This window comes from Meriones unguiculatus, chromosome 11 (assembly GCF_030254825.1).
Source record: "Meriones unguiculatus strain TT.TT164.6M chromosome 11, Bangor_MerUng_6.1, whole genome shotgun sequence".
Lineage (NCBI taxonomy): Eukaryota > Metazoa > Chordata > Mammalia > Rodentia > Muridae > Meriones > Meriones unguiculatus.
Window position 1 is genome coordinate 22,147,204 of NC_083359.1, and position 1,125,786 is coordinate 23,272,989.

General features: G+C 40.2%; 2 protein-coding genes and 1 long non-coding RNA gene across 7 annotated transcripts; 1 reads left to right on the top strand and 2 right to left on the bottom strand.

Annotated features, from left to right (window-relative positions):
• The first annotated feature begins 24,200 nt into the window (after positions 1–24,200).
• Positions 24,201–959,902, top strand: Sgcd (sarcoglycan delta). 2 transcript variants are annotated; one of them, XM_060363800.1, is made up of 9 exons: positions 24,201–25,234; positions 411,662–411,810; positions 589,567–589,755; positions 737,617–737,718; positions 800,509–800,596; positions 807,087–807,206; positions 846,065–846,137; positions 949,118–949,241; positions 950,763–959,902. In XM_060363800.1, exons 3-9 carry the CDS (start codon positions 589,567–589,569, stop codon positions 950,934–950,936), a joined length of 870 nt encoding a protein of 289 aa, XP_060219783.1. In that variant the 5' UTR covers positions 24,201–25,234; positions 411,662–411,810; the 3' UTR covers positions 950,937–959,902. The 2 variants fall into 2 exon arrangements, with proteins under 2 accessions (XP_060219783.1, XP_060219782.1); XM_060363799.1 differs by lacking the exons at positions 24,201–25,234; positions 411,662–411,810 and adding an exon at positions 566,370–567,019.
• LOC132646316 (uncharacterized) lies at positions 708,631–713,323 on the bottom strand. Its single transcript, XR_009584472.1, has 3 exons — positions 713,186–713,323; positions 712,415–712,574; positions 708,631–709,443 (listed from the first exon to the last, which is right to left on the bottom strand). It is a non-coding gene; the product is annotated as an uncharacterized LOC132646316 (long non-coding RNA).
• A 119,585-nt stretch (positions 959,903–1,079,487) lies between the features above and the next one.
• Positions 1,079,488–1,111,471, bottom strand: LOC110554050 (T-cell immunoglobulin and mucin domain-containing protein 4-like). Of its 4 annotated transcripts, none has more exons than XM_021646408.2 (8): positions 1,111,374–1,111,471; positions 1,106,702–1,107,043; positions 1,105,094–1,105,366; positions 1,103,007–1,103,090; positions 1,087,253–1,087,293; positions 1,084,523–1,084,634; positions 1,081,068–1,081,107; positions 1,079,488–1,079,675 (listed from the first exon to the last, which is right to left on the bottom strand). In XM_021646408.2, the coding sequence occupies exons 1-8, from the start codon at positions 1,111,429–1,111,431 to the stop codon at positions 1,079,591–1,079,593; spliced, it is 1,035 nt and encodes a 344-aa protein (XP_021502083.1). In that variant the 5' UTR covers positions 1,111,432–1,111,471; the 3' UTR covers positions 1,079,488–1,079,590. The 4 variants fall into 4 exon arrangements, with proteins under 4 accessions (XP_021502083.1, XP_060219785.1, XP_021502084.1 ...); XM_060363802.1 differs by lacking the exon at positions 1,087,253–1,087,293 and adding an exon at positions 1,102,598–1,102,689; XM_021646409.2 differs by lacking the exon at positions 1,087,253–1,087,293.
• Between the last annotated feature and the right edge of the window lie 14,315 nt (positions 1,111,472–1,125,786).

A 1,125,786-nucleotide genomic window follows, 5' to 3' on the forward strand; every position in this document is an offset into this window, starting at 1 on the left:
GAGGAAGGCATGATAGTGAGGTCATCTTATTTTTCCAGTCAGGAAATAAAATGAGATGAGTGGTCATTCTCTAATTATTTTCTCCTTTTATTCAGTCTACTTACCTCAGACTGTGGAATGATGCTTCCCACAGTCAGTATTGGGCTTTCTGCTTTATTTAAACCATTCCTGAATGGTTTGTCTCTATAGTGATTCTAAATCTTATCACATTGACAAGACAAACCATCACAGTCTCTTAAGTTGCTTTCAAACATTTCACCTCAGTGATGAGGACAGTAACTGATTGTATCATCTTTTTATTTTGTTGAAGAGCCTCCAAAAGTATTTCCATAATAACTTTGTCTGATTTACATTCCCCCAAACAATAAATTAGTGTTCCTTTTATTTATTTATTACTTTCTTGATGCTAGCCATTTTGATTATTATGAGATGGATTTATGATGTGATTTTGATTTGTATTTCCCCAGTTATTGTAGATGTTGGACATTTTAATGTATTTATTGGCCACTTATATTTCTTCTTTTGAAAAAAAATATCTGTTCATCTCCTTTGCCAACTTTTGCCTAAGTATTTACCTTAGGCAATGTTTTCATTTTTCTGAGTTCTTATTTTAGATATGTAATTGTATGTCCAATAAAGATGTAGGAAAGCTTTTTCTCACATTCTCTAGGCTGGCTCTTCTCTCTGTTAATAGTTTTCCTTGCTGTACAGATCTTATAAATTTCATTTAATCCATTTCTCTCTCTCTCTCTCTCTTTTCCTACTACTTTCTGAGCTGTTGAAGTTTTATTCTGTGGGGACCAATGAAGGTTTGACTGGATGTGTATTATTGACATGAGTGTAGGCATACCAACAGCTCTTCTGCCTCTGACCAATAGGAATGATAAGATCTTCCCCAGCTAAGGCACAGAAGAGGGGCAATGCCTTTCCCTGATCTGAATAGGGATGTTGTCAAACAGTTAACCTTAAGCTAAAACCAGTGTGCGCATGAACTGTCAACCAGAGCTTCCTCCTCCCAGATGACTGCAACCTGAGACAGCTACCCTACAGACACTTCCTACCAAGATTAATCTTCCTCCTCCTCATTCATGCCATATATAACTCATGTGCCAAGTCTCTGGGCTGCTGTTGGTAGATCACTATCACAGCACATGTCCTACCCCATCCCAGTTCTCTGTTTCTTCATTCTCCATCACCCTAATTAGGTCAGTAAATGAAATATGCAAGTTGAGGCATTACTCAAAGCACCTTTGCCTATGAATACATCTTAAAGTGTTTGCTCTACGTTTTCCTTATAATTTCAGAATTTTGTGTCTTTTATCAAGATTTTAAAGATTTTTTAAAACAAATTTTAATTGGTTTTTGTACAGTGAGCCAACAGGCCCTTGTTTCAGTCTTTTTTGTATGGATATGATAAAGAATTATCTTTTCTCCTGCTTCTACCACCTTTCTTGAGAATCATATGGCTGTAGTTATGGGGATTTATTCATCAGGCCAGTTGTGTCATTCTACATATCTGTTTTTGTGCTAGTACCATGCTGGGGCTAAGCTGGACACATTTTCCAGACTGCTATTTCTGTGACATGTACCCAGGGTCTTATCCTGTCCTATTGTGTTACTGCTTTTGACAGAGCACTTGTAGTTGTGGCTGATGATTGTTTATTGACTATTAATTATCTGAGCTTGTGGTCACTGTCATTTTCTAGGATCCATATTATTTCAGTGTATTTGTGTGTTGGTATCAATGTGAGTGTGTGTGGGGGGGACAGTGTACATACGTATGGAAATCAGAGGTTGAATTCAGACATCTCATTCAATCACTTTTCACTTTACTTTATGAAACAGGATTCTCTCAGTGAATCTGGAGCTCACTGATTCATCTAGATTGGCTGACCAACAAGCCCAGGAAATCCTGTTCTTTCTGTATCCTTATCCCTGGGAGTATAAGCTTACACCACCATGCCTTCTCTTTTCAATGAGTTTTGGGAAACTGAACACAGATCTTCACACTTGGGCAGAAAACATCTTATCAGTGTTTATGGAGGCTCAAACTTGAATTTTTTAATCACATGAGAGATATTATTTGTGTAGTATCTTCCAAGTTTTAAATATTAAAGACTGTGTTAATTTAAAGCCAATTCTACCATGGAATGACATACTATTTTTTGATTTACTATCTTTGCCACTTCAGAATCTTTTTGTGGCTTTCCCCCCCCCCCCACTGTGACAGCTTTTTTCTCAAGGAATTATTGTGGGATTTCTTCCAACTACCAAGTGTAACTATTACAAAGCCAGAGGTTAGGAAATTGTCTACTATTTGGGTCCATGAACTAGGCAGATTTCCTGAGAGCAAGATGTGAAGCAACATGCCACTTATCTGGACTGTCCTACATTCCGACCTGTTAGGGGGTCATGTGACAATTCAGGTTCCTTGATAGCAGATTCTGTGGTCAACAGTTCTAACATAGGTGAGTATTCCCATTTTTTTGTGTTTTTCTGTATATTCTGGATTTGTGTCCTTTTAGAGAAGGATGGAATCTACTTGTCATGTTGCCTGGGCCATCCTCCTAAGGATCTGGGTTGTTCAGTGGGGGACACCCTTCTGAAACCTGGCTTGTGTTTTAAAAACAAGCAGGAGATAGTTTAGTTATTATAAAAATAAATCTCTTGAGTCTCTTTGACATTCATTTGATTGTGTAGTGGTAAACTTTCTTGGTAATATGCCAGGAAAAGCCTGGGAGGCTTTATGGGAAATAAAGTCTTTGTTGTAACGACTCAGCTCTTCCACTGTAGCACAGCAACAACCATGAATAATGTGAAAATGAATAAGCATGGCCATGTGCCAATAGAACTTTATTTGTTCACAATTGCCTTTCAAATACAAAAGAAAGTCTTGCTCTATGAACTGTACAAAAACAGGTGGAGAGCTGGATTTGGCTTTGGGGCTACAGCTTTCTTGTTCCCTAGTCTAAGTAATACATTCATTGGTTTCTGTCTATCTTGTTCTTTGGTAATGCTGTATTCTCTGAGGAGCTTCTAGCTGTCTCTCTTGGATACCCACTCCTGTTACTAGGAGTGTAATAGTAGTAATATAATTGTGCTTTAGTGCTGGTAGTTAAGCAGTACCCCTTGAACTTATCACTAGCCATCCCCCTGCTGCTAGGCAGCCCAGTTTGCCCATAATTCCCTCCATTCCCTCCCATTTCTGGTCTACTACTATCACCACTGATCTCTTCTGTGACTGTGGTGCAGTCTTGCTAGTAGATTCATCCATTGGAATACAAAACACATTTCCCACTCTTTCCATAGCCTACCACAAAACCATCAGGTTTGCAGCCTTGTAGAAGCTCCACTCTTGCAAGTGAACGCCTATGGTCCCTTTGAGGTCTCCATTCAGCATCTACCATTACAACTCTGGCATGTCTGCTTCATTTGGTATGAGGCATGGTCTGTGTGACCATCTTCATGTTCTTGGGTCTCTGAGAGCACATTGAATCTTATAAACGGACTATCAACAAACAGCAAAAGTCTGGATCCAAACTTTGTGGTCTACACTGTTCATAGTCAGCCACCTCAGGATCCATCTTTTTGTACATTTCCAACCTCCTATTGGGATGTTTTGGCCAGCATCTTAGTTGTAATCCCTTAATTTATACTTATTTTGATTTGTCTGTGCTTGGAGAGGTGACTCATCAGTTAAGAATGAATGTTACACTTACAGATGAACTGAATTGGTTTCCCAGGACCTGTGTTGGGGACCACACAATTACCTATAATGCCACCTCCAGGGGAGCTGACACATTAGTCTCTGGGTTCACCTAAACCCACCCATTTGTACACATACACATAAACACACACAACTGAAAGCAAATTTTGTCTTGTTATATATTAAATTACAAATTTCTATAAATCAAAATTCTCTTATTGTCTATAAATTTCACCTTCTTTATTTCTAAAATAACTATCCTCTGTTAATATATATTTGTGAAAAATAAAAAATATCTAGTTACCTTTTGACTTTATTTGAAAACTGTCTTCTCTAGTGGAAGAGGCCAAGTTGGAGGTTATACTCCTTAGAAATATATACTCAAGGGACATAGTTTCTCCCAGAAGGTGCTGTTTCGCTGTCACAGTTGCTGGACATGGTCATTACACTCAGTATCACAGAAAATGTGTGTGATGGTACTCATGGGATGCTGTCTCTGTGGTCTCTGGGCCTTAAGTGTCTCTCTCTTATGTTGATCAGAAAGTGGTTTCCATCCTTCGCCTATTCCTTTCTACCTCTCCCTTTGGAATAGAATCCCTAAGTTAGTGAGGCTGATTGACAAAACCTATGTAAATTGCCCAACTTAGTTGCCAGAGACTGGAAAGAATGGTTCTGGCTTCTATCTTGGAGAGGAAAATATCCATAATATAAGAAAGGACTCACAGAGGAAATTCAGGCATCCACCTGTGTCTTTAAGGATGAATACATCAGTATGAATGGGAAAACATGAAAGCATAAGCAACATTGGAAAATATCTTATCTGCAGTGTAATGCTGTTCTACCATCTTTCTGCAGCTTCTTTCTGGGTATTTTTTCCATGAGAACATATTATTATAGTTGTTTGTTTAACCACTGTCTGTATATGATTAGTTGAGTATTTACCTAAAGGAGGAAAAATCAAGCCAGTCTTAATTCAGGCTCTTGTTTTATTGTGAACTTATGAGTTTGTCTTTTCCCTTTCTGAAGTTCAGTGTTGCTGTAAAATGGGGATCCCCATCTCACTGACATCTCTGAGATATTACTGAGATGATATATAGGGATTACACAATGGATTCTTGCAGGAATTGATTCCCAGCATGTGTTAATTCCCTCCTATGTCATCTTTGCAGTCCTTATAGTGTGATCTTATGACACAGGGTGACCTCAAGAGCTTACTGAATCATCAGAGAAGGATTATATTTTCTACTACTAATCCATTTGAGAAGCTCATTTTGTTTTACTTGAATATTTGAAAATTAGTGAACCATACTTTGGATAGTTTAAATTTGCTATTAATTAGAATGATCTTTTTCTAACCAGAATACCCCTTCCAAGCTAAACAACATTGATTTCTCTTTTACTGGACCACAAAGGAAGGCAGCTGTCCAAGGTCCTGATTGTGAATCCCATGGGGTAAATTTCAGACTTAGATCTGACTTCTACCGTAGCAATGCTTCTTAGCCTTTCCAACTTTATGAACTTTCACATTTTCCCTTTGTTTGTCTTCTATTATATTCATCATTCAAGAGGAACTTTTTGACCTTTACTGGCTGTGAACTTTACTGAGTATATTACAAAAGCAATAGGTATACATGCTCCCCGTGTATCTGTTCTTTCTGCTTTCCCTGGTGGAGAATTGTAGGTTTATCCTAAAGACAGATATTCTACAGTGACTAATAGGCCCAGCATAATGTTTAAGTTTCTGGATTTATTATAGATTATTAGAGACACATATTACAAAACATACAGCTAAAGGTCTAATGGTAAAATGGTGGGCATTGTGACAGGTTTGTTGTGGAAGTATTATAAACGAAGAGAACCCTCCATACGTGTGATGGCAATTCTTGGCTGTCAACTTGATTACATCTGGAATCAACTAAAACCCAAATGGCTGGATACACCTGTGAAGGAGTTTTTACATAATTAAATCATTGGAAGTTGAAGGACCCACTTCTAATCCAGATATCTGAGGTGTGAAAATACACCCTTATTCCAGACCTTTAGATGTGGGAAGATCTACTTTTAATCTGGGCCACATCATCTGCTGACAGCCAAGAAAAAGGACATAGAAGAAGGAAGCTTACTCTTTCTGTCTTTGTCTCTCTCACATGACCACACCTTTTCTCTGCTTGCTTGTTCTTGTCAATGAGTCCATTCCTTAATAGCATTGTTGCTCAGTTAGTCAGGATTCTAGCGCATTCTACAAACCAGATGCGACATCTAGCCTCACAGATTGAAGAACTACTGAATTTTTTAACTTCCCACCAGTAGAAAGCCATTGTTGGACTAACTGGACCACAGCCTGCAAGCCATTCTAATATTATATTACAGTATTATATGTGTAAAGATGGTAAACTTTGTTGTGCCCTATTCCTTGATGAAAAACTTCAGGCATCTAATTACTGCCTGGAGAAGGAGGGAGAAAGCAATACAATTATATTTAGGTTTAAAGAAAACATTAAAAAGAAAATTAATATTAAAAAGTATCAAGGAGTTATTGTGTGCCAGACTTAGCAATTTGAAATCTTTTAACTATCCCTTGACTGAGGTATTTTCAGATCAATGTTTTTATTGACATGTGGAAATATTCTACATCTTTTTTTAAAATTGAGGACTAGAATAAACTGAGGTGGTGTGGATTTTCAGATGGTAGACACAGCTGAGTATCTTTAGTTGGCCTAGACGCTATGGCAACACAAAGGCTGTAGGAAGAAAGATAATCTTTTAAAAGTTTGAAGGGACACAGTATCATGACTCATTGGCAGCTGTAGTCTTGTTGTTTGTAAGGATTAGTTATGATCGTAGTCCTGTAAGGTATTCTTGAGAAAAACTAAATATAGTTCTTGAAGATTTGAAATGAAGAGAAACTTTGGGGCAGAATTTAGGGCAAACAAAGTTGACATTTAAATTTTACTCTGGCTTACTGGTCTTAGACCATTTGATTTGGAATCTGATAGAAAATTAAAACCTTAGTTACATAGCCAGCTTTACAATATAAAAGTTACCTTCTCTTCTAGTTACTTTTCTTTTGCTGTAATAACAAATCCTGACCAAAGCAACTTAGAAAGACAAAGTTTATTTGGCTTACAGTTTCAGAGGGTAAGAGTCTGTGACCATCATGGTGAGGATCTTGGCAGAATGCATGCAGAATTGGCTCTCTGAGATCTCACATCTTGAGATAGAACCATGAGTCAGAGAGATAACTGGAAATGGTGTAGACTTTTGAAACCTCAAAGCTCAGCATTTTGACATATTTCCTCCAACAGACAGCACTTCCTATTCCTTCCCAAACAATTTTATCAACTGGGGAACGAGAATTCAAATGAGCTTATGGGGTTTCTTTTTCTTTCTTTGTTTCTTTGTTTCTTTCTTTGGTTCTTTGTTTGTTTGTTTGTTTCTTTCTTTCTTTCTTTCTGTTTTTTGAGGCAGGGTTTCTCTGTGTAATCTTGGGTATCCTGAAACTTGCTGTGTAGACCAGGTTGGCTTCAACCTCACAGAGATCCACCTGCCTCTGCCTCCCAAGTACTGGCTGTCATGCTTTCTAATAGGCATTAAGTGCTATGGTGCATGTCTACAATCCCAGAACTCAGGGAGACAGAGGCAGGCAGTTCTTTGTAAGTTTGAGGCCAGCCTGGTCTACAAAGAGTTCAGGAAAGCCAAGGCTACACAGAAAAATCCTGTATTAAAAAAATTTAAGGCTCTGCTCTGCAGACTATCAATGCAGATGCTGAAACTTATGGGCAACCTTTGGGCAGAGTGCAGGGAATCTTAGGAAAGAAGTGGGAAACAGTAAGATCTGGAGAGGACAGGAACTCCACAAGGAGAGCAACAGAACCAAAAAATCTGAGCACAGGGGTCTTTCCTGAGTCTGATACCCCAACCAAGGACTATGCACAGAGATAACCTAAGACCCCTGCACAGATGTAGCCATGGCAGTTCAGTCTCCAAGTGAGTTCCATTGTAATAGGAACAGGGACTGTCTCTGACATGAACTGATTGGCCTGCTCTTTAATTACTTCCCCCTGAGGGGGAAGCAGCATTACCAGGCCACAGAAGAAGACAATGCAGCCACTCCTGATGAGACCTAATTGACTAGGATCAGAAGGAAGGAAAAGAAGACCTCCCCTATCAGTGGACTTGGGGAGAGGCATGCATGCAGAGGGTGGAGGAAGGGAGAGATTGGGACGGGATGAGGGAGGGAACCACAGAGGGGATACAAAGTGAATAAAGTATAGTTAATAAAGAATAAAAAAATAAAAAAAACAGAAATATCACACTACCAGAAAAATAGAACATTTTAATTTAATAATCATTATTTTTAACAGAGTATTTTTTGGAAGTTTTAAAACTTTGAAGGGTAGCAAGATTATATGGGAATCTATTACAGTGACTGTCGTTTAAGGTCTGGTACAAAACACCAACACGCAAATAAAATATAACATAAGAGCAGATATTTTTCCAGTGTGCTGTAAGTGGACTCTGCAGTGAGCAGAGCCAGGATCAGAGGGAAGCCAGTGAGCCACTTATTTGAAGGAAAAAATTTTAGGAGTGGCAAAAAAGCACACATTTAAGATAATATTTTATGTAGTGTTTTAAAAACTCAAATAATGCAAGCCAATGAAAACTTATCAAAATTTAAATAAAGTCAGGATCAATGTTACTGATTTTGGTCTTTTGCCTCAGGCTCAGTGTGACTGATATGGTAGCTGATATGAACACCAAACACATGTGTTTCTACTATCCAAACCATTTGCTTCCAATTAATTTTCTACGTAGGCAACTAGAAATTTGCAAAGCATTTAAAAACACAGCAATTGAGAGCACAGAATTTAGGTGCAAGGGTCTAAGTTGAAAGCTTATCTCTGTTGCTTGTAGACTATCCACTTGTGTGAACTCCTTCATTGTCATTAGCCTCCATTTTCTTTTTACTAAAATGGGGCTAACAGTATTAAACTCTCATTTCTGTTATTTGAAATAAACCAATGCATGCAAAATGTATAGTCAGTGCATTTGTCAAATGGGTAAGAGCTCTTTTTACAGCATAAAAGATTTTAATCAATAAGCTATTGAGATACAAATATTTTGTAGTGGGACCATAACATAATGATTGATTGATTGATTCCTAAATTTGAAATGACATATTTGAAGTAGTCAAAGCTAGCATTGGACTTGTTAAGGATGACCTTGAACTTCTGATCTTGATGTATAATGTCCTGAGTGTTGGAATTACAAGCATGCATCACCATAGCCAGGTTTATGTGGTACTGAGGATTGAATCCTGAGCTTCGATCACCCCAGAGAAGCCCTCTAAGAACTGAACTATATTCCCAGCCCCACCATGAACCTCGTAGACTGTGGTTCAGGATGATGTCGAACTTGCAACAAAGGTAGTTCTGTTGAGTTTTGAAGAATGAAGAGGAAATTGATATGAGGAAAAGCATGTGAGATGAAATCTATATTATAAGAAACTCCTGAAATCTTGAATGCAAGCTGGCAAAATGTGAGAACATATGGGCTGTAGAGGATAGTAGGAGGCAAGAGTAGGATAGATGGGGATTAGGCCATGAGTTCTGACTTTTCTTTATGTAATGAGAAGGGCTTAGGAAAGGGAGACACCATTCCCAGACTTGACGTTTGAAAAAGATTAACTGGCTCCTGGGTAAAAGGTTCAAGGGAGCGTTGTCGTTTCTAGACACACAAAACGTAATATACACAGAGATGGAGAATACTTCATAGATTATGTAAAAGAAGAAATGTGTCTGATGTTACATTTACAGCAAGCGATAGTTTCAGTGTTCTGGGAGAAGAAGAGCCGTTCATATTTTCAGAATTTTAATTTCATCTGGAGACTCAAGGTTGGTGTATCATAGATCTTTGTCATAATATTAGAAAAATGTTGGTACTGAAGATGTCCTATCATTATGCTGGATTTATAAGTCAGGAATCAAAAGCAATGATTCTGTCAAAGCTCTTGCTTTGTAGGCATAAAATAATTTGATTTATTAGGGATATATTTTGTTCATTTTAATTTAGTCTTTTCATTATAATGAAATTAAACAAAATTGTTAAAAAAAAATAGCCAGTGCAAACCATTATTGGTCAAGTGCTTTCTTTCCTGATCCCTGGTTGTTTCCTTTGTACAGATGTAAAGTTTTACACAAATGGAATCAAAGCCTGTGTGTGAATTTGCATTTTGGCAATTTCGAAACCTAGAATTATAATTTCCCCCTTTTCCTGAAGGTACATAATCACCAACCCCTAAGGGATGAATAATCTACTTTGGGAGATGGAAGAAAGGGGTATGAGCACAGAGGTCAGGAGTCATGTAGCTTAGAATTAGAAATCCAGCACACATTTTACAAAGTGTGTGTGTGTGTGTGTGTGTGTGTGTGCATATTTAAGCTCAGTCTCTTTGTAAATGGAGTTAGCAGAAGTTAACAAGTGTATATACATTTGTATATAAACACAAGTGTCTATACATGGTATATACATTATAAGGAGTTGACTTTCAGGGCTCACTTTGAGGAGTAGGTATCAAAATAACATACAACCCTCACCAGATGCACATTTTGAGGTTCCTCCATACTAGGGCAGAAAACATGATTCTTAGTTGCTGTATCAGACTGAAGCTTTTGTTTATTCATTCATTTGAATTGGGCATAGACACAGCGTCATGAGATGAGCTGAAAGCCCCTCGGGTCCTGCCTTTAGTCTGGACATCTCTTCCTCTTCTCCTCCATACTTACATCCTGGGCCCTGTGGTGGCTTCTCTGGCTGGCTCCTGGATCGTTGAACCTCGGCGATGGCAAGAGCGTGCTTTGTGGTCAGATCCCATTTGCCAACACCCATTCAGCCCCTGGCTACCTGTGAGGCCTTGGGTGATTCCTCTGTCTTCTCCAGGCTTCAGTTCCCTCAAGCTCTCCTCTTGCAGGGATACCACCTGCTTAAAGGGCTAATTCTGAGAGTTTTACGAGATGACTCACGGGATGCTCCTGCCTCCGCCTTCCCCATGGATCAAAGCGAATGGGAATTGCCTTTATAATTACTGTTAACATTGCAACTCTCAGTTGTTGCTGGCTTCATCTCAGCTGGACACTTCTTTATTTTACTATCCCATACATTGACTCTCAAAAGAATGCTAATACTGTGAGAAATAATTAAAGGGGTCTCCCATACCTGATCAGAACATTTGACAATAAACACTGCTTCAACTTGGTTTTCTGTGAGATTTCCCGTTTACACCTTGTATCTGTTCCATTTGCTTCTCTGTTGATCAGCTGTCTGTCCTCAGCATCTCAATCCAGGTTTCCTATTCTGGGTCTGCTAAGCAGCCCTGTTTTTATTCTGGTCACCTTTGCCATTGGTTTTGCGGACTGTCTGGCTCTCTGCACATTATATTCAAATGCCATACATGATACTTTATTAATATATTGCCCGCCTCAACTCATCCCTGGCTTTTAGATCAGTTTTAATCTCTCCCTATAAATCTGCCTTATGGAAAGGTATTTCATTGTTGTTGTTTTTTTAATCTACTTTTGATGTTTTGCATACACTATGTAGAGTATCCATAATGAGTTGGTTTTCAAGGAAAAGGGAAAATCATGCTTTTTATTGGCTAATTTACTTCCCACTTTCCAGACAAACATTGCCAATAATTGGAATCCTACAAAGCCACTGTTCAGTGTAGAGACGATTCCCAATATTTCCTTTCAGTCCACATATGTACATATGCACATATTAAATAAGAGTTACATAATATAAATTCACCATTTCAAAGTTCTGTGTCTTTTATTAAATTTACAATATTTTGTAGTCCTTTGTATTCTACTGTTCAGTTTTAGAACTTTTACATTACCTCAAAGGGCAGCAATCAATTTCCATTTCCCACTTCTCTTAGCCTGTGGTAGTTATGTTTTCTGTCTTTGTGAGTTTGTCATTATAAAAGGAATCATACACTACATGAACTTTTGAATCCAAAAGTTTTGAAATCCAAAACTTTTGAATCTCTTTCATTTAGTCTGTCTTCAAGGTTCATCCATGTTGTATCATAGTTTCTACTTATTTATTGATTCATTCATTCATTTATTTATTTTAATTAATTAATATTTTTTAGTTGTTGCAGAATTTCTCTATATAGCCTTGGCTGTCCTGGAACTCACTCTGTAGACCAGGCTGTCCTCAAACTCAGAGATCCTCCTGCCTTTGTCTTCCAAGTGTTACCACCATCTAGTTCCCTTTTATGATTAGATAACATTTGCATAGCTATGCCAGGTTTTAGCTGTTATTATCAATGATAAATTATTTTTACTTTTTTGATTATTATTGGTATCAGTGTAATAAATTTTAAGACATAACTTTTCACTTAATACTAGTTTTGTGTAGACACCTACGAATGACACTCTCGTTTTTCATGATCTCTTCCATACTTTTGACCTCTAACTACAACATTCAAGGCCCATATATGTAACTTAACTTTATGGGACTCTGGTGTGCTAAAGAATGGTCACACTGCTGTGCTGAATTTCAAGCTTTTATTCTGTAACATTTACAGAGAGAACAAACACCTTACACTGAAGTAATATTTGTGCTGTTTAAAAGTATAACAGCGTCTAAAGGAACTCACAGAAGACGTTCATCCCAAAGAAAACACTACTTCGGAAGTATTGGTGAACAAATTATGCAAGTCTGTGAGCCCAAAAGATTTGGATTCTGCTTGTTTTCCCTTGTTATGGGTGAATAACAGAATGTAGAATACTTTCCCTTAGTAATTCTGAGTTGGCTAGCAATCTTCATTTTGTTGTTCTGGCCTCCACCAAGCCAATGAATAGATTAAGGAAAATGGATGGAAATAGGGATTTGAATCACTTCCTAATTGTTTTTACTCAGTTCAAATGGCTGCAGTTAGCATACACACATTTTTCTCTACTAAGCAATCTCTAGATAAATGAAAACAGTCATCTTTTAAAAACATTCCTTCCATCTTTCCCCTTCCACAAATAAGTAGCCCTGTGGTCCTCTCTATCCATATTAGCATTTTGCTATTGCTTTCTGAACTTGAAATCAAGCTGTTCATGAAGTTTGATGTTATCTGCTTTGTTGAGATTGTGTCTGATAGCCACAGAATCCAAGCTGTTGACAAAATAAGCTTCCTGTGTGTGAAGCAAGTGCCTATGCAGTAAGGGACATTTTAATAGCAGCATGCCGAATAATCGATTCCACTCTAAGGCTCAGATCAATGTTATCTCTGAGATGTCTAAGTAGCCATTAAATATGAACAGAACAGGTCCAACAAGTAGAAAAATGAGAATGAGGATTGTCTCCACCACAGCATTACACTTCCATTGCTTAAGAATGGAGACCTTGACCTATCTGGAAAATTAACTTACTATTTATTTACTTACTCTCATTACTGGGTCTCAGCTAGCTAAGGTCATTATGCTTTCTATTTCTCATTTTAAATATATATTTTTTTTATTCAAGGGAAAAGTACTATGTATTTCCTGTGCCAAATCTCCAGGGCTTAGAATTTTTTTTCTGTTTACTTTACACATTAATTAAATAAATTTTATGGGGCTGGAGAAATGGCTTAGTGAAGAAGAATCCTTGAGAAAACTTGAGTTCAAATCTCCAGTACCTACATTAAAAGAACATTCCCAGGCCTGGCTGTGGTTTCCTGTAATCTGTGGGGAGGGAAGGGGATTAGTACAGACAGAATCTCTGGTAGGGCCTACTGGTTCTCTGGTGCAATGAGAGACCTTGTCTCAAGGGAAGGAGGCTACCGGGGGATGGGAAGCTATTCAGTGATGTCCACACACACCACACTCATGTAACACACAGAGTAAAGAGCTTTACTTTAGAATGGTTTTAGGCTTATAGAAAAATACCTCATAAGCTTTTTATTTACTGCTCATATTTCATATTGTACACCACGTTTGACAAATTAATGAACTGATCTTGGCTCATTAATTTTAAAGTCCATTTTAATTCATTTATTTTCACTTTTTATCTACTGTCCATTTTTACTTCCATGACCTCATTAGAGACTACACTATACTTCTTTGAGTGTCTCTTGGATAGGACTGTTTCACAAACTCTGCTTACTTTCTGTAATCTTGATGGTTTTGAGGATTCTAGCACAGGTATTTTGTAGGGCATTTGTTATGTGACAGTATTCTGGAAAGATCTGAACAAACATCTACTCATCGTAGACAGGAGCTAATGACAAACCAAACTTTTCATACTATCAAAGCCCAACTTGAGAAATGAATGTGTTTTATTGGAATTACTTAGAGTAGAATGGATTAGGGGTTAGTTACAGGAACAGATATGGCTTAAAAAAAGAAAACCTATTACCAACCCATTAAAAGCCAGAAACCTGGAACACAATGCCCAGCCTGCAAGTAATTCAATAGGTTGGAGAGTCTTTTTTAGGCAGCGTAGTTGGTCTGATCCTTTTTCAGGTAACTAGGCTGGTCTATACTTCATCCAAGCATTTCAACTTCTCTGGAATCTTCTTGTCTTTGTCTCAGATATTGATGATATATGCTTGGGGAAGTAGCAACCAGGTAAATCTGGTCCATTTCAGGACTTTCTAAAGCTATTGAGTTTTCCTTTAGGATGGAATGTTTTCTTCCCTGCAAACATACAGTGCCTTGACGAGTTTCCTTCCAAGATAGAATGCTTTATCTGAGAGAGTTTCTATGCAGCGGCATTCCTAGCTGAGACTTTCCTGATCTCTTCATAATTCTACTGAAGTTTTGGAACCCTGGGACAAAGACAACAGAGACCAGATGGCACTCCTGTCACATCATACCAAAAGTTCAAGCTCGTGGCTTACTATGCATGATGATAACCTTGATCACTTATCACAGGTAGGGTTTTTCATATTTTCCAGCTATGAAGTTTGTGGTTATTTTCTCACCCTCTTCCATACTGTACTCTTTGGAAGAAATAATGATGCAGTGTTCATCATAGGGTATGAACAATTCCTTGTTAAGGGACAACTATCTCTATAAATTGTTTGAATCTTTTCTATAAGACAGACCTGTGTCTTCTCTCCCATTTATTTATTCATTCAGTCATTTGTTCAGCTGTTTACTTATAACATATTTTATATGTATTTTATGATTTGGATTATAATATAGTTACCACATCCTTTGCTCACTTCCTCTTGTGCTTCTAGTTTGAGCTCTTCCAGCCGACTCCTTTGTTCATTTGCTAGATCTTCTTAAGAGTGTGTGTTTACATGTGTGTGAGTGTGAGTGTGTGTGTGTGTGTGTGTGTAGGGGAGTGGTATGTGTGTCTGTATTTTGATTATTCCCTTGCTGTCTATTATAATTAAAATGCCCTAGACTTAACTTTAACACTTTAGGACAGTGGTTGTAGAATCAACCGATCTGAGGTGCTCTGGTTTCTTTACTGGAGAAAGGCATGAGAAACTTCAGTGCTAGGCATGCCCAAATTCTGAGGTTTGTTCTCAGGCCTTATAATATGAATTGAATGCATACTAACCTACATGTATAATAACATAACTATAATAATATTATATGTACATATTATATGTAGTATGTGTCGCTGCATATGTATACATATATATGCTAAATAAGAGTCGACAGTCATATCTCCAATCTCAGCCCACTGCCGTGTGGATTAGCCACTTCCAAGGGTTTATTCCATTGACTTCCACTCAGGGTAAAAACCCCGGCTCCCACCACCTATTCATCTAGATGCCTTTCCAGTCCTAGTTCATGTTCAGAGTGAACTTGTTACCTCTCCTTCTTGGGAAACAGCTTTGCCACATGTCCTATAGTGCTTATATACCCTTCCTTTTGTGCTTAATCTTACATGCTTTATCATTTTCAGAGACTTAGGTGAGCCTCCATATTTTCATTTCTATTACTTAGGTGTTTCTTATATTTGTGATAAGTCAGATTCTCTTCCCAAAATATACCTCCCTTTAAGGAGTCCCTGGTCTCCTCCTAGATATTTTTTCTTTATGTATTTTATGTATGTATGTATATATGTATGTATTTATTTATTATTTATTGCACTTCGTGTTTTGAGACTTCCTCTTGTGCTTCGAGGCTCTCTGGATTTTGACGCCAAATCTGTATTGGCAGTTATAAATTATTACAACACCATACTGAATAGTCTCATCACCTCAGATCTCCTGTCTGCTTCACTATTCAGTTCACCTTCTTGCATAAGCTCCTGGTAATTACCAGCTTTATTTTTCCTCTGAATGTGGCATAATTGGAGTCATATAGTTTGTAGTGCTTTCTAATTTTCCTCCTTTGTTTATCAACATGTAGTTAAGATTCGTGCGTGCTTTTGTGTTGTCTAATAGCTCATTGCTTTTCATCACTGGATATTATTGTGTATGTTCGGATGTATTGTTGTTTGTTTATTCTTCTGATTGTTGAAGAACATGTTAGTTTTTAGTTTGGGACACTTGCGAATAAAAGCAGACCTACACATTTGACTGCAGGTTTCTGTGTGCAGATAACTCAAACAAACTCTGTATGCCTGAGAATTCAATTTATTTCGTCAACCACATAAGACTGTGCTTAGTTTTCTAAGACAATGGCAAGCTGTCTCCCCAAAACTACCAATTTTGTAGTTCCATGTGCAGCAGCACCTTTGCTTAACCAACGCATTGACATAATTGATGCCATTGTTATTTTAGTAATTTTAAAAGGCGTATAACAATTAAGTTAATTTTTTTTAAGTAAACTCTTATAGCTACTGTAAAAATGTCAAGTATCAAAAATACATGGATTCATGACTGGATCATTTTGATTGTTACAGCTCTCCTGTCTACAACAGATTTCCACCATAGAACATTGGCATTTATCATGTGATTCTTCTAAACATATAAGATACAAAAGATTATATCTGTTAATTACTTTTTGGTTGAAGCAAACAGGTTCTAATGACAAAAATAAAGCTCTACCATTGAATACTTTTCAGCTTGTTATTATCTCAAGTTGCTTCATTTTCCTCATTTCTTAGAACAGAGACAATAACGGGACACAGTAGATACGGTTATATGAATTTAATGAGTTTCTGTATGGAGAGCAGTGAACATGGCACCTGGAACAGAATGTTCACATGTTATTATTATTGCTTTTGCTATATTGATACCTCCAACATTAAGTCTTTGGAGGCTCTCATTACTTCTTGAAAACTATAGTTTCCAATGCCTCACTTTGGAGCTACGCTGGTCTTTTTCATAGAACCATGCCTTATAAAAATAGAATAAACATATTTCACATCTATTGCACTTCTCCCAGTGTGAATTCTTTCTACTCTGAAGAGCACAGTTGAAATAGATATCTGCAAAGGCATAACCTAAATGCTACAACTCATTGCCTGTCTGTTACTTCTTGTACAACTAACAATCCTTTACATTTGCTTAGTGCTTTGGATTTGGCTTAAGGCAAGATGTTTCACAGATAGTATCTCATTTGCTTCTGAGAATAGTTTTTTGAACAAGGCAGGACATTCTTAATAGCCCCATGATGCTGATGAACTGAGGTACCGCGTGCCAAATTGTGCAACATATAAGGGGCAGAACATATAAGGTTTGATGCAGGTTTTCCAGATTCCCATTCAATATTCTTTCTCAGAAACCAGACATGGAGTGACTCTTCAGATAGAAGACAGAAGCCTCCTGGGATATTCAGAAGTTCTCACGAATTCTGGTCCACATACTCAGGTCTTGGGGGACAGGGATCTTAAAGGGACTATGTATTATATTCCTCAGATTTCAACCAATGAATGCACTGTCAACCCTCATGTCTCCTTGGCTGCCTCTTACACATAGTCTAAACCATGTGTAAACCCCTGCCACTGCTCCTAGTACATTAGATAATGGGACCTATTCCACTTTCCTTATTTTATGACTAATTCAGAGGGCTCAGCCTCTAGCAGACTTGTTGATACTGTGACTACTACTCTTGAGTTGTTCAGAGTTGATATTCATTTAAGGTAAAGAAGATTCTTCTTCTGGGAAAGACTTGAGACTCTGAAAGAGCCAGTTTAAGAGGTATGAAATTGATGGTCTGACATCTTCTACCACTGGAGCAAAAGGGCAGAGTTATTATTTCAGCAAGGAAGGAAATAAGTGTAAGCATGGGAAGAGAAAAATTGAAATGGACACATATATTATATATATCACACATATTTATCTTTATCTCTATCTATCTATCTATCTATCTATCTAGAAGATGATTTTACTACCAAGTTCTAGTTCCTTTCAGAGGTATTGATTTACTCTTTCTGTGTGTTTCCCAAAGTGTCTTTGAAATTACTCTCTCCTTACTGCAACTTACTTCAGTTATGCCTCTTTTTAAAAAATTATTTATTTATTCACTTTACATGCTGATTGTACCCCTTCCCTCCTCTCCTTCTGGTCCTACATTCCCTCCCTCTTTACCCCCTCCCCTATTCCTGAGAAAAAGGGAGCCTCTCCCCAACCCTCCCACCCCAGCTCATCAAGCCACATCAGGACCAAGCATGTCTTCTTCCTCTGTGGCTTGGTGAGGCAGCCCTGCCAGGGAGAAGTAATAAAGTGCAGGGGATAAAGATAGAACACAGATTGAGCATATGTCCAACCAATGCCTGGTCCAACCAGAGACCCACCCCGTGGGAGAGAGCCAACCCCTGACACTATTAACAATATTCTGCTATGCTCACAGACAGGAGCCTAGTATAGCTGTCCTCTGAGAGACTCCACGCAGCAGCTGATTGAAACAGCTTCTAGGATTCACACTGGGCACAGCCAGCATAGGGAGTCTTGTGGAAGAGTGGAGAGACCTGGAGGTGACAGGAGCTCCACAAGAAAACCAACAGAGCTAACTAACCTGGACCCAGAGAGGCTTTTGCAGAGACTGAAGTACAAACCAAGGACCATGCATATCTTGGGACCTAGGAACCGTACACACAGACGTAGCAGATGGGCAGCTGAGGATTCATGTGGACCACCTAGTAAGGGGAGCGTGGGCTGACTCTGACACAGATGCTGTTGCCTGTTTTTGATCACTTACTCCTCTCAACTTTCATGAATACTAATTATGCAAAACTTACCATTAAGCTGCATCAATGCCACTCTGAGCAAGAGTGTTAGCTCCCAACTGGCTATCACTTAGCCACTTTCTGGATTCCTTACAGCAAAGTGCACCCAGAGTACTTAAGAGCATTTCTGCCCTGATACAAAACAAATGATCTTCTCAAGCCCTACTACCTCAGCAGGAAGGGAACTCCTCAGATCTACTATCTCAGTCTTCTTCCTCAGCCAGGATTCTGCCCTTCCATCTTCTAGATAGTTTGTTGCTTGAAATCTACTGTGACAAATAACGAAAATATGACAGGAAGGGAGGGATGAAGGAGGAAAAGAAAGTGGTGGGGAGAAAGTGATGTATTTAGGATTAATGTCTGGAACATTCTGCTCTAAAGTTGAAATTATTTAACACCTATGAGGCTTCTTTTTTTATATGTAAAAGATGGAGATAAAAATCTGACTACAATCTTGCATATATACCACAGGCAAACCAAGGAGACCAACACCAGAAGGCCTGCTCTGCCTGTGGTATATATGCAAGATTAGAGTCTCACAACAGTGTGATGCAGCCATGATCATTCGGGCCTTTACAGCCATTGAAGCAGGACATTCTCCCCAAGCATGGTTGGATACCATAAAAAGCTAAAATGATACGCTCAGGATGCAAGGCTAAGCACTGCACTCAGGGTCAGCCGCTTTGGACCCAGAGAAGAGCATGTCTGATTGCATGCGGGTTGATGCCCCAGGTCCCGCCTCTGAGAAAAAGGTATCGGACGGGTCTGATGCTCTTTGGGTGGATGACACCTAAATGAACATCTGTACAAAGTCCCAATTTATTTCTAATATCAGAGATCAGACCTCTACTCTTGCCTGATGCGTCTAAAACAAAAAGGGGGAACTGTAGAGAGCTGTGTAATGCCGCGCCTTAAAGATGGAGCTGGTTTCCGCCTTCCACCTTCCTGATGGTGAGTGCTCTCTGTCACGAACAACTCCATATTTGGCTAAGGCCGAGGATCTGGCTTGCTTCCATGTATGTGGACCTATCTGCATTGCCCCCGTGGCACGCCTGGGTTAGCTACCCAGAGGCTATTTAAGCTGTGGGCTGGCTTTCCCCGGGGTCCGAGGATTGTTCAATGTTCCTGAATAAACTGCATTGAAAAAAAAATAAAATAAAATAAAATAAAACTCCAAAAAAAAAAAAAAAATCCGACTACAAGGACTTAAGATTCTTAAGAGATTTGTATAAAATGAAGTACACAATTATATGAAATGACATATGGACCTGCTACAGAACATAGTCCATTGTAGATACTAAGTAAACATTATTTACTCTAAGCCTTTTAAAGCATTCCACTCCCATCCTTCATGCTTTCTTTCATGTTCTATATAAGGGGTCCTCAAGACACTAGGCCTGAAAGCCAGGGCACAAAGCCTAGGACAATAGTTTTCTTTCTTTCTTTCTTTCTTTCTTTCTTTCTTTCTTTCTTTCTTTCTTTCTTTCTTTCTTCCTTTCTTCCACCTCTGATAAAAGATTTCAAAACTGCCACGAATTCTTCTTAAAAAAAAAAAAGGCCTGTGATTTGGGGATGTATCTAAATTGGCATGCTTGCCTAGCCTAGCATGCATGAATCCTTGAATCCTTGGATCCAATCACTAGCACTACAGAAGCACAGTGTGGCACTATATACCTACAGTGGCAGAACCCAGAAGGTATGCACAGGAGGATCAGGAGTTCAAGGTTAGCCTAGGTTATATGAAACCTAAAAATGTGTAAAATATAACCTGTAAAATTTGAAGGGCCTGGGTTACTGACTACTTCCAATCTCTTACTTTGTGAAACACCATGATTCTGCCACTTTTAAGTCATACTTTTATGGATATTCAATAAATCATAATATTCTTCACTATAAAAGTTCTATGGGCTGGTGAATGATAAGAAATCTCCTGTGGTATATTTCCCACAGCAGGGGAAATACGGCTTTCAGAAAGAATCGATTTTGATTTCAGGAGAGATAACTTGCCAGGTATTATTGTACAATCAGGGAGAATTTGAGTCACTCCCTGTAATTAGACATTATTCTTTTCTTCCTTGATCAGCAGCCTTGTCCCAGGATGATACAGAATTCAGGACAGTGTACTTTGAAAATGTCATCCATGAACTTGTTTGCTTCTGCAGTCCTTTTGCTTCTTTTCTTCCTCCAATAATCCTCATCAGCCATTCACCTGCTTTCCTTCCTTCTCAAATCCCCAAACTCAGGAATCTTGTGAGGCAACAAGAGAGAACTCTTATTGGAAAAGTAGTTTCCAGTGGACACTATAGTGAACATTCAGAAATCACGATGGTTTAACAGATTATTATTTTTTCCTTCTGCTCACACTCCATTGATGATGGTCCTGTGAACAAGAGCTCTGGTTAACTCTTGCCTTCCTTATTTCTCCTCTCCATTCCAAGCTTCATCCCCCTGCTTCCCTCAGCCTGGATCCTCTCTGAATTTTAATCTTTTCCTTACTCCATGGATTACTTTTCTCCTTTACAATTTACTTAGTCACCACCTCATACAAAAACCCCCAGTTAATTTATAAGTAGCATTTCAAAGATTAAAATGTATCTGAATTTTATCCTCAAAGAACTCATATTTCAGTCACTTTAATTCTCACATTCACTAGTGTAAGAGATGAAGCCAAAACCCAAAGCAACAGGAATAAAAGATCACCCTGAGTGAGGTATCCCAGGAGCAGAAAGACACACATGCTATATACTAACTTACAAGGAGATATTGGACATATAATATAGGAAAAACATACTAAAACCTGTATACCTAAAGAAGCTAAGCAAGAAGGAGGACCCTGGGTAAGATGCTCAATTCTCACTCAGAAAGGCAAATGGTACAGAATTCAGAAGAGGGAGAAGACAGGAAACAGGACAGGAGCCTACCACAGAGGGCCTCTGAAAGACTCTACCCATCAGAGTATCAAAGCAAATGCTGAGGCTCATAACCAAACTTTGGGCAGAGTGCAGGGAATTTTATGAAAGAAGGGGGAGCTAGAAAGACCCGAGGGGACTGGAGCTCCACAAGGAGAGCAAGAGAACCAAAATATGTGGGCCCAGGGGTCTTTTCTGAGACTGATACTCCAACCAAGGACCATCCATGGAGATACCCTAGAACCCCTGCACAGATGTAGCCCATGGCAGCTCAGTATTAAGTGTGTTCCCCAGTAATGGGAACTTGGACTGTCCCTGACATGAACTCAGTGGCTGGCTCTTTGATCACCTGCTCCCAAGGTGGGGAGCAGCTTTACCAGGCTACAGAGGAAGACAATGAAGCCAGTCCTTCAATGAGACCTGATAGGCTAGGGTCAGAAAGGGAGGGGGCCTACCCTTATCAGTTGGAGAGGGGCATGGGAGGAGATGAGGGAGGGGGTGAGATTGGGAGGGAATGAGGGTAGGGGATACAGCTGGGATACAAAGTGAATAAACAGTAATTAATATAAAAATTAAAATTATAAAAAAAAACTTTTTTGAAAAAGACAAGAAATCACAGCCCAATATATCACAGGACCAATTAGGCCATGACCAACATCAAACAAACAAACAAAGCCCCGTAATATAAATAGAAAATATTGGAGTGAATCATATGTAAGGATACATTGCTTGTTTCTTTAATTTCAATTTAAATTATGTCTATGCTGTGTTTGTGTGTATATGAGAAAATGAGAAAGACACAGAGTGAATTTACATAACAGGAAGTGTTTTGTAGTGCATACTTCACTCAAGACTTTGAAACGCTAGAATAGAAGAACCACATGATGACATCCTAGGTATATCCTTTTCAGATATACCTAGTTCAGGTGTCAGTGAAGATCTAGATTCAACTCATGTGTGATGGGGCTGGAGAGTCCCTGTTTGAAAGGTTGTGGGTTCCTTTTTTTCTGCTGGTGGTCCAGGCAGGGGACAGACTGCCAAGTGGAGAGACTATCTCCACGGGAAGGCCCCAGGTAAACTACTCTAGCCACTCCTCTGTGAGTTCATCACTGACAAAGATTAACAAGAGGTAACAAGTTTTCCCCCCTGTCCTAGCTGTTGCTTTCAGATGACAGCCTGGATACTTTTACAAGTGCTGTTGCTGTCCGGCTCCCTGGTGGTACTGTGCACGGAATTCGAGAGACTGCGAAGATGTCAGAGCAGCTGTGCAAAGTTGTTTCTGAGGGCTAGACCTGTCTCTCTAATTATATCCTGCCACAGGTGCTTCCCGCAGAGGACTTTCCTAACAGGGGCCAGACACTTGTTGTTCGTTTTAGCTTTAGCCTTTCTCACCGCAGTAGGCTTCCTTCACCTGCCCTTAGTTCCCTCTTCCTGCATCCCCTCTTCTTTGCTCTTCAGATTCACCCTGTATGATACCTATTGACCATCCCAGAATGAAGCATCATGACTTTTTCTGATCACAATCCCTCAGTGGTTCCCATTGCCAGGAAAAGCGCTCAAGGCTGCTTGGCTGTGCCCTGGGGGATCTTCATGTCACTTCCTGCCCCTGATTTCACTTCTTCATAGAATTTTGCATGAATCCCACTTTTTTTCCAGGAAGCTTTTCTTTAATCCAGGGAGGCATCCTTTCCTTCCCCACCCCCACCTATCTCCTTCTCACTCCCTTTTGCTTATGTCTCCTCACAACATTGCTGAGCATAAATTGTGCTGTGGCATGTGACAGTTAAGCAGATGGTTGGCAGGAGGAAACCAAACTTGGGTCTGACCAAACTGCACGCACAGGGCAGGGTCAGGCCGTTTGTCTTCCCCTGAGCCTGAATTTGCTCATCAAGGTGATGAAGTCTGGAGGAGGTGGTCTCTAAGAAATTCACCTTGTGCCCAGGAAATGCTCCTTCTACTAATTTTGATTCTTTATAGATCTCATTTTCCATTCCTTCTTTTGTTTCCTTAATTTAATCATGTTTCTTGTTAGCGCTAAACTATTACCCATCTTTTGAATTGCCTTCTAATTTTTAAATTCTCCCACAGATGGTTAGTTTTGTTTTGTGTTTTTACTGTGCTCCGATCAGGGAAGAACCTGATTTTGTGGCTGAGGGGAAGGAGGCCCACGAGGGCCTGGCTGAAGGCTGACTCGAGATGTGTGGGCTCCTCTGGGTGTCCCACTCTCCGCTCAGAGTTGGGGCTCTCTAAATGTGTGCCAGTTGATTGGAGGGTATCAGGCCCATCTTCCAAGCCAACTCCCGTCTGTTTGGAAGGAGGAGCCCCTTGGAGTCCGTTGGTTAACGGGAAAAGTGCTTACTCTGGGAGGAAGGCGGGGCAAGCCGGAACAAGCTGTCCCTGGGAACCCGCAGACTCACTCACTCCTTTTCGGAACCCCATTCTCCTCCAGGGAGACAGGAGGGGGTTCCAAGGGACTTAGACACAGTCCCTTCCGCGGAAGACGTGGAGACGAGTAGCTGCTTTGGGGCTGATCCTGCGGAGCGGGGTGCCCCTCCCCGCCCCCATCTCCCTGGGTTTCACTCGGGCTTTCTGCAAAGGGAGGGGACAACCAGGGAGCCCTGTGCATCACGCTTCCCTGAGCTGCAGGCGAGGAGCCCCGCGCCCTCGGGAACCTCAGCGGCGTGCCCTCGGTCTCGCGGGGGGTGCGGGCTATCCCCGCCACCCCCACCCGAGGCTCGCCCTCGCTCGGTCTCTCCAGCCCCGCCAGCCGGAGCGCGCACACCGGGGCTCCCGCACGTGGGCGCGCGGGAGGCGGCGGCCGCTGCTGCCCGAGCCCGCGCCGGGCAGATCGCCCTCCATGCTGCGGGAGCCGCGGCCGCCTTGCGCTTAGCCTCTCGCCCCAGCCGAGCACCGTGAGCGGGTGGAGCAGCCGAGGGGACCCGGACCGTGACGCTAGCGAGCGGCGCAGCAGGCTGGAGCAAGCCAGGCTCTGAGTGAAGGGCGCCTGCCTGCTGGGAGCAAGGCACCCCGGCTGGGTCGCTAGCCCGGGGTTCCTGACAGCGCTGAGGGCTTCGGGCAGTGCGATGTCGTTGTGCTGCTTCTAGGCGGTGGCCAGGGACACCTCCAGCAGCCACTCGGCCCGCACCCGCGGCCCCCAATTCCCTTCCATCCGCAAGTCCTCAGATCGCTCCTGGAGGACGAGCCGGGCCATCCTAGGCGAAGCGGGCGCCAAGTCTGAAGTCTGTTCCCGGCATCACCAACTTCCCCGGGAGCCCCTCGGCCCGCTGCAGCCTGTGCCAGCCCCGGGAGCGATGCGCCCCCAGCCGGGCGGCGCGCCCTCTGCCAACTCGCCACCCATGGGATCCACTGCCCTCGGCTGCCCCGCTTGGAGCGCTTAGCTCTCACCGCGCGGCCCAGGAGAGGAGTGAGACACTCAGGGGTTTCGTAGACCCTACGTGCACCAAGCTGCTGAGAACCCCTACAGGGCAAGCATCGAAATTTGAGGGTGAGTAGCTCGCTGTTCCTAGTGTCCTTTTCCCCCAGCTGGCAGTTTGCAGGGATGCCGGGCAGAAGCCAGAAAGTTGGGTCTTCTGTACCCATCCTGGGATTGGCGGCAGAACAGAACATTGGTCCCTTAACCTGATTGCCTTCTTTACTCAAACCAAGGGGGAGCATCCTTGCCAAGGAGAAACAGGGCTTTGGAGAACCGGTCACCAACTGTTCCCCCATCAAATGGCCATTGGGGCTTTTCAGCCTGCCCGCGCGTTCAGTAAGCACCCTGCGTAAGCGCTTGGAGATCAGCTGCTGCTTAGGCGCGCTGGGAGCTGATGGGCAACCCCGGTCCCTAGGAAGATGCCAAGCGCACTTAGTTAAAGAGAGAGGACTGCTGGGATATTAAAGGAGAGTGTGGGAAAAGGAGACTGGGGGTGCAAAGGGTGGGGAGCTGGGGAGGGAAGAGGAAGGGGTGTTCAGGAGGGAAGAAGAGGTGCCTGGAGGGAGAGACAAGAGTGAAATTTATCTCTTGCTACTGGCTCCAGCAACTGGGGTACTTAAACCGTGATATAGGTTTGCAGCAGGCTGATTCAGGGCGGGTCAGCCTAGACCAACAGGTGGCTTAAGCATGCTTCCTGTCGTGGGGCTCCTGGAGGGGGACCACTTGCTCTCCCACGGGGCTCTGGCTGGCTCTACCACTTGCATGATAGCATCTGAACGTGGGCAAGGAAATGGGCTTTCTGAGTTCCAGCCCAATTTGGGCTGTGGGAGGCATCCAAATGCCTCCTGTAGGAAAACAGCGGCTCCTTTGTGGATCTGGCTGAGGTTTTAACATACAAGCAACTGAGGGGCCTTTCAGCTGGGCGACTTGGACTTGCCTGGTTCTTGGACTTGAGCCCTGGTTTTCTCCCTTGGTCCCTGGTGGCGGGTATTCTCCTTTCCCTAGGCTGGGCTGCAGCCAAATCTCAGTCTTGCTGCTCTGTACTCCAGTGGTAGGAGGGGGTCACTTCAAGAATACCAGGAGCCTGGCTGGAGTTCATTCTTTACCCGTCTCACTTATACTTTCATTCTGAACATTAGACACGGGCAGGTGTGAGTGTATGTGCTGTATTTGGTCGAGCCTGGGAGGAAGAAACTGGAGAGAAAGGAAGCGCTTTGGTGCTGCCTAGATGCGGGAAGAGGGTGTGTTTGTGCGGTCACGTTTTTCCTGAAACCCACCATCCTTCCGGTTTCCCCAATGCATAGCGCTCTTAGCACTCCACAGTAGCATCCACTGAAGGTATTCAATGCCTCCATCTCAGTTTGCCAACATCTAGCATATGGTCAACCACCCCTGATCGCCGGAAAGATCAACTTTTAAAAAGCAACAGTTAGAGCGAAAGGTGAGGCTGCAAGTCAGAACCTAAGATGACAGGGTGCAGTTTCCTTGTATGTGGCTGGAGGGGGCATCATTCTGAGCCCTCATCCATAGCAGGCTCTCTGGTTCTTCTTGATTTGTGTTCTGAGGATGTTAGCTGGCTGGCTTTGAGACTGATGGCGATTTGAGAAGGAAAACCGTCCTAACTATGAATTTAGTGGACTTGGCCACCAGGCTTTAATGAGATGTTTGAACCCTAGAATAAAGTGGCAGGCCTTCCAAAGTGCAAAAGAGACCTCAAACATTAGTACGGGAGCCCATATTTTCCCTCCAGAAGAGGATCTTGATAGTAGAGCTCTTTGGCCATGCTGCCTCTGTAACTGCATCTGAATTTCAGTAGGTAGTCCAAGTTTAGTTTTCCACTGGGTGAAAACCCTCCTCACTCCATCTCCTGCAGGGGATTGGTACTAGTTATTAAATTATGAGGGTCAGGCTTGTCTTTTAGCATATACTTGCTGATTAGCCAGCGACCCATGTCTTGTCAGTGACACGGAGGCTTCCATGTTGGAAGGAGAGCCTTGCACTGAGGTGTCAAAAGGGTGAAAGGGCAGCAAAGTATTATGTATGACAAGGAGAAACAGAGATATCTAAGGACAAGGCCAGGAATAAAAGAAAGAAAACCAGAGAGAGCTAGATAGAAAGATAATTACAATTAGAAAGCTAGGAGAGCAAGAGGGAGGTGGGGGCAGGGCAGAGACAGAGAGAACACAGACAAAGTCATAGGTGCCAGGACAAATTATTAGAGAGAAATGGAAAAAAAAAAAGAAAGGGAGAGAGAAATTTAAAGAAGAATGGAAGAAGAGTGCAGAGGAAAAAAAATAGAATAGGATCATGGAGGATGGAAAATACAGGTAGGAGAACAGAAGAGACATCGGGTGTGCACATGTTTTGTCTTGTTTGTATCAATTAATAGTGACATTATTATTAAAGGGAAGTTGGCATCACCTGGATCCTTTAGTCACCAGGCTTTGCTTAGTGAGTTTTCCCTGCAGAGGTAATGGATACTTCAGAAATCATACACTGTCTAGGAACACCATGGCCAGAGCATGAGGAAACCGGACTCTTGGTAAACGCACAGATGTGCACATGTGTTTGTCTTCACTGACCCCTCCTCCCCGAAGACGTAAAACTCACAGGACATGGGAGTCGGAACACAGGAAGCTCCGACTGACCATCTCCAGTACCCACTGAGGTTCTGTCCTTTATTGAGAGAGAGTAGAACCTCTACAAGTGATGGCACCCACTCCCCTGGGAGTATGATACAGTGGAGACAGGGATGCTCAAATATAATGAGTATTCCAGCTGGTTCTTAAGAAAGTCATCCCTGGGCTTTCCTTTAAAAAATACAACGGAGACCTCCAACATCCTTTTGTAATTTGTTCTTGTGTTTTCTCCTGGGAGGTCCGATTAACGATTAACACATCCTTCTTATATCGCATCCTCCCCAGAAAAGCTCATTTCTTGTGAATACCTCTTGATAAAAGGACAAGCCCATGGAAGCACTCAGCCAGGGTTACCTTTCCACGAACTCCATTAATCACAGGAACTCCAGGGGACAGCAGAATGGCTCCTCTAGTTGACCTTGCCAGGGTTGTTTGCAACTAAGGGATACTGGATAGTCAGCAGTGTCTCATTCTGGGCATTCTTTATATACAATTAGCCCACTTGGTGGGAAAAAAAAAAACAGCATGGGCACTGTTATCCTTTGTATTTCATAGTGGAAAAGTCGGACACCTAATGTCATCATCTAACTTTTTCTAGAGAATCACACATTTATCTGTGGTTTATCTAGAAGACTGGTAAGAAAAGCCGAAGAAATTGAAATGATGTGCCAGGAAGCTCATAGTCATCAAATGCCAAACTGAGACTTGTACCCAAGTTTCTAGAGTTTCCAGTCTCTCTAGCTTAACAGTAATCACTATGTGTTATAACAGTGAGCACCAAGGTCATAAAAGCCTTAGTCAAAATATAAGTTTGTGGACCCTCTTAGAGGCTTGCTGAATCAAAGCTTTAGGGCAGAGAGCCCAGAAATCTGTATTTTTAGTCCATGCCCCAAGCCTACATCTGCACAGTACCATTTGCCCCAGTTATTCCAAGCTCTTGGATTCTCACATTGTGGAGTCCTTCCAGACAGTGTCGGGAGAACTTTGAGCCCCTCCTGCTTCCAGAAAATTGAAATACATAAAACAGTGGACTCTACATAGCTAGTGCACCAATCAGTCCCAAAAGGAAACAGGACAGCTCACAGGACAGCTATCTTGCCAATGATAGCTCTTTGAAAAGAGCCACAAACACATGGACCTTTTTTTCCACGTTTGCATATATTTTATTGTACTTGCTTGGAAAGCTTGTATCCGTGTTGGTACTTTTATTAATACTTGACCCAAAATGGTATCAAGAGTGAGGCCAGGGTAGCACTGTGTTAGAAGTATAAGCAGGTATGTACCTAGTTATGCTCTGAGTGACATACCTCCATCAACAGGCTTCCCGTTCCCTCTGAGCACATCACTGCCTCGTTCTGAAGGTAAAAAGGAGCCATTGCCCACACTCTGTCTCTTTCTGGCCCAGTTAAATTGTTTTCTCAGTGACCTTAACATCTTTTCTCTTCTGTTTCATTGAAATATGGCCAAAGGTGCCAGACATCTTGTCCGACAAACTATTTTGTCATCTCTCCCTTTTCAGGTCCAAATTTATCTTTTGAATCTGTTGCTTTTAACCCTGACCTCTTATTCAAGGGTGGTAATTGAGCCTTGGGTAGCTATGATAAGCAGCTGTGTGGTACCTGCATTTTGGATAACTGTAGTCATTTGTGAATAGAATGCAAAACAGAAAATCATTTATATTTACAGTGTCTGCATCCTTAATATGCTGGCATTCACTGTTCTATTTCAATGCTGAAAATGATGGGAGGCTGGCATAGCTGTGGAGAAATAGAAGGTGGCTAATACGCCTTGGGATGAAGCCCACCTCAGTTTGCCTGCTAGTACTGTGTTGGCTTGTTTATTTAGCTTTGCCAAAAAAATTTTCTTGTCTGGAGGTTGAGACAATTGCAGGCTGCTGAGATTTACTCTCCTATGTGGCTAAGGTATTCTTGCAAAGGTCTGCTCTTCCGCTAGCTAGTGCTGTCAGGCTCCAGGTGAACATCAGCTACATGCCAGGCTCTGTTAAACCCAGGATAAAAGTACTATCAAGGAGCTTAAGCAATTTGTGTGCTATGTGAAGTCTAAAACTCTGAACTTACACCTTTTCATCTAAATTCACTAACCCCTCTGTTGCGCTGATACAAACGATTACTCTGTTATTGACTTTTAAAGGCTGAGTGTTGATTTGCATTTTCATAAAACCTGTAGTGGAGACTGTCCAGTAGAACAGTGGAGATGTTTTGAGATGTCTGGATTAAGTGGTTAAATTGTCCCCAAATAGTTGCTTTCAGTTCCCAAGAGCTGTCACTGATTAGTCCCCTACTGTTATTCCTTGGCTGAATTATTAAAGCATGGATACTGCTTCTTTGGGTAACTCCCCTGGGATTCCTCCCAGTATTGGATTAAATGTCTATGAAATGGTACCCATTGAAATGGTAGGATACTTTACTTTTTTGTACCTGACACCGAGTCTATATATAAAATCCACGTACCTATACTTATTGGAAGTTTTTCTGGCAGCTACAGAGCAATGCCTGGCATGCAGAAGGTGTTTTTTTTTTAAAAACATACTTGAATAGCTAATGAATCTGAGCTAATTCTGTGTAGCCTAGAAAAAGTGTCTGTTGTCCTTTACCACTAAAAGAAGAACCATCCAAACAAGTGGAATCTATACACAGTGTGTCCCAGGAGACATTCTTTTTATACTGAAAGAATCAGGGGTAGGTAGGGTTGGGGGTGGGAGTAATGCCGTCAGTAGCTGGTGATTAACTACAGTGCTAGCCTTGGGCAAGTTCCATTTTGATGTTGCTTAAGATGTAATTAGAAGGGACATTCTGATTTATAAGTTAATGTGATTTTATCTGTACTTTTAATTAGTTTCTCGGAAAGAGACTTTCGTTTCTGAGCTCAAAAGTTTTAGAAATTAATAGACTTCCAGAGCGATATCGAAGTTTAGAGATGATCTGGTCTTCGCAGCTTGAAGGATAAAAGAAAAAAAGAAAGAAAAAAAAACAACAACTGAGGCTCAGGGAAGGGAAGGAGCTTGCCTGAGGCTGCCCAGCAAGGTAGCCTCAGACTCAGTGTGAGAGGCAGTGCTTCCTGGCTGCTATCCCAGGACTCTTAATGGACAGCCGAGAATGATTAACGCATCTATGGCCAGCTGCTGCCTTGCACTGACTGTAAGCATGTGAAAGCTGCAATCCATCCAGCCTGTTCCCTGAAAAATTCCAAGATGAAACTCTGTGGACAAGAAATGAGCAAAACAGCTCTAAAAGGCTTTACCAGTGTAGACTCTAAAAGCTGAAAAGGCTTGTGGGAGACCTTTTGGCAGGTGCTATGTTAGTGAGGTCTTCTGGGCTTGTTGGTCTCCTAATGTACAAGAAGGGGACATAGGGGCAGGGGCCTTCCCGTGGTGCTCCTCTTGTGTGTGATTCTGGAACAGTTGGAGACTTGTGGGCATTTGTTGTCAAGCCCCTGGTACCTACTCTTAGATGGGAAGCAGGTACTTAGAACCGTTCTCTTTACCTGTAGGATGCTGTGGAGTATGACTAAGTGAATCTGCTTAAATGCATCCTCAGACACAGAAGTGTGTTCAGTGTACTGGGACATTTGTTAACACACAGACCTCTATCACATGGTGTCAATATTATGGAGACAGTAAGATGCAGATCATTGATGCGATATATTGTGGATGATCCTCTGAAAACATTACAATCAACGCTGACAAGGTAGAGAAAATATCTCCACCCAGCACCTTCTCTGCATCCCACAAGGCTCGCCATACTTATTCCAAGTAACTGATGGGCACTGCAGCTATTCAAGGGGTGGAGGCACACATAGGAATTATCCTTGCCTCTCCACCTAAATCAGTCTGGAGCTTTAGTGCTATTTTTGATGCGATACCTAAGAGTTAGATGTAAGGCATTATCACCTTTCTGCACCTCCACCACCAGGAAAAAAAAAATTAAAAAAAAATCTTTTTACTACCTTGCATAGTTAGTTCCCTAACATCCTTCCATTCATTAAAGGCTAATTGTTTTGGATTTAATTCAGCATTCTCTCTGGTCTTGTGTGGAAATGTAAAGTTTCCTAAGTGGAACATTATAACCATCTGGATAAAGCATCTCTCCCCCACTTCTGCACAGAGCCCTTTTGCAGGCACTGAAGATAAATTCTACCTGCACCATCAGCACCAGCTGCCACAGCTTTCACATCTCATACTTTCGTCACGTATTGGGTACTTTGTCCACCACGTTTCTAAGCCGTGTGTATGTGTGCCTGTGTTTTCATTTCACATACCAAGCAACACGATTTTGTTTGTATGTGTATGAGGATTAAGCAACTACCATGTAGGGGTTTAGGAGATGGCTCGCTTGTTAAAGTCCCTGGACCCAAGCACAAGGACCCAAGTTCAGATCCCTAACACCCGCATAAAAGCCAGATGTGCTGAAGTTTATCTGAAACCCTAACATTCTGAGAGTCAATAGACAGAGTGGTTATGCTGGCTAACCTCTCTGGCCTGTTGATGAGCTCAAGATTCAGTGAGAGAGATTCAGAGAGAAAGAGACACGTAGAGAAACACACTCAGAGAGAGAGAGACAGAGGCATAGACACCATATAAATTATTATTTAGATATCAAAATACCATCATTAACCAGAAAAAGATTGGCTGAGTAGGATCCATCATACAATGACAGTGTAGAGAAATGGTGGCATCTCTCTCCTTTACCTCTGTCCCAGATAATAAACTCTGAGTCGGAGTAGGGAACACTCCAGATAGGGATTTTCCTCCAAGCTGAGGAAAGTTGCTTCATGCTTAATCCTCACTGCTGCAATCAGAGGAGGAGGTATTTATTTATTTTTATTTTTTATATTAATTATAGTTTATTCTTTTTGTTTCCCAGCTATAGCCCCCTCCTTCATTCTCTCCCAAACCCACCCTCCCTCCCTCATCTCCTCCCATGCCCCTCTTCAAGTCCACTAATAGGGGAAGTCCTCCTCCCCTTCCATCTGACCCTATCCTATCCGGTCTCATCAGGACTGGCTGCATTGTCTTCCTCTGTGGCCTGGTAAGGCTGCTCCCACCTCAGAGGAAGGTGATTAAAGAGCCAGGTACTGAGTTCATGTCAGAGAGAGAGAGAGAGAGAGAGAGAGAGAGAGAGAGAGAGTCCCTGTTTCCCTTACTAGGAAACCCACTTGGAAACTGAGCTGCCATGGGCTACATCTGTGCAGGGGTTCTAGGTTACCTCCATGAATGGTCCCCAGTTGGAGTATCAGTCTGAGAAAAGACCCCTGAGCCCAGATTTCTTGGTTCTGTTGCTCTCCTTGTGGAGCTCCTGTCCCCTCCAGGTCTTTCTAGCTCCCCCGTTCTTTCATAAAATTCCCTGCACTCTGCCCAAAGTCTGGTTATGAGCCTCAGCATCTACTTTGATACCCTGCTGGGTAGAGTCTTTCAGAGGCCCTCTGTGGTATTTAAAATCCAAACTTTTAAGTTTGCCAGCATCAGTAGCTAGTGCTATTTCAGCTACCCAGATATAAACCATCTTTAAAGGAGCCAGTGACTGCCTTCTCCCATGGCTTTTAGAGATCTGTGACATATATTGTGAAGCATATTTTATAGCATTATTTAATACACACCCACCCACTCCCAGAAAAGTTTAAAAGTGCCATTAGGGTGGACTATGTGTTATGTGAACTTTTCTTCTGTGTTCTCTCATCAATGGCACAAATAGGCGTATAAGATATCCACAGATAAAATGAAATATATGGTTTCTTTTATGAAGTTGCACTGAAAGAGTTATTGTTTGCTGTACAATAACTTGGGTGTTATATGTTTGTTTGGGCTTGGGTGTATATGCTTGTTTGTTTTCTGATGTTGTAACTGAATGTCACACCCTGGATAATTTGTAGAGAAGTTTATGTAAGTTGTAGCTCTCAGCCCATCAGTCCAAGAGCATAGCCCTCAGAGCACTTGGTCTGTGTTCTTTTTGAGTTTTATTATGGTTGTGGGCATCACATGGCAAGATAGAGTGAGCAAGGCCGTGAAGTGTCCCTTGGCAAAACATAGAATGGATTTGTTCTATAGGTAGTTAGTGTCCTGTGACCCAGTCACCTTCCAAAGATCTTACCTTTCAACACTACTGCACAGGGGAATATGTTTCAAAAGAGAAAACTGGGATGCATGCAAAGATTATATGTATATTTGTACTTTTTATTTTATTTTTTCCTTTTATTGTTGAAAATAGATTCTTTTCCCTCATACCATATATCCTGAATATGGTTTCCCCTCTACTCCTCCTAGCTTCTCTCTATTTCCCTTCCCATCTGGATCCATACCCTTTCTGTCTCATTAGAAAACAAACAGGCTACTAAGGGATAATAAATAAAATAAAATAAAATTAAATTAAATTAAAAATAAAGATTAATACATTAGAATAGGACAAAACAAAGTAATAGAAGGAAAAAAAAGCCCAAGGGATGGCATGATAGAGACCCCCTTGTTTCCATATTTAGGAATCCCATAAAAAAACACGAAACTGGAAGCTATAAAATACACACAAAGGACCTGTAGAGTAAAAAGAAGGAAGAAAAAAATAAGCTAAAATAATATGATAAAAATTTTGAAAAACGCCCTGATAGGACATGGTGAGATAAGGATCTTCCTAATGTGCCATGGATTTAATTTTCTGTTGGCCATCAGGTGCTGGGCATTCAGCCTACCCTTAAGAGTAGTTTTCTTCTCCAGCGAAACTTCCTTGGAGGAAGCTAAAATTTCATTTACAAGTGGTTATAAATTGCAGATTGCTTCTGAGTTAGGGATGGCGCCATTGGCCTGTCTTCAGTTTTCATTTCTAGGGTGCTGTCTGATAGAGACCCATGCAGGCACTGTGCATGCTGCTTCAGTCTCTGTGAGCTTTGATCCTGTTGATTTAGAGGGTCTTGTTTTCTTGGTTTCCTGTATACCCCCCCATCTCTTCTGCAGAGTCCCCTGAGTCTTGAGGGGAGGGGTTTGATAGAGGCATCCCATTTAGGGTGAGTGTTCCAAGGAGTGTGTTCTCATTCTCTTCATTAATGCCAGGCTGTGAGTCTCTTTATTTGTTCCCATCTGTTGTTGGAGGAAGCTTCTCTGGTGATGCCGCAGCGAGGCGCTGATTATATTTATTTTTTTTTGGTGTGTGGGGGGTCAGGGTTTCCTCACTCAGGATGAGGTTTTTCTGGTGACATCCATTTACTTGTGATATGGTACATTTACACAGTGGAATATTAATCAGCCATATAAAAATAAAATCTGTGCAGCCTTCTTAAGAAATTATGTTGTCCAGATTATCAACTCTGAGACTCCTGTGCCACACCACATATCTATGTGAAAATAACTAGAATGACTTCTTTAATATAGTGGTTACAACTGACACTGCCCCATTTGGTCCCGTGGTGCTGTGTTGACAGTACAGGTTGTAATGAGATATCCTGTGTTTTGCCTTTATGCTGTATTGATTTGATGTGGTAGGTTGTTAGTATCTTCTTTTTTTTTTTTTTTTAGTAATTTTTATTGTATAAAAATTTAAAGCACGTGTACAATGCATATCAATGTATCTTAATGCCACGTCTCACCTACATCTACCCTTGGGACTCTCCCCTAACACATCTCCTTCCGAGCTTCTTCATGTTCTCTCTTGAAATTATAACTCACCAATGAGAATTAGTGTTGCTTCTCTGCAAAGGGCGTGAGTGTGTGTGTGCGTGTGTGTGTGTGTGTGCGTGCGTGTGTGTGTGTGTGTGTGTGAGTGATTGGGACAGTCACTGGGACATAGAAAACCCACTGGTGGCCTTTGTTCCAAACTAAAGTAGCCCCCTTTCCCAGGAGCCTGCAACTCCTCAGCGAGAGATGGAGCCTGACAGCCCCTCCCCCAGTCATATTGGGATTTTTCAACTTGCTTCTTCTGAGCAGGGCTTCTGCAGGTAACTCTAGCTACTGTGAGTTTGTAAGTGCAACAGCCATGTCCAGTGGACAGCATTTCAGAGCAGACTTTCCCAAACTCCTCCTCTTACATTCCTTTCATCCAGTCCTTTACTCTGGTGTTCCCCGAGTCCTACTTAGAGAGGGGCGTGGATTGATACAAATGTCCTGTGCATGTTGCCTCTATCCCTGTGTGTTCATACGTACTTTGATCCTGATGATACAGAGAGTCTTGTTTCCCTGGGGTCCTCCATCCCCTCTGGCTCTTATCTGCTTTCTACTATATCTTCCTTTTTCCACAGGGCTCACTGATCCCTTAGGGAAGGGATTTGGTGGAGACATTCTGTTTAGGGCTGAGGCTTCCATGATCTCTCACTCTCTGCTTAATGTCTGGCAGTGGCTTTTCACTCCCTTCCACTCCGGCAGAAGCTTCTCCGCTGATGGCTCTTACCTGCGTCTGTGTGTTTGTGTGCTGTGGATCGCAGGCACCTGTGGAGGTCAGCATTGGTTTAACTCAGAGCAAAGTGAGGATGGTAAAACAGTTGTGAGTAACTGGGTCTTAAGCTGGATGTTGCCCAGCAGCTGACTGCTGAAAGGGCTTCCCATGTGGAAGGAAGAATGAGCCAAGAGATGGGTGTTATGCTCTCTGCTTCACAGTTAGAACCAACAGGGAATACAGTGGTGATGAGCTTGGAGGAGCACTGAAGAGCATGCAGAGCCTCAGGAGGGGGCTGCATTGGGCCAGAGGAGAGCTGTGGGATAAACACTAAACCTTCCATCATCTGAACTGCCCAGGCCCCATGCTGAAGCTTAAAATGGCTATATAGTTTTTAAAAAAATGCTTTTCAGTTACAGAATTTGGTATTTTTCAGTGAAAATCTTTTGCCTATTAATCCTGCTGATATTACAAGAATCACTGACATGTATCCAGAGATCAAGCATTTTTCATGAAGAAACACAGGTGACTAGAGGAACGTATGAGAACCTGACCTCACTAGCCTATGTGTGCAAGATAATAGCAGAGAGTGAGGCTGCTGCGTGGAGGCTACTGGGCAGAGCTCTTAGTGGAAGCAAGTTTTCAATCAGTTGACAATTTCTATACCAACCAAAGTAGGAGGAAATTATACTTTATATTGAAAGTTGTAAGTTGTTACCATTTTAAAATCAGTTTGTTTGATCAAAGCAGGAGGCCTAGATTACACAGCATGGAGAATTAACAGGCTCTTCCCCCTCCCACTTGTAGAACCTTCTCCCATGGTTTTTCCAGCATTCCCTCTATCCTTACAAATAGAGAACTAAAGGGAGATTGAACACACATGTTGGAAGCGTATTAACCTATTTTTGTTGTATAAAATATACACCCTTAATAGCAAAAATGAATCAAATCCCACCAAGACTTACACTTTCAGACATGATGGAGGCTGTTTGCGGATAGAGATATGTATCCATTGCCACATAGTTTTGAGAAAATATGTTGGTTGGTTTTTATGTATGCATTCATTTCTGTTAAAGAAATCGATGACAATGGAGAATACTGTCTGAGCAGTTCTCTTTCGGCTGCAAGCCTGACTCAGAGTGCAATCCTTTTTGCACTCAAATTGGGCCTGCCAGCTCTAAAGAGGGCAGTTGAGATAATATGATAAACTGGCCCATGCGTCCAATCTGAGCTCATCAAGGCTGTGTCAGAGCTGACATTTCCGTACAGTGGGACTTGATGCTCTGATTACAAATTGGTCTTGAGCAGCCAGAGGCTTTGTAATTGCATTCTCTGAGGGATTTCTCTTGTATCATTAGGTCTGTTTTGGTTTTGAAACCCAGAGGAAGAAATATGTTCCTGATTCCATCCTCTTGTTTCAGAATGTAACAGAGACTGAACATTCATCCAGAAGAGGATGTAACTTATTATATGCAAATTTGAGGCTTTTTATCTTTCTTCGAGGCAATGTTGATGACATTTTCCGTTCTTCTTGGTCTTGGAGGATTTAAAGAATTTAAATTATTAATTTTAAGAGGAGTGCAGTTTCGGGTGTAGCTCAGTTGGTAGGGTGCTTGTTTAACATGCAGGAAAGCCCTGGGTTCCATCCCCACCTAAATGTTGGCCTGGTACAGTACAACAAGCTTACAATCTCAGTGATGGCAAGGGAGTCAGTAGCTCAATGCTATCTTCAGCACCATAGTGAGTCCCAGGCCAGCCTAGGATACCCAAGGCCCTATCTCAATATATTAAAAGATATTAAGAAAGGATAGGAGCTCCACAAGGACCAAATATATCTGGGCACAGGGTCTTTTCTGAGACTGACATTCAACCAAGGACCATGTATGGATACAACCTAGAACCTCCACTCAGATGTAGCCTTTTGTAGCTCAGTAACCAATTGGTTTCCCAAGGTGAGGGGAACAAGGACTACTTCTAACAGGAACTCAATGACTGGCTCTTTGGTCTCCCCACCCCCGAAGGGAGGAGCAGTCCTGTTAGGCCACAGAGGAGGGCTTTGCAGCCAGTCCTGAAGATACCTGATAAAACAGGATCAGATGAATGGGGAGGAGGTCCCCCCTTTTAGTAGACTTGGAAAGGGGCATGGTGGAGATGAGGGAGGGAGGGAGGGGCTGGGAGGGAATGAGGGATCGGGACACGGCTGGGATACAGAGTTAATAAAATGTAACTGATAAAAAAATAATAATAATAAAATCAAAAAAAGAAAAGATATTAAGATAAAAGGTCATTGTGTGTTACTATTTCTTAACATTTATTTCCTCATAATAAGTAGATGAGTCCATTTTAAAGAAGTGAAAATGGACAATTATGTAACTTTTGTACTTTCATTAAACAATTCCTTTAAAAGGTATTTATTATTTTGTGTGTGCACGTGTTTTCTGTGTGGGTGATGTATACGTGTATGTGGCCACGTGCACCATGTGTGCTGACATGCGTGTTCTGTGGTAGTATATGTGTAGGGATCAGAGGGCACCTCTTATGGCTTGGTTCTCTCCCACCTTTACCTGGGTTCTGGGGGTTGAGCTCAGGTTGCTAGGCTTGGGTGGCAAATACTTCTCATTGAGTCATCCCACCTGTCATTATTCAATAATTCTATGTTTAATTTAGTTTGTAAACATTATACACTCTGAGGTTGATAATAACCACTTTTTAAATCAATGACCTTTTATGCTTAGGGTCCTGGGGAATACTTCTGGAGAGCCTAGATAGAGTACATACTGCTCAGAGTATATTGAGACCAATAAACATTGTATGTAATTAAGACTTAAAGTTTGAAACTAAATTTATTGTGCTTTAGTGACTGAAGTTATAAGCCCCATTTGAAGAAGAACAAAATGGTTTTACTTTCAAACACCACCACAGTCAATGCAGAACACTTTGCCTTTGATCATCTGCATACCAAGTGAGGAGTTCTCTAGCACACACTGGAGGGGTGTCCTATAATCCAGTCCTTGCATGGTCTACTTAGAGATAGTATCAGATACTACAGATTCTGCCCCACAAAGACCTCATCCCCAACATCCTCCATATCTGCAAGTCTACAGCATCAGGTTATGACCCATATTCTAGACCGTTCTTTAAGTTCAAATAATTTGCTACAGTAATTTGTCACTTGTACACACACACACACACACACACACACACACACACACTCACTCACACACACTCATACTTGAAACCCATTCACTGATAATTTTAGAAATATCCCAGATTCCAGAGGATGTAAGTGAGTCAATGAACAGACAGATGAAAGAGCTGTGCTGGGTTAGGTTTGAAATGCACCTGGAGTTTCCATACTCTCTCCCTGGGTGCTACCCTCCAGGTACCTTCTTTTGTTCAGGAATTTAGAACCTTTCTAAAACTAGATGCTTTGGGGCATCTTTATTTCATAAGACTGGACAATAAAGTCGCTAATCTTTGGGAATCAATTTGAATTTTAGCCTCGTTCCCTTTAGAGATGAGAGGTGTGGGATTAAATATTCAACCTCTAGTAACTGGTCTGGCCTGCTGGCCACTAGTCCCTAGCTCAACTTATCAGGAGCCAAATAAGTATTGCCACCCCAGAAACTTGATTCTGGAGCAATGACTGATGTTTCTGTCTTTTAGAGAATCATGAAGGTCTTAAGAGCCCTGTGTATGCAAAACATACTCTGCTAGCATATCTGTTGAGGGGGTGTCAATAAGCTTTGTCTCAAACCGTGATGCAAAGAACACATATTGAGTAGAGTAGTATATTTGGGTGATATTTTCAATATGCCATTGAAGAGCCACCCTGGAGTGAGATGGGCAAGAGCTTTATATGTCCCTGAATGCAGCAACTGAACTCATGCCACCGAAAATTTAATGAGATTATCTGTACATTCAATGTCAGAATATTGAAATTACCTGAACCACAGGTAATTCTGTTTTGTTTCATTGCTAGATTTGGAGGAATGGGGGGAAATTTTCACCCACGGTACATTAACACTTTAAAAAATTGCAAAACTTTGAATTTAAACCCAAATGGAGTGATACTGAGCCAGTAGCAACTGGGAAAGGTAGCAACTGGGAAAGGTAGCAACTGTTCAGACTACAAAGAACCATGTAGAAATTCTACTATCCATTAATGTTAAACCTTGAGCAAGCAGTTGTGATCAGGAAGCAAGGCAGTGAAGCATGTGAGCCATGAGCCCAATCCTGAAACACAGCAAAAACCTAGCTTAGTGACTTCTGTCTTCTAGCAAAGGCAGTCACAAGTATCTTTCTCTGAAGAACACGTCCTGTATAGGCTGATAGCAATCCCATGGGTGAATATGTAAAAGGAAATTCCAAAATCAAAACTGGCAAAGGTATGCAAGAAAGGCACCTATTATCAGTTTGAAATACCAGAAAGAAAACCAAGTGGAAAGCAGAGATGAGCCTCTGGGAATTTCCAGTATCATACTTAGCAGATACAGAACAGAAAGTAACTCTATATGAATGTGTAAGGAAGGTAAAAAAAAAGATAATTCTTTAAAATGTAGGCCTTGCAAAAGACCATATGAAATGCTTATGAATATTTTACAAAGAGCTACATCCTGTAACTTTTCAAAAGGAAATGTTAGTAGAATAAAATACTTAATGGGTAGATGAACAGAGTCATAGAACTGAGGGTATAGGAAGACAGAATCATTCCAGAATTGTGCACACAGACAGAAAGTTAGGCTATGGGGGATGCTGAGAGATAGGATAAAGACCCGTGAGCTGTCTTAGCTGGTAAACCACTAGCCTGGGAGCCTGATTACCTGAGTTCAATCTTTTTAACCCATTTGGTGGAAGGAAAGAACCAACGCTTACCGCTTACCAGTTGGCTGCTGACCTTCACAAGCCAGGCATGGAAATGATTCCTGCACCCCACACAGACGATAAATAAATAGAAGTAAATTTCACTTTTTAAGGTGAGAGAGAGGCTGAATTGAAAAGTTTGTTCTATAAGTAGTCAGAGTCACAGCTATGAAGCTGTGATGTGGGAGGAGACATAATGTTTAAAAATGGCTAAGGAAGTTTCTGGATTTAATGAGGTTTATCAACAGGTACATGGAATACAATGAGTATAAATAAAATGCAAAGTTCATTCATGGACACACTGTGGACCATAAAGAAGGTCTTAAGAGCATGCAGAGAGAAGAAGAGCACTCATCAACAAGCCCAAAATACAGTATCATCTTCAATGACCTGAGTAACATCCTCAAAGTTGTAAGAGAAAGTAACCAGTGCACTGTAATTATTTCTCCGTCAAAATAAATAAGGCAGAACACACCCATAGACAGACAGGACTTCACCTATGAAATATCTAGAGCGGATACTTGCAAAAATAGGTATCCCTAGAGAAAGGGGTGAAGAGAAGAAGGTAATACGGATGGATAAAATAAACAATGTAAATGAGCCTAAGCCTTGTGTAAAACCTGAGAAAATGGTAAGGTGTAGTTTTCTATGGAGGAAAGTAACAGAGCACCAAAGAGTAAAATCATGTACCTAAGCAGCCAGACAATGCTAAACCCTACTACTGAATAGTCAGCATGGTGTTAGAGATAATTAGCTTTCAGAAAGAGTGACTGCTGCTGGTGAGCTGGCATTTGGAAGTGTGTGCATTCATTTAAAAAATAACTTAGCTGGACTTCTATGAATTCAAAAGCAATTTCTGGGGCTGCAGACATGACTCAGCGATTAAAAGCATATACCCCTCTTTGAGAGGACCCAGGTTTGGTTCCCAGCACCCACATCAGGTGTCTTACAATTTTCTGTAAGCTTCACGGGAATTCAAGGCTTCTGTGTTCCTGGGACACTGTAACCATGCAAGCATACCAGACCCCTATGGACATATACATAATTAAGAATGTTAAATCCAGGTATTTGTGATGCTGGTGACAGAAGAGAATAAGATTTTATTAAAATTTGAGTAAATCGCTTATTTCATCTAAGAAACCAAATGGCTCACTTACTTGCCCAAGAACTCCTCATATGTGAAATAAGCTAGACCCAGGACTCAGACAAAAATTTCATTGTCTTTCCTCATAAAATCTAGAGTCAAAAGTAAAAAGACAAGAAAGCATAAAGGGGCGACTATTTGAGAAAAGGACAGCCAGGTGTGAGAGGGCACATCAGAGTTAACTGAGATTAAAGCTACATGAAGATTAAAATTACAGTGCAGGAAAATCAGAATGATTTTCATTATCAATACATTCTTATCCTAAATACACACACACACACACACACACACACACACACACACTTTGATACTGATATTTGTCTTACCAGAAAAAAATTTCCAGCTATGATGTGGTAGATGAAGGATCTGAACATCACTTCTGCTATCAACATATAGTATTTAACCAATTCTATGGAAAGAAGAGACAGGCAGAGCTTTGAGGTCGAGGCCAGCCTGGTCTACAGAGTGAGTTCCAGGACAGCCAAGGCTACACAAAGAAACAGTCTTGAAAAAAAAAAAGATGTCTAAAAGGTGTAAGAAGTCAGATTCCCCCCTCCTTCACATAGTTTACTGACTTCTTTCTATTTCTCTATTTCAGAAAATGGCAGCAGTTGGCAAAACAGACACCTGGCAGTATGTTTGACTTGCCTTATTATTTCTCTAGTACCTTGGACAGTTCCTTGAGTCCTCTTCTGCAATGGTGTTTTTCTTTTCCTTACCTAATCTGACCACCTGGACAGATTCACCTGGATCTCACAGTTCCTAAACTTAGTGTTGCCTGGGAGGCTTTTTAAAACATAAGATGCTGAAGGCTGACCCCTAGATGTCTGATTTGGTGCATCTGGAGCTGATCAGAGGATTTGCATCCTGTCCCAATTCACAGTAAGCTCAGAACTATTCATATTAGGACCACAGTTTGCTGGCCCTGTGATAGTTTTTCCTAAGACTCTTTGTTGACCTGGGCAACAGCTGCACCACCACCATATTTCCTCAGTACCCCTACTTTGTAGCTCCCTCCTGCACATATTCCTAGGACTTTCATGCCATTGACATTCTTTATCTCTAATCAAATGTAAGAAATAGAAAGTTTTGTAGTCTAGTGTCTGATGTATACAGCAATTAAAATGAGCAATTTAGGAGTTGTAGCTGATGTTTGGTACTTTGTGGGTTCCTTTCTCTCTTCTATCCTTCTCCATCTTTTTACTTCTTCCCTTTCAGTCCCCTAACAGTAGATAGGAAAGAAAAAAGGATAGAGAGAAAAGGGGGCATCTTTATCATTACACTACTTCCTGCTGATTAGGGGTATCAAGTTCATAGGGGCAACTTTGATCTTTGCCATTAGGATATCTAATTTCTTCTTCTTATTTCTTTGCACTCAACTACTTACAAACCACACCCCATTTCATCCAATCACCAATGAGCCACCAACAGCCACCTATTTATTGGGTGTCTAGCATTTATATACCTTCAGGAAAGTCCCCAGAATTACAAATGCTACATACTTGCAGAAACTATCTGTAGCTGGCAAAAACCACACCCTTGCCAGAGCACTAGGAAAATCATAGTCGTCTGTTGCAAAGCAGCCCTATATCCCCACAGCTGGGATTAAAACAAAAATATATTCCTATAACATATCTGTGGTTTTTAAGGAAATCAAAATTACATAATTCTCACTACAAGGAGTCTTGCTGCATTTTCTGTGTCAAGTTTGTTATTTGAAATTCTACAAATTTTCAGTGTCCTACATTTTTTTTCTCTCTTATGCACCAGCCCAACAATAAATAAGCAAGAAATACATAAATAAAATGGGAAGGAGAACTTGTTGAGCTCTTTAGGTAAAGTATTACAAATAATATAAAATATAACAAATTATAAAGTTGGTTGATCTCAGGAATAAAGATGTTAACACATTATACAGCTCATTGCTATTTTATTCTTCTCATTAGGCCATATATGACTTTTATCTATTTGTTTTCAAAATATAATCATTTGAAATATGTATCAAATCTGTTTTAATTTCAAAGGCTGTTTGAATCCATTTGTCCTTGAAGCTAAAAAATTACCAGTATTTCCAAATTATTAAACTATAACCCTGTGAGATCATTAGAAACATATAAACAAATAAACATACACAGAGTTCTACTAGAACAGAAAACAGAAGCAGAAAATGTGGGTACCCTTTCAAGGTCATGAGCTAAGTCACTTTGGATTCCATAGCGATCTTTCAGATCAAAAGCCATAGTTCACCCAGGCCTGATGATACAAGCCTGTATCCTGACTCTTCTGTGGGCCAAGTCAAGAAGATGGTGATTTCATGGCCTATTTTGGACTATAGAGTCTGAGCAGTTTATTAAGACTCTGACTCAATATATAAAGTAGAAGCAAAGGCAGGGTAGGTAATTTGCTGGTTGAACACTTGCCTGGCATGTGTGAGGACCTTATCCCAATCCCCAGTACTAAAACAATCCACAAACATCAGAGCTGTTTATATTTGGGTTAGAGACTCTTAGTGGCTGAAGAAACTTCAGAGAACATTTAATCCAAGAGTCAGATTCAGGCAGCTGTTACTTCACTGAATCATTCGTGTGGGATCTCTATCTCAGGATCTGGCACACTGTAGGTTTCTAATAAACTGTGACTTCCCTTCAGTTTGTTTGCTTTCTCAGCATTGTCTGGGAGAATCCTCACCAACACTTAGTGTAACATATCTCACTGTCTCCTAACTCTGGGCTCCAGATTCCATTGTCCATTACACAAAGCACTGCATCATAGACTTCTGTCTTTGCCAGTGATGGATTGATCACACACATGCCTTGAATGCTCAGATCTTTCAAAACAAGGCTTTTCTTGAGAACTACCTTGGGTTTTCTGCACTTTGGTGCAGAACTACATGGTTATTTTTATGCTCTTATTATTGGCCCCATATTTTACCTTGGCCGGCAAAACACTTCCATCTAGGTTAGTAAACATGCTTGACAGACATGATGGACATTTTTCTGGTTGTTGATTAAAAAAAAAAAAAAAAACATTAAAAGTAGACACCAAAAGAAGGGAGGAAGCAACATAGAAAGAATTTATGTTACCACCCACGAGAAGCCTCTGTCCCATTCATTTCTCTGATTTGGTATCATCAGTTGAAGTTCTTTGTATCTTGTATGTCAAATTGGGTTATTTGCCATTCTATTCTCCTTTGTTCATTAATTTATCAACAGATGTTCTAGTAGGGTCCTCAAACCCACATATTTCACAAGTATGGGATTTTACCAGTCGTGGAGACTCAGAAGCCTGTGCTCCATTAATATGATTGGGGCCAAGAGTTAGTCTTGTTGAATCTATGATGATATTAGACACTCATTTTTCTGTTTTTCTCATCCGATAAAACTGCATGTTTTTACATTCAAAAGCTCTAAAACATGGATTAAAACAAATGAAAGGTGGTGTGCTGTTGAGATTGCTCAGTGGATAGACTACTGAGTGAATGAGCCTGGTGACTTCAGTTTGATACCAGGAATCCACATAAAAATTGGAAGAGAGACCTAAGTGCACAAAATTGTCCTGTGACCTCTCCATGCATGCATCCCTACCCAAATAACAATTTTAAAATTTTAAGTATAAAGGTCTATAATGGTTTGAACTTTTAAGGTAAATTCTGGGAGAAGAATCGTAAAAAGGAGGTTTTGAAGCAATATTCCATTGCTGCAATTAGAATTTGGATACGAGTGACACTTAGGTTTAATCAAATGCCTTCAAAATGATTGTGCTGAAAGTAGAAGATATAGATTACACAATTTTGATAAATAATTGGCTCAGTTGTAAAGAGCATCCTGAGAATATCCATAAAGTTAGTGTAAACTCAAAAAGCTCATTTCTTGGTATCTTGTCCCAGTATGAATTGAATGGAGTTTAATTAATCAAAAAGCAGAGCACACATACTTTTATACAATCTTCCTACATCTGATGGCAAGTCAAAGGAAACGACCCCAGAGAGGGGCATTAAAGGATGTTTTCAGTTGTGACAAATATTTGTGTTTGTCCCTTTTAAATCCAGAAGTGGCTCTTGAAGATAGATTCAGGGGTAGGGCATTACCTTCAGTTGTATTCCCGTTAATAACTTCACCAGGCTGCAATGGCTGGTTCTAATCCAATGCGCACATTTGTGGCCCTGGTTATGCATCACAAAACCCAATCAAAAATCATAAGCCTGAGAATGTGAGGGGTAGGAAAAGGACAGGGGATTGTGGGAGGGGGGAGGAGATAAGAGAAGGAGTAGAGGAGAACAATTAGAATTCATAATATGAATTTATGTGCTCATGCTGCCTTTCTACCTGGCCATAGCCACTTTTCCATGTGTCGGAGCTGTCAAGCTTCCCTGTTTCCATTGATGCCCTTCTGAGCTCAAGCTTTCCTCATAGAGACTCCTCTGAGACCCACTGGCTAACACGTTCTTACCTCAGATTGCTATTCTTCAACCACTTCTCCAGTTACTCCCTTTTCTCCTGACTACTCTCTCCCTAAGCACATGTTTTCCCGCCTCCTCCCACTATAGCATGTATGCTCCCTTAAAAACACAAATTTTAATTTTAAATTTTTGTGATTGTTTAATCAATGCTTACCTACTAATGTATATATAAAAGCCCCCATAAAGTCCAGGGCCTGATCTGCATCCTTAGCACCAAGTGTAAATGGATACCTATTCTGTTCACTGTGACTCACACCAAGCCCTTGAGCCATATGTATTGTGATCCTTCACTTTATTTATTTATTTATTTATTTTTCAATGCAGTTTATTCAGGAACATTGAACAATCCTCGGACCCCGGGGAAAGCCAGCCCACAGCTTAAATAGCCTCTGGGTAGCCAACCCAGGCGTGCCACGGGGGCAATGCAGATAGGTCCACATACATGGAAGCAAGCCAGATCCTCGGCCTTAGCCAAATGTGGAGTTGTTCGTGACAGAGAGCACTCACCATCGGGAAGGTGGAAGGCGGAAACCAGCTCCATCTTTAAGGCATAGCATTCCGCAGCTCTCTACAGTTCCCCCTTTTTGTTTTAGGCGCATCAGGCAAGAGTAGAGGTCTGATCTCTGATATTAGAAATAAATTGGGACTTTGTACAGATGTTCATTTAGGTGTCATCCACCCAAAGAGCATCAGACCCGTCCGATACCTTTTTCTCAGAGGCGGGACCTGGGGCATCAACCTGCATGCAATCAGACATGCTCTTCTCTGGGTCCAAAGCGGCTGACCCTGAGTGCAGTGCTTAACCTCGCATCCTGAGCATATCATTTTAGCTTTTTATGGTATCCAACCATGCTTGGGGAGAATGTCCTGCTTCAATGGCTGTAAAGGCCTGAATGATCATGGCTGCATCACACTGTTGTGAGACTCTAATCTTGCATATATACCACAGGCAAACCAAGGAGACCAACACCAGAAGGCCTGCTAACACTCCCATGCCCGCCCATTCCTTCAGATGATTCATGGCTGCAGCAATCCATGTTGATAATCCTGTGGCTAGTCCTGCGTCCACTCCGGTAGAATTTACTGTGACAATGGCCACTCTCAGCTGCTCCATCATAGTATCGAATTCTCCAGTCCAATTACCTAAAATATAGCTCGACAATTGTTTAGACAGATTTGCAGCACAGGAAAAATTCTCATGTTGTATGCTAGTGACACAAAGTCCAGCATACTTTCATTGACAACCAGGTTGAGCGATTTGCCATAGGGTATCAATTTGCTCCTGCAAGAGGTCAATCCTCTGATTGAACACCATCAAGCTTCCTTTTAGTTGAGCATTAATTCCTTTATGTACAACTAAGGCATGGGCTACATTGGCTAAATGATTATTCAGGGTCTGAGCAGTCTGCCCAGTATGACTCATGGCTAATGCCCTGGTGGTAGCTCCAACAGCCGTCAATGAGATGGTAGTAACAATGGTGGCTGTAGTTCCAAGATCCCTTTTCTGTCTGAAGAGAGTCATAGCGTGAGGGGCATCAATGGGCACAGGCACCCAGTGAGGCATGCGAGTAACCAGGGCATACCTAAATTTACTAGCATTCCAGCATTGGGCAAAAAAGCACAAGGAAAATAAAGCTTGGAATATTTGAAAAAAAAAATTGCTTAAAATCATCCAATTGTACGTGGTGGAACTGCATTCTTTGTGTGTCCCTTTGCATCTAAGTCCAATACCTATAACCAGTCATCTGGTCTACCACGAGGAAAAGCAAGTGACCATGCCATAATATGATTGATTCTGTTTTAATTAGGCACTATCTTGTCTCAACCAGTTTTCTTGGCTTTATTTGTTTCTCCTCAAAATACATGAGATTTATGGATATGTATAGCTTTTTTTTTTCAAATAGCTAAGAAGGGTCTGAAACTACGCTATTTTTTTAAGTCAGTTTAGGAGAGTGTTAGTATGAGCAGTGCACCGCTGTTGCACTACACACGAGGCAATTCTAGGTGTTGTTGTAACACACTGTGTAGCCTGTAACAAGTCTGCCTAACTCTGGTGAGCACCGAGGAGTAGAGACAAAGCTCTCTAGAACAAGCGATTCTCCAAAGCAATGGCTACCAGTCCCCAGCCATTGTGGGGTTCTTGAGACCAACGACCAAGTTTCCTTTTGTGATGTAAACCTTCATCCGTGGGGACAGTTTTCCATGGTGTGTCTTTATGCTCTTCCTAACTACATGTTGAGAAGTATGTATGATACTCACATCATCACATTTAGCCCAAGGCCAGGTTCATAGCTGCCTCTTTTATGCTGAGTGTATATGTGTGTTTGGGCCAATGTCAAATTTTAAATGGTTTTTTGAATTGACACATTTTCAGTCAGGATTCTCTAAAGCACTAAAGCGCATGCTACATGGCCATCTGTATTTTGTATTATCTTCTAATGACATCATTGTATCCTTCTGTTTGAGCACTGTATATGGAGAGGACTGGGATTTTTGTTTGTTTGTTTGTTTGAATTGGAAAACCAAAAACAACTATGGAAAGAGAACAAAGCCACTGTAAGAATGCTAACTTTTGCTCCAGGTCTGACAGACACCTGTGACCTCCAGTGCACCTTGGTCTGTTTCCTCATCTGCTCACTGAAAACAGTAATCCCTTCCTTGTCTCCCTTACAGATTTACTGTGCAAATCAAAGGCAATAATGGCCATGAGAACATTATGTAAACAGAGCAATGCTGTTCAGATGTAAGATACTTTAATTAAGAATGAACTTGGCTTCAGAGAGTGAGTCAACTACCATAGACAGCCATAGTCTGTGATTCTGACACTCCACAGGCAGCAAGGACTAATTAAAAGAGTAAGAGTTACAGAGTCATGACACAGAGGCTCAGAGGGAGAATATCCCTTGCTTCTAATCAGTGTGGAGGAGTAGAAGGCATGAAGCAACATTAGTTTACAGGGAACAACAGAACTATACCACGGATAATTGCATTACATTGCTCTGCACTGGTCTACAGCAGTATGCTTGGCATTAATTATAAAGTAGAGCATTAAAGGTTATTTGTAAACTCCTCCAAGGTGTTAAAGAACTTCATTCAGGAGCGGTCTCTATTTCTTTCAGTAGACAGGAACAAGGATATGTCTTTTTCTCTCTACCTTTGTAACAGTGTTTATCAACAGGGCATTTCATTTCTGAGGGCCCAATTCCATACTTAGTAGTTACAGGAATGTCTGGTAAAGATATAAGAATTTGTAATTATTTCTGTATTCCGCTTGTATTCTCTCTGCTTTTTAGATTGGATACCTTTCCTGGGCAGTTTAAGGTAACCCTGATTTTGCAGCCTTTGTGAATTTGGAGAGAATTTGGATAGGGGGGTGGCATGGCATGAACATGAGCCCCATGCCCTCCTATGCCAGCCAAGGTCTGCATTTGCTAGACGTGTTCTTCAACCTTCCTGAAATCCAGGGACTTGCAGGGTGCACAGACTCCCTTGCAACCACTTTGCAGAGTTGCTGTGTTTTCCTTGTGATTCACAGTGCAGTGTTATTGTAGCTCATGGAGAAATGTTATTAACTTTAATTTACCAAAATTGAGTGCTCTATGAGACATTGAATCAAGCTGCTTTCTCTGAGCTCGTAAACACATTTATTAAAACAAAGAGATTAGTAACTCACTGTGCCCTACCTGGGCTGATTCACATAAACCATGAAAATAACATTCTCAAAATCTAGGACTTGGTGTTTTATTTTATTTTGGTTTGTTTGTACTGTTCTGAGACCTATGCTATGAGACTAATAGAACGTATCAGACCTTTCAAATGTAACATTAGAAAACAATTTTTCTTAGAGTCATTTGCTTAATGGGAGAAAACATGCACTTCATCCTTTCCTGTAAATCAGGATATTTTCTGAAACATTTCTATAGCTGAATGTTTTCTATCTAGGACATAGTGATGGGCCAATTAGAAAGGACTTACAAATTTTTCTTTAAAAGCATTATAGTAATGGGTGCCCAAATAGGCTGGTCTATATGTACTTCTAAGCCTGATAAGTCTGAGCACACTTCCCCCCCCCCCCAACATAACTGTTCATTTATAGTGATTTTCCTTCCAGATTGAGTTGCTTGGGAACTGATTCTCAATTTATTAAGGTTTATGCTCCTATTCATGTGTGGAGTACTGGCTATGCTCAGCATAGTAGTGAAGCTGATAGTTTAAAAAAAATAGATGAATAATATTTGCCTTTTGTCATTTTTCCTTCTTACAGCCACGAAAAAAAATAAATAGAGTAACAATTCAATGATTTAAAGTTGGGAATAACTTTCATCACCTTTTCTGAGATAGTTACCTTGTCATTTGTTAAATTGCATGCTATGTCCACAGTGGTTTGACCTTGGGCTTTGGAGTAAACCAGACTTGGGGTTAGATGCCCTTTGTAGTACCACTGGCTGTATAAACTACAGGTTTCATGTTTTTCTCAGCTCTTAAATGCTGCTGTCAACAATGGAATACTGAGATAACCTATGTACAGTGTCTTTGGTCAATCTCAGATGAGCATGAATGATTATGATAGAACTGGATGCATCTCTGAGAAATGCAAGGTCTTACTCATGGAATGCTGTTTTAAACCTGTATGAAGGTTGCTTGAGAGTATAGATGGTGAGAAATCTAAGATTTATCTTTTATGGGACATATTTTCATTATTAAAAATTATCTCTTGTTTCTGGGTGGCAGATGTTATTTAATTATAGAAATCAATCTTTTTTTTTCCCATCTCCATCCCAAATTGTTCACATATTGGCAAAGACATGTGTCTTCTAAGTTTCACATGAGGTCTCTTTATTTCAATAGCGAACCCTAGAGTTCCAGGGTAATTTACAAGCTGGTTAGTGCGGGTCTTGAGTCATAGTCAACCATCCAGTAAGCACTAGTTGACACTATCATTTTTATCATTGTTCCTCAGTCATATTTGCAGTTTCTTGTGAGTAGGTAGAAATGATGCAAAGCCATTACTCATCTATAAGAAATACAAGCACTTCATGGGTTTGGCTCATCAATATATTAGCTACTTTGCTGACAAGCTGTCCAAGGAATGGCATTCACTTTCACATCAAATACCAGGCCTGAAACCTTAGATGGTGTTTGGCACGGGTCGTGTTGGTGTTTGGGATGGAGAAACCACAGCAAAGAGCAGGTTTGACATCCAGCTGACTGTTCTTCAAGGCATTTGCCATCTTGGTTATGTCTCCTATTTCTAGCATAAGTCCTGTAAGTTGATAGCAGTACTGTAGCAGTTTGGACTGTGTCAGGCAGTTACAGTCTGTAGAATGTGATAGTTAATACCGCGTTTGTCCCTCAGGCTTGGCTCACAGGTTGGGAAAACAGAGCAGAAAAGCCAACATGTAGCATTCTGCTGAGGCGTCTTATATATTCAGACTCCACTGTAGAGTACAGTGGTAGTGAGGGTGCTAGGCTGGGAGACTGTAAACCTGCACTTCAGTTACAAGAGAAGAGCCATAACTGAATCAAAGAAGGGTAAGAGCCTAGAACTCGGAGTGTATCTATAACTGCAAGCTAGTGTTTATTGAATAGGTGTTGCAGCAAACAGTATACTAAGCTTATGTTAGAACTCATTTAGTCCTAGGAATAACCATGCAAGTTAGTCAATATTTTGTCCTTCTTTATATGAGGTGAGTGTATGCTAAATGTTTTGCATATATCATATAATCTTTATTATTTTCAGTGAGAACAGTGATATCTTTAGACATTGAATAGCTGAAACCTGGAGAACTCAGGCTTATGAAATAGTTACTAAATGGTAGAGCACAGTGGCATCCAAGGGAGAACATGAGCACCCCAAACACTACCCTCTTCCATTTCATAGGCTGCCTCTTGTGATTAATGCTTGGAATATACATCATGTTAGGTGACCAATTTGTTGATGCTGTGTGTGTGTCTATTTCCTATGTGGTCTTGTACATAGTCTCCTAGGTCTACCCAGATGTCGTCTGGCATGTAGGATCTGTGAACACCTTGAGTGCATATTCCCTATAAGCTGGAGGGTTTTTTTTTTTCTGATCTATGAACAGAGCCAGGGCATGGCAACTTTGACAAAATAACTTCCCTGATTGCCAATAAGCTCTCCAGATATGTGCCTACTGCAGCCTTTGCTACTTCGTGAAGCTGTGTGGAGGCAAAGGGGAGTCTCTGTGTCTACATTGTTGGTGAAAGACATGGTCAGGAATCTCATGATGTGACATGAGTGAAATAGCCAGAAAAGAACTTTGGAAGTACTGTTTCCTGTGGCCTAGACTGATTGCCCATGACTGTCTCCTATATTTTGGATGCATTGATTCTACAAAACTACCAGAAGTTTGCAGTCAGTTTGCTATGTTATTTGGCCATAGGGTTGAAGTATTAGCATGAGATTGAACAAAGTTTATAAGATTATATGAGCCTTCTAGTTTGTCCAAAATTCTATTACAGTAAATTCACATGGAAATATTTAGACATTTTGAATCTTGGCTAGGCAAATACTTTCAGTAGTGTAGACAAACGGCTGAAATTGATATTTTAATTATATGCAATAAAGGACATGACTACAATGTAAATCTCATTAATGTCCTGCCTGTTTACCTCTTCTATTATTTAGTCATGGGATTCTTTTTATTTTTCTCATCCTGCTTACAAAATGTAACACATCCTTCATTGGTTGTATGGATACAGAATAACTATATATCAGCTGTCTAAGATGTTTTGAAATCTAACATAACTAATTTACTTACACTGTTTTTGAAACCCTGATAACAGAAACACCTTTAATGCCTCATTTTCTAGGGCTCCTGGCTCATCAACATGAGGGTAGAGAGAGAAACAGGGATGTTCTGTGTTCTTTGATTTCACATGAGGGCAATTTGCATTGTTCACTGACAAAGCAAATTCTCTCAAGATGCTCCACATTTATTATTTATTAGTGAATTGATGTGTTTTCTCACATATCTTTATTTTCTCCTTGTCTTCTGCACTAAGTGGACCAATCAATTGGTTTCAACTTTCGTTCTCTGTCAACCTCCAAATGTTGGTTATCTCTACCCATTCCTGAGTTTATTTATTTGAATAACTCCTAAGCCATTGGCTCTGCTGATAAGAAAACTTTCCCTTGAGCTAATTCTACTGTATCTTTGCTCATAAGATTCACCAAACTGGTTTAGGTCAAAGCAGCTTACTGAAAGGGAGCCACACAATGGTCCTCACCATCCTCATCTTCATCTCTCTATGATTATCACCATCTTTAACATCATTTCCACTATAAATTTTCCATCCCTTAGCATCATTCTCTCTAGCATATTCTTCATTATTCTACTTATTATTCCCACCAGTCTCCACTTCTGTTGTCATTGTCCATCACCTACACCATCATCCTCTCCATCTGTGTCTCCATCATTCCAAACAGTTTTCACCATTATTAATTACCATGATCCTGTCCACCCTCACCATCATTGTCATCACATTTCTATTGCCTGCCATGTCTGTGGCACACTCATTATATGACAGAAATTATGGTAAATGCTGTTTCCAACTAATTTATGCTACACTGTGAGGCAAATATTCTTTTCCTTCCTTACAGATAGAAACCTGAATTTAAGGAGAGTGAATTTACCGCCCCCCTCCAAATTCCTGTGCCTTTATGTAGGCATACTAAAATGAGACCCCTCTAGTGTTTGATGTTCAAGCCGAGACCACATGGTCATGTACGTACATAACTGCACTATTTGTTTTCTTCCTGATTCTTTCCATCTTTGCTAGACACTCTTAGGACTGTTGATAGCAGTATGTCCTGACCATTGTAAACAGGTGCTAGCCAGGTGTAATGCTAACTACTTGGTCATGTTGCCTAGTCATATCTGTATTTCAAGTTAGTTTTTAGAAGCCCAAAGCAAAGACATCTTAAGGGAATGATGCTTACTCTATCTTCCAGTGAAGAATTCAGCAGTTCAGACTATTCTAGCCATTATCTAAATCAATAACAACAAGAGGAGAAACAAAAACAAGAAGAACTTTAACTTTTTTCTAAAATTGATCACTGAAAATAATAACAACATCTGCATTGATTCGTAGTGTGTAAGGGATTGCATATTTTAAATAATCACTTATTTTCATACTGGGTCTCCTGTAGCTCCAGCTGGCCTCAAACTGGCTGTTTTGCTGAGTGTGACCCTGTTTAACCTTTCTCCCTGCACTTCCTAATAATGCTGGGGGTATCGGCAATCACATTCACTTCCACTTCATGTGGTTCTGGGAATTGAATCCAGAGCTTTTGCATGTTAGGCAAGTACAGTACCGATTAAACTGCATATTTTAATAATAGTATGATATTGATAATGATATGATAACTATTATCTACTTAGTGCTTCATATACTCAGGCTTCATGGAGGTTTGAATGATTTGTTCTCCTAGAGTCACGAGAAATCTATCATGTTGGCATAAATAATGCAATAATGTTAATAGAGATTAACCCAAAAATTTCCTGCAGTTGGCAGAGTTACCCCCATCTAGAGCCTCATAATTTCTATTATATAGGCTGCCTCTTCAGTAGTGTCCTAAATAACTCCATTGGTAAAACATCTGTGTAATATAGTGAATTTTCATCTGATAATCAGCTCTTTATTTCTTTTACTTTTTATCTTAAAACAGCAGCATATATTACCAAGAATATAGAAATCATATAATCACAAACACACCAAAGATGAAAGGAGGTTATTGATACTCGGTACTTCATTTCACCATCCCCAAGCTGGTACCCTGATCCTAGATTACTGCCACTCCTTGCCCAGAGCAAAGCTGTGTATAACCGAATGATGCTCCACATTGTTTCAAATCACAAAGATGGTTTCTTTAGTTTTGTTTTTACTATTTTTAATACTTCAGTTAAGCTCTGCTTGGGAGATACAAACATTTATACTTTTCTCAAGGTTTTGATCATCTTGCTCTCAAGGCATGCTCGTAATAATGAGTTGTCTAATCTCAAACTGGAAGAAGTATAATGAAACCTCTGGTTGCAAAACTCTTATTCTCATCTGGGAAGCCAACTGCTTTAGATGCCATGTTAGAAGAGCCCAGATGGTGAAAGGGAGAGGGTAGAAGGTCTAACACTCAAAAGTAAAAACAGAAAAGAAAGTTAAGTGTTCTAAAGTAATGTTATAACAGACATGAAGAAACAATGGACATTCGCATAAAAAGTTGAGCCTTATAAAGTCTCCTTGACTAGAGGAGTATAAAACTGTTTATTTCCAGACAGTGAGTATTCTCTTACAAGATCAGAGTTTCAGAACACCTATGTTGCAACCATCTATATTCAAGGAATGTGTTGTTCTGGCTGGTGTTTGTTTTGTCAACCTGACATAAAATAGTTACCTGAGGAGAAGGAACCACAACTGACGGTGTCCTCAGTAAGACTGGCAAATGGTGGGATCTAGAAATGAGCATCCTGAGTGAGGCATCCCAGAAGCAGAAATACACACATGGTATATACTGACTTATAAGTGGATACTAGATGTATAATGTAGGATAATTATACTAAAATCTGTACCCAGGGAAGCTAATCAAGAAAGAGGACCCTGGTAAGATTCTCAATTTTCATTCAGAAAGGCAAACGAGATGGACATCAGAAGAGGGAGAAAATGAGGAAAAGGACAGGAGCTTACCACAGAAGGCCTCTGAAAGGCTCTATCCAGCAGGGTACCAAGATATGCTGAGATTCATAGCCACACTTTTTTGCAGAGTGCAGGAAATCTTATGAAAGAAGGGGGAGATAGAAAGACCTGGAAGGGACAGGAGCTCCACAAGGAGAGCAACAGAACCAAGAAATCTGGGTACGGGGGTCTTTTGTGAGACTGATACTCCAACCGAAGACCATGCATAGAGATAACTTAGAACCCTTACACAGATGTAGCCCATGGCAGGTCAGTGTCCAAGAGGGTTCCCAATAATAGGAACAGGGACTGTCTCTGACAGGAACTCATGGGCTGGCTCTTTGATCATCTCCACCTGAGCCTTACCAGTCCACAGAGGAAGACAAAGAAGCCAGTCCTGATGAGACCTGATAGACTAAGGTCAGATGGAAGGGGACGAGGACCTATCCTATCATTGGACTGGGAGAGGGGCATAGGAGAAGAAGAAGGAGGGAGGATGGAATTGGGAGAGATGGAGAGGGAACTACAGCAGAAATGCAAAGTAAATAAACTGTAATTAATAAAAATTAAAAATTTAAAAAGTAAAAAAAGAACATCTAATTCAAATACAGCTATATGTTTGCCTGTGCATTTTTATATACTCAGTTTGCTGAATTATTAAAATAAATCCAGTTCTATATATAAATAGCTAAGTAGGGGAGGGGTTGGCATGAGCTTCTTCTTTTTTTTTTTTTTTTTTTTTTAATCTCAAGACAGGGTTTCCCTGTGTAGCCTTGGCTGTCCTGGACTCATTTTGTAGACCAGGACTCACTGAGTTCCACCTGCCTCTGCCTCCCAGAGTGCTGGGATTAGAGGTGTATGCTATCGTGCTGGCTATGAGCTTCTATGTTACATTTGCTAGACATACTGACCTTGGTAATAGGTCAGAAAGTCAGGGAGAGAAGTATCTTGTTTCCCATTCCCCTTTCTTTTCATTCTCCTTTTTATGGTATTTCATTTTCTATAATATCTGATGAATAAAACATGTTCTGCAAACAGAAATTAAAAAGGACTGGCCTTGGACAAGCTTGTGGGGGCATTTTCTCGATGAGTTATTGATGTGGTCAGATCCAGCTCATTGTGAGTACTGCCATTCCAGGGAAGGTGTGATTATTTTATATAAGAAAACATGATGAACAAGGCATGAGGAACAATCCAGTAGAGTTTTCCATGGCTTCTGCTTAAGATCCTGCCTCTAAGTCCCTGCCTTGGGTTCCTGCCCTGACTTCCCTCAGTGATTAACTGTGATCAGGACATGTAAGCCAAACACACCCTTTCCTCCCTAAGTTATGTTTTATCACAACAATAGGAACCCTAACTAAGAAGCAAGGATTTTTTTTAACTTTTATTAATTACACTTTATTCATTTTGTATCCCCCATAAGCCCCTTCCTCCTCCCCTCCCGGTCCCACCCTCCCCCCCTTTCTGCATGCATGCCCCTCCCCAAGTCCACTGATAGGGGAGGTCCTCCTCTCCTTCTTTCTGATCTTAGTCTATCAGTTCTCATCAGAAGTGGCTGCATTGTCAGGGTTCTGGGTTATCTCTATGAATAGTCCTTGGTTGGAGTGTGAGTCTCTGGGAAGTTCCCTGTGTTCAAATTTTCTTGTTCTGTTGCTCTCCTTGTGGAGTTCCTGTCCTCTCCAGCTCTTACTATTTCCCACTTCTTACATAAAATTCCATTCACTCTGCCTGACAGTTGGCCATCAGGCTCAGCATCTGCTTTCACAGTCTGCATGGCAGAGGCTTTCAGAGGCCCTCTGTGGCAGGTTCCTAGGTTGTTTCCTGTTTTCTTCTTCTGGCTTTCAGAGGCCCTCTGTGGCAGGTTCCTAGGTTGTTTCCTGTTTTCTTCTTCTTTGGATGTCCATCCTCTTTGCCTTTCAGGGTGGGTATTGAACATTTTAGTTAGGGTCCTCTCTTTTGCTTAGTGAAGGTTCATCAGGTTTAATGGCAAAATCCGAAGAACCCCATGCAAATATCAAAAGATTGTGGCTATAAAACAACAGAGATCACAGAGTAGGACACTGTAGTAACTGATGTGAGTGAACATGTGCCAAGGTAGGAATTTCTCTAGCAAAATATTCAAGTTGAAATACTAAGGTGAAAAGCAGACAATCTAGAATGATGCTTAGGTTATGAGATAATCCCCAAACACCTGTAAATCAATCAATCAATCAGTCAAGCAATCAATCTCTTGCTATATGTGTTTGTGTATACAAACTCATACAGACTTTTTTAATTTTTATTTTTTTCTTCACAATTTATTCATTATATATCCCAATCAAAGCCCCCTTCCTCACCTCCCCCCAGTCCCACCCTCCTCCTTCTTTTCTCTTATCCCCTTCTCCTAGTCCACTGAAAATCATTTGCTTAGTCAATAAGTATTTATTTACTGGCTGTTGTTGTATCCTGAAATGACAGAGCCTTGTAACACTGGTAAGACTTGACTTTCAGAAATTCAAAACTAGTAAGACTAATTAGGTAGTATGGAAAATATAGAAAACACAATTCCAAGAAAGTTCCAAGAGCCTGAAAGAATGCAAAAGGTCATTAATTGAAAATTAGCCTGGATCATCTTAACTTTATATAATAAAGCAACTGCTCTACAGATATCCATACCATAGCCATCTCCAATGTGGTTCCTCCTGATAAGCATTTATCCTCATGGTCAACCAGGAGGGGCTCAGGTAGTTGAGTGACAGGTCACCAGAGTGCTGTAGAGTCAAGCCAAATTCCTCAAGCTTAACAAAGGCCCTAATTTAAGTCAAGATTGCTAATATCTCATTGACTAAATTAAATCAGTTTACACACATCAGATGCCTGAAGGCCAGAGATAAGCCAAGACTTAAAAACCAAAGTTCCCTGATAACTAGTTGAAACATTTGGTTGTGTATGGGAATGTGTCTGCCTTTGCAAGAAAGGGCTCTGTGTTTGCTTGATAGGTGAGATGGGTTGTTCTTTCAGTCAAAACTGATATTGAAGCCTGACACATTGGCACATGCCTGTAATCTCAGCACTCACAGAGGTGGAGGAAGGCAGATATCTGTGAGTTTGAGGCCAACCTGGTCTACAAAGTGAATCCAGGACAGCCAAGGCTATACAGAGAATCCCTGTGTTGAAAAAAAAAGAGCACCCCCAAAAGAAAACCCCAAACAAACCAAAATCCTGATAGTAAGGGTTATGTTAAGCTTTGTAAGAGTGATTGGATTAGGCCAGCAACATAACACAGGGAAAGCAGGTGCCTGTTACCCATTCTGATGACTGGAGTTTGATCCCCAGAACTCATAAAGCTAGCTGCAAATTGTCCTCTGACTTTCACATGTGCCCTCTGACTAATATGCATGTGCACCTCACTGTGTGAATTCACAACTGCATGAGAGAGAGAGGGGGGGGGAGAGAATGAGGGAGAGAGAGAGAGAGAGAGAGAGAGAAGACTGGTTGGGGTGTAAGTAGTTTGACATGAAGCATGACTTCTCCTAGCATAAAGCAGATTTTAGAGACAGAAGTAATAAAAAACAAACAAACAAACAACTTGCTTTTTTATGTACTCTTGAGTACTGCCCAAACTACTCATGACATTAATGCTTACTTGGTGATTGTAACATCGTGCAGAGGTTATAGGCCTCATCTGTAAGAGCTCTTTAAGCTAATTACTGTCATTTCCCTTTTACAGATGAACAAATTGTAAGCAAAGGAATTGCTCACATGGCCACAGATAGAGCAGATTGGGACTGAGGTCTAAACAGTTCCATTTTCTGTGAGTCTGGAGTCTATTTTTTCAGTGGACCTGACCAAGTAGACTGTTGCCCCTTCTCCCATACCGGCCAGGCATGACTCAATCCACCATCTTCCTAAGGCACAATAGTTTCAGTTTGTCTCTGGCAGGGCCCCTGCCATATATGCTTTTGTTATGGTCACGTGCAGTCCTCTACAGCCCTGAATGCTAAGAATTATGTCTGGACACATATGTCTGCGGCTTGACTGGTAGATGTGTCTGTATGCAGGTCAGCGCCTGCTGGATGTACTTTCTTTGGGATTCAACCCCCTCCTGTGACTTTTTCCAGGGTGTCTGTGAAGACCCTCTGAGAGGCAGGCTGAGGACAGCATGTCAATTGCCTCCACTCCCTCCAAAGCTCCATCCTGCTCCTGTAAATAGAGAAACGGTTACATCTGCTTCTCACCCAGCAGGGCCTAGATTGCCAGTGGCATCTTGTCAAAATGAAGGCCTGTCTCTCATATTACAGATAATGCAAGACAAACTACATTTTCTACTTCCTGACAATACGATTTGCTGAAGATAAGGTCCAGGGAGAGTTCTTGAAGATTTAGCCTGACTTGAATCCTGTTATCAGGAAGATAGATTTTAGAGATCGTTTCTATTAAGGTAAAGGACAAGAGGAGTGGCATCTTTTATTCAGCTGGAAGTATGATAGTGTGTGTGTGATGTGCACACGAACTGGTAAACACAAAGGAAGCACGCAGGTATGAAGGCTGTCCACAGAACATGAGGCTAATCTTGGAAGATACATTCTGTCTGCATTGGTTGTAATTAATTTTGATAGATTACTTCTTACTTCACTGCAGGCCAACTTGTGTGCAAGCCATGGTCTCTCAGCTACCAGAATTTAGAGTCTGTCTTTCCTGTTAGCACTGTATTTTTTTGCTCTATTGTCTAGTATTTTTTCTTTAATTGACTTTCATTTATTCTGAGAACCAGTGTCTGAAATCATGAGTATGATGCTTCTATCATATATATGATATAACAGAATTCAGTCCATGTCAACTGAATGTATATTTCAGAGCATGATCCCACTTAGAATTTAATCTGTCATGGATAATAAAGGGCAATATTCACCCACTCCCCATTTTAAGTGATAAAAATTGGAGAGAAGATGGGTGGATATTAACCTTCCATTAGGAATACTCCTTGCATACACAATAAGCATGCGTATACACATAAGTATGTATAGTTCTACATCATGTTCCTCCCAGAATTTTAGTGGGAAAATGCTAAGAACTCTTCCCTTCACACCTTTTGCCTATTTCAGGAATAGATTATTATAGATTCATTCACTTACCCATCCATCCATCCATCCATCCATTCATCCATCCATCCATCCAACCAACAAATGGATATTAAATTCTGTTTTCCTAGAGACAAATAACACTGACTATTAGGAGGTCCCTGACTTTATGGAGCTCAGAATCTACACTCAGAAAGTTGTAAATAAAGCACCACTTCCTAGTGGGAAAATACTGGAAGGGTTGAGGTACCCAGGAGTTGGTGACTAACCATTGTTAAGGGCATCAGGTTTTGCTAGTCATGGTGTCTGGCTTAAATCAGAAAGCAGACAAGCAAATGAAAAACTCTCCTTTTAAGTTCTGTCTTTACATCACACAATTATTTTTTCAAGGAGTCGAGGACATTAAATGCCCTCTTTTACCTGTTAAGCCTCAGTACATATCTTCTTAGTAACTTCTCACGACTCACATTTTGTTACTGCTATGAAGAAAAGTTTGAATTGTTCAACCAGATGATATTTCCCTGTTGCTCCTTCCCAATCTTGTTCATCCTGCTATATTGCTCTTGGGAAAAGTTTATCTATTTATTGAGTTTGTCGCATACTTTAGGAAGTACCCATGTAGATAGCTACACAAAGATGTACATTCAAGAATATTCATTGTAATATTGTGATCAACAGTTGGCTTTATAAATCATACTGGAATTACTACAATATCAAATCTTCTATAGCAATGTGAATAGTGTCAAGCATTGTGGTGTGTGCTTATGAATCCAGTACTCGGGAGACTGGACAATCATTAGTTTGAGGCTAGCTTTGTCTATCAGGAATACCCTATCTCAAAATGCATGTATCTGTGTATGTGTGTATGTGTGTGTATTAACTGGCAAGGATCTTCCCAACACATGAACTGAAAATCAAAAGCAGGTTCTAGATCCACATGTGTAATATAGTATTATACTTGCACAAGAATGTGAGTTAACATATAAATGCAAAGCTTTCCAGGAAGTGGTTCAAGCCCTGAAGAAAAGCTGTTGTGGAGAATGTGTGGTATAAGGTACCCCCAAAGTGACTGTATATTATCTTCCAAGGACATCTGTGTTTTGTACATTTTCCATAATTTTTTATGAGTAGCAAAACACCCAACAACTCTAAAAACATTCATGAGTGGAGCAAAGAGGAGAATGTGAAAGGTTTCATACAGAGGAAGGATGATCCGATGAGGGTACACACCATGGTTGTACAATCCCACAGGATTGATTCCTGTGTCTTACTACTTAGTGGCTGGGTGACAGACAAAACTAGACTTGTCCCGTTCTGCTCATTCTCAAACTCTTTCAGCATGCCCCAGTTTCCAGCCTTGGTCTTGCTCTGCAAGAACTGTTTCCCTCATCTCACATCCACATCCAAGAACCAAGTTCCTCCCATATACTCTTATTCCTTTCTTCCTACTCTTTGCTGTTTGGCAAGACATTAGGCTGGCCCATGCCATGGCCTTCTTCCCATCCATTACAGATCTGTACTGGCAGCAGACCCAGCCTTCTAAAGCATAAAAGTAATATTTTTTTCCATCTTGATTAGAAACCTTAAGTGAATCTCTTAGTCAGGGAATAAATACTAAGCGTGTTGCTAATTTGAGTTCTCATGACCCAGCACAATGAGGCTCATCGATTGTGTCTTTAAGGAGGATCTATGTAGATTTCTTTCCCTCCTTGAGTCATGATTTATGCTTTTTCAGTTTTTCCCTCCCAAACTAGTTTCTTAATTTTTTTTCTATAGCATAAGGTTTCAAGATCCAATGTCCAATGTTGCAGCTATTACAGTTGAATTAATCTTTATTCATTCAGTGCACCAGAGCATGGCTTCTGCAAGAATGGTATTGTAACATGTGTGAGAACAGGACCCTGTGTAGCACAGACCATTGTTCCATCCCTTCCAAAGCTCAGGCAAATCCCAAGGAGACAAGAAAATAATATTAAAGAATTTGAGAGGAAGCCTGGGGTGAGAGAAAACTTGGGAGTGATAGACTTGATGGTGAGCCAAGGACAGGGAAGACAGTAGGCTTAGAATTTCATTAAGCTGAGGAGGTGGTGTTTAAGTTGGACCCACAGAGCTTAAAGGAGCCAGCCATGGGGTATGTTTCAAGGTAGAAGAACATGACAAGCAGAAACTGTCATAATATAAAATAAGAATATATTCAGGGGCCTCAAAGGCAAAAGAACAGCAAACCCAAAGAGATAAAATTAAACAGGGTAGGGGTCTGAAAGAGGAAATTGATTAGAGAAAGTCAGTGGGTGCAGTGGCAGTAGATGATGTTGGAGAAACCAGGGCTTCCATAGTTAAAATTAGAATTTCAAAGCCACATAAAGGATTTGGGTTTTATTTCAGTACAACCCCGTGTGTGTGTGTGTATGTGTGTGTGTGTGTGTGTTTGTTTGTGTGTGTATGTGTGTGTGTTAAACAGAAAGGTGAGACTGTTAATCCAACATTACAGTTCTCCTTAATATTCCACTTAGCACCTGGCAGAATATTCCACTCATGACTGTTTCTGTGTCACTGTGTGCTGTATTATTGCCTCCTATGACTGTGATGAAGACTTAACCACATTTTAATAGGGCTTGAGTCTAGTCCTCTTTATCCACATTTTACATACATAGCAAGCTAACTAAGTATATTAAAAAAGGTAAGTTTTTTTGCAATCTATTTTCAGTTCATTAGTCAAATACTCAATGATGGCTCTTTCAGTACTTTAAACTTTCATTGAAAAGATTTTTAGGCTTTTTTTCCCACCAAAGTTATCTTTTTTCCACATACATATTTAAGTGGTCTTGTTGTCTCCCAAATAACCCAAGTTTTAGTACTTTAGGATATATAGTAGACATTTGCAATTTGTAGATTTGGGAAACAAGACTTTGGAAGTTACACTGTTTGTTCAAGGTCAGATGATATTCACTTTCTGGGTCTCTCCCTTGTTTGGACACATTGCTGCTCTTAATTTACCAGGGAATACCTTCTATTTAGGTTTTTATCCTATACACTATCATTGCTAAAGAGGTAGATTATAGTAATTTGCTTTCCTTTCTTTTGGTGAAAACTACTATTTGATTTTTTAATTTTTAAAAATTCTTTAATAATTTTATGAATACATATAATAAATTTCAGTCATGTTTATATCTATGTTAACCTCTTTCCTCCCAGTTACTTCTTCCACTGAAATGTTTCTTCCTCCCAGTAACACTTTCATATTTTCATTTCTTTCTGTGTATATGTTACCCAATGGGTTTAATTAGAGTTGATCGAACTGAATGAGAAATTTACTCCTGTTTATTTCTTGGCTTAAAAGCACATACCACTCAGAAATCATTACTACCTGATAAAATCCAAATTCAACTTTAGGAATGTTTGGTTTCCCTGGTTGAATCTTGGGAAGGGGGGATGGCATAAGGGACTGCAGGCTTTCCAGAACTAATGCAGGGCTTGGCCTTCTAGAAAAGGAAGTGATCATTGTTTTGCAGATAGCCAAAGAGATGGTGGTTTGTAGCATATGTGCTGGGGGAGGAATACAACCTGTGGATGTGCAAGTTGTTTCCAGGGTAAGGGAGAGAGAAAGACGGGGAAGCATTATGTGGTGAGCACACTTAAGAAGCTGAGCTTTTGAGGACAGTGATCCTTACAGAAATGTGCATGTAACACTTTTGCTGTCTTCGATGTTCTATAATTTTAACTTCACCAAAAACCTACCAGGTTTCCAGGAGGGACGTCTTGGCTGAAGACAAGTGAGCAAAGCTGAAAAAAAATGAAGATGCATCATCAGATTAGTCTAGAGAGAGCCAGACTGTGCAGTCAGTGTTAGAAGTCCAGAAGCCATGATTTTAATCCCATTGTGTTTCTAGGGCCTCTCCTCCAGCCACTCTTTCCTTCTGTTGTGTGTTGGTGTTTTTAGAAACAACCCAGCAGCTCAGAAAATCAAACTTTCTGTGTACAGTAGACAAAACAAACAATAAGTTGTAGAGACTGGTATTCCATCTCTTGAGCAAACTGTAAAAGTCTCTGTAGGGCCAGTGAGACCACACAACAGGTAAAGGCATTTGCCATACAAGCCTGGCGGTTTGAATTCAAGTTCCTGAATCCACATAAACGTGGAAGGAGAGAAGTGATTCCACAGAGGTGACCTCTGACCTCTACATGCGCATCTACATTGTGGCACACACGTGCCTCCTCCCATTTTATACATATAATAATGAAGCTTTGGAGTTCTTAGGAGGTTTCTGGCATAGCACTTAGCGTGTAGGGTCAAAGGTGAATAGGGTCTGGTAATTGCAAAGGAGATACCTCCAGTAGTGAGGATGCTATATTTTCAGAGGGGCGATTATACTAATTCCCAAGGAAACTGTTATAAGATGGTCTAGGGAATCAAAAAGCAGGGAGCTTGTCTCTGAAGGTACCTCAAAGATGGCATACTAAAGGAAACTTTTGTGTGAAGTCTTAAAGAACACTTATGGTTTAGTGCCTTGTTCTAGGTTTTGGATTGATTGAAGTAAACAAAGAATGGAAGAAAGATTCAGCCTTCAGGGAACAGCTTGTGCAGAGGCAGGCAGAAGGCACAGCGATCACATGACCAGCACATAAGATGAATCTAGAGAGGTGATGGTTGTCAGCTAACTAAAATTGCTGGGGTTGGGGGAGTGTGTTACTTGTCTCTTTACCCCAGTCTCAACTGAAGCCTGTAGCATGTCTATGGACATTTGCATCCTAAATGCTAGAGGAAGTTTGGGTAGAGATGGTTATGGCTATGCCTTACATACTGTCTTCTGATTTTCAGTTTAGTATTCATCTTTCTTTAGGCAGCTAACAACATTTCTTCATGTTTTAGGATCTTAGGTTTTAACCTGTCTTCCATCACGGTTTAGTTTTCACTACCTCATGCTTGCAGAAATGGGCAGTTCTCTTTTAGGGCTGCCATAGGGGAGATCTTTCTCGAATTTTTGCTGCCGTTCCTGCCCATCTGTGTGCTAGTTCTGAGCTAGAGGTCAGCAACGTGTGCTCTAAAAGCATGCTTTCCTGTCTGGGCTAAGAACAGAAACAGAACACAACTGGGAGGCCATTTTCCCTTGGTCTTTGCTCTAGGCAAATCCTCACAAACATAGCTGCATTCAACTGTGCATATTTATTTTCTTACTGAGTCTAAAGTCTCATTTTATCAGCCTGATCTTAAAGTCTTCAAGACTGTTTATTTTGTTTTATTTATTTATTTATTCATTTTATACCCTGATAGCAGCCCCTTCTTCTAGTCTCTCACACACATACCCCTTTCCCCACTCTCCCCTCTCCTCAGAGAATGAGGAGGTCCTCCATGGCTACCAACCCACCCTGGCATATTATGTCTCTGCAGGACTAGGAGTATCCTCTCCCAGTAAGGCCAGACAATACACCACAGTTAAGGGAACTAGAGCCAAGGGCAGGCCTCATTTTCTGGGGAATCCACATGAAGACCAACCTATACATCTCTTACATATGTGCACAGAGACTAGGACCACTCCATTTATGCTCTGTGATAGTTCAGTCAATATGAGCCCCCATGAGCTCAGTCCCCTCAATCATTCCCCCAACTCTTCCACATGACTCCCTGAACTTTGTCTAGCTGAGTCTGTGCATGTTTCTGTCAGCTTCTGGGTGAAGCCTCTCAGGGGAGTTATGCTAGGCTCCTATCTACAAGAAAAGCAGAGTAACATTAATAGTGTCATGGATTGATTTTTACCTATGGACTAGGTCTCAAGTAGGGCCATTCTTTGGCTGATCATTCCCTCAATCGTTGCTCCATCTTTGTCTCTGCACATCCTGTATGCAGGGGAAATTTTGGGTTGAAGGTTATTTTGGTGGGTTGGTATCAAGATTGGTTCTTTATGGACCCTTGAGTGATGAAATTATTTTTTCTTTGCCCCTTACAGCATCTAGTGATTGCTTCTATTTTGTGAGTCACAGGCTTTTCCTCACCTTAAAGGCTACGTTCATCCTTCCTGCTATTGCCATGTGCCTCTGCTTCTAGCTTGTAATGGAGGAATAATCAGGGTCATTAGACAATCTGGGACCATCTATCCCATACCCCATCTCTTAGATCTCATGTCATAAAATATCGCCTTTGCTGTACGAGGTAATAGTTACAAGTTCTAGGGCTGAGATTAGAAGAGCTTGTGGAGGTTGTTCTCCAGCAGTGTCCCTTTAAGTCTTCTCCCAGCTGTTCTCTCAGTGCCTCCTTGAGCACATTGATGCCACACCTATCTCTGGGGTTGACAGTTTGTTTACAGCTTTTCCAGTGTGCACCGAGATAGTTCTGAATTTGCCATAGAGAGACATGTCATTAAGACATCCCATGATTTAAGTTTGATAATATTTGCAAGAATTGTTTAGGAAATACTAAGTAGTGAAATTAATATTTAGTGTGAACATACCTTAAATAACATCAGAGAAAGTAAAGAGCCAGAGGGGTTTATTTCTAATGATACTCATGTGCTTTATTGCTCTCTTACGATATGCTGTCTGTTTAGATGATTTGTATACCTGATATATCTTCTTGCTAGACTATAAGCTTCTGGGGGACGGAACACTTTCCAATTGTTAGTCTATCTGGTAGAGTAAAAAAAAAAATCTTATGTGTATGCATTGCATGCATTAACTTTTAAGATTGCATTTACAATCCTAAGAGTGAGTTACAGGGCAGAAACAAATCTTGGCCAAAATTAGGCAACTAATAAGACACAGTACTGATGTCCAAACACTCTGACTTCTGTGCCCATGCTTTTATCAATCCCATTATGATCATTTTCACTACTACAGTATGTGCAGAACGAATCATAATTATTGCTTTATAGCTAGTGCAGCACTTTTACATACATTATCTCGTTAGATCTCCATTTAAGAAAAGGCAGGAAACCATCACCTGCTTCTCGATTTTAGCAGTGAGCAAACAGGCTCAGAATGGCCAAGTGTATCCATTAATTTACCCATTCAGGCTTCATTATGCAGACATTTGCTGAGACTCCATGAGGTGCCAAGCTTGGTTATGCCCTAGGAAACAGTGGTAAGCCAAAACAAAGAGCTGCTCCTCTGTAATTCCTATGGCACTGGATTATACATGCTGTGTCTACTCCAAACAAATTGAGTGTTTTATAGAAGCAGATTATGGAAAACTGTCGGTAAAACTAGACAAAAAAATGGATCAATATACAATATCAATGTGCTTTTGATTCCTAGTAAGAAAATATCTCTTCAAATAGTGAAAAGCATTTATTATTTATTGGCTCACATTGCTAAGACAAACAAGCAAAAATCAGTCGTGGTAAACATATGATTCTAGGTGAACCCAGAGGTATATATGATATTCTTAGAACTTGTTTAGATATATTTTTTATCAGTTGGGCCCCTTGGGTTATAAAGCTGTGTATTAGACAGAGATTTGCTTTTATTGCTGGACCAAGGAAAATAGAAGACTACTTGATCCTGATGGCTCCAAGAATTATGGATCCTTAGGAGCTCTTGGTTTGGCTCTGTTTAAATAAGCATGAAAATATCACTGCCCTGGGCCTCGGGATGCTCTGATTGGTGAGACTGTACACTGTGCTTCTTCCAAACCTCTTCCTATGGAGGAGCAAGGTGGAGGTAGCAAGGTGGTGCATTTGACACTGGAAGAATAGATTTCTGAAAAGCAAAATTTTAAGCAGTCAAAATGATTAGATATTCCCCACAGAATCAACAAGTTAATGCAGTCAATAATTTGGGTGTTTTTAAAAGTCACCACACTATGCAAAGTGATACAATAAAAACCACAGGGCTTATGGAGAAAAATGAGACTCTAGATACCACAATCAAAATTTATCAAGTAGCATATGAAATAAATATGTACAATAGGAACAATATTAAACACTACCATAACTTTATCCATTGGTTATTTCAGTAAATATCACAATTCACCCTGAAAAAGAGCTGCAGAATGTTTTGGGGGATGGGCAAGGAGAGAGGTCCTGCTTGTGAGTCTTGGTGAAGGTGGTGCCAAAGGGTTACCCCAACTTTGCTCTCCTGTGCAGCCTTTGGGTCTAGGGTGTGCTTTCCTGCCTTCTAGCAAAGGTCTTTGCAGCCATTTGTAGTTGATATTTAGTTCATCAGAGTTGAAAATTTGCTCCATGGAAAGAATGTCTTCTTCAGTTAATTTCCATTGTTGTTGCCAGAAGTCATTTCTATGGTTCTCTCATCTGTTCCTATGGTTTCACCCAGTTGAAGGTTTTAGAAATTTGTGAAGATATTTGAAATCTACAAGATTACCAGCACTGGGTCTGAAAAGAACTCCAGTCTGGGATTTGGGATTTTTTGCCTAAGACCTGCTTATATGTGGTACTTGCTTTTTCATCGTGAGGAGTGCTGTTTCTGACTTTTCTTTCTATTTGATATTCATTCCATATGCTCAGCAGTCTTTCTAACTCTTCTATTTCCATAGGCCTTGGTTCTTATTGAATTCATAACACTTGACATTGTTCCAGGAATAGAGATTTATTTTCTCTCATTCTCTCTTGTGGTCTGTGGTGTGGATCTCATTTTGCCTGTTGCTCAGGAGGGTCACATGGTCTCTCATTTCTTTAAAAATGGTTCAGATTTTCCCTCAAGACTTAAAACTTTTCTTATTTTGCACTGCTTGGCATTTTTGAATCCCTATTGTTAGGTGTGAGTGAGATATTGAAAGAATTTTTTTCAATAGGTAAGTTCACGGTGTCAAAGAATAACAAGACATCACATTGTAGGATAAAACACGAGGTGAACCAGTTGGTTGCTGCCAGGTGCCTAGCATGTTTCTGTGTTGAATCTCCCTACACTTGTGGTTCTGGCACAGTTTTCTATGTTTCTCTGTGTTTTTGATGTATAACACTGTTCATATGGAAATGCAGAATTAAGCTTGTGCTCATATTGTTTCTTTTTATCCAGTCTGTCTGTTACCATGTTCCCTGAGCTTTGATGGGGGTCAGATTATATAAATGTCTACAGCTGAGTACTCCCAGATGCTCATTCTCAGCACTTTGGACATTTGGACAGGCATAGTCCCTGCTTCAACTAGCAGCCTACTGATATAAGATGCATCTGACCAATCTATGGGTATAAGCACAGATATTTAGAAGGTAGTTTTAGAGTAACAATATGGACATTTAGCAAAGTGAGAACAGAAGGGTTTCCTCCCATAGCCACTGATCTCATAGCTACAAGTTTTGACCATATTTACAGTTCCAGGTATGTAGTCCCTTCTGCGGAGCCTTGACTAGAAGTTAGGATTCTCCCTCTGTCTCTGTCTCTCTCTCCTGTCTTTCTGTCTCTGTCTCTCTCATATGTGTGTCTCATCATTATTTTAATTTGTAGTCACATAGATTAAGTCTGACTCTTTTCTCACATCTGCTGAACACGCATATCTTCTTTTGTATTTGACTGTTAATATACTTTGGAGCAGTTTTAATCCATTATTTTTTTTAAAAAAGTTTATTTTATGTTTAAGTGTGTGTGTGTGTGTGTGTGTGTGTGACTGTATGATGCCTGTATTTGGATGGGCATGTATGACACAGTACACACATGTGGATGTCAGGGGACAGATTTAAAGAGTTGGTTCTCTCCTTCCACCTTTACGTGTGTTGTGGGGGCTGAGCCCAGGCTACAGGGCTCGTGTAGAAAACGGTTTTACCCACTGATTCATTTCACCAGCCTCTGCCCCAGTTTTGTAACTGAGCTTTTGTTTTGTTGTTTTGTTTTTTTTTTTTCCTATTTTAGGGTTCCCTGTTCCTCTACCTGATAACAGAATAGAGATCAATGCTTCATTCCTGTATCTTTCTCCTAAACGACGTGACACTATCAAAAGACACTAGGGGATCTTTGTGGTCTTCAGAGCTGCACTACGCTGCCTTAGATAGCGAAGCAAATTTTATGCATTCTGGCAGGAGGTGATTTAAAATGCTTAGAAAACACTCCCTGTGTGAAGCCAATTAAAATAGTGACACAGACGATGTGTTCTTATTCTTACTCCGTGTTGGAAGTCCTGTCAGAGTTTCCGCATCTTAATTGGGCTCTATTTGAAAGGGAATTTTGAACTCCCCAGCTGTAGTATAAATGTACTTATTTATCCCTTGAGTTTTCATCTGGTACCTCTGCCATGGCTGCTGAGAATTGACTGTCTTGCCGATCTTGGGAAGTGAGTGCCCTGACATTTGAGTTGATGAGAATGGTAGCACCTTCCCTCGATGAAGCAGGATTCCATAATGGTGGGAGGTCAAATGTACTTCCATTCGGTCCAGAGGTGAAAACACGATTTCTAGAAATATTCGTTTCAGTATGAAATGAACGACTCCTAAATGAGCATTGACTTCTAGCAACAATTTTCAAACTTCCCGTGTGCACAACACATTCTCAGAGCCTCTTCCTTGGAGGGAAATAAAGATCATCTGATCCAGGTGATAATGAGCTTGACATTATCAGAACGTGTCTCCGACGTGGCGAAGGGCCCCTGCAGTTATCACAGTGGTCTCTTGCCCTGCTCAGTTTGGAGCTGCTGTCTCAGCATACTCTCCATACTCTCCATTCGGTTGTCTTCCTGTTCAAGTAGTAATCTCTTCTTGTCTACCAGTTTGGTTCTGTTATCCTTAAGGATGCCAAAGGCCCAGAGGTAGATGGTAAGTGGTGTTCTCTTACGTTAAGTTTTCCTCTAGTGTGTGTTTAATTATCTGTATCTTACTAATATTTAATATGGATTAAACCTACCTAAATAGTATAGTGTATTGTTTAGGGAAATAGAAAATTTTGAACATGCAAAGCACAAACAGTATCTTCTTTTAAAAATATGCTCTATGTACATGGTTGGTTGAAAAAATAAAATGGAATTTTGGATATGTAACACCAGCTGTATAATTTAAAATAAAATCATTGCAAGATTTTTCCTTCAATTGTGTATTACATTACCCTGAAAGGTAAAATAAAACTTATAATGCCACCAAAGAGATTGAATGTTATCTTTAAAATAATGCCTGATGCGTCTAAAACAAAAAGGGGGAACTATAGAGAGCTGCGGAATGCTATGCCTTAAAGATGGAGCTGGTTTCTGCCTTCCACCTTCCCGATGATGAGTGCTCTCTGTCATGAACAATTCCACATTTGGCTAAGGCTGAGGATCTGGCTTGCTTCCATGTATGTGGACCTATCTGCATTGCCCCCGTGGCACGCCGGGGTTGGCTACCCAGAGGCTATTTAAGCTGTGGGCTGGCTTTCCCCGGGGTCCGAGGATTGTTCAATGTTCCTGAATAAACTGCATTGAAAAAAAAATAAATTCAGACATCATGCAATCTAATTTTTTTAATGTTGGGGAAATTGAGGTCCAGAGAAACAAATCTACCAAGAAGAAATCCATTTTAATATATCTCTTAAGTGTTATAAAAAAACTTTGGAAAAATGGGAATTCTTTTTTTAACTTTTATTATTACACTTTATTTACTTTGTATCCCCCCAGAAACCCCTCCCACCTCCCCTCCCAATCTCACCCTCCTCCCCCCTTCTTCACGCATGCCCCTCCCAGAGTCCACTGATAGGGAGGTCCTCCTCTCCTTCCTTCTAATCCTAGTCTATCAGGTCTCATCAGGAGTGGCTGCATTGTCATCTTCTGTGGCCTGGTAAGGCTGCTCCCCCCTCAGGGGGAGGTGATCGAAGAGCAGACCAATCAGATTACGTCAGAGGCTGTCCCTGTTCCCATTACTATGGAACCAACTTGGACACTGAACTTTACTCTAATTTGCTTGAAGGACTTTATGACAAATGAGTAACGGAGTCTTGTACATCAGTGATAATTACCATCCTCCAATAAGCTTCCTTTGAAAGGATATGGAAAGATATTAGTTCTTAGTGTGATTTATATTCTGCCATGTTTTTATAAACATATCATAATCCAATACATTTCATAAAGTATTTTGAAATAATTTTTTAAACCTTTGTGCTTCTCAAACTATTTGATCTTAAGGCCAGCTCTGCCAGACAGCCTAGGAAAACTAAGAGAGGAGGCAGTTGGAATCTTACACTTGCATACTGTAAAGCTCAGGATTCCTTATGGAGCTCCTAAATCAAGGTTTCCATGGAAGAAAAGAGCAGGACACATGGAGATGTGGATGGCTACTTGAGGGGCTCTAGATTTTCCAAATTCATATTAGTCACTTTTGTTTTTTTACTTTTCTTTTCAAATATTATTTATTTAGATTTATTTATTTTACACATATGACTGTTTTTCCCTTCTGTTTGTATGCGCACCACATGCATGTTTGGTGCCTACAGATGTCAGAAGAGTGCAGCAGATTTCCTGAAACTAGAGTACGAAAGGTTACAAACCACCATATCGGTGCTAGGAACTGAACTGGGTCCCCTGAAAGAGCAACAAGTGCTCTTAACTGCTGAGCCATCTCTCCAGCCCCCAAATATGTATAGATTTTGGACAAGATTTCCTGCATGAAAAATCTAGTGACTACAAAAAAAGTTTAATAAAGGACTCTTTATATCCGTCCTTCTAGAGAGTTTAAAAAGGACTACTGAGTTCATTTTAGCAGTGATTTTAGTCACTATTTCAGAGGTGAGTGTTGAACTCTTGTAGGATTGAAATTCTTATACTGATGAGAGGTTTGCCCTAGTGTCCTTAAGGACAGAAACTAAGGCTATCAACCGATTTTTAAAACATACATATGGAAAAATCAATTTTAGCTCTATTCAAATAAGAGTTACCTTAAAGAAGGGGATTCATCCAGAAGCTAAAGTCACATGAGAGAGAGGAAAGGGGAATGAATGCTTGCCTGCATGCATACTTTTTAAAGCCTTGGCATTATAATTTGAAATAAAAAATATGTAATCTTATGAATCAGTTTGAAAATTTGAAGATAAAATATATGAATATTTTATATGTATTTGTTATGTGTAAGTGCATACAGTTGTTATGTAAGTGCATGTATTTGTTATAGAGGACAATTCCACAATTTTAAGGTAATCTGGTGAGAATTTGATAGTGTTGTACAATGCTATCACTTTGTATGCTATTAAAGTTTGGAAGGAGCAAAGAAGGACAACCAAAAAAATTTTAACAGTGTTTAAAGGAATTAAAAATTAATTTAGTAAAGAAACTGTGGTTCATTTTCACAACGGAATATTTCTAAGCTACTAAAAACAAGGAAATCATTAAATTTTCAGGCAAATGTATGAGACTAGAAAGATCATCTTTTTTTAATTTTATTATTTTTTTTTATCAGTTACATTTTATTAACTCTGTATCCCAGCCGTGTCCCGATCCCTCATTCCCTCCCAGTCCCTCCCTCCCTCCCTCATCTCCACCGTGCCCCTTTCCAAGTCCACTGATAGGGGGGACCTCCTCCCCATTCATCTGATCCTGTTTTATCAGGTATCTTCAGGTCTGGCTGCAAAGCCCTCCTCTGTGGCCTAACAGGACTGCTCCTCCCTTCGGGGGTGGGGAGACCAAAGAGCCAGTCATTGAGTTCCTGTTAGAAATAGTCCTTGTTCCCCTCACTTTGGGAAACCAATTGGTTACTGAGCTACCACAGGCTACATCTGAGTGGAGGTTCTAGGTTATATCCATACATGGTCCTTGGTTGAATGTCAGTCTCAGAAAAGACCCTGTGCCCAGACATATTTGGTCCTTGTGGAGCTCCTATCCTTTCCCCATCAGACTAACTCCCCTTCTTTCTTATGATTCCCTGTACTCTGCCAAAGGTTTGGTCATGAGTCTTTGCTTTGAAAACACTGCTAGTTAGAGTCTTTCAGGTGCGCTCAGCAGACTCCTGTCATATGTTCAATGCACATCCCATCTGTCTTTCTAAATGAGGATTGATCATCTTATCCCATGTCCGCTCAATTGATTATCTTTTTTAGGTGTATAGATTTCATTATGTTTATCATATCTTATAGGTCTATATAAGTGAGTATATCCCGTGTTTGTCTTTCTCCTTCTGGGATATTTCACTCAGAATGATCTTTTCTAGATCCCACCATTTGCCTGCAAATTTCATGATTTCCTCCTTTTTGATTGCTGAGTAGTATTCCATTGTGTAAAAATACGACAATTTCTGTACCCATTCCTCCATTGGTGGACATCTGGGTTGTTTCCAGGTTCTGGCTATTACAAATAAAGCTGCTATAAACATGGTTGAGCAAGTATCCCTTTTGTGTACTTGAACGAACTTTGGGTATATACCTAGCAGTGGTATAGCTGGGTCTTGAGGGAGCACTATTCCTAATTGTCTTAGAAAGCATCAGATAGCTTAGAAAGATCATCTTGAGTGAGGTAACCCAGACCCAGAAAGACACACATGATATGTACTCACTTATAAGTGGATATTAGCTATATAGTACAGGATAGACATACTACAATTCACAGACCCAAAAAAGCTAAATAACAAGGAAGGCCCAAGGGAGGATGCTTGAATCTCACTCAGAAGGGAAAATGTAATAGTTAGTGGAAGTGGTTGGAAGAGAGGGAACAGGATTGGGAAGGGAACACTGAAGGAAATGAGGATGGGGATCAGATCCTCATTTGGGAAAATGGGAAGAACAGGGTCTGAAGGACAGAGGGCTTGCAGAGAGAGGAAAAACCATGGTCTAAGGCATCTCTTACATAAGCTGGAGACCCACAACAAGGTGGGCCTCTGGGAGAATATGGGGGTGACTGTAGGTAAGACCCAGGGTGACAGGGGTCATGGAGACTGCACATGCCAATCTCTAAGCAGGCAGGTGTCCTGGTGGAGGAAGGGAAACACAACCTACCCACAAAAACTTTCACCAAGAATTTACCTTGCTTACAGGATGTAAAGAGATAAACATAGAGCAGAGATTGAGGGAATGTGCAACCAATGCCTAGACCAACCCAAGACCCACTCCATGGGAGAGAGCTAACCCTTGACACTATTGATGACTCTCTACTGTGTTTACAGAAGGGAACCTAGCATGACTGTCCTCTGAGAGGCTCTGCCTAGCAATGGATCAAAACAGAAACTGAGACTCTCAGCCAAACAGTAGGCAGAGCATAGGGAGCCTTATAGAAGTGGGGGGAGAGGGGAGGATAGAAAGACCATAGGGTACAGGCGCTCCACAAGAAGACCAACAGTCCCAACTAACCTGGGTCCAGAAGGGCCCGCAGAGATTGACGCACCAACCAAGGGCCATGCATGTACTAGACCTAAGCCCTTTACACATGTAAACTCAATGGGCAGCTTAGTTGCCATGTAGATTCCCTAGAAAGGGGATCAGTGTCTGACTCTGACATGGTCTCAGTTGCATGCTTGTCAATCACTTCCCCCTGGTGGGCTGCCTTGCCAGGACACTGTGAAAGAGGAAGTACAGTCCTGATGTGACTGGATGCACTGAGGTGGGTTTGGGGGGGCTCCCCTTTTCTGAGGGATAGGGGAGGGGGAATAGGAGAGGAGGCAGGAATGGAGGGGAGGAGCCACCAGGAGAGGAGGAAGGAGGGGCTATGATTGAGATGTAGAGTGAACAACTAACTAGATAAAAAAATAGTGTAGAATTTTGTGGATTTTGAATAAATTGAGAGGTAGTGTGATATGCTGTGAGAAAGTATTTATAAAAGGCAACTTAAGGAAGAAAGGTTTTACTTTGGCTCATAGTTTGGAGGTACATCATGGCAGGGAAAATGCAGCTGCAAGAGCTTGGTGTGGATGGATTCATCGTGTCTCTGCTTATATTTATCTCTCTCTATCTCTGTTTCTCCACCTCCACCTTCATATCCATCTCTATCTCTAAACCATATCTATCTGTATAGATGTGTGTGTTAATTTTTAGAAGTAAAAATATAATTATATAATTTTCTCCTTCTTTTTCCTTTCTCCCACTCCCATTTCTTGATGTTTTCAAATTCAAGGCCTCTACAATTGATACATATTACATGTTCAGTTTGTATAATGTTACTTGAATACTTATGAGCTCATGATTATTTGGTATTGAATAACCAGTTAGGGGGCATTTTCCTAAAAAGACTATTTCTTTTTTTCATGCACAGAATGCCTTAGTTACCTGTATTTTTTTTTTCTAGACGTTGGAGACCCTCCTGACCTTTTGAGAATGTCTGAGCCTTGGGGTTGTTTTGTTTTTAATGCCCATTTTATTTTTAATTGTAAAGGCATGCACACACAGAAACACACACAAAGAAACATACACACAGTGTGTGTGCGTGTATGCGCACAATTTCTTTTTTTTCATTTTTTTATTTATTCTTTATTCACTTTGTATCCCTTCTGTGGTTCCCTCCCATCCCAATTTCTCCTTTCCTCCACCCTCTGCATGCATGCCCCTCCCCAAGGCCACTGATAGGGGAGGTCTTCTTTTCCTTCCTTCTGATCCTAGTGAATTAGGTTTCATCAGGAGTGGCTGCATTGTCTTCTTTTGTGGCCTGGTAATGCTGCTTCCCCCTCAGGGGGAGGTAATTAAAGAGCAGGCCAATCAGTTCATGTCAGAGGCAGTCCCTGTTCCTATTACAATGGAACCCACTTGGATACTGAACTGCCATGGGCTACCTCTGTGCAGGGGTCTTAGGTTATCTCCATGCAGGTTATCTCCATGCATAATCCTTGGTTGGAATATGGAGGCCAGAAGAACATCAGATCCTTTAGAGCTGGAATCATAGGCAGTTGTGTGCCTTCTTCTGGGTGCTAAGAGACAAAAGTGGGTCCTCTGTGAGGACAATAAATACTCTGAACCAGTGAACTGTCGTTTTTTTCCCCATTTGGCTACTTTTGATGATAGAAATTTAGGTGGTAGTGAAAGTAGTCATTAAAAATATTCTGTATTTATCATACTAGTAATTATTGAAAGATGATAAAACTAAGTTGATCAGAAAAAATTACAGTATCAAATAAATAATAATAACATTTGTTCACCCTGGCTTGATTCATTACAAAGAGAACTTTATAACAATAATCATGCATGTCCCTCTCCTGACCTCAGATTCCAAGTGAGTAGAAGCTTAACTCCTACATTAGCCTATCCCTGTGTGGAAATGAAGCGAATTTGAATAGAATGTGTTGCAGGCAGTAAAGAATTTAAAAAGAGAGAGAACACAGTTGGGAGTAGATAATAGCTCTGTAAGGAGTGAGGGGTGAATATAATGAAAACACACTGTAGGCACGTATTAAATTTTTAAAGAATTAATGAAAACATTGTATTGAAAAATTAATGAATAGCGAGAAGCATGATAAGGGAAACTGAAAGAGGAAAATGCAAAAGAGAAAGAATAGACATGAGCGTGATCTTTTGGTATTCCTTCCTTGTTGTGTATGTCCCTCAGTCTCCCAATTACATAGTTCAAATCATTGGGATATTTAGTAATTGTGAAAGTGGGATCAGATTCTTGTTGATGGCATCAGTCTCTGTACGGCCAGGAGATCACAGTGCAGTACTGATGAGGCAGTGAGTAACATGGGTCTCTGGGAACCTTTGACTCTTCCCTATGCCTTGGAGTTATGGTGCCATTTTCCTCGAAGAAGTTCTGTGGAGCATTTGGATAGAGCTACCTGAGCAAGTGAGGTATGGGCATTGGACAGGGAGAGAATTTTCTGGGCACGTCTGAAGACCTGGAGTTAATAAATGAAAAAATAAATTAAAACAAAAACAGAGCAAAAGTAAAGTGCGTTGAATAAAGCTGGAGCATAGAAGAACATTGAGAATTTCAGAGAAAATAGTAAGAGGTGACTCTAGATACATAAGTGTATTTATTACTTTTCAGTTGCTGTGACAAAACCATGAACAAGGCAACATATATGTACATGTATATATACATATATGCATTTAATTGGGCTTATGGTTTAAGAGGGTTAGAATCCAGGATTGTTGAATGAAGGCATGGTTGCAGGAACAGCAGAGAGCTTGCATCTTGAACTGCAAGCAGGCGGCAGAGAGCACACTGAGAATGGCCAGAGTCTTTTGAAACTTCAAAGCCTGACCCCAGTGTCACATATCCTTCAACATAGCCACACCCCTAATCCTTCCCACACAGTTCCATGAACTGGGAACCAAGTATTCAAACATATGAGCCAAAGAGGCTATTCTCATTCAAACCACAATAATAAGTAAGCATGATAGATTAAAAACGCCCATAATGATAAAAACAGAGAGCTTCTGAGATAAGGCAGTATATCATAAGCAGTCTGTATATTCAGAATCACTTGGGCTATAGCAGGGAGAGACTGAGATGGTCACAGCCTCACGTAGGAACTTTAACTCCTCTCCAGTCTCTGGAGAGGTGACGACACCCCCATAGTGTGGTTGGTTTGTTTTTGTTTTGTGGTAGGGTGGGTTGCGATGGTTTGAGCTATATTATTAGTACTCTTTCTTTCCCTCCTTCATGTTTTTTTTTTTTTTTTTTTTTTTTTTTTTTGCACAATTTTTCCTGAATCCTTGTCTCTGGTACGTGCAGAAACAATGTGTGTTGAAAATGTTTCATAAATTGTGAAGATAGCAGAGCTGGTAGAAAATCAGGGTGAAATTTTGAGATTGCATGTAATATTTTAAGTTTTAGATATCCCTAGTCTTTTCCTATTGTAAAATTCATAATGTGATTATAACACGATTCGATTCTATTGTTTCTCAAAAATAGTAAAGGTTGAAATATTGAATGAAATGGAAATTGGTTAATTTACTTGGTAAGCCCACTTTCTATGACATAGAACATTTGAAACTATGCATGTGTCATGGACTCCTCTAGCAAAATATACTTGGAAATTTTTATTGTGAACCTTAGACACCCAGGTTGAGATAATCTCAATTGGGGAATTGCCTCTATAATATTAATCTGTGGGCATATCTGTGAGGGCATTTTATTGACTGTTGATTGGTGTCAGACGGCCCAGTCCACTCTGAGCAGTACCATCACTATGGAAGTGGATCTAGCCTGCATAAGAAAGGGAACGAGATAGTGAACAGCAGTCCTTTATGGTCACTACTTCTAGTTTGTACTTTGAGTTCCTGTCATGGATTCCCTGGAAGATGGACAGTAACCTGTAAGCCAAACGAACCTTTTCCTCCCCAGGTTGCTTTTGGTCAGTGTGTTATCACAGCAATATAGACGCAAACTAACTAGAATTGTTGCCTAGAACTAACTCCTAGACTGTACTTCTGAGAAACACATAGCTGAGTAAGAGATGTTTGCAATACTAGGGAGTTTGTGGTGATGCTATTTGTCATAATATGGATAGAAACAGCCCAAGCTGTAATAGGGAAATTGATGAATAAATTATGATTTATTCACACAATAAAATACTATGGAAGCCTTGAAGTGCACGAGATCTTTCTCCTCCTCACTCCTTCTTCTTCCTCTTTTGCTTTCTCTCTTCCTGTATCTCTTTCCCTGAAAAAAAAAATGTTTTAGAAGCATAACTTCAAGCAAGAAAGAAAAATCCCAAGAGAATATACTAAGATATTATGAATATAAATTTCAAAACATGCAAAAAGTATATTTCACAATGAATGGATGCTTATGTAATTGACAAACTTGCAAATGCTTATATGAGAATTACTGGAGCAATTTTTAGCACAGATAACATTAAAATATTCTGATGTCACTTTATTGTATGTAAATGACAAGACCATTTTAACTGGATTTCTGGAGCTATAAATGAGGTATCATGCAGGTAGGAATAACGTTTATGGCCTGGGTTGTTTCTGTGATTGCTGCTGCTCTCTGCTTATTTAGTACTGACTGAATAGCCCCCAGTTTATTTGCTGGATTCCCCATGAGGGATTTGGCCAAGAATACTCTGGAGTATATGAAAGCCTTATTTGTCATCGATGACAGTATCTGTTTGGAATATATGAGAATATTTTCTCACTTTCTAGAGTTGTGCTGCTTAAGAAATGTTCAATAGACGCAATGAAGGTGAATAGAGTATTGCGTTTTAGAACAAAATGAATTGTTCAATGTGCAGTAATGTTTCTTTTTAGTTGGGTCTAATTTTGTTGCAGGTGGCAAAGTGAAGTCCTATGAGCATAATACAACATGAGGATTTATTGGTTCCTGTAACTTGGGTGATGTCTTTGTCATGGCTAGACCGGATGCTAGGATGCTACTATTCTGTTAATGCCTGTCCTCTGAGCATCAACTCCCAGGCTTTAGTAGTCCTGCAGTCAGGCTTCTGAATCAGCCACTCAAGCACTCAGTGGCCTTCTTCCCTCAATAAAGGAGCGCTGGGGAAGGCTGGGTTGGACTGACATGTCTGGGTTGATAAGCCATTATTGAAATAATCACGGTGATTTAGAGATTAGTTAGAGTACTTACAATTGTGCAGGCAAACAATATTTGGATTACCAATCAAAATATTTCATTAAAAAGAAAACAGAATAATAGAATCAGGATCTAAGCTAAGGGAAGATGTGACAAGAACACAGAATCCTACAACATTCATGGGCCACATTGCTTTTCTTCCTGCCATCCCCCTTCTCTACATACCTAACGAGACAGTATACTGGACAAACAGTGTACATTTTAAATACCCCTGAATTTTATTAAAGCATGAATGAATGAGCTTTTTTTCAGGTCAATGTGTCTAGTATTCATCACTGCCAATATTTGGCAGAAGTGGAATTAGGGGAGTTCCTATAAGAAAAGATTGCCTCTCCAAGTGTCTTGTTCCTTGATGGGTTTAACAGATAAAAACCTATGTTTTCTTTATTTGTGAACAGTAGGTACTGGGGGAGATCATTAGCCCGTGAGATGCTGGTGGAGGACCAGAAGACCCACCTGTATGGGAAAGAGAGTTAGCTTTGCTGCCGTCGGCCCGGTGGTGACTTGGGTTGACTTGTGTGGGTATAACTGTCGTGTTACACTGTCCCTCACTTCGAGATGCCCACATCACTTCTAAATCAGACACTAAGTGTAATTAAGTACTACCCTCAGCACATCTCTCCTTTAAGGACATTTTTATTCACCATGATTTAGAACATGACAATTGGGTGAGATTAAAGCAGCAAATTGTGCCTATAAAATAAACCCCTGAAATAGCAAGGGACTATAAAATTTTATAAAGGGAATACTGCACATGCTTTCAATCCGATAAAACTTTTGTGAGCTGGGAGATTAACTGTGAAATAAAAATAAGCCAATACAGTATGTGCCACATCCAGACTATAAACTGCATAATATTGTTTAGTGTAACTTTTTTATTCCCTCCCCAAATGACTCCTCAGTATCTTGAGAATACCCATGCAGCACTGAATTAATTAGCCTTCAAGGAAATTGGCTCAGGAGACAGTGGGCTACTCTGTCATGCGGAGGAACTTGGGTGACAATACTGGAATGTGATGGAATTGGGCTTTGAGGGAGGTTCTTGCTTTTGCTAAACTGGCTTCTTTATTGGCTTGTGTTGTGTTTATGCCCTGTCTGTGGTAAAGGATGCAACAGCTTTCCCAGGCTTTTGAAAGCTATCTGCTTCTCACTTAGAGTCGCAGGGTTTTATGGCTACATGGCATTTTAACTCTCATCAACTTTGGCACCTCCTTTAAAAAAAAAGAAAACAATAAAAGGAAAGAAATGGAAGTTAAAAGCATTAAGTGGCTTGCTTGCATTCACATGGGATATTAAGGGCACCACTCTGCTCTCCTTCAGAGATAATCACATCTGATTGTCTATTTGCGTTCTTCTTATCACAACTAGAATATTGTAAAGGAATAAATCCCCCTTCTGAACAAATGAGATTACAAAAAGATAAGTTGAGGTAAATCATCTTTAACTTCTTTCCACAGTGGGTAGTCACTTGAAACATGATACCATGTTTCTTTCCTACCTTTATATATATGAAGAAAATATAGATCTAACCACTTGTCCTAAAAAAAATAGAGTATTTAGTTTTTACTAAATTACTGCATTTAATGGGAAGTTTTTCTCAAGTGATGAAACACATTTAAAACATGATCTTAATTAGTTAAAGTATTAACATTCTTTAAAAACACATTTCTTTATTCTACAATTGTTTTTTCCTGATCCAGAAACTTAGGTTATTTAAAGGTGAAAAAATATGACTTGGAGAGAAATGAAAAATGGCATTAAATTGATGGAATGTAAATCTTTTTAATGCTTTCTGTCCATGGGTGGTTTTATGTGTGCAGCTGAATCAAATTATATGTGATTATATGCAGTTTATACCAGATAAAAGTTGACGATATTGTTTCGCTATTAAGATAAATCTGTTAGGTCTCTTATACCTTGAGTTTGCTGACCACAGACAGGCATCCTAGCTTAGATCAATCTGTATTTTTAGGAGATTGTGAGCCTCTATGTTGCCTAAAGCATCCATTTATCTATTCTTTTTTCACATGTGTAATTGAGTCCTTTCCATCCAATCATACAACAACTCCTAGGTTATGCCAATAGCAGAATGATGAATATGGTCTTACAATTGCCTCCAAGGGGCTTATTATTTTCTTCAAGGGAAAAAAAATAAGTGAACAACTTCATCCTTAACGGAAGAGAATCACAGGAAAGCCTAGCTATCTAGCCTCAAGGTCAAAGAGAAGGGCCATTGGTGCAAAGCAACTATAGAGTCACAAAACAGTTTAAATATCTGCCATGCTCAGAAAGCCCTAGTATGGTTGGAATGGGGAATGTGGAATGAGAAAAAAAAAATAAGATGTGAGAGTACAAAGAAGGGAGTTGTTATCAACCTTATCTAAATACAAGGAGGTGAATGTCTTTACAACTTCCAGCTCGCTCGTTGCCTGCGCCACACTGGGATTAACAAGGCTGTAGAGTGAGCAGAGAAGAGGGATGAGCTCTGGTCTCTGTGGGTTACCTACTGCTGTGTACTCATGCTGCTGTGTATCGGTTTTCATTGGACATAGGCTCTGTTTCTCTATTGTTCAATGACAATAACAAAAAATGTCAAGTATATCCACAACAGGCAGATCTTATCATTGAAGAGCATCCGTGTTTATTAGAGTTTGTTTGAACTCATTTTACAGTATCAGACTTTATTTTCTCACAGTCACACAGCAGGATAAAAATTTAGAGAAACACTTGGATGAATAGAGATACTTTAAAATTATTATTGAAAAAGAAATGCAGCTTTATTACTTTCATATACATAATTTGAATTATGCTAATAAAGCATTGTCTAATAGACACCGTGATGAACCTACTTTAATGAATACATGAAAAGAATTCTGTAGTTAGTATAATAATTTTGTGCAAATAAAAGCTGATGAAGTTTGTAAGTATCTGAGTATAGTTTATCTTCTACAATGGGACAAAAGCACTTCTTATAAATAAAAAAAATGCCAATTTTGAATTTGCATTGTGACATTTGTAATTTTAAAGTTAATGCTTTATGTTTTAAGATTTCAATAATTTATTTATTTTAATGTGTGTACATATACTTACGTGTGTGCAGGTAGAAAGGAGGCCAGAGAGAAGCATCAGATCCCCTTGACCTGGAGTTACAGGTGGTTGTGAGTCACCCAACGTGAGTGCTGAGAACTGAACTCAGTTGTTCTGGAAGAGCAGTAAGTGCTGTTAACCACGCAGTCGGATCTCCAGCCCTTCAAAGTCCATATTTTAAAAGGCCACATTATTTGGACCTCACAATGAATCCACCAAGTCTGTTAAGAGTTTTTTGTTTTGTTTTGTTTTGTTTTTACCTCCACTGTATAAATAAGAAGTCAAAGGTATTGTAGAAGTTAAATAAGTGGCCACACTTTCTATAATTAGTAATTAATAAAAGCACACCCAACACCTACATTCTTTGACTATTGACTTCATTGTTCCATACTTTTAATTTTTATTATTAGTTACATTTTATTAACTCTGTATCCCAGCTGTATCCTGCTCCCTCATTCCCTCCCAATCCCACCCTCCCTCCCTCATCTCCTCTCTGCCCCTTTCTGAGTATATGATGTCTTTAATCAGTATTTTATGTTTGTCTATTAGTGAGAGTGTAGAAACTCTTTGTGAAGCCATACCTTTTGTGCTCTCAATAAGTTCAAGGAAAAATATGATCATAGGATCTTGATTATATTCTCTGAAATGTTCATATTATTATACCTATTTTTTCACTACATCAGAAAAATTAAAGAAAGCCAACCAAAGCTAAATCTTGTAAATGAAGTTTTGCTTTTATGTCCTTAGTGTTAAATTGGAAATTTCCACCTTTCAAAGATACTACTATAGATCTTCAGTTATTAATAAGCTGGGAATACTTAATTACATAAAGAGGACCATATGTTTGGAGAAATTGGAACATCACCCAAGATAGCATATGTTTCTAAGGAATATACCTTAGAAAAATGATAACTTTATATTATTATCCTTCCCTGTCTTCTTTTCTGGATGATTGTAGAAAAGTTAGTATTCCAGAAGGTTGCAGCAATTTAGGAATCTTCATTTAGCTGTGAACATGGACAATGACCAGATATTTTGGAAATCACAATCATAAAAGCACTGGAATACATGCTAAGAATTTGTAAAAATGACAAATTTGAATTGAAGTAATGCGATAGGTTTTTGTAGAAAAACAAAAAGTCATGACTGTTTCTCTTAGAAATGTATAGGTTAAATAAGGCAATTCTCCAAATGAGCAGCCTAGGACCTCATTCCATCAACCTCTTACTGTATTATAGAGTTTCTGCGAAGGGAAGATTTCCCCCTTTGTTTCTAGGCACAAGATATAGAACAGAAAATAACAGGTACATGTCCTGTTCCTCTGCATCTGTTACTGAAAACGGTGACATGTCTACTGACTACAGCCTTATACTCAGGCTCCCATGCTGTGATATTACCCATATCCCTGAAAGCATTGTAAATTTCTTCACGCAGAGCAAACCTTTTCTCAGGTACTTACTATGAGACTTTCTCATCTGCCTTACATGTCAAATTTAGAAGAGCTGATAGGGTTTATTACTTTTATGTTACCCTGAACAAAAATATAAGGAGGGTCTGAATAGGAGAGAGTGGTTTGTGATGGTGTAATGCCCTTGTTGAAAGCAACTGGAAATTTTTGGTGATTACTTTAAAAGTCTGCTTGAATATGTCACGGTATTTTTTAAGTCTTGACGACAGGAATAGCTGAAATTTCAGAATCAGAAGAACTAAGAAAAGTTGAGTTAATGAGTTCTTCCTCACTATACCTGAGGGCTTCTCCTACTTTTGAGTAGGGAGAGGCTGAGAATGGGGCTCTGGTGAGTCAGACAGCAGCTGTAGAGGAAAGAGAAATGGAGACACCTTTTTTGCCTCAAGAAGTAGAGTAAATAAATAAGCAAGTAAATGGCAATTGAGACCCTGCTTCTTCACAGTTTATTTGCCGACATATGAAACTGAATAAAAGATGTGGGGACGCAAACAGTACAACAACAGATAAACTAAAATCTTCTGGCATGAGAAGTTGAGAAAACAAAGATTAGTACTCAAGAATGGCAAGGAAAATGAACACACGAGGGGTTCATTTGGAAGCCAGGTAGAACTATGCTGTAGAAAGGGCCTTCTAGACATGGGCTTAAGAGATCAACACTGAAAAACAGAGACTCTCAGCAAGAATAAAATAACCGGGAGTTTGGTGATTTTTAACAGTATCTGACATTCAAAGAGATACTGACAAGTATCAAGAGGAGAAACTTGTTATGGTATACAATGAGAGCTAATCTAGATATATGTACTATTGGTCATATAGCATGATTGTAAAAAGGCTGTGATTGATGTATTCAAGAAAATAGGGAGAAGATTGGTATGGAAGTACACATCGGTAACAGAGGATCTGAGAAAGATGCATCATTGTAATTTTGAGGCTAGTCTGGGTTACATTGTGAGTTACAGTCCAGCCTGGACTACTGAGTAAATGAGACTTTGTCTCAGATATGAAAAGAAAGTAGAAACCAATTAATACGTAATCTTAAATGTATCAGCAAGTATATTTAACAGCGGATTTGACACCTTCAAAACAGAAGCAATCAAAAACCGGGACTAGCTGAAGAGAATCTAAGCAACAGAGCATAGAGAATGAACAGAAATGCAAAAGTGAAAAGGAGAATAAACACAAGGAATGCAGTGTAAATGTCTCGCACTGAAGTTTTCTGAGCACCAGAGAAAAGGAGGAGATACTGTGACAGATTCAATAGTCAAAGACAAATAGCCCTGGGCGCCTTGCACAAATTCTAGGTGCTCAACGTGTTGCATGAAGAATAAATACAAAGCTACATCATGGTAAAACTAAAAACACTAACAACAGCCAACGGGAATAACATATAAAAGTAGTGGGATGGGTACACTGCAAGATATAAAGACGATTTATCATTTTCCATCTAGCAACAGGAGAAGCAATACCTGACATCCTAATAGGAATTATGGAAACCCAAAGATGATGGAATTATGCCTTAAAGTAATTCTTCCACAAGCAAAAGCAAAGACAGCGTGAACTCAGTTCAGACAGAAACTGAAGAAGCGTATCCCTGGCACATGTGCCAAAATACATAGTGAATTAAGAATGCCTCTGGGAGATGCAGAAGAAATATAAAAAAAGTGGAATGAGAAATCTGTAGCCAAGTATAAAATGTTGACTTATAAAGCAATGAGAGTTGAGTTTTTAGGATTAAAATGTGTATAGATTTAATGTAAAAAATGCAGTAGCAGCAGTAACACGTGCATCCTTCATTGAGTATTACTTAAATTAAATGTCAGATGCTACGCTATTACCAGAAAGTAGTAGAAGAGATGGTATGGAGAATATTCACCCTTTTGGGTATCCAATAAAACACTGGTAAATAATTTACTACTAGGAACTTAATGAAAGAAGGAATAATAAATGATACCCCATTAATCTAAAGGAAAGAGGAAATATGTACAACTAAGCCCAACAGGGCATAAACGATAATATTTTAAGTACAAGTAAGTCATTGATCATAGACTGGAAAGTATAATTTTATCAAATGAAAGAGTAATTAAATGGCTGAAATTGTCAAAGTGTATTAAAGATAATTCCAAACGCACTTGGTTCAGACTCACTTCAAATATACAGGCATGAAAATATTAAGGCAGTGAAAAAGGTGCTATCGAGGTAGTCAGCAATAGATAATTTGGGACTTTATTAGTATCAGAATAATAGATCCTAAACTAAGAAAATCATTGAAAAAAAAAGAGTGTTTAAGTTTTCTATCCATTTGTTTCAGAAAAAGACACAATCCCACCAAGTCTATCTTACGGAGCATGCAAATTTATTAGAATTAGGTGCCGAAGTATAGGGAGATATACTTACTGGACCATGGGTGAGTCAAGAGCAGCTGCATGTGGATAAGCCCTCCCCAGTATAGGCGGCATCCACGAAAACTCCTTCCCTAGTCCCCAGACTCCTTCCAGTCCCTCATGTGACTTCTGGGAGTCTCTCCTGTCCCCAGTAATTATTAGTGCCTATGTAAACCTGGGGAGGGAATCCATGAATGTTACAAGTTTCAAGAACTCCCTGAGTCTGGTGACTTTCGTTTCCTCGTTAAGTCTTTGTGGCCTCACATAGTTCCTGATTCTGAAGGAGCTGCTCTTCTCCTTCCAGGGGGCACTGTTTCTTTTGGAAGAGTTCTCTATACAACAGAAATGGTACACAAAGAAGATAGAATCCTATGCTGGATTGTGCCAGTACTGTTGTTTTAAAACATTTAAGGTGTCAAATGGAAACATAGAGAGAAACACATGATTATGACTTAACCATACCTTCTCTGAACATGCTCTGTAAGTCAGGAGATATGTTAAAGATTTGAAAAACATACTTAACAAGCTTCTTGTAAACATTTCCCAGGGTGCTATACCCAACCATGAGAGAAATGTCACAATCAGATCTTTAACAAAAATTACCATATTAGTTTATAAAGCAAACTTCATTAAATATAAAAACTTATTCACATTATAAAACTTGATTACAGAGATGTAGAAACATAACCCAAATGTTAACTATTAAAAAGTCAAAAATTGCTTAGAAATTGAACATAATATACACACTTTCTATAATGTGTCTCAAAATGGTATCACAATGCTAATTAAAATTCTTTGACCTAGATTTTAATGAAGTTATGACATTGGAACTTGAAGAATGTAGCTACGGCATCGAATAAGGTAAATCTAGAGATTAAAATTAATATCCAGAGGAATAACAACCAAGTGGCATATCTCTAAGCTTCCATTTAAATTAAATGGAAAAACATAAAATATAGACATTGGAAAAGAAAGATGATAGAATTAGGAATTATTTAAAAGGAAAATTGATTTTTTTGATAGAAAAACTAATAAACACTGAAGTTGGTTCTTTATTCATAAGCTTAATAGCAATACTAGTTAAGGAAAAATAATAATAATATCGAAAGTTAAAAAAATAGGATAGGATGGCATTATATATCTTAAAGTCGTAAAAAGATAAAACATACATGAATGAGAAAACCAAGATGAGTATATTAATGTCTGGAGGAACAATATTTACCAAAAGAAACAGGTGAAAGGAAATCATGAGTTGTTGTTTAAAATCTTTTCACAAAGGCAGTTACAAATCTAAGTGAGTCTTCACAATCTTTTCTGTAGAAGAAATAGGCATTATTCTCTGCTTAAAATATGATTGATGAAAAAGAAAGAACATCAGAATGTTAACTAAATTAGTAACCTAAGCATTATTATGTGTTATAAAATAAAAATTTAAGCAATTCTTATTAGGGTAAAGATATAATTAAATCCATTTTAACTATATAGCAGGCTATTCACGGATAATTTGTAGGGGAAAATTCTTTATAATTGTTATTAAATATCAGTAAATTTTTACACTAGTGGGTAAAGGTACAAAGAGCACAAAGGTACAAAATTTCAATTTTATTTTATTAGTAAAAGGCCTTTTTTTAATAAATGTGTGGCAATGGATTGCACAATATTTTTTAATTCAGAAAACTCAGATTCTAATTTGGGCTTCAATTTCCTATGACTTTAAACGAGTAGTCAAATATCTCTATGCCTTTATTTTATCATTTAAGCAAGGAGCAGTTTGAGCCAATAATAATAATAATAAGATCCAAGTCTGGTGATTAATGTGACTTCTATTTTGTCTCTGAGATACAATAAGCCACGTCTGATATTAGAAAGATGTGGAAGTTATAACGACTGATGAGGGCTCATAACCATCATCAAGCCAAGGGAAGTCATCACTGGAGTGAGATAACTGACCATTTCACTTGTGTGGTGATGTTGTTCTTGGCCCGCAGCAGCAGGAGTTCACGCTCAGCAGGTGTGGAAGCCAACAGACACCAGAAACAATGGTAGGTCTCTGAATTCAGGATGCTTCCTACATCCAAACCCTTCTCCATATGTTTTTACTGATATCTCCAGGATGCATGCTTCCCATATTCCACATGATGCTTTCCTTTCTCTTAAGAACTGTATTATGGGGCTGTAGAGATGGCTCAGTGGTTGAGAGCACGGAATGTTCTTGCAGAGGTCTAGGGTTTAGTTACCAGCATTTATGCCAGGCAGCTCACATGTGCCTGTGGCTCTCCCTCCAGTGGGTTCAGAATCAAGTTGGCACACACAGGCCCTTGCACTAATGTGCACATACCCCGTCCCCACCACTACCAGTGATACATAACTAAACATGTAAAAATTTAAATGTACCAAATATTAAATATCATTTTTTTTTGCTTTGAGTGTGTCAGAAATAGCAAGTCTCCTCCATTTTAGTGTACACAGTATCTCCCACTCCTAGTCAGCAGACACATGTTCTAACCTAGATGAGTCTACTCAGGAATTTTGTTTTGAATATGGTACCGGGTAGTTACTTCTGCACAATTTTTAAATCTGTGTCTATCCATTTCTCTTTTTGCAACTTCTACCTAAAAAGATTTGATACGGCCTTTAATTTGATGTTTTGTGGTTTTTTTTTTTTTCAACTTCAGAAAAATAGATTAACCTTCTAGTCAATGCTACCTCTACTATATGGTCTCTGGATAGAACTTCCATTCGTTCTATTCACAGTCTTCTGAGACTTCTGTGATGAAATAACGTATATTGTAGCTATTTTTTTAAAAACCAGGTTATACCGGAGTTTATCTATACTCAATACACATTACAAAGTTGTCCTTTTTAGATGCGTTTCCGTTCCTAGTGTCAGGATTAGTTATGTTCCTTTGATCAGTGATTTCTATCTCTGTCTGTGGGAAGTGACAGACTTGGGAATGCCAGGAAACAGCTGTCTTGGAATGGGTGAAGGAAATGGTGAGATTTTGATAAAATGGTCTGAGTGTGTCCCTGGTTTGCCCCCAGCAACTCTTGCCTGATGGTTCCAAGAGAAAACAAACTTTTACCCCAGGCTTCATGAAACTATTTTGCTCGGATCCATGAAGGGAATCCATGGGCAGACTTAGGCATTAGTTTGTTTTTCTTTCATTTTTTTTTTTTTAGGTTACCTCTTGAGTGATATTTATTTTCTTGTTTATTTGCTGGAATTAAGGTAGTTAATATTGATTAGAAGACAATTCAACAGTGCAATTTATACAATGTAGTTGTTCCTGGATCTGAGCCATCTATCACTGTCTGCACATTTGCTGATATGCCTATGTACCTTTTTTTTTTTTCTTAAACATTGAATAGAGCAACTGAACCAAGAAATCTGGGCCCAGGGGTCTTTTCTTAGACTAATATTCCAACCAAGGACCATGCATGGAGATAACCTAGAACCCCTGCACATATGTAGCCCTTGGCAGCTCAGTATCCAAGTGGGTGCCCTAGTTAGGGGAACAAGGACTATCTGTGACATGAACTGATTGGCCTGCTCTTTGATCACCTTCCCCTGATCGGAGAGCAGCCTTACCAGGCCACAGAGGAGGACAAACTCAGCCAGTCCTGATGAGACCTTATAGGCTAGGATCAGATGGAAGGAAAGAAGGACCTCCGCTATTAGTGGACTTGAAGAGGGGTATGGGAGGATATGAGAGAGGTAAAATGGGATTAGGAGGGAATGAGGGAGGGGGCTTCAGCTGGGATACAAAGTGAATAATCTGTAATTAATATTAAAAAATAAAAACAAAATTAAAAAAAGCATTGAATAAACAAGAATTCAAGTGTTTTGGGTATATATCTTTATACTAAAATGATTGAAACATGTACAGTTGTCTTCTAAATATAATGATTCTATTGATTTGGTTCATACCAATAGTAATTATTACCAGAGTTTGGAAGCAGACACCATGTCTATGAGGTTCGCCACAGATTAAGTGCGACCATTGGTTTCAAATTAAGAAGATGAATGGTGAAAGTTAGAAAAAGGAAACTTAGTTAGTGTGGTCTTAGAAAGAACAAATGAAGGGATTCATTGACCGTAAATTCATGCTTAAGGGGCTAATAAGACCTTTGACATTTTATTGAAAGGGGAAGGAAAGGTGAAGTTGGGATGTGGGTGATATCGTCACATCTTGGTAAGGCCAGGAGTCTGACTGATCATTCCGTTTTTGTCTTGCAAATGGTTCTGAAGACCACTTAACAAGAGCACCCTGGTCTGTTCCACAGGCTCACTTCTGCTTTAGGAGGCAGCCTCTGCATCCCCGTGACTGAATTCACTGGGGGCGGCAACAAGCTCTGCGACATTCTTTTAGCATGTGGGTAGTTACCATCTGTGTTTGTAAAGATGTTTATTGATCATTCTCCATATCCTTAGAACCCTAGGTACCTCAGAAGAGAATGGCTCAGTGTTGTGGGTGGACAAAACTTTAAGGAGATGAAGTAGCCAGAGAGGAGAAAGTGAATTGAGTTAGGCCAGCGATGGGTACCTTCCTCATATTCCCCATTTTTTCACCTCCTATTTTAACACAATTTGAAGACTACTATACTACATTAAAAGTGTTGCTACAAACAAAAATCTTATTTTTCCTTATTCCTTTCTACAAGGAACAATGGCCCAAGACTACTTTTATTTTCCCGTTTCTTTCTGTCCTCTATGTTACTCCAAATAATTCTTTCCAAATGTTACTTTTTTTTCAATGCAGTTTATTCAGGAACCTTGAACAATCCTCGGACCCCGGGGAAAGCCAGCCCACAGCTTAAATAGCCTCTGGGTAGCCAACCCAGGCGTGCCACGGGGGCAATGCAGATAGGTCCACATACATGGAAGCAAGCCAGATCCTCGGCCTTAGCCAAATGTGGAGTTGTTCGTGACAGAGAGCACTCACCATCGGGAAGGTGGAAGGCGGAAACCAGCTCCATCTTTAAGGCATAGCATTCCGCAGCTCTCTACAGTTCCCCCTTTTTGTTTTAGACGCATCAGGCAAGAGTAGAGGTCTGATCTCTGATATTAGAAATAAATTGGGACTTTGTACAGATGTTCATTTAGGTGTCATCCACCCAAAGAGCATCAGACCCGTCCGATACCTTTTTCTCAGAGGCGGGACCTGGGGCATCAACCCGCATGCAATCAGACATGCTCTTCTCTGGGTCCAAAGCGGCTGACCCTGAGTGCAGTGCTTAGCCTCACATCCTGAGCGTATCATTTTAGCTTTTTATGGTAGCCAACCATGCTTGGGGAGAATGTCCTGCTTCAATGGCTGTAAAGGCCTGAATGATCATGGCTGCATCTTTTTAACCATTTTCCTGTTTCTACTTTTTATTAGTACATTTTCTGTGATAGTTCAATAAAATTAATCTTCTTTACAGGTGTCTGCTGTACTTCCCGAATCCTTTCTTAGCTTAGAGATGACCAGCTTCCTGAGAGTCTGAACTAAGATACCTGTTCAGTGCTGTATCTTTTAACCATCTTTTATTTTACCATCTTTCTCTTTAAAACATTAGTATGGGCCTGCTTGTTGTTGGTTCACAACACTTAAAAAAATATAAACATTTTGTCACTTCAGCGAGCAGAGGGTACTTCCTTCTGTTCACTACCAGTCTGAGTCTGTGTCTGCTCACATCCTCATCGCCTAACTCTACCTTGGGAGGTCTTTCCATTACAGCCCCTCTGTATGTTTCCTGGAGGTCCTTTGACCTCAGTGTTGGGACCGAATATCTGATCCTCATTTTCTACAAGGTAAACTTTTTCTGAAGATGCATAAAATGTATGTATTTTTTCCTGTATAGGGCTTCAGAGATTTTACTAGAACATATCCAGAACTGTGTCTGCCTCCATCCATCCTTCTGGAACTCACTACCCTGCCCAGTTCTCGGGTTCAGACAAATATTTTCATTTCACTGCTATGGCATATTGTGCCTAGTATTGTCCTCCTCATCTTTTTTTTTTTTTTTTTCTCCTTTATAGTTTTGAGTCTGCCTCCTCATCCCTTAGTGTTTTCCTTGGTGACATCCACTATGTTTTTGTGTTTTTCAATATTACTGGAAGTGAGTGTATCATATAGGCCACTTTTTTATTTTTAATTTTTTGTAGTTTCAATAGTTAATAGTTTCCTGAATTTCAATTGCTTCATTAAGTTTTCAGCTCTAAGAAAGAAGTCTTTAATTTCCAGGGTCTCCCCCCTTGAGTCTCCAAAGCCCCGTCATTCTTTTCCTTCATCCTGATCGTCTTTGTTCTTCCAGGACTTTGAAGGCACCACACCTACCTGTTGATACTTGGCTTTTAAGGAAGGCTTTTTGTTTTTTTTCTACTGACTCACCAGGATTCAAGTTTGGTTGAACTACTCTTAAGAGTAGACATCTTGTATTTGTATTTTGAAATAAGAGATTTCTTATATTGTGGGTAGCAGGCCTAGGGCCAATGGCTAAACTGCTCCTCCTCCAACAGTAGGAAGCCACTTCATAATCTTTTCTTCATTCTTTTCACAGCTGTGAGAGATAAGGGACAGATCTTTGATTAGTTCCTTCCTGGCTCTATAGCTCTCATGGTGATTCAAAAGTCAAGTTTCTTTGCTGGGCTTTATAATATTAAATTAGTATGTTTTACAGAAGGCTCTGAAGCTCTCTAGCTCTTGAACAAATTGATTTCATGGTCTGTTCTTAGGTACTTCAGTAGATGCCAAGTCTTACTGGATTCATAATGGGAGCTTTAGTCTTTAGAGAGACAGATTTTTGAGCTGGAGGAAGAGGACAAATAGTATAGGTGGCCATGTTTTTATGTTTGCTCAGTTTCTTAGTAAAAATGAATAAAAGCTTATAATTTAATATATCAGCTTTTTAAAAAGATTCGCTCATTTTGATGTGTATTGGTATTTTGCCTACCCATATGTCTGTGTGAAGGCGCCAGATTCTCCTGGAACTGGAGTTATAGACAGTTGCAAGCTGCCATATAGGTGCTGAGAATTGACCCTGGGTCTTCTGGAAGAGCAACCAATGCTCTTAACTGCTGAGCCATCTCTTCAGCCCAACATATCAAGTTTTTACAGACTCTATTACATAGTGTGTGTGTGTGTGTGTGTGTAAATATGTGAACATTTTTGTGTTTGGAGGAGCACACTCACCACTGTGTATGAATGTCGAGGTTGAAGATTGATGTCAGGTGTCTTTCCTAATGGGTATCCAGCTTAGGTTTTAAGGCGGGCTCTCGTAGAATCAGCACAGCACATCAATGGCTAGACTATCTCACCAACTCACTCTGAGGACCATCTGTCTCTCCCCTACTCCCCATGTTAGGGTTAGAGATTCATGCCTCTGTGCCCAGCTTTTATGTGGTAGCAGAGAATCTGAATTCAGGTCAGCCTGCTTCTGCAGTAGCCACTTTACTGAGAGAGATACATCAGAGGTGTTGTCCCCACTACTGAAACCATCTGGTCTTTTATGATTATTTTGCAGATAGGAGCAATCAGTGTAATACTGCTTGTAATATGATCTCCCTCCCTTGCCTACATAAAACCCAAATGACTGGAAGTAGGTACCTGACTCATGTTGGGTCAGATAGAGTTGCTATACTTAAAAGTGAGAATTTGAACATCATTGGCAGCCCCCAGGCTAGCAGGCACTAGGTGCTGGCTAAGTTAAGATGTCAAGGATATGAGACAAGCATCTCTATTTTCCTCAAGGAGAAACCAGGGCCCATTTACACAAAGGTGAGAGCGGATAAACCCAAATAGAGAGTGACATAGGCAGAAAGTTTCTCTGCTGCCTGATGGTATCTTGTGCTTCGTTCTGTTCTTTCCTCTGAGACTGGACTGCATTTTCTCTTTCCTGGGTTTCATGGGCTGGTTTCTACAAGGTTACACATTCTGCCTATATTCTGTATATTTGCAATAGGTGAGCTTCTGTGAACTGAATTTGGAGGACACTTGTTTGCCTAATTAGCAATGTGAAAATATATAGAAAATGAAAATTAAAAAAGTGTCCTGGAAAGAAAAACAGAACCAAACACGGATCCCGGCTCTTTCATGTATGTCTTATCTTGATGTATTCTTTTTATATGCTTTGACAGCTTTCTATATTAAGCCAGGACTATTAGTCTTTTGTATAATTCATTTTATTCAGAAATTGAAGCATTTACTTTGGCAATGTTTTGAAGGAGATACTGGTTACATTTGGGGATCAAAGTATTTTTTATTCCTCCCCTACATTCAGAGTCTGATAGAAGATGAGAAAAAAGATACCACCTCCTGTGCTGGTCACTTGATGATTAGCCTCCATCTTCTCCTCTTCATTGACATCCTCTTATCTGATGATCAGTCTCTTTTATGGCAACTATACTCCATTTTTTTCCATAAAGAATTATGTCTGTGTATAGAAACATGGTTGATGCTTGAACAGTTTCTTTCAAACTTATATCCTAGCAGAATGGAGACATCACAAAATCATGTTTCCTTCAAAGCCACTACTTTAGGGCCCCCAAACAATGGAAAAAGGCAGATGTTCCTCCTTCAAATTACTCTTGCAGTCATTTGTTGGTGATAAAGTTAGGGAAAACCAAATTAAACCATTCCTTTTGTGTCTAAATTCTCAGTCAGTGAAATGAATGTTGCCCTATATGTTTCAACAGAAGAAATAATATAGTATGAAAGTAATTGGAAAAGCTACCAGAGTAGCCATGAGCATGACATGTGAAGGGATGCCTAGAGAGCTTGGAGAGGCCACAGGAGGAGAGGGGGTAGTTATCAAATAAACATGCCAGTCACCAAAAGAGGATGAAAATGTGGGCAGGGCTGCTTTACCCAGAAAGGGACTTTGGAATGAAGCATGTTTGAGATGCTCCTTCTACCAAAAGAAACACTACACAGACAGTGAGAGGGCAAAACAATTGGATTTCTTCTTTTATTCCATCTCTGGGATCTTCTGTAAGGCGAGTGTACCCAGAATCAGTGAGCAGTGGTCCCAGTTTCCTAATATACAGAGCAGAGTAGCGGGGCATGATAAGCTCCAGGAACAAGCAAAGTAACTCTACTTGTAACAATTATCAAAACCTTGGTCCACTTGGACTTCAGTTTTGTGCAGGGTGATAAGTATGGATCTATTTTTCTTTTTCTTTTTTTTTTTTTCAATGCAGTTTATTCAGGAACCTTGAACAATCATCTGACCCTGGGGAAAGCCAGCCCACAGCTTAAATAGCCTCTGGGTAGCCAACCCCAGCATGCCACGTGAGCAATGCAGATAGGTCCACATACATGGAAGCAAGCCAGATCCTCAGCCTTAGCCAAATGTGGAATTGTTCGTGACAGAGAGCACTCACCATCGGGAAGGTGGAAGGCAGGAACCAGCTCCATCTTTAAGGCACAGCATTCCGCAGCTCTCTACAGTTCCCCCTTTTTGTTTTAGATGCATCAGGCAAGAGTAGAGGTCTGATCTCTGATATTAGAAATAAATTGGGACTTTGTACTGATGTTCATTTAGGTGTCATCCACCCAAAGAGCATCAGACCCGACCAATACCTTTTTCTCAGAGGCGGGACCTGGGGCATCAACCCGCATGCAATCAGACATGCTCTTCTCTGGGTCCAAAGCGGCTGACCCTGAGTGCAGTGCTTAGCCTCGCATCCTGAGCATAACATTTTAGCTTTTTATGGTAGCCATCCATGCTTGGGGAGACTGTCCTGCTTCAATGGCTGTAAAGGCCTGAATGGTCATGGCTGCATTACACTGTTGTGAGACTCTAATCTTGCATATATACCACAGGCAAACCAAGGAGACCAACACCAGAAGGCCTGCTAACGCTCCCATGCCCGCCCATTCCTTCAGATGATTCATGGCTGCAGCAATCCATGATGATAATCCTGTGGCTAGTCCTGCGTCCTCTGGTAGAATTTACTGTGACGATGGCCACTCTCAGCTGCTCCATCGTAGTATCGAATTCTCCAGTCCAATTACCTAAAATATAGCTCGACAATTGTTTAGACAGATTTGCAGCACAGGAAAAATTCTCATGTTATATGCTAGTGACTCAAAGTCCAGCATATTTTCATTGACAGCCAAGTTGAGCGATTTGCCATAGGGTATCAATTTGCTCCTGCACGAGGTCAATCCTCTGATTGAACACCATCAAGCTTCCTTTTAGTTGAGCATTAATTCCTTTTTTTACAACTAAGGCATGAGCTACATTGGCTAAATGATTATTCAGGGTCTGAGCAGTCTGGCCAGTATGACTCATGGCTAATGCCACAGTGGTAGCTCCAACAGCCGCAATGAGATGGCAGTAACAATGGTGGCTGTAGTTCCAAGATCCCTTTTCTGTCTGAAGAGAGTCATAGCATGAGGGGCATCAACAGGCACAGGCACCCAGCGAGACATGAGAGTAACCAGCTAGTAAATTTACTAGCATTCCAGCATTGGGCAAAAAAGCAAGTATCATTACAATTACTTGGCTCTATCTGGCTAATAATGAATAAAAATGGGGGATATAAACAAACAGGTGTGGGCTTATAGGAAATATTATGAGAAGCCTTAACCCCCTCGTTGGAACATCCTGCATCAGTTCTAGAACTAGCAGTGCTGGTGTCCGAGGTCTGAGTAGGTTCAGGAGACCATTGTCCCCAGGGGCGAGACGTGCTCCATGCCAATTAACTAACTCCATGTTTTCCTCCACTTTTGAAAGTCATTTAAGGTTCTTAAATTATTTTTTCCCTTTTTTTAATTTTTCATCAATTACACTTTATTCATTCTGCATCCCCCCATAAGCCCCTCCCACTCCCTCCCAATCCCACCCTCCTTCCTCCCTCTGCATGCATGCCACTCCCCAAGTCCACTGATAGTGGAGATTCTCCTCTCCTTTCTGATCTTAGTCTATCAGTTCACATCAAAAGTGGCTGCATTGTCCTCTACTATGGCCTGGTAAGGCTGCTCCCCCCCCAGGGGGAGGTGATCACAGAGCAGGCCAATCAGATTATGTCAGAGGCAGTCCCTCTTCCCATTACTATGTAACCCAATTGAACTCTGAACTGTCCTGGGCTACATCTGTGCAGGGGTTCTGGGTTATCTCCATGAATAGTCCTTGGTTGGAGTATGAGTCTCTGGGAAGTTCCCTGTGTTCAAATTTTCTTGTTCTGTTGCTCTCCTTGTGGAGACCCTGTCCTCTCCAGCTCTTACTATTTCCCAGTTCTTACCTAAAATTCCATTCACTCTGCCCAACAGTTGACCATCAGGCTCAGCATCTGCTTTGATAGTCTGAAGGGCAGAGGCTTTCAAAAGCCCTCTGTGGTAGGTTCCTAGGTTGTTTCTGTTTTTTTCTTCTTCTGATGTCCATCCTCTTTGCCTTTCCAGATGGGGATTGGACATTTTTGTTAGGGTCCTCTCTCTTGCTTAGTTTCTTTAGATGCACAGGTTTTAGTGGGTTTGTCCTATGTTGTATGTCTATATGAGTGAGTATATACCATGTGTGTCTTTTTGCTTCTGGGACAACTCACTCAGGATGATCCTTTCCAGATCCCACCATTTACCTGCAAATTTCATGATTTCCTTATTTTTCATTGCTGAGTAATATTCCACAATTTCTGCATCCATTCTTCGGTTGAGGGGCATCTGGGTTGTTTCCAGCTTCTGGCTATTACAAATAAAGCTGCTACAAACATGGTTGAGCAAATGTCCTTTTTGTGTACTTGAGCCTCTTTTGGATATATGCCCAGGAGTGGTATGGCTGGATCTTGAGGAAGCGCTATTCCTAGTTGTCTGAGAAAGCGCCAGATTGAGTTCCAGAGTGGTTGTACAAGTTTACATTCCCACCAGCAGTGCAGAAGGGTTCCCCTTTCTCTACAACCTCTCCAGCATGTGTTGTCACTTGAGTTTTTGATCTTGGCCATTCTCATGGGTGTAAGGTGAAATCTCAGGGTTGTTTTGATTTGCATTTCCCTGATGGCTAATGAGGTTGAGCATTTCTTTAAGTGTTTCTCTGCCATTCGGTATTCCTCTATAGAGAATTCTCTGTTTAGCTCTGTTCCCCATTTTTTAAGTGGATTACTTGGTTTGCTGCTTTTCAGCTTTTTTAGTTCTTTATATATACTGGATATGAGTCCTCTGCCAGATAAAGGGTTGGTGAAGATTCTTTCCCAATCTGTAGGCGGTTACTTTGTTTTGATGACGGTGTCCTTTGCTTTACAGAAGCTTTTCAGTTTCATGAGGTCCCATTTATTGATTGTTGCTCTTAGAGCCTGTGTTGTTGGTGTTCTGTTCAGGAAGTTTTCCCCTGTACCAATGAGTTCTAGGGTATTTCCCACTTTTTTTTCAAGCCGATTTGTGTCTGGTTTTATGTTGAGGTCTTTGATCCACTTGGACTTCAGTTTTGTGCAGGGTGATAAGTATGGATCTATTTTCATTTTTCTACATGTAGACATCCAGTTAGACCAGCACCATTTGTTGAAGATGCTATCTTTTTTCCATTGTATGTTTTTGGCGTCTTTGTCAAAGATCAGGTGTCCATAAGTGTGTGGGTTTATTTCTGGGTCCTCTGTTCGGTTCCATTGGTCCACCATTCTGTTTCTATGCCACTACCATGCAGTTTTTAAAACTGTTGCTCTATAGTACAACTTAAGATCAGGGATGGAGATACCTCCAGAAGATCTTTTATTGTAGAGGATTGTTTTAGCAATTCTGGGTTTCTTGTTATTCCAGATAAAGTTGAGAATTTTTCTTTCCAGGTGTGTAAAGAATTGTGTTGGTAATTTGATGGACATTGCATTGAATCTGTAGATTGCTTTTGGTAAGATGGCCATTTTTACTATGTTAATCTTGCCAAGCCATGAGCATGGGAGATCTTTCCAAAGACCTCAACATAAAACCAGACACAAATCGGCTTGAAAAAAAAGTGGGAAATATCCTAGAACTCATTGGTACAGGGGAAAACTTCCTGAACAGAACACCAACAGCACAGGCTCTAAGAGCAACAATCAATAAATGGGACCTCATGAAACTGAAAAGCTTCTGTAAAGCAAAGGACACCGTCATCAAAACAAAGCAACCGCCTACAGATTGGGAAAGAATCTTCACCAACCCTTTATCTGACAGAGGACTCATATCCAGTATATATAAAGAACTAAAGAAGCTGAAAAGCAGCAAACCAAGTAATCCACTTAAAAAATGGGGAACAGAGCTAAACAGAGAACTCTCTATAGAGGAATACCGAATGGCAGATAAGCACTTAAAGAAATGCTCAACCTCACTAGCCATTAGGGAAATGCAAATCAAAACAACCCTGAGATTTCACCTTACACCCATGAGAATGGCCAAGATCAAAAACTCAAGTGACAACACATGCTGGAGAGGTTGTAGAGAAAGGGGAACCCTTCTGCACTGCTGGTGGGAATGTAAACTTGTACAACCACTCTGGAACTCAATCTGGCGCTTTCTCAGACAACTAGGAATAGCGCTTCCTCAAGATCCAGCCATACCACTCCTGGGCATATATCCAAAAGAGGCTCAAGTACACAAAAAGGACATTTGCTCAACCATGTTTGTAGCAGCTTTATTTGTAATAGCCAGAAGCTGGAAACAACCCAGATGCCCCTCAACCGAAGAATGGATGCAGAAATTGTGGAATATTACTCAGCAATGAAAAATAAGGAAATCATGAAATTTGCAGGTAAATGGTGGGATCTGGAAAGGATCATCCTGAGTGAGTTGTCCCAGAAGCAAAAAGACACACATGGTATATACTCACTCATATAGACATACAACATAGGACAAACCCACTAAAACCTGTGCATCTAAAGAAACTAAGCAAGAGAGAGGACCCTAACAAAAATGTCCAATCCCCATCTGGAAAGGCAAAGAGGATGGACATCAGAAGAAGAAAAAAACAGAAACAACCTAGGAACCTACCACAGAGGGCTTTTGAAAGCCTCTGCCCTTCAGACTATCAAAGCAGATGCTGAGCCTGATGGTCAACTGTTGGGCAGAGTGAATGGAATTTTAGGTAAGAACTGGGAAATAGTAAGAGCTGGAGAGGACAGGAACTCCACAAGGAGAGCAACAGAACAAGAAAATTTGAACACAGGGAACTTCCCAGAGACTCATACTCCAACCAAGGACTATTCATGGAGATAACCCAGAACTCCTGCACAGATGTAGCCCAGGGCAGTTCAGAGTCCAATTGGGTTACATAGTAATGGGAAGAGGGACATAATCTGATTGGCCTGCTCTGTGATCACCTCCCCCTGGGGGGGGGGGGAGCAGCCTTACCAGGCCATAGTAGAGGACAATGCAGCCACTTTTGATGTGAACTGATAGATTAAGATCAGAAAGGAGAGGAGAACCTCCCCTATCAGTGGACTTGGGGAGTGGCATGCATGCAGAGGGAGGAGGGAGGGTGGGATTGGGAGGGGAGGAGGGGGGGCTTATGGGGGGATGCAGAATGAGTAAAGTGTAATTGATGAAAAATTAAAAAAAAAACTTTGGTAGTTTCTTAGTGTTCTCCTTATACTTTTCCAAGGAAAGGAGGGACCTTAGCTTATCTAGTGACTTAGCACAGTTAATACTACATTTCTTAAGGACCTGGCAAAACAAATATGTAAGAGCGTATTTACTTATCCATCATCTATGTATCTGTCTATGTATTTATGAACAGAAGTATCTATCTATCTATCTATCTATCATCTATCTATCATCCATCTATCTAACATAATTATCTATTTTTTTGGGCACTTGGTGATAATAAGAATGTGCTGTTGGGACCTAGAATGTAGAACACAGATGAATGTTTAATATCTATAGTCATTAGGCCCAGCAAATAAAGAGTCATTATTATCCAAATTCTTCTTTATGTGTCATGGCAACTTAACGTTACAGTTAAGTTAAGGAAGGATGAGGATGCCTCACAGTGTGGAAAGATTCCAGTCATTAAAGGATTTCTGGCAGAGGGTTGGACAATTCTTGGAGGGTTATAGAAAGGATTTGTGACAAAAATTTCTGTTTAGTGCTGACAAATACTTCATCATTATCCCTCACAGTAGAGTGGAGCAGTGGGGAAGATAATAGCTTTTATCAGCAGTCTAGAGCTCAAGGGCACATGTCAATCTGCTCATATTTTACTTGACTTGCAAGTGATGGGAGAGGAACCTGAACTTACTCTTCTCAATTCTTAAGCTGTGTCATTACCTAATATGCTTTGAGTCCTCTCTGTTGCACTTTCACTATCCCTGCTTTACCTAGGTTTTGCATCTTTCCACTAGGGGCCACATTATACATTGTACCTGCAGAATCTGGGAACCTTTCTCACTGATTACTAGTGCTCAGAATGTAAGGACATCACATCGAGATGTACTCAGGCAGTGGAAGTACGATCTGAACTCTGGGAAGTTAATTTCCTGATAAACAACCATGTTATTTCTTTCAGATACTAGAGTTTTGTTTTTTGTTTTTTCACTGATCACTATGAACATGACTTGTAGTACATGATGAAGAACCTTTTGTACTGGACAATAGCAACAACAACAACAACAAAAAAGACTTTTCAGGATGGATTTGTTTTAATATTCTTTTAGCACATACACAGTGGGAGTCTCGTTATTTCATTCATTCATGAAGATGTTTATGAAATGTTAATGATGCAATAGCTGTATCTATACAAATGTGTGTATCTATGCAAATGTGCTCTCCAGCTGTGTTGGAGAGTACTGTCTAGAGATGCACAAGGTAGTAGAACTGTGGGCATTAACCAGGACTCCAACCACTAGACAACATATACCTCTTGAACTCTTGAATTGTAACTGGTACAACTAGGAACTTAATTTTAAGTATTATTTAATTTCAATCAAGTTGAATATAATTAAAATGAAATATACAATCAACAGTAATATTTGGACAGTGTGAGTATAAAGTAAAAATGGAAAACTGATAAGGGATACACAGTCACTTAACATGTACAGTGTCTGTGGAGACCTGATAAAGTCTGGATACCATTTTGCACTAGATAAGATTTGAATTTTAGATGGCTATTTGGAGCTTTATGCCTTTGGCTGTAGACATATGTCTTATGGATTTTCAAGGTTGCGCTCATATTTGGCATCTACCTTCAAGCTACGAGCACTTGTCCATATGTGGCAAATACAGTGTCTCCATTCATTGCAAAACAGTCTGTGGAGATTACAGTAGCCTCTGGGTGAGAACCTACACTGTGAAGGCAATGGTATATGAAGGAGTTGCTGGCACCTATGATGCAGAGAGGATCCCATAGCAAGATAGAACTGGTAGAAACCTTTTCAGTAGGATTCGAGAAGATGTTTCGTTGATTTCAAAGACAAGCTTGAAGTGGGATGTCTCCAACAGGGTTCCCATGGTGAAAAACAAACCAGGCAGGGTTATGTATTACCATCATTGAGAAGCAAACTTACCTAGTCAGTGGAGACATACCAGGAACATGAAGCTGCTTTCCCCAAAGCTAAGTTATACACTGTACTCCAGATGTGCTGACTCCTATGATCCCCTCAAGTATGGGAAACCCCACTGCATAATTCGTGAAAGTGAGGGAAATGCATTTGCTTTCTCCCATACTGAAAATAATAAAACTTTATTGAGATGCAAGTGAGATGCTTAGCAACTCAAATCTGCTTGCTATTTGAAAGTGAAAAATTGACTTTGATCCCTGAAACCCATATGAAGGTAGAGGGAGAAAACCAACTCCAGAACTTGTCCTCTGACCTCCATACACATTCTATGGCACATATATCTCTGCACATATGAAGAAGAAATGCCTTTGCATTGTATGGATGTATCACTTGTCAATAAAAAGTTAATGGCCTATAGCTGAGGCAAGAAACAGGAGGTGGGACATCCAGTGGACAGAAAAGGATTCTGGGATTGAACCTAGGGCAGGAGATTTAGCCAGTGAAGACATAAAGAGGATGGACACATGCATAGTACCTAAGTACAGGTAGCCAGCCACGTGGCAGAATATAGATTAGTATAAATACATTGTTTTAAATCATGAGCTAGGCGGAGAAGAGCCTAGCTATATGGCCTTAGTGTTTATAAATTTATATTTTGAGTCTCATGGGAGCTTGGGGCCAGGAGGGGAAAAAAGAAACCTGCTACACTCACATCTTACATACACACAAAATAATGATGATAATAGTAATTTTTTAAAAATCTAGATACTCCAAGAGGATGGCAAGCTAGAATATTGAATTCATGTGGAGACTAGCCTGCTGGGAGATGCTTCTCACTAAAGTATCAGATTAAAGTTATACCCATCACCATTTTGTTACCTTTCTCCTCTTCCTGATGGCTAAATGTATGGTCATTTAACATTGACAAATAAGAAGAAAAAATTTTTTAAATGAATGAATGGTAACAGGGAAGTATAAAAAGGGTGAGGACAAAACAAAATCTAGTAAAATGTTATTAAGGTATACAAAGAATTCTATAATTTCAAGCTGTATCACAGTTTTGAGTTGTATAGCAGCAAACAAATAAAATATCCAAAATGCCAAAAAAAAAAAAGGTGAGGAAAAAGAAGACAGGAGAAAAGAGGGAGCAGAAAGTAACTCATCTCTAGGACTCTTTCTTATGGCAGAAAACAAAAACAAACAAAAAACCACACTCCAGGTGTTGAAAAAGTGAATGGAAAGCTTGAGCTTTGAATGAAGATTAGAATGAGTAAATGTGGTGAAGGTTGCCAGGAATGGCAGGAAGCCCTGTAGTCATAAAAGCTTGGGGGATCAAGGCAGAACTCAGCCACAGACACTTTTAGTACTTTAAAACTACACTACCCTATAGCAAGACCCCACCTCAAAGCCAAAAAAAAAATAAGAAAAACCAAAAATGAGTATATACCTGAGTAGATATTTATAGTCATTTCATAAGCCAAATTCATTTATACTTAATAAGTAAAGGATAACACTGCCGAAGTTCACTCATCTTCAACTTTCTGGAATGGGTGGTTCTGGATGGTCAATGTCATTTTTGGCCTCTGTCTTCTGCATAAAATAAAAGCTTGGTTAAAAAAAAAAAAGTAGAGCCAGGTTGCCATGTTAAACCTTCTGCTCATCTCCTGCCTTTTGACTTAAATGTTGGTCATTTATTGCTTCTCTAGTAATTAATCCAGGGTTATTACTTTAATTATATGTAAGTAACAAGGAGTACATATGCTTTGATATTTTAATTTTCACTGAAGAGAATGAAGATGGTAATTTAATGTTGTTAAATAGCCAATAAAATTAGCCATCATAAAGTTTAATATTGTTGCCTTAAACTAATTAAGCCATGTGTTTCTGAACTTTATTCATTTTTCCCTCCTAACAGATGGTCTTTCCTCCTGTCTATTTCAAGGCAGCAGCCAAAACACCTTTTAATAATGTTTGTTGCTTATTTGAAACAAAGTAGAATTTTAACAAGACACTATGTATGGTAGCTTTAATGAAAATAGGTCCCGGTGTCTCCTCACAGCCATAGAAGACTCAGACACTTTGCTTCTGCAACATCATACATGTTGCATTTTATTATTTATTTTATTTGTTTTTATTATATTTATTTTCTTTTCTTTTTTTTTTACATTTTCCCAAATGTCAAAGCCATTTTAATTAGCTTCTTAAGATGACATAGTCTCTTCATTCCCTGTGCCCTTCCCTTCCCTATTCTCCTCCACCCCATCTTTTTCTTTCTTCTATTCATATTACAATATCTATTCTCCCTGGCTTCATTGGCGATTCTTGCCTTCCAGGTGTTTGCAATTAAGTAACCTTCCTCAGCCAAGACAAGACAGAATGAGGAACTAAATGTTGATTGAACACATCAAACATTTTTTTTTCTTTGAAAAATCTTGAAACATGTGAAAAGTAGAAATCTGAAAAATTTTGCAGGAACAAGTAGATAAAAAGATATGGTCTCCAAAATGTAAGTGCTGTAATTTTTATAGGGCAGAGAGGTTTCTTCTTAGTGATTCTCCCTCAGTGTGCGCTCTAACCGACAAATCCGTTCTGATTGATAGAAGAGGTCTGTTCCTCAGAACTAAAAATGAAATGCTGGGGTTTTAAAACATGGGTGGAAATGTTCACTTGTAAAGTATTTTTGAAAGAACCCTGGATTGTTCTGAAGAAAAATGCTTCACAGAGAATAAATCTGGCCCCCCAGAAAGGTACTAACCCATGCTGGGTTGTTCAGAATAGTGCTATAGGGCCATGTCACTCTGACTTCACCAAAACTTGATACTGAAAGCTTAGACTCCGAACGTTCCCAGACTGCGCTGAAAACACACTGCCACACATTTCTAATGCATACTTATTTCCAGTGCTTACTTTTTTTTTTCAGAAAAATTTAGCCAACAAGAATTATATATAGGCCAATTCTGTCTTCGGCATACAAATGAATAAATGTGACTAATGAGAATGAGGAGCTTAAAACATTGGAAGTTCACCCCAACACTGAAGACCATCTAAGTTTCAGCTCCACACCACTTTGAGTATAACATGTGTACGTTCAAATGCTTGTTTCCAGGCCACCAAAGCTTGCATAACACAGTGTTTTAGAGACACACACATAAAGCTACATTTGTCACTTGTTTTCTCTGAATGTCTTCAGCCACCTGAAGTTGCTTCCACAGAGAACAGGGTTGAGATTTTTAACTAAGAATCTGTCAAGTAGACATCCCTGAATCTGCATTTTGGTTCTTTTTTTTTTTTTTTTTTTTTTTTTTTTTTTTTTTTACAAGAAAGCAATGAGACCCTGGAATGTTTGGTTAGATTTTTAGTTTGTGGGAGGGCCTTTCGACATCTTATTTTCTGTTACCAACATAGTTGTTTGAGGAAAGAATCAAGAAGACGATGAAAAGGAAGGGAAAAAAATGAATACAGGGAACCGGCTGTGTTCAGCATTGCGGCTAATAAGCTAAATAATGGCTTCATTACAGTGAACAGCTGGAGAAGAAATGAGAAGAGGTTAGACAAGCATGTTGGGAAGGTAGGAAGTGTAGTGAGCTGAGAGCTGTTTTATTTTATTCTGTGGGCAAGAGTGAGCCACTGAGGGTGGAGCAGGGCAGTCTGATGATCAGAGTTTATCTTCAGAGACTCAAAGAAGAAAGTCAAACTATCAAATGGACTGCAGTGGACAGGGCAAACTATTTGAAACTGCAAGAGATTTTTGTTTGCATGCCTGAAAAAAATTCTATGCACACCTGGATTCTGCTGAGAGCAAAGGGCCAGTTGCTAGTTATAGAATCAAAACAAAATAACCGCAGGTAGGAAAAAAACATCCTGAGAGCAGGTTCTTATGAAAGCCCCAAATGTCATCATTTCTCATTATGCTTACAGATCAGTGTTGGCCCATGCCTTGCTTTTTTCTTCTTCTTCCGGATGTTTTCCGTGCTGCTGAGCTGGTACACTTCTGAAGCTAATGGTGCTTGGTTCTATCACCTCAGAATGTTTGTTTAAGATTTGAGTGTATTCTAGGGAAACTCTGCTAGGATCCCTGCCTTGGCCAAATTTAAGCTTTAATTAGAAGGAGTCCACCTGTCTGTCTCTCAGAGCATTCCTTCTGACTCTGACTGTCAGTGTACCTGGTGGGCAGTGTAATTGCTTGTTAGTGCACAGGCCACCACCAAAGGAGACCCAGAGCAACAATCACAAGAAAAATCTTCCTTCTTCTGTCTCCAGTAAACCAGAGTCCCTCGTAACTCACAGTCTTGTTACTGCTTTACAGAGAGATCAAGACCAAATCAGCCTTTCTCTTTATGTTCTCACAAGCAACAAATGCCACTGCGTGACAAGTACCATCCAAGATGTCGGAACTGTGGAACTGTGACAGAAATTTTCACAGGGAATGTGCAGGGATAGGTATTTCTAGGGATAAGAATTATTTCTACCTTTTCTTTCAGAATAATTAAGTCCATCCAATCTTAGGATCCATGTCTTGATAAGTTCCAATTATACTTCATTCTACTCTTTTATTGGACATGCCAGTCACACTCTCTCACTTATGACAGCATCATGCATGTAAGAGGTTCTCTGCATCTCAGAGATTTTCTGCTTTCATTTCTAATAGCATCTTTAACATACCCAGGTCCCCATAACCCAGGGTTCTGTTTTCCCCTACTGCAGGAATAAATCATTTCTTTATTTGTTCTGGCTTTCCTCCATTACTTCCTTGGAATTTCTCTCAAAATGTTACTGCTGAGGAGAAGTCTATTTCATCCTCTAAAAGGCAGTTTTCGCCCCTTCTTCATCTCATTGCTCCCCAACTTTTCTTTGTCAATCTTAAAACTGAATATCTTTATAATTTTGTTTGTTTCTCTTTTCCATTCTAGACTCTAAGCTTCATTGGAATAAGGAGCAGGGCTAAATCATTCAACTGTGGTAACTCTGACACCAGCATAACACATAAAGGACAGCTAGTACATAGTTTTATTTGATAATTGAATAAATAAGTATGAGGTGTTAGGTACAATAATTGAAATGCATTGACAGGAATAAATAAAGTCCAGCACCGTGAGCTAAATATCATTGATCATGATGGTAAAAATGCTGATGATTAAGAGAAAGTTTCAATGACTTTTATTCAGAAGAAGTGGCTTTGAATGCAAATCTAATTGTGAGAAAACAAAACAGGAAAATTTCAGTTAAAGAATGTTTACCTAAAGAATAAACAAGACAACCCATGGTTATTTCTTGTGTTTAATCAATGTATATATGATTCTCTCCGATGTGCATTAACATTCTACTGCCTTATTTAATAATTTCAACAGTTTTCATGGCGATAAGAATTATTTACTCAGTTAGTCTTAATTTTTATCAGTGCTCCTGTTAGAGGCTGTTTAGCTCACTTATTTTAACTTATTTTAAAGTCACCAGCATTATATGCCAGTCAAATTATATGTTCACCACACTGTCTATTTTAGGCTTTAATAATCTCTAACCTTTAAATGGATAAAGGTTGTTCATCAGTTTTACATGTTTTTTGTTCATCAGTTTACATGTTTACAAGTTTGTCACACTTCCTTAAGGCAGCTGTATTGGTTCGTTCTATGTCAACCTGATACAAGCTAGAATAATTTGAGAAAAGAGACTCTCAGTTGTAAAAATACCTTCATAAAATTTATCTACAGAGAAGTCTGTCTGCATCTTATTGATTAATGATTGGTGTGGGAGTATATGGGGGGCCTGTAACATTCTGGGTGGTAGCAGCTCTGGGTTGATGTTCCTGAGTTTCAAAAGAAAGGGCGCTGAGAAAGCCTTGAAGAAGGAGCCAGTATATACCATGAGTGAGTATGTCTATATTGCACATGGTATATACTCACTCATATAGACATACAACATAGGACAAACCCACTAAAACCTGTGCATCTAAAGAAACTAAGCAAGAGAGAGGACCCTAACTAAAATGTCCAATCCCCATCCAGAAAGGCAAAGAGGATGGACATCAGAAAAAGAAGAAAACAGGAAACAACCTAGGAACCTACCACAGAGGGCCTCTGAAAGCCTCTGCCCTTCAGACTATCAAAGCAGAAGCTGAGCCTGATGGGCAACTGTTGAGCAGAGTGAATGGAATTTTAGGTAAGAACTGGGAAATAGTAAGAGCTGGAGAGGACAGGGTCTCCACAAGGAGAGCAACAGAACAAGAAAATTTGAACACAGGGAACTTCCCAGAGACTCATACTCCAACCAAGGACTATTCATGGAGATAACCCAGAACCCCTGCACAGATGTAGCCCAGGGCAGTTCAGAGTCCAATTGGGTTACATAGTAATGTGAAGAGGGACTGCCTCTGACATAATCTGATTGGCCTGCTCTTTGATCACCTCCCTCTGTGGGGGAGCAGCCTTACCAGGCCATAGTAGAGGACAATGCAGCCACTTTTGATGTGAACTGATAGACTAAGATCAGAAAGGAGAGGAGAACCTCCCCTATTAGTGGACTTGGGGAGTGGCATGCAAGCAGAGGGAGGAGGGAGGGTGGGATTAGGAGTGGAGGAGGGAGGGGCTTATGGGGGGATGCAGAATGAATAAAGTGTAATTGATGAAAAAAAATTAAGGGCTAAAATCCAAGTCATAGAATAACATGCTACAATAAAATAATGACAAATTGAGAAAATTATTAAAAAAAAAAAAAGAAGGAGCCAGTGAGAAGCAACTCCTTTGTGGTCTCAGCTTCAGTTCCTGCCTTGACTTTTTGCCCTCACTTCATTCCTGATGGACTGTGATAGGAATATGTAAGCTAAAATGAACCCTTTCCTCCCCAAGTTGCTTTTGCTCATGGTGTTTCATCACAACCACAGAAACCCTAACTAGGACAGTAGCTTCCTAGGAAGGTTATAATCTAAATCTCTGAAACTGAACAAATTAGCAACCCTCAACATAAAGCAGAGCCACACATTGTTTTCTTGTTTTGTTTTGTTTGAGATTGATGCTTGAACAGTGGATCCAACCAAAGCATATACATGGTACAATGAAATCACATTCACCAGTATTGTTAGCCTTGAGTATCAGAGACACGTAGGTCATTAACAGAAATTGAGAATCAGGCATAAAAAGCAAACAAATGCCCTCTTTCCAAAGGAAAACAACACATCCAACAAAACCCAATCAACCAAGTAAACACATGTACCCAGGTTGAGAATGTGGGGAAACATTTATTGTTGGATGCATTTACATATCACGTAAGTATAGTAAACTTAGAATTCAGTACATTGATCAAATTGCCCTCATATTTCTTGTATGAAAGTCTATGTACTTGACTCAGCTGCATATGGAGAGGGTGGTACATTGGATAGTTGTGGAAAAGTGAGCTTGGTTTTATTCTTTTTTAAATTTTTTTATTAATTACACTTTATTCACTTTGTATCCTCCCTTTAGCACCCTCCCCCTCCACTCCCAATCCCTGCCTTACTCCTCCTTCTCCACACATGCCCCTCCCTAAGTCTACCAATAGGGGAGGTCTTCTCTTCCTTCCTTCTGATCTAGTCCATTAGATCTCATCAGGAGTGGCTGCATTGTCTTCCTCTGTGGCCTGGTAAGACTGCTCCCCCCTCAGGGGGAGGAGATCAAAGAGCAGGCCAATCAGTTTATGTCAGAGGCAGTCCCTGTTCCCATTACAATGGAACCCACTTGGACACTGAACTGCCATGGGCTACATCTGTGCATACTATCTCCATGCATCCTACTTGGTTAGAGTATCAGTCTCTGGGAAGACCCTGTGCTTATATTTTTTGGTTCTGTTGCTCTCCTTGTGGGGCTTCTGTCCTCTCCAGATCTTATTATTTCCCACTTCTTTCATAAGATTCCCTGCACTCTGCCGAAAGGTTGGCCATAAGTCTCAGCTTCTGCTTTGATAGTCTGCAGGGCAGAGCCTTTCAGAAGCCCTCTGTGGCAGGCCTCTAACTTGTTCCCTGTTTTAAGATTTTGTTATTTATTCTGAAAGATGACAGCACATGTAACCTGTTCTCATTTTATTTCTGTTACTGTAATAAAATACTCTGGATCAAATGCAATTTGGGGGACGAAGTTTATTTTATCTTACAATTCCAGGTTAGTGTACAACACTGAAAGGAAGTCAAAGCCGGAACTTCACAGCTACTCACATCACATCCATAGTCAAGAGCAGAGAGAGATAAGTGTGTATATGCTTGCAAGCTTGCTTGGGCTCAGCTCCGTTTCCCTACTCTTCTAGAGTTCATGAACCTGCCTAGTGAATTGTGGCACCCACAGTGGGTTAGATGTTCCCATATCACTTAAGTAAGACAGTGCCCTACAGAAATGTCTATAGGCCAATCCAGTGTAAATAATCCATCGTGGAGACTCTTTTCCCAGGTGATTCTTGATTGTTTCAAGTTGACAGTTTTAACTAATCAACATATAATCTAACCACTAAAATATAGTTAACCCTCAAAATACAGATAAAACAGATATTAGACAATCCAAATAAATCTGTTACTATGGAGCCCACGAGTCTGTAAGAGTCACTGGAAGAGGGAAGAAGCAAACTTTGACCAGGTGTCGAAAATGTGACAGCCTGTGGATTTGCAGTGACAATACAGATCTCTGACCTGAACTTAGGTTTAGCAGATTGAGTTATTAATAAACATATGCTGGTAACCTCATTTGTTTCAATAAGTGACCACTTGAAAAATAATGAAGAGGTAGTCAGCAAATGACTGGTGCAAAAGCGGCTTGAATAATAATAATAATAATAAAGACTAATTTCTAGTGTGCTTTAGTTTTAAAATAAGGCGTTTTTAGACTGATTTCTCAAGTTTCACTGCTACACAATACTCCCTGTGTTATGTGAAGTTCTGTGTGTGTATTTTTTTACATCCTTGTAGTTGTGTTGTATACATCACTTTATATTTTTGCATTTCTTACTTATCTTACTTAATTCTCTGTCATTAACATTTTCTGTGTTTCTGTATGCTTACAGTAATTTTAGCAGTATAAAAGTCCATTATGTTGATCTAGTGCCATTCACTGAACCACTGTGTTACCGTTTGTATTTAGAGTATTTCCTTTATTTCATTCTTAGTGGGCTCCAATAAATACTGCCACACATATTCCATTAATTCTTACATCCAATTATTTTTAGAGCATGCAGCTACAAAAATACATTTGTTTCAGTTAAGGGTAGGCATGGTTCTTGCCATTTTCGTATTCCAATGTTGAGATTCTGTTAACATTACTCTCCTACCAACAAAGCTAGTAGACATTATTTTTGCCAAGAATAGATTTATAGCCACTAGAAATGCTTACATGAAGTTTTAAGGTTTAAACATCACCTTAATAGTCATTCGTGTAGGGTTTTACTCTTATTTAGAAACACTCATTTTCTTACTTTAAACTCAGGTGAATTATAAGTTATTCTCATGTGGTAGTTATTTTCATTTCTTTTCTTTTCTTTCTTTTTTTTGAGACAGAGTTTCTCTTAGTAGCCTGGATGCTCTGGAACTCACTCTCTAGACAAATATGGTTTACAGATTCACAGAGACGTAACTACCTTTTCTTCCCAAGTGCTGATTTTAAGAACATGTGCCACAGCTCAGTCTCCAAGTGGGTTCCCTAGTAATGGGAACAGGGACTGCCTCTGACCTGAATGAACTCAGTGGCTGGCTCTTTGATCACCATCCCCTAACTGGGGCAGCAGCCTTACCAGGACACAGAGGAAACCGATGCAGCAAGTTGTGATGAGACCTGATAGGCTAGGATCAGATGGAAGGGAAGGATGACCTCTCCTGTCAGAGGACTTGGGGAGGGGCGTGGTAGGATATGAGGGAAAGAGGGTGGGGATCAGGAGGGAATGAGGGAGGGGGCTACAGCTGAGATACAGAGTGAATAAACTGTAATTTATAAAAAAAAATAAATAAAATCTAAAAAAGAACACATGACACCATGCCCAGCTATGTGGTATTTTAGCAAAAATAAAACAAAAATCCACTTTTTCTTCCGAAGTAACCAAACTTATTAAAGAGATGTGAGATTTTATGTAAGTACCAAGAAAAATAGTAGCACAAGAGCAAATCAAGAGAATGTTGCTGTTCTCTTCATAGAAAACCTGAACATTTCTAAATCAGTTAATTTATCAACCATTTCTATGTCTGTTTGTCTACCTACCTATGTACCTGTCTCTATTCGTCTCTCGTCTATGAATCCTACATCTGATATCAATCCTATATATTAATATTTATGTATCTATGAATCATCTATCTCTACATATTTACTATCTATCTATCTATCAATAATCTATCATTGGTGTATATATTTTCCTATCCTCCTGTCTATCAGTTACTATTACTATATATGTATCTATTTTTTATCTTCTATTATCTATCTTTATCTAGCTAGCTATCATCTATCTGTCTATCTATCTATCTCTATCTATCAATTGTGCTACTTACTGCTGTGTAATGTTCTGATAGTAAGAAGTAGGTCTGCTTATTTGGACTCTTCACTATTCTGGCTGCTGAAGCAAAATAAATTCAATATTCTTTTATACAAAAATATATGTATACTTGAAAACATTATCCATGACTGATGCTTGGCTCATAAGTTGAAATAAAACCTGCTTGAGAATAGATGCACTATCAGAGAAGATTTGCTGTAGATTTCTTTTTAAAGAATCAGGCATGCAGAATGTATTTTTTTCTTTTTAGTTCAATAAACACTTTATAAAGGCAACATATTGATTGCTGGAAGGATACTAAAATGCACTGAGTTGTGATTCAGCCTTGAACAAACTTTCCATATAGCAGGGGAGGTAAACTATATAGACAAATAGCAACAAGATATTGAGCTATGAGAGAATTCTTTGACTTGGGAATAAATACAATTTGCATATAGAAGAGAAGAGACTTGCTTTACTGGGGTGGGGAGCAAGCAAGGGTTGTTTATAGGAATGACAGCATTCTGGTAGGCAGGACTGAAGTTGGGAGGAAGGTATTTCCAGAAGAAAGGACAAGAGACAAATCACAACCTGTATGAGAAGGGGAGATTGAGTAAAAGGGCTCAGATTTGCATGCATATCTCTCCAGCAGGAGGGTCAGACCCATAGTGGCCACACGAATGTTAAGACAGAGACCAGTGAAATGTGGCATATGAGTCTTAGTCTTCTTGCTTTAAGAATAAACCTGTTTCAGATGTAGAACACTGCCCTTACACAGTCTTCTCAGATATGTTCAGTAAATTGTAGATAGGAGAAAGATCAATGTGTTGTGCTGGAGGCATAAGAAGACTAAGCAGCATGATTTTGGATTATAGCCATGGCACTCGGGGTTCCTGGTGTGAGCAAATGTACCTTTCGAGGGCTCAGCTTCCCCACATGTAAATTGGAAAGTATGGACTCTGTGTATCAAAGGTTCTTTCAGTTTGAACATCTGAAATCTCCATGTCCTTCTAGACATGTTAAGGAATTGTTTTCCTTGTGTGTGTGTCTCTCTCCCACCCACATGTCCGAAATTTTAGTTTTAGAATCTCATTTCTTTGCATTGCAGCTTCAAAGCCTCCGGCTCTTCCCTCCGCAGTTGAAAATAACCCCAGACTAGTGTAACAAATCAGGTGGCTGTTATGAGTCCTATAGTATCTAATCATATTAACTGCTACCTCCTCAGCGAATGGCTTTAGGAGTAGGAAAGTATCATGTAAAGGGTGACAATTGACAGGAAGCGTTCATAATAATACAGCAGAACACAAGTAGAGCTGTTACCCCAAGCTGGTAGAGCCAGCACTGCTGTAATCCCCACTTCGCAGATAGGGAGCCTGAGCCACAGAGATCGTGTATCAGCTTCAAGCACACAGAACAAATTGGTGGCAAAACCAGTGTTAACACTGGAAATGACTGATGGTTCACATGACAATGCTACTGCATGGTATTTTTTTCCTTCAGGATCCAGGTGAGGAAACATCTGCAGAACCCTATTCTGTCCCTAGGAACACAAAGATCTCTCTCCATACAAAGGAACTGATGGGTGTGGAGAGATCAGCTGTGTCAGTGCTGTTCTTCTAACCTCAACATCTTGCTGTGGAATTCTGTGATTCTAAGGTCGGCTATGGCTGGTCAAACAATGTCAGGCTTTCCCTTTTACCTTAACTGTGTTTGGGAGTGTAGAATAGTAGCTATTGTGCTCTGGTGGTGTTGAGCTAAAGAGCTCTGCAAGCCAATAGATTAAGTTGTTATTTTGAGCATTGTGGCCATGTGATTCAAACATGCCACATGTTTAAATTCTTTATATACTTTTATTTTTTGTAGTTACTGAGTCATTTTTGGAGCCAGTGCTTTGGTACATTAATTTAACTTTGAGAAATAAATTTCCACACACACACACACACAAATCCGCATCTCTCTCGTACACAGGGAACATACTACAGTGTTTGAGAAAAGGAAGAAAGAAAGAAAGAAAGAAAGAAAGAAAGAAAGAAAGAAAGAAAGAAAGAAAGACCAATGCTAATTTGATAATAAATTAAAAGATATTTAGCTATGCTTTGTGATCCTTAAACTGCCACACACAAATAAAAAGGTGTTAGCTGTATGACTTTAACATTTATACTCTAAGTGACCACTACCTGAGTCTTCTGTTGAAAGGAAACTGAAAGATGGTCAAGATCACAGATTTGAAAATGGCCAGATCAGGGCTTCAATCAATAGCGCTATTTCTAAAGCTCTGTATGTCATAAACAACCTGGAATTAGCATGCACACTGATCTCTTAAGCTAGTCGTAAATCTTAAATGGCTTGATGCATGGAAATGGCTGAGCCCAGATGCACAGTGAATGCCTGGTAGTTCTTATCTTTCGCTATGAGTGACTGTGATAGTAATAGCAAACAAAACAAAAGAACAACAACAAAAACTTTTCAAAACAAAAAGTCAGAGAAGCAATAAAACAACTCTAAACAAACTACCCAGAATGTATCCCAAGTCTGCATTCATTATTATTACAAGCACACAGAACACACAAGATTTGCAAAAAAATGTCTACCTCATATTTAGAAGCTATGCTTTTGGATCCATTTCCTTCACATCTTGGATTTTATTCTAAGTTAATTATCTTAGATTAAGGGAAGGCTTATCTATAGGAATAGTCACTGAAGTTATGATTACAAAGAGTCTGAATATCTAGACTGTTTCTAACAGTTTTAACACATAGGAATATCACTTTGATTATGATAGAATATTGTTAGATAGGATATCAAAGAAGTTGCCGCAAAAGAATATGTAATGGTGGGCATATTTGGCATTTAGTATTGCAGCAAAATGCAAAATCAAATTATGATTGTAATACCATTAAAACATAATAAAAATATAAATTACACACAGTGGATTTTCTCAGCTAAAGATGAGAATAAAACATTAATGACAACATCAATCTTAGAATGATTTTGTGAATATGATAGAATGGAGTGCCATATGATATATATATATATATATATATATATATATATATATGAGATTGAATTATGTTCCAGGACCTGAGAAAGAAGCTGAAGATTGAGAAATGATTAAACAGGTCCTCTGAGTGAGAGGAAGGTATATAAGTAAACAAAACGAGACCCTACTGTGTAAATTCCAAAGTTAGCTCCTATGCCATGGAATACAAACAGTCAAAATAATAAGGGCCATAGCTTGTCAGATGTATTGTCAGAATTTCAGAAAGGTGAGGCTTCCTTAGGAAAATGACTTACTGTAAGTTCCCTCTCTCTTCCAAGGGAGTTGGCTGAAGGTGGGAACCGGGCTGGTGTGAAGGTCCCATTGCTCCCCAAACAGGGCATGTTTCACGGTCACGGTCAGGGTGCAGTTTACTTTCTTGTACCCAGAGGCTCTGGAAATACCCTTGAAATGTCCTGAAATTGACCGTGAAGCACAGTAAATGACAGTTGATGTCTATAAGCCCAGACAATAATTATTTCACAGACTGAAGTTTGAGAAATACTGAACTAGATTAAAGACAGAACAAAAGAAAATCCTGTGGGCAGTTGTCTGGATAATCTCTCTTGTGGAGTGTGAGATGGATGAGGAATGTTAACCTGCTTCTGGACAGCTGCAGTTTTCCATATTACATTTAGAATCATGTTTATAACTGCTCAGGCATTCATAGCTCTCTTATTAAGACAATCACATTAGAAGCTATGTGGGAAAGCATCTTTCCTGAGGCCCGTGCATGGTAAATGTTTCTAAATACTGGTTTAAATCATTACCTTTCTTGCTCATACTCATATACTCACTGCACTTTGTTCATATTTTTAAATTTTATTACATTTATTTACTCTATATGTTGTGCTGAGTGGGTTTTATTTACTCTATATTTTTATTTATTCTATATGTACGCGGGGGTATGTTTTGTCTCTGTGTGCATGTGTGTGTGTATGTGTGTGTGTTCTTTTGGCATGTGCATACATTGGAGTGCATGTGGTCAGAGAAGCACCTGCTGCTGGTGGTTCTCTGCTGGGTGTGTTATGTCTACTGGGGTTATCTCAGGTTGCAAGGGTTTGTTAACAAGCACCTTTACTAACTGAGCCATCTTGCGGGCCCTATACACTGCACTTTAAAGAACTGGAGCTGAAGAGATGACTCAGTGGGTAAGAGTGCCTGCTGCCCTTACAGAGGACCCAGCTTTGGCTCCTAACACCCACATGGCAGCTTGCAGCCAGTTCTAGGGGACCTGGTGCCTTCTTTGGCTTCTATAGGTACTATACACACATAATTCATATGGGCACATGCAGGAAAACATTCACACACATGTAATAAAAATAGATAAATCCTGAGAAAATATTATAGGCAGGTGCTTACATCTGTTACATGTTTACCTTAGGGAACTCTTGCCATGCCAAATCATTCTTAGTATCGCCTCCTGCTCTCATGACCATTGTATTAATCCAGGTTCTTCAGATACACAGGAATACTGGCCTATAAATCAGTATGCATATATGCCTGTACATTTTTGTGACTATATAGATATATTATATATTTTATTTGTATTATATAATATACACACATATGTCACTAGAAGCATCACATAGGAAATTATGAGGGGAAGCATCTTTCTTGAGACTTTTGCATGATGAATGTTTTCTAAATGTTTCAAATTGTAACTTTCTTATTTATACTAATATACTCATCGCACTTTGTTCATATTTTAAATTGTATTACATTTATATACTCTATGTGTTGCTGTATGGTATGTGCATGTGTGTGTGTGCATGTGTGTTTGTGTACCCTGGAGGCATGTGCATACCACAGAGTGCATGTGGTCAAAGGAGTTCTGCAGAAGTTGGTTCTCTGCTGTGTGTGTGTTTCCCTGAAATAGATAGAAATGTGTGTGTGTGTGTCAATATGTTCTCTCTTTTAACATTTAAAGGAGTTGAATCATAGTTACAGAGGCTGAGGTTCCCATCTTTTTCCTTGTGGAAGATGGAAAAGCAGGGTTGTGTGTGATGTACTTCTGTCCTAGGGTGGGAGATGAAAGGTATCTCAAATGAAACAGCAAAGCAGAAAGAAAAGGGGCAGAATGTCTTTTTTTCCTGTTTTTTTTTTTTTGGTTTTTTTTTTTTTTTTTTTTTTTTTTTTTTTGTCTTAGGCTCTTAATGGTTTGATAATGTTTACTCACATAGGAAACCTACTTCAACTAGTCCTCTGGTTCGAATTCGAGTTTCATATGGGAACACCATCACAAGCAAACTTAGATTCACACAGAGCACTTAAATAGTGAACAAGAACCATGAACTTTAACAGTCATCTGTCTTGTCAGAGGAGAGAGTCTTCTCTCTAGCTAAATTGTGACTGAAGTGGCTCCATGGGCACATGGTATGTTAGCATAGGGATCCAGGAAAAACCATAAGATGCTCCAAAGAAAAGCAGAATACTTTTCTATGAGCAGCTGATTGTTCATTTTTTTCGGCTGTGAACTTAAAAGGTAAGCAGTGGTTCTAAGCATTGGTGTTTCTGTTTCTCAAAACATCAATTGACTCTCTGTTCCTCACAATGATTGCCTGTTTCTCACCCTCTCGTTTGTCTCAATTTGCCTGTTCTTCATTCTCTCCTTCAGGGACATCAGAACAGCTCTGCTGCAAACTTATTTGTAATGTTCCTGTTCTAATCCCAGATTACTACACATGGGCAGAGGGAGCAGAGCAAGAGAGAGAAGCTCTTATGGGGAAGGAATCATTAGCCTGTCAAGAGTCTGCGGGATCTGATTCAAAGGCTGATTAGGAAGGGTTTAAGCTGCTGGGGAAAGCCAACAAAGGCCCCTCAAGCATTCTTCTTGAATAATTCCACTTTTAGCACTCAAAAACAAATCTTAATATTCGACAGAGACAGGAATCCCATCATCAAGAAAGCATATTTTCTAGAAGAGGAATGAAATTACAACAGGGATGCATTAACTATAGGAATTTGGTAGGAAGTGGGAAACAGGGATACTTACCCTGGCATTTCTGCTTCTACTCTGCTCTTCTGCTTCCTTATTTGTAAAATGGGGACTATGATAAGTGTCTGTTGTCTAGGTTTGTTTGTTTGTTTGTTGGTTTGTTTGAGAATGAATGAATTAATACTTAGGCACGCCCTAGTAAAGGCTATCTATTCATTGTAAAATGCTTTTGTCCTTGTTATCATTGTGTTGATTAATAAAAGTTGGCAAATATTGTGGGCTATATTCATTATCAAATTTCCCATGATTAACATCTATATTATAAAATATTCAGGGAAGTAGTTGTTCATAAGGGTCAGGAAAATACATTCAAATATTGTGATATGGACCATAATATGCTTGTTCAGTCTTTCTTTCTTTCTTTCTTTCTTTCTTTCTTTCTTTCTTTCTTTCTTTCTTTTCTTTTTTTACAAATTTGGATTGATCTATGATCTATGATGAAATTTAGAGTATCTAGTATCCTCACATTTATTATTATTCTTTAAAACACATGAGGGTACAACTCTTGTAATTTGGTTTATTTATGAAGGTCTCTAAGTTGGCAAGTGATTAAGTTTTTAGTCCCCAGTGATGGATCACTGTAATGGAGAAGCAGCGCCTGATATAAGAAAACTGTAGGCTTTGGAGTGGCTAGAATCTCAATTTGAGTCATGAACTCTACTGACTGCAGGCTACTGTGGGAAAACTGATTCCAGAATCTCAGTTTTCCTACCTGTAAATATTAGAGAGACTCACGGGGAAGACGAAAAGGCAAACAGAATACATGCAAGGCAGGGTTATTCCTACATGCACATCTATGGCAGCGACTCAAAAAAGTTTCGACATTTCTTCATGATCTCTTCTTGATAATGTTCAGATTAGCCGTTTTCATAGGGAAATCCAATCGACATTTCATTCCAGGGCTTCCCAGACGTCTGAGTCCACAGGACTCTATTTCCAGTTGGTTGCTGTTGAGGAAGTGGAGAGGAAACTAGGAGAGGAATGTGGGTGATGAGGAACAAAGAGAAAAAGCATTTTTCTGTAGACTCGAACAAGTTTCAGACTTACATTAGCAGCTGAGCATCAAGTGACAGGCTCTAAACAATGAGGTCATTTCTCTGCTCTCACAAAATAGGTGTTTAAGACATAAAAATAGAAGAAAGGCGAGAACATGTGTTTAGAGGTAAATTGGCACTCTGCATTATCCCATCCTGGTGAGGTTTTCTAATTTATTCAGAATTAACATTTTGATTGTGTAACAAAGGCTTTGTCTAGGAGATCCTCAGATTAGACTGTGTGCTCCAGGTACTACACTTCCATATGGTGCCTGGGTTTTTAAGGTGAAAAACTAGAAAAAGTTAAAAGTATGAAAACCATGTGATAGGTACAAAAACTTTGCCTCTTTATACAGCGATGGTTCTTCTATGCACTGATTATTTTTTGGCCAATCCAGGATCAGGGATGTATGGGATAGAGAATTTTTAGACTTGTGAGCTTTTTAAGCAATGAAGTAAATTTAAAGGGAAGCTCCTGTACAAAACACAATTCTTTTGTCTTGCGTAAAAGCACCTCATTAGTGAGTCCCATGGCTCTAGTTCTATCTATGCTGCCAATATCACTTTTGCTCTCCAAATCCAATGCCTGACACTATGCCTCCATCTTTTTTTTTTCCTATGATTTACGGCATTGGGCTCTATATCGCTTTCTTTACAACAAAATTTTTAGTCCCAGCAGTCAGAGTCACCCTTTGAAAACACAGATCGGATCCTTCTTATGTCTGCTTTACAATCTTGCAGTGGCTTCCTGTTTCAACTGCACTTAAGATAAAAATCTGAATTTACTGCTCTGGTCTGACGGATCTGACCTTTCTCCCTATGACTTTGCTTCTTTCTAGTCCCAGCCTTGCACCGTATAAGACTGGACGCTAGAAGCAGCCTGAGTTCCTTCTGCCTAACATTTGATTGGGTTCTTCCTGCCACAGAGACTTCAGTTCAAATATAACCTTTTCAGACAAAACACTCTGCCTACTTTAAAGAGATTTCTCTGTAGAACCCGAAATGCAATTATGTATCTCCTTTGTGCACTTCTATGGTGCTTGTACCTCTCTCAACTACAATGCAAGCTCAGTGAGAGCAAGCGTCAAGTCTCTGCTTCACTGCTGACATTTCAGATGTTTAGAAGATACACACACACACACACACACACACACATACACAAATCTTTGTTCATTGAATCAGTGAGTATGCTTCAGTCTCAGGCGTTGACTGCAACCAGCCTGCAGGATCTTCAGCTGAGAATCTAGATTCTGTCCTTAATTCTCCTCTGCTACTTTCCATACAGGTGTTCAGGAACCTCCTGCCAAGTTAGAGTCAGCCAGAGCATTCACTTTCTGACTCAGTTCAGCAAGGTGCTCTTATGTCAGATGAACTTTCAAAATAAGAGTTGAAAATATTCTCCCCAGAAGGATGTATTCTGAAAGATTACTCATTAGAATTTTCTAGAGATAATGGATTTCTGGAGACACAGAATGTCAATTTAAAGGATTAGCCCCATATAGCATCAAAAAACAATCACTATATCATTGGGGATAGTATTTAGCTGATATTGATAGAAGCCATGAATGGCAGTATCTTAATGCTTTTTCTTATGCATAAGGCAAATTCAGAAATATGTGTATATGGATATGTAGCATCTCAAAATTCATTAAGAACCCTTTATGCAAAATTCATTAAGGACCCTCGCATGTAAATATTTATTCTGGAGCTCCCTCAGCCATCATGTGTTTATTTAGGCAAATAAGTAAACATGAGTCAAATGGCACATGCCAGATGTGCATTGTTCTTACAAGGAGACTTTCTGTGTATTCTGTCTAAGTTTTCTTTTTGTATTTCGTTGGCTTTTTATAGCAAAAAGGGGAGGCTGGCTAATGTGGAATGATCTTTTTCCTGAGCAGGCTGACTGATTCATTATAACACGTTCAGTCACTGTGAAAAAGCCCGGGTAATGAGTAGTACTTAGCAGTTCCTACCACATCTGGATTTACCCCATATTAGCTGAGAGGCCTTGTGAGGGCTGTGTAATTTCCCCATGTCTGTTTTAAAATCTGAACTGTGGTTATGACACCAACAATAGCAAGAGTCATTAATGCCTGCTATTGCGTCTCATGGTTTGCCATGGGTTTATATACACGGTGGTGAATCCCACAATAATTCATTTAGTAATATATTATTATCCTAAAGTGTATGAGAAGAGTGAGGTTTATAAAGTAATAGTGTGGCAGCCAAGGCAATCATTTCTGTTCATAGACCAGGACATAGAGGCTCAAATACTTTGCTACATTGGCCTAAGTCTGTCTACTCACAAGTGGCTGAGATGGGATTTAGAATTTTATTTGTTGGAAAACTGTATGTATTCGTCTGGTAACACTTCCATCACAAAATACTACAGGCTTTGCGATATGGATTACATCTTAAATATTCTACCAATGTAATGTGCTGAAGGCCTGGTCTCCAGTCTGGCAACGATGGGATCATGAGCTACCAGACATCCTCAACTGATTATTCAAAGTGTGGATTCCTAGCTTCATAGCCTTGCAGGGGCGGGGGAAGCTTTGCTGTAGATGTGAACTGTCTCTCTTTGCTTCTACCTACCTGGAAGTGAGGTTGACTGTCCTGCCACGTGTGCCCCATCGTGACGTTCCATCTCATCTCAGACCCAACACGGTAGTGTTGAGAAACCATGACCTGGAGCCTCCAAAACTAGAGTAAAACCCTTTTGTATTCATAGGCTGATGATATTGACTATTTTATCATGGCACCAGAAGGTTAATTAACACCATGAATGACTCAAGGCAAAGAATTTTATTTCCTTCACCTCTCTGGGGGCTGTGAATCTAAGACCAATGTTTCTAGGTTTCTTCTGAGACCTCCCTCTTGTCTTGCATGCTGCTCCCTTTACGCTGTGTCTTTACATGGTCTTTCTCTGTGTGTCTACACTCCTGCTGGCTCTTCTCCTTATAAGAACAATAAATCAAGTTTATCAAACCCCTACCATTATGCCCTCCTGAAGTCCCTATCTCCAAATGCAGTATCTTTGCAAGTTAGTCCTCCTGTATATAAACTTTGAAAAGTTGCAAACTTTGGTTTGTAAGTAGAACCCATGAACTTACCCAGTGTACTCATCCCTGTATTTCACAGTAAGACTTTAAATAAAATTATCATGACTTCTCTAGTCCCATGCTCCTCCTTTATAAAATATTAAATTTGTTAACTTTTATAGACTTTTTCCAAACTAATATATATATATAATGAAATAAATATGCTCTAATTCATTTACAAGTCAAACCAGTAGTTATTGACAGAAGATATAAATTGGTAATGTTTCTTACACTTGCTACGAAGGTAGGCAAATGTAGAGCCAGCATCTAGGGGTCACGTCAGTTTTTCCACTTTTAGTAGTATTATTGCCCTCTCTCCTTTTGTTCAAATACCACAAAGTGCATTTATTTTCCTTTTGGCTTTATCTAAGAAACAATAGTTGCTTGTTTTGATGTGTTTCAGGCTTTCCACATGTAAAGTAGATGAATGTTTGCTGTGGGTCAGATGTCCTTAGATGGCCACGCGTTTGTTGGCATCTGGCTCAGTCTTTCGATGCCTGCAAGGCTGTACACGTGAGGACGTTGAACTCTCCACCGTTAAATAATTTGCCTGAGGTTACCCAGCAAGGGAAGGGATGACGCTGTTCTATTCTGTCCTATTCTAGCCTATTCCCAAGGCAGTTTCTTTGTCCTTACTCCACTGGGTTTGCATTTGTATTCTCGCTAAGACTCTATTATGCCTTCACCTGCCCTTATTGTTTTGGCTTTTGTGCCCCTTGACTGCTTCTCCATGATATCTGCCTCCCACTTTCCGCACTCCCTTCTCCTGTTTCATATTGCCTTACACAATGCATGCAGTACAAATGGAAGAGATGTGCCCATGTTTCGCTCCCAAGTTTAATTGCACTGCTTTTTATTAAATTGTGGGAAATATAGAAATAATTGTCAGATTCGTATGAGAAAACAGGTTGAGAAGAGCACTTGGGTACTGAGGGATGCTTTTATTTTTCATTGAGGTTACCTGGACTTTGTATGCAGTTGCTTTGTGCCTGCCTTCCATTATTTTTCATTTCAGCTTACAATTAGGGCTTGCAAATTGAACTGCTTTCTCTAAGGAGTTGTAATTTCTTTATTTGGCAAGCCCCACCTCCTTCCTCCACTTGCTCAGCTACAATTAACATGGCTGATTTTGTTCTTCTCTATTGCAAAGGAGTCTGATCAGTAGAATTGTGATCACACTTTGCAATTTGCTTCCAGGATCTGTAGGGAGAGCTGGCATGGATGGTCCCCTGACTCAGGAGGAGCAGCATGTAGGTTCTCAGGGAAGCCACATGGAACCTGAGGCAAGGACCTCAGGATTAGAGAGCAGTGGCCCTCTTCACTATTACATAGAAGTCGCGGGCAGTTTATACAAACCATAGGAGCCTAATGAAGTGTCCTCTTCGGAGTCAAAAGCATGGGTATTTGTTATAATGCATAGATGCTGGAAAAGGGAAGCATGCTAACCCTTGAGATGCTAGCTCAATTCCAGACCTGTCCTCTGTTCTGATTATCTTTAGTTGAGACAGTTTATTTTAATGAGTTTATTTTAGTTTTGACTCTCTCTCTCCCCCACCCCCGTGTGTGTGTGTGTGTGTGTGTGTGTGTGTGTGTGTGTGTGTGCGTGCGCACATGTGAGTACAGGTAGCTGTGGAGGTATGAAGAGGAAGACAGATTCCCTTTAGCTGGAATTACAGATGGTTGTGAACTACCCCACAGGGGTGCTAGCAACCAAACTCAAGCCCCCTGCAAGAGTATTTGTGTTCTTAACTTGTGAACCGTTTCTTTACTCCTCCAAACTCTTAATAGCTAATCAGTTTCAATTTCCATGTCTGCTAGGAACAGAGGAGATTTTAGTTACATAAGTGAAAGAGGGATTTGTCTTTATCAAGAGACCTAGTGTATAGGTGACCTTAGACTGGTGTGCTAAGTGTCCTTTAGGAACTTAGTCCTATGTGGCCTCTGTTGGTTGAGAATTAGCAATCCATGCTGACCTCCGGCCTGTCATTATCTTCTTCATATAATTCCTTGGATTCTGCCGTGTGTGTGACTTGGTGGTCGGTCGTAAGGCATCTCTTTATCTTTACTTTGCCTTTGCCTCCCTCTTCCTTATTTCTGGAAAACTGTTTTCTAAATGGTAGACTCTTATCTTTCCCTTAGGATACAGGGCAAGCGTTTCCACCTTTATCTGCCTCTTAACCCCACTTTAATTAGGAGTGCCTACCTTTTGTATGTCCCCACTCTATCATAAAGGTTGTCTGCCTCACCCTTGACCCTCCTGTGAGCTTTGTTTGCAGGACACAGCAGGCATGCAAAGAAATGCTGAGCAAGTGAGTGAAATGAATGAACATTAGACATGTTTTATCAAATATCATTTTACATAGTATTTTTTATTCCGAAGACTATTTTGTAATTTAGAGTACTTAACTTTTCCTTTCCATCATCCTTGCAGTCATGTCCTTCCTAGCAGCCTTTCCCACGTTCCATGGACTCTTGTCAGTGAACAGGTATGTTGGTTTTTAAGAAAGCCGTAACATGCTAATGTCTAAAATAGAGAAAACCATTGTGCAAAGGCAGATGCCTTAGGAAGGTTTTCCTGACAGAAAAGGTAAGTCAGGAGGCCTCCTCTCCAACAGAGGGCGCTCCTTTTCCACAGGCTCTAATAAGCCCCACCAGGTAAAGCCCTCAGAAGCCTAGTTCCGAATCCACTGTGGCCGGAGACTCCGGATTTTGATTTATATTCAGCGGGAGCCCAATTTGAAGAATTTTAAACCAAGAAGGAAATTGTCTGTCACATTTCTAAGAGCTTCTCTGGTGGAAACAAAGGTCTGTGTCACAAACCTTCCTCTTCAGAGCCTTCTCTGCCGAGGTTGAGTGATAGGTGATCACAAGGAGCCTTTTCAAGAAACCACATGCATGTCTCATTTACTTCCCATTTCTAACCATTTAGAAAGAGACCTGCTATTTGTCTTCTGGCTACTTGCTATCAGTGAATATGGAACGTAAACTCAGCAGTTCAGCCCTGGGTCCGAACATCTCATTTCGCTGGAAATCTGGCCCAATCGTAGCAGGATTTTCATCTTCCTTTCACACACACCTTTGTGTCTTCTTAGGACATTGTTCCACTGCCTGTGACAATACAGCCCTGGCTGTTTCCCTTACTAGTCAGTCCTTGAAAGCCTGTACAAACACCCACATAGAATTAACTGTGCCTTTCTTTTATATTCCGCTCAGCCGTCTTCCAATGATTACTAATGGTACTTGTTTTCTTTTGCCTAACACAATTATCACTTGTTTTCTTATCTGTCCTTCCTCTAGGACTGTAAATTCTTCACACCAAGAATCATTTCATTCATCTTTATATCCTCCCTGCTCAGTCCTAATATACTATACATAAAAGATGCCTAGCGATACCATTACAAGAGATCACATTTATGAAACCAATCACTATGAACAAACGATGTGCACCAACAATATTTTAATAGAAACAACATATAACATACATTACTTATTTGAAATGAGGGCTTCTGAAAACGTTGCTATGTGTAAGTAACGAATTTTGGATAAACAGGATGGCAGCTCTGTAGCATCCTAGAAATATAGTTGTCAATGTGTGTAGATAGCGTTGACAGAGATGGGCTGTGTGTGAAGGATGAAATACAGCTACCCGTATGGGAGAAGCATCAGTTGCTCTCCAGTTCAGGAAATGCTGCCTTCCAGGGTTTGCCATAGGATTGAACCCAAGGACTTCAATGTATTTCCATCTACAGGAAAATAATAATAATAATAATAATAATAATTAGTAGGTGGTGTGGAAGAGGCACCATTAGAATCTGCTTTATGTACTATGTACTTCATGTGACCTACAGGGCTACTTTTCAATGTCTTCCATAGTTATCTTTTCTTTGAAAACATCAAATATGTATGTGTTTATTCTTTTATTTGTTTTCCTCATAGGTATGTTTGGCCTTGTATTTGAAGTGGTCAGAAGTCGGCTTTTGGGACTCATTTCTCTCTTTAGCTTTGTGGGTTTCAGAATTCGTCTCCAGTCCTCAGGCTTGGCAGCAGTCAGCTTCACCTGCCGCGCCGTCTCACCGTCCCCTTTTCTTTATGAAAAGAACAGTCCCTCAACTCCTTAGTATCTTCCTACCCACCCAATTTTATGTTCTTTATCCCTCTCTCAAAAAAAAACACATAAATGAAAAAAACAACAAAATCCTCTAAACCAAAACACAAATGTCAAAATAAACAGCAACAACAAACAATGAAGCAAAAAAAAAAAAAAAAAAAAAAAAAAAACAGTTCTCAAAAAAAAACCTAAACTAAAACAAAACAAGGAAATGTGGCATCTGTTTTTGTTGGCCAACTACTTTTGGGTATGAGTATGGTTGTATGAGGATGGACTATGGTTGGTATACCAATGACAGTCCATTTGAGAAAGCTCATTTGCCTTTCCCTGTGGGTATCCGTTCCAAATAGCTTCCTAGACAGAAATGCTTCCATCTCCTTCTCAGTGCTCACATCTTGTCCAGTTTGAACCTGTGCAGGTCTTGTGTGTGCTGTCAGTCTCTGTGAATACAGGTGTGCATCAGTCCTGTTGTGTCTGGAAGACACTATTTCCTTGGACTCCATAAACTCTGGCTCCTATGAGCCTCTTGTCTCTTCTTCTGCAGAGATCACTGAGCCTTGAGGGGAGGAGTTTGATGCAAACAGCCCATGTAGGACTGGTTCTCCAGAGTGTCTCTCTCTCTCTCTCTCTCTCTCTCTCTCTCTCTCTCTCTCTGCTCATCATCCATTTGGGGTCTCTGTGCTAATTCCTGTCTGAAGCGATACGCAACTTCTCTCACAATGGTTGAATGATCTTCTAAGGATACAAAAACATGCCATCAGGAGTTATTTTATTACTTTGTTCCTTTACAGAATACTGGTAGTAGTTTCCCCTATAAGGTCCAAGACCTATCTACTCTTAGATTCCTCCTAGCCTCCCGGCCCACACTTATTTGTTAAGGTCTTTTTCTAGGCTAGAAAGGCCTCAAAATCACTTTCTCAAGCTGGCCTTGCACTCACAATGATCCTCCTGCCACAGCCTCTCAAATGTTGGGTTGACTGGACATGCAAGTCTGAATCACATTATGATTTTTGAAGTAGAGAGTGAGTAATCTTGTTTTATCCACAGTATTGCTTTATCTGGCTTTAGCTAATGAGTGTTGACCTCTCAATGAAAATATTGAGTGGATATTTCTAATAACAAGCAATTCACAAATTTTGAATAACTATCACAGTACATTGACATTATTGTTCCATTTATGATTGTTGATGTGAATCTCTCAGTCTGACTAATTTATAGATTAAACTATGCCACTCATATAAATGCATATGGACTCTCATAGTGCATTGAAAGTCCATGCTGTTTGTGGGTTTAGCATCACTGAGAATGTGTTATCCACAGACAAGGGGCAGGGAAACCATAGTACAGGTAATAGAATGATTGTTGCAGTGGAGACAATTATATTCAAGAGTTCAAAAAAAAGTATGCTTTTTAGTGTCAAGAACACCTAAAATTAATACTTGAACTGAAATAGTATGTTCAAGGTCTGTATGTTTTCTCCATAATCTCTGCCTCACTAAACAGCAACAACAACAAAAGCATGAGAAATATCCTAGTGAATTATTACAAATTTAACTCCTGAGCTCCCCCTTCCCTTATCCCTGGCTTCGTCTAAATACTGGAGATTTAAGAATGCTGTGGCTCCCAAGGGTGAGGAGACAGCTGGGCCTTCCTGGGCTCTGTCAGGTTAGAATTAGCTAAGAGGTACGTCATCCATTCATTCCTCAGACACCCAGCGAGGCATTGGCAACTCAGTTTGGCCCTTGGCCATATTGTTTATTCCACCATCTGCTGGCCTATCCAGGAGTATTGCATCTGTGCAGATTTCTTGTCTTCCTGCTTCATAATAAAGAACAATTCTTTAAGGATATGAAGGACCACCATTAGGGTGCCTTGGAGCACCCTAATTCACAGCACATGAATCCCCATCCAGCCATGCCTGGTCAAGTTCCTCCTGCCCTGATGGCAAGAACAGCTCCTTTGGTAATGCACACCACTAGTTTGGAGGTGGGGAGAGAAAGCAGGCAACAGTCAGCTCACTTGCTCACCATGTGCTGATGTGTGTGTGCCTTCTTTCTTTCCCATTCCCTCACGATCAACTTCAGGGAAAGGGCAGAGGGCACACCTCTTGTCAAAGATTATGACTAAGTTGTAACACTCAAGTCTCTCTTTTTCCTTGTTCTCATCTCCAGAGAATGTGCAACCACCCTTTCTAGGAAAGAGTACAATCAAAAGGCTATTTTGAACATTTCCCATGTGTATTTCAGCTTTTAAACATTCATATTTCCAGAATTGGAGGTATTTTCTCTCTAGTACTTATGGGGTCTTGCCCTAAAGGACAGTGAAGTACCAGATTACACTTAGAGGGAACAAGGACCTTAAGGGAAAATATCATCACTGAATACTTTAGTGCTAAGTACTTTCATATATACAAGTGTACTTATGAACAGATATATAGCACTTTTTGTATTTTACGTATGTTTTCATGACTAAGATAGTGTAACATATTGTTTGTGGAGCATTATTTTTATGTAGTGATATGTAGTATATATATTCTAATTGGTTCATGATATTGTAAGTATGAAATCTAATTGTTATGTGGTTAATATTCATTCTTTATTCTAGATTATAAAGGCCATGTCCCAATTTGTCACTTGATTAAAAAATTGTTTAAGGTATGCTGTTTCATGATAGGTTCCTCTAGGTCCTAGCTCCTGAATTGGACTTAAAATGATGCAGAAATTCATAGAAGATCTATTGTCATACAAACAGATTAAAAGCCCAATCTGCAAAATACAGGCTGCTTTTCTCCTGAAGAAATCAGCATCCCCCTTTTGATGTCTCTAGTAGTTAATTCTGCCCTGGGAAGCAGAGGCTTTTCTGAAGGGCGCTGTAACTGCCTTTTCTCAGCCCTCCTTCAGAATGCCGCAGGAACCTATACTCCTCCCTGGGTGCCACATTCCAACGGACACCAAGACATGTATAGAATTAGAAAAAAAATGCAAAGAACTACGTGAGCTCATTGCCCAGCCTCATCTCCTGCTGCTGTTCTTTCTTCCTCTCCAGTGGATCACTTCAAAGCACTCCTGTTTCTAAAACGTAAGCACTATTTCATAGCACACGGCCCGAAAGCTATTACCTTATGAAAATGGCTTCTAATAATTCTCTAATATTATCAAGGATCCAATCATTGTTTGTATATTACCAGTTTTTTAAAAAGTGTGTCTACAAATGACTTGCTTTGTTCGAATCGTGACTCAACAAGAGCTTCCCCTGGCATTTGGTGAATAAACCTATGTAGTCTCCTTTCACTTCCATTTTCTCCTTTTTCTGTTTGCTCATACCTTGCTTTTTAGAAAAAACTAGACCATTATTGTGTAGATGGTCATGTTCCATATTTTTCTGCTTGTTCGTTTTGAATGGATAGTATGCTCATCTGCAGATGTTGTAAGTCACAAGGTGAGCCTCGTGTAGTAGCTCTCTACAGTGTCTGTTCTTAGGTACACTAGTGTCTCTGAAAAATCTTCAACGAATTCTTTGGATCAAGACAGTAATTCTGACACATAATTGGACACTCTATTCTACTGTCTGTCATTCACTAGTCCCTCCTCATCTTAGTCACAGTAGCTTCATATCTACATTGCCAAGCCTTTAGATCATGATATTCCAGTTCCCTTGGGTTTCTCTCACTAATGACTTGTCCATTTTTGGTATTTTGACTTTTCCTATAATCCTTTGAGTCAACATCCATGAAATAGTATTCTATTTTGTGGACTGTAGTTTTATATCTAAAAAAATAATTAAGGCAGTAACATGATTAAAAGTCAATATACAGTGTATAATATCCATTTTTGTACTTTTTAAACTTTGAAGCTCATTGATAGGAGATAAGCATAGAGGGACCAAGTATGAAACATGAAAGACTGCCAGAAAACAATGTTAGGTCCTCTCAATCTAGCTGTGCATCTCTTCTGGACAATATTTTTATAAGAGCCAGAAATTTTCTTGTTTTCATTTTATTTAGTTTTTAAGAATTAAGTACATAAGTACTACTATATCATGCTCACCCCTACTTTCTTACCTGAACCTCTCCCATATCCCCCATCTTCCACTCCCCAAATCTCCTTCATTATTATTGTGATATAATTATGCACACAGGAATAATTCCTTCTTATTTTTGAAACTTTGTTTGAGTTAACATTTTAATAAATAGCCAAAAGATGCTTGATTGAAACAAAGGAATTCTAATTTGAAGGATGCCTTACAGTGTCTACTGATGCTGAGTGTCATCAACTCAGATGGCAGCCATGTCCTCACAGAAATACTGTCAATGGAGAACTTTGAAAATCAGAAGAACACAAAGGATCTCCAGTTAATGAATGAGTTAAAGGTGTTTGTAAGTAATTTCCCTTTCAGTAACTATGAAAAGAGGATCAGCATAGAAATCTCAAAAATATTTGCCTCTTCTTTAAAAATAATTTTAATTATCAGAGTATCATCTGTTCCTAGTGTCTCTTCCTGTGCTTGTGGCAATGATATCTGGTTAGTGGTCATATGGCTTTTTCTTCTAAACTTGTAAATTCCAAGTAAGAGGTTTCAGTTTGCCCAATACTGTCATCTGAGGCTAAGCACTCTGTTTCACACATGGTTTTTCTAATATGTCAATTTGCATCCTCAGGTATGGTTACTAGTCCAAGACATATTTGTACAAAGCAATAGAATCTTAACATTTGTTTTCTGCTAAAACTTTTAGGCACACATTAATAATACAATTATTAAAGATTGATCTTGAAAACCTTTTAGAAAGGTTCCATTGTAAAAGTAAAATAACTAATGGTCCCTCAGCAAGTTGAATGTAGTTTTCTAGTCAATTATGAGTTAGCTGGGTATTTCTTAGACCAATGAGTAAAATACATGGCTTTCTTCTAGTTGACAAGTTATAGGGAAACTACATTATTAAATCCAGGATGAAGCCCACACAGCATGATACACACACTAAAGGGGCCAACGGTAGGAGGTTTGTGGTTTCAAAGTCATGTATGTTTAGGGGTGCCCCCACAGAGTGGGCCCAAAGGCTGAGTTCTCTCTTTAAAGTGTATTCCTCTCTTGCTGGCACATGTGAACAGTTGAGATCAGCTTTGCATTCATAAGCGATATCAGTTCCTTGAACTCTGTGAGCTCTGCTTATGTTGATTCTATGAGAAATTACGCAAAACCATTGAAAGAAGCATCAGTTGTGTTTTTTAATAGTGTTATAGGGTGAGACCAGAAGAAATCAGGAGACATGGCTTTTGCTTCAAGGAAGATGGCCTCTCATGTGGCCTATCTTCATGGGAGAAGGGATAAGTATCTGGATGTTACTACAGATGGTCCGGTCACAATGCCGTTGTGATGCTGAGTCTGTGTAGCTAACCTCCAATTTTCAGTTCCAGCCTTTCACTCGGCTACCCATGAACCTGGTTCTGCTGGACTCCTGTATGCCCATCTCATAATCACCTTGCCTTCCCTCTCCCTTCCACCAGTACTATAGCTGAATCTAATTGGAAGTATGTTTCTTCTACATCCAAGTGCCTGGACGAATACAGTGCTGGACTTTAAACAAACACAGCCAGCTTTTTGTTTTTTGTTTATTTGTTTGTTTTGGGTATTTTTAGCCATAATATGTTTTGTAATATTGATACTTTGATTTTTTTAAATATTTTTTTTTCCAAAATTTAGAATAGATATAAGGGAAAAAAGGAGAAATCTACACACTGTTCCTAAAGTCCTTGTGTTGATCAGAGTTTGTGACATTTCTTTCTTCATGCCTTATACACATAGGCCCATGTCTTTCATGTATTGTAACTACTTACTGCATTCTTGGTTGTCCTGGTTCCAACATTTTAGAATCTTGGTTTTTGTTGCCTGATATTGATCTTTTGTTTTCATAAAACTTCTGTTGTACTATATATCCTTTCATTGCAGAATTTCTGTTTTCATTAACTAACTTTATACTTGATAAAACTAATCTAAATGGGGTTTGCTAATTGATACAGAGTATTGCTAAGGCTTAGTATGTATTTTTTTATTATAAACAGAGCTGTTAATATGTAACACACGTAAGAAGAACTACTGGAAAGAATGCAGACGAGATAGTAGAGGGAAGAGAGATAAAGAACTTATATTTATACCAATTGTCTTCTGAATTGCTTTCCATTGAAAGCCTACTTCAAGCTTGGCACTGACCTCTTTAGAACAGAAATGCCTTTAGAAGAGAAGTGCACAGAGTACAGTGGGTTGAAGACAATAACATGGTAGGGGTGTCAGCATCAACATGAAAAGCTAGAACAAGGCAGTTAATTCTGAGTCATCAAGCCAAGCTACTTAACGGATGGGTGACATTAGCTAGTCTACCTCTTTCTGCTTCTTATATCAAAGAGATAACAGCTCAATGCACATCTTCAGTGCTAACATCCTCAAGATTTATTTTGTGTTACATAATTTCAATGAACAAAATCCAGATACCTATTGTCTTTCAACAGTATCATTCTGGTATGGTCAGTTTCTGGTGGTTGTGAGAAGGAAAGGGGGTAGATGCTTGTTTCACAGTGTGTTTTCCAGGATTATCCAGGATCACAATATAAGGCTCATGACTGCTGTTCACCTTCCTTTAATTCTCAGTTCTCTCCAAAAGTGTGTAACCATTCCACTCCATTTAGGCAGCAGCTAGAAAGAAGACCTACAGATGTTTCATAGTTATAATTCAAAGGGGTGGAAAGGTAGAAAACTCCTAGAAAACCATCAACTCTCTTTTTCCATCATATGACCTGTAGGAAGATAGAGACTCAGAGTTCCTAACAACCGAATTTATTAGATGCAAGCCCATTTTCTCATGCCAAGCTGGTGACCTTGAAGGATCAGAACAGACAGCTGTTTGAATTATGAACTATCTTCAGAGTACTACTATATCTCTTTTATCCCTTTTCTTAGTTTCCTGGCCACTTGCCTATGTGTTTCAGTTAGGATTACCTTGCTGTTTAAAAACAAATTTCAAACACACTTGAGAAAAAAAAACAACAGAATTTGAGGGTTTACTTGGTTGGCAATAATTATCTCTGAGGGTTCCCATGTATGATAATACTTGGTGAAACTGGCATTCTGGTGTCATTGTCTTCATCAAATAGTAGCTGAAAATTTTCAATACTGATGGTAAATTTCAATAAGTTAAGATAGTTACCTGTTCTGTAAAATCTTTACAAATATAATGATTTGAAATTGTTGAAGATGTTACTTTTAACTTATGTGTATGAATGTGTATCTATGTGTCTATATATGCATGTTCAGGCAGGTGACCACAGAGACCAGAATAATATATCAGATCCCCTCTATCTGGACTTAGAGACAGGTTTGGGCTGCCTGACATGAGTTCTGGAAACACAACTCAGGCCCACTTGAAGACTAGCAAGTGTTCTTAACCACTGAGTCCTAATACAAAGGAATTTGATGATGCTAATTTTAGTATGATTTTTAAATTAATGTTTGGTCACTTACTTACTTGTCCATATACCCAGAGTAAATATAACACCCATAAACCAGACACTTTATAGTAGTAGCATCTTTTAAATCTTCAATCATAAAGATTTTGAACACAGAAAAAAAATCAAGTTATTTTTTTGAACCATATTGAACCATATGCACTCTTTAATGCTAAGATGACTCTTATCCTTGTTGGTTGAGTGGGTAGTTTCCTAGTTCTACCTTTTCTTTATTTAACCAATAATCATCACCTGAGATTAAAGGAGATTGTCTAAGCACATGTTAGATTCTGATTCCCTATATAACTTGAAGATGACATTCAAAAACCACTTGCCCAGATCACATAATTTCTTTTTTGGTCCCATGATTGCCTTCATTTCAGCCACAAACCCACCACTGCTATCTTTTGTACATCTTGTTTTCATTTCTCGATAAATTAACTGAGAGCTTTCAGAATAACCCAGAATAAAGAGATATGGAAAATAATACTTTGCTTTTAATGCTGCTTTCTGCTTAGGGCTTCTTTATTTCTTTTAGTACCTCACCATGTAGGCTAGTAATTATCTTACCTCCCATTTTCCCCTTTCCTTCTATTGAACATCTTGGCTTCTAGTGCTTGAGTGGCTAATAACCAAAAATATGGGGAACTGTAGAAGTAATCTCTTGTGTATTGTATGGATGTAATACCTATCAGTTAAAAAAAAAATCCCAAAGCCTGTGATTGATGCAGAAAATAGGTGGGACATCCAGCAGGCACAAGATATTCTGGGATAGACACAGGCATGCAAGATTCAGACAGAGAGGTGTTTAGAGGATGGATGCATGGTACCTGAGTTCAGGTAACCAGTCACATGACAGAAAATAGATTAGTACAATGGGTTATTGTAAGTTATGTGCTAGTCAGAGAAGAGCCTAACTATATGGCCTTGGTATTTGTATATAAAAAAATATAAAGTCCAAAATTATTGTGACAAACGCCAAATTTACTTTCTTTGTGCCATTCTTAATCAGAAGAGCTCACATGCACTAAATGTTTACTATGCCCCAGTGTTTGGTCTAAGTGTAGGTACTCTATATGCTGGCACATGTATGAATGTGTGCATGTATATTCCCATTACATCTGTGAGTATTGCAGAAGTAAACTTTCATTTAATTTTTTAAAGTGGATATAATGGTTATCTGCCTTTTGAAAATGAGGAACCACAATTCAAAGTGGTTAAGTAATTTTCCCAGTGTCACATGTCTGATAGGCAGATAAACCAGGACTCAGAATCATGTGAGTTTCACTGGTTCTTAACCTATGGGTTACAATTCCTGTGTTATGGGTTGCATATCAGATATCCTGTATATCAGGTATTTACATTATGATTAATAACAGAAGCAAGTTTATAGTAATGAAGTAGACACAAAATTATTTTGTGGTTGGGGGTCACAACAACATAGGAACCGTAATAAAGGGTTACAGCATTAGGAAAGTTGAGAGCCACTGCCTTCCATAGTTAAGTTTTGCTTTTGATGCCTCCATTGTTTGCTTGCCTGGTACCTTTAAAATTTTGTCTTGTGATATAATTATCTGGGACAGACTTAGATGACTGTAGCGAATAAAGATACTGCCTTTCTCTATGGCTTGGCTTCCCCTTTTCCCTACTTGCCTGTGACTTTGACAAATAGAGTGCAGCTTAAGGGATGTCAGGGCACTTCTGGACCTTGCCTCTAAAAAGACCAGCAGCTTCCACTTTGATGTTAGGGAGCTCTGAGGCAGTGTGTAAGAAGTCCAAGTACAGGCCGACTTGCTGTGAGGAAGCTCAGAGGAGCCACATGCAAAGCCTTCTGTTTAAAGTGCAAGCTGCTCACTAGTCCCCTGCTGTTCCAGTCCTTAGTTGTACAGGCCCATGCTGCTCAAGCCATTGTAGCTCAGGCTCCAGATTCCACACAGTAGCTGGTTGCTCTTCACCATAGTCTGGCCTTGACTAACAGAATCATGCAATAGACCATGGAAATTTTTCTCGACAAGAGAAAGACGAGAAGGCTTTCAGTAGCAAATATTGTTCTATAGTTAGGGTCCTATACTTGCAAGGCCTCCAAAGAGATGGCCATGAAAATAACCAGATCACCCACATTTGTGACAACAGACTCTTCAAAAACAAAGATGGTGGCTCATTTTCAGATTCCCAGTACTTCTGGCATTAAGTGATTAATCACAATTAATTTTGCTTGGATGGATGAATGAGTGGAAGCTGCTAAAAAGCCAAATATATTGATCTCCCAGGACTTCTGATCTAGAGGAAATGGTGCTAAAGGATTTCATATTTGCCTTGCTAGTTTTCTGTCTTGTTTTCATCCAGTCCTTACTTTCTATGTCACCATACTTCCCTTTTGAAAGGGTAACGCTTATTCTGTGCTATTAAAGATAATGGGAACTTTTGAAATTAAACTAAATACATTTTTCCATTAGGAGATGGCCATAAGCTTATGGGAACATGGGGTAGTGGTTGTACACGTAAAAGTGTGTTTAGTTATCAAGTTAATAATGAGTTGACTTATGATCATGTGTATTGGTTACCAAAAGACCTACAATCACTGTGAAGATAAAGATGTGTTTCTGCTAGAAAGTCTTTGGATTAGGTAAATTCAAGTTGGTAGACCCATCGTGACCCCCTTCCATGTGTTAGGTATTCTACTCTGTTAAAATGAGAGTGCTACTTGAGCATACACATTCATTGGTCTTTCTCTGCCTCATGGCTGCTCATGTGACTGTGAGCATGTGACTGCTCATGTGAAGCTGTGACTGGCAGCTTCATCTTTCTGCTGCCATGTCTTCCTCACATGTTGAGGTGCTCCCTCACACGGTGAGCCTGTACAAACCCTTCCTTCCTTAAGTTGTGCTGGTTAGCAATAGTGTTGCAGCAACACAGAACATCATCAACACAATCGTTAAATTCCCAAAAGAACATATCTTACTTCATGTAGTGAATAGTTGCCATTAGAAATAGGTGAACTATATTTTTCGTAATATGAAAAGGGCTAGATTCACCAGAAATTGTCTTCAAGTTCTATATACATGTAATGAAAAATGTTATAACAGAAGCCAGACTCTCCCAGTGTGAATACTGCTCCTAGGAAGAAACAAGGATTTGAAGAAGCTTTTTCTTCTTTAGTTCTTGTATTCATTCATTCATTCATTCATTCATCCTCTTTCCCTCTCCCTTTTACTCTCCCTCTCTATTCTCTCCTCCCTCTTCCTCCATACCTTTCACCTTTTTCTGCCTCTCTCTCTACAATAACTATTAAGTTCATAAACCAAAATATTACTGAGCTAAAAATGCCTGGTTTTCATTCTAGGAAAATTACCCATTCTCGGAAAAAACTGTGATAAACTGTCATAATGTGATCACACCACACACACACACACACACACAAACACACACACAGTTTAACTAGACACAAATATAAACCAAATAAAGAATTTTCAAAAATAGCTTCTTAAAGTCTTGTCTCCTGAATCATTACTGGTAACAACTGTGCTTAAGACTTTGCTTTTCTCATGAATGTTTCTGGAAAGATATCGATTCATTAGGAGGATGTAATGGCAGTAACCATGCCATTCTTGTTTGAACAGCAATTTGGATTGCATAGTGAGAGATGGGGAACATTAAAAATAAAGACATCAGATATGTTGTCTTTGCATTAAAATGGAAATGGATTCTGTTTATATCATTCCATTATGCCTGACAGTGCTGAATAGTTTATATATATTAATAGACACCCAGAATGCTACCTCCCTTTAAAATATTGCAACTGGCAGGGGTACAAGATGTTAGTGGGGGTACTAAGCTACTACATTCGAATTCAGTGGCAGAACATGACCTTGATGGGTTGACACAGTTAAGAAAATTAATGATTCTAATTCAACACATTTGAGGAATTAAGTCAGAGACATTAAACAGGGATGTTAGAATGAATGACCATATCATTTGCTATAAAAATACAAGGGATTGAATGTCTGTGTGTTGTCTGCTGTTTGTTTAATTGGCTGGTTTCTGGCTGTAAAGAGAACACTGGGCTCATCCTAATTGATTAAGTACCCTGTTTCCCCATATTCCTTAATTTTGAATTCAAGACTTGTGTGTAATCCATTTGATGGTTGTATTTGCTTTTTTTCTGCAGTGCAACATTGCTGACTAGGAATCGGTTTACTCTTTCATGTCTGAAAGCTCTGATAAATTGAGGAGCTTAGGCAGACAGCTCTTTTATCCAAGGGCCCTTACTGGCCTGGTGATAGTGCTGAAACCTGCCTAGACTTAAAAAAGACCCTGAGGAGACTAAGAATCCTGCTTGGAGGAAGAAACACGGGGATTCTTTTTTTTTTTTTTTTTTTTTTTTTTTTTGCAGTGAGCTCAAGAAAATACACATGCACGCTTGCGAGTACACACACACACACACACACACACTCAGACAGAACTTGGTGCCAAAATAAGAGAATCAGAGTAAGCTGGCTTTGCTTTGGCTGATGAAAGGGTGGTGAATTGAAAAAATGATCAAAAGTGACATTGTGGGCCAACTAAAAAGTATCAAAGGAGGCTCACTGTGATCTGTCATGGACTCCAGCATTCCTTGAGGTTGTGGCTCTACAAACGTTTGCTGAGTGACTATGTAGACACTGTAGGGGGGTGTATGGCAGATGCAGGAATTGCCCTGCCTGGTTCTTAACTTTCTCTTGCTGTTCTCTTTGTGTCTGCACTTGATATCCTCTTACCCAGTTACTTCCTCTTCCTTTATATTCACATAGACGGGATATTATTAGGGACATCTTGGGGTGGGCAGGCTGAAAGACGCCTGAGATACAAATTCCTGCCTTCAAATATTCTCCATCTGAAGGAAGACATGAGTAAAACTTCGGAAGTTTATCCGTACTTTTTGTTTTGTTTGAAAGAGAGTCTGATAAAATCTCAGGAAAGCAATGAGGTGGCAACGGCCTTGTTACATTAATTAATGAGCTGTGGTATTTTTATTATTGTCAAAGGATATCTATTACATCTGATTTATCCTATTTTTGGAGGACTAGCTCATTAGAAGGCTTACTAATTTACAGCTACAAAGGCAGATAAGCCTTCTCTTTCTGGGGAGTACCTTGTGTGTCCTGTCTCTACCAGCATTAGTTACACATCACACCATTGACTTTGTCTTTCCAGTGTGGTGTGAGTTTGACACAAATACAGTGTGGTCGTTAAAATTAGTTGTAATGCTCTCAAGATCCACATCAGTGGAAATATCAGACTTTGTGTAAGAGTTGTGCATTTCAGGGCTCTAGAGAGAAAAAAAATGCCTGAGGAGCTCCTTGTGGTTTTGGATGAAAGAGTAAACAGTATTTGTGTGTGTGTGTGTGTGTGTGTGTGACCAAAAAGCAAGGGCAGTTCTAATTCAAGCAGTCATATGAACGGGTTTGTTTTGCTTTTCCTTTCTAGATGCCCTGAGTAATTAATCATCAGAGGATCCAACAGTACCTTTTGTCTACCTTGTATCAGGACACATCAATCTATGAAAGAATACGTTAGTTACAGGTGCTTATGGACAGTGGTCACTTTTTGATGACCCTGGGTTAGAGAGGTATTCAAGTCCTGTTAGAAAGGGGACCCAATGCTGCTGTCAGCACAAATGCTCGTTGCACTGATGGCTCTTTATCACACAAATGAATCATTTTTACTGCATGGACAGAGGCTGACAGGTTTAATCCCATTGTTGTTTTTTGTTGTTGTTGTTTGTAGCAGCATCTTGATCATTTCTGGTGTCCATGGTGATACTGTTAACATAGTGTTAACTGGTGTGGTACCACAACCCGTGTATCCTGGTTGGAATCTTAGTTCCACCAATGCTATTCTAGTTGTATCCTATGGACACATATTTGCCATCAGCATCCACCACACTTTGCCCTTGCTCATCTTTTTGCGGTTGTCTTCAGTTGCTTGAGTTCCTTGGGAGGTCCTCTTTATTTGAATATCAATTAATAGAGCAGATCTGGAACATGATGGGAAATCAGAGGGCTAAATGGAAGGTCCCTCATCCTGGACAGTGATCCTGGACACTGTCCTGGATATAAAATGTCCTGTCACTTCTCAAGCTGCTCTTTCCTTGAAGTTTTCCTTTCTTTTCTTTTTTTTATGCTGTACAGTGATACCCACATCATTGAGCGAGCATTAAATGTTTAAAGCGGTCTAATAATTTTGAAGTTAACAGAATTGAAATTATAGTGGCACTTTAATATTCTTACTACCTTGCTTTTGTTGTATGAACACTGGGCGCTTTTGGAAAATCAAAAAGTTGAGAGCTCATCTGCTACTCAGATTTTGTTGACTTATTTATTTAAATTCCTGACGGTGTCAGTGTAACTGTATCATTAATTCTTACTGTACATAAGATTATCTTTTAAAAGAATTTTCCTCAGTTAAGTGCTGCATGTCCAAAATAATGAAAAATGAAACGAATTTGAACATCATTTTCCTTGCAGTAGGAAGTGAAAGCAGAGCCTATTCATTACCATCTGGGTCAAAAGAGTATCTGATGACTTTGGGGAGTAAAAAGACAATTCAAAGAATGGGGGAATATTTACAATACACCTGACAGTTAATATCAAGAAGATAGAAACACATGAACTCAATAGGGAAAAGAATGCAATGTACAAGGACCTAAACACGCGTGTCCTACAAGAAGACAAATATAGTAGAACAGGGGTACTTCACAGGCTGTCCATCATCACAAGGAATTAGGGGGGAAAGGAGAGCTGCAAAGAGAAACCTCCCCACATAGTTACTAAGGTGAATTTTACAAGGATTTAAGGCAACACGTGTTGGGAAGGGTTCAGATAATGGGGAACTTTTGCACATTTTTGCTGGGCATGTACATTATTGCAGCCATTCGGGAAAATTGTATGAAGGCCCCATGGAAAAAGAGAAGTTCTATCCAGTGATCTCATTTCTAGATATGTATCCAAAGGAACAGTATCAAATGGTTTTCTGTTTTCATTATTGTTACAGTTATACTTAATGCACTGAAACAGCCAGGTGTCCCAAAGCAGATGAATTTATGGAGACAATGTGACATGCATACACAGAAGGTACTGTCCAGCCTTGAGAAAGGCTGTCATTTGTGACAATGTGGATAGATCTGGAACACTGAATGAAATTAGCCAAGTAGAAAACAACTCCTGCATGATTTTATTTGTATGCACAATTTAATAAAAGTGGGGAGTATAAAGGTCATTTTCAAATGCTGGGGCATGATGGGGTTTCTGATAGCAGGGATGTATTTTGAGGCTTATTGTACAACAAATTGATCATAGTGAAAAATACTGGATTTTATTATTCAAAAATAATTGAAAGAGAATTTCAAGGGTGTCTTCTTAAGAAATGACGAATCTGTTAACTAGAAAAATGAATTATAGTTTATCATTAACATATATTAAAAAGATCACATTTTATTCAAACATGCATATGATTATTATTTGCCTATAAAATAACATTCATTAAAAGTCTTAAAACACACACACACACACACACATCAGCAGCTGTGGTTCCATGCACAGGGCCTACAGAAGAGCTGGACTCTCAACAGTCAACCACAGATGAGAAAGGGACTCATGGAGACCTATGTCTCCCTACTGAGAAATTGAAATTCTGCTAGAGGGGGAGCCATTATATTCAGCATGCACTGTAGGGCATGATGTACCCCACTCCCGTCGTCAAGTGCCAGAGTCTCGGGGTAGTGAATGTAGGGCTGTCTAGCTTATGGTCTTGCAAAGTTGGACACTAGCCCAGGATATAGAGGCAGCCATCCCACAGGGATGCAGAGAAGCTTTGGTAACTCTGCATGTATGCCTCTCCCCTCTTTTCCTGATTGGCTGAGTAGCTGTGGTTAGGTGCGATATTTTTGGCATCTACCACTTGTATTTGTCTATTTCTCAACCAAGATCATACGTAGGTACATCTTCATGTTTTATGTTTCTTTTCTTTTTTTTTTTTTTTTTTTGACAGCTTGTGAGGTGCCTGACCTTGCCACACTTACGAGTCCTTGGGCATTTTGGCTCTTAATAATTTTCCACTCTAACGTTTTTGTTTGGATAAAGGTAGCTAGGCTGGCAGGTGTTAGGAGAGGCCCAGCATTTCTTATTCACCTGGAGCTGGACATACGGAGCCTCAAGGAACCCTTGAAACTCTGCCCTGATTTTCTATTTCTCATAATAGCCACTGGTGAGCCTACCAGAATCTGGTGGGTAAATTCAAGCTCGTGGTTGCCAGAGAGCCCTGGTCAAACTCAGTGCATTGCAGAACCAAATGACAGCAATGTTGGAAAGGAAGGAAGGAGCATTGACCAACGTGGCAAGGAGATAAGAGGAAGTGACGGTGATTGCACTGCATTATACACATAGGCATGAAATTGTCAAGGAACAAACTTAATAGCAAAAATATGAACTATGGAGGAGAAAGACATTCAGGAAGCATGTAATTCATCCCAGTAGTGAGGTATCTTAGTGCTCTTTAAAGACTTTCTTCAGTGTTGTTTTTAAGCCCCAGTGTGCTGTGTGCTATAGAGACAGTTAGGCAAATCTCAGTGCAGTTTTCAATGTATGAGGCAGAGTTGTCCAGGTGACAGGAAAATGTGCAGGCTCACACAGTCTGAATTCTGATTCCTCTAGCACAGTTTTCTAATCTATTCTCCCCCCACCCCGCCACCGCCTACTTCTAATGTATGAATTGGAGGTGTTTCCAACTCTTTTCTGGATATGCAAAAATGTCCACGGTTTCAGGTGAGAAGGATACCAGCTTAATGTGAAAGGTAGAAACATCACAGAGATGAAAACTATACCGGTTCTGTTATTTATGAATGGATTATTAACAATGGTAAAGAGACATTTAATGAATTGGAATCTCAGAATGCCGAGACCCTTGGGCCTTATTTCATGTCTCTTGTTTAAAGGGAGAAACTGTTTTGAGCGCTTTCGTCTTGCTACAGCTGTGCTGCAACAAAGCAATTTTTGTGGGGAAAAAAAATGGATTTGAAGCACAGTTTCATTTTGAGTTTTGTAGAACTTGTCAGTCAGGGGGAAAGAATTGCCTCCAAGAAAATGTGTTAGCTTCTCTGTTTACAGACTGTAATCTCAGGGCTGATGTCACGGGAACAATTGCCAGCAGGCCTCTTTACCTTCTGATAGGAGTAAAAACACTCATTCTCAATTTTTGTTTTACTCTCGTGCCTTTAAAACTTGATTAAAAGCCAGCAGGTTGCTGGGGGTTCTCAGTGAATATACGTTGTTGTTGAGTCTTTTGATAATGTTCCCTGTGCTCTATAAGCCAAGTAATCAGGTTTAGTGTGTAACTTGCTGTGTCAAAGTTCCAGAGGGCTTACTAATTAAAGCAGAGAGAGGAGTGGGAGGGAAGGAAGGAGACACTCAGAGCCACAGAGAGACACAAAGAGAGGCAGAGAAAAACAGAGAGACAGACACAGAGAACAACAGAGAGATCAGTAACAACTGTCATTACAATATTCTGTTTAATATAATTTGAAAACTGATAGTTCATCCCTTTGTGCTATACTCCTGACCTGCATTTTCCTGAATTTCTGACTGTCATTGTTTCAGAGATTATAAATCAGAGTATATTAACTAAGGTTGTGTCTACAGCATTGTTTTAATTACCTGGCTTTGTTGAGGGCTTGTTGAAATTGCGTTCACCTGGTAGTTTAAAACACAATTTATTGTAAAGGAAACTTCCTCCCAACCATAGGTTCATTGATGGGCACATCTCATAGGAAGACTTATTTTTTTAACATTTTATTTTTTAAATGAAATAATTTATTTTATTGTTTCATGTGTATGGGTGCTGTGCCTGCATGTATTTAAGTGTACTGTATGTATGCCATGCCCATGGAGGCCAAAGAAGACAATGGATCCTCTGAAACTGGAGTTATAGGTAATTGATTGTAAGCCACTATGTACACTCTAGGAATCAAACCCAGGTCCTCTGGAAGATCAGCCAGTGCTCTTAACTGATGAGCCATCTCTCCAACCCTTTAAAACATTTTCAGCATGCAATATATTTTAGTTTATTGAAAACAAATTATTGTGTAAAAGAGGCATTTTACTGTTCAGAGATTGGTAGTTTATGATATTGTGGGACGGACAAAAATCATTTTTTTTTTCAGGCATAGCTTTGCTTCTGCTCTAAGAGGGTTATTCTGCACAATATAGGATGTGTGTACATCTTAGATCTTTAGTCCTCAGTTACCAGGAGCCCCTTTCCCACCACCCTCACTGTAATAATGGGAATTATCTGTTAAGATTGCCACATATCCCATGAGATGGAGCAAGAACAGCTGAGAAACACAGTTCTGGATTGTACTTTTATAGACATTCTGTTCTTTTTTATTGTTTGCCACACTTATTTGTGTGTGTTTCATGATATAAACAGTTAAAATCTGCTCAGTTTTTAGAAGGAAAACATTTTTTTTTCCTTGAGTAAAAATGAGTCTAATAAAAAGTGGAGAAAATGTGTCAATGAGTACTCACCAGAGATGGAACACCTGTATCACTCTCTCTCCTCACAAAGATCAGGGAACATCATGGAAAAAAAATTGGGGTGGGGGAAGTCAAGAACAAGAGATTAGGGAACTCATAGGCAACGTACAGTTTTTTCTGGTTGTAGCAAGACACAGCAGCAGCTTCTGTTGCCTGCACAAGACCTGCGCACGATGAAGCTAGTCAATAACTCGGCATATTTGTTGTGTATGTGTGGATAGGAGGGCCGTGATCTCCCATTTGTAGCCGGAAAGCTGCGGACAGTTGATGACTGGTAGGGGAGGGAGAACCAGCTTCCTTCAAGAGTGTAGCCTCTGCTAGGTCTAATATGCTTCGGCGAGGGACTACACCCCACGCATACAGAGGTGGTGCACAGTGCGCTCAGTAGGTTGTTAAAAGAATAGAGGGCATGAAGTTGAGGCAGTGTGAATCTGCAAGGAGTGGAGGAGGTGGGCATTAAAATACATTGTACACATGCATGAAATTCTCAAGCAATCAATACAAATATTACATTAAAATATATTCTGTATAGATTTTATTCCTAGTTAGATGGGTTTCTAGTTCCTGCCTTCCATCAATTCATGGGCATGGTTTTATGAGCTCACCATTACTGAGTCTTGCACAAAATATTCATGTTAGTTTTTAGCAAGTCAACTCTTTCTCGTAGTCCAAATACATATGCAGTATATTTAATAGTTATCCTGTCAAAACATCACATAAAGCTGACATAAAGTATATTTAGAGCTAATCTAGCCAGTGTGAGATGCAGAGTCATAGTGAGGCTGGGGTGTGGCTCAGTGGTAGAGTACCAGCCTAGCATGCCCCAAACTCTAGGTTTGAGGTTCAGTCCATAAATCAAAGCAAAAGCCACATAGCTTCTGATGGGAGGAGAAGTTTTGGGTCTGTTAGATGACAATCAACATCTGCATCCCTGAGGACCATTTGAGAGCTGCAGCATCTTTGTTATGTCCTAATTGCATCAGGTTTCCCAGGTGATTGCCATGCTCATGAGCATTTGGTGATGCTGAAAGTGTGAATAGCTTACTAGCTTTGAGAATCCAACAAATTATAGCCATGAGAGCATACATTTTTTTCCTTATGGAAATAATTGCTAACATCAAATACTCAGGGAACCATTTATGTACTTTCTACCATTTTAATTTTATGGATTTTTTAAATCAGGCGGTACTGAGGTATAATTTACATTCATTTGAAATCACTGATTTTCTGGCTGTAATTCAATGGTTTTTGATGAATGTACAGATTCATCTAACAACCATTTTCATAGCAGGCAGCTCCCATTTCTAACACGTTCCCCTTTGCCCTTTGGTGTCATTTTAGAACTTTTTTTTTAAAAAAATCTTGGTCATTTTTAGAGCTTCACCAAATTGGAATCAATTAGTATTTAATCATTTGTGCCTCCATGTGTGTGCACGTGTGTTTTCAATTGCAGCCTGGTTCTGATGTTCATTTATGCTGCTGTCTAGTGGCCCATACCTCATATTTCTGAACAGTCCACTGTGTGGATGTTCTGAACTGTGATAGAAGGCTGACTCAAGGTGAAATTTCCAGAAATTCAGAAACCATTAGGTAATGGACTATTACCATGATTGTGACATTAAAACAGATTCTAGTAGTTAGCATTTAACCCACCTTTAAAATCCAGATGACAATACTACCCCAAACATGAAGCTTCTAGCTCATTTGTTTGGATCATGGTGTACAGAACAAGCTGGAGGTCCTTTGAAAATGAAATGTGTTTTGCCCCATATATGCCATGACCTTTGGAGAGAAAGAACACTTCCATAAACCCTGTGTATTTACTTAAAGAGCTTTGATATTATTACTGGTGGAAAAAAAAACAATCTTTTTCTTTCTCTTGTGAACCATGTATAGAGATTCTTGAAAATCAAGTGAACCATTTGGGCCTGCCACAGTGTCAACTTTGGAGCTATTTATTTTAGAAGGTTACCCTCAAACACTAGACAGTTATTTTCTGCATTTAGCTAACAGTCATGGCATTTTAACTTTTTTAAAACCTGTTTGCATGCTTCATCCATCTAGAAAAGTTGTCTCATTGTCTTCATGAGTTTTCATTGGGAAGATTGAATCTTTATCACCTCAGGTTTAACTGAAGCTGTGTTTATCATTCATTTTCTTCAATACCTTTCTGAGGCTATTCTAACTGGTTTTTGGACAGTAACATCCCACCTAGGAGCTCAGTGTGAATACAAAAGTTGAAAATATTCAAGGGGATGCAGAAATGATCGATATATCAAATTAAAGAAGTGTCTTGGATTCTTTTCATTTTTTTCTGCTGAATCTTATTTCAGCATTCATTTGCTCCTCTGTCTCTGTCTCTGTCTCTGTCTCTGTCTCTGTCTCTGTCTCTCTCTGTCATGGGTGCTGATCCATGTGAGGGTGGGTGTACATTTGGGTATATGTGAACATGGAAGCCAGAGATCAAGATCCAGTGCATCCCTCAGTATTTTTCTCCTCCTCCTCTACCTCCTTCCCCTTCTCTTCCTCCTCATTGGCCCCTCCTCAGTCTCATATTATTTTCTATTATGAGACAGTTTCTCAGTTGGGCCTGGCTTGCTGATTCGGCTAAGCCAGTGAGTCACAGGGATCCCCCTGATTCTGCCTTCCTGGTATTAGGCTTACAAGAGGGTGTGACTAAGCCTGGCTTTTTACATAAGTTCTAACCTCAAGTGTCCACACTTTCATGACAATCACTTTGCCCATTCAGTCATCTCTTCTTTGTCTAGATATAACATTCTCAGTTAAATATTAGTGTCATGGAAATCGCATTTCTACTGTGTTGGGTTGACTTAGTGGGAGGCTTAGTGGGAGGACTCTCCTAAGATTTTCACAATTGCTACATTAGCTACTCTTAGAGATTAGAGTAAGATCCAGGGAGTAAATCTTTAGAAGGGGAAAGTCTGAAGCAACAATTTGATGGGTGTTGCAGACAAAGCTGCCAGTGTCCTGTAATGAAATTCAAGGTTCTTAGAGACTCAAAAGTTGACAAACAGAAAGTAACCTCGGAGCCCAGTGGTTATTCAGTTTGAAAATGTGAGCTCAGGGAATCTGAAGGAGCACAGAATCAAACACACACACACACACACACACACACACACACACACACACCACAAGTGGACATTTTTATACACCTAAACACGTGCATTTACAGATAATTTTTCACTTTAGCAAATAAGTGCTGAAGTACTGACTGTATGCCAAATCAGGTCTCTGCATTTATTGTCCTTGCAATGTACTAAAGTTAGCCATAACTGAGTTGGGATGAGAAGCTTTAGGACTAGGTGGTTCCTGCAAGATGGGAACGTTTATCAGGAGGAAAGAGTTTTGTTTGACAGTCCGAGGCCTCACTTAGGGCACGAAATTCAAACATGTTATCCCTCCATGTTGCCCCTACCCCATTTGGCTTCCAGCCATCTATGAAAGGTGCAGAGTGGTTCGGAGATATTTTACTGTCCTCTGAAGATCTAGAAGCCACTGGAATCGTCCCTCTCCATATCTGTGTCTGGCCCTTCCTTTCTCAAATTTCCTATGAAGATCTGAGAGCCAGGCTGTTTCACCTAGCTGCGAGGTGCTCACGGTCCTTGATTGAAGGCACTGTTTTTCTCCTACCCTAAAAAGCTCTTATTCATTTTTCCCACTAGAAAAAGAATCTCTCTGGACTTTCACAGATCTTGTACGCCTTCAATGTACAACCCATTCTGCCTTAAGTTTACTAGCTCAATAGCCAGAAATGATAAGTCATCATAATGGGTAACATATATGGAATTCTCACTGCGTAGTCACTGTATACAAGCTGTACTGTATGCATTACAGGGAATCCCACTACTTACTCTTCCCCCTTGAGTCCTACCCACGTTGAGAGAGAGAGAAGGGAAGAGGGAGAGACGTATGAGAACAAAACAGCAAATGTCCATATGTTTACTAAAGTAAACAGCTTTTGGCCCAAAGAGGCACGTCTTAAGAAACTTGACACAATCTCCATGGTGCTCATACTTTAAACATCTTACTGAATAGAACTCCATGGGCAATGGCGCTCTGCCCCTAGGGCAGCTTTCAGTTTTACTAACGTTTCATCATAGCTATAGGGTGTCACAGTACTTATGTTCACCTTCTTCTTTGGTGGTTCTCTAAGAAAGAGACATGCATGGCTAGGAAAAAGCAGAAGAAACAGAGCAGCGGTTATACAACTTGTCCACATACCTGGTAAGTGACACTAAGGATAATGTCCATAAGCCCTTGGGGTGAACTACATGTTATACTTCCTTGTTATTAGTAATTATTAAGGAGTTCTGAGATTTAGAGTTTGAACCGTGACTGCCCCTGTGCTAACCACTGTTGGTTAGAGACATTCTGGATAGATGCATTCCATAAAGGAGCCCTGTGACATATTTTGGGTCATGCCAGAGAGTCAATGGGCTCCAGTTTTGGTTGAGAGAAGCTTTGGCGAGTGCATTGGCAAGATCTGAATCTATCTTGAAATGAATTTTTAGGACACACGGGTTTAGTTAAAGTGAAGGGAATGCCAGCCTAAGCTAGAAGCTAGATACACTTTAACACTGAGGCTGGGTCGTTCTCCCGGGACACAGGACTCCATCCACAGAGCTATTGTGGCATGGTGAACCCCTGTGTCCTGGTTCTTCACCTGGCTGAAGTTTGAGCCCAATTCCTATTATTATTCCTGTCCCCCTAACTGTGTTCTTGCAACTGATTTAAATTTTTGTTCTTCGTAGTGTTTACTGACATTTAAATGATTTCCTAGAGGGTTTTCTGCAACATAATCAGCCCAGATACCATGTTTCTCGTGGCGAAACAAAGGGTTTACCCTGATGAGAAAATGCCGTATTATTTCCTTATCTTCAAGTCTAACTAGAAGATGCTGGATTGTGTCCAGTTATGGTCTTTATGTCCTCAATGACTTTGTTTCTCCTGCTGAGCTGACACATGTCAGTAATTCTACTCTCCTTCACATGTTCTTAGTCTTCATTCACAGATCAAATGAATTCATGCTTTCTTCCAGGAAGATTGCCAGTCTTGGCAAAACGATTACACTTTCCATGGATACCGAGATACAAGCTCCATGGGAGATTTGAAGAAAAGGGTCAAGAGCTCCTGAAAATACATCTTAGGGGTATGTGCTTGGAAAACACTCCTACTCTTGAATAAAGATCCAAATTGATCATGGTGGTTATTGTTCATTTGTTTATTCATTAACTTTTCTATTCAGCAAATACGTTTAAGCATTTCTCTGGCATATAGTAGAATAAATCAACAAAATTTCTCCTTGTGGAAACCACATTTCAGCTGGGAAGACAGACAATCAACACATAAGTACATATATGTTCTATAAAGAAAGGTACTTGCTTGAGAGGAAAAAGGGAATGAATAGGACACAAGTAGCAATGCTGTGTGTGGGAGAGTAGGCTACCCAAGAAATGATGGGCACTCATATATGCCTCTATGGAAGACTCTTAATTTCAGAAAGAAACAAGGGTTCATTGGAGGGAACATTTCCAGCCATGGGAGGAGAGACTGTCAAAAGATGGGATGTTTTCAGGAACTATAGATACAGGATAGAGGGAGTAGGTAGGAAGAAGAGGCATGGCAGGTGACATGAGAGTAAGCTGTGTGAGAGAACGTTTGCTCTGCTGTGAGCTGAAAGCAGAACCATGGAAGAGTCTTGAGGGGCGGGGACCATGCAGTGTTATCACAATGATGGGTCATGATGTTGAAGTCAGGCCAAAGGATGTGAGGATGGATGCAGTGAGGCTCTTTGTTAGTGGTTGAAATAATCTGGTTAGGTCATGCTGATGGCTTTGTCTAGCAAAATGAAAACGTGGTTTCTAGAGCTGGGTAATTGGAGGTGACTTCAAGAATCATCTTTAATGATAAATGATAAATGATTCAGCTCCTATATAGTTGCTTAATTCTTAAAAATTCTTAAATTCTCCTGCAAGAGGTCAATCCTCTGATTGAACACCATCAAGCTTCCTTTTAGTTGAGCATTAATTTCTTTATGTACAACTAAGGCATGAGCTACATTGGCTAAATGATTATTCAGGGTTTGAGCAGTCTGCCCAGTATGACTCATGGCTAATGCCCTGGTGGTAGCTCCAACAGCCGTCATTGAGATGGTAGTAACAATGGTGGCTGTAGTTCCAAGATCCCTTTTCTGTCTGAAGAGAGTCATAGCGTGAGGGGCATCAATGGGCATAGGTACCCAGTGAGGCATGCGAGTAACCAGGGCCCAGAGAAGAGCATGTCTGATTGCATGCGGGTTGATGCCCCAGGTCCCGCCTCTGAGAAAAAGGTATCAGATGGTCTGATGCTCTTTGGGTGGATGACACCTAAATGAACATCTGTACAAAGTCCCAATTTATTTCTAATATCAGAGATCAGACCTCTACTCTTGCCTGATGCGTCTAAAACAAAAAGGGGGAACTGTAGAGAGCTGCGGAATGCTATGCCTTAAAGATGGAGCTGGTTTCCGCCTTCCACCTTCCCGATGGTGAGTGCTCTCTGTCACGAACAACTCCACATTTGGCTAAGGCCGAGGATCTGGCTTGCTTCCATGTATGTGGACCTATCTGCATTGCCCCCGTGGCACGCCTGGGTTGGCTACCCAGAGGCTATTTAAGCTGTTGGCTGGCTTTCCCCGGGGTCCGAGGATTGTTCAATGTTCCTGAATAAACTGCATTGAAAAAAAAAAAAAAAGAAAAAAAGAAAATCTCAAAAAAAAAAAAAAATTCTTAAATTCTTAAGAATATTCTTAAAAATATTTGTTAACTGCTGGAGGATGTAGCTTAGTGGTAGAGAACATGACCAGCATTCCTGAAGTCCTAGGTAAAATCCCAGGAAGCGGCAAAATTAAAAAAAAAAATCCTGTAGCCATTGAGTTGAGAGTATATTGGCAATACTTTAAAGCCTGTTGTGCTAGAAGGATGTGCTGAAGAGGGCAGAGGCAAGACAATTACAAGTCCAAGGCCAGCCGGAACTAAACCAGCACTGTGGGTGCAGCGAAGAAGAGTGATGGCTTATTATGCACTAGGCCCCGGGTCCAAGCTCCAGAACTGAAAATGACTGAAGGAATTATCAGGCATGATATATATTTCTCCTCTACCTCCTTTTCCTTCGCCTCCTCGTTCTCCTTTTCCTTCTCTTTCTCCTTCTCCTTCTTCTTCCTTCTTCTTTCTCCTCCTATGTAAAAATAAGATTATAATAACATTTATTAATACTTAAATATTATTAATATTATAAGTAACATCAAATATAGTAACATTATAATACCACTAATTAATTAATAATATCAATCAATAGTGTGATAATTAACAATAAAATATTGTTGCTATTATAATTAATATTAACTAAAAATAATATTAAATATTATTATTAATTGAATAATTAGTAGCAATTTGTCGTTATTATTATTATAATCTATTTATGTAGAGCATTACAATTTACAACAAAGGCTTTCTCTTTAATTCACCGGTGACACACGGAGCCAGGGACACCGTCATCATATGTATGGTGTGGCTGTGTGCACTACCTTGCTCACCAGGATTATAGCCACGGAGTTGCTAAACGGTTGGATGCTACAGTCAGGAATTCTCACCCAGAACAGGAGCTGTCATTGCCAAACTGTCTTTCTCTAGCCAGTCTTTGTATATTGCCTTGCTGTTGTTTTTATCTGCGAGAAAGAGACTTGAAAGTAACTTAAAGTAATTAAAAGGATTAAATGATAGAATAGCTATCAGCTCTGTAACACAAACCAGGGCATAAGCTACACACTCAAGGAACGTTATGTATAATAATTGGAGCAGGACTGTAGAGATTAATAGCATGGATTTATGCCCCAACCTTTACTGGCTTTGTTTGTAACAATGGACCAGTCACCTAATCTTTTTGAGCCCTAATTGTTTCATGTGTAAACTGTGGGTAAGAACAACACTTAGTAAGTTTATGTAACTTGTTTGAATTCACGGATCATGTAACTGATACTTTGATATTAAGCACATGGGATCAATGTTGATGCTTCAGTACCATTCACACAATGGCAGGGACTGCTTCTTTAGGGAATTAGCCTCACCTTCAGTTCTAGAAAGACTACCACAAGAAGGCTAATGGTACAGTGGAAAATTGAAAATATTACTGAATACTAATACAAAATGTTCTCTTGTGCATGATTTCTAAGCACATTTTACCGTTTTACTTATTTAAGTTCATGTCTGATATAAATTCAGCTACTTCAAGTTGTAGACTTTAGTCATTTTTCAGCAATTCTTGTTGACTAAATTTCGAATTATTCTATTAAACATTGTTTTTCTAGATTGATGTTTGTTTTGTAGAACAGAGAACCTCATAATTCATTCTCTCTTCTTTTTTAAATTACCTTCTTTATTTTCAGAAAACATTACTGTTCATTTGTCTTTTACAACATCTCTATTTTTTGAAATAAAATATTTAATTAAAACAAAACCAACAAAATGACACTTAGCTCCCAGAGATATTTGAAGATGAAATGAGTTAATACCTGTAAAAGTACTTCAGACCAGCCAGGGCCTCATGCATAGTAAGCACATGTATGCTTGTTGATAGATGATATCCGCTGTGGTCACCAGTGATATCTCTGTGGATGAATATCCTTAATGTCTTCTTGTCAGTGGTAAATCACCACCTAACTCCCCACATATGACTTGCTTTTTTATTTTTTTTTTCTCATTCTACATCATATTTTAAGTGATCTGCTAGTTTAAACCATGGCTTCTGTGAACTTCTGTTTCTCGTTACTTATTTCTCAAAAGGAATCCCAAAATGTCAGACAGACTCAAGATTTAAATATTCTGATCATTCTGTCTGCTTCCCTCCTGCTAAAATGACCATTCCTTTTAAATCTCCTTTCTCTAGATGACTCCCGAGTTATTACTAAGAAAGCTCTTTCCATTTTTAAAGAATTTTTATGGTTGACTTGCGGAATCTCCTACCACAGTGCTACCGTGTGGAGCTTTTGTGGGTTACCCTTGTTCCCTCTCTGCTGGTTTTACTCACAGGTCATGGCCCCTGATTATTCTTTTAGCGTATCACTATCAACATGGTGAATAGAGTCCATTTTCACAATTGCTGCTCTCAAAGAGAATTACCCGGGATGGAAATAAATATGCTCAGCAGGGAATGACTGGGGAGTGATGAGGAGAACAGTCGATTCTGCCACCGTGGCAGCTTATCTGGCTGCCGGCTGTTTGGGTTGGAAAAGGGAGGTCTGGAATCAGGGAGGGACCCCAAAGAAGTATGTACTTGCTCTATAGAATAAAGTCTTGCTCTGTTAGCATACACAAAGGGCCATTCAGGATAATAGGATGTTCATTTCCCTGGTGATATCTATGACCCTGATACTCCAAATGGTAACATTTTGGAGTAATATCATATAGTTGCTTTCCCTGTGTTGAAGAAAAAAGGTTCAATTTAAAGACCACTGTGGGAATTACAGGTTTCCACAAGCCTCTCTGGAAGGTGACCCTCACAATCCACCCTGCTTTGATGTATTTGAGTCCTACTAACTGGCTGCCAGAACTTTATTCATTCAGAAAGCCTTTCTTAGGGATTATTGATATGTCAGAAGCTGTGCCAGGCAATGGGGAGAATGGAAGAATGACAAGATGTGTCCTAATGGAGATTCCTCTATCTTTGTCGATCCAAATGGTCGTACTCTTGTGATTGCAAGAACAAAATGCTGAAGGACCACAATAGAGTCCCTATATTCTGCCTTTGGGAGGGAACCATTCAAGGCTTAAGCAGAGAACTCTGTCAGGTTGCTGATATAGTGTAGAAGTGTAGCTTAAAGGAGGAACAACATGGGGAAGCAAAGACCTAAAGTCCAGTGGTAAGAAACCAGCAGGGACCAGCAGTGGCCACTGACTATAACAATGGATTTGACTATAGATTCATCAGGCAGACAGCAAACAGAACACAATGTACTCTCAAATGTGTTGTCATCTTTTCAAATTGTCACACACACACACACACACACACACACACCACACAAAACTCAATGATTATCAGGGTCTTTCAAATGCTAACCTAATGTTAAATTATGTTATTAATGTGTAGAACATCAGTTTGTGAAGTCCAGTAACACTGGTGTTATAGAATGGTGGCCGGCAGATGTGGGAACGTGGACTAGTATCTTTCCAGAATTGTGCATACAAGTCAAAAGGTGCTCTGACTCTGTGAGGAAGCAGTGGTTTAATGTACACTGTGTAGATTTCTTTTGCCAACTATTGAGTCGCTTGGCCTCCTGCTATTCCTCCTGCTTGGCCCAAGTTTTTTATTAAGAGCTTCTCTAAGTCCTGTACAAATGCCAGATGGTTCTCCAGTGGAACTCACAGACATAGCTGTGAAATGCTATTCCTGGCCTTTTAGTGGACCGCCCTTAGTTTGGAAACATGGCTGGCCTGGTTAACAAAATATTTAGAAATATTTATAAAGTAGTCTCCAAGAAGATGTTAGGATACGTAATTAGTTGTTATTTAAAAATAATGAATCTACCTGTAATCCCAGCACTCAGGGAGGCAGAGGTAGGCAGACCTCTGTGAGTTCGAGGTCAGCCTGGTCTACAAAGTGAGTCCAGGGTATCCAAGACTACACAGAGAAACCCTGTCTCAAAAAAAAAACATATATATATATATATATGTATATATGTATGTATTCACATTGAACCTTTATGTAGAGAAAAATGGGATGAGATGTCTGGGGAGAGACTGGAGAAATGACTGGATTAAAAATGCATACTAGGGAGGCAGAAGCAGGAGAATCTGAGTTTAAGGGCAGCCTGGCCTACAGAGTGACCTTTGTGACTACTGGGACTATACAAAGAAACACTGTCTTTAAAAACAAAGCAACAAGAATACATACTGCTCTTGCTAGGAGTGAGTTCAGTTCCCAGCAGCTTCCAATTACCTATAACTGCAGAACCAGGGGATTTAACACCCTTTCCTGTACTCAGTGGGTACCTGAGCGCATGTATGCACACCCTTACACACACACACCCTCATACACATCCCTCACGATTGTAAAGTGATAAAAAGGAACTATTTTAAAACTTTGGTGTGAAAATGCCTCGGATCCCATTTACAAAATAAACTGGATTCCACTGCACAGAAGCCTACCTCTGGGCTGATTTCCAAAAGCTTGCACTTTTGTCAGAGCCTGCCGTTACCATAGGCAGGAGTACATTGAAGCCAGTAAGTACCCGTGCAAGCTCGCAAGTGAGCCTGCAGTACCCAAAGGTAACTTATATGGTCCCAGCTCTGCTTTACTGATCCTGTCTTCTCAGCCTCTCTTGATAGAGGTCCAAGCCAGTTCACACAACCATTCTAGCTCTTCTTAGTTAACCAAAATTTTTATTAGTAACTTTGCTTCTCTCAGGAATACTAATGCCTGTACTTGCTTCTCCTGGGGTTTCTCTCTTAGCAACCCAAATTGCCAGAGTGGACAGCATTGCATGGGAAGGAGAACTGGAATCGTGTAATGGTAAGGAATTCTTCCACAGTCATAACACCTCACTTTTGATGAGTCTCGGGAGCTGTGTAACCCCAGACAAGGCAAGCCTCTGTGTTTCAGCTTCATTACCTCTGCAACATGAATAATGGTACCTAGGGCTCAAGGCTGTTGGGAAAACCAAATGAGATCACATAGAAATCTCCTATGTTATGTACAAAGCTCTTGGAAAAATGCCTAGCACATAATAGTTGCTCAACTACACATAAAATGTTTTAAATCCATACAAGGGTATGGGTATGTATCTCAGTCAAGTTCTTAGCAAAAATGCACAAAGACCTGGGTTCCATCCCCAGCACCACATCAAACCAGATGTTGATGATATGTTTTCATAATCCCAGGACTTGGGAGGAAGGAAAGGAGGACCAGAAGTTCAAGTCTAGCTCTCAGCATGAGATCCTATCTCAGGTGAAAAATCCTTTTCCGTTTTTTTATGTGTAGAGAACCAAGGTAAAAAGTCGTCGTAAGTTGTTTATATTATAAATGTCAGAAACAGATGAGTCAAGTTGGAGACCTCTCAGCAGCTCGTGTTGAAATCTGCATATCCAGCTTCTCATACACCACTCCTTACAGCACTGAGATGCCTGCTTTTCCTCTGGGTTTTCCAGATAAGTAATGTGAGGTCAAGGATGCTGAGTAAACTGTTCAGGTTCACAATGACAGCAGAGGTGGAAGCTGAATGGATGGGTGTTTGATATCAGCATGCATTCCTTTTCGCAAGCGACTGCTTGCATTTTTCGAGGCGTGACTGATTTAGGCTCTGGCAGGGGAGCATTGCTGTTCGCTTGTTAGATAAAGCTGTGCCCAGTGATTGCATAGGCAGAGAGGTAGATGATGGAGTTAGGCTGCAGATACTTCCCTAGGTCACAGTAGCTTAGCTAGATGGAGCCAGATGGAAGAGAGGGTTGGAAGTGATCCACCCTTGGTTTGTAAGGTCCTGAATATGCTTTGACCAGGTACCTGGCAGAGGGCTGGAGAGTGTGGAGCAGCCCACTAGCCTGGACACCTGTGGTCTACCGCTGCTATGGGGAAGGTTATCTTCTCATTTTTGTAAATAGCGCTAAGTGTCCAGAGCTGGCATCAGTGTGGGACTAGTTCATTTTCCCAACTACAAGAAAGCACTCTGTTGGCACAACTCTGAAGTCACCAGGATGACCTAGAAAACAGTGTTCTGGGAACAAAGACATGCTCCTTTGCAAGTAGAGTTCATAGGATGTTTCACTAAAACGTAATATTGAGCTGAGAAGAATCCAAGGCAGTTAAATCGCTTCAAGAACCCAAAACTGAGTAATTGAAAGGTATAGTTATAAGGCTGGGGAAATTTTCTCCTTCCGATGGAAGCATGTGTAGATATCTGAGAAGTCACCAGCAGCGCAAGAGGAACTGTAAATATTAACGAAGCGAGTGGGCAGGCATTTTAAAAGGAGCTTTTTGCTCTGAGTATCTTTTGTAGAGGGGAAAGATCGTTAAACTTTAAAGGGATGTATTTCTTTCTACTCTATACTGGAGTTCTATAAAGCCTCGCCTCCTGCCAGATACTTGGAAATGCCTTTCTGTTTTTCAGGAGAGAGGCATTTGACAATCTATAAAGTGGATCATACCTAAGGTGGTTTGAATTTATGATAACAGAGATAAGAAAGAAACATATGGAAGCGATAGAAGAAGATGAGCTAAGACTACCTTACTTGGTGACATGAGAGAATTATGAAGAACAAGAAGTTGTTGAGCTGTGAGCCAGCTGAGCTGTGATTTAAGGAATCTCCGTGAATGTGAAGCTTGGACCTGGAAAGGAGATATTCTGTGAGAATTGAGTTCATATCTTCCTCCTAATGCCAGCTAAAAATAACTAGCATGTGAGTCATTCTCTGTTCTTTGAAATCAGTTTATGTAAAAACCATTCCTGATAATTAGCTCAGCAAATCTTGATTTCTATCCATAATATATATTCACAAACAATTCCTGGCTTATTACCGCATTATACCCTGATAACCCCATTGGAAGTTAAAAATAATGTGAGTCGAGGCAGCTTGAGCACACCTGAGTGCCACAGCCTAGAGATGCAGCAAACTGCAGTGTTGACACCCCTGTAACCATGAGACTGGCTGGGAGCTGCCATGCCATGCTATGAGCAGCAGAGAGAAAGAGAATATCACAACCTAGAATATGAATTCTGCATTCACTACACTTTCAGTCGATCCCAGTTAAGCAAGCTGAATTCCAGAACCTTTTGTATATACACACACAGGTATGTAAATGCACATGTGATCTATATATAAAATACCTGTAAAGAAATATATTCTACACACATGTACACATGTGAGTATATATTTGTATATCTTGATGTTTGACCCTTAAGTACTTTACACATCCCATTGTGTAAAGTACTTTACACATTTCCATTGTCTGGAAATCAATTTTCATTTTAAACACAGAAGTTTCCTTACAATCTTTGATTATATATAATTTTCAAATATGTGTGCTGATTCATCAGTGGTTGAATGGCAGGAACTATGTAATGATAAAAGCTGTTTGAAATAACTGGCATCATAACACTCTCAAGATTTTAGGTCAGAAAAAAAAGATGTCTTGGACTGTCAGGTCCAAATCCCACATAATTAACTTGACAGAAAGAGGGCCTTCCTCATTATCTTTATTCCTTTGACATGACCATAATTTCCATGTCTGCACACCTCATTACTGAGTGGGAAGTGGCTTTCTGCTAGGTGGAAGTTCAGAATGTTATACAGCAGTTGGCACTTGGTTCTGAACTGAGTTGTGCATTTTTTTTTCATCATCATCACCATTGTTATCATCATCACCATTACCATCATCATCATTATTATTGACACTTCCTCATTGTGGTTCTTTTGCAAGCCTTCAGTATAAAGTAGACAAACTACCTAATAACAAAGGTCTCCATAGAGGCATATAAGCAAACACTTCCTGTTAAGTATGTGGGTTTACTTTAAAATAGTAACAGTTAGTGCCTGTATCTGGACAGTGGCTGAGTGGGTAAAGTACTTGCCTTGTAAGCATACCGACCTGAGTTTGGATCCCCAACCTTATGTTCCAGGCCATAATCATATTCTGCTCGTCTAGCTTGTCTACTTCTCTTTGTCACAAAGGCTCTGTCCATCCCCTGACTCGGGCAGAAATAATTTCCTTGACAAACATTTATTGCCTTGACAAACTTTGCAAAAGGTTAAATCAAAGAACACCTGTTAGCAGTTAACATTCACAGACAGTTCATCTGTTACTTATGTTTTATTCTCCCTGTGGACACCGTTGGTGCTTTGTACATCATTTGAATTTAGATGTAATAATAATTTAAAAAAACAAAACAAAACAGGAGACATGTTTTTTGAGTATTATTGAAATACTATTACCACTAATTTTCAAATCATCTGCTGATTTTATCTTTGAAAAGTCATTGCCCAAAAATGCCTATTACTTACATTTCAGCAAGAGTAAACCTCTTAAAAAGATATGAAATCATAGCACTTTGCAGTTAAAATTTTATGACTCACCAGGAGGAAAAAGTACTCCAGGAAGGAAGGCAGGAAACAACAAACACATCTATAGTTTTAAATGATTTAGTCTTTCAGTTTTAAATATCATCTTAGATTTAATGCGACATCACTTTCAATATTCAAAACCTTCCTTATTTTCAGCCAGGATTATTTTTTATACATTTGCAACATACTACAAGTCAACAGTTGGAATTCAACCTCAATTTTTATGACCATCAGTATTTTAGCCTGTCTTGCACATGTTTTTTCCTTTTTATCCTGAGATACATGTATCAAAAGAAAGGCACGCGGGCATACCTCACCTTACAAAATGTCAACTTCCCTCTCTGCATAGTTGTATTGCAGAGAATAGCCTTTCAGCAGTGATTGAAAGATAGGGGAAAAGGCATGTTTTACAGTTTAACATGGTGTGAGGGTAAAAGCCTGCATGTTCAATAAAATGTTATGGATCCAGAAAAAAAAAAAGTTATAAATCACAACAGTGAAGTGAAAAGTTGTTGAAGAAAAAAAAGGGGGGGGGGGATTTTGACTTTGGGTTTATTGAAGATTCCTAAGATGGCACAAAGAATCAAAGCATAAAAAGGAAAGAAACGCCTTTCAAACACAATTAAACAACACAGCATCAACTGGAGAAAAAGACATGCAAAGAAAATATAAACAGAAGACGTGTGTTTAGGCTGTAAGGGCATTTGTAATTCAATAGCAAAGATGTGGACACACATCTCACCGGAAAGAATACACAAATGGAAAAGAGTGTATAAAAAGATGTTCCCTATCACTACTCATGGAGGATAAAGATGGAAATACCTGGGATGGCTGCACACATTCCTACAAAATAAAGTAGAACAAAGAACGTTGGGATTTCACATTCCTCAGTCAGTGAGGTCATTAGAAAACCCATGCCCTGAGGGTAGGAATGCAAAGTTGCACCAAGGTTTGGAGAACAAAATGAACTATGAAGAGTTTATGAAGATTTAAACTTAAAATCACTCTGACCTGCCTACTAGGTATTTATGCAAGCACCTGGGGAGGCAGAGGCAAGCAGATGGATCTCTGTGAGTTCAAGGCCAGCCTGGTCTACAAAATGAGTCCAGGACAGCCAAGGCTACACAGAGAAATGCTGTCTCAAAAACCGAAAGCAAACAAACAGAAAAGTGTATCATATAGAAAAGAATGCTATCTATGATTATCTGCTTTAATTTTGTTTATAATTCCCTAAAATAGAGAATGAAAAAAATGAATAGCAATAAATGAGTGAATAAGCTAATTATGATATATCCATCCAATGCTAAATTGCTTGGCAATAAACTATCAATAAAGGCAAGAACATGGATAAACTGCAAGATGCTTATGCAAAAAATAAGTGAATATAGAGGCTGGGGCTCTAGCTCAGCTACTAGAATGTTTTTTTTTTTAGCATACACAGGGCCCTATGTTTGAGCTCTAACACTTAGTAAACCAGGTGTGGTGGAGACCCCTATAATCCCAACACTCAGAAGGTGGAGGCAAGGGAAATCATCTTTAGCTATGTGTCAAGTTCAAGGCCAGCTAGGTTTATATGTGGCTGTGTCTCAAAAACAGAAATTATGACTGCATTTATATAAAATTCAAACTGTCCTGTAGTCATGTACCATTTGTCTCTGGTTTGCTGGCTTAGACATGGTTGATTTGAAGAGAGCTAGAAAGAGATTAAAGAGGACCACAAAGAAACAAATGGGTATGATGGTATGTTCATTGTCTTCATCAGACAGAGTTTTGCAGACATGGAAAAAATAGGAAAAAAATATCAGACTGTAATGTACAATTTATTTATGAAATTTAGAACTCAACTTTTTAATGTTTATTTTTATTAATTTAAATTGTGTATATGTTTGTCCATGTGTGGGTTCATGCACCTGAGCACAGGTCCTTGTGATATTCACAAGATGGTGTCATATCTTCTGGAGCTGTAGTTACAGGTAGTTGCAAGTTACCAAATGTGGGTGCTGCAGACTGAACTTAGGGCCTCTAAAAGAACAGTCTGAATTTTTAACTGCTGAGCCATCACTCTAACCACTACTGTAACCCAACAACTTTTCAGAATAAACTGTGAACAAGGATGATGAGCAGAAAGGAGTTTGTTCTTATAGAGTATTTTTCTACAAGAGACTTACATCAAACTTCAGCAACCTCATGCATTGGCAATGTTTTTCAAGGTCTCAGCTTACCTGCCTCTGGCCTGTGACAATTTCAAGGCATTCATATATCCTTAGAAAGGAAGATATTATTTTAGGAGAGAACTCAGGTTTTCAAGACAATTAAACTCTTCAAAAGTTCAATGACTACTTTTCTTCTCTTTTCCTACTCATGTCAGCAACTGCCCAGGCTAGAGGCAAGAACATGACACCATCTTATGAAATCTCTTTTATATGTTGATGACTCTTCGGGAAGCCGATAGAGTTTTTATACATGTGGTTATGAAGGATTGTATAAAATTGTGCCATGGTGAGGACCAATGAGCAAACAATTTGACATTGAATCAAACACCATCTACACACTGGGTCTGATCACCTTAATTCTACTGCAGCATTCAACTTCGCTCCGAAAGTTCTGCAGCTAATATGGCTGACGGGACCCTGCGTCTCCATCTGTAGTTGGTGTGACATCAGTATACAAACATCTGGATACCGTTCCATTTCAGGAACACTCTCCCACATTCTGAAAATAACAAGTAGATGCAAAGCACACTGGAACGCACCACAGCAATGCAAACAGTTGTGTTATGCTTATTTATACCTTCCCTCCTCTTTCACATGTCTCCACACGGCATAACTCTGTGTGAAAGAGAAGGTTTGATTGCAATTTGAAAAGCCATATGCTTCGTTTTAAATCTTTAATTTTTTAAATTAAAATGTCATTACATGATGTCCCTCTTCCAACCTTTATCATACTCCGCTTGCTCCCTCTCAAATCTATTGCCTCTTTTTATTTAATTGTAAAATTGTTATTGTTACATATACACATATGCATAAACATATAAATATGACCTGCTGAGTCCATTTAGTGTTAGGCATGTATGTAAAAATATGAGCTATACATATTTGACATTGAATCAAGAACTATCTAAATGTTGGATCTGATCACCTTCCTTTCACTGAAGCATTCAACTTCATTGCCAAAGTCCCTCTGCAGCTAATGTGGATGAGAGAAAACTGCACATCTCCATCTGTAGTTAACATCATATATATATATATATATATATATGTATATATCTGTATATGCATGTGTGTAGGTATGTATGAATGTATGATTTCATGGCTTACCATTTGGCACTGGATAACCAATCAGGGCCTACTCACTCCTGAACACTAATTTTCAGCTCTCGACATTCCTTAGTTGCCATAATTCTTTTTCTAGGGTGAGGCCTTGTGGGATTTCTCCTGTCCATTTGAACATATCTGTTGTTATCCTTGTTTTGGTCTTCTTTAGGTAGCCATATGTTGAGGCATTATGGGTGAAGCTTCCGTGACATTTCTAAGGGCCACAATCTCACGGAGGATTTCTTTGTTCCCTGGCTTATCCATTTTTTCGCTCCCTCTTCTGCAATGTTCTATGAGGTTTAGGGTCAGGACTGATGTTATAGATATATCAATTGGAACTGGGTATCCTATGATCAGTTATTCTCTGCATTTTGGCCACTTGTGGTTTTTTGTGATGGTATCCATTTACCACAAACAGGCACTTCTTTAATGAGGAATGAGAACTATTCTTTTTGTTTACTCTTTTTTAAAATTTTTATTAATTATACTTTATTCACTTTGTATCCCCCTTTAGCTCCCTTCCTCCTCCCCTCCCAACCTCCCTCCCTCTTCCTTCTCCATGCCTGCTCCTCCTCCCTCCTCCCTTTCAGAGACCCTCTCTGGCAGGCTCCTGACTTATTCCCAAATCTTGAAATTTGCAGGTAAATTGTGAGAACTGGAAAAGATAATCCTGAGTGAGGTGTCCCAGAAGCAGAAAGACACACGGGGTATATACTCACTCATAAGTGATATAGGGTAAACATACTAAAATCTGTACACCTAAAGAAACTGATCAAGAAGGAGGACTCTGGCTAAAATGGTCAATCCCCACTCAGAAAGGCAAAGAGGATGGACAGCAGAAGATGGAGAACTATCCTTATCTGTGGACATAAGAATACGTATTTAGAATACTGTTAGGAATTAGGTTGGTTTAGTAGAGTGGTGTGTTGGTAGTAGATTCTCTTCTAGGATCCATGACCTAACCTACACTATGTAGTTGGCTAGGTTATAAATGGTACCGGGCATGATTTACCTCTTGTTGAGCAGGCCTTAAGTCTAATCAGAGAGCTGTTGGTTACCACCAATATATGAAAGCCACTATTGTACCCTTATGAAATATCTTGCCATACTTGTTGCAGTTCATAGGCATCACAGGTGGATAGGACTATTGGTTGATTCTTTCCCTTAGCAGCTTCTGGTACTATGAAAGTTAGTCCTTAGAGAGGAAGCTTTCAGGTCCTGTGACCAAAGTTCATGGTATCTTACTTACCTTCAACCTCTGGAAAGCAACCAAGGACAACTGCAATAGACCGATTGTTTCGGAAGATTCTTGAACTCCCCTGACCAACAACTCAAAAGAGGCTTTATCCTGATTGGTGCTGAGGCTTTTGTTACAAATCATATTACAAATCATCTGAAGAGCATCGCTGAAGAGCATTCAAGTGGCTTTAAATCACTTAAACTATAAATGATTACATATACACTTACATGCTGTATCATATGTAATTTTAGGTGAATAAAAATATTACTTCTTTATCTTCCTCTGTGGCCTAGTAAGGCTGCTCCCACCTTACGGGGAGGTGATCAAAGAGCAGGCCAATCAGTTCATGTCAGAAACAGTCCCTATTCCCTTTATTATGGAACCCACTTGGACACTGAACTGCCATGGGCTACATCTGTGCAGGGGTTCTAGGTTATCTCCACGCATGGTACTTGGTTGGAGTATGAGTCTCAGGAAACACCCCGTGCTGTGCTCAAATTTTTTGGTTCTGTTGCTCTTCTTATGGAGTTCCTGTCCTCTCCAGCTCTTACTATTATTTCCCACTTCTTTCATAAGATTCCCTGCACTCTGCCCTAAGTTTAGCCATAAGTCTCAACATCTGCTTTGATAGTCTGCAGAGCAGAGCCTTTCAGAGGCCCTCTGTGGGAGGCCCCTAACTTGTTTCCTGCTTTCTTCTTCTTCTGGTGTCCATCCTCTTTGCCTTTCTGAGTGGGGATTGAGCATTTTAGCCAGAGTCCTCTCTCTTGATTAGTTTCTTTAGGTGTACAGATTTTAGTAGGTTTATCCTATATGAGTGAGTATATACCCCGTGTGTCTTTCTGCTTCTGGGATGAGACCTAACAGACTAGGATCAGAAGGAAAAAAAGAAACCCTCCCCTACCAGTGGACTTGGGGAGGGGAGTGTGTGGAGAAGGGAGAGAAAGGGAGGGTTTGGGAGGGGAGGAAGGAGGGAACTAGAGGGGGGATACAAAGTAAATAAAGTATAATAAAAAATAAAAAAATAATAATGGAAAAAAGTGAACAAATTGTAATAAATAAAAAATAAGTAAAATTTAAAAAAAATTTATCTTCTAACTTTTTAAAACATCTTTAGTGTTATTTTACCCCCAACCTTCTGTAAGAAGGTCCCTCTCCCTCCCTAATTATCTCCCTTTTCCAGTTATTTCAATTTTTCCTTCATATCATTTGTATTTTGTTGTTTTTCTCTGGAATGCCTCCCTTCTGACCTTCTGACCAGAATACATGAAAATATTTCCATGGGCATATGATATTTGCCTATGGTGGCTTCTTTTGGCTAAATGCTACTTCATCCTTTTATTGTAAGCCAAATGACAAATGAGATATTACCAAAAACAGTTTAAACCATTGTGCACATGGATATTCTACCTTAATTTGATGATGTTTAGTTACTTCAATGAGGATAATATTACTGCATGCTAATAGGGTAGAAATATTACACAAAGGGTGTACTAGTTAGAAAAAAACAATACTATAAAGCACAACACACTGATAGAAATATATTTGTTTATGTTCATGATGTAATTATAATTTGAGAATATATCTTTTTAAGAAATACATGTCTTTAAGGTACTTATTGGTGGTGCTGAACTGCTAAGAAACCTCTTAAGCTTTGGTTATTTTTTTGTTTGTAAAATCTTTGTCATGGTCTTAGGAGCTTTAAAATATTAAAACTCAGACAATTCCAAAGGATTTATATAAATACAAATGCTATTACGAAGAAGGCTGTAGAAATTTATGCCAAGATTAAAATAAACTTCACTGTGCCTTTAATGAGAAGTATTCTCATTTCATAGCCCTAGTGCCATGCCCAATGCTGCCAGCCTGGGTTTAAGGAAAGGGTTGATGCTGAACTTCTTTTCATCACATGCTATTAGAGTTGGCCAAGTTTCTTACGGCTGGTCTAGATCACTGAGAAGAACCAGATATAGCCATAGCATTGGACTCTTAGTTTGAGGTACCAGATAATATTCTTCTATTCACAAACAAACAAAAAGGTGTAAGTGATCCTGGTTAGGGCAAGAAGGATTTTACTTTCTAAGTTGACAAATTCTAGCAATTCAATGAGGTCAGCCCTCACCTGCATCTCCTCAGCTTCTTGACTCATCTCTGTTGTGGGCTTTCAAGTTCAAAGACTGAAGATTTTAGTGACCACTTAGAAAGCTGAAACATCCAATAATAATAGTTATTATAAATAATGTATTATTACAATTATAATACTAGATGTGTCCCTCCCTCCTTTTTTTAAGAATGAGAAGACAGTTGAAGAAGACCTCAATCAGAGTGATATATATATATATATACATATATACATATACATATATAAGTATATACATACATATATATGTACATATACATACATATATACATACATATATGTATATATGCCTTACTAAGGTTGGGTGACAAGCCTGCCTAGAATAGCCCTAATAATCTTAGGTCAGTCTAGACCCTCTGGAGTATCTGAGTCTTTTTGAAGAATGTGGCCATTCAGAGGTGAGGCAGCTGAACAAACTATTGTGTCCCTAGAAATTGACAAAGGAGAGCATGATTTTTAGTTTAAAGACACCAGTACTATTTATTGAGATTCAGAGCTCCTTTACCCTGATCAGGTGTGGCTGCTGCTCTTTCTTTCTCCAGCAGAATTAAAATGATCACACTAGTTTACATTAAACTAGACTTTGTCACACGTGGGGAGGCAGGAAGTAAATTCAATACTGAACCTCACTGTGACTTTTAAGCTAATCAAATTGTTTTAACCTTCCCTACTTTTATTTAGATTGAGTTGGGGGCCCTATGAAAAAATACGTTTTATTAAACTTAAGATTTTTAAGATTTACATATTTCACCAGAAAGCCAAATCTAGTCAGAACTGGAAAGACAACAGCTATCACCAGACATCACGTTTGCACATATTGGAAAATATGTTTATGACCAGTGATTGGACAGATTATGTTGAGTAGAGTTTCTTTATCCCCAGCTATTAAAATTACCCACTTCTAGTGCCAAGTCTAAATACTTTACTCTCGAAGCATCGATTGTTCTAACGTAGGTTAACTTCAAAACTAAAACCCATGCATGTGGCACATAGTTACGTAAATAAATAAAACAACAAAAGATATGGCCAAGTCTCCAAAGCACACCCCTCATTTCACAGCCTATTTCTTCATGCTTTATACTTTCAAAGTGTAGGCTGTATATGCTCTGTGAGCCTGGCAGTGCTGGGTGAATATTTTGAAAGTAAGGCTGACCCAACTGAAAATGTCAATCACAATTTGTCTTCATGGTGCTGAGCTCTCCTTGTTCACTTTCAAAGACTGTGGACTAAAACCTGATTTCCACAGGGTCCCCTCTGGTGGAAAGTTCATCCTTGCAGAACATCACCTTGCAAGCTTTCTGTGTCCCTTACTGTGAGTGGTTCAGTTGGAAGAAGATATTTTAAATTTTAAATTATTTATTTTTAATTTATGTGCATATGTCTGTGGCTATGCACATGCTATGTGGCTATGGCATGTGCATAGGTGCTTGTGGATGCCACAGGATCTTTTGGAACAGGATCTTCTGGGATAGGAGCTGAAAGCAGTTGTGAGTTTCATGATGCAGGTGGTAATAATTGAACCCAGGTTCTCCGGAATGGAAGTATGTGATCTTAACTGCTGAATCTTCTCTCCAGCTCCTGGAAGAAGACATTTTTTTTAAAGTAATATATGAGAAGGAATACATTGCTGTTTAGACTTTTGACTATTACACCACACATATGTTGTTATTTTTCAAACAGCGATGAAGATAATGACTAGAAATGTGCAGGTATTTAAAAATGTTCTTTGCAGCACAACTTTCTAAATTAGATCTTTGTTTTCAGGAAGTGGGAAATTAGAAATCCCAGGCACAAAAGCAGAGGCTGGGTGATACGTGCTAGTAACTTTAGAACTTGGGAGGTTGAGGCAGTGTTTGTGAGTGTGCACGTGTTTGTTTGTATGTGTGTTCAGGGTTGGGGTGTCTGGAACAGAAAGCTCTTGGCCAGCATGAGTTACAGTGTTGAGATATTATTCCAAAACAAAGCAAATGTTGGAGAAGAGCTATTTTAATTGGCTTACATCCATTCTTTTAGAATTGCATAGATTTATTTAGCATAAATGTTTATGTTTTATTGTGTCCTTTACGGTAAGACAGACTTTATTGCTGTTCAGTTTAGGTAAAAAGGATTGACTGGGGCGTCTTTCAGGAGCCCTTCCCTGTCTATATCATGATGAACAAGCAGAACTATGGTTGTTTAGGAGCAAAGAGCCCCAAGTTTGGAGCAATGTCAGCCATACTGATGTTGTGTATGTGTGTATGCATTCCTTCCTCTAGGTCCTTTCTTATCTTTATAATGGCAGTAAGTCTCTATATGCCCTTAAAAGAAACACATGATTTTAATATGAGCATGCCCAGAACATGCTTAGTGTACTGCATAGCTCATGGAAACTATTCATAAACACTAGGGAGACCTGAACCATTTCTGATACCATTGGCTAAACGGATATTGGAAAAGAAAAATGTTGAAATTTAGAATTGCTGTTGTGGTACCTGATATTCTGACTTAACTGTTAAGGGGATGATGTTTTCATCCATGTGGAGATGGTAGACTGTGGGTAAATTTTGAATTTTAATACTAAAACTCACGTGACCCTCGGTGTCTGTCACAGAGTACTGCTCAAACTTGTTAGTCGTAAACACCTAGGACTGCTTTGAACAAAGGCATGTTCATAGTTTTGAGGCACAGCCTTGCAGAAAGAGAGTGAATTAAAGAGTTTCTCATTTACTATGTCATCACACCTGAGATTTCGACCCAGTAGTTTAACCAGCTGCTCTGGCCTTGGTGATTCTTCTGAGCTGAACTCCAGTAAGGCGGTGTTTGCATTTGTATTCTCACCAGCAAAGTTTTGGAAGTGTTATTTCTGTTGCTGCCTGTAAAACTCCAGGCTGGACATTTCCCTTGTGGATAAGGACATGAAGTTGTTAGTATTGTCAGAGCCACACTGATCCTTCTGTCTTTATTTCAAAATTTTACCTGTGTGACTGCTGGGTGATCAGAAAACATCCTTCTTAAAGGAAAATCATCACCCATGCCATTTCCTACAGATGAATTTTGTGAGATGTGAAAAATGTGGATTCAAAGACTTCTGTGTCTATAAGAGGCCTTTGAAGCTGTCTGATCAAACATTTTTATTTAAAAAATGGGGAAAGTGAGGCTCAGAGAGAGAGAAGAGACCATTAAAGTGATAAACTATCCATAGGTGCCATCGAAAGACATAGGTGTTGACTTTTAATCCATCTTAGATTCTACATGAAACATGCTTCCGCCATAATTGATTTTGATATAATTTTTCCTTTGGTTTTCTTTCTTTTTGTTAAGAATAGATTTTTTTCTCTCACTTAATATATTATGATTACATTTCCCCTCCCCCAGCTTCTTCCTACCCACTCAAATCCATACAATTGCTTTCTCTCATTAGAATACAAGGAGGCATTAAAAATAATAATAAAATAAAATCAGATGAAATAAAAATGAACATAGGAAACAAACAGAAAAACAGGACAAAGAAAAGCACAAGAAACAGATACAAATGCTGAGCCACACACATTCGGCACACACAGAAATCCCATAAGAGTGATGTTGGAAACTGTAAATATGTAAGCAAAAGATCTGTAAAGTAAAAGAGTAAATGTCCAGACAAAGCTTTGTCAGACAAAAACCAGCCGACCAACCAACCCATCAACCAACAACTACAAAACACCTTCCAAAAACACTAGTGAGTTTGTTTTCTGTTGGCCATCGACTGCTGGGCCAGGTGCGTAGTTTACATACCCAGTGAAACTCCACTGGAGAAAACTAATTTTATTGGTAAATTGTTATCAGTGAGAGATGTCTTCTTGGTTAGGGGTGGGAGCATGTGACTACTTCCCGTATCAGCCCTGGAAATCCATCTGGCTTAGACCTATGTGGACCCTGTGCCGGCTGCCATGGTCTCTGTGAGTGTGTATGTGTTATCTTCTATCTAGTCCTCTTCTATCTAGAAGGCCTTGTTTTCCTGCTGTCTTCAATCTCCACTGGTTCTTACAATCTTTCTTCCTCCTTTTCTCTCAGAGCTCCCTGATCCCTGAGGGGAGAAATTTAATGAAAACATCTCATTTAGAACTAAATTTTCCACTCTCCCGCTGTGCACACTGGTCTTCACTGCTGGAGGAAGCGTCTCTGATGGTGGCTGAGCACGGTGCTCATCTATGCATATAGTAGAATGGCATTAGGGCTCATTTCATTGCTGTATCCCTTTACAGAATAGTAGTATTTGGTTGTCCCCTAGTCCTTGGCCAGTGAAGTCTCAGGAATTTGGCTACCAGGGGAAGTGTCAGCATGGGTTCCATTTCAAGGAGTGGACCTCAAATCAAATCAGATAGTGGTTGGTCATTCCCACAACTGTTTTGTCACTATTGCACAGGCATATCATTCAGGTAGATCACCTTTATAGATAAAAAATACTTGGGAACTTGTTTTGGGTTGGTCTTCTACTTTTGGGTAGGGGCCCTGACCTTTAGAGTGGTTTGCATACTCAGTGAGATTCCATTGGGGAAAAATCTTTTTTCCTCTGCAAGTGGTTATCAATTGGAGGTAAAGTCTGGGTTAGGGATGAAGGCTTGTGTCAACCTCTACTCTTACCTCTAGGACTCCACAGACCTGTGGAGACCCTGGGCATGTTGCCACAGTCTCTGTGGATGACTTGAATTTGATCCCTGCATTCCATAATGAAAGGAGAGAACTGGCCTCAAAGTTAAACTTTGACCCAATCATATGTGCTGGCGCATGCCTGTGTGCGCGCATGCGTGCACACACACACACACACACACACACACACACACACACAGAGAGAGAGAGAGTGAAAGAGAAAGAGAGAGATACTAAGAAGGAAAAAAATAAAAGTTAAGGTGAAAAGGACTCATCAGCAAACAATTTATTTGACAAAGAGGGAAACAGAGGCTCAAGGCATTTCTGCAGTATTTACCTACCAAGTAGATGGCAGACCTGGACCTGTAACTCATATTTCTTGACTCCAACCTCAGAGCTCTCTCTAATCCACATTGCTGTCCAAATGTGCCCATAAAGGGAATTCATTCTCAGCGATGGCTTTTGGATAGTGTTATTGCCCCTATTCTTCCTTGTCTATCTGTGAAATAAGCTAGCATGTGCACTAAACACCTGGCCTCAGCCCAGGTGACATCCAAGGATGATGACTCCTTTGCCAAGGTGATTCATAGCTCTGGCTTGTGAGAAGAGGGGGCTTCTAAGGCCTCTTTCCGTTTACTTCCCAGCCACTTGTTAGTCTTTGTATGTGTGAAAGAGCCAACAGTCACCACTCTGCTGATAGATGGTCTGATTAGTCAAGATGGAGTCCCTGCTCTCCTTAGGAACAATAAATCCCAGCAAGGCCTGCCCTATTCTCTGCTCTGAAGCCTGGGAGCCTTCCAATTCGCCCTTCAGCAGTAAATTTGACTCATCGGCAAGTTTCAGGCTAGTACTGGAATGGGGTTATAGTATTGCTAAAGGGCTTTCCTTATGAAAAGTACCTTATCACTGCTGTGATTTCACCCCATGCAGCTCACTCAAGCTGCGTGAAGATGTTCAGGTGCAAACACTGGAGAACCTGCAGTTTTCTTCATACTTTCCTTTCTCTGAGCCCACAGTGTCCTTAGAGTTAGCATAGCACTTCATGACATCTGAGTAGGTGTGAACACTCAGCATGGGCTGACCTGAGTTGTTAACTATGATCTATGGTTTAACTTTGAACACACTGTGCACCTTGGTCCTTCATTTGTGAAGTTGGGCCAACAGTATCCTCTAAGCTTAGGGTGACTAAATGACATGATATTTGTGAAGGGATGAGTCACTAATGTGTAGCACATGGACAGTGGAGAGGCCCCTTAGAACCTGATGGTAATGATGATGATAGCCTTTGCACATTTTATGTAATTATATCTTCTCTAGCTCACATGAAAGTCACAACAGTGTCTGATGCTTTCTTTCCTTTGCCACACCATAGCTTTCTAACACATTTAATTAATGAAAGAAGTGTATTTACTCAGTAGATATAAATTTATGCCCACAGACTCAAAAGATACTTGGTTAATCCCTTAGGTCATCATGGAGTCTTAGGACACATGAATTATAATCACATTTTTTTTTTAACCATCCAGGAATCAATACTTACTTACATTCTCAACATTGTACTAAGTGTTGAGAGTGAAGACTCAAAAGATGAGTCAAAAGTCAAGTTCAGAGATTTGTATGGTCATGGGTGTCCCACCAGTATAGAGGTCAGGGAGGATGAGGGTGAAACTGTCTTTTGGACATGACAAGACCTCTACAGTCATGAACTTCCTGCAGCTATGGTTCGACTGTGCAATTTCAAGACAGCCAACCAACACTTAGCTTGGATGGGGAAAGGGGTTGTGAGTCTCTACTCCAAGATGATTTGTTCCTGAGGGACTCTGGCTGTTAGGGGAGGGAAAGTCAGTTTTCTGTAGACATATGGCCCCTGGAAGAATGTCCATGTTCTTGAGGCTATCCCAATGCCCAGGCGTATATGGGCATCACTAATTAGATTCAGTGAGTTATACATTTATAAATAAGTGGGACATAAAATTGAGAGGGAGATGTGAGTGAAAACAGGAGGAAGCGAGAGAGAGAACGTGGGGTGTGTATGCTTGAAGTACATTGCATATGTGCTCCAAATCATACATTAAAATGTTACATTAAAATATCTGGGAATATAGCCCAGCGGCAGTGCTTGCCTAGCACATGTAAGGATATAAGGCCCTAAGTTCAATTCCCAGCACCAACCAACAAACAAAAAACTCTGATTTGATGTTGTCAGGACCCCGAGAAGATGGGAGGGGTAGACATGTAGAGATACTACTTGCAAACAGAACAGATTCTTGGTTTCAGGGGTACAGTCTTATGTCTGATAGCAACCAAGGTGGAAAGTAAATGTGATACTAGGATGCAGACAACCATAAGGGCTTGAAACAATGAATTCATTTTGAATGTGTGTTTGTGTAAGTATATTTATAGGTACGTGTGTATGTGTGGGTATGCCATCTTCAGGAACACCATCCACTTCCTTTAAGCGTGTCTTTCATTGGTCAGAAACCCCAAAATTAGGATAGAACGGCTTGCCAACAAGCCCCAGGGGTCCACCTGTCTCTCTGTCTCCAGCTTTTGGATAAAAAGATGGGCCACTGTGACAAGCATTTTCACATGGGTTCTAGAGAGCAAACTCAAGTTTTCTTACTTACAAGACAGTCACTATTGGTTGATCTCTAGAACAACCTCATACTTTGAAATCTTTATGGTCAGTAATCTTCCATATTAAAGCCCAGTCTGATCTTTGACTTTGACAACCTTAAGAAAACTTAAATATATATTGATTTTTTGTTTGTTTTTTTGTTTTTGTTTTTTGTTTTTTTGGTAAGCTGGTTCAGACAAGCTGAGATTTCTACCTTTCAGAAGTTAAAAGATCAAATGATGATTAGTCTTTCAAAATCAATAACAATCCCATCAAAACATCTATTAAACCGTTTCCAGAATTCATTGAAACACCTATTTCAAATATTGCTCGATAGAGGTTTCAGGGTGCAAGCAAGAGAAGGTTCTTCTACTGTGTCAGCTTCACTGTTGACACACAGGGTCCCTAATGCCAAATCACTTCCCTGACTAAACACTATAAACCAGAAGACACATTTGGGAAGTAAAAAGTATGAATGCTCTGTTTATCGCCATTGTTATTAGTTTTGCCTGAATATTTATTACAGTCAGAAGTGCATACCTCTGCCTTATCATAGCTTTCTGGAGGGCAAAGTTTTCAGCAATATTTGCATTTTTATAAATTCCTTTCCTGCATAGTGCAGGCTATTTAGATTATAAGTAACAGGTGCAAATACTAACCAATTTCATCCAAACTGAAGTCATTTATTTGAAAATTACAGAGGCATTTTTTTCACAGAATTTAAAAGTAGGAAGTACAAGTAGTTTTTGGAAGAGACTGAGATGAGGATCTTTCTTTCTGTTCCAAAAAAAAAGACTCTCCGGAATGGTTTCTCCTAGCTTTGGGGTTACAACAGAAAAACTCTTCAGAGATTTCAAGAACCTGGACGAAGAATGTGGATCTGAAGAACGTGCCCATCCTAGTCCAGGTAGAAAGGAAGAGGTGTACAACATTACCTATAGGAGGTATGAATGGGGGTGCGGAACAGATGTGGGTACCACGCAGATAATGCAGATGTCTTCCGTGTAAGTAGATGGTCCATGTACAGGAGGTAGTTTCAAAATAGTTTCCTATTGATTGATGGAGATGTCCCGACATTAAAGGACTAGACATCCAAGTTTAGGGTGGAAGGAAAATTTTAAAGTCAACTTCGTTGACCAGTATTTGGGACTCCAGCATCTACAAGGTCTGAGCGAGCGCTGTCAGGTAGGAGCCAGGGGGGTTGAGTTCCTCCAGGAGCAGAGGTTCTTGATATCAGGTGTTTCCTCAGATGTGGCTGCTGAGTGAACTTGTTCAGAAGCAGACTGGCAATGGCAGATGCAGCCTTTCCAGAAGGCTCCAGCGAAGCCCTTAGCCAGGGAGACTCTTTCTCCCCACCTCTGTCAACTACAATACTGCCAGTGACACCTCCAACAGGAGGAGTCCTTTTATTTCGGGGAGACAGCGCGACACAAAGAAGTTACAGCAAAGCTTCAACCATGCATGCCGCAGCTGACAGGAAGGATGTAAATGTCGGGAGAAGGGAATAATAACGCGCCCACCTCTTCCCTTCCTACAGGGGTTGTCTCCCGAGAAGAAGCAGGGAAGTCAAGCTAATCTCATTCCGGTCATTGTCTTCTTCTCCCGACGCCTCTGCATTTCCGATTAATCTTTTTTTGCAGAAGCTCTCCATGCTTTGCTGTCTTCGATTCTGTTCCTCGGTCTGTCCTTTGAGGAGGAAGATTATTTATAAGCAAACCCATGCTTCCGCCTTTACTGCGACAGTACTTCACCTGAGTGTTTCCCTCATGTTAGACTCAAACCATACAGTGGCTACTCTCTCCCCTCATGTCACACCCCACAACTTCTCTCCTTACCTGACCTCACGATACAGGCTCCTGGATAAAATCACCCTTAAGACTGTACTTCTCAGCTGTGTAACATGAACTATGTGACTGGGCATAGCATCTGCTTTACCTGATGTAAACTGATATTAATGTCTGACATTCTTGTAAGGAGGAAGTGTGTGAACCCTGCAAAATAATTCTTGGCATATGGGATGCTCTCAGTAAGGGCTTGCCATTACGGTTATTGCCTGCCTTTGTGAATGGCAGCATCAATTACCGGACTTTCAAGCTACATACATATTTCTTATTCCTCTCTCTCTAGCCATTCTCCATTATAACACCACTAAGGAGGACGATGATAATAATACCAGCTGACACTGATCACTGACTCTGTGGTAAGCTTTAATTTACACTAAACACTTTACACGTTTTTGATTCTCTTAATTTGCATCTCCATTTTCAAGATGAGAAATGTGAAGTTCATAGAGATAGTCATTCTGGTATGTGATAGGGAGAGGCAGAGTCACAGTTTCTTTCTTTTTTTTTAATATTAGTTACAGTTTATTTACTTTGTATCCCAGCTGTAACCTACCTCCCTCATTCCCTCCCCATCCTACCCTCCCTTCCTCATCTCCTCCCTGACCCTCTCTAAGTCCATTGATAGGAAATAGGGGAGGTCTCCTCCCCTTCCATCTGACCCTAGTTTATCAGGTTCTTCAGTACTGGCTGCAATGTCCACCTCTGTGGCCTAGCAAGGCTGCTCCTCCCTCGGGAGGTGGGGGGAGATCAAAGAGCCAGCCATTGAGTTCATGTCAGAGACAGTCCCTGTTCCCCTTACTAGGGAATCCACTTGGATACTGAGCTGCCATGGGCTACATCTGGGCAGGGGTTCTAGATTATATCCATGCATGGTCCTTGGTTGGAGAAACAGTCTCAGAAAAGCCCCCTGTGCCCAGATGTATTTGGTCCTGTGGAGCTCTTGTCCTCTCCAGGTCATATTGACTCCCCCTTCTTTCATATGATTCCCTGCACTTTGCCCAAGGTTTCCTTATGAGTCTCAGCATCTGCTTTGATACACTACTAGGTAGAGTCTTTAGGAGAAAACAAGTAACAGGAGTTACAGTTTCAATTGAAGGTTGTCTGAGGCTGAAACTCACCAAACTGCAGTGAGATTCTGAATCCCAAATCAGTCCATTTGCCTCTGAAGAATCTTTTTACTCTCTCTTCCCACTCTGTCCCCTCATCTAAAATCATTCCCTATAAGTGTTCCCTGCCCTTGGCTTTCCCTTCCAGCAATTCATTCTCCAAAATTCTCTGGAAGTTATTTCTGTAAAGCAGTCAGCAGGCCAAAACCTTAGGATTTTTGCCCTTTTTGAAAGACGGTGGCTTTTCACAAGCAATATTCCCATCTTTGACTCCAGTACCATTACGATGCTGTTAATTCTTACATTTCTGTTCACACCTGTTACTTTGCCAAGTGCTGAGCTTATTTAAGTAGCTGGTCCTCTCAGACCTGATGAAATATCTTTTATAGTTCCTAACTTCATAATCACAGTGACTTCCTCTCTATTTTCACAGCACTATATTCATTGACATGAATCATTTTTAAATGCTGCATTGTTAGTGAATCGCTCCTATATTTATCTACCATAGAATATGAATTACTAGAGGGCAAATAGCATTTCCTAATTATTTTATTATCCTAGATGTGGTTTGCATATTCAGCCTCTGTGGTGGCTTGAAAGACCCTTCTCCCTTAGTCTCTTGGATTTGAATACTTCAGCCATGGAGGGTGCTGTTGTTTGGGAAGATTATGGGACTTTTAGAACATGGAACCTTATTAATGGACATATGAAGGTGGACTTTGAGATTTCCAGTCTTGCCCCATTTCTGCCTCTCTCTCTCTCTCTCTCTCATTTCTTGGTGTGCCAAAGAGGTGTGATCATCCATCTTTCAGCTCTAACTGCGGGCTGCTGTAGCACCCCCACCATAACCAGCTCTTAAGCCTCTAGGAGCCTATGCCAGAACAGTCTTTCTTCTTGCTTTTGCTCATGATATCTCATCAGAGCAGCAAAACATAACTAATACAGTCAATGCAAACTTTAAATTTCTTAAGAAAGAAATTAACACACGCGCGTATGTAACCTCCTATCGTAGTCTCTAAAATGAAAACATTTTCTTCCTCAGTTAGGTTCTTTGTAGATTTAGGTACTTTTGGTTATATGGATTTCTTGAGGGCCTGCGATCCTGCCCCAAGAGCCAATGATTCTGTAAAGAAGTTTGTAGCTGCATCTGAAAGCTTTGTTGCTCTCCAGAGAGGTGAAAGTTCTTTTAAGTTTTTGCTGCACGGAAGATTCGGGAGGTGGTAATTAAAGTGATTAACAAGAGAATACGGATGTTTAAGTAATCTGCCTACCAGTTATTCATTAGCGGTCTGTACCTCCTAGATAGCAGACTCATTAATTTAAACACATTTCATTATATCTTGGATCTTATTTTCAAAGACTGCAGCAAGGCAGAGAGGCTTTCTGAATTGAGAATGGGCGGGGGAAGGATTACTGGGAGGTAATCAGGAGCTTGCTCTCCTCTAGATCTTATAGCCTCAAGTGTGCCACATCCCATTTGGTCTGCTGAAGGAAGTTGTACCACAGACACTTTCCAGGGGTAGCTGGATGTGAACTGTATCCCTGATAGGTTCCTGAACCAATTGGAACTCATCATTTTACCTCACAATAAAAGGGCCGGGCTGGACCTGTATAGAAAGCTGGAACCAGGTGAGCTGAGGTCAGAGCCACTGTTCCCCTCACCCTAGGGTCTCCTCTCAGCTGAAAGACCCAGACGCTGGTGTTTTGGGGCCCACAGTCTGGTGTGGCATGGTGAGAGCAGTGCACAGGCATGTGGCTAGACTACTGGACACCATAAGCCAGTTTCCAGGGATTAGCTGGATGACCTGAGGTCAGTCCCATTTGTTTCCCTCACCTTTTGCTCTCCTCTCCACGGAGAGACCCAGATGCTGATGTTTTGGGGGCCCCACAGTTCGGTGTGGGCCAGTGAGGCCATCAGGCAGGCATGGAGGCCTGTGGCTAAACACTGGAGACTGAGAGCCGGCTGGAACCCGGGAACTTTCCGGGATTAGCCGTGTAACCGAGGGCAAGTAGAATAGAACACATACGGGATATGGTTGAAGAGAGGGAAGAGGATAGAAGTCTTTCCTAGATACCCTCCAAAAACTCCACCCAGCAGAGGATAGAAGCAGATGCTAAGACTTGAAGCCAAACTTTGGGCAGAGTGCAGGGAGTCTTATGGAAGAATTGGGGGATAGAAAGATCCGGAAAAGACAGGAGATCCAAAAGGAAATCAACAAAGCCAAAAAATAGGAGCCCAGGGGGGGGCCTGTAGAAACTGATGCACCAATCAAGGACCTAGACCCCCTGCTCAGATATTGCTGATGGGCCGCTCAGTATCCATGTGGGTCACCTAGTAAGGGGACCAAGGGCTGTCTCTGACATGAACTCTATTACCTGCTTTTCAACCACTACTCCTGGGCAAGGCAGCCTTGCCAGGGCCTAGGGGAGGAGGATAAAGGCAGTCCTAAAGAGACTTGATAGTCTAAGGTCAGTTGGTAAGGGAGGAGGGCACCGCTTCTTGAGGACTAAGGAACAGGGATGGTAGAAAGAGGAAGAAAAAGGAGGGAGAGGGATATGATTGGGGTATAAAATTAATAAATTAATAATAATAATAAGACTCAAAAAAAGAAGAAAGATGAAGATACCTGGAACCAAATTGAGTTTGTCTCTTAGAAACATAAACTAAAAAGGACTGAGACAAGGGCTAGCAAGGTGACCCAGTGGGTTAAGGAATTTGCCATCACAGCTGATGACCCGAGTTCAATTCTTTGGACCCACACAGAGGAAGGACAGAACTGAGTTTATATGTACCATGCCATACCAACCCCATTCATATAATAAATAAATGAATGAATAGCTAAATACATTTTTAAATGAAAGAAATAGTGAGATAAGAAGTAAATTCTGAGTGCAGTGCTTAGCCTCGCATCCTGAGCATAACATTTTAGCTTTTTATGGTAGCCAACCATGCTTGGGGAGACTGTCCTGCTTCAGTGGCTGTAAAGTCCTGAATGGTCATGGCTGCATTAGAGTTGTGAGACTCTAATCTTGCATATATACCACAGACAAACCAAGGAGACCAACACCAGAAGGCCTGCTAACGCTCCCATGCCCGCCCATTCCTTCAGATGATTCATGGCTGCAGCAATCCATGATGATAATCCTGTGGCTAGTCCTGCATCCACTCTGGTAGAATTTACCGTGACAATGGCCCCTCTCAGCTGCTCCATCGTAGTATCGAATTCTCCAGTCCAATTACCTAAAATATAGCTAGACAATTGTTTAGACAGATTTGCAGCACAGGGAGAATTCTCATGTTGTATGCTAGTGACTCAAAGTCCAGCATACTTTCACTGACAGCCAAGTTGAGCAATTTGCCATAGGGTATCAATTTGCTCCTGCATGGGGTCAATCCTTAGGACCCAGAGAAGAGCATGTCTGATTTCATGCAGGTTGATGCCGCTGGTCCCGCCTCTGAGAAAAAGGTATCGGACGGGTCTGATGCTCTTTGGGTGGATGACACCTAAATGAACATCAGTACAAAGTTCCAATTTATTTCTAATATCAGAGATCAGACCTCTACTCTTGCCTGATGCGTCTAAAACAAAAAGGGGGAACTGTAGAGAGCTTCGTAATGCGGCGCCTTAAAGATGGAGCTGGTTTCCGCCTTCCACCTTCCCGATGGTGAGTGCTCTCTGTCACAAACAACTCCACATTTGGCTAAGGCTGAGGATCTGGCTTGCTTCCATGTATGTGGACCTATCTGCATTGCCCACATGGCATGCTGGTGGGCTACCCAGAGGCTATTTAAGCTGTGGGCTGGCTTTCCCCAGGGTCAGATGATTGTTCAAGGTTCCTGAATAAACTGCATTGAAAAAAAAAAGTAAATTCTGGGGATTAATTGGCTGTAGGTTTATATTTTAGGGACCATCTGTGTCATAATTAAACTAAACTCCTGTTAAAATGCGGATTCTATAGCTACATCATTTCTGACAATCGGGCAATGAAGACCCATGTTTATTACATTAAGTGGTCAAGATTTTACATCAAGTAGTCAAGACTATTATGACTTGCAAAACCGTGATGAAGCATGTGCAAACTGAGGTTCCCAGGGAACAGGCATCATGTACAGAGCAGGATCCTCATGAAGACAGACACTCATAACATAAAATTTATTGGTATATGTTTCTTGGATAGAGTAAACACATTATAACAAAAATAAAGTAGCAAGAATATTCTCATGAAGATGTGAAGCAGCCTACCAAATATCAAAGAAGGGTAGAAAACCAGAGTTGAGCAATAGGAAAGCCATAGGGTGCTATAAAGTGGCAGAAGATTGGCAGGACCTGAGGTGGGTTTTTTTTTTTTTTATGCTATTGTATTGTATATTTGTTGAGGCTGCTTCATACTCATAAATGGGATCTATTGAAAAGTCCCATGGGCTGGTAAGAAGAATGTGTATTGTGCAATAGTTTGGTGGTATATACTCTAATGTCAAACAGTCTTTTTCATATATGGAGAAGTTCAGCTCTGAACTATGTTGATTATTCTCTGTCTGGATGATCTGTCTACTGATGGCAGTGGGGTGCTGAAGTTGTCCATAATTATAATTTTGTTGACCTTAAAGATTTGGCTCTTTATGTTTATAGGCGTTTAAGGAGCTTTCACCTTCTAAAATATTTTTTGAAATTACAATATAATTACCGTCTTTCTATTTTCTTTTTCAAAATCTTCCCATACACCATTCTTCTCTGTCTTCCAAATTCATGGCCTTTATTTCTTTGCTGGTGTGTGTGTGTGCGTGTGTGTATTCAGTCCATAGAAAGTTACGTCTATGTATACGATTTTCGAGTGGACAGTCAGCTTTAGACAGCCAATTTTGGAGGCTCTTTCCTGGTGAAGACTCTTTCTAGTACTCTTGGCATTCTTTGGTTGCCCATGGTTCCTTGTCTTGGGATGAGGCTCCATGAGCTTGCTCCCTTCCACATTAGCATGTCTATTGATTTCCACATCAGCCCCATGCTGGTAAGACTTCAAAGGGGCAGCTTCTTTGACGATTTTTTAGGGGATGAAATTTCATAGAAAATCTTCTGCTCCTCTGGCTCTTACAATCTTTCTTCCCTCTTTTCTCCGATGGTTCCCTTAGTGTTGAGTAGGTGAGTTATGTTGTAGATGTATCAGTTTGTGCTGCTTTTAATTGTAGAGTGATGATTGTTTGCATTTAGATGAACTACTTTGAGGAGGTTTTACTAGAACTAACAATTGATGGCTGTGAGCCTTGATCTGAACACTGTTCAGTCCAAGAGTATTCAGCTGAGCGTTGGGATAGAAGAATAAAAGCCAGTTGTCTGGCTTGCAGCATATGCTGCCACTGGAACGTGGCAGAGCAACCTCATTGTATCTGCTGCCATTCCAGGAAGGAGTTCCCTGAAGATGGTTGAGTGCCGCAAAAGCATGGAAAAGGTTCCTAAATATCCTCAGAACCGAAGTATCCTATAGCGAAGGTAAGAGAGATGGCTTAGTTGTTGAGAACACTCACTGATCTTCCAAAGGATCGACGTTTGGTTCCCAGTACACATATGGCAGCTTGAACTATCTATAACTCTAGTTCCAAGGCATCTGGTACCCTCTTCTGGATTTTAAGGTCACTAGGCACATGCACAGTGCACAAATTATAGACAAAAACATTTATCCACATTAAAAAGTTGACCTAGAATTTGACATCTTTATATGAATTCTTATGAATTCTAAATGCCGGCAATAAACATAGTTAAAATGAGACAGTGCTGGTCAAATAATACACATCTACAGTCTGGACATGACCTGTCATAAACCTGGTTTAAAAGAAGCCCTAAGATACTAGATAGAGGAATAGCAAAATCCCAGCCTTCCACATGTTGAGATATATTGTGGTAATGTCATATTCCAGTCTAGGTTTACTAAAGCTGGCAGGACAGATAGGAGAAACTGATCTTGTGTAAGTCCATAGACAACCCTGATTGCTATCCCTGGAAGGCCAGGTGTAAGATGGAACAATCACCGCTCAGACATGTCCACTTGAGTGTTCTTGCAGTTAAGATGGATGCTTCATAAGCTTTCCAGAAAGCACTCTGGTGGAAGCTTCAAAGTTGGATTAGGTGCACTGGACTGACTAGTGCACTTCTCAACTGGCTTATAGCAAAGGTTTCCCTTTTATTCTTAAATGTGACTGCTTAGTGAATCAAGCACAGTTCTTTGAATAATTGGAAGGAGAGGTCATAGCTTAAAGTTCTCTTTAGTGGGTTTATTGTTTGAAATTGAAATATTTGAATATGAGATTCCACGGTTACAAATTTCGTGGAATAACAATAGAGCAGTCCTGGCAACCATCCATTGTCCTTTCTCTGTCTTCACCAATGCCCTGGTTAGTAAATGAAACCTTGCATTTCAATAAATATATCTGTGCCTAACTTGTGCCTTTTCATGCTGTGAGAGAGCTGTCAAATTTGAAGTGTAATGACTGTATGATTTCTCATAATGGCACTCAAAATACCCGAGGAACAGATTTGATTGTCATCTAAGTAAGTTCTCAATGGGGTGCAGAACCATTTAGAGTATCCTTTAGGCCTTTATACAACAGTGCAAGAACACAAAGGAAGTGGGTGTGAAGTGGTATCACAGGGCAAAGTGGAACCTCTAGGAGACCCCCAAAAAAGAAGAAGAAGAAGAAAAAAAAAACAAACCAAATACACTGACATTATTTTAGTCAGAGTTCTCTGTTGCTGTGAGAGAACTGATTGGCTAGGTTCCTGGGTTGCATAGCCAGTAACCTAAATGCCCCTTCTGTCTCACAGGTTGATGGACTTGTCTGAAAGGATGACCACATATCCTAAACATTTCCAAGTGAATTAATTTTTCAGCCTTCTACTCTTTACTATATATATTTAAATAAAAATATATATGGGATATGTGTGTGTGTGTGTGTGTGTGTGTGTGTGTGTGTGTGTGAATGAGTCTGTGTGTGTGTTTAGGCAAGGGCATGTGACTGCAATTGCCCATAAAAGCCAGAAAAAAGCCCTAGAGTCAGAGTTCCAGAAGAAACTCGTTGTGAGTCACCCAACATAGTTTCTAAGAACCAAACTGTATGCATCAAAAAGAGAAGCAGGCCATCTTAAAGATGGAAAGATCTTTCTAGCTCCAGACTCTTATGCTTTCACAACAATAGTAGATTCTCAGTCTGCTTCACAACTGAGTGCCTGCTTTAAGGCCATCTGATTCCTGAACAGAGAAGGCTCAGGGATAGATAAAGAATCTTAGTTTTATTTCCAGCTTTGTAAACCAGAGAGGAGTATTAAATTCATCTTCTTGGAGTTCTGGACATCACAAAGCAGTCCCTCTTTGGAAGGACACAGAATAAGTTATTCCTATTGTCCTGTGCTCCCTTGCATCTCCGGACTCTGCACAGATACCTTAAGGATCCCTGACAGGTGTGGTAGGCCATGTGGCAACATCTCCCCATATATTTACCACTCAGATTTGTGTTTGCAAAAGGACAGCAACACTAAAAGTTGAAGGTCAATGGCTTTGACTAAATGTAAGGCTTTCCTCTGGGTTAGCATATTGTCATATGTGTGTGTTTTTGTTTCATCATTAAGAAATTAGCAAAACTACATAATGGTATTAAGGTATGGATTACAGCAAGCATAGCACATGATGTTTGGTGGGTTTTCCAGGCAAAGACTAGAAATGTGTGATGGCTTGTTTTTAGGTTGTAAATTTTATGGGAATGATTATCACATCTGTCCAAATCATGTGGAATTGCTGGCATCTAGTACATAATATAAGACACATCAGAAGCTCGTCAAATTCTAAATGAGTGAATGAAGTAGCAAATGAATGAATGTGTGATCTTTATCGCAGCAGATTTAGTTTGAACTCTGAAATTTAACTCTGAAAACTTTCTCAGCAATTTTTTTTTTTGGCCTTTGCTTCTTTCCTAGTTGGTAACTTCTAAGAAATTTGTTCTAGGGATAATTTAGAGTAATTGCCTTGTGATTAAATTGTACCACTGTCCCAATTTAATATGAGAATACTTTAGAACAAGGCAAAGTATAGCTTGGACGTGCTTTTCTTTAATGGGGAATATGAAAACATCAAGTGTTTTGGCCTGGTTTCTTATATAGTCCTTCATTTGTTTATTTGAATGTGCCTGTTCATCCAACAGATTTGTGTTCTACACTGTGTCCCATGCTAGGAGGCAGGAAGCATATCTTCATTTAGATGAAGTCTACACACAGAAAGATAGTTACGCCAATACAGAACGAGTAAGTCCCCCAAGAGATAAAGAATATACTGAGAGTCACAGTAGCAGATTGCTTCCATTTACTAGTTCTGGGGGCAGCTAGTTAGTGGTGATTAAACAATCAAGGCCTCTCTGATTGGCAGGTTAAGGTTGGTGTGGTCTCGTACAATATAAACATGATTTTTCTTTAATTTTGTTTGGACATTTTGCCTGTGTCAGTGTAGCCACTAGAATTCAGCCATGATAATTGTGAAGTTGCATCAGAGGAAGAGAGATGGCCAGGGTGGTGAGAGAAGAAAGAGTTCCTTTTCCTTCTCTGGGAAGGAAGGACCATCACTCCTGCGCTCCTCTCATCCCTCAGTGAGTGTCTCATGAGGCTACCCCAAATATGGGAGAAAATTGGAAGCTGAGTGCCTGCTTTTATAGCCTCTTAAAGGAGAGCCAAACCAGGAAGGAAGAGAAAGGATAGAAATGGTGACTAAGTGGAGAACTACTTGATTCATTCAAGGTGATCTAGGAAGAACTTGCTAGTGATTAACTGGAGGAGCTTGGGAGAACATTCGAGAGGTGCTTGACAGTGAAGAACCAAAGAAAACGCTGAGTTGGGCCCTGGGGTGTAGAACATTACACGGTTCCTGCTATGCTGGTGACTTTTGAGGACTTTCTGATCATGAAGACAGCAGACGAAAATGTGCTTCTGCAGGTGACTCCAGAAAGAATACACAGGAAATGGTGTAAAAGACAAAACTCACCTCAGTCCCTGCCTCCCCACTCCCCTCCAACTGAGAAGTTAATTTTGATGAGGTATGAATGATAGAATTCATTAAATAATGAATCGGTGCCACTATGAGGGATCTGTAAATAATCTCTCTGCCACAGGTGATTCTATTTTAACTAGTCAGTGTTATCTTAGCACTAATCCTGGGGCTTTGAGGAACGTTAACTAACATGAAAAAGCATTGTTTCAGAAAGCCTCTATTTTTAGAAATGCTATTAGCAGAAGCATCGCTCTAACCTTTTCCTTGTTCTCTCTGTGGCATGCACATTAATTAACACTTCCACCCTACAAGAATGTGTTTCTTCCCATGTGCTGGCGGTGGTATTTCAGAAGCTCGCTATAGATTAGAAACCACCAAAAAAAATAAATCTTAGTGATTTAAAAATGTTCTTTGCTGCATGTAATTTCCTGTTTAGGCATGCTCCCTCAGATTACAATTAGTTAGAACTCATGACATACTTTAAAAAGAAGGGAAATGATGTGGAAACTTAACTTTGATAACTGATTGTCAACATTTAAAACTCTTGTTTTCAGTTTATGTGGGATATAGAAAGAACAATTACCTGATAAATTATAATTAATTTTCTAAAGGGCCTATGGTTATTTGAATGTTCAGTGACCAGGGAGTGGAACTGTTTAAAAGGATTAGGAGGGGTGGCCTTGTTGGAGAAAATTTGTTACTGGGGGTAGGCCGTGAGGTTTCAAAAACCCATAGCATGTCCCTAGTCTCTCTTACTCATTCTCTCTCTTTCTCTCTGCCTACAAATCAGAATGTAGCTCTCAGTTACTGTCCCAGCACTTCCCTGCATGTCTCTATACTCCTTGCCGTGATGATAGCAGACTAAACCTCTTCTGAAACTGTAAGCACACTACAAATTAAATGCTTCCTCTTATGAGAGTTGCCTTGGTCATGGCATCTCTTCACAGCAATAGATACTGACTAACACAGTTCCTAAAAAGAAAAACAAAACATAGTTAACATTCTTAATTTATAAAATGTATGATTAACTTTTTTACTATTTTAAAATGACTTTACCTTTCTCCTTAAAAACTAATACTTACAAAGATAAAAGGGGGGGCTCAGAGGGCCCATTTTCCTCACTGCTGACCTATTACTGATGAGATTCAGGAAAATGCATTTGGGAAGGGATGTAGCTCCATCGTTTCTTTTTATTGTAAACCCCTGGTGACTATGTCAGACTCCTGTGAATAGTACTAATCTATGGGCCACACAGATGGTCCTGGTTAAACCAAATGAGTCACAACAAAACCAAAAGTCATGCGAGCTGGCATTCGTCAAGGAACTGGACAAAGGGGTATTGATAGAGAGAGAAAGAAAGTAAGAGAGGGTGGTGGGAGAATAACCAGAATGTGTCCTGCACATATATCCTGCATGTGTATAAAATTGTCAAAGAAGTAACTTAACTTAAAAAAAAATCATTACTTTCTTTGATAAGTATGAATTTATTTTTTCCAAGTATTTACTACACACTACACAAAGGAACAAAAGAAAACCCTAATGGAATAATTTAATTAACAATTTGATTTTAGCTACATTTTCGATTTACATAGAAATTCTAATAAAAAATCACAAAAGACATAAATGAAAATGGTTCTTTTTATCAATTTGGACACTAATTGACATCTTACTTTTAAATGCTGATTAAATAAGAGCACCTTAAAACAGAAGGCTCTATCACCAACTGAATTTCAAATATCTCACCCCTAAAACCACATAGGTGGAAGGTTTTGTCCTCAAATGATGGCAATATTGTGAGTGGTCTTCGGGAGGTGGAGCTTATTTGCAGGAGTAGATCATTGGAGACATGCTCTTCACTAGAGCCTTGGTCTCCCCCTTCCTCTCTCTCCTCCTGGCTTCCATTATTTGAGCAGCTTTGTTATACCATATGTTCCCTTGTGATAGTCTTGCTACAGGTTCTAGGCAATAGAGCCATGGCAATGACTGTAGATGGAAAACTCTCAAACAGCAAGCTGAAACAAACCTTTCCTCTTTGCAGTTGTTTAACTCAGGTGTTTTGTCATAGTGGTGGAAAGGTGGTGGATACATGTTCAAAACAATAAGGAAACAAAATTATCATGGTTCCTCACATCTTCACATACAATTTTTAGCTTTTGGCAGGCATTGCCTTTTAATAAATGCCAGATACAATCCTCATAAGAATTTTTAGCATAGGAATAAGATTCAATGAAGTATGATGGACACTAAAGAAACTGATTATAACAAGTTTAAAAATTAAGTGAGTTTGAAACATACACATATTTATATAATGGATCATGCAGAGACCACACCTTCAACATTCCCTCTGACTTCCTCAGTCCCTAGTATGTGACCCTGTGAGGAAGTCTGAAAATGTGGGTCTTTATGAATAGAATAGCTTTTTTTTTTTTTTTTAATGATTTGACTTAAATCTCAAGGAGATAGAGTTTTCAGAAACATGAATGACATGTACCTGCAGCTACTGGTTTTCCCAGGAAGTACAGGTTTCCTTGGTAACCTCATTGTAAGTCACTATCTCTTGGCTCTCAGAGCTTTTGATCAACTAGAACTCGCCACACCAATGTGCTGTAGCCTCCTTTGCAAAAATTTTATTACATTGAGTCCTGTACTAGGGAAGCTGAAGCAAGAGCATGCCAGGAGTTCAAGGCTAACATAGTTTGCATAGTAAACTCTAAAAAAGGAGTGTGAGACCTTATCTTTCAAAAAAAATCATTTACAAGTGCAAAATTAAGTGAAATTGATGCAATTCCATGGTTTTATACTCCACCTAAACTTCTGTACTTATAAGTGTTATTATACAGTATTACTTTAATTTGTCCATATGATCCTTCTAAGATAGAAAATGAAATTTTTCAAAGGGAATAGCTGTTTCCTAAATGATTATATAAATGATGTGGATGAGTGGATATTTATAAACAACTCGTTTTGGTTTTGTCTGCTTGCTTGCTTGATTGCTTTGGATCCTGTGGTGTTTGGATTTGTTGTTGTTGTTGTTTGTTTGTTTTGTTTTTGTTTTTGAGAAAGCATCTCTCTATGTAGCTTTGGTTTCAGCTTCTCCAGTGCTAGGATTGTGGACAGGATCTGCTCATCTAACTAGACCATCGATGTTATGTTAAATACTATGTTCATGATCTACTGAGAAAGAATGATGGAGAAAGCAAGTCCATTCTTAGAAGTCCATTCTTCCTCTTAATGATCTACCATGCTAGGTTTAATGTGGTATTACAAGCATCCATTCACAAGTTAGGAAACTCTTTTGTTTAGTTGATGAACAAACCTTAACATGGAAATTTGTTCCTCTGAGTAAATGACATCAGCTAGAGACCATGGAGATATAAGGTGTCTTCCTGTTGAAAAGGAGGCTATGCTATCACAGAAGAATTTCTTCATTACAAGAGGTAATACAATGACTGCTATTTTAATTTTCCCTGTAATTTTTAAAGTGGGAAAAGAAAAGACAGATAAGGGAAATATTGCCTCTAACACAGATTTCCATTCTTACATTGTGACAAGGCACTGTTTATTATCATACTGGCTGCATTCAGGAGAATCCTGGAATGCATATAGTTAGCCGGTGACAGGCCTGTGTCTAGATGGTAGAGAGAAAACTCTTTCCTATATCCACCTGAAATCTTACAGGGAGATAAGCAATCAGAAGTCTTCACATTTCACACACCCTAAAACTGGCTATAATAGAATGATGCAGAGAGAGAGGGTATAAGAATAAAGAAGATGTAGACACTCACAGGACACTGTCAATAGAACAAACCAACAGCCAGCAGACTGGGCAAAAATATTCACCAACCCTACATCCAACAGAAGGCTAAGAAATATCAAATGGCCAAGAAGAACTTAAAGAAATATTAAATATCCTTAGTCATCAGGGAAATGCAAATCAAAATTACTCTGAGATTCCATCTTATACCTATAAGAATGGCTAAGATCAAAAACTCAGGTGACATACTGGCAAGGCTGGGGAGAAAGCGGAACACTCCTCCATTGTGGTGGAAGTGCAAACTTGTACAACCGTTTTGGAACTCAATTTGGCACTTTCTTAGAAATCGAGAACAGCTTTACCTCAAGACCCAGCTATTCCACTCATGGGCATATATCCAAAAGATGCCCCACTTTACCACAAGGACATTTGCTCAACTATGTTCATAGCAGCTTTATTTGTAATAGCCAGAAACTGGAAACAACCCAGATGCCCCTTAACCGAAGAATGGATAAAGAAACTGTTGAACAGTTGTATAAAGAAATAGTGGTACATTTACACGATGAACTACAACTCAGCTATTAAAAACAAGGACATCATGAAATTTGCAGGCAAATGGATAGATCTGGGGAAAAAAATCATCCTGAATGAGGTAACCCAGACCCAGAAAGACATGCATGGATATATACTAACTTATAAGCAGATATTAGCCACATGATGCAGGATAACCATACTACAATCCACAGACCTAAAGACCGTAAGTAACAAGGAGGACCATATGGAGGAAGCCTAGTTCTCATTCAGAAGGGCAAATAAAATATATATTGGAAGTGGTTGAAGAGGGGGAAGAGGAAAAGAGCTCTTCATAGATGTCCTCTGTAAGACTCCACCCAGCAGATGATCAAAGCAGCTGCTGAGACTCACACCCAAACTTTGTTCAGATCCCAGGGAGTCTTATGGAAGAGTAGGGGGATAGAAGGACCTGGAGGGTATAGGAGCTCCACAAGAAGACCAACAGAGCCAGCAAATCTGGGCCTAGGGTGACCTGCAAAGACTGATGCATCAACCAAAAACCATGCATGGAGAGGAGAGGACCTAGGCCCTTGCTCAGGTGTAGCCGACAGGCCGCTCAGTCTCCATGTGGGTCACCTAGTAAGGGGACCAGGGGCTCTGTCAGACATGAACTCTGTTGCCTATCCTTTAGTCACTTCACCCTAGTGAGGTGGCCTTGCTAGGCCGCAGAGGAAGAGGATTCAGGCAGTCTTGAAGAGACTTGATAGTTTCCGTTCAGTTGGTAAGGAAGGAGGGCTCCCCTTTTCTGAGGACTAGGAGAAAGGGAGATGAGAAAAGAGGGAGGAGAGAGTGGGACCTGCAGGAGATAAGGGAGATAGCTACAATGTAAAGTGAATAAATTAATTAAAAATAAAATAGAAAAGAAAGAAAATGTAATATGAGACAAACACTCTAGAGAAGAGTTAGGCAGTTGCTTAGTATGTTAAACATAGAATAAACCTAAGACTCAGGAATTTCATCATTTGGAGTAAATTCAAGATGGTTGAAGATATCATTAAACAAATCATCATATGTGAGTGTTCATAGAAATATGGTCCAATGTCTTCCTTAATCAGAAGCAGTCTCAGTGTATGCTGATGGAAAGATAAAAATAAATATCATATGTCCAGGTGGTGTCATTTATCCAGTTAGAAAGAGACATGAAATATTGAAACATTCTGCAACATGGATGGACTTTGAAAGCATAATGTTAAATTTTTAAAACATGGGGAAACAAGAAGACATTCATTCGCATTTTATTTATATGAAATATCCAGAGTAGACAAACTGATTGAGACAGAAAGCAGATGGGTAATAACCAGCATCTAAGAAGGGAGGCAAATGGAGAGTGTTGCTAATGTGAGCAGGAGTTTGGATGAAAGATAAGAATTTCCAAGCAGGACTGCTCCTCCCTTGGAGATCAAAGAGGCTGCCTTTGAGTTCCTGTCAGAAATAGTCCTTGTTCCCCTTACTATGGGAAACCAATTGGTTACTGAGCTACCACGGGCTTCATCTGAGCAAAGGTTCTAGGTTAGATCCATACATGGTCCTTGGTGGAGTGTCAGTCTCAGAAAAGACCCCTGTGCCCAGATATATTTGGTCCTTGTGGGGCTCCTATCCTTTCCATGTCATACTAACTCCCCTTCTGCCAAAGGTTTGGTTATGAGTCTTAATATCTGTTTTGCAGCCAGTCCTGAAGATACCTGATAAAACAGGGTCAGATGAAAGGGGAGGAGGTCCTCCCCAATCGGTAGACTTGGAAAGGGGCAGGGAGGGGATGAGGGAGGGAGGGTGGGTTTGGGAGAGAATAAGGGAGCGGGATATAGCTGGGATACAGAGTTAATAAAATGTAATAATAAAAAAATAAAATTTAATTAAAAAAAGAATTTCCTACCAGTGGAAAAAAATGCTTCATGCAACATATTCTGATCATTTTCCCCTCTCCCAATTCTTTGCAGATCCTCCCTACATCTCTACCCAATCATCCCTATGTTCTTTCTCTCTTTCTGTTGAAATAACAGACCAAAACAAATCAAAATAATTTGGAGATAATAATCATGAGGCGTATAGCAGGTGAGATAGCAGATAGCTGAGAGAATGGAAGAGTGTGTTTGATCAAAGCATACTACAGGCATATATGAAACTCTTAAACAATAAAAACAATTTTAAATACCAACAGTAATACAATGGATTGGTGATGAATATGTTAATCAGCTTATTAACCTATTTCATTTGCACCACAAATGCATGCAAATTTTTTTCTATAATTTGATTGAGGTTATGGTTGTACTATTTGGTGAGTAAACTGAAAACCCCTGGAATATGTACTTAAAAGTTTTATGTTCTGTGAATTATAGATCTGTGTATATGTATAAAAAGAATAAGAAAGAAAAGAAAACTTACACTTCATTCTGTTGGATTCTTCCTATACAGTCTTTGAATGAAGACGGCTCCCCTTAGAGAAACAAGTTTTGGAATGAAAACTGGGTCCATTAGAACTCAGTAGTGAATGTGGAACCCAAAGAACTATACAAGGCTTATGTAGACACATATGGTAACTAGATCTTAGCACTTGGGAGGCTGCAGCTTTGGAGTGAGCATCTGGAGTGTGACGTCAGCTGAGTAGGTATCAGGAAATGAGTAAATGTGAAGTAGCAGAAGCAGGGCTAATTGGAACTGTGAGGGATCGTGGGAGATAGAGGGGTCCACATGGCTCTCACCTGCCAACTATGGCATTAGGAATTATCACCTTGGGAAGCTGGTTCAACCTCTAAACACTTGTGAGCTTCCATGATGTCTTCTGTCTTGTACCTGCTATCTAAGCATACAAAAAATTACAAACTGAAAAAAAAGTCTTTGATAATTTTATGCATGTATATAATGTAATTTGATCATATTCTTTTCTAGTTCTTTCTTAACCCTTCTTCATGCTAAACCTCTTCTGCCCCGCAAGCTCTATTCTCTCTCTCTTTTTCTTTCTCTCTCCATATGTGTGTGTGTATGCGTACGTATATGCACATGTGTTTGTGCTCCACTAAGATTAATTAGGATTGCTTTAATGAACACTTATTTACTGGAGCATAGGCAATTAATCAGTGACCATACCACTGAAGAAAATGACCTGCTATGCTGGCCAGGTTTTATCTGCTTGAAACAAACCTAGATGTATCTGAGAAGAGGGAAGACATATCTTAATCAATAACATGTCTCCACAGGATTGGCATGTAGGAGGGCCCAACCCATTGTGGTTAGTACCACACCTGGCCAGGTAGTCCTGAGTTGTATAAGAAAGCAAGATGAGTGAGCCATGTGGAACAAGCTAGGACACTGCAGTACTCCTCTGTGACCTCTGCATCAGTTCCTGCCTCCAGGTTTCTCCCTTGAGGAACTTCCCTGGATGATGGACAACAAAGCTGTAAGATGGAATAAACCTTTTCCACCACAAGTGGCTTTTGGTGATGGTGTTTTATCACCACAAGAGAAACGCTAACTCACCTCTTCCACCAGTAACCATTAGCTGCCACTCTTCTGGATCTCATGCGAGGGGCTTCATGCAGCTGATGATGCAGGATGATGACATCCCAAGAGGCATCATTGTAATATGGTTAACATGGCACAATCCGAGTAAGACACAGACACTAAACGTTCTAGAGAATACAGGCGTTACAACCACGGCAGAGGCAAGGCCAGACTCCAAGCTGCAATGGTAAGCTCATGCCTAAAATATGGGGTGATATTAGTAAGTATTAGCTACTGTTAGCTTTCGGGAAATCTACGTTGGGTAGCTATCAATTATAAGTGGCACTGGACGACTAAGCTTGCTTAGGAAGAGGCTGCTTAGAGCCTTATTAGGCTCCAGGCTGCTCACCTCACAGGTAGTGACCACTCTAAAGCCTGTCACTGTGAACCCTGTAGCTGACTCCTCACATACCAATGAGCTACCGTGTAACTGATTATTCTTATTTCATTCTGGTTGTGTCTCAAGGGCCATGCAGATTTGTACTCATTCTCAGTCCCCAGTGCTGAGTACATCTGCTACTCAGAGTAATCATGAAAACATACTGACTTAGCAACCTTTTAACACCTTATAAGTGTTATTTCAGTTTGTAGCAACAATTCTCTGAGGAGTAATTTCTGATCTTGAGATGTTGACATGGAGGGTCTAAGAATTTGCTTGAGAAAGAACAATGAGGTCATAGGTTCTTTCTATAGTGTCCTGCATAACCTAGTGGTTGGGAGACACTTTACAAATCCTGGGTCCATATTACAGTTCTTTTCCTCACTGGGTTTCATGTCAGTTTCTTGTAACCTTTGCTTCTGCAACTGATGATTGATATGTGCCGAAAACCTAGGCACCGAGAAGTGTCATCTCTGAACTCACTTTGCTAAGCATCAGGCCCTGCGGTGTAACATCCATTAGGTTGACTACTTTGACAGTATCTGTCTGTTTTATTAAGTGGCAACTCTCTGTCTGCAATTTTGAAAAGTACAATATACACTGTATCATAGTAAATGCTGGATGAACATGTGTGAAATGACAGGAGCGGACTAATGTCTTACTTTATGCATGCATTCTCCTTATTTCATTCTTTTTGTGATCTAGATTTTTATTATGTAACCTTTTCTAGCTTCAAATTAGCAATCTTCCCTGTCTATCCCCCAAGTTCTAGAATTATAGAAAGAGAACATTACCCCTAGTTTCTTGTTTTGTTTTGGAGACAGGATTTCTTTGTGTAGACTTGGCTATCCTGGACTCACTTTGTAGACCATGCTAACCTCGAACTCACAGTGATCCGCCTTCCTCAGGATCCTGAGTGCTGGGAATACAGGCGTGTGCCACCACACCCTTCTATCACCCCTAGTTTTTAAAAGTATCATAATCTTACTGTTAAAGTACTAGTGGCCTCCTGATTTATAAAGGACACAGGTAGATGAGTTTTATGGTTTATAATGTTGATCAGCCTAAGGATAATCGTGTGATGCTATTAGGTGTTAGGAGAGTCAGGGTTATGGGCAAGTGTTCTCCTACAAGGGATCCCAACATGTCCCTTGCTGGTCCTCAAAAAAGAAACAAAGTACATCTTTCTTGTCTCTTAGCTAGAAGAATATCTAGCTTTGGTCCCCGAATCATCAAGCCTCAGTAATGCTCATAACCATTTTATTCCAATACCCTTTTCTAAAAAGCTGGCTAGCTTGGTAAACATCGAGTAGCTAGTATGCATTTCCAAGGGAATCTACTTTAATGCTTTGAGATAAGCGAGTTGCCAATGGAACATACTGCAACCATTGCTATAAATAATCCTCACTTCCTCCTTTATTCAGTTCTAACTCCACAACACCTTTCTACAGAGAGCATTCTCATGGTGTTGAGGGAGACTTTTATCCAGTGGCTGTCTGTGCAGCACCAGAATGCCATTTCTAGGATATTATCATTTAAAAATATGATTATGAGAACTAAAGTAGAGATTATAAGATATTTAAACCAGGATGAATAAACAATGAGATTTTTTCACAAGGATGTCTCATCTTACAGAGTGCATAAAACTTTGGCTTCTGAAATTCACTGTCCAACACTTCTGTGTTCTCTAGACTCTTAAGGTGAGAGATACTAAAATTTGTACCTTATTTTTCATAGGAGACCTTAAACAGAAATGACAGAATTTTTACTTTGATCTGATGGATACCTGGGATTATCAAAACAGTATGAAAAAATGAAAGCAGACCTTTTACAAATTTGAGCCATTCTAGAAAATTTTTTAAATGAAATCAAGATAAAGCGTTGTAAGGTCACACATTATTCTTGAAGAATATGTATTGTTGAGATTAAAGTATGACAAAGGGGAACAGATAAAAGGTGATAGGTAGCTTTATTTTAGTGGGGCAATGATATGATCCATGGTTTTCTTTCTTTCTTTCTTTCTCTTTTTTTCTTTCTCTCTTTTCAACTGGGAAATATTCAGCTGTTCTTGAAAATAGGCAGGGGTTATTACATTACAGATCAATATTTGAAAAATTTGTTCTCCAGAAGATGCAAATGTGTGATTGCAGGGTAACCAGCCTAGCAGAAATGAATGTATTCTGAGGCAACTCTTGTGTTTCTCAGTCTGACTGTCAGGCTCTGGGAATGGGCCCAAAGAAATGGGGATTTCTCCAGAAAACTCCTGCTGGGAGAAAGGAAGGGCACCAGCTGTGAGTGGGGCTGAAGGGACAGGGTCTTGTCTCCTGGAAAAGAGATTTCACACAATGGTTGTCAGACCACTTTACAGGATGCGACAATGCTAGGTCAATTGTGGGTAAGACCACACCTTGACCAGAACAACTTAGATGTGTATATATATATATATATTTTAAATTTAAGTTTATTCACTTTACATCCCAAGGGTGGCCCTTCCCTCCTCTACTTGCAGTCACTCCCTTCCCCTCTTAACCCTTCCTCTCTCCCTTTCCTACCAGAAAAGGGGAGGCCCCTCTACCCTGAATCAACCCTCCCCAGCACATCAAGACACATCAGGACTGAGAGTATCTATTGATGCCAGACAAGGCAGTGCTGCCAGGGGGAAGTGATCCAAAAGTAAACAACAGAGTCCATGTTGGAAACAGCTCCACCACCCCTGCCCTTCCACTTGCCAGGTGCCCTACATGAAGACCAAACTGCTCATTGGCCACATATGTGCAGGGCAACTAGGTCCAGACCATGCATGATCCTTAGTTGATGTCTCAGTCTCTGTAAGCCCCTATGGGACTGGGTTAGCTCTCTCTGTTGGTCTTCTTGTGGGGTTCCTGTCCCCTCCAGGTCCTTCCATCTTTCCTCCAACATTTCCATAGGACCCCAGAAGCTCTCATTTCAGCCAGTAGCAATGTGGTTACCCGGGGGGGGGGGGGAGGAGGAATGGCAATGCATTACATGCAATTACCTGTAAACTCACAAACACGATGTTTTCATTTTCAGAAAAACATAGGCCCAGATTACTCTAAAAAAATCAGCACACAGGACGTCAGCATGTCCAGATTTTTGAATTTTGATCATATCTCCAAATATTCTTTATCATAATGAGCTACAGATTGTCTACTATAGCTTCATTTTTCCATTTTCTTTTTCACATTTATAGAAGGGGGAAGGTGGCAGGTATGATGTAAATATATTATATACGTTTATAAAATTACAAAAGGATACATAAAAAAGATAATTAAAGAAGTGATGAAAGAAAAGACAGGAACTGATAAGATATTTTTTATATTTTCTATCTAAATCATATAGATTTTATCTTTTGTTTTTAATTTTATAATCCTGTATTCAATTAACCTTTTATTTCTGTTTTTTAATTTTTATTTTGTTTTTTTCTACATTTCATCTGTTTTATATTTAATTTTGTAAGGTGAACTTTCTATAATTTTGTATAGTCCCCTAGAGCTTTCATTTGAAAGAATCTGTAAGATTCTCAGTGGGCCTGAATGTTGTCATGACTCTTACTATGTCATTAAAAGTAGACTAGGTATCCAAGAGATACTTGTATTAGGTATTTGAAATTGACAAAAATGAGATCATCCTCTCCTTTAAGAGCATATTAAATATATGCTTTCTGGGGGATTTTTAAAAATCAGGACCTGCATTAATAGTTTCAGGATAATAGCAGAGATTTTTTTTAGCAGAAGTCAATGGAATGAATTCAAGTGTCCTCTCTGTAATTTCAAAAGAAGCCTCTGGGTTTGGTCAATTCACGATTAGTCATGCATTCCCCTGCGACATCTTTTCCAGAACGGCTTAGAAGTACCTGAGTGGCCTCTCCATCAGCTAGCTCCAGCCACCATGCAATACCCACTGTATTCTACTATTGCATTTCTTGCCCCAGTTTTAACACCCTCTGTCTTGGAATACACCCCTGCCTCTCCTCTGCTGATGCTCAAGGGGACAGCTACCAAAGTGAGGCCTCTTAGAAGTCTGAAAGCTTCTTGTTACTTGTCAAGTAGGGGTTAGATTAGAGCTGTTTGGCTGGGGAAAAATGTCCCTTTGCGCTTCACTCAGTGTCAATTTTTGTCACCTGAGCTACACCCATTCCTGTGTGTTCCTCATTTCACAGAGTAGTTTGTGATAATAGCACTTTTTACTTCCTTCTATAGCCCTCTCTCCTGGGACAGAACAGTTTGGAGAGCTTGAAATCCATTAGCATTGTCTTTCTCTCTGGTGTACAGTTTGCATGCATAACCTTCATCTTTTTCACTCCATGAGTTAGACCAGGGTGGCAAGTCTGACCAAACCACCACTCAGTTTCAGCTTTGAAGGAACCACTGCAACCCTAGTTTCCTGGGCTTCTGTATTATGTCAGTTGAAGATTCTGGAATTTAGCATATCAGACAGATGACAAAATGCCATAGCTGGGTGAAGCCCCAGGCATGTTCAAGACTGTAGTCTTTACTGAGTGAGTTGTAGGGCCAAAAAAGTGAGATTCTAGGAACATTAGCAAGGACCATACAGGAGCAGGTACTGGTACTGTATACTGCAGTCCCACTGGATCTGATTCATCTAGAGAACCTTTCCTGTGCTAGCAGGAGAGATTATACATACCGACATGAAAACTGATCTTTCCGTTTCTCTTTGAGCAGTTTGTGCTTTCTATCAGGGCATGCAAACCTTGGGCTCGCTCCAGATCTCAGGCAGGACTCTCTTCTGAGTGCTGCTCGGGGCATAGTAACCTCACAGTGAGTCAGTTTCTTCCAAATCACATGTTTTATGTGGCTGTATTTTAAGCACAACTTGGAAGCCAAATTGTTGTGTTGAATGTATTTTCCTCTCATTACATGGCCTTCACTTTGTTCCCAATCATTTTATTTGGAAGCCACTGTGATGGCCAATCCATCTAATCTTGGCTGGCTCTGCCTTTCTTCCTCCCTTGTTCCTTCCATCTCCTCCATGCATCTCTTTCCTAAACAGTATTCTTTTTCTTTTCTTTTCTTTTCTTTTCTTTTCTTTTCTTTTCTTTTCTTTTCTTTTCTTTTCTTTTCTTTTCTTTTCTTTAACTCCAGATCCTTTCCTGTCAGTTTTGTTTCTATTAGTCTTGCTTCCTTGATTGTGTTCCTACTACATCCGTCCCATTCTTCTTTCATTTTTTCTTGCTCTTTGCTAACCCTTGCCATCTGGGTATTTAAAAGGATGTTATTACCAACAGCCTTCATTAAAAGCACCCTTCCCTACCCAGATCTGTAATATTAATCTTGCTGTTTTTCCCAACTAGTCCAGGGTGATACTTTCTACTGCAGTGACACAGGGTGTGTGTGTTTCAGATTTTCTCTCTTTTTAACATAATTCCCCAAAGCCTTTCCTATAGTTCACCCAACATTGAGTTATTCAAATCAGGGAAGCTTAAGAAAGAGAGCTGGGTTTTGAGCAGAGACTAGGATGGTTAGGGGGATAAAACGGTATAGCTAGCCAGACTCTTGAGAAATTAATGATGAGAGGCATTAGGAACATTTATCCAGGTGAAGACCCAACTTGTAGAAAACCTTGTCTGTCCTTATTTATTTAATAATTTATTCACTTTACATCCTCCTCCCTCATCTACTCCCAGTCTGGTCCCACCCTCCCTCTTCCTTCCCTCCTAGTCCCCTCCCCTAGTCCTCAGAAAGGGGGATCCCTCTTCCCTTACTATCTGACCCCAGACTATCAAGTCTCATCGGGACTGCCTGCATCCTCTTCCTTTATGCCCTGGCAAGACTGCATTACTAGGAGGAAGAATCCAAGAGCAGGTAACAGAGTCCATGACAGAGATACAGCCTGCTCTTCATATTAGGGGACCGACATGGAGACTGAGCTGCCTATCGGCTACATCTGAGCAGGGGGTCTAGATCCTCTCCATGCATGGTCCTTGGTTGGTGAATCAGTCTCTGCAGCACCCCCCTCCCCGGGCCCATATTTGTTGGCTTTGTTGGTTTCCTTGTGGAGCTCCTGTCCCTAAGTCCTTCTATGCCTTCCTTCTCCATAAGACTCCCTGAACTCTGGCCAAAGCTTGGCTATGAGTCTTAGCATCTGCGTCAATCCCCTGCTGCATGGAGTCTTTCAGAGGACATCCATGGTAGGCTCCATTCCTGTTCCCTCTCTTCAACCACTTCTGGTATCTATTCTATTTGCTTTTCTGAACCTTGTCTGTCTTAACAGAGGTCTTGTGGAACGGGGATCCCACTAGCTGTCTCCAGCTCCAGTAGGTAGACTATGATGCAGAAGATAATGAGAACATGAACAAAGTCAGCATCAGATCAGCCTCTGATAAACATTGAGAACAGAATGGACTATCTCATGATGTGTTGGCTTTTCCATCAGCAGGTGGACAATAGACTAAGGGCTCAGGAGAGTAACCAAAGCACCCCTTCCAGTCCAGAATCCAGTCATTTCAAAGTAATGCTTCCTTTAAACACTTCCTCCTTTTTATTTTTATTTTTTTGAATCTTGTCAGCCATCCATCTCTTCCCATTGTGATCATTGCTATTAAATGTCTTCTCTGTATATTCTTGCATTAAGCATATCCAGTTGAAATGTTCGATGTATATTATCCCTATTTATTGCTTATTTTAGACTTCTACTTTCTGTTTGTTCATTACTAGCACCTTGAGAGTTTAGAAATTATCATTCTCTTCTTCAAGCCATGCCAGGAAAACCTTTTACGCATTGTATTGAATTGTTTTTGAAGTAGAATTCGTTTTTAAAAATAGACCCATGATCATAATATTGTGGAAGTGCAGCTGGTTTTGGCAGGCATGCCCTGCTTTAAGTACAGGATTCCCGTACAAGCTGTGCTCACTGTAAAAACTTCAGAAGCAGAGATATCAAGGCCATGGAAACGGTTTCTCCGGTGCTAAGCTCAGAGATACAAACCCACTGGTAATCACAAGAGAGGGCTGGAAACATTTCCTTGAGCATAAAACCCATTAATGCTTATTGCTTGGAAGTTGGCTTTAGAGGGACACTTGCCCAGTGCCCTTGTTTAACTAACAAAGAGACTGGAGCCTGGAGATGCAAGTCACTTGCTCTAGATCTCATTGTTAGTGAATGGCAGAAACTGAAATTGGGTCTTCCTATGCCTATTGTGGTACTGCACCATGAACTACAACTTTGGCTTCTGTGAGAGTCTTCCCAGGCTCGCCATCAAACATTTGTAACACATAGACTGCCACCACATTAGGTACTTGGTAGCCTCTGAGCATCTAGTGTAACTGTAATGTTCTGGTCAGATGCTTGCACCCATTTAACACCTAATTTATTTTCATATCTACTGTGTGCACGCAGTTATGTGGGGACTGAGAAATTAGTATTTAATTTTAATTTTATTTTGTTTGGCTGAGGATGACGTTGAACTCCTGATCTTCTTGCCTCTACTTCTAGGCAGCTAGGATTGCAGGTGTGCACTAGCACAATGGGTTTATGCAGGTCTGGGAATGAAGCCAGGACTTTGTGTGCGCAAAGCAAACATTCTACTAACTGAGCTACATTCCCAGCCTCCATGATTTTAGGTGACATTAAAGTGTTCTTCTCAGTCCTGACCTCAGCTAATTAAATATTATAAAATCTATTTATATAAACATTGCGTACAATAGAGGATAAATAGTCCACGTAGATTCTCCACAATAATCGATAAAGAAAAATGAATGTTAACTTAATACCAGTATATGTTCTGTGGTATGCCTTTATATGTATTCAATGCTTTTTCAAATATCTCTAAACTTCTTACTTAAAATGTATAGAATATACATATATGTAGTCATATACTAAATTCCCAGAGATGCACTTTCACAAACCCTAGTGTATGATTATTAATATTACTGGAGATGGGCATTCTTAGTGACTCTGTGTAATCTGGTCCACAGAACGGTGGCATGGCAGCAATTTTCATGTCTACATGTTACTACCTGGTAATAAACATGACTAATAGATAAACTGGCTTACCAGTTTCAAACCAGTTTCAAACGTAATTCATGGCAATTTAAACATTTGTCTATCTATCTGTCTATCTATCATCTATCTATCTATCTATCTATCTATCTATCTATCTATTTATCTATCTGTCTAATCTATTTTCATGTACATGTGTGTGGACACACACATACCAGGACACACATGAAGGTCATAGGACATCTTATGAGAAATAAGATATTTTCCTTTTACCATGTGGATATAACTCAGGTCCTCAGGCTTCCTTTACCCTTTGCCCTTGAGATATCGTGACAGGCTGTCTTGGTAAAATTTTAATTTGAAGGTATTAGCATTATTTCATATTATAAAACTTGAGTGTTTATTATTATAAATTAAATTTAATAAATACTCTATTTAGTATTTATTTGCATAATTCAAATTTGCATAATTCAAGGTGTGTAAATGCTATGTCTTCCCAGGAAGGTGCTCTACAAAAATGTTAGGACCTTTGTACAGATGGTGTAAATGTACAGTTCAGCAGAAATAGAAGACAGTCTCTGCTGTTAAACAACCGCAAGTGAGCTTTAAAAAGTCTCCTATGCCAATGAGTTCAAAGCTTTTCTCCACATTTTCTTCTAACATATTTAGTGTGTCTGGTTTTATGTTGAGTTCTTTGATCCACTTGGACTTTTATTTTGTGCAGGGTGATAAATATGGATCTATTTGCATTTTTCTATATGTAGACATCCAGTTAGACCAGCACCATTTGTTGAAGATACTGTCTTTTCCACTGTATGGATATGGCTTCTTTGTCAAAATCAAGTAGCCACAGGTCTGTGGATTTATTTCTGGGTCTTCTAATCGATTCAGTTGATCCACCATTTTGTTTCTATGCCAGTACCATGCAGTTTTTTGTTTGTTTGTTTGTTTGTTTTTTCATATTACTTTGCTCTGTAGTAAAGCTTGAGATCAGGGATGGAGATACCTCCAGATGATCTGTTGTTATACAGAATTGTTTAGCAATTCTGTTTTTTTTTAATTTTTCATATAAAAAATGAGAATTGTTCTTTCAAGGTCTGTCAAGAATTGGGTTGGTATTTTCATGGGAATTGCATTGAATCTGTAGACTGCTTTTGGCAGGGTGGCCATTTCCACTATGTTAATCCTACCGATCCATGAGCATGGGAGATATTTTCATGTTCTGATATCTTCTCCAATTTTTTTCTTCAGAGACTTGAAGTTTTTTGAAAGCAGATCTTTCACTTGGTTGGTTAGAGTGACACCAAGATACTTTATGTTAATAGTGGCTATTGTGAAGGGTGGAGCTCATGAAAATGAAAAGCTTCTGTAAGTAAAGGACATTTTCATGAAAACAAAACAACAGCCTACAGATTGGGAAAGGATCTTCACCAACTCTATATCTGACATAGGGTTAATATATAAAGAACTCAAGAAATTAAAAAGTAATAAATCAAGTAATCCGATTGGAAAATGGGGTACAGAGCTAAACAGAATTCTCAATAGAGGAATATCGAATGGCAGAGAAACACTTAAAGAAATGCTCAAAGTCCTTAGTCATCAGAGAAATTCAAATCAAAACGACCCTGAGATTTCACCTTACACCCATCAGAATGGCTAAAATAAAAAAAATCAAGTGACAATACATGCTGGAGAGGATGTGGAGAAAGGGGAACCCTCCTCCATTGCTGGTGGGAATATAAACTTGTACAACCACTTTGGCAATTAATCTGGTACTTTCTCAGACAATTAGGAATAGTATTACCTCAAGATCCAGCTATAGCACTCCTAGGCATGTATCCAAAATATGCTCAAGTATACAACAAGGACATTTGCTCAAGCATGTTCATAACAGCTTTATTCATTATAGCCAGAATCCGGAAACAGCCCAGATGTCCCTCAGTTGAGGAATGGATACAGAAATTGTGGTACATTTACAGAATGGAATACTACTCAGTATTTAAAAACAAGGAAATTATGAAATTTGCAGGCAAATGTCAGAACTAGGAAAGATCATCCTAAGTGAGGTATCCCAGAAGCAGAAAGATACACATGGTATATATTCACTTATAAGTGTATATTAGACATATAGTATAAGATAAACATATTAAAATCTGTATACCTAAAGAAGCTAAGCAAGAAGAAAGACCCTGGGCAAGAAGATCAATCCTCACTCAGAATGGCAAATGGGACTGACATTGGAAGGGAGCGAAAACAGGGAACAGGAAAAAAGCCTACCACAGAGGGCCTCTGAAAGACTCTACACAGCAGAGTATCAAAGCAGATGCTGAGGCTCATAGCCAAACTTTGAGCAGAGTGCAGGGAATCTCTTGAAAGAAGGGGGAGATAGAAAGACTGGAGGGGATAGGAACTCCATGAGGAGAGCAACAGAACCAATAATTTGGGCCCAGTTGTCTTTTTGGAGACTGATACTCCAACCAAAGACCATGCATGGAGATAACCTAGAACCCTTGAACAGATGTAGCCCATGGCAGCTCAGTCTCCAAGTGAGTTCCCTAGTAATGGGAACAGGGACTGTCTCTGACATGAAATCAGCAGCTGGCTCTTTGATCACCTCCCCTTGAGGACAGAGCAGCCTTACCAGACCACAGAGGAAGACTAACAGTGGACTTGGAGAAGGGCATGGGGAGGAGAAGAGGGAGAGAGGGTAGGATTAGGAGGGTACAAAGGAGGGGTCAATAGCTGGATTACAAAGTGAATAAACTGTAATTAATAAAAAATAAATATATTTTTTAAAATCTCAGACACACGTGAAGTCCACAAAAGCACTGTTGCTCTGCCTTTTACTCAACACACTAAGGAAACATTGCAACATATTTTCCCAATTAACTCACCTACCTCAGAAAATCTTTAGTCCACATTAAAAGGCTTGTGCTGTACCTGTGTATTCTGCTTACACATTCTTCTTAAGCAGTTTGCATGCCCTAGTGTAATGTGTTCTCCACTGCGAACTCATGACATAAAGACAACTGTGAATAAATATATAGCAATAAAACTAAAGAGAGATTAACTATCTAAATGCAAAAAAGACAGGTCATCCATATAAAGTGTCTATATAAAAACACTAAGACAACAGAACAGTAAACCTGGGGCATGTAAGGAAAAAATATATAAAGCCAAGAAGATAAAGATATGCCCTCCCCACAGACAGATTAGTGCATACATGCTTGCACACATACACACACACACACACAAATGCACATATGAGTCAGTGGCTAAACAGTGCAAAGTGTAATTTACAAAATGAAAATGTCCATATTTAATAAATGTCTACAGATCATAATGCTTTATGAGTTTATTGTCCCATTCTATACTGTTAAGAAAAGGACAACGTTTGATAATAATATAGATTAGATTTTTTCTACCTTAACCATTAATCCCACTAAGCATGTTGATTACATGATGAATCCATCACATATTAAATGACTTACTCATTACCGAACCAAGATAGTTTAATTCTTAAATTGTGGAAAATGTTTCAAAAAGTTGAGTGTATTTTTTCTATGTATGGCATTGTGTTGGTAGCACTTCTGAGTGTAGGTGTGGGAACAAGTCTTGAAAGAAGTCAATTCTGAATCATTTCTTGACTTTCCAATTGTTGCAAGATGCTGTAAATGGAATGTGAAAGAGATAGAGAAAAATGAGAAACTGAGAGAGACAGAGAAGAAAGATAAAAAAATAGACAATTCCTTTTGCACCTCATTAATAGGCATAATTATATATTGATGATGAAGAAAACTACTTGACAGACTAAAGCAATTATCTGCAATTATAAACATCTTTAAAAATAAAGCAAACCCCATGAGACATACTGCCCTTTGTTTTTTTGTTTTTGTTTTTTTTTGTTTTGTTTTGTTTTGTTTTATCTTACCTTGTTTCTTTCCACTGGTTTCTAAGAAGAATATAATATGATCACTAAGGCATAAACTATGCCATTAGTTTTGAGTTGCCAGGATCTTTTATCAAAATTTTTACAGGAAAATCTCACAAAATCAATTTGAGCTGGGTTAGAGATTAACAGCTCGTAGTTAGGGGATGCTCCAACTTTCACATTCCTTATAGTGTTGTTACTTCCTGGCTTCTTAGAGATGTCCATTGAAGTGAGAGAAGCAAAGGATAATATGTGTTTTCTAGATTAAGAAAGAGATCAGGTGGAGATGAAGGTGCTAGCCTGAAGCTACACAGATGGCTTGCCTTCTGGCTTCCTCTATTTGACTTGGCCTCAACTGTAACAGTCTTACAACAGCTCCTTATTCTGTAATAAGAAGTGCCATAAGTCTGACATGAACTCAATGGCAGGCTCTTTGACCTCCCTATCCCCCCCCCCCAGGGAGGAGCAGCTCTGCTAGGCCACAGAGGAGGACTTTGCAGCCAGTCCTGAAGACACCTGATAAAACAGGGTCAGATGAAAGGGGAGGAGGTCCTTTCCTATTAGTGGACTTGGAAAGGGGCAGGGAGGAGATGAGGGAGGGAGGAGATTGGGAGGGAATGAAGGAGTGAGATACAGCTGGGATACAGAGTTAATAAACTGTAACTAATAATAAAAATAAAAATAAAAAAGAAGTACCATACAAAGATTATCTTCAAGTCTGATACAATAAGGTGAGGCACACACAAAAGTTTACTTACATTGAAATTTTACTCATTTGCTCTAACCTTCACATCTGGTCTCTGAACATACAATATTTCTTGTTTCCGCTTGGTCTTCGGTTTTCTAACTGAAAATTTTTATTCTCACTCTGTAGCAATCATGTTATCAGTTCCCTACATGCAAATAGTTTGGGGCATGTGAAGGCCTGACAAAGTTGCCTCTGTGTTGAAGGGGCTTGAGGGTCGTATATACCAACCTCAGAAGGTATGGAATTACATGGCATATTGTTGCTAGAACAGTATCTGATGTGGGTGGGACCTGATCTAGGATTATGGAGCACTTCTGAGAAGTGAGGTTTAAAGAATGTGTTTATGAGGAAAAGATCTGTAAGCCAGCCAATTGCAAAGCAGATTCTTCTACACAGTAAACCAAAGAGTCCCAGAAACTCAGTCATACGAATACAAAGAGGCTAAGCAGCATGTCTGTCTACCCTGCCTTTGCCCCAGACCTTGTTCTGTAGGACATAAAACAAAGAAAAACACCTCTCAAATGTACCATGTAAAATCTGAAATCTTCCATTTGCGGAGAAGGAAGACCTTAATAACAAAACCTTCTAGGTAATTCTAATATCACCAAGGGTAAGAATTTTAGCGAGCTCTCTGGCTTCTCTCAGCAGATCTGGAAGGATTAACTTGAAACAAGAGTAACAAGGTTTAGTTTACCTTGTCAGGAACAGCATATGTTGCTGCTATCATTTTTGGCTACAGTTCTCCTGATCTCTAACTCATGTTAGACTTCCTCATCTGTCATGGTTCAGGAAATCTACCTGGTAGCCAAATATGACACTTGGTCTAATCTTTTTGTTTTTAATGCAATTCTCTTTTGTATTGCACTCTCCTCAAAAAAGGGGGGTACATTACCTCATAGGATTAAAGTTATAATTGTTCTCCTTTAAGTAAGAGAGTATGGCAATAGGAATTGTGGTCTCCTGTAAACTAACAGAAAAAACCTTTCTTGCACTATATATATATATATATATATATATATATATATATATATATGTATGTGGGTGTGTATATACATATATATGTAACCTAATCGAAGTCATACACAGATACACATACATATATGTGTGTATAATTAAAGTCACACCAATGGGTTGACAATGCTCCTCACAAAAATACATAGACTATCTAACAAAAAAACCCAGTTCTAGGCATGGGAAACTTCCTTTTGAGTTGTTGCATAGATGATTATAAGAGACCTGCAAATAATATAGGCTGTTGCCATTGCCCTTGATCATTTCCAATAATAATAATTATTATTATTATGATAGTAATACTGTGAGTTCCTATAGGAGTCAATTTGGAAATGACCTGGAAGCCTCTTTTTTTTTTTTTTTTTTTCAATGCAGTTTATTCAGGAACATTGAACAATCCTCGGACCCCAGGGAAAGCCAGCCCACAGCTTAAATAGCCTCTGGGTAGCCAACCCAGGCGTGCCACGGGGGCAATGCAGATAGGTCCACATACATGGAAGCAAGCCAGATCCTCAGCCTTAGCCAAATGTGGAATTGTTCATGACAGAGAGCACTCACCATCGGGAAGGTGGAAGGCGGAAACCAGCTCCATCTTTAAGGCATAGCATTCCGCAGCTCTCTACAGTTCCCCCTTTTTGTTTTAGATGCATCAGGCAAGAGTAGAGGTCTGATCTCTGATATTAGAAATAAATTGGGACTTTGTACAGATGTTCATTTAGGTGTCATCCACCCAAAGAGCATCAGACCCGTCCGATACCTTTTTCTCAGAGGCGGGACCTGGGGCATCAACCCGCATGCAATCAGACCTGGAAGCCTCTTTACTGAGAACTATCTTTATAATTTCAGAAGGAGCCATGAAGGCCCCTGTGGGAGAAAAGCAATCACTCATCTTATCCAGCTGTAACACAAGGGACCACAACAATGACCAGCATGGAAATGCATCCTGATAAGTGTCACAGCAGCACTTTTGTCCCAATGGTAACCAGCAATTACCTTATTAGGCTTTAGATCTGCTCAATATCTATCACTGTAAATTTACCCAAATACCTGTGGCTAGTGAAGCCAGAGAGCCTATATGAGAGCCTACTACTGCCAGTTTCCTAAGCCAGGATAATCTCTTACTACATTCTGAATATTTACTCTTAAGCTCACAGATATGTGTAGCTCTCACTCCTCATAAAAACCTCTTTTCACACTGGGCAAGGAACATTGCAGAAAGCTACAGCTTGTCAAAACTCAGAGATAAACTGACCTTCTGGCTGTTTACCCTGCATTTACAATGCAACTCCCACATTTAAGACTCAGGGAGCATCTCAGAAGGGGGAAAGTGGTGGAGAGGTGGCAAGAGCCAGAAGACCAGGATATCTGCTTGAAGAAAGTCTCTTCTTAAAAATAAAGAAATAAATAAAGGAGAATAGGGATCTGGGAAGAGTTGAGTAGGGGTTGAAAATATTATTTAAAATGTATGTAATTTTAAGGGCAAAAAAATGCCATGTGATAATCAGGGAATAGTGAGAACACATGATCCTGGGACATTTACCCTACAGTCACTTCTTTATCATGCTCTTACAGTTTACCTCCAAGTGAAGCAGAGTTTTAAGACAGTGAGACAGACAGTTTCATTAGTCTAATTAGCGGCTGCTGGTACCTCCTGGAATTCAGTTTCTGATCCAAAATTTCTCAGACTTCCACTGAGCACAATCCCAGGTAGCAAACACTTCCCCCATTGTCTCTTCTTCCTTCTTCTCTGTATGTTGGTGTGGTGAATAAGTATGTGGCTCTCCTTATCTCCCGCCTGTGGGAAGCACTCATTTTCAGAGGTAACAAAGAATAAGGCAGAAAATGGTTCCTGCAAAGCTGCTTCTGGCTCACGGGCACATATTGTTTCCATAGAGAAGCTTGCTAGTCTCGGCTATAAAGTTTATTTTTAGATGACTCTAATAAAACACTAGCCAGTTTGAATTCATTTTCCAGTTTGCAGAAAGCACTGGATTGACAGGCATGGAGAGATCTAAAAATAGCATTGTATAAAATGGAACAGGATTTAAGAGCTAGAAATGGATGTGACTATTACCTTGTCTGGGACAGGTGCTGTTTTCTTATAGACACAGATGTGCAGGTTCTAAGAGGTTCTGCAGTCTGTCGAAGGTCATGCAAATAATATGTAACTGACACAGGACTTGGACATCCATATTTTTTTCATTTATTAGCTATCTTTTTCTAAAAGAAGAAATTATGACACAGTAGGCAGAACCAATGACAGAGAACTTCCATTTCGAAAAGGGACTTATCTCAGCTGCAATCTGCTTAGCTATTCCAATTGTGTCTTCTACCCACTTCTCTCTTCTTAATTATTATCATTAATTAGTATTTATTGATTCTTCTCTGTTGCATAAACTACTTCACTGCACAAACTGGTATTACAGGCCCTCTTGGAAATTCCAGACTAGAAGCGACAAAGTGAGAAAATGAGAAAATGTAGCTATAATTTAAAACCTTGTTTTCCAGAACTTTGCCAGCATCACTCTTATCTCCTAAAATAGATCATTCATCATGGTATCAATTCAAAGCAAGGGACAAGACCCTTGGAAGGACTAGAAGCTGCTTTCCCCTCTCCACTCTATTTTTTTTTAATCAAAACTTCCCTTCCTTTCATTTTTTTTTTACTCATTTTTTTCCTCTGAAAGATTTATTGACTGCCTTATTGATTCATTTAGCAAATATTTGGCTAGTGGCTATGCATTAGAAGGCTTCGGCTGAATGCTAGGAAACAGAGACACAGAAAATGAAGAGTTGCTGTCTCCAAGGATTTCTACCTAGCACAGGGGAGAGAAGACACATGGTAGTGGTAAAAACGGTGTTTTCAGTTTTCCTCCCAGCCTGGCAGTGATAGGAACTGATGATTCTGTTGACACCGGAGACAATTTGGAACCCTGACAGAGGTTATTCTTGAATGACATATTCCATTTACCTCAAAAAACAAAACAAAACAAAACAAAACCTCTCTAAGCCATCAGTGAGGTGATCAACATTTAGCCTTGGCTTGTTAAATTGAACCACAATACACTAATTTTTGGAACAGGAGGCACGTAAGTGAAAAACCAGTAGAGAAAAGAAAATTCATCTGAAGTTACTTAAGAAGAATCCATGAAAGCTGGAAAATAGCACGTGGAGAAGATATGAGGATGACTCTCAGGCCTCACTAGAGTACCTGGAACAATTATGGCAGTATTCACTGAGGTGGTGTTTTTGTTGGGTCATTGCTCCCCAGTCTGATATCCTGACATAGTGAATATTTGTGGAAAAGATAAAATATGAAAGACTATAGAAAGGGGGATGTGTTTCACTGTCATGCTGGCTGTGGGTTCCTATGGTAAAGATTTAAATGAGTAATTTTAATGTGAATTTATGATAGAGTTATCAAGAAAACATCCCTATGGAAAAATGAGGAAAAAAAGGACACACACACACACACTTACATCCATATTAAATTTTAGGGAAGATATTGGCAAGTTCCTACATGGAAATCTAGATGTGCTTCAGAATGCTAAAAATTGAGGGAGGGGTATATGTATGGTATTTACATCTTTTGATCAACCCCTTCCTTCCCTTGGACGTCCTTCGAAGAGCAATATATATCCTTGGATAGTGTAGTTGTCAGTGAAAGTGATTTCCAGAGAAAGGCTCAGCTGTCAGCAGTCCATGTTCTAAGCTCCTGGGGGGGGGCAGGGGGATGGGATGGTCATGCTAGACACCAATATGGGATATTGATGGATATCAGAGGACCTGCAACTGTGTGCTCGTAAGTGAAGATAAATGGAAGGCATTTTGCATTCAGTCTGGGTAGAGAGACACAGTGACCCTCCTTACTGTGTAGAAGATAATTAAAGTCATAGGTAGAAGCACAATGAGAAGAGAATAATAGTTACAGCCTGACTGTGAACAGCAGGGCACTGTGAGCAAAGTAGAGAAGAGGGGGCCAAGACAAAGAAGGTTCTAGAAAGTGGGACACTCAAAGAACATGGTCACAGAAACCCGAAACGAAAAGCTTGTCAACACCTGTCTGTTTTTGCACAAGGGGCCCAAGGATGTCTGCTGCATGAGCTGTCAATCTGACGGAGAGCTCTTGCGCTTTCTGTGGAACTCTGAACGTGTTAGGCAGCAGCTTAAAATTAGAAAGACATTTTCATTTGGGCTGAAAACAGTGCTTTTGCCAGCCACATAATAATCATGGAGTATGTCAGAGATAGAGTTTGCCTCCAGCTTTCCATAAACACAGTCAGTGCTGGGATTGGCCCCCACATGTACAAGACTCTATCTGAAGTCATTAGATGATACCAAAGTGTCGAACTTAAGGTCACTTAAGGTAATGCCATCTTCAGTGACTTGTTAGTTAGCCCATCCCTTGAATAATTCAGTTTATATTAGCCAGCAAGCTTTAAGGATCCACACTATTTCAACAGTAGAGATGTACCCTCTGGAAAGGGCCATGGACTTGCATTTGAGGCACAGGGTTCAGTTCTTGATTCATCACAAACTTTCAAAGGGAAATTAATTTCTCTTTTGAGGCAATTCTTTCTCCTCAAATCAAAGCCACCGTCTCTAGCCTTTGAAAGTTGTAGCTGTAGGAGTTTGACAGAATGTCAACCTTTATGGCCTTGTAGTTCTTTATGTAAAATGTTTGATGATCACTAGACCTCCAAGGGGTCCCAATGTTCCGGCTTTATGAGGTGAACTCAGAAAGGAAGAACGTTGGCATACGGGCACTGTATCTTGGGAGCCTTAGGTGAGATTTAGAGGGCTTACATGGGTCAAAGCTCCACAGGTGGGCAATGATCAATGCCCCACCTCCTGGTTTGGTCTGCATCCTATCTCTTGAGCAGCTGTTATTGGATGAGCAAACTCTGGAATGTGCTGGGGATACTAATGGAAATTGGGATAAGCCTGGAAGCCCCCTTGATTTCAAAACATTACTTTTGTATGAAAGTTAAAAAAAATGGCTTACAAAAAGACAGAACACAAAGTTCAAGTGAAAGCAAAACTTCAAAGGAATTTTGACTGTGCAAAACAAAAAGTCCACTTTGTGGGGATTTCCTAATGGCTTCAGAGATGGCTTTTTGTGTGGCTGTTTTTCAGCATTACCACTCAGGTTATATTCCCAGGCCCTAGGGACATTTATTTCTTCCTTCTTGCTAGGGCAAACATTTTGGTTCAAGTGCTTAGAAATACATTCAACCAAACTGCAGCATCTCTGACCATGAAAGAAAAAAATAAAGGAAGAGGGCATGTGAGGTTGAGTGTTTTATGGCAAAGACCAATAACTCACCAGAAGCTTCAACCAATGGATGTCCACTGAAACGGTGATTGCCAACAATGTATCAGTGCTACAATGGGTAATGAGCAAATGTATGCAGTGGAGGATAGACTGATTTTTTTTTGATATATCTTAGTAGCATAGCCAGATAGCATGAAACAGTTACTATATGATACAGGGTAGGACACAGGTAGAGGATATTATTAGCAGTGTTATTTCTTTGCTAGGGGGAACTGTGGAACTAGGGGGTAGAGGTTGGGAGGGTGGGACTGGGAGGAGAAGAGGGAGGGGAATATAAAGTGAGTAAAAAACATATATATTTATTTTATCTTTATGAAGCCACATGTTGTGAGTGTGTGTGTGTGTGTGTGTGTGTGTGTGTGTGTGTTGGGAGTGTACATGTGGAAGCCATTCCTCTGGCAACATCTACCTGGTATTTTTCAGACAGAATCTCTTACTGGAATCTGGAGCCAATTGGTTTGACTGGGCTGGTTGTACATCAAGCCTTATGAATCTGCCTCTCTCTCCTTCCCAGTGAAGAAATTCATGTCACCATGCTTAGCTTTTTACATGGGCTCTGGTCATTGAACTCAGGTTCTCATGCCATGCTTGCAATAGCGAGCACTTTACTGTCGCAGATGTCCCTCAGACCCTCTAATTGTGTATATTCAAGATGCATAACCTATGAATAAAACATATCCCAAATTACATATACTGGGGATAGATGCCCCTTTGCTTCATTGATAGGGTTATGATATGAAAGCTTTAGAGAAGCAGATCAGCAATATCTTGTCTGTGCATTAACAATAACTCAGCACAATCTCATTCTCATCTTCTGTCTAGTACTAATGATTATGATCAGAACTTGTCAGACTCGACCATTGAGATGGATCTTTTTTTTTTTTTTAGTTCAGCAAATGGAGTAAAAACTGCAAAGCTGCACAGCCGTAATTATTTATTTCATGTCTTTTATGTAATGGGCCTCTTGTAAATGGACATCTCCCACACAAAGCCCTTGCAAAAACCATCACAGGATCGATATGTTAATGTGACAGTGACTTCAAACTGAGCAATGCCAGTACATTTTCAATTAGAGAAACAAGGGAAGGAATCACGGGAATTAGACAAGTAGATCTGGCAAGTGCAAGCAATATTTCTTTAACCAAAACCACTTAGTATTTTTTATTGCCTCTATTTGATCATTTTTGTCTTTTATTCTTCTCTGCTAGGGAATTATTTGCCCGTTTTAAAGAGTGAATTAACAATTACAGATTTTGCTCGTGACCTTAGATTTTATAGAATGATTATGTGACATCTGGTGATCACAAACACAGGTTAAAAGGATCCATCTAGAGTCTGCACAGTGTGTGTATAGAGCCTGAATCTTAGAGAAGAAGGGTTTTTGTTTTTAATTTATCATGGTCTCTAGATCCCCCCAATGGGCTGTTATCTAAGGTTCATCCTACATGGGATAGACAGCGTGCGGTGGGTGAGGCAGGAGCATAAGATTATCAACTCATCCACACCTCACGTGACCTTCCTTCTCACTTACTGCTATTGTGACCCTCTTGATCTAGAAGGAAAATGTTGCAGTTTCAGAGATCTGGAACAACCTTGGAATTTCCTTCTGGGCCATATGTAGTCATAGAAAACCTGGAGGGAAATTTTGTGCAAAAGAGAATAAGAGCAAAAGGATGCTGGTAAAGAAAAGGAGCCCTGGGGGCTTGGAGGGGGGGGGAAGGAAAGGCTAGATTTAATAAAATAAGTTCTTATCAAGACTCTTATCAAGTTGGTATTCTGTTCCTATAAGGAATCTTAGAGGCCATTGTTTTACAAAAAAAGTTTGTTTTATATTTATAATGTCAGAAGTTTACATTTAGGGTCAGTTATCCCTGTTGCTTCAGGCCTGGGGTAAGGGAAAATAATGTGACAAAGAGTGATTGATGGGACAAGCTGCTTCCCAGATGGAAGCTAGTAACTATATACAGAAAGAAAGAGACCCAGGACCAATAATCTTCAAGATTATGCCATAATGACCCAGGACCCTCCAAGCTGCAGACTACGCCTTTCACATATACACAGGTCTCTTAGGGCCACTTTGGATAAAGACTGAAGCGACAAAGGAAAAGACTTAATGTTCATGCCTCATTGCAACTGTTTCCTCTCTTCCATGTTTACTTTATACTCCATACAATGAATGTTCAGCCAGAAAGAAGCTCATAGATGATGGGCAGCCAAGACATGATTGTTCACCTAAAGATCTTAGCAATGGGATGGACAGATGAAAAAAAAAAAGTGAAACAGGCAGAAAGTCTTTGAAGGTGACAAGATTAGAGAAAGTAAGTAAACTGAGGTAAAGGAGGTGATTTCTGAGAGATTTCTAAGAGGGTTCAGTAACATGGTTTTGGTTTTCTGGCCCTGGTTCTGAGCCTCTCTTTGGATAAGAAAGTAGGGATTAAATTTGATTTCATTATAGTTCTCAACTTTCACAATCCTGAAAAAAAAAATCAGTTGTATATGTGGATATATTGAAGGCTGCATTTTACAAGGAAAAGAGGGTCTAGAGCAATGGCTCAGTGATGAACAGCTCTTGCTGATCTTCCAGAATACCTGAAGTCAGTTCCCAGCTCCTATGTCAGGCAGCCAACAACCATATGTAACTCCACTTCTAGGCACCAGCACTCATGTGCACATAGAAACATAAAAATACCCACATACATAAAAATTAAAGTGACAGACCTTGAAAAAGAAAGAAAGAAAGAACACACCTTTAACAACAGTATAGGTGAGTTTTTATGAGGGCGAGCTTAATTTGGAGGAGAAATGTTCTAAAATTCACATTTGTTTCATGAGTCCTTCCCCTGTGCATTCAATTACTCTCTATAATGAGGACTTTGAAGACTGTGAAGCTTACCAGTAGATTAGACTTAGTGCTGATTTAATAAAGCACAGCTATGGTTCTGTTGATTTATAATTGAACTGTAGAAACCCTTAACAAAATAATAAAGTCAAGAAAACTATAAATTATGAAACTTAAACTTAGGTAGTATCCTGAAATTTTCCATTTGCATTGATGCTTGAATATCTTTTCTTAATATATTAGGGATGAGACTAGTAATTGTAACTGCATGTACACATCAATTATTTTTCTGGGAAAATAACAGGAACAACAACAACAACAAACATGCAGGAGAATTAGTTGAACCAGAGTTAATAGTCTGCTCATCTAGCATGCACAAAGCCCTGGGTTCTATCTCTAGCCATTTCAAAAAACAAGCATGATGGTGAATACTTGTGGTAATTTTAGAATTTGGAGGTAGAAGCAGGAAGATCTAATATTTAAGTTCAGAGCCAGAAAGGTGGTTCAGCTTTAAGAATGCATAGTTATTGCAGGGTTCTGTGTACCCAGCTTAGCCTACTCACAAGCTCCGGTGACTCATTTCCAGGGAGCTGATAACCTCATCTCACCTCTGGACATGAACTTATACACACACACACACACACACACACACACACATACACACACTACATATAATTAAAAGTAAAAGACTTTTTTGTTGTAAACCTAACCATTGTTTTGTGTTTATTTATTTATTAAAATTTATTCACTTTCTATCCAGACTATAGCCCCTCTTTTACCTCTTTCCAGTCCCACCCTTCCTCCCTCTTCTCCCCCTTAGTCCACTGATAGGGGAGGTCCTCCTCCCCCATTATCCAACCCTAGCTTATCAGGTCTCATCAAGACTGGCTACATCCTCTTCCTCTGTGGCCTGGCAAGACTGCCCCCACCCACAGAGGGGGAGGTTGCCAAAGAACCAGCCACTGAGTTCATGTCAAAGACATCTCCTGTTCCCCTTACTAGGAAACCCACATGAAGACTGAGCTGCCCATGGGGAACATCTAAGCTGGTGGTCTAGGTCCTCTCCATGCATGGTTCTTAGTTGGTGCATCAGTCTCTGCAGGGCCTCCCTAGAATGTTTGCCTCTGTTGGTTGATCTTCTTGTGGAACTCCTGGCCCCTCCAGGTCTTTCTATTGCTGCCCCCTGCACTCTGCCCAAAAACTGACTATGAGTCTCATCATCAGCTTTGATACTCTGCTGCGTAGATTCTTTTAGACGCCCTCCATGGTAGTCTCCTGTCTTGTTGCTTGTCTTCTCCTGCTTCTGATGTCTATACTGTTTTCCCTTCTGAATGAGGATTAAACATCTTCCCTGGGGTCCTCCTTGTTGTGTAGCTTCTGTAGGACTATAGATTTTGGTATGTTTATCCTATATTATATGTCCAATATCCACTTATAAGTGAGTATATGCCACGTGTGTCTTTCTGCTTCTGGGTTACCTCACTTAGCCCAGTCATTTGCAGAGGCTTCTTCTGGCACCTGATTGGAGCAGTGTGGAGACCCACAGCCAAACATTAGGCAGAGCTGGGGGAACATCTAAGGAGGGGGAGGAAGGATTGTAGGAGCCAGAGGGTTTTAGGACACAAGGAGAACAAGGCCCATAGAATCAACGAAGTAGGGTTCATAGGGGCTTATGGAGACTGAAGCAGTGATCACGGAGCCTGTGTGAGTCTGTGCTAGGTCCTCTGCATTTATGTTGTGGTTGTTTAGCTTGGGGTTTTGTGGGGCTCCCAACAGTGGAAGTGTGGGTGTCTCTGACCCTTCTGCCTGTTCTTAGGATCCTTTTCCTCCTACTGTGCTTCGTTGTCCATCCTTGATATGAGGATTTGAGTCTAGTTTTATTGAAAGTTGTTACACCATGTTCAGTTGATATCACTGAAAAGCCTGCTGTTTTCTGAAGGGAAACAAAGGAACAGTGGATCTGGGGGAGAAGGGAGGTCAGTGGGGACTGAGATGAGTGGAGGGAGGGAGGCTACAGTTGGCATGTATCATATGAGAGAAGAATAAATAAAAAATAAATTATATGTAATCAATGAAAGAAAATCAAGGCCATTGTTAACCTACATACTGAGGTTAGAGCCAAGGAATCGAAAGACAGAAACTTCACCTTCAGATGCTAAAGGACGATTTCTAAGACTGATCCAATTTCTTACTGGATTTTAGTCCGTGACTTTTTGTCCAGATAATAAATGCTGCATCCTTGTCATGAGATGATAATTTCATCCATCTGCCAGAGCACCCCATCCAGATGGCTTCAAACAAAAGAGGTGTGCTTTGTGATGGATCTTGAGTCTGAAACGTGGAAATCTAGATTGAATGTGGAAATCTAGATGGTGCTGGGGTTACACTCTTCCTGAAGGCTGCAGGGAAGAAAGCTTCACATAGCTTCGTCTGTCATTCCCAGATGGTTGTCTTTTGTGGCCACAAAGTTCCAATATTTTTCTCTGTTTTTTTTTTTTTTTTTTTTTTACCTTTCTTCCCCCTCTACCTCCAGAGTTTTGTGGTGTTTTGTCTATATGTACCTGCTCCCCTGTTCTCATAAGGACAATGTTTATTATATCATGGCCACTGTAATCCAGTCTGATGTTTTCTTAACTGCAGGTATCCCTGACTTAAGGTGGTTGGACTTAATGATTTTAACTTTTTTATATTTTTACTTTATGAAGAGCCGAATGCCTTGTGGAGATCTGCACTTACAATTTTCAGTTTGAATCTTGTTCCAGGCCAGTAACGCATAGAGTGACATTCTCTTGAGAAACAGAGCAGCAGCTTTCAATCAGAAGCCAATATCTCTGTCCCTACACCATCACTAGCCAACAGCAACACATTTTAGTTCAGTCTTGCAAACATTCTTCTGCCCAAGATACTGGGCATATTACTGAGCTGTGTATATTAATGACAGCTATCATACAACCACTGGTTATCACTTTTGGAACAGTATTTAGCAAACTACAGAAGATACTCAGCACTTCATTATGAAATGAGCCAGCCTTGTTTCTTCCTAATTATGTGACATGAAAGGCCAGGATAAGGTATGATATTCATAGGTTATAAGAACTGAATGCATTTAACAACATTTTGCTCTTAAGATGAGTGATTCAGGATGTCATTTCAGCCTCAGTTGGGAAGCATCTGTGATAATATCAGCAGAGGCATTTATTTGTTCCCTGAAGTTGGTATTCTGGGCTTCTACAAAGACAGAAAATTGGGGGAATTTTCATCAACTTCCTTCATCCTGTATGACAAATTCTTTATGCTGTGTGTGTGTGTGTGTGTTACACACTCACATGCCACAGATTGATGTGGCTTTTGAGACAGCATATTTCACAGAACATGGAGCTCCCTGATCTGATTAGATTGGCTGGAAAGCTCCAGGCTTTCTTCTTTCTCTTCCTTCTAGTACTGGGACAATGGCATGTGGTGCGAGACTCGAATTTCTGCATGCGTGTTAGGGTTAAGGTTAGGGTTAGGGGCCTTATGTTTGGTCATAAGCACTCACCATTTCCTTTTTCCTTAGCCACATACTCATTTCAGTCCCATAGCCCAGCCTCTTTACCCATCTGCTCTTTATTTTGGTAATCCAAGGTTGTTTAGGCATACATGCGGGAAATTGGTTGCATATGCATAAATATGCAATTCAAATGTAGCAAAGGTTGAGCTAGCATGCACACGTTAGCAGCTGACTAGTAATGAACTTATTTAACTTGTTCAGTGAGTTGAGCCCCATGTGTCCTTAACTGCATTTAGTGGGACAAGTTGACGAATTAAAGTCAAATATATGCACCTTTTTCTAAAACGTAAAGATATCCCATGGCTCAGTGATTTCTTTTTCTAACAATCACATCTAAAGAGCAAAGTCAAATAAACAGAGAGAATAACCTATGTGAAAAAATATTTCTCGTGGAATTTGTTTTCAATAGCAAAAACTTGAAAACTAAGGAAAGCTTTCTGGGTGGGAAAGGCTTAATGAACTGGAGTTTATGCATTTTGTATTTACTAAAATTAATTTATGAAAATGTTTGGTTTTTCCAAGTATACTGTGTTGCTCATACCTCTAATATCAACATTCAAGAGGTGGAGGCCAAGATGTAGGGAGTTCAAGAGCAGTGTGAACTTCGTAATGAATTCTAAGCCAGCCTGGGCTCCATAATGAGGCATTTCAGAAGCTTCTAAAATATGTTAATAATTACATAGACATGTTTCAAATTAAAAAAACAAAAAAGAAATAATACCAATCCTTTGAAGGGGAGGCTTTTAGCAGTTGATAATTTTTCCTAAGATCTGTTTGAAATGTTTGGAGATACCGTCAGGCCTCCTGGCGGAGACAGAGGAGGACGCTCTCTGGAGCACATGTCAAGCGTACCCATTCATCTTCCACAGTGCGTGCATCAGTTTCCTGCCACGATGCAATACTCTCTTCAGCACATTAATGCTGCCATAACTGAGAACCTGGGGTTAAAAACAGGCTTTGTCCTTACAATTCTATCCTTCGTCTTTCTAACTGTGGTGATCAAGATCCATTTCATAGGATCAAGGTAGAGCTGGCATTAATAACTGTAAAGAAGGTATTTGGAATTGTGAATAGAGAATGGTTAATCGTAAAGTAAGAGCTAGTTCTCTCCCTTCTTATCTGCATCACTGTGCAAAGGAAGAAGGCATCCCAGAATACAATGATAATGCTGTCTCCATCATGGCTTCCCCATCCCTGGATGACTGAGAACATGTCTGTAGTTGATCAGTTATATTCTGGACAACCATACTGCTGCAAGAATGGCAAGAAAGGATCTCTTTTTTCTGGGTTGGGGTTAGATCTGGAGGGTTCTGAAGGAAGCAGAGAAGCAGAAATTCTCTCTTGATTCAATGCTAAAGGAAAATGAGAACTGTTCTTTAAATGAGTATCTAAATGGAACTCAAGCTCAATATTGTGAGGGTGGACAAGGATGAGGATAAAGTTGTGAGCGATAAGGAATGGAGTGGATTTTGCCTGAGATGGTTGCTAGTTTGGGGGTGGCACCGGGGCCCTGCCATCACCTGCGCTCAGGCAAACTTCTCTAGTGGAGTCATCTTATTGAATCATGGTCCCCTGTTCTTTCTCGCAGTGGGTGTTTAGCCTAGTTGTTATGTCCTTCAGGAAGTGGACAGGCCAGCTGTGAGCACTGGGCCCACTTTTAGGTACCACGGGCTTCTCATCTTTTTGTGTTGCTACTTTCAACTTTCTTAACATGTTTTATATTTTATAATTTTTCTACTTTGAACTTTTGTTTCTTTAATAAGCATGAAAAATGAATACTAATAAAAAATAATGGATGACCTGTGCATATAAAAAGACTCGGGTCTATACCACAGAGAATGAAATCTTGTCTCCATAAAATAGGAATAATCAGGCAGTTGTGAATAATCCTCTCAAATAATGTTTCGTGACTTTTGCCATGGACAAGCTTAGGGATAGACAGGAACAGCTATTTTTAATGCCATATCCCCTAGGTGGCTCTGTGTATTTGATATACAGGTTGTAAGGAAAGGTCTTTATAGAGCTCGCTTTTAATGAATTGCTAATGCAGAAATTGAGTTGCTTTTTCAAAGTTAGGCTTTGGATGGCATTATGTATTAAGCAATTGAATCTTAATATGTAGGCGAATAAAAGTGGTTTTGCTTTATTCTTTTAAAGGAAAGAACAAACGCAGTACATTTAAAGAAAATGTGAATGTCTTTAAAGTTTCACTCAATAACAAGAAAAGAAAAAAAACTCAAAAATTAAAATTTTTTTCTCTCTCTTTCAAATTTTGAAGTAACATTAAAGAAGAAATAAATTAAATTAGGCATATTTTATGCAATGACCAAAAGCAAGCATCTTCAAGGACATTCTTTTTATATTGTAAATCTTCCTGAGATGGAGTCAGCGGTTCTTTTGAACTGTGAATGTATTTTTAATTACTTTCTAATCTTTCATTTTTTAAGATTAAAAATAATATTGGCTCATTATAATGATTTCAAGTGACACAAAGTGCACAGGGGGAACAGCAAAGGAGTTTTTCCATTTTTTTATTCTGTAAAATAACGACCTCCTAGACTCATTTGTTAGCAGGTCCAGTGCCCCTCCCCACTTTCAATTGGCAGGACAACTTTTACTGCCATGTTTGACATTCTAGCCTTTTGTTTGGGATGACAAGATGCGTCTGTGAAGCTGGTACTGTGGTTTTTCTCTCCCTGGCTTGTCTCCAGCCCCTCCTTGTGTGAGCACAGACACTATTATTTGAATAAAATGACCCCTCCCTAGCAATGATAGAGACTCCATCTTCATCTCAATAAACACCTGTTATGAACTTAGTGATTCTAGAACAAGGAAGTTCCTAATTTTCCTTTTTCTCTCTGCCACCCGCTCTCAGCCCCACTGCTACCTTCCTCACCCCCAAAACATTTAGCAATTAAACCTTACACTCCCTCCTGAATTTCCACTTCCTTTTCTGCCACCATTGCTTCATTTCATTCATAGGGCATGCGATCTGAGCTATTGGAGTAATTTCTCTCACTAATCTTTTCTCTTTGGTCTCCCCCACTCCTGCTTTCTTTCTAAATGCAGATCTGGATCCTTCCTCTCTATTAGACTTGTGACTCCCACCACCTTCAAGCTACAGCTCCTTTTGTTTTCTGCAGAATAGACTTCCAAGGTCTTCCCTGTTCATCCTGAGCTATTCCTACTTGAACTACCCTCCCAACTGCTTTCCATCTTTCCTTCAAAATCATTCATTCAAAAGTAGTTTGTGTATGTCTATTATGCCTGGCTGTGCACCATTTTCCACTGTATCTTCCAAACTCACTGTGTGCTCACGGTTACTTGCTTTCCTCATTTTAATGATGTCGTTTTCTTTCTTGATAATTGTGCTTTGATTAAGTCATGAATATACATTGTCACTTTTGGAGTGAGAGTGTGTAATGGCTACAAACGTCTTCTCTGTGTGCTTTATGGCTCTCTACCACAGCTGATTGCTAGAAAATGTTTTACGTGTGTGTGTGTGTGTGTGTGTGTGTGTGTGTGCGTGTGTGTATGTGTGTGTATGTATGTATGTACACATGTATTATGCATATGGAGGCCAGGGTTTAATGTCAGGTAGCTTTCTAGATAACTCTCCACCTAATATTTGAACACAGGGTCTCTAACTTAAGTCCAGAATTTACCAATTCAGATTGTCTAGGTAACTATCTTGCTTTAAGTATTCCCAGTCTCCTACTTCAGAGTGCTGAGTGTAGAGTCAGTACGGCGTGCTCACCAGGAATTTTGGTTCCTTGCATCTGAACTGCTGTCTTTACACTTGTACCATAAACGCTTTATCCCCTGATCCACATCCATACTTCTTCAGAATAAGAAACTTGTCTTCCTCATGCTTCTCTGCATTTCACATAGCATGTGCTAAGCCAATAAAAGGACTGTTTTGAGTCAGTAGAGTGGTGTTACAGCATATACAAGAGATAGGGAGGATCTGATATGAAGGGTCCTAAGAGTTTCAACAGCCAAAGTAAAAGACGTTTGATCAATCCACTGATAACTCTGTAGAAGCCAAATGCATTTTTCCATGGCCAGCAGACGGCAAGGGAAGAAGAAAATAGAGAGAGAGCACACAATAGATTCTGTGATGGGCAGAATGGTGGGTCATGTGAACGGTCTTCAGAGTCTTTTGAGTTTCATCCTCAAAGAATGGTTAGGTAAGCTTAGTAGTGTTAAGGCCACTTAGCCACCTGAGAATGAGGTCCGAATTTAGCTCATGAACGTTTCATAATGAACACATTTGTATTTGTATTTGCAGTGGTCTGAAATCAATACTCAAATGTCATTATTGGGGAGACTAAAATAGGTGATTCTTTTCCGTTCATATATTTTTGCAGTTGTCAGATTTTCATAGTATCTGAACCTATCAAGAAACACTGAAAAACCCCACATGAACGTATTCTTGCCTTCGTTAATTAGGATGACTTTAATGCAAAAGGTCATTGAGCAGCAATCATCTGAGTCATTATTGTGTCTGATATTTGTATCAGGTCTTATATGGTAAGCCCCACAAAATCTTATTTTAATATTAACAATTGTAAATGCTTTCATTCACATTTCTCTGTTTTTCTCCCTCACTTTCTAGTCTTTCATGATATTTAGTAGAGCTTAACATTCACAAATGTTTACATGTGGATTCTTCCTGGGCTGAGGGACCATGCTCTTACACTTAATAATCCTAAACTACCTGAAAGAAATCACAGGAAAGCTAAAATTACTAAACAGCTAGAAAAGAAAAGCACTCCTTAGTATCCTAAAAATGCTTTTTAAAAGCAGAAGTACCTGTGTTATTTTCAGTGAATAGAACTTTCCATTTTATTCTTCAGTATCTCAAGTTCCATGAGGGCATATAATAAAATAAAAAGAAATAGAAAATAGTTTTGTTTGAAATCATTTCAAAATCTTAATGGGTTATATTTTTCATTTTTATTGTAACAAGATAAACACTTGACTGAGTAAAATTCAACCTTAATAGACCAACTGACTCAGTTACATGTACACCAGAAACATCAGAATCTCTTTATAGTTGCTGTGTTTGTTGTCTCTTACTGCCACCTATTTAGGTGTTTCTATGTTAAAACAGGAGTGTGGATAATTTTCTTGTGTGTGTGTGTGTGTGTGTGTGTGTGCGTGTGTGTGTGAAAGAGAGAGAAGTTGAAAGTTGTTTCTTTTCTTCTTCAAATTATTTAAGAAATAGAAGAAATTAAACAAGTTGATCCAGTTGTGTGGATCATGATTTTCTGGTTTCCTACTAATAATACATTTTCTTAATTAAGAAGAGCAAGTATTGTTAGCATTTTGACACCGAATACATTCCGGGTTAAATAAGCCTGGAAGTCTGTTTGCTATTCTTAGTTTTCATTTTACCAAGAGCATCCAGATTCAAGATCAGAAAGCCTGAGTTCAGATTTGCTTTCAGACACCTCCTGTCTGTTTGTCCTTAGGCTAATTCTTTTTGTGTTATTGAGTTAGTTTATCAATATACTGTAAATAGGTGCATTATCTTAAAAAGTCAGGGTTTTCATGGTTTTTATTCTTCAACAGCATCACAGATGTGTGAATGTGTTACATATTTTAGTCATTTCCACCCTGTTCCTCTCTCTCATTCCCCTCCTACCCCACTGAAGCTCTTCTCTTCCCAACAGGTCTCCTCTCACTTTCTTGTCTTTTCAGTGTGTGTGTGTGTGTGTGTGTGTGTGTGTGTATGTGTTTGTGTGTGTGTGTTTGTGTGTGTATGTATATATGTGGGAGGGTTCTATGACTGGCTGAGTTTAGAGTTACTTGTGTAAGTATAGGTAGGTGGTCATTTACAAGAGCATAAGCAACTTACTAGTGACTCTATCCCCAGAGAAATGACCCACCCTTCCCTAGCCATCACTGTCTACCAATAGCTTCTCAAAGATGTGTGTGGCCTCAGGACCACTCCCTTTACCAATGAAGGAACTGTGATGGACTTTGCTGGACTTGTGCAGGTCACCACAGGTGCAGTGAGCTCAGCCCATGAGCGCAATGGGCATGTCATGTCCAGAAGGCAGCACTGTAGAGCACTCTTTCCCATCCTCTGGTTTGTATATTCTTCCTGCTCCCACTTTTCTGTTGTTCTGCGTTGTTGGAGAGGATGATATAAATTTCCCATTTAATGCTGAGCACACACTGCTAGATGGAAGTAAATTCATGATGACATTAGAAGATTCAGTGTCTTTTGAGGACCTGCTTTCTGATTTGTACATCGCACCTTTTCATTGTGTCCTCATAGGGTGGCAGGTACAAGGGGAGGGGACACCCTCTTGATCCCCTTTCATAAGGACATCAATCCAATTCATGTGAACTCTGCTCCTATGGCATTATGACCCACTGAAGGCATTACGTCCTCGTACTATCACCTTCTGTGTCACGGTTTGAGCATATGCATTTGGGGTTGAGGCATTCACATTCTAGCAGAAACCACTTTCTCTGCAAACTGACCCAACAGCTTGATAAACATTCCATGTTTCCCCATGGCACTGTACTACTGTAGCATAATGCATTTTATTATTTCACTGAGTAATTATTTTCTTATTGTAGGTTTACCCCAAGAGAAGAAATAAATTGGCTTGAGTTGGAAAGACTATATAATAAGGCTTACTCTATGGGTTTTACCTGGTTATCTCTTATCAAATAGTTAACTTCCACAGAGACTGTACTAAGCAAATTTCACATCACTAAGAATAATCTTAAATTGTACATTTAGTTTAGTATAGCTGTACGTTCTACCTGGGACAGAATTCCATGTGCTGGTATGATTTGTTTTAAATGAGAATAGCTGATTCTGGGAGCTATTGTTTTTTTTTTGGGGGGGTCATCAAAGCAGAGCTACCAAATTAATACTGAACATTGGATCTAAATCACCAGTGGGGCAAAATGCTTCACTTACTCTCAACTTTAATTCTATTGCTTAATTTAAATGACAAAGATAGTCTTTTCGTGTAGTCAATAATCAGGAAATAAAAATAGTTATCCAGGTATCTCTGCAGTGTTTGGAAGGGCTGTGTTTATTTGTGAACTCTCACACTGACTTGAACCAAGTGGATCAGGACCTTCCAGGCGACCGTTTAGGCAGCAGGGAGGTAGGTGCTGATGTTTGTGTCGGTTTTATTCTGTCATCCATCAGATCCTTTATATCTCTGCACAGTGTCAGGAATTCAGTTCTTCTCCTGCTTGACCTACATGCTCCCTTGCATGTAGTAACTTTCACAGGAGGAGGGGAGACTACCATAATGACAGGGCCATAAACAGGAGTTCACCTACACCTCAGCATGTTGCTTGGTCTCACTTATCAATATGGCGCAGTTTCTACTCTGTTACTCTCTACTCTGAGCCAAACATGTGTGCTTGCTAATCAAACACATCTAGCTGGCTCCTGCCCTAGCAATGATAACACTTGGCATTATTTTTTTCTGTCTCAAATACTCTGTCTCAGGTGTTTCAGTAGCTTTTCCCTGCATTATCAGATATCAAAGCAATCCACAATCCACTTTATCCCCATTCTTCTTCAGTTTCCGTGCTTTGTATTTATTATCAGAAACTGCAGTGCATATTTATTCTTTCTTGTTCTACCTGAACATGCCAACTGTATACTATAAAAATGATGCAGTGGGAGAACCATGATGGGTCCGTGACAAATTGTACCCCCTTGAGGAATTATGCTGTACAATCTATCTGGCACAAAGGAGGTTTATTGGGTAGGGGGAAGGGAGAGGGCCTGGGGGAGAGTTAGGGACAATGAGTGGGCTGTGAGGGCAGATAGAGAGAGACATAGACAGGGAGAGAGAGAAGAGAGAGAGAGAGAGAGAGAGAGAGAGAGAGAGAGAGAGAGAGAGAACATGAAGGCAGAAGGAAGTTGGAACACACAGTACGGTGGACAATGGAGGAGATGACATAAGCAATTGCTAGGACTCTCAAGGCAGGCCAGCTGAATCACCTGTAGGCTTACAACACTGGGTATTGTTTGAATAGCTGTGCTTTACTGTTTCCTGAAAAACAAAGAAACAAAAATGATAGCTCCCAGTGTCAGCTATTTTGAATAGCTTGCTATATCTTGCTATGTATTTCAAGCTAGTCTTAAAGTGGAGTTCTTCCTGCCTCATCTTTCTAAGTCCTGAGACAAGTAGGTGTGTATGAAATATCACACCCTGTGTGCTTTTCCCCTCCTGTCCCTTTTCTTTTCTACTGGAATTCAACTTCACACACATAGAACATCTTTCACCATCATTCCCCCAGCTTCTAATGTGGAGTATAGCATTGGAGAGCTGTTTCGCGAGTAGTTACTAGATGCCTGGGTGATCACATGGGCAAATCCCACTCTTTCTCTTAGTGCATGGGGGTCAATTGCCTGGGTTTAGCGACAGAGACTATAACTCTTCTTTGAGTGCTTCCTTGCAAGGGCTCTTTAATGATCCTTAGAACATTTCTAAGAATTTGCATATCAAGAGATTACATACCTTGAAGGGTTTTTTTTTGGTTAGGATTAAAATGACAGGACACCCATAAAGCCTTTCTATGGAGTCTGTGGTTTACTTAAGCTTCAGCGATTAAGATTATTTCCTCAGTCATCCTCATAGCAGGAAGATAACGTCAATTAAAGGTCATTGCTCGAAAGCCACAGGAGTTGGCCCCAGCTGTGTACAACATTCACAGAACTGAGGAAGAACTAAGAGCCAAGTTCAACACAAATGAAGAATCAGATAAAAAATGTGATCCAAGAACGAGAAACATTACGAAGCTGTCACTGGGGACTCTACATCCTATGTTCTGCCCTTTTCTGGAACATAACAAGGCTTCAGTTTCAGGGAGAAGGATTCTGACTGTCCAAGCTTCATTAGGAATAGATGGGCATTTTGATTGACAGCCCCATCAATACAGCATAAGAAGAAAATGGTTGGGTCTGCGAAACAAATCTCACATTCATGCTAGATAATGTTGCTGAATGCAGAGCCTTACTAGGTCCACAGCTACATTACTTCAGAGTATTTGACATCTGTAGTTAAAAACAAAACAAAACAAAACAAAACAAAAAAAAAACAGTCCAGGATTCCTTTGTGTTTGCTAGCTGCGAGCATTGAAAGTGGACTGGCTTATTTGACACGAGCTCACATCCCCAGAGCTGGGTCAAAGAGAAGCCTCTTTAACAAGGCCCTTTCTACAGCACTGAACTATACAGCATAAGAGTGCCCTCAAATAACACCGAAGCATGTTTAATATCCAGATAGTGGACAGAGTGAAGAGCTTACAGAAAACTTGTAAAGTTGTGTTTCTAACTTGTTACAATTCTGGGGATAATGTAGCAGCTCCTTTCTGTGTTTTCTGTTCTCAGTTTTGTTTTGTATATTCTTCCATGCGTTTGAAGGAGAAGGTCTCAGTAACTGGGTGCTTAGTAACTGGGTGCAACGTCTTGATGGTTAGGAACATGGACAGCCCAAGTAAGAAGAAAGAAGAGCAATGCATCCGAAAAGCCTGGCCAAGCTTGAGAGCCAGGAAGTGCTGGAGCTATGGATTGAATTTAGGTATACCACCATGGCTGACTTCGTCAAACATGAGCACTTGGAAAATAGAAACTGGAGAGGCCAGAGCACTCAGTTAATTTCTACTAAAGTGGACAAGCACTAGATGCCTGGAGATCTCTAAAAGGATGCATGAGGAGAAGAAGAAGAAGAAGAAGAAGAAGAAGAAGAAGAAGAAGAAGAAGAAGAAGAAGAAGAAGAAGAAGAAAGCAAACAGAAAGGAGGGATAAGCATTTTAGAGACAGATTCACCAAAGAGTCCATAGCTCTGGAGAGGAGCTTTCTGTTTGATGGGAGGATGGATAGGTGGAGTTGAGCATTGACTGAGGAGAAGAACATAGGTTTTGCTCTCATGGAGCTTGCAACTCAATGGGAAAGTAGACATTACATTGACAGTTAATGAGTGCGTGTCTGATAATAGTATAGTATGAAGCCCACATGGGACTAGCTGTTGGTATTGTCTGTTTGGGACTGTGTTCCATGGTTTGAAGCATATATTGGAGGTAGAGTTCTTAGGCCAGGGATTCCCTAAGCAGAGTGAATTTCACTGCTGACGGATATGAAGAGGAGAGTAGAAATAGAAATTGATACATTTTATGAGTTGCCTAGGCCCTGTAGCTTATTAACTATCAGGTCAGGATTTGAACCCCAAACTCCAGGTCAAGTGATTTCAGTGTTTCACACTGATGGAGACTACATTGAGTCTCTCTCTCTTTCTCTCTCCCTCTCTCCCCCCCTCTCTCTCACACACACACACACGCACACACCCCTGCATATGCTAATACTTAAGGGTTATATTCTTCTTGGCCCCTGCAATGTTTCCACCGTGAAAGAAGTGATTGCTAATGACATTCTCAGTGTCTGCGATGCTTAGATCACTTTATCAATCAAATGTGGCATTTATGCCAGCCTTGCCACCTGTCTCTTTCCATCAGTGTCAGCAAGTGTTTCACTGCAGGCAACAGGTGCCAGCTGTCAGCCTGAAATAAACTGGAGTCTGCCCCAGGATAAGTGTGCTTAGAGAATCACTTCGGATTGGATTTCTCATCTGACAGCCCCTTCTGAATTTGAGACTCAAAACTAAAAGATAAACAAATTATAGATAAGTAAACAAACATGTGGCTGCTTAGAAAGCATCAAGCTGGCTGCTGCTCGAGCTACATTAATCACTCTGGCCTTCTTTTCTATTCACCTGGGTACCATTTTGGTCTGTTGAAATACAGATGGATTTACAAGACATTCACTTAATTTAGCCACTTACCAGAGCGCTGATGTGGGAGTGGCTTCTCCCTATAGCAACAGTTTTGTCTTGAGAGTCTGAGAAAGAAAAGAACAAGAAGACTCAACTGACAGTACCTGGCCCCCAACTACCCTATGAGTAGACTATGGTACTTTCAAATTCAGGTGTTGTAGAATTGAATCCAATCATTATACTTATGAAATAGATATAATTGCCCACCCCAAACCCACAGATATGCCAGACGGTATTGTCCTGCCTCTAATTGTAGTATTTCAAAGGCAGAGAGGTCCTGGTACAAGATGGTTAGCTAAACCTATAAAGCCAAGCTATGTGTTCATTTAGGAGACTATGTGACAGTGAGTGATAGGGAGAGCAAATGAGGAAAGGTCCCAATATCCAACGTGGGCCCCCACATGCTCTCACACCCACACACACGTGCACCCTCACAACGTGGGAACATGTAAGCATATGCACTTGCCAGATATACATGAAAGAATAATTCTGTAAGTATGTGTATGTATGTACATATGTATATATGCCAAAGACTGAAAAGTGAAAAAATTTAGAAATTTTAGGAAAATTGATAATTATAGGAGGTAAAGGCATCACTACTTGTTTTATCTATCTATCTATCTATCTATCTATCTATCTATCTATCTATCTATCACAGATATGTGGGCTGAAACCTCAAATCTATTTACCACAAGGAACTGGGAAATAAAATTCATGTTGCTCAGGATGTTGGAAGGTGAAAAGCAAGTTCTAGAAAACTCACCATTAAGAAGAGCCCCCAGTCTTGTTTTTTATACAAATCTTTACAATTCTGACAAATCTCTGAAGTATGCAAGTAGAAGCACAAAAGAGGAATATAGAGGATATTAATGGTTGCCCACTACAATGGAGGTGTAATTTAGAGTTTGAATAAAGGTAATTTAAATGTTTGTTAAAATAAGCCTAAACGTTTGCTTAGAGGAAGTTAATAGGATCCACATATAAATTATCTTTTGCAATGCTCAACATGCATAAGACTGTTAGTAGACAAGGACATATGAACACAGAGGAGCAAAGGAAGACACCCAAGAGAGTTACTAGAGCTGGTCCTGATGTTAGACTTAGCAGACAGGGCTTAAGGCAGACAGACCCCTGTAACACATGACATTGTGGTCAATAGTGGGTTACATATACAGGAATGATTGTGTAGCCTAGGTATGTGCACAGTAGGCTTTTCTATCTAGATCAGAGTAAGTAGGTCCCAGGGAATCTCACCCGGTGAGGACTTTTTCACTGTGTCTCCATTGTTAAGTAATGCTTGCCCGTGTTAGGCTTACATTCACCGGACGATTAAAATGAACACGTCGTGGATAAGCAGGGTACGTTTTTTCCGTGCTCACTCTAGATTACTTCTAGATTGTTCTTAGTACATTTCCCCTCACATGGCAGTGAAATACAGATGATAGAGAAGTACCTTGTTTAAATTCCTCACATAGCTACAGTGGATCTGAGAAGGAAGTGTGCAGGTAATTTTATTCCCTAAGAAGAATTTTCCATAGAAAGTGAATAATTAAGATTGCAGTTGCTCTACTTTGGCTTAGTCATTTCTTAGCCCTCTCACTTTTTGTAGGTTAATTCATGTATGCCTCTTTAAACCATTGCTGTGAGAACCGTGAGAAATATGCGATCAATGCTTGACATGTAGCAAGCGCTCTGCACCATTGTTAGTGCTATTGCTGTCATCATCATCATCATCATCATCATCGTAGTTGTTGTGATCCCACCACCTATTTATACGTAGAATTATTCTTTGCTGACATATTTCTATTATTACATCAAAGTGTAAATGGAGAACTCTACCTGAAAAGTCCATTTTAACATGCATTTATGCAGTAAAATGTTGAATTATGTCACAGACATTTTTCTGCCAAAGTTCCATACCAATGTGGTACTTCCTCGCACTGAAGACTTTATATTATTCCTGAACTCTATCCACAGACATGTATGACTGGGATTTCTCCTAACTATACCTCCAAGCAGCCCATTTTACTACTGAGTTATTATTTGAAAGTGTGAGAGAAAGTTCTTCACTTTTAAAATATTTACGTTATACCCTCTGTCCAGATTTCAGTATGTTTATCCTATCTTATAGGTCTAGTACCCATTTATAAGTGAGTATATACTGTGTGTGTCTTTCTCCTTCTGGGGTACCTCATTCAGAATGATCTTTTCTAGATCCCACCATTTGCCTGCAAATTTCATGATTTCCTTGTTTTTAATTGCTGAGTAGTGTTCCATTGTGTAAAAGTACCCTGGGTAAGATGATCAACTCTCACTTAGAAAGACAAATGGGATAGATATTGGATATAGGAGAAAACAAGTAACAGGACAAGAGCCTACTATAGAGGGCCTCTGAAAGTTTCTACCTAGCAGTGTATCAAAGGAGATACTAAAACTCTTAACCAAACCTTCGGCAGAATGCAGGGAATCATATGAAAGAAGGGGAGTTAGTATGACCTGGAAAGGACAAGAGATCCACAAGGACCAAATATATCTGGGCACAGCGGTCTTTTGTGAGACTGTATCTCCAACCAAGGGCCATGTATGGGTATAACCTAGAACCCCTGCTCGGATATAGCCCATGGTAGCTCAGTATCCAAAAAGGTACACTAGTAAGGGGAACAGGGACTATTTCTGACATGAACTCAATGGCTGGCTCTTTGACACCCCAGCCCTCCCCCCCACCCCCCTGCTGAGGGAGGAGCCAGTCCTAAAGATACCTGATAAGTAAGCTAGGGTCAGATGTAAGGGGAGGAGATCCTCCCCTATCAGTGGACTTGGAAAGGGGTAGGGAGAAGATGAGGGAGGGAGGATGGGAATGGGAGGGAATGAGGGAGCGGGATACAGCTGGGATACAAAGTTAATAAACTGTAACTAATATTAAAAAAAAAAATACCCTCTGTCCAGCCTGTCTCACTATACCCTGCAGAGGGCAGCCTTCTCCATTCTGCTTCTTCACAGTTCTTGCAAGCACATAGATATGTTAGTGCCCTCCATTGGCCTACTGCAGCCAATTTCTCCACTGTTCTCAGTGGCTATTTATGGAATCTATTGGGGAAGCCATGGCTATTTCATTTGTTCATCAGATAAATGTGAAGAACCTTCATGTTTAGTACCAGGATAAAGATACAGACATTTGACCTTCGCTTTCAGTAAACTCATCATCTAGTGCCAGAGACAGATAATATCACAAAATCACAATTGTGAATTTTACTAGATTTGGTCTTGACTTTCATTTAAAGTCACTTCTATTCTCATCTAGGACATGAACCAGGCAGTGTGTGTGCAAATCTCTCCATACTGATAATGATTCAAGTTCATAAACATGCAGTAAATGTTTTTGGTTTTTTTTTTTTTTTAATCTAACAGTAGCTTCAATTTCTCCAACTTTGGGTACCCAAAATAAGTCATATCAACAAACGGGTCCAAATTGCATAGAGATAAATTGTAGTTTGTTTTGAAAAGGAATTAATGTCACTTAGAACTCTATACAAATGAGCCTTTTTCAGAACTAATGAGGTTCTTGTTACTGGCAACATTCAAATGGAATTTGGAAAACAATGTTAACGCCACCAAATGGACTAACTAGCATATGGTAGGTACTTGGTGCCTATTTGTAGGATGGTGGGAGGTAGGGACGAGATGAGAGAGGGAGGGAATGTAAGAGGGAAGGAAGAAGGGAGGAAGAGAGGGAGGGAAGAAGAAAAGGAGGGAGGGAAGGAGGAAGATAAGGAAAGGTAGGAAGAGGACTTTTAGAATTCACTCCAAACTGGTGAACTAGGTACTAGGTATCCAGTACCTAGTTCTCTGTTGATGACACTGAGCCTCTAATCAGTGTGATTTACAACAAGGTGAGAAAGTAGTTAAATAAACATTTAACTACTGCGGTTAAATGGACAAAGCATACAGTCCAAGACTGCCGGTTGGTACCTGAAACTATGAATAGGTTAGTGCCAAACCTGTGTGTGTGATGAATTTTCCTATGTGAAGATCTACATGATAAAGCGTGGCTTATAAATTAGACACATTAAGAGGATAAGTATCGGGCCTGGAGAGATGGTTCAACAGTTAAGAGCACTTACTGCTCTTGCAATAAATAAATAAATAAATAAATAAATAAATAAATAACAAAAACCTTAGGTTTGGTTCCCAGCAACACCACGGTGACTTACAATCACCTATAACTCCAATTCCAGAGGATCCAATACTCTCTTCTCACCTCTGTGGTCTCCTGAACAATATATATATATATATATATATATATACTCAGGCACAAGCACATAAAAAATTTAACAAGATATTTAATAAAATACTAACTCTGAGCTTTATAGTTCATGTCTATGATCTCAGCTATTTGGGAAGCTGAGCAGTACAACATCATAAACTCAAGACCAGACTGGGCAACTTCGAAAAGACTTGTCTCAAAATAAGAAGAAACGGGCTGGGTATGTAGTTCAGTGGTCGAGATGCCTGGCACACACAAAGTCCTGTGCTCAGTCTCCATTACCACTAAAAGCCCAACAAACGAAACCTATTCTTATTGAAATAGAACGATTAGACAGCCACTGCAAAACCATCATCAAAGTTATGAGGATATGATGTCTTTTTCTCTCAAACTGCCTTACTGGATGTTAACCTTTTTACTGAAGAAAGCATTTTATGTTTTGGCTCTGCATATTATATTCTCTGCTATAGCCAAGTTGCTACTTTTGCACTTTGAAGATGTTACTGAGTGAAGTAAAGTTTTCTTGAGCATTGTGGCTGGGGTACAATACCTCCCGGTTTATGGCTACAATGGCTGGTAGAATACACAATATGAATGTTCTAGAACAGACATGACTTGGGTTCCAGGTAGCGCTGAGCTGTGCAATGTGCAGTTTAGCATGCTATTCAATAGGACACACAGTTAAAAATGTCTGAATCATTTGTTTCTTAATAGTTTTGTTGCCCGATTATTCTTAGGTACCCGAGAATGTAGATAGGAAAACTGTGGCCCAAACTGGAATGCGGCAGAGTGTTGCCCACGTAAGTCCTAGAAACAAAAGCCTAAAGCATGCATAGATTTCAGACTGTTCTGCAGTGCCAGGTAACTTCTAATGTGTCAGGATATAAGGCTGCTGGGGGGGGGGGAGAAAAAGGCAATGGTGTGGCTAAACAGCAGTTCTAGGCACCTTCAAAGGGGCAGGAACACATGATATTGAAACCCCAAAAATGTGGATGGCTGAGTGAGCCATAGCTAGTGAATGAGGAGAGCCTGCTCACTCAGCTTGGAAGGCTGCAGTAGTGAGCCTTTGGTGCTCATCCTGAAAATATTTGGGAACTTTGGAGGGCTTAAATTCAGGGCGGAACAGGCTGGGATGTGCTGTATAAAATGCCACTTAGGCTGATTTGTAGGAAGTTACCTGGAGAAAGACTAGGATCAAAGAGAGGGTGGAAGAGGGCAATAGCCAACCGGGCTATAGTGTCATATAGCATAGGGGCAGCAGGAGAGGGAACATTAAGAGAGATATAAGAAGCGAGATGAAGGATGGTGAGTGGATTTGAAAGATTTATGAGATAAAGTAACAAGAGCCTGAGATTATAAACAGCCGTGGGTGAAGAGGGTGGGCTTCATTTTTGGTAGTGTGGATGAGTTTTTCTGGGAAATATAAGTATCTATTCACCTCAGACAGGACACCTCGAGGACAGGCCAAAGAAACAACTCTACCCTAGTCTAGCTTAGTGAAACTATGAATTTATTGGGTGAGCGGTTACTTACAGAAGCATAGGTGAGTCAAAGGCAGCTGTATCATAGAAAAGTCCAGATGGCCCAGGGGTTAAGAGTACTGGCTGTTCTTGCAAAGGTCCTGAGTTCAATTCCCAGCAACCACATGGTGGCTTGCAGCTGTCTAGAATGGGATCTGGTGCCCTCTTCTGGCATACAAGCATACATGCAGGCAGAACACTATTAATAAATAAGTTTTTTTAAAAAGAGAGAAAAAAAAAAAGTCCATTGCAGTAAGAGTGAAAACTCACAAAAGATATATCCCCCCAACTCTATACACAGTTTGTAGGTAACTTCACTAAAGGCAGCCTCTCTTACATCTGGTATTGTTTAGTGCTTTCAGTAGCCCTTGTTGAGGGAGCTAGTAACCCTTACAAGTTTCAGGAGTTTCCTGACCTTGTAAGTTTTGTTTACTGCCTGGGCCTATGAGGCTTCCTCCCCACTTCGATGAACTGCTTCAGTTCTTCAGTTAGAAGAAGTAACTGCACAGCCATGGCTGGCAGTGGCTCCAGGAATAGGAAATGGTGGCAACTGGTTTATAGAGGACTCTACATTCCTACTTGGGGCATGTTAATTTTAAGGTTCTTTGAGTCAAAGATCATACATTGCGTCAGATGCCTTGTATATTTTATTTTATTTTATTCTCATGAATATCTTTCATGTTATAATCTTTTTTTCCAATCTGACAGTAGAGAGAATAGGAATACTAAAATGTGAGAATATAAGGTGACATAGAGCTAAACGCTAGGTCTTTGCTGTTCTGATTGTACATTTCTGACATTCAGAGTATTTAAAGTTGTAAAGTGAATGATAAAAATGACCTTCTGTTAATTGTGGAAAACTTTAGCTTTAATGGAGTTATGCTTTCCTTGATACCTTCTTTCTCAGTCTTTCTAGAGATGCAATGAGGGACTGACACTTGATGCTTTATCAGTATGATTTTTCATGCCAAAACAGGACAGCTCTGGTTGTTTGGTGTTAATGTTTATAGAGCCACAGTAAAAATCATTTTCTGACATTCATCAACTAGTAAACAGACTAGTTATAGCAAAGTTCCTAGATGTGTGGCTGATCAAAGCAATGGGACATCCAGTGAGATCTACTTATCATTGCCTCTCCTGGCTGTTGCTCAGGGAAACTAAATGTTGCTGTAACCCAGGATAGTGGCATCTGTGAACATGAGATTGTGGGGACCCTGAAGATACTGCCTGCTTGAGACCCTAGCCTCCTTTTGAGATGATGACAGAGACCGTGGCAAGAGTGGCAGAATTGAAGACAGAAGAAAGCCAGGAACAACTTTTGCTAGTTTGTGATTCTTCCCATCTGTTATCAGACTGCTGTGGCAGAAATAGGGTGCACTGGCTAGTTTTCTGGAAACTTAGCATGAGCTAAAGCCATCCAGGAAGATGGAACCTCAACTGCGAAAATGCTACCGCTCAGATGGACATATGGGCAAGTCTGTGGGACGTTTTCTAGATTGATATTTGATATGATTGAGGGTGGTACCACCCCTGGGCAGGTGACCTTCAGGTATATAAGAGCAGATAGAGCGAAGTGTGGGAGGAAGCCAGCAAGCAAGCACTCTCCTACGGCCTCTGCTTCAGTTCCTGCCTTAAGACTCTGGCTTTGAGTTAGTGCTCTGACTGTAACCTTTGAAATGGAATAAGTCCTTTCTCCCCAAGCTGCTTTTGGCCAGTGTTTTATCACAGCAGTAAAAATGAAAACTAGTATAGAATGGGGTTAGGGGTGGGAGTATGTGGAAAGAAGATGGTGACAAGTATCTTTACTATCACAGCTACTATAGTGTTAGTGCTTTGATTGCATGTTCTTGCTTAGTTATTAAAATAATTCAGCAGTCTTGGCATCATTACCCCATTTACCAGGTAAAGGACCTAAGGCTCAAGTTCTTAGTTTGGTATAAGCACCAATAGGTAAATTTTATAGAGAGATAGTGTATTAAAAATTTTGAGATATTAGAATTTTTATTAATTTTCCTGACTCGATATGGGATGACTGGCTGTGGAGATGGCCCAGTGGGTAAAAGCACTTGCTGAGCAGGTATGCAGACCTGTGTTCAAGTCTCCAGAAGCCACGTAAAAAGGTAGCCATTCCTGCCACCCAGCAGTTGGTGGGAAGGACAGAGACAAGATGGCCATTGGGAATTTCTGGCCACCAGCAGAGCCCCAGGTTCAGTTAGAAGTGCTGTCTAAATGGATATAGAGTGGCAAAGCAGAGTATCTAGTGTGCTACTGATATATGCGCGCGTGCAGGTGTGTGTGTGTGCACGCACGCACACACACACACACACACACACACACACACATATTAGATTACAAAAGAAACCTTAATGATTTTCCTCAAAGTTTGATGGTTTCAAAAATACTGTGGTCTTTAGACCCAAATTGGGTAGATAATAGGTCTTAGTTCTCTATTCCTTTGGGAGATTAAACAAGGCACACAACATTTTTTTTCAGGTTCAACTTCTTTCCTTTTGTAAAATGTATATTCAAATGCCCACCTTACATAGAGAGGCAAATATCTTGAAGGAGTACTTTGAAAAAGATTAAATTAAAAGAACAAATACATAAAATTGAATCTGGGAAAGAGCACAGAGAACCAGGAACAATATTGGTTTTTTACTTTCCACCCACCTCACAAGCAGGTGCATGTTGATACTGAGCAAAGAGAGCTCTTTAGTCATGTGATTCAAAGACTGGGCAGAAGGGAGACTATAAGAGTGAAGTCTGACGGCTTATGAGATCTATAAACTTGGGTGGGATGTAAGATATCTATTCTCCTCATCTTTGAAGCTTAGAAAATGAGACATTCTTCACAGGACAGTTGCCTAGATTTCAGTGATAGTGTGTTTTAAGTCTTTTGTGGAGTGCACAGTGGGTTTTAAGCACATGTGTTTTGCTTGATGAGTGCTCGACTAAATCAGAAGCAGGACCATATGTTTGTTCCCACTAGTATGGATTCAAACTTCTTATTCAACAAATCGCTGTGCCTTTTATTTGCATAATTCCTAAAACAACAACAACAACAACAACAAAACCAACTAAAAACTAACTGGTTTCTCTGTAGCATAGACCAGAGAAATCCAACTGTCTAGGTGCCCTCTCTGCAGGGAGCTGCCAACCTGCCATAAGTCAGCTCATTAGCATCCTGTGATATTTATGCTGGAATTTGCCAGTGTTCTTAAATGCGGTTAGGAACTTCAGTGTATGCTGGACGCAGGAATGGTCTACAGAATTAGAGGACCTTAAGACAGCTTAAATGCAATTCTTTACTGTGCCCCCTTTTTATGTTGCTGTTGTTATCAGTTACCCCAGTGGTGTGGCCGACAAATACAGTGTGGGGTCTTATTCCCATTGTCTATATGATAGGGTACCATCTGGCTTCATAGAAAAAGACACAGTCTGTAAGATTTAGCTGAACTAATTAGTTAATGAATAAAATATTATAACCAAAAATTGCGATTCAGACCTGAAGTGAAGTGACCATGGCTTTTAAAAGTTTTATCAGCTCATCAAGAATCTGTAAGAAAATTTGTTTCTAAATGAATGCATTATAGACACCTGAAAATAAATATGCCAAGTAAGCCTCCTCCTCTTCTTCCTTCTTCCCGTCCTCTTTTTTCCTCTTCTGCATCTTCTCCTTCCTCTTCTAGCTCTTTCTCATTCTTCTCTGTCCTTTTTCTCATTTTCTAAACACTCATTGATATATCGCAACAAACTGAAAAATACTAATCTACTTCTGCATTTTAAGCTAAATTCGTGGAACTGACCCAAGGTCAGTTTAAATGGGTGCCCTTTTATCATCTGTCCTTTTAACCAATACTTTTTAAAACATCTAAAAACACAACTCTGTAGATTTTCTGCTTGGAAAACATTAATGACCTTCTCTCTTTAAACAACATAGCCTGGAGCTCTAGAGAAGGCTTAGTGGCTGAGACTACTGGCTATTCTTCTGGAGGACTGTGGCTAATTCTTAGTACCTACATGGGGGCCACCTGAAACTCCAATTTCAGGGGATCTGATCGTCTCTTTATGACCTCTGTTAACACTGCATGTATGTGGTACAGTCAAACTTATAGGAAAATCTCCCATACACATAAAATAAATGTAAAATAAACAAACCTAAAACCCATAGCTTGTTGTTCACAGTCAGTTTTCAGAAAGCTAGCTAGTGTTGACTGGGCACTTCATACTTGTTGCTCAATGCTTCTCAATGAATTAAGTGATTTATTTGTTGGAACAAAATAATAAGTGAAGCATTATAATGGTCTTTATGATATACCATCTAAGATTAAGTGGTTTGTTCAGTGTTCTGTGACTCAAATATGGTAGAAGACTGAACCTAGATATTTTTCATTCACTCTGTTTCAGAGTTCAGACAATTAATGGACCATGAACAAAGATTTTTTTTTCAGTTTTGAATGACTAAAATAAAGTTAAAATGAGAACGATACTTTATGGTGTGTGGAAACCATGCAGAATTGCAATCCCTGTGTCCAACAGTGCAGTGATTTTGAAGCACAGTCACGCTCATTTGTTTACATACTGATTGTAGCTGAATCCCTGCTCTGATGGCAGATTTGAGTAGCTGGGACTGAAATTATCAGGGCCACAAAAAGGGAAGAGAGAAAGAAAGAAATAAAGAAAGGAAGGAAGGAAGGAAGGAAGGAAGGAAGGAAGGAAGGAAAAGATATTTGTTATCTGTCTCTATGGAGAAATGTATGATGAATCCTGAATTATCTTAACTCATGTCTTTCATTGTGCTCCAATGTCTTCATAGCCTAGACTCTTAGCCAGAGATCTTCACAATCTTTTGTTTAAACATTCAGGAGCCTGGGACAGCGTTCAATGTATTTCTACTAGTAGATGCCTTGTATCCTTCCAATACCCATGCCTAAGGGGATTTCAGTTTTGAAAGTTTGGCTGTAAGCAACAGGAAACCCAACTCATATTGGAAATTTCAAGTCATGAATCTATGAACTTGGACAAGAAAACCGTAGGAGTTTCTTGAAGGTGAAGATTCATTTAGGACAAAAGGAGATCATCAGAAACTGCTTCTTGGTCTGTCCTTTAACCTTAGCCCATTTCTCCAGATCTACTCCCACTTCTCCTGATACAGTCCTGTTTATCCCACTCTGCCTAAACATAGAAGAGAAAAGAGAAGCTGTGTCTGAGTCTTCACAGGAAAGGCTGTTCTGCACAATGATTACAGTGTCATCTTGCTTATACCTTCAGCCTAACGTTGTGGCCGAGGCAGAATTACACCAATCGGCAGAAACATGAGGCAGACTTATACCTACCTACTTTATCTCTGCAGGTTTCATTTCCATTTAGCCCCAAACCCTGCAAGCAAAGGTTTGGTGAGTACTACTTTAGTTAAGCAAGTCAGAGATTTGGGTTACATTAACAAAGAATAGGGGTTCCTGAGTAGACAGGCCTCAAAAAATGTCCCTGCATCTGCCCTGTGGAAAGAATTCTGAACTTCTATATATTTGAGTCTGCTGCAAGCACAATTTATCTCCTTTTTTTCCCTGCACCTGATGGCTGGATCATAGCAAGCAGTATATATTCGCTCTCAACCACTACTGCTTGACAAGCTTCAGATTGTCACAGTCTGTTAAAAATATTGATTCCTTTGCTGGAGGCAGGAAACCCTCTCACTTAAAAATGCCACTTTAAAAAAATCATTCTGTGGTTTAAACCCATATTTTGTTGACTTTTCAGGAATGCTGTTAATATTGCATGGCTACTTCTGGGGCCCTTTAATATTCTGTTCGTCTCTCTCCAAACACAGTCGGTTACTCAAACTTGGCGAGATGTGGAGGGCTGACAAAGGGTTGAGGATGTGGGAGAGTCAGCTTACAGAGAATAAATAAGGTTATCCCTTTTGCACTTCACTCCAAACAAAACGTGGGGTTCCGCATTTTAGAGTGAGGGATTTTATTCAGGTATGTTCAAGTGCTCTATCATAATTTCTATCTACTTGAAGTAGCAAGATCAAAATATCTGCCACTAAAACACATTTATGAGCTCTTCAAGCTGTCTTTCCTGATCTCTCAATACTCATATACCACAACCAATAGTAGCATAGATGGTGGTATTTTTACAAATTGGAATATCAGTGAAAAGAAACAATGTAGATAGTTAAACTCAATACTGTGGATAAATTTCACCACTAGGGTACTAACCTAAAAATTTCAGGAAAAAAAAAAAGATGTAGTCTATGCTTTCTTTTATATCAAGTACCAATCTACCTTGAGATGCTTCAAGTCAAGTCATTGGTTATCCTTAAAAGGAGCAAGAGCATTTTATGGATATTGGTAGTATTTGGAGACCTTTTTCCTTACTGTTGGCTAAATAGGTTTACATGAGAGTTTCCCAGTGTGTATATTTATGATACATGCCTTTCTTTGTGATATGTATGTTAAAATACACTATTAAAATTGGAGAGAAAAAGACATATGGGAGGTGGGCCATGTTCAGATGCCCCAGTCCACTCTAATACTTTCCCACACCTCTGGCATAGGGCTGTGCTCAGAACTGAACACCACGTCTGGAGCAGGGTCTGACCTGCCTGCTTCTGGCAGAGCTCAGCATCTGTAATGGTTTTGATGTCCACCAACCGCCCTCCACCCTGCCACACAAAGCTCATGTGTTGACTACTTGGTCCCAAGTTCATGGGACACTTTGGGGAGTCTGGGAAGACTTTGGGAGGCAGGATCTAGCTAGAGGAAGTAGAACAGTGGTAGGTGGGGCTTGAGAGTTATTTCTGGATCCTGTTTGTTGTCACTACTTGCTGACGTGCCCAGGTATGAACAAGCAACCTCTTGTTCCTATAGTCATAGTCTTCCCTGAATAGCACAGATTCCTCATCATGAACAACTGTACTTTCAAACCACAAGCTAAAACAAATATTTTCTTTTGTTGTTTCCTGTCGGGTGTTTGTCCATGACACTGAGAATAGGAACTAGCATGCTTGCTGTGGTGGGAGTAGAATAAAGCTTTACCTTAATCCAGAGCAAAGCCTTAACTGAGCTAATCAGCCGTGGCTGAAATATTGGCGAATGTCCCTTGTCAGAAGCTCTTGTGTCTGCTGGCCACAAATCAAAAGAGTTATAGCTAGGAACTGTACCCAAGACTCTTAAACGCACCACCACTGTTACTGCTCTGGATTCTGATGGTTCTTCCATGGGACTAAGGGGCTTATCTGGCTTCCTGACATCAATCCTTTGTTCTTTGAGTGGTAATGAATGGATTGACAGCTGCTCATTTTGTACCTAACTATCCTCTTTGAGGTAAGTGACTTCAACTCTTGGGAGCTTTAAATTTATAAAGCATGTGGTGCAGCTTTATCTTCCAGGGAGAAAGGCACAAGTAATTGGGTGGCAGGGCTTCCACAATTTTCCACCAAAACAAGAATGACAATTTTGTTGTTAGAATGACTTCTGTTTCTCTCTTGTGACTAGTAGTGAGATGTGTTAGTTATACCATTTCAGAGTGGATGTTTTCTTGTTTTTCTTCTTCTATTATTATTATTATTTCCAATTTTTCACTTTGTATCCCAGTTTTACCTGCCTCCTTCATCTCTTCCTGATTCCACCTTCCTTTCCTCTTCCTCCCCTATCCCTCTTCCCTGGTCCACTGATAAGGGAAGACCTCCTCCCCTACTGTCTGACCCTAGTCTATCAGGTCCCTCAGGACTGCCTGGATCCTCTTCCACTGTGGACTGACCCACCAGAAAGAAGTGACCAAAGAGAAGGCAACTTAGCTCATGACAGGCTGGTATATATTTACTAATAAGTGGATATTAGCCATATTATATAGGATAAACAAACTAAAATCTACAGGCCTAAAGAAGCTAAATGACAAAGAGTATCCTGTAAAAGAAACCAATCATCCGCTTTGATAGTCTGCAGCACAGAGCCTTTCAGAGGTCCTCTGTGTCAGGCTCCTCACTTGTGTTTTCTCCTTCTTCTGATGTCCAGCCTCTTTGCCTTTCTGGATGGGGATTGAGCATTTTAGCCAGAGTCCTCCCTCTTGATTAGTTTCTTTAGGTGTACAGATTTTAGTAGGTTTATCCTATATTATATGTCTATATGAGTGAGTATATAATGTACAGATGCTGAGACTTATGGCTAACCTTTAGGCAGAGTGCAGGGAAGCTTATGAAAGAAGTGGGAAATAGTAAGATCTAGAGAGGACAGGAGCTCCACAAGGAGAGCAACAAAACCAAAAATCTGAGCACAGGGGTCTTTCCTGAGACTGATACTCCAACCAAGTACCATGCACAGAAATGACCTAGAACCCCTGCACAGATGTAGCCTACGGCGGCAGTTCAGTGTCCAACTGGGTTCCATTGTAATGGGAACAGGGACTGCCTCTGACATGAACTGATTGGCCTGCTCTTTGATCTCCTCCCCCTGAGGAGGGAGCAGCCTTACCAGGCCACAGAAGAAGACAATGCAGCCACTCCTGATGAGATCTAATAGACTAAGATCAGAAGGAAGGAGAGGAAGACCTCCCCTATTGGTGGACTTTGGGAGGGGAATGCGTGGAAAAGGGGGAGTAAGGGAAGGATTGGGAGTGGAGGGGAGAGGGTGCTAAAGGGAGGATACAAAGTGAATAAAGTGTAATTAATAAAAAATAAAAAAAGAAACCAATCAGCAGGGTATGGAAGCAGATGCAGACTCACAGCCAAACTTCAAATGCAGGGAGTCTTATAGAAGAAGGGGGGTATAAAAGCACCTGGAGGGGAGAGGAGCCACACAAGGAGACCAACAAAGCCAAAATAAGCAAGGCCCACGGGGGGACTTCAGAGACTGATGCATCAGCCAAAGACCATGCATAGAGAGGACAAAGACCCCCTGCTCAGATGTAGCCCATAGACAGCTCAGCCTCCATGTGGGTTCCCTAGTAAGAGGATGTTTCATTACCTTTGATCACGTTTTGGAATGTGTTTGAACTTGCTCATTAACTCTCTGTGTTAATTGGCCTTTGGGTGTGGTATCTCTGTGCCTGTTTCTGCACTAGTCGATTCCTCTCAGCTTTTCATCATTTTCCTGACCACACTTTATAAATGTCTTCATTTATCATTGTCTACCTGGGTCTGGCCCAGCCAAAGTATGTACTCTCTTTCAAAACTGTCATCAAATGATATAGGAAAGGCAGACAGAGAAGGGTATATTCACTTTCTGGTATTTGGTATTTCACTTCTGTTTGCATCCTGATGCTGTAATGAAATATTGGGTTGCATTTCCATGGGGCTGATAAGTCCCCTTCTACCTCTATAGATAGCTTCGCCTGTGTGTTACTACTTTTCAAGAACCCCCGTCATTACACAGAGCTTTATACATTGCCTTTCAAAGCTAGTCATTTGCATTTTTTCGCCTTTGAAAAGGCAAATTTGCTTTGAAAAGTGTAATGAAATGTGCCCAAATGAAAAATGGGCCCTGAGGATGGCTGGTGCCAGCATGGGGCTTTAATTAAATGATTAGATGGCAATTTGATATGGCCAGCTTTTGAACTGAGTGGTGTTATCATTTTGCTTTGGGAGGGGAAACAGCAGCTCGACCTTTACAAATTCTGGAAGATGATATGAACTCTGCTGCCAACTGTCACAGAACTATGTACAGAAAGCATTCCCCCGCAACCTTCTTCCCTGTTTGTTTCTTTCTGGCTCCAGTCTCCCAATTACTGTAGCACCAGTCCCTTCTGCATGGAATTCCCATTTCACTGTGTGCCTAGGAGTTATTGTTTCCCCAGAGCACAGTTCACTGTATGTACCACCTTCCTATTAAAGCCCTTTGGAACTATTCTGCGTACTATGCATGTCTGCCTTGCTCCACAATGCAAAGTTCAACACTTGCCAAAGAAATCATTGTCCATCAAAGCACTGGATATATTCTATCTGGCCCTTACAGAAAGGGTTTGCCTAAAACAGCACTTTGTGCAATCACTTTGCAAAGGCTAGTTAGTGACTGCAGACTCCATCAGGCCAGAGAACCTGATTTTCTTCCCTAGGACGGAGACACAAGAGATTCTTACAAAATATCAGTTATACATTGAAGCCATTAGAATCCAGAGATGTGACTGAAGTGGATGACTGGAAGTTCCTTGTACAAATTAGATAGTAAGTGAAAACTTATTACTTACTCAGACCTGGGCAGCTACATCATCTATTTCCCAAAACAGAATCATCTTTTTTTTTCTCTTATTAGCTGAATTTCTTATTAGCTTTTCATATGTGCATTAAGATATCAAATTGTTCTAAGATTTAACCTAAAGATCTCTACTTGTTATTTTTACCTAATAACTACTGAAAATTAAATATATCCCAGCCATTGTACTCAGACATTAACAGCCACTCTTTCCTTAAAATCCTGGCAGTTCTCCTTCCCCAGCCTCCTGAATACTCACAGCCATGTATCTCCATGCCAAGCCCAGATAATTTTATTATTGCCATTTTACAGATCATAAATAGAGAGGCAATTGAACTAATACATAGGCTACTTTTATAAACCCTGTCAAACAGAGACCAAGCTACTCTCTGACTTCTACTTATTAGTTCTTTTCCATCATGCGGATTTAAGATCCCCTGAGCTATTTTTCCATTTGTAAAAGAAAACAAAGCATTGTTTCATATGCTTTGAAGGTGTCTTTGTTTCATCCATGGTCATAAACAGGCTTTTTTTTTTCTTTTTCGTGCAAGTTTGCATCTTGAAATTTGACGCCCGAAGAAAAAGCAGAAGTTTTTTTTTTTTTTTTTTCTTCTTAAGCCATAAATGCATATCAAACTGGCCTAAGTTCAGGAGGATGCACACAGCCACAAATAGACACACTGGAAATATAATGCACCTCAACTGATGAGCCACGCATTGATAAAAACGAAGATAAAATGCTGCTGCTAAAATGTAGCAGATACATGCAACAGCAATGTGCATTCCCTTGATTTGTGACTTAGGCATAGGGCTCAAGCAATTCTTGGTGCTTCGTGTGTGAAACAAGAATCAGAAATCATTACCATGGGTAAATTGCACATGGTGTTATTTTCCCCGAATAAATGACTGCAATGTAAACCTTCCATAACATAGATGTTTGGTCTGTTCTGTTTACAGGATGACTTTGCCCTCTCTATGAGGCAGTGTCTCACTAGAAGAAGAAAATTACTAGGTTGTAAATATATACAGAAAAATTTATTACAAGGAAATGTTAAAAAGGATCATTTATTTATTATAAACTTGTGAAAATTATAGAAAATTCTCTGGTCTTGCAGTTGGTGAGCCGAAGACCCCTAAGTGCTGATAGAGAGTTGCAGGCCAAGGCTAACCTACCAGGGCCTTCGAGATCCTGTGGGATAAGTTTCTGACTGACACTCAGAAAGCTTGGGAACTCTAGGGGAGCCAGGGTTTCAGTTTGAGTCTTAATGCTGGACAAGACCATACTCCAGCTCAAGCAGAAGATCCCCAGGAAGTGGCTCTCCTACTCAGGTGTGTGCTCTGCTCAGGTCTGCTGATGACTGGGGGGAAGGCAGTCTGCCGCACTGAGCCCACAGAGTCAAGTGATCCTCTGGTGGAGACACTCCCACACAGACACACCCAGAAAAATGTGTGTTAACCATTTTCTGTCCATCCCATTTTAACCCAACACTTCTACATGCCTCCTTCAACGATACCTAATCTTTCTGTGTAGAAATTTAAAAGGCCATAATTCTGCCTAGCACAATAAAACTTCACCTGTACAACCAAAACCATGGCTTGTTGTCTCTTAAATTCCATTATGTAAAGTTAACAATACTTAACACTACAATATAAAATCAATACATTATACTGTGGATGACAAGGTAAGAAAACAATAATTATATATGTATGTATATATATACATTATATATGTATATATACATTATTATACATACATACACACACAAACATATCCATAACAAGTTGGTGAGTCTCTGTGACAATTGCAGTCTGGCGTCTGTTACTGTTTACAATAGCTGATATTTTCAGCTACCACCTTCTACTACCCATTATGGAATCCCTTTGCTTTTAGCGAGTAAATCTGCCAGTTCCGTAGCTTGCAAAGTGACCCAGCCTCTAATTCTGAAGTGCCTGAACTATTAGTAGTCATTCCTCAATTGAGCCACTTCCGTTTTCTGTTGACCATAATCACAGGGCATAGTAAGAGATCTCCTAGGCTCTGAATAGAACTCTTTCTTGTCTGCTTTGTGAGGCTATAGTCCATCTTCTTCTTTGTAGTCTAGACCTGGCACCCAGAGGCAGCACAGTAGCTTCTCTGCTGGCAGGCAATAACTTTATGTTCTAATCAATGAGGTCATGGCAAGTCTTTCGGTGGAAGCATCCCTCTTGGCCTGCAGAACATAATACTGCAACAACAGTGATCGTCATAGCTAGTCAGAATTGTTGGAGAGATGGGTTTGTTGCAAATAGTACTTGCCACACAATCATAAGTTTTTTTTTTTTTAGTTTAGATTCTGGCACCAGGCTCTGTGCACACAGCCATGTGAACTAGCACACACATGTGAACCAGCATGCAAATAAATAAATAGATAATAAATATGTAAAAATAAAATACAAACTTGCTAGTGGATCACCAGTGATGATTCTGAATGATGCTCCTCTCATTTCCACCCTTAATTCCCGAATCTATGATTCTGGCTATGTGAGAATTGGCACTATCAACTGAGTGCTCATGCAAATCATCTTATAGAAAATCTTTCTCTAGTCTTATGAGACACTTCCAGGCAGGTAACACTGTAACTGAGTCCACAATGGAGTAAAGTATCCAAGCCCAGGAAGCCAAATACTATGTGTTTTCTCACAAGCAGATCTTAGTGTCTTGTTTTTTATTTTGGGGTATTTATGAATAAATGAGTATGTATAGATAAGGGGAAGCTCAAAAAGCCATTTCACTCTTACATTAGACCAGATACTTGAATATAGCAAGGGGCATAGTAATAGCAGTAATTCTATGAGCATAGGCCTATTGTCATATTTCTTCTCCCATGACCTGGATTCCTTGCTTAGAAGCAGTGCTGTGTAGAATATTGTGACAATGAGCCCCATTAGTCTATGGATGGAAGATTTGGCAAACAAAATAAAACAAAAACATTATGTGCAGAGAAGGTAAATCTATATTTATCTTGGATGAGAGAAGAGGCCCTGTGTAATCAACCTTCTGACAAGGAAGCTGGTCCATCAGACTGAGGAACAGTGCCATCCTGAGGGTTAATGTTGGTGTCCACTGCCTACCGATTGGACACCCAATGGTGGCCACATTAAGGCCAGCCCCGAAATAAGCGAAGGTCTATGTGGCTCAGCCCTTGCGTGAACTCCATCACTGTCACCATATGAAGAGACAAGGGTAGCTGTGGAAAGAGTCTAATTGTGTCATCTTATCTAGCTGATTATTAAGCCCTCTTGCCAAAACACATGCTTTGGTGAACATTTACAAGAAATATACATATCTCCATTTCTTCCCCACGTTGAGGGGCTTATCCACACACCACTTGTTGAAAAACTTTTGGCACTACTTTATAATCTTGTTTTCTTCAAGTCCCTGATCATGAAGGTAAACTATTGGCCACATCTTATGAATTGATTTATAGTTGCATGCCTGGCCATATATCTTTCAAACAAAATGAACCATTATGGGCATTTTCTAAAATTTTGCTGACTGGGATGATTTCCATTCACCATTATCCCCCAGTGATGGCACAGAAAAAGGGCTGGAGTTTTGCAATTGTCCATATTTTGGTAGCATGTGCACATTGTACAGATGTCGCTATATACAAGGCCTAAGGCGTCTATTTCCCTATGAAATGTCTATGGGAATCTCATTATTTACTATTTATGTAAATCCCCTGTACTTTTAGGGTCTTCTGAGGTCCAACCTCATATACACCACCAAGGTGGTTTGAACAAAAATGTCCGATAGGGAGTGACACTATTAGGAGGTGCGGCCTTGTTGGAATGGGAGAAAATGTGTCATTGGTGGGGTAGGTGTGGGGTGGCTTTAAAGTTTCAGAAGCTCAAGTCAGGTCCAGTGTGTCTCTCTCTTTCTCCTTCCTGCCTGTCTGGATGTTGACCTCTCAGGGACCTCTCTACCACCATGTCTGCCTGCTTGCCACCATGTTTCCTGTTATGATGATAATGGAACAAAACCTCTGAACCATAAGCCAGCCCCAATTAAGTGTCTCCTTATAAGGATTGCCATGACCATGGTATCTCTTCACAACAATAGACACCCTTAGTAAGAAAAGAATTCATGTTAAATAGTAGCATTTGATAACCATTATTTTGAATGTCCCACTTAATGTCTTAGAGAGTAGGTAACAAATACTTGATGACTACTTTAATGTAAAAAACAACTTGATAGGCTATGGTTAAGCATTCAGTTTCTACAAAATCCCCAAATAGTACCTAGTAGTTTTCTCTCAAAATGGAAATAGATATCTGCAAAGGACTCTTCTATCTAATCCTAATGGTTTGCTATAATTCATTGAGAAGACAAGCCAGAAGTTCAAAACAGTATCTGTTTACTCCACTTACCATTCAAGTACCAGTGAATCTGCTGGAGTATGTGGTCCAAGAAGCTACAAGCTTTACATGACAGCTTGGAAATTTTGCATAGCCTTCTCTTATATTTCAAAACTAGCAGCTTTAAGGGTCCTTTGGTAGATTAGTTAGTGGAACATGCTAAAATGAGGGACATTTTCCACCCAATGTCAAAGAAGCTAAATAGGCATTGTCCCACCTTTTTTATTGTACAAGGGCCAGCTGCATTGGTTTATCACCATAGAAGGGGTATCTTGTCATGTTAGCACTGTTGAACACTTAAATGAGATGATGATTTTGTAGAAAGAGGAGTACTGGGATTAAACCCAGGCCTTATACATACTAGGCAAGCATTCTATCACTGAGCTATACACCCCGGCCTGATACTCCTTTGAATTAAATTTTAACATCTGACTGATGAGTTGATATGCCTACGAGATAGGAAAGAACATGTGTATTATAGTCCTAGCCAGCTGAAAACAAGCAGCCAAGTAAATAAACAAAACCTATCCTGATTGTCTTTCTTGACAGTCATGGTGATGGAGACTGTTGCCAGATAAATAGCTATGTACTAGTTACCAGGGGCTATATTAATTTGTTCAAGCAATGAAACATATCTACTGTAACAGTTTTAATTGGAATTACCACCTGGGAAACTTATGATAACCTACTGTCTTTTTCCAAGACCCATCTGTGCTCTCTACACTTAGCTGCACAAGTAGGTGAGTTGAATGGAATGAAATCACCACTCCTGAGCAGTTCTAGTCCCAGTGGTGGCCCTGACCTTTGCAGTCCCTCCAAGAATGAGATTCCATGTTGCTTGTTTTGATTAAACGTTACCTTTTCTTAAACGTTAGAGCCCACACTAGTGGCTCACATTTGGCCTTTCCCACCATCATTCTCAGAGAACAATGTGGGGAGTCTGCCAAGGCCTAAGTGTATCTGTCCAAATTATGCATTTCAGAACTTGGATATGACAAACAGTATTAACTTGGGGATCCCACGTGAGATGACCTCAGCTAAACAATTGTTTACAGCTGTTTCTTTCAACTCTAATCCTAGGCCCTACTCAGACCTGTTGAACCATAGAAACATTTTGGGTCTTCTGAAATTAGTGTTAATTAATATCCACTGTTCTGTGGTTTCTGAAAAGTCTTCCCTTTTCCTCAAACCACAGATTTTTAAGCAACTTTTGAGGATGGGACAATAATTAAGGTTTTAATTTTTATCAGACTACTAATGCCTTTCCTCATGAGGATCCCTCCCTCCTTCACTCTGCAGATTCTAGCTCTATAGATCAGCTCAAGTCTGGCAATGGAGTTTAAAGGACTGCGAATCTGTTTTTGTTATTTAGTTAAAGCAATAGTTCATTTTCCTTCAAGATTTTCTGCTTCTGCAGGTCAAGTAAGGAGGGCTTGTACTAGAAACATCATGGTGAACTAATGTATGCCACAGCTCTGTGACTCTGTTGCCTTTGGTAGTTGTGTGTTGTCAGTTGGCTCCTGCTCCCCCCCAGCATCCAGTCACTGACTTCCCTTCAGGGTTCTTGATTTTAGTGACTGTAGTTTTACCTCTTAAAGTTTGGCTTAAAGAGATGAAAGCTCCTGGCACTCTTCCTAGTGTTCACAGTGTTAATGAAAGCTCCCTTAAGAATCTTCTGAATGAGCTAAAGGCATCTTAAATGACACATTCAACTCCAAGATTCGTATTTTCCTGAACATTTCAATCCTTCCCTAACCTTTAGCCACATCAGATTTGGCCACTCTGCCCTGCTCATTGTGAGACAATTTGAGGCTCAGAGTTCAGGGAGTTACACAAACTTGTAGAGCTTTTTCTAGTCCATGAACCTCAGCATTTAAGACGGAGTTCTATTAATCATTAACATCAATACATTTGGACAGCTGGGCATCCATTTCTGAACTATCGCACACCCTGAGAAACCATTTTCACTTACTTCCCCCATTTACGTTTGTGTTAAGCAAAAAGTTTAAGTCATTGTTTTGGGGTCCACTGTATTTCTACCCAGAGGGTCCTTTGTACCTCACACTTGGGGGCTTCTTATAACTTGAATCTAAAAGCAGAGAAGAATACTGGGGCTGAGTCCTGAGGAAAATTACTTTGATTTGAAAGAAAGTACTATTATTTCCCCCCAGACAGCGTAGGGTTTATTCACTTAGGAGAAAAAGGTTTGTTTCCATCTAGGGCAGTGAGGGCTTCTTCAATGGACAAATGAAGTGCACTGGAATTTCAGGTGTACATATTCTTAGCTTGATGAAGGATTTCCCAAACCTTGTCATCCCAATATTCAGAATCTCCTCACCAGTCAGTGACAACACTTTAACAGTAGACATTCCCTAGGCTGCAAGTTCAATTGGCTCTGAAAGCAGGATGAATCTATAACTTTCAACTTTCTCAGCTTTGGAACTTTCTAAATTTTTTAGGTTATTTATATGTCTGGGGATTTGTATCACTGAGCCTATTTTTCTTTGTCTGGAGAGAAAAAAATCAAACCAGCTACTCTTATTTTATTTATTTGCTTGCTCGGTAAGTGTCACATACAGTCACCTATCCCTTCGCTTCTTCTAAGCAGAAGCCTGTGACTGTGACACATTGGATGTCTCTATCTCTAAGCAAAGCCACAGACTAACAAGGGTGTAAGGAATAGAATCATTAATGTTTTAAAGTCTAATTGCCTTAGGGAATCACTCTGTATTAGGTACTTTTCTATTGCTGTGATAAAATATCATAACTAAGGCAACTGTAGAAGAAAGGGCTTAATTTGAGCATACGGCTTAAGGGGAATAGAGTTGATCACCATCATGGCAGGGAAGCATGGCAGCAAACACTGAGCATAGCAGCAGAAGCAACTGAGAGCTTACACCGCAGGCTGCTAACTGAAAATAGAGAGAACGAATTTGTAAAAGTGGGATTCTCTGAACACTCAAAACCTGCCCCCAGTAACTTACTTCCTCCAGCAAAGCCACACCCCTTAATCCTGCTCACCTGGGACCAAGTAGTCAAATGCCCAAGAATATGGGGACATGTCATCATTCAAACCACCACAAGGTCCTAGAAATCCCCAAATTATTTTCTTCTTAAATATTTCCTCTGTACCTGCCTACACATCAGAATATGTCTTTGTAAGGGTTTTCCACAGAAACAGAATCAGAAAGTCATATTATGATGGATTTGGTTCATATGACTATTAAGCTAAGATGCCCCAAGATCTGCATTCTTTAAGTCCTATGAGAATCAATGTGTAGCAGATGTTTGATTCTAAACACCAGGGGCTAAGAACCCCATGCTATAAAGTCTAGTCTGAAAGCTGTAAATTGTCTGACCCAAGAACCAGAATTTTAGCTCAAATCCAAAGGCCAGAAAAGACTAATGTCTGAGCCCAGGCAATCTGGAAGCGTTCCCCTTTCCTGACAGTATTTTTGCATTTTTCTACAGTTGATTGGCTGAAACCCACTCACATTAGGGAGCACAATTGTCAATATCCCATCTACTGGTTCTTATCAATATCATATAGGTTCACTTCCACAGCATCTCCTCAAACGTGTACTCACTCTATAGTCCAGTCAGTTTGACGTAATTCTCTGCTTTTGAGGACTTAATTAAGAATAGCTTGTTGAATGTAAAATTTACAAGAATGGCTGGACTAAAATAAACGATCAATAAATACTGTGATGATTTTCTAAAGATGTCTGAAGTACTCTTAAACGGGGTTGCCATACAGCTAATCATATTCCCCAAGTTGTGGAATATTTCGGATGTAGGCATTTGACAACTGTACTTGGGCTCTAATAATGACCATCCAACCACTGTATGAGACTCTATACTGAAGACAGTTTTACCTATCTGGTGGGCTCCTTTGAGAAAAAAAAAATCATTGTGTATTATTAGAACCCTCAGGTTTGTTGAAAGTTGTTACCGTTATTAATTTACAGACAAGTGTTTCTGCTGTATGTTAATGGGGGGCGGAGAAGAGGGTCAGCACACACATATGATCATGATGTTATGTGTTTTAAATTTGCCCTTACACTGACCCTCAGGTTCTTTTATATTCATTAACCAAAACAGTTATAATAGTAGAGTGGAGAAATGAATAACATCAAACAAAATCATCTCATAATATTTATGTTTATATTATATTTTAACTCTCTTATTGTTGTTGTTATTTGGTGATGGCAGGGGCCCTGGCGCAGGGACTCATGTTAGGTAAGTGCTCTACCAACTGATCTACAATTTCAGTCTTAATAGATACACACACACACACACACACAAACACACACATATGTATATGTATATATATATATATATATATGTTTTGCTTAAGTGTGTGTGCATGAGCCTGTTTGTTGGTATATGCAACACATTTTTGCAGTGCTCATATAGGTCAGACAAGGCCATCAGATCTGGAACTGGAGTTACAGATAACTGTGAGCCAGCTGATACAGATGCTGGTAATGGAACAAAGATCTTTAGTGAGAGCATCAAGTGCTTTTGACTGCTTAGCTATCTCTCTAGTCCCAATAGGTAATCTTTTTTAATGATCTACCTTTTACTTCTAGCTGATTAAAAAAAAAAAAGTAGCTGAGGCATAATGGAAGGAAATTATGAGGTAGTGCTTGCCCCCATACAGAAGAGTTAGCTGTAATGACAATCATGTAACATCTGACATTTTAAAAAGTATATGGGGTTAAACATATACTGAGTAAAATGGACAGTATGCACAAATGAAAGACAAAGGAGTAGGCATAGTACCATAGGGAAGAGTGAAAAGAAGCAGACAGGGAAACAATATGCTTCTACTCTAAAATCTTTAGTTGCTCTATTCAGTATCCTGCTGAAATGGCCTCCTTGCTCTCCCATTCTCTTCTCACACTTGCCAAGGCCTTCAGGTCCCCCTGGTTCAGTGGAGTAGGCATGCATAAGGAGGACTAAAATATTTGCTTTTAGGATTTATCCCCTTCTTACTGTTCCTTGTAAAACTATATCAGATTTTTCCAGGCTTGCAAGAGGTGATTTCATTGACTTGCCAACTAACTTGCTTAAAACTAGATTGTTTTTGATGTTAAGAACATGTGTGGCCAATGGAACACTGAGTTTTAAAATAAAAGACTCAATTTAATCAACTCTGGAGAGAAGAAATCAAAACTGTGAGTACATAAAGGTATCTTTCTGGAGAAAGGCAACTGCTGGTGTCCTGAGCTTACTCAGACAGTACTGTAGGCATGGGTATTGGTTGCCAGGAGCTTGAGGATGCTCTATTTGTTCCCGAAGGCAAGTATAACATTTTTTTTTTTGTTTCTGTTAAGTAGCAGAAACTTGTTTTCTATAATTCTAGAAGGCAGAAGTTGAAAGTGACAGGACAAGGCTCCCTCCTAAGGCTGTGGACTACAGTCTCTTCATGATTTGTATAGCTTATGATGCCTCTAGTCATCCATCTGTGACATCACAGGACCTGGTGTTATGTTCTTCTTCCCTGGATGTTTCTTCTCGGAAGGATTCGATTGCTGAAATTGGGCATCACCTTATAAATCCAGGAAGCCCCCATCTTGGGATACTTCATTTATATTTATCTGTAAAGACTTTTCATCCAAACAGGGTCAGATTCAGAATAATTGATGTTGAGATTTGGCTTTTTTTTTTTTTTTGAGTTGTAATTTTCTCCACTTTAAATATTCTCTCTCTCTCTCTCTCTCTCTCTCTCTCTCTCTCTCTCTGTGTGTGTGTGTGTGTGTGTGTGTGTGTGTGTGTGTGTGTGCCCATGCTCCCCCCCACACATGCATTCATGTTCAATCACTACAGCATGCATGTGGAAGTCAGGGGACAACCTTGAATGTTGGTCTTCACTTTTTATTTTCTTTGAGATCAATTGTCTTTTGATTCACAGCTCCAATGACTATCTAGCCCTTGAGCTTTTGGGAATCCCTCCTGGCTCTGTCTTTCCCATCTCTCCATAGGGCAGGAAGAACACGCGGACCAAGAAGAATGCTACTATGTCTGTCTTTGTGTGTGTTATGGTATCTAAACTCAGATACCCATGCTAACCCAAAAGTGCTCTACACACTGATCTTTCCCTGTGGCCCTCTGAGCTGCTTTACCCTCCCTCCCTGCTCCTGGATCCATTCAGACAGCAGGAAGCAACTGCTTCGCTGCTAGCTCTGAATAGTCAGGACCCAACAGCCCAGGACATCCTTGTAGTATAATGTGAGTGGCTTGATGGAGGGGTTTTCGGAATGTGTTTAAAAATTTTATATCAGCTTTTGCTCTGTTGCTGAGTGTGCACCATACGGAACAAGGGAAGCACATACATCTCTCTGTCGTCATAATTGAAATGGCTTGTGTTAAATTAGCATTTTATCAAAACACCCAGTGATTTTTCTATTTTGACTGAACTACTATTTCTCCTCACTGGTTTCAGATACTATCTAAAACATGATTTGTGAAGCATGTACTGATGGTTTTTCTCTATCAGATATCAAGCCTACAGCAGAAGTTTGATTTTGGTTGAATAGCATTTTTTTTTCTCTTTCTCAATTCATAGATTTCTTATTGCTTCAATGTGTGCTTTAGGGCAGAATTATCATGAGTCCACAGCATGAAAAGGTGTGGCTTGCTTGTCCCAGCTAAGGCTCCTTATACTATCTGACATGTCCAAGTGACTTTGGTTGACTATCTTTCTTTAATGATGAAAATGCTGTGAACATCTTTAGTTTTAAAGGGCCTATTGAGGGATTGTTTATGTGCACACGTGTGCGCATGTCAGTACATGTGCATGTAGTGGGCAAAGGACAACCTCAGTTTCACTTCTCAAGCACCATATTTACTCTGAGACAAGGTCTCACTGACCTAGACCTCACACAATAGGCGATGTTGACAGGACTGTGAATCTGGGGGGTTCTCCTCTTTCCCACCCCAAATTGAGTTAAAACACACACCATGAGGCCAGCTTGTTTTCTTTTTATGTTTTTGTTTTTTTGTTTTTTGGGTTTTTTTTTTTTTTTTTTCGGTTTTGCTGTTGTTTAGCATGGATATTGTGGTTTGAGCTCTGGTCCTCAATGCTTGCAGGGCAAATGCTTCACCAGCTGTACAATCTCATATCCAGCTCTCAGACAATGTATTTGGAATCAGAATATGTCCACTGTGGTACTTTTTCTTCTCTATCTACTTCTGTCTTCACTTGAGGATTCACAGCATTGCTTTAAAAACAATCAAGCAAAAACCCTTTAGATTTATTTGTTTTATTTTGAAACAGAAAGCAGTAAGCAGTACATGCAGGAGTCCTCATGAAATCACATGATTTTCAGCCTGGTGTGATGAAGAAAGACTGTACATTCACTGTTAATGAAAAACCTCCAGTCTGTCAGATAAGCACTGCATGGAAAAGTAAGCCAAGGGAGCGGGCACAATTGCTGGGAAAGTGATACTGCTCTGAGCGAGATGGTCAGGGAGGATTCACTGGGAAGTGGCATTTGATAAAGTTTGGGAGAGTCCTACATGGTCTGCAGAAGGAACCTTGCAAATGGAAGGCAGAGAAGGTGGGAAAGCCCTGGAGTGGATTCTGTGGCGTGCTGCTCAGATCTCCTTCTGTACCAAACCCCTCATTCTGTCAGCTGTCTGTGGTGTGTGCAGCTGATGGTGCTCCAGTCTGGACATGTCTCTCAAGGAAAAAGAGCCTCCACCTCCACTTCACGGTCTCTCCCCAGTGTCATCAACTAGATCAAGTATAAAACTAGTCCACATGGGAGGCAACCACAGGATTCCCTTGCTTCCAGCCTATATAGTTAGGCAGGACCTATGTCTGATCTGAGTTCTCCAGCCTTATATTCAGGTGTCACCCAAACACTTTCTCTTTCTAGACCACTCAGAGAGAAACCCATTTCCTTTTTTATTCCAGTGGTCAGAAGCCATCCTCATTCACTGGTAATACCCTTCTTTTATCTTCAAAACACAGTAAGTGAGACAAGTGTTCTTTTTACATGGTGTTTCCCAGGCCTGGCTCTTCTGCCTCCATCCTCCATGTGTAAGTACCTCTGTGATTCTACGAGGTCCAGCCATATAATCAGGCCCGCTTTCTTACATTTTAAAGCTAACTGAAAAGCATCCTTAGCCACACCGGGAACCCTGGTTCCTCTTTGCGCTGTGATAGAGCATACTGACGCGTTTAGACTGACACTCTGCTGCAGCATGGATGGAATGTGAATGTCCCACTTATATTAATGTGAATGTCAGAGTGGGCACACATACAGTGAAGTGGGTAGGCATCTTACTGGGAAGGTGGAGGAGGGTTCTTTCAAAAAAAATAATCGCTTTTCTCCATATAGTGGGAAGTTAATCCAGCAGCTAAGATATGCCAAGGGATGAAAAAGAAGGAACTCCTGTGAAGAGCATGTAGAAGGATGGGAGATGAGTCCACCATGACAAATAATGGTGTCTCTAGATAGCACTCTAGAAACTCATTACTCCTATCTGCCCCAGGGCTGTTTCAATGGATGATAAAAAAGAGGTGTATTTAATTCCAAAGTACTATCAGAACACAGCTTAACCTTCCCATAGTTGCTTAACTGGTGATCATTTTTTCTTCTATGGGATTTATGAACTTGAAATAAATAACCTTCACCACAGATCTAAGGGAAAAGCTTATTCTTGTCATTTCCATTGACAGGTAGATAATTTGATGCCTAAAGAGGTGAAACATCTGAGATTCTCCAAGCAGGAGATCACAAAATTCCTTAAACATGCAGGATGCATGCAGAAGAGCCAGGCCTGGGAAACAACATATAAAGAACACTTGTTTCACACTTGTTGTTTTGGAAGATAAAAACAGGGTATAACCAGTGAATGAGGATGGCTTCTGACAGCTGGGATAGACAAGGAATAGGTTTTCTCTCCGAGTGTCTAGGAAGAGAAAGTGTTTGGGTGACATCTGGATATAAGCCTGGACCGTGGCCGGGCTGGGGTATAAATCCAGGCAGTCTGTGTTTGGCAATTTACATTTCACCACCACAACATTTTACATCATCAGGGTCCCTCAAAGGACCGTGGCATATAGGCTTATCCCCAGGCCAACACGTTTGTGAATGGTGTAGCCTTTAGAAGGCGTCTCTTCCTGTGTGCTCTCCAGGTCATTGGGTCTGTGAGTTTGAAGGTGATAAATGACCCCCAGCTACTTCTTCTTCCTCCCCGTGTTCAGTGAAGTGAAACTGTCTGTTTAGTCATGTGCTCTTGCCCCACGCTGGCCTGAAAACTAAAATGTATCAGTCAGTCACAGAATAAAACCTCTAACCGCGTGAGTCAGAAGAACCTTTTCTCTTTACTGTAGGAACTTGTTATAGTGATAGAGAGCTAAAGGGCACAGCCACCCCCCCATTCTGCCGTCCAATTCACTTAGGAAATTCACAGCCAAATTTTGTGTATTCTGAAAGGCAAGACTATTATCCCTTACCCAGAGGAATAAAACATCACACACTGTATCTAAAATATCCAGCAAATAGATATTATTATGGTAGCAATATAAAAAAGTGGTTGAAAACATAAAGCTTCAAGTCAGGACACTAAGTCCTGGAGCAGCCATTTACAGGACATGCTGGAACATTGGGGAGTCAAACCTCAGTTCCTTTGCCTGTGAGCTGGGAGAACATGCCAGCCGTGAGGGCAACTGAAATAAGAGATGCAGGGATTTCCTGGCTTGTCACTTAGAAGGTGCACATTCAGGTGGCCAGTGCAATGGCGCAGCTGGTAAAGTTCTTTGCTGCCAGAGTTGCCAGTATGAGTTCCATCCCTGGAACACATATGGTGGAAAGAAAGAACCAACTCCTGTGACGTTCACAGTCAGTCTGAGGCACATACAGACACACCTACGTGCACAGGTGCTCACACCTACACATGCACACACATACACACACACACACACACACAGAGAGAGAGAGAGAGAATAAGCAAAGAAACTAATGAATAAGTAAATAAGAGGTGATGTTGTGTGATGCACAAATGGTAAAATAAAAGATTTTCCAACTTAATTCAAAGCAAAATTTTCCAGGTAAACCTATTGCAAGCCTTCTATCTTGTATGTTCTTAAGACTTGGGAGGCTTTTGTTTGCTTGTCTGTCTGTCTGTCTGTTTTTACAAAGGCCCCACCCTTACATTTCCTATATGCCTCCCTTTTCTCACCAGGACCTCTTTTCTTGTAAGTCGAAGTCAGATGTAGTTAAGTTCATTGTAAATTATGAAAACCTTGTGGTGCCACTCAGCCATGGGAAGTTTTTGGTAGACTCCCAGGCTCATCTCTCAGTGTAAGGTGACATCATTTAGAACATTAAGCAGCTTTCCTCAGTCACCTGCAATCTCTATCCCCATTCCTTTCTTCCTTCATTTATTTCATTTGTGTTTACGAAACAAGGCCTGTGCCTGAGATCAAACCAGTATTCTCGCTTTTATCCCATCTTAGACTCCATTTTTTCCATTTCTTCATGCTAAGAGGGACTTCTGATTACATGACAGATTTCATACAGCTTGAATAAGAAGAGTCTGGGACTTCATGCTCTGGGAAAAGTTCTATCACTTTACTTTTCGCCTTTGAGAGAATTTCATTGAATTGGCTTTAAAGTAAGTGTGAGTTCCTAGAATTCTAATAAATGATGAAAAAACCCTTTATATATTCAATTAATGTTTTAGGAGACATTTTTTTTTTAAAAATAACATTGGAAAGTCTTAATGGTGGTCTTATAAATATTTTGAGCATTATGTTCTGTGCTAACTATCCACTGTGGAGCAGGCAGCACAGGGCTCATGCATCTCCACATCACTTTCTTAACTCTCAAAGAAAGGTGGGCTTCTTATCCTCCTGTTCATTTTTCCATCAAAGAAAACTGAATAAAAGGAAAATTAACTGGTGATTTCTTTCCTTTCAGCTTTACATCTATTTTAGAATTGTCTTCAGAACTTTCGGCCTTGGAAGGCAAACCCGTATACTTATCCTAGCATGAGAGAAAGACAGAGACAGACAGAGACAGACTCAGAGACACAGACAGACAGACAGAGATACAGACAGGCAAAGACAGAGAGATAGAGACAGAGAGAAAGAAACACAAAGACACACATGAGAGAAACAGAGACGGGGGGACTTACAAAACCTACTAATTATGGGTTTAAAAACTTATTTTTAAACCCATCATATTACAGAATATTTGGCTTTCCCTACCCTCCTAATCCTTATTCTTCTCAGATTCTTCCATTCCTCCCTTCCTTCTTCACAATATTCTTCTTTCCCTTTCTCTCTCCATCCTCCCCTCACCTTTGCTGCATGTACACACGTGCTCACACACACACGTACCATATCTGTGTAATTCCCTTACATCCTGGGTTAGAAGACATCAGATGTCCTGCACCATCCTAGTTCTGCTCCCAGGCAAGGTGTGCTTCGTGACTTTTATCCAGCATGAGGCAAAAGAGTTCAAGAACCTGCCTTCCACCTGGGGTTCAGAGCTCTGATGTACTCTGAGCAAATCTTTTGACAGAACTCCTGTAAGTCTGTGTGTGTCCTTTACCTCACTTGAAGGAACAGCTTCCAAGATAGTTCAGTTAAAATTCTTACTTAAGAAACAAAACAAAACAAAAACCTACATCCAACAAAAACCGGATACCTGAATTCTGAATGTCCTCTTAAGGATGGACCTATTTTACCTTATCAAGATGAAAATTTTGTATCTTATAAGTTTGTGCATCGCGCTGCTCCACAGATTCATGACTTCTGGAAGAATGGAAATGTGGGCATTTGTCTGACATCTGCGTACCTAAGGGAGCCCACATGAGAGATCTCATAGGAAGAGGAACCAGCATTTAAGGGAAATCTCCAGATTCTCCAGATTCTCCTAGCAGGCAGGTGAATCTAAAGAGCACATAATTCATTAGCAGTATTCTGCATTCAGTTCTATGGCAAAATACTGGACATAACCAACTTAACAGGAGAAAATATCTTGGGAGGGTCATGGTTGCTGAGGCTCAGTCTGTGGCTGCCTAACTTCATTGCTCTTTGTCCCGTGGCAAAGCAGAACACCGTAAAGGTAAGCGCACAGTGGAGCATAGTTGCTCACCTTATACCGTCTAGGAAGCAAAGAGAGAGGCCTGTGTCTCATACCCTTCAAGGGGACGGCCCAATGACTTGACCTCCTCCCATTGGGTATGCTCAGGAAGCTTATATACCCCTTTGTAGCGTCCTAGGCAGTTGAGTCAGTTTTCAACATTAAAAAAAAAAAAAAAACCTTCTCAGGATGTATAAGAAGCTTACCATAGCATATGGTGATTCAATATTCATGAAGTGGATTCTTCATGGCTGGATTCTATTTTATTATTATGTGATAACTTTAAGTGCCGTGTGTGTGTGTGTGTGTGTGTGTGTGTGTTTTACTTGGACAATTTTTTATTGCTTTTTTAAATTCTTTATTAATTATACTTTATTCACTTTTTATCCCCCCTGTGATTCCCTTCCTCCTCCCGGCTCAATCCCTCCCTTCCTCCACCCTCTGCATGCACGCCTCTCCCCAAGTCCACTGATAGGGGAGGTCTTCTTTTCCTTCCTTCTGATCCTAGTCAATTAGGTCTCATCAGAAGTGGCTGCATTGTCTTCTCCTGTTGCCTGGTAATGCTGCTTCCCCCTCAGGGGGAGGTAATTAAAGAGCAGGCCAATCAGTTCATGTCAGAGACAGTTCCTGTTCTTACTACAATGGAAACCACTTGCAAAAGCCACACACGGTATATACTCACTCATATAGACATATAATGTAGGATAAACCTACTAAAATCTGTACACCTAAAGACACTAATCAAGAGGGAGGACTCTTGCTAAAATGCTCAATTCCTATCCAGAAAGGCAAAGAGGATGGACATGAGAAGAAGGAGAAAAGAGGGAACAAGTCAGGAGCCTGACACAGGACCTCTGAAAGGCTCTGCCCTGCAGACTATCAATACTTGGACAATTTTGTACACATATATAATACATTCTTGTCCCACTTTCCACTTTCCTCTCTTTTATTCTCTCGTCCAACCAATGGCTTCTGCCCCTCCCCAGAAGTTTCCATCCCACTTTTGTGTCTATATTAACTTTGTTTTGTTTTGTTTTGAGATCCACTGGCTTTAACCAGGGACGCTTGTGTGGGCAGGGATGTAAAACTATATACTAGAGGGCAAATGACTACACCAGTGACTACGTTACTAAACACAATCACTTCCTCTTCTCCCAGCAACCCTCCATTTCCATTTTGTCTTCTGGGCAGGGTAGGACCTACAAACCGACTCCCAACTGTTTATGAGCTCTCTTGTGCAGGTCTTTTAGAGAAAATAGCAACTGTTGTGATTTTGTGAGTACCCTCATCCCTATTATCAAGATGTGATATTCTTTCCTCCTCATTTTTAACAATGTCCTCTGAGCCCTGAGCATGTGATGGCAACATGTTCTAAGAATAGTTTGGAAAAAAAGATAATTATGATTGACAATAATGAATGCTTGTGGAAACATATTTTCTTTGTGTTTTGTCAGTTTCATTGATGGAAATTTCTCATGACCTATCAAAGCATTAGGAATATCAGACATCACTCGAACCTTCCTTTAGCCTCTACACTCCTCCCTCCTGTGTTTCTGTACTGTTAAACTTAATATCTGAAAAAATTGTAGTGCTTAGGGGAAACTATGAATATGCTTCTCTTTATTCATTTTGTAATTTATTACAGTTTTAAATTTTATTATCACATGTTTTATTTTAATATTTAGGCAATTATAGTTCAATCTGTCTTTTAAAATAATCTTTTTGTTTGATGAGTAGTTGCATTTCTTATTTTAATTCAATGTTAGTTATAATTTGCACATTTTAGGTAAGAAAATATTTAGCACTTTTCCTTACAGATGGAGGTTACATCACTATAAAATATCCAGGTAACCACTTGTGCCACCAGCATTTAATTGACAGGAAATTTTAACAAGGAAGCCAACAAAGGAACATATTGTGTGGATATTACTAAGGCATACTAAAGAAATAAATCCAATAAACCATGCTGTATGTTGAGCGCATGTGTCACTAAGTGTGGTTTATGTGCTTCTGGAAATTGAATCCAAGGCCTTTGTACATGCAAAGAAAGTATTCTAAAAGCTTCACTCCTATCCTTAGTGAGTAACTTTTAAACATGAGATAACAGTATGACATTTTGTATGTTAGAAACTTTATTAATAGGTAAGTAGATAGGAAGGTAGATGGATGGATAGATAGATAGATAGATAGATAGATAGATAGATAGATAGATAGGTGATAGATACTTAGGTAGATTGATAGATAATTGAGTAAGTATACACGAAGAAAAACTTGTGCAAGAGGATATAAAGACCTAAGCAAGCTGGTATTTATGGTATGCAGACTTTCTAATTACAAAAATGATTGGCACAAGTTATTGTGTCAAGTGTATGTGAAGTACTTTATTGCATATTAATCACTTCAACATCAAATGAACTATGAATTGTTATAAGTCTATGTTACAAATGAAGACAGTAAGGTTTGGAAAGGTTATATGATCTATGGATGCTCACACGACAATCATGACAAGGTCGATATTTGAACCTGCTCTTCTTTTATGAGTAACTTATCTCATAAAAGAAGCATTTAATTTCCCATACTATAAATGTGTAATGCTGATGGATCCTAAATAAAGAATTCTCTCAGGGGTCTGGGGGGGTCTTTATAGTGTTTCCTTTTTAAAAATGGTTATAAGCCATTCTCTGGGGCACTTTCATCTTCATTACCAAACCAGAGCTTAGGTGGGATATGGCTTACAAATGGCCCTGCCTGAATTCATGGTACTAACACAGATCCTTCCAAAGTCAGTGTCTCACTTAGGTGCCCTAAGAAGACCCTGAGCAGTGGCTTTTCTGTGCAACTGTGCCTCCCAGGAGCCCCACAATCTTTCGCATCTTCAAAAGCATTCACAAGTGAGCGAGAGAACTGCAGGAAAAAACATTTGAACTGAATTGTGGGCTGTGCTTCTGTCAAGTGTGACAAGCTTAAGCTCTTGGACGTTCCAGAGAAGTGATGAGGGTGTATGTAGCATGGGTCACCACTTGAGGGCATTTTTCTCCTTGGTAGACTAGGTACAGGAAACTCTCCGAAGTGAAGTGAAGAGACAGAGGGAGCAGAAAACGAAGCTTCTATTTTAGAGGAATGTTTCAAAAGACATCTTTCTGATTTTGTCATTATGCATCTGTTCTATAGGATGAACTCAGGTTGTGATACCTCTACTATAATTCTTTCTTCTCTGGGTTTCCTTGGCCAGCTGGAATGATTTGGTCTTCCATATAAGTTTTATGATTGTTCTATGATTGTTCTTTTCTATTTTTGTGAAGAATGACATTGGAATTTTGGTCATGATTGCATTGAATCTGAAGATTGCTTTGGGCAGGATGGCCTACTTTTTCACAATATTAATTCTTTTGATCCACGAGCATAGAATCTTTTCCCATCTTGTCTAACTCAATTTGTTCCTTCAGTGTTTTAAAATTTTCATTGCAGATTTCTTTTACTTTCTTAGGCTTATTACAGTGTGTTTTTTTCCTTGTGATTGGGATTGTTTCTTTGAATTTTTTTCTCAGTATTATTATCATTTGTATGTAGGAAGGCTACTGAATTTTGTATGTTAAGCTTTTATTCTTCTTTTGGATATGGGTGAACAATAGGCAGATGGAATATAAGAGCTTGTGGATGTAGAGGGATGCTGTAATTGGTTGTTTTCTGGGTATTTTATGACCATTGTACTCATAAAGTCACAGCAGCTGTAACTGTCTGAACAAGACCTATACAAGATTGGCCATCATGACTGGGGAGGGATTAGGGAGGTTCAATCTCAGCCTGAGAAACTTTGGTAATTAGGGACTGTCTAGAGTGGCTCTTGATTTCTTTATTTACTGGTATACCCACCAAGAACATTCAATTAGACCAGTAGATCACAAATAATAATAATAATAATAATAATAATAATAATAATAATACTCATACATAAGGGAAAGGGAATTTTGGGGAAGAAACCCAAGTTCATCATGACTGTAAGTGGTATAAAGTGGAATAAGACTAGTGAATATTCCCAAAGGACAGTATACACATGCATGAAATTGTCAAATCATGAAATCAAAATGTGAAAAAATACAGGAAACTATTCCAAATACATTGTGTTAATGTTTAACATATTTTGTTGTTTTTTTTTTAATTCTCAAATTAAATAAAATCACTTTTTATTGATCATGTAGGATGAGCTAAGGGCACTAAGGAAAAACTTGGAATTGCTTTGCCAGTGTGACAGGTACCTATGTCAATAGCCAAGATGACAGAAAATCCATGTCCCTGGGTGTTATCACTGGTTTTCGGAAACAGTTCAAGTTGGTTCTGAGCCAAGTCTCTATGATAAAACTGGGCAATAAAAGTGAGGGGAGAACTGCAATTTCTTGTGGACTTCAGAAGGCTTGTGAAGGAACAGCCTTTATGTGGGCCTTGCGGAGAGCACCAATAACACTTCTGGAATTAGGACTACTTTTCAAGAAGGCGTTTGCTTCCCTTAAGCTGGAGATACAGGAGTCATGTATGCCACCTGATGTGGACGCTCAGAATAACATCTAGTCCTCTTTCAAAAGCAGCAAGCATTCTCTAGCTGCTGAGCCACCTCCCCAACCCCAACCTCAGTGAAATTTAAAGGCTCCTGTAGAGCAAAAGAAGCTGTCACTAGGTGAAGAGGCAGCACAGGGTACAGATAGTCTTTGCCAGCTATGCATCTGGCAGAGGATTAATATCCAGACAACACAGAGAACTGAGAAAGCTAACTATCAAGAAAACAAACTTCCTGTATTTTAGTGGATATTTTTGAAAATTTATAATTGGGATGTTGTTGTTGATTATTGGCCATATCCCAAAAGCAGTTCCCTAGAAGAAATGCAGGCCCGGAATAAATCAGAAAGTCATTAAATTCCCGTCATTAAATCTCTTTGTTAAGTTTGGAAGTTCCCTTGCTGCGCCATGCTTTGATCTAGAACACTGGTAATGCTGAAAACATCCTTAAGCAATCTCAAATAATCTTCTAAGTATACTTTTTTGTGTGTTGGCTTATTCAGTTCTCACAGAAAACACAGAATTCGGTATTCTTATTAACTCTTCAGTGTAAATATTATAAAATGAAGGTCACGGGGGTCATGGTTTTCAGCACAAATAAATATGATCCCTTCCTCAGAAACTGTGCCCTCCCCAGTCTTTCCATTTTCTCTTCTTTTCATCGCAGCAATGTATTCAGTAGGCACTTTATTTGAAAACATAAAAGTTTCTCATTATTGTTGGCCACAAATAATTCTTATATTAAGCAAAAGTGAAAGCACTTCTCAACTCAGGAAATTAAAGAGCACCTGAAGCTGAACCACCTAAGTCAATATTCGTGTGTCATGGCAGATGCTCCATCTGGCCCCTATTTTACACACCTGCAAACTTCATAGTGCCTGCCCTGGTTTCCTTAGAAGCTGTTTGAGAAGATGCTGGAGGATTTGAATGCCACAGTTAGAGAAAACTGCTGATGTGTGTTTAGGTTTTCTGTGAACACACAACCAGAGCAATCCTTCCCCTTTAAGATAGCTGGATATGAAGGTAGGAAAGGAAGGCAGGATGAAAAAAAATCATTTTCTAGAGCATCTATGTTAGGCTGTATTTTATTTTTAGCAATAATGTAGACTTGCTAATGTAGTCTAATATGTAAGTGTGTCATGACAGAAGCTCCATGACAACTATTTTGTCTTAATAGAACAACTATTTTGTTCTAACCTTATTTTAGTTTTGCTGTATCCTAGGATGCTAATTTATTTATATACATTAATACTCTCTTAAGGTTCCTCATTGCAAAGATGAGGATACTGGGTATCCAAGCAGGAGACTGAGGATTCAGCGTGGGTTATGGGTGACAGGATTAAGACTGGGTGCTAGGGCTCTTAGTCTAAATCCTAGGCAAATTCCCAATGTCATGTTTCTAGGATAAGTGCTCCTGAGCTCATAGCCAGCTGCTGAGGTGTTGGTCCTGCTCTTCTGGGAAATGACCATTCAGTCCTGCCTGTGTTCTTGCCACATGCCAGCTACTGCACAAAGGAATGCCAGATTTATCAGAACTCTTGGGATCCAGGTCCTCAACCCTGTGACAAGGTAACAGCAAGTTTCTTGCCAGACCAATAGTTTCTAGAATTGTTTGTGGCTGTCTAACTGTAAGAAGGTGAAAACTATGAAGGTGGTGTTCAAAAAATAGAAAGCCTTGCTTACCTACCTTTCAGCATTGAGAAAGTTTATTTTGCTCAGTTTCTGTCCTGGACAAGAAGAGAAGTTGGGGATAAGTAGTCGTAAACTTTTCTTAACTTCAACACATCTGTACTTCAAACTTGCTTCTGCGTCCTTTACTTTGGCTTAAGGAGACATCAGTGGCACATTGACCATGTATACACAAAGCTCCCTCCTCAGATGCATAGATGTACATCATCAGCTTCAGAGGTGCTTTGTGATTGTATTGGTCTTTTATGCCCATCATAGTTCATATGCTCACTGTGGCTCCGGCCGCTAACGCTGCATATATAATCTCAGTCATTAAAATAGGTATGCTCTTGTTTGTGTCTTACTTTTAGTCTCTTCTAATGCTCAGCTGATTTAGTAAAATCTGCAAAATGGACGGAGGGCGAGAGTACTGCAAGAGACAGCTAGATTCAGGGTAAGGGGGGCATCTCTGGGAAGAACTAGAAGCCTAGGACAATGAAAACTCCCAGGAATCTATGAGGGTGACCTTAGCTAAGACTCCTAGCCATGGGGGATATTGAGCCTGAACCGCCCATCTCCTGTAACCAGGCCAGACTTTCACTAGAGGAATTGGGCTACCAACCCAGCCACAAAATCTTAGACTCGTAATATGCCCTGCCTACATGATGTGCAGGGAACAGACAATCCATGCATGGTCCAGCTTGAGACCCATGCCATGACAGGCATCCCACCCTTGACACTGTTAATGACACCTTATATTTACAGAGAGGAGCCTCACATAACTGTCAGTGGAGAGGCTTCACCCAGCAATTGATGGAAATAGATGCAGAATCCCATAGCCAAACGTTAAGTAGCAGTTGGGGAATCCTACAGAAGATGAGGAGAAAGGACATCACAAGAAAACCTACCTAATCAACTAACAGGGGCCCATAGGAGCTCAAGAGAATGGGACACACTTAGACTGTCTCCACTTATGTAACAGTTGTGCAGCTGGGTCTTCAAGAGGAACTCCTAAAGTGGGAGCAGGGGCTGTCTCTGACTATACTGTCTGCCTTTGGATCCCTTTCCCCTAACTGGGCTTCCTGGTCTGGCCTCAATAGGAGAATTTGTGCCTAGTCTTACTGCAACTTGGTATGCCAAGGCTGGTTGATATTCCCGGGAGGCCTCCCTTTTTCTGAGGAGGAGAAGGCAAGGAGGAGTGGAGGTAAGAGGGAGGGACTGGAAGGAAAGAAGGAAAGGGAAGCTGCAATGAAGATGCAAAGTAAATAAATAACTGAATTAATAAAAAAGAAATGCATCTCCCTGTAAATGCCCTGATGTAAAAGAGAAGGTTCTGGAAGTGTCAAAGCCTACATAGACTTTCTAAACCTAAAAGAACTACCCACTTTTTACAGACACCCAACTGGTCGATGAGAAGCCACAGCTTCACTTCAGTGCCATGAGTGCCAACATCTATCCAGTCCCAGATCATGATGGGAAACATGGCTTAGGCTCTTTCCACAGGTGAAGACTCTCTCTCTTCCTTTAACAGCTGTTAAGAGTGGGTAAATACCTGTTTGCATCACCGTGTCCTCTCTAATGAAGACTGAGTAATCTGTTTCATGCACAAGTTGAGAAAAGAAATCAGTAAGATCACGCGTAGGACAGCATTTTGTTGATGCTAGAAAAATGCCACCATGTTTTCCTGACAGCACTTTGGTAAGATTTCTCCTGAGACTCTTAATTATGTTTTGGGAAAACAATGTATCCTCAAACCTAAGGTCACTCAACCAGTGTTTGAACTCCTTGCTCCAGGCTCTTGTCAGCTGTGTGATACTGGATGTCTGAGGGAAGTGACAATAACGTTCCTTAAATCTGACCCTTGTAAAAAAAAAAATCCACTAAATTTTGTTATTGCTGGGTGCTCACTGATGGTCCTCTATACACTCTTAATATCAACATTAGTTGCTATTCATGCTAGTTTACCTCAGATGAAAGTCATTAGTGTTAACATTGCACAGTTAATAAAAACAAAATAGAGAGGAAAAGAAATTTGCCCTGACATCAACACAGTCCAAATCATTTCCTGTCGATGAGCTGTGGGTACAGTCCACTTCATAGGTCCAATTTTTAGCGGCTGTTGCTACGAAAAACTGTGTTGTACATTTGGTTTGTGCACAAAGGATGATTTAGATGTTAATATACACACATACGTGGTGTGAGTGCGCCCACCTCCCTCAGGGTTTTCTTATATTGTGGACTGTGATAATCTGCAGCCAATGTTGTCCTGAAGCTTTCTTTTTCTCTCACATTCTCATGACTGCACCTTCGGTGTTAGGAGCCTTGACTTTCCTACTCGCCTATGCCTCTTGTGCATGTCAGCACAACGGGGAGCCAGGCTGATTTAATACCAGCCTGTGGTGGGTGCCTCTGTCCATTGGAGTCCACTTATCCTCTGGGTCCCCAGCTTCGGGAGAGGGGTGTCGTCTCACTCCCAGATGTATCCTGTGTTATACGCATGTGTTGTGAAACCAGCTGCCATGAAATTGAATTACAGGTGTCATATTCTTCCAGCCTTAAATTGCTCCATTATCACATGAGCCTTTCTGTTTGTTTGGAACAAATAACCGCAATTTACTAGGATGTTAAGAGATGAGGGTATAAGCAGTCAGGGGTTGTTTAGGGCTTCCATAATGATGGGAAATTACTCCTATCCATTTCAAGTATGGCTTCTCTTTTAAGCCACCGCATTTAAATGCGAAGCGAGGAAATGCCTCACTTTTTAATACCCCTCGCTCAGCACCGTGGTCTTTAAGGCACTCCAGGATTCTGCAATGTTCTTCACCACACACCCAATCAGTTTTATTTATTATACCATGGGATACATTTGGTAATGACTTCTGAGGCAGTCAGGGGTGACGGGACCATTTGCTTTTTGCTACCTTGATCTTCTCAACCCATTTCCTCTTAATTTGGTGGACGTGGTGCAGAGCTTCTAGAAGAGCCTGGAGTCCCTTAGGGGCGATGTTCCCAGACAGCTTTCATCTCTCTCACACCTGAGTGTTGTTGACACTTGATCCCTTTGTCTTGACTTACCCCATGGATGTGTTATAGCTTCCCAGAGAGCACTCTTGTTTTCCTTTCTTGAAGAAATGGCTATGGCTATCAACATCAAGGTTCCTTTTTTCTCCACTGATAGATTGTTCCCATATTGCAGTGTGGGGCTGAGGTGGCAGTCACTCAGCAGGCTTCTAAAAGCTTGCCACTTCTTCAGAGTCAAGTCAAGGCAGTGAAGGAAGTTTATGGGAAATTGTGTGCTCTGTTCTAATCTTGAAAAATTAGTTGCTGAGTTTCCAATGTGTCAACTGCCTGTCAATAGTAATAGAGATATTGTCTCTGGAATTAAGTCACAATTGGGCGGTGACTGGGTGAAGTTATACAAGGCACATGGATACTTTCACATAATGCTCTTGGCATAGTTATGGGTTTTACTATTCAAAGCTTTTCAAAGATATACACATGGTTATAAAAAATAAAGACCACACAGGGTAGGAAAGCCTGTAACACTAGCAAATTGTTTAGAAGAGACTGAGCCAAGAGGATCCCGCATTCAAGGCCTCCCTTTGCTACAAAGGTGAGACCTTGTGTCAGGAAAAATAAAACAAAGAGGAAAAACAATTTGTCCTAACATTACTAGAGTCCAACTTATTTGCTGTCAGTGAACTGTGAGTACTTGTCTTCCAGACTTTTTTTTTTTTTTTTTGAATGGACAAGCACACATTAAGTGGCTCATGGAACAAAATATAGCTCTCATTTACAATTGTTTTAACTGAAATATTTTCTTCATTTTATTGTATATTTGAGTGCGTGTGCAGCATTTGTATGGTTTTAGTAGGTAAGGGGATAGAATCTGCACATACGTTGAGACCAGATGAATATGGTAGGGTTATGGGCGATTTTGATTTATCAGCCTCATTCTTTTGAGACAGGGTCTCCTGGAGCTAGGTGACCAACCAGCAGTCTTTAGTGGTCCTCCTGTCTCTGAGCCCTATGATGCTAGTATTACTGGTACTCACAGCCATGCCTGACTTTTTACATGGGTGCTAGCGATTCAGAGGCAGGTCCTCATGGTTGCACAGCAAGTGCCCTTACCCACTGAGCCATCTTCAAGTCTGGTCTGATTTTCACATATTATGTTCTTCAAATTTATCTAAAGTATGCAGATCTTGGCTCTTCTTTTTAAGGGCTGATAATGCTTCTGTTATAGATGATGGCTACACTCTAATTTTCTTCCCATATTGATTAACATTTAAGTCAGGTTGCCTTGATTTTTATTTAAAAATGGATTTCTGTGCTTTTCATGTTCACATCTCTTCATTCAGGGTTGCCAGGTCTGTAGGGTACAAATCTAATTTTCAGTGTAACAATGCACTGTTTTAACCTGTGGAATTGTCATCCTGTTGATGAACTAGAGGTAAGTCGACAGTGCTAACTAATACAAATTGGCAAGAGCTTGTAAGGTTTGACTCCCATCGAGTTCTGTTAGGCAAAGGTGTTCCATTAAAATATAATTATAATTTTTACAAGTTTTTTCCCCCTGTACTAGCTCCTACAAAGCTGAGCATGAATGCTTCAGGATGTAGGTGAGGGGCTCGTGCGATGGCTGAGCAGGAAAAGGCACTTGCTGCCAACTTGATAACCTCAGATCCATCCTCAGAAGTCACATAGCAGAAGGGTATAACTAGCTCCAACAATTTATCCACTGTCCTACAAACACACAACCCTGTGGCATGTGCCTCCATGTCCATTCCTCCCCACACACTAAAAAAATAAATATTAAATCAACCTGAGCTACATTGAGAACCTGTCTCAAAAAAAAAAATATAATGGGTGTGGGGAATGTTGGTTTTAAGTGTTAAGTGGGTCATGCCATATGGGGACAACCCATAGGGTGTCAGGGAATGGAGACCTGGGCTGGTTCAGAATTTTTAAGCACAACTCTAGGCTGCTGTTTGAGGGTGCCATGGGAACACTGTGATGAGAATGGAATTCTTCCATTGGGTAGATAATGCCATGCACAGCCTCAGTGCCCACTAGATTATCAGTATTACACTCTTGAAAATCCTATCACTGTGAATAACCATCACTGCGAAGAGCCATTCAACATCTTTGGGGCACTGGTCAGGTTCCTTAAGCCTCATAATATCTAGTGGGAGACCTCTAAGATCCTCTATGTATTTCATTCATTTTTGATAAATGAGATTTTGTTGTTTTTTTTTTTTTTTTAATACCCAAGTTTGTTCATTGTTTTGTAATTCTGCTACTAAGCCAGGCATGGTGGCGCATGCATTTAATCCTAGTACTCTGGAGGCAGACACTGATCCTTTGACTTTATGGTCATCCTAGTCTTCATAGTGAATTCCTGGAGAATATACAGAGACTCTGTCCTAAACAAACAGACAGATACCTCCACGCACCTCTCTCTTGGTTAGCTTGATGATGCCCACAGAATATGATCTTTCCAGTCATAGCATATAAACAGCCAGAGGATGATAATTCTCTTTTTTTGTGACTATATATGTACATATTGAATCTTGAGTTTATGTGATATAGATAGATAGATAGAGAGATAGATAGATAGATAGATAGATAGATAGATAGATAGATAGATAGATAGACACACATATATCACAAAAACTCAAAAAATCGGTATCTGCCTCCTGAGTACTAGGATTGAATGCATGTGCCACCATGCCTGGCTTGGTAGCAGAATTACAAAACAATGAACAAACTTAGCTTTTTAAACTCATTTATCAAAATGAATGAAATACACACACACACATGCACGCACACATATATACTTGAATTAAGATATGACCATGTTTCTCCCCTTCCCCTTTCTTATCCTAACCCTTCTGGTGTGCCACCACTCCTGTTCTCTCTCAAATTAATGGCCTCTATTTATTGAATTGTTGTTACACATAGATTTGATATCTAGCTGTCCATTAATACAGAAGTACAATGTGCTCAATTCTGACAATGCATTGTACGCTTTATAAAGGAGTCTTGTATATACCGTGGTGGCTCCAGCTCATTCTACAGCAGTTGAGGGTGGCCATGAAACCTCATATGTTTGCCTCCACCTCCCATATGTTGAGATTGCAGGCCTGGAATTGTAGGCATGCACCACCATGCCAGGCAAGGGGTGACAATTGACATAGATATGGATATGGTAGGACATACCACTGGTTCCAACCAGTTGGGAAGGCGAGGCAGAAGAATCTGTTGAGTCCAGGAGTCTGAGAACAGCTGGAGTAATGCCCAGAGACCATATGTCAAAAATATAGAAATCCTAAACTTAAAAAGCTGGACATGAGAAATCTTCTTTGCATAGGAGCATAGACTGGGCACTTAAAAACTCGCACACCCTTTGTCTGTCTGTCCACCCTCCATCGGGATGATCATGGTGCTCCTCTGCTTTGCATTTCTCTCTGTCTTGTTGATTTTGCTTGTGCTGTAACCATCATCGTCTATGACAACAGATACAACCACTCTCATTTATTAGCATGTTAATATGCTAAACACTTTACATACATTAATTTGTTCATTCATTAACTGTTAAATATTTATCAAATGTGAATTATGTGCTAAGTACGATTTCTAGTACTGAAATTACAGCAATAAACACAATGAAGTTTCTGGCCTCATGAAGAGCCCAGTCAAGAAGTTGATAAATAATTGATGTCATATTTTATTCTTTATACACATCAATGTGGAGAAAAATTAAGTGGCTAGAGTGTAATGAGGCAGTAGTTCTGCATGCTGTCAGGTGGGCCCTCATGAGCACTGTCATTTGAGTAGTGCTTATAGGGATGTCTCATAGGTCTTATCTTGTCTGTGTACCATATGCATACCTGTGCATACCTTGCCACAAGAGAGCCATCACTGTCTTTATTTTACATTTCAGTAAACTGAGACTTGGGGTTATGGTGATGTTTCTACAGTAACAAGCAGCAAGAAATCTGTGGAATACTGACCAATCCAAACAAGTACTGATTATTCTAACCTGAAGAAAGAAGATACCAATGGCTCGAGTTAGTCAATTTGATGATGGATTGGCCAGCGTCTCCCATTTGCTCAGCCTTTTGTTCATGGCTTCCTGGAGGCTCCCACAGATCCAGGAAGTGCCTGTACATTCCTTTCAGGAGCAAGCTAAAAGATTGACTTGCTTTTCTGACTCTTGTATCAAGAAAGAGACTCAGCAGTCTTACTTGGAGACATCAGTGATCCCTGACCCCTCCTTGAGAAATTGATGTTTATTTGTTTATAATTCTCACAGATGAAAGTATGGGGTGGGGAATGTGGAAATAAGTATTGTGCTCATGTTGGCTGGGCAGGGAAGCCATACTGAACATCACATTTCTGACTATCCATATCTCTCTGATAGCAGTGATGTACTTATTTCATCTCTCTTTATCTGATTCATTAAGAATTGTCTTACAACATAGGACAAACCCACTAAAACCTGTACATCTAAAGAAACTAAGCAAGAGAGAGGACCCTAACTAAAATGTCCAATCCCCATCCGGAAAGGCAAAGAGGATGGACATCAGAAGAAGAAGAAAACAGGAAACAACCTAGGAACCTACCACAGAGGGCCTCTGAAAGCCTCTGCCCTTCAGACTATCAAAGCAGATGCTGAGCCTGATGGGCAACTGTTGGGCAGAGTGAATGGAATTTTAGGTAAGAACTGGGAAATAGTAAGAGCTGGAGAGGACAGGGTCTCCACAAGGAGAGCAACAGAACAGGAAAATTTGAACACAGGGAACTTCCCAGAGACTCATACTCCAACCAAGGACTATTCATGGAGATAACCCAGAACCCCTGCACAGATGTAGCCCAGGGCAGTTCAGAGTCCAATTGGGTTACATAGTAATGTGAAGAGGGACTGCCTCTGACATAATCTGATTGGCCTGCTCTTTGATCACCTCCCTCTGGGGGGGGGGAGCAGCCTTACCAGGCCATAGTAGAGGACAATGCAGCCACTTTTGATGTGAACTGACAGACTAAGATCAGAAAGGAGAGGAGAACCTCCCCTATTAGTGGACTTGGGGAGTGGCATGCAAGCAGAGGGAGGAGGGAGGGTGGGATTGGGAGGGGAGGAGAAAGGGGCTTATGGGGGGATGCAGAATGAATAAAGTGTAATTGATGAAAAATTAAAAAAAAAATAGTGCAACATCAAAAAAAAAAAAAAAAAAGAATTGTCTTACATCTTTGACTCTTCCGGTGTATGGAGGACATGATTAGTCTCTTTGACAACTCCTACTAAAATTTTAGCAGAGACCATGCAGAGGAGTCTAGCAAACATTAGATGCTTATATAGCTGATATTGGTCTCTCTGAAGTCTAGTTTTCAGTCCCTAGGGTTTGATCTAACTTCTAATTAAGCTATGATATCATAAGCCCATATGATTATTGATACATTATTTGTAGCAAATGCAGTGATCCTTAATGTGTCTGTAGATACACTTAAGCCATGAGGTTCTGGATGAAGTGCTGGAGTCGATCCCTCATTGGTTGATGTACTGAAACATTGTTTGGAAATCTCCTGAAGTCACAGAAAACTCTGAACCTTCTGAGCATCATTCACAGTGGTTTCCCCCTCACTGACTTATTCACTTTGCACACCTGTCCTGGAAAGTAGGGCAGGAGTCAATGTAGCCATTTACTTTAGGGGCAAATTTTATCTATAAGTAAACCGACGCCCTAGAAAGTCTAAATGACTTAAAATGTGGGGGAAAAAAGCACTTATCCCTAACCATAAACTTCTCAAGCAAATACATATACAAATACATACGTTTGCACACACATATGAAGGCATTGATATATACACATGTCACACACACTAGCACAAACACATTTATGTGTGCACCCATGTGGACATGCCCATGGGCATGCATGTGCACACACACACACACACACACACACACACACACACACAAATATACACAAATACAATAATACTACTCAATTACCCCCCGCTGAAATAGTCTACCCAAATTTCCTCTGTAACAACTGAACCTCCACTTTTCAGACATGAGATGAACCTTCCTAGGACATGGATTCATTCACTTGCTCAGGGACAGGCCACAAACCTCCAAAAGTAAAATGAGAAGAGGATAAATTTCTTTGAAAATAGCTTCAGCCTATCTCTTTTAAAATATTGTGTGTGTGTGTGTGTGTGTGTGTGTGTGTTGTGTGTGTGAGTGTGTTGTGTGTGGGTATGTGCACATGAGTTCAGATGCCCAAGGAGACGAGGAAAAACATTGCAGCCTCCGGAGCTGGAACTATGGCAGGCTGTGAGCCACATGCCATGGCTGCTGGAAACTGAACTGAGGTCCTCCACATGAGCTGTATGTGTTCTTAACTGCTAAGCCATCTGTCCAGCCCCTGGCTTTGTCTAATTGAAGAAAGAATAATGCATGTTCATTATCAAAGACTGAAATGCAGTGTTTACATGACATAGTGACATTTTTTTCTTTAGTCACAATTGCAAGAGATGGCCGTCCTTAGCAGCTTAATTTTTATATTTTCAGACACTTTTCAATACTGAAATTTCAATAATTTTTGTAACGATAGCTATACTTGTCATTACTAACTGACATGAAGACATTTTATAATCATTGCTGCCCAGTATCTTATGAACATTTCCATACTATCATATCCGCGCTGACTCAATTAGGCACATATGAACAAAGGCACAGGGTACAGTATTTTGAGACCAAATAGTATTTTATTTGAGAATTTATTAGGACTTCTAGGCAATCTCTTTATAACGGCCATTTGTTTTCTCTCAAGTGTTTGATGTGGCGAGTGTTCATGACCAAGCTTAAGAATCTCTAAACAGATGTTCAGCCTTTCCACAGGAAAACCAGGCAGTCGTTGTGCTGATTAGTCTGAAGCTAGGCACATTTAAATGCTTGAAAACATTACATCACTGGCGTTTGAGGATGTCTGTGGCCCTGCACTTTCCCAGGCACTCTTTGTTAACTGTTTTTAATGCTTGTAAGCTGAAAGGCAAAACAACCATACACAATTTTAATTTATTTATCTCCAAGTACCAGGGACTGGAATAGTCTTCTCACTTAATAATTGGCCATATCTTTGATCACTTGTACATTTAGGTCCTTTTCTTGAAAATGGCTTTGCTTGGCAGCTGGAGAGATGGCTCAGCAGTTAAGAGCAACTGTTATGATCCCCCAGTACTGGGTTTTAGTGTCCAGCACCCACATGGCAGAGGCCAGAAGAGGGTGCCAGATCTTTTTTTTTTCACCTTTTTAAAATTATTATTATCATTTAATACAATTTATTCAATTTGTATCCCAGCTGTGGCCCCCTCCCAGCTGTGGGTCTCCTCCCAATCCCTCTCTCCCGTCCTTTTCTCCCCCATGCCCCTCCCCCAGTCCACTGATAAGACCTCCTGTTCCATCTGACCCTAGCCTATGGGGGTCTCATCAGGACTGGCTGCATTGTCTTCCTCTGTGGCCTGACAAGGCTGCACTCCACAGGGGGAGGTGATCAAAGAGCCTGCCACTGAGTTCATGCCAGAGACAGCCCCTGCTCACCTTACTAGGGACCCCACTTGCAAACTGCGTCTATGGGCTACTTCTGAGCCGGAGTTTTAGGTACTCTCCATGCATTGTCCTTGGTTGGGGTAGCATCTCTTCAGGGACCCCAGGTCTCAGGGTTTGTTGTTGTTGTTGTTTGGTTTGGTTTGGTTCTGTTGGTCTCTTGAGTGAGGTAATCCAGAAACAGAAAGACACACATGATATATACTCACTCATAAGTGGTTATTAGACATGTAATATAGGATAAACATACTAAATTCTATAGTCCTAAAGAAGCTAAACAACAAGGAAGATTCTAGGGAAGATGCTTAATCCTCATTTAGAAGGACAAATGCAATATATATCAGAAGCAAGAGAAGACAGGGAACATGACAGGAGCCTACCACAGAGGGCCTCTGAAAGACTACTAATTGAGGTATAGAAGCAGAGGCTGAGACTCAGCCAAATTTTGGGCAGAAGGCATAGAATTTTATGAAAGAAAGGGGAGATAGAAAGACCTGGCAGTGTCAGATTTTTTGGATCTGCAGTTATAGGTAGTTGTGAGTTATTGGATTGAACTCATGTGCTCTGCAAGAGTAGCAAATACTCTTAATGACCGAACCGTCTCTCCAGCCCTGCATTTAAGATCTATGCCTAACTTTCAGTTAGGTTGATTGGCACATGATGAGATTTTCTGTATTACACATATCAACTCCATATGTGACACAAATGTTGTGAATCATTTTTGCTCTGACTTTGTCCTTTATCTTAATTGTGCTTATAAAATTCTGTCATATGAATTTTAAAAATTACATAGCAAAATGTGGCAGTCATTTTCCTTCTTTTTATTTTTGTCATTACTGCAATAAATAGCCAACTCCAAAAGAGCCTGGTTTTATGTTATTTCTGAGTGGAGCCTGGGCAATATGGGAGCTGGTTGAATTTGAATAATTATCATCCTGTGATGATATTTACCCACAGCCATCTACGCTGTATTCCAAATCAGGATTTAATAACCGGTGGCATATTTGCACAGACTTTCTCATTTTCTAACCACTTAAAATTAGTTCTCAAAGATGAATGACTCATTTTTAATATAGTCCCTTGAGTTTGTCGTGGGAATATGTGTTTTAGGGATAGACTCAGCTCCTACAGCAGAGGTGTGCATCACCAAGTAAGCTCTGCACTTGTATAATTCGCCCAGATAGTCTCCCTAATGATGATGAGGGTTTTTGCTTTTGTTTTGTTTTGTTTCTTTTGCTTTTACTGGAGGGGATGGTAAAAGAAATGATGAGAGGGCTGTGTAAACCCAACCTTTCTGTTTGGCCCTTCAGATGAATCAGCAAGAGGAACAAGGTGCTTACAAATGAAGCATGCAATGAGTAAAACCTGCAGCTGACCTGCTTCTGTCTTCTCTTACTGTGACTTCCTAATTCTATGAGAATGATTATTTACCCTTTCAAAGTTCCAGACTTTCTTTTTCAACTAGAGTGATGCTTTCCACTTATTTTGCCATTTCTGATAGGCATTACACTGTTGATTGTAAAAAAAAAAAAAGTGGGAGATCTAGTACATCTTCAGTACTGTGTGGCCTCAGGTACAAGCGCTATTTAAAAATCATAGCAGATGAAGGCAAAGGAAATGAATAAAAAAAACCCGGTAAAACTGCCATTAATTTGGCATTTTACAAGAAAGTTCTCTCTGGCAGTCAGTTCACGCTGTCTGATAAAGTAGCCCAACTTTTCATTTTTATTTTACTTTTTACATCTCAATCTTTCGTGACTTAAAACTGATGACATCCGAATATTTTTCAAGCAGTTACTACATATTTATGAAGAACACTTAATCTGTGGGAAATGAGAGAGAGAAGGAACATCATAACATTTAGAGCTGGGTGAATTTCAGGCTCATACACAGTGGAAGAAGCAAGACCTAGTCAGGTTACAATACTTGCTCAGCATCAAATATAAGCCATGATGATAAAAAGTAAGTACTACAAAATAATAACACAGCAAGAGGTCTTGGGAACATTCATCTAAGTAGAAGGAATGGAGCAAGTTATGGTTCCTTCACACAATCTCTTTCTCCAGGATATCATGAATGTTGTTTCCTGTACGTAGTCTCTTTCTCCAGGATATGGTGGTCATGTTAGCGTGCCCCACACTGTGACAAAGAACCTGGGATGACTGTAGGAAGAAAAGGTCATTTGGGCTTTAATACAATGGTCACTTGTTCTATTGTGGCTGGAGAGCAGAGCTGCTCATCACGTGCCAAGTAGGAAGCAATGAGTAAGCCAGGCTGTAGCCAGGGATAAGATGTATGCTCCAAGTAAACACTCTTAAAGGTCATGTTCTTCTAATGAGACTCCATGTCCTACAGGTTCTCCTATTTCCATATGGTCCACTCAGTGGATTAATGCCCCCAATGAAATCAGAGCCTTCATGATCCGGTGGATTTGCCAAAATTCTACCTTCAGACATTGCTTCATTGGGATGGAGTCTTCAATACTTGGTCTTTGGCAGACATTGCCAAGCCACATAATAAAAATGGGCTATCTCGATGGACAGGAAGGGTGCTCCTCTAGGTCACAAGATATCCTGTGATATCCAGGTCACAGGAAGGTACAGCACCCATAGAAAGCCCAGCAGCAGTGAATATATAGGCAACTTGGCAGACCAGAAGTTACCTGCTGCAAACACATGGGACATGATTGGCTATTGTGCTCTAAAGGCACCAGTGCTTAAACAGAGACAGTTACCTGGACATGTTGGCACTTGCCTGGTTCATGCAGGAATAGCAGTTGGTAGTGCAACTGTAATGGAATACCCCTATTGAGGATTGAAGGATCCTGGAAGTTTTATCATTTCTCCTTAGAATGAACCTCCTGCAGTCTAGTTGTTCCATCTTGGACCTGTCTTCTTCCTTTCCATCTTTCTTGTAGCATCCCCATCTCTTCTTATTCTCTCAGTCTTAGACATCTTGAGATTAGAGAGGGGAACTGTTTGCTTAATTCATATTCACAAAAATCTATTTATTCTGCTCATGATACTTTTCCAACTTGCATTCTCTAGAGCAGGACTTTGCCTCTTCCTTAGATCCCTGTCATTTTTTTGTCAAGGCTCATTTCCTGGGAGAAAATAACTACAGAAAACAGAAGGTATCTGTGATGGATGGAAAAGGGCCAAGGGAAATCCTGAGAACACAAACAGTTTTTAATGCATATTGGATCAATATTATGATGCCCTCATCAAAATCAGTGTCAGTATCAAGAGCATCATTACTATCTACAACATCAGCACCACAATCAAGCCAAGGCAGTTATTGAATGTGTGTTGGAAAAGTACCAGGATGTAGCATAGGCTGCTGGTTCCTTGTAAGAGAAATCTCCAATAAGGCAGAGCACAAGCCCCATAGTAAAAAAAAAAAAAATTCTGGCAATAATATCAATAGTACTAGACTGAGAAACCTTGCACTAACATGAGACATTGATAGATTGAAAGAGTTTGTGTGTTGAATGTGTATTGAATATTTCAAATACATTTACAATATCCAAATAATTATCTGATATTTCTTTCATTAATCTTTTTATGAAAAGATACTAACAATAGACTCCCAAATGTTAAAATTATTCTCTCATTTCTAGGATAAATTCTACTTACTCTCAGTATGATACCATTTATATGAAAAATTTAAGCATGCAAACAAATATTGCATATTATTTTGAATATTTAGAAATATAATGAATGTATTAAGAAACAAGCTGTCAGAAAGACATGTACACACTAATTTCAGACGAATGGAAGATATGAAATCAATGGGGAAGCCTCTTTAACAGAGGCTTATCCCATTTAATTTTAAAAAAATAATATACAGGCACAATTGTAAATATTTTTAATCCAGGAGAGTGTAACTATTGTATATACATTATTTATTATAATTTTGAAGAATTGAGATAGCTCATATTCAGAAAAAGAAATGGAAATCACAAATAGGGATTAAATTATATTAATAGTTAAATATTAGATGGAAATTAATTCCCTAGTCTAAGATTAAAAGCTAAGTATGGGATAACTCACTAAGGATGATCTTTTCCAGTTCCCACCATTTGCCTGAAAATTTCATGATTTCTTTGTTTTTAATTGCTGAGTAGTATTCCATTGTGTATATGTATCACAAATTTTGTATCCACTTCTCAGTTGAGGGATATCTGGGTTGTTTCCAGGTTCTGGCTATTATGAATAAAGCTGCTATGAACATGCTTGAGCAAATGTCCTTGTTGTATACTTGAGCATATTTTGGATATATGCCTAGGAGTGGTATAGCTGGATCTTGAGATAACACTATTTCTAATTGTCTGAGAAAGTGCCAGATTGATTTCCAAAGCAGTTGTAAAATTTGACATTCCCACCAGCAATGGAGGAGGGTTCCCCTTTCTCCACATCATCTCCAGCATGTGTTTTCACTTGAGATTTTGATCTTAGCCATTCTGATGGGTGTAAGGTGAAATCTGAGAGTTGTTTTGATTTTCATTTCCCTGATGACTAAGGACATTGAGCATTTCTTTAAGTGTTTCTCTGCCATTCTATATTCCTCTATTGAGAATTCTGTTTAGCTCTGTGCCCCCATTTTTCAATTGGATTATTTGATTTGCTGCTTTTTAACTTCTTCAGTTTTTTATATATTCTGGAAAAGATCATCCTGAGTGAGTTATCCCAGAAGCAGAAAGACACACATAGTACATACTCACTGATGAGTAGATATTAGACATATAATATACGATAAATAAACTAAAATCTGTACCCTATACAAGAAGGAGGTCCCTGGTTAAGATGCTCAATCCTCACTCAGAAAGGCAAATAGGATAGACATCAGAAGAGAGAAAACAGGGAACAGGACAGGAGCCTATCAGAGACTCTACCCAGCAGGGTGTTGAAGCAGATGCTGAGATCCAAACGTTGGGCAGAGTTCAGGGAATCTTATGAAAGAACTAGGAGATAGAAAGACCTAGAGGGGACAGGGGCTCCACAAGGAGAGCAACAGAAACAAAAAATTTTGTCTCAGGGTTCTTTTCTGAGACTGATACTCCAACCAAGGACCATCCATGGAGATAACCTAGAACTCCTGCACAGATGTAGCCCATGGCAGCTCAGTCTCCAAGTGGGTTCCCTAGTAATGGGAACAGGGACTTTCTCTGACATGAACTCAGGGGCTGGCTCTTTGATCACCTCCCCCTGAGGGAGGAGCAGTATTACCAGGCCACAGAGGAAGACAATGCAGCCAGTCCTGATGAGACTTGATAGGCTAAGGTCAGAGGGAAGAGTGGAGGACCTCCCCTATCAATTGACTGGGGGAGGGGCCTGGGAAGAGACAAGAGAGAGGCCTATAGCTGGGATACAAGGTGAATAAATTGTAATAAATAAAAAAATAAGTTTAAAAATATAAAAATGTTAATTATGAATCTCCTTAGAGCCAAGATATCTACTCTCGGATACTATTTTAGAACATCCCAACATTTCTAGAAGCAGGATATATATTCTATTCAGTTTCCAGGGAACTGCCAATGCAGGATACTACAAATGCACCCTCCCCCGAGTGTATCTGAGGTGACATGATGAGGAGATGAAGTGTTTGTGTTGTTATCAGAGCTTGTCTGAGGGATGGAATATTTTTCCACTTTTTCTTCCCTAATTTGGGCAGGACAGACCTGTGATAGCATTGGTAGGATGGATGTTACTAGACTGTATCACAAAATTACCAAGACCATGCTACCTCCACCACAGGAGACCTTGCAGATTGAGCTCAGAGCACCACAAGCTCAGGTGTGGGTTCCGTCTCAGCTACTTTATGGGATGTGTGGCTCCCATCACAGCAGATGGCAGGCATTCACTCATCTTCCGAATAAGCACCCAGCCAGGATGGCTTTGTGTTCTTTGTGCTGTAGATAAAAGGGGAGCACATGTCTTTTGGAACATGTCTGTTTCATGTCACTTTTTCTTCCTCTTCCCCAGATGACTATTCATAAACTGATTGTCATCTTGTCTCTCTTTCCTTTTTATAACCTAATCCTTCTAAACCCTTGGTCTTCCTCCTTTGCCCATTTCTCTTTGACTCTGAGATGGAGATTAGCAGGACTTTGGCTTAAGGGTCATTTTTAAAACCAGTATTTGTCGTCTGTGCAGGAGAGAAGTTTTGAACTTTGGGTTGACCAATAGGAAAGTTTATGGGGCATTTTCTTGATTAATAATTAGTGTAAGGGGACTCAATCCACTGTAGGCAGTGCCTTCTCTGAGTGGGTGGTCCTGAGGAGTAGAAGAAAGCAAATTGAGCAAGGGTGGAGGAACAAGACAATAGATATGTTCCTCTATGGCCTGTGCTTCAGTTCTTGTCTCCAGGGTCCTACCCTGATTTCCCTTCATTGTGGACTGTAAACTGTAACCTGAAACAAACCCTTTCCACCCCAAGTTGCTTGCAATAGAAACCTAACTAGGAAAGAATCCAACACCCTCTTTGGATTCCATGGGCACTGCAAATACATACATACACAATTAAAAATGAGAAAATTCCCTGTTTTCTCTTGCTTCTGATGTCCATCCTCTTTGCCTTTCTGAATGGGAATTGAGCATCTTAACTTGAATCTTACTTCTTGATTAGTTTCTTTAGGTGTACAGATTTTAGTATGTTTATCCTATATTATGTCTAATATCTGCCTATGAGTGAGTATATACCCTGTGTGTCTTTCTGCTTCTGGGATACCTCACTCAGGATGATCTTTTACAGTTCCCACCATTAGTTGAGTGTCCAAGTGGGTTCTGCAGTAGTGGGAACAGGGACTGTCTCTGACATGAACTGATTGGCCTGATATTTGATCACCTCCCCCTGATGGGGGAGAAGCCTTAGGAGGCCACAGAGGAAGAAAATGCAGCCACTCCTGATGATACCTGATAGAGTAGGATCAGAAGCAGAAGCAACGGGAGGAAGACCTTCCCTCTCAGTGGATTTGGGGAGGGGCATGGGTGGAGAAGGGGGAGACAGGGTGGGATTGGGGAGGGGAGGAGGGAGGAAGCTACAGGGGAGATACAAAGTGAATAAACTGTAATTAATAAAAATAAAAAATGAGAAATTCTTTGGTAAAAGATCAGAATATGCTCATTTGCATATAGAGTTTATATTCTGACTGCAATTAAGACTGTTGCTTCCAAAACTTTATTGTAAATGCAAGTCATATTGTGCTTGCTAAAATACAGCATCTCTATGAGTTCTGAGGTCAGTAGATTTGAACCAGGCCCCAAGAGTCATAATACACAGTGGTTGGAACTGGAGGCAGTAAATAAAACAGAGAGACTCAACATTTGCAAATTTCTGGGCTACTATCATTTGTTTGTTTGTTTTGTGTAAGTAAAAGCACAAGTCATGGTGAAAATCTCAGTGACTGTGGTAACTGTGTCAAACTGTGTCCAGTGGGATATCTTTAGACAAGAAAGGCTACACGGTGGGATTATGCAAGACAATGTTTTAACTAATCTGAAGGGCCTGGTGGCTGTGGTTTTTAGCTCATGCCTGACATAGATTAATGTTGATTTAGTTTCTCCATGTTCAGATGAGTCACTGGCAGACATGAACACCAATCCTGGCTTTCTGCGCCAGCTCCTTCTTAATTAAACTCTAAAACAATAGAAAAAAATTAGTCCTCAGTCCTATAAATGTAGGCATTTTATGCTGTTGTTCCAAAATTAATTTTTAGGAACACAACTGTTTCTTCGGGGAGAATGTAGTTAAGATTTTTTTTTTTAATAAAAAGAAGTAAGGAGGAAAATTGCAGGGCTACAAAACTGTCCTTGTATTTACAGCAGAAGTGTCTTTGCTTAAAGAGCTGGTTAAAGCTCTGGCCCCTCTGATGCCCAATTAGATCATAAAGCTGGCCCAGTCCCTATTTCATCAGCATGTAGCAGCGTCTCCTCAGGGACTTGTGTTTTCTTAGTCATGCAGCACTTCACAGCTGGACTGAAAATGCTGCCACATTATTTCTGAATGCTGCAAACTTGTGCTTTCAAGCTCTCTCAGGATTTTAACTCTCCTGCCTGAGCAGATTGACACAACAACAGATGGTCCACGTTGGATCACTGCGACTACCTTGGATATTAAGGATTAAATTCCTTGGAATAGCAGCTAGTACATTAGATTTTGTTGATGAATGTTTGGAAGACTCTGTGGCTCTGGGCTCTACTGTAGATCTCTATGCTTCTTCTTCAGGGAACACGGTACTTGGCACAAACTGGTGCTCAGTTGGAGCCAAGGGATAAGATGAAATCATTGGAAGCCTTTACATGAGTACTTCCCTGGTTCGTGGTTGGGCAGGCATCCATGTCTCTTGGACACAGACTCTGAGATGGAAATTAGCATTCAGGACTTTGAATAAGAGTGGCTGTTGAAATTGGTGCTTGTAAGAAGGACAGAAAAAGTTTTGAAGTGCAGAAGTGGTGTGATTGCGATGTAGTTCTGCAGACCACCAGATACGAATCAATTCCCAGAGTACAAATAGGTTTAACTCCCTCTGAGCACACAGCAGGGGTGTAGTCTTTTGGCTGTAGCTCTGGTGTGATGGTGGGACCATGTGTTGGAAACTTCACTATACCCTGCCAACCCAGTCTGGTTCTATTTGAAGTTAGCAAACTGGGCTCTTCTATGCGCTTGCTTCTATTAATCACTGGATGTAGAAAGGCCCGCATGCCTTCGTGCCTACATGGGCAATTCTAAAGTAGATTCAACAGATGTGGACTTTGCCATTGTACTCTGGAAGGAGGTATGGGTAGTACCCATGTCCTGTTCGGTTGTGGGCAAATACCTGGTTCTGATACAGATGTAATGAGGTGCTTACACACCCCAACATGATTCTGTGGATATGCTGATCCTCACGGCGCTGCTGTTAGGAGGTGGGGTCTTTTGGTCATCATTAGGTGATGTTATTGGCACACTTGAGAATTGACTAGGTGCCTTTTTACTACCATTGTTCTCTCTGCTACAGGAAAACACACAAAACTAGCCAACTGCAAGCCAGTGTCCCTTCATTAGGAGGCATTCATGCTCTGTGCTTTGCCACACCCTTTAGCTTTTATTTAAAAGTCATATAAAGTATTAATATTTGGTGGATGGATGAGAACGTATTTCTTGCTAAGGCAGTTACAACATGAAGACTTTTTTTCAGAAGATATTTATCCCTAGGTGTTCTGGGAAATAGATGGTTTCTAAACTGAAAATGAATTGACAGTTGCATGGCCCAGGAGTAAAGATGTGACCATATGGGAAACGATAATCCAACTCACAAAATTCAGAGGAGCGTGGCAAGCAAACGCCAGCTGTGCCTGCATCTTTGGTTGATTTCCTTAGGATTTTTTGTGCCACACATCAGAGGGGGAAAGCAGCAGGAGGTGATAAACCTGATCCAGGAGATGGAAGGAAGGAGTCTCTTATGGGAAACTCTAGACTGGGAAAGTTCTGGGGAAATGACCAGAAAGAGCAATGGAGGGACCATGAGACCATAGGGACAGAGCTCAGCAAGGGCTCATTGTCATCTGGGGACCTAGAACAAATTCATAGACACAGCATCACACCTAGATAAATCTGCTGGTGCATCTGAGTTCAGACACCCTTTCTCTTGTACATAGTTAGACTGAAAAATGACCTTTTTCCAGAATCCATTGCATGCCATATCTGAGGAAGAAGGTCACTCATGGGCTGGATTTATGTACCATGGCGGTCCCATGGTGGTCCCTGGTTTTTACTTACATAGATGACTTTTGCAATTACTACTAATTACACACTATTTTTTTCTTAATGCTCAAAGAAAATTTTTGGTGACTTCCACATGCATGTGTTTACTCTGTGGTTATTCTGAGCTCACCAACCCTCAACATCCTTTGTGGTCTGTCCCATCTTCTCCCCATTGCTTCTTTCACCGGGATGGTAAAATTTTCCTAGCCCATTCCTTCCCCAGGCTCTTTCCACATATTGGAAATAATCCTGCACTACATTTGACTGTTTTCTGACCATCCAGGTCCCTCCATTTGACTTGTGTTTGTGATATATCATGTAGTGTCTGCAACTATCTGTCATTGCTCTCTCATATACATGTATCATGTATTCTTCAACACTATTTTTTATGTTTTATGTGCTGCTCCACAGATGACAAGGACAAGGCTTCAGTTCATTTGCAACTGCCTTAGTACCTGGAACAAGGCATAGGCTATTCTAAATCAATACTGGCTGACTGGAAGGAAGAAAGGAAGAAGAAACTGTGATAGTTAGTGATGGTTGTTAATTTTAGAAGCTCTGGGATTGCTAGATAAGCCTCCAGGTGACCTGTGAGGGATTGTTTATATTAGCTTCTAGGAATACCTGTGAGGGATTCTCTTTCTTCAAAACTACTTTGAGATTCAATTTTTATTTGTACTGGTGTGTATGTATATGTGGGTATGTGTACTTAAATGTGGGTACCAACAGAGGCCAGAGGAGAGTGGCCGATCCCCTAGATCTGAAGTTATAGGCAGTTGTGAGCCACCCAATCTAGAACTGCGCTCTGGCCCTCTTCTATAGCACCAACTGCTTTTGACCAATGAGCCGTCTCTTCAGGATCTGTTAGGGAATACCTTTCTCAGGATCACTGAAGAGGCAAGACTTACCCAAAAGGAGGAGAGCACCACTCCTTTGGTTTAGGTCCTGGACAGTATACAAAGGAGAAAACTGTCTGAGTAGCGTCAGTTGTTGTCAGCTGTTGTTTTTCTCACTGTGGATGCAATGAGACTAGCTACCTCTGGTTCCCATCACACCCCCTGCATGACAGACTCTACCCTAGTTAGAGCCAGGCTAAATCCTTTCTCCTTGGAGTGGCTTCTGTCCATATTTTGTTAAGGAGCCTTACAAGTAACCAGTACAGACACTAAAGAATGTGGACCTAAGAACATCTCTCCTCTTGGGTTATTTTCCTTTTGGTTTTTATCTCCAAAATATTTATTTGATGTTGAATCCTTTCTCTTCCTTAAACCCTGCCCCCTTTGCTTGTTTCTTTCCATGGCACCTTCTTCAAGGTCCCTATCACAGTATGTGATGTCTTTGGTTTTTTTGGTTTAAATGTTGCATTTCTATGTCCCTACAGCCTAACAGCTCAGTTTTCTCGGGTTACATTTTGTACCTCATAGGTGTTTATTCTTCATTTATATTTGGATGAATGAATGAATGAATACATGCAATTAAAATAGAATGCAAATGGTTTATTGCATTTGTGGTACATCAAAAACTAGAAAGTGAACTGGGAATATGATTAAGTTGGTAAAGTGTTTTATCACGCATATGTTAACACCTGAGTTTGGATCCCTACAACCAAACTAAAATGTGGGCACAGTGGTGGGTATCAGTAACACCAGCACCCCTACAGTGAAACAGGAGGCATTGTGGACAGGAGAGTCTGTGAAAGTTCACAGGCCAGCTGATCTGGTTTATACCGCAGTAGACAGAAGAAGACTTTGTCTTGAACAAAGTGGAATGGTAAGAACTGATGCCTGATGTTGGACTCTGACCTCCTCTACAGGCTCACTGTAGTATATGCAGTCCTACTGATACACACACAGATGCATGTAGACACACGTAGATACACATACTTAAAAATAAAACACATACCCACATACTTAAAAACAACACGTAAGTTCTTATATGCTGGTAGAATAGTGTTACTCTCTCTCACTCTGTGGGGGTGTGTGCACACATGCATGTGTGTAAATTCACTTAAACACTGAAAGCACTCGTCTCCAATCCCAATAGATTTGTTTCTACTGATGGGCCTATTGGGTTTGGCATTCTCAGTGACCACACCTACACAATGGCCCCCACTGCCCTTTTCTGTAGCCATCTCTCTACATCTCTTTCCAGGTTACGGTTTGGTTCTCAGTGTGTCTGCTCTGCCATTTCATGTGCAATTAATGTTGCCCATGATGAGAATTTCTTTAGCAGGTTTTCTAGTCAGTAGAGAGCACTAATTACCACATGCCTGCTCTCTGGGCATCCCTATGAGTCCTCAGCCGTGATACAGTGAAAGAATGGCGAGGCTGGGAGCAGATTTCTAGGGCTGTGGAATTGTTGAAATTATAATAGTTCCTATTGCCAGTGGGTTTCAAATGCAGCAATTGAAGCTGGGCTCTGAAATAGAGGGAATGTGGCTGAGGATTGCCGTTTCATTTCTGCCTTAGTCCAAAAAGCCACAGTGCAGACAAATAGCGCATGTAGGAATCATTCTTACACAGCCTCCAGTCCATTTATTCCCTTCATTTTTATTAGTAAGAGAAAGAAAATTGGCTGATGAACAATTCTGAGATGCTATTACACCTATTTAAACACTTGATTTTTTTATGTTTCAGCAGCTCAAGCTTCTCAGGCACAAATTGGGGATTTACAGTAGCAAGAGCATTGGTGTCATAATGTGCACCAATGCCTACCATTGAAGGCATGGGAAGCCACTCCCCAAGCTATTGTTTGGCTGAGGGTCTCTGCATCTCTTTTCATCAGCTGCTGGATGAGACCTCTCAGAAGACAGTTATAGCAGAGTCTCATTAATAGTGTCAGAGGTTGGCTTTCTCCCATGGGGTAGATATCTAGTTGGACCAGTCATTGATTTGCCAGTCCCTCGATGTCTGCTCCAATCTTTTTTTCTTCATTAATTATTTGTTCATTTTACATCCCACTTCCAACCCCACTTCCTTCTCTCCTCCCAGTTCCACCCTCCCACTCATTTTCCCCATATTCCCCCCTCTCTGTCCCTCAACTCCAGATGCCAACCTACCCTGGCACATCAAGTTTCATCAGGCCTGAGGGCCTCCTCTTTCATGGAGGCAGGGCCAGGCAGCCTGTTCCATCTTAATCCCTACACTTCTTGAAGACAAGACAAATTTGGGGTGGAAGGTTTAATGGGTAGGTTGGTACACCCCTCCCTCCACTGGAAGTCCCACCTATCTACAGGAGGTGGCAGCTGGAGGCTCCTTAACCCTCCCTGCTATGAGTCTCAGCTAGGGTCACCCCCATAGGCTTCTAGGAGCCTCCCCTGTCCCAGGGTTACCACCTACCACCGATTTCCGTTCTCTCTTCCAGTCCTCCCCCTTCCCCATATGTACACGTCTGTGAGACTGCTGACAGAACCTACTGATGTTCCACTCATCGGCACTATATTAAGTTACTTTTCTATTGTTCTGACAAAAAAAAATTGCAGAAGTAACTTACAGAAGGAAGAGGTGTGTTGTTGTTGCTGTTTGTTTTTCTTTGTTTTGTTTAGGTTTATAGCTCTGAAGAGATAAGAGTCCATCTTGGTAGAAGACACGGAAATAAGCAGCAGGCATAGACTTTGAGAAAAAAGCTCAGCACTCACACACTGAAATGCAAGAACAAAGCAGTGTCAATAGGAAGTGGAGCAAGACGGTAAACACCAAAGCCTACCCTCCATGGCATACTTCCTCCATCAAGGCTACACCAGTTAAACTTCCCCAAGTAGTGCTGCTAACTGCAGACCAAATGTTAAAATATCTACACTTACTGGGGGCATTTCACATTCAAGCCACTGTATTATTGAGGGCAAGTGTTTTTTCCAACTGTCTCTGTGTCCTATGAGTTGCAAAGCTGTGTGGTTAGATTATCTTATTTTCCCTTAGTATTCATGGAAAACTGAGCATCATCAAATAATTTAGTTTCCCTTTAGTTGTAAGAGTTGGAGCTAGAAACATAGTCTCTTAGGCTCCAAAGCTTGTACAAGAGCAACTTGGCATCTATTCTATGGTGAGAGCCTCTCTAGTGGGCCTTCTTGGCCTAAATTGAAATATCAAAGAGTCCTCAGCAAAACGGAATTTTCATGGCTTTTCAAGAAATCATACTGGTGAAAGATATGAAACATGTATACTTTCTTTCATATGTTGAATTTGTACTGAATGCAATTTGGGGGAGATTTGAATTCAGCTAGTTTCCCAAGTATTACATTAGGGTCTCCCAGAACCGTGAGTCATGTCTTATTCAGGCTGGGGCAAGTTTGTATGGAAACCGAGGGTTCAGATTGTGTCCTCTAACACAGTTCTTAGCTGTTGTGCTGACATCCCCTTAATCTGTCCATAGCAGGTAGCTGCTATTCTGATTGCAAGTGCACCCATGGATAAAAATGACATGACTTCTATCACTAACCTGTTCCAGCCCATTGCCAGGACCAATTTCTATACTCAGAAAGAACAACAGTCTCATTTCATATGAAGACATCATTGGATTCATCATGGCAGATATTTGCATTTGTGGATTTTTTTCTCTCTTTCCCAATTACATTCATAGATATCATTTGAACTTCCTAGTCAAACAAGGCATGTATTTATTTCCTCGTTTATTTAGCAGATATTTATTGGCTACTCTATTTGCATTAATTTATAGTTTCCATAACTTGGGGTTGTAGCTCAGTTGATAAGAGTATTTGCCTAACATGCATGAAAACCTGGATTTGATCCCCAGTACCTCACAAAGTGGCCGTTGTAATATGTTTCTGTAATTCCAGCATTCCAGAGGTAAAGACAGAAGGATCAAAAGTTTAAAGTTTTCCTCAACTGTATAGTATCTTGGAGGTCAGTCTCAGATACTTAAGACCCTGTCTGAAATATATGCGCGCACATACACACATACCAGCCACAAATACTGCTTTTCTTTTGTTCATGAAGAACTTAAGCACAGAATGCCAAATTTGGGCTATTAAAAAATTGCAGATGATCTGGTATTGAAGGGATAGTAAAATCTCAGTTCCCTTAAGCCATAGATGGGAAAAGAATGGTTCACAGGAACAGCTTGACTATAATTGCATGTCCACGACAGTTTATGTGGTTATTAATCAACAGATAATGCCCTCCTTCTTGGAACATGATGTATTTTTCATTTTCTTTATAGAAACTCATGTCCCTCATGTCCCTCGTACTACAGCTCTCAGCTTCATTGCTGGCAAGTTTTCAACTTCACTGACTACCCCTTCACCTGAACCTCCGCTTAAGGCTCTCTGAGGGCCAAGTGCTTCCTCTCCATTTTAATAATCACAGCTTCCCGCTGCATTTGCCTATATGTGAATGTTTAATATTTACATCACCACCTGGACTGGACACGCAGGAGCAGACGCAGTTTTGCTCTTTAATGTGAGCTTAGCTCTGGTAAATGTTACTACCATATGTCTAACTGAAGTCAGTGAGGTGCCTAAATTATGGATATTAGGTGATGAATTAGAGTAAGACTCACCAGTGTTGGAACTTTGGAATTCCTGAGTGCAAAACAAATCACGCATAAAATTTCTACAGGTCTTCTACAGGTCTAGTCACAAATTGTTATATATTTTATGGATTAAAAATAATCTATTATCTCTTTGTTGTTTGGGTCACTGATAATTTTTTCTTTTAGTTGTTCATTCATCAAATCATTTATTTATGTATTTACTTCTATGGAGCTGGAAATATAACCTAGGGGTAGATGCTTGCTAGTCAAGAGTTCTAACACTGAACTATACCCCAGGCCTGGTAGACTTGGCCAAATCTGCTTTTAGCTTCTTGATTTCAAGTCCTTAGCTCACAGCCTCAGATTCTTCTTATACAAATGCTTTGCGATTGCCTTCTGCCTCAGATTCTTTGCCCTTTTCCCGTCTTTCCTGTCATCACTGGTACATCCTAGGGATTAGGATGTAACCATAGCCTGACTATTTCAAGTCCCAAACACCAATCAGTTTGCACATCCTTACCTTGATGAAGAGGGGAAAATGGCCTCTGTGTGGAGCCCCCCTCCCACTTCTGCAGGTGCCATGGAATTTGGTAGATGGGCTCCTTTGAAAGGAAGCTAATGAAATTGGGGACTGTGTGGCCTCAATCCATTTAAAATAATGGTCCTCTCACTCCATTACTTTGGAGTGGTAGCAGCTTGCATTAGCGTGCCAGTCCCCTGAGGAGCAGGTCTAGTGATTGAATGGGGCCCTCAGAATGGACAGAGGAGGGAAGTGTGTCTCCTAATGTGCAGCTGCCAGCCTCAATGGATTCCTACCGGTGTTTTTGGCTTGCCTCACACCTGCCTGTCAGAGGTTGCATTCTATTGCAAGAACGCCTAATCTTGTGTGTTTGCACAAGACCGTCAGATTTCTCTGGTAGGGAATCTGAACTCTGAACTACAGAGACTCCTGCCACTGTTGGATATTTGATGCTTTTCCCAGTCTCTTAGTGAGAAGACTAAGTATCCGGGTAAATATTTTGGGGGGGAAATATAGAAATGATTTCTTTCATCTGTCCTATTATTTTTTTGTTTATACTACCTAATTAAATCACTTCCTTGGCCAGTGCCTGTATCTTACAAAAAAACAAAACAAAACAAAAAATCAGTGATTATATAGGTCAGATTCCTGCCATGTTGATCTATCATGGAAATTGTATACTCATTTAAATGTATACTTCTGGGCCAATGTGGTAAATATTTTGGAGATTCTTGCCATAAACAATCTCTGTAGGTGTTATATTAAAAGCATCAAATTGTATTTTGTTTGTTGGTTGTTACTGTTTTGAGTAATGTCTACTTTGAAGTGTGGGCAGACTTTGAACCCAGTAGCTTCCTGCCTCATGCTTCTAAGTACTAAAATAGCATGCATGTGCACCAAGCATTTACCAAACTGTTTTTATGAGGATTCCGCTTCTATAGCCTTTGTGATAACAGATCCCCATGCGTGAAACTGAGGCTTTGTGGAACATGGAAGGGGAGGGCATGGGATATAGGAGCTGAAGATTTCAGAAGAAAAAGAAAATCCTAGATGCTTGAGACATACATCATACTAAGCCCTGCAGGACTAAAGCACAGTGAAGAAATACTGAGCAAAAACAGGAGGGCTGCCAGATGTGAAGAACATGGAAAGCTATGGTCAGAGATGGAACACTGCTCATAAGTCTAGAGACTGATGGAGGAAGCAGCTTCAGGCTACCAAGTGTAATATGATATCTCTATAAAATAGAGAAATCACTCAGAGCCTGATTCATGGAAATATCTCCATGCCCTTTCCCTTTGAGACATCATTCCTTTATCATCTCCTCAGAGCTCGGACAATGATCTTTGATAATTTCAAACCTGACCTTTAAGAAGTGCGCTCTGGGACTAGGGGTAGAGGGTTTGTCTACCAAGTACAAGGCCCTGTGTTTTATCCTCAGTATCATGTGTTCATGTAAGCTCACACACACACACACACACACACACACACACACACACACACACAGAGGCAGTCAGGCAGACAGACTTACATGTACATGTACATATACATGCCTACACACACACATATCACATACACATCTTCAATGCACACAAAGCACTTTTGCATTGAATCTGAGTACTAATCTTTTAAGTACTCCTGTGTTTGACACCATGGAGTCGGGTTTGTACGTGTTTCTGTGTCTGTATTGTGCTGCTTAGTTTTTATGTCAACTTAAGAGTCACTTGGGAAAAGGGGACCTCAATTGAGAAAATGCCCCACCAGATTGGCCTGTAGGCAGGCCTGGGGTGGGTGCATTTTCTTAATTAGTGACTGATTTGGGAGAGCCTCTCTCCCTGTGTATGTGCCACCCTGAAATGGTAGTCCCGGATGCTATAAGGAAACAGCTGATCAAGCCATGAGTGCAAACACAGTAAGTCGCACTCCTTCATGGCTTCTGCACCAGCTCCCGTCTCCAGCATTCTGCCATTCTGCCATATTGGAGCTCCTGCCGTCATTTGTCACTTTCTTTGATGGCGGGCTGTGATGTGAAACTTTAAGCAAACTCGTGCACTTTCCTTCATGGTCATGGTGTTTTATACAGCAATAGAAACATTAAGACAGGTGGGTAAATATGAACTATGTTCCTGAGTGAAAAACTCTTAGTTGATGATGGAAGCCTAGAATCCTGTTTCTCACCATGGTGTATAAATAACCATGTTAGTGCATGTGATACTTTAGTAAGAATATCATGCAGCTAATCCCTAATTCCTTCCATTGCTCTAAGAGAAAATCAGCCTACTTGACACTCTGGACAATTAGATGAGTCCTTGAGAGAACCTGACGCAACTAGCTAACCTCAAATAATTTGAACTTTCATTTGTTAATATACTTCCTGACTGTTTCTATCTCAGGTAATGGTATTCAGCAGACCCTTAACCCAGCTGTCAGAATAATTCAGAGTCAATTTGAAATCTTCAGTTTTCTCAACCTTCCAAGTTCCATAAGTAATTCCATTTTGGTTTTCCATCTCCATATACACCCAACATCCACCCTCCTCCATGTGTCCTGATGTTACTCTCCCAGCTGGGGTCCTCATTATCCTTTTCCTGGTTTATAGGAGTGACCTCATAATGGCTCTTATTACAGTTCCTGCCAACCACAGTCCATCTCTCATTTTTCTGCCAATGACCCACTTAAATCAGAGACCGGGTTATGTCACTTCCTGATTTATCATCTTCCAGAAGCTTCTTTCTATTTGTGGGACAAAGCCCCAACTCAGTTAATCACCTGGCTCTGCTAATGTTTGAATTTCATTGTCTTCCCATCCTCACAGCTGGGGATCCTCTGTGCTCCACCTGCTGCCTCTGCCATGTCTCCCTGTCAGCCTCTGCTCCACATGCTCTCTTCTTCCTTTTATTTTTAGCAAACAGACACCCACTCATCCTTCCTGACACCTTTCTCTGGTTCACACCTACCTTCTCCCAACCTGGTGCTCTGCTCTTTCCTCTGCAACATTCAAATGGGATTTTAACTCTTCTTATTCTGCCAAGAACATTGGCGACAACTTCTGTTAACTGTCCAGGTGCCTGGTTCTCTGGGCATAATGATTGCAGTGGTTGTATGTGCTCTTCTACCTGTCCATCTACTTCATCAGATCTATGTAGATCATTACCCTGTTACAAGTCCAGGAGTTAGGTAAGCAACTCCCCATTAAGTTCTGTGGTGATTGAAGAATGTTCTAACTGTGATCTTTTAGACTCAGGAGACTTGATTTATTGTTGCCTTCTGTGGCTTTCCAGTGCTTGAAAATCTGAAAATTTACTGGTGAATGGCAATCTTTTAAAAATACCTCTCCTATTCTTAATGAATTCTAGAATCTTTTTTTTTTCTACCAGCATCTAAGGCCAGTATCTTGTCCATTGATAGAGGCTGTTTCATTTTGTATTTGCTTTGTGATATGATTAATATATACTTATGGCCTACAATGTGGTGTTCTGATTGTATGCATTGTAGAATGGCTAAATTTATCTAATAGACATGTGCATTGCCCCAGTGACTTACAACGCTTGAAAGCATATACAGAAGCAAGGCTATACTAGTCTGTCTTTTAAAAAGAAGGAAATCTTGTCACCCAGAATCACAGCAAAATACTTGTTGACACCACATTAAGTGAAATAAGCCACTCACACAAAGATATATTCCATGTGGTCTTATTTTGATATAGCCCATACAAAGGCAAGTTTATAGATGCAAAGAAGACTACAGCCATCACGTGAACTTTTACAGTGTGAAAGAGAATTTTCCTGTTCAGGAATAGTGCCAACCATTATTTTCCCTACAATGAGGAAAACAAAGAAACAAATAAACAAGTCTTTTTATCCGGATGACTCCAGCGGACCTCTCTCCACTTGCATCTCGTTAAGCAGTACCATGTCCTGGGTTTCTGGTTTGGGAGACATGACAAAAGTCTTCCAGTTGATAGGCTGTGTCAGCAAACATTGGGAGAGGCTAGAAGCAGGTGAACTAAGAGTACCAGTCTCAGCAAATGTACTGCATGTAATAGACTACGCCAGCTAGTTCTAGTCAACTCAAAACAAACCTATGCATTTCGCTAAAGGAACTTTCAGCTAAGGAATTGCTTCTATCAGATTACAGGTATGTATGAGGGACATTTTCTCGATTGATGATGAATGGGTGAGAGCCCAATCTACTGTGGACAGTGCCTCCCATAGCCAGTTGTGCATGAAAGCTAGTCTGTATGTGGAAGCTAGCTAAGCAAGCCATGGGGAGCAAGCCAGTAAGTGGTGTTCCTCCATAGTCTTTCCTTCAGTTCCCGGCATGTACTCCCTCCCTTGCTTCCTCCCATGGACTATTATCAGTAAGTGTAAGGCACATAAACCCTTTCCTAGCCAATCTGCTTTTTGTCATGGTGTCTGTAGCAATCTAGGCAGAAAACTAGAGCACTGGCCAGGATGAATTAGTTGTCATTGTATTTTATTTCCAACTGTTTTTGTCTGACAGTGACAATTGATATTCAGTATTATCAGGAATCGAATGGAATCTGGGAAATCGACGGGTATGGAGGTAGTAATTGATTCCTTACTGTTAAGTTATTTAAACTCTATAGACTTCAGTTTCCTCCTTTCCAAGATGTCAACATTAATAATGATATCCAGATTAATGTAAGAGTGATGTGAAAGAAGACAAGTCTGCCCTGAGCCCTGGAAGGGTCCCTAAGATGTTGCTGCAGCCATGTTGCATTATCTTAAGGCATGTCTGTCTCTTTCCACTTGATAGCTGCGAGCACTGAAAGTAGAGGCAGTAGACTGAACTCCTTTTTCCTGCTGTTGATGATGTCAAAAGATCAAATGTGAACACACAACAATCTTCTGCCAAGATGCCCTTTCCCTTCCTCCTGTGTGACTCGCAACTTTTGTTGATTAATTTACCCTAAATAAGGCTCAATCTATAGCCATGCCAGATGTAAAATAATGCATCTACATTAGTCCTTTAACTCAAGGTTGGCAAAGATTCCTATAATTACATCAAAATGACTAGAGAGAGGGCTCCATCAGTACAGTGTTTGCTCTGTCAGCGTAAGGACTGAATCTAACCCCCCACGTTCCACGTATGTAAAAGCTGTGTTTGACCATGCACACTTGTAACTCCAGTGCCAGGGAGTCAGGAAAACAGATTACAAGGGCTCAGCAGTCAGCTAGCCTACTTGGCAGATTGCAGACCAGTGGAGTGACACGTCTGACTAAATGAGTAGGAAGGAAGGAAGGGTAGATACTTTAAAAATTAAAACTAGGCATAGTGATACATTCCTGAAATTCTGGCTACAGAGAAGGTGGCTTGTTTTAGTCCAAGTGTTCAAGGCCAGCCTGGGCAACATAGCAAGACCATGTTTTGCAATAATATAAATGACAAAAGAAAAAGAAAACGGTCACAAATACTGTATAAAATAGGCAATTAGCGACATGTGTCCTCTGTGCCTTCTTTTGCCCACCTCTTATAATGATACCATGGTCTTTCCCATCATACCTGGTTAAACTTGTCATTTATCCCAGGACTCCTAGAATCTGCCTTCTAATTAAAGACTATGCACTTGAGTGTCTGCGAAGTGTAATTTTAATGTGCAAATTACTAACTCTTATTATGGGAATGATAGCACAGGATTTGGAAGCTGTGGAATATACTTTTCATTTTGAAGTAGATAATGAGGCTCTGAACAAATACACTTTGGTCTAGCTAGAATGTTCTCTGTGAAGAAGCAATCAATAGCAATGCATCTTCAACAGGTTGGGAGCAAGACTTACATGACCAGGCACCTCTGTCCTGATTTTATCCCCATTGCACTGCACGCATAATTCAAGACTAAAATACCCTTTGCATATTTCCGAACATGAAGAACATGATTCGGCTCACAGGAGTGCACACATGCTAAACTGATAGCTTGAGAATTAAACAAACAAAACAAAACAAAACAAAACAAAACAAAACAGGCCACGTTTGTTACTTCTTTTTGTTCAATTTCTCTGTTCTTCCAAACTGATTATTCAGGCCCCTCCACCACTTCTGGGCAGCAGCCTTGCAGCCCTGAAACTCATTATGTCTGGTTGAAAATGGGAGACAACAGCTGTCAGAGGCAGCATTTGATGGCTCTGAGTTGCTTCCACGTAGTGAGAAAGGCACACTCCAAGCTTCACAATTGAGAGAATTTCCTGTCTTTTAAAGTAGAGGTTCTGAGTAGCTCTGAAACCATTTTATTCCCCCCCTAAGCTATTTTATATTAAAAAAAAAAAAACACACCTGATTTTTTTTTGAGGATGTACCAGAGTGTTTAGTGTCAATAATGAACGCTTCTGAAACGAGACAGCTATGGAATTTTCAATGATGGTGCATAAAAGTATAAAAATAGCAAAACAGCTTCTCTACAGGTGAGAAGATATTGGTGTTGGCTCTGTGTCCTTCATTAGTGCTATATAAGAGAAGCACATGTGTGATCTCACGTGATGTTATAAAGGATTGCCTTTTTTAGGACCAGCACGGGAGTCACACCTGGAACAAGGTTAAAGATAAGGCTTAACACTACCCAGCAGTCAGTCAGACAGGGTGATGTTGCAGTAGGATTTCCATGAGTCTCTGGGCTACACAGCAAGTTCCAGGTACTGTGTGAAACTTTTCCTGGGAAGATTTAAAAAACAATCCACTCATGAGCACAGACAGTATACCAATAAAAGACCAAAGTCCAACTAGGTGGATCAATCATTTTCATCTGTTTTTTTTCCCCCCCCAGGGGTTTGAGTGAAGTATTACATACAGAAGCATAGATGACCCAAAGCATCAATACTTCACCAGAAAGTCCACCCTAGCCTGGCTGATGACTAAGAAAAAGCTGTATTCATGTGTGGCTCCAAAGGTTAGAGGTTATCCTCACCTCGAAGTCATCATTGCTTGTAAGACTTTGGGGAAGGAGGACCTTGTGAACTTGACAGTTTCAGGAACTTCCTGAGACTTTTTGGTGAATTGCACAAGGATGTCCTAAATCTTAAGAAGCCTTGATTTAGGATGGAAATATTATAACCCCAGACCAGGCATACCTTCATAAGAAGGCCCTTTTTTAAAACAAAAACAGACAATACAGCAAGAAATATATTCATTATCATTTACTGTACCCATTGCTTCTGTCATTTCATAGTCATACGTGATACCAGAATTTCTTCTTTTTTTAGTTCCAAGGTCACAATATCCACTGTGATGGTTTGAGTGGAATGTCCCCCACAGGTTCAGATATTTGAACACTTGGTTTCCCACTAGGTGGCACTGTTTGGGTAGGCTTGGGAAATGTGTCCTTGCTTGAGGAAGTATGTCAATGGGAGAAGGCTATAAGGCCTCAAAGCTTTATGTCATTCTCAGTGTGCTCTGTTTCCTGCTTATGGTTCAAGATGTGAGCTTTTGGCTTCCTTCTGTCTTGCCTCTACTGCACCAACACAGACTATAAATCGCTGGAACCGTAAACCCAAATAAACTCTTCTTTCTGTAAGTTTCCCTATACTCGGTGTTTTTTCACAGCAACAGAAAAATGATGAATACACAGTCTCTGGATTTAATAGACCTGACTCATTTCTTCCTGGTACTTATTGAAAGCCAACTATGCCCAGCACTACATTCATATATGTACCACATCATTAAACCTTCCAGCAAACTTTTATAATTGTTACTAAATAAATGCTGGTGAATTGTTTGATAAAGTCAACAAAAGAGGCAGGTTTCAACCCTGCCTCTGGTATCCCCTTTTTATTCTCTGGACCACCATCTTATGAAACCTACCTGATTTCTCTTTTTTGAGCCATTAGTTTTTGAACCCAAGTCTGTCAGATTTACCTGGAAGATTATAAAACCCATATTTTGGGCTTATTTTCAGCAGCTCAGGGAAGTGCCCAATGATTTGAATTTCTTACAAGTTCCCAGATAAACGGTGTTGCCAATGGTTCCTGGCCTACATTTTGATAAGTCTTTTATGTAAGTGATATTATTGTGGTACCTATTCATGTGCTTTAAAGATATAAACTACTACCTAGAAATAAATAGTAATATCTGAACTATGGGTATGGTATTTTTGGGGTACAATAAAATAACCCCCCACACACAAATGTCATAACACTTCTGAGTTTCCTTTTAAAGGTTTTACCTGTTTGTACAGTGTGTTTGCTTAAGAGAATATGAATAACTGTTCTGTGATTGGCTAGTTAATATTGGAAGGACTTACTTGTTTTTCTTAAATGGCTTCAGGACACACATGGTCCTGAGTGTGAATTCAGGCCCACAGAGATGACACTGAGTGGTGTCCGTAGCCAGCCAACAGCAGGTACCTGCCAAAGTAAATTACTGTTTCACAAATGTTACCCTAAATTCAGGAGAAAGCAGTAAGCATGATAAAGATATTTGAAAAAGATTACAAGATATGCCAAAAGGAAAAAGCAATAGCTGGGTAGGAATTCTTTTGAATAAAGATTATTTTTCACAGGTAATGTTTGAAGATAAGGTGCCTTTTGAACTCTCTGTTCATTATAACTATCATCTACCTTCCTTCAAAAACTTTCTTTTCGCTTCCAGTTATAAAATGCTGAAAATACCTTAGATGTTTTTTAAAAATGATTATATGCTTCATTGCTGGTCTTTGTCTTTATTCTTGCAGTCTGCATTGAAAGTGTTATCAGCTATGGCAAACAAATAGTTTCATTTTATGTGTTCTCCACTATTATGTCTTTAAAAAACCTAGGAATGTTTCCTTACTGGCTTCGAGCAGGTAATGCTGACAGCTCAGCTCTGATCACTACAAAGGAACAGAGCTGTCAGTCAGGTACCCCAGGCTAGAGGGACTTGGGGCCTCATGCAGAACATTGTTAGGGAAAGCTGGTCTGGGGAGATGGCTCAGTTGGTAAAGAGCTTACTTTGCAGGTATGAGGATCTAAAGTTAATCCTCAGAATCTACTTAAAAATGCTGGCCCTGATGCTATGCACTAGTAATCCCAGGGCAGGGGAAATAGTGATGTGAGACTCTCTGAGGCTTGTGAACCTGGTTACCCTAACTGGTGACCACCAAACTGATGAAAGACTCTTTCACAAATGAGGTACAACCTCCTGGGATGTTTCCTGAGATTGTCCTTCAGTCTCCACACGCATGTTCTGCATGCACACACGTACTTATGTATACACAAACATGTAGACACACATGCACATGCACTTAACAAAAGAGAAGTTTTATTGAGAAAACAGAATTTGAACAGACTTTTACGTAAGTCATGCAGAAGACATTCTATAACAAGAGCAAAGACATCTGTGTTGGTTATGCATCCACTTGGCATGTCTGCTTCAGCCTGTGAGATGCTAGCCATTGTCTCAGGCTCTGGGTAAGTGATGGACACGTTGGTGTCCAGTATTTGAGAGTTTGTTGAGGAAGCCAAGCAACACCCAAATCCCACAATTACTTTATTCCCATCATGACTGGAGGTGTATGAAAAGGAAGTATGGCACCATAGCGCAGGGAAAGAATGACCATGTCTTTGGACCCAAAAAGGGTCAGCTCAAGCTGAGTTTCACAAAAACAAAAAGAAAATAAATAAATAAGACAAGGGGACAATTAGCCCACTAAGAAGGGAAGTGTTTCCAGGATACACAATCATAGGACTTGAAGGAGCTCAGTGAGTCAGGGGAAGTAAGAACAGGCAGTTATTGCCAGGGCTTTTAGTATGTTATCAACTAAGACAAATAAATGTTTTTTTTTCACCATCCATGGTTGTACTAAAATGATTCCTTTATTTTCCAGTAGACTGCACAAACTAAGTAAGTGTCATGCCCTTGAGCTACACCCACCACCACTGCCCCTTACTTTGAAGGTATCTGTATTTTTTGTGTTGTTGTCATTGTTCTACATACTATAAACAAAAATACTCTTCCAAGAGCTAAACACTTGGAAGAGACAAACATGGTGCTCTAATGTACAGCTGCCTCCACTCTCTAACTAAAACATTGGTAACCTGTGGCTTTTATTTAATAAAGTCTACAAGGACTTTTTTTTGGGGGGGGGGCAGGAATGTGAAATTGTTTCCTCAAAAGGGGGAGTGGATTGTATTCAAAATTCTCCAGAGACAGCATTTTTTATAATGTTCAAGAATAAGAATTCTGCTTTCTCTCCAAATTATTTTTTTCTGCCTTTCCTCATTTCCCTCTATATATCAGCCTAGAAATTGGACTGTCACATTTCTACCTCCCTTGTGGCTGAATCTTCAAAGTTCTTAGAGTTTCTCTTTAAACCAGCATATGCCTTTGAATTTTAATGTTTGTCATCTTTCCACAAAATACATAATTTTCTCTGTCTAGTCAGGATGTGACTTTCCAATTAAGACCAGAAATTTCTCATCATGAAAAGAAAACTGAATCAGATAGAAATAGACCCTTAAAACTAGCATGGTTTCTTTCTTGGTCTCTTATGCCCACTCTGGAGAATCCATTTCTCTGGTTTGGTCCGAGTGATAAAAATTATATTTGTGTCACTATTATATTTACTGAGGGAGGCCAAGATACATGTTTTGGACTAGGGCTGCCTTGGGTAGCATAGCGTTAGGAACTGTGGTTAGTACCCTCTCATCTTAATAAGAAGAAACTTTGTGAGAACATCAAAAGATAAACTTCCTGAGAGTGCTTCCTATAGCCTGAGAATGAATAACTTAAGTAAACACACACACACACACACACACACACACACATATATATATATATATATATATATATATATATATATATAACTCATAAGCACTAATTGATACACATGCGATGCCAAAAGAAACATGCATAATCAGAAATGACACATTCTGCAAGGTCACATGAACCAGAGCTGATTGGAATTACCATTGCTCACAAGCCAAAGCTTTACATCAGTTACTTGTTGGTGCAGAATGAACAGCTCCGCAAGTTAGTGTGATTAAGACCTGCTAACCGTGCTCTGGGTCCTGGGATGAGGAAGTGCAGAGCAAGGATGGATTATCTCTGCTCTATCACGTCTGGGGCCTCGGCTGGAAAGACTAGAATCTGGTTGAGGTGGGAATGTGCACTTACTAATCATGTCCTTTGTCTTATGGTTCTGAAAACTGTTCTGTGTCCCTGTTGATGCTCTAGGGACTGTATCTCTCAGGGTTAGCTAAATCTTAGAGTCACCAAACAGCACCATCCTTTCAAATGAAATGGAAATAACCCTTGTACCATACATACCTACTTTTTCCAACTCTTATTTCCTAGGCTACTGGCATCTAGCCCAAATCATTCCAGGGCCAGGTACCAAGCACCTAGATAATAGCCTCTAGGGCCCAGACCACATTGAGCTATTGGAACTGTTCCCTTCTTGCTCCTTCTGGCTCTTGTCCCACCCTGGTGCTTTCCTGTGGTCCCCTATGTATTGTGGTGTATCTCCTGCCTCCAGGAATCTGTGTTTGCAAACTGTTTCTACCAGTTTCGTGCTGGGTCAAAATGAATCCTGGGTATATTTTGAGTGGAAACAGAGCATTGTCTCCATTCAACACATCTACATGTAAGTGTTGCCTATTGGTCTGAATATTTCTTCCATGTATTCTTTATGTGATTCCTAAGTATGAGGAGGTTTGGGCTTCCCTATAACATAGTGATTGAACTTCTCAGACAGAGCCTTCTTGAATAACAGGAGATAGATAAACACACAATTTTAATGATCTGGTTATAGGATAAACAGTGTCATACCCTATTCATGAAAACAAGCACAAAGGCCCACCATGTTCAAAAAGAGAAGGCGATTATACCACCAGATTGGAAAAGTACCATTGTCAAGTTGAAAATATTGTGTAGGAGGACATGTATTATAGACACTGTGTTCAGAAAATGCCATTTGTCTCAAGGTTTCCGTTGTGCATCTCTTGAGAATTATAAAGATCATTCCAGGAGAAGGGAATCTGAAACAGCTACCACATGCTGAAGCACTATCAGAACTAATGCTTCTTTCTGTTAAGAACTGAACTCAGGAAGACATGTGTGTGTGTGTGTGTGTGTGTGTGTATGAGAGAGAGAGAGAGAGACAGAGAGAGACAGAGAGAGACAGAAACAGAGAGAGACAGAGACAGAGAATTCAAATGGAAGCCAGAACTTCAAGTTTGTCAGTTTGGCTAGACTGACCAACAAGCCCCAGGGATCTTCCTGTCTCTGCCTTTCCAGTGTTGATTTTTACAGGTTTGTGCCTAGTGCCTACCTCTTACCTGGGTGCTAGGACTCAAACTCAGGTATGGCAAGGACTTCACTAGCAGAACTACCTCCATAGCCCCTAAACATTTTGAACTGAATTTCTACCCTATCCTACTCCTTCAGTGAACTGTAGCTATAAAAACTATTTGTAAACAGTTCTATTATTGTCTTACAATTAGCCTAACTTTCAAGTGCCAAGAGTATATTGACAAAGCTTAGGCCATACCTGAAGCTTAAGAACTCTATTGACTCCCCCTCAGTTCCAGATGCTAAGCTCAGGTCTACATTCCAATTGAGTCCCATTCTCATCCAGAAAGAGCGAGGCAGAGATAGCAATTGGTTGGGGAAGCCTGGATTTGTACTCAGCTCTCTGAGCCCCAGAGGCCAGCCTTTATCCTTGGCACCACGACATCTGGTCTGCAAAAGCCACACTGGCCCTTGGTCCATGGCAGCACTTATAGATACACACTTGTCCTAAGTTGTACTTGTCATCCCTGTCCATCCCTGTTAAATGAAAGCAAACAGAAGGGAAGGAATATTTTCCCTTAAAGAAAAGACAACAATTCCTCATCTCTGCTGGAGGAAACAAATAGCCCCAGCCTTCCTAGAAGGTCTACAGTGCAATATAGCTGCTGATTTCTTACCTGGCTTTATTTGTTTAATGTTCTGTTTCACTAATTAGTGATCCAGCAGATCAAACAGTCTCAGAGCCCGAAATGTATTCTGTCTCCTGTGTGTTTGTATCCTAGGTTGGTTGGTTTTAATTTCACTTCTTTTCAATTTTAAAATCAATGATCAATGGTAAATTTGATATCTGGTAAACACATACACACATACACACAGACACATACATAGGGTCCATCTTATCTGCAGTGTGTATGTAGCCAAGAATGTTTTAGATTTCATTTTTAAGTTTTTGGACTCAGATGTATTTACATGTATAATGAGATCTCTTAAGAATAGAATCAAAGTCTAAGCATAATATTTATTTATATTTCATGTACAACGCACACACATAGCCTGTTGTTAATTTAATATCATATTCCTAATATGCTTATAGTTTCACTGCAACTTATCACATGAGAAATTTTCTACTTGGGACTTCAAAAAGTTTCTGATATTTTTAGTGTTTTGGCTTTCATCATTTCAGATTTAAAATGTTTTATTGAAATTATGTTCATTTCTTAGTTTTTGTTTTATTAATTAATTTATTTATTTATTCATGTTACATCCCTATCATAGTTCTCTCCTTCCTCTCCCCTCGGTCCCACCCTCCCTCTTTCTTTCCGTCTTTCTCCTCCCCTATTCTGGCTTCCCTTTAGATCTTAGAAATCTTTTACCATTTGCATTCATTTACCATTTGTGTTGGTGTGCCACAGTGTGCCTCTGGAAGTCAGAGGGAAGCTGTGCTAGTTGGTTCTCTACTTCCACCATGCTGGCTCCAGATACTGTTCTCAGGTTATCAGAAGTGGCAGCAACCATGCCAAACACTGGAAAGCAGATAAGTACCTGGTGTCCAAGTTACATGAATGTGAGATGTTGAGTTAAGCCTTTGTGGAATAGCAAGTGAGTTATCTAAACCATGTGTTGATCTATGTATATTTGTAGCTTGCTGCACTTTCTAACTGATGGTGTGAGGTCATTGGGAGAGTGGTCCAATCAAAGATAATAATAGCTAATCATTATTTTGCTTGATAAAATGTTAAGTACATCATGGGCAATGACTGGTAAGCCAAGATGGTAACTAGTAGCTCATGTCACATGTAAGCATGAAACATACCCAGGATCCTTGCTCACTTCAATTATGCTCTTATCAATTTAGTGAAAAGTGCAAGAAACTAATCTCTCAAACTCTTGAGAGTTGAGATTATTCTGCATCTGGGTCTTAAGCTCGGAAGACTTGTATGCATCACTGTGGTACATGAAAGTTTATCTTATAAGGTAATTTGGGGTCAGGGGACTTATAATGATGACCCTGGAAATGCATCTTTCATCATGGAGCACAGCTTTAAGCATGGGGGGCACTTAATCAACAGCCACAATGAGTGGTGGTGTGCAATGATTTTCACTCCTCTTTTCTAAGTGAGCCCCAGGCTCTTGTCTGATCATTTATTCTTCTTCTTGCCTCACATTCAAGTGTCTGCACTTTATAAGACAACTGAATGTAACTCGAGCTTGTCTTCCATCTATAAATACACTGTGTTCAAAAGAAATAAGTCATTTGTTTGTATCTCAGAATACAATTTTTTTTTCCGTGGGAGATATATCTAAAATTAGAGACATCAAGTATGTATCTGTGTCCCAACAGCCTCACGTAGGATCTGGTGACACCACAGAGAAGAGGTTTTAGAGACCATTAGCCTAGCTAGGTGCAATGGCACAAACCTATAATTCTAACACATGAGAGGTTTAATCAGAAGCATGGGTTTTTCAAAGCCAACCTGAGCTACAAATTGAAACCTAATCTCAAAACAAAGAAGGTAAAAACAGAAACCTGTCATATTGTTCTTGATTCTTTAAGGTTCTATGGGGGCTGGCGGGTGGGTGGCTTTTACAGGCCTCAGCATCTTACCTCAGATGTGAATGTCCTCATTGTTCCTTCACAGTGTAGATTATGTAAGACTACAGATATGTAAGATAAGCTATTGGAAATGAATATGTAACTATTTGTGTCAGGGGCTGCCTCTGTGAAGGACACAATCGCTTATGTATTACAATGACAAGTGTTGCCTTGCACATTGGAGATGCTACAAGGTTTTAATAAACGTGAAGATCTGCCTGGCATAGTAAACAATTCTAGTGTTGTGAAGAATTCTAGAAGGTGAAGAAGACTGCAGTTTCACTCAAAAACTGAGGTTCATGGAAAAAAAAATAACAGGAGTTAGCCAAATGCAAAATTCACAAGTTGTCCAATCAGCTTTGTTCTCTGCTGTAACATGCCTGGCAGTATTACCTACAGAGTGTATTTCCAAAAGTGATGCCAAAATTACCCTTTATTTTATGAGGAGAGATAACTTAGGAAAGGGTAATTTTTAGTTCAGATCAAAGCTTATTTAGAGTTGTACATGGGTGTTTCCTGAGAAAACCAGTGACTAGTGTTAATATTACTCTTTTGATGGGTCTTATCATTAGCTTACACTGTATTCAGAAAAGCATCTGAAGTGTCTTTACTGACGGTACTGCCGTTTCATATGGTCCAGTTGTGTGGTTATCCAGGGATGGTACATCTCCCTTTGTCTGTAGGTCTGTCTGGTCAATCTCAAATTGCAACCTTGAATAACTTCAGAGTTAGGTATGGTATAAATCAGGGTATATAACATATCTTTCTGCCCTAGATGGTCTAGCAAGGCCTAAAATCCGATAGGAAGCTATGCTAACATACTGTTCACAGTGTTTGTGACTAGTTAAGGACAGAAAGGACACCTTAAAGACAAGGCCTGCGGAAGATGGTTATGAAATGGGCAAAGTGCTGGAAGTTGTCCTTCGTAAACACATGCTACTGTTATGTGAAGGGTGTGTCCAAGCAGCGATCCTATTTTATTTACAGCTGTGAGACCCCACTTTAAGAAGCACTTAGTAGCCCTGCGGAAGGTGGGATAATTCCTACACACAAATTCCTACATGTTTCACCACTTTTTTTTTTTTTTTTTGATACTTGCGTGTTCAGGTGTCAGAATTCCAGTCAACACTTCCCAGTCCCAGTATCCCTACCACAACTACGTCCCAGTACCACTGACAAGGTTTGGCCCAAGGACTTTGGAGAGGTACCACATGGGGTCCTTGGGAAGGTGACCCTAGGCATAAAGCCTGGGGCCCATGTTGGGATACATGGTTTGAGCTTATGTTACCAAGCTTTTATGTGAATGCACACAGACACAATGTTTTACAAGGGTTCAGTCTTTTGAATGGTTCATTCTCATGGATCAGTAGGAAAGGGTGGAGTCAGATGAAAATGGGGCAGAGGTCTTCTTAAACAAGAAGCCTCCCCTTTTTTCTTCTAAAGAAGGTATTTATTGCCTGGAGCTATTGTTTTCGATAACTTAAAAAAAAGAAAAAAAAAAAACCGTCAGACAGATGACTTTCATAGTATAAAGCTGAGGTAGTCCATGTGAACTGTCAGCTTTGTTGGATTAAGAAACACTTGGTATGTGAACGAGGCACACCATTGGGTTTGTCTGTGATGGCTTTTCCTCAGAGGACTAACCGACAGAAAAAAAGACCTGCAGGCACCGCCATTCTATAAACTGGAGTCCCAGACTTGTAATGGAATAAAGGAGAATACTAACGAGGCATCAGTATTAACCTTTCTCTCACTTCTAATCCACTCAGATGTAAACAAGCAGACTCTAGCTCTTCCGTAGCCACAGTCATGCACCCATTCCCACACCCACACCTTCATTTACCGTGGGGTCTTATCCCTTCAAACAGTGAGCAAAAACAACCCCTCCTGTGCTTGTGTTGCCTCTCATTGTGTTCTTCGTCATAACAACAAGAAAAATTAACCAGTGCGGGAGCCACATTGGAACCCTACAGCATGAAACCAAAACCAACCATGTGCTCCTGTAGATGTGAGCACACACAGAAAGCTACAGTGTGCCCTCTGTGGGTTCTCACCTGGCCCTACCTCTTGCCTGTCACTTTCTCTTTTCTCTTCCCTTTCTTTCTACATCTCACGCCTATCCCTGTCTTTTGAAGGCCAGGTTGTTTCCAGAAGAGCCCTGTGCTTTGGCTCTGATATGGAACTAGGCAAGCCTGTTCTAAAACCTGAAATCAAAATCCTCTTGAGAACTTAATAGAACAGGTTGCTGTCTCTCAGATATTTAGTGCTTCTTTCCAAAAACATCTAGGATAGAGCTGAGATGTTGTCTTTCTGATGGGTTCCAGGCACTTCTTGCTACCTCTGCTTCGGGGAGTTTATTTTGAGGACTACTGGTTGATGCATAAGCATTTTATGACTCAGGATCCCTGGGCAAACTTTTGGTGTTTGATGTTTTAAATAGATCCACAATACCTCATCTTTCAGCTATCATTGAGATGCCACTCATAAGGAGTGAAATCGCCAAGGACTTTTTGTCCAGCAAACTATGCTGCCCCCAAACTAGACTGGGGTTTCATGCATGCCCTCTCACCCTCAAGTGTCTGAACACTTTTTTTATGGCAGTATATTCCCCCAAATTTTGCTTTTAGATCTGAAACAGCTGCTTACACAAATTACTTTAAAGTTAAAACATAACCAGCAAAACAAAATGCAGTTGAGTGGGTGGAAAAGTTTCTGTCACTACATTTTAGCTTAAAAATGGAGACTAATTTGTTTCATGTGGAACTGGCTGAATTTCAAAATTATGTCAGTGCCTCATTAGAGTTTTATTTGTAGTTAGGAAAAAAAAGGTGGTTTATATTTCAATGATCCATTCAACATGACATCATCATGTTTTGTCCTCATGTTTTAGAGAGCAGCTTTGAGACTGAATGAAACATTTCTACTCTATCCTCTCAATTTTGAGCTGTTAGATTTTTTCCATGTAAATAATTTCCTTGTTAATTAGCAATCCAATTTCCAAATACTTATCTTCTGTAAGAGGTATAACTGTGAATCTAATTTGCTTGATTTGAGTCTTATTTTTTTTTTTTACATAAATGGATCATTTTGGCCAGTCATTACATTTTAAAATCAAATATGCTAAGATGAGGAAGAAATCCATGATCAAGACTACAGACACTAGCAGGAGAAGCTCAGTTATCTGAATTAAGTAATAACTAAACCTAGAATGACAGGACACAGGCAAGCCTACAACTTCATGGCTGACCCAGGAAGTTCACTAGGGAATAATATCCTATAAAAGGGCATCCCACACAATCTGCTGGGTCCTCTATGCATTTCTGAGGAGCCTAGAGTCACAAGAAAAGACTGGCTTACCTCGTGTTGAGACTCCAGTCAAGGCAGGTACATCCTACTCTGGGATTCAAACCTCCTCATATGATGTGAAATGTGAAATGAAATGAAACAAGTGTAAAATAGTTGTTGGTTTTCATTTTGCCCCTCCTGAAATCCAGTCTTCATTGGATGGGAACATGGCTCCATTTGATGACAGGAAGTGTTAGTTAAAGTGAGGTGATTAAGGTAAGCCACTGTTACTTGACTAAGCCACTGTGTCTCTGAAAGAAAATATGATTCGGATACAGACAACCAGAGTGAAGAGCAACCAAGAGGTGGCTCCTCAGAAGAAACCATCCTCCTAACATCTTGCTATTGCCCCTAAGGCCCCTGAGTCATAGCATAACTTTTCTTTGTTTGAGACACCCAGCCTCAAGGTACTTTGTTGTGAGAATGCCAGGAAAATAAAGCCCATGAGGTTTTAGAAGGCTGGTCTATGAGGCTAGAAGTTCTTCTGGGCCTACATTCCTTGTTCCCTCTCTTTCATCCCCTGCCTCACCCCCTGGTGTGCTCATGAGTGCCTAATTTCTCTCTGCCTGGGATAAACCTACCCTGAATTTGTCATTTTCCTACGCAGTGAGGAATGGGAATGTGTACATTCTACAGATTTCCCAGTAGGGTGGCGACCAGACACTTTCATAACATTCTGTTCAGTTTCTATTTGCTGCTTATCTGCTCACGTCTCCTCTGCGTTTAAAAATCATTCTTATTATATGTTATTGTTTATTTTAACAGGTATTGATATTGCATGTGTATGCAGGCAACAGTGTAGTTTGGAGTTCAAAAGACACTTGTTGGAGTTGATTCGCTCTTTCTGTCATGTCTCATGTATTAAACTCATGTCTTCAGGTTTAGTGGGAGGTTTCTTTACCCACTAAGTCATCTCACTGGTCTACTTACTGACTAAAACTCCATATTCTCTGTCATGATTGGGAATCCCAGTCAAAGCATGTCTACTAAATATTCTCATCATGGTGGAGACAGTATTCTCCCTGAGAAATTACTTTTCTGACTCCCAAGTTTGTTATTATGCAGGTTTCCTCTACTCCAAATGCCTTTCCACTTGGCCAAATTCTGCTTATCCCCTCATTCAGCTTTAAAATGTCATTTCCTTTGGGAAATTTGTTTCCACCTATCCAGTCTCATTTTTACTCCCTCTCATGGTTCTGTATTATTTCCTTCACAGAGGGTACCATTACTTGTTTGCTGGAACTGTGTTTGTTTTTTGTTTTTTTTTTTGTTTTTTTTTTGTTGTTGTTGTTGTTTTTTCTGAGAAATGCTCTACCTTTGTAGCTCTAGCTGTCCTTGTACTAGAAATCCTCTTGTATCAGTCTCTTAAGTGTTGCTATTCTAATTGTGTGCCACCAGAGCCAGTTAGTGACATGTTGTCATTAATTGTTTGCTCTCTGTCTTCCCTAACATATTCTTTAAGCTACATAAAAGTCTCCTTCAAATTAGTTCCTCATTGTAATCATAGTACCCAAGAGTAGGCTTAGCATGTAAGCTAAGCCAGGAAGGTACTTGTTGAATGAACAAAGAAAGGATTTATGTTCACACAACCTAGTAGTGTGAACAAGGATCCAGCCAGAGCTCATCAGATTACTCAGAGAAAGTATAATTCTTTTTCTTACTCCTGCTCCTCATCCTTCAATATCCTGACTATTAATTCTCATGATATTTATTTTGACTTTTCTCAGGGATGGCTGACTTGGGATAGGGCTGGTCGAAGGCATTATGGGTAGGCCCTTAGCCAATGGAAATGAAAACTAAAAGTTACCTTCTCTGGTGGTTGACCCATCGGGGTACATTGCCATGATGTTTGACAAGGTAAATCACTTCTTTTTTATTTTTATTTTTTTTTACAGTTGTTCACTTTATATCATGATTATAGCCCCCTTCCTCATCTCATCCCAGTCCCATCCTTCTTTCCTCTTTCCCCCTTCATCTACCTCCTCTAATCCACTGAAGGGGGGAGTCCTCCTCTCCTGTTATCTGACCCTAGCCTATTAAGTCTAATCAAATCAAGACTGCCTGGATACTTTTCTTCTATGGGCTGGCAAGGTTGCTCTGCCAGGAGGGAGTGATCAAAGAGCATGCAACAAAGTTCATGTCAGAGACAACCCCTGCTCCCCTTACTAGGGAATCCACATGGAGACTGCACTGCCTATGAGATACATCTGAGCAGGGGTTTGGGGGGAAGGCTAGGTCCTCTCCATGATATTCCTTGGTTGATGCATCAGTCTCTACTGCCCCACCCCACAGCCTAGATTTCTTTGGATTTGTTGGTTCTCGTGGAGCTCCTGTACCATCTGTGTCCTTCTACCCCCGACCTCCTTTTCTACAAGAATCCCTGCACTCTGCGAAAAGTTTGGCTGTGGGTCACTGCATCTGCTTTGATCCCTTCCTGGGTGGAGTCTTTTAGAGGACATCTATGGAAAGCTCCTGTTCTATTTCATCCCATGCTTCTAGTGTCTATTCTGTTCGCTTTTTGAATGAGAATTAAGCATCCTCCCTAGGGTCCTCCTTGTTGTTTAGCTTTTAGGTCTGTAGATTTTAGTATGTTTATCCTCAAGACCCAGCTATAACACTCCTGGGAATATAATCAATAGATATTCTACTGCACAACAAGGACATTTGCTCAGCTATGTTCATAGCAGCTTTATTTGTAATAGCCAAAATCTGGAAACAACCTAGATGTCCATCAACTGAAGAATTGATACAGAAATTATGGTACATTTACATAATACAATTGTGGAATACTACTCAGCTATTAAAAACAAGGAAACCATGAAACTTGCAGGCAAATGGATGGAACTATAAAACAGCATCCTGAGTGAGGTAACTCAGAACCAGAGAGACATTCATGGTACATATTCACTTATAAGAGGATATTAGCCAAATAATATAGGATAAAATCACTTTTTTACTTCAGTCAACTCACATTATAAGCTAGGAGATTGACAGAAATGACATCTAAGTGAGTTTTGAACTGAAATTGATCCTATTTAATATCTAAATTTTAGTTTGATATGTAAGGATAAATTTTTTCATGGGATGTAGGCTTGATTTTTCACCAAACCTACTTGATTTATTGTTCATAAACACTTGTACCTCCCTTCCAACCACCTGACCTTACATAGATTTTTAGGGAAAAAAGGCTGTAGACCTCTTTTATCTACTTCCTGCTGATTAGGGTTGATGGATCTTTAGGGGATTACCAGACTCTGTTGTCAGGATACCAGCAGTCCAGTCCAAAGGCCAACAGCAAGCAGCAACAGGAATTAGCACAGCAAGTCAGAGAAAGCTGCAAGACTCTGTTGGATTGTCCCCAAGGAGTTCTCTGGAATGCTTCTCTCTGTGAAGTTGTGTCAAAGCAGAAATATCAGCACAGTGATGTCGATCCAAAAAGTGAAGCTTCACTGTACGTGGGTCTCTATGTATCTCCTCTCCTCAAAGTCCATTCATGGATGCTCTCAGCTGGCCAAAATCACGCCTCTTGCATGAGAGAGCTCACAGAAAAACACATGCCCTCTCATAAGCCAGCCTCCAGCAAAAGATCATGTGTCCAGCTTGTAGCAAAACATTACATGACAAAAATGAGCCTTCAAAGAAACCAGGAGCTCCACTTCAATGGGGAAATTATTTTTAGAATAGGAATTCTCCAGTACCACAGAGACTTTCTAATAAAGTATTGTTATAAAACAAAGAAGCCGTCTCTAAATGACCTCACATGTTTCTCCCTTGACTTGCGTACTATTGATGTTTTGATATGCTTCAAGAGAGAAATCAGAGCATTTGGGATCCATGAGAAACTGTATTAGGGACAAAGGTAGACACAGATTCAATTTTAACTTGAAAACAAGTTGCTTATCTTATAACTCCTGCTTTAGGATCTCTGGGATGTCCATCCATGCTGTTCATGCTTAAATGGACTAAGTAGGGGGAAAATATAAGCAGATCTCTAGAATTAGTGTCTTCAAGGAATAAATACATGGAAAACATCTTAATTAGTTATGTGAGTCTTTACTTCAGGGTAATACACTATTTGATATTCATAGCTCAAAGCAAAGCCCATTAAAAATATATAAATGTGTGTATTTACTAAACATAATATTTGTACTTGGGGTTTAACTAGTCATTAAAATGTGTCCAACATTTGTCACTTGTTATTTTCTGTAACCAGACCATTGCTGCTGCCACCAGCAGCACCACTACTATTAATTATTCTGTGGCTGTCGCTTGTTGTAATGTTAGTGTTAACCCCTCTACTTGAGAAAACTGCAGTGTTCCTTGTAGCTTCCAAAGCACTTCTCACCTTATGGTCTCGCTGAATACTTGCGACAACCCATGAGCTAAATCCAGTGATTGTCTGTCTCTATCACAGATGAGCAAACCTGTGGGAAGAGGCTAGGAACTCCCTACAGGGCCCCAGGCCTTCTAGAGGCAATCCACAGTCGTGTTGGGTAGCATCACTCTACATCATGTTGGGACCTAAGATAGAGTAATCCCCAGAGTGCAGACTCAACATTGGTGGGGACTGGATCTGAAGGAAAGAGGAAAGAAAGGCTTCCCGGCACAGATTCCTTCAGACACAGGGAAGCCTGGGGAATGTGCAGCCTTAGGGACCTTCACCATTCTTCAGTCCTACAGGGAAGAAAGTGGTAACTCTGAAGTATAAAGAGAAAACTATAAAGTAAAATCAATCAAAAGCCCAGGGAGCTTTTCACACTTCTGCATCTTAAATAGGAAATCAACAACAATATTTTGACATAGAAAACTGGGGACCTTATTTTGTATTGTCCTGTTATGCTGCCTTTTAAAAGAATTTGAACCATATATATAATGAGAATGTTCTCTCTGTGAGGTCAATGTCCGTGATTTCTTGCATATATGTGTGCCTTCACGGTTCTGGTTGGGTTCAAATAGTCTCTGTTCCTGAGATTTTACCTATTCGTATCTGTGGTTCTGGGAGCACATACCTTGAGAGAGTAGATGTGACTCAGACCTGAATGTAGATGAAATAATCAAAAGAATCACCAAGCTACAGAGATGGCTCAGTAGGTTAAGTGCTTGCCTTGCAAGCACGGGGACCTGAGTTTAATCTTTAGACTCAATGCAAAAAGGGATGGACATGGAGTCAAGTGTTTATAAAGCTAGCTCTGGGGAAGTGGAATGGACAGGTGAAGTGCAAGTTTCTGGCTTCTCTGGAAACTCAGTTGTGCCGTGTGAATATTTTTGTTTTGATCCCAAGTGTGGGATGTGGGAATGTTTTTTCCTCCCCTGAGGAAAACAGCCCCCCCACACACACAGAAAACAGCCCCATGTTGGGCACCAAAATGTTATTTTTATAAAACTATGTTTGTTTCTCACTTTTTCTCTTAACTCCTCTATCATACTAATAATTGAGACTCCAGTATGTTATTTTATCAAGATTCACAGCACAATCCTGAGCAGTATTAACGCTATTTTTAACCCTCTAAGCTAATTTGGTTTCCTCCCAGTGTACATCTCAAAGGTACTTGAACTTGGTAGCTTTTTCTGATCCATCCCCTTCTTCTGATCTCTCTTGGACCTCTCCCATGCTTAATTCTCCTACTACTTCCTCTTCTAACTCCGCCTTTCCTGGCTGTCAGGAAGTCCAGCCCTATTCTCTCCCCAGCTCAGTGATTGGCTTAAAGCTGCTTCATTGGTATATTGGGGGACAACTGGGGAGCAGTGTTTACACAACACCAAGACAGGAAATTCTCAGAACAAGAATTGCCACGGATATGGAGGTATAGAAATCAGCTTCTGAATTACACAATAACCTTATGCCTACAGGCATGAAGGCCTTTGTAGCTTGCCGGTCAGCCAGCCTAGACTATCATTCCAAACCAGTGATAAATCCTGTCTCAGGAACAAAGGCTGGTGGATAGTGGTGGGAGTCTCTCTCTAGCCACCACATGCATGCACAGGACCATCTGCGCCTGCTCAAATGTGTGCATATTTCAACAGGCACACACATATAAAATTACCTTTCTTGCATGTTTGAGGAGGAAGCTCAGCACTTAAAGGAACTGCAGCTTGGATACTTTAGTATTTCATTACATGGAAAGCATCAGCCAGCAGGAAAGACGGCCAAGTCCAGCACAGGCAAGAGATACTGGAGCCACTAGGGGATACATCTTTTAAAGAACTTCAAGATGAATTCATAGAGTGAGAGATGCTCAGGCAGATAAGGGGAATGACTGCAGACTGATTTCTCAGGAAGCAACTGGCCTGGAAGACATCTGATGCAGCAAAAAAGGATTCCCTCCTCTCCCTTGAGTAGGGTACTGAGCTCAGCAACCCCCATACTGATCCTAGCGGACTCTAATGGATATGGCTCTCCAGCCTGCAGTGGGACAGCTTTGGCCAAGTCTGTCTCACTGAGAATGTTCTAACATGGTTAAGATCTCAAGGAAGAAAATCAAATTGTACAGAAACAAAAATTAAGGAGTTTTCAAGACTCATGGTAAGTAGACGTTAGTTTTTAAGATTGGAGGGTGTTTTAAACATGGATAGAATCTTTAGTTCACTGATACTTTCCACCTCACAGTTGTATGTTCGTCATTAGGTGATATGGAGGGACAGAATGTCACAATCATTCCTGAAATTCATGGGCTTTGTGGCCAGACAGGTCTCTATGTGAATTCCCATTTCTCCATTTCTTGGGAAATTACAGAGCTGCTATCACAATAATTCATTTACTCATGTTCAACACCCAAATGAGAATAGTCTAAACTTCATTTGACTGTCATGAAGATGAAATTAGAGAATGAGATCTTCCTTAGTAAAGTCTGGTAGGGAGTAAGTCATCAATGTGGGTAACTGTGGTTGTAATATTCATCTGGTAGGGATGATGCTGGGGGGAAAAAGCCCTATTGGTCAGGGAGGAGGAGGAGACTCAAATTATCCAGTGAATAATAACATGTCATCCATCGTATCTAGTAAAGAGGTCATTGACAAAGTTTGTGTGTATTATGATATTTTCCTTCTTGGCACTGATACATTTTAAATTCAGTATCATAATAAAAAAAACATATTCATTCAATTCTTGTGTTTTTTTTTTTTATTAGTGACCAGAAACCTATTTTTTTTCTTTACTTTCTTCTTCAAGCAGGGTGTATAGTTACAGCATTTCCCCAAGCATAAATGCCTTGCCTGGTGGATTTAAAGCTCTCTTCTTCCCAGGAAATGAAAAGTTTGCTTCTTTTCTAAGCTATACCATGCATCTAATCATTTGCCATTTCTGAGAGCCAGGAAAATTTGGTTCTGTTCACTTTACACCAGACAGGAGAAATCCTTCTCTCTGGCAGGCACCAACCATGATATAATATACCGACAGATTCTCAGATGTTTATCCTTCAATTTGTTCTGCATTGCCTGGCTTGGAAGTAGGGGGCTCAGTAAACAGATTCTGTTTTACTCTCAGCTTTAAAATGGAAATCTACTTACTGCCTTGAGGGTTTATTGAGTGTTGCCCCTGCTGCAGGTCCTATAGTTGTTTAGTCCAGTTATCGGAAACTCATGGAGGGAACTTTTACATATCCTCTGCAAAATTTGAGATTTCATACCTTTAAAAAAAACTTTTCATGCCTGGGAGTGAGCCTAGGGCATGGTGCGTGCTGGGTAAATGCTCTACCAGTAAAACTACACTCCACACCTAGCCCTTTGTAGCTCAGTTTCACAAGGCTGACACTTCTCAGGTACCTGGTGGTCCATCAGCACACCTGGACACCTTCTGGAGTAAAGATGTTGTCAGTCAATAGCTTCTGCTCCCAGAATCTTATTTCAAGCACCCCTTGCATTTCTTGCTTTCTTCCCCACTATGCTCTAGCCCCTTCCAGTCCTTCTGCTAAAGGACATATCACAGCAGGCAGGAACCCTACTGACTCCACTACCCACTTTGGGTCTTCACTACCCACTTTCATTTTTGGCATGTGTTCTTGACACATAGAGTGATGCCTATGCTGGTTGTATACCCAAATGTGTTCTCAAATCTGAGTTCAACTTTTCAGCAAGGCATCTGTTTCTTTTGTTGAAAGGCAGGATGAATTTATTCTTTACACCCTCCCGGCAGATGAGGAAACATATTTCACTCCATCTTTCTGGGATTTCCAAGAAAAACAAAGCAGCTAAGTTTTTATATTACAGTCTGCATTTCCTTCCAGATTCTGTCACAGGGTCCTGTTGTTTGTTTGTTTACTGTGAAATGTACTGCATCTTACTAAGCTTCCAGTCTGGCTGAGTTGCAGAACAGAATTGTGAAAGAGATACTCTTACTGAAACGCAGGGAGCTCAGTAATTATTAGGATCAGGAACAGCCATGTTAGTATTGGACCAGCCTACAAGCTTCCTATGTGAATAGTGGGCAGGCTGGCAGGACAGAAGTTAACTTTTAGGATGGGCGGCCAGGTTAGCCATCTAGTAAAGTTTGAATTCAAGAGGGATAGACACATAAGAGAAAATAATTTGAAAGGGAGCTGAGCTGCAAGAGTATTGCTGCACAAGCATGAGAACTTGAATGCGAGTCCCCAGCATCCTGTGCCACCAGGCCTGATACACTCTGTCGTCTTTGAAGGAGGACAGCAATGACATCACTGTTTGCTTCTCAACTTCCCAGTCTCTACAGTTGGAGCTGCTACTCTGGCATGTTACTGGCTTCCTGTGTACTTCTGCCTATTGAAGGAGACCTTGGCCAGGTGGCTCTGGTTATCCTTTTCACAACTGTAATTTTACTCCATGGGCTCCTCCCTTGGGTTTAGTGGCTATTAATAATTGTCGTCTTCGAGTCATGTTCCTGTGGTTAAGGGTACATACTCCATTCTGTGGCACTTCCTGGATATTAATTGCTAATGTAATACTCAGTACATGTTATTAGAACTCAAATAAGTATCTGAGTGAAGCCTCATCAGGACTTCTTGGATATTCTTCCTTCGTGGCCTGGCAAGGCTGCCTACCAGGGGCGAGTGATCAGAGAGCAGTCAACTGAGTTCATGATAGAGGCAGCCCCTGCTCCCTTCACTCAGAGATCTACATGGAGGCTAAGCTGCCAATCAGAGTGGAGAACTCCCTCTTAGGTGGACCAGGGGAAGGGGATGAGGGGAAGAGGGAAGGAGGGTGGGACTGGGGGAGTTAAGTGAGGGGACTTCATTCGGGTTTTATAATGAATAAATTGTGAAAAAATTTTAAAATAATAGAAAATACTGTATTAAAAAATGTCTGAGTGAAAAAGTACACAATTTACAAACTGGCCCAGAAACCATGAGCAATGCCCCTGGTTCTACCTTTTAAACTGACCTTTAAGAATTGCTGGCTTTTGCGTGGAAGGTTTGGATTGCTATCTTTAACTGGTCTAGTCTGCCTGAGTTATTCCTCAATCTGACAGTGATGCACATCTGTATCCTATCCTACCAATAGACCAATACTGTATGTTGCTCACTCCACTTCCTTTGAAATGACAGCATCTTTAAGTAAGATGTTTTGTTTCTAGATAGCAAACAATTAGCATGGACAAAAGAAGCCCTTTTTTTCTACAGTCAGACAAATGTTGGTAAATGTTCTCCTTTAATGATCTTGCTTTGCTTAAATTCAAGTATTTTTCTCAGTGGTCTACTTACAAGCTTGATGAGTCAGTTAATTAGATTCATGTATTAAATTAAAATGTGCTAATGTGTAAAAGAATCACATGTGAGTCATTGTTTTCCTTATTTTCCCCCAAGTTTAAACAGAGTGAGAGGAAAGTACATACCATAACTTTGGAATTGGAAGATTCTATGCAAATCAGTAGTTGAATTCTCTGTTTATGAGACAGTATCATAATCTTCAGGTTAAGGTTTTACACTTGGAAGTTCAATGCAGTAATTATTGTGTGGGTTTTGATAAATTAAATACTGACAAAATTATAATTTAGTGTGAGAATATATCTACTAGCTGTTAAGGTGTCAAAACACATTAGGCAGCACTTACATCCTGTTTGTTAGTATTAAAATCCAACTAATGTATCAGCTAACTCTATAAATATATTGTTACTGAATGCATAGTCAAAAGTGGGATGGAAATAATTTTTCAAACATTTAAGTCAGTGAATTCCAGAACGTGGTGATTACAGAACCTAGGCAACTGTAACCTGAGTGCGTGATAACAGGTTCATTTATTAAATTATTGCTGTTACCACATGCTAATTTGACATGTATTGTGCTAAGTGCTCTGCACACTTCACCTCATTCGCTCTTTGGCACTAACTTAGAATGGAGGTGTATTTTTACTGTCTGCTTTATAGATTAGAAAGCCTGGGCATGAAGAGCTGGCTCAGTGGTGAAGAAAGCTTACTGCTCTTGCTTAGGACTCAGCCATCTCTGACTCCAGTTCCGGAGAATCCAATGCTGTCTTCTGTCCTATGCAGGTCTGTGTGTGCTGCGCACGTACACTTACAACACTCACACACATAAAACAACTCTTTAAAAGGAAGCAAGTTCAAGTTCAGTGAAGCAAGTTTAAGTTCAGTGAAGCTCATGTGCCTGCCTGAGTAATAAATGTGTCGCCACAGGTGATCATAAACATAGACAAGACTTGAATCCTGAGCTTCCTGATGTCAAAGCTCATGTTCTCCCAGTCTTGTCATTACTGCCCTTTTCCAGAAAATGCTGTTGCTAATACACAGTATTCTAACTGGTGACGTGTCTGTAGCTCATGTGCATGACATCATGAGACTCTTTTTCTTCTCTTTTCCAAACATTTATAGTTGCCCTGAATATCTGGGTGAAAGGCATTGAAATGTCAGATAATTAAAACAAGTATACACACTCATGCATCTTTACCATAGCAGCGCTTTAAAATATACAAAGAGCTGGATGTTTTTGAGATGGCTTTGAGATTAGTACGTACTGCCCTTGCAGAGGTCCGGAGTTTAGTTCTTTGTACCCAAATAGAATGACTCACAACTGCCTGTAACTCTAATTTCAGGGAATCCAATGCCCTCTTTTGGCCTTTATAATTAACTCCATCTACATGTACATCTCTCAACACAGGTGCACACACATACACATAATTAAAAATAAATACTTAAAATCATATAAAGATATTTATTGAGAAAAGATGGTAAAGAAAATGTATATACTTGGTCATATATTTTAGACCTTGAACTATATATTTTACATATTAAATCCCTATTAAGTAATATCCCTACAGTATTAACTTTTATCTACAGTTCTTCAATCCAGATATATTTCTGAATGCAGTTATTTTCTTTCTAATTTTTTGTAAGGCAATGCAATATACACTAACTATCAGGGTCGTGGACAGAAAAAGCCCCATGTCATGATGCCAACACAGCATGTGAAACAGATAAGTCATCAAACCAAAACCTCCTCCCAGTGTCAAGCAAGTTCAGCTTACACTGCGCCACCATGTAAGTTTATGTTGGCTTGCTACAAAGGAAGCTCTGAAAAACTTCTTGTTTTGAGAGGTTTCTGTTCCATGGCTGTGGGCTGTGGGTTTGTATAATTCACTCACCAAAGACCAGGATTCCACGAATAGGGCTTTTATGTGACTTATCCTTGGGTTTTATGGCCCATACATAGAGGAATAAGAATCTGACCTTCAGTGCTGTTTGTTGGAAAGACAAAAATGTCAGTTGATTTCTGTTAGTCTCTGTTTGAAAGTGTCCTCCAGGATGCAGAAGATGGAATTATTAATATCTTCCAGTGCCTGCCCTCTTGGCCCTGACATAGCAGGTAGAGCATGACTCCTGCTCTAGAAGGAGCAGTGCATAAACACTGGAGGGGATCTTGCTCTCCTTCTTCCCATCTTGTTCAGAACCTGAACTTCTGGTGATATACCTGCTTGTACTTTGATTGATGATGCTCCAAATCCTGGGGGAGCACACAGAATTGGAGGCATCCAGAGACTTTAAATATGGCTTTGGCTTCACATCGTTGAAAAGAGCTCTTATTTTTCCTGGTTGAAACTCTTACTTATTTCAAGTCCTCTCTTTCCTGGTTCTCTTCCTGAGACGGCATCTTGATGTTTGGGTTTGGGTTCTCCATGGTTATTTCTGAAAATCTAGGAGCCTTCAGTTTTATTAAAATAATGAAATTAGTCAGAAGGTGTGAGTGGGGACTAATAAGCTAACATTTTTTTTACAAGCTTCCGGGTAAGACTGATTTTACCGGTGGATCCACCACTCCAGCCCCACGGATGCCATTTTAAGACCTGGTGACTTATTGGAAGTTAGAACAAGTTTGGGTCTTCTATCGTTTCTGCATCCAGAGAAGAATTATTACCTGTGGATTATAGTAACCTCTCTGGTTTACTGTATCTGAGTTTGTGAGAAGTCCTGATGTCTTTGGTTTCGTAAATCATTGAGTGTTTGTTGTTTCCTAAATTGAGAATTTAAGGGAGAAAGGAGCTATCACTAGCCATTGTGTGTTATACAGTTGTTCAATATTTTAACTTACACACTTGCTTTTGTTACTATTACAATCCATATTTAGACTTAGTAGACAGTCAATTTTTAGTCAGACAAGAAAATAGAAAAATGGGAGAAGGAAAAAAATCTTTCAACCCTACAAAAAATGATACTTTTCCATATTTGTCTTTATAGTCTATCTTGTATGCTATGTCCACTGCAAAGTGGTATCACTATTACACATGGCATTTTATGTGTGCATGTGTGTGTGTGTGTGTGTGTGTGTGTGTGCGCGCGCCTGTATGTCTTTATATGTATCTGATACAGGCAGTGTCCACAGAAGCCAGAAGAGGGCATTAGAAGCTTTGGAACTGGAGTAACAGGCATTTGTAAGCCACCTGATGTGGGTGCTGGTAGCCAAACCACGGTCTTTTGCAAAAGCAGATGCCCTTCACCAGAGACTCATCCCTCCAGCTCCACACATGCCTTTTTAAAAGCCGTACTTGAAAATCAGCTGTAATTTTTCTCTAATGTTTTATTCTAATTGATATTTTAGTATGCCTAATTTGAAAGACCTAGCATTGTACGGAGAAGTAATTGAGTCATAATCCTGCCATCCGTCCAGTGAATTGAAAATGGCATCTCAGTTATTGTTCTAATGTATTCTTCAGGACAAGTGTGTATCTATGTTTATCTGTAGAGCTATAATTCATTAAGGTGTGTGTGTGTGTGTGTGTGTGCGTATGTGTGTGTGAAAGAGAGACAGAGAGAGAGAGAGAATTAGGTATACAGCATAGTTGACAATATATTGTGACCATTTTTTAAATCACTCCATAGACAGTAAAACTTTATTTTAATGGCTTTATAATACCCCTTCTACCTTACCATGTGTTCTCACTACCATTTAGCTGAAGATTTTGGTGGTTTTCAAATCATAAGTTTTGTTTCTTTTTCTGTTCATGTTTGATGAAAAATTAACTAAAAGAATCAAAATAAAAGAAAACTCTCAAGTACCTAATATTATTATTCTTTTGACCTCCACTGTGCACTGTATGCTCATGGTATACAGATGTAAATATGGGCCAATTTAATACACATTAAATAAACAGTAATTTTAAATCAAATTAAAATTGTCACCAGCTGTAAAACAAATTTGAAGACAGTTGGACAGATTATGTAGGAATCTGTCCTTTAAAAAAGTATCAAATTCCCTATAACTTTCGGGAAACATCTACAGTACCTTAATTATATTGTTAATTTTTATTTATGAATTCCACATATTTTTGTGATTTAGTACATTAGCAACTTCACGATGGAATTTGTTACATTGTTGAAGACAGAATAGGATGCTTAACTTTGACATTCACAGCATCATTTAGATTTATTCTAAGATCATAATTCTGATGATAGAAGATTCTGCTGCCATTCATGATGTGGATGGTCCTAAGAATCTGTCATGATTGTCTTCACCAACATCCACAGCCGATATATATATATATATATATATATATATATATATATATATAGTGAAACATAAGAATCATTCCATGATCCCATAGTATGTATGTCTTCCAAATAGCATTTATGTAATCATTATTTAGAGACCTGGCTTTGCTAAATAGCCCTGGCTGTCCTGCAACTCACTCCAGACCAAACTGGCCTTGAACTCACAGAGATCCACCTGCCTCTGACTCCTGAATAATAAGGATAAAGGTGTGTACCTGGCTAAGAAACTTTGTCTTCTACAATTTTATCTAGAGCAGCTGATGTGCATCATTTCTTGTTTATGTTGTTACGTCAGCATTCCAGAAGACAGTTACTTTCTTTCTGTCTTTCATGACAGCACCAGTGGCAGCTTCTCAGGTAGTAACAAATAAATAAGAAACTTAAATCAGCAGAGAGTGCTACAGATGTTTTTCAAGTCAAGTTCCATTGACTTTTAGCCATGTCATTTCATTTACCTGTAATTCAATGCCTTCATTGTAATTTTTTTTTATGAGAAGACAATCTGGCAGACAGGGAAATGCATATTGTCCACAGAGAGACATTAAATTTATCACTATAAAGGAAAATTACGGCATGTTAAATCATCATCTGTTTCCATAGCTCTTTCTCATTTGATACATTTAATGAAAATCACTGCTGGCTTCTAGTGTGATAAACCGATCTTTAAAACAAAACAGCAGCTTCCTAATATATTTGCATTTCACATTGAAAGAGTGGTGGAAAATTAAGTCATTTTTTTCCACCTATGCTTTTGAAAAAAAGTTTATAATATATTCTGATCACTCCTTGCCTTCTCTTAGCTCCTCAGTGATCCTCCCCACCTCCTCACCTGCCTAACTTCACACCCTTTCTATCTTTCTTCAGGAAGCAGGCAAACAAAAACAGACCAAAAGAAAAAAGAAAAACACACACGAAACAAGCAAACAACAGCAGCAAAGCAATAAAAACACAAAACCAGAAACTGCAATACAACACCATTAAGCAAAAACCAGTAAACAAAACGCCAATAAGAAGGGAGCTCAATATGAGCAATATGAGACAGAAGTGATGGAGATCACATATTTATTGGAGCTTTCTCTCTATGTTTTAGTATAAACGTGGGCATTTACCCCCCAGAAGTTGAAGAAAGCCATTCCTTTGGAATGAGTTACTTGGAAACTGTGTTAACTCCTCTTGCTTTCTTCCATTTTATAGGCTAAATAACATTACTTTGAAAAACAGTATCTGGAGTTTGATCATTGAATGAAGATCAGTCATTTGGGAATGGGCGGAGCGTCCTTCCCCCACTCCATTCATAAGACTGAGTTCTTATGAAGCAGGAATGTCCTTCTGTTAGGAAGAACTTAAGGGCTGCGTCAGGTGGTGCAGCTGTCAGACAGAGCTGCTGGGCTTGCTGGAAGCCACATCTGCTGTCTGCTTCCTCCACATCCCTCTATTTGACCACCCCTAGCATGTGCTAGCGATAATTCCATCCTCTCTTCTGGTCTCCTGCAGCTCAGTAGGCCCTCTTTAATGTGAGATTTGGCTTTTAAAGTCTTCTGCATCCTGCCCTCAGCTCCGGTCTCACATTTCTAACCCTGCCACTTCGATGCCTTCTCATAGTGTCTGCTTCTGGCAGCCGCAAACCCTTAGACCTTCTTGACCTACTCACTGGTTCCCTGCTTCCAAGCTTTTGAATCTGCTGCCCAGAATTTCATTCTAAAGTTTTCCACTTTCAGTTGTCCAGATCTACCACGAAGCTCGCCCTGAAATGTGCTTTGTTTTATATATGTTCAAAAATGTAAGAGAAAAACGTATCACACACCACTTTTCCCACCTATTTTTAGTCTTTCCATTCGTAAATTAGATGAAAGATTTAATACAACTGAGAGCATATCCATCTTTTTTTTTTTTTTTTTACTTTTGTGTATAGGTATCTATACTGAGTGGTTGTGAGGAAGATACAAAAGCCATTGTTTTCTTTTCTTTTTCATTCATCAACTAATTTCATCTCTTAACAGCCTGATCCTAGCCCCCATCCTTCTCTCTTCCCAGTCCTACCCTCATGTCCCCATCCCTCATTCACCCCTCTTGTTCTTCCTAGAGAAAGGGAGGCCCCCAAGGGGTACCAGTCCATCCTGCCACCTCAAGTGGCAGCAGAGCTCAGCGTATCTTCTACCACTGGGGCCTGACAAGGCAGCCCAGCTAGGGGAAAGAGACAGACTCAAAGTCAGAGATCTTACCCCCATTGTTAGGGGACCCACATGTTGATCACACTGTGCATTTGCTATGTATGTATACCAGGTCTAGGGCCAGCCCATGCATGCTCTTTGGTTGGTGGTTCAGTCTCTGTGAGCCCCCATTGGCCCTGGCTAGTTTACTCTGTAGGTCTTCTTGTGGTGTCCTTGACCCCTCTGTCTCCCTCTATTCCTCCTTCCGCTCTTCCACAAAACTACCCGAGCTCCGCCTATTGTTTGGCTGTGGTTCTCTGCATTTTTTTTTAAATCAGTTGCTGGATGAAACCTTTCAGAAGACAGTTATGCTGAACTCCTGTCTGCAAGCACAGCAGAGTATCATTAGTAGTGTCAGGGGTTGGCTCTTTCCCATGGGGTGGGTCTCAAGCTGGGCCAGTCATTGGTTTACCATTCCCTCAATTTCCACTCCATCTTTATCCCTACACTTCTTTAGGTCAGAAAAATTTTGAGTCAAAGGTTTATGGATGAGTTGGTATTCCACTCCCTCCCACTGGAAGCCCCTCCTGGCTACAGGAGGTGGCAACTTCAGGCTCCATATCCCCTGCAGCCAGGAGTCAAAGCTAGGGTCATCCCCATAGACTCCTGGGAGCCTCCCCTGTCCCAGAGATGCCACCTACTAATTTGCATTCTCTCCTTTCCCCAAACATGTGATCCCCTACTCTTATTACCCTCCCCACCCCCTCCACCGTCTCCCTTACCCAATTCCCACCCTCCATGTACTACAGATGTTCATTTTATTTCCTCTTCTGAGTGAAATTCAAATATTCTCCCTTGGTCCCTTCCTGACTTCTTTGGGTCTATGGATTGTAGCATGATATTTTATACTTAATGGTTAATACCGACTTCTAAGTGAGTATTTGCCATGGGTGTCTTTCTGGGTTTGTGTTAGTTTACTCAGGATGATCTTTCTCAGTTCCATCCATTTGCCTGCAAATTTCATGATTTCTTTCTTTTTAATAGCTGAGTAGTATTCTATTGTGTAAATGTACAACAATTTTCTTTTATCCATTCTTCAGTTGAGGGACACCTAGGTGGTTTCCAATTTCTGGCTATTACAAATAAAGCTACTGTGAAGATAACTGAGCAAGTGTCCTTGTGGTATGGTTGGAGCATCATTAATTTTTAAACATAAAATTCCAAACACCTTCGAGAAAGTTGAGTGGGAGAATAGGGCCTCTCTGCCCCTGTTCTCAGCCTGTTCTGTGTTTTCAGTAAGACATTCTGTCATCTTCTATAGACACATCCTATCCTCTGATGAATGGAGCTTGTCCTGGTGCATTGTTTGTTTGTTTGTTTTATTGTTTAAAGACAGTGTTTCTCTGTGCAGCCTTGGCTGTCCTGGAACTCATTTTGTAGAACAAGCAGGCCTGGAACTCACAGAGATCCACTTGCCTCTGCCTCCCAGATGCTGGGATTACAGGCATGGACCACTATGCCCCAGCATCCTGGTGCATTTTTAGCTGATGATAATTGTTTGTTTTAAAATATTCTGCAACCAGTGTTGTTTATGATAGCAAACACTCTCAAATGAACATGCTGGAGAATTTTCACAACAGTCATCATCATAGGCCACTTCTTCACAATGAGCTTCTGGTGTTTTGAGTGTGATGGCTGTTTACTATGCCTCCCCTCCATAGTCCACCTCTTCAAGGTAGACTTTTTCATGAGTACCATCACCATCATTCACTTGTATTTATGGGACTTTATGCTAAATGCTTTGCTAGTGTTTTTTCATTTAGACTTCAGTGCCTCTCTACTGGGCACATGTTCTTGATTTTGTTTGTGCAGACAAGGAAGTGGAGGCTTAAAGGAATAGAGTAAGCGCAAAGGAAGGATGCACTGTCTGAACTTAGTTTAATAGATTGCCATTAAATTCTTTCCCAACCACTGATCTTTTCCTTTCCTATCTGCACATAGCTAGCCCACTGGAAATAGTTACTGAACACTTCGGAACAAGATACAGGGGAAACTTGCACAGAAAGCAAAGTGAGCATTGTACATGAAAAGAACAGGTTGTTTGTTTGTTTGTTTGTTTGTTTTTTCTCCTTTGGCCACAAACTCTCTTTGAATTTCTGTTGGTTATTTTCATCGAAGGCATTTGACTTCTGGGAGACACCACCTGGCAGGAAGGGGCTGGTCTGTCTATCACTGATACTCATGCTTATATAAATTACCCTGTGAATAGTGTACGTGCAAGTTTTTTTTAAGAAAAGAAATTCTAATTTAATTTGTTTGATAGAAGCAAAGAGTGGGAAGATATGGACGCTTTCCTTGATTAAAACAAAATGTCCTACTAAACCGTTTTTAGTTTAGTAAAGGTTCTAAGACACTTACTGAGCATAAATTCAACGCTTTGTTCCATGCAAACAGCTTGGGAAACCAATAAGCAAGAGTAGAAGCAAGTTAAAAGGATTAATGGTTAAATAAACTCGTAGATGTCCAAGGTGCATGGGAGGGCTATGCAGATTCTTGAACAGATTGTCGAGGCTGCCTTGGGCATGTGAGAGGTGAAGTGTGATGTGCAGGGACATCACTTAGCCAAGACTGGGCAGTATGTGGTGGCAGAGAGAGTGGCAAAGGCGGGGAAGAGAGGGAGCAAGAAGAATAGTAGGGACCAGGTGCAGGTTCTGGTGTGGGTGAGATCCTTGCTCTTGAGAGCTAGAGGAAGGAGAAGACCAAGAAGAAGAATTTATGCTTGAGGAGAGGCTGCCGTTGCCCTCTATTGGTAATGACTTTTTAATGTAATAGCTTGATTGGGATATCAGTCGCATTCCAAACATGACATTCAAGTATACAATTCATTGCTTTGTGCTCTAACCAGAGTTGTCCAGCCCTCATCTCAGTCACCTGCAGAATATTTTCATCATCCACAAAGCAACTCTAGTGTCCATATCCTGCCAATCACTGTTAATCCCCATTCACTCCAACCAGGCCTTTCATACTATGAATCCTCCTATTTTACAGACCTGTCTTTCGAGGAATGTTAATATGACATATGCTTACGAAAATAAAATCAGAAGGCATGCTACCATTGTTCCTGGCTTCTTTCACTTAGCAAAACGCTGTCCAGGTTTATCCATATAATAGCATGCATCAGTACTATAGTCTATTTTATTGCCAAGTAATTGCTGATTTTTATGACTGAATAATATAGTTGCCATGTTTGCTTGTAGCTTGTATGCTTGTGGTACAGAATTCCAGCACCTTCTAAAAAGTAACTCATGGACTTTTAACACTCTAAAAAAACTCATATTTGCAAAAGCAGAAACAGAAACTTTAAATTTGCTGCTTATTGTTATTCTTTTGACATTATGTAATGTAATAATTCTGAAATAATAGAATTATTTCAAATGTCCAAATCAAACAGCATACACTTTATTCTTAAAAAAACCATTTATTTTAATGTTTAATGTTTGCACATTATCAGAGAATGCAAACAGAACCCATTTTATAATTTTAATTATAAAATAAACAGATTGACAGATTTATTATACTTCCCCAATAATGATAGAAATTCATTTTATTGATGGCATGTAGGGAGAATTCTTCTGGATAGTACTTGTACTTATTTCTATACAGAAGAACATATAAAACCAATTTACCTTCCACTGAATATTTTTAATTGCTTAAGGAATGGTGTTCAGAAGCCAGAGAGATGACTTGGTGGTTAAGAGCACAATGCTGCTCTAACGGAGGCCTGAAGTTCAGTTCCCAGCATCCTTGTCAGACAGTTCACTCTAGCATCTGAAAAATATGATGCCCTCTTCTGGATACCTTGGGCACCTACACTTTCATGCACCTATCCACACTAAGAAACAAACATATACATATAATCAATAATAGAATAAATCTTAAAAATATACTAGTAATCTTTAATGAATCTTGCCTTGTCTTTTGTATTTCTTTTTGCTTTCTTTTCCAGTTTTTGGTGAGAGAGGGCAACATGGAGGATGCTGCAATAGGAGTGGATTCTGAGCATAACTAGTTTTCTTTCCTCGCTCTATGAAAACCTCACTCTGGAAAATAATCTCTGGCTGTCAGATAGATGACTATTATTTTCACAGACCGAAGCTGTACAACAACAGTACTTTTCCACCCTGATTGTCATTTCTTCATTCCATTGCTAAACAGCTCATCTTTTCCAACTTAATTGTATCACAGTTTGAGGAACGCAAACAGAATTACAAAGAGCCAGCACAAGTGGAATTTGAATTATGACTTGGAGATTCACACTGTCAGTGTTCAGGGAATTGCTTAAGTTCTCTAAACTCCCATTTCTTCACCTCTATAACAGAAGTTATGACATCTGTCTTAGGAGGATTAAATTAGTAAATGTGTATAAACATTCCATTATATGCCTTGTACCCAAAAGGAACTCAGTAAAGAGAAGTTATTAAAGAGGGAGACCTTTGAACACAGATATTACAAATGGTTCTTAAGATATTGTATGTTTTACTTTCTGAGTTAAAATTGAATCTTTATGTAGCTAAGAACTATGCATAATGCTCACAATCAACTACCTCATAATTGCAGCTAATGAGAATGAGAATATTAGCTCCTAGAATCCAGGATCTTGTCTGGCTTGTTAAAGATTGTGAAGCTGAGATTTTCAAGTGTCTAAGTACATATTTCCTAAATCAGTTAGTTGTGTATCTGCCATGTACAAGGCTCTGTAATTAGCATTGTCAGGTTGTGGGAAATAGCATGGGCCGTGGGGACCAGTAACATTACTCAACATGGACCATAATTTTCTTGGTTTAGGACATCTTTAATGATCCAACAATCAGGAATTTTCAGGAGACTTTGTTATACTTGTGTCTATAGTCATGATCTCAGCTTCCACTCAATAACCTACCAGCCAAGATAATCATGAAGAAAGATGATAGAATGTGCATCATAACATATAGCACCCTTAGGATGCCACTACATTCATTGTTGGAGGAAAACAAATGCATGGTCTTCATGATTAATGACATTGGTAGCAGTAAATTGAGGACACTGGTAGAGAATTTTTAGATCTCCAGTGCAATGATTTGTTGCCTAGTACCTTGATTATTCTATCATATTGGTTCCCTGAATTATCCCCTGCTTCCTACAAGTTTAACAATATTTCCTTGTTAAAGGAATTGCTGTGACAGAGAGTTTAAATTTCTTTCCACTTAGGTTTTTGTAAAATCTATTTTAGGTGGCATGATGATCCCCAAAGTGTTTATGTGCATTTTTCTCTGTGATTTATAATTGTAAAGTGATTTGGAATCAGATGGATTCAGGAAAGCCTTGATAGATTAGAATAGGCTATTTATGTTTTGTTTTTCCCCTCATCTCGTTATTTTACCAGGTAAAAGTTTATTTTCTTGCTGATGCAGAGGCCCTTGGCAGCAGGAGGGAGGGCTTCTACCTGGGACTTAGGAAGCCACACTGCTTCCATGAAGTGGCTGTGGAAACAGCGTGGTGCTCAGATACTTATCATCTATCTGTAGGAAATGTGTTAGTTGCATGTTTCCACATGGGCAGGCCTCCATTTGGAAGTAACATGTGCCATAGCCGCTCACAGTGCAGCATTGTTGGAGATAGCCATAAGTCCACGCCTAATAACAAGAGTAGGAAAATGTTCTATTTCTTCCCAGGAAAAGTAGAAAAACCAGATCTCAGGGAGTGGAGAGGGCAACCTCACCCACTCTGAGGGACCATGCATTATATCTTTATAATGGCATCATTTTATTGACATGTTAGGTATCATGACATACCTCGTCTCCAAGAGCAATCATTCTTTTTAGTGTTTTACAAATTTACTTTCTCACAGAACTCTTCCTTCACTGGGCATCTAACATCCCTGCTGTACCCCAGTTCATATTTCAATAAGCCCAAGAAAGATTATTCTCTATTGCTTTGATCACTGCTTCCCCAAGTCTCAGTTCTTCTATTGTCCCTTGAGGTGGTCGGATTTTGCAAACCTTTGTTGTAAAACTCAAAGTAAGTGTGTTGTTTACCATTAGAATCTTTAGACTAATCCCAGTGTCTGCAAAGTGCTTGTTCCTAAAGGCAAAGCAAACAATTTGTGGGAATAGAGCAGAAGTGAGGACCAGGTACCGTAGAAAGAGTCTGTGCTATTTTAACAGTTCCCATGCCCTTTGTTTTGACTGAAAAGTTTATTGAAGAACAATTGTAACTGAATTCCTGTTAAGTGCAAAGCCTATGGCCAGCCTCTGAAGAAATACAAGAAGCTCATCACTAAGCAATTAAGCGTCACTAGCAAACACCAAGAAAGACTTAGTGATAGATTGACAATACATATAGCCAATGAATATTTATTGAATAATTGTGTAATATATTGAGAAGAAGAAACTTGATGTAGTGATATTATTATAGATTTTAGAAACATTGAGAGCAAATATGTATTAAGTGGGTATAGGTATGAGTATATGAGAAATTGTTCTAGGGGAAAGAAGTGGATGAGATCTCATAGTGAGTGAGAGCTGTGGATGCTAGAGAAGTGAATCTACTGAGGATGAGATGGTGCAGGTGAGCTCCCTCAACAGGAAGCAAAGCTAGACTCTACACCGATGTAGGAACATTTGGGAAAAGGAAATGCTGGGGACTGGGACTCCTTTCTATTCCACATGGTCTCAAAACAACCAGTTGCCTGCCTTTGACGTCTAAGCAATGAGATTCCATAATCCTGTATACTTAGTACACTTGCAGTTTTATAAAACTATACTTGTAAATTAAAGAGTCTCAGGAGCCCAAACTATTCAAGGATTTTATCTTTAGAACAACCTATGTGAAATGTGCTACGTTTATGCACCAAAATCCTGAAGGTCTCAAGGGAGAAATATCTCAGAAGGGGCTATTACAAGAGGTCAGGTGTAATGCAACATGGCTCACTTACTCAAGTGGACCTGCCTGATGGCTCAGATTAGGAGATGGCAAACTTTTAATTGTTTTAAAACCAGGTAATATTTTAGACATTGATGACTCTTTAGTCTTTACCACCATTCAGCTATCCCACCATAGCCCCAAACAGCAGAAAACAACAAATAAAGGGAAAGCTATGACTGTGTTTCAATAAAATTTTATTTACAAAATCAAGTACAAAGCAGGGATCAGCCAATGAAGAGTGTTTACTTACTCCATAATCTGTAAGTGATTTATTTTACCTGCTGTGAAGAAGTGGGAATTAAGTCTTCACCTTCTCTGAATGGGTACCATCTGTTTGGATTTTAAACCATCTTCTGAAAAGCACTACATTTTTAGAAACACTAGAAAAGCCTTTTAGAAACTCTCCCTATAAATAATTATTTTTTCATCCCAGGTTGATGTTTGAAACTCTGTTGGAGGGGGGAGGTGCCTTGTCTGTTTTAGGAATTTAAATCCAAGTTGGACATCGAACTTCTAGAAAGGGAAGTACTTAAAGATGTTTCAGTTTTATAAGCTTGAACTGAAGAGGACACATTTGACAGATAAGAGTGTTAATAAAGGTGATGCATTTTCACTTTAATATTGCCTGTATCTTACGTAGCTTCTAATGTAGGTAGTTGTTGCTAATCACGATGGAAGCATTAAACCAGCGTGGAATGTACACTTAGCCAGAAGTAGTCCTTGAACATTGTTCCATTATATTTATTAAAATCAACTGACTTTCTTGTATCTTACCATTGTACAGTTAAATAAAATGAGTAAAGAATGAGTTACCAGAAGGGGTTATGTTTTAGACTGGGTAAGAGCTGAATTAAAACCCAACCCCTGTGTTCAGTCTGTGATTTGGCCTCTACCAGCTCAACTGTTTTCCTTAGTAAAATGATAGTAAGTGTAATCTTTAGCTCAATGTTTGTTATGGTGATTAAATTTGAGAAGCAAATGTTTTTCCTTAATGAGAACTGAAAACTCAGCCCCAAGTGGAGGAATCATCCAATAAATATTTGCTATGATCATAATGATGGTATCAGTTTATTACATTTGGAGCTTCTGTATATAATGAAGGGAGTGATATTTGCCGTCACCATGCATGCAGTATGTATTATGAAATACGAGAAAGCTATGGAGATTTTTTTTCTTTGAAAGTGATTTAATATTTTACCTAAAGCACGATAAAAATTTTATAACATTTCTTCACCAGGAAGGAAAAAAAATTAGTATGCCCCCCTAAACCTACTGTTGCTTGTCAAAGAATAGTGTCAGTGTTGTGACTGCCAAGAAGTATATATACTGGTTGACACAAACTCATATCCGTATATAGTTTTTAGTGTAGTGTAAGTGTGTGCATAAAAAGAAAACCTGTGGGTGACTATGGAAAATGATCACGGGATTCCCATTTAGGTTTTAGATACTTTTCATCACTTAAAAACACCGTTTAAGAAGTAGCCATCAAAGTGAATCTTCTTATCCTTAGCATATGCATTGAATTTGAGGATGAACAAGTTTTGATTTAGTATCATCTTGTATATTTAAGGATGGAATGTGCTCAGTATGTAAAGCATGTCTAATGAATAAATTGCATAAACAAGGATGGGGGCAAGGGAGCAATCATCTCAAACAAGCAGGTTAGCTTGTTTTAGAATCTGTAATGAGATAGATTTATGACCTTCCCCCCCCCCAGTGGTCAGGAATTTATAGTAAATGGGGTCAAAAGACAACTGATAGACACAAGGGCCCATAGATCATAGGTACATAATTGGCTTCTTATCAACCATCCATCCATTCTTTCTTTCAGAATATGTGTTTTGACTCTGTACCACATGGCAAGTCGGGCTACCTCATAACCAAGACATCCCTCTTTACCCTACAGTACAGGAAGATATTAGTGTTTGGACAGCAAAGTCCATGGTTCTACAGGCAGGTTTGGCTGCCAACTCAATTATCTTCGCTCAGAAACAGAATTTAGAAGCAAGCCAGGGAATAATAAAGTAAGAGGAAAAGGAGAGAGGAGACCAAACAATGATCATTGACCTAACAAGAACAAGCGATGGATCTTTTTCCTTTTCTGCCCAGTATCTACTTTCTACTCCAGATTTGTTCTCCAGGGCTTTGGCTCTGTGAATACAGATTTTAAAAAGACTTTATTTTTTTTTTCATTTTCTGCAAATAATTTTCTCAGTTTCTTTACTTTACAGTTACACTCTGTTTTCTCTGTAGCCACGTATCCTGTTTATTCACTTAGAAATGCTTTCTTCTCCATGCAGTCCTCTCTAAGCACCTCAGTTCACATCAGACTCAATATGCCTGACCTCTCAACTCCACACAGCTGAGGGAAAAATGATGTAGTACAAACATAATTCCTGAAAATTGTGCGTAGTCGCATTCTTCCTTAGGCCTTTGGCACTCTACTGATTCAATAACGACATATTCACAGAGCCCTTTTCAGAACTAGGGTCTGTGTAAGGATGAGTTGGTTAAGGCATTAAGAGTAAATGAAAGCCATGAATGAGTCATCATAGTTGCCTTCAAGAAGCTTATCATTTCAGATGTATGTGTGTCACACTGTAACAGTTATGTTGTTTTATGTTGTTATATGTAGTTTTAATTTCTATTACTTTATTTAAGTATATGAGTCTGCATGTATGTCTGTGCATGGTGTCCAGGGAGTCCAGAGAGGACATGTGATCCCCTAGGACTGGATTTACTGATGGCTGTGGACCCCCATATTGGTACTGAAAATTGAACTGCTCTCTAGAAGAGCAGTCAGTGCTCTTAACTGCTGAGCTATCTCTTCAATCCAAATATTCATTTTTAGTTTTTTTGGTTTTTGTTTTTTGTTTTTTGTTTTTTTTTGTGTGTGTGTAGTGCCCTTATAGTCCAGAAGAGAGTGTTGAATTCCCTGGAGGTATACCTGCAAACAGAAGTGACCCACCTGATAAAGGTACCAGAAACTGAACTGGGTCCTCAATAAGAACAGTAACCAATCTTAACCTGAGCCATCTGTCCAGTCCCTTTTCCACTACCTTACCTCAAACCCAAAGAATTGGGGCCAACCAGCCATGGAGAAGCCTCTGTAGACGTAAGCAGAGTGGTTCTTGTTTGAAAGTTGCCTTTGAAGGTATTTTAAAAGCGACTAACACAAGAAAGCTAAGAAAGCCTGGGAAGTAGGATAAATGTGCCCACATTCATAGGTTAGAAACTAAAACTCTTGCCTTCTTAGCGTCCATTCAGCAAATACCAGCAAGTGTTTCCAATGCAGAATTGCAGGTTACTGCTCTGTGTACAGGAAACAAGACCAAACAGAACAGACAGCAGACATCAGAGCTGACATACTATGTTGTATGTGGGGTGCTTAACCTCTCCCCAATATTGATTGTCAAGAGACCCTGGTTTCTTGTTTCATACCAAAGATGCCAGTCAAATCAAACTGCTCAATGACCCTTCCCTCACTTAGTTCCAACCTGGGAAAATGATGTCTTGTTAACCAAAAGGAGCCCAACCCTCTGCAGAGATGCCCTACATGGCCGTTTCTTATTTGCAGTTTAAAGGTATTTAGATATGCCCTGCTAATTTTTACAATCCCTCTCTCCTAGCCCACTCCTCACACTTGAAGAAACACTATCTGTCTCCCACAAAAGGCTCCAGTCATCCTGACTGAAATGCTTGCTTTTGCTTTTCTGTTAGCCACCCATTGCTGGTAAATGGGGATGACAGGATTTGTAGGTGTTTGGGCAGGAATAAGTTGCATGTGGGATGCAAGCTCCAGGGATTGACCCTGAAGCCTTCCTTTTCTTATTCTCGTGAGTATGCTTCCAGCATGTTTTTGAAAGCATTTGCACTGTTGGTGTGGTTGGTACTTTGGTTTGGGAAGGATAAACTGCCAGAGACATTTCAAGTCATATGTGGTACAGGGTCATATAGTTATAAGTCAGGAGAACAGGCTCCACAGCCTCACTGAATACACATGGATTTAAAGACATTACTTACATTTTCTAAAGCTCAACTCCTTAGTCTATGAAAGGTAGTCATCACAAACATGAAATGGACATTTCTGGTTCCTTTGAAGATTCAGTTGAGTCATGTGATGTTTTGCTAGAAGCTGGCTTGTGAGAGGCTGAGTGATATTTTGCTGTGATCGCTCTCCTGCAAGGGACATGACTTTGGCCAGCTGAAAACACACTTGGGTGGACTCTGAGGAGAGGAGAGATACAGAAGCCCATAGACAAGTGAGACATCATTTTTTGGATCGACATTGCTGTGCTGATCTTCAAGCTTCGACACTTGACTTCGCAGAAAGAAACATTCCAGACAACATCTTTGGGCCAATCAATCTGAGTCTTGTGGCTTTGGCTGACTTGTCCCAATCTTCTGAATCGTGCTGACTTGTGTTGCTTCTTGATGTGGGCCTTTGGAGGGACTGCTGGTATCCAGACAACATAGAGTGGACTCATACCTAAGAACTACTTCTAAAATGGTCTACAAGCCCATTTACCTAATAACCTTCTTTCTCCCCTATAGGTTAGGACCTATGAAGTGATGATGTCCACAGATTTTATATGAAAGAGGTTTAATAGATGGAGATGGAGAGAGAGAGAAGGAGAGAGTGAGACATGATAGGGGGAATGGAGGGGGGTACCCTGACAGAGAAAGGGGAGAGAGCAGGAGAGCAAGAGAGTAAGAGGGCAAGAGAGAGACAAAGTGCTGGGTTGATCCTTTTAAGGAACAACTTAATCACGACTACCAGGTGTGGCTACTTGGCAGGTGACAAATGATGACATCATAGTTTGCTAAGCAACCCAGAAGCATGCTACCTAAATACTAATTCCTCCCCTTTTCTTATAATTAAAACATGAGGAGCTTGGGCTGCTTCTCATGTAAGGCAAGTTAAAGTATATAAATGTAGGTTCATTGGAAGCAGCTCTCATTGCCATGCAAGGGGGTAACAGAAAGAGAGAGAGAGAAATAATAGCAACAAAATGTCCAGATTTCATTATAGATGGTTGTGAGCCACCATTTGGTTGCTGGGAACTGAACTCAGGACCTCTGGTTTAAAGTGAGCTCTGAAAAGGCAGAAGCCTTTTGTGAAGTAGAAGGGACAAAAGCTCACTTGATCTTAACCTTTAGCATGATTACACATTATGGAGATTTAAAGGAGATTTAAAATCTTGAGCTTGCAAACATGATAGTGGGTAGTATAGTGGAATGGTTTTGTATTAGATTAATAAATCAGAGTGCCATTGATAAAGGTCAAGGCTCTGGACAGTCAATACAACAGTAGCATAATAACAGGAGGAAATATTAAGCATTTTTACCTACTTTGGATATCTTAAATCACCTTAGACCTCGCAATCTTTTTACAAACCTTAAAACACTTTCTTAGCCTCTCAAACATTTATAACTTGTGTTTACCAACCTTAAAACAATTTCTTAGACCCTCAAACAATATTTTTCTTAGGCCTTTGTATCTAGTTATTTATCATGAGACATAGGTGAGACTGCTATGAACATTTATTGTCCTTTAGCTAAAGGGATGGTAAAGGGTTACATCTGAGGCCTGTTTCTTGAGTCTGGCAACAAGACATATTGTGTCTAGGCCTAACAATAGTAACTCTAGGACTCAGGCTTAAGGCGTGATCTCCTGCATATGAAAAGAACTGAGAAGGCATCTGAAGTTTCTCAAGACAGAAGTTGGCAATATGTCTGTGGGACCACAGTGTGAGGCCAAAACATACCTACAATGTTACCCTGGGCTGGGCAAGGGTGGTGGAGGTCACTGAATCAAGGAGCCATTTGTCTTCCACCAGGCCAAGGAAATGGAAGGCTGGAAGTATCTGTGGCTCTTGTGCTGGTTGAACCTCCATGGCTGGGCCCAGAGGACAAGCCTGCATGGGAGCATTTTAACTTCCAGAAGCCAGTCTACCAGCAGGCAGTGTGTGGCTTGTTGAGGCAGCCAAGGGACCAATTCCCCTCTGCATTTGAAACAATTACCTTGGCGAAGTTGACTTTAGGCTATACCCTGGCAGGATGGGGCATTGTAGACCTCTTGTTTTCTGTGTGGGAATGCCAACAACCTCAGAGCAGCCAAGCCAAGGAGCATAGTTTTCACTGTAGATGAGCCTGTGAGGAAGACTCCTCTTTTATTATTTTTACCAACTTCTGTATGGTGACTCAGTGAACATCTGACCATTCTCAGCTGTTTATTTAAGTAAGCAGTGAGGCCATGTCTGCATCTGTAGGACTATAAATATATTTTTGAATATGTTAAAGGACTTGATCATCAATGAGATGACTGACTATTTATTTGTATTTGTTAACTATTAAACATTAGAACTTTAGGTTTTGTCCTGTTAAATTGAAGCCTTAAAAGTCATAAACATAGTCCATTAAAGTGAGAGCATAACAGTTTTCTGTATGATATAGTATATAAAAAGTTCATAGCTTATAAAAGTCTAAGGCTATACTATAGATTAATAATATTACCATTTTTAGAAAACAAGACCAAGCATATTTTAACCTTTTGATAGTGAAGATATGGCACAAATGGTCAAGTTTTAACATAAAAAAATGCCTCTAAAATTAATAGATCCTAATTTAGAGTATTGGTAAAATCTTGTACGTAGTAAACTCTGAGTTATGAGTTTTAAAAGCAAAAATATAGTAGAACAGTATAAAGCAATTTTAAAATTACAGTTGAATTTATCATAGCAAACCTATTAGCCAGAAAGTCTAGTGGTGGATCTGGATCATAGGCAGCTCATGGCAGGAGAAACAACATTTTTTTTAATTTAGGAATTGATAATGACATAGGCAGTTAGACATACATTATAAATTAGCTTAATTTGAATAGACCTTTATAACTTTGAAATTTTAGCATTATATAAAAATTATTTTGAACCAGAATTGAATCATATATATTGTAAAGTGTAAATTTGAATTTTTATAAAAATCCATACCAATTTAAAATGAGACTTGTTGCTGTCCTAGTCTAAAAGGAGATAAAATAAACAGAAAATTAATTATGATTAAAATTGTTCATAAGATGTGGTCACCATAAGGTTTACAGTTTAATTTTAAGGTTTTCTTTTGAGAGTATTAAAAGAAACCAGAGAGTATATTTAGTGAGATAGCAGGCAGAGAGAAACAGACAAGACTTGGAGAAAAGAGAAATAGGAAATTGTTTTTTACTTCACGGATCACTCTTAGTGTTACTGGATATTACGGGATGTTAGACATTTGAGTAGGGCAAATATAGGTGTAGAAGCCAGAGGTTTCCCTGAGAGGAGAGAATATGAAGAAGCTGTTCCTGCAAATGAGAAAGGGGAAATTGAAATAGACCATCCAGCTATCAACCAAATAGCATGGCAGGTCATGGGCTTAGAACCTTGGAGCCTGATACCAGGGTTTTATCAGCAGTAAGGCCAAGTTGTCCTAGAGGGAATCTCATCCATGGGAAATGATAGGGGCTGATAGGCAGCTTTAGAATGGAGTTAGGAATGGGCACAGTGGCCTTTTAGGGTCTGTAAGAGACTGCAGTATTGCAGCTCCAAAAACAGTGGGACAGAAACAAAGCAGTAAAAGCTGCTGGCGTGGGGGAAACCACAGTGTTTCAGATGGCTGGCAATTACGTGACTGCCCTTGATTGGCCTAGGTTAAGGTGGCGGTGAAACCATGTGCATGCCGTTAACGGAGATGGCAGTGAAGCCCTGGCTCCACCCTCCTTATCCCAAAATCAACATGGTGGCTACCCATGTGGGATGCATGACTATAGTGTATAGTTAGTGTAGAGAGACCAGGTGCTGACTGGTGGGATGGGTGTCCTGGCTCAGTTCGGAACTGAGCTGTACATGCACGTGACACCGGCTGATCAGAAGCCTGTGCAACTGAAAACCCTCCTCTGCAAGCCAGCCTCTCGAGACAGGCATTCCATGTACTAACACCCGTAACCTCTGGTCAGTGGGTAGAAAGGAGGGAGAGTGTTGAGGGACCCTAAATAAAGTATGTTTGGCGAAAAAAAAAGCTAGGCCCCCCACACACAGTTTCTGTAACTCTTGGTTCTTTGTAACGCCACAGATGGTCATCACTCCTGGTGTGGTTCCTCCCGTGAGGTGAGCCGCGCAGTTCTAAGCACCAGGAAAAGCCCACATGAATCAGCCAGGCCTTCACTCTCAGTCAGGCGCTAACGTGTAGGCTTTAGGCAGGCAGGGGTAGGGTGGGGCTTGTTCTGTGCACACTGGTGATGTATGATAACTTCTTGATTAAACATTTAATGAAAACATCCATCACCAGGTGTAATGAAAATTAAATTAGGTTAAATGTCCAGTCCGAAAGATGGCATGTTTTAAATGCTTAGTAAATGTGAGTAAATTTTGTTAGATTCTTTTTTATTTTTTGAGTATCCTCCAATCTCCTATACTTTACTGCCAGGCATTAAACTCTAAGCTGGCCTTTAACGTGTTTCCATTGTATGTTGTACAAGGTAATTAATGAAACACAGTAGATGTGATTAGATGACCATGCTGCCCTGGGGGAACCTGGGATTGAAGCCCTTCAAAGGAAGTTCATTCTCAATTGTTACTGCAAGTGTTCCTTGGTGGGGCTTCCTGTTTGTCTTCCTGCTTTGAAATGCTAATGGAGTTCCCCCTTTTGTCCCATTCAGCTTTTAATTTGTAACTGGAGTTTGGCAGCCTAATATCTTTGACTATAACTAACACTTTCCCCGAACTGAGGACAGTTTTTGAGCCTGGAAAATGGGAGAGGACAGCAACTGCATAGCTCTGCAAGAGCTGAGTAGAAATTTGATCGGCCTCTTTAACATCCAAGAGAAACGGGTCCTGAAATGACACATTTCTTGTCTTTCACTGGAAATGGGTTTCTACGAAGACAAATAAGCCCATCTTCATTCTTGAAATGCTGTCATTGAAGGAGCCCAAGGTAATTAATTGACTTGCAACATAGCATTTTGGTAGGGAAATGTAAAGACAGTGTCTGGAATACTGATATTGTATTGTGAAAAATGCACAGCTCTTTGAGCCCTAAGAAATGGTCTGAAAGGCTAAGAAAGGAGCTGGGGAGATGGTTGAGCAATGAAGAGCCCTTAGTGCTCATGTAGAAGACACATTTCAGTTTCTAGACCAGGCAGCTAATCTGTAACTCCACATCCAGGAGATGCGATGCCCCCTTCTGTCCTCCATCTACTTGTGCACTTGTGTACACACACACACACGTACACACACACACACACAATGCTCTCTCACACTCTCACACACACACTCATAATTTAATTAAAAATAAACACTTAAGAATAATGGGGAAGCTACAATTTGAAAATATGGGCATACTTTCTCCTTTATAATATGCCACTTAATTATCTTAACATTTTGTAGTTATTTATTTAGTTGTTTTTGTTTTGTTCTTTTTGAGGTAGAGTCTCATATAGCTTAGGCTAAAGAGCTTGAATTTACTATACAGCACAAGATGGCCTTTGGCTTTGATCCTCCTGCCTCCACTGCCAAATAATGGGCTAATGGACATGAGTCCATGAACTCTGACACATTTTGTTTTTTTGAGATTAGGTCTGACAGTGTAGCCCAGGCTGGTCTAGAACTTGTGACTCTTCCACTTCCCAAGTACCAGATTTCCACTGTGGACTACCACGTGTAGTGCTTTATTTCATGAGAGCTTGTCATTGTCTTCCACAAATGAGGCTAGACTAAGACCTAGCAAGCCAAATTAACATCTCTGGTTTATAAAGCTCCCAGTCATAGGAGTGAAATTTGAGTCCAGATGGGCTTGACTCTGGAGAGCAAGTTTTCATCTGTTTAATACACGACATGCCAAGTGATTTTTTTTTCCCTGCCAATGTCTTTGCTTGAGAGTAGGGAGCAAGATGGAGTGAAGCAGCCACAGAAGTCATACTCATGCTGACTGCCATTTACTAGAGGGCCAGATTGTCTGTCGGGATCCTAAGGTTTCCTTCTGAAAACGTAATGAGCAGTGCAGTCCCTGTCACACCACGCAGTGCTCAGTGGTTGCGGCTGCGCTTTATTGTTACCAAGTTACAGCATAGTTGTATGGTTATACATTATTTTATGCTGTAAAGGAATCGTGCACAAAATTGGGGAAGGAGGGAGAAGGCTGTGTTGTTAAACACTTCACTAAAGAGAGAGAGAGAAGTGGGAGAAGGGAGACTTCCAGGCAGAAGGAGTTTTCCGAGCAAAGGCCCTGGAGCAGGAGTCAGCCCCAATTGTCAGTGAAAGGAAGCTTGTTACACACTGCACGTGTTTGTATGTATGTATGTATGGACACGCAATGGTATGTACTGTGACATAAGACATTTGTTTGGGTCTTTGCCTTCCCCTTTTAGTCCTAGTGGATTGGTAATCTCAGACTTCTGATCATTCTGATTCTTTAAAATTTTCCAAGACAGTTCTTCCCATCCATTTTTCCTAAAGTGAAAATTTCCTGGACAAACTTGGATACAGACTTATCTTAGATTGCACAGGAAGCTCCTAGAGTGTTTTATCTATACTAATTTCAACCATAGATCAGGTCCTTTGATTGTGGGTACAGTTTAGACTCAGGAAGACAGCCTTGTCTTCCAGAAACGTGATAATTGGGAATGAGCTATTATCTTTTAAATGAACAAATGCAGAGATTAGAGAATACACATGTAGGTCTCCCAGATCTGGCTCATGTGAGTTTTCTGCCAAGGTAGGTAGAGGAGGCTACAGAGGAAGAGGGTCACTGGGCCGTCGAATAATCCTGGTTAAAGAAATGTCTTTTAAGAAAAATAATAGTTCCCGTCATCCTATAGACACAGGCAGACATAGTGGCTTTGAGATTCAGGGAGAAAAAAAAATATGAAGAAATGAACAGGACACATGAACTTTGAGAGATAAGTCAAAGGTTAATGAGCATCTCTCCAGAAAACTAGAGAGGCGGGATTTCTTGAAACTGTCATTCCAGAAATTTCTTTCAGTTTGGTTTGCAGATTATATTAGCCCTAGGAGAATGGGGAATTGGGAGGGAAAGGGGAAATGGATTCCTGTGGGATATTTTGTGTGGCGGAGAAAAGAGGAGAAACTGAGGTCACTGTCAGTGAGAAGGAAACGTCACAAATGGCAGCTACTCATGTAATCTTGAGGAAGCACCAGGCACACAGGAGACAGACATCTTGCATGCATGCCTTGCAGGTGTCTGTGTCATGGAGGAAGAAAAGGTAAAGAGACTGTCCCAGGTAAACTAAGATTAACACAACAAGGCAGTCAACAGGGAGGACTCACCAAAACCAGACCCAGGAATGGAAAAGGGATGTTAGTGGTGAGAAAAAAACAAAAACAAACAAACAACTGAAAAACTCTAAACAAAATCCGCAAATCTTGTATCCACACCATTTTCTTTGTCTTGTAAGTGCATTTTATTTACATAAAATGTTGGAATTAAAGTGAGGTTTTAGGGTAAGGTGCATGAGTACATGTAAACCTCATGCTGTGTTTATGTTTTCCATATATCTACCATTAGGCCAAAATTTATGAAAAGCAAAACGAAAAGTGGACCACACGCATAAAAGTTGTGCCCCACTTCACCGCTACCATGTGCCTGTATCTACAGCCATGCTTCCTTGTCTACTTTGTAAGGCTCAGGGAATCTAGAAATAGGGAACATTTTTCATGGTTCTGATATCCTGCGGAAGGCTCGGAAGGTCTTTACAGACAAAATCTGTCCACCATTCACTGCGTGGAGATGCTCTTCTCATTCCCTGTAATACGGTTTTCACAAAACTGTTGGTTCTTGGTGGTGCTTATTAGATAAAAATTCAAACCCTTAGCATGACCTAAGAAAACAGAAAACAGCATGATTTGACTTCTGCCTCCCTCCCTTCTCCCCATCCTTCCCATCCTGCCTCTCTCCTTCCCTTCTCTTACCCTTCTCTCATTTCCCTTCACTTCCCTCCCTGTCTTCCTCCCTTCCATCACCCAGGCTTCTGCTTTGGACTTCTTTTCTCACCAAAAGGTGAGAATTCCATATACATTCACATTTCGATCTCCAAGCCTACCGTTGGCTTTACGGTTGGTCCTTCCTCCTCACTAAGAAATTAACTCATGGGTGCTTGTTGTCACAATCCCCAGTACCTCCCTACTGAAAGTATGTCAGGGGACCGCCTCACACAGCACACTACTAATGCATGCAGTTATAATGTACATATTGATTCCCGATTTAAGAGAACTTCGGAGACAGTCTTTACTATTTTCAGTGTTGATGTCCTCTCACCCAAAGAGAAGAAACATCCCAAGCCAGAAGCATCCGCAGCCCACTTTACGTAATTGAGGTAGGCGATTATTTTTTTTGGGGGGTGGGCAGGTTTTCTTTTTGTGAGATGGCATAAACCGTATGCTGTTGTTCAAAAGTACACAGCTAGACTCCCCAGGACTAAGCAAGTTCAGGCATAGGGGAAATATTTGAACTATCTGTTAAATAAATAATTACCAATGAAACTATTGCCTGGAAACCAACAGGCTGGTCTCTGGAAGGTGACAGTGGGAAACCTTGGTGAACCAGGCTGGGGCATCTCACACATTCACATTTCAGCGTTTATATCTTGTAAGACCTCCACTGCTCCTTTCACTTGGGAGGGTGAGACCTCCTTTGTCTGTTTTGAATTACAAAAGAGAAAGTGTTGTAACCTGTAGGGCTGGCAATACATTCCAAAAAAAAAAAAAAAAAAAAACAGGCCTGCTTTGGCTCCAGTCATGGATTTTTATACAAAAGAGGGGGACATCCTCCAAACTGTTCTAAAAATGAGAGGTTGAGGTGTGATCCCTTCAAATTCTACTAACTGGTTCACTGTTCAGAGAAGTGTCAGTGCTTGTCAGGTCATTTGAGAAAGCAAGGTTTTCCAGAAGGGCCATATGTGGGAGATAGCAACGCAGTGCGGAGCTCCTAGACAGGGGAGTCAGGAGAGAGGACTGTCATCTCGCTTCCAAGATGGACCTATATCCGCCAGTGGCGAGAACATACTGTGTGCTGTAACGTCAAACTCATTGTCTGTGTGCCATCACTTGCAGTATCCTTGTGTAAACACCAATTGTGTGCCATTTTCTAGAGAATGATTGTACTGGAGTTTCTAAAACCCTGTTGTGCTGTCCCCAGAGAAGGAGGATACCGCTCAAGCACCTTGACATGGGAGAGCCCCCTTTGAGGATGTCCGCTTGTTCTCTGCTAATAGTTTTACATTGGGATTCCTAAGGAGCAGCCCCACAAATTGTGTGAAATACAAGCTCCACAAAAATCTGGATTTTCCCCTGATTGTACTTATCCAGCAGAGGGAGAATTCAAGCAAAAAGCACTGGCTTTCAGCACACAGTGTGCTCAATGACAGGAGCTTTATGTCTTGGGGTGGGGACGCACTGCATGCCAAGTAGAAACTCATTTGATCTTGTTGAATTAAAATTGCTGGCTGTGAAGGCTGCTCCCTTACACATGGCTGCATTTGCCATTGGGTGGGGCTCCGTGTTGTTCTGCCCCTCCCATAAGGCGAGGAGGATGCATGCCTTCATTTCCATTTAGATGACATTTTTTAATCTCTTATAGTGGGGCATCTACTATTAAGTCTTACATCAAATTATTTGAGGGCTTTTAACATCCTCTACTGAATCTGATGCCATGCTGATGGAGCCAGTTCCAGAGATGTGTAAGCCTCTAATTTAGGGATGTACTTGCTGGAGGCCCATTCTGGTTTTTATAGTAGCCTATTAATAAAACATCATCAGATTTAGAATCTCAATGTAAGGAAGGTAACGCTTTGGGGACATTTTTTCTCTTATTGCCCTGATGCATAGACTGTAGAGTTCTGTGTGTCTCTTTTGAATTATTGTACTCAAACACTTCTGTTTTTCTTGCCAGCATCACCTCACCACTAGGCCTTGTAAGATTGTCCTCAGATGTCTGTAGAGGAGGAGGCTGATGGGTAGGAGACTGTTACAAATTATAAGCCATTTACCAGAAAGAAGCTAAAGGAGACTGTCCTGCAGAAAGACTTTTATTTAGAGAAATGGTTGTATGGCCCAGGGGTTTGTGTATGTGTATGGCATAATTGGCCTTGAACTGGAAGACCCTTATGAAAATCAAAGTGTCACACCACAGGCAGCATGATAGGGTCTGAGAGAGAGAGAGAGAGAGAGAGAGAGAGAGAGAGAGAGAGAGAGAGAGAACCTTCCCTTCAGATCCACTAGAGGAGATGAATGCCATGTGTAACATAACTGAGGTCCTGAAGGAAAGAGCCTTCAAATCCTTGGAACATACACAGGCTTTTACTCTTAAATCCTTTCAAAGGGTAGCATGGAGTTCCAGACCATGTGACTTACTCTACATGCCAGGACAGGAGGCAGTACTAACTAGGTGCAGCCTAAGTTCAAAGTTGCTTTGATTCTTGGGATGATTGGCAGGGAGACATACACTTGGTTTTCACACTGAAGCATGAGTCATAGCTCGTGCCTTTTTGTCCCTTGTCCTAAGGGACAGGCTTGGGAGGAGGACTTGATATGATTTGTGTAGGAAAGAGGGGTAACTAAAGGGTCAAGATGAACAAGATATGCTATTAATCAGTTGAAAAGTCATCCTTAAAAATATGACTTAGGCAAATAGAATCCCCAAGGTTCTGGCTGCTTTTATTCTCAGGGTGTCACTGGTAGCTCCCAAAGGGCCTCTATCTCTGTCAAAAGAATGCAGGAGAGACATGCGGTGCCTGGTGTAGAAGACCACTCATGACAGAATGATGTGGGGCAGCCTCAACCCATATAAATAGGCCATGGCCAAAGGGTCACTGTGCCTGCCTGCATTATTAGTCTGGCTGTATGTTGTTTTTTAAAGCCTCCAGTGAAGTCAGCTTCCTTCAGTTCTTGTTCCCACCCACGTGATTGACAGACCCATTTGGATTAACTCTGAAGCTAAGGGGAAAAGTATATCCAGGTTTTTTACTAGAAAAGCTCCAAATAGGCAGTAATCTCATGATTTGGGGGACAGTTCAGAATGCCATGTCCCTACCCAGGTCTACAAACCTCATTCTTTTACAGGTTATAAAAGTTCTGTCATTTGAGTCCCTGTTTTTTTACAAGCTATTCAATATCAGGAAATACCAACCCCCCCCATGACCTTCAAGCTTGCTAATATTTGAGCTGCTATCTAGCATTAGAAAAGATCAACAGTAGAATCTCTATTTTTAACATAATTTTTCAGCTAACATACAAAGGAACCAGTTTCATTGTAATGTTCTCAGAAATACTTTTAAGTAACGACGTGAGGGTTAATAAGAGTTACATTGCCTGTCCAATAAGCATAATATATATTTTTAAAAATTTATTTGTTCATTTGTGTATGTGTGTGCCCTGTATACTTGTGTGTAGTGTGTGAGAGACAAGAAGAAGGTATTGAGTCTCCTGGAGCTGGAGTTACAGGCAGTTGTGATTCACCACGCAGGTGAACCTAACTCAGCTCTTCTAGAAGAGCAACCAGCGTTCTTAACCACTGAGCCACCTCTTCAGCTCCTCACCGTGGCATTTTCCTAGAAAGAATGGTTGTGGAGCTTTGCATAGCTGACAAAACCAAGGAGCTGAGAATCTGCTTATTTGCCCAAGGAAATCCAGTAATGAAGGGCAGATGCAGGCAGTTAACATAATTGCGCATAACTCTAGCACATTCTTCCCTGTGATGAGTTTTTTTTTTTTCTTCTCAGTAGAATAGGTCAAAAGTTAAACTACTCTAAACGTCTTTTGGGAAGAACAGGAGTCAAGACGTGAACCTTCCTGCGTTTCTAATTGCATCCTCAGATCATGGCACCAAGCCATCTTGTTGCTAAGATCCATTGCCTTAAGAAAATGGAATTGGATGGCACCTGCCTGCTGCTCAGTGGCACTTATCAAAGCCCAACTGTTTCACCTTGATTTTTTTTTCCCTCAACCAGATGGAAAATTGGGCAATTCCTCAATTAAATGTCACCAACCCTCATGCACCCCTAGCAGCAAATGCCTCATTTCTCAGGGGTTTGGCAAAATTTCACCTCTCTGCTCTCTCATTTTCCCTGGCTCAGCACTGGAAAAGTGGGGGCAAAGACACAACTGTTAGCTTGGCTGCTTCTTGCTTTTAAGACACTTCGCTCAGCAGAGAAGGCAGTTTTGTTGCTTGGAACAAGCCCATTTCTTTTCACCTGGTGCGAGACTGTGGAACCTTCCAATTCTCATTCATAAGTTCCACCCAACTGGAGCAGACTAAATGGAATAGATTTCTCCTTTGTATTGTAAATTGACAAACCAGCCCTACCCTTTTTAGAGCCAGTTAGAAAATAGCTGAAAACCCTAGGCTCTTTAGAAAAGGACCATTGCTATGTTTAAAGACCAAAGATTGGCATTCAGTTCAACAAATATTAACATTTCTCTTTCAACTTTGTATTAGAGTTAGTCAACAAACATTTAGCAATGCCACATTTACAGTGTAACACAAGCTACCAAAATGATCATATTATAGATTAATACATTACTATGAACTCTGTGTTCGGTTGTATTAAACCTTTCTCTTTTTTATCTTCAGAACTTTTGTCTTTATGCCACTAAAATACTGTTCCATTTTCAAAGATCTTTTCCGTCATTTAAAAAATAAAGATTTATTTTTAAGTATGTGTCTATGGGGGTAGGCACGCAGGTATGCATATGAATGTGGAGCCAGAAAAAGGCATCAGATCCCCTGGAACTGGAGGGACAGTTGGTTAGGGATTACCTGATACGGGTTTTAGAAACCAAGCATGGGTCTTCTGCAAGAACACTGACATACTAAACCACTGAGCCATGTCTTCAGCCCTTAGCATATTCTCATTTATCTGTATTAATTATTCCATTTCTTCTAGATTTTCTGATTTCCAAATAGTGTTTTTGTCAGGCTATTAATTCTTCTATCATTGTCATTTATAGCATATGTAAATTTTGTAGTATGTTAAAGCTACAGAGAAAGGAACGTTGACCTCTTTGCTTGTTTTTTTGTTTGTTTGTTTTTTGTTTTTAGAACAGACTCAAATAGACTCAAAATGTTAGGCCTTATTTATTTATTTATTTATTTATTTATTTGCCTTAGCTTTAGTTTAAAATGGAAACTGACCAAATTGTCCTTCCTCCCACCCCCTTTTTTTTTTTTTTTTTTTTTTTTTTGCATATACTTGCTTTATAAGTATGGGTCTAAATGAACCTGTTTTAAAACTCTTAGCTGTCACCCTGTTGTATACAAGGAGAGATAATAATAATTTAAAACAAGAGTTCTCTAAATAAAGTAGTTACAAGATGTTTGTCTTCGGGTGATACATGAGGAAAACCTTTCTCCAATTCTTTGCTTCCAGCTATACCGGCTTGCCACCTCCATCTATGTTTTGTTCCCATAGGAAGTACCCCCTCACCCCCAGCTCTCTTTGTTTGTTTGTTTGTTTGTTTAGTTTGGCTTTGTATTTTGATGAGGAATCTCACTATGTTGCCTAGATAAACCCTGAATTTCTAATCTTCTCGCCTCAGCCTCCTTAGGATTGTAGGTCTAATCCAAATTCTTCTCCTTTTTCCTTTATTTTGAATTTACTCTTTCAATCGGCTATATTCCTGTCATTATGATATTTTCTAACATAGTGTATTCTAGTAGTTCCCCCTATAGTCTTGCTCCCACACCCTGCTTTGTGACATTCATGCCCACCACCAGCCTCCTTTCTACTTCTGAGTTTCTTCTAAGCGCCATTGAAGAAAACGAGGCACATGTTTATTTAACCCTCTGGTTGATTACTGGGACTCTTCTTTCAGTTAATGCTGGGCAGGTGGAGATCCACTTACAGCAAGAACTTGATGGAAATTATGTTGACAGCAAATCTCTTCTTGAAGAGTAATGTGCATTCTTACCTCTCTTGCACTTACACTACTGTTGCATAACCAAGAAATGATATTTCAGAAGACAATTTTTAGACAATTTGTTTTAATGGAAACAGTTTATTCTAAAAAAAAAAAAAAAATCCTAATGTATCTGAAAACTTAGACCTGAGGTATAACAATGCCTTGTAAGCACAGGGAGTTGGAAAATTTTTGTAAAACTTAAATTGGACATGAATCTTTTTCATACTCAGAGTCACACATTCTAGCTCAACAGCCGGAGGGGGGGCAGGCTGAGAATTTAATTCAGTAGGTAGGTAGTAAAACCAGCCATGAGGAAACTATGCTATCTCATGCTTAGTGGAATAAAAAACAGAATAAATGGGTAAAATAATATTGACTTCCGGGAACTTACTGTGCCCTAAGGCATACAAAATTCACTTGAATTTTATTCTCTCTTAAAGTTAGGGGGGAAAAATGTCAAAATCACCTGCTATACCCCTTTCATTTTATGAGGAGGACATTATGGCTGAAACTCAAGATTCAAAGTTGGTGAGTACCTCCCTGCAGGCTTCATTCCATCTGTAACAGCTGGGCTCTCTTTGAAGGTAGCTCTGACTCCTTTCAGTGTGTATCCATCAAATGTGACAACTGGTACTCAGCGTAAGAGACTGCGAAGGCAATTTTATCAAGCTGGGGCAGAAATTAGGCCATTAATAAATAACTGTGGCCCACTCTGTGCAAATGGCATACCTACCCAGGATCATTAAAGCATTTAAAACTCTGATACATGGAAAACAGCTTGGGTGCCCAGTAACAACGAAGTGATTAAATCAACTCTTCTCCAGCCATCAAAAATAGAACTATGGGATATTTAATGATAAAGAAAAATGTCTGTGGTATAATATACAAACGTATGTGCTATATTACAATACAGTCTTGTGAATATGTGCATTGCCTATAAAACAGCCACTTTTTCAAACTCTTTTCAAAGATAACTTTCCAAGTGGTTGACGTGCTTGATGCACAGAGATGAATACAAGAGATCACCAGAATGCACATAAATGCCAGGTATGTGTTTTAATTCCAGTACTCTGAAAGTCTGGAGAACAAGCTGGCTAGCAGGACTGGTTGTATCTACCTGCCCTGTGTTCTGTTGAGAGATGCTGCCTCAAAAGTAAAGGTAAAGTGTGGTTTAGGAAGACACCTTAGGCATACATGTGCACTCAAACACATGCAAACCGTAACCATACAAACGCAAGTGTGCCCATTCACATGCAAGTGCACATACACAAGAGAGAGAAAGAAAACTATGTTACTGTGCAAACAACAGATAACCCAGCATTATTTGCAATATTAAATAATTGAAAATAACCTGAAAGTCTAGCCTATTGAGCCACTGGGGCTTCCTAGCTATCTGGCAGGAGGGACTAATGAGGAACCCCTTTTGCTTCATTGAGATGCAGATGTTTGGTATAAGAGGAATGAAAGATGCATGTTAGTAGATGGGCTTAAGTAAAATCATATAGAATTTGATATTTAGAATTAGTTTGAAATTATAATGACTTTATCTATAAATCAAGTTCTATGTCTGACCCATGCAATGAACTAAAGAACATGGAGCATCATTGACTCTTAGATACATTACTAATGTTACTAATGCAGATATGAAGCAGAAAATGTGGAAACTGGGTGTGTGCTACCATGCAAGACCTGAAAACAGGACACATACCAATAGTTGCTGAGAATATATCATAAAGAATACAAAGGATAAGGAAGTAGGTTATTGACGTTTCTAGTAGACAGTGAAATGTCAGTATATTTGTAATAGCCACACGATTGAAAAACATCAGATACTTTTCAGTTTGTGTATTTATGAGAATTGTAAGGGGCTGGAGAGATAGCCCAGGGGTTGGGAGAACTTTTTGCTCTTCCAGATGGCATAACTTTATTACCCAGCAACCATGTAACATGACTTACAATCAGCTATAACTCCAGCCCCAGGGGATGTGACATTCTTTTCTGCCCTCCTTGAGTATCTGTACTTTTGCTCTATGTGCTTACCAACACACACACATATACCCATAAAAAAAATGATTGGTGTTAAAAAATCAGTTTAAGGAAATCAGTCTAAACAAGCAAGTGAATGACTTGTATGAAAAAAAATCAAGTCTCTGAAGAAAGAAATTGAAGAAGATATCAGAAGATGGAAAGATCTCCCATGGTCATAGCTTGGTAGGATTAAGGTAGTAAAAGTGACCAACCTATTAAAAGCAATCTACAGATTCAGTGCAATTACCATCGAAGTACCAGCACAATTCTTTATAGGCCTTAAAAGAACAATTCTCAATTTCATATGCAAAAAACAAAAAACTGAGAATAGCTGAAACAAACCTCTACAATAAAAGATCTTCTGGAGGAATCTCCATTCCTGATCTCAAGCTGTACTGTAGAGCAACAGTAATAAAAATGGCATGGTACTAGCATAGAAACATACTGGTGGATCAATGGAATCAAATAAAAAATCCAGAAATAACCCCCCACACCTACGGATGCCTGATTTTTGACAAAGTGGCCAAAACCATACAATTGCAAAAAGATAGAATCTTCAACAAATGGTACTGTTCTAACTGGATGTCCACATATAGAAAAATGCAAATAGACCCATATCTATCACCCTGCACAAAATTAAAGTCCAAGTAGATCAAAGACCTCAACATAAAACCAGGCACATTAAATGTGTGGGAAGAAAAAATGGGGAAGAGTCTTGAACTCATTGGCAGAGGAGGCAATACAGAATACCAACAGCTCAGGCTCTAAGATCACTTGATAAATGGGACTTCATGAAACTGAAAAGCTTCTGTAAAACAATGGACACTGTCAACAGAACAAAATGACAGCCTAGAGACTTGGGAAAAGATCTTCACCAACCCTACATCTGAAAGAGAGCTATATCCAGAATATATAAAGAATTCAAGAAATTAGACATGACCAAACCAAATAATTCAATTTAAAAAAATGGGGTATAGAGCTAAACAGAGAATCCTCAAAAGGAATATCGAATGGTGGGGAAAGACTTAAAGAAGTGCTCAACATCCTTAGTCATCTGGAAAATGCAAATCAAAACGATTCTGAGATTCTGTCTTACAATAATCAGAAAAATGGCTAATATAAAAAACTCAAGTGACAACACATGCTGGAGAGGAACTGGAGAAAAGGGAACCCTCTTCCATTGCGGGTGGGAGTGCAAACTTGTACAACCACTTTGGAAAACAATCTGGTGCTTTCTCAGAAAATCGGAAATAGTGCTCCCTCAAGATCCAGCTATACCACTCCTGGGAATATACTGGAAAGATGCTCTACCATTCAACAAGGGCATTTGCTCAACTATGTTCATAGCAGCTTTATTTGTAATAGCCAGAATCTGGAAATAACCTAGATGTCCTTCAATGTAAGGATGGATACAGAAATTATAGCACATTTACATAATAGAATACTACTCAGCAATTACAAACAAGGAAATCATGAAATTTGCAGGCAAATGGTTGTAACTAGAAAAGTTCATACTCAGTGAGGTAACCCAGAACCAGAAATACACACATGGTATATACTCACTTATAAGCAGATATTCGCCATATAATATAGGCTAACCATAATACAATCCACAGACCTAAAGAAGCTAAACTACAAAGAGAAACGTAGGAAGGATGCTTAAATCTTATTCAGAATGGCAAACAGGATAGACACCAGAAGAGAGGGAACAGGACCTCTACCACAGAGGTCCTCTGAAAGGCTCTACCGAACAGGGGAGTAAAGCAGATGCTGAGACTCACAGCCAGACTTTGGGTAGAGCACAAGGAGTCTTATGGAAGAAGCCAGGAATAGAAGGACCCAGAGGGGACAGGAGCTCACAAGGAGACCAACAAAGCTAAAAAAATCTGAGCCCAGTGGCTCCTGCCAAGACTGATGCACCAACCAAGGACCATGCAAGGAGAGGACTTAGACCCCCTGATTACATGTACCTTATGGGCTGCTCAGTCTGTATGGGGGTTTCTGAGTAAGGGGAGCAGGGGCTACCTCACTCATGAACTTGAATGCCTGCTCTTTGATCACTTCCCCCTGGTGATGCAGCCTTGTCGAGCCACAGAGGAAGAGGATCTGGGCATTCCTGATGAGACTAGATAGGCTAGGGTTAGAAGGCGGGGGGGGGGGGGGAGGGGAGGGGGAAGAATCCCCTTTTCAGTGGACTAGAAGAGGGGATGGGGGAAGATGGAAGGAGCGTGGGACTGGGAGGAGATGAGGGAGGGGCTATAATCGGTATATAAAAACAAATAAATTGTAAAATAATAAAAAAATAAACATAAAAAATCAGTTTAAAACTCACCAGTGATTACATAAGGCATGGCTAGAATCTGTTATTTTGGAATTTAATAATTAAAAGCAAATTTGAAAAGAAAATTAAATAATAAAAGGATATAGTTAAATGTCTTTCTTGTAGAGACACAACTCAGAGGACTCAAGGAGTTGATATGACAAAAATATCTTTGTTGGAAATAAAAAAGCAATCAAAGAGGAAAAACAATCTGCATTGTCAAATGAAATCATCCATCCACAAGGATTGTTTAAGTTGCAAACATCAAAAATGAGTTACTCGGCTTGTATGTGCTCCTTCACTGTATAACACACCACGATTTCCAATGTATTTACAGGCCCTAAAATTGAAACAGACTTTTCTCACACTGCAGCTATGTGAAATACAGATGACAGAGAGGCACAAAAGGTAACACGCACAACATAGTTTCATTAAAAAATATTGAAGAAAGAACACTGTAGTTTGGAAGTGAATTTAAACCACTCAGCCTTTACTCATAATTAATATGCATGGGTATCACCCGGGTTCTTATGTCATCGCCTGCTTTCGTTGTTCTTGAGAGAAGGAGAATGGTATTCTGCTGGTCTGATCAGCTACCCGGGTGAGGCTGATTCAGCTGCTCATCAACCACTGTGAGAATCTAGGCTTTGAGGCATATTCTATAGTATCTGCATTGAACTCAGTGATTATACCCTTCTCTGAAAAATCTATGAAATGACAGAGATGTAGGTAGATGTGAAATACAGACACTCTGTGATATAAATTTTAACCATTAAGTTTGTAGGTGGGATAATGGTGCAAGGTTATCAATGGTTAGCTCACTTTAATAAAGATAACGGGACTGAGATCCACCATTGAAATGAGATTCTATCTGGGATAGCCTCAAATGCCCTAGAGGAAGGCGGAAGCTACAGGACTGTGGATGAGAAATGATTGGCCATGAATTAATCGTGCTGAGTGATGGGCTCATTAGAGTTCCTTACCCTAGGCTGACTAGGACATATTTGAAAATTTTCATGAGCAAAGTTGTTTTTTAAATTATTGGATATGCATAGAAACAAGGAGAATAGATGAGTGTGCACTATGCCTAGTCTATGTTCCAAATTCTCAAAATGCTTCAAAATGCAAAACTTTTTGAGTGTCCACATTTTAGCACAAGTGGAAAAATCTTTCTAATGGGTTAAGAACAAAATGCAGATGCGTAAAATTCTTGAAGAGGCCTTTCAGTGCCTTTAAATTTTATATACAAACTTTATACCATGTACAAAATAACTAAATATATTGTGTAAAATTACTACAAGGCCAGCTATGTGTGTATATACATATGTGTATATGTATATATGTATATTACATATAATATTATATTAGAGTAATAATATACTAGAGTAAGGGTCTAGCCTCAGGATATCACATTATGTATGGATTTATGTATTTCAAACTATGAAATGATTTACAATCCAAAACAGTTCAGATAAGAGATAATCAAAGCATACTACTAAATATAACAGGGATATAAGGATCTATCTATCTATCTATCTATCTATCTATCTATCTATCTACCTATCTATCTATATGGAACTCTTTAGGGAAAAATTATCCTAAAACCTTAGTAGAAATTTTTTAATTATGTGACTTTAAAAGTTTATTTTTAAAACAAATTATCCAATTACCTACTTAATTAACTTCCTGGACAAGGAAATGGGCAGGGGGAAAAAAAACAGTGGCTTTTTCTTTCTGTGCTGATGAGGATTAAACTCAGGGCTTCCAGCATGCTAGGTAAGTGCTCTACCACTGGGTCATTCTCCCTGATGTGGAAGCAGTTGAAAAATAAGCTAAATTGGCAGCAGTGGGGTCATGGAAAGCCTGGAGTGTCAAGCCCCTATCAAAGTTTGGAGCAGGAACACAAAGTGATCTGAATTGAATTTCAATAAAACTCTTCTGGAACTGATGTTTTGAGTGACTTACCTTAGGGAAGAAAGGTTGGAACAGCTAAGAAGGTCTATCTATGTTCTAGGCTAGAGAGACCAAAGATCCAAACACAGATGGTAGAAGAGATGGGTAACTGTGTCTAATCTTTCTCTAGTAGTTCTTTTGGTTTGGGTTTTACAATAGTTGGTTGGAACCCAGCTCTTATGTGTATATGCAAAGGCTCTGAGTTCCATCTGCAGCCTACTTAGTAACTTTTTTTTTCTACTTAGTAACTTTTAAATGGAGTTTTATACAAGGGACATACAGGGAATTAAACATTGTTCTCCTGAATGAAGTGGAAGGGTCTTGCAAAGAAATTCACTTCCTCAGAGCTGTCATGTTTCTTGGGTTTGTGATTAGAAGAAGAAAGGAAAGATGAGCACCTTGTTTAGAGGTAGGAAGTGAAAGACTCGAGGTGCAGCTATGTTTAATCCTAATGGCACTGTTAGGATCTGTTTTTGCATTTGTTGTCACTGTCATCGTTATCTTCATCATCATCATCATCTTTTATCGTTAGGGAGTATATGCTCCATAGTCTGTGTGTGTGTCGAGATCAGAGACAACTTAAAGGACTTGATTCCTGCCTCCAAAATGTGGATTCCAAGGACCAAACTTAGGCCATTCAGCTTTGTGGCAAGTGTCCTTATAGGCTGCGCTATTTCACCAGCTCCAGAATCCTGTGGCAAACATAAAGTCAGAGAAATAATACATACATTTTAAACATTAAAAGTAAAATGATCTTAAAGTCTGAAGGTTAAATTCCTTTTACTAAAGCCATAGAAACTTGATGTCTTTGTAGTTTATTTGGCAGTATAAGAAAGCAATAAGAGAGACTGCTATTGACTCTGCATGCTTCCTCAGCCTGTCATCCTCTGTTCTTGATACTGTGTCTTGACTCTAGAGGTAGATTCCCAAAAGAATTGGCTTAAATTTTTTCCATTTCAAGTCTTCATCTTCACTTGAGTCAAAGTACCAGTGTAAAGAAATCTTTATAGAAATATCACACTATCTTTTGTTCTTGTTAAAATGTTCTGTGAGTCAATCTATATTTCTCTAAACTATACAGTGGGCCTGGGTAGACAGTTTTCCAAGGCTGAGATAGCATAGGCCTTGAACTTTAGTTCAGGGCCTTCAGGAATTTGAAATAAAAACAAAAACAGGACACAGAACAAGGAAAAAGAAAGGAAAACACTGATTCAATTTCTGCTAGGCCCTATGCCAGGTACATATTGGCTTCCTTCTTTCTTTCTTCTAAGATTTCCTTGTGTTTTCTTTTAGGTGTAACCATAGAAGTTGGGAGTAAATCTTTTCTTAGAATGACTAAGCTGGAGAAATGACTTTTTCACACCTGACTTTTAACACTGGTATGGGAACTTCTTACTTTTAGCATAGATGATAAAGAAATAATAATAATAATAATAATAAGAAGAAGAAGAAGAAGAAGAGAAAAAAGCATGCTAATTTGTAAGGGACATCCCTTCTCTAGTGGCTCTGGTGATAAAAAAGCAAATTTATGTTCAGTGTGTTGCAGGGTCTTGAAAAGGGCATATTTCATCATCTTACCCTTCTACTACCTAACTGCTCATATGGCCTTAGAAAACCTAATGGGTAAATCAAGTATCTGTTTAAATGCCAGAGCTCTGCCCAGGAATTAGATTGCACGTAACTTTAGTTTCTGCTTTAAAGGATAGGAAAGCTGAAAAGTGAACCTGTTGTACAAATGTTAATGAATTAAAACTTTTCCTAGAACTCATGCAAATTTCTGAATCTAGTTTTAAAGTACACAAACTGAAGTGCAAATTTCAGCTCAGCAGCAAAGTGCATAACTGGTTAATTAACAAGGAACAGGGAAAGAAGAGGAAAAGAAATGTCTTTTAAATGGCAAGGAAAAATAAAGACCATGTGTAAGAAATGTGTAAGGCATTATGCAGACCCTTCCAGAGACCATTTGACAGTTGGAGGGACAAACGTTGAAGTGGTTTGCCAGCATCTGTAAAAAATAGGTGTTTAACTGATTCTGTCATAGAAACTCGCGTGTGAAATGTCTTTGATGATGATCTGTTAGTTTCTATTTCCATGCACTGGGGCTGAAGAGATGGCTCAGTGGATAAGAGCAGTTGCTGCACAAGCATGAAGACCTGAGCTTAATTCCCTAGCACCCAAACAAAAAGCTGAGTGTATCTATGGGCATGCCTGAAACAGCACTGTAGGGAGCAGACACATACTAGCTCCAGGTTCCGTGAGAGAACCTCTGTAAAAGAGTAAGTAAGTTCAGGTGAGATGGGAGGTCAGACTCCTCCCTTGGCCTCCTCATCCATGTGTATAGGTGTATGTGCCAGCAGATGCTCATGTGCCTAGGCCACAGTTGCACATACATGTACACATGAATGTTCACACACAAAAGTAAAGAAAGGGAAAAAGAAGGTTACAGAAGGGAGTGTGTGCAGGCACAACATGCTGACTTGTCCTCTGTCTCACCTGCCCTGGCTTTTCCTTATGCTACCTCGCCAGGGACTGATTTTCTTAAAGGGTGTGTCCTAAGTCACTCTTCTGTTGCTGTAAAGAGACATCATGACCAAGGCAACTCTTATAAATGAAAGCATTTAATTGGGGGCCTGCCCACAGTTTAATCCTTTACTATTATGGTGGGGGGCATGGCTGCAGGCTTTGTAAGGATGGTGCTAGAAAAGTAGTGAAGAGCCACCTCCTGATCCATAGGCCAAGAGAAAGAGAGAAACACTGGGTGGGCTTTTGAAAACCTCACCCCCCCAAAAAAAAAAAAACCCAGTGACACGCTTCTTCCAACAAGAAGGCCACTTGTCCTAACCTTTCTAATCCTATCAAAGAGCTCCACTCCTGGTGAATAAGTATTGAAATGTATGAGCCTATGGGCGCCATTTTTATTCAATCTACTACAGTAGGTAACTAAGTGGGATATTTAGAGATACAGCACTTATTGCATAGCGCCTGTAAGAAATTCAAGAAAAATTTTGGTGGAATCCATGTGGAATGCTTTCTGTCACTTATCATTGATGAGCTTACTGTGCACATGCGCAGACAAGACACCTTACAGAAGCACACAGAAAAGCACCCGTTTCACCTGTAACTTTACTTGAGGCTGTTCCCATTATTCCTTCTCTGAAGGTCTGTTTTTTTCAACAGTTTCTTAGAAGCTCAGCATGACTCAAAGAGTCTAATAAAGTTTTAAAAAGGACAGAAATTCCTACAGACTAGAGCAGGGAACAGAGAAGCTTTAAGAAACATCTCATGGAAGAATGACTATATGGTTGAGGCTTAAGTGGTGCTTGGGAGTCAATTAGATTGACAGAAGGAGCCTGGATTTGGAATGATAAAGAGGGGGCCCCAAGGGGCTCTGATTCCTGGTGGCCTCCAAGTACGCAGTTTATCTATTTGTTTTTTTCTTGTGTATTATCTGTAGAGGTTGAATATGCGATGTCCTCCATAAGAATATGTGCTAAGTGCTTTATCTTCAGCTGAATGGTACTTTCGTTATTTAACCATCCTATGTGGTGAGGGTTGGCTTCTCATTGTGGTTTTATTTGCCATTTCCCTAATAGCCAATGACATTGAACAGATATGTGATTATTTGCCATAATTTTTGAATATCCTTTTGCATGAGACAACTGTTCATAGCTTTCACTCATCTCTGATTGCATTGTCTCATTTTTACTGTTGAGCCAAGAACTTTCTGCATGTGTACCTTGTTGGATATACATGGAGTTGTCAATGTTTTATTATAGTTTATAGCTATCATGTCCTCTTCACCTGAAATTTGACTTTAAACTTTTAATTTTGTAGAGACACAACTTATGAGTTACTCATTTTATGACACAGACATTCATGAGTCATGCTCAAAGGTCTTGCCTATGCCATTAAGCCAGTCAGTCTCAGTATCAGCCTCTGTCTCTATATCTCTTTTCCTCTCTCCCTTTTTTCTTCTTTTTCTCTTCTTCCTTGCTGTCCTTTTTCTTCATCTCTCCCCTCTCCTGCTTTTCTTTCTCTCTCTTCTTTCTCTTATTCATCATGCTCTTTCTTTTTTACTTCCCCATCACCTTTTTTTTCCTCCCTCTTCCCCTTTTTCCACCCTAAAAGATTTTTACAGGTTTCTGTTCTTCTTTTTAATCCATGACCTCGTTTGAGTCACTAAGTAAGATGAGTAGTCAAAGACAAGGTGTTTTTTGTTTTGTGTTTTTGTTTTTTGTTTCTTAAAAGTGTCAGCTTTCAAGGTATTCTGAATTTTCCTTCATCTACCACTAGAGGCTGTTTCAATTTCAGAAAAACAAATATATAACATTCATGTTGTTTAAAGAGTAAGAGGCCACTGACAGTAGAGGAACTCCTCCCCTTCCATCTGACCCTAGCTATCAGGTCTCATCAGAACTGTCTTTCATAGTATTCCTTTGTGGCCTGGTAAGGCTGTTCCCCATCAGGGGAAGGTGATCAAAGAGCCAGCCCTTGAGTTCACATCAGAGACAACCCCTGTTCCCCTTATTAGGAAACCCACTTGGAGACTGAGCTGCCATGGGCTACCTCTGTGCAGGGGTTCTAGGTTATCTCCATGAATGTTCCTTGCGTGGAATGTCAGTCTCAGAAAAGACCCCTGGGCCCAGATTTTTCATTTCTGTTGTTCTCCTTGTGGAGCTCCAGACCCTTCCAGGTCTTTCTATCTCCCCCTTCTTTCATAAGATTCCCTGAACTCTGCCCAAAGTTTGACTAGGAGTCTCAGCATCTGCTTTGATACCCTGAAGGCTAGAGTCTTTCAGAGATCCTTTGTGGTAGGCTCCTGTCCTTTTTCCTGTTTTCTCCCTCTTCTGATGTCCATCCCATTTGCCTTTCTGAATGAGGATTGAGTGTCTTTTCCAGGTTCCTCCTTCTTTCTTAGCTCCTTTGGGTGTACAGATTTTACTATGTTTATCCTATATTACATGTCTAATATCCACTTATAAGTGAGTTTATACCATGTTTGTCTTTCTGCTTCTGGGATAGCTCAGGATGATATTTTCTAGTTCCCATCATGCAAATTTCATGATTTCCTTGTTTCTAATTGCTGAGTAGTATTCCATTGTGTAAATGTATCATACTTTCTGTATCCATTCCTCAATTGAGAGAAATCTGGGTTGTTTCTAGATTCTGGCTATTATGAATAAAGCTGCTACAAACATGGTTGAGCAAATGTCCTTGTTGTATACTTGAGCATATTTTGGATATAAGCCTAAGAGTGGTATAGCTGTATCTTGAGGAAGCACTATTCCTAATTGTCCGAGAAAGTGCCAGATTGATTTCCAAAGTGGTTGTACAAGTTTATATTCCCACCAGCAATGGAGGAGGGTTCCCCTTTCTCCACATCATCTCCAGCATGTGTTGTCACTTGAGTTCTTGATCTCAGCTATTCTGATGGATGTAAGGTGAAATCTCAGGGTCATTTTGATTTGCATTTCCTTGATGACTAAAGATGTTGAGCATTTCTATAAGTGTTTCGCTACCATTAGGTATTCCTTTATTGAGAATTCTCTGTTTAGCTCTGTACTCCACTTTTTAATTGGATTACTTGATTTATTGCTGATTAAGTTCTTGAGTTCTTCATATATTCTGGATATTAGCCCTCTGTCAGATATAGGGTTGGTGAAGATCCTTTCTTAATCTGTAGGCTGGGGAAGGGGCATGGGAGGAGATGAGGGAGGGAGGGCAGGATTGGGAGGGGATGAAGATGGGGTCACAGCTGGGATACAAAGTGAATAAATTGTAATAAATAAAAAATTATATTAAAAAATAAAGAGAAAAAATTCTAAAACAATGTTCAAGAAGATCTGATGAGAGTGGGCTGGTGAGATAGCCCAGGAGTCTGCCACCAAGACCGAACCCTCATTTTAATTCCCTGGTTTTATAAGATAGAAGGAGAGAAATGATACACGCACATTGTGTTTACTGTTCATCAGAATCCCCTTTGGCTTACAAGGTAGCACGATCTTCCAAGATTAGGATGCAGTATTATGAGAATTGGCAGTATTTTGAGAACTATATGTAGTTTAAAGTGGTGTGTGGTTTTCAAGAAATTGATCCATTTCTTCTGAGATTTCAAATTGATGAACATAAAGCTGTTTGTAGTACTCTCTTTTTATTGTCATAGAATATGTAACGATTCCTTATTTGTACCTGATTATGATGGTTTACCTCACCCCTCTTGCCAGAAATTTGTCAGTTTTACTAATTTGGTTTTGAAGATATAGTTTTTGGCTTCATTGATTTTTTTTTTCCTGATTTCCTTCTAATTTCAAGTACCATTAGTTTTTGCCTTTAAAAAATTTCCCTCTTTCCTTTTGCTGGCAGCTTATTTTGCTGGAAAACCATGTTGTTTACATGATATTTCTTCACATATCTAATGCTAGCATCCAAAACTGGGTATTTCCTAGATTTGCCTTGAACTCCACCTCACACTCTGATGTCCAATGTTCACTTTAGTTACTCTCTATGTACCATTAAAACTTTTTCTAAAGCCTTGACCAGTGGCTTACTTAAAGAGTGTATTTAATTTTCATGTGTTTGCATATTTATTTCTGTTTGAAGTTCCTTTACGGTCAGAGTATGTTTAGGCACATGATTGATTTTTTGAAATTGGTTGAAGTTTTTTTATTATTGCTCGCTATGCCCCACATTTTGATGACTGTTCACAAAAAGGAAAATATATCGAAAAGAAAGTATATTCTAGTGTGGGGTAGAATAACGCCCATTATATTCTGTTGATTATGTTGTTTCCATTGTCTATCGTGTTCATTTCTCCATAAAGTGAATCAAGCAGTAATTTAGAAGGATGTGGTTGCTGGGTATACTGACACCTTCATTTCTCCTCTCAAACAAATCACTTTTGTTTTATGGACTTTGTGGCTTTCCTGTTTGCTATCTACACAGTTAAGATCATTATGTCTCTTAAGGAGTTTGGAATTCTTGGTCTCTACTATTGGTAATGTCTGTATTCAATATCCATAATATTAATGTTCCACCCCATTTGGTTTACTAATGTTTTCCTGGAAAATCTTTACCAGGAATTCACTGTTGACCCATCCATGGATTGAATCTAAGGTGATTTCTTATAAGCATCACACAGTTACATTTTGTGAGTATTTAATCCACTTCACTAAGTCTTGCTTGCAAATGGTGTGTCTAGACCATTTGAAATGAATATACACTTATAACAGTTCAGTGTTCTGTCTTTATGAAGAGGAAACTTAGATATTTCATATTGACTTCAAAATATGTAGTGAGATAGACGGTGTGATAGATGCACAGGATAAGATGGATCAATAAAGAAAACTGAATTGGGAAATTAAACTTCATGTTCATGGTAAATTGATTCTTGCTAAAGTTATTAAACAAATTCAATGGAGAAAGCACAGTTATTTCAACAAATTGTGCTGGGATAAACAGATTCTCATATGTAAAACAACTCAAAACAGACTGTAGGTCTAAAAACAATAACTAAAACTATACAACCTTTCAAAACAGCAAAAAAAAAAAAAAAAAAACCTTTGTGCACGTGGAACAGGCAGTCATTAATTCTTTATTCCACTAAAAGCAGATTAAAAAACCAATAGAACAGACTTTCTGTTATATACATGACACTTACTAACAAAAGAAAACAAATCCATACAATAGTTAAATGTTGGTTCCTATGAAAAAGATGTAGACTGTTGGTAGCCAGGTATTGCAAATTTAAAATGTGTAGGTTCTCTGCAAAATAATCTGGCAGTTCCATAAATGGTTAAATGTAGAGGAACAACACGATTCAGTAACTGTGCTCCTAGATAAATATCAGAAAAGGCGGGGGAGAGAATTCACTCAATATTATGTACTCAATAACCTATACATAAGAATCCACAGTAACATTACTATTCCTAGTAGCTCAAAGGAGAAACATCTTAAACATTCTTCATTTATGAGTGGGTAATTGAAATGTGGTATATCTACAAAAAGGAATGCTATTTTGTCAGGAAGAGAAATGAAATATTAACATGTTCTACAACCTAGCTAAACCTTAGAAACAAGAGTCATTGGGGCAAGAGGCCAGTTGTATATTGTTTAACCTATAAGGCGTGGCCAGAATAAATCTTTAGGCAGATGCAGAGGGTGGGAAGATGGGGACTCATGGATAAGTTATGTGTGTTTTCTAATGCTCATCAAACTACATACTTTAAAGAAATAAATTTATTGTATAGGAATGGTTTGTTAAAAGTCTTGAAAAAAATAGGTATTTTTCAAAAATCTAATTGATGCTGAAGTTATTTCATTGTTTTAAATTTGTTTGCTATATTTCACTCTTGTTGTCTTCTTATACTTTTTCTTGGTAACTGTGTGTCTTGCATAACTTTTGAAGTTATTGTTTGAGTATTACAATAGTTAAAAATTCAGACTTACAATAAGATTTTACTACCAATAATTCATCTCTTCAAAGTTTTGAAATTTCTCTTTTAGAGCCTTAGTTTCCCACAATAAAGAGCACTGTCTTAGTAGATGTTTACTGCTGTTCTGCGTCACCATAGATGCTCTGACCTATAAGAATCCCTGTCGTGTATTGTACTTTTCTCCTTTCCTTAGTCTTCCTTCATGCCTGATGCATACTCTTGTTCCAAGATTTCTTCTTTAGTGTTTTCCTTTCCTTGCACAACTAACTGTGGCAAACCCTTCATGCTTACATCATTTTACCCTGTCTATAAACTTTAGAATATTTTTATTCTCCCCCCTTTAAATTTAGGTCCGGTTTTATTTAATAGAGAATTCATGGCCGTGGAACTGAAGAGAGGGCTGAGCAACTAATAGCACTGGCTGCTCTTCTAGAAGACTCAGATTTCTTTCTAGTCTCCACATGGCAACTCACAAACATCTCTAACTTGGTTTCATGGGCATAAAACAAACAGACACTAAGCCATGTATATACATACAGGTAAAAATTGTATGAACATATAATAAAAATTAATATACGTGTATATTGAAATATATGAATTATTGGCTGATATGTATTTGGGACAGAATTTCACTTTGTAGCCTTAGCAGACCTTGAATTCACAGAAATCTACCAGCCTCTGCCTGTAAGTGTGGGGATGAAAGACAAATAAAGTGCCAGTTTCTTTGGGACTTCGTAATTTCAAGTGAAATCTAATATTTTGGTTCCAGTTTCCCAAAGTGCAATGTGTTATTTCTCTTAGCTTTTCAGATTACTTTTACTTTCGTTTTCATACATTTAATTATGTTTTGTTTTGTTGATGCCCCTGGGCACACACTATTTAGAGTTCACTGATTTTCCCAAATGTGCAACTTTGTGTCTTGCACCAAATGCAAGCATTTTCATATCCCTTTTATGCTTTCCTTTTAGGGATCCAGTGATAGGTATAGTTGTTTTGGAGTCACTTTTGTACTTCTTTAAAAAGTCTTTGTATATTGTGAACACTGGACAAATTCTGCTATTGGTCCATAATGTCACACATTCTATTCCTTACCATATCTATTCAACAACTGAGTCCATTGACTAAGTCTTCCTTTTTTTTTTTTTCTGCCAAAGTTACATCTTCACTTCTACAATTTCCACTTGATTGTGTTTATTTTGGACAACTGTCTTACCCTCTTGGTAGTTGTGGTTAGGTTATAAGACATCGCCAAAAGATTTTCTCTCCAGTTCTAGGGAGGTATACCTATCCTAGTAATGCCCACACCCCTATGTTGGAGGTTGTTGAAAATACCAGGTCTGATTGTATGTCCCCTTTATGTTATAGGCCGCTATTCTGTTCTTCCTGGGCTGGAGCCCAATGTCAGCTGGCCCCTGACTTATCACCTACCAGTGTTCATCTTTCCTTATCTCCTGCACAATTTCTAGGACTAATATTTGTTCCAGGCATAGGCGGAGAACAAATAAGTGGATGGAAGCCATCTTGTCCCAACTGGAAATTTGTACTGTGGCATTGGGATATTCATTTGTTTACTTGTCAGATTCCAATTTCTAAATGTATTTCTCCATATCTCACAAGCAAATATTTGTTTACTATTATAATGCATTGTTTGATCAAATTATTTGTTGACACCTAATATATTCTAGACTTAGAGCAGATTCTCCATGGAAATGTTAAGGAGCATTTAAAGGAACATGTAGGATGTTAGTATTAAGTTTAAAATTTGACTCTTGTATATCTAGTAATAGGTAAATTAGACCTTCTTCCTCTCTTATTTTATCAGGTGAACCATTGTCCTCATGACTTAGGTAGAACACAGTCTTCGTTCTATGTTGCCTCAGGCCTAAAATTCTTGCAGCAATTCCAGAATTGTTTTTTTCTCAATATCTTTATCCATTATCTATAACATGATATAAGAGATTGGATGGCTTGAACAACAGAAATGTCCATGTTTCAGTTCTGAAGCTTGGGAAGGGAAGCTAAAGACCAAGATGTTGACAATGATGGTTTCATGCTAAGGCTACTTGGCTTGGCTTGTGGAAAGCTTCTATGTTGTTGTGAACTCATATGATCTCTTCTCTTTGTGATCCCAGAGAGGAAGAGAGGGTTTCAGTGTACTCTCGTTTCACTGTAGCTGGACAGTATTCCTGTCTTGATGGTTCTGCCCTCATAACTTCATCTGGGCCTTTGCCTCCAAAGGCTTCATCCCTGAGTTCCACACTGGTAGATGGTGATTCAACAATTGCATTATGAAGGACATACAGTCCAGTACTTTGCAATTTTTTCAAGAAGAAGTAAGCAAATTTCTCCTTACTTTTTCTTAAAGTTTTTACAATATTTATACTAGAATTATGGAATTGCTTGATCTCAATATTTTTGGGTATTATTTGTATGGCTCCTCTGGAACTCCCTGGGAAGTTAAATTTAGAAGTTTACACTTTTCAATGTTGTTGAGATCCATCCATTGTGCTTCATGTGTATACAGGGTGAATTAAAATAACATCAACTCAGTTACCTGAAGTTGCAACCTGATCTTCTCTTTCTTAGATTGCAGATGCTGATGATGATTATAGAGTTTCAGACATACACACATACATGCATGCACACACTCCATAGAAAGTAAGTATAAAGCAAACACTGAGTGGCTACTTAAATGAATCTGTGCTTTCTAGACTGGCCTTCACATAATCAATATAAAAGTCACATTTCCCAAAGGATTCTGTGTTTGTTTGTATGTCTACTATCCATAAAGACTCTAATGGCTTCCACATTCTGGAATCCACATTGTATATGCGGGTCCTAATCTTGAGCACATGTCTAGGATTTTGAGTTATCACTATAGTGATTAAAATACAGGAGATCCTAACCTGTGGCTTTGCTAGCTGAATTCCTCTTGCTGAATGATGAAGTATACTCCCATATGCAGAGGAACATATAGGTTAAGAAAAATCAACACCCTATGAAAAACTAGATCCTGCCAAAATCCACATGACCTTGGAAGTGGATCCTATCCTAACTGAGCCCCAATGTGATACCCATGCTTGGTTGATATATCAACTGTACCTTGCAAGAGATGCCATAGAAGAGGACCAAGCTAAGCTTTTCCCACATTCCCAAATGACTGATAAGAAATTAAATGTGCAGATTGCAGTCATTCAGTTTATACAAATTAGTTATTTCATAGAGGATAACAAGACCATGAAGCCATTTTTATTGTGTGCAATCAGAGCTTCAGCTTAGAAATAGGTGGATATTTCCAGAAAAGGATCACTTTTATACAAATATTTGCTCTATACACATATGTGTGTAATAAAATGTATGTATGTTTTGACTTTTGACTTGGGCCTTATTTTCTCAGACCTATACTGAAGTACAGCATTCTTCAAGTAAAGAATTGGCTTACAACTGCAGAGTAATGATAAACAAATGAGAGGCAAAAATTGAAAGCAACTGTTTTTGCAAAGTTGTTTACAGCAGCATGCTAAGTAATTGAAGAACTAAGCATGCTGATCAATTTCCATCCAAAGAAAATATTCATTGTGTCTTAATGTCTTCAGGAAGCCAACAAAGAATGAGATTAGCTGAAAACAGAAAGAACATGAAAACTAATGTGGTTTTTATGCTGTATCAGAGTACTGTCTCCTAGCAATATCAAAACTGTAATCATTAGCAAGGAGATGAAAGATATCTTCAGTGTATAAGCAGATACCTTTAGAACATTGTGCACATGTGAATATGCATGGTTTATGGCTTAGTTTATCTACTCAGCCTCTTCCCTTTTCCTATTGCAAAAGTGGATTTCTTTAATGACATCTCACATCAAAATTCCAAGTTAAAACAAGAAACCGTGAATCATACTTCAAGACATATTGATAGAAGAAGCTGATGGAATAGAGGAGTCACTAAGTGAGCTCCCTTTTGTCATGGCAACTGGCAGACTTGACTTAAAAAATATGTTAAAAGGCCAATGCACATTAGTAAATAAGGGGAGGCCTAACATACTCCACTTTTATTTTAGAAGCCTTTATAAAGGCTTCTGTAGAAGCTGTTCTCAGCCTGTGATTCAGGACCCCTCTGGGGGTCAAACCACCCTTTTACAGAGGTCTTCGAAGACCATTGAAAAACACAGACGTTTACATTAAAATTCATAACAGTAGCAAAATTACAGTTAGGAAGTAACAACAAAAATAATTTTATGGTTTGGAGTCACCACAACATTAGGAATTGTATTAAAGGGTTAAAGGGTCGCAAAATTAGGAAGGTTGAGGACCACTGTTCTAAGACTGGTCATCTCTCATCCCTGAAATCCTTATGTTGTCTCCTAAAACTGTGGTATAATGGGTTTTATAGATGATAGTTGTTTGTTTTGGCAGGAGTAAACAGGCCATGAAGGTAAAGACACCCCTGATGACATTAATGCTTTCTTAAGCACAGAGAACCTTGACACCATCAAAGACTGTTCTATCTCCAAAATAGGGAGAGCTTTTTCCAGAGCCCAGCTATGCCTCTCTGTTCATGGTCTTCTGGCCTCCACCACTAGGGCAAAAAAAAATGTCGCTGAAGGCAGCTAGTCTATGTTAGTATTCAGTTGCAGCACCGTGAAGACGTCAGCTAGTACACTAGTAATCTAACTATGTTCAGAAGAGTGAAGCACAGATAACAATTCTGCCTGTTGAGCATTCAATGTGACATTTTCCTATTATTCAGCTGTGGGTCAACTCAGGTATCAAGAATGGGAAAAAAATGTGAAAGCTTAGGTTTTAGCCAATGGTATTCTGGGAGTTCAATAGAAAAAATGCAAGCGGCCACAGGAGATAGCAGTGTGTGATAGAAGGAAATACTGTATTTTTTACAAGTAACTCCTAAAGAGTAGAAATGTATCATTGCTTTGACATGATAAGTTCCTTCAGTTACCCACAGGTGTGTGCACCTTTTGGATTTGATGAGGTCTTGTTCATTCAAGGTGGTATGGCTATAGGTTGCGATAAGCTACCATCAAACCATTTCTCTAGAGGTACTCATAGCTCAAATTTCACAGCATCACTTTCGGGTCCTGCATCACTCTGGTGTCTTTACTATCAGGAATTGAAGTTTCTGACTGTAACTCAAACTGTAGATAAGTCTGCTATCATTGATAGTTTTTGAAAAGTCAGACAAACACAATGGATCAAAAGAGATCTAAAGAACATTTCCGAGTAGAACCATAATTCATCTGTGAAGTTACATTGTCTGTATATCTTCAAGGAGATCTTTTCACTGTATCTTCATCTTTGTCTTTCAACCCCTGGGTGAGTTGTCACCTGTGTAAAATGTAGTAAAACACAATGAGATTTTCAACCTGTTGGAACATCTGTTTCTTCATTATACTTTGAGTCTATTATTTGTCAAATATTCAATGGCCCTAGTCACTAGTCAACCCATATTTGTGAAGTAATTATCATTAAAGAAAATTTTCTGTCCCTTTATGCCAAATGATACAGAGAAAATGAGACTCTCTTCTTGAGATTCTTAATTCTCTTAATAAAATATTAAAGGATTCACTCAAAAGAATGCTCAAAAGGAGAATTTTATTAGAGTTATGAAAAGGAAAAAAAAAAAAAAAACTAGGGCAGAAAGGATGTACATCTTAGCAGCTGCCCAGAGAAGAAAATAGTTATGTCATTAAAGATGACATGGAGGTCTGTTGTTGTAAATAAAATGATATTGGGCTATATCATGTTTAATATTATTTGCTCTATAATTATTTCAGCAGTATTATTTAACCAGCTATCACAATTAATAAGACACAGAAACCTGTTAGATTTTATAGATTTTATAATTCCCTTATTTACCTTAGACTGGGCAGGTATTTCCACCTTTGCTATCTCAATAACCTCACCATCCTCCTCCCATCCCCATTTAATAATGTCCACCTTAACCAGACTTATATGGCCTACTTTCCATACATAATCTTATAATTTTTCTTGTGTTCCTTATCTGGGCCTTTCCATGCCATTATTTAATCCTTCCTCAAAGCCCACATGCTTCCTTCTCCATGCTAATCCAGAGTGGCATCTTCCTCTCTTTCTGCCTCTTTATCTGTTTCCCATGATTCTCCTGAACCCAAAACCCAGGAACCTTAGCCAAGCCTACCTTATTCTGCCCTACCCAGGTTTTAGGACTTTTAATAGGCCAATCAGCAATAATATCTTAGGCAGGATTACAGAACAAGGATAGGGCAGTAACCAGATCTTGAGGGCCAGTAATTAGCATCAAAATACAAGCATCTGACCAATAAATAAAAAAGCGATTTTATACAGTAAGAATAATTAAACAATTATAAAAACCAATAGGTAAGACTCTCTCTCTCTCTATATATATATATATATGCTATTTTATTATATATATATCATATGTTATATACTATTATATATTATATGCTATCATATTTATATAATGTCTATTTTATTATAGTGTGTACCTATCAACCTAAAAACATCTATCAAGACCTAAAACATCTTTTTTAATTTATAAGAAACTAAGCTAACTGTAGAACTATGACTATCTGGTTTTCATCCCCATCTGAGACTTGAGAAGGAATAAAATTAATTACATGAGTAAATAGGAAGTACATTCTAGCAGCCTCCAACAAATAAAAATTGACAGAGACAGTTTGCTGCCTGAACAGCCACCCAAAATTCTCTGTAATGTTGGAACATAATCTTCAGCCTTCTGGCCCTGTACCTTCGACAGACATGTATGTGAAGCAGGAACTATTTAGGACTTGCTATCCCTTTCTTGGCAGAGTTTGGCAGTCGACTTGGCCTGCATTTAAGTTTGCCCATTTTATGCAGAATTATCTCTGTTGTAAAGTGAGGGGAATTTTTTCCCCAGGTGGCTGGTTTGCTACATTTGAAGCCATGCCCAAATGGAGGTTCTTTGATGTTCATCATCTTCTTTGAGGTAGGCTGGGTGTATGGCATGTCTCATTGTGAAAGAATTCTTAAACTAATGAAAACATTTTAAGTGCCATATTCTGACGGTCTCTGAAGTTTTTGAAGACTATCTATTTATCTCTGTATAATCTATAGAGTCATATCTATATGTTAAACATAGGATGTATATTTCTGTGATAAATTAGACTAGTGTCTGATGTGACCATAAGTTGATTAACAATTAACTTGCATTACCTAATATCCTAAATAATTTGTAAGTGCAGTTTTAAAAGTATTTGAAGTAAAACTTAAATTTGTATCAATATATCAAAATTTATGCCAATGTAACAAAAATACTTGTTTTACATCAATATATAAAATCTTATACAAATGAGTTTAAAAAAACTTATTTGAGAATAATAAATAAAGCCTTAAGTTGAGGAGCAGATTCAATAATCTACCTTTTCTTCTACTATTTTTATAAGATATTCCTATATTCCCCTTTCTTTTCAAACCCAATCTCCATACCTGAGAAAGCAAGGTAGAGAAAATAAAAGAAAAGAGAGAAATCTCTGATTCTAACCTAATTTTCTCCCTGAATAAAACCATTAATAACTTATAACTATCTCCCAATGACAATAAATATTCAGAGCTCAAGAAAACAACCAAAAACCTACCCAGCCCCACGTAAGGGAAATGGAGCAACATCATCATGGGTTTCTTACCACCAATTTTGCGACAAAGAAATCCTATTTGGGGGATCAAATAAAATCGCGAAAAATGTTAATGGTGAAGTAAGCCAGCATCAGCATTTGTAATCCAGTGGTCCAGTCTCTGAATGTTGAAAAATTTCAGGCTGTTTGGGACAGTCTGAAATGCTGGACCAACTGAGATCAGTAGCTCTTTTTGAAGCTGTTCTGGGAGCAGGTTTTGATGAGGAACAGCAACTGAAGCAGTTGAGGCTGCAAGGAGCAGGATGCTGGAACAGATGTGTCAGTGTCTCAGAATCCTGGAGGATGAGTTTTGTCATTTTGATCTGCTGTCACTGGTGTCCGGTTCTTTTGCTCTGAAAACATGTAATTTCTCACAAGCATTATACAGCCCTAAAATTATAAGATGCACAGATCAATCAAGGATGTTTTCTGCTCTTTTTTAATGAGCAGAAGAAAGGCATTTTTCCATAAGCCAATCTGGGTTGTAAACCAAACTGTAAACCAATTTTATTTATGCTGTTTAAAAGAACAGCATGTTAAATTTTGAGGATAGTATAGCCTAGGTATTTAGGATGTCTCCCTCCTGAATTTTATTACTCTGGGTGGAGTCTGAAGCCCTTTTCCTTTTACTGTTATCATAATCATAAAGGTTTCCTTCCCATTCAATATGGTTTCTGTCCTCCAGTATGAATTTATTGTAAGCGCAGAATGATCCAGTTTAGCTGTTTTTATTTTAATAATATTGTTATTGAATATATATTGATAAATAATATTATTATTGAATATATAAACATCTTCATGTTAATAAGTTAAGACAAGACTGTACGGAGTTCAAATATACTGCTTTATAGAGAGGATATTATTTTTATGGAGACAGGGTTTTTCTATGTAGTCCTGGCTCTGCCTCCTTCCAGAGTGGTGGGATTAAAGACGTTAATTAATTATTTTGTGTTAGTATGGATGTGGGCTGGGAGGCGGATGGTGAGGTTATTGAGATAGCATAGATGAAAAATATCTGCCCAGCCTAAGGTAAATAGGGCAATTATAAAATCTAACAGGTGTCTCTGTTTTATTAATTGTGATAGCAGGCTAAATACCACTGAAATAATTGTAGGGCAAATAATATACACTATATAGCCCGACACCATTTTATGTACAAAAACAGAGGTCAGAAACATGGACAAACAGCCACACGGTAGAGAGAGAAGCTTTAGAGCATGTGAAAAACACCCAAAATGTTGGGAGAACACAAAGTGTTAACAAAAGAATGCTTATAGAATGGCTAAAAAGAAGAAAACGAAAAGCTTTGTTTTTCTGAGTAATTCAGAAAAGCAGACAGAGTTACAAGCTCCACAGCTGTGGCCCAGTCTGAAAAAGACAAGTATGATATCTCATTAAAAGACTAATTTGTTTACCTATCTTTTCAGCATGCCTTATGGTGAGTCTGACTTCTTACAAAGTGGTTCCTTGGCCAGGTGTCTGAACTGGCCAAACTTGAATGTTAACTCTCCCTCTGTGCTTGCTACTTTTGTGTCAGCTCGACACAAGCTAAAGTGGAGAAGAGAAGAGAAAGTACCTCCATGAGATCAGGCTGTAGGCAAGCCTGTAGGGCATTTTCTTAATTAGTGATTGATGTAGGAGGGCATAGTCCTGTGTGGGTCAGTCTGCCCCTGGGTTGGTGGTCCTGGCTTCTATAAGAAAGAAGGCTGGGCCAGCCATGGGAAGCCACGTCAATAAGCAACACTCTCTATGGCCTGTGCATCAGCTCCTGCCTCCAGGATCCTGCCCTCCTTGAGTTCTTGTCCTGACTTTCTTCAGTGATGAACAGTGCTGTGGAATTCAATGAAAGTCTTAAACAAACAAACAAAAATGTTGCTCCTCAAGTTGCTTTGGTTATGGTGTTTCATCTTAACAGACAACTCTGAAAGGTACCACCCAAACAGGAGAAACTAGGGTGTTGCTAATACATCAGAACATTTAACACAACTTTGGTGTTCAACTCATGCCTGTTCAATAAACCGCTGCAACGGTGATCAGTTTGTTTCTAGATAAAAACAAAGACATCTCTGTTGTCCTTTCCCATGGGAGACAGTGTCATATGCTGAAATGGTATGCTTTAGTTCACTGCCTTGCTGTAGCCAGTGTTTCTGAGGACCTCTTCAGAGTTTCTGATTCTTTTGAGGTCATCATTGTTTCCAGTTATCCTTCTCCCGTGAAGTACTTACAGATATTGGAAGATGCTCTAAGGGATAAGCAGCCAGATTTTTGCCACTGCTGAGAAATTCCTCAGGAATGATGTGAAAACTGATGTTGATGTCTGTGTGATGAGTATACAAATATGCACAGTGGATCTTCTGCAGTGGAGGTGTTTCATTTTCTAAGAAGATAAAACATCTGTCTTACGCATAAACCAAGTTTAGTTTATACAGACGCTTATACAAAGTTTTAAATAACATTTCTTCCACGAAAGCAACATGAGCCTACAATTTTAATTATTTCCTTACTTTTCTTTTTCATTCCCCCTATGGAAAAGAAAAATCATACTGCAGGAGACAAAAACTCTATAAGATTAAAAGCTGCTTTTCTCAAAAATGCTCCAATATGTGTTATTACAATTAAAATACGTTTTAATAGTTTACACCAAAGTTACAGCTAATGCTTTTACTCTAATTAGTTACAAGGGTTTTCTGCAATCCCCAGTCCATATAGAAGGTTCATTTGTAGACTTGTCTGCTTCTACTTGAATCTCAGGGTCTCACCACTGTTTCAGGTTCTGTTCCTCATGATGTCATATATTGAGTTAAGTTGTATAAAAAGCCATGTCTAAGCCCCTTTATAAACCTTAGATGGATTAATGAAAGTAAATGCTTGTAACACAGGATGCCATGCCCAGTCCAGATGCTAAATTATACCATCATCCCATGGTGTTGAGCATGAATTATTGGGATATTGCTAAGAAGAAGTATGCCCTATGAGATTTTGGCATATGAATATCCTTTTGGTACTTTAATGCTGGATGCAGTGATTCATGTCTTTATTCTCAGTTTAACACACAATAAAAAAATCAAGCAATTCCATTTAATACTGCTAAGATATAGAAAAACACACATGCTTTTTTTCACTGTACCCTGCCACAGTCAAGTAGCTCAGTATTAAGTGTTCAATAGGAGAGGGCCAAAGTGTAATGTGAGCCTAAGTCATTATCATCAGCCCCCAGACCTCAGTACAACTCTGTTACAGTGGTTGATACACAAAATGTTCTGAGAGAATCTGAAAAGATAATTTATTACACTACTGAACTTAGAACTACTAAAGAAAACCTCCAAAATTATCTTCACAATTGGTAACATTTCTAGGTATCACCTAAAGTGAAATATTATCTTATTTCCTAGTAGGCTTGTAGACATTCAAATTATAATTTCAGTCTTAGAAAGTGCACAAATCTGCTTTTCATTACATATTAATATGGTCCTAATTGCTCCATAACCATTTGCAATTTAGCTGTATTATTTAAAGTGTGCATGCATAAATACATGCTTAATATTTTGGCTTTTCCTGTGTATAAAAATAAACCTGTTTGGAATATTAATGAATACAGTGGCACAAGACCTTTGGAAGGCATTCTGCTTCAGAATATTTTACTGAGTAGTAATTAAAGACTTCTTGCTAATTGGCTCTGTGAAGGTTACATGTTATTTTTCCCCCTTTGGACCAGATAATGACTAAAATTACATGCATTGCAAAAAAACTTTGTAACCTTTAAGATTACATGAAGATATAGCTAAACTGTTGTTTCCATATTAAGTCAGCATAAATCCCATCAGGATTGTTCAGGTACCAAAGAGAATAAATCCCATTGCATTATTTGACATTTAATTAGTGCTTGAAATTTTTCATAGCCCTTTCCTACTCCCTTTACATTTGTTCTTAACAATAAGCCCAAGAGTGTAGTCATAGGGGCACTATAATCTTTAATATCTGAGCTTGTTTGTTCAGTAACAAGTCAGAGATAGCAGAGCAGCATTACATTTTCTCAGAGAAGGCCTTCATGGATTAGCTGAAGCTCCTACCTGCTGTTCTGGGATATAGGCTCATCGTGGAATACAAGTACATGACGTATACATGCTCGATATTAGTTCTATAATTTCGCCCATATCCTGTGGTTATATTTCATGCCAATGTCTAAATCAGGCTAGGAATAAAACTTTCATTAAACAGTTTGTTAGTGGTGTTTAACCAAGGCTTCGTGGGGATTCACCGTGATTGAGCCACATACTCCGAGGACGGAGCGGGCACATATTGAGACCGTGTAGCAAAGGTGGGGAGCATTTACTTCACAGAACATGCACCAAGTGTAATTGTTTTAAAACCTGCTGGGAGGAAAAGTCTCTGGAAAGAAGCTACGTATGCATACGCTGATTGCCCGAATGGGAAGATAAAGAATTTTAAGTCCAAATTGCCAAATGGCCTTGTGCCACTTTGAATCCCTTTAATAACAATCCATTTTCTACCTCTGTATTTGACCTAACATCCATTTGACTAATAGACTAATCCTTTGGAATGTGTGAACAGGCCCGGGGTGCCCACCAACTCAAAAGCTAAGTAATGTCTGTCCTAAGACAGCACCTTGAGGCTTCTAACAGAGGGGTCACCATTTTCCTTCCTTATTTGATTTTATTTAGTTTTTGAGGCCCAGTCTCACTATAGCCTTTTCCAGCTGTAGTTTGCCTCAGGCTCACAGAGGTTCTCCTGCCTCTGCCTCACAAAGGCTGGGGTTAAAAGCCCCCACTATCACACTGCGTTCCTTTGCTGCTTTTCTGTAACCCATCTAGGCGGCATAGCCATTAAGGTAAGTGGGAAGTGTCTTGATTCCTGGCTTTCTTTTTCTCTGTTGCAGTGAAAGCTTCATGAAATGGTTTCCATGTTCGAACATAGAATATAGACTAAGTAAGCCTATGTTCCCATCATTATTTTTTGACCACTCATATTCGATTCCAGGTAAACCATCTCTTATCATTGAGGTGAAATCTGTGCCAACATTACTCTGTGAAGATTTAAAATCTCTCTAAACATAGCTTTTTATCTTTGGGAAGGAGCTGAGGCTAGTCTGTATTTTGATCACTTCTTGGATTAAATGAGATTTAGAGCATGACACAGAAAAGTACTGGGTTAAATATTAGATGTCTTTTCCTTCTTTCCTCTTCAAAGCATTTTAATCTAAGCAGGAAGGAAGAAGATATGTGGACTATTATAGGTAAGGAAAGAGTTGACTCATGTTTTCCTGTGATCCAGTTAAGAACAAGTAAACTTCTGAGACTGTGTGTCCTCCCCACGAAATTAGTGGGGCACTTGTTTTTAATTTTTCGGCAGACTTATGGAGCCAATTAGGTTGGTAATATATATTCAACTTTAATGGGCAAGTAAATAATTAATGTTATTGCCTTTGTACATTTAGCTTCTCAGATATAAATTAACATAATTAAAAGAGTGATGTTTCAGTATGCATTCTACCAGCCAAGTTTAAATCAAGCCATTAAACTGTTGAGTTTCTGCACCAAATGAGCTCAGCTTACATTGACATAGATGAGAAAGATGTAAATTTTTTTTTTTCTCATGGTCAGGTTGACTGCAAAAACGCAAAAGAAAATGTTTTCTGTGTATGTAGTCAGTAATCATCCCAGGTATCACTTATATGTTTTAAATCTTTTTTCTGGTCCTTCAGTGTTCAAGTCAGGACTTAAGCATGGTCCTATTTGCTCCCATTCTGAGGAATGAACTCTCCTTGTAAAAGAGGAGACACTGTTAGTAACTGTATACACTGATCCAAAACTCTGCAGATTATTTGCTCTCCAGGATTCTCTCCAACAGATAGATCTTAAACGAGAACAACCTATTTTGTGAATACATTGTTCCTAGATGAATGGGCAGAAAATGGGTCTGTCTGTGTGGGGATTATTGAACGACAGACATTTTTTAATCTTCAAGCAATAGTGATATGTAATTAAACATGCAGTGACTAATGATCTATATTTAACTGCTCACCACTCTGAGGCTCACTAATAAAAGCAGGATTTTGGAGCATATTAGAATGGGTATGTGTGTTATCGGACTCTCTCTGGGAGAAGGAAACAATTACTTCTCTTTCTTGTCCACTGAACTGTCCATACATTAATCTCACTTTTAGGGATATTAAGTACATAAAAATACAAGATTGACATTTATCTTTAATTTTCTGACTCACTAGTGATTTGGCATTTTAGTATATCTAATATTTTAAGGGTACAAGACTTATCTTCTTTATCTTGGGAAACGTTAGAAATTATTAGGAAATACATATTCTATTTCTTGTACTCTTTGATAGAACATATTTCGCTCTGGTGTTAGCTCTCCATGTTAAGGAGTCATTGTCAGTGGGCCAGAGTTTAATAAATGGTCTGTTCAAATGGGACGAGCCCATTTCAACCTTCCAATTGGCCCACCTTTATTTTTCTACCTTCCAGATCAGTGTCCATTTCTTCTGATATCTCTTATCAGTATTTAAAAACAAGTATACCTTTTTGATTGTGACTAGTTTTTAGTAGTCCTAAAATCAAGACACAGGTAGTCGCTGCCTCATTAGCCCATCAACTGACCTTGTAATGATTCTAGTGGTCAGTGGTGCTAGATGTGGTATTGGCCAAAGCTAGAGCCTCTTCCTTAGGGGAATGGACATAACAACACATTTTATATAAATTATAAAGGACAAATGGCTCCCTGTAGTTGCTCATCCATGATATGGTTTAAAATAATCTTCTGTCTAATAAGGCTCATCAAGAATGAGCCCCTTTTTATAAGTGGAGCTTAGCCATATCATATAGGATAAGCATACTAAAATCTATAGTACTTAGGACACTAAACAACAAGGAGGACCCTAAGGAAGATGCTTAATCCTCACTCACAAGGGCAAAACAGGATAATCATCGGAGTGGGAGAAGACAGAAAACAGGACAGGAGCCTACCACAGAGGGCCTCTGAAGGACTCTACCCAGCAGGGATCGAAGCAGATGCTGAGACTCATAGACAAACCTTGGGCTTATGGAAGAAGGTGGAGATAGAAGGTGGAGAGGACAGGAGCTCTACAAGGCAACTAACAGAACCAAAATATTCTGGACCCAGGGGGAGCTGCAGAGACTTATAATCAACCAAGGACTATGCATGGAGAGGACATAGACTCCCTGCTCAGATGTTGCCCCTGGGCAGCTCAGTCTCTGTGGGAGTTTCCTAGTAAGGGGAGGAGGAGCAGTGTCTGGGATGTACTCAGTTGTCTGTTCTTTGATCACCTCCCCCTGGCGAGATGGCCTTACCAGGCCACAGAGAAATTGGATGCAGCCTGTCCTGCATGAGTCCTGATAGGTTAGGGTCAGATAGTAGGGAAGGAGGACCTCCCCTATCAGTGGACTAGGGAAGGGACATAGGGATAGATGGAACCAGGAGGAGATGAGGGAGGAAGCTACAGCTGGGATACAAAGTATAAATTGTAATTAAATAACAATAATAATAATAATAATAATAATAATAAAATTAATTAAAAAGAAGGATGTGGTAGACACCAGAAAAAAATTTACATCATTAACTGAATTGACAAGACCAAAGCCAACTCTTTACTGCTTTTGTCAATGAACAAATCTGTAGGTCCCAATGTACCTAGCTATAGGTTCATTCATTCTATTTAAATACAGGTGCCTATAAACACAATCTTATTGTATTTTAAATAAGGTCATATTAATGATCCATATTTGGTCCTATTTACTTAAATTTGTATCATTTCCATTTTCTTCTTCATTTAGTCAAATGTCATCTGTGTATCTGTCTATTTTTGCATGTGCCCTTCAAGTCAACTGGATGTCCCAGGTCTTTCTGTCCCTGTCATTCTCATTCTTGCTTCTGTTTCTGGATATGTATTTTATACAACCGAGAACGGCATTTTATTTTCTCATATTTTATAGATGTATTTCTATCACCTCTGTTGTATAGTTTCTTTCTCTGGTCCTAACATAATTATGCCATCACCATCTTGGAGTAGAAATAACCTTGGCCTGGTAGCCATTGCAATGAAATAATCAGTATACTATAGTTTTAGGTAGTTCTGCAGTAATAGTAGCAGGATGTATTGTGCTTGCTAGGTAGAAGGAGTTTGGGAGGAGAGTCACAGAACCTTCCTCTATGATTCAAGCCCTGTTTTTCCTCTTGTCTCATATCCCTTCCAGGTGCAAGTGCTTTGGATAAGTTTCAGAGTGTAAATGGCAATTCAAAGTGGGACTGCATGATGCAGTTTTCCTGGGGTCATAATCCATGATGGGGCAGAACTTTTGTGGAGATACAGTTGGTCTGGAGTCAACAAGTTCATATGCAACCTCTCACGATGCTTTTCTGAAATCAGCTCGATAAAATCATCAGTTCAGCGCACTGGACTTGGGTGGCATTGTCAAATTGATGTGTTGTTTGCACCTTATTTTTGTTAAATAAACATTTGTCAATGACTTCCCAAGAAAAGGTTCAACAACTACTTTTCAGCTCAATCACAGGCTGTTATTGACTGACATAATGTTTATAGTAAATATGAAAACATGTCCCTTTATAAATAAGAACAATTGAACAAAATAGGTCTGAAAACAGAAACAATTGCCTCTTGGTATATGTTCAGCTGATGGGGATAAAAATTGTTGAATATAACTGAACAGTAGCTTCAATTGTTTATCATGACACGGGCATTGGTCCAGATATTTTATAGAAAGGATAGAAAACATTCCATAGCCTGGTAAGTTGGATATATTACAGACCATTTAGGAGAGTCTCTATTGCTATTAAAAAACAAATCCTTTTAGATCCTGGGTGCTAACAGTGATTAGGACAGAGCAGGAATAAATCAGGGTTTCTTCTGGGAAGCATTACTGGTATTTAATTTTAATAATATCAACGTTTATCTGTTTAACTAAATGACTATTTATAGTCCATAGTATAGCCTAGTGATATTTAATTACTTTAGCAAGCAACTATGTACAGGATTTAATCATAATTATTTCCCAGAATCAGCTGAGCAGGGCTCATTGGGGCTCACAGACACTGAACTGGCAATCGTGGAGCCTTCAATGAGTCTGCACTAAGTCCTCTGCTTATATGTTATGGTGATAACTTTTGGGACTTCTAACAGTAGGAGTAGGGGTAGTCTCTGAATCTTTTGTCTGGTCTTAAAACTCTTTTTCTCCTACTGCGTTGCTTCACCCAGCCTTGATATGAGGGTTTATGCCTAGTCATATTGTAACTTTCTATGCTGTTTGGTTGACATGCTTTGGAAGCCTGCTCTTTTCTGAAAAGGAATGGAAGAGAAGAGGGGTGGAAGAAGAACTAGGAGGAGAAGCTTCAGTCAGGATGTATTGTATAAAAGAAGAATAGATAAAAAAAAATTTCTGATCCTATTGATTTGTAAGTTGATTTCTACCTTGTAATTTACTGAATTTATTTTTCATGCTTAGTTGTTGTTTTAGGTCTCTAAGGTTCTTTTTTTAAAATAAATTAGTTCATGCTATCTAAGAAAAAAAAGAAACATTAAATATTAAACTACAAAAAATAATAATTTCTGTACTGTTAGTTATTGGGACCACTTTCCTTTTAATAGCTATGGAATGTAGACAATCTATTCAATTTGTAACCATGAATTTCTGTAAAATGTTGATGTAATAACCACGATGAATTTTTTTATAATATGATATGTGTATAGATCATGGTCATTAAATAAGTGTGATCTATTTCGTATATTAATAAAATTTACTGGCTATGATTTAAATATGTGAAATAGATATTATTTTGAGTTTTTTGCCATCTCTTGAGGTTGAACTGTGTTAAGTGTTCTATCATGGAGCTACATCCACAGCCATGACATGTATTTAATTTTATTTGAAATTATCGTGTAGGAGGTCTTATAAAATTAGATTTTAGGAGCTCTGAGCACTGATACCATGTAAGAGAGAGTTAAGATCCATGTATGAAATCTCTACCAAGATGTTTTGCTTTTCCTAAGCAAACATTACTCTTGTTTCATAAACTTTGTGAAGGTATAGATCCAGAAAGATGGATACAAATTCAAGAGGTTTGCTCAAGCTTACTATTTAGCTGCATAGTGTGTTAAGCCAACACAGAGGTCCTTAATGGACAACAGTGTGTTTCTTCTGGTTCCTGTTACAACTTGTAATGCATAGATTCTGTAGGCTAATGGGAGGTCAAAAATGGCACTTTTGTGTTATTTATTTCCTTCCATAAAATAAATAAATATATAAATAAATAAAAAAAGAGGCCAAACTTGACTGTAGGCAGAGAAGTGCTGGCAAGATGAAATCTGCAAAAGTAAATCCATTTTATAGCACTCCCAAATTCAAAGTGACTGTTTTCGAGTGGTTTACCAGTTAGCTCACAGAAGTCCTCAGCATTGAGAAATGCTTCTTGGTGGTTGAAATCAGAAGCGGTATTGGTTTTTTGATCTCGTATGTCTGAACTGCCCTGTAGGAACCTGCCTTCTTGTGAACTAAGACTCCTTATGAACACATCCTTTTTTTCTTTTATTTTGCTTTTGTGGCTTCATCTTCTTTCATTCAGCTCCAGGGTACATTTCTGTTTTGCTAGGTTCAGTGGGGAAAGAACGGTGCAATGTGGAGGTGGGAGAGAAAGCCGTTCCAGCTAGTATTTTTGTCTTCTCGCTATTAAAATCATCTGAAGATGTTGAAACCCCTTAGTGTAGCGTGAGAAGTCTGTAGGACCTCATCTGATTGTTTTATTCTGCTTCATTAGCATGTGCCATCCTCACATTAAAGAGCTCAGCCTTCCAAGCAGGGCTTCCTTAAGCTCTCAGAACAGACAACAGTCCCCTGCCCTGACTTTCTATATATACAGTGTCTTCTACCTGAAGATGTACTGTCCTTTACACCTTGTACTTTTATTCAGCCAACACTCCATGGACCTTGCTCTCATGGAGGCTGCTTCACCGTCATGGCCGGTATATGTTATCCTTTGATCTGTGATCCTACAGGGTCCTTTTTACCCAGTATGTAACTTGCCATCACAGTGGAGAGTGTTTAAAAAAAAATGTCATGTATATTTGCCAAATTAGATTTCATGGGCTTCTAAATCTATCTCGAACTACGTGTCAGAAGGCCTTCCTTCAGCTAAGGAAAGTAATGAGACCTACAGTACCTAGTATTCTTCATTCATAGAAGAACAGTATTTTATTTCAATTCTGGAATTATCAGGAAATAAGTTTGCTTTCCGCTCTAGTGTACTAGTGAATATATCCCTCCACAGTCTGACCTTATGACAAGCTATTCAGCACAGTGCCATGATCTGAGTGTGGACTCTGGAATTATCCACCTTGTCTTGCCTTCAGTCTCACTCCTGCTAAGTTTTTCTCTTGTGTGGAAAGGATATTATAACTTTGATAAGATAACTGACTTGATATGTATTTATAAATCTTAGTTTAATTAATATTGCTGATTTCTTCTACTTCTTTTTAGAGACCTCCATATGCCTTTAGTGTATTTCTTCTCCAGAAATTATGGAGCCCATCTTTCTCCTTTAACTTATTTGTACTGAGTTCTCAAAGAATCCCAAATACATTTTCTGAAGTGAAGATGATAGTTTTCACTCACTTCTAATGTCTATCCCTCCTTCCCCTTACTGTATGCCTTCTAGAATTCTCTCTGAAGGCATTGCAAGACTGCATAGCATTGGAAAGGTTATTAACCTCAGCACAATGAATGTCAGAAAGCAAGAACCAATTTTTTGTTCTCATATTTCCTCTTAGAAATTAGCTTTTTCATGTACATTGGCAACTTTTTTTCAAGTAAGTACTCTCTCCCCCATAGCCAAGATAACTTTTCAAATTAAAATAATGATTTGTTCCATTCTAGGGGGTAATTATCTACAATGTTTTATTTTTAGAGTAATATCCAGTAATTTTCAGAAGCAGGAGCTTGTCATAAAATCATCGAAAGATGAGTAATGTTCCTCTAACTACTCTAGGAGACTGGCTCAGTGGATTCTAACTCTGCTTAAGAAGGGGATTTAACATCCAACTTGCCAGCTTATAGAAGTTACAAGGGGTTGTGGGTGTGGGTAGATAAGGATGATTGAGAAAGAAACTCCATTCAAGTGAACAAAATGTTAGAAAATACTTCTACATCTATGTATCCTATTTAAGAAGGAAAATGGAAGATTGTAACTCTTCCTGGTCCAATGTGTGCAACCTGCTCTCGGTTGAGAAGAAACAAAAGGGTTGAATCATTCAGAAATCACCCTGTCTTAGTTACTTTTTTTTAAAGTTTTTATTTAACTTATATTAATTACACTTTATTTATTTTGTATCCCCCCCCATAAGCCTCTCCCTCCTCCCCTCCTGATCCCACCCTCCCTCACCTTTCTACATGCATGCCCCTCCCCAAGTCCAATGATAAGGGAGGTCCTCCTCTCCTTTCTGATCTTAGTCTATCAGTTCTCATCAGAAGTGGCTGCATTGTCATCTTCTGTGGCCTGGTAAGGCTGCTCCCCCCTCAGGGGGAGGTGATCAAAGAGCAGGCCAATCAGATTATGTCAGAGGCAGTCCCTCTTCCCATTACTATGGAACCCACTTGGACACTGAACTGCCATGGGCCAAGGACTATTCATGGAGATAACCTAGAACCCTTGCACAGATGTAGCCCATGGCCATTATTATTTCTTAAATGCACATGTATGTCCTCAGTCAGTGAATTACTTACTGGGAAAACACTCCCTGGCCAAGGTAACTCTTTGAACAAAGTGTTTAACTGGGACCTTGCTTATATTTATACAGCGTCCTTCCATGATGTTACATCATCAAGCAGTAATCTCGTTGTAGTCCTTTAGCTGAACTGAGGGATTTTTTTTTTAATTTTTTATTTAACTTTTATTAATTACACTTTATTCCTTTTATATCCCCCCATAAGCCCCTCCCTCCTCCCCTCCCGGTCCCACCCTCCCCCCTTTCTGCATGCATGCCTCTCCCCAAGTCCACTGATGGGGAGGTCCTCCTCTCCTTCTTTCTGATCTTTTTTTTTTTTTTTTTGTTCTTCTCAATGCAGTTTATTCAGGAACCTTGAACAATTTTTTGACCCTGGGGAAAGCCAGCCCACAGCTTAAATAGCCTCTGGGTAGCCAACCCCAACGTGCCTCAGGCAATGCAGACAGGTCCACATACACGGAAGCAAGCCAGATCCTCTGCCTTAGCCAAATATGGAGTTGTTTGTGAGCACTCACCATCGGGAAGGTGGAAGGCGGAAACCAGCTCCATCTTTAAGGCACGGCATTACGCAGCTCTCTACAGTTCCCCCTTTTTGTTTTAGACGCATCAGGCAAGAGTAGAGGTCTGATCTCTGATATTAGAAATAAATTGGGACTTTGTACTGATATTCATTTAGGTGTCATCCACCCAAAGAGCATCAGACCCGTCCGATACCTTTTTCTCAGAGGTGGGACCTGGGGCATCAACCCGCATGCAATCAGACATACTCTTCTCTGGGTCGAAAGCAGCTGACCCTGAGTGCAGTGCTTAGCCTCGCATCCTGAGTGTAACATTTTAGGTTTTTATGGTAGCCAACCATGCTTGGGGAGACTGTCCTGCTTCAATGGCTGTAAAGGCCTGAATGATCATGGCTGCATTATGCTGTTGTGAGACTCTAATCTTGTGTATACACCACAGGCAAACCAAGGAGACCAACACCCAAAGGGCTGCTAATGCTCCCATGCCCGCCCATTCCTTCAGATGATTCTTGGTTGCAGAATCCATGATGATAATCCTGTGGCTAGTCCTGCATCTACTCTGGTAGAATTTGCCGTAACAATGGCCACTCTCAGCTGCTCCATCATAGTATCGATTTCTTCAGTCCAATTACCTAAAATATAGCTAGACAATTGTTTAGACAGATTTGCAGCACGGCAAAAATTCTCATATTGTATGCTAGTGACACAAAGTGCAGCATACTTCCATTGACAGCCAAGTTGAGTGATTTGCCATAGGGTATCAATTTGCTCCTGCACGAGGTCAATCCTCTGATTGAACACCATCAAGTCTCCTTTTAGTTGAGCATTAATTCCTTTTTGTACATCTAAAGCATGAGCTACATTGGCTAAAAGATTATTTAGGGTCTGAGCAGTCTGCATAGTATGACTCATGGCTAATGCCCCGGTGGTAGCTCCAACAGCTGCCAATGAGATGGCAGTAACAATGGCGGCTGTAATTCCAAGATCCCTTTTCTGTCTGAAGAGAGTCATAGCATGAGGGTCATCAATGGGCACAGGCACCCAGCCAGGCATGCAAGTAACCAGGGCATACCTAAATTCACTAGCATTCCTGCATTGGGCAAAAAAGCAGTATCATTACCACAATTACTTGGCTAACAATGAATAAAAATGGGGGTTATAAACAAACAGGTGTGGACTTATAGGAAATATTATGAGAAGCCTTAACCCCCTCGTTGGAACATCCTGCATCAGTTCTAGAACTAGCTGTGGTGGTGTCCGAGGTCTGAGTAGGTTCTGGGGACCATTGCCCCCAGGGGCGAGACATGCTCCATGTAAATTGACTAACTCCATGTTTTCCTCCACTTTTTGAAAGTCGTTTAAGGTTCTTAAATTATCTTTTTTTTTCTTTTTTTTTAAATTTTTCATCAATTACACTTTATTCATTCTGCATCCCCCCATAAGCCCCTCCCTCCTCCCCTCCCGATCCCACCCTCCCTCTCCTTTCTGCATGCATGCCACACCCCAAGTTCACTGATAGGGGAGGTTCTCCTCTCCTTTCTGATCTTAGTCCATCAGTTCACATCAAAAGTGGCTGCATTGTCCTCTACTATGGCCTGGTAAGGCTACTCCCCCTCAGGGGGAGGTGATCAAAGAATAGGCCAGTCAGATTATGTCAGAGGCAGTCCCTCTTCACATTACTATGTAACCCACTTGGAGACTGAGCTGCCATGGGCTACATCTGTGCAGGGGTTCTAGGCTATCTCCATGAATAGTCCTTGGTTGGAGTATGAGTCTCTGGGAAGTTCCCTGTCTTCAAATTTTCTTGTTTTGTTGCTCTCTTTGTGGAGGCCCTGTCCTCTCCAGCTCTTACTATTTCCCAGTTCTTACATAAAATTCCATTCACTCTTAGTTACTTTTATATTGTGCTGACAATATACTGTATCCAAGGCAACCTATAAAAGGAACCGTTTATCGGGAGTTTATTGTTGCAGAGGTTGAGTCCATTACCATCATAGAGGGGAACATAGTAACAGAGAGTCAGCATGGTGGTTGAGCATTAGCTGGGAGGTTCTACTTGGATTAAAGAGTGCAGTTAATCTTACAGAAGAAGTGCGAGATAGTAAGACCTGGAGAGGATAGGAGCTCCACAAGGATAGCAACAGATCCAAGAAGTCTGGGCACAAGGGTCTTTTCTGAAACTCCAGCCACAGGACCACTCAGGGAGGGAGATACAGGGGGGATACAAAGTCAATAAACTATAATTAATAAACATAATTATAAAAAAAGCATGAAGTAGATAGAGAGAGTGCCAACTTGGAATGGCATGATCTGAAACCTCAAATCCTATCACCAGTGACATACCTTGTCTGAAGAATGGTAGACCTCCTAATCCTTCCTAAAAAAAAATTCCTAGTAAGGACCAGGTAAATACATGAACCTATGGGGGTCATTCCTAGTCAAACCACCACATTCCCCAGTGAGCTTTTGTGTTTCTTCTGGGAGGAGATATCCCATTTTTAACTTCCAATAAGCTCTGAATATTAAATCCATTTAGATTCTGGAAGCTCTCAATGACAGAAACTGCATCCGGTATGGCTGGTATTGGTTCAGTGTGTGAAGTGTGATTCCAAATGAGAGCACTGAGGTCATGAGAGACCAGGTCTCAAAGGACTGACTACGCCATGTTAAGATTTTGGTATTGTATTCTAAAGGCTGGAGGCTTTCACAGGTCTGGACATAGACATGGAAACAGATTTGTTAATAGTTTTTTCCAGATGTAGGGTATGAAGTATGGTAGGACCATCATTGAGAGGTTATCCTACCCAGGTGAGTAGAAAATCTGAATTTGATAGCCCAGACTGGTTTGGGGAGAGATATGAACAGCAATTTTAGGAATTATCTTCTTGTAAGAGTCAGTAATTCAGTCATCCAAAAGGACTTGATTAGGTAGCCATTATTTTATTGCTGAGGCATCCTGGGAGATGCTTCCCTGACTCCTCTAGCAGATACAATCTCATAGCAGCTTTCCTTGTCTCCAGCTCTTAAAACATTTCTGTCCCATCTTCCCTGATATGCCCCAAGCCTTATGGACAGGAATGGGGTTGTAACTACATCCATAGGGACCAGACATCTGTTGTCTGTATTTTGACTGGTTGTGATTCTCTGTAATGGTTTCCTTTTCTTGCAAAGCCAAGTTTCTCTGATAAGACATGAGTGCTATATTTACATGTAGGTAGAATGATAGATGTTTAGGATGTAGTTAAGTATGATGTTGGTTTAGTAGGATGACAGTAATAGGTCCTTTAAGATCCATAATCTCCCTAGCCCTGGGTATTTGGCTAGCTTCCCAGTACCGGGCATAATTTCCCCCTTGTTGAATGGGCCTTAAGTCCAGTTACCTAGCTGTTGCTTGTCATCATGATACGACTCTGCCAAAATAAAACTAAAGGAGGACATTACCAACGGGCATGATAATACAGAAGGGGGGGATCTCATAGGACCCCACTCCCATCCAAAGAACTACAGGTAGCCAATGAATGCTGAGAGTGGAAGAAATTGTCTTTTCCAGGGATAAATCCCTAATTGGTTATCCAATACCAGTGATCAGTACTGAACTCACATAGATACAGCTAACACTAGATAGACTGGGATGTACTTAAATATTTATCCTTAAAGATATATAATAATAACAAATAAAAGGGGGGAAGGCCATAATTTCAAGAGGGACCAGGGAGGGGGTTACCTTTGAAGGACTGAAGGAAATAAAGGGGAAAAAATTAAAGAATATAAACTTCTAAAAAGGACTTCAAAAAGTAACTACCATTTACCATTTTCTTAATGTGGTTGTGTGTGTGTGTGTGTGTGTGAGTGAGCATGTGTGTTTGGGAAGAGTTCTCTTCAGCTGGTTAGCTAAAGTTGGCTGCAGGTGATGGGTTTTGTGAAGTTTGCCTCTGGAATGAAAATGAGTTGAGGGATTTGCTCATCTGTTTCCCTTTTTTAAGCCATTTCTCAACTCTTACAAAAAAAATTCCAGCTTGGAACTTTCAGTAAGTGAGATGTAAAATTAAGATAGACGTTTTTGGAATTTTACCAAATGGTTCATGTGAGTTCATGAGCATCACTTGGTGCCAGATGGCTAAGAACAATTATCAAGCATTTCTTTAGAGTCTCATGTTTTCAGAAAACTTTATGATAAGTGACTAATTTAGCTTCACATTTGCCCGGGAAGAGAGTGAAGGGGAAATATTAGCTATCACATTTATGTAATTCACAGGACTCTGAAGATTCTTAATAAATATTAAAGGTACTTTGCTGGCATTAAGACTAGGAAGCATTAGATTCATCAAGGGCTTCTGGTCAGCAAACCTGCAACAAGATTAACATAACTTCTCAATCCTCCATACTGAGGTGCAGAAAAATTCTATCATAGTTATCTTGGTGAATTGAAAAATGGAGATCCAGAATTGACATGTATGCTACCTTGATTTGGACAAATATATCTGGAGGGCATTATAATACTCTTTTTCTAGTTTAGGTACCTGAAGCCAGATGAATGGACGTATCATCTTTTTTTCTAAGCTACTTAAGAGCTTGGATGTTCAAGTGACTCCCAGTCCATCATTGTTCTCCTCATTGATGTGATGTGTTGCTTTCATTTCCAGCCAGGCCTTATGTGGCTGGTTATGTATGTCTGTGTTGTTTCATAAACTTTCTTTAATCTACCTCTTGATAGGACTAAATATGTTTCTAAATCAAATTTAATCTTTTTGGTTTCTAATGTGATTTCAATGAAGGCTTATTTCCAGTGCAGTGGTTTTTGCAATTATAGTGGAGGCTCAGCTTATGTGCATCTAATTTATGCAAATGCAAGTGTACGTGCATGGCAGATAAAGACAGAACTATCTAAATGGTGCTGAGGCTTCTGTCCCCTGCTCCGCACCGTGAGCACGTGCCCAAGAGAAAAAGCAAAGATTACATCTTTCTTCGCTTGCTCCCCAGTCCCTCTCTCTTCTCTTACACTTTTATAGGGCAAGACTTTGCGTGTAATTTTATTATTTCCAAAAACTTACATGTTTCTACAAATATTTACAAATATTTTTCACACATCATGGTCCCTAACCATCAGCCTTTATTTTTCTTGTTCAACTAAATAGGATTCTCTGCTATTGAACTAGAGAGGAGATGTTTTACTTGGATTAATATATTCATTTAACGATAACAGATTTTATTCAGGCACTATTTTGAGTAAAGGGAATACAATGAGCACAGAAAAGTCTTTGATGTTGAAGACTTCTCAGCATGGAGACATGTGAGAGAAGGGATATCATCTTCAGCATACTGTGTCCAAGTCTAGAGTGATATGGTTGTGTGCGGTTGTCACCTAAGTGATCACTTTTAACGTTGAACCTCATTTATAGCTGTAATTGGCCTTGCACATATAAAAATAGTCTAAAGAAATATTTGTGCCTCTCAATCTAACTATTGAAATATTGAAGCAATGGGCCGTAAAGAATAGGAATTTCCCCCAGACTCTCATGCGGAGAATAAGAAGCCCCAACCAGCAGAGAGTTTGCCTTCTACAAAGAGATTTCACGTACTTCTGACAATTTGTCACATCACTCACAGGCCAAGACTGAGGCTCAGACAGTAATGGGTCATTGGTGGGAAGGTTTCCAGTGGGAGACTGTCCTCATCCCTATTTGTAAACGTTAACTCTACTTCAGAGTTTCAAAGATAGACATGGAGAATAGTCATTGGACTCTTTGTCCCAGTTTCCAATGTGCCTATTTTTGATAAACTCTCTCTCTCTGTCTCTTGCTTTCCACTATTAATTTGGCTTTTTTTCAGTTGGCTTTTTGAGGATGAATAGCCAAACCTGGATTGGGCCACAGGCTGTGACTTTCAAGTTTGATAACATAACTACTTTGGAATACTTGGAGTACCTGCCAAAAGGAACCATTCTCTTTCTGTATGTTACAGCACTCATATTGCTTGATGTTTATCTAAGTAAATGGAAAATGATGTTCACATACCAACCTACTTGTAGATACTTAAAAAAGCAGCTCTCTCTGGCCTAGCAAGGCTGCTCCTCCCTCTGGGGGTGGAGGGGAGATCAAAGAACCAGCCGTTCAGTTCATGTCAGAGACAGTCCCTGTTCCCCAAACTAGGGAACCCACTTGGATACTGAGCTGCCATGGGCTCCATCCAGGCAGGGGTTCTAGATTATATCCATGCATGGTCCTTGGTTGGAGAAACAGTCTCAGAAAAGGCCCCCGTGTCCAGATATATTTGGTCTTTGTAGAGCTCCAGTCCTCTCCAGGACATACTAACTCCCCCTTCTTTCATATGATTCCCTGTACTCTGCTCAAGGTTTGAAGAGAACTGATAAGCTAGGATCAGATGGAAGGGGAGGAGGACCTCCCCTGTCAGTGGACTTAGAGAGGGACAAGGAGGAGATGAGGGAAGGAGGGTAGGATTGGGAGGGAATGAGGGAGGAGGCTACAGCTGGGATTCAAAGTGAAAAAACTGTAACTAATATAAAAAATAAAAATTTAATTAAAAAATAAAAAAGCAGCTCTTATAATTGCCCCAAAGTTGAAGCAGCCAACATGTATTTCATGAGGCAAATAGATAAATAAGCTGTCAAACATCTATGTGATGGAGTATCGGTACTAAAAGAAAATGAGCCATCAAGCTACTTATGAAGGAAACTGAAATGCATTTTACTAAATGAACAAAAAGTAAGCTAGCCCAATCTTAACAACTTTCTATTATGATAGTCCTGAGACATAGCATAACTATCCTGGCAGAGATGAGGGTATTCTAAAGAGACACTTCTGCTCTCACTTTGGCTATCAAACTATTTAAAAAGATGGACTCTAAGAATCTGGAATTCACCAAGGAATCTCATCCTATCAAGAATTGGAGACCATGACTAAAATTGACTTGGTCTGAGCACAGGCTATGACCCTAAATCAAGTAGCAATAACTTTGTGAAAAGGAAAAGGAAATCAGTAGTTATGAGTGATCTGGAAGAATGGATGGGTAGATAAATGCAGGAAAACTTTATAGCAGATAAACCATTGGTTGTGACACTGTAGTGGGGAACACTTATTACTATATACACTTCGGAGATCTAGTATGTAACTCTGAAGAACAAAATGTGCTGTAAACTGTGAACTCTAGATGGTCATGTCACTTTTAATGATTAATTGACTATAACATAGTTGCTTTTCTAGTTTGTGTATTGTTGGTAGGAAACGCTGTGTTTTTAGAGAAGCAGGTGGAGCACAGTGGTTTATGGAAACTCTTTGTATGTGAAGGTCACTTTTATTGTGAACCTAAAGCTATGTGTGCGTGTGTGTGTGTGTGTGTGTGTGTGTGTATGTGTGTACTCATACACAGGTATACATAACTATATATACCTATATACGGGCATAACTTACCTTGTTTTTCATACTTAGCAATCCTTCTTCCCAAGCAACAACCTGTCTTTGGTCTGTATTTATTGTATGCACTTTCTGATTTAGGGGATAATACAGTATTAATAGGATCGCAGAAACCTTTGGTAAGATGCAATGTGGCATGTAGAACATATTTGTGGAGGAATGCACCTGAGCCATTGACCATATAACCCCGTCCATTGCTCTGACTTCAGATGAGCTACTTTATTTCCATCTGTGAAATAATAGGATTCAACTGGCTGATCCCCATGTTTCCCTTTTTCCCTTCCTTTTTTTTCCTTTATAAAATTTTAGCTGAATGATTAAAATTTTCCCTAATCATTAGAATACAATCCCTTTACTGTAACAAATTACAAGTTATTTTTTGTTCTTTGAGTAATAAAAATGTTTGAAAAATGTACAGTCTTTCCAGTATTCTTGAGGGTTTCCCTATGGGGTAGGTTCTGAGACTTTCTTATAGAGCCCTTTGTAAATGGTTGAAGAAAGATTTCTTACATTCATGACTAAAATGATGTGTGCAAATTCAGGGTTCCCTCTTGGGGTTCTCAGTCTCATTAATACAATAATTTAAGAATGGACTCAAAAAGAAACTCAAGGGCAATTTTATTAGAGTTTCAAAGAAAAGTCTCTCCAAGGTAGGGAAGCTGTAATTCTCAGCAGCTGCAAGGATGAAGAGGATGGAAGAAAAAAAGGAAAAGGAAAAAAATGTCACCCCATTTTAGACTGCATGGACATATGACCATGAGTGACTAGGAGCAATATGGCGAGTAAGACAGACTAGAGAAAAAGTAAAGATGCACAAAATCTTGGTGAGACCCCCAATTGTTAAGGAAATTGTGCTTAAAAAAGAAACAGAAGACAGGGAAAAGCTCAAGAGTTATGAAGCTTCAAGCCTGTGGTCCAGTAAGCTATTGCTTTAGGAGTGGATTCTGGAAAGGAAAAATACTGAATCTTATTAAAGGTCTAATTTCTTCCACCCATCCTTTTACCAGGTCCCTCAGCGAGCCTACCTCCTTAGAGGCGGTCCTTTGGCTAAAGGGTTGACTTGGCCCAACTGGAATCTTAGACCTTCACCCAGGCTTGATATTCATTCTCTTGACAATAAAGAGTTGCTACTGTAACAAAAGTAACGTTTGTTTACAATGTATGGCACTTTGCTTCCTGGGAGAGAATATTTAACTGAACCTAGCAGACGAAATGAGGACAGTCATTTTATTTTTAACTTACTGTTTAATAAAATATTACTGTCTTCAGATGTCCTTTTTATTTGTTTACTTTAAAATTTCTGTGTATATGTGTATGATTATGTGGGTGGGTACATGTGTGATATCACGGACATATATGTATGCCTGTGTGTGTGTATAATGCATATAGAGATTAGAGGCCAGCATCAAATATTTTTCTTTATGTTTCTCCAACTTTTATTTATTTTTTGAGACTTGTCCTCTCACTGTGCTTGGAGTGCACTGATTTTTCTAGAATGGCTGACTCCAAAATTCCAGATAGTCACCTGTGTCTGTCCTGCCCCACTCCCAGCATTGGGTTTGCAGACATATGCCCCTGCACTCAGAATTTTACATATGTGCTAGTGATTCGAACTCAGGTCCCATGCTTGTGCAGCACGCACTTTACTGACAGACCTGTTGCCGCAGCCCATAATGCTGTCTAGTTACTAAGACTTTTAAATATCATAAAAGAACATAGAAAATTGTGAGTTTTATTGTGAGGTTTTTATACGTGTCATGTTATTTTCTTCTTATTCATCAACCTCCTGCAGGACTCTCTTCCTCATTCTTGTTCTCCCTTCTCCCTCTCTCTCTCCTATCTCCTCAAACTATCCTCTCTTCTGTTTTCATGTCACATGACTCCATTCCCCTTATTTTTTTCTATAAATACTGCATTTAAAAAGTATTGCCCAAAACCTTGTGGAGGAGGAGGGAGATGGAGAGACCTGAAGGGACAGGAACTCCCCAGGGAGACCAACCAATCCAGAAGGCCTGGGCCCAGGGAGGCTTGCAGAGACCAATACTCCAGCTGAGGACCATGTATGATTTGGACCTAGATCCCCTGCTTGGAGGAAGCCCATGGGCTGCTCAGTGTCCAAGTGGGTTCCCTGGTGAGGGGAGCAGGAGCTGTCTCTGACAGGAACTCAGTGGCTGGCTCTTGGATCACCTACCCCTGAGTGGGGGGCAGTCTTGACAGGCCACTGAGGAAGACAGTGTAGCCAGTTCTGATGAGACCTGATATGCTGGGGTCAGTGGGCTGGGGGAGGGGCAGGATGGGATGGGAGGGGACAAGGGAGGGGGGCTACAGCTGGGATGCAAAGTGAATAAATTGTAATAAATTTAAAAAAATTAAAAATGCTGGGAAAAATGTAGAACCCAACCTATAGTACATTTTTGTAATCTCATCACGAAAGAGTGAGAGACGGGTTTGTGATAAGTTCAAGGACAGCCTGATTGCAGGATACTCATAGTTGTAAAGTGGACACCTGTTTAAATAATTTTTTTTAAAGAAGAAAAAGGAAAAAATTATATAAGGAATAATTCTGTTTGCCACCCGCTTTTGCCAATCCTATGACTTTGCAATATTTATCTCAACCATTTAAAGAATATATTACCATTTTTTATAACCTTCTATGAAAACATTTTTTTTTGTATTTGGTTTCTTTTTTTTTTTCAATGCAGTTTATTCAGGAACCTTGAACAATCCACGGACCCTGGGGAAAGCCAGCCCACAGCTTAAATAGCCTCTGGGTAGCCAACCCAGGCGTGCCACATGGGCAATGCAGATAGGTCCACATACATGGATTTAAAAATAATATTTTACCTATCTCCACTTGTTTTTTATTTTTATTTTTTATATTAATTATAGTTCATTCATTTTGTATCCCAGCTGTAACTCTCTCCCTCATTCCTTCCCAATCCTATCCGCCATCCCTCATCTCCTCTCATGCCCCTCTCCAAGTCCACTGATAGGGAGGTCCTTTCCTCTGACCCTGGCCTATCAGGTCTCATCAGGACTGGGTGCATAATCTTCCTCTGTGGCCTGGCAAGGCTGCTCTCCCATCAGGGGATGGTGATCAAAGAACCAGACACTGAGTTTATGTCAGAGACAGTCCCTGTTCCCCTTACTAGGGAGCCCACTTGGATACTGAGCTGCCATGGACTACATTTGTGCAGGGGTTCTAGGTGATAGCCATGAATGGTCCTTAGTTGGAGTATCAGTCTCAGAAAAGACCCTGTGACAGATTTTTTGGTTCTAACTCCACTTGTAAATATGCTAATCAGTTATTAGAAAAATAATAAGTTGCACGTTGTAAAAGATTGAAATCATCCATAGCGCTCCACCCAGAGAGGGTTGCCTCCATTGTTTTTGCAAGCTTCCTGCATCCTACAGGTGCTAAATGCATGTCTGTCTAGCAAATGCTGCTCTCCATTATGGTATAAAATTAAAAAAAACTATGTTAGAGGAAGTTCAGTAATGGAGTGCACTGTTGGTAAAAACCTGATGCAGAAAGTCAGCCATTTATGAGTAGACTGTATGCATCAGCTGGCCTTCCATGGGGCAAATTTCTACCTGTAGCATCTCTTTCTCCTTAAGTATTTCATTGTTTACCTTTAAATTGTGAGCTCCTTTTTTTTAGATATAGCAATGACATTCTTATCACAAAATATTAGTAATTAGTTGATAGCAACTATTTAATTGCTTTTCAAATCATGGCTACTTTTTCCTCATGGGTTATTTTTAAATCAAGATCCAGGGAATGTATGTCCATTAGCATTGACTTTGGGGGCTTGGTGAGTAGCTTGGTGGGTAAAAGTGTGTGCTGTGCCAGCATGACAACAGCTTAGTCCTCAGGACACATGTCAAAGCTGGACACAATAGCACTCTGGCCTCCTGTGGAAAAAGGGAAGAAGTGAAACAAATCTTGATACTTATAGGCTATCTAGCCTTGCATATGCAGCAGAGGAAGCAGAAGAAGCTTATCTAACAAACTTCTACCTAACACTTCAGTATACATACATATATATATATATATATATATATATATATATATATATGTATATATATTTGCATCCCCAGTTTCTATGTCAGTAGTATCCTGTCTTCTTCTTTTGGGTAGAAAATGAACTGGCTTCACTTTGTAAGAACTTTATGAAAGCAACCATCAGTCCTGACATCACTGAACATTAGCAGCAAGCTCTTGCGTTCTTTATCCCTTGCTGGATGTGGGTTTCTTTTATCTTTTTTGGCTTCAACTTGCGTTCCTCCTGTTTGAGCCTCCTACAAAGTGCTGGGACTACAGGTATGGGCTAATACATTTGGTTCCACTATGTTGTTTACAGTTTGATTTCACAAAGAGCCACTGAGTTGCTTTTCTATGATTTTTCTAAGATTTCTGTGTTGCAAATGAAGCACTAAAAGTAAATAATACGACCAAGGATACAGGCAGAGAACAACTGAGTTTGCATTCATACTTAGACAGATGTCTAATATCCAAATGCACCTTTGAATTTGATGTCATTAAGGCAAAAATCATAGCCCCGTTTGACAACTTCTGTGTCATCAAGGACAGAAATCAGAGGCCATTGTTCTTGGAATGAGGCGATGGTGAGCAACTATTTTTGATGTAAATGACCTTGATTAGGGTCTCTATTGCATTTGTATATAGAGACATGTTGAAAGCCACTGCTCAGCACTGGGTCACTTATCATTGTCCTCCTAAGCAAGCCATTTGACTGCTTTTCTCTGCTAGCAATTAAGGTGAACATGGTGAAGTCAGCAATCCTCTGGGTTTGAGGCTCCACAGACACATCACTGTCTGGATTTCAGGCCAGGTAGGAGAATGTGCCACAACTACAAATGTTGCTGGTATCCACTGTGTGTGCTGGTGCCCAGTCACATATGGATTCTTAAAGCTTTGAAAGACTTCGTGAGATAATATTGAAGTTCAGCAGTGTTGGTACTTTCAACAATGGTCTGATTCATTACATGGATCTTACAAATGGGGTTGTATATTGGGAACTCATTCATCCTCTGTCTATTACTTAGAACTGGGACACTGACTATGTCTATGTCAACAACCAGTTAGAGAAAAGGTGACTTATATTTCTGGATAACTGTCGTAGTGCTAAGAAGAGACAACATGATCAAAGCAACTCTTATAAAGGAAGACATTTATAGTTTCAGAGGTTTAGTCCATTTTCATCATGGTAGAAAATATGGCAGTGCACAGGCAGCCATGGTGCTGGAGAAAGAGCTGAGAATTCTATATCTTGATTCCCAGGCAGCAAGGTGAGAAGACTTGAGCTTCCAAGACCTCAAAGAGCAGTCCCCTAGTGACACACTACCTCCAACAATTCCACACCTCCTAATAATGTCACTCTTTATGGGCCAAGCATTCAAACACAGGCCAAGTCTATGAGGGCCAAACCTACTTAAACCGCCGCAATAACTATCATAGCTTATGTGAGAAGGGTGTTGGGTGTGTGTACTGAGAGGGGTGAAGGGTAGCTTATTTCTTTGCACGTTGATTGTTAGGAGCTGATCTTGAAGGCTATTGTGATCACTGCCCACAGACTGTCAGTGTCTGACCCACTTTTTAAAACAGATGTGATGAACCTATTTCATTATCAAAAAGGACTCTGTAGATCAGCTCCTACTTAGCTCAGGGGCAGAACATTTTCTAGAATTGCATTATAACACTTGGTAGCTTTTTCTCTATTTATTTTCACCACCCAATTTAAAATGCTAGCCAGGTAATAAAGTCCTACTGTACTGGCAAGATAGCAGGCACTTTAAGGCCTGGAACCCTTGAAGTCCATCAGCTATGTCATTTTGGTATGTCCTGGCAGTTCGATCGTTTGATATTCAGCTAGGAGGTAAGTCTTTCTTATTGTACACAGCTAGTCCAGTCATGTTCTTGAGTACTTCGAGTATTTTATGTCTGCTTAACCCAGAATTGTTTCAGCAATGCCAGCTGGTATAAGGTGTCACCGGTCTACACACAGATGTAAGAAGACTACCCAAAGTGATGTGGTGCAGGGTTTGCTGTCATTGCTAATTGTGGTGTACCCAGTTCTGGGGTACTTTTAGAACCGTAAACAAACAAACAAACAAACAAACACATTCATAGGGATCAAGCAGGTCAGTTTTCAGCTGTGTTTCTGAGCACTGTTTCTTTTCATAGGAGTTGGGATATTTTGGAGCATCAGGCCTAGAGTTAATAAAAAAAAATGTTGAAGGCAGTCTACTTATTCTCAGTGAAGAATGATTTGGGGACGTTTCTGAATTTGAATCCTGACATTTTCATGATGTATTTATTTGACTGCAATCAGAATCACTAAGTTTTCAGACTCAAGTCTTCTTCTATGTAGGTGGCAGCCATACTGTCTATAATGCTGTGAAGCATGGCCGGCAACATGGAGATGGAAAATCTCATGGGCCTATAGGGCACACTCGATGCCACACTTCTTGGGAAGCAAGTCTTTGGAGCAATAGTCCCCATTAGACTTGGTCAGCATTGTTTTCAACTTAAAATTTTAGGTTGCAATTTGTATTTTACCCTTTCTCCTAATTCACCTCCATTCCATGGTGTTGATCAGTACACATCCAGCGCCCCTAACACCTCTGTGGCCTGCTTTGCCTGACCTTACTTCTCTGGACAACTGCCTCCTTGGGAAGTGTGTCTGTGTGCATTTGGATCTGTGGCTTGGTGTTTTGTGTATGTGTGTGTTATCTTCACAAGGGATGGCTTTTAAGACAACCCGGCCATTAAAGAGGTGTGGTTCAGACTGCTCTCAGATCAGCCACTAATTGATACCTCTTGAAGAGTGACATGTTCTCTGAAGCATGCAAGGCTGCCCACCAGGCAAGATGCCACTTGCCTCTCTGATTAGTCATGCACCCTGGGAAATGCTGGTGATTGAGAAATTTGTTGTTGTTTTTTTTTTTTTCTTGACATTAATGATTTTGTCAATATCTCCAGTCTGTTCTTACTTCACAACAAAAACTCAGAAAAAGTGTGAGTTGGATGAGGTCTGGTGAGCAAACTAAGGAAATAAACCAGTTCTCAAGAAAACCAATAATTATCATGGTCTGATTACATAGGCTTCCAATCCTATAATCCTAGCTATTTGGAGACTGAGGCAGGTAAATTACAAGTTCAGTAGATTTGTGGGCTACAGAGTGGGCTTCAAAGCTAGCCTGGGAAACTTAGTAAGAATCTATCTTCAAAAGCTAGAGGAAAGAGAGAGAAAAAGGTGATGAGGAAATAGGAAGAGGAAGAGAGAAGAAAAAGAAACAAGTAAAAACATTCACAAAAGGGAAGTAAATCTAGAATTGCCTCTCTTCAAGCATTTAATATGTTTTTCAAGATTTGAGATGTTTAAGTCTACACATGCTTCCTTACCACACAGGAGAATCAGCTGCAGGGGTTGAGGGGGGAGGATATGATATGTCACATTTTGCACATCTGGGTTAAAGTTAGGAAATTCAAAAGCTTGAAGAATAGCATTAGGAGTGTATGCTTCACAAAGTCAAAATTAAAGTGGTCAGTGGTTCCTACTGTAATCTCGGCCCTTAATAAAGCACACAGCAAACTATGTGCCAAGTAAGCACATGTTGAGTAAATCCACCTTTCACCACGTCCTTACCTGATCTAGGATAGCTTGTCATTTATGTTTCCTCTAAAGAACCTTAAATGTTGCTTAGGTCAGGTATAACTAAGATAGAAAAGGAGCTGACATATTTTTGTTTTGTTTCTACCCTAACATAGACTATTCCTAACAGAAGTTGGGAACAAGAAAGCAGAGATGTTTGGCTAGATTTGAGACCGAGATTGTCAACGCAGTCTGTTTAATAGCTCCATATGTATCATTATTCTGAATTGCAGCATTGTTTGCCTTCTGAAGTTGTGTCCCTTGGCTTTGGAATACAGGAGTAATTGAAGCTATGACAAGTTGATTATCAGCTTCCTGCAAAACCATGGCCAAGATCACCCCTAAATTACTGGGTATTAGCAAGAGGACATGAAATGAACCAGAAAAGTTGACTCCTGTTATGAAGTTCTGCCAACTGCCCCTAATATGAGGGCAGTCAGGGTAACATCACACATGTGGGTTTGGTGCAGAGAAATATGCCTCTAGTCACTGTGAACCACAGAAACAGTTCTATTCCACAGAAGATAGGAAGGATCCAGACAATGGAGGGAAATGAAACGAAAGCAAATGAGGTCATGAGATGTCATGTGGAATACATGACTGCAAAGGGCAAAAGAAACAAAACCCTTTGAGGACTTCCATCATCACAATAGGGAATGACTTACCTCTGTGGCCATGTCTTCATCATAAACATCTTAAAGGATGCATTTCATAGAAAAATATGTCTTGGAAAAATCTGAATGTCTTGATATTTATAGAAAAGAAAGAATGTCATTGTAGCAGATAAAACTGTTACTTCTGTGACCATGCAAAGACTATCAGAGGTGTCTAACCCTGTGACAATGGGATGTGATGTCATTTACCAGTATGTTAAGCTGCATTCATAGATGGTGTTTTTAAATAGCGTTGTACCCTGTTTCTTAGGTAATCATAGACATGAAAACAAAGGAGTACTATTATTAAAGCAGGATGCTAATCATTTTATTTATGTAGTTTAAAATGTTAGAGGATACATAGTTTGAGAAAAGAGTGATCAAAGAAACTCCCAAGGAGAAGGTGCCATCCCAAACACACAAAGAAAACTAATGAGCAAATTGGTTCCACATCCCAAGTACTTTGAACTCTGGCCCTATACTATCCAACCGTAAGCACATCTCTTGTCTTTTGCTTATGTAGCCCTGAATTCATTTTTCTCATATCTGCCCCACCCCCAAGAGGGTATAAACTGAGACTTTAAGAAAGAATAAAAGTGACTGCATGGGAGTAAAGGCAGAGAAAATTAAAAAGACAAAGTGAAGTTCATAGCAGGAGCAGGGACATCTAGGTATGGTCAAAATATAATCTTTCATTTCTAAGAAGTAGGTACTTAGAATTTCCATTTACATCATCCCTATAGATAGCTATAATAAATATGTTGGTTACTTTCCAGGCCATCTAAAGCCATTTTCTAAGCTTCACACTAGAAGTCATTCATGTTCTCATTGTTACATCATTTTCTGGATGCTTTGGGCTCAAATCAGGTACAGATACTTGCCAAGTGGCCCTGAAAAAGACTGTTAATTCATTCACTCAAAAAGTGAGTTCCAAGTATGTATTAGGTAGACTGTAGTATACATGCTAGCCTGTAGTGGGCATGTTTAAATACAAAGTGATCCTTACACACTATGTTTTAGTGTTGAAAACCAAGTAGTAGATGAGTAAATATTTAATATATCAGAAAGACTTCCCTGAGTTTAAACAGAAAGAGGAATGATAGATGTTGTAAGAGTTTATGGTTTTATATAAGTTATTTTTAAGAGACACACAGAAAGGTGAGAGCTAAGCAAGATGCAAATTCTTAAAGACAAAAAAGGGTGCACTGAGTTAAAAGCAATGTCAGTGTTAAGTTCAAAAGGCTCAAAAGCATTCAGAGGTGTGCTAGAGAACTGCATGCCTGCATGAAATAATTATGAGGGGAAGAGCAGGTTGACAGGACAGCACAAACTGCTGCATCAGTCCTGACCATTTTGGCCATTTAAGGACTTGGAATGGCAGTAGATGGACTTGAGAACAGAAGTGATGCTCTTTTACTCAGACTCTTGGTGGGGGGTGGTAGCCATAATCTGAGTAACCACTATGCTATAAACCAGGATGGGTAGCAAAGAAGATAGTAAGACAAGGTTGGCAGCTGCATCTTTTCTGACGAAAGGGCCAGGAGGATTTTCTGATAGAACACTGGGCATATCTAAGACAGAGGGAGGGAGGAAAGGAATGAGACAGGGGGTAAGCAGAGAAAAGATAGAGGGATGGTGAAAAGGGAAAAGAAATCTCCACTGACTAAGAGGGAATAAAGGAGGAAACGCATAGGCTTTACTTATTTCAGGAAAGGGGTGATAGTGGCTAACAGACACATGACCTAAGTTTGCTCTAGTTAATTGGATATGTCTACTAGAATTCTAGGTAGAGTTATTGAATAATTGGCTAATGGGGAAGTTTGGATTTGAAGAAATTATCTAGGACTAGAGACAAATCGTAGATTAGAGAATGTGACAACTCAAGTCGAGGAACTAGAGGAGGCATTTAGTGAGATAGTAACTAGAGAAGAGGCTCAGGAACAGGTAGCAAAGTGCCCTTTTATTAGAAACAAGGACACTGCAATGATGTCCCGGAGGTACTCATGCTGGAGTGGCCAGTGGTAACACATGGTTTTGAATCTTAGATGCAAATGAGGAGAGTCATAGAGATGGAGTGATGTGCTTCTATCCTTTAGTGTCACTTTGTCACAGAACAGGGATAAGCGCATACTCTTTATCAAAGTGTTATTCATTCATTTATACCACACCATTGTAATGAATGACTGACAATGAATGAATGACATCACGGGAAAAATCACTTCTCTCCAATTCTTTCTTTCCCTCTAAAACGAATGAGCAAATGGCAATTGTTGTGTCCTAGAAGGCTCTTTTCAAGTGTAGTACTGTAATTGTTGTTGTTGGTGGTGGTAGTGATGATGTGGTAACTGTGGTGCTGGTCCTGGTGTCGTTTGTAGTGGTTCTGATGGGAGTGAACATGACGGTAGCGCTGGTGGAGGCGGTAGTGGTTATTAATGGTGCTGATGCTGCTCGTGGTGTGGTATGTGTTTGTGTTTGGGATGAGTTTTCAGTCACTCAGCACTGAATTCTTATTTGCCATATGAGTGTTTTGCATGTATTTTCTAGAGAAAATGGTCTCAGATTTAGTATTACTCTGCTGGTTTCTGTTTTGAGTGTGCAAATATTTCTCTTGTGATTTTGTAGACTTAGAAGAACCTGCCATCCTCAGGAACTTGGAACCTGTGTGGAAGTTAAGGAGACTGTTGCTGTGGTGGGAGCCTGAGAACACTATTTCAATCCCAATGTTGCTCTGACATTTGTGTTTAAGATTCAAGAAGATTAAGAGTAAAAAGGTATGAATGTGCAGCTTTAACTTCTTAATTTTTAAGGCAAATGTGATTACATTTTAAGGTAGATTATTTTTATTCTCTTATCCCCCAACTGCCTTTGCTTTTCTCTGTGTCTTTTGCCTCTTAAGGGTTATCTTTTCTTTCACTATAAGTTTATGGAATGTGTTGGAACAGATCAGGGTCCAATGGGGGAAACTGAATAAAGGCTGCAGTGCTCCAATAAGGATCAGATGGGCAGAAGGCAGCATGACAAAGTGGACAGAGAATTGGGCTGGTGTCCACTAGAAAAGAAATAGAAGTTGTTGTAGATGTCTATTCCATAAAAGACTCAGGTAAGAAGATGAGTAAATAGATTTTTCTGTGTCTTGTATGGTTTTATGCCTATCTATCTATCTATCTATCTATCTATCTATCTATCTATCTATCTATCTATATTTATTTCTGTGTTTATGGGAAGCTGCTGATAAATTTTCCTTATTAAATTCTTTAGAAAGAGCAATCATTGTAAATTATTGTATTTTTCTTGGATATATGCCTATACTGGAGCAGACTCTTAAGTTTGAGTTAAAGAAATCTCATAGTTTTTAAAATGATAAAAATCATGCTTGCAGTAATTAAAGAGTAATCAACAAAAACTGTATGTGTTGGCTTTTATTCAAACATATTTACTCTATAAATAATTTGTTGGATGAATCTAATTACTATCAGTGCATGTATATCACTCTGTGCACAACTGTTTATGTTTGTACATATGGAGGCTGTCGAGGAAGAATAGAGAAGGAAAAATGACACACACAATCACGTAAAAGTATGGTAAATCAGATATTATCTTCCGACATTTGCAAAATTGTCTGTACAACTCATGACAAACATGTGGAATAGGGACTTCTGTCTTAGAAGTCTAAGAGGAGAAAAGTAGAAAGTTTCTAGAAGCTGAGGATTCAGGGGCTAGCCTTATTCAGATTCCAGTTGATATGTTCATTTGTATAGAAGAGTAGGGTCACATTTGTAGCTCTGGAAATAGTTTAATAGGAGCACATGACATGTCCAGAGAATATTGTGAGGTGTCTTTGAATAGTCTAATGTTAGCTTATCCGTGAAAATTTGAGTTTCTCTCTTTCTCTTTCTCATAAAAGGAGAGTGGGAGAAAAAAAATCAAAAGAAAACAATACTCTCTTATGATACAGAGGATTGTGGGAGACAGGGGAACAAGGCTGCTAGTTGTGGGGTTGGACCCCTTCTTGTGGCACCATGGAACCCCCTTAGGCCATGATCTCAGGAGAGATGATGGTGTTGGTCTAGTAAGGATCAAATTAGGTATAGCCATGACGCTGCTGTCACTTGTGTTTCTCCCTGCTGGAGTAAGTTTGGTGCTTACTTTCAGCTTCTGACTTAGTCACCCATTGACAGTGAAATTCATAAACCTTCTATCTGATATTTCCAAATATCAGCAAAGACATGCTAGGGCTCTGATAGTCACATGACTTACATATCTCTAAAAAACAAAATACCCCTGAGAAATGACAGCCTGTGTGAAGAATTAAGTCATGCCTTCTTTCTCCTCACAATCTTCTTCATATGCACAATTCTTTTTCTTTTTTCTTTTTCTATCAGAGGGTTCAACATTAAACGTTAAGTAGGAACTCATTTTCTATTAACATGATTACAAAGGCCAAATTGATAATTTAATGATCAGCAAGGAGGCTTGCATGTACACAGTATACTGTCTTGGAGTCTTCACATGAGCAGAAACATGCCACCAAATAGATGTGTATCTGTGGTTGCAGGTCTCTTTGCTCACACATGTTGGTCTATCAGAAAGGAAAGCTAATTCTTTCTCTTTATTGCTTGTTCAAAAATCCTTGAGAAGCCTATATGTGGGACTGGGATTTTGAAGACTGAGCTCCTTATTTCGTGCATTGATCTTTAATTCAGAATGTCTGTGTTCTAGATGCCAGACACTTAAAACGTAAATTCAGCAAAGTTTTAGAGAACTTGGCTATAAACTTTTTTTTTGTTTAGACAGCAATCGACTGGTAAAGAGAAAATAAACTCTATTCACAAGAATGTGCAGGAATTTCTGCTGTGTGGTGAACTCTTATCAAGGGGATCCATTCAGTTGAACACACACACACACACACACACACACACACACACACACACACACACCTTTTCCAAGGTAGTAGAATAGTGTGAGATTGTGTTGGCACTATTCATCTACCACAGTATTCCCTGGTCTCATGGTTTGGCACACAGGAAGGGTTCTCAAATGTCTCTTCATGTGAAGACAGATGGTATAAATTAATGGCTCCAGGAGCAGAATACTAAAAAGAAAATCATAGTTCTAATCCAGTCTGTGCTTGAACATTAGAAAAAGGCATTTAAAGTTTCCAGAGCCAGTGCTGTTTGAAGAGCGTTCCATAAGCTTGTGTCATCCGCATTCTCTCAGCGTGGAAGCCAGGTAATTTTCAGTCTGGGCTGCATAGTGAGACACTGTAACTCACACCCCTCTGCAAATGAGTGAAAGAGAAACTGCCCTCTGAGATGGGTGTTACCATTTCTGTATTACATACATACAAAGTGACTCTTAGAAGAAGAATGTATGGTATCCCTGTGCATACCGCTTTCTCACACACTGACTTCTAAGGTCATTTCATACGACTTCATTCTGGTTTAACTCTTTTCGTTCCAGAATAGATGTATAGAAGCAGTCCTCTAGAAGAGGTTTCCAGAATGTCCAGCGAGGGATAGAGGTCATTAGATAAGTGAGTTATATATTTTGTTAGTAACTTGGGGCACATAAAAATAAATATCACTTCTGACCTTGAGGCTCATTGCTTGAGAAAGCATAGCTCTTGGGACAATCTTTCTTGATCAAGGACCGTTGCACAAACTGTGTTTCTAGGAACTGTGGCACAGTCAGGGCCACCGTATGGAGAGCCTTGGAGTGAGGTTATACTGACTTCATCCCAAGCTGCCCATCTTCCCACATGTAGAGTAAACAGTAACACTCCCGTGGCAAAGAGTACCATGATTCCCTGCTGTAATTCTGGGGAAACCCCGAGTCTCCCAGTTCAGCTGCTAGCAAAACATTATTTTCTAAAAATGGGATCAGTTTCATTTTAGGAATATAGAACCTCGCAATGAAGTGGACACTTTTGCCAAAGGGGAGAGAAAGGCATTTAATTAACACGTAGGAAATGATTTTGAGGAAAAACTGTCATTAAATGTGAATGTGACACTTTATCTGTCCAGAGAGACTGAAGGGAGCCTGGAACAGTTTAGCATGGTTATCACATACCGGTGAGGTTAATTGTCTCCGGATGTCGAAGAGCTCAGTTCCTTTGTAAAGAGACACAATTTGCCTCACTGTCATAACCGTTTTTTTTTTTTTTTTTTTTTTTTTTTTTCATGTGACTTCAGAATCCCTTGTTGGTTAAGCTGGGCTTTTCAAAGTTTTGATTCCCAGCGTATAATTTAAAAGCTGGAAAAAATTTGCAAATGTGTGCAAGCTAACGGAGCACGATATTGACAAATTAATTAGTCTATTCCCAACCCTCTCCCTTGGTAGAAAGGCTCTGTGTACCTCCAACGGTATCAAAGGCAAAATGAAAAGCTGCCTTTGGGGATGGGTTTTATTATTGTTTCTGCCAGTCATCATTTGGAGAGGGGATGTGGCTGTCTCAGAAGAGGTATGTGTGTGTGTGTGTGTGTGTGTGTGTGTGTGCGTGTGTGTGTCCCCTTTTTATAATGGTTCATGTTGGTAAAGCCTTATTCTAGCTTTTCATATGTCTCTGCATTTATGCATATCACTTGGACAGTTTTCTGTTTCCACAGCATTTTCTGTTCCCCATAGTGATCCAGCAGAACTGTGGCTAACTTACCAAGTTTTGTGACCACCTTCATTCATGCTTTCTTTCTTTTTTTTTTTTTTAACTGAGTTTCTTCTGAAGTTCATCAGGCACCGAAGTTCCAAATTATTAGCTCATAAATGTCTTAGTATATGCTGCTTTCTGTAGCATTTTGCTTGTCTCTGTGTCTGGCTGACATAGACCAAACAGTTAACTAGGAGACAGTAGCTGGGCTGAGGCTTATCATGTTATGTGATGTAATGTCATGGCATACCATGTCATGTCATATCATATATCAGATAATAGTATGTTGCATATCCAACACCTACCTTTTTCGTTGGGTCCCATAATTTCCTCATCTGTAAAATACATCCTTAAACCAGACAAAACCTAGGATGTTCTGAAGGCCTGCCAGCTAGATGTTGCTGAGGATAGCTATGACTGTGGCACAGCACAATTACAACTTAAAATATTATTAGATTTGTGTAGGTCTATATTTAATTTTTGCAGGTTGACTGTGTAGCTTTTGTGTGTCGACTTTGCAAATGACATCGTGCTGCAATGTCAAGCAACTGGACATGCCTGTTAGACCTCAGCAAATATTACAGTTTCCATGAATTTAAGGTGAACTGGTAACTACTGGTGATATAGGAATGTGCTCTGAGCACATGCGATGACCAATAAAAGGGCCAACTCAAATATGTCATATGAAAAGCCAAACAGATGAAGCTAAAGAACTTTGCACGCCATGCAGAGAGATGATCAGCAATTAAAAGCATTTATTGATCTTTTAGAGGATCTCTTTGGTTCCTGGGACTCATGTTATGTGCCCCACAACTACCTGTAACTCCGGTTCCACAATGTCTGATGCCATCTTCTCCTTCAAACATACCTGCATTCAGGAACACACATGCACACACACAAGCACACGCACACATACACACACACTTAAAAACAAAAATCTTTAAGAACTTTAAGTGAACTCTACAAAACACTTCTGCTGGAATTTTAGCAATTATTCTGTCCGTTGTGTTCTTTATAATTATAATGTCAGCTGGAGGTCATCATTTCATTTTTACACCTGTATAGTTTAGAAATATCCTAACTTCATTTTCTTTCCATTCTCAACCATGCCTCTTGCAAGGTTCCCCTTATTTTACCATTGAGGAAACCTAAGAAAGACAGAGCACTTTCTTAGTGTGCTTACAGTGGCTTTCTTAAATCCCCTTTCTGCAATAAAGTGTTCTAATGTGACCTCTGAATTAGTTCTTTAACAGGTACTTAGCAGACTGGACTGAATCTCTGGATGTGTTCAGTGGCCCCTGAGGCCTGTACAGTACCTGTTTTAATGCCTTCACTTTTTTTTTTTCCTGATGCAAACAACTCCTATTTTAGGAGTCTCCTTTTGACAGTTACTGGAGGAAATATTTGTGTCTTTCCCCTTGAGCTTGTGTTTTGCTGCCTGTTTACCCCTGTTTGCCCTGCTGAATTTTACTCAAGGCCTTTGAAACTTAAGGAAATGTACGCCATTGTTCTATTCAGAGTATTTTACAGATGTAGATCTTATTTACAAGTTAAATCCCTTTCTTTCTCCTTGAAAAAGCCATTTTAAGTTCAGTTGCAATTCTACAGAGTTGTTTTATTACTAGGGAAATAAAGATTGAAAATTTCAACTATGCAAATTTGCATGTTATTAATGATACTTTATGACACTTACTTATTTTTGGGAAGGTGTAAACACACATATCCTCATTTTAGAGAGAGAACTGATGACAGACCAAAGTAATGATATCACTAAGGTCCAATGTGTATGAACCTGAGTTTTTGTGGTTACTTGTAGGATTATGGGTGAATAGTTATTTATAAGAATATGGATGACTCAAAGAGAGTTTGATCATTGAAAGTTCACCTAGCATGTATGAGAATTCACTAAAATTGGAGCCTTTGAGGCTTTTACAGAAATTATAGGCAGCTGGGCAGATTAAAGAGTCTCCTTTCCTCAGCAAATTTTACTACTCTTATAAACTTGGAGAAGGATCTTGTGAATCTGCTAAGTCTCTGGGATTTCCTGAGACCTGTGGGTTGTTTATTCCTAACTTTTAATAAGCCTCCTTCTAGAACTTCCTGAGTTTTAATGAACCTGGCTATTGACCTTCTTGAGTATTTATGAGCCTCCATCCAGGATGGAATGTTAAGGCTAATTAATACTTAGAGGAAATCCTTCCACAATACATGATCTCAGAAAGACTTTTTAATCCTTTGACACTAACCCTTTCTCCTTCACCAGTTCTGATGCCAGCATTTCCTTATGTTTAGCCCATAATTGAAACATCTAGCCCACCTCACAGACTCTGAGGTTCAAGGTATAATGAATGTGGAAATGATTCAACAATACCCTTTGTCTCCTTACCTACAGAACTCTTTAATGACTTTAATGTGAAAAACATTATTTTCTCCTTTTACATAACTTCTCATGTTGTATTTCTACATTCTTTATACTGTACGTTGTCCTTACATTCATGCTGCCTCCAAGTCTTTCAACCACCTTGAGAGAACTCCATTTTCCAGAAATTTCAATCTTGACTCTTTTTGTAAATGAATTAATTCATTAATTAAAATCTTGATAGCAAGTTTCTTTCCCTCCACTCTTTTCTGTTCCCCCCTTTCACCTTCCCTCCTTTTCTTCCCAGAGAAGAGGAGACTTCCCATGGGTATCAACCCATATTGCATATCAAGTAAGACTGGGCCCATTTTCTTCTTTTGAGGCTAGACAAGGTTGTCCTATTAGGGTAAAGGGATCCAAAGGCAGACAACAGTGTAGGAGGCAGCCCCTGCACCTGCTGTTGGAGGTCCCACATGAGGACCAAGCTGTACATCTGTTACATATGTTGGAGGTGTGTCTAGAACTGTCTTTTGGATCCTCTCTGTTTGGTGGTTCAGGTTTTGTGAGCCTGAATGGGTCCCTATAGTTAGAATAACAGAGTATTATTAGTAGTGTCAGTGGTGGGCTCTCTATCATGGCATGAGACTCAAGATTGAAGGTTTTGTGTATGGATTGGTGTCCCCCTCTCTCCACTGGAAGTCTGGCCTGGCTATAGGAGGTAGCCATCTCAGGCTCTACATCCCCCACTGCTAGGAGTCTCAGCTTGAGTCACTGGTTTCTCTGCCTGTAGATCCAGCTCAGCCACAGCGTCAGACTGCACACCCTCATAAGGATCCATAGCGTCCTCATGGACTTCACTGAGGCTTAAGTCACTTGTGTTACCTTCAAACCCGACTTATTTTGAAGAGGATTATTAATCATTATGACAAGTCAGCTCCTGCCTACAAGTGAATGCCAGCCAGTCTTCTAGCTCCATCATGCTCATGAAGCCCAAACCAGAGAGCATTAATAGCCATATGTGAGGCCCTGGAGGAAAAACAGACCCGATGTGAAATGTTATATTTGAGGCATATTTGCCATATCACAGTCAGTCACATGATTGATAATGACATCAAGGGAAATAATTTCAGTACCTTTCATATACATACCTTTTGCATCATAGAATCATGCTCCAGAGTGACAGTAATGCATTTATTAATTTAGTAAGTCTTCATTCTTTCATGGTTTTCATAGTTCATGCATATCACTATATCCAACACTTTGTGACTGTTTGTAGATGTATATGTATATATATTATACCTGATGAAAAGCACATAAACTCTTTTTAAAGATTCATTGTTATTATTTTAAATTATGCATAGGTATGTGTGTCTGCATGTAGGTGTGTGGTGTCTGTGGAGGCCAGGGGCCCCAGATCCCCTGCAGCTGGAGTTAAAGGCTGTTGTGATCCACACCAGTGCTGGGAACCAAACCTGGGTCTTCTGGAAGAAATGGCTAGGGATTTTAACAGCTGAGACATCTCCCCAGTCCCATAAGCTGTATTATATGGTGAAAAAAAAAAAAAAAAGCTTTATAATATGTTTCAAAACATAGACTCTTTTCTGCTGGGTTTTCTGTTTTACTGATTCATTTTGATGATACATAGCTCTTGTCTCAAGTAGGCACAATTGTACAATGTTAAGTCTTATTATGTGAGATAACTCTTACAAAATGGCAGAGGGTTTTCCTAGTTGAGATAAAACGGTTAACTCTCATCGTTCTTCACTCATGAGTTTAGTCTACTTTCTTGAGGTGTCATTTGCACAGAACAGAACCACCAGCTCTCTGTGTACAGTATGAATTTTGTCAAGTGAATACTCTATTAACCACCGCACAGCAAAATCTAGATACATTGTCATTACCATGAAGTCCACTCGGTCCTAATGTCGCTCTCCTGTCTGAGCAAAGCAGGGTTCTGCACCTTTTGAATTCTCATCTAAAAGTTTTATCATAATGTATGCTCCTGTTCTAACATGGTCTTTCTGAAACTTTCTGTTCTTGTTCTATGATTTTTTAAATTTCTTACCAATGCATTGAGTATAACAAACAAAGAAACAAAACATATATATTATCTTTCTTTCTGGTGGACATGGGGAGCTCTCTTAACCTTGTGAGTTCTAAGAACCAAGCTATCATCAACATTTGTGAGGAAGTCTTTGTGTAGATATAAGCTTTCATTGAGAGGTGATTTTCGACAGGTAGTACTACTAGATTACAGAAAAAGTATACATTAATTTTTGTAAGACATATTAAAGTGTGCTAGACATGATGAAATATATCTGCAGTCACCATACTCTAGAAACTTAGTCGGAAGGAGGACTGCAATTTTCAGATGGATCTAACCCACAGAGCAAGATTTTGTCTCTAAGATAAAGAAGGAAAAAACACCAAGAAACAAACAAACAAACAACAACAACAAAAAAAACCCACCTAAACCCTCTCCACATATTTCTCTAAAATGAATCATTCTCAAAAGCAATATGGAAGAAGCAGTTTTTTCTTTCTAAAATGTATTGGTTTTGTTAATGATAACTCTAGTGGGCATAAAACATTACCTATATCTGATTTAATTAGCATTCCCATATTGGCTAACAATGCCCAGCATCTTTAATTGTGCTTAACAGTTCATTTCCATATCTTTCATAAAAAAATGTTCAGGTATTTTTGCCTGAGTTTCTATTGGGTTACTTGTCTTATTTGTTTATAGGACTTTAAAAAAATACTCTGTAAGGGTGGGTGATGTAATTATATTATGAACCCAAAGAAGGAAAATAATAATTGACATATTCTGAATAATAGTTCTGCGTTAACTTTATGTGTTATAGATATATGTATCAGATTTGCTACTTGATTTTATTCTCTTAGGGTCTTCAGAAGAGCATTTGCATTGAATTTTGAAGGATGCGATTAATATTTTTATTAAACAATTTATGCTTTTCTATGAGTTGTACCTTAGAAATTTTCACTTGAGTTAAAGTCATAAACAATATTCTTCTAAATTCTGTTTAAGAAATGTTATTACTCTTTTTATCTTTAGGACTCTGGTCTGTCCTTAATCCAGTTTAGTGTTGAGGCCACTTTGAGTTTTAGTATCACTGTGTTAGCTCATAGATCCATCAAAAGTTGACTACATGTTTGTGGAATCTACAGAAATGAAACCTCCCTGATTGACTTTATTCTCTGATCTCGTAATCTCCACTCTCAGATACTAAACCAAGTTAAGAGTGACCTCTGTCCATTGCTCACCTAGGAAAGGCTGGACCCTGTGGAGTTTGATCTCTTAAATGTCTTTAAGTTTGTAAATCTGTAGTCTTTTAAAAAGTTATTTTGAGCTGGGCAGTGGTGGTGCAGGCTTTTAATTCCAGCACTCTGGAGGCAGAGGCAGGTGAGTTTGAGGCCAGCCTGATCTAGAGAGCAAGTTCCAGGGCATCCAGGTTTACACACAGAAACCCTGTTTCAAACCATCCCCTGGAAAGTTATTCTGATTATTTCTTGTGGGTTTTAAAAGAAAGTTTGTGTTCTTTCCAACTTATCATAATGGAAATTTCACCACCACCACCACCACCCCATTGTTGAGAACGAGGAGCAGGAGGAAAGTCAATCAGCCATGTGCATAAAACCAGTGGTTTGAATAAGAAATGTGTCCCATAGGTTCATGCATAAATGCTTGGTGGCTGATTGCTGGTGTCCTTTAGGAAGTTGAGGAACCTTGAAGAGGTAGAGTTTTGCTGGCAGAAGGAAGTCACAAGGGATATAGTCTCACAACACTTCCAGTTCATCCTTTGCTTGGGGTTTATAGTTAAATCTCTCAGCTTCCTGATCAGGCCTCCTACTATCATGCTTCCCCAGTCATTAATCGTAACGAACTCTCCTTCTGTGTCCATAAACCAAAATAAACTCTATACTTATGGTCATGGTGTTTAATCTCAGCAAGACAAATGTAACGAATATAATAGTATTCCCTCAGGACTCTTGTTGGAACACTTCTCAGAACAGCTGAGTAAAAAGTGTGTGTTTGGGACAATGATGATTTCCACAGGACTGTGCCCTCTTGAGTAGAGTTGATCCACTTCTAAGAAGATTCAAGGTGTTTTGTTCCTCTGTCTCAGAGGACACAGAATGTGTTTCTGCCAGAGAATGCCATAGTGAGGGACCCTCTAGGAAGCAGAGAGAACAGCCTTCACCAGACACCAAATCTGCTAGCACGGTGATCTACAGCATTATAAATTACCTGTTGATGGTGATTCTAATTAGCAGGACAAACAGGGTAAGATAATGACCATAGAAAGAGACAAATACCACAAATAAACATTACATGACCCCTACAGAGATAAATACTGTGGGGGCTGGAGAGCTGTGTCAGCGGTTAAGAGCACTTGCTGTTCTATCAGAGGCCCTGGGTTTGATTCCCAGCACCTACATGGCATGGCGGCTCATAACAACCTGCAACCACAATGTCAGGGTAAACAACCACCCTCTTCTGGTCTCCACAGCTACCAGGCATATAAGTGGTATGTGTACACACACACACATACACACACACACACATAGGCAAAACTCTGATACACATAAAATAAAAATATTTTTTTCAAAAGTAACTACTATGATGAATTGAAGAGTATACTAAAACAAACAAACAAACAAAAAACCTTATCACAGTCCTTGATGATAGTAAAAAAAAAAAAAGATAATTTATCCCCAAACATTAAGATACAGCATTATGGGAATAATAAGATTTCTTGCATATGAAACATTTCTCTAATGGAATATAAATATAAATTAAATATAAATTTCCTGGAATACATAAAGAGAAAAAATATTTAGTAAGAATAAAAAAGCCAAACTAGTAGATGCATGCAGCAGCCTTTTCTCTTACTCTGAGAACCTCTGGCATCCAGGAGAGACTGGGGAGAGGGGCCATCAAAGAAACCTTCGCTTAATAGTCAAGCTGAGCATAGACAAGAGATTGCGTGTATACATCCAGAGGCACATCATGTAAGTGAGAAATAGATGTTCCCGCTGTACCCTGTCTAATTTCAAAACTCCCAAGAAAAGACATTGAAAGGCTTGGATGGGGAGAAAATGTCTCACACACAAAGAAATGGTCTTGTAACTGGTTTCAGACTTTTCATCAGCAACGCAGCAGGAAGGCTAGGAAAGCAATGTCTCAGAATTTCTGAGGGAAAAACACTTGGCTTCTAGACATTGGATTTAAGTCATACGCCGAGTAAGGACAACTCGAAGACATGTTAACGCATTAAGATGATAGTTAACCTGCCCACAGTTCTCCCTGAACATATTCCTATATATTAAGAGAGTAGGTCCACAAACAACTCTTAAAGCACCTGTAGGGTCATTCACCCCCATGACGAACCTGTTTTATCTGTATGAGAAAATACTTCAGATAATGTCATAGACTGAGGCGGGGGTCACAACCTGTGTCCCAAGCCAGGTCCAGTCATCCATCTTAATAAGCCAATTAAAAGACTCACATTAAAAGGAGAAAGCCAAACTGGGGTTTATTTAATAAAGCCACTTTGGAAATAAGAACAAAGAGGTCTAATAAATGCCACCATGTCCATCACCATGTCGCCAAGTCCTGCAGTGAGATTGAAGTTTAAATAGGAGGTCAATGATTTGCAAATCTAAGCAGTGCTAGTCAAGGTTTGGTCCTGTCTACCATCGTTGTCTGGACTTCAGTCTCACCCTGTAAAAGTGATTTGACCACCTGCTAGAACTGTGTGAAATTTCTTCCTGGGAAACAAATTCCCTTTTTGTCTGGTGTCTTTTTCTTTTTGCAGCAGGAGATTTTTTTTTTTTTTTTGAGTGGGGTGAGGATTTCTATTTCTTTAGAATTCATTGAATAGACACTGAGGGACACAATGCCTCTTTACAAGACCTTCATTGCTGCTGGGACAATCACAATTAGGCAGGAGGGCCATAAAGTATGTGGCTAAAATGAGTTCCCAAACCTCAAGAATCTTATGTTCTAGAAAAACAAAAAACAAAACAAAAAACAAAAACAAAAACAAAACAAAACAAAACAAAAAAACTGGAACAGGCTACTGTCAGTCTGGGTAGTGGGCTAGTATACCTGTGTGTCATCTCTAATCTATAGACAATTATAAAATGTGTCTGAAGAGCAAAATATGTATAAGAAAATCAGGATCCAAATAAAAAAAAAAACAAACAAAATGTACCCTGACTTTGAGCAAAATATATGTCTTGTCTAGAAAAGAAAATTCATTTGACTCATGATTTTGATGTTATGACATTGTGGCAAAAACGAAATAATTGTCATCCTAGTGTACTATCTCGCTCTCCAATGAACAATTTATATCATCATAATAAACTCTCCTTTCCACCTTTAGAATCAACCTATAAAGCTAACACAAGGAAATAAACCAAATGTCATAAACCTTGACAGTGAAGACAAGGGCACAGTTAGCAAAGGACTCGAGTGGGGAGAGGGAAAAGAAAGATAAAGGAAAGTCTGAGGCTCGAATATCTTTAAGAAAGAGAGAAGTGATAATTTTTTTTCCTCAGGTTAAGGAAGTAAAACAAAGAATTCACACACACCCATGCACACACTGCTTAAGGTGTAATCACAGAAGAACAAAATAGAGTTTGGAGAGGAACTAAATTATGCAAATGAGCTAGGATCTTCCATTATTTGTCACAGATAATACATACTATTTAAAAACATAAATTGCAAGGGTTCTTCAACCAACAGAGAAGAGTTACTGAGTTAATTACTGGGGAAAGATATAGAATCAGTTAAATGTGCTTGATGATTGCAGAAGCTCAGCAGCAAGGTAGACTCATCTGTTTGTATCTTACTATTTTATTTTTTTAATGAATAAATATATGCTCTTAGTGAAAATGTGTAAAAGAACTCTACCATGATTTCTGGCTGAACTCATCATTATAATATTACTTTGTGAGTGTTTAATATTCAAAGTACAATCAAGACTACCATACAAATAGAAAACAAATCTATGTCAAATCTTTGACATAACTCATTATTTAATGAGAAAGATAGGATGGCACTTGGATAGAAGAATGTTTAAATAAGCAGACTGTCTACAAAGTGTTTTGAAATAAACTTGAATCTGAGATAAAACCAGTTAGTCCTACAGAGTAATAAATTGCAATTTTGTAATTACACATTCTACATTTTCTGCCTTCAGATTCACAAGTAACTTCTCCAGATCTGAGCTCCACTGAATTAGTAATACAGAGTGAAAGACTGGCTCTCACAGAGTCCAATAGTCTCTGCATGAGTTGATGGAGCCATGACGAGGCTTAATGTTGGGAGGATGGATTTTATTCTATTGGTTGCCTGTTTGGGACATAATTTGCCTCTAAAGAATTCAAATGCTTTGTGAAGATTTTCTTGATGCCTGATGTGCTCAGTCTCTAGTTTTCTCTCACCTATGTTTCCGTGGCAATCATCAATAACAGCAATAAACACATAAAACAAATTCAGTTCATACTCTCTTTCTTGCTTCTATGTACCCTGAGAAAGCAAGCTGTCTGTGCATGAGACAGCTACATACTAAATCCTCAAGATGTCTGTTGAATTATTAGTTTAACTTTCAGATGTTATTGGCTGCCTTCATAATGTAGAGAGAGGAAATTAGAGATGAGAATGAGAGAGGAGAAATATCAGCAAATGAATAGCTGGAAGGGAAATCCTGAAATCTCTTACAAAAATCTGTTGATGTGGCAATTTGCAAGTTGTCTGATAAATAGCTGGGAGAAACTGCCTTCTTTGAATGCAGCTACAGTCGGATGGTAAAGAAATACAATTCATATGGCAGGACTGCTGGGTTGAATGACTCACTGAAGCTTGCTGCCTTAGATCTTTCAGAAGCCTTTTATCTTAATGCCAAGCCTACTTTTGAATAAAATAAAAGGGAAGGTTTCTAGAAGAAAGTGTCCTTCTGCTTCTTCCAAATGTGTGGCTAGGAAAACAAGGTAACAGTGACACTTATATTCATTAAAGTCCATGATCCTCTATTTTTGTTTTCTGTTACTAGAAAGGCCTACCATTCAGACCCTATACAAACTACCTGAAAACCAAAATGTGCTGTGGCTCACCTTGGTTTCAAGAGAGTTTGGAGGGTCCGTCTATGCTAATGAATTTTTAAATGTCTGCCCAAACTAGGTGTGATGGTACACACATTTTTTTTTTATGATATGGAAGAGATTTATTAGATGGAGGTGGAGAGATCGGGAGGAAAAGGAAAGAGGGACACGGTGGGGCCCCCAGGAAAGAAAGAGAGGCAGAGAGAGCAAGAGAGGAGAGGAAGAGAGAGGCAAAGTAATGGTTGGTCCTTTCATAGCTTGTGCGTGTGCAGCTGAACAGTATCTGCCACACACCTGGCAGCTGACACATGATGACATCATAGGTTGCTAGGCAACCCAGAAGCAGGCTGCCTGTACACCAACACATACTTCAAATAATTGCCTATAATAATTTTTCTATTTTCTTGGATACTCCTATCAGCAAGGCATACCTCAGTTCTCCAACCAAGATTTCTACCCTTAATTCCATAAAAATAGATCTGGGCAACCAGGTTTAGTAGTATACAGCCTTAGTCCCAGCACTCACTGAGACAGAGGCAAGCATATTAATGTGAGTTCAAGGCCAGCCTGGTATACAAATTGAGTCCAGAACAACCAAAGTTACACATGAAATGTTGTCTCAAAAACAAACAAACAAAAAAAGATCTGGCACTGCACATAGTACTTCATGCATGTGAGAAGGAGGACTGCCATAAGTGCAGGCAAACCTGGGCTACATACTGAGCTCTAAGCCTAAGATTTCACCTTACACCCATCAGAATGGCCAAGATCAAAAACTCAAGAGACAACACATGCTGGAGAGGTTGTGGAGAAAGGGGAACCCTCCTCCACTGCTGGTGGGAATGTAAAATTGTACAACCACTCTGGAAAGCAATCTGGCACTTTCTCAGACAACTAGGAATAGCACTTCCTCAAGATCCAGCTATACCACTCCTAGGCATGTATCCAAAAGATTCTCAAGTACACAACAAGAACATTTGCTCAACCATGTTTGTAGCAGCCTTATTTGTAATAGTCAGAAGTTGGAAACAGCCCAGATGCCCCTCAGTGGAGGAATGGATGCACAAATTGTGGTATATCTACACAATGGAATATTACTCAGCAATAAAAAACAAGGAAATCATGAAATTTGCAGGTAAATGGTGGGATCTGAAAAAGATCATTCTGAGTGAGCTATCCCAGAAACAGAAAGATGCACACGGTACACACTTTTATTCCTAGTACTTGAGAGGTGAAAGCCAGTGGATCTGTGTGAGATGAAGCCAGCTTGGTCTACACAGTGAGTTCCAGAACAGCCAGGGCTGCATAGTAGGACCCTGCCTCAACAACAAAGAGTCAGTCCAATCAAGAGAATTTGATGTCTACTACTTGGCATCTGAACATTCTTTTTTAAAAAAAATTTTATCTAGCACATTGAAGCTCCATCCAATGTAGCCAACACAATCTGAAGTTGCTTATAATGAGAGTGTGGCTAGAGTTCATTTATAGTCTTTCATAATAGTAGACTCAGATAAACCTGAGTCAGTCTGGCTTATCACCAGTACTTAGTAAAACAGTCATTCCAACCATATATAATGCACTAGAGCTTCATAAATATTTATTCACTGATATTGACTCAACATTTCTTGTTTTAAGGAATTGCAGTGTTATCAGGACATAGAATTTCATGGGGGTGAAGCAAGGGCTTCTCTGTGCTGACTTTTGGACTAGTGTTTTCTTTAAGACATAAAACCCAAGCTTTTGAGGGGGAGATATAACAATGCAGTGAACTTGCTGGTCTTATAATGAACTTTTTTAGCTTTCTGAACGGTAGGACATTATTATTCATGAGTTTTCCTGGGAAAGGTGAGTTTTAGTTTGGGCTTTTTGTTTATTTGTGCTGTGTGTGTATGTGTGTGTGTGTGTGTGTGTGTGTGTGTGTGTGTGCTAAAAATAAAAGGAACATGCTCAAAAGTCTTATTTGTAGTCCAATTTTACTTAGCCTAGAAGTTGAGAAATTCTGTATTTCAAGTGCTCTTTCTAAAAGCCTGAGGAAAAAAAAAATTGTCATCATAGGGCTAGGGTAGCTCCCACTAAGATTTTTCTAGAATAAGGTTTCTTCTCTTTTCACTATTCAACAAAAGCCAATTTCTGTCAACTTCTTTCTGTCCTTGCTACATTTTCATTTGGTCTGCTATAGAATTTCTAGCTTGCACATATCCTTCTTCTTTCAGTCTCTAAGAAAGGCCTCTACTCTTCGATATCCATTCTATTTGGACATTAAGATTCATAAACAGAACAAGTGAAATCAAATGAGAGAAAAGTCTATAGTTCATATCCCAAGACCAAAGGAAATGCTTCTCTTGACTTTATTGGTATAAACTGAAGTACTGAATCATCAATGGCAGCTACGTAAGGGAGAAATAGAAAAAAATTGCTACCCAAACAGGACTGAGGTTATTAATTTATACGCTTTAAAATGCTGTATAACTGTGAGCAGAAACAGAACAAAACTTGACTTTGTTTGAAATCATCTTTTAACGTGTTTCTTTAATTAAACTTCTTCATGATATTGACATTTAGTAGGTCTTTATCAATAGAAAACATAGATAATGAAAGAATAGCTAAAGCCCTGATACTGTCAAGTATTGTTCACTGAGGACATTGTGAGCTATGAGGAAAAGCTGAAGAGAAAGCATGTGAAATGCTCATGACAGAAGACTTTTCAGAAGTCACAGTCCTATATATTAACTAACCATTTAATTCTGGTAAACAGCCACAGGCCACACTGGATACTTGAAATGTATGTGCCCATCCCAAATTAAGAGGAAACATAGCTTTATAGTTAACTAAAGATTTTTAGGATGGCAGAAATAACATAGAGCATTGCCATTAATTTTGAGTTTGATTGACATATAAATTGTATACTACAGAATTCACTTATCATTCATTTGAGATGGTGATATTTTGATATCTTTTGCTAGCACACTTTAAACACTTACCTTTTGTTTTATATTTTAATGTGACTTGTAGAATATTACTAATATATGATTCCATTGTATTACATTTCTATTGGGTAGAATTCTTTGGAGAACAGAATATGGTTATATGACTTGTTTAAAAGCACATCCGTTCAGCCTATAACTATCCTTGGAGAGTCAACTCCAACTGCTTCATTCACCAGCTCCTTATATCACCACATACCTCAACGGTTCTCAACCTACCTAATGCTGTAACACTTTAATACAGTTCTTCATGTTGTGGTGATCCCCAACCATAAAATTATTTCATTGCTACTTCATAATTGTAATTTGCTACTATTATAGATTGTAATGTAAATAACTGTGTTTTCTGATGGTCTTAGGTAACCCCTGTGAAAGGGCCATTTCAGCCCCAAAGGAGTTGAGATCCTAAGGTTGAGAACTCACTCAGGCTTAGCGAGTGATCTTGATGAGTTTTTATTATAGAAATGAGAAGGGAAATGCAATAGTGCCCATTTTCCAAAGACATTAAATGTAATTAAGCACAAATCCAGGTCAACCTATATTCGCTCCTCTAAGTTTAGTTGCTCAGGGCTCTTATTCAAATATTTTAAACGAGGGTGTGTTGGAAAAATCTTTTCTATTTTCTTTATGAAATAGAATGGCTCAAACCTATCGTAAAGTTATATATAAATAACAAATTAAGAACACTGCTCTTGTAAAGTGACTGAAATATTAAATTCTGGCATATGAGAAAGCTCTTTTTCTTTTGTTGAGTGTGTGTAAGAAACCCGGTTGTGATGGTTCTTTGTTTTTTGTTTTGTTTTGTTTTTGTTTTTGTTTTTTGTTTTTTGTTTTTTTAAATGTGGAGTTTGGTTTCATACTGCTCTTTAAAAACTGGGTTTACATTCTCTTTGACTAACATTATGGGGAAAAGTAATTAGAAATCAAGTCTTCAAGAAAATAAGTAAACATTACTGGCATTCTTTAATGATTAGAATTCTTCTAAAACCCTTCTCTTAAAGGATTAGATGTTTTATTTCCTTATGCTTCCTGCGATTCCTGTATCATGAAGACTGAGGGCAGATTGGTAGGTGACCTTGAACTTGCTTTGTCTTACTTGAAATTTTCATCAAAAATATAACAATATATATAGAGAATTTGATTATTTTTTTATTAATTTCCTGTCCTTTGGTAACTTCATAGCTATTTATCCAGAAACAGTGGCTATTAGATCTGGGAGACTCCAAGGAAGTGGTTCTCTATACCATCTGTACACAGAAACCAACAGGGCATTTTCCTTTCTGGATGTCCAGGCCACATTTACTAAATCAGCTTCTACAATAAGTTCAGAATAGTCCAATAGTAGCTGTCTCCCACTTAAATAACCAATAACAATGTCTGACAGATGTGTGTTGCTGTTTTTCATATATGTGGGGAAATAGTGATTAATCAAGAATAAAGTGATTTCAGTATGATTATGTATGCACAATGTATACATTTTAGTCAGACAATGATCACAACATTAATAATTTATCCTTGGTTTTGATTACACGACAAATGCTATGCCTACTCTTATATGTATCTTAAGAACTCAAGAAATCAAAGACTGTTAACTGTTTTCACATGAGACATAACCATGCTGAAGTTAAGTAGCTTGATAGTTTATCTAGCTGAAGCCAGCAGAGTCAAAAGCTTCAGGCTGAATTCTCCCACCTTGCTGGCTCCCAAGAGTTAACTGATACATTTTTAACAAACCACACTCTCTTGATATATCTTGATTCTTAAAAATATGTTCTCAAGTCAGTGTTTTAAAATACGCTGCCCCTCATCCTATGGTTTCAGAATGTACACTGGACAAAGCATTCAATGGGCCATCTTTATTTCCAATTTGACTGGATCTAGCATTTGAAAACTACCAAATCCTAATTTTAACTTCACAGCCAGTTGTGTTACTACTAAGCTGAAGTGCAGACATCCCTCTTTGTATGATTGGTTTCTTTTGGTTTTATGACACTGTCTGAACACTATGTAGCCCAGGCTAGCTACAAGTTTAGACTCCTCCCACTTTAGTAATGGGAATGTAGGTGCATGCCACCACACCTGGCAGACATAAGCTTTATCAGTACAACCCTTGGTTTTCACTCTGGCCAGTAGTACTTGGTTCTAATTCAAAAATGTTTATGTTCACCTTTAGAGACAAATCCGCAAAGTAGAAGTCATTACTCATTTTATAGAAGAGGGTTTCTTGCCAAGGTTTCTGAATGCTTGACAAATTTTACCCAAAGATTTACTACATAGAAGAATATGGATGCTTACAAGAGCAAAAGTTTCAGTATTTCACTCTTATACAAGATGAATGAGATACATCAAACTTGCTCAACAAGCAGGTTCGGCACAAGATGTTTAACCTGAACCACTGATATCTCTGTTTTCTCTAGTAGAACAACTAGGGTCATCATATTAATGGTGAATAGAAGAGTGGGTACAAGGTATTAACTCTTAAGTAGGTACTAGCATTAGGCTACTTTGACATGCATACATACATAGTACATACATACATTTTCATAAATAATCATATATGTAAGCACTATGAAATACATTATTTTTGCCATTTTTTCCAAATGTAAGAACTATGCTGAAGCTTATAAAGTTTGCGCTAGGATATGTATCTGGGAATAATCAGAGGAGTGGTGACTTCTAAGCTGCCCGCACCTTTTCTTTAGGGCTGGTAAATGGCAGTCCTTGTAAAATGACAATAATCCCAGGAGTTTATCATCCATACCTATGCCTTTCTGATATATTTCCACCTCCTCCACAAATATTAGAATGGAAGGCTTAATTTCATTGCCATTTTTTAAAGAAAAAAAAAAAAGGCATCATGGCACTAAAAGGTAAAATGTCTAATGTAAGAAAGCTGTAAGATGGCTGCCGGATGGCCTCTGAAAGTCTTTACTGATCGAGGTATGGAAGCAGTGGCTGAGACTCATAACCAAACTTTGGACAGAGGGTATGGAATTTTGAAAGAAGGGGGAGATAGAAAGACCGAGAGGGGACAGGAGCTCTAAAAGGGGACCAAAAGAACCATAAAAAATGAGCCTTGGGGGCCCTGAAGAGACTGCTATCCCAACCAAAGAAAATGCATGAAGAGAATCTAAACCCGGGCTCAGATGTAGCCCATAGGCTCAGTCTCCAAGTGGAGTCCCTAGTAAGGGGAGCAGGGACTTTTTCTGGCGTGAACTTAGTGGCAGGCTCTCTGATCACCTTCCTCTGGGGGTGGGGTGGAGGTGCAGCCTTGCCAGTCCACAGAGGAAGACAATGCAACCAGTCCTGATGATTCCTGATAGGCTAGGGTCAAATAGAAAAGGAGGTCCAGTAGACTAAGGGAGGGGCTTAGGAGGTAAAGAGGGAGGGTGGGATTGAGAGGAGATGAGGGAGGGGGACACAGCCGGCACACAAATTGAATAAATTTTAATAAATGATAATAAGAAATATTTTAAGAGAAGAATGTAGATTTGAGTCAAGGGAAATACACACTTTTCTACTTAACACACAGTTAGATCATAGCATACCAAATAATAGTCATTCTCCAGTTTGCTTGTCTTCATTGCTGGGACATGTGTTTTCTCTAGCTTACCCTTAACTAAGGTATTCAAATACCTTGCTAATTCATCTTAAAACACAGTGGATTTTGGAAACAGAAATTTTTTTATTAAGGATCTATTAAAATTAACTATAATTAGTCTAGCAGTTAAATCATTTAATGGCTTTATTTAGCTGTTTAACTTGTCACATTTGATAAGACATACAGATTAATCACATTTTTTTAGTATCTGAATTTTCTCATTTCGAAATATTGTGACACTACAATTTTCACTTCTTGATTTATACCCAAATTATGAAATAAGGTGGAATGAAAATGCTAGCTTATAACTTTATGTTCAGGGTGAGTCACTGAAATGAATGTTCTTCAAGAAATACATGATATAGAAGTGGGTAGTTTGAATGAATGGGAGATTGTGTGTTTGTAATTTTGTTCTCTGCTGCACACTTAACCAATAACCTCCCAACAATGTATATATACTGTTACTGTTTTAGCAGGTATTCGTTCAGTTAAGTCAGAATTTTATGACTGCTACAGGTAGGCATCTCTTTGTAGATACTTGGCTTTTTACAGAACTTATCAAACTGCTCAAGTTTGGCTTGTGGTTCTCCACACTGGATAAAATAGACTGTAGGGTGAGGGCTGGACATTCAGATACTAAATCATTGTGTCATGCTGTGATCTATCCATCACTGGCTGGTTTATATAACAGTGTGATACATTTCTCTCTCTGATTTCTGAAATTTCTTTCTTCTCTGAATTTCTGTGGGTCTCTGGTAATCCTAGACACACTTTGGCTTCCCACTTTGAAGAAAAACTTGCTTTTTTATGGAGTCTAATAGGACAGAGAAAGAAGCTTCAGTTGGTTTTCTCTCTTCTTTCTAGACAAGAAATAGATAGCATGATTATAGTAAGGTTGTGACCATTTAGAAAAATTCTGAATAGCTCTGTATCATATAGCTAGATGCTGTGTCATGGGGCTGAAAAGAGTAGTGTGCTAAAATTACATACAGTCCTGGAGGACTGCAGAGAAAGGGCTAGAAGGAAAAGAGATATGGCTCTACTCCACTTTGTGGCTTATGTACCAAACTGAGTCAAACAACTAGAAATGATGAACCCATGCAGATGGTCTACCAGGACACCCAAGACATAAAAGGAAGGAGTCAGTAAGACGGCGATGGAAGATACTCATTCCTAGTTATGAATTCATTTACCAGACACTTATGGGACAAAAAAAAAAAAAAAGCATTTTCAAACTGTCACTCTATATATTCTGAAAATCTCAAACATCAGCATGTTGGACAGAGCTTCCCAGAGACCTCAGATCTGACTGCAGATCTCAGTCAACAACAATCTGTGGAACTCACTAAATCCATAGACAGGGGCCATACACGTTTCTGTTTTCCCTGCTTTTCAACACTGCATATGTCTCATCACAACTCAGAGACATGGTTTGCTATTATTGAGAAAGAGGGAGATTTGTATTCTCCATTCTGTTTTCTCAGCTTTCATGTGACCAGCACTGTGTGCCTCTCTTCTACCATCACAGGAATAGTGTTTTCTCTTCAGACAGTTTTCCAGTGTAAAACTCCTTATTTATTGTGCTGTACACACACACAGACACCACCACCACCACCACCACACATGTGTTGATGTCACAGGAGAACCTGAGCGAGTAATTTTTCCTCTTCTGCCCTGTGGGTTCCAGGGGATAGAACTCAGATAGTTATGCTTAGTGGCAAGCACATTTACCCTCTAATCTATTGTTCTGGACTCCATTGCTCCTTATAAGAGGAAATACAATGACCCAGCAGCCTTTTAAAATGTCACATGCTATCTGTACAAAATCGTATGGTTGTTCCTCATCAGAATACAGTAATAAGTAAAAGTTATGAATTTGCCTGAAAGAACAATAATATGTGGGTATTGGAGGGTTTCAGTAGTCTGGGTATCTACTGAAGAGCTAGAATGATTTAAACTTTACATAGATAATGATTAATTTTTAATTACAAATTCTTTGAGATTAAACTTAGACAAATAAAAAATACATGCAAAAAATTCAACAGCTACATGTATTATATTCATTTCTCTCAATTACCATTCTTTTAAAAAAAGCTATCATGTCTTTGGCTTCAGAAGAGATTATCAAGCAGTTACCTAAATGGTGATACCCAATTGCTTTGCATATTAAATACCATATAGGATATGCTTAGTAGAATTTATTGTGTCTGCTAACTATAGATAGAACAAACACAATATGCAAAACTCATAAAATACAGAAAGTATATTGTAGAAACTCTATAATAATTTCATTACTCCAGGGAGAGTCACTTCACATTTATAAGCATAAAAACATTTTTTGTTTGTAAAATTAGAATGTATTGTTGTAATGCTTGCATTTAAATACTGTAAACATTGTCCATATAGTTATTTGTCCATTATTTCAATGATTGCATGAGAATGCTTTAATTTACTTTAACAAATCTTGTAGTGCTAAATATGTAGCCCTTTATAAAGTGTCTTTGACTATCAAGAAAATGTGCCAATTTTCATAAGTATTCATGGAAATTTGAGAGAATAGGAAATTGTATTTTTCTTGAAGAAATTAGTTCCTCAGCAAATCAGTTCAAGTACATAATGTCACTGGAGTGAATCACTACCTCAGAGATGTTTAAAGCACATCAGACATAGTTTTAAACCTTTAAGCCAGATTTCCACAAGTGCTTCTTATTAAGATACAGTAATTACACAATAAATAAGATTATCTCAGAGAGATAAACGCATTGTCAAATGGAGCTAAATTCTTAGAAGATGCTAATATGGAGCTAAGTGGAAGATAAATCTATTTTTTAAACAGGGATATATGGGCACACAGATAAAGATCCATTCCAGAGTCAATCTTGTACATTCTAATTTGAAATTCTTAAATAATTAATCTCTCTGATTTTCCCATTAAAAAGACTCTACTTCTTATACTTTACTTCCTCAACTCATTTATTAAAGTAATAAAGTGAAAATGTCACAGAATCACATTCATGTGAAAATATTTTTTATAACCTCAAAGTTGTTTCTTCAATAAACATCTAAATCAACAACCATAACAAATTAAATCCAATTATTTTGCGTTCATTTCCTACCAGAGTTTCACTCTGTGTACTTTCTTTAGCTTTATTTCGTAAGATGAAACATTTTTTGGACTTATGGGAGGTGTTCCCCGTTATTCTTGGTTGTAGCATTTATGCTTGGGCAGCAATCATGCACTTGGCCCCTGACTAGCCTTATGCTTGATTTAATTATTATGTCTTCATCTCTCCTTTGTAAGTGTCCTCTGTCATATGACATTAGCTTATCATGTGATGCCCTCTCACATGGCATTTTCCAGTTCTTCCCTTCCATCTCACCTCTCCTATTTCCTTCCATCTAATCTCTGCCATTTCCCTCAATTCCAGCTCTTGGGTCAGAGCCCAAACAGCCACATAGTAAATATTTCAGGATTTATCAATCATAAGCTGCCATTTCCCCCTTGTACATGAGAATAACAGGAAACTCTACATAAACAAATGGTTGTAGCTGTGTCCCAGTAAAACCTTATTTAGAAAAGCCAGTAATCATTATGGATCACCTGCAGCCTCTTTCTCAAATTTTGACATGATATGTTTTATTATTATGTGTCTTTGTTTATTTACAAGCATATCTTTCTATCTAGGTATCTGCTTAGAATATTTGGAACTGAAGGGAAACAGCTTCACAATTTATGTCCACTTTGTGCTTAAAGGCCTGCCTTGTCAGAGAGAAGAGGGAAAAACTTAAAGATAAATGCAAAATAATCAACATTTAGCTTTGTATCACTGAAGGTTGTTCTCCTGTTAAGTGATAGATTCTTCCAATGGCACTCAACCAAGCATTCACAAAATGGACAATGACAATTCAAGGTGAGGGAACATGAGACTTAAGAAGAGTGTCACTCCCCCATCCTAATGACATTCTTCCTAAAGCGTCTACCACCTGAACCCTTGTAAGACTAACCATAATCTAAACTACCTCAGACCTTAATTTTGAATCACAATTGTGTTTCAGTCCTATGGTCAAATAATTTTTCATCCCATTTGAATTTCTTAGTTCTACTGACCATGCCGTCCATTTTATTCCTAAATTGCACAGTGAGGTTATGAAAACATCATTTTCTTTGTTCTATGGACTGAATTCCATTATCTACCACACAGTCTAATCCTGACTACTGAATCTGGCCAAATGCAGCCACTTATTATTAATTTTAGGCCATTCATTACTACATCTCTTTCTGGAATATTAAATTTAAGTACCAATTTTCCTCAATACAGATTCTTTAGCAAACAGCACCCTACAAAGCTGAAGGTGGTTGGAGTGGGAGTGGTGGAGGTAAGAGAATCAAGCCAAGGAAGGAAGGAACCAAAACAGAGCAACTGAGAGAGCTAACAATAACGTCATGAGTGAATGATGATTCCCTCTCTTGATGAACACTCTGCTTCTCCTTCTGGACAAACAGCTGATGGAAGCAACTGGAAAAACAAAACAAAACAAAACAAACATCCTACAATTCTTGTTTAAAAGGAACTGCTCCCTGGCCTGTAAGGAAACTTGTCCTGGTTGCTGTAGCATTAAGTTTGTGAAACAGAGACCCTTATGGATGGTGTGGTGGTGGTGATTGGTGTGTGAGCGAACTTTTCCTGGGGGAGACGCTTCACACAAATCTACTCACCTTAGGTAGGGAGCTTATTATAGATCAAGGCCCAGCCTGATGAGCCAAAGAATTTTATTGGGGTGACTTATAGAAGTATGGGTGAGGGGTTATGCACAAGAACAGAAATGACTCAAAGACAGGTGCATCTCTGAAGCTCACCCAAGCATGGGTGATGGCTCACAAAAATGGGAACCTGGAGGGCACTGCACAGCCTGCAGGCAGTTCAACAGGTTGGAATGTCCCTTTCAGGTAACTGAGTTGTTCTAAACCTCTTCCAGGACCCTGGGCTAGCTTTTGCTTCTTCTGTAACGCTGGTCTGTCTTCAGAGTTTTCTTTTATTGAAGCTTGTCCTGAAAATCTTCCTTGTACCTTGGTTCTCCTGAGAGTGATTCTCTCAGCAGCTTGGCTTGTTTAATCTTGCGGGGGGGGGGGGGGGAGAGGTCCTAGCAAATCTGGTAAGTTTTCAGGCCATCCTAAATCTATTTTGAGCTGTGTATATTCCTGCTTAAGAGGATTCCCTTCAGAGATGGATGTTTCAACCTCTGAGGAAAGTGTTACACAGTAACCTGTCACTGGCAGTGTGTTGGTGGGTTATACATTTATGGGGGAAGCTCCACTTTGCCACTGAGCAAATGCTTAATGGCCAGTGAGGCAGGTGGAGCTGAGGCCATCTGAGGAGTGTAAACTATTTGCAATGAGCCATGGGAACTCCAAAATATTTCAATATTACATTAGTCACCACCCTTTGTTAGAACGGCCTTCTTTTTTTCCTGAGTACAATCATCCTTGCAAGTCCTACCAGAGTCCCTGAAGAGACTGTGGGCGTTCCCCACCTCTGGCTCTCCTTAACTTTGCCCTTGAGGATTATTCCCATATGGAGCTTATTCTCTGAACTGATGCCCCTTCCAAGCTAAATAGATGGGGTGGCTTTCCTGTCTCCCCCACTGTTCTGCACCTGTAGGACATGATTTATTTTCACATCTAAACACTAGCTTAGGGCATATTGAAAACACTCTGCCTCTCCCTGATTTCATGCAGGTTATGAGCAGTAGTAATTCCCCTGTAAAATCTTTAAAACTGATCAGGTTCTGTGGTCTGCCCAAGCACTAAGCCGGAGGGAGTCAAGGAGGCAGCAGTTTATCATTGCATCAGCATCTAATTGTCTTGCTTTTAAGCTAAATTTGTTCCTTATCCTGAGCTTGCTTGGTAAGGACTGCGATGAGAACATGACCAAGTTTCTCTAAATCTTTTGTCTTAAAGTAATAGTTGGGCGAGACTGTTCAAATTAGAAACCATATATTTTGCCCTCCCGTCCTCCCTCCTTCTCTCTTTCCTCCCTCTTTCCTACCTCCTTCTATTCCCTCCTTTTTTCCCCCATCTGTCATAAGCCTGTGTTTGGACATTACTCTCCAAAGCTCTCAGAAAGTAGGAATTTTCTTTTGGGGTTTTGCTGTTAAAGAAAGCTATTATAGAGAGAAATAATACACAGGCAATAATGACAGAGGACAGCTGGTACAGTGGCTGATACATGGCTTCCTTCCCCTCTTCCTTCCTTTCCTCTACTTCAACCCTATTCTCCACCTGGCAGAATCTTGGCATACTTACCTCTCCCTGATTATGCTGGGCTCTTCCTTCTGGAAGAGTGATTCTAAGGAGGCTGGGCCCAGTCATCGCTAGGGTTTTGCAGCAGAAAGGTACCTTGGATGGGAGCTAAGAAACGAGGCAAAGGTCACATCATGCAACATACCTCACACAAGAAATTTATTGGGGTGATGTTGGGGTGAAAGGTTGCCTTTGAGCCAAGCCGAGACAGAAAGTACTGAGAGTGTGAAAGGACCTTTTAAAGGTGGTATAGTGCTTGCCTAACACAGGTGAAGCCCTGGGTTTAATCCTCACCACTGTATAAAAAAAGATCCAATCCAAAGAAGTATAGAGTATAGCTTCAGACTGTACCCCTAATAATGCGTGGGGCATCAGCAAACACAGGTGGCAGGCATGGAGAGGGAAATAGGGAAGAGAGAGAATGAAGCAAGATTTCATGGAGAACAGAGTCCAGTAAGCAAAATGGGGTGAGCAGAGGGATGACAGGCTTCACTTGACTTCTTTCCAGAGGGGACTCTAAGAGTTGTCAAGAAGCCTCCTCCTGAGACCCAGCCACAAGGTCCCTGTGAGGCCCCTCCCTCTGGCGCCTCTATTGAAAAGAACTGTCAGTATCACCTGATGGTCTTGCACTCTGGACACTGGAGGGACATGAGAACACACACTGTGGTTTTTTGTTTATAAGATAGCATGTTATCAACCTAAATCAGTCTCTTGTGAGTTTTGTTAGTGTGAGTCAGACAATGTCTGGTCATGGAAGAATCACCAAGCAGAGGTCAGATCAATAAGCACCTTTTTTTGTCCTACAAGTTGCTATCTGTTACCTTAAACCAGGATGCATAGGCCTGTCCACACAACTTCATGCCACTTTGGGGTCAGCACTGCCATGCCTGTACTACTAAACCATACACTATTAAACTACAGTATTAAACTAAAAAAAAAAAAAAGTGATGATGGCTGGTCCTGATGTGCATACTTGGTACTGAGTCTCTGAAGTCAGGCTAAGGGAAGGCAGGCACCTGGTTTCTAACAATAATAATTAAGATCTAAAAACCGAAGAATAGTGTTGAGGAAGCAGCTCAGAGCTGTGTCTCTTCTAGATCTAATCTGTTCTCAAGGCACTAGCAGAAACCACACATGAATACTTGTCGGAGAAAGCACAATCTTCACTGTGCTTAAGGGGTTTTCTCAATGCAACATAGATAACTTGTTTGGTTTGAGGTGCAATGTTACGCTAATATAAAGTGCCTCACTTTCTGTCTTGAGAAGATACTTTCCCTTGGTTCCTTTGGCTTGGATTCACCCCCTCTACATCAGACCATGTGGTCAGATATTGATCAACAAGCTCTCTGGGTGTATGTACTTATTCCTGGGTTTTGAATCTACCCATGCTACTATAGAAAAAATAATAGCCTTACTCTGCACATTTGAACGCTGTGCATCTTGAAGAATGTCAGGGAAGGAGAGATGGATGATACAGTCTGGTACAATGGCTGAAACAGCTGTTCGCAGTCTTTGGGAGCTCAGAATTTAAATGCGGTCACATAGTCACCAGTAAATGTACATATGTACACTTGGGACTGAGAATGGGAGCCAAGGGTCAGTTTAGGTCTTGAGGCTCAATTCTCCTCTTGGAATAAAACAAACAAACAAAAAATACTAGCATACACTTTGCTGCACTAAAACTTCTATCGTGTTTGGGTTGGTATCTTAGTCTCCCTTCCTTACAGTGTTAATCCACAGACGAGAACACCTGCACCCCCCCCTTCTTTTTTTATCTATCTTTTCAGCTTTGCTCCTCACACACACTCTTGTGGCTCTCTTCAGAACCTTGTGTCAGCACTATTTTTTTTTTTAACTGAGGGAGTCTGGCTCTCTCCTCCTTGCTCTTCCTGCCTATGCAGGAAATACTCAAGGAAGGCAGACAGGAAAATGCATCGCATTTACATTCATTTGGTGTTTGGGGCTAGTACGGAATATGAATGGGACTTTTTTCCCCCCCAAGTCAATATTGAATTCAAATGTCAGTCATTTGTAAAGGGTACATTTTAATGCATTCCATTTTCTGGTTTTTTCAATGTCAAATCAAATACACTGGCTTCTGGGGAAAATGTACCATGAATAAGACACTATGCAAGTCTTGCCTGGGACACGAAGACAAATAGCATGGCTAATGGGTTAGAAACCATTGAAATGAGTGAGCACTGTGTACAGGGACGTACCATTTAACTGAGAACAATTTCAATGGCTGTTGAAGAAGTCATCTTCCTCAGTTGCCTAATTTGGAAAATTAACTTCCTATTCGTTTCTGTCTCTTGGAATTGTGCCAATTAATGAGATTCTCTCTCTCTCTCTCTCTCTCTCTCTCCCACCCTCCCTACCTCCCTCTCTGTCTCTGTCTCTCTTTCCCTCAATTTCTCTTCTGTGTATGTGCATGTGCGCACGTGTGTGTGTGTGCGTGTGTGTGTGTGTGTGTGTGCGTGCGTGCGCGCACACACACCAGTACATGTGTGCATGTGTATACAGAGACTAGAGGATGATCTCAGCTGTCAGGTCTCAAGCCACCCACTTTATTCTTTATTTAAATTATGTATTAATAATTATTGTTGTACAGATTTGCCAAGCCATCTCACCAGTCCCCTCTCTTTTATTTGAGAAAAGTAGAGCTCGTGAGATAGGCTGGGATAGCCCAGTGAGCCCCGGGGATCTTTCAGTGTCCACCTCTCTAATGTTGGGATTATAAATGCATACCATATACCCAGCTCTTATACATGGATCCTGGGAATCAACCTTAGTTCCTCCTGCATGTGTGACATGCACTTTACGAATTACCTCATCTGAAATCAATTTTTTTTAATAAAATAGTTTTCAGTATGTTTATCTTTTAATATATGGCTAATATCTACTTAATAAGCAAGTATATACCAAGCATGTCTTTCTGGTTCCGGGTTACCTCACTCAGGATGATCTTTTGTAGTTCCATCCATTTGCCTGAATATTTCATGATTTTCTTGCTTTTCATAGCTGAGTAGTATTGCATTATGTAAGTTGCACTACAATTTCTGTATCCATTCTTCTGCTGAGGGACATGTAGGTTGTTTCCAGATTCTGGTTCTTACAAATAAAGCTTCTTTGAAAATAGTTGAGCAAATGTCCTTGTTGAATGGTGGAGCATCATTCAATATATGCCCAGGAGTAGTATAGCTGGATCTTGAGGTAGTGCTAAAGCTAAACAAAAAGGAAGACCCTAGGGAGGATGCTTACATCTCATTCAGAATGGCAAACAGGAGTGGTGAAAGAGGGGGAACAGGATAGGAGCCTGCCATAAAGGTCCTCTGAAAGGCTCCATTCAACAGGGGTTCAAAGCAGATGCAGAGACTCACAGCCAAACTTTAGCAGAGCACTAGGAGACTTACAGAAGAAGTGAAATATAGAAGGACCTTGAGGGGACAGGAGCCACACAAGGAGACCAAAAAAGCTTAAAAATCTGAACCCAGCCGGCCCTACACAGACTGATATAACAACCAAGGATCATACATGGAGAGGACCCTCTGCTCAGATGTAGTCCAAAAGCAGCTCAGTCTCCATGTGGGTTCCCAAGTAAGGGGAGCACAGGCTGCCTTTCTCAGGAACTTGATTGCCTGCTTTTTGATTACTTCTCCTGGCAATGCAGCCTTACCAGGCCACAGAGGAAGAGGATCCAGGCAGCCCTGATGACACTTGATAAGCTAGAGTCAAATGGCAGAGGAAGAGAACTCCCTCTTTCAGTGAACTAGGGGAAGGCGATACAGGGGATGCTAGAGGGAGGGTGGGACTGGAAGGAGATGAGGGAGGGAACTATAATCAGGATATAAAATGAATACATTGTAAAAAATAAAAAAGGTAATTTGATAAGAGCTACACACATATGAATGAGTATATATATATATATGTATATATATATATTAATTTTCTTTAATTCAAGATACAGCACCCTATGCTTGGTGTGGTGATACAAACCTATAGCCCCAGCACTTGGCAAGTGGAACAAAATCTTCCTAAACCTCGGACCAGCCCAGAACACACAGTATACTCAGTGAACCCTTGTCTCAAAAAAAAAAAAAAAAAAGAAAAGAAAGAGATCTCACCAGACAGCAAATGCTAAAACACCAGACAAGCAATTCTAAAATGAAACATCAGTCTATTTTCCCCTTTTGCTTTTGGACCCAAGCATGTTGTGCAAAAATTTAGTGCCAGGTGTTTTCTTCCTCTTCTTCTTCTTCTTCTTCTTCTTCTTCTTCTTCTTCTTCTTCTTCTTCTTCTTCTTCTTCTTCTTCTTCTTTTTCCTATGAAAGAGGTTTATTGGATGGAGATGTGGAGATGAAAGACAGAGAGAGAAGGAGAAAGTGAGGCATGATGGGGGAAGGGAGGGGACGCCTTGACAGAGAAAGGGGAGAGGGCAAGAGGAGGTATTTTTAAAGAAAGGGAAAAAATCATCTTAGTTGTGTGCAGTGATGGATGTTTTCAAAGTTCTTAGGCAACCACAGAAGAGTTGAGGGAAGTATATACATGACAAGATAGGATCTTCATGTGGAAAAGATCCCCAGTGTCAGCCCCTGGAGGTTTCACAATCTGTTAAACTCTGGCTTCCTTACTGCTCTCCCCTTCTGTTTTCACTGCTCCCTTTTAATGATCACTGGCGCTATAATGTCATTGGCCTTATGTGTTTGTCTCGGGTATTAAGGCATCAGTGAAGTACAGTGCCTTGATGGGTCTTTTAAAACCTGAATACTGGGCTGAAGAGATGGCTTAGTGGGTAGAGTCACTTGTCGCCAACTCTGCCAGCCTGGGTTGGATCCCCTGGACCTATGTGGTAGAAGGAGAGGACAGTGTCCTATGAGTTATCCACACACATACACCCACCAATGCACAGATAAATAAATTCAGAGGCACAGAAGGGAATCTACTCAGGGCAGATCTCAGCACCTACTTGTACGGTGTGTTAGGTAGGGGAAGTTAATCTCCAGACACCTCTGAGAATGGCTCTGTCATTTCTATGTTGCCGAGTGAACAAAAGCTCCTGGCATTTATGTCTCCTGATCTGTGGGATAAAGCCCGTGTAATGTTTGGGGGGAAGGAGTTTTAGACAGTGTTGGAGTTTCTCTGCACTTGCAGATGTTATTCAAGCTTCTTCCACTGCAAAATGAGCTGGGGCTTGCCTGCAAGGAGCTGTTCCTCAATGCCGCTGTGCACATCTGCCTCGCGTATAAACCCACACAGGGAAGACGATCACACCCCAGTGAGCCAGCAATGTTAAAGCATTCTCAAGTAAGCTACACTCTCCGACTCTCTGTTCTGATCCTCCTTCTGACTTCTTTGTAATGCTGAGGCCTAGCCCCTTCTCCAGCTTGGCATCCCGGAAGCCACCTGGTTCTAGGAGAGCAAGCTCCTGCTTCCTGACCTAATTTCTCAGGAACCTCTTGGCATCCTCCTCGGTTTCTTTAGGGAAGCGTTTTCCATGGCTTCTCTTTGTCATCTGATAATACCTCTGTGCCTCGCCGGTGCCATCTCTGACATTACCCAGCATTCTCATCCTCTTAGACACACTAGTGATTTGCAGTTCAGAATTTATTTGTGTGCTTACTTGTTCAGGGTTTTTACTCTGCACTGTATTAAAAAGATCCATGAAAACAAAGCTGGGCCTTTTAAGGTTTAATTTCCCAGCAGTAGCATAGTGGGCTATGGTATAATTGAGCTCGGTGGCGGGGATGGGTGGAAGATCCAACTTACCCTTTCATCCGGGGATGCTATAGGGTGCTCTGTTTATCCCATAGCATGGACTTGACAAAGTCCAAGATTCATGACTTTGAGCTGGTGGTTTACACTGTCTGTACCTCAAAGACATGTAAGGCATAGACAGTTGAACCGTTTTGTTTTAGGAAGGTGGGATAATCTACTTAGAACACTCAAAAGAGTACCTAGCAAATGGAGACTAGCAGATAACCGATAGCTAAAACAGTAGCATAACTTTTCTTTGACTAACATAGTACACAGAAAAGAGTATTGAATTTGTAACATATTTCCTTTTCCTATAATCAGATCGAACAAGTGAGAATGTTTCTTATCTCCCATTTGGATGTAGAATTTAATTGTCTGGTCTGTGACATCCATCATTACTTTAATATTGACAGATGAAAATATAAACTTTTATCTGTCCAACACAGCAATTTAAGCTAAATGAAGTAATGCTGTATCCCCTACAAGGCTCACAAGAAGATGTCTTTTATGATTAAAAGTTAAAGGAAGTTAGTTTGTCCCCTGTGTGCTATTAGGAAGAAACAATGCTATTTGATTTTGCATGCTGCCTCATAATCTTTGAGGACAACCTCACTCTCCCCATTCAACAGATAAGACGAGCAGGCTAGGCCTGATTAAGTGAGCTGCCAATTCAGTTAAGCAGAGATTTATTGAGCAGCTGCTCTGCGCCAGGTGCTCCCAGAGATAGAGAAAGGCCTGGGCTCCTAAGAAAGCAGGGTCAGCAAGAAGGACTGCAGCCCTGCAGTCACCCCTACTAGACCAACCTGGGGCCTTCCCTACCCCACTCGCAAGCCTCGGGTTGAGCAACGTGTTTGCTGAGGCGGGGAAATGAGAGCATCGGGCTGGGCCCTGAAATGAAAATCAAAAAGGCTGACAAGAAATATCTGATCACCCAGCCTAAGAAAGAACCTCAAGAGCATGACAAGGGTGCCTGAAACCCTGAGGCCTCCTACTTTCTCACTGTCACGGCAGCAGCAAAACTAATTGCCCCCAGGATCCTTGATTATCTGTGACCCAGCTGCTGCTGTGAACATTTGACAAATGAACAGGACTCTCTAAAGGGGGTATGTTTACAGAAAAAGGCACAAGCATTGCAGAGTTAGCACTGGCCTACTTACCATACTCCTGTAGCCTCTGTGGCTCCTGCTGCTCTGTTCTTGGCTAGCAGCTAAGGTGTTCCCTTGCATTTCCTCCAGTGCATGACACAGATTTCCTAAAATTTATTTACTTCAAAGAAAGGAAAGATAGTGTTCATTGTCTGAACTTGTGCAAAGCAGTTAAAGTTATGATATGACCGGAGTGTGTGGCTCATGAGTTCTAATTTGGAGGGAAAAAATCACCTAATTCATATGTTAATTACATTTTTAGGGGAGAACTGTGGGTGGTATTTGGGATGAGGTTAGGTTAGGATATTGTGGCACCCGTACTGGTTTTAGTAGTATCAGAGGCTACTTTTAATAAAATATAGAATTACAGGGCAAGGGAGTCTTAATGAGGAATCATCTAGATCTGACTGACTGTGGTCATGTCTGTGGGAGAATTTCTTGATTAGGTTAATCTAGGTATAAAACCCACCTATTGTGGGTGGCTCCATCCCCTAGTTAGGGAACCCTGAAGAGTTGTAGGGAAAGTGAGCTGAACTCGGGCAAGCATGCATTCAGTTTTTTTTTTCTCTGTTTTCCTTCAAGTCCCTACTGTGACTTCCCTTCACTGATGGACTGTAATTGGAATAGTAAGCTAAAACACATGCTTCGCACATGTGATTCTGTATTCTATCACAGCAACAGGAAGAAAAAAAAAGTTGAGCATGTGGTGCACAGGGACAGTTAGTACATTACTTGCAGTGAGTTCAGATACCCAGCACCCATGTAAATGGTCATCCCAGAACGGGGGCGGTGCAGGCAGATCCTTACAGCTTACAGTAAAGCCAGTTAGCTGAGTCAGTGAGTCAAAATCAGTGCTCAAAGATATAAGATAGAGAGCAATAGAGACATAAGCTGACATTCACCTGTTGTTTTTACATAGATACATATGAATGTATACCTCCATAAACTTATATACATACAGGAATAAGGACACAAATATGTACTTCAAATATACCAGGAAAAATGAAGAGGGGGAGGAGGCAAAGGTAAGAGGCTTGATCTAGCATATTTCCCTTCCGTTCAATGTCCTGAGTGGCTTTGAATTCAGGTAAAATAGAGAGCTTTGACTGACTCCAGATATTTCTCAAATCCAAAGATGGGCATAAATGCTGTTACTTTAAAATTTGGGGTTCCCCTCTTGAGCTCTAGGTCTCCTTAATAAAATGATTTTAAAGCAGGCAGTAGGAAGTTTGTGCCAATTAGTTTCTCCTTTATTCAACATGACACAGCTAGAGTCCATCTGGGAAGAGGGAACTCTAATTGAGAAATAGCCTCCACCAGACTGTCTTATAGGCAAGTACGTTGTGGAATTTCCATAAATAATTATTGATATCAGAGAGTTAGGGCAATGTAGGCACTGCCCCCCTGGACCTGTGGTCTTGAGTTGTACAAGAAAGAAAACTGATCAAGCCATGGTGAGCAAGCCAGTAAGCAGCCATAGTTCATCATCAATTCCTACCTCTAGTTCATGAGTCGGCTTCCCTGTTTGATGGGCAGTGTTCACCATATGTAGGCCAAGTAGATGCTTTCTTCCCAAGTTGTTCCCCCCCTTATAATAATTTATTTAATTCTATTTTATAATGTGAATTGGTGTGAGGGTGTCAGATTATTTGGAACTGGAGTTACAGACAGTTTGTGAGCTGCCATATGGGTGCTGGGGATTGAACGCGGGTCCTTTGGAGGAGCAGACAGTGCTCTTAGCCACTGAGGACAGTTTTATCAGTTTGAGTGAAAGCTACCAGAATAGGCGAACGGTAAGTCTCAGCAATTGCTGCAAAGGAGGAGATGAAGGAGAGAAAAAGAGAAAGTCATTATTTTTTAGCTTATGGCCCCCAGAAAAGCAATGGAGGTTGGCAAGTCACTGGATGATAGACAGTCAATTGCATGGCAGAAGGAGGGTGAGGAGCTTCGAAGAGCACATGACAAAACCAGAGCATCAAGGAAGAAGATGAAGGGGAGGAAGCGAATAGGTTTATTCTTAACTAGGGTAAGCACTATTCCTAATTAGAGTAAGGGAAGGCAAGATTTAAAACTCGGGATATATATTTAATGCAAGTGCTGTCTTGGGTTGAATACTAGGACATAAGAGAGAACATTAATAACCACACTCAGGAATCTAGAGTTTGTACTTAGTGATACAATTTTCAATTTAGAAAGTATTCTACATACGCTAATTTCTAGTCTTGTTAAATGTACCATGGTCACATAAGCTGTTAACACTAAGGAAAAGTAGATGACAGGTACAAAAGAGCATGTTATATCATTTTATCTCAATGCTTCTCTGGAGCTGAAATTATTTCAATATAAAGTTTTTTTTTTTTTTAATAAGTCATCATTACCAGGCATGGTGGCACATACCTTTAATCCCAGCAATAGGCAAAGGCATGGAAACCTCTATGAGTTTGAGGTCAGCCTGGTCTACATAGTGATTTCCAGGAGAGGCAAAGCTGCATAGGAAGACCCTGTCTCAAAATAAATAAATAAATAAATAAATAAATAAATAAATAAGCAAATATAAAAATAAAAATAAGTTTAAAAACTATGAGTTCCATGGAGATCATTTATGGCTCTTGTGCCCCGGGGTAATATCCAGTGCACATAGTTAGGTGATAAAGCATCCCTTTTGGGATAATAACAAATGCTAAAAGTTTAAGCCCATGCACCAACCATCAATTGTCCTGTGAGGTAGTTACAAATTCATCTGCACCAGTGAAAAAATGGAGGCTTAGAGTTGGAAAGTCACTCTTCTATTTTACTATTAGCCATATTACTACTCAGGAATAATGGCATCAGGATTTCAGTCCCTGCTTCTCGGTGCCCAGTGCCTCTGCTCAGCAGGGAGTCAGTAAGTATGCATTTTAATCCTGGCAATGCCATTTATTAACTGTGATTTCAGCTGATTCCTGTACCTCTCTTGCTTCTTCACTTCTTCATGTATAAAAGGACCTAGATCTCATGACCCTTAAGCCTTCTTTCAGTCCTGAAATCCTCTCAACTGATGAACTGTGTATAAAGTACCTCTTAATTGAAATATTACCACTACATTTTTCTATGCAGTAGAATACTTTTAAGACTTATGGAAAATAACCTTTGATCTATGTGACTTATGTGACATTTGAGTTCTCATCTGCATTCCTTTCATTCTCTGAATAATTCTGTGAGCTCCACATTTCTGGTTAAACATTTACTAATCGCAGAAAATGTACGCACTATGAGGCCAATTTTATTCTACATTACTTCACAATTTTAGGGATTTTTTTTGGTGTATATTTAGTCACTGTATTTGTTAGGCATTCTATTCTGTGATAAAACACCATGACCAAAAGCAACTCAGGAGAGAAAAGATTTATTTATTTATTTATTTTTTATTTTTTAAAAGTTGTTTTTTTTTTTTTTTTTCAATGCAGTTTATTCAGGAACATTGAACAATCCTCAGACCCCGGGGAAAGCCAGCCCACAGCTTAAATAGCCTCTGGGTAGCCAACCCAGGCGTGCCACGGGGGCAATGCAGATAGGTCCACATACATGGAAGCAAGCCAGATCCTCAGCCTTAGCCAAATGTGGAATTGTTCATGACAGAGAGCACTCACCATTGGGAAGGTGGAAGGCGGAAACCAGCTCCATCTTTAAGGCATAGCATTCCGCAGCTCTCTACAGTTCCCCCTTTTTGTTTTAGACGCATCAGGCAAGAGTAGAGGTCTGATCTCTGATATTAGAAATAAATTGGGACTTTGTACAGATGTTCATTTAGGTGTCATCCACCCAAAGAGCATCAGACCAGTCCGATTTATTTTTAGCTGTGACTTTCAAGTCACAGTCCATCACCAAAGAAAGACAGAGCAGAAATTCAAGGCAGGAATTGAGGCAGAGGCCATGGAGATGTGCTGTTTGCTGGCTTGCTGTTCATGGTGTGCTCAAACTGATTTCCTATAACACTCAGGACTGCCAGCCCTGGGGTGGCACAGGACCCACACCAATCATCAATTAAGAAAATGTATCACAGGCTTGCCCACAGGCTAATTTCTGGGGTGCATTTTCTCAGTTGAGGCTCCATATTCCAAAACACTTCTCACCTTGTGTCAGATTGGCATAAACTAGCCAGCAGAGTTAGATTTTTTTTCAAAGTTTCTACAATATTATCAACATCTACATGAGGGTAGAGTCATAAAATGACTTGGCAGTATTCAGACACAAGAGTTTGCAAAAACAGAATGTCTGTGACCTCTGCAAATTTTGTATGAGTTAACCAGAAAAAGACTGCCTGATGCATATATTAACATGAACTTTTTTCTTTTTATCAGCACTTAAGCATCCTTTTAACAATCTATTCACATCTTATAAATCTCTACCACAATCAAATGAGTAGTAAGCAGAATAATAGAATAAACGTTGAGATTTCTGAATTCTGAAAGAAACTTAGCCAATGTGAATTTCTTTGTAATTCTAATATTATTTGAGTTTTTTAAAACCCATTTTATCATAGAAAATAAAATAAATGGACAAAACATATTCATTGTCAGAAAAATCTTGTCAGATGCAATGTGAAATCATTGGTAAGTGTTCCTTGCTGAGCATGTCTGTTAAATCTGTATGATGTATATGGCTCTTCAATGCATTGCTGCAAGCCCACGCAAAGACACCAAAGTCAGAGTCAGCGTTATTATTCAACAGAAAGGAATGACATTAACAAAAAAATAAAAAAATTGTCACTGAGCCAAATGTTGATCTATACACAAAATAGAAGGGTAGATAAAGTAAGTTCATAAACATTTATGTTTGATTTGATGCAGATTAAAATAGTGATTTGCATGTATCTGTGTCTGCGTGTCAGTGTGTGTCAGTGTTACTCGCATAGGCTAGAAGGATTGGATTCCTGGGAAGTAGTTATAGTGAGATGCCCTATGTGGATGCTGGGAACCAAACTCAGGTCCTTGAAAAGAGCAGCAGGTTAAGTACTCTTAACCTCTGAGCCATCTCTTTAGTCCCTTAATTCACAGATTTGAAATAGTGACTTTATTATTTCATGTGTAGAATCAGTTTTGAGTCTTCCAATTTCCTGCTCTTTTCACTAACGTTGATGCAGAAAACCTTTTTCAAACCCTAAAACTCCTCAAACCATGTAAAATGTCTAAATTTACTTCCGTTGCCATAGAACAATGAAGCAATAACTTCCTTTATAGTTAACTTGGCCTATAATCCTTACTTCTTTGATAGAAAATTATAAAAAGCACTCTGCAGGTTTTTTTTTTTTTCAATGATAACCAATCATATGGAAAATTAAGTTCTTTGTATTGTACCTGCAATTACTAGTTGCTTGACTTTACAAAGTCAAGAAACTTTGTGGAGCCCCAGTTTTCTTATGCATGCTATGAGCCTAATTATTCTGGCTGAATTGACATTGGGGGATTAATAAATTCAGAAATGTATTGTAAAGCATACAGAACTATATTCCTGCAGTTAGGATAATTCGGTATTTTGGTATTTATTGAGTGTTCATATATGTAGTGCTTACATGAGTTGCCACTTACGGGGTAGGCATGGTACATGGGTCATACAACCGATAAGAAATCAAGTAAGAGTACTGTACATCATGATAAGTAAACGGAGTTATGGGGTTGGTAGAAGAAAGTGAGGCCTACTTAAATGGATGGTTTTAGGGAGACTTCTGAGAGAAGGACCCTGAGATAAAAGCTAGCAGTAAGGAGGTCTGGGGACAGGGCCTTTCCAATATGCTTAAGGAGTGCAGGTAGTTCTTGGGGCTGCATCTCTGGAAACTGGAGGGAAGAGGACCACAAGAACAATGGGCTGGGTCAGGCTGGGCCATTTGCACCATGAATTTCAGAGGCCTGGATAAGCTTCATGTGTCCAAAGAGTTGGTTATTCCCTGATTCTCAAGAACCCACAGTGCATAGTCAATGACAGTAGTCATAAAAAAAAAAAAATCACCATTTTCTTGGTTTGCTCGGGGAATGTTTTCTATGAAAGCTTTCTCTCACAAAAGTTGCAAAACTAGATCAGCTCAGTGGATAAAAAAACATGTTCAAAAATTGGCTTTCTTCCAGATGTTTCTCTCTGTCTCTGTCTCTGTCTCTGTAGCCACCTCCCACTCTCTCTCTCTCTCTCTCTCTCTCTCTCTCTCTCTCTCTCTCTCTCACACACACACACACATATACAGATCAAAATCCCTGTATGCTCCTAACTAGTAATCACAGTGATTTTTTTTATTTTTTATTTTTTATTTTATTAATTACACTTTATTCATTTTGTATCCCCCCATAAGCCCCTCCCTCCTCCCCTCCCTCCCCTTCCTGCATGCATGCCACTCCCCAAGTCCACTGACAGGGAAGGTTCTCCTCTCCTTTCTGATCTTAGTCTATCAGTTCACATCAAAAGTGGCTGCATTGTCCTCTACTGTGGCCTGGTAAGGCTGCTCCCCCCACAGGGGGAGGTGATCACAGAGCAGGCCAATCAGATTATGTCAGAGGCACAGTGATTTTTATATCAACTTTCTCTTGTCTTCATTTTTCTTCTAGACTAGAACCAGACTCCAGAGTTGTCCACTGTACTTTGGTTTCCAAATGTCCACTGAAATGTTTAGTTCTGGAGTTGAAGCTGAGAATGTCTTTGCTTTTCTATTTGATCCTTGCCTACCAGTCTTTAGCTGCTTCAAACCCTTCTGTGGGATGCAATTTCTAATTAAAGCCAACTGCCTTTGTTGATGACATAAGGTACTCATTAATTTTTTTATTACCTGTATTTTTTAGTGAGGGTGGTGACACAGTATATGCCTTTGCATGTCCATGTGTTCATGTGTTAGTGTGGTGTGCGTGTGTGTCTGCATGAGTGTTTATTAGTGTGTGGTATGTGTGTGTGTGGATTTGGTGTGTGTATATGGGTGTGTGTGGTGTGTGGGTATGTGCTTGTGTGTAGGTCAGCAGACAAGCTACAGGAGTCAGTTTGCTCCTTCTAAAATGTGGGTGATCACGGCAAACTCAGGTCATCAGTCTTGGTAACAATTACCTTTACCACCTCACAGGCTTGGGGGACACTTCATTTTCTTATTCTTATTCCTTCATCTTCATGAAGGAATGAAGATCCACATGGTCATGATAGATCCACAGAGGTTTTGTGGGAGATTGTTGCATGACTTTCTAAGTCCATACTCTGCACTCCTTACAACTTTAGACTATTTTTTTTTTTACTAAGCATGCTTTGCGAATGCCAATGTGCACTCACCTTGAACAGTTCTGTTGGTGTGTACTCCCAAACCATCAAAGGAACCAAACCTGTAGCAATCAGAACAGTCCTGGAACTAGGTCAGCCAAGGTTATAAACTTCTAAAGACCATTATGGCTGTATTTTTTTATCATGGTGTTATCACAGAGCAGGACATCAGAATCTTTTTGGAAAATGATAAATTTTGGTTCATGGAATTATGGATACACTCCTGGTTCTGGGAAAGTGAAAGGCCCCTCTTTGCACTGTTTACAGCCCACTCTTATTTATTTGGCTCTGAAATGAAAATGGGACTCCCATCTGGTAGTGCTACAGTGATTGACTGCATGTAATATACATAAATTGACAAGCACAGTGTCCAATATAACATAGTAGTCTTAAACTAAATTAGGTGTAACTGGTTATGGAGTATGCTAATAATATAATGATGAAGAGGAATAGCAAAGAGTTGAAGATATGGTGTCTGCAATTGAAACTTTAAATATAGCCAAGAAAGCACATACATGTACCATATATGAACTAAAGGTTCTTTCTAATTCTGGACTAACAAATACTTAGTGTTTTGAAATTTTGATGGTGAGACCTAGAATATTCTTTAAAGGTCCATTGTTAAAGGGTTGTTTGTCTAGTAGCCTTTGGTTCTATTGAGAGGTGATACAACATTTAAAAGACGAGGCCTAGGAGGTGAAAGGTAGGTCCTTAAGTGAATGAGCTTCAATGGGCTGTTAGGACCCCAACTTTATCTCCATTTCTTCTCCACGAGTGAGTAGCTTTGCTTCACTGGGCTCTTCCACAGTAGTGTTCTGTGAGGTTAGGGTTAAATGTGGGGTTATTGTGCCAGTATAGGACCAAAATAGTAACATTAACCACACATAGAGTAAATGCCCCAAAAATTCTGTGCCAAAATAAATCTGTGTTCTTTTGAGGTCAAGCTCAAGTATTTGTTACAGTAAAAGGAAGTTAAGCAACACAATGTATTATAAAAAGCCTTAGAATCAACACACTTAAAATTTATTCTCAGGGATGAGAGAAAGCACAACAGTGATAACGCACTGGGGAAAGTGTCTGACCTGTGTGCTTCAGGCTCTGTGTTCATCACTGCATGCAGATGGCTTCTTGTGATATTGATAATAGCAGCAAATTTGAAATTTGCATAACTTTTCCTTTAGATAAAGACTTAAAAGCTCCACAAAGCCCTGTGGTTTGCTCAGTATTAAATGTTTGATCCAACTTTTGAGCCCTGATAGGCTAGGTGCAGAACTGTAGCCTTGCTTGTATCCTTAACGTTCTGTTGTTTTCAGAAAAGGGTCCTGAAAGGGAAGGTATTTTGACACAGACCACAGGGAAACATAAGATAAAGACTTGACAGCTTAATGAATGAGTGGATGGGGGTTCCGTGACTGGATGGGCAGAGCAGAAGATAATCTAAGAGTATTGCCAATAGAGATGAATCTGTATAGGGCAAAGCTATTTTATGAGACAGTAAGATAACCCAATTATTAAACTCATGCCCTTCCCTATTGGTCATGATTCCTTAGTACTTTACATTTTTCATGTTTTAGTACGTATGCATCCATTCTGTAAACCAAAATGGATAGTTATAAGAGGATGTTGAGACTTATAGCCAAACTTTGGGCAGAGCGCAGGGAATCTTATGAAAGAAGTGGGAAGTAGTAAGATCTGGAAAGGACAGGAGCTCCACAAGGAAAGCAACAGAATCAGAAATTCTGGGCACAGCGGTCTTTTCTGAGACTGATACTCCAACCAATGACCATTCATGGAAATAACCTAGAACCCTGCACAGATGTAGCCTGTGGCAGTTCAGTGTCCAAGTGGGTTCCCTAGTAATGGGAACAGGGACTGTCTCTGACATGAATTGCTCTTTGATCACCTCCCCCCTTAGGGGGGAGCAACCTTACCAGGTCACAGAGGAAGACAATGCAGTCACTCCTGATGAGACCTGATAGATTAGAATCAGATGGAAGAGGAGGAGGACCACCCTATCAGTGGACTGGGGGAAGGGCAAGAGAGGAGAGAAGGAGAGTGAGATTGGGAGGAGAGGAAGGAGGGAGCTACAGATGGGATACAAAGTGAATAAACTAATTGATAAAACAAAAATTCTTATTAAACACGTGATGCAATTCTTAAAATATGTAAATCTCACAAAACCACAACAATTAGAGCTTTTCACTGCCTGCCTTATCATTTCACAGTTGAAGTGTTTTCAATTTTGCTTTTGATGTGGACATGACCTTCTCATCTACCAGTGTTTCTCTTACTTCCCTTGGTCTACAAGAGTTTTGTCTGCAAGACTCTTGTTTTAGATATACACCAAGAAACATAATTCAGAGTACAGAATCTTAGAATTATCCAAGCAATATTAGTTTTGGAAGGCAGCATGATAAAGGGATATGGTCCTGTGGAGAAGGAAGTATTGGAAGTAGAAGGTGGATGTTTCAATAATGATGGCTCTGAATGGCCTTGACAGATCCATATGCAAGTGACAGTAAAGGGGTACAGTGGCATCAGATATTTTGTGTTCTGAAGCTCTTGAAGGATATTGATGGGAATTAAGTGTATTGGAATAAAACAGCTCTAGGTGGGAGAGAATGAAAACAGATGAGAAACAATAGGTGGACATCAACTCTCAGGAGATATATATTAGGCTAGGCATGTTGACACATACCTATAATCCCAGAACTTGAGATGCAGAAGCAGTTGGATCTCTGTGAGTTCATGGCTAGATTAGTCTACATAAAGAAGTTCAAGACAGTCAGGGCTGTATAGTGTGACCCTATAAAAATAATAAATCAGGAAGATTGTCTTCTAGGCTAAAAAAGATACCTCAGTGGTTAAGAGCACTTGCTGCTCTTGGAGATAATCAAGCTTTGATTCCCAATTCATGTCAGGCAGATTACAACCACTTGAACTCCAGCTCCATTGACTCTGATATCCTCTTGAGGACTTCATGGTACATGCATACAAACACACATAACACACAAACATGCATGCAAATAAAATAATAGAATAAATGGAAAAATAGGTGTCTATTAAAAGGGCTTGGGGAATAAGGATTAAAAAGATCAAAAGATGACCTGGTAAGGAAAAATAGAAAGCCTATCAGAGAGATATGTGATTTAAAAAAAAAAAATGCAACACTATAAAGTCAATCAAAATGAGACTCTTAAGTGCCAAAAATCCCAAATTCATTGGTAATATAGAATTAACTTGCTGATGTAAATACTGTAACGGGACTATAAAAATAACTACATGTACTGCAGTTAAGTTGTGTTTGTTTTAACCACTAGGTATTATTCACATAATCTTGGATTTTCCCAACATACAGTTTCACTTGGGAATAAATCTCTAAAGTAGAACAGGGATTTCAATGAGTTCTGAATACAGGGAAAATAGAGTAAAATAACCATATAGTTGAGATGGTGACAGAGAGGAAAACATTTATAAAACTCACATGGCCCTTATTTTATGAGGCTGTTCTAATCATGAAGACATTTGTTGCATCTTAATATATACCAAATTTCTGCCAACCAGGGGCTTTTGCCTCAGCACAGCTTTATCTGTTCCGTATTCAGAAATGGAGTTCATGACCCTCAGCCTTTGCTTGTTCCAATAGTGTGATTACTAACCTAGGTAAAATATGTTTTTTGGTAAGACTGTGGTCAGTGGTAAATAACGTGTTCCAAGTTCTGTGTTCTTCATTTAGCTTTTGAGAAAATAAAAGTCAGAGGTATAAGAAGAAGCGCTGCTGTTTAGGCTTCATGTGAAGGTCAATTAATATAATTTGGTTGATACTAATCAATAATGGAGAAAGTTAATGAGATAATGGAGAAAGTTATTTTTAAGATAAGAGTTACCGTGCCTTCAGTTAATTAAAATAGGAAAGACTTGTGCTCATCCCTAGTGGATAGGTTCTTACCCATGTCAGCGTTCGGATGGCTTTTTCCATCAGTCATTTATCTGATGATTGGAATAAGCAAAGGAACTTATGTGGTCCACAGGATGCGTTCCGTCATTAACATAGGCTAACAGTGATAGCCAGCGAGTTGTAATTGTTATTTTGTGTTATTTCTGCTTAATGTGGTAGGATGCAGATATCAGCTAAAGTATTCTTTCTGAGGCGAAGGTTCCGTTAAAATTCATTAAATGTATTTATTGGTGACCATGGTACAGGTGCTGCAGTGGAAGCACGTGGAAGCCAGAGCACCGCTTGCTGGAGCTGCTTCTCTCCTTCCAAGCCTCCTTCCTGAGGCTTGAGCTGAGGTTATCAGATTTGGGGGCAAACACCTTTACCCGCTGAGCCATTTCACTAGCCTACAAGGCATTTGTTTAAAGTAGATAATATAATGGATTTGGCAGATGTCCACACATGTGGAAACTGCCGCCACCGCTGCCAAGACAGATACCTTTGCATTAGTCCTCACGTAACACTTTATTAGCCTTTTGCAGTTTTCTCCCATTTACTAGTTTGGACCCTAGGAGCCCAGTGATCTGCTTTTGTCACTTGTACCTTGACAGATAGTCTTTAAAAATATTCAGTATTTGTTCTATGTAAAACATGAAGTAATATGACGTAGAAAGAGGCAAGTGCTTATCAGTTAGAGGAAAGGATGACAGGGCCTTAGTGTGAATCACATGGCCTTTCTCTAAATAGTAACTAACAAAAATGCTACTTCAACAGTGTGGACAAGCAATATTTATACAAAAAAAAAAAAACTGGCTTGATCTGTCAGTTGTAATGATGAGATGATCACTGGCTCATCATAAGCTTTGATCTTTGAGTGTACTTCCAAGCTACTAATAGATAGCTGTGAATGTTGTCACAGCAAACATCCTATTTCAAATTAAAGAATTGTGGGTCTTTATACATGGGCATTTCAGGGTAATTCTCTTGTACTTGCCATATATTTTACAAATGTTATCAATGAATAGATTAATGTCATTTGATAGTTAGGTGTAATTGATAAATATTACCTTGGTTATCCTCTTCAGCAGAATGATGGGAATAGTTAATACATGCCAAATATTTGTCAGACCCATTCGAGCTGAGGAACTGGTCACTGTTGGTGATGAAACAGAAGTCAGAGCTCACAATTAGTTGCATTGATTAATGACTGCCAATACACATACTGAGTTTGTAGAAGTGGTAAGATTTCACCATAATTTCCATCAAGAACCCAGTAATTTGCTATTTTCATAAATTACTATTCTAATCGAGGCCAAAGCTGGGTCTTTGCCTAATGAAGGACACTCTTTTGAATTCTAAACAATGAAAAGTAATTTTTGGTATGCACATGACTGTATTATTTCTTGCTGTCATTATTTCTTTCTAGTGATATTTTTAACGTGGTCTTAGTTTTCTATGTATCGCTTTGATAAAAATACTATGACCAAAATCTCCTTGTGGAAGAAAAGGCTTATTTGACTTTCAGGTCATCACTGTGAAAATTCAAGGCAGGAACCCGGAGGCAGAAACTGAAGCTCAGGCCATGGAGGACACTGTCTCCTGCCTTTTGCTCCCCACAGTTTGCTCAGTTTGCTTCCTTGTACAGTGGTGGCTCTGCTCACAATGGGTTGGACCCTGCCATACTCTACAATTATCAAGAAAATGTCCCACAGACTTGCTTGTAGGCCAGTCTGGTGACAAAAACTCAGATAAGCATCCTCTTTCCAAATGCCTGTGTCTATGTCAAGTGACCAAAACAACAATAGCAGAAGCCTACCCAGCACAAACCTACATAAACATATGCACTATAACGTATTTTACATAGTTTGGGGTTAGGTAAGTTAAAATACCACTTCTGAAAACATATCTTGGGGTTAAAGAATATACATTTAATAAGGATTTTAATGCCCACCTGCCTTCTACAAAAACTGTGTTATTTATTGTTTTCATATTAATAGATGTCTGTTCAGTTAGGAGTTTTCCAACTTTTGCAGCTAAGAACTCAGTTGATTAAGTTTGAAAAACAGGGAAGCACTTCCTGCTTGAAAGAGCCATGAAGGAAATAGGAGATGCTCTGACTCTGAACTAGGTGAAAGCTGTGTTCTCTGTAGTTTCTATAGACAAATAATGTTCAAGGTCACTCAGCTCTGAGAATATGTTCTAGCTAAAATTTGGAGTTAGTGAGTGGACTAAAGCCATAATAAACTAATGTAAGATAGCCTAATTATAGATATACCAGATCCTCACCAAAAAGCTGACTGAAGTGTTACTTAATGATGATCTATTGAAAGCTTTAATCATCAGATAGAGAATTCATTAACAATATCTCAATATTTTGAATTTAAGCTTTGTTCTATTGGTCCTAGCCATGCAGCAAGGCAACAAGATGAAACAAAAGCCATAAGAAGTATAAAGGAATAAGGAAGCTCGTTACTGATATTGGGAGTGAATAGATGAAAGATCTGGAGTCAAATTCATAAAATATAATTATTAGGTGAGTTTTGGTAAGGTCAACAAAACTCTGTTAATGTACATTCCACCTATAGACATTTAGAAAAGGAACATTAGAAATACAATTTATGGGGACAGTGAGATGCCTCTGGTAGGTAAAAGCACTTGCCAACAATCCTGATGATCTGAGTTTGATTCCCAGCATGTTGTAGAAGGAGGAAACCAACTCTCAAAAGTTGTCCTTTGACCTTGTGACACATACTATGGCACACACATACACACACACAAATTAATAAATAAGTGTGATAAAACAATTAAAATATAATTTATATTAGCATGATCAAATATCTACTCCTTGGGAATATAAACAAAAAGACATGTATGATTGCAGTTTTATCAACTAGAAAAAGTAATATTGTGTTAAGGAGAACACAGTAATTAAATTTTGTATATTATGTACATTGAAATCCTGATATGAAAAAAATTTTGAACACAAGTAATAGACCTGCCAAATAAAAACAAATTCATATATAAGATGTAAAGGGGGCTTTTTTTTTTTCAAGACAGGGTTCCTCTGCATAGGCCTGGCTGTTCTGGAACTCACTCTGTCAACTAGGCTTGCCTCAAACTTAAAGATCCTCTGCTTCCCAAGTGCTGGGATTAAAGCTGTGCACCTGCGCTACCCAGCTAAAGGGGGCTTATTTTATTTTTATTAAAATAAAGAGAAGAGCATTTAAATAGGGAGAGAGGTCCTACTTGAATATGGAGCTCTCTGATCATAGAAGCTACCAGCATCCTGAAGTTAAGGTTTTCTTTTACATTGAAAAGTAAACTAACTTATGGAGAACCAGAAGCAGGAAAGGTGCATAAGTTCCTTGCTAAGATCACTGAAGACAGAATATTTGTCTTTGTATTCATCTGAGTTTTGGAAGAGGTCTTTGGTTTACATCAAATGTTGCCTTCATCTTGGATACAAGTCAGAGTTTATAGGAATGGGAAAAACTGAAAGCCTAACTAAGAATGAAATCCAGGTAGAGGGCACTTTGTCCAGATTAATTAGATAACATAATCACAATATTTGTCTAACTCAAATATTTCTAAAAGTCTGCATCTCTCCTAAGTAGATAAGTTGTCTGAACACCTTCTCTAAGTTAAGTGGGGAGAGCAGGTGTCTTTATCAAACTTTTCTGAAACACAAAAGGATGGCAGACACTTTTTTGCTCATTTTTATGAGTGTGGGGCTCAGCTTAACACTGGCTCAGTCAAAATACTGGAAAATAGCTTTGTGGAAATTGACACACAAGTTCTACAAGTTAAACGGATGTTCAGTGACCCAAGAGTAGCTAAAGTAATTGTGATAAACAAATCCAAATATAGGTCACTTAACATTTTAAGATATGAGGATATATCACCACACCATAGCACTTAAGACTTGGCACTTTAGTAGATAAATCAATACAGAGAGCAGGCGGAGGACCCAGAACACTCAGGTATGATCCACAGGCATGACTGCAGTGAATTGATCACGACCTTTTGCAAGAGGACTTTGTAGTTTCCTCACCAAATGGAACAAGTCTGCTTCCCTGCTCCTTGATTTGGCTTTGTTGTTTGCCTTGGGTAGTGAGATGCTTGGAAATATAAGATACGACAAGGCTTGCACGGTACAGAAACTGCTTTCCTTCACGAATTGGAACTGAGAATTGCTTTCTTTTTCCTTCCTTCCTTCCTTCCTTCCTTCCTTCCTTCCTTCCTTCCTTCCTTCCTTCCTTTTTTCCTTTTTTCCTTCCTTCCCTTCTTTCACTCCTTCCAGGCCCCCAACACTACAGTGTAACTACACATTTATTGTTACCGATATTGCGCCTTGATCCAAATTATAAAATGTCCTATATCTAGAATATTCTTTCAATGTGACAGCGATTAGTTAAATTCAAGTAAAAAACAAAATAGAGTGCTTCTGGCTTCTATGATCACCTCCTTCCTGTCTTGGCTCTCTCTGTCCATTTATGTGCCAGAGCCAACAATGCATTGTTTATGTTTGTAGACAGAAGACATGGACAGTACTAACACTAGCACACAGATGAAACAGTGACAGCCACCAACCCAGTGGAAATCCAGTTAAGACAACCATACCCTTTAAGCACGCTTTCTGTTGTTTTAACCAAGCATACAGGCTTATGGAGAATATAAGTCATTTTGATTCACTGTGGAGGTCGGAATGTCTACAAGCTTAGTGCCATCATGCAGGACTTTTCATGTGGTCCTTGTTCTCCTTACAGTAGAAGAGTAAGTGGACATGACCAGAAGACAGAGGAGGCTTGAAAGAGATTTTCCTTGAAATAACTCATTCTGTAGTCACTAAACTCTTCTCTCGAAAGCAAGATTTCATTCACTGAAGAGCCACTAAGTCATTCATAAGAGCTTCTCCAATGCAACCCAAAATGCCTTTCACTAAGCCAGCTCACAGACTATACCATGGAAGACTTTATTCCCCCAACATGAACTCTATAGCACATTAGGTGCACAATTCAGAGCATTTCACAAATGCCATAGTGCCGCTTGCCATCATCCTAAGGCTAAGATTGGTGCTGTACAGTGTTTGTTTGGAAAGACCAATTATTAAAATGATATTCTTACAATTGCACCTGTGATAAAAGTGTTCAATATTCTTAGATTCTTCATACCCTGTCACAGAATGGCTAGTTTGTATGCATGCTCTTTTTTATCTTCATATTTATTTTAAATAAGTCTTTGAATTTTTTTAGTTCAAAATCAATTGAAACAGAAGTAATTGAATTCAAAATGTTCTTGTAGTGCTGATGGTCAGAGAGTAAAAGGACATTTTTTTACAGCATCTCTTGCATCTTCCCTTAATTTTCTAAATTCTTCTCCAGCCATGTATTCTATTTTTTTTCACATCTGTGCATCAATAATCATTTTTTTCTTTGAACAAAATGAAGGCCTATGGCTGTCTGACATGTACAAATTAACTTGGGGTTTCAGGATAATCTGGCATCTGAATTTCCCCCAAGGAAAACTTACAGGGAACAGTATGATTGTGATTCATTTTTAACAAATATCACAAAAGCCCTGGCTGGTAGGACCTCAACAAATGTCACTTCTACTGTGAGTCTTTTAAGAGCCCAGTTGACTGTCTTAGTTTACAAACCAAAACAATGTAGACATGTCTTCTGTGTGCTTTTCTTTACTGTGTTGATAAATGCCATTTTAGAATCCATGTGGGACTTAGGAAGCTTTTCATCTGTGCTTGGAAGGGTGAGGTCTGGTATGCTCCTCTTCTGAATTCATCTAATCAGTCATCCTCATGATGACTAGTGCTGGCAAAGATTCCTGCCTCTAAATCAGTGGTACCTCCTCTATTTAATTTACAAATACCTTTTACTTACCTTCCTACATGAAGAGTTGGTTATCATCACAAGCAACATTCTGGCTCAAGCTAAGAAAATACAATCCCATGGGGTTGACTTTGAGAATTCCCTGGCATGAAAGATACAGAGGGTAGGAGTTGGAGTAAAAATGAAGAAGTTGCTGTGTGCTTGGGTATCCTGTTGCCATGTAAAAATCTGTCAACTTTCAGTCTACCATGGGCTCATCCCTTATGCCCAAGTTCAAGGCTAGGTCTCCCTCAGAGCTTTCCAAAATGCTCTAGAGAACATGAGCTCATTCTGAGTTAGTCTAAAGAAGTTATTTCTGGCAGCCTTCAGTTCTTTCTAGGTTACTACTCCTTTTTGAAGATATATCATTGTTTGTTCCTGAATGATCTGGGCACATGAAATCCTCTCTGCCCAAGTATTCTCCATAAGCACAATAACAAAAACTTAACTAAAGATCATAAATGACTTTTCAGAATTCTAGACTTGGACAACATTTCATCCCACAGGATATGATAAACATCTTGAGGAGCCAAGCTGGAGAGGGTAATTTATAAACAGAAAGGCATAAAGAAAGCAGGAACTGAAGTGAGAAATGAATCTACCTTTGGAAACATCTTTCTTGTAAAGTAGGGGCCAAGAAAAAGGATAATTTTTAAAAGGAACTAATTAACGTCAGCCTCAGCCTCTTCCTCCTCCTTCTCCTCCTCCTCCTCCTTCTTCCTATATTGATGAAAGCAAAGTGAACTTAATTATCATGGCTACAGAAACTGGCCAGTTAGAGAAATTTTGCTGGGATTTCTCCTTGCTGCTTCTCTGGTTGGATAAGTACTTCTTCAGTTTGGTGAGTGAGACTCTGACATGTTTTGATTTTATACTTAGTGTGATTTGGACCTATTCCAGTTCAGTGCCTTCTTATAATTTTTATGTAACATCTTTGCGCAATTTTATATACATATAAGAGGTATTTTCTTAGTTTGTATTGTTCATATGGACTCCAGTCTGTAGTAGAGGAGAGTACTCCCCATTTTCCTTCCTCCAAGCTGCCATGAACTTGTGTAGGGACTTACTCACGTCTCCTTTCATGAACCTACCCTTAACTTCTCTCAATGGAGAGTTGCTATCTCATTTGATGGGGGAAATAGGGCTAAATTAGACAGCCTGACCTTTAGTTATCTAAGTTTTACCAAATCAATGCTCTTTGCTTATGAGTGATTTTTATTCTATCCTAAGAGAATGCTATGTGATTTGAAAACTCAAAGACCAAGAATTGATTTCTGTTTTTCTTTTATAGTATTTTCTTCCTCTCTATAAGCAGTAGGCTTTAAGGGCACAGCTAGTGCTTCATTGAGAGATAGGAGTGACAGTCAGAGGCCAAATCACATTTCAAAACATGTAATCATATCTCATTCAACTCTCTGTCACACACAGACATACAAACACCTCGCCCCCCACACACCTCAAAGAGACCAAATGGAGTTAAAGAAAGCTGAAACAGGGAGCCAAAAAGGACCAGTCTCTTCAAAATTCCCTGGTAAATTGAGGACAAGAGACAAAATAATAATTTAAAAGGGAGAATGGATTTTGAAAACAGCCAAAATTTCTTACATATATGTAAGGAATCAGCAAAAATAAACATAAAAAATAAATAAAAAATAAGACAGGAGGTTTTTGTTTGTTTGTTTGTTGTTTTTTTCCAGATTACTTTGAGTGGGTAGAAGATTAAAGGAAAGGTAACTTTATTATTATGGAGACTAAAAGTAAGGCTTTTTTTTTGCAGAGTGGTTACCACTCCTTTCTCATTGCGATGCTCTGAATGAGAATGGCCCTAAGGCCCCTATGTTGAAAGAGTTGGCTTTCCAGTATTAGGAGGTAAGGCTTTGTTGGAGAAGGCATGTCACTGGGACATTTTTGGAGTTTTCAAAAGCCCAGGTCAATTCCAGTGTGCTCTACTTGGTGCTTGCTTCAGATGTGAACTCTCTTCTGTGCCTACAGCCATGTTTGTTGTGGACTGTAACCTTTGGGAACCTGAGTACAATTACCTGCTTTGGTCTAGGTGTGTTTTATCGCAGCAATAGAACTGTAGCTAAGACTTTTGATTTGTCAGGTCACATAACAGCTTGTTTGCTAAGTGTCATGAAGCTCAGTCATCACAGTGGAGCAGGGCAGATACTTCTTATAAGGGGTAATACTAGTAGACTGTATTTCTTCATAGAGTATGAATGTGCATTCACTTCAAAACTTTTTGGTAGGCAATGACCAGAAGAGGCCTACACAGTATGAAATAGTAAAGCAAGGAGAACTATTTGAAAGAATCTAAGATTTATATTAAAATGACAACCTCTTTTTCTAGAATGGTTGACAAGGCCTGTGTATCCATGGTCTGTGGAATGAGGCTGTTTGGATGTGAGGCTCAGCTCTGCCTTACTGGTTATGTGACCTTAGAGGCCCTGCTTGCCCTCTTTGTGGTAACTTCCTCATAGGTGAGTGACAAAAGGACAGCACGGCTCACATGGTGTCGTCTGAGGGTTCTGTGCATCAGAAATGGCAAAGTACTGAGGGCAGTGAAGGAGTTAACTGTTGCGATAAATTTTTTAAGAAGGGAGGGAAGTTAAGCTTCTGGAAGGTTGTGAAGGGCCTTGAAATGAGATGAAGAAGGAGCTTGCCAGAGGTAGCTTAATGAAAAATTCATCTCGGCAGTGCTGCTTAATGTAAAGCAATGATTCTCCCCCAATATTCTGTATAGTCATGACAGAGAACCTCTGAGGCCACCATCTCCCCCAGGGACTGCAGTTCAGTAGGTACAGCGGTGCTAAGCCATCTTCTTTTAGCAAGGATGCTTCTAGAAGCTGGATTCAGGGGAGGTGGGCAAAGTGTCTGGGGTGGAGGATTTAAAGGCACTTTCATGTACTGAGGGTCACAGTAGTGAAGGATTATCCCTGAAACTGCTTCCCAAAATTTAGTACAGTAGGTACCAAATTGCCCTCATCTTGGCCCAGAAGACCTTGAGGTTTTTATTCATATACGAGAAGATTTTCAATGTTTAAAAAAAAAATAAAGGACCTCATGTATTCCCAGCTGGCCTCAATTTTTTTTAGGTAAGGAATATCTTGTATTTCTGAACCTTTAGTGTTTACCTCCACAGTGCAGGGATTACAGGCACACAGCACCCTGGGGCTGTGAATTTAACCTAGAGCTTCATATGTATTAGGAATGCCCTCTACCAATTTTGCTACATATTTAGACCAACAGCACTAATTCATTCATTCATTTGACATATTTTTCCCACATATGCTATGTGCCAGCCATTACTCACCATGCTTTCATATCGATATTGACTTTGTCCACATGGAGCAGACATTCTAACAAGAGGTATGAAACATAAATAATCTAATTGAGCAAACTGTACGCTATTAAAATGTGACTTGTGCTTTGTTGAAGTAAAAGTAGAACAGAGTGAAGGTCACACTCTACGCATGGAGATGCTCTGCTCTGAAGGGGAAGCTGGGCTAGTTCTAAAACAATCAGTCTCACCAAAACCACTAACATGCTGCTTTATAACAGGATCCTAGACAACTGCCTTTCTCAACATTTCTCAGCACGTGAAAAGCTTAGGAGTTCTTGGTAGTGCTGGTCATTGGTTCATGTAGGGAGAATGGAATTTTTATTTCTAGCTACATGTTTGAATCCTGTACTGTAAAAAACCCCAAACTTTGGACTTCTTTGGTACATTTCATGTAGGTGATAACAGTGTGTACCTGACAGTGATGTAGTTGTTGTATTTTTCTGTTGTGGTTTGTTTGTTTTGAACCAGAAAAAATGTCTGCTCATTGGCAGCCAAAAAAGCAGGGTGTGATACTAGAAGATTTACATCTTGAGATCTATGCAGAATTTTTCATGCACAAATATCATGGACTTTAAGAGCTTGAGGAGAACCATGGTGACCATGTAACAAAATAGTTACAACGTAAGAATTAGGAAATAATTAGTGCTTAGGTCACTTAATAAAAGCCACTGTTCTGTAGAAAAAAAATGACAAAGGGTAAAAATACTCTATTACTAAAAAAAAAAAAAAAAATAAGAGAGCGCAGCCCAGGGCTTATCCATCAGACACACTTGTGGCAATTAGGTATTGGAAGATAAAGAGATGAAAGGCATGGAAGGAGAGAGATAAATCAGGACAATAAATGAGGCCACCCCAAAAGACATGAATCACTGAACTCTACGTTTGTTACATTCTGTTTCATGCTGTTGCTAGTGGATGCACAGAAGAGTTTCTCACTGAGTCGCAGCTTATGACAGCTGTTTAGTTCAGTGATTGCTGGGGAAGCCTTAAGTACATGAGTTACGTCCTATACTTCAACACCCGCTGACTCTGCCTGGAAGGACCAGAGCAAGGCAGGACATGAGGCTCTCACTCCCTCAGTAAATGCTCCCTGGCTAACAACTCTGTTGACAAACAGAAACCCAGCGCTGGGAGCTGGATAAGCTAATCTCTAGTTGGTTTCCCTTTCTGACCTTTGTCGGGATCCTGCCTTTGAACTTTTGATTGATTGCTGTTACCTGGAGAGGAAGAGATCTTGTAGCATCCTGGGGCTGGCTGGTTCACTTATCCTATCCAGATGGCCCTATGAATTAGAAGCCTTTGGTTCTACAGTGTACAATCTGTTCTGTTAATAGTGACAGCCTAGGAGTCTGTACTCAGGTTCAGCTGTAGAAAATGCCATGGCCAACGAAATCATCTAAAAGAGTATTTGACACATACTAGGTCCTCTATAAATATTTTTCAATTAAATCAATAGTTGATGAAAATCAGTCTGGAAAGACATGTAACGAACTACTTAAAATTAACCTTTTTAACATAAAGACAATAGGCTAATGCCTTGAACAAAAGAATAAAGGGACATTCTAATTTTTACCCTATGAAATTGATTGATAACTATTTAGAATAAATTCTAAAAGTGCTTCAAGTACATAATCTCATTGATAATACCTATTATGCATGCAGCATGATTCTAGATGGTTGGCATAAGCATGCATTAGGGAATGCAAATGGCAAAAAAAGACCTGCTTTTGTAGAGTCTGTGTTTGAAAAGAACAGAAAATAAAAAATATTGTCAAGCCCATAGTATATTAATGTCCTATGGGAACAAAAATGAGCAGAATGGCAGTTGTGCTTCACACATGCAAGCACCCTTTTCTAAAGGAGGACTCAGACTAGATCTAGAGATTTTTCTACTCCTGAACCAATTCAAATCTACAGGGAGGAGTTACGTTATCTTCCATTCCTTTCCTTTAATACTTGAAATCTGAAAGAATAAGCTTTAGCGAAATCTTCTGTAAATAATGTCACCTTGACTGTGTCCAATTTTTATACTTTCCATATTAAAAACATGGAAAAATTGAGATAGCTCAGTGGCTAAGAGTACTGTCTGCTCTTCCAAAGGATGCAGGTTCAATTCCCAGCACCCACACAGCTGATCACAACTGTCTCTAACGCCAATCCCAAGGGATCTGACACCTACACACTGATGCACATAAAATTATATAAGTTATTTCTTTAAAAAAAAAAAAACCCAGAAAAATTGAAGCCTGTTGCTGTTCACAATGATTGTCTAAGTTAGATGGGCATATTAAAGGATGAATAATTTTTTATGTCATTGATAGTGTTCTTCTTGGCCTTGGAGACTATGTGATACATAAGAAAATAAGTGTGCAGCCTGTTGCCTCTTATTTCTCTACTAACTAGAGTTATGTTATAGAGAAAACTCAGGAAAGGACAGCAAGATACTAACTGAGGTTTCTGTTCTGGGATGCTGAAGTTCCTGGAGTGGAGGTTCTAGGTTTTTATGAGTTAGAGCGCTGGTGTCTAAACAACAAAGATGGGTTGAAAAATGAGAAGCTCGTAAAAGGCGCATGTGCCAGCAAGAGTGTTGTTGCTCTTACTTATTCTTAATGTAACCCCTGCCGTTCCCAGAATGCACCTGTGAGAGCTTGGTTGAGTCTAAACTCCAAGGTTCCTAGGACATGCATGGAAAATATGCCTACCAAGCCATTCTGCCTAGCTAAGTCTCTTCTATTCTTATTGCCCAGTGCTATCTCTGCCCCAACCCTACCCCATCACCCACTGAAGGAAACAAAGAGAGTGGTTCATGGATGTTTAGTTTCCATCCTTATTTGGTATACAGTTGTAATGTTATGAGCAGGAAAACCTAAGACAGAGAAGGAATCTGTCCATCAGAATCACAACTGAGTGCTCCTGCCCCAGGGTCCAGTGGCAACCAGCCAATCCCTTTTTGCTGCTGAGCTGAAGGAGAGCCAGGCTGGCCATCAGCAGCCCACAGAGAGGATTGTGAATGCCTTATTTAGTTCCATCTGCCTTCCCTTTCCAACACTGGAGAGTGAGAAACAACAGCAGGAAGACAGAGGCTTTATTAGTAACACACTTCTAAGATGTACGATAATGCTTGAGGAAATCGTCAGCTCGCATGAGGTATAGTGATTTCGGAAGCTAAAGAAAAAGGACAGTTATCTCTTCTTCCTCAGGGGAGTGTTGTTTTGTAAAGTGGAGAAAATTAGAGTAGATATTTCATGTCTACATTTGAGCTTGTTGGGATAGTCTCTTAAAGGGGGTGATCTTAACCTGCTTAGGGTAACCTGCTAAGAGATGTATTTGAACACTTGGCAGGTGTCCTGGTGATTTATCAGTGAAATTGTACCAATACTCTCAAGTCATTAAAACATTCTGATAGTGAGCACCTTTACAAAGGACACTCTATTGGTTCTTCTGAAGAGTTGGCAAATTCTTTGACATGAGTGTAGGACACACTCTTTAGATTTGTGGCCTCTGTTGCTACTAAGCCTCTATTGTACAGTCAGTAGAGGGACCATATTATAAACTAATGAGTTTTCCTATGTTCTAAAAAGATATAATTTGTGATTCCAGGTATTCTAGCTTCATAAAGCTTTCATGTATCATGGAATTCATTGACTGGTTTATTCTTAACCAGTTAACAGTATACACTTCATTCTTTCCCCTCAGATAATAGTTGCTGATATCTATCATAGTGCAATCAGTATAATTTCATGGTCTTTTTCTTATAATCAAAGCCTGATTATTTAAGGATGATCATGGAAAAGAGTCGCTGGATTTTGTGCTTCAAGTTTCTTTTTCTAAGCACTTTTTCAAGTCACCATAAAACCACCAGTGTCTTAGCTTTGTTGCCAATTGCAGTGATAAAATATCCTGACAAAACCAACTCAGGGGAGAAAGGGTTTATTTTAGGCCACAGTTCTAGGTTACAGTCCATCAGAGCATGAAAGTTAAGGCAGCAGGAACTTAAAGCAACTGGTCATATAGAATCTATAATCAGGAAGCAGAGAGCCATGAGTAGTGGTGTGAACTCAGCCCACTTTCTCCACTTTATTCAATATATGATCCCAAAGCATAGCCTTGCCCACATAAGATGGATCTTCTTGTGTCAATGAAACGAATCAGCATAACCCTCATAGGTGTGCCCAGAGTATTAATAATTGTGCATGTTATAACCCACGAGGTTATTTATATATCCTCAGGTGACTGGCTTCTGACTCTGTGCATTGGAGAATGCATACCTTTTACCTGCTCACGTGTCTAACCTCCCTTCAGACCAGGGTTGACAGAGGAAACTCAGAAAGCAATGCCTACTTCCTTTGTTATCTACAGTATCAGGCCACGTTTCCAAGTCTTGTCTCAGAATTCTCTGTTTATCAAAAAGTGATGCTAAAACAGCCATTCTCAAGGATGGCTCATGAACACACGTGCAGGGAAGAGATTTATTCTTTAGCCATGGGAACCTGTAAGATGTTTCTGTCTTTTGTATAAACTTTACTTGAGTGTTTTGCTGGCTTCGTTTTGCATGCACATCTTTACAGTTATAAATGGGTTTTGAACTCTTGAAAAGGGGCTCTGTGATCAGTTTGATGACTGCAAGGTGGCAGAGTAGAAAATACTAATGTTGTTAGTATCTGGTACAAACCTACAGTTACAGGAAAACCCTTGCATCAACTGTAGGGCAGGGCTAGAAAACTGGCACAGTGGATAGAGTGATTGGTGCGCTAGCCTCAGAGCCCCAGAATCCGCATCAGAGCTAGGCCTCAAACTCAGGTCTCCAGGCAAGGTGGCAGATGCTTTTACTCAGAGAGCCATCTTGCAGGCCCAACATTTCACTCTTTAAATTATTTGAGTAGTTAATGTTCTCTGTAAAAAGATGCCTTTTCTGTGTGCAACCTTGCTGTTTTTATTGTTTGGGAATTAGCAGCCTTGCCATAACTGAATGTACACTTTGAGGGGGGAAAACCAGTGAAACGTACCATATTGTATTTTAAAAATTGAGGATGCCACAAATAGAAACTACAGAAGAAGTCACACAATGAGACCACAAATAGGACTTCCGGTGATCAATGTAAGGCTTCAAAGTCATTAACATTATACTAGAGTTTAAACAGGTCAGCTGTAGAACAACATAAACTGATTAATGACATGATATTGTACTGTAATCCTATAGGACACTTAAGAAATTAAAACTCTTTAAGTCCTTGGTTCTGCCTTTTTTGCTGCAGGTTTTTGGCCAGTGTTTAAACCATTTACACTGAGCAAAAACAACAACATACAAAGGGAAAAGAAAAGCTCAACTCTCATAAGATTGCCATGAGGAGAAAGTCTTATTAGCATACGTTATATAGAGAACAGGTAGCAAATGCTCACTAAATAATCACGGTGTTTGTGGTTTGATGGCAGGGGGGAAAGAAAGAACAGATCTGTCAAACTAAGAACACTGGAAGACATCGAGAAAATTGATTATTGCAATACCTGTAATCTTTAAATGTCAAAGTTTTTTATTAAATACTTTTTTTCTCTAACAAATCTTTTTTCTAGTTTCCATTGTGAATAGTGTTGCGAAGGTTTTAACCAGTTAATTAATATTTGGGTTTGATCTGATAACCTTATTCAAACACCGTGCTAGCCTCTTTCACACAATCATTACTACATTCAAAAAGAAAAAAATACTATTCATTAGTCTTATGGTATGTGTCCATATGTTCTCTATTAATCATTGTTGAACAAGAAAAACATAAGTTTGTGTTTTCTTCCTGATGCTATCAGGAAAATTGGCATGAGAATTTTTGTTCTGAAAAATATACCAGAAACTGTTATATTTAAATATTGGATGATATCATTTAACATGCTGGTAATCTGAGTTAGCTCTTCTCTGTAATGAGAGAGAAAAAAAAATGTCCCATTTTAAAGGTCCCATTTTAAAAAGTCCCATTTTAAAATGACAAAAACGCTATGAATATTAAGTCATTTATGTATGCTTTTTCTCTCCATGTAGGTAAAACCTCATGGAACACGTTAGTATATATGCTAGGGTTTTCTGCCTATTTATACATGTACATAATTTTATGAATACATGGTCATTCAATTCAAGAACCACTCAGCTCTTCTTGCTTTGTGATACTGTAGCTGTTCCTCGTTGTGAGTGGTTCCTGGAAGATGCTAGGCTAGCAAAGTCTTTGTCTTTTCTCATTCTCCTTCACCCCACCTCTCAGCATGGGTCATCTGCCGATTTCTCCATTGGGTGGCGCCAGTTTCTGCCAGCTTCTCATACACAGTGAAACTCATGACACTATCCTTTCCTTCAAGGGTAGATTTTTGCTTGAACGGGACGCTCCTAACATTTAATAGCACTGGATCTCTTCAAGAGGTCTTGCCTCAGACACCTAAATCCCCACTATCTGTGGACATTTTTGAAAATTCTCAGTTCTGATAAGTTTAGTTTTAGTCATCTGTTCTCAGCCCTGAGAACTGTACCAACCCACTCTACACCTCTGTGATTTCATTAGTTCTCCTTGGTCTCTTCAATTCTGTTTCTCCTGACCCATTTCTCCACATAACTTCTCTCTATTAAAATAATTAAGGAATCCCAACAGCCTCGCCCATGTATAAAGATTACTCTTGACATTTAACTTTCTACTTTTATTTCTATGCTTAGTTGCTGCTCCTAAAACCCAAATTGTCCAAGTAAATTTAGGCTTTATGGATGAACTCAGGACAGACCCTTACAATTTTACCATCCTTTGAATCTTCCAGATAACTGGTCTACCCAGTCAGGATCATAAACTTTGTTTTTTTGTTTGTATGTTTGTTTTTTAAATTAGGTTTTTAAAAAATTCCATTTATTATTTTTTATTACAATTTATTTACCCCCATCTATAGCACCCCATCTGTAGCACCCTCATCTTCTCCCAGTCTCACCCACCCTCTCCCTTCTCCCCCATGCCCCTCCCCTAGTCCACTGATAGGGAAAGACCTCCTCCCCCTCTCTCTGACCCTAGCCATCAGGTTTCATCAGGGCTGGCTGCATCATCTTCCTTTGTGGCCTGGCAAGGCTGCACACCCCAGATAGAGGTGATCAAAGAGCCAGCCTCTGAGTTTATGTCAGAGACAGCTCCCTATCCCCTTACTAGGGATCCCACTTGGAAACTGAGCAGCCTATAGGCTACATCTGAGCAAGGGGTTTAGGTCCTCTTGATGCATGGTCCTTGGTTGGAGTATTAGTCTCTTCAGACCCCCTGGGCCCAAGTTCTTTGCTCTGTTTGTCTCCTTGTTGAGCTCCTGTCCCCTCCAGGTCCTTCTATCTCCCCCTTCTTCCATAAGGTTTCCAGCACTCTGCCCAAAGTTTGCTTATGAGACTCAGCACATCCTTTGATACCCTGATGGGTAGAGTTTTTCAGAGGCCCCCCTGTAGAAGGCTCCTGTCCTGTTCCTTGTCTTCTCCTACTTCCAATGTCCATCCTGTTTGCCCTACTGAGCGAGGTTTCAACCTCCTTCCCTAGGGTCCTCCTTGTTGTTTAGCTTCTTTAGAACTATAGATTTTATAAGTATATACGACCACTTTGGAAATCAATCTGGCACTTTCTCAGAAAATTAGGAATAGCGCTACCTCAAGATCCAGCTATACCACTCTTGGGCATATATCCAAAAGATGCTCAACCATATAAGAACATTTGCTCAACTATGTTCATAGCAGCTTTGTTCCTAAAAGCCAGAATCTGGAAACAACCTCAATGTCCCTCAACTAAGGAATGGATAGAAATTGTGGTACATTTACACAATGAAATACTACTCAGCAATTAAAAACAAGGAAATAAATTTGCAGGCAAATGGATGGAACTAGAGGAGATCATCCCGAGTGAAGTAACCAAGAAGCAGAAAGACAGGCATGGAATATACTGACTTCTAAGTGGATATTAACCATATAGTATAGGATCATAATCTTTTAACATGATTTATACAGCATCTGGATGATATAACTATTGGTTCCTATTTTATAAAACGAAGGATTAAAAAAGGACAAAATTGTTAACACTATGAATAAAACTTCTTGGAAAGGAGCTGTGACTCCAAAGGCAGTGTGACTAATTTGATCCTCAGTGACCTGAAGAGATTGGAATCTAGAGCTGAATTTTCTTAGACCATCTTTATCCCCCTTAAAAGACAAGTATAACCCTCTTCTATATGTAGCCTAACAGCTCTGTGACTATTAGGTAAACCCTTTGTATTGTACAAAAACACTTTTAGTTTCTTCAAACCAAAAGATTAAGAATGCCATCATAGGTCTGTAGCTGAGATTTTTCTGCTTTTCTATAACCTGTCTACCTACATCCAATGTACTCTACAAATGTCTTGACTGATTTATTATACTCTTCGTTATATTACTACAAAACTTCATTCAACTGTTATCACATTTGAAGTTGGCATTTGTGGAAATCCAAATCTGTGTCCATATTCCTAGGCCATGTCATTCATATTTGTTCCTTTGAGGTAAGATCTATCTTACCTCTTCTATCTTCTTTCTATCTCCTTCCTTCCTTCCTTCCTTCCTTCCTTCCTTCCTTCCTTCCTTCCTTCCTTCCTTCCTTCCTTTCTTTCTTTCTTTCTTTCTCTTTCTCTCTTTCATTCTTTTCTTTTCCTTCTTTCTTACCTCATATTTCTTTTATCAAAGTGCTAAAGCTACATCTTGTTGGATGTGACTTTAAAGCAACTTGGAAAATATTTTGACAGGCGAATGATATGTGGCGGTGTGTGTTTTGCCACTTGGGTTTTATCCAGTCATCACTTATGTCATAAGGAAAAAACAAAAATAAATGATGTGTACTATATACACTGACTAGATTATTAAGGATTATGTCACAGAGCTGGCATAATTAGGGATGTGATGTATGTTTTAATTCTGTGGGGGTGAAGCCTCCCTCAGTACTATACACCATAGATAAAATACTTAAATACTCAATATACTTGGGATTTATCAAAGGAGATTTGTACATTTTTTATTAAAATGGCATATGGACTGTGCAGTGCTTCCTGCTCTATCTTTGTGCTAAAACTAATTATGAACATATTTATATGCCATTAATCATTCTCCCCAGAAATGTTTCCTAATAGCCATTATTTACTGAAACAATCCGGCCTGTCAAATACTTATGATGTCTTTAACCAGCCAATTTAAAAGCAAAGCCTTTTAAATTTGGAAAATAATTTTTGCATATGTTCTTTGTGATTTCCTTTAGGAAATCTGCCCAAAAGTATAATGGAGGGACATACATCTACAGATTTGAAGACCATTTATTAATTATTCTGCAGAAATGGAATGCCACTGACACTTCCATTAGTAGCAAGAGAGGATATGCCTTTTCCAAGCTTGAGTGTAGGAAAACTAAAGCACATTAAAAATTCATGAAACATACAGAACTTCAAATGGTTTTTCACATATCTAAATTGACTTGATTAATTTTTAGAATGAATCTGTTGAGAGACTGGAAAAAATGGCTCAGTTATTAAGAATACCAACTGCTCTTACAGAGACCCCAAATTTGTTTTCCAGAATCCACACCAGGCAGTACACAACTATCTGTAAGTTCTGCTCCAGGAAACCAGATGCTCTCTTCTGGCCTCCTTTAGAGAGTGTAATTACACACATACACACACACACACATGCACACACACACACACACACACACACACACACACACACACACCAAAAAAAATAAATGTTTTTAAAAACAAGCTAAACTACTAGCTGTACCTATTATTAATTCAACAGTAATACTTTTAAATTGATATTTTTCTGATTTTGCTCCTTCTCTGGCTTCTTATATCCAAAGTTTCCAACATTTATCCATTTCTACCTCTGAAGTATGTTTATTCTTTAACTCATTTTTAGGACACAGTTTATGTGCGGAATAAACAAAAGGAACTGTCCTCTATCGGTAAGGACAGGTGCACAGGACAGATAAGTATGCGGTTTCTTGTACACAATCAGTTATAAACTTGACCTCACATAGATGATGGATTACTTTTTGCTTGTTTGTTTTGTTTTTTTTTTTGGTTGGTTGTTGTTATTCTTTGTTTTCCCATAGGAAATGAAAGTAATGTTTCTTTTTTTTTTAGACACCATACCACTGTAATGTTTATTAAATCAATTAATTTCCCCAGAAATCTTGTGAAATAGTTATGATTGTGTCCCCTACTGTGCAGGCTAGGGAGAAGGGAGGAATATGAATGACTAAGATTTGCTCTGCCTCTGGTTTCACTTTCCTAACTCTTTTTTTTCTGTTTTTTTTCTTTTTTATTATTATTAATTACACTTTATTAATTTTGTATCCTCCCATAAGCCCCTTTCGCCTCCCCTCTTGATCCCACCCTTCCTCCCCTTTCTGCATGCATGCCCCTCCCCAAGTCCACTGATAGGGGAGGTCCTCCTCTCCTTCTTTCTGATCTTAGACAATCAGTTCTCATCAGAAGTGGCTGCATGGTCCTCTTCTGTGGCCTGGTAAGGCTGCTCCCCCCTCTCAGGGGGAGGTGATCAAAGAGCAGGCCAATCAGTTCATGTCAGAGGCAGTCCCTCTTCCCATTACTATGTAACCTACCTGGACACTGAACTGACATGGGCCACATCCATGCAGGCGTTCTAGGTCATCTCCATGAATAGTCATTGGTTGGAATATGAGTCTCTGGGAAGTTCCCTGTGTTCAAATTTTCTTGTTCTGCTGCTCTCCTTGTGGAGTTCCTGTCCTCGGGAAATAGCAAGAGCTGGAGAGGACAGGAACTCCAATTTCCTAACTCTTGTCCGTTTTTGCTGTCAGCTCCCAGGAAGGCTCCTCTGGCCTGCAGTAGTCTCTGTAAATTAACCATATCCTCTTGGCCTTTACTAGAGAGTCAATAGAAAATCTAATCCTTGCTAGAATTTGAATAGACAGAATTAGATCTCTGAGATCATCTTTTAAATTAAGTATGACAGAGTCATCTTCTCTGCTTCTTGTAATCGCAATGCTGGGGTTGCAGAGACCAGACCCTGAGGTCTCAATTGCGAGAAAGCCCTGGCTTATTTGGTGAGAGACTTGTCTTTAAGGACAAAAAAAAGGTAGATGGTACCAGATGAAAGATGACCTCTGCCTGCAAACACACACAGAGGGAGACTTAAGACACACATAACAGTAGCAATGTACTCAGAATCAGGATGTTGCAGGAAATGTTTTTTTTTTTTTTTTTTTTAACAATCATCTATATGTCATGTAAGAAAAGTGGTATAGATACAATGACTCCTACCTCCTCAACACAGAAAAAATGTGTACTCCTCTCACCCTCTTGGAAACAGCATAAATGTGCATTTCCTATTATTCTTGGCTTTTAAAAGACTTTCCAGTAAACAGTGTTAGGGCACCTTGCCATTTCAGTGGATGGAGAAACCTGAATGAATTTAACTTGTAGTCCAGTAGTGTTCATGAAGCCCACGTTGAAATCCTGATACTCTTGGCTTCCTTGTTTTGGCTCATAATCAGCCATTTGACAATTTTTGACTCAGGAACGGAAAGGCCGTCTGCCTCACAGCTTTTTGAAGAAACCAATTAAATGAGGCCTCTAAAGCTCTTCAGCTGGTGCATTGCATTAACTTGATTCTCAGAAGCTGGATTGTAAGAGGGAAGCTGTTGCTTCACTCTGGCTCCATCATCAATAACAGTAGTAGAAGAGTAAAGGGAAAGAGACATAGACAAAGTCATTCTGAGTCTAAGTCAGACAGCCATCTTTTTAACTTTTTAAAAATTATTTATTTATTATTATAATTTATTAATATTGTTTATATCCTGGCTGTGTCCCCCTCCATGGTCTCCTCCCAATCCCACCTCCTTCCTTCTTCTCCCATGCTCCTCCTCTAGTCCACTGATAGTGGAGGTCTTCCTCCCCTTCTCTTTAACCCTAGCCTATCAGGTCTCATCTCTGTAGCCTGACAAGGTTTCACCCTCCCCCCCAACCCCAGGGAGAGGTGATCAGAGAGCCTGTCACTAGGTTCATATCAGAGAAAGCCCTTATTAAGGACCCCACTTGGATATTGAGTCTATTGGCTACATCTGAGCCTGGGTTTTATGTCCTCTCCATATATTGTCCTTGGTTGGGGTATCAGTCTTTGCAGGGGCCACAGGGCTCAGTATTTTTTGTTTGTTTGGCTGTTTTGTTTGTTTGTTTTGTTTTGTTTTGGCTCTGTTGGTCTCCTTCAGGAGATCCTGTCCCCTCCAGGTCTTTCTATCTCCCCCTTCTTTCATAAGACTCCCTGTACTCTGCCCAAGTTTGGCTATGAGTCTCAGCCTCTGCTTTGATACTTCGATTAGTAGGGAATTTCAGAGGCCATCAGAAAGCCATCTTACACCTCTCTTACCTTAGACATTTTACCTTTTAGTTCCATGATGCTTTTTTCTTTAAAAAAAAAAATGGCGATGAAATTAAGCCTTACATATTGATCACCCTCCATTATCAACATAAACTTATGAAGGCAGCACTGTTTCTCAGGCATCCTTCAGGATTCCCAATGTGGAATGACTCCATTTCTGAAAAGCATTGCTTCTTCCGTGCCCACAATGAAGACATACACTCAAAATGGGTTTCAACAGGGTAGAGAGGTAGCTCAATGGTTAAGATCACTAGTTATTCTTACAGAGCAGCTGAGTTTGATTCTCAGAACCCACATAATAGCTCATAACTGTCGGTAACTCTAGTGCCCTAGTGCCACGGCCCTCTTCTGGTCTTCAAAAATACTATATACAAGTGGAGCACAGACATAGATGCAGGCAAAACATTCATGCACAATAAATAAATAAATAAACAAATAAATGAATAGTATAAATGTTGTAATTGTATTGCAATCTCAAAAATAGGTAGTTAGATAAATAAATAAATCTCAAAATTTCTTGTATTGCAGGATATTTGTGAACACCCAGATTGTGAACTGTAAAATCCTGTTTATTGTTTGGTGTGGCTCAGCCCTAGCACAGATCTTTAATCCAAGAGCTTTCTGTACACAGGATTTAATAAAGTTAACCCTAGGTCAAGAGGCAGAGAAAGAAACCAGCTGACAAGGATTAAGTAGCAAGGACAGACTTTGTGAGAAGGGTATTTAAGACAGCATGGAGAAGAAGAAGGAGCTCTTTGGCTCTTTGGCTTTTAGCTTTTGGCCTTTTCCTCCTGGGCTGTCAGCTGAGCTAGCAAGCTTTGGACTTTTGGTGTTTTTTCTCTAGAATATGAACTAGGTAGCAAAATCAGCTGGGTGCTTTCTCTGCCTCTCTGAGCTAGCAGGTTTTCACCCTAATATCTGGCTCCAGATTCTTTGTTGATAAAATTGAATGATTTGAGATTTTCATTTTTTATAACACCATTCTTGGGTTTCAGGTATTTGAGCTTTGCGTTAAAAGATATTTTAGGAATCTAATAATTAACTGATTAATATGGTATGATGTAAAAGATATCAAAGATGCAAATAAATGAAGACATCCATGTTTATGTACTGAAAATTCTAATAATGCTAAAACTAACCAAAGGAACAGATTTGATCAATCTTTCTCAAAGTTAAAATGGCATTTATTTTAGAGAAAATAATGTAGCCTAAAATTACATGGAATCTAAAAGGATGTAAAATAAAAATAGCCGAAATATACCAATAAAAGACGAGTAAACCCAGAAGATGCATATTTCCTCACCCCGAGATGGACTATGCTGTAGCAGCAATGCAGACACTATGTCTCTGCCATCAGGCTGCCGTGAAAAGCAATGGAGCAATATACAGAGAGCCTCTATGGAGACCCTTGCAAATGTGGCCACCTGATCTTTCCCAAAGCTGCCGAGACAACACCATGAGGAAAGGGCAGCTTGTTCTTAGGATTCCTAGATCTGTACATGGAAAGTAATGAAGTTGAACTCTTACTGCGTACTACATTCAAAATTAGTTATGAAACTAAATAGAAGATTTCAATGATAAAACTAATAACAGGTATCATAGAAGAAATTGTCAAGATACTGAGTTTAACAACAGTATCTTGTTCAGAATACCAGAAACAAAGGTAAAAATGGATAAGTTGTATTTCATACAAGTTAGAAACTTCTGTGCATCAAAGGAGACAATCATCATAAGAATAAGACAACCAATATTTGGGGGAAAAGAGTTGAAAGTCATATACATGATAAAGGATTATAATCTCAAATGTGTAAGGAGCTTCAATAAAATTGTCACAAGGCAGATAGTTTTAAAGACTAAAAACGAAGTCTTCTTTTGACAGTTTTCCAAAAAAAAGACATAGATGGACAAAAGGAAAGTGAAATCATGTTCACATCACTAATTAGAAGAGAGGCCCAATCAAAACCACAAAGACATGCCATCTCAAACCAACTATGATAGGTGCCATGTAAGCCACAGAAACAATATGCATTGGTGTGGCTGTATGGATATCAGAAGCCTTTAGCACTATAGAGGACAATTTTAAAACAGTATTGTGTTTCCTTAGGAAACAAATAATTCGATGAACACGTTATTAGGTATTTTTTTTCTGGCACTGTAAATGACCAAAAGCAATGTAAAGACAAAAGTGTTTATTCTGGATTAAGATTCCAGAGGTCTCATTGTCCACAGTCACTGGAAAGGCATGGTTGTGGGCAGCCAGAGCCGGAAGCTGAGAGATCACATCTTAAACACACACTGGGAACAGTAAGAACTGGTGGGACAGCAAGGCCATAAACTCTCAAAGTCCATTCCCAGCGATGCACTTCCTCCAGCAAAACTTTCATAACCTCCAAACACCCCACACACTTGACACCAAGTATCCAAATACATGAGGCTGTGGGGAACAATTTTCATTTATGCCATGACGAACTTGAATTTCTAAGCCAGCGCCCATCAATCAAGACGCCATTAATCATTCCAGTCCTTTTCAAAGCTATGACCAGGAAGTTGTAAGGAAAGTCAAAGCTAGACTTAAAATCCTGATTTCTATAATGAAAAAAAAATCACCAGCAAGGGTTTTGCATCTCTGCTTGAAAAGCTGGCTGCATGGGTATGTACAGGATGGAACAAACTGGAAACCCATTCCAGTGCAGAGAAGAGGGCCCAGATCCACCTTACTAAATTTGGAAGCTAGGTACATGCATTTCTTCATTGTAAAAAAAAATTATATTACATTTTAAGAAAGAATTCAAGGGAAAAATCTTAAGGAGATTTTGCATAGCCATGTGATCCAAGCATTGTTCAGAATGGCTAATAGGTTGAAAGTACATAGATGCCCGTTGGCAGGTGAATGGATGAATAAAATGTACTACTAAATATGATAGAATATTAATCATCCTTAAAGAACTATGCAGTAACATAAATGAAGCTCAAGGGAATTATATGGCACAAAACCCAGTGCTGTACAATTGTACTTGTGAAGTATCTCAAGTGGTAGGAGTCACAGAAACAGAAAGGAGAAAAGATACTTGCCAAGGGCTGAGAGAGACAAGAGAATTCATGATTTATTAATATGGAGTTTCAGTTTGGCAAAAGGAGAAGGGTCTGAAATTTCGTAGCACAGAAATGCATGTATGTGTCACACTATTTAGCGGTATGCTTCAAAGGAAAAAATTCAGGTGATGTGGTGTCTTCATCGTAATAAAGACCTAAATAAAATAATATGGCATAGTGTGACAAGTGAGGGTACCATCTATTGTGAAGATTGTAAAAGAGATACGTTTAGTATTTTGAAGGAAAAAAAAAAAAACTAAAGGAACAGAAATCATTATCTTCATCCAAGCTGTAGCCCCAGACTACAGGCTCGGCAACATATGCTCATATTCCTCTACATTGCCACCACAACAGTGAACAAGGCTCTAATCAACACAGTGCCAACATGTCTCATCTTGACCTCAGAGCAAAACCAGAGGATGTTTTGGCTGAAAACCCACAGTTTAACAGGGCAACCGCAGAACACAGGTGAGGTTGCCAACATCCTGCCCTGTGGCTCTGGCCAAGAGTCCAGTCTTGGAGGCTGTACTTTGTTTTCTAAAGGGGGAAAAAATATGAGTTATTAAAATCAACTGAATGTTTCATGCTACAGGAGAGAAGAGGACAAACACATAATTCCCAAGGTTGTTTTATTTTATTTTATTTTATTAAATCTACTAAGTGCTCTATCACTTTCAATTTTCTCAGCCTGGGCCAGGGATATTTGGGAGTTATTACAAGATTTGAAAGAATGCTGAGTTTTTGATCTTGTAGGGGCTGAAAGTGCTTTATAAAGTGTCAGAGTTGGTGTGTGGGAATCTAGGGCACTGCTCCAGCCTGCACCTTGCAAGGCAGCTAATGAGGCCACAGGAGAGCAGCTGTGTGAGCGTCGCCCGGAGTGGTCCTGACTTTGCAAACAGCTCTGTGGGTCTGCTCAGCACAAGAAGAATTTCACTTTCTTCTTGTTCCATGATTGCAAATGACTGTCTGGACTTGAATTAAGTGTTTCTCACTGCAGGGTTTTCTAAAACTCTGGTTGCTCCTCTGTTTGAGCCTGAGGATCACACGGATGTTTCCTGCTTGGCCTTTGCCACTAAATGATCTGATTGAGTGTGGGTTCCTGTACAGCTCTCTCATCCTAGCTTGTTACTTCTCCAGAACGTAGTTTCAGTATCATTCCTAATCCTGAGGCCTAAAGCACTTGCTCTGGCAACAAGTGGAAGCCACACTAAAGTTTGGCTCTGTGATTCTGTTCCTTGGATGGCATCCAGCTAAATGGGTGTGGACCTTAACTACAGCCTTCGGATTAACCAAATGCTTAAACCAGTGCAGCTATCACAGCTTGTTTATAGTTCTGAGATTGCTTGACCCTAGGCAATAAAAGAAATGCAGGCCACAAAGAAACATTATAGAAGAGCCATGTAAAGTCTCTTTCAGAAACATTTTGTTTGGGAAAAATAGTCATAAGCCAAGCAAGGTTACAGCTGTTGGCTTTGAAGACACATGCAGTTCCTGTGGCTGCATGGTGAAGAGTCGCATGAAGGTCAGGATTGAGGCTCAGTGTGTTCATACTCAGTGGGTTTGTGGATGGTGAAGAGAAATTCTGGTCCATTTTTTTTTTTAATTAAAAAGCTTGGAGGTTTGAAATGATTGGAGTTAATGTTATTGTATAAAAACAAAGATATGTTATAGTCTCTTAAATTTTTTTTTGTCCGTTCTTGACGAGAGAGTTTCTTTAAAAATTCACATCCATAAATTATAGTACCTGCTGTGGAAAAGCAATCTTGAGATACAGGGTTATACATCTCCATATTGTGTCCTTGTGTTGCTGAGCCTGGCTTACTAGGTTATATTCAGTACCTGGTGTTTAGCTTCTGAGCAGCTGCTCTTTGTCTTGCATCTCCAGGAGAAATAAACCCTCATCCAAGAGTAGGGAATTTAACTTCTCTCTTATGGAGTGGACCACAGAGAACTTTTCCTTGTGCTTTCAACATAAGAATAGCATTCTAAGATGATGGCTATGATGATTGCTTTAATATTCACTTGGGTCAGATGTGATTTATTTAGGAAAACTTATTGAGAGCATGTATGCATATGTGTGTGCGTGTGTGTGTGTGTGCTAAATATGCAGTGATGTAAATGTGCGTGTGCCTTAATGGAAGGCATGAAAAGTTGAGTAAAACAATAGTAAAAACAAAGTCAAAGGATTACAAGACACACTAATAGATAATGCTAATATAGGAAAGAGTTTGTTTTGAGGACCCAAAGAAGACAGAACTGACAATATCAAACAAAGCTAGATTCCTCATTACTTTAACATGACAACTTATCCTGATGAGTACTGCATACTTTATTTATTAAAATGTTCTTTTTCTTCATATCAGATTAGTATGGCAGACAACATATACACACATTTACAAAGAGAAGAAGTAATTTTTATAACAGGGACATGCATCACATTATTCAAAGGTGACTCCCTGAGCTCTTAATAAAATACTATTTTTTTTTCTCTGTGCACTTGGCCATGTGCTTTCAGGATCCACTATCAGATGATTGAATGATAACAGTTAATCTGAAATGTTATGGTATCAAAAAGATCTTAATCAAATGTAGTTTTATGGGTTGGAGCTTGCCAATTATGCTTCATTTGATAGACTTCTGAAAGCATTATTAAATAAGAGAAAATACCTGTCTGCAGCTGCTCTCAGAAAATTTTCATCCTACCCTATTATCGGCAGGCAAAAAAGAAACAAACAAGCAAACAACAACAAAAACAAACAAACAAACAAAAATGATAAATGAGAGAGTCTTACTCCTGTTCCAGAGAGATCCCTTTATGTACCCTTGATGTCTTCAAGGTCCTTGTGACTCAGCCAAGATAACTGTTTACAAAGTCAACATACTGTATCAGGACAAAAATTTAAAACAATCCTAAGGCTTTGTGTCTTGGCCCTACTTTTTTTTATAATCTAAAGTGAGTCAGTTAATATTTTTGCAGCTCAGTTTTTACCACTGCTAAAATGTAAATTGGCCTATTTAATCTTTTCTGCCCTTTAGAGTGTGAACATAGATTCTTGACCCTAGTTATACTGTCATTGCTCTCTGTGTGTGTCTCATCATTCTTCGGGGTCTGTATTAAAATTAGCTCATGTTTGAGTTTTGCAAACCTGCCTTAAAAATTTCATCTTAATGCCAGTGGCATAGGGATTATTGATATATAACACAGACACTTCAAACTTCCAAAATAGAGAAACTACCATTCACTTACAATTACAGGTGGAGGCTGGAGTAGGAAAGAAACAAGCTTATTAATTCATCTGTCTACATTTGTGCCTATCTCTGTGGGAACTGGGTAACCTCAATAGACTAAATTTTCTTTGATGAGGACAATGAACACATAATGTGAGAGAGGAAAGGGGTTAGTGTTTTTTTCTTTTATTGGTGAAAGCATCATTTGTACAGTCTTTATATAAAATAATGCTTTTACATATGAAAAATAAGACTCAGAACACACTACTGCCCATAAGTACACATTGTAACCTCGAGAGATAAAATAGAAACAGATGAGTAGAGTTACAAACATAAATTCTCAAAAATACAAATTGACTCTAATATTAAACACTGATATAATGAGGTCATTGGTTCTGCTTTCTGCAGACCCGAGTCCCATTTTCCTCTCTTCTAGACCTCAGCTTTGATGTTACCCAGTAGAAGCAAAGACAATGAATTCCAGGTCTTTAGTTAGATTTTATAGACTAGTTGTACTGAAAGTCCTATGTGCTAGATTATAACTGAGGCTCAAGCAATGTTCTTCCCATCTTACCCTTCTGGAGCTGCCAAAGGCCATTGTTCTGATCGTGGTTCTCAGGAATGAAATGCACTCACATCTCAGCACCTTGGACAGCTACAATAGTTTGGTCAAACAGATTGAGATTAATGGGTACTGTTGGAAATGTTGGCTAAAGAAGGAGACATGGTGAGGCATGCTTATTTTTTTTATTTTTATTAATTACACTTTATTCACTTTGTATCCCCCCTGTAGCTCCTTTCGTTTCCCCCCCCCCCCCAATCTCCACATGTGCTCCTCTCCAATCCTAGCACTTGGAAGGCAGATACAGATGAATCTCTGAGTTCAGGGCTATCCTGATCTATTCCAGGACAGCCAGGGCTACAGAGAGAAAGCCTGTCTCGAAAAATCAAACCAAAGAAAGAAAGAAAGAAAGAAAGAAAGAAAGAAAGAAAGAAAAGAGGAAGAGGAGAAGGAGACTGTTGATCTATTGACTAATTTTCAAGGAGAATTGGCAATTTTGGTTGATATTTCTGTACCCAGCAACCATACATGTGCCTTAAAATGTTCAGCAATCTCTACATGGTATATGGTACTCATTTTACTCTTATAATTATTTCTTCCACTGAAAGTCTTTGTACCAGTATTATTTTTGGTAATTTTACTTCAGTAAAGATTCAGGCACAATCAGGATGGTGAAATAGTATTTGAAATACTCATCTGCCAATAGAAAATACAGCTTCAGTAACCGCACATGTAGCCATACTTTTGCAAGAATTTAGGAAATCAAGTGAGCAATTACCATGACTTGGAGTGGCACAAAAAAAGGATCAAACATCTTAAAGATGCTAGGACAGTCTTACATAATCCATCTCATCCCTTCTCTACTCCCATGTTGAACAATGTATAGAGACATGCCCTCTACAAAGGCCTTTTGCTCCAATACCAGGCCTTCTGCAGTGAAACCCCAAAGTCAGATAAAGCACCTAGACGCTATCTGTGAGCCTGACCATGAACCATGCCAAATAATTAGCTGGAATATCTGGTTGTACTGTTTGGCAAAATAAGTTTCTACATTTTCTTTTTAGGAATTTTGAAAATTATTTTAATTTATTTATTTTTAATTACAGTTTATTCACTTTGTATCCCAGCTGTAGCCCTCTCTCCCATCCCCTCCTAATCCCACCCTCCCTCCCTCTTCTTCTCTTATGCACCTCTCCCAGTCCACTGATAGGGGAGGTCCTCTTCCCCTTCCTTCTGACCCTACTCTATCAGGTCTCATCAGGACTGGCTGCATTGTCTTCCTCTGTAGCCTGGTAAGGCTGTTCCCCCCTCAGGGGGAGGTGATCAAAAAGTCAGCCACTGAATTCAATTCAGAGACAGTGCCTGCTCCTATCATTAGGGAACCCACTTGGATACTGAGTTGCCAAGGGCTACATCTGTGCATGGATTCTAGGTTATCTCCATGCATGGTCCTTGGTTAGAATATCAGTTTCAGAAAAGGCCCCTGATCCCAGATTTTTTTCATTTTGTTGCTCTACTTATGGAGCTCCTGTCCCCTCTAGGTCTTTCTATCCCCACCCCTGTCTTTTATAAGATTCTCTCTACACTCAGCCCAAAATTTGGCTATGAGTCTCAGCATCTGCTTTGATACTCTTCTGGGTAGAGTATTTCAGAGGCCCTCTGTGGTAGGCTCTTGTTGTGTTCCTAAATCATGTAGATCTTAACAAAAGGCAGCAAGAAATATAAAAACTATTATATAATACAATAATATCCACAAAGTTGATCCCATTAAATGAACATATAGATGAACTATATGAAAACTAAAATAATTGGTATAAGAAAGCTGAAGTATCTTTGAGGAAATTCAATGAACTGATCCAAATTAGAAATGTAATTAAAAATTAAAATATATTTTAAAAATTGTACATGATTGGAGCAGAAAAATAGAGCAAATAAAATGATGGAAATCGCCACAGTTACTTTCTCAGAAATGATCAAGCAAAATAAAAAGTGTCCAAGCTTGGACTCAGGTTATTTCAAAGTACATAACCATAGAGGAAACGAAAAGGGGTCAGAGGGATGGCTGAATGGAATGCATGAGGACCTAAGTTTGGATTGACGTACCTGTATAAAAGCTGAGCTTGGCAGCACACTCACAGATAACTCCAGCACTGCATGATGGAGGGCCACAGAGAGGATCCATAAGCTCAAGGTTCACTCAAGGAGTCTGTCTCATAAATAAGGTGGATAGTGATCAAGGAAGACTCACAGCATTGGCCTTGGCTTCCACATATACACATACATGCACACCAAATCTCACATGTATGTGTGCATAAACATATGGAGAAGGATTGTGAAGGAAGCACAGGGAATAGGTAGATTGGCATCAAATATGGGATGTGTGAATTATAGGAACTCAAGAAGCAGAAGAGAATGTAAAGGGATGCAAACCTTATCTAGAAAAGGGTGTCAAGAAACAATCCAAATACTTGGAAAGACCTGAGTATCTAGATGGAAGATCACAGAAGATGCAGTCCAAACGAGGTGAGACCTAGGTGTCTTAGGTTCAAAGTGTCATTGATGAAGTGTAATGCTGTATATGATGACTTGAGTCTGCAATGACAGCATTCCAGCTACATCAGAATGGTCATGAGTTCCAGGATAGATTAAGTTATACATAGCTAGTTCCAGGATAGCCTTAGCCTCATAGTGAGTCCTGTATATCCCATTTTTATTTCTCTTGGCCTCAATTAAAACATCAGCAACACAGATTTCATAGTAAACGAAGAACCTGTCTCAGTACACAAAACCTATCATATATAAAGGTGTTTCCATAGGCTGGTGGCAAAATTGTGGTTAAGTCAGGATTACAGAACAGTGATATATTCAAATTGCAGAAAAAAGAAACACAATGTAGAATTCCAAACCTGGGTGTCTGATGGGACAACAGAGGTTTTAGATCATCACCCCAGACCTGCTGTCTAGGAAATGCTAAAAATAAATTTTCAAGCCTAAATAAAAGAATGTTCAGACATAACACATAAATATAAAACTTCCTGTTAGAAGTAAGTACATGTTTGAATTCAGAATACTATATGATTTAATGTTCACACTATATCCTTAGCATGAAGGTTGGAAGTTACTGAAAATCCATAACAGATACAATAACAATGTGTAATATGAAATTATAGAAATCATGAAAGGCATTGAATTTATAAAATAGTGTCCATAAGTAGAGTTTATATACAGTGTAGGGTTTTTATATAGAGTGAAACAAATAGAAAATAAAGGACCACAAAAGCAGATAAAATACAACATTAGTAAAAAAAGACCAAAAAGTACAAAGTGAAAATGCAAATATTGTTAATGGTAAAAAGATCAGTTAATAATAAAAACATAAGAATTCTAAATCTGAATGGTTTACTACACACTCACTTAAGTGTGCAGTATACATAGCAGATCTGAAGGGTACATGTAAACAGTAGGGTCAGGACCTTCAGCACTGTTCTTTTCAGCAATGAACAGATGATTTAAGAGAAAAAAATCAACAAAGAAGCACTTTTCTTAAGCTACACCTGACAGATGATAGAGCATTTCATGGGCACTAACAAAGCACATAAGTTTAGATGTCAGTAGTAGGTAGAGCTTTGGGAAAGTCACAAAAACAATAGAAATTAAAACTAAACAAAATGCAAAAACACCATGATCCAACCAATCAATGGCTCCCACAATAAAGTGGACACTTCAGAATATTGGAAAATAAACACGAAACATGAGATAAACATGAAAACGTATGCCAAGAAGAGTAAGTTCAGTCTGTCAGTCTGTAAAAGCATGTGCTAGATACACGTCTCTCTTTCTCTCCCTCTGTGTGTGTATATATATGTGTGTGTGTGTGTCTGTCTGTCTGTCTATCTGCCTGTCCGTCTGTGACTGTATACTTGCCCTGTGTCACAGCACTTATGGAGATCAGACAATAGTCTTAGGTATAAGACTTGTTTCAGACAGGACCTCTCTTTTAAAAAAAGTTACATTAAATATATCACTCAGACATGTGTGTATTCACGTACTATAAAGGTCAGACAATTCTGTGGGACTGGTTTTCTCTTTCCACCTTTCAGTGAGCTCCAGGGACAGAATTCAGGGTGCACTGTTACATGCCATCTTGCCAGCGAGACAGTCTCTTGTTCTCTACTGTGTATGCCACAATAGCTACCCTACAAGCACGCAGAAATGCTCCTGTGTTTTCCTGTGCCCGTTTCCCATATCCGTGTTGGGGTGCTGGATTACAGGCACATACTAGCCCACCTAGCTATGTTGATTCTGGGAAATCAAACTCAAGTTATCGCACTTCGACAGGTTCTGTGCCTCCTAAGCAACCTCCCTAGCAATCTTTATACTCGCCTTTCTTCTGTGATTATGTCACCATAACGGAAGTCAAATTTCTGCATGTTGTAAATTAGTCTACAGACTCAATATAATCTTTAACACCAAAGAAATGGGGGAAAAGTTCTAATTTTATATGGAACAACAAAAATACAATGCCTAGCCACTGCAGTGATGAGCAAAGAAGAACAAAGCTGGGGCCTTGCATTGTCTGATTTGAAAATAGTATAACTTCTTACTCAAAGAGAATATTGTTATGCTCAGAGGCATACACATAGGCCCAGGCTACAGAATAGATAACCTCAGAAATCTGCACATTTGTGGTTGGTTTGTTGATGGAGCTTATTTCTGAAAGCACTTTTACTTACTTTATTCCCATTTTATCGTTGTTGTTTCACACTACCACCCAGGAGTCTCTAGCATCAAGCAAAGCACCTCAGAAATGAAATATGATCTTACTTCAGAAAATAACAAAGTCATAACTTTGACATAGTCATGTGGTTCGTATTCTGGCAGTACAATCATAATTCCGTGAAAATGTCTTCTAGAGGTGAAACAAAAATGCTTTGGGAAATTAAAAGAAAAAAATATGTAAATAAATTTCTGTACTTTAGAGCCTTAGAAAGAGTGTGAGAAAATGAATATAACCTGGGGATAGTGAGAGGTATGTGGCTAGAGTGGTATTATTGAGAAGCAAAACTATGTATTGGTACAACATGGGTGTAACACACTTTTATAAGTGTCTTGATGTCAGCTTCATTTGGCCGATCATGAAAAACTTTAAATTTGTGTTTTATTATTGTAGGAAAACAACTGTAGGTTTGGAATTTATTTGAAAAGTTAATCTGTCTAAAAAGAGTAACAATGCCATGGTTTTTTAATATGGTTAAGGGAGCAGTGAGTTTTCAAAGCTACCCACAAAAATAATTTTTCTCAAATATTGTTTTTATATGATTTTATGTTCAAAAATTTAAGCAGTGTAGAATTGCAACCAACTATTAAATCTGTCATTCACTTTTAATTTAATTTTAATATTTTTATATAAATATCATTTATATCAATAAACACTTGGTTCATATTTCTCCCCTTGGTAGTAAACAGTGGGGGTATATGAGCTTAAGATTGTTTTTTTGGACTCTACTATAGTTCTTAGCTCTCTATAATATCTTCAAGTGATGCATAAAATAAAAAAAATCAAAATGAAGACATTACTCCTTTGGCTTATGTATTTCCATACAAATAATAGTTACTGTTAAGAACATAAGAGGCTGAGTGAGGCATCCCAAGAGCAGAAAGACACACATGGTATATACTCACTTTTTAAGTTGATACTAGACCTATAAGATAGGATAAACATTCTAAAATCTGTACACCTAAAGAAGATAAACAAGAAGGAGGACCAGGGTAAGGTGATCAATCCTCACTTAGAAAGACAAATGGGATGGACATTGGATGTAGGAGAAAACAAGTAACAGGACAGGAGCCTACCATAGAGGGCCTCTGAAAGACTCTACCTAGCAGTGTATCAAAGTGTATGCTGAGACTTATAACCAAACCTTGGGCAGAGTGTAGGGAATCATATGAAAGAAGGTGAGTTAGTAAGATCCAGAGAGGACAGGAACTCCACAAGGACCAAATATATCTGGGCACAGGGGCTTGTCTGAGACTAATTCTCCAACCAGGGACCATGCATCAATATAACCTAGAACCCCTGCTCGGACATAGCCCATGGCAGGTCAGTATACAAGTAGGTTCCCTAGTAAGGGGAACAGGGACTGTCTCTGATGTGAACTCAGTGGCTGGCTCTTTGACTTCTCCACCCCCGAGGGAGGAGCAGCCTTGCTAGGCCACAGAGGAGGACATTGCAGACAGTCCTGGTGAGACCTGATAAGCTAGGGTCAGATGGAAGGGGAGGAGGACCTCCCCTGACAGTGGACTTAGTGAGGGTCAGGGAGGAGATGAAAGACGGAAGGTGGGATTGGGAGGGAATGAGGGAGGGGCTACAGCTGATATACAAAGTAAATAAACTGTAATTAACATAAAAAATTTAATAAAAAAAAGAAACTTAAAAAAAATAAAACATAAGAGGAGAATGAGGTCCACCAGCTGGTAAAGGCACTTGCAGCATGAGCCTGATGATCCCTGAAGCCAAGGGGTCAAAAGAGAGAACAGATTCCTGCACGTTGTCCTCTGACCTGCACAGCTGTCCTGTGGACTACACAGAGCCCCTTCACCCACTAATAACAGAAAATTAAAATTAGAAAATTACAAAATATTTTAAAAGAATATATGACTACTGTGGGTGGTAGGCCACGTTTTGAATCCCGACACTTGGGAGGCCAACCTGGTCTACACAGCAAATTCCAGACCTGTGAGAGCTACATAGTGAGGCACTATTTCAAATATGTGTATTATTCATATCTATATCTATACATATATATGTGTGTGTGTGTTTGAATTTGTGAATGTGTGTCTCTGTATGTGTGTGTTTGAAATTTTTTAACTTATTATTTCTATCTCTGCTTTCATTTATTTTCAGAAAAATGATGAAACTCTTGTAATGACTGATTTAATGAAGGGATGACCTTTTAATTGAAGTGTACTATCCATAACAATGACTTAGTTACTCAAGTGATCACTTGGCATTGTCATTTTCTCACCATGAGAGGCATTGCACGAATCATTTCTGGAGAAGGAAAATAGATGGCGCTCATATTCCCACCAAAGATGTCAAGAAAGAAAACTGCCATCAGTTTGCTAGCTCCTGACTATTTCATACAATGGCACCTTTACAAGGACTTAAATTCATTAAATTCAGAGTGTGGGAAGGAACATAAGCTGCCTATTGAATGACTGTTCACCAGGATTGTCTGCACATCCCTTAAAAAAAATATTGTAATGAGGTTGAATTGAATTTTAGGGAAAAAAAAAAAGTCCATCCTCAAAATTTGGATCTTGTTTTAACTCCATTCCCTGCTCATGAATTGTAAAAATTCCCAAAACTGGTTTTTTTGCAATACTTAGAGCTTTTTTTCCCCACCAGGGGATGTTGTAAAGATGAGACCCCTGAGCTCTGCAGTAGACTTGTTGTGTATCTGTCTTCCACTAACAGTGAGTGTATTAGCACGTTTCATGCAGTTTTCATGGTTATTCTAATTTTCCTGGTATAAAAAAGCAATTTCTTCTTCATATCTCTAGTGCTTTCTTGTCTAGAAATATGCTTTGTGTACATTGACTCCACTCGTACGGTCACTGACTCCCTCTCTCCCTGGCCTATCATTACCCTGGTAACAGGAAATTCTCACCCTCTAAAAACAGGCGAGACATTCACAAGTAAGCAATGTGCTTCAGTCATATTAGTGTTCCTGAGAATTTTCTCATCCTGTTTTGTACCTTTTCTAGTTGACATTTTCAAAGTTAAAGGTGAAGAAATGTCAATTCTCACTTTGTTCCTCTCTCTCTCTCTCTCTCTCTCTCTCTCTCTCTCTCTCTCTGTGTGTGTGTGTGTGTGTGTGTGTGCGTTTAACCCCAAGGACACAGGCATGATAGACAAGTATTATACCACTGAAACACCTCCCTATACCCACCTTGGGAAACTAACTATATTTTTAGCTCAGTTTCTTCTTTTTTGAAATGGTTAGATAGCTTTCTCCTGTAAGAGCCTGTTAAGGACCAAATTAAGAGAAAGTTGTGAAATTTTATTTTTAAATGTTTTTTTTTTTCAAATTTGTAAATCAGAAAAATAACATGCTGACTATATACATATATAAATGCATATATACACAATCTACATATCTACAAAAGTTTATATGTGTATTCTTTAATGTAGGCACATAAAAGTAGTATAACCTATGGTATTTTACAGAATTTTGAATGTTATGATTTTGCATGGTTTTTCATTACGAAAAATATTTTCACTTTCTCTAGGATCAGGAAGTCTGTCAAAAATAAGACCTTGTGATTTGAATAGATTAAGCTTCATTTGGAAGTAGCTATAACTCTGTAATGTGTTATCAATGTCATATTAAAAATAGATGCTAACGCTTCACTCATTACCACCCTTTAGTAACTTGGCTGTAGATACCATTTCTGCTATCTCCATCTGACTTAATTCAGTGGCAGTTGAGGCCATTGGGAATGGTTTGGGAAAGGTCGAGATGCTTGGAATCTGTCCGATTCTGCTTGTCAAACAAACCTTTAGCCCTACATAAGAGAAACATTTTAGATCAAAATGGTACCGTTCAGAAAAAAATATATATATATGGTACAGTTCAGAAAAAAAAACATATCATAAAAACTCATGAGTAGTTTCCATTGGCAACAGTCCTGCCAATTTAGAATTGATCTTTCATTTTACTTTTCCAAAGGAAGGATTGCATTGTTTAAGGTCTTAGGCTGCTTCTGCCCCTTTGCAGATTGTGGTGAATTCTGAAAGCAGAATATTGAACAAAATAAGTATCTGAATGCAGGCTGGGGAGATGGCCAGCAGGTAGAGTACTGGACTGGTAAGCAAGAAAACCTAAGCTTGATCACCAAAACTCATATTAAAACAAAGCAGACAAAACAACAACAAAAATGGAGAGGCCAAAACAGCTAGACTCGCTGGGCCCAGTAGCCATATATTCTACACTTCGTGGTAAATTCCAGGCAGTGAGAGACCCTATCACAATAAAGCAATAATTCAATCAATATGTAGCCACATATTTCTCATTACCTTAAAACCTACTGTCATTTTTATAAGTGCGTAGGAATTCACACATATTGGGGATGGCATAGAGAGTAAAGGTTGTGGAAGTGTTTCTGATTCCATTGTTTCTATTTTGAGGGAGAGGAGACAGTGCAAATCCCTGCCTTTACGACTGTATATTTCTGGGGTTTTATTGCCACTGAAATGCTACTCCTCAAGTTTTAGGTTTGAACTTTAGAGTGCTCTCTGGGTACCCGATGTTTGTTCCATTTTTGAAGTGTGTGTGTGTGTGTGTTTAAATCTTTACATGACCTGATGTTAGAAAAAATTTACTTACGTATCTAAAAGAGTTGGTTAAGTAGAATAGCTTTTCCCTGACTTCATAAATCAAGTGCCTCCTCATGTATGGGCATGATATATCTATTGCAAAGACCCAGAAAATAGAATTGAATCTTTAAAAGATAGCATTTGAAAGTGATTCTGTGAATGCTGCATTGGGCATGCCAGTTGCACTAGGAAAGAACAAAGGACGAAGGCTGATCTTGTCCAGTTTGGCTACTGGGATGTTACTTTATAATTGGTAAAACATGAAATCTCCTAATCAAAACAGGAAAATGACTGCTCTCTTCTTCAGATACATCTGATTATATGTTACATTGCCTCCATCTTTTCCAACACTATTCCCCCTACCTGTAGCATGCAATTTTCATGCCACACACTTACTTTTTCTCCATATGTAGTTTCATGTCTTGCCTTAACTGAGTATAATATGTGATTTGGGTAGCAGCAGGAGATTCTTACCTCAGGCCCCTGAAAATACAGGATTCGTTTATATTGTGTTGATCTACCTGACGTGACTAGGGTCAGTGGGTAGAAACAGGTGCAATTTAATTCTCTTATCATTAAAAGAAGAGAGAGAAATCTACAAGAATTAATTCCTTGCTATTGCAAATGCTTATTCTCTGAAATTTTGAGAAGAATTTTTTTTTTAAAAAAAAAGCTTATATGGTATGGAGGTAGCAATCACTCCTATGCCATTTGATTCCGCACTGTTAGCACAGAATCCCACAAGCTAGTTAACTTACACTGAATAGAAATGTGTTGGCTTGTGGTTCTGGGGACTGTAAAATAAAATGGAGCTTATTTCTCAATCCACCATGATAGATGGTTAGAGAACAAGAAAGAAACCAAGAGGGAGCTGAACTCATCCTTTTGCTAGGATTCCACTTGAGAGTGGAAAACACATCAGTCCATTTCTGAGGGCAGTGCCCATCTGATCCATATACCTCCCATGTGGCCCTACCTGTCTCATTGCTCTATTAGCAGTAATTTTGTAGTAACAAACTATGGGGCTCCTGTGTAACTACAGCTGGTCATAGACTGTCATTCCAGCCCCTCTGGTGTACTCTTCTACATCCTAATAGTATACAGAGAGTTGAAGTTCATGTTCTCTGGGCTGCTTGTTTAGAGGAAATAAAGACCTCATTGTTTCTTTATTGCTCTAGGTTATGGAAGAACTTGTATAGCTGTCTTAGGCCTATATGTCTTGCTAATTCCTTTAACTCATTCTTGTTCATTCACATGTCATGACAAGAATTGAAGAATGGAATCTTGGCCTTCCTGTAAGAATAAGAACCTCTTTGTTTGCAGTTCCGTTACTTTACAACTTTCTAGGGATCAGATAAATACATGACTTGGTAAATAATTACAAGGATCCCTCTCAAATGGTTACTATCTGACAGTCATGTTCAGCTTTTTTTCCCCAAACTATAGAAACACTATGAGGTATAGCTCTTTATATAATGTACCCATTAGGGTTAACAGTTAACTCCTGTTCTAGAGCTTGGCTATTTGAGAGATTGATTGACTCCATCTATTGCCTGCCTGTATGAATCTGGCAAGACTGAGTTTCTCTTTTTCAGTTTTTATTTTTGAAATTTATGTAAAAGCCTTATAAAGTTATAATGCTTATGGATGAAGTAATACACAGAAAATGCTTGTTAGAATGCTTGACCAAAGTAGATGTGAACAATACATTAAGATGTGGGGGTGGTAGAAGTAATAAGACCAGCTGCAGGAGGAACCAGGGACTGTGTGTTTGCCTTGGCATAATTCATTGAGCTCTGAAGTCACATCAGGCCCATGTGTTGAAACTCTGAAACAAAAAGTAAACTTCATTTTCTCCTTCACTTCTTACAAGTTCAGAGTCTTATTTCTACCTCATATTAGCTAGCAATTATCAGTTTCCTTAATATAAAATTGCAGTGAAACCAACCTCACGATTTTGTCAGGAATATCAAGTAAGATGAACATAGCCAAAACAGAAAGCAGTTGATGCTAAAAGGAGTTTTCATTCATTCCACATTCCTACTGAAAACCCAGGGTTGAATAGCTCACATTTCTTGGGACCTTTCTTGTTTCACTGTGTCATGGCAGAGACAACATATTTACCAATACAAGGTATGTAGGAAAGGCAGCTCTCTCCCCTGAGAGAGCTGAGGAAAGGAATGGAGGCTGGACTCATCCATTCACTGGAAATTCACTGCTGCTAAGCTCAGCCCCTTTTATGAGAACAGTATTAATCCAATCATTAAGGCCAAGCCTTTATGACCTTACTTTACACAGGTCTGCATCTCAGTATTGTTGCATCACAATTAAGTTTCTAATGTGAATGTAAGAAGATGCAGATGCATGCATTCAAATTTCAGCATCTACCTTGAAAATCTAATGTGCTTCTACAGGCAATCTCATCCATGCATTCTAGTCCTTAAAAACATTTAGATTAACTGGATACTAATAATAAAGGAAATGTGACTACTAGGAAAGAGGAGCAGACATTTCAGAAGAATGTAGGGTGATTGATGGGCTGGGGCACATACCACTTTAGATATGTTTTAACTGATAGCATCAAGGAGACACATTTGAAACTATTCATAGGAAACTCTTCTATTTAACAAAGTTTCAGTCATTCAATTTAACCAGTAAAGTCTCGGGTACCAGATGCTGAGGTGAAACCCTGATAGCCCAGAGAGGCAGAGAAAGCACCCACCTGACTTTCCTCCTCAGCCAACATTTCAAAAAATGTTCTCAAAACACCCTCGGACGCAATGTCCCTCCCTTCTACTTCCTGGGCATCTGTCTATCTGTCCTCCTGATGTCCTGTTACTCTCCATGGTATTTCTTTATGTCCACTTCCTGTCAACTGTTTGCTTGCTCCGTCTGTTGTGCTAGGGTTGACTTTATTTAATCCTGTTTACAATACTCAAGCAGAAAGCTCTTAGATTAAAGGTGTGTACGAGGGCTGAGCCACACCACAACTGGAAACATGTTTTCCTGGTAAATAACAAAATATTGGGGGTCACGGTGCAATCAAATATCCTGCAACAGGAAGTAAGCAGATTTGATGCTTTGAAGTGAAAGGCTGGAATCCAACCTACAGAGTGACAAAGACCTGGAGCCAGTTGGATACCTTGATTCTGAAGAACTTGAAGTTTATCATATGGAGATTGGCATTGAATGGTCAGATGGGAGTAGACCATGTAGAGTAGATCCTGTGAGATATTGCTCATGTAGTATGATAGTCTCTTCTTTAAGATGAGCTGTGAAGTAAGCAAAATGGGTTTGTATCTGGAGCTATAGTTACAGGCAATTGTCTGGTCCTCTAGAAGAACAGCAAGTGCCCTTACACACTGAGCCATCTTTGCAGGCAAATTTGTTAATTTGTTAAGGAAATAGTGAAGCAGGCTCTTAAGAAATAAATTGGGTTTAGCTCAAATCTGATGACAAAGAACATAATGCTGTATTAACAAGAATGAAGATCACTAAGATAATATGACTGGCACCAGAACACAGTAAGCAGCAAGACCTAGGGACATACAGGATGCATGAATGAGATCTCCATGGCATGACTGGATGTATGGATGAGGTGGCATCAAAGCAGCAGATGTAGGTTGTTTGACAATTGCTTTCTGTTCAAGGACAGCCACAAATGACACAGTGCTCAGAAAAGAACTTACTTCTCTAAATAAATCAACATATGTGATAAGGTGTGCATCCAGTAAAAATAAAAGTGACTCCGAAATGAATGAATCTAATTATAGTCTGTAAGTTCTTTGATTTCTTGGTTTGCAACAGACGTCAACTTAGAGAAATTATGGATTTGTGTTAATGTAATAACTGCTCTCATGTATTGATTTCTTGCTTACTGTATAAGACATTGTGATAAGTGTTTTAGGTTCATTGATTTTTTTTTTTATTCCTCATGGGAACAATTTTCACAGTCACTCCACAGGTGGAAACATTGATGTTTAGAGAGACAGGGACCCTTGCCCAAATTTTTAGGAGCCAGAATTCAATTCTAATCCCCGATACCAATAGTCCCTTCTCAAGCACTTGGCAGAACCTCATAATTAACTTCCTGATGGTGACCACAGATGGAGGCAGAACAGGACTCCTTAATTAGCTTTGCAGTAAAGAAGTCATGTGGAGTGTATGCTAAGCAAAAGCGAGGCTACTTTAGCCCCAGTGAGGGGTATGCAAAGCCTGTGATGTTCTGGGTTCTGTAGTCCCTCATCAAAGAGGATCATTATTTTCAGCAGCAACAGCACACTCCAAGCAACCCCCTCCCCAATTATATTCATCCCATTTGTTTTCATTTTATGAAATGTCATTGTATTAGAACCATTTAGTCTTACTACAGATAAGTTAACTACAACCAACTAAGGAGAGACGGATGCAGTCAAGGTCATTATTACCCAAACACAACCAACTAGCCACACAAATGAATGACTACAACTTTTCGTACAAACTGAGTTTTGCTTTTTTCCCCTAAATCTCTTAATGAGTTATAGTTCAAAATAAGGATAATCATACAATCTCCTTTAATAAAAGACCCTGAACCAATAAAAGTCTACATGCCTTTGTCTTGTTCTAGGCATTATGCTTCTTGGTTGAACTCCAAAACCAAGATATAGATTTAGCTGATAATCTTACTAATAAACCCTTCTTGTGTCTATTGTGTAGGATATAGTAGACAAAATTTCCCTTAAGTTAAGATTTTTTAAAATGGAAAGTATTTTACAAATAGATTTTATAGAAGAATATTTGTATATGACTAGTTTTTATTTAGTATGGTAACATGGTTCTTGTTTATTTTTGTTTTGTTTTGAGACAGAGTCTCTATTATCCCTGGCTGTCCTCACATTCACTAAGTAGACCAGTTCTGCCCTGCCCTTTAAACCCTGCCAGGATAAAAGCCATGCACCACCATGCATAGCTTTATTACAGCTTTTAAATTAATCTTGTTATACCTATTTTATTATCTCTGAAGTGGGAGTGAAAATATCTTTGTCACTGGTAGTAAATTCTGGAGTTCCAATGAAAATCTGTTCAAGCAACTAGGAACTAATACAACAAAATATCTCTAGGTTTTTTTTTTCCCTATTTCTTCTTCAAAGTTCAATGCTAGATAAGCTCTAGTATCTAATACAAGACTTATATCTTGATGGAAAACATTCCCTAGTGACAAAAAAATCTACCTTTCAAGCTGTCTTGAAATGTTAGTTTTTAATAAGCATGAAAGTAATTGGCACCCACTGAAGATATGATGCCACTTAACAAAAAAAAGAAAGAAAGAAAGAAAGAAAGAAAGACGCTTGTGAGTAGTACAATTTGTTTAAAAAGCTAGCTATTATTTTTGTTATTAGTATTATAGTAAGATATTAAGTACAGCGCAGTGCCACTCAGGAACTCAGTGTGGGAGAACATTCAGAACTAGGAAATGGCATTCTGCACACTCAGCATCCTTCAGCAATCTCTGCTGGGGCCAGATCACAAGAAGCCATTTGTTAGGAGAACAGATGCCAAGTTTGTCTACAGTTGCAAAACTGCAATTTGAGTTTTGTCTCTATCAATAGTATCTCTAAATTCTCCACTGAATTAAAGGGAGTAAGGATGAATATTTACTGAGGTAGTTATTAGAACTGACAAGTGAAAATTGTTTATTTGGACTTTGGAAAGGGAGAGACAAGCATGGATGACATAGTACTTTCAGAGAGACTGCCTAAGCTTTTTTCACAAATTTTCTCAGCTCTGTAGAAGAATACTGCTCATCCTATACAAGGGTTTGTACACTTAGATATATTTTTTTTATTTTTATAGAGAAAAAACTTAAAATCTATTTAATATAGGAAATTTATATGAAATTATTTTAGATGCAAGTATTAAAAACTATGTAATCAGTACCATTAGTACACATTAATGAGTTTGTATTGTTGAGCAAATAGAAAACACTGACTAAAAATTTAGTGTTCCCAAAAACAATTTGTATATATAATTATGTATCAACAACTTTTATAGCATCTGTATTTTTAATGATCAGACAACATATGTGGATAGTCAACATTGAACATTGAACATTGAAGGTGGACAAAGAAGAAAAAGAAAAAGCTACAAAAGGAATCATTTCAAAATGGAAGAGAGAGAAGACGTAGACAAGGGAAGGACAGTGAATTTGGCTTTAGATTTAGTGTGACTTGTCATCATGATCAAGGGGGGAATCCAATAGGTTTTGCAGATGGCCCTAATTTGCATAGTTGAAGTACCTTGTTCCTCTCCTTAAAGATGTTCTCACATGCCTCATAGGCCTTATTCAGAGTAGACTCTGGCAGCCATTAATATAACTGGTCAGACAGTTACCTCACAGAGGTTTATTGGGCTGTAAGATCTGCTGATTTGGTGTTATTTGGCCATTTGAACTGGGTATTGAAAACTGAAACAATTGATTATAATACCAAAACCATAGTGGTGTGTGTGTGTGTGTGTGTGTGTGTGTGTGTGTGTGTGTGTGTGTGTAAAGTCAGTATCCTGACAACCTATACTATAGATTCACTTCTTCTCTAGGAACAATTTATTTCTCTAGAACATTCTAGTCAGGAGGAAGTGCCAATTGCCCTAAAGATGGTTCTTTGCCTTCTTGCTGTTGCCATTCTTTTGGGTTGCCCTTCATTGCGTCTGTCTTTGGTTTCTGTGAGACACTTCACTTTGCCTTGACCTGAGTTGATTGAGTCAGACAGCTTGGAGGCTAGTGTTAGGAATGGTCCTCAGAGGCACTTCAGTATCCAGCAGAGCATTAGATTGGGGGACTGAAAACAGTCAGTCTCCCATTCTTAACTAATAAAAGTAGATGGAGTAGTTCAAGTGATTCTATCAAGGAAAATGAAAACTAATAGTGAAATCAACACTGTAACATTCTCTGTATTGAAAGGAGTACATTTACCTATATATTCCCTTTAATAATCACAGGCTTCTGTCTAGAACAGTATCCTGAGACTTAGTCATAACTAGCATAAATATTTTTGCTATCCATAGAGAAGTGGAGAAATAGCTTATAAGCTCAAAGCATTTACTGTTCTTCGAGAGGAGCTAAGTTTAGTTCCAAGCACCCACATAAGGTACCCTACAACCACCCTTAACTCAGATTCCAGGGGATCCAATACTGTGACTTTTTCAGGCACCTGCACTCATGTATGTATATACAGTCACAGATACACACACACACATGCAATCAAAAACAATAGAAACAAACTTAAAAAAATATTCCATAGTGATGTAAGTTAGGACCCTCTTAAATAAGACAACGCATGTTCAGGGAGTGAAATCATTAGTGACCTGATGAAATATGTTTGCTTGGAGGACCAAATGTATCTGGGCACAGGGTCTTTTCTGAGATGGACACTCAACCAAAGTCCATGAGAGGATAAAACCTAGAACCTCTGCTCAGATGTGACCCGTGATAGCTCAGTAATCAATTGGTTTCCCATAGTAAGGGGAACAAGGACTATTACTAACAGGAACTCAATGACTGGCTCTTTGACCTCCCCACCTCCCAAGGGAGGAGCAGTACTGTTAGGCCACAGAGGAGGACTTTGCAGCCAGTCTTGAAAATACCTGACAAAAGGGAATCATATGAAAGGGGAGGAGGTCCTCCCCTACTAGTGGACTTGGAAAGGGGCAGGGAGGAGATGAGGGAGGGAGGGTGGGATTGGGGAGGGAATGAGGGATACAGCTGGGATACAGAATTAACAAAATGTAACTAATGAGAAAAATAAAATTATGGAAAAGAAAAAAAAAGAAATATGTTTGCTTGGGCACTATTCTAGTCTCATTTCTGGTGCCATGATAAAGGAACCTGACAAAGGGAAACCTTAGAATTCCAGGTTAAAGTCCATGGATCACAGCGGCAAGAGCCTGAGGCAGTTGGCCCCACCGCATCCATACTCAAGAGAAGAGAGAGGATGAACATTTGGCATTACTCGGCTTGCTTTCGCTGTTCTCACACAACCCAAACCCAGAGAGAATGGTGCTCCCCACAACAATTAACTTCAAACCAACTCCAACTGACATCCCCACAGTCCAACCCAATAGGGACAACCCCTTTGAGAGTCTCTCCCCAGATGGTTGCATGTTGTGTCAAGTTGGCACAACCAGTCATCACAGGTACCTCTAACATCTCCTAAAGCTGGACTATTTCATCCTCAGATGTTTTCAACTATCAGCTAACTGGTTTAGATTTATTCAAAACCCCCATTTGTGTACTTAAGCAGTTCTATACCTCCACCAGGGCCACAAACAGGCTGAGCTCCCATTATGCAGGTAAGCCTTTCCCATCTATGTATTGATCCTCACTCCATTTCCCTGAGACTCTAAGACAACACGCTTTACTTCTTAAACTCGGTGTGACTGATACAAGAAACATGCGTCATTAGGATTCTGCTTACTCTTAAAGCTGGAATGATTTGACAGACTGTAAAATCTTGCAGGAATTGGAGTCTCCCCCTAGAGTCTATTAGCTTGTCTCTTAGCCTCTCCTGTAATAAACGCATCACGTTCACATTAGGCACTTGTGGGATTCTGCTTCTCCCTCATTCACAATTCATTCTACGTATATTTATTGAGCAATATTGTCTGGAGTTCTTCCTGTACATTCCCCTGGTCTCCAAATGTTTCTCTTCCCATTAAAAGGATCATTTATTTCATCAAAGGAGACTAGAGACAAAGACAGGAATATATATATATATACATATATACTCATAAGATATGACTTTTAGCTCCTCTTAGGTGAATGGTAGCTGAAGGTGAAGAAGTGGCAGTGGATTGGCTAACAGGAGTTTTTAATACACACTTTTTCCTTTTGTAAGGAAAATACATATGTCTTCTTGACAACAAGGAACCAGAGTGAGTTTGCAAGATTACAGTTCATTTTGTCTCCCCTAATAGAGCGTGATAAAATTTTGTAACTAAACAAAACAAAACAAAAAAATTCTGCATAAGCAAAACAAATGTCAGCTGCATCCATCGCCTATATAAAAATACCAAGATGTGGTCCAAGCTTTATCCAGTGAAACATAATAAAACAAAGAAATGCATGTTATATTTGAGAGATGCTATAACTTCCAGTAATTAAGCATCACAATGGGAATGCTTCAGCGGCAGCTTGCCTGCCAGTTGTTCCCCATATAGATTTTCACTTATTTTGGCTAAATCTGTTATGAATGAGGTTGCATTCTAAAGAAAGAAAGAAAGAAAAAAGCTCAGGCCAAGAATGTTTAATAGTACCGGAGGGATATATGGGATAGAGAGAGTACTACTCAAGGTATTGTTGAGAGTATTCACCCACCTTAGAGGAGTTGAGAGCTTTGACAGTTGCAGAATGCTTCAAAGAGCTCTAAGGTAGAACAATAATTCATTTTTTGTATGTCTGTGTGTTCATATGCATCAAGCTGCATACACACACGCACGCACGTGTGTATAGGTGTGTGCACATGTGTGTGTGTGTGTGTGTGTGTGTGTGTGTGTAGGCCAGAAGAGAATCTAAGGTACCCATCCACTGATTGGTTTGCATTTTGTTTTGATGTATTTGTTCTTTTCTGAGACCAGATCTCTCTTTGCTTTAGAACTCATCAAAATAAACTAGACTGTCTCTACAGTGAGCCCTAGGCATCCTCTCATCTCTGCCTCCCAGCATGGTGATTATTAGTATGTACCACCCACCATACCTGGCTTTTTATGAGTTCTGGGGATTGAACTCATGTCCCCATGCTTGCAAGGCAAGCAGTTTAGCAACTGAGCTATTTTCCCAAGTTCTGGAAGCAGTAATTTTGCTTTGTCAACTTTTATAGATATGCCTGAAATATAGCAAGCATTTGGTTTGAATTTATCAAACCAGACTATAGTACCCCTGTTTCACCAAGGTATAGAAGTAAATGTTTAGGGTTTGGAAAACAAACTTTTCTTTTCCATAGTTTTTTATTGTATTAACTGTCTTTCAAAGTTCCTGTAGTGTTTTGCTTTCCCACTGAAAGACTGAAAAGTATTTATGTTGTTCTCTGTTCTTGTCCACACTTAATGTTGCTGGTTTTTTAATCTTTCTGGAAGGTGTGCAGTGGTGTTTGATTGTTGCTTTAGCTTCTAATTGCTAATGACATGTAATAGCATCTTCTCATATAAGCTCAACATCATGGAGAGCCAAGGAAACAAGCAGATGTGCACATTACATTTGTGTTTTCTAGGTCTTCTACATTCACCAAGGAGATCTCTTTTTGGTCTTTTGTCCACCATTCAATGAGATTTTCTGGTTTTTGTCTCTACTTTTGCAGTGGTAGGAATCGAACTAGGGGCCTTTTATGCGTTAGGAAAGGGATCAGTCACTAAGATATATCACCAGCCTGGGTTGTCTATTTACTTTTTGGTCATTTCTTTGTTTATTTTTGAGACTATAACTGAATTTACCTCTTCCCTTTCCCTCTCCAAACCCTTCCATATAACCCTCCCCACTATCCTTCAAAAACATGGCCTCTTTTTCTATTGCCAATTGTCGTTGCATGCATCTGTGTCCTGTTGAGTCTACATAATGTTACTAGTACATTTGTTTTCAGTTCTTACCTTTTCTAACTGATTACTTTGGAGAATTCTTGATTGTTGTCACAGACAACCAAATACATGTTTTGAAAACACTCCTTTTTTTTTTTTTTTTTTGTCTTATCTTTTCATTCTCTTAGCACCATGCTTTGTTATGTGGAAATGTAAATCCTCACCCAGAAGTTTGAGTATCTTATAGTCATGCAGAAGAAAGCAGAGTTGGGGAGATGTGGGCTGACCCTTTTTACCCTTCCCCACTACCTCTGTGGGGATACTGTGTAAAGCCTAGAGCTGTGTGACAAGTACTGAAGAAGAGTACTGCACAACACACTAGACAGGAATAAAAACAGAAATTTGTTTAAAAACATGTTAACTTCGGTTACCTTTAATTGTTAACTTCATGTACACCAGGGTCATCTGAGAAAAAAACTTCCATTGAGGAATCTCCAAAATCAAATTGCCGTGTGGAGATTGTCTTGATTGTTAACTGATATAGGGGGTCCTAGTCCACTGTGGGCAATGCCAGTTTCCTGGGTAACTGGTCCTGGTCCAAAGGAGAAAGGTAGCTACCTATGAGAAAGAGAGCTATCACACAGTGTGCCTCTGTAGTTCTGTTTCAGGTTCTGGCTTGAGGTCCTAACCTGGCTTTTCCACAATAATGCACTGCGATTCACCAGCCAAAACAAACCTGTTCCTACCCTAAGCTGCTTTGGTCAGAGCGTTTTATCAGAGGGACAGAGATGGCCCTTGCTAGAGGTAAATAATATCCGCATGCTTTCCTACTATTTGTTATGACTGGTTTATAATAGCTACTCAGACACCATATCTAGGCTCTTGGCAGAAAATTTAAACCAGCTCATACCTCTTTATTAGGCTTAGACTTGCACACAGCATTGGAAGCATAATGATAGGAAATAGAGTCACAGCATGATATCAGTCTGGAGGGGAACAATAGTAAGAGATAATGAATACAAACAGGCAGTGGCTTTCCAGTACCTGGAACCACAGAGTTGTAAGCTGATGGAAGAGAAAATGTTGGGGACATTCTGCCAGTGTCTAATTTATCATTGATGAAGACTGTAGTGCTGATGAGAGTTTTTATGATATTCCGGAGAACTGTCTAAAACCTAAAATCAGGAACCTGATGGTATATATACCCCCACCTCTCTCAAGGATGTATTATTATTATTCCATGGATATATTATTGGGCACGAGACGCCATCATCAGTGGCTGTGACTAAAGGCTGCAATTTGGATAAATAATAAATGCCGTTATTGCAAATCAGATTTTGAGAAGTGTGCACGTGGGCTGTCTGACCTGGCTTTGTAATTCCATTTAGTGTTTGATTTTGTTATGAGGCAGAAAGTCGATCGCAGTGTGCCATGTGACTCTTGGATAATTTCTGTTCAAGCAGGAAGAAGGAAATGAGTAAGCAGGGAGCATAGTTCTATAGCTTAAAAAAAGTGTTGCGGTTGTTGCTCCCACTTGTCACCTCAGCAAACTACTTGCTATGTGAGCAGAAAGAAAGCAGGATCCTAAAAATAATAGAACAGTGTATGCTTTCCCAAGTCAACTACAACCCTGCCTTTGCCGAGCCTGGTGGAAGGCAGGGCTTTGAGAGAAATAGAGTTCTTCTGATTGACTGGCCACCAAGTTCAATTGTTTTTCTTTAAAAAAAAAAAAAATACTGTTCCCCTTTCTCCACATCTTCTCCAGCATGTGTTGTCACCTGAGTTCTTAGCCATTCTGATGAGTGTAAGGTGAAATCTCAGGGTCGTTTTGATTTGCATTTCCCTGATGACTAAGAATGTTGAGCATTTCTTTAAGTGTTTCTCTGCCATTTGATGTTCCTCTATTGAGAACTCTCTGTTTAGGTCTGTACCTCATCTTTTAACTGGATTAATTGGTACCGTTGAGTGATTGATTGGTTCATTCATTCATTCATTCATTGTAAGAGGGTGGGAGCATGAGCCATAGAACACATGTGGAGGTCAGATGACCACTGGTAGGCAGGTCATGGGGATCTAACTCAGGTCATCAGGGTTGGTAGCAAGTTCTTTCACCTTTACCCACTTAGCAATCTTTCCCACATCACTGGCTCTAATTTCATTTCTTCCTAGAGAAAGAGACAACTCTTTATTTCTCCAACAGATAATTTCTGGTAAAATACTAAATAATCTATACAACAGTTAGAACTGCTGTGATTTAAAAAAAAAAAAATCAGCCTCCAAGATTTCCATCAAAGGTAATAATTAGATATAGTTTTATTTTGCATGAGATATTTTGTTGTTCTAAACAAAAATTTTACTATGAGCCTGAAACTAAATGGTCTCTTCTTTTTCTTTCTTTTATTATGGAAATTGAGAAGCTCCAGGAGAAAAAAAATCATCATATGGATATAGTGTACCTTATCTTCTTATCAAATGCTTCTTTTCTCTCTGTTTTTGTTATTTTATATTTACTGGCGTTTCTCCTGCATATACCTGTACGTACCATGTTCACATCTGGTGCCGAAGTGCCAGTGGAGGCAAGAAGAGGGTGTTGAATCCCTTGGGACTGGACTTGTAAACAATTGTTAGCTACCGTTTGGATGCTAGGAATCAAACCTGGGTCCTCTGGAAGAGCAGCCAGTGCTCTTTACAGGTGAACCTTCTATTCATCCTCTGTTATCCAATGATTTTTTAAATAAATAAATGTAATTTAATGACTGTAATATGTGAAATGAGTGGCAGATTCACCTCAAATATGAAATATATATATATATATATATATATATATATACATATGTTTATACTGTATGTCTAGAACTGTGTGTGTTGATTCTGCAACAGACAAAACTCTAATGTTAGAAAAAAAATCACTTTAGGAAAATGATTAAACGACAAGATTTATATTATTTTTACAATTAATCCTCGCATCTCACAGGGAAATTAACACAACATTGATTGATTACAAGATAATCCAGGCTAAGGTTGCTTTCCTCACACCGTGCTATCCTTGAGAATGGGGCAACACCTGAATGAAACCGTTAGATGTGTGAGTACAGCTGGCAAGATGGCTCTGTGAGTCAAGGTTACTGACACCAAGCCTGATGATCAGAGTCCAGTCTCAGGAACCTACGTGGCAGAAGGAAAGAATAACCAAGGAAAGTATGATTCCAAGGTCAGAGGGAAAATGATCACTTCTATATTTGCTGCTGCACATTTGTTTCCAGCAAATACAATTTTCTTTAGTAGATAGTGTTGGAGGCCTAATTCTTCTCAGTGGAAAAGATTTCTGTTCATAACGTCTCAACAGTCTACAGCTCATGGCCACTAAGGTCCCTGGACAGCTATGTTTGCCTCTTATACTCAAACCTCTCACCCATGAAGGACATCTGTTGACCTCTTGCCTGAAGTTCTCAACCCAACAATAGGAACAAAGCTTGAAGTTATATGCTAGGACTCATGTGCTATTGAATACTCAAAACATGTCTAGGAACTGATTGTTAAAGTACAGCTGATCACAACCCACTTAAATATAAACACCCATACTTGGCTGGTAGTTGCATTGCTGCAAAATATCTCTCTATATGTGAAATGTCCAAGACCAGGCTTCTTCAGTGCCTATGTTATTACCTAAACCACTGGGGCAACTTCTGTGTGTTCTGATCCCAGACACTGGCAATGAATAGCCTGTTTCACATCCTACAGAATGCCTGTTGGAAGATACTTCTTTTACTTTGATGAATTCTTCAAGCTGAATTATTTCCTGGAGCACATAGGAAAAGATACTGCAGTTTGGCCTCTCCAGAAAACTGACGTTTCTATTGTTATACCAAATCTGCTCGGAAGGCCTCGCATTGTGAAATGTAGGCCTCCTTTGAGGACATAATCCATTCCTGGAATTATTCCATCTTGGGTCTATGCCCAGTGGACATCTTTGATTGGAGAATAAAGCATCAGATTTGGTTGAGTAGGAACAGTGTTGCACCTGGTGGTAGGGAAGAAAACTTTTCAAAGAAGCTGAAGAAGCTTCCGTCATTACAGACCCATACTAAACTTTGAATTCATAAATGTTAAAATAGATTTTCTATATTAAGAGGAGGAATCTCATTTTCCATGTACTTAGTATATATAATGCTTAAGAAATGAAGCCACTGACATCACCCTGTGAATTTTGTAGTGTAAAATACAGGTGTAGGCTTTGGATCCTGGCTTCACTCATTAACTGTGGAATCTGAAAAAAAAAAGTTATTTACTTCTAGAACTCAAATTTGTTTCCTATAAGAGTGGGGGGGGCTTGTTTCACCTATGATTCCCACAGGATTTTATGTACCTCACTTGGTGAAACAAAGGCTTTGGGCCGCTAAGCTGTTCAGGAAAGTGTCTCCTATAGAGATTTGGGTTCAACATTTCTTCTTTCATACTTTCATGCGTTAGAGTCTATTGACCTCAATTTTTATTCTAGATAGGTCCCCAGTAGGTAACCCTTTGGATTGAATCTGCCCAGTAGTATCCATCTAGAAAGGCAGGGTTATTGGTTGCCATACTTTTGTGTATCACTTTCTTCCTGCTGTCTGCCTATCTGGATGTAGAATCACACCTATGTTTACCACACCATGTCTGCCTGTGGGCTGCCATGCTTCCCGCTAGGATGACAATGGAGTAAATCTCAGAACTGTATACCAGCCCCAATTATATGAGTTCCTTTATAAGAGTCACCATGGTAATGGTGTCTCTTCACAGAAATAAAACCCCTAACTAAAATACTAACCATCATTTATACTCAAAAAATAAAAAAATAAAAATTCGTACGACATGATTGATAAAAAAAAAATAGAACAGTTTCTAAGGATTGGTTGGTCATAGGTATCAAATGTTTTAAGTTCCGTCTTGTTGGATCTGTAATGGTGCACTATATAATGGCATAGGAAATGCTCACTAAGCTGCATCCTACTAATAGAAATCTATATGAGCCTAGTGTTTAAAACAATGTTATTTGTCCCATTGGCAATGGTTTTAGAGTTGTAAGGCTGTTTCTGTTTTTAATAATAATTAAAAACTAAATAGGAAAAACTCAGAATCACTTAGAGTAAGCTTGGCATCTCAGGTCCGAGGTATTTGGGATTATCAACACTGTCATGACACAATGGATCATAATTACCAAACTGCCACATAATCAAGATGAATTATAATAATACTTTACTTAAAACCACTATGGAGAATTTAAGTGCAAGTATTGGAACTAGTATAATGAAAGCCCTCCACACAGCTTCACTGGGTACTCCACAAATATCAGACAATCTGCTCTCATCCACTTGTTTGGTGTTTCACTTAACAGCCTTGTCCACTTCAGAAAGGATGACTCATAGGAAACCACAGACATTGTACCATTTGCAGACATTTGTGTGCGCGTGTGTAAATACATGTATAGTAATACCTTATTGTGTACTTTTTTGGTGTGACTGTAATGCTGCTTTTATTTTGTGTATAAAATGCAAATGCTTGTTCGTATAGACTTTTCTTAGTGTTTGCAAACATAGTTCAGGTGAATTGTCTCATAAATGATCTGAGAAGAAAAATTAAGGCCCTCCACTTGGATTTAGTTAATGTATTCTTATGGTATATTTATGGTGGTTACAACCACGTAATGTCCTTTCATTGATCCATTTGTCTGTTTTGTATTTCCCATAAATGTATCTTCAGAATCAAGGTTTATGTAGGTCAGGATCAAGTTTGGAACTTATTCTAAATATTGTTTACATGTACCTTATTGCTTTACAGTAGATGCTATGTTGTATCTTGTTCCTCATTTGGTTCAGTTTGATCACTGGAAAACTCTAGAGATAATTCAGTGGTTAAGGCACTTTCTGCTCTTTCAGAGGATTCCAGTGTGGTTCACCAAATCCAGTGTGGTGACTCACAACTGCCTGTAACTCAAGCCACAGTGGACCTCATACCCTCTTCTGGCTTGTTCGGCCACCTGCACACGGGTATACAGACTTCCTCACAGACACTTCTACATATTTAATAATAAAAATAAAATCATTAAAAATAGATTAATTATTGGATTTTTGTGTTCTTCTCTCAGCTCATCTAGTATAAAATTCCCCATGTGGTTTTCGTATCATAGCTGTATAACTTACTGATCATTGTAACTTAGATTTATTATTTCAACATAGAATGCTCAGTGCTGCTATTTAAATTTATCACTGCTTAATTATTAGCTGATGTTTTTCTATAAAGAATAACTTTCCCTGAACAACGATTTGATTACCCCAAGGTGTTGTTGATACAATGGTGCATGGCTTTTATTTTATTTATCATTATCCAAAAAATTTTAAAGGTGAAACAGTGTCAGGAAAGCTGTGGAGATGGATAAAAGATGCTAGGGAGGCTAGGTGAAACCAAGCCAGGGAGAACTCTATGGAAAATGCCTCAGGCCCATGCTTGATGTATTCAAAGAGCATCAAACTTTATTGCAATGCGAATAGATATATCCTAATACAAACACCAATTTAATACAACACAGGTCAGATCAAAACCAAACAAGACTCAAACAAACAAAAGACAGAGCTGTGCTCCAATTCCCCAAGAACCCACAACCCTCTGCAGCACAGAGACTTTCCCATGCCAATCATTCAGGAGTCACTGCCTGGATGTCACTATGCTTCCCTCACTTTCTCATGATGAATGCTTATCTTTTTAAAGACAGAGTTGCTATATCTGCATTCTAGGTTATAAATATTCAGAGGCTTCATTAATGCAAGGCAAAGTGGGCATTGAACAATTAAGCTTGGGAGGGGGAGGAATGGAAGTCACACAAACAACCACAGTGATAGGATTCAAGTTACAGTGCTATATCTGATGCCATTGAAAAGTGGCTGTCTTTCACAGATACCGAGTTTCTAGGTTATTCTGAGGTTTAGGCGTCTCTCTCTCTTGCTGTTGAATATCCAGTACTGTCTCCTCACAGTTCCACACATGTTCTTTCCACTAAGTAGAACTTGTCCCGTCACCAAACTCATTCTTTTTTTTAGGGGGGTGTATTTTGTATTTTTTTACAATTTATTCATTATATATCCCGATTGTAGCCCCCTCCCTCAACTCCTCCCAGTCTCACCCTTCCTACCTCTTCTCCCATCCCCTTCCTCTAGTCCACTAAAAGGGCAGTTCTCCTCCCCTGCCATCTGCCCCTCGCTTATCAAGTCTCATCCGGTCTACCTGGATCCTCTTCCTCTGTGGCCTGGCAAGGCTGCACCACCAAGGGGAAGTGATCAAAGAGCAGGCAACCAAGTTTGTGACAGAGGCAGCCCCTGCTCTCCTGATTCGGGAACCCACATGGAGACTGAGCGGCTTATAGGCCACATCTGAGCAGGGGGGTCTATGTCCTTTCCATGCATGGTTCTTGGTTGGTGCATCAGTTTCTACAGAACCCCCAGACTCAGATATTTTAGCTTTGTTGCTCTCCTTGTGGGGCTCCTGTACATCTCTGGACAGAGTGCAGGGAGTCTTATGGAAGACAGGGTGGGGTAGATAGAAGAACATGAAGGGGACCAGCCAAACTCACTCTTAATGCTCCTGTGATCTCCATCCTTTTTTATTTATTTATTTATTTGTTTATTTATTTTGCATTTGTCTGCTCTGCTTCCCAGCTATGCTCTTTGTGCAGCTGCAAATGCAGAAACTCTCATCCTTTCTACATTTGAGAGTGGCAGGACTGATGTGGCAAGGAGAACTCTTACAACAGTAACATTCCATTGAAAAAAATCAATAATTGGTTTTCAGGTAAGAAACATTAAAGTTATAAGTTTGATTTTCCCCCCTAACACATAGTATTGATGGGTTCCACTAAAGCCCATGGGGAATTTGATTTTTAATGGAGTTGTTTTATTCACGTATGCTGAACAGATTGATCTGAGTAAGTTCTTATTCATTGCAGAAGCTTTGTCCTTCAAACAGGTGATACATGAAAGCTAAGAGGAGACTGGTAAAGCCATGAGCAGGAGATGAGATTTTACTACATTTTAAATATGTTTAACTTCATTCCAAATATAATGTCATCAGGTATCTGGAGAGATGTCTCAGCATAAAAATGCATACTACTCTTACAAAGAACCAGAATTTGGTTCCCAGCACCTATAGTGGGCAGCTCACAACCCCCTGTGAACTCTGGAGCCTATGGTCTCTGTGGGCACCTACACACACCTGCCATTCACACACACACACACACACACACACACACACACACACACACACCAGGTATGTACATATGTAAAAATAAATCTTAAAATCATCCTTATTTTGTGCCTAGCCTGAGCCAGAAAGTAGTGAAATACAACAAGGCCTTTCAGTATATCTGTCCATAAATGGCTTTGCACATTCTCAGGGCTTTGTCAGGTCAGATCCTGGCAACACTGAGAACAGGCCGGGTCCATAGACACTGCCTGCACCCATCTTAATAATGACCACTTTAGGCATGGAACATATAATTAAGCTCCTAGCACGGAGTATCTCAATGAAGGAAATTGCTAAGTAACCAGCCTGCCACCTACTTAATTACCAGAAATAAAAAAAGCAGCACTCAGATGGGTCTTCCTGGGGCAGCAGCAGGCCCCTATTCATTTGCAGCATTTCGTGAATGATTTGGTAAAGAGGAAGAGATAATGAAGATTATTACACTGTTGCCCTGTTAGCCGCACTTAGCGTTAGGACTGGAAAGAATAAGAAATTAGCAGATCACATTAGCCTTTTTGTCGTTTGAATTCTGAAAGCCATCAATTGTTAAGCAGATTCGATTCAAGATGTGAGACCCATTCCGTGGGTACTTCACCACAAGAAGCAGCTTGTCCACCTCTTGGTCTGCAAAGCTAGTGATGGTACTTGGGATAAAAGTGTTTCTGACTTGACTCTCTAAAGCAAACTCTTATTTTTTTTTTTATCTTAAAGAACATTTTGACAAAGTCGATGATACTTTTCATGTTGGGTAATACCTACTGTGTGTCTCACAAATGTCCACGTAGCAGGTGCTTGTCTTTCATGAAGCTTATATTCTCAGAGCAATAAAGACAGAATTACCAGTGGCAATCAGAGGACTCATTCATCAAGATAATAATGATTAGTGTTTGGGGAGGGGACTTAAACGTACTAGAGGATCTTAAAGGGAATTGAAGTCAGCTTATTTCTTCGATTTTAATGGCCTTGCTAGCTTCTCAGTAGAGAAAGCTTCAGGAGGGTGAATGACAGGGAGGAAAACAATTTGAAAGAGTAAACCATTTGAAAGGTCATCTGGTCACCTGAGCAAGAGATGATAGTAGATACGAACCGGTGGCTTCAGTGACGATAGAGAGAAGAGGAATACAGGCCATCTGGGATGCACGGTGGGGAGAGTCAGCACATTGGTAGGAAGGAGAGCATCAAAACAATGATCGTGTTTCTCTGTGTGTGTGTGTGTCTTTTTTAGACATTCTCTTTACATCTCAGTCTTAGCCCTCTTCCTCCTCTCCTTTCGGTCCCTCCTCTCTGTCCCTCCCTTATCCCCCCATCCCACCTCCCCTGCCCTTCAAAAGAGGGGAGCCCTCCCTGACACAAACCAACCCCAGCACATCCAGTTGCATCATGCACTTCCTTTTTCACACTGTCCTGGCAAGGCAGCTCCACCAGGGGGAAGTGATCAAAAAGCATGCAGTGCAACGGAGACCGTGTCAGAGACAGCCCTGACAACAGACAGTATGTACTCAGTAAAATTTCAAATTGTAGCTCTGTTAAGACAATAACACTTTTATTTTTAGTGTTGTTCCTTCTCCCTCACTATGACAACATATGTCAACATATGCATGCCTCCAGCCCACAGAGGCCAAAAATGGGTCTCAGATTTCTTGTGACTAGAGTTACAGTTGTCTGCTGCCATGTAAGTGCTAGGAATCATACACAAGCCTCCAGGTCCTCTGGAAGTGCCCATAATTGTTTAGCCATCTCCCCAGGCCAGCAACTGATCTTAAAAAGAAGAAGACTGGGTCTATGGCCTATATTTGAGCTGGGGTTTTAGGTCCTTTCTGTGCATTGTCCTTGGTTGGCGTATCTTTCTCATAAGGGCCCCCAGGTCTCACTTTTTATTGCCCTGTTGGTCTTTTATTGGAGGTCCTGTCCCCTTCAAGTTTTTCTCTCTCCCCCTTCTTTCATAAGATTTCCTGCACTCTGCCCAAAGTTTGGTTATGAATCTCAGCCCTAGTAAGGGGAGTGAGGACTGTCTGGTATGAACTCAATGGTGGGCTCTCTGATCACCTCCTTTTTTGGGGGGGCAGCCTTGCCAGGCTACGGAGGAAGACAATGCAGCCTGTCTTGATGAGACCTAATAGGCTAGGGTCAAATAGAAGGGGAGAAGGACCTCCTCTATCAGTGGAGGGGCATAGGGGAGATAAGAGGGAGGAAGGATGGAATTGGGAGGAGAGGAGGGAAGGGGCCACAGCCAGAATGCAAATTGAATAAATTGTAATAAATGGAAATAATAAAAAATTAAAAAACAAAAGAAAAAGGAGGAAGAGAAGAAGAAATTGACTCCCTCATTTATATGTACCAAATTTCTGCAATACTTTGTCCTGCAAAAGGGCCAGAGACCCAGACCCTGATTCACGGAGAACATGCACACTAGAGCAATGACCCAATGAAGCTACACATACAAACTTAAATGAGGATCAAGAAGAGATAGAGGGTGGTTCTCTGGGAGGAGAGAGGACATGAGTCTGCCAAAAGCTCTGCAGTCACGGTAGAAAAAGGCTTTTCCAGACGCTTAGTTCTAAAATGGCAACTGATAAATAGAACAGAATATGCAGCATGTACTTGTCTACGACAGAACGGCAGGGTTAAAGAAAGCTTCATACTTTGTAAACGTTTTATTCTTTAAAATTAGAATTTCACGGTAGAGGTGGAAGGGCTTGTGAGACGCTTTACCCATATTTCATCAAAACAAAGGAAGAAGGAAAACACAAAGAACCCTATTGAACTGTCTACGGAAGAGAATAAAAAAGAGACTGAAAACAAGAAAAGCCACAGTCTCAACTATAGTTAGTTCCTGTTTGGGCTGTGGCACACAACTCGAGGTAGGGGTGCTGAGCTGAGTGTGTGTTGATGTTCACTTAGGGAGAAGCAGGGTGGACTCAATAGCAGTCAGAATTCAGGAGCAGTGGAGGAGACAGCCATTTATGTTCTCTAGTTTTTCTCACACACTGTTCAGGAGTTAAGGAGCCTCTTCGTTTTTACTCCTCTTTTCTCTTTGATTGTTTGAAAAAAAAATCTGTTGAGTGGAGGGTTGTATAAGAATTATTTCCATATATGAAACTGCCTCCTATTCTTTCTTCAGTTTGTAGTTCTTAATATATATATAATGCATGAATGCCAGCAAAACAGGATCTAAGTTCAACTACAATCCAGAGTAAACCTGGTAGGGGCAGGAACTCATCCATTTCTACAGTGATCTTGGTTCCATCTTATATCCAATATTGTTGGAAGAAATGGATCACTAGTATAATCATGAGGCAGGTTTTTCTGTAGAGAATCTGAGAATCTGACTGTGGAGCACATGAAAATACTTCAAGTTTCTGAACTCTGTATAAAGTTAGTTTTCTTTCAAATATCAAGTAAGAGGTGGGCATATAATAGACAGATATGAAAAATGCTAGGTTTTATTTATGATCCAGTCAGAAGTTTATAAATACTGTCATTTTTCTTTGAAATACAAATTAAAGTAACAAGAAAAGAGCAGGGTGTCATAGAGGTGGGACCAGGATAGGGGGAAGAAGGAATGCAATGAAGACAAATAGGTAAGGAGAGGCATGAGAAACCTCCAGTGGAAGGAATGAGAGCTGCAAAGGCTCTGTAGTCGGTAAGGAATCATAGACTGCAGCAGTCAAAGCCATGGAGTCCAGAGAGTGAGAGGGATTCAAATGCTTTGTGTGCAGTCCTAGAAAATTTGTCACGTGTTCCTTACATGTGTTGCAGATAGCAGAAGTCTGTATATAGAGTTCAACTGTGTCTTTGCCAAATGTCATTGAGATGTAACTTAGTCACATAATGCTTGTGGTATAATAAAATAATAACACCAGTTGCCACAAATGAGAGCTATTTTATGCTGGACTTGACTGAGCACTGATTTAAGACTTTATTCTATAAAAATCATCAAGCTCCCAAAGTGTGAGATTATTCTGGCCCCAGTGTAGAGCAGGTCTTGGAATAGATCAGTCACATATACTGAAAGTTTCATGGTTGTGACACTAATGGAACAGAATACAGCTGGGTGCTGTCAGCCTTTTTACATTGCTCCCGGATTTTGTCGCCTGTAAAGCTAGCCCTTAAAAATCACAAAACTAAAGTTCCAACCAAATCACAGAGAAATTCATGCATTCGGCAAGAGTTTGACTTTGCATCAGGCTATGTTCTTAGCTATCTTCTAAGACATGTAGCACGTGAACTGTGGGATTGATACCCCTGCATGTAAGACTAGAATAAAGAAGACATTATGAGTCTATGAATTTATTTATGTGGTGGGTATATGGCATGTGCTTCTGCATATATGTGTGGAGGCCAGAGAGCAACGTTGGGTATTATTTCTCAGGCACTATTCACCATAATTTTCGAAACACTGTCTCTTCATTGATCTGGAGCTTACCATTTTAGTTAGGCAGGCTGTCCAGTAAGGCCTAGGATATTCTTGTCTCTACTTCACCACTGCTAGAACGAAAAGCACATATCACTATGACAGGCTATATTTTCATGGGTCCTAAGAATCCATCTCCAGTCTGTTCCTGCAGTCCAAGAAGACATTCTTGAGATGGCTTTATCTGAATTGGATATTTGGGCACTCCTGGGGTTGGCAAAATGGTGCACAAGATGATTCCAGGCTTATTAGCTTGCTAACCAAGTGGAATGAAATTGTAGCTACCCAGATTGTTTGAGCCTGGACAAACCTGGGGGTTTGACTCCCCCGGCTCCTAAAAAAAGACATCATTTTTCTCTGATACCTGTTGAATGCCAGAGTAGTGTTGGCACATTGAACTGAAGATTTAAAGATCCTTTGCAGATTGGAATAGCAAAATGGATCCTCGATGGCACAGAGAAAAATGTGGAATTCAGATAGGGCTATAAATGGGAAGGAGGCTGACTAAGCGATGAATATTGCTAGGCTGAACTTCAGGGAGCTCTAACTTTTGTAACCAGTGTGAGGAATGTGGACTTGTGATGGCATGAAACAGGAGCTAGGGAGTTTGGAAGACAATGGCAGAAAGGCCATCTGCGCAGAGTAGGGGAATTAACAGAGGCAACAGCAGGCCTGATGAGGACAGAAAAATCTGCTTGGTCAGCAACAAAATCAACTAAAATTTCGGTAAGAACAGGTGCAAGTTAGATGCACAATAGCAATCTTGTGTGTGAAAGTTCTACCCCCTTTCATGAGCTCACATGTTGCAAGATAATATAGGTGACAAGAGACAAAAAGCTTCAGACGTAATCAGACAGCTCTAATTCAAGTCCCAGGGTCACTAGTTACTAGTTAAACAGCTGCTACTAGTTAATATGACTTTAGGCAAGTTGTTTTTTGTTGAGGGTCCTACTGTGGCATTTGTGGAGGACTTTTCCTAAAATAGTTACTTCCTAAGGTTATTGTATATATATACATGTATATATACATATATATATGTATATATATATATGTATATATATATATATGCTATTGCAATGCTTCATACAGAGGCAAAGAATGTCAAATTTTAGTGTATTTTTTCAAATTTTCTATAAACTACATTATTATCCTTTTAACTCAAGAACAACCAAAATAAGCAGTTTTGTTTTATTTGATGTTAGTCCTTTACGACACAGTGCCTACCTTGGAGGGCCTTGAACTCCTTATGTATTCAAGAAGGACCTTTAACCTCTTACCCTCCTACTTCTACCTTCTGACTGCTAGGACTATAGGCCTGTTCCATCATTCTCAGGTTTGGTGATGTTCTTGATCAAACCAAGGGCCTGATGGACACTTGACAACCACTTTACCAACTGAGCTGTATCGCTAGCCCCAGTCAGCCTATTCTTAAGACAGAAATATGTAATTAAGCAGATATTTGAAAAAAAAATATCTGACTATACATTTTGTGAGAAAAATTTCCTGACCAAGTACCCATATAGGGTTTTAATTACGTGCTCGAGGGTTTTACATACTAAAGAATGTCATGATGTATTTTTCTCTAGGTTCTCCCAGAATTTCATAACTTTGAGAAGAATTGAAACATTGATGCATTTTTCCACCTGGTCATCCCACTTACTGCTGTGGAAATCACTACTGTCAATTTCGATTTCCTCCTTTTGTTTGGCATTTAGTATGAAGTTAGACATCATTTATAAAGGCACACTGGACAACCATTGTCATCATGGATATTTTGCAAAGGCATCAAGATTCCTTTTTAAAATCCGAACTGAATTTTGACAGAGTAGTGGTGGGTTTTCTTTCCATGGTGTGTGGGGAACGTGTGAAGCTCACAGGGATTGCTGAATTGCTGTTTAAGACTTCCAACAAGGTGCTTTTCCAGCAGTAATACCAGAAGCAGAGCAGCATGGCAGGGGCATTTTGAAGGGTCAGAAAACCACCTCTTTTCCCACCACTAATGAACTTTGGACCCTAGGTAAAGCTCATAATACAACCCACTTGCTCCAGAATTATATAGAAAATCAAGATAAACAAGGATGGGAGCAGGATACAAAGAGCAATGAGAGGTTGCACACTGGTCAGGGAAACGACAGAGGAGAATTTATAAAAACACACTGTTTTCAAACTATGTAATGCCTTGTATGCTACCTAAAGTAAAGTAAAAAATAATATTAGATACAATTATTTATTGTTTAATTCTGTAGATTTTAAGGGTATGCTCTTTTCTTTGAAACAAAAACTTTAATTACTTTTAATCAAGGTTTTCTCTTAGGTTTAATCTGATTGAAAACATATATAGTTTAGGGTTTTTATGTGCTCGAACAGTAATTAATGAATCTTGGTATATTCACCAATAAATATGATGTGACATTGTTGATGGGCAATCCTTTAAAAAAAGAAAAATGAAAATAAAAAGAAAGAGGGGCAGAAGGATTGATTAGCAGTTGAGATCTTCCATTGCTCTCTCAGAGGACCATGGTCTAATTCCCAGCACCTATGTGACGTGATGTGACAAGTCACGTGATGTGACTCCAGTTCCATGGGACAGGAGACCCTGTCCTGGCTTTTTCATGGGCCCCTGTACTCACATGGACATATACACGGACACCGTATATTCATGTAGTTTAAAATATACATTTTTTTTTAAAGAAACAAGTTAAAAAAAAAAAAAAAAAACTAGGCTTGAACAAGGATTCCTTTTGTCTGCATTTTTTCACCAGCTTTCCAGTCATGCAACAAAGGTCCTAACACTGCAGCCGGGTTCCATAGCATGCTTTAGTGTTTGTTTACAGATTATTGACTGTCTGACAGGGAACTGAAGGCTGGGAGTTAGCAATCAGGGAAAATTAAAACTGTTTTGCTTGAAGTCGATGCCAATTAGAAAATGAATCCAGACAGAAAATAAAGCATATCTGAAATGACTGTATCAGTCAATGGGTGAAGTCAGGGTAATAAAGAGACAACTAAGTATCTTGTTGGTTTTTTTATAGACACTTAAGCAAGGGCTTGGAAACAGCCTCTGCTCAGCAGAGGGTTTAATGATTTCTTTTACTTGACTTTATTGAATTCAGAGCGATTTTATGCTTTGCCAAATTACTCTTATCGTAGGAAACTTAGGTTAAATGTTATTAAAATATAAACACATTTTCCATTAATAAAATTTTAGTAGAAATTAGAAAAGCAAATCGCTAAAGGATCTCTTCATTAAAGAGAAAGCTCCAAATAGCAAACTAGTCAAATTTGTTTCTGTGTACAATTTTTTTTCTTATGTAATACAGACAGCACTGTTGCAGATCTAACTTTCAATCGCAGCCTCTCTCTCCTTTCTCTCTCTTCTCTGTCTCTCTCCCCTACTCTTCCCCTCTTCAGATCTCGGGATCTCTCCTAAAGCAGACTCCCTGGCTTTCCCATTACTATTTTCAGAAAGAATGACCTGCTTGCTTGCAAGGAAATGAGATTGAAATTCGGATATACTCTCTGATAATTCATCTGCTCCTTTTCATTCCCTCTAATATAATAGTAAATAGATTTACAGTTACTAATCTCCTTTGAAATGAGTTTAAACTCATAAAGACGTGTGGAAAATATACAGATTTAGTCAGTGTTTTATATTTTTACTTGAGATAAGTTTATATGTGATTTATGTAGGCTTTCACTTTTTATCAAACGTACTTTATTTAAGGTTCTTAAATGCTTCTCCCTCCCCTCCAACCTCCCCACCCCCAACACTGGTTAGAGAGGAAGAAGGTTAATGGGCAGGATCAGCCTTCCCTTAGCTAGTTCCTGCTGGGTAGGGTCATAGGTTTCTTTGGGGGGCAACACCATTATCAGTCTTCAGGAAATCCAGCATATCAGCAAACAGCAAACGAGTAGCAGGATGAAGCAGCAGCAAGCAGTGCTCCTCCAAGCAGCTGCAGCAACATCTTCCTCTGGGCTATCATACTTATAGCCCTCAAAGCCCTCAGAATTCAGATAATTCCAGCTGGCAAATACCACACTCCGCACAAGGCACCTAACAGGTGTGGACAAACTAAAATCCCCAACTTGGAATTATAACAAAAACACGTTTACATATCATAAACCAAAATGTCCACAACAGATTGACATTAAATTCACTATGTTTTGGTGATGAACGTTTTAGTTGACCTTATTGGGTCTAGGGGTGTGGCTCAGTGTAGAGTAGTTGCCAGTGGGTGCAGGGTCCTGTGTTCCATCTCTAGCACTGAAAGAAAATCTCACTCGTGTTGACTGCTCTGCACTGTGCCTCGAGACTGACACACCAGAAGACTTCATTTAACCCCTCCAATCAATAGCATCTTTGTGTCAAAATGAGTGCTCAGCCATTAAAGCTAATTACCTCATTTTACCCACAAAGCCTGTGCCATAATATGGTTCTATCCAACACACAGTATTCACTTAGATATTAATAATATTTTCCAGCAGAGTGACATGTAGAATGGAAATGAACAAGTAAAATAAAGTAAGTTAAAATGATGCCCTAAAGCCACCATGGATCTCTCCATACTTGCTATATTCCTCATTCACTGCTGTTCCTTTTGTTTCATTTATTTAAAGAAAATAAAAAGTTTAATTGTCAAGAAGTTCAAAGAATAAATACGTCTTGGCAAATGGGAAGACTTTTAGAATCTCACATTATTGATTTGGGGATGCATGTGTGTTGTTCAAAGTTTTCTTTGCGAGAACCCCTAATGGCAGAGGAAAGCAATGGGGACTACATGAGGCTGCAATTTAGCCAGAAGCAATCTGCCAGAAAGCAGGGGATGTCTTTGAAGTTTGGCATTTTTATCTTAAATAGTCATGTGAAATCTTATTTTAATGAAAAGGATATTTTAGATTATATAATATCTAGTATGTTGCCACTGCAGGAAGACACAGTACGCTTTTTCTAGTGGCTTTGAGTGGACACCAGATAAGTAACTTGATGCTCGGGGACTCTGGAAGCCCCAGGAGACACTAACACAATGCTCTTGTATGAGCTATTACTAATTTTAAAGTACTTGTCAAAGTCACGATACCTACTGTTTCAACTAGTATATTACTGTAATGCATTAAGACCTAGTTTAACTTGTATAACGACTTTGAAATCAATCTGGCACTTTCTCAGACAATTAGGAATAGCGCTTCCTCAAGATCCAGCTATACCACTCCTAGGCATATATCCAAAAGATGCTCAAGTACACAACAAGGACATTTGCTCAACCATGTTTGTAGCAGCTTTATTCGTAATAGCCAGAACCTGCAAACAACCCAGATATCCATCAACGGAAGAATGGATACAGAAATTGTGGTACATTTACACAATGGAATACTACTCAGCAATTAAAAACAAGGAAATCATGAAATTTGCAGGCAAATAGTTAGATCTAGAAAAGATCATCTTGAGTAAGGTATCCCAGAAGCAGAAAGACACACATGGTATATACGCACTTATAAGTGGATACTAGACCTAAAAGGTAGGATAAACATACTAAAACTCTATACACCTAAAGAAGATAAACAAGAAGGAGGACCCTGTGTAAGAGGATCAATCCTCACTTAGAAAGACAAATGGGATGGACATTGGAAGTAGGAAAAACAAGAAACAGGAACCTACCATAAGGGCCTCTGAAAGACTCTACCTAGTAGTGTACCAAAGCAGATTCTGAGACTCATAACCAAACCTTGGGCAGAGTGCAGAGAATCATATGAAAGAAGGGCGAGTTAGTAAGATCTAGAGAGGGACAGGAGCTCCACAAGGACCAAATATATCTGGGCACAGGGGTCTTTTCTGAGACTGATCCTCTAACCAAGGACCATACATGGATATAACCTAGAACCCCTGCTTAGATGTAGCCCATGGCAGCTCAGTATACAAGTGGGTTCTCCAGTAATGGGAAAAGGGATTGTCTCTGACATGAACTCAGTGGCTGGCTCTTTGACCTTCCCCCTGAGGGAGGAGCAGCCTTTCTAGGCCACAGAGGAGCACATTGCAGCCAGTCCTGAAGAGACCTAATAAGCTAGAGTCAGATGGAAGGGAGGAGGACCTCCCCTTTCAGTGGACTTAGGTGAGGGGCAGGGAGGAGATGAGGGAGGTAGGGTAGGATTGGGAGGGAGTGAGGAAGGGGGCTACAGCTGGGATACAAAGTAAATAAACTGTAATTAATATAAAAAATAAAAATTTAATTAAAAATAAAGACCTAGTTTAAGACCTAACTTTTCACCCGTCTTTGTGTGGACTCTAAAATAAGCAGCAGAAAGCCACGCAAGGGAGAGTTGTCCACTGTGTGTGGGAGACCTCTGTTGATAGCAGACACAGATCTTAGTATATCAAATGTCAGAAAGTAAAGTTAGTCTCCAGGAAGAATCGCCTTGAGGACAGCAAAGGGAACAGGGCCCAGGTGACAAGGGATATCGGCTCCCTAGGGGTGACTGGCGTCTCTTGACTTTCCTAGGAGTATACAATGCATAATCCTCTGTGCACACCATGACCAAAATGTGCCTCTAAGAAGTCCTTCTTTGGGACATCCAATACCCACTTCTGACCTCCGTAGGTGCATGACAACACACAGTCACACATGCGTACGTGCAATGAGAAATAAAATAAGTCCCTAAAAAAAAAAAAGTAATGCAGTAGATTTATGAACTTATCACTATGATAAGTATACTTGAAGGACAGAAGATTTACTGTAGCTCATGCTTTCGGGGATTGCAGTAAATGGTCTGTTGGTTCCATTGCTTTTGGCTCATGTCAGGGCAGGACATCATGACAGGCACCATGTGCTGTCAGAAACCTGTTAAGTTCATGATCGTTGTCAACATCATATAGAGGAGAGCAGGCTGCACCAAAGTTACTGAGCTAAATTTTTGCCTGGAAAGCAAATACATCTCTGTGTGTGTGTATGTGTGTGTGTGCGTGCGTGTGTGTGTGTGTGTGTAAATCTGTGTGTGTTTATGTGTGTGTACATGTACTTGCTGCAATGCGATTGGACATCAGAGGACAACGTTAGAGCGACTGTTCTCTATTCTATCACTTGGGTCCTGGATATTATTGAACTCAGGTCCTCAGGCTTGGCAGAAGTTTCTTTACTTGATCTCATCAGACCCTTCTGAGTTTTTGTGGTTGGTGGTGGTGGTGGTGGTGATTTTTTAGGTTTTTAGATTTGATGTCCTGAGCATGTCTTTATTTTGTCATATTCTTTAAGATAGGTTTTCGTGGCATGTGGAATTATGGGTTAACAGTCTCTGCTTTCTTTTCCCACACTTAGTAGCAAAAATGCCATTGCATTGTCCTCTGGCTATTATTTTACTGTAGCCGCACATATGTAATGGCACATGGTTTGTTTTCGAATGTCCTTTTTGTTTGCTCCTCTGTAGGTTGGCTGTGATGTGCCTAAATATACTTTCCTTTTAATTAATTAATATGTTCTCTTCTCATATCCTATTTAATAGCTCCATATCTCATGAAGTTTATGAAAAGAGAAGATACTGAAGTGCAAAAATTCAAACTATGCAAGTTGAACAGAGATTTTAAAAATTTGAAAACTCTAAATAATTTGTTAGGCTTGGGTTAACAAACATATGTGTCAGATCCCCCAAGGATGAACTAATAGGTGTTTGCAGGCCACCATGTGGTTCCTGAGAGCTGAATTTGGGTCCCTTGCAAGAACAGCAAGTGCTCTTAACCAGTAAACCACCTCTTCGGCAATTGCTTTTCAGTCATGGCTGATGTACATCATTGTTCACTTTCAAAGGCAAAGAAATACAGTAGCCTAAAACCAACCTCACATTCTAGAATCGGTTCTAATCCACTGTAATAACTTGAGTTTTTATATTTCTTTCAACGCTATCTAAAACTCAAGCATTTATACCTAGGTTCTGTTCCCTTCAGCTTTGTGAGAAAGAAGTGGGTGAGTGGTATTCCCTAACCTGTGAAACCAGATGATCCATGATGGTCTTGAAGAGATACATGATGTTTTACTGCTTTCTTTGGCATTTGACTTAATAGTCACTAAATTCCAAGGATAGATTTGCAGGCTGTTTGCAAAGCTGGCCACTTTAAATCTAGTTGGTTCTCTCTGTGTGGCTTCCACTAGAAGCATGACAGTGGATAGACAAATTGAACTCTGTGGGCTCTGGTTGCCACTTCAGGTTACCAGTTGATTATTTGAAGCAGATATGTTGACATTAGAATTGGTTGCCAAATGATTTTTTCTATGTAATTCAAATAACTTTTCTATTTCTCCTCCATTACTATTAAGAAAATGAATATGGTTAATTGTATTCATGTATATTCTCAAAGGGAATGTACTGATCTTTTAATATCGTAAGTTTGCTTTACAAATGAACTGCACATTAATGAAATAAGCATACAGATTATTATTTTTATCACCTATTATTAGTATTGTTATTATTAATATGTGAGCACACGATATATGCATGTCCATGTAGCAAGGCACATATGTGGAGTCAGTTCTCACCTTCTACTTAACATGGAATTCTAATATTGAACTTAGGTCCTCAGGCTTGTATCCTTCCAGAAAAGCATATTCTCTGGATGTACCATTTTACTGGTTCCCACTTGGATTGATTCTTCACAATAGCAAAATGCTGGAAAGCTACAAACAACTGTTGGTAATTAATATTTTTAATCAATGAGTACATGAAAGCAAAATCTTAGGTATCTCTGATAAATTGTAACTATTTTATAGACATGATTATCAAGAAGCAAAGATTTACTATGAACACATATTTAGTACCGAAACATTTTGACCTAAGTTTTTGCTTGAAAGGATTACTAAAGTCAGACAGGTGCAGTGGCCCACATCTGTAATCCCAGCACTCAGGGAGGTAGAGGCAGGTGGATCTCTGTGAGATCAAGGCCACCCTTGATCTCACAAAAGTGAGTCCAGGACAGCCAAGGCTACACAGAGAAACTCTATCTCGAAAAACAAAAAAGCAACAAACAAATAGAAAAGAAAAGCTAGGGTCAAAATTAAAGTTAACATTTGGTCTCCTCAAAATGTTTGGTATCATAGCCTCTGTGAAGTTTACATGAATGAATTAATCATGGAGAACATAGAAAGAAAGAAAAAGAAAGAAAGAAAACAAGAAAGCAAGAAAGCAAGAAAGCAAGAAAGCAAGAAAGCAAGAAAGCAAGAAAGAAAGAAAGCAAGAAAGCAAGAAAGCAAGAAAGCAAGAAAGAAAGAAAGAAAGAAAGAAAGAAAGAAAGAAAGAAAGAAATTGGGCAAGAGTAGGTAAAATGGCTCTGCTGGTAAAGGTACTTGCCACAATGTACCAAAGCTGAGTTTGATCTCCAGAAACCACATGGTGGAAGGAGAGAGTGCACACACCTATCCACAACCCCTATAACCTCCCCCATACATACATACACACACACACACACACACACACACACACACACACACAAAATGAATGAATAAATGTAAAATATAAATCTTATAAAAAAGCAAATTCTATACTTCTAAACTTAGACTAAACCAGCTTTGCAACAGGTTGGAAAGCTCATGAGTAGGCCATGCTCTCCCAATAACTCATCAGGCAGAACACCAACCTTCTGACAAAAGAATTTCACTTCTGAAAACTTCTAACTTCAAGCTCATAGTGAAAAGGAAAAAGATAAAAATTCATTACAAAGTTTTAGAGTTTTATTTTTTCCTCCTCAAAAGAATCAAAATCCCACTTGTCTTATGATTTTCAATTTAGATAAGTCTCATGGAGGCTCACAAATCTGTTTCCCATACCCAGGATAAAACACGGACACTTAGTTCCTAAGCTAGGAATGCCATAGCCTCTCTCAAAGAAATAACTAGTCTTTCTTTTCTCTCGAGATTTATGCTCTGTATGAGTAGAATACTAACTTGCTGTCTTATTTATTGTGTATTTTCAAGTGCCTAGGAGGACATAGTGCTAGCTACTTCTTAGAGTTGAGGAAGGCAAAACTGTAGCCTGTAATTCTGGGTTAGTAACTACTACTTTCATGTTCTTTTCGCCTTGAAATGTAAGGAAAGCATACATACCTGTTTATGTACTGTCTATTGGTGTTCTCAATTACCAGATGATAAAGCTGAATAGTTACAAAGAGGTGGTATGGCTCATCAAGTGTTCAGTATCTGATCTTGGTCTCTTCAGTGTTGCTACAGCAGACCATTTGGAACCTTACACTTCATGAAGAGCAGAAAACTGTTTCATTCAATACCAGTCCCAGAGGCCGGAAAGTCTGAAGAAGAGTCTTCGTCCAGCAAAATCTTGGCTCTACTGCCCCATACTGGAAGGTGGAAGGGGTACAGGACACCGAAAGAGCAGAAGGGAAGAAGGAAGAGAGAAAGGAAGGAAGAGAAAGAGGGAGGAGAGGACAGGGCTAGAGTGGAGCAGGGAAAGGAACTCACTCTCTTATCTGGTACCCACTACCAACTCAACGAAGAGGTAGCTACCCACTCTCTTGATCACATTAATCCACATTCTAGGACAGAGTACTCACAACCCACTCAAAAGTTTACTTCATTGCCTCAGGAATTAAGTTTTTAACACCTGATTTGGGGAGTTAGAAACCAAAGCAAGACCATTTCCAGAAAAAGGAAATATCTTATTGAGTCCTTCTTTAGACAATGAAAAAGTTATCACAAAGAAATTTGGCCTCTTTTTTTTTCTGTATAACTTTCGTGTGATTAGTTTCTTCCTACAGATGGAGAACTATTGGAATATAGATGAGGTTGGTGAAGTGGGTCATGGGGGAGGGCGTGGGAGAATTTGCTTCTTTTTTCCCACGTACCGCATTCCGTGTTTATAAATCCAAGTCCCTTTTCTTTTCTTAATGTCCTGTGACAGGGGTTGGGTGAGAGAAGCTGATGTAAGACAGCTGCTATCACCTGTTGTCTTTATTTGTGTTACATCTTTTATAGAGAAAAGAACCAAAACCAAGCCGTCTGTGCTGAGCTCACTTTTCTCAGAAGTCAGTGGCAACCAATGCTAGGATCAGACAACAGGGAAACACTGCTCAGAGCATGCTGCCAGCTCGCTGCTCTGACTTGCCCCCTCCGAATCAATAGGGCCACCTACCGCTGGCTGAATGTTGTAATCAGGTGCTACTGTAACTCTATGATGGGCTCTTCCCATTTGAACACCTGCACCAGAGCTAAATTTATTTCTCCTCTGACCTTTACATGGATCTAATCACCTAGAAAAAAGGGAATTTTTAGCACACCTTCTACCATGGGAGGAGTGGAGGTTTTATATATATATATTATATATATATTTTTTAATGCAGGGCACTTTTAAAAGTTGGCTTTTGCAATTTTTAAAAGACAAAGACTTACCACTGCAAGGAAATAATATGAGTCACTGGAGGGTTATCATAGGATTCCAGAAGTCTGAGAAAATTGGTACCAAAAAAAAAAAACTTCACAAAGTTTCTGTAGATAAAATCAGTTGACTGAGAGCCACTCTACAAGGTTTCGTGATTTTATTGAGGATAAAGTAAGTGGAGAAACCCAATATCTAACCCGCTATGCTAGACTAGACCTGGGGCTTGGAGGGACAGCTGGATGTCCCTGGCATTGTAGGGCCCCAAAATGGCGTAAGTATGTGCACAATGGTACATGCATCCCTTGAGTGGCATAAACAATCCAACCCCACAGTTCATCCCTAAGCCAATATCACGAGAAGGAGGCTCTGAGGTAAGAGGGAGAGAGGGAGACCTACACTTCAGAATGTTGAGGTTCAGCAAAATACTTTAAAAATAGTAGGAAGTAAATACAAATTCATCAGTTAACAGAATCAAAATCTTAAGTAACAATAGACCACTCTTTGCTTTAGGCTCAAGCATTAACTTACATTACTGTACGATGGGGACAATCAGATCCTTCATTCCCTCTTTTTGGTGGCCGTTAAGCTATAACCCTGTGGATTATTTGGGGTTAACTAATGGTCTGTGGACAGTCTGATCAGTGCCATTCTTTATTTCCAGTCATGTTTTAGAGTTATTGTGCTTTTTATTGGTATTTTTGCACTCGGTTTAAAGAGTACAGTGTTATATTGATGAATACGTTTAGTAAAATGCAAATTACCTCTGAACTCAGACTCCAAAATCGCCCCAGAGCATTGGATAGTTATATTATTTAAAAAAATAAAAATTAAAGAAATTCTACTTTTACTAGGTCAGGTACAGACAATAGATGAAGAAAATTATTTGAATAGTCTTGGGATACCACAGCAGAGTTAAATCTAAGGGATTAATGGGTTGAGGCTGTGGGAGTGGCTTCTCCACTGCTCTTTAGTTATTCCCCTTGCTTCTTCAGCAGAGAAGGAGTCTTGGTGAGTCAAGGAAACCCTCTCCTTTTAGGCCTATTCTTTCTCTGTTTTTGTGACCACTGGTGCATCAGTCTACGAGAAGTTGCCAGCACAAATATCTACAGTTAGAGTAGCTCCAAAATGGGGGAAATAGGTTTGGCAAGAGTCATTAGAAAGGATGGCGGGTAGAGCTGGAGAGATAGATGGTTCAGCAGTTAAAATCACATATTGCTCTTGCAGAAGACCTGAGTTCAGTTCCCAGCATTCCCAATGGGAGGCTCACAAATACCTGTTACTAAACTCCAATGGACCCAACACCCTGTTCTGGCCTCCAAGGAAACCTGCAACTTACACATACACACACTTAAAAACAGAATATAAAATAAGTCTGAGAGGGACAGAAGGGGAGCAGGGGGCAACTGAGCATTACTCAAGTCATTAGTGGAGCAAGATTCAGTGTTTTTTGACTTTCCAGTTCATTACAAATGCAAGTATTAAGGGCTGATGACTAATTTGAAAATGTATAACCAACTCAGACCAAATATATGTTTTAAGTGGGTTTGACCTTTTGTCTGAACCACTGGCTTCTGCTGTACAGTCCCCAAGGTTAGAGGAGAATAGGACTCTCCATTGCAAGCACAGAAAGTCTCCACAGAGGATTCCCTAGAACTGTCTTAGCACCCCAGGATATGCACAAAGTACTCCACTGGGTACTGATGGAAATGTTAAGACTTTTGTGATGATATTTAAATCATTTCCAAGTATCTATTTTTAAAGCAGACACCTACACTGGCATATTATATATGTATATGTATACATATGTATATGGACATATATGTATATATGTGAATGTATAATTTAAATAAATATCCACCTGATAGATATACATGCTTAAGGACTTTAGAGTGAAACCATTTTAAAAGGCATGGAGACACAACTAAAATCAAAGAAAGTGTGTCCTTCTCAATGCTGAGATGCTTCCTGCACGCACACATCTTGCATAGTACCATGCTTTGAAGAGTCTGTATGCACTTTCTTTCTTGCCTAGAATGAACAAAGACTCAACTGTGCTGTGTTAGCTCCAGTATCTAGGAAGTCCTAAGGTAGGAAGGAGATGAGGTTTGGAAAGGACAAAAGGTTCTTTGGAGATAGAGTCTTTTGAATTACCTATTAGGACTCAAAAAGTTTGAAAGAGTCCTCACATCCCTCATCCATGTTGGGCTGTTCTTTCTATACAGTATATTATTACTGGTGTGCCATATTGATTCTATCAATGCTGAATGAACTCACATCATAAAATTCCTTAGAGGACCTCGTATAAAACCATGTGCCAGGTCCTACCATATCCCAGGCACAGAAAAACAATCTTTTTATAGACAGTCATTTGGTTCTTAAAATGATTTATCGAGGACTCTACAGGCTCCAGGAAGTATCTTACATTTCTCATATAGACAGTCACTTAATTTTGAGCATGATGCTGAGCCAACAATCTGCCCATTCATTAATATGATAGCACTGGGCTTTAAAGGGAATAAGTGACTTGCCCTGGGTCCTGTAACTCCAGGAACTGATGTCATTGAAGTTCCGTCAGGGTGTCCAACCTATGGTCACAAAGGCTATAGTGTCCTGTGTTCCAGTTACCTCAGCAAACTGGGCTCAGACCTTTAGTTATGCAGCAACCAACCTTGAGTCTCTTTGTTTATGTACAGTCTTGAGAGGTGCTGGATTTACCTCCTTTTCCTATTATGTCAACATGACACAATGGAAGGCAGGTTGCAATTATCAAAGAAGACTGTTATTGGGTTTTATGGAAGCCTTTAAATTCCCGCATGCTTAACCAGTTTTTTTTTTTTTTCTTCCATCAAAATAGATAAATCAATGTACAAAAAAGTGGCACTTTGCCCTTCATTCTCAACATCTTCCTTTAATTTTTGGTACTACATATCAAACCCAGGGCTGTATAAATGCTCTATCACCGAACTACACACACTTTCTAGTTTGTTCTTCAGTGTGCAAAGGAAAGGACGTTGTAAGTGGTTTACCCTGAGAAGTGCATTTGGCATATACCCCTATATATTTTAAATAAACAGGAACATTTGAAAAGTTATATTATATAAATGCATATATGTAGGCTGTGGTTTTGATGGTGATATATATAGTATTAATTCATTTGTTATATAGCTTTTAAAGGTCCCCCTGCTCATCTAGAAATGAGGTATCTGTATTCATGTCATGTGCATTTCTGTAATGGAAATAGACACTGTGTGAGCACTTAAAAATCTGTAATTCAGGGGTTAAAAGATGGCTCAGTTGGTAAAGTGATTAGTGTGCGACCGTGAAGATTTGAGTTCAACCTCCAAAACCCACGTATAAAGCAAAGTGTCGCAGTATACATCTGTAACGCTAGTGCTCAGATGGTAGACCAGAAGGACCCATGGAGATCTACATGGTGAGAGAGAAGGACCCAGGGAAGTCTGCATGGTGAGCCCCTGGTCACAATAAGGGAATTTGTCTACAATCAAGGTCAATAGCTCCTGAGGAATGACATGTACGGTTGACCTCTGGCTTCTACAAATATCACACAGCTAGTACACACATACACACACACACACACACAAACATATACACAAGTTGCATAATTGGTATCTATAAACAAAACAATATGTAAAAATGTGTAAAATTTAAAATAATAAAATCGCCCTATTTCAAAGCTTAGATAAGCTAAAACGTATTCACCCTCCTCTAATGATGAGTTTTTATAGTTTATCACTAGAGTTTTGCTATTAAAACACAAGGCAAAAATGTATCATTTTAATGTCACCTTTCCTCTATGAGCAGATATACTGTTGTGAATGGCCTTCATACAGATTTAGAAAGGAAGAAATGCCCAAACTCCCCACGTTTGTTTGACTTTGAGATGTAAGGCACCCTACCAGAGTGTAAAATGTTAAGTCAAAGACTTTATATCCACAAGGCACTAGTCAGTGGCTAAATTGATGAAGAGAGATATGGGTCTCAGTGCTGGGTTGTCCAGGCAAGCTTTACCTGTTCCTTAGCCCTAGGAAAATATCTTCGCAGGGAGACATTCTTACTGCTTAGCACACTTTCTGTCTCTTCTGCTCCTTCCCCCTGCTGTCACTAACAACAGCTTGGCTGCAACACAAGCAATGTCACTGTTACCTCTTTTGGCCCTTGTCATATTTTATTCTGGGCCCGAGGGTTTGCAGATTGTTAGCAGCTATCAGCTATAAAAATAGCCCACTTGTAATAAAGGACATAAAAATGCAGAGCGGGATGTGGGCTCTCAGAGCTGTCCTGTTAGCCTCTTTGGGACTAACTGTGAAGTACTGATCAAGGAAAGAGAAAACCTGAGTGAGGGAAAGGGGCCCAAAGAGATTGCACTTGGATAATGAGGGATGATGTATCCATTTCACCCCCTTAAGGGGTGGAAAATGTGCTCACTAATTTTATGATGAAACTCTCATTATCTCTTGCATTTACCAAAAACAAAACAAAACAAAAACAACAACAAACAAACAAACAAAAAACCTAGCGTTTAACTGTTAATATCTGATGGGGTTAAAAATGTTTCTTCTTCACTCTGAGTAATTGTGGAATCCAAACGAAGCTGGAGTATTTCCTAAAACTTCCTTCCCACTCAATTGAGTAAATGTCAACTTGAAAACCAGAAAGAAAAAAATGCTATTAGGGGAACTTCTAAAGTACAAACTATTCCAACATCTCACTGTCTCAGGAAAAACTCCTAAAACTGTTGGGCCCTTCATGCCCTGAGTTCAAGGGTGAAGGTTTTAAAGTTTTCACTTGAATTCTAGACTGTTTTTTTTTTTCAATCAGACACACTTTGTGGGTTTATGGTGATGATGGCTTCATAGTCTCTATTATTATAGTGCTATGAAAAGCAATCTGGTGCATGAGCAGTTTTCAACATTACTAGAGGAAGACCCAGACACAATGTGGATGCTAATTGTTAGACAAGGTGAGCTTCTGTGTCATCAAAACATGAACAGAGAGGGTGCACATACTAAACTTAATGTATAATCATTAATGTATCATCTCCCCTCATTTGTGAAAAGAGGAAGAAGACATGGAAGTTAGGAAGATAAATGCAGGTAGATGATAGATAATAATTAGATAGGTAGAGATAGATAAATGATAGATAGGTAGAAACAAATGTATGTATGCCACACATATGTATATATGTAAAAACATGCGTATATGTGGATGCGTATGAATGCTTTTCAAAATTACTCTTGTATTGTATTGCTATCATAAAGCAGTACCCCGACAGAAAAAATTGTTGAGGAGAAAGGGTTTGTCTTACATTTCGGGGGTGACACAGTACATCATGGTGAGGAAGGTATGGTAGCGGGAATGTGAAGCCGGGCCTTTACATTTCATCTGCACACAGGATAAAAAGAAAGAGCAGGAAGTGGGGGCAACTATAAGACAGCAGAGCCTACCTCCAGTGACATACTTTGGACAGCAAGGCCCTAACTTGCTGGGGCATTCCCAAATGGAATCGCCAGCTGGGGACTGGCCAAGTACTTGAGCCCTTTTGAGGGGACATCACTTATTCAAACCACACTAGCTCCTTGGTGCACAACTTGGGCCCCAACCATTTTTTCACAACAGTAGATTCTCACAAAGACTGTTGTCTACAATGGCCACTAAGCCTTGGTGTTTTACAGAGACCCTCATTCTATATTTGTAGCTATAATCTCTTAATAATTTTTTGTAGGAGAAATAAATCAGGAAGATCATATATCTGAATTCTCATCATTTTATCTTTGTCATGACAGTCATCAGCAATGGTGAGTTTTCAAAACAGCATTGCTTAGTTCTTTATCATTGCGAAGTACCTTGCACGCAGATTTTTCTTTAATACATGGGATTTTTAAATAGTGAATAAGTCTCCCCATTACATTAACTGCATTACAGTCCCCATTGCATTAATTGGAGTGAAAAGTCACCACTAGAGAAAAACTATCCAGTGAGGTTAATCTGGAGGCAGTTTCCAGAATTTTAGATATGGATGTTGGTGAGAGTGTGATATACTATTGCAAAATGGGACTTTAGCCAGTTCGCTTACTTCTGTTTTCATATCCACAGGTTCTTACTGAATGCAGTCAAAAATCCCAGTGACTTCCCAGGTGATGTTCATACAAACAGAAATAAGGGGAAAGGGATGCTAACTTCCATGTTAGCAGTTAGGCACACATTACCTTTAGAATCATAAATATTGAGTTTCAGTTCTCCCACATCATTTTTTTATTGGAATTAAATCACTACTCTGATTATGACAGGCTTTGGATCCCTGATGTGCACCCCAAAAATTTAAAAGTTCTTGTATTACTTAACATTTTGTGGCCAGTACAAAATACTTACAAATAAAATTTCACTAGGGAATGGTTGATTTTGGCTCGCGGATCTGTGATTACTTGCCTCCATCCCTCTGGACTTGCAGTGGGAGGGATACAATGGCGGAAGGGTGGGGCAAAATGCTCACTCCATGGAATCTAGGTAGAACTGCTTTCTTCACCCAAGCTCCTAGGAGCCTCAATAGCCGCCTTAATTAATTGATTAAAAAACGAACAGCCTCATGACCCAGTTACCCCTCAATAATGCCACCAGTTAAGGATGAAATCTTGACACATATACATCAGCGCATGGTGGGACGGACTTCACATGCAGAGAATAGCATCTGCTTACTGACTCTGTGATATAGAAGATCAAAAACCAGTGGGCAGAAACAGAGGTCAACTGGATATAAAGTATTATGATCCTAAGAGAGTTTAAGCCATTGTGCCAGCACCAGTGGATAAGTACATGTGTGCCTATGTGTGAGCAAAGTGTTGGAGCTGTAATGGGCCAAGATTAGAAAAAAAAGCTACCTATTTATTTTTAAAAGAATAATTATTAAGTGTGCACTATGTCCTGTCATATTCTCCATACAGAGCCACGAGAGCAAACCAAACTGGTGACTGCTCCTAGGGTAAAACTGAGGCTCCATAAACTTATATCTTATAGTCTAGAAGAGAATGCGTACAACAGAAAATGTGTGTGTTGTGTGTGTGTGTGTGTGTGTGTGTGACTCAAGGTGCAGAAAAGATTTATATACATGGGGTGTAACCATTAAGCTTAATTCCAGAGGTTAAGTCATCCATGAAATACATTTATCCAGGAACTGTATCTGCTGATATCATGAACATGTTTTATGTCATTGTATCATGATTTATTTCTTTGTTCAACTGTAAACTGTCTCAGGGTAGGCAGGGAGCTCAAGAATAATTTCCAAATTTTTGTATTCACAAAGCTGGAATTCAAACACAGGTTTTTTTTTTCTTTTACTAGTCCCAATATAAATCTGATGTGCCAAGGTTCATAAATGTGGCTCAAGTCAAATTTCCAGTATAGTGAGGACATGAGAAAATCATTGCTTCATGAATCATGGTACACATGAGGGGGGGAGGGAGCAGACAGATACAGTGTAAACAAATAAATAATCATTCTCAGAGAGAATATGCTAATTAACAAATACTGGTTCATGGGACCATTTTTATCATCAAGGTGTGAAGTCAACCTCAGACTCTGTAAGATAGACTCATGGAAGAGGCTGATTCCTCACTAGACAAGAAGGCTCCCTTTAAGAGGCAGAACACTCCCCTTTGCTTGCACAGCAAAGGCACCTGTTACATTTTAATTTGCTTATCCTTATTTTTGCTTTCTGAAGCAACACAAAATCAAACTCTCCTGTTTCCAATATCACATTCCTGAGCCACTTACTATATCGGAGAAAAGCATTTACCTTAAGGATCATCTTATTCCATATAACTCAGTCCCTGGGAGGCGGTGGGCACTCAAATGCCTTTACTAAGTAATTGAATGAGAAAGTGAACAAGTGGCTTAGATGTCTAATCTTAGTTGACCTGGTTAAGGAATGCTTTCTCCCATTGGTAACATAACGAAAATTGTAAGACAACTCAGTGTGTTTAACTGACTTATACCATGAACAAAGCAAATGACTCAATTACCTGTGACATGCCTGGGTATTATTTGATAATTGAGTAATTATTGGTTGGGACAAGGAGTGTTTTTGTCTTTTTCTTTAATTATGAATTATCTGTTTTATAGACATGCTTAAAAATTCTTTTAGTGAGGAAGAGAGCATTTTTCTTAGTTCAGAAGTGAGAAGTGGCATGCAGTGTTATCTGTCCAAGAGCTGAAGAGTTCAGCTGGATGCTTCAGTTTAAAATATGTTTACTTTCAGTGCAAAGAGCTGGCAACTCTCTTAAATAAGGAAAAAATGGATTGTCTAGGACGAGCTCTCTGTACATGGTGCTATTGTGGGCTGAAGCTCTTAGCTCGCTTCTCTGTGCTGCAGAAATAATTCCAGGTGGTAAAAAAAAAAAATTAGTGTTGTCATAATGATGAAAAGGAGCACCTTTTCTTATACATAATAACAGCGCCCATAATAACAGGGCCCTGGACAGTTCCTCTGAGAATGTTACACATAGCTGGGACAGCTTACTAATTAGAAGACACAGCTTAGAGAAGAGGTTAACACCCGTGGCTCTGCAGACTCTCAAGATCAAGTAATTGGTACTGGTACCGAAGAAAGAAATGTGTCATTTTCATTCATAAATGGTATTTTCTACAGTAAAAACCTGAGTTGGCCATTTATTTGACTCTTCTTCAACATTATTATTAGATAATTCTCACGCAGAATTATGTCCTAGACGCATCTTCATGCTTTTGTGGGTCACTCTCTCACTATTTCAGGACACTTTCATGTCTTGCCATCCACTCCTCCTGCCTGGCATTTGTTCCCAAACCTTGTCCGTGAAACCAAAATGGTGCCAAGCAATTTACTCCACCACTTTCTGCCACGATGGCCAGGGCTGACCTCATGGTGCTCTTAATCCATGTTGTATTTTTATAATCGTTTCTAAGGGCATTCTTCAGTAGGAGCAGTATTCTCATCTTAACATGGGTGTGCTGTCCTCAAATGTGAGTATACATCATGATTTATTGACCAGAGAAAAACAGTTTCTAGGTCCCCTCTGTGGTTATCACTGAGTAGATCTGAAGACTTCGCTTCATATAGCCAGGCATTGTGCCATGACATTTTGGTTAACTGCAGACAGTATACACAAAAGTGATTCCATAAGATTGTAATAGAGCTGAAAATGAGCATCACCTAGAGGTGTCCTGCAGTTGTTAAGTTTCATTTGGTGACGCTACTGTAAACAACCCTAGGGTGCTGCCAGTCATATGAGAGTATAACAAGCAATTTTGCACAGCATGTATTTGATAATGGTAATAAGTTATTATGCAACTGGTTTGTATATTTGCTATATTTGACTTTTTAATGATTATTTTAACGTGTATCTTTTTTTTTTTTACAATAAGTGTTAACTGTGAAAAAAAACTTAGGCATGTTCTAGAAGGTACTGGAACAAAGAGATAACTGCTTCATATGGACTATTACTGAGAAGATGTAATAGGACAAAGTGTAGAGGGGAAAGACTGAGGTAGGAGAGGCTGACCTTGTGTAAGCATAAGCTAAAGTGTGTGCTTGTGACTTAGCTATTAACAAAATAAGAAAAAAAAAGTTTAACAAGTTTAGCCTAAAGTATCTTAAACTGGAAAAAAAATCTGAGAATAATGGTATGAGATGTTTTTGAGGACCTGAGAGGCATTGATGTGATTTGGAAGAAAAGAGCTGACAAATGATTAGGGAGTCTTTAGAGCTTAGAGTCGGGACCTACTAGAAAAGGAGATGATAACAGAGAGAAAACTGAGCGTTGGAGTGTCTCTTTTAGTTCTTGTGTTTATTCAGCCTGTGTTGAATGCGCTAGAACTTAGAGGGATGACATACCAATGAAAGACAGAGATAAAAAGCACATGTTTTTATGGGGTCTGCATTCTAGAAGACAAATGCACAAAACTAAGAGGACAAACTTGTGTAACCTTTAGTAGAAACAAGAGATAAGAAAAATAATTGGAGAGGCTTGAGTGAATGAAGAGGAACATTTTTAGCTTATAAACAGACTTTCATTATAACTTAAATAGTGCTCTATTCTCTGTGTGTGAACCCATCTTTAAAATATTACATCTATCTATCTATCTATCTATCTATCTATCTGTCACTATTTTTTTTGGTAGAGAGCACTAATCCCACAATAGGCACGTAGAGGACAGACGCCAACTGGAAGGAATCTGTTGTCTCCTTCTACCATGTTAGTTCTGGAGATCAAAATCAAGTTTTCAGTCTTGGTAGCACCGGCACCTGATGTGCCATCCTGCCAGGCCCCTTGTTTGTTTGTCTGTTCTTTGAGACAGGACTTTTCACTAGTTTAGAACAAGTACCAGATAAGCTAGTCCATCAGACCAGCAAGTCCTGGGGATCCACCTGTCTCTTTTTTAGCACCGGGATGCTGCACTAGGTTGCAAGTGCACGCTGCTGTGTTCTGCTTTGTTTGTATGTGTATGTACTGTGGGACAAAATTTACCCTGGGGTTATGTAACACACGTGTCTGTTCATACCAGTCAGGTATCCCACTATAGACCAAATCCGACTATCTAATCCAACCTGATGAACCAATGAGTTTTATTGGGGCTAATTGCAGGAATGTGGGTAAGGGGTTACTTACAGGAGCAGAAATGACTCAAAGACAGCAGCATCCACCGTCGAAGCTTCCTCTAGCATTGGTGACAGTTCACCAAAGACAGAGGACCAGAAGCACACTGTACAGCCTGTAGGCAGCTCAAAGTGTCCTTTCCAAGTGACTCCGTTGGCTTAAATCTCTTCCAGTCAGTTCAGGGGGCTTTTGCTTCTTCCAGGCAGCTTGTCTGCTCTCAGGGTTTTCTTCTTAGCAGCTTGACTTGTCTTAGTCTTTTTTTTTTTTCTTTTTCAGCCTTTTTTTCCTGTTGCTTACTCCGGCAAGGAGAGGCTTAGAGAATCTAGTCAGTTTCAAGGACTTCCTGGAGTTATTTTGAGTAGTTTATCATTCTGCCTCAGGAGCTTCCCTGCAGGATAGGATGTTTCAACACGGAGAAAACTTACACAACAGGGTGTGGCGGATGTGCTATAGATCATACTGGCATTTTCCTTCCTCAGCAGAACTGAACTAGTGCTCAGGAGGTATCTTCCTGAAGAAACATGACACTAATGCAAATGATCTTTAAAAATCTCACTAAGAAATCATTGTTTGCAGAAGGAAAAACATTTGGGAATATGCTTAGAGGCATGGTAGTTGCCTTTCTCATTCACTAACACAAAATGCTCTGAAAGGCAACTAAAAGAAGGAAAGGTTTGTTTTGGCTGATGGATTAAGGCAGGAGTGTCCAACCCTCTGGCTCTCTCTGTGCCACAAAGACAAGGAGTCATCATGAATGACATGTTAAACACACAAACACTAATGAAAACTGATAAGAAAAAAGATTATTTGTATTTTTCAGTTTCTCTACCACCACCGATAAGCAAGAATATCCTCAAATAGTGATCCTAAGTTGGCGATACCCCACTGGAGCATCTTCTGAAATTCTTGAGAGGTTCCATGTTTGTGATACAGTTCAATGTGGGAATAAGGCAATGTGGGGAGAAGGGGTTTGAGGTCGCTGGTTACATTGTGTCCACAACTGGGAAGTGTAGCGAAGAATGCTGCTTCTCAGCTGGATAAATCCCTTTCCCTTTTCATTCAGTCCAAGACCCCAGTCTGTGGGATACTTTTGCCCGTATTCAAAGAGAGTCTTCCCACCTCTGTTAACCTCCCTAGCAACACCTTGTGCTGTTCTAGGTTTGATTACAACTTCAGTGAAGGTAACCATGAATATTAATCACCTTGGGGAGGGGGGAAATAAAAAGGAGGGAAACACTAAAGAGATGAAGCAAGAAGAAACTATGAGGATTGAAATCTGTGTGAGAGAAATGATATAAAGAGCCAAGACAAAAATGTCAGGAAGGAAATGGTGGAGGTGGGAGGTCTCGGTAGTGGAGGTTTGGCTCAGAATTCTGGATCTTACCAAGTCAGTAGATTTAAACATGTTAGTTTCTTTAAAATGTAGCTCCAGATCTGAAAAAGGAAAATATTCATGACATATAAATACTTTGCTCTATGTACCTATACCTTTTATACTTATATATATATGTCTATGCACAGATATACTCACATACATGTATATACCCCAGTTAATAGTACAATTGCATGCTGATATACTTATTATTAATTGAGAGTATAGGTAAACACACTTGAACTACTGAGCATCACAGCTTAGCCTGGCATAGTTTAAACAAGTGCAGAGCATTTTCCTTTGCACACAGTTAAGCAAAATCATATGCCATAAAGCCTGTCTTAGGATAAAGTGCCTATATTACATGTAACATGCTTAATACTGAATGTGAAAAGAAAGTCAAAGATAAATCAATAGTAGGGAGAGAGAGAGAGAGAGAACTCATTGAGTTACAATGATTTGTCTTTTTACTTTATTATTCTATCATGGTAGGAAGGACTTTCATACACAACAACAAAACCCCAGAGACATACTGTACTGTAACTATGTCTTTGTGCTCCTGTAACAGAATACCTACGCAAATGTAATTTGTACTTAGCAGAGGTGTGTTGCTGATAGTTCTAAATGGTCAGAACTCCAATATCGGGATACCCAGCATGGGTATCTAGCATGGCCCTAGATACCTTCCTGAATCCTCAAGTGATGAAAAAATAAAAAGAAGGGTAGAAGAGAATAATGTAGGGCCACACTCAACATACACTCATGTTTCATAGCTACATGTGACTGTGAAGGAATCTCTTAGTAGTTTTTCCTTGGTGATTAAATTCCAACATGCTTTGGGGAGGACATGAAGTTGCCTTAACATCGCACACATGTGTTTGCTCCACTGGTATAGAGAATTCATGTGTCTAGTGCAGCCAGGCCGTTTAGAATGATGATGTTCATCTTTATTTGTATGCCCATATTGAATTAGAATAAATTCTCACAGTATTATGTGAAAAACAAAAGCATGAAAGCTGTACAATAGGTTCTTGGAACTTTGTTGTGTGTTTCTTTGCTGGTTAGTTTTTGTCAATGTGACACAAGACTCAGATTCATCTGGGAAGAGACAGTCTTAATTCAGAAGTTATTGGCATTAGATTGGGATATGGACACATGTGTAGCATTTCCTTGCCTAATGATTAATGTGGGAGGTTCCAGGCCACTGTGGGTGTTGCCACTCCTGAGCAGGTGGTCCTGGTTTGTATCAAAGAGCAAACAGTAAGCCATGGGGGAAAAAGCTGATTGCTCCATGGCTTCTGCTTCTGTTCCCACTTCTAGGTTTTTGCTCAAGTTTCTGCACTGACTTTCCCAGTGATGGATTATAAGCTGCAAGATGAAATCAGTCTTTTCCTCTCCAAGATGCTTTACTCATGGTCTTTAGCACAGCCATAGAAGGCAAACTACAACAGATTCTGAACACCTTTTGGGTATAGAGGTATACAGTTATATAAGTTACCTTAGCTGAAATTAGTTTGAAAATGTTTGGGTAAAACTCCTGACACTTAATTACACTTTCTTGTGCATATGAACAGTTGTCAAAGACCCATGGACTCCAGTAGTTCTAAGTCTGTGACTTGACATGTAAAACATTCATGCAAGGGGTCTGAGAGTGTACCTGCCGTTGCTCTTTTCTGTTCTCAACTGGACCCTTCAAAGGAAGAAAGATTTTTTTTGCCTACCTGAATTGAACTTAATTTGTCAGCCGTTCTGTTCTCTGGCATGTATTCTGACTGTGTGTATCTTACAAGCAGTGTTATGCAGTACCCACAAGAACATTGTTATCTTCAGCATTTATCCAAGTGAAAACCAGGAGACCTTTTGTTCTCGAGGTTGAGCTGAACTGCCAGCTCAGTGAAGAGCATACAATGTTAGGCTCACAAACCTTCGTGGGCCAGCATCAAATTGAACATCCTCAGTTCTTCCCTAGCGGTGAGTCCAAGGTAAGTTTGGACTTTAAAACAAAAACATCTTTAGCCAACTTTCCCCCTGACTTTACATCCAACATTTGCCCCAAGAAATCAGCTTTGTGCTTCAGTTTTGACTGTAGGAATTTTACACCCTGCCTTTGCAGGCTGTCCTCTTTAGTCTCAGTTTTGACCATGCCCCCTGTTCCTTCGTATTATAGAAATGATAAAACGTAGAAATAGCATTTTAAGCAAATGATTTTCCAGTGAGCATTGGGCACATTACAGATATGAGGCAGGTTACAATGATTGAAACAAGAATCCATATTAACTCTCTTTATTCCTTCCCTACTGGGATTTTCTAAAAATATGTTCTTGACTATGGGGTTCTCTCATGGGGCGATAGAACTCTGTATAGAGAGCTTCAGAAATTGGATAATAGCAAAATATTTCTGAATGTACAATGGCCAAAAAGTAAAAATCAAATATATAATGTATCAAGGTATTTCTGGCAGGGTCTGCCCAAGTTTCATTGTGTGACACACTGTGGTTTTGTTCTGAGTACTTAACATGTGCATTTTGTGACATCACACTGAAAGCACCAATAGGAACTGCCTGACGGCAGTTCAAAGCCAAGACTTGTTTATTGTGAACTTAAGTGTTTTACTGTACATGGGAAGTTATTTTTTTGCTTTATAGAATTTGATGTTTTATTAGCGATAACTCTTAATATTTTACCATTAAAATTCCTCATCATGTCCCTCTCAAATTAGTATGTTGAGGTTGTTACAGATCTATCTCAACATGCAAATCTGCTTTTATCTTTAATAAGTGATTCTTTGTATATCAGAATCATTTCGAAGCTAAATTATTTATTATTTAGTATCTGTAAACATTTGATTTGTTTGCCTAGTTTACATACCTGTATGTCTGGGATAATGTAAAAATTTCTCATGTTAAAGGGAGTTGCAAGTGGGAAAAGTTTAAGAAGCCTTGCTATAAAATGTTAGTCATGAAGAATATTCTGTTAGTTGTAACCCTCCTGGGCATATACCTAAAGTACTCCATATCTTATCTTCGAGATATTTACACATCCATGTTTATTGCTGCTCTATTCATGATGGCAAGGAAATGAAACCAGCCTACACGTCCATCAGCTGATGAATGGATAAGGAAAACATGATACACATACACAATGGGGTTTTATTGTGAGGCAAAGAAAAATGAAATTTGAAAAAAAAATAGGTGTATTGGGGATAGTAGATATTTAACAAGGTGCAATCTTAAAATGATAAAAATCACATTCTCATTCATATGTGGTTCTCAGCTTGTATAGGTATAAATGTGGGTAAAACCTGAAAAACTAGAAAAGAAACTAAATAAATGGGTGATAAGGAAGGATGAGTATTGGGAGCAAAGAAACATATGAAAGAAGAGATTGAAAGAGGTGGGGTGGGAGAATCTTACAAAAGGGCATTAGAGATAAAAGGAGAAGGTAAAGAAAAGAATAAGGAGGTTTACTAAAACACACATGCCTGAAAATGTCATTAGCAAACATAATACTGTATATCCTAATTTACAGCAAAAATACTTAGAAATATTCTGCTTCTAGAAGTTCAGGAATTGGTGTGTCTCTAACACGACAGCAATGTGGCAGTATGGCTTGCCTACATGATGCTTGATTTGCCATAGCCACCATCTACCCAATCCAGAGACATGTATCAATCAGCCTGGCGACCTCTGATCAACTCTGGCTCTTATAAGCTTTCACTTGTAAGAGAAATCCTGTAGTGGATCTCTTTGAGGTCTGACTTGTTTCATTTAACACAATGTGTTCTGGGTTCCTTCTCACCCATTAAGTATATACCTAAGTGGTGTTGTGTCCATTCATGCTGTGTGAGCTTAGTCACCATCCACCTCTCCTCATCTTGCATATTTCAAAATCTGTAACCATGAAGTAATGACACTTCTGCTTCCTCTGGGCCTGACAACCACCATTCTGATTTCTGTTTCTATGGCTTTGATTTTGGAGCATCTCATGAGTGGAGTCATATGTATTTATGACTGCCTCATTTCAATTATCCAAATGTACTAGAGTTCTCCCATAATGAAGCCTAGTTCTATATTTCTGTGGATCATTTACTATATTTTTTACCCATTTACTTTTCAATAGACACTGGATCACTTCCAGTTTTGAGTTTTTTTTTTTTCTGTAAATAACACTGTGAACATTAGCATATAGTTATCTCCTTGAGACTCTGTTTTCACTTACACATTTAACCACCTATCCTGAAAAGAAATTGCTGGACCAAGTCACAATTTTTTGGTTTTAATTTTAAAGAAACTGCCATGCTTTCTTCCACAGTGAACACACCATTTTATATTCCCATTAGAGGAGCACAAAGAATACAAATTAGATACTAATAAACAGTCCTCACCAATTCTTATCTTTGATATAATCATCTTCCTAGGAACTGGGAAGACTTCTCATTATATTTTGATTAGGATTTTTCTAATCATTACTGATGCTTAGCAGCTTTTTAAACTTGATTTCTGGCCATTTTTGTATCTTCTTTGTAGGAGTGTTTATTTGAATCTTTGAACCTTTTAAAAATCTCCTTATTTGATGTTATTGAGTTTTAGGAGTTCTGTATACATTCTGTAATACATTCAATATTTTCAAGAGTTGTGCAATCTTAGTTCTTACATTTATGTCTCTAAAACATTTGGGATTAACTTTTCTTTATGATATTCAGTACAAAAAGGTCCATTTCCTTCTTCTACATGTGGATGTTCAGTTTCCCGGAACCATCTGTTGAAAAGTTGTTTTTTCCACTGGAAGATCATTTGATTATATGCAAGGAGTTATTTTTGGATTCTCCTCTAATTCTTTTTCTTTTTTTTGCATATCTGTATTCCTGCCAGTGCAATACTGTTTCCACTATTATAGTTTGGCTGTGAATCTTGAAATCAGGTGATAGGAAGTCTCAGTTTCATTATTTGTTATAATGGTTTTGTCTCTTCAAGATCCCTTGAGATTCCATAAGAATTATGAATGGCTTTTCCTGTTAAATTAAAATTAAGTCTTTGGAACTTTGTTAGAGATTGTATTAAATCTTTAGTGAAGACCAACTCAATAGAACATGACTTGGGAGATACAAACTATATTCAAGGCATAACGTATGTTACTCAAGTCCCATATTTCTTGCTTATAAATAATCCTAATTCTTGGTTACTATTTATGGTGTGTTATTTAAACTTCTCAACTATTATAGCTGCCTCTTCCTTCAGCTTTGCCAATTTTTGCATTTATATTTTCACTAGCTACTTTTGGTACATACATTGCTGGTTGTTGAAAACTCTTCATGAATGAAAACTTCTATTAATTTATCTCATTTGTCTAGTGTATATGTTCTTTTATTAAAATCCATTTTTCTGATGTTAATATAACCTTGTTTTTATTGGTTTCTATTTACATGGAACCTTATTTTAAGATTCTTTTAGACATATTTATTTTATGTGTATGAATGTCTACATATATGTATGTATACTATGTGCATTCCTTGTGCCCATGGAGATAAGGATAGGGTGTTAGATCTCTTAGAACTGAACTCCCCTATCAGGGGACTAGGGAAAGGGCATATGGGGGCAAGAGGGAAGGTGGGTGGGACTGGGAGGAGACAAGGGAGGGTGCTGCAGCGGGGATACAAAGTGAATAAATTGTGAGAAAGAGAGAGAGAGAGAGAGAGAACTGAAGTTACAGATGGTTGTAAGCCGCCATGTGGATGCCAGGAGTTAAACATAGGTCCTTTACAAGAGGAAAGATGCTTTCAAATATTGAGCTATCTTCCCATCCTGTGACCTTATTTTAAATTATTTTACTTTAAATATGTTGGTGTCTTTCAAACTAAAGTGATTCTCGTATAGTGTCACTGGATCATAGTTTTTAAATCTATTCAACCTCCATCTTTTGATTGGAGTAGTTAAGCCATTTATATTTAAAATAATTTCTTAAAGGGGATAGCTTAGTTTTTTTTTTTCTGTTTGTTTTCCATGTCCTTTGTAGCCCCCTTTGTTTTTCCTTTCTGTATGACTGTGCTCCTTTGAGTTTAGTTGCTGTTTTTTATTGAAGTGCTTTGCTTCCCCTCTTATTTCCTTTGGTGTATGTTTCTTACCTGGTTATTTGTGATCATCCTCATTATATGTGTAATCTCAAGTTATGGCTTTCAAACTTAAATTTATATGAAGGCACCTTCACAAACACACAACTCTGGCCTTGCCAGAGACCTGCCAACCTCTTGTAATTGTTGATGTCACAAAATGATGTTTTTACATTGTATGTCAAAAATCATGAATTGATATTTTTGGTGTGTTTATCTCCTTAGTTATATAAAAAACAAAATATAGGGTAGAAAACAGAAAATTAATGATTTTCTAGGCATTTAGCCTTACTAGATTGTGATTCATTCACATACTTTTTACGTTACACCCCAGTGCCCCTGTCTTTTCAACCTCCCTTTCTTTTGTCTGTAGAGGATGATCCATTGGCCATGAAATCTTCAGTTTCTGTTGTATTGAAATGCTTTACTTTCTCCTACTTAAAACATTGATCTGTGAAACATAGTACTCTTACTTGGCACTTTTTGGAACTTTCTTATCCTTCACACTTCTAAATAAATAATGTAAAAACAAACAAGTCTTGAAACTTGGGATGCAATGTGTAATCTGCTATTCTTTGGCATCTGAAGCTCTTACTGAGGAATCTTGCAGTGATGTTACTAATGATTTCCAGACCCTGGATCTGTGGCAGGTCACCCTGGCATTACTGCCCTAGAACTCTCTGCTCTTGCCTTACACCACTTGCCTGTAGTGTCTGTGTGTGTGTCTTGGAGCTTATCTGAGAACTTGTTGATCTTTTGGATGTTTATATTCTAGTTTTTCATAAAAACTGTGAAAAGGTCAGCTGCTATTGCTTTCAGGTGACCTTTCTGTCTCTTTTTGTGCTTACCTTCTGGGGCTCCCACAGTGAATGTAATGACCTGATTGCTGCTGTTTCTAAGGGTCCCCTAGCCTCCTTATGCTTTTCGCCAGTGTTTTCTTTTTCTTCCCTGACCCTCAAACTTGATACTTTCTATTATTGCGTTTTTTAAATGTGATGACCCTTTGTTTTTCCTGCTCAAATCTGCAACTGAATCCCTCAAGTGAGTGTTTCATTTCAACTATTACTCATTTAAGTTCCACAGTTTCATTTTGATTTATTTTTAAATCTTCTGTTTTGAGGATGCTGTTTTTCATACGTATTTTGTTAACCTTGTCCATATTTTTCTTAAGCCTGCCCCCAAATCTTTTATTCGGGTCTAACAGATCTATCATGGGGTGTTTGTTTGCAATGATTTCTGTTGGCTGATTTATTCTTTGGAATGGGCTAAGATTTCTGGTTTGATTGTGTATCTTATAATTATTTCGCTGAAAACTGTATGTTTGAATCACATGTAACTCTGAAAATTGGATTGTTTTCCTCTTCCCAGAGTGTAAGGAGACTGTCAGTATGTGGTTGTTGTTGTAGTTTATTCCTTTGTATTATAGTAGGATACTTCTGAACCAAGAATTTGCCTCAGGTATCTGTGTAAAGTCTTTCCAGGTACCCACAGCTCCCATTGCACATGGATAGTGACTTTCTTTTTCTCCTGAATGTACAGTATCTTAAAATAGGAAACAAATCAAGGAGAACAAGCACTGCTCTGTAAGTCCCTTGGATGTGACCTCAGTGGGAGGTAGGGCTTGCAACACTGAAGGAGGTGCAGGAGCTGTCTCTCTGAGATCAGAAGCAGTCAGAACAGAGGTTGCCTGACATCTGGAAGTCAGGGTCCCCTTTCACAGTCCTTGGTTCCTGCAAGCTGGTGTAAACACAGCTCCCTCCCAAAGTGCAGTGGTGTGTGGGATGCTACTGTATGATGAGCTTAAATTAACTGAATTTAAAAACGGTTTATTATCTGGTTCTTCTCTTGGTAGTTACAAGGTTTTAGCAACTGTAAAATATTTACATGAAACATATTCTGTCAGTAAAACCACTGTTTATCTGGGAAGAAAGTTTTCTAGTGTTTCCTACTCCATCACCTTTCTAGGTTGCTTTCAGTAGTTATTCATTAAAAATTGTGGATGGATGAATAGATTTCGTGAGAGCAAATGTTTCAAACAGTATGCAACCATACGTTAAAATGGGAGAGTGACAATGTTGCAGCTATCCTGAAAATTCTGTTTCATAGCAAGTGATCCAGACACAATAAATTCGCAGGACATTAATCACTTATAATTTTATGTGCATGTGGTTCTTTTAATTAATTTTTTTAGTTTACATATAAGTGTTTGTTGGCATGCATGTCTGTGTAGCACATGCATGCCTAGTGCCTGTGGAGGCCAGAAGAGAGCATTCAAGCCCCTGACACTAGAGTTACATATGCCAACCAGTGCTCACATGAGAACCCAGGTCCAATGCAAAAGCAGCAATTGCTCTAAACTATCGCACCATTTCTGCAGCCTCTGAATTAAGGGGCTTTCAGATGCAAACAAAGAGACAAAACGTAAATGGCCAGAAAAGAAACTTCCAAGAGAAAAGTCCCATTGTGATTTCCAGGTAACATGGAACAGCAAGAGGAATTTAGGAATTCCTGTTAGCGGGACAGAATTTGCAAACTCCCTAAGGAACTTGCTCAGGCGATGCAGTAGATTAACCTGGGGTTGCATTAAAGGTGAAAGTCAGGATGAGACGGTGTCTTAATTACCTGATGCTGCACTAGCTTTAGAATGTTTTTCTAAGAAATGTTCTCCTTTGTAGCGCTGGAGACTAGCCTCCCTGTGGTGTCGAAGTCTGGCACTTCATATGAGTTTTCTCAAGGCTAGATCTATAAATGACACCATGAAAAGCTTGTTGTCACTATATGGCAGTGTGGTTGTTGAGCACAAGCAGAGAGTGGTTTAGTCTTATCTCCTGTTAAATAGGACCCTGCATTTTTTTCAATTCTTTTTCTGTATTACATGGATGAAATAGAGATCCAATTATTTTCTTTAAAATGATGTAAATATACAGGAGTAGACCTTTTCTAAGGGATCATGAAATGAAAACAAATGTTCCTTATAATCACAGATTGTAATATTTTATAATAGAGGATTCTAGGGTGACCTCTAGAGATGATATGTTTTTTGATGAGCGATAGATAGATAGATAGATAGATAGATAGATAGATAGATAGATAGATATGGATATAGATTATATAGTTATAAGAGATAGATTTAGAAAAAGAGATAGTCAGATAAGTAGAGAATGGTAGGTGAGATAGAAAGAGAGGTAATATAAATAGGTAAAGAAGCAGATATGTTGATAGGAGAGATAGATATAATTAGATGATATAGACAGGAATGCTATATAGAGATAGAGAGATGTAGATTAGATGGATGGATGATAGAAAGATAGATAGATAGATAGATAGATAGATAGATAGATAGATAGATAGATAGATAGGCAGGTAGGCAGGCAGATAGATAGATAGATGGATAGATGGATAGATGGATAGATAAATGGTAGGTTGCTACCCCGAAGAGAGAAGCTGTGCAGCTGTGCTTATGTGGGGCAATGTTCCACTACTCTACACAGCAGACATCTCTTCTATCCTGTTTCTATACTTGAGTGCTGGAGTTAACCATCGGTCAATGATTTTACTTTCACAAAGTGTTTAAAATAAAACACACTGCTCTAAACTGGAGCCAGCTCTTACCTGTCAGAACGGACTGAACTGTATCTCTTCCTGACTCCATGTTTGGTGACATTTTTGTGATTACTTGAAACTAGCAAGTGGTACACATCCAAGTTGTGATGGCAACCATGGTTGTCAACTTGACAAGACAAGGAAGAAGGAACGTCAAATGGGGAATTTCTTCTGTCATGTTTACCTGTGGACATGTGGTGGGGAGTGGTGTTTTCTTGATTGCTGATGGGTGCAGGTGGGTCCTGCTCACTGTGCCATTGGGATACATAAGAGAGATAGATGTACGTGAACCTGGAAGCAAGCCTGCAAGCATGCCCCTGAGTAGTTTCTGCTTCAGCTCCTGCCTTGAGTCCCTGCCTTGGCTTCATTCAGTGATGGTTTATAACCTGTAAGATGAAATAAACCCTTTCATCCCCAAGTTGCTCTTCCTCATGGTGCTTATTACAGCAGCAGAAAGGCAAACAACAACAGGGGTTTTAATTGCTTTTTATCTCTAGAGACAGCTAATCATCCTGATTTCCTCTGGATGTGAAAAGGATCCAAATCCTCACTTTACTTTCAGGACTCCTCCTGGGATGTGTAATATTTCCCTAAAATGGCATTCATGCTTTTGTACATATAGGCTGTCACTGTATATAGTCCTAGGATCTGAGAAGTTAGATTTCTGACCCCATTTTTCAATTGTATACTTGGAGGTTAAAAAGGGGGTGCTTGTTCCCAAAACATTTGCCTAATGAGTGATACATATTCCTAGATACTTAGAGAGACGTGGCATTGGCTAATTTTGTGATCTTCAACGAATCATTTGACTTGTTTGAATATACATGTCTTTGTTTCATATACCTGAAAAAAGACTAAGTTTCATATGAGATGTTGAAACCAAAGTGAAACATTGCCTGTGCAAATGCATTTTATAGATTATAAAGTGCTATTAAAATTCCATTAGGCCATTACTTATATAAAATATTAAATCATGACACCATTCTACTTCAATTTTATATTCATTAATAGGGATGAGATGCCGTCTCACATAGCAATTAAAGATACAGAGTGTGTTATCAGCTAGGCCTGAGCTGAATAGGTACAGTATCTCTTATCCACTATTCCAATATGTGATTTGGGTTATTGGTTTAACCTCTCTGTACCTCAGTTTCCTTGTGTATAAACAGAGAGAAGTCCAATGCTTAAATCATACGGCTTTTGTAAAGATTGTGTAACACAAGAATAATACTTAATGGGGTGGGAGGTAAAGAGTTAGCTGAAGAAAATTAATTGGAATTATTATCACTGTCTTATTCATCATCACTGAGTGAACAGCCCCAGTAAGAGATTTGTATAGTTCCATTTTTCTCCCAGACTCTGCTGGAATAACTAATGATTTTTATGCATGTAACTTTTATTGGATTTGTTCTTTTACAATTTTGAACATGTATAAAGTTCATTCAGCTTCCTGTGACCCCCACATCTTCTCCAATTTCCCTCTCACCTCTACTGCCCACACCCTACGAGCACCTTTCACACATTCGTGGGTCTTTGTTCTCTCTGAAAGCCCCTGATTGTCTAAGCAGGATTGCTCTTGCTTGTGATGATGGATTTTGAACAAGCCTCGTGGGTGCCTCAGAGGGTATGCAACTGGAGACAATGACTGTTCTTCCCCTGAATCCATATTACATAATATGAGATGATGCGAGGCCCTCCTGAATCCAAGATTGACTGTTGATATGCCAACTGTGAGGATCTAACTGCATGGACTGTACCCTACCCAGGAGAAAGCAGGTTGCAGCTCTTTTCTCTATCTCCAGCACTTACATATTCTCTTCCCCTTCTTCCTTAATGACCCATGACCCTTAGATGGAATGTTACAAATGAGTAGTTTAGAGTAACATTGAATGTTACTCTACAAAACCCTAGAGAGGTGTTATCATCCAGTATGAATTGATTTTGATTTTTCTGACATTCCACCCCCCCATCTCCTCAATCTATGCGCAATAGTCTACCTCATCTTCTGGATGGTATGACTGCAAGCATGGATAATACTGAACTCTGTCCACAATGTGCTCTCTCCTACTTAGGCATACCCATGATAAAGTTTAATAAACAAATAGGAATAGAAAGATTTTCACAGTAACAAAATATAATGAATAATATACTGCAATAAACCAGAATGCTATGAAATATCATCCTACTACTCAGAACCACAGGCAACATATGACCTACAAACAGATTTTTTTTAGAATTTTTATCTTTTTTATAATTTTTATTTTTTTTTACATTAATCACAGGTTATTTACTTTGTATCCCAGCCATAGTTCTCTCCTTCATTCCCTCCCAATCCCACTCTGCCTCCCTCATCTCCTCCCTGCCCCTTTCCAAGTCCACTGATAGGGGAGGCCCTCCTCCCCTTCCATCTGACCGTAGCTTATCAGGTCTCTTCAGGACTGGCTGCAATGTCCTCCTCTGTGGCCTACCAAGGCTGCTCCTCCCTCAGTGGAGGGAGGTGGGGAGGTCAAAGAGCCAGCCATTGAGTTCATGTCAATAGTCCTTGTACCCCTTACTAGGGAATCCCACTTGGATACTGAGCTACCATGGGCTACATCCAGGCAGGGCTTCTAGGTTATATCCATACATGGTCCTTGATTGGAGATACAGTCTCATAGAAGGCACCTGTGCCCTGATATATTTGGTCCTTGTGGAGCTCCTGTCCTCTCCAGGTCACACTAATTCTCCCTTCTTTCATGATTCCCTGCACTTTGCCGAAGGTTTGGTTATGGGTCTCAGCATCTGCTTTGATACACTGCTAGGTAGAGTCTATCAGAGGCCCTCTACAGTAGGTTCCTGTCCTGTTTCTTGTTTTCTCCTACTTCCAATGTCCATCCAATTTGTCTTTCTAAGTGAGGATTGATCATCTTACACTGGGTCTTCTTTCTTGTTTATCTTCTTTAGGTGTACAGATTTTAGTATGTTTATCCTATCTTATAGGTCTAGTCTCCACTTACAAGTGAGTATATACCGTGTGTGTCTTTCTGCTCCTGAGATACCTCACTCAGGATGATCTTTTCTAGATCCCACCATTTGCCAGCAAATTTCATGATTTCCTTGTTTTTGTGTAGTTGGCCATGAGGAAAGAAATTACTAAAAGCAAAGCCAGAGGTGGTGGGGGCTGGACTCTGCTTTACATATAACCTTGAAACACATTTTCCCCTTCTCTCTCTTCTTTTATAACTGAAGGCATGTTGACTAGCTTTATACCCACTTAACAAATAATTTGGGGTAACTAATTCATGTTATTTGAAGTTTCACATTCGACAAAATAGGAAATGTATCTTGATTCTTTGACATTTCTCTTATACTGTAGAAGATCCAATGGTATGAGAAAAATGTACAATCCATTCTTCGAGAATTTCATACAACCTTAGAGTGTGTCTAACTCAGACTCACCTCCTGCTTCTTCCCTTTTAACTCCTTCCAGACCTCCGCATGTCTTTCTTTCAACTTCACATCATTTTTAAAATCCAAATAATGCCATCTATATACATGTAAATGTGGGGCCATCCACTGGAACATGATCCACCCACCGGGGACAACACCTTTAGAGAAAACTGACTTCCCCTGCTCTACAATTGTCAACGATAGCTCTCAGTCCTCATCAGAGAAGTATCTATGTGAAGTGGGCAGCTGTTAATCTAGACAATCACAACCGGTCAAAATTTAAATGGTGGCTGTGGAACACTGAGCCATAAATGAGACATCTTCATTATAGCCCCTCATCTCAAGGACCAGAGAACATTGTAGAATTAGTGTTGATAGACTGTGAGAGAGTTTGGGAAGGATTGGTTGAAACTCTCTTCCGGATATGACAGGACCCGTGTACTCATGGACTCACAGGTCTGGTTATCTGCACAAAACCTGCACAAGAGCAAACCAGTCAATGTTCACGCGGAGGGCTTGTGGACATCCATCCTGCAATATAAGAAGATACTATAAAGTTCCTCAGTTTGTTCCTATTTTCCACATGACTCCATTCTTCCCACTTTTATTTTCAAGAAATGGTTGGCTTCAGTAACCTTGGTAAATTTTTAACAACAAAAAGTGCTATGCTCATAAAAAGCTGTTTGTTTATTTTAGATCATACTAGTAACATTAGGAAAGGTTACATATTTTTACTTTTAGGACCAATGAATAAGACATAAGCATAATCTATTAGTTTTGATTTGCCAAGATTACTTCCCTTCCAAATGAGATAAAACCCACACTGAAGACAATGGTCTGTCATTGAAGTCATAGTTATACTAAGGGAGGAACATACCAGATGGGCATGACCCACTCATTTGTCAGTAAGTCAAGAATTTAGCTAGGAGGATTATAGCCTTTGCACTAGTTATCAATTAGCACAGAGAGGGAGGCTCGTGTGCCAAAAGTAAGAATGAAGGGCCAGAGTAGCTGGCTCTACTAGTAGTTTCTGACTGGTAAGCTAGCCCCTCTGGGTTTCAGTTCTCTGTCGCAAATATTTTGAAGGCTTAAGAACTGAAAAAACAAAACAACAACAACAAAAAACTGGTGTCTGCAGACAAAATCCAGCTTTCCATCAGTGTTTGGTCAGGCTCAGGGTCTAAGAATGGGACTAGAGAAATGACACATTGGTTAACAGAACTTTGACCCTGACACCCACCCAAATTTGGGTGGCCCATAACTCCTGTAGCTTCAATTTCAGGGCATCCTAACCTCAACTCTAGCTCTGTGGTTACCTGCATTTAGATGGACTCCACACACTTAGGGAGATGTGTACATAATTAAAATAAAGAACAAACATATGGGAGTGCTGAGAGAGAAAAGGAAAAACAGAAATGATATAATAATATTATAATCTCGAAATCAAAAGGAAAAACTGTAACAAAAAGTCTTTTAAAAGAGTGGCTTTCACACATTTTAATAACTGAAACAAATCAACAGAAACATAACACTTTAGAAGAGGAACTACATGAAATTCAAAGGTAAGCCTCTATAGATACAATTCCATCAGAACAGGGCATGGTTGTTCATTTATGTTTTCTTTCCAGCTGCTTAAATGCTGTGATAGTTGAATGTAGTGATTATAAGAGAGACTGCGTAGCCTGCAAGCCTAACATATTCATTATCTGGTTTGCACGGGAAAACGCGCCAACCCTTGAGTTGGCCCCGTATGAGACTTTGCAAAAGCAGATGATGTAATTAACATACTTAGCACACACTGGGCATTGACTAACCATTGGCTGCTGTGGTCATATGTAAATATTATGTTGATAAAGAACGGCTCTGTGTCTCCAGTTTCAGTTACAAATTATAGGATCCAGTAAAGCCAAATTTTCTGAAAAAAAAAAATTCTAGTATCTGAGAATGATTGTGGGAAATGAGATTTGCGGGACTGAATGCTCAGAGAATTCAAGGCTAAAGATGTGTTTTACATGGCATGGTTAGGATGACACATTATGCTCCCTGGTAGTGAGTCTGTGGTCTCTTAAGCTGGCTGCCATAGTGTCACTATTTTCCCTCATTACATAAAAACTCCAATAATAGTTTTACTGTTTATATTACCAATATAAACTCCAAGTTTATTATTAGAATGCCCCACTAATGTAACTCATCTTGTCCTCAGCACATGCCATGCTTTTTGACTTCTGGTAAAAAAATTTATATAAAATACAACCAACACCATGGCATCCTGATTTTCTCCTACATAGCACGGAAGCATCTTCTCTTTGTTTGTGAAAACGTTGGTTCACATTTACTGACATCACAACGAATTGCAACTGTATGGCCATTGATCTCGTGTCAATGCATTTGAAGTGCCCTAGAGTTACATGCAACGAAGCCCATAGGGACAAAACAGATTTAGTGAATGATATAAAATGAATTAAACTGAAGCCAGTGAGTAGTTTGGAGGAAAGTCACTGCATTGTTGAGCTTCAAAGATTCAGTGTTCAAGGCATCAAGACTATATTAATTAATAAGGTGGTCTGAAAGTTTTCTATCTTCTGAGATTTAATAAATAAAGCCAAGATATGAGAGTTAGATGCGTGTTATGCTGGTTGGTAAAGATGTCATTAGACAGAACACAATGTTAATAAAATAAAATAAAAATGTAAGAGTAACTTGTTTGGATTAAAATGAACTACTCCATAAACATAGCTTTATATTAAATTCTGTGATCTACCATAAGTATCACTGTGGACACAATCTCTCTGGGTAAATTCCAGCCCCCTCTTTTCTTCTCTTTTCTTATCATGTGACAAAATTACTATAGAATCCACTGTGCTAGTTTGACAAAAGAATTGAGACAATTAAGGTAAAGTAAGGAAATTTTTCTTTGCTCAGTTTTTCTGGTTTATTTTCTTGTTTGAAAAGGCACTGTCTTGATCGCTGCCTAGTCTCTGAATGAATTCATGGGCTCAAACAATCCTCTTGTTTCATCTTTTTTTAATTTATTTTTTTATTTATTATAATTTATTCACTTTGTATCCCAGATGTAGCCCCTTTCCTTATCCCTTCCCAATCCCACCCTCCCTCTTCTTCTCCCATGCCCCTTCCCAAATCCACTGATAGGGGAGGTCCTCTTCCCCTTCCATTTGACCTTAGCCTATCAAGTCTCATCAGGACTGGCTACATTGTCTTCCTCTGTGGCCTGGTAAGGCTTTCGTGCCTGCCCCCCGCCCCTGGCCTCAAGGGGAGGTGATCAAAGAGCTAGTCACTAAGTTCATGTCAGAGACAGCCCCTGTTCCCCTTACTAGGAAATCCACTTGAAGACTGAGCTGCCAAGGGCTACATTCTTGCAGGGGTTCTAGGTTATCTCCATGCATGGTCCTTGGTTGGAGTATCTGTCTCAGAAAGACTCCTGGGCCCAGATTTCTTGGTTCTGTTGCTCTCCTTATGGAGCTCCAGTCCCCTCCAGGTCTTTCTATCTCCCCCTTCTTTCATAAGATATCCTGCACTCTGCCCAACATTTGGCTATGAGTCTCAGCATCTGCTTTGCACCCTGCAGGGCAGAGTCTTTTAGAGGCCTTCTGTGGTAGGCTCCTGTCCTGGTCCCTGCTTTCTCCCTCTTCCAATGTCTATCTCATTTGCCTTTCTGAATAAGGATTGATCATCTTACCCAAGGTCCTCCTTCTTGCCTAGCTTCTTTAGATATACAGATTTTACTATATTTAATCTATATTATATGTCTAATAGCCACTGATAAGTGAGTATATACCATGTGTGTCTTTCTGCTTCTGGGATCCTTCACTCAGGATGGTCTTTTCTAGTTCCCACCATTTGCCTGCAGATTTCAGGATTTCCTTGTTCTTAGTTGCTGAGTAGTATTCCATTGTAAAGTGCCTCAGCTGCAGGTATGCACTGCCACACCTGGCTTGGCCCACACTTGTAGAGGGTTTAGTCCATTATTCATTAGTCCTTATACTTTGGGTCTATAGTGAGGTAGTATATCATGGTGGGAGTCCAGAGTAAAGGATGAAGCTGTTTACTTTAAGGTAGCCAGCAAGCAAAAGAGAGACAGAGAGAGAGAAAGGAAAAAAGCTAGCCTCCCAGAATCCCCTTTGAGGCCACCAGTGACCTAACTTCCTTCCATCAGGCCCTAAGTCTTAAAGATTCTACTACCATTAGATGGCACTGTGGGATGTGAATCAAGAATAACTCATGAGCTTTGGCGTGACATTTATTCAAACCATCTTATTTGTCTATCCATTCATCTATTGATAGATACTGGGTCCTCATATCTGGTCTGTAGTCAATGATGTTTTGAAGAGCATTTCTTGAAAATCCTGACTTGATTTTCATTAGATGTATACACAGATCTGAGAGTGTTGGATCTTGTGCTATGCCCTGTGCTGTCTTACATAATGACTGTATCAGTTTCCATCCCCACCAGCAATACACCATTTCCTTTGGCACCCCAGTATTTATTATCTTTTGTCTTTTTGCAGATGCATTTCTAGTAGGTGGGAAGTAGAATCTCATTGTGGTATTCAGTTGCTCTTCCCTGGGGATTAGGAAATGTTTTAATGTGTCTGATAGTCATTTGTCTAATTTAGACATACGTCTGTTCAATTCCTTCAGTCCTTTTTATGTTGGATTGTTGGAGGAGCTCTTATCAACAGTATGAATTCCCTAAATATTTTGTTTTTTTTTAGCTCCTTGTCAGATATAAGGTTCCTAGCCAGGGTAGTTATGGGGCAAAAAGTGTGCATGAAATGGTTAGGTAAATAGAAAACCCCAAAGACACCTTCAAGAAACTGGTATGGTAAATGAACATATATTCATTAATGTTTCAGAATACAAAGTCAACATAGAAAAATCAGTTGCAGTTTTACAAACAAACAATGAGCTGCCTAAAAAAGAAAGAAGGAAAAACTAAAAAAAAAAGAAGGAAATTCTCGTCTTTTTGTATCAGGAAGAACAGAATCCTAGGAATAAGTAAACTGTAACACAGGCATACAAAATCTGTACATTGAAAACTGTAAGTCATTGATTTAAACAAGGTTAAGATATCAAAAATATATAAGAAAGATGTCCTGTGTTTATGGACTAGAAGAATTTGCCTTGTTAAAATACCCATATTCATTTTGAGACAGTCTCTCACTCAGCCTAGCTCTCTCCAAATATACTAGGCTGGCTGGCCAGCAAGCCCCAGAGATCTTTCCGTATCTACCTCTGGCATTGGAATTTTAGGTGTGCACCCTGACAGGTGGGTGCTGGAAATTGAACACAGGTCCTCATGCTTACAAGCAGGCATTTAACCCACAGAGCTATTGTCCTAGCTCCTGTTGCACAGTCTTCAACAAAAGGAAAAAAAAAACTGAGGGTATTAAATGTACTGACTTTAAATTATATTACGAAGTTATTGAAACGAAAACAGGATGGAACTAACACTGAAAGCAGACACATGAACCATGGAACAAAGTAGAGAGCCAGAAATAAATCTACAAGGAAGACAATCAACTACCAAAGGTGTCATGGCTTTACAGTAGGGAAGGTATAGCCTGTTCAATACAATTTTTGGGAAAGCCATTCTATCCAAAGAGAAATGTGAAAATCTGAACAGTTCATAGTATGATACCAACATTGGGTCTCAAAAAAAGAAAAGCCAACCAACCAACCCACCAAACAAACAAACAAACAAACAAAAAGTAATTCCTGGACCAGAGAGATGGCTGAGTAGATAAAATGCTTGCTGAGTAAAAATGTCTAAAGACAAAGAGACAGGAAGTGATACAAATCACAGATGCGTGATTTTGGCCATCTGGATCCAATTAGCTTTAAGGAAGGACTCTTCAAAGTAGCACTGAAGAAGTAAACTGCATTGCATACTTCTAAATAATATAGCTAAAATAATGAGCTCAAGCTTATGAATGTAACCTCTAAAATAAATCATATGATTAAAATGTAACAATTAAGCCCTTGGGAAATTAAAGTGGATGCTAGTTCAGTTTGAATATAGACTCTTGCTATCAAAAACACATGGAAATACAAACTAATGAGAAAGCTCAAACATAGACAATTCAACATTTAAATATTTACTGTGTAAAAAATAAATGGTCTAAGTATGAGTCAACTTTTGTTCTAGATGTAAAACCCATTTTCATTGAGGTTATTTTGTTAAACCATCTTATAATGAAGGCTGCCAGTCCACTTTACTGATGATAAGTCAGGACAGGAGTGTCTCAGTTACACATAGTTCTTATGAAGGTATCGACGTCCACTTCTATACCTATGCCTACAAAAGATACAATCGTGTTCTCTTCTGTGCTGAGTAAAGCCCACTGTGTGTACATGCCGCGTTTTCTTTGTCTGTTCAGCTGTTGGAGGACACCTAGGCTGAATCAAGAATCCAGCTATTATGAATAACACTCCAGTAAGTATCAACATACAGGTTAGTTTTTTTTTTAAGAAGGTAGTGATCGAGGTTTGTTCAAACTTCAAACCCAAACAAAGAAATCCTGCAGTTAGCCACTTGTGAGATTTATTTTTTTTTAATATTTAAAAAGTTCCCTTCTTTTCAAATAGACTGTGAATGGTGAAGAATATCTTCAATGCTAGGTTTTGCATTGCCAGGAAAGTTGTAGATACTTATGCAACAACAATTTCACTTCAGACTCTTGTGAGCTATGAGTTTTCCCAGTGTGGTGTCTGTCATGAATGTAGTGACCACGAAATGCTTTGAAATACACCATGATATTTGTTTTTCTTGGTCTGGGTTACCTCACTCAGTATAGCATTTTCTAGTTCATGATTTTCTTTTTCTTTACAGCTGAACAGACTTCCATTCCTCTAAGTATTGCAGTTTCATTACGCATTTAGCAGCTGAAGGATCAGTTGACATGGTCAGCATGAAAGGGAGAAATCTCACAAGGTCCTGCCCCTTGATGAAGGGCTGCAGGCAATAAGAAGCTGCTGAGGGAGAAGAGTCTGTGTTATCTAGGGATAAGCAGCCTGACAGATTATCCAATCCCAAGCAATCAGCCTTAAACACTAACACATATGCACAGCACCACATGGACTCAGCCTGTTGTATTTATATATACAGATAGATAACACATACATATGTATATGTGTCTATAATGATAATAATCTTAAAAGAAGAGCTCATGAATTTGGAAGGGAGTCAGGGGAACATTGGAGAAGTTGGAGAGGGAGAGAGAGGAATAGAAATGATGTCGATATAGCACTCATGTATGGAATTCTAAACAAACAAACTTTAAAAAGAAATAAACAGTGAGTGATGGATTTTCTATCAATATTTTTAGTTCACAATTGCTGTTTTGGAGCTCTCTCTCTCTCTCTCTCTCTCTCTCTCTCTCTGTGTGTGTGTGTGTGTGTGTGTATGTGTCTCTGCATATATGGGGACATTAAGTTGCCCATGCATAGGCCTGATGGTAATGTTGGGATGTCTTCCTCAACCCCCTTTCTATTTTTTGAGACAGGGTCTCTCACTGAGCCTTACCAATTCAACATTTCAACTAGATGCCTGGATAATGATCCCTCAGGATCCAACTGTCTCTGCATCCTTTTCCCATTCCTGTAAGCACTGAGATTATGGGCATCCACAGACATGACCCGCTTTTACATAGGTAGTGGGATCTGAACTCAGGCCCTCTTGCATAACAAACACTTTGCTCATTGAGTGAGTAAGGACCCCCAAGTGAGGTTCCTGAGGCCCGGCTCTCAGTTTAATGCTCTTGTTATTCCTGGAGTTTATAATTCGCTTGGAATTCCTACACTCAATAGTTGAGTTTTGTTTCAGGCAGTACTGATACTGTAAAAATAGAGACAAGGGGTGTTATGGATTTCTCAAGCACGGCTCTTTCTCATTTCTGGCTATCATGGAGTCTGGGCCATTTTTATTGATCAATAAATTTTATTTCCAAATAAAAATGTTGTATTTCAAGAGTTTACTTGCAGTAAGCTAAAACATTAGGAGAAATTATGGACCAGAAAGAAATTTCAAAGAATTGACCAATGTTTTATAGTAAAAAGGAAAAAAAAAAAAGTAGGGGGCTGACAGTTCAACTCTACCAGCATTTTCTCCATGCAGTTAAATTAACTGCCTTTAAAAAGGTGTTTGCAAGGAGTTTCATTTTGCTATTCACCTATATACCAGTTTTCCTTCTCAAGGTAATGACTAATATTGAGAAGTCTTCCCTCTGTACCATGCAGAAAACTGTAGGTGTCTTCAGCTTAGACAGTACGAATTGCCAATAAAGATATTCTCACAATGTGTGTGTCATTTGTTTGTCAGTGAGCCATAAGTACACCCAGATTTTTACACAAAAATGTCTCTTCAAAGTCAACTGATTACGTTGCCTTTCGCCTTTGGAAACTGGCCTCATCTGTTCTGACGATACAAGCATAGCATGCCTCCTCACTGGGTACTGTTTATAAAATGAACCCTCAAAAGAAAGAGGGTATCAGGCTGCCTTCTCAGTAAGGAGTAGCAACTCATTTAATTAGGTTGAATTCATTTGTTTTAGCAAGAGCATGATAAATTCTTTTTCTGTCTTTTGACTACATATTGCCTCGTACTATTTCAAGAGGGCTTCCCATGGCAAAGATGTTAAAGTATGTTTTCTTAGCACTTTTATAGATGGGTTATATTAATATGTTTCTATTTGTGGTGTGTGTGTGTGTGTGTGTGTATTGTAGTGTATGGGTGAAATGCTATAAGAGGATGTTATTCAGTGGCCTGCTCTATCATTCCTCCTTACTCCATTGAGACAGGATCTGAACCTAGAACTGGGCTGGCTGCTAGCCAGCCCCAGAGATCACCCTACCCAACTTTAAGCACTGGAATAACAGACATACTGGGGACTATCCCTGAGTTTTTACATGGGCTGTAGGGACTTAACCTCAGGACCCCATGCTTCCACAGGAAGAGCCCTTGCCAACTAATGAATTCCCCAGACCTTGCCTAGCACTTTAGTGTACCTTTGACTTTTTCTCAATCCCTTGATAATCCTACCCAACCGGTGTGGCCTAGATGGAGCTGACTCCTTTTTCTTTGGCCTGACAGTGCATGTGAGACAAACATGGTCAGTATGATGACCTCATCCATGTGGTCAGAAACTTCTTTGGCAGTCATTCTGGTGGATTAAGGTGGACTGCATAGAGCAGCCTTGGATTTTTCTCAGTGAGAGTGAAGTATCTTGGAATGCCTCACTGCCCAGTGGAGAGAACAGAGATAACAACTACAGCCAAGAAAACCTAGGGGAAGAGAAGGAAAAGTCTTCATAGCATTCTCCTCACCCTCGTCAAGCTTTTGGGACTGCATGAGGACTTAAGAGTTGTTGAGTTAGTACATTGTCCCTCTTTTTTCTTTTGGCTAATTTGAAATGATGTCTCTCTGCTCTAATCAAAGGCGATTCAAGAGCTGACTGATGAGGATGAGAAGTTGTGAAGAAAGAGAATGAGGAGTAAGCTCCGCCATCCTTTGCAAACCGAACACTGTATTATTAACACTAGCTGCACTTAGGTAATTTGAGCCTTTACTGAGTGCCATACTAGGCACCCCTACTTTGTATTATCTTACATTCAACACATAAAAAATAAAAAAAGAAAACGTTGGGACTTCGTTTTCTCAGTGAGTTATCCTGCCCTTAATAACTTAGATACTCGTAAACCACTTAAAATTAAGAACTATTTGAACTCTCATGTTTTGTTTTCCTAGAAAAAGCTGAACATACTCTTCCTTAAGCACTGGATGCCACTGCCACAAAGACAAAGGCAGTTGAAACCCACAAATAAATGTCCAACTCTTTAGGATTTGAAGCAGCTGTTTTCTCTGAATGATTTCTCTCGCAGGGAGGGGATTTTCACTGGTGTTGCTGGTCCTTGGGAATGGAGCTGTTTCTGAACATGAGCACCTCAACTATCAACAACTTTCTTTATAGAACTACTGCTTTGAGCTCCTAGTGCTGAGGGGAAGTTTAATTCTCTGAACAGCCCTTGGCTCAGCCTCACATGACTCACTGTGGATTGGAGTCCACTGTTGGTCTTTCCTAAGGGTTAATCTGAAGGGAGTTAATCTGTTTGGGAGTAAATAAAGAGTAGCTGAGTGGCTGGCTTACTGCGCCATCTAAACTTTGGGGCAGAGCCTGTGTTTGAGCTGATATGCCTTTATTAGACAGAAGAAAGTATCTAAAGACACAATTCTGATAAAAGAAAGGATCTTGGTGTTGCTCCATTAAAGCAACAAAGAAACTTAAATGATTTATAGGTTGTAAACGCATCACATGGATTGCCTCGATAAATCCGTAACCATTCCTATAAAGTAGATCCAGTTGTTATTTCAGTTCACAGTTGAAGAAACCAAGGCCCAGAGAGGTAGAGAACAGGGAAAGTTCTACTCAGAACTGATTGGAGGCTGCTCACCTGAAAGCTGGTGATATCACCTTCCCAATACCACAGCAGAAAGAGCACACAGAACAGGGACAGAGAGCCTTCTCCAGCACCAACTCTGGCATTAATGGTCTTTGCAACTCCGGATGAGTCATCTCATCTCCCTAGGCTTAGGTTTCTCTGTGTAAGATGAAGGTTGGAAACTATTTGGGTTGGACAGTCTCTAAGTCTCTGGCTGTGTAATTATTGCACCATGACCTCAGATGTATGGGTGTGTCTCACTGCTTGGATACACATACATGAGCATGTATGGTTGCACACACACCCACGGTACTTCCCAAGGCATAAACTTAATTGCACTGAAAGAGTTCACCACAGTTTGATGCCAAACCTGGGAGCTCAGAGAGTCCTAACATTTATAGCAGCCTCTCTAGAACATAGAAACAGTTTTAAAAACTGTGAAGAGAATACAAAGACAGAAACAAAGGAAGGAAGAAGGGAGGAAAGGAAAGAAGAAAAGAAAGAAAAAAAGAAAGAAAAAGAAAAGAAAGGGAGAGAAAGAAAATTATGCTAATGCACGTGATTTTAATGTTGATGCCAAAAAGAAAAAAAAAAAAAAAACCACCTTACACCATATGTTCTTCTTTAACCTGTTTCCCGAAACGTTTTATTTGAAAACTTTGCTTTGGCTTATTAGCTGTAGGTAGCTTCCTTTGGAAGCTCGAATGTTTTGAGATTTTTCTCCTGCTTTATGATAGGAAAGAGAAATGTCAAAGGTAGACCACAAAACCCAGCACGAGACACCCAGAACATCTTGAGGGAATGCCACCTAGGGGAAAAAAAAATTACAGCTGCACAGATATAGGATGCATTCTGGTCCCAGGTTCTTCCCTTTTCCTGTCACCTTGACACAGTTGTCACAGTGTGTAAAATGTTACAGTCGGCACCATGTTACCTGCACAGCTTTAGAGCAAAACGTATCAGAAGTGTCTGAAAAAAAAAAAAAGCATTATTTTTAGATGCTGCCGACGCAGATGCACCACGAATCAGGTGGAGAGGACAACTTGGAAGACCGGAACTGGAAACGCTAAAAATACTGCTTCCCCAGCAACTGAAATTTTAAGCAAAAAGTTAGGAAGAGCCAGAGGAAGATGGAGTTAGAATTTTTATCTCTCTCAGCTGCCGTTTGTTTGTAATCAAGACCAGGAAGAGCAGAGCACAGGGGTCTAACCCCGAGGGCAGTGAGTGAACAGGCAAGGTATAGAGACAGTGCTGAGCTGGAAGAAGAAAAAAAAAAAAGAGTTGTCTATTGTATTGCATCTAGCACCCAAAGCAAAGCCTGTGGGGAGAATGGCTGGGAAATCCAAGTCGGTTTCTAGAAGCAGCCTTCTCTCTGTGAGTGTGAGCCCAGCAGAAGCCATGAGCGCTGTTGCAAGAAAGCAAGGCTGGGTTTGACACACGTGTTTCCCATTGATATCTGGAGACAGCCCAGTAGCTGGGAGTCAGCTTGACAAAACCAGATCGAAGTACAGGCAGAGCAGGGTTTCAAAGGAGGCAGTGAAAGGACGGGAATGCTGTTCAGGAAATTCTTCAGGCATGGGCAGGGACTTGGCTGCAGTTGTGCGGCTGGAAAATCTGACTGGGGCAGCTCCTGAGCGCAGGCAGGGCCTGCCTGCTCACATGGGCGGGCTGAGTGGCCGCCTCGCTCAGAGCCTCTCAGCTTTCCCCAGGACCTCGGGGGACTCTCAGCCGCCACTCTGTGATGCAGACAAGAGAGGTAGGGGACCGTGCGGTTCTTGCCTTTCCAGCCTAGCTTCCTGAGCCCTGCCTGCCTTTTGTTCAGAAACACTGGGGAGGAAGGGAGGGGGCGGTTAAGCCGGGGAGGGGGGGGAGGCCGCGAGTGTACATGTTAATTAACACATTTCAGCCTCCTCGCCTCTGTAAAGGGAGTTCCTGCTTCTCTGCGATGGTCGCCCCCAAAGGGCCCTTGAGATCTGAGTTTCAGCAGCGCACAGGCACTTTTGAAAGTTAGCACTCCACAGCTAACAGCCCTGGGGAAGGAAAAGTGTGCGGATTGGATTCCGGTGTTGTCACTCCGTTCCAGCGGTCTGGAAGTTCCCCTTTCTGCTTCACGGGACTGTAAAGATAATCTCTGATGAGACTGTTCTTAATGCTTCAAGGGTTTTAAGAGGGGGTGTTCCAAGCAGGAAATAGTTCTCTGGTTTTGGAACGAATCAGAGTTTGAAGTTTTTATTTTGGATACACTTTTTTTTTTTTTTTTTATGGAGTAACAGATGTGTGTGTATGGGTTCCGGGTGCTTCATTTCCCTATGTGACTTTGATTTTTCTCGTGTGAAATTTGAATAGCAGTAATGTATATATGCCTAGAAACATGCTGGTTTCTTATTCTGCTTTGGTAAGCAAATCCTCTTTTACTCGGAGGAAGAAATAACCTGTAGTTTAATAAATAATTCTGTATTTTACAACAGATAATAGAGCCATAGTAGAAAACAGTAAGTTATTTAAAAAAAAACGAATCGTTGTTTAAAATAGAGACAAATGGTGTGAATGTTTTATCGACAACTTCGTGTTATTTTTACCTAACTAAAAATAGTGCATTAAAAATATTGAATAATTTTTAGCAAAAGAGAAACTTGGAGGCTTTCCTCTTCAATTTTAGTTCTTTCTCATACAAGTACATTGTATTGTAATACACATAATAGCCTTCCTAGGACTGCCGTGTTATTCCTTTCTATGTTAGTACTTAGAAGACCGGCCACACATTGCCACCGTCTTTAGGAGCTTGGCTCAGCGCATATAAATTTGGACTGAAGATAATCCATCCTGCGGCAGGGCTACTTGCTGATCAGTCCATGGCAACATACCTGCTTTCCTGAGGGGGCTTGTGCAAGAGCCTGACTGGGGGAAACAGATGAAAGGACAGAATCCTTAGCAAAGAGCTACTAGACCTTGCAAGAGCTTCTCTTAGAAAACATTTAGGTCAGAGTCCTGAACCTCCCTAACAGGCCTCTTGTTAGAACTGTATGAGGAGGGGCCAGAGTAAAGAGCAGATGCTGGGATGTCTCACTTTCCCCAGTTCTGGACCTAAGATGAGTAGGCAGAAGTCCATGCTGTTGGTACAGTTTTCAGGTTGGCAGCTGGTGCTTTACTTCCCCCCTAGTTTTATTGTTGGAGGATGGAATCGGTGTGTGGGTGTATGACTGACAGCTGGCTTTCTCAGGCTTGAGTGATGGCTCACACATGTTTTCCTTATTAACCTTGTCTTTGTGTCAGGACGGGTAGAGTTGAGTGAGGTGGGGCAGGGTGGGGCAGCTTAAAGAATTTCAGGACTCCCTACAGGCAAGGGAGTGCAGTTAGAAGTCAAGCTGGACCATGGCCCCCTTTCCTAATGCCCAGGCCGACTAGTAACAAGCCTGAACCACAGCCAAGCACCCACTGCCAGTAACCGAGGCAGAGTGATCTGGAATGTCATCCCCCTCTAAATTTAGTACGTGTCAAGCTTTCTGCAGAAAGAGGCGTGACATAGCAACTCCAGGTTGCAAGACTGTGCAGAGCAGTGCCCAAACTGGGAAAAAACTCCTTATCTTCTCTTTTCAAAAGAGGGAAACTCAAGCTCTCTTGCCATTTAAGGGGTTGGGGGGGAGGAAAGGAGAAGAGGACAGTGAAGAAGAAATCTGGTGCAGAGGTGGATCCAGTGAGGACTGAGCTGGACATAATAAGCATGAAACGCGGAGGGAGGAGATCTCTGCAAAGCAAATTAGCACACTTATTAGAATCTACCAGACAGTGCTCTGCTGGGTTTCACATGAGGGTAAATTATGGCCTCGGTACATGAGGCTGCTTTACCTTCCTCTTGAGGAGAGCCATTATGGTTAGCCTGCCCTGCAGTGCCTTCTGGAAGTAATCAGAAAGCACACTTTGTAAGAATAGCATTACCCAGAGGGCTCCGATTTCCTAAGCAGGAGCGAACAGGCTCTTGGGGCCTTATTTTAGCCTGTATTTGTTCCTTGCAGAGCTATTCCTGCAGGAACACTGAGTGAAGGGACCAGGTGGACATGAGCAAGTCACTACTGGGATGAAGCTATTCCAGGCTCTGCTAGACCTACTTTATTACAACAAAGTTTTGAAAGAGAAGACCATGCTATGTTTGCTTTGCTTTTTTAGAGAAAAAACAAATGTTTTTCTTTTTTTTCTTTCCTACAGAGCTATAGGACTGATAGAAGATTGCAATAGATATAGAGGTATAGATAAAAGGCAGATAGAAGACTGATGACAGAGACAAGAGACACAAAGAATGATATCAAGAGAAAGAGACTAGAAACTAGATTATAAGATAGATAGGTGGATAACTTGGATAGATAGATAGATAGATAGATAGATAGATAGATAGATAAGATATAGATGATATGCATAAAAAAGAAATGATAGGAAGGCATGAAGATTAATACAGAAGACACAGTGATAAAGGGGATAGATGATAGAATAGATTCATGATAGATGATAAACACATGAATAGATAGAAGGAATAGATAAGAAGATAGAATGCATAGGTCCATGATCAACAGACACTCAAGAGGAAGGGAAGAGAGATGATAGATAAGTAGGTTAATATCTAGATTCAGAGACAAAGAGATTTGGAGAGGGAGATAATAAGTAGATCATAGAAAAGATAGATGATATGTAGAAGGAGATAGGTAGTTAGAATTGATAGATAATTGGTAACAGATTAGATGATGGACAGATAGATGATGGATGTTAGACAGACATTTGATAAATTTATTATGGAAATTAGCTTGCAACACTATGAAAGCCAAGAACTACCATGGCATTAATCGGTTTGCTGCTAGAGCCTCAGGAAATGGGGTGGTATCATTCAAAGGCAGGTATAACTCACAGTCTGAGACCTAGGGCCTTTAGAAATGGAGAGGGAGTTCCAATAGGGGCAGTACTGACCTAAGCTTGAGAAGTCAAGGGCCTAAAGCCAGGGAACTATATGTTTGCCAACAGAAGACACTCCTGAGAGATACTGTTCCTGACAGGTCTGGCTTTATAGAACCTGCAGGCAACTGGAAAGGAATGGCTTTAGAACACTATTCTGGTAGAGCCTGGGTGCATAAATTTATTTTATATGTTGGTATTTCCAGGAGAGTTCATTGTTGGAAAAGAAGTTTAAAAGCTGTGTCAGTGAAGATTGCATTTAGTCACCAGTCCTTCAAAGCCTGCTTGTAGTAATCTAAGCATTATAGGGATTGTTTTCACACACAGAGAGATGTAGATCACACTTATAAAGCCAGGACTATGGCAGAGAGCATGCTTCTACGACTTTCTAAAAAGCAGCTTTATATCCTCTTTTCATCTCTATGTGTCATGCAGGAGCCAGGGAAGCAGTAAGAAGAATGAAGGGGAATTACTTGTCCTCCTAACTCCTTTAATCAGGAAGGAATGTCTTTTATTATAGACCTGCCCTGTTGTCTCAAAGCACACGGGCAGAACTGGGTCAAAAGCTCACTGGTCAGGGACTAGCCCCATGGAGTTGTGCTACAGACTGTCTTTGACCATTCTTTCACTCTCTAAGAGTAGAAACCATAAGCACTGAGGTAAAGGGCTTTTTGACTAGTGATATGAAATGAATCAGAGTACTGCTGGTACTTAAAAATAGGGAGCAAATCTATATGAGTTGGGTTACACATATTATTGGCCATAGTTCTTGACAGTCAAAAAAAAAAAAAAGAAAAAGAAAAAAGAAAAAAAAGAACCAAATACATTTGAACTCTTTACCCAAATGAACCATGTCTTCTGTTACAAAGATAAGCCCTAAGGACAGAGAAGATCACTTCCTTAAGAAGCACAGGCAATCCTGCACAGAGACAGTGCTTCTGGGTTCTTGATACCAAGCATAGGTGGTGAGTGTGCTTTAAGTGTTCCAGCTCTGTAATGATACTTAGCTACCCTTTAGAAGACAGATTAGACAGAGGAACATTATAATGAGGTCTTAGTAAGAGAGGGTCCCTCAGAAGCCACCAACATCCCTAGTTCTCAGAAAACAGAGTCTGAAGTGAAAGTGGGAGAATTCTCAGTTCTCAAAGGTCTCGCCCTCAGATTCTGCCCAAGCCAAGTCAAACTATGGGTCAGGAATGAGCTTGTGAAATGTTGTTTTGTCTTTAGCCTAGTGCGGGACTCCTGGTATAGCATTGGTGGCAAATGTCACAAAGGTGTGACACAATATTCTGCTTCACCTGCTCTGCCGTGGGGCAGCCCAGGTGCTGTTTCTTCCCTCAAGCGCAACCAAAATGAGCCCACTGTGCCCCTTGCACTGCAATCCCATTGTCTTCCTTAAGACCTCTGAAGTCACACATGAAGGTGATGGTGGTACTTGCCACAGAAGTGGACTTTGGAAGTGGATCAAACAGTGGCGGGAGGAATCTCCAGAAGGTCCTGGCTCCATTCCTCTCTGGATCTCAGGTTTAGAAGGGTGCTCTTGCCTTGTGGGTTCTTTGTGCTTCTCAAAACCTATGATTTCCTTCTGCAATTCCAAGTCTCTTCCTTTTCAAGAATATCTCTTCATCTGCTTTTCCAAGTCCAAACACCTTGGAGTATGTTATCCATCTCTCCTTCCATCCTCACCCATGGTATTATCTTTATCCTCTCTTATAATACTCACTCTGTTAACCTCTGTTTGACAAAAAAATGCATTTTTTCTCAACTTTACTTCAGTCATCTGATTAAGAAACAGGATGGATACGAGGGAGAGGAAGTACAGCAAATAAACAGAAGTAGATGAAATGACCATGTCATAGCAAAAAGGCAGTAAAGTTGAGAACTGGGCCCAGGCTCCACGAGGGTCTCAACTCCATGTCCTAAGATAGCATCCATCATCAGCACAGGCCCCAGTGTCCTGGTCTTTAACTGGACTAAGATAATACCTGCCTTGTGATGTGTTATGAATATTGTGAATAGAATGAAAAGAATACATATAACATGAAGCCCTCTGCAGAGTAAACATTTACAGATTTAGGCATGTGCATGGTTAGTACTAACGACTGTGACATCAGGGAAACTGAGAGGATTTTAAATAACCTGATAGGTCATGACAAAGACTCAAGGCAATCAGGCCGAGAGAGAAGGCTCTGTGCTGATCTGTCCAGTCTCCTCTCTGTGCATTCCCTCTGAATTTCTCTGCAGGTTCCACTGTCCCCATTACTTCACCTTTGCTGCCACATGGAAAGGTGACTGTCTTCATTATTGCTTCATATTCCGGTTGCCAAATGTGAGCCGCCTCCTCTAAAGGAAACCTTCTAAGCTCTGGCCCTTGACCTGACTCTCAGGCCTGCCTGCAGGACTCAGAGAGGACCCTGTCATTATGGTTCACTTCCTGCATAAATCCTGTGAGATTGGTTTGGTAGCAACTCTTTGCTGATGGCTGTACTGTTGCTGGGGGTGGGGGGTAGGTGGCTGTGGATTCAATTGCCTTCTTCTTCTTTTAACCAATAAAGCAGCTGTGCCTTTTAAAGCAAGCACAATTCCCTGATAAAGACAATACTGTCAGAGACTCCCTCTCTGTACAAAACACGTTTCCAATTCCTCCGATAGGATCGGGCCCACTTGCGAACACCCTGTCTTCCACAGGATTTGTTTTGAATGCCTGGAGGCCCTGCCACTGCTGGCCAAGGTTGAAGTGGCCAGCCACTAATTCTGCTTTCACCTAGCTCCGAGTTAATGAGTAGCAGAGTGAGCTGCGTTCTTCAAGCAGAGCCTTAGACAGCAGCCCACTGCAATAACTCCGACTGGGGCTGTAGACGGCACACGATCCATTTCATGAAAGAAGATTTCTGGAAGACAGAGTCATCTGGGAGCAGGGCTGCACCATTCTCCCTTTCCAGCAAGTCCCTGTAGCTCTCTTCTGTCTTCCAGCTCTTTCCCTTTATTTCTTTATTCAGTGCCACCATCACACTTCTACCTTGCTTCCCCTCTTGCTGAATACTGGTTAATCACAGTCACCATCTGCTTTGCTCTAGCAGGTACGGGGTGAGCCCAGACAGCATGCCTTTGACAGTGTTGTGACAAACATCAGTTCTACAGGGAAGTGCCCCCTTTAGAAAGGACTGTGGTCGCACTGTGTGAGAGAGCCACCCACAGTATATTGCACACTGAGGATCCAATAGCAGACCTCGAACCAACAACCCATGTGCTGTTCTATAAGTTCATTTTTGCTCCTGAAGTGATTTTCGTTTCAATTTGCTTTGTTAAGACTGGGTCTTAACCCTGTAACCCAGGTTGACGTCAAACTCCTGATCACCTGTACAGGCTCCAAAGTGCTATATCGTGGCTATGTATAGCTGTGCTCAGATTTTTTTCTTTTTCTTTTTCTTTTCTATTCATTTACTTAGCTATGTACTAACATAACATGAAAATTAGAGTGTCTAGATGACTCAGTAAAACAAAAGACATTCATCTGCAGTTTCCATTGTCATGGCACCTTGGCAGATGGGCTCAGGGCAGCTCTTCTCCGTTTGAGTGGCACATGCCTCCTTCACCCATTTGTGCTACCAATGAGCAAGCATTTATATGGCTCAGTCCTGTTTGCCTCAGCAGAGATTTTCAATGGAACTCTGGAAAGCAGTGACTTGAAGGACCCTTTCCTAGCTCTCCTGAAGTGGGATTCATTGGATAAAAATCAAGGCATCATTAAGTTGTGGCTTAATTCCCCATAAGAACACTATTGAGATGGGCTGAGTGGAAGGGATATGCAAAAGCTACTATGGTAGCTAGAAGCAGAAGGCTCACTGTGAGATCTTGTTCATAAAAACCATCGCATAAGTGACAACTGAAGTTAAAAGCTATACATATGGAGAGATGAGATGAATCACTGTATCTAGGGGTGGGGACTGTTCAAGAAAGGGGATGAAGGGATGGAGAGAGGGCTAAGTAGTTAAGAGTGTTCACTGTTTTTGCAGAGTGGATTCCCAACATTCAGGTTGGGTGGCTTATACCCACGTGTAACTCCAACTCCAGATGATCCGACATGCCTCTTCTGATTAGTGTGGGCATCTGTACTCATGTGTACATAGCCTGACATAAGATATGCATGCAAACACACACACACACACACAATTTAAAGAAAAATAAATATTTCTAAAAGGAAGGGCATGAGAGGAATTTTGAGAGTGATAGAAACAGGCCCTGTCTTATCCACAAATAATCACAGATGTCTAAAATCCATTGAGTGCTCCAGTTACTATCTGCATATATTCAGTGAGTGCAAATTGTACCTTGACAGACATAGATGCATTTGTACATGTGTCCATGGACTCATAGCATGGATGCAGAATGACTCACAAAAACTATAACATTTTTAAAAAGTTTTTACTTGTTTTGTGTGTCTATGAGTGTGTGTACACTACCTTCAATATAGGTATTCACAGGCACCAGAAGAGAGTGTCAGATCCCCTGGGACTGGAGTTTCAGGTAATTATGTGCTCCCTCGTGCGAGAATGTGTTGGGAATAGAGCCCAGTTGTCTGCAAGAGCAGCAAGTGCTCTCGACCACGGAGACATCTCTTCTGCCCTATCTTGTAGCTCTTATTGCCATGCTTGTACCTGTAAAGTTCAATTTTTCATATATGCTGAAATGACCGAAATGAGATAAACATCTCCTTTTAAACTACAGATTTCATTTCCAGCATCCAGGATCACAGGTAATAGCTGAAGATCTTTGCCAACCAATTGTCAAGGGAGAGTCCACTGAATCAATGGTAATTTTATGGAACCACCAAATCACTATAGAAAGATGCATCCATTTTCTGGAGCTGTTTTTCATGATGCTATAAAAATTTATGGGTTTGAGAGGTTTACTTCCCAGGAGAAAAATATCTATTCTTAGAGTAACATATACCCTGTCTGAATTATATATGGTACTTAATCAAATATTACTTTGAGTTAAATTTAATAATATCCATGTTGACAAATTCTAACAAAGACAATTTTAAATTATATTCTTAATTAGTAGTCACGCTGGTTTGGATGAGTGTTTGCCTGTATCTGGGAGCATTTTAACAAGGAAGCAAGAGGGGGGTTTTCAGCCAGAGATTCATAATTGTCTTAACAGGCTGAGTGAGTTTGGGAAAACTACTAAACCTCCCCAGTTTTTCAGTTGCCTAGCATATCTCTTTCAGATACTAATAATCATGTGCTGCAAAGCTTAAATCAGTTCAGCAAAACATTTAAAGCCAGGTATGGTGACGTAAGGGAAGAGGATTGCCATGAATTTGAATTCAGGCTGGGCTATAGTCAAAGACAACAGCCGAGCATGGACCTCACAGTCAATTAAGTAAGGCTTATAAAGGCTCACAGAGACTAAAGTGTCAATCAGAGAGCCTGCGTGGGTCTGACCTAGGTCTTCTGTATATATGGTATGGTTGTTGCCTTGGTGTTTTGAGGGAACTCCTGAGAGTGGGAGTAGAGATGTCACTGACTCTTTGGCCTGTTCTTGGGACCCTTTTCCTCCTACTGAGTTGCCTCATTCAGCCTTGGGTTTGTTCCTAGTCTTATTGTATTTTGTGCTGTGTGTGGTTGATATTCCTGGGAGTCCTGTTCCTTTCTGGGGGAGGGGGCTCAGGAAGAGGAGAAAAGGAGACACTGGGAGAAGTAGATGGAGAGGAAGCTGCAGTCAGGGTGTATTGTGTGAGGGGGAAAATAAAATTTTAAGACAGAGAAAACTAAGAAATTAAAAAGTTTAGAAGGACCTATAGTATATTAAAGCATATGCAAGTATTTGCTATAATTTATACATGTTTTACATTAGCAAGCTGGACATTTTGTCATGATGCAGCCTTGAGTATCAGAAGATGTATATGCAATGCTTAAGGGCAGGGAAGTGAAATAAGAGTTCAACTAGGAAAGAATAAGGCTGAGATTTCTGGGAAGCTTACTGCTTCTTTGTTTAGCAGACTTTTTTTACACAACACTCTGTGACCTTGATTAAGTACCTGTCATCCCCAGAACCTACTTTTCTCATCTATTAGGGAAGGATGGTGATGTTATGTTGTCCACAAACCCTTCAAGTTTTGGGTCTCACGATCTGATTTGAAGTGTGTGAGTCTTGCCCATCATTATCTTATGGTGTAATCTGGTCCCTGAGCCACAGAAAAGCCGTGGGAGTTTGGCTGTGATTGTCTTCATCTGGCTTTTGTCAGAAATATCCATGGAGATTTAGAAAGTACTGGTTCTGTGCAGTGATAGGTACCTGGTGAGCTGAAAGGATCCCCAGACAGTAGCCCTGATAGGTGGAGAGAGCTTGCTTTGCTTTTACAGAATACAGAATTAAGCCTGCAGCCAGGCCTTCAGTGACTTCTGTTAAAGAGTGTCCTCACACATTTATATCTGGCCCTCAACTTGAAACATCAAGTACCACTTTTAGATGAAGTCCGATTTCTTTATAAAACTAAACCTCCAACAGTTCTTGTGATTCTTTAAAGTCTTTGCTCAAATAATACGACATTCATGAGGATACCCCGTCCCTTGATCTTTCCTCTAAAGCACTCATCCCCCATGATAAATAAAATATACTTGTGTTTTTATGTTGCATATCCGTCTCTTCCATCACTACTTTCTACCTACCACAAGACCAGGGAGGGGACCTTTGTGTTTGCTCATTGATGTAGTCCAAATGCCCAGAAGAGTGCCATAGGAGGACTTGATGGAAAACTTGGACTTGTCAGGTGGTGGCAATGCGTATGAACATTTAAATGCACTCCACACACCTCCGTGATAATTCTAAGTGCCTCATTTTGTATTCAAGGAAACTAGGTCTTTGCCTCACTGCTCATGTAATACAAAGAAAAGATGGTCTGAGTCCCAGAACTAACAATCCCTACATGGGGGTTCTTGAGAATATCCCTGCATTCCATGGGTTTGTTATTCCTTCATTCATGAAATGGTTTATTATTTCTTCATTCATGAATTCAGCACTTGTCAGGAATGGACACATTCATGTGTCTGATACTGATCAGTATGAATGTGCACACATGTATCACAGATACCTTTCTGTCTAGAACAACTTCAGTGGTGTTTCTCTCTCTCTCTCTCTCTCTCTCTCTCTCTCTCTCTCTCTAGAATGATGAGAATCAGTGTTCAGACTGATACTGAACCACCTTCCACTACATTAGAAGAAAGTACTTTATGCAAGTTATCTGCTCTCCCTGCTTAATACTTATATGCTAGAAACTTAGAAACTGTTTGTGTGTCTGGACCCAGTCTATTTCCAAGTGCCACTATGACACCAGCATTTTGGAGTCTATGCTCATTTCCATGTTTATGTAACTGCTCACTCCTCTTTCTCTGTTTATGTTATGCATGTCCTGCCCTCGGGCCTCTGCTTCCTCATTCTTCCCTGGGAAATGCCATCCTCATTGCCCTTGCTGCTCTGCCAGAACCTTTACCTGCTCTCGAACTCCCGAGCTTTCTTGTGCCCTCTCCCAGGCCTTAGAGGAGTCCCTTAGCTATGCTTTCCCATTGGTCTTCACATACAGCAATTCTTGTCTGTCCCTCCTACATCTTCACAGTTCTGGACCCTATCCCCTCTCCCCAGAAGATATCAGTGGTCATGGGCCTGACTCCAAGCTTCCACTGTCATCTGTGAGAGCCACTTTGCCTAGAGCAATGTAATCATCTCATCTTTACATCTTGTTTCTGCAGTGGTGGTTTACTGCTGCAATCTGTACCATAGCTGAGGTCTGACTATAGCTTGCATGAGCTCTTAGCATAACCTCTTAGCAGCATGTAGCCATGCTTGTTTTCAATTTCTCCCTGGCCTTCAGTGATCCAGAAAATACCCTTCACACATGCCAAGTGAACTCCCACCCCATGGCATTTCTCTATACCTGCTGGTTCTCTTCTTCATGGGTGTGTCCCTCATGTCCTTATGCTTATTTTCTTGCTTTTTTTTTCTCTCCAATTTCTGAGTTACAGAGAGCTTTCCCTGGAGGAGCCCTTCAACATCAACAGATCCACAAATATCCTTCTGTTGCTGCTGCTTCACCTTTTTCTTCATAACCTTGATTGAAAAGGATATGTACATGAAGTTATGTGTTCAGTTGCATATTAGACTTTCTGTTGCAGTGATGAGATTCTGGTGTAACTTAAAAGCAGCAAAATTTTATTTGGGCTCAAGTTTTCTGTCATGGTGGCAGGAGGGTGTGACAAAGGAGAACAGCATGAAAAGTGGGAAGCAGAGAGAATACCTATGACCACTGTCTCCTGTAAATAGGATGGCACTGCCCACATTGAGGATGGGGCTTCCTGCTTACTGAACCCTTTCTGGAAAAGAGGTTCTACAAATAATGTCTGAGCACTTATTCTACAAATAATGTGTTTACTCATCTGCTAAGGGTTTTCACCAAATCAAGGTGATGACCAGTATCAACCATCAGTATTTCTTTGTTCCCACCACTAGCACACAAGTTCTAGGATAGTTAGAGTCAGACTCATTGTCTGGTATATTCACAGTGTAGAAACTGTCAAGTACTGGCTTAAGTAAACACAGGAGGGAGAGACAACATGAAAAACAGCTTCAGTTTTCATAGCTAAGGAACTACACACATATATTATGTGGCCATACCTTAAATGTTATGTTTAAAGCTGTTTAAAGGCAAAAAAAAAAAAAAAAAAAATGTAAGTGTTGTGATTGAGTTTGTAGTTGCAACTCATAGGGGGTGGCAATAGGAGGATTGGGATGTTAAGACTATACTGGCCAGCACAGAGTTCAAGGATAGCCTAGGCTACCAGAAACTCTATCTCAAAAACAATAGATAGATAGATAGATAGATAGATAGATAGATAGATAGATAGATAGATTCCTGTATGTTTTCTGCTGTTTAGTTAAATAAGACAAGTTAAATTTACAACAGTTTGTGAAATTAGCTCTTATTAGTATATAAAAGGCAAATTCAAGTAGGTGTATTCTTTGAACATATATTTTGAACATGGTGTCTATATGTATCGATCATTACTGGAATGATTTTTTTTAAAGTCTAGTAAAGTGGTTGCCCCAAGGGAGAGAGGCTAATAGTGAGATAAGATTTTCTTAAATGTCTACTCTTTTAAATTTAAACAGCTCTCTAATTTTCAATAAAAGTGTTCAAGATTTATATATTCCAACTCTCAGGAAGCTAAAAATGTAGCATTCCTGACTTTTAAATTAACCCAAATATTTATTTTTAAAAGAAAATGCCATTCTTGGGCTGTAAACAGTCATTGACTTTCCTAGATGAATGTTATGGCATGGGGGTTGGGGGAGAAGTTGATTATTACATCAAAACTCAAAGGGACAAGTTTGTTACAATTTTCCAAAGTTGTGCCAGATATTAATAATCTAAGACTAATGCTTTTATGACTGAATGAAAACAACCCATAACAGCAAACAGTTTTAAATCAGACAGTTTTAAATAATCATGGTTAATAGAAGGCTGTGCATGTGCCAAGATAATCCAAAATGGTTCACATGCCACAATCAGTTCTGAAACTATAATGAACCTGAGCAGGAACTTCTGCCTGCTATTTATAAAAACTCATTAGGAGTTGTGCAATTATGTAATTCAGGTTTGCCTTTTCATGGTACCAGAAATTTTAACATGGGGCATCACCCAAACATCCCACTTCTCTTGATTTGCATCATACTCGTTTCCAAATAAGAAAATACAGTGGCTTGTCTTTCTGCATTTGTCCCTAGCTCTGTCATGGATGTCCAGTACACGTACTGGCATCTACCCCTTTTCTACACACTCAGTGCTTTCTCTTTTCTGAGCTCACTCACGTCCATGCCTTGAGCAGTTTGTTCAGCAACATGAGGATTGCTGGGACTTCTTCAAAAAACCTACTTCTTTCCTGTTCTCACCTTAGTCATCAGACTGGTTTTCTGTGACCAGAGTGGGTTGGTTGCCTCTGTTCTGTATGATGGGATCCTTTGTGCTTCCTTCCTGGTAACTAATTCTAATTCGGATAGTTTCAACTGCTTGAGTATTTGCTGTCTGTGTTTCTCATCAAATTAAGAGATTGATGAAAGCACGGATGGGACCAATTTTATCCATGTGAAAATTCCAGAATCTACCTGCTCCAATTGGTGTATGGAGTGGGTAGAAGCTCGGTTTGCTTTTAGCTTTGGTTTGTTTCTTTCTATGGAAAAGACAGGGACAGGGACATCTTGAAAGCAAGTCTGTGTTTTGCCTCAATGTTTTCAATGCATAGTATATAAATAAAGAGATAACTGTACTCATTGTGTACCTGACTTAAAAAAAAAAAAAAAAAAAAAAAAAAAACTCTTTCAAATTGCTATGGCTGTAGAGCAGTGGTAGAGTTTACCTCACATGCATGATACCCTAGGTTCAGTCTTCAGTGCTGCCAAAGTGAAGGGTTGTATCAAAATATATGTTATATTTTGATTGTATTCCCTCACATACGTCTATACCCTCCCTTATGGAGCAAGATACTATGAAGTATAATGGTCAGCAGAGTGAAACACCATTAACAAGTATACTGGCAGTGTACTTGTGGACCATCCCTGGTCAGTAGAGATAACTGAGGCCTACCACATTTTATATGACTACAAAAAAAAAAAAAAAAAAAAGAAGAAGGAGTGATTCGGAATCTTGATCACATCAATACGCCTTTAAATTTTATTTTGGTTTTTTTTTTCAAGTGTCATTCCCCAAAGCCTAATGTATAAGAATACTGCAAATCATAATGCTGACCTTGTATGTTACATATAACTCATATTTGAGAGAAAGGATTTTTTTTTTTCTTATTAAAAATAACTTTGTTGGAACTAAAACATTAACTGAGAACAGAAACTGTGGCTTCTGGCAATAACAAACCATCATGGGTAAAACCCGCAAGCCCACCAGCTATGTGTTTGCCTGACAACTTCCCAGCATTCCTCAATCTACCAATAAAATGAGGTAAGATGGACAGTAGAGGATTTCCTTGATACAACCTGTACTTAGGAAGGAATACCAACAGTAACATTACCAGGCTCCCGTCTTTGATCCCTATGTCTGGAGCAATGTTAAAATCCTAATTTATTTCTAATATCAGAGATCAGACCTCTACTCTTGCCTGATGCGTCTAAAACAAAAAGGGGGAACTGTAGAGAGCTGCGGAATGCTATGCCTTAAAGATGGAGCTGGTTTCCGCCTTCCACCTTCCCGATGGTGAGTGCTCTCTGTCACGAACAACTCCACATTTGGCTAAGGCCGAGGATCTGGCTTGCTTCCATGTATGTGGACCTATCTGCATTGCCCACGTGGCACGCCTGGGTTGGCTACCCAGAGGCTATTTACGGTGTGGGCTGGTTTTCCCCAGGGTCCGAGGATTGTTCAAGGTTCCTGAATAAACTGCATTGAAAAAAAAAATCCTATTACAGATGTTCCCCCATCACCATGAAGCTTGGTAGCTTCCTCAAGTTGACAGACAGTGGCTACCATGGCTAAGTGCTAAGGTTAACCCAGACTCTGCCAGGCCTCAGATTTCCTTTTTCCATTAATTGTTGAGGAATACCTAGGCTGATTCCATAACTTGGCTCTGAGGATTGTGCCATAATGAACATGAATGTGCAAAGATCTCTGTGGTGTGCTGACTTAAGTGTTTTTGTTTTGTTTTTGTTTTTGTTTTTTTCTTAGCTGGAAATAATGGTAAGTCTACTTTTAGTTTTTGGAGGAACCTCCATACTGATTTGCACAGTTTCACATTCCCAGCAGCAATGTATAATGATTCCATTGGCCCTCATTCTCACAAGCATTTGTTGTTATTTGTTTGCAATGATAACCATTTTGACTGGGTCGAGGTGGAATCTCATTGTAGTTTTTGGTTTCTTGTTTTGTTTGTTCTATTTCCCTGTTGTCTAAAGCAGTAGAAAACAATTTTACATATTTAATGGTCATTTGTACTTTATTTTTTGAGAACCATCAGTTTATTTCATTTACCTATTTGTTGATTTGGGCTGTTTGCATGTATTTTAATTTAATTTTTTGAGCTCTTTATGGATTCAGTCACCTCGTCTGAAATTATGAGTGGTTATGACCTTAACCACTGACTATTTATGCTCATTTAATGGTAAGTCAAGAGAAAGCTTGCTATATTCATCCCGTAAAAAAAAAATATGGTTCAACTGCACTTTATACGTGAGAAATAGATTATATTTAAGTCAGCTGGATTTGTTTGTAAACAGGTGAACACTAAAATTAGCCTTGTGAAAGTGTGGAGAAATGCGCTGGATTTACACTGCCTGGCACTGGTATGACTGTGCTTTGAAAAGCCAAAGGCTGTGCATGTTTTCATCCTTTTACTCTGAGAGTTGCTTGTTGGCTTACAGTCAGAGAGTGTGCTCTACTTAACATTGCTGTGACATTCATGTCTTCATTTATTGAAAAGATCTGTCATATGACACATTTGTGAGGTTCATGAGACTTTTAAATACAAAGAGGAAGTGAGCCTATATTTAGAAATATAAATAATGTAGCATAAAGAAGTTTTGTAAATACTGGTGGAAACTACTACTGCCTTGTGATTCAGTTTTTAATATTATATTTATCGAGAATTTTATACATACAATGTATTCTGATGATATTCCATCCATACTTCCCTCCCAACTCCTCCAAGATCACCCCTTATACCTTAACTCCCAACTTCATTCCCCTCTTTTCAATAACCCACTGAGCCCAGGTCATGCTGCTCATTTATGCATGTATGCGGGGCTATCTACTGGAGTGTGATTGACTTACAAGCTACACCCTTGAAGAAAACTGATTCTCTGAGCTGGTCAATGGTAGTGCACACATTTTATCCCAGAACCTGGGAGGCAGAGACCACCAAATCTCTGAGTTTAAGGCCAACATGGTCCACAGAGCAAGTGTCAGGATAGGCAAGGCTGCACAGAGAAACCTTGTCTCAAAAACAAGCAAACAAACAAACAAAAAAAGCCTTCATTCCCAAAGAAACAAAAGAAAAGTGACTACTTCTCCTAGCCATGAACTGTCAGTACCTCCTCAGCTAGGGCTAGAAGCTCAGGAGCCCCTTCCATGCTGGAATGTTGATGGTGCAGGTCAATGAAGCTTTGTGAAGACAGCCACAGCTGCTGTAAGTTCATGCGTATTGTGGCCCTATCATTTATAGAAGGCACTGTTACCTGAAGAAATTACTTACAATCTCTTCCTCATCTATGTAAGACAATGTTTTAGGAAGCATATTTAGCTGTATAAAATTTATTTGCCTCAACTATTCTCATCTGTGCAGTTACTGAATGTATGATCAATCATAGAAGACAAAGAAAAAGTTGTTACCATCATGGAACAAGTATCTATTTTTATCACTATTATAGTCTGGATACTGCTATACGCTTTGCAAAGTTATCAGCTGGATTTTGATTTCATGTATGGCTGTGGTATTTCATTGCCTTTTCAATAGCCCCCAAACTTCTAAATTAGGTTCTTCAGGGCCCAGCCTTCTCTGTTTTCAGCTACTCCTTTACCCCATCTCAAGCTCATTTCTGCTTTAACTGTCTCAAGCCAGACCTGTGGCTGCTTGTGCATCAGAATACTGTCTGTGCCTTTACCCCAACTGCCTGGGATGCTTTTTAGTCCTACTTGTACTTTTCTCTCTTATCCTTTCAGACCCAATCAGACATTACATTTTGATATAATTCTTTAATGGTTAGTCATTCTAAAAAAAGATCTCCTTAAACCTTCCTAGTTTTATGTTTTAGGCACTTAATATTATCCTGTTTGTGTCTCTACACATCTCCACTTCCCTTCCATCATCCAGACACTGTAAGCTTCATGAAGGCAAAGGGATTTCTGTTCCTGATCATATCTTTAGAATATAGTAGAGTTTGTGGTATTTAATCAACACTCTAGAATTAGTTGCTGAGCAGACAAGTAGTTGAAGAATAGTTAGATAGATAAATTAAATATAGAAACTGGAGTTAGAAGATGAAGCTGACTTTTATCTTCATAGAGGTACAAAATGAATGGATGACATCAGGTGCTCATCTCTAAGGAGAAACAGAACATTAAATCATAGAGATCTAGGAAATACAGTAGTCAGAGACAAAGATAGTAAACTCTGAGCCCACAGTCTCATGAACACACAGGAAAACAAACAAAAAACAAACAAAAAACAAACAAATAAACAACAATCAGCATAAATATTCCAGGTAGGAAGTTGGTAAGTCACAAAACTGCAGACATTCTAAGGAAAGTGAACAATAAGAAAAATCCAACAAAATTTGAAGATGGATGTTTCTAATAGACCATTTCAGAAGATGAAATTGTCACAACCAAACAAAGATATGAAAAGCCTGGGCAGTAATGAGAATAGGAAAACAAATAGGAATAGGAAAATATCAAAGACTATGAAGAACATGATTAAATTTACTTCTGTTCAGACTCTATTGCTTGGTTTTATTAACTGTATTACTTATTTCTATTCCATTTGTTAAATAATAACTCCTAATAACAATAGCTATATTGCTAGGTTTTTTTTATTTGTATACAGAAATTGTGTAGAAGATGAGCTAGTGAGTAATTAGGCCCCAGTAAAGCTGTAATAAAGTTAATTGTTGCTTTAACAGTTAATTAATTAGAGGCAGCAAGAAAATAACCACCTTCCTTTAAAAATGCATTTTAGAACTAAGTACAATTTGGGAAGACAGTGCTGGAAAGAACAGCCCCATGGAAGGAATGCCGCAAAACCATATAGCATTGTGAAGGCGGGGGGAGGAAGATGGTGATCCAGAGGAAGGCTGGGGAGACAGAAGGTGCCTGGGTTACATTTCTATGCCAGCCTTGGTTTATGCTTCAGAGCATGCGCCCCAGGTGGTTCATGTGTCACAGTCAGTTTAACGCTATCTACAAATACAAATTCATGAGTCACCTTAGAATTCCTGAATTTTAACATATTGGGGTGAGGCCAACTGATCTGTCTTTTAAGCCATCTCTCAGGGTGATTCTTGGGCTTTCTCAAGCATAGGAGCCTCACCCATTGGGACAGGTATACTGTCTCTCCCCTGGGCTGGTGGGGGCTGCATTGTCTGTGGCTCCGCCTAAGCCTCTGCTGTGTATGGGGTTCTCTAGGGATGGGGCTCTGGAAGGACCTTAGATTTGTGAGTGCAGAAGCTTAAGTAAACAGTTTAGGTAATTATTAAAAAAAAGAAGAAGAAGAAAAGAAAAAGAAAACCCTAGGACTTGGAAAAACTTAGGTTACAAATGTTAATATGTATTTAGAGCAAGAAAGGAAATTAAATCATTAGCTTTAAAATCATGATATTGTAAAGGCTAGAATAATATTATTAATACTCAACTGTCTCACATCAATAGTTTGGGATCACACATCTTTCAGTTGTCTTTTCATTTTACAACTATTTACAATTGTAGTTTTGTGTACAGACAGAATGAAGGTAATTGTCTCCCATGACAGTTTTGACAGAAAGTTTTAATTATTGATCGTTATCATATGTAAATATGACAATTCTACATAAGAATATGCCTGTTGTTTATAACCTATAGAAATAAGAATTCTAATTAGTTCTATTTTCTGTGATTCCCACATTAAAAAAAAAAGCAAGCAGAGTGTAATTATATATGAGAAACTAAGTGTTTTCCTGAGAGTAGAGAATTTCTGTTTTGACTAGGTGACTGTGAAACTAAACTGTAGATTTAAATAATGGGAAAATGTCCTGTTCCTTCTGATATATCCCTTCTTTGCTGTCCATATATTTATGATGTTGTCCGCGGTGGGTCACATTTACCCACAGTGTATCCTGCTGGTTCAACATTGTCATGTCCCCAGGTCCAGTGAGTGGATGCCATGGGTTGAAAGAAACATTCTCGAAACACGTTCTGACAACAGGAGAGCCATCAATGGTGTACCTGTATGGATGCTGCAAGCCACATAAACATATACCACACTGTCCCAGCTGTATGAACTGTTGGTTCAGTGTCCTAATTAAATCTCCAGGGTACCTGTAAGTCCTCCAAAGCCCCAAGGTGAAGGGAAATCAGAGTAGAGAAAGACAAGGCCTAATGAATTCTAGTGACAACATCCATAACTGTCAGCGCCACAGGAATATTTGACTGTGTTCTTCCATTACTGGGCCCTCTTCCAGGTTGTTCAAAGAAGCCTGTCCCAATAAGTACTTGAGATTTTTAACTTCATTTGTTAGACAATAATTATTTTTCTAAGAAGGAACCAGAAAAACTATTTGAGATTGTCTTATTTGTTTTTAGCAATTTGACATGTTTGGATCCTTAATGAGAAAGCATAATGTCCTCTGCCCATGTGAGTTCCCCAATTGTGTAGGGTCACTGATACAAATTGTAGTGCTATCTTACATTTGCCTGGTAAGGACTTCCACTATCACCACTCTCAGGAGCTTCCTTCCCTGCCTTTTCTGCTCTTGATTCATGCCATAGACTTGGAAACTGAAGAGTTGGGGGTACGGTGGGAAGATAAGGCCCACTGCCACTGAGAGAAAGCCATTAAGCCATGCAACAACGGACCTGAATTCTGACCTTGTGATCTGACAGGGTTTTGAAATCCCCACCAGTCAATAATGGACAAAAAAGTCACTGCTTCCTGGGACCCCAAGGGTTCTTTGGAGTTGTTTCAAGGAATTCTGCTTTCTTGATATTAAACATGATAGTTATAAGATATTATCTGAAATTTATATTATGAAAAAAGTTTTAAAGGGGAAGCTATGTTTTCAGATGCTTTCCCAGTGTTTAGAATCCCCTGGGAAGCTTTTTTCCAATGGTCTCACTGAGCCCCAGGTTCTATTGTTGGAGATCAGTAGTTGTAATTGTTAGGTTTCTTTTGGATTTTTGATACTTAGTTGAGGTTGAGTGATGGCATTCCAAACTAAGAGAATTCAGGCTTATCTACCTATAGGGTAATGGGGGTAGCAATGCTGTTACTAGTTATTGGGTGCAAATTCTGTGATTTTCACTTAATGATACAGACTGTAGGTGCCTTTAGAAATGTAACTATGGGAACCTACCATAAATGTCTTCTGAAAGACTATGCCCAACAGGGGATCGAAGCAGATGCTAAGATTCACAGGCAAACTTTGGGCAGAGTGTAGGGAGTCATAGAAAGAGTGGGGTAATAGAAGGACTCTGAGGAGACAGGAACCAACCAACGTTGCATGCATGAAGAGGACCTAGGCCACCTACTCAGATGTAGCCAACAGGCAGCTCAGTCTTCATATGGGTTTCTTAGTAAGGGGAGCAGGGGCTGTCTCTGACATGGACTCTGTTGCCTGCTCTTCGATCACTTCCCTCTGGTGGGGGCCATTACCATGCCATGGAGGGAAAAAATGCAAGCAGTCCTAATGAGACTTGATAGGCTGGAGTCAGATGGTAAGGGAGGAGGGCTCCCCCTTTCTGAAAAATAGGGGTGGGGAATAGTGGAGAAGAGGGAGAGAGGGTGTGACCGGAGGAGGGGCTATGATTGGAACGTAAAGTGAATAAATTATAAAAATTAAAGTTAAATTAAAACAAAACAAACAAAAAAGAAATTTAACCATTCATCACTCAAAGTAACCATTGTATTCCGTTAACATATAACTTTGTACAATTTTTTTTATATTTATATCTCCACCTTCTTGGGTTTCCTGAGCATATCTTTCCAACAAATTATCATTTCACACCTAAATAAGTAGTGATACTCTTAGTTGTGGTGACCCACGTTGAAACAGCTGAAGTGAGCTGACAACATCATGGGTTTGTCTACACTTGCCTCCAGAGTGTGCCACAGGTCAAGAATTGCAACATTTGTATGCCCAGAGTCTTAGGTTGTGCATCTCCTTGCTGTTCCAGAAGTCTTATAGTCAAGGACAGAGGTTAACTTCTCTCATCCTCACTCAGACCCTTCAGAAAATTAGCAGATGGAAATTAAAGGGCCTTCCAGATACGACTCCAAGATTCTGTGATCACTTCCTTCTTTCACAGAATGATTAAATGGAAAATAAAGGTCTCATTTCCTTGAGGCTTCCACGACATTCTTTCTACTTCTGATTGATGCTCGTGCATAAAAATGCCAGTGAATGATGAGCCTGTTTTGTCCCTATCCTCTACAAGACATCTGTAATCTATAGGAGAGTTATTGGGAGCTGAGTGGTAGAACTGAGATCATTTGTAGTGCAGAAGCGGGGCTTGGCCGGCAATCCAAGCACAGCAGACGTTAACACACAGGAGAGAAGGGTGTAGTCACTGTTCTTGGTGAAGTTTCAGCAGGCAGCTGAAGTTGGGTCCACAAGACTATTTCTAACTCCAGAGGGAGAAAAGGTCCAAGGGTCCGCTATTGAAGGCAAAATTATTGCATTTGAGACTTTTGTTTTTAACTCTCAAAGCAAATTTCCTCATTAGTTATTTTTGTGCTACACATGCACAGTGTTGGGGTTAATTTATTTACTCAGACTAATTTCACATTGCACCCCAGAACTTAGGGGGCCCTCTGAATACCTCCTTCAAAACATAGTTGGGATTCTAAAAGTTCCTTTAGAAAATGGCTTCCAGGACTTCCTTACCTTCAAAGATATGCATGGGTATCTTTACACACATCAAGAAATAAGGTTGCATCAAGTAAAGGGACTGAAGCGAGCACCCAGGAGAGCCAATTTTGTCCAGGGGACAAAGACTTTTAAGAGCTGTCAGAAAGGTGAGAAGGTACAGCCATGACTTATTATTATTATTATTATTATTTACACTTTATTCACTTTGTATCCCCCCCATAAGCCCCTCCCTCCTCCCCTCCCGGTCCCACCCTCCCTACCCCTTCTTCATGCATGCCCCTCCCGAAGTCCACTGATAGGGGAGGTCTTCCTCTCCTTCCTTCTGATCTTAGTCTATCAGATCACATCAGGTGTGGCTTCATTGTCATCTTCTATGGCCTGATAAGACTGCTCTCCATGTTGGAGAGGATGCTGGTGGGAATGTAAACCTGTACAACCACTCTGGAAATCAATCTGGCGCTTTCTTAGACAACTAGGAATAGCGCTTCCTCAAGATCCAGCCATACCACTGCTAGGCATATATCCACAAGAGGCTCAAGTACACAATAAGGACATTTACTCAACCATGTTTGTATCAGCCTTATTTTTAATAGCCAGAAGCTGGAAACAGCCCAGATGCCCCTCAACTGAAGAGTGGATGCAGAAACTGTGGTACATCTATACAATGGAGTATTACTCAGCCATGCCTTTTGCCTCCCTCTTCCAGAGGTTTAACGTGAGTGCTTCCCTGTACCTGCTTCATTTCAGATGCCTCAGGAACAGTACTCACACCATCGGAGCGCCATGCCCAGCTCTGAGGGGCCACACATTTACAAAGTGGGGATTTACGGCTGGAGGAAGAGATGCCTGTATTTCTTTGTCCTGCTCCTCATGATTTTAATACTGGTGAACTTGGCCATGACCATCTGGATTCTCAAAGTCATGAACTTCACAATTGTAAGTAAGACTGTATAAATGTGTTAAGTACACACTGGAGGAAAGGGAAGCATAGAGCAAGAGAGCAAAGGACTGTGGGAAAGTGGTGTCTCATGACACTTGATTTCAAGATGATGATGAATACAAACTTTTATTTGTTTTCAGTTCTTCTCATGCTAAGACTCCAAATTTAGGGTCATTTCTATCACTTAAAGTAGTTTGTAGCCTTCTCTCCATCATCATAATGTTTTTGCAATCCTATAGTCTTTGACCACTTTGGGTGAATAATTCAGAGAAAAATGAAGGATAAAGCGAAAGTATTGTTTTTCACCAATTTTAGTAGTAATGAATCATTTCATCAGGCAAGAGTTGAAATGTGTGAGTACAATTGACCTTCAAGAATCATCTAAAAATGTTGGCAGTTAAATTATACCTGCATGCCCATCACTGTGGTTCACTGACAATCTCCAGTGTGAGGAGGAAAATCTTTTCTGCTATTGCAAGGGTAAGGTGGAAATGAGAGGAAACAAGCTGTATTCCATTGTTTTGCTTAGTTAGTTTCTAAGGGATGTGTGTTTGGACAAAACTCTCGTTTCTGGTGCTCAGAGTGTTATTTAGACGGGTTGGAATGCAAGGGAAGAGAACACTGTTCCAAAATAACATGTGTGTATTCTGAGGTCTTTTTAATTTAGTGATTTGAGTGTGTAGAATCAATATAATTAACTTACTAATGAGAAGGTCACGGACGCTAATCTGCTGCTCGGGTAATACATTTTCTCATCTTGATGTCAAAAGCTAATGGACAGGCAATAAAACAACGCCTTATGGATTAAAAAAAAAATAAAAAAGAGTCATAACAAAGTGAACAGTGAGGCCTTCCTTTGAAACTTCCCAATGGGATCATGGATATTTATGGTGTTTTTGAACCACAGAATGTATTTTTGTGCTTGGCTTGCTCCAGCTGTATCTGCTGGCTGGTCTGTTTCTTTCTCCATCTTTCCTACCTGAAACTGATGCACTTTGATGCTTGATGGCTGCCTTAAGGTATCTCAGGTTATATGTACCTCTCCAGAGGACAAGGGTTTACATGTGCTTCCCCAACAAGCTGAGATTTTTACGCATACTTTCTCTGTGTGCCTCCGTCTGTCACTCATGGTGGGGCTCACTAGTACTTGGGTGAAGTAACAGTGTCCAAAAAACAAGTTAAGAGATACAGCTTCAGGCTTAAGAATGGATCATTCCCTAATACCCATAGTTAAAGTTCATGAATACGTAATCGAAAGCGGCTCTAGCATGTCATAGCTCTGTCTTGAAAACGGTTCTGTGTAGAATACAGAGTGGCTCTTCATTTCCCAGCATCAACTTTGGAAGGCTGCGTTGGTCAGTTTCCATGTAGCTGCTATGAGTCTCAGGCCATCTGTTCGTGTTGGAACACATTACCATCTGTTTGTAGATGGCACTCGATACATAAATTTTGAACTTTGGTGCTCTTCATCAACATGCAAGGTTTAGAGCAATATTTCAGTTAAGAAAGGGACAAAACCAGATTCTATCTAGTGTTTACAAGTGAGAATGTGATGACATGAAGTTTTTAGCATTTTATGTGTGAGAGGTGGCCTTTACTCCATTAGGTTTTAAGTTCACATGATTACAATTGACCTTTATTGATGTAACTGTTTCACGGTGTTCTTAGATTTAATTTTTAAAAATGTAAGTCTCAATTAGCTTCTACACTGCACATTAAACACACACTTAGGCATAGCATAGAGAGCAATAACTCAGAGACAGTTGAAGGTTAGAACTTATAAAACTTGCCTGTTAGCTGACATGTCAGGGTTGAAGGGTAAAACAACCATTTGGAAGAATTTCTGTTTATGGCTAATGGAAGAGTTGGATAGTTGGACTCTGAAAGTATGACAGTTTGTGACTTCTCCGGTGGGACTTAGCTGAGGACCTGATTCCCTCTTCTGCTGCTGGAGGCAAATATCTGTATTCCCTTGTTGGGTTTTTTTTTTTTTTTTTTTTTTTTTTGTGATTGTTAATATCTGGTCTAATGCTCAGCTCTAAAATGGAAGAGATTTAGGGACTCGGGTGGAAAGTAAGAGCTCAAATCTTATTTTTGTCAAATATGAAAATATTTGCTTAAAAATGACAAAAAACTTCAACACTAAGCAAATATGACTTGCAGAGTAGGCTTCATTTGACAAGATTCAAAGAGGTGGATATAAATACACATTGAACACCACTTACTGGGTGGGTGTGACATTAAGGTAATAATCTATATGAAATCAACTATTTCCTGTAGTTAACGAAATTGAGTGCCAAACTTCAGAGTCTTTAAGGCTTTACCACACCAAGCACTTACTAGGGTAAGAATAGAATAATGCCACTATTAGTCATAATTGGTGCTTTACAATAGTAATGCATTTGAGCAACTAGAACCCAAGTATTAGAAAATTGGTCTTGCCCTGCAAGTTAAAAGCATATTTTATCCATCAGTCATAGCATAAAACATATTCTCTTAGAATTATAATTCTATGGCACAAATAATAATTTAGTTACAATGAAGATCTTGCAGAAAATGGAACGAGGTGTTAATCAATGTTCTACGGGAGAATATAAGATGAGAGAGCAAGGGGAATCAATGAGGTGACAGTGAATCATTTTATGCAGCACTTTTGAACATGTTATCAATTGCAAAGAGTGCTTGTTTCATACGCTTATTTCATATGAATTGTTCAAAAATTGGGGGTTTGGACACTAAACTGCCATGGGCTACATCTGTGCAGGGGTTCTAGGTTACCTCCATGCATGGTACTTGGTTGGAGTATGAGTCTCTGGGAAGACCCCTGTGTTCAAATTTCTGGTTCTGTTGCTCTCCTTATGGAGTTGCTGTCCTCTCCAGATCTTACTATTTCCCACTTCTTACATAAGATTCCATGCACATTGCCCAACAGTTGGCCATGAGTCTCGGCGTCTGCTTTGATAGTCTGCAGGGGAGAGCCTTTTAGAGGCCCTCTGTGGCAGGTTCTCAGTCCAAGTGGGTCACATAGTAATGGGAAGAGGGACTGTTTCTGACATAATCTGATTGGCCTGCTCTTTGATCTCCTCCCCCTGAGTGGGGAGCAGCCTTACCAGGCCACAGAAGACTATAATGCAGTCACTCCTGATGAGATTTGATAGACTAAGATAGAAAGAAGGAGAGGAGGACCTCCCCTATCAGTGGACTTGGGGAGGGGCATGTGGGAAGAAGGGGGAAGGAGGGTGGGTTCGGGAGGGGAGGAAGGAGGGGCTTATGTGGGGATACAATATGAATAAAGTGTGATTAATAAAAAAATTGGGGGGTTGGGAATATTTACATCATAATAAACTTCCCAGAATAAAACAAACTAAGAGGCTGATGTCATTTTTGAAGACTCAGCAATTTATCTAATGTTGAACACTATGGATGTTTGCTTTGCTATCAGAGTTGTGTTTTGTTCCATCCCTAAGGATGCAAGGTCTGTAGAAGGGCTGTTGCTATAACAACATGGATTTACAAATGAGATTTTCTTGTTTAGAAGTAAATCTAAAGATAAAAAATTTTGCTTACTTGTGGCAAAATTACCCTTGTGCCCATGACTGGTCAAGAGAGTCTGGCTACAATTCTGTTTTCTCCACATTGGAAAGTATGTGACTTTCCAATATTTATACACCCAGAAATCAGTCTCTTTTCATTGAGCACACTGTGCTGTATAAGAAAATTTTTAAAAATGAGTGACGCCAAAAAAAAAGAAAATTAATATTTCTACTATCTACTCAGTTCTAGGCACTGTTCATGGCACTTAAACTTTTTCATTGAATTTCCAAAACAACTGTATAAATAAAATAGTTTTAATCCCTTGTAATAAGATAGAGCCCCAGCTTTAGAGAAGTTTAGTTACACCATGAAAGATGTATAGCTAGTGAGTCCAAAAGTGGTGTTTGGGCTCAAAGTCCACCATCTAGTACCTACTCTCCCTAATGGTTTTGTGATATGGCTTTTCAGTAAGATTTGGAAGCTATCAAACTGGCTCATTAATCTTTGCTCTCTAGTGTCCTGATTTTCTTTTCCATCAAAGGTATTTCATAGCATTTCTGCTTAGAGTAGTTCCCTGGTAGTTGGCAAAGTTCCCTCCTTACTTTACTTGATGGGCATAATCAATGAATGACATTCTGTAGGTACACCATCTTGCTCTAATGTGACCATCTAGTGTGCCTTATGTCAATTTTAGGGTCCCTTCCTCATGCAGTAGTGAGTTAAGCATGGACAGCAGCATCTAACACAAGGGCAGGCTCAATGCTAACAAAAGAATGTCACCAGCGGCTCCACACAATAGTGTCATTGTTGAGATTCAGGCTCTGGAGACAAACATTCTAATTATAGTTCTTGCTTCCACCACTTACCATGTGGCCTTTCACAAATTCCACAGCATCTCTGTGCTGCCATTTCCCAGAAGTCACACCAGGACACACCACATAGAACTGTTGTGACTGTTAGGGGAGGTGGTGGAGGTGGGGTTTGGGATACAGCCTGACATAGCAGCATTTTATATATGTGTTTGATGCTGTCATCCAAGGGTTTTACAGGCTCCATCCATTCTACGGTGCTATTTCCACTGTTAAATAGAACCTAACTTATAAACTATAGCAGATAACTGATCCAAGTTAGACTGTCTTAGATATTTTTGTCAACTTGGCACAAGTCAGGGTCAGCTGGGATGAAGGAACTTCAGTTTGAGAAAATATCTCTATTGAATTGGCCCACAGGCAAGCCTGTGAGGGTGTTTTTTTGATTCATGACTGATATGGGAAGTCCAGCCCACCATGGACAGTGCCACCCCTGGACGACGAGTGGTCCTGGCTCAAATAGTAAAGCAGGCCTAACAAGCCACTGAGAGAAAACCAGTAAGCAGTGTTCCTCTGTGGCTTTTTCTTGATTTCCTGCTTGAGGTCCTGTTTTGACTTCTCCCACTGATAGACTGTGAAGTGGCAGTATAAGCCAAAACAAAACAAAAAAACCACAAACACACAAACACTGTTCCCCTGTTGCTTTAGATAACACCTGCTGTAACACAAATAAACAGCAAATCAGAGCATAAATTATTACAAACTTTAAAAGGAAATAGATGAAATAACGAACTGAAATTGCAGACTAGTGACTGGAACTCAGATTAAGTTCTGAGTTAAACTGGCTGCAGTTTCTGGTCTGTTAATGAGTTGGATATACTGGGGAGCAATGCAGAAAGCCCCAGCCTAAGTGTCAAGGATTGACAACTGCTCATGAGCCAGATGACCCTTCTCCTCAGGGCTCAGGATGGAGATAAATGCTTTAGCCTCTGTGTCTTTCATAGCAGGTTCCTTCTCGGACCTTTAAATTCTGCATTTTGTTCTTTGTCTTAACATGTGTAGTATGACCCTACAGAAGACTGTTGCTCCAGCCAACACATTTTAGAAGGCGATTCCTAATCAAAGCCTTGAAGACCTTCCAAACAGTATAGTATTGACCAGCTGTTGTACACCATCACTGAGCACGGTGCTCATTAAGTAGCAAGACTGAAAAGGTGTAGGAGTCATTGATAGCCAGCATGATCTCTTGCCCCAGTAAATAGAAAGCTAGAGGAAAAGAGAACCATGGGAGTCTCTTGGTCAGACACCCTCATTTTACAGACGACAGAATTAAAGTGGGTCATGAAGCCCTCTGACCTGACTCCAGCTCTCTGTTTGCCCTGGGAACTTCTCTGGCACAAATATTCCATTCGATTCATTTCTTAGTTCCATCCATTCTTAGCTGGCTTACATCGCACCAGCTTTCACTGCGAGTTCAATAATTACAAATTTCCTTCTTGTTCGTGCTCAGAAAGAGCACCAAAGCTAAGTACACAGTCATGTGATATAATTGTAGTGTATGGCTCTCCTGAGTGTGTCTCTTCATTGACTAGAAATACAGTCTGAAGTTCATAGGTTTTGATCACGTAATATGTGAATGTCTACTTAGTAAACATTGGTTTAGAATTTACTTCATAATTTTCTGATCTTATCTATAAAACTACTAAGAGGCAGGCACCTATGTTACCCACGTGTAACAGAAGAGCCAGTGGAGGCTTGGAATGTAGTCACTAGGCCAAGGTCACACATCCGGGGAATGACAAAGCTTGGATGGGCTTGCACAGAGTCTGACTCGGAGGACAGTCTTAATCAGGACACAATGCTGCCCATTTTTCCAAGGGCTATTTTTCATGAAGACAAATTGAATTTGTTCAATGTGATGTCTCAAACATGATTTATTTACCCTGAAGTAAGATAAAGATCCACTGAGGGTCAGAGGAAGGCATTCTAATACTTGTAAATTGGACACATTGTAGAGCAGGGAGAGCCAGGGAGAATGGCCAGTGCCTTCCATAACTCAGGCCAATGACACCTCATCTGTTTTGGGAAGGCTCACAGAACTGTGACCTAGTCAAACTAACTCAAGCAGAGGGGAATGAGGAGACATCAGCATGAAGGAGAGGAGAATCTATCTCCTGGGGATGCAGGATGCCAGTGTGAAGTTGGGCAAGTCTTTTCTCAGTGGGACCTTGACTTCTTCACATATGCTCCTGGTTGCTTTCCTAAGCCAAAGCCATCAGTCTTGCCTTGGGTAGTAATATAAGACATGGTTTTCTCCACTCCCATTGTGCTGCTGGTGAATTCTATGTCCGACCACATTTTATAAATGCCTCATACCTTCACTTTGCATCCACGTTGAAATCCCCCTATGAGAAGCCATTCCCTGTTAGTCTTCACATCTCTCTATCAAAATCTCCTATTATTGCTCAAGTGACATCCCACCCCAATAAAAACCCCAGAAAACAAAACAAAACAAGCAAGCAAACACACAAAAAGCAGGTACTGTGCCAGCAAGCCTTGCATGTCCCAACTACTTTGTCTTGCATGCCCATAGAAGCAGTCTTACGCTTTAGCTGTTGTGACTTAGGAAGCCAAAGTCATCTGCTTGTAGAGACCTGATTGCCAGGGTATGGACGGACATCCTTGATATTATCAAGATCATATTTGAATATCTGATCTACATTTGAAATTCCATCCGTGTGTGTGTGTGTGTGACTGTGTGTGTATGATGCCAACCTTTCCTTTTTTTTTTCTTCATTCTTTCTCCGACGTTCTCTCAGCTTGAACCCTTTGTGTTTGGCCGCACCTGGTATCAGACAGCAGGGCACATACACACTGCCTGTATTTCATTCCCTGAGTTTCTCCTGTTAGGAGAAGAGCTCAGAAGGCAGTCACTTCCATCTTCTACATGTAAGCTCTGGGTATACACATTGCTTAGCACATACAAGACAGAGGATACTGATAGAATAAATTAATTAGGTAATGTTATGAATAAATAGTCACTTTAAAATTGAAATGTATAAAATGGGTTAATAGAGCTTTATCCAGCTTATAAAATGAAGTATTGGTTGATTTATTAAGGTAGACAGAACATAAATGAAATAGGTGCTTGAATTTGATTATGAAGAGATATTTTTTAATGTAGGCATTCCCTCCCCTGCTTCAGCTACCTGCTACATTTTAATTATACTAGGAAAGCAACAATGAAGTGTGAAATGTATTCAAAGTGGGAGACTCCATTCTGGTTAATGGACAGATTTGTTCAGCAAATGGAAGGAAGTGATGTTGTTAGTGTTTTATTTTTCACTTAACATTGTTCATGTATTGAGCATGTAAGTAGCATCCACCTGAGAATGTATTTTAGTATCACTTGGGGATATGGCAAGTCTTCCCAGGCTGAACTCATCATCACCCATTCATCTATGGTACCTTCATGTTTGGTCACTTTTTAACTTATTAGTTCAAACTCCTCTGTCTGAAAAATTGCCAAAAATATTAATATTTTAAACAGCATAGAAATTTGAATGCAAGAAAACAAAACAAAAAAAACGCCCCTCATACTTAATTTGCCATCAGTTATAGAATATGACTCACTAATGTCATGTTTAATTTGAACGTCTTTGAAGCATTTTCAAGAATGTAGGAAGTGCCTACATTAAAAATAGCTCTTCATAATCAAGTTCAGGCACTCATCTCATTTATAATCTGTCTATCTCAATAAACCAACCAATACCAGGGAACAGTTTGGCATTTTAACTGCTGCCAAGTGATATGAACCAAGATGGTTGTCTATCTCCCTGCCTCTTTCATTCTGTCTTTCTCTTTCTGTGAGTGTGTGTGTGTGTGTGTGTGTGTGTGTGCGTGTGTGCACGCGTGCATATATGTGTCTGTGTCTGTGTATGTGCAGGCCAGAGGGCACACTTGAGTGTCATTTATCCTTGTTTTTTGAAACACTGACCTTAAACTCACCAAAGAGCTAGGTTGGCTAATGATCAAGCCTAAGGGACCTGTCCCTGTCTCTCCAACAGTGGAATGACAATTGCATATTACCACATGAGAAATCTTACATATAGATTTGGGGAAAACTGAATGCTGGTACTCAGGCTTATGGGTTGGGCATTTCACTGAGCTATCTCTCTGTACTTGTCAGTTAGCATTTCTTGAGCACCATATTTATACACTGTATCACATGTTCTGTGGAAGGTAAAGATTGTGACTAAAATGATCTGTGTACATTTGTATTCTCCTGATAGTGCATGTGGGCATAGGTGCCTAAGTGCATGTATTTGTATGGAGGTTAGAGGTCAGTGTCAGGTGTCTTCCTCAGTTGCTGTCTACTTTATTTGTGCATGCATGTACATGTTCACAGGCATGGATGCATGTACATGGAGACCAGACATAGCCATTGGATGTCTTCTTCAGTCACTGTCCACACTATTTTTTTGAGATGGTTCTCCCACTGAACTTAGACCTCTCCAGTTTGGCTAGACTAGCCAGCCAGTGAGCTCCAAGGGTCCTCATATCTGTACTTCCCCAGGGCTAAAATTACAGATGTGTGTTGCCATGGCTAGTGTTTTTACATGAGTCCTAGAGCTCAAGTGCTCATACTTATACTATAGTAACAAAGCTATCTCCCCAGTACCCTAACATGACCCCACACTATACTAATTTCCTTATAATTTGCTAGGGAAGCCACAACATAATTATAATACCTTCCCAAATAGTATAAATCTTTTAATTAATCAATTTATTTATTTACTTTACATCTCAACTGCAGTTTCCCCTCCCTCCTCTCCTCCCACTCATTCCCCTTCTTCCCCTTCCCCTACCTGGCATCCACTTTTCCCTTTCTCTTCAGAAAAGGGTAGACCTCCTATGGTTATCAACCAGCCTTGACATATCAAGCTGCAGTAAGACTGGGCGCATTGTTTCCTGTTGAGGCTAGATGAGGCAGCCCAGTTAGGGGAAAGCATCCCAAAGGCAGGCAACACAGTCAGAAATAGCCCCTACTCCCACTCTTAGGACCCCCATGTGAAGATGAAGCTACACAGCCGTTACTTAGAGGGCCTAGGTCAGCCTCATGTATGCTGTCTGGTTGGTGGTTCAATCTTGGTGAGCCCCTGTGTGGCCAGGTTAGTTAATTCTGTAGGCTTTCTTGTGGTGTCCTCGACCCCCGTGGCTCCTACAATCCTTCCTTCCTTTCTTCTGCAGGATTTCCCAAGCTCCGCTTAATGTCTGGCTGTGGGTCTCTGCATCTATTTTCATCAGTTGCTGGGTGAAGCTTCTCTGATGACAGTTTTGCTAGGCGCCTGTCTGCAAGTGTAGTAGAATAACATTAACATGACAGAGGTGGGCTTTCTCTCATGGCATGAGTGTCAAGCTGGGTGGCATATATCTTAAAGAATCATGAGAGACAACTCAGTTAAAACTAGAAGGCATTCAGATAGTTCATAGGGTACAGATTCACAGGATCAGGGAAGCCTTTCCAGTGGCAGTCAAAGTAAAGGGATCAACAATATTGGCATCCAGAGATGAATGAATTGAAAGGGGTTGGGAAGAATCAGACCAGAAGTTCAAGTGTGGAGAGCTGAAGGAAGCTGGGCAGGGAGCAGGGGCTATTCAATACAGTAAGTCAGACAGAATGCAATTTTTGCACACATAAGGTCAAACTAAGAGACTGCAGTTTCAGTGATGGGCAAATACTTTGCAAAATCATCCCATTACATGGATAATTCTTATGCCCTTTGACACTTGCTAGTTTTCATTGACCACAAACTGGATTTTTGTTGTCCTAGAATTGAGGAAAATACTGTTAGGAAATCCCCTGGAAAACATTTCCTCCCTTATGTCTCACACATGGAATGTTAAGTTCTTAGTGGCTCCATTACTATGGACTCCAAATAACCTCAAACAGAAGTTTGAGCCCTGCCTCAGGAATCTGTCTATCTTGCTGAGGCATTAAGTGATCAGATGAGAGATGTTTTAGATATCCAGGGCACATTATTGTAAAGAGTGCGAGGTTTCTAGACTGAGCTTTCTAGACTGGGGTGGCACTGTCTGCTAATGAACCCAAACGTTATAACATTAAAAGTTCATTTTTCCATTCATTGCAGATATTCAAAAGGTACATGTAGCTAGTAGGTACCACATTGGGAAGCACGTGATTCCAGAAAGTTCTTTGCTTCAGAGCAGGTCTAGATCACCCTACATCTTAGGTTGGACTTGGACCATGTGCTGAGACCTGTAACTAAAGATGTTTGCGCTTGTTCTGCATAGTTCCTCAGGCCTGGAGCCAGGAGATTAATTTAGAAAAAAAGAAAGAAAGAAAGAAAGAAAGAAAGAAAGAAAGAAAGAAAGAAAGAAAGAAAGAAAGAAAGGAAGGAAGGAAGGAAGGAAGGAAGGAAGGAAGGAAGAGAGAGAGAGAGAGAGAGAGAGAGAAAGAAAGAAAGAAAGAAAGAAAGAAAGAAAGAAAGAAAGAACTTAATGGAAGGAATAGAAGAGAGGTTGTCATAATTTGGCTGTGGGAGGATCAGAAGTGATGACTATAACAGTAGTATCCTTTATCTTTGCCTTCATGCATCCTCTGTTGTTTCTTTCCTCTCAGTATTTCAAATTGAGCAGGTCCTGAGATGGATTATTTTTTTAATGCCTGTGAGAGCTAAATGGACCTGTAGAGGATGAAGAGCTGTATTGCAAAGGGAGAGTATGAGTTATGTGTAGGTTTTATTGTGCTCATCCGTGTAATATGCAGTTTGAGCCACACAGTATCTAAGGTCCTCTGAGATCACATAGTTTCTATTTTTAACTATAGTCTACCAAAACGCCTTGATGCAGAATAGGAGCGATGCAATTATTTTTGTTTTCTGTGGAAGTGTGTGGAGCCAGACTTTTCACTACTTTGTTGGGTTATTTTTCTACCCCGCTACACCAGTCCTTTCCCCCACCCCCCAACACAGGTAGAAGACAAAGATAGTTAGAGGGAAAAGGGGGCATAGAACTTTTTAAACTACTTCCTGTTGATTAGGGGCATCATAAAGTACTTTGGGACAAATTTGATCTTTGTAGTCAGGATATCTCCAACCAACAACCAGCAATCTAGAAAAGAGCAAACAGCAAGGGCAACAGGATCAAACAGCAGGAGGAGGGGCAGCAGCAGCCTCCTTGCCTCTTGGGCTCTGGCATCATCATACATTTGCAAAAATTTAACTGCAGCTGGCAAAACCATGCCCCTGCTAGAGCAGGAGGTAAATCATAGTCAGCTGTTGTGGACAATTTAAATTAGCCCCATATCCCACACCAGAGATAACAAACAAATATACAAACAAACAAACGTATTCCCATAACATTTCTGTGTTTTTAAAGAACTCAAAAATTCTCACTAGAAGTGTGTGCATTTAGCTCATCTCCATGAGAGTCTGTGTTTGCTCCTTCTGTCTGTTTTGACAAAGATTCAAGATACCAAATTCTAGGAAACATAGTTCTGTGTCTTTTTGTTTGAATTTTAATTTACTCATCTATTTAAAGAATAGTTGATCTGGTTGTCTGTTGCTATATAACAAAGTGCCCTAAGTTTTTGTGGCTTCATACAGCCACAACTTGTTTTCCTGTTGATCCCACACTCTCAATAGAGGTCTCCATTGCCTGGTATCCAGTGCTAGATCTGGACTTTGAGACTGGAGCTTACTCAGTGCTGGGCCTAGATCCATCCTGTAGTGCACTTACTTATTTATGAGTCGTTGCTTCTCTGTGTCTTCTGGGACTTCACTAGCCAAAATACCTAAAAATATGACACTTCACTAAGAATTAATTTGGAATTATTCTGAGTAATTCCTGGGCTTCATACTAGAATATCTCACTTAATGTAAAAGGACATAGAATCATAATGACCTAGACTTGGATAACCAACAGTACCATTTTGACCTTTCCAAAGGCACAGATCAGTGCATGAAGGGAGCACATGCTTATTCATTGAGGAACTGTATTCCTAGAAGAATAGACTTGAAATGGGAAGCTCTTATATCTTAAATTTTGCCCCCCCAAAAAAGTTAAGTTCTGGCCTTACTTCCTGGAACCTATGACTGTTACCTGATTTGACAAAGGATGTTAATTTCTCTAAATTAAGAATCTTGAGATGAGAGTTGACATGTGTATCGATCTATGGATATTTCTGTGGATAGGGATGGAGTAGTGGATCTGGAAAGAGTTGACGGCGAAAATGATCAAAACACATCTTATGAAACTGAAAACTCTCAAAGAATTAATTAAAATGTAAAATGAAGGAGGAGAAAAAGAAAGGATTTCCCCAACTATGATTATCTTGTAGTTTAAAGAGGAAATGCTATACATAAACCATACAGATAGGAAAACACAATCATTTGGCTCCTGTGTTCGCCAGGTTAAACAATTTGGTGCCATTCATGGTTGATGACCATCTAGAAATAAATACCTTGTTCATTTGAACAGTCTCGGATAGTCTCTGTGATTCTTGGCAAGCAGGGTTCCAGAAAGTAGGAATAATTTGCATCTTGTTCATTCAGTAGTGGAGAGCCTTATGCTTCTGAGGTTTTTTGTTTTCTTTTGTTTGGTTTTGAAAATGAGTTCCTAATCCCAATTAAATGAACGTTCCCTGCTTAAAACCTTCACCTCTCCAAACCGAACACCAGGACTGTTAACAATCTGGTGACAATCTAGTGAATGAATAGCAGCCACTCAACTCAACAAATGTTTGCTGGGTTCCTCCTGTGAGCTAATCACTAAAGAGATGGAAGCATGCCACTCCCCAGAGGTGTGGAAGTGAGTCTGCCAAGAGCAGTTTTCCCTAGGGGAGTATTCCATCTGAGATACAAAATGTGGGAAGGAATGACATAATCACACAAACAGACACAGAGGATCAGCCACAGCACGTGGCCACTGTAAGAATTAATGGAGGCGTGACTTGGCATAATCAAGGAGACTTTCAAGAGGTGGCTGTACACAGCTAAAAGTGAACCGAGAATGAAATAATGTAGAGACGAGAGTATTTGGTGACCCTGTAAGATCGCATATGAGTGTCTGAAGAATATGAAGACAAGTTCCTCTGATCCGTTGACTTGTGGTGCTGGGGGGCTAAGGGGAGGCAGAAGCTGAGTAGAAGAAGCTTGTGGTAAAGTGACTTTCTTCTGTGTTTTGTATTATGTGAAGAGACTGCACTTATAGGATTTGTGTGATATTTAAGAAGACTTAAATACAAAATAGCTAAAAAAGCAAAGAGAAAATGGTCAGTAGAGAAGTAAGAGTGCATCAAAGTGCTTCCTTAAAAGCCTCTGGAGGCCTTACTCAGAAGAATTAATACGACTAATTCTGACATCTAATGGAAGGCATTTCTGCATTTAGGCAATAAGACTGGCTTATAACAAATCTTTGGTCTATTATTATCATGATACAGTATTTGGCTATTCATGTACACATTGTCCTCTACCTCAGATCTTCAAAACAGTTGTCACTCACAGCATGGCATGGACTGAGAACTGGTTCTGTGGTAGACACTGTACTGTGCACTGAACATGGGGTATACTATCTAATTTTTCTTTTTTTAATTTATAAACTTTTTAAATTTATGTTTTAATTATTACAATTTATTTACTTTGTATCCCAGCTGTAGCCCCCTCCCTCATCCCCTCTCAATCCCACCCTCCTTCCCTCTTCTCCCATGCCTCTCCTCCAGTCCACTGATAGGGGAGGTCCTCCTCCCCTGCCATCTGACCCTAGCTTTTCAGGACTGTCTGCATTGTCTTCCTCTGTAGCCTGGTAAGGCTACCTCCCCCCCACACACACCTCAGGGGGAGGTGATCAAAGAGCCAGCCACTGAGTTCATGTCAGAGACAGCCCCTATACCCCTTATTAGGGAATCCACTTGGAGACTGAGCTGCCTTGGGCTACATCTATGCAGGGGTTCTAGGTTATCTCCACGAGCATTCCTTGTTTGGAGTACCCTAGCACATGGATCCTAAGTCAATTTCCTTTCCTGGATAAGGAAACCAAAGTGCAAAGGAGAGGTCACATGACTATGCTAAGATTATAGTAAGTAAGTAACTACAAAACCACAATCAACAGAGACCCCTAAAATGTCTGCTGCACACCCTCTCATGATGTCTTGTAACCGGAGAAGATACTCTTTTCATTATTTTAGAATCCTTAGTCCTTCAGGGTGTGACATTGTTAAAATGTTTTACAGATAGCAGCAGGACACATGAGAAATGTTGATAGTCTCTTTGCATCCCTAAAATAAACTTACTTCTGGAACTTTCTTTCTGCCCATATATGAGTATGAATGCTTCATGTTCCAAGTTGACAGTGTGCCCCATTTTGAGTTTACTGAGAAAAGGACTTGCCATTCTGTTTTCTAATAGACCTTATTGATTATCTTCATTTCTATTGGACAAATTGTTTATTGAGCTGAGCGGGGTGAAGAGGCCTAAGAACCAGCAGACTTAACTACTGTGGAACAATACTTTCAGTCCAGACTTCCCGAAATCTTGTTTCCTTTTCTGCTAGTGTCTCACTGTCCTCAGTTACACTGAAGTTGTGTTACCACTAATGCTTCAGAAAGCTGCAAGTGTGGGAAGGTCACTCTCTTAGATATGAGCATCAAGGGTTTGTGAATTGAAGAAGACAAAGGTTTACATGGCAACCCTGTGATGGATGATCCAGGTGATAGTGAAACTTAATTTTCTGAGCGTTGCTTGCTCATTTATAGAGATGAAACTTGTCTTCATCACAACCTTGCAATACTTATATTACAAGAGATAACCAGAAAGTAAAGGTTTGGAGCCATCTGATGTTAACTGGTATCATTGCCAATTTAAATGCCAGGGATTTGCCTTCCAAAGAAAATAGGTTCAGTTGCCAGAGACATAAGCTCACTTTTAAGGAATGACTAATGGAGTCTTAACATATTTAACTCAGATATTGCCAAAAGTCATCTTTACTATAAAAATTATAGCCAGTCAAGTTTTTTTTTATAAGTATAGATTATTGCTGATTCAACTTAAAACTGAACTCTGGGAAGCAGCAAAGTCCAACTATTCAGTGGATGAGACGCCCTGTAAAGAAGCAAACCACCAAATAAGCTAAGTAATTATTGGCAGGGAGGTGTCCTCTTGAGAAGGCAGGGGAAATGAGAAGCTCGGCTGTACTTGTTGGAGACAGGGCAACATGTGCCTCTCTGAAAAGGTAGAGGAACAAGATAGAGACAGACAAGAAGAGATCTAGAAGAGAATCCAGAGTGTGGGAAGAAGAGGCTGTAGCTTCAGGGAAGTCCCATGGTTCAGGTAAAGAACAAGGTCAGACCAGGCAGTCTCTGTATAGTGAGAAGAGTTACTGTCTGCAGTCCACTCTAGGAACAGACACCTAGGCTGAAAGCAATGATAGTGCAGTAGACTAGCAACACTGGATCCTTGCTTATGGTCACACACAAGAGGCTAGTTGGTCTTTATAGGCTTATTTCCAGTTTTCATGTTCTGGTGACTCAGGGGCCCTGGACTACAGAGATGGCTCAGTGGTAAAGAGCCTTTGCTGCAACTCCAGAATACCCAAGTTCAGTTCCCAGCTCCCACTTGGGTAGCTTACAACTACCTGTAACTCTACCTCCTTGGGACTGACATCATCCTCTGGTCTCTGTGGGCCTCCTCACTATTCATAATTAAAGAATAGATATAGATATATATCTTTAAAATACTTCTACTCCCATGAAAGCTCAAATCTATTGCTGCTTTCTTCCAAGTCAGCGTCACTCCCTCCTGGTGAATCTTTGGGGCACATAGATCCTGATGCTAATGGCATGGGCATGGTGGCTGCCACTCTTGTGGCAAGCCTCTGAGATGGTGTTATCATAGACGACATTGAGAGGGGGAACATGAGGGAGCAATTTAGGAAAACACATTCCATTTGTTTTGTTTGTTTTGCTTTGCTTTTTTTGTAGCATTCACATCACTCTTAATGTATGGTATGGTAAATGGGCTCCACTATCTAATCAGGGATTTATGGCTATCTATTAATTGCACTTTTTGATTATTTGCATTCAATTAAGGAGTACTTATAAGAAAATGAAGGACAGCATAACCTCGAAACATGGCTTTACGTCTTAGATAATTGACTATCATCTTGCCTTTATAGCTTTTCTTAATTGATTATGTCTCCAGATGGTTCCTAAAATCTATGATTTTTTCCCTCTTTTCTTTTAATGGGTGAGCAGGGTGTTCTGATAAAAGCTTGTGTGGTGTAGTTTCCTCAACTAAATTAAAGCTTAATTAGTCAAAAATTCAGATCTGCAGCACGTCTGCAGATCTGTGAAATTTGTACAAGCATAATTAATTTTACTTAATTACACAAGTAGCTTTTCCATGCAAATAGTAACCTTTCTCATCGCTGACCTCTCAATGTCAGAATCCAGAAGGCTGTCTACATCTCTGCATTCTGTGGTGATGCTGGATCAAGCTTGCATAATTTTAAATAGATGACTTCCCTTTGATTTATATGTTTTGTCACAGGAGTTAGCGATTTTCTTCTACAAACTCTGTTTCAGATTCCAAAGATGCCGTGCTTAAAAAGCTTACTAGGTGAGCATGCTTTTGTTTCTAGGGAGGCCAAGGAAATCAGAAATATGCTTCGAATATGTTCTCTTAATTTTATGTTCTCATAAAATTACCTGGACTTTTTTTTTCATTCTGTTTGAATGACAGTTCAAATTACATTGATCAGCTTAAATGTCAAAAAGAATAGCTATTATTTTTAAAACCTCCTGATATTTCCAGGATTCCTGTTACCCAGAAGAAAGATGACTTTACCACAGGCAGAGCTGCACTCGTGTGCTGTGTTAACCTTTCCCATGCAGAAGACCTTAGAAAACTATTTAATACACAGGAATTCATCCCCAAATACATGCCTTCAGGTTTTATTGGCAATTAAACTTTCTTAGTAGCTTCCTCATCATTTCCCAAAAAAGCCTTTGCATGTAGATTGAAGCTCTGAATTCTTTCTGTTTATCTCCACTGTGTCCATTTTTCTGGGAAGGGGGTGTAGATTTGGAGCACATTTCAGAAGAACCAGGCACCTCATTCCCAGGTTATCCAGAAAATTCCACCTGTGTTACCAGTCTGCGTGGATTCACATGTCCATGTCTGAAATAGTAGCAGCTGCCATGAAATGACTGTTGGCTTAAGTCTGACTCAAATGTCTCCTGTAGGTTGTGCAGGGAAGCATCAGAGACATTCTGAGAGAAAAAAAGGTGGTGCTGTTGGAAATGCAATTGTAGAACCATCAGATAGAGCCAACGTACTGAGTTACACTGTGGTTGTGGTGGCAGAAGCCTCGGGAACCTCTTGACTTTTACAATGACTTCTGCCTCAAGATGGTCAACGCTGTGCACTGCAAATCTGCCAAGTGCTTTTCCTAGTTTTATTTCTCTAAGGTTCATTAACACCCAGTATTACAGAATCAATTCAAAAGGAACGGATTTTTGGTGCCTATCTTATTATTAGCTTCAGGGCTATGTTCTTTGTAATACATAATGAAATCCATGGGATATTTAGAAAGAATGTGGCACTTTACAAAATTGGCTTTGGGGGCAATGCCTGGCTTAGAGTTGGAAAGAACTGTGCCTGGTGATTGCATGAATTGAAAATGCTCTGGTTTGTCTTCAGTTACCCATGAGCCATTGAAAAGGGAGATTGCAGTTTGTGCATGACTTTCAAAGGATCTGTGAAAGCTCAATACCATTTCAGTCTCGGGCAAAGATTACATAGGAAGGTCACTTTTGGCTATGTGCTTGAAGTTATTGTGGAGTTTTCCCTTGCCTCTGAGGATAAGAAATGGGGATTGGCTATTGTTAATGACAGGACAGTGCTTCAAGAATAATGAGAGTCACTCCTCCTATTCCCTAAAGATTGGAAGAAGTACACACTGACTTGGTAGGTTATTTTTTTTAAGTGCTATCTTTACTATTTTCTCTCCAGAATCACATAGACCTCATCACTGTGAAAGTCAGGACACTTTAGTTATGGTCTGGATTTTGCAGGAAGCCCAAAGTCCGGTGTGTTCTCTGGCCTCTCTGTACCACAGTGCATATTGACAAAATGGACAGTTACAAAGAATGGAGGGAAACCATGGATAGCTTTTCTTTGTGGCATTGTTCCTCTCTGCAGGAGGGAGCTACCGAAAAGGAACTCCTGACTTTAAAATGGCATCATCCTCTGCCTCTCTTAGCCATCTACTAACAAATCTAAGAACAGAGAACAGGGAATTATTGAAATGCCCCATAGTCAAAGACTTGCCTAATATTTTCGATCCTTCAGACTTATGCAACTGGATTGCAGAAGATGTTAAAGGCAGTGAATACTGGGCGGATAAGATGGCTCAGCAGTTGAAAGTGCCTGCCCTGCCTGCCGCCAAGCCTGATCACCTGAGTTTGGTTCCTGGAACCCACATGGTGGGAAAAGTCCAACTCCTACAGATGTCCTCTAACTTCCCTTTGCACATTGGCATGAATGCATGTCTCTTTATGTGTGTTTATGTGGGTGTGTGTGTGCACAGTGTAAGTTACATTAAAAATCATACTAGTCATCAGATTAGAAACATCCTCCCTTAACTGGGAGTTCTTCAGGAAATGCTTCATCTTTAGAGGTCGCTATTGGGGTCTGGTTACAGAACTGACTCTTGGTAGCAATTGGAAAATGAAATATTTCTGCCTTTATCTTTGTTTTTTGGTTTACTCAGTCTTCTTTCTCTTCAGCAATCTTCCCAGTCATGGAATCTCACATATGCACAAATATTTATTAAAGCACATAAATATGTCTGTACATATACATGCACAAATATTCCTAGACATGCATATCTATATCTGTGTGCGTTAGTCCATAATCATGGCAGAAGGCATGGTGGCATGCAGGCAGACACTGTAAAAGTAGCTAAGACCTACATCATGATCTGTAGGCAGAGAGAGCGTGGGGAGGGAGGGAGGGAAGGGGAGAGTGAGACAAAGGGAGAGGGAGAAAGGGGACAGGGGAGAGATGGGAGAGGAAAGATTAGACCTAGTGTGGGCATTTCAAGCCCCAAAGCCAACCTACAGTGACACACCTCCTTTAACTAGGGCATACCTCCCAGTCCTTCCCAAACAATTCCACCAACTGAGGACAAAGCTCTCAAATACCGATATCTGGGGGGAGGTAATTTTTGTTTAAACATCATATACTTTATTTTATGAATCTTATAGTTTAGACTATCAATGACAAAAATCATCTTGCCAACCTGAAAGAGATCTTTCATTGAATAATCTGTGCCTCACTGGACTCTGTGGGTCTCATTCTGCCTAGAGCAGTCGGTTCTCCTTTCTTTGTGATAGAGGATTCAGGGCATCTGGAGAAAACAGTATAAAACAGTGACCAAGCACATCATCGTGATGAGCTCAGGGAAGATAATATGGATGAAAATCATGAATTATTTTATATCAAAGGGAGATTTGAAAGTGGTAGCATGTTAGGGAATGAGACTTGTGCATGGTTGAAGACTGTCAAAAGGGCAGTTTTGGCAAAGGCATGAGGTTACCCAGTTAAGGGAAGTCACCAGGACATACTGGAAAAGAAAAGTTAATGACAAAATAAAACCCTGTTTTATTATCAGCGAAGAATTTACGCGGGGCAAGGGAAACGTTAGTTGATTTCAACTAAGCATGAGAGTGAGTCATTTTCCCAAAAGGGAAGAAGAACCATAAAACAAAAGAGAAAAACGTGATTACTGAGGAAGAGCATCTATGAGAATTCATAACAATTATAGGAATCCCATGGAAAGGGTGGAATGATGATGACAGAGTGATGTTATCTTCTGGGCTTTGGATATGTGGGAAGTTCTCACTGAGATCCTGCAGAAATACAAGTGCCAAGCCCTGATACATCCTGGTGGAGCATTGTACTACTGTGCTGACAGGACCATTCCCGCTCTGCGGACATCTGTATACAGATATATTCATGTGCGTGATTGTGAATGTTTGTGTGACACAGAGCATATGCCTTTCGTCTGGCTTGAGGTAGGCTCTCTTTTATTGCTTTGCCTGTGTGTACTCCAGGCTAGCTAGCCCATGAGCTTATGGTGACTCTGCTTGTGTCTGGCCCCCATACCCTGGTAGGAGTACTGGAATTATGATGAATTCCACCACACCCCCATAGATGCTGGATGAACTTAACTCCTCACATTTGATCTAACAACTGAGCCACAATCCCTAACCCCACAAGCACTTTACAATTCAAAATATTTATGATGATGCAGTATTTTTCCTTTAGAACAAAGCAGAAAGAAAAAGAGTACCTAGATAGGTTTTAAAGATAAAGTGAAATACTAGAATGTCTTAATCAAGTAGTAGTTTATCTTGCATATGAAAAAAGAAACAGACACTTTTTCTATATAGCTTAAGCCTCATGGCATGTATCTTCCACTAGTTCATTCTAGCCAACAAACACCTAAAAACAAAAATAGAGTCCCCAAATAAAAGGATTATCTAATAAAACAAAAAAATGCAACCAGCAATGTACAAGATATTTATAAATATTTTCTACAAGGCATATTTGATTTGCCACTTTAAACATTAGAATATATATTGTTCAGAGAAGACGTGAGTTGAAGATAGAAAGTGGATTCACATGTCATCACTTACATAGGAGCCACTCAGACATGACAGAGTGTCTTCACTTAAGCACAGTCAAAATGTGGATAAAAGCATTAAAAACAAAAATAGTATCAAGGGATATATATTTTGAAGGCTTTGCTGAGAGAGTAGGGAGTTATAATTGAATATCAATTAGCATAATATACTAAATAGGTCCTCAAACAAGCATGAAGAGAATCCAGATTAATTTAGAATGCCCACTCTTGATGATTGGCTAATTCTAACACAAAAGCAATCACACATTGTCATGGCACACTGGGACACTGAGTTGTAGATCTTTGTAAAGGAAGGGATATTTAGATAACATGAACAGCTCTGTGAATGTAGAGCCCCACATACATGCATTGCACTGACCTTCAGAGCAGTGCAGTGTGCTCAATAGTTTGTGGAGGTGTCAAAGGGCATGTCAAAGGGCATGGACGATATGTCAGGAATGGTTTTAATGAAATCTGAACTAATTTTGGCCTTCATATATGCGATGGAACCTGAAGACTTAATTATTTTGAGACGGGGTCTTGTAGCCCAGGCTGAACTCCAGCTCTCAGTAGTACTGCCTACATGCTGTGATTGTAGGCATGTGTCGTTCTGAATTCTTGTGTTCTAAATAAGAGTAGACTCAAGAAAGACTAGTATCTTTTCTGGCCTTTATTGACCCTTTCAGGATTTGGATTTATCTTCATTGGCTATAGTCTATGCTGTATAGTTTAGCACATAATTCTGCCTTCTGCTATGAAAGTCTCTTTCTCTATAATATTCTAACCAAGAAGGCAAGGAAACAGGGTTCCTTATTGCTCATGAGGTATTTGTTATTCTTTCAAAGCTTCTGTTGCTTCATTTTTAAGAGGCAGTAACAGTTCATTTGCCTGAAGGCAGTAAGGGTGGACCAGATGGTTTATTGAGATTCCTTCTTGTTCTAAGATCATGTGTATGGCTATATGTATGAATCACAGGATTTAATTTTCATGCACATTTTTAACCGATTATTAATATTTCAGAGCAATAGTCAGGAGTTTTCTATCACCTCTAGCCTTAGAACTGATTCGTGAAACTTACTGATACTTCATTCAGATTTGTGTTGGTGGTTTATATTTCCACCTGCCACTCGAAGATGCTGAAATTAATAGAATGAAGAAAATTTAAAGCTTTTAATTAGGATCCAAGACCCCACTGAAGGAATTGCATATAAAATGGCCTGCAATTCCCCGAATTTCTTTATTTGTGCGGCGAAATCTTCAGGTTAGAGGTGATGACAGTTGAGCAAAGTGCTTGGAAGATGCATGCTATGAGACCCATAGAGTGGTGACAATTTGAGGGGACAGAGTTGTCTGTTTGAAAGCAATTAGAGAAACGTCACACTACCTGAATTTTACCACAGTCCCCACCCCTCCCCATTGTAGGATCCTAATCTATGATCCTATGCAATGCCTTTCATTCCTGTTTTCTTTCTCAGCCTTTTTGGAGGCACATAGTAGAGACAAATAAAAGGCAGGGGAAATCATGAGATCTTACACTTTAAAAATTAGGACCTATCTGCATTGCCCACGTGGCACGCCTGGGTTAGCTACCCAGAGGCTATTTAAGCTGTGGGCTGGCTTTCCCCAGGGTCAGATGATTGTTCAAGGTTCCTGAATAAACTGCATTGAAAAAAAAATAATTAGCTTCCTGGGGCTTGGATGTTCTGCTTAGTCGCAGAGTAGTTATATAGCATGCTCAAGGTCCTGGGTTCCATACACAACACCAAAAAAAAAAAAACAAAAAAACAAACAAACAAACAAACAAACAACAACAACAACAAAATAGGAGCAACAATAATACCCATGACCTTTTTGTTCTTCAAACTCTGCATATCAGCATTCAAAAGGTGTTTGTGTGCATTTGTATATCGGTGTGTGTCCTTATGTGTATCTGTGCCTAGGTTCATGTGTGTGTGGGGGGTGTGTGTGTGTGAGAGAGAGAGAGAGATCCTGTAATAGGCAATGAATGTGTAATAGTCACATTCCTATAATAGGCAACAAAGGCTAAAACCTAGTTGACTAATTGAAATGGATTTTTGTGGGGACAAAATCAAACTACAAAGGCACACTGGGACATTTCTAAATGGGCTTTAAGATAGAAATAGAAATACTTGTCTCCAGGTACTCTTTCTTCGCATTTATTATTTTGGTCTGAACTAGACCGAAATGGTCTTAATGGTCTCAGTCACAAGAGCTAATACAAGTTGTCTAACTTGGTTAAGTTCTTTTCTGCTCTAAATTGTTAATGATTCAGCATTTCACAGCTGTGTCAGGGGTTCTTGGAGGCACCTTCCTCAAAGGTCAGTCACTCTGCAGAAATGCTCAGCATCCAGAATTAAAATTACAGATACTACCCTGTGACCTTAGGAGGATAATAATTTATTTTCCACACAGAACAAAAGGCTGGGGTCTACACAAAGAGATCCCTGGTTTGTAATGCCAGGAAAACCAGAGTGCTCAAAGAGTATGAGCCGGAGGATGGGGCCGTGCAGGTTGCTACTAGCAAGGGTACAGAATTCCCTACCTGCCTAAACGATTAATAATGTCATGCATTCTGCCTTGCATCATCCCCTCAGAGGAGGCAGAGGAACCAACCATTATCATCAGGACATTGCAGATAGAGAAGCATGTTCAGAGAAGTGAGGCAATTACCTGTCGAGAAGCATTTTCAGAGCCTGCACAATATTGCACGAAGGGCACAGAATGATTCTGTGCCACCCTGGTACCCAATGAATGATTTATGCATGTTATTCATTTATGATGCTGTTCTGAGGCTGATAATAAGTTCCTGGCAAATGTTGACATGAGAACCCTTTTGTCACCTGCTTGGGTTGCTGGTACAAGGCTGAAACACGCATTCCACCAGGGAGTGAGGTGAGTGCATGACACTATTCTTTTTATGATGCTTTTAAAGAGAGATTGTGTTGTGACATTCATAGGCACACACACACATACACACGCACACACACACACACACAAAAAAAGATTTGTGAGCAAACCTAAGGCAAATGGGTAAGAGGGATATGTGTACTCAGCAAACAGTGAGCATCTGAAACTAATTGACCTCTAATTACTAAGTTTCATGGGAGGCTGACAGACTTATTGTTATTTTTTTTCTCCCATTATAAACTGGCAAGTAGATGATTCGTGTATTGAAGGAAAGGATGAAACAAACAATGGCTTTTTACTCCTTATGACATGTAGCTGCTAGGCTAGGCTTCCCTTTTCACCCTATTCTAGTCAAAGAGCATATTTCCCACTGATTTAGGAAAGCTGCAACTGCAAATGCATTATGCTCATTTTTTTTTTACCCTTTATTTTTTGTAGACAGAGATGTGTCTGTGTTTATACACATCACCATTATTTTGAGCAGGACAGACAACAGTTCAAATCTGGACTCCTCTGGAGTTTGTATTAATACCATATTTTGGCTTTGGCTATGATTTTAGCCTGTGTAGATAGTTGGTAACTCATACTTGATTTGAGAAATATTTTTATATGGTGAAAGTATGAGATAAATAATTTATAATCAAGGCTATTTTATACTGAGAAAAAAATGGTGTTTGGATTGATATAGAATGTCTCCTCACACGATAGTTGGAAGGAAAAAGAAAAAAAGACAACCATATCTTCAAAATCAAATGGCAAGAAATTTTCTGTGAAAGACCCTTAGCTGAGATGGCTGTGACACACAGGAGGGAGAGAAACCCAGGTGGCTTGTATCCTCACTTTAGGCTTTGCAATGTTTCCTTTGGTGAAGTGGAGGATAAAGCTTCCTGCCCACTCTCGCCAGGCATGATAGAAGTGCTAGCACACCTCAGCATTGCTGACTGAGGCAGAATTTACCTTGGACAGCACTGTGGATGCTCCATTCTTTGTCCTTCTCCTGTCCCTCTACTATTTTCACTGTGACCCCAGTAAGCAGGACTTTCTTTATCTCATATAATTAATTCACAGGGACTTCTACAAGGTTTTGTGGGTGGGTTTGTGTAGCGTCTTATGTAATATCTATTTTGTTAGTTTATTATTACTATTATTGTTATTATTATTCCCTCATATATTACAACCTAACTGAAGTTGTCCCCCCACCTCCCCCAAGCCTCTTCCCCTGCCCTCCCCTCCCCTCTACCCCAGATCCAGCTTCCTCACTTCCTTTCAGAAAAGAGCAGGCCTCCCAGAGACATCAACAAACATGGCATAACACACTACAATTAGACCAGGCACATATCACCACATCAAGGCTGGACAAGGCAGCCCTGTAGGAGGAATAGGATCACAGAAGTAAGCCAAAGAGTCAGGGGACAGCTGCTGCTCCCACTGTTGGAATTCCTACAAGAGCACCAAGCTACTTAGCCATAACCTGTATGCAAAGGACCTAGGTCAGACCCCAACAGGCTTCCTGTTCTCTGAGAGTTCTTCTGAGTCCCAATCAGTGAATTCTGTTGGCCTTGTTCTGGTATGTCCCTCACCCCTTTGGTTCAGCTATTCCTTCCTCTCCACAGGAATCTCAGAGCTCTGCTTAATGTTTGGCTATGAGACTCTGCATCTGCTCCCATCAGTTGCTGGATAAAGTCTCTCTGCTCACTTTGATGATGATTCTGCTAGGCTGCAGTCCCAAGGCACTCTATAGGAAGGACAGTCTGTAGGTCAAAGGTTTTGTGGCTGGGCTGGTGGTATTCCAATCTCTCCCCTTGAGGCCTTGCCTAGTTGTAGAAGATTGCCAATTCGGGCTCCTTGTTCCCCACTACTAGGAGTCTTTACTAGGATTACTCTCATAGATGCCGTGGAGTTTTCAGTGACATGTCCCTCATTTCCATTCATTCCTCCCAATATTTTCCCTCCCCACCTGATCCCTTCCCTTCCCAACCCCATCTTTCCCATTTTACCCAGAAAAATCTATTCTATTTACCCTTCCCAGGAAGATCCTTGCACACCTCCTTAAGCCCTTCCTGTTGCTTAGCCTCTCTGGGTCTGTGGACTGCAGCATGACTGTTTGTTACTTGACAGCTAATATCCACTTAGTAGTGAGTACATACCATGTTTGTCTTTATGGGTCTGTGTTGCCACGCTCAAGATGATCTTTTCTAGTTCTATCCATTTGCTGAAAAATTTCATGATGTGTTGTTTGTAACAGTATTGTGTAAATGTGCCATTATTTCTTTATCCATTCTTTGTTTGAGAGACAGGTAGGTTGTTTCCAGTTTCTGGCTGTTATGAATAAGCTGCTTTGAACATAGTTGAGCAATATTGTCTTTGAGATAGGATTGAGTGTCAGAAATGGTATAGTTAGGTTTTGAGGTACATCTATTCCCAATTACCTGAGAGACTACCATATTGACGTCCACAGTGTGCTCCCACCCCATCAGAGGAATGTTCGCCTTCCTCTACATCTTCCACAGCATGAACTGTCAGTTATGTTTTTGATATTAGGCATTCTGGAAGCTGTAAGATGGAATCTCAAAGTTGTTTTGATTTGCATTTCCCTAATGGCTAAGGGTACTGAACATTGTTTTTTAGAGTTCCTTAGCTATTTGAAATTTTTGTGTTGAGAATTCTCTATTTAGATTTGTACCTCCTTTTCTTTTTTTTTAATATATACCTCATTTTCTAATTGGATTATTTAGTTTGTTGATATCTAGTTTCATGAGGTCTTTATATGTTTTGGATATTAGCCCTCTGTCAGATGTGGAATTGGTGAAAATCATTTCCCATGCTGTGGTCTGCCATTTTCTCCTGTTGATGGTGTCCTTCGCCTTACAGAAGCTTTTCAGTTTCATGGGATCCTACTTATAAGTGTTGATCTTAGTGTCTGCATTATTGGTGTTCTGTTCAGGAAGTTGTCTCCTATGCCAATGCATTCAAGGCTATTATCTGCTTTCTCTTCTATCAGGTTTAGTATATCTGATATTATGTTGAAGTCTTTGATACACTTGGGTTTGAGTTTTGTGCAGGGTTATGAATATGGATCTACTTGTATTCCTCTACATCCAGACTTCCAGTTAGACCAGCACCATTGGTTTGAGATGCTTTCTTTCTTCCATTGTGTATTCCTTGCTTTTTTATCAAAAAAAGAATCATGTGTTTATAGGTGTATGTATTTACATCTGGTTCTTCAATTTGATTCTATTGATCAGTGTGGCTGTTTTTATGCTAATACCATATAGTTTTTATCACTGTGGCTCTGTAGTACAGCCTGAGATCAGGAACAAGTACAGAAGTTCTTTTATTGTACAGGACTGTTTTGGTTATCCTCATTCTCCCTCCCATATGAAGTTGAGTATTGTAATCTCAAGATCTGTAAAGAGTTATGTACTTGAAGTCCTAGCTAGAGCAATAAGACAACTGAAAGAGATAAAGAGGAAATAAATTGGAAAGAAAGAAGTCTAAGTATCACAATTTGCAGCTGATATGATAGTATACATAAGTGATACCAAAAACACTACCAAGGAACCCATTCAGATGATAAACATCTTCAGCAAAGTGGCTGGATACAAAATTAACTTTAAAAAATCAGTAGCCCTCCTGTATACAATAGACAAATGGGCTGAGAAAGAAATTAGGTAAATGACACCCTCCACAATAGCCACAAAAAAACCCCATAAAGTATCTTGGAGTAACTCTAACCAAGCAAGTGAAAGACTTGTATGAAAAAAAAAAAAAAAACCTGCAAGTCTCTGAAGAAAGAAATTGAAGAAGATATTAAAAGATGGAAAGATCTCCCATGCTCATGGCTCAGTAGGATCAAGATAGTGAAAATGGCCATCTTACCAAAAGCAATCTACAGGTTCAATGCACTCCCCAGCAAAATAACAGCACAATTCTTTACAGACTTTGAAAAAACAATTATCAACTTCATATGGAAAAACAAAAAATCCAGAACAGCTAAAACAATCCTGTACAATAAAAGATTTTCAGGAGGTATCTCCACCCCTGATTTCAAACTATACTATAAAGCAAGAGTAATAAAAAAAAAAAACTGCATGACACCAGCATAGAAACAGACTGATGGATCAATGGAATCAAATTGAAGACCCAGGATAAACCCACATACCTAAAGAAAATTGATTTTTGACAAAGAAGCCAAAATCATACAATGGAAAAAAGATAACACCTTCAACAAATGGTGCTGATATAATTTGATGTCCACATGTAGAAAATGCAAATCGATTTTTATTTATTAGCCTGGACTAAATTAAAGTCCAAGTGGATGAAAGACCTTAACATAAACCAGACAAGCTAAATCTGTCAGAAAAAAAAAAGTGGGAAAGAGCCTTGACCTTATTGGCACAGGAAACAACTTCCTGATCAGAAGACCAACAGCACAGGCTCTAAGATCAACAATCAATAAATAGGACCTCATGAAACTGAAAAGCTTCTGCAAAGCAAAGGACACTGTCAACATAACAAAACAGCAGCCTACAGGCTGAGAAAAGACCTTCACCAACCCTACATCTGACAGAGAGCTAATATCCAGAATATATAAAGAACTCAAGAAATTAGACAACAACAAACCAAATAATCCGAATAAAAACTAAGGTGCAGAGCTAAACAGAGAATTCTTAACAAAGGAATATGAAATGGCTGAGAAGAACTTAAGCAAATGCTTATCATCCTTATTCATCAGGGAGATACAAATCAAAATGATTCTGAGATTCCATCTTACACCTATCAGAATGGCTAAGATCAAAAACTCAAGTGACATCACATGGTGTTGAGGATGTGGAAAAGGGGGAACATTCCTCCAATGCTGGTGGAAGTGTAAATTTATACGACCACTTTGGAAATCAATCTGGAGCCTCCTCAAAGATTTGGGAACAAATCTACCTCAAGACCCAGCTATACCACTCCTGGACATACACTCAAAGATATTCCACCATACAACAAGGACATTTGCTCAACTACATTTCAAGACAGCTTTATTCATAATAGCCAGAAACTGAAAACAACCCAGATATCCCTCAACTGAAGAATGGATAAAGAAACTGTGCTACAGCTACACAATGGAATACTACTCAAAACAAGGAAATAATGAAATTATCAGGCAAGTTGATGGATCTAGAAATGATCATCCTGAGTGAGATAACCCAGACCCCAAAAGACACACATGGTATGTACTCACTTATAAGCAATAAAATACAATACAGGATAACCATACTACAATCCACAGACCCAAAGAAGCTAAGAAACAAGGAGGACCCTAGGGAGGATGCTTAATTCTCATTCAGAAGGGCAAATAGAATAGACACCAAATATTGTTGAAGAGAGGGAACAGGATGGGAACCTTCCATTGGTGTCCTCTGAAAAACTCACCCAGCAAGGGATCGAAGTAAATGCTGAGACTCACAGCCAAACTTTCAGTAGAGCACAACAGGTCTTATGGAAGAGTTGGGGGATAAAAGGACTCAAGTGGACAGAAGCTCCACAAGAAGACTAACAGAGCCAACAAATCTGGGCCCAGGATGGCCTGCAGGACTGATGTACCCACCAAGGACTATGCATGGAGAGGAGAGTACCTAGGCCCTCTGCTCAGATGTATCCAACAGGTAGCTCAGTCTCCATGTGGGCTACCTAGTAAGGGGACCAGAGGCTGTCTCTGATATGAACTCTGTTGCCTGCTCTTTGATGATTTTGCCTTGGTGAGGCAGCTTTGCCAGGCCAAAGAGGAAGGGAATTCAGGCACTTGTGAAAAGACTTGATAGTCTGGGGTCAGTTAATAAAGGAGGAGGGCTCCCCATTTGTGAGGACTAGGGGACAGGGATAGGGGGAAAGAGGAAGGGAGAATGGGACTAGTAGGAGATGAGGGATGGGGCTATGAATAAATTAGTTAAAAAAAAAAACCAAAGACTTAGACTAGTAAAACAGAAGAAAAAAATATATTAGAATGCTGATGGGACATGCATTGAATCTGTAGATTGCTTTTGGTAGGATTTTTTACTATGCCAGTCCTATCAATCCATGAATATGGGAGATCTTTCAATCTTTTAATATCTTCTTCAAAGACTTGAAGTTATTACCATATAGGTCTTTTGCTTGCTTGGTTAGAATTATCCCAAAATATTTTATATTATTTGTGGCTATTGGGAAGGGTGTTGTTTTCCTGATTGCTTTCTCAGCCAGTTTATTATATATATATATATATATATATATATATATATATATATATATACACACATATACATATGAGGGCTTCTGATTTTTTTGAGGTAAAGTTGTATTCTGCCACTTCACTGAAGGTCTTTATCAGCTGTAGTGGTTCCTGGTAGAATTTTGGGGGTTGCTTATATATACTATCATATCATCTGCAAATAGTGATGCTTCGACTTCTTCCTTTCCAATTTGTAACCCATTTATCTTCTTTTGTTGCCTTATGTTCTGGCTAGAACGTCAAGTACTGTATTGAAGTGGTATGGAAAGAGAAGGAGTATCCTTTTATTTTTCTTGATTTTAGTACAATTGATTTGAGTTTCTCTCTATTGAAGTTGATGCTGGCTATATGCCTTCTGTAAATTGCTTTTATTATGTTTAGGTCTGTCCTTTGTATCCATAATCTCTCCAAGACATTTAACATGAAGGGGTGTCTTTCGTTAATTTTTAATGTACTTTGGTTTGCTTTGGTTTGTTAGTTTTCATCTAACAATAAGATTGTCTAAAAAAAATCTCAAATATAGAGGGATTTAGATTTAGATTTTTGATATCTCATGCCACAGACATGATACCCGTTTGTTTGAGAATGAAAACAAGTTGGAAAGCTTCTATTTTTATCCTCATCAGTTTATTACATTGATATAATGTGAAGAGCAGACAAGAATATGGGCTTATACCTGCCACAATGTGCACACGGAAGGTCCGAAAACAACTTGTAGAAATCATTTTTCTTTCCAATAATGTCCAACCTGGGGCTTGAACTCAGATCATTGGCCTTGTCAGCAGGTACCTTGATCCATCAGGCCATCATCTTGACAGCCCATGTCTGGTCCATTTTAAATGCATCTCTGTCTAGTATAAAAAACCATGAATGTGAGTGGAGACCCTCATGTATTCCCTTTGGGTCTTCTGTATCAAAGGCATAGATTCATCTGCCCTTGTGTTTCCGTGTTTCCATTTGAGATACCCTAATGAGGTTAACCTTTCATAAAATGTAGGGAAATGTAATAATTTGCATCTTCTTTTGTGCCATCCCCAAGAGATACAGTCCTTTATCTTGACTGCAAGCAATGTTTGGTCTTTAAATTCCTAGCTATGAGTCCCTTATAATTCATCTAGCCAAATATTAGGTCAGGCTACATTTGTGTTGGTGTTAGCATGCATGTCTTTTAGACAATTTACAGAAGGCTGTAATTTCCTCTAAGAAGCATTTGTAAGGGAGGACACTTGCCAATCCAATTACATTTTCAACTTCCCATTTCTTTTTATGTAACCTCCAATAATTTTGCTGGGCTTTAAAGAAAAACATGATCTCATGCTATTTTTATATCTTCTACTGGTCGATGCTAATTTCAGTTTTAATGTCTCTCTTTGGTATAGCCCCTTCTATTGATTTGGTAAAAGTTACCTTTAATCATTTAAGAATAAGTAGTGCATTAAGACTGCTCGAGGCTAGCCTACATTCGGGGTTGGAATCACTCCATTTAAGAATTAATTTAACAACAGTTTATTACACATTTCACTTTGGAACTTCACCAGCAGACCTGCCATCTGTGTGGACACATTTATTATGCAGAAGAAATCCAGCCTAACTTTAGAGACAACCAAAGTTAGCAAAACCTCCCAAAGTTTGTAGAAGTTTCCACCACTCTGACTGTAACAATCATATTTAAGATGTTCATAATTTTAGCACTGAAAGAAAAATGGGTGGAATGCTGTTACCATAGGAATACCTCCACCTACCTTTCGATGTTGTAAAGCCATTTAGATAATAAAATGAATCACGTGAAAGATTATAATTTAATTACAGTTTTCTCCCCTTTCCTTTCCTCCCTCAAAAGCATCCCATATACCTTTCTCCACTCTCCTTCATATTCATCACCTCTTTTTTCATGAATTGCTCAGTCTAAATAATGCTACTTGTATATAAGTTATTAGATTGTCCATTTGGCACTTTGAGAAAGGCACCTCTCCCATTCCCAGCTTTCCTTGGTTGCCTATAATACCTTATTGAAGTGATGTTGTAATGTTGAGGCATTATGAGCTTTTCTCCATCCAATTTTGGCATATGTATTGATGTCACATTGTTCAACTCATGCTTGGACAGTCATGTTGGTGTCATTTTATAGATGGAGCTACTGATACTACTAAGAGACACAATATCACAGCAAACTCCTCTCTTCTACAGCGTTTATAGATAAGTGACAAGGCCCAAGGGAGAAATGCTGAAAGATTTTCAGCAAGATTAACAGTTATTGATATAGCACCTTATTTACTTTCTTACCTCACATTCCTGCCCCTTTCTTCTGTTTTTTTTTTTTTTTTTTTTCATTCTTTCTCATTTCCCTCTGATTTCTTCTGTGTCTTTCTGTAGCCCTATCACACCTAGGCCTCTTAAGGACTATCAGAGAGTAAGATGGAATTAATTTGTCTGTTCAAACATTAGGGTAGCAGTCAAACACTAGCCAGGCACAGTGTCACACACCTGTTGTCTCTGTGCTAGAGAGGCAGAGGCAGGGAGATGGAGGAGAGCTTGAGGTCAGCCTGGGGTACCCAGCAAGTTTCAGGTCAGCTTATCCTACACAGTGAGATACTGTCTTTTCAAAAAGACCAAGGTTATCATGTTACACCTCGGTTACATACATTCTAACCACAGGCCCAAGAACACTATTGTATAGCAACTGTATCAGACACTGATACACTTAAATTGCTATAACTTTATTATCTAATCTATAGTCCATACTCAAAGCTCATTGGTCCCTTTCACAGTTTATTGTTTTATAAACAGTGCTTGCTAATATAGTAGTGATAATACTTTCATCTCTACATTCTGGCTTCTAATAAAGACACTGGGGAACCTTCGGAGAGAAAAAAGGCCGCTAATACACTGTATTAAATTTCAGATCTCAGCCATACTGAGTGAGCTTTTTCCAAAGCCTTCTCCATAAGATATTTGCTCATGGACCTATTGTGGGAAATGAAGGCCTTGAGTTCAAATCTGGAAGGAGTTTACACTGCCCTCATCTGCACTGGTCTTCTTGGGGATTTAGCAGGCACTAGCTTATGAGGGCCTCAGCATTTGTATGCCTATGCTATAGATAGACCTCATTGTTTGACTAAACTAGAATTTCTGTTGCTGAACACGGACAATCCATCTGATCTCCTCATCTACCAACGTAGTTCAGTTTTCTATTTTCACAGTATTTATTTCACTTCTTGGTTGTTTATTGTTTTGGGATTTTTTTGTTTGTTTTAGGTGTGATCTTGTGTATTCTCTTGAATTCACTAAATACATAATCAAGAATGGCTTTGAACTGAGAATCTTCTTGTCCATATCTCCCAATTACTGCTTTTATGGACATGTGCTACCACACCAAGAGTACATTTTAATTTTTTTTCTGTTTTGAATTAATCAGATTTCTGTGGGGGACATTGAATGTGTCTGCCATATCTTATAACAGAAATCTACCGGTGACCACATCATTTCTGTTTCTCATGTATAGGCACTTGGGGATACAAGATATGAGTCTACTTAGTAGTACATGGTATACACAGTAGATTGGAGAAAAAAATGAATCCAAAATAATATTTACCAAACTAGTTTGTGGCTCACTTCCCTGAAATCTTTTGCAGGGTCATATGAATGCTCTGCTTGACACAGCAGCTGTTGAGGAACCTAGACTTAAAGAATGTTTCTCTCTGTCTCTCTCTTTTTTTTTTCATTGCTCATCTTGAGTGTTGTTACTGCCTCGACTACAACTATGAGTACAACAGAGTGGAAAGTGTGGGGAAATAGTGTGGGGTTGGCCTACATTGTTTATACAAACATTCAACTGATGAGAATTCAACCACATGCATATGGTTAATGGAAGAAAGGGATGAAAGAAAAACTGTTCCTGGTAAGAAACCTGCTTCCTGGTAGCAAGCTTCAAACTATGAAAGATGAATGTAAGTCTTTAGTGAAAAACAAGATGTCTCTAGAAATTGTTACTCATGCCTGTTTTTTTTAAATTTATTTTTATTAATTACAATTTATTCACTTTGTATCACCCCTGTAGCTCCCTCCCTCCTCCCCTCCTAATTCTTCCCTCACTCCCCTTCTCAATGCATGCCCCTCCCCCAGTCCACTAATAAGGGAGGTCCTCCTCCCCTTCCCTCTGATCCTAATTTATCAGGTTTCATCAGGAGTGGCTGCATTGTCTTCCTCTGTGGCCTGGTAAAGCTGCTCCCCACGCAGGGGGAGGTGATCAAAGAGCAGGTCAATCAGTTCCTGTCAGAAAAGACCCCTGTGCCCAAATTTTTGGATCTGTTGTTCTTGTGGAGCTCCTGTCTGCTCCAGGTCTTACTATCTCCTACTTCTTTCATAAGATTCCTTGCACTCTGCCCAAAGTTTGGCTATGAGTCTCAGCATCTGCCTCGATATTCTGCAGGGTAGAGCCTTTCAGAGGCCTTCTGTAGTAGGTTCCTGTCCTGTTCCCTGTTTTCTCCCTCCTCCGATGTCCATCCTCTTTGCCTTTCTAAATGGGGATTGAGCATCTTAGCTAGAGTCCTTCTTGATTATATTCCATAGGTGTACATATTTTAGTATGTTTATCCTATATTATAAGCCTAGTATCCACTTATGAATGAGTATAAACCCTGTGTGTCTTTCTGCTTTTGGGATACCTCACTTGGGATGATCTTTTGTAGTTCCCACCATTTACCTGCAAATTTCATGATTCCGTTGTTTTTTTATTGCTGAGTAATATTCCATTGTGTAAAAGTACCACAATTTCTGTATCTATTCCTCAACTGAGGGGTATCTGGGCTGTTTTCAGATTCTGGCTATTACAAATAAAGCTGCTACAAACATGGTTGAGCAAATGTCCTTATTGTATACTTGAGCATCTTTTGGACACATGCCTAGGAGTGGTACAGCTGGGTTTGAGGAAGCACTATTCCTAATTGTCTGAGAAAGTGCCAATTGATTTCCTAAGTGGTTGTAGAAGTTTACATTCCCACCAGCAGTGGAGAAGGGTTCCCCTTTCTCCACATCCTCTCCAGCATGTGTTGTCACTTGAGTTTTTGATCTTAGCCATTCTGATGGGTGTAAGGTGAAATCTCAGGGTCGTTTTGATTTGTGTTTCCCTGATGACTAAGGATGTTCAACATTTCTTTAAGTGTTTCTCTGCCATTTGATATTCCTCTATTGAGAATTCTCTGTTTAGCTCTGTACCCCATTTTTTTAAGTTTTTTTTTTTATTTTGTATTGGTCATACTATCCAACTGGGATAATCTCTCCACTCTATTACATTGGGATGGCAGACATGCATACGTACCTCTTAGAAATGAAGTAATCTGAATCCAAGCCTAAGTGACTGAGGTAGACTTAAAAGCCTAATAATAAGTGATACTATGTCTTTAGTTACCTGTCAAAGAAAGCTGGACCTTTGCTATTCAAGAAGTCTACTTTCAATGATCTAACCTACTTTGAATGAGAGATAATAGAGAAAACTTTGGCATCTCCACTGAACATGTGTAGACTTACTTCCCACACCATCCTCTGAACATTACAATGTAACAATGACTTACATAAAGTTGACATTACTTTAGGAATTAGTCTACAGCTAAGCATGTGGGAAGAGGTGCACAGTTTACATACAGATGTCATACATTTTATGTAAGAGTCCAAAGCACCTGTGGATTGTTGTACCCATAGTTGTCCTAGATGCAGTTACCGTAGGTGACTATGTGGTCTGTATATGTGTAGTATTTTTTTTTATGTGTGTAGTATTTTAAGACCCGATTTTGAACTTTTAAGAGAATATTGAAGTTATCATATTCCCTCAGCCTACTGTGAAATTCGCATCAAAAGTAATTGAAGCTGCTGTCAAATATTTAAATAAAATACTTGTAAAATATTATAGCTTTGATTTGTTGAGAGACAATGATGAAAGCTAGAAGAGTGATGATTTTATATCCTTGGTTTTATGTTGAGTAAATAAGGCTAAGGAACAGATGGGAGTAAAAACCAATTATCATTGAAAATAATGGCAAGACTTAAAAAGATGAGGCTTACCTCTCTAACAGGTTCCCACAAGACAGGCATACCATGAAACCACTAACGTTGAAAATAAAACATTATAGAATATCTTTATTTAAAATCCCAATCCTCTGTGTTAAAATATAAATTAGAGTTATGAGGATAATGAACTTAACATGTACTATTTAATTAAACTGTAAGCTCATTAGTTAGTCTAATTAATTCATCTGATGAGCATCTGAATATTGCCAGTGTTGTTCTGAACCTCTTGGAGTGTGGCTTTAAATTTGGAGGGAGTATTTTAATGATACCCAAAATTGGTTGTCTATACTGCAAAATAAATTTGCTGTTTTAATGGGTATCAAACTCCTATTACATTAAAAAAATTTATTCTCATTCTTGTTTCCTCTACTTTGTAAACTAACCTGAAAGTTGGTTAGAATTTATGCAAAATGTGTCTCTTTTGTTTAAGTAATTGTAATAACCATAAAAGTAAGCCTTGTTTTTGTTTGGGTCATGTGTGAAATGTCTAGTACATTTCAGGTAGGAGACATCTGTGAATTGAATCCTCCTCATTAATAAACAGCATCCTGGGGAAAGCATGGCATGGTTCATTCATGACCATTAACATGTAGGTTGAAAACCTACTTCCTGCCAGTACTACCCATTAGGTACTCCATTCTTTGTTATATTTTTTAAAGGGATATAAGTTGCATTAACTACAATTTTCTGTCAATTGCACCCTTTCTTGTGTATATGAAATGAAGTCTTTCCGGTTTAAGAAGGACCCTTTGGTTCTGCAGACTGAATTCTCTCTCATTTTTAGGCGTTTTTGCCTCAAAAGTAGCAAAGTTGAGAACTGAAACTGGACTTTGCACAACAGTGCTCATTACAGAGCACTCAGAGGAGCACAGGTCTGAAGTCCATTGACAGCTGAAAAAAGGCACAAAATGTGGTGTATACATACATACATACAAAGGACTATCACAAAGAGGTAAAATCTGATCCATTCTGCACCCTGCATGAACCTTAAAGACTGCATGTTAAGTGGAGTAAGTCAGGTAAATTAAGAAGTAACTTAGAATTCTATTCACATAAACAAGTGACTTTGCATAATGGCTTCTGCAAAGCAGGTGGATGGTTCATACGGATGATAGAGTTGTAGAGGTTCTGGCTTGCGCAAAGGCTCCCTAGATGGAGTGCTTCCAGCAGGTTCAAAAGTAGAAGGGGATGACCTTCTGTGTGGCTGAGGCAGTGAGGGTACAGAGAATGGTAGGATCAAGATCCATGCTAGCTGAGCCAAATGATGGAAATTCTAACTAGGAACAAGCTCTGACTTTTATTCTGAGTGATGAAGGAAGCCATTTCTTGCATAGATAACAAGGTTCTGATTTTTAATTGCTTCTCTCTGACTGTTTTCCCAGTAATACACAGCAGAAGAGCTAGGACCAAAAGAAAGAATTAAGATGCTGTTGTAATAATCCACATTTGGGCTAGAGCCATGGCAAAATAGCAAGGGAGATAGTTTTAAAGACGTTTGGGGATAATTTTCTGCCAGATAGGATACTGGTAGTAGAAAATAAAAGAGTTCTGAAAATTGTCTTTGAAAGTAGGAACAAGAAAACCCTGACAAATGGTCCATTGAAAACAATTATTTTATTTTAGCCTTAGCATGTCTGTTGTTGAACTTTTTCCACTCCTATTTTAAATAAAATAAATTAGAAAAACTGGGTTCATCCAGTGGAAAGTCTTTCTAGGCTGCAAGCTTATGATGTTGGCTGTCCCTTCAAGCACTGGTGACTGGGTCTTTGACCCTGCTACCCTTTAATTTTCTGTTCTCTGTGGAAATCTCCATTGTAGACATCTGGGTCCAATGATGGCCCTGTGTCTCTCTGGCCCCTCTGAATTCCCTCTGGGTCTCCAAGGCAACCACTTCAGTAACTAAGACACATGTATTTGAGGCTTCAACAAAGCCAAGTCAAGGTTAAAACCGTCACATTACTGGAACAAATGTTGCAGAATCTGAATTTAATAAGTGCATAATTTGTAGTTTTGTATTTCTTTGTTTTATTATAAAAAACATGTAAACACTAGAATCTCCTTTAAACTCACAGTAGAAGGACTAGGCAGGCTGGATTTAGAAATGTTGAAAGCTGGTGCTTTCCAGGCATCCATTCATCCTTTCATCTATCCCATGAGACACTGTGACTTACAGAACTGTTTTTTGTTTGTTTGTTTTTTTATAGTGGTGACGGCAGAGTAGCTGATATTTTGAACAGGGCTTAGCAATTAAGACTTGTAGTATAATACCATTTCATCATTATATATGTCCAAAGTCTGAACCTAGCATCCTCCTCTGTGAAGTGGAGAAAACTCTGCTTCCTGTACCTTACGATAGTTTATGTGGCACAAAAGAACAGACACAAAGTTGGTGCATAGTACAGAGACCAGACTTGGCATAGGCAGGTTGTATTCCAGTTTGGATGTGTGACAAAGCAGCTGAAGGAGAGCCAAGCCCAGAACTGTGGTAATGAAGCCTCCTTTCCCACCAGAAGCTCCAACTAGGCAGTGAGCGCTATGTGTGCTGCAGTGTTGCTGGAGTTTGAGAAGTCACATCAGTAACTTAGGTTACAGAATAATCGAAAGTAAATAATAAAATTCTCCAGATAGTTTCTTCCCTCCCCATTACATGACATCAGCAGAAAATAACTTCAGTAAGAAATAACAGATGTGCATATCTTACTATAACCAAGTATAAGGTAAGGTATCAAGAAAAACCACCATGGTTTTAAGTTAAACAAGTCAGTCCTGTGGGTTGTGTAGAATGTTCTATCAAGTCTTGGAGTGTTTAAGTCGAGAAATAAAGGTTATGAAGTGAGAAAAATCTTTCTACTGCAAAGCAAAGCTGGCTTGAGCACTTGTTATTTTATGGTCAACTCTAGGGGAACAAAAGGCTGGTAAGGGTGAGACACCCTGAACAGGCCTCCCCTGGAAAGTCTAATCAGCATCATTTCTCCCTTCAGTCAAGAAAAAAACCTCACTACTGGTTTTCTATCTTTTAATTTTTATTTTTCATGACCAAGTTGGTTTTATTCTAAAGATAAAAGAAAGGTTCGACATGCAAACAAAATTGTAACAAAACACACGGTTATGAATAAAAACTACATTATCATATCAGTAGATTACAAAAGGCATTTGACACAGAAGGAACATTACCAAACTCATTCTATGAAGCCACAATCACCTTGATCTCTAAAACTCACAAAGATCCAACAAAGAAAGAGAATTAAGGGCAAATATCACATATAAATGTTGATGAAAAATACTCAATAAAATACTCACAAACCAAATTCAAGAATACATCAAAGATATCATCTACTATGAGCAAGTAGGCTTCATCCCAGGTATGCAGGGGTAGTTCAATATGTGGAAATCCATCAATGTAATCCACCATATAAACAAACTGAAAGAAAAAAACATGGCCATCTCCTTAGATGCTGAAAAAGCATTTGATAAAATCCAACACTTGTTCGTGTTTAAAGTACTGGAGAGATCAGTGATACAAGGCACTTACCTAAACATAGTAAAGGCAATATACAGCAAGCCTACAGCCATTATCAAACTAAACTGAGAGAAACTTCAATCAATCCCACTGAAATCAGGGACAAGGCAAGGCTGCCCATTCTCTCCATATCTCTTCAACATAGTACTCAAAGTCCTTGCTAGAGCAATTAGAAAATTAAAGGAGATCAAGGGGATTCAAATTGGAAAAGAAGTCATAGTATCACTATTTGCAGATGATATGATTGTATACATGTGTGACCCCCAAAATTCTTCCAGGGAACTCCTACAGCTGATAAACACCTTCAGCAAAGTGGCCAGATACAAATTAACTAAAAAAAAAAAAATCAATAACCCTCCTGTATACAAAAGACAAATGGGCTGAGAAAGAAATTAGAGAAACAACACCCTTGACAATAGCTACAAATAATATAAAATATCTTGATGTAACTCTAACCAAGCAAGTCAAAGACTTGTATAAAAAAAATACTTCAAATCTTGGAAGAAAGAAATAGAAGAAGATATCAGAAGATGGAAATATCTCCCATGCTCATGGCTCGGTAGGATTAACATGTAAAAATGGTCATCTTGCTAAAAGCAATCTACAGATTCAATGCAATTCCCATCAAACTACCAACACAATTATTTACAGACCTTGAAAGAACAATTCTCAACATCATATGGAAAAACAGAAAACTGAGAACAGCTAAAACAATCCTCTATAATAAAGGATTTTCAAGAGGTATCTTCACCCCTGTTCTCAAGCTGTACTACAGAGCAACAGTAATAAAAATTGCATGGTACTTGTTTTCGGTTCTTAACCAAAATAGAAATAGTCAGCTGTACCACAAAGGTGGAAGCTTAGGAGGCTGGGCACACATTTGCTATTACAGAGATGTCTCATTGTAAATCACTGGAGACATTGTGCTGGGTGGAGCTCTGGTTAGGTATGAACACACAAATATTTGTTGCTAATGTTTTTAACAGTCTGTATACCTATATGCTACAGCTATTTGGGCTGTTTAAGTCCTTGTAAGAAGCACACTTTGATGTCATAGAACTGGAGGGGTTTAGAACAGAAAGTATCCTGTAAAGGACTGTTAAAATAGTCAAAGAGCAAGATGGAAGGTTAGTCTGATAGTGTACTCTAGCCCTACAATTTAAGCTTCTGCAATCATGGGTAGAGTATGTAACTCCTTCATGCCGTAGTTTTCCTCATCCATTAGGATGGAATAATACTAGTAGGTTTCTATTGTCAAAGATTATTAAAAGACCAAACAATGGAGTGTGTTTAAAATACTTAGTATATAGGAAGTATTATATTACAATATTATTAAAAATATTATTTTAAATTGCTTTTTTAACCTCCTTCAAGTTTCCTAGGTATGTACAGATTTATGCTCCTTTTGTTCAGCCAAAGCCCCTAGGATGTTAAATGCCATAAACAGCCACAGTGGAGACAAGAATCAAACCCAAGTGTGTCTCATTCCACAGCCCATATTCTTGTTCTACACGGTGGATGCTCATTGGTCAGGATCCAAATGTGCATTCCCTGCTTCTCAGACATTTCCCTGGTATAGCCATGCGTCTGTGCCTGCCCTCAGCTTTCTCCTGCCCAAAGGAGGCAGCAAATGACGGCCAGTTTGCTTTGTGGGTCTCAAAGGCTTGTTGGAGCCTACTCTTGTTACCTCACAGCAGAAATAAAAGTCAGAGGTTTATAAATATGTACCCAGACTTAAGTACTAAGAAAATGGACACCAAGCTTTATAGAGTAATAGATCTTGGTTCACCTGTAAATCAAAGCTAAATTTCACCAAAGGGTTTCTACCCCTCTTTTTCTCATGTGCCGATAGTTTGTTACCCACTAAAAATTGTGTTAAGGAGCTATGACGCGAGGAAGAAGCTAAAACAGAAAGTTATAAAAATCGGGAACTAGTTTTAAGTAGTAATAAAATGAGCTGTAATGTAAATTCTTCTCTGCTCAATCCAGTGGTGCGTGTGTTTACCATGGGAGTCAATTTATCTGCTTTCCAAACCTGTTGACTGAAATATGTAAACAAAATATTTCTTTTATCTCACTTAAAGTTGCTAAAAATTGATGATACAGCTATAAAAACTTTATAAGCTTCCAATGACTATGGTATCACTTGAGGAAAATAGCTATGTTTTAACTTGGTTAATAAGAGTATCCCGAAAACTAAATGAAGTATGTTAATGACTGTATTCATTACTGCCACAAAAATCAACCAAGGGAAGGTTTGTTCTAGTTGCCTTTTAAGACTATCGGCCCATCATGGTGTGGAACAAATGGTGGCAGGCACGTGAGCTAGCTAGCTTGCTTCTGCAGTCAGGAAGCAGAAAGGAAAAAATGCTGGTACTCAACTCCCTCATTTATTTTCTTTTCTCTGGGACCCAAACCTTTCTGTTGGTGCTGTGAACAGTAAGGATGGGTTTTTCCTCCCTCAGTGAAGCCTCTCTGGAAATACTCCCAGGGATACACCAAGAGTTTCGTCTCCATGGTGATACACATCATATTTTTAAATCTCATCCATGGTGAATAGCTACATTTAATACAGCTGACTTCATTCTTAATAATAAGAGGGTGGTTCCTGGTGTATAACTAGTCCAGCAGATATTTTTTGGTCACAGGTTCTTACCTATCATACGGGCACTCATAACTGCAATTTGACTCAAAATAGTAACTTCATAATAAACAGATGACTCAAAGACAAAGATTAACCACAGTGCCGTCCTGAAACCTGGGACACATGCTGTATAGAAGATTCTGTTGATGAACTATAACCAGTATAGGAACTTTGATGGACAGCCACAGATGCCTAGTGGGGAGTCAGGGGTCCTTTGTCCACTCTCCTTCTGATCTGTTGTAGGGTTTGGGAAAGTCACTATTCTGGATATCCTATTGTCATCTGAATCTAACAGGGAAGTCAGCCCAGAACCAAAATGTAAAACATAGATAGGCTCTAGATGAGCCCTGGTAGCCTTTTCTCTCCTTTTCAGAGACACACGTATCATGTCTGCTTCTATCTGAAACACGTCTTTGTTCTAATACTGTAACAGATCATGTGAGTTTTTTTTAATGTGTCTTTATTTAAGCTGAGGTCTAAATATCATATTTATTAATTGACTTATATTTAAAGGCAATTAGGATAAAGAAAGAAGTTTATTAAATTGTCAGAATCAAAGGTGTATGGCCAGACACCCCAAGTGTGAGAAAGACAAAGGAACTGAGATTGCCTGAGTAAGAGGTCTTTTGTCCCTTGCTTTCCTTTGAGTTCATGTTTTTTTTACTGTGTGTGCGCACTGAAATACAAGCCTGTGTATGTGGTGGCTATATACAGCTTAATTTACAAAAGCTAAACATATGCACCTACCGTGGGCTCCAAGAGCAAACCAAGAAGGACCAACAGGAACAAATTCCTTCTGTTCTTAAAATATTCACCCAGGTGTTCTCCTGTCTTGGGTTCTCTGTGGCTTTCTTTGCTTTCTTAAATTCTGTTCTACTAGTAGCTGTTAAGAAAAATCTCTTCCACCTGGCAGTCTTCCTTGACTTCTTACGATTACATCGGCTGCCACTCCTGTATGTATATGTGTCACTGTGTAAGTTTCTCTGCCAGAGCCTTCCTTGTTCTGTGCTGCAGCTTCTGGATGCTTGCCTCCATCCTACTAGAATAGAAATGGTTCAAGAACTTTCTCTCCATTCCCTTAAGCTCTTCTTAAGTGCCAGACTCAAGCCAGGGAATGGAGATAGAGCCATAACCACATGTTAAACTTTGGCATAAATAAATAAGCAAATAAAGTTCAATGGCAAGAGACTGTGTCATCTAAGATTTTATCTATGGAGATGGGTACTAAGAAACCCCTGATCGAGAGCACGGTCTTTTCAAGTTCACGTTCTGTCAAAATGTTCAGGTTTTCACTCTTGTTTATTCAGTGGTATCAGATGGGGGTTGGGAGGTGTATTTTAAGCAGTTCTAAGAATTATACTTTCTGAGATCATTTGTTTTCTAGTATTAGACTATACAGATAAGCTGTGCCATGCCTATGTAAAACTTCATTATCCTGTGCTTTGATGCTCAGTGAAGAACCAGGCCCAGGCAAGAAATCAGAAAGGTTCTAAAGGCCAGTCTGGGGCAGTATGCCTGAAGTTGTCATGGGTTGTATCAGGAAGGGTCAGGACAGAGTTCCAGATCTCCGAAAAAAAGATGGTGCTTTGGCCAGAACAAGGAGGGAAAGCATAGTGTAACATTCATTGCACCACAATTTTGTGTGTTTGTTTGTTTTTGTTTTTGTTTGGTTTGGTTTGGTTTGGTTTGTTTATTTGGTTTTTTTTTCTTCGTTTTTGAGTATGGATGGAGGGGTTTGAATCCAGCAAGAAACAAAACTCAATAAAAGTATTAAGATATTATTCTGTAAATAGGGATTCAGATTTAGTTGGCAGTGAGGTGAAATGAAAAAAAAAAAAAAAAAAAAAAAACTAAAAATCACCTGAAAAACTAGAAGACAGGAGTTCTAATTTTAAGACCAATCCTATAACCCTTGCAAACTGCCTCCCCATTCAGGCGTCATTTGCTGTGTCTGTAAGACAGAGGAATGGCTGTGCTCTGAATTTGGTTTAGATGTTTCACTGAGCGGGAAGCCTTAAGGGTGGACAGGGAGAGAGTGCAGTGCGTATTCTGCAGAAGACCAAACACAGCCTTGGATACGTGTAGCCTAAAGCCTAGGTTGGGGTGAGAATATGGCAAAAGGAAGAGTGATGCCAGAGCATTACAGAGGTATATTAAATGATATTTTTTACTGTTGTTTCATTTTCACAATACCAAAATAGAAACAAGGTTTCCAAGTGTGGCTCAGAAGTACATGGAATGTCAGTGTGAGAGAGTAGGTCTGACTGGGTCCACCTGGGATCCAGGTGTTTGCCTGGGCGGACATGGGAGGACTTTGATGGGTGTTTTATTGGGTGGGGATTTGTGTAAACATGGTCTCAGCCTTGGGAATGCCTTCCTAGAAGGAATGGAGCTCTTCCTTCCTAGAGTAGTGGATTTTGATGACCTATTCCACTTTTTAAAACATAAATATTTCAGTTTATTGAGCCTAGGATGATAGCCAGCCTCTGTGCTGAGTAATGTTTTCATATATGATCTCATACAATGCTCTACACTACCCAAACAGCTGTTTTCCATTACTCTACCCATTATGCCACAGTACCAGACAGGTGGATTTTTTTTTATTACTCTATCCATTATTGAATGAGGAAAATGGAGATGCAGAAAGAAGGGAGAGTGTTTTGCTCATGAGTGTAGATAAGAGTCAGAGCGGGAACACTGAGTCCTCTAGTTTGGAAGATCTTCTAAATTCATGATGAGGTTAAACCTTCTAATCCTTTTACATCTCTAAAACTGTTCAAAAAGCCTTCTACCCCATTTTAGTGATGCTAGGGTCACTTGACTTCCCTTACTTGACATATCCATGAACGAAAAATATCCAAGCCCTGAAAACTTCCTGATCATCAGATGATGGGGTCAACATTTTGGGGAGGAAACAAAATGTGTGGGTTTTACAGAGGGCAGACTCTCTAGGCCCAACAGTCTGAGGTTACCATTTGGCTATGAGATTCATGGCAAGTCTGCAAGCATCTCTGAGTCTCTATTTTACCACCCATAAAAGAGGGAGGTGAGGATCAAATGGGTTAACATATTTAAGTTGAATGCAAATGCTTTGTAGCTCACAATAAAATTACAAAACAAGTGACAGGTTATAGCCATGCTATCACACCAGTAGAGTATGTCCTGGGTTAAAGTATCAAAGCCTGAGGTTTTGCAATGTTTTTTAAATGCACGAGCTCCAAAAATTGAGATATGATTCATTATTCAGCCCTAGAACAAGGGACATTATGATCCTTATCCTCTAGTGTTGCTATGTGCCTAAAGGAAATGGAGGAAGAGGAAGTGCCTGCTGAGCATCCAACATCATCCTAATGTTGGTATTTTGCTGACAATGAGCTCCTTCAAGTGATGCATGCCTTCACTGTCCATAGCTTGAGAATGCTCCACCAGTAGAGGGATGGCACCTGTGTGTCCTTTCCTCATTCGACTGTCAGTACTTGGGATCCACCAAGGCCACATGAGCATCATCCCAGCAGTGCTGAGATATGCAGTCCTGTCTGAAAGTCCTTCAGAACAGGCAGCCAAGCTAAAGGTACATCAATTCAGTATTTTTTATTTTATCACTTGTCTAGGGATGTCCATGCCACATGAAGTGTGCTTTTTAACAGGGCCATGTACGAGCAGTCAGGACTGAGCACTCCTGAACGCCTGATAGTATCTGGGATCGTAGAACACTAAGAGAAACAGCTAACATGCATTGTTGCATCGAGAAGGCCTCTGGGAATGTGCCTGCCTCCCCTGCCCTCCTGGCTGTGCGCAGTTCTGAGTGGTTTCATAGTGAAGTGGAGAACATGAGCGCACGTGAGTTTGTGTGTTTGGGAACGTGGCAGAGGCACGTGGTGGTGTTTGAGAACATGCTGGGTTGAAATGTAAGTGTAATCAACGTGTGGTGACATTTCGAGGTTGTAGAAATTGAGATTCCGTCTCCATGTACCGTGTTAAACGCTGGCTACAGACGCGGCTGTTGTCTCCATAGTACTACACCCTGCCAGATGATTAATGTTCTTTGAGCTTAAATAATTGGGAGGGGTGGCACCTCAGGGAATGCTAAACATATTTTTAATTGCTATATAAATATGTCATTTCCTTGCTAATTTAAGTTATGCATGGGAGGTTATATAATACCAGAGGGCCTCCAGGCATGATGTATTATACCCATAAGCCGAGTAGAAGGGCTAACGGGGCCCAGCTGAAGATAAATATTCTTTGCTAACTCTGTCACAGCAGATGAAGAATTGGATGTGGAAGTGTGGTGTTACTTCATAAAAACAGAGTTATTGTCTGGCTTAGAGTATAGTCTCTAAATAACTTTTTGAGATGTTTGATTGAAAAATGTATTTTCAATAAGAAAACAGTATACCCCCACAAAAACATCCCAAGAAAGAAGTGCCTATATTCAGGAGAAGGTATGGGTTAAAGAAGAAAGGCTTAACTGTCTTTGGCATAAATCACACGTAAGATGTTGAGCAGAAACGTCTCACTGCTCATGCTTCTATTATGTTCCAAATCTGACGTCATTGGTTTTGATGATAGTCCTGAAAACAAAGTTTTCCCAGAACTTCAGTTCTTCTCCTTCCTTCCCATCCTAACCTGTCATTTTAAGAGAAAAATATTCTAAGATAAGACTCACCAGATATGAATGTTGTCCCAGGCATCTTTTAGGGGTTCATATTGATGAAGTGTCCATCTTCCAGAGCTATGGAAGCTAGGCTTCATGTGTAGAGACTGTAAAGAAGTCACATTTAAATTCTGGAGTGAGTCCACATCACCACCAGCTTGAGATTCTAAATTATAAGAATAAGATTGTTATTAAAAATTATAAAGGGTAGAGTCAGGAAATTCAAGACATGAGCCTGAGAACCATAGCTGTTCATATAAAGGGCTTCCCAAGGATACTTCACTTGAACACACTCCTACCATAGACTCTAGTTTTCTTAACACAAAGACAATCGATGGATTAAATGTGGAAGGCAGATTCATTGATCAGGTGCCAAGAAAATGGTAGCCTTTGGTGAACCCAGTGGTCTAATGTGGACAGTAATCAAACTGCCATCAGATGGTGGACCCAAACACGGATCATTGTTTTACTCTCTCGGGCCTGAAGGTATCCTTTAATTTAAAGCAGGAAGAAATCAGAAATCAATTAATGACTGATTGCTGTTTCTACTACAAATTGATTTTGAGTTTGCCAGTCTGTAGACCCCACTGTGCCTGAATCTATGTCTGGACTATGACAAAATGCAGCCAGGAGCTTGTATCAGTTCATTGGATACACTCTTCAGCTGCTTCACAAAAAGTCTCATTTTCTCCTAACAAAGTAAGTCTAACCTCTACATTCTAGCTTTTAGTAGTAATACCTTATATTTTTTATTAACCTATAACTTTTATTTTTCAAGATTTATTTTTATTTATGTATATATGTGTGTGTCTCTGGGGTGGGCAGGGGTAGGTGTTGTAGGTGTCTACAGAAGTGAGAAAAGGATGTTGGATCTTTTCGAGTTGGAGTTATAGGTAGTTGTGAGGCAGCCAACATGGATTTTGGGGTCTGAATTCTTGGAGCTTGTTAAAAGAGAGCATGCTGTTGACTACCCAGTCACAGACCTTTTAGTCTACATCTTTCAGGATCCAGAAAGGAATGGTGATAGCCTAGTTGTGTTTTAGGCATCTTTAATGTTTCAAGAGATAGAAAATTTAATACACATATTGTTTTGAAATGCAGAATACTGAAACTAGAAGTCCCATTTGCAAGCTCTGTAAATCAGCATTTCACTGGGCCATCGATTAAGATCTTATCAGTGTCCTGAAAGGTTGGCTTGACTTTGTGATGGACATAACAGAGTTGGGAAGGCAATCTTTGTTAAGAAAGCATATTTAATTGCTTGCAATGTCTCTCTTACCAGTCTCCCATAAACACACACATCCATAGTTCTATGCATGAAGTCCTATACTTCTGAAGGCCTCACTTTCACCCCTACTCTCCCACACCCATGATCCCAAGCCTCATAAAAAATGAACCTATTAGGTCTCATAATTATTAGAATGGGGGGAGGACAGCTATCCACTCTTAGAGAAAAATAAACACATTGTTGTCAAAGACATAACTCCATCTGAAACTTTGCCATGAATGGCTTGGCCGAAGTAGGCAACTAGGAGAAATTTGTACTCCCTGTCCCTCTGGGAAGATGAAACCTCCATAGGTCCCTGAGCTTGGGTTATTTGTTTTCTTTTTTTTTTTAATTTTTATTACAATTTATTCACTTTGTAGCCAGCTTCCACTCCCTCATCTCCTCCCTCCCTCTTCTCCTCCCATGCCCCTCCCCCAGTGCACTGATAGGGGAGGTCCTCCTCCCCTTCCATCTGACCCTACCTATCAGGTCTCATCAGGACTGGCTGCATTGTCTTCCTCTGTGGCTTGGCAAGGCTTCCCTCCTCCCACTTTCAAGGGGAGGTGATCATAGAGCCTAAAACTAAGTTCATGTCAGAGACAGCCCCTGCTCCCCTTACTGGAGAACCCAATTGGAGACTGATCTGTCTTCTTATCCAGAGAGTGGATAAGAAGTGGATGCCTACCCTGGAAGACCTTCTCAGGTGAAAACTTCTGCTCTAAATGACTGTTTGTAACTTCAAGAGGCTAAGGCTTGGAAGAAGGTTGTGAATTGTAGCCTAGTTTTCTTTACCAGCTACTACTCAGAGTTACAGGAAGTCTAAAGCCAGGCTGCTGTTGCTTGCTTTCTGTTTGACTGAGCTATTTATCGAAGTCTTTTGTGTCTCAGTTTTCTTATGATGTATACTAACAATGCTTTTTTGTAATTAAATTAATTTAAAGTGCCCCAAAATATAAAGCACTATTATTTGTCTCTCCATCCATCTGTCCTTCTATTCATGAATACACTTGTCAGAGGTATCATTTGTTGATAACAGACAGGAAAATACAGAGCATAATGTCTTCTCTGCTCTAAGCTCTTCCTTAAAACAGAAGAAGCAAGAAAGGGGTGCCTGGTGAAATGTTGCCACAGTTTTCTTCGTAAGTTATTGACTGGACCACCTTTTAGTGTAGTGTTGGTGTTGGGTGCATTATACAAACTGTTTGCAAAGGGGCTGTAATTTGACCTTGTTTGTAATTGCTGTTCTTTTAGCACCCCATATATTGAACATATTTTCCAGAATTCCTCAGATGCAAGCAGTGTTATGCCATGCTGATTAAGGATGTACTCATCATGGCTTCTGGTTTACACCCCAAAACACTTGTCCTCTGTCTTGCAGCACCATTTTCATGCAAGTATAAAAGTGATGGAGTAGAAGACAGTGTCTCTCCCCTGCCTCCAACCACCCATTCAGCAGCATTTATGGAGGTCTCAGCAGCAGACACATAATGAAAAAGAGAGTCTTCAACTTCTGCTCAGAATCTGCTAGGTCAAGCCGGCACAGGACACATAGGTCCAGCAGGACTCTGAAGTGGGGAAGGACTGTACAGGGACAGAAAAGAACTTCATGAGCCAACGAACAATAATCTAAGCAGTCCTTTTGCTGTGTAATTGATTTACCATACCATTCTCCTGGGCTACATTCAGACAGGCAGTGAAGCCAGATCAAACTGGATCATGTTGATGCAAAAACCATAGCTCTCATCTTAAAGGGAGTAAGAGATAGTTTATTCTGAACCCAGTCTAAATGATCTTAGCCCAGGAACACATATTTAGGTCACCCTAAATTCCATGTTCCAATGTGGGAGAAGTTTTATGAGGGTTTTATACCTTTTCGGAACAAAGAAAGGCATAAATAAGGCAAGTTTAAAATGCATTTGCAGTCACATCAAAGAAGCAGGGATGGTGAGATTTGCAGGGTTCTGGGCACTATTCTATAAGCCTAAGATGTTATCTGATGGCATTCTTAGCTTTTGAATTGGTAGAAGCTAGTTCCATGCAAACTCATTGGATTCTAAAAGCTTCTTATCTATTGTCACAAGATGTTAGTTCTGATACAAAGGTAGGCAAGTGATGGCTTTTCCAGATGGCCAGAATGTAGCCCCTGGACCTGCAACCTCCCAAGCTCCCACTGTACTAAAATTCTAATCAGCCAAGCAGTCTCTGCAGACAGATTCCTTTCAGGAGATTTCATTCATAATCATGGGAACCAATTGCTACATTTTTAGGAATTTTGCCTCTAACCCAGTTGACAAGTATATGCCTTATTAAATTATTATAAAACACTCTTAAAAAATTCAAAAGTAGTACTGTCCAACCAAAAACCGGCCCTACCCAATCTCTGACACTATTAATGTTACTCTGTGATGCCTGTAGACAGGAGCCTAATATAACCCATCTCGGAGACTTCATCCAGCAGCTGATGGAAACAGATGCAGAGACCCATGGCCAAATATTTGACAGAACTAGGGGAATCCTATGGAAGAGTTGGGGGGACAAGTGAGGGAGCCATAAGGGTCAAGGACTCCACAAGAAGACCTACAGAGCCAACTAACATGGGCCCAGAAGGCCTCATGGAGAAAAAACCACCAACTAAAGAGCATGCATGGACTGGTCCTAGGCCCTACACATATGTAGCAGATCTGCAGGTTGGTCTTCATGTTGATCCTCCAACAGCTAGAGTCAGACTCCTCTCTGACTCTGATGCCTCCCCTTAGATTCCAGTCCCCTAACTGAGCTGCCTTGTCTGGCCTCAGTGAGAGAGAGGATGTGCCTAGTTCTGCAGTGACTTAATGTGTCAGGACATTCGGTACCCATGGGGACCTCCCCCTTCTCTGAGGGGAAGGTGAGGGGAGAATGTGGAGAAGGCTGTGCGAGGAGATACTGGGGAAAAAGGAGGAGCCCACCAATCAGGATATAAAGTGAATAAATAAATTTAAAAAGAATTCAAGAGTTAATACTCAAACTTCATCACTAATCATTTGCCCTTTAAAGTATGGTGGTATTTGAACGTGTTTAGTATATTATATCTGAGACATATGATGGATTGCTTCTATATGCATCCCTTTCCAGCGCTAGTTTCAGTATCCTCATAGTGACAAATTGAAATTACCTATGGAGAGAATTTACACCACTGAAATAGGCAAACTACAAATCAGGGCTCCCATCACCTAGGAGTCTGCTGTCAAATAATGACCAGTGAAGCCCTGTCTTGCTTTAATACTTGACCCCTAGAGTGTCCATCTGTACCCTGGTAAGCTATCACCTACCAAGATGCTACAGAACAAAGTGACAGGCTCCAGGTGATTCGGATTACTGAACCAGCTTTGCCCTTTGCACAGGTTTGCATTCGGGGCCTTTCACTTACCAAATGTCACGTTTGGCTGCTCAGAAAAGACACCAGCAAGATGTGACTCCTGCGCTCCTAAATGTCATACTCTGGGCTTGAAAGACAGATGTATAACGAACAGCAATTATTCTAATCCAATGGTGCTTTGAAAGTACAGTGAAGAAGGCTCATATTGGACCCATGGGAGGAATTCATTGAAAAAGGGACACAGAAACTAGGAAACGAGTAAAGTGTGCCGGCTTTAGCAGGCAGAGGAGATCCTTAGCAAATTATGATTTAGTCATGCCTCGGTGAAAGGTGGGGAGCTTTGTAGGAGAGGAAAGAGATAGTAGTGAATGGTAAATGAGGGCCAAATTATGATGGGCAGTTGTGGGCTGGCAACGGCATCTTTAGTTATTTCAGATGTCGTAAAGTGATCCCACGTGTGTTTTTGAAAGCATTAACTGCCACATTTGCAAGAGAGATAAATTAAGAATATTAACATTATTCTCCCAAAATCAGGGGGGGAAATCCAGCTGGGAGAACAACTGCAGAGCTGCCGTGATCCAGAGGTGAGATTCTATGAGGAAACCTAGCATAGAAAACTGGTATCTTCACTCTGTATACCAGTAGAAAGATTGTTTATCACTCCTATGGCCACATTATGATGTTAATTCCTTAGGTCCCTTGCTTCCCCCTTTCCAAAAATGATGTTAAAACTTGTATTTTACAACTCTTGACTTCTCTGTTCAGTGGCCAAGAAAGCTTTGCTTGTCACCCATTCATGCAGTTGATGGATTAAGCACCACACAACCACACCTTCTTTAAAATACCGTATTATATACCGATATAAGGTACTATGGGGATGGTGAAGTACTTGTCACACAAGCATGGGGATTGCGTTTGGATCGATCAAAAGCCTGTAAAGTGCCAGGCATGGCTGAGAACGTATGTATCCCCACCACAAGGTGGCAGAGACAGGAGAATACCAGGGTCTTCCTGGCCAGCCAGCCTGGCTGAAACAGCAAACCCTGGGTCCAAGGAAAGATCCTGTCTCACTGAAATACAGACCAATTAAAAGAAAGCATGCTGACTTCAACCTCTGTCTTCTAACAAGTACTCACCTGGGCATGTTTTCCAGCACACCCACAGACATACATACAACAGAAACACACACACACACACACACACATTCATACACACACACACAAACCTATACACACAGCAAAAGAAAGAATTTGTAGAGACTAGAACAGATGTTGTACTGATGACTCTTCATGCTATTGGTGTTGCCAGTGGGTTTTTAGACCTCTGTCCAGACTGGTTCACTGAATGGCAGCATGTGAGTCATCATTCTGGGTCCATGGCAGGCAGGTATGTGCACACAGTGAAAAGAGGTGAGGACCAAGCATGCATAGACAGCCAAGACTATTTATTCTGAGTTTTCTGTAATAAGAAAGTGAGCCTCCCAGTCACCCATCACTTCTGTTTCGGTAGAGACTCAAAGACAGACAGAGGCAGAGAATGTAATGGTGAACAAAGGGGAACCCAAATTAAAAAAAAAAAAAAATGCTCCAGTACTGGAAAGTTTTAGATGAGCCAGAGCATCTTGTATGATTAGTTAGGGGTACATATTCATGTTTCTCTTAAAGAAGCTGCCGCTTGTTTATCAAGAAAGCTCTGGCCATTCAAGATAGGTTATTACAGTGCTGTTAAGCTTTTGGAATTGCCACAACAGACAGCAGTCTATCGTCCTGGAATCTAGCTTCCTGGGTTATTTTTCTGGGGGTTGGGCGGGGGGTGTCTTCTGGATATATTGTTATAACTTACAAGAGAGTCAAATGAAGCTGTTAGTGTTTGTGTGTGTGTACATGGTTTTGTGTGGGCGCTGGGATATGAGCATGCGTGTGCATGCATGTGTGTGTCTATATGAGCCCAAGGCCAACCTCGGGCCTTCCTCCTCAGGAGCTACCCACCTGGTGTTTTGAACCATATATTCACACTAGCAGCTAGACTTCACGGGAACGAGGCTGGTTGGCTGGTGAGTCTCAGGGATCTGCTATCTTGGCCTTCTTAGATTACAAGAAAAGGAAGGACGCACTCTGACAACCGAGTTTTTCAAAAGTGTGTGCAGGGGAGGGAGGTGCTAATAAAACACCTCATGCTTGCCCAACACACATCTCACTCCTAAGTTATCTACCCCAGCCTCTCTCCTTCCCAGTTCCTGTTTTCACATCTACTCATCCACTGTCCATTTGAAGAGCCAGACTGTCTGCATGCCCCATGCCTGATGCTAAAATTCATTGTACTTCTTAGGGATTCTAAGAAGTAAACAGAACAACCATTTCCTGCCCGCTCACAGACAGCGATGAATTTAAGTCAGGCATACCAAAAAACCTGGGTAATGCATATATTTTATTCAAATTTGGACAACCCAGAATAACAAAATGAAAATGAAACTATCTGGAATGAACCCATTCCACAAAGCAGAAACTTTGGAAGACTTAGGCAGCTCCGAAACTTTCTCCACTGCAACAGTGATTTCTCCCGCCACCATCACCAGAAGGATATAATTCCTCACACAGAAAGAGGGAGGTCGAGCGGGTGGAGAGAATACACTACCATGTCATTCATTCATGCCTGCGATTTCTTGGCTTCTCCTTAGTGCTGGAGAAATGATTAATTTCTCGGGAAGGAAGCCAAGAAAATTATGAAAACAGCAAAAAAATATCTCAACTGCAGTTGTAGAGCACAACTTGTCAGTAGAGTGATGAGAAAACTGTTGGGTTTCCCCTCATTAGCAGTGAAGTATTTTTATTTGTGTATGTGGTGTGTGTATGTGTGTGTGTGTGTGTGTGTGTGTGTGTGTGTGTGTGTGTACATGTGTGGAGACGTGGTGCAGCCTGAAGAGCAGGGAGAGGGCTCTGAGCGTAGGTAAGTAGGGCATTCTCAAGGTTTTGTTGATCTTCTCAGCCACAGGATGCTGAGTTCTTTGCCAACAGTATTGATTGGCTAATATGTATTGAGTGTTCCCTGGTGTGGTGCATGGTGGGGTGCTTTACAATATGTGACTTACTGACCTCTGGATGGTATTGTAGAAGTTTTTTCAAAAAAAAAAAACAGGCATCCATTAGCAACAGGAGGGAAAAAGGGCAAAGTCAGTGTCCTTTCAATAACGGCAGCAGTTCGTACAAATGGACATGTTAGGATGCGCAGAGCTCAAGGCTGCCCAGGCAGTATTACATTTATGTTTCCTAGCAACCCTAGCAGCAGTGGGACGGGATGGGGGAGAGGGGAGTATCCTTTATCGGACTGTTTAAGATTTGGAGAGATGTTGTGTTTGTCTTAGTTAGGGTCACCATTGCTATGACAGAACACCATGACCAAAAAGCAAGTTGGAGAGGAAAGGATTTATTTATCTTACATCTGTGTTCATCATCAAAGGAAGTCAGGAAAGGAACTCAAGCAGGGCCGGTACCTGGAAGCAGGAGCTGATGCAGAGGCGATGAAGAGGTGCTGCTTGCTGGCTTGTTCACTATGGCTTGCTCAGTCTGCTTTCTTATAGATCCCAGAAGCATGGGCAACAGGGATAGCCCCACCCACAACAGGCTGGGGTCTCCCCCATTGATCACTAATTGAGAAAATGTCTCACAGCTGGACCTTATGGAGGCATTTTCTCAATTGAGCTTCCCTCCTGTCAGATAACTCTAGCTTGTGCCAAATTGACATAAAACCAGCCAGGGTGGTGTACTAGTTGTGAAGGAAGGGGTTATTTTGGCTCATGATATGAAAGTGCAATCCGTCATTGTCCGGAAGTCCTGTCAGCTGGAGTGTGAGGCTGACGATCACACTATATCCACAATCAGGATGCAGAAGGAGATGAATGCAGATGTTTAGCTTGCTTTTCTACTTTTTATTCATTCTGGAACATCGGCCCATGGAACTGAACTACCCACATTTATTTCTTGGTTAAGCCCTTTTAGAAATGCCCAAGCAGTTGTATTCAGGCTGTGTTCCATGGTGATCCCAAATCTTACCAAGCTGACAATGAAAGTTAAACATTACATTAAGTAACTTAAAATATCTATAGGAAGAGCTAGGACTTAACCTAAATAAAAGTTCTGACTTGTAAGTCAAACCCCTAACCACGGTGCTCCACTGCCTCCCAGAAACAGGTCAGAGCCCAGGACTATGATACTACCTTAGTAGTAGAGCTATTTACAGTGTCTAACCAGAGTAAATAGCTGGGTTCATTCCCTAACACGACTACAAAAAAAAAGAGGGGGGGGGGGAGATTTTCCATTTCTTGGTGTTTTGTGTAAGCTTTCAAAGTACAGATCTAGAGCCCTAAGGGGCTTTTAAAGCAGCTAAGAAGGAGGAAAGGGTGTTGGTCAATTCCCACAACAGCACCAACCAGCACGGGCTGGAATCTGTGTTATAAAATCAGTGTCAGGAAGTCCTGTAAGGTCTTCATTAGAAAGATGATTCCAATAAAGTGTGTGAAAAGAAAGACGTTTGGAAGAGACATTTCATTGTGTCTAGCTTATTGTTTTCGTTTTATTACATGAGCCAACAAGCATTTTCTGTAAAGTGCCAAACTGTGGAGATTTCAGTCGTTGAGATCCATGAAATAATCTCATACCCTGTATCCTTTTACTTTCATTTACATAAACACTTTATAACCACCAACTCTAAGTGTACAGGCTACACAAGCTGAGCGTGGCTCGCAGACTGTAATCTGCCAAACGTTGCTACTATAACAGACAAACTCACCATTCATGGACAGGGAATGATTTGTCTAAGGTCACGGAACTTGGGTCTTTGAAAAGAGGTGTGTCGATCTTGGTGACCAAACTGAGTGGCTACATGCTAGCTGTGTGCTGAAAGAGTAGATTTGGCAGGCTGTGTGGGGAAGCTGCATGTACCCAGGATGAGAGAACACACACCTGCCCCTCCAGGCACCTCCAAGTCTACAGAGAGACAAGACTTGGATGCATAACAAGCTCCCCAGCAATAGAGAGCCCTCCCCACAGCAGTGCATAAGTCATCTCAAGAAAAGTGACTTTCTGAAGGGTGACTTCCACATAACCACAGGGAAGAAGTGATTTTTTTTTTTTTTTGACAGCTTCTAACCATGGGCAGGGGCAAGTTTGATGAATGTCCCAAGGCTGCTAGAGATAAGATTTAGTAACATACTGACCTTTCCCACGTGGACTGTGGTCCAAATCACTTTAATCCTTATTGTCTATTGGCAAGACCCAAGGCCCAAGGCCCTCCCCGAAGTTCTCCTATTGGTAGTTAGGTCTGCTGGAACATGGAGGTGTGAACCCAGCCAGGTTCCCAGTAGAGGAGCAGAGCTGATAGACTGTGGCAGAAGGGCTCCATTGGTATGGGCTGGGTAGGCCAACAAAGCCATCTGTGCTCTGGAAAGCCTGTAAACCTGAACCCAGTAGCTGTTCCTTCCATAAGGCTTGATGCCTCAGCAGTACCAATCTGACAATGAAGATCTGAAAGATTCCTGGAGACTCTTTCTCTCTCTCTCTCTCCTTCTCCCTCCTCTTCTTGTCCCCATCTGTCTCTGTCTCTGTCTCTCTCTGCTCTTTAGTCAATATGGGAACCCAAAGAATCGGAAGTCCTATGGCTGCAGCAGCAGCAGAGATAAACACACTCATCAGCAAAAAGCAACAGCAGGCAAGGACAAGGTTTTTCTTTGGACCTGTTAATACCTGAGCCCTGCAGGAAGGTCTATTCCCTTGGAGAAGGGTCTTCTCCCCACCCCTTAGTTGGAAATTCCCCCACAGACCCACCAAAAGATGTCTCTTAGTTGATTCCTGACCTAATCAAGATTGTCCCTCACATAGCTCCCTTTCTGACATGCAGAAGACCTGACTGTAGGAAGGGAGAGGATTGTGAACATCTCTCTTCAGGAATAGGTAATGTTTGGATTAACATTGGACTGGACAGTACAGTGCAGTTCAATATGATCTGAAGGGAAAGAGAATAAAAAAACCTAGAATGAAGAATATGGGGGCAGCATAAGGCTCCCCAAAAGAATCTGTTAAAGACTGCGAAGGTGTATTCCCAGGAATACCCCAGCATTAACTCCCTGACTATCTGGTGGACAGTGTCTGAAGTTGTACGTTAGTTTTTATCCAACTCTGCAGCCAGTGACTAATGTCGATAGAGTGGAGAAAGCAACAGAAAAACCTAAAAAATAGATGTCTTTCTTTAGTCACACACGACAGAGTCACTGACTGTTCTCCTTCTAGGATAAAGACTTGCAGCTGGCAGATAGCCCAATACATACTCTGTGACTGCATCTCCAAGTTTTGCATGTGTGGTGCATCACATCGTAGTCCCACATTATCCATGCCTCTTTCTTCCTAGACTGAATACTACCAAGGTGAACTCAGAGGCTGTATAGGAAGGGTCAGAGGTCCCAATTACTCTGAATCTAAATTTCTTACTATATTACCAAATATGATAGCTACTAGATACCCATAGATTTTAAATTTCAGCTCTTTAAAACCATTACAGCTTCTTCACTTTCATGGATACATTTCAATATTTGGGGAGCTGCCCTGGCTAAAGGCTACTATATTGAACAGCACAGACAAGTAACATTCCCTTTATTTCCCAAAGTCCTTCTAGATAGCTCTGCTCTATTGTATTGGAGCTTTCATATAATTAAATTTCATGTTAATTTTCACAGTTGGTCTCCACATACTTAAACAAAAGTTTGACAAGATTGATGAAAGATTTTGCTGGTCTTTAAAACATACATGTGTTCTCTACCGTATCTCTAATTTTTCTCTCGGCTACTATGATAAGAATTCATGAAAAAGCCTAAAAAAAAATTAAGAATTTATTTCGGTTCACAGTTTGAAGGTACAATGATCGTGGCAGGATCCTACTGCATCAATTGTATCAGTAGTAGGGGAAAAGGGAGAGATGAATGCTGGTGCTCTGCTTGTTTAGTCAAAGTCTGTAGAATAGAGCCACTCATATTTAGGGTTCATATTTCTACTTCAATAAACCCAATCTAGAAAGTCCTTCACATGCCCAGAAGTTTGTCTCATAGGTGACTCTATATCCTCTGAAATTTGACATGGATATTAATTTCTCCAATACCTATCATATGTCCAACACTACAATGGTGCTATATCAGCAAAGATGAGCAGCTGATTTCCTGACTTCAATAATCTCAATGCGGTAAGACAGGTGGTAGTATTTCTGTAGCTACAAATCTGGGTTCTCCTCAGAAGAGGCAGCAGTATTCTCCTTTACCAGTTCTCCAGCTACCAGTTTGATTCCAACATCTCAGTCACTGAACCAGTGAATGATTTGGAAAGTTGAGAGGATCAGGGCACCCAAGAGAAAGTAGGCTTGCAGAGGTGTGTGTCAAACTTGACCGGGGGTCAAGGCCCTGCTGCTGCCTTCCCAGAGCCTTTAGAGGCTATCTTCTTGAAAGCATGCCTTTGTGGAATCATCTAACAACTGCTGGAAGCAGATACTTCTGTCCCCTTGGCCAACCTACTGCAAGCAAGAGAGGAATGAGAATGACTTGCAAAGCAAACTAATGGCCCAAACAAGGTTGAGCTATGCATTGTCTCTCTTAATGTGCCCTCACTTCCTTTTACAAAGCGTGAACTTCACACATCATGTTCTCTGCACATTTGTTGCTTATCTATCTTTTCCATAGACAGTATGTTGTGGGGAGGAAAGATTATGGCTGTCAAACATATCACCTCATTCCAGGGATATATAATGCAATAAATATTAATTCCTGTCACTATGCATTAACAGTCATTATACATAGATATGTAAAAATGTTGTGCATATTATATGTATTATATATAGTGATTCCTGATGTGTAACTCACAAATGACAGTATGTATAGAATCCAATAGATGCTACAGGAATAGAGATATAAGGAACTAATGTGTTTGTGTAATGGGTGCTTAAATATGCACATTTTTGAAGACTCTCCTCTTGGGTCTCTCTGTGGCATGAACAAAGTAACATAGTTCTCAAACTGAGGTAACTGTCAGACTCACCCGAAGTGTTATAAAAACATGCATTGCAAGCTGGGTGTTGCAGACCATACCTGCAATCTCAACACTCAAGAGTTGGACACTTAAGTAAGGTCAGCCAGGGCTAAATAGTAAGTTCCAGGCCAGCCTGGACTACATAGTAAGATCCTTTCTCAACAATAACACCTCTCTAGATCCCACTCCTTAGAGCTAATGATTCAAGAGGCTGCCTGCAAATTCTCACTTTTAACAAATTCTATAGTAATTTTGGTGTTAGTAGTCTAATTACCATCCTTCTTGAACTACTCGAACTACTATGGAGGTATGTTTTTGTCCCTCAGAGATAAAAAAATGTACTTTCTATCATTTCCCAAATGCATTCCACTGAAGAAGGCCTCCTTAAACCTAGAGTCCTATCAACGTAGGAATGCTGACCTACTTCATACTCAGTACCAATGAATTAGAAACTAGTACATCCTCATTTAAAAAGGGGCATTTGAACCTCTGGGAGCATAAGTAATGTGATGATGTTGACAGAATTTAGGCTTCTTTCTAAAATAATAAGGGCAGAATTGGGTGTATATATATAAAAAAAATCAGCCACTTCTCTTGTCCTGAAGTTGATTTAATACCAACCTTATATTGCTTGGTAAGAACTGTTTATAGCACAAATGCGTAACATTATTCCTACCTAAAGCACTTCCCGTGTGCTCTATCCACAGCTGTGCCTGTTTAAATACACATTGCTTGGCCCCAACAGCGGGCTTTTTTTTTTTTTTTTTTTTGCCTCTTGGACTTTCCTGTGATTTCAAATGTGTTATTCATAACTCTCCTAAATTCCAAGTATTTGGAAGAACAGATGTGGACCTAAAAGAATAATCAACTCCTGGTAATATTGCATAAGTATGAAGAGCTATATTTGGGTCTCTAAATGTGATGTTGGCATAGCGTGGGCTGCCTTATAGTCATCCAACACTGGATGAGGTCTTATGCTTATAGAAAAACTGATGGCTTAGCTCAGCAGTTATTAATCTAGACACTATAGGTGAGGAAGCAAATATATAGGAAATGTTTCTTGAGCTCATATGTCTTATGAGCTAATTTGAAACCAGACATACATCTGAGGTAATTCAAGTTCCCAATCTTATTTGCATAGTAGCTCAAGCAAATAAACCAACACTCAGCATCCCTGGGCACTTCACAGACCCACCAAACCAGCCATGAAGAAGTTATGTCGCAGAGTCTGTATTTTTAACAAGTTCCCAAGTTGATGCAGGTGAATGGGCAGAATTTGAAGTCTGCATGCCTTGAAGTACCATGGATCATTTCAAAGACTAAAGTTGTCTTCTTCTACAGTGTTGATATAAGTGGTTAATCCAGACATATTGTGTATTCACTTGATACTCATTGAGTGTGTGGTGCCTGCTCTTGTTTCTTTATTGGTTGATAATTTGGGAGCTCTATAGAGCCTATGTAGCTTAGGACTACATAGTAAGATCCACCCAGAGGACAGACACAACTAAGAAACATGAAATGATGTGTCAAAACACAGGATCCTGTGACCAAAAGGCCAGGAATAGTGAACACCACAAGATTGGACACGGGTCACCTCTGTCAATTACAGATGGAGTGAGAACTTCGTATGTGTTAGAAACGTGCCAGACACTGAAGAGGCGATCATTAGCAATGACCCCTGCCTTCATGGCTCCATTTTAAAACACATTGAGAAAATAATGTATAACATGAAATTTGCTATTGTACGGGGTTTCAAGAACTTAATAGTTCATTATTACCCGCAGCACTACCTTCCAGCTCCTTCTAAAGTGCTGCGCCATCTTAATGAGTGCTCGGTGCTTCCATCTGCAGGCCCAGGCAACTCTTCATTCTTTCTCTCCATATGAGTTTGACTTCTTGGGATACATTCCATATGTGCAGAATTACACCGCGCCTCCCTCTTCTGTATGGCTTATTCAAATTAAATGACGTTCAGAGCGCACTCTGCTAACAAAAAAAAAAAAAGAATAAGAGATAGTTTAGACTGGAGTATTTTGTGTGACCATGGCTCAGTGTTAATCCCACTGGGAGAGAATAAGATCATTACCACAATGATCAACGAGTCATATTTGAAGCAAGCTTTAATTAAATACTGACCAAGATGATAGACTCTGGCCAGGTCCATTCCTGGATTCCCAGAAAATGACAACAAGTTATATTTTGCATGGCCTTAAAAGGCAAATCCATAAGGCCACCGTATTTCCCATCAGAGTCAAACAGGGGCAAACATTTCCTGACATATTTTGTGCCCACATACTTCCTGCCCACAGGTGATCAAGCACATCCAGTACAGTTGAGTCAAACACACTTGTTTGGGTGAGTGAACATATGTGGCTTGTTATCTCCCATAAATAATAGCCTCCTGCCTTTCAGGAAGTATCTGTCCTTGGGCAAGGGGCTTACAGGATACAGGCATTTCATGCATCCCTTAGGCAGAGTAATTAAAACCTAAAATGTAACTTCGGCTCTCACACCAGGAACACAGATTTAGGTTATGCCAAATTCCATGTTCCAGTGTGGAAGTACTTTCTCAGGGCTTTTTTTAAAAATACTTTTATAAAACGAAAATAATAATAATTTTGGGAAAGATAGCAGATGTGTCGTTCCTGTCAAAGATTTATATGTGTTTATTATAACTGTTTCAGAAACTTTTAAGTCTGGCTACCTTGGAGTCATACTTAGGGTGTGCATTGCTCAAGACTGCAAACCCATGGCCTACTCCATTCCTCCTTTTCCCTTCTTCATCCCCCTGTGCCTTCTCCAGTGAGGACAGCAGAGAAACCCACTTTAGCATTCAGAGTCCAGCACCTCAGTAAGAGGCTGTGAACTGTAGGTCAAGATGACCTTTTATGTGTGCCTCTGATTTACCCTTTGTTGACTTCTCCATAATCCTGTTGCCATACTCCAAAGGAAAAGCTTATGATTTTAGAGAACTTGGGCCCTGCTGAGTCTGAGCAAAGGCCTAGGGCTAAGTCACTAGAGAGGGGTTTTTTTTAATCAATATTATTTATTAAAATTTATTCACTTTGTATCCCAGCTATAGCCCCCTCCCTCATCTCCTCCTGGTCTCACCCTCCCTCTCTCTCCCTTCCTCTACCATGTCCCTCCCCTAGTCCACTGATAGGGGAGATCCTCCCCCCCTACTATCTGACCCTAGCCTATCAGGTCTCATCAGGATAGACATCAGAAGTAGGAGAAGACAGGGAACAAAACAGGAGCCTATCACAGAGGGTCTCTGAAAGACTCTACCCAGCAGGGTATTGAAGCAGATGCTGAGACTCATAGCCAAACTTTGGGCAGAGTGCAGGGAATCATATGGAAGAAGTGAGAGATAGAAAGACCTGGAGGGGAAAGGAGCTCCATAAGGAGAGCAACAGAGGTTTTAAATCTTAAATTTACTCCCTATTGTGAGGCAGCCCTGGGCAGGTCATGTCCTGCAAACCTTTACATTTCCCCCTACTTCCTGCCTCACTGTGAGATAAGTAATACCTAAGGACAAGCACAGTCTTCTGTGTGGTATTCATTCAGCTGCAAAAGATGGAACTTCTTTCTTCCTGTGTTGTATCGCCAGCATGTGGAACCTCAACCCTGTGGCGGGAGCACTTTGCCTCTTGGATGCATTCCTCAAAACTTCTTAAGGACTGGTCTGGGTCTTGCCATTCACCTGCAGCTTGTACAGTTAAATGTCTTGTCTCTAGAGATGACTTTTCCCGGTTCTCAGGGGAGAATAGAAAAGTCACCGAGGTAGAAAGGATGTTCTCTGACATCTCTTACTTCAGATATTAGAATAACTGTGAGAATTGAGACCAAACAATATAAAGACTCCATTTCCTTGTTGCTTCCATTTCCTTCAACTGACTCCTGAGGAAGTGGGTTGGGTAGCCTTTCCTCCATAGACAGGCTGTTTGTCCACACTGTCTTTGGTGCAGAAACCAGAGAGTCTTACTGTTTGTCAAGAAAACTGCCATCCCACAGAAAGCATGATTGAAGAACATGTATTCTCTGGAAGGTTTGGTCTGGTGCCAGAGGAAGGGGATTCATCCTTGCTTCCCACACCAAAGACCTTTACATTTTCATGAGCGGTGTGTTCCCTCCTAAGTCCGTCTTGTATTGCTGAATCACTATGGCGACTCCTCTCTACTGCTGCTCTCCCCTGGGATGTGTAAAACCTTTTGTTCCTACCACCTGCTTTCTACCTCTTTAAATTCAAATCACTTCCCTCTCCCGGAGCACACGGAGCAGCTGTCATCCCAGGTCCCACCTCGGTTGGCTTTTCGTTGTTAGCATCTAAGAAGCACCTCTAAGAAGGCAGGAGAGTAGGTTAGACTTTTTTTTTTCTTTAACTATGTAAAACACAGTTTTATGTAACAAATATTTTCATCTTGACAGTAGAGCCTGGAGAGCAGGAAATGTGTTCCATGGTGACAGATGTGACATGGTGTGACTCTTCTGGTTTCTGTCAGATAGGGAGGATCTACCCTGATGGATTTCTTCAATCCCCATCACCCTAAGGGCATACCTCTAAACACTATGGATTACTTCCTCACCCTCTTAATTACCTCACAGTGGGAATGAAAACACCTGAGCCCTTAGGGGATACAACTCAAAACACAGTCAGTCATGACCACAGCTATTTTCTTCCATAATTTCTATGGATAACTTTTAAAATAATTTGGTAAGTAACATTAAACAGACTGAGCAAGCTGTATTTATTGGGAGTGTGAGTGTGTGTGTGTGTGTGTGTGTGTGTGTGTAAAACATTTTAAAAAGAGGGATGAATTTGAAAGAAAGCAAAGAGGAGTCTATATGGGAGGGTTTGGTGGGAGGAAAGAGAATAGAGAAATGATGCATTTATATTATATTCTCAATAAAAATAATAAAAACTTTTGGAGAGAAATGTGGGATGGTAGATAGAAATCTAAAGATGTCTACTAATATGCTCACTGGTGCCCCCTGCAGACACTTCTGAGACTTGTGCAAGCTTGCATTGAGTAACTTTTATGATGGGGTTATTGCTGAAAAGATTTTGGGGATATAATTGAAGCAGAGAATCAGTTGAACCAGGCAAAGAAAAGTTTGGAGAGTAATAATGCCCTCTATATAGGAGAGCTTTTAAATCTGAGTATGGGGCATGGTGGAATAGATAATCTTGATTTCAATTTGATAGGTCTAGTGTCACCTAAAAGACAGACACCTGAGAATTTCTGTGAAGAAGCTTATAGATTGGGGTGAGGTGGAAAGACTTAGCCTGAATGTGGGTGGCGCCATTTCATAGGCTACGGTCCCAGAATGGACATCAAGAAGAAAGTGAGCTAAGCTTTATGGGATATTCATAGGACCACCTGCTTCATGTTCCTGCCAGCATGACTTCCATACCATGATGGACTACAGACCTACTTATAAGGCAAAAGAGGCCCCTTCCTCCTCCTAGTAGCTTTTTGTCAGGCATTTGGTACCAGCAAGATTAAAACCAACCAATACAAGTATCATACAAGAAAGTCAGGTGAGAGGAGTGTGATTGGAGGCACACATGTTGGAAATCGTCCCAGCCGTCTCCTAGGACCTTAGAAAGGCTCCAACAGCAAGAGCTCTGGAGCTTCAGTCCTACAGTTGTGGGACACTGAATTTTGTCCTCAATTGTACAAGTTCAAAGCCTCTGAGCTCCGGTAAGGACAAAGCACACTTGAACATCGCAGCCACATGAGACCCTTACTAGAGAATTCCAGGTGCCTGGTCTTCTAACCTTCAAGAAGCCAGGCAACAATAATAAGTGGGTACTTTTGTAAGCCTCTCTATCAAGGATAACCTATTAGATGGTCAGTACATTCACTTAATTATGAGTCTGCTTTCTGTTCATTTCAGATATTAGAATAATTTTCCTTTAGGAAAAAAAAAATAGAACAGAAAATATGTTTGGTTTCTTTTTCTTTAACAAAAGTATTCTTAGTTGGCAGGGAAACAAGAAGCTGATAAATCTGTCAGCTTCCTCCTCTACCCCACCACCCTATAGGGGTTTTTTGGAGTTATGAAAATTTCCAAGTCTAGAAAGCACAGGTTAAAAATGGCTCCTTTCCCCTTCTTCTGACTAAAGTTTACCCTCTGGAACTCCAAGACAGGGTCTACCAGAGTTTCAAGGTTATTTCCTGCTCTGAGAACATCTGACCCTATTACACTGATACTGAAATCCTTTGTCTAAGAGAAAACTTCCATTCCACTGTCAAGATGATTCTTGCATAGTTTTTTGTTGTGGTTGTTGTTGTTGTTGTTGTTCCACAGCTTTTATCTATTTGTCTGGAGACAGCATCTCACTCTGAATCCCATCCTAGTCTGGAAGTAGCACATCTGACGTGCTGAGATCCTCCTGCTTCAGGACTCCCAAAAGCCAGAATTAAAACCTTAATGCCACCATATTGTTATCTTACCTTTTATCTTGCCTGTCCTGCTGTTGACCTGCTACTGAACACAATTTCTACCCATGAACCTAGTGGGTACTCCCATATACCTTTAAGACTGACTAATTTTACAATTCAAGGACCCAAGATCACTGCTAAATAGTCAACGAACACCCTAATGAATAGATAGCACCTGCATTATTTGGCCCTGTCTTTGCTAAAGAAAAACAAGTAAATAAGGCCTCAATAAGGCATCCCTCTTTCAGAAGAAAGAAATTATTTCAGCAGCTGGTCCATACCATTGAAGACTGAATGACTGTAATGTGTTCAGTCCACGATCAGCTTATTAGGCATTTTATATAAGGCTGGAATTAATCTGAGAGTCTAAGACTTTGGAGATGGCATGAAGAGGATTGTCCGTGGTTGTGTCAAGTTATAATCCATGGGCTGTTAGCACAGACACCCTCCAGTGGCTTCTCATTACCCGACATCTCAATGAGATAACCAGATCCTAGCACCTTTGTATATGCTTCCTAAGCTCTGCCTTGCCTGGTTCAGCTCCTGCTCTTGCCCTTTGCAGGCCACAGGTGGTTTCCACCACCTTGCAGTTTTCCTGTGTCCCACTGTGTTCTCTTAAGTTTTGGTTCACACAAGGTCTCTTTGAGAATAAACTTTCCTCTAAGTGTCTTTCTGGGTCCCATTCATGAGTCAGCTCTTGCCCTTAGCCTCCAAGATTCCACCAAGTACCACCTCAGTGCAGCCCTGCCAGCCCTCTCCCGGCAAACCTTGAGTGTTTTCACTATGCTCAGCACTCTGAAAATTTTTCTCACATGATGTCACTTACAGCATAATGAGGTAGACATTATCCCTATTTCAGAAACACAGAACTGAGGCTTAAGGAGTTTACATTACCACCTCAGGATTTTCTAGCTAATAAAATGGCCTGGGGAGGTCCTAATCCAAAGCCATGATATCAAAGCGGTTCTCTAACCTCCACACTGTCTTGCTTATTGTGCGGTGCCCATTGTATTTAAAGAAGCATTTATTCCCTCCTGTGTCTAGTGGTTCTCATCTAGGGGTTCGCATAACCCCTGTGACTTGGCCCATGCTGTACACAGCTGAGGTTAATGACTTAAGAGCAAATCATTGATACCAGAGATTGGAGACGTGGCTCACCAGTCAAGGAGGGCACTGAGTGCAACTTCCCAGGATACAGATTTGATTCCCAATACCCACATGGTGGCTAACAACCTTCTTAACTCCCATTCCAGAGGATCAGTGATCTCTTCCGGCCTCCAAGGGCCCTGCATGCACATGCTGTACAAACACACATGCAGACAAAACACTCTCACACATGAAAGTAAATCCTTAAAACAAAGAAAAGAAAAGAAAAGAAAAAGAAAAGAAAAGGAAAGGAAAGAAAAAAGAAAAGAAAAGAAAAGAAAAAGAAAAGAAAAGGAAAGGAAAGAAAAAAGAAAAGAAAAGAAAAGAAAAGAAAAGAAAAGAAAAGAAAAGAAAAGAAAAGAAAAGAAAAGAAAAGAAAAGAAAAAAGAAATGTTTAAGACCAGAAACAGAAGTCAAAGAAAATACAGATTTAGGGGATATTTTTATGTACTCAGAAGTAAATTTTCTTCAATAAGTCAAGACGTGGCCGCACCAAGAGTGCTTGTATGTCAACTTTTGGTTCCATTGAGTGGGAAAGCAAAATGGCAAGGAGAAACGGTCCCAGAGAAAGAGAGAAATGAGGGAGTCATTCCTGCCTTATTTCAGGGAAGCAAGTCTGAATATCTCAAAGGTGTGTGTGTGTGTGTGTGTGTGTGTGTGTGTGTGTGTGTTCCTGCATGTGGCATATGTACATGTGTGCATGGTACATGTGGGTGTGTGCGGTTACAATTGCCCCCGTGAATATGTGTGGAGACAAGGGGCTGATCTTGATATGTCTTCATCAGTTGTTTTTTTCCACATTATTTCTTGGGACGGGAACACGGTCCCTCACTGAATCTAAACTTCTCCATGTCAGCTAGACTGGCTAACCCCAAGCCCCAGGCACCTCTTATTTCTGCAGCCCAGTGCTGAGTTTATAGGTGTGTACACCACCTAGCTCTTTACGTGCTGGTGCTGGTGATCTGAACTCAGATCCTCTACCGTGCACAGCAAGGACCGTACCAATGAGCCCGCAGGGCTGCGGCCTTTCTTGAGTACTGGTGTTTATCCTGTGTATTTAATGCATATTGGATGAGGCTTGCTTTGTGCCACTCCAGAGTGTCCAGGGAACGGCTTTAAAGACTTACTTTAGCAGCTAATGTTTACAAGTATTCCGCCTTAGAATGATCCATAACAGATGCGGAGAAGTACATGACATGCCATTCGAGGCAAAAGGTGACAACACAGCATCTTTAAGGGGTTTTAGAAACATCGATGTCTATCTCGAGGACGGTATTGTAGAGGAGAGCCATGCCGAGTGACGTGTGCTTGCCTGTTCAGCGCTACTGTCAAATACAGGCTTTGAAAACCCCAAATCATATTACAGCTTAGTAAAGTAAAAACAAAAGACTACTCTCCTTTTACTGCTTCTCTTTCTGCTTCCCTGAATGAGTGCCTCCAAGCATTTCACAAGGGATACAGTGAAACCCAGTAAGGATAGGATGTGCCCATTCTCCAGGCTATGGCTTAGAACACAGAAACCTCACAGCTGTAGCAACACCAGGAGTCGCATTTCCTCCTCAGTTTCCTGTGCAGCAGTTTACACTGGGCTTGATCTGTTGGTCACATCTTGTGTTGTGCCAGCCTCGTTCCTGGTTCCTTTTCTTGTCTTTAGCTCTTTTTACAGCCCTGAAGCATGCCTTAGTTGGTCTTTCTTTTCCTATTATGAATCAAGTATGTGGAGTGTGTCTAGCTGGCAGTGTTAATTGAGAAGTAATAGAAACTTCTGTATGTGACTTCTTGAAGCAAGAAGTAGATCATTGGTGGTGTGCATGTTGGGGTGTGGAGGTGTGGACTGTACCTCACCTATGGCTACTTCCTCTGTCTGCTTCGTGGCTGCCCTGGAGTAAGCAGCCATGCTCCTTTACACCACCTGTGCTATGATTCTATGCATCATCACAGTCCGCAGAGCTGAAGCCTCCTATGGATCACAGCCTTTGAAAACATGAGGTAGAAAAGAATCCCTTCCTTTAAATTGTTTATGCCAGGTTAATATTCTCCATCTCAGAAAAGTGGTTACCTTCTTCCCACCATAGCTCCGTGGGTCTAGGTAGGAAGCTGAGCCTATTGTGGGAGAACTTAGGACCAGATTTACTACCTACTGTTGAAGAGTGAGTCTAGCTAAGCTCCCAGGATTCTCTAAGTCTGTTTTCACATCTTCAAAACAGAAATAATGGCTTCTGTGTCCAGGCTTCTTGCTTGGATAGTTTCTCCCCCAACCTCCCGGGGAATGGGGCTTAAAGTCTATTGGCTATAAGAGACCATAACATACAAAAAAAAAAGATCCTTTGGAGTACAGTCAGTTTTCCTTTATCCTTTACAAAGAAACAGACTTGCCTTCGACTCTGAGGATACATCCTTAAGCCACACTTAGCCTCCTTACTTTATCTGGCTGCATGACAGAAGCAGCAGCCTTATGGTCCTGGCCCTGGTGCTTTCTTCATCCCTGTGGCAAGCCCTTCTTTCTCCTGTCTTTCTAAATCTTTTTCCAGAGGGACACCAGTGGCCTGACTTAAAAATCCTATTGTTGGTTGATGGTGCCTCTTGTTATTTCTGTTGTATTTTATACTGCGGAACCCCTCTGATCTGAATTAACTGTGAACATGTTTCTCATTGTGCTCCACAAATGATGGCTTTGTCCCAATTTTAATGCAAGGTAACACACTGCTTTTGGTTTCCGTTCTTCTAACTTTCATGAACTCTGAGCCATTCTTTACTTTCACTTGTTGATTTCCCACCATTATCAGGCCCTCCTGAGTCCTTATTGACTGCCCACTCACCCTCATTTCTTTTATTCTTTTTATCTCTTGCCTTATACACACTCACTCTCCTGCATCCCTACCCAGCCAAAGAATAATTTTGAGTTTGGGTTCTTTGTCAGGAATAAGAATAGTCTTTGGCATCACCATCATCACCATCATCATCATCATCATCGTTCCCACTACCATTCTACATCCAAAGTTATTGAAAGTATTAAACAAAGTAACAAATCCATAGTCCTATGGATTTGTGCACTGACTAGTTGACATATGTTAGTTATTATCAGCCTCACACCACGGGAACACTCTCAATAAATTGTTTTTATTGGCACAGTGCCATCATTCCTACTTTAACCCCATCCTGAAACGCCCTTTCACTTTCCCCCACTTTCCACTCTTCATTCCTGTAAATTGGTAGGGCCGATTTATCATTGCACCGTTGGGAAGATGTAGGAAGTATCATGCAGGGGTTCTCCCAGGAACATGGGCTCCAGACTGTTAGACCTTGGTATGGATTCTGCCCTCCACCCCCAGGGAGTTGAATAATTTTGATCTATCCTCTGAATCTCTGTCTGACAGGTCTGGTTACCCTCTCTAGAAAAATCTCAATAGTTATAGCTATTTTGTAGTACTGGTATAGAAATTCAAAATACCAATGCCCAGAATTGAGTCTAGTGTAAAATTCTCAGACTCAAAAATTGATATAGTTTTAGCTCAGAAAAGACATTTATCTTATTATTTTATTTTGTTTTGTTTTATTGAGACAGGGTTTCTCTGTGTAGCCTTGGCTGTCCTGGGCTTGCTTTGTAGACCAGGCTGGCCTTGAACTCATGGAGATTAGTCTGCCTCTGCCTCCCTGAGTGCTGGGATTAAGGGCATGTGCCACCTTGCCCAGCTGGAAAGACATTTCTAAAAGCTTTTGATGGACAGCCAATTGCATTCACAGTTGAGCCTCAGTCTTTTCTGGAAGCTTTCATTACTACCTTACTTCCTAGAAGCCCTTTTTATGGCTTGTGACCGCATGGAAGTGACCGCACGCAAGTGACCGCATGGAAGTACCACTATGTTCTCCATCAATCTTTTCTGGGATCCTAGCACATTTCTTCACCTCTTGTTCTCCCAGGACTGAATCAGTTTATTCTTCATTCCATGAAAACCCATTGATGTGTTTAAGAGACTTCTGAATCTGTACTTTACTATGCTATTTTGTGGGAGGAAGTCATTCCACACTGAATTTATAAACATATCATCTTGAACACTGATTTCCTCATTGCTGTGATTTTTAAGATAGCTTCTTCTACTTAAATTTCCTCTTTGGGTGACTTCTTTTGCTATCCTGTTTTCCCCACAATACTTATTAGTCAAGTTTAAGAATCAGTAGACTGTTTTGTTGTTGTTATTTCCTTGAGGATTTGTGTGTGTGTGTGTGTGTGTGTGTGTGTGTGTGTGTGTGTGTGCGTGTGTGTGCATATGTGTGTGTCCTTATGTGAGGGTGTATAGGTTTGTGTATGTACATGTGAATGAGAAGGCCATGGACTGACGTCAAATGTCTGTTACTCTCCACTTCATGTATTGAGACAGGATCTCGCAGCTGAGGTCAGAGCCCACGGATTTGCCTTGTCTAGCTACCCACCTTGCTTTGAAGATTTCCCATCTAAGAATCTGGAGGACTAGTGTTATAGGAAGGCTACCACACCTACCCAGCATTTATGCTAGTGCTAGGAATGAGAATCCCATCCTCATACGAGTGAGGCAAAGTCTTAACCCACCAAACCATCTCCCTGTCCTTTGAAACAATGAACTTTATTTTAAATTAGAATATGAAATATTAAGTCTTCACTAAGAAGTTTTCAAATATAATTTGCTGTTTCAAATATAATTTGCCCTCTCTTTTTCCTACCATTCTCATGCCCCACTCCTGCATATCCTTTCAGTTTCTTATTGGTGCCGTTTTAAGTTAATTTTCACAAAATACATAGTTCACAGACCACCTGACCGCAAAGTCACACCATTTGTCTTTTGTGTACTGTACAGTATAGACCTGTCTTCTCCCTGAGGTTCCATATGCTCTGCCAAAGTTAGCTCATGGCTCGTTCCCTTCCCACCTGCCTTGTAAACTGTAAAAGTTGAAGGATTTCCTGTTTGTGGTACATGAAAATGGGGCTTTGATGAGGTGGTAGAGATTTGAAAATAAACTGGAATTTTCAAATCCTTGTTGAGGGATATTATGCCCCAAAATGCACAGAAACCAGGCTGGTGCAGCTCTGCACATGAGAAAGAATAAGGTGTCTGGAAGGCAGACCTGCCTGGGCTCAGACCAAGGGTCTACCTGGCATGTGGTTTGAACCCTTTGGCATGTCGGTTAACCCTTTAGAATCTCTCTCGGCCATTCTGTGGATTAGGAGAGAGTGTTACCTGCTTTATCAGTGCTCCAGTAAGATAAGAGCAGACACACATGGGACTCCTAACACAGATATTGTGTCAAAATGCCATGCAATGTTTTTATTCTTCACTCCCAAACTGTGTTTGGGTGTCCCCAAAATGCTGCAGTACAGCATTGTACTGCGATGTGTTTGATAAGTACACTAAAAACTTGGCGAATAATTTCTTACCTTTATCCAGTCCCACTGTGAAATTATGTTTAAAAACTGGAGTATTTTGCTGTTTCTGGAACAGGAAAAGAGGTGTGATAAATTACCTGTGTGAGTTAGGGTAGTTTTTATCTCCTACCTGACAGCTAGAAAGAAAAGTCCAAAAATTATCTCTCTCCCTTTACCTTGAGTTATCATGAGTTAAGCAATTTTTATGTTCCCTAAAGAGGAAAATTTAATAAGGCACCCAGGAAACCAGCTAATGGTTTTCAGTTGTGCATTCGAGAGTAGACCTTGATAAAATGTTTGTTCTACCTTAGTATTTGATGTTTATCCATTTAAATTGACTTTAGGGGCCTGTGCATTCAGTTCAGCAATAGAGGATTCACCGTGTGGGTAAGGCCCTGGATTGTCTCCAAAAGTGCTCACATGTGTGCATGTATACACACACACATACACACACACACACACATACACACACACACACACTTTGGAAAGCTAGGGGATAGTTAGACTGAGTGGGAATGGGGAAGTACCTCTGTTGGCCTCCTGTTCCCAGGGTGAGAGCCACCAGTGTGATGGCCTTCAGTATCATTATTTCTGCTCAGAATAATTAGCATGGCCTTTAGCTGACAAAAACTTCCAAAATTAGCTCATGCATACAAAAATGCTTTTAAAATTGCAGCTCTGTGTCTTGTGAATGCAAATAACAAAGTGAGCCTTTTTCTATCCATGGTGACAAATTGGCAAATAAATAGTCATATAAATGGTCAGTAAGGGCCGATAATGTTATGCCTCAGGACCAAACTAATTTGAACCCTGAGGAATTCTATGAATGGGGTTTTGGTTGTTTGCCTTTTACTAATGAGCAAAGAGGAACCCAGAGAATCCTAGTGGCTTTGAGCATGGTCCCTCTTATTACAGCAATACCAGTATTCAAATGCAAAGGGTCCATCAACTCAGTGGTCACACGGAGAAATCATTCAGCTATTAAATCTTTAAAGTGCCAAGTATTTATTAATTACCTATTGTATGTTAGGTGGAACTCATCATGGTGTGTGTCAGAGTGACACAGAGAGGCTTGATACTTGTCCTTGCAATTGTAACGTAGTGAGTTAAGTGGATAAGAATGAATGGCTGTAATCAGAGTCTAATTAGCAAGGCCTGAGATGGAGATAAAGGGTGAGGCAGTCTGTCTAGATCAGGGGTTGAAGCACAGCCCCTCGGAAAGGGATGGCTTTGAAGCTGAGCTACATACCACGAGAAGGTGGCGGAGAACCTCCTTGACACTTCAGTGTGGGTGTTAAACAGGACATGAACTCCAGAAGAGATTGAGCTTTACATGTTAGTTCAGACTATGAAGTCATCTTTCAGTTCAAACATCGAAATTAAATGGCGGATCCTACAAAGTAGCCCTAAGCAGACATCCCAGTTTCATAGCTGAATCCTCGAACTTCTTATATGAGCTGCTCAGGTGCTTCACTTAGCTTTTCTCTCACTCACCACTGAGCCTTCTCACTAAATCCAGCAAACTCTCTCTTTCCAAGCCTGAGCACTCATCCCTAATGGGTTTCTAATGGTATAGCCTCCTCATTGGACAGAGGCTGGAACACTGAGGAACAGAGCCCTTTGTAATAGAAACAAGTGTCTTTGCAAAGCTCTCGGCTGTTAAATTAACGCTGAGGCTTTAGAGATGGAGTCTACAGATTGCTTTCTTTCCAATAGTGCTGTGCACCCAGAAAACTAATTCACTCAAACTTAGGTTAATGGAAGATTTCTAAAGCTTTCAAAAAGACTGAATTTTGAGCTTTGTAACTCATTTCTTCAAAGTATATGTGGTGTCTTGGGAATCCCTTTCTAAACTACGTCAAGCAATACTCACTACTTTATTTCTGTTTCTTGTACATATCTGTTAAGTTCTATATTTAAAGGCCTCTTAATTTCCCTGTTTATTGAGATTTATAAGTTTAAGCTAGAAAAATAATTGGAATTTCCCATTGATAGGATTCAAGTTGACTTATGCATTTTTAATAAAACCGAGTAATATGATTCTTTTGATCAGTGTAAGATAAAGACAGATAAATAATCCTCAGAGGACTTCCTTGACAGAACCTTGACAGTAGGTGAAGGTTATGGAGGAGAGGCTGGCACACTTCTCTCATGCACCAGGCAGTGAGTGTTTTGGGCTTTGCAGGCCATATGGTCTCCGTTGTCTCTACTCTGCTAGTGTAGCCTGAGAACAGCTACAGACAAGAGGTAAGTGTTGAGGATGCTTGTGCTCCAGGGATGTTCTCAGGAGAAACTCTCTGAGAAACAGGCCACAGGCTTACAGAGTGAAGTCTGTAGACCCTGTTATAAATGACACAAATAAATAAATGATGTAAAATAATTGGTTACTCAGCAATTAAATGTTTTGAAAGATGTGTGCCAAAAGTGTTTAATCTCCATGATGCTTGAAATATAGTGCATCAGAGTGACGTCGCCAGCAGCTGCTGGGTCATGACTTGCAATGGTTGCTTCATAAGCACCAAATCCAGCAAAGGCTAAGTGGACAATCAGAGTTTGTGCCCATTGCAGTTTAAATAAATAATTCTTATCTTTATTTGGACTGTGTTCTAGGGAAGTTGCTGGTATTTTATGCTTTGGAGAGCTCACACACAAACACAGGATCAAACCAACAAATTTTTGCAGAGAATTCTGGGAAACCCAAGGCTTTCTAGTCTGCTCTACCACCAAGCTATAGCCTCAGCCCCAAGTAATTAAATTTACACAAGAGCAGTGTGTAAATAGCAATAATTGCAGGCAAGTTTTTAGTCTCTGGGGTGTCTAGATAAACAATAAAGTCTGTCTTTCGCTCTATTGCCATTTCCTTCTGGAAGGTGGGTCTTAATGCAGAGCTTCCGAGAATGCAACATCTTCAATATGATGATCTCTCCACAGGCACGGGTCTCCATAGGCAAAGGTCTTGCTCAGCACTGCCATGCATCCTAAGGCTGCTTTCGGTCCTACTCTAGCACAGGGTGTTCCTAAGCACCGTGAAAGAAGAAAGCAGTTTGTCTCAACCTCCTTCTGCAGGGCTCTCTCGCTTTTGCCTTGTAAGGAGAGAGAGAAACCACAGAGCTCCTTCTCTCTATCACACAGTGACACAGGGAAAAGGCCACCTCATCTGAGCTCACATCAGAAATTGAACTCTGCCACCTTTAGACCTTAGACTTCCAGACTACAGAGAGGGAAAAATAATGTCTTCTGTCTTAGCCACACAGACTGTAGCATTTGGTTATGGAAGGCCAAGTGATGAAGACAACAGCCAAGTCATGCCCTGAAAATTGCTCCCAAATATTAAGCAAAGACTTCCCATGTATACACATATGCACAGGAGCAAGGGGCAGACAGAGACAGAAAGACAGAGGCAGACATAGGGGCAGGGCAAATAGGAGCAGAGCTGTTTGGGACATAAAAGGGACCAATACATGTGGAAAGAAGAATAAGAGAAGATATAAAAAGAATAAGAGAGGAATATGAACATCGTAACTTGTATAGAAGTAAAAAACTATCAGCCAGGAAGTGGCAGTGCACACTTTTTAATGTCACATTCAGGAGGTAGAGAGAGATGGATCTCTGGTTTTGAGGCCAGCCTGGTCTACAGAGTGAGTTCCAGGACAGCCAGTGTTAAACAGAGAAACCCTGTCTTGAAAACCCAAAGCAATAGCAACAAAAGCAACAAACTGTCAAATATTAACATATATTAAGTAAACATCAAGTGAGTCATTTGCTATTTCAATTTCCCCATCTGATATCTCTGCAGTAATTAGTCCACAGCATTTACATGGTAGTCTGCGTTTTCAGGTATTCACGATTATTTACTGGGGGCAAGAGAGGTGTGCTGTTGCCTTGTTGCTCAGGATATTATCAGCAACATTGAAATAAGAATGAAAATAAACATTTGGTGTTTGGAACAAGAGTAAAAGCAGAAACTCTGAGGATTTCCCTTGGGGAATGAGATGGAGTTAATCCAGTGGAAACATTTGACAAGCATCCCTGAATTACGTGTGTGAAGTGTCAAACATTTTTTTGCAATAGCTTTTCCTCCTGAAGGGAGCTTATAGCGTTGTCCTTACCTGCCTGTTCTTCTACTCCCTGTCACTGCAAAGTGTTTTGATTTTTCTTACAAAGAGAATCAAAGAACATGGTATAAAATTGAAAATGTATTTGACTTAGGGGTTTTCCTGAATTTTATTAATAATGTAGGGAAAAAAAAAAGAAACACCAAAGACAACAAACCCAGGCAAGTAACTTTTTCTTTTTTTAAACTTATTCAAATTGTTTAAAAGTTTAAAAGAGATGCAAAGTATTGGCCAACAAGGCTGTGAAACTAGCACAGCCTGGGATTACAGACAGCATCACAATTGACCCAAATTTTGGGGGAAATAGTTTATAGTATGCGCTCCCAAGATCCTCCCCCTAACACACAGCTATGAACATCCATTGGATGATTCTCCTATGAAGTTCCCCAGGACAAGGAAGAGCAGTGACAGGATACAGAGCCCTAGGTGGTGCAGGCATTTAATGATTCATTCCAGCGCAAAAGCACAGAACTTGAGTTATAGTGGAAACTTTTTGCAAAGTGTTGATAAATAAATAAGTAAATTTAGATACTGAATCTCTGTATTCCCCTGCTAGACAGTTCACCCAAATGGCTAAACGGGGAAAAATTGCATGTTTAGTGATGTTTATAAGGGAATTCATCATAACTCGAGAAAGAGCAGAATATGAATTGCTTGGAAATGGGAAAATGATGCAATATTTCTAGCAACCCAGATGAAGCATTGGGCCTCTATAATATAAATATATATTTGCCCATCCATAATGCTCTTTGAAAATACAAAGACTATTTCTGCTGAAATTAGAGGCTTTTTCTCCAGTTTGGATAAAGGTCAGAGTTTGGATGAAGTCAAAGTTACCTGTGTTTAGCTGATACTCAAAATCCAATAGAAGCAGGCGTCCGTCAAGGAAGAAATGTCTCATGATTAGTTCATAAATAGTCAGGTCTTATTAGCTTTTTCACTACAAAGAAGCACACAAGGTAAAAACATTCAGCAAGAGTCAGGTAACTTCTATCTACCATATAAAGCTCTGAAGACTACAGATCATCAGCTCAGAAATGCAGACCAATCTCCATACTGATATAGGAAATTGTGGGACTATCTTTGAGCACATGGAGTCTTTGGCTGTTGCTGAGCTTAGCTTGGAGATAGAGAATTCAAGAATTCTTCAGCTACAAAGCCACCAGGACCTAGTGGCATTTTGGTTCTTGACTCTGAAATTTTAAGAATGAAATCAATGCATTATAGAAGGTGAGCTTTAGAAAGGAATTTTTTTATTATTAATTACACTTTATTCACTTTGTTATCCTCCCATAAGCCCCTCCCTCCTTCCCTCCCGATCCCACTCTCCCTTCCCCTTCTTCACGCATGCCCCTCCCCAAGTCCACTGATAGGGGAGGTCCTCTTCTCCTTCCTTCTGATCTTAGTCTATCAGATCGCATCAGGAGTGGCTGCATTGTCATCTTCTGTGGCCTGGTAAGGCTGATCCCCCCTCACGGGGAGGTGACCAAAGAGCAGGCCAATCAGATTATTTCAGAGGCAATCCCTTTTCCCATTACTATGTAACCCACTTGGACAGTGAACTGTCATGTGCTATATCTGTGCAGGGGTTCTAGGTTATCTCCATGCATGGTACTTGGTTGGAGTATGAGTCTCTGGGATGTTCCCTGTGTCCAAATATTCTGGTTCTGTTGCTCTCCTTGTGTGGTTCCCGTCCTCTCCAGCTCTTACTATTTCCAGCTTCTTTCATAAGATTCCATGCACTCTGCCCAAGAGTTGGCCATAAGTCTCAGCGTCTGCTTTGATAGTCTGCAGGGCAGAGGCTTTCAGAGGCCCTCTGTGGCAGGTTCCTAGATTGTTTCCTGTTTTCTTTTTCTTCTGATGTCCAACCTCTTTGCCTTTCAGGATGGGGATTGAGCGTTTTAGTCAGGGTCCTCTCTCTTGATTAGTTTATTTAGATGTACAGTTTTTAGTAGGTTTATCCTATGTTATATGTCTATATGAGTGAGTATATACCATATGTGTCTTTCTGCTTCTGGAACAGCTCACTGAAAGGAATTTTTTAGTTAAAAGACGAAAGCAGAACTCCTGTATAACAAGAGCAAGTCTCGTCGGGGGTGGAATCACATTGAATGTTACTACCTTAGAGTTTTCCAAATGGGAGCATGGTGAGGAGATGAGTTGGTTTTTATAGATTTTAGAAAAATACAGAAACATAAATGATACAGAATGAAGGACAGCTTTATTAAATATGTAGTTAAGAGGAGCATCTCTGTAATGGTGGGGATAATGTCCCAGCCACCCACAGACTTCATGCGCATGTGCTCCCTAATAATCTAGCCACCAAGAAATTCTACAAGCATCTGAGTATTTGACGACATGGGTTTCTTTTTCCACATGTGGAACTGGCTAAAACAGAAGTCACAATCTCAACACGTCCCTTGAAGAGCAATGGATACATAAAGCTTAAGCAGAGGAAAGAGAGGGACCTTCAGTAGAAATGTTACCATCTCAAATCCTGTGCCTTCTGTGGTGAGGAAAAACAGATATTCACAAAGTAGAGTTCAGTTGATGAGGAAACATAGGGCTCTTTATTGAGTGGCTGAACCCAGTAACACCTTTGTTTTAGGATCACATTTATAGCTTCTGCAATATAGTAACATTGTCATTTAGAATGGTCCTAGAGGCTGTTTATAGATCAGGAAAACCACGTGGCAGTTACACCCCTTCACTAGCAACCAGTCAGGAAAAACATGTGGAGTCTTGCCAACTGTTTCTTAGGCCTTAAGAAACAGGATATCAGTGGGGTATAGGAATTGGAGGCTTTCTTGTGCAATAGTTTTCTAGCTTTCTAAGTGGTTTGCAAATGGAAGAGGGCCTAGCTTAGTCCATGAGATTGATCTTTTACTTATCCATTTAAAAGTACCTTTCTGGGGGCCAGAGAAAAGGTTGAGCGATTAAACACATTTGTGGCCCTCGAAGAAGACCTGGATGTGGTTTCCAGCCCCCACATGGTGGCCTGTAATACCAAAGGATCTTGTATCTTCTTCTTGCCTCTGTGGGCACTGCTTACACATGGTGAACCAATATACATACAGGTAAAACTACTCACACATATAAAATAAAAATAAATGTATCTTTAAAAAAAATACTTTTGGGGTCTAAGATATAGGCCCGTTCTCATGGTTACACAACAGAGCTGGTGTTCTCTTCATGCGTGATGACTGCTAATTGGGTACACATGTTTGTCACTGTGCACTGTGCCCAAGGAATACACTTGCACTGTAACACAATAGGATGTTTCTTCGGTTTTCTCGTCCAGAAAAACTCTAGAGCAGGACCTGGCATAACCTCGCTTTGAGATACTGTTTTAGCTCTACACCATGTCCTCTCTTCCTGATCTGATGAATCCTGTTTTAGCATCCTCACTCTTGGTCCCTGGTAAGACCGCAGATTCAAACTTCAGCTTTACCCCCTGCTTCTTTTCTTTACAGGACTCACATCTTCTCTAAGTTTTATATCTTTCTTCAGTGAGTCCAGAGCACAGTCGGCAGCCACCTTTCTGGTGTGCATGCAGCCAGAAAAGAATGCTGTCTTGGTTAGCCTTTCATTGTCAACCAGAGTCACATGTGAGGGGATGCCTCAGTTGAGGAATTCCCTAAATCAGATTGGCCAGCAGGCATATCCGTGAGGGACTGTCCTTATTACTCACTGATGCTAGAGGGCTCAGCCACTAGTGGGCAGCATCATACTTTGGCTGGTAGTCCTGAACTGTATAAGAAAACTTGCTAAGCTCGATCCTGGGAGAGAGCGAGACAATTGGCACCGTTCCTCCATGGATCCTGCTTCTTGGTTCCTGCCGTGAGTTCCTGCCCTGGCTTCCCTCAGTGATGGATTGTGACATGGAAGTCTAAGAGAAATAAGCCTGTCTTCCCCAGTTTGCTTTTGGTTGTAGTGTTTTAGCACAGCAACAGAGAGACAAACCAGAATGTAAACCTACTATGGGATGCTGCCCCTGAAGAAAAGCACCATGTCACAGTTACAGTAGAACAGTGTCAAGAGGGAAGCACTTCAGAAGCAGACAAATCAGGAGGTAAGTCCTTGGTGGACCTGGTCCCTAGAGGCTTTTTCCTAAGCATACACTATTAGGAGCTTAGTGAACATTAGATGAATTCTCCATATTAGATCGAAAGTTTGTTACTAATTTTGTGTGCATTTCACAGGACTATGAATTTCTTTTCCTGATATTTTTATGCAATTGGAAAAAAAAATCCAATGCAACTGAAACTACATTCTAATTACAATTTCTGTTCTTCAAAAAACACTTCTTTGCTTCTTCTCAGCACACTGGGATTTTCACCATTAAAGACCCGTGCAGTATTTCTGCCTCAGCTTCATAAGAGGATTCATTACTGATCATTGCCATGACAATTAACTTCAAGTTACAGTTGCCATCACTTGGTAGTTATTGCCCCTCCCCCACACAAGAATTACATTGTAGCAGTGGTGTTGACGAACCATTCCAGATGGCATGGTTCTAAAATAGCTACCTATTGGTCATCTGCACTTTAAAATGGTCATGACTGAGCAGTAATCAAAAGACGTTTGTGGGTTTTAGGACCGAGAGCAGTATTTTCAGTTCAGCTCAATGGGATGTCTGCCAACAAACACCTCTAGTGTTTAAGGTTCCTGATGTCTTCCTTTCAACCCTGTTATTTCTCCTAAATCAAACGCTTACTTCACAGAGAAAAAAAAATACATACATATATATATATGTATACACACACACACACACACACACACACACACACACATGTGTGTGTGTGTTAAAAATTAACTCCAAATTGTCTCAATGGGATCCTTTACAGGAAACTATTATGAAAAGGCACAAAGAAAGTGTGCACAACGGGGTAGAAGGGAAACGAGAAACTAGAGGCCTAGTTTCTCTCTTACACTGCTAAGAGGGTGATAACCAAGCCTCTATTGCACAGCGTACTCAGGGATTTTCTACTAAATAAATTTTGTTAAAGCATCACAGCCATTGGGTTGCTAATCTTTTGGGTCATCTATGGAAACTAGCAACTCTTGGATAGCATGGATTTGCATCCTGACTCCAGGTCTGCAAATGCTATGTCTTCGGGTAAATTTCAGCTCTCAGATTGCTCCTGGTCTCTTCATCCAATCAGAGCCCGATTGTTAGTTTTATGAGGCCTCTTTATTCATACCTTAATATTCATTGAGCTTCTAGTGTGTACCTGGTACTAAGTAAATCCTTGGAGATGGTCAAATGAAACCATCAAAACTCAAGCTATGTCTTTCCCCTTAGAAATGTTATCTTCTAACAAGGAGCAGCACTTATGAATATAATTATTATGTCTTAGATGTCAAGCAAACCAACTACCCTTTGAGGCTGAAGTGAAAGAATATAACAATTCTTATCATGCTTACATCAAACACTTTTCTTTTTACTGCTGGCTCTCCATTACTGCTTTTCTTATATTTGTGCTGTTTAAAGATATTCTCCCCGATCAATTGATGTGTCCAATGTATAGACACCTCAAGAGCCATAGAAGATCACAACTAGAAGACTATGGACTAAGAATATGTGACTGTGCGACCATAGATACAGATATATTACATCAGTGTGTACATTATTACGCTACATGTTATACAAATAAATTTTAAATACTGTTGTTATTGTTGTTATTATTAATATCTGATGTTTTGGGATAGCATCTATTGTATATCTCCTCCTGCACTGGGACTTACCACATAGACCAGGATTGCCCAAGCTTACAGGGATCCTCCAGATCAGAAAGAAGGAAAGCTAGACAGGGGAAAAAAAGTGACTTAAAATAGTGCAAGCTTTTAGTTAACACGGGAAGTGGTGGTGGTGATAGCAGGCCACTGTAAGAATCAGAGTGTGTCTTGGTTGCAAACTTGGGTAATTACAGGGCACCAATGGGGCAGGCCTGGGACCACAATGGGGCAGGAGTGGGGCAGAAGTAGAAAAGAAGTGGAAAAGTTTTCTTTTCTGACCCACAGTTGATCATTGCTGGGAGTAACCTGTGAAGAGTCAGTTAAAGTATGTGAAACGGCCAATAAACATTGTTCTGGGGCTTGCACTTACCAGAGGTCCCTAGACATGACAATCAAGAATATGGAGAAATATGTGATGTTACTTCCAGAAACCAAATCACCATGGTTACAGGAACTGTCACATTCAGTGTAACTGGGGAAGCTTTATAGAATGGTCCGGGCCTGGCTAGCAAAAATAATTGAAAAAAAAATATTATAATGAGGTACACGTTGTTATAAGACTGGAGGATGTCACCCCTAGGTATCTCATAGTTCATAGGCAAATACCTCTATTCACCACCCCCCAAAAAAGAAATCTGAAAATGATTCTGAACTTAAACATTTTAGATAAAAGGTAGTCATATATATAGAACACACATACATATATGTGTGTGTGTGTGTGTGTGTATGTGTGTATGTATTAGAGCCTATTTAGAGGTTATATGGTTGCTAACACAGTTTCCCATTTTGTAGTATTGTTCCTGATGCTGGGCTCTCCAAAGGTCTGTGTAACCTCTCTGATGTTCTGCTGCCACCACGACATTCTTCACAACAGGGAACGACTTCCCCAAGCTCAGGTCCACAGATGTTTCCCTGCAGTGAAGGAATCTAGCTACGTTTGGGACTCCATATTCTCACAGCACCATCCATTCCAGGGTGGCCCAAGTGTCTCTCAAGTAGAGATGAAGCTCAAAGAACACAACTTGAGAGGAGAGCAAGGGACAGCAGGGGCAGACAGGTCACATCTCAACAACTCTAGAATGTGGCTTGCAAAATGGCCCTTAAGTAAATGAGAGTCTTAGTAAGTAGTACTTGAGCCTCTAGGTGGGAACTTGAAGAGGCCCGTTTCAAAAATTCATAGCTGCTACTTACAAAGGCTGGGGAATTTCCTCCTCCCTTTACCCTCCTCGCCTGTTGGAAAGATTTCCGATTAAGCTGTGGTTTAAGAATAAGTCCTAACACCCAATCAGCCAGTTTTTAACAGGCCCAGCACTAGGGATCACCACGAAATGACATCGTGTGCCCTCCGGAAATTACAGAGATAAGTGCTGTCTCATATTATGTGGGGTCCCAAAGTCCCTGAGTACATTCGGAAATGTACACCATCTACCCACCGGCTCAAACTGTTTCATCAGCACTTTACTAATGTGGTTTCCCAGGAAGGTCAGGGAGCTAAACTTATCACCCAGTAGCCAGGGTTGATAGTTCATATCTTGATCTTATCACCAAGCCTCTTTTTCCCATTCCAATTGCTTTTTGAGAGCTTAGAACTGCTCGCTTGGAGAAAATATTTGCTGTGCACAGAAGGCTAAGTTTAAAAAAAAAATATCAAGTTGTGTAAGGTAGGAACAGTATGGTGAAAACAATGTCACAGTTAACTCCCAGAATGAAGGTTTTAACCTATCTCTTTCTGTTCCCCATTTCCCTTTTCCTTTTGTCTTTGGTTCCTCCTTCTCATGCTGCAAAGGAAAGTCTGCTTTCAGACAGGTGTCTATCAATGTAAAACATCTTGTTCTTTGCCATCCATTCAGATGTAATTGGTGGCTTGGGCATCCCAGCAGCTTTTACAGGACTTCTGTGCTTGAAACAATGGGTCCCTGAAAGTAATGTAATGTAATCAAATGCTTGATAAGCATTCCCAAGGAATCCTTATGTGTCCTCAATTCCCCCAATCAGGAGCACCATCGTAGGTAACTTCATCAGCCTGCAATTCTGCAAGACACTGCTATTGACATCTGAGCTAAGGTTGACTCTGAAGATTCTGAGCCTGGTGAGGAATTCCATCAGCATAGCTGGCCTTTTCCATTCTGGATGGCAGTAGCATACCATCTTGCACAGTTGTCCAACTAGAAATGTCTTAAGACATTGCCATGTTCCAAACTTACCCAGTTACCCCTCTTTACAAGTCCAGAGTCATCCATGTCAAGCATAATTCATATTTCCCTTTGTAGATTACTGAGAGAGTCAGAAGGAAGTTGAGTACAGGGTAGGGCCAGGAAATCTGCAAATTATGAATTCTTGGGAATTCTGCAGTATTCACGAATGAGCTGGTGCTTAAGCTGGTCATTAAACTCCAGTACATAAGGTACCATTTCACCAAGAGTCTTAGGAACGCCCGATATTTCAGATAGTAAATTGACAGGGAGAATAGATAGGCCTGTTGAAGTCCTCCATATCCCTACACATGGGTGTGGAGGAGCCTCCCACATCTTTGACTCCTCCCTTCTGCCCCCCACCCCCGACTTGGAATGTGGCAGTTTTGTTGATGAAATAACGTCCTGACACATAGTATGAATACTAAAGAAAAAGAGGGAAAACAGGCTCTCAGGAATAGCCCCACGTCCTACAGGGCTAAGGCCAGGCACCCTTTCACCAGACTCCATTCATGTTCTCACACTGTTTCTCATTGCCAAGGAAAAGATATGAACAGTGCATAGGAAGGGTTAGGTAAACTAGTGTGTGACAGGTAGGAATCTATTATATTAGATGATTAATTAAAATTAGCCTATTTGTTACCAGCACATTATAGCAACAATGTGAAAGAAATTTATTTTGCCTCTTGATCTCAGGAAGAGGAGTTAAAGATACAATTACATCGATCATATATTGGTGATACAGGAAAGGCTCTGTTCTGTTATTCTCTCCTCTTCCTCTCTCTTTCCCTCCATCTCTTTGTTCCTCCCTCTTTCCAGACAGGTTTTTGTGTATTCTAAGATGGCCTCCAAGTCTCTCAGTAGCTGAAGATGACCTTGTACTTCTGATGCTTCTGTCTCTAGTTCTCAAGTAGAGGGTTATAGTGTTATACAATGCTGGGCATTGAATCTAGGACCTTGCACATACTAAGCAAATAATCTACCAACTGGATACATCATCAGCCCCATTGTCTTATTTTAAGACATTCAAAAATGATTTATTACATTTATAAATGTAATAAATAAAGGAGGGGGCTGAGGTATCACATGCCATGCTCTGGATGTGGAGGCAGAGGACAGCTTTACTTCTGCCTTTCCTTGCTGAGCTGTCTCCTGCCCTGCCTCTAGTCTTAAGAGTGAAAACACATCTTTTATTCCGATACTCCATTTCTATCCCCCTTCTTCTGAGCAGAGAAGAAGCATCACATAGAATTCTTGGGTGCTTTTGTATGTTCCTTCTAAAATATGTATTGTTTTGTTTGTGCCTCCCCTTAATCTGCAACTTTGACGCTGCACTATATGTAATATTCTCTGTTTCTTCACAGAGCCTAATTCTGCAGGTTCACACACACTTAGAATCATCACACCTTTGTATTCTTTAGTTAGAAAGCTAGATAGAGCCACTGAGAATATCCTCATTTACAGGCCCTGACAGGGCAAGCATGTGAGGATGCATTTAGACAACTACTGTTCTCACATTGCTCCCAGAAACAAATAAGAAAGCATTCCAATCTTCTGATCCTGTAGTATCAAAAATCACTGTTTCTTGTAAGTCTGCTTGCTGACCCCATCAGTATGCCAAGATGACACACAACTGTAAATAGTTCTATTTATTGTATTCTTGCCTCTTTACAAGATGGACACTACACTGGGATTTTATGCTTCAAAGAGCACACTCAGGTCCAGCCATATAAGAGAAAGACCCACAGGATTCAGAAGGTAGCCTTATTCATGGTTATGATGTTTTAATAAAGGAGATACACAGGAAGTGAAATATAGGAACTCAGCCTTCTCCCAGGGAAGCCCTACAAAGTACTTCATCCCCCTATTAGCTATTAGCAGTGATGGTACTGATAAATGTTGCCCGCCAGGAAGAACTTGCTCTTAGTGTCTCTGGTCACATGGGCAAGGTATGCCTGAGCCAAGCTGGAAGACTTCCCAAAGGAAAGCAGACATTCAACAATAAAGACCATTGTGTAGGCAGCAAAAATACGGCCATTCTCATCACTCGCACAATAGCTTATACTTCCTAAACTATGAAGTCTCTGAGCTCTACACCGTTGCTGGCTTGATAAGAAAGGCTCTCAAAAGAAAGGCTCTCAAAGAACATCACTCAGCCAAGTGTGTGATCCTTAATGTTCTGTGCACATTGTATCTTATTTTATTTGTGTACACAAGAGCAGATAATAATGTTTGTATTTCAAAATTAAGGAAGTGAAGCTCTAAAAGGTTAAATAAAGCGCTCCCATCTCAGAGTGCTGAAGAAAGAGAGCCAGGATGCAGCCAGGCTTCCAAAAAGACAGCTGTGTAAAACTGCTTTCATCTTGACATCTCCTCTGCAGTGAATCTCAACTCCGGCTCCTCCCCACTAATTAGACGTACACTATTTGATCATCTCAACTTTCCTGGCTGAAAATAACTTGACCTGTCATTTTCTAATTTTAGAAGTAGTTTCTGAGAAAAACCTTAGGGGACCCAGTTGACATAAGTGTAGAATGTGACTGTTCCTGTAGTTGAAAGAAAGGGACATTTTCCTTAAATGGCTTGGACAATGGCTATTTTGCACCACAAAGAAAAGTGATTATTATTTTTTTCTTAACTGGACCTGGGTTTAAGCCTGCAATCCCATCTACTCAGGAGGCTGAAATAGGAGACTGGGGATTTAGATGTATAAAAGGAGATACAAAAGGAGTCCAAGGCCAGCAAGACCAGCCTATGTGACTTAGCCAGGCTCTGTTACACAAAGTTTTAAGGATATGTGTGTGGGGAAGGGATATAGATTAGTGACAGAGCCTCTAATATATACATTATATACATTACATTATATACATTATATATAATATATATTAGAGGAAATGTAAAGTTAGAGTAATAGTTATTTCTTCACTGACTGACAAGGAAGAGATTCCTTCTGTGCACTGAGCACCCTCTATGCATGTTCCCCACCATAAAGAGACTGGTACTAACAGAAGCTAAATGCTGCATGCTCTCCTGCCATCCAAAAGCACTGCTCTAACAGGGACCCATGTGAACCAGGTTTGGTAAAGCAACCATCAGATGCCACAGTGGTGGCTGAACCTCCATAATGCCCCTCTACAGCACTGGTTTGATGAGCCTTTGCCAGTCCTTTTTGAGGCTCCTTCTTGCTCCCCAAAGGAGGGTATCAGTTTTAACTGGCAGCTGCATAATAGTGTTATGAAAATCAAAAAGGCAGCAAGTGTAAAAATATTGACAGGGAATGACAGGGGAACCACTGTCAGTAATGCTCCTTCAGTTCCTGAGTGTTTTGGCACAAAGGTCTTTTATCCCTGGAAAATGAAGATTCTGGGAGCTGGTCATCATGACATGAAACCCCATGAATGCTAACAATGTAAACTTAAGTTGGTTTTTCTCTATGAATTTTAGACCTTTCCCTTCATACAAGCACCTCCCAAAAAAAGTACCTCTCATCATGGTTGCAAGAAGAATATAACTTCATTGACCTTACTGTCTCAGAATGTAAAATGGCATCAGAAAGAAACTGGGTACAGTCATTCATTTCTCTTGACTGTAATAAAACACCCAAGGCTGTGCATTTATCAAGAAGAGGTTTGTTTGACTTAAAGTTGCGAGAGGATCAGAAGTCTTGTAGCATCAGCATCAGCTGTGGACTATAGCAACGACCCCTTTGGCTGAATTCCCTCTTGTGGGAACAACCACACTGGCCCAAGTATGAGAAGGAGCAATCCTGATACAAGATGTAAATCAAATCAAAGGGGAAGTGGTTGTGTTACCCTGAACCCATCATCTCTCTGCATACCTTCACTGCAGATCAAGTACCCACTTTTCTTAAGACTTTAGGGAGTGTACTTAACTATCCAAATCGCAATTTTGAGAGCCCCCGAAATCAAGTTCCGTTGTCTGCAGTTGTCAGCCCTTACATAGCATGTCTGACCAGAAAACAGCCCCTTTCACCAGGAGTTTGCAGATCCTCCATGGCTGTTCCTGGGCCAGAAGGTACCCTTGCCTCTGGGACTGTTAGAGCTACACTACCAACAAAGACAAAATGGAAGGTTATGGCGTGGTCTGTAAGTGGCAAAAGCAAGAACATTGCTGCTGTGGATGGTCAGAAAGAGCCAGTAGCATCTCTACACTGGTGTGTGTGTGTCCAATCTGACTAAAGTTTCCAAGATCTAAGCAAGCAGTATGTTTCACAGCGTGCCTGTAGGATAAGAGGCAAATTGAGATGAATTTTTCTGAGTATTTTAGAGTTCAGAGGGGAGTGACAGCTCCTTGCAGACACATCCTGTGACCCTGGGCAGCTGGAAAGTAAAGTTCATAGTGAGGAACTCCTTCCCCTCCTCCTCCACTGAAGGCTTTCTTTTCAGCCCTTGTCATATTGGCCTACTTAGAAAAGGGTAACCATACCAGGTAATTACAGACATAGCACTTAATTAGTTTGGGTTTCAAATCAAGGTATTTGATGGAAACCTGGTGGGCCATGCTGATGGATGTTAATGAATGACAGCGCGTGATTAAAACATCTGTCACTGTCAAACAGGGTCTATTTGGAGAGGTGATTGGCCCATCCCTGGGAATGGGATGATGGCCACAGAAAGCCAAATTAGCCAAACTTAATGTTTCCCTAATCATTAGATGATTGAGCTGACAGTGATTGGTCTCAAACATGCACCAATGAGCAGTAATGAAGATGCTACCAGATCGGTTTGGCATAGGTTTCGTGGGCTAATTAGCTAAACAAAAATGTTAATTTAATCAAAGGAACATGGATTCATTAAAGGTGTATCGGAGAGCTGGAGGAAAAAATTGGCTCAGCCACTGAGGAGAGGGAATTATCACTGCCAAGCAAGTTATCTGGACTTAAGGAAACCACTCTTCCACTTACAGGATCTCTTAGAAAACAGTCTCATTACAGTTAAGCATGCCACATGCTCAGTTTTCTTCAGATCTGGTTGTTGTAAAGGACAGATCATCTATGGAAGAACAGAGGATGAAAGCAAATGCTTATCTTGTTTGATCCCCAGAGGATTAATTAATTACTCTCGGAATGTTCTTTGATTCTAATTCATGGGCTAGCAGAATAGAAACAGTTACTAGAGATTGCTTAATTCTGCCATTCCATTTTTCTTTTTAAGATTTGTTTTAATTTTCATCATCTGTATCTGTGTATGGGTTATTAGCAGTGAGCACAGGTTTCCACAGAGACCACATGCTCTGGATCCCCGGAACCCGAGTTACAGGCAGTCGTGAACCCCCACGTGTGTATGGTGAGAACCAAATTCATCCCTCTTTACCACTGAGCATCTCTTCAGCCCATGAGAACCTATTGATAGGAAATTAAAATGGCATAGAGAGGCTTTATCAGTTGCTCATGACCACATCTCTTAGTGCATGCTAATTTGTGTCTTAGACATGAAACTCTCTGTAAAGTGACTCATGAGTTAGTTATTGCCATGGCATTTTGCCCTCTTCTTACTGGGCTGTGGACATCCTAACACATTTATTACAGAGACACTTATCTCTAAATCTTATAATCCATCTGTGCTTGTTATAGGGAAGAAAATGAAAATCTGCATGGTGGGTGACAAGATTTATCAAGTGCTTGGCAAGGAATTACATTTTCAACAGTGTCAGGGGTGCCAGGTGTTTATCAGCTCTTGCCATACATAAATGACTCAAATTATTTTCTTGTCTACTCTTGACTCTTCATCTGTATGTGATATGGTGAAATAAACATTCTTTGCAAGCTCTGGGGCCATGGCTGTCAGTGGTCCCCAGAATCCAAACTTGCTGACCCTCATGGGTTACTAGCCACTTTTTAAATTGACCTGTTTGTCTATTCATTCATGAATTCCACAAATACTTCTGGAGAGAGATTGGAGCTGCATCACTGTCTGGCAGTCTTCTGATTCAGTCCCTCTCAGTTAGAAAGGGCAAACATTTTGGATACCAGTAATTGCTCATTGCTATATTCTGTCCAAAATGCCCCTTTCCCTCATTCTGAGTTAATGAAATTCTGCTCATCTGCGAGAGCTCGCTTTGGATATTCTTCATGCTAGGCAGCTCTCTCTGCCCTCAGACCAGGTTGCGAGAGCACTGGGGTAGTACTATGTCTTCATTTCTCATGGAAGTTTGCATTCTGGTTTAAAATAGCCAAGTACAATGGGTACTTGGATGCCTTGGAAGCTAAAGCAGGAGGATGAACTGAACCCAGTGGTTTGGGGCCAACCTGGACAGGATTTTGAAGCATCTACCAAAAAATGAGAAACAATAATTTGTCTGATTACCAGTCTCTCTTCCTAGACCATTTTCTAAGAGTAATCAAACCACTGTGCACATGAAAATCACACGATTCCTTAATTAAAAGCCTGAACTGTAGGCTGGGCATGCTAGCACACAGTTTTAACCCTAATTTTTAGGAGGCAGAGGTAGGTGAACATCTCTGAGTTCTAGGTTAGCATGTCTACATAGTGAGTTCAGAGCCAGACTAAACAGTGAGCTCCTGTCTTCCACAACAACAACAACAACAAAATATCTGCACTGCTTCTTTGTGTCCCATATTTCATCAGAGAGGACAAGGGTACAAAGAAATTTATACCTCTACATCATAAGGTTTCACAACATTGCTGTTTTTCATGTAAGGAAAGGATGGACAGGCTCACGGTAACTATTCAATATATCTTTGCCATGCCAAAATCAGTCATCAAATCATACAGTAGGGACATTCTACAGGAACTGGAAGCCCTGGCTTCCCTAGTAAAGGATCCCATTTCTTATCAATAATGCTACAAGTGTTGGAAAGCAATGGCATTTTAGAATTTTTAAGGGTCCATGAAGATTCCCCCAGTCTACTGATGAAATGGAAAAAGACAAGACATGTCTGTGGGTACTGAGAATATTAATGAGCAGGGTCAGAGTCCATGCCATCTTACCACCTCTACACCAGGCTCCTTCCACAGTGGTTTTGTTGCTATAGTAACCCTTAGGGAATGTCTGAACTTTCTGGCTTTTTAGAATATTAATTTACTTTTAATTGATGCAAATTGGTGACATCTTTCTACGCTACAGTATGATAGTTCAATACTATATGAATTGACCTATTTGTCCATTCACTCATGAATATAATTGTGTGTAATGATCAACTAAGGGCAATTACTGATTATTTTGTTGTGTAGAAAACCTTCAAACACCTTTTTACTTGTTCTTCATAAAACACATATTGAATTATTCTAAATGACTTGCAACATATTAGAATTTTAATTTAAGTGTAACTAACATCTATTCTTCCCATATCCTCCTTCAGAGCAAAGCAACGTAGCCAAATCTAATATCCAGTGTCCTGATTTGAATGTGTCTCCCACAAGCATGGGCTTTTGAGCACTTAATCTTTAGCTGGCAGTGGAAGCTTCAGAGGTTCTAGAAACCCCAAGAACTGGAAACTAAGTTACTAGAGCACATCTTTATTTATTTGTCTGTTTGTTTGTTTATTATCATTTATTACAATTTATTCAATTCGTGTCCAGCTGTGGCCCCTCCCTCGTCTTTTCCCAATACCACCCTCCCTCCCTCTTCTCCCCCTATGCCACTCCCCTAGTGGGGAGTGTAACCTTGTACAACCACTTTGGAAATCAATTTGGCACTTTCTCAGAAAGTTAGGACTAGTGCAACCTCAAGATCCAGCTATACCACTCCTAAGCATATATCCAAAAATGCTCAAGTATAGAACAAGGACTTTTGTTCAACCATGTTCATAGCAGCTCTGTTCCTAATAGCCAGAATCTGGAAACAACCCAGATGTCCCTTGCTGAAGAATGGATACAGAAACTGTGGTACATTTACACAATGGAATACTACTCAGCTATTAAAAACAAGGATATCATGAAATTTGCAGGCAAATGGTGGGAACTAGAAAAGATCATCCTGAGTGAGGTTTCCCAGGAGCAGAAAGACTCACATGGTTTATATTCACTGATAAGTGGATATTAGCCACATGATATAGTGCATGTCTTTTAATGAAATGTCTCATTCCATTCTCATATTCTCTATGCACCATGCCATAAAGAATCACTGTCAACATGCACTCCTGCCATCAAGATGTTCCACCAATATTATGCATGGTTGCCAGCTTATGAAGGGCTAAGCCCACTAAACATGCAAGGAAAGTACATTCTGAAGGTTTGTTGTTTTTTTAATGAACCATAAAAGACAAGGGGAATTTACTGTAGTAATAGTTTTCCTGGAATAGCAGGTTAGATGTACGAGCTCTTCTTCTAATACTTATCTTAAAATGCTAGCATTAGACTTTGGAAGGTGACCCACTGAGCAAAAGGGCTTGTTGTGTAAGCGTGAGAGCTGAGTTCAGATCCACAGTACCCGTGGAAATGCAAAAGTGGTGTTATGGTACGCTTGTAGCCCCAGCAGGGAGAGTCAGATGACTCCCCAGAGCAAGAAAACTAGCTAGATTAACTGAATTATTGAACTCTGAGTTCAAGTGAGGGACCCAGCCTCGATATATAACATGCGGAGTGAATGATAAACACATCCCGTATAACCTCTGACCTTCACATACATGTACACGAGCAAACATGTGTGTGCATACATAAACACCACACATACCCCAAAATAAGTTTAAACTATTTCAATGCTTCCCTTTTATATGTTAGTCATCTCTCAGCTAATCAAGGATGCACTGGGGTAGAACTCCCTCATTTCTTTGGTTGGGTTCTCTCATCTTCCCACAGCTTCCCGGAGGAACGTGTTCATTGAATTTCAAAGGAAATATTCTGGTGGCCTAAATTAAAGGAAAATAAAGACCTTACACTAACATCTTCTAGTTCCTCTAAAGTTTCGACTGTAGCAAGGCATTTTTGTTGGTCTTCTATTTTAAGGTCCTGCTTAGAGCTATTTGGTTATTTTAAAAGAAAGTCAGAAATTCACAAAGGGCTGAGATTAGCAGCTTCAGCGTGGTGGTTAAACAGTGGAAACGTGGTGCCTCGTCACCTAAATTTTACATTGTTTTCAAGAAAACACTGCCCTGGTAACAGAAGGAAATGCTTGATATTTGCCCACCAGCAATACCAACCATTCAAATCAGAATTTGAATGCAAGTTGTTTTCAATTTCGGCTAGCAATGGAGGTGGTAATTAGGGGGAAATAAAGCAGACATAGCTTACATCATTGTATGGATAAGATTTTATATACATGCATGAGTATAAACCTATGTATCAGTATGGGTGGGGTGAGTTATTTGAATGAGCTCTCCAAGTTGTCCTTCACTGAACATTCTCTACATTTGATGCAGAGGAACTTTGAGAGCTCGGATGCCCAAGAAGAGATCCAAGGGTGGCCCCTCAGTGTACCATCTAGAAAGTGCCTTGGGCAGGCTAAATTTGCATCCCAGAATCAGTCCAAGATATCCCCATGGGTTTGCAATTAGGAGAGCATATTTGTTAAGATTTGGAGACTGTGGAAAATCAAGCATGTTTGGAAAACCATAAATGAGTTAGTGTAATAATCAGGCAAACTGTGACTTGGCCTCTCAAAGGAGGCTTGTAGAAATAACCTGCACTAAAAATCCCCACTGACTCTCTAGCCGTTTCACCATATGCTCCTGTTCTGCAAGGTGGCATTCTCTGGCAACTCAAGCACCTAGTAGGCTGTGCAGCGGACTGGGGCTCCTTTGCTTGTGTGCTTTCAGATTGCCAGTTTTCAGCAGGGCTGGTGTCCCGCAGGACGACCAGTAATGATGGAAGGATCTCTTTGACAAGGTTTTTTCCACGCACAGCCGCAAGGAACGCATAGCTAAAGAGGGGTTTGTATTCCTAATGCAGGAAATGAAACAGACGAGACGCCAGCTCCCACCTCTCCCAGGAAGGCTTCAGCCCTGCCAGTTCCCGATGTGCCCGCTCTCATGTATAAAATTACACAGTGCATATAATCAGCTGAGGTATTTAGTCGTTAGATATTATCTACTTTCGTGTAGCTCTCTCCTTGCTTTCCCTCCCCAAACTAATGTTGGGCCATTCACTACGTTTTTAATCAGTCTTTTGTGGGCTCTCCACCACCTGGTTTAATTATGACTATAATGGCCACATAGGCTAATAAGAATAGTAGCTGCAATGGTGGTCATAACAATTGTTATGACAATTAAGCATGGATTGAATACATTTTGGGTGGAAGACACTGTTTAAACTTTCTTCTTTCTCTTTCTTTCTTTCTTTCTTTCTTTCTTTCTTTCTTTCTTTCTTTCTTTCTTTCTTTCTTTCTTTCTTTCTTTCTTTCTTTCTTTTTCCAGACAGGGTTTCTCTGTGTAGCCTTGGCTGTCCTGGCCTTACTTTTTATACCAGGCTGGCCTTGAACTCATAGAGATCCACCTGTCTCTGCCCCTCACCCCCAGTGTTGGGATTACAGGCGTATTTCTTAGAAGGAAGTCTTTTAATCTCTGAATGACTTTAAGGGAGTGATTTTGGTTTCATGAAGTTTTGCAATTCTGGGGAAATTGAAAGCAAGAGATTTGAAGACTGTGATGCAACTGAAAGCATACATACAAGTCCAAGCCTCTGCCTACATAGACCTGACTCCTAAAACCTGGGCTTTTTTCTTAGGCTGTGAAAAGTAAGGCGTGACATCCAGTCCTTGTAGAGGGGTCGGTCACACTCCCTTGAGGCTCTGCCAAGTGCTTTTGAGTGACAGTCCTATTTAGCACAGTAAGAGGCATGCTCTCTCCAGCACATGCTACTGAAGCTCCATCTGAGGAAACAAAGGTTGAAAATGGCTGCCAGTTGCTCACTGTCATGTAGCAAGCACGCCCAGTTCCTGCTGAAGAAGCTGGTCTCTGCATTGTTGTGTGACACCGCTGATAGCTATCTGGGTAGTAAGCAAATGCTATTTACCTAAAATATCTTCCTTGTACAAACTTACTTATTCCTTAACAGAACTCAAGGCTTGCAATGTTTTTTGTTTGTTTGTTTACTAACATAGTGTTTCTCAGTCTTTTTTTGAGAATTTTGCCTATATGTACATCTGTGCACCACATACATACAGTGCCCACGGAGGCCAGAAAAGGTCATCAGATCCCCTGGAACTGAAGTTCTGGACACTTGTTAGCCAACCTGTGAGTGTTTGGAACCAAACTATATCCTCTGTAAGAGTAGCAACTGATCTTAATCACTGAGACATCTTTCCAGCCCCATGACAATGATGACAATGATGATTTTTCTTTTGTTGGTGAGAATCTAACTCATGACCTCATATATGCTAAAGAAGCACTGAAATCATAAGCTGCACATTCAGCCCGACGGATAGTATGTCCCCATCTATTTTTATGAGCACCCCCATCATCATTACCATCATCATCATCATCATCATCATCACTCCATCAAGTTCTGTGTGAGTGATATTTAATAGAAGCATTCCTGTCTTTGTGTTCTTGTGTCTCTGACAAAATACCCTGACTAAGGAAACTTAAGGGAAAAAGTGTTTCCTCTGGCTCATATTCAAGATACGGTCCACTACGGTGAGGAAGTCAAGGCAGCAGGAAGTTGATACAAATGATCACATAGCATCCACAGTCTGGAGCAGAGAACAGTGAGTGTCTTGTTTGTGTTTAGCTCCTATTTGCTGTTCCTGCAGTCCAGGATCCTCTCCAGGGAATGGCACCACCCACAAAGCACGTCCAGAGCCCCATCTTCAGGGTGCTGTAGATTCTGTCAAATTGACAGGCACAGAAATTTGCCTTCTCTAAAATGTTACCATCACAGGTATACCCCACATATGTTTATGGGTGTGTATCTGCGCTTTCTGCACAAGTGCAATGAAACATTTTAACCAGGCATAAACAGTACTCAGCACATAAAAATGAGAAGGAATGAGTGAGTCTTTAGATGCCCTTATTGTTTAGGGTACTTTGCCATATATGACTGAAAACAACTAGTTGATGTGTTGATAGAGGTGAGAACACACAGTGCATCATGGTGCATGTGAACCACATGTTGCTTGTGCCTTATTTAACATTTTTGGCTGGTCATGTCAGACTGCCCTGGCAGAAGATAGAAATCAGCAAGGTTTGCCATCTGGAGTTTTCACTCTATCACTTGAGGCTCAGAACTCATGGGAGATCTATTCAATGGAATTCCTGTGCTTTTGTTTTTAACTGAGGTTAAGTTTTACCCTGTGTATAAAATAAACAGTTAAAAGTAAACCATTTGATATGCTACTATTTAGTATGTTCAGGATATTGTCCAATTGGCATCTCTAATTCCAAAGCATTTTTATCACCTCTTAAGTAGTTGGGCTAGTGTAGCCTGTAGCCTTGTTGTAGAGCCTGGCTTCTTTAATGTGTTATAATGATTCACCCATATATACCAAATTCTCTCTTATGGCTTATTAATGTTCCTCTGTACGAATGAACCTGCAGTTTATCTGTTTGTCAATAATGTGCATTTGGGTTCTCATTTCCAGACTACTGTGTTTACTGATGTGAACATTTATGTGTGGTGTTTCATATAGACAAATATTTTCAGTTTCATGCTGAGGCATAGAGTTTCTCTTTATTTAACTTAGTGAGGAACTGGCAACCTGCTTCCCATCGGGCAGAACTGTTCATATTCACTCCAGAGTCACAAAAGGGTTCCAGTTGTTTCACACCCTCACTAACAACACTTATAATTCATCATCATCCTCATAATTGCCTTCCCTAGTGGCTATGAACTAATGTTTTAGTTTTAATCTTCATTTCTATAATGATTAATATTTTTGAGCATCATTTCATGTTTTGGTATATAATCTTTGGTTAAATGCCTTTTAAAACACTTTTCAAGCTTCAAGGGCTTTTTATATATTCTGGACACTAGCTGTATATGAGATATATGGGTTGGAAATATTTTTCCTTATTCCACAAGCTGTTGTTCTATGTTGCTTTAGGCCAGGGTCTTGATATACAACTCATGCTAGCCTCCAACTCATAATCTGTGGCCAAGTACTAAGATGATAAGCATATGTTCCTACATCCAGCCTCTTTACAATTCATTGACAATTCTTGTCAAGTGTTTGTACATTTTTATTTTATGCAGAGTGTTTTTCTGCATTCATCAGTGTACTATGTGTGAGTCTAGTGCCTAGAAGGGGCAGGGGAAGATATTAGAACCCACAGAACAAGAGTTACAGGTAGTTGTAAGCCACCATGTGGGTGCTGGGAACTGAACTTGTGTTTTCTGTAGGAGCAACAAGTGTTCTTAACCTCTGAGCCATGTCTCCAGCCCTAGATGATGTCCTTTAAAGCATATTGATTTTAGTTTGACTAAAGTGAAATTCATTGAGATTATTCCCTTTAGTATTGTCCTTTGTTGTTCTATCCAGTTCGTGGGTTTGCTAACTTGTTAACTTAAAAGCTTTAAGAGTCAGTGCAGTGGTTTCCAGCCCTGTGATAGATTGGGCCAAGACAAATTTAGGTGAGCATGGCCTTGAGCAATTTCTTTAAAGCTGAGCTCCTCACCTTGAGGGCACGGGAAGCACACCTCTTTTGGGTGTAGCACACTGGTCACAGGAATGGCTTTGAAAGCAAACAGGCCTCGGTTTAAATCTAGCATGTCCTGCAAGCAGCATTGCCTGGAGTGAGTCGCTGAAAGTCTCATAGTTTCTTCTTCTGTAAAGGTAATGATTATCTCCCTCATGAGGACATCTCGTTAATGCATTTATAAACCACATGGTGCAGAGTGCACGCTTGAAAATGTTATCATCGTCATCAGTGTTATTAGCAATTACCACTTTATTCTTTACTAATCAGTACATATAATAAAGAATTAGGAATGTATAATCATCACCCATTGAGTAGTTCTGCATGATCTAAGTGGTTCTTCTCATTCAGCGTGACTAATTGAAAGATGATTGCCTAGATAAATCTGTATTTTTTTTCCAATCAAAATTCACCATTAAGATGCAGTTCTATGTGTCTTCTGGTCACCTGGAGAAGTATTGGATAATTCTGCCTAGAGATGTGTATGATACCAACCAAGGCTATGTCTTCAACTTTCTTCAACGAAGATGAATCATGATGTCATGCTTTGGGGGTTAACCTCAGGTACTTCCTGGGTGCCACAAATGAATCAAAGGTTCCCAGTACCAGGGGAAGACATATTTGATTTGAATGGAAGAAACATTTAAATGTGAGCACTCTCCTAAAAGCAGTTTCAGGACTGTAAGATCAATTCTTCTTACGCAGGGGAACAAAACAAGACCTTGGTGGAGAAGAGAAAACACTTGCAACCCACAACCCATTTAGGCCTCAAATGGTGGTGTATTTTCTTAGGTTTCAGTAACACCTTAACAGAGTACACAGAGAGAAAAGCAGTAGAGTTATCTCATCGTGGGGCAGCAGGGTTGTTTTTCTGGGTAAGGAAATTGTGTGTTCTTTCTCGGCGTTCTCTCAGCTGAGGAAATATATTCAGAGTAGTTTGGTGAGAGTGTGTTGGGGTTAACAACTCTCCAAAAGTAGACCTTGCCTGAGTGGTGGCTTTGGAAGGACTCTGTTTATACTCATTGGCACCTCAGCTCCACCATTCTCCGTCTCCCTCCACGTCTCTAGAAGTCACTTTTTCAACCATGCAGTGAAAAGATTGGAATGAAATAAGTATTCTAGTGGCTTTATAGTCATTTCACTTTCTCAAGGACAAAGTGAATGAACCATGGGGTACAATTTAAAGGAACAAGAGTGTATTTCAGTCTGTAGCATACAAGTAGTCTTCTGTCTTTATTCTATAAGCATTTCCCAAGTTAGCATGTATGCTGTTACATAATAATTTCCCATTTAGATACACATATATGTAAAAGCTCTTTGTGGTCTCTTTAGAAGTGATTTTCGCTTTGTTTACTAAGTTACTAAGATATTTTCAGCGCTCAAACATGTATTGAATACCATGCAAGGTACTGGAGAATAAAGACACAGAGTAAGACAGAAAATGTCCCTGTCTATATTAGTGACCTTTTGTTGCTGTGATAAAATACCATGACCAATGGCAACTTAAGGAAGAAAGTCTTTATTTCGACTTACAGTTCCAGAAGAAGAGTCTGTAATAATTGCACGAGAAGAATGGCAGCAAGAGGCCAGAGCAGGGAACAGAGAGATCTCGTCTGCATCCACGTGTAGAAAGCAGAGAGGGAAGGGGAAGTGAGGGAAGGCAAGAAACTCTCAAATCTTGCCCTCAGTGAAGTACCTGTTCCAGTGAAGGTTGGCCTCCTAAAGAATCCATGATCTCCCCAAACAGCTCCATGAACATGGAACCAAGTATTCAAAGACAGGAGCCTGTGAGGGACATTTCTTACTCAAATCATCATACTGTCATTACGGAGCAGACACTCTGGTGGAGGAGATGATGAAGAAGAAAATGAGCAGATCTTAAGGTTTGTTTAGTGGTTTTGAGAGAAATAGCTGTAATGGAGCAATAGAGGGAATAGACCTATTTTAGGAGAGATTTAAACTTCTATATATGTAACTTTTCCCATCTTCTTAGAGATGTCTTTATAATAAAAAAAAAGTTCACACTTGAGACTACCATTATAGTTGGTAGTAATGATCCCACAGACCCTTTATAGACTACACAGCTAAATTATTGATGAAAATTGTTTTGTCACATGAATGAGCAAATGACACTCGTGGGATTTTCACCGGTGAATCATTGGATAAAATACCATGACCATCAAAGGCAACGTAACAAGTAGAAAAGCTTCATCTGCTGAGGAAGTGAGGTTAAAAAACTTGTGAGGTTCCTTTTTTTCAAGAGCTTCCAGGTGTGCTACAAAGTTCCTAATATGGGATTTCTCCAGTTTTGTTATGAAGGCCCTCAGTGGCATGAACTTTTCTCTTAGCACTGCTAGCATTGTCTGTGTCTGTTGGGCCTTCATTTTCATTGACTTCTAGGAAGTCTTTAATTTCTTTATTTCTGCCTTGATCCAGTTGGTGTTTAGCAGGGAGCTCTTCAGTTTCCTTGAGTTTGTAGGCTTTCTGTTGCTCTTGCTGATATCCAGCTTTAATCCATGGTGGTCTAAAGGGACACAGGGAATTGTTATTTCAATCTTCTTGTATCTGTTAAGACTTGCTTTTGATTGAGTATGAAGTCAGTTTTTGAGAATGTTCTGTAAGGTGCTGAAAAGAAAGTATATTCTTTTGTGTTTGGATGAAATGCTCTGTAGATATATGTTAGATCCTTTTGATTCATCACGTCTGTTAGCTACATTATTTCTTTGTTTAGACTTTGTCTAGATGACCTGTCCATTGGTGAAAGTGAGATACTGAAGTCTCCCACTATTAATGTGTGATTTAAGCTCAGATGCAGAATCCCACAGCCCAACATTAGGCGAAATATGATGAATCCTGCAGAAAAAGGGAAGGCTTGAAGGATCCATAAGGGTCAAGAACACCACAAGAAATCCAACCAAATCAAATAACCTGAACTCACAGGGGCTCATAGAGACTGATCCAATAATCTTTGAGTCTGCACGGGTCTAACCTATACCGTCTGCATATACCTTATACTTGTGTAGCTGGGTATTTTTGTGGGACTCCCAACAGAGGGAGCAGAGAGTTATTACCAACCATTTGGCCTGTTATTGGGACTCTCTTCCTCCTACTGGGTTGCCTTGCCCAGCCTCTATATGAGGAGAGGTGCCTAGTCTTATTGTAACATGATATGGCATGTTCAGTTGATATCCCTGGGAGGCCTGCCCTTCTCTGAAGGGAAATGGAGGAGGAGTGGATGGGAAAGGAAAAGCATAGAGGCATGGGAGGAGAAGGGGGTGGGACTGCAGTCAGAATGTAATGTATGAGAGAATAAATTAATTAAAAATAACACAGTGAGGCATCCAGATGTGTCTCAACTCAAAGGGCAGCTTGTAGTCTCAAAGCTGGGCTTCCAGAGAAACCTGCAGAGGGCCCTTAGCTGGCTGAGTGTGCTTAAAAGCTTGCTTCTTTTGAAGAAATGATTTGCTTGAAAAGGTTGACAGTTCAGAGCACAGGAGATTCCACGTGCCTTCCCCATCTCTAGCTTTCTTCTTCCCAAACAAATGCTTCTATGATGGAGGAAACAGAAAAGATTCTGTCTGTCTCTTCAGTGATCAAAAATAGTTTTCTCTTCCTTTCCGGAGCAATTGTGGTTAATTTCATTACAGGATATAATGGATGAAGGACATTCAGAAGGGAAATGTATCTATCCAGTGTAATTACATCAACATTTCTAAACTTAAAAAAAGTGTGAGAGAAAGAAATCATTTCGCATCTATAACCAAGAATGCTCCATGTGTTTTTACAAGAGGATAATAAAGACATAAATGGGATAGATGGCCTAAGTAGTTTTACAGATGGTGGCTGCATATTAAAGATTAAATTGCTGTCTATAAATAAAACCACTTTTACAGTAACTAGGCTACTGCTTTATCTTAATTTAGGTGTAATTGAGAGCATTAGCGTTCTTGGTAATAGCCCAATGAATGTTCCAGCAGAATGTAAACAGGGCTCTATGGAATGCTTGCTGGTGGCTATTTCCTTTGCCACTGAGTGGCCCTAACTGTTACCCTGGAAACTGCTGCTTCTAGCCCCTATCATTGACAACTCTGACCCAAAAGCATCTAGAGGGAACTGTGAGACTGCACATATCTCGGCGTCCATTGTGTTACGTCCATTGTGTTTGTCTGTCTCTTGCCCTGTAGGTTTTAATCTCCAACATTGCCCTTTTGGAATCTTCATCAACATTGTTGGGTTTTGCCAAAAAAAAAAAAAAAAAAGTCCAGATTTAGAGATCTCGATCTTCCCATATTCTTGGCAAATTGAGAAGCCACAGTCAAAAGGTTACAAACTTTTTTTTTCACTGTTTTTTTTTTTATTTTATTATTATTTTTTTTATCAGTTACATTTTATTAACTCTGTATCCTAGCCGTGTCCCGATCCCTCATTCCCTCCCAGTCCCTCCCTCCCTCCCTCATCTCTACCGTGCCCCTTTCCAAGTCCACTGATAGGGGGGACCTCCTCCCCATTCATCTGATCCTGTTTTATCAGGTATCTTCAGGACTGGCTGCAAAGCCCTCCTCTGTGGCCTAACAGGACTGCTCTTCCTTTCGGGGGTGGGGAGACCAAAGAGCCAGTCATTGAGTTCCTGTTAGAAATAGTCCTTGTTCCCCTCACTTTGGGAAACCAATTGGTTACTGAGCTACCACAGGCTAATATCTGAGCGGAGGTTCTAGGTTATATCCATACATGGTCCTTGGTTGAATGTCAGTAAAAGGTTACAAACTTAAAAACTGCTTTTAAAGTGTGTTTTTGTCACTTGGGGATGAGAGACAATATAAAATGAAATCTTTCAGTTGAAAGAGAAAAGTAAAAATATAACTTTTTAGAGCTGGAGAGGTGGCTCCATGGAAAAAGGACTTGCCATGCACATGTCAGGACTGGAGCTGCAATCTTTATCGCTCAGATCAAAAGCTAGGTGAGCATGGCAGACCCGCTGTAATCCCTGGACTCAGGAGGAAGAGAGAGGGAATCCACAGGACAAACAGGGTGTCTAGATTGTCAAATGGCTAGCCCTTAGGTAGAAGGAGAGGCCCCACCTCAGGAAAGTAGAGAGAGAACAAGGGAAATACCCAGTGTCATTTTCTGGTGTACGGACACATACATACATGAACCTATATACACATATATATGCTGTGTTCAAGGGTATATGCATACACACATGCATGATACATGGTCTTAAATGTACAACACATAAAATGTTCAACAAATTAATTCAAGATACATCTCGGTCATAGGCCTCTCCCTCCTCTCCTCACAGTCCCACCTTCCCTCCTGAATCCCCTCTCCCCTATTCCTCGGAATAGGAAAGTCCCCCTACCCAGACACTCCAGCTCATCTATTCACGTGAGGACTGAGTTTGTCTTTCTCTCCTGTGAACTGATAGGAAAGTCCCATCAGGGGGAAGTGATCAAAAAGCAGGCAACATAGTCTGTGTCAGAGATATCCCCCACTCCTTTAACCAGTGGGCTAATATGAAGTCTAAGATGTCCATTAGACATATCTTCTTGAGGTCTGTGCATTGTAATATGTCTATCCTGTATTTTATGACTAAAATCCACTTATAAGTGAGAATATTTCATGTGTGTCTTTCTGGGTCTGTGTTACCTCACTCAGGATGATCTTTTCTAGGTTCATCTTTTTGTTTACAACTTTCACAATTTCCTTATTTTTAAAGGCTGAGTAATATTCCATTGTGTAAATGTACCACAGTTTATTTATATATATTATGTATTTATGTATAAAATGTACCATTCTTACTGTATTGGTATTTTCTTTCATCTCACAGTGAACATGAGACCACAGATGTTGATGATATGTATAAGGAGCTAGCATGCCTTGCTTTAAAGCCCTGCATGGACTGCTAGCAGCAGAAATTACCCATGTAGTTTCTCTGGGCTCATCTGCAAACTGGCATCAGGTAGTGTCTGCAAGCTGACTTGCTCTGCAGATTGAAAAGAAATACCTGTGTAAAACTGGATGGAAAATGGATAATGTCCTATAGAGATGCCCGATTTCTTTTTATCTTCATTTGACCTAGACTATTTTATTCATTCCCTTATCAAGCTTTTGGGAATACATGGTGTTTTTCCATGTAGTGTGCCAGTTTCTAGAAATAGAAAAATACATAATCACAGGCTTCAGTCTCTAGGAGCCCCTACAAAAATATAATTTTGATAAAAAACAGAAGCCTTGCAATTCTGGTCCAATCTCCTTGATGCCCGAAACACGCTTGGCCTGAGAAAAATCCCAACTGAATGGAAGACATGGGCCAACAGAGGTCTTGAACTCCTGACTCTGAGCCCCAGCAGACATAGGTAAAGAATCCTGTCTTCCCACAAGCCAAATCAAATTGATTTTGTTGTAGAAAAGTGGTGCTAGCCAGTAAAATAAATAAATAGACAAATAAATAAATATTCCTTTAAAATCCTGGAAAAGTAAAGTATATTTGAAAGGAGATAAAAGAAAAATGAAGAAGGCATCACGGGACAGAGTTGATTATGAAGAATGCTGCACTGGGTTAGACGAAGGGAAACTGAGAATAGGTGAAATTGTAGTTATTAATTTTATCCTGCATCTGCATGTAACATGGCATACACAGGAGGAGATAGGAAGATAGCATACCAGTGTCTCGTTCTTCCTTCTAACAAGTGGGTCCCAAGGATCAGACTGAAGTCCCTTAGGCTTAGTGACAAGTGCCTTTACCCACTAAACCCTCGTCTCCACCTGAAGTGCAAACATTCTTGCAGCTCTAAACCTGTGTAGAAGGTTGCGGTGCTATCAGAAGGAGAAAGAGAAGCCCAGATATTCATTCAGTCAGCTTCAGAACTGTGAAGGGAAATAAACCTTATTCAAGAGTCTCTTTGATTTTGTGGTCTTGTGATGTGTTTTATGGTTTCCCCCAACAGGCTTACTGTCCTAATTAAATTTATCCTAGGCAACCATTCAAAAATAGAGCCTGTTGTATGAAGGAACAGATGGCAGAATTCTACCTCCTTTCCCTGGCCAGAAAGCTGAGTCCAGGCAAAGGCTGGCTGAGTAAGAATAATTGTTGTGCAAATTAGCCCTTGGTAAGATTTCCGAACTGGACTGATTTTATGAGGGTGAGCTAATGTGGAAAAGAATCTGAATCCCAGGATCTTGCACCAGAGTCCAGCTGTGGAATACGGAAATTTTAACATTGGAAGCAAACAGGAAGCCCCCCATTCTAACGCCTCCATTTTATAGCTGGGAAAAATGAGGGTATCTGAGACGGAGCAGTTTTAAATAGAGCAAGCCAGAATCCAATCCCACATTTGTCCGAAGGTAAGTTTACACTTTGGCTGGCCAGTCCTCTCTGCCTCCCCAATTAAGGCCACCGTTTCCTTGGCTGGAGTCCCTGGTGCCTGATCTCAGCAGTCTTAGAAGTGCCTCCATCGCTAGATGATTACCACTGTTCAGGATTTTGCCCTGGGCTCTTGCCCCAGCACGCCCCCAGTTCCCTTCACAGCCCTGTGCTTTGACTCAGCACCTGTTGCATAAAACATCGGCCTCAGTTTGACCACCTGACTGAGTCTGCACACAGTAAAACGAGATCGCATTAATTAGAGAACTCTATTGGGATTGGATCATATTGATTTCTCAATCAGAGCATGACAGTGGAAAGTGTTTCTTTCATTTCTTCATTACTGTGGTCTGTAGCGCAACACTGAGCAATAGCAAATTCTCCATGGGACCCTTTTGGCAACTGCGTTGTTTCACAGACCAAAACAGCATGAGGATGAAGGATATATGCTTAAGATAGCCTCACATTACCTGGAAATTAATTTTCAGGGCATTTCCGCATAAGCATACTGTCTTGGCCATTGCCGGTGTGAAGGGCAGGTAGCTGCCCAAGGCTTTGAACACAGGCAGGGAAGCCTCATCTATGGGACTGCTTATAGCAGGGATGAGAGTTCCTGGTGCTTACTCCATGCTTCTGTGGGATTGTTATCAATGCACTCAAAATCAAAGCACTGGATTAGTTGGTCTTTAAGACTTGGGTCTTACTTTGAACACATGTGCAGTCAGATAATTTTATCAAACACACCCCAGCCCATAGCTTGACTCACCCTCTATGTGTGATTAATCTTCTTCCCTTGTGTGATTGTTTGGATTATTTCCATTTTATTAAAAATCACACATTTTACAAGAGCAGAACCAACTTTGGATTTCATCTCTACAGAACCTCTAGGAACTGGAACAATGCCCCAGAAATCCCCTGAGTTGTGATCTGTGAGTGAGTAAAAGAACAAAGTGGAGGAGGGCTAAACATGGATAAGGGGAGGAAGTGGCCTGAGAATTCATGGGAAGAGTAAAGGAAGTAAAATGTTTACAGTTGCATTATATCTCCAAAGTCAGTCTTGAATAATCTTCGTGGCTTAGCTTAGGAATCTTCATTTTGCTGACGATAGAGGGTTATGTTTGGATTTTGAGAGATAAAAGTTGTGTGTCCCAGATGGGAAGGGTGCAGGTATTTTACCTGGAACACTAAGATCCTCCCAAAATCCTCTGCACCCTGGCAATTGGTCAGAAGAGTCCCATGCACTATTGCATGGTTCTGTCTTGGTCACCTTAAAAAGCATTTGGATTCCCAATCTTTCCCAGAGATTGGAATTGTCATCCAGCAGGCAGCTTGGCTGATGTGGTTCCCGTAATAGTCCATTTTTCTACATCTACACAGTCTATGGCAAGTGGGGTATGGAGCTGAGGGAAGTTGCAAGGTGGCTAAAGCCTGCAGCCCCACACAGGATTTCCTGTGCATGTTAGGAGGGAAGTACAGGGAACAGGCTCTTAAGGACCTTCTGGACAGTTCTTCTGAAACTCAGCCTGCATTTTTCTAGAAAGTTCAAATAAATCACTCCGAAGTCTGCACATAGCATGCTCAAATGTTTGCTGCAAGACCACTTGAATTGACTGAATCTGCTGGAGTAAAGAACTGAGCTCCAAATGAAGAGATTTAAAAATACAGTGTTTGGGTGTGTCCCTTTATTATTTGTTGGAGGGAGAGCTGGTGAGCATTGATGTTCATTATCTTGTATTAATAATATTGTCTTGAACTTCAATTACTTTGTAGCTGGAAACGAATAAAAGGGGGTAGCTGGAACTTAAATTAGCATTAGAAAAAACCTCGGTAGTGTGTGTATGAGAAAGAGAGTGGGCGGGGGTTGTAGGGAAACTTATCCAATAAGATTTAGGTAGTTCAAACATAATATAAAAGTGTTGAGAAGGCAAAGTAGTCTAAGTGAGTAACCTAAGAAGCCCATAATTTCTGAAGTAAGCCTTTTTGTTTGCTATTCTCACGAAGGCAGAAATGTGGTCTACTTTCTTCTATAACCTTTTCTTTCCTTTTCTCCACCCTTTTCTCTTCCTCCCTGCCAGCCTGCCTCCCTGCAGGCTTCCCTCTTGTCCCCCTTCCTCTGTTGTGACTTCACTGTTCCAAAGGCTTTTTTTTTCCCTGTTACAAATTGTTGGGCTTCATTAGTGAATTATTCAAATGGCATAGACATGTGGTCTTGGTTCTGAGAGGCATTTGACACAGTGTCTTATTACTTGCTTGTAGACAAGATGGAGAAATATGATCTGGATTGCAGGACAATTAGGTGCCCTCACAGCCGGCTGAAGAGTTGTACCCAAAGGGCCTTGATTAATGTACAGATGCCAAACAGCAGGGAGGTCCTGAAGTCGCTTATAAGAATATATGTGTTGGATACTATGTTCAGACAATACGGAGAACATGCCTTGTTAAGGAATTTTTTAGTAAGTGATCATCTGTCTATTATAAATCCTGACAGCAGTTTTCAATCAAAGTCCATTAGACAATTATGGAGCTATATTTATAGAATGAAATAACAATGGTAGAGATGGTTTGAAATTGTTGTGGACACAGAGAAATTGTCTCTCCAGTTCTAACTAGCTACCAGATTTGGAGGAGATTTTTATCACTTAAGAGACTACCAAAAGGAGGTTAAAGAGCAGTCCTGCTAGGCTGCAGAGGAGGACTTTGCAGCCAGTCCTGAAGATACCTGATAAAACAGGGTCAGATGAAAGGGGAGGAGGTCCTTTCCAAGCAGTGGATTTGGAAAGGGGCAGAGAGGAGATGAGGGAAGAAGGGTGGGATTGGGAGGGAATGAGGGAGTGGGATATAGCTGGGATACAGAGTTAATAAAATGTAACTAATAATAAAAATTTAAAAAAAAAGAAAAAATGTTCTATTTGGTGTTAGGTGCATGGAAATGTTTTCATGTTGGTTTGAATTGTTTTGTTGTTGTTGTTGTTATTGTTTATTGGGTGCAATTTTCCCTCAAGAAAATTTCTGTAACTCTCAAAATCATTTTTCAACATTGAAAAAATTTAGAGTGCTTATTAAATCTGCCAAACTCTGGAAGAGAGAGAGAGAGAGAGAGAGAGAGGGAGAGAGAAACTACCAAGAAAACAAAAGGAAGAATCCCATAAGTTAAAAGGTTGGTTGTGTCTTTCCCAGAGAAGAGCAGAATGTTAACACACATAAACACACACACACACACACACACACACACACACACAGAGAGAGAGAGAGAGAGCACTGGCTGTTCACACACAGTTCAGTCTGCACTGAGGCCATCACATTTAGCATCAAATTATGCATCTACCAAAGCTTAATGGACAACAAAGTACTTTGCCTTACAGAGCTTTCACTGTCTGATACTGCTCATGATTGTCTGTGCCTTCAATAGACCAGTGGTAGAGATATTAGCATTAGTCAAGTTTTCAGATCAGAAAAAATGGAGCAGAAAGTGTGTGACTCTTGACCACAACAACAAAAAAAAGGAAAAGAAAAGAAAGAAAGAAAGAAAGAAAGAAAGAAAGAAAGAAAGAAAGAAAGAAAGAAAGAGGAAAAGATTAAAAGCCTGCATTGCCTTTAAGAGGCAATTTTTATTGATAAAAATATGGAAGTGTTCTAGCTGGGACTAGAAAGACCAGCTCAAGAAAGCCCCTGTCATCTTAGAAAATGCAGACATTGTCATGACAATATTTGTTGTTAGATACAGGCGTGTTCCAGGTGCTTCTTATTAGATCTCAGACAGATCTCAAGCGGAAATATGTTACCTGGTGGCCAAAGTTAGCACTTTGTTGTAAGGGGCAGAGAGCTTAGCTGGACCATGTTCTACTGATGGGTAGAAAATAAAATATATAAACTATGAACGTGAATATTTAAAGTAAGAAATTTCTAAGAACCCTGTTTCGTTTTTCTTACTGTTCATAGCAAAACTCCAAAAGAAACATATAAATTGAAGAATAGTGGTTTGGACAAAAAGAAAATGAAGCAAAACTCTTGGAAAGAGAACAGACAAGGCTTCTCCCCCATAGATTTTGGAGTATTACAGTCCTGCTAAAAGTGACTTTTAAATTTTAGCTCCCCTACTTGGGAGACAGCAAATTCTTGTTACCCTGTGCTCTGCTCACAGGGACTCCCTTTTATCCCCTCTAGAAATCTAATGCATTTGCACATTTCATTCAATGATTCAAAATTTAATTGAGGCATGTTTAATAATTACATCATATTTGTTGGTTTGGATTTAGGCAGTGTTTGTTTTTATATTTAATAAAAACTTAAGTGAATCCCAAAAGTAATGTGGTCTGATTGAATATGTCACAATTGTAGGCATTGCCAGAGGAGACCTTTTCAGATCCTGGGCCTCAGTATTCAATTAGCTGCATTTCAGGAGAACACAGAGCAAAAGCATATTTGTTATGTTAACCTTTTTGCTTTCCCATGTGTGAAAATCTGTGTTCATTATGTTCCACTCAGAAGCCGCATTTCTACCAAATACTAAAGATTTCCACGGAGAGACCTTATTTTTCTTTAATGATGTAAAATCTTCTGAAAATAGCCTTTATAAAAACCTGCTTTTCTGCTTCAATTTGGTCACTCTAGCTCTAGACGTTTTGATCTTATAAAATAATGTCTGGGATACATGAAAGGCAGCCCTGACATTTGCTGGTTTGAATATGCAGTAGCTGTTCACAGAAACTGAAATGTACTTCACACTTTGCACATAACTAAGCCAACACTATTTTGATTGAAAATACACAGTAAATAGTTAACACATCCATCCAGACTATATGAAATGGTACACCTCAATTAACATTCAGGACTTGACTTTTTTAAAGCAAGGGAGATTTAATCATTAACCAATAATATAATATGATCTTGCAAATTGGAGGTTCAGATGAGCAGCATGCATTAACTTAGGTCTGTTTACCCTGCACATTAGCTAAGATACCCTTAGCTATATATATAGCTAAGGGTATATATATTAGTATATATATATATATATATATATATAGTATATATATTAAGGGTATATATATATATATATATATATATATATTAGTATATATTCTGTGCAGGTTTGAATTCAAGTAAGAGGAGTATGAGATGTTTAGGGAGAACCCACTTTTAAAATGCTCCTCCTCCCCACTAGACTCTTGAAATGTGTGTCTTTATTGTATGTGGCACCATCATAATGAAACCAAAAGCACCACTAATGGATTGATACCATCAATAAAGTCTCCTGTGTGGCTAAAGTCTCTACCTTACAAACCTGAGCTGAAGGTCAATTAGAACAATGATGGAAGGCAGTTAATTTCCTGTTTATAAATACAGGCTAGGAAATGCACTATTGATTGCTGCATTTCTGGAGGGGCAACTGCCCTCGGCTATGGGCATTTTAGGATGATGTCATTTACAAAGCCAGAGAGCGCAATGCTGTCACATATATCAAGTGAATAATGATTTATTGGGCCAACCATATTAGGTTTGTGAGTCTGAAATACATAAAGTATAGTCCTTGGCAAGAGCATAAAATTTTAGGCATCAAATCAAGATTTAGAAATGTTAAAAGTTTTACAAATCATTATCTTAATGGTGCATTGAGTTTACAGGTGGAGGAAGGCAAAATGGTAGAATTTATAAAAGATACACTGTTTGACCAGGGCTTTGCAAATATGAACGGTAAGAAGCATAGACCCTACAATGCAAGCCACCCCCAGATTTGCTGGCCATGTATCCTATGCAGAGAATCTTTCTGTGTCTTCTTTATGAGTGGTGTTGGGTGAGTGAGTGAATGAATGAGTGAATGAATGAATGAATGAATGAATGAATGCATGCTCTTCTGGGGTTTGCTGTCCCTAAACTCATTGACTTACTTACCTGCAATGATAAAGCTAATAGATGGTAGGCGCAAACCTAGGTTTGCAACGACACATGCCATAATAGCACTTGCTGCTATGCTGTACACACCATTTAAAAAATTCTTTAGCCAAATGAGTTTCTAAAGCATGAGCATGATGTTCAACAGATCCCACTCTGCTAAAGCCTCTGGGAACTTTAGGCAAGCAGCTGAGCCTTGTCACTCTCATAGAAGTTGTAGGGTATAGCACTTCTCAGAAAAAGGGGGGGGGGGGCGCTGAGAAATATATAAACCAGATGTGTGTGTATTTAAGATTGCTAGGCAGACAGACATCCCCAGACTATTTTAAAGGAGAACTTTTTTTCCAGATTATAGTTTGAGAAATACAGCTTTCTCCTGCTTGGCTATTTCTTCAACAAGACAAACCCTTCACCTATTTTCAGGCTTCTCCTTTCCTATGAGATCCCTCCCTTTCTAATGGAAATGCTAAGGTGCTGGGATGTGTGGCAAACCCTATGCACTGGATTCACAAAACCAAACCAAACCAAACAAAGAAAAACACCCCATTGCTTTTAATTGCTGAAGATTTTACACAGTATGAGCACTTGATGCATATGCTCTTTCTCATCCAGGTTGCTCAACGAAAGTGCAAATAAACATCCTATTCCCACAGAGGTTTCAGGAACCTGATAACATCACCAGGAACTTTGGAAATAAACAAATAAGAAAAGTTTATATTACTATGAAATGAGACTCAAGTTTAATATAATACAATTGTCTAAAACAAAGCAATTTCAGCTTTATATTAAAGCCAACATAATGAAATACCATTTTCTTAGAAACCCTATAACCCACACATTAGTTCCACTTACAAAACACTGTTAGAAAATCCATTTTTTACTATGGGTTTGTGTCACGAACCCTACCTTTCTCTTTTTTAATATGCCAATAAAAACAATCTCTGAAGTGCTACTAATTTTCACAATCTCATTTTACATAATTAAGTCTCAGGTCACCTGTTTTTTCATATACCCACAGAGCAACAAGCCTCTGGAGTTCACTTAGGAGGGAGAAGAGGGATAGAGTAGAAGTTTTACACTTCCTCCTTCAACTCTCTTCTCCTAAAAGTAATCAATCCCCATGATGTAGCAAAGGAGCTTCTATTTCTTTCCTCCCTGCATAGTACTTGCTGTTTCAATCATAGAAAACACATTATGCCCTAATCTCACTTTGGGACCTTAGCCTCTCACTTCAAGAGTGCTTACAAATGCCACAAATCTGGGCCAAAGGTAGACGAGTGAGCGAAAGAGGACACATGAGGAAGACCATTTATGAAAGGGTGGCATTAAGTGCTTCGTAGTCACACCCGTATACACATATGTGTATGTATATACACATACAATGTTTTTCATAAAGTGTGAGAGAAGTGGAAATAGAAAGGCAGGGTGAAAAGAAGTAATGGATGCTCTGTCATCTTCTCCTGTTGAAATGTGACCTTGACAGTTGCAGCCTCCTGGACAAGAAGTAAGCAAGCAAATGCAATTAGAAAGAAAAGCCACTTAGCAATTGTTGTTTCAAAGATCCAACTCTTAGCTGTAAGAAATAAAGATTTCCTAGTTAATTTAGAGTATATATGATATTAATATACATATATATTTTATATAAACATATATATATATATATATATCATATCTGCCAATGATACTACTTTACTGGAATTCAAGTAACATGCATTTAGATTTATTTTGTTGTTGAGGAAATCAAGATGCAAAAAAACAAACTGGCTTCAACTTACTGAATCTGAATAAAGTAGATTAAATTTTTTTGTTTCCTTAGTTTTAAAAATCAGATAACTAAGCTTTTCAGAATTGTGGATGAATGAAGATTAAGTGGACTTTGAGAGGCTAGTGTAGAGCTAATTAAGGAAAGTATTCTCTTATGAATAAAACAGAAGTGTTTAGAATGTAGACATCTCTTCACAGTATCATTGTGAAAGGAAAGAAGGCTGTAATCTAATTTCATGGGCTATGAGTTTATGCAGAATTGTGAAGAATAGGCAATTATGATTAATGAGAATTATGGTTAATTGTATTCTGATTCATTGAGAGTTTGCTATTCTTGAGGAAAGCATACCATAAAATACGCTCCTCTCTGTTCTTTCAAGCCCCTTCCTGAACTTGGAATGGCTATAATAATACTTTGTAAGAAATGGAACAGTCTTCATAAACATCAGACAAATGTGTATGAACAGTTGTAAAGAGAAACTGTTGACTACCTCCTCAAAGAAGCCTCCTTAGGGAGCAGCTGGCTTTTTCTTACATTGTAAGGAAACCATGAACTTTTAATGGTGCTCCATGGTAGTTAGGTTTTGAAGTACAATGTTTTACCAAAACTGTTTCTTTAGATAAAGCAACTTTAGAAATAATGGGGCTGAATGATGGCTCACTGGGTAAAAGCCCTTGGCATTTATGCCTGATAACATGAGCTCAATGCCCCTGAAACCCATGTAAACAGCCAGATTCAGGTGCATTTTCAATTTCACCACTGTTAGGGCAATATGGAAGTGGAGACAGGAGAATGGCCTGGAGGCTTGTGGGCCAAGTAACCTGGGCTATTCAGCATAGCAGAGGAGACAAGAGCAACCCTGCCTCAAAAAAAGTAGGAGAACCAATTCCTAAAAGTTGTCTTCTGCCCGCACATACACACACACACACACACACACACACACACACACACACAAACACACACACAATGAAAAAACAGAGATAGTTGGTTTTGTATTGAGACCAGTGTGTCTACTGATGGATGGACACTATGAAGGACCAGCAAATGAGAAATGAAATATTTGTTTTCCCAATCCCAGAAGCCTGTGACTTTTAAAATTTCTCCTACTCTTTCTCCAATCAGAATGGGGATACTAAAAACTGTCACCTGGCTAATTAGTTAAATTTGTGATGTGCACTTTGAGTTGTTTTGATGAACACTCACAAGGACCCTGAGGAATATCTGCTGCTGTTGTGTTCATTTACAAATGAACTTTCCTCAACTCCTAGCACTCATAAGTAGATGAAACTATATTTGGCTCTATAATCCTAGTCACCATTTTACATATGAAAGAATTTTCAGTAAAAGGAATAGAGATATATGGGGAACCTTTTTTTCTTTTTACGATCTTAAAGGTTCTCAACTTAGGCGCTGGAGAGGTAACTCAAAGGTTAAGAGTACTGACTGCTCTTCCAGAGGTCCTGAGTTCAATTCCCAGCAACCACATGTTGGCTCACAACCATCTATAATGAGATCTGGTGCCTTCTTCTGTTGTGCAGGTGCACATGCAGGCAGAACATTGTATACGTAACAAATAAATCTTAAAAAAAGAAAAAAAAAGATTCTTGACTCAATCAATGAAGTGGCAATAAGAGATGTTTCATTTGCCAGATGTTTTAAAAGCAGGAACATGGGGAAAATGATTGTGGATTTTCACACTATTTTTCCTCCTGAACAAACATAGTTTGTACAACACAGTGCAGTTCGCGAACATTTACTGTTACGTTTGTCAAAGAATGTAATGGTGTAATGACATTTACTAGTGGGCAGAGTGTAGTTTAGGTATTTCAGCCCCTAAATAATTGAAAGGCTTTTGTATTGCTATTGATTTTGCAGAGTCAAAACTCCAACAATTCCCTGACTCAAACATTAATTACAGTACTTTTCTGTAGTTAAACCAAAACACTTCATGGTATAAGTCTGCACACATTCTGGGTTTGGTGAGGTCGGATTGAGGCTCAGTCTCGTGTCTCAGCCACAAAATGAGATGAAATTGGATGTTACTAGATGCTCAAGCCTTGGTGTTTGCTGGCCTGCGGTGAGTGTTTGTAAGAATTCGGGATTACTGCTCCTAAAATTCCCTCTGCAAAGCTGCCCACTTTCCCTTAGTGCTTGATGTTTCCATTACAACTTGATACAGTATTTCTCAAACCACCCTGCGCCTGTCAGCCATTGTGACACTTGCAAAGTGAGGAGGTAATGTGGTACTGTGGAATTCTGACTCACCAAAATATTTTGAAAGTCAAAATAATAAAGGGTATTTTTGTGCTTTAGTGGAATTATTTAGTTTACTATGCCAAGTTCTGGAAAACTCTTGGGCACCTCTCTACAGCTGTGGTGGAATTCCTGGGTGGCGACACTGTAAAACAGGCAGGTTTTCTTTTTAGACATCCCAATACTATGAACACATGTCCTATTCTCTCTTTTTCAAACACTTAGGCTTAAAGCCATTAGGCATTAGTAATCTTCTACCTCCAGGTCCGCTAAGATCACTGCCTGCCCTATCCCCACATGGCACACACAACTTCAAAATGTCACCTTCTCTCCTGCCTCTCTAACCTATGTTACAAGGTAACTACCTACTGCCAGACCCTTGCCCTCAGTCTCTTGCCAATCACCTTACTCCTACATCTTGAACCCAAAAGAAAGAAATCAGCAAAGTCAGTCCGACAAGGACTGTGAGGAAGAGGTGGTTTCCAAGACCCCATAGACGATTTTATGAATATGCTTACTAGGGTTGATGGCTTCAGGAGCCACGGAAAAGAGGTGCTCTTTCTCTTGACAGAGTCCATTGTACATACATGTTACTGTAGGCTATGTAGGCTTCCAGGCTAACGGATATAAATCTCTTTCTTTTTATTTGAGAAGTTGTTGCTTAGTGTGTGTTTGTAAAGAAAAAGAAAGTAATATACTTATTCTTCCCCCCCGGGGACAGTATCTTTCAAATCTCTCATTTCTTCACAGCCTCCTGAGCTTTCTCTGCAGCCAGCAATGTCATATACAAGCTGTAGATAACACCAGAAGGCAGTTTAAATTATTTTTCAATATATTCTGAGAGTGAAAATGCCAAGTCATATATTTTTGTGAGCAGATGCAACTAAAAACCCAGTGTTTCTTTAACTGGGGAATTGTAGGGGAGGGCCAGGTGATGGGGGCTGTCAGTCCATCTCTACTCTTGGTTAAAAAACAAAATAAAACAAAAAAAGCCTTCCTACAAAGGCTATGGGAAGCAAAGATATTTGGGGAAACAAATATATTTAACCCTTGTCTATGATTACTTATTTTAAAAGCATGTTGTAAATGCTAATTAATCTTTCTATTAATGTTGGGAACAATGAAGGGCACATAGCACTCCATTAGCCCTGGTGTCTTGGTGACAAAGCTTTCCCTGTATTTCTGGGGACTCTTGAGTCATCTTATTGACTGTCTTCCTCAGTCACTTCTGGACAGTACAAGGTAGAAGGAGTCTATGGGGGCTTGTTTAAGATTTTGTTTAAGATTGTCAGAGTCAGGCAACACCTATTCTTTGGGTTCTTATTCTCTGGGCTTTCACAGACCACATCTGGTGCTCGCAAGCAGATTTTTCATCTCATCCCAGGGGAATGATAGGAGTCAAAAACTAATGCCACAGGCAGACAGACCTGATATCTCTCCTAGTCACAGGAGGTGCCGTGCATGTGTTACTATCTTAGTTGTTTTATATTGCTACAATAAATGCCATGACCAAAGGCAAACTGTGGAGAAATGGTTTGTTTGGCTTACAGGTTAAGGTCCATCATCTAGGGAAGGCAAGGCAGGAACTTGAAGCAGGAACTGAGGCAGAAACTATGAGGCAGAACTGCTTACTGGCTTATTCCCCATGGCTAGTTCAGCTACCTTTCTTTTTTTTTTTTTTTTTTTTTTTTCAATGCAGTTTATTCAGGAACATTGAACAATCCTCGGACCCTGGGGAAAGCCAGCCCACAGCTTAAATAGCCTCTGAGTAGCCAACCCAGGCGTGCCACGGGGGCAATGCAGATAGGTCCACATACATGGAAGCAAGCCAGATCCTCGGCCTTAGCCAAATGTGGAGTTGTTCGTGACAGAGAGCACTCACCATCGGGAAAGTGGAAGGCGGAAACCAGCTCCATCTTTAAGGCATAGCATTCCGCAGCTCTCTACAGTTCCCCCTTTTTGTTTTAGACGCATCAGGCAAGAGTAGAGGTCTGATCTCTGATATTAGAAATAAATTGGGACTTTGTACAGATGTTCATTTAGGTGTCATCCACCCAAAGAGCATCAGACCCGTCCAATACCTTTTTCTCAGAGGCGGGACCTGGGGCATCAACCCGCATGCAATCAGACATGCTCTTCTCTGGGTCCAAAGCGGCTGACCCTGAGTGCAGTGCTTAGCCTCGCATCCTGAGCGTATCATTTTAGCTTTTTATGGTATCCAACCATGCTTGGGGAGAATGTCCTGCTTCAATGGCTGTAAAGGCCTGAATGATCATGGCTGCATCACACTGTTGTGAGACTCTAATCCACCTGCCCAAGGATAGCACCCCCACAGTGGGTGGGGGCCACCCACATCAATCATTAGAAAAATGTCCCATACATTTAGCTCTAGGCCAATCTGATGGAGACATTTTCTCAATTGAAGGTTCTTTTCCTCAGTTCACTCTAGCTTGTGTAAAGCTGATAAACAACAACGAAAACTAGATACTAACACAGATGCTTTTAGGTCCCACAAAATACATTGATTTCATTTCTTTGAAGTAGGAAAAAAATGAAAATTTTTGTTTTACTTAAAATTGTTTGAAACAAGGTTTCTCTGTAGCCCAGGTTGGTATGCAACTCACTTCTGTAGCCTAGGCAAGCCTTGAACTTGAAAGCATCCTTCTGTCTCAGCCTTCTGGAGATCAGATTAGTGGTGTGAACCACCATACCTGGTCTACATTAAAAAGACATTTTTTTTAAATATAATTTTGTATTATATACATTTTTATTGTGTATGTATATATGCTTTGCCTCCATGTATTTCTGTGTGTCACATGCATATCTAGTGCCCATGGAGGCCATGACATGACATCAAAACTCCCAAGACTGGAGTTACAGATGGTTATGAACACCATGAAGAAGCTGGAAATAGAATCTGAGCCCTATGAAAGCGCAGCCAATGCTCTTAACCATCAAATCATCTCCTTAGCCCTAAATTAACTCTTTAAAACATCTTTAAATGCGTATCTTCATGTTTATACAATGCATTCATAAAATTTAGTTCTATGTATTTTCCATGGAAAAGATCACAAAGGCAAAATACAGAGGCCCCCCAAAAAAAGTCACAGTGGACCCATGATACATGCAAATCACTCAGCACAGTGGCTGACACATGGGGAGAATGTTGGAGATTGATATCTATAAAGTCAAGTGGTAAATATTTTAGGTTTTGCAGATTAGCTTGTTTCTGTTGTATCTACTCCACTCAGCTTATGTGGCATGAAAGCAGCCACAAACAACACATGTGAACAGAAGAATGTTTTTCTGTAATACTTTATTTGCCAACCAAAAACAGGCTGGATTTAATTCTTGTCCCCCATCTACTAACTCCTAGCCTAACACTGGTAGTATTCTCACTATTGATAGTACTGATTTTGTTGTCTACGAGATATCCTCCAAAAGAATCCGATCAAGAGGAAAAGATTGAAATGATACTGTGGGATACTCAATCCAGGAAAAGAATAGAACACAGTTAAAAATCTCTGGGTTTTTTTTTTGTTTGTTTGTTTGTTTTTTTTGAATCATTTGGCTTGAATAGGCCATACCATGCTCCTATCGCAGTACTAAAGGGAAAAATGAAACAGGAGATGACATAATGTTATAGCCACTCCTTGATGTTCCCAGTGGCCACCTCATATGGAGAAGCAGAGCACTTAAGAATGGATCCAGTCTTTTCTGAGGGGCAGCAGGTATACTTACACAGACCTACTAACACACAGTGTACATGCTGCTACATTGGGAGTCTATTGAAGGCTTTCTTCCTGTGATTTCTTTTCAGCTCAGAAGATTGCGTAGGGAGAGAGGATATTGGCCTCTTCTGGTAGAACAAGCTTCACTTCAGAACAAAGGCACGGCTATGTGTCAAAGAGAACTATCTGTAGTGGGGGGCTTCCTGTTCACAGTCTGCTGCAGCCAGATCTTTATTTCTCTTCTCCCTTGGCCTAGGAAGAGACGGGCTAATCTTCATGGTAGTGGTGTTTGCTAGGAAGAGGGTAGAAAGGAAAGACCACAGCATTTATAGAAGTAAGACTGAGTTCAAATCATGTCTGTTACTTGCTCACTCTCTGTCATGTTTAGGCAAGTTATTTTTGTATGTTATAAAACAAAGTCCGGAATATTTTTACATGTGCACAGAAACCAAGAGGATTATACATAAAGTCATTGTGTCATTGCCACGAAATAGGTGAGAAATAATTCCATCGTTATTTCTATAGAGGTTAGATAATTATCTGTAGGAAAAATGACACCATGTATGAGGCCCCCTAAAGAACACACATGCTAAAACTTCCAATTTTAACATTTCAACCTTCTCTCTGTTTGCTTGCTAAGTATGTTATATTATAACTTATTGCTTACTTTGATCCACACTTTTGTCATTTGAAAAATAGGCAGAGATAAAAGGCATATCATAAATCTCCTGGAGATATTAAATACAGTCATGCACAGGCAAGTCTGCCATAATGCCTGACACAAGGCAGGGCCTCTGCATACTGTGTTTGTCCATCTGTGATTGTTGTCATTGCTTAGTGACAGGACAGACACTGTAGTCCCTCGGAGACACTTTGTGGCCTTTAAGAACCTATGAATCTTGTTTAGGACGGTGCCACATTGTAGTGTTGCAACCATTTTGTTTCATTTTATGAAATTTTATTCACCCATAAGTTTGTTTTTCTAGAGTACAAGTCTGGAGTTTTCATCTACTTCACTGTGAGATTCATTATCCAAGAAATGCATACCTGTGTTAAAGTGTCTGTTAGTGGAGAAGTCTTAAAGATCATGTCATTAGATACACATCTGAATACCCTGAGCTTGTTGGTCATTATAATTATAATTACTTAGCTTGTTCATTTAAGTTAGTGATAAATGGTCCCCTAAAACTAGTGTGGTCTGAACAGCATATTTTAGCAAGATTTCCACATTCTGGGCCTTCAGAAATGGCTCCACAGTTTAGAACACTTGCTGCTCTTGCAAAAGATCTGGGTTTGGTTCCCAGAACCCACATGACAGTTCACAACTGTCTGTAACTCTAGTTCTCAGGAATCAGATGGCTTTTTTTGACCTTTATAGGTACTAGGCACCCATGTGGTGCACATTCATTTATGTTGGCAAACACTCATACAAGTGAAATAAAAATAATCTTAAAAGATATTTTAGATACTAATGAGCTGATTTTAAAGTTCATCTATAGATGTAAATTTCAATATCTTGGGAAATCAAGTAAATTACTTTTTTAATTCTGGATAGTCATGGCACCACTAATTGAGTATATGATAGATTAATGGCATTGTTAGATACCTTCGCAATGATGGTATATAACATTTAACACCATAATAGTCACAAGCATTCTGGTACTTGATAGATGCTAAGTGACAGCATTCGTCCACTTGATGTGGGCTAAGCTATTGGCAAGGATAGAAGCAATCCCCACTAACAACTGTTGTTAAGGACTACTTGCTGCTGAAAATGGTGAGCATACCATTAATCCCAGAAATTCCACTCTGGCAGTGGAAGCAGGCAGAGCTCTCTGAGACTGAAGCCAGACTGGTTTACATAGTAAGCTCCAGGCCAGCCAGACCTATGTAGTGTGATCCTGCCTTTAAATGCCAAAAGGAAAATTACTGTGAGGGTCATAGCCATTGGAAGCACATTCAGAAAGATACCTACATGGGCCAAGTCAAGCCCTAGTCTCCATTTTTCACATTTCCCAGGTTTGTGTTGGTTTAATAAACTCAGAGACTGTGCTAGTCTTAGAGAAGGGTATGATTCCTGAAGCAATCAGCTTCTAAAAGAAAGATGTCTATAAATCATGTGCAATACTTTCAAGACAGACTTGGTTGCCAAGGGCCTTGGGAAAGAAGTTGGCTTATGTGGTAAAATAGCCTTTCTAGATGTGAAAAGCTTTCTTTAAATTCATATTCATTTATTTCTTGAGTACCTCAGAGGAAAGGAAAATGTATGTACAAAAATACTTGTATATTCACCATTAGCTCCTCAGCTCACTTCTGGGATATTATGTGAAATGAATATTAAAACAGAAGAATTCTTCCACAGGCTATGTGCCTAGCTGTGAATGGCTGCTACATAATTCATGAAGTTGCTGGTATTTTGACATGTTTCTCTATCATTTCTTTTGCTTTGAATTTTGTAGAAAAAAATAAAAGACTTTATTTTTACCAAGTTTAAAAATTTTACTCTAAAAAAAGCATTTTAACATGAAACCAAACAGAATATCTCAGGAATAGTCACAATAAAGATTAATTTGAATCAAATTGTATTCATCCCTCATAATAACTGATATAACTGTAGAATCTCTTGATTGCAAGCAATAGTTTATGTAAGAGATATTTGAATGGATAATAGATAACTCATTAAATTAAAGGAAAGATTAATGGCTATCATCTACAGATATGAGGAAATTGGGTCATCCCTCGAGAACTCATTTACAAATGCTAATAATTTCTGTGTATTGAATCTGAAGGATTTGACCAGTTTAAATTTCTTAGAAATAGAATGTATTAGATAGCAATGACATATAGGCTCCTTACCCATTGCTAATGCATGGATGTCTTCACAATATACAAATATAATAGAACTTGCGTAGAACAAGAAAGGTAATATTCCATTCAATACAATAATAAAATGTAAGAGACATGGTTAAATGCAAAAGTGTACCATATTCATGGACTGGAAAATTCATTATATTAAAGATGTCATTTCTACCCGAAGTAAACCATAACTTCAGTATTTTCACAATCAATATCAAACATGTTTTTAATAACCAAGACATTTCTTTTCCTAAAAGCTAAGTAAAAATGCAAAGACCTAAAAATAACCCTCACACACACAATTTTTTTCATTAATGTGTTAGGTGGCTGCACTACCTGGTTAGCTCTGCTGGCAGACACCATTTTACTCCCTGTCATGACTCCCAAACAGGGACAGCTTTCCTTACCTGCCAACTTTCAAGAAATACCGATCTCTATTAAATTTTGTCATATCCACATGTCTTTGGTACTGTGATATAACAAAGAAGGTGTTGAACTAAGAAACCAGATGAGTGTGAATTGGTCTAGTACCACTTCTCGATGGTCGGAGGCTCTTTATGTGTGATACTGATAAGAAAAAAAAAATTAAAGTAACATCCTAGGAAGGAATCTCAGCACAAATTTTTGCCCACCTCCTTTATTTTACAAAAGTTGAACCTGAACCCCGGAAAACAACAAAGACTTCCCTAAGGTCCAGTATCTTGCTAGAAGTGAGTAGATCCCAACACTCCATCTTACTGATCTCTAATCTCATCTCGTTCTTTAATGTCAGTTCTCAAGAGGAATGTTCACTAGTTTACGATTCGAGTATAGTGCATCTCCAAGAAGACATTTGGGGATGTTTGAAAATATGTTTGGTTATTCTGGCTTGAGAGATAGGTCATGGCTGTCCTTTGGTGAGTAAACAACAGATATGATATGAAATACTTTAAAGTATACTAGACTCCCTTCACCCATACTAGTAGTCAAAGGTCAAAAAAAAAAAAAAAAAAAAGGCCCTGTGGAGTGTAACAATCCCAAAATGTCTCAGCTTCATGCAAGATCCCCTATGCTCAGTACCCCAAAAGATGAGCTGCATGGCTTTGTTCCCTCCTGGCTCTGAACCCCAGGTCTGACTCTATTCCTTTCCAGTAGGCAGGTTGTGCCCATATCCTTACCACCTCTGTGTGAGCACTTACCAGTAGTGGGGCAGCAAGCTCTGAGCATGGGCCACTGCAGCCAGGCTGACAGTTCCCTTCATTGAGGTGGGAGATGCCCCAGCTGTTTGTAGAAAGAGGCAGCCAGCTGGATTGGACTGGAAGTACAGGCTTCAGTCTGGTCCTGGTAGAAACAGAAACAATTCTCGAGATGTACCTTCTGTTGTTCTGGAACTTTAAAAAGATAATAAGGGTACAGGGTACAACAGGAACCCTGAAACTCAGTGTTGTTAGGAAGGATGGATGCTCAGTACATGCCCATTTGGTCTACTTTGCTCTGATATTACACGACTATTAAGTTGATATGTGGGCACTGGATCTCAGTGGGTCAGTACCTCCTAACCATGTGATGTTATAGGCTTAATGAGCTGCTGTAAGCCTTAGTTTCTATGGACCACACAATATTGACAATAATTATGTCAATACTAAAGAGTTCTTTTAAAAATTAAATAAGCATAATGAATGGAGAGAAATAATTTAAGGTAGCAAATGGCATTCAATGCGTGCTAAATAAATGACTGCTATTAGGCATAATTTCCCTGCACCACGGAGACTGGAGTATTCAGCAGTCTTCACCATGTGGACTATACAATAAGCATCCCTTTTCATTTTCATGTCAGCATATCTCTTTGCCCCAAGCAGAACAGTTAGTAACCATCTTTTATTTTTAATCATTCATGAAGTGATCCTTCCCATATGTCTATAAATCGATTCTTCAGCTGAAGGTCTTTGACTAGTCTGTCTTCTGTGCCTGCTTCCCCTGCTCGCCCTCATTTGGAGATACCTCTCCTCTGCCATAGCATGTCTTCAATACACTCTTAACTCATGCTAAGAGTTTTCACTGGGGATTTTTCCAGAGCTGGAAAGGGTAGGAGAAATCTCCAGCCCATTCATAAAATGATGAAAAACCGCCTTCCATGTCTGTATTCTATCTTCAACAAGACTGTGTATTTATTATCTAGAAATCTATGGTAACCAGCTCTTACAGCTTACAACTAACAGTGCCTCATGGAACTTTAATCTGATAGACAGTTTGCTCCTTACTCCTACCATTGCCTCTACCATAATACTTTGGGCAAGTACTCTTATCATCTATACACCTGTTGGGCTCCACCAAAATCTGGACTTCTCTGATAGCACCATGCACAATATCAGCACACTTCACCTGAAAGAAGCTTCATTAGCATCCTCAAAGATCAGGGTGGAGTAAAACCAAAAGGCTAGGAAGTAGTTGCTGGAAAAATCCAAGTGAAGGGAGCAAAGAAAAAAGAGGAGATCTTGAAGATGCCAACAAGAGAGCATGTCCCTTTAGGAAGGTGCCTTTGAACTCAAAGATTAAGTTCCTCAGGCTACAGAGGGAAACCAGAACCAACCATCTCTTGTTTTGGCATATTCTGGCTTAAGATAGCAGCCACCTGTGAACCCCTCCCCATGACCAGTGCTGAGCAGGCCTGACTGGTGTAGATCTTTGTAGAACATGGCTAACAGATCATGCCAAAACTGGATGATGCCCTCCTTTCGATGTCATTTTGAGGGGTGACCCACTAAGTCCAGTTAGTGATGTCCATTTGTGTATGATGTGGGGCCATCCACTGGAGCACAATTAGGTTACACGTTGAAGAAAAAAACAAAGGGGAATAACCAGAGGAGGAGGCAAAGGAGAAGGAGGAGAAGCAAGTGAGTAATTTTTCCATTTCTCAGTAGCTTTCAACTACTGATAGTGCCTTTATAAAGGATGTGACCTGGAGAACATCTCTTCAGTCTATGCCAGAATTTTGGCTGTAGGAGATTACTTGGCATTTTCAAGTAATCAAGTAGCAATTATCAAGCCTATCTCTGGGCAGCCTCTGTAGTTATCTCTTAACCCAGGAAAGCAATGAGCTTTTGGTTCATCTTAAAGCTTGGTAAAACCCATAAAGTGAGAGAGAAGTGGTTCTCAGATTGAAATTGGATATGTAGCTGAAAGCGGAGCAGAGTAAATTTGACAAGGGAGCTTGGGAAGAAGGAGATGAGATCAAAGATTTAGCAATCAGCATGCTTTACCTCTGGCAGTTTAAAAGACCACATTCTAGTGCTGTCATTATTTTCCAATATGGACAATTGCAGAGTAGACACGGATGACTGTAAAGAGAGGTGTTTGAAATGAGGTTTGAAATCAAAACATTAAAAAAAAAAACATATCTGAGACATTGAAGAGAAAAATGCCTCCGAGGAAATAAGCAGAGTGTAATGCTTCCACAGCTAAATGCTGCACTCAAGGGAATTGGAATGTGGCAAGTGGCAAATCCTGGCCTCCTTCAGCAGGATCATTATAGAGGAAAATTGTTGCCCAAGGGAGAAGCATATCCTAGAGGCTCAGTTATTACCATGACTCCAGATATTCTAACCAGGTACCTGATAGGTGAGCTAAATCCTTCCTCTTTAAAGAATACCTGTCCGGACCAGCCAACATCACCCACCTAAGTTACAGGTTTGTCTCAGATTAGATCCACACACTGGGATTTGAGCAAGGATTTCTTTTTGCAAGAAAATACATTTTATGGGCCCAGAAGGAGCTCTGTAAAGCTCACAATACCCTTGAACTGCATGCAATAGCAATTTTAGACAGAGCATTAATCCAGTGAACTTAAGGAGAAAAAGAGAGGGAAAACCCATGCAACGGTCACTACTAAACGAACTGAAAAGTGGTCTGAAAGAGCATTTCAGACCCTATTCTTTCTATATTTTGTTTGGATGTTTAAGAATTCATTTGGTATTGTTGAGCCTCATGTACAATGCTTACCAACAAAGCACCATAGTTGTTTAGATATGTGTGTTCTATAATATGATCCCAGAACCAGAACACTGAGCATGCAAGATGTAGAAGATGCGATCTGATGGCAAGATTTATCTCCCCAGAACAGTATACACCACGAGAACCCTCTCTTTACATCCACCATTTCCTATGCCCTTGGATAAATTTGGGCCAAGCCATGGCTTTTCTGAGTGTTCTCAGAAAAAATGAGACATCACCCAGGAAACTCAAGTCACAAAACAAAACAAAACAAAAACAAAAACCATCATTTTCGTAATTCTAAAGGAGCCGAGCAAGGCAGTCAGAGGAATCTTTCTTGAGTGGTACTCTTGCAGTCAGGACTCTGGTTCTTGACCCCTTTGATGCGGCTTTATCTTGAGAGGGCTAAACAGTATCTCATGCTGCTGGGATTAGATACCTGCCTCTTCCTGGCTTGCTGCAGTGAGCATGGCTTAAACATATCTGTGAGGAAATAAAGTAATAAATGAATATGATGTCAAGGCCATGGGTACTTCATCTCCATTTTATTGTAATGATCTGCCCTAGCGGTAATGGAGGTAAAATGAAGATCTTCAATTTACCTTTAAATCACTTATTTTCTATGTCATTAAGTACAAAATGCAGCACTTTTCAGAACTTCTTTTGTGAGCTGCTCCCACATGATACTGTTGATTAGCAGGCAGTGAAGAAAGAAAATAATGTTTCAATAAAATACTGTTGGGATTTCTGGGTATATTCATGAAGAGAAGATGGAGAAAGAGTGATCCAGCAAGAACCTCCAGAGAGGCATTGAAGATCAGTGGAACTATGGCTGGACTTGGGGCTAAATACACAGGCTCCCTGCTCTTAGCTCTGTGAATCAGAAGTGCCGTGTAATCTTTCCGATCCTTCTACACTTATCAATCGATAATAACAATTCCTAGAGTAATATAAGAACTGTAATTAAAGCATAGCATCTCTATTTCTCTGCATTATCTGTCTTTAGCTTTGGAGGATGCCCTCACAATGCCTAATGAGAGCCTCTATAAAGAGCTCTTGCTTAACCAGGAGATAGCCTGAGCCTTAGGCCCTGATGGTAGTGGCTGGTGATATCCAACCTTCCACCCACCACCTGAGAATGCTGATGGGTTCCAGTCTGTGAGAGAGCCTGTCATCTCAAAGAGTAAGGTGGGGAGGCAGTTGATGAAGAGTTCTAACCCTGTCCATTAGAAGCATCCATATACACGCACACACATGTCTGTTGATGTGCACCCACCCACACAAAAGACACGCAGGAGGCAAGGAGACAGAAAACTCGGGCTCTTCTGAGAGTTTTGAAGGAAATCATTTCCCTTCTTCCTTTGTCCAGTTGTGCTCTAGAGAAGGCAGACAGCATAAAATAAACACAGCCACCACTCACGCGTCACCGTTACCATGGCACGTCCAGCACGGTGCTTCCAGATCATTCAGCGCTTTCTTGGAAGCATTAACCTGTTTTAACATGAGCGTATGAAATTGCTGCAACTTCGGGGCCAGGGCCAGTGCCCCTAGCAGCTGTCCCATGTGTGCAGTGACAGCAGCAGCTGCCTTGCCAGGTGGGTGGAAGAGTTCATCTCCAGATGTTCTTACTTTCATTTCTCTTCCGTCTAACCGAGGTGATTAAAGGAGCAGCATGAAAAGTCACTCTGTCCTAAACACTCTTGGCAGGCAGGAAGGAAACCTGCCGCTAAGCCTGTCCCCTTGGCCCCGGTGGTTGTCTCACGGTCATTACTTTTGACTTCCCCAATTGAGTTCAGCTCTTCTGTAATTGTCCCTCCCCATATTGCTTATCCCGAGCAAAATACGTGACTAAAGAACCTCAAGGAAGAAATGGTTCATTGTGGCTTGAGAGTATGGTCTAGCATGATAGAGAAGTCCAGGGAGCAGGAGCTTGAAGCTGCTGGCAACAAATTGAAGCTTGAAGCTTGAAGCTTCTGAGTCACAAATTAGAGAGTGATGCATATTGATGCCCATCTGGCCTCCTCCTCTTATGCAAGCCTGGACCTAAGCACGGGGCATGGTGCCACCTCTCCTTTAGAATGGGTGTTTTCATCTCAGTAATTCTATTCCCTCACAGTCGGTCAGAGTTTTACCTAGATAATCTTCCATATTCATGGCCAGAAGTTTGTGTCCTAAGCGATTTTGGAACCTGCCAAACTGACAATATTAATCACCCCTACTCCACCCCTTCTTAATTTGACACCCAGATGAATTACTTCAAAGCCATAACCTTCCATCTCTTGTATCTATAGGTTTAAGGACATCTCATCCTACAAACTGCATTTAGCCCAACCTCAAAAATCCTCTCAGACCTTAACAATTCTACGACCTTTTAAAAAGACAAAGTGCAAGTCTCATCTGTCGCCCAAGGTGATTTCTTAACTGTGGAGCTTCTATAAATTCAGAAACTAAGTTCATACTCCTTATAGACAGTAGCACACAATAAAGGCTACCATTCCAGAAAGGAAGAATAAGAACATGAGAAAGGATGATGAGACCAAAGCAAAACTAAAACCCAGCAGGGCAAAGAATATATGCTGCAGTTCCAGGTCCAGCATCTGGGGCTCATGATTGAATCATTTGGGCTCTAAAGGCTTCCCAGATCTGCTACCTACCTGCAGAATACACAGCCCTCTCTTGATCTGCCTATGTTCTGTATGTTCTGTGAATGCAGCTTCCTAAGCAGATATCCCGAAGCTCAGGTACCTGAGTTATCCTGGGGTCTCTTTTAAACAATAGTGTTAATTGTTTATTTACCACACGAATGCAGCTATGGGTGTCAGCTGTGGTGTTCATATTTCTCTCTTTTTTATTGTTATCGTTGTTGTTTTCTGTAAGAAATCTCAAAAAGTTGCATCTCAGGAGGTTAAGGAATTTGCAGAATTGATCGCCATGGGTCATTAGGCATGAATACTCTGACTGTGCTGCCTCGGATGGCAAGCCTACAGCACCCCATGTTAAAAGGTCATGAGAGAGGCACACTGCAGTGATAGAAAGGATTGTTATGTAGCTGGAGCCAGCCCATCCACTAGCCCTTTCACTTGGCCAGGCCTTTGAACATATCTCTAAATCTCCCTGGCATTGATTTTGCCATCTGAAAAATCCACTGTACATTAATAGGTGGATTGTTCATCATTAAGAGGAGATTGCGATAATGCTCGTGAGATCAATGCACGGGGAATGTCAGCAACAAAAATACACATTCTTCTCTCATCTAGACCATAGGAATTTGAAATCCCACTGTAACGCTTCTATTTCTATCTCTACAGTTTAACGCCTTTTCAGTTTAAAAACAAACTACCCTGGCTTAATGTAACATTTATTTATTTAAATATTTATTTATTTATATATTATAATTTATTCACTTTGTATCTCAGCTGTAGCCCCCTCCCTCGTTCCCTTCCAACCCTGCCCTCCCTCCCTCTTCTCCTCCCATGCCACTCCCACAGTCCACTGATAGGGGAGATCCTCCTCCACTTCCTTTTGACCCTACCTATCAGGTCTCATCAGGACTGTCTGCATTGTCTTCCTCTGTAGCCTGCTAAGGCTGCCTCCTCCCCTCGGGGGAGGTACTCAAGGATCCAGCCACTGAGTTCATGTCAGAAACAGTCCCTGTTCCCATTACTAGGGTATCCACTAGGAGACTGAGCTGCCATGGGCTACATCTGTGCAAGGGTTCTAGGTTATCTCCATGAATGGTCCTTGATTGGAGCATCAGTCTCAGAAAAGACCCCTGGGCCAAGACTTTCTGGCTCTGCTGCTCTGCTTGTTGAGCTCCTGTCTCCTCCAGGTCTTTCTATCTCCCCCTTCTTTCATAAGATTCCCTGCATTCTGCCCAGAGTTTGGCTATTGATCTAACATATTAAGATGGAGGTTCAAATTCAAAACACTGAGAGGATAAAGAAGAAATATGTAAGTGTATGTGTGTGTGTGTGTGTGCGTGTGTGTATGGGTATTTGTGGTAGGGGGTGTATTTGGGCAATCAGGGTGTTGCCCAAAAATATGATTGTTGTTGTAAATAAAATTGGTGTGTATTTGGGCTATATAATTTTTATTATTAGCCCTATAATTATTGTGGCAGTATTATTTAACCTGCTTTCACAATAATAAGACACACATACCTGTTAAATTTTATAATTGCCTTATTTACCTTGGGCTTGGCAGGTATTTTACCTATGCTGTCTCAATAACCTCACCATCCACCTCCCAGACCCCATCCAATGCCATTTGTTTTAACCGTTCTTATCTATCTGGAGTCTTATAAATACTTGCTTTATTGGAGTCCTTTCTCCAGGCCCACATGGCCCATGCTAACCCATCATAGCATCCTTCTTCCTCCTCTCTTCCTGTCTGTCTCTTTTTGGTGATTCTCCTGTTCCCAAAGCCTGGGAACCTTAGCCAGACCTACCCCATTCTGCCCTGCCCAGGTTTTAGGCCTGTAATCAACCAATCAGGAGAAATTTCTTAGGCAGATTTATACAACAAGAACAGGTTTATCCAGGCAATAACCAGATCTTGAGGGCCAGTAATTAGCATCAAAACACAAGTCAGATCCACCCCAACTCATGATCTTCTCAACCCAGACAGAAGTCCTAAGCACATGAAGGAAAGGGACTCCTGAGCCTCAGTCGGGATATAATCATGAGGGAATTTGGGCTTTCTCAATAAATCTTAATGTTCAAGACAAAGTCACAATTGGAATCTCTTGGTTTTTGGCTGCTTTATTTTTTTTTAAACATCCCCCACCCAAAGGGAAGGAAACCCTTGCCTCTATTAGCCCAGGTTATCCCAAAAACCTTTGTTGGGGTCTTTGAACTCTAATCTGTTAACATATCAAGAATTTTGTTCTGAGTTCCAGATTCATGAAACAAAATCTTGGAATTATTTCTCTGCTTTTACATCTCTGTTCTAGACCTTTATTGACTCTTATTTACTCTTTCTTCATCTACCTATCCAATAAGTAGCCACCACATATCTACACTGGATGAGGTTCTCAGTAAATCCAAGACAGATGTGGTCACCTACACTGACCAGAGCAAATATCACCCCAATATCTCCTTGGTTTTTCATTTTGACCAGCAGTAAGTAAAATTAGAGCACTGTACTTACTGATTGCTAAGGGGATCCCTAGCCTTAAAAATGAATTCAGAAATGTCCAAATTTCTGTTTGACCCAGTGACTTAGCCAGCCTCTGGCTACCTGAACCTTTTTGGTTCTGTACACTCCACAGCCATCTCTTTGGGCCTTTTCACACCCAAGGGCTTTAAAAGGCCAAACTGAGGGTCTTGACCTATGGATATGCATGCTTTGTGGTTTCAGACCCCTGGGAAAACTCAGATTTTAACAGTAGAGTCTCTCAAGAGAGCACTCATCCCTGCCACACAAGTCACATAGTAAGATTCTGTGATGTAATAAGATTCCTCTCTGTTGGCCAGAGGAATCACAGGCCCAATATGAGCTGCAGCTGGAGCTGTGAGGCTCACAGAACTGTGCATTCAGCCTGAGTGAAGGACAGCTAAACTCTTACCCAGCTTACCTTTCTGAAGAAACTTCTGCGAACCCCCCCTCCACCCCCAACACACACACAGCAGGAAACTGCAGCTGAGAAGTGGTAAACAGAGGGGGAGTTGGGGCATTCAGCTTGCTTCAGGTGTTTTGAATGTGGGCTTTGGTTTCTGCTTTTTCTCTTTACTTCCTTCATGAATTTCTAAAGCTTTTCCTGTTTGTCTCCTTAGGGTAAAGTCCTATTTCTTATTCTGACTCTGCTTGACCAGTTCACACAGAGGCAGCGGCAGCCTCTACTCCATTTTACTCAAAACTCTCCCATGAATGTATATGTGAGCTTTCAGCAAACGGAGCACTAGAGCTGGGCAGTGTGCCTGCCTGGGCTTGTTGCATGACATTTCAAGTTCAGTTCTATTCCATGGTAACTTTTAGGAAGTCTGGCTTCTGTGAGTACTGTAATGCATAGTGAAATGGAAAAAAAAAAATTCTAGATGAGGTGTCTGAAGTCATTGCCCTGTCTCTGTGTGTCCCTGGGTGATTGCTAGAACCCTGAGTTTATTTGCCTTTCTCCCATTAAACAGCAAGCTGGCATTACACCTCCTCGGAGGTTTCCTGTTGCTCTTAAATTTTTAGAGCTCTGTTAAGGCACAGAGATCCCGCTCACATCAGGCCTACTCTGTCTTCAAGAAGCAGAATCAGAGGGAACACTTTGTTTTCATGAAGGGTTCTCATTTATCTCCCATGGATCTGATGAAGTCAGAGATATGAGTTACAGGAGGGATGGGTCTTTGGCTGAATGACATTTGCAATGTGAGGAACACTTGGGCCAAGCTCTCCACCACATCTGACTACCTGTTGGAAAACCCAGTTGCATCTGTTCCCTTCTCACCTAGCATAATCTCTAGACCTTGAACTGAACATGCAGGCAAAGGAACCTCTGCCTCCCTCTAGACTGAGTCATGTCTGCTGTCTTCTAATAACAGTGTAGGTTTCACTTATTTCTGAGCATTTGGTTCCCCATGATAGTACCACTGGCTTTTGACCAGTTGTTCACAGAGAACCTCTGAATTTTGGTTCAGCCCCAGCACCCTTTATGCTAACTGGTGTAGAGTGTTGGGCACTGGTCTGTTGCCAGTTTCATGGGTCAGATGGCAGATGTCAGTACCATCTCTTTTCCTTTCACGTCTCTTCTGTAATTCTCCATGGTTTGGTTCATCTGTCCCTTAGACTGAAATTGGTTGGCTCTGCTTTAACTCAAGCCTGAAGAAAAACTTATGAAACATGTTCACTATTTCTAAGCAATATGTCCACTCTTGGAAACATTGATAAATCCAGGAAAAAGCTTCGAAATCCATTGCTACCCAGGGCTCTGATAGAAAACTTAATTAACAATAAAAATGATAATAGTGATTACTAATGTTTCAGTACATTTTATTGTTTATTAAGAAGTTTTTCAAAGTATGTTAGTGTAGTACCCTTAAAAATATGCCAGGCATTGCTCCAGCTGTATTTTAAACAATTTCCAACAATTTCACTCTCTATATGGAATTATATTCTAGTGAGGTTACCAACCATGCACAAATGAGTAAAAACTGGAATAAAAGCTCACTGTCACTGGAAAGATGGAAGAAGAGATGATGGCCTCAGAACAGTCAGGAAAGGCCTCATGAACATTATTTGAGCTAGGACCTCAGTTAACTGAAGAGGCCAGCAGAGAACAAAGAAGAACATTTGAGGCACAGGAAACAGTAGATATAAAGGCCTTAAGGTTGTACCCCTTTGGTATGCTTCAAGAAACAGCAAAATGATGAATGTATCTGGAGTAGAAATGCACTCTTTCCTTCTAGCCCCTAAGAGCAAGGACTTGACTTAGACAAAAACCTTTAAAAAAAAGAAAAAAAAAACCAAAACATGAATCATGCTATGACATTTTAGGAACAAATAGTCCTGTATGTGTGACTGTGAGGGAGAATTAAATCACTGGAAGGCTGAGGGAAAAAAAAAATTAACAGTAATCACAGTTGACATTCTGTGCCACACCCCTATTAATTGCTCACTGGCTCTTGCTACACACATGTCTATCTGTTGCCACCCTGTCTTTATGCTTGGATAATCAGAGGAGAGAGTTTACCGTGTTTGACAGCTTTGTTTGTGTGTAAAGTCAACCGTGAGGGCATCTAGTTCCTTCTCAACTTCTCCATGTATTAACTGCTATCTTGAGAGCAATAACTTCTGTAAATACCATGTTGCCTTGATGTGTAGCCTGGTGAGGAATATTCCAGTAACCCAGAATAAAAGTCAAATGCTGTTATCTTTATTTAAATGGATATTCCCCCCACTACACTTGCAGGTCTAAGGTGTAGTGTCTGGTTTGGGAACTCCTCATTTGCACAGTCTTTGCATCTTTGCAACAGAACTCAGAGCAACTATCTAAGCCCTGAGCTAGCAGGAAAGAGGAGAAATAACCTGCCACCAGTTAGAATGGTTGGCTAGCTGGCATATGGTTTCAAGAACTGAAGGGTTCATCCACTGATGCAGAAGGACATATTTTTAATTCTTCACAGGGTCTGAAGTTGATATACTAGACACCAAACCTTATAATAAACAGAGGGGCTAACTTAGATTAATCCTACACATTAGGTCTGGACCTGTGGGAAATAACTCTATGGGCTTCAATCTACAATGACTGAAGAACTCATAGTCCATGTCATTAAAGAACAGAAAAATTTGAGATTATCCTGGCTGCAGAAAATCTATACCTTGGGACTGGAAAGATGGTTCAGAGGCTGACTGAGATTGAGCATGTAAAGAACATAAATTCAGTTTCAAGCACCTTTATCCAGTGGATCACTACAGGGGACCTGGTGCCCTCTTCTGGCTTCTGAGGGCACACACACACACACACACACACACACACCAAATAAATCCTTAAAAAAGTAGAACCTCTGTTTCTAGAGGGTCACTTTGAAAAAGCACAATATGTCAAGGCCAAATTTCTATCTTTTTCTTAGAAAAGAAGGTACATTTATGAAGCGCCATGGCTCACCTTGCACCTTGCCAGAAAAAGTAAATCTGTTCAGCCCTAACAGCAATCCTCCTAGGCAGTATGCTCTTCCTTTAAAAGAAAGGAAACTGAAATTAAAAGTATGAACTGGTTTGCTCAGGGTCACTTAAGGAGTAAAGCATCCAACTGGCATTTGAACATAGGCCCTTCGGATGCTGAAGCTTCCACTGCATCAAGCCACAAGGGATGCCTTTTAAAAACTGAAGTTCAGAAAGAAAGTATTGAGACATCCAAAGCTGCCCTCTGTGTGCCTGTTAAAATGTGTATCCTCTCAAGCTATTCACATGCTCCTTTTGCTCCACCACACTGAAATAGATTTTTTTTGTGTGTGTATTTCTGTGACATGCTCTTATTCTCATACATATGCTAGTCATAGTGACAGAGGCTTCTTTTGGGGGGGGGCATGCCCATTACAAGGCATTGTGTGATTAAAAAGGTGCCTTAGGTGATAAAGCATTCTTTTAAAAGGAAGAAAAAGAAAAGAAAATGATTGGAGGGTTTTTCTAGCACCCTCTGCATGGAATGAATAACACAGCCATTTCTGTCACAGGGCCTTCCTTTTACCTGGGCTTATAATTTCCTGGGGTCATCATGGTTAAATTATATTTTAATTCTGAATTATTATTGCTGGAAATGTTCCCATGGGCCAATTCATATCTCCTGAATAATAGGATTCGATCAAGAATTGATTGAAGTGCTGGTGAAATAAAGGAAGGGTGCTGGCTGTGTCATCATTGGGACTAAGCTGTGGGTATGTGGGTTGTTTTTTTTTTTCAAATGGAAAGTGTCTACAGGTCTATAAAGGTGTCACTATAGTGTATATGACACTCCTACAGTCAGAGAAGCAGAGGCTCTTTTCAGAAGAATGTCCTTCAGCTAACTTGATCTCACACATATACATTTTTAATGCAGGAGATACACTTTATTCTTTCTCTCCTTCCTTTTGAGCATAACTTTAGAACATGTACGGAATAGAGAAAACAAATATTTTTCTTCTTTTTTATCTATTCTTCTCTCATATATTATATCATGACTACAGTTTCTCTTCTTTCTCTCCTCATAGTCCCTAGCCCCAACCTCTTCTCTCCCCCAGAACAGATCTGTTGTTAAATATTTATTAATTCTAGAGGGCTTTACTAACCCAACTAGCTCTCAAGTAATTGAGACAGAAACTTGTTGATTTATTTAAACAACTGGGCTGCTATAATTTAAACTAATTTTCGAAGCTAATCTGGCTAACTCCCAGCTGCACGCCCCAAGTAACTTCTCACTATGCTGTTCTGTCTGGGCTGGATCTGCTCCATCAGGCTACATTCTTTCTCTTATCTTTTTTTCCTTCCTCTTCCTCCTTCCTCCCTCCTCCTCTTTCTTGCTCATGGTCTCTACCTGAGACCCCAAGCCCTGGAACTGAAGCTTTGTCTCCTTCTCTTCTGCCCAGTTATGGGCTGTTCAGCCTTCTTTATTAACCAATCAGAGATAACTGGGGAGCAAACTTTATACAAAACACCATTTAGTGTATGTGATAATGCAGTCATCTGACTGCAGCTAGATCTTGGGGTCCAGAATCTAGCATTTGTATACAGAGAACCAAACCAACCCAAAACAAAGATCCACTCCTACATTTTCCTTAAGAAAAGAACAAGCCTCCCAGGCATATCAACCTAACAGCATAACAAGTTATAGTAGAACTAGGCACAAAACCTCAATCAAAGCTGGATGAGGCAACCTAGTAGAAGGAAAAGGTTCCCAGAAGTAGGCAAAATTGTCAGAGAGAGCCCCTACTCCCACTGATAGGAGTACCACAAGAGCACCAAGCTACACAACCACGATTTATTTGCAGGGGATGTAGGTCAGACCCATGAAGGCTTTGTGATTGTTGCTTCAGTCTCTGTGAGTCCCTGTAAGTCCTGCTTAGCTGATTCTGCAGGCCTTGTTCTTGTGGTATCTTCTGGCTCCTACAATCTTTCCTTCTGATCTTGTGCAGGATTCCCTGAGATCTTTCTGATTTTTTGGCTAACTCACATATATTTTTAAGGGACTGAGAGAGATTTTGTACAATGAATAAATATGTCAAATACCAAAGCATCATGCTCTCAAACACAACTATTTTAATGACAAATTATGTATGTGTGTGTGTGTGTGTGTGTGTGTGTGTGTGTGTGTTTCTAACTATAATCGCAATGACTGTTTTAAACACCTTCCTTATGTCTGACTCAGAATAATGTTTGGCCAAATCTCTGGACATCTAACTGCTTCTTCACTTAAGTTACTATAACTCTGCAAATACTGTATAGAAAATGGTTCTGAGTAAAGCTGGAAGTTGGTCTGATTTCCTGTTACTGACCCTTAAGATCTGGTTATACCTAACTTTGTTTTGTAAACTTGCCTAAGCCATGTCTGATTGGTTGATTAAACAGCCTATACCTGGGCAGGGCAGAATGGGGTAGGTGTAGCTAAAGTTCCTGAGCTTTTGAGGATCGAAGAATCACTGAGAGACTAACAGGAAGAGAGGAGGAAGGATGTCAGAATGGGTTAGTGTGGAGAAAAAAAAAAACCACATTGGCTGGGAGAAAGGATTCCAATAATAAAGGGAAAGGGCCCAGATGAAGACTACAAGCAACTACCATGGGATTATGATGAAAGGTAGACCAGATGAGGATGTTTAAGGCAGACAGAATTGGATGGGGGCTGGCAGATAGATAGTGAGGATGTTGAGACAGTGTAAGTGAAATATCTCCCTGGCACAAGGTAAATAAGGCAATTTTAAATATAACAGGTGTCTGTGTCTTATTATTTTTCATAGCGGGTTAGATAATACTGCCACAATAATCATAAAGCTAATAATAAACAATTACATAGTCCAACACCATTTTATGGGTTTTTTTAAATATATATATATATATATATATATATATTGTATTTACAGGGTGAGCTATAGATTTTAACATACAGTGTTGCCTGGATGCATGTTTTTCTTGCCCAGCAAAGAAAAGACTCTTAGTTCCTGAAACTGCTCAGACTTTAGGATTTTCCATTTTCCGTTTTAAGGGATAGATTGTGGGTATGGGAAATACGTGACATAGCAATTGAAGGGGCTAAAGTGCAAATTAGATCCCACTAATTGGTCCTAGTCCCTTATTACTTGATATTTAAATTCCTGATGAGATCACTAATATCCTGTCTGGTGTAAGGAACAAAGCAGCCTTGATTTTGGTGACTCTTAAAACAACTCCTCTGCTCATCTCTGCTCCTGGGTTGCTCGCTGGCTTTCAAATAGCAGTTGGTTTCACATCCCCTCACTTTTTCCTGGGAACATCCAAGACAAAATTTCTGGCACACTTCTTTGACTCTTCCCTTTTCCTTATCACCTCCTCTTTCCATCCTCTTGACACCAGCAGCTCCATTAGCGGCCCTCCTTTCTTCCTCTTCTGGAAACCTCTTGCAGCAGACTGCATCAAGTGAGGGCTAAATGGTGTGTGGCAGAGTATACGCTGCCAAAGGAAATCAGAGAAGGGATTCAGAGGAAGAAAAAGGAAGGGTATAGATGGAGAAGCTGGACCTTGGCTTATTTAGGACAGGGCTTAGCAGGGTCATTTGCAATGCTCCAGGTAGCCAGCTAAGCAGATCACTTGCATAGATAGATATACAGTCCTCAAAGAAGGAAGTTGTGTTCACTGTCTTATAGATGGCAGAAAGGTCAGGAAAGGCCTACAGCTCTTAATTGTTGGGAACTGGACTTGAAAATGGATCACTGTGATTGTGAAATCTGTGGTCTATCCTACTGCTTTTATGAATTTCTTTAGAAGGAAGCAGATAGGGCATTCCAAAACACATCTATTGTTATTGACACTTTTTAGAGTGCTGCTTTTGGAGTGAAACCTGAGGCTCTGTGTGATCATGGACATCTCATTAGAATCTACTTAGAGTGTAAATCTCACCTTTATAACTCCATGAGTTAATGTTTATTGAGCATCTGTCTAGGTGAAGAACACAGGCCAAAATTCCATAGAACGTCTTCTTGAAGATGTCATAGATTGGTCCCTTCTCACCTCTGAGTTAATCACCTCCTATACTTTACCTTAGGGTAGAAATCATATGACAGGATTCATTTCCATACCAGCCATTGTCAGTGTACTTCCAGGGATCCCTCTTTCCAGAACTTCCAGTAGCTGGCTGTTTCTTTTCAGTTGGGTTTTTCCTAAAAAAAAAAAAAAAAAAAAAAAATCTTCTAGACTCTTGTCTGAGTCATGCCCCTTCCCCTGCTCCGTGCACACATATGAAATTCTTGAATTTTATTCTCCTCTGCCTAGTTTTATTTGTCTTCTGATGTTGGTCACAAGAGAAACAAAGAAGCCATATTATGCATTTGTCCAGACGACCAGACTGGATTTTGCAAGGGCTCACTGATGCCCTGGGCAATAGCCAGTTGCCCCACCCCATTAGGAGCTCCTGTGTGAAACGAAACGTGTGAGGCACATGCAGGAAGGCAGAGGCAGTTGTCACCATTGGACAGCCTTTTCTTCTCCTCAGTTTAACACTAAACAGAAAAATCATGGAAATTGGTAGTTCAGCTGAGTCTTTCTAACAACACCCATTGGAAGACCAATTTGGACACTAACACTTGAAGAGGAGGCCAAGTTAATTGGTAGCCTGCTCTAGTGCAGGGAGTTCACACAGAAGCTTCCGTATTTCTGAACTCCTCCCTGGAAGCCTTCCTTGCAAGTATAAAAAGGTACTGGGCCCTTTGAAGCTAGAGCTTGAAGCCCCATAAAAGACACTGCCGTGTACAACTGACAACTTTTCCTAGCGAAAACAGAGAAGACAGGGAAAGCAGGTCCCTTGTGGCTTATGCCCTGGGGAAAGAATCTATTTTGGAAGGGATTTTCACAGCATGCGTTTTTAGCATCACTCTTGCCAGCATCTTAATCGGGCTTTACTGGTGGGAAGCATTCACCTAGCAGCAGGGATTGCCATGGTAAGGATTTAATCTGAACACTTGGCAGAGGCCTAATCATATTTCACTTATTTTCTTTTCTGTGTCTCTTTAAGATAAATGAGTCTGCTCCTTTATCAACAATGGCTCAAGAATCAGAAGTTCCTATTTTTCATCTAGGACAGGGGATGTAGCAACTTGCACTTTATTATCCATCTCTCATTTTCTTCTCCTCAAACAATCGATAAATTCTCCACCTATGTCTCTTTAAAGGTTGCTTACAAGTTTCTGCTTCAGAACAATGTGCTGCCATTGGATTTTATGCCTGAATCCTTTCTGCATCTGCTATACATTTAAAGTAATTTAAAGGAGCTTTGTCATGGACTAGATTTGCAAAGACCCAAAACACCCAAATCCTCTTTGTAGGCCCTGGGCAGTTGGTGCCAGCTCCCAGCAACAGCTATGATTTGTGGTAGTTTAGGCACCAACCTTATTCTTGTACATCCTCCTAGAATTTGACCCTTTTTAAGTGGGAGAGACTTAAGACCACACAGTGGTTTGGAAAGATGATTTGAGGGGGCGAGGTCTGTCCAAATTGACATGAATAGCTAGTCAAGACTCAAATCACTAGTCCAGACTAGAAGCCAAAGTGCTGTATTTTCCTCTGTGAATCTATGAGGTCTACATGCTTGCATTCCCTCAAAACCATTGTTTGGGGTGATTTAATCTTACTTTTAATTATTATGTGTATATTTGTGTGTCTGAGTGTGGACTTAGGTAGTTGAGTGCCCTCCCTTTTGAAGTCAGGTGGCATCAGGTCTCCTGGAACTGGAGAGCTGTCTGGTGTGAGTATAAGAAAGCTATGTAGCCATCCACCCTGTACCCTCCCCCCACACACACACAGTCATGAGGAACAGCCTTTTCTGGGCTTCTGGCTTGTTTCGTGTTGCCACTGTTGTTCTTTTAAGATAGGATCTTATGCTCTACCCATAAGTACCTAACCTGTGGTCCTTCTGTATTGAATGTGCTGGGATTACAGATCTGAGTCAACAGTCCCTACTCAAGAACAATCTTCAATGTGTAAAAGTGTACACAAGCTTTCTAATGGCCTGGCTGTTTTCTCAGAGGACAATAAGCATAGCATTGTATATGGCATCAGGCTAGACATGAGGTATTGGAGCTTACTGACATTTAAGCCCTACTCATGTTCATTTAGGAGCTGGAATCTGGTTCCTTGTGAGTAACTCAAGACTTCTTTTCTGCTATAGTAAGTAAAAAATGTACTCCCAAGTCAGAGAGTATGAGATGTTTGGAGTAAAAGGATTACTCAAATATTGGCCCCTTCAGTGACAAGTTGAAAGGGAGAACAAGAATGTGGCCAGACATGTAGGGGCTCTCAAGCAACTTCTCCTAGTTGACTGAATTGCTCACAGTTCACCAACAGAACCAGTCATAAATGGGTGTGGAAATGTAAGCCTTCATTGCCCCAGAGAAATAGAGAATGGCAGAGCATTTTAAACGGTAGGTGTTCTGTCATCCTCTGCTACTGAGTGACTGTCTTGGTAAACCCTGTGGACCTGCCACTTGGGTGAGAAATAAATCTTCATGGTTTGGGGCCACTGGGGTTTTCAAGTGTCTGTACCCATAGTTTTAACCTGGCTTCTTTTGAATGATACCTATGGATTATCTGATGTAATCTTCAATTTAGAAATAGTATTTACCTTGGTTATCTAAGGTTGCTGAGCAGTAAGGTTTAAGTCAGTTTCTAACTAATGTTGTCTGATTCCGGAGTTTATAGTCATAGTCAGTATGCCAAAACACTCTCGGTGCACATGCATGTCTGCAACGGTTTCTGAGGACAGCAAGGCTGAGAAGTTTCTGAAGGACTGTGGGGATCATGAAGCACCTTCTCAAAGAAACAGAAATGTCTACTTTCATCAAAGCCCTTAAGGACAAGTAGGTCTTGGGCAATTCACCTAACTTAGACTTGCTTGTTTCATGTGTGCTTTGGTAGACAGCCACCCCCTTTGACTTAGTCACTTCCAGACCAGTATCTAGCAAAGAATGCCTGTCCTTACATTTCTGCTGATATCTAGAAAACCTGGGTGCTTCAGATATTGGCACCTTCAGTTTCTAAATTACTTTGTGCAACCTTATGAGTGAGTAATCACAGTCATGATCCACTGGGGGGCAAAAACATTTTGACAGTATTAGACAGTATTATTCTCTCTGCTCTGTCTGTCTCTGTCTCTCTCTCTCTCTCTCTCTTTCTCATGCACACACAGAGAATTCTGATACCTATGCCTATGTTAACTAGAAGGTAGTAAGTGTAGAAAATAGAAAGTATGTAATCAGTCTCAATAACCAAAGAGAGAAAATACTCACCTTACTGTGACCCAGCAGAGGACTGAAAACCAGTGTGTCATGTTGGTGTTCTCCTTTGTTGCTGTGTTCATCACTGAGCACTGCTGAGATTCAGGTTCCTACTCCCCAGGAAAGGTCAGTAGCTGCCTCTGCAGCCTTCCCCACAGCTTGTCTTGATCCCCAAATGTATCCTATGTGAAAGCTCCATCTTGCCTCCCCTGGGAAATCCTTCCTGAATCTTGGTCTGTGGTGGCAGCAGAAAACTGCTAGCCTGTTTCTTTAATAGTGTCACACAAAGGGCAAGCAATCCCAGACATTTGTCACTGGCCTCCTTGAACTTGCCACTTCTCCCTGCCCAGAGCGCATCTCTGAACTGATATTCTGAAGTGACTTGGGGGACCCCAAGACACAGAATGCTCAGCATTGAACTAGCTTCTTTGTGAGCATTATTTCTAGTCTGCCACGCTTTTGAAAAGGACCTTGTTAAGGTTATATTTGCATACTCTAAGAATCTCCTACACTGAGTGTACAATTAAGTGATTTTTCAGTAAATTTACCATTTTGCAGCTATCTCCAAAATCCAATTTTATTGCATTTCCATCACCTCAATATAATCCCTTGAACCTCTCTGCAGTCAGTTCCCATTTCCACTCAAAGCCTTGGGCAACCACTAATCTACTCTGAGTCTCTCTCTATTTGCTTCTCAGGACATTACATATAAATGGAATCACATAGTATGTGAGCTTTTATGTCTGTCTTCTTGGCATGTTTTTGAAGTTTTATTCATATTTTGGAATAGATCAGTATTTCATTCCTCCTTATTGCTAGCTAGGATTTCTTAGCAAGAATGGAGAATATTGTCCTTTTCTCCTTATCAGTTGGTGGACATTTTGGTGGCTTCCACTTTTTCTGCCCTGAATGTTTTCTACAGTGAACATTCATGGGTTATTGTATGGATATGGACTTGAACCATCTCAGCAGAGACTTTACACTGTAATTCCTGGGCCATATTACAACTGTGTGAAACAATCAATCCTTCCTGAAGTTCCCATACCTCTCTGCACTCACCCTGGTACCCAATTAGAGATAGGGGATGTCTGTATCCATCCCACTCACGTGTCCTCATTTAGCTTTGGAGCTTCTGGAAGGGATGATCCCTTTGTGCCCTTTTGTGCCAGTTCACCTGGCAGCTGGCATACAGCTGGAGCTCATCAGGGCGCTGTAAGATAGGATGTTGAGGTAGGGTGAAATGGTATGTTCTGGACATGACAGGACTCACAGCAGCTCTGATTGCCTACACCAGGTCAAGCCAACTAACATTCTAGCCCGGATGGAAAGGCGCACTGGAGCACCCACCCTCTAGTGGAAGAGCTATTGTAATCGAGGGCTGCCAGGCAAGGTGGGAAGAGCCAGATTTCCTTAGGGCTGGCTTAATACCCATGTGCATAGGAGCAGCAGGAAGTAGACTGAGTAAGTTATTTTTTAAAAGAGGGAAGAAAAGGATGCATGAAGGAGGGAGAGTGAGGACATGACTTTGGGGAGTGGGGTAGGTGCATCTGTGAGGAGTTAGAGGTGGAGAGTGGAAGATGACTATGATCAAGTACATTGTATCCACATATGAATTTTCCAAAGAATATGGTATTTAAAAAGCTACTTCCCTAACACAGTATTTCTCAAATCTGTAATTATTGACTTCCTCTCCCCACGATGTAACTGTATCCTATATGTAAACATACGTAGACTTTCTAGATAGAAAGCCCGTTTTGTTTTCTTTTGTTTATATTGCTTAAACTCATCATTAATCAGTTCATGCTGGGCCTGTTCATTCTGGTTAAGAAGGCATGTTCTAACAATTTGGAAGTTGGCATAGGAGTAGGCCTAACTTTACCAGTTTTGTAACCCCTCCCAACACATGCACCCACAGAGCACACACACACACACATACACACTACATTTCCAAAGGTAACTGTAGAAGGATCCTCATCTCCACATGATTTGATTGATGAATATTTTGGCTTTAAAAGTGTGTGAAAGTGAAACATTGTATAGAAATCACACTTCCTGTGGGCTCATCTTTGTCTGGGCTACTGAAGGGTGTCGGGTAGAGCAGTGATCTACCACTCTATCAGTCATGTGATCACAAAGGTCAACAGGTACTAAGCTAGGATGCCCCCTAGATTACATGAAACAAATAGATTTTTCTACCAGTGACATTTTCAACTTATTATCTGTTTCAATTAAATCCATGGAAAATAACATCATTGTTAAATTATAAAATATTTTTAATTTTAGAATGAACACATTCTTTCACTCTAAAGCATTTGTTGAACTGGCACTATTCCTTAGGCAATATTTTAGAAACTGAGTGTCTAGCAGTGAAGAAAACAGCCCAAAGCCTTGTACGCCATCAAGCCTTCATTCTCGTGCAGTCTTTATATTGCCTAATATCACTTCCTGCTTGGTTCAAATGTAATTCATACCTACCATTAAAACTGCTTCAGGAAGAGATTGCCCTGTGAGTGCTTACTAAAATTGGAGTTGGCGTCACTTCAAGACTCAAATGTGCTGACAGAATTAAAACCTGTCTGATGCTGATACAGCAGAAAGATCACAGGACAAGAAGGACACTTCCTTAAAACCACATCATGACACTCCGAAGCTCCCAGCCTTCAAGGCTAGCATCCAGCTCCATTCTGCTTGGGATTTTCCAGATGTGTTGGTATCTGGCCAAGCACCAGACCCAACTCCATATTGTTTCTTACTTTTTTAATTCTTTATTAATTACACTTTAATCACTTTGTATCCCCCCTGTGATTCCCTCCCTCCTCCCGTCCCAATCCCTCCCTTCCTCCATCCTCTGCATGCATGCCCCTCCCCAAGTCCACTGATAGGGGAGGTCTTCTTTTCCTTCCTTCTGATCCTAGTCAATTAGGTCTGATCAGGAGAGGCTACATTGTCTTCTTCTGTGGCCTGGTAATGTTGCTTCCCCCTCAGGGGGAGGTAATTAAAGAGCAGGCCAATCAGTTCATGTCAGAGACAGTCCCTGTTCCTATTACAATGTAACCCACTTGGATACTGAACTGCCATAGGCTACATCTGTGCAGGGGTCTTAGGTTATCTCCATACATAGTCCTTGGTTGGAGATTGAGAGAATTGAGGCCACACTCATGTATGTGGTCTCTTGACATTGAGGGCTCTCTGTCACACTTGAATAAGAGATTTGCTATGGCAAAACCAGCTCTTTGGCTATCCCACTACTTACCTTAAGGAAATTGAAAATTTACTATCTTAACGGGGGGAAAAATCAGTGGGTCTTTTAAAATATCTAGCATTTATTTGATAGTAAATATTTCTTTTACATCTTTCTAGGAGGAAAGTTAAGCTTCAGGACTGACATGCAACAACTGTCTTAGCCCTACCCTCAACTGTGCATTGTACTTAAAAACGTGACCCCTTCAGATGACGTTGCTGTCAAAATATTTTGATGAATCTTTGACACAAGTCTATGAAAGAGACACTCTAAATTGAGCAGATGTTTAGTTTAGCACTGTACTCTGTTTCTGTAAACGGAGACCAACAGCATAGTCCATTATTTAATCAATTTACACCACTAAGTATTTTTTATTACAATTTATTCACTTTGTATCCCAGCTGTAGCCCCCTCCATCATCCTTTCCCAATCCCGCTCTCCCTCCCTCCCTCTCTCTTCTCTTCCCATGCTTCTCCCCCAGTCCATTGATCGGGGAGGTCCTCCTCCCCTTCCGTCTGACCCTAGCCTATCAGTTTTCACAGACAAAGAGAACAGGAAGGAGACTAGAAAGCTAAAGCTTATGGTACATAAGCATAAGAAGAACATCTAAGAAGAAATACAGGGTAGGCAAGGTTGTGGTACATTTGTAGCTATGAGAGGTTATAGAGATTAAAAACCGACCTAGCACTCTAAAGGAGTTACCTAGTGGTTGGGTTAGATTCCTTTTTGGGCTTCGCTTATTTCTCTACCTTGCTCTTTGATTTCTTCTTTTTTCTTTTCTTGCAAGTTCTCTCAGCTGCTGATGAGACACACACATATCCTCCAGCCTATTGCCTCTCTGACAGGGTTAGAATGCCCTGTCTGGGGCTGTATTGGCAGAGCTGTGTCTATAAATGCCAGAAATAAGAGTACCAATAGTGTGGACCATAAAGTAGTGATGTGGCTCTCTAGATCTGTTCTCATCCATACGTTGAAGTGTGCTTGTAAAAAGGGGTGGAGGAATAGTACACATCACCAGTTTGGTCATTCAATTCCATTCTAGCAACAGCAGTACTGAATGTGTAGAGATGCACAGTTGAGGGCTATGTCTGTGATAGAAAGTTATTGTGGGAGTCTGAGATCTCATATCATAGTGAAATAGGCTGGGGAGAATGTGGGCAGGGACTGTGGAAAGAGGTCATAAGCCCAGGGCTGTGGGAAGCCTGTAGAAGCTAAACAAAGAAAAAGGTTCTCATTCTCAGAGGAACCAGCCCTTCCATTACCTGGAATTTAGTCCCATGAACCCTTAGATAGAATTTCAACATTAAGTATTATTAGATACAGAATTTATACTGTTTAATATTAGTGAGTTTATGGCTATCAAACACACCACATATCCTAAGATATACTCTGAATACAATCTTTTAGAAAACTCAGAGACTGGTCAAGTGTCCTGATGGAACTGAAAATTTATAGAAAATACAGCAGTCAATGGAACATGTATGAGATGATAGGCACAGAAAGAGAAAAGACATTGTATTTTATCAAAATAAAGTGAAATACACTCAGAGAAAGAGAGAGAGAGAATGAATGAATATAGAAACTTTTTTGCCTGAGAAAATGTAGGTAAGTGATCCATTAAAGAAATACTGCCTGGAAATTATAGAAAACTACCTAGTATTTTGTCTACCAACCAATAACAGTAGAAAATGTCATTCACATAAGCAAGCTATTAGAGAGAAATATATATTATCACTAAGATGTAAACACTGGCACTGGGTATTTGCTATTAACACAAGAATGGCTGTTAGGGTTTGATATTAAAGAATAATTGTCAGGAGGGATTACAGTCATATATGCGGTATGCGAATTATTTATGGGCAAGGGGAGGAGAGAATGTAGGTGGGCGTGACCAGTAGCAATAATCACAAGCTGATACTTGTTGAAGATGGGTGGTAAGTACATAGATGATTCCAAATGATTTCTACCTTTGAATATATTTTAGCGGTAAAACAGAAAATACTATTTAAAGTACGAGTCACTGATTAGACTTCTCAAACGTTTGAGGAGCCAAATAAATCATGTGCAATTCTCAATTTGACCATAAGCTGTTGGTGTGAAATTTGTGCAAGGAATTTGGGAAATAGGATCTTTTATTTCTACTTAGAGAATCATCCTTCTTGCCCCTCCTGCCTCTTTTGCTTGTGCAGCCTAGGGATGAGGGCCTCCTCCTTCTATGCAAGTCAGTGGCTCCAGGGCATTCTCAGAATAGAATTTTCTTGGAATAAGTAAGAAAAAAATAATATGCATAATTGTATTGAACAATGCCTCCTGGTATTTTATGTTCGTTTGGATTCCCCTCATCTCACTCCTGCAAATATTAAAAAAAAAAAAAAAAGAAGAAGGAAGGAGAAGGCAATAACTGTTTCAGTTTTTTGACAGCCTGGGGTATTTTGAAATGTTAGCTCATCACATTTTCCCTGTTGTGTTTGTGTATCTATTTCAGGATGGAATGGGGAACTTAAGAATCACAGAAAAAGGTCTGAAGCTAGAAGGAGACTCAGAATTCTTACAACCTCTCTACGCCAAAGAAATCCAGTCCCGACCAGTAAGTTCCTGATGGGAAAAGAAACAATTGATGCTCTGAAATCTAAATCTGGGGGCAATCTACCTTATTAGCCACTGAGATGGGAGATCAGGACGATGGGTAAATTGGCATTTGAACCTGGAGACTTAGATAACACTCATAGCTGTGGTGCTGTAAACATGTAAGATGACAGTACCGTGTCCCTTGCCTTTGTGGCATAGATGGTAGCAGCCACTGTTAGCCAGTTTCCAGATGGTGCTATGAACCAAGAGACAATAAGCACAGGAAAACCCTGGTACCAAACCTGTGAAGGGCAATATTACTACTGTTTTTAACTGTCAGCCATTTCAAAGTCATCCATGAAGACAGAACTAATGAATTAAAATTTTGGTTTTCATTTAGAGTTTATGTGTTGTAGTCCATGCTGTCTGGAATCAGTTCATTATCAGCAAACGTAACCTAAAATTGTATTTAATGACTGAATGGTGTGTCCTGTTGAAGCACAGACTGACTTTGCATGGATAGCACAGGCTGGCTTTGCATGGATAATTTGTGTCTCATTTAATTCACGGGTTGATCATCGTGATAGGAACAATTGCTACTCCATTTGACAGATTAGTGAATTGAGACATTTATAAATAAAATGTCCAGATTTTTTTAAAAAAGCAAAGATTTTAATTTTGGAAATCTAATTCTAAAGTTTTTTTTTGTTAAGTAGTCTCTTACATAAGGTTTTCAATTTTCTTTCTTGTAGTAAAGTGCACAATTTCCACATGACATGCCTTCTTTAGGTATCAAACTTGGTGGTTAATGATCTTTATTGTTGTTGGTTGGTAAGGCTTACACTCTGAATGTGAACTGTCCCCCACAGGCTCACGTGTCACCTGGTCAGTGTTCAGCTGCCCGTGCTTTCTTGATAGGTCATGGAATAGTTAGGAAGTGGAGACATAGAAGAAGAAGCGTGCCACTGGGAGAGGGCCTTCAGCTTCACAGTCCAACTCTGCTTTCCGGGGCTCTACTTCATAATCCTTAGACACATGTGCAAGCAACCGCCCATTTATGCCCACATCTTCCAGATGCCATACCTGCTACACACAGTGACAGACAACACCGTCAAAAATGGGAGCTGAGATAAATCTCCTCCTACCCCTCATGTCACTTCTTTCAGATAGGTGATCACAATGATGAGGAGGCCTGATACCCATCATTTTGTTATACAGGTTGTTGTGCATGTATTTTGTGAAGAAATAGAGCTCATTGGTTGGAAATGCTTAAGGTCTTCACTTCACATGGGATTAATCACTGTCCACATGAAAGACGAGAGTCACTAGGAAGTTCTTCCAGCCATCACTTACATAACTAATGAAATACAGCCACTTGGCTGTGAGTGCCACATGAGGTGGGGATTGTATTCGACTGGATGTGACTCGAGATGCTAAATCCTTCTGCTTGTGGAAAGAATCTCCATTTCTATCACATCAGGAATACAATTCAAAGTTCCCTGGCACAGCCTATCAATTTCTTTTTTAATTTTAATTTCTTTAGTGTGTGTATGTATGTGTGCATGCTCATGTGTGTACCACATACAAAAGTACATGTGAAAACCTCAGCACAATAGAAATGAGGAACATTTCCACCATCCCAAGAGTAGAGTCTCTCTCTGTTCCTGTTCAAAGCCTCTGTTCCACTAAAATCATTCTGTCCTCCCCTACCTCCCAGCAACCACTGATGTTTTTTTTCCTCTACTCTGTCATAACTTTACGTTTTTTTTAACTTTATAGAGCTGGAGTCATTTAAAAAACAAAACAAAACTTAAGCATAAAATTCCTTTGTCATTTTCTGAAGATTTTTTTCCTTAAAACCATATATTTAAGAAAGTTTTGTCTTTTACCTGCAATTAGGCTGTCTTGGTTTGCTCAAAAGAGATATGAGACTGTGGTTCAAGGGTATATAGCCTTTTCCATTTCTCTCTTGGAGAACATCAAAAGACAGAGAGGGAAGCAGAGAGTTGTTCCCTATGGGATGGAATTTGTATCTCTTTGAAACGTCACAGGCAAAAACAAGTGTATTGACAGAAAACAATAAAGGAAAGATTATCAGACCTTTGGGACTGGTCTGTGGACCCTCTTCTGCACATCTGGACAGGCATTTGAACAAACCCACAGTCATGCTGTCAAGGAAGGTAGAAAGGATGGTGGTTGGGACCACTAAAGCTCAGCCTTGAGTGCAGTTTTCCATCACCTTCACTAGATTCAGCTTCAGTGCCATTCCACCATACATCACCACTGCCGTGTTCCCTGGGCATCTCCTTCTGTCCCTCCCTGTCACAGAGACTCATGCCCAATGAGAATGAGATTGAGAGCCACTCTAAGTGGGGCGGAGTAATGAGGAGATGATTGTCTCCCGTTTGGTTTTCTGTTCCACTGATCTGAGAACTGAGATAAGTTAAGCCATCCACACAACATTCAATACCGTATCTGATTTCATTAGTGAAGGTTGGAGTCCTGGCAAAATCACTAGAAATTGATAGATGTGGTGGCAATCACTTAAGATGATAAATTTACCACTGCGAGTGGTGTCAGTGAATAGCAGTTCCACCAGCCTGAGTTACCAAAACATCTGAGTATTCAAAGCCCCTGATTGTTGAACGCTATTAGTCCCCTCACTGAATGATTGAAGCAGTAATGCCTAGAAAAGGAGCTAGGACTCACCTTGCTGCGAGCAGCTCAAACAGACCTAAACCCCATGACTACAAGGGCCCAAGCCCATACTCCTGAGCTGACCCTTCAGTTTTCCCATTATACCAGCTGGGTTATACCTGTTTATTTCCCACTCATTAAGGATAGCTATCTGTAACACACACAACTGAGCCTCTGAAAGGAATCAGGTTGCTAGGAAAATGAATCTCCCAACAATGAAGGCTGCTGCAGCAAATGGGGCCTAGTTTTATCAGATCTATGCGCTAATGGGGCATTCTCCATTTTATAAGCTTCTTATGAAGGTACATGCATTTTTAGGGACCCCCCCAACCTTATGCACTGTTGGCTGATGGAAACACCTAATCATTGTGAACTGCATTTCTCCCACAAACATCGATTCAAAGAGATGCTAATTTCTTATTTAGGTGGGCAAGAACGATGATCTTACATTTCTCTAAAAAGTCCACATTTGTTCATTTTATTCTAGCCAAGTGAGGAAATCTGACCCTCAGAGGACAGAGGATTGAGGATTGACCCTCAAAGGACAGAGGATTGAGCTAAGCAGGCTTGATCTGCCCACTGTGTTCTCTGATCAGTCTCTATCAGTCACCATGGCCTCTATTTAGCCATTCTAGTCATTGGTATTATATGCTCCTGATGTCTCTTGTCTCTAAGGTCCTTTGCCCTCAGACCTTGGTTTATATCATTGCAAGTGTACATACTGTATCAAGGAGTCAAGAAATTGTTTTATTTTTTTTTTCTTTTGGACTTTAATTGTATCCATCACTTATTCTTTATGGCTCACTTCTTATCTCTTTCTTTCTCGTGTGTGTGTGTGTGTGTGTGTGTGTGTGTGTGTGTGTGTGTGTGTGTGTGTGTTTGCATATCCCTTGACTCTCTTGACTGTCCTGGATTCACTTTGTAGACCTAGCTGGCCTCGAAGTCACAGAGATCTACCTGCCTCTGCCTCCCTAAGTTTATTTTCTCTCTTATGTCTAAGTGTTTCATAGTCTCCTATTTTTTTTATGTCCCCACCTCAGCTTTTACTGATTATATAACTTACAAACACAATTATATATATCTGAGGCCTATAGCTTTAATAATGTCCTGACATATATTGTGGAGTGACCATCGCATACAAGATATTAGCAGACTCTTTTTCGGTTGGCCTGCATATTCCCTAAGCTGACTGCAAATGGATAATACATATTACTAACTTCAGCTTTCATGTTATACATTTATCTAAAACTTACTTACATGATAACCAAAGGCCAGTACCCAATGTCTACATGTCTGGACTTCAGCAACCTTACCACTCACCCCTGCTGACTCCCCTTCCACTCATGGTCAGCTCAGCTTTTCCAGTTTCTGCATTGTACTGAGATTGTCTGGTATTCACCCTTTGTGCCTCAGCAATTTCCCGTAGTTTAGTTTTCTCCATGTTGTCACAACCGAGAGAGTTTCATTTTAAGGCCTCAGTCATATTCTGCTGTATAGACATGCACACTTTTTCCTCACCCACTTATCTAAGAGTGTATACTTAGACTGACCCCTTGTCTTAGCTCTTGTGCAGTGTTAGAATAAACCCCGGACTGATGACAACTCTTCACCATAAAAATTGTTTCCAATGGCTGAGTATTTTCAGTGCTGGATCACTATGTCATATGAAAGCGCTTTATGCTTTCTGAAGTGTACGCATAGGTTCTCATCTCCTAGGAGCACACTTACCAGAAGCATGTAAGGTTTTTTTTTTTTTTTTTTTACATATTTGTCAACATATATCATCTTTCTTCTTTTTGCTAATCCAGCTCTAACAGATGTGAAGACACATGTCATAGTTTTCATTTGTATTTCACCAATCATTATTCCTATACTTTGTTTATACAAGAAAGAAAGAAAGGTAGAAAAGAGAAAAAGAAAAATCAACTTCCCCATTTTTATTTTAGCAATTTTATCGACTTTGGTTTTTATATTTAAGTTTTAATCCACTTTATGATGATTTTTGAGTATAAGACTAAGATTCCATCTCTCTTCCTGCTTGCTTCCCTTCTCTCCACCCTGACATGGGAATGTGTATATCCAGTTTTGTCATTACCATTTATGAAAAGGACTGTTCTCTCCCCATCATGATTATTGATTTTTTCAATAGGGAATCATTGACTGTGTGGGGTGGATTTGTTTGGAGCACTTTGTCCCATTTGGCTGATCTGTGTGTTTGATTTTATTCTGGAGCTATTCTGTTTTGACCACTGTGACTGTTTTCTGATTTGACATCAGAAACTGTAATGTCTCCATCTTTTTCCTTTTTCCTTTGAGATTGTCTACATGCTCAGTAGCAGGTGGAAACATTCTCAGAACTTGTATTGGAGGCTGAAGCTGTGACTCCCTGTAGCCATACTTCACCCTGTCTCAAGGGCATGCCCCTTTTTGTGTGTTTATTCTTCTAACTACTCTACAGCTCAAGGTTGGGGTGGGCAGAAAATGTGGATTCTGAATATTTTGGTTGAGGGGGAAAAATCAGACATGAACACTGATTATTTAGTGGTAGTCAGTTATACAGAAATCATAGGAAGGCTGTGGTGTTGTCTACTGAATGAGCCAAACAGCTTCAACTCCCAACTGAACATATTGCACATAGAACAGTATTTTCTATGCCACTTGCATGGAACATGAGCATCTTGCTGTCTTTAATTAAGAAGTTAACTGGACCATGAAGTATTGCCCGGGTAAATAAAAATGATTTGTACTAAGTCAGAGTGGGGCATTAGGCTTCTTTGCATTTCCTTGCTCACACATAAATCAGGATGGTATTACACATTGGAAGGGTCATCTATAAGCCCATCTGTACAGTGAAGCCAGGCACCATTCCCCCATGTATCTGCTTACATGTTGTAATTTATTGCGGCCAATCCTGCAAACCAGCTGCTTGCTTTTTTTTTTTTTTTTAACAAGCAACAAATTATGACTAGATCAACACTTGATACTAGTAGGTTTGTTTTCCTGGGATAGAGACTGAAGTATGCAAAGGCTTTCAGTTGCTGAAGAATTAAAATGGACTGGTATGGTTTTTATTCTTCTTTTAACAAGGTAAATGGTATGTCATCTTCTTTTTTTTTTTTTTTAATAGCCTCTGGGTAGTCAACCCCAGCATTCCACGTGGGCAATGCAGATAGGTCCACATACATGGAAGCAAGCCAGATCCTCAGCCTTAGCCAAATGTGGAGTTGTTCGTGACAGAGAGCACTCACCATCGGGAAGGTGGAAGGCGGAAACCAGCTCCATCTTTAAGGCACGGCATTACGCAGCTCTCTACAGTTCCCCCTTTTTGTTTTAGACGCATCAGGCAAGAGTAGAGGTCTGATCTCTGATATTAGGCTTCTCATAATATTTCCTATAAGCCCACACCTGTTTGTTTATATCCCCCATTTTTATTCATTATTAGCCAGATAGAGCCAAGTAATTGTGGTAATGATACTTGCTTTTTTGCCCAATGCTGGAATGCTAGTAAATTTACTAGCTGGTTACTCGCATGCCTCGCTGGGTGCCTGTGCCCGTTGATGCCCCTCACGCTATGACTCTTTTCAGACAGAAAAGGGATCTTGGAATTACAGCCGCCATTGTTACTGCCATCTCATTGGCGGCTGTTGGAGCTACCACCACAGCATTAGCCAGGAGTCATACTGGGCAGACTGCTCAGACCCTGAATAACCTTTTAGCCAATGTAGCTCATGCCTTAGATGTACAAAAAGGAATTAATGCTCAACTAAAAGGAGGCTTGATGGTGTTCAATCAGAGGATTGACCCCGTGCAGGAGCAAATTGATACCCTATGGCAAATCGCTCAACTTGGCTGTCAATGAAAGTATGCTGGACTTTGAGTCACTAGCATACAACATGAGAATTTTCCCTGTGCTGCAAATCTGTCTAAACAATTGTCTAGCTATATTTTAGGTAATTGGGCTAGAGAATTCGATACTACGATGGAGCAGCTGAGAGTGGCCATTGTCACGGTAAATTCTACCAGAGTGGACGCAGGACTAGCCACAGGATTATCATCATGGATTGCTGCAGCCATGAATCATCTGAAGGAATGGGCGGGCATGGGAGCGTTAGCAGGCCTTCTGGTGTTGGTCTCCTTGGTTTGCCTGTGGTATATATGCAAGATTAGAGTCTCACAACAGTGTAATGCAGCCATGACCATTCAGGCCTTTACAGCCATTGAAGCAGGACATTCTCCCCAAGCATGGTTGGCTACCATAAAAAGCTAAAATGTATCGAATTCTCCAGTCCAATTACCTAAAATATAGCTAGACAAGATGGTTTTTCCTCAAGGAAGCCTTCCCAGCTTTTTGGGTATAGTCCCTGGATGTCTGGTGTTTTTCAGGAGTTGCTACAGCTCACCTCAGGCAGAGAGACCTGGGTGGTTACTGTGGTCCTGATTAGTCAAGAGGGCTCTCCTCTCACCGGGAGAAGTCCTGGAGACAGCTGCCCTTCATCTGGGTTTCTTGCTGTAAATTTAGTGATCAGCTGCTATAACCTGTGTGTCCCGTGGTTTGGTCGGTTTTGTTAGGGATAACTGGTTGCCCCTTGGAGCAGTATCTGGGGGTTGATCTCAGGGTTCCCAGTCTTTTGTAGGTCTGAGGTTGGGGCTCTGTGCCCCAGAACCCAAGAGGTAATCTGTGGCGGGTGAGTACTGCTCTGGTATCTTGGGGCACTCAGTTCTGTCTGTAAGGAGTAGCTGGTACGAAGCAGGCCTCTGAGCTGGTGGAGTGTGCGCCCACCTGCTAGTCTGTGGGAGCTGAGTTTCCAATCACTCTGTGCTCCCTGTTTGGGCCCAGATCTGTGATGGCTGGCCGTACTCACCTGTTTGTGATCTGCAGTCTGCTAGACTTTCCCTAGGTGACCCCAGCAGCACGGTTTCTTCCTTCTCTGTGGGGTCCTCTCCAGACAGGGGTTCCCAGTCCCTGTTGTACTGGGGCGCGCAGCTTGTCTGTACCGCTGAGCTGAGCACAAAGCTCTCCGCTCGCGGCAGGAGCTCGGCTGTGATGGTGGCAGAGACCTTCCGGGGAAAGACTGGGTGACCTGGATCAGACCCGCAACCCTGCTTCCCCCTGGGGTCCCCCCGCGACTGGGACTCCCAGTCTCAGGTACCCTTGTGCCCGCGGATCAGCCTGGGAAAGTGACTGGGACACGCCTGCTTGCGGCTCCAGCCTGGAGACCCAAAGCCTGCGTTACCTGGGATTTCTTCCAGGTTCTGGCTGGGTAGCCGTGAGTGGACCCGACCCATTCCCACGCCGTGGGAGCCTCCCCTCACCTGGGAAACACGATCAATGTAGTTTCAGGGCCCCGAGTTCAGTCTCCTGGTCTCTGCACGGAGAGTGCTGTGCTGCTTCTCAGACGCGCTGGTCTCCTGGCGCTGCCATCTTGGCTCCTCCCTTCAGTGTGTGATCTTCTTAAACCAAGTTATAAGGGCTATCTGTGGAGTACTTCGGTCAGATGTCAGTTACATTTGCATTAGCCATGGTTGTGGTGGAGGAAGTAGGCACAAGCTTGAACTGTGAAACTGTCTTAATGGTATGACTGAGGGTCATTGCCATTCAGGTTGCCTTGAATTCACTTTTATTCCCTACCCATCATTTTAGTCTCATTGTTTTTGAAGACCCTGATCATTGAAAGACAGTTTTTTTCCAAGATAATCTCATACCACAAACCTTCCTTCTTCATCCAGTGTGTAGTATTTGCACAAAGGATTGGAAATACCTCACAAAAACGAAACTATAGTAACATATTAGCTGTAGACTAATTGTATAATTGGGCAAGATTGGGAGTTTAAAGTAGAACAGGAAGCAGGAATCGGCTGAGCTGATAGAATGGAAGTGAAGACTCAAAGCCTAGAGTGTGGCTATAAATTATCCAAAAGAAAAGAATCTTCCCCCCTAGAAGTAGAACACTAGAATTTACTTAAACATCCTGGACAGAAAGAGGAGCTGATAATGGAAAATTCATGCTTTGAGAAGGTTACTGGATTCAAAGTTGGGCAGGCAGGTTCTCTTTATAATGTCTATAGATAGGCAGTGAGCCCGTGAGCAAGCGCCTTCATGACTCAGTTTCTTTGTCTTTTGGACATGATCAGTGGTTTGCTATGGCTTGTTGAAGGTCCTAGAATTCAGCTGGACATGGTAGCAGCACGTCAAAGGCAGAGGCAGGTAGATTGTTGTGAGTTTAAGGCCAGCCTGGTCTACAAACTGAGTCCAGGGCAGCCAAGACTACACAGAGAAAGCTTGTCTCAGAACACACACACACACACACACACACACACACATACACACACACAAACAAGAAAGTCATAGACTTCATTAAGTAGTTTTTTTCTGTGAAAACTCAAATCCAAAGTAATGGGGCCCAGCAGCCTGTTCCACCTCCTACCTACCTGGTATCCTTGTTGCTATCCATAAGATACTGAAATCTGAGTAGGTTACACAATACCATTCCTTCTCCAAATCTACTCCAACAGCTTTCACACAGAGACTTTCCCAAGACATCCCATCCGAACTACAACCCTTGCCAGGTGGCTCTGTTTTCTTATATTACTTTATTCTACATCATATCAATTTATATACTGTAGATGTAAATTGTATAATTATCTATCTACTTACCTGTAAATCCCTTGCTCAATCAAATCTCCTTAACAGCACAGACTTAGAAGTATGATACTAAGGGTATATATTTGTATATACATTATTTTATAATGTCAAGAGTAAACCTTAAACATACACACAAACAGGCACAGATATACACACACAAACAGGCACACACAGACAGAGAAACAGAATTGGATGCACCACCTTCCTCAGTTCAGATCCTGGTTCTACCCATTCACTAAGGTATATTAGCTTGAGCAAATGCCTTGACCTTTTCTGAGACTCACTTTACTCTCAGTTGAATACAAGTCACTGAGTTCTCATATGATAATTATATACTGCTAGCACTTAAAACTATTATTATTGTCTCTGTTTAACCACTGAAGTTCCTAGATTTGGGACTCTGGCAGGTTAGGAAGCCAAGTTTGTTGGAACAGATAATGTTCTCTTAGGTCCATACCTGTCAGGGAGAAACAGGGGCAAGTGTCTTTTTTTGCAGGCTTTTGTATGTGAATTAAATATCCTTTCCTGTATATGCTAAGTATTCATTCACAGGGCAGGTAGCATGAGCTACAGCGTGGGCTGATGAGAGACTGACAAGTCAGTGGACAAAAGAGATAAAAGTGTTGTAAAGGTTGTGAAGCCCATAAAACTTCTCTACACTAAGAAGCTACAGTTCTTTGATTCATGTCATCTACAGGCAAATGTGGGCTCCTAAGAATGTAGACATGTCATGGACTCAGGATTAAGCATTAGCACTTCTACTCTTTCAAACCGTAGGGCTTCTCCATCAGTGTGCCTTATCAGCATCACCTGGTCCCAGTCTTACTGACACCATGTGCTGATACAATGACTGGTACCCACTGACGAAAGACTGCCACATCTGTGCCAACACAGTAGCCATCTGGTACTGAGACTGTTTCTTGATTACTTCTTAAAGAATATTTAAGAGCTTAAAAAAAAAAAAAAGAATGCCAGAATCCACTGTGGTTTTATTGATGTTCTCTAAATGGTAGCAAAAGGTCAGTTACAGTTCTGGGTCACCCCACAGCCAGTGGTGCCTGTTGAGCACTTGGGAGGACGATACAGAAAAGAACTAGCTTTAAGGATGACTCATGTTTTGCTATATTCCTAAAAGCATTCTTGTTCTTCACACTTAAATTGTTAGAGAAAAAAAAAAGTCACTTTAAAGTGCTTTTCATAATGTTTCAATGAAAACAGACTCCTCTTCCATCAGTGTTCTTTGCACTGTGTGCTTCATAATTGCTAATGTCTATTGCACTTGCTCTCAATTTAAAAAACCTTGTTCCTTGTCAAAATCACAGATGATTGTTTTGAAGATGTCATTTCAAAGATGGAAGGAAACATATCATTGGCCTATGAAATGATAAGCAAATCTGTACTGTTCTGTTGACTTTTGTGATCTCTGTGAAGCAGTGAAGCATAACCTTTTGAGGCAATGCACTGAAAATTATTGCCAGGGATGTTTTAAATGGTGGTTGCCTAAAATTAAGAGCGTGGGACTCTCCATGTCCATGGGTAATTCTGTTTTTATCATAGAGTCTCTGCCCCCCAGGCAAATACCAAAATGTCTGCAAAGGAAATGAGGCTTTTAAGACTAATAAATATTCCTCAGATGCACCTGTTGTATGTTAAAGGGAAAGAAAGAAGGAAGGGTGGATTGTGACAGACACCACCAAGGTGAAAGAATGAAACAGCCATCAGTGCCATGCAGTTCTCCTTGCTTGGTGTGGCTGTGTGCCTTGCTCCAGGTTGGAGCCACAGTGCCCTACCATAATGAAACATCAGAGTCATGGAAATTCACACTGCCTTCTCTCAAGAGAAAACCACAAGTACAGATGGTAGGATAATTGAAGTGTTCTACCATCAAGCTATATAGATTGGTTTTTACCCTCAGTTGAAGCTCAATTTTGTTGCTAAACATGAGGGGAATATTTATGGCAGGATGAGTTATTCTTAGGTGGTAGCTCATTAAGACATCAGAAATAGTGTTAGGTTCATCTTTCAATTATTACCATATAACCACTGGTTGTTTTTGCTCTTCCTCTCTTCACTTGATAGTAAGAGAAGAGTCCCCATTTCACAGCATTCCTGACATATATATATATATATATATATATATATATATATATATATATTAGTTGTGTTTTTGAGATGTGCAAGTCGCTACCATGCTTTCTATTGCTCCCACAAAGAGTTCAAGGAGTCACAGCACTATACCTTAGCAAAACATGGGACAGGAGAGTTCTGATTGAAATATAACACCTGCATTGACCTTTAATGGCTTATGTAAAAATGGGTCCTTTAAGAGATAATTGGGAATCCTCCGTTGTGATTTGAGACCATTATAAAAGGAAAGACCATAAACCATTTGACTTTTTACACCCGTCCTGTCCTTTTGACTACTTAAGCACACACAGTCCTCCCTTCTGAAAGACATAGCAATGACAGAATGTCTTGGCAACCGAGAGCAGCCCATACCATATGACTGAACTTACTGGTACCTTGACCTTAGAGACTTGTCAGCTTCCAAGGTTTTGAGAAGAAAAGTTTCTCCTGTTTGTAAGTTATTCTGTAAGGAATTGCTGGGTGTCAGTACAAACAGAAATTGGGGGAAATGTACAAAAAGAAGATAACAGAAAGAAAAGAGGAATTAACAGCATATGAGTGTTGGAAGTACAAATAAGACTGGAGAGATGGCACAATGGATACAGTACTCTGTGCACAAGTGTGAGGACCTGCATTTGAATTTCGAGAATCTAAGTAAAGCCAGACACAGTAGTGTATGCCTGCAATTCCAGCTCTCCTGACTACGTGAGAGGCAGAGATGTAAGACTCCCCATAAACTCATGGACTAGCTAGTCTAGTGAATGCAGCAACACACACAGTCCATGTCTCAAGCAAGGCAGAAGATGAGGACAGACACCCAAAGTTGTCAGGAAATCCACAGGGTTGTCTAATACCAGGTTGTGGATAAAAATAAAATGAAGTGTAAGTGGATGACCAACCGCAGCACTGTGAGGAATGGTGTGTGTGTGGGGGGGAGTGTCATTTACATCTCTTCACAAATAAATACAAAGAACTCTTCATCTGGGTACTTACCACCACACATGCCACAAGGCTTGCTAAAGTCCTGTATTGATTACAAGATCAAGTTGTATATTTTGATTTTTTTTAAGGTTGGCCTAGCAAACAGTCTTCTCTATTTTTTTTAATTGCCCTTGAGGTTAAAAAAAAATAATAATAACCCACAGAGCACAGTGTTATGTGGGCTTATACATATAGCCTTAGAGCCCTGAAAGCAATCCTAAGTAAAGGAGAAAGAACCTATAGAAAGGTCTGGGACAATAGAACTATTTTTTTCTCAAGATAGCTGAAAAGTTCCTCCCAGAAATGGCAGGGATTAATTATTTCACTGTGTGTGTGTGTGTGTGTGTGTGAGTGATACAAGAATTTATGCAGCCCAGGCTGCCCTCAAATGCCTTTTGTAGTGGCAGATGACTTTCAACTTTGGATCCTTCTGTTGCCATTTCCCAAGGAGTGGAATGACAGGCATGCTATACCAGGCAGGGTTCCGTGTCATGCTAAGGAACAAATGCAGGGACCTGTGCATGCCAGGCCAGCGCTCTACACACTAAAGGACCTCCCTAGTCCTTGGTAGCAAATCTTACAGTGTTCCTAAGACAGCTCTGGGTTTGGGTCCCCTTTCAGTATTGACTGTTCATATCTTTAACAGACAAAAAAAGATTTGAGGGATTAAATAAATTAATTGTTATAGAAAAAAAAATGTGTCTTTCCGAGGGCATAACCCATAGTAACTGCTCATGCAAATTGCTTTGGCTGAAAGCAATTTGAGCTCAAACCTCCATGCTGAAAGCCAGAAGACATAAGGCTAGTCTCAATGCCCCATTCCACTCCTTTGTGAAGATTTAGTGAGATAAAGCAGTAGAAGCTTAGAGGGAACATACACCTCATATCCCAATCCAGCTGGATCATCTTTGTTTTTGTTTTTGTTTTTTAAGTATTTTTTTTTATGTGTATGAGTATACTGTCAGCATGTTTGTAAACACACTGCTTGCCTGAAGAGGGCCAGAAGATAGCATCAGATCACCTAGAATTGCAGTTAGGCTGGATGTAAGCTGCCATGTGAGTGCTAGAAGCTGAACCCAGATCATTTGCAAGAGCATCAAGTGTTCTTAACTGCTGAGCCATCTCTCCACCCACTCTCCTCCCCCCAACACACACACACCCTGCAACTGTATTTTAACACTGACCTTAACTGGAATGTTCTACTATCTTGAGTGGCAGACAACTGATATAGGTTATATTGTGTTGTTTGTCTGACTTATTTTTTCAGTAATCCAGGGGAAAGAGAACTCTTGCTAATGCCACAAAGATGAGCTTCTATTCTAGTTTTCTCCTCCACTGAAATCACAGGTACCCCATCGGGAGACGCTAAGCTGTGTTCTGCCAGCTTTGCAACCTCCAATTAGCTATGAATTCAGCCCAGCACAAAAGGGTAAATGTACTTAAAACATTAGGAGTTTATTTGCACAATATTTTTTATTGCTCAATCACAGTTCTTCAACATGTAATTTGTAGATGACAACATCATTTTGCAGTGTCAAAAGTTGGACACATTTGATGGATGGTGCTGTCTTCCACTACAATGTGGCCTCTTTCTAATTATGCCTTTTATTTAGGATTGCATTACAGGACCTGCTTGGGAATGGTAAAGAAATGATTCAGTGGCACACAGATATACAAAATCACCATAACATTTCAGTGAAACTAGGTCCTACGGATATGTTTTAGCTGGGAAATCAAACTGCTTAATTTTTTTTTTAGTTGTTAGACAATTTTTTTAAACTTTTATTAGTTACACTTTATTCACTTTATATCCCCCCATAAACCCCTCTCTCCTCCCCTCCTAATCCCACCTTCCCTTCCCCTTCTTAAGGCATGACCCTCCCCAAGTCCATTGATAGCAGAGATCCCCTTCTCCTTCCTGCTGATCTTAGTCTATCAGATCTCATCAGGAGTGGCTGCATTGTCATCTTCTGTGGCCTGGTAAGGCTGTTCCCCCCTCAGGGGGAGGTAATCAAAGAGCAGGCCAATCAGTTTATGTCAGAGGCAGTTCCTCTTTCCATTACTGTGGAACCCACTTAGACACTGAACTGCCATGGGCTACATCTGTGCAGGGGTTCTAGGTTATCTCTATGCCTGGTACTTGGTTGGAGTATGAGTCTCTGGAAAGACCCCTGTGTTCAAATTTTCTGGTTCTATTGATCTCCTTGTGGAGTTCCTATCCTCTCCAGATCTTACTACTTCCAGCTCCTTTTATAAGATTCCATGCACTCTGCCCAACAGTTGGCCGCAAACTGCTTAATTTTTAAATGTCTTAGTATTCTACTCATTGGTGAGTCTGTCAATGTAAAACACATATGACATGTTTAAAACTTTTAGAAATTGTAAACTTCCAGAGGCCTGGACTTTCTTAGCTCTGCTTCTCCATGTCAACTACCAAACCCCAAAATATATTAGGGAGGATTTTCTCATCTCTACCAGTCTCTCCAAATACTACTGTAGGCGCATAGCAGAGGAATTCATCTGATGTCTCTAATGGTTGTCCCAGAGCTTAATCTTGGAGAAAGAGTGTCTTCTTGCCTTGTAAATTCTTCTCATTATAATACATACCCTGATCACTTTTCCTTGAATTATTTCTTCATTCTTTTTTAAAGACTGGAAATTACATGTATGAGTGTGTGTCTGTGTATGGGTATATTCGTGTGAGTTCAGTGCTCATGGAAGCCAGAAGAGGGCATCAGATCTTCTGGAAGTGGATCTACAGGTGGTTGTGCAGGGAATTGAACTCAGTTTTCTGCTCTTAACCCCTGAACCATCTTTCCAGGCCTGTTTCCTGAAACTTATCAACCCAAACAGTCATGTCCCACAGCATCCCCACATATATAGTAAATATTCATGGATATGACTATTCTACTGTTTTTTAATAAAAATATATAATTCAGATATGAAGGTGGGTTTGTGTGCCTGATCAGTGGCCTGTGGTGCCACTGATTTTTATATTTTCAGGGTCTGATCATTACAGGTAGATAGATTGGGAAATAGCTATTTTCTCCCTGAGCATTTATTTAAACTGCAGCTAAGTGTATGAATATATCTGTCTACATGTTGTTGTAACGTTTCAGTTTGGGTGTTCAGTTTTCATTTATTTGTCTTGTGACAATTTACATGTTGGGCTTGCATTGGCCTCTCCTGACGATGGAGTCATAAGATATTCTGCTATAATACACAGCCAGAACTGCACACAATTAAAAGTGCTACTGTCTGTGTGTTCCCCGGAGCTGAGTGTTTTCTTAGTTCCATTTCTCTGCTGTGACAAATGCCTGACAAAAACACATTACAAAAGAAGGGTTTTTTGTTTGTTTGTTTGTTTGCCTCGCATTTTGCATATATCCATTATGGCAGGGAAAACATAGCATCAGGAATGCAAGGTAGTTTGTTACCTTACATCCATAGGTGTGAAAAAGAGAGAGATGAGTCAGCTGGTCTCATGCATTTTACTCTTTCCCCTTCTATTGAGGTCAGGAGCGCAGTCCATAGGATGGAGCCTTTTATGTTCAGGATTGGTGCTCCGGAGCTCAGTTATGCTCCCCGGAGGCACCCTCACAGACATATCCAGATGTGCATTTTAGGTGATTCCATATCTGGTCAATTTGGCAATGGAGATTATCCATCACGGGTACCTATCGCTTGCTCTAGCTCAGGTCCCCCTTCCTTCTTTCCATATTGTGGATATGCTTGTGGCTTCACCATATTCATGTTCGCTGTATTCCGCTCTGCTTTTCGCATGTTGATGTGTACTTTCTCCCTTGACTGTGACATGAATTCCCTCTGTTTATCTCTATAGCCTTCAGCCATGCTAAAACGACACTCCTATCCCCTTTGTGGTAATGCTCTTGAGATATCCCCATTATTCTGGGAACACTTGCAACAGGGCATGTATAAAGAAAGTAAGCACAAAAGCACTGCACATGTGATTTAGGGCCAGATGAAAACTGATTTGAAGCATGTTTTTGCCCATTTCTACTTTGTAACTTCTGGCATGTGACTTGGCATCTTAATACTGATCATTCAAATCAGAGTCTCCATGAAACCTAAATCAATGAATGTAGCAATTTGCCTACAACCATACCTGATGCTTAACCTGCTACAAGTGGCCACTGTTAAAAGTTAAGGCTTGGCAGTAAAAAAAGAACCCCAGAACAGCACCAGTAGTCAGCCACTTCTGTGCTGTGGAATACATGAATCTTCCCTATGCTCATTTCCATTTACTAATTACAATGGTCAGATGGCCGCGTTTGAGTTCTTTCTATATTCTGCCTTGCGAGCTGAAGCAAATGCAAAGAGAAATCTCTTTTCCAGAGACAGTCATTTCCCAGAGGTGCCTGTTCAACCCCTATATGCAAATAGAGCCACAATGGTTTCAGTGGAAGTTATTCAGAATATGACACGCCCGTGTGAGCCTTAAAGAATGTTCCTGGGGTTTGCTACCCCCCTGGTTCACAGGGAACACCCACAAGGAAAACAGAAACAAAGCAAAGGTAGGTAGCCCCACTTGCCACAGTTGATTGACTTTAATAGGTCCTGATTATGCTGCTCATATTCCATGAAATTAAAAAGCTTACAAATGTTATGAGCCATTACCCTTCCATTTAAGGGAGCTTATGACATGTTAGCAACATTTAATGAAATTCTTTTCAAAATGCCACGGGCAAACTCCACGAGATTCCACGTTGAAATGCAACGTGAAGAATTGTTGCAGGGAAGTCTGTCCTCTTAACCTGCCTGCCTTTGTCATAGCTGTGGCCCACACAAAGTCTGAAGGAAGAGTCTCATCCACTACAGGGCGACTGCCAGGTTTCTTACGGCATTTCTAGCGTGATCACAAAATCTTTTCCATTTTGAGAAAACACAGGGAAAAAAAAAAAACATCCCAGTGAATGTTTGGGCTCATGCTTATGGTCAGTATTCAAGATAGACTACATCTTTCTAAATTTAAAAAACTTAAATCCTTTCTGCTTAGTTCTGTAGATATTCACTGACAACCTAAAACGTTCGAGCAAACATCACAAAACTACATTGTCTGTGCTGTCTTCGGTGAACTGGGCAACATAATTTGTGAGATAAGCCTCCATGTAAGAAGACAATTAACACAAAAGCAATGAGCTGATTAAGTCCTAGATTAGGCGGCACTTATTATTTATGCAATAAAAGTTCAGAAATAAATTACAGTCAGTTGAAGGCAGTCTTTATATAATATAAGAAAGATGATAAAGGCCATTAAGATAATGAATCTTCTCTGCTAAATAGTTTTTTTTATTTTAACTTTTAAGGGAGAGTTGGTAACAATATCTATTCCCTGTGCTTACATATTAATCCCCCCCCATCTTGTTGTTGATTTCTTCTACTACTTTTTGAAATCTTACAGTTACTAACGATTACTCAAACCTTCATATATGTTTTCTGTCAGTTTCCTGGCTGTAAGGCAGATCACAGTGTTTCAATGGATAAAAAGAAATAAGGTACAAACTATGTAGCAACTATGGGGTAGGCAGAATTCACATCAAGATCAGAACCTAATTTGGGACCATGTTTTCTATCTTGCTATAGATTTGCTTCAAAGAACAACTGAGATCGGGGAGGACTTCATAGCACGCTCCTCTTGGTAGTCTGTGGTCCAAGGGTAGGACCTCCTTTTGTATTCAGCTATTCACCATAGCGCCAGGCACTCAGTAAAGGTTAAACAGATACCTAACTAGTCTGTTAAGGAACTCCAACAGATATCATCTTTAAACAGTGACTTTATTTGGGCCCCAGACTGTTGGGGGTGACCCTCTTGTCTACACTCCCATGAAATTCGGGTAGCACCTGGTACCCCATCAAAGATGTGATCAGCCTGGTAGTACTACAAGGAAAAAATAAAACACACACACACACACAAGCTTTGTTCACAAAGTTTAAATGTCTTTTTTTTAAAAAAAAATATTAATTACAGTTTATTCACTTTGTATCTCCCCTATAGCTCCCTCCTTCCTCCCCTCCCAATCTCACCCTCCCTCCCTCTTCCACACCCATGCCCCTCCCCCAGTCACTGATAAGGGAGTTCCTCCTTCCCTTTCATCTGATCCTAGTCTATCAGGTCTCATCAGGAGTGGCTGCATTGTCTTCCTCTGTGGCCTGGCAAGGCTCCTCCCCCCTCAGGGGGAGGTGGAAAAGATCATCTTGAGTGAGGTATCCCAGAGGAAGAAAGATACACAGGGTAAAGACTCACTCATAAGTGGATATTAGACATATAATATAGGATAAACATACTAAAATCTGTATATCTAAGGGAGCTAATCATGAAGGAGGACTTTGGCTAAGATGCTGAATCCCCATTCAGAAAGGCAAAGAGGATTGACATTGGAGGAGGAAGAAGACAGGAAACAGTACAGGAGCCTACCACAGGGGGTCTCTGAAATGCTCTACCCTGCAGGCAGATTCTGAGACTCATAGCTATGTTTACATGTCTTACCTAAGATATTTACCCATGTTAGGAATCCCCTTTAGTGTGCTTTCTGAGACACAGCTTTAACTTGATAGCTCTGAGCCTTGAACAAAGGCCTCACATTCATAAAGCAGACTCTGCCTCCATCCGCCTCAGACTTGCCAGGTGCTGGCTGGAGCTTTGGATCTCACAGGAGCCGGCTGAAGGGTACCCAGAGAGCCTTGTTAGTCTGCCTGCTTTCCTAAGGAAGTAATCTCTGGAGATTTCCAGTGGTAGAATTTTACAAAGCTGCTCCTACACAAAACAGCAAGGAAGGCATGCCATCTTGGACAGGTGGTTCATACTATTCCACAAGGACACTTCTTACCTTCTAGGAGTCTGTTAGGACAGCTGTGTGCTATACTGAGCCCGTATTTATCTTGTGAAGAGGGATTGTACATCATCCACCTGGCAAATTCTGAGGATACAGGCTCGCTCCAGAGAAGTAGCCCTTTCCTGCCTTAACTGCCCTCTGAATTTCCTGATGGGACATTGTCATAGTCTCATTTCTGTTGCTATAATGAAAATACCCTGACGGAAGGCAACTTGAGGGAGGAAAGGTTCTAACTGGCTTACAGTTCCAGGTCACAGTTTATCATTTGAGAGTGAAATACCTAGATCGCGAGTCCCCAAAAGACCAACAGGCTTTGAATCCGATGTAAAACACGCGAGGGTCCTTTATTACAAACTCGAGCTAGGTGGCTGCCTTTACAAGAACAAAGGGGCAAGTGACCCCCAACTCTGGGGGAACAGGGTTTTTAAGGGGTCAAAACGCAAGCAGGGAAGTGTAGGTCTTGGCATTACAGGATTGGGTGAAAGCGTCTCTAGGGGAGCTGACCTTTAAAATGATTGGTTTGCTTCTAGGCGCCAAAACTGCAAACGGTCAGGTCTGGCTACCTGGGGGACACCTGGCCACCCCCTCATACGTGCAGGTTAGGCTGTAGCAAGGGGGAGGGGGAATTAACACATTCCATGGGCTTTCCTAGGGCCTACGTGACCCTAGTCACACTCTAATGTTAATCTGGGTAGTGGGCTGCTGCTGGACCTCTGCTCTGAAAGAACTGTGATTTCACCCCAATCGCAGGAATTAACTCTAAATTTTAGAACCTTTCAAAAGAAGTCAAGGCAGAAATTTAAACAGCTAATCCATCACCTCCGCAGTCAAGTGCAAAGAGATAAGTGTGCCGTTGCTGTCAAGAAAGCTTCTCCTTGCCCAATAAACTTCAGGGCTCCCAGCCAAGGGAATGATGCCACCCAAAGTGGGCTGAGTCTTCCCATATCAATTAACTATAAAGACAACCCCCCAACTGACATTTCCAGGACAATCTGATTTTGGCAGTACCTCAGTTGAAGCTCTTTTCCCCTGTGATTATAGGCTGTGTCAACTTGACAGTTAAAACTAGCCATCATAGACATTCATGGTGTCTTCTCCCACAAGGAACATGTGTCAAGATCTCAGACTAGATTGCATAAAGCCTGTGTGAGGTACATTGGCTTTCCTTCCTCTAAGAATTAGCTGACTGTAAGGTGATTTATTTTCCCCCGTGAGCCAAGCTTCTGTGGATATGATACTTTCAGAAGGCATTTTGGTTCGGTGATAAATCTTCCTTTGTCTTCTTAGAAACAAGAGGTATCTAGAAAAATTATTTTAAAAACTGGCATGGATTAAGGATGACTAGGTGTAGGGCTGAAGTGGCTTTACCAGATCTTATGGTAATCTGATCTTCAACAATTCTCTTTAGGGATTGTTCTTAGTAAGTTCAAAATCTCAGATAAAATATAACTTCATCATTTCCCTCCCTTCCCTTTTGTCCTGTCAATTCTTTCCATGCCCATCCAGTTATTTTCTCTTAAATTCATGGACTCTTTCTCTTTGATTTATGTGTGTGTGTGTTTGTTTGTGTGTTATGTAAATAAATATATAAAATCAATCTACTGAGTCTGTTTAATGTTGCTTGTATGTCAGTGGTCTTAGGGATAACCACTTGGTACTGTATAGCCAATTGTGGTGGCATAGTCTTTTATCCCTGGAAGAGGTTACTTCTCTTCTAAGCAGTCTTTAGCTGCCTATAATTCTTTTCTGGGGTTGGGGCCTCTGGAGATTTCCTACTACACAATTGCATGTCTATTAATACTGTCATTGCCCAGGTCCTGTTTAGGTAGCCATATAATGGTATCATGGATACTCAGGAAAAGATAAGACTTTGGAGTTGTATGTTCTTTGCTTCTCTGTGTTTTCATATATATATATATATTTTTCCTTTGTTGACTCTGTTATCTTAGAATATATGAGTTCTGAGTCTACTGCCTATAAATCACTGCATCCCATGGACTCTACCTACATAGCCCAATAATTTTCTTCCTTCTAGTATCTTATAGAACTTGTACTTAGTGTTTGTGGACTTGATTAAGTTGCTATACTTACAGTGAATTAAGATGCCTTCATTTCTTCCTGCCCTGTATCAGCTGGTAGATAAGACTTAAGGGGAACCTCTCCTGGCATTTTGTCTATATTTGGTTTGATACTATAAAGTTTTAGCAATAAGTCAGGTATTACCACTTTATGGCACTGAGCAGGTACTGAACATGACTGTGGAAAGAGCTAAGGAAAGAGGGAATTGGAGAACATAGGAATGTCCTCTTTTGTACTGTCTACCACAACCTAGTTTCCCAACTAGCCTTTAGTCAAAGTTTCTCCATCCTATTCATTCTCTTCCTAAGAATTCCTAATTGAACTTTAGTTTGAGCTAGACTGCAGATAGCAGCTGTCTCAAAAATTACACTAAAGAATTATGTGTCATATGGGAAAGTACAAAATGAAAAAAAAAATCAAGACATGATTCAGGGGGCCTTTCGTAGAAGCTTCAGAGACTCTGGAAAGGTGACATGTGTGGTCCTTTAGAAGTGGGAGCAAGATGCTGCCCACACTGTGACATTCTCACTCTCCTCCTGTTGTGGATAGAGTGGTTGCATTGGTTACTTTCCTGTTGCTGTCATAAAACACCACAATCAGAAACCACTTACAGCAGAAGAGTTCTGGGGATTCACAGTTCCAGAAGGACATGGGTCCACTATGGTGGGGAAGCATGGCAGCAAAGACCAGGCATGTCAACCAGAGCAGGAAGTTTAGAGTTCACACCTTCAAAAGCAAGGAGGAAGCAGAGAAAGGAAATTGAAAGTGTTGTGGGGCTATACGATTTCAGAGCCACCCTTTCACCCTCTGCCATTAGGTAATTTCTCCAGCAAGCCTACACCACCTAAACCTCCCTAGATAGCCCCCCCCCCCACCTGGGAAACATGTATGGAACTGCCTGAGTCTATGGGGGAAATTTCTCCTTCAAATTGCCACAGTGGTCTTTCTGAAGGCTGGAAAACAGAGGGAAGAGGTGCCCCCATGGTCTTATCACCATTATGTTTTCTTCTTTATGTGAGTTCTAATTTTAGTATGCTTCAGAAAAATGACCTTTGTCTGAGGAACAAAAAGAAGTAATCTTTGCAACCAGGTGTGATGGTGAAAATAATGTCTGGACCTGTCCAAGCTATAGCTTACTCAATGATAATATAAGGATTATGACCTCATAGAACGTGTAAGCTTTATGGAGACTCTACAGTGGGTATACACTTTCTCTCTTATGTACACAGCACTCTTTCAAATATGATATACTTGCAGGTCCATCCTTAGGAAAGGAAACAGATCTTGAGTGACTCCTTGTTTAAAGCCCTAGAGATGGTTAGGACTCTTAAATCTAACCCTCTGACCCTGGAGTTCACATCCCTGACCATGATTATATATTGGTAAGTTGTTTTCCAAGATTGCTATGACTCAGATAGAAATACCATAAAAAAAGAAACTTCTTGCAGCATTTATCTCAGCTAGGCACTCCAACAATGGGGAGGACATTGTAATAGAATTAAGGATAAATATGTAATTCTTATTAAAATGTTTTCAAGAAACAGTATGTAATTTTTTCCTATGGAACACACCAAGTCTTTAGCATGGTTAGGGCACAGTGAAAAGGTACATCATAAGAAAAATTGGATCTCACTTTTATGGAGATCCAAAATGTCAGAAATCATTTCAAACTTCCATATGCAAAATAATCTTCTATGTTATAACAATCTTATAACAATGTTGGCATAGGCATTTCTGTGAAGAAATGAAGCTTTAGGGAAGTTGAAAAACTCATGAAGGGTACTAGAGTTGATAAATATGAAACCAAAAAATTAAAGCTACATACCATTCTCTTGCTTTCTCTCTTTGTCTCTGTCCCTGTATCTCTCCTTCTCCCTCTCCCTTCCCCCCTCTCTCTGTCGTGTGTGTGTGTGTGTGTGTGTGTGTGTGTGTGAGTGCATGTGTGTTTTGGGAGGAAGCAAAAGATTCTAACTTTTAAAAAATTATTTAGGCAAAATACACTATTCTTCAACTTTACAATCCCTCCCGTTAACCCTTTTGTAGCCATTTTCCCATTTACACTAATCACTGCTGTAGTCTATAAGGCAGTTTAGTTTGGGCTGATTATATTAATATAGTCTCTTTGAATTCTGCACGTACATGCAGGAATTTATCAAGATGATTTATCTGTTTCATATACATGCACCCTGACCTACTGGAATAAGTTCCCATGATTACAACCAGTTTTGTTCCCCTTGGGGGGAGGATGGAGGATTAAGCTCTTTGTCATACATTATCTGGCAAATATTAGAGATATTAGCTCATGTAATGCTTCTAGGAACTCAGGGAAGCTGATATTATCATCATTTCTCTATTACAGGTAAAATGGCAAGGGAAGTGAGCCCCAGAGAGCAGTGAACCTTAGAGAGATAGACTAGCCTGTCTTAAAGCTAATCAGATAACAGCTAGCATTCCCACTTGGGTAGCAAGCCTTGACTTTTCCTCTTCGCTGCCTTTAGCCCTCACCAAATCCATGGGTTCTGTTTTGCTTTCTTGTAGCCAAGCACTGTCCAGAGTATAGCAGTAAATCAGGGCCAACTTCAGAGCAAGAACCCCAAAAAACACAAGAGCCAGTTCCTCATCCTCTAGGCCTCTGAGAGTAAGCCCTGCAGACTTCTCTGTGTTCAGAGACTTGGGTGGATAAAGGCAAATCGCCTGGGTATAGGCAAAAAGCCAAGTGTCAGAGGTCTTAAGGGGATTCTAATTCTGAGAAACTTCCTTAGACAAACACTGCTTAATGAGCTATTATTTGTCAGCTGTCAGCCTGGTTGGCTTCAACTTCACCAGGTTTCCTTATCGTTAACACTGTTGACATTTTTTGACCAGACGATTTGTTATCACAGAAGGCAGACCTGTAAACTATAGCATCATTGGCCCCTGTATGTAGCCGTATTTATTACTTTTTACTAAACTATTCTACCAACTACATGTTCCCACGTGCCAACTACAAACACCTTTGTAGGTGATGAAAAGGTAAAAAAAACAATTGTATTTGTTCATTTATAGATGTAGGCTAAGTGCTGCTCAGTCTTCAACATCATGTGACTCCCCATCTTTTTCCCAATAGCAAAGCAGGACTCCTGTATAATGACACTGGCCTGGAGGCTTCATTTGACACGATGCCATTAAAAAGGATGGATGCTCTCTCTTAGACACATTCTAAATCCTGTTGGGCCTCTCTTCCTTGGGGAACTCACTAATGCACCTTGTGAGTTCCACAAGGTGGAATGCTACAGGGTCCCTCTCTGCAAACTGGGGATAGTAAAAACAGTTAAGTCAGGTTTTGTTGTTGAGATGACAAAGTAAAAGTGAGAGAGTGGGCTAAGGGCCAAATGCATAGTAACTGTTTTACCTCTGTCTCCAGGGAGTCACGGAGACCTCTGCTGGTTATACAAACCCAGAGATACAGAAACCCCAGTGATGGCTTTACTTTTAAAGCAAAATCAAAGAAGTGGCCAGAGAAGGGGCCATTGTTCTGTGATCCTAAACCTTTCCACAGGCTCTGGTGGGCCCCATGGAGTTGCACCAAAGGGCGGACTTGCTGAGCCTCTCCTGCAGTCTGTGATTAAAGGATTTGAGAGATTAATGGCATCTCTTCAGGAAGTAGCTTTGAGAGCTCAACTGGGTAGATTCCAGGGAACAAGGATTTTCTGAATCAAATCCTGTCTCTGAAAAGCAAGATGGGTGAGTGCATATACACAAGGCTGGGGGTAGGGCTCATTTTCGGAGTCCATGTGAAACTAGCAAGAATATCAGAAAGGCATCAGCCAGGCTACTGGGTTTTAGAAAGCTGGTCTTATAAGACCTCTGCTCTGTATGTCTAGTGGGACCTTCATTAGGTCGCCCAACTCACTTGAACAGTAGTTTACTCCCCAACGAAATAAGATTATTTGAAAATTGTCAGGTTGTGAAATTTGAAAATTGCTGAGTCAGAAAATCCTAAATGTCTACCTTGGCCAAATTTGAAAATCACCACCAGATTCAAATCCCTAGCATTCAGCCCTTAGCTGACCCCATGTCACCGTAGGAAATGTTGACTGAATTGAAGTGCATTGCTGAATGCTGTCATGGGAATATTCAAGAATGGTCTGCAAGAGTAGTATTGTCAAAACTGGTTTTAGCCAGTTACAAAAGACATCAATCCTCAAGATTTTCAAGATCAGGTCCTGGGTTAACACCTCAGGCTTTATAACTTCTCCCATCTAGGGACATTTCATTCCTACCAATTCTAGAATATCTGGATGTGAGCAAGTTTTCCCCAGTCTGTGTTTCTCAGTTTGAGCTACCAAATGATGCAAATGATTCAAAGAGTTTTAGACAGGCTGTGGATGACCAGAAAAAATACTTTTTTCATTCTTGCTACAAGTAGAATTTCTTTTAAAAATATTTTGCTTATTTGTCCATTTTTATGTGTGTGGGTATTTTGCCAGCATGCATTTCTACATACCTTATGCATGCATGGAGGCCAGAAGAGGGTGTCAGGTCCCCTGGATCTCAAGTAATAGACAATTGTGAACTATGCAGATTCTGGAACTCGAACCCGGTCCTCTGGAAGAGCAGCCAGTACTTTTTTTTAAATTTTTTTATTTAACTTTTATTAATTACACTTTATTCCTTTTGTATCCCCCCATAAGCCCCTCCCTCCTCCCCTCCTGGTCCCACTCTCCCCCGCTTTCTGCATGCATGCCTTTCCCCAAGTCCACTGATAGGGGCGGTCCTCCTCTCCTTCTTTCTGATTTTTTTGTTATTGTTGTTCTTCTCAATGCAGTTTATTCAGGAACCTTGAACAATCTTCTGACCATGGGGAAAGCCAGCCCACAGCTTAAAATAGCCTCTGGGTAGCCAACCCCAGCGTGCCTCATGGGCAATACAGATACATACATACACATACAGGGAAGCAAGCCAGATCCTCAGCCTTAGCCAAATATGGAGTTGTTTGTGACAGAGAGCACTCACCATCGGGAAGGTGGAAGGTGGAAACCAGCTCCATCTTTAAGGCGTGGCAGGGCAGCCAGTACTTTTAACCACTGAGCCATCTCTCCAGTCCCAAGAAAAGAAAAATATTCTAGGAAGGATTGTCTGGGGAGGAAAAATGCTAGCATAGGACTTGAAGAAAACAAAAGGATGCTTATCAAGAAGTAAAGATAATGGTTTGATCTGTATGAAAGGAAAATGTCAAGTTTTTTTTTCCCCTGCATGAAGCCTCATGGGCAGCATGCTCACCCATCATGCTGCTGTGCTCAGCTGATGCCAATCATCAGAAGGCTGGAAATGAGGCCTTCCATCTGATCTGGGCACTGTTTTCATCCTACCTATCCCCACACCCTACTGTCTGGCCCATTTGAGCTTTGCTTCCAAATGTGACAAATGTAACATTTCTCTGTAGACATCCATAAACGGACTAGAAAAAGAAAAGAAAGTCAGGATGGTTTTATTGTTGGCAAAGAAGGCAAAGAGCAGGTTTTCAAAAGAAATCGAGGTAAAATAACTGTGCTAGACAAGGATAAAAATTTCAACATAATGTAATCATTGAGGTACAATTCAATTAGCAGTGAATTAAGGATGGAGAGATGCCTTAGTGGTTAAGGGCACCTGCTCCGCTTCCGGAGGACCTGGGTTTGATTCCCAGCATGCCCATAGTGGCTAGCTCTCAACTGTCTGTTATCCCAGCCCCAGGGGACCTGACAGCTTCTTCTGGCCTCCATGGAAAGATACTGCATGCATATGGCATACTGACATGCAGGTGGGCAAAATAACCGCACACATAAAGATAAACGAATAAATAAATGTATGAAACTAATAGATAAAAGTTTTTGAAAAAGACCCAGAGTTGGGTGGGTCAGAAAAGGGATGAATCTGAGGAGAATTGGGGAGATGATGAAAAGGTTTAAAACACATTACCTAAGACAGTATCAAACAGTGGATAAAGGCATAATGTGATTTATTGGAGTATGTGTTACATTCATGTTAGGAATCACTTTTTTTTTTTTTCAAGACAGAGATTCTCTGTGTAACCTTGAATATCTTGGACTTGCTTTGTAGGCCAGCCTGGTCTACAAACTCACAGAGATCCACCTGCCTCTGCCTCCCAGAGTTCTGGGATTACATGCGTGTACCCCCACACCCAACTATTTTTTTAATTCTCTTCTATTGCTTTCCATTCTCCACCTCACACGAAGAGTAGCTTTCCCTTCTGAGCTTGAAGTCCAGCAAATGTGCATGGATACATGTGTAATTTATCAAGGGATTTGAACACAAATATCCCTGCTACTATGACAGACTACCAACAGTACATTTCCTTAAGATTGCTTTTGCTTCATGGAACCCTAGGCTCCAACTCCTATACAAAATAACCATAAAAATCAAAGTGAGTTGACAGAATAAGAGAAAATTTTGTGGAATAAATGACTTGTTTTTCCTCAGTCATGAAAATGTATTAAATATGATTTGGTAAGATGGGACTAATAATGAGTTAATAGGAATGGGGACAGAGTTTGAAGAGCATCCAATGCATCTTGACCTCATATTTGGAGTTTCCCCCAGCCACATAAGCTACTAAACAAAAACAGCATGAGGGACTATCCTGTGCATTCTAGGAAATTTAGCAGAACCCCAGTCTCTGCCCACTTGGTAGCCACTATAGCCCCTGAATTGTAGCAACAAAATATCCCCAGACCTTGCCAGGTATATCTAGGCAGATAACTCTGGTAAAAAAACAAAATACTATTTCAACTTGGGCCTGGTGGGCCTAGGCCTGCAACCTCACCTACCATACAGGTAGAAGCAGGAAGATCTCGCATTCAATGTCTGTAGAGTTCTAAGGCAGCCTGCGCAACTTAGCAAGACCCTGTCTCAGACCATAAAATAAAAACAAGAGCTAGGGTCGTAACTCCGTGCTAGAGTACTTGCTTAGCATGTGTGAGGTCCTGGTGATTGAAGGGGAGGGAGAGAAAAAACAGTATTCCAGGTCTTCTATAAACTAGAAATCACCACATCAATAACATCAATTGGAATAAGACTTAATTTTATATCAGATATAAAAATTGGTAAAGTGGGGTTGAGTGTCCCTGACAGATAATTCACGGAGAAAAGTAATCAGATTTGTGCAGTGTATCTAGAGTTCTGCGGGGGTACCTTTCCCATTCGGAGCCAATCACTGCTCGGATAGATTGTGTTTTGGCAATAAAAATTCTAACTGAATACAAGTTTCTTCAAAACAAAATAAAAGCATCGGAGAGAAGAATTTGCTGAGCTGGCAGAGAGAGAAAATTGCATGAGAGTTTAAGAAAACACAGTCTTGGAGGAAATTGGATGTTGTTCAGCTATGGTTTAAAACTTTCACGCTCTGCTCTAAACAGAAGTGGCCAAGCCTCTAGCTGAGTGGATGAACTTGACCAAAATATTTTCCTCCCTGTGCAGTTTTTTTTTTTTTTCTGTCTAATTGAGAAAATAAAATATCCTTACAATGCTGGTGAGGTGTCTATGAGACAGTATACAGGAAAGGACCTGGAAGACCTAAAACACTGTTGCTGTAGAGGAGCTAGGGTGGTGGTTTGAATGAAAATGGCCCCCGTAGGCTCCAAAGGAATGGTACTATTAGGACATGTGGCCTTGTTGGAGGACGTATGTCACAGAGGGTGGGATCTGAGGTTTCAGAAGCTCAACCTAGGCCCAGTGGCTCATTCTTACTTCCTGCTGCTTGAGGAACCAGATGTAAAACTCCCAGCCCCTCTCCAACTCCCCTTCTGCCTGCACCTAGCCATGTTTCCTACCATGACAACAATAGACTAAACCCCAGAACTATAAGCCAGCCCCAATTAAATGTTTTGCTTTATAAGAGTTGCCACACTCATGGTATCTCTTCACAGCAATAGAAACCCTAACTAAGACAGATGGGGACTAGATTTTATGCTGGGATGTGTAAAAAGGCTCAGCAAAACAGAGAAATAAGAGGGGCCCTGAAAAGAGAAATCAAGGCTGGGTTCAGGTCTTGTCAATGTCTCAAGACTTTCTTAAAGATGATGAAAAAATGAAATAAATGAATTATTTCTCTGGGTAAGCATTATGGCACTTAGAGATGATTCCTTCCTTTGTTATGTAAAGTCTGCTTAATCTGTAGAACTGGTCAGTTCAGACATGTTATTTAGGTGATTTCTTCCAACCTTTTGATTCTCTTCTTCATGACAAAAAGAGAAATATAGTCACCTAACCTCCAGAAATGAAAAAAACAAATCTAAAAGATACAGCCAATATTTTTCAGGTATGGTTCAAGGTATGGTAGCTATCATTTGATTACAGATCAGTACTGAAGAAAACATCTATTCTGCAGGATTTTTTCCATTAATAAGAAATAGAACATTGCCCTGAGTAAGACAAGATGCTCTTGGGTTGTCAGCGAAAATGTGAACATCATGGAATTTTATAGCTCTGAGTTCTATAAGCTTAACAGCGGAGTTATTTTTAATGTACTTGGCTACAAATGTTTATCCATCTCCTCAAACACACATTTGCCTAGAACCTGCTACAACAGGTTCCATTGCAGAGACTTGATGTGGACTAGAGGGTGGGGACTTTGCAGGGTTTTGTACTTCATAGATATTTTCTACTACGGTAAATGGGTAAGAGATTGGCTCTGCCAGATTGAAACGTACGTATTATATAGTAAATCACTTTGCTTTGCTGTTCCAGTAGGTATTCTCACTGTGTCCAATATTGATTGTGGCACTGCTTTTTTCTTGGGTACTGCATCCTGGGTTCTTAATTTAGATGCTATGTGTTCACTGGTAGGTAGTATTTCAGCTCTTGGCTTTCATGTCATCACCAAAAACCACAGTGCTATCATACAATGGAACTGAAATTGTAGCTCATATCTGTATAACCCTGGTGTCCAAACCTTTTCTGCTTAATAATATGGCTTCAGTGATAGACTGGCAAACAGTTACTACCATGAAGAAAATTAATATGTCATTGATCAGTGGACTTGGGGAGGGGCATGCATGCAGAAGGGGGACGGAGGATGGGATCAGGAGGGAAGGAGGGAGGGGCTTATGGGGGCATACAAAATGAATAAAGTGTAATTAATAAAAGTTAAATAAAAAAATAAAAATAATAATACCAATTAAAATGATGAAAAAAAATTGAACAGATAATTTTTACCCTCATGAGAATCATATGTAAAATCCTGAAAGTATTGTACGTTCATCCCATCTTCACTAGTGCTCCCGTGAGCTTTCTACATGGCCACGCCAGCCTCACAGACAGGGGAGGCTGTCATGCAGAAAATAGAAGTCAAAGTTGGTGCCCAATTACACAGGTAAACCCAAGATCTCAGGTAGTCTTTCTGCTAGGTCTCCGTCACTGTGCTACCTCTTCCCATAGCCTCCTCAGCACAAGCCTGCAAGTAGTACAGATTCTAAAAAAAAAAAAGGGAGGCAGGGGGTACGATTGGTTCTAGGAACTTCTACAGTCACCAAAATCCTACGGGGTTAAAATCCATTACAAAAACTGATGTTGCATTTACAAATAATGTATACGTATCTTCCCATATTCTTATTTTCTAATTGTTCGAGAATGTCATATTTCATATGACTCGTTTTGCTCACACTTAACGCTATTTTGTCCCCTCCAATTTTTCCCTCTTCCCACCCAACTTTGTGTGATCTTCTTTTAAACCAACTGAGCTCTCGAATGTTGCCTGTATGGGCATAGATGCAAAACCATCTACTGGGATATGGATAGCCTCTTATGGGCTGCATTCCTCCAGAAAACTGACCCTCCCCTGTCAGCCATCAATGGTGAATAGTGCTTCAGCTAGGGGTGAGACCTGCTGAGCACCCCCTCCCACCCTCCATGCTGAGATTTTCATGCTGCCTTAATCTTGTGCCCCACTTTATGATTGCAACTGTAAGTGCTCCTTAATCCTATTCTGGCCAAGAAAAGGCCTGTACATATTCAATATACTGGTGACTTGTCAATATACTTTATAACCTTGGGCGGTTGAGCCTAAGGATATCGACCTTGAGGATGCCAAAGGCTGATGGCATAGATAAGGTTTATTTCTTCTCTGAGCCTATGAGTAGGGCACTGGAGAGAAGGTGGGGTTTGATCCCCTGAGGGAACAAGGATTTCACTGTGCAGTAAGTGGAAGGATGGGCTTTGGTTGAGATAGATTTCCAGCTGTGAGCAGAAAGGGAAAAGATGCATGAGGGTGCCTCTGCAGGGTCAGTGTTCAAGTGGCTTGCAACCTGCTGAGCCCTTGGTCTCCCTGCCGCTAGTGTGGGACCTGGCAGTGCAGTGGAGGAACTGACTTTATGTCCATTGATTTCCCCTCACATCTCCTCATCCACATATACATCACTGGGTGCTCCACTCCGAGGACCAGTGAAAAGAGGTTTATGACTCAATTTTACTTCTCGGCTTGTGCAGACAAGTGGCTCCCATTGTGGAGGAGTCATCTGAAATAAAACAGCATCATCAGGGACCCTCTCCTGTGAGTTAAGGTTCAAACAAGGACCTGCCTTGGCAACTTCTCCTCAGTGAACCAAAAAGGCCATTTATTAGCAAACAGTCATTGCTGAAATCAATGCTCATGGCTTTTTATTTTTTATTTTTTGTGATTATAGTATAATTGCAGCATTTCTCTCTTTCCCTTCTCCAACTCCTCCCATGTACACACCCCCTACCCAAACAAAAATGACACTAATAGACATGCTAACTCAATGATGGCTTTTTAAAGGAGATACACAGAGATGGCTGCAGGAAGATGAAGCTTGCATGAAGAGCCACTTTATTTTTCTGCCTTTGTTTTGTGTCCTTTGCTTTTGCTTATAGAGGGAGGCATCTTATATAGTGTACATTTTTCCCTACTCTCGTGTTCTGCCCTCCCAGGATTGGGTATTCGCAACGTGATGACAAAGCAAGATCCTGTTACCAAATGTTCGCTAACCTTGTCCCCAAGTCACTCCATCTGTTATTTAGACCCACCCTTCTAACAACACAAACATCGCTTTTTCAGCAGGTCTTTTCACTGGGAGATCTTAAACTGAATTTTAATCTCCATCTCATCCTTCCCTTCTTCCAGGTCTCTGGGGATATCACCACAGTAGAATAACATCTATTTATGAGAAATGTTTAATTTTCAGATTGCATCATGATTTTTTTTTCTTAGAATATATCCCCACCAAGAATATTATTCATTTGCTTACTTTTTATTTGAAGATATACTACACACACACACATACATACATACACACACACACACACACACACACACACACAAGCACACATGTGCACTGATTACAGGCTTTCCCATTCTGAGCCAATGCTCTTCTTTTATTTTGCTGGAGTGCTTGCAGAACATATACTTACAAAATAGGAAAGAATGGTCTGTTCAGACTCAAGACCAGTGCTGAGAAAAGGGGGGCTCAATGTGGAACCAAACTGTGGGCATTTTGCTCTTGGGCTGCAGAGAGATGTATTCTTTTCATCCTTTCTTTCTTCAGCTTCCTTTGATAATACCTGTGTACATCATGGCACAAGGTGATATATAGTCTCACTCTCAGAAATAGCTGCTTTTGTGTAACTGCAGTTACAAATTATACTCTAGAGACACATTTGCAAATATAGTTGTGTGCTCTGTTCTTCAGGCAGTTGATTTCATAGGTTCTGGAGTTAAGGAGTCATGGTAAGATGTAAGCCTGTCTCATTTTTATACGCTTAATATATTGCATTTTCTCTATTGGGTTGATTGCTCAGTTGTTCTGGAAGAGTGTCCTTGATTTCTCTTTTTGCAAGCAGACAGACTTCATTTGAGAAAATGAAGCATGGCTCTGAACTTCCCATCTGCAGACTTCCTCTGTCTTCAATATTTCCCTGGGAAGTCGTCAGTTGGCTGATCATTTTCAGCCGGCAACCCGTGTAGCTACATCGGCAGCTGAGGAGATACTGAGGACTCCATAGCAGCACCATCTGTGCATCCACAGAATGTTTTTCTCTCAGATAATGATGGGAAGTATTAGTCATAATTAAGCAAGTTGCATGCTGGGACCAGTATCTGATTTGACTTCCCAAGATTTCTTCACTGATAAGTAACACAGAATCATGTGAGCACTAATGAATTCTGAAAAAAACTGAAAGGAACACTGTTGTACATTTTAGCTTTTCATGATGTAAACCAGTCTGCAGACAAATGACCTGAGGGCAAATTCAGTCTGTAAACTGTTTATATAAAGTTTTATTAGAACATAGTCATGCCTGTTCGTTTATATATTCTTCACAACTCCTTTTAAAAACACTCAAAATGGATTATTTATGATGGAGAAATAGGGTTTGCAGAGACTAGAATATTCACTGACTCTTTACTGATAAAACTGGCTTGCACTTATCCTAGAATTGTTAGAATTCTTGTACTGCACATCACCAGTTTGACTTTCAAATGCAGCCCATGTGCATGCCAGGTTTGAGACTGTTAACTTCTTATGATGTAGCACCATCTCCAGGAAGACCTCCATAGTGTGGCAATCCCTTCTACCCTGCCCCCACTAAGCAAAGCACAGTGCTCCCTCTCTGCTCTCTGAAACCCAGTTAACAGATCCTAATGCTCTAATGTGTGTTACTATGTAAATTAATGACGTAGTACGTAAATCAGTCATCTGTGTGGCTGTTACATAGTCTAAGAATGTGAAACCATTGCCAGCATAGACTAAATTAGATAGTTGTTCATAAGTTGTTCATAAGAAGTATCATTTTCCTATTAAAAAAAAGATTAGTTCTTTGAGAATCTCAAACATTATATTTTGATCATATTCACTGTCTTTCCAAACCTACCACCACCTCCCTACCTGGAGTTAAGGAGTAAGATGTAAGCCTGTCTCATTTTTATACGCTTAATATATTGCATTTTCTCTATTGGGTTGATTGCTCAGTTGTTCTGGAAGAGTGTCCCTACCTACCCAACTTTGTGTCCTTTAAGAAAAAACAAAATCAAACAAACAAAAAACCCAACCAAACAAAAACCCATCAAGTCCAATTTAGGCTGCTCCTATACTCCCGTCTGTGTAGCCATCCACTCATCTACGACAGCCTCGGAATGTCAGAGGTGCAGGTAAAATAATTGTCTAGGGCATTCCTCAGCATGTTCCTGTGACAGACAAAGAATTGAACATCCAAAAAAGACAGACCACCAAGCCTCAAAGAAAGTGAAAGCAAACACTTTATTCTTTAAGGACTGGAGGGGCCCTGAGGCTGAGACATCCTAAATGAACCCTGGCTTGGGTATGTTACAGAGGCCCTGTGTCTACCCATTCCCCTACTAATCCTCTTTAAGACACTTTCCCCCATGTCTGCATCTTTCAACATCTTCCTGGTACAAAAATCTGCCATCTTAAGGAAGCTGTCTTTGCGCTCTCAGCCTACCTTTGTTTCTCTAGGCCCCACCTTCCAAGTCCACATGCAGTGACACCCTTAAAGAAAAATGAGTTTTCTTCACCCAGCACCCCAGGTATTGGTAGCTCCTCAGCTAGGGAAGGAACTTCATGTCCACTTCCCTGCTCCATGCTGGGATTTTGTCTGGCTTGAGTTTATACAGGTTTTGTGTGTGCTATCACAACTGATTGCTTATTATTTTGTTTCTTAATTCTCTGTAGCAGTAGTTTCTGGGGTGTAAAGATACAAAAATAGTATTGAATGAGGGGGTGATGGCACTATTGTGTTTTAGTGATGGCACTAAAACATAAAGTTTTAGAAAGTGTTAATTGGTTCTTCACAGGCAGCTTGAATAGTGGTTTGGTTCATCATTTCTGGACCCCAGTGTTCACAATGAAAGCTCATTTTTATACCTAGTTCCACATCTGCCCAGCCTTCTTACCCTCTCTGTGTCAGCCTCCTCACCTGCAACATGAAGACAGCAGTGTTACCTTCCCTGTTCGTTGCTGGTTAGGGTAGCATCATGTAATCCATGTATAATTTAAGTAAAATGAAGTGTCCACCACTGGAGACTCATTTCTTCTAAACAGATTTCAAATTGCTTTTACTCCTCTGAGTCTTACTAAACCTCTAAACTATTACTTACCTGTATGCATGAATATATCCTTTATGCAAAGAGCTATTTAACTCTTATTCTGTGTCAGATACTTTCTCCACTGGTGATGGGATGGTAGGGGTAGTGTCCTTGCTTCCTTCAGTGTTTCTTAGTCTAGTACATGCAATGCTCTGTAAGCCAAAGGCAGATGATGGTCAGGTGTATTCCCAAACCATTTGCTGTGCAAGAATACACCTAAGGTCCATCCTCAGTAAAGCAGACATGAATGAATGCTATATCCACTATTTACCACCTAAGTACCCCTGCTCTCTGGGTTTTCTTGTCTATAAAATATGAATTTTGAATAGCCACAGTGTAAGGGATGTTTAGCTGGTTGATCTTGATTCAAGACAACAATCTGAAGAATAGAGGTCCAGATCCAAAAGTATCCTGGATCTCTCAAACATGATCCAGAAGATCCAATGTCCTCTTCTGGCCTCCACCGGTAGCTGCACTCACATGCATGCACCTTGTCTTAGGACTTTATTGCAGTGAAAAGGCACCGTGACCACGGCAAGTGTCACAAGGAAAAACATTTAATTGCGGCTGGCTTACACTTTCAGAGGTTTAGTCTGTTATAGTCCTGGAAGGAAACATAGCGGCATGCGGGCAGACATGGTGCTGGAGAAGGAGCTGAGATTCTACATCTGGATCCACAGATAGCAGAAAGAGACCGCGGGCCACCCTGGGCATAGCTTGAGCATGTAAAGACCCCAATTCCCACCCCCACAGTGAAGTGCTTTTTCCAACAAGGCCACACCTCCTAATAGTACCACTTTCTATTGACCAAGCATTCAAAGACATGAGTCTATAGGGGCCTTTCCTATTCAAACCAGTACATAACCTTACACACACACACACACACACACACACACACACACACACGAGGGGGTGGTACATAGAGGGGAAAGGATGGACGGAGGAATAGAGAAGTCAAGGCCACAAAACTCCCCATGTGACATAGCCCTGCTCTGTCACCATCTGGCTGCTTCAGCTGTGGCCTTACCCAAGCGGAAAGAGTATCACATGAATCATGCAACAGCAAGTTCGGTTTAGACAATTCAAGTTCACACTTCCTCCACATGAGACCTGAAGTAGATTATCTAATCTTCCCTCTGTGGGAATAAAGCTGTATAACCCCCTCCCTGAGGGGGCCTTAAGGACTTCCAAAGTTCCCACAGTCCTCAGGAGCACTGGCTATTAATCCAGATACTAGATCCCCAAACCTCCATGGAAAGCATGTGTCTAATATTTACCCTGTTAAGGAGCTGTGGCTGTATCAGCGAATTTATTTTTTTAGTGACTTAGATGAGGGTTTTTCTTTTAAGATTTATTTATTTATGTGTGTGTGTGAACATGTGTGTATGTGTGTGTGTATCTGTGTCTGTGTGTTAAGGTATGTGCATGTGTGTGTATATGTAAAGGTATGTGTTTGTGTCTGTGTTTATGTATATGTAAAGTTGTGTGCATGTGTGAGTGTAGGTACCCGTGCAGGACAAAAGAGGATCTTGGATCTTCTGAAGCCTGATGTACAGGCATTTACGATCCACCTGACGTGAGTTCCAGAATCCAAACTCTGGCCCTCATGAGTTAGGAGTTAAGAGCAAGTGCTCGGCTACCTCTCCAGCCCTGGAAGAAGATTTTTGCTTCTGAATTGTTAGGGTATTAAGGATTCCCCATTTTCTACAATGTAATGGCACTTCTGCCTAATAATATTTATGAGTCTTAGATGTTAAAAAAAAAAGGAAAGAAAATTTACAGATCTCTTTATATCCATCTCTCAAACAGGAGGAGAAAAAAATACAGTATCAGAAATTTCCATAAAGAGCCTCCAATGGTAGTGGGGGTCAGAGGTTAGAAATAGAAGCATGTGTTACCATGGTGATGGAGTTACGGTTCTCTTATGAGCTTGCTTTACTTATTGTTCATTAGTTCTGCTTTCTTTCATCACCTTTGCTTTTTTTCCACCCTCAAATTACAAAACAATTAAAGAATATGGCAGAGAAAACCAGCCAGATGTAACAGCATTCGCTTACCTCCCTCACTAGAAGTAAACATACTGCAATGTAATTTTTCTTCCTGCCACCAGAATCACACCCTCCCCCGAGTTCTCTGCTGCGTCACGGAGACACAGCCCCTTGGAAGTAGAAAAGTCCCTAGTCTCTATAGAATGTAACTAAATTTAAATAATGTTGAGTCCTCTGTAAGAAGAGGAGAGAAGAATGCTCTGCTATCTGAAAGTTACTCTAGGCTACCCCCTGAAATCCATGAAGCTTCCACAGGGAAGCATCAACTCACTTGTGGTCTGTATTCACATCATGATAAATAGAAGAGGTTGGAGAAACCCACGCAGGGGCTAAGGAGATGGCTTGGCTCGACTTGCAAGCTTGAGCGCCTGACTTGGTATCCTCAATGAGGATGTGGCTAATTTTGGTAAGGAATGTTCTGTAATGTGCCTGAGTACCTTCTTTTAAAGCAGACCCCTAGCCAATTCGAATCCGTACTTTGCCTGTGGCTCTCTAGATGAAGTTAGGTGTGTTGATTTGTACCCTTGATCCTTAGTTTTCACATACAAAGAGTAAGCCCAGGATAATAATGCCCAGAGCTAATGACGCTGTTGCTAGGTTGAAATGGCCCAGTGTACATGCAGCTGTTCCCTAGCATACGACATGCACTCTGTAACTCTACCTACTGCAATCTCTATTAGGTGCTGTGGTTTAGTAATGACTGTGCTAATTAGACTTTGCTGCACGAAGAGTAACACACTGTCAAGAAAACAGTCCTGGGATGAGTTAACGTCCATGTGGAAGACATCCTTTCCTTACAGCCCTGTCTGCTATAGAGGTAGGGGTCCTCCCTCAGTGAGATGAAATTCTTGGACCTTGTATTGCTTCATGGACCATTGGAGGTCACCAGCCACCACTGGCCCTCACTTCTCCCCTTCTGGAAACTTTAAGAAATCCACCCAAATTTCCTCCGGGGACTTTTCCTGACATGGCTTTTTGCCCTCCCAGGTAGATAAAAATAAAGGATGATTCTTTATATGAAAGGAAGCAACCAGCCAGGCTGCAGTGAGAGACAACAGAATACATGTGGTACTGCCTACCTCAGTCTCCTAAGAAAAGATGAAGAGCTCGGCATTGGTGTGGAGGTGGTGGTATTTGATTAGTTAGGTTTAGAGAACATGGTTTGGATGTGTTAGAGGCTGGGGTACAGCTACCAAGGATGTTAGCCCTTTGGAGAGTCCCCGAGAGCAGGTGAGAGAGGTAAGAAGGGATCAGAGTCTGAAAGAAGGTTCAAAGCTCTTGCGTTCACTCACCTTCAGTTTCTTGGATTATAGTCACAGACAGTGTTCATCCAATTAACTAGAAGAGCTATTAGCAGGAAGAAGGCAGCTGTGAGAGATGATTGTTGACACTCTGAAGTAGGCATGGTGCTAGGAATCCGTCCACCTCACTAAGGAGGCAAGATCATTGGCTTGTTTTTGAAGATGATGAACCCAAGGCACAGAAAGAACAAGGAATAAAACCCAAGGTTTCATGCCAGTTTCACAGTGGAGCGGTGAGTCAAACCCAGCTGTCCTGACTCAGCCCTGCTAGCAGGGAGGATGGGGGGAGCATGAAGAGCCAGCCTGAGTCCACCCTTTACATTTATCCATTCTTCCCCTGCAGATGACATCTGCTGCCTCAAGATTTTGAGATTAATTCAGAGGGATGTGTCAGAGTCTTTCTCCTCTCTGGAATTAATATCAAAGGATGGAGACAGTAACACTGGTGGTTAACAGTGGTTGGAGTTGGCCCTATGTGAGGGTCAGAAAGTTGGGCATTTGATGAATTGACTTATTTGAGAAAACAGAGAACATGAAATTAAGTCCAAGTAATCTTTTTATTCTTCCAAGGTTACTATGAGTCTGTAAGGATTTTTGTTTGTTTGTTTGTTTGCTTGTTTTAAAATGTATTCACAGTTGTGACCATCTAGCCTCAGAACTCATTTTATCCTGGGAAACAAACTCTGAACCCACAGAGTGTCCTATCCAACCTTTGACACTGAGGCTACCTATGGTTATATACAGCCAAAGATAGATGTGAATATGGGCCCAACACAAATCACAAGCTTTCTCAAAACATTACGAGACATTTAAAACCTCCAATGCTCAGTTTTCAAGAACATGAACTTTGTGACAAGGTCATATTGCCCTGCCTATAGGTTGGATGAACTGGCAAGACTTCCTGTGTCTCCTCTTCCACTGCTCCCATCTAGCATCTTTTCTGTTTATGAATTTGAGTGTTCAGGTCTCACATAGGTGAATTGTGCTGTATCTTTCATTTTATGACTGGCTTATTTCACTTAGCACAACATCCTCCAAGTTTTCCTTTTCCTTTTTGTTTGGCTTTACTTATTTTTGAGACTGAGTGGTCATCCAGTCACCCCTTCTGTTCATTCATCTCTTCATGAATCAAGCACATTTTGAAAAGCCTTGGAGCATGTTGATTGACTTAGCCTGAGTTTTAAAAGTCCTATCATTTTATAATCAAAAAGAGACAACAAATCAGAAGCGTGTACTCCTTCTTCCCTTGCCTGTGCAAACCTGAATTATCAGTGATTCAGCAGCCAGCTTGTATAACCTAATGGGACAGTCTTGAAGATCCCAGGGCAGAGACTTCTATAACTCTCCTTTCACAGAATCATAAGCGTAGGATATTGCCCTTGGTACCTTTTCCTCCCTACTCATGGTGTTTCATTTTTTTCTAAACTAAGTGAGTCATTTTGTTTGTACAAAAGCTTCCTTTGGGGGTTCTACTTAGGTCTTGTGAAAAATGTTACTTTCTACAGTAATAGCTTTGTTCAAATATTAGCTTTGGAGAATTGTGACTTGACAGTTCTTCAAAGAATATATAAAACTAATTATGAGTGAAAGTCATTTCAATTCTAATAATTAAAAGAAAAAAATCCTTACCAGCTCTGGATTATTCTCTTTGAACTTGTATCATAGACCTGTCCATCACTATAATCTGACACATGGTTTTTGAACAAATTACATAAATCAAAGCATTGAAAACTTAATCACATTTTGTTGGGTTTTTTTTTTTTTTCATGTGGAGGTGGTATGAAGACAGTCTTATTTCTTCAAGTTTTGCTTTAAAATAAAATTTGCATTTAGTTTTTGAAAACTAATATTTAGCTACTGAATGAAAGATGACTCCAATATGCACACATTTCTGAATATTACCCATGTGGCTTTGTTTTACTGATTTTAGATGGTATGTCATTTAATTTTGAGAATATGAATGCTGTGTGTTACAGGATGTAAAAATAACTTTTATTTGCCTTATTTAATTATTGTATTAAGCTTATTCCCTCCATCTGCTAGCCTAGGCCTACTCCCAGAATCTTCTAGCCTCCATACAATCTAATCTAGGCCAAAATATCTCAGTCTCTGAAATTTACTCTGAATAAGCTCACCATTTCTAGCTCTTTCAGAGTTCTGTCTGTCTGGTTCAACTCAGTCTAGCTCAAAGTCCTCTCCAAGCTGACTGATTCAATCTGGCTTCTCTCAGTTTCTAACTGAATTGCTCCATTTGGCCTCATATTAATGTAGGCAATTATGTTCCAATTTTCTAGTTCCTTTTCAATCTCTGTCTTCACCTGTGTCTAGAATGTTCACTCTTCAACTTCTCTGTGTAAAACTGCCTCCTCTTCTCATTCTCGAGCTCCCTTAAGTAGCTTCCCTTTCCTTGCTCTTCTTGTGAGAGTTGGGTATATATCCTATTCTGTCAGTTATTTCTTTGATTTCATATTGTCACTCAATAAGACATCAATTTCAAACATGGGTGCTTCCTTCTACAAGCTAACTTTATTTTCATTGTGTTGGATTAAAGGTGTGTACCACCACACCTGGTCATGAGCTTTTCTTTACCTGAAGCTTACTATATAGCAGGCTTGCCTAAAACTCAAGAGATCTGCTTGCCTCTGTCTCCTGGGATTAAAGGCATGTATCACCACTACCTAGCATGCCAGCAATCCAAAGGGATCACACAGACCTAGAAGGCCTTTGCCAGCATGGCCATGTTCTGAATTAAAATTTCTGTCTAACAGGATGTGCAAGATGCCTGTCTGTGAAGGACATTAACCAGTAGTGATCCCTATGCTCAGGCTGAGATAGATCTGAATTCACATGGTGATCCAAAGGCCCACCAGCATTATTACTGGGATGACTTCTGCCCTATGTCACCATACCCAGAGTAAACTAAAGGCCTGGATGGTTCTTTGAGAACCACTGTTCTTCATTCTATGTTTAGAAGGGCAAAGGAGTCCGGTTTGAATGACAGCAAACATGGCAATAGTGATAGCAGAATCAGCAAGAGGCAGAGGCGTGCATGCAAAGCTTTGCTATTAGACTTTGTTCTGTCTGGGCAGCTACAGGAAGATGCGTCCACTCTGAGGGAGAGTCTGTCCTCTCAGTAATCATTTCTGGAAATCATCCTATATCTCATAGTTGATTTTAAAACCAATCAAGATAACAGTAAAGATTAAACATCACAGGCATCACTTATTTCATCAATGACAGTAAGAGGCGTCTGAAAGGGAAATGATTCCTTTATAAGAAACACTATGCTCCATGGCACCTCCTACCTTGTCCATCCCTAGTTTAGCATTTCAGAAAAAACAAAAACAAAACAAAAAAAAAAATCTGTCACATGAGAAGCCTAGCAGAGGGTACACTTTTAGTTATGTTAGACATGGTGACTGTCATGACTGCCAGTGATGGTGATGGTTATAGTATTCATGTCACCACCTACCACGACTACTAACTGATCATCATCACTAATGGTTTATAATTTCATAAGACTTTTTCTCTGAAGATTTACTTTTATTCCTGTGTATATATGTGTGCTTCTCCCCCTCCCTTCACCATTTGAATAATGTTGCTGTTTGAAATGTTTTCTTCTCATTTGTCTTTATTTACTGTGCAGCTGAAAATTATCTAGCTTTTCAAACTCACCCAAAATACCACTCGGAATAAGTCTGACCTCTCTGTTCCACAGTATCCATGGATTTATAAAGATGGCTCTCAGCATCTACATTGATAGTCTGCAGGGCAGAGCTTTTCAGAGGTTCTCTGTGTCAGGCTCCTCACTTGTTCCCTCTTTTCTCCTTCTTCTGATGTCCAGCCTCTTTGCCTTTCTGGATAGGAATTGAGCATTTTAGCAAGAGTCCTCCCTCTTTATTAGTTTCTTTAGGTGTACAGATTTTAATAGGTTTATCCTATATTATATGTCTATATGAGTGAGTATATACTGTGTGCATCTTTCTGCTTCTGGGATAGCTCACTCAGGATGATTTTTTCCAGATCCCACCATTTACCTGCAAATTTCATTATTTCCTTGTTTTTTTATTGCTGAGTAATATGCCATTGTGTATATATACCACAATTTGTGCATCCATTCTTCCACTAAGGGGCATCTGGGTTGTTTCCAGCTTCTGGCTTATGGGCAACCTTTGGGCAGAGTGCAGGGAATCTTAGGAAAGAAGTGGGAAGCAGTAAGATCTGGAGAGGACAGGAACTCCACAAGGAGAGCAACAGAACCAAAAATTCTGAACACAGGGGTCTTTCCTGAGTCTGATATTCCAACTATGCATGGAGATAACCTAAGACCCCTGCACAGATGTAGCCCATGGCAGTTCAGTATCCAAGTGGGTTCCATTGGACTGTGTCTGACATGAACTGATTGGCCTGCTGTTTAATTACCTCCCCCTGAGGGAAAAGCAACATTACCAGGCCACAGAAGAAGACCACTTCTGATGAGACCTAATTCACTAGGATCAGGAGGAAGGAAAAGAAGACCTTCCCTATCAGTGGACTTGGGGAGGGGCATGCATGTAGAGGGTGGAGGAAGGGAGGGATTGGGATGGGAGGAGGGAAGGAACCACAGGGGGACACAAAGTGAATAGGTGGAATTAATAAAGAAAAAAAAAAGATGGCTCTCCTATCCAAGCTAGCCCTTGCTTTCCTTGGATGACAATTTTATTCTTTACATCTTTTCTCAAATGGAATAATTTTCAGCAACACCAACTAAACAGTGTTCTGTTTAGTATTGTACAGTATTATATAGTATTCTGTCTGTATTATAAAGGCTCACCAAAAACACAAACTCAACAGACTGAAATAGATAGCTAGGAAATGGGAGACTGAAATACATACGGTTACACTGACAAACATAAATTTTAAGTATTTGGCTTACGTGATTACGAAACTTCTAAGACCTAAATACACATGGGGGTTTCTAGACTGGTGGCCTCAGAAAAGCAAGTCTACTAAGTTCAAAGCTCATCAGCCCGATGACAGGAAGTATCAGTCTTGACATAAGTCCAAAGGGCATCTGGTACTACAACTCCTTCTTCTTCTAGGGAGGTAACTCTTTGTTCTTTCCAGGTGATTCAGTGAAGTTTACCCACAGTAAGAAGGGCATCTGCTTTGTGTAAAGTCTAGTGATTTGAATATACATCACAAAGAAAAATCCACAGTGTGAAATATGAATACTTATGTGATTTGATCAGCATGTGGTATACAACATGTCAGAATATAGTAAAAGCCCTACTCAGTATTCTCCTGAGAACTGCAGAGATGGCTTGATAGTTCTGGAGGACCCAATTTCAATTCCTAGCACTCACTTCAGGGTGCTCACAACCAACTCTAAGTCCATCTCTGGAAGATCCGATGCCATTTTCTCACCTTCACGGGTACCTGCATGAACACACAGACACATCAACAAACACACATACATGCATGCACGCATGAATAAAAATAAAATGTTTAGGGGGAAAGACTTTATAAACCAAGCCACTTAGTGATTATAATCAGTCAGAAGTCATGGTAGGTGGTGACATGGATCGCCATCACCATCACTGGCAGTCATGGCAGTCATGGCAGTCACCATGGATGACAATACTAAAAGTGTAGCCTCTGCTAGGCAGAGTTATTAATGTTGTTTTCATGCAGAGAGTAATTCTCCCAAAGCCCTAAAAGGTGGGTCCTCGTTTTATGTCTTTAAGGTGGGTTAAGCAATGTATGGAGATTCACATAGAACAGCTGAGAGGTAGGGCTAGGATTCAGATTCAGTCTGAAGAAAGAGTCCACATTATAACCACAAAGTAGCCTAACCATGAAGAACACTGCAAAGTGAATATACATTGACATAAAGGCCAGAAGTACAGGCTCTGACTACAACATATTTGACCACTGGAGAGCTGGAGAGATGGCTCAGTGGTTAAGAGCACTGGCTGCTCTTCCAGAGGTTCTGAGTTCAATTCCCAGCAACCACATGGTAGCTGATAATCATCTGTAATGGGGTATGATGCCCTCTACTAACTTTCATGTATACATACAGATGGAGCATTCATGTAAATAATAAATAAATAAATAAATGTTTTTTTTTTTTAAAAATAGCCAGGCATGATGGCACATGTCTTTAATCCCAGCACTTTGGAGGCAGAGACAGGTAGATTGAGGCCAGCCTGGTCTACAAACCACATCCAGGGCAGCCAGGGATATTACACAAAACAATCCTGTTTCCAAAAACAAAAAGGGTAAAAAAAAATACCTGTAACTGACTGACTGCCAGTGCAAGGCCTCTCAGGGTACTCCCAGCAGGCTGAGGAAAGCAAATCATTGGCTGCAAGTTAACACAGTCTGGATGGGACAAAGCGGCTTGCATAGTGGGCCCACAAGGACCAGATCCGAACTCCTGAGGCATGCCAAAAGTGCAAGGTTATTCAGTAGAATCCTGCATACAAATCATCTGAGTCAGTGCATCACAGACACATGGTGCAGGGCTAAGAGGAGTGTGACAGGGAACCACAGGTGCTACGGCATTTCACAGTCCATTGAGCCCTGCATGGCTACGGAGGAAACCACACCGGCAGGATCCTGTCACCACTCTCATCACGGTAGTGAAATGTCACAAACCCATATTCTGCAGACACCTGGGCCATGCTCTCCTAACTGCCCTGTTTGTTCACCTTTGTCTATATCCTTCTCCAAGGTGTAAGTCGGGTCTCCGAACCTAATATTCCAGGCCTGCCCTTAGAATCATGTGGACGTAGGACCCTCCTTCTTTGCAGAACTACAGTGAAAAGTGTCATGGCAATTGGGGAGCTTGTATTAGCCTTCAGTCATTGCTTCTCTGAAAAACATTTTTTGTGCCTGATCTGAGTGAGACAGTGTTTAAACCTTGAATGCAGCCTGCAATGAGTTGATAGACTCCATGCCTTTAGGGTTTTTACTATGTTAAGGAAAGACAAGTAAGCGCAGATAATCAACTAAATCAGTGAACGATAAGTTACACTGAACGATATATAGAGAAAGACAGAATAAGAGGATCAGAAAAAGGGAGTGTCAGCTGTGATTGAGGATAAAGAGGAGCAGGACAGGTGACTGAGGCAGGGCAAGGGGAGGGTCCTTCCAACCACAGGGACCAAAAGTGGCAATCCCTGGAGATTGGTTGAAGAATGGAGAGCAGCACATTGCTCCCAGGGAAGAAGCACCAGGGAAGGAGGCCCGATAGCACAGCCTTGACATCCTCCCACTCAGGAGGATGAGGCAGAGGGATTGGAAGTTGTAGGGCAGTCTGGGCTCCTTAATGAGACCTCATCTCAGAGGAGGAAGTGAGAGAATTAAGGGAAATAAGAAGAGAAGGGAGTTTGGAAGTGAAAGGAAGTTAGGGGGAAATGTTATGGAAGAAGCAGATGAGGAAGAAGAGAAGGAGAGGGAGGAAAGAGAGAAGAGGGGCAGGGAAAGGAGAAGGAAGGAAAGAAGAGAAAAGGGGGAACAAGAATGTGATAAAGCAAAGGAGGGAGAAAGAAGAAAAGGAAGTAAAGGAGGAGGGGCTGAGGGAGGAAGTAAGAAAGGGATGGCAGGAATCTTGTAGAGAATAAAAACTGAGAAGATCAAGGAGGAACTGGGTCATTCATGTCATGCCTGACAAGACAGAGCTTGAATATAGACTTCAAAAGCTTTGGGAGGACTGGTTCCTGTGGCAGTGACATAATCTATGTTGAATTGCAAAGACTTACCTGACTTTCCTGAGAACAATAGATTTCAGAGGGCACGAGAGGAAGCCAGCCAATCAGTGTAGAGGAGACAGCTACTTCTGCACCCAGAATGCATTCCTCTTTAAATTATCTTACATTTTAATGACACCACAACTTAAAAATATATTTGGCGTTAACACTCAGTTTAAAGTTCCTTTTGTGAAACAACACATTGTTAGTGTTTGCAAACGTTTTAGTGTGTGTGAGAACAACGTAGACCATTGTTTCAGAGGGTTCAGAGTTTTCTGTATCTGTTCTAACTAGCTACCTGTTGGTGTTCTGATCTCCCATCTCCATGCTATTATTTGGTCCATGGGGGCCTATGATTTTTTCTAACAGAAGTTTTTTGTGGAAATCTTACATAACTGTGGCTGAATTTGCTCCATGCTTCCAATAATTGCCAGTTACCATATGTTTAAGTCACACTGATGAATTTATATTCAGTCTTCATCGGTATGATCAGATTTCTGCCAGGTGCAGTTTCTGCCACGCACACAGTGCCTTTCTGTTTCTCTGCTACTGACAGGTCACTTTCTGCTTTCTAGCCACCTTATCCATGACTGACCTCATACTTTTCTCTCAGTATTTGCTCACGATTTCTCTTTTGCCATTTCTTAATTTTTATATTTTCCATGATTTTTTTTTTGTATGTGAGATATGCATGTGTGAACATGTATGTTCACCTGAATGGGGACACAAGTGCCTGTGAAAGCGCAATTGTATGCATACGTACGTGTATGTCTTCCTTGATTGCATGTGAGTGTGTATCCGTGTGTATATTTATTTTAAATGTGTTTGAGAGTTTTACACATGAGTACAATGCATTTCCATACCTGCAGGGTATTCCTCCTATTCTTTAACATTACCATAGACTGCCCTCACTGTTTGCTAGGCACAGTGTTGTCTGTTTGGGATTTGTTGTCTTCGTTCCTGCAGCAATCTGTGAAGTATGTGCTGTTTTCTGAGAGGGAAGGAAACAGAAGCATAGCTACCCAGTCACTGCATTTATACAGCTGTGGAGTGGGGGCAGGGGTGTTGTCCCAGGCCGTCTCTTTCAAAGGAGGTTTGTAATCACTATGTGCAGAACAGGTCACACCATAACCTTTCGGTTGCTTTAATGGGGTCAAGAAAAACTTATCAGCTCAACATCAATGACACATACCTTTTACAAAAAATACCCTTAAGGGGCAGGGTTCGTGAACCTGATGCCTAATTCTTTATATATACTGTTTCATTGATTTCTTTCAACACTGGAGGACTTCTGTTACCTAATGCTATTCTGCATATTATTTGGAGCATATGTGTGTGCTGAATGTACTTCCAAGTTAGTAATTTTATCTAAAGCTCATTCTTCTCTTAAAGGCTAACATTGTCTCAGCACAAACTCCTACGATCCATCTTTCACCTCCTGGAATATCTCACATTGTTCCGCAAAAGGTCACGAGCTATGGCAACAGGCCTTCACCAGTGGAGGGGGGGAGATGTGCAGAGCTCAAGAACATGTGGGGCAGTCACAATGCCCAGATGTATGCTCTAAGACTCTAAGACTTGGGGTGCTTTCAGACTACACAAGGCCAAGGACACCATCCAAGGAAAAGCCTTGTTTACAAATGTGGCCGAAAGCCAGAGAATTTTGCCCTTTGGCATTTCTGCTCTGAAGAATAGCAGTGGAACAATTTTTATCTGTGTTGGTTTCAGAAGTCAGAAAAGAAAAAGAGAGAAAGAAAGGAACAGAGAGAGAGAGAGAGAGAGAGAGAGAGAGAGAGAAAGAAAGAAAGAAAGATAGAAAGATAGAAAGAAAGAGAGAGAGAGAGAGAGAAAGAAAGAAAGAAAGAAAGAAAGAAAGAAAGAAAGAAAGAAAGAAAGAAAGAAAGAAAGAAAGCAGTCTGCCTGTCTGCCTGTCTGTGATGGGGCTTAATGTTTTAATATTGGAATCAATTTGGTTTCTTTATATGCAGTCTCTCTCTGCTTGTGGCCTTTCTCAGAACCCTGGTCAAGTCTGTTTCACCCTCTACACAAAGATTTCCATAGCTGTGCTAAGCAGTTGTAGAATCAACATTACAGCTCATGCATTTACAGCTTAGAGTGTGTGCTACACAGCAGGAGAGAGGAGCCAGTTCTTTCTTCCTGAGTGCCCGAGTCCCTGAGTGCCCGAGTCCCCTCTTGGCAGTTTACCAACATGGGAACCTTCCCAAGCCATGCCTGACATCTGGCCTCAGTGTCCTCATCAAATGGCAGTGGCACGGGACTGGGAACATTAAACCATCCATCATATGTAGCAGAGACCTTATCTTGCCAGAGATTCTGGCTTAACCTTTTATGGTTTTGTTGTTTGTTTCTTGTAAGTCAGGGTCTTGTTAAATAGACCAACCTGGTCTGGAACTAGCTACATAGTTCAAGTTAGCCTTTAACTCTGTGATTTTCCTGCTTTGGCCTGTTACATGCTGAGATTAGACCCCACCTTCTTGTTATTTCAATGTGGTAATGTCAGAGATACGTAAGCAATAACTTGTATATGTAAATCTATAAGCAAATCAACACTAGAGATGTGGATTATCCAAAGGAGAACAAATTTTTTTTTATGAAAACCGTCTAAGATGAAATACTCACACAAACTGAGGAGGAAGGTTGTAGGGGGAGTATGTTGAATTTCATAGGTTTTCTTGCTTTTAAAGCATATACTTTTTTATTTTATTTTATAAGAATGGCTAGTCAGAGCTCCATGAAGAATGCTGGAAAGGATCACAAAAAAGGTTTTAGGCAGTTAGTCAAGGTATGATTTTATGTTCTGTGAGGACAGAAGTGTCACCTGGGAATGGGTTGACTTGTACATTAAACATTGCCAAGTACCGCCTTGGTCATTGCTTGATCTCACCAGGATCTAAGTTGTCACACAAATGTTACTCTGGTCTTTCCAAATGCAGCACTTAGTTCTAGCTCTGTCTTCATGTTCTACCATCAGTCCCTGACACTGACTGTATTAACTAGTGACTGATGAACTCCATCATTGGCTTCCGTTACCACAGAAGGCCAAATCACATGGCTTTATGGGTATCCCTGCTCCAGTCTCACTTGTGCAGAATAGAGTCTGGTAACCAGCTCTCACTTGTGTTGTCTCTCTGGTTTCGGGATTTGGGGTAGGAGAGGGAAGAGACTGAGGAAATTATTCTTTCCCATGGTGCTCCAATTTACTTTTCTATCTGACACTATGACCAAAGAAGAAAAAGACAGCAATGTTTTTTTTCTCTTATGGACTTGGCTTTAGTTCAGGAACATGTTTAGTATCAATTTATAATTTTACATCTGTCTCTGATTTGATTATCAGAGATCTGTACGTATAATTTGAGATCAGCCCTTACATACACACAGACACAGACACACACACAGTTTTTCACTTCCTATGAGGATTCTTTGAATTGTTCATAACCTTCAAACTATGAGAATTTTGACTGAGACATTATCCTCAACTACCACATTATAGTATATCTATCCCCTAGATCCCTACTGAAGGTACCGAGAAAGAACAGAAAGGAAAATTTAAGCTACCAGGGAGCAACTGACATGGTAATATACACTTTGTGTGAAAAATGACATCAGAGGCAATATAATTATGAGTTTACCTATATAGGAGGTTTTAGCATCCAGCTTGACTCTACACTGGAACTTGGAACATGTGGCACAGGAACAAGAGACATGTCAGTCCAGACCAATACACTAGACCCCTGTTTGTCTCACCCTTCACATTTCCCAAGCAAGACCCAATCTCATGGTATGCATTCTCATGCTATGTTCTCTCCCTACCTGTTGGCCTGTAGATCAGTCAATAGGTACTTTATTTCCAGTTGTCCACAATACAGGAGTTGCCCTTGCCTTACCCCCCTTTCCCAAGCCCACACCCAAGCCAGTCTCCACTGACTCCAAAGTTTGTCTTCCTCTAACGCTGTTCCAGGTCAAGCTACCATCATTTCTCACCCGAGGTGCTAAATTGTCTCCATCCTGGCTTTCAATATCAGGTTGGCACCCACTGATTAGAGTGACCACATTGTGAATCTTGAATATGGTGTCCCCTAAAGGTCTATGTAAAGTCTTTGTCCATAGGGAGCCTATGGATGGGTTGTTGTATCTCTCAGGGACATGCTCTTAATGGGGAATTATGGGGACTCACATCTTTTTTCTTCTTTGGTTTGAGATGCAAAGCTCACTCTTTCCACTAGTTCCTACCATGCTGTATCATTTCTTCAGTGCCCCAAACCAATATGGCTGCTATATCATGAATGTGAGCTATCTAATTGTGAGCTAAGCACACCATTTTCCCTTCATAAGTGGCCAACTGTGATGTATATTGTTGGTAACACACAACTAACACAATGCTTACATGAAAATAAGGTTAGGTCCTAATCGCTTTCCTGCTTCAGGTATTTCTCATTGTTTTGAAAAATTATAAAACTTTTCAAATGTCCTATGTAAGAGAAAAGCACTTTGATAGTCCCACCAGATTTTCAGACACTTCTCAAAACCACAGAAATAAAGGCAAGGTCATGTTGATGCAAGAACAGTGAAGCAGGCAGAGAAACAAAGAAGAGGGCTATGACACTGGCGTATATTTGGGAATTAACAACTGATCGAAGTTGTGTGGCATATTACTGGGAGAAATGCCAATGACTTGGTTGACAGTGTTGAGAGAAAGGATTTCCATTTGTATTCCTACTTAACTACATGTGAAAGTGAACTCTAGGGAGAATAAAGACGATATGAATAATAAAGCTGAATTGTTAAGTGAAGAAAACATCAAGGGTAGGAAGGACTTTCTTAACTAATTCCCAAGGCACCAACCATAAAGAGCAACAAATGAGTTTTCTTACATCAAAATTAAATATTCTTGTTCATCATAGGCAGTGTGGGTAATGTTAACACACTGTCACGTCTCTCTCAATCGTGAGCTTCTACCATGATGGCATTTCTCTTTGACTCTGATATATATAAAGCCCCTTCATACTTTTGGATCAATACAGATACACTGAAAGTTTCTTCCCCTCTGGTTTAGCTAACCAGTGCGTGCTCATCCCTTAAATCACAGCCAGAAATTCTCTTCTTCAGAAAGGTCCTTTCTACAAAGAAGTCAGATTAACCCTCTTTGCAGTTAACATGATCCTGTTTATATGAGATGCTAAAGCCTCCACCAGAAAACCCTAAAAACAGGTAAACATCCATTAGAAAAGTAGCAGAATATAAAATCAGCATACAAAATTCAGCTCGTTTGTTATATTTCAATAATGAACATGCTTTAAACAGAAACCAAGAAAAGAAAAACAACTGAGAAATTCAAGACATTAGAAGATGGAATATCCTTTCATATTCATTGATTAGAAAGATTACTATAGTGAAGATGGCTGTATTGACAAAAGTGATTCAATGCAATCCTCATCAAAATTCCAATGGCACTCTTTACATAAATATGAAAAGAAATCCCAAAATTCACAGGGAACACGAAATATTGTTTGGAGAATCAAGAAATTCTGATTTCAACTCATACTACAAAGCCATAGTTACAAAAATATATGATGTTACTGGCACAAAATTTGACACACAGATAATTGGGATAAAATGGAAAAATGCATAAATATCTCCACAGAGCTAAAGCTCCTTGGTTTTTCAGAAAGATACCAAAGATACACAATGGAGAAAAGACAGTGTCTTCAACAAGTTGTACTGAGAAAGCTGGGTAGCTCTACATAGAAGCATGAAGCGAGAGCCTTATCTCTCATCCCATACAAAAAAAAAAAAAAAAACAAAACTCAAAATTGACCAAGCCTTACTGTAAGAACTGAAACTTTAAAACTTAAAGTAAAGTAGAGAAAAGACACCCCAAAATACTGGCGTAGGGACTTTCCAAAAAGGACTCCAGTAACTCAGGAAATAATTCCAAGAGTTCAAAATATCTGCTCTGTATAATGCAGGAAACAAATCAAGTGAAGAGGCACCCTACAGAATGGGATAAAAATTTTTACTAGCTATACAATCTGACAAAAGATTAATATATAGAATATATAAAGAACTAAAAAAAAAAAAAAAAAAAAAAAAAAACCACTTCTGCTGATTTGAATGAGAATGGCCCCCATAGTCTCATATACTTAAATACTTGTTTCCAGTTGGTAGAACTATTTGGGAAGGCTTGGTAGGTATAGTCTTTTTTGGAGAAGAGTTGTCACTGGGAGCCAGCCTTGGGGTTTCAAAAGATGCACAGCATTTCCAATGTGCCTGTCTGCCACCTGCTTATCCATCAAGACATGAGCTCTCAGCAGTTCTTTTGCTCCATTACCATGGACTCTAACTCTCTGAGCTGATAAGCCCAATTAAGCAATTTTTAATAAGTTCCTTCAGCAATAGAATTTCATTACAGCAATATAAAAGTAACTAACATACCACCAAAGTAGCAAACAGTGTCGTCAATAATTGAGTTAATGAAATGAATGACCATTCTAAAAAAGATGAAGAACACATGGCCAATAAACATTTAAAAGAAAAAAGGTTCAACATCTATAACAATCAAAGAAATGCAGATTAAAACTACATTGATCCCTTATCACCTCAATTATTAAGCAAGCAAATAACAAATACTGACATGGATGTGGGATAAAGGAAGCCCTTATATATGACTAGCAGGAATGTAAATTGGTGCAGCTACTATGAAAATCATTATAATGACTGATCACCGTTTCTTTGGGGGCCAAGGGGGTGGGAAAGATGAGAGAGGGTTAGCAGAACCTACTAAAACATTTTGTTTGAAAATTCCATGTACCTTGTGTGCTAATCTTAAAAACTAAAAACAGGTAAATAAAAGAGTATATAAACTCCCAAAGGGGGGAAAAAAACCTGTGGTTCCAATGATGTCCCTATACCACTTCTTGGTATATAGCTCAAGGACTCATACATACCACAGAGGTAATTGCACACCTGTTCAGTCATTACTACATTGTTCACAGGATATAGGATCACCCTAGGTAGATATCCATCAAAACTGAATGGATAAACAAAATGTAGCATATTTCACAATTCTTCCATAAAGAAAAATAAACTTATGTTATTTTCTGGAAAATAAGTGCAACCAGAGATCATCATGCTACATAAATAAGTCTTAATACCCAAAAGTATAATATTTCCTTTCATTTGTAGAACTTACAATGTTTTATAGTTTTGTAAAATCATTTATACATGTATAATATCAAATCAGAAATTAGAGTAAAAGGGAAACTAGCAAAGGGGGACAGGGAAGAGAAAGGAAACTAAAAGGAAAGAGTAGAGTATAGTTAGAGCATAAGAGATACTGGAAATAAATAGTCTATATGAAACACACACTGTACTATGTCTGATTATATACCAATAAAAATAATGGAGGAAAGGCTTTCCCCTAAAAGCCTGAGTCAGGCTTGGTCTCTGGGTATGCCCTCAATGCAATGTCTCTTCTGCGTGCACCATCCACCATTCATTGCACACACTACAGTTGCAAATGCATTATTATTTATGGAGGTCTAAGTTTAGTACTCACCTCCCCTGGTAGACTTGTGAGCTCCAGAAGGTCAAAGGCCACCTGCTTAGCATTTGGCACAGAACTTTGTGCTTCAAAGGTACTGCAAGAACATTAGTAGAATAGATTGACCCAGAACAGGTGAAAGATGGTCATTTGACACCAGACGCTGCACAGGTGCTACCTATCCAGAGGATGTTCCAGACTCTCTTTAATCTTCATCTTATCAAGACTCGGGGGTAAAGATTTGTGCTGTGACTTCCTGTTACCTAGAGGCTAGACAGCTCAAACATCATCCGTAGCCCTACAGTACCTTGCGCTGAATTTGGCGGTAGACAAGTATTTCTTGATTAAATGACTATAATACTACCACCTCGCCATCACTCTCGTACCCATCTTCAATTGCTCAGGGTGTAATGTCGTGCCTTTAAAATCCAGGCAGTCACTGTCAGGGCAGTCCCTATCAAAAGTCAGTTAATCGCTTCATTTATTGACAACAATCGCTCTCTGTTGACTCTCAATTTGATTTGCACATTCAGATATTCAGCAAATATTTATTGAAAAGCCTAGCAGACGCCAGGAATGTACTGGGTACCAGAAGAACTGGCTGTCCCCTTGTAACATTGACATGTGACCATGATGCCTGGAAAGAATCCTTGAAACAAAACAGTTTGTCACGAGCAAGTGTTGATAGAAACTAAGTTGCTCCCAAATTTGGGCACATGGCAGAGGAGCTGGACTAGAAAGCGATGCTGGAATAACTGGACTGTTTCCTGGCTTATTTTGAGCAAATGATTCACAGGATAGCTTCATTATTCAATACTGGAAAGATACTGTAAAACAACAGAAATCCATCTAAGAATAGTCATAAAAAACACCCCAGGCAAAACTGAAAAGCATACTCTAGTTATTATTTTTCAACACTTGCTTCTTAAGTGGTATCTACATAAAGTATCTGCTGAATAATTATGACGATGTTACAAACATTTCATGTGTACTGAAGAAAAACTTGCAGACAATCACTTAGAAGAGAACTAATGACAAATCCAGGTTGCAGCTGTACCCTTTTCTAGAGCATATCAAGATTTTGTATTGTTTCAGTGTTAATTATGACACTGTATTTTGTATGATTGCTACTGCAAAGGACCCAGTAATTTCTGACCTCCCAGATTTCTGTCAGCTGATCAGGGAAGAATAATCATGCTTTAAGGAGTTTAGATGAGGAACCAACTATAAGAATCCCCAACAACAATTTTTTTTTTGGTAAAATACTATGAAAAAGTTGGGCAAAAGGAAATTTTCCAATATGCTGAAGCAAAGATTGGAATCATTTGTCTCTGGCATAAGCACCCTGCTCAACTACACAGGGACAGATGCCTCTGCATGGACCCTTTCTAAAATCCTAGAGCTAAAATTTGCCAGCCTAAGATGATATAGCAAAAGGCCCACTTTCTTTTAACTTCATTTGCCAAAAATCCCTGAATATTGTTCAATGTTCCATCTACCCGACATCCATACTATTTTACTAACAGCTGATATCAGTAAGAAAACCTTGACACAATTAACAAACCAATGATGATATGTTATTGTTAATTAAGGCCCCTCCTTAATTCTGATTAGTTAATTTTTTTGTCTACTGTCCCTCTTTCTGATTCAGGATCCCATGAAGAACACCCTAACACATCTGGTCCCTATATATCCCTAATCTCTTATGGACTGTTGACAGTTTCTCTGGCATTTTGTTTTATTTTGTTTTGATGACCTTGAGAGTAATGAGAAGTACCAGTTAGACATTATATGAAATGGACTTTAACTGAGATTTGCCTCCTGAGTACAGGGAGTTATGGGTTTGAATGAAAGGACTACTGCTGAGCTTAAGTACTGTTCTCTTAACAATATGTCAGTGACTCCTACTGTTAACATGATTTGTCTCTGTTGCTATTGTCCACCTTGGTCACCTGGCTGATACACTGTTATCTGTTTATCCTTAGCCCTGAGAAGATCTTTTTACCTCCCTTCTATCTTGTTCACTTTCAAAGGAAGGTATTATGCTCAGTCCATATTAAGGCATTGAGAGCTTTATTTATGTAAATTATCTGAAATTCTTCTACACAGGACATTTCATAACTCTTTACAATTTACTTAGCTATTTGTACACATTTGTTGTATATTTTGGATTATAATCCAGTAAGACTTTATTTTCTTTTGTTGTTTGAATTTGGGAGTGCTTTTCATTAGCCCCATATCCCTTTGACATGCTCCCATTGTGAAGGTGTTCTGGATTCTGATGGTGTTTTGAAGAAATCCTTTCTGGTGTGAATATCGCTGCAGACCCAGTCTGTACATTTCTTGTTTCTGTGTTAAAATCAGCAGTTTCTAAGGCAGTGGTTCTCAACCTGTGGGCCGTGACCTCCTTGAGGGTCATGTATCAGATATCCTTCGTGTAAGATATTTATATTATGATTCATAACAGTAGCAAAATTACAGTTGTGAAGTAGCAACTAAATAATATTATGGCTGGGGGTCACCACAACGTAAGGAATGGCATTAAAGGTTTGTATCATTGGGAGAGTGGAGAACCAGTGCACTAAGGAATTCCTCTAAGGTAGAGTTTCTGCTTCCTTGTTTACTGTGCCAGGATGTTTTTATACTGTCCCAGTGCACACAGTATATACTTATTTTTTCACTATATTGTGTAGACTTGAACCTCATTTCTTAGATGCAGAAGCTGAGATCCAAAGAGAAGTGACTGACCCAAAGTTATACAGTTATTGGAGAAACGGAGATGTGATTAACGTTCAAGTCTGTCCCACTCTGAAGATAACACTCCACCTTTGTTCCATAAAGCCAGCATCCTGTGACACACACACACACACACATTAGACAGAAACAGTTGTGATTCTTCTTGCCTTTGTGTGAGGAGGAAGAATCAGAAAGCCGGCCTGGCTCTCCTTGGGAGGACTCTCCCCAGGATAACAACAGCCGGTTCTTTTCCTCTGAACTTCCTGCATACAGTTCAGAGCCCTCCCGAAGTGTGGCAGTTGTTTATGTGCTATCTTGTATTTTCCCTGTTATGATTTCCAGAACAGATTGCTAGCTCCTCACCGGGCAGGGAAAATATACTACAGTGCAGGATTATCCAGATAAGGAGCAGCAGGCTACTACATCCTGTCAAAACAGACTGTGGTGATCTGGGTTTGATTCAGCGCAAATATTAAAACCTGCGTATCTCCTACCAAAAGAGCACAAGTCTCCACTGAACTGATACCACATTGTTATTATAGTAATTTGGCATTCACTAGGTTTCCTCCTGGGCTGGGAACTTCTTTTTTTTTTTTTCAATGCAGTTTATTCAGGAACCTTAAACAATCCTCGGACCCTGGGGAAAGCCAGCCCACAGCTTAAATAGCCTCTGGGTAGCCAACCCAGGCGTGCCACATGGGCAATGCAGATAGGTCCACATACATGGAAGCAAGCCAGATCCTCAGCCTTAGCCAAATGTGGAATTGTTCGTGACAGAGAGCACTCACCATTGGGAAGGTGGAAGGCGGAAACCAGCTCCATCTTTAAGGCATAGCATTCCACAGCTCTCTAATGTTACGCTCAGGATGCAAGGCTAAGCACTGCACTCAGGGTCAGCCGCTTTGGACCCAGAGAAGAGCATGTCTGGTTGCATGCGGGTTGATGCCCCAGGTCCCGCCTCTGAGAAAAAGGTATCGGACGGGTCTGATGCTCTTTGGGTGGATGACACCTAAATGAACATCGGTACAAAGTCCCAATTTATTTCTAATTTCAGAGATCAGACCTCTACTCTTGCCTGATGCGTCTAAAACAAAAAGGGGAACTTCTTAAGGATAAAGGTTATTCATGTCTCCTGCTTTCCCGAGCCTGGTACAGGATCTGACATAAGCCAGGCATCTCATTAATATACATAGAATATCTAAAATCAGCTCTTGGCATGTAGACTAGCAACTGCTTGCTGTTTAATTGCACACAATTTTGACTGACTTTCTTCCTAAGATGGCCATGGTATAAGGTGACTCTATAAACACAAAATGGCAGCTCTGAGAACTCATTTTTGCTTTTTTTGCAAAACAAAAAAACAAAACAAACAAACAAAAAAAAAAACATTGAGAAGAGAGTAACACAAAAAGAATCAGCACAGTTTTGAAATGTGTTAAGGAGGTAATGAAAGGTAGCAGATATGTCAAAGCTTGATCCTATAGCCTTCTAGTTAGAGCAAAAGAGATGTGAGCATAGCATGGTATAGAGCCCTGGCAAGCCTTGGTTGGATGGATTATTTATGGATTTGGAAGTCAGGGAGCAGAACAGGATGACTTAAGTCCTAGACATACAAACAGATGAGAAGACAGGAGAGAAATTCACTGTGCATGCTGAAGAGAGACCCAAAAGAGCACTGGATAAAAAGGACCAGTTATGTCTTCAGATCTCCCAGGTAGGCAAGCTCTTCTTTTTCACGTATTAGAAGACTGGACATTTTCTTTACTTTCTAGAAAGTTGTTCAAGCCAGAGCATCTCTAGTCTCTGGGATGCCCAATGAAGTTGAGATCAAGAATGAGGTAGGAGAATCAGAAGGGTTAACTGAAAGTTTGCCTAGTATAAGGAAAATGCCCGGTCCCCTTTCCCTCTGATATCCATGTCTAGAACAGGGAACATGCCTTGTGATTCTGGATTTCATCTGGTTGCCTGTATTTTCCATCCGGCACCTGATGTCCTTTAGGTAAAACGAGGGACCCCATTGGGTCACTCCAGCAAATTAGTAAAAGCTGCCCTCTCACTGAGCCTGGTCCCCTCTTTGGTCTGTGTGACTCTCTTCCAGCCTCCAGCCAAGTTTCAATCAAGGCCATGTCTGTATATAACCCAACAAGACCAGACATCCTAATGCTTCCCAAACAGTTCTACTAACTCGAGATTAAATATTCAAATACATAAGCCTAGGGGAGTCATTTTCATTCACAGTGTCACAGAAATGAAGATATATTCCTCGGCTCAGCTGTAAACAACACATACATAATCATAGTACAAACTTAGAATAGTGATTTACTCAAAGCTAAGTAGAACCTATACCACTAGAGAAAGTGAGTGAATAATATCTAAAGTTGATAATGCTGGAGATAGAAGGACCTGTTGGTGGACAGGATACAAAATCCCCAAGAAAACCTGAAGATATATTGAAAGCTCTTGCAGGGATGAAAAGATCTGAATTGCCGCTCTTCACTGTAAGTGTTGCAGAGTTGACATTTACCTGTTCCGTTTCAATATAAGGATAAATAATATATTTTTAAACAGATACAATAATTTTAAATGTCAGCAGGATGAAGCCATTTGGTGTCGAAATGGCCTCTTGCACACTGTAGTCACTGGGGAACATGCTGGAGTGAATAATGTTCATGCCAATGACCCCAAGACATCGAGAAAAGATTGCACTGTGTTCTGTGAGCCTGCTTAAGAGAACTGGAAATGTGGTAGCTCTTCTCCATCAAAGTATCTGTGTGCCCCAAATGCCAGCACAAAATATGATGTTTGGCATCTTTTCCATACCTCACAGGTAGCCTTCCCTATATTCAGAGGGCAGGTTGATTGCAAGCAATCACTCCCCACTCTTGGCCATCAGATGAGTCTGCAGATCCCTTTATGCCAATACATCTGAGTCTCCAGACAGCTTTCTCTGGGTTCCTTGTCCTCCTAGGTCACATGCAGGTCATCTTGAGGGTCACCGTGTTGGAAGGGGAATAGTGTAGGAAACAGAGAAGCAGAAAGGGCACCCACTTGCTCCTCTTCTGACTCCTCACTTGTCCTGATTCATCTGAGGCCTTGAGAGTGCTTACTTGGCTGACATTTTCCTGGCTTCCAGTCAGAAGCAGTCAGAGAAAAGCATGGAATTCACAGGGTTCTGGCTGCCTTGAAAGGCTCTCCCCTTTGTGTGTTGTCTCATGGCCTTTCTCTGGTAATCCTTCCATTACAAGTAAACTTGACGGTTATAACAAAAAGCACTGGGCAAGAGTGAAGCTCATTGTTCCAACTCTGATATAGCAAAGAGTCTATTTTCCAAGATGCCAGAATGTTAGAACAAGTGATGCTAAGGTATAATATTGTGATGTGTTGGTAAAAAGAAACAGGCAAGCAAGATGACTGATCCTGTAGAGGTATCTGCCACTAAGCCTCACCATTGGACTTTGATGCTTGGAACCCATGGGGTGAAAGGAGAGAACTGACTTGTGCAAGTTGTCCTCACGTGCCTCTGACCTCCACATGTGCACACACACATACACATAAGAATTAATAAACCACAGGGCCCTAACCCTAAACATAAAACTGTAGTCAACTAAGGAATGCTGAGAGCAGGACAGAGTCGTCCTCAGGGAAGACCCTTGAAATTGGTTATTCAATACCAAATGGACAGCCCTGAAATATATATTCTATAATGTGTGTATGCACATATAGTATATAAAATTATATATATATATATATAATTACTATATAAGTAATTGCAGGGCTGTTAGAAATATATAAATATAGACACATAAGTACATATGTATACATATATATGTGCCATGGTTACAACATGTGTTCTCAAGGTTACATGCTAGTCATGGAAAGTTATTCCTGATTCCAGACTACTCTTTACTCTGTAGAGTCATTTTAATGAATATATGAAGAAATGTGTGTGTGTGTAATATGTGGATTCAGCACATATGTAGTTCTCTCTATATACTTAAGAATGTGTATTTGTATGTATATGTAGCATAACAGTTGAAAAAAGAGAGAGAGAGAGAGACCAGAGACCATAAATTTGGAGGGAAGGGAAGGGCTTTAAGGGAAGAAAAGAAAAGAATAAATTTATGTAATTATATTTTAATTTTAAAAATAAAATAAATATAATAAGAACTAAAATAAATGAGTAAGTAAACTATGAACGAAGTGGTGGCTATAACATCTCTCATAAAATCTAGAACAAAGTTGTTATGAGATTTTTTTTTGTATGATAAAATGGTTTGTATCAGCATGAATACAAAAGTAATGTTTGAAGATATTGGGATTTGAAAGGCATTGGTAAGTTAATGGCATGTGTAGGGAGAAGGGGGCTTTTTGAAACGTAGAAGCTGAAAACGCTAGAAATGGAAGAAACAGATGGTTGTCAGAGGAAAAGTTCTGGTGAGGGGGCATATTCTGGGCATGATCCCTGGGTTCTGCAAATTAAAATCAGGTTTGATTATTGGTACAAGGGATTCTACAGGTGTTTAGTAACTGACACATGGATAATGTTAAGAACTTGCTGTGGTTAGGAAGACTGTCATGGCCCTACCACCCTTTGGTGAGAGGTGTCAGCTTCTGCAAAGTGCTACATTTTAGTGATTCAAGTGTATTACTCAGGGATCAGGGTCTGGATGGGACCCACAGGGCCCGGCAGGAAGCAGAAATTTGAAGGTAGAGACTCAGTTTGTCCATCTTATAGGACAGTGGTTTTATGAAGTTTGGGCAGATTCATTCCACTGGTTTATTAATAAGTTTTGTGGGAGGTATATACCATGCAATGATAGGTTTTTGCAAAACTCATTCTAAGTTCTTCTTAATTTTTCCCATAACAAACAACTAATGCTACTACCAGTAGGTATTACCGGAAAGAAGAACTTTTGAACCAGAAATTGACAAGTAATGTCTGTGAAATATTTATGTTATAAAACCACTCATAGTTTTTTGGATTTGGTTTAATATTTTTATTTTTTTGCCTGTTTGTCTTTATAAAGGTTTTTTTTTTTTGGCTTTGAAATGACTGGGAAGGATGGAAGAAAATAACACCTATGATACATTAAGTTTGCATAATATGTTAAGTATGAAATGAGAATGATGTAACATCCAAAGATTAGTGCTATGGTAACATTTTCTTAACATACAGCCATGACTTCTTATGTGTGACCTTTTGAAATCTGACAGTATATCATGATGGCAGAGGTGAGGAGTTTCAACAGAGATTATGCATCCCACAAGGTTTAGGATCAGGCTTGTCACAGAGAAAGTGTACCATGCCCTGTTCTGGATTTCATTCTAAAGGAAGAAGGTAGCACAGTGTGAGAGAGGCATACGTGATCAAGGAGAAAGTAGACAGTGAATCAGATTACTTAGAGAAAAAGAGCCCTGGGGATGAGACTTGGAAAAGTGGGCAGGCAGAGATCTGCCTAGGGATGCCGTCTCCCCTGGGTTCCTCATGCCTGTGTTGTCAGCTTTCCTTCCACAGATGATTGTCCTGACTGGCAGGCGTTCACCCCACCTTTCTGCTGTTCCCTGTGGGAGCCGCATGGTTCAACTGGAAAACTTGTAAACTTGAGCTCCTGTCCTCCAAGGCTAGCTTTTATTGCACACTAAGATACAAAAAAATTCTAAGTCTCAGCTATCACTTATCCAGTTGTGTGTGTGAGAGAGAGAGAAACAGAGACAGAGAGACAGAGAGTGACAGAGAGAGAGAGAGAATGTATGTGTGTGTTAGAGGTCCATCTCTTTGGAGGACATCACAGCACACCATTAAACATTTGGACTTCTAAAACAAAGATACATTAGTGAGGATGTGGTTAAAACCAGGTCACCCCCTTGCAGAGCTGGGATTACAGTTCCTTTTTTGTAGTAATCTGCCACCTTCATGTGATTCTTCCTTTTTTTTTTTTTTTTTTTTATTACAGGGTAATGCCCTATACTTCAAGTCTGCTAGGAACGTGACAGTGAACATTCTCAATGACCAGACAAAAGTGCTGACTCAGCTGGTGACAGGTAAGAAAAGCACAAATGAACAAATGGTTGGTCCATCTGAGTCCTAGACAAATCAGACTTTACTGTCCTGTGAAATACCATGTAAGCTTGAACAGGGATCTGCTGGCCATTTACTGTGAAGAGAAAGAAAACTCAGCCTGCAACCTCTGATTCTACCAAAAGATACAGACCCAATATTCACATAATTTACGAAGCACCATAGCAGTGGCTTTTGCTGAAAAGCTGTTTTTAATAGATCGTGGCCCCTAAACACGAGCCCGCTGCTTTAACCTGTACTCAACCAAAGAAAAGCTCCTTTTAAATGTTGTTCTTTATTTTCGAGAATTTCATTCATGTATACAATGAGGTGTGATCACATAGGCCTCCCCCCTCCATTTTCTCCCTTCAGCTCTCCCTAGCACACTGCCTCCCAACTCAACGTCTTTGATTTTTTAATTCCAGTTTGTTTGCTCATACACGCACAGGTATGGGCTATTCACTAGGCTATGGGAAACTGGCCAGGGGCTATATTGCCAAAAAAGAATAATTTTCTCTCCTCTAGCAACTATACGCCATTTGTAGCTCCTCAGAAGGAGAGGGCCTGGAGATTGTCTACCTCATCTATGCTGGGGTTTAGGCCGTCTTGATCTTACATAGTCTTGTGCAGGTAACCACAACTGCTACAGGTTTGTGAGTGTGCTAGCCTTGTTATGTCCAAAAGACAGCATTTTCCAGTGCTCCTCTCCAGCCTCCAGCTCTTACATTACTTTGACCTCGTCTTCTGCAATGACCCCTGAGCCTTGGTAGAGTATGTGTCAAAATAGATGATATCTCACTTAGTGCTGAGCACTCAGTCTCCTTCCTTAGCACTTTTTGGCCAGTTATGCATCTCTCTCTCTCTCTCTCTCTCTCTCTCTCTCTCTCTACTGCTGGCTTCCCATGGCACAGAGAGTAGTCTAGGTGTGCAAGTATAAGCATAAGTGTTTAGAACACAGTTTGGTCACATGACCCTGCATGATGCCATACTGACCTACCAAGATGTGCCTACATATGCATCAGTAACACAGTAGTTATAGGGTAACTGACTGCTTTCTGATTGGATGAGGCCCGTTCCGTAGGAAGGAATTTAATGCCTTGTGCTGTGATCTGAGCCAAAATCCCATGGCATTGGAGGTCATATAGAATATAGTCATGCCATCCAACTTCCTTTTTCACAGTGTAGGAAAAGGTCAGTACTCAATTGAGAGAGCAGAAGATGTGCAAAGCCACACCCACACTTTATAGGTTGTAAAAGGGGATTGTGTGTATGTGTGTGTGTGTGTGTGTGTGGTGTGGTGTGGTGTGGTGTGGTATATGTGTGTATATGGTTGTATGCATGTGGCCATATATGCATATGAAAATCAGAGGTTGACATCAGGTATCTTTCTCCATCACTCTCCACCTTAATTTTTGAACAGCATTGCTCCCTGAGGCCAAAGTATCCTCATTGGTGAGACCGGCTGGTGAATTAATAAGGGAGTTTTGATTATCTCTGCCTACCTCTCTACCCCTCTGTTTCTGATCCTGAAAGCACTATGATAACTGACCCAGCTAGAATGCCCAGCTTTTACGTGGGAGTTGTATACCCAAACTCAGGTCCTCAGTTCCCGAACAGCAGTAACTTCGCTATCTCAGCCATTGCCCCGGCTCCTGTAAAAGGGATTTTTAATGATAGTTGGAAGCCTCATCCTATTTTCTGTTTGCTGTCTTTGAGCCTAATTCAACTGCAAGGTGCAGATGTGTCCACAGGCTATGAACGTGTGGTTCATTTTAGTATGGAAGATCTGTCCCTAACAGCTGTTGGAAATACCCACTAGGTTTTAAGCTTTGAATTCAAACAGTTTAAATAAGGATTGGTTGTTTGTCATAATGACTCTACTGACAAGCCTCATGGATACGGTCACGTGTTGAGCTGTGTGATCAATGCCCCTTCTGTAAGTTTATAAGAAATGATAGACAGAGAAGCATTGTCTACACCACAGTGGAAAGAGAAAGTGTGGGTCTGAATGGCATTGTTAGACCTCCAGAAGGACATGCCATTTGACTTCAGTGCTGAGAGAAAAGCATCCAGATGGATACTTTGAGAGAACACTAACTCAAATGCCCTCAAACATTTCTGGAACTAGAATCTCGAGAGTCCCACTAGGAACCAAGTCACAGGGAAGCAGGTGCCTGCGCACACAGAGCCATGCTCCCCTTTCCCCAGTAAAGCTACAGATGGATGTCAGAATTACATAGGCCTGAAGTGGGTTGGGCCATCCACAGCTGAGGAGCTTCTGGGTCTGTGGAAATGCTGCCCAATAGAGCCTGTGATCCACAAACACACTGTTATAGCAGGCATCTGGCTTGCTTATATAACATCTGGCCTTCAGTCACCAGTGCTAAATAATTAAATAAACAGCTCCCGGTAAGTAGTGATTTAAGCAGCATGTGTGAAAATGTGCCTCCAGGACAGAGAGAAATCCAACCTCCAGCTTCCAGATCCCATGGCATAAAAAGACCTGACCTAGCCTGTTGATCAGTTGTATTAATCTGCAGTGGGAGATTTGGTTTACTTGAGAGATTGTTTTTGATAAAGCTGAAAAGGAACATTACACCTCTAAAGAGAGCTCACCTCTTTCTCTTTTACTCTTCACTCTTCTCCTTCTCTCTTTTTCTGTCTTCATCTTCCTTGCCCTTCCAACTCCCCCCCCTCCACATTCATCTCCTCCTCCTGTTTTGCCTCCTCTCTTCTTTACACCCTACATCCATTCTCTAGATTCTTCCTTCTCCCTACTCCCCTCTTCCTTCTTCATCTCTTACCACTCTTCCTCTCTATTCCTGCCCCCTCTTCCCTCCTTCTCTCTCCTCCTCTCTTTATTTTCTGGCCTTCCAGTCATTTTTGTCTTTTGATCTCCTGTTCCTAAATTAATGCCTCTTAGTCACTGAAAGACACCAATCCTTACTCTCAAAATGAGTCAGAAGAAAAAACTAATGCTGGGGTGGCGAGAAGGTAAAAATAACACCTTCTAGTTCCTATTACAGGAGATGTACAATTACACGAAGCAAATTTCTCATTTCTTCTAAGCATTGCAATCCTGAGGATTCCAGAACTATACTGTTGACTTGGGGAGTATCCTAAAAGTCCACCAGAAGGCCTGATGTTCCAAGTTCAGGTCATCTTTTTTGAGAGGTAGATGCATTTTGACTCATAACATTGCTGACTGAGTATCTTAGGACAACCCATCTTTGAAGTTTTGGAACATGTAAGGAAAACAGCTTTAGGAGGAGAAAGGGACTTAGTCCCAAAGGGGAAAAAATGAGGTAACAAGCATGAGGTTTTTCCTGTCTTAGATTCCTGGTGGTCACAGTACCTGCAACCTAACGTCTTGCCTTTTCCTCCTAAATGGGGAGAGGAGACTGAAGAGCCACCTCACACACCCAGAGAAAACTATTAACGAGAGATGAGCTTCACCTCAGAAGTTATGTTTTTCTATTCCCAAACAACTGCAGATTCACTAAAGGGCTTCCAGAACAATGTTCAGTTCCACCAACATTTCACTCCAGAGTCCTCTTTTAAGATTCTGGCCATGCCCAGGGAATTCTGGCAGCTCTGGGTAAAACCAACAAAAGACAAAGCTGTCTGCACCAACTCGCCAATAGTCACTATGAGGGCTTTTGGCTGAATCTTTGCTTTGTTCTGCTTTATGTTGGCCAACAGTTCTGGCCCTGGTAGATTTTATTTTGTATTTTATGGTTCCCTGAAGAGAAAGACAACTTAATTGTGTTTTGTATACTCTGATTGCTTTGGTCTTTTTCAGTCAACCCCCCCTCACATAGATCTCACACATTGTTTAGGAGTCTAGAGTGAGCTCAGGCTATTCACAGAAAGCTTGGAGCCTAGTCTGACAATCTTGCCTGGTTCATGAAAGCCAAGACCAAGCATTTGTCTCCCGCTCTCGTATCTCCATATGACTACATCTAGAGGGGACAAAGTGCCCTGCATGTCCATCCTGAAGTTTTTCATTCACTTATCATTAGCAAATTGTCTCCTCATCCCCACTCTCCTTCCCTCCAAACAGTGTTATCTTTCCAAAATTGGCAAGCAATACAGAATTTTACTTAATGTTTTACTGGCATCAGTAAGATAGCTACATCTTAACTCACATGGGACTATCTACTCTAAATCCTTCACATTGATGTTCTTCAGGATTTCCTTGAGTTCTTGGCCACTTATTTTTACATTTCTTCTTCCTCAGAAATGTTATCTCCTTGATGTTCTCAATGTGCTGACTCAAGCCCTCTTCACCTTCCTAGACAGAGAGATATCCTTTGTGTTCTGTGTAGCGTTGTGAGAGCTGGATTCCATGCTCAGATTCTCTCTTGCTCCCATGTGACCCAGAGCCTCACTTTGCTTACTCTTTTCCTGTGCAACCAGTCAAGAGCATCTCCAACACTTTCAATGCTTATAGATTCTGTACAACCTCTGCTGCTTCAGTCTCTGGCTCGCTGAGGAACCTTTCCTATGCACCTTTTTATGTCAGAGGGTCAATGTGAATGTCCTGGCAAGGGAGGAGGAGGTCTGCTAAATGCATGCGCGTAAGTGAATGAGCAAAATGCACTAAGAGACGCTCATCACTACAGTACATCGTAACCGTCTCAGTAGAAAAATGCTCATGGCAGTGGTGAAGGCAATAACATAATGTGATCACCACAGTTCACAGCACTTTTGTGCCTATAAAGTTCTTTTTATAAATTCAACATCACTTGGTCTTTTCAGCCTTTCTATGGGGTCCACAGAGAAGATGGTGGTAGGTAGTTTTGCATACACAGAAAGAGAAAGATGAAATGACTTGCCCACAATCACAGTGCCAATGGGGGAGGAGAGGGTGAGGTTTTGGCACTTAGTTACACACTTGTGACAAAGAAAGTAATTTCAGATATACAGGAGTTGGTCCGGTTCTAATAGGCTGGCCTCTGCCTAAACTTAAGTAATTCACAGATCATCCCTAGACAGGGTCTTATAGGGATCATGATGCATGGAACCATCAAAACAGATACATAAGCTGGCCACAGTGGTGCATGCCTATAATCCCAGCACTCAGGGAGGCAGAGGCAGGCAGATCTCTGTGAGTTCAAGGCCAGCCTGGACTACAAAGTGAATCCAGAAGAGCCAAGGCTACACAGGAAAAAAAAAAAAAAACTGTTTTGAAAAAAAGAAAGAAAGAAAGAAAAGAAAACTACATACACCCAGGAGGAATGTACTTACATACATGAAAGCACATATGCATGAATGTATAAATGTATAATTATATGTATACACACACACAAAAAAAAATCCCTAAACATTTCTGAAAGCTGAAGCATCAGCTTTCTCCAAACCACAAGACCTCACACATCCCCAGGTGAAATCAGTGACTTTTTCCATTCATTTATTCATTTATAGCCTGATCTCAGCCCCTCTCTCCTCTCCTTCCAGTCCCACCCTCATGCTCCCCTTCCCCATCCCCTCTCTCCTTCTCAGAGGAGGCCCCCAAGGGGTAGCAACCCACCCTGGAACCTCAAGTCACAGCAGGAATAATTTTATCCTCTTCCACCAAGGCCAGACAAGGTAGCCCAGCTGGGAGAATCCAAAGACAGGCAATGAAGTTAGAGACAACCCCTACTCCAGTTGTTGGGGACCCGCATGATGACCAAGCTGCACGTCTGCAGCCAAATAGCAGCTCACAACAATCTGTAATGGGATCTGATGTGCATTAAAACAGAGCACTCATATATGAAATATGTGAATAAATACATTGAATCTATGTGAGTTTGGCTCCATCAGTATACAGGTGCGATGGGACCAGGGCTGTTACTTAAGCACTTGTATAAACAGCCTGTGGTCAAGAATAGCATTTGATGCCACACAATAAACTCAAAATGTATTTTTTATGAAATTAAATTAATTCCTGTTATTAGAGACTTAACAACTTGTAGGGAAATTTATTATATTATAGCCATTTATACTTGGAAATTATATGTCTACTGAGGAAATAGATTTGTCTTTGTGTCAGACAATAGGTGAAGGGTACCAACGGACATACCTCAGCTGAACTCACAAGAATCTTTTATGATATTTACAACTGGCTGAAGATGCTTAGTTCCCATAAGAAATGGTTATACTCTGGGTCCTGACACTTTCGATCAAGAGCCCCCACGTATTTGATACTAATTTGGGGCTAGAAGAAAGAAATTTCATTCATGCATTAGTCCATACGGAGAACAGGAAGACCTCTAAAACCACATCCCAGCACCAGATGATTAAAAGCAATTGACAAGGTGAGATGCAGTCAAGACACTAATTTCCACGGTCGGCTTCAGAAAACCAATCCACTTAACATTAAAATCAGATACAATCCTGTGGAGTGCATATGTCCAATGAAAAGCTTTTGTAGTCAAATGCGACGAAGCTAATGTATTCCTCCCCTCTTTCTTTCTCTCTCCCTTTTAGGTCCGAAAGCTGTGGAAGCATATGGCAAAAAATTTGAAGTAAAAACTGTATCTGGAAAGTTGCTCTTTTCTGCGGATGACAGTGAAGTGGTTGTGGGAGCTGAGAGATTGAGAGTCTTGGGTAAGAGATTTTCAACATGTAACTGGCTGGATGCCACCATGTATATTTTGAAGGAAAAATGACATGGTGCCATCCAATGAATGCTTGTGACCTCCCCCACTGCATACATTAAAAATCTAACTCTCTAGTATTACAATGATCTGAGATTACACCTTTATCAGGAACTGTGTTCCTGAAGTTGATTGGGAGCCTTTATCACATGAGGTCCCTTATAAGGAAATAAAGAATCTGGTTATTCAGCATTTCTTCCTGCCTCTCCCCTCCCCTCCCCTCCTGTCCCTTTCCTCCCCTCCCCTCTCCTTCCTCTTTTCCACTCTTTCTCCTCTCTTTTTTTACTCTCTCTCTTATCTCTTCCTCCTTCCTTTTTTCCTCCCCTCTTCATCTGTGTCCCTTGCTCTTTCTCTTCCCTCACATACAGAAATACAAGAACTTGGCAATCCATATATAGATGAGAGCCCTCTGCAGAAACCAACCAGAATGACACCAAATCTAAATTTCTAGCTTCCATACTATGTGTGGAAGGGAGTATATTTGTATATCGTTATAGGAGCCCAAACAAAAACAAATGGTGTGGAAAAGTGTAGATGAGGACACTTTCCTATGTTCTTTCAAAGCAAGAAAGTTTGACCTTCATGGACTCTGATTTCCCAGTGACCTTTTCTCACACCATGAAGTCATGTTGGTACCCATTTCAACCATTGCTTTTGGGCTTCAATGTGGGCTCATGTAAGGAAGTGTTCCTGTAGATGTACTTTTCTTACAAACAGGCAAGTTGCTTGATGCTTGGAGAGGTGAATTCTCAACCTGGCTGCAAATAAAAAATAATTCAGGAAGATTTTTTTTTAAAGTTTAGGTTTATAGGTCAAACCATAATTAACTAAATTGGAAACTCTGGTAGGTAGGTTTGAGAAGTCAATATTCAAAGTACACACAAGCTAGGAGTGGTGGTTCACATATTTGATCCTGTGATTCACAAGGCAGGAGGAGTGCTGTAAACCTGAGGCCAGACTGGGCTACATAGTCCAACTGCAGAGTAAGGTTCTGATTCATAGAACGAAATAAGAAAATTGGAGACGCATTGGGGGAGAAAAGACGAAAGGAAAGGACAGGAAGGAAGGAAGAAAGGGAGAGAAAAAAATTTAACTTTTTGTAAAGGTTTATTTTTATTGTGTGTGTGGGGAGGGTATTTTCCTACACTGTGTGAGTGCCTGGTTACTTGGAGGTCAGAAGAGGTCCTTAGACCCCCCCAGAACTGGAGTTGTGTATGTTTGAAACTTGCCCTGTTGGTCTTGGGAACGGAACCTAGATCCTCTGCGAGAGCAGTGATTGCAATTAATGGCTCTCTGTCCCTCTTTTTAAAAAGTAAAACCTAATGGAAATTTCTGGGCTCATCCTGCTGAGTTAATGAATCTGAGCACACTACCAGTGTCTTCCAAGGTTGCCCAGTGAAAGGGGCCAGTCTGGTGGTATGAATTGTACTGCTGGGGGAGACCTAGCTTTTTAATTGCTGGTGTTACACACTGAGTTGTGTGGCTTCAGGCAGGTTACTGACACCATTGAGCCATTTTCCTTCTCTTCTCAACAACACTAGGAATACTCAGCACCTGAAATTGTAGTGTTAACAGAGACCGAGTGCTGGGTACTTCCCTCAGTACCCTGAACAAAATGGCACTCCATCAGTGGTAGCATGCCCCTGCTACTATTAGTACTGACTCTGTTTTTCCTTCTTTTCTCCTTAAGATTCACTGAAGCACAGAGGGTCACAGCCTGGGCTCTAAGATAACCCCACTATTAATTTAGCCCCACATCTTTCCTGCATTAGTTATGGGACCTTAAGAAGAAGGTACCTGACCTCTCGGTGCCTGCATATTTGTGAAACTGCTATCACTGAAGTTCCTTCTTCCCTGCTGGATGGAAAGGGTGGACAAAGTAGTCTGTAGAGAGTGGTCAGCTGGCTACCATGCTAAGTGTTCAGCCAATGCCAGCCGGTCCTGAGTTGTTATTACAAGTTCCTTTTTGTTATAAATTAGTATTTGTTCTCTGCACTGTTGTTTATTTGTCCTTTCCATCTTCTTCCAGCTCCATCACTTGTGTTCTTGTGGCTTTCATTCTACCCTCAGTAAGTCTGTCAAGATTGTTTGTCTATGCTTCTCCTCTCCTCTAGCACCTTTCCTCCCTCCCTCCTTCGATATACACATACTCATTTGTAAATTCCTTGACAGGTAACTTTCAGATCTCCATCCCCAGTTCTTATTTCTTCCCTGACTTTTTAGGTTTTCTTCTTTGCTTGGATAGCCCACCATCCTCTCAAATATGCTAGGTTTTGTGTGACAGTCAGAACAACATGCACATCGTTACTACCCAACTTTAGTCAGTCTTCTAGCCCAATTGGGCCTTGATGCTATGTCTTAACATGAGCTTAGCAGTCAGAAGGTATATGTGATCATCCTTAAGAGCCAAGTGGAGGTGAGGAGCCTTACAGTGGTGAGGCAAGAAGCCAGGTCAAATCCTGATCAGTGACTTACCTATAAGGTGGTTCAGCTGACTTTTCTTTTGGGGGGAGGGTGGACTTCTTGTTCACATGCTGAATGGAAACTACCCATAGAACAGGTTTTCACACAATGCTTTTTCATTGACCAAAAATCAAAACAAAGTTCTAAAACTACATAACCCCAATACATATAATAGCTGAGGGGCCAACACTGCTTTGGAATGTGACAGTTGACAGTGGAGAAGTCAGATATTGGGATTTTATCTAAACAGTTTCATTATTTCCACATCTGTGTCCTCTGTCACTCTAGGCTATATCAAGTTGACAATAAAAAAAATAAACAGCATGATTAAGACAAATCTTGATAACAAGAGTCATCCTAAATTGGATTTGGGTCTTAAAAAAATTTGAAAGCTTAACCATTTAGGACTCTTTTTTTTTTTCACAAAAAATTATACATATTTTAATATCTTAATTTGGTAGGAAAATTATAATATAAGCTATTTTCCTATGCTAGTAGTTCATAACATAAGAAAAGTTAACAAATGCCAAATACATCATTACATTTCTAAAAGACCCTATCAGCTCCCCATAGCTTCCCCATAGAAGTAAGTATTCTGTATAGTTTGTGTCAATGTTTACATGAGCAAAACCAATCATCACTTCCACTTTAATTGTCCACATTTTTCTCTGTTATTTGTCCTCAATGTTTTGAAAATGAATTTCTGTGAAATGTTAATAAATGGTTAAGAATGGAAGAAAGAAAATATCAGAGAATTTCAGTCAAGATCTCAAGCAGCTGAGTTACAAATAACAAAAAGATGAGAAGTTGGGGCAATGTCTACAGGTTGAGAGAACTTTGAAGAGAGATAATGGTGATAGTTGGAAAATATATGTATATACATGTTCCAAGAAAGGCAATCATGTTTTTGTTTCAAAAAGTTGTTTATAACTATCTTGCAACCCTACCTTTGTTGTCACCTATGACTACCTGTTGTTATAACTACCTAGATACTTTGCAACTATGCCTTTGTTGCAGGAGGGACTAACTTTTACACTTACATTCCGCTCCTGTAACCCTGGTATTTTGTTTGTTTTGCTTGTTTGTGTTCTTTTCGGTGGGTCTATTTTGCCTACCAAATCCCCCATTTGGAAACCCCCTATCCCTGATCTCTAAGTCTAAAAGTTTTGTCTTCCTCACAATCCAATGCTGACTGACCTCTCAAACCCCACCTTAGGGGGAGACAGCCCAAGCACACGAATAAAAAAGCTTGCTTTAAGTAATTGCTTGCTTTAAGGAATTTGGCCATGATGATTTAGGCTGGTCTTTCTCCTCCCACCCTTGTGATTAATAGCTCTGTGTGCACAAGGCACACTGCTGCTGTTATAATTCATGGTACTGTTGCATGTTTTTCCCTACACATACTGTGTTAAGACAGATAAACAGCCTCCTAAATGGATAATCTTTCTTTTAAGTCTGTGAGCTACTTGCTCTGATCAGGTACTATACATAATACACATTCGTAAATATATACCTTGAACCTGAATCACCCTGTTTTTTCACCTCAGAGTAAGAGCTGGGATTGTTACCATGCACAACCACATTTGTAGATGGCATCTTCTCCACCGTGTTTCGCAAGTGGCAGAATTGAGCTAAGCCATACATGAGGGACACTTAGTAGGACTGAGAGAGCTAGTTTTCCCAGGCTGCTGCTTTATCTACAGTTCTTTGCTGGATCCTCTCATTAATCCTACTTTAGCATGAGGAAACTGAAAAGACGTAGAAACCTGCCAGAGAAAATGTGAAGTTGCAGTCAGGCCCAAGTTCATCTTCCTAGCCATGAACACTGAACCAAGTGCTCTATACCACAAGTGAATATTCAAAGTATTTCTTGTCCCTCACAAATCGTGCCTCTATTTATAGAAATGACATTTCTACAGTAATTTTAGGTTGGCACAGGGTAGGGAACGCAAAACTTGAGGCTCAGTTCTTATTCAAGGATACCATATATTAGCAGCTCTGGAGGAGTTGGCCAGGAGAGAGAATGGTAGCATTTCATACTATGATAGTCTTGTGCCTATAAAGTTGGCTTTCCCCAGCAATTCATTCATACTTTTTGATTTATGTCACCATATTAAAACCCAACTTTGCTATAGGCTTAATTTTTACCTACTTTATTCAAGGTTTTAAGCACCTTTAACTCCCTTCCAACCCCCCAAAACCTTAAGTAGGAGATTAGTAGGAAAAAGGGCCATAGTCCTCATTTATCTGTTTCCTGCTGATTAAGGTCGATGGGTCTTTAGAAGATTACCAGACTCAATCATCAGGATACCAGCGGTTCAGTTCAAATGCCAACATGAACCAACAACAACAAAAAGTTAGCAAAAGCCACAAAACTCAAATGGAGTGCCCGGAGAAGCTCTCTGTAATGATTCTCTCTGCTAAATCAAGTGTAGAAGCATGAAGATCAGCACAGTGATATCAATCCAAAATGTGATGTCTCACTGTGTGTGGGTCTCTATATATGTCCTCTCTTCTGAGTCCACCCATGGATGTTCTCTCCTGGCCCCTCACATGTGAGAGTTTACAGCAAAGCATCACATGACAAAACTGGGTTCAGAAACTTCCACAGTACCTTGCAAAGAAAATAAAATGATAGACAATAATATCAAATACCCAGACACGTTGGCTTAATCTCATCATGCAGAGTTTTGTAATGTTGTCATTCATGAACTTCACTGTCCCATAGTTTCCTAGCCTGAAAACTGGGGCACAGTGATCATTTCCAGTCACCTCAAAGCAGACACTTGCATTTGTAGGTGGTGATATTTCATCTGAGGAACAGTTGATAAGATCTGCCACTCTCCCTCTTCTAGGAGTATTTTCTTGTTTCTGGAAAAATTAGAAAAGACACATAAAAATGAATCCAACTACTGTTAGATTGTGCTGAAGATTGGGAAATGACCACCCCACAAATTTCACATCAATCTCTCCAGCAAAAGGAGCCCAGCATGCTGGAGAGATGAGCTACCTTCAGCTGGGACTCAGCCATATGGTGTGGAATGAAACGTTTAGGCAATTTCATTTTCAGCTTAATGAGAAGTTTGTGAGACAGCACAAGCTCTTGGGAGGTTTGGTTCTGGATGAGTAGTTCATGGGAGCAGCTATCACAGCTGCGTTGGAATCTTTGCTCATCCTCTTAGGGTCTGAGTGGCCTTGTTCAAGGTGACTTTCTCACTAAGTTTTAGTTTCTGCCTGGAAAAGCAAGAAATGAAAGGAACCAGATATGGTAGTGCATAGCCATAATCCTGGCTCTTACTTTCAGAAGCTAAAGCAGGATGATTGAAAGTTCAAGGCTAGCCTGGGCTACCTATGAATAATGAGTTACTGGTCACCCTGGGTTAAATTGTGTGTATGAGAGAGAGAGGGGGGAGGAAGAGAGTGTGTATAGCAAATAGGGAGATGAAAATCATTTTAAAAAATGTAAAAGGCCATTTTCTTTTACTCTTTCTTTTCTGTGGTGCTGAGGCAGACCCTGGGGCCTCACACACTCTGTGCAAGCATGCTACCACTTGTTTCTGTGCTTATATGGCTGTGGCTTTTGCTTTGGGTGTGACAGCTTCTTCTTCTTCTTCTTCTTCTTCTTCTTCTTCTTCTTCTTCTTCTTCTTCTTCTTCTTCTTCTTCTTCAGACCTAGTTTTCAGCACTGTTGAGAGCACAGAACACAGTGAGTGTAGAATATGTAGGATGCAAGCAAACACTGAGGATGTGGAGACTTATTTTGTCCGTGGTGGCTTCTAGTAGCCTACTTGGGCTTCAGGAGACAGGTAAAAACCTGAACATTAGACATACTATAGTTGTGAGTACACAAAGGAGATTGGCTATCAACTTACAGGCGTAGTGTCCATGTGTCAGATCATCTGTGACTAGGAGACTTTCTCAACACAATAGGCCAGCAGAGAACATAGCTTCATAGTTTGATAAGTGCTACACTGCCCATTGTACTTGTGTGCACGTGTTCTGGCTTGCTCTCTGTTGCTGTGATAAAACACTAGTACCAAAAGCTACTTGAGGAGGAAACGATTATTTGGCTTACACATCCAGATCATACTTCATCAATGAGGGAAGTCATAGCAGGAAGTGAAGCAGAAACAGTGGAGGAACACTGTGCTTGGCTTGCTCTCTGCTAGGTTTCCTGTGTAGTCTACAGCCACCTGTCAAGATATGGTGCTGTTCTTAGTTACATGGACCCTTGAACATCCATCACCATCCAAGATGGTACTTCACAGATATTTCCACGGGCCAGTCTGATCCAGGCAAGTCTCAGGTGAGCTTCCTTTTTACTGGTTGACTCTAGGCTGTGTCAAGTTGACAATAAAAATTAAGAAGCCCAAGCAAAACAGATCTTGATAAAAATCGTGTTCCCAAGTTGGAGTCTGATCTTAGAGGGTTCGCCTGGCTCAATTGCTTTTATGGTAAGCTTTCTCCTCTCCATCGTTATGACAGTAGCATGAACAAGGTGGTGCGTATCTATGTCTTCTTTGTTAGTAAACTGAAGTAGATATCCACAGTGTGGCACTAGGAATTCAGAAACGGAGACCGTTGGGTCGTTTTTAAGAGGTCCTTCTACGCATGCTGGTGTATCCTAAAGATTTCAAAACACCTGGAAGTCCCTTTCCCTTGACTCCGATGATAACTTTCAGGTCAGCCAATCTTTAACAACTGAGACCCAGCAAAGCTACCATAAAACACAATTGATGAATGATAAAAACAGGACTGCCTACCCTGTGTAAAGTGCTTTGGGTATCATTACTTATCATGAAGAAATGAATTTGGCCCTCATACCCACCTCACAAGGAACACATGTACTTGTCCTCATTCCTTACATATAAGCAAATGGAGACATGGAAATTCGAAACCTGCCTAAGGTTCCGCAGAGAACAAATGACCAAGTGAGGATCTTGCTGACTAACATCTATGATCTAGACCTTAGTTCCCAGTATCTTAGCATCACAAAAGGAAAGAAAATAGGTCCATGGTTTCTCATCATCCCTTGCTATTTCAGCTCTAGGGGCACATAGTCCACTTCTTTCACCTGGTAACCAAATTAGAGTCACTGTAGACATCTGTGGGCTTCCCATAAATGATCTCAGTTCATCATTCATGTCACACCTGTATTTGAAATCCTATACCTATAAAAGTCCTATTAACTCTGACAACATTTGTTTCATTTCGACGTCCACCCTTGCCATGATGTGCTTGACATGGGTCTGAAAACCTCACTAGGGCCAGGAGAGCTCTTATAGAGACCTCTGAGTCTCACTGGCTTTGTTTCTTACCGTGAAATTGAGACCTCCCCTGACAAACTCCCTCCTTCTACAGAGGGAGCAGCCATCATCTTCCCTGGTGAGGTTTCCATTCTTCTACTTTTCAAGGCCATGCTTTCATTCAGATACAGGCCCTCGTTTCTCCCAGGAGCACAGGTCTTTCTGGAGTACACAGTTCTCTCCTCGTGGCAGGCACAAAAGAATTTCAGTTTGCGGTGAGATCCATCCATTCACTTACCAAAGAAGGACAAAATAAATATGCATATGCAAGCCAGGGCATAATGTAGTTTATATTTTACTATAGAATACATTTATTAAACATTGGAAAGGAGTGGCGTGTCCAAAGCAGCATGAAAATAGACAACATAAAAGCCAGGGCACTTAATACACATCTTCATGGCAACAGCAGAGAGAACATGGCTTTAGTTTTTATTAATGAGCAATTTCCTTGAACAATGAATTGGACATTATAGCATTTACAAACAAAGCATAATTATAAAGTGCTATTCTAATTGTCAATTAGGTCTATTTATACTCTAGTTTTTTTAAACATGTCCTCTAGATGCCACTTGATGCTAATTATCTGAGTTACATTATTATCAATTGAAAAAACATTTTTAATTAAATCTAAGGCCAGTTGAATTAGCATAAAATTGTAGAAATTTAAATATGACTTGAAGTTTAACTTTTTTTAGGACTGTTCCGATGTTACTCTTAGCCATGTACATTTTTTTTTTAAGTATTACAACTTCATATTGCGTAGTCTCAGTGGGAGGGCTGGTGTGATATTGTTAGGGTTCATTCATTCAATGAGTGTGCCCCCATTTTGTATGTATGTATGATTATGTGTGTGTGTGTGTGTGTTAACTAATATCCCCAGCTCTCTGCTGCTGGTGTCATGGAGACAAAGATGCATATCAATGTCCTTATTCTCCTAGGGAATTTTCTGTCTAGTCTAGAAGATGAGACAAAGATGTAATTATATAAGAACACAAAAAAGTAGTCAGCTTCCTGTGGATAGGATAAAGTACCAGTAGACGCCAGCTGAAAGATGTAGGAGACAGATTATAAATATTAAGTTTTTTAAATAGAAACATTTGGAGCAGGTTTTATATATGTTAGTGGAGAAAGATGTAGAGAGAGTTTACATGAGTGAATGATGTCACATAAGTTCATCACTCACAACTCACCACATTGTTAGTCCTATAAGCCCGATTCAAAGTGAGAGCACTTTAGACTAGGTGCTAAGGAGGTGGCTTCGTGGGTTAAAGAACACTTGAGGACCTGAGTTTTGATTCCCAGAACCAATGTAAAAAGCTAATTATGGCTATGCCTGCCTTTAGCCCTGATGGGGGCAGAGACAGGCAGATCACTAGGGCTCGCTAGCTGCTTAACTGAAAAGCAGTGAGCTTCTGCCTCCCTGAGAGACCCCATATTAAAGAAATAAAGTAGAGAGCAATAAAAGAGAACACCTTGTATCCTTTCTAGCCTCCACACCGGTATATAAACCCCACCAATGAGGGCATACATACATATACACATGCACATGAACACACACACACACACACACACACACACACACACACACAGAACAACAGAGACAGGATGATAAACAGACAGACTAGAAAAACTACTGTCTTGCCTGATTGAAAAGGCCCAGGGTAGTTGGCTATAGGCTACACTCAGAAGTTCATAGAATACAATCAAAACATAGCATCTCTGTTTCTCTCTTTCACTGTCTAAGTGCTCTCTCCAGTCTTACATTCTGCCTTCAACTATGACAGTGAGCAGACAGAGTGCTAAAATCCTAATATGAATCCGGTCAAGTCCCTGCTCATCTCTCAGCCATTCCCCAAGACTAGGGTGATGAGATATGCTAGGAGAGGAGAGCACTTCTATAAGCTAGGATTACAGTGACTACAAGTGAAATGTACAGCATAGCCCTCCAAGGAAAACTTTGTCTTGTCATCAACAAAAGGAATGGGTACTAGGCAGAGAACAGCAAACATTTGTTCCAATAACTGAGGGTCCAATTAAAGCAAGGTATAATCGCTGTAAGGAACAGAATGGCTCAAATATCCCCTTATAGATAGTATAGAGAAATCTTCTCTGACCACTTTAGAAAAATATTATAAATGTTTACAATACCAACCTGCTGCCTGACTTAAAATATGTCATTAGAATGAAGTTTAATGGTCTACAGATGCCTTCAGGCCACAGTGGCAGAAGTAATATGTTAAGAGAGACCATACTTTGTACAGGGAGGGCCTCCAATATTTACTGTCTTGCTACTACATGAAAATGTCGCTGTTTACATGTTACCTTTGTATTGTTTTATTCTTCCTTTGGCCAGTTCTATATAGATACTGTAGATGTTATTTTTTTCCTGTCCCTCCCCACTAGCATGCAAACTTGATATCAGTTGGATGTTTTGTTAATCAGAGTCTAGAACAGGTCCTTGCACCCAGGTAGTATTCCATAATGGTTCTAAGAGTGGATCACAAGACCTTGCCCTACAGTCAATGTAACGTTAACAGGAAAAGGAGGAAAAATATGTCCCCAAGTTAGACAACAGTTAAAATAATTTCCTTAGGGTTTCTAAAGGCTAAGCTGGAAAGCGGAAAAAAAAAAAAAAACAGAAAACACATGGAAAAGAAACATCTTGGGGCAAAATTACTAAAAATTGTCACTAACCAAATGTTCCGGGAGTCAGGAGAGGGGGGAGTTGGGAATGCATCTGGTGCTGTGAGCCCTCTGAATCACCCAGCTTCATTGTCATCAACAGAAGTTCAGAGCTCACAGATGGATAACGGTCCAGCTTCACACACCCTGGGGCTTTGTGTTTGAACTCTGCCTTGGAGAAGTCCACTGTCCAGAGGGAAATGCCTGGCCCAAAGCCTGAGAGAGATGCCAGCTGAGCAGAGGGTCAGAGGGGAAGTCTACCTGGCTTGAACAGATGAGCAAGGAGAAGCTGGCCTGGAAGCAGGTCCCTAGCAGTGATCTAGAGATGCTCTTCAGATCTGGCCTTTCCAGCAAGTCCCCAGCCGCCTGCACATTTCTCTAAAGGAGACTTGCAAGGCTAGATTCCTAAGGCCCTACCTCCCCCTGTATCTCTGGGAGTTCGGGCTCTATGCTGTGATTTAGATTCTCTTAATCCGCTCTGCATTCCTCCATGGCAGCCTAGAGGGCCTCGTAGACATTCACATAAAACATGAAGCTACTACTCTGCTACCAACCATTTGCCATTGACCACATTCTCCATATCACTCAGTGTGGACGGCCTCTACTTTTACAAACCCATCTGTCTGCTCCTACTTGGCTCCACTTCTTTTTAAAGCAATCTATCAACGAATGACGAGAAAACATTAGAGCAGTGGTTCTCCACTTCCTAATGCTCTGACCCTTTAACTCAGTCCCCCATGTGGTGGTGACCATCAACCAAAATTATTTTCATTGCAAGTTCATAGCTGTATTTTACTACTGTTCTGAATCTTAATGGAAATATTTTTGGAGAGAGAGGTTTGCCAAAGGAGTCATGACCCACAGGTTGGGAAGAATTTTGCTGAAGAATGGATTCTGGTTTCTCACCTAAGATTCAGGAACTAAGCGATTCAGACATTTGGTCCTTGGGACACGAGAGTCTGCAAACCGAAGAGTAGTGTTCCCATAACAAACCAAGGAGCATGAACTCCCCAGAACCTTTCTCCTGCTCCCTATTACCATTATTAGCATAGATGTGCTGCTGGGGAATGAACTGCTTAAACAGAACTGTTGCTTTTCTGGTGCTTCAGTGGTGCCTCATTCCGAACGTGGTTCATTATTTACGGGGATGCAGGAATAATGTATGGGATCATAAAAACACATTTCCCATAAATAATGCAATGGGAAAGGCAAACACAGAAGAGTTTCAGATGAACAGCCCCGACCTAATAAACCAGAGATAGTTAATGAGAAAAACTACAATTCAACAATAGAGAAGTAATAATGGAGTTTCATTACAATGCTGTCAGGAGAATAACTCTCGAAAGAAAGTATTTTAAAGAGCTAGTCTAGAAGTCTAGGCTGTAGCCCTGCTCATTTCATGCGTACAGATACCCCAGTGCACAGGCCTCCTGTGTTGGAGGGCCTTATCCCCCAAAGCTTGGGTTAATTCTGGATGCATGAGAAAAAAAGAGTTTGCTGAGCCCTTCATAATTTTCCTTTTGGCAACAGAGAGATGTGATTTAATAGGAGCGTGATGGATTCATAGTTCCATGTAAATGTCCCCAGCTGTCCCAGCAGTGCTGTTGCCTTAGCAGACCTTCCCAGAGTCAGTCATTGTCTCCTCTGTGGTGCCTGGAGGGTGGTGGGGATCTCTATCGGGTTTCTAGTTTGATTAAAGAGTTTGATGAGGTTCACTGTTGGCTGCATAGCACTTATTGAAGGTTGGGATATTTGGGGTTTGAATGTTTGTTTGTTTGTTTGTTTTTGGTCTGATTTGTTGTTTTGAAGCGACAGGATTTGAATTCCCTGTGAAACAACAGTCTGTGCTTTCGAGCATCTGTTGAGTGTTTTACGGTCTATGCTCTCACTCCTTGCCTGTTAAGCATTTGAATATATTCAAATGAGGAAGGAAACTTCTGCCCAGCTGCCCTCCAGGTCAGAAAGTATTCCATACAGCCCAGGCACAGTGTTCCCTTCCCCCATCAGTTACACTGGCTGTTGTGGAGCATGGTTTTGTCACCAGAGGTCACCTGTGCATCACTTGTTCATTCTTCTTTTCCAGCTTTCCAGCAGAAGCCAAAAGGATGTTAGGTTTCTACATGGACACTGGGAATTTAATGAGATGACAGTGTAACAGAGCACAGAAGAGGGAAAGAAATTACCTTTTTTTTTTTTTTAATTGGAAGAGCTTAGTTTATTTGCTTATTTGATTGGGAGAGAGCATATGAATTTTTTTTTCTTTTCTTTTCGGCTCCTTCTGACTTGCTCTACTGACCCTGCACTATATGTCTGCCGCATCCTCATCTCTAGTCTTGACTCCATTCATACTCCCACTTTCTCTAGGAATAGAGGGGAAGGTGGCAAGTGTAGAAATGGGGAGGGAGAGAAAAGAAAATATCGAGACTTCTTCAAGGCTGGGAGTAGAAGTAAATCTGAGATTTTCCCCTTGAGGACACCATATGGAAGGATAGGATGGTCGTATGTGTACAATGTATCGGCACAGACTCTCTGGAGCCCATTTCTAACCCCAAAGGTCCAACCTCAGATAAGCTTCTACGTCTCTGAAAGCTTCAGCATCCCCATTTATAAAGTACAAATAAGAACTTACAGAGTAAACATGCAGACCTTAGCACAGTGCAGAGTCCAGCTAATGTCCAAAATATCAATGATACTTGTTACTGTCCCTCTGCAAACTGCTACCCCATGTCATTTTAACACTGACACTGTCAGGGCTTAGATGTGAAATTTCTGCCACAGACTCATGTTTTCGAACATTGGGTCCCCATCAGCTTGCTTTGTTTCGAGAAGATTTGGAACCCTTCGAGTGACATGGGGGTGCAAAGCATATACTCAACTAAATGTAAATAGCACAAAAAATGTTTTCTGATTGGCCTGCTCTTTGATCACCTCCCCCTCGGGGGGTGCAGCCTTGCCAGGCCACAGAGGAAGACAATGCAGCCACTCCTGATGAGACCCAATAGACTAGGATCAGATGGAAGGGGAGGAGGACCTCCCCTATCAGTGGACTGGGGGAGGGGCAAAGGTAGAGAAGAGGGAGGGAGGGTGGGTTTGGGAGGCAATAAGGGAGGGAGCTACAGGTGGGATACAAAGGGGATAAACTGTAATAAAATATAATAATTTTTAAAATGGTTTCTTAGAATTAAAACAAAGGGTTCTGCCATTCAGAGTATACACTGCTCTTGCAGAGGACCCACGTTTAGTTCCGTGCACCTCCTTACACACACATATACACATTATTAAATATGAAGTGAATCTTTAAACATGTATAAGATGGAACTTGGACCCTGTCTGCTCAGTGGAAAGTAAGTGATAAGTTCTGGAGTTGGGCACAAGGCCAAATCTGGAGCACTACTAAGAAGCTTCCTAGAGGAGAACTGAGGGAAAAGGGTGGGAACAAGGTTTGTCTGATCAGAAAGCACTGAATGAGTGACAGCTCCTAGGCAATCGGCAGACACTGAACTCAGCACTCTTTCTAACTGGGATTCTTCCTGGGGGAAGAGACTGTCATTATCAGTGTCTAGCAAACAGGAATTGCTAACTTGTCAAAAAATCTGAGTTAGTGAGATACCTTGGAGATGCACTGAGCCTCCTGGGGACATTCCTTCTTGGCTGTGTTCTGTGAAGTTCCACTTCTGTGACTGAAATGGCAGTGAGGATCCTTGGTATCGGTTTGATTCTGTAAGTCAAAGAAAAACAAAGAGCAAAGTTAGACTTGGGATTTACAAATGATGCAACAGTATTCACTTTCAGGCTGGAAGCGAAGCGAATAACTAGGAAGCATTGTGTCATTATTTAGTCTGTATGGTAGAAAGCATAGTGTCATTATTTAATCTGTATGGCAGGCAGTTCTCCATTCAAGATTCAGTCTCATTCAACACGTTAATTGATGACTTAATAATGGCCAACTGCGGTGCTGGCCAACGACACACCCTGGATCCCTGCCTTTCTGGAACACACAGCCAAGCCTGAAGGACAGATGCTTCAAACCTTGGATCCAAGAAATGCGTGTGTTATCACAATGGCAACCAATGGCTCCTGGGAAACATAAAAGCACGAGACCAATTTCATTCTGCAAATAACGAAAATCTTCCTGGAGGGAAAGACTGGAGGGAGGATTTGAGGTTAGTCAGTCCAAGTGTTGGAGGAGCCATTAAAGGCATATAATACCGATTATAAAAAATCCCCCTAAATCTAAACCTTTGAGAAAAGGTTTAACAGTCCTGCACACAGGCCAGACACCAGGAAGCAGGGTACCTAGATGGAAGTCATGATTTGTAGCAAGCAGGATAAAATGCTGACTCGATACCAGGTACTATGAAGCCTCTTCCTGTGAGTCACCTCTGCTCTAACAGCAGCTCTGAGATGAAGTCCACTCTCATACCCATTACATATGAGGAAACTGGCAGATCAGCCTAGTTTCTGACAGTCTCCGGGGTCAGAGGGCAAGTTAAGTCCCAGAGGTGAGATGCAAATCCAAGTAATCATATTCTAGAATGTTCACTTCTGAAACAATTTTATTCAGCTGTAATTTCACATACCATACAACTTGCCCACTTAAACTGTAGAAGTTGGTGTTTTGTTTTTAGTAAAATGAGCCCTTGCTCTTCACATAGTGACAGGAATAAAACATAGCTGGAAATTCCATGCTCACAACAATGACAAGTTGGCAGCATAGAAGCATAGCAAATGTACACACTATGTATTTATATGACATGGCAGCTTTTAGGAATGAATGCTCTTAATGGGGAGCTGTGTCGTTTCGTGCCTGCATTTGGCAATGAGTGGACAGCCATGTAGAAGAATGACTGGACAAAATGAGGAGGTCTTAGTGAGGCATATGTATGTGTGTGTGGGTGTGCATTTGCACAAATATATCCGTGTATACAGGGGCCAGAGTGAGGCACCTCCCTTTTCAGAAAGAGAGTTGTAGATGTTCAGACGTTCCAGCCTGTTGGCTGGCTTTATTTATTTGTTCGTTCGTCTATTCTATTCAATTTGTTTGTGTGTTTGTTTAACATGAGTGTCAGGGATCCACACTCAGGTCCTAAAGCTCACAAAGCAGACACTTCACTGACTGAGCCACCTCCACAACCAACACAAAGCCTGCTTATTCAGACTCTTTTGGGCCTCTGTGTGTCTCCTTTATTTCTCTCTCACTATAGAATGTGACATCTGTCACATGAGAGGACAGAGAATGACCATTCTAGGTTTTGTGACTTATTTATAGGGAGAAGGCTGAGAAAAGGCCAGAATGATGTTCCTGCTTCTGCTGTCTTTTCAAATGCCATAGTGCTGTATTTTGGGGTAGCATGTCTTTTGAGCCCAGCAAGCACGTACTGATTTCTGTATTATGTATTTTGTATGTGTTAAGGGTAAGTGCATTTATTTCCTATGTATATGTGTGTGTGTGTTATGTATACATACATTATGTATTTTAATATACATTCTTATAGTTGAATATGTATGTATGTTTATATGCACTTGAATCTATTAGAAAACCACAGTATCATAGTGAATTTTTGTGTGATAAACTGTTCATTTCATATTTGAAAAAAAATGGTAGGCTGGAAAGATGGCTAAGTCATTAAACACTATGCTCACAACCAAACAAACAAACAAACAAACAAACAAACAAACAAAAACCAGTGGGTGGATATTAAGGACCTTCATATTGGAAATGGCAAAAACCAATGTGTGTTTTATGGAACACCCTGAATAAGATCAACCAGTGGTGGGTGGGACAGATGTTTCTAATCAAGAAAACAAACACATGCTTAACATTTGCATTCAGTGGCTGAATTTTTAAAAGACATTTCTAAGAGAAAGTGATGTGGCCTTCTCTCCAGGGCTTGTAGAACCCAGGTTTTCGTTTCAAAATTTCAGCCCAAAGGGAGCATGCTGATCATCGGAGAAAGGGCAGAAACAGCAGTTTGGAAGGAACTTGCACATAGCCAGTGAGTATTGTGTGCAGGGCACTGTTCTTCTCATTGCTTGATATGAGTCAGTGGGAGGCCAGAGCACATTTAAAACACTCATACTGAATGTGGAAGAGGTTACCTTTAACTAAGCAAAGGGGAACAACAATGTGAAATCAATATGTAGGATGCCTATGAGCTGTGAAGGAAGGTGATGTGCTTTTCTTCTTTGGCTACTAAATGTGTCTCAAATCCCAGTGAAAATGGCTTTCCCTCTTGACTTCCTATCTGTCTAGCTGACTGGTTATTGGAGAGCATTCTGGCCCTAGTGGTTCGGTCAAACATTTGATAAGGGCGTTCTCGCATGAGAGCCTGAGCAAGGTTCCCTGACCTGATATTCCCTACCTCCCGACCAGCTCCTGCTAAGACTCTGAAAACATACCTCTCCTCATATATTGTAACTGAAGTTTTCTGGTGGGGTAAAGAAAAGAGCCAATTTCTTAACTTTAAAAAGTAGTTTCTACCTGGCATTGGGAACCTAAATAGACACAAGAGATCCCAAAGAGTCATCAGAGAGACTTGCATGCAAAACAGCTCTGGGAATTAGAGCCACAGAAATGTCAGAAAGGGCAACTCTGCAAAGTGGAGATTCATGTTTGCTCCTCGAAGACTTCCCCAGGTAAAGTCAGATGAAGCCAGAAGCATCTGCTCCTAAACAGAGATGACATCAGAAAACACTGTTACCCTTGTGACAGAGCACCATAATTGAAGGGTAGCTTAAAAATGTAATCCTTGACTGGGATAGTGGCATGGGTTATCATTCAAGTGAAAATGTAGTTCTATCACTTGAATAATCAAGGAATAGAAAGTGAATCCATGGGATGGGAGTGAGGAATATTTTCCTGCACAATCTGTAATTTCTTCCTTTTCTTTTTGTTTTTCTTTTCTTTTCTTTTTTTTAAGACAGGGTTTCTCTGTATAGCCTCAGCTGTTCTGGAACTCACTCTGTAGACCAGGCTGACCTTGAACTTATAGAGATCAGCCTACCTCTGCCTCCCAAGTGCTGGGATCAAAGGTGTGTGCTACCACCACCACTAGGCAGAATCTGTACTTTCTATTGGTGACAGAGTCCTGGAGAGTAAAACTGCAGAACATTAATCTCCATGCTAATCAAAGGAGTTGCTTGATTTCCTTTAGAAGTAAGTGAGAAGAGTGATGTAAATCTCGGCCTTTCAAAGTCCTCTGACCAGCTGAATTCTGCCCATGGTTCCCTGGACTCTACTCTTCCCCATCCCAACATAACTGCTTAGAGTTGCCTATATATGCTGTTACTATTATAAGCCGGAGATGTGATAAGTATATAACAAGAACAAAACATGATTCCAAACTCTGACATACATCAATATTATTTCACGTTTAATGTCACAGACCAGATGACATTCAATTCTGATGTGAGGGAGCTTGCTGGAGACAGGGGTGGGAGAAGGTGAAGAGTATTCCAACACTCGGAGAGCAAACAGTGGTTCTCAACAGAAGTGTAAGGCTGAGCAGATGACTCCTGTCCAAAAGAGGGAGACTTGGCAGAGTCTAGAGACATTTTGATTACTACAGTTCAGCTTGGAGAGTACCACTAGCAACAAGTCGGCACAGGATAACTCCAACAACAAAGAATTAACACATTTCTAAGCCTTCCCTGTTAATTGAACTAGAGAAGCCATAGGTCAGAGGGGTGGTAACAGACTGTTGCTGAAATACCATCATAACTGGAGTTGGGTATCTCTAGCTCTGTGCCCTCTACCCCCTTAGAGACTCATGTGTCCTCTGATGGCTCTGATTGCAAATGAGGGTCTTGCCCTCTCCACAAACCAAGCACACAACAGGGGATCAATTAAAATTAACCACTAGTAAGTATGAAACAGCTTTCTGTTTTTCCCAGGACTTAGCTTCACAGTATTGGCTGAAGAAAGAAACTGTAGATAAGGGTTCTTTAAAGCAAAGAAACAAAAGGACTTAAGAATTGCAGTTTGGCTATCTGCTAATATGTTTTGTCTGTAATACAAGGAAGGTAGAAGAAGCCTGGGCATGACAGGTCTACTTCTAGTTGGTAGAAGTGGGAAAGTCCACTCCCTCTCAATACAGCACAAATAATACCTGTTTCGGTATTCAGTATCACTTACTCAGTCATCACTTATGTAATATACTTGCAATAGACGTTGAGGGGGATTTGCAACAGTAAAGGCATCTGCTCACACCTAATACATATTTCCTGTTGCTTTATAAATGTAACATTCATTCTATAATGTGGGGCTTATTTATGCTATATCTCTTGGGTCTTTCCATGAAAGTGGGCGTTGTTTCAGCAGGTACAAAAATCTACTTGCACTGAGGTAAATGGTAAACTGGGCACGTCATCTGAGGACCTTTATAGTTACAAGAAGTAGAGATGTAGTTTAATGCAGTGTACTTGGCTAGAATGCTCAGGCCTAGAGATCCAACATGATAAAAATAAAATAGGATGAAGTCATAATATAAGATGGTGGAAGCCTTGTCATGTGTTCAGTGTAAGAAATAAGCCTAAGCTTCCCATGGTAGCACAGATGTAAGCTCACAGCTTCATCTGTTTAAGATGCTGAGTTGTGCTGAAATTGGTGCCATTTCCTCTTCTCCCCTGAAGGCTGATTTGGCCCAATCCTGAAATGAGTCCTCAAGTTATGATCAATTGCCCTGTAGGAGAGTGATTTCAGTGGGGTACCTGGGTCTCTAAAACTCCTTTGCACTGATGGATTAAGGGGACTGTCAACTCCATCTGTTAGGTGAGCTTCTCTTTGACCTGTTCCCATTTGTCATGGAAATCATAGAGAAGTTTTTTGCATTGCCTGAGTAACAGGGTTCAGAAAAAAAAAATGAGCCCATACTGATTGATTTGTTGGTATCCAATGTCCCAAGAATTGGGCCTTGGGATGGAATTTTCAGAGAACTTTTTAAAAAGATTCACAGAAAATTGAACAGACCTAGGTGGAAGTTTTGCTTTTCACCTTTAATTAGTCATGCTTAGCTTAGTGTTCTGACTTTTAAGAAATCTACATATGAAAACTACACATTTTAAAGATAAATTGTCTGTAAAGGAACCAGAAGAGTTCTCTGGATGGTGCCATCTGTCATTAGTAGTTGAATTTTGCTTATAGTTTTCTTTTTGTTTGATAGATCTGAGCCATAGGTTAGGCAGTAGGTGAAGCTGACATTGTACATGCAGGAGTTAAGGCCAGGACAGAGAGGAAGTTTAGAGTTACATGTATGCTTCAAATGTGATCACTGTTAAACTATATTAACCACTTCATGCACTTTTTTTTCTTTTTTCTTTCTTTATTAATTATACTTTATTCACTTTGTATCTTCCCTGTGGTTCCCTCCCTCCTCCTGTCCCAATCCCTCCCTTCCTCCACCCTCTGCATGCATGCCCCTCCTCAAGTCCACTGATAGGGAAGGTCTTCTTTTCCTTCCTCCTGATCCTAGTCAATTAGGTCTCATCAGGAGTGGCTGCATTGTCTTCTTCTGTGGCCTGGTAATGCTGCTTCCCCCTCAGGGGGAGGTAATTAAAGAGCAGGCCAATCAGTTTATGTCAGAGGCTGTCCCTGTTCCTATTACAATGGAACCCACTTGGATACTGAACTGCCATAGGCTACATCTGTGCAGGGGTCTTAGGTTATCTTCCTGCATAGTCCTTGGTTGGAGTATCAGTCTCAGGAAAGACCCCTGTGCTCAGATTTTTTGGTTCTGTAGCTCTCCTTGTGGAGTTCCTGTCCTCTCCAGATCTTACTGTTTCCCACTTCTTTCCTAAGATTTCCTGCACTCTTTCCTAAGGTTGCCCAGCAACCTTAAGTCTCAGCATCTGCATTGATAGTCTGCAGGGCAGAGCCTTTCAGAGGTCCTCTGTGTCAGGCTCCTGACTTGTTCCCTCTTTTCTCCTTCTTCTACCCAGAATGTAAGATAAGGGACCTGGCTCTAGCAACACACTATTATATATCAAGGCTGTATAACTCCTTAGTAAGGTCTAGAAACAAAACTTGGACTATAGGAAGACTGTAGATAACCTAATGCTTACAAAGATAAAGTAGCAAAAGCACAGAATAAGTTGGGTCAGTTACCAAAATATGAAATCTGAAGTACATTAATCTGTTGATAACTTCTCACTGGATGAATATGCTTTATACCATATAGAAGTCCTAATATTTATTGTCCATCAGAACATGGGTTAGGATATGGTTTTAAAAAAAGAAAAAAGAGAGAAATAATTGGAATTTGGCATCCTTGATTGCAAAAAGTTCATCACAATGGAGCACATAGCATCACTGTGATGGATTTACCTTCTCTTCTTTCTTCTCTTACCATCCTGATCACCAGAATCACAAAAGCGGTGAAATCTTAAACTATCTTAAAGTTGTCTAATCAGTGAGGGAGCTGCATTTAGATATCACACCTGCCTCAGCGGGGAGGAGGAGAATTAGTGTGCCTCTGAATCACAAGAGGGGCTTCAATACATGTCCTATAGGAGTAGCCTGCTGTCCTCAGTCAGGTCTTAATATACATGGCATGATGTTTACACCTGCTAGAAGGGGAATTCTAAGTTGGTGATGTTTCTGAGCCTTACAAATGTGACGAGAACACCGGTTCTGAATTCCTAGATAGTCACTATGGAAACAAAATAAAACATTTCCTGTAAAGGTCAGCCCCTGGTATACTCAACTAACACAACTATTTCATCATTATGAGAATGAATCCTCCCAAACCTTTGCTTCCCTCACCTGTGTTGTTAACGAGATTAAGGCAATGTCAGGCAACTCAGCAAAAATACGTATGCTGCCAATCATCGTTCTTATTCGGATTTTGTATGCTTCCTATAGGTTGACAGCTAAAGGCAAACCTGAGACCCTCATGCAATGTAATATATAAGAACATTCTAACTCCCAATAGTTGTTAACATGCACAGACTCACACAATAAAAGCCAGAGGAATATTGGTCAAAATGATTTCTAGTAATGAAACTTGGAAATTGTTTCTCTTTCCACTGAATCAAATAATGGGGAAAACTGGGCCAAAGTTGAGATCATAAGGGAGCAAACAGTGGCTAATGCTGACTGGGTCACAGTAAAGAAAGTAAATTGGAAAAGAGCAGAGGACATTGAAGAGTGAGTTCATGCTTTGAAAAAAAAAATCTCAAAAGATTGTGCTGCCTTCTATGGAGAGTCACAGAAAGAATGTTTTCCTGGAAACTATGAGTCACATGAAAGTATGTGTCATAAGATAGAAGCAAGCTCATTGGCTGATAGAAGTATGACTTTCTGGGGTTTTGTTTTGTTTTGTTTTCATTGTGTTAATTCCAAGGCTTGGTAAAGCAGACTATCTCAGAGTTTACACGAAGCAATGGTCCGTACCAGAGTCTTTTTCTGGAAAGAGTCAGATACATAGTGAATAGGTTGTTAGATTTACAGACCAGGAGATCGGATTCAGCTTCTCAGTTCTACAGTTGTAGTAGAACAGCCATGAGCACTCTCCAAAATCAAACTAATATAGCTATGTTGCAATGAAAATCGCAACTGGACATATTTGTCCTAGGCGGTTGGTCCAGCCAACAGTTCTGTCACTCATTCACTATTTAAATATCAGTGACTCTATCGTATGAGATTTGTAACAGCATAGGCTTACTGAACCCCAATCTTTAACATCTTTGATCATGCCTGGTATACAGCAGGTGCTTAATAAATGTTTGTTGGATAGATGGATTCATGGCCACCCACAGCAGCTTATGGTTTGCCATTTCTAGACAAAGAAAGCTAATACAATAACATTCTTTCCACCTTCTCTATGTCAGCCACTCTTTTAGGCGTTGAGCCGTACTATCTCATAATTGTTTTACAACAGCCAATTAGCAAGACATACTGTGTGTCTGCAGCATGCTGCCTTCTGAACTTGTTGGTCTCTCGATCTTAAACGAACCACTTCAGCGCCTCATGACTTCTTCTTAGCTAAGAATATTTGTGCGAATGAAAGGCTACATGTGAAGCCTGGCCCTACCCCATAATGGAAAGTAATGCCCAAAAAGGATGTAATTGCTGTTCTAGGCCAGCTTTGACATACATGAAGCCCTAGAGACAGACCAGAGTAGAAAGGGTTAATGTTATGTATCCTTTGAAGTCACAGTGGGAACTGTGGGGCCTATAAACATCATTCATATTTGTTCACCCAGTATATCCCTAGGACCCCTAGCAACCACTAAATGAACACAGATAAAGGACTTAAAAAAACAAGGTGATAAGCAAATGAGCGGGTCAACCCGCCCCCACCTGGAAAGAGCAATATGGCTACCAGTATTGTGAGTGTTAATTTAATAAGGTCCCAAGAGATTGGAATATACATCTCAATGTAAAATAATGAGCAGGGCCTGGCCAGTCCATTTAGTGATGCCATGAAAGCTGAAGCATTTTTTATAATGGATCCAAAAGGCATTTTACAGGACCACTTGGTAATCCATCCTTATTTCCTGGTATACACATGGTGTGTTCCATTTAAAAGAGAAGCTAATGCATTTATGTTAAAACATATGGATTTACAGCCTGGAATGAAATCTATTCATGTATAGTATACTTTAATCCTGTTTAGGGAAAGGGGAGAACCAAGTGCATCAGATTAGTATTGACTAACTGTCACTCTGGGTGACAGAGCTACACACTATATGCTTAGCAAAAAAACTAAACTGAGCTAAAGACAACACTGCAGATAGAGGTTTTGACACTTGATTTTTTTTTAATTTCTGGTATAAGGGATAATCAGTTCAGCATCTAAAAGCATGCTCGTTGGCATTGAATAATTCAGACTTCGCAGACATTTTTATTTTTGTTTTGTTTTCCCTGTTCTCTCTTTCTCTGCACCATGATACTGGTGCTGTTAATAAGGACAGAGTGGGAAAAATGCAAGAGGCTCACAAGATGCATGTGTTCCTGGATTGGTGAAGAAAGTGAGCTGCCATCAGCTCTCTCAAGTGTCTTATAACAGTTCAGGCTGGAAAAACACTTTTGAGCATCCCATCTTAATGGTTCCTTACTAGCTGCTGTTTGTCTATGATTTCCTGCTGTATATTAAGCAGATACTTGGTATCAACTTGTGCAGAATTCAGGACTACCCTCAGCTGAAACTTTGATGGGGACTAGGGATGTGGCTCATTTAGTAGACTGCTTGCCTAGCATCTGTGAGACAGTGGTTTTGACTCTAGCACCACAGAAACTAACACGATGGGGTGTGTCTACAATGACAGCATTCAAGGAGGTAAAAGTAGAGGGATCAAAGATCCAAGGTCATCCTTGGCTACAAAGGAAATTGGAAGTCAGCCTGGGATAGATGAGATTGTGAGCGTCAAAAAGTAGAGACTAACAAGATGGCTCAATAGTTAAGAGCACTAATTATTCTTCCAGAGGACTGGTCTTTGATTATCAGCACCCACATGGTGATTCACAACTGTCTTTAACTCCAATCTCAGGGACATCTGAAGCCCCTTTCTGGCTACACTCCCTTCTGGCTTCCTTGAGTACTGCATACATGTAGTACACAGACATTCATGTGGCCACAACACCCACACACATAAATAAATTAAAATTAAAAATGCAATAAATAACTTTTATAAGGTCTAGAGAATCATTCTTCCAGCTTTAGTGGAGTGTCAGGGACAGACAGTCAAGCTGTGGATTCTTTTGCTACTGATGAAAATAAGAAATTCTTCTGGATATGTCTAACTGGAACTGACAGACAGGAAAATTAATAGGGTTGGAGGGTGCATAATGAAAATGTGCTAACTTATGGAACCGAGGAGTCTAAGCGTGGTCAGCTGTGATGCTCTTAATTCCCCTTCTGCCCTGGTTCCTTCCAAGCAGTTACTGAGCAGACATTACCTGTGAGGGAGAAATGGAAATGCCTTTGCTCACAGTGCCACACAATCCCTGAAAAGCACTGATTGGCCTGTCTGGGTCACACATTCTTGGGCTGTTCATTCTTTCTAGAGACTCAGATATGCAGATTGGCCAGAAGCCCATAGTCTTCTGTATTTGGAGAAAGAGGAAAGAAGACCAGCAATTATTAGCTTTCATTCCTTTTTCTTTTTTTCCCAAAACAAATAATTATTCAAGTAGAGATAAAGGGTGTTGAACAAGCAGGCATTAATTCTGCCCCTTCTACCTCAGGTATCCTTCTACTTCAGCTCTGGAGTGGTAGGACTATAAGCGTGTGCATCCATGCTTGGCTCCATGACCATTTTGTTGATAACACTGCCATAGCTGAAGCACCGTGGCTAAGGGACTTATGTGAGAGCAACTTTAATAGAGTTTGTCCTGTTTGAAGAGAAACCATCACTTTTTAGTCAGTTCTGCAGTGGATGAAAAGCTTTGCTTTGCTTCTGCTGCCTCAGACAGTCACCAACTCCCTCCCCATTATCAACCAGATAAAGAATCAAGCTTGTAGAAAAGGACAGAACAGTGAAAAATGAAGCTTCGTTTGTGTCATTCGTCAATGTGGAATCTTCCATACTCAGCAACAGACACAGTCCAGAGAAAGACCCTTAATGTAAGATGTCACATGTGCATAGGGGTCAGGTCAGAGAGGAAGGTGGGGGGAGACAGATTAATGCCTGCTTGTTCAACTCCCTTTATCTCCACTTGAACAATTATTTGCTTTGAAAAAAAAGGAATGAAAGCTAATAATTGCTGGTCTTCTTTCCTCTTCCTCCAAATACAGAAGACTATGGGCTTCTGGCCAATCTGCATATCTGAGTCTCTAGAAAGAATGAACAGCCCAAGAATGTGTGACCCAGATGGGCTAATCAGTGCCTTTCAAGGATTGTATGGCACTGTGGACAAAGGAGTTTCCATTTCTCTCTCAGAGGTGATATCTGCTCAGCAACTGCTTGAAAGGAACCAGGGGAGAGGAGGAGTTGAGTATCATGGCTGACCACGCTTAGACTCCTCAGTTATATAAGCTAGCACATTTCCACTATGCACCCTCCAACCCTATTAATTTTGCTGTCTGTCTGTTCCAATTAGACATATCCAAACAAATTTCTTATTTTCATCCGTGGTAAAATATATATATATAAAAAAAATCCAAGACTTGACTATCTATATCTGACACTGCACTAAAGATGGAGGAATGATTCTCTAGACTTTCCATAAGTTATGCTGGGGCCAGTCTGGTCTCCACAGAAAGTATATAATGAGAACTGTCCTGAAATAGGGATGGGGGAGACTATGGAGACATGTTTAGGAGATAGCTAAGGATATGGATAGTTTTATAGGAAACAAACCGGTTTGCTTAGGTCATTAGAAAAGCAAGAACCTTGGAAGGCTGTGAGAAGATGATTTGTAAGCAGCTTGCTAAATGTAGCCAAGCACTATGAGACCTGTAGCAGAAAAGCCACAAGAGTCTACGCGTTCCTTCCATTCCCCAAAGGCTAGGGTGACCTCTTTTTTTGTTGTTTCACTCTTTCACATTATTCACACTTAGATGTCATGTCTTACACTTTTCAACATGACAACTACCCAGTATATGTGAGGAAGTTGAAAATATGATCCCTGAACAAGTGTTTCTGACATCTTGTCTCTGAAGAGGAAGGGACAATAGATGATGTTCAGTAAGTGTTGGCCATTGCTATCTCACCTATGGACAATATCCTTTGGATTCAGGTTCTATTATTATGCTGTTATCTGACTGCTTAAAAGGGATTAAAGGCAGCCTTTAGCAGAGAAGCTACTGAGTAGGATGTGCACAAATTGAGATTATGTCTCTGTGATATTCTTTGCCTGGAGACAGTGGTTTGTGGATCTGAATCGTAATTCTCAATACAGCCCAAAAGGTAACACATGAACAGGGAGATACAAGCATGGTTTGCCAGCCTGACTCACTGGTGCTTAGATACTAAATCTCACAATAGCCTCTGTGGAACCTTCCTGTGCCCCATCTGGAAGTGGGCACATGATTTCAGTCACCTCATAGAGACACAGTGTGAACCAGATGAATAAATCCATGAAGTTTTTAGAAAATATCTCCCCAGCAAGAAGCACTCATGAGATGTCTGTAACCACTTTGGCTTTTACTGTTTCCATCTGTCTTGAGCTCTTGCAGTGGTTCAGCAGGATATCCCATCCCCATCACAACCATGTTGTTCAGTAATTGGGGAAGCATTTGAGATGTCATGAAAATATGGGGAGGCCAACTGATCATCAGTCCATTATGAGTCCCTCTGCTATCTTCAAGTTCTTTCTGATTATTTAAAAACTGTCTACTCTCCTATCGGCAGTAAATGGCTGCTGGGGAAGGAAGAGTCCATTTTTCTCAGGGATACAGCCTCTGGTAGGTTGTCCATGCTCTTATAGATTGCCCATAGCCATGTCCATATGTGAGTCTCAAACTAGACTCAGTGAATTATAAAGAAAACAAAAAACAATATATGAAATTGAGAGTGGGCTTTGAGAAAGGTCTAGAAGATGTAAGGTAGTAGATACAATCAAAATGTATTCGGTATGTATATAAAATCCTCACAGAATGGATAAATACGGCTTAACCTATGTCAATTCTCAACTCTAATGGCATAGAAAGGGACTGGAGATCCAGAGTCCTTATGGTGCAGGTTCAGCCTTCTAGAGGCATATCATAGCTGCTCCCTCTGAGAGGCTGTCCCCTCTGTAATGATGACACAGAACTTCCATTCTGATATCTATTCAATTTGCCTGTCTAGCTTCTCTTTGGACTCCTGCCAATCCCTGCCCCTTTCCTGAGGACCAACATATCCTGACTATTGGTTCAGCTTTTATAAAGCTGGAAGGAGCTGATGCTCAAAAGCAACATTTTGCTTTTGACCCAGTGAAAACTTCTATCATGAAACTCACCTCAAGTGTCTTTTGTAAGTGAGAAAAAAAAAAAAAAGAGTCAGATCCCAATATCATCCCATTTAAAAAGCATTCCAGAAAAGGCAAAACAATAAGGAAACAGTAGAATCTGGGAGCTGCTCTTGGGATGAAAGAAAGAAGAGTAAGAATAAATTGTGGTAGAAATTTAAAAATTAAAATTCTTCTATCTTCTACTTACAGCAGTATAAACAACCCAAGTCTGCAGAGGTATACCCCATGGAGACACACACCTTTCTTTGAGGAAACAATCATCAAGGACCTGGGGAGGGAGTGGTAGCTGCTTGACATGAAGGGGATCGAAAAAATAAGGACAACAAATATAAACCAACATTTCAAAACTATCAATCATAGAGATGAGTTAAGCTTGGTGATCACATCACAGTTGGACTTCACATGGATGATCTGACTGCACTGAGGTGGAGAGATTACAAGGTAGATGTGTGAGAAGACTAGTCTCCTGGGAACATATTTCTGCAGTCTCTGGTGTGACTTTCTGGAGAGTAAACGGGGAGGTATTGGAGTGGAGGTGCTGACTGGCTCATGGGAGAGCAGGAGTTGGGGCAGTTGGTGAGAACTGGTGAAGGGCTACAGAAGAAGACTCCTTTATTGCTATACCAAATAGCAATATTTGGTAAATCTTAAATAATATGATTTACTACAAAAGGAAAGAAAAGTACTTTCTGGCTCAAAACACTGTGAGCAAGAGCAAAATTGTGGGGAAAACACAAAATGGCTTAACCATTAACATTTACTGTTCTTGCAGAGGACCCAAGTTGGTTCCTAGCTTCAATGTCAGACAGTCTGTAAATCCAACTCCAGAAGAATCAGATATTTCTGGTCTCCATAGGCACCTGTGCATACATACTTGTACTCACATACACACAAATAAACATTTTTTTTTAAAATATCATTGGAAAAAACAAACCTCTCAGAAAGTAATGCAAGGTTGCTACAAGTATAAGGATAGAGGAAGAGTGATTTGCATCATTATATCTTTTTGCTAATTGTGAAAAAAAAATGTTTTAAAGGCTATGGCCCACCTGAAGGGTCCATTTGCTTCTCTCCCTTGGTGGTTCATGCACTGGTATTGAATTTCAGACAATAGTGAGTTTTGAAGTTCCCTTAACGTGGCTCAAAGAAACCAGGTGTGGGGGCTGAGCAAGTCCAACAGTAGATGGTTGCTGGTGGCTTCATGGTGATAAGATCAATCACTAGGTGTCTGCAATCCTCCATGACTGGGAAGATGACCCTTACAGTGTCGTGTATGCATCACATAGATTAACAAGGAACACAAGTGGAACCAGCCACTTTCTTTGTGTCCCATCCATGAGCAGTAAAACTTCCCCTGCGCTCCTCTCCAGAAGCATGTCCCCACCTCTCGTTAGGCAACACTGTGTGGTAGATATGGTCCCTCCCAGTTTGAAGAGGATATGGAAAGGTGGCTACTTAACTGGAGACGTTGCTTTCGTTAATAGTAGGATCTGTTTGAAAGGGACAGGGGGAAAGTGATAGTTGCTATATGCTGGCCATTCTGGAAATAAAGTCGATGGATAACATCAAGAAACAGAGTCATCATTAAGCCATCTGCAAAGTGCACTATGCTTAAGGCTTCCTTTCCTAACAAGATTGTCTCCAGAAATGAAATCATTTGAGTGCTTTCCTTAATTCTGTGAGAGCTTTGATTTCAATTTGCTGGGGGTTTTTTTGTTGTTTTTTTTCCACTTTCCAAGTCATCGTCTTATCTCCGATAAATGATTTTCTTAAGTTTCTTCAATTACATTTTAGGCTGTGTTTCTCTGTGGTTCTCAATTAATACTTCAATTTTCTTCTCTGTAGGAAGGCATCACCACCCACCTGCTCGGCTACTTTTTCAGTGGCAAGGAAACCGTTAGAAACCATGTCTGCTCTGTTTCCCCAGGTCTCTCAACCTCCACTGAACTCCTCTGGTGTTGATTGCTTTCACTGTGAGAGACACTTGAGAATGGAGGTCTCCATGGAGCCATCCATGTGTCCTTCAGGTCCAGGTGGAGGGGCAGGTCACAGCAATGCTCTCCTGAATTTGTCGGCATGTTTCTCACCCTTCCTCCCTATATCCCCTGGTTCTGGCCACCTGTCCCATGCAGGCCTGGAGGACAGTGTTTATAGAAGGTCACATTCATGCAGCGCTCCATGTGCCATCTTTGGGTAGCATGAGTGCAGCTCTCTGCCGTGCCGGTCACACAGCCCCCCGCTCCTTGTTACAGATGCTCCGCTGTTCATGTCCTCCCGCCCCAGAGGACATCCTGCACGAGATGTTCCACCCATGATAAATACAACCAATGGGCTGAAAGTATTTATTTGTTTAGTGTTATTTACTATAAAAATAAAACGTAGGCCTAAGAAACTGAAATGAGATTGCTTGCTGCTTCTATGGTTCCTTCTTTCCTTTTTCCTCTAATCTTGACATGATGATACAGCAAGCATGAGTTTTAGTCTGTTGATTTCTCTGGTAGAGTTTGTTTAGTTAAACTGTGTATCTCTCCATAACTTTCCCGGATGTTTCTATATGTAAATTTTAAACTGCCTTGCAGTCTCACATGGCACACAGATAATCACAATGTGCATTTCCATCATATGATGGGTTCAGTGAAACTGCTGGAGCCCTTAAATTAGAGCTCATTGCATTATTCTCTGCCACTAATACTCAGAAGGGTTGATGAAGCCCTGCTATCGCTCAGGCCTTATATTCTTTTCATGTTCTCATCATCTTCTAACACAATGAATAAAACATATCACCTGTTGAATTTAGTGTAACAACCAAATTTAGAAAAGCATAAATGTGTTGTAATGTACTTTACTATATGCTATAGATGATAGCATATATACACGTAAACATGCCTCATATATATATATTATATATATGTTATATATATATATATATACACACACACACACAGACACATACATCTGTGCATAAGATTTGTTGGTCCTCTGTGTTTGTTACTTTTCTTATTGTGGTAACAAAACCATGTAACCAACAAACGCCATGTAAGAAGGGAAGGTTTCCTTTGGCTTATGGTTTGAGAGGATGTAGCCCCTCATGATGGAGAGGGCATGTTGGCAGGAGCAGCAGAACAGCTGGTCATGTAGCTGCAGTGGGGAAACAGAGACCTACAGTTCCTCCTGTGCTGCTTGCTGTCCGCTGTTTCTGCAGCCCAGGCCCCAGCACTTAGAATGGTGCCACACACATTTAGCAGGGGCCTTCCTATCTCCGCTGAATTGAGAGAGCCCCTCACAGACATGGCCAGAGATTTGTTTCCAGGACGACTCTTAGATCCTATCAAATCGACAATAAATAGAAACCAGTACACCCTCTAGGGATCATCATTTGTCAGCTTGTCAACTTGTAGGCAATCCTATCAGCATTGAAAGCAAATGATTTATAAGAGTTTTACTTAAGAAGTTAATTTTTTTCTCATGTAACTAGACAACGAACTGCATTGCTATAATAAGATCCTGGAAATATAAAGATCAACTTTCTCACTGAAAATTGTCCTGAACTGTATGTAGCATGCACACAGAATAATAAACAGTGATACAACACTTAGAATAACCATAAAATTGATTAACAATTTAAACTTTAATTTTTACATTCATTTCTTTCATGTGTATAAGCACATATGTGCTGTAACACATATAGGGGTCAGAGGACAACTTGCAAGAACTGATTCTATCCTTTCACTATGTGAGTACCAGAGCTCAAACTAAGACCACCAGGCATGGTAGCAGGCTCTTTTTTTTTACCCATGTGCCAGTCCCAATCTAATGAACATTTTTAATTTCATTGCCTTGAAGTTCCATAAAAAGGAACATCTGAGTCAGTTTTCTCTAAAAACCATATATGGAGGAGGCCTCCAGCAGAAACAGTTGAATGGATTAATTACCTATTCTTTTTAGGTTAGGAGAATGCAACCTAATCCCCCCCAAAAAGAAAATATTTTCTTTGTAACCTAGAAACTGCTCACAACAACTACAGATGTTTTGCATTATCAGCTTTAAAAACACCACCAGGGAGACAAGCTGCGATGAACTTGCCCGAAGTGACTTTTTCCATGAAAAGTTACTATCTAGTGTCTGCTGATTGCTCAGGTCTACAAAGGCCTTGAGATGGTGGCATCATGCTCACTGTGCCCAACCCCCAAAGATGAGGAAGCCCGGCTACCTTTCCAACTCTCTGTTCATTTCGTGGCTCTGACTAAGTATATAACCAGCATTTTCTTGAGAAAATGTGACAGCACATTGCTCTCAGGAGGAAGACAAAAATTCATGCCAATAATTAAATACAGAGGCTGGGGGAGGGCTGCATAGGTCAAGTTTGCCACAGAAGCACAAAGACCTGAGTTTTCTTATCCCCAGCACCCACGTATAAAGTTGGTGTGTCGTGGCATTGGTTTATGTTTCTAGTCCCTAGAGAGGCAGAAACAGGATTATCTCAGGAATTTTCCAACCAGCTCAGCTGAATCAGTAAGGCCTCGGTCCCAGTGAGCACTCTTGACTGCCAAGAAAAATTAGGTGGGCAGCGTTTGAGCGACAAGAGAAGTTGACCTCTGGCCTCCAGGTACACATCTATGCACTCAGACAAATTTGTGCTTAAACACACACATACACAGAAAAATAATAATTTTTATAAAATAGTTGCTTTCTGTGGAGTTTCCTGAGATTATTGTCTGACAAATCACTTCTGTACCTAGCATGATTTCTGTGCTGTAGAAGGTACCAGTTTGTATAAAAATGGGTCTCAAATCTAAGGAATACTATATTTGAATATCAAACCATTTCCATTTCAATATTCTAGGCTTAAGCTAAGACTGTCACACATGTTCTAGAAGGAATTCTAACAATGAAAACCTTTTTCCACCTTTGGTTTTGGTTTTCTAGACAGGTATTTTTCTGTGTAGTCTCATGGTTGCCCTGGACTCGCTTTGTAGACCAGGCTCACCTCAAACTCACAGAGATCTGCCTGCCTCTCCCTCCTTGATTTGTGGGATTACAGGTGTGTGCCACCACATCTGACTTGAAAACGTTTTTATCTAAAACTTTAAGGTAACCAGAAAAGTGCTTTTTCACAGAGCATGTTCATTTTCAATTAACTATTTGTGGTTTTCTGTAATTACTAAAATATACTACTTATACATAGAACAGGTGGTCTGATTTAAATTACTTTATATTTCTTGCCTCCTCATAAGAAAACTAAAAGGAGGAGCTTGTAACAAAAATACCAAATACTTGCTTGGATTTCATTTGAGGAGTTATATGGATTCTGTGGGCATCACTGGCCTTAAACACTTGTTAACATGGCTTGAACATCCATCTTAGGTCTCTCCTAGGAATCTGTGGTCACCCATCCATGTCCTCCTGTCCAGTGCACCTGCACACTTTGGTAGTCTTCTCCTACATACTCTTCAGCTCATCCACTCCTTCTTCTCACTGTGAGCTTTCTAGCTCAGGATTCCCTATCCTCCCCCCCCCATCCCCTGCACATCTGTGTGCAGATGTACGTCTGTGATAGTCTTCTCCATGATGCAACATGACATCTGAATGCCACTATCATCGCCATGGGCTGCACGGTTCTTCAGCCAACATGTATTCTTGTGGTTCTGGTAGTTGGGAAGTCTGAATTCTGATGTCAGAAGGGCCAGACTCCTCTTCCTGACTGGAAGATGGCCAACTTCCCACTCCCCTTACACTAGAGAAGGGAAATAAATGCTAGCCTGTTTTTTTCCTATGAATCTCATCCTGGGATAGTAGACAGGTGACTCCTATCATAACAGAAACAGGACAGAAAGAAGACATAACTGGCATTTCTTCTGGGCACTAATTCCATCATCAGGGTTCCAACCTCATGAACTCTTCAAAAATTTAGTTGTATTCCTGCCCTAGTTAGGGTTTCTATTGCTTTAGTAAGACACAATAACCAAAAGCAATTTGGACAGAAAAGAGTTATTTTTCTTTTATTCTTCCTCCAAGTAAGTGAACCCATTGCTGAAGGAAGTCAGAGCATGGACTCAAGCAGGGCAGGGACTGATGTAGAAGCCAGAGAGAAGTATTCGTTCTTATGGCTTGTTTAGCCTACTTTCTTACAGCACCCAGGACCACCAACCCAAAGCTCGTACAACCCAGAGTGAGCTGGGGCCTCCCCTATTAACCATCCAGTAAGAAAACACACCACAGGCTTGCCCACAGGTCAATATGTTGGAGCATTTTTGAGGTTACCACTTCCAAAATAACTTTAGCTTATGTCAAACTGACAAATTACTCCCAGCATGCTCCTCACTGCCCCATCTTGTGGTGCCATCCCAATGGGGGTTAAGACTTCAACAAATCAATATTTGGTTAAAGTGAGCACTTGGTCCACAAATGCAACCACACAATCTTTTAAAAATCTGAATTTGATCAAATTATATCTCTCAATCAAAATTAGTTTACCCTCTAGAGCACTGCATTCCCTGAACCTGTCCTTTGCTCTATTATCCCATCATGGCTGCCTCTTGCTAAATATGATCTAATTACACAGTCATTATCAGTTTTGTTTCAAAACTCTCCAGCCTTTGTATCTTCTTTTGTATTGCTACATCCCTCTCTGCGTGTGCTCATTCCTAATGACTTTTCAGATATCAGCAAAACTTCAGTTCTTCAGAAAATATGTCTGCTAGTTGTGACTTTGGGGATATTTAAAAGATTTGTCTTCTTTTGAGTCCCTAGCACTCTTATGAATATAGATTCTCATTTGTGGGTTCAGTTAATTACCCATTATTTCAACTAGTCAGGGGATGATAGGGGAAGATGTTCCACTCTACCAGCCTGGGACTGTGTGTCCATGTTTCTAAGACCTACAGCCACCTGCTCAAGACATACATGCCAAATGGATTGAACTTTGGGTTTTACTGCACACCATACTCTTCTCCTGAATCACAGCACATGCTATCTAGTTAGTTCCCTGAACCACTGTAAAAGAACAGAACCACAAGTAGCCTTGCAGAATACAGAATACATCTTTTCCCACTGTATATAACTTCAAAACAATCTTTTCCTTCATAGGATGAGAATATATATGTATACCTACATTGGATTATAATAAAATGGTTAAGGAGGTCTTCCTGGAAAAGGGTGGTGGGGAGAATGGTTGAAGGAAGTGTTGATTTGTTTCTTGGCAAATCAGAAATGGGAAATGGAAGACCTGGTGTTTGGTTCTAGATTTCTCCAAGTCACTTTTCAAGGTTTTAAAAAGTTATATATAATGTTCATCACTTCATTATTTCCATCTATAACAAATGTTTTTTTTTCTAGTTCATCTCTTACAGGAGTTATTTTCTGATGGCTTTGTTCTGCCAATTAAGTGCAGGTTAGGGCTAGCATAGCAGCTGCTTAGCATATGCAGGACCCTAGACTCACATATATACATGTATAGATATATATATGTATAGTATATATATCTATACATGTATATGTATAAATGTATATGTGTATATATGTATACGTGTATATATGTATATATACACTCTAACATATGTGTATATAGTAGAGTTCTTTGTTTCCCCAGGAGAAAAGGGAGGAGGCAAGAATAAAAGTCTCCTTATGTCAGATGGCGACCTCACAGAACTTTAGAGTTATTAGGTCCCACTTCACTCCTCTCATTTTACAGTGGAGGAAATCAGTGCCTAGAGAAGTTGCATGCTGTGCCTTATACCTTACACATCACATCACACATCACAAGACTATAGCTCACGTCTTCCAACATGCAGAAGTCCTCAAAAGAAAACTGTGGTAACCCTGAACTATGAACTTAAGTGCCCTAAGCCTCCGTTACTATGGTAACAAGAGTACATTGAAGATATTTCTACAAGTGTACCTCCTACTTGAGCTAGTAGAAGCCGCTGCACAGATCTTTATAGTGAATCAAGATACTTTAGATAGATCCTGTCACATGCTGCATAAGTTCCTGATTGATTGCATGGAATTAAGTTATTGGGCAGAGAACCAGCTAATGGGAACACATCGATGAAATCATTTTTGAGGGACATTAAATGGAACTTAAAGAAAAGCTGAAATGGTTGTATGGATTTTTCAGTCAAACTGTTTATGAACATTTATTGCCTGTAAATTATATTGTGTCAAAAGAAAGACTCAGTGGGTATCATTTTAATAGAAGCCTTTTTGAAATAATAAAATCAAAAATAATATATGATCCAAGAATAGGTAGAGGGCAGCTTTGTGGATTTGTCTCAATGGACGGCTGTCTAAAAAAGTAGGAAATGTGGAGATCAGAAACCTGGTAGGACTTAAGAATAGCAGGTCTTTTGAAAGAAAAAAGTGTTACTATCTTCTCTCATTGCAAGTATCAGTAAGTTTGGGAAGACAGGTAACCAGGGCCCTAAAGGCAAGCATTACTTGAGGACAGGACTGCCTTGCTATTTGTTCAAACTCAGAGAAAGATGAATAGGTACAGAGCAGACAAAGTCTGCTGAAAGATACCATCCAGACCAGATGTGAATAGCGCTTGGTCTGGAACTGAGGCTGAACCGAACTTTCCAACCCTGAGCCCCCAAACTCTGTGACTATAGAACAATTTCACGTCCCCATGGCGCAGGCTGCACATCTATCAGCTACTCAGTCTCTTCACCATAAGGCATCCATCCACCGCAGCACACATGCTGAGGTCTGAAGGCATTGTCCTGAGTAGGGTCTCCCTCTCTAATGTGAATTCAAAGATGAACTCAGGTGCTCAGCCTCACATGAAAATTGATCTACCATTTTGCTAGCTTATTTTCTTCTTTCTTTCAAAAGGAAAATTGAACATAATGGGAATTATATGTCATGTTCAAAGCTCCTCAGCAAATGAGAGGCCTTTGTATCTTTCTGTAGAAATTCATATCTAAAAGTATGGCTTGGGCTATGTAGGACATGAGGACCCCATTGGCCAAATTCCAGCACAGCAGATGTGCCCAGAGCCTCACATGAAATCTCACCATATGACTTCTGTGGAGTTGTTTAACCCTTGACAATTTTATAGTTCTCACCTATTTATATTCCCACCTATTTCTCCAAGGATCTCAGCAATGCTAGAGATGTTAAATATATACTCAGTGTGATGACTAATTTCTCCTGTCAGCTTGATTGCATAAGAAAGGCATTCATTGGGATTTACTTATGAGGACTTTCCAGAAAGGATTAACTGTAAAGTAAAAAGTGGGCCATACCCTCTTGAAGACTATGGTCTCAGACTGAATAAAAAGGGGAAAAAGAAAAAGGTCACCCGAATGCTGGCATCCTCATGCCTCTGCCTCCTGAACTTCCCAGGTGTAAGCAACCTCTTCCATCATGCCATTGGACCATGACCCAAGCATATCCAGTCTGTGGCCCGTGAGCTTCATGTACTTCAGTTACCTCTGAATGTGTCCAAACATATGTGGAGACCACAGCTCGTGTGATAACATCATGCCATGGTGTCAGAATGTTGGATAGTTCTGTGTGAGCAAACCTTTGGTCACAGCAAAGAAAAATTTGATTAATGCACTTCTTCAAAAACCATATTTAGAGCATGTTTAACAAAAGGTACATGATAGTCTAAAATCTAATTTATTCTGCAGTTATACAAAAATATAATGAGGAAATCTCAGGGGCAAAATTAGTAATTTATGCATAACAAAACTTTGAACATTCTTATGTAATTTGCATAACAAGTTGTAGATTTCATTATGTGTACATTTCAATGGATTTGAAATTATATAGAATCTTAAAGAGCAAGAAATATGTCTGTGCTGCAGAAATACTCAGTGGATAAAGTGCTTGCTCTGCAAGTCTGAGGACCCTAGTACCCAGGTAAAAGGCAAACTAGGTTGAATACATCTGTAATTTCAGCATGGGTAGGGACAGAAGGATCCCAGGGGCTTGTTTGCTAGCCAATCTAGCCACAGCAGCATGTTCCAAGTTCAGCGAGAGACCCTGCCACAAAAAAAAAAAAAAAAAAAAAAAAAAAAAAAAAAAAAAAGGTGAGGAGTGATTGAGGAAGAGACCCAATGTTGACTCTGGGTGTACATGGATGAGCACAACTGTGCACACACGGACAGATACACAAGAAAGTCTTTAGGCTGAGAAAAGTTTAAAATGGCCCACACTTAATGTTTTCTACACACTGATGGTGTCAGTTCATTGAGGATGCTGCAAGTACATGTGCTAGTACATGTGATGGAACCTATAGAATTCATTCAAAATCGTTAACATACATTTCTCTTCATCCAGTTATTCCTTTAATAGCTATGTGTAACGTAAGGTCAAAATATCACTTTCTGATTGTTTTTGCAGTGGTCTGTTGCTACTATCATAAGATTGAACGTTTTTGCAGGTCCTACATATGTAAATTAAAAATTCATTTTCTAGACACATTATTATACCAAGATAAATCGAATTTAGAGTAGTAATCACAAATGAAGGATTTCTAGGCAGTCTAAATATGAGAGATCTAGAAACTTGCACCTGAGTGCAAGATACTCTACTCTTCTTAACAGTATCAAAGACATACACCAAATGTGAAGCACTTACAGTCTGCAAAGTACAGGATACCACGCCAGCTATGTTTAATCGAAAAGCTAATATCCAGGGTAATTGTCCCTCATACACTGCAGGTTAAATGATTTGAAATCTGTTAGGGAGCATAAAAGTCAGATAATTACTATTGTTTTATAGCTGAAAAAGTTCAGCTGATGTTGACAAGTGCTAAAGATAAAGGCTGAAAGCTCAAGCAAGAGCTGAATGTCTCAATTGGACCCGGAATCAATGTTAATACTTTGTATAGAAATATGTCCTTCAAGTGATCACATATATGTTCCACTTGTATAACTTTTTAAAATGATAATGCAGAACTTTGTTTACAGAAAAAATACAATTTAGCTTGATACTAGGCAAACACTACCATCTAACCCCATGTTACACAGCTTTTACCGAGTTGCAGGGAGAGGGCCTCAGCTGCTATATTTCAAAACTTTCAGTCAGAGGGCCATTAATAGTTTATAAGAGACAAGAGTTAAAACTTTCTATCTCAAGGCATGTTGTTAAAGATGTTTTCCCTTTTGAAAACGAGGCTGTCAGTTTGAGGGGGAATGCATGGGAAAGGGCTCACAGGATGAGCAAGGGAAGTGGAAAGTAATATAATTGTATTTTAAGTAAGATATTGATTTATTTCATCACCTCCCCCAGCTAAAACCTGGGTGGAATTTTCTGCCTGGCCCCACTCTGATGTAACAAGAGTTGCCCCTGGTTCTTTCAAGGGTTTCTTGCAGGAACTGATTTAACACTGTCCTGCCAGAAGCCCTGAAGCCAGTGGCAGCATGCATGCTCTCAGCTCTAATCAGCGTGCTGTGGATGGCCTGGGTGACCCCACATGCACAATGTCTGTCTGCTTTTGTCTTTTCTCTGTAGGAGCTGAAGGCACAGTCTTCCCCAAATCCATAGAAACGCCTAATGTCAGAGCAGACCCCTTCAAAGAACTAAGGTAAGCTTCTGGCTTCGATATGCAATAGATCAGTGGCTGTTTCCTGCCTGTGGCTCCCATGGACTCATTTTGAATAATATGATTTGCATACATCAGTAGCTGTTTCCCGTCTGTGGTTGGCCAAGAGCTCATTTTGAACAATACTGACATTTATTATATGAAATTTTAAATGAAATATTAACTGGAAGAGACTGAAAAAAATAATTTTTTCAATTTGTTTTTTTTTTCCTAAGTATTTAAGGAACTGAAGGTCTGAGGTGAGAGGTTGCCGGCTGTGTAAAGGTGACTGGTGATTAGGTTTCTGGGTTGACAATGCCTATTTATTGCTTTTGTTCTGTGTTTCTTCAAATCAATACAGTTAGAGAACAAATCACAATTGGTGTTGATTAGCTACCCCAAAAGCACTGTTTAAAAGAAGTTGGTGTCTGAACCCAATTAAAGTATTTCCCCATGTAACAGGACGTCTGTTACTTGGGTGATGTGGAGCTGGACTGTGTTCTGTGGATATTCTTTGGGCTGGGGTTGATCTTCAAATAAGTATGCAGTTTTAGCAGGGGAGGCATCTGAGAGGCTGTGTGGTTGCCACCAACTATGGAAAATGAAAAAAAAAACTGTACAGACAGATGGACATAGAGATATAGCCTAGAAACCATCCTAGGTGCCGGAAGTTAAGCAAGAGAAACACATGAAAAAATGATATGTTGATTATAAATAGAACTGTAATTTCTAAGACAGGATTATAAGACCCCAGAAACCAGAGAATGCTGGCTGTCCTTGTGTTTGGTAATTCTTTTTTTTTTTTTTTTTTGACGATAATTTTGTAATTATATTTATGTACAGAAAACTTAGCAGTGTACATTTAACCCAGTTTAGTGGCAAGTTCTTTAGCCTTCGCCTTTTTCAGCTTGGCAATGTCAGCGACAGGTTTAGGACCCAGGATGTGGCCTCCCCCGTGGTGGCAGATCTCATCCTATCTGTCGTTGTAATCCATCCTAATAGCCTCCACCAGCTTAGCCACAGCACCCTTGTCTTCCACGTTAGCCTGCGTGAAGGCAACAGTGGTGCAGGTCTTCCTGTGGATCAGCTGCCCCAGCCTGGCCTCTCCCTGATGATCCAGTGGGGGACTCCCATGTTTTGACACAGAGCAGGTAGGAAAACCACCACATCAATGGGGTCTACATCATGGGCAGTCACCACCAGCTGAGCCTTCTTGTTCTCTACAAGGTGGTGACTGTATTGACCCTTGAAGGACAGGCGCTCTCTTAGTTGGGATGTCTCCTTTCCCAGCAGCTTTCTTCTCAGCACGGACCCAGTAGCCTCTGCTTCCTCTCCTGCTTTGTCTCTGGCCTGTACTTGTGGGCCAGCTTAAGTAGCTAGGTAGCTGTTTACTGGTCCAGGGCCTGGGTGAACTGGTTAATGGCAGGAGGTACTTTGAGCCTGCTAATAGAGGATGGCCCTTTGCCTCTGCAGACTAATGTAGTGGGGCTGGATATCCTGCCCAATGCTGAAGTTTGGGGGCCTTTTCTCAAAGGATTGACTAACTTTTAGCCTCCTGTGTCTTTATGACAGCAGGGCCCAGGGCCACCTTCTTCCCCTTGACCTTCTTTTCTTTGGGCATCTTGTGTGGCTAGAGGAGAGAGCATGTTTGGTCATTTCTTTTGCCTGACTGACACCAATGGTAAAGCATCAGACTAGCTCAGATGACCATAGTTAACTTCCTCATAATAGACATCAGATGTAACGGGATGCACCGGCATTGCATAGGCTGCATCTTCTACTCCTTCACAATATACACTCTAGATCTGTGCTTTGCTGAAATGGCCAGAGCGACAGGAAAGCCCATATTCCCCTAAGAAACACACTTGTGAGAAATACATTATTCCCAAGCCCAAGACATTTCTTCAGAATGTATACTCCCTAATTATAGAGGAAAATAGATTGAGAGAAAAGAGTATAATTGTTAGGAAATAAGAACTTTTTTCCAGAAAAATCCCAAATAAGGTGGAGCTGTAGTTTACAATCCAGCTGCCTTGCCACTGTGTGTGTGTGTGTGTGTGTATGTGTGTGTATGTTTGTACATGTTTGATGAAGTCAGTAATACTCTCACAGTTAGAGCAGAGCTAAGACATAGAATCAACTCACTTATGCCTTGATGGATAAATGGATAAAGAAAATGTTGCAGATGCATGATGTCACTGAATTTTAACTCTGAAACAGCATGAGAAAGAAGGGCCGCCTCTGGAGTTTTAGGATTAACAATTCAGGAACCCAGGTTTAGATAACCTGAATCAGTGTTCTAAGAAAGCAGGAAGTAGGAGCTTAGGTGGGCCACTGACAATAGAAAAGGTAAAGAAAAAAACATGAACTGGGCTGAGGCACTCAGAAGTCCAGTCACCTAGTAATGTACATCCTTAGGCTTGGAGTACGAAGTCATTGCTTTGTGATTCTGGTGTTGCAGATGCTTAATGTGAAATTTTTGCGTCTCAGACAGCAGTTGGCAGTTGGAGTCATGCATAAGCCATATGTCTTAATGGCTCTCTGGATCCATTTTGTGAAGTTCCATCAAAAATTGCTTTTATAATAACTCTTAATTTTTTTCACCATAAAAGCCATAAAAGGGATGATGGCAACATGTCACAGCATAGATGAACTCAAGGACATTACACTGAATGAGATAAGCCAGACACATAAAGACAAATAATATGTGACCTCATTCATATGTTAAACCTAAAATAAGTAGATTGTATCATAAAGAGTAGAATAATTGTCATTATAAGTAAGAAGGAGAAGGGTACAAGAGATCAGGAGAGCTTAGATAATAGGTACCAAATAAACATTATAGACATTGCACTGAAGTCCATTCTAATGCTATATTGTGCAGTATAGTGCTATAACTCACAAACCTTTACATGTTTTTAAAAGAACCAGAAACGATGACCTCAAAGACTGCTAACATCTGCTTCGATTCCATGCAGGATAGTCTTCAGAGGTCTTCTGTGGTAGGCTCCTGTCCTCTTCCCTGTTTTCTCCCTCTTATTATATCTATCCCATTTGCCTTTCTGAATGAGGATTGATCATCTTACCCAGGGTCCTCCTTCTTGCTTAGATTCTTTAAGGGTACAGATTTTAATATGTTTTCCTATACTATATGCCTACCACAGAGGACCTCTGAAAGACTCTACCCAGCATGGTATCGAAGCAGATGTTGAGACTCACAGTCAAACTGTGGGCAGAGTGCAAGGAATCTTATGAAAGAAGGGGGAGATGAAAGACCTGGAGGGGACAGGAGCTCCACAAGAGCAACAGAACCAAAAAACCTGGGCCCTGGGGTCTTTGCAAAGACCAATACTCCAACCAAGGACCATGCATGGAGATAACCTAGATCCCTTACTCAAATGTAGCCCATGGCAGCTCAGCCTCCATGTGTGTTCCCTGGAGTAAGGGAAACAGGGGCTATCTCTGACATGAACTCAGTGGCTGGCTCTTTGATCCCCTCCCCATGCAAGGAGTGCAGCTTTACTAGGCCACAGAGGAAGACAATGCAAACAGTCCTGATGAGACCTGATTGACTAGGGTCAGAGGGAAGGGGAGGAGTAGACTGGTGGAAGGCATGGGAGGAGAAGAGGAAGGAACAGTGGGATTGGGGGGGTGAGGGAGGGAACTACAGCTGGCATACAAAATAAATAAATTGTAATAAATAAAATAAAGAAATAAATTAAAAATAATAAATTATAATGCTTGGTTTAGCTTTTTGTTATGGACAAAAGTGGTGGTTTGTTGATTTAAATTGTTTTGATTAAATTGTATTGATTAAATATAAAAAAAAGAAAGACTGCTAACACAAAAGTGACCACTGTTTAAGGAGACACAAAGGCTAATTAAACTCATTTACTCACTATTATGTCATATCAAATTAACATTTGTTCCTTATAAACTTATATAATTAGAATAAAACCATACCAAAAGGGCATTGCTATATACATCAGTCTGCACTGAAGAGCTGGTCCATGGAGAGCACAGGACAATGTTTGCTCCTAGTGTGCTGAAGATTAGCTTTCAGTGTCTAGTTAAAACCTAAGAGAAGCCCCAGAAATTGCATTAGAATATGTACTCTCTAAAATTCCTGAGGAAGGGCGAGCATAGTGAACCACAAAAAGACTTCAGGTAAGAACTGCATTTTCATTGCTTATTCTAAAATTATGGGCAAAATTCACAGATGCCCAAAGTAATGTTTTGATGGAAATTATCCTTTTTTTCATTCTGTTGCCATGACACAAAATACTCTGACCCAAAGCAACTTGGGGTAGAAAGGGTTTGTTTGGATTATCCTTTGATGGCACAGTCTTTCATTGAGGAAGTCGAGCAGGAATTTAAAAAGGGAGACATGGCAGAAGCCATGGAAGCATACTTCTTACTGGCTTGCCTTCTAGATCACTCACTTATGCTTAACTAGCTCGTTTGTACAGCCAGGATAACCTGCCTGGGGAATGGTGTCACCCACAGTGGGCTGGAGCCTCCTACAACAATTAATAATCAAGACAGTCCCTCAAAGCATGCCCACATGCCAGCCTAGTTCAGGTATTTCCTCAACTGAGGCTTTTCCTCTCAGATGACTAAAGGCTGTGTCAAGTCAACAAGGCTGACTAGGACAGGCATCTTTAAAATATTTCCATATGTTATTCTGATACTTTTCTATTGTTTGTATGTTTTATCCAAATCATGGTAGCCTGAGCCCAGTTGAAAATACAAAATAGCATAATTTAGCCCGTTTTTTTTTTTTTTCGAGAATTTCTTTCTCATTGGCATCTGGTTGCATTACCAGCCTTTTGACATTGCACAGGACCTTGTAACCTACAAAGTTTACATCCCAGAACAAAGCAGTAAGATTACAATGTGTGTGTCTGTGTGTGTGTGTGTGTGTGTATGGTGTGATATATATGCATATATATATATATATATATATACACTATGTAACAATAAAATCATAATTTTGTTTAGTTAAGTTTGTGTTTTTGTGTTGAGCCCTATTCCTAGCTATCTTCCGTGTGAGCTACAGGGTGGATATACTTGTTAGACAAATTGAGAAGGTATCCAATTATGGTTCACAGAACTAACTTAGACCAGACTCTCTGTGCATGTTTTATTCAATCCTTTTATTGAATAGCAGCACATTTTACTCCATGCTGCTAACTGATGCTGACCTTGCCTATAAGCCCAAAGGATAATAAACTTGAAGCCCATGTCCTCTAGCCTCTGCCACCTCTGCTGCTGTCTTTGGACTCAAGGAAGCAGAGTACTTTGAATGAGATTCCTGAACTTGAATAAGTAAGTAGAAAACTACAAACTTCTCAGGGGAAGCATCTTAGTCTACCCCCAGTGCTATTGTGGATCAAGAATGCACTAAACTCATTCTATGGCCTTGATCCAAACAGGGATCCCTGGCATCTACAGAAATCAAACTCTCTTTTGGTTCTAGACATCTATTCCTTCCATATAGTTTTAACTTCTTTTAAAATCATTTTAAATTTAAACAGAAGTTATAAAGTGTATACACATTGTTTCCTTTATCCACTTTTCTCTAGTGTCAACATCCTACAGTCTTATGATATGATACTTAGTTGAGATTTGCTTTAGGAGATTCAGTCATCTGACAGATCAAGACTATGTTCTTACAAGAGCTTTACAGACATGAATTGGCTGAGATGTAAGTGAATAGATTTTTAAAGTTCTCAGTGCAGCTAAATTAGGATGTTGGGGGTCTTTTAATGCAATATATAGATTTTTCTCAGTGATTATTATTAATTAGAAGCAAGTCAAGAAAGCAGACCACAGAAGACATGAACCTAGACTGTCTTGTAAAATCAATAACTTAAATATCCCTGGCCCTCTCCTCGTCCAGATGATAAAACATGAGAAGACTATACCTGTCTTAGCATGCTTTTTTACTGGAATAGCTCACCTGTACTTGCTCTTTGCTGCTAGAGAGTTTGCGTTCTTTGGTTTGTTGGTTTGCTTCCTAACTTGTTCATGACAAGCAGAGCTGAATCTTCTGCATTTATTCCTTAGATGCTCCCAGTAAGGGAGAAGTAGCTTCCCCATTGCAGAGTTTTGGTTTGCTCTTGCATGACTGTGGTCCCTGCTTTGCAGGTTTAACTGAAAATGTTTTTGTATATAATCCCCAAGCCAAGCTCAATTCCACACCAGAGGTCTGCTTCTCACTATACAGAAAAAGGACTATGGCGACACTCTAGGTCAATGGCAGGTTCATATGCGTTGACTGTATCCCGCGGGCTAATTCTGAAATAATGATTTAGTGCTCCAGATTGAAACCTATACTCAAAAATACAGTAAGCGCTGAACCTGTCCCTCGAAATAAGAGGAACTCACCCAGAATAGTAATTGGATTTTAATAAATTCACAACTCAAGGTGTGAAAATGTTCAATGTTCTCTTGTTCGGGTTCTTCTGATCTCAAGCTGCTCATGATCTGAAGTGGGAAATGGGCCCCTCGGCTTTGCATATGTATTTTCTATAAGAACAAGGCTGCCTTTGAATAGCCACACTGCTCTGAGGGCTTATTATGACTGTGAATACTCCTCATTGGATTCTCATTCTTGGAGTATCATGAATGAGAATCTAAAATCAGAGACAACAGGAATGAAACTGTGGAAAGTGGAGACAATGTTGTGTGGACTGAGATATGCAGAAAACCTTAATTAGCCCCCACATCTTCAAAAGAACTGTAAAAAGCCCTAAGAACAAAGAAGACAAAAACAAAACACACACATGCTCATACACACACCAGAGTTCTTCTCCTCTTACTCCACATATGCTTATAACAAGGAGGGTGGTTGATCACCTTGTCCTTAAAGATCAGAGATCACATACAGAGTATGGCTGGATAAGTACCAAGGAGTCCTTTGCTAAACACTTAGAAGGCAGGCATGCTTGTATTCATTGAACACATGGGTACTGGGGCCAAACTCAAAACAACTTCAGGACACCTGCAAAGTCTGAGTCTTAAGTACAGGATTCATCAATAACTAACCAACCAATACTTTTTTTTAATTCTTTATTAATTACACTTTATTCGCTTTGTATCCTCCATGCGGTTCCCTCCCTCCTCCCATCCCAATCCCTCCCTTCCTCCACCCCCTGCATGCATGCCCCTCTCCAAGTCCACTGATAGGGGAGGTCTTCTTTTCCTTCCTTCTGATCCTAGTCAATTAGGTCTCATCAGGAGTGGCTGCATTGTCTTCTTCTGTAGCCTGGTAATCTGCTCTCCTCTCAGGGCCAACCAATACTTTTTACTGGTCTCTGGTCACTAAAATAGTTCTCAGCAAAGGAGAATGCAATAAAAATATATAACCCAAAATACAGTGTGACATGATAATTGCTGGGATAGAGGTTTGAACCAAACTGGTAGACACACAAAGAATGGTAACATCTACCTAGGAGCACTAGGTAAGGTTGTCCACAGCAAATAATATTTTGGTTGAGATATATAAAAAAAAAAGAGTCTGACTCAGGTTTAGGATTGAAAAGGAATTGATGTTTCTTGTTACTTAGTTTAAAGAACAAATGACCAAATTTACCTCTGTGGATCTATGCTACCTCCCAGGGCACTTATGAAAATGTGATTTTCCTTCTGGTGGCTATGTTGTTTAATAAATTGTGTGGAACCAATTTCAAATATGGTTGCAAAAGATTTGTAAGACTTTATTAAGTTGCTAAAGATAGCACATCCCACAGTTTGGGGGTAAAAAATAATCTCAAGCATGTTGTACAACAACTGAGAAATGATATTGCTTTGTTTAGTTTTTTTTTCCCAAAAAAATATTACCAGAGTTCTATGGTTTCTATACAAAAATTTCTGTATACATCTATTATCCCCCACATGTCTTGGAACATTCCATAGGTGGCATGTGTGTGTGTGTGTGTACGAGTGTGTGCTTGTTTTATTTTTTAATGTAAAATAAAAAAGCTAAACTCCCTTGGGAATGTGTAAGATTTAAAATCTGTATAAATCATAGGGAAACACAAATTCAACCAGGATCACATAAGTTGACAAAAATAATTTTATTGTCTATTGTTTATGCCTAATTAAATTGAGATTGTTTTCTAGTACATTATAAACTTAAGGTACCAAGAGTTTAACATAGCCTCAGGGCTCAGCTAACTATGAGGTTGGTACTAACCCTTTTCAGAGTCACAAGACAAAAATGTCAAATGATGACTTTTAAAACTGGAAAGGAAGGAGAGATGGAGAGAGGGATATAATGAGCTTCTTGGATATTGTTGTGCAGTCTGTAGAGCAATACCACAGAATGTCATCATTTACAGCACCCTTAAATTTTCTTTTTGAATATTTACAAACATTTTCCATAATTCTCATCCTCCCTCTCTTTTTCCCTATCCCTCAGCATTCCGCAAATGTAAACTGAGGTCTTTTTGTTTTGCAGATATAATTTGGCCATATAATATAATTGAAATGATAAACTTTTAATTTACTTTTTATTAATTACAGTCTATTCATTTTGTATCCCATTCTGTAGCCCCCTCACTCATCCCCTCCCAAACCCACCCTCCTTCCCTCATCTCTTCCCATGCCCCTCTACAAGTCCACTGATAGGGGAAATCTTCCTCCCCTTCCCTCTGACCCTAGCCTATCAGGTCTCATCAGGACTGGCTGCTTTGTCTTCCTCTGTGGCCTGGTAAGGCTGCCCCCCACCTCAGATAGATGTGATCAAAGAGCCAGCCCATGAGTTCAGTCAGTCCTGTTTCCCTTACTAGGGAACCCACTTGGAAACTGAGCTGCCATGGGCTACATCTGTACAGAGTTTATAGGTTATCTCCTATGCTAGTAGCATGACTATTTAAGGTGTCTGGAAGGATCAGAGACCATTATAAAGTATTGGTTGGTTATTTAAGGAGGAGCCATGTACTAAAGACTCAGACTATAGAGTTGGAAGGAAAGAATCATTAATGGCATCAACACTGGTCAATGCCTTGGGCTTTGCAGGTGTCTTGAAGTTGTTCTGAATCGTGCCCTAATACCCATGTGCACAATGAACACAAGCATAGCTCTTAAGGTCTTAAGACCAGGTACCTAGAACACAGAAAAACTCAAAAAGTGCAAGCTCAAAAAAAAAAAAAATGTTAGTTTTGGAGAGGAGAAAAAGGCAGTTCTGCAAAATCTCAGACCTGCATTCTGAGATGTTTAACATTTTTTTTACCAATAAAAAATTCTAACAAATTATGGAGGCCAGTAAGGATTTTTCAATTAAGGATGAAACAAGGAATGCAAATAACTACTGTATTTATGGTAACTATCAACATTACAGATAAATGTTTATCCCCAGTAACATTCTTTGTTAAAAAACAATCTCATAAATTGGGCATTGTCATGCAGTTGCTTTTGTTTTCTCATTTTGCTGGTCTTGGTGAGGAGACATAAACAAATGGAAAACAGGAAAATCGATGCTCTAATAATTGAGGTATTTCCATTCTCACTGTTGACCTATTTACCAGTCAAAATCTCTTTTAAAAAAAAATAATGTGGCAGAAGCCAGGTCTAATGGCATATGTCTGTCATCATAGTGTTGACCTTGATTTTTTTAACAAACATGCTTTTATTAGGATTTTTAAACACATCTACCTCCCTTCCAACCCCAGCAACACTGGTAGGAAAGAAGGTTAGTGAAGACAGGGGTTGGAGTTCTCTCTGCTACCTCCTGCTGGGTTGGGTCATAGGATTCTTGGGGGTGGGGGGGTGGGGCAATACAAATATCAGCCATCCAGAAATCCAAAAGTCTAGGTCACCAGCAAATCAGTAAACAGCAAATGCAGCAGCAGGACACACCAGCAGCAAGCAGTCCTCCTCCAAGCAGCTGCGCCTTCTTCATCTGGGCTGTCATATTTCTACCCCTCAAAGTCCTCAGAATCCAACTAATTCCACCTGGCAAAGACCATGCTCAGCACGAGACTCTTAACAGGTGTGGACAAACTAAAATCCCCAACTTGGAATTTTAACAAAAATATGTTTACATATCAGAAACTAAAACATTCACAAAATCACAGTGTTTGGGAGACAGAGGGAGGAGGATCACAGCAATTTTGAGGCCAACCTGCTCTATTTAATGAATTGAGCTAGTTAGCCAGACCCTGTCTCCAAAATAATATTGTAGAAAATGCCAAGGTGTTTGTTCTTTGAAGAAACTGCCCATGTGATCCATATCTATTTCCTGTCTATGTTGTTATGTTCCCATTGTGATCCAGGAAAGGATATAAGCCAGATAACATCATGGAAGAAATGAAGCCATAACCTAAGGAAGGTCTCACTTAGAAAGAAATTGAAAAGCTGTCTTTTATGTCTGGTCAGTTGTGGGAGGAAGATAACAAATGTCACAAAAGCAAGAATTAAGAAAATACCTTCACAGTTGCTCTCAACAATGGAGTAAATTGCTAATTAGATAGGTTTCAAGAAAAGTTAGCTGGCCATAGGAGTACATGCCTTTAATACCAGCACTTGGGAGGTAAAGGCAGAAGGATCTCAGTGAGTTCCAGGGTAATCTGGTCTAATGCTGAGTTCTAAGGCCAGCCAGGGCTTAGTAAAATAGTAAAATCCTGTCTTTAAACAATAGTAATCTAACAACAACAACAATAATAATAATAATAATAATAAAAAGAAAAAGCTAACTATAAACTGTCATTACACTTTCTCAGACTCTGAGATGGAAACCATAGTGCCAAGTTCTCTCAGCTGGCCTCCCTGTGTGTCATGTGGCTAGGGAAGAAATTTTATAAATCTCGAGGAAAGAGGGAGATGGTTTTTAGAAGGAGCGATGTGAGCCCCTTAATTTCCCTTAACTTTTTATTTTCCCAGTACTGCAAATTACCCCAGAATCTCATATACACTAGACAAGTATTTCACTGCTGATCCACATTCCATTTGAGTTCTGTTTAGGAATACTGATGGTAACAATGGTGGCGCTAGACAGGCTTCCAGGATGATTCGTTGGAGTAAGGTAAGATTTCTAATCACCATGACATGTTACCTACTAGGAAGTTTATTTTTGCTCTCATAGTTTCCATCCATTGTGGCAGAGAAGGCATTGTAGGGAAAAGCAGCTAACATCATGATGGCTAAGAAAGAGAGGAAGAAAACACAGAAACAGGCCAGGGCAATTTATAATCCCAAAGGATGTACCTCACAGTGACCCAACTTCTCTACCTTGGCTCTGTCTCTACTTTTTACTACCTCTCAATAATGCCATCATATCATGACTCAATTAAAGGATTAACCCAATGACTAGGTCAGATTGCTCCAGATTCAAGAACTTTCCTAGAAGTCCATAACTGGTTTCTAAATCTCGAATACATGAGGCAACTTAAATTATAATATAGGCTGAGGCACCAAATAGATAGTCTGTCTTGGGACAGAAACAGGAGGCATTGCCAATTTTATGGCCTAGCAATACCAACTGTACCCAATACTCATGGCCATAAGTGAACCTGGAGATAACCAAACAAAATCAGAATGACATGTTCTGGAAGCTGGAATTTTTCTGTTCCATCTTACCAGGAAATCCCATAAGCCTCCCCTTCCCCAATATTCCAAAGAGGGGAAGGAAATGTGAAAAAGTGATTTTTTAAATAAAAGCTTTTTGTTTTGGGCTCACAGAAAGAGTATCTGAATACATGCCATTGGACTTTCTCCCCCAACAAGCCATAAGGATAAAAGTTTGTGTGAAAAATTAGATAAGAACAATAAAGAAATGCCATGTGTTTTTGCTTGGATGAAGTTGGCCATGGGAATGGTTTGCCAATCCCAACATGTTTTAGCTGATATTGATAAGATATAATGGCTGAGTCTTTCTTTCTGAATCTTGTAGAAACTGTGAAAATAATCAAAGGGGGGATCTGTCTAAACCCATCATTATGATCCCCTTGCAAACTGGAAGTCAGCAAGAGATGAGTCCAAATATAATGCTATTCATCCCCAAAGTAGTTTGGCTATTTTAGTCTTTCAAACAAAACCAAATACAGGAGAGAATGCCTTGACATACACCTCTCAAGCCTCCTCAAAGTCCTTACTAGACACCCCTAGGGTTTCAGTGATAGCAAGAGCCATCAATGGCATGCTTGAAAAATACTACTTTTAACCTGTCACAATACAGGCTTATTTCCATGTGAACAAAAGAGGGCCAATAAAATGACATCATCACCAATAAGCCTGAAAAGTGGCTTTAGTTAAAAATTAAAATTATACATTTAAGATTAACTTTTAGCATTATGGATTAAAGACTAAAACAAAACAAAACAAAACAAACAAAAAAAAAAAACCACTCCAAAAAAAAAGCCATCATAGGAGGGTATAAAATTGTACCTTTATCCTAGTTGTCAAGGCAGGTTTACCATCTTAAAAGTGATGGTTGATATCCTAGTCTTTGACAGCAGAAAAACTATGTGTTCATGAGATGGGGCTACCTTCTGCCTCCAAAGAAAACACAGCAACTTTGTTATTGTTTTTGTCTTGATTAAAATGTCAGCTGCTGTCATTTATTATGTAAAGTATGTAGAATATATTGTTCTGTTGTTCTTGAGAAAGCACACAATTGCCTCTGATTCCTGTTTTTCCCTCCTCCGTAGATGGCCCTGCTGGGTATATAGACAGAAAATCTTGCTTAATTACAGCCTTCATGATCCTGGCTTGAAGCCAGGCTTGTTTGATTCCAGTTAAGACCTTTTCAAAACAAAGAGTAATGGGAGGTTAGCAGAACAAGATGACAAGAGATTTTACATGAATTCAGTTGAGAATCAGAAATGAATTAAAAACAAACCAGCCAGTCAATCTTTTTTTTTTTTTTTCCTTTCTCATATGCTCTTCTAAATCCAGGAGTATCTGCAGTGTGTTAGAATACAGTGTAATATAAGTAAGAGTAAGAGAAGCAGATCTCAGGGATACCTGCATAGGCTTATCTCATTTTCCAGCCACGGTCATGCACAGTGTTAGATCAAATGTCATTCCATTATCTGCTATTTGTTTATGTCTCACAGATGTAATGATGAAAATTCAAAACATATTTCTCAGGAAAGGAAAGCTCAATGATTAGGAGCACTTGCTGCTCCTCTAGAGGACCCAGACTTCATCTGAACACCCACATTCAATGGCTTACAACCTCAATATAACTCTGGCTTCAAATGAACTGATGCTGTCTTTTGCCCACAGTGGATGCCCCTACACATGAAACAGACACACACACACACACACCTTAAAAGTCTCTCATAACCTGTTTAGTTATGTCTCACTTCTCATCCACACCTTCTGCCATCCTCTTATTTTTATTTCTCTTGTTGCCCACATGTATCTTTCATCCTTTCCCCTGAACCTTTGGTTCCTGCTTTCATATTAAAATTTTCAGAAGTCTTCATTTTAGAATGTTACCCTTTCATTTTGGCCTCAGTGAGTTCTAGGTATGGATTTCTTTACTTCAAACTATAGATTATTAAAATGATGGTTTCTTTCAAGTTATTTAAGGACTGCAGAAACCCACAGCCAGACATTAAGTCAGAGTCTAAACTGGAGGTCTCCATCAAATCCTTTCCCTTATTCCTCAGAGAATCCTGAGGAAGAGGAGGCAGAAAGATTTTAAGAGTCAGAGGGGATGGAGGATACCAGGAGAACATGGCCCTCTGAATCAACTAAGCAAGACACATATGAGCTCACAGAGACAGAGGCAGCAAACACAGGGCCTACATGGCTCTACACCAGGTCCTCTGCATATATATTCTACCTATTAGCTTAGTCTTTTTATGGAACTCCTGACTATGAAAACAAGTTGGTCTCTGACTCTGTCTGCTCTTGGGATCTTTTTCTTCTGTTGGTTTGCCATGTTCAACTTCAATATGAGGGTTTTGCTTTGTCTTATTATATTTTATTTGTCATGTTTGGTTGTTATCTTGGCCTGTTTTTCTGTAATGAGATATAGAAAGGGAGTGGATATGGAGGGGAGGAGAAATGGAGAGGAACTGAGAGAAGTAGAGGGAAGGGAAACTATGATCAGGGTATACTGTATGAGAAAAGAGCTGATTTTCAATTAAAAAATTAAGTTTAGGTCTGGCTTTCTGATTATAGATTCATGAAATGGTTGGTGATACATGCATGTCTTCAGGTTAAGAACTAACTAACACATCATAGGAGGAGCTATGGAAATATATCAGTGTTTAAGAGTGAGTATCACTTTTACAGTCAACTGGAAATTTGTTCCTAGCACCCAAGTCCAATAGCCCATGGTCTACTAAAACCCCTGCATTTAGGATATCTTAAGAAACCTCCTAGCCTCCACAGGCACCCACATGTACACACACACACACACACACACACACACACACACACAAATATTTTTGTCAAAATCTATGTATCTTCCCTCTTGGGTTGGTCAGTTTAGAGTTTAGAGTCATATCTTAAACCATTGCTCAGGCCATCTTTTCTTTGCTGGTCAGTGTGTTTAGCCCCGTGGGAAACTGAGAGGTCTTGCTCTGTAATATGTAGGTTTATACTTGATGCCTGGTTTACAGTGTATGTTACTTTCAGCTGTCCTGGTATGACACAGGCCAGAGTTGACCTCTCAGTAACGGTGTCTGGTCACAAGGTAAAGAAACTCCCTGAGGGTGACAGTTTCCTGTGGCCTCCTCTATTACCCACCAGGTTGTAGCCCCACCAGGTACCCTCACATCAAAGAGGTACTTATTGAGTGCCACCCCCGGGCCAGCCAGCATTGTGCTGTTTGAATTATCTTGCAGCTAGGATTTTCCTAGACCTACGCTTAGCTTTTCAGCTTTCTAACTGATACTTTCTAACGAAATTACTACCTGTCAATTTCTTCTCAATTTCACCTTAGGGTTGACATTTTCTTCTTTTTTTTTTACGACTTTTATTTTCTTTGTGAGTTTGGAGCTTTGAGGGATCCATTTACAGTCACTGCATTGTCATTTTCCAAGGGAGCCAACTGCATTCCACACACCTTTGAGTCAGAAGTTCTCCACCTCTGCCATACTGCCCTTTTCCTACAGTATCATGGTATCATTCTCTTCATTGCCATACTTCTCTTCAGAATAACTTTATTTGCTTTTCAACTCTGAGCGTGGCCATCTAACCCAGGCCCATGATGGTTCTTCCCCTTCCAAATGTACACTACACCTAAATTTTCCTTTTCTAGTTGACTGACCAAGATATCTTCCACTTTGGCTCCGAATGGGATCTGGTCACATGAATCATTACAAATCCACTGCCCTCAAAATCAGGTACTCAGCCAGCAAACAGAACAGTGACTGCCTCCTGCACATTGTTCACAGAGGAATCCTATCAGGGCCTCCCTGGAGTATTCAGCAAGCCAAGCATGTGGTAACCACATAGTTTCTTCCTTCTTTACATAATAAGTTGCCTCCAGAAGTTGTTATTCTTTTCCAAGCAGACTTAAAATTTCATGTACTTTTTCTGTCCATGGGTCCCCAAGAAGCATATAGCATCTATTCTCTCTCTAAGCCACAGATTATATAATTTATAAAGGAATTCCATCTCCCTTTCTCCATTTATATCTTTCATTGCTGTTCTCTGTTCACACAGGAAAATGAGCCTTTAGTTCTTTGAGACTTTTTGTTTTCACAAATACGACCAAACCCACTAAAATTTTTCTACAGTCACTCGAGAATAACAAAGCCCTGAGGAGTTTGAAAGCTCTGACAATCCAAACACCATACTCCTAACCTTGAATAGAAAATAGATGCTAATAAATTCAGGGTCTTAAAAAAAATGTGAATTATAGTCATTTCACACTTGGTGGCAGCTTCATGCTGAAGTAATAGCTTAAAACTTAATTATGATGCTTGTCCCTCCTTTAAGTGCAGATGACATTCCTCAGCTAGAGTTTTGCAATGACATCTGAGGAACAGAGTTGGGACACTAATTAGTTATTCCTGATGGAGACTATTGACGGTGTACTGATTAAAGCAAAGTGTTGACGCCCTTCCTGACATGATGCATCTGTCTATTAGTTTCTGCTGCTCTCTCTGATCCTCATGAAAAGCTCTTGGGGAAATGATGGAAATGCCCTTCAACTTTTGCATGCAGATATAGAAAGAAAATGCACATGATAAGTGAGGTGGAAATGAGGAGTAGAAGGCTCTAGGCTCCTTCTGATTGCTGTCCTCCTGCAAATGGCTCGACGTTACATTGAGGAACATTTGTGAGACACACAGCCCTAATGGACTGGACATGGCTCAATCAGAGCACTCAGGAAGCTATTGTACAATAGGCTTCCAGCGTCAGCAGCACATCCAGTCAGGGGAGGGAGGGTGCTGTACAGAGAACTCTGCCCTCAGTCGCAAAACCCCGCAGCACCAGACAGACAGTAACTAAAGAAGGGTAGAACAAAGACCTCTCTGTATATAGTGTGACATTCTCACAAGAGTTTTGCTCATTGTGTTAATGACCTAGAGTGCCCAGGAGTGAGGGGTAGAACTGAGAGACACAGATGAGTAGAAAAAAAAAAAAAAAGGTCTGTAAATGAAGTGGCAGGTTACCTCCCCTCACAGTTGTTAGTGTGGATCACTCAAATCAAGGTCACTCTCCTGTCAGGACTATAGAAATGTGAGGAAAGCGGGGGGGGGGGGGGGAGGGAGAGAAAACTGTGGTCAGATGTAATACATGACAGAAGAGTAAATAAATTTAATTTAAAAAAGAAAGAAATGGATCATACTCAGGAGGAGGGAAGAGTCTATGTAATTGGTTTCTGCCTCTGCTCCAATGAGAAGACTCTAAATCTTAGGGTTCTAGCTGCTGTTTACAGGATTTTCCAGGCCCTCTCAGTGAGCTTGACTTCCTTGAAAATGTCTACCATTGGGTAGTTGAGAACAGACTCTGTAATAAGCATGATTCCTCTCTGTCCCTTGTTATATGAATATTTGGAGAACAGGTCATAGAGTCATTGGTTTATAACTTTAAAGCATTTTCACAAATAGCTCTTTCAAAACAAACACACACACGCACATGCACACATACACACGCCACATTAGAGGCACTGATTTCATTCCTGTACAACAGATAGGAAAGTAGAAGGGTTAATTTGAGACAGCTCTCGTCAGTCATAATGAAAAGGAACCTAACTCAATATCTGCATATAGTAGGGATTCTGTCTTTATTTTCTTTTGAGAAAGGATCTCCACAAGGAGCCCAAGCTTCTATTGCTCTGGAGACCGTCCTGCCTCAGCCTTCTGAGTTCTGGGTCTGCCATGCCTAGAAGTGTTTACGTCGTGCTAGAGAATGAACCCGGGGCCTCATGTATGTTAGGCAATAGCTCTACCACTCACCTGAGAAACGTTTCCCTAGTCCTGTCAGTAAGGAGGTGTCAGTTAAGTGGGTCAAGTCTCACCTCTGGTAGCAGCATTTGAGGCCAGACTGATGGGCAGTTTGTTCATTAATAGCCTGTGACTTTGATAGGGTTTTTGTTTCCTCATTTTTGAAGACTGTGAACAGGAGATTAAGAATGAACCCAAAACTCAGAAGGAATTTATGGCATAATTTCAATGACACATCGTGTGTGTGTGTGTGTGTGTGTGTGTGTGTGTGTGTGTGTGTGTGAGTGTGAGACTGCCTTGTGTGTGCATGCATGCACGTGTGCACATGAATATGCAGCATAAGCTCTCCTTTCAGAGACCGTGTTATTATAACAACAGCTCATTACTCACCCTTGAAAATGGCAGGGAATCTGTCCTGGCAATCTGAAAATTTGCCTGCAGGATTTATATGCCTTTGAGATACTAGCCACCTGGAGGTTAATACCCAGTGTTGTACAAGTCAAGGTAATAAGACAACAAATGTGAGTTGAATAATTTGCCAGGTTAGTCCCAAATCAAACGTGAACTCTGGCACTGCTGAAAGTTTCCTACAAGACAGGCATTCACTCCATAGGTAAAGGCAGGATAAAACCAGATCTTTTTCCAAGGAGAATCTGTTTGAGAAGCAGAAGCTTTCCATGGCTAGAAAGAAGTACAAAGCATTATGATTTTAAATGCAAAGATTCACTTTATAAGCACTCATAACCTGCAGATAACTTTTGAACATTTTTCTGACTTTAATTGCAGCAGGGTAAGGGATGGAGAGCTGATGGTATTTAAAAATGGAAAAGAGAAGCTGGACTTTGTTTCACATTCCAGCAATTCCAGTATTAGCCTGACACTATAGAATTGAAAATGCCAGGCCAGCCTTGACTATCAAGTAAGACCCTGTCAAAAAACAGACACATACAAAAAATACATGCATCTACATGGAATATGTGCATTACCACATAGATTAAAAAAAAAAAAAAAACAGAAACAAATAGCATTTACATGTCAAAGTGTTAAAAGCCTTCCAACATTAAAGGGACTAAGTGCCATCCTTCCTGCCCCGCCCCCTACCCCCTTCACAGCCCTTCTCAGGAGGGCTGTGAGGATTGAAAGCAACTCCCCAGAGGACCATAAAAAGCAGAAAATCCCAGGAACAAGATGCCTCATCAAGATCCCTTTTATTTTTTGTCACCAACTGCTGCCAGCAATCAATAGCCCTTTCCTCACTATAGTGGGAAATGAAATGAAAACATTAAACTCTAATGAGATTTGAAATTTTTTATATTGAATATTTCATACTCTCCTAGAGATTGCCCATTTATTTTTTGCATATATCCATAAAGTTTGTGCCTCTTCATCACACTCTGCTTTTATGAGTCACGTTGTTTCCTTTCCCCTGACAGCCATAATGGTTACCTCTTTGTTATATGACTTAGACACATTTTTATTTTATAACTATAGTGTGGCAACTAATTGTTTCATTTTTTTAAATTTTTTGAACCATGATGGCACTAATTTGCTTATGAGGATCTTGAACTCACAACCCTCCTACCCCAGCCTCTTGAGTAGCTGGGATTACAGGTCTGTACCACTAGGTCCAACAAACTTATTTCTTGGGGACAATTTATTGCTAGGTCAGACTCACCTAAAAGATATAACATTCTCCCCCTGTGGTTTTTGTAGGGAAATTGTTTGGTCACAATAGATATTTAATATTCCTAGAACCATTTAAAGCAAATAAGAGCAGTATTATTTTGAGAAAGCTATTGTCACATGAATGAATGTTGCCAGAGAAGTCCACAGAATGAATAATGCACAGTCAAAATCCTGGGTCCATGGGCTCTCTGAGGCAGCACTTGATGGAAGATTTAGTGGTTTCAGCCTAGGACCAGAAGATAGCAAAGCAATGCTATCTCTTAGGTTCTTCAATACTTCCATGTCTTGCCTGAACAGAAGCAGGAAAAAATAGAAATGAAAAGGAAAGAAAAGAACATGACTGCTCTTGTGTATGGTGGAGGAAAAGTTTACTACAGATTAAAAAGGAGTGCATGGCTAGAGTCAGAGACATCTGGAGACATCAGAGTACACATGACCAGGCTAAGCTAGGCCATGTGGGGAGACAGGGAGGAGAAGAAAGAGAGGAAAGGATGAGAGGAAGGAAGAAGAGAGAGACAGGAACCACATGCAGCAGCCAGGAGGCCAAGGATACAAAAGGGGCAGGTAACCAATATATCTGAATTATATTGGAAAGAGCCTCCTGGGGGGAGGGCAGCCCAGCCCTTGGTCTGGAGAGTTCAAGGTAGAGAGTTGGGTAGACTAGCCATACCCTGTAACAGGCAGGGACTGAAGGATGCTGGGAGAACCTGGAGGTCAGATCTGTTTTGATATGTTAGGTATGTACCTCAGCCATTTGTCCGGGGTTTAAAACTTAACAAAAAAGGAACAGGAAAAATGCGTCCCAGTGACACTTCACAAGGGATCTTATCTGATCAGCTTTGAGAGGATATGCTGCCAGAATCTGTGATTTCCAGCCAGAGAGAGACTTTTCTAACTGGACTTGCCAGTCCAACCACATAAATGTAGCCCAAGCGGATGTACTGCCTCCATTAGAATTTGAAAAGCTATCATGTGTATGTCATATGACCTAGGAATATACCAATGAACAAGACAGACATCGGCCCTGCACTTGTGGACTCTGCTCTACCAGGCAAGGCACTGAACACCTAAGCAGAGGGATTGGCATTTCTGGAATATATTCTTTTGCCTCATACCAACCTAACTCCTGTGCATCTTACCTCATTTAATATAACATCATTTAATCTACACCCCAGAAGAGACAGTGGAATGGTGCCTAGTTTATAGGTTGAAGACCAGAAGCTTATCAAGGTCTTAGGATTTGGAGTAGGACATTGAGGGATTCAGGAAATGAGAGGATCTGAAAACTCAGTTTGGCTTGTCAACCTGGATCCAAACGTCTACAGAGTCTGATGCTAGGCTGTTCACTGCCAGCATATTTATTTATTTATTTATTTATTTATTTATTTATTTATTTATAATTTATAGATTCACTTTACATCCCGATCATAGCTTCCTCTCTCCTCTCCTCTCCATCCCTGCCTCTCAGCTTCATCCTTCTATCCCACTTCTCCTTCTACTCAGAAAAGCAGAGCAAGCACCACCAACTCAAAACATAGTACACTTTGGGAAAAAGTTTCCAGGCAACAATCATTCCAATTTCAGATGTAGAATAAAGCTTAAGGTATGACTATATAGCAACTCTTTCGCAAAGTACATGTGACAATGAAGATGGCTACTATAGTTCAATAGCCTAGAATCTGGTATGATCTCTGATCAAGGCAGCATAGAGGTCAGCAGGCTATAAAGGACATATGACCTAGTACATGTCACCTAAGGATGGGGTCTATTAACTTAGAGGTAACAAACTAGGGATGGAAGAGTCTGGAATAAACATTTTGATTGAGGTCTGCCTCTACAGATAGCAAAAAGTTCAGCAGGTCATTAACAATATCCACTCCCAGCCTTCGGGATGGAAAAACATATATTTCCTCATTTGAGGAAACACCTCTATGTGTTTAACATTCCTGTTTTCCTTTGTGATCTATGGGTATAAGGACCTTTGTGCTCCCCAAAAGGGTAGGAATTACTTCTTATTTGCCCAGCCTTTACATGTATTCTTCTGCTAACTAATACTTGCTCTCAGAAAGAAAAGAGATCTCAGTGTCATGTTGATTTTCTTATGCTTTCTATTACTTTTTCTCTCTATGTTTTTTTATTCACTTTACATCCCAGTTGTAGCCTCCTCCCTCCTCTCCTCCTGGTCCTACTCTCCCTTCCAATTCTCCCATCCCCCTCCCTTATTCCTCAGAAAAGGAGAGCCCTCCCCAACCATCCCAACCAGAGTACATCAAGTCTCATCAGGACTGAGGGCATCCTCTTCCCCTGTGGCCTGGCAACGCAGCCCTGCCAGTGAGAAGTGATAGAAAAGCAGGCAAGAGAGTCCTTGTCAGAGACAGCCCCCAATTCCCCTACTAGGGAACCCATATGAGGACCAAGCTGCACATCAGCTACATTTATGTAGGGGCTTTCTATTACATTCATGTAGATATACTTTCTGCGTTCTCATTAGGAAGAGTTAATTGAAAACAGATTCATCTTCCTGCTCAAGGTCTGACTGATACTCCCTATCTGTGACAGAGGGCATACCAACACTGTGCAGAAACTGTGTGGAAACACAGATGAGCTGGGCCTTCTTTTGAGCCTGTTCCGTTTGACTGTGGAAGCTTGATAGAGCTAGCCAAAAAAAAGATAAATACCAGTCACCAGGGCCTTTAACATCATGTAATAATAATTAATAATAACAATTATAACTATTATTAGTGTTAATTTTATTCCTTGCTCAATATATGTCTCCTTTAATGAGTTGTAAATCCTAAACTCTTGACCCTGAACCTTTGTTTCATATCAGAACCATGTGAGGCATTTAAAAATAATCCTGACTTCTGGTCCCCCGTTTCAGAAGGATGAATTAGAATCTTTAGGAGTTTGAGCTACACTTAAAATATGTCTGATGTCTCCTTGGTACAGTCAAGTTCAGGAACTGAGGCTGTAAAACAGATAACTACGTCAAACCTTCATCCATAAGTAGACTACATTTTATGAGCTGTGAAGTGGTACTAAGTCCAGAAGTAGACACTCAGAACACCTTGGTACGTGGGTAGGAGGCGAGTTGGGAAGATGGATGGGTGGGTGGGTGGGTGAGTGAGAGGGTGAATGACAAAGGCAGTGATTCCAGCAGTTGTTGTATTTAAGCACACAGAGTAGTATTATTAGGTTACTGCTCACAGTAACCTTATGAGGCTGCATACTACTTTATAAAAATCATTAGAGGCTTTAGATAAGTGTATGAAGATACGAAAAAGTAAAAAACAAACTGCAGGGTGCTCACATCATCTACAATGTAATTCTCTTGGCTTTCCCTAATATGCGTTCATCTCTGATCTTGGCACGGTTCCCTCTTCACAACTCAGGCAGCCATTACATCAGAGGTAATGGTTCATTCTTACATCTTCAGTGAATCATGTTTGTCTGAAGGAAACAAAGATAACAAAGAGGAAATTATAGTTTGTGCGGAGTGAGGTGATTGCTTGTAAACCAAGCAATGAAGGGAAGTGTCTGTGAGCAACTGGGAATTCCCTGTCATCCAGATGCAGGAAATGATGTGCAACAGAGGCCGATGCCCTATTCACACTATTTGCATTTTAATGGGGGGGAGTGGAAGAAAGTTGCTGAAACACTTTCCCCAACTGAGAGCCTCACAGTTTCCTTGTTGTGATGTTGATTACGCTCGTGTACAAATCAGCAGGATACCAACACCACAATGAGCACATCAAATTCTGACTCATTTTTATTCAAGTAAGTGCAAGTGAGGCTGTGCAGACAATGGAAAGACTGACAGAAAGTAGCATTGGTGTGGGCTTTGGCGCATGTCCTAATACTGTTCTATCTATGTGTCATGTGGGTATCAGTTCAGATTATTGTGTCCTCTAGTTATTCTACCCTATAAGTGATGAATACAAAATTATTTTGACCAGTTGTGGGAAATGTGATTTCCTTTGTAAACACCTCTGTGTGGTTTCATGATCACTTTTAGCTTTGAATTTTGTTCTAGCACTGTATTTGGTCTAAGTACACTACATAGTTTTATCACTTTTGTTCAAATAACATTAAACGCTCCCCCTCTCAGGCTCATTTCACTTTTGTTTGTCAGGAAATCATCTTGATACTGTTTTTTGTAATTGCTTGATTACTTCATCTGTGCATATAATGTGTTTTGACCAAGTCGACCCGTCCCCTCTCTTCTAATTCCTTCTCTGTCATTGTTGCCACTATTTCCTCCCAAATCATCTGCTAAAACAAAACAGAAAACCAAATCCACTTAGAGCCACCTATATGTGCACGGGTGTAGAGCCATCTCCTAGAGCATGTCTTGCCAAGCTAGTGATCCATGTAGCTCACAAGGTTCATAGCTGGGCGAGACTGATAATGGCTATCCTTCCCTCATAGTACGTAGCACTAAGAAAGCTAGCCAGTAGTAACAAAGCTCCCAGATGAGTATCAGCTTGATTTCCCCATGTCCTATGATGTAAATATGTAGTGTCTTCATAAACAGGGTCTTCCTGTCAAGTCTGGAGGGTCACCAAGAGAAATAGCAATAGCCTTTCATGGTGACTACTTAAAAGAAAAAAAAAAACCAATATATTCTTTGCCTTATACTAGAAAAATATACAATGTTCATAGTTTGAAAGACCCTCTACATACACATTGACTGACATGTTTACCACCTGTGAGGAAGGTACGACCTGCCCCTCTATAAAGGAATCCCATCCTGCTCCAGTTGTCTATCCAATAACACACAGAAGGGATTTGGAGCTCAATACATCCCCTCCCCACCAGTGGATTCTAACAACAACAACCACAAAAAAATCTGTTTGTACATTGCCCTAAAAAAGCTAGAAAGTTTTAATAAAAAATCTTGTGAAAGCAAAACAAGCTGAAATTCAATAGTAAATATTTTTGGTCCAAAAAGTCCCTAGGTTATGTATCTAGTGTACCGTCTCCTCTAGCTCTCCCTCTACTGTTTGTTTCTCTTCTCTACTTTGTGCTTCTGTCCCTCTTTCTCTCCATTCTGATTCTTTCTCGTGCTGATCAGTGCAGTTGTCTTGGTAACCCAGGCTCCTACAGAATTATGCCTTAGGGTCTTACCTTCCTTTCAAGCTGTACATAAAAGTTTGTTCCCAACAAAGAGAATCCCTCCCCTTCAGAGAAAGTCAGGGACAGATACTCAGAGTGTGTCTATAAATTCCCTTTGAATATGTATGTCTTCAGTAAAAATTGCTGAGTATGGTAACACTTCCTTTACTCTTTCATTAATGTACTAATACTTATATTTATGAGGTACAGTGTGAAATGCCAATACACATATACAATTTGTAGCAGTCAGTTTGCATTTACATCTTAGTCCCTTGTGGGGGCTTGTTAGCATTCTGTGGGATACATATAGCAACCACCCATAAAGAAAGGGATTCACAGAAGCTTTGGATGTTATCAAATCTACTCCTGCCATGTGATGAATGGGAAAAGCTAGGTCCAGTTTTGGAGTGACTCATTTCTCAGAACATAGCTAAGGTGAGCACTGGGCACTAAAAACACAGCCTTCGGATGCCCAGCTGGGGCTTTGCTGGCATTGCACTGTCCTTCATCCCATTTAATCTGTGCTTTGTACGTGGTCTAAGAGTAACAACTCTGGAGCAGCATAGGATCAAGAACCCAGGGTTCATATGGTCTTCCTCTATCATTGATTATCAGGCACTTGTCCTCTGGGAGCTTTGTTTCATATTTGGAAAATATGCAGATGCTAATACTGTTAAGTAAGAAAATCCAGATTAAAATGAACTCTTTGAGAATCAAAAGGGCTGTAACTGTGTCAAGTCCTACATGTCATCCATTCAAGGAGCATGCATATCCTACAATCCTACATGTGGAGACATAGTTGGAATGCAGAAGTCCTACAGCCATGGTGCCACCTCAATAAACACATCAGCTATTAAGTATGAGAGACAGTTTACAATAGGCCTACATACAAAGGAGAACACGGGGGGAGGGGGGAAGTGTACTGGCTTCAAGAATGTCCAGGCATCTGCTGCTAAGAAGAGGATGCAAACATTTCATTCCACAGAGGAAGCAGCTCTTAGTACCACAGGGAGACATGAAAATTAATGCCGGATACATTGGGTTGTCAAAGTGTCTCGAGGGCTTTTGAAGTACAGGTAATAAATGGTACTGGAGACAAATGCAGAGTTGGATGGTAATGAGATTTGAACGTCACAAGGTTTTTATAACCTGTAGGCAAAGGTAGGTGACTAGCATATTGTAAAATAAAGCAACTTGCTATGTTCATCACTCGACCAACTTTCAAATGTTTCACTATTATCTGTGTTCTTGGTTTATTTTTGATTTGGAGCTTCTTTACTAGTGAAAAGTAGCCTGATCCTAAACTGTCCGTCTAAAACTAGATTCTGTCAAATAAGGCTTCAAGATAGCTTTAAGAAATGTTATCACCAGGTGAAAATATACTCCCAGCAGGCTTTTCTTTTCTTTTTTTTAATGAGAGAATACCATAATGGAAGTGTTTACTCTAGCTCAAATGCATGTTACTGGTTACTGGGTTTAATAAAAACTGCTTAGAGTAGACATGAAGAGAGTTACCCAAAATCTTGCTGAAAGAGGACACGAGCTTCATCAATTTTCAAGGAATTAATGAAAAAAAAAAGTTTAAAGATTTCTTACTGAAAATCAAGGACGGAATGCTACAATTACCCAAGGAGCTGCAATGTAAAGAACAAAAGGAAATATAGAATCCCAGGTCAGTTACAACATTTTGCAAAGAGTTGTCACAGCTATCCTGGCATAAAACACAAAAGCAGCAAGTGTGAAGACTTCCTTTGAGAAACAAAAATCTGTTTTCTCTTACATTATGAAGATTTCTGCTGACAAACATGCTATGCTTTTATTTTTAGTTGACACTAAATTTGTGCCTATTTATTGACTATTAGCATATCAGTGCATGTATACAGTGTACACTGATCAGACCAGGGTAATTGACATACTCATCACCTTAAACATCATGTTTTGTGTGTGCTGGCACCATGTGAACTCTCTTCTTCACACTGTTGAAACACTAAATTAACTGGCATCAACTGTATAATTGCCCTACTGTGCTGTAGGTGCTCCTAGTGTCTACCTGGGAACCATACTACTGCAGGGCTGCTTCTCTGCTTACCAGGGATGAGAATGGATAGCTCCAGCTAAGTGTCTGTTTCTCAAGGGTTCAGTGACCTTAGCCTCTAGGAATAGGCTAGTCAACTGTTTCTTGGGGCCACTGGAGGTGGTCTCCCTGGTTAGAGGCTTTGGGAGTCAAGCCATTCGGGAAAGGCTTATTCAGTGCTTATATGTTGTTGGAGCTTCCCTGAGCCTCTGTGCATCAAGTCTCTCACGATGTGAGATCTAGAATTCATGGTCAGAACCACTTGGCTACTTACAAAGCAATGGGAACCCACAGTTCCCTGGCTGTTTCTCAGGCATGGTCCCACAGCTATTTTCTAAGGACTTCTGCAGGACACAGCTACTAAAGCTAGACCACCTGGGTTCCTGGGGTGTCGGAGAGTGGCTGGAGCCTCCTGGCGGGTTGGCAAGGCTGGAATTTCGGGGCTGAGAACCGCTGCCTGGCTTCTTCTTGGAACCTTTGTTGGTATCCTCTCAAGCTAGCCCTGTGCAGTAAGAATGTGGGTGGAAGGAGGTAGTGAAAACATTGCGTGGGACTCTTTCTCTTGGGTAATGTAATGTAGCAGTGGTTTGCCCTGTAATTCCTCACTCCGGGCTCCGGGCCTGTGACTGTTCCAGGGTTCTCCAACATTCTGTTTTCTTTGGCAAACCTACTGACTATCCAGGAAAACATCTGAAGCTGTCTCTAGGAAAATTTTAGAAGGCATCATGTAAAGCACATGTGAAGATGTGTGCAAGTAACAAGAACAGAATTTGGGGGAGACAAAAATTTACACTGAGCTATTTTATTTAATGGTGTATTGCTTTATTTCTAATTCTCCAAAAAAAAATCAAACAATAAATCAATAAATGCAGATGTCTTTGCAGCCTCTGCCAAAAAAAAAAAGGCTATGCGTTAACTGGCTTTAGAATTGAACAGTGAGCAAGATAAAGACAACGAATGCAGTATGGGTAAGGGATGTTCAAGTACTAGGCAGAAACTAATTGGAAATGTGGGAAGAAAGCAGCAGGTCCTACTGGGAGGAGAGGCAGAGGACATCATTTCATCAGCAGGGGCTGAGTTCTCCGGGGCTTTGAAGCATTAGAGGTCAAGGATTCGGGGCAGTTTAGTTTTGTACTTGATGATGACTTTGGGAGCAGCATCAGCACCAGGAGTCTCTTGAAGCACTGACACAGAAAGCAAACGCCCAAGCACAGGGGTGCACAGCGGATTCGTGGACTCTCTACAGAGCTGATGCCACGGCCTCCTCTCCCTACGCATCTTTCTCCCACCACACACTGTCAAGGGAAGTTTAATTGAGAATCCCCAAGACAGCAAAGTACATAAAAGCTACTGACTTGGTAGGGATGGAGGTAACTCACCAAAGCCTGTGATGGAATGTTGTAGAAGGGAGGAACTCAGGGTATATGGGCAAGTAAGTGACAGGCAAGCACAAAGCTTAAAGGAACACATCATGCCGACCAGCTAAATCACATTATATGATAGAAAACATCTCACTATGGTATTTTTCACATTTTAAGGTTTTATTAACTTGATAAGCTATATAATCTTGAGATAGACATGGTTGTCTTGTGAGTTTATTGATTCCCTCTCACCATGCTTTGTCTAATTAAAATCCATAGTGACTTCAAACATCTGTTTCAGACTGCACTTTGAGTCCTGTGTTCCAGAGACCCCATATCTCTCTTCTAACACATTCGCCTCTGTTTTTACTACACATTTACTTTAAACCTGTTTTATTCATAGTGGTCTCCTTGATCAGCCCAAAGCATGATGCTGCAGGGTAACTTCACTTTCCCTTTATCCCTGCTGTTTAACACAGTGCCTGACATATAGTACTTACTTGTTGAATGAGAGTAAATACATCATAGTGAATCAGAGGTAGCTTTACAATGAGGCTTGAAAAAAAGGTTAGTTATCTTGAAGACAAAAATTATATTTTTCTGGGTTGTAGAAGTTCTTTAAATTCATTATGTGTAACACAGGTTTAAATATCTTTACACACATACACACATACACACAGCCCTCCCCATTAACTTATTAACAAGAACAGCAAAGGCAGTACTTATAAAACAGCTTCAACTGTAACCCACATAGCTCTGAGTTAAATCCCTGGCTTTTACACATATAAGTTTTATGACATTAAGTGAATATCCTAACCCCCTGTATGCCCAGTTGTCTATAAAAAATGGATCAGTAAACCTATCTCCTAAGTGTCAGGTCTTAGAGACATCTAGCTTAAGAAATATTAGTTACTGTGGTTTAAGAAAGCACTGGAGAGGTTTAAGATCAATTCAGTATGGTAACACATTCTGACAAAAGTGACTTCATAGGGAAAGCATTTGTCCTGCCCACAGTTGAAGATTGCAGTCCAACATGGCAGGAAAGTCAAGGCAGTAGGAACTTAAAGCAACCACTTAAGTGGCATCCATGATTAGAAAACAGAAAGCAGTCAACACATGCTACCATTCAGTTCCCTTTCTCTACTTCACAGTCCAGGATTCCAGCCACAAACATCTCTGCCCACAGCTTGTGGGTCTTCCAATCTCAATTCACAAGGTCAGACATGCCCAGAAGCCCTTCCCCAGAGAGACTAGATTCCCTCAAGTTGACACTTAACACTAATCATCAAAGAACGGTTGGGACTTAAAACTGCATAGTTTCATTGTTCCAGTTTTATTTGAAGTTATGGAAATCCCAAAGAGTAGAAATACCTTGGAAGTCATCAAACCTGTGTACAAAGGAGAGGCATCAGGCAGAAACAGATCCATCTCGGAGGAGAGAGAACACAGAGCCACAAGACATGACAGGGAATGCATAAAGGAGCTGACAAAGGGGTGGGACGTGAGGGCTGAGAGAGGAGCAGCATGCTCCTCAGAGGAGGAGGCACCATCCAACCCTGTGAGCAGAATTTTCAAAAGCCATTAAAGGCAAGGGACAGATGCTGAGAGGGAATGCTGGCTGGCATGGGGTCAGCTGCTTCAGGGCTCCAAGGAAAAGAATGGCAGGGAACTAACTCAAATGGGCTGCTCCGCCAAGGGTAGCTGCTCGCCAAACAAATTAGACTTAGGCTCAAATAAAGTCAATTAAAAAAAGGAGTAGAAAGTGGTGGAGAAGAAACAAAGAGGGGAAGTCACCCGTATCATGATTTTGTTTCTGAGCACTTTTCATTCCTTTTCTGCAGGGAAAGAAATGGGCACACTGCCTTATTGAACACTTTAGCAGATTCTCAAATATTTGATGGCTGCAACACAGGGGCTGTGTTTTGAGGGACCAACAGCATCCCTGATGAGTATCTTTCTGCTTTCTTTTACATTTCTCTGGCATTTGGGTATTTCAGTCTCCACAGAGCCTCCGACTTGCTTTTCTGCTGCCTTGGAAGCCTTCCTAAAATTCCCTTCATGCATGCCTGCCTTGTCAAGAACTTTATGGTACAGTTGGGGAGGGAACAGGGATAGTGCCATTTACTTTAGTGACTTGGCAGGAAGCAGCATCCACAGTAGCTACTTAACAAATGTTTACTGAAGCGAAGTCAAGCTGGGCTGATGTTCTTTTCTGCCACAAGGCTTGACGTACACACTCTTTCTTCTAAGTGGGTAAAAAACACTTTAGTAAGAGTTTTTCTCTAGGAATAGTGGGTACTATAAACTTAGAAACATGTGAAATACCTTACATGTCTTCCATCTTAATAATAATTTTGAGATAAAAAAAATCTTTAAGTAGAGAAGCAAATACCTGAATAGGTGAAAGTTTATTAGCCCAAGGTCATATTGGTAGGATATGGTGCCATTACCATTTGAATTCAGGTTAGTCTAAATGCAGAGCCCTCGGGGGCAATTTCTTATGATCTCCTGTCTGTGCTCTCAGAAAATTTCAAGACTTGGGCAATCTGGAAAGGGCTGTCCTTTACCTTTTCTTCCTTTGCCTGCTAGCCCTGATAGAAGCCAAGGTTGTCAGTGCAATTAGCACAACCCTGCCCCATTTGGCATCATAGCCCTTATGGATCATCTCTCCAAAGAGGCTCGTATCCTGCACACCATGGGTCCCCAGCTGTCTTCATCCTTGAACAGAATCCCTGCTGAGTACACAGCAGCCACAGTACTTGGTATGAAGCTGATTCCTTGCCTGACAGGCTTGCATATGTCTCTGTGGCAATGCTGTGGCTGATGATTATTGAGTTTTCTGCAAATCCATCAAGTGATGTAAGCAAGGTGTTCTGAGGTAGCCAATCTGAAGAACTCTGTAAGAGTCTTTGGTGGCCACTGTGCCAGAATCTGTTAATGAACTTTGGCTGTCAGGAATTCTCAAAACAAAGCCAGAACCACACAGAAATTTGATACTGAGGACATCACAGACCCATTTCTTCTTTCATTGTCTGCTGCTGTCAGGGTTTCATAGCCATGTCTGTGATTTATAAGCATGTGTGATACCCTCTGGGGGATGTATCCATTTATTTTTTCAAAAATATCTCATACTCCAAGCAGCTCTTCTCAGAACAACTGTCTCTCTCAGGAACCTCTCCAGCAATCAGTAGTTCTAGATATGCTCCACCAGACAATGAAGCAATCTCCTGAGAACTGGCACACAGAATAATGATGGATACTGACAATCACACCACTGTCACAAAGGTAGAAAATGGATGCTACATAGAGGGAATGAAAGCTCAGGGCTGAGAACATAGACAAAAACTCTGGAATACCAAGCCATGCAATAGTAGAACTTAACAGAACTCCCTCATCTTGACAGAATAACAGCACATGAGCAAAATGGGGGTAGAATGTCTCAATGACTGAACAGCTCTAAGACTAAGATTCAGACCGTCTGAGATCTGCGAAACTCAAAACAAATGCTCACACATCTGAGCACTTGGTCTCCAGCAGGTGACACTATTTCTATATTTGTAGAACCCTAAGAAGCTAGATCCTCCATGGGGCTGGTGGGCATGGATCATTGGCATGGGTCTTGAGGTTTTAGAACCCAGCCCCACTTCCTGTTCATACTCTGCTGCCTCACTGAGAATTCAATGTGACCAGCTGCATCCTACTCTTGCCAGCAGGTGTCCCCTGTCATGACAAACTGTACCCTCAAACTGTCCTATGGTACTTTCTTGTCAGGTATTTGGTCACAGCAATGAAAGGAACATTTGAGTGGAACACCCTTCCTTGTTTCCATTTTGGCCCTCCTGGCTATTTCCTTATCCTCCTTAAAAGTCACATAGTAAAAGGCTCATGAAAACAGAACATAGAGAAAGGGGAGGCAAGCTATTTACTGGAGGCAGAAAATTCAACTTGTACCGGTATTATGTCACTGAACTGAACAGCTGTCTGAAACTCTTTCTACAACTTTGAATAGACCCAGAATGTCACTGTTATCAAAGTTGCACATTAGAGAAGACAGCAGCAGATAATGCACCTGGTAAAATAGGCAGTCTCAGCCTGGAAAATGTATCACGCTTTCATCCCCTGTCCCTCCTTTCCTCAACACCAGCAAGCATCATAAATCGGTATTTGCTGACAAGCTGTACTGATATGGACCCAGTCAGTGGCAGCACAAGAAGAACATGCATTCAGTTAGTACCAGGGACTGTCAGCCTTGCTCATCCCAAGTGATGTCCACATTGCTAGCTCAAGCAGAGAGGAAGAAGAAAGGAAGCAGTCATGCTGTACAGGCTTGATTCCCCAGTGTGCATGTCAGCTCATCAGTAAGTGGAAGAGAGATGCTGAATCACCTAAGGAAGCGCGGTGGGGTTTTACTGACCCCTGCCAGCTCTCTCCTGTGTCCCAACAAATAAACTCATCACTGTCTGAGGAGGTAACTCTGAACACTGTAGCACTGAACTGCCTCCATGATCACTGTGAAACATCTGCTATTTCAGTACAGTAGCAGATATTTGGCAAAGTATTTGTTTAATCAAAGAGAGAGAGAGAATGGATTTTATTTCAATGGATTTATCAAGTAGGAGAGTCATAGCAATTGTTCTTTCATAAGGACTTTCCTAGATGTTAGCCCAATTAATCTGTGTAGCAGTGACTCTCGACATAGGGTTCTTTGGTAAGAAGCCACAGAAATTCTGGTTTAATTAGCTGGTTTTCAGAAGGATTTCAGGAAAACACAAAAATCAACAAGAGGTGAGAAAATGAAGCTAAAGGTGGGAAAGAAATTATGGGAGTCAGTAGGCAGCAGGCCATGATGCAATGCTGGGGTCAGGTGGATCTGGGAAGGATTACCTGGTTCCCACTCCCTCATTCTGCTCATCACCTCTCAGGTGGGGCCCAACGCACTGTCCCAGTCTGTGTTCAGAGTGCAGACCAAGATCACAGCTCCACTGGGCTGTGTTCAGAGAGGACCAAGTCCTCATAGGATATTTATGACGAAGGTAAAATGGATGCTGGGAAGCAGAAACACATCATGTCACTCACATTGAAGCTTGGGATGATCCCTCCAAAGCGACATATACACTATCGTTGAGAACAACTCAAGCCAAGGTGTTTCCATGTCCCACTTCTACATTGCTTCAGTCATAGCATGTGTCCACTCAGACTTCTGAACAAGCCCTCATGCGTACTGTGCTATGCTGGAGGGTACAATCTCAGATAAGACCCTGAGTTGTTGAAGGACACAGGCATGTTTTGTGCAACTAATACATGCTAATAACGAAAGACATGTAAAGAAGCAATATCCAATGCCATGAATAGTTCATAGTGCCATACCAGTGTTAATCTCTTGGTCTTAAAAACCACTTTCGGTATGTAGAACATTGATTTTAGTAAAATCTAGGTACATAATATTAAAAAAAATATTTATGTAACTTATCTAAATCTGAAATTACTCAAATATAAAAAATAACAAAAATTTCCAGTTGATAGCACGTCTCTTTTTTTCTTTGCTACAAAGTGACAGCACTGATTGACATCTGATGTGTGATATAAGGAATTCCCAAAGATTCAAGTTTTCAATTTTTCTACCTATGAAGACAATAGAGAGGACAAGACCATGTCAAAAAGGAACAGAATCATAGTTAAAAATCTCAGAAGAAGCAATGGATTAGGAGAACATTCAAGGAAAACGGAGTGATAAGATATAGATCTCCAAGAACAGGGAAATTTGGGGCATTATCCCCGAAAGAGGCAAGAATAGGGCTGAAATTGTACATGTAGGCCAACAAGATGACACCATCCAGACTGAGGGCTGGAATTTCCTCCCCTGCTTACAGCTTATTGAGGTCATAAGGGCTGCTTGCAGAACAGACACTCAGTCTAAACTGTAGAAATGATTCTAAGGAGATATGCAAAAGCAGGAAGGATGGTGGGAAGATTATGCAAATTTCAGACAAGAAAAAATTAATAGCCATTCTGTATCATAAGTCCTGGAAGCCACCATCATTAAAAGTCTCTGTCATTCTGAATAGCCAGAACTGTCTACCAGGAGGCTCCAAACATCTGTTACTTATGGGCACCCAAAAAGCACACCAGATATGGAATTTAGCTCATGCCTATAGTAGCTTAACAAAATATTCTCGTTCTCATTGCATGAACCAGTTGCTATCCTTTTTAAAACATAATCTTATGCTTAAAATATGTGACATTTTTATTTAAATACACTTAGAACTTACTATCTTAATTACTTTATAAATATTAACCTATTTAATTCTCATAGTGCACCCAGTGAGGAGGCAGACACGAGGGAGGCCTGGTCTCTGGACAAGGCATCAGAGGAGTGAGGAACACCCAGTGACTTGCCTGTTATCATGGAGTACAAGGTAGAGCTCAGATTCAAAGTCTTGCAGCCTAGCTGAGCCTGTGCTGTTGAGGTCATTTTTATTTAAAGTTGGATTGAAACAAAACAAATGGTGTTAAAATAGCAGTAGGCCTCAAAGTACATTAGCCTCACCACTAAACTCTTTGCAGAACATTTAGGGAAAAGAGATCACTTGCTGTGGACAGTGGGGGGAAAATGGCTAAAGATATGCTTAGGTTCATATATTGACTGGTGAGTGAAGCAGACATAGAAAGCCAGCAGCTAGACTTGGGGGAACATGGTTCAGGAACTGCATATACAAAGGCCATTGGCTTAGATGTAACAATCATTAGGAGAACAATTGCCAATAGAAGTCATGAGCAACTCATTAATAAATGTCTACTTTTAAGGGAAAAGAAGGAAAAGAGTCTACAGTAAGTAGGGTGTTGACGAAATATTGAAAACACAGGAAAAAGAAAGTAATAATAGGTTATGCTGTTTGCTCACTTGTTAGCATTAAAGAGAAAGGGACTCACTAAATTATAAAGCTGGCCTCAGGTTCAACTAGTCATCCTACTTCAGTCTCTCAACGGGATGGGACTATAGATAGATGTTGCTACACCTGGTTCTAGGATATTATAGACTGTGAAAATCAGTAGAGGCTCTGGAGTGCCACCAAGACTGGCTAGAACCATGATATCCATCACATCCATGTAGCTGTTGGAGTTTCAATAATCAAAATTGAGTAAATAATAAATTTGTTTATTTAGTCCAGTTATTATAAAATATGTCTATAGGTGCTAGGTATCCCTGTTATATAGATATGACCGCATATATAGGGACAGGAAGACTTTGGTGCAAAGAGTTAAATACTAAGATCAGGCTCCCTAGGCTACACAGTATGTCCCAACTGTTCTACTCTGCCATTGTAGCTCAAAGACAGCTGTGGAAAATACCCAGACAGATGAAAATGATCATGTGACAATGCATTTATTGGACAGTGAATTTCACAAATATTCATATATCAGAAATAGTCTTATTTCAATTTGACTTTAATCAATTAAAATGTAAAACATAATTTTAGCCTGTATCTTTAATCAACAAAAACAGGTGCCAGGTCAGCTTTAGCCAAAGGCTCTGGGTTTCTATCAATCCTTGAATTGGTACCCTGGGGATAATTATCATGCACCTGAGGATCTGTCTGAACTAGGACTAGAATGAAAATCACTGAACTAGAATAAAAATACAAAATGAATGTACATTAGCAATGATTTCTCCTGTTTTTATTGTTCTAATAAAAAAAACCAAAATGCATAAAATATACCCGAAAACAAAATGAGCTGTGTTAGATCACCAAGCAGGAAACTATTCGTATATAACAAGGACAAAGAAGAGTTGGGCTGGTAACAAAGGTCTGTGGTTAAGGGCTTGGGAGCCCAAGTGAAGTCCTAAGTTTGGTTCCAAGCACCACAGAGAGAGGGAGGGAGAGAGAGAGAGAGAGAGAGAGAGAGAGAGAGAGAGAGAGAGAGAGAGAGAATGGGAGGTAGCAAGAAAGAAAGAAAAAAGAGGAAAAGAAAAGGAAAGAATAAGTGAAAGCAAAGAAAATAGAAACTATTTTCATTTCTTACAATATTTTTAATATTTTTTATATTACAGTTTATTCTCTTTGTGTCCCAGCTGTAGCCCCCTTCCTCATTCTCTCTTAATCCCACCCTCCCCCCATCATCTCCTCCCATGCCCTTCTCCAAGTCCACTGATAGGGGAGGTCCTCCTCCCCTTCCATGTGACCCTAGCCTATCAGGTCTCATGAGGACTGGCTGCATTGTCTTCCTCTGTGGCCTAGTAAGACTGCCCCTCCTCTAGGGGGGGGGTGATCAAAGAGCCAGCCACTGAGTTCACATCAGAGACAGTCCCTGTTTCCCTTACTAGGGAACCCATTTGGATACTGAGCTACCATGGGCTACATTTGAGCAGGGGTTCTAGGTTATCTCCATGAATGGTCCTTGGTTGGAGTCTCTGGGCCCAGAAAAGACCCTTGGGCCCAGATTTTTTGGTTCTGTTGCTCTTCTTGTAGAGTTCCTGTCCCTTGCAGGTCGTTCTATCTGCCTTCTTTCATAAAATTCCCTGCACTCTGCCCAAAGTTTGGTTATGAGCCTCAGCATCTGCTTTGATAACCTGCTGGGTAGAGCCTTTCAGAGACACTCTGTGATAGGATCCTGTCCTATTTCCTGTTTTTTCCCTCTTCCGATGTCAGTCCTGTTTGCCTTATTTTCTAAAATCCCACTGGAATGGTCCATTGAGTTCTGATTACATCAGTCGATGGCTTGCTTAGATTATAGCTCCAAATTCTTCCACACTCCTGCTACATACAAGTCTCCAAAGCCTAGGAACCACATGGTTATGGTTCTCACACTAAAAACCCCACTTTTGGTACCAATTTCTTGTATTAGCTACTTTCTCATTGCTATCACAAAATGCCCCCCAAACCAAACAACAACAACAAAAAAAAAAACAGCTTAAGGGTCAATTTGACTCACAGCTGGAGGGTATCATCTATCATGTCAGGGCAGCAAGAACGGGAAGAATGGGAAGCAGAGAGAGATGAGAGCTGCTTTATTAAATCTGGAACACCAAACCATAGAGTTGTGGCACACATACTCAGAGTGGATTTTTTTCACTTCAGTTGAATATTCCTGGATTTCTCCTCATGGATTCATCTCAGAGCTGATTCTTAATCCCATCAGGGAAAAAAAAAAAAGACAAGAGAAGAGACAAAGGAAGAACATTATGTGTTTTTGCTGCTCAGGGGGATGCGCAAGGCTTCTTTCTCACTGGGAGATCTGACTTCTAAAACTCATGATCTCCCAACAGAAGTTTAGTTTTCGACTTGAAAATGGCCGGAGTACATACCTGAGAGAGAAAATAACTTTAACGTCAGGGATTTAAGAGACAGCCACATAACTTGGGTAAATGATCAGAATGTCAAAAACATCAGAACATCTACTCAGCGCAGTCCAGCAGTGGAGAGGAGATGGGTGACTTCTCACTGCTTTGGTGCCTGATGAGCCACTGCCCTCTGCCCTGTCTCCTCATTAGGAAAATGAGAAGGCAACCAATGGACCGTAGATGTTTAGCCCGGCATATGAATTACAGTTATTTTTGTTTCTTTATGTTAATTACCTGTTCATATTTTTAATGGGAGATTTCACTTGTGGTTTTGTTTTTAAATCCCAATTAAAATCTGGGGCTGCTGCCTCCAGAACAGGCAGGTGGTCTATAACATCCCCCCAGTCTCTAACAGTTCTTGACAGTTCCCTGATACCAAAGCTGAGGGTCACCTGCCATTTATCATTGTACAAAGTCATTGTGCAATGAGTTCGGATACATTTTACCTTTAATGTTCCCTCCCTGGTACCTAGAGAGATTTGCAATTGCAAGAGGACTTTATGAACTCCAAGGTCTTAGAGGTGCTGTGATTGCCTAGGAAAATATTACATCCCAAATGGCTAAGGTTGCAATGTGTTGTCTGATTAACGTTTTTCCAGCTGCGGGAGCTTGGGAGTCTAAACTGCAGGGCTCACCTCTTCACCCAGGTCACTCTCATTTCAAAGGAAGTGCTGACTCTGGGTCTGAGAGGGGAGGTGAGCCTGTTGGAGGCCTGCTCTCTGCTTAGTGGCATCTCCTGTTTTTGTTTTAGATTATGATTCAGCCATCCCCTGAGGGCTCTTCACACACCTTGGGTGTTTACAATCACTGCAGCCAACCTGATTATTCTGGCTATTTGCTATGTTGTCTTCTGTTTTCAAAGTCCTCTATGGTTCTCAAAATTCTCTCCTAAATGTAACTTATTCCTCACTTTGACCTTGACAAGGAAGGACAAAACCTACTGTACCCACCTTACAAAATCGAGGAGGGAAAGCTTGGTTAATATCAACAGAGACTTTCACGGTTCTTCCTTTTTCCTTAAAACTGTGATATTTTGTTTTCAAAGCTATTTCCTAAGCATAAAAATAAAAACGTGTTTATTTAATTAAAACATCATTCTCCAAGGCCTAAAGACTTCCAGACTGTGTTATTCTCCCTCCCCACTGAGACATAATTGAAGACTGATATGATACATTTTATTAATTAGGCCCGTCTGGCTTTCCCACAGAGAAGAAAGGAATATGTCATGTTTTATGCCAGCTGATTTAAATAAAAATCCACTTGGATTTGGCCTTTTCATGCTGGTGTGACACCAAAATGAAGAGGAACTGAAATGTGAAATATTTACCTTCATCTAGTGTTCTAAGAGGAAACATGAATCACTGCAGCAAATGCATTTGCTTGAAGAACACTATTGAAATATTCCATAGGGTTTGTGTTTTCTCTTTCTGATTGACAAGAAACCAATCAAACAAACGAAGTCAAAGTTTTTAGGGTTGGGGGAATGAGGGGACTGTGTCCTCTTTTTTACTTTGGGGGACAGTGGGTTAATTTTACATGTAATCTTGGTTGAGCCACTGTACCCAGACACTTGGTCAAATATTACTCAGATGTCTCGATGAAAGTAATGTTCAAATGACACTAATGTTTAATACAGTAGACTTAGCATCATATAGATTGAGTCAAATATGGTAGATCTTATCAAATCTCTGTTTCCATCTTTCTCTCATAAAATACGTGTGTTATCCTATGACAGCTATGATTTGAAAGTAGAAATTGGCAAACATTTCCTTTAAATGGTAAGAAAGCAAGTATCTTTTACTTTGAGGACAATATGAGCTTTGTTGAAACTCCACTCCTCTATTTATATTGCTCCAAGGCAGCCATAGACCATTCTTATAACAAATGAATGGCTGTGTTTCAATAAAACTTTATTTATAAAAATAAGTAATATGAGTATTAAATCATTTTTAATCACAGGTGTTGTCTAACATAACCATTGCAGAGGTTACTACTGGCATGTAATACCAACATACAGAACATACGGAAGCATTTTATGATTGTGTGTGTGTACTTACATGTGTGTTTGTATGTGTAAGTATACTTACCTCAAACATATACCATATATGACACTTATATTTTTTTAAAACTTATTATCTAATTGTGGGACTCAATCAACTAGAATGGCAAATTTTGAACTTCTCAGGGGGTGAGGGGGGCTATACTTTCTCCTGTGTACAAAGTAGCCAGAAGTCCTTGATGCCTAGACCAAATACCCAGTAAGGTGTCAACTGTTCTATCTCATCCCCAGGAATCACTATTCAACTGAGGTTCTCATAGCTATTTTCTGCAAGTCTCCTTCATGTCCAGAGACAACTTGTATTCTATGCATGCCACTCTTTGTGGTCCTTTTGTTTTTACATCACTTGAGAAGGAAGATAAGCCCTTAAAACAATTCTGTCTTTATACCCAAATTGCCAGATAGCCAGTTTTGCCTAGTACCTGGCCCATGTAGGCTTTTTCTGCATCTGTGGAATATGTTACATCCTATCCAATTCTGTTGTATTTTCACCTATGGAGTATAATCCAGGAACTGTCACTGCATTATCCCAAAGCATCTAAGTTTTTCTGGTTTGGAAGAAACTTTACTCCCTTTCATCATTTGTTTTCAGTACCTCCCCTTCCCTTTATTGGATACATTTTTCTAACTTAAAAAAAAAACAAAAACAAAGCAAAACAAAACAAAAAAACAGCAAGCCTATTTTCTGTGATTTTAAGGGGCAAGAGGAGAAAAAAAAAGATTCTTTCTAGAAACATGGTTGGATCTTTAATGTAAAGAGTGGCCAAAATGAGAAGGAAAGTATGAAAGCAGGGCACTGGCAAGTGTGTGAAAAACACTATCTTGTCACACTGAGCCCTTACGACACCCAGGCTAACGTAAATCACACCACCCCTCATAGAACTAGAAAGTACAGTTGGGAAAAATAGCCCTTTGCTCAATCACTAACCTCAGGACTCAGAGGACTCAAAGGAAGGTCATCTGGACTGCAAACCAGGACTTAGTTCCACCTGCAGTATATTCCCCTGCTTCTGAAGCAGACCACAGTCTGTAAAGTCAGAAAACAAATTTTTCAGTTGAGGTCGAAGGAGAATAAGTAATGCAAGGCAGTCCTGTGGTAAGAAATGAGTCTACAGAAGAGACAAGTTTAGAGAGAGCAGAAGTTATTGTGTGTCAAGGTAAGGCTTGTTCAGTTTGTACTTGGGGCTCAGTTCCCAGAGGCTTATGTAATTGAGTGGATAAGGATCTATAGTTCATTAAGAGTCTTAGAGGTTGCTGTTTGGGCCATGGACATTAGTACTAGTCTGTTTCCTTGATATAGGACAGTCATTTTATTCATCATCAGTACATACCTAATCAACATGGATCACCTGTAGCTAATCATCCTACCCACTCTTAATCATTTCCCACCTTTTTTGAGTGATGGGCAATGTTAGGATGTCCTTCACTGTGAAATTCTATGGGCCAGCCTCGATTCGGCCAAGAAATCAGTTTTCCCCATCATTATACTACTTGGCCATTACTCCCCAGCCATCAAAAAGAGATAGGATTCCTGAGACTTTTGGTGCCTTGGCAATAACTGATTCTACTCATTCTGGTAATCCTTCCAAGGACTACCCAAACTTATGTGGTATTTTTCTTTTGCTTTTTCTCATCTTTTTAGTCCACTGTCTCTACATGAGACTTTAAAGTGACCCCCTGTTTAGGGATGTCTCCTGTCACCATCTTCCTCACATACATAAAGAGAGGCTCAAGTGCCAACTTAACTGCTGCAGTACACATAGAAAGCCATTTTTTCATTCTAGAAGTATGAGCTTCTGGCTCTCTATTCTATCCACCTGATAGCCAGCAACTGATATGTGTAGTTTTCAATAACTGAATATCACTTTAATGTTCGAAAGTAAATGTTTATTGTCCTAGGAGGTGAAAGCTAAAGGATGTGGCATTTTCTTTGAGAATGATAACAATATTCTATGATTATGGTAATAGCTGTATTACTATGTGAATGAAAGTCATTTCCTTTAAATAGGTAATTATAAAATATTATATCTCAATAAGGTTTTTTACGGACTAATGTAAGAAATGGAATAAGTCACTGGAAAGCTTAAATGGCTGTTTGAAAAAGCAAGTGGAAACCATTGGGAGATGTTGAGAAGCAGAATTCTCAAGCATTGTACATTATTCTCCACTTCACATGCTTCCTCTCCTAACCTACCTCCCCGTTTCCCTTACAGACCTTTTCTCAGTTCATATGCATTCATAATGGGGTTAGGATATCCTAGATTACCTTTTGGGAAATAATCTGCACATTAGCCTTTTCATTGAAGTTTCCCTCAACCAGTCAAATGTGAATGAACATACTCCCCACCACCCACCATGTGTTCATATGTTACCTTGAAGTTTTCTGTCATAGGCTGCCTCACATTCCATCTTCATTGCCCCATCTCTGGACTGTGAGCTCAGTGTGAACAGAACCACATTTATCACACCCACCAGGTCAGGTCTATGACATGGAGATACACTGGAATGTATAGGTTGGTGGGTAGGTAGAAGGGTAGAGAGGGCATGTGTGTTTGGATGAATGGATGGATGGATGGATGGATGGATGAATGGATGTTTGGATAGAATGGTAAAATGGAATGATGGGTGGATAGATGGATAAGTGGATGGATGGATGGCTAGGAGATTAGATAGACAGATTAATGATGGGTAGGTGAATAGATAGATTGATTGATTAGTTCTAATATGAATGTCTCATATATAAAGCTTTGAATTTTATTTCCAGAGGATAAAAACTGACATAATGGAAATAGGGACATGTCTCAGAGAGTTAAAACTTTTACCATGCAAGAATGAAGACCCGCATTTGGGTCCCTACCACCATCACAGATGTTGGACAGGCAAGGTAACACAACTATAACCCCAGTCCTCAGGAGAAGACAAGGGATCTCCAGAGCAAGCTAACTAGCTAATCTAGCTAAACCATTGAGCTCCATGTTCACCGAGAAACTCTGTCTCAGTATTTAAGGCGAGAGAAATAAAGAGACAACCTCTTGGCTTCCACATGCACACAAACATACATGTATATGCTCACACATGCATACCCCTCAACATTAACATGCATACATACATACATACACACCACACACATGTACACATACAAAAAATTTGACAAGGTAAGTTTTCTTTTCTGAAATCTGGAGAACGAGAAAAGTTATAGCCCAGACAGGTCAGTTTTTTTTTTTTTTAAATCTGTTATTTCGGTGGCAATGGCTTTCTCTATTATAATTAACCCAGCTCTCTTGTCCTGCTGCTATCCCTGCTTGCTTAGAAATTAGAGAACATCTTTCAACTTGGTGGGGAAGCTGTACTCTAACACAGGAACAGTAAGATGGCAGGGTGTGCTGGACAGTGTGGAAACGCAGCAGCTCTGAGGAGACATCCACAAGTTCCAGGCATGAAATCACTCACAGGAACAAATTAATAATACAACTAGCAATTTCTCCCTAGGCCTGAAGAAGAGAGAACATGTTGAAATAGTAAAGATTTCTCTGGGTGAATGCTTCTTCCCTCTCCATCTATTTGCTTCCTGATGGTTCCCATGATGGTCTAACCCTGTCCTCTAAGCCCAGGTCTAAATATGAGCCAACCCTTTATAAAAGTGTAAGAGTCAGTGGAAAAGCACCTCCGAGAGGCCACATGTCCAAACTGCCATGAATGCAGGAGGCCCTCCGTATTATTCTGAACAGATGGTGATCATCTTGTTTCTTGTGCCTCTCCAGTGAGCATCACTCATTGCTACAGGATACAGCTCATTTCCCACATGGGTGATGACATGGGAAACTCACTTCCAAAGACCAGAGTCTACCAGCATGCAGATCTATAGACTCACAAGCCTTGGAGCCCTGCCTCTGCGTCCAGACTGAGTGCCTTTGGGCATGCTATTTCATCTCTTTGCCTCAACTGTGCATCATTCCAAAACGGGGAATATATCATATCCCACTCATAACATCCATATCTAGGAAACAATATTTGGATTAAAGGGGGAAGGAAATACCACAAAGCATACCCTCATGTTGACTAACACATAATGAACATACAGTAAATAGTAGCAGAAAAATCAAACCAAGAATATTCTGTAAAATGTCCTAGGACTGATGTGACATTTGCAAATAAAGGTCACAAGCAACAGCTACAGTGATTGCCAAAGCACGCTGATGTCACCTTCCTATCCACGATATCCTTGTGACTATTCCTGGATTTGAAATGAAGGATTCTGAACTCACTTGTAGTACACAGAGTGAAGGACAAGGACTCACTAAACGGAGAATGATTGAATGGGAAAGAGCTCAATGACTATCTGAATATATGGAGATTATATATTTGTCAGAGTCGAACAAACTGTCATTCTAATTTTTTTCTATTTTTTATGAGAAAAAAATGCTAAAGAATATCCCTGTTACCCTTCATGGTTTCTCATTACGCTAAGTCTGCCGTTACTATTTCCAGGGCTAGTGAAAAACCATAAGACAAGCCCAAACCAAACCAATCAATTAGCTTGGAAGGAAAGAACATTTCTTTACTACCTCTAAATGTGATTTCCCTTGATTCTGTTATTAAAATACTATAATCACCTTGTTTATCCAGTGGCCATTGTAGTATCTGCCCCATCTCTAAAAGCAATTTGCTCTTTACATGCACATACATATACACTTCACATCTTACACACACACACACACACACACACACCATTGTTCTTGATGGTTCCAAATTCTGTTTGCTATAATCAGTGGGTGGCTTTTCCAGTAAGAAGCCCACAGGTTAGGACAGCAGTTCATTGTTGTTATTTTACATCCCAATCTCAGTTTTTCCTTCCTTCTCTTCTCCCAGTCCCTCCCTCTACCCTCACTTCCCCACCATCCTCCTGTCCTCCCTTTCTCCTCAGAAAAGGGAAGGCCTCCCATGGCTATCAACCCACTTTGGCATATCAAGTTGCAGTAGGACTAGGAGCATCTCCTCCTATTGTGGCTATGCAAGGCAGCCCTGTTAGGGAAAAGGGATCCCAAGGCTGACAACAGAGTTAGATACAACTCCTGCTCCTGCTGTTAGGAGTCATACATGAAGACCAAGATACACCCCTGTTACATATGTGCAAAGGGCCTCGGTCCATCCCAAGTATATTCCCTGTTTGGTGGTTTAGTCTCTGTGGGCCCCTTGGGGCTCATGTTTGTTGGTTCTGTATGTTTTCTTATGGAGTCCTTGACTTCTCTGGCTCCTTCAACCCTCTCTTCTATAGAATTCCCCAACTTCCACCTAATGTTTGGCTGTTGTCTCTGCATCTGTTTCCATCATTTGCTGGGTGAAGCCTCCAAGCTGATGCCTAGGGGCCTGTCTGAAAGTATAGCGGAATTTCATTAATAGTGTCACAGGTGGGCTCTCTCTTATGACATAGGCATCAAGTTTGTCCATTTCTTCAATTTCTGCTCCATCTTTACCTTTGCCCTTGCACATCTTGTTGGCAGGAGGAATCCTCGGTCTAAGGTTTTGTGGCTGGGTTGGTATCCCAGTCCCTCCATTGTAAGTTTTTTCTGTTTACAGATGGTCGTTTCAGGCTTCATATCCCCCACTGCTAGAAGTCTTAAGCTAGGGTCGCCTTCATATATTTCTGGGAGTTTCCATTGTTCTAGGTTTCTAGCTCATCCCAGAGTTACCTTCCCCCCACCAGTTCCAGTTCTTTCTCCCAGTATGCTCTCCCTCCATCCTCCCCCTACTTGGTTCCTCCTGCTCCCCTCCCCACCCTTTCTCCAACCAGATCTCTCCATCCATCCCTGATGTCTATTCTATTTCCTCTTCTCAGTAAGGTTCAAGCAGTCCCCCTTGGGCCCTCTGTTATTTAGCTTCTTTCGGTCTATGGATTATTGTATGGTTATCCTGTACTTTATGAAGTCTATATATACAATGTTTATCTTTCTGGGTCTGAGTTACCTCTCTCAGGATGATCTCTTCTAGTTCCATCCATTTGCCTGCAAATTTATTATGTCAATGTTTTTAATAGCTGAGTAGTATTCTACTGTATAAATGTACCACAATTTCTTTATCCATTCTTTGATTTAGGGACATCTAGGTTGTTTCCAGATTCTGCTATTATGAATAATGCTGCTATGAACATAATTGAGCAAGTGTTCTTGTGGTATGGTGGAGCTTCTTTTGGGTATATGTCCAGGAGTGGTATAGCTGGGTGTTGAGGTAGAAATCATCCCAAGTTTCTGAGAAATCACCAAATTGATTTCCAAAGTGGTTGTACAAGTTTGTACTCCCACCAGAAATGGAGGACTGTTTCCCTTTCTCCACATCCTCGTCAGCATGTGGTTTCACTTGAGATTTTGGCCATTCTGATGGATGTGAGATGGAATCTCAGAGTCGTTTTGATTAGGGCAGCAGTTCTTAAGATCTGTACGTCATAACCCCTTTTTGGGGTCATAGGACCCTTTCACAGGGGTCACCTAAGACCATCAAAAAACAGAGATATCTACATCATAGTAGCAGAATTACAGTTATGAAGTAGCAACAAAAATGATTTTATAGTTTGGGGTCACCACAACATGAGGAACTGCATTAAAGGGTCACAGAATTAGGAAGATTGGGTTAGGGTCTCCCTCTCAGTTCAGTAAGCCAAGAGAGGAAAGGGGGTTTAGAATAATTCTACATGTTACAAATATACCACTTTTACTCTCTGGAAGGCAAGTCACTCTCAGTCATAACATTTAGGGAAGAGTGCTCTTAAAAACTATTCTCAAGTACTTCCTGAGTGAGCCAAAAACACTTTGTTATTTCTCTCAGTATCCATGAAACGTTGAAAGAGTATCACAGATCTGATTTGAAGAACATCTTAGCTGAATGTTATATTGATACTGTTATCCCAGGCTGGATCAAGAAGTGAAGGATTCAAGATCAGCCTGCGCTTAAAGGCAAAGCTCCCAAACTTGGTCTAAATGTAAAACTGGTGCATACAAGACTTCTCAGTAACAAGAGGGGAAGACTCAAGAGTTTCCTGGAGGGCCGTAAATGCCAGTATTTTCCAGTCACCAACTTGGTCTTATTAAAGTACTTCAAATAAGAGCAAAAGCCCATTCAAGCCTTGGAAATGTATTTGTACTTTAGAAGGACTATGGTGACTTTTGCTGAACAACAACAACAAAACACTTAAGAAAGGCCAGTAGAACTGCTTTCTTTCTCTTAGTGAGAAAAAACAACTCTGAGAGCTTCCAAAAGGACCGGCTTTCTTTACCCTAAACTCTATGCTCTTAAACCTTATTTTTTGCTCCTGTGAAATCCCACAGTCTCACCTCTGGAAATATCACCTATTCATGGAGTCCCCCAACATCCTGGATTCTGGAGCTTGCTCTGTGGCCTTGTACTTGCCCACATGTTGCCAGGATACTGTAAGCTTGTAAGCTGCATCTTTGTACCCTCAAGTTTATGACCCATAATAGCTTGCCCCAAATGACTTTGCTAGTTAGCTATGAGAAAAATACTAATTCGGTATAATTCTTTATTTTTTTTTCATTTAAAATACATTCATCAACTTATAGCCTATAGAATAGAAAATTAAAAGGAAGATGAATTCCAAATTTGCCTGTCCAAAAACACAATTATAAATGAGAATAGAAATGCCATATTAGTACATATCGGTCCTTTCTTTGTAAATCTCTAAAACTGCTTCTTTAGTACTTTATGTTTTAATGTTCATCATTCCATAATATTTCTCATGCACTGTTAAGATTTCATGGCCACTGAACTAAAGGTAAAAAATCATTACTCTAAATGCAGATATCTGTACAGTTAAATATCTTTCAAGAATCTATTACATTTTTTTCTTAGAGATAGATTAGAGTGGCTGTGGTGTTCCTGCCCACCTGGGAGTTTCTACCATTTTTTTTTTATATTAAATCTCTAAGAGTCTCAACACATCTAAAAACCTGTTGTAAAAATTAAATAATCTTTCTGGCCTGGGTCCTGGCATTTTGTGGATTATCAATAAATAATCACTCATTTTAAATATAAAACAGCTTAGCTTATGGGAAGCACGTGTACACTCGTCTCTGACATTCACAGGAACAAGATGAACCACTGGCATTTTAGTCACTGCTGATCTCACTGTGGCTCCCCTGATGACTGCCGCTGTAAGGCCTGGGCCTTAGAGTCTGGAACCAAAGCAGCAGAGAACCCGGTTCATATAATAGGATGCACAGCAGTGTGTGACCCATGACAGTGCCCTGACTTGTAGACATAGTCCTGAGCCACAGAGGAAAACGTTGTGTGTGAGGCAAGAGTAGTCCTGGCCTCAGAAACTCCAAGTTCCGTGGACTTGCTTAGAATCAATAATTATCACAGGGTGTTTGTTGAAGAAGAGGAAATCAGAGCAGCTGTCCAGGTCAAGGGCTAGCGGAGACTTTATGAGGAGGTGACATTTAACTTAGTTGAGTGGAAAGAGGAGAACAGATTAAGATGAAGAGGAGAGAGAGAGACCATGAAGAAGTCCAATACGATTGGGTTGTGGAGAATCGACTGAACCCTTGCCCACCACCTGACTGACCCGCCTTTGGAGAGCCCACTTTCCTCTCACATGTTTCACCCAGGCAGTAGACAGTGGCCATTGGCATGCAAACCTGCCTCTCTACAGTTCAGGAACACTAGCGTCCAGAGCAGTGGCCCTCAACCCGTGTTATGACCCCTTAGGAGATCGGGGTCACCTAAGACCATCAGAAAACATAGCTATTTATATTAGGATTCATAACAATAGCAAAACTACAGTTTATGAGTAGCAAGGAAAATAATTTTATGGTTGGGAGTCACCACACCATGAAGAACTGAATTAAAGGTCACAACCTTAGGAAGGTTGAAAACCACTGACTGCCCCAGAGGGTAATAAGGAAAACCTACAAACCTCCCAGCATGCCTTGAGTTTCTTCCCTGTCATGCTCTTCCCAAAAGTTATTTCAGAGCTTCCTTTTTCTTCAACAAATTAAACACCCACTTGCTATGCCTCCCTCTCTTCTGGAATATATATGGCTTTATCTCATATATATTTTATATTAAATTATGGTTTATATTAAATATATATTTAATATATTAAAAACCCTTTTAAAAAGCAGAGGTGATCAAAGGAGAACTTCCACACACTCCGACACCAGCCTCTACCTATGTTTGTTTACCGCTCCCGCTTTATTCCAGTCACTGGAGGAAGCTGCCCTTGCTTTTCCTGATACAAGCCCTTGGGCTGAGGCAATGGAACCCTTGTGCACAGCTGCTCTAGGATGTTACCCTGACGGCTACCATCTACTTACTAGGCTTTCAGATTTTTCTCCAAGGGTCGCTGACCTAAGTGCCTAAGTGTACTCTGGCTTTTTATCAAAGAAAATTAAAATTGATGAGTTTCCTTTAACTCCATCCTGTTTCCAACAACCACATGTACCTAAGCCCCCCACGGTGTCTGCAGGGTTTGTGTCCTCCTCCCTTACTGATCTGCTCAATCAGGCTTTCCTACCTTAAAAAATTAATAAGCAAAAAGTACCTTTTTCTAATTTCATTATGACTTTTGCCAGAGGTAGACTTAGCTTGAAATTAAAAAAAAAAAAATAGTTAAGCTTCAGTGGTCTTTCCCTTTAAAAAGCCTTCTTGAGCTCCTATTTTCTAATCTATATTCCCTCTCTTTAAAACTGCCAAAATTACATGTTTTGAAAGATGAAAAACCTGGACCTACCATCGACATCTACATCAGGGGATTTTGTTGGTTGGCTGGTTGGTCATCTCCTTTAAAAAATTATTTTATGTGGATAAGTGCTTTGTCTGCATCTGTGTAAGTGCGAATTTGTACAGTGTTCGCAGAGGCCTAAAGAGGGCATCGAATCCCCTGAAAGTGGAGACAGTAATGGTTTGATAGCCGCACTATCAAAGCTAGGAACCCAAGCCAGGTCTTTTGCAAGAGCAGCAAACACTTTAAATGCTGGGCCATCTCTCAAGCACTATTTGGTCATTTCATATCAAATGTCTCATCATTATTTCATATAGTTACACTGAGGATCTTTTTATTTACTTATTTATTGCTTTTCGTTGTGGTTGTTGTTTTTGAGATGCGATTTGTAGCTAAGGCTAGCCTCAAACTACAGATTATCCTAGCTAGGCCTCTACTGCTAGAATTACAGCTGTGTTCCATCATGCCTAGACATTCCTCACTGAAGAGAATCTCTGTCTCTCTTTGCCTCACTCTCTCTTCTCCTTTTTCTATCTCCCCTCTGACTCCATTCTTCCATCCACCCTTTTCTGATGGCCTCCACTTTTCAGTGCCTTTTATGTGTCTCACCTCTCTGTCCTTTAACCATTGTCACACCCCTAGAGTTAACATTCCACTTGTCCTTTTGATGATGGTACCTAGTTTTATGGCTTTAAGTACCATCTATTCTGATGGCTCTTCCTTGCTTTTCTTTAGCCCAGAACAGATCAATGGAATTCCATATTGATAACTAGAGTTCTAACTAGGTATTTACTTGATTTTGTAGGAATCCCAAATTTTGCCTCTGAAATCAAGTTCTCCATCAACTCTTTCCCACCTCTATACATGACAAATATATCCATCCAGTTACTCAAGCCAAAAAAAAAAAAAAAAGAGAGAAAAGAAAGTTTTTCTTGGAGGCTTTTCATCTAATTCTTATGAAATCCCTATTGACTCTTTCTGGAAAGTAATGCCAGCATCTACTTACTTGTCATATTATCTCTGCCCTTCCCCTGCCCTAGCTGCCACTATCACTATAAATGACCTGGACTTCCGTACATGTTTCTATAGGTGGCTGATTATGTTTTCTGTGTTCCAGTTCAAGTCTGGTTTAATGAGGAAAGGGACCTTGATTGAAAAAATGAGGTCTAGTCAAGCATATCAGGGTATACCTGATAGGGTTATAGAGGTCCAGAATGCTTTTAAGAAATGATATCCTTTTTATTGTGATACAATGATTCTGGAGACAATTGACCTGAGACACCCAGCTATTCTTTAGGAAATAATGTTTTTATACTAAGGAGGAGTAGTTACAGGTTTTTCTTCATCCTCTATTAATTTGAGAGCTTGGAACTGTACAGTCACCAACATTGTCATTTATGTTTCCAAAGAAAGTTTTTATCACTGGGATCTATGTGCATTCACTTTTTTTTTTTAAGTGAGGCATTAAATAGATTTAATTCTTCACAAATCATACTTTCCCTCAAAAATGGAACCCTGTACTTATCAAATAGGTAGACTAAAAGCCTGTAAAACTAATTCTACAGCCTTAGCATTCTGAAAATATGAGGGGTTTGCTTGTGAGGTTCAAGTCTCAAGAACTTAATGGATCTTGCTCCTCCCATGTGCCTAACTGACGACTGAGGCATATGCAGGCCACGTTCTCATCAGTCACTGAAGTTGCCTGACCTTTCTCTCACTCTGGGTTCACTTGTTTTGGCTGTTACAGTCTTCTGTTGGAAGACTTCATCTTCCATATGATGTTGACTTAACTAAACAGCTTTTTAAAACAACAACTAAGAACTAGATTGCTAAAATTTCCTTCAGTCATGTCATTCAGCTTGCTCCTTTTCTTAATTTTCTACATTCAAGGGTACAAAGCCACCTCCCACACAGACATACCACATTCATTTCAGTCCTCAAAGCAACACCTTATTTCTCAGGTCAACATTGTTTTGTTTTGTTTTTTTTTCCTTTTATTATTAAATTCTTCTGGGGGCATAAAGCTAATGGGCCATTAAAAACCATGGTTACTTTTCCACCCTATTTTATTTTTAAACACACTCAGAAATAGAAGCACTGAAATTCAACCTAACATAACCAAAGCCAAAAGAATCTAACTCCCTTGTAAATGATTTGGAATAAAAAGCAATGTAAAAAAAATAATAAAAATAATAAAAAGTAAAAAAAAAAATTAAAAAAAAAAAGCAATGTAATTTTTGCTCAGGCAGGTTCCAAGTGAAATGAAATTTACGTAGCTCCTCTTTGTGGTGTGGCAGGAATTCCATTTGGGGGGAAATTAAATATCCAACAATTAATACACTCTGGCTTAAATAGTAAATTCACATTTACATTTCCTCACTTTACTATGGTAGAAGAAGATTATCATACAACTCTGTGTGTTTCTATATGTTTTCCAAGGAGGGCACAGGCTGCCTGTTGCTCCATACTCTCTTCTCAAGCTCTTTTATATAGTTAATAGATTGAAAATATAAAGATACCATCTCCCACCAGCACAAGAGTAGCTAGCGGTGCTTATCGACCCTTATAGTAAAACTGTTTCTGGAATGGAAGACAAGCAAATTACTGCTCATTAAAAAGAGATTTGGGACTAGGGATATGGTTCAGTGGTAGGGTGCTTTGCCTAGGATACCTAAGGCCCTAAATTTGATTCCCAGTAACACACACACACACCACAGACAGTTGGGCCCCCTTCAATGCTACAATTTCTGCAGGTATCCATTAGGGCACACTAAACTATGAGTTTGTGGGGCTGGCAAAACTGATCTCTGTGCTATTGGTTTTAGCTCATGCTGATTTGCAGGAAGTAATTAGTATCTTTTGTCTGTGATTTGGGAGACTAATATCTTCTTCCCACATCTTTGTGAGCTTGAAAGCAAGGTGAGATCTCAGATCTTCCTGGTGGCTAGCAACTAGTAAAAGCATACCTTCCAAAAATATCAATACAAGAAAAAATAAAACAGCAATTTAAGAGTCTACAGCAGCCACTCTTGAATGCCAACAGATTTCTCTGCATTTACCCATTCTTCCATTTTCATTGTGCTTAAGCCATTCTCTCTGCTTCGATATGCCTTTCCTTCCTTTAAGTCATTTCAGAACTGGCACTTAGAATGTTTTGTGAATGGCACTCTTTTTCATACTCATCCAAAAATTCTGTAGTTAAAATCTGGGTGAAGCAAAGAGATTCACATTTAGCCATGCTTTGGTACTGTGCTAAAGTTGTTCCTTCTCTGAGCAACATTCATTCATTCATTCTTTTGCTCAAATATTTATGATTTACAATTTTTTCCAGGAACAATCTTGAGCCTTAAAAGTGCAGATAAGGAATTCTCAGTTTAAGAAAGCCCAGGAGAGAAAAAATGAATAAATAATAATGAGGTCAAGATATTATAAAAATCCACACCAATATAGCCTTCTGTTGAACTTAATGCCTGTAGAGAGCAAGGACTCTGAAAACCATGGCTCCTTGCTGCTTGTCTCCCTGTGGACTGATATGGTACCTGCTGACTCCAAACCTGTTGTCCTTTCTTGATCATTAGCACCGAACACTGAGGCATGACCATGTCTACCACACAGACAGATCCACACTTAGAATGTTGATACCATGGACCAGTATTTTAGACACTGATTTGGGCACTTGACTTATGTAATCAGAATTCTTCACTCAATCTACTTTTAAGGTCGATTTTGCCCTTATGTAGGTTCCATGCATAAGAAGGGTCTTCACAGACCTGATAAGATGCATGTAGGCTTCCTTACCATCGTTCAGCTTATACCAAGAGGGGAAGAGAAATAATCTATTCTCAACATTTTCTATATGACTACTGTGATTAGATCCCAGTATATCCCTGAACTAATAGTGAGTGGTCACAGACATAGCCTACAGAGTGGTGAATCTATGACTTTTCCTAGAGGTGAAGGTAAACACTAAGCCACTTAAACCCTGTCACCTGAACATGACAGTTAGCATAACTCAATAAATATAAAATGAACAATGGGCAGGCCAAAACCAAAGATGTCATTCTCCTACTCAAAAGTCTTTTTATTTGGAAGTTCAACTCTAATATTTCTTAAATCACTAAAGGTAGACTCATAACTGTGAGGAGAACAAGTATTAGCTGAGCAGTCACAATCAATTACAAGACATTGTGATGGATTACAAAATACCTCTTCGCATTTGCATTGCTCTCCATGTTTTCCCAAATTTGCATAGTATCACAAGCGAGAGTGAAGCTCTACATTTTTCTACAGTTTACATTTTCCGATCCCTTGGCACTAGGAGCAGGAGATCTGTATAAAACGTCCTAAAGGAATGACCATCCACTGAAGGCACAGAAAGCATTATGGAACGTTTATCTCAAAATCATCCCGTTTTGAGAAGTGTTTTGACTGTTTCAGATGAGGAGAAATGGCATCCCAGTTCATTTCTGCACCCTCATTTGGCTCCATTGATTAGAAACTAACAATGTGCCAAGATGCTGGGGTAATCACCCTCGACAGAAAAGCTCATCTAAGTAGGTACTTCTTTTCTTATAAATTCAAGTTCTAATTTACAAACTGGGCCATTTCCTTATTGTAACAATGTCATAGCCAAGGCTCCAAAGTTCATTTATAAGAACAGGTGTGAGGATTGGGCCAGAAAGTTGGCTCTGTTATTGAGTGCATACTAGTCTTGCAGAGGACTCCAGTTCAGTTCCCGCCACCCACGTTAAGCAGATCTGTAGCTCCTGATATAGGTGGACCTGATGCCTTAATCTGGCCTCCTCAGGTACTGTATGCAAGTGTGTATACACAAAGACACACATATAAACATAAATAAGAACAAAGGCTAAGTCTTTATGAAAATAATTATATGGTAGATTGTATAGAGAAGATTCAACATTTACCTGCTCTTGTCAGGAAAAATGATCAGTTGAGGTTGAACATTAAAAATAAAAAGACGAGTGAGATTTACTTTGCCTGGTTGACCTTCAGTCACACATGCTGCTGCCCAACAAGTAATATAAGAGCATTTGCTCCCTGCTTTTTTCTTTCTTCTGCTCCAGTATCAGTTGATTTTGTAAAGCCATTGACATTCTGGATTCTTGGCCATACAGCATACCTTATTTTACTCTGGATGGTACAAATTGAAAGCTCTAAAAGAAAGTTGAACCGTCTGAAATATGACTACCTTACAACTACAAATAGCCTTTCAGTTCTTCCCATCTGAAGGTCAGAAGTATATAGTCTGCACTAATGAAACAAAACGTGGCATTTGGAGCATTGGCACTGAGATATGAGTGACTAACTTACATTGCTAATGCCTGGGATTCACTTAGCTCCCACAGAAGATGACTCTCTGTCATTGCTCTCTGATCACAGCTGTGAAATAGTCCCTTATCAACTTTCTTCATAGGGCTCTAATATTTGATGTTGTGCCTTGGCCAGACCTTTAATATTGATGTGACTTAGATCTTACCCTTCATTGCTATTTTGTTTTTATTCAGGGTGAGTTCAAATATGTATACTAAAATACTTCAATCAACCTGCTGCAATCATATTCAGTTCTGTAAGAAATTCTGAAGTAAAAGTCACTTGAAGGATATATTTAATCCCTTATTTTCCCTATTTCTATGAAGGACATGCAGTTTAGTCTGTCATCTATGATCTGGGTACAGAATTTTAAATTACATGCATAGCAAGAGCAATATAACTTCTAGCCAATGATGGAATAAAAAGATAGTCTTTTATGTATGTTCCCTATCCCTTTAGATAACATGAATTTATTACTGGTTAATTCAAAATACTCCTCCTTTACTCTTCTCTCCGATTATGTGTCTCGGTTATGATGGGAGTAATAACATGTTAAGGCTGCTGGACAAAGAAAGTTAAGTCCTTAACTAGGCATAGTGGGCCCTGCCTGCTTCCCAGTACTTCAGAGGCTGAAGCAGAATGATTATCCCAAGGGCAATAACAGACTAAGATACATACTGAATCCAAGCCTCACCAGAGCAGCAGTATAAGATTCTGTCTCAGAAAGGCACAACAAAGAAAAACAGATAGGAAAGTTGAGTCCCTGTTCTTGTCTACTGACACTGTTATCTAGCATGATGTCTGTGGGTTTTGTTCTTCAGTCATTGATCCTGGCAGGATATTCTCCATCTTTCTAATTTCAGCCATAATCTCTTACAGTCTGAACATTTCATGCTATATTCTTGTTTTCCTTTGCTTATTTTGGTGCCATGCTCAGAGACGCACTGAACAGGCATCCAGTTGATTAGATTCCAAATGTTTTGATTTCTTCTTGAGATTTGTGTGAGTTAATTTCTGCCTGTTGTGACAAACACTGAAGATAAACAACTCAATAGAAGAAAAGATTTATCTTGCCTCATGGTTTTACTTCATGGATACTTGATCCCTTCTCTGTAGGCTCATGGTGTGACAGAACATCTTGTTTAAGACACCTCTTGTAGCCAGGTGGAACTTTCAGTGGGGTAGGGGGCACCACCTGTTAAACCTTAGACCCAAAATTTGTCTTGCCTAAAAGAAGTGTAGGGATAAAGATGGAGCATGGACTGGACCTAGCCCTCCTGCACACATATGTAGCATATATGCAGTGTGGTCAACATGTAGATAGAGCACACTGAGCATGGCAGTGGGGTCTGCCTCTGACAATGTTGCCTGCCAATGGATCCCTTCCCCCTAGCTGGGCTGACCTGTCAGGCCCCTGTGGGAGAAGATGTACTTAATCCTGCTGTGACTTGAGGTGCCTGGGTGGGTAAATACTCCTTGGGGGCCTCCCCTTCTCTGAAAAAAAAAAAAAGGAAAGGAGAAAATGGGGAAGGGGCCACAAGGATGGGACTGGGAAGAAACACTAAAACAATAAAAGCACCTACTATAAAGCAAAAACAACAATATAAAGCCAAACAAAAAAGGCACCTATTACAAAGCAAAGATGCTTACCTCATGATGTCCAGGAAGCAGATAAATTAGCTCAAGGTCCCAGTACAGTATTCAAAGGAACACTCCTAATGAGCTACATCTCCCAAGCACTTCACCATCTCTACCTTCCAATCACATGTCCATCTGAGGCCAATGCTAGGATCTAAACTATACTCGGATCTTCTTTTTTTTTTTTCTGGGAATTTTTGTTCCCTCTGATGCCAGACTCCTCCCTTTTACCTGGAAATATCAATGATATGGCCCTCTCACTGCTCTGAAACTATACTAGGGATTGGAAATAGGTACTAAGGCCCATCATCAGAAACTTCTCATTGACTAAACTCATTGATTAAACTCTCTTTCTCTGGGGATGTGTAACTTTTTACTTTTCACCTGATATCTTAGGACCCATTGTTTATATTTCAAGTCAGCCTTTTTTACTTGACTGTGTTATTGTCTTCATCTTTATTCCATTTTTTACTTGAAGTTGTTGGCATGAAATCATCAAGAATCAGTTTGTTACCATAATGGGAAGAACAGTTGCAAACTAAGTGGTCATGTGTATTCCAGGAAACAGAGTCTGAAAATATTATTATTTAGTCACAGATATATGAATAGGTGTGTGTGTGTGTGTGTGTGTGTGTGTGTGTGTGAAAATATCTGTTTGGAGATTAACCAAAAACATGAAATTTGGTCTTTGGGTACGACATCAAAGATCAGAGAAATTCAGTAAAATAATAATAATTGTTTCCAATAGTCTTTCATTTATTATTCTCTGTAGATTTAGGTGATATCTTATTGTGTTGTTTTGTTTCTTTTTTAAATTAAATCTAATCATGTCCTTCCTCTTTTTTCTCCCTCCAACCTTTTCCACATTTCCTGTTTTATTACTATTATTTGCTACAACAAAATACAGAGCTAAGGAATGTATAAAGAATAGAAGTTTTTGTTCAGTAATAAACTGCCCAACTAGTCCCACCTAGTGTACATGAGACCTATATTCAGTTCCCAGCAAGACACTCACACACACACACACACACACACACACACAGCATAAATATCTGTCTCCTGGTTCCAGGTGGTAGGAAATACAAGAATATTCATCTTTATGTGGAAGAAGCTTTCACTTTCTCCCTCTTCAAGGCCACTAATAAAATGATAGTACCGCCACAGTCATGACCCAACTAATCACGATTACAACCCCAAAGTCTCATCCAAAAATAGCATGATCATACTCCATGAGCATGGACTTTCTGAAATATGTACTCTTGGGGGAGTGCATATTCAAACTATAGTAGATATTGTTAAAAATCTTATCTGTACCAACCAGCATACCATGGAACACATGAACAGTCTCCATGCCTGTGCTCTGCAAGGAAAGTATTTCTGCAGCTTGACATCTTCTTCACTGTTGTAATTACTACTTTCAAGAAAGAATGCTTGAATGTACTTAAATTTTACATACTTCAGTGCCTTTTCTCTTCTACTTGAGTTCTACTACAAGCCCCACTCTTCTCCCTCTAAATAAGAAAAGCTTTGTGCTAATTCAAGATAACAGGCCTGTGGCTAACATGAAAGGAAACAATCAAAAGGAACACAATCAAATGACAGGGTGCAAAAGAAAGCAACTGAATGGGTAGAAAATATTTGTCCTTTGCTTATGAAAATGAATCTGTACTCCCGTTCCTTAAAATAGGCAAAGAATTATTTCTTGCCTTTTGGGGATAACCCCAGCATGAGATATCTTCAGCCAGATGTTTGATATGCCTTCATTTGTTCTAGAATGATAGATCTGTGAAAAAAGCAACATGACAATAAGAAAAAAAAATGTATTTCTAGTTGCAGTGAATTATGGGAAGATAAATACATAGGGGAATCTATGGGAATCTAAGGAATGGAAGGTGAATTATTTAGGGGAATCTAAGGAATGGAAGGTGAATTATTTTAGTAACCTTGTTTATTTATGCTACTCATGAAACCATTTGACTGATAAGAGTCAAGGTGTCTTGAAGGGGAGATGAAATGTTGTTCCAGGAGAATTTTGTGGCTTGCTTTTGAATCCAGGAAAGATGCCTGGTAAGCTCTAAGCTAGGTTTAAATGTGTGAAAGAGGAGGAGAACAAAAGAAGAAAGAAGTTATAAGCTCATGGCAGTCTGAGGAAAACGTGGTCTGGGGCAAAGAATTCAGAGAAAAACAAAACCCATCACAATTATCTTGTACCCATCAGAATGTGCAAAGAACTGTGTGGATACTTTCTTCCCCCAAGCCACAACTTCTATAAACAGTGAATTGTGTTCTTTCACACTTGGCGTTTTCTCCCCTCCTTTAGCCGTTAGTGACATAGTCAAGAAAGGAAATTTGATTTGGAAAGAAGAAGAAGCCCTGACTGATGATGGGTGCATGGGCTTGGAGCAGAGAGCTGACACTATGCCCTAAATTAGTTCTCCCCTCTTCTGGGAATCAGGCAACATTACCTCTCTAAATACAATCACAATTTATACCCCTAGCCCCCTCCCAGGGTGGAACTTTGACTCAAGAGTTCTTGAGCGCAGGGAAGAAGTGCCAGGCTTGGTAATCTTCTATCCCTAAATCAACACTGCAGCTGTAGACTCAGTCCTGAGGAACTGTTTTTCCCTCCTGGGCCCATTTCCTAGCAGTCTTGCCCGCTGCAGACTACCAGAGGTCCATGCCTGAAGAGTTAGAGAGACCTAAAATGTATGCATTCCTCTCTCCAGTAATCTCCCTGGCTTTGGGAATAGTGGTAAACACAAGAGTAAGGCAAAAGGTTTTCATAAATTTATGCACAGAGAAATTGGTGTCAATGGCATCAAATAAATTAGATTTTTCACAGATAAAATCATTTTAATGAAATTTTAAGAATTTGAAATAAATATACATATATAAATTATACATGTTCATATATTTTTCATTTTATTAAGTAAATAAAAGTAAAATAAAAAATAAATAAGATAGATCTGTATTTGCTAATTATTTGAGAATGTTATACAATGTATTTTATCATATATTTACTCTCATTCCTCCCAAGTGCATCTCCACCTCTTTTTAAGTAATTAAAAAATGTACATATTTCTATGTGAGCCCAAGACTTGGTGGAGAATAGACGCTCAATATATAATTCCAGTTCACTCTGAAAAACAAAAGCCAAATAAATATCACTTTGAGAAAAGCTGAGAGAGAGAACCAGAGGCAACATCGCTGCATTCACCAGGTATGTTGGAAAATGTTCCTGCATTTTTAAATGCCGAGTAGTTCTGGCATATGTATGTCACGGCATTTGCCATCAAAGGAGATGTCTATACCATGCTATCTTTGTCAATGTCACGTCTTCTTTTCTATCAGCACTGAGACTGAGACTATACTGAAGCTTCCTACCAAGCTAACATGCAGTCCTGCAGTTGTATCTCACAGCATCCCCTTTGTAGAGTAGGCAAAAATAAAAGTGGAAAAAATCAAATTGGGGTGAAAAATACATTTTTAATGCAAGTACTGATGGCTTTCAGCATCAACATAAAGCCTTCCTAACCCATCAGATTTTTCCAGAGGATGACTTTCTGGTGGGACTGATAATTGCTGCATTCTACTTCTTGCTGTAATTCCCAGGACAGTTTGTCCCCAGGCTCTGACCTAGCTTTGTATCATGAGAGATTCTTGGAAGTTTTAATCTACTACATGCAGCTTTGCAAAATCAGATTTTGTATTTTAATGACTTCCTGAAATCCCTCAAAGCAAAGTGAATGGAAAATTTGGTTACCCACCAAAATATGAAGACAAGTTGTCTGAAGGAGAGGTAAGGTGTGTTCCTGGCTCAGCGGATTATTCAGGCCATTTAAGATGAGCTGTTAGTACAGGGGTAGCTCAGGACAATTAAATTGATTTTATCAACCCATAGCTAATAATCAATAGTCTGTTTTCTCAGCTGATATATTGATCCCACTTAACCAGACCAGGCAATAGTTTCAAGTTACCAGAGACTAGAGAGTATATAGTTTTAAAAAAAGGGGGGGAGGGATATGTGTTAAGTTTGGTTCTGTTGGTAAAAATACAGATCAAAAGCAACTTGTGGGGGAAAGGCTTGGTTTAACTTCATAACTCCAAGGTCATAGTCCATCACTTATGGCAGTCTGGTCAGGAGCTCGAAGCAGGAACTGAATCAGCAGAGACTTGCATGCATGCCTGTGTGTGCTTGTGTGTGAGTGTGAGTATGTGTGTGTGTGTGTGCGTGTAAAATAAAGTGTCTTCAAATGGACACTTACAAAACAGATTCCTGTGGCTGGAAAGCTGACCTAATGGTTAAAAGTGCTCTTCTAGAGGACCATAATTTTAGTCCTAGCACCATGTCAAGTGGTTATTAACAAACACCTGTAGTTCCAGCTTCAAGGATATGATGTCCTTTTCTGGACCTCATGGCTACCTGCATGCACATGCTATATATATTATATATATATAATAAAACTGAATGCAATGTCAATTGGGTGTCTTAAATGTGACCAGAAACTTTCAAGAACCTAACCCAAAATTTCCCCAAGGATTGTTTGCTAATCCAGCAGATTCCAATGATTCTATAAAATAGATATTATAAATACTGACAAGCAACCATCTTAACCCAGAGAGACTTTAGTTCAAGGGACTTTCATGTTTGTTTTTATCTGTTACATCAAGGAAATCCTCTTTGAACTTTAGCTTTGTTTTTTATTCAAAACAAGCCATTCAGAGCCCAGATCTTTGATAAAACGTGTGTGCCTTTTCAATAAATCATATTGCTTTTCTTTCCTTTCGTACATTCTTGGGGATAAACATCTCAGTTGCTCTGCAGTTGCTTGGAGAAAAAGAGATGGTATTTCTCATACTTTATTGTTGACAGGCTCAGAAAGGGACTCATTGAGCTGTGAAAGTTGACATTTGGCAGCCAGCCACTCAGCCTGTAGCAATGAAGCAGGACAAAAGTATGTGACATTCTTTCTAATGTGTCTGGTCAGTCATCACATGGCCTGCCACTTGTCTTACTCCAAAGATTAATTAACAGGTAATAGTAGGAGGTGGGGGCAATAAGATGAACAAGGAAGATTAAATTCAATGCCATCAATATAATGTGACTGTCTCTGTGTAAATGGAAAGGACATAAGATTATAGCCTTGAAGCCAGTTCAAACCCATCAGCAAAGGGCACTTCAGGTGCTAAATTCAAGCTTCACACTCAATGAGGATCATTCAGGGACAAATACAAAGATGTACTTGTCACCCTTAGACTTTCGAAATTTTCACCTTGTTTCCTTTATGATTCAAGCTTGCCTTGCTGAGCATGCTGGCTTCTGTCCACATTCAGCAACTAATCTGTTTCCACTCCCTCATCAGTCTGCTCTCCATTCAACAAACATTGACTTGGAATGGCTACAGGGTTCCTGGCAAAGTTAAATTCAGGAGCATCGTCTCTTGTCAAGTATTTGTACTATGAAGCAGATGTATGTAGATTTGAATCGTGGCAAAAACAGTTACTAACCATGGATTCTAAGGATGGCTGCTAACTGGCCATGGTCTAACTTCCTACAACTGGAAAACATTGATAAACACTAGCACCCGCCTCCAGAGTCTATCGTGAGAATTAAATGATATAATCCGCCTATCAGAGCTCCACATGGTACCTGGCATAAAACATGTACTTTTCAGAGACGCAGAAGAGTAACCATTGTGCCAAGTTGTCCTTAGCAAAGAAAGAGTGACAAGAGAAGTGGGGCATGAAACAAACCCTGTAGGGCCTTGTTCATGGCCAAAGTGAGCACTTTTAAACTAATTGTTAAGTGCATGGTTTTAAGCAGAACGCTGGTATCATTTGTACCACACACACACACACACTTTTGAAATAATTTCTTTTGTAGAAAGTACATTAACTATGAAAGCTTAGAGAGCCATAGGAGTGTAATTATCTTCCACTCTTATGGCCACTGACATATACTATAATTGCTACATACCTCTGTGTGAACTCCTGCTGGAACCTGTTCATCTTGTCTGATGTTGCTGGGAGAAGTGTCAACCACTCTTGTGCTTTAGATGTGCTTTCTTATAGACTCACATGCATCATTTTACCTAGACCTCATAACTCCATTTCAAGGTCTTTTTACTCCCACTTTATGGTATATGAATGAGGCTCCAAGTCTCCTGACTTAGAAGCAGTCTGACTTAAATATAATGTACATTGTCTGTACCAGGACTCCCTGGATCCTCACTGTACCCTTTATAATATGGTGGTGATAAGCTCCTGAAGCCAGGGCACCTATCTTAGCGTCTTTCTCGTCTATGTGTCCTCAGTTTACCCACTTGGAAAATGGCAATACTACTGCCTATTTCATGGTGCAGCTGGGAGCAATGACTGTCGTAGTAACACTCAGAAATCAGTGTAGTGCTGGATGCAGCAAGCACCTCACTGTCACCATGTGACCAGCATGTTCTCGGAGGTGGTGGGACATTTCAGCTGTCCCCTACCATTCCCCAGCTCTTTGTTGCCTCTGGGCTATTACTTTATACAAACAGAAATCACAGCTTTACTCACTGCTGGGGACTTGCTTCCTCCGTATATGCATCCGCTGCCTTTACCCTCAGCAAAAGTGGGACAGGAAGTTGTATGTGCCCATATTCAGTAAGCTAAGCCCCAATTCCTCCTAAACTGCTTTGCGCTGAACGATGCTTTTTAATTAAACCTTTCAAGGTTTAATTAGAACATGACATGATTCATCTTTGTTTCTGAAAATGTATTTGCAGTCTGGCTAATTGTGTAGGGAGATTTAATATGATTTCTCTCCTCATGTGTGAAATTAATACATTAAATATTTTTAAAAGGAAAACATCTAAAGCCTTTACCTAGGCAGCAGGTGGGGAGCAGATAAACAGTTCAAAGGAGATGCATTGAAAGTAATGCTAGGAAAGCCCAGCTGGTTTGAAATGGACCACTCTGTAAGGGACTCAAATCGCTGTCTCTTCATCAATGGGCCTCATGAGGTAGCTTTTGATGTTCCCTCCTGCCTGGGAGATAAAATCCAGTTCCATATTATGGTGCTTAACTCTGTCATACCAGACATACATAAAAACACATACACACACCCATTCTCAAACTTATGTGTACCTTCTCTATCCTTGCCATACACTCAGCATCCCAAAATGAGTAGTTCTCATGCTTCCATGGCTTCTGTATCTGGGCAACCTCTTCTGGAAAACTTTAACCACGCTTGCATTAATTTCTTTATTTTTTGTATTTTGATAAATACTTTGACAACATAGAGTTTGTTGGACACAGAAAGTACCACGCCATGAAGGGTTCGTGAATTGCCAGCGTATTAGTTCTGTAGTCACCGGGACATAATACCCTGAAAGAACCACTTAAAAACAGAAACATTTATTTATACCACCATATTAGTCCATGGTCAGTTTGTCCATGGCAAGGCAGAGATGTCACGGGAGGTGGGAAGTGTGCTCTCCTCTTGGCATACAGAATAGCGGATGGGTACACAACATAGCCTCCAAAAGCACAGCCCAAGTGACCCAACTTTCTTCAGTTAATCCTAGCACCACAAGCTGGACACAAAACATTCAACCCACGCACCTCTGGCAGACATTCCACGGCAACCAACCACCTGTCTGTGAACCTTTCCACACTCTATCCAATGCTATCTTCCCCTACTTACCTCCAGTATCTGTCTGTAACACCCTGGACCAGAGTCCTGACCTCTATACGCTCCAGGACCAGGTATTAAAGAAGAAGAGCTAGGCCTTGTACCATAGCCTAGTGAAAGTATTCAGACTAGTCAACTCAATCTAGCCTGCCATGTCTTCCTCATTTCCTCCCATGAAAACCACAGTGAAAGCTCTTGCCTACCTTCTCCTCATCCCACCGCCTCCTAACCAACCTCAGTATTTAGCCACATGGTCCCTCTGAACGATCTACCATGCTTTCTGTCTTTAGAATCTGTAAGCATGAGATATCTCTTCCACAATAATCACTCTATGCCTATCTTTCCTCTTAGAATAGCCTAGTATCTTCCCAAACTCATCACAGAGCAACTTTCTCTGTACATCTGTCTCTTCTCACATAGCCAATGACACTCTGGACAGACACATCAATCTTCCTCTTTAGGCTGAGCTTTCCTGGAACCCAGGCAACACCAGTGTGTAAGCTCCCTTCATTTAGCATGGTGGCTAGCATACATAGGCATGCATAGAACATGTATGACATGTTCTAGAGGAATGAGTCACCAAACTGAAAATAGCACAGCCTTGAGAGCAGGGTGCCTTGAGAACAGTGGCAGCCAACTTTACCATGCACAGCTCCCTATGTCTCTCAAATACGAATGGGTTCTGGAGGCTCAGAGTAGAGGCTATGGAGTCTAGTAAGGCTTCCTAATCCCTCCAATGTGCCCCAAGGCTTTAGACAAGATATTTTGCCTGCATATGCTTTCACTTATCAATGACATGCAGATTATAGTGATACGTTTCTAGATGCAACGGGATGTAAAATGCACACAGAAAGGCTGGTTTTTCAGAGACCCTTCCCTACAGTTCTTTTAACAGGTCTTGCTTCTCTAGGGAAAGCTTCTCTGACTGCCATAAGCAGGATACCTCCTCCTGCTTAGGGTGCCTTTAACCTCATCCACACCTCCTTAGCACCATCTGCCATCATTTTAATTTTACATTTGAAAACTCTTCCTGTACTGGACTGTGTTAATCTGTGTTTGCCAAAAGCAAGTGGACGGGAAAACATGTAAATACACACACTCATGGGCCCCTGGCATTGGTCCCATGACAGTGGTAGACTTCAAAAGACCCCATTTTCTTGTGAGTCACATCCACAGAAGCACACTGCATTGTCTGTGTGTTTGCAGGGGTAGTAGTGTTTGTAGGGGTGTGTTTGTAGGGGTACTGTACCAGCAGCCATGTAAAAGCTATACACATCCGGTTATGTGCACTGCATCACACTTGACAATAATAAAAATGACTGCTACTGTATGTTTGGTACACTGAATATCACTGTTTTAGAATATATTCTTACTTGTCAAAAGATTGCTGTTAGAAACAATTTATACGTCTGTGTCCATACGTTTAGCAGATTTTAAGGGAAAGGACAGGGACACATGAGGTCAGTGGAATATGTGTCATGTGCAAGCAGAGGGTGGAAGGCTGGGAGGAGAAAGAATGATAAAAGAGAGTAGAGGAGATGGTGGAAGCAGTGTGGCAGTGTAATAAAGTGTAATGGCATAGAGATGGAAATGCCATCTTGAAATCCATGACATCACATGCTATCATTTAAACAAGAGACAATAGAAATTAAAAAAAAAAAATAAGTAAAAGCTTGTGCCATGCAATGCCAGATGCAGCCTCATGCATCTCACGTTGACTGTGTCTCTTGTACACATGTCATATATGGTCCATATAACCTTTATGTCATGTTTATCGTACAGTGAGGTATGTAGTAAACTGCCACTTAGGTCAAAGCTGCTGTTCTCTGTAACTTTACTATTAAACTGCCTGATAACATGTTTCTCAGAATGTATGTTCAACTCATAAAAGGGGGCTGAGTCCCACCCATATTGTAAATTATCATATGCTTTACTCAAAGTTTGCTTGTTTAAGTACTATTCTTACACAAGCAAATCTAAAATATACCTCCATAGAAATATCTAGAATAGTAGTTGACCAAATACACGGATACCAACTTGACATAAAATATTACTACCTTGTGGAGTTACACTGAAGGAAGTGGGTAACTAGGAAGGGCCTTAGGGCTTTATAGATTGCCCACACTTCCTGCTTATGCTTGCCTTCCTGAATGCAGATGAAATGTGACTAGCCAGCCTCTGCTACCATGCCTTTCCTGCCTACTGTCATAAAGACTGTATCCTGTAGAACTGTAAGCCAAAGTAAGACTTTCCCCCCTTGAGCAATAAAAATAGTCACCTCAAACTGTCATTTATAGAAGATCAGGTTTCTCCTGACTTGCTCTCTTCCATCTCCCAGAGGAAGGCTTGCTTTTCACTTTCTCTCAAGCGTTTCTTCTGTCCATAAGATTCTGATGTGATTCCAAGAACCACATCAGTGCATCTGTACCATCTTTATAAAATCTGGCCTTTGTGATGGGGAAAAGACAGCAAAAAGCAGGGGGAGCACATTCAACAAGCTTTCACAAGCCATAAGGGACATGGGAGTGATCATTTCCTCTACAATGATAGCCATAATACTTGAGAAGCATTTGGACTCTAAAAGCATGTTGGAAATCAGATACAAGAGGATTTCCTACTGCTGGTGTATGGGCTGGCACTATCCATCAGGACTGTGGTCTCAGCCTCTGGAAATGAAATTGCAATCAACACCAGGGGAAAGCTTCAGGGGCAGGACAGATGTAGTGGTTGAGGTACAGATACCAAGAATTCAGTTAGAAGGTGTCAACTTGGCTATCTGGGTAGCCAAATCCAGTAAGCAATTACACATACAAGGTTAAAGATTGAGGCTAAAGATATTAATGTCTGAGTCATCTATGTAGAGATGGTGACCAGGTCAGGAAGTTAGGTCAGCATAATATGGAAAGTATTGATCAAGATCAGAGAGAGAAGGAAGTATAAACCTTAGAGCTGAAGTAGAAATGAAGAAGAAAGGTGTCCCAGAAGCTCAGTGTTGTAAGTTTCAGACAGGAGAGAGGGTTGAACATTTTCAAATAGCGCTAGGAGATTGACTGATGAGACCAACACTGTACCATTAGGTTTATTCCCATGGTGGAAATGGAAAGAGAGGAAAATCAAATATTTAAAGGTGCTCTGAGAGCAAACAGAACCTGGCTAGCAGAAAATCTGGGATCAGCAAGTCTGCACAATGAGAACGGTGGAGAAGAAAAAGAATATGGGTGGTATGGAGGGAGAGGTCAGAGAAGATCAAGAGTGAGAGGGAAATGCTTAATGCCCTAGGCTGCTGAGTTTGTGAATGTGCATCTGGATTGTGCTAGGGAAATAGCAAAGAAAACCCTTGACAAGGACAAGCATGAGCACTGCTTTGTGTCCTGCTTTTCCCATTTTGATCTCTGAAAACCAGGAGCTGAAGTCCCTTCTGTTTTCTGCCAAGAGCATGATCACATTAGACAGGTGATGGAAATTACCCAAAGGGCAGTTCACAAAGAACTGGGAATAGTCTACATTTCTGCCTTAGCCTTGCAGTTCACTCCATGATACTCTTGAGAACGTCTACTCCTACCCATTGTGACAACACCGAAGCCCATGAGTCAAACGTTCTCCTATTGTGCCTCTCCCTGTCAATATTTGATTAGCTAATATGAACCTAAAAAGGAGAAAGAAAATGTTCAAATTTTTAAAGGAAGAAACAAGATAGAGAAGAGAGTCTGAGCAGCCAAGGCTAGGGTTATTTCTGGCAGATGTAGGAAGAAGGAAAGCTGTGAATACTCACACATTAATAATTTTTCTCTTGTCACAACTGTAATCAAAGCCCTGATGACAGTGTTGTCATAAAATCTATACAGCTGCTACTCCAGGCTAGGGTTTAGTGTGAATCCTGGGCTCCAGGCTCAAAACATCCCACAGTAAATTCTTTCATGACTGTTCAGAAGCTCCTTATCATACTGTGTTTTATGGCCTATTCCCAGGCCCAAAAGGCAACATGCACTTTAGACCAAATATAGAAGCTCAGAGAAGGAACCTTAGAGGTCATAGTATCCAACACTCCATCCAGATCTGAATTTACTCTTATAACTTCCTTAACAACTAGCCATTCAGACGTTATAAAAAGGCTCTGCTGTTGGCCTCAGAGTAACCATCTGTTCTGCTTGTGGAATGTTTTAGATTCTAACAGGTGACTCTGAGACTCACTTCTGGGGCCCCAGATGACACATTCTGTCACTTTTTGTGGGGGAACAACCATCTTCTTACTTCTGCCTATTAAATGTCTACCCACAAAGAATCACAAAGATGGATACACTCAGAATAAATAAATAAGAGTCCTCGCCTGTTAGTAAACTGAACATTAAAGAAAGAGAATGGCTATAGAGAGGTAGCTCAGAGGCTAAGAGCATTTGCTTCTCTTGCAGGAAACTCAGGTTCTGCTTGCAGTACCTACATGGTAACTTATAAACATCCGTAACTATGGTTCCAGGGATCCAAACCCTCTTCTGGCCTCCCTGGGCACAAGGCATGCACATGGTGCACATACATACATTCAGGCAAACACTCAACATGTAAGTGAAAATAAACAATTCTCTCTCTCTTAAGAAGAAAGAGACTGTCAACTTGGAGTCTTGTTTTTAATAGTTCTTGCACAGGGCAGGGGTGATGAAAAGTTCCTTCATCACCCGCACTATCAAATCGGATAGCCTGGCTGGAGCCTGATATATCTTCTGGGATGCTGAAGAGTGAAAGGGAAAGAGCCTGGTAACTGACAGGCTAGATAAGTGGGAATCTTGATTCCACGCGTCTATGTCTGTCACCTACCGCGTGTCTATTGCGGTTCCCAAATGCATAAGCAAGGTACTGGAGCATCAACGGAGACTATCATTCACATGTTTATTCAGTGCATCAGACAACCCTAAAAGTAATCATCGCCATCTCATCAACAGAATATAGTAGTGAGGAAAATGACTAATAGGGGTGGTTCCCTCTGTGCAGTAAATATTGTAGTGAGGAAATTAAATTCATTAAATAAGACCACAAAGAGACACATAGCTGAAACAGGGCTAATGATATGCAGAGAAGAATGCCAGCTGAACACATGATCTTGGAAACTCAAGCTGGTCCACATAGCTGGGAAAGCCCTGGTGATACAATAAACTTGGAGTTTGTCTCCAAAGGATGTTCAGAAGAAAGCTGCTAGCAGCTGAGCCACTGACATGAACGCAATCTTTTGTGGAGAAGCTTAGTGTGTGTGAGAACTGGGAGGCCAGATGTGTGGAGGATAAAGTCAAGGATGCAATATGAGAGGTGCAGGAAATTCAAATAATATAGGTCTTTGAAAGCCAGGTTAATATTTTTCACATTTAGTCTCTAAACAGTAAGAATTTTTAAGAAGTATTTTAAGCTAGGGGAGTATGTGTGTGCATGTGAGTGTGTGTTTTTGTGTGTGCACAATGTGATCAAATCTGGGTTTAAATAAGCAGACTCCTGCTGTAACAGAGAGAATGGGTTGGAAGGGACCATGATGAAGATCAAATTGGGACACTAGGGTCCTGGGAAGATTGGTGAGGGTTAAGAATTTATAGTGCAAATATGAGGACGTGAGTTAGTCTCTAGACCCCATGTAAATAAAGTCAGATAATGTAGTGTATGTCTGTAATCCCTGTGTTTCTATGGGGAGACGAGAGGCAGACAGAGACAACCGGCAGTTCAAGGTCCAGCTAGCTTAGCGTGCACAGCAGCAGACAACAAAGAGACCAGCTCTCAAACAAGGTAGAAGGCAAAGACCCACGTCCGAGTTTGTCATGAGACCTTTACACTTCTACCATCGCACATATGCACACTAAAGGTATGCACACACATACATGTACATATGCACAGACACAGATAAAACAAAAATCATTAGGAAGCCTTTGAGAGGATACAGAGTAGAGCTGGCTATTATCCGGAACAGGGTAATGGCAATTAGTGTGGCACCAGGGTGGCACAGAGAAGGAAAAGTTGTAGGAGCTACCACAATGGAGGTATGGAGATGGGAGGCTAGAGAAATCCTAGTGATGTCAGGAACCCCTGTCTGGGTTCTCTAACATGGAATACATCCTGCTCTGCATGACCAAGCACCAAGCACTGATTTAGGGTTCTGTGTGACATTTGTGTAAGATAATTAGTCATTATTATGTCATTTCTGAACAATGCAGTAAGACCGGAACCATGATATCGGAAAATACCATACCTGCATGTTATTTCGGGTTATGTGGCTCCCTAAAGTCATTGTTGTTGTTGTTGGTGGTGGTGGTGGTGGTGAGTGTGTGTGTGTGTGTGTGTGTGTAGGTACATATTGTACTAAAGTTGTGTAGTGATGCATTTAGGTGGTAGTTTGTTAAGTCTTGGTTTAGGTCTTTCATCAAATTGACAGATAGCCATCCTCAACAGCCAGAATCCTACAAATAGCAGACTTACCCTACTTTATTGGATAAGATGGAAAGACTTGTGGATCTCCCTCCTTCCATATACTTCAGCTTGAGGACTGGTGCTTTGCTGAGGTCCTTGGTGCTCATAACAGCATACTTTAACTTCACAGAAATTCATATGCCTTAAGTCAATTTTGCCAAGTCATGAGGGGCAGTGTCAGGAATGAAGCTAGATTGTGACTGAGGCCAATAGTCCCACTCTCTGTGCTATAAAATGGCCAAACTTGGGACCTGTGAGGTTTGAATCAGAGGAAACCTGACAATGAGATGTCAGTAAGTGATAAGCTTGGAATTCTAGAATGAGGGCTGTAAGAAGTTCAATTATGCCAGCTGGCCTGATTAAGAAGCACTGTGCATTAGAAGTGATATCATAGGGAAACCCTTTATCCAAAGAAGCCAGGCTATAGATACCCCATTCTGGCATTAATTAACAGATGGTCTTCAAGCTGCTTTTTAATGCTATCTTAATACTATATCAAATAGCTATAAAAAATAGGAATGTGAACTAGAATCCAAAGGTAGCTGAGCCTGATGGACTTATGAGAAGACCACCATCTTCCCTGTGTCTGCAGATGAGTGTTTCTTGTTTCTATTCCATCTGAAAAAAGAAAGAAAGAAAGGTTACTCTACTCCTAACCAGGGTGACCAACAGCAATTAGCAAGTCTTACATTCTTTCTCCAGTTGGCCCATCTACTAACATATCAATTTAAGTAGTCATCCCATGGCTCAGTGCCTATTCAGCATTCAAGCCCAAACAACTGTCTACAATACAGAATGACTAATAGCCTCCCAATCATTCAAGAGGAGAAAACAAAAGACATTTTGCTTCACCATCAACAACTCTTAATTATACTGTTTATTGATCTGTACCTACCTACTTTCATGGACTAATTAATCTCAGAATTCTTTTGCCTATATTTTCTGTCACTTTCCAGCATTGCATGTTACTATTTTCATCATCAAATTTGAGTCATTTCCTAAAAATTTTACTCTTCCAACTGTATTTATGTCCAAGTAATTATCTTCATGCAATCCATTTTGAAGATGGAAAACACTTAAAAATATAGACATACCATCCTACTTATTTCTTCTCAGAGTCCTTGTGTATTATAATAATTGAAAGTTATCTAGGCCTAAGATCATGATGCTACTGCCTACTACTCTGCCCTTCTCTTATGGAAGTACCACTGTGTCTTGTGTGTCTAATACCATGCTGGAGTCCTTTCTCTCTACCCTATGCTTACAACCACTCCTTGTCCTATGTGATAAATCTTAAGTAATGGCAACATGGTCATGGAAATCTGGGTACCACCTCCCTTATCATTAGCCCTCTCATATCTGAATACTTGCCTTCTGCCCTCTGTTGTTATTCTCTCTACCATGAGGCCAGATGGTCTTGCTTAAATATAGGTGTACCAGATCACTTTCTGCTTAATACCCTTCAGAAGAAACAGCCTATAGTCCTGTTGGCCAACAATGTCCTAATGGTTTGTCTCATATTTGTCTACATTCTCCAATTTTACTTCCCTATATCACAAAATTCTCATAATTATGTTGCCGGAACAGTCTTCTCTGCTTTCTCCTGGGAAATATGGCAGAGCTCCTACAAGTGTGGGTTAATGATCCTCCTACCTGTGTAAGATACTCAGTCTGCCTCCTAAATCTCTTATAGTAAATGCTTTCTGCTATTTTACACATCAATTTATATGTTTCTCTTCACTCAGAGAAGTAGTGTAATAAAAGATGACTTTAGAGACAGGATGCTTGGCCTCAGATGTTGATCTGTATCCATGTAGCTCTGTAATATGAGCTAGATGTTTTATTTCTTCAAGACTCATTGTTTATCAAGTGCAAAAAAAAAAGGAGTAGCAATAAACTATATTAACTAACTAGCTAACTATATCCTCAATACATAGTCAAGCCTAATATCTATAGAATGATACTAAAGCTTCAGAACTACAGGAATCAGATAAAGTAGAGGGAAGAAACATTGAGCTCTGTCCTGAATAGAGCATGGGTAAATCAGAATTTGTAGCCAAAGAGCAGGGTGGGAATCAATGAACAGAAACAATAGGGAGAGGAAAAGACTGAATCTTTCCAACTAGGTCCTTGCTAAAGGTAGATCAGGCTGATCAGACATCACAATTGGTGGGGTGGGAGGGTGAGGGGAAAGGGGGCAGACCCAGTGAAGTATCAATGGAATGGCACAGTTGGACCTCCAAGAATGTTCAGAAGCCTGAATAAAGTTTCAGGAAACAGAGATTCTTTGTCATGGAATCATCAGAAGTTCAATGTTTGATTAACACATGCAGTATAAACACGTTAGGATAAAGAATAACATGCATATAGAACTGAATATTATAAAATATTTGGGTCTCTGAGGTTTTAGGTATTCCCTTGAGGCAATGGAACTTATCTCGTGAGAGTAGAGGCAAAACTGTATCTTATATTCAACCACACATTTACTGAGACTGAAAGGTACTTACAAGTGGGGGAAATGGCTTCATGAAAATCTCAGATTTCTTTCCAGAAGCCCATGGTAGTTCATAATGGATGAGAAAGTGATCTCAATGCTACTGTTCAGAAACAAGGATCCCCACAGTGGGATGTGCTTATCTTTAGTCATGTAAAGCTCCCCTCAGGGAAAGAAAGCCCAAGAGGTATAGCAGAATACAAGACTGGCCCTGGGAGATGCTCTGTTTTCACCAACAGCCTTTAGATAAAACACTTGAAAACAGTGACTGATATTTCCCTGTGATAACTACTTCTCTCTGAACCCAGCACTTGCAATATGTCTTCCATGCCACTGTGTTTGCTCCCCCACTATCACGGGATTCATCCACATTAATAAACATGCTCCAAAATCAGCTGGGTTGCCAAAACATTGCTTTTACAACAGATCTCCACCATAGCTGTTAGAAATTACCTGATGATTAATATGGTCTAACCCCGAGAACTTGACTGCAGTGGGCTGAAAATTTATCGATAACACTGATCACAGTCCTCCATCTTTGTTTACATAAGTAATTAATGCAGTTCAGGAGGAGTCCTTGAAACCTTGTACAAGCAAGATTTATCTGCTCTGGAATAGATTACAGCTGTATGTCACCAGTCAAAAGGTAATTGCTATATTTCATTAGAAAGTAATTGAAAAGAAGATTTATTTTAATGCCCTATAATAAATAATCTCAATAAACGTTATCATTAGCACAGATATTTGTACTGAGTAAAGAAGTTGCTTTACATCAAAATGCAGTTTATACTATATATCATTCTTAGATTTTCTAAGAAGATTTTTGCCTATGACTCCAGGTTTAAAAAGAACAAATATTTTATATTATGAGGCATCCTGTAAGACCAGACTTCCTCCTTGTGACTCAACAGCAACTGAGCTTCCTGACTCTATGTCACTCAAATGAAAACGCCAAAATGTATGAGCAAAGGTGTTTGGAACAGCAGATCGAGGCAAAGGACCAGAGGGGATGAGTTGGGGCTCTGAGGTGCCTCCCTCTGAATGGAGAGATGATGGGTGGGACATACCTCTCAGGAACACCTCTAGAAATGATGATGGCACTTTTGGTCAGTGCTTCCAAGATTTATCTGAGTCTTTTGTGCTTATCATCATTTCTCAAGTAGTATTGTATCTTTCTAGGATAATCTAAGAAAAAAATATGCTGAACTCCAATATGACCTTTCATTTATAAAAGAAAGGGCAATGGATACAAGCACTTTTTTTCTCCATTTCTATTCATAATGCCATAAAACTCTTAGGACATTAAAGTAGTAAAGTGTGTAGTATTCACAATGTTGTCATGGGTAGAACTGGAAAGAGTCCCTGATCCACTCCTGAAAGCCCCAGGGTTGACAAGGCAGGCCAACTGTTTCCACAGTTTTGTGATTTTGTGAACTTGGCTACCCAAAAAATTTACCCACCCACAGATTTGAAGGGAATAAAGCTCTGACAGGGAGGACCCCACTGACCAGTCATAACAATGACATTACGCCATTTTTACCATGTAGCCCAAACTGCGAGGTCACGTTTGGGAGTATTTTTCTTCCTTTGATCACAACTGTGTCATGACAGAGTAGGGCAAACCTATGCTAACTACTGTATAAATTATAAATTAGCAAAAGACTGTGACTCTTAGATGAGGATGTAGGTCACTGACAAACCACTTGCCTAGCATGCCTGAAGCCCTGGTTTGAGCTGCCCAGTAAAACACACACACACACACACACACACACACACAGAGAGAGAGAGAGAGAGAGAGAGAGAGAGAGAGAGAGAGAGAGAGAGAGAGAAACTATGAGTTCTCATGGTCAATGTTTCATAGACAGATTACATTCAAAGACAGTAAGAACTTTGTAAATTTATGTGTACTGACAAGAACCTCAGACGACAAGTTTTATGTCTCTTTTCCTGCATTATTATAGTGTTGTCCCTTCTCTAACTAGGGTTAGGGAGATCATAATATAAACTAGTCATATCTCCTTGGAGAATATTTTGACAAAAAAAATTAGGATAGTTTATTAGTCAGCTTTCCATTACTGAGATGAAATACCAAAGGGGGAAAACAGCTGTGAGGAAGGATGGCTTTGTGTATATGCGCATGTGTGTGAGGCCAGGTTTAAGACTCTCTACCTTATGTTGTGAGACAGAGGCTGTTCACTAAACCTGGAGTCAGCTGGCTAGCTAGTGAGCTCCAGAGATCCCCTATCTGTCTATCCCACCTGAGCGGAGGATCTGCACTCTCTTGTGCTTAGCTATCATTCAGGTGCAAGAGATCCAAACCCAGGTCCCAGTGCTTCTAAAGCAAGCACATCACCCACAAAGCCATCCCCTGAGCTCTCAATGTCTTCCTGTGACTTATGCAGAGCAAGGTCATCAACTTCATTGCTTTGGGAATGACAAGATGCAGAGTACTATGGTGAGAGGTTGCAGTAGAAGAGGCTGTTCACCTGTGATTGCCAGAGATAGATAGATAGATAGATAGATAGATAGATAGATAGATAGATAGATAGATAGATAATAGATTGATGGATGGATGGCTGTGTGTGGGTAGATGATGCATATGCAAGCATGAGTTAAGATAAAATACCCTTTTTAAAGTTATGCTCCCAGTTACTACAACTCTCAAGGACCCACCTTGAAAGACTGTGACAATAAGAAAGCAGCCCTTAATGTACAGGAACATTCCATATGCAAAATACAGGAGGTAAAAATTAAAAAGCTTAGAAAATGACAAATAACCTTTCCTTTAAATAGCACTTTGGTGTGATATAATACTAAATACATAATGTTTAAAAGCAAACATAAAAGGATTCAAGAAAGCACTAGCCTTTCAGCAAGTCTGTGCCCCAGACCTCATCCCAAAAAGCCTCTGTGAAAGCCGGTAGATCCATGAAAAGTGTCAAGGAGACAGTTCTGTTTACCTGATTTCCGTCTATATGTGGGGACCAGGTGGCCATGAGTAAGCCATCCTCTCATACTGATCCTCATCTATGCAATAGAGATGCTGCCATGTACAGCCACAGATGCCTTAGAGCATCTGCAAGCCCAACTGATGCTAAGGACACAGGGATCACTAGTATTAATCCCTCCCAAACCACTCTCCAAACATGCCTCCTGATTCATTCAGCCAAGAGCTTTCACATACTCCTCCAACTGATCACCTCCGAGGCACCAGCCTCTCTCCGTATGACTTTCAAACACTGCTGCAGGCTTCCCGGGTAACCACTCTATCAAGGATGGAAGTAGACAAGTGCAAAAAGCATGAAGGCTAGTTGGTCGCTATTCAATTTGCTTATTTCATGGCTGGAATAAAAATAGAAGTTTTCAATTAATATCCAACAGAGAACCATTTACTTTCATTTTAAATGGATCCATTTTACATTAAATAAAATGTCTTTGAACACAAATTAGTTGCCTCCTAAATTTTACATGGTTATAATTTTATATTTAGTAAGTAGAGGCAGTTTTAGGGCAGCATTGAAAATGATGAACGAGTTGTGGTTAGAACATGCATCTTGCTGCTGGGTCCTGGCTGTGTGGTCTTAGTGAGGTTTGGGAGGATAGATCTATCTGCAAAATAGCGATAAATATCAATAAGAGTATATTTAATGACTTCTTTCTAGAATAGTTTCACTTAGCACAGTGCCTTCAGTATACAACATTTGTAACGTGTAAGTTTTCATTAAACACCGTTTAGGAAAGCTCAAAGCATAGCTATATGGCTATCACATATTGCCTGCTGCATGGTAACTTTCTCTGCACTGTGAAGCACACATTTTTTCCCCTCCTCCAAACCCTATATAGCATACAAATAAGTGGAACTGAGTACTTTTAAAGATGTCTGTTGAGTGTCATCCTGCATGATGAAGAATATTCACCAGATTCAATGCAAGAGATTTCTTGAGTTATAATCGTGAAAAGCAGTATGTTTGGTTTCTGTTAATCTTCCAACGTGTGTGTGTGTGTGTGTGTATCAAATGTGAAGTATGTTTAGGGCTGAAAGACATATCTTTCCTTTGATAGTCTAACTCATCATGCAGAAACAAGAGAGTTCCATGGCCAAGTTAGTTACAAACCCAGTGACAAGAATCTACTCCTACCTTCCAGCCCAGTGTTCCCTTCTGTGACACACTGGCCCATAGGGCTAAACTGACTTCCAGCCCAGAACAAAGGTAGAGCTTTCATTTAATTGAAATATCTAAACAGCATTTGTGGGTATCATAATTTTAATTCCTGATTATAATAATTGATATCCTAGCTCTCTGTCACACAAGTCAGGTTAATTGAATGGATTTTTAGATGGTTCTGACAACATTAGGTCTCTTTGGGAAAATTTTTTTAATAATTCTAACAAAATATGGGAATACAGGAATGTGTATGATTTCTTTACATTAAATAGATTTGTTTCTGATTAGTTTGGGAGAGAAAAAGAATGGAGCATGTAATGGTTTGGGGACAAGCACAAGGAGGGCCATCAAGGGATTTTCTAGAAACTACAGTTATGATGCCTGTGTTTTCATACATAGTCACCTTGAGTATCAAGAGTTTGTATTCTAACACAGTTCAGAAACCATAAACTATTAGGGAACAGTACTTGTGATCTTTTTTGACCTCTGGCAAAGGCAACTGAGCAATTTCATAGAGAATCTACTTCAATTTTAGTCTCAAAGACGTTGAAGTCTTAATATATCTTGTAGCAATAAAAACAGCATAGAGGAAGAATTAATTCCTTTGGTCCCTTGAATATATGGGGATTAAAATCATTCTCTGAACTCAAGCTTTTTGCAATGTATACCATGTGACAGCTATGACAGAGTTACTGTTATAGACAGCAAAATATTAAGCAAAGCCAGAGAAGAAACAAGAACAGAGGACTCTTATCAGCCATAAACTTGTTAGGAAGAATACATACAGTATTAACACACTGCTTGTGTCACTAAGGCCTGTGCTCAGGCCCCGACTAAAGTTTTGCATACATATCCACATTCCCTGACAGTCCTTTGAGTAAAATGCCATTATCTCATATTGTACAGAAGTGGCTTAGCCTCAGAAAGGCTTTCAGTTCCTCTCAGATCAAATACAATGTTGATGACCACCCTGAGCACACACTTTGAAACCAATGGTCTCTGTTCTCTCTCAAGAAACTGGAATGATTGACTGGAAAGTAACACAAGGTTGCTAATATGATTGAAGAAACAATGAATCTTTTGAGGTATTTAAAAGATGAAACTCTTGCCATCATGGAAAGTAAAAAAGTAAAAAGTAAATAATAAATAATAAAAGAGGAAAATGAAAAACATGATCCCAGTGGTACTTTATTTAGATGTAAGTTCAAAATGAGATATTACTAATATGACTCCTAACTCTATTATAACTCAACCTCAATATATATTACATTTTATATACAATAAATATATTATATATAAATTACACACACACACACACACATAAAAAAAAATATATATATATATATAATTTGGGGGGTGGAGCATGACATGGGTCCAATATTCTCATGTCATTCTGTCTTCTGTGAAATTTCCCAGCTATTTGGAACAAACAAAGCTGTACCAATTTTACAACACCTTTCACAAGCTTTGTATGAATTATTTCTCTTTCTATCACATCTTCCTCTAATGACTTTTTTCCTTCAAAGTTACAAAACATGGACTCATCCCACATGTTAATGAGGATCAATGCTCTGCTGGGTGACTAGTGCTGCCTCTGTCTTTCCCAGCTCCTACTCAGATTGCTTGTTTTTGTTTTGTTTTTTTTTTTTTTTGAGTTCTGAAGGTCACTCCCCAGTGAAGTAAGAGCTACTGTCTCCATTTTCTGAAGATGGAAGCAGAATATGATCTAGAAGCTTGTCTCAGCTTGGAAGTGATTAATGTAGATTCTGATGATGAAGGAAATGAAAACGAGAAATCTGGATAAGTAATCACTGTTCCAACAAAAACAATTTCAACAAAAAATGAACCCAGAGACAGAGAGAACAAACTGATAATGCCAACCACAAATAAATTATTCCCAAGTTTCAAAACAGACCTTGCGATAGCATTTGAAGTTTTGTGGGGGTTTTGATTCATGAGACTTATGAATATAACTGAGATGGAAAGGGGGCACAATGGCTGCCCCACCTGTCATTGGTGCTTAAAAAGGAATATGGGCAGAAAAGCAAATGTTTCAGATAGATGCAGAATTGTGCCAGGAAATAATTTGGTAGACAAACTATTCAGAGCTTCATAAACATAGATGACATGACTAATTTTCTCTGTGTCATATTCTCTGGGCCAAAGATTGCATGTCTTCCAAGAAGATCTGTGATACCACTTCAAAGAGCAATAAGCCTTCAGTTGTGAAAACAAAATGTCTTGGAAGGAGGGTTTCATTCTGAGAGGAGGCAATCTACACCACAAATCAGCTAGACAACCAGTGTCCAGAATGAGTGCTCTTCTCTAGTCTCATCTCCCAGTGAGGCTGGCATTCCACGGAAACTCATGTTTTCACTTGTTCCTTTTGAGATATCATCTCAGCAATGCAGAAATGTACCTCCAGCTATGATCGGGTATAAGTATATGACACATTCTCTTTATCTCTGCACATCATTTTTTCCCATTTGACACCTCAAAAACAGCCGCAGTTCAACCTGTCTAAAAGTGAACTCACAATTTTACATCCTTAGACTCTTCTTAAACCTTTCCCTTTGTCACAGTGGCTGAAGCTTCCTGCCTACTAGTTACAAAATATAATACATTGGAAATCAGCTTTTACTCAGTCTACCATCAAATGCATCAAGTTAGAAGTCCTAAACTTCTGCCATCTACACAACTGTGTAGTCAGAGAACTGTGTGAATATGAGAACAGTAAATAGGAGAGAAACTGGTTACAAGGAATTGGCCTCTGCAGTGAAAGGGCCAGAACAGTGTACCAGGGTCTTCTGTGTGCAACGGGAAACTCAAGACATCTGGGGCTGATGTACTGGTCTGATTCCAAAGGCTCAAGCATTGGGAGTCAGACAACACAGTTCCAGTCCAAGGGCAGATGACTGGTCTCTTAAGTAAGCAGGCAAAACTTGCTCTAACTCTTCCTTATTTTGGGGTCTTCTACTGATTGTATGAAGGCTGTCTGCATTCAGGACATTGTTCTCTACTTTGCCCACATACTCAGAAGTTGATCTCATCCAGAAAGAGATTTCCACATATTTTTTTTGTGTAATGTTTGGCTAAATATCTGGGTAACCCATGGTCCAGTCAAGCGGACATGTAAATTTAACCAGAGTAACCACCACAACATCTAGATAGGCTCAGGTTGCTCAGTATCATTATTATTATCCACATAATTTCCATATATTAACTCTCACTTCCTTACCTTCCCCTTTTCCCCCCTGCCCCATATATATGGAGAAAGAGTCAATTCAATTATATACTTTATCAATTATATTATCAATTCAGTTATATATAATCTTCTTGATTGTCTCATCATATTCTTCTAAGCCAGTTCCCACTTACCACCCCCTTCTCAGTAATTTCTTAGTAATGCAGTAGCCTATGTCTACATTTTCCTTCTTGCATGTGTGTGTGAAGAAAAGATTTATTCAGCTTACACTTCCACACTGTAGTCCATCATTGAAGGAAGTCAGAACAGGAACTCAAACAGAGGAGGAACCTGGAAGTCGGAGCTGATGCAAAGGCCGTGAAAGGTGCTTACTGGCTTACTAATCATGGCATGCTCAGCCTGCTTTCTTATAGAACCCAGGACCACCAGCTCAGGAATGGCCCACCAATCATGGCTGGGCCCTCTACCATCAATCAGTAATTAAGAAAATGATCTACACACTTGCCTACAGCTTGCTCTTATGAAGGCTTATTCTCAATTGAGGATTCCTCCTCTCACGTCACTAAAGTTTGTATCAAGTTGTCATGAATCTAGCCAGCATATACCCTATTATCAGCCTAGTATGATCAAATGTTAGTCAACTGATTTTGTTTCTTTTATTCTCTATTATTATTATTATTATTATTATTATTATTATCCCAACTGAAGTTTCCCCTATGACCTTTCCTCCCAAGAGCTATTATGCATAGCTGTTTGTGTCTTGGAATTTAAAGCATATCTACAAACTCATAGGCTCCATTTGTGAAATGAGAAACCTAGTGCACACAAGGAACTTGAGATCCTGAGGGGAGAGCTCCACAGGTAAGAACATGAAACACTCTCTCAGGGGATCTGAATTCAGTTCCTAGCCCAAAAGTCAGGCACCTCACAATGACCACTTACTCCAACCCAAATGGAATAGGATGCATCTAGAACACACATGCTCTTTCTCTCCCTCTCTACCTCTCCCTCTCCCTCAATATCTTAAGTCTAATATTTCAGAGTAACTTGCTTGATTTACAAGCAGAACCTATCTAATTAGGAGATCCCTGTTTCTTCCGACTGTCGCAGGTGCTTCTTTTATTTCATCGGATTTCTGTCATGGAGGTTGAAATTATTTCTTCTGAATACCATGTGTTCAATACAATTACAGGCATTTAGAACAGAGGTGACAAGGCTGTCTTGACTTATGTTTCAGCTTTTCAAGCTGGAATTGCAGTCCCTATAGTTCCTTCCCTGATGATGTCAGACAAGCAAGCACCATTTCCCCTGGAAGGTTAGTGCTGAGCACCAGGAACTACTGAAGATACCTGCTAGCTCACATTGTTAATATGGGACTCGATTCCAGACTTATGCTCCCCTAACTCCCTTAGAACCGGCCTTCAGCTTCTCCACCTCTTGGGACTCTTTTGGATGCATGTGTCATGAAAGGCACTATTTTTTTTTAACTCTGCTAAAGCACAGGCTCGGGAAGACAAGAGACTCTAATGGGTACCACTCCACATCCATCTTTCCTTTGTCCTTGCTGTGTCCTGGCAATTACCAGGCTCTGTCACCTAGCATAGCCTTGCATAGACTACTGAATCAACTCTACCAACCATACACAATCAAACACAGCCAGCTTAGAGGATTTCCTTTTCTACTTGGTCCCTAATCAATAAACTTCTGAGGTGTTTTCTAGTGCATTGGCAACTCTTGGGTTAGATAGCATTCTCAGAAAGTTGGTGCTATTTCTTAACTATATATTAAAAAAAAACATGCCCACCTTTAAAGATAAAGTGATTTCAGCATACAGTGTCAAGTTATCACTTCTTTTAAAATTTCTGAAACCTGGAACTCAAGCACAGTATTGCAAAAGTTTATATAAGCTGACTAGTTCAAGAACTAAAGAACTCAGGGACTCTGAACACTGAGGCCAGCTTTATGGCTTTTGCTCAACTATATAAAATACATCTTCATTTTCTTGGCCTAACCTGTCAGGGAAACTGTATACATCTATACATCTTAAGCCCATTGCTGGAGTGTGTCTAAGAGGAGAGAACACTAGTAAAACTGAAACCCCAAAACACCAAACCCATAGTGGAAAGGTAGCACTGACCTCAGCTGCCCTCCACCCCTGATTCTTCAACACAAATGGCTACAAGAGGAATCGCCTGCCTCAAACTTAGCAACTTTAATCAGCCTTCACTCTAGTTTGTAACCTTAGTTCATCGTCCCCAAACTAGCCTAAAATCTCAACAAAGGTAATTAGCTCTCTGTGGGCTCAACATAAGGGTACAAATTGTGATCATCCACTCTAAAGGTCTCAAATAATTTCTTCAGATAAAGACCCAAGAAACATAGATTCAAAGTTAAGGACGACAAGACACTTAGAAACAAAGCCCTAGGAACAAGAGAATATGCATAGAACTTCACTGTCATGGAGACTTCAAATATGGGAGTATGCAGAGGGAGATAAAATAGGTATTCCTGCCATGCATAGAAGACTAAAGCCAAACGGTATACAGTAAAGGAATATTTAAAGTGGCTAATAAGGGGGGAATCCAAGGTGGTGGCACCAATCACACAATGTGATCAGCAGGACAGCAGTGACTACACAGCAGTCAACAGACCCAACTGTGGGCCCCCAAACACAAGCAACTGTGTTTTGCAGATGGAAGGAAACCCCATGGTGAGGGAAACAATTGTGTCCAATCTCAGGTCAAACTCAGCTAATCCCCAGGAAAGTTCCTGGGTTCCTGCAGGTGCACAGTATCCATTGCCTAGTCACAGACTTGCATGCTGTGCTCATTGGTCCAGACTGAACTGTGGACCCCCAAACACCAGACACTGGGTCTCCCAGTTGAGAGGAGACACCACTGTGAGGGAAACAAGGGTGTTCAACCTCAGGTTACCCGACTAATCCCCAGGAAAGTTCCCAGTTTCCCGCCAGCTCTCAGTCTCCAGCTCCTAGCCACACAGCTTTGTGTGTGCTCACAAGCCAGTGAATACCTTCTGGGTACCAAGGCACACACAGCTCCAACCTCAGGGCCCCTGATGCCTGGAAACCACAGGAACATCTCCAGACACCCTTCCAAAGCTCAACCCATCTCCCTTGGGATTCCAACCAAACTTCTGAACTCACTGGTTCCCAAGATGGCTATGCCCAGCAAACACAGTGTCTGAGCGCAGTGTCTGGGAAGCTGCAGCTCATTAACCTCAGAGCAAGAAAGCCAGTGGTGGGGCAGCTGTCTCTGGGACTTTCCCTGGTGAGGAGAGAAGCCTCAGGAGGAGTCCAGATAGTCTATAGGATCATACACCTGAGAAGAGCCACAGCAATTCCCTGAGAACCACACAGTTAAAGACCATACCCACCAACTAGAGGAGGGCTCCTGAGAGAACATCCAGCTTCCTTCCCAGGGCTCTTTCCACACCACCCTCCCAGACTCCAGCAGGCACCAGAAACTACCAGCAAATGCCAGAGACAACATAAAAACACAATCAACAAAAGCCAAGGCAATATGAAGCAAGCAGCCCTGGATACCCTAAAACAATTGAAACACACACACAATGTCCTGAAATCTGTGCTTATGAAGATGATAATGGAGGAAATTAAAAAAATTTACATAGAAATACAGGAAGATGTATTCAAACAGATTGAGGCTATTAGTGAGGCCTGTAGTGGGGAAATGAATAAATCACAACCCCCCCCACACACACACACAAAAATGTAAGCACTCAGGTGAAGGAAATCAACAAAACAGTTCAAGATCTGAAGATGGAAATGGAAACATAAAGAGAGAACTTGGAGAAGGAAACAAACTACAGAGGTAAGATTCTCCAACAGAATACAAGAGATGGAAGAAAGAATCTCAGGTATAGACATTCTTATACAATGGAAGAATTGATGCATCCGACAAAGAAAATATTAACTCTAAAATATTCCTGACACAAAATATCCAAGAAATCAAGGACACCATGAAAAGACAAAACCTAAGAATAATAGGAGTAGAGGAAAAAGAAGATTCTCATCTCCAAGGCCCAGAAAATAGTTTCAACAAAATCACAGAAGAAAATTTCCCCAATTTAAAGAATGAGATGTCTATGAGCATACAAGAAATCTATAGAACACCTAATAGATTAGACCAGAAAAGAAATCCTCCCACCACATAACAGTCAAAACAATAAATGTGCAGAACAAAGAGAAATATTAAAAGCTTCAAGGGAAAACAGCCAAGTAACATTTGATAGCAAAACATTCAGAATCACACCTGACTTCTCAACAAAGACTATGAAAGCCACAAGGGCCTGACCAGATGTCATCCAGACCATACAAGAACACAGCCCAAACTACCATACCAGGCAAAACTCTCAATCATCTTAGATGGAAAAAACAAAATATTTTATGTCAAATACAAATTTAAACAGTACCTATCCACAAATCCAGCCCTACAGAAGATATTAGAAAAAAAAAAAAAATCCACCTCGAGAAGGCTAACCACACCCAGAAAAACACAGGAAAAAAATAACTTCATTACAGCAAAACTAAAAGTAGAAAAATACCACCAAAACTAACAACAAAATAAAAGAAACTAACAGTCACTGGTCATTAATATCTTTTCAGACAGAAAAGGGATCTTGGAACTACAGCCACCATTGTTACTACCATCTCATTGGCGGCTGTTGGAGCTACCACCGCGGCATTAGCCAGGAGTCATACTGGGCAGACTGCTCAGACCCTGAACAATCATTTAGCCAATGTAGCTCATGCCTTGTGCAGGAGCAAATTGATACCCTAGGATTGACCTTGTGCAGGAGCAAATTGATACCCTATGGCAAATCGCTCAACCTGGCTGTCAATGAAAATATGCTGGACTTTGAGTCACTAGCATACAACATGAGAATTTTTCCTATGCTGCAAATCTGTCTAAACAATTGTAGAGCTATATTTTAGATAATTGGACTGGAGAATTCGATACTACGATGGAGCAGCTGAGAGTGGCCATTGTCACAGTAAATTCTACCAGAGTGGACGCAGGACTAGCCACAAGATTATCATCATGGATTGCTGCAGCCATGAATCATCTGAAGGAATGGGCGGGCATGGGAGCGTTAGCAGGCCTTCTGGTGTTGATCTCCTTGGTTTGCCTGTGGTATATATGCAAGATTAGAGTCTCACAACAGTGTGATGCAGACATGATCATTCAGGCCTTTACAGCCATTGAAGCAGGACAGTCTCCCCAAGCATGGTTGGCTACCATAAAAAGCTAAAATGTTACGCTCAGGATGCGAGGCTAAGCACTGCACTCAGGGTCAGCCGCTTTGGACCCAGAGAAGAGCATGTCTGGTTGCATGCGGGTTGATGCCCCAGGTCCTGCCTCTGAGAAAAAGGTATCGGATGGGTCTGATGCTCTTTGGGTGGATAACACCTAAATGAACATCGGTACAAAGTCCCAATTTATTTCTAATATCAGAGATCAGACCTCTACTCTTGCCTGATGCGTCTAAAACAAAAAGGGGGAACTGTAGAGAGCTGCGGAATGCTATGCCTTAAAGATGGAGCTGGTTTTCGCCTTCCACCTTCCCGATGGTGAGTGCTCTCTGTCACGAACAATTCCACATTTGGCTAAGGCTGAGGATCTGGCTTGCTTCCATGTATGTGGACCTATCTGCATTGCCCACGTGGCACGCCTGGGTTGGCCACCCAGAGTCTATTTAAGCTGTGGGCTGGCTTTCCCCAGGGTCCGAGGATTGTTCAAGGTTCCTGAATAAACTTCATTGAAAAAAAAATATATCTCACAACAGCAATGGACTCAACTCTCCAATAAAAAGACAAAGACAAACAGAATTGATGCATAAACAGGATCTAACATTCTGATGCATACAAGAAACACACCTCAGTCACAAAGACGGCAGGCATTACCTGAAAGGAAAGGCCTGGAAAAAGGTTTTCCAAACAAACAGACCCAAGAAGGAAGCTGGAGTAGCCATCCTAATATCTACTAAAATAGATTGTCATCCAAAATTAATCAAAAGAGATGAGGAACGACATTTCATACTCATCTAAGGAAATTCCACCAAGATCACATCTCAATTCTGAACATCTATGCCCCAAATGCCAGGGTACCCACATTTGTAAAACAAGCATTAATAAAGCTTAAACCACACATCGATTCCCACACATTAATAGTGAGAGACTCAACACCACAATCTCAAGAAAGGACAGGTCAACAAAACAGAAGCTAAACTGAGAAATAATGACACTAACAGATATCATTAATCAAATGTACCTAAAAGACAGAACTTTTCATCCAAACACAAAAGTATATATCTTCTTCCCAGCACCTCAAGTAAACCTTCTTCAAAATTGACAATATAGTAGGTCACAAAGGAAACTTCAACAGCTGCAAGAAGAGTGAAATAATACCTTGAATTCTATAAGACTATGATGGACTAAAGTTAGGCCTCAACAACAACAGAATAACAAAAAGCTTACACACACATGGAAACTGAACAACTCCCAGTGACAACTGGGTCAGAGAAGAAATAAAGAAATTAAGGATTTCCTAAAACTCAATGAAAATGAAATCATAGCATACCCAAACTTATGGGACACACTGAAAGCAGTGTTAGGAGAAAAGTTCATAGCACTAAGTATCATCATAAAGAGATTGGAGACATTCCATACAAGCAATTTCATGGCACACCTGAAAGCCCTAGGGAGGGGGAAAAAAAAAGCAGACACACTCATGAGGCAGGAAAAAATAAAACCTGAGGCCTAAAATCAATAATTTAGAAACAAAGAGAACAATTCAAAGACTCAATGAAATAAAGAGCTGGTTCTTTGAGAAAATCAACAACTTAGACAAACCTTTAGCCAAACTAACTAAATAGCAGAGAGACAGTATCCAAATCAACAAAATCAGAAAAGAAAGGGGAGACAAAACAACAAACATTGAGGAAATACATAAGTAGGTCTTACTTCAAAAGCCTGTATGCCACAAAATTAGAAAATCTAAATGAAATTGGCAATTTTCTTGTTAGATTCCACTTATCAAAGTTGAATCAAGATCAGATAAACAAATTAAATAGTCCTATATACCCTAAGGAAACAGAAGCAGTCATCAAAAGTCTCCCAACCAAAAAGAGCCCAGGGCCAGATGGGTTCAATGAAGAATTCTACCAGACTGTCAAAGAAAACCTAAAGCCAATACTCTTCAAATTATTCCACAAAATAGAAACAGAAACATTACTAAACTCATTCTATGAGGCCACAGTCACCTTGATTCCTAAACTACACAAAGACCCAACAAAGATAATTTTAGACCAATTTCTCTTATGAACATTTCATGCAAAAATACTTAATAAAACTTGCAAACCAAATGCAAGATCACATCAATTCCACAATGACCAAGTAGGCTTCATCTCAGGCATGCAGGGTAATTCAATACACAGAAATTCATCAGTATAATCCACCATATAAGCAACCTGAAAAAAAAAAAGTACATGATCATCTACTTAGATGCTGAAAAAGCATTTGACAAAATCCAACATTCATTCCTGTTTAACATCTTGGAAAGATCAGGAATACAAGGCACATACCTAAGCATAGTAAAGGTAATATACACAAAGCCTATAGCCAAAATCAAACTAAATAGAGATAAACTTAAATCAATTCCACTGAAATCGGGGACAAGACAAGGTTGCCCACACTCTCTTTATCTCTTCAATATAGTACTGGAAATCCAAGCCAGTGCAATAAGGCAACTAAATGAGATCAAGAGGATAAAATTGGAAAAGAAGTCAAAGTATCAGTAGTCACAGATGATATGATAGTATACATAAGTGACCCGAAAAATACTACCAGAGAACTTGTACAGCTGAGAAACACCTTTAGCAATGTGGTGGGGTACAAAATTAACTCAAAAAATTAGTAGCCCTCCTATATACAAAAGACAAACAGGCTGAGAAAGAAATTATGGAAACCACACCTTTCACAATAGCCACAAAAAATCATAAAAGTACCTTGGTATAACCCCAAACATGCTAGGAAAAGACTTGTATGAAAAAAATTTCAAGTCTCTGAAGAAAAAAAAATTCAGCAAGCTATCAGAAGATGGAAAGATCTCCCATGCTCATACATATTTAGGAAGAACATAGTAAAAATGGCCAGCTTACCAAAAGCAATCTACAGGTTAGAATGCAATCCCCATCAAAATACCAACACAATCTTCACAGACCTCTAAAGAACAATTCTCAACTTCATTTGGAAAAAGAATAGCTAAAATGATCCTGTACAATAAAAGATCTTCTGGAGGTATCTCCACACCTGATCTCAAGCTGTACTACAGAGCAACAGTAATAAAAATTGCATACTACTGGCATAGAAACAGACTGGTGGATCAAGGAATCGAATTGAAGACCCAGAAGTAAACCCACACGCTTATGGATACTTGATTTTTGACAAAGGAACCAAAAACCATACAATAAAAAAAAAAAAAAAAAAAAAAAAAAAACAAAAAAAAAAAAAACAGAATCTTCAACAAATGGTGCTAATCTAACTAGATGTCTGCATGTAGAAAAAATGCATAGATCCATACTTCGCTCCCTGCAGTAAACTAAAGTCCAACTGGATCAAAGACCTCAACAGAAAACCAGACACAATGTTAGAAAAATGTGTTAGAAGAAAAAGTGGGAAGAGCTTTGAACTCATTGACATAGAAGACAACTTCCTGAAGAGAATACCAACAGCCTAGGCACTAAGATCAAAAATTTAAAAATGGAACCTCATGAAAATGAAAAGCTTCTGTAAAGCAAAGGACACTATCAACAAAACAACAGCCTACATACAGGGAAAAGATCTTCACCAACCCTACATCCGGAAAGGGTTAATATCCCAAGTATATAAAGAACTCAATAAATTAAACTCTAACAAACCAAATAATCCAAATAAAAGTGAGGTACAGAACTATACAAAGAATTTTCAGCAGAGGAAAACTGAACGGCAAAGAAACAAAGAAATGCTCAATGTTCTTACTCATTTGGGAAATACAAATCAAAATGACTCTGAGATTTCATTTTGCACCATCAGAATGGTTAAAATAAAAAACTCGAGTGACAGCACATGCTGGTGAGGATGTGGAGAAAGGTGAACAATCCTCTATTGCTGGTCAGAGTACAAACTTGTACAACCATTTTGGAAATTAACCTGCCTCATTCTCAGACAATTGGGAATAGTGCTACCTCATCACCCAGCTATACCACTCCTGGGCATATACCCGAAAGATGCTCCACCATACAACAAGGACATTTGCTCACCTATGTTCACAGCAGCTTTATTCATAATAGCCAAACCTAGATGCCCCTCAACTGAAGAATGGATACAGAAATTGTGGTACATTTACACAATGGAATATTACTCAGCTATTAAAAACAAGGAAATCATGAAATTTACAGGTAATTGGTGGAAACTAAAGAAGATCATCCTGAGTGAGGTAACCCAGAACCAGAGAGACACCCATGGTATATACTCACTTAGAAGCAGATATTAGCTCTATAGTACATATAATAACTATATTACAATCCACAGACCTAAAGAAGGTAAATAATAAGGAGGACTCTAGGGAGGATGGTTAATTCTCATTCAGGAAGGTAAATAGAATAGACTCTGGAGCAGTTGAAGAGAGGAAACAGGACAGAGCTTACCATAGATGTCCTCTGAGAGACTCCACCCACCAGGGGATTGAAACAGATGCTGAGACTCATAGCCAAACTTTGGGCAGAATGCAGGGAGTCGTTAAAAAAAAAAAAGAGTAGAGAAATAGAAGGACCCAAAGGGGACAGGAGCTTCATAAGAAGACCAACAGGGCCAACAAATCTGGACCCAGAGGGGTCCTGCAAAGACTGATGCACCAACCAAGGACCATGTACAGAGAGGACCTAGCCCCCTGCTCAGGTGGAGCCCATAGGCAGCTCCATCTCTATGCTGATCCCTAGTAAGGTGCGCAGAGGCTGCCTCTGACATGGACTCTGTTGCCAGCTCTTTGATTGCTTCCCCCTGGTTGGGAGGGGTTGGGGGAACTTGCCAGGCTGGGGGTGGGGGGACTTGCCAGGCCACAGAGGAAGAGGATACAGACAGCCCTAATGAGACTTGGCAGGCTGGGGTCAGATAGTAGGGGAGGGCAGCTCTCTCTTTCTGAAACTAGGGGAGCGAGATAGGGGAGAAGAGGGAAGGAAGGTGGGGCCAGGAGGAGACAGGGAGGAGGCTACAATTGAGATGTAAAACAAATAAATTATAAAAAAGAAAAAATAAAGTGGTTAATAAATTAGAAGATGAACTAAACAAAATATCTATGAATAAAAATTGACTTCACAAAGCAAAACCCCACTGGATATGAGGAAAAAATGGATAAAGATAAATGCATATGAAAATATATTGAAGAATTATTCAGGGAGCAGAGACAGAATAATAGACACACCAGAATGAGATTGTCTAGTCTAAATGAGAGGGAGAATAAAATTGGAAATGAAGCAAAAATAACTTTCAAATACATATCTGCCAAATGTTATCCAGCAGTGAGGATAGGCACAAAAAAAAAAAAAAACCCATAAGTTTAGAGTTTACAAACATTCAATTAGAGTACATAAAAGTAAATCCATGTATAGGGACTGGAGAGATTGCTCAGTCAATAAAGTGCTTACCATGCAGGCATAAGAACTGAAAATCATACGATAGTGCCATTCACAAAATGTCTCTCATTATTACTGTATGAGTGCAGGTGTACACATACCGCGGTACCTATGGGGAACTTGGAAGAGTGCTTTCTTGGCTATTGCTTCTTGTCTTTATTGTGGACTTTCAAGAGGGAGCTTACATCATCAGAGTTATGTAAGAAGCTCTTCTAGTAACTTAAATATCTCCAGAAGTCCAAAAGGCACCATTATAGAGTCACTAAGGGATACTCAGCATCACGAGCAGTTGCACAACTATCTGTGTTAGACAGCACATGATCCCCCAAATCGTGGGTTTAAAACATTTGTAAAAGCTTCTGCGAGTCACAGTGGGGGTGCAGCTTAGACAAGCCCCTGCTTCAGATCTTAAAAGAGGCTGCAGTTGAGCTGTTGGCCATGGCTGTCATCTCATCAGATGCTTAAATGGAAGAAAGCTTTGTTCCAAGAACTTCATGGCAACAGGGAAGATTGGAAGTCCTGCAGGCTCTTGATCGGAGGGCCTTAGCTCATAGTGGGCAAAGGTCTATCCGTTGGTCTTATGAGTTCCATCCATATGACAGATGACACGGCAAGTTGCCACAAGTTGAGCACGTGGGAATGGGAACATAAGTCCTGTTTTTACATCCTAATTGAATGAGTGATAGACCATCAATAGTACTATGTCATAACTGTATAGACGCCTATATTGAAGGGAGAAAATTACTTAGGGGCATGAGTATCAGGGGCAAGGATCAGTAGAACCATCTTCGATGCTACTTTACCAGGCTTATTAAAGACACCCTTCTTAGAATCTAGTGATTGGTGCTGCTTATTCAAGGGAAAGGAGAAGTTCTCCTTTAAAAAAAAGAAAGAAAGAAAAAAGAAAAACAAAAAACAAAAAATGCTTGCATCAAAGTGTTCATAGTGCTCCGTACAAAATCTTCACAAACTAAAAACCAGATGTCTAATGAGCATAGATTGGATGAACAAACCATGGTCCACTCAAGCAGTCGACCATTACTAAGTAACAGAAAGAATGATTAACTGATGAATACAACCACATGAAACAACAGTAAACATTTCAACAGTCAGAAAAGTCTAAAAGTGGTGACGTTTGTTATACAAAGTTTGAAAACACGCAAGACTAATGTTTAGTGATGGTAATGAGGTGGGGGGCATGTGCTTTGGGAGGGAGACAGGTAGGACTGTCTAAGATGGAATGGGATGATTTCATGATAACACATTTTCAAAATATATTAAAGCATATAATTGAGATCTGTGCATTTTACTCTATGTGGCATTTACTTCAACCATATGTAATATTAGCGCTGAGGAATGGCTGTGGGATAAAGTGCTTACTGAGCAAATATGAGGGCCTGAGTTCGATTCCCGAGCACCCACAAAAAAAGCTGAGCATTGGGGTATATACCTCTAATCCTGCAGCTGAAGGATGAAGGCAGGGAGACTCCAGGGGCTTGAGAGCCAGTCTAGCCTATCAATATTCAAAGCTGTAGGTTCTGCAAAAGATCCTGTCTCAACACATTAAGTGGACGCAATAGAGGACAACATGTGATATCATCCTCTGGCCTCCTCATGAGTGCATACTAGTGTGGGCACCCCTGCATAGTGCGCGCACAAACACACACACACACACACACAAATAAAAGCCATAAGAAATAAAAAGTAAACCGTCACATAAGGCACACACCTGAAATAAGCAAGCAGCCCAGCTCTTAAAGGTATAAGGAAGTCTCCACTAGGAAAATACTACAAGATACAACTATAGTAATGGGCACGTGAATTGTAATACATGGGGGGACGGGAGACAAAAAAAAAACAAACTCAAAAGACATTACATATCAATAAGATGACAAGAAAGATAAGCAAGTGAAAGTTGTTAAGTACCTGTTTTAGAAATTAAACAAATCAGGGCTGGGTGTGGTGGCACACTTCTTTAACTCTGTACTTGGAAGGCAGTTACAGGTGGGACTCTCAGTTTAAAGCCAGCCTGGGCGATATTTCTAACTTCCAGGCCAGCCAGAGCTACACAGTGAGACCCTGCCAGCCCCCACCTCCCAAAATCAATCAAATAGCCAGACACAGCTCTAAAAACAATAAATAAATATAACTCAAGCAGAACTAAGTAGTTAACAAAACATAAAGAACATGGCAGCAACACCTGAAGTACATCAGGTCATGGAAGGTTTATAAAAATTGACATTATCAGACCCAAATAAATATAGTCTCAACTTTTACAAAACTGCTTTCATGAAGAAAACAGTCTTTATTATTGGGTTGCCAGTTCAAAGGCAATGTTCAAAAGTCCAGACTCAATAATGAAAACATGTAGCAGGCATATGTAGAAACGCATTCTGGGACATCTCGTATTTTTAGAAAGTAAGAAATAAGAATAGCTTTTGATAAAACTCAGAGGCCAACAGGAGTGGTCATGTTGCAATTGTGTAAAAGTCACAGGTACATTATAAATCTTCCTTTTGAATGCTTTCAAACATGCATATGATTGCACATACTTTAGAAGAGTACAGATTGAAGAAATGGCCCTTGTTAGATAGAACAACTGGTGCATTATTCTAATCTATTTGAAATAAAAAGACAGGAAAAAATAAGGAATTGACGATAAAGATTAAATAGATAGGAACCACAAGGTAAAATTAGCTCTTTGAATCTTAAAACAAACTTCTGGTCATTGGTATACTTCCAGGGGTAAGAAGACAGAGCCACAGTGCAGGGACATTAAAAACAAACAACAGAGGTAAAAACTTAAGCCATTATGTGAAAAGGGGAAATACAAAAGGAGGAGGGCACTTATAAAATCTGAGGAATTATAAAACATGTTTTATGCTATAATTAATTTTAATAGAAATAAGATCACAGGTATGTGATATATATAAAGATGTGTGGGAAAAAATTAAATTACTGAAATGAAGCCAAGAAAACATAACTAGACAGATATAATGACAGTCGGTTAAACTCAAATCCCAGCAAAAGCCCTGGGCCAGTGAGACAGACTCAGTGGGCAAAGGCACTTGCCACCAGTTCTGACAACCTGAGTTAGATAGATTTACATTATGAAAGAAAAGAACCAGCTCTGGCAAGTTGTCTGACCTCCTCAGGTACATCATTGTAGATACATATGAATGTATGCCTGTACATACATGAAATAATAAATATTTTTAAAGTGTTGAAAAAAATAATTCTATGTTTTCCTTGTGAAACTTAAATCCAAGGCTGCATGGAAAACCAAGGATTTTTGAAGAAGCTAGGGATAGCAAGATTTGTCTTACCAGGTATAAAGAACACTAGAACCCTTAATAGGCAATTTGACATATTATAAGTTCTCTTCAAGAATAGACAAATAAAATAATGAATTATACTGGGAGTACCCAAAAGAGAGAAGTAAAGCTATGAAAATGTTACTTACGATAGAGCTTCAGATGTTTTTAACATCCTGAATTGTCATTAACAATATGTTAATGTCAGCCCAAACCCAACCTCCGCCCATGCACAAACTCAATAATTGACAGATTACAGACTTAGTGAAAAGGCAAAGTATATAACTTTCAAAGTCATGCTCACTATAGGGACTATTGCCCCAATAAGTTACAAAAAGTACATACCTACTTGTTTACATTAACCTGGAAAGGTTTGCTGATGTTCATAGACCATGCTAAGTATAAACAGAAAACCACAAAGAAAAAGAAAAAAATCATAAATATGTAGAACTGCAATTTTTCAACATGCGTGGTTTATAACTCAAACCTAGAAAATCAGAGGTAAAAACAAAAAAAATAAAATACACCAAAAAAAATTTTCACTGAAGAAAACATCTCATGAGTTACATGTGAAATGGTGTTTGACTCTAATTAAGGAAATACAATTGTGAAAGACAATAGCATCCTCTTTCTTTCCATGCTTAACATCACCAAACGTTAGCACCAAAGTAGAGCGACTGGAACTTCCTTCATTGATAAGGAAAGTCAAGTTTGGCAATTACTTTGTAAGCTGTGTGATATATTCTGATATGCTGCAGCTATGCCTATCCCAGGACTACCAAGTCTATTCTATGTCTGCAAGGGAGTTCTTCCCAAAAGTGTAAATAGACAAACTATTTTGAAACAAAAACCTGGAATGGACCAACACAAAAATAAATCATAGCATAAGATGACACCAGAGAAACAGAATAAACTGTTACCTTATGGGATGTGTGTGAATCTCAAGTGCAAGGTGATGAAGGTGGGGTGGGGGCACACCACATTTACTAAGAAATCTGTAAGCAGAGTTATTCTTGGTAGGAAGTTAACCACATGCAGAAGGAAACAACGTATCAATGAGGCAAACGAAGGCAAGAAAACAATAAGCACAAAAGGCCTAACCATATTAATGAAGTGGGAAAGAGATAAATGGAATGGGTAAAATGAGCTGTGGGGACCACAAAGGTAAGCATTTCCCTTTTAAAGAAGATGGGGGACATGAAGGCACCGTTTTGCCAGTCTTCTAAGCCCTTCTTGAATTTAAAAAAAAAAAAAATCTGCATGTGTTTGTTAATGATTCCAAAGAAAAACCTTTTAAAAGTCAGAAAAATAAGTCAGGAACCTGAGTTGCAGAGGGTAGAGAAGCACCTGCCTCTCTAGACAGCATCTCCACCACCTCCTCATCCAAGCCAACATCACTTGAGGTTCCATTATGATGGAGCTGTCCTCTTACTTATAGCTTCCTTGTAGGCTTCTCACTAGCACTGCCTAACTCATCCCATGGGCACCAAAGTTTAAGGCCCTGTGTTAAAGCAGCATCTGAAGATGTGTTGGTGCCATGTTGGTCCCACTCATTAGTTACTAAGCCTATCACTCTGCACTTCCACAAGTTCACATTGAAAATTATTCCTCTTAGGACTTGGCTTTGCCCCTTAGCCTCCATTCCTGGCCATTCTCTTCATTCCTAGGTTTCTTTCTTGGCAGTTGTATTTTTTTTTTTTCTCAATGGTAACAGCTTTCATTTCCAAGAGTCTGCAGAGTCCTCAATGTTTCCCCACAAACAGGAAATCTTTGATTTTCTTATGCCACACAGCAGTAATGTTCTCGTCCTAGATATATAATCACAAATGGATTACTATCACTTCAAGGGGGTTTTGCTCGCCTGGTTGTTACATTACATTTTACATTAGAGCATTTTCACAGTAGATCCCTTTCTTAGTGTCGTGGTGCTCCCACACTGGGGTTGGGGTGATAGCATTCCATTTTAAATCTACACGTCTGCCTCAGAGCCTTTCTGGTGACTTGGGAGGTCTTAACTAATAGACAAGAATATAGTAAATCCTGATGCTTAAAACGACTGCATTATATGTAATAAGTTCTCTAGATCCTGCTCATATTCTTTTTTTTGTCAAGTTTCTTTTTACTCTACTTCCAACTGTCTTTTCACAAATCCACTCATTGTGAATACTAGGTACAATATATGAGCAAATTCAATATACATGAAATTTGCTCTCACTCATGTAAACTACTTAAAGGTGAGAAATACTGTATGATTTGAGACAGAATGTGACTTGTGCGTCACTTGGCTCTGTATGATGCCAACTTCTCACTCTCATCCTTGGGCGTATCCACATCAGTGTAATGTGAATGAAGTTTGGAACTAGCACAAGAGAAGTGAGGTCAATGCAGGGCTACCAAGGTTAGACTTGCATCTACTCCATGAACTTGACACAGGTAGCTGATCTCTCACTTCAGATAACTTGGGACCATTTACTCTTTTTTTTTTTTTTGCTCCTACACAGCCTGGCTGACTTAGGAAGATTATCTGGAGTTTTACTATATCTTTGCTTCCACTAATATTAATCCCTTTCTTCCTGCACCATTCCTTTCCATTCTTTTAACATGACTTCCTGCCTAGCCCATCAGTGATACTGTTGCCTTGCACCATTCCCAGGCTAAAGACCTCATCTTTTTTTCCTTCATTGTTTTTTCCATCTCTGCCTCTTCTTATCTCACCTGTGAACTCAGCTTTTAAGCTTGCTGCTCCTTCCTTTGTGTCACTAACCTAGATTGATTACTAGACCTTTTACAAACATTTGTCTCATGTTTCCCTTACCTTACTGGACTTCACAGGCAGATATAGCTCCCTGGAATATTGAAGATTATCTTTCCCTTTAAAACCTTTCTAATCTCCCTAGAAAGGATTTAAACTCTGCTTATCCAGCCATTTAGAATTTGATCTGATTTACTTTTTTGGTCCTCCTCCTTTTTTTATTTTTATTTATTTAATTTAATTAATTAAACTTTATTCACTTTGTATCCCCCCATAAGTCCCTCCCTCCTCCCTCCCGAACCCACCCTCCCTTTCCCTTCTTCATGCATGCCCCTCCCCAAGTCCACTGATAGGGGAGGTCCTCCTCTCCTTCCTTCTGATCTTAGTCTATCAGATCACATCAGGAGTGACTGCATTGTCATCTTCTGTGGCCTGGTAAGGCTGCTTCCCCCTTAGGGGGAGGTGATCAAAGAACAGGCCAATCAGATTATGTCAGAGGCAGTTCCTGTTCCCATTACTATGGAACCCACTTGGACACTAAACTGCCATGGACTACATCTGTGCAGGGGTTCTAGGTTATCTCCATGAATAGTACTTGGTTGGAGCATGAGTCTCTGGGAAGACCCCTGTGTTCAAATTTTCCGGTTCTGTTGCTCTCCTTGTGGAGACCCTGTCCTCTCCAGCTCTTACTACTTCCCACTTCTTACATGAGATTCCCTGAACTCTGTCCAACAGTTGGCCATAAGTCTCAGCATCTGCTCTGATAGTCTGCAGGGCAGCTCCTCCTCCTTTTTAATGTATTTATTACTATCTGGGAGAGAGGAACACATGTGCCACTGCACACATGGCAATCAGAAGACAGCTTCTTTTCTTCACTTTCATGTCAATTTCCAGGATTGAACTCAGGTTGCCAGGCCTGTACCCCAATAGCTGTTACCCTCGGAGCCATCCCCCTGGCTCTGGTCTTAGGATCATCAACTTTGTTTTCCTGAGGGTTTATGAGGTGACACTTTATAGAGAGCATCATATGTCTTAGTCTTCCTAAAACCCAGTCAACATAGTGCCCTTATAGTCTTATTGTTACAAACAGGTAGCTAGGCTTAAAAGAGACTTTATCGGGCTTATATTTCTAGTTAAATGGCAGAACCCAGATTTGAACCCAATATTGCAGAAAGCAAAGCCAAAATGTTTCTTACTAGCCTCCATCACTTCTAGAAAAACTTTTTTTTCATTTGCATAGCTATACTGTAAATTAATGCTACTCTTTCTTCATGGAATTGGTGCTTATGTTTCAAGAATGTGTCCATGTCTGCCTAAGTCAGTCAGACTGCTTAAGAAAAAGACAAAAGGGGGAGGGGGGTTGATCCCAAGCTATCTGCCTTGTCTCAGAAGTGAGAGATCAGCAACCTAGGTTATACTCATGTGGTAGATGAGAGTCTAAGCTTGGTGCCCATGCATGGACATCACTTCCTCTTGTGCTAGTAATAAAACTTCATCCACATCACCCTGATACTATTCCCAGGCAATCATAAAATCCCAATGCAAATGAAGTAAGGTGCAATAATAAGCAGAAATACACCAGACATGGGCAACCTTTATGAAGGTGTTCTGAGGAGACTATGGGTTGAAGGGATTATTGCCACATACAGGGGAGTGAGATCACTAAGGAAAGAATGAACTAAGTAGAAAGGGAGGCTTTTTTATGAAGAAGTATGGTAGGTCTGTTGCTTCTCTTCTAGCTGTGGAGGACTCATTACAGGTGGAAAACCTTCAAGGTCAAGGCTGCTTCTCAGAAGCAGCTGAGAACAGGGAGGGTGGAGGAGCCCTCCCAGTACCTATCTTGATATGATGCGATTGCTCAGTACTGCTAGCTCACTAGCCAATTTGCCCTTGTAGCCATTTTCCTGAGTATAAAGGGTCTTCAATTGTCCATAGGTGGTATTGTGGAATATAGCAGGCAGCTAGTCATGGGCAAAAAGGAAGATGCTACCTTTCAACACATTCAAGATATAGGAAAATTGGAAATGTCAACTATGGAAACTGACCTGAATAGAAAAGGCAGTTTTAAAGCTGGGTCTTTCTCATTGGCTGAGCTGCTTTCTCTGTAAGAGCATCTTTGTGAATCCCTATTTGGTAACACTGTTCAAATCTAGAATATTCATGGGGATGACTGGACTTTTTCTCATTAAAGCGATCTGGTCAAAAGCCTTCTGAATGCATACCATCACCTGTTTTGCTATTATAATTAGCATAGAGAAAGGTTATTTTTCTTAAAGTCAATAAAATTGACCTTTTTTGCATTTTCAAAAATGCACAGAGATACGGAATCAGTACTGCAATGCAATCAAGATAGGTATCAGAGTTCCACCACCCAAAACAACTTTTCCTCATATCCCTTCTGACACCCAGACAATCCTTGATCTATTCTAAATCTGTTCTAAATCTACATTACAAGGCAAAGCTCAAAAATTCGTTTTTGCTGGTATAATAACAATGCCAACACCAGAAACAGGTAACTGACCCTAATTTGAAAAGTCTCAATATTCTACAACCTTAAAAAACATTCGGATTGCCACTAGGAGGCCATCATTTGGGCATTTGGGTTTTTCAGATAAGAAATGTTCCAGTAAGGTCTACTTAACTCTAGAAATTTCCAAAATCTGAAATACATTTGGTTTCCAAGAATTTCAGGTAAGTTTTCTCATTCAAAACTGTAATATTTTAGAGCAAGTCACATTTTCTAATGTTCCAGGCCTGACTTGAACCTTATCAATAAAGAAACCGAGGCTTTGAAAAACTCTCGAGAAGAAAAGAATAAAGAATTATTTCTGGTTATGATGTTAGGGGTCTGGACTCATTCAGAAATTTACCAGTATGTCCATGAATACATTTTCACAAGTAGAGGCTTTATTAAATACTAGCCAGGAAAATGGGCATTGGCCAGGTCCCTACAAGACACTGATGCTCACAGTGTGGAGCCAAATTACATTAGTCAGGAGCTTATGAAGGTAAAATTCACAAGGCAATACGCTTCTTGTTCATGCAATCATGAATAACAGCATTCCAGGAAGTGGTCTAGGAGTGGTATAGTTGGATCTTGAGGTAGCACTATTCCTAATTGTCTGAGAAAGAGGCAGATTGATTTCCAAAGCAGTTTTGTAAGTTTACATCCCCACCAGCAATGGAGGAGGGTTCCCTTTCTTCAAATCCTTTCCAGCATGTGTTGTCACTTGAGTTTTTTGTTTGTTTGTGTTTATTTTTTAATTTTTTATTATTAATTATACTTTATTCACTTTGTATCACCCCTGTAGCTCCCTCCCTCCTCCCCTCCCAATCCCTCCCTTCCTTCCTTCCCGTTTTCCACGCATGCCCCTCCCCAAGACCACTGATAGGGGAGCTCTTCTTTTCCTTCCTTCTGATCCTAGTCTATTAGGTCTCATCAGGAGTGGCTGCATTGTCTTCCTCTGTGGCCTGGTAAGGCTGCTCCCCACTCAGGGGGAGGTGATCAAAGAGCAGGCCAATCAGTTTATGTCAGAGACAGTCCCTGTTCCCATTACTATGGAACCCACTTGGAGACTGAACTGTCATGGTCTACATCTGTACAGGGGTTCTAGGCAAAGAAGATGCTAAGACTTATGACCAACCTTTGGGCAGAATGCAGGGAATCTTATGAAAGAAGTGGGAAATAGTAAGATCTGGAGAGGACAGAAGCTCCACAAGGAGAGCAACAGAACCAAAAAATCTGAGCACAGGGGTCTTCCCTGAGACTGATTACTCCAACCAAGTCACTTGAGTTTTTGATCTTAGCCATTCTTGTGGGTGTAAGGTGAAATCTCAGGGTCATTTTGATTGGCATTTCCCTGATGACTAAGGATATTAAGCATTTCTTTAAATGTTTGTCGGCCATTCAGTATTCCTCTACTGAAAATTCTGTTTAGCTCTGAACCCCTTTTTTTTTAATTGGATTACTTGATTTGTTGCTGTTTAACTTCTTGAGTTCTTTATATAGTCTAGATATTAGTCCTCTGACAGATATAGGGTTGACAAAGATTTCTTCCTAGTCCATAGGTATTTGTTGTTGTTGTTGTTGGTTTAGGTTTTTTGTTGTTGTTGTTGTTGTTGTTTTGACAACAGTGTCCTTTGCTTTACAGAATCTTTTCAGTTTCATGAGGTCCCATTTGTTGATTGTTGATCTTAGAACCTGTGCTGTTGGTATTCTGTTCAGGAACTTGTCTCTTGTGCCAATGAGCTCAAGGCTCTTCCCCACTTTTTCTAACCGATTTAGTGTATCTGGTTTTAATGTTGAGGTTTTTTATCCACTTCGACTTTAGTATTGTGCAGGATGATAATTATGGATCTATTTGCATTTTTCTACATGTAGACATCCAGTAGACCAGCATCATTTGTTGAAGATGCTGTCTTTTTTCCATTGTATGGTTTTGGCATCTTTGTCAAAAATCAGGTGTCCATAAAGTGTGTGGGTTTATTTCAGGGTCTTCTATTCAATTCCATTGATCCACCAGTCAGTTTCTATGCCAGTACCATCCAGTTTTTATTACTGTTGCTTTATAGTTCAGCTTGAGATCAGGGATGGATATACCTCCAGAAGATCTTTTATTGTAGAGAATTGTTTTAGCAATTCTGGGTTTCTTGTTATTTCATATGAAGTTGAGAATTTTTCTTTCAAGGTCTGTAAAGAATTGTGTTGGTAATTTGATGGGGATTGCATTGAATCTGTAGATTGCTTTTGGTAAGCTGGCCATTTTTAATATGTTAATCCTGCCAAGCCATAAGGATAGGAGATCTTTCCATCTTCTCATATCTTCTTCATTTCTTTCTTCACAGACTGGAAATTTTTTTCATACAAGTCTTTGACTTGCTTGGTTAGAGTTACACCAAGGTACTTTATGTCCTTTGTGGCTATTGTGAAGGGTGTTGTTTCCCTAATTTCTTTCTTAGCCCAAAATACTACTCAGCAATTAAAAAACAAGGAAATCATGAAATATGCAGGCAAATGGTGGGAACTAGAAAAGATCATCCTGAGTGAGGTATCCCAGAATCAGAAAGACGCATGGTATATACTCACTTGTAAGTAGATAATAGATATATAATATAGGTTAATCATACTAAAATCTGTACACCTAAAGAAGCTAAGCAAGAAGGAGTACCCTAGATAAGATGTTCAATCCTTATTCAGAAAGGCAAATTGCAAGAATGTGAAAACAAGGAACAAGACAGGAGCCTACCACAGAGGACCTCTGTGAAAGACTCTACCTACCAGAGTATTAAAGCAGATGCTGAGACTCATAGCCAAACTTTGGACAGAGTGCAGGGAATTTTATGAAAGAAAGGGGAAATAGAAAGACCTGGAAGGGTCTGGAGCTACACAAGGGAAAAAACAGAACCAAAAAAAAATCTGGGCCCTGGAGTCTTTTCTGAAACTGATACTCCAACAAAGGACTATTCATAGAGATAACTTAGAACCCCTGCAGAGACGTAGCCCGTGGTAGCTCGGTCTCCAAATGGGTGCCCTAGTAAGGATAACAGGGGCTGTCTTCTGACATGAACTCAGTGGGTGGCTCTTTGAACACATCCTCATGTTCAAAGGAAGGGGAAACCTTACCAGGCCACAGAGGAAGACTATGAAAAACAGTCCTAATAAGACCTGATAGGCTAGGGTCAGATGGAAGGGGGGGAGGTCCTCCCCTATCAGTGGACTGTGAAAGGAGCATGGGAGGGGTGAGGGAGGGAGGGCAGGATTGGGAGGGGGTGAGGGTGAGTGCTATAGCTGGAATACAAAGTGAATAAGTTGTAATAAATATAAAATCATATTAAAAACAACAACAATAAAACATGTTAGCCTTCACAATAAAGGAGATACCTCATGGCTTGATTGTAAGACTGTCTGACTCTTAGATCTATTTTCTTATTTTAAATAGTCTTACTTTTAATTATATGGGTCTATGGGTTGGGGTATGGCCAGTAGAGGGCATCACACACCTCGGAGCTGGAGTTCTGAAACCTGATGTACAAATATGCAAAAAGCAGCAAGCACCCTTAACCACTGAGCCATCTATGTCTCCAGCCTCCTAGATCTATTTTCTTAACTTTGGTCTGATTGTGCCTTCATAAGATCCATACAGTAGGACAAAATGGAAACATTCTAGAAAGAAAAGGAGCTAGAATCCTCTTACTACTACTACTATGACTACTACTACTATTACTAATAATAATAATAATAATAATAATAGAGGAGTGATACAGGTAAGGTTTTGGTAAATTCTAATAAGAAAATAAAGTCCTCAATTTGGTGGAATATGAGGCCATGATCCTAGAATACCTTCCTTATAACCTTTGTGAAATGGAGAGAAGATAAAGTCTAGAACCCTTATACTCTCTGTCATAAAATTATATGTCTATACGGCAAAAATACAGAAAGCTTGAGGGCAATACTGTGGCTGCCTCAGTGACTTGAGCTTCAGCTTCTTAAAATTCCTAAGCATTGAAAAGGATCTTTAATCTGTGGTTTCTATTTCAGGTTGGAGTCCCCAACCCGATCTCTAGTGATGGAAGCCCCAAAAGGGGTAGAAATAAATGCAGAAGCTGGCAATATGGAGGCCACCTGCAGGAGTGAGCTGAGACTAGAGTCTAAGGATGGAGAGGTAAGGAGTGGGGAGGACAAAAATTGGGATGTCTACTGGTCCAAGGGCCAAACTTTCCCCCAGGCTGGTTTGCACTGAGATTAATCTCACACAGTTTCAACCCAAGGAGCTCAAAAGAAGGTTGAGCATCATGATTATCAGCTAAACTCATAGTACATAAAAGTTATGATTAGTTATTTGTGAAGTGCTGGGATAATGCTGTGTATGTGTGGAAGGGCAAAATTACATGACTGTGAAAATGAATGCTTTTTTCCAATTTTTCTTTCTCTCTCTCTCCCTCTCTGCCTTAAAAATAAGATTTAGTTCACCCAAAAAATTAAGTTGTATATCACACCCATGTGGCTGAAAACGAACTTAATATACATGTAAATGCTTTATGTTGTATGCTTTGGTTCTTTGAGAATGGAGAGTCGGTCTAAGTGTTGCCCTGAGTCAGAACAAGCCAAAAACTAACAGGGTCAGAGTAGGTGGCCAAAACACAACCCCAGCCATTAAACACAAATGGCATTTGTAATTTTATATGCAAGTTAAGCTAAATTCCCCTAGCAGCAGGACTCGGATTTGGCTGCAGATTATGAAGGGAATTTATTTAAGTGTTCATAGGTGAACAGTTTTATTTAAGAATGAAAATAAAGGGACAACCTGATATTTTAAGATTAATTGTTCTGCCTTGCCTATCTACTTAGAGGGTACTTAGAGGGTATCTGGCTTTCCTTGCATTGTTATATCCACCCAGTGGATAAATGTTTGGTTTAGTTAGACATTTGCTTTTTCTTTTGTTTTGTTTTAAAAGAATTTTTCTAATGGAGTCTTCCAATATAAGAAATGCCTCTTCAAAAAACCACACTCATAAAAACAGAAACTGCTTCATATAGGCTGCTCACAGCCACTCAAACTTGACCTCTGGAGGAGACAGTTATAATCAGAAACTTAATGACACCTTTCACTACAGCTTATCTTCCTATGTGTATATACATACACATACACACACATACACACACACACACACACACACACACACACACACACACACGGCATTTCTCATAGTATATTTCTTTGTATATTAGCGCTACCATTAGAAAATGAAAGTAAGAGGAAGGCTCATTAATCTTTTAAAATGTGGATGATGCTATATATTCGACTGTCTTCTGGAAACTTCGGATTGGCCATGGGTGTGCCATGTGGTAATAAACACTGTTTAAGGTGTCATTTCTACATTTTACTAGCCTGTGGTAATAAAAACTGCTTAATGTCATTTCCACATTTATTTGACTCTGTAACACTATTTTTATTCTCCATATAACATGTTTGCAAAAATGCTAATATCAACTAATAATGCATAATATTGCTAGAATATAGGCTTTTGGGGGGCTAGAGGCTGCCTTATCCACACTGCCAACATTGTTCAGCACATAGTAGGTACTTATGAGATGTAAACTGAATGCAGTAGTCTGCTCTTTCTGAGTGTCAAGAGCTTACAGAGCAGTCTCTAAGTGACTCTTTCCTATATACTCTCTCTAGATTAAGTTGGATGCTGCAAAAATCAAACTACCTAGACTGCCTCGTGGATCCTACACACCCACAGGAACAAGGCAGAAGGTCTTCGAGCTCTGCGTCTGCGCCAATGGAAGGTTATTTCTGTCTCAGGCAGGAACTGGTTCCACTTGTCAGATAAACACAAGTGTCTGCCTTTGAAAGACTATCCATAGTGGACAACTGTCGGCAGCATAAAGGCCCTTTTCGGCTAGAGACGCTGGCTGCCAGCTATTTTTACTAGAACACAGAAAGCCTATCAAAGACCTTTTGTGTGTATGTATGTGTGAATGAGTGGGTTGTGTGTGTGTGTGTATGTGTGTGAATGCATATAAATATATAAATATATATAAATAAATATATATATCCTCTGTATAAAATGAGGTTTCAGTACAAAAGGAACCATGGGTGACCCTGTGACATCATCTACTGTCATCTTTCTGCCCCATCCCAATCATCCATACAGCAGAATCTAAGCACTCATTCAGGCTCGGCATGCCCCAGGCAATTTCAAATCACACAGTGGAATAAGTATGTATAGAATATCCATCGATACGTTCATTAAATCACCCAGCTTCTCTCTTAGTGTCATTAGAGGCAGTGATGGCGGGAATCTTCAGGCTTATCTCAAGTGCTGATAATCTGGTATAAAAAATAAACATTTGACCCATCTAAAATCCCCCAAACCAAGGAAGTTGTGATGATGGAGGCTAGCCTGGACTACATAGTAAGACTGTCTTTGAAAACATAGACATTTGGTTTTCCTTTCTTAGCTTCAGCCAAGCTGATCAAGTTCTTCTCTTCAAGATAAAAATGGGGTAAACCCGTAAAAATTAGCCATAAGAACTCAAAATGGCCATCCTACCTTTGCAGATCAACATACTAGTTGTGTGACTAAATGAATGGGAGTTGGCAGTATTGAACTCTGAACGATTTTAAGCCACTACCCTAACTTCTACTTATTCTGCTTCCTTTAAACTTACATATTTGCCCACACTCAATGAGTAAAAGCCGTGAATCAGCAAAGAAGAGGATACCAGCTCCTTCTTCATAGGCTAGAAGCTAATCAATGGCCTCACAAGCAAAGAATACATGGGCTAGACATCTCTTTTAAGGGAAAACTGTTTCACAAGCTTTTAGGTTCTCACTTCTGACTTTATCCAGCAGAGAGACTCAAAACCATTAAATCAATTAGAATCCCAAAGAGTGAGTCTCAGATCCCAAGGGAAGTTGTTTTTTAAGATGAAACTCTAAGAGTAACATAGGGAAGATAACTAACTTTCACAAGTTTCTTGAGCTTAGTAGGCCATTTAGACACATCATATTTCCAAGGGCTTGCACAAATGCTCTTACTTTGCTCTTGTGTATTTTGTCAGAGCTGGGGTATCATATTCCTGAACTCACTGTTGTGTTTTCCCTAGGAATCACAGACCTAAGACTCAACATACTGCCAGAATTACCAATGGCACATGTCCTCATCAGAATCACTGTGTCCCCTGGGTCAGCAGCACCTGCTCTCCATATATGGGACTAGCTCTCTGATTCCCGCCATCAGCTACCTCTTAGCACCCCACCTTCATTGCCATGCCCCAGGGTCACCCTGGCCAGCTCTTGTGCTGGGACAGGGGATTACACCATCTCTGTTCAAAGAGGGGGAAATGTGCCTATGCCTTAAGCCAATGCACTCAGCAAGGAGAAGCACATCCTATTTATCTTGTTACCTGTAGTTTATTTTGGATGGTTGGAGGGAAATGGTTTAGTCATGACTGGGCATCGAAAACTGATAGACAAAAATGGCTTCCAGTTTTGGACTCGGAGGAGCCCTGAATGGAGGTGTGTAACTGGCTTAGATCATCCTCGGTGCCACTAGACACCACAATCTTGAATGAAGTCTTATTTATGGGCCAGAATGACATTTGTTTTTGGTTTTGTTCTGCACACGTTTCTAATTTTTTTCTTACTTCACAAGCTGAATGGTTTGTTATCAGAGATGGAAAAGAGGTTTGTTATTTCTAATTTAACATTCAAGCACTGGGCTAAGGTTTACACACGTGGAATGTATTCCTCAGTTGCTTATTGCCACAAAGTCCTATCCTGACTCATGATTTGGACTTCTGGCTCTAGACCAGGCCTGGCTTCCCTCAGTCTCTCTGCATATCTTACTCAGAGGCAATAGGCAAGACCTTAAAAGTGCTCCATTTGCAGTATGGCAATCTAAAAAGGGATCCTTTGAGAGTCCTCAGGTTACTGGACATTGGTATTTCCAGTATCTTGGAGGCCCTTTCTGCCAGGATCTGCATGTAACACACACAAGTATAATTTTCAAGTCACAAAAAGCCCTTCTTAGCTATTAAAAACAACTACTCCACACCCTTCAGATAAAACATAACTCTCAAGTCCTGTGTGGCTAAGTATATGAAGAAGACAAGGTTGTCTGGGGCAGGTGGAGGGGATGTTTTGTTTTGTTTAGATAGACAGACTGCCTCTGCATTTGACCATCTCACACCCATCACCTATGGATAAGTAGAAATAACAAAGTTCCCTGAAACTCTTCTGATTTTATTTCTAGTTGTGACAAAAAAGTCATACTCCTTGGGAATTTTTGACAATTAAAAAAATGCTATCATAGGTCACACATGCTAAATTGAACCCTAGGACAAGCAAATCAACAAAACACACAATAAAAATAATAGCAATTGGGGATATAAATCAAGAATCTCTGGAGGAATACATGATACACAATTCTGGTTTTCAGTTATGTTGAAGGACCACCGGATGTCATGTAATAAACAGAATATGTGGCATGGGTTATAGTACATATTTCAGTTCAATCTAGAAACTGGCAAAATGAATCCTCAGAACTTTCCCACCCACCTACCCACCCAACCAGAGTATTTGTCCATAGTTATGAAAGAAACAGTGACTGGGATTCTTGGGGGAGGGTGGAGACCCACATTCATATTAATGTCTGTTAACCCTACTTTTGAAAAAATGAAAGTCTTTCTAGTCTTTACATACACTGTCTTCTGGACAATCACACCTCTGGGTCTAGTAAGCAGCTGGTGGAATAACAGGATTCAAATGAATCTTCAGGCTCCTAGAGCTTCTGCTATGCTAATATTCTTTAAAAAAAAAACATTTCACAAATCAAAATGTGATCTCCGGATATATTTATCATTTAGTTCTATTTGGCATGTCTATTCTGTAAATCATGAGAGTTCTACTTGGAAAGACTACTTCAAGTTGACAGAAATATTGAAGAGCTCCATGGTAGCATCTATCTAGATAGAAACTCAGTGTGTGGCTTTATAATTAACTAAGGGATAGCACTTACAGGCCTGAACTGGTTTTTAGCTTCCTTCAGATTATTCTCTCTCTAAATAAATTTTATTCCATGTCCACAAACTGTAGACCAAAGATTGCTTGAGGGTTGACCCTATAGAAAGGGTCAGTAAACTACAACTTGGAGACAACACTGACTTCCCAGCCATAGACATTTACATGTCGCATATGAATGAACCATGTCACTCTATGCCTCCACAGCTGACTGCACAGCCAGCTACACAACATTATGACCATATAAGCTGTTATAGAAAACATTTACAGACCCCTGAACTACAGGTCACTTGTGGAATGTGTTAGACAGAGTAGAACAGAAGTCAGATTTCTCAGAAACAGAGAGTAGCCCGTGTTTCCCTGAGGTCTTGGGAATATAAAACTTGGCTGAGTATTTTAAGAAGAGTGACGTGTCTAAGAGAGAAGGCAGATCAGAGAACATGGGATAACTGAAATAGTGGAATGAAAAGAAGCTTGGGAACAACTAAGCTTACTCTCTTCAGAGGAACTTTGATAGGTGTCTCTCAGGTGACCTAATGCTTGATCCAAAGTGAGTGAAGGAGAGTGATCTCAAGTCACAATCTCTTTTCTGAAAATCCTTGAGTCCATCTATACCCATGAAGACTGCATCTTCCCATGTGCCGGAAAGACTTTCACACCTAGGTTCTCCAGAGAGTACTTTGATCTTATATGACTTCTGTTACCCCTCCAGGGTAGCCCCTGTTCCTACAACCCATATTAGACTGCTGATAGCTGGGAGGATGAAAATCAGCAACATCTTGATATATGTAGGAATAAGCAAACAGTGCGATTCTTTCTATGGAGCCATTTCTAGGAGTGAGCAGAGGAATGGCAGTTTACTTTTGCTCTTAGGAGTTTGGATCTCCTCTTTGCTCCTTGGAGTGGAGCAAATGCAAAAAAGGACATGTTTCATATCCACATGCTTCTGCTTCTGTGCGGTAAGACATGTTCCTAGCATAGATCTGCGCCTTTTGCTGATAGTAGATTTGAACTACTGTTAAGTCAGCATCATTATAAATGAAGCTTTGTGTGTGTGAGTATTCACCTTGGAGAGGCAGGATATACTTCAGTAAGAATGTCTACCATTTGGGGTACTTAATATACATCAAGACAGGAAAATTCTCTGCCTTCCATGTGAATATATCTGAAGGATCAAGATGACAGAGCAATCAAAGTATCCTGGTTTTACTTATTTTAAACAAAAGGTAGTCTAATGCTTGGGCCAAAGGGTTGAACAGATCCTTTTTTAAGCACCTGATCCTTTTTAAAGGATCGGTAAAAGGTGAAAATTTTTATTTATATAAGTTGTAAACAAAACCAGATCTCCCACTCCACAGGACACACCTCAGGAAGTCTTAGGTACAAAGACAAGATGATAATCAGTTTCTTGAATGACACATTTGCATGGTTCACCAGTAGCAGGCAGGTGAGGGGACAGACAGTTCTAATGAAAGCAACAACCTTAGAAAACAGGTCTTTTATCTCAACGATAAAATGTCTCTCTTGGAGTCTTTCATCACTTTTTCCTTGGAGGAAGACTTCCCTTATTCCAACATATTTCTATTAAAATTGTTGAAGCTTACTGCATTGGGATGTCAGATGCATCTCTTTCTCTGTGGTAATCGGAATTTAAAATTATACAGTTGCCTCTGAATTTCTCATTCACAAAGCCAAACCACTGATAAGTGATAAAGCAGCCACAAGCCCGCTGCTCCAGCCAGCACAATGCACCATAGGCATTAGCACTTTCTAAAGCAACGTGATTTGTATGAGTCTTAAAAGCTTTCTTCATAATGGCGTCCTTGAAATTTGTCAAGACAGGTCTCAATGGCAAAGGGAAAATAATTGTTTGCAGGAGGTCCTCTTGCTGAGTATAGTTAGAGCACAAGCGTAGAAGAAAACTCCCTGGTGCCACCAACCTCACACAACTCATTTGTTCTCCACCCCCATCTTGCTGTTGTGGACAGAGTAAGAAATCCATATATTTTTTTAAAGAAGGGGGAATGCCATGAGCCTTTGATGCAGTAGGGAGGGTTGTGTCACTACAGAGTATTAATGATGCCATCAGACCCGTCTATAAAGAGCTGCAAGTCTATAGCAACGGCAGTGCCAACTGCTGCCCCTTAAGCCTAGCAACAGGCAATGTCGGGACATGCTTTGAGCTTTCAACTGGAATAGATCAAAGGAACAGCTGCTATAGGCAAGAAGCAGCTGTAGAGTCCCGATCCACCTGTCCTAGTAGGAGGACAGACTCCTCGGCCAAAAGCCTCACTCAGCGTGTCACCATCCTCACTGGAGAGGATGTAGCTTTTGCTTCCTCACTAAATATAATGAACTTGAAGCTGCCCTTGCTGGGAAAATAGGAAAGAAAACATATGTTTAAGATTTAAAAAAAAAAAATCTACGCTGCATACCCAGACGGTCTTCAAAGCCCACTTTTACATTGGGATAAAAGTCACTGGAAGCAGAGATAGCGCAGATTTCATAAAGAGAGCCCAAACTAGACTGTTGATTTAGCTGAGAGTGGTGAAACAGTGGATTGTCTGAGGACTGAAAGTTAACATTGGTCAATGGGAAAGACATCGGTGTTTCGCATTCCTGTTAACCTGACTCCTACATGGGATTCTAGGATCTGAAAGGTCATAGGCTATTTGTTTTTAGAACAGGGAAAAAAAAGCTATAAAATTTTACCACAAAAAAAGTCATGTCTTCAAAACTCATGCATAAAACAAAATGTTTCCTTGGATCTGCAGCCTACCCTAGGATATGGAAAGCACGAGACTCTACTTCCCAGTTGTTAGCAGAACTGTGTGCTAATATTCACTGACGTCGGGACTGGTCCCTGTGCTGAGTGCTTCATACGCATCCATTTACCTCATCCTCAGAACAGCGCTTTGGAGTTAGGCTCCCAGCAAGGTTTCAGTTCACAGATATGGAAAGTGGGACTTCAAGAGCGGGCATGGGAGCATTAGCAGGCCTTCTGGTGTTGGTCTCCTTGGTTTGCCTGTGGTGTATATGCAAGATTACAGTCTCACAACAGCGTAATGCAGCCATGATCATTCAGGCCTTTATAGCCATTGAAGCAGGACAGTCTCCCCAAGCATGGTTGGCTACCATAAAAAGCTAAAATGTTATGCTCAGGATGCGAGGCTAAGCACTGCACTCAGGGTCAGCCGCTTTCGACCCAGAGAAGAGCATGTCTGATTGCATGCGGGTCGATGCCCCAGGTCCCGCCTCTGAGAAAAAGGTATCGGACGGGTCTGATGCTCTTTGGGTGGATGACACCTAAATGAACATCAGTACAAAGTCCCAATTTATTTCTAATATCAGAGATCAGACCTCTACTCTTGCCTGATGCGTCTAAAACAAAAAGGGGGAACTGTAGAGAGCTGCGTAATGCCGCACCTTAAAGATGGAGCTGGTTTCCGCCTTCCACCTTCCTGATGGTGAGTGCTCTCTGTCACGAACAACTGCACATTTGGCTAAGGCTGAGGATCTGGCTTGCTTCCATGTATGTGGACCTATCTGCATTGCCCACATGGCACGCTGGGGTTGGCTACCCAGAGGCTATTTAAGCTGTGGGCTGGCTTTCCCCAGGGTCCAATGATTGTTCAAGGTTCCTGAATAAACTGCATTGAAAAAAAAAAAAAAAAAAGAGGCTAAGAAACATATTCCAGTTCAATTACCTATCAAATGACCAAGCCAGAGTGTGAGCCTCTCTCCTGAGCAGTCGCCAACATGTCAGGTTAGTTTTCAAGTTGGTGGGAAGCGCGCCCCTCCTAGGTTTTAGATGGTACCTTCTTGAATGAATAAGGCAACAGAACTTTCGCATCTCTGTTTTCTGTAGGTATTTTTGTTGTTGTTTTGTTTTTGTTTGTTTTTTGGTTCACTTTGCATCCCAATCATATCCCCCACCCTTCTCTCCTCCTGGCCCCACCTTCCTTCGCTCTTACCCCTATCTTTCCTCCCCTACTGCTCAGAAAAAGGGAACCCACCACCAACAACAACCCATCCCAGCACACAAGTTCAGTTGCATACTACACTAAAGTGTGGCTATGTGGAGAGGAGATAAAGAAAGCCTGACTGAATAACAAAATACAGAACAACAACAAAACAATTGTTTTGTTCTGGTTATGATTCTTGTAAAGTCAGACCCCTAGTCCTTATGATTAGAAGATATCTCAGAGGTAAGCCTCATATGCAGGAGAAAACTTGAATACTCAGTAATACATCTGTGTGGATGAACTATGCTGTGTTCCCAATAGATACATTTTCTTCTCCTATACCTCTCTCCAAAAACCAAATGTCTTTTTTATGCAAGCTCTTTGACACTATTAGGCTCTCTTCTCTCCCTCTACTTCTAATAAAAATAAAATCATCAAATAAATTGGGGTTTAATCTCTATCACTGAGAACCACCTAGGACTCAATTAACCTTAAGTATTCAATACCCACATAGAGCTGAGCAAGCCACTTTGACTCTGTAATGGCTTAATCTCCACCCTTTGTCAGCTATCACTAATGGGTCATATCCCTCTCCAGGTACAGAATTCTTCTCACTAGAGCTTTTAGGCCATCACCGTCAATTCTTGAGAGTTGGAAATGAGAGGCATTCTATACCTTAACTAAGCCACCTCTTTTACACTGGTGTCCTGCCCTCAGCCCTGAGGCTATAGACACCCCAGAAAGTAGGAAGTGAATGCATCTACAGCTCATTATAATTAGGTAGTTTTGAAACATTGTTACCTTCTGAACAATTCTGTCCATAACAGTTAACATATAATATTTTGGGGGGAAATTAACTCAGCCAAGATCTGGAGAGATTACATACCTGTCCTTGTAAAAGTCTTGCTGCTGGCCTGACCCTCCCAGATCTGAGAGACTATGAGCTATGCTCCCTCATGCTTCTATGGGCACCCTTCATAGGACAGTGGAGGGTCTGCATACTCTCACACTCATCTCCTGGGTGAGAGATTGTCTGTTTCCACCTCTCATAAAACCTTAGAAAGGAACTCACTAAAACCGTCAAAGACCCTCTGGTTGGCTCGGTCAGGGATTTCCTTTCCAGTGGTGTCAGTTTCTAAATGGCAAACCATGGCTCCGCACCTTTAATGAGTGTTATGTAACCAACCTAACAGAGCCCTGAAAGAGACTGGAAATTATAGCATAATAAAGGGAACTGATGGGATACTTATACCAGAGCAACACAAAAGCAATTCCTAGCCAATATTTTCATGAGGTGGTGGGATAAAAATTTCTTCTCTCTCTTAGTCAGCATTTACCCTCTTAGAGACCACAAAGCCACAGAAACATGCCTAAGGTGGTCATTATTTAAACACAATGTAGAACATCCATCATAATGGGGCTGTATCCCCCTTTGGAGAAGACACTCTGGGGTTCTTAACAGAAAAAAAAAAAAATTGAGGTCATAGAAGTTCAACTGTTTGGTGATTATGAGCTTTGAAAAAGGAACACCATCTGGATGAAGCTACTGAATTTGGCCTTTATGTTATTTTAGGTTTTGTTTTGTTTTGTTTTTCCTCTAGGTTTGGGTGTTATATGAGAAGAACGTTTTAGTTTTGTTTTAAATAACATCAATCCTTGCACACTCTATGCAAAAATTTTGTAAGCATTGCAATAATGCTATGAATTACAAGGAACTATTTTAACTTTATTACACTTTCTGTATAAAAACAAATTTGTATTTAATATTATTTCAACTGCAGTCTTGTAAAATATATTAATAAAAAATAATGATTGGTAAGAAGGAAAGTACCCTTGTCCACTTCTTCAGGGAGTTCCTTTCTCATGGGCTAATAAAATTCCAGATTAATTTATCTTCCACATCTCTTTGAACAATGGTCTAACATGATGGCTGAGACATTTTGGCTCTTAGGAAGAGTTGTATGGACTGCCTTGCAAAAGGAGAAGTAAATTTAAGGTAAGCACATGATTTGGAACAGGTCAAGGGAAAAGCTATTCTGAATGACTGTCCAAGGCACCCATGTGGGATTTTACAGAAAGAACTCATCACAATGCTCTCCAAGTTTTTGCAAGTTTTTCAAGAAGTCAATCTGAATATGCCCTACCGAGAAGACCCATTCAACCAGCATCCCATGTCAGACTGCAGATAAGCCACTTTGGCATCAGGTACTCAATCCTGATCAAGTAAGTTTTCATTGTTTTTTTTTCTTGTTTTTGTTTTTTCCCAGAGAATACCCAGCATACTCCTACATGGAGCACAGTGAGAGCATGTGGCATAGAAGGTAGACTTTCCCTGACCTACTCATCATACTCAGTCCTTCATTTTCAACATCCTTCCCTTCTCCAGTGACAGGTTACTATACACATCATTTATTCTATCTACCTAGAACACTTCCCATCTAGCACCACCTCACCCAAGAATACCATGCTTTCCATTCTCATGTGTCATCTCTTTGTGGTCCTCATCATTAACCCTGAATTCCACCATTAACTTACTTTACCTCATAATATTACACTATGCTGTGCTCTTACCTATTTATCTATCTGAAACCATAGAATACTTACATTCAGTTTTAAGGTTAAAATACTTGGACACATACCTAAATCAATTATCACAATTGTATTATAAGGCAAACAAATAATTTCCTCACCTTAAAAAATCTAACGTATTTTTTATGTTCTATACATGACAAAGGATTTCCCATTTGCAATTGTATTTTCATCTAAAGCTACCTCTCATTAAGTTTACCTATTCACTCCCAATAGTACTGAATGCACAGAATCCTCAAAGCAAAAGGCTATAGTCCCATTCCAAAGCAGGGTACAATCTATGTCTAAAGGTACACTTTTGTTGTTGTTGTTGTTGTTTTAAGCATTCTATATCAAAGAGAATTAGGTCATCAGTTAAAAGATCTGCTTTGGGGAAAAGTTTAATCTTAGCTAAAAAATAAAGCACTCAAGAGGGAGAAATGCAGGTGAATCCTGATAAACTATTGGCCTCATTGTTGATACAAAATTAGAGAGGGTATGCAGATACAAGACACTTTAGAGAAAAAGGCTGTCTTCCTTTTCTTCAAAGAAGGGAACTTTTCAAAGTAGCACACAGATATAAATCAACAACTGCTAGATTTCTCTTTTGACCCCATCATGTAAGATTCTATCAAGATCTGTCTTCCTTGATCCTAAGAGCCAAATAAAAAGGTAGGAGTGGGAATCTGTGCACATAGTAATAAATTAAACACACTCCAAAAGAAGCTTCGAGCAACATACAGGAATTGGCATCTCTCACTAAGTACAATGACAAGTTAATTTTAGCTTGTGTTTGCCAAGTTTTAATGACTTTCAACAATACTAAACACTTGGCAACAATTGAGGATCAATTTACTACCCCAATACCTTCATTACTCTCCAATAGGAGGGCAACAGAAGAGCTTTTTAGTCTCCTTGGCACAAACAATTAGGTGTAATTATAAGACTTTTAAATATCAAGATAACTCACTATAATTTAAAATATGATAATCTTTCAGATTACAGTTCATTTGAGTAGGAGACAAGCACTTGGAAATAGCAAATCTTCAAATCGTCATCATTAATCAAAAGCATGTTATAACTCTAATCAGTCTTAATCTACTGTGAGGTCATGTTAAGGGTTATATTTTAAAATATGGTGTGCATTAATAAAAATTGGTACTTCAAAGTAGAGTGTATATATATATAATATATATATACAGTATATATAATATATATACATAGATACTGTAATTTTATAAGAGAACCAGTTCAGCAATATGGACCACCTCATTGATTATACATGATGAAGCAACTAAAATGAACATTAAACAAAAATATAAAACCACAAAAAATAACAAGATATTTTTAAAAAATGTAATTGTGTGAAGAAACGATTTTTTTATGTTTTTTTAAATTAATTTTTAATGTTTTATATTAGTTACAGTTTATTTACTTTGTATCCCAGCTGTGGTCCCCTCCTTCATTCCCTCCCAATCCCGCCCTCCCTCCTTCATCTCCTCCCTGCTGCCCTCTAAGTCCACTGATGGGGGAGGTCCTCCTCCCCTTCTTTCTGGTCCTAGCTTATCAGGTATCTTCAGGACTGGCTGTAATGTCCTCCTCTGTGGCCTAGAAAGGCTATTCCTCCCAGGTTGGGGGGTGGGGGGAAGGTGTCATAGAGCCAGCCATTGAGTTCATGTCAGAGACAGTCCCTTTTCCCCTAACTATAGAACCCACTAGCAGCTTCATTGGTAATAGCCAGAACCTGGAAACAACCCAGATGTCCCTAAACGGAGGAACAGATACAGAAATTGTGGTACTTTTACATAATGGAATACTCCTCAGCAATTAAAAACAAGGAAATCATGAAATTTGCAGGCAAATGGTGAGATCTAGAAAAGATTATCCTGAGTGAGGTATCCCAGGAGCAGAAAGACACACAGGGTATATACTCACTTGTAAGTGGATATTAGACATATAAGATAGGATAAACACACTAAAATCTGTACACCTAAAGATGATAAACCAGAAAGAGGACCAGGGGTAAGATGATCAACCTTCACTTAGAAAGACAAATGGGATGGACATTGGAAGTAGGAAAAAACAAATAACAGGACAGAAGCCTACCACAGAGGGCCTCTGAAAGACTCTACCTAACAGTGTATCAAAGCACATGCTGAGACTCATAACCAAACCTTGAGCAGAGTGCAGAGAACCATATGAAAGAAGGGGGAGTTAGTATGACCTGGAGAGGACAGGAGCTCAAGGACCAAATATATATGGACACAGGGGTCTTTTGTGAGACTGTATCTCCAACCAAGGACCATGCATGGATATAACCTAGAACCCCTGCTCGGATATAGCCCATGGCAGCTCAGTATCCAAGGGAAGAAACTATTATCACTCCATTTCTAACTTCTCCAAAGTTACAAAGCATAAGACACAGACACACAGAGGCACCTGTGCAAATATGCTACATGCTTACTTCTACATGACACCAAAGAGTAACCTTTCTTTGACTGTCCATGGGCACAGAAAAAAATATCAGAATGCAAAAGTTAGGGGTTTCTGTATATACTCTCTCAAAATAAAAAGAACTAGATCATGTATTTTATGTTAATGAAATCCCTGAAATTCAAAGTGAACAGCATTATGCTAGTTAATCCATGATTTAAGAAAGAAACTACTTGGACACTGAGCTGCCATGGGCTAGATCTGTGCAGGGGTTGGGGTTCTAGGTTATCTCCATGAATGGTCCTTGGTTGGAGTATCAGTCTCAGAAAAGGTCCCCTTGCTCAGATTTTTTGGTTCTGTTGCTCTCTTGTGTGTTCCCTAATAAGGGGAGCAGGGGCTGTCTCTGACATGAACTCAGTGGCTGGCTCTTTGATCACCTCCCTCTGAGGGGGAGGCAGCCTTACCAGGCCACAGAGGAAGACAATTCAGATAATCCTGATGAAACCTGATAGGCTAGAGTCAGATGGAAGGGGAGGAGGACCTCCCCTATCAGTGGACTGGGGGAGGGGCATGGGAGGAGAAGAGGAAAGGAGGGTAGGGTTGGGAGGGGATAAGGGAGGGGGCTACAGTTGGGATACAAAGTGAATAAATTGTAATAAAAATTTTTTAAATTTTTAAAAAGAATTGTTTGGAACTGATGTAGTGGTGCTGGACTTTAATCCCAGCTCTCAGGAGGCAGAAGCAAGTGAAGTGAAAAAACAAAACAAAAAAAAAAAAAAAAAAAAAAAAAAAAACACCAAAGAAAAAAACTAGCCTATTTAAGGAATGGTAATATTTAAAAAGCACAAATTATTGGATGAGGTGGTACCGACCTTTAGTCCCAGTACTCAGGAGGCAGAGACAGGAAAATTTCTTAATTCCAGGCCAGCCAATGCTACATAGTGAAATCCTCTATAAAAATAAATACTTAAAAACACACTACAAATTATAGATGGGAAATCTTTCAAGCTATAAAAGGGTTGTAAGTTTCCAGTGGAGAAATGATGAAAGCATTTCCATAACATTCCAAAACCATCAACACAAGTACAAAAATTAACTGTAAGTCTAAAAGAAGGGATTTTAAACTTTGTATTTTTAAAAAAATTTAAAAATCTGAAAGATAATACAGCCAGTAAATCTTTAAGACATAAACTTTCAAAACATATGTTCAAAATTAGAAACTGTTACTTATATGAAAAAAATAGAAAACCTCAGTGTGATATAGAACTTTAAAAATTGACCTAACAGTAAAGTAAATATCAATGCTTGTTTTTTAAGCAGCTGTAAATCACTTCTCACGTAGAAAATCCCACAAGGCCTGATCCTCTTTCCTATATAAATATGGACATAAGTATAATGGGCATGGATCCAGACATACGTAACTATTTGTGTGGAAGAATGGAATGCACCTTATCTTGCACTAAGAAAAAATAAGCAGTTTTTAAAGAGAGAAAAAATAAAATTAAGAGACCAAGAGAAAAATCAGTAAGGCTTTTCTTGTGATCCTTCAAGTTTATTTATTTACACAGTTAACACTGTCCAACAAGCATTTTGTTCTAAGAAATAAAATGTGTATGTAAAATCTTCAGTCAGAATAAAACAGAAAACAAAGAGCAAAGATAAATAATTGATTCAATTTTCAACCTAGATAAACAATCTAGGTTTAAAAACCTAGATTCTTTAAAACTACAAAACAGCCATAGTGAAGATAACATTTCCAAAATGTGTGTGATTTCTGCACTCACTGAGGTTGCGATGGGCAATTATGATAGTGAAATAGCTACAGAAGTGAAGGATGCTGGGAAATCAGCTGGATGTTCAGCACAAACCAAAGGTAAAGATCATCAGACCAATATTTGAGAAACTGATCAATAATTTATTGGTTGAAGTCAAAAAGGGTTCAGAGTCACACCTGAAATGATCTCCAGTGGGTCATTTAAGACTTAAGAGCACTGCTTTTTTTCCGGTATCTATGGAGTCCCTGTGGTCTTGTAAAGAACACACGCCCCTTGCTCTAGGAAATCTCTAGATACATAGATCATGCCTAGCTTGCTGAGTGCAAAAAGATCTAAAATGCAGCTACAACACAGGATGGAAGATAAGACAAAATAACAGGACAGACCATCAGTTTGCCCACAGTCTGAGGAAGGATGAGGGGCACTTTCAGAGGAGAAATTATCCTACTCAAGCACTCATTTTGTTTTATTTTGTTTTCGTGGTGTTGAGGATTTTTTTTTTTTCTTCTTGTGGGATTTTGGTGTTTATTGCTGTTTGTTTTGTTTTCTTAAAAGACAGTTGCTCCATGACCCAGACTGGCTTCAAACTCACAGTTATTCTCCATCCTCAGTTTCTCTAGTGCTGTAATGGGAAGGATATGCTCTCATATCCAATCAGCAGTAAGTCTCAAGTTGCTTCTTCTTTTAGCCCATTGTCATGGGCTAAATTAAATAAATAAGCTGGAGATATGACTAAAAAGTTAAAAGAATGTGCTGTTCTTGCAAAGAACCTGAGTTTGAACCCAGAACCCCAGACAGGTGGTACCTTCAACTGCAGGAGATCCAGTACTTCTGGGCTCCTCTTGTATGGCACTCACACGTGCACACACACACACACAATTACAAATACGTCTTTTCTTAAACTAATGGCATAATATCAATAAACAAAATAAATGATTGAATGATTAGATATTATAAGCTTGAAAGTGTTCACCCAAATTAACAATAATTCATTCAAGGTATTAATACATAAATTAGCTAAAGAAATTGAAATAAGTGAAAATATTCATCTTTTCCTCCATCCTAAGACATTACCAACTGTAGCAGAGTTGATGAATATTTTTCAAATAAAATAAGAATATGTTGCCACCTTAAATATTCAGTTTAAAGTCAGGCATAGTGATGGACACTTGTAATCCCAAAATTTGGGAGTTAAAGCAGGAAGGTCAGAAGTTCAAGGCTATTCTGGCTCTATAGTGAGTTTAAGGCTACATGAGAGCTTGTCTCAAAAAGTGGTAATATTCATTATAAGATGAAATCTGACTTTAGACATATGAAAATGATTTTAGAGTACAATATATAAAATGCTAAACAAAATGTAGTTAAATTTATTTTGAAAATGTGGTTAAATCCAGTTTCATTAATATCTTTTTGCTGGAATGAAATACCTGAAAGAAAAAAAACACACATAAAGGAAGAGCTGACATGTGGTCACAATTCAAAGGTACTAGAACATCATGGCAAGGGAGCCATGATGTCAGCACCTGCTCAAATTGTGTCTGCAGTCAGGAAGCAGAGAAAGATGACTGCTACTGCTCAGCTCACATCACCTGTTTTTTGTCTGTTTGTTTGTTTTCCAGTCCAGGATCCCAGCCCATGGAATGGTGCCACCTATGGTTAAGATGGGTCTTCCCACCTCACCTGACTCAATCTTGATAATCCCTCACAGACTTGTCCAGAAAGGCTAACCTAATCTAGATAATTCCCTCCAAGGTATACTTGGGGTCTTATCTCCTAGGTAATGATAGATCCTGTCAAATTGAATATATAAAAAACCATGGTGCTCATAGTCTTACAGAAAACTGATGTCTTACTCTTTTTATTTTTCTAACTATCAGCTTGGTTAAATAGTAACTGTTAAATTTAAGGATCATGTAAAAAGGATTTTTACCCTTTATTGTTTAACCCTGATAAGAACACAATAAGGTACATGTTATTATGACATTTGAAAGAAACATTTCTCAACAAAATTAAGGAATGTGTAGAGGGCGATCTTATAGCTGGGCTCTAAGCTACAGATAACTCCTTTCATGATAGGAGATGGCTTATTTTTTTCTGTCATGATGGAGACAGACAGATACAGATCTGTGCTCTGAGGGCAGAAGGCACTGGGGTGTTCTGTCAGAATGTCACTATTTTTTGGTATTTCTCAAGAATCATAAAAATATTCATAGCCTCTGGCCCAGTGAACCTATTTTCAAAATAGGCCCTGCCAGCAATATTTAGATAGGAAAAGGTGGTTCTCAAAGCCCTGTACACAACAGTAGAACACATAGATGAGAAAATTTCACAATGCCACCTGATCATTGAATGAGAAATTAACTAGATGATGGTGTTTCAAGTTCACAGAGTATCCCTTAAGTCTGCAGAATTTTTACTCTCAATATGGCAAACTTAATGGCAAATGCATAAAAGTGATATATACACTGAGTCAATATTTCTACATAAACTTAAAGATAGGTAGATTTATTTGTGTAACAATGCTGTGAGTATTTTTGTCACTCATATTTATATTTGTGAAATCAAATATTTCCAAAATAAGAATAATATCTGCTCTTTCTGCAACCAAGAATCAATATGTTTTATGGCACAAATAATCCATAAGAAACAAAATTTATAGACCAAAAATTACTTATTGCATTTTGACATTTTGATAAGGAAATATTGTCTAAAATTTGCCTTTTATCTTACCAATTGGAATAATAGGTACATAAATCCTGTCACAGCCAATCATGGATGGATGGAGTTAAAATAATTTTGGAGTCACAGAATATGTCATATGCATAAAATAAATTTAAGAGACCTTAAAATGAAGCTACATTTACTTAAAGTTAATTACTTACATTTTGAGTATCACTGCTGTAACAGAATAACACAAACTATTGTATATAAATAAAAGAAATTTATTTCTCATAATTCTGGAGTCTGAGGTCAGAACAGCAGCATGGTTCTAGTGATGACATTCCTCTAGGTTTCAAACTACCAACTTCTTCTATCAGCACAAGAATAAAAGGGGGATGGCAAGAGATCTCTCTGGGGTTCCTTGTAATAAAAATACTCAACTAGTAAGTCTTTCCTCAGGTTCTGATCACCTCCCAAAGGCACTGCTTTCTAATTCCTTTAAATTGGGGGTAACAATGTCAACATGTGAAATTTGGAGAATACACACATTGGGTGCACTTAAGTGTCAAAGTCTGTGTTTTTAAAGGTCATTTTCAAAATCATTTTAAAGCATTAAAGTACGACACACATTACGATTTCTGTTTTCTTCCTCACTCTTGAGAATAACCATTAATTCTGTTTAACAGATGAACAAAGATGATATCTAAGTTGAGCTTTGAAGTATTTAATTTCAACTTTAGTTTATTTATTCAAACCTACCAATGGGCCAAGTTTGAAAAGACCCCTGAGGGCAGAGAATACTGCAATTTTAAGCTTGCCTCTTCCTCAATCATGCAAAAGAATGGGGTATTTGAAATTGTTCTAGTTGCTATGGTGGCAGCAAAGGTCTTTCACAGAGCCAGTATCCAGGAACAAGTCCCATGTGGGAGATCTGTTTGTGCTCAGGTTTGGAGGCACCTGGTTTTTATAATGGATTTCTAGCAAGGTCAAGGGAAGGGATGGCCCAAGCCTTCTCCTCTTTTAAAAGATACATGGAGGAACCAAAGGAACCTTTGCTCACAACCTGCAATGATTATATGTTCATTCATTGTAACAATAATAATAGTCAATAGAGTCTAGCCTTGTAGAGCTTCTAATAAACAATTAATCCACTTTCATTAAAGTTACATATTCCCTCCAGCTTCAACCTTTAGGCTTTGTTTGTTAGTTGGTTGGTTTTGTTAAATTAGATATTAAATACATATATGTTGCATTTGTGTGCGTATGTTATACCTACACATATATCTGTGTGTTTGCATGTGTGCAGTTACGTGTACTTATGTGGATGAAGTTGGAGGCCAGAGGTAGGCATCAGGTGCCTTCCTCACCCTCTTGCCACCTTATTTACTAAGGCAGGGTCTCTCACTAAGACTGAAAACTATGGATTTGAGTCATCTACGTCACAGCTTGCTCAGGGGCTACCCTTCCCCCACCTCCTGAGGGCTAAGATTACTATAGCAGCCCGGCTTTAATGTGGGTGCTGGGACTCTGAACACCTGCCCTCATGCACACCAAGCCCTTTATCCACCATGTCACCTCCACAACCCCGACTTACTGTTTTCTGACTTACAGAGTTCTAGACAAGCTTGGGTCATCTTAATCCCATCCTTCCCTCATTTCCCTCACCTCTCATGATGCTGTAGTTCATTATTCCTCTTCAGCATCTGACTGAACATTCACTTCCCTTTTAAAACAAACTATACAAAACCCGAACAAGGACTATACCGATGAACATGGTAACATTGAAAGGGTAAAGCTCAATGCCTCAATCCTAAACCAAGAACTACAGACAACTTGGGAACGCTGAGAGTCGAGAAATGGTCTTCCCCAGGGAAGAGTCCCCCAACTGGTTATCCAATTATAAGTGGTGAACCCTGACACCACTTCATGTTATACTTATGTATTTTCATGTACATAAAAGTAACATACAAACAGTACGTTGTGATTGTATATTTAGGAACACTCTCTGTCTCTGTCTCTCTCTCCCCCTGTCCAGACACACAATAACAATTCAAGAAAAGAAGCCATGAATTTGAGAGTGGATAAGGTTGTTATATAGGAGGGGTTGAAGGGAAGAAAGGAAAAAGATGATGTAATTATGTTATAATATCAAAAATGTTATAAAAATAAGACATAAGACATAAAAAATATTATAATAAAACCACTAAGCAAAAACAAACACAAGTTTCTTACACATACCAAAAATATATATATAATGGACAATCCAACAAGGACCTCTTCAACAAGCAATGATGAACCCCCTCCTCCAGTTCTATAGACTGTTACCACAGTGGTCCAACTCTTATTATTTATAAATTAAATAACTGATAAAGACTGAATATCCCTAATCCAAAATTTTTTAATTGCTTGAAAATCTGAGACTTTTTTGAGTAAAAATGACACTATAAGTGGAAAATCCTATGTTACTATGTTATCAATACTTTTTTATGCAGAGAATTGTTAAAATTATTCTATAAAATTACATTAATAACAAGTAAATGAAGTTCTTTTTTTTTTACTCCATACCTTTGAGGTCCTAAGGATCTGAAGAAGATATCCTCAGCCCATTCTCGATATTATGATACAACCAGCTCACCTTTCTTTAATATTTCTGTCTCCACTGAAAATAGGTATTCTGCACCCAAATTATGGCTCTGAGAGCAAAGGCTTAGTATAGAGCAAAGGGTACAGACATAGAAGGGCATTTCTACTTTTAGGAAGACCTGTCTATGTTCTACGCTAGTCTCTGTATTAGTCGTGTTTCTCCTTCCATTACAATAGCAAAATACCTGAGGCTGAGTGTTTTCAAAGAGATTATGCAACCCAGAATTTTTACATTAAGGTTCTAAGGCTGTAAGGCCTCACCTGTTTGGTCAGGGAAGGCCACTCAATTGTACCACATTGGGATATTTTGATAGAATGCATGGGGGAAATAGAGACCTCATGGTGAAAGAGTAGGAGCCTGACTTCCTCCTTCGTAGAACCCTAATTAGAGGGTTGTGCTAATTCATTCTGGATGGGTGAAGATCAGAGCCCCAGTAATTTAACCACTTTGTTGGAAATTGTTCCTCTCAAAGGTCTCCCTTGACACTAGTGGGTAATTCCATACAATCAAACTTTGCTACCTGCCAGAAATTATTATAAGCAGTAAATGAAATTACCTGTAGGATATGTGTACAGGGTACATATGAAACAAATGGGTTTGTTGTTGTTGTTGTTTTTGTATTTCATCTCCCAAATACCTCATGGTGTCTGTAAAAATATTCCAAATTGTTTTAAAAATGAATTAAATCTAAAATACTTGTGGTTCTAAGAATTTTGGAGGAGTGCTACTAAGCCCATACTAACTTAAATCTGCATAATTCAATAGTTTGAAAAGCATAATCAAACCATACCCAACCAACAGTCCATGGAGACAGGACACAGCCTCATAGAAAATGCAGTCACATCTGACCTTAGCCATCTGAGTTCCTAACTCCCTCACCACCCTGCCTTGATCTTTTTATTTAGTCCTGAACTAAAATACTCTAATCTCCAATTTAATCTGTGCCCTTGTACCCAAAATAATGCTATTCATTTTAAAAGCCCGCCGTGGTTTAAAATTCCGCTCTTGGTCTATCTTAGGTCTGAAATCACTGTGTGCTACTCTTTGTTAGTGGTCTGTCAAGTTCCTTTTCCTTACCTTGTTTCTTATAGCCCCCTATCTGAATCAAGGAGTCACCCCCACACGGTATCCACATAATTCAGAAAAACACAAAGTACCACTCACTAATAACGGCTCTATGAAATGAAGGCAGTCAGAGGCTCTTGTTTTTATTTTCCATATTGATGATTTCACAGCACCCCAGACAGATCTCTGACATGCTTTATAATTTGCATGGCTGATTTCCCTTCTTCTGACAGATCTATCATGATTCTGACTGTTATAAAAATACTTCATTAGACAAACAGAAGAGGCCCATTCTCCAATGCCTTTGGCAACCAGGATAAGTTCTTGATGTCTTAGGGTCTATATAATATGTACCTTGACCATACCTCTTTTTCTGTATAATATTTGTTCTGGGCACAAGACAAGTGATGATTTAATTTAAACATTTTTTATTGCTTCTCTCAAACCGAATTTTTATATTCATTCCCAAGCAACCTTTCAAATTAACTTATTTAATTGCCCAGTAAATACGTGATCTAAGTAGGATGTCTATATTGTATTAAAGGCCTGAAAATTGAGCCAGAGAGAGACTCAAAGATGATCCAAGCAATTATGTGTAAAAACAGCAGAGACAGATCTGGTATCTGCTTATTGCATCTTTATTGGCTGAGCTCCAGCCATGAGGCAGGGTTTCCAAGGACTGATGATGATCCTTTAAAACCTGGTCACATGGCACAGAGGGAAAAAAGGATAACCTGGTTTCCAGTATGGTCACCAGTTAGTTTACGACTATGCCCAAGAGCCTTGGTTCCTTCTCTCTGGAGATAAATGATCCTCGTTGGCTCTCGTGTCCTTGATTTGTTTGTTTTTTAAGTGTGTGTGTATGTGTACACAGGGTGCTATGCCCAAAGAGGCTATAAGAAGACATCAGATTCCCCACAGCTGTAGTTACAGGCCACTGTGAGCCAGCTGACACAGGTGCTGCGATCTGAGCTTGGGTCCTCTGGAAAAGCAGGACATGCTTTCTGTAAAGCCTGACAACGTGGCCCCTCCGTGGCATGCTTAAGGGGACGTTATTTGTTGTTGTATATATGAGGAAGAAAACAGTCAAAGGCAACTGGAAGAGAGAAAGAAGTAGACTATACATGGCCAGCAGGCTGGACATGGCCATGAGAAGAGCAGGGGAGAAAAGGAGGGTAGGCCCTGGAAAGCAGAGCAATGGGGAGGAGGGATATAGAGGTTATATGGCTGACTGAGTCACTGGGAGAGTTTAGGGTAGGGGAAGAGGTGAAAACAGATAAAATGCTAGCATGGACTTTGAAATGTGTAACAGGAACTTGTGACACTGAGGGAGCCTGGAGGCCAGCATGCGCTTTGGTATGCTAGTAGGCACCACAGATAGTTGTTTGTCCCTTCTGCCTTTTGGAATTATGGGGAAATGAGGTTTTCTTTAGACCTGACACTCTTAACCTATGGTCCATCCCTCAAGTACCACATCCCATGGTCCTGCATAGTGCTTTGGGAATGAGTTATCATCAGAGTTACTAGTGCTAGCCTCATGCTCCACACTTACACATGCACACGCACATACACACACACACACACACACGAGCCAGATTCAAAAGACACTACATGGTTAGATACATAGTCACACTTACATAAAATGTTCAAAAAGGAGGACATCTGTAGTTTTTAAGATCGGTGACTAGTTGCGACTAGGCTTGAGAGTAGAGACCATTACCTGCCAACAGAAAGAAAGTACAGTCTAACACCAGACTGCACTGGTCACTTACTAACTATGTAATTTAACCTAAAAATGTACTGACTTGTGTACTTACAATGGTAGGTTTTATGGAGCTTAAAATTATACATCAATAAAGCTATAACTAAACAACACACAGAGGGTCAGAGATGAGGAAGTGGAGAAACAAACTAAACCTATAGTATTTGTTAATGCTGGACGACGAGTATTTGGGTTTATCATTCCGTTTACATTTGTGTACTTAAAATTTTTCATGGTAAAAAGTTAAATAAAAAATAAATGAGCTACTGTGCTGAATCACGATCAGGCCAGTCCATTCTCTCACTCGTCCAGCTATTTAACTAACATGTGAGGAGTGCTGATGGTGTTCCTAGATCTATTTGAGAATTATGATTTAAAAACAACTGGGTATGACCTCCGAGGAGTTTATAGACTAGTGGGAAGCAGCATTGCAAACATGTACAAACAAACAAGTGCAGCTCTCCCTGCCCCACCCTCACCCTCCACCCCTCCACTGCCCCCCCCATTGTGGCCACTGGTCCCCTGAGAGGGGGACTCTGAGGGCCCTGAGCATGATGGAAATGACCTTCAGGGATTAGCTGCAGGGAGGCAGATCAATTTTATTCCCAGGATAAGAAAAATGTACAGAACATTGGGGAGAGTATAGGGATTTCCAGGGTGGGCTGGGAATCATCAGCTGGAGAGCTAAGGTACTAAAATACCTCATTTACATGGGGAGGCTTTCCAGGAATCCCAAGTGCTTACTGAACCAGTTCTGCGGGGAGAAAGGGAGTTGAATCTGTACTTTCCCTGAAGACCACATGACATTCCTCAGGTATGGAGTATGGGGATTGGGGCTCCCCAGATCAGACATAGAAAAGGAACACCCCACTGACAAAAAGAGTGGGCATTTTGCCCCAAGCTTAGAGCTTCCCAGTAATGTCAGACTCTAGCAGCAGGGTTTCAGGAAACACAAAAGTGCTGTAACAGAATTAAACTCTCCCCCATTACATCTGAGCTTAGATATGATGAGGAAAAATTAGGCACACAGAAATTTAGATGAGTATTCTGACATACTAAAGTTCTTGGAAAATGTTGGTCAAAGTGTTACTTGGAAAGACTGGACATTCACTTGCTTGCTCATTTTCCTTTTCTTCTGAGAATTAGACATATGGAGCACAATGACTGACTTCTGCTGGGAGACTGTGGCTGTCAATCTGTCCTCCATGGAAAAGGGGGACCTTTTGTTTGCTAAGGAAGCTTCTATAATTGACCATACATTTCTTGAAAGATGGAAAGGATCCAAGAGAGTCCAGGAGGCTAGCCAGAAGGAACAGAATAGGGATCCTTTGAGATTAAACAGGAGACAGAAGTCAGAAATCACTAGTTCTAGATGCTTAACACTATACCATGTCAGAAACCAAAATACCAGGAGATAAACCATGGGTGTGGAGGAAGGCTAGATGCCCCAGAACAGAATCCTCCCCTTTGGGAGAAGTCTAGTGAAGTACTTCAAAGTTCACTCAAGATGATGCAGTAAGATTATACCATGACAACCTTCTAATTTAAACATACATCAAAATTAAGCATATAATGGGTAAATATAAACATATGTGTTAGTATTTATATAAAAATGCCATGCTCTTAACCGATCTTATATGAAAGAGATTTGTTGAATGGAGACGAAGAGACAGAGGAAAGGAGAGAGAGGGAGGGAGAAAGAGAGAGATGGTGGAGGGAGAGAGCACCAAGACAGAGAGGGGGAAAAGAGGAGAGAGAGAAAAAAAATAGCAAGAGAGTAACGGAGAGGGGGAATGGTAGACAGGTCACCATGTACCTGACCCAGATGATGTCATAGGATGCAGATACTGACAAAGGAAGTTGTCAGGACCCTAAAGGTCCCTAAGCGAAGGACAGTTGAATTGCTTATACAACATAACATTGTTCCCTTTATGTTTAATTAAAATATGAGGCTCTTGGGCTACTTCTACTGTAAAGACAAGTTAAAGTATATAAATGTAGGTTCATTGGAAGCAGCTCTTGGTCAGAGAGAGAGGAAAAAAGTAAGAACTCCAAAATATACAGATTATATAGTGAGGAGGAGAGGAAGTCCCTGCTGGAAAAATTCAGGGTAAAGGGTGGCGTTGCTAGCCATGCCCAGTAGGAGATAGGGACTGAGGAATGCTGGGAGAACCTGAGTTGTTGGTCCTGGGCCTGAAGCATACCATTTTAGCATTTTGTTGCTAATAAGTGGGTCACAGATGAAGAAATCAATCATCTTTAGCTACTTCCTGCTGACACTAGGGCAGCGATAGGGAGGTCAAAGGGCTGAAATGTTGGCCATGCCCAGGAAGGGTAAGTTGTTTTGATGCTGTTCAGGGTCTGTGAGAACATCTGTGGCTGGGAGTGAAAGTGCAGGCCCAGCTTGACACAGTCTGTGAGGTTAGATAGCTGTTTTGGCCATGTCTTGGATGTAGGAAACACCTGGCTCCAGCAGAATACTGAACAAGTTTATAGGCAGACAACAAAGTAGGTTACAAAAAAATTGTCTTTAGATTACGTTACTTTTAGGTGTATGTTTGAAACTACTTGGGAGGGCAGAGATGGAAGAAGTGACTTGAACATAGGAACCTCCATTTTGCTAACTAATTTGAAAGATTATGCTTTGGATCTGCCATCTAAGGAAATTAAGGCCAAGTTTGGTTGCAGAAATGTGTAAGCCTAGAGCCCCTTAAAGTGGCCGCTAGTTGTACAAATCTAAAATTATTTATTAGGCATCTCAGAGGAGAGCGTGGGGATATAGTGGAAGATACGACTCCCATGGATGAAGAGAGAAAAATCAGTTCTGCCAGTCTTTGGGGCATCACCACAAAGTACAGAAGAACCAGAGGTGGGGGTGGGGAGCACTAGCTGGCAAAGCAGATCATGATGAGCAGTGCCAGGGGCCACAGGGAAGACTCCCGGGAGACACGGCTTACCTAGTACTAGGACTTTCCGACGGCAAGTCAGATGGGCAAGAGAAAAGGAAAAGCCGAGAGACAGTCCATATGAAGAAAAAGATTATTCACCCAAGGCAAAGCATCTGTGTGAGCTTCGTCGGGAAGGGGGGGTGCTTCCGTTCCCCAGTGAAATGGAGAGATACCAGTCTCTCACACAAAGGGGGACATTTATACCAACTGTGGAAGGGAACTCACCAATCCACGATTGTTGGATGTACAATGCAGCAATCCAGTTACTGCAAAGTGGGCCTGCCAGTGGACAGGGGCCCAGCCGTGCAGATTTATCGGGAGCACAGACCCCGGAAGAGCCTGTCCTGTGTTTCGGCTTCAAATGTTGGGATTTAGAAGACAAGACGGGTCTGAAGGATGTAATCCAGGAAGTCACACCGCAAGGCAGGCCTCAACTGAGAGGCTTATTAGGGAAAGGGAACACACAGAAGCAGCCCATGGCAGAAGTAGCCGGAAGAGGAAAGAGAGGTGAGCAAAGTGGAGCGGGTCTTTTATAGGGTGACTCTGCGCATGTGCATGAGGTGGATGCGTACTTTGTGACTGTTGTAAAGCTGTTGCAGCTCAGCACGTGTTGGGGCACCAACAGGTGGTTCCTGGTGGCTGGAGAAGATGTTGCGCAGGTGATGATACGCTAGTAATGACATGCTTTGATATTGCAAGGTTCCTGGGACTAATGGCGGAGCTGCCTGATTAATAATAATATGCAAGATTATCTTTAGAATATGATATATTTAATATATAGCAAAAACTCATAGAAATGAATTAGCAAGGCTTTGAGGCCTCTGAACCCCAAAATCCAATTAAGCAGAGGGTGCTGAAGGGTAGGAGTCTGCTCCATGCTGAGCAGAGAAAAATGGGGAGGAAGGGAAAGGAACCTGCAGCTTGGCTGCCCCTACACCAAAGTAACTGCCAGCTCCTCACCCATAGGATGATAGGATGATAGTGATCAACCCCTGGAAAGAGGCGGGGCTACCCTGATACCCCTTTGGGGAAAAAGCTTAGCGCAAAATGCAAGGTCTACATCTATTCTTATGTACTTTTCGAAGATCCTAAGGCATAAACTGATTTCAAAAACCATTAGAGAAAAACTATCAAAGCAAACATCTCAAACTGATGAGGAAGGGCCTATGGTGACTATAATCAAATGGAAAAGTCAGGCACGGTTTAGCTTACCTGTAATCTCAGCACTGGAGAGGAAATATAACCATCGCCAAGTGTATTATTATCTTAAATAAAAATTGACTATCATTCTAACTAAAAATTAAGACGGGATTAGATACAGTGGTACATATCCAAAACATGATTGCAAGTCCTTAGTACCAAAGGCATCACACGCCTTGGTCACAAAACAAAAAAAAACAAGATAGAGTTGAGCTGGAAACTTCTGACCTACCAGCCAACTTTCATGGTGCCTACAGGTACTATGCAGGATGCTATGATATAAATGTTATCTGAATGCTAGCATATGAACCTGCCAGGCAAGTTGTGCTTTATAATGCAATAGCGGCATGACTGTTAATCTCTGATTGGATTTTGGGCCCACTCTGAAGGGTGGAACACATTCCTGTTTGTAGAAACCTATTCAAGAGCCCATGGCTTGGGAGGTCAAAGGCCCTAGTGGGCAACCTACTACTGTTGTTTGAATAAATAGTCTTCTTGTCAAACTACCTTTTAAATAGTCAAAAATAAGTGTTGCACCAGTCTTCCTCACCAAAGCTCCTTACTACATTTGGTGAATGCAGAAACCTATAATTAGCCAAAGTGCTAAGAATAAATGGTAATGGAATGTTCCACCCTACAGAGGACAGCTATATTAACTCATCCCTCCAAGGCTCAGTAAACATTGTAGAAGAATTCATTACAGTTGTGGTTATCTGTACAAGATCTGCACAAGACTGGATTCATCATGGACGCATGAATGTGAGAGGGGCCCAAGAGGCCCCACCCCTCCCTGGGACACTATTGATATTCAATGGTTGTAGGTGGAGGGAGCACAATGTGTCTTCAGTGATGTGGCACTACCTTGCCCAAACTCTAGTAACAGCCTTCTACCTGTGCTCTGACAAGCAATTCTACCAAATTCAGTGTGTCACACACAGAAGAGATGAAAGTCAGAAGAACTTTCTGAGAAGAAAGGTTTCAGGTGGAATGGGAATGGGATGAGAAGGGAAGCAGGAGATAAAAATGACTAAAATTATTATATACAAGAATAAAATTGTCAAACAAAAACGTTTTAAAAAAAACAGTCACTAAAATAAAACAGGAGTTAAAGCTAAGATTTGGAAAGACAAACAGGAAAAAATTAAATCAGGGAATCAAAGAAGAATATTCAAGAATTCTACCACAGGGCAACACACAAAAGTAAATACCAATTTTTAAAGTATGGCAATGACATTAAGATTTATGGTTATAACAGGCTTAGTGGTGCACACCTTTAATCCCAGCACTCAGGGAGGAAGAGGCAGGCAGATCACTGTGAGTTCGAGGTTAGCCTGGTCTACAAAGCCAGTTTGGGACAGCCAAAGCTACACAGGGAAAGCTTTTCTCGAAACAAACAACAACAACAAAAATAATGAAAGAAAGAAAGAAAGAAAGAAAGAAAGAAAGAAAGAAAGAAAGAAAGAAAGAGGGAGAGAGAAAAAAAAGTTTCATAATTACTAGTATATGTCTGATTGAAGGGTCATAAGAATAGAAAAGATAGTCAAGGAAACACACACTGTACTAGTTAGTTTTAGGTCAACCTAGCACAAGCTAGAGTCATCTGAGAGGAAGGAACCCCATTTGAGACAATGCCTCCATAAGATCAATCTGCAGGCAAGCCTTTAGAGCATTTTTTTTTTAAATTAGTGATCAATGGGGGAAGGCCCAATTGTGGGTGTTGCTAACCCTGGGCAGGTGGTCCTGAGCTCTATAAGAAAACAGGCTGAGCAAGCCATGAGGAGCAAGCCAGTGTGCATCATTCCTTCACAGCCTCTGCATCAGCTCCTGCCTCAGTTTCCTGCCTGGTGTGAGTTGCTACCCTACCTGCTTTCAATGATGAACTATGATAGGGGAGGGTGAGTGAAACAAACCTTCTCACCAAGTTGTTTTTGGCCATGGTGTTTCATTACATCAAAAGTAACCCTAAGATATGCATGGAAGTATTTCTAAAGTAAAAGTTTTCACTTTGAATATGCATCAAACAGGGCAAATGGAAATTCACTTCTTCACACAAAATCTGCAAATAAAACTGAAGAAATCATGTTCCAGAGAAAATGTTAAAGGTTTTGAGCACCAGTTTGAAGGAGTTGTTATCACGAAGACAGAGTAAAGCTTGGCAGCTGGTGTCCTTTAAGATGCCAATGGGAATAAAATTATGATTATGAAATTAATTTCACCTTTAAACTATCATTAGAGACTAGGCAGGAAAGTGATAACACAAATCTTCTATATACAATGCCTGGGGGGATAAGGTACTCTCTAGATCCCTGAATAAATATCAAAATAAAGACTTCATTAAATAATAGTGACACCACGAGGAGAAAATAAGCCAAGAAATTAGAAAAGCAGGTAAAGAAAACATGCCATGAGTAAAATAAAATTTAAGAGTTTATTAATCTATGTTTGGAGTTCATGACAGCAAACATCCCAGCTACACACAGCTGAAGAAGATATGGATATCTCCTCAAACGAGATGTAAATGGTTAATCAGCACTTGAGGAAATACTTGCTATCATCTGTCATCAAGAGAATGCAAACCAGATACATAAAGAGGAAGTTCTTTATATCCTGGATGGTGACTGTAATCAAATGGAAAAGTCAGGCACGGTTTAGCTTACCTGTAATCTCAGCACTGGAGAGGAAATATCACCATCACCAAGTGTATTATTATCTTAAATAAAAATTGACTATCATTCTAACTAAAAATTAAGACGGGATTAGATACAGTGGTACGTATCTATAATTGCAGTTCTCAAGAAATAGGACAGTGCTGAGTTCAGTGCCAGTCTGGACTGTATACTGAGACCCAATCTCAAAACTAAATACGAATTAAAACTGCTATTTAAATTTTTCTAAAACAAAAACATGCTTCTCATAAAAGGTATATTTTAAATATAAGGTTAAGAAAATTACACTCGCTGCCCTACCAGAGGGTCCTGAGTTCAATTCCCAGCAAACACATGGTGGTTCACAACAATCTATGAGAGCTGGCACCCTCTTCTGGCATGCAGGTATACACACAGACAGAACATTAAAAAACACAAAGTGAAATGATGGAAAGTTATCCCATGTACAAAGTTTTCAAAATAGAAATCATATAACACTCGAGTCAGACAAAACATGTCTAAGACAGGAAACACAATTTTCTTAACAATGTATTTCTGTTGATAAATGTGCCAGTACATATAAAAGGAAATAGTTTTTATTTTTTGTAATGATTTATGCTTGAAATGTATAAAGCTGAAAGTAATTGTCAGAGCTGAAGAAAGATTGACCCCTAAGAGGGGAGATGTCAAAATATCCTCAGAAATGGGAATGACTAACAAAATCTTAAAAGTCAACAAGGACACAGAAATGTGAACACCAACATTAATATAAATAAATTTGACATAAATAAAATATTTCATCCAACAAACACAGAATACATTTCACTTTCTTTTCTAATCTACATGGAATATTTACCAAAGACTACCATGTTGGGGACCAGAAAGCCAGAATGAAACTTAACTTTTATATATATGCTTTCATAGTGACTATAGTGCAAAAATCCCTATATTTTCTACAAATGAAACAATATATATATAAATATATATTAATCTACAAGTAATTAATACATTAACTAACAGAAAGAGAACTTCTGGCTGTGTCAGCTGTGCTTGGTCCTTGCTGTTGACAAAGCCTATTCAATTGCCATCTGCTTGCCCTTCTGTTCCTTCCTCTAGACCACCTGTCCATTCGGTCATTAGACCTTGTCCTGCCCTTCAGTTCACCTCACTTCTGTAGCTCATCTATGACCCTTTAGACTGACTATGAGCAACAGCCAACAGCCAGAACCAGTTTTCCAGCAAGACTTTCAATTCAGTTTGGTTTGCTCTTGTATCAATATAGATCATCCTATTTATATTTTCATCTGCTTCTGTGCTTCTTGGGACTTCTAGGACACAAGGATGAAAGTCTGAGTGCACTAAAGAGCACTTCTTGCTCTTCCAAAAGAGCCAGGCTCAATTCCCAGCACCTACAAATAATCTGACAGTCCTAGTTCCAGGAGACCCAACACTCTCTTCTGGATTCCACAGGCACCAGGCACACACACATTGCACAAGCAAAACATTCAAACATATCTTTTTCAGGAGTATATAAGGAAAAAAAGAAGTGAAGGCAGGAAGTAAAGAAGACTGGGAAGAAAAGAATAAGAGAGAGAGAGAAAAAAGAGATGGAGAGAGACAAAATGAGAGAGTAAACACAAAAATTGAATAAGGAGTTTAAAAAACAAACAGGTGAGAGAGAAAAAATGGGGTAGAGATTAGATTCTGGGAAAAGAAGGGAGAGAAGGGGGGTCACAGGTTAGTAAATGGAGAAAAAAGAGAAAGGAGGGGGAAGAAAGATAATCTGAGGAGAGAGAAAGGAAGGAAAGGGTAAGAAGAGTGGTAAGTTCACTGCAGTCACCAGCTTTCAGGCATGCTTGCAGCTTATGAAGTAAAATCTAAGATTCATTCCTGACCACTGCAAGTATGCAATGTCTCACTCTCTATCCACGTTTCCAGCCTTATTTCTCTCTATTCCAGCACAGATCGGCTATGTCCTCAAGACATGCATTCATCTTCTTTCCTTTATATTGTATCCTCAGTGTTGAATGTTTTCTTTTCCCATTTTTCCTCTTGACATGTTAGCTATGTTAGTGCAAAGCCCAAACATGATCTCTAAGAAGCCTTTTGGGACATCCTGGATAGAATTACTGTCTTCTCTCAAAACTACCTGATAACGTCTATCATATGCCCCATTTGTGCTTTGTCTGCCTCCAATGCCCTGAGGATTTGAGACCAGGAGCTTGACAGTCAGTTTGAGCCTCATTCTACGGAAGTCCTAAGTGTTTGATCTATACCAGTTATCCAGTACATGTTGGCTGCATTCATTTGCATTTACATTTAGAGCTAAGAAGACAATGACATAAAATCGAGGGCCTGGAGAAGTGCTGGCCAAACCTAAGATAAAGCTGTTTTATTTCTTGCTATAACAGAGGGATCACAAGAGAGACAGAATTTTCACATCCTCAAAACTGTGGAATAGCAACATGGACATCCTCTTAGAATAGAAATGTATTCTCAAGCATGTCTTTCAATGTGGGATTTTTGGTCAGAATTGGGAAACAATCAATATGGTACATTAGAATTGGTGGACACAGCATGGTAAGAATTTTGAAGGGATAGAATCAGTCTTAACATAAAAATGTGCTTTTATGATTTTCTGTTGGAGAGTTGATAGGTCTTAAAATAAAAAGTAATATCATTTGCTCTCTGGCAAGCATTTCCCAGAAGAATAAACTTATGAAGACAGGGGAAGAGTACCATAGCCAGTAAGAAAAAAAAAAATCTTAATCATTTTGAGAGTTTAAGAACTGTTAATCTATTTCTGCTGGTCACTACCACATCAGAATCATGAGAGCAACCAGGTCTTTGTTGGCAAATATTTGAAGGGATTCTCTGGAACATGTTATAAAAAATACAGGTAGTATTTCATAGAACCAAACTTGTCATATAAGCTCCTGGGTTGAGAGACTAACCAGATGACCAGAATTTTGAGAAGATTGGGAATAATGCAATAATATTCTGATTGAAATACAGGATTAAAAATAATATCTTCAGGCATCTTAAGATTTAATTTGGTGGACAGGTGGAAACGTGTTGCCAAATGACCAATAGACCTCTTCCCTGGACTTTCAAAATCTGATGCTATGAAAAGAAACCCTTATTTCTTGGGTTACTGTATTGAGTTACTTTAAGCCTGAATGCATAGCATTGGTGCATTATCTCCTTCCTTGCTCTGTACCCGATTCATGGAGGAATTTAGTCTGAATAAGAAAACACTGGGAGGGAACTTAAATAAAGAAATAGTGTGCCATAATCAGGTGAGACTCACAACTGCTCAACATGCAGAGAATAAGAAACTGCCAGTGCTCAGCAGTAAATGGGGCATGTATATCATACCTCCTGCTCCTCAGCCTCAGGGATCATCAAGGATGAAAGATCAGAACAATTATAAGAGGCAGAGGCAGTGGAGGACTACAAGGAAGCAGACACAACAGAACAGTTGCACACAACAGGACACTTACACCTAACCTATAACCTCACAGTGCTGCAATGGGATGAACAAGATCAAGCCAGAGAAAAAAACTCACCACAGAGCATGAAGCCACTCACAGAGCCCCACCCCCAGCTGAGATGCTATCGGCAACTGGTGGCTTCTGGAGGGAGGGAATCAATTTCTTCAAGGATACAGCTCCTGAAAGGCTACCCATGCTTCAGTAGACTGTCCTACATCCATACACATACTGGAAGTGCTGAGTGGATTCCGTGGGGAAAACAAAAACAAATAAAAATAAAGCTTGGAGAGAATCCCATTGGGTGGTATGTGAGAGGAATGAGAGTGGAATGAATGTGGGCTGTCTTGATGTTTCAAATTAATCATCTTATTAATTAATTTACATCTGTTGCATGAGAGTATACAATTACATGAAAACATACAAGCTATAAGTTTTCTTCAAACCAATACATTACTCAAATCATTTTTAAGCCATTGGTTTTTCTATTTGGTCGATTTAGGTTATTTGTATATATACTTAAACTATTGATTTTTCTCAGGCATAAATTAAAGTATCTTATTATAAAAAAAAAATAAAAGAAAACAGCACCCACCCCCAAAAGACTACCTACTTAGGCTGGTAAGATAACCCAGTTGGTAAAGTGCATACTGAGCAAGCCTAAGGACCTGAGTTTGATACCTCAGCAACCACAAGTGCCATTAATCCCAGTTCTGAGACAGCAAAGACAGGCAAAGACAGGGGCATCCCTGGTGCTTGCTGCCCAGCCAATCTCACCGAACATGGATCTATAGCATCCACATGTATGTGCACACGTACCTATACAGACACACACACACACAACCTGCATTAATTATAAATTATAAACGCAAAGAATAACTTATAAATGTAAAAGCGTAACTTCAGGTGCTCAGTATTTAGGTATCTAGGTCTCTTGAGGGTTTCAGAGAAGGTAGCACTATTGTCATACAAATCAAGCCACTCTCTTGCTGTGCATGCCATGTGCATCGTATGACTCTGTCAACCCTTTGTTAGAAAATAAGACTCTATTCCTCTTGCCTTTCTGAGCATGCACCAGCAGATGAGTTCTGCATTTGCAAGGAAGTAAAATAAAGATCAAGACAGGGTGCCTGCATTGCCTTTCGGGTTTAATCACTGAGGCTTATCAGGCTCGATACAAAATTCTACCATTTGAGGTCATACACTCAGCATGCAATAGCCCTCTTTTCTACACTAAGACATATATGTATGTGTATATACATGTATACATATGTATGTATGTGTGTATATATGTATGTATATATGTATACATCTAAATGTAGACATACATATGTGTATACATAATATATGTATGTATATGTATATATGTGTGTATATATGTATATATATTTCTTCAAGGCTGTTTTGACAAAGCTAATCTCTTACACCTCAAGAATTAAAGTCACTGTGACCTTGCTCATTTTGTAATTCTGTCCCTCTCCACAACCAAAGAAGGCTGAAAAAAGAAAGCAGATCCTTTTATATTTTAATTAAAATTTTTTCTTACAATATACCTTGACCTTGTATTTCCCCTATTCCAGGGCTCCTCCCATATTCTATCCACCCAACTTTCTGTTTTTGCTAGCTGTCTCAAACAAAAGCAAGACCATCATATCTTTCACCCTAATGTCCATCTTCATAGTGAGCTGTCTTTCTCCCCTGCCCCAAGACTCCATTTTTCTGCTTGATGTAGTAAGTTCAGGGAATTTTCAGAGACAAAATCTACTTGACTATAAATATCACACACATGGAAATTTCTCCTGGCCCACCCCCCAGCCCCCATCAGGAATGTCCTTTGTTGTCTCCTAGTGCGTGTCAGCTGGCTGACATCTCTGGTTGAGGAGTAATCATCCAGGCAGCATCCTTACAATGTAATGACAATCAGTTACCAAAAATGTGCAGGCACTGATAACAGGATTCAGAGGGGTAGGAGATGAGAGGAAGAAAATGGGCATTTCAAACAAGTGCACAGAGGCAGCTGCCGACCTTGGCTTGAGATTGCATCCGAAACGATTATTAATTTTCTACTATAAAACAGAGAGAAACCAAGTGAAATCCTGATAAAGAGTCATTCAGGACAGGGAGGAGAATACATTTCTGTCCCAGTGGCATTCGTGAAGTTAAATTCAATTTTGCCAGGAACATCTTTCTTTCCCCTTTGTTCAGCCAAGAAGAACGGGGTAGCAAAAAGGAGGAAAGAAGCATATGCCTTCTTTGAGGTATGTGTCTTTAATGGATTTGGAAACCTAAGAAGGATCTATAAGAAAATACACACCAAAGATTTCAATGAACCTGTAACAACATTAAGAATGCTGGCTAAGCTACTTGTCAGGAAACATTCCACACACAAACTGTACAAATGGCCACAGCACCAAATTTTCTTTGTATTCCTACCATGATCCAGCTGTTTTCATTTTTAAACTCTATCAAACTCAACAATACTGTACCATTCCTGGGCAAGTAGTTAATGTGAGAAATAGGGGGTTTATAAGTAACTCCATTTGATCCAAAAACCGGAAGCAGATAATGTGTGTGCATTCTACTTGAAAGTGAAATTAAAAATATAAACTAGAATGGCAATTGGTCATATCATATCACAAAGAGACCATGTGAACTGAAAACAGTTTAGTCATTTAATTTAGAGTAAAAGTCTGTGTAGGGTTTTATGAATGGAAAGAAAGTATCTGAAAGGTTGCCACATAGATGAGAAAAGATTTACCTGTAGTCAATATGTTTTATTAAAAACAAAAACAAAAAAAGGCCAGCAACATGGCTCTGCAGAAAAAGGCTCTTGCCATCTAGGCTGATGACCTCAGTTTAACCCTGGTATTAGCTGACACTGGTGGTGGGAGTGTGGGTGAGGAAGCCCAAGGGCATGAATCTGGCAGAGCTGACCTTACTCATCTGCCACGGGGTAGCATGGCACAAAGCTGATGCCCTACCTCTCACTGCCTCTGGCGGTTGAGAAAGTTGCCCACAAAGTCATGAACTCTGTAGGGCAATCCCTGCCCCACACCAGCTGTAGCACTAGGGAGAGCAGATCCTGTACCTCATCTGGACTGCACAGCAAAGCTGAGCTTGGCAGCAGGTGAGCCAACCCTGAAAGTGATAGTACAGGAGATCTGGCCCCACTCATCTGCCACAGATGGCTTTGGTACAGACGCAATGCCTTCCTCACTTACCCCTCATCACCTGTGGTGGTCAGGAGAGCTGGCCCTGGGGTCATGAGAGTGGGTGAGTTGGCCCTCACCTCCTGCAACCCTCAGGAAAGCCTGACCTTGTACCTCACCTGGGCAACACTGTAGAGCTGGACCTGATGGTGAAGGCATGGCTGAGCCAGCACCAAGTATGTAACAGCAAGAGAGCTGTCCCAGCCCCTCAACAGCTGAAGCACTTGGGAGAGTAGGCCGTGAACCTGACTGGACAGCACAGTGGAGCTGGTTCTGGAGGTGTGGGTGCAAGTGAGCCAGCCCAGAGACATGTGTCCACTTTTGATGCTATGACCCCATCTGGGGTAGAACCATGCAGTCCCAGTGCATGCTGCCTCAGTCTCTGGGAGTTCATATGTGAACTGATCTTCTTGATTTAGAGGATCTTGTTTCCCTGGTATCCTCTATCCCCCCCAGATCTTATATTCTTTTCTCTTCTTGTTCCTTGGGGTTTCCTAAGCCCTAAGAGTGATTTGATGGCAACATCCTATTTAGAGTTGAGCATCTCTCATTCTCTGGATATTGTCTAGCTTTGGGTGATACAGAAAGAAGCTTCCCTGATAATGGCTGAGCAACGCTTTGATCTCTAAGTATAGAAGAATGCCATTAGGAGTCATTTCATTGGTATTCTATTATTAGCACAGTAGTGTTTATTTTACCCTAGGTGTATAGCCTATCTAGTCTCAGGTTCTTGGTCACCAAGCAGTGTCAGATACAGGTTCCATCATGTGGAATGGACTTTAAGTCCAATCAGTTATTGGTTGGTTACTCCCATAATTTTGTGCCACCATTGCACTAGCGTATCTTGCAGGGAGGACACCATTGTAGATCAAAGGTTTTGAGGTGGGTTGGTGTTTGTGCTTCCCCTTGAGGACATAGGGTAAAGGTGCTATATAGGCATCAGCTTGAATTCTCCATGTTCAATAAGTTGTAGATGTTGCCTTTCAAAACAGGGCCTTGCTATTAGTTTGTAGAGAGCCACCTCTAGTCTTGGCGACAGCCTAGGTTGTTTCAGGGGTCCTAATAGAGACCCCTTTGGCCAACAACTCAATTAGATGTAATCCATTCCTAGTACTAGAAGCTTTATTTGGTGACAAGAGATGCCCAGTTGGGGATCTGTCTCCTCATTATTTGGTGATTTCATATAGCTCACCTTCACATAACATATATTTTAGGAAGCTTCTACTGTATTGGGTTTCCATACCCCCTCAATTTGCCCTTAATTTTAGCTCTCTCTCCCCATGTTCCTTTCCCCAATCCCTTCTTTTATCCCAATCCTCCCATTCCAGTCTCTCAATCTGTTCAGAACTCTCTATTCTATTTTTCTTTCCTAGGGAGATGTATCTGTACCCCTTAGTCTCTTACTCTATGCTTAATCTCTGTGGTTCTACAAATTGTAGCTTGGTTATCATTGGCTGAACAGGTAATATCCACATATACATACATGAATATTTCTCATATTTGTCTCTCTAGATCTGGGTTATCTCACTAGAATGATTTTTTTCCAGTTCCATCCATTTACCCATGAATTTCATGATTTCATTTTTTTAATAGCTGAGTAATATTCCAGTATATAAACTATCATATTTTATTTACCTCTTCATCTGTTGAGGGCCATATAGGTTATTTCCAACCTCTGACTATTATGAAAAGGGCAGAAATGAACACACTTGAGAAAGTTTTCTCTGTGGCAGAAAATTTTGGGTACATGCCCAAGAGTTTCAAATAAATGCATCTTGAGAGAAACTCCCACACTTATTTCCTCTTTGACTTCTTTCTTTCCTGTCTGTACCCCCTTAATCCTTTTTATTTGTCTTGTTCCTCTAGCTAAGACTTCAAGTACTATATTGAATAGATATGGAGCGAGTGGATAACATTGTCTTGTTCCTGATTTTAATGGAATTCATCTGTATTGCTCTCCATTTAAGGTGATGTCCGCTATGAGCTTGCTGTGAACCACCTTTATTTTGGTGAGGTATACTACTTGTGTCCCTAATCTCTCCAGGACATTTCATGAAAGGGTGTTGGATTTTGTTACAGAACTTTTCTGCATTTATTGGGACGATCATGTGGATTTTGTCTTTCAGTTTGTTTATATGGTGAATTACACTTATTTTTCTTTTTTATTAATTACAGTTTATTTACTTTGTATCCCACCTGTAACCCCATCCCTCCTCCCCTCCCAATCCCACCCTCCCTCTCCCTTCTCCACTGATGTCCCTCTCCCAGTCCACTGATAGAGGAGGTCTTCCTCCCTTTCCTTCTGATCCTAGTCTCTCAGGTCTCAACAGAAGTGGCTGCATTGTCTTCCTCTGTGGCCTGGTAAAGCTGCACCCCCTCCCCGAGGGGGAGGTGGTAAAGGAGCAGGCCAATCAGTTCATGTCAGAGACAGTCCCTCTTTCCATTACTGTGAAACCCACTTGGACACTGAACTGCCATGGGCTACATCTGTGCGGGGGTTCTAGGTTATCTCCATGAATGGTCCTTGGTTGGAGTATCAGTCTCAGAAAAGACCCCTGTGCCCAGATATTTTTGGTTCTGTTGCTCTCCTTGTGGAAGTCCTGTCTTCTTCAGGTCTTCCTATTTCCCACTTCTTTATAAGATTCCCTGCACTCTGCCCAAAGTTTGTCTATAAGTCTCAGCATCTGCTTTGGTACCCTGCAGGGTAGAGTCTTTCAGAGGCCCTCTGTGGTAGGCTCCTGTCCTGTTCCCTGATTTCTCCCTCTTCTGATGTCCATCTTCTTTTCTTTTCTAAATGAGGGTTGAGCATCTTACACAGAGTCCTCCTTCTTGATTAGTTTCTGAAGGTGTAGATTTCAGTATGTTTATCTGTTATTACATGTCTAATATACACTTATGAGTAAGTATATATTAATTTACATATGTTCAACCATTCCTACATCTCTATGATGAGGCCTACTTGATTATGGAAGATGACCTTTTTGATATGTTCTTAGATTCAGTTTGAAAGTTAAGTATTTTATTGAGAATTTTTGCATCTATGTTCACAAGGGAAATTGGTCTGTGATTCTCTTTCTTTGTATGGTCTTTATGTGGTTTGGGTACCAGGGTAACTGTGGCTTTATAAAATAAATTGGGCAATGTTCTTTCTGTTTCTGTCTTTTGGCATAATCTGAGGAGTATTGGCATTAACTCTTCTTTGAAAGTCTACAGAATTCTACACTAAAACTATCTGGCCCTGGACTTTCTGTTGCTGCTGCTGCTGCTGCTGCTACTGCTGCTGCTAGATTATAATTACAGCTTCTAGTTCACTGGGGACTATAGGACTGTTTAAATTGCTTATTTAATCTTGATTTAACTTTGATATGTGGTATGTATTGAGAAAACTACCCATGTCTTTTAGATTTTCCAGTATGGTGGAGTACAGGTTTTTAAAGCATGTTCTTATGATTGAGTCTCTGGATTTCTTGGTTATCTATTGTTATGCTCCTCCCCCATTTCATCTCTAATTGTGTTGATTTGGATATTCTCTCTGCTTTTTAGTTACCTTGGATAAGGGCTTGACAATATCATTGGTTTTTCCAAAAACCAACTCTTTGTTTCATTGATTCTTTGTATTGTTTTGTAGCTGTTTTTTTTTTCTGTTTTATTGATTTCAGCTCTGAGTTTGATATTTCTTGCTATTTGCTCCTTTGAGTGTGATTTTATGTTATGAGCTTGCTTCTTAGAACAGCCTTCATCATGGCCTATAAGTTTGGGTAAGTTCTAAATTCATTTAAATCCAACTCTAAAAAGTCTTTCATTTTTTTCCTAATTTCTGTCTTGACCCATTTTTCATTCAGTAATGAGTTATTCAGTTTCCATGAATTTGTAAGTTTTTTGTTGACAAATACAAAAATAAACTTTTCTAAGTTTGGAGTGGTAACACAAACTGTAATCCTAGAACTCAGGGTATAGTTCAAGATCAACATAGGTTATGAATTAAACATCATCTTTTTTAGACAGGTCCCCTTAGTGAGATAACTTGTCACAATCAAAGGAACATTAAAGAAATTCTAAAAAAAAGTTCTTCAGATGGAAATAAAAATATCCAAGATAGAAGGACAGTTGCACAGACAAAGACCACTAAGAATGGAGAACATGTGTACACATCTATATGAGTGTGGCTAACTAACAAAATTCTTCTGGGAATAATTTACATATATTAAAGGGGTGAATAACAAAGTTAAAATATCTTCAAGCTTTCATTGATCTTAAAAATAATAAAAAATAAATGAAATGTAAAATGTAAAGATTCCAGATTTTATATGTATTCAGTATAAGCTCTTGGGGGTGCATGCCAAGGCATGAGAGAAGTCCAAGGAAGCTATGGGAGTTAGCTTTCTCAAGACATGGGCAGAGGGTTGGCACTGGTGATCTTGGTGTGTTCAAAAGCTCAAGGCAGAGAAATTGTTCCTCTTGTTGTCAACTTTTCTTTCTGAGTATGTAGAAGTGACATGAAAACTGACTTGGGAAAGAGACAATATGTCCTATTTCTGTGTTTTGCTTCTAGGGTTCTAGCAGGCTAAACCAAGCTGGCCCTAAGGACATCCATAACAGACAAGGTCCTGGAGAGGTTACTCAAAGGTTAAATGTATACAGTGTTCTTACAGAGGAGCAGAGGTTAATTCCCAGCACCGGTAAAGATGGTTTGTGACCACATATAACTTCAGATCCAATGCCCTCTCCTGGCCTCCAGGGATACCTGTACTCATATGTGTACATACATGTACTCACACATACATATGCACATAAGGTTTTTTTAAATAGGCAAAGCAAACCCACCTAATACCATAATCCAGATTCCAACCAATTCAGCCCTTGAGGTGTTTATGAAGATGGCTCCCCTTCCCCTTCTTACAAACAGGAAAGGACTTGCTGACTATTAAAAGGTAAGATTCATACCCATATCTTACCATGACACTCAAAGTTATGAAACAAACAAACAGGAAGATGTGTGTGGAGGTAAAAGAAAATGGTGATTAGGAGACTCTGCCTGGATCAAATATTTTAATTAACAGAGACTTTAAAATATGTCAAGAAAATTAGAAGAGCAAAAGAGTTAAAAAAGAATGAGAAGCTGGGTTTTTAAAAGCCCTCTAAAATTAAGCCAAGTATAAATTCTATATTTCAATTAATAAAATTCATCAAGTTAAGCACTTTTTTACAGACCCAAAGCATAATAGACATAGAAGAAAAGATCAGTTATTTCAAGCAGGGAATCCGTTATTTAAACTGGCTAAAAACCAACGATGAAGGGAAGAGTTTTAGGAGCAGGTATAAAACAAAGTCTTAGGCATTTATGACAGTTAATCTTAATTTTCAGCCTGATGGGATTTAGAATCAACCAGAAGCAAACCTCCGTACTTGTCTGTGAGGGATTTTCTAGATTGCACTGAGATGGGAAGATATACCAGGTCTGCGGGTGTCACCATTCGATGAGCTGCCAACCTAGACTGAAAGGAGAAACCAGGGGCAAAGGAGATATCTCAGTGGGTTAACAGCATGATCTGATACCCTAAGGACCTTGACTCAGATCCCCAGCACCATGTATAACGCCAGGCTTTGTAATACATATCTGTAATACCAGCTCTGGGAACAGACCCGAGAGAGTCCCAGGGAACCCTTGTCCAGCCAGCCTGCCTAAAGCAGTGGACTCTAGATGCAATAAGAAACTCTGTCTCAAAAATTTAAGTGGAAAGCAGCAAAGGAGGATATCCTGATATCAAATCTAGGCTTGCACCTTTACCTGCATAGACAAGCATAGCCACATATACATGTGCCTACATGAATACACACCCTCCCACACATGCACACACACAAGAAAAACGGGGAGCGAACAGAGCATCAGCATTCATCTCTACTTCCTGATTGTGGTTGCGCCGTGACCAGCTGCCTCGTGCCATGTCTACCCCACCATCACAGTCTGTGCCCTAAAACTGTGACTCAAAATAAACCTTTCTATGAGTTGCTTTGGTCAGGTGTTTTGACACAAAAATGAGACAAGTTACTAATACAAATGAAAAGATAGAAAATGGATTATATTTGGGAAAATAGCAAAATATGTGAGATGTCTGACATCTCACAGAAAAACAATGGAAGATAAAAGACAGTGGCATTGACATCTTTAATGTGTTAAGAGGGAGATCTTGGAAATTCAAAAATGGAATGCATATATAAATGCATCCAAACATCATGTAACCAGAGCCTTTCAAGCTCAAAGGGGTAGTCAAATATAGAAGTTTAGGTTTGAAAGAGAAGTGAAGACTTCCAAGAAGACCAAATCATGCAAAAAATTAAGTATCCCCAAATGCAATAGAGATCTGAGTGAAAAGAACAGTGAATTGAACACTTGCTATGCAAGCTGGGTTCAAATCCTCTGAGATCACATAAAGCCAGACACAACAGCGCTTGTTTCTGTAATCCCAGTGTTCTTAGAATGAGATGGGAGGCTGAGGCAGGAGAATCCTGGAATCTTGTGAGTCAGAGAGCCTGGTGAATGCAGTGTAGAACAACAAAATTCCCTGCATCAATCAAGGTGGAAGGTAAGGACTAACACCTGAGGTTGTCCCCTGGGAGCCACAGAGGTACCATTACACACATGATCACATCTACACAGAGATTATTTTTAAAGATTGCGTAGTCAAAGCCACAATGAAGGAAATGTATCTAGGAGTTCATATTAAATGTAGAAATAACAATTATCGCATTAGAGAGATTAAAAATACCGCCAGCCAAATATGTCTCTACTTTTACTCTGAATTGGTTATTCAGAAAAAGCTATCCGCTACTGCAGACAGAGGAATGGCTTTATAGAACTGCTCTGTTGTAAGAAGCTTGCATCTCTCTGCATCAAAGCATTAAAGGTGGACACAGAACCTTTCCTCTGATCATGTCACACTTCAGAGGAAAATGACTGATGGCCTAACCCCTGGCCCAGACAGAAGTCACCACAGGGATGCTACCTAGATGTGTCATTAACATCACAGGACAGCCTTTGCTCACTGTGCAGACCTTTCCTTACACTTCCTCAACCTCTAACACCCCTCCTCCAAAATGCCCAAGTTCATGTCCTGGGGTCAAGATCCATAAAAGTTTCCAACATCTTGCCTCCGTTGAGTTTCATGTTCCTGTTCATATCATGTGATGAAATCTGTGTGGACCTGTGTGTTGTTTTAGATATGGTCTTTTTTCCCCCAGTGCTGGTAATTGAAGTCCGGGCCTTGCATGGACCAGACAGGTGATCTACCATTGAGCTACATCCCTAGGCCTTGTCATTTTATTTAACACACTAAAATTATTGAAACTTCAGAGGGATGGGAGTATATTTGAAGCTTCTCTACGGACACCAATAGGACAATGTTATAGAGAGAGATTACACAGGATCCTATTTCTAGAAATCTTTTTCAATGTTAATTGAGATGTAAAATACTAATTAGATAAGCTGAATATAGTAGGGGAAGATCAAAGAGCGGATTGTAATCAGTAGATTAGTTTTCTAATTCTGCCAATTCCCCCAACTGAACCTATACTATATTTTTAGTTGTCACAACTAATTTTGGAGTAAAGATCCTACTGTTGTTTACTGACAAGGGCCTCTGCTTCTTCTAGACAAAGTTTTATAAGTTAATAGAACCATTCCTAAAGCTACCTGTAATAAACTAAATAGCGACTCCTCAAAGATGCCCACCTCTGAAATAGAAAATACCATCTTGAGGGAGATAACCAAGAAACAGAAAAACACACTTGATATATACTCACTCATAAGTGGTTTTTAAATATATAGGGTAAATATACTAAAATCTATACATTTAAAGAAGCTAAACAACAAGGAGAACCCTAGGGAAGATGCTCAATCCTCATTCAGCAGGATAAATGTGATAGATATCAGAAGCAGGAGAAGATAGGGAACAGGAACAGAGCTTACCACAGAGGTCCTCTGAAAGACTCTACTGATCAAGGTATCAAAGCAGAGGCTGAGACTCAGAACCAAATTTGGGCAAAATGCACGGAATTTTATGAAAGAAGGGGGATATAGGAAGACCTGGAGGGGACAGGAGCTCCAAAAGGAAACAACAGAGCCAAAAAAAGTTAGTTCTGGGGGCCCTGAAGTGAATGATAGCCCAACCAAGGACAATGCATGGAGAGGACCTAAAGCCTTGACTCAGATGTAACCCATAGACTCAGTCTCCAAGTGGGGTCCCTAGTAAGGGGAGCAGGAGCTTTCTCAGGCATGAACTCAGTGGCAGGCTCTCTGATCATCTTTCCCTGTGGGGTGCAGCCTTGCCAGACTACAGAGGAAGACAATGCAACCAGTCCTGATAAGACCTGATAGGCTACAGTCAAATAAAAGGGAAGGAAGACATCCCCTATCAGTTCAGTGGACTAGGGGAGGGGCATAGAAGGGGCAGAGGAAGGGAGGGGGGATTGGGAAGAGACAAGGGAGGGGGCCATAGACAGGATACAAATTGAATAAATTGTAATAAATTATAATAATACTGAAAATTATAATAAAAATAAAATAATATAAAAATGAAAATTAGATAGATAGATAGATAGATAGATAGATAGATAGATAGATAGATAGATTTTTTTTAAGGTGCCTACCTCCTTGCCAGGAGTCACAACTATGTCAGTTTCTGTGGCTGAAACAATTTTGCAAGATGACTTAAAGATCCTGGAGAAGAAAAATCATCATGAGTTATTATCATGGTGGGTGTCTTAATTAGGGTTTCTGCTGCTATAATGAAATAACATAGCCAAAAGCAACTTGGAAAGTATAAGACAGGAGAACGGGAACTTACATATCCTGAATCACAGTTCATTGAGCAAAGCCAAGGCAAGAACTCAAACCAGGAGGAAACTTGGAGGCAGGAGCAGATTCAGAAGCCATGGATGGATGCTATGGTGCTATTTGCATGTTTGCTCACCATGGCTTGCCTTTCCCCACCCCTCTTTCTCATAGAACAAAAGACTACCAGCCCAGGAGGTACCACCCACAATGAGATGGGCCTTCAAACATCAATCACTAATTTAAAAAAATGCCCTACAGGCTTGCCTACATCCTATCTTATGGAAGCATTTTCTCAGTTGTGGTTTCCTCCTCTCAGATTACTTTAGCTTGTGTCAAGCTGGCAGAGCAGTTGGTCAAGTATGATTACAGGTCCCCCAGAAAAAGGAGGTCAGAGGGTCAGAGTGTAAGAGGAGGTAATACAATGAAAGAAAGGGAAAGCAGGAAAAATGGGAAGAGAGAAAGGAAGAGGGAAAAATAACAGCAAGTTGCTAGCTTTGAAGGTGGGAGATAGAGCCCTACACCAAAGGATGAAGGCAGCCTTCGGACACCAAAAAAAGAAAGAAAGAGCATTCTTATGTGGAACCCTTTCAGAGGTTTGAGTTCAGCTCATCAAAAACTGTTGTAGGCAGCTGGTCTCCAGATTGGCAAGGTAACAAAACCAGGAGCTATAACTACCAAATTTATAATCTACTACAAGTGCCATATTGTATTAATATGCCTACCAAACCGAGCTTTGCCTGCTTCCACAGTCCAAGCTTTCATTTGTAAAAATGGGTACCACTGCAATGATAAAAACAGTAACATATGACCAGAACCATTAGTCCTGAGCAGTTGTCTGGCACTGCCCAATTGATGACAAAACTGAAACAGAAAAGCCACCAAAATGAAGTACTTCTGGATTAGGGCACTTAAAATGGAATATAGAGGCATTTGTGTATCAGAACTCACCAAAGTCCTCACTGACATTCCAGCAGTATTAACCATACCTCTAGACTGACAAGCAAGACAGTTTCCAGCCACCATTTGATTGAACACCATATACAGAGCTGCCATTTTTGAAAAATCTTGAAGCATATTTTTAAAATAGCCTAAAGTTCTGTTTGCTGGGGCTGCGTCCTGATTATCCCTGCTTAAACATGATGTTCTTGATTCTCAAATCTTTCCCCCACCCTTACTTGACATATTAAGCCTTATCTAAATATTGTAAGCATTACAGACAACCAGAAGAATGTGACATAAGGCAGAATTCCCATGCGGTTAGAGATCTCTGAAAATCTCAAGCTCTTCCTCAAAGTACATTGAGACATAAATAAACCAGGAGTCATAACTTTTATAAAGCTCAGGGAAGGCTGAGGCAGAGGGACCAGGAGACAGTCCTCTGCCTTGTCTAAGACCTTGTCTCAAGAAAATAAAAAGTAAATATGCGCGTACATATGTGTGCATGTATGTGTAACATAGCATGTGTCCACACAGTCTACATATATTCTATGGATACCTATGTAGCTACATCTAGATCTACATGTATATATTACTTTAATAATAATGCATATAAGCCCAGTGCGGTAGCACACATCTTTAATCCCAGGACTCAGGGAGACAAAGGCAGGCGGATCTTTATGAGTTTGAGGCCAGCCTGGTCTACAAAGTGAGTCCAGAACAGCTAAGGCTACACAGAGAAGCCCTGTCTTGAAAAAAAATGCATATAAACATTTAAAATTCCAAGAATGTCATTGTATCATCAGAGTAACCAAGAAAGAAAAGAAAGAATACATGTATTTGTTCCTTTCCAAGACCCTCAGCCATTTCTCTCATCACATTCACTACTTTTCTTTCACTCTCCGCCATGAGGGTCTGAGTACAGTGCTTGTTAGGTCCACTGTCCCTGCTCCACTAGTAAGTTTGGACCTCTAACTGAGTCCCTAGTCTGCAAATTACAATTTCTCATAGCTGATACCCTTAGCACAAAGATCCCCCCATCCTTCTATGCTGTACTTCATTATTTTCTGACCCTCTGGCAGAAAAATTTTTTTTACCTCGTTGTCTTAATAATTTCCTGTCTCCAAACCCAAAAGGCTCCATGAGGAAGGGTGAGTCTATTTTCTTTTTCTCTCTTTTTTCCCCAAGAACATATCACAGTGCAGACTCCCAAAAAGTCATTAATCAGAGATCTAAACAAAGAGTGAGAAAAGACAGACATAAGAGATAATGAGGGACCTTTCATCACTGTGGTGACTTGAATGAGAAATATACCATAGGCTCAGGTGCTTGAACATTTAGAGATACGGTGTTTTGACAGGAAGTATTAACTAAAGGTGGGTTTGAGAATGTATAGCCTTGTTCCACTTCCAGTTATCTCTCTCTGCTTCATGCTTGTGGTTGAGATGTGATCTCTCAACCTACTGCTCCTGCTGTCACACCTACCACTTACTGCACCCCATGATGGGATATATGCTGTCCAAACCAACCATGGCCTGTCTTTACTACAGATGAATAAGGTAATGGCCACATCCAAAAGGATTTGTTTGTATATAAAATGCACTGCACAGAGCCTGTCATGGAGTGATCACTCTTATCCCACTGGAATCATAAGCCAAAACAAACTTTCTCTTCTTTGGGTTTCTTTTGGTCATGGTGCTTTATTATAGCACCAAAAAAGTGAAAAGTCCTGACACAGGACTGATGAGTCATTCAGCCTCATACCCTGAACAACAACCAGATTCTTGGCCTCTCCAATCTGAGACAGCTGCTGTTAGACAACATGAATCACAAGTTGATGGTGGCTTGGGAAGATCTGCTGAGAATTCTGTTAGTCGACACTCAAAGGCCGGTGGCAGAGCCCTGACCTGGTAACTAGCCTTGGCTAAAGATATCTATAGACAGTTCCAGCTTTTGACTAATATAAATGAAGTATGCTGTCCAAACCAACCCTGCATAAAGTAATGGCCACACCCAAAAGGATTTGTTCTCATATGGAAATACCTGCACAGTGCCTGTTATGAGATGAGTACTCTGTAACATCTTCCTCTCTAAAACCTAGCAAGTGTTCATGGAGAAGTAGAGAGGATAAACACAGTGACTGACTGGCTGGCTTTGTGTTCTCAAAGTTGCACCTTCAATCATTTAACAGATAGGTATGAGGAGCTGTCTGTTGGTAGGCCTGGGACTGGGCACTGTGTTCTCTAGCCTGGTGAAACAAGAAAGCAGAGAGAAGCAGCCCTGGAGTTTACAACTTCTCACCATAAACAAGAAGAATACAGCCTGTTCAGTGAGACTTGCAGAAAGCTTAGCAGAAAGAGTAAAATAATAAAGAGTGAATGAAAGTACTTTAGTCAAGAAAAAGAGGGAAAGAATAGTGTTTGTGTGAGTGATGGTTCAGTAGAGTTGGGAACAACCAACAACCAAATGTTCAGAAGAGAAATGGGGTGAGACTTCTGAGGACTTCCATAACTTTGAGGTTTCCCCCAAGATTCTTACTGTGTGCTCTATGAGCCTCCAGGACAATAGTATGATATAGTATTCCTCCATTTTATTTGGCCATGGGTAGTTTACTGTTTAAATTTTAAAATTTCTATTTTAAAATAGAATGTAGTTCTATTGGCAAAGTGCTTGCCCAGCATCATGAAGCACTGGCTTTGAGTCTGCATTGTGGTGTACACCCGTAATCCTGCCACTGGGAGGTAGCAGTAGGAGGATCAGAAGTTCAAGAACAACCTTGCCTATATAGTAAGGCTGAAGCCAGCCCGGGACAAGTGAAATAAATAATGTTCAGTCAAGAACATGCCCTCTAACCCTCCAAACAGTTTAGGGAATGACTTATGTACCAATTTCAGAAATCAAAAGTTAAAAAAAAAAAAAAACTTGTTAAAAAAAAAGGTATAAATGTGATCAGGCTGGCATTTTACAAGGCTAATGCTAGAAGCAGAGATGGTTTGCTTGAGCTATGATAGCTGTAATAATGGGATTAAAGAAGATCCCATAATCTCTGCCAAGAACACTTTCATAAGAAACCCTTCCTGTCAAGAAGCTTCAGTGCCACAGACTTAAGTCCTTCTTGCTATAAATTAAATTTCTCTATCCTCCCTGCATCACCCTTTATAATTAATGCTCTTCTTGCTGAAGATCATAACAGAGTGCTTTCCCTCTTTACTCACTCTACAACAATTGCTAAATAACAGTTCACCAGAGAGCTAGATATTTTTCAAATGAAAATATATGTTCAGTAACGAACAATTCTACTTCCTATGCATTCACTCCACAGGCTAACATTTTCTACACATGAAGTTAAGTTTTAAGAGTCCATTTCTACCTCCAAAGAACTGCTCTGTCTTCCCACTGATCACTTTTGCGTCAGTTACTCTTCTTACTGCCATGGCAAATTTTCTGGCTCAAGCAACTTAAGGAAGTATGTATTTTGGTTTGTAGGAATAGTCAATCATGGGGAAGGCATGATAACAGAAGCAGGAGCCAGTTGGCCACATTTCATCCACAGTCAGTAAGTAGAGATGGATGAAAGCTTGGTGCCTAGCTTGCTTTTGTATTTATCTAGTCGGAGACCCCAACACCTGGGATAGTACCATCCTCATTTAGAGTTTGTCTTCCAATCTCAGATAACCTAATCTGGAAATTCCCTCAAAGACATGCACAAAGACATTTGTCCGCTAGGTAATTCTAGACCTTGTCAGCTTGATAATGGAGAGTAAACATTGCAACTATCATCCATTAATATCCCCATACAACTGAACATGCTGCCTAGCAGCTAACCTTCATGTTTTCTCTCACTAACACTCTGTGTGAAGTAGGAAATTGGGAGAGCTGGAATCAGAAGTTCTTTGCTATCAAGTATGTACCCAGGAGTAAACATATGATCATTCCACCTGCACCTTTCATGTATGTGCACTTAATGAAAGTCTATAGACTGCTGGCCTTTCACACACACACATACCCACCATGGTCTCCAAACACTTGACAAAGGTTAATTATTTTTTATAATAACGTTTTTATATTGTTTTTTACTTTAACAGAATCACTATTAGGGAAAGAAAAGATACACCAGGAGAGTAATGATGGAATACAGACAACAGCATCTCTCTCTAGAATCAAGGAGCACCCTTGCTACTTACTATGCAAATACAATGTACACCTGACCCTTTTATCTATGTGACTCTGGGCATCTACCTTTGAGACTCTGACTTGTGTTAGCTACTGCCTCTAAACTGAGACATCCCCTCTTTTAGGGAGGAAAGAGGGTCCTAATGCTGGACCCTTATAAACCTAAGCTATGACCCTTATGAAACTCAAGTGGCCCAGGAATGTAGCAAGTCTAAAGAGGCCCCTCCCATGTGGTAGATAATTATGTCATCTATTATGTGACAGAGGGGACTCTTTAATTTTATGCTGGATAGAGCTTTCATGAGTCACTCCCCATGTCAGAGTGGGCTTTTCAGCTGTGCAGCTCGTCTGAGAGTTGTCCATGCTCCCTTAAGTAATAAACTCCTTCATTCACCAAGCAGGATTTGGGTAGAATGATTTCTTTGGTCTATCATCAGGGTCCTGTCCAGGGTAAATGAATGAAGTGCTCAGAAATGTGTGGAGCCGGGGGTGATGGCACCATCTTGAGAGGGAACAGCTTTCTTCTCTGTGTCTCAGCCACTCCATGCTCACCTGCAAAGGAAGCCAACTGCACAAAAAGTCCAAGATCATGAAATCCCCAAAAGCCACAACCTCTGAAAGGATGATACAATCCATTTCAGGTCCTGCCAGGTTAAGAAAAGGCAATACTGACACCCAGTGGTCCATTGGCCAGCTCCCATCCGATGCCCTACAATTCCTGAAGAATACAAGAATGCTTAGCCCAGCCTACATTGCCTCCCGATTGTTAATATTCAGCAGACAAAAGGTCATTATCAGTCAGTGCTGTATAAAACAAAGCTATGGTGCATTAGTGTGCTTTCCTGCATTCTGATAAGGTGCTGGTTATACCTTGATTTGCCTTCAATTCACCCATTACCACAAGACACTTGTATTCAGTAAGGTATTTATCTTGCATCATGGAAACAATTATTCTGGCTTTGAAAATAAAACGCATGAGTTATTTCTTGGGAGGTAAAAGCCCCAATACCCTGAATTGTTCTAGTAATTTCTTTGATTTAGTGATTAAACTACTAATCTCTGAAGAACAAATAAGAAACATCTGAAACCATAAGGACAGGGATGCTGTCTGAACTATTCTGTGGCCCTCCAGCACAGCCTGCATCCCTTACACATGGAATAATAAGGTTCCTGCAGGAGTGAGGGCAGAGGCAGATGTGGCAGCAGGAACACACTTCTGAGTGTTGTTTTCCGTTCTGGTGGGCTAATAGTAACTCCAGTCTCAAAACCAGCAAGACCCGAAATAAAACTTTGAGTGATACTTATTCTGATGGTTGATTTCAAGAAAATAAAGGGGTGGGGAATATATTTTAATGATTGTTTTTTCATATCACAGATTTTAATTTTACACACAGGTTCTGTAATAGCCTGGTCTTCCAACAAGCTATTTTCTAACATTCCTAACAGGAATGACATCTTCAGGTAAGAATCCAAATCAGCCTTGGAATAATGGTGTTGAGGAGAAATATGGGAGGACCAAAGAAGGGCTGGAAAAACAGCTCAGGATACATTAAAAGGAAAGTGAGCTGCCAAGTGGCCTACTTGAGCTTCTGCACCAGCCACTGAACACCAACCAGACCATGGCACTGTGCTTCCTTGAGTGTGGTTGTCCACACACACAGGACAGAAAATAAAATTTAACCAGGAAAGACAAACTCATCCATCCAAGAAGTGTTGCTGATGCCCCAACTCCAGTTGTGAGAGCCCATCTTCATTGTCAGCTTGTCTGGATTTAGGAGCACCATGGAAGCACAGCTATGGGTGCAGCTATGAGGCTATTTCCAGAAGGGTTCTACTGAAAAGGAAGTCCTGCCATGAATATTGGTGGTAGTACCCTATGTACTAGGATCCTAGATTGAACAAAAAGGAGGAGAGGGCTGAGTACCACCTTTATCTCTGTATGCTTCCTGCTTCCTGACTATGGATGAAACATGAAAAGTTGCCTCAAGCTCGTGCCACCACGTCTTCCCATCATGTCAGACTGTACCCCCAAACTGTGGAGAAAAGTAAATTCTTCTTCCATGACATAAACTGATTGGCCTGCTCTTTGATCACCTCCCTCTGAGTGGGGAGCAGCCTTACCAGGCCACAGAAGATGACAATGCAGCCACTCCTGATGAGACCTAATAGACTAAGATCAGAAGGAAGGAGAGGGGGACCTCCCCTATCAGTGGACTTGGGGAGGGGCATGCGTGAAGAAGGGGGAGGGAAGGTGGGGTTAGATGGGGAGGATTTATGGGGGGATACAAAGTGAATAAAGTGTAATTAATAAAAGTTAAAAAAGTTACTTGTATCTGGAATTTTGTCATGGTAACAAGGAAAATCACAAATTGACCACCTTGATCTCACCTCCTCTACAAACTACAGGCTACAAGAGGAAGACTTACACCCAGGGCTAGAGAAAGAAGAGCCTCAGAGGCTAACAAAAGGAACCTTAGTGAGCTCCCCCAGACTGCCAGGGGAGGAGCTGGGCACAGAGCAGAGCTCATAAACTGGAGAGCTGAGCGGAGCAAGGTGACACACGCCTTTAATCCCAGCACTCAGGGAGGCAGAGATAGGTGGATCCCTGTGAGTTCTAGGTTAGCCTGATCTACAAAGCTTGTACAGAACAGCCAAAGCTATACAGAGAAAAGCCAGAACCAAAACAAAATAAAAAACAAAACAAAACAAACAGATACAAAACCAAAATTGGAGAGCTGAAGAAGGGCTATCCAAGAAAATAAATACTCATGGGACAGAAACAGAAATGTATCTGTTTCATGAGAAACATTGCTCCACGGATTATTCCCAAGTACATAGTACAACAGAATCAGTTAGTGGGCATGTAACTATTTAAAAAACAATAAACAAAAGTTAAGCCTCTCAAAGTCTAGCCAAGAAACAAAGAACCAAAGGACATGATGGCCAGTCAAACAGAATTTAAAAAAAAATAAAAATAAAATCTCAATTTAGAACTAATGAATGAATTAAGAATGGTAAGGAAGATTAGACACTTTCAAAATGAAACTAGGATATAGAGGATGAATGTAACCATAGTAGGTACAGAGGAGGAGGGGAAAGGTAACACAGAAAAGAACTAGATATAAAAGAGTGTTTACGATATTCGAAAAGGAGTAACTCCTTGAAGTGAATGTGATCCTCTTTGGAAATACTGTTTTTTAGATGTAGTAAAAATAAAGTAAGTGAATCTCATGGGCCTCTGGATGTGAAGGAAGTTCTGAAAACCCAAATCCCCATCAGCTTTATTGGTTTAGATGAAGCTGTCCATACTACACACTAGATAGTGAGAGATGCCAGTCTGAAAAGGCAGTTTACTGTATGATCCAAGAAAGTAACATTCTAGAAAAATATAGGGAGAGTAAAAGGATGATAGATTTGCACATAGTGAATGCCATGATAGTAGTCTCAGCTTTAGTCAGAGAAGCTCCATTCATCAGTAAACAGCCGTCAAAGCAGCGATTCATAACACAACAGCAAAGGGCTGAGAGTAAGTGCTCAGCCCTAAACTGGACACCTGTATCTCCCATCCCGAGGCCCAGAGGACAGTGCGGAGGAAGGAGTGGAAAGATGTCAACATCTGGAGAATGGGAAACATTATGAAAGGCTGTCTTCTGGATACGAGGTGGCCACGGCAGTCACGGACACACACAGCTGTCACTACCCACACAAGGACGATTAGCCGAGAAGTTATGTCAGGAAGGAGAGGTGCATAAGAGCAGGTGATGGGAGAAGCGATGTGCTCAGAAAACACCGTATACACATAAGAAATGGTCAAAAATTTAGAGAGAACAATTTCATTTTAAAAGTTTTATGCCATGTATGATTTATTATAAAATACATTTTAAAAAGAAACAAATACGGTTGGCAGAGATTCAGGAACAGAGGTGGAAAGAGAGAAGAATGAACTACAAGAGCCTTTTGTGCTGTAAGGTGATTCAGTGTGAGCCCGGAGCCTTGGTTGCCTCTCCCGTGTGGTAGAATCCAAAGAACTAGCAAATATGGAGTGAACTCATATGTACATGAGGACGTCCCATTAACAGGAGAAGAATGGACTGGGTGTGATAGGACACATCTGCCATCCTGGCACTGGGAAGGCAGAGGCAGGACAATGAGTGGGCGTTATCGCGAGACTCTGCCCAAAAAAGGAGGAGGGCTCTATGTTGGCCCATTGACGTTAAGTAAGAATGTACTATATCGCCTCAAGCTGTTCTTAACATAAGAGCTGAAAAGGATCTCGGAGGGTAAGGAACATGGCTCAGTGGGTAAAGTGCCTCGCACACAAGTGTGACCTGAGTTTCAATCTCTGGCATCCAGGTAAAAAAGCCCAGTGTGGCCACCTGGAGCTGTAATCCTGGCATTGGGGGTGAAGGGAGGTGCACTCGGAGACAAGCGCACCTTGATCTCCAGAGCTTGCTGGCCAATCTGACTAAACAGCAGGCTTAGATTCGATGAAAAGACCATGTCTCAAAAATGAAAGTGGAAAGTGACCAATGAAAACATCTTAAAGTCAACCACTGACCTCTACAGGCACAAGTATGGGCACATGTTTCCCCACATATGCATATAAACATGAACATCCCACGCACATACACATGAAAAATAATAATTTATTTATTAAAAGTGTATATATGGGAACACTGTGCTTTATTTCTGCTCAACTTTCCAAAAGCCTAAAACTGCTCTGAAAAAAGTCGGGGTTTTCTTTTCTTTAGCTTGTTTTTAATAGTTTCTTTTTCTGGTCATTAATGTCAACCCAAAAAGAAATCTTTAAAATCCCCTAAGTTACAAATTATAGATAAAGAGTGACATTACCATAACTGCATATTTGTATTTCTTCTCCGTTACTGTACAAGTTTGCTGTTTAATGACTATTCTTATATATCAAAAAATATAGTCTAGTACTTATAAAGTACCTTCTCTTTGCAAGGCACTCTGATAAGTACTCACATACTTTTAAATAAATGAAATAAAACACTGTTTGCAAAAATATCAGTCTGAGGTGGGAAGGAAGGATGACTAAGCTATCTTCCCAGACACTTTCTCTGCCCATATGGGTCACCTTGTTCCCTTGTTTTCCTCTGCAGTCTAACAGGAAATTGGGACTCTCTCTCTCTCTCTCCATCTACACAATTTTTATAGATTCCTGGGCTCTTCTCAGCTGAAGGATGATCTTTTCTGCCAGCCCACAGCCACATTGATATTCATGGGACAAACGTTTTGTAACTATACGGCAACACCCCGCTAATGTAAATTTCATACATAGCCTCCAAAAGGTTAAACAATGCTGCCCAGCTCTACTGTGCCTGGAAAGCAAATGACAGCAAAGAGGCTCAACCTTGGCTCAGGTTGTCCTCATTGAGAAAGTGCTCTTCAAACAAAGTATTGCCCTCTGCTCAGGAGAGAGTCTTGGTGCCTGAAAATGGGAAACCACAACATAAACACACACACACACACACTTATTCAATTTTCTTGTCTCAATAACCCATATCCATAAATAAGGGATAGGAGAAAAATAACCAACTATTTTCAGGTTTGCTTTATGAATATGCATTTTAAAAAACTTCCCTAAGTATCCTAATTGAGCATTATTACCTCCTCCCACTGGTCCTTTTTTTATTCTCTGGCTTTATCCTTTCTCACTCAGTCAGTAATACCTATTGATAGTCTCCCGTGTGCCCAGTGCCCTGTAGATTCTATGGTTAAAACAATGAGTTATTCAGATAAGTATGTGTATACCAAAGGGTTCATAATCTCGGAAAGAAAAACAGCAACAAGCTTTGATTGTGTTCAACATGGTAGTGTTGCAGCAATAAGAAAAGTGGGGGTATATAAACTTTAAATGGAAAGTCCAGATAAAGCTCCATAAAAGGGTGAGGTGACATCTCCATTGAAACTTGGCTGCTGAAGAGGATTAAACCATCGAGAGAGTCATGGAGGCCTCTGGGCAGGGAAACGCTAGTGTGCTCCGGGCGAGAAAGCAAGCCAGAGTGAGAAGTGGAGAGTTAGAGTGAGGAAAGAGGGTATAAAGGCCAAGTCATAGGGGACCTACCAACCACAGGAAAAATTCTGGTTTTATGCTGAGTGAAATAGGGAAGCTTGCAAGGTTTCTATTTAGAGAAGCAATATTATCCAATATTTCTGTGATGTATAGAAAGGAATGCTGAAGAAGATGGTTGGAGAAAGAGAGCGGTCTAGGGCCAGATGGAAATAAATATATAGAAGGAAAGGCACTGGAGCCATGGTCTAGCAGAGATGTAGAGTCAAACCTGGCCGACAAAAAGAAAAGAATTCTAGTCATCACCCACCTGTAAATCCTGGTGCTCAATCTGGAAACGGGCAGATTTCAGATCTAGAGAATCCTTTTTAAAATCATTTGTTGTTGCTGCTGCTGTTCTTGGCAGTGTTCTGTTAAATCTACAGATGAGTATTTGCCATGGTACACAAGTGGAGGTTCTGAAAAAAATGTCCAGGATTTGGTTCTCTCTTTCCATCCCATGAGCCAAATAAATTAAATTCAAGTCTTCAGGCTTGGCAGCAAGAACCCTTACCATCATTCTGAGCCATCTCACCAGCCCCCAAAGGCAGTCTTCTGACCACTAGCCCACACAAATGAGCACACTTACCCTCGATGTGAAGATGATCTATCTGCTCAGGAGCCCCCTAAGCCAAGAAAGAAATCCCCAGTGTATTTTAGAGAGAAATCCTGATAGAGAAAATACTATATAAGATACTAGAACAGAATCACTGATGGACTTAGCTATGAGTACATAGACAAAGGAGAATTAACTCCTAAATTCTGGGCATGAATAGCATGATGTGTGGCTCAGTTTTCTGTATTGGATATGAGTAGCTCTGTGGGACTAAAAACAACTGTGTCAAGCATGACTAAATGTCTTGTAGACAATTTAGAGACAGTAACATCAGGGAAAGAGTAGACAGGATCAGAGGAGACTCAACCCTTTCGTTGGGTGTCCACATACAGAGATCATGCAGGAGACAAGCAGCCAGAAGATTCCATGCTGATCCTATCAGTGGCTTCTGTGAACTCATGAGGAGGCTGGACATGAAGACCATTCCAGATACAGCACCCTGAAGAGTGAAAGCTAGGCAGTGTTCACTCAATGTGTGTTTTACAGCACATTTTCAGTCAAGCATTCCCATATCAATCCAGACAGTAGATCATCTACAAATTTAATTAAGTGTATTTGTACAGAATCTCAATTTGACCATAAAAATTTAATGCTTAATATAGTTTAAGGTTCAATGGCCTTTCTTTTTAAACGGAGACAGATGAAATGGCCACGGATTAATTTTTCCGGTCATTCTCAATATATCAGAGTTATAAAGACAACTGAGAAGACTAGATGCTCCACAAAGCAGGCTGAATATTAGATAAAATATAGGGCTTAACTGCCTTCTACGAAACTTGCCTTGAGCAAGAATTTATTGTCTCTAATTAACTAATTATATGCTTCATAGTAACATCTAAGTAAATGCCTCCTAGAGCCAAGCATTTCTGTTCACATGTCCTTCTAATACCAGCCTTTGAAAATAGGCAGGCCTGATGTATATTTGCTGATAGTGGCGTGGAAGATGGGGATAACAGCCTGCAAAATGTTTTGTAGACCTAGGAATACCTCTACAGCCTGTGAATTCATTCATACAATTGGGTCTTCCAACATAAAAAGAGTAATGATAAACCATACTGGATCTGGAGTTCAGTCTTGACCACTGTTGGTTTCTTCACCTATGAAAGTGGTAGAGTAATGCCTCATCGGGGTTCTTCATAGGAAGGTGAATGGACAAAGTAAGTGCAAACAGGGCATGTAAAATCAATGAGTGTTTCTGGTGCCAGGATAAATAAACTCAAGGACATAACCAACAATTTATCTGAATATTTTTACTCCTTGTTAGTTTAAATTGTCAACTTAATAGGTTCTGGGATCACCTAAGAGAGGCGCTTCCAGACACAGCTGTGAAGGATTATCTACATTAGGCTTGTCCTGGCCAAGCCTACAACACATTATCTTCATTAGTGGGAGATAGAAAAACCTACCGTAGAAGTAAATAACACTGTTGTCCAGGCTTCAGTACTGGACTCCATAAAAAAGGAGAAAGATCTCCAGCTTGTTGAAGAGAGGCCCCTGCCAATGGTTTCTCTTCTTTCTGCAAGCCCTCCTGGGAGGATATGGAGGCAACTCTAGCAGAGTACCCTAGTAGCAGGGGTCATGGTGACCGGAGAGGTCACCTTCTAAAGAGACAGGAATCCTACAAAAGGCAGAAGAACACCAACCCATCCACAAAAACTTTGACCCAAAATTCACCCTGCCTACAAGATATGCAGTGATAAAGATAGAGCAGAAATTGAGGGAATGTCCAACCAATGCCAGGCCCAACATGAGGCCCACCCCAGAGGAAAGAACTAGCCCCTGATACTGTTAACGATGCTTGCAGACTGGAGCCTAGCATACCTGACCTCTGAGATGCTCCACCCAGCAGACTGAAGCACCAACCAAGGACCATGCATGGACTGGACTTAGGGCCCCTACGCAGATGTAGATGATGGGTATCTTGGTCTTGGTGTGGGTTCCCTAGTAAAGGGAATGGGGGCTGTCTCTGATATGGACTGTGTTGCCTTGCTTTTTTATCACTTCCCTGAGTGGGCTGCCTTGCCTGGCTACAGGGAAAGAAGATGCATTCAGTCCTGTTGCAACTTGATGTGCTGGGGTGGATTTGGGGAAGGGGGGAAGTGCTCTCCTTTCTGGAGGAGTAGAAGAGGAGGGATAGAGCAAAGAGGGAGGAAGGGTAGAACCGAGAAGATAAGAGGCAGGAGACCACAATCGGGATATAAAGTGAAATAATTAATTAATTTTTAAAAATAAAAATAAATAAAAAAGAGAGCTGCGCACCATTGCATCTCTGCTTCCTGACTGCGGATGAAGTATGACCCATCTTTTGCCCCTGTGCCTTCCCTATCATGATGAACTGTACACACAAACTGTGAGCCAAAATAAATCCCTCTGTTACTTATGCCTGAATTCTATTACAACAGAAAAAGTAACTAATATATCCCATAATAACGAAATAACAGAAATTAAATGTGTCTGGACTGATACCAACACAGCAATGAAGTCTGTGTTCTTTCACACTGATGTGAAACAATCCATCAGTAGATACTGTATTCATTCACACTGACACATAACAATCCATCAATAGGTGTTGTATTCTTTCACAATGACACATGAATAGTCCATCAATAAACATCCCATTTCTTCTGTCTCTTTTCTTCTCACTAGAGGGGACTAGAGAGTTAGCTTGTGCTTATTGTTCTAAATATGAGGAAACCAAGTCCAGGAGTGATGAAATGATACACTCACAGATTTGCCTAAGTCTTTCCACCTTAATTTCTCCATCTGTCAACTGTAGGGGCTTAGAATAAACGAATAATTTTGAATTACTTGCATAGCAGCAGAGCCTACCCACATAGCTAGGGAGAAACAGAATATACTTTCCACTTGCTCAGAGAAGGTTGCCGTTTTTATATAGTGTATTCTGTTTCCATATCAGATTAGCAAGAAAGGAGGGTGTCATGCGGCTAACAACTGCAGAGTATTTTATAATATCTCTTAGTACCCCAGATAAAGGTTTCTTTTTGGCTGAAACATAATGCAAATGCAAATATCACTGGGCAGGGCGGACCTCTACAATGCCCCAGGTCCCATCAGCTCCCTTCTGACATATGCCAACCCACTTCACTTAGGCAACTTCTTTCTGGCTGGCTGGAGATTACTTCCACCTGTCATCTTCCACATCTTGAAGAATTCTGTGCTTTACTTGGTTTGGTTCTTATCTCCTTAATTAAAATGTCAAGTTGGTGGCTGCAAACTGTAACAGCAGGTTGGACGAGCTGGTATATTTCATTTTCTCATAGCAATTCTTAATATGTGCGGTCTATGCACACTGTGATTTTCCTATGGTGTCTGGTAGCAACATTTCCCCCTTCTGTATCACCATCAACCTGCCATCAGACTTCCTTTAGCCAAGATGGAGCTCGGGATTTCTAAAGGAAAAGGGGAGATGAGCTAGTGGTTCATGCCAGCTCATCTTTCTTAAATTCTAAACACTGAGGGCAAAGACTGGGAAATATTCTTCCCACATACACAGCACAGTACCCAGTCAAATGTAAAATCCGCATGGGTAACCACGTGGGATTTACTGTAGAGTGTAATATATTAGGCCACAAAACAAATTTTTTACACGTGCAAAATTTTGAAGTACCGTACTATACCATTTCTGATTACAATGAAATGAAAATAGACGTTAACATCAGAAGAAATTTTCTTCTCACTTTTTGTGAATGACCACTGGGCACTGTGTCTGTTAATAGTTAAACAGTCTAGCACTGAGCTATCCCCACAGGCTAAGAAACTTTAGAAAATACACAAATACATGGAGAACAAAGAACACATTTTTGAGCAAGAAAACCAAAAGGATATTGCATGTTTCAAAACAAATGAAAATAGAAATAAACATTATTTCAACATTTATAATAAAAACACAGTACCCAAAGAAATACATACCAATAGTACATATATCAAACAGGAAAAAAAGCTATGAGGATTTCAAATGATCCTATTAGCTTCAGCCTGGGATTCAAGGATGGTTCAACATGTACAAATCAAATCAGGACAACTATTTGAACTTCCCACCAAAAAGCTTGGCACTGGATCCAAACAGTTGCCCACTTTAAGATATACATACACACACACACACACACACACACACACACACACACACACACATATATATATGTAGAAGAGAGAATGTATTTTTTTATTTTTGACCCAAACTGAAAATCCTCCTTAAATCCATCTCCCTTGCCTGTAGCAGTATTATAACTTATAGAAAGGATGAAGCAAAATCTATGACATATACATGTATGGATTTTGCTGTGTTATATTTACCAGAACTGAGACATAGTCTTTCATTGGGGAAATGAGTTGGGGTTGTTTTACTGCTGGTTTTTTTGTTAGTTGGTTTGTTTGATTTTCTGATGCCAGAGCTCATGCGACAACCCTATGTCACTCTGAGGGGTATTTCCGAGACCCCTTGTCATAAAGAATGAAGTCCTCATCTCATCTCAGTATATGCAGAAATAGTATTTGACAGAATTTAAGTATTTGACAGAATTTAACAGTCCTCCGTGATCAAGGCTCTGAACAAGTTAGGAATAAAGAAGAAACATACTTCAACATAAACATAAGGGATGTATAGAACAAGCCCATAGCCAACACCATAAAAAACATGAAAATATTAGAAACATTTCTTATAAGATAAAGAATGAAACAAAGGCATCTCTTCTCGCTGTTCCTTTCAATAGGAGAAGTTTAGCCAGAGCAATTAAACAAGCGAATAACAGCGCACACACACACACACACACACACACACACACACACACACACACACACAATAGGAAATAAAGAACTCAGCCATTTGGAGATGACATGATTCTACACAGAAAGATCTGAACTCCACCCACAACACAACTTGAACCTATAAGCAAATTTCAGCGAAGCAGCCAGATACAAAAATCAAAATACAAAATTCGGTGGCTTTTCTACACATCAGTAACAAATTTCCTGAGAATGAAATCTTAGAAGCAATCCTAATTAAAAAACTGCTACAAAAAGAATAAAATATAAGGAAGTAATAAACCACTAAAATGAAAAGTTACAAATTAGCAAACACAGAAGCATCACGAAGAGGGAGTAAGAGTGAAGATAAGGGAAGGGAGACACTGCTGATTATAGTGACTGACTCTGGAATTTAACAAAGGAAGCACAGTCCTTGAGGTGGTGAGTTATGAGGCGGGGCTGGTGGAAACATTAACAAATCACAAATCCTCTTGAATTTGAAAAACTGTGGGAAAAGGCTGGAGACACAGCTCAGTAGAGAAGAACTTGCCTCGTATGAACAGGCAATTTGGGGTTCAATTTCCAGCTCTAAAAAATGAAGGGACAGAAAGAGGGGGGCCAAGAAGTGGGGGGCAGAGGGAGGAATGGAATGGAGAGAGAAATGGAGAAGGAGGGAATGGAGAAGGAGTGCATGAGGAGGAGACTTGGAGCTGAAGCTCCCAAGTAGTGAGCAAAACTAGGAATGATACAGGGTGTCCCATTGTGACAGCAGAGAGAAATTGTCATCCATAAAGTTCCAGACTAAGAACCACAGAACTAACTTTATTATTTTGTGTCAGGCCGCATTCACAGCCACCCAAGACCAGAGGTTGGACATGCCTGGTATATCATGAACAATAAAACACAAAATCATATCTCTAAATCAAGTGTAGGACAGCGACAGAGATACACCTTTCTCCATTTTACTACGAGGGGGAAGAGATGCATGCACCCTCTCAGCTTAACCCTGATTGCATGCAAATTCCTGTTCCTTTGCTCGAACGATATTATTTTTGAAGACGAAAATGTTTAGATACTTTGTTTCTGGAGAGTGAGGATATCAGTGGTATGTGCCTTGCTGAGTTGTTATAAGAACTAAAATAAGAGAGAGTATATGGAGGTGACCAGCTCCAGACCAGGAGCTGCCTGTGCTCACCTGCTTTCACAGATAAAGCTTGAAACACAACCACATCATTTGCTCAGGTTTTGTCTATGGCCTCTTTCCCATTACAATTACAGAACAGAGGAGTTACAGCAGAGATCATCCAGCATGCTAATCCTAAAATACTGACCATCTGGCACTTTGTTTAAAATAGACTGATGCAACGTAAGTTCTCAATGAGCTACAAGGCATATATCTTTTTTTTTTAATCTTGTTTCAATTTGCTTAGAATTACTGGAAGAGGATGGATGGGAGAGGGTAGGTAGAAATAGTTGCTTGCATTGTGAAGCTTAACAATAAAATTCCAAAGCACACAGCCCTCCACAGAAGCCAGCTTCCCCTCTGGGCTGTGGTATAATGTGTTCAGTGGGCACAGAATGGGGTTGGAGACTTATTGGATTTTCCTGTCTCTACTAATGCTGGTTATTAGACCTCATACCAAGCATGAAATATGTTCCCAAGGCTAAAAGCTATGGAAGATGCCTTAACCCCAAGCAAGGTTCCCAGATCAAAATAGGAAAACAAGTCTAAGAGAGAAACAAGGACGTTCTCACTTTGTACAACCACTCAGAAGCTAATAGCTGTGCTTTAGTAAGATAATAGGTAATAGCCAGAAAACATAGAGGCCTTGTAGTTTATTGGGTACATAGAAACATATTCCTGTCACTGCTTGAGTTGTGACAGAAAATAAAAGCATTTCATAAAAATGGGTTTATATACCAGACACTGACACACTAAAAAAAATAAATACAACTTTAATATCCCTCTACATACCTCAATGCATCTTCCCTTGTACTGGATAAAACACATAGACGCTGGCACATACAGAAAATGCATGTCCTCATTCTGTACGTTCGTTCATGACATTTTTTTTATGACACCCATTTTTCAGCTGATAAAGTCAGGAAAAGGAAAGGGTGGGATAGGAGAAGCAATGGTCAGACAGTTACCATCTGGGCTCAAGTGCTAGCAGCGTAGGCTTGGATCATAGACGTGACACCAGCCGAGAAGTGGGTTGAGCTTATGTGAGCTCTTGCATCCTGCTTCCATGGAAGTGGAAGGACCTAAGGAGAGGGGGAGCTTTAAATGTTTAATGTGGTGCCATTTTTAGTAAGTGTTAGCTGACATGTAGTCATTATCAGCATTGTCATTGTATCGTGAAAACTGGAAGGTACGGATTTAGAGCCTTGAAAACCTGTTGCAGTAAGTAATGGATTAAGTTTCATCATTTCAGAAGCATCTAAAAATTGATACCCAATGTTACTGGATCTGGAGGAAAGTAAAAGGATTAATTTCTACTCTGTCTTAACTATCCTAAGAGGTGGGTCTGTAGCTTAAGTATTTCATCTTAATCTAAAATTAATAAAATTCATATTCCACTTATTACCCTCCTCCCCACAAAAATACACTGAGAAGTTACTTTTCAATAAAATACTGCCCATCTTATGAATAACCACATCAGTAGAACCTAGATGCTCTCCATGTAAACTGTCTCTCATAAAACATGTCAGGGCTTCATGCTTTACATTCTGACACACTAGTTCATGCTGACCCAATAATGGGAACTAAGGATGTATACTAGCCCTGTCAGGTCTGACAGATTACTGCTTTTTTTTTTCTTCACATTACTCTGCTTTGTTCCTAGGGGATAGTCCATTTAGGGTCCCACGAGGATCTCAAGTGTCCAGGTACCTCATCCTCAAACAAACACTCACTTCAGTATAACTGTCCTAATAAATTCGCTCATCGGGTAAATGAGAACACTGATGACTCTGCCTGCTTGCCAATTTCACCACAGCTGATTTCAGGAGGGGCTTGTCTCCTCTACCTCGTGAACTGAACAGCCAGCGCCTCCGGGAGAAAAGCTGTGTAAAAGACTAGACTCGTAATCCTTTTCTTTTCTATGAAACTGCCCTACCCCAACAAGTCCTAACTGCATTAGCTTTACAGTCTGGTTTTGTTTTCCAGACCCATAAAGTTGCTAAAAACTTCTCTCCATTTCTCACCCTTTGTACTCATGGCGACTTTAAATCAGAACATGCTTTGAGAGGGGGAAAGCAGTAAAGAATGGCAGACCCCACCCAAAGAACTTTTTCCACATGGATCTTGGCTTCTCAGTTCCTGGCTGACTTGGCAAATCCCTGATCCTTTCAAGGAATTGTGTTCACATGCATTTGGAGGTCAGATGACAACCTTGGGTATAATTCCTCAAGTGCGTTGCACCTTTTCTTTATTTCTAGGCTGTCTCTCACTGGCCTGGAGCTGATCCAGTAAGTCATGGCTCCTCGCCAGAGAGGACATTATCAGAGGGTCTCTGTCTCTGCCTCCCCAACATTGGCAATATAAGTGTTTGCCACCATAACCAACTTTTTCACATGGGTTCTGGGGACTGCACTAGGATTGTCATGCTTGCAAAGCAAGTGATGTACCAGCTAAACTATCTCACAAATCTATCAATTAAATTTTTATTATTATCTTATGTTAATGGGTATCTTACCTGCATATGAGTTCAAGCGCATGTTGCTTGGCTTTGCATTATAAGTCCATGTTGAAAAAAGAAAAAAGAAAAAATTGGGGAGGGGGCTTCCACAAAAATTATGGCAATTTAAAAAAATAGATTTTATTTTTATTTGTGAATATGAGTTCTCAGATGCATGCATATATGTGAGACACATGCATACTTTACGCCTAAGAAGGACTAAAGAGAGAATCAGATCCCCTGGAGCAGGAGTAAGGAGTAAGTTTTAAGCTACTTTTTGAGTTCTAAAAGCCTAACTCAGGTCCTTTGGTAAAGCAGTCAGTGCTTTTAACCAATGAGCTATCTCTCCAGCTCTACAGTTTTCTATGAGAGACTCCATAAAGCCTATATTTAAATGGGTAAAATCTGTTAACATTTACCATATTAAAAATGTAAAGCTAACCCTTAAGAAATGTTATAGTGATTTAAATGATTACTCATTTTAAACAGCAATAAACATATTACAATACAAACAAGTAATGTTATAAAAAAACACTTATTTTCCTTAAGATAAATGGTAAAAGGATATACCATTTTTCATGTTTTTAAAAAATCTTTTTAAAATTTTGCGTAATAGGAGAAGGCCAGATTCTCCCTCTTGCATTCAGTCTGTTGCTATCTATTGTCTTAGGTTATGGAAGAAAAGTAAGCCTCACATGCTTTGATGGAAGCTAGAAGAAAACTATGATCACATTTCCTGTTAATTATGGAATTGCTCCTTTGATGCTACATCTGCACTCAAGAAGTTATATTTCCTCAACCAATAATTGTAACATGAAACTTAACATCACATTCATGACCTTTTTGGCTGTGCAAAAATGTATTTTGATAGAAGAAAAATAACTGTGATTTATAATTTTAAAAAAATAAGAAGAGAAAGGAAGGAAGAAAGAAAGAAAGAAAGAAGGAAGGAAGGAAAGAAAGAAGGAAAGAAAGAAAGAAAGAAAGAAAGGAAGGAAGGAAGGAAGGAAGAAAGAAAGAAAGGAGGAAGGAAGGAAGGAAGGAAGGAAGGAAGGAAGGAAGGAAAGAAAGAAGTAAAGGAAGGAAGGAAGAAAGAAAGAGAAAATAAGAATGTATGAATGGCTTAAATGGATATAAGTTTGAAATAAGGAGAAAAAGTAAATAAAAGTTGAAAGTTATACTCTTGCCATACTATGTTGGTTAAGTTTCAAGACAGAGTCTTGCTATATAGACCAGGCTGGCCTTGAACTTGCTAACAGCTTCCACAAGTGTGTATTACCATGCCTGTCCATGCTATAAGGTTATTAAAGGTGATATTTGAATTGTGGAGTAAGCCGAAAAGAAGCTGACATCATTCTTTCTGGACCCTATGGGATGTTCTGGATGACCTTGAGTATGAGAACAGCACTCACAATCTTGAAGGAAATCCATGTGCTCATTGCCATCAACTTTGTATAAAATACTCGTTATAGGGAAGGGATAATAAAGTCTTTCTTTCTTCATTCTGGGGTCTAAGGAAAGAGGAAGGCATCAATTATACATATATCTATCTGTATGGATATAATAGAGATTAGATACATGTAAGCAATTGTCCACAGATAGTGGTATCTTGTTTTTACCTTTCTTCTGAAGCAGTGAGTTTGATAGTGAAAGCAAATTGGTTCTAAGACACTGAGGTGAGCCTGAAAAATCACTCTCCTAGATTCAGTTCTTTTCATCTGAGCATCATTCCCCCAGTTACTGCTAAACAAACGCCTTGCAGAGCATCATTCAATTGTATTTGGGGGAAGTAAGAAAGATCTAAGTCCACAGTAAGGCAGAAGTGTAGCAGAAGTTTTGATTGTGTTGTGTGGATATGTTTTTGTTGTAGTCCCAAGTGTGGGATGTGGGAATACTTTGTCCATACCTAATAGCACCCTCATGAGAGGCACATGATCTTTGTCAACTGATAAACAGTGAGAGGGTGAGTGATCCTTGTTAACATGAAACTGCAGCATGGGAGTGGGGGCAGGGGAGACGTGGTTTTGGCCAGCTGAAAAACATCCTGTGTATACTTTAAGAAGGTATAAATAGGAGCCCACACGTATTGGTAACCAATAGGAAGAGTAGTGTGTTCCAAGCACTATCATCCAGGTCTGCCCCATTTCCCAGACCAACAACTGTCATGGAACAGAAGGTGAGAGCCCTCCCCTCTTCCTGGCCTGCTAGAGCCAAGCTGCAGAGGCCTACGTATATGGTCTGCCTTGGGCCATTTGTGCCCAATCTCCCCTCCCAAGAGTGCTTCAAGCTTCATCTAGAGGCTCACTCCATTTCCTTGGCCAGTAACCAGGGAACAGCAGCATGCTCCGAGCACCATCTTCTGGACCTGCTCCATTTCCTGGGCCATATCTCCACCTGCATTCTTGGAGACTGACAACCATCAGGGAAAGGCAGCTATCAGGAAACAGCAGCAACCATAAGGAACCAACAGCATCCAGCATGCCCCAGTTCCTGGTCCCCATCTCGACCTACAATTTCAAGAGATCAGCAACCATCAGACTACTAGTTCTCTCTGTATCTCCAGAGATCTGCTACCACCCAGGAAAACCAGAGGACTACCACCATCTGGGACTACCAGCTAAACTTACAATTCTAGAGGCTAACCAGGCTTGCTAAGACCAGTGACAACCAAATGGCTAGAGGTTAGCATAAGAACACAAGCAGCAAAATGCAGGGCCAAAAAGTGCCATCAGAACCCAGCTATCCTACCTCAGCAAGCCTTGGATGCCTTAATACACCTGAAGTGCAAGAGAACGATCTTAAATCTGATGTGATGAAAATGATAGGGGTCTTGAATAAGGAAAACAAGTCCCTCAAAGAAATACAGGAAAATATAATCAAACAGGTAAAGGAATTAAATAAACCCTTTAAAGAAATACAGGAAAATACAGTCAAATGGAAGAAGAAAATGAATAAAACTGTTCAAGACCCAAAAATGGAAATAGAAGCAATTAAAAAGAAAGCACAATCTGAGGTAATCCTGGAAATAAAAAACCTACAGAAGAGAACAGGAACTTCAGAAATAAGCATCATCAACAGAATACAGAAGATGGATGAGAGAACCTCAGGTGTAGAAGAAACAATTAAAGAAATCGATACATCAGCCAAAGAAAATGTTAAGTATAAAAATTTCCTGACTAAAACATCCAAGAACTCTGAGACAATACAAAAAAAGACCAAACCTAATGATAATAAAAATAGAAGACTTCCAGCTCCAAAGCCAAGAAAATATTTTCAACAAAATCATAGAAGAAAACTTCCCCAACCTAAAGAAAGAGATGCCTATTAACAATCAAGAAGCTTACAGAACACCAAATAGATTGGACCAGAAAAGAAAATCCTCCTGCCACATACTAATCAAAACACTAAAGTTACAGAACAAATAAAGAATATTAAAAGCTGCAAGGGGAAAAATAAAGACAGATCTATCAGAATTACTCCTGACTTCTCAACAGAGACTCTTAATGCCAGAAGGGCCTGGACAAATGTCCTACAAGCACTAAGAGACCACATATATCAACACCAACTACTATACCCAGCAAACATTTTAATCACCATAGATAGAGAAAACAAGATATTCCAAGACAAAAACAAATTTAAATAACACCTATCCACAAATCCAGCTCTACAGAAGATACTAGAAGGAAATCTTAAACTCAAGGAGCCTAACTACACCCAGGAAAACACAAGAAATAAGTAATCCCACATCAGCAAACTAAAAGAAGGAAAGCACCCACATATACCACACGTATACTCTCTAACACCATCAAAACAATAGGAACTAAAAATCACTGGTCATTAATATCATTCAACATCAATGGGCTCAATTCCCCAATAAAAATATACCAGGCTAAGATAATGGATGCAAAAACAGGATCCATCAATCTTGACATACAAGAAACACACCCCACTAATAAAGATAGACAATATGAAAAAGATTTTCCAATCAAACAAACTCAAGAAGCAAGCAGAAGTAGCCCTTCTAGCATCTAATAAATTAGACTTTTAACCAAAATTATTCAAAAGAGATGGGAAAGGACACTTCATATTATCAAAAGAAAAAAAAATCCTTCAGGATGACATCTCATTTCTGAACATGTATGCACCAAATGCAAGGGCACCCACATTCATAAAAGAAACACTACTAAAACTTAAACCACACAATGAATCCCACACATTAACAGCAGGAGACTTCAACACCTCACTCTCACCAATGGACAGATCATCGAGACAGAAACTAAACAGAAAAATAGTGAAACTTACAGCCATCATGAATCAAATGGATCGAACAGATATCTACAGAACATTCACCCAAACACAAAAGAACATAAATTCCTCTTAGCACCTCTTGGAAACTTCTCCAAAACTGCCCATATACTTGTTCACAAACCAAGCCTCAACAGATGCAAGAATATTGAAATAATCCATTGTATCTTATTAGATCACCATGGATTAAAGCTGGATTTTAGCAAGAGAAACAAGAGAAAACCTACAAACTCATGGAAACTGAAAAACTCCATACTCAATGACCACAGGGTCAGGGAAGAAATAAAAAAATTAATGTCATTCTAGAATTTAATGAAAATGAAGGCACAACCTACCCAAACCTATGTGACATAATGAAAGCAGTAAAAAGGGGAAAGTTTATGCCACTAAGTGACTTCATAAAGAAATTGGAGAGTTCTCATACTAGCAACTTAAAACCAAAACTAAAAGCCCTGGCGGGGGGGGGCACCTAAGAGGAGTAGAAGGCAGGAAAAAAAAAAAAAAAAAAACTCAGGTCAGAAATCAATAACTTAGAAACAAAGAGAACAATTCAAAGAATCAATGAGACCAAGAGCCAGTTCTTTGAAAAAAATCAATAAGATAGACAAATCCCAAACCAAAAGGCAAAGAGACAGTACCCAATTACCAAAATCAAAAATGAAATGGGGGACATAACAACAGACACAGAGAAAATCCAAAGAATCATTAGGTCCTACTTCAAAAGCCTGTACTCCACAAAATTGGAAAATCTAAAGGAAGTAGAAATTTTTCTTGTTAGATTTCACTTACTGAAGCTAAATCAAGATCAGGTTAACAGTTTAAACAGCCTATAATCCCTAAGAAAATAGAAACAGTAATCCAAAGTCTCCCAGCCAGAAAGAAAGAAAGGAAGAAAGAAAGAAAGAAAGAAGAAAGAAAGAAAGAAAGAAAGAAAGAAAGAAAGAAAGAAAGAAAGAAAGAAAGAAAGAAAGAAAGAAAGGGAAAGGAAGGAAGGAAGGAAGGAAGGAAGGAAGGAAGGAAGGAAGGAAGGAAGGAAGGAAGGAAGGAAGGAAGGAAGGAAGGCAGGCCCAGGACAAAATGGTTTTAGTATAGAATTCCACCAGACTTTCAAAAAGAGCTAATACTAATATTTGTCAAACTATTCCACAAAATAGAAACTGAAGGAGCATTGCCATTCTATGCATCTTATGACATTCAGTCACCTTGATACATAAATCATGTAAGTCCCAACAAAGAAAGAGAATTTCAGAGCAATTTCTCTTATGAACATTGACACAAAAAAATATTCAACAAGATACTTGCAAACCAAATCCAAGAACACATCAAATACATCATCCACCCTGACCAAGTAGGGGATGCAAGGATGGTTCAACACATGAAAATCCATCAATGTAATCTATCATATAAACAAACTGAAAGAAAAAAAATCGCATGATCATCTCACTAGATGCAGAAAAAACTTTTGATGAAATCCAACACCCCTTAATGATAAAGTCTTGGAAAGATCAGGGATAAAAGGCCCATACTTATACATAATAAAAGCAATATACAGGAAGCCAATAGCCAATATCAAATTAAATAGAGGGAAACTCAAAGCAATCCTACTAAATTCAGGGACAAGATAAGCTTGCCCACTCTCTCTATATCTCTTCAATATAGTACTTGAAGTTCTAGCCAGAGCAAAAAGACAACTAAAGGAAATCAAGAGGATATAAATTGGAAAGGAAGAAGTCAAAGTATTGCTATTTGCAGATGCTATGATAGTATACATAAGCGAACCCAAAAATTCTACCAGAAAATTCCTATAGCTTATAAACAACTTAAGGAAAGGGGCTGGATACAAAATAAACTCAAAAAAATCAGTAGCCCTCCTGGATAAAAATGACAAATGGGCTGAGAAAAAATTAGGGAAAGAAATTATTTGTGGATTCACAATAGCCACAAATAATAAAAAAGTATCTTGGTGTGACTCTAACCAAGCAAGCCAAAGACCTATGTGACAAGAACTTAAAGTCCCTGAAAAAATAAATTGAAGAAGATATCAGAAGGTGAAAAGATCTCCCATGTTCATGGATCGGTAGAATTAACATAGAAAAATGGCCATTTTACCAAAGGCAATCTATAGACTCAATGCAATTCCCATCAAAATATCAATGTAATTCTTTGCAGATCTTGAAAGAACAATTCTCAACTTCATATGGAATAACAAAAAACCCAGAATAGCTAAAACAATCATGTACAATAAAAGATCTTCTGGAGGTATCTCCATCCCTGACTTCAAGCTGTACTACAGAGCAATAGTAATAAAAACCACATGGTACTGGCATAGAAACAGACTAGTTGGTCAATGGAATTGAATCAAGGACCCAGAAATAAGTCTACACATCTATGAACACTTGATTTTTGACAAAGATGGCAAAACCATACAATAAAAGATATTATCTTTAATAAATAGTGCTGGTCTAACTAGATGGTGACATGTAGAAAAATGCAAATAGATCCATATTAATGCAAATAGATCATACCCTGCAGAAAACACAGGTCAAAGTGGATCAAAGATCTCAACATAAAACCAGATACACTAAATCTATTTAAAAAGTAAGGAAAGTAAGGAAGAACCTTGAACTCATTGGCACAGGAGACAACTTCCTGAAGAGAATACCAACAGCTTATGCTCTAAGATCAAGAATTAATAAATGTGATCTCATAAAACTAAGTAGCTTCTGTATAGCAAAGGACAATCAACAGAACAAAATGGCAGCCTACATACTGGAAAAGGATCTTCACCAATCTTACAACTGACAAAGGGCTAATATCCAAAATATATAAAGAACTCATGAAATTTAACACCAACAATAAAAACAATCCAATTAAAAATGAGAATACAGAGATAAACAGAATTCTCGACAGAGAAATCTTGAATGGCTGAGAAGCACTAAAAGAAGGGTTCAACATCATTAGTTATCAGGGAAATGCAAATCAAAATGACTCTGAGATTCCATCTTACACCCATCAGAATTGTTAAGATTAAAAACTCAAGTGACAGCACATGCTGGTAAAAATGTAGGGCAAGGGAAATACTACTCTGTAGCTGGTGGGAGTGCAAACTTCTATAACCACTTTGGAAATCAATTTTCTTAGAAAATTGGAAATAGCTATACCTCAAGACCCAGGTGTATTAGTTCTGGGCACATACCCAAAAGATGTTCCACCATACAACAATGACATTTGCTCAACTTTGTTCATAGCAGCTTTATTCGTTTGTACCAGCAAGAAAACTGGAAGCCACCCAAATGCCCCTCAACCAAAGAATGAATAAAGAAACTGTGGTAAATTTACACAATGGAATACTACTCAGCTATTAAAAACAAGGAAACCATGAAATTTTGAGACAAATGAATGGATCTGGAAAAGATCATCCTGAGTGAGGTAACCCAGACCCAGAAAGAAACACATGGTATAAGTGGATATTAGCCATACAGTACGGGATAACCATACTACAATTCACAGACTCAAAAAAACTAAGTAATAAGGAGGGCTCAAAGGAGGATGCTTGAATCTCTCTCAGAAGGAGAAATAGAATAATCAGCAGAAGTGGTTGAAGATAGAGAATAGGATAAGTGAGGAAACACTGAAGGAAAAGGGAGTAGAAAGCAGCTATGGAGAGAGTGGTGGTGGGAGGAGAGAGAGCTTGCAGAGAGAGGAGAAACCGTGGAAAGCAGCATCTCTTTGACTAGCTGGAGACTTGTAACTTGGTATGCCCCTGAGAAGAGATGGGGTGACTCTAGCTAAGACCCCTGGTGGCAGGGGTCATGGAGACTGGAGAAGCCACCCTCTAACCAAACAGGACTCCTGGTGGAGGGAAGGAAACACCAACCTACCACAAAAACTTGCACCCAGAATCTACCCCGCCTACAGGATGTGCAGGGATAAAAATAGAGACAGATTGAAGGCATGTGCAAACAGTGCCTAGCTCAATCTGAGACCTGCTCTGTGGGAGAGAGCCAAGCCGATGATGCTCTACTGTGTTTGCAGACTGGAGCCCAGCATGGCTGTCCTCTGAGAGGCTTCACCGAGGAATAGATTAAAACAGAAACTGAGACTCAAAGCGAAACAATGGGTAAAGCATAGGGATCCCTAGAGAAGAGTCAGGCAGGGAAAAGATAGAAGGACCTGGAGGGGACAGGAGCTCCACCAGACCAACAGTCCCAACTCACCTGGGCCTAGAGGAGCTTGTGGAGACTGAAGAACCAACCAAGGACCATGCATGGACTAGACCTAGGCTCTCTATGCACATACAGCCAATGAAATGGAATTGGGGGCTGTCTCTGACACGGTCTCTGTTGCATGCTTTTTGGTCACTTCCCTCCCACTGGGCTGCATTGTCAGGACACTGTGAAAGAGGAAGTAAACAGTCTTGATTCAACTGGATGTGCTGAGGTGTATTTTTGGGGGCGGCTGGAAGCTTCCAGGACCAGGCCTAGGTTAGCAGATGGAGGCAGTAAGTCTCGGAGACAAGTTCCTTTTACAGGGGGCTCCTCTTTTCTGAGGGGCAGGGAAAACAGGTAGGGGGATGAGGGAAGAAAGGATGGGAGGAACTGGAGGAGAGGAGGGAGGGGGCTAAGATTGGGATGTAAAGAGAATGACTATTTTTTTTTTTTCAATGCAGTTTATTCAGGAACCTTGAACAATCCTCGGACCCTGGGGAAAGCCAGCCCACAGCTTAAATAGCCTCTGGGTAGCCAACCCAGGCGTGCCACGTGGGCAATGCAGATAGGTCCACATAAATGGAAGCAAGCCAGATCCTCAGCCTTAGCCAAATGTGGAGTTGTTTGTGACAGAGAGCACTCACCATCGGGAAGGTGGAAGGCGGAAACCAGCTCCATCTTTAAGGCATAGCATTCCGCAGCTCTCTACAGTTCCCCCTAAATTTTTTAAAAAGTCTTTTGAATAAAAAAAGAAAATCGGAGCCCACAAAGATGGATTATTTTGCATCGCTTTGCTTCACTTCAAGACTCTCCTAGAGAAAATGGCTACAAAGAATGCTCCAAGTTTGTTCCTACTGTTTGCTGTTTGCTGTTTGACAGGCTGCTGAAATCTGGATAACTGAAATTGGTATTTCCACAAAGAACCCAATGATCCTAATCAGCAGGACATAGCTAAGGAGGTCTATATCCTTTGTCCCTACTAAACTGCTTTCTCTCCTAACTGGTCGGGGAGGGGCTTGGAAGGGTGGTAGAGGCTTTTAAGAACCCTCAATAAAGTAGGTTATTGAAAATCTAAATTGACAGAGAAGAGCAACCACTCCTCTTCTGAGGCTGAACAGCCAGCCTTCTTCCTAGAGAAGTGAGAAGCCAGGATGTTACAAAAGCAGCAAGGATGGCAGCTGATGGTGTGGGTAGCAGAGCAGAGCATGAAGACTCACATTGTAAATGCGAAAAAAATTGTCGTCAGAAGAATAAGCTCAGAGCAATAAAGCAAGAATGAGATCGTGTCATAGACAAGCCACTAGCTTCCTCTAGGGTCATGGGCTAAAACAATAATTTGTGTCACATTAACTATGGGCTAATGTTTGTGTTTCTCACAAATTATCTCTTGGGATGAAGAGATGACTCAGTGATTAAGAGTGCTTGCTGTACTTCCAGGAAACCCAAACTTGGTTTTCAGTACCCACAATGAGTGGCTCATCTGTAACTTCACCTCCAAGGGGTCCCTCTTCTGCCATCCCTAGGCAGACACATACAGGAGGAATGCATGGCATGCACACACACACACACACACACACACACGATAAAATGAAATAAAAATAAATTACCTCTACAATTAAAGAATGACATAATAAATTTAAGTCTTTCATTGTTGAAAAAAACAAAACAACAACAACAACAAAAAAAAAAACCCCTCAGTTCTTCCCCTGTGGGTTTGCCATATGGCCCCTTTGTGGAATTGTCTTGTAGACAGTGTTTCCTTGATACCTTGGTTTTTGTTCTTTCACCACAAACTTTCCCAAAAACACAAATAAGTTAGCCCAGGAGGAAAACATGTAGCCTTGTTGATAATAGCAGTAATAGTATTTTCATTTCTCCAACTTTGAAACTGGGTAACAGCCCTTATCATCAAATAAAAGCTTCCAATAGCAGAGAAATAAAGTGATTGAGAAACCCGTAAAAAGACAAAAGAAAAGAAATCTGGTTGAAATTAAAGCAAATGTCTGCTCTATGCCTCTGTTAATCTCTTGGGCAAATATAAAAATCTAGCACATTTACTGGCTGCCTACTGACTGTAAGTCATTACTATTGCACTGTTTCCACAGATTGATACCTTCTTAGTTGGGACCGCCCAGTAAAACATTCAAAAGGAAGCACTTATGAAGATGAAGAGGCACAACTGCATTCAGATGCTAAGCTTACAAGGTTGTAAGTTTACTGGCTTACTTAGGAATACACTACACACATAAACAAAAGAGTGCTAAAAGCCAAACATGGGTTGTATACAGTATTTCTCTAAACGTTGTTCAATAAAGAAAATAGGCATCTCAAATGAGCAAAGGGATGTTTTCTAGATTGCTCTTTCAGGAGATAAACAGCTAGTTTTAAAAAGTACGACTAATGCCTATAAGCATGACGACACGAGTTCAGATCTTCAGAACCCCGTAAAGCTGGAGGCAGTAGCACACAACTGGGACCCCAGAGTTCCTACTGTGAGATGAAAAGCAGAAACGGGAAAATCTCTATAAGGTCAAAGGCCAAATAGGCTGCCATATACAAGACGTAGTCAGTAAGAGAAACCTTGACTCAACTAAGGTCAGAAGTAAGTACCCATGTCTCGGGCTGTCCTCTGGTCTCCACACATGTACCATGGTGTACATGGCTACATACACACATGAGGAGTTTTTTAAGATTTATTTTATTTTACGTGTATGGGTATTTCACCCGCATGCATATACATGTGTACCACATGCATGCCTGGTGTCATGGATCTCCTGGAACTGGAGTCACAGACAGTTGTAAGCTGTCATGTGGATGCTGGGGGTTGAACCCACATCCTCTAGAGAAACATCCAGTGTTCCTAATCACTGAGCCATCTTTCCAGCCCCCACACAACAAACTTTAAGTTATTCCTTTAATTCTGTATTAAATTGTATCTCTAAATATAGAAGCAATAACCCACAGTAACTGGGAACTATGCTGTAAAGCAAAATGAAGTCATGAACTTTAAGCAAATACCATAAAATCATTAGATGAAAAAAAAATACTTTACACTTGATCTATGTAATTCCCTAAATTATGAATATAGGGATTCAGGGGGTGACTATGGGGATATTATGGGGAATATGATGGGAAAAACAATTGAAACAATTATATCTTCTATAAAAGCTCCCTAGTTTTATAATGAATTATAATAGAGGTTGCTGTCCTCATCAATGAACATATGCAAGGATAAGCCACTAAGATATTGCAATAATTCTCAAGCATAGCAATGGAGTTGGAGTATAGCTCAGTGTTGAAGCACAGGCCCTAGATTCAATAACCAGTAAAAGAGAGAAAGAGAAGGAGAGAGGGAGAATTTCAAGCTCATTTTACACATCTTCACAGTACAAGTACATGTTGAAAATAAAACCTTATTTTTATGGTTTCCACAAGAGTTATCGCAACCTAAAAAAGAAAAAAACAAACTTTTTAGAATTTATTTGTGTGTACGTTTGTTTCAGTGCAAGTCCTATGCTGCAAACCAACCTGCATCTGAGAAAAAAAAAAAGGTTGCAGAAACTTTGGTAAAGAGACTAATGCTTCCTTTATTTACATATGAAAACAATATTAATTATCAATGGCTGAAACAGTGGCAAAAAGATAAATATTTTGTCAGATTAGAAACATCTAAAACTGGGAGAACGAAGGGTGAAGATATCAATAATAATGGGAAAGAGATGGTCTAAAAGATGATTGGCATATGATGTCGCAGCGCGAAATTATATAATTTCAAAAGATCTGCATTTGATTACTCTCTTTTAAGAACATTCTTCTAAATGCATTCGTTGTGCCGGGGCGACACACGTGGCACTGCATACACCTGAAGTCGGAGGACAGCTTGAGGGATTCAGCTCTTTTCTTTCACCAAATGGCTCCTGGAGACTGAATGCACATTGTCAGGCCTGGTCGTGAGTGCCTTTCTCTACGGAGCCATCTTGTTGTTATTCCCTGATTATTTCCTTTTACTTATTGGACTCACTAATGATTCTAATTGGCTGAAACAGGAGGCGGAGAACATCACTACTTCTCCCTAATTTTACTGGGAATTCGTCTAATATTTTCTTGTTACTCTAGGAAGCGGGTGTAGTAGAGGGAGGGTGCTTCAGTGTGTACCACCAGGGTTCGGCTAGCTTACAGGCTGTAGGCACTCTTATTTCCAAGATGTCCCTGCATTCCATTGCCTACTACCCCTTCTAAAGGCCCTATCACATACTGCTGTACCCTTCCTTGAGTTGCAACCTGATAGGGCAGAATCTCACACAGAACACCTTAATGAAGGACATGATTCTCCTGCTCCGATTCTTCATGTTAGAGAGATGCATCACAGATTGCAGCATGCTGAAGAGGCAAGATGATCATACGAGGCTGGGGAGGGGTGTGCACACAGAATTGCAGCCTCTATCCAGCAGTCAGTCAGCAGGCACTGAATCATGCCAACAACTATGTGAGTAAAATGGGCCTTGAGGGGTCTGTAGTGTAGGCAGCACTCCTGATTAGAGCCTGCAAAAGTCCCTAGAGCAGTAGGCCATCTCAACCATGCCTAAATCACCTAAACCACAGAAAGTCTGAGATGGTCTGTGTTGGATTAAGTCACATTTTGAGAAATGTGCTATGCAGCAACAAATAAATAAATGATACCATGAATAAAATTGTGATCCTTCACTAGACCAAAGGGGGAAAAACAGAAGGTATTACTAAGATGGTCAGAAAATTTTGAATATGCATTAGGTAATGTAAGTATTGATGTAAAGTCTTTCAGATACAAAGTATTATCAGGCACAGTAAGAAAATATGCTGGAAGAGTCAAAGAAAGATGGAAGAATAGCTGCAATTCACTTTCAAGTAGCTCAACAAATGAAAACCAATTTGGCTGGGTACAGATGGTATATATTTTTATGTGAATGCCCATATCCAGAAGGTCAGGCAGCTGAACACCAGTAATTTGCCAATGTCCATGGAAGGTACCTGTATGTTTGTTTTATTACTCTATAGAGATGATGTAATCGTAAATGCCAGTCTATACATATAAATTGCCAACTCTTCTGTAGCTTTTAAACTTTTCTACCCTAATGCTTACATTTTAAATTTTACTATGGCTGGAATCCTTAGCATATAAACAGAATTTTTAAAAACTACAATAACCCTATGAAGGTAGAAGGAGTGCATCAAAATCCCAAATCCCTACCTATTAAGCTCTGCAACCTTCACAGTGCCCAAGGGCCTCTGGGAACAAAGCCCCATGGTAAACAGGGTTAGAAATCCACTAGGGTAGATTGTTCTACGTGTCTGGCCCTCTTCCTGTGCATCAGCAATGTCATGCTTGTTAATCCATTGCACAACTTGATCATAATGTGATTGGTTTGCCTTTGGATAGATAATTGGCTTCAACTATCTGAAATTTACAGCTTCCTAAAAGAAAAAAAAAGTTAATACAGGATTAATTGGATCCTTTGAGTTGAACAGTGAAGTTCCCATTTCTCCAATTTATTGGTTACAGGACCTGCATAGGAATGAACTGGGAATTCTTGTTAAAATGCAGATTCTGACCCATTAAGCTTAGAATGGGGCTCTAGAGTTCACATTACAATGCCCCCAGATGACTCTGAGGCTACTGATCCTAGGACCACATTCTAACTCAAAGCTCTCTGAGCAGCTTCCCAGTAGGCTATGATTTTAAATGGAACTAAAAAGGTGAGTCACAGAAACACTGATAACTTACCTGTGGCTTTAGTTCTCAAGAAGGTGTGAGTGTATGTGTGTGTGTTTAGAAAGAAAGAGAAAGAGAAAGGGAGAGGAGGGCAAGAAAAAGGAAAGATGGTCACTGGAGTAAACTGGGAAGAACAATTTTAGAAATGAGCCAGCTGACTGCCCACTGACAAGAGAATGGTCATATAAGAGATGGTTTATCTATACAAGGCAATGCCGTCTCCTTTTCAACACAGCCACTTGTGCTCATTGCTGTGACCCAGCAATTTCATACCTGCCTATCTTATTCCACAAGAGAAGTTCATGAAGGCCCACATGAAGATCCAGGCAAGAATGCTCATAGCAGCTTTATGCATAACTTCCTAAAGCAATAATAGGTGACCATGAACAGGAGAACTGGATAAACAGATTAGAGTGCAGCCATATAATGTAAGGCTACTTGGTGGTAAGAAGGAATATACAATTGGTGTACTACACACACCAACACAGATGGCCCACAAAAGCATTACCCTTAGCAAAAGAAGACTTACCCAAAAGAGTTCATGGTTCAGGAGCTAAGTAACAACTGTCTATTTCTGGATAGGAATTTGAGATACATAAGTAGGTGCATTTATGAGAAGTCAGAAAATACCAAAATTGTTGTCTGTAGACTGCATTGCTTATTGAGTGCACCAGAACAAAGGAAGAGAATGCATCCAAGTGCTGAACTCTAGTAAATGACACACACAGGGGTAGAGACCCCCACCACCAATGCCTGCTGCTTTCGTCGAAGGGATGGGGCAATAAGATAGACTGGGATCTGATAAGAACTGTGGATAGCAAAACAGATAATGCATGCACAGTAAAGCCTTAATGGTAGATCTATGTAGCAGCCAAAGTTTCTTTAGGTTTTTGTTGGTTTTGCTTTGTATGCTTACCTCCTTTTCCTATTAAATGGTTAGGTAAAGTGTACTATCTTTATGGGGAAGATACCCCCGTATCCATATGTTCAAGTGCAAGAGAGGTCTGGGCAGGCAAACAGAAATTTAAGCTCTCTTACCCCTGGGAAGGTTGTTTGCTGTGGAGACATGGAGGGTTTCACTTTGTAGCAGCAGGCAGGGGTGGAAAGAGAAGAGGCAAGTTTATAAATGGTGATACTGTCAAAAAACAAATTACACAGGCAGAGAAAGCAATGACCCACAACAGCTAGGACCCAGGCTGGGGTTTATGTAACGATATGTATGCTGAAACACAACCCAAGCGTGGATGTCTCTGCCCTTTATAATTCACACAGAAGCACCAGGCACTGCCTTGACCCTGCCCCTCAGTGCAGCCAGCTGTGTAATGCTGAGTAATACACAATTAATTCTTTTTACATTAAAAGTAATGCTCAGGCTTGGGATGTAACCAAGTTGGCAGATTGCTTTGCCTTAGTGTGTACTCTGGTCCTCAGCACTACACCAATGAGAAGTAATGGTATATGCCTATAATCTCAGCACTAGGGAGGTGGAGGTAAGAGCACCAGGAGGCCAAAGTCATCCTCAGTTATACAAAGTCCATGGCCAACCTGAGCTGCATGAGACACAGTCTTAAAGAAAAAAAAAAAAATACTACACTGCTGTGTGCTAAGGCGGACTAATGGAAAATCTTAGTTTCTTTCTCACACCTAGTATCTTCCATAGAGTGGAAATTTAGACACTGAGATAGGTGTGATAATGATTGGAAAATGTTGCTTGTAACACAGAGCTGCAGGCTACTTATGTGCCCTTCTCTGGGGTGATTCCCACAGACCTACCGCTACTTCTCCCACGTCCCCCAGACCTCTTGCGATGGGCTGATTCCACTAGGATAAACCGAACCAGGATGGTCCAATCAGATTCCTTCTCCCACAAGTCCAGACCTTGCTAATGGTATCTGTGGGAGATAGATAAGCTTGGAGATTGTGGAGATGCTCACTTCCACCACAGCAAGTGAGAACCAATGAAAAGCTGATCTGTCGAGAGAGAACGTGGTAACAACGGAATCAATAGGGCTTGCAATGTTGCTTGGTGGCAGAACACTTACCTAGCGTGCACAAGGCCCTGGGTTCAATCTCAAATGCTTCCAGGATAAGAGTCAATAAGACCCCATGGGGACTGCAAGAAGATGGTGATTTCCAGATATACCGTACACTTCTGGCACCTTCCCTATCACACTGATAGGTCCCTCCCCATGGGTTTCAGGACACAAACTTGACATTGACTGCAAATTTTCTCACTTTCTTCAGCAAGCAGAAGAATTTCTCCAATCAAAAGAAGCACAACTAAGACAATTATCACAGAAGAATTTTGAGAGTCCAGTTCCAGAGGTCAGGGGACATGCTGTTTGAGACTGAGATCTCCAAAAACTTCACACTGACTAGACTCTAGGCTCTTGGCAGTGCCAGCTTCCTTCCTGGGAGGAATGCATGTCCTCTTTTTTGGTGTCCCTTATGCTCCAGCACTCCCAGCTGAGGGCCAGAGATGGAAATACTAAATACTGTAGAAAAAATTAAAGTCTGTCTTATGCAGCAAGAGAGCCTTTGACCATCATTTACAAGCAAGTGTTAACCCCAACCTCTTTCAACCTAGAAATAACCATGATGGCATATACTCTGGCTCATTTGAAAGCAGTATCAAAGTTCTTTCTCATTCTTCTACATCACATGAACAACAAATATCCATGTGTTCAAACAGGCAGAAGCCTCGGGTCTGGTGATGTGGATATTATTTTAGCTTAAGAGAAGCAGGTTTGCTCCTGAATGTATCATTTTGAACACTAACACATAAACACCCAACTGTACCAGATGACATTACAGCTCCTGATAGGGACCCCAGTTCTCCAAGCTTTCTAATTTAGTACTGTTTTGGTTTGACTGAGAATGGTCCCCATAGGCTCATGTATTTGATAGCCTCCTCTCCAGCTGGAAAAAAATTAGGAGATGTGATCTCAATGGAAGAAGAGTTGTTACGGATGAGCTTTGAGCTTTCAAAAGCTCGCCCCATTCCCAGTTAGCTTTCTCTCTGCCTCATGCTTGTCTATCAGGATATAAGCTCTCAGCCACTGCTCCAATGCCATGCCTACCTGGCTGCCACCATGCTCCCTGCCGTGATGATCATAGCTTCCCCATCTGAAACTGAGGTAGGTCTGTGATTACATCTTAGTGGGAATCACCACAGATTAAATGCTTTCTTCTCCAAGTTGGCTTCATCATGGTATCTTAGGACAGCAATAGAAAAGTAACTAAGACAGGCCCCCAAGGAATGCTACTGTCAACAAAGCTGTCTCTTCGAGAAGGAGATAATGTCACACAGAAAGTAGGTAGAAGCAGGCCTTGCTGGATGCAGGCAGAGCACCCCATGAATGATCGAGTTCTGCCGGAACTCTCCAACACTCCACTGATCCTCATAAAACCCCTTGGTGTCTATGTGCCTCATCATTTTTCAGCAAGGCTCCAAGGCAATTTATTATTAGAAAATACTTAATGGTTATTTGGAAGCAGAGGTTCTTTTCATTTCCCATTTTTCCCAACCTTATTTCACCTGACAGGTACAACATTAAACGTGTCATACATGCACATTACTTTCCAATAGGATGCACAATGACCAGAACCTAGCAAAAAAATAACAAAACAGATTATTCTAAATCAAATAAAAAAGGATTAGCAAGGTTTTAAAAATTCAAATTGCAAGCCGGGCACGGTGGTGCACACCTTGTAATCCCAGCACTCAGGGAGGCAGAGGCAGGTGGATCTTTGTGAACTAGAGGCCAGATGGTCTGCAAAGCAAGTCCCGGATGGCCAAGGCTACACAGGGAGACCCTGTCTCAAAACAAATTAAAAAAATATTTTTAAAAATTCAAATTGCAAACTCAAGACAAAGATTAGTCAATGCATATAACTCTTGACATATGGGCAAATCAATGTGAAATATCTGTGAGACCAAGACTGGCCCAAAAGAAGCTCCCTTCATGGTGTGGGGTGAGGTACGACTTTCTTAAATGCATAGCATCTGAAAGCAGTGGGAGGTTATAGATTGTTCAACATACTGTGGCGGAATACCTGGTGAGACACTGAGATGTCAATAAAAATGTAGAGCCACTTTGATATCAAAATAAACTCTAGGAATTGAGACAATAAAACAAAAAAAAATTAAGTGTAAAGTATGTATCAATAAATACATATATAATTAAAAGTGGGGCACACTGTTCTCTAGACTTAGGGTCCTGAACTGAATTAAGAAAATGCCAGCTGGGTACATGCTTTCATTGCTCTCTACTCTGACTTTGGGTGGATGGTCAAGTTCCTTTTGCTCTGACTGCTCTGCCATAACAGACTGTACCTTGAACTGGTAGCTAAAAAAAACAAAAACAAAAAAACCCTCAAGGAAGAAAACAGAGGACTATGACTACACAGAAACTTCAAGACCATAAAGCCATAAAGAGACATATTTGGTAGAGAAATAGACCAAAATACAAAGGCAAGTTCTTCGTTTCATGAAGTATTAGGACAAGTAAGTTTTGTGAGACAAGTTTCCTCCCATTCCTCTAAGACACTTAGAAAGAAAATAAATGCAAATGGCTTTAAAAACAGGCTCAGACAGACTCTCAGAAGTAAAGAGATGTGATTCCAAACCATACTAAATACGCTTAAAGGTTTGGAAAGAGTGTTGGTAGGAAACAGGCTTTCCCATTCAATTACTGATGGAAATATCAGCACGACCTATTAAAAGGATGGCTTCGCTGTATCTTTAACAGTTTAAATGTCTCACCTCCTTCGCAGTTATGCTTCAAACAATCTGTCTTCATAGATGTGCTCATATACAGGCATAGATAGGAAATTCCAAGGCTGTGGGATTCTTTTTTTTTTTTCTTTAGATTTATTTATTTATTATTTATACAGCATTCTACCTGCATGTGTGCCTGCCTACTAGGTGAGGGCACAAGATCTCACTATAGATGCTTGTGAGCCACCATGTGGTTGCTGGGAATTGAACCTTTGGAAGAAGAGCCAGTATTCTTAACCTCTGAAGCGTCTCTCCTGCCCCAGCTGTGGGATTCTTAAGAGTAAAATCTAGCAAGTTGAACATATGCCAATGAAGAATGAGGAAACACAGCATCAGCATGTAATACCAGACTAAGCTTAACGTACCTGGGCTGATATAAACCGGCTGTTGTGATGCAATGTTACATAACAAAAGCAGTACCAGGGTAGTATAGATATTGTATGTGCATACCTCCACCCCAAAGAATAGACTATCAATAATAACCATGGTAAATATCAGTCATATCCAATGTGGCTAAAATACATCTCTTTTATTAGCCTGTGGTGGTATTGCCAATGGAAAGCAAAGTGAGGACTCCATCCCAAATGTGGTAGATGTCAAAGTTCACACCATAAACCCTGACAGTTGATACCATCAAATGATGTCAAGATGACAAAAGTAGACAGACAACACATGCAAGACATTCTTACTTCCTGTGTTTCAAACAACCAAGTATAAAGAGAGATATATCTCCAATGAAACAATAGAATTTTACAACAGGAAGCCACGTTGGTCTTTAATTCCTTGAATGTAAAAAGCTGCTATGGCAGAAATAATGCTTAGCTGCATTTTCATCCAGAGATAATTTACATAGAGTGTGTCAACATTTAGAACCTTTCTCTTCTGATCCATACAAAATTTACTGCCTAGAATTATCAGCATCTGACTATATGTGAAACCCACTATTATCCTTATAGCTTGAATTAAATTTCTATAGACTTAAAACTTGAATGAGTCCCCAGTTTTTTTTTAAAGCACTGTGGGTTAAATAAACAAGAAGCCAGCTGTGAACATTCCACTACTCATTGTGAAACTACTCAGAAGAATTGGGATTCCTAGGTGAACACTGGAAACTTGCAGAAAGACCTACAAATACTGCATCCTCCTTTTGTGTGAAGCCACTGGTTGACAAAGGGAGTAATGAGAATTTCTCTGACCTCGGGAATTTAACTTTCTTTAAGAAGAAACTGCAATAGCTAGGGCAGGCTAATATAAAAGTCAGGCCCATACCTCATGAGGCTTTCAAGGGGAACCAACTGCCCATGTAGAACAAGACAAATCAGACATGCCAAATTCATTATCTACAGAACAGAAGTTCAGAATAAAGTCACTGGAAGCCTATTTTACTACTAAGCCTGATAAATGGGAGTTCCCTAAAGAGAGAACTCTTTGATTCTTGCTATTGAACTTTCTGATATTTTCTGAATTTTCTGATATTCTTCTTCCAAAAAGTTCTTCCTTTGAATGTATCCTTTAAGCTGCTCAAATTTAATTTCTATTGTTCTAGCAACAAATTATATATATATATGCATATATATAGCATACATACACACACACACACACACACACACACACACACACACACACATATATATATATATATCAGCTTTTATCTACCTAATGTCCCTTACCCACTTTTCAGATAGAATGATGACTTTGTTTGACAGAACGATAGTGATATTACTCAGTTTTTCATTCTCTTTTGCAATGGAAGATACAGCCCAGTCACAGCCAATTGAATCAGTGTAAGTCACCAGTATAACATCCACAGAATAACCTGAATAATGTCTAGACAGGCCAGCAAGGTGGCTCAGTGAGTAAGAATACTTATCACCAAGCTCGATGACCCAAGTTTGGCTCCCAAGGTACACGTGTCAGAAAGAGAAAACTGTTGGAGCATTACAGTACTTGTGAGGTATAAGCAGGAGGATCAGGAGTTCAAGGTGATCCTCAGCTACATAGTGAGTTTCAGGTCAGCCTGAACTACATAAGATGGCTGAAAAATAAAAACAAGCAGGAGGTAGATAAATGTCTCAGTGGTTAAAAGCACTGGCTGATCTTCTAGAGGGGTTGGGTTGATTCCCAGCACCTACATGGATGCCCCAAACCCACCACGACTCCAGTTCCAGGGGATCCAGCAACTCTTTATGGCCTCCGTAGGCACTGCATTTACACGGAATACATACACATAGGTAAAATGCCCATATAGATAAATAAATCTTTAAGAAAAATAAATTTTAAGAACTAACCAGAAAAATCGAACAAGAAAAAAAGTGAACACATATATACATGAGTAGTTAAAGTGTGCAAGCATGGGAACCTCAGTTCAGATTCCAGCACCCCATAAAGACTGGGCACAGCAATGTACACTTATAACCCCAGCGCTGTGTGGGGCAGAAACAGATGGATCTCTGTGCATCAGTGGCCAGACAGTTTAACCAAAACAGCAAGCTCCAGGTTTGGTGAAAGACCTTACCTCAATAATAATAATAATTATAGTAATACTAGGGGATTGGAGAGATGGCTCGGAGGTTAAGAGCATGGTCTGCTCTTCCAGAGGTCCTGAGTTCAATTCCCAGCAACCACATGGTGGCTCACAACCATGTATGATGAGATCTGGTGCCCTCTTCTGGCATGCAGGTGTACAGGCAGGCAGAACACCATATCATAATAAATAAATATTTTTAGAAAATAATAATGATGTGGTGACTGACAGTGACAAGGTATTGATCTCTGGCTCTGCGCATGCACAGACACATACATACATGTGTACACACACATGCATATCACACCACATATACACATATACACACACCACCAAGAATTCCCAGAAGGACATAACAAGCTTCATAATGTGACATGTGAAACATGTAAAGAAAGCATCACACAGTTTCTTTTGAATTGCTCTGAAAAGGCATTCTAAGCTTTATTTCTGTTCCTGTGGTAAAATTCCTTGACAGAAACAACTTATGGGGGAAGGTAGTTTTCTTCAGCTCACAGTTCTACATACAGGAAGTCAAGGTAGACACTGCAAAGAGCTCATCATATCACATCCAGCCAAGAACAGAGAGTGCATTTTACATCCTCAGCTGCTGGCTTGTTTGCTCAGCTCAATTTCTCTACTCTTTTTTTTTTTTTTAGGAAAACTGTTTATTCACCAGGAAAAGAATCAAGACAGATCTCTATCTTCCACCTTGCCATCATTTCTTTCTTCATGATTTTTTTTTCAATGCAGTTTATTCAGGAACCTTGAACAATCTTCTGACCCTGGGGAAAGCCAGCCCACAGCTTAAATAGCCTCTGGGTAGCCAACCCCAGCGTGCCACGTGGGCAATGCAGACAGGGCACATACATGGAAGCAAGCCAGATCCTCAGCCTTAGCCAAATGTGGAGTTGTTCGTGACAGAGAGCACTCACCATCGGGAAGGTGGAAGGTGGAAACCAGCTCCATCTTTAAGGCGCAGCATTCCGCAGCTCTCTACAGTTCCCCCTTTTTGTTTTAGACGCATCAGGCAAGAGTAGAGGTCTGATCTCTGATATTAGAAATAAATTGGGACTTTGTACTGATGTTCATTTAGGTGTCATCCACCCAAAGAGCATCAGACCCATCCGATACCTTTTTCTCAGAGGCAGGATCTGGGGCATCAACCCGCATGCAATCAGACATGCTCTTCTCTGGGTTGAAAGCGGCTGACCCTGAGTGCAGTGCTTAGCCTCACATCCTGAGCGTAACATTTTAGCTTTTTACGGTAGCCAACCATGCTTGGGAAGACTGTCCTGCTTCAATGGCTGTAAAGGCCTGAATGGTCATGGCTGCATTACGCTGTTGTCGCTGGGTGCCTGTGCCCGTTGATGCCCCTCACGCTATGACTCTCTTCAGACAGAAAAGGGATCTTGGAATTACAGCCGCCATTGTTACTGCCATCTCATTGGCGGATATTGGAGCTACCACCGCAGCATTAGCCAGGAGTCATACTATGCAGACTGCTCAGACCCCAAATAATCTTTTAGCCAATGTAGCTCATGCCTTAGATGTACAAAAAGAAATTAATGCTCAACTAAAAGGAGGCTTGATGGTGTTCAATCAGAGGATTGACCTCGTGCAGGAGCAAATTGATACCCTATGGCAAATTGCTCAACTTGGCTGTCAATGAAAGTATGCTGGACTTTGAGTCACTAGCATACAACATGAGAATTTTCCCTGTGCTGTAAACCTGTCTAAACAATTGTCTAGCTATATTTTAGGTAATTGGACTGGAGAATTCGATACTACGATGGAGCAGCTGAGAGTGGCCATTGTCACGGTAAATTCTACCAGAGTGGACGCAGGACTAGCCACAGGATTATCATCATGGATTGCTGCAGCCATGAATCATCTGAAGGAATGGGCGGGCATGGGAGCATTAGCAGGCCTTCTGGTGTTGGTCTCCTTGGTTTGCCTGTGGTATATATGCAATTTCTCTGCTCTCTAAACAGTTCAGGGTCCCTGACTAGAGAAGGGTGCTACCCGATGGAGAAGATTCCTCACTGAAACTCTCTTCCCAGGTGGCTCAAGGTTGTGTCAACTTGACAAAGTCAACCATCAGACCGGACTATTTTTAAGATTCCAGCCAAGAAGGAGTGATCGAAATATAATCACAAGGAACCAATTTAGATCCAAACACAGAAAGACTCTCTTTTCAAATGTGTGTATGAGCCAGATGTGGTAGCACATGCCTTTAGTCTGAGCACCTTGGAGGCAGAGACAGGAGGATCTCTGTGAGTATGAGGCCAGCCTGGTCTACAAAGGGAGTTCCTGGGAATCCAGGACTATATGGAAAGATCTTGTATAAACAAACAAACAAACAAAAAAGTGTGTATGGGGTAAGGGGACTCTACGTGCACAATGGATTGGATCTTGAAACAGTCAGGATGAAGTAATGGTGAACGGGCATAAAGTCCTTAGCTCAGTTAATAGTATTTCAAGGCAAAATAATTTCTCGGCTCTGACAAATGTACTATAGCCACGAATGACATTTGCATTAGAGGAGACAGGGTAAGAAACATGCTGGAACATTTTGTACTACCTCTAGAACTGCTCCATAAATTTAAAACTGTTTCAAAATGAAAACAAGATGAGCTGAAGCCATGCTTTTTTGAGAATGTTAGTGGTAAGAGGACAAATGTCAAAATTACCACTGGAGTGCTTAAATGGAGATACATATATACATATGTGTGTATGTGTGTGCGCATGTGCGTTTGCATACATGGGTGGATGAAGACAGAAAGAAAGAGAGGGTGAGGAAGGGACACAGTGCAAGTGCAATAGGGTCAGGTCCTAACAACAGATGAATCCAGGTAAGATACACTAAATAGAAGATGAGAACCAAAACATAGGTCACATTTTGCAGGCTTGGGGTACAGGCCTGGACCAGACTGTCCTCACCCCAGAAACTCGCCACAAGTTTTGGGCTTCCCAGGCCAGGCACACTTTTAGCTAATTGCCTATAAACTCACAGGTTCCCACTGTCATTTCTGATAACTTCCCAAATACAGCTACTAGACCCTCAGGCCCCTCTCTATGCCATTGATGGACAACCGAGGTGGCATCCCTTTAAAGTGTATCTTCATTGTATCAGTTCTGTTCCTTTATAGCACCCTGACACGAGAAGATCCTCTTCATGTCTTCATGGCCAGGTTTAGATCATGAAAAGCACTGTTTTTCAGACCTGATAATAGCACAATCACATTATATAGATCATCTGAGGGTGAACAGATGTTAAGAGTATGGTCTAGACAATGATCAAGACACTTTTATTAACTCTGATGAGCAAACAACTTTTAAAATGTTGTTCTTGGTATTCCTTGTTTTTTTTTTTTTCTTCTCTCAAATGATCTTTGTATACTGTGCTCTCTCTCTCTTTGAATACATATATGACTCTGAGAAAATGGAATTGATTAAACACTGTCTATATACCAGCTGCTAAGCTATGCACACCCCCTGACCAGCGATTTCCACCCACCTTCCAGTCACCACACCCCATGCGATGGATGAGGAGACTGAGCCCAAGGAACCGACTACTGTGAAGTCGTCAGTTGCCTTGTAGCGAAGCAGCCAGGGGTACAGCACTGTTTCCCTGTGTCACTAGCTTCTAACTGTTGTGTATGCATATGCTGGTGAGAGAAAATGTGGACAAAGTCCAGGAAACTAAAAAGGAAGCCCATATAGCTGCTTAAAAAAAAAAAAGGCTGTAAGAGAAGGGTTGGGGAAGACAATGGAGAAAAGTGGAAGAAGGTAAGAAGGTACTGATGAGGGTGAAAGAGCATAACAGGGAAGGAGATGAGAGGAGAGCAGGAGAGATTCAACCAAAATGATGTAATATGTATCAAAACCCCATAAGGAAACCTCTTATTTGGCAGTCTAATTTTAAGCCAAAAAAGAAGAAAAAAAAAAAAAAGAAGATGGTGGTGGAGCTGGGATATTCCCTCCCTTCAAATACATATCCTATTATTTTCCCAGTCCAGTGTCCCTGTCCTTTATTGTGTGTGAAGGGAAAGGTACCATCTGAGACACAGATTCATGTATCAAGGAGAGCTGCCAAATATTTCCCCCAGATGACCTCCACAGACACTATAAGAGGCAGTGATAAGCCACAGAGGCCTTAGAACTGTCTCTAAACCATCAGACAGTATGTTAAGTGGGGAGGCAGGTTGCTTTGTGGAAAAAAATCTGCCAGGTCACCTTAAAAGAATTCCCCAGGAAATCCAGTAGGTCTAGCATCCCCATAAAACCTGCTCATGCAAATTAACTTTCATCAATATAAGATTTCTTAGCTTCCCTACAGGACGTCTTGGGAACATCAACAGCCCAAGGTGACTTAGGGCTACACATTGACTTGTGGTTTAAAACTTTGAGAAGGAAAAGACTAAGTCAGCCCAACAGAACCAAAAGAGCTCAGTTCCACAGAGAATCTCCCAGCTCTTGGTGGAGCAGGGGATGATGGATTGGGCCCTCCCAGGCTACCCATGATTAAAGCCAGAATGTCAATCAGACAGTGAATCGAGAGTGTGAAGCAAGAAGTTGGATGTTGCTGTCAGTTTGCCAGAGGGTACCACAGGGTGTCAGACTGTTTTAGAGAGTGAAGAATGACAAGAGAATGCTGGAGAGATGGCCAATGAGCCTTTTAAGCAGGTCCGAGGATACCCAGGAGGAAGTATGAGACACTTGATAACATAGTAATGATGAATGTGGAGAAAGTAATTTCCTTACTTACAGAGGACAAGTATGGCTGTCTACATGAGGCCTGATCTCAACCCCCAGATTCCCTTTAGTCAAAACTTGGGGACAGTGCAGGGGATGAGGAAGTGTGGCTGTAGAAGACAAGGGACCTCTGGAGTACCTTCTCACAAGCTGAATAGAAACAGAGGGGTTGGGATCTCTGACCTGTGAGCCCCACACATCCGTGGAAAGGGTGTGAGAAAGTCACTGTCAGAGTTCCTGAGAGTAACCAGGCAGTTCCCTGATGGAGTCTCTTACAATTTATTGTGGAAGACAACCCTGTAAGTCCCCAGAATTTAAGGAACCTGAAAACCCCAGAGGGAAAGCAGGTCTAATATTTCTACACTAAGGTTCTGGGGGCTCTATGAAAGTGCTCTGGGGTATGTAGATATGAATGAGATAGCTCCCATAGTCTCATGCCTTGGAATATTTGGCCCCAGCTGGTGGTGCTCTTTGGGTAAGTTTAGGCGGTGTGGCCTTGCAGGAGGAAGTATGTCTATGCTGGCAGTCTGCTTTCTCTACTTCATTCATATGGTTTAAGATATGAGCTCTCAGCTTGCTGCTCCAGTTGCCTTTGCTGCTGCCCCCACCATGGTGAGCTCTAGTCCTCTGGAACCATAAGCACCAATGAACATTTCCATAAGTTGTCTTAATTATGCTGTTTTTATCACAGCAATAGGGACTAAGTAATACGGAGCACAATAGCCTTGGTTTCGGGGGAGAAAGATAAACATCAGGCAGGCTCCCAGCAAAGGGGCTTTGCTTCCAGGGGTTTCGAGCAACAACCGACATTTACAGGGGAGTTCCACTACGCCAGACCTATATATTGTATTGCAAGTGTGTTTTCTCACTTGTTTCTCAAAAGTGATTGAGGTGATGCTACCAAAACTCCTCCGGTAAAGCCAAGAAAGCTGAAGCCCAGAGAAGTCAAATAACTGACCTAGGGTCATGCAACTGGCCATTGGTAAATAAGACTTAAACAAAGATTTCTGTCACTGTGTTATTTTTGGGGTCCTCATTTTTATTTACTAGTGGTTTTATTTTTCTATATGTATAGTTGATTGAACCTGTTCATCTGTCTTTTTTGCCAGCAGCTTGGGTATCTCCATCCTTTGTGTTCCTGGGCTTTGTGCTTTGAAAAACAGCCTTGTTAAGTCCCTTGCTAAGGATCTCCAGAAGGGCTATCCTGGCCAAGGAACCATGGATCCCCAGTCTCTCAGAGACCACAGCTTGTTGCTGGGAACATCCTGACAGAGCTGGTCATGCCTAGCCTTGTCACACAGGACTAGACAGTTGAACTTGTCCTGAACTTAGCCTTCGGGCCACTTCTTTGAGACCTTGCTCCCAGCCTTGTTTGCTGGGTCTTTGCCTTTCTTGACCAACTTTATGGCATCTTTCTCCTCGTTGTCATGCTTGGGTGGTGTGGCCAAGCTCAGAGAGCGGTGACAACCACTGCAGCCTCACTAAAGATGTCAGACAAAAGGCACGGTCTTCTTAAGGTTCCCTCTGATGATAAGACTGAGGAGATGACTCAGTTGGTAAAGTGTTTGCTGTATAAACATGAGGGCATGAGTTAGATCCCCAGCACCCATTTCAAAAGTATTAACAGGCTGGGCATGTTGGTATGCGCTTGTAATCCCACAGATGAAGAAGTAGAAGCAGCAAGAAGATCCCTATGACATGTTGGCCAGCCTAGCCTAATAGGCAAGCCCAGGTCCCACTGAGAGATCCTGCCTCAGACATACAAACAAAACAAAACAAAATGAACAAACAAGGTAAACAGCTCCTAGCATGCTCACACATGTATGTGTATCTACTTACACATTTGCAACTACACACACAATAAACAAAATGATTGCCAGTGATAAAAGGGTTTTGTCCCAGCACATAGAAGACAGTTTATAGTGTTTTTTTTCTAAGGTGTCCCAGGTATAGACAAAAACCTTAGAATTGAGAGCCAAAGTCTTATCGAAATCTCTGACAGCAGCTCCTAAGTTGTGAGGGCCACATCTGCTGGGCAGTTCACTCTGCCATCTGTTAAAATGAAGAGAATATTAAATATTGACCCCTTACAGCTCAGGAAGGCTTTGTGAGGCTTAAGGATCTGGTGTCTAAAAAAAATTACCTTCTATCATTACATCAGGAGCCCTCCTACAGATCTCAGGCATCCAGGGCTAAGGAAGAAACAGGGGCCAATCGGGGAGTTTCATCCAAACTCTGCGCTGTGAGGATGGGGATCTAAGAGAGAAAAAGTGGGGCTCAGTCAGGCAAGAAAGCTGGCAACTGCTCGCAAAGATGATGGAGAAATGCTGACCAAACACAGGAGATAAATGACCGCTCTTTTTTTATATGGAAAATGGAAACAGTTTTTCTCCTGAAGCAGCGTGTTTGCTTTGATGAGACCAGGAAAGCCAGCCGATTTTTTTTTGTTTGTTTGTTTTTGTTGTTGTTTTTTCCTACCTTGCCTGTAAGAAAACTTGGTTAAATTTTATGTTCGATTTGAGCCTGTCTCCTCAGATTTGATTTGATTTCTTACAATAACACCGTCACCCACTCAGAGTGAGACAGCTGGGCCCTGCTGTGATGTGGCTTCACATGCTTTTCGGGAACAGAATTTAACTCGTTGATTGTGATGCAAAGATGATGGAGGAGAGAATGTAACCTTAGAAAAACGCATGCTAGAGAAGTAGGGATCTTTCTGTACCAGGATTTTCTCAGACACAATTCAACCCCAGAAAACAAAGCCTGGGGAGAAAACAAATAGCCTCATTTTTGTTCCTTTATATAGAGGTGAGCATAAGCCATACGTGCCCAGCCCCACCACAGCTTTATTCTTCTATGTGTAAATGCTTAAAACTTTTTAACTTACAATGTTCATAACACAGAAGTAAGCTCATAGCATATATCTGGATGGTTAGCACACAGTTGTCTTTGCCTGTACATTTGAAATAATTTTCAAAGCAAACCAGAGTTGCAGAGACCTTTTAGATGAGAATGAGAAACCGTGGGGACAAACAAACAAACAAAATAAAAATCTGCAGAGCAGTCCCTGCTTTGAACCTTCAGTCAGGCCAATTAAACTACAGAGCAATATCCTTGCTTTCAATCTTGAGTTTGTTCAATTAACTGATATTCTGGCAAGCCTTAAGAACAGAATGGTGATCCAAGCACACATGATTCCTTCTTTCCTGTAGTGAACTAGTGAAAAGACAAAGAACAGACAAAGAGACAATAGCCATACATTATGATAAACATCGGAGGATAAAAAAATAATAATAAAATAAAAAAGAAGAGTCTGTTAATAGAAACACTGTTAAAGGGATCTTGCCTAATTGAGACAGGTTCACCCCAGATGTCTTCTATAAGAAAGTTCTGCTTAGCTCATAACTGAAAGATAAGGAACAAAAGAACCCCAGATGGGGATGTGATGTTCTTAGGCCAGACAGAGGTGTAACAGTCAGATGACATGCATCACTGAGAAGAGGAAGGGCCAGATCATTCAGGTCCTTATGCACTAACGTGAAGCTGGCATTTTATCTAAAACAGACATGTTAGACGGTACATGTCTAGGGCAAGGGGGTGACAAGTCCTGAAAGAACCTGAAAAGGGGTCACTCTGGCTCTTGTGTACCAAACAGCCTGGAAGTTTGTTAAAATTTGAAGCAAGGAAATGAGTGTTAACAGGAATCCCCAAACCTCCATGAACCAGGTTCAAAGGCATTACCTGTTTTCGTAGATAGTTTTATTGCAATACTTCATGGTAGCTTGTTTACATGCTGTGGCCTGCCTCACACTATGGCAGCAGGTTTCCTTTCAGATGGCTCCCAACTTGTGAAGGGATCAACTTCCTGATGGTGGGAAAGCCACACATTAATAGAAACCTTACTTCCAGCTTTGAGTTTTAATTTTTTTCTGGGCCAATGATAGGCAGTCTGATTCCCTCCCATGCTGCTGAGCAGAGCCACTGCCAGGCAGCCCCATAATCAGAAGGGGAAACGACCCATATTCTGCAGGGGAGGGAGTTGATGAGCTTTGATGTTCAGTAGATGATATACCTTAGTATCATAAATCAGAAATGCATTTATCAATTTACTGCAGGTTTATTAGTATAAAACCCTCATATGTCAGGGCCAACTATGGGTGCCACAAGGAGCTCTTTGGATTGAAAATCTAAAACTATTATCTGGTCCTTTTCAAAAAATAAAAATAAAAAAAGTATGCCAACTCCTGAGTTAAAATGTCGCATTAGCCAAGGTGATGATGGCTATTTAGGGTTTATCTAACTAAAATTAGTGAGAACTTGTTATGTTCCTGGGAGAAGAATATGATGGTAGCATAGGCTCTACCCCCATGAAGCTTGATCTCTTAAAATCCAGTCTCTCATACAACCTTACAGAATCCAATTATCAAAGTACCTCAAAATTTCCCTTCTAATCCTTTAAGTTTAGTTGTGTCTCCTTCATCTATAGTTTACTTCCATTTAGACCTTTTCATGTGAACATGTCATATATATGCACATGTATATACACATATGATATTTGTGACTTGGGATGATCATGGTTATGAGAAATGCCTCCCCCACCCCACCCCGTCCACCAACCTCTGAGATACCATTCAAGCTTGCACATGGAGAAAAATCTTAGTGCAAGAAGGGTTCCCTAAGAGATGGCACAGGGCCCTATGTAGTAAGATGCTGTGTATATGTGTGTGTGATCTCTACTGGGCAGCACTAGGAGGCTACCCATCTGTACTGACAATATTCCAGCCGCAGGAGCTCATACACAGCCCAGGTAGCTCTCCTGCATCTAGGGGAGAGACAACTGGAAGAAAAATGAAATGTGATCTGGGGATCCTGATGGCCTACTCTGAGTCCAGCATCCCATATCTCCCTCCCCTTCCCTGATTGGCTACACGAATAAACCTTACTGCTTTGGCAATTGAACTGCCATTTGTAAGCAAGAGAGTCCTGAAAAACACAACAACCTTCAGCTGAGCAACCAGAGAGGGTGGAAAACTACAGAACCAATAGTAGAAAGCCAGTGTGGAAGAATGCACTGAGTCACTCCCTAGCCAGGAGGGACTGTTTAGCTGGATAGAGGAAGAAACAACTGCATTCGAGTTCCCCGGCTTCCTTCTCCAGACTTCAAAGTAGAACACAGATTTGCAAAGACACAGCAAACCTAGGCTTCTGAAGACAGCCTCCTCCTCGGCTGTCTGGGACAGCACCTGAGAGGTCAACACTGCTGAATTTTCCTAGCTTCCCTCTCTCAGCCATTTCTTGACCTCCTCCAATCCCTGCTTCCCACAGACTCCCTGACCTTCTCATTTGTCCTGTCATCTTTATAAAAGAACACCATTCTCTGTTAAAAAAAAATGCATCTGGCAGACAGATCTGTGATTTTGAGGCCAGTCTGATTTACATAGTTAGTTCCAGGAGAGCCAGTGGTGTATAAACAGACCTTGTCTGAAAAACAAACAAACAAACAAACAAAATGCTGTATAAACAACTTCAAAGGCACCTCATTAAGAACTACTGTTTTTCAGGAACTTCCCCTTTCACATGCTAATATACTTGTTTTCTTCTTATTGTCTGCCTGGTGTGTAAGGGGTTTATTGCAAGTTTAAATATACATATATATTTCTATACCAAGAAAACTCCCAGTACCTGCATAGTGGGAACTAACTGGCTGATAAACGTGAACTTTGTACCTATAACTGGTCTCTGCTGAGGAGAATCTTGAGAAGGATCTAACACATAGCGTGAGCACTATACCCTCTGACAGCTATAGCATGGCTCAGCCACAAACTCATCCTGTGATCTCCAACAGGTCTTCCATATTCTTATCTGTGAACTGTGGAAATGAGATTTCCCCACTCTGGTCCCTGCACTTAGATAATTGTTCAGTTCTTACATACACACGCACACACACACACACACACACACACACAGGCACACACAAAAAAGAAGAGGAGGAGGAAGAAGAAGAAGGTGAAGAAGAAGAAAAAGAAGACGAAGCTTGAGTTTGCTACTTTGGGGCCAAGGTGTCTGTATTCCCAGAGCATTATTTAATCTTGTTCTGGGAACATAGATCCCTCCATCACACACTGAGCAGGAGTCTGCTATTTACAGTGTTCTTGTTGAGCCCTATGACTGGGCAGCCTCTGATGTGCAGGCAGGGAAAGTCTACAGGGAGTGGGGTATTTTACCATTTTCCATGAGGATTTTTATTCATTACTTTTAACTACAATACACGTCAAGAACATCCCAGTGTGTCTCAGCTGGGTACAATTAGCCTACTAGATAATTCTTAGAACTTCAATACACACTGCATTAACAGCATTTATGGCCCTATGTCTGCCATAAGGTGGCCCACTGTCACCAAGTATCTCTGTCATCACTCAATCATCACTGTCACAAGTATCTCCTATAGTCACATGAAGAGGTGTCCAATCCTGGCTTGGAATTGAATTTCTTTCAATTACGGCTTCGCTGAGGTTCTGACAAGTGACACAACTTCCCCCAGAGTCACACAAGCAAATCGGGGCTACTGATGGCTCTGAAGCAACATGATTTGTGTGTTGGTAATACTTAGTTCTAGTGACCTTTATACTACCTTATTTCATCTCTGAGATCTATGTGTTTCAATTCTATAACTTAGCACGATTATAAAGCCGGGACCCAGTTATAAATATCAGTACTGACACTCACTTGCCAACTATAATTTAATTACACACGTAGTGTTCTTAACTGGACTTGATAGTTTACTCCATATTCTTGGAGGTCTTTCTTCATTATAAATAACTCATCACAGTGGTATTTGTTACTAGACTAGGAAGTGCCTAACTGAATCCAGTGGTGGTGTGTATTCCTTGCTCCTTTAGGGGCAGAGACGAGTTAGTAGGAATATACCCAGAAAACTGAAATCCAGCACATGCTGCAGCTCAGGAAATCACTTGGTCCCTAAGATCCTGTCATCGGTAGCATTTATAGCACTGTTTAGTCAATGTGCGTTTTCTTACTTTTTGCTCCTCTCACATGCTTCTACTACTTAACAGGAGGTGTGAGTCTGTTTGTAGCTGTAATAAAATGCTGTGGCTCATTCTACTCATATCTTTCCTACTGTGGCTCCCAGGATGCCAGCCTACTACTGAGTGAATGTGGAGAGGATAAAGAGGGATGATAAAAAGAGCACTCCATTCAAGATTGTGTCTGCGTCGCACTGTCCTGAGACAGCAAAAGGACAGAAAACTGCTGTGACTCCATCTCAAGCTCACACACGCCTGACCCATCAATTTTTCCCCCAAAGGCGAAAAAGGACAGAACCTTCAGGACTCTGTGTTCTAGGGGCATTTGCAGAGTGATTCGGTGACCTCTCTTCATGCATCGGCCTCTTCCAAGATGGACTTCACACAAACCACATGATCAATGAGGAAGTGGTGCTCAGCCTCTCTCAGAGTTCTGGAAGACTGATGGATCAGGAACTGCATTCTAAGAGCAAGGTCCCTTCATACAGCAAGGTGACATTCTCTGCCTGAGGATATTAAAGGCAATGAATGGACTGACTCAAAAGTTTAGCACAATGTAAAAAAACAAAAGGCAAAGTTGAAGTCTTGAATTGAGATATACTTAGCCAACTGTATTTAAAACAATAAATACATCTCCAGACAGGTGTTCACATATAGCTGACAGTCATCAGGGAAAAGGAAAAAAATGTGCACATCCTTAAAAGACGACGTGGCAGTGGCAGAGTGGGTTTTATTCATTTATTTTTTCATATTTTCAGTGGAGACTCTAGGAACTTCTTAGAAGCCAATTGTCACTCAATTTCTCGGCAGTGCTCAATTATAGTTGTGTAGTCCAGAGAGATATCTATATTAAATGTTGTTTTTCATATCATATCAGCCACTTCAATCAAAACTAACAATATGCCCCCTTCCCCTGCCAAAAGTGGGTCAGTTGTGGGCTTCTAGTTCCAAAAGCTCTTTCCTTTGTGAATCTTTCAGCAAACCAAAGAAACTTCCTTGCATTCTTTATGTTGGTATGTAAATACACACATGTTCTCTTCAGTTTCCCCATTTCTCTGCTCCCTCCTCCTCCTCTCCCTCCTCCTCCTCTCCCTCTCCTGCTGGCTTCACACTCATGCTGAAGTTACAGGTGTGGGCTCCCACACCCAGTTCCCCTTCCTTCTGTAAAGCTAAGAGCTACCTAAAATGTTTAACTAAATGCATCTTTCAACAACTGTTTGTTGCAAACAGGAAAATAGCATAGTGAAATTTATTGTTAACAAGAAGAGTAAAAATACCAATCAATCACAAAAGGTAAAGGGGAAAAAAAGATCCTAAAAATACAATTCCCTGGTACACCTTAAAGCTAGTCATAACTATGTTAAATTACTCTGCATATAAATATCAATTGCTCCAATGGGAAAATGTAAAACACACAGAGAGAAAGGCCTGGGTGTGATTGAATTATAAATCTGGTTTTATCGTTGGTAGAGTCAGGCAGTGGAGAAATGCATAACCCCCTCCCTATCCTTCCAATCTGCTTTCCATTCTTCCTGCAAAGGACAATAGCAAAGTAAAAACTTTCTGCTGGTGGAAAAGAAAAACAAACTTGGCAGCAAATCAAAGAAGTGCATAGACAAAAATCAATGTGACTCATACTCGACTCAATTACTTCCCCTCTGAGGCTGAGCAGTATCTGTGAATACGCTCCTGATGTATTGATAGTTTGCTTGAACATGCTGTCGTCTGGTTCCAGAAGGATGCAGGGTTGGTTTTTAAACTATTTTGCATTAAGGATCAAGAGGAGTTGGGCAGATGGTTCAGCGGGTAAAACAATTGCCTTAGGAGCCCACTGACCTGATGTGAGATCTCCAGAACCCACATAAAGACAGATAGAGTAGCATATCTGTAATGTCAGGATTCATACAGGGCAGTGGGAGGTAGATACAGGAGAACCCTCAGAAGCTAGTGCACCTGTGCACACTGCTGTAAAAAACAAGATAGACTGTCTTCTACAAGGTGGACCGTGAGAACCAATACCCAAGACTGTCCTCTCCCACCCTCCCCCCTTCCTTTCACACACACACACACACACACACACACACACACACACACACACACAGAGAGAGAGAGAGAGAGAGAGAGAGAGAGAGAGACTAATAAATGAATAAACAAAACAAGATGGAGAAGAGAAGAGTTGGCAACAATGAAAGGACATTATAGACAATTTGCATTTAAGCCTCTATCTTGTCTACTGTGTCAGCATAGAAACCACTTAGGAAAACAATTGGAAGTAAGCCTGGGAAAGAGCTCGGGGTTGGGGGAAGCTCTCCAGTTCATCTAAGTACCAGGAATGGTGTTGTCCAGGCAAGATGAACCATTTACAGTGTTGGAACAAATGAAGGCTTTGGTTTAGAAAGTTCCCAGAAACTACTTTTCCCCACTGACACCACAGTGGGAAATGTCCTAGGCAGAAAGATCAGTTAAGAGGCTACTGTCACGGTACAGACAGGTACTATGAGGGCCTAAAGCAAAGCAGGCAGCTAGGATATAAGACACCAATGCAACAAAAGCCTGCGAGCACAGAGAGTAAGGTACTACTATTGTTTGAACAAGATGAATTCCAAATGCCATCAAGACAGGAGATGGGAAATGACTACTGGACAGTAGCAAATACTCTGTGAACTGGCTAACATTTCAAATGTCCTCTATGTTCACACTCCTTTTAATTAGAAAAAAGAAGAGCAGGGTTGAAAATATAGTGTATTCAATTATTCGACCAAGCACATTGCAGTGGTTGTAAAGTATCCAACATGGGCATATGTGTTTGAACACTTGGTCCCCAATTGGTGGCAATGATTAAGGAGGCTGTGGGACTTGTAGGGGATAAAGTTTTACCAGGAGTGAGTTATCTGTTGAATGCAGGGGGAGGGGTTTTACAGCCAGGCCCTAGCACAATCTGAGGAGTCCTGGTCACACATTCCAGTAGCCATGAACCGCACCGTACATTTTTCCACAATGACAGACTGTATGTTTTTCAAGTGGAAACCAAAACAAATTCTTCCACCCTAGGTTCTTGCTTTTTTCAAGTAATTTATCACGGAAAAGAGAAGAATTAACAATTAACTAATACATAAAACCAAGCCGGGGGTGGGGAGAGGAAGGGAGGGAGGGAGGGAGGCTGTTTGTACCAGCCCTGGTCAGTCAGCCAGTGCCTAGAAATGCCTCTGCAGACCTTCAGTCACTGGAGTCTTTCCCCTTACACCTGAGTGTCTCAGCCTGGCCAGTTGCTAGGGTAGCCTGCCACCCTGTGGCGTCTGTCTCTAGGTGCAAGCATTGTACTCTGCCCGAATGACTGCCGAAATGGGAGGGGTTCTACATTCCCAGTTATTTGAACTGTGTCCCTCCCTCTGGGCCAGTCTTTGAGCACTGGTTGTTCATTCCCCCTGTTGAGGATATTGCCTGTCTCTCGATTGCCTTCGCAGTCTGCAACTGGAGAGAAGTATCTCCCTCCCAATAAATATTTCTAAAAATTCAACGAGTCACCACTGTTCATACTTAGCCCCCTTTCTCTGACACCCCCCTAATAGCTAGCACCGAGGAACCCAGAACTTCATTCTCCTTTCCCTCATTCTTAGAAACTTCAGAGTTAAAAAGGCTGGGAAACACCTCAAATGTCTACTATTGAACAATTTAAGACATGCGGATTCTCCACCCAGCTAAGCCTCATCTAACCCACTCAAAGCAAAGCAGAGGCACAGATTCTGACAAGGTACAGCCCCTACCCATTGTTAAGTGAAGCACCGGGCACGAGGCAGTTATGAATTACTGTCCATTATTGGAGCCCAGAAATGGGCTCTCTCTGCTTGTAGTCTTCCCAGTAGCTCTAGCAGGGAAATACGAATCCTTAAATGATAAAAGGTCAACCTCAGAAAGCAGTTGCCCATCCTAGTGCTGCATGCATCAAGGGAAAAAGAGACTCGCGATGAAATTATTCTAGTCACTCCTAACCATTTTATATCCTATAGAAATTGATAAAAACCTCATTTCTGCTAATGTCTCGTGTTACCAGGATACCATTTTTTCCAATTACTCACAAAGAGCAGAGATTATTAACCCTATGATTCTTATGCCAGCAGGCCTGTTCAAAAGCACAGTTCCTGCCATCCACCAAGGTTAAATAATGAATTATGAATGGCACAAGGATAATGACATTCTCCAAATGAACTTCTCTAGGCTGCAAATCGGGTTTCCTCGGAGACTGCGGGGAGCAGGGAGAGGAAGGCAAACCATTCAGAGTGTGAAGGGCTGATAGACCCAATTTGGATTTACAAAGTAATGAGGAAGACCCCAAAGCCTCTCTCTTGGAACTTAACCTACATCCACTGGCTGGGCATTGGTAAGCTTCGGTGTTGGACAGACTAAAGCTGACTGCAGTGGGAATCATCTCCAATGGGAGCCGTTGCCGTATAACCTTTTCTGGATCCTCCGGACTGAGTACAAAACCCTGACCTGAGCCGTGATCTCAGGAAAAGAAAGAAGCCTGGAAGTGGCTTCACCTGCAAACTTCTCCCTGTAATGAGTTCACACGGCCTGTGGGGGCCTGACTCAGTTGAGCGGATCAGGTGTAGGTCATTGAGAGGCAGTCTAGCTGTGGCCAAGGAAAGCTAGAAACAGAACCCATGCAGAGATGGCAGCCCCGCCCTCACCTCTGCACCCCTCTCCCCCCAAACCCCAAACAGCAGCAAGCGGGGCTAGTCGTGCTGTAGTATCAGATGGGAGCTTGCTAGGGGTGCTGGATGGCAGACTCCACACCCCAGATTCACCTCCAGGATCAGTGTTTTAACAGGAGCACCCTGGGATGGGGGTGGGGTGGGGCTCCCAGGCATATGCAATTTAAGTACTTCTAATACAGAGTAGCAGTGATGAGCTCTATTTGCTGCACTGGATACAAACAATGAGGAGAAAGTCTCCCTTTTCAATCTCACCTTATAAAATGTCCAAGAATCATCATCGTAGTCTCCAATGGTGGCATGACACAGATGCTCGGAGAAAACACCCCTGCGAAAAGGCGGGACACCCTGGGTTCATCGTGGGTAGCAGGAAGACTGGGCTCCAAGCTGAGGAACTGTAGCCTTCAGGTAACTTGGAATTTGTTGAGCCCCCACGTGTCGTCCAGAGACTTTAGAACTAGACTTTCATTTGAGAACCCTCCTAGGCAGTCCTGACGGTCTACAGTTCAGTCAGTGAAGAAAGAGGCATCTTCTGTGATGTCTTCAGATCACAGATTAAAATACCCTTCAGCAGTGGTTTTCAACATTCCTAACACTGCAACCCTTTAACATAGTTCCTCGTGTGGTGGAGCCCCCTTCAACCATAAAGTTATTTCGTTGCTACCTCATAACCGTGATTTTGCTCCTGATATGAATCACAATGTGCAGATCCAGTATGGAAGGGTATCTGCTATGCAGCCCCAGGAGGGTACTGTGACCCACAAGTTGAGAACTCCTGTCCTAGAGTTTAGCCTTTCAGCTGAATCCTGTATTAGCTAAGACCTCTCTGCAGAAGACCTCTGGCTTACTTTAAAGGCAGCTGGCTGGTCCCACCCCCCCACCCCCCGACTTTCCTAAATTAATGCACTGAGTAATTCTAAGGAAACAGCTGCCTGGGACATCTGAGCTTTCACCATACTGTCAAGTCCTTCTCAGAAGGTAGAGCAATATACTTTTACAGAGCATCAGAACAAATAGTTTACCTGCTATCATCATGTAGAATTAACCATCTTCATTGTCCACAACCTTTGCAGGCTATAAGCCCATCTGATTATTCTCTTCTGTTTTCCTTTGATAGATAGATAGATAGATAGATAGATAGATAGATAGATAGATAGATAGATAGATAGATAGATAGATGTGTATGTATGTATGCTACATTTTTACTTAACCAGTTAAGAGGTATTGGTACATAATGACTCAAAATGCTACATATTTATACTTTTGCTTTAGAAAACATGTGCATTGGTTTTCTTTTTACCAGTTCAGATAGTAACTAAATAGATCATCACATGGGACAGAAAAAACACACCATCACACATTTCCAACAGGCCTCAATCCATTTCAAAGTGCTCCCTCCCAAAACCACACAACTACCTACCATGAAAATTAAGGGTTGCCCCAAATTAGATACAGATGTTTCTTTTATTAAAGTAAAATAAAACAAAGACAAATAAATCAGAATATGACAAACAAAACAGAAAGGAAAGTATCCAAGAAAAGAGAAACAGATATAGACGCAGAGATACACTTATTCACACACTCAGAAATCTCAGGATACAAATTCTCCTTAAATGTCACGTACCTTGGTTGGGGAGTGTGACTCAATGGCAGAACATCTACCTAGCATGCACCAAAGCCCTGTTTTTGAACCACAGCACCCTACAAAAAAAAATCAAGATCAAGTGTCCCAAATTATACTTAAATATAAATTACAATATACTGGCAGGTCATCTCTGAGTCAATGTTTGAACACCTCTACCAGGAAAAGCAGTTGCTTCCGTGGCAATTCATATATTCCACTTGATTTCTAGAAAGTTCTCTGAGTTTTAGGATTAGCGATCTATGTTCAAGACACTTCTTAATGTTAAGCCCTGCAGTACCCCTTCTTCTTCTGAAAGGTTTTGTGGTTTTATTCATTCACCAAGCCCAATAACACTGTTAAAATTCTCTTTGGTGGGTTGACATCCTTTTAAAGAATATCACTTGAATTTAAAAATCCCTGGTCCAGGCAAGAAGAGAGCTCAGTTGGAATTGTTGCTGGTTCCCTTCACAGAAGAGAAAGCACTATGAGGCAAGGTGATGTCTTGAGATATGAGGACGTGTTGTTTTCTTCCTGTCTGGCTTTTACCACCAGATCAGGTGGTAGAGTATTCACCACCACCCCACCTCATTCCTGTTCCCCTTGGAATTTTTGCTAGAAAGCCAAGAGCACTGCATCACCAGATCTTTGATGTTCTTTGCTTTTGGCCTAGAATGTTATTTTTCATGAGAAACTTAGGATGGAAACAGAGAGTGGCAGAAAGAGCAGAAAGAGGGGAGTGCCTTTGAAGCCAGAAAAAAAAAAGGGGGGGGGGAAGAGCATATAACTGAGGTGCGGGGAATGGGGGGAGACAGAGAAGACAGGCATGGACAGAGAGAGAGAGAGAGAGAGAAAGAAAGAAAGAAAGAAAGAAAGAAAGAAAGAAAGAAAGAAAGAAAGAAAGAAAGAAAGAGAACGATTCAAGAGAACGATTCAAATCTTAGAACTGCTTGGGGAAGCAGTGCAGCTTGACTCTAGCTGTTATGTACTCCATCTGGATAAATATTTCTGACCCAATTTGACCCAATCTTTCCATGTAAGTAGCAGATTTCTTCACCAAACTCCCCATAACTGAGACTCGGTGGAGACTTCTGGGAAGGAGTAATAATGAATATTCGACTTTCTGGCTACTAAAACTTTGAAGTGTTCCCAGCAGAAGGAAGGAAAGCCTCCCAAACTGAGTAAAGGGTATCTCCTTTTAGTCCACCAGTTTGTAGGTTTAGAGTCTGATTTAGAGAAAATAAATACTTTAGGCTTTTTTATACTATATTTATTGTAAAAAAAAAAATTCATTTCCATTAGAACTGTGAAGTGCTTTGAAGGAACTCAAAGCCTTCTTCCCATTAGTGAAAGCTATCTAATTGAAGATAAGACTTTAATGCCATGTGGTGATAAAAGGATTTTATGACCAATATAAAACAGTGTGACCCCTGTCATGTCATTTTTATGTCGCCTTACTTTCCTGAAGAATGGAGACAATAATGCTGTGACTTCTTAAAACTGCTGGTAGAATTTCACATTGCCAGGTAGGTGGCTGTATTAAAATTTTTAATGCCGCGGGATTTGCAGAGGTTGTTTAGAATATAGGTCAAAAGCTTAGGTTCCAGATAAAAGCGTGTATTTTTAAACTCTGCCTTCTTGCGGCTCTGAGAAAGCCAGCTATCCCTTCCAACACTTCAGTTTCTTCATTCATAAAACAGGGATATTAATAGTAGCTAGTTTGTAGCATTTTGTAAGAATTGAATAACATAGCTACATAACATCCCCAGCAAAGTACTCAGCACATACTAAATGCTAATTAACTATTATGCACTGCGGAAATTGGGGTGGAAACATTTTGCAGAATTAAACACCTCACAGAAATGTAAGTCATTATGGTTAAGTACTTGGCATTTTAGCTGATTTGAAAAGAAATTTTCCTATTTTAAAAAATAAACATCTGGACTTAAACCATATATAATTATAACTACCAAAGGAGAAAAACATTTCAGTCTGCAGATGGGGAATATTACTTATTTTGACCTAAAAATAGCTCAACACGATGATATAAACTCAGATCGAGTTTTCATAAATATTCACTGGATGATTAAGTATAGAAAGCTAAAAGCAAAGTACTCAAAACTTCATTTATGTAGATGTCTGAATACTTTAAAATCTTTTAAATCAAATCACTTACCATAGTCTCCCAGGCAGATGATACAAAGGTCTAATCGATAATTCATCCAGACAAAGAAACTCATTAATCAGCTCAGGCTATGATGCACAGCTTGTCAGGGAGCCTTGTTTTGTGTAAATGAGATAACTTAATTTAGTTCAAAGTGAATAATCCAATTCTCTATAAGTAATTCATTCCAAGATTAAGCATTATGAATGTCTACATTAAAAAGGCATCCCCTGCCTGGGTAGGAATCACTTCTGTCTCACTTGACCCTGAAGGATAGCCAATCTGGTGTTATGAGAATCCCTTTGAAGTTACCAGATCCACTGATGTCTACATAATATGCATGGATTTATATATATCCAGTTCATAAATTTCTTTGCCTGGTGTGTTATACATTTACTTTGGAGATGAATAGATCCAAGCAAAATAAAGAACTCTGTAGAGAATGGGTATAGCCCAGCAGAGAACTTTTGTAGCATGTATGAGGTTCTGGAAACCTCAAGGCTCTGGGTCCCATACCCAAATCAAAACAGTTTAAGATCTTTTTGGGGGCTGGAGAGATGGCTCAGAGGTTAAGAGCATTGGATGTTCTTTCAGAGGTCCTGAGTTCAGTACCCAGCAACCACATGGTGGCTCACAACCATCTATAATGAAATCTAGTGCCCTCTTTTGGCATGCAGGTGTACATGCAGACAGAACAGAGTATACATTTAAAAAAAAAAAAAAGCTTTGGGGGAGCAAGGACTATACACTTGGATGTCCTCAGACCATTCAGACAACCTCCCTTTCTCTCTTTTCCCATTCTTCAGGCTGGTTACTCTCTTCCATGTGATCTAAAGAAGGCTTAGAGTATATATCTAGGACAGGCATTGGTTATGTGCAAATCAAACACCGTTTTCTATAAGGGACTTGAGCATCCTCTGATTCTAGTGTACTGGAGATGCTGGAGACATACCCTACAGATACTGAGGAACAAATATATCATGTCACTATTTGTTCTGCGTACCTCTGCTTTGAAGAAGATTGTTTTCTTAATAAGTTTGATAGGGGGCTGGAGAGGTGGCTCAGAGGTTAAGAGCACTGATTGTTTTTCCAGAGGTCCTGAGTTCAATTCTCAGCAACCACACAGTGGCTCATTACCATCTATTATGAGATCTGGTGCCCTCTTCTGACAAGCAGACTGAACATTGGTTACATTATAAATGGATAAATCTTTAAAAAAATAAGTTTGATAGGAGTTAGCATTAACAAAGCCTCCTAAGAAAAATGTACTTTCAAGGGCAATTGCTTCTGCTAATACCAACTGGGTAGTCTGGGCCAACAAGCCTGTTGCTAAAAAAATAAAAATAATTTTTTTTGAGGATTTCATACATGAGTACAATCCATTTTCATCATACCCACCCCTACCTCTCCTCTCCAACTTCTCTCAAATGACCCCCAAGTCTCCTTTTCAAACTCCCGTCCTCTTTTTCTATTATATTTATTATTGTTATTGTTATTATTATTATTATTATCATAAAACCTACTGAGTCCAGTTAGTGTTGCCCATGTGCACATGGGTGTAGGGCTGATCACTGGGGTATAAACAACCTACAAGAAGGCTCATTCCTGAAGAAATCTGACACTCCCTCCCTCAGCAACCTTCCACTGCTTGTTGCTCTTCACTCAGGGCTGAGGCTTTTCGAACACTTCGTCCGTCAATGCTTGAACGCTGACTGCGTGGATTGTGTGATCGTGTGCAGGTCTTGTCCAGGCAACTACAGCTGTTCTGTCTTACGAGCATAGCATCCCAGCTGTGTCCAGAAGACACTGTTTTGCCACCATCCTCCAGGTCCTCCAGCTCTTACCATCAAGATATTATTTAACAAATCAAAGGGTTAACAAAAAAAATTAAAAAGTACTATGACCAGAACTAAATAAAATGCTAAACAAAAAAGTCTGGCCTTGCAAGTGTTTTTCAGTCTGGAAGGGAAACTGTCTTGGCTGACTCATGGAGCCGTGAGAAAAGTGATAAAGCCTGGGAGTCCTCAGTGAGAGACTTTTAACCACTGTTTAGTACAAGAAAAGACAAAAATAACAATAACCTACCAAGATTTTAAGTAAATGTACCAAGTAAGTAAACCTACCAAGATTTTAAGTAAATTGATCCAGCAATTCTGCTTCTAGGATTTTACCACGCAGTTACATTCCCATTCCTTGTGTTTATGTACAGGACCAGTGCGATGTTCCCAATGGAAAGGTGTGTGCTACCAAGGCCCACAACTTGAGCTCAGTCTCTGGGAACCACATGAAGGGGCAGAAGGGGGAAACTTATTCCTGTGAGTTGCTCTCTGATCTGCACATGCCTGCTGTGGCATGTTGCACCCACAGACATACCCACATACACACAATAATTTTCTTTAAAAAAGGTCCTGGGGCAGCAAGATGCCACAGGAGCTGAAGGCACTTGGTGCCAAGCCTGACAACTGGAGTTTGATTTCAAGACCCATACGGTGAAAGGAGAGAACTGATTCCCACATATTGTCCTCTGACTTCCAGATGCATGCCATGGCGTGTCTGTACAGTACACACATAGAGACACACAAACACAATGTAAAAAGATGATATCTACATAAGGATATTAATTGCAGTATAGTTTGCAATAGCAAAGAACTGATCTCAGTCTACCAATAGTTCAGTGGTTAAATGTTAGTAATATATATTAATATATATGTACATATATATATATATATATAATGACACATTACTTAACAATAATAAGTGAGTGAAATAAATTTCTATGTGCTGACCTTATACATAACTCTCTTTGGCTCTTATCCAGTTCTGTCCTCCTAGCAACTGCTGGAATTTACATATTGCTCTGTTGTTTGTCCTCCCAAGCTCTAAAAAAATGTTTCTTAAACCTAAAAATAAATAGATAGATGATACATATATAAATGATGATGATAGATAGATAGATCTCCCACATACATCATATTAGAGAATAGAACAAAATACCCAGCAATTTATACAGTATAGTCCTTTGTGAATAATAGAAAAATTATTTATACATTTTGTTTTTTTGTGAATTAAACCAGACACACACATTCCCCAAAAGGCAAAGATAGTCTTCTCTGAGCAGGAGGAAAGAAAGGGATAAAATAATAAAAATATTTAAGCTCTGTATTAAAAGGTTTTATTTGTTCTTAACATTCTATTTAAATAACCAAAATTTTGGAAATTAAATCTATACTTTTCACTTAATAGAGACTTCAAGTGACAGGAACTCATTGCAATTAATGCAAAGACACACAGGCTCTCAGTCTCCTAAATTTGATTTAGAGTAGAAACTGTCAGTAAAGGTTTTCTAGCTTCTCTGAAAGAAGACACATGCAGATCTGATAAATCACCATTCCTCCATGGACAGTGAGAGCCACTTTATAGTAAAGACAAACTAGATTCACTCCTGTTTATGATTAAATCTGTTTCTCAAAGATTGGGCTACAGATGATCCACCTGTATCCTTAACTACAAATGGTTCTGTACTCTCTGTTCCAGAAAACAACACTGCTCTTTTGTCTTGAAAGGTTATTATGACCACATCATTATGATCACCTTGTTTTGACTACCTTGTTATAACCATTTTGTTATGGCCACCTTTCGACAATGTCTTTGTTTCAGGAGGTTGTTATGACTAACTTGTTATGCTTATGTTCTGCTTCTGTAACCCCATCTACTGGCCTGCCAGATCCCCCATTTGTAACCCCCCTACTCCTACACTATAAAAACTCTTATTGTCCCCATGTCCAGTGTTGATTTTGTGAACCCTGCCTTTAAAGTAAATGTACACTTACTCATGAATTTGTTAATTCATGTAGCCCACATACGTGAATTTTAGAAATTTGCTTTAATTACTTTGATCATGATGATTTGAGTCAGTGGTCTTTCTCCTTGCCTTCTCTGAGATTAGCAAATCTCCTCTTGGCCCAGAGAACTGGTCTTGCTATTGGTCACTTCAAGCTTGCATCCCAGGCTTACGTTACCAGTAACTCAGCTGATACATACTTTTTGATTTTTTAGTAGGGAGACATAATACAAATATGTATTCACTTCAGATGGGAAATCCATGAGAGACGAAAGTAAGGATGCTATCAAAGTCCAACTTTGCAAGGGGTTGCTGAGACAGGGGTGATTCACGTACAGCTACATCATCCAAAAGCCAACATTGGATGGCTCTCAAACGCTGCAGGCCCATAGCCCTCTGCAAGACTTGTACAACGCTTACCTGGGCTGAGTCCTCTTTTAGGAGCTTAGCTGCTCCATCTTCTTTCCATTAGTTGTTTGTTGCCTCCATTACCTCAGGGAAAGATGAAACTTAGAGACTCACAGGACCCTTCCCTAAGGTGATGTAGATCAGGCTGGCCTCTGCCTCCCCAGTGCTGGATTAAAAGTGTGAGCTACCATACCTGAGTTATCTGTCTTTTTGAAGTGGGCTTTCACTGTAATTTTCATTTGCCTTTTCCTATGTGCCATTTTCCACTGTTCAGGTCTCCAGGGAAATAAATGTAAGTTTAAATAATGGCATGCTATCTGTTTCAACACACAATAAAACCTAAAATAACCAGACTCCAGACAGAACCCAGAACATTTATCTTCTAGTCTCCATCCATCCTTTAGTGAGAATAGAAAACTCCACAGTGAAATGAAGTGTAAGATGGATTTAAAATTGAAATACGGAGTCAGAGAGATGGCTCTGTAGTTGAGAGAACACGTTGCTGTTACAGGGGCTTCAGGTTTGGTTCCGACCAAGCATGTGGTGACTAAAAACCATGTGTAACTCCAGTTGCAGAGGATCTGACATCCCTTTCTGACCTCTGTGGTCACCAAGCATACAGGAAAACTCCCACATAGAAAATAGAGTGAAATAGAGTAAGTAATTCTAAGATACAGAAATGTAGATAGATAAATAAATAAATAAATAAATAAATAAATAAATAAATAAATATAGAACTCCTATGGCCTAGAGAAAAGGTTTGGCAGTTAAAATCACTTGTTGCCATTGCATAGAACCTGTGTAGTCAGTTTCTAGTACCCGTGTGATAGCTCACAATTGGCTGTAAATCCAGTTCCAACATCCTCCTCTAGCACCAAGCAGAGACATGATGCACCTACACATATTTAGATGAAACATTAATACATATAAAATTAAAATAAATAAATCTTTATAAAAATAACTTCTAGTATGTATCTTGGAGATAACAAACTCTCAGCACTCCACATATCTGGTACTTTGCAACTACTATTCACGTTCAAAATAGCACATGTGGCCCTCTTCTGAGAGTTTCCTTTATATTGGAAGCCTAGTGGGGTGGTTTATACCAAAGGCAAAGAGAGAGAGAGAGAGAGAGAGAGAGAGAGAGAGAGAGAGAGAGAAAGAGAGAAAGAGAACTGGTGCAGCAGGTAGGAATGTTCTATGAGCAGGTGAAGAAACCTGAATCAGGAAGAGTTTATGGCGAGTAGCCCCTTCCCAGGTGTCTTATCTCAACATGGCTGCCTTCTTGTAAGAAGTGGGAGCTTCAGTCATGGACCCACTCCTGCACCTGTGTCTCCTTATCACGAAACCCCAGGTCTTCTCCACACTCCTGCTGGGCACAATTCCAGACACCAAGCCCTACAAAGAGGTGTGCTCGCTTCTCTGTGGCCATCCCTGCCACACCTGGGATTGACACAGTGGGCCAAGAAAGAATGAGAATAGAGTGGGCACAGAACCCAAAAGCAAACAAAGGCTCAGGAAAGGATGAAAAGATGACTATGGTGAGGATGAGCATGGCTGGCATGAGCTCTCTGAGCCAGCATCTCAGATTGGACCCATCTAACCACTGCTCCAGAGCTCCAGTGGATCACTATCACACATGCATGTTGCATTGTCCCTTCTGGGGTTCATCAAATCAGCATTTCTGAGGGTCAGGACTAGACATGTGCTTCCCACATCATCCCAGTATTCTTAAGAGTATTCTTAAAAGAATTTAGACCAATGAACATGAAGTCAGATTCTGAGATAGACCTTCAACTTCCAGGTCCAACTTCCCCGTTCTCCAAGTATAATAGCTGCAATCCCTACCCCCAGGGAAGCCACACGACTCCTATCAACAATCACCAATAAACGTGTTCTGATAACTCCAGGCAACTGCTCATCACAGAACCCTAGACAAGGTGTCATACTGACAGCCTATGGACATCACTCCATCCATGACTTACTTACTTGGAGAGCATCATTACCCTTCCACATATCCATTGGAGATGATGAAACTGAGACAAAGAAAAAGCAGCTGGTCTAAGACCACTCAGCTGGGCAATGGACTCTTCAGGACTTAGGCCAGTTTGACTCCAAGTTCTATGTCCTATCCATCTGCTGACATGCAGCAAACATTTGTGACAGCGGGCTTAAAAAGGGTAATGGTGGCTGGACCAGTAGTCGATATTGAGCTTTGGCTAATTAAAGGAACTTCACTCACTCTGGAAACACCAGGGAATTGTGGTGAAGCAAGACTCTACTGTCTTTTCTTATCATTTTGATCCCCAACCCAGAGGATTTCTGTAGCTTTTGTAATTTCCTTCAGGCATCTCTTCTCATCTCAGGGAATAAATTGCCTGAGATTAAGTCTGAGAGGAGGTTGAAAACCAAAACTCAGAAGAAAAGATTAAAGGGATAAGGAAGCATCATGAATCAGAAGGCAAAAAATAAAAAATAAAAAAATAAACGATAGGATGATGTTGGTCCTGTAGAAGAGAGCTACTACTCATCTCTGAGGGAGAGAAGTGAAATGGGAGGAAGAGAGCAGAGCAACTGTGATACAGAAGTCAGAAAACAGAAAGAAGAGACCAAATCAAGACAAGGCCAGGTGGGAGGATGGCCAGCCAAGAGACATTTCAGCAGAGTGAATGCAGTCCATTTCCTCTTACTTTAGCATTAGCGTGGTGTATACATGTATACATGTGTGTTCACATACATGTGAAAACTAAAGGTCAACCTCTGGGGTTTTCTTCTCTTGTTATCTATCCTGACATTTTGTTTTGCTTTGCTTTGTGGTGAAAGGATTTCTCACTGAAATGCTCACCAAGGTAACAAGTCTTTTGGGCAGAAAAGCCTAGGATCCCCCTGTGCCTCCCTCACCTGCCCCCCAAACCTCCACTCCCACTCCCAGCACTGAAATTACAAATGTTTGCTGACTTACCCAGCTGGGGAGTGACTACTGGGGATAGAGGACAGAACTCAACTCCTCATGCTTACAGGCAAATGCTTTACCAATGACACCATCTCCTCAGCCTCCTTCTCCTTTTTGTTAAGTCTTTCAAGGTATAATTTTCAAAAGCAAAGGAGGCTAAGTTTGCATCACAATTCAAATTTTATCATCCCTTCCCTGTACCCAAATCTATGCCTCATTTGGAGATAAGTAAAAGCTTGACTGTCCTGGGTCTAGTAAGACCCAGGGTCCCCTAAATCCTCCTAATGTCTTGCCCTTCTCTCTGGTCTCAGATATGGATGATTTATTGAATACCTTTTCTAACCTGATTGTAGTCAGGACCACAGAAGACTCAGGAGCCTAACTGTGACCTTGACTTGTTCTCAAGGTTTTTATTTTTTAAAAAAGTGCAAAAGACATGGGGAAGTCAGTAACACATTTAGGCTAACTGTTCAAAGCAATATTATATTTTTGGTTAACTAGACAAAGTATTATGAGCTGATTGGTCCTAAATGAATTAAGAGAGACAGTGCTTAGGGGCTTCTAGAGTACATCCAAAGTGTAGTCAGGTATGTAGATAAGAAGGGTGCAACCAGAATATAGCCAAGTGAACAGATAACAAAGCAGTAGTTATAACACTGTTGGATCATAGTAAACTATAAGGTCAGCTTGACCCTCTGGGAAGGGTCTGCTAGTGTCAGCTATGAATAACTGCTTCTAAGAAGCAGAGTTGAAAAGTTTAAAATTTTGAACTTAATTTAATCCTATAAACAAAATGGAAGCTGAATACAAACATGGCCGCAGCTATGTCAAAGAACAGGTTTCAACAAAAGTATTCAGAGAAAGCAGGGAGAAAGAACCAAGTTACCAAGTCATCTTGCTAAGGTAACTAAAGAGGAGTGGAAGAACCCTAAAACTCATGGTTGTGTGACCCTTCCTACCTTCCATAGGACAGGAATGGAACCACTAAAAGAATACCGAGGTTTCTCTCTCTCTCTCTCTCTCTCTCGCTCGCTCGCTCGCTCGCTCTAGGGCCTCTCCTTCATAGGTACTCTACTACTGAGCTATACACCCATATTTCTTTGAATTTTAGTTTGAGACCATGTCTACTGAGTTTTCCTGGCTGGCCTAAAACTTGTGAGCTTCCTTTCTCAGCCTTGTAAGCAGCTAAGATGATAGTCACTGCCTGCTGCAGTTGGCTCTGAGGTACCCTTACATAACAGAAGGGGCTCAGGAATAAAGCCCTGTGAGGTGGCACAGCACAGGAATTTGGTCCAGCTTGGCTATGGGCCGGATAGGCATCTGTCTCAGCTTCTCGCTCTTCATTTGTCAAGTGAATAACATGAAACTAGTGACTATTTTCAAGGAGTAACTAAAACCATGGACTGGAAATTTGGCTCATCAATGGTGTGATACCTAGCCTTGCATGTGCAAGACCCCGGTTTGATATCCACCACTACAAAAATATAATAAAATACCATGCTTGAAGGTGCTTATTGTAGGAGACATGAGGTCCTGGTGCTCACAGATAAGCACTAGGAAAACCAGAAATGTTAAACTCGCAGGGTTGTCTCTTCGAAGGGAGACCTGTTTTCTGCCCAGAAGGTTGGGAGTGGAGGTGGTAATAGTCAGGCGACCTTTATCCTACCTGCATGACTGTGACTACACCAGATCTTCCCCCAGACCTTTAAGATGCCACATGCAGTCAATCTATAGATCCTATCTTTATGGAAGAGGTCACATGCACTTTACAAAGACTTTCGATATAATCACATCTTAAGCTTTGTTGTACACATGCGATTGAATTCATTATCACCAGGAAACTTTTTTCCCAAATTGTTCTGTGCTTAAATATGCCTGAAATACACTACCCAGTGTCAGACTCTCGAAGTTGGAACCAACACCAGCTACTGAGTCGTTCAACCGGACTTCCTTCTTGTCTCTCAGACTTCCTAACACTCTGCTGGCTGTAGTGTTTTCAGAGGCCCCCATAGCTTAGAGGGTTGTCTGGATTTCTTTGAGTGTTTAAATAATACTAGTGATGGTGCCTGAAAGTGTTATGATAAGCAAGCTAGGCACACAAGCATCCCACAGAAGTGATATTGGTCTGTTGGATCAAGGTAGACTCAAGATGCTTGATTTTTGCTATTGTAGAACTACAGGTAGTTGTTTTGCTTCTAAACTGTGCTTCCACACACCCACACACCCACACCCACACACACACACACACACACACACACACACACCACAATGAAAATCAAATCAGACTTTATCCTTCCCGTGACACAGCACAACAGGTTTGAAAATGCTTAGGCACCATGCAGCACAGAAATAGAAAGTGGAGTACGGAGGGATTCCAATCTTCCAACTTTGAACTTTGATAAAACCGCTTACTCTCTGCTGAGCTTCTAGTGTTCCACCACAGCTAAGAATTCTTGCTGAAATTTTCCTCACCCTCCTAGGCCTAAACTTCCAGCCACTTAGCCAATGACTTGTGACACATCAAAAGTATGGCTTCAAAGTAATGAGAGCAGATAAAAACTGACCACAGAGACCCCCACAGTAGCTGTTCCAAGAATATGGTTGTGGAGCCAAAAATGCCAGAAGAGAGTTCTGTTTGTGCTTCATTGTTACTTCCTAAGTGAACCCTTCTACCTAAAGTGCTAAAAACCAGAGAAAGTACCTGGACACCCAGATGGGGCCAACTGGATTGAGAGTCTCATTGGCTTCTCAATTCCTCACTTTACTTTCTGTCATAAGTACTTTAAAATTCTCCAGACTAGCAGCTTGATAATACCATATTTTCTTCGACCCCTCCTGATATACAAGAGCTCCATATACCTATACTTATGCATTCATGCTCTCTTTCTTTTTCTCTCTCTCCCTGTCTTTCTATCTCTGTCTGTCTCTGTCTCTTTCTCTCTGTTTGTCTGTGTCTGTGACTGTCTCTCTCTCTCTCCTTTTAACTATAATAGACTTCCCTCTTAATATGTCCTTTATAGTCATTGTTGTAATCCATGAGATGAAAACTGAAAGCCACTGGTTCTGGGCAGCTTTAGAGGTCATTGAGTTTCTGGAGTTGCTAGTTCCCTGAGAAAGGCTTCATTCTCAAAAATACCCCCAATGTTTCCATATCACAAGTTTTATGAAATGATATATGCAGAATTTCTGAACTTGCATTTCTTTCTTTTATTGTGCCTTGGGGACATTACAAATGTTACAACTACTTGGAGTCATGAAGTACAAAATAAAGATTAGGGTTTTTTTTGTTGTTGTTTTTTGTTTTTTAATAAATGGTCTTGCTGACTTCAGTCTGCCTAGGAACAGGGCCTGGAGCTCTCTTGCTTTTGTTATACTCTGAAGCCATGCATGGCTCTTTGGCAGATAGGAGACAACCAGTAGGATCTTGGTGGATGAGTACATATCAAGTCAAAGTTATCTATCAGCCTTCTAGTTTCACCCCCACTAACCAGCCTAAGTTTTGAGTAAGCAAAGATCCTGAAAGATAAAAGACTGGTAGATGTAAATGAGCCCTTACAGTGTCAACTTCTTTTCCAAGGACTGGGTATATTACCCATTCTCAGAAAACGAGTCATATAAAGCAACTTTCTAGTAGCTTCTGTGAGATAGTTTACTTTATTATAGAGTCACATCTGGGGGAAATTCCCTTTCACCACCTCCTTTGTTGCTAGTGATGCATTTGTGTGAAAGCCTACCTGAGCTGTGACAGCCATCCTGCAACCATGAGGCAAGAACCAAGTAAGTCATCCAATCGTGACTCAACCCAATGAAGCTAATAAACCAAACCTTATTCTCAAACCCTATCCTCAAACTTCTAATTACATGAAATCAATCCAGTCTTAACTAACTGGCCACTAAGTTTATATCATGTTCTTGGCAGCTGAATACAATTTCATGAAGACAATGAATATTTACTCATCAATAAGGATCTTCCACTATATTTCTATATAAGGGGTAGATCTTATAACTATTAGAGTATATATGCACATATGTTTGCATATAAACAGATATAGATAAAATGTTAGATCTTAGCTTTTACTTGTGTGTGTATGCATGTGAGCATGAATGTTTGCAAGTGGGTGGGCACATGTGTGCATGTATGTGTTGTTATGCCCAGTTCTTGAGACCCCTAAAGACCACCAGGAAATGACTCTGCTACAAATACATGAGAGTTTATTTAATACGAGCTTGAGCCCAGGTCACAGCAACTTCCTTGGTGAAGAAGAGGAGTGAAGCAGGGCTGTCTAGGGGAACAAGGTTTTTAAAGGGAAAAACCACAAGCATTGCCTTGGCATTACATGATTGGGTAAGGGAATTTGACTTTTGAAATGATTGGTCCACTTTAGGTTCCAAGACCATAAACAGTTCTGGCCTGGCCATCGGGGCTAGTGTCCTAGCAACTGTATCTCTAGTGGGCAGGAAAAGAATGCAATAAAGCTGGTTTCTCCCTGCAGGTGGCTGGACATGCTTCCACCTGGATGGCCTTCACTCAGGCCTGTGCTCCAAATCCCAAACTAATACCAAAAAAAAAAGAAAAAAGAAAAAACTTTTTAATACTTTGGTCTCTCAGTATGGAAGGCCAAAGGTTGATGTTGAGTCTCTCTCTCATCATTCTAAACCTTAGTTTTGGGAGCAGGATCTCTCCCTGAACCCAGAGATTGTTGTCATCTTATCTAGCTATCCCTGTTGTCCCCTTTTCTGCGTACAGAGCTACAGGCAGCTTTTATATGGCTGCTGGGATTCTAACTCCAGTCCTCCTGCTTATGCAGAAAGCATTTCATGTGCTGAGCCATCTTTCCAGCCCAGCTTTCACTTACTTTAGTGGGGATCTTTCATAATAAGTGGTCATTATCTTGTCTCTCAATTTTTTTAAGCATTTTATTGATTATTTCCTTGAGCAAAATCATTTGGGAGCACTAAAAACACAAAACCTTGCAATTTCAGGCCAAGTCTTAACCCAATTAATCAACATTACTGTCTGGGACAAAGCTACCTTTGTCAGAACAGTAGTTTGCAAGCACTGAGATTTTCAGCACTCCTGATGGCCAGGTCTCCCCACGCCAATTAAATCTGGACCTCAGTGGAAAATACACATGATAGTGTTTGCCCAGATGATACCACGTATGAAAATCAGTGCCTTTAACCAGAATCCCTAGAGTTGGTATATTGAAGATCTTACAAGTTACAATAACAGTTCTGATCCAAGTGGGTTAGAGGAGGGCCTATAATTCTCTGGTTTGAGGCCCACATTTTGTTAACAAGGAGGTTCTAGAATCTAAATCTGAGAATAGCCCATTTCCACTCTGCATCTCAGCAACTGCAGAGTCACAGGAAAAGAGATCATGGCCAGGAAGTCAAGTGCAAGTCTGTGAGTGGAAGACTCAATGGGTGCTTGTTTCTGATCTCTAGTGTGGACTTCGACTGAACAGTCATCAATATTTGTCCAGGACAAGTAAGGGGATGCTTCTCCAGCAAGCTAGGTTTGAGAGTTTTAAAAATGGAAAAAGTCCTGGACAAACCAAGACACATTATCCCCGTAGTTAAGATGGTAAGAGAAGAGCAGAGCAGCTGTGGCTGTGTCCTTGCACACACCAGTTTCTCTCTCTGGAAGCAGCAATTCATCATGCGTCAGGAGGGTGCTGAGGAATATGCGTGGTATGTACAGTTAGGAAGAGAAATGTTGAAGTGGTTACAGCAGTAAGAACATACTAGATTAGTGGATTTGAGTGGGCATGAGGGGGGTGGTAATAACCAGGCAGATCTGATGAACTTAGAAAATATCCAAGACTGTCTAAGACCATATTCCAACACTGGACTGCTTACTGGCTGGCCCAGAGCAGCTCATTGCCCACTTTGGTGGCCTCAGTTTCTTTAGCTGGGAAATAGGGCTCGAGGGAAAAGAAAGTGTAAGGGTCCCTGGCCTAGCTATTCCATTTCCAATGTGGATAATATGCACAGGTTCAGAACAGAGCCTTTTGGCTTGCTTCTGTCCCAGGAGTGGTCATCTGTGGCTCCCCAGGCTTCTTCAATACACCACTAGCATTCCTTTTTCTTGGGAACACTTCCCCCTGCTGTCCTCTGATGGGCAGAACAACAAAAACTCAAGACATTTTCATTTTTCCCTTTAAAGACTGTATGGTGTTTACAAAGCTAAATGAAACTCTATTTACAGATTCTGTCCTATGGTTTCAAGTGACTTCCTCCTTCTGCTCTTGTGTGCACCCAGGGAGCCCACTTCTCAACTTTGTGTTTTCTTTAGAGAGACAAACAGTCTCCCCAGCCAGCCATTGCTGAAATCCTGTTAACCCTTCATTAAGCCTGCTGACAGCTGGCTTCAGCTCTTTGTGAGTTACTTCCACACAGTCCTATTTAAATGTGTCCCACCTGGTTTCATTAAGGCTCCTGCCAAGTTCTCTGCTGCTGCTTTCTCTGCAAATGCAAATTGGATTCTGAGTCAATAATGCCGGGACAAAAAAGATTGAGCTGCAAAGGGGGTGCAGTTAGAAGACAGTCAATACATTCAAATTGCCAGTGATCCCAGTAAAGTAAACTCCATTTTGGTCCAATGGAAGGTCAGGGCTGGAGAAGCAGTGCATGAAGCCATAAATTTGTCTTTATTGGGAAGCTCAGAAAAGAGGTTAGAACATTGGATAATCCCAGCACTTAGGAAATAAAGGAAGGAAAATCAGAACATCAAAGTGATCTTCAGCCACATAGCAAGTTCAAAGCCAGCAAGGAACACACATAGAAAACACATAGAACCTATCTCGAAAAGCAAAGCAAAACAAGAAGAGGATGGGGTCCTTCAGGCTTGGTTCAAGGTCAGGCTTTGCTGCAGGAGGACAGACTATGTGACGTTGACTGAGTTTTTTTTCATGTCTAAGCTTTAGTTTTCTGAGCTCCGAATGAAGGATGACAAGGCTGCCTCCCTGACATGCTTCTGGGTTCAGTGACTGCCTTGAAACCCTTATTTCAGTGCCCACAATGCAGTTTAGAGCTCTGACAATTATGTTAGCTATTTCATTCTATTGGGCTTCTCCCAGGATCACTCCATCCCTAGCTGCTGCAGGGTGTGGCTGGCATATCCTGCTCCTGAGAGGTCGATAGAAACTCCATTTTGTTTCCATTTTAGGACCAGGCTGACTAAAAAAAAAAAAAAAGTCATCAGTCCCAAGAATTAGGCCATTGGTCACAAATTCCAGGAAAAAGACCATAAAAGGAACAGCCGGGAAATTGTTAGGACCAAATAAATGATGATGATGTGCACCACAGATTTTATATGAAAGAGGTTTATTAGATGGAGATGAAGAGAGAGAGAGAAGTAGAGAGTGAGACATGATAAGGAGAAGAAGGGTGGTGCCCCAACAGAGAAAGAGGAGAGGGCAAGAGAGGAAAGGACAAGGGGACAAGGGAAGGCAAGAGCCAAGAGAGAGACAAAGTGGCAGGTTGATCCGTAACCACGCCTGCCAGGTGTGGCTACCTGGCTGGCGATACATGATGATGTCATAAGTTGCTAGGCAACCCAGAAGCAGGCTTCCTAAATACTAACATTCCTCCCTTTTTCTATTATTAAAAAATGAGGAGCTTGGACTGCTTCTCATGTAAGAAAAGTTAAAGTATATAAATTTAGGTTCATTGGAAGCAGCTCTTGGTTGCCATGCAAGGGATTAAGAGAGAGAGAGAAAAATAGTAGCAACAAAACTTCCATATTACATGGTCAAGAGGAGGGGAAGCCCCTGCCCTGAAAAGTTTAGGGTAGAGGGTTGCCAGTAGAGTTGACAGCCATGCAATGCAGCAGGTAGGGACTGAGAAATGCTGGGAGAACCTGGAGCTGCTTGTCCTGGTCCTCACATACACCATTCCAGCCTTTTGTTAATAATAAGTGAATATCAGGCATAGATTCTCTTCTGGCGACTTCCTGCTGACACTGGGGGTCAAAAGGCTAAATTCTGGAGAAGTCCAGGAAGAACAGGCTGTTTTGAAGCTGTCCAGGGTCTGTAAGAACATCCTTGGCTGGGACGGAAAGTGCAGGTCCAGCTTGATGGAAGCCTATGAGGTCAGACTGAAATGCTTGTGGTAGCTGTTATGGCGCTGTTGTGTATATAGGAAACATCTGTTTCTGGTAGGTTACTGAAACATATATAGGCAGAAGATAAAGTTAAGTAGGTTATGGAGAAAATTCTTTAGGTGTACATTTAAAACTTTTGGGAGAGTGAACAGAGGTGGAAGGTTTGGATCAAAGAGACTTGAACATGGGAACCTCCATTTACCTGATGGAACCTCCATTTACCCAATCACTGGCAGTAATTTTAAAAAGGCTTTGCTTTGGATCTAAGAAAATTGATGCCAAATTTGGTTACAGAAATGTGTAAGCTTAGAGGCCCTTAAAGCAGGCATTGAGTGTAGAAATCTGAAATTCTCCAGAAGACGTCCCAGAGGAGAATCTGGAGGAACAGATGAATGGACTATTCCCACTGGGAGGGTAGGAGTCAGTGACCTGCCAGAAGCATCCCAAAGGCAAGGTTTGGCTCAGTAGAGTATAGTTCTGCCTGATCCAACAACTCGTCAGCGTTGGCCAGAGACCAAGGGCACAGCTGCCCATAGGAGCTGTTTACCTACCGCTAGGATTTTCATAGACGACCATGAGGTGGGGGGACTTCTTACTTCTTTTTTTCTCTCTCTCTCTCTCTCCTCTCTTTCTCTCAGTGTGCTTCTCCCTCCCCAAGTACAGAACCATGAGCTGCTTTCAATAAACCTGCATTTATATGGTTTAACTTGTCTTATGTTATCTCATATCACCACTTCAGAAGGTTTCTTTTCTGGTGCCTGTGACTCTGGAGAAGCTGAGCCCTGCCCAGCCTGGCAGGCCAAGCCACACACGTGGGGCCACTCTCTTGCCCTCATCTTTCCCTCTGCCTGATCCAGAGAAGATTACCCCCTGCCCCCAACTGTCTGATCCCAGAGGTATTGAGTGGGACGCCATTTCCATATTCTTGGGATCTCCAGCAAAGCCTGGGAAGATGGGTGCCACTGGCTCTGCACCTCAGTTCCCAGGTGAGAATTTTTCCAAACTGCATTCATCCAAGGTTTTTTTTTTTTTTTGGTGGGGGGGAGTGAGGGGTTGGGGTGGGGCGGTGCTCTCTCCCTTCCCAAACCTCCACTTCAGCACTGCTCTCTGCACACAGGGCTCCAGGTCCTGCCTAGACCCGCCACCTCTACCCCACCTCCCTCCACACCAGCAGCAGTGGCAGCAGCTGTCCAGCTCTGGCCAACATGTGGCTAGTAGCCATCTTTGTTTTGGGAAAGACATACAGGGATTCAGAGCCATCTTAACTGCTGCCAAGTGATTGATGTAATTTCTGTTCTAGCTTTAAAAACAGGTTTATAAAGGTTTCGCCTTCTAAAAGTATACGGCTTTGCTCTGTGTCTTCACTCTTAAAAAGGTACTTTATTTCATTCATTACAAAAGCTACTAAATTATTTCAAACTGTTAAGGATAACTAAGAAATGCAGGTTAATAGCCACCTTATAAATGACCATATCCTTTAATGTGTTCAGAAGTATATTGTAGTAAAGTCAAGCTAAGAACTGATGCAGTTAATTATAAGATTAAGCTTTATCTAGTCTCTGGTTTTATGTTTTCAAGGTTAAGCCTAGGATGGGTAACTATCTCAGCTATACTTAATAGATTATGGTCCTCAAACCTGTCAGAGAATCTGCAGAATACGGCATTTAAATGTTTAATTAAAAAAAAGCTTATTATAACAGAGACCCCCAGCTTCTAGGGGTGACCCGAAGGCCTCCGTGAAAGGTCAATATGGGCATAACGGCAGATGACTCCACCTGAGTTGTGGCACTGAGAGAGCCTGGCTAAATAAGCCTGACAAAACCAACTTCATAATAGGCTTCATTTTCTTGCTGAGATAGAATTGGCCTTAGTCTTCCATTCCTCAGAAAAAGAAAAAGAAACTTCAGTTTCAAGAAAAAGGCCACAGAAACTGGCTTTGCCAGGACAGTTGGCTTAGGGAGATAAAGTTGCTTAGCTACTAGTTTGAGAAGCCCCTAAGTCTTGATCAGAGTCATGTAGAATTCAGGGGCACAGGCCAAGCCTTAACTGAAGTCACATAGCCTCGATAGGCACCCACCAGTTTGGACCAGTTTGGACCAGTTTAGAGAGCCCCCAGCCCTAGTCAGCCCTAGCCAATCATCGTTGTACCCATATCCTTGCTTTTTGACCTGTGCCAATTCTAATTGAGGATACATTGCCATAGTAGGAATTTTCCTCTCTGGCTTTAAAGGGGGCCCCCATGTTGTGAGGGTGGCAGATACAGCAGAAAAAACACCTTTTGGTTGTTTGTCTGCTACTTGAGTTTGGGGTTGTTCTTTCAGCATCTTCTGGACCCTAACAGTACGATAACAACTGGGCAAGACTGTCCCAGTGCCTCATCTGCTTCTGGAACCTGTCCTGGACTGCGGACAAACAGGACACCTGGACAACTGATTGCTCCATTTTGCCCCATTTTGGCCCATTTTACCTAGACAAAATGAGGTTGGTCTATCTCCCAAGTTCCTCCTTCACAGAAAGGCCTCTCAAATTTGCCAGGCCTGGCAGCCAAAGACTGATGCTGTCCCATGACCTGTGTCTCCAACGGAACCTTCAAAATGACTGGAGCCTGATGCGATGACAGTCTAGGTCCTGGGTAAGCCTTTATCATTTTCATTGATACACAGGCCTTTGTATTATACTTCCTGTTATAATTTCTCTTTCTCATGTCTCTGATAGGCTTGAAGATCAGTTTAACAGCAGAAACCAAGGCTTTAGCTATTGTCTCAGAAAAGTGCAAACTTTAAGAATCTTTGTAAGTTTACAAAAGGAGAGAAATTTTAAATGTTAGCATCACCTCCAACCTTTATAATTTGTATTTACCAACCTTAAAACACCATCTTATACCCTCAAACACTTTCTTAGAAGCTTTCCTCCATAACTTGCATTTACCAACTTTAAAATACCTTCTTAGACCCTCAAACACTTTCTTAGATCATCAGACCTTAAACATTCCAAGATCAGAGTTGAAAAACCAGGTTGCTATAAATCTCAGGGTTATATTGTGGCCTTTCCCTACAGCTGTAAGAGCTGCTGCGAATCAGTCTTTCCTTGAGGAAATGGAGAACAAGAGAATTCCAGTCCATCATCTCATTTAAACTTTAAATACTTTAATAATATCTCCCCTTCTCTCTTTCTTCTTTCTGTCTGTTTTTCTCTGTCTCTCCCCACACCCCTCATGGCTTCTATTTTAGCACCAAATAGATACCAGAAGGTCATTTGCACACAGCTACTAATTCATCCTGACTACACTTAAGAGAGTGAAACAAACAACTGTACCAAAAACCACCTCTAACCAAGGAGTCCTAGTATATTTAAGCAGCACTGGAAATGGAACCCAGGGCCTTACCCATGCTAGTCAAATGCTCTTCCACTGAGCTACATCTCCAGCTTGTTTTTAAATTAACTCATCATTTTACAAATCCATTCTGAAGCTCGCCTGCTTATTCTAACCCACAGCCATATGTTTGCTTGCACGAGACATAGTTTTCTTGTTGTCTACAGTTGCATTCAGTTCCTCCACTCAGTGAATTTAATTGCCTGGCTGCTGAAGTCACCCGTTTGTCATCTGCCCCAGGAAGAACTTCTATGTGGATTTAGGAGCTGAAAGTCAGGAGCCAGGAACCTCTGGCTTGTGCTCAGGAGAAATTTCATGCCAGTGAATGAAGAAAACATTTGCAGGGAAAAGGGTGTAACTAGTGCTAACTAGTGCTGTCTGGCAGGAAACTACTTTAAAAGCAGGTCATCTGAGAGGTGACTATCGAGCACCCCTGCCTGATGATTCAGGAAACCCCAGCACACCGTCTGAAAGAGGGCGACCCCACCTGATTGGAGCTATCACTCCATAAGAGCTTGCTAACCCACAGATGTCCAGACTCCCCCTATAGAGTTTTTTGCTTAGGCAGGTACAGGATGAGGGCAAGAATTCACATTTCTAACGAGCTCAGATGGTGCACACTCAGATGGCTGAAGTACATAGCTTAAAAACATGCAGGCTGTTGTCGGGATGGGTGCTGCTGTCACCTCTGGTAGAAACATGCCCTTGTCTCCTCCCTTGAGACAATCCTGTTGAGCTGGTCAGTCACCAGCCCAAAAGGCCATCCTTTAAGAAGACAGGTTCACATCGTCTCTGTGCTAAGCACCATTTGCCTACTGCTTTAGGCTCCTCGCTTTCTTTAAAGTGCATCTCCCCCTGTGACTTACTCGTCCATTATGTGGCTGGCCTGCCAGCTAGCCTCACTCAGGATTTATGTCTTTGCTTTGTCTCTTCATCCTCTCTATCTCCTTCCTCCAGGCAGCCATGGAGATTTACAACTCTCCTGCTTTAGCATTTAGGAGCTTGTTTGTTTGCTTGTTTGTTTGTTTGCTTTGAGACAGTGTCTCACTATGTAATTCTGGCTGTCCTCAAACTCACTATGTAGACCAGGCTGGCCTCCAACTCACAGAGATCCACCTGCCCTTCCTCTGCCTCCCCAGTGCTGGGATTAAAGCTATGTATCACCAGGCCCAGTAAGTTTTTTTTTTTTTTTTTTAATTTAAAAACAAAAAACAAAAGAAAGCAAAAAAAAAAAAAGACAAGTAAACAAACAAAAAACACTCTAACAAAATTGTCTTCAAGCTTCCCTTTGAGTCCATTTTTCAGATTCCTTTATTGACTAGACTAAGAACTCTAAGACCTCAATTTCCCCAGTAACATGTGGCATCACTCCAAAATTACGGTAACAGCTTTAGCTGCATATTGGAATTTCTTTGGGCCCTTGAAAAAAAATATTCAGATGCTCAACTCACATCCTGGACTAACCACAAAAAAAGAAAAAGAAAAAGAAAAGAAAAAACTCTACAGGATTAGGACCCAGAGATCCCCATTTTAAAAATTCCTCACTCAACTGCAACATTCTCTGAAGGTTAAGGACCATTAGCATCAAGACTCCCGAAGTCCATTACTACATCTAAAATGTTGTGGATGTACGTGGAAGCATTATTCAGTCTGACCCAGGAATCTAACGATGAGTACTGGAGAATGATCAACAATACACTTTAAGCAGAGTTAAATACTGTTTAGGAGCTCCCTGCTATCTTCTTTCTAGTCAGACTTAAGTCTAACCAGACTTAAGCAGGTGAGAGTGGTTTTAGAAGATGGACAGGGAGTGGGAGCTAAGAAGGGAGGAAAAGTTCTGCTAATTCATACTGTTTTAAAACCAATTACCTATATTAAGTCATCTGGTCCAACTCTACTTTCCCAGTGACAACACTGAGTTCCTAAATTTGAGTTCAGACCCATGTTGCACCTTAGTTTCCAGATGATAGACTTCAACAGTTTAAACTCGCCTCGAGATGAACAACAGAAAAGGGAAGAACCTGTCACTCTGTGGCTAATGGTTCCTATCCCTTCTGCTCCCTACAACAGGTTGATCTGGGCTCCTCTGTGTCCATCATGAACAAATTCCCCAAGTGAGAGGTTTGGGCATGGATTTGTACCAATTGAATCATGCCATGTCAACTGACAGGGTGATAGGTCTGTAGACTGTACCATGAGGATAATTCTGTTTGCCTTCATTTGCCCATACATTTTATTTTATTATGTGGCTGTATATACTTGTACATAATATGCTTGGCACATGTGTGGACAGCAAAGGACAACTTGCAAGAATAGGACCTCTTCTTCGACCATGTAGGTCCTAGAGACCAAACTTAAGTCATCAAGCTTGGCAGCAAGCTCCTTTGGCATCAAGCTGGTCCATCTCACAGTCTCTGACTCTTAAAGGTGATGTCAAGGAAGTAGAAATTCAAAGGTTGGTTAGCGACTTATGCCTTTAGAGATTCTGTTGCCCTGAGCATGTGGATAGTATGGGAATTGTCTTTCAGCTCTACCTAGCTTGCCACAGCAGCCAGCTACAGGCATCCTCACTCCGATATGTGTTTTCTTACGTCCATTCATTTTAACAGCTACTTGCTTTTATTTCTCTCTCAGGGTTTATCATACCAGTAATTGTTAAAGTTTTAAAACAAATCTGTTCTTCTCGGGCTGCAAGAAAATGAATTCTACTTAGAGGAATTTGCTTGGACAGATTCAGTGTGTCACCCATGCATAATCCTTGCACATCAGAGATGCCTTCTCTCTGATAGGCACTCGGCTGCTTCCAAAATCCATTTTCTCTGGCAAGGTGGCACTATGGCCAACTTTAAAGACACTTGAATATAAAAAGAATTTCATATCATAAAAAAATAGGAGTTTCAGGAGCCAGTCAAACTTATGATGTGATTCTGTGGTATTATCTCCATCCCAAATGAAGTATTGGGCTGCTCATGCTATACCAAGTGTGGGTTCTAACCTCTGAAAACTGACAGAAAAGGGGAGAAACAGGTACACATAAGAGGAAAGCAACTCAGGTAGGAAAGGGACCAGAATTTGTGTTTCAGAAGAAAGGCAATAGTTTCCAGGAAAAAGACAGACAGATTAAATGAGTGAGTTCAGCTATCACCAATAGACAGATGCTGTTTGCAAAAAGAGCTTTTGCTTTGGATATTTCTAATTCCTTCTACTGCTGGGAGACAAAAGGGACTCCCAAGGGTGTGACAGCAAGTTCACCATCACTGATAAGTGTTCAAGCCCAGGGTAGAGGATCACCTAGCCACAAAGCTACCAGAGAGGGCGAAAGCACCAGCCAGGGAAGCTGTGTCTCTAAAGCACCTTCATGTGGGAAGACAAAACAAGACCGGACCCACAGCATGAGGGAAAAATGTGAGACTTTAAAAGAGAATACAATGTCCCGAGACATATTTTGACAATTCAAGTGCCATTCCCCATGCTTAATCCTAAGAAAGGTGGCAAGTTAGAGAGTGAAGATCCCATCCTCATCGTCCCTCCCATGTGACATGTCATCGAGGACGCTCTTACTATCTTCAGAGTTGTCTGGCCTGTAAAAAGAGAAGTAAGCTGATTAAAAACCAGAAAAATGCAAACTCACAGGACCTGCTGAGCTACAGCACCACCCACCCACCCAGGCTGAGGACATGGGACCCAGACTCCTTCCTGCCCGAGCCTCCTGTTTTACCGGTAGGAAAACTGAGGCAATAGAACACAGAGGGCTTTTACCACCCTGTTATGGTAAAGAGATTACAACTTGCTTTGAAAAGTATAAAATCATATTCTAAGCACGTTGATATCCCAAGGAATCCCCAGCTTAGAACTCAGAAAGTCATCTTGCAGGGCCTTAGATTCTCTACCTAATAATTCATCATTTTTAATAAATGATATAGTGTTGGTGCAATTAGTTAGTTCCATGACTTATGCCAAAGCCTTTTCATTTCTTTCACCCTAAAATCTATAAATAGAACAGATATTGAAAATCTGATTCTAGATACTCTTCGTATACTCTTTTTTTAAATTCTCAAAAATTAAATATATAATTTATTAAAAACTAACAACATAAATTTATAAAATTAAAAACTGACAATACAAATGTTCACAAATTCACTGAGTATCAAAACAATACTCAATTTCAAAAACAATAAACAAATAATCAGAATATTCTGCTCAATTCACTATTTATCTTACATAATCAATACCCAGTTAAATGAAAAAGCAGATTCCAGACTCTGTAAGTAGTAATATATTTGTACATGTGTAATATATTTGTATGTGTACATGCGTGTATACAGGCATGTATGCCAATGAGTGTGTGTGTCTGTGTGTTCTATGTGCCTTTCTTCAAATTTTTATCCACTGTATTCCCTCTTCTAGGTATCTGTGTAAATCGAGATATCTCAGTCATTATATCTTCTCATTGTTTCATTACCATAACCTATCTTCTCTGACCGCTATTCTCCCTAACCCTGAAATCTAGTTAAAAATTTTTTAAAAAACTGTGAAGCATTCTGGTCTATGGGGCAAAGGAACCAAATATCAGGAATAATATTGCAAATATTTTATTTAATTTTCATATTGCTAACCCTTTTCTGAGTGACTCCACAAGAACAATGCATTTTTCAAAAATGAGTCACCCAGGGCTGCAACAGCTTCACTCAGAAAACACCATGGCACACATCATCATCTTCTTTCCTGTGCTATACTTCCATGAATGCTACTGCTTTCCTTAGTTCTGTTTGGGGCACACATGTAGTGTTAACTGAGCTATGGGTTTAATGCGAGTTAAATCTCCACAGCCTTTTCTGCCTCTAATGCCATGTCTCTCCAACCCTGTGATTAATCAGAGCACCAGCACAAGTCATTAAACCGCTGAGTAGTGTCTAATCATATGGAACAGGGCGTATAATCATCACAACAATCAGCCATGCAAGATGAATTACCTCTTGTGTCTCTGCAAACAATTGGCTCCCTTGACTCTTCCTGAAAAGACAAGGCCATGATGTGAGCAGGGCTGCTTTGTGAAATGCTGGGAGAAGCCCACCCTTTTCTGAAAAGACTAGACTGGCAAGGACAGCCTTTTCTCCCCCCAGCTGATGCCTGCTGCTTCTGGCCTTCAATTCAACCTCTTCATGTCAGACCTGTTCCTTGGGGACTGTGGTGTGTTGTGGGCTATGGTGTTAAGCTGCTAAAATTTTAATACACTTTTATTTGAAAACTTTTTTTACCAAACATATTTTAATCAATTTCTTTCTCTCCCCCCAACTCCTCCCAGATCCTTCCCACCACCCTGTCCACTCAACTTCATGCTCTCTCCCCTCTCCTTTCAACTCTCTCTCCTTCTCTCTTTCAAAAAAAAAAGACATGGAAAACAACAACAAAAATGAAAATCAAAATGGACAAACACACTAAAAGAAAGAAAATCAATAAAGAATGAAACAAAAAAATACATAAAACAAAACAAAAAGTGGGTGCACATTCACACAAGCAAGACATGAAATTCATTTTGTGTTGCCAACTAACTCTTCCTGGGCTTTGGGCCTGCGTTAGAGTGTACTTGGTATTGGTATATCCAGTGACATTCCATTGGATAAAACTGATTTTTCCTTGCAGGTATCAGTTGCAAAGAGCTTCTGGGTTAGAGTGGGACTTGGTGTCTACTCCCCTTCTCGATGCTGGGATTTTGTCCAGCTTGAATCTGTATAGACCTAGTGCCTGCTTCATTCAGGCTCTGTGTACGCTGTCATGGTCTCTGTGATTTCATATTGTATCAGGCCTGTTGTGTCTGGAAGACTCTGTTTCCTTGGAGTCATCCAGCACCTCTGGCTCTTATAACCTTTCTGCCTCCTCTTCCAAATGGATCCCTGAGCTCTGAGGGGAGGGGGTTGATAAATCCCAGTCAGGGCTCAGTGCTCCAAACTCTCGCACTCTGCACATTGCCCAGTTGTGGCTCTCTTTGTTACTTACCATCTACTTACTTACCTCATCAGAAGCTTCTCTGATGAGGGTTGGACAATGCTCTCCTATAAAGCTATAAACTGTTACATTTTTGAGTTACTTAGTAACTCAAGTCATTTGACTTTGTGTGTACACATGCATGTCTGTGAGTATTCATACATGCAGTGGCTTATATGTGTATGCAGGTGTCTGTGTATATCTATGTATATGTACATAGAAGCCAGAAGTCAGCTTTGAGTGTTGCTTATCAGGCACTGCCCAACTGCTTCTCTGAGAAGGAGTCTGTCACTGGCCTCGAACTTGCAGATGAACTAGGCTGGCTGGCTGAACAGCCCTGGAGATCCACTGGTCCCCTTCCTCCCCAGCACAGGGATTACAAGCAAATGCCATGATGCTTGGCCTTTTTGTATGGGTCCTGAGAATCGAATTCATGTTCTTGTGCTTGAGTGACAAGTACTTTACTGATTAACCTACCTCGGCAGTACCTCATTTGGGTTTTAAGGCACTTTTTATGAGATATGCCCAGATTCATCCAAAAAAGCAGCTATGACTTCATATACATGCTAATAGTAAGCTTCCAGGAAGTTCTAGATGTTTTTAGCAGTACTCTTCAAGGGCAGGTTCAGTAGTGAATAATTATGATTGACTGTCATGAAGCACCAGTTTCTCTCTGTTTTATACCAGTAGTTGGTGTTATGTGCCTGTGCTTTATATGAAAACCACAAGCAACAAAACCGGAAAATTTGAACATAGGGATCTTCCCAGAGACTCATACTCCAACCAAGTACCATGCATGGAGATAACCTAGAACCCCTGCACAGATGTCACCCATGGCACTTCAGTGTCCAAGTGGGTTCCATAGTAATGGGAAGAGGGACTGCCTCTGACATAATCTGATTGGCCTGCTCTTTGATCACCTCCCCCTGAGGAGGGAGCAGCCTTACCAGGCCACAGAAGATGACAATGCAGCCACTCCTGATGTGATCTGATAGACTAAGATCAGAAGGAAGAAGAGGAGGACCTCCACTATCAGTGGACTTGGGGAGGGGCATGCATGAAGAAGGGGGAGGGAGGGGAGGACCAGGAGGGGAGGAGGGAGAGGTTTATGGGAAGATACAAAGTGAATAAAGTGTAATTAATAAAATAAAATAAAAAGAAAACCACAATCCTTACTTCATAGCTACACTTTGCACAGTTATAGTTTCCTGTTTTTGTTTTTAGGTTAGGAAAGTGTGAATCATAGGCCAACTCCATAATTTCATGAAAACTTTGGACCCTGTCCCCTGAAAAATATAGGCCTAAGCACATGAATATGTTGGCAAACCATTTGCGAGGATTCTCTCTCCTGAACACTATCTGTGGTCCCTCAGCAAGCCTACTTTAAAGACACACATAAGAGCAAGACTGTTCATGTTTTTACTACTGTGACACTCCTTGAAAATATTAGGTAGGCCTGCATGGTGGCACATGCATTTCATCCCAGCACTAGGGAGGCAGAGGCAGGAGGAAAGCTGTGAGTTCGAGGCCAGTCTGGTTTACAAAGCAAGTCCAGGACAGAAGAAGCTACACAGAGAAACCCTGTCTCAAAAAACCGAAAAAATAAAAAAAAATAAGAGAAAGAAAGAAAAAAACACAAAGAAAATAATAGGAGTCCAGGGGTGTTTCTAACGGTAAGAAAGGAGTAACAGGGTTTGAGAGATGGTTCAGTGGTTAGGAGTATAAAATATTCTTCCAGAGGACCCAGTTTCAGTTCCCAGAACCCACATGACAGTTCACAACTGCCTGTAACTTCAGTTGCAAGAGATTTTATGCCTTCTGGTTTACATGGCCTCCAGGCACATGTGTGGTGCACACACATACATGCAGGTAAAATACCCACACACATGGTAATTAATTAACTACAAGAGAACATCGAGTATCCTGGCATGGTGGCATGCACCTTTCCTCTTAGCACTTGGGAGGCAGAGGCAGGCGATCTGAGTTTGAGGCCAGCATGGCCTACAGAGTAAATTTCAGGACAGTCAGGCTACACAGAGAAACTCTGTGTCAGAGGGAACAAAGGAGAAGAAACTGAGAAAAAGAGAGACAGAGAGGAGAGAGAGAGAGAACAAACAATAGTCCTTTCTATACAAGGCAGTAACAAAGACAGAACAAACTAGGCGCAACTTGTGTGTGGCATCTAGGTCCTATCAACGAATGTGCTCTTGGTCTCATCTCTTGATAAACAAACCATCAGCCTTACCAGGACAATACACAAAGCCACTTGGTGGTGATGAATACCTGTCACCCCCGTGGTTTGGGTGAGGGCAGTAAGAGAACTGATTCTTTTGGGGGATAAGGAAAGAGGAGGAAGCAGAAATACTCCACTCTCTTGACATCCCTGGAGTCGTCTCATCTCTGAAGTTCACATGCAAACGCCCATCCCTGCTCCCCACCTTACCTTGAAGGAGAAGCACCAGAAATGATGACACCATCACCACAAACCCCGCGCAGCAAGCAATGATCAAGATGTTGGTCAATTTGGGGTCTGATGTTCTTTGGGTGGATGACACCTAAATGAACATCGGTACAAAGTCCCAATTTATTTCTAATATCAGAGATCAGACCTCTACTCTTGCCTGATGCATCTAAAACAAAAAGGGGGAACTGTAGAGAGCTGTGTAATGCCACGCCTTAAAGATGGAGCTGGTTTCCGCCTTCCACCTTCCCGATGGTGAGTGCTCTCTGTCACAAACAACTCCACATTTGGCTAAGGCTGAGGATCTGGCTTGCTTCCATGTATGTGGACCTATCTGCATTGCCCATGTGGCACGCTGGGGTTGGCTACCCAGAGGCTATTTAAGCTGTGGGCTGGCTTTCCCCAGGGTCAGATGATTGTTCAAGGTTCCTGAATAAACTGCATTGAAAAAAAAGATATATATATATATATAATAAGAATTATAAAAAAAAAACTTTGAAAGAAAAAAAAAAGATGTTGGTCATTTTGTTGCTCTGCCAAGACATAGGCAAGGTGATTGGTCCCTCACTGCTAAACGGCATCATCTCCAGAAGGTAGTTTGGGATGTATCTCACCCCAAGAATGCCTTCCAAATACCCACCATGCCATTACATCTGGTGTGTGTCCAAGTCAAAACAAGCCCAACCCAAAGCATTTTACCCATATTCCTAGATCATACAAGTCTTAGACATCAGGTATTTTGGGCTATTGTGCTTAGAGGTCAGGAGACTAAAAAATAATAACTATGTTGTGAGCTGTGTTTTCCACTGTCAAATCTCTTTGCTGGGCACTGCCTAGTAAAGCCTTTGGGCTCTCTCTAGACCTGTGTACTTCTTTTCATGACTGGCTTCAGCTTCTAGAGAAAACAAATAAAAGCTGAATTTCAAATTTTCTCTCAGGGTGGTTCTGAAGGGGCAGCCTGGGAGCCCAGCAAATCAAAATGTTTCTTGATTTGTGCTTTCTGTTGTTCTCTCATGAGCACTGCAGTGCAGTGTCCCAGGGTGAACAGATATGTGATGTCACCAGGCATCCTCACTCATTACTCATCTCTCAGAACATGAGAGCAGAAATGAGATCCATCTCTGTCTCCTTGCCATGGTTAATCTTGCCAACTTCATTGCAGTGAAGGGTATCTAGGAGATTTGAGCAGCACATATTGAGTGTGTTGGTAAGAATGTTTCCAAACAAGATTAAGACAAACCTGCCCTGACTGGGGACTAGGGAACTAGATAAAATGTAAGGAGAAAAAAAAAAAAGCCAAGAACACAGACATTCTTTCTTCTCCTTCTCTCCCTCTCTTTCTCTACCTCTTTATCTCTTTCTCTCCTTCCCTCTCTCCCCTACCCCTCTCTGTTTCTCTCTCTGCTGGCTGCCATGATGTGAGCTGTTCAGCTCCACCACACCCTCCATGGATGATGAAAGGAAATACCTAAAACCCTGAGCAGAATAACTCTTTCATTCTACAAGTTGTTTCTTTTTGGCATCCTGGCAGAGCAGCAATAAGCTAACTGTTTTAGTTTCCTTTTCCGTTCCTGTGATACACATTCTGACAGATGCAGCTTAAGGGAGAAAGGGCTTAATCTGGCTCACAGTTCCAGGCTGCTGTCCATCATGGCAGGGAGGTCAAGATGGCAGAAGCTGGAAGCAGCATCACATCCACACCCAGGAAGAATAGAGCAAGGAATGCATGCTGCCGCTCTGTTCCCTTTCTCCCCTTACACGGCCCAGGACTATGATAGGAAATGACGCCACAATTGGTAGGTCCCCCCACCTCAGTTGATACAATCAGTATAATTCCCTGAAAGATGTTTCCAGAGACCTATCTCACAGGTGATTCTGTCAAGATAACAATTCACATTAAGCACCATTGTAACTAAACGTCACAATTAAACCAGATACAAATAAGATTTGCCAAAGTGTCAGTACCATTTCACCCATTCATTCTATTTTCATCTAGAAAGGCACTATTTGTTTTTATTAAAACATGCTCTTTGTGTGGCTTTGTAATGAGTTTGCTCTCTTTGATTCTAAATTATGCATATTAAAAAAAATCTCAATGTTAAATTTTAGGAAGTCAAAGGGCACAATGCTTGGTGCACTGAGCCAGGCATTCAGGCATCTTATGAGGACATTCCTACTTCCCTTGTGCCAGCCAACTATTTCCTTCCTCCTTTCCTGTCTTATTCTCTAGCACACAGAAGCCCAGAATCGGCCGGAAACAGAAACAAAGACACAAATGTCTCCAAGGAAAGGCTGCCTTCACAGACATCTGTCGTGCCTAACGTTTTTACTTCAAGCTGCTTTAATGATTTTTGCAATAAACATAAATAAAAGGAAGTCTCCGAAAACAAGAGCAATGGTGGAAGCAAGCGTTGGCACCATAGTTACATCCATAGTGCTGAGCTTCACACAAGAGATGCATCGTGATTTTCTATGTTTTCGTAAATATTTTTTCTTGCTTTCAAAGCATCTACGCATGTCAAAGTAACAATCAATAGTACTTCTGCCAAGAGTGCAAGTTCACAAATCTTTGACCACTTCATAATAGTTACTATGCGTTTTGACATTTAGCAATATTCTATTCTCCCAAGCGCAATCAGTGAAAACCTCTACTGGGGATTTTTTTTTTTTTTAATCGAAGCCAAGTGCTTCCAGTATTCACAGATCTTTTACCTGATTTCCTTCACGCTTCCTTCCCATCACTGTCATTGATGCTGGGAAGATAAAGAAAAAATAATGTTAAACTCTCTGTGGGAGAGTTAAAAAACACCTCCTGAAATAGGTATCTGAAGCCACCTGCTCAGCCAGATGACGTATTTAATTCTGTAATACCATCTTCCTCTTTGTGCAAGTGATTTAGGCAGATCTGTTTTGGTGTGGTTCTACGGCTGCGCTCCGGCAAGAACCCATAGGAATGACCATCTCCACTTTACACAGGCCCGAAAGGTGACCCAGGGAACAAGCATTTGCCTTTGATCTTTCTTCCTTTTTCTTTTTTTAAATTCTTACAACTTTAAAAATAAGATTTATGTTTATCTTACGTGCATGTACGAATGCCTGCATGTATGTATGTGCACATCTGTGTCTGGATCCCATGGAGGCCAGAAGAAAGCAGCAGATGCCTTAGAAATGGAGTGCCAGGCAGTTTTGAGCTGCCTAATATGGGTGCTGGAAGCTAAACCTGGATCCTCCGAGAGAGCAACAGGTGGGCTAACCTCTAAAGCTATTTTTTTAGATAACATCTTATTTAGTGTGTGCACGTGCATACATGCAAACCTACTTGTCTGAGTGCCCAGGTACATACGAAGGGCGGAGGACAATACGTCATTATCACTTCTCTCCTTTCACCGTGTTGGTCCTGAGGATCCAGCTCAGGCTACCAAGCCTGGTGGCAAGTTCTTTATCCACGAAACCATCTCGACAAACCTGGCTCTGCTTCTCTTTTTTTTAAGAAGCCCCAGCAATGCCTTCAAGATTCTTATCCAGCCAGGAAAACAGTCTTTCAGTGAACAAAGATTTACTGAGAATGTAGTATCAGCCATTCTGTTAGCTACACTCTAGATCTCTTGGAATTCACCACAAAATGCATATAAAAAACAATAACATAGCAACATGTTTTTCTTTTTTGGTAAATGATAAGCTCCATACCCAACAATGGGACCATCTAATGGTCGGCCATCAAAATGTGTCTTGGCCATCAGAATGTCACTGCATTGTTCACATATCTGATGATGCTCCTATAAACCTACCGTGTCACCAACCGCACGAGCACACAGCAAAGGCAATTCTGTCCCTGATCGCAGATGATTGCCGTGAGTTTATTGTCTGTCCTGTTCCTTTTATTGTCATTTTAGAATACAGACTCTCCACTTGGAAAAAATAGTTAACTGTAATACAACACACCCTGTTCCTCTCGCAGCAGACTCGCGCACCTTGTGCTCACCACGTCTCTGACTGCATCATCTTTTTCCCCTCACGTGTTTGATTTGATATCCTGTTTTCTTCCTCGCGGTTTAGACTGTGTGTATAGTGTGTGTGTGTTTGAGAGGGGCCTGCCTGTGTGCACATGCACACACCCACCCCCCACACACATATAATTTATGTACCATGTACATGTGCACACAATGCACACACGTATCATGTAGCCGAGGCATGCAGTAAACATTTACACTATTGTGTGCTGGCCTCACAAGTGTCACCTCACTTTAAGACACCTCGTCATGGAAGGCTGGAAAAAACAACCATACAAAACTACATGCAGAAATAGTAAAAGATATTCTAGGATGAATCATGGGGATACAGACTCTTCTCAAGGGTCAGGAAAGCATCCACAAATGGAGGCATCTGAACTGAAACAAACAATTCATAACCAATAGCTGAGGTACAAGAGAACCCCAGAATCTAACAAATGCTAAGCTCTATCTAAGTACTTAAAATGCCAAGAACACTGCAGCATAGACCTTCGTGACCCTTGGGACATTGACAGTGTGCCAGAAACCAGGGGACAGAGGACAGAAGACTGTTTTAGACTGTCAAACCAAGAGCAATGCGGATGTGCACGATCTGCTGAGGAAGACAGGCCTAGGAGAGACACCCAGCTCAAGAATCAAAGTTCAGTCACACTTCTACGAGAACACACTCCACAGCCACATGGTCCCTCTCTGCCCGTTCAACTCAACCTGGCACATAGGTGGTATTCAAGGAATGTTTGTCAAACTTACACCTAAGAGGCTACGTCAGAACTAGCTGGGCAAGGCATGGCAAGAGGGTGTTTCAGATAGATGGAACATAAGCGGCCCAGCCATGGCGACATGAAACAGCATGGTGCCCATGATGGAACATAAGGGATGGGGTAGCCAGCGATTACCTAGCATGTAGGACCTAGCTGTGGAGGGCTTTATTGTTAACATGATAAGACTCCCCTGGGCTCTCAGGCCATTAACAGCCATAAGAATGTGACTGTTAGACTCCTGAATGGAGTCTAATCAGGAGGATGAGGGAACATTCCATAGAGACCTCATCTGATTCTGGGTTTGAAGTCTAGTGCTGATAGAGAGCAAGGGTGATAGACATAGTATAGAAATGTTTGACAAGGGATAGTAACAACAGTATATGGGCATTATGTGTGGGCTACAGAGAAATAAGAACCTTCAGTAATTGCAAGTTCCCACTGAAGAGACAAGACTGTGAGAAGGGAAGATCAGAGGTAGATATCTGACCAGTTATGAGCCAGTCAGAAGTACTGTGTTTACTATTCCAGGGGAACACACACACGTCCTGTCTGTGCCAGCAAAAAGCTGAACTATTTCAGTCTGAGTCAACTTTGTAAAAAGTGTACAGTACTGTACTCTTTGGGAAGTATCAGTATCCAGGGTGTGGTTAAAGTCTTCAGAAAGTGTAGCCCATGAGAAAGGGGGAAATGCTGGCAAACATAAGGATTCAAAAATGGGCTGGGGAGGTGGAAGAGAAAAACAAACAAAACAAACAAAACAAAAAAAAAAAAAAACAAGAAAAGACAAACAGGGAGGCCAAAAAGTAAAAGCAGGACCGGAAGCCAGGGCAGAGAAAAAGCATCCAAGAGGAACACAATATATTTTCAATACCCTATAACAAAAATAATCACATAGAAACAGAACTGTCAAGGTGGCTGGGCAGTTAATAACACATAGACCAAAAGAGTTGCCTACATTCACATAGTAGCCAAGAAACAGAGTCAAACAATGAACTCAATGGAGCAGGGGAGACAATACAGTGGTTAAGAGCATTTGCTGCTTTTCCAGAGGTCCCAAGTTTGGTTCCCAGCACCTACACTGGGAGGTTTATGATTGGCTGTAACTTCAGTTCCGGGAGATAAACACTCTTCTGGCTTCTTCAGGCATACATACTCATTTATACACACACATACACACACACACACACACACACACACACACACACACCAGCATGCACTCACACAGACAAACACATGGCATGCAGTCACACAAGTAAATGTGTACACACACATGAATAAAAATCTTAAAAAAGAAATTTTTCATTTGTAACATGATTGAGTTGAGGAGTCACTGTATTAAGTCACACACACACACACAGAAATCAAATATCACATGCTTCTGTTTGTGTGTGGAAGTTGGTGTAACCCTAACCAAGCAAGTCAAAAACTTGTATGAAAAAAAATTTCAAGTCTCTGAAGAAAGAATTAGAAGAAGATATGAGAAGATGGAAAGATCTCCCATGCTCATGGCTTGGCAGGATTAACATAGTAAAAATGGCCATCTTACCAAAAGCAATCTACAGATTTAATGCAATTCCCATCAAATTGCCAACACAATTCTTTACAGACCGGGAAAGAAAAATTCTCAACTTCGTATGGAATAACAAGAAACCAAGAATTGCTAAAACAATCCTCTATAATAAAAGATCTTCTGGAGGTATCTCCATCCCTGATCTCAAGCTGTACTATAGAGAAACAGTTATAAAAACTGCATGGTACTGGCATAGAAACAGAATGGTGGATCAATGGAACCGAACAGAAGACCCAGAAATAAACGCACACACTTATGGACACCTGATTTTTGACAAAGATGCCAAAACCATACAATGGAAAAAAGATAGCATCTTCAACAAATGGTGCTGGTCCAACTGGATGTCTACATGTAGAAAAATGAAAATAGATCCATACTTATCACCTTGCACAAAAATGAAGTCCAAGTGGATCAAAGACCTCAACATAAAACCAGACACATTAAATTGGCTAGAAAAAAAAAGTGAGGAATACCCTAGAACTCATTGGTACAGGAGAAAACTTCCTGAACAGAACACCAACTGCACAGGCTCTAAGAGCAACAATCTTAGAACAAACAATGGGACCTCATGAAACTGAAAAGCTTCTGTAAAGCAAAGGACACCGTCATCAAAACAAAGTAACTGCCTACAGATTGGGAAAGAATCTTCACCAACCCTTTATCTGACAGAGGACTCATATCCAGTATATATAAAGAACTAAAGAAGCTGAAAAGCAGCAAACCAAGTAATCCACTTAAAAAAATGGGGAACAGAGCTAAACAGAGAATTCTCTGTAGAGGAATATCAAATGGCAGAGAAGCACTTAAAGAAATGCTCAACCTCATTAGCCATTAGGGAAATGCAAATCAAAACAACCCTGAGATTTCACCTTACACCCATGAGAAAGGCCAAGATCAAAAACTCAAGTGACAACACATGCTGGAGAGGTTGTGGAGAAGGGGAACCCTTCTCCACTGCTGGTGGGAATGTAAACTTGTACAACCACTCTGGAAATCAATCTGGTGCTTTCTCAGACAACTAAGAATAGCGCTTCCTCAAGATCCAGCCATACCACTCCTAGGCATATACCTAAAAGAGGCTCAATTACACAAAAAGGACATTTGCTCAACCATGTTTGAAGCAGCTTTATTTGTAATAGCCAGAAGCTGGAAACAGCCCAGATGCCCCTCAACTGAAGAATGGATGCAGAAACTGTGGTACATCTATACAATGGAGTATTATTCAGCAATGAAAAATAAGGAAATCATGAAATTTGCAGGTAAATGGTGGGACCTGGAAAGGATCATCCTGAGTGAGTTGTCCCAGAAGCAAAAAGACACACACGGTATATACTCACTCATATAAACATACAACATAGAATAAACTCACTAAAATCTGTACATCTAAACAAACTAAGCAAAAGAGAGGACCCTAACTAAAATGTTCAATCCTCATCCTGAAAGGCAAAGAGGATGGACATCAGAAGAAAAAGAAAACAGGAAACAAACTAGGAACCTGCCACAGAGGGCCTCTGAAAGCCTCTGCCGTGCAGACTGTCAAAGCAAATGCTGAGCCTGATAGCCAACTGATGGGCAGAGTGAATGGAATTTTAAGCAAGAAGTGGGAAATAGCAAGAGTTGGAAAGGACAGGAATTCCTCAAGGAGAGCTACAGAACAAGAAAATTTGAACACAGGGAACTTCCCAGAGACTCATACTCCAACCAAGGACTATTCATGGAGATAACCTAGAACCCTGACAATGCAGCTACTTCTGATGAGAACTGATAGACTAAGATCAGAAAGAAGGAGAGGAGGACCTCCCCTATCAGTGGAATTGGGAAGGGGCATGCATGCAGAAAGGGGGGGGGGGAGGGTAGGACCAGGAGGGGAGGAGGGAAGGGCTTATGGGGGGATACAAAATGAATAAAGTGTAATAAAAAATATTAAAAAAAAAATCTGACCTCATAGAAGATAAGAGCAGCAGTTCTGGTTACCCAAGGTTAGAAAGGTGTTGGACAGAAGAAAAAGAGAAGTTAATGGGTTGGATAAGAGGAATGAGATGATAAGAGGAATACATTCTAATGTTCTTCGCCACAATATCCAACAATGGAATAACTATAATAGATAGCAATTCACTGGGCACTTCATAGTGTGCTCCTGTCTTTGGCTACTAGACCAGTGAAACAATGCAATCCAAGAAATTAGACTCTGCCTCCCAGGAATCTCCTACAGGGAGAAGAAATGGCTGAAGCCCTGGGGGTGGCCAGAGGAGAAACTTGTTCTTGAAGACTTATGGCTTGTCAGATGAGCTTACAGAAATGACTTGGAGCTGAGACAATGTTGGGCAAGGGACCACACCTGGACTTAGCTGTGCATAGTTCTTTTATTGGATTAGAACTGTCAGTTTAGGGCCATCAAGATGGACTTGAGAGGGGAGGAGTCACTGTATCTCTCCATCCCTCTTCCACTTAATAAATCTCCCTTTAGGCTTCTTGGTATTAATTTAGCTCTTAAATTGGCTTAGGAGGGAGGGTGGACAAACTGAACCTGATTAGCTGGGGCTCAGATTGTGATCCACAAATTCAGTAACATCGTCTCTGATCTTCTGCTCTTTGGAATCCACCTGAATTTTGGCAGCTTCCTCTCTGTCCCCTTAGCTGGCTTTTCTCCTCTCCTAAATGTCATTCCCTTAACATGAGGGAGGGGGAGGGAGTCTTCGTTTTGCCCTTCGTCACCCCTCTCTTCATCTAACTGTCATCTCACACTATCTGGAGGTGACTCAACAGAAACAATTTAATCTCTACCTCTATCATTTGCAATACAATAAAATGCTTAAAAGCCCCAGCTCAATGAATCAAAGAGGCCCATGCTTCAAAATCGGCTAAATTTATTAGCCTTTCCAAACCCATTTCTTCTACATAATGGACAGAATAGCCAACTCTTCCCTGTGGACCTGGACAATGCCTTACAATGAAACCATGCATAAGAGTCCTAAGCCCAGCTCCAGCATATAAGAAGTACTTGATGAGTGTCTTTTATTAGCACCAACTTCCAAAATTACATCTCTGGCCTTGAACTACCCCTTAGGATATAATCTACATAAAAGGACTGGCATTCCAGCAAGCTCTTGCTCAGCAAGTTTACTGAGTCATCACTGTTACCGGTTTGGTCAGAAAGAAGAGCCAATGATTGAAGGCACCCATCCCTACCTCACACCTGAGTCATCCCTCACACAGCTGACAATCCTACATTACTCGGAAGTATCTCACACCCAAGCTCTACTAAGTTTTATTGTTCTCCATGTGGGTTCCCTGCTTTACTAGCTCACACTTTCCATTGATCTAATCTCCTAGGGATGGAGAATTAGCCAGCCTGCAGTCCTGTTTTGATAATCGGGCATGCACTGAATTCTGACTCCTAATGACCTTGACATCCTGCCTCTCTACAGGCAATGCTACCACCATTCTTTCCCAGATCTGTGGTAAGCCTGCCTCCAGATGTGCTCCCATCTAATAATCCCTCCACACTTTGCCAGAAAAAAATTTTTCCTCAGGCAGAACTTAAGAAATTATTCCCTACGCTGAAAACACAAATAGTTCCTAGTGCTTGGCAAACTAACTAAATAGTTGGGCCCATAATTCAAGCCTCCTTAAGAACATAGTCCTTGAAATAGAATAGATATCCTGGGTGAACAGGGGTGGAGGTGAGGGTGAGGATGGCAACAGAAGGGATCAGGTGTGTGAAGAACAGAATTAGAGAGTCCTGGGAGAAACAGCTGGTGGTGGGGAGTGCAGGGTTGGCTGGGGGTGGGAGGAGCGTCTCTGGGATGAGTTAGAAATTAAGGGCAATGAACATTCCCAGGAATCTATACAATGGGAGATATGGAGACTGAACCAGCCATCTCCTGTAACCAGGCAAGACTTCCGACTGACGGACAGAGACACCAACCCAGTCACAAAACCTTCAATCTAAAATTTGTTCTGCTCACAAGATGTGCAGGAGTAAAGATGGGGCAAAAATTGAGTGAGTGGCCAAACAATGACTGGTCAGCTTGAGACCCATGCCATGAGAGGGAGCCCACCCTCGATACTGCTAATGATATTCTGCTATCTTTGCAGACAGGAGCCTAGCCTGATTGTCATCAGAGAGGCTTCACCTAGCAACTGATGGCAACAGATCCAGAGACCCAAAGCCAAACCTTAAGTGGAGCTTGGGGAATCCTATGTGAGAGGGGAAAGGATGTAGAAGCCAGAGGATTTAAGAACACCACAAGAAAACCTACAGAATTGACTAACCTGGGGCCACAGATGCTCACAGAGACTGAAATGCCAAGCAGGGAGCACCCATGGGACTCACCTAGACCCTCTGCACATATGTGACAGTTATGTAGCTTGGTCTTCAAGTGGGACTCCTAACAGTGGGATCAGGGGCTATCTCTGACTCTTGCGTTCCTCTGAGACCCTTTTCTCCTACTGGGTTACCTTGTCTAGCCTCAATAGGAGAGGATACACCTGATCTTACTGCAATTTCACATGCCATGGCTCGATATTTTCTAAAGAGAAACAAGAGGAGTCAGGCGGGGGTTGGGGGACAGGCAGTGACTGGGAGAAGAGGAGAGAAAGGAAAGTGTTTGGGGGATAAAAAGTAAATAAATAATTTAAAAAAAAAGAAGAGCCTACCCCTCTCCTAGCTTCTTGTCTCCATTAAGTTAGGTTATTAATCCATCTCTACTGATTTTATGTTCTGTTGACTTTGCCTATCTTTGTCCATGCTGGACACCCATCCATCCACTCTTTTCTCATCAAAGAAATCCTTCAGAATTGTGGAGTCTATTTACAATGAGTTGGCTTATTGTAAATAAGACTTTGGCTCTCTTTTACAAGATAGAATCTATTTCTTGCTTCCTTGGGGTCCCCACTGTACCTTTTCATACTCTTTCCAGAAAAACAACAATAACAAAACACAATGGAAGGTGGCTATTAATACATAAGCCTGAATACACCCCCAAAGCATGGACACCTTTGACTAAAGTACCCATGACTTACTAGTTTTTTGTTTGTTTGTTTTGTTTTGCTTTGCTTTAACAAAGGATCTCATAGCTCACAGGCTGGCCTTGAACTCACTACTTAGCTGAGGACTACCTGAACTTCCTCCTGTCTCTACTTCCTGAAGTAGATTTCAGGCTGGAGAGATGGCTCAGAGGTTAAGAACACTGGATGGTCTTCCAAAGGTCCTAAGTTCAATTCCCAGCAACTGCATAGTGAATGGCTCACAGCCATCTATAATTAGATCTGGTGCTCTCTTCTGGCATGCAGGCATACATGCAGGCAGAACACTGTGTACATAATCAATAAATAAATATTTAAATTATAAATAAACAAACAAACAAATAAAAATAGATCTCACCGTCAGGTTTATGTTGTGATGGAGACTGTGCCCAGGACCTTGTGCTTGCTAGTAGAATACGCTACCCATTGATTACATCCTCAACCCCACCTTATTCATTTTTCCATGCCCTTTGTCATTTATAGAGTAGCAACTAAAAATATTACACGTTTTTCGTGCGTCTAAATCAAATGTAGAAGTTTAAGAAATTCTACCTCTAATCATACTTTCCTCTGATAATCCTCTGACCTAATGAAAACAAACAAACAAACAAACAAAAAAAAAAAAAAACAAGCTTGCTTTGAAAAATGAAGCATGGGCTGGCTTTGCAGGGAAAAGTTACAGCAATAGAAGGGAAGAGAAGCATTTCCCCAAACACCCTTATCATCCTTTGCCAACATTTAGCCTCTAGAGCCAAGAACAGGAAAGGAAGCATCATGAGCAAAGAACAATGTGATATTGCCAGAACAGTGTTTGCTGTTGCCAGCCAGACTAGACTGACCTGACTGTTCTCACTGTTTCTGAGCACACACTGCTTTGACTTCACCTGTTGACAGGTGTATGTGGAGGTCAAGCCGTGCCCTGTTCTGAGTTAGTTTGTACTGTTGTAGAACATGGTTTTGCAGCCTGTGTCATGCTCTTAGAGACCGCCCTTTACAAGCAGTTGTTGACTCAATCTTGCGGGCTAACTCTGTACCTTTTGGTGCATGTAAACGGCATAAGCTGTCCAAGGCAACATGTGAGGCCCGGACTGGTAAATAACTAAAGTTTGGGGTGCTGCACTCTAAATTTATTGAAGCACACTAGGCCCATATGAGTGCAAGGGCATTAATAAAATCGTATCAGAAAAAATAATTAAGAAACGGGGCTTGAGGACTTAACTGAGCACACCAGACATGATAAGCTCAGCACCCTCCCTTGAACCCCATAAACAGGATGTTCAACATTAGATGGCAATGGACCCACCAACCTGTCATGTGGCTGCCCACTGTACAGTCAAGACATCAACAAGCAAAGAACTCCCAAGTGTCTGAGGGAGTTCTGTCTGAAATGCTTCATCTCAGCATTGCATTTTTGACATAGCTTGCTCACATTGCCGTCTGTCTATCCATTTATTGTTCCTGATGCTGCCCTTTCTCTTTATGACCTCCATAATCCCACACTTCCTTTCTGTAGCTCAACTCAGTCCTATAGCTTGGCTTGAATGGCTGCCTCCAGCAGATCTCTAGAAGGGCTCATTATCTTGTTTCTACAGAGATTCTTTTTTTATATTTCTAGCAGCCTTTTGCCTTTGTCACCAACAAAACCTTTTGGATTCCTGCCAACCCCACCTTCACAGCTTTTAAACCTTTTTGTAACCATTCTGTACCACACAAATATGTACAAATGTGTGGATATGTTTGCTGTGTGATATGTAATGCGTGGTCTGAGAGTTATCACTAGTACTTACAATTCAAAGACAAGAACTTGCAACCAGCCAGCTATCATGGAATTCAGGAGCACTTGACAAATTACAATCAACAAAACCAATGCACCTTGTGAATCAGTTATTCAGTAAATTCTGCTTTTGTGGAAAGACACCGTCCATCTATGTTCTATAGAACAGCAGTGCATATTACATACGGTAGTACATAGTATAATAGTACAATGATTCATTTAGAGTTTGAGAGAATAATAAACTTAAATGTTAAAATACAAAACCCTGCCCTCAAGGAAGCTGTTGAGAGAAAATGGCAGCCAGACCTAGAACAAAGCTCAAACCTAGATGGTTGGAGAAGGGATCAGTCTGGAAGGCACTTGCCTTCCAAGTGCAGGGATCTTCAGTCCCCAGCATCTGTGTAAAAATGCATGTATGATGGCATGTATTTGTAGTCCCAACACTGGAAGGCAAAGACAGGAGGATCTCTGGGGCTCATTAGCCAATAGTCTAGTCTACTTAGTGATCTTCAGGCCAATAAAAGAGGAGGGTAGTGGACTTGAAGATGACACCTGAGCTGAGGCTGTCATTTGGCTTTCTCATTCACAGGTACATGACCCTCTCCCCAACTCCCACCTCCACCCCAGAATATACACATATATGCACACACTCACCCACTAAAAAGGTTTTTGTTTGTTTGTTAGTCTGTTGTTGCTGTTTAAGGCCAGCCCTTTTGGGGATCAGATTTTCACTAGTGTACAAATATTACTTCTCTATGCTACTTCCTAATCTGATGTTCTTAGGCCGACAGTTAAAATGAGGATCTCTGAAATGTGGCTATAAGTGCCAGCCCTCTGTTTTTGCAGCTGTCTGATCTTGGATACCAATATGTTTCACATAGCAAAGGAGCAGAGGAGAGAATGTGCCTCCCGGGTAAGGCTTCCACTAAAGACCAAATACTTTGAAATTAGAAAACATTGAAGCTAGAAGATATACGTACACAGAAATGCCTTATAAAATAAATTGCATAAATCTAGAAGTCCTTGAATAGAAAATTGAGCCACAGCTTTTTTTTTTTTTTAACATTACATGATTTCCACTCCTCGACTAAAAAGTGGAACCTCCACAGACTGAGGAATATAAAAAGGAAAAAGCAACCAAGGAGCAACAGAGGACTAAAGAGCCAACACACACACATACACACAACACACAAATGAGCGCACCTGTCTGGAGCAATAAAACCAGTGATTGAGAGGCCTACAAAACTGTCTAGAAAGAAGGTTATGAAAGCTCTCAGAATCTCCTCCTCCCTAATGGTAGAGAATTACAACGGTAAGGTTTTAAAAGCTTCTGAATGTCCTAGAGTTTGTCATTTTGTCACTTATCTGCTCTTCCCCTAGTGTGCTCAGCAGTTTTTAAAATATCATAAAACTAAAAAGTACATATTTTCTTAGCAAGAATATGGAGTTAGCAAAACACTGATATAAATGGCCTCTTATTATCCATCTGAACTAGACTCAAACAGAGGGTTCTGAGTGGGCTGCAGCAGAGATATAAAGAATAAAAAAAAAAAAAAAAAGGAATCCCTTGTCATTAACTATCATTTACCAGTCAATAATTATATACTAGGTCCTTTTCTCTCGCATTTCTTCTCTCAACAGCCCTGACATGTGCACCACTATCATTACGTTTTATATTTCGAGGAGACTGTGATTTAGAAAAGGATGAAGAATGTAATTCACCTGAAATTATTAAAAATAAAGAGAAACCACCACAAAATGGTGATATAGCCATGTGACTCCATGGAGCTCTTTTAACACCTACTAGAGGCCATACAGATGGTTGTGTGGAACACTAAAGAAGGGATGGAGGAACCCATATGAAGGAGGGCTAACTAGGGACCATGTCACATGAGTCTGCTATGAAGCACAAAGGGTTGGAGAATCCTGCCATGGCTACATCAGAGAAAGAAAGAAAACCTACGTAAGACCTTCTTCATAGTTTGTATTGTTATTTGGTTATATTTACAACCAAATTATAATTTCCAACCATTTGGGGCATTGCAGCAGTTTTGGAGAGTCTAATGCCACAGATGAAGTTTTTGATCTGTCGCAGATAGTAAGCAGAGAGACAAAGAGGTGAGAGGCTGGATACCCCCATAGATCTGCTCCTGTGACCCACTTCTTCCAGCTACTTTTCATCTCCCCAAATTTCCAGAACCTTCCAAAAGAGCATCACTAGGGGCGGGGAGACAGCCTTGCTGTTAAGACTTGCTGTTAAGAGTACTTCCTGCTCTAACAGAGGACCGGACTCAGTTCCCAGAACCCGTGTAGGGTGGCTTACATCTGCTTATAACTCCACTTCCAGAGGATCCAGTGGCCTCTTATGACCCCTGTGGGAACCCACACACATGTGGCATGTATTCACACACAGAGACACATATGTAGATAAAATTGCATCACTAGCTGGGAATCCTACATGAGCTTTTGAAGAGCTCCAAAATACTTGATGTTCAAACCATAAGCCAGCTATTAGAGGTAGACTTTCTGGACCTGGCACCTGAAGAGTTGCTCTGAATATCTAGCAAAGAGATCCTACTTGAAGTAGTACACAAAAATACATTAGTATTGGACCCAAGACCTAATACATGTTAAACAAAACCCAATTTCTTCCATAATGACCTGTGATATAAAGACAGATATTCTTACAACATGGTCCTCTTTCACAGTGTAACCCACAGACAGGGAAGGAAGAACTCTGCCTGCTGGGATTTGGCCACAGAGAAATGAAACAACAATTATCAGGGAGAGAATAGAGTAGGGAAAACATCAGATGAGGTCTTGATTGCTTGTAATTCGATATAAATTAGTTTAAGATTTGAATGAAATAAAAGGAAATAGTTACATGAACGTTCTGCCCATCCTCCATCATCTTCCCCTTCCTGCTTTCTCTTTTGCTGAAAAACAGTGCCCACCTTTACCCCCTCCTGTGAACAGAGAATGACAGATCCTGTCAGCCACTCTCCTGTAAGCTGTAAACTTCTGGCTCTGATTTCTATCCACCCCTACGGTGAGTTGGTACAAGTCAAAGATTTTCAACATCAAATCCTCCTCCTCTTACTGCCTCTTGATTTACGGTCCTACATTAAGACCCATCATCTCTCCTCCACTCAGTCCTGTCCGTCGCCCCCATCCCATCTTCTGAGTCTCTCTGGGAGTGATGCCTCATTGCCTCCTCCACACAGTTAAAGGACAAATGTTTTCTCCAGCAAACACAGAGAAAGATACTCTGACTCAGTCAGAACAAGAGAGGAACAAGATGACATGTTCTTGGGGGACTGGAAGAACAAAGTGAACAAATGGTCATATCAAGTGCAGGGAGGATATGGAGAGGCATAACAAATGTGGGAGGAAAAACAAACTGGCTCAGCCTATCCCGAGGACAGTTTGATAAGAGTTATTAAATTTAATGGTGCACTTTTTTCCCCATCATAACATCTCTACTTCATTACCACCTCTCCTAAAGAAGCACTTGCATAGATGCTTAAGGAAGTACGCAGGCTGAAGGAAGTGCATAGAAATGCTGTCTGTAACACAAAAACAGCAGGGCAGCTGAAATGCCAATCAACAGGTAGTGAAACGGCACACAGCAGCTTAACATGACAAGGCAGATCTCCCTGCGGAATGAGAAAGGAAGTGGTCTGATGTAAAAATGAAGGGAAAAAAATGCAAAGGCTTCAATGTTCAGGGCAGGAAGAAGCCGAGAGGCTGCCCTCTGCCTTACTGATCACAGAACTGATGAGGCGCTGTGGAGGAGAGGGAGCTTGTGACAGAAACTGATGAGCCAAAGTGCCAACAGCAGAGAGGGCCTGCCACCTCCAGTGGAAAGTCCTCGTAAGATTCCTCTTTTTAAAATATGTATTGCAGGGCCGGACAGATGGTTCAGCAGTTGAGAGCACTGGCTGGTCTCCCAGAGGACTCAAATTCAATTCCCAGCACCCACACGATGGCTCACAGCCACCTATAACTAGAGCTTCAAGGGGTCCAATCCCTCCATGAGCACCCCCACACAAGCAGCATTCACTCACACAGGCACATACATGTTCACAATTGTGTGCTCAGTGATGACTCAGTGAGTAGAAGCATGTAGACACAAACGTGATGAGTTTAGCTGCCCAGGACCCAGTTAAAGGTGGAAGAGAAATGACTCCAGAACCTTGTCTTCTGACCTCATGTCATGTCACAAAGGTCACTATTTACACACTGTAATAGCAAATAGATTTAAAACCTATGTAAGAGTATAAGAACATACAGTTTTTACTCCAAGTTAATTCTTCTTTGCTGGGTGCTCACATAACAGAGCTTTGTGAGAAACAGAATAAATAACAAAAGCAATCAAGGGAGCCCAAATAATGGGGCTTTTGATGATTACAAACAAGAAGAATGTATATCTCAAATACCTTTAAGTTTTTAACTTCAGTACTGGAGATAAGTTTTATAAGGTTATTCTCAATGGAAGAAAAGAGAATCGCACACAAATAAATAAAGCCATAGTACAAAATTATCTAGAATGTTCCAACAAATAATAGGGATTATGTCAGAAGGGGCTGGGACTTAGGACAAATTGCATGAGAGAATTTTGTTTTCCATTGATTTAAGGTCCTTGCAATTTAAAATAAATAACAGGATGAAAAATAAAAAGGAGATTTTTTTTTAACTACTATGCTGGCTTCGAGTCAGAAGCTGCTGAGAAGAAGGAAAGGCCTCATGAGAGGGGCCTTGGAAATAAGTAGATAGCAGAAGACAAGGATATTTCACTTTCCTCCTGACTAGCTGGCAGATGTGGGAGGCGACCACAGTGGAACCAAAACAGCTGATTCCAACAGCCATAGACAAACACCAGATTGTTCCCAAGGCCAGACACAAACCACTCACTGGCCAGAGAGACCTCCCAGACCTCAGTGGTGAGGTGAGTTTCAAACTCATCCGTTTTCTGTGAAGTTGCTGGTGGAATCCAGGCTTTGGATCTTTGGAAAACAAAGAGAGGACAAAGACCTCCTAAGTGTCTAGCCAGAAATATAACAGAAAATGTGCCAGAGATGGCACGTGCGGCCCCCAAACTCCATGAATTAAAAAGGATACTCGCCTACCTCCCCCCCTTCCCTCACCGTCCTCCCTTCAGCCCATGAGAAGGAGTCAACCACACACACTCCTGATGTCAGCATGCTCTGGGTGGACACCATGGCGCTAAGGACTGGGGTCATCTCTGGACCACTTTTATTTAGTGCTTGTGTCTCCCTAGCCCAAGGTGGAAGGAAAAGTCTAAGCAGTAAGTTCTGCATACCTGTGGATCTGAGTAAGTCTCTGTCTGCAGAGGTGGTCACCGTGCTTCTTTGAGAGTGTTTGGATGCAGAAAGTGTTTCTGATTCTAAAAAATAAAATAAAAATATAAATATAAATTCAAAATGCTTTAAGCTGCTGAAAATAATAGTAACCATATCAACAATGTGGTGGGTGAGTGGCATTCAGGCCTATTTTTTATTATCATCTCTGTTCTTATTGATACATTTCCAGTTTTTCTCAATAACCGAAGATAATTTTTAGAATTAAAAATAAAAAAATAAAACAGGTGACAGCCAAGCAGTGATGGCACATGTCTTTAATTTCAGCACTCAGGATGCATGGACAGGTGGATCTCCGAGTTGGAGGCCAGCCTGGTCTACAGGGCGAATTCCAGGAGGCAGGGCTACACAGAGAAAGCCTTTCGCATAAACAACAAAATATCATAAATTTTGTTTTAAGATGACTATTTTCAGGCTGGGAGATGGCTCAGACAATATAAAGTACTCGCAATTCAAGTGTGAGGACCTGAATCTGGGTCTCTGGCACTCATGTAAGAAGCAGGTCATGGTATCATGTGCCTGTAGCCTCAGCAGGGGAGGCAGAGGCAGGCGGATCCCTGGAGCATGCTTCCAAGGTGTTCCAGCTGAAACTATGAGCCCCAGGTTCAGTGAGACCCTCTGTCTAAAAAAAAGTTGAATATTGATTGAGGAAGGCACAGAACATCAACCGCTGGCCTCTATACACATGGATGTACCCACACATACAAACACACACACACACACACACACATAAATATACACACAAACACACACACTCACACACAGGATGATTGTTTTAAAACTCAAAGGAACAAAAAGAATATACACACAAAATTTGATTAATTAAGAACTCAAATATTTTAGAGACTATTGAGAGTGTACTGGAATTAGCCAACTCAATATTGGAAAGCTGTTTGAATTATCCAGACATTTTGAGTCATCTGGATTGCTTGGAAAAGCACTTAAGCTACCTCACATGACTTTCTTATATTCATATTTCATAATCAAAATCATACTGGGAACCTTGGGAAGTCCCCAAGCCCTGGAGGTCACTCAGGGTTAGAAAAAAAAAAATCAGAATAAAATAGAAAGAAGTAAAGTTAAGGAACAAGGACATGGCCTGGAGAGATGGCTCAGAGGTTAAGAGCACTGGATGCTCTTCCAGAGGTCCCGAGTTCAATTCCCAGTAACCACACGGTGGCTCACAACCATCTATAATGAAATCGGGTGCCCCCTTCTGGAGTGCAGGTGTACGTGCAGACAGAACATTGTATACAGAATAAGTATTTCAAAAAAAAAAAAAAAAAGAAACTAGGATATAATTGCTTGACTGTCAAGGAATATATCTTATATTATTTTTTGAAGATTTTATTATCCTATATTATTATAGAAATCAGTTTATTATATTTTGATACATGCATAATATATATATTTATTTCATTTACCCCGTTATCCTGTCTTGTCTCTTTCCCAATCTTGCTAATCCTTTCCTCTTCTCAATTTCTCTCTCTCTCTCTTTTCCTTTCTCCTCTCTCTCTGTCTCTTTATATCTCTCTTTGTATGTGTGTGTGTGTGTGCATAACTGAGTCAATTAGAGTTGCTCACAGGAACGTGGGTAATGGGTCATTTACAGCAGCATGGGAAGCTTACCAATGTCTACACTACTGAAGAAAGTGTCACTCCCCGGCAACCATGAACTGGGAAGGGGTGGGCATCATGAAACTCCTGCTCTTAGAAATTTAAGGCCAGCAATTAGCCACTTTATTTCAGCAAATCTCAAATACTCCCTATGGATATTTTGCTCCTGAGAGGATAGGCCCAATTCTGAGTATAGTTTGACTCAGAATAACCTTCAGTACTCAGATTCTGAAAGACTCCTCAGAGGTCAAGTAGAGAACCTAAACAGCTGACTTTTAAAAAATATAAAAGAAAAGAAACACACACACAAGTGCACGTGCTGATCACTGGGTTGCCCATTGTAGAAGAATTCTGTTTCAAAGGAAACACCACATGTCTGATCAGCAGAAGGGAAAGAATGCACAATTTTTACCTGCAGTGATGGAAGACCTTTCTGTGACCACCTCAATTGCTGAAAAAGGTGTGGTTTGCTGTGAGGAGGATCCGGGCGTTGTTGAGGGGCACGTGGTTGCTGCTGTAGTGAGGACAGTGGTGGCCAGTGTCTGGGGCAGTGTTGAGACTGTGGGCTCAGGTGTGGTCATGACTGTTGTTGGAAGCAGCTCTGTAGTGGTCACGTAAGGGGTGGTGGTTGGCTGAGAGGTTGTTGTTGGTCTTGTGGTTGTTGTTGGTCTTGTGGTTGTTGTGGCTGTAACCAACAGAAGATGCATCTGACACCAGGTAGAGTTGGGGGATAGGAAACACCACAGACACATCTGAGATCCTTCCGTTCTATTGGCCTCTCTTGGTCCATTGGCCTGGACCGTTCACTGCAACTGAGTTTATTGCCTGCATTTTTGTCCTTTCTGGTCTATTTGTCACATTCTGGCTACAGAAATATTATAAAAAAAAAATCACACATCTAATTATGCCCATGCCCTGCTTAAAACTTAATCAGCCATCCTCCTTGACTAGCCAATAAAAGAAACAAATGAATCAACAAACAAGCAAACAAAAACCTCAGCCCTGCTCGCTGCTCTGCAAGGAGCCACCTGCCCTGCTATCTTTCCAATCACATGCTGCTTGAAGGGAATTATCTCACTTTCCTCAGCTGAATCAGCCCTTCCTTCACTCTCAGATCTCAGCGAGAAGCTCTCTTCCATGCAGTAACAAGTCTTCTCTGTCTCACGCTCTAATGCTTGAACATCAAGGCATCTTGCTGTATTTTTACAACTACCCACTTATTTGTCTGTTTAAAGTCTGCTCCTCCCACCAAACTATCATCACCACAAGGAAACCCAGATTTTATTCTGCTGATTCTGTTCTTATTCATGAATCTGATACCCATTACGGTGTCTGGTGTTGTACAAATGAAGCAATACATAGAAGTGAGCTCACAGCCAGGAGTCACAGAGTATGCCCATAGTGACTTGTTCCTCCTGAGGCAGGAGTATCTCCAATTCAAGATCAGCCTTGGCTACATAGAAAGTTGCAGGTCAGCCTATATGCTACATGGTGAGACTCTATTTCAAAATATATTAAGTGAGCCCTAATTATGCAACTTGTGGTGAGGATATAGACTTTGTTATATGTTGACCACTGATTTGTGCTAAGCCTTCCTACTTCATTAACATAGATCTTGAAGTCATTAGCCACAGTTTACTGTATGGCTTTCAACCTCTCCAGGATATGACAAATCCCTATAGGCTTTAATGAAACAGAAGGATCCCATTTGTTCACATAAAAATTAGGAGGCCTGAAAACACTGAGCCAATTTCTGCAAAGTAAGGAAAAGTGTCCAGATAAATAGTACCTTCCGTTTCCAATCTGACTCTTGCATTTATCCCCTTTCCCATTTAGGAGGCTGTTCTGGCTGTAACTAGTATGGCGGTTTCCCTGGCCACACTACATGACACCATTTGAAAGACAGCTTCCCCACCCATTGCTCAAGTAAGCACAGCATCTTCACCAACACCCGCCGAATGACTCTGTTACCACAGAGCAGAAAAGGCTTTCTCAGAGCTGAGTCCCATTCTGCCCTCACCTCTCCTCAGCTCCAGGCGCACCGTCTTCTTGACATCATTGAACCAGCCAGGCACTTCTATACGGCAGCAGTACATGCCACTGTCACCTTGATTCGTGTTTGAGATGGTCAGGGACACATCGCCCAACCAGATACTCCCCTGAAGTGCGTATTTCACGGACTTCTGGGTGATGACTTTTGTTCCGTCCGTGTGGAGAAGCTGCTCTTTGCACTTGGAATTAGGACACGCGCCTTTGCCCCAGCACATGCTGTTGCGGCTCATGGACCAGGAGGGGTACTTACAAGGCAAAGTCACCGACTGGCCCAAAACCCCTCTTACTGTATCCTCTGAGGCAGCTGGTGCTACAGGAGAAAGTGAGAAAGCTGTTATGCAGACAAAATCTCTCAAATAACCGCAGAGCAGTTGAGCATGCCTGTAATCCCAGAACTCAGGGAGGCACAGGCAGGGAGACCTCTGTGAGTTTGAGGACAGCTTCATCTACAAAGAGAGTCCAGGCTTCAGAGAAACCCTGTCTAGAAAAGCAAAAACAAACAAACAAACAAACAAACAAAATCTCTTGAATATACTGCACCATTTGTGTACATATAGAGGCTTCTGGAAAGATGAGGGAGCGTGCTCTATTTCTTTAGGACAAACGTTAATGAGCTTGCCTGTGCTCCTGAGCTCCTAAGTCCCCAATCTTCCACCCCCAAATTGGTGACAGGTGGTACTGAGTCTCTAAATGCCCCTCCCCAGCAAGGCCTCTTTGCCAATTTAAACGCTCCTATCTCTAGTACCATTCAGTAAATCAGCTCCCAAATGAAGAGGCCAGACCCTATAATCTAGGTCACATGTTTCACTTAAAGCCATCCAAAATCTGTGCCTGCCCCCCACCCACTCCAATCCCACCTTACTGCACCTCACTAAGTGGATACTGTGTGCTGCTGATTTGAATGTCTCCAATGAGTTACCCAGCCCAGACAGAAATCTGACAGGAAAGAAAACTGCCAAGTTTCCGTCATTCTACTCTTCCCTGTCCAGGAGGTGAATCGGGATCTGCTTACTCTGGATAACCTATTTTCTTAGATAATACGAAACTAGAGGATTTATACTTCTTGACTCAGTTTTTAAAGTGTGTGTGTGTGTGTGTGTGTGTGTGTGTGTGTGTGTTTGAGAGAGAAAGAGAGAGAGAAAGTTGTGTGCGTGCTACATTGAGCGTGTGATGGTTAGACATTTGTGAATCGGTTCTTTCCTTCCACCTTCACATTGGTTCTGGGGATTGAACGGTGGTCTTCAGGCAGCGGTGCTCAAGCTGTGGGTTGTGATCCCAGAAAGATAATCAGAAAGCAAAGATATTTACATTATGATTCATAATTACAGTTATGAGGTAGCACTGAAATAATTTTATGGTTGGGGGTCATTATGACAGGAGGAACTGTGTTAAAGGTTCCCAGCTTTGGGAAGGTTGAAACCACTGTTCTTTCCCTTTTGAGCCACCTTGCTGGCCCTAACTTATTTATTTATTTTTAAAATTATAATATATATTTGATGAAATTTGTCTTCCATTTTTTTTCCTCCAATTTCTCCCCTCTTGTCCCCACACCCTTCCAACCTTTTGTGCTTTCTTGTTTAAAATCCTAAGTGATTATCAGTATAGTGTTATCAGTATGTGCATGCATGTAGGGCCATCTGGTAGAGCAGGGGTAGCCTCCCAGGGGCCACATCCCTCAAAAACAAAAACAAATAAGACCAAACCTGCCTGTCCCTCTCCTAGGGGCGATCGATTGTCAACATCTCTCCTAGGCATGGGGTTTCATGCCCAGCTCAACTGTGCTGGCATTTTCTCTGCCTTGATCTCATGCTGATTTTATGCATGTAGCCACAGCCCCTGTCTCACTTATTTCCTCTTCTTAAAAAAGTTTTATTTGGCTGTGGTGGTAGTGGTGTACCCCTTTAATCACAGCACTCTAGGAGGCAGAAGCAGGCAGATCTCTGTGAGTTCAAGGCCAGCCTGGTCTGTAAATCGAGTTCTAAGATAGCCAGGGCTACACATGAAAATCCTATTCTGAAAACAATGAAAACAATATATGTTTGGTTTTTACTTAATGCAAATGAGTATTTTTGCCTTTTGTATGTTTGCCTGATGGTACGATAGCCAGAAGATGGTACCAGATGCCCTGGAACTGTAGTTATAGGCAGTTATGAGTTGCTGTTTAGGTGCTGGGAACCTGGAAAGGCAGGAAGGGCTCTGAACAGCTGAGCCATCTCTCTAGACCCCACCTTTTAGTCTTAATGGGCAAATAATAATAATTATATATATATAATTTATAAGATGCAATGCAATATTCTGAACTATGTTCACAGAAAGGGGGACAAACTTAGTTAACATTACTATCTTGCCAATGCATCATTTTGTGATGAGGTGTTAAACTGATTGAGAAAGTTTGAAATAGGCACAGTTATTCTGATACAGTCTCTTTCATGAAGTGGATAAACAAAGTCATTGCATCTTCTCACAGGCTCTGATTTAGCAAATGCCTAGAAAGTACCTGCTGAGGTAGACAGCAAGCTCAGGAAACCAGTGCCTCCATAATGGAAAGAAAGGATTGGAACTGGGTGTAGAAGTCAAGAAGGATTTAAACTTCATAGTGTTTTTTTTATCTTTTTACCCAAAAGTTTCCATATTACTCACCTAATTAAAAATCACTACAAAAAAAGGAAGCAAGAAGCTTCATGTGGCAGAAAAATCCCCGCTCGGATAACATTGTGAACGTCACTCTAGGGGTCCGTGTACATTTGGGGGTTCTTGAAGGAAAGCCACACTCTTCATCATTGCAAGGCCAGTACTTGCCACAAAAGGAGTTCCAAGGTTCATATACCAACAAACACCATGAAACTAACCTAATGGAATTCCTAACAATTTTAGAATGAGGAGCCACCTTAGAATGAGGAGCCACCCATATTGGATGTAGAAACACAACAAGAAACTTTTCCTTCAGATATGAAATTACTGGGGAGAAGATAAATCAGAGCAACCAGGTTAGTTCCTCGCCTGCAATTATCTGGCGGGAAGGTGGCCTCTTTGCTGCTGCCAGCTCATTCCTTCTTTGGAAAGTGGTCAGCCACTGTCTTCGAAGTTGACCATTTGAGTGAAGACACATTAAAACATAAAGAAAGAAGCCAGGCATAGAGTTACACATCTGTAATCCTCATTCTAAGTAGGCAGAGGCAGGAGGCCTGCAAGCTCGAGATAGTCCGTGCTACCTAGCAAGACTCTGGCAAAGACAGATAACAGCCAAAGGAGGGAACAAAGAAATCAGTTGACCAGGTGCTGACTTCTTTAAGCAAGGCTGGAGAATCCCATTAAATCCTTGTTCTGGCACAGATGGGACATGGTGACGTAAACTCCAGCAACTTTTTCTGTAGTTTTACTATGTAAAAACAAACAAACAAACAAACAATCAAACAAGCAATCAAACTGCTTGGTCCAGCACTCAGAGGGTAAGGCTGGAGAGTACCAAGTTGAAGTCCAATCTTTGATTGTTAGACACTGTTTCAAATAAATATAATTAATTAATTAATGCTCGGCTAAAATTCAAAGAGAAGATGTGAAAACAAAAGTGACTGCTTTCATTCCGTAGATTACTTCTGGAAAGCCTATGCACTCATGACATCAAGTGCCTCGTCCACCTTCTGGGAGGTACAATGTATCTGGGGATAGAGACTGTAGAGTGAGCACTTAGTATGGTGACAAGTTTTCTAATACAGGAACTTCAGAGATAAGAAGTCAGCAGAAACCCCTAAAGCTAGAATAGGAAAAGTTTGAGTTTCCTGGAGACCTAGGTTGACCTCCTCTATTCAAGAATGAAAGAAAGAGAGGGAGAGGCAGAGGAATGCAAGACACTTTCACAGGGTCAGCATTAGTGACTGGAAGGGCTACAGCCATGAGCTGACTGGTTGCTGTGCACCTCAGGGTGTCCATTCAAACTCACTGTTTGTCTGTGTTAGTCAAAGCCTGAAAACAATGTGCCAAAGAGAAACCTCCCCTTACCTGGGCACAGTGACACATGCCTGAAATCCCAACACTAAGGGGGCTGAAGCAGGACTGACGTCCAAGCACCCTGGGCTACACAGTGAGATCCTGTCTCAAAGAAACAAAAACAATAGCAGGGCATGGTGGTGCATGTCTTTAATCCCATCCCTGTGAGTTTGAGGCCAGCCTGGTCTACACAGTGAGTCCTAGAACAGCCAGAGCTGCAAAATAGAGAGACTCTGTCTCAAAGTATTAAAAAGGAAAAAAAAATAAAGAAGAAAAGGAGAACTATAACTCATTTTGAAATCCCATCCCTAGCAAAACAAAATTTAAAATATGTCCCCTGAAAACAAAGGGAAAAATAAGAATCTAAACAAGTACTCTTAACCGGACAAATCACTTGCTTCTTGCGCCTACAGATGAAATTTCTCACAACTGTTCATTTGACACCTTGTTTCTAGGTCTTCGGTTAGAAATAAGAGTTAATTAAACTATTTATTTTACTCTGGAACACCCAAATCATTCTCTAGAAAAATCACTGCGTAACAAGATGAGGAAGAAATTCTATAAAAATGCAAGTCTAGAAAGAGGCAAGTTTTAGTGGAACCCTGAAGTCTGCCCACCAAGGGGCCCAGAATGGAAACACCCAGCACACTTACTCAGAGACATCCACCAGATCCCCATCATCAGCCAGAGAAGGAGAAGCCCCTTGGACATTGTGACAGGAGTCTTTGTGTCTGTCAAAACCCATGCCTTATATCACAATTACTGCTGACAGGGTGGGACACTGGACTTTCACTTCCCTTTCTGCATTACAATCTTCCCGTTCCCTCATCCTGAATGACCTCTCTCAATCTGGGATATGTGATCAAAAATGCTGAGCACTTTTCTCATGGCGGCCAGTGAGTGTGTGCAAATGTGTGGACTGACAATACGGTGTCAATGTGCCTCTATGTCCTTTGTCCTGTGTGTGTGCCTGAGCATCTGTGTGTGCTTGCTCATGTGCATGTGTGTCTGCATAAACTGTGCAGAAGTTACTCTTCCTCATGGTGGCCAAAGCAAAGTTAAACTGGCTTTTCTGGAACTCACTATGTAGACCAGGCTAGCCTTTACTCCTGGGAACTCACCATGAAGCTCTCGAAACCTTGCCTTCTCAATGAAAACTGAAAAGTTAGGTGCAATCCATCACCAAAGAAACCCTGCTACCTACATTGTCAGAGTTTATTGGAACAGGAGAAAAGAGCCCCAGTAGAGGAAGCTCACTATGGTGTTTCCAAAACAGACCCACCCATGAGCAGACACCCAGCCTACCACTACCCAATGGGAAAGAGCATAAGAGATAAATTGGAAACCAAATGCCTGAACAGGATGGTTTTGTAGTTCTTCAGGAGTGTATAAATAGAGTGACATACCCAACTCTACCTAAACAAGGCAGAGGAAAAATCAGGCCAATCTTTGCCAACCAGATCGTAATTAGGACCAAAATACAGTGTAGAATCTTGAAACAGAAAAATAACATTAGTTTGGGTTTTTTTTTGTTTGTTTGTTTTTGTTTTTTTTTTTTTTGTTTTTTTTTTTTTTTTTTTGCTTTGTTTTTGTGGGGTTTTTTTGTTTTTTTTTTTAGAGAGGCGGCTCCATGGTTAAGAGTGTGCCTTAAAGATGGAGCTGGTTTCCGCCTTCCACCTTCCCGATGGTGAGTGCTCTCTGTCACGAACAATTCCACATTTGGCTAAGGCTGAGGATCTGGCTCGCTTCCATGTATGTGGACCTATCTGCATTGCCCACGTGGCATGCCTGGGTTGGCTACCCAGAGGCTATTTAAGCTGTGGGGTGGCTTTCCCCAGGGTCAGATGATTGTTCAAGGTTCCTGAATAAACTGCATTGAAAAAAAAAAAAAAAGCTAAGCAAAAAGGAGGACCTTGGGTCCTCCTTGGATCAATCCTCATTCAGAAAGGCAAACAGGACTGACATCAGAACAGGGAGAAAACAGGGATCAGGACAAGAGCTACCACAAAGGGCTTCTGCAACACTCCACCCAGCAGAGTATTAAAGTAGATGCTGAGACTCATAGCCAAAATTTGGGCAGAGTGCAGGGAATTTTATGAAAAAAGGGGGAGATAGAAAGACATGAAGGGGACACACAAGGAGAGCAACAGACCAAAAAATCTGGCCACAGGGGTCTTCTCTGAGATTGATACTCCAACCAAGGACCATGAATGGAGAAAAGCTAGAACCTCTGCACAGATGTAGCCTATGGCAGCTCAGTCTCCAAGTGGTTCCCTAGTAATGGGAACAGGGGCTGTCTCTGAAGTGAACTCAGTGTCCTGCTCTTTGGTCACCTCCACCAGATGGGAGGCAGCCTTACCAGGCCACAGAAGAAGACAATGAAGCTAATCCTGATGAGGCCTGATAGGCTAGGTTCAGAGGGAAGGGGAGGAGAACCTCCCCTATTAGTAGGCTTGGGGAGGTGTATGAGATAAGATGAGGGAGGGAAGGTGGGATTGGGAGTGGAGTAAGGAGGGGGCTACAGCTAGGATACAAAGTGAATAAACTGTAATTAATTAAAAAATAAATAAATTTAAAAAGAAGAAACAAAAAAGGTTAATTTCAATAACACAGTAAAATATTTTGAATAAAGTGCATAATACAATTTCAAGTCAAAAAAAAAAAGAGCACTTGCTGCTTTTGCAGAAGAATCAGGTTCTGTTCTCAGCACCTACATAGCAGCTCGTAGCTGTTTGTAAATTCAGTTCTAGGGAACCCAACACACTCTTTTGTCTTCTTTGGGTACCAGGCATGCATGTGGTATGTATAAGCAAGCAAATACTCATACACATAAAATAAAACTAGAAAAAGTTATTTTAAAAAAAGACCATTAAGTGAAAACAAGAATCTAGTGAAAGAAGTCTAAATAAAGTTTGGGCTTTGATCCTTTGTGATATTTGGTTATTGATTTATTAGTTATAATAAGTATACTAACCTAATGTATGATATTAATAATAAACTACCACGGGTATAAACCCAAAGGAATGCAAGTCTCTGACATGCATATCCATGTTTATTACAATGCTATTCACGACAGTCAAGATGAATGTCTTCAGCTGGGCATGGTGGTACAGGCATGGACTCCCAGCACTGTGGGAGGCAGAGGCAGGCAGGCAGAGTTCAAGGCCAGCTTGGGCTACAAGGTTGGTTCAAGGTAGCCAAGGCTACACAGAAAAACACTCTCTTGAGAAACAAAGCAAGGAAGCAAACAAACAACAAAAAGATGAATGTAGTGGTCTGAATCAGAATGGCCCCTCCACTTATATGTTTGAATACTTGGTCTCCAAGTATTCAATTGGAGCTGTTTGGGAAGGATTAGGAGGTGTGGCTATTGGAGGAGGTATGTCATTGGGGTTGGGTTTTGAGGTTTCAGAGACTGACTATTCCCAGTATGTTCTCTCTGTCTCTTGCTGGCAGATCAAGAGGTGAACTCTCAACTGCCCCTGCACCATGCCCTTGCTCCTCCACTATCATAAAATCTAACACGCTCAAACCAAAAGCCCAATTAAAAGCTTTCTAATTTGCCCTGGTCATGGCATTTTTTTTTTTCACAGCAATAGAAACATAACTAAATCAATGGGGAACCAGCCTATCCAGTCATCAAGAAGTGACTGGAAATAGGAAATGTGGTATTCACACACAACCACACAACGGGAAAAAAAAAAAACTGAACTATATCCTTTGAGGGGAAATAGGTGGAACAGGAGATCATTTACGTTGAGTGAAATAAGGCAAACCAGATGGTCAGATAACGCTTTGTATTGTTACTTTTACTGGTGAGACATGAATACATTTCTATCCACCCAGAAAGAACACAGTGATCTACCAAAAAAATCATTCCATCCAAGTCCAGCTTGGTGAACCAATGAATGTATTGTTGTCTGTGCCGGCAAGGATAAGGGACTATTTATTAGAGAACAGGCCTGGATTGTGAGCAGTTGCATCAAGTAAAATCTCACCCCATCATGGGTGAGGACTCAGAGGCTGTACCATTTGAGTCCTCCCGTCAGCATCTCCCAAGAGCACACATAAGCTAGAGGCAGGAAAAAGTGGAATCTCAGGGGAGGGTCCCCTGACATTCCCCGCTCACCTCCTTGATGAATGAGAGGAAGACAGCCCTATGGCCATCACATCAGACCTGGCTATCACTATGTTGCTTTGTTTCTCTGCCCCGGGTTGGCATATTTTTCAGGTATTTTATTGTGTTCTTAGATCTACCACCCTTCTTCACCCCAATTCCTTCGAAAACGCCAATTACAGTTAGGAGAGAAAGAAGGTTAGAGGGAAAGTGGGGGGTAAAGTTCTTTTTAGACTACTTCCTGCTGCTTCGGATTGTTGGGATCCTTGGGGCAAGTCTAATCTTCATCATCAGGATGTCCAGCAGTCCAGCAAATCAGCAATAGCAAGAGCAGCAGCAGGATGAACCAGCTGCAATTGTAGGGCAGTGGGGGGGGAAGATCAGGGTGCAAAGCAACCACCACCACAGGCCCTATAGGATTTTCTTATTAATTAATTTCAAACATTCCTAGAATTAAATTATCTGCAGCTGACACAAATCATGCTCCTGTCAGAGTGTAAAACACATTATAGTTAGCTGCTGTGGACAATCTGAAGCAGCCCCACATCACACATCTGGGATTAAAACAAAAACATGGTCACATAACGTAACTGGGTTTTTAAGGAACCCAAATTCTCACTAGAGCCATGACTGCGAGGCCAAAGTCTTTTATAGATCATCAGAACAACCATGATAGCAACAGTCACATCAAGCCTGGAGGAAACAGCTGTAACATAAAGTGCATATTTCCTCCAATACAACAAATTCTGAGTATGTGTGTGTACATGACAGTAGAATGGGGACTATGTAGGGAAAGGAAGAAAAGATGTCTAAAGGAGTCAAGTGAATATAATGGGTAAGGAGAAAAAGCAGGGCTGGAGAGATGGTTCAGTACTTAAGAGTACTGTCTGCTCTTCCATAAGACCTGAGTTCAATTCCCAAAAACTACATCAGATAGCTCAAAATCATCTGTATCTCTAGTCCAAGATCAGATGCATTCTTCTAACCTCTGTGGGCACTACAGACATACATGCAGCAAAATACTTATACACACAAAATAAATAATTAGTTTAAAAACAAAACGATGCAACTATTGTGGCACACCTAAAGAATGTAAACAAGAAAGAGGACTCAGGGTAAGATGACCAATCCTCACTTAGAAAGACAAATGAGAAGGACATTGGATGTAGGAGAAAACAAGTAACAGGACAGGAGCCTACAGCACAGGGCCTCTGCAAGACTCTACCTAGCAGTGTATCAAAGCAGATATTAAGACTCATAACCAAACCTATGACAGAGTGCAAGAAATCATATGAAAGAAGGGGGAGTTAGTAAGACCTGGAGAGTACAGGAGCGCCACAAGGACCAAATATGTCAGGGAACAGGGGTCTTTCATGAGACTGTTTCTCCAACCAAGGACCATGTACAGATATAACCTAGAACCCCTGCTCAGATATAGCCCATGGTAGCTCAGTGTCCAAATGTGTTCTCTAATAAGGGGAACAGGGACTATTCCTGACATGAACTCAATGGCGAGCTCTTCAACCCCCCTTCCCCAAGGGAAGAGCAGCCTTGCTAGGCCGCAGAAGAAGACATTGCAGCCAGGCCTGAAGAGACTTGATAAGCTAGGGTCAGATGGAAGGGAAGGAGGTCCTCCCCTATTAGTGGACTTGGAAAGGGGCAGGGAGAAGATGAGGGAGAGAGGGGGGATTGGGAGGGAAGGAGAGAGGGGGCTAAGGCTGGGATACAAAGTAAATAACCTGTGATTAATATAAAATAAATAAATAAATTTTAAAAAAGAAAGAAAAAAAAAGAATGGAAGAGGAAAAAAAAGAAAAAAGAACAGCAAATGTCTCATTTCTTCTAATATGCAAACTATAGATCTAAACATCTATTTTTATAAATACTTTCATATACAAATATATATTCTACTTAATATGCAAATGTGTTATTAAACACATATTCTAATGAATCTGCTGAAGTGTATTTTTAAATGTGTGTATACAACTTGGAAGAAAGGGGACTATTTGAACAAAGGAAGGATTCCAATGTCTGAGGGAAGGGTGACAAGAAAGACAATTGGAAGGAGAATATGATACATATATATGAACATGCCATAATGAAACACATTACTTTGTATGATAACTAAAAAAAAAATCAATAAAAATTATGTAGGGTTTAAAGACTCCCTTGCTATCTCTGTGATTTTTATGTAAATCTAAAACTGTCCTAGTTTAGATTATAAAGTTTTGCACATGTTCCTTTATTTAAGAAACATAGATGTGAGCAGACAAGATGGCTCAGAAGGTAAAGGCTTGCTCTCAAGCTTGATGATATGAGTTCAAACCCTAGAATCCACAGAGTGGAGGGAAAGCAGCAACTTCAGCAAGTTATTCTTTTTTTTTAATTTGTTTTATTTATTATTTATTCTGCTTACATGTACACCTGCATGACACAAAAGGACACCAGATCTCATTACAGATGGTTATGAGCCACCATGTGGTTGCTGGGAGTTGAACTCGGGACCTTTGGAAGAGCAGTCAATCCTCTTAACCTCTGAGCCATCTCTCCAGCCCCCCAGCAAGTTATTCTTTGCCCCCCACATTCATGTGGTATGTCTACCCCTCCAGTAGTAAGTGCTCTTAAAAACACCAAAGAAATGCAAGTGTCAATAGCAATTTGGTGTCTGGAGTGTCCCATAGACAGGTTTTTGAGAAATTTGCATCCTAAGAGTTCATGGCCAGTTTGTATTAAAGTTCATTATTACTGACTGTCCGCAGCATCTGGTCTTTAGTTCCTGCTTTCTCCACTTCCAAGACTGGTCTCCAGAGAACAGGTCCTTCCTTGTTTCCAGCAAACATGGCTAAAGTGGAGTTGATTTTAATTGTGGCTACGGAGATTGGCTCAATGCTAGACAAGGAGCTCAAACAGAATACATAATAGTGAGACAATAATACAACTAATTATGTATTTAGTGTGTGTGAGAAGTTGAGGTCCTCTTTATTTCCCCCTTGATCTTTGATCTCTGAGGACATGCGTCTAAAACACACATTCACCATTGTGCCTCCAAAAAGCAAAACCTGCCCAGTGGAGAACTGATCAAGCAGAGAGCAGGTAAAGAATGGAGCATGGCTGGTCTGAGTCTATGATTTGATTTGGGTTCCTGAAATTGCAATGAGCCCATAAATTCTCTTTAGTGCTTAAGCCGTTTTGGGTTAGATTCTCTGTTATTTGGAATTTGGACCTAGAAATCCCTTTGCACTAGATCCCAGACCTTGTAGGCACTGCCACCCTGTGTATCTGGCCTCACTTCACCTGCAGTCTCTCTCCCCTATGCTGCTGCTGTGAAGAACGAATAGGCCACTCCTAATTGTCACCTACCATCCTCTCTCCCTCATTTCTATGAAGAGTAGAGGAATGCACAATCCTTCCGCTGTCTTGTATTTGAGATAGCTTGACTGAGGTCGCCAGTCCCTGTCCAGTGTCTTTGTGACACTTATCACATAGTGCAAGTCACATGTGGTCCATCATATAGGTCAGTTGTTAACTAACTCACTTCTGCATAGGGCCAGGGCCAATACTTGACTCAGAAACCTTTAAGAGTAAGTACTCTGCTTTTTCTGTTGGGGCTTGCATCCCTCCCCTATCTCTTCAGATTCTAATATTACCTACAACACCAATAACTCTCAATAAAGCCTACAGCCAAAGGGTGATCCATCTCCAATAGTTTCTCTCTGTGTCTCTGTCATGTCTCTGTCTCTCTGTCTCTCTGATTATAAACTTCCTCCCAAGGCCATCTGTTCATTTCCATCTGAGCTATCTCATTATCATGTGACCTGGAAGAAGTGATTTTATTATATTTGTATGAAGTAGGAAAGTGAATGACTGACATTTTTATTCCTACCACTATTCTCCCACTTTCGATTTCTTGAGGCAGTCTAGTGCAAAAGAGTTCCTGAGATTTGAGCATTTTCTGTAAACCTTCAAATAGAAACTCTCTAACTCAGAGAGGAAAATAGACGCAACCCTATATTATGTATAGCTAGGCCTCAGACCTAGCTGCTAGGAATACACCTTAGCTATATGTTCTAACACTGTGTCTGTACATATAAACCCTGTAATAACTTTATAAAGGATGCAATGTCTTCTGCATTATACCTACATGGAAAGAGGGATTGAAAGAGTTGGGCAGTGATGGCTTTAATCCCAGCACTCAGGAGGCAGAGGCAGGCATCTGAGTTCCAGGGCAGCCTTATCTACATAGTGAATTCCAGGACAACCAGAGATATACAGAGAAACCCTGTCTTGAAAAGAAAGAAAGGAAGGAAGGAAGGGAGGGAAGGAGGGAGGGAGGGAGGGAGGGAGAGAGAGAGAGAGAGAGAGAGAGAGAGAGAGAGAGAGAGAGAGAGAGAGAAAGAGAGAAAGAAAGAAAGAAAGAAAGAAAGAAAGAAAGAAAGAAAGAAAGAAAGAAAGAAAGAAAGAAAGAAAGAAATAGTGGGTGAATGGATTCATATTCTGAGCCATTGGGTGGAGGATATGACAAAGTAGGAAAGTCAAGAGCTACTGTCAGAAATTTTTGCAAGGCTTGACCTTACCTCTTTTTTTTTTTTTTCCATTTGAAAGATACAAAAGAACAAACTCTTCACCAGAGAACTGATTAAGAATTTAATGAAACTACTGATGGGTAAAGTATACAAACTCCTAAGAAACTGGGGAAATGTTTTGATTCATAAGCAAAGGAAACAAAGATGGGAGTAAACATCTTTGAGTCATGTCGACTTAGATGCCAACCTCAGAGAACAGGAGCCAAGAGCTGAAAAAGAGAAATGGAGCCTGGGTGGGTCCGTGTTCTGAGTAGTTCAAAAAGTCAGGGTTGCGTCTATTTTCCTCTCTGAGTTAGAGAGTTTCTATTTGAAGGTTTACAGAAAATGCTCAAATCTCAGGAACTCTTTTGCACTAGACTGCCTCAAGAAATCGAAAGTGGGAGAATAGTGGTAGGAATAAAAATGTCAGTCATTCACTTTCCTACTTCATACAAATATAATAAAATCACTTCTTCCAGGTCACATGATAATGAGATAGCTCAGATGGAAATGAAATTATAGGCCTTTGACAACTGCATTAAATTTGATTTTATATAGATTAGTGATAGTTAATTTAATGGTAGGTTTTGTTTTAGTGTGTGTGTGTGTGTGTGTGTGTGTGTGTGTGCTATGAATTTTCCAGTTCTCTTTTGGACACATGATAGAGTACCATCTCTCATTCTCCTGACATTCAACATCCATGACATGACTCCATGTGAGCAGGCCTGTTGTAGGTCACTTGCAAAAGAGAGCCATTAGGAGTTCTATACAAGGGCCTGGTGAGATAGCTCAGAGGTTAGGAGTACTGGCTGTTTTTCCAGAGGTCCTGAGTTCAATTCCCAGCAACCACATGGTGGCTCACAACCATCTGTGATGATATCTGGTGCCCTCTTCTGGTGTGCAGGTGTACATGCAGACAGAACACTATACACATCAAAAATAAATTTAAAAAAAATAGTCCTATATAGTGACTTGTTTTTCTGCTCTTCTGGCAGAAACTTGATTCTCAATGGTGAAAACCCCACAAACCCATGTGGGAAAGGCTTCAGTCCCAACTTCATTTTTCACCCCTCTCCCAGTCCTCAAGAAAAACAAGAAAAAAGGAAAACAGTGCTGGAGTAACTAAGTACTTGCTCTTGCTGCTCTTTCCAAGGACTCAGGTTCGGTTCTCAGTACTCATATTAGCCAATTAAAATCTGCTTGTAACTCCAGTTCCAAGGAATCCAACACCTCCTGAAGAGTTTAAGTTAGCCTGGATATAGTTAGCCTGAGTATAACTCCATTTTAAAATAAAAAACCATCTTGACGGGGAACTGAATTCAGGTACCAGGAAATATCACAGAATGTACACCTGGCAGAGAACAAAGTTAACTCTCCTAGCAACAGCCTCCAGGAAATATAACAGAATAAATGCTTCATAGAAAATAGAAACAAACTCCCTGGCAATAATCAATGGAAATTGGATGGGAATCGGGTAGGAGAATTCTCCCCAATGTTTCAGATATAGTGTAGAAAAATAGCCATTGTGATTATATGCTTTACCCATTGTGATTATATGCCTTAGCCATTGTGATTGTGTGCCTCAGAAGTGTGCCTCAGAAAAGGTCACCCCGCCCTGCTAAACTTCACCCAATTCTGTAACGCCAAGGCTTGTGCCCCTCTGCTTGCTGCCATGGAAACCCCCTGCTTACAGACTTTCCCTTTGAAAATCCTGTTCACTCAGAGTTCGGGGTCCCACTACTCTACTGCTGCATCAGTGAGACTTGGGTCCTGAGTTTGATCACTCTCACAATAAAGCTCTCTTACTATTACATCAAGTCGTCTCCTGGTGGTCTCTGAGTGTCCCATGAACCTCGCATTACACTTCCACTGGCCTCCATGAATACCTGCTCACACATGGGGCACATACATATACTCAGCCACACATAAAAACACAAAATAAACAAATAACTAACTGGTCACCTTTAATTCCAACCCTCAAGAGGCAGAGGCAAGCAAATCTCTGTGAGATGTAGGCCAGCTTGGTCTACAGGATGAGTTCCAGGGTAGCCAAGGATACACAGAGAAACTCTGTCTTGAAAAACAAACAAAAACAAGTAAGTAAATAAATTTATTTTATTTTTTATTATTATTTTGTGGGGTTTTTGTTGTTGTTGTTGTTGTTGTTGTTTTATTCAAGACAAGATTTCTATGTGTAGCCCAGCTGTCCTGGAACTCAGTTTGTAGACCAGGCTGGCCTCAAACTCAGAGATCCACCTGCCTCTGCCTTCTGAGTGCTGGGATTAGGATTAAAGGCGTGTGCCACCACTGCCTGCCTTATTTTATTTTAGTTTTGGAAGTAAATAAATCTTATAGGAAAAAAATATCTTAAAGCTCTCCATTCCATCTTTCTTTGCAACATCATAACACATCCAAACTAACACCATCTCTACCATGCAGAAACAGAAACGGCAGTAGGTAAGCATGTTCTTTAGAGTGGTACATTGTGGACTGGAAGCTCCGACACTTATGAGCCAGTCCATATCCTCACGTCCCAGCTCACGTTCCTGTTATCGCAGATCCCTGGTGCTCAGACATGGCTATATGTTACCGTTAGAAGAGGAACTCAAGTTCACTTCCAGTTGTGAGTTTGTCACCATTGTGTGGGGCCAACACTCAAACTTAGGGGTGAGAAACCCTCCTTGTCTAAAATCAAATTCATTTGCTTGATCTATCTTTTGCCATTCAAAATGTACCATTCTCCACAGCCCCCCTCAATCCTAAGTTCCTACTTGATATGCACTAGCAAGATGGGAATATCCTCATCACTACAATATCACATCAAGATCTTCCATTTCTTTTTTTTTAAGGTTCAAAAATATTTATTATTTATAGTTTCTGGATTTTATCATGCAGAAAATCATATTTCTTCTACATTAACAGATGGAACTAGACATCAGAATCTATAGCTTTGTATGGTTACAAAACATGCCCAGCACATACATAGCTCTTGGCTTATCTCCAGTACTGCATAAAAACATCTGGCTTTCCCCAGGGTCAGAAGATTGTTCAAGGTTCCTGAATAAACTGCATTGAGAAGAACAAAAAAAAAAAAAAAAAAAAGATCAGAAAGAAGGAGAGGAGGACCTCCCCTATCAGTGGACTTGGGGAGAGGCATGCATGCATGCAGAAAGGGGGAGAGGGTGGGACCGGGAGGGGAGGAGGGAGGGGCTTATGGGGGGATACAAAATGAATAAAGTGTAATTAATAAAAGTTAAATAAAAAATTAAAAAAAAAAATACTGCAGCCATGAATCATCTGAAGGAATGGGCGGGCATGGGAGCGTTAGCAGGCCTTCTGGTGTTGGTCTCCTTGGTTTGCCTGTGGTGTATATGCAAGATTACAGTCTCACAACAGCGTAATGCAGCCATGACCATTCAGGCCTTTACAGCCATTGAAGCAGGACAGTCTCCCCAAGCATGGTTGGCTACCTTAAAAAGCTAAAATGTTATGCTCAGGATGCGAGGCTAAGCACTGCACTCAGGGTCAGCAGCTTTCGACCCAGAGAAGAGCAAGTCTGATTGCATGCGGGTTGATGCCCCAGGTCCCGCCTCTGAGAAAAAGGTATCGGATGGGTCTGATGCTCTTTGGGTGGATGACACCTAAATGAACATCGGTACAAAGTCCCAATTTATTTCTAATATCAGAGATCAGACCTCTACTCTTGCCTGATGTGTCTAAAACAAAAAGGGGGAACTGTAGAGAGCTGCGAAATGCCACGCCTTAAAGATGGAGCTGGTTTCCGCCTTCTACCTTCCCGATAGTGAGTGCTCTCTGTCACAAACAACTCCACATTTGGCTAAGGCTGAGGATCTGGCTTGCTTCCATGTATGTGGACCTATCTGCATTGCCCACGTGGCACGCTGGGGTTGGCTACCCAGAGGCTATTTAAGCTGTGGGCTGGCTTTCCCCAGGGTCAGAAGATTGTTCAAGGTTCCTGAATAAACTACATTGAAAAAAAAAATTAAAAAAAAAAAAAAAAAACATTGTATGAGTCAGCTTTAGACAACTAACTATAAGTGAACCTCCTGAGACAATTTACTCACAAGGAGGCAGGGTTTATCTAACTTGCAAAGCTGGAAGTTAAAAAGTAAGTTCTTACCTGGTGAGGACAGTGACTAGTAACACATGTTGGTTCAGGGACAGTGTGAGAAAATATCAGCTGGACCAGAGCTGACAGGCATAAACTTACAAGGTCATCAAAGGGAATCCTATCAGGAGCCCAAAGACACCCACAGCCTAAAGACACAAAGAACCTCCCAGTAACACTTCCTGAAAATCTGGGGGATTTTCAGTAACACTGTCCTTGGAAAATCTGGGGACTAGTCAAACTCCAAACCATAGCAGATTCATTGTGAAAAGATTTTTAAATTATTTTTTTTCAATACTTTCTGACCACAGCTTTCCCTCTCTCCATTCTTCAAAGCACCTGCACTTCTCATCTCCCACAGATCCACTCCTCTCCTGTTTCACTTCAGAAAAGAGCAGACCTCCTGGGGATATATATCCACTGAACATGGCATGACAAGTTACAATAAGTTACAAAACCCACATATCAGGCTGGACGAGGCAACCCAGTATTAAGAAAAGGTTCCCAAGAGTAGAGTCAGCGACACATGACTCCCGCTGTTAGGAGTCCTATAAAAACATGAAGCTGTCAACAATAATGTATATGCAGGGACACTCCCACATATCTATGTAGGCTCTGTGATTAGGTAATGACTGAGAATTTACACATTAGAAAGTGAGCACAGTATCCTAACAAACAAACACGTACTAGCTGGACAAATTACTGCAAGCAAAGAGAAAGTCACAAATACCTGCAGAAGTGAGCTTTGAGAAGCCACATTAATTTTCAATCAGTTTCCTTTCCAGAATGATCAGTGCCAGTTTTGGAAATTACCAATTAATCAAGATGTCAGCATTTTAGCTCTCTTGTTTATCTACTTACCCATCTCCAAACCCTGAGGTTTTAATCAACAGGAAGAAAGGAAGAAATAGAAATGGACCCATAGTAAGATGATCAATCCCCACTTAGAAAGACAAATGGGATGGACATGGGAAGCAGAAGAAAACAAGTAACAGGACAGAAGCCCACCACAGAGGGCCTCCAAGAGACTCCACCCAGCAGTGTATCAAAGCAGATGCCAAGACTCATAACCAAACCTTCGGTAAAGTGCAGGGAATAATGTGATAAAAGGGGAAGTTAGTATGACCAGGAGAGGACAGGCACTCCACAAGGACAAAATACATCAGGGCATGGAGGCCCTCTATGAGACTGTTTCTCCAACCAGGACCATGCATGGATATAACCTAGAACCCTTGCTTGGATGCAGCCCATGGTAACTCAGTAACCAAGTGGGTTTCCCTAGTAAGGGGAACAGGATCTATCTCCAACATGAACCATGAACTCGATGACTGGCTCCTTTACATTCTCCCCGCCTCCTCCCCTCCTCCGAGGGAGGAACAGTCTTCCTAGGCCACAGAGGAGGACATGGCAGCCAGTCCCGAAGACACCCAACAAGCCAAGGTCAGATGGAAGTGGAGGAGGACCTCCCTTAACAGTGGACCTGAGGGGCAGAGAGGAGATGAGGGAGGGAGGGAGGGCCTGGGAAGGAATGAGGGAGGGGGCCACAGCCAGGATACAAAGTAAACAACCTGTGAAGATCTTCCATTTCTAAATCAGGCTCACAAAGCCCTGCCTCTTCCTAAGGGTCTATAGGTAGCTGATGGTGGCCAAAGGAAGAAGAGATATTCTCTTCAGTGGAATAGCTGCTGGTAAGTTGTTCATGCTCATGTAAAGAATTCTTCACCCACGTTCTTGTAAATAACCACAGTCAAACTAGTTGGTTCATACATATACAAAAAGGATTACGTATTTCCAACTATAGTGTACTGGATATTTTCAAAACTAGAAGAGAAGATTTTGAATGTTTTCCTCACAAGGAAATGATATATGGTTAAGGAGAGGAAATATGAGAAACCTATATTGAACTTAATCACAACTATTTCAAAATAGCATGTGAAGGGAGATGGTAAGATGGCTCACTGGGTAGCATATTTGCTGTGCAAGCCTGGAGACCCTACTTTGATCCTTGAATGCACATAAAGATGGAAGGAGAGAACTGACTCCACAGAGTTGTCATCTGACCTCCACATGGGCATTATAGCATGTAAGTATATACCCATACACTTATACAAGTGTACATACACACAAATTATAAGGCATCCCACAAATATTATATAATGTTGTGTGTTGGTTAAAAACAGCATGCATCTGGGTGTAGTAGCACATGCCTGTAATCCCAGCACTCGGGGGAGGCAGAGGCAGGCAGATCTCTGTGAGTT

Coding starts and splice junctions, on each gene's coding strand:
- LOC110554050 (XM_060363802.1), bottom strand. CDS start 1,111,431: ATGTCCAAGGGGCTTCTCCTTCTCTGGCTGATGATGGGGATCTGGTGG. Junction 1,102,690..1,103,006: donor AGACTTACTCAGATCCACAG/GTATGCAGAACT, acceptor TGTTTTCCAAAG/ATCCAAAGCCTGGATTCCAC. Junction 1,079,676..1,081,067: donor TGTTTGCAGAGACACAAGAG/GTAATTCATCTT, acceptor CTCTTTTTACAG/GCCAGACAACTCTGAAGATA.
- Sgcd (XM_060363799.1), top strand. Junction 737,719..800,508: donor AAGAAATCCAGTCCCGACCA/GTAAGTTCCTGA, acceptor TTTTTATTACAG/GGTAATGCCCTATACTTCAA. Junction 846,138..949,117: donor GACCCCTTCAAAGAACTAAG/GTAAGCTTCTGG, acceptor TTTCTATTTCAG/GTTGGAGTCCCCAACCCGAT.